The following is an 894770-nucleotide window of genomic DNA, read 5'->3' as shown; positions in this document are numbered from 1 at the left end:
AATAAGTTAATTAAGTGTACAACATTGTAAAAAAATGTAACTTTTAAAATAAAAACAATGATCATAATACGTGTTGAGTTTAATTATAAATGACGCCATTGTCCAACTTAATCAATATATTGATAGATATGTTAATACTGTTCTACTATTGTAGCATTAATATTACTAATATTCTTAGCCTTATTCGAAATAATCTATGTAAACGTCTAACATGCATAATTATGAGTATATTATTAGTCGAACGTGGTTAATCAGGTCAGCCAAGTTACCTGAATAAGAGGCATCCAACCGTTCAACAGTACACAAACAAGTGCACAGGTATACAAACTGTGAATTTTAAGGAGGGTAATTATTACCAATTTTAAGGAGGGTTTTCAAATTCCTTAGTACAATAGAAATGTTAGAGCCCAGCAAAGTAGTTTTCATTTCAGAACTTCCAACAGAGTTATCTCAAGTACTCATTAACACAAATATCATAAAACTGGCTGGAAATTTACAGGTGTAACAAAAGTCTTAGACAGATAGCAAGGGAAAATGTATTAGAATTTAGCATAGTAATTCATTTGAATAATAATTCAGATAGTACATTCATTAACATATGATAAAAGATCACGTAGTAATAGCAAGTAAAAATAATTTTTAGTTTAATCGATAATCGTTCTGATATCTTGACGCCAAGAGTTATTTTAAATTATATGATGATGAATAATTATATATAATTATTAAATGATGAATATAATTAGATGATGAATTGACATGATAAGTTATGACTTATGACCGTAAAAAATGAATCTTCGTAAATATCTATAGTCTACTAATCATTCAATGCTTTATTGTATCGAGTAATACCAAAGCTTTAAGCATCCGTTCTGACGGATCCTGGTCGATATAGACTTGACGGATCTATGGTTGCTGCTGTCGTGTCCTACAAGTTTGATATCGTTAACATCGAGTTCTACGATCTGGAGATTGACGTTGCCATGTACGTGTGTCTACAGAATAGACATTCTCGCACGGAGAATCTAATAAACTTGAAATTGATCACACCAGCTACATCCCCAAAATTGTGCGATCGTGCTACTGCAAGTTAATGTCATCTACAATATCTTGGCAACTTTAGAGTCGAGGATCCAGGTGTAGAAGGAGTTTAAGTGGAATAGGAGAATCACAGAGTCTGACGACTGAATATCATTAGCCGCCGATGTATTCTGTAGCGATAGTTTAATCCCCTGGATAATTTCGTTTGACTGCAAGTATTAGCCTGATTAGTGTCTGTTAAAATATTCTTAATTAATGAAAAATTATTCGATGGAATTTTTATAATAAATTAATAACTGAAGTGAAGATTCTTACGTATTAAATATGAAAAAATGTAAATCTACCAATAAAACAAAGTGAGTAGAGGATAGAAAAACACGACGCTCAAGATAATCGCATAATTTATTTTTGTATATACAGTCACTTTACAACGCGTACTTTTTGTTATACAGTGTAGCTCACAAATACTTTAGGTCAGCAAACGGCGAATGGTCGCAGTAAAGACGGTATCAAAGTAAAAAAACTAATTCAGACGATCGCCCTGCCGCGATAGATGTTAGTCTCCGTGAGAAATAAACGACACTGAACGATGTTGCACGCACATTCGGAAATCTCGACAAATCATTTTGTGTCTCTCTTACGTGTTTCATAGGGACAATCGATTTCTCTCGTTTTATAAAATTTTGTGACTCACGAGTCGATAATTTTCTTAGGGACGGGGAAGCTTTAGAGGCAAAAACATCGATCCTGTGATCTCTATCTAGGTTGGCAGTAATTCTCAGGCATGGATTGAAATTTTTCCTCGCTCCTTGTATACGCTCCCGTTCTTTGAATCATACCAGCATCGTGAAACTTCTTTTTCGTCGAACGATTTCGTAAAGTAAGTCAGATGACATCTTTGTTGTTTTATTTTGTACCGTTCCGTCGATTACGCATTATACACCGTAGTTTTTACGATAACACGCACGTAAATGTCGGACACATTGACGATCCAATGACAATGTACCGCAAAAAAAAGAAAGAGATATGGCGGTTTAACAATTGCGATCGACAATGAGAACACAGTTTACGCAATACTAACATAAAAATTTTAGAATATTTCCCTATCTCTTCCATTGTTGTTCTTCAATGTATGTTTTCACAAAGTAGCAACCCCTTCGATGTAGCAAAAAATTATTACAGTCGAAATTTAATAATTAACTTACATATATAACCGAAACCTACGAATTTCTTCCTTAACGATTACAAATTCAAATACATTCGATAGAAATATAATTATAATACGTTTCGAATCTAACTTCCTCTTTTTTTTTTATATAGATATATATGTATATATATAAAACGCAGTATATTCGCGAAAGCAACGTCGACGATCGAAGCAGATCTTCTTTCTATTTTCGTTACAATAAAACATTCTTCTTTTCTCTTGTTCTTCCAGGAGACGCATTACTGGCCACAAATTCGTTTCGATATGTTGAACAGCGATATTCATTGGAAGAATACAAAGGATCACATTTTAAGAGGGAGGATATGTGACAATATTGCTCGCGATCAATCCGAATTCTCTAACGAGGAACAATTTTTATATAGTCAAGGCTTAATTATTCGAGAACGAACGCTTTCCTTTCAGAATTTTCTTCGCACACCGACCGTTATAGATCGACAGATATGAAAAAGATATGATTGCTTTGAAACGTTACATTATAAAAATTGTATAAGTGTGCATCTTTCGAACGAAAGAACATAATAGAAAAGATACGTGTAAAAACCATTAGAAGATTCGTCATAACAGCGGTGACGAAAATATTCACGCGCTTCTTTTGGATAATTACGCAATAGTTTGGTCGATCGACGCTCGTTTCCTTCATAGAATCACATTACTTACAACATAGTTAACGTCGAACATTTCCAGACAATGTATGGTCATTATTTACATGTCGATAAGAATATCGACTCCACTTGGTGGATTTTACAAATATATGTGTATGAACTCATGCACGTCAAAGATATGTATTGTGTTTGGCGCTAAGATTCTATAAATTACGTATTTAATCGGTGCGCACAAAAAACAACCTTAAAAGTTACGATATTTTTTCATTAATGACGTCCAGTATCGCGAACTGGCAGCCGTACTAATTAGTTCGTTTCGTTTTCGTATTAAAAAATGAAACTTCTGTTCGTTCGATAAATCGAGCGACGCTGGAAATATTCGACGAGGCGAGTTGAAAAATCTTCGATAACGTCTCTTTCTGCGACCGAAGATCGGCAGTCGCTATTAACGATTAGAACTTAGGCTGTTTTCGACGTTTTGTCGCGATCGTTAACAGGATTGACGAGCAGGGGAAGAACACGTTGACGCAGACATTGTTTCGTTTCCACGAGCGACGGAAGAAAAGAAATTTAAACAAAAAGGAAGAAAAACTTCGTCGTAAAAGGCTTATTCGATGAATCATTACGATTATAATTAGGTCGTTCTGACGATTTTCTCTTAGGTCCGACTTATGCAGGTGCGCACGCTTACGCGAGCTTTAGTACACGATAGTAAAACGATAATCAACTCGTAGATCAGCACATGTTAATCATATTTACAAGTAGTATATCCCGGCACAGTATCTACTTTTCTTTCTTCAATCATACGTCAGCTTTCATTCAGACACTCCTTCTCGTTGATCATTCGATTACACACAAGCGATACATTACCATATAATTAATAATATTATTATTATTTTCGCATCGTTTTCAGACGCCGAATCGTTTTCCGTGTTTTATAGAATCAATCAGAATTGTAAATCTCGAGTATAAATTCACGATCTTCGTTTCCACATTCTAGACACCTTCTTTTCGAGTTTCTTTCGATTCGTCGAAGAAACTCAATTCGATGGAAACGATTCGACTTCGTTCTCGGTTATTTAATGCATACATGTCTTCGATTCTTCTATTTTCCTCGATTCTAGCCCATTTACAATATAATCGATCACGGTAGACCGTGCGTTTCCGTGAACCCTGTATATGAAGAAGAAACCTGTGGTCACGCTCGTAAGCATTTTAGGATCGATTGCGAAACTATCTCGTGCAAGTGTGTTGGAGATTGTCGAACGGAAATGGAGTGTCTTCGAGGCAAGCTCGATGCATTCTTTAGTACCGGGTCAAAATGTAACGATACATCGATGATCGTGACCGATCGACGATACACATTCATCATGGTACCTGTGTCCATTAAATGGAATGTAATCTGCATATAGTGTCATATGTATAATATGTATATTTATATATATAATATAATCATAGTAATATAATATATATATATATCTATTCCTTTGCGCATTTGTAAAAAGCTTTGCTTGCCTAGAAACAACGTTGTACGGCGTATCTGTTCGTATAATTCTTATTTATGTATGTTACCTGTGTTACGTGTACGCGCGTGTGTGTATGTGTGTGTATGTATCTTGTTCGTTCATCTTTTTCTTCTTTTCTTTTTTATCGTTTTTCTCTACTGGCGTAAATCAACAAGTCCTTTAAAATACATTCTTCTATATTCTGATAATGCACGATCATTTAAATCTCTCTACCGAAACACTCAAACATAACACCGATTTATCGCTTTGTTTTTTCTGTTTTTTTCTGTTTTAACTATTTTTTTTTGTCATTTATTTTAACTCTCTCGACTCTTCCTCTTTCGTTCTCTCTTTCCCCCATTAATCAGTCTTGGCATCGTAAAACATTTATAGGTGCTTCGATATATTTAACTTACAGAGTAACGTCTAAACGAATATCGATGAGTTTCATCCCTTTCACGCCCGTCTCTGTATTTTTGACCCCGGAAATCCCCCCATCCCATTGTTCTTACCACTCAACTTCAACTCGATGCTTTACAAGCATTTCTTTCCCATAGCTCCAAATTTATACGTATACGCGTTAAATTTTATACATACATATATTTATTCATATGTATATTTAATCTCGTCACCTTAAAAATATATTATTGTCCTTAGATGAGAACGTTCAGCATTTAACACGAGAGATGCTCCTTCTATTCATGCCTCTTCTTTACCGTCCGATCATTCGTTGTGGCAAACGAACGACAAACGGGACTCTGTTTCCCTATACTATCCCGAACGAAAAATAAATATACGAGTTAGCTTGCTATTGTTATTGGATCCGCCATTTATCATTGTTGTAGTACGATTGGCGGGTCCCTTTTCATGGTATTCTCTCGTACAGCTTTGGCAGGAATCACGTGTCTCCTTGTCGGTTACAAGCCCAGTTCCTTTCCGCCATCTCGCTTTCTTTTTCTTCGTTTTCATTGGAATCGTTCAGACCTCGTGTCTCGTCCCCTCCGTTTCCCCCAGAAACGAACACCACCAACGATTTCCTTCGCGTTCGTCTTTGTCCGTTTTTAGGCAGATGCTAACTCGTCGAAGACAAAAGCGTCGTCAAGTCGACAAGCGTGGCCAAAGGCGATATCACGTTGACAATCGTCGTTTCCGGGATTCGTTATCATACATCGTTGTCGTGACAGTACTCGATCTTCCGCCTGTTCAACTGAAGACGTCGTTTATCCACTACGAAGTCTGACACGCAGCCTTTGATGCCTCGATGGCCGGGTTTTCCACCGACGAACAGCTTGCCGTTTGTCGTTAACAGGGTGGTCTCTGTGGATACTTTCACTGGAGTGAAATCGTCGATCTGTATCATCGACGTTCTTCGTCTTCTCGATGCCCTGATATGATGGAAAACACCATCGTCCACCCGTTCCTGCATATAAGAACAATCGATAAAAGATTTCAATTAATTTAATAATTGATAATAAACTAGAAATATTATCGATTGGTTTAGACCCAGTAATTAATTATTTAATTTAGTTCTAATTGATCGATGACGCTGAGCATTATCGATAAATTTCATAATACGATGCATAATTAATAAAACATTAATACAAACCCTGCTCCTCAAAGATATCTGCTCGCTCTTGCTCTTGTACGTAAGAAGAACTTGGCCGCCGTGTAACGATAAAATAAGATGTTCGATTTTGCCTCTTCCAACCCAGGCAATCAAGCCATCCGGATGCGTTGTTCTCAGTCTCAGCTCAAATTTATTCGACTGCTGACCCTTGCGTCTACAATATCGTTTTCTTTAGTGCGTGCTTGGTGTGCTTAGTCTTAAATATCGAGCTACAGTGCCATAGGACAAAGACATAATACATACAAGCAAGCATTGCTATAAAATAAATAAAAATCATACAATATCAACCCTAGTAACCCTATGTTTCATGGTATGGTTCTGAAAGTTAAAGCTCTTTTAAAATATAAGATTATCTAAAGTATATCAACAATTATTAGCATTTTGCTTTTATTTTATGCAATTTTTAGCAAATTGTTTTTGAGCATGATTAATAATGAAAGTTTCTCTGATTAGGTTTGAAGGGCATGATATTAGCATTCTCTATTATCGAATAAACAGGTTAGCAGACACGGCGATACATAGGCACAGATAATAAAGGTCTCTCCCTCAAACGAGTACACCACAGCTATTCTTCCTAGAAACTTACTCCGTGTAATCGTAACTGTCGTAATCGTAGTCGACATCCTCCTCCAAGTCGTAGTCGGAGTAGGACTCCTCAAAGTACTCGCCGAGGGTAGTATTAGTTGAGTTAGTACTAGTCGGTGTTACACAATCAAAAGGTTAGTGATACTTTGATTGAAGAAGGATCTAATTAGTCTACCGTTACTAACGTTATTGAACAACCTAACTTGGTGCTCCTAATTCGGATTAGTACCTTAAGAGGTGTAGATGCAGTGACTTAGGAGTATGCGATAGAACTTTTAGAAAACGTTTACTGGCTCGATCGTTGATCGATTCGATTTACCTTCTTCCATTTCGGTGTTTAAATTGCAAGAAATTGTCGCCCTTGAAACGCACTGGCCTTTCGGATAATTCCGTGGATACATCGTAGCCCATGACTAGCAAATTAAGAAAGAAACAAACATTTCTTTGTGTTTACTAAATTTTACACTTCATTTTTAATAAGATGTGGCGAACATTACTTACAAAATTCGCAGTGGAGACCATTGTAACCGTTCGCACATTTGCACAGATAACTGTTTAACAGAGGCAAACATACTCCACCATTGTGACAAGGGTTCTCGTTGTTAGGACATGGTAGACCATCATAGATTTCCGTGTTATGTTGAGTAACGTTGACAGCTAAATTTTGGTACGTTTTTCCATTCACCATCAGCCTTTGTACCGCGCCTACCAATCCAGTCCAGGCTCCAGCGAGTCGATGAACTTCTCGCCAATGTCTACCATTTAAAGAAATATATATTTTCTATCTAAAGTTCTTCGTTCGAACGAAACATATTTAAAAACTCACTTAACGCCGCCAACGTAAAGAGGCATTTCGAGATTCAGTTCCGTTAACGGACTTCCGGACAGTCCTCTGGCAACAGTTCCGTCGTCTAATTGAAGAACTCCTTCTCTGCCTAATCTGCTGATTCGAACACAATGCCACGTGTCGAGCGTAACAGGGTCTGGAGAGGTAATATTGGCGATACCACTTCCAAGATTGAATCTAAACTCCAGTTTGCCCTGGACCAAGTTCAGGCTAATGAAATCACCACGTCCGTTGTTCAACTGGCCATTGTAAAGTAGCAAACCGTCGTTGGCATGCGTGAGAAACCATAGTTCGATGGAGAACGCTTTCGCTACACCTTCCAAGCATGGGAGTTCCAAGAAACCGTCCCCGGACATTTCGGGTATCAACAGCTCTGTTAACTCAGCATCGACTAGAATTAATTAAACGACGAAGTTATTCAATAAATTATTCGATGAGTTGTTAGGTAATGTAAACACAAACGTTATTAACTTTAACGAATCGATACAATGTACCTTGTCAATGAATACATATCAAACGAATTTTTACTCACGGATTTCACAGTGTTCTCCAGTCCTGCCAGGTGGACACTTGCAAACGTAACCACCTTGAGGAAGAATATCACACGTGGCTCCATGCTGACAGGGTTCGCCTATACAAGGATCTAAAGACTCTTCGCAATTTCTACCAGTAAACTGAGGTGGACAGATGCATCTATAATCAGGCGGATCGTATTTCTCCACTGCGTAATTGCCATGTTCGAAGCTCGTCTCGTAATCGATGTCGTAATCGTAATCGCACTTGGGCGCCGCGCAACGTTTCTTCGCGTTTTTCTTCGATCTGCGTTGATCGATCGAGATGCAGTGCGATCCCTTGCATCTCACGATGTTCATGCCATTCTTGTTTCTACCTTTTCCTCGTTTCTGAATTCTTCTGCACTCGCGACCGTTGCAGAGATCTTCCTCGAAGATCGGCTGACATGTTGCGCCGTTTTGGCAAGGCAGATTGGCACACGCGTTCTCTCCGCACTCTTTAACGCGATAAGTTTCCAAGATCTCTTTATCGCGACCCACATGAAGGTCGACGAAGTTTCGATTGATCTTCAATTTTCGTATGCAACCGAGGAACCCATGGTTGGTACCGATATTGTCGTAAACCCTGCGCAGATAACAAGCTTTCGCGTTATTAAATTTCTTGATGAAATGCGAGGAATGGACGAGTAATTGCGAGGGAAAAATTACTTAGAATAATTGGTAGGCATGTTCCCGACGAACGTATCTTGGTTGAGATCGAGCGACTTCAACATTCCTTGACTTTGACCAGCAACATCTTCCCCATCGTTGAAAATTAAAACGCCGTCCTTGTGATATCTTTTCGCGGCAACTCGATGAAACGTTTTCATAGTAATCCTTTCAGGCGAGGAAAGAACTACAGGGCCATTCCCTAAATTGTATCGAAACTGTACGTGTCTGTAAAAATAAATTAAATCCTAAATAATATACAAGAAAGTGCGAACATTTTAAGCTATAATTCATTAGCTTGATATATAATGTCGTATATTGAAACAATCGTGTCTAGAAGATAAGAATCTTTCCCAAATAAACCAACAAGGCATTATCAATACACCAACGTAACTATATTCACGTGAATGATACTAATTCAGGAGATAACAACTACAGACCCGTCGACGATGGCTAACGAGACGAAATCCCCGGTGCCGTCGCTCTTCTGTTGGTTGTAAAGTATAATCCCGTTGTCAGCGTACGTCTTGAACTCAACCTCGACGCTGAACTTGTGGTAAGCCTTCAATCTGTTCATCCTGACGTAGCTCTTGCCGTCGAACGACGGCACCTCGTAATCCCTTTTGTTGATCTCCTCGTCGCATAATAGACCGGTGTAATTTGGACGACAGATGCAAACGAACGTTGCGCTCGGCAGATCGATGCACGTTGATGTTGCGTGACACGGATACGACAAGCAGGCACGAAATTCTTCGGTCGGTGTAACAGGCACGTAATTAGCTGGAAAAGGGTCAGTTTCTCTTACATTCTTTTCTTGATCTTTACACGGCGCAAACAACGTTGGAAGATTCGATCAAAGAGAGCCCCTTTCTGTATCTATTTCCTTCTCTTTCACTTACACCTTGTTTGAACGACGATACTTTGCTCTTAGAAGCCGAAAGAACGTAATGCAAATGGTCTTTGTTCCTTTGTAATAAGAAAATTAATGTTATTCTATAATATAATTTCTTCCGTAACTCTGCCTGGAATGCGCGACACGTAGAATTTGTGGGATTGTATTTTGCTTTAAAGGATAAGTACTTTTTGCAAAAGAAAGACGTATATTTTGGGAGATCTACTTATGAAGTAATATGGCCATTATGAGAGTTTTTAAAATTCTTATCGATATTCTTCGTATTTTATCTCTACCATTTACTACTTCACACTGCTATTAACTTATTCACATTAAAAGAGAAAAATGCAAAACCATCGCTCGAATAAACAGGAGAAATCTGCAAGAACAACCAGAGTAGATAAGATCGAATCAATTACCAAAACATTCCTGTCTGTCGCTGGTTTCCGCGTATCCTTCCGAGCAAATGCAACCTCCATTGGAGCATTCGCTGTTAGGAATGGTGCAATCCTTGTCGTCGGTACAGAGGTCGCCGAGCAACGCGGTGACCACGCGAATCGTCGCTGGGGTTGGTCTATACGCCGCCGCCACTCCTGAAAAGCAGAATTAACGGATAAATCGACGTCTGTGCATTGAGTCTAGAGAAAAAAGACATTTCTCGTACGGTCTTCGTTCTGCACGACATCGATCCGATTACCAACGTCGAGCTGATTCAGAATTAACCGTCAAGCGGATTTAGGAATGCACGTTTCGAAGCGCACACATACAGACATATACACATAGGCAAACTAGCGCGTGCACAAGAGCACAAACATATTAATTCGTAGTATTTATTCAACGCTATTTCAAACTATTAATTACGTCACACTGTGAACGTTATCGCGACGACGATAATTACGTAGCACCGGTTACAGAAACTTAGGACGAAATGCATTTGGCTCTGGTACTACGTGTATCACTGAATACTGAAAGTGGCGGGCGGAAATTCGTTTGATTAAATTTGACTTTAATTTTCCCGGGATATTGATATTTCGTTATCGCGTCGAAATGTTTGTAGATAAGTAGATTACGGTGGTTTAATAGAATGGAATTTAAAGGACGGACACGTAGATGTCTTAAAACAAAATGAAAGATAGCGCGTAAGATTGCATTTCGTAGTCGTCGCGTGTAACTTTGGGATGAAATATCGACACGGACGGGCGTAGAATGGAATTGGGCTCGATTTTTACCGTGCTTTAAATTGTCCCTGTCGATCGTGATGGTTTCTTGATGCGCCCTGTGGGTGTAATAATAGCGAGGATCCGGTTCCGGCACCAACAGATGCCTGGTAGATTTCGATAACGGAGAAATGGCGGCTGCTGGTTGGGTATATTGCACTGCTGTATACCTTTTAACGGGGAAGTCCGTATTCACCATGGGATCGTCTGAAAATTTTACGAACGTTCCACAGTTCTACCACTGTTCGTTTTAGGTGATGCGACGGAAAGACAAGGTTACGATTTCAGAGTAAAACGGCGCTCAAAAATAAACGCGTTTTGGACGAGCAACGAATTGTTATATTTTGTAATTATTGTAATTGTTATATATAAATAATTTCTTTTAAAATAAATATTTGGAAGCACATTTGATCATTTAAAAGGTGTATTATATAACGCACGTAGCATATTGACAAACATTTCCTACAGCGAACCACTTAATACCGTCATTGTACGAATAAAGGGGAACTTTCAGTCTCGAACAAAGTAGCGGAAGCGCATCGTGAATTTTTGAAATGATAAAAATCGGATAGCATATTCTATCGAAAGTAGGAAGTCCGAGTTGGCATGAGAAACCGAAGATAGCTTAATGGGATTTTAATTACTTTCCAATTGCAGCGTTGCTTCCTATTATTTCACATTGACGACTTTCACTGTCCTCCACTCTTTCCATTATTTTTTCCTCTCTCGGTTTTTATATGTTTACCCCTTGCCTCCTGCCGCTGTGCCGATCGTCGCATATTCCTCTCGATATAATCAACGCTTTTATCGACTGCGGGACAAACCGACAACGAAATTTTTCTCGCATTCGGTCTCCGATGAAAATATTTTCTGCTTGGGAAATTGGTGTGTAGAAATGGATGGAGAAGGGGTTGAAAGGGACGCGAGGAATGGATTTAGCCAATTTAAGAGTTCGTTGATTGGCGGAGAAGAGAATCTGACGGCAAATACGAGTTGACATTTACGAACCGAGAGAATTTCTTTCTCGATCCACATCGACGATTGGCCTTTTCATCGGAGGGGCTGGCTTTATCGACGTTACCGTTTCCCTGTTCCATTATTTCATTCCCTCCCTGTTTATTTTACAAAGAGTACCGAAGAACTGGAGTAGGATTAGCTACGTATTTATCTGCTGAAAGCGTGGAATTTTGATGAAGTTGAGAGTTCAAATAGGTGAAGTGGAACGGACGGATGTGAATGATGTCACGCAGCTATTTCTTGGTTTTACATTTTATTCTCCTTTTTCATGAATCGTTAACGGTTTTCTGCTTTCGGTGGAAACAAGTTTCACTCATGCATGAATTCAATACTTATGTATGTGTTATATGTATGTATGCACATATTAAATACTTATGTATATATGAAGACAAACGTGCTCGCGATACGTAATTGAATTTCGAGACGACGATGTCAATATTGACTGGTACAAATATTTTCTACCCATCTTTCGACTCTCTCGCTATCGCCGCTAATCGAAATAATATTTTCTTTTTAATTCGGATTATTTTTGACACGAAGTACGACGATGAAGTGCGTAAGATAAAGTTCCCTTCGCATGCGAGGAACAATTCGGTGAATTCTCTTCTTAAAATTGGAGGAGATTGACAGAATGGTTAAACCGAGTACAAAATAAATGATAGGATAGTAGATCAACGGGCAGACAAACACTCGATTCGAACAAGATGCTTCTTCGACTCTCTCAATGATCTCCCAAAATAATGATACTCCAATTTAGCTTCGTTCATTCCAGTCGAACCAAACAATTAATAGTCTCGCCCCTTTCTTTTTCGTGCGTCACATCAATCAAACGCACCCTATCCCTTAATCAAACTTCACGTCACGTCAAAATGTCCACGTAAGCGGGATATCCATTCTTCTTTCAGTAGTCGCGTATCCTCAACACGGAAAAGAGATCACGCGAGGAACGTCGAAGAAATTGCGGCATACAATATTTACGGGGTTGAAAGTGGCGTCGACCGCGTGCGGTTCCATGCGATATTTCGCTCGCGGAAATTGTTGTACGTCACGTACAGGGGAAGAGGAGAAAACGTGATGAAAAAATAGTAGCCTTCTACTATGCAGAGAGGAAGCTGCGTCCTTTCGGTATAAAACACGACAACAGTGGCGGAGAGGCTGCAAGAGGAAAGAGGATGGTTCACCTGCTCAAAGTAATCTGATTTATGTTTGACTCCGTAGAGTGAGTCCCGAGAAAGAAGAACTTTTTAAGAGATTGACTTTCAGCGACAAGGGAGGACCAGGGTAACGTTGCTAAGGCGGGGCTTTGGGGGGGGCGGGGCTGAGCAATCGAAAATAAGGGGTGAGAGGTTACGGAACCAGGAGGAGACTTTAATAGATTTCGACGTTTCACTCCGCGAACTTTGTCAGTGAATGTGGAATACTCTGGAGCGACAGATGGAGAGGCTTCTCTCCGTCTTCTTTTTGGTTAAGACTCGTTGCTTGGTTCGACGAGTCTATCGACTATAGCTGAATTTCCAAGAGCTCTTATATTCTACTATATTTACAATTCGATGATTTTATGGTAAATATCCAGGAATTGTTAATGTGGATTTATCGATTATGCTTTTGTATTAATAATAATAATATTATATTGTAATAAACGATTATAACTTTTCATCCGAGGATATTATAACGAGGCAGTGCGTGATAATTTAAAATAATTTTTATATTATTTTTATAAACTCATATTTTTAAAGGTGTAGCGGCACATGAGTCAACGAAAGATTCGAATCGGGAGAGGCTCATATTGTTGTGCCTTGGAGTGTTAACGTTATTTTGGTTTGGTAGGTTCAAAAGTAAACGAACTCCGGACAAAATATTATCGCCGTTATTTGCAATCGTCAACCGGAGTTACATTCGAACTTTTTATAACAACACCGGTCGATACAGATAGACGAACGTGCTCTCTAGGACAGCCAGTATAGCGAATCTTTATAGCGAGTCATACAGTCGAATAGCGAGCGTAGAGTCGAACAGTAGCATTGAACGAGCGACCATAACGACCGGTATACACTATTTCTGTACTTGTATTTAAAGCGATTTTAATATACACTGACTATTACAATTTTATCACTCGTCTCTTTAATAAACCAACACGTATAATAAACCACCTCAAAGGTTTCTTTCTTTGAACGTGCTAAATTTCATTTTTCTTTTTTTTTTTCATTTTCAATTGCGAATGCATGAGTTACACGCTACACTTAAGTTACGCTAAGTAAGTTTTCCCATTTATAATAACAGATATAGCAATTGAAACGAATAGAAAATAAAGTAGATAGCGAGCTAGTTCGAGGAGTTCGAAAAGCCAGGTATTGAAACCCTTGTCCTGATTACCTGGTCCACGTGAACTCGCTGGAATTCATTGGAACGAGATGCAAAGAGAATTTTTTCTTCGATAGATTTATCGCGACCGTCTATTGAGCACGATATCGACCGAATCTCCGACGGCTAAATTTATGTGGGGACAGTGGTATCAAACAGCGGTCGATACTGCATTCGTTTGAACTTTCGAAAGACTCCAGATCTGTCACGGACTAATTCATTTTGATAGCGGAGTTGTGCTTAACGGCCTGGGCAAGGCGTTTCGTTACCGTTTCTTAAGGTTTCGATGTTAAGTTCCGGCCGGGCATAGCTCACAGGGACCACTTAAGACGGGACTTCGCTTCCAAGTCAACGGTGATTTAGTTAAATCCACCTTTGGCGCTTAGTTTCGCGAGTTAACGTCACCAACTTTCCCAGAATTTACCTACGAGTGAGATAGCGTACTCTTGGGATAAAGGAAATTCCGCGATACGTATCCTGTTCAATCTTTTCTACCTTTCAATTCCACGAACTCGGTTTAGAAAAAGAGAAAGGTGGATAAATCGATAGAAAAGAATAGAAATTCCAATTAATGAAACAAATACGGTAAATATGCTATTAAATTAATTGTAAATTGACTTACTTTGCTTTCTTTCTTGTTAAGTTAATCGTTTATCGACCGATTGTTTATTCTTTTAAAGAAAAAGATCATGGTGTAACGTTAATCATAGAACGTTAGCAAGAAGAAAGCAAGCAAAGTAGTGTGGGCAAGCGTTTCGGGTGTAAAGGGGTTATAAACATATATGTATACATGTTAGTAGAAACTTGATAAGTTTATTATCACGTAATGGATACAAAGGAACAGGTTAGATGTTAGTCCTAATTTTAATCAGGCTGTGCGAGATTGCATCTCCCATACGTTGATAAATATATCATTAAATTCCCTACTTCAAGCTCCAGCTTCTAGATAACACTTGTTCCTAATTAAGTTATTCTAAAATTCGTGAACCCTCGAAATCGTTACGACAATATCTCGTGCTTTAAGCAATCCCTCTCTTCTCGTCTATCGTTAACTTCTTAAATATTATATATTCGCTGCTCGTCACCTAATTTTTACAAACAGATATATGTATCGTATTCCTTATTCGTAAACTATAATCGAACACACGGAAGAAATATGATAAGTCTATTTCTGTTGATTTCTGGATGTTTCATAAAAGATACGACTTATCATGTTTTCCTCTATGGCCTTCGTATATAAACAAAACATTCTGAAAATTCACTACAAAATTAACAAACACGTTGATGATCTATTTTTTATTGTACTACGCCATTCACCAGCTATCAAGACCGATTAATCTCTAGAGAATAAATTTGCGTTTTATAGACAGGAGCGAGTCCTGTTCGACAGCTGATCCAACGTGTGAAAAGTGCTCCCAGTGGTTAATTAGTTTAGTAATGCAGAATATAAGGCGGCCTGTACGGCGTATGTTCAGTGAACCCACCTCTGCAGTGGCCGAAGGCCTGTGTGACCACGTCCGCTTGATGGCGACAAGCGTACAGCCTGAGCTCACACTCGTTGTCGTATGTCTGTCCGTCACTACCGCAAACCGGCACGGACGGTATGTCCGATGGACAGGACGACGGACAAACGCAGTGCGGTCCACCGATTTCCGAACACTGCCCGCCGGAATAGCATTCCAACTCGTTGCAAGACGTCGGGATCGGCGGTATCGTATCGGCTGCAACCAAACAAAACGAATCCGTTAAATCGATCAATGGATGTTATTCGGTTGGAATATTAGTTCAGTTTATACAGAGTTACACAGAGTCTATATAACACCTGACGCTATATCGTTGTAAATTTGATTTTATATCAAAGGAAATTTGTTTAGGATTTAAATCACTTGGTATTATACCAGGACGATCATTTTTCTACTGTATATTCAATTTTAGGCGTCGATGGAAGCAAATTGGTTGAGATTTGAATTATACTATATTCTATCGAAGTTTCCTTTCGCGTGATACCTGAGTAGCACCCTGTAGGTGTTAATATCTTGTTGTGGTCGGTGCAAATGGTACATTTCTGGCCCTGGATATCCGGTTTGCAAACGCAGCGACCTGTCATTTGTTCGCAGTCTTCTCTAACGGAACCAAAGAGCGAGCAGCCGCATGCTGGATCATTCAAAGGAAATTTGACGTGCCGATTAATATTAATTCAATAGATAAACTAAATTTCATATTGAAATATATCATCGCCCATTAAATTCCAGATATAAAGCAATAATCTCTTCGTCTAAATTGTTAAACAGAATGCCAGTCATCCTTACGTATACATCCTTGATGTCCCTCACTGATTTTAGGCAAACCCCAATAACCGGGCATACATCTATCGCATTTCAGACCGCCTACACCTGGTTTGCATTCGCATTGTCCGGTTTCTGGATTGCAGGTGTCAGAAACACTGCCTAACCTGTTGCAGTTGCATAAACTCGGACAACCTGCGCCATTGGGCCCGCGTGCAGCCGTTTTGCCATCCGGACAGCAGCCGTGCCAGGAGTCTGAGCACTTTACGACTTGGGTTCCTTGAGCTAGATAATCGATAATTTACGTTGACCTTCTCTTTAGTACGATGTTTTTTTTATTCATAGCAAATCGCAAGATATTAGTAATAACATGCGAAATATGTTTGAAAGAATTTCCTAAAACTAAAATTTCCATCGAAAGAACTGACCTTTTCTGCAGCATCGAGCTAGTCGCGTGGTCTGATGGCAATAACTGTTACTCGGGCAATCTCGTCGTTCTGGACCATTACCGCAATCGTACTCTTTCCCATCGGCATCCACCAATGGAGGATCACCGTTACAAGGTTTCACTTCCATACCTGGATTAAAAGTTTCGTCTGAATTATGTTCGTTTATGAAACTGTATAATAAAGAAATGATAAATTACAATTAAGACAGTTAGCGACGGAGAAAATTAAAAGTAATTAGAAAGTTATTCATACTTACAATTATACAAAGGAAGGGAGCAAAATTATATCGTAAATAACACACTAAGATGTTGTAATTTAAATGTAATTAAAATTGTAATTATATTTTCTTTTGAAGAAAGCGTCGCGGATATAGCAGACAAATAAAAGTCTGAAAATATTCTGAAAATAAACTAATTCAAAAGTTAATTTAAAAGTTAGGAGGCAAAGCGGAGGAACAAGCAATGGAATGGCTAATCGAATCGAAAATCGAGGCAATTATACAGCGGATCGAGTGAAGTTAGCGGAAGCTGCTGCGAACCTTGGCAAAGATCGAGAGGTCTAGGTCTTAGCTCTTGCTGCCTCTGGCAGGCCTCCATTTTCATGGCACAGAGGGACGAATAGGTCCTTAGATCGCTGCCGCAAACAGGGCGCATATTTTCTTGGGAAATCGAGGCGCAGTCGAATTTGCAGCTGCACCTGGGATAATCGTCCGGGCCCAGCTCGCAAGTAGCCTCGAAATCGCAGTTAATGTTCTTGCATGCTTCGCGTACCTGAGTGCTGGTCACGTCAACCGCGGTGGTGGCCAATCGAACCACCGCAGGCGTCGACATCGTGGCTATTAGAAGCGTAGCGGTTAAGGCATGGTTAGAGTAGTAAAAGCTGTTATACAAGATTGTCGTTGGATGGTTAGTTTTGTTAGAGCGGTGTCCTTAAGCTAGCGCAATTAATATCGTCAAGATGGCAACGAGTGATGTACGAGAAGTTGCGTCTATCGCGTTATTGAAACAAGACTTTGCACTATTACCGATCGATTAAGACATTTTGCATTCTCGAGAGATTCTACACTTTATATTCGTAGAGACTCCAATTATCCAAGTACCGATCGCCCAACGATTATTTATTATAGCAAATTAATTTTTATTTTAAAAGATTGAAAGTTTCTTTTCGAATTTGAAAGAAAAGCACGCTTAGATTATGGAAAGGATCAGATAGCTTACTGAGTGCTGCAACGAATCGTTCACCGCAATCGCCGTAGAATATCACGTGCAAGACCGGCAATTTAGGATCCCTTCCACAGGCAGCCTTTTGCAATTCACACTCCGACGGGTATGTCTTGGCATCGCTGCCGCACACTGGTTCTCCAGTACTCTCAGGACACTCTTCAGGGCACACACAGACGCCAGCCATGCAATGAGCTCCATGATCGCACTCTATTCTTGCGCAAAGCTCTGAAAACGTTTATCTTCTCCTTATACCTTCCCGATAATCCTGCTTGAATACTTTACTCAGCGAATAAATTGAATGTTCTTTTTATACCATCGATTGACTGCTATCCAATAAATTTTACGCGACGTTGACGATGATACAAAATATGAAAGTATCTAAAGAACTTACCACAGTCGCCTACGTAACTAATAGCGATGTCAGTTTGAGAAGTGCAAGAGGCCATCTTCAAAGAGCATTCGTTGGCGTAAGTTATACCATTGGAGCCGCAAATTTTCTCCTGTGCGGGTTCTTTCGTCTGAAATTGACATAGAAGATTTATTATTATTATGCAACAAAATGTTTAGTTACTACCTACGATACTACGTACATACTATATACTTTCTAGCATATCATATTTGTGAATTTTTTAGCGAGGAGCAAAGTGTTCTCAGCCCAATATAACCACACAACTATCGTCACTTTCTCTATGTGTTTTAGAACCAGGAGAGTGAGATTTTCAGTTTTCTGAAGATACATTTTTTGTGCTTTACCAAACCCAATGTATTATATATAACATCTTCTCGCGATATTTACGTAGATGGGTGGGTTCGTGAGAAAAAATAGCAGAAAAACGCGAGGCAGCACGCGTTTCGCACTTGTTGCACGCGGCTAAGGCGCAGTCGGGCCGGTGTTCTAACATACGTTGGCGTCACGATGTTGGGGGATGGGTGGCGTACAGGGATGAGAAATAATACGCGAAAGAGCGAAACTTAATTAGCCTGGTTGCGGTATCCAGCCACGTTGTTGTTTGCTTATTACACGCGTTGTCGGCCAACGTGACTTGCCCTCTACCGCTTCCTCATTTCTCTTGCGTTTTTTCAGCGTTCCTCCTGCGTTTTTACGTGCGAGTTATTCCCGAATGGAAGCGCGATCATGAATATGCTGTGCACGCAATAAAATATTTGTAGACTAAATGAAAATCACGGTGAAACATGATCAAGTATGGCCCAAGGAAATACAGATAATGGCAAAAGTATTCGGTTACACAGGCAATTTTTAACATGCCACGAGTATTTTTGCGACTAACTGTATGTTCGTGCTTGATACCTTAACCGATATAAAAGAATGACAGAATATAATTGAGAAATTATAATCGAGAAAACTAATATTTCAGCGGAGAGTATTTTTTGCGGCAACAACGACAGCTAATTAATGCTTTAAGCAACGTTTAACCAAAGTATAGAAGATTAAAGACAAATCTGTGTTCTATTGGAACAATTTACTTTGTATCATTATATTTTTGATATTGAATTTCAAAGAAGCATGTCCGTAGTAAACAGGATAATTGACTTAAAAAAGCAATTATGTGACGAACGAAAGCTTTGTCGTCCGATTCTTTTTCCGTTGAGTTCTTTTCTCCTTTAATCCACTCAGCGGATTAATAAATATCGCAGTTCTATTTCCACGATGAAGGGTAAAGATATAACGACGAGACTCCTCGGGGAGAATATCCGCAGTCGGTCGATACGTTTTAATTAGTTTCCGCGACAAGTTGATACGCACCTTGCCTCCTTCTTATTGTAATTTACGAGACAATTATGGGGGATTCGTGGGGCTCTAAGAACGTGACTGGGACGTGCCGATATTCCTCGTTTGCAGTTCAAACAATGCCTCTAACCCTCATCTCTTTCATCGTGCCACTGATTCAGTCCTTTTCATCCCATCTTTCCTCCAAAGTCCTTTCGTTTCTATTCCCGTGGAACGCTGACGCGTCAAATTCGTGGCAACATTGTGTATCCATGCGAGGAAGATGTGATTTCACGTTTAAAACGAAGGAACGCTCGCTGATCCTGTACTAAAAAGTATGCTGATGCACCTCAATCAATTCACAACCATTCGCGTTGTCTTTTATCTCTTCCTTTATTATGGAAATATAAGTAATTTCAATCGATAGGAAATTTAAGATGCTCGATAAATTGAATATTATAATTTCGCTCTCTGTCTCTTTCTCTCTCATTTTCAAATAATTAAGTATCTGCGTTTGAAAGGAATTAAATTACTCCCGTATAGAGTGCCAAAAGATTAAATCAAATGAATAGAAAAATGGACTAATTTTATTTCATGTAAATCAATGTCACGAATCATTAAATTAAATATTTCTTATTTTAAAAATGTAGTCAAATTTCGCTGTGTTTAATGTACTTTATATCGAGAAATATACAATACAACGTACAAAATCGAATAAAAACATTCTCAAGAATCTATCAGTAAGATCCTGCAGGTTCCATTGTCCATAACTACTCCATCAACTTTTCTAACCCACGCTTCAATATTATAGCAACCAATCGTACAAATCAACTTCAAATAGATCCAGTGGTATTCCTGAAATACTCGAAGAGAAAGATTGATGGCTAAACGTGTATCTCGTGACAACTTTACGAGACGATAGTATCTAGGTTCTGTGGTTTGAGGTCGTTCCAGGTGATGGCTGATCGGCCATAAGTGTGTTCTAACGCGGACGTCGTTGAATTTCGAATAGCTCCGGGGCCCAGCACGGATGGCTATCGCCTCTACGGGGTTCGACCACCTTTTCGATTCCTTTTTGGAAAAAGAAGCATGCGCCCGCGGCAGTTACTCGAACGACCAGGAACATCCGCGCCGTACATGCAAGAGAGAGCGAGCTCGGAATTGTTCGTGGTTTTGTCAGCAGGACGTTTCACGAATCCGTGAATTTCCGATCCACCGTGTGTCCCAGCTTGGATCGAAGGAGAGAAGCCTTTCCTTGCCAGCGAACACTATCTCAGGGATCCGTGACGTGCTCTCCATTCCCAACGAATATTTCTGCTCCGGGAAATGTTGCTCGGGGTGATCTTCCGGGGAAACCGCCGCGGATTACCCGCGATAAAGTCGCATTCCTTTTCCTTCTTTTTATTTTTTTTTACTTCTACCTCCTCGGTGCACGTATTCGTTTCCAGACTGCGCTCGGGATTTCGAGGGGAATCAACACGGTGCGCCTGGCCTCGATTCCCAGAAAGATTGATTGTTACGAGCCGGATATGGGAACGTTTCGTATGGAACGATCGAGGGAAGCGACGAATTTGCCGCAATGTGGTATTACGGCGAGGTGTCGATAAATTTGGGGGAATAAATGATAGAGGGATTAGGATAGTAGAATATGCGAATACATGAGGCAGAGCTTGTATTCACGAATATCGGGATTATACGAGAAATATAATAAGAGAAAACGAGGAAAAATTGAAAAAGGAGCGTGCGATATATGGTAATTTTTATGAACCTTCTGAGGAAACACTTTGGGTAACCAACCTGATAGAAAGTAGCCTGATAAAACAAGAGCGAGCATCGCTCTCTTAAAGTTAAAGGTAGAGAAGTTGAAAGTACAAAAAAGCTTCGATTCATTTCCGATATTATCGTTTGAACGATCAAAATCGTTCGATGCTAATGAATCATCCACGAATGTACACCTGAAAAGCTAGACTGACGAAATTAGAAACGGCAAGGCAATGAAATCACAGGGAATGGAGAGGAAAATTGATAGAAAGGCTTTAATGAAAATGGCGTGCGCGTTAGTCGATTTGGCAAGGTGGGTCGGTATCGGTGAAACGAACGGTTCATTACACGGTCGCGTAACATCGAGTAACATAGCGGAAATACGAAATATCGTGCACGACCAGCGTATTCTGGCTCTGCACTGTATATATACTCGACACCACATCCATCATGGTATGAATATTTTACTTAAGCCGCGCTAACTAGCGAGGCTTAACACTACGAATGGTGGTAAGCACGTAAAAGCCGGCAGATCGACACGTTCGATGGTTTATTATGTTTAACGACCATCACTCGATATCTCAGACCATCGTTGATAGGATTTTCTTTTCTACATAATTACTACATATACGTTGATTTCGTGGATCGATGCTTCGACGACGATAAGCGAAATTTCTTATCTTTCCGATTCGTAAATTTGATAAATTAGCACAATAATTGATAAATTATATATACCAGCACAATAATGCTATAGTACAATATACTATAATAAAAGTCGATAGATAGCGAATATCATAAATACGTAGCTCGCGGTTGCTGTATTCTTTTAAAGGTATTTTATACCATGAAATATAAGATGTTTAGAAAGGGAAAGAATAAAATGATGAATAAACACTGTTATGTGAAATAATCACTTTCTATGTCGCAGTATGAGCAGTCATTTAGATAACGGCATTCGCTGTTGTTCGACTTTGAAGCGAAGATTTTCTTTCACAATTTACTTATACTTCTTTTGATGGAGAATTACGTACCTAGTTTAGTAAATTTTTATAGGAAATGTAATTCACCATGAACTGTGCGGTGCTTCAGGCGAAATTATTTTGAGAACCATCCTTTAGCTTTCGATTAGAATTCTTAGAGATTTGATATTCTTTTCAAGCGGCATTGTAGCTTCATCCCTATTTCATTAAAGGGACGAAGATGGCAACCGGGAAACGGAATAAAAATTATGATTTCAGGAACGGATTTTCGCGTCGGAAAATTGAAATCGGCTGACCGAGCTTCTAACGTTGCGTTCCGATTCACTTTGATAAGGATTAACTCAATTACTTCAATACGATTTAGGGATTAATTTGCTCGCGTTTTAACGTAAATGTTAAGTAGACTCCGCGCGCGAGCAGCATTCTCTTCGAAGAATTATGTTTTAATTTGATTCCATCGTATTTCATCAATCACCTATGTATTTGTTCTGTTATAACTTCATCATCCAAAACAAATAGTTATACATTTTAATTTAAATAATTGATGGAAATAGCTTGTAAAAATTTGATCGAGTGGCAATTTTTTCTATCAAATCATATTTTTCGCTCCGATTTGTTCCGATCTATTATTTTTAAAACCACTATTAACAGAGATTTTCCTTTCTCGACTAACGACTTTAATAATACAATAATAATAATTAAACTACTATCAGCAAAAATAAGTGGATCATGAAATAATTTATATCAGATACTCACCGTGGCTTCGCACTTGCTAGGACAAACGCATTTGGCCTCACCAGCGCTGTCGCTTTCGCACTCCGCGTAAAAGTCGCATTTCTTATTCTCGCATCCATCTGCGAACAAACAACGAAACATTTCTAATTAACAAGTGAAACCCATGTAACGTCTCCGTTCGTTCGTTTCACGTAACACAAAAGCCATCCGAACGATCTATCTCCGGCGGTAATTGCCCACGAGCAAAAAGCCGTGGCAAGACAGACCATTCGTCACCGTGAAATCGTACGTGGTTCTAGCCGGGAATCTGAGATGCCATGCGATATCTCGCACGAGCCGCTAATTTACCAGCCGGGTCGGTTGGCTGAATTGTTTAAGGCGGCGCGAACCTCCGCTTCCGTTTCCGTGATATTCCAGGCATCGACGCGCTTACAAAGCAGCCGCTGCTACCCTGTTGCAGTTCTGGCTACCTTCTGGCCGACGTTCAAGCCGACATTAATAAAGATTCCCGGTATGCTGGTATTTGCATAACTGCATCCGTTTCGAGGGAAATTATCTGGCCTGTGCCGGTGTGACTGCGTGCAAGGATTCGGGGACTGCGAACAAAGCGAACGAACGGCAGGATGGGATGGCGCACGGCGGTAGAACCGCGGTAAGAGGGGCGAAACAAGAACCAGAGGAACGATGAGAGCGCGCGGGTAGAGCCAGTTGCTATTGAAGCTGGATTTGCAGTCGAGAAGTTATCTTTAGAATTCATTGAAATCTGAGAGGAAAGGGGCATCGGCTTACCGCTCTGCTTCTCTTCGACGACGTGTCGATGATGCTACTACGGTCGAGGGTAACAAGCCTTCGGAGAACCCTAACCCAGATTCAGAATCAGAGTATGGGGCGATGGAAGTACAGCTTCTGGCTTTCGACGCTCGCGATACGAAAATCCCGATGCTCGCTACTGGTATATACACCGTAGTTGAAGTCGAGGCCAAGGATAGAAACGGGAGAAAGCCAAGAGGAGGCAGAAGTAATGGTGGTAGTGGTGGTGGTGGTGGTGGTCGAGGCCCGGGAACTGCATGCATATGCAACGTGCATGCCGTGGGGTAACAACTCATACAATTTCAGCGAGGGGCGAAGTCACCTGCGCCGTGATATGCATGGAACCGAATCCCAGCAGTACGTTTCAGAAGTTTCACGCGATTTTAAACCATGCAAATTATCTTGCGGTTGGGGAGAAGAGGTGCCAGAGAGTTCGACTCCTACCGACGATTCCCCAGGATTTCTTTCGCCCCGATCCAACCGAAACGAACGGTTACTCGCGTCACGGGGTGGCTTATGAGAAAAGTTTAGCTGGATCTGTCTGTGGTGAGCTCTAGCGTAGCGAAGATCACGGTAAGGGTGCTTGCCACCTTGTCGGAAATCTGTTTCATCGTGACGCAGGATATTCCTTCGAGTTTTTCGTATTTTTTGATATTTCATTCCTCACTTTCTGTCTGTCTGTCTGTCTGTCTGTCTCCCTCTCCTGTTTTTCTCCTCGTTTATATCTTATTTTGTCAAATATCGTCGACCGTTTAAACGAGATTTAGTTTCGGTTGCAAGTTTATTTCCATAAATGGATTTTTCAGTAAACATGCAAATACCGTTAACGAAAAATTCTTAAAGTACAAAGTTTCGCTGTTGATCAACATGCAAACAAGATTATGGTATCGGGAGAGAGAGAAAGAGAGAGAACGGATCAAAAGGTTTCATGCATCGTATGCAAATCATTCTGTGGCGAATCGAATCTTCACAAAAGTCCTTAAACTTCCCAGTTGATTTCGTAAAAAAAAAATCGTTGTCGTGGACCGAATCTGATTATAGGAATTCCCGATATAACGAACGAGCTTGGTATAATGAACTCAGCTAGTCGGAATAGACCATCGTTCGATTTTTCCCTTGCTAACCGACGTGTCTCATAATAAAGTTTCCTTAATTATTTACCTGGTACCTCCGTTCTAATTATTCCGGTCTCCTGATCGATCAATACTCAATCAACTACTTTCGCGTAGGGAAATCTTAATCGGTTACAATTTCGGGAAGGAAACGAATTTATAAATGGACGAACGTTTCTCGACAGATAAAGACACGAGATAAATTACTTCGTGAATGTATTTCATCAACTCGTCGCTAAAACGGTGGCATGGATAATTAATTTTTAAACTTGGAACAATTTAATCGTATTACTCGATATATATCGTTTGTTTCTATGATTATATATTTAATGTTGATGATAATAACCCGATTACCTCGTTTGCATAATTTCAAATCTATTTTCAACGACCATTCCAAAATTATTCGCGATATCTACAGGCTAATTTCATCCAATTAAACTCGTTTTCTTGTCAGATAAATAACATTCTGTTTTAAGCTACATTAAGATTACTGAACATTATAACATTCAATAAACAGGGTTATTCCAGATCGTTCGGTTATGTACAATATTTTGTATGTACATCAGAATATTTCTTCCATTAAAAATAGAACAAATCTTATAACTTGATCTCGAAACATGCTCTAAGAAACTTTATAAATATTCGCAAAAATCTAAAACAGTATTATCGAAGTAGACGTTTTACGTTACGTAAAATAACAATCATCATACTATGGATCTAATCACTAATTGAAAACATTATAATCGCTCAATGTGAAGAAATAAAATCTCTTTTTTGTATAACACTTACTGGATAAGTAGAACAATTGGTCAAGCTTTTGTTAAATACTCGTGTATAGGTCAAAAGTTTGTATCCGTGGAAAAAGAGTGGGTTCGACGAATCAGGAATGAAGATTCTAGGGAATTAAAGAGGTTCCCGTTTTCCGGGGATTGGTACTCACTGCAGAGTCCCTGGTAAAGCACGCGGATCTCTCGTCGATGTTTACAGCCCTCCAGGCGAAGCTTACACTCGTTTCCGTAGCTGATGCCATCGTCGCCGCAAACTGGCTGAAATTCCGCCGGACAGGTTGGACATTCGCAAATCGCTGTGCCACCGGTTTCCGCGCAAATCGCGCCCCACTGACAGATCTGCAAAAGAAATTCCTATCAGCTTGACTTTTTCCCTTGGACGTTTTCGATCCCAAACGTGGCGATTCATTTCATTTCTTTTTTCCTCTCTCTCTCTCTCTCTCTCTCTCTCTCTCTCTCTCTCTCTCTTTTGGTTTCAACCGAGAGAAAAACGCGAGATTAATCGCGGTGGATCATCGTTTGCTTTTTTCACGACACACCTCTCGGCGACAGCAGCCTCTTTGTCGTAGGTTTTCTCGGATAGTCGCTGGTGCAAAGCCGATAATTTATTGCTCGTGATATTTTATCACAACGCAGAATTTACGTGCTACTTTAATTCGTAGGATTTAACGTAAATCGTCGCAGTGCTTTGCCACGACCAACGCTGATTTTTCCCCGCATTTCGTTTGTTCGGAACGAACTTGTATTTTTCTTTTTTTTTTCTTTTTTAGAATGAATGGAGAACGAGTGGCATGCAGAGGCATTACGATAAACACGAGATAGAATAACCAGACTACGGATGTTTATATAAACTTAAGCTTTATGAACATAGCTAAGGAAATTACATTTTTCACTTTTATTACTTCTTCATACATAAGTATTTTTATGTTCCATTAGGACGTTCCTCGTATTTACACGATAATCTTCAAAAGACTGTACGATAAATTTACTTGCAAATAGACTATTTCTACCAATTCAGTTTCTCTCATAAATTCAAGGAACAACCATTTCTTCCTATGCATAGTTCTTTTTAGTTAAGCAAGACTGAATCCTGATTCACATCTCTTACAGCCACGCCTCGATTTTCGTCACGTCGCGCGTGTTTGTTTGCACGTTCAAATATTTGCCACTGTTCCTTTCTGTTTCGCGTATCTGACACCCGAAGCGGAAACTCGACTGACCTTCTCGGAGCAGGGCCCCCTGGAGCCACAGGTTCCCGTGTAAGCGACCTCGATGTTAGTCTTCGTTAAACAGGCCTGTCTCTTCAGTTCGCACAACGATGTATATGTTTTGCCACCCCGCGCGCATACTGGTCTCATCACAGGTTCGCATTCTGGACCGCATTCGCAGCTCGCGATCCCTTGTCGGTTGATCACACACTGTTCGTAGGGGCCACATTTCGCCTCGTCGCACGGATTGATTCCTGCACAATCATGAAGATTAAAAATTCCCTTTCAACGCGTTTCACTCGCCCTTGTGATTAAAAGTTTTTCAGTTTGTGCTGAGGCAATAGTAGGTATTATGAGACGTTTATTCCGGCTGGATTCCGATTCTGAATTAGGACGAGGGTGCTGTTGATGGATGACTAAATGGAAACGGGAAAGTTAAAACGAATGACGAAGGATATTTCTGTCTGATTTTCAGATTTTCCTTCGGAACGTAGGATTTTCGCTACGAAGAAGGATAGAAGATGATATTGGAAACTGGTTCCAGTGTTGCGAAAGAAATTTATACGGAATTAGCTAGGTGAAATAGGATATTTAAATAACTCTGTTGTGGTTGGAGAAAATATTCGAGCTGTAATATTCAATTATTTCTACTGTATGTATTTGTTACAGTTTTAATAGAATTTATTTTACTAACTATTAATTCATTTTAGTTTAGTGCTGACTTATCGCAAGGTTTGAGTTGCTAGAACTGGAAAAAAGTTGGAAATAACTTGAATAGTAGGAAATTACGAAATACTCTATTTCCTTATTTGAGAAAGAAACTATCGAAACACATTCACCACGTTACGGTATAATAGTACAAATGCCTCTTAGGAACTTGGACGAGCTGGAGGCTGAATTTAAAATTACCTGAGCTGCATGCGCCATTGTAGACCTTCCTGAGCGATAATCTCGATCTGCAAGCTTCCTGCCTGAGGCTGCATTCATTCGAGTATGTTTTACCATCGCTTCCGCAAACTGGTGCGAACTCAAGGCCGCACTGCTCACCGCAACGACAGCCAGGTTGCCTCGAGTCGTCCAGCTGACAGATTTCCGGTTCTACGCACTCCACGTTGCCGCAAGGATCTGGAAAATTAAATTGCGGTACGTGCTGGTTGAAGTCACGTTCAACTCGTACAATGAAGACATGCTGTTGTAAATACCTTCGCGTCTGGATAACGCGAGCAACGCATCTTGTCTTCGTTCTCGTTTTAGAATAAATCGTTGTCTGTTTGTGAATGTAGCGGAGTTAGATAGTTAGCAGAATAAAAATTACAGAATTTGGTCGTTACGATAATCAAAGGACGAAGAAGATCGTAGAAAAAATAAAAATTGAAATGACAATCGCTGAAAACGTACGCATATATCTGTCTATTCAGAAGAACCGACAACTACTCCTTCCCATGAAAGATTATTTTCGTTTACTCTAAGACACCGCAGTCAACGTTTCGCCCTCGAAAAATTAAGTTTCATTGTCCACGGGCTAACAGTCACTTCCGTTTGCGAATTATGAACGAGCTGGAAAGAAATGCTCCAGGGAAATTTATGCGACTGCACGGTTAGGACGGTTTAGTTGCAGTCAGATTGATAAAGGCAGATAGAAAGAGCCCGATGAGAAGTGTACGCGGTCCTGTGAGCGGGGAAAAGAACAAGGGGTGGTAAAGGGGAGGGATGGTAGGTGGTGGAGTCCGAAGGGGGTTACCGTGGCACAGGTAGAAGCATGGCTGCACCGAGATTAATCTTCGCCCTCAAGGAAGGAAGTTGGATTCCGTTTCCTGTCCGCAGGCGGTAGGTTTCGACCTTACAGCGGGGCTGACGCGGCAAGTTCCCGAGGCGGTGGTGTTTCTCGGGGTTAGTTCGAGTTACAGCTCAGTGGAGCGGCTAACCTTCCGCAACCACCCTCGTTTCTTCCTCGTCCGCCGCCAGTTTAGTGGCTCGTCCAAGAGTTGTAATCGAAGTCCCCTCCACTCTCTTTCCTCTCACGCAAATATTCTCTTACAGCTCGTAACAGTTTCGTTTTCGCTCAATTCTCACGTACCCTACGCGAACGATAATTTATGACGCGCTAACTGCAACGTATGATTCCATCTTTTGCGTGCTATCGTTTGTCCATCGTATTACAGGAAATATGCTTCGTGTCTCGACCGGCAAGATATTTTGGTTCTTACACTTTTATTTTATATTCGAAACCTTTCAAAATAAGCATAAGCTTTCCACATATACGTTCGCGAGAGCAATCGAGGAAATGGTAGGAAATTGAATTTATTCGAACAACGCAATTCTAAAAGCTTTAACTTAAATAAGTATATGTTTAAACTTGAACAACGTTAAATTTGCACCAATCCCAAGTTTTGAGAGTTTGTCTTTCAGTTTGAGACTACTGTTCCAAACTCACGCGTGCTTGTGTTATCTCTTTTCTTCAGCGGGAAATTACAATGATCAACGTGTCCAACTTTGAAACCATCGATTCAAAGTACGATATATCTTCGTTGCTGCTCACACGTAGCTGTCCTCATAGCGACGGCAATTTCAGATTAGCCCGTCTAACTCGATCGTTATACCATCCGAATAACAATCGTTGCAGGCGTTTCCGAGCCTTTCTTATCTCTGCGTCTCCGTCCTTTTTCAAATTCTATCCACGAATTCTTCTCAAAGACAGCGAACCACAGGTCTCTAAGCTGGCGCTCTAACTTTCCGCGACATTACCCTGATTCGAACTTCTTTGTGTTATCGTCAGAGCATCTCTAAGGATCGTCTGTATCGGCGTCTGTTAGTCGTTATCCATAAAACTACGCCGCGAGTGCGCGTAATGATGTCGCTGCATGGAGCACATGCGGCGGTAGTTGGCCATTTTAAAAAGAGAAGGGATAAAAAAGCTCAAGTTCGCCGGCGAGTTTAACCCGTTGGGCGCATTTAAACAGATATTTTTCTCGGCTAACCTCGAAGAATAATTTCCGAGGGAACGGAAGCGTCGATTCGTCCTATTCAAATTTTCTCGGTGGTAATTTTTCCGCCCCGCCGGCCAGTGAATATAATTCAACGGAGGAAAAAAGACAACGGAACGGGTGGCATTAAAACAACATTGAATATAAAGCGGTCGCGTGAACGAAAGTGGGTGGATGGAGCTCGCGGATGAAAGGGATGAGAGAATGGAAGAAGATCAGGACAGGCTGGCGTCACTTGAAACCGTAAAACCCCTCGTAAATTGCCTTAAAGCCCTTCGATCGTGGACAGAGTGCGTCGAGTCCTCGATTCTCACCCTGTTCCACCCCCCTCGGGCGATTTCGACGAACAAAAGCCATCCGGACCGTCGATAGAAGTGTGTTTAAAATTCCCGCGTCGCCGCGAGGCAATTGTTTTTAAGTCCGTCGCTAAGAGCCACACCAACTCTCCCCCTCTCCTTTTCTTCACTCCACGGTAGTAGACGACCTTCTTTCTTCGCCCCTCGCATCCTCCCTCAACGGCTGTCTCCGACGGTAACATCAGCCTTGTCTAATCTTCCGAGTTACGCGAAACTTTCTACGTGGCCCAGCTACTTTTTTCCAAGCCCCACGCCCATCCCACTGAGGTTTCTCTATCCTTCCTCGACGATCCTTCTTCATACCTCCGACCAACCGTGACCTCCTCGCCTGGCTTTCTCACCACACCGCGCGTATTTTGCATTCCCGCGGAATAACTTTCAGAAAGGAATAATAAGCGGTGGGGCGGAATAAGAAAGAAGTTGTCCGGGAGGGTAAGTGGCGGATAAAGGGAATTGAATTGAGTTTGGTCAACGAATTGAAAGATCGCTAACTTCTCTCTCCGCTTGTCCCGTTTCGCCGTCTGCATTCTTATTTCGCGCTTCGTTATTGTTCCGGACGGTTTATCCTTTTTAGCCGCGGCGCTGCTGCATCTCTGTTTGCACCTTTTGCCAGTTCGACGAATAGTATACGAGGATCTTCGCAGCTTTCAAACGACATTTAAATATTTCCCTCTAGCGAGGTGAAAATGTCGAATAGAGAAGAGAAGGAAGAGAAGCGTAATTCGTAGACTAATAGCAAATAAATTGTTATATTATGCAATTTGTAGAAAATGTACAGAATGCTTTGGAAGCTTGGTCTAGCTTTGGAAGTTTCATTCAGCTTTGTTTCAATAGAATTGGCAGTTTTGCATAGCTTTAGTTTTAGGTTTACTAGTTGTGGTTGTTTTACATAGCTTTGCGCGCTTTCGAAAATTTCCTAACTTCATGTACGACTGAAGTTTGCTTGAAATTTCATCGAAGGTTAGGAAAAGCTATGTTCTAGTTCCGGTTAAACTGAGAGCTAAAACCTAGTTGCAGTGATCGTTGACGTATTCACGGAATGAAAACTTATTGTAATTACTTTTCCAAAAATTTTTGTAAATCTGACGTATCCTGTATGTTAATAAACCAGGCATGTTTATTGACTAGAAACTCACATAAATGAAACAGCAAGAGAATCGAGCGTTGGAAGACAGTCAATGAATTATGCAATCAAATTATCTGATTTAACTTGTGAATGTCATATCATCGATGTTTGCAGTAGTATTCGTTCAATTATAATGTAACATATTTTGTAATGAAACCGCTTTACGATTTGAATAACTTTTCTAGTACCAAGTTCATTAGCGTCTCAATTTTATTCTGCCATTTTAATAGAAAATATCTGTTTGGGGTACATTCCTTAAAAGGAAGAGGACAAGTAAGAATTAAGGTGGAATAATAAACGAAACGTTAATCAAACAATTAACATAATTGATACCACATCCATCTTCCACCAGATAACACGAAATAAATTCCTTACGCGACATAACGAGTTTACGGTGAATGTATTCATTCAGTAAATTTAGACAGCACATTTACTAGTCAACGTATGCGCATATCAATCACAAATGAATACATTTACTAGGAATAGATATTTTGATACTTGGTCGATACTTGTGCTAATATCTTACGTAAATTTATACTGTACGTAATGTAATCGTAAACGTATGCTTCGCCAGTATGCAATCGGCGTATACATTTTCTAATTGCGTATCACTGTGCAAACAAAATAGAATTTTATCGCACGTCAATCTACGCCAAGTAAATTCTCAACAAACACAACGATAAACACAGCTGAATTTTTTCGAGCTCTTCTTCTTCAAATCTTAAACGAACCATTCGACTGACGTCTCCCTTTTCTTCCCTGTCGACGGATATCCTGTTCGGTAGTTGGATAGATAATGCTGCAAGGAGGATGAGCCACGGAATTCGGAGAATATGAGGAACATCGTTGAAGGGAATTACGCCCGAGCACCAACGACTGTCTGTGTTAACAGCGTCTTGGCGGCCGCTTTCCGCAGCGTCTACTGTTGTGTACTACTCATGTGTACTGGCAGCAAGCCACTTTCGTTCGACCTGTGGCATCCCCGAAGTGTACGCGGAACTCGTACAGCTCCTTCCCTGTAGCAGGCGAACAGGCAAAACTAGACGTGGCAGTCACTTAGGCTCGAGGCGCGTAAACATAAGCGCGCAAGAGCATCCGCCCAGAAACAGCGATGGTAATTTACGAGGATATAGTACGGAGCATAGGAAACTTCCTAGGGGAAACCATCGTCGCGCACGCTGCATCATAAACGGGCTACTTGGCGAGACGAATTGGCTACGTTTGGGTGTTCGATGGTAGATCGCTCCAAAGAGACTCCGTCGTAGCACGTGTCGTTGGTGAATTATAAGTGATTACACGGATGAATGCAGATGGATTTGACGCCGCTCCACGCATACCTGCAATTTGCATGCACGGATTCGCGGTTTGATTTCATTACGATGCAATTACGGTGTAACCGTTTGAAGATAATTTATGGCCGGCTCTTTTGCTGCATTTCCATGCACTACCAAAATATACTTGAGACTATATCGTACGTGACGCCACTTTTAGCCGCTTGATATTATTCAGGCTTTGTTGATGAAAAAACATTAGCTTCTTCTGGAAGAGGAAGATGAAATTCTGACCGAAGAAAAATCGTAGAAGGAAAGTTGCATCGAGATTGGATTTTAGAAGCGTTTCGTCAGTGTTCTCTCGTCTTGTGACGAGATTCTGAAAGTAATTTGATTTCGTATGCGTGGGTTCGTTGGATATTTAGACGAAATATACTTTAATATTTAAAACGTTATTTACAGGCAATGGCCTTGCTATTTATTAATATTCATGTCTGCACAATTTCTAATCTCTGGTCTACGTACGTAAATATACTTCAGATAGTTGCATTCGTTACAATTTATCCACCAATTTAATCTCTTTTTCTTCATGCGACAATCTAGCGTTTCGCTCGTTTTTGAAAAAGGCATACGAACAATTTAACACACCGATCGCGGACCTTCAAGTTTAATCGAACCGACGCGTTAGGGTCGGTCTGCGCGCGGCTCGCATCTTGAGTTTGTTCGCTGTATAGTTGGCGTTGGAATCCTCGAACCGACTAGCGTGAGAATTTAGTCAAGCCCGTTTCGTAGGAGCTAGGATCCTCGAAGCTAACGTTTCGAAGATCTGCCCCTTTTCCCCTACAGAAGACCCTTATTTCGGCACACTCGAGCGTGAAGAGAACGGCACGCCCGCCTCCATTCTGATTTGGATCAGGATATTCACGGGAAACGAGCTAAAGCGAATTTCTACAGCCCAAGCTGTAGGAAGGGGCACGGTGGAAAAAAGGACTAGAAAGAAATAGCGCTTATCTTGGAGAGGAGTTCTCAAAGGCTCCTCCTGAAAAGGTTACTTAACGATCGCTGCGTGCACGGTGACTGGATAATTGTGAAATTAAACAGAACGAATCGTGAGATCGTCTCTTCTGACAAACGATCGCTACGTAATTGGGGCCAATTTTACCCAATAAAGATCAATTCATGCTTTATAAGATATATAGTACTTTAAAATACATGATATTCCAAACGTCTCATACTTTTCGTATTTTGATATATTATCATTAATTTTCTTCAAAAGTTTGATTACTTCTTGTTCTAAATGCGACGTCATTTGTCACTCGGAAGGAAACGTAGTAACTTCCCCCTTGTTTACGAGTTTCCGTCGCGAATCTCTCGCATACAGCCAGGAAAGATTGATCCTTTCCAACCGCATCGCGCTTTTGGGAAGTTTTCCTCGGGATTCTCACGCACTCGATAACCAATAACGATTCCCTTCGCTGTCCCCTACAGATCTGCTCTATAGTACAATAGCATTAACACCGAAAACGAAAGAAAGAGAAAGAGAGAGAATCCAGCATACTTTTAATCGCGAGGCCCAGCTTCCGCGTTTTATCGCGTTTCGCGACCTCTTTTCCCCTCTGCCACCCGCGCCGTTAGCAGCCGCTGTTGCTGCTGCTGCTGCTGCTACTTTCAATCATTGAAAAAGTTCGTCTGTCTCGAAAACTCATTTCCCCCCTCTTTTTTTTCAATTTACCCTCGGGCCAATCGTCTCTGACGGCGGAGAACGAAAGAGGCTCGATAGTAGATCGCGGGGCGGAAACGGAGTGGGTGACGATCGAAAAGTCTCGAAAGTTTCGAGCTAATTTGATTTATCGTCGCAGCCACTTGAGATTCGCGACCCAGCTCGTTCCACCCCTGACTCGGCGTCCTCGTTGCCGAAGAAATTAGGAGGGGTCAGGGATGGGCTGGGTTAGTTAGAAACGAGCCACGATCGGTCCCATGCCGATGGAATTTATTATTGATTTCGCCATCTCGCCAACGTGGAGCGACTGAATACGATTGATAAAAGACACCCTTGACTTTCTTCTTCCTTTTCCTCTATTATTTCTTCCTCTATCGTGACTTTCACTTCGATGAGTATCGAATCTGGAAGAATAGACGCTCGGTCGAACGACGCGACGGTTTCGTCCAATCTTTTCAGTGTCCTCGTCACTGATTACTAAGTCTCGTTGTTCCCTGTGCAACTCGATTATTAAACTCGACGAAATAACGGTACAATTCTCCAGCATACCTCGCGCTATTTACCAGTTCGCATAAGCCTTGTGATCGTGTAACATTTTTTAGCAATTTTCACCTTCAACCGGTTGCTCTTTATCCTTCGATTTTACAGGAACATCAAGAGCAACTGCGTTGCGAGGAAGACGCCTTGGAAGAGGAAACGCATCGATGTTTCCTGACGTTCGTAAATCGCCGTCCGCGATTATCATCGCGTCCGTTTGAAGAATAAGAAGCAACGGAATGGATGTGAGCAGACGAAGCGTCGGCGGGTGGACTTGCCTAATCCTAAGTAAACGTTGCCTCCTTTACTCGCAACTACCTGTCTGATCAAACATTTGTCTTTACTACTCGGTTGATTAAACGCCTGCCGAGTTTATACTGCGTTCTAGCCTTCGGTCGAGAGGGCACAAGGCGACTAGGGTTGGACAGGGGATAAACAGCCGAGTAAGAAATCTGAAGGGTGTAAGCTCGATCAGGCGAATTCTAACGGGAGGGTGAGAATGAGAAGAGCTGCGACGTGAGATACGCGCAGAAGATAAAAAAGGGCGGATGATTGGTAAAGGTAAAAAGGTAAAAACGATGGGATGAACAGAGGTAAAGGGGAGATTGGTCAATAAAATAAAGGGTAGAAAGAGAGAGAATCAAGGGACGGATGGAAGAAACGAAGGGTCGTATGGATGATGTAGAATGCTGAAAATTAAAATGAGAAGAGCAAAATGAGAACGGAGAGACGAGGTTGAGTGCAAAGCGAAAAAAAGGATCGAGGAAGGTGCGGATGAACTTGTTAATCTATAGGCCTTTTGCAATATGCAGGTAAAAATACAATTGTATTCTTTTGTAATAAGAAGCAAGTATCAACTAAGACATTTATTTTTCTAGAAATTCTAAATTTCTAATTCTAATTCTAATCTTCTGAATAGTAATTTCTAGGAATATGCAGTAGAATAGAACGCACGACGGAGAAGATAGAAGTTGTTTAATCGAGCAGAAAGCTGCATTCAAATAGGAACGTTCCAGAAGAACACTTTTCTTCTGGAACATTACTATCGTGCCCGAAGAGAAAATTATAAGCGAAAAAAACGCATGTAGTTGAAGGTAAAGCGTAAGATAAATATAAATGCAGGCGGAATAAGAAGGAGAAGTCTTACAAGCTATATCAAAGGAAGGGATCACCACGAGTAAAAGGTACACGAACAGAGGGAAAATTAGATGGAGAAAGAAACCGGAGTATAAAGAGACGTACACTGACAATTGAAAATGAGCTAGAAAAAACGAGAAAAAAACGGTATGAAGAAGCTCTTTTCTCTTCTCTTCTGGTTAGTTGCTCTTAATTTGAAGCGAACGAGATAGGGGGAGGGACGAAAGAGCAAGAACTTGATTCTCCTCGTCAATAGAAAAGGATCGGTTTAATCGGACGATAAATGGCGAATATACGTTCCATCTGACTGGCTATAGCTTTGGAATTTACTTGCACGATTTACGCTTTCTTTTCCGCAGAACGTATGTTTGTGCGAAACGATTTAGCTTTAGCAAATACGTGTCGGTTGTCTATGCTACTCGCACGTTGCTAATTTATCACTGTCTTCTCGTTGCTTTCGACCGATGTTGCGGATTTCCGACGATTTCACGTCACATCCTCGGTTTCTTCTGCAGCCGTTTAGGTTTCTCAGCCTTTCGTCGGCCTTTCGCTTAGTTCGTCGCTATTTTTCAATTGTCGAGCAGTGCACAACGGAATCGCTGATTAATTTTACTAGTCAACGAAGCGCGCACTCGCACGACAGAAAATTAAGAATTGTTTTAGGATCGAAGGCTTTTATCCCGCGGTTGAATGGCACAGATTTTAAACCGTTGTATTTAATCAACGATTGTCAAGAATTAGTATTCAACGAGCGAAAAAAGAGAAAGGCGTGTATTGTGCTTGGAACGATAGTTTATTGGTGGAAGGCACGAGGACAAATGAAAATAAAGTCAGCTTTTAATCTGTGAGTTGTGAAATTGAAATGGAACGTATCGATCGGTTCAGCAGGCGCGTTCTTTAAACTTTCTATCTCCCAACGATATATTCCGTTCATCAAGTATCTTTCATTAACACATTTACCGTTTATCCAATTATTAGAATCGTCTTGGGGCAATGTTCTTATATTTATACTAAATAAATAAAGTTTTCTTCTATATTCGGATAGCGATATAAACGAAAGAGATTGGTTCCTCTGGAATCACGATTTCACGGTTACGAATTTCGCGAATAAGGATGTCACCGAGAAATACGTAGAACGTCGCGAATGTAAACGACCGCATCTGCCCGGAAGTAATCTCGATCGCGTGCATAAAGTCGCAAGTAAATACGTACTGACAAACCTCGATATTTAAGCTCAGCTCGACTTCGATTCAGTAAATATTTGTTTCCGCTGCAGGCCCCGTTGCTGGATTATCTCGGAGTCCGAGTACGCTTTCGCTCTCGATAAATAACATCGCGAGGAAACGCGAGATTCTTAGGCATGCATCTTAAGTGTTTGCAACGTGCTATTCTTCATTGCTATCCTTTGTTCCTTTCAAGATCGATATTTCTTGCGTCATTTCGCGTCTCTTAGCCATCTACAATTATTCCGCGAAAGAAGAAACGAATTCCGTGCAAACTAGAAATTAAGCTGAAACGATAGAAAGCTCGTTTCTTTATGATCGTAAAGGTTTAGCTTTTAATTGAACAAAGGTTTGCCTATCTTTGAGGAAAATATTCATAATTTTTTTTGGAATCATACTTTTGCGATGTAATTGGAATTTAGAAACACGATTCGGTATACGACAAGATATAACTCGCAAGGAAGCAAAAGATAAATGTTTCGTATTGCAGTCAAAAGAAAAATACTTACCGCATTTGCCTTGAAATGCCACCGTGATATTAACACCCTTCGCGCACGCTGCCTTATTCAACTCGCAAAGAGACGGATAGTCGGTCCCATCTGTGCCGCAGACAGGGCTCGATCCCTCGTGATCCCCTAAATTCGGACAGGATTCCAAGCATTCACAGGAAGCTTTGCTTCCGTCTCTGCTTCGCACGCATTGCGCACCCTGAGTACAATTTAGTTTCGCACACGGATCCTTGATTTCTGTAACAAAAATTGGTGATGTTGTTGAATTAACAATTAACAATTTAACAATTCGAACAGTCGTAGTACCATTGGTATTCGATTGGAACAGTTCGACGCGTAAATATTCGAACATTAAGCGAATGTAAATTACTCAATTACCAAATTGCATATTGACAATCGCATACTTATTCTGAATAATTACGATCTTTCACCGGAAAGGGAGATCGTTAAAGCAGGGCAGGAAAATCATCTTCCGAGAAACAATTTGACGAATAGGAAGGATGACGACGGGCACGTTTAATCGATAATTTTTTTACTGGCATCACGGTCGTTCCGGCATCAAATGTAATTACAAACCGTAAACATGGGGCGCGTCGTAAAGCGGCGTGAAATTAAATCCGCGCGATTCACGATGAATAAAGTATCGTCTACCGGAGGATTTAGCCGGCGTGATAAAATACAGCGTACGAACCGTGACCGTGCTCGCCGGCCCTCGGTTCTCCTTTCTTCTCGGGATTTGAACAGATAAAAGCCGTCCACGAATATTCAGCCGCGGCTAAGCCGGTGAAAATTTTTAATGGAACCACTGGCGAAGGAACAGAGAATAGTAAGCCCAATTAAAACGTTCTTCTCGTTCGCCATAGCTATGATATCATGGCCTCTTTCTGGCAGAACGACACGAGACACGGGTAGGAAAATAGAGGGAAGAAGTAGCTTTTTCTTGTAACCTGAATAAAAGATGGTTAATGATAATAGGAGACTATATTTTGAAGGAGCGGTACATTTGGCGTTAGTGGGGTATTTTAGAAATAGGTTGCAAAAATAATTTATTCGTTTATCTAATGTTTTCGATGTTAGAATCGTTTAATTTGTTCGTGATGCAAATAGAATCGGTTAAAGTAGTAAAAAATTGAAATTCGATCAAAATGGATAACGCAAAAGAAAGGAAGATGAAAGTAACATACGCCGAAGAATAATTTAAACGAAAAGTTTTAAAGAAAAGATATTTCTCTGTCCATCTTCTTGCTTATACGACAAGAGAAAATGCTTTCTTAAATTTTACAAAACCACGTCTTCAATTATTTCTATACGTTTATTGTTTTCTTTCACGAATGAGAAATTAACCCGTGAAATTACTTTCGAATATTCTACACTACGGAATATTCTCAAGTTCGTGACAGTCCACGAGCCTTTCTTCCCGATCTTCGTTACGATTTTCGACATAGAGCGTCGTCGTTACGCTCGTTATTTGCGTTCAAGTACCTTTTGGAAAAACGTAGCAACACTGGGATATCGTCAACACTCCACACAGTACCAACACGGCTTTCCCTAGCATCGTTCGTCACCTCTTCCGTTGCCTCTTCTGCAAATCAAGCCGACCACCATTCATCTCTCATCGTTGTTACATCATGCGTTTCATCAGACAACCTTCTTTCCGTCTTTGAAAACGAAGGACAATGGACGAGTTCGTGCCAGATGCGAATGTGACATCTTCAACTTTCCGATGCTTGAGAATTCTTTACAGAATATGTACAATAAAAAAAGGTAACGAATCGTGTCGAGCACGATTCACAGGTCCAGTGTCCTCGCATCAGCAAAAATGAAAAATATTTTCAAAAATATGCCGTTAATATAAAGCTCAAACAGTTCAAAAAAGAAATCAAATTCCTCTTCAATCGATTTGAAAGAAGCATAAAACTGGACGAGTTCTAACATTTAACCAGGAATTCTTACATTACTCGCGTCGACATATTGAGCACACTGAGTACCTATCTTTTTTAACGCTCTATTTTCTTGCTATATTATGTTCTATTTTAAACAAAGGATCGTATGAACGTGATAATTTAAGGTTAATCAAACCCCATAAACGGTAATCAAGATCGTGTTATTACTATTTAGGATCCACACTTAAAGATCATAGAAAATAATCGACGTCGTTAAATTGATACTTAAGATGATTTGAACTATCTCAGGAAATTATTCTGATATAAATATACGTTTGAAGCTCATTGTTCTGTGCGAAATACAGACGTTGAACCGCCAGTCGTTGACACTAGGTCCAGTGACGATCACCAGTAGTGGCAGTAAACGTTCACGCCGCCGTCGAAAGCTAGTAGTTCAGCCGGATGATGGATCGCAGCCTCGTTTGCATTCAATAACTCCCGTCCTGGTGTATTTTCGATTTACCATTCACCGCAACCCGATTATCGTCGTTAACGCATTTAATTCGTCGGCCACTCATCGTCGCGCCGCCGTTCCGATCGATGCATTATTAATTATCGGTATGACAAAAGCAATTAGTGATCGGTTATCCAACCGGCGAGGACGGTGCCGTTCGATTTGTCCCTTTCCGTCCGTGCAATCTTCCTAATGGAACGAATTTTCCTAATGTAACGTTGGCCAGAACCTAATAAATCGGGATGACGAGAACCTGATCTTTCAGATATTCCAACGAGTCCGAAAATGCTATCGCTGGAATATCGTTCAACATTTTCGCGATAATCGAATGAATTTTACACACTTTTACAATTTCGGGAATTTTTGCTTGGAAATTATCGCAACCACTTTTTTTTGTCCAAGCCATTTACCGTATTTTTTTTTTTTTTTTTTTTGTTTCTTATCATGCGTATAAAATAGACGATTGAAATTTCAGTACATACGTGTAGATAGTTTCCTAGTAGTTAAATAGGAATTTTCTACTTTGCGATACGAATAGATTTAACATCGCTTAAGTAAATATTTCGATGAATTAATTAATTTAATTTGTTTATTTCTCTTGTCCCCGATACTGTTACCCCTTCGGTATAGTCTCTCGTTTACATTAACCGATTTGCCTAACGTTCAAACAACTGCCTTGATCTAACTGAAACGTTTCTGCGAACGTTTCACACGCACGAACGATAATGCAAACACTTTCCAAAGGTACTATTTGTACAGAAAACATCTTTAAATAAGCATGGAAGAAGTTCCCGCTCTGTTCACTTCTCGAAGGTTGGCAAGAAATTTTGATAGGATCAATTTGAAAGTTAAATTAAGCTGAAGTTAAAAATTTCTACAGCGTTTATTGCTTCTGCGTCTGGACTACGAACGAACTTTCCTTACATTTTGAAACTTAATTATTCAGTCGGTAGAATGAATTGTACAAAAGTGTCGACTGAATAATTTATCGTTCTCCATAAACACGTACATGTTGAACAAAAGTAAACGCAATTCCTTCCCGAGAAAATATTGTACAAATATTCGTCTACTATTCGTTTCTTCGAAACTGCGAAATACCTGAAAACAAATGGCGTATTCGAATGAAAAACAGTCTGGAACTTTTTTCGGCTGCCAACAAGCAGGAACAATCGATCAGTATTTAAATTTCCATCTTTTTTCGGCCATACGGATCCAGCGTTTAATCCGCAGCGTTTGTTCATTTAACGGTTGGAAGATTAACATTCCGTACAAAACTATCGCGCGACCATTCAGTCGAACGAAATAACATCGGATATCAGTTAGTTGCATACGGAATAGAATTGAAAAGCCAGCTTAATCGAGCTCGCGAACCAATCTTGTACGAATGATGGTTGCTATACGATCATGGAAAATTGAATGACCGACTGAGACGGCGGAAAGTATAACGGAGCGTGGTATTGAACGTGTGATTCGTGATCTCTTTGTTAACTTTACAGTTGTCATTTTCGTTGCAAATGTTCTGCAAATCCGGAAATTAAAAACTTCAGAAAGCTTCAGATTTTTACTCGTTTCTTGAACTGGTTTATTTAAACTTTCAATTTCAAAGCTGATTCTTCGAAAAATTTATTTTTCCCAATTGCGTCGTACCTTGCATACTAGCTATCCGGCATATGTACGATAATAATTCATCGAAATTTAATATCTTTGATTGGAGATTAAATAAATCCAATTAATAATTTGAAGAAAAGAAGAACCTTGATACAGCCATTCGAATTTGCAAACATCGCGTCGCACGATAAACGAATATTCCATCACTGACACTGTCTTCAATTTCTCCTTTATGATCTACATGGAAATATCCATCTTAAATATACCGGTTCTGCACTACGGCGATCGAATTTCGAGCGCAAAAAAACCTCGTCAAAGTTTCTCTCTCTCGTTTCGTTCGGCCTCTACCCACAGGGGGCGACGTGATATAGTAATTAATAATCCATTTTGTCGGTTTTTGCCGGAGCACCTGACCGTCGCAGCTTGCTGTTCACCGCTTACGGATAATTTATTATCAGCGAGCACCGCATTACTCCCGTATACAACCGACGCACAGGTCGTCGAAAAGTCTGTCAAACGTCGATGGCCATCGCCCAACCTTTCTGTTTTCCTTCCTTTTCTCCTGCCATTATGTTTACTCCGTGATCGAACTGCAATTATTTATTCTATTGCATTTTTGACAAGATTTGTGTATGTATGCGACTATTCAATTTTAGATAAGTCGTTAGCTGTTGTTGTTAGCTATGAAATACACAACGTGTTAAGCTTTGTGCATATTATGAGAACTGGAGTTATATGGTCCTTTGATTATTATGCGAGAACGACTTGTGAGATCCACACGCCTAATGTTTATTTTGGATTAAATAGTGATAGAATATGTTGAAATTTAGAAATTTTTCAGTAGAATATAAAAAAATTGTATGTAAAAATGTAATTAACTTTTTCTATTCTATACATTTTATACCCTTTAGGAAAATACTAAAATTGTGGAAAAACATTACATTTCCAAACCATTCCCGTTTTATATTAAATTTGTATAGTTATTTATTTCTGTATGTTCATTCGGGAAATAATAATGATAATTAAAAGGAAGAATCTTCAATCTTATTCGTGCATTATACCTTAATAACGACCAATATAAACATTATATCAATATAAACATGTTATGTGTGTGTATATTCAATAATTGCGTTTATATTACTTATCTCCGTTTTAATTCTGGTAAATTACAAATAATTTATCACGTTTCTATTTGAAAGAAGCCCGATGAAAGAAGCAATGGCGAAATTAGTCGTCAATAATTTTCTATTGCATTTTTATCGACCTCGTAGTTATTCACGATTCATTCAGTTGCTTAAAAAATTCATCGTATAAAAATCTGTAACAAAAATTTCATAAAGAAATAGCTTTACTGTATCTGAAAAATCAGATCGTATGAAGTCACGTACCTAATATATTATATCATCAGGATATCAGGATAATAAATGTCATCATTCTCTTACTTTCGTTAAAGAATTTTTAGCTAGAAACGTTCCTAGCATTGAAATGTATATTATAAAATTCAGATCTTCCTATAATTTTCCTACGTATTTCTACTACTCGCAGTAATTCAAAAGAATCGAGTATCAAAACGACGGAGAAACTATAAAATTTTTAAACACGATTTTTAATACAATTTGTTCTGAACAATAAAAATTCGAATTTCTCAGAGAACAATTTTTACAATTTCTCAGAACTCGATTTATTAGTGCAAAAATGTACGTACAAGTTCCTTTCATCGATTCAGAAAATTTAACGTCCAAAATACTCTCTCTATCTCTCTCTCTAAACATAGGAAACATCGCTTTCCAGAGTAAACGTCTAAAGACGATGACGAAATGATCGACGATCGAATTGCCAGTTTATGTCCCAATGATTGCCAATTAGTGGGTCATTATCGAAACGTATGTGGTCTGTATAGAGGCATGGCAGAGCGTTTCGGCAGATAACAGCCAGGAAGATGAAGGGGGAGGATCAAGAGGAGCGAATAATAGGTTCGAAGGGTCGTCTGTGTGTGGCCAGTAGAGTCGGACTGTGTCAAATGAGCCTCGTTAGGCAAACTTTAAGAACAGTTCGGATATTATTCGACCGGGAAATGTAGAAGTGGATTCGAATGACGGAGTGATGACGAAGGTCGTTCCAAGACAAGAATTCGCCTTTTCTTCGCCTGTCTTATTCAATAATCTCACTACCGTAATGTACAAGAGCCCATTACTCCACTTTAATGGCTGCTACTTATGGCAACCGACTGTTACCGCCTTTTTATTGGTTACTTGTGACTGGCGGATTTCAACCGAGGGAGTTTTATTTGTTCCATTTATTTACCACCTCGTTTAGCGATTGGGCGGTCGAGCGAGCTTAAGGAAACGCTGAATCAGAAGAGAAACGAGAAAGACAACGTTAGGGGAATTATACCATGCCGTGTTTTAATAGCAAATAAGAAACGCGACAAAATAAGATACTTGGGAAATTGATACATTTTCTTACCTTTTCATCTTTCTAATATTTATTCGAGTTGCGTATGCAATATTAATTTAACATCCTTCCATCGTCGACTGATACTTTTACGATCCTAAATCACGTTCCAATAGAAGATCGTTACTGTATCTCGTAGGAAAGTAAATTTCGCGATAACCGATGTCACGAGGTTTCAAGGGACAGGGAACGCGTCAGCTGGTGGTCGGTATCGGAAATTGGGTCGTCGCTTATAATTCGCGCGGCGGTCGAAACTTTCGCGCGTGAACTTCGACACGACTTGGTTACGAGTTTCTGGCCACGAAAAGAAAGAAAAGAAGAGAGGAGACGGATGTTTTTTCCATTTGGAATCTGTAGACGGGCTGTTAATCAATCTTGAGTCGATGTGTGTCGTTAATCTCGCGAGCTGTATCTCGCGAACGCCATAAATTCTACCGGGCCTTTAAACATGCTTCAAGATGCTCTGGAAAACAAATTATTCTTCCGTGTACGGTGAGGAGAACCGCACAGCGCCGATACAACACAGTGTAGTGGATCGAATCCGCATAAACGAGACCGAAGGAGGGAGAATCCGACTGTCGTGATTAACGAGCGAGTTTCGCCTGTCAGGCGGACGTTTCTATGGTCGTAAGCGGATATGGGCTGTTCGGTCAAAGCGCGTCGGTAGTAAAGGCATCAGATTGAATTTGGGATTGAGCTCCGTTGTGTGAAAGGATCGAGAGGATGATGTGCTACGCTGTTCCCGATAAGACCGGTCTGCGAAATTATGTGAACGCGTTCTCGACGATTCCATGTCTTCCATGTTACGTGTGTTCCACGAAAATGGCCCATTACGTTCGCACGCCGAAAATGTATAAGAGGCACGAGACGTATAATTTTCGTATAATTTTGAATCGCGTGTGTTTTGGATCTGTAACGTCCGACTCAAGGATATAAAGGGAAATAAAAATGAAATAGGATTTTATTAAGATTCAAATAGTAACTAAAACCTTAAAAAATGTTTGAGTAGACGAGCATGCTTTGAGAGAACGCATAAACGTACGATTACTACTAATTTATCTACGTAGATGCAGATGGAATTAAGAACACGTTTGAGCTTGTATCTTAATGTACTATGATTTTGTGAATGAATGTGCTAAAATTCTGTAAAAAGATGCGATTTAGTTTGATAGATTAAAAATTCATTCTACGTTATTCAATATCACCATTCTCCAATCTGCTTACATTTGACGCAACGTTCAATTTTCCAATAACACAATATATAGTATACATATTTATATTTAGCACGGAACCATTCCACTACAATTGCATTCATAACGTTTCAATTTTAGCCCCATTTAGAATTTTATCTTTTTAATCAGATTTCTGTTTATTTTACATATACTACATTATTTTTTGATCCAATTTTTATTATCTATCAATATTCCAAGCCACATCTATCCTAAAAACGCGTCACCCTATGTTATTTCAAGTTCCAATTACCATTTCATTGGTTACAAACACGACAGACGTGTCGAGCATTTTTACAGGTCGATCGAAAGTTCGTTCTTTTGTCACGGTGTCATTAACGGATCAAATCACTAATCAATTCTCGCCTCATTCAACGGAAACAATGGACTTTGTTCGCGTCGTGCTCCGTACAGTTCTATTCGGCTGATCCTAACATCGTAGCAAAAAAAGAAAGAGAAAGGCGGGTTAAAGCTAGAGGAAGAGGTATTAAAAGCGCAATTATCGCGAGGCTTAATTACGAGACTCTTGTAACATCAGCGGCTTCTTCTTGTTTTTCTCTTTTCCTCGTCGCTCTTCCACGAAAACCTTTTCTTTCTTTTTCCTCTGTTTCATTCCCCTCACCCATCGTCGTGACATCGCTCGGCTTTTCAAACGCGATAATCTTGACCTGTCGGTCTCGTTCGACTGTTAAGACAAACGAGAAAGGATTTATTTTACGACGTCAATAAAGCTCTCCGAGATTGCGCAATTACTTTCTGAACTTTCAAAAATTATTCGAGAAGACTGCTGGGAGAGACGAGAAGTTCTATTATTCTTACATTTCTTTCCATTCTTTTTTTTCTTTTTTTGTTTATACTATATTAGTAATTAAAAAATATATTTGATAAAAAGAAAATTGTATACCACATGTCTCCTAAAATCCTATTCTTCTCAATTCTTATCAAATTCGAAACTACTATCTACGTTGCGCTAGACTCTTAAACTGCCCGATTAAAGAACCAGGTCTTTCCTATGTCGTGGAACGTACATCTCATGTAACAAGTAACATCGTCTATTCGACATTAAAAGTCTGTTATCGCAGTTCGAATCCCAAAAGCATGGCAATTCTATCGTAATATAATAAGAGAAACGACGTTAAGACGTCCCCGGAGAATCTGATTCTAACATAACTTCGAGATGAGGTTCTAGCGCTCCTCGTATTGTATTCCATTTCATTTCCTAGCACGTTCGGTTCGAGCGCTCGAAAATACTAATACAATTCCCACGCATAAGAGGTTGACCGCATCTCTAGCGACCGAGGAACTGTTCCAGATCGTATCTTGCTGCGGAATTTAAGCTAACCGGTGTAATGACGTAACAACGCACCAGGATCGAAGCAGCCGGCCCGTGGGCAAACGCTGTCGGCTCTAGGTCGCTCGTTTTTCCACTTTTCACGACGACACGTTATACGACGTGACTTACATCATCGTCCGATATTTGCGAGAAAATTTTCACGTTGAAAACGCTCGAAAGTGAAGGACAAACGTGTAGATATGGATTAAAAATCGCTTGTTTCATAGTAGAGAAGTTATGATAGATCTACAATTATTTCGGGAATTAATTATCTTTCGTTGAGAATTTCGTTAATAAGCGTTTATACTGTGAAACGTTTCCAGCGGTAATTTATCGTTGCTTTCAATTTTACTTTATAGAGAATTCGAGATTAATGAAGACTTTCTCAGAGAAGTTAAATCTGCCTATAAATCAGCTTTCCAATATATTATAGTTTTAATACGCAGCGTATTTTCCAATTCTCGATACGATGATATCGCGTTTACATCTCGAACACGTACTTTCTTCCGTCATTGTAATTAATCGCCGGGATTAACTTACAATGTTGCAAAATGCAGAATGATTTGGCGTTGTTAGCGCATTAACGATGCGTTATTGTTTCCATTAAAACGTAACAAAGCAAATTATTGCGAAAAGTAATTATTCGCGATCCTGTATCCCACTGGTCACGACTATTAGCTGCCTGTTACTATGCAACAGCAATTCAGAGTTGTTTGAGCATCATTCGAATAGTCAGTTTCATTTGGTTGAAAAACTCCATTTGTTCCATTTACCTTTGCCAACCAGCCAGCCTCATTATTAATATTAAGCGTACATAGTCGTAATTTACTTCGAATAACGCGTGCACACGTATGTCCTTCCATTAGGAACAATAATTTAATTCCATAATACGGAATTCTATATTATATGGTCAGAGAGGCCGGTGAATTTAATTCTTTTGCCAAATTTCATTAAATATTAAACTCATTCCCTTCTTTCTTCCCCTCGTAATTATAAAATTACTTTCCGCGCAATCATTAATCAGATTTGCTCTCCTAAATTTCACTTTGCTTATCGTAACGGTAGACCAATAATTCATCCGATTTTCACGAACGTAATTATTCACCTCTTTCGACGTTCCTCGTGTTCCGTTGGAACAACAAAAGGGTCACGCTTGGTTAAGTTTAGATGTACAATCGATTCTGAACTGTCCTGGTCGCTTATCTGCTTGTCTGACCACCACTGTCCTCGTTCTATTTATCTGTGACCGGCTCAAAAGCAAAGGGAACGGTAACCTGAATTTCAACAACGACAACGTGTGCATTCCTAATATAGTCCATTGATAATTAAGATCGTGCAAAAATTTTTCTCGCTCATAAGCGACACGAATATATAATTGAGGTTTGGTGAATCGAAGAAGGTGATTGAAGTTTTCGAAATCTCGTTGCGTCACTCTCGCATGATGAATTAACTTGCTGTCATCGGATTGTCAATGATCCTATTAACGTAACTGAAACGCGATGTTTGTATTTATTAGAAACATTCGATTCTGATTTAAACCGTATAGCATTTCACGTGGTCGATTCTAGGAATTTGCTAATGACGAGGTTGGTTTAATACACCTTCGAGTAATTGCTATCCGCAAATTTATCGGTGTCTCGCGAGCTATTAGGTCGTAAAGAATATGCAAGCCAGAGGGGGCAATTTGTTTACTTTATATCACACGATAGCAACGTTGGATGAAGGTTAGCGAGATTCTCTATCGTAATCGTGGCGCGTTTTCACAGTCGATTACAATGTGCGGATTATGGCATTGATTATTGTGTTATGCGGTGTGTGAACGACACGCGAGAGCAACAAATAACACGGTGAATTTGTAATATCGTAAAATATTTCGAACTTGTGTGAAAATTAATTACTACTCGTTCTATAATTTGCAATATTGTAATTGCGTTCCAGCTGGCGCAACAAATATAATTAAATGTAACCATGCGAAACCAGTAATGGGTTTAATACCGTTCCATAATCACGCACACTGGATTGAATATTATCCAGTCTATGGTTCGTGTGTTGTAACGAGATTTGACGCGAATCGCTAGCTGGCTAAATAGACACGTGGGAAATCTCAGTTCTTACGATCGCTCGTGCCAACAATGATAATACGAAAAATTACACAATCGATCGGACAAATGTATTCTCTATATTTTTAGAATAGAAGAAATTTAACGTTTCGATTAAGGGCAGGTTATATAAGAACACTAACCTTTTGTTGTTGGAAAACGAAGATTTACGAAGCATAAACGTATGAGTTTTTCATGAAAATGCATTGAACTAATGTGAGTATGTCGTAACAATATGCATAAAGAATTTCATTAAGGTTAATGGCTCTAAAAAGGAAGGAAAAACACAGAATTTTTCTTCTAGCGACGAAATGAAAATTTAATAATGACCGAAATGAATAATTAAAAGAAGCTTCATGGAAGCTTTCTTTTCTACCGTGATGATATGATCTTCGCTGTCACCTAACTCATAAACTTTGACGTCCTGCTGGATAATTGGAACTAGAAATAATACCTGACTACGTATTGTAACTATGATTGAAGGTAGCAACAAGGGATTACCTATCAAAGAATTCTCTGTGTTACACTTAGTTTTACGTGTAATATACAATAAAACATAATGATCGTATAATATAATATAATAAAATCTAATGTAATATAATATGTCAATTATATTTAATATATATATCATAGATAATGTTCCCGTTGGTATTTCCTAGATCATTACGAATCCTCTATGAAAACATTTCATGTTATTGGCAAACAGTAAACGTACGCGAACGCTTCTCCTCGTTGTATCGAAATTCCTCCACCTATGGAACAATTGCAAACTAAAATAATACCTATTATAAGACAAAGAATAATTGCGAGATCGAAGGTCTTTCCTAATCGCTGTAACCTTGGAAAGACAGAGAATCCTATAATCTTTCTGAATGACCGCCCGCACGGTAGCATCCTCGATCCACTTATCTGGCTGGCTGACCGCACATAGACCCGTTCCACTTATCTGACCCTCCTACCGCTTTTATTCGAAAGCGTGCCACAAGGGCGGTACACGCGTGCACCACCGAGGCCACTCCATTATCTATGCTAATTAACGTAACGCCGACCCTTCGCCTTGTACACGGCGAACGCCACAACTGGGTTGCGTAAGAGAGCGAAGGGGTTAAAGAGGGTAAACTGGGAACGCAGCGCGCTTGGGCAGGGAATGCGACAGGACGAACAAGGGACTCACTGACGCGCAGCCAGCCTCGATAAAGCCCAATTACACCGTTATCTGATTCAGACACGACAGCCCGAGCTCGTGCACGAGCCATCCGTGCGATTTTTCGACCGGTGGAACAGCACCGAGATTCCGATCTCGACTGGCTTCGCCTATCCCTTATCTCTTCCGGGATCTGGCTCTCCGGTGGATTTTGCCGGGCGATTAATATTTTGCGGACACTCTGATCGATCTCATCGCGAAATCTGATCTTTACTCTGGGATATGGTCCGTGTTTCGAGTACTACGTTCGTCAACGGGCTGGATTTTGGAGGAGAGTGATTTAATCAAAAGCAATCGTGTGGGGTTGGTCAGAAAATGGCATGCAGACTGTGTGGCAGGAATTGTTTAGATTTTTAGAATTTAAGACTGGAGATTTTTAACGAAATTTGCTAATAGTATGGAGCAAGTTTATTCTGGTAACTGTCAGAAGCTACCAAGTGCGATTTTATGAGGTTTCGTAGATCAAGATATCGAACTTCGAGGCGACTATGCGTACTTCTTTGGAGATGAGTTTCGGGTTTCAGCAGTGGTACAAGTACTACAGTTTTGTGATAGATCTGATAGTAGATCGATACCTATACGTAGCATCTAGTTGTTATCTGGTTTATGTACTTAACTTCATAATAAGTACTATAATAATAAGTAAGAGATAATTTCTATAACATGTATATAATAGATATAATATAGCATAATTCTACAATATCGTAAAAAGCCACATCTGTAGACAGAGCAACAGATTTATACGAAACATGCCCTTTCTTCCGTTTTCAAGTCGAATAAAACAATTAATATTTATGACGTTAAAATTATAACCAATATAAATTATATAAATACACCAAAATTTACATATTTATCGCTATATACCTTACAAAGACCATTTAATAGTACTTATTACAATTATTACAATCTTGCACGATTATTGCTTCGAAGCTCCCCAATATTTTTAATTAATTCTAACCCCTGTAAAGTTGAAACCTTTCTCTTCAAAATGGTTCATGTTTCATATTTAAATAATTATTCAGTGTAGAGATACTGTTGTTTAAAGTGGAACATAATCCAGTACTTCTCTATGTCAGAACTCTCGCTTGCAGTCGGTACGAACCAACCCCAAACTAGTCGTCTATGCGGTAGCCAATGGCAGACGTTGAATCAGCAACTTTTTTCTACTGTTATTATTGCACATACGCAATTTCAGAGAAAGATACAGATCGCGCTAATTTCTAGAATTTGCACCATTCGTCACTATTGTGTTTTAACGCAGTAATTTAAAGCCATATATTTCAGAATCCAATCTCGAGAAATGTCGATTTGAGACAAAGTGTGTTATTACGAGCGTGCTTCCTTCTATTAACTGAGGATGTTACTTCGAAGAGGTGTTGAAATTTCTTTACGTATTGATTGAGTTCTACCGAACGAGTGAAGAATGTTCAAAAGAAACAGATGCGAATGAGAAATAGAGTGGGAAGGAAAGTTCTTCAGAAAATCGAAAATAAGAATTTTAAGTTCGATATATTTATCCTTGTAAGGATAATATTTGTCCATTTGAAATTTCACGAGTCAAAAATCTAACTGGAATATTTAATAAAGGTGCGCACAGAGTAGATAGTGTTCTAAAGCTTGTTTTAGCAAATGAGGCCTTATTGTATAATAAAAAGTATCAGAGAGTATCGACCGTAATTACTTGAGAGTTTGGGCTCTCAAATGATCGGCAAAATTGCGTGCCATCGTCGCAGCTACTTTACTTTTCCAATACACAGTAACAATATAAGCCGGAACATTTCCATATACCGTCTGAAAAGTTTTAATTCGTGACATTGTCCTGAAAGTCATGGGAGAATTTCAGAAATTCGCGACATCCCGCGCTATTGCCGCAGCTATTTCGTTTTCTAACACAGGGTCCCTGATTTCGATGAGAGCTACCGCTAGAACAGGAAAGGTTTTAATTTGCGGCATTCCTTAGCGCGTGAAATTCGAAGAATTCCTAAAATTTACAAAATTCGACGCCACCTCTGTCATGCGCAACATTGTTTCGACGAAACGGACAGATTTTGCGTACATTTTCCACACCACATCCATCTGCCCATCTCTCTGCAAAATTATGCCATTGCCAAATAATTTGCGAAGCACACGAGGAATTTTTGCTATTGCTCGAATTGAGAAAGAAACGTTTTAAACTGTAAACATTGCAAACAAGCACAGTATTTCCTCTGAAAAATAATCGATTACCTTTTTATCTCAACGCGGAAGATTTCCTCGTATTGTGCATTTAAGTTGATCTTTAATGACGCTTAATTTGAAACTTTAACCGGCAATGTCTCGGAATCCAGACACTTCATTCATCGCATCTTCATGACACCGACCGCAATATGAACAACCGTATTTTGCACAATTTACAAAGTTTGCTCTCCGACTTGCAATGCTCGAACTCTTTCAGGAAGGCGTATATTAAACGCGATTTACTGCACACCAGGCACTAACAATAGTTTGGGACGTCTTGCATGCGCTGCAGCGCTGCATGTTTCTCGCTGCTTGGTAAAATACAGGGCGATACGTTCGTGCGGCGTACGAATGCACGTAATTGCGAGATAAACATATGCGCATTAACCGGACGCCACGCCGTTCTGTCTTTGTTACTCTGTTAACTACTTCTGCGATTCGCAGGATTAGCTTAACGAGTCTGTATATTTCTGACAAAACTACATCGATATATAAAGTGTCTACTTTACGATGCTCATAAAATTGTAAAATATATGTCGGGTTCACATTATGATTACAGTTAGGGGCGTGTAATGAATATTCTCTGGAATTAGCCATCGTTGTTATGCAATCGAGGTAATGTTGATTAGCACAAGTGTGAGTATTACAGAATCGACAAGTATCCGCGGTGATTAGACACTAATGACAACGGTCGTAGGTTCGATAACGAATCCGCGGTCAACGGAATAACGAATATACTTTCCTCCAAAGTCTAAGTCTGACTCGTGGTTAAAAACGTGAAGTATCCACTGATCGTGAAGATGTTGTTTTACTCGCTGACGAGATCGCACGAGAGAATGTGTTTTCCGTCGCGGTGGTGCTGCAGAGGAAAACTATGATGGGGTGTGCCTAAGGGCACGAAATCATCGGATTCGTCGAGGAAAACCTTCTCTCGAAAAGTGAGGGAAATGGACGTTGCTGTTAATTGGTTAATTTCTATGTTGGTGGTTAGAGAAAAATGCTAGTCTGCCTTGAGAGAAAGTTGCTAGCGGGAAGCGTCGTTCGTGAGAAAAGCAGATTTCCCGTATCTTCCCGTAGTAGGTGATAGATTTAGGGACTGTTAGAATAAAGTCTGTTTGTCCGTTTGAAGGTCCTTAGTTCATTAAATCTTAAGATTTATAGCGGGTTCTCAGGCTAGCTGAACGTGTCCTGTGGAGATGCATCAACATCTAAGAATCATCGCGCCCGAAGAATAGGGTGTGTGTGTGGCGAGCCACGGGACAGAGGCCATTGGAATGTTTACTGTCAAGTATCGCTACAACTATTTCTTTTTTAAGGAGAGCTATACAATTATTCTATACCTCTATTAAGTAAAACGTTCATCCCGTGACCGCAGCTACATTCGGCGACTAGTTGTCGCCTCGAATCCCCAGCTCATTATCGCAAATCTCGTAGAATTATAATGGCGTTAACTTATAAAGAATAAAGTAATGGGGATTCTCCAAAGAATTCCAAAGGGAGGGCCCGGTGTCCTTTCATCTCCGACATATATATATATGAAAATTTTCAATTTCACGTTTAATGGTAAGAAGCGCAGAGGAAACTCCAAAATCGTGTTAAAACCATGAAAAGCTTGGACGAGAAAAGTCACGATGCGACCTGTAAAGTGAAAAAAACCGCAAGGGTGAAAGAAGAGGAAAAAAAAATGACGAGTATAATGGTCCCCTGGCATCTTTGGGAAAATACGTGGGCGTTCCGTAAAAATAATGCGCGTCTCGTTTGTTGCGTCAGACAGTGATTCGTCTGGTTCAGAAACGTGAGAAAATGGCGAAGGCCAGCGAGAACCGGTAAATTTTTCATCTGCATAGTTAGTGTCCGTTACCAGAGGTTGGAAGTAAAACTTTTTTCTCCGCAGAAATCTGCGGGCTGTATAAAAACAAAATAATAGAAGGGTAAAGAGAGAAGATTCTAGGAGAAATAAGAAGAGCTTTAACTGTATTCCGGGTTCCATTTCTGCCATGAATGGCCAAGTCTATGGAGAAAAGGACCTCAGCTTTTTCGTTTCGTTTCAACTTCGACCCCTTGCGCGGCTTTCTTTCTTGTTATGTCTTTTTTTCCTTTTTTGCCTGTGCTCCTTTCCATCTCTGCTGTATAAGGCAACGTTTAAAAATGAGTAAATTGGAGGAGAAAACGTGCTTAAAAGGAGACTTGACATTATCTTTATTCTTGGAATCTTAAACGCGACAAAGTTTTAATTGAAAGTTTGGCTCGAAAGGGGTAAAGTTATTTTTTAGTGGGACGAAGAAAAGTTAGATCTACGTCAATTACACAAAAGCAGAAGATGCGGTTTGTTTATTAAAGTTAGTTGCCACGAGTGGAATATTTAATGCGAAACAGAGTGCGATGAGTGAAATAGGTTCTTGAAACGCGAATTGAAAGAATACTCTCATTATACGATTACTGCTAATAAGAGAGCAACAAAAAGCATACCAGCAATTCCAACGATAGAGAAATAGAAAAATGAGTTATTTCGCGAACGAAGAATACGTTCTGACTGCATACGGTGAACGACTACTTCCTTTTAATTCCGTACAACTTTTCGAGTAACAAGGTCGAAAGATAGCTACGAAACGTAGCGAATACAAAGTGTCAGGAATGAAATAAAAAGGACACACGGTACTCTGTTCTTTACTCCGAAGCTGGCTCCTTTCATCGAGAAATCTATAGAATAATAAAGTAAAATTTAAAAACGGGAGGAATAGAGGTAAGAAGAAAGAAAGAAAGAGAAAAGAAGAAAAAGGAAAAAGGAAGCAGAAGTCGAAAACCGTGTTACACAAAAGTGCACGATAATTCGTTTGAAAGAAGAATCGGTTGCAACAGGATTGCAATTGTCAATGCAACGTGTGATTACGATCGTTGGCACGGTTCATCGCACCTGGTGCAACTTTCCAGCGATAATTTCACCGTTTCCTTTACCCCTCTACCTCGTTATAATTATCGTGTCTTTTACGAAAACAAACAGCGTTTATTGCAACGCATCTGTTGGCAATGAAACATCGGCCGCGGAAAAGGTACGCGCTGAAAAGCAATAAAGTTTATGCGCGCGAGCAATTTAACGATGGAAAATTATACGAACTGGTAAGGTAAACCGAATGTATAATTCATGAAAGCATGCTCGTGCTCGGCGTGTCGTTAAAAAGGTGCTCAATGTAGCTACAGGAATAAAAGGGAAAGGGAAGGGGAGGGAAGAGAAGAAAGAAACAGACGAAAGAAAAGAAGGGGTGCTCGGGGTTGCAGGGTGATGGTTTTAAAAATAACGCACACACGTACACACATATACATATTCTTGGCAGAGGGAAACGAGGATTCAACGAAAAGCACCGCCACTTTTCCAACCCTCGTTGCCGCTTCTGAAAACATTTATCGAGCGAAGTAATTACCAAACCGGTAGACCAGCGAAAGGACTGAGCTCGCATTTTAAAACTCTATTGTTCCGGTCGATTCGAGTGCCGTACAAAAGAATCGTTCGGCCTTCGATAATGAATGAATTCCGACCAGGTCACGGACCCGGTAATTATCTCGTTACTTTCAATGGAACATCTCAGGATCATCCATAAATGTTATTGGATAAGTGAAAATCTCGCTCGGGATATGAAACGTGATTTCGCTGTTCCATATGGGACGCATTGACGCAAGTTTGAATATCAACGTTGGTAATTTTAAGATTGCGAATTGTAACTTCATCATTTTAATTCTGTCGTGCGCAACTTCCTCGAATTTTATTTTTAACAAGTATGAACGAGTCGTTACGCTTGTCATCGACCGTGTTGCAATCAAGAATCACGGCGATCTCTACAAAATCTCTTATCTCAGTCGTCGTCGACAATTCGTAGCATTGTATTTGAATGGCGTCGTTTATACGCTGCATGACTTGTGACAGCAGAAGGAATAGAAACAGAAGGAGATAGATAGATAGATAGAGAGAGAGAGAAAGTAGAGTTGATAGTAGAAGCATCGGACATTCGCATTGTTCATGCAAATGGTGGATCGTTAACTTTCCGAATCGCGCACCGCTCGATGCCGATGTTTATTTAATACGATCGAACCAGCCAGGAGGACCGTGGTTCTCATCTATCATCGGACCCCGTTTCTTTTGCTGTTATTAGCAACGAACAAAGATACGGAAAGGGGATAAGAAGAGGGAGAGAAAGAGCCTGGTGCTCGAAAGTGCAGACCGGTTATTACATCATTACGCGTGATATATAGCGGCTGTGAGGGCAGCGGTATTAATCACGGCCGTTGGAGATAAATTTCGATGCAATCGGAACGTGTGCACGCGTATGCAGCTATACGCCGTGACGATAACGACTGAAAATACGTGGCTACGTTTCGTTAATTTATTTTCATCGCTGAGCGTCGTATTAAGGTGGTTGGGGGTGGCGTGGAGCCTCGTACACTCTTAAGGGCGCTGTGACACGCTTTAACCACGACAAATTTTAACGTTTCTTCCTGTTCCTTCTTGCGACACCGACCGTTTTCACGCTCTTCTTCACCGCTTACGTTTCTGTTTCTCTTTCTCTTCTGGAAATGCTACTGCAGATAGAGCTTTACCGAGCTACCGGTTGCCGGATTATGTTATATGACATGGCGTTGCTATTACGTGGCTTGCCCTGGCCATCGCATCACGAATTTTTGTCCGAGAAATAAGTCGAAATTTCGGGATAAAGTTGCCGCGCACGATGATTTGTTGCAGAATATAAATTAACTCGAGAAGAGGATCTGTAACGACGCGTAAAACTATCGTGGAAACGATAGGACTTATATAATTCAAGAATATTTTAAATAATAGGATAATAACTAGTATACGTTGAAACTCAAAATTTAGATAAAAGAATTAATGTTCAGAATTGAAAAGAAAGAATTGATAGCATTTATCTACCAGGATGGTAAATTTTACTTAGTAAATTTATCTAGATGTTATAAGATAGAGAAAAGTAAAACGAAGTGCTGGTAGTATTGATTCCCTGTTTCTCTATTTTTACGTTCGTTCTTTCCATATTTTTACGTTCAAACAGATTTTTTTACGAATCGTTCGTTCACGTTACGCGTCACAATGATGAATTTCTTTGATCGTATATTAAATTGTACGTCATTTTAATTGTGATTTCTATGGCAGGATATACTCATATCCTTTCGATATGAAATACCTTTACGTTGCTATTATTAATTATTCCCATATTTGACTGGTTCTTCGCATATAATGCAAAATACATAGCTTCTCTGCCAATTAACGTCAAACAAAAACGAACTAATCGAATCCCTTTTCCGTATGAAAGTCCAATTCTCGTGCTCTTTGTATAAAATTGCCACAGTTATTTCCTCCTATTGCATTTAATATCACGGCTGTCGCTGATGAACGCACGCCGTCTGCCACGATTCCGCTTTATCCGTTACACGCTTTAACACGTTCCTGTTAATTAACGATATGATACCGATATTGTTTTCGCCTGGGATTGAAACATTCCGTAAGTATTTAATTCATTAATACCTTATGCAATTAATTTCTTCGGTAATTTGCTGAATGATACGTCCACCTGCCAGACGTTTCTTTGCATTAACGAGCAATCAATTTAAACAATTAATTTCAGCCGGTTTACGTATTATGGTAATGCACAGAAGTAACAGAGAAATTTTGTTCTGTAAAATACTAAAGTTTATTTAGTACAATATATTTAAAGGTATAAACTGTTATTTTATCGTATTTATCGTACGTAAATATTAATCGTATATACTTTAATTATTCCAATATTCTAAATACTTACAATTTACCATTAATATATTATTATACTAATTTATTCTAACGATTTACAATATTTATTTTACTTTAGCTTCTAATATTTTTTGCTAAAGAGATACGTTAAGGCAGGCTATGTTAAAAGTTACAACAACGAAATTTCGAACACCGAATTTTCTCAATTTCAACTTCCAAATTCTCAATTTGGAGCTTTGAATCTCGTGATACAACGCTGCAGAAGGATTCAAAATCCTACTTGTACGTAATGCTCCCTGAACAACTTAGAGCAATGTATGTACGTACGATCATGTACAAAAAGTTCTTTCATAATTCAATGCTCTAGTCGATCTATATCCTCCTGGCCCCTCGCACGTAAACCACCGAACAAACGCAAACTAACAAATACCCACAAGAACATGGCCGACGAAAGTTGCACATGCAATTGCATCGACTGCACGTAACATATTCGGAATGAATTGCCGTTTCTCCATCAAGTGTTCCGCCTCAACGTGCCGTTTCGTTAATCCCTTCGTCAATATTGTATCGTATACACGTATACGCGTGCACACTGTTCCAACCAAGTCGATAATGGCTGCTGAATTTCTTACACGCGCGAATGCGCCAGGTACGAGTGCAAAGACAAGTATCGATCGATACGAGCACGTACACGTGGGCTACTTCAACGAGTCACGTAACGTCGGATTAATATCGCATTAATCGTTCGCCATTACACCTCCGTTGCCGATCGACACGATACAACCATGCAGTTTACACCCTTACGTGATTTCGACCGGTTGATCCTACGATTCGGACCGCTATTTGTACCAAAATCCTATCACAACCACGCAACTCTCGTTCCACGAACAAATTTACCTTGCAGTTATAGTTTTCGTTCAATTTTATTAATTACCTTCTTCGAGTATCGTTCGATCGATCACATTTACCAATCTTTACATAAAAAAGAGAAAGGAAATGACGAGAAAAACTCTGGTCTATGAGTTTCTGCGAGTAATTTTCCACGAAATGAGCAAAAATCTCTATCGATCACGGAGGCCAGCCTATAAATCAAAAGAAATCACAGCAAGGAGGAAGAGCAACAGACTCGAGTCAGATTGCAATTAACACCGGCTCTTATTCCCGTCACGCGATTTCCCGTAATTTTTTCTTGTCAGACGACGAGGCTTCGGTACGGTTGCCGCTTTAATTCGATAATACGGTTCCGAAGGCGCGTAATATCGTGACGAAGGCGAGGGGTCGCGTGAGTTTGCTTAATTTTAACCGATCCGTGCGCCTAGAAAACCCTCGATCGCGGCCCGAACAAAGAAACCAGGGTGATGATTATTTTTGCATTTCTCCTTAACCATCAACATGCTCGTTCGCCGTTCTGTGTTTCATTTTCCTTTTTACTGATCGTCGTCGCCCTTCCCTCCTCGTTCCTTCCTTTCCTTTCCTCTTTTCTCTCTTCTTCTTGGAGGATCGATAAAATCGTACCGGCACCGGGGTAGAAATCTTCGCCAGTTAGACGGAGTGCGTGCCGCTCGCTTAAATCCGATAATCCGTCGAGTTTTTACAACCCTGCCAGAAGAGAAAATCATCGTTCCTGCCACTCGTGCTTCTCGGGAGTAATTAAAATTTATCGTTTCGTGGATGTTGAAGCTTTCCAACCACGTCCGGTTGCAGCAGGGAAATGCCATCTGCGATCGCGCGCCCGATTACTTTTTATTTCCCCTTCGTGTACCAGTTCAGCCGAGCATAGTAATACCCAGAATGGTCGTGTATAATAAACCGATGCCATTGATCGCATTTGTGAATTGCATTCGAGCTCAACTGCATACCGACAGTGATAAATTGATGACTCCATCGTTAACTTCGGGTCACTCAACGAGCGCGTTATTACATTAAAATACAACCGACTTTTTCAATCACCATGCTTTGCAATTAAAGAACGCAGCATTCTAATTAAAAATATTTTTATGGCAAAGATATCGAACGTTGCTTTAAAGGTGCAGTAGCCCTAAGGATTGCCTCCGCGAAAGAAATCATTTCGAATCGTTTCGACCGTGACGATATCGGTTTCTTCATAAGACGAAGTAATCGTCCCACGAACAGAGAACAGAAGAATCGGCGCCCGAGTGGGACGCTTGATTTACCAATTAAGAAAGTTCGTTTGAAAATCACTGAGCATAGTTTACTTCTACGGTCAGGCTGTTTACTCTCGTGAAACAGTAGCAGAGGAAAAGAAACTGACTACAGGCGTGACCGATGTATTTTCAAGCGTTTCGAGGCGTCGCGTTGCGAGGCTTTTCTTCGGTTAGAAATCAAGCAGGAAAACTCCCAGCTTTCTTTCCGTCTCTTTCTTGCCTTCTTCTTCTCTGATTCTTTGCGCTTTTTTCCTTTTAATTCGCCATCGTTGTGGGCGATGGAAACAAGGTAAAGAGGCGAAAAGAGTAGAGGAACGAGTGGTTGTTGTTCTTTCCGTGATGGGAAACAGGCAAAAGAAGAAACTTTCACTGGACTGCAGGATTACGAGAAATTATACGATAACTTTTACGGTGTACGGTTCGTGTCGCGTGCGTCTCCTCAACGAACCGAGTTAAAAGGTGATAGGAAGTGGAGAAAAGTCGCGACAGAAATCGTAGAAAATTCATAAAAACCTCGGAGACCGCGTCAACGGATATCCATGGATTTCCGCGATAAAAGCCACGAGTGAATGTAAACGACCAAAGTTTTCGTTTAATCTCGCATTCAGACACATCCACGCGACCGTCTCGAATTATTTTTCACGACCCCCCTACCTGCGACTCTGTCCTCTTTCTTCTCTTTTTCTGCTCGCGATTAGACCAATATTACCGACGTGTCTTTTAACAAGTCTGATAATAGTAATGATGAAAATAACGCGAACCAGCGACCGTGTTAAAACACGAAACGCGTTCGTTGGTTAACAATGAAAGGTTCGCGAAACGTTTTTAAAAATTCAATTACAATTTGCGTCGCAAGATACCTTTTTTTTTTTTTTTTTTTACCAAGTATGAGTGGAAATGTTGTCGGGTAGTCGCGTGGGATAAAAGCGAAACCAGCGCCGTTCAATGTTCGTTCCGCAGAAATTTCATTCTGCCTTTATCCCCGTCCGTATCCGTGTTCAATAATAACGGAAACGATATTGCCACGGCGAGCTTCAAATCGCCGCTATAGAATATGAAGCGCGCGGAAGCGAAAAATTAGCTGCTTTGCTATCCTACCGTTCTCGATAGACGAGACGTGCGGGTTGTTTTTCAAGCGACGCTACCTGTGAAAATCTCTGATATCAGTGGTGAAAATCGAAACGGTAATTCTATGATAAAAATGGTAAATGGTTTTAATTACACGATTGATTTGGGTTTTAATTTCAAAATACGCTTGTCGATTCACTAGCGCAACGCGAATCTATATCACCGTTTATGCGCTGGCGCCTGTGGTAAACAATTTGGCATAAGTGAGAGACGTTAGAATTCCAACATGCGAACGAAACGTTGCGATTAATGCAATCCTCTTATCGTTTCGATTTATCTGATTTTATCCTTTTGCATGCCCGTTTTATTTTCTTTTTAGCTCGTTGGTTACATCGGTTAAATCGTTAATTCTAACCAGTTTTTTATCCTTTAAAAATTTGGATAGTAGAATAAAAAACACGGGAACGAAATGGAGAATGCGTCGCAACACCTTAGATCTCGGTTTGTGCAACTTTAAAGTAGTTTGTGTCTAGGCCGACTGGCGAGAGAGTTCTATACGCCCTGTACGAGGCCGCCATAAACGTTTCTCGCTTATACCGGGTGTGCTCGTTTATTTATGACTTATCCAAGCCAGCAGCCATGCTGCGACTCGGCTGGCTTCTTGCTTTTCCTCTCCTCGAAACGGCTCGCCGCCGCGAGCAAACCACACCGAGTGCATCCTGCCCGATTTATTGTATTGAGCACCGCGCAATCTTGCCGTCACTTCCGCCACCATGCACTGTCTCAATCACACACTTTGCTTCCGTTCTTTATACGGCCCGTATCGCTGTGATTTTACCTGCTCCAGTGAACGAGCCTGCCTTTTATTGGAAATAGCGCTGATTCAGTTCATTGAAAATATAAGGTTCAAAGAGAGAAAGAGAAAGAGAAAGAGAGAGAGAGAGAGAGAGAGAGAGAGAGAGAGAGCAAAGAAAAGTTGATCTTAAAGTAGAGCAACAATTTTTATGAGAAGCGACAAATAATGTCTTTTCGTTCATAATAATTTCATAATTTGTTCTCGTTTTATGAATACGTACATTTATAATTAGACTGCCCGTGTTAATCCTTTTGTAGAAAATAGAAAGATAATAATTTACAGTACAAGTAAAATATTTAATAAATATGTAACAGTAACAGTTTCTGTTATTAGAAACGAGCTTCAGTGTTTGTAAATTATTCGTGGCAATTTAAAGATAAATACATTATCAAACACCAGTACATAATATGAAAAAATATATGGGAAATATCCGAAGTAAAACATAAGTTATCGTCATGAGAAAAATATAAATTTACATGCACATCCGTAGTATATTTATAATATTTATAACAACGGTAAAAGTATCCTGGAAATTTTGCAACAAATGCGAAGCAAGAGTGATATAAAAATTACACCGCCCTACTCAAAAGAGTTAATACAGTTGCTGCCGAGTTTGTAACTGAAAACACGGTAATTCCGGTTGCCCTCGAGACGGCGTCTCGTAGCTTGAAACCGTCAATTCCGAGCGATCCGCCGCCGCGGAAGAGTTTTCGTCCGAGAGTTTCTCCTTGCTTTAAAGTCACCGAGTTTCAGGCGTGTATTTTGCGAAAGCTCTTGGGCAGTACACAACTTACGCAAGAAAACGCGCGAATTATTTGCAGCGGCCTCGCGAAAGGTCTGCCTCCGGGCAAACGTTCCGCGAGCTCCCGTTGAAAATTCACGTTCGGCCGACTCATTAGAAATCTCACGTATTTGACTAAGAGGTTCGCTGCTGCGAGCTCGCAGACGAGCTTCAAAGCTTTGACCGTTCGCACGTGCGAATGAACGAGCACCGAGCTGACTGTCTTTCTCGAAACGGCTCCTTGGAAATTGTTCTTAAAATGCGTTTTAGCAAGTTAAACTCTTCCCCGTTTCCCGCTTCTTCATACTCGACTCGCGTTGCTAAGACATTTCCTCTGTCTTATGAGACGTTTCATTTACTTTCTTCGCTCGCTAACAAATGTTCCCGGCGACAGTGACACGCCACGATTCGACGAGCGAGGCCTTCGACTCAGATTTGTAATGCAGAATACAGATTACTTCCTGCTGTGTCAAGAAGAAGATACTCTATTTTTACAGCAAACGACGGAGATGTTTAACCGGATGATTCGATTAATAAATTTTCGATCACCTCACACAATATTACAATTCGTTTCTTTAAACCCAGTCCTTCGAACTAACCGCTCTTTCTCCTGCCATTCGGACAATTCATTTTGACAAACGAAACCACCGTGCTCGTTTTGTTCCTAGCGAAACAAAAAAAGGAAAAAAAATCGATTAAGCGGAGTCAAACATTTCCTCAGTTAATTATTAACGTTTGAATGGGCGTTTGAACGTTTACCCAGCGTTCGGGTGCATCTCATTTATAATTCTCGCTCATTTCAAGCTCATTTATTTGGGCAGGCTTCCCGACCGCGCACGGGTGCCCCGGACATTTCCCGGGGCTCCCTAATTGGATTTCGCTGGCGCCGCTGGAAAATGACAATGCCGTCGTCATAAAACAATGTCGAGTGATTTCCATCGGGGATCCATTAATGAGATTTGTACGAATTCCCTTATTTGTATAAATCGTTTCCACCAACAAACCTTCCGGTGTCTCAACAAATGGCAAAACGTTTAGCGACGAGCCATTGCGCCACAATGAATACCGATCTGTGGTCGGATTTGAATTATAAACTGGTTCGAACGTCGAACAAGTTGCGGCCCAACATGAAAAATCGTCACTGGGAAAGCTACGGAATCGACGAAAGAGGAAGGAAAGAGGATCGTAGGCAACTCTTGCTGGATCCACGTTGGAATACAGATTTACGAGGGAATAAATTAGAGGTGTATCGAGTATCAAATGAAAATCCCAGAGTACACGTTCGATTAAAACAACGCGTCCCGATGCGTATCTCGAGTCGCACTCCAATTATCCCGTGTCGCGAAATGAAGTCTTCGTGGATTTTTATCTGTCTCCTATCTCAGGCATAATGACTGTCGAGAATTTGTGGCCGGGGCGTGTAGTCCTCGACGGACGTCGGGAAATTTCGTTCAGGACACGCGTTTATTTTGAAATTAACGCGCAGAATTAAGCTGCTTCGTGTCATGGCTCGGTCGCCGGGTTACGGTTACCGTCTCTTGTCGCGCGCGTGCGATAATTAAATTCTTGTTCTACGGGAGATTGAACCTTGTTAATTTCAGTGTCGGCTAGAAACGGAGGGTATTGTGTATCATTTAACGTGGTTGATGAAAGATTTTAGTCTGGTAAGATCAAGAACAGGCTATCGTCTTTGCGATGATAATGTTTTTTTTACATTAGAATATTGAAAAATAATTACGAATAAATTTTGCAAAATATTGTCAAATATAATCAACAGAACGAAATGGAATTAAAATATAAAGAAAATATCTGAGAAATTCGCAACGATTTCATTAATTCCTTCCGCGGTTTTGACTTTCTCTTTATTCCCTTGTTTCCCATTGAAAATTATTATTCGGTGAATTCCATGAATCCACGATCGAAATTCTACGACCATCGTATACAGATATAGCAAGGAAGAAGAATAAGTTTTGATTTCAGCGCGTTCCAGCGGTTCGAAAATTTTAAAGCCGTTTGGAATAAGGAGCAGTTTTTCCTTTGGCCAAAAAGTAACAGCGCAAGATGGAGAGTACCGACAGGGAGCTTGGTTGCGTGGTTCTCTGTGTTCCCGTAATCTAAATACAGATACAAAGACGGGGTCAGGCAAAGAAGATGGAAGAGGCTTTAGAACTTCAAAGAGACACGGCTGCGGTTGCATCAGAGGAGCACGGGAACTCAAGAAGCTGCTTGGGCACCGTAGCGCCGGAACGCAATTTATCGTCAATATTTTATTGCTTACAATCCACCGGCTATAGCCAATTAACAAAGTCAATATTGGGCTGGTGGCTTTGTACCATAATTAAAGGCAGGATGATCGATTAATTAAACAACGTATATGTACAAAGGAGAAAATTAGAGTTGTATCTCGGACGCGTTACTACTGATTGTAAACATGCCGTATATATGTACATATATAATATATGTAATTATGTATATATTAAATGTGGTGATTTAAACGCATCGTTGAACGTATAAGGTCATTGAAACTCATAGAGGATACGCATTGACGTTACCACGCGCGCGCGTGTTGCGGTTCGGTTTCGTGGATTACAGAAAACAGACACGTGTCCCGTGCACGCAGCGGAACGCTTGCGTTTGTACCGGTACCCTGATATTATATCCGTAATTTCTCGGCTGAAACAATGAAAACAACCGTGTAGTAATCCGGCAAATGTTTCCAAAAGAAAAAAAGACAACAGCGGAATACAACGGTATCGCAAAGTCGGATATTACAGCGGACCGTAGTCGCGAGTACTTTAAGCCAGTGCGCAGGGTTAACGCGATTAGCCGTGTTTTCCTACCGCATAAATCCCGCCGCGGTTTCGCTACTTCGTCGGAACTTTCATATTCCAGCTGCTTCTCGACTTCCGTCCCACCTGCAGCGCCTTCTTTGTCACCGTAATCTCTTTTCTTTTACCGTTAATTATCACGATCCATCCTTTAAAAACCAAGTGGAAACAACGGAACTTTGAAAAAATGTTGATCCCAACTGAAAATAGCGCGACGACCATCGTGGCGGTGCTGGCGTCGCTCAATATGGCGAACAAACTGTCTCGTTCTTGCACTCGTTCTTTCTCTCTCTCTCTCTCTCTCTCTTTCACTCTCTCTTCCGCAACGCACTCTCCTTCTCCAAACGCACAGACACACCGAACTCGCTTGCACGAGGTTACCACGAGAGGTTAGGTCCTTCCCTCGCAGACCAGACGTTGGAGTCTCTCTGCAACGTCGACCTTCGTCGCTGACCTACCGTGTAACGCGTCTCCTCGACCCTCTACGAAACCCAGAATATTCACCGCGATGCTATCCGTTTCATGAAAGCAGCCCGGACGAGAATGAACAATCGGTTGGTCCACTTATCGGCGGAATTTCGCGACGGGTCGGTTGGCGCCAGCCACGGATTTTCCGAACACTGAGATTTGTCTCCGGCGTGAGCCACCCCCGAGAGGCGCTGCCGACCTCCGATATTGATTTTCCGGGGGAAAACAGAATAGAGGTGTGCCTATGATATGCTACCGACCGGGTGGCTCGCCATCGAAGATACGAAGGATGGCTGGTTACAGAAAATATAAGAGAGAAGGAAGATATTATTAAGAATATTGTGAGAAGTTGAAATGTACACGTAATGTTTATATTGAGAAATTGAAATAGTAAACGATGTAAATGGTGGAAGAGCTTCGATAAAAAGAAAAAACACATTATCAATTTTCATACTTATGTAATTTTATCGTTCCAACTGTATGGGCTATCAATGTGTATCAATTTCATAAATTTATAGGAAGAATGAATATATTAGACTGGTTACAGTTCATACAATATATCATGTATAAAGTATGATATGACTTCTTGTCATAAAGTATGATATGAACATTTTTCAGGAATTGTGTACTTAAGTGAAATATGGCATCAATAGTCAGACTCGCGATGAGTTTCCCGCTTAATAAAGCAAATGTTTACTTTCTCCTTTCTCTAATCGTATTACCGTTGGCAGGAACATATAAGAAACTCTTATATATATTAGCAATTAAATCACTAGAAATAGAGAAAAAATTGTATTATCGAAGACGAGTGGCTCTCAAAACAATAAATCTGCACGTACGCGGCTTCGACTTTCTTCTCACGTTCAGTCGGCTTTGTAATTTTTGCGGCTTGATTTTCTGGCCGCATCTCGCGTAGAAAATGCACGAAACTGCAGGTGAAACGGGATGAAACCACGCAAAGCTCGGCGGCCGCTTTTTCTTCCGCGCCCTTGTTTTCTTTTCGCCTCTTTTTCCTCTGTTCCTTTTAGACTTTCCCGTCGAGCAGTCAGCGCAAGAGCCAACTTCTTTCTCGATGCATCAGGAAGACGTTCGCACGGCGCGACCTCGTTCTTTTCATTCGTCCCGGTTCAGGCGAGTACGAGATTCCGCGTGTACGTATTCAAAAACGCGACGGATAAAGGGGAAAGGTCAACGACGCGTGGAAAAGCAATGTTCCTTTCTTTCCCAGTTCAGGCGAATATCTGTTAAATTTTTATTGCGGTTTTATTGTTTCCGCATTTGCGGCACTCGGATCTAAGAATCCGAGCCTCAAAAGTATTTATATTAAACGGCGTTATGTCGTATGACTGTTCAACAGAATCCGTAGAGGAACGCGAAGTTTATACTTGCCACCATTGATTACTTTGTTTTATAAAATAACAAAAAGATATACTAAACTGTTAGAAAATGAAACTTCAAAATTCTATACACAGATTCTGTTATCGCAACGAATTATTGTAACAAATAATCCTATTCACTTTAAAATAACAAACAGTCGCAAGTATGGTATCTTATCTCAGCAACATTTTATTTTACAACAAATATCTTAATTACATAATATTTATGGCTCTGAGAATAGGCTGCTCTTTCCAATTTATACAATATTACTATTTATCAGAGATTCAGAAAAATCCATTCGATTTTCTATAGAATCTTTTGCGATTAATTGAACAAGACGTAGCACAGCTGACGCAGTTATGCACGGCAATCGTAATTTATCTCGGTTGTTTGATATTTAAATGAATAAAATCCGAGGACAAACGACACAGATGCATCTGCCGCTCCCTCTGATTTTATTTATCTCCGACCCGACAGATGTTCCGCAGACCATTCAACTTCTATCTCGTCTCTTATTATCGAGCACGGGATAAATGGGCAAAACGTTTCCTCCCGATGCGGTGGTGTGTTCGTTAGAGTAGTAAAAGATGCGAGCCGCCACGAAAAGCCACAGCCTCTTGACCTTTCGGTGCTCCGGGGCAAAAAGTAATTTTGCTCGTCCTCATCTTAACGAGCTGTATATATATATATTTTTTTTTTCATTTGCAAATACCCTGAATACGATTGTTCGTGACCCCGTGGTAGAGAATAAAACCGACACGAAGATCGACCTTCGATGAAGACGAGACTTCAATCTCGCTCGTTTCACGTTACAAACGATCGACTGTTTTATTTAAAATAAAAAGTTTCTAAAGACAGAGAGAGAGAACGTTTCTTCATTAAGAAAGATTAATAAGAGATAAGAAGAGAACAACTTTTCGATGGAAAATAGATTCAAGTTGAAGGATAAAGTTCGTCCATGCGAGAGAACCGGCTTTTATGCCAGTGCAGCTTTGACAAGTTCGCAGAAATGTAACTAATTGTAAGCGAAAGCTTGGTTTAACGAGTCTTGTTGCACATGGTCATCGCGTGTAATAGAAATGTTATTTCTTTGTTAGCTAGATCAAAGACATGCTTCCATCTATTGTTTGGATCTTCAAAAGATTCGTACATTCTTTTATGTAATTGGAATTATGTTTTTTAACGCTGCTAACTCTGGACATTTTTGTTTGCTATTCAATAAGTTCGTTTATCCAAACATATAATTTCACTTAAATAGAATTTATTCTTTTTACGGTTTCCGTGTTAACAGCTTTGACCTCACAAACGTAAGAATCATCTGAATTGTATAAAACGTTATAACCGCCGATAAAGTCGTGATTTTGAGACGAGGTTTTCGCTATATGCAGAAAGAATAAACGAAAACATGGTTATACTTTTACCATAATAGTCGAGTTTCCTGCGATACGTATGAAAATATTTTTCTAAACAAATTCCAACTTCGCGATTGCTACATAGAGCTGCTATCGTAAAGTCGAATAAACGCGACTCGTGTGTATATGACTGAGTGCATAACCATAGCAGAAATGTTAAAGAACGAATATTGAGAACGAAGACCGAGGATATAGAGTTCTATTTACACGAGGCAGAATTTGTTTTCTATCGTTACGCTTGGAATAAGTAACACGTGAAATAGCAAGAATTCCGTATAGACGTCAAAATCAGTGTATTAACAATAACAAATTCATCCTATTCCCACGCCCACGATCGATTCTAAAATAAACATTTACTGCAAATACGTATTTCGAAGTAAATACAAGAGAATTAACTATCGATCCAGATAACGTAACGTCACATCTCGTTTTCTCTTCATCCGCAGTCACCTTTCATTATTAATCGACGTCAGCGCGATCGTACATTCTGTTTGTCAAATTGACAAGGCAACAGTGCATCAGCCCGGAAATTCAAACTGGGTCTCTCAAGGTCGACGATATTCAAGTTTAAGTCAACCATGGACGAAAACTCTTCGTACTCTGTGCCTCCGCCTCGGTATACTCGTCCGGGAACCAATTTCTACTCTTTGATGCCACCGCACCCTTCTCTCGCGACCTATCTTCTCTTTTCCTTATCCTTCCTGCTCTTTATTCCTGTTTCAGAATTCCGAAAGGAATCACCGATAGATACAGGTGAGATTTAGTTAAATATTCAGAGTGCAGTAGAAGTGGGAAGCACGACATCGAGATTCGGGCAAAAGGGAACGCTGGGCGGACATGGAAGATTGATGCAGCTGGAAACATATACGGGAAAAGTTTATCCGCGACCGGGATTCGCGTAAAACTCTTTCTGATGACACCGGAACGCTTTTATTTTTCGCGGGGAACACCCACCGATTCCCCTGGAACGAATTCCCTTCGATGTATATACATATATATCTTTCTATATATAGATATAGACATATCTATATATTGAAAGAATATCGCGAAACGATCGGAATTTTCGATTTGGGAATTTTCATCCGTAGCTCTGCTTCACCACGGCGAGGTGGCAACTCCTAGCAGCCACGATTTCCACAATGCTCGCGGGATGCCTCCGCAAATGTTATTGAAAGTATATAGACCGCGGAATCGCGGCTCGGTCGAGTATCTATCGGTTGTTTGCTTCGTTTCTCTTTGTTGATCGATAAGCTATTTGTTCGTTTAGGTAGTTATTCTTACGGGGAATGGCTAGATGACGATTTTCGTTCCATATCTCAGCGTAATTTTGATCGTAACGACGGGGCACGTCAGATAATAAATAGCCTCGTAATATTCATATTTTATGGTTCAACCAAGAATACCGTCATTGTCGTTAGACCAAGATTGTCTTATTCAGAAAAAGGGGCGAATATAAGAAAGAGGTGCGAAACAACGCAAAGGTCCATCTCATCCATCATATCAATATTTCTCAAGGGAGCACGAGATATGATATCTTCATATCGCCCTACCACAAATTTTTCATCCTTTCTGCCTACCGTATATGCATATAAATTACGCGTTTTATCTCCATTCGCGCACCTTGTTTTCATAAAAAATCTTCATAAATGTGAATTCACATTCGATTCTCAAATATCCAATGCGAGAAACAGAAAAAATCGTATCGTTTTGTTCTTCGCGTTCTAAAAACGGCAAACAACTCTGCGTAAAAGACTGAACGAAAAAGGAAATCCATGACAACTTAAACTTTCATCCCCTTGGAGTTTAAATGTGGAAATTCAACGAAAAAGTTTTCCGTCGTCGTGTTCAAATCACGCAAAACGCACTACAAGTTCGACAGATTGTTACTGGCTGAATTTGACAAATAATAAATTTGATCTTTCTTCGTTTCTTTAGAACTGGCTACTAACCAGAAAGGGAAAAGTATAATATTAACCTACGATAAACAATATATATAGAAATAAACGATGTCAAATAGATTAAGTGTTATGGTTTTCTATGTAATTTCAAGCACTGTTCCGTGTTTTTTTATTATTTTATATGCCTGTTAGTACAGCGGATAAAACATATTTGTCGTGAACGTCAGTGTAAGAGATTTATGGATAAATACAGCGAAATTAGAATAGTATGACACCAAGAGTAAAATACTAGGGTTCAAGTTACGACATCTCAAGAGCTTGACAACGTACGACAACTTGCGTAGTTCTAATTGCTTTGGTTACCGAGTTCTAATGAGTTTGAAATTGTTCTAATCTTAATGCTAATCGTAATTTCTAGAGCGTATCAAAGTTTCTCTCGTAACTAAGCACGTTCAACGAGTTAGGCTGTAGACAAAGTGCACGCTGAAACGTTCTTAATTTAGATCACATTGTATCTACGGTGTAAACTATTACGATCGAGTAATTTCTCGAAGACTAAAGACATCTGTTACTTATTCTTTTGCCAGAGTTTCTTTTACAAAAAATAGTATTTTTACGATAGAAACTGAAAAAATAAAAACAAGCCACTCTTAACCGTTGCAGTAACCGTAGAATAGTAGCAAACAGCTGGTAGCACCCATCGAAACGTGTGGAATCGCTTTACACTCGCTATAGTACGACCACTTAATCGTCCAGTGCACGAATCATCGGGAGGTGCGTGAACCGGCACGATAAATACACGGAAAACGAATCGAACGGGCAATCCAAAAGTTGGAATCTCGTAACCCGATCCTAGCCTGACTGCTTCTAATTTCTAGCCGCTTTCGATCGTGTTTCTGGTACGCGCCACCGTTTTTCCATCAAATCAACGCTTTGCATCTGTCATCTTGCACAAACTGAAAATTTTTTTCACTTTTGATCCTCGATCCACTCAAATTATTTGTAATTTTGTATACTATAGCGGTGTCTAAATTTCCCATGCTAATTCGAAAGATCGTTGTTCAAGTGTGAACGTACTTGGATCGTGGAAATAAGGAATGCAAGCGATCGTTAATAACGATTTAAAATAAATTTGAATTTTCATTTCCACTGAACGAAAGATACAACCATCTGTTTCTTCTTTCTACGTTCAATCATCTCGAACCAAAATTTAGTTTGTTAAGATGAAGTGTGCGACGCGAGTATTTCGTAGGAATTCGATCGTTTTAAAATTAATCGAAGGAATCTCCGAGGCTTTTACAATGAAACGCTCGGGAACTAATTACCCACGCCGATATACCGGTCATTATTGTTAATTACATTTCGCGCGCGGTGGTTGCCCTCTAAATTAAGAGGCATGGCTGAACGCGATCGGTATTAACGACGGATTTAACCGGTAATGTCGATGTAGCGTGTCAATCTACATTAGACTAACATCGTATCTCTCGCATCGCATGCTCATCGAAGAAGTTAATATTGTTGCCTGGCTCGATTTCTAATTACTCGCGCCGAATGCTCCCAACCCAACCCTCCTGGGAACAGCGCGATTTCTCGAGGGTTTCACGCAAAGCGGCTCGATAATTTCTTCATCGTCTTTTCGCAATTCCACCATCTAGTCTACTCGAACGTTTCAATTAAGAGTTTTAAAAGCTTTCTTCCGCTGTTCACGTTATTACTTTTGTAATATAATACTCGAGAAAGGTAGAAATGATATTAACGTTAAATTGATAATAGATTATTTTATGATTTACCGTGAATTCACTAAAGTACAGTGTATTGTTAATTATAGCAAATTTTAATCATCTAAAATATCATTAAGATATATTTCGTTAAAACCTATTCTAAAAGTCATTGAAACGTTATTTACGTCACAGGACGACAATCTATGTCGTTGAAAGGGAAAAAGTTCCGGTTACACTAGTCGGCTGAGAATTAAAAATTCATTCATTTCGTGTTAATCTTCCAGCTTGATTACGTTGCTACGTATGTATTAACGTTCCATCTTAATTACGTTGGAAATGTTACCTTAATTATGCACGCGTTTGATGCGACAAACAGAAACGGAGCGAGAGTGGACGAGAAAATGTATTTCGCAATCCGTTCGAGAAACGCGACATTGGGAACGAATAATTTAGCGCCATAAAGAATAAATCGCGGACAATTTCCTGGTGCACGTGAGCGATATGCAAATAAAATTAATTATAAAAATATGAATAAATGTCTCGTTTTTATTCTTTCGTGCGCTTAAGGAATACAACGAGTCCAACATTTACTATACCTTACAAATCGATACGATGATCGATTCTCAGAAGATCTACCGTATCTTATAAATAAAGGAATATTAATTCTTATGCAGAGTCATAGAAATTGTATATGGAGTAAAATAAAAGAAAGTAAATTTGATGTACTGATATAGAGTACATTTTTCTATCTAAGGATATTTTCGTAAAATAGTATCAGGAGCTACCATAGAAGAGAACGTCTCTGGTATCAAGCAGTGAAACGTTAAAAGACCGATGTGTCAGCGTCGAACGTTAAATGGGATATCTTTATAGTTTAATAAAATTTGCGACACGTCTCGCAACGTCACGAAATTAAAACCGTTCACGAAACTGGAATTACAAGGCGACCATATTTTCCGCCGTCTTCTCGCCTGGTTTTATCTCACAGTTTTTGTCGTCATGGACTGGTCCCTTACCCCATGAACCGTTCATACATACAATACAATTAGCGTGGGACTGTAGGTGAATTAGTCGCAAGACGGTTTACGACTCAAAGACACGACAGTTGCCGTTTCGAATGGGCGTCTAGAAGGGCGTTTATGCTCTTACAGTTCTGTGTCATTCCCGCAAGAAAGGCTCGTGCGAAGGCGGTTTCAATTTGCACGAGCGTTTCTTCTGCGTTGCACCAAGGAATGAAAGAAGTTTCGCGTGATCCCTGAATATTATTCATATGCGCGAGGATTAACACGGGTGTCGTTCACGTTTACCCAATATATCTTCGTGGCGATGATAATAAGAGCCTCCATTAACGTCCAAAATGCTTTTTGATGTCTGAATCGTTTAATTTAAGGAGAGTAAGGTACAATATGAATGCGGCGAATGAAATTGCTCGAGCACCGAAATAAAGTAGCGAGAAACATTTGTAGCGGCACATGAATCAACGGGAGATTTGAATCGAGAGAGACTCATATTATTGTGCCTTGGAATACCAACGTTGTTTTGGTTTGCTAGGTTCAAAGGTAAACAAACTCCGGACAAAATATTATCGTCGTTATTTGTAATCGTCAACCGGAGTTATATATGAACTTTCTGTAATAACATCGGTCGATATAAATAGACGAACGTGCTCTCTAGGACAGTGATTGTAGCGAGTCATACAGTCGAATAGCGAGCGTATGGTTGAACAGCAGCATCGAGAGAGTGACGATTACGACCGGATATCTCTGTACTTGTACTTAAGGTAATTTTAATATAATTGACTATTACAATTTTATCACTCGTCTTTTTAATAAACCATCCAACACGTATAATAATCCACCTCACATTTTTACTTTGGGTTATGGTATAAATTATTCGAATTAACTATTCGAATAGAATTCATCCTACGACTTTCACAATTTTCATGGTTAAAACTATAATTGATCGCCATCGTATAGTCGTAAGTACGACCGTACAAACGGAAAACGCTTAAAACTGGTTAGTTGGAAGTAATTTCACCAGAAAGTTACCAATATCGTGCATCTTGTCACTAGAGGGTTTAGATTCTCGTAGACAGAGGACGCGTTACCGTGTACATTGCTCGAATTGCGAATCTAATGGAGATTACGGAGGATTTTAAACGCACGGTACTTGCAATTTCACTCGAATTACCTTTTCAACGGCTTGCTGCCGCGGCGCGATTGCTCGCGTTAACGCTGCGTTTGTGGCATTCGGTCGAGCAATGAATTAGCATTATTAGACACTTGCTGATATACATACCTAATCCTTTGTCATCTGCAACAGGTGGTTACATCGAAATACGCGCGGAACGCGTCTCACGTAAAAGAAAACGGCCCCCACGCCTGTCTACGTCCCTTGGATGACCCGAATTCGCGACACCGTTTTCAATTTTATTAATGCAATTCGAAAATGGCTTCGTGTATGCAGTTGTGTGTCGTACCAGATAACTTTGAAACTTTAAACTACCATGTGTTACATTGTTTTTGCGTAGTTATATGCATATAGCAAATTCATAATCCTATATATTGTAGAATTTTGCCTATACAAACTTGCTATGTATGTTACCCAACATGACCATTTTACCAGTAACTATATGTTATCTAGAACAAATAATTACCGACTGTAACGCTTTTACAACTGTTTCTAACTTGACAGCAGCATACGATATTCTGTATTTGTTCGTACTCATAATTTCTTGAATTATCGCTATTAAAAAATCTTAAATCTTTATATGATATTACATCACAATCTGATCTACGGAATTAATTTTTTATTCGATATAATATGACTTCGGAACGTATATAAATCAAACGAAAGTTGGCTAAATACAAACGTCAATATCAGTAGAAACGAGAACAGGCAGATTGTTACGCGTATTGAGGCAACCACGTTGAAACAGTCTGATCCAAACAGCAATTTAATTCCAGGTAATGAAGTATCGAGCTCTGAAATTCCAGTATTGTTCATACCATAACCTTTACAAAATTTCATTATAATGATGTATAATGGGCATGCAACATTAAAGATTCCTATTCAACAGGCCATTAAATAATCACACGTTAATAAAGCGGTCTCAACGAGAGGGTCTTTACGAATGTAATGGGATTTAGCGTGAGTCCGCAATCGAACTAATAGCCAACTAGAAGCCTGGATCACTGGCATATTTGCTGCAGCTTCAACGGCTTTCGGTAGCTTTGAGACCAGCTATCCGGTTCCCATAGTCGTATCACCGGCATATCAAGAGGACCGCGTTTGCGGTTTCGTCCGTTCGCTCGGTCAGCTAACGGTCGCGATCGATTTGCTGCATGAAGATTCGCTATCACCTACCGTTCCGATACTGGGAAAGGCTGCCTTTGCAGGATTAATCGTCGGAAACGTCGACAATCCAATAAAGTCGACACGTCTCTACGGTAAATGAACCGAGATTGACTTTTACTCAATAATATCGGCAACATTTAGAATTTCCTGAATAAACAGAAGAAACATTATGAATTTTGCTTTACGTATCGAATAAATAAAATGAACCTAGAAATATCTACCTAGAATTCTCCATTAGAATGTTTACAAACCTATCTAGAAATTTCTATAATCACAGAATTAAAATTTAACTTCACTTAGATTAGTCTTCTATCGTAATAATCAATCGCTTTCCTGTGAAAAAGTTACTACATTATGTATCGGTTGCTTAAACTATTTATTTTCAAAAGATACTTTTAGTATTGTTTCTTCAAATATAAGCATTTCCAATATTAAAAGAAGGCGATTTATTAGATTGTCAAATGAATTTCAAAGTTTAAGTTCAATGCCATGAAGATTAAAATACCTCATCGTTTATATTTAAATGTATCACGAGGGTCGCGAACAAAAAGTTTTGTAGCCGCGTGAGCTCGAATCGAATGTGGCCTGGAAATAGAGCCGATGCGGTCGAATGCGGTTCGAGGCTGAGTTCAGATTAAAGGCGGAATAGACGTAGGTTGCAGATGTGCTGGACGTTGATTAAGTTGGCTATGATATAAAGTTACATGTGGTTAGCCATCGGTTCGGGCGGGATGCAACGTAGCTTGATTGTGAATTGGTATCGTAGGTGCAGATTGCGGCTGACTCTGGTTTCAACTTCGGTCTATTGATTTCTTCTCGCGAACGAAATTTCATATTCAAAGCCTTGCGCTTTGAAATTGGACTACGGTCATACGACAGCTTCTGATGCAGCTGTTCGCAAAGAAACTGAAATGCTATTGGGAATGGGCGAACTACATACGTCACGAGGATATATTTTGGCAATGACAAAGTTGCTCTAGAAAAGAATAATTTGATCTCTTTCAAATAAATGAGAAAGGGGCGTACATATAGAACTTACAGAATAATTTTGGCGAATTTTCTAAAAATGAAGGGATTCAGAAAGTTAACGGTAACGAAAATATTCTCACTGTTTGATATAAAAATATTTGCATACATTTAATAAATAAATGGAAATATTCGAGGTACACCTACTCGATTCTAGTTTCGTGGCTGGTTCAAGATCCAGCGAAATTGACTTGTACGCTTCTGGCCAGTTCACCCTATCGAGGGAAGGTACGCTATCAGATATTCATTGGTCTCCAAATTGATCTGCAAATACAATGCACCGTTCATATGTTTACACCGACACCTGTTCCATAATATGCGTTTATGTTCCAAACCGTATATAGATATATGTATCTAAAGGAATCGGATATGTGGGTTTATGGATTTGCATGCATCCATCCGTACTAGCTATACGCCTAATGTCCAATAAATCCTATGGGATTTTCTGTCCAATTAATCTTTTAAGAAGCACTTGCCATTTCCGATAATCTCTGTATACCTAACGGCGAACAGTGTCACGGATCTAAATTAGAGAATCGTTTTGTCGATGAATAAGTAACGATGGCACCAATCGGACGCAATGAATATAGAATGCTTATTTTTCTACAACAAAGACATTAATTATCCATCAAAAATTAGTCCGACGCGTTAGATACGATATCGATGATGGCATTTGATCGATAAAGCTTACGTGGTTGACCGTTGAATTTATTAAAAAGTCAATTAATTTAATAACTTCGCGTCGTTATCGTCTCATTAAATTGTAAATTTTATTTACATACAGTAGAAATCCACTTACTCCAATACATCGACAAATACGGAAATCTATAATCGTATCACTATTATTTACGAGTAAAAGATTTATTATTAGAGAAATTAATCTAACAGTATCGAAGCATGGACATTTATCCGGAAAACTATTAACGTAGAAAAGATTCCATCAAAAAATGGTTATCCGATCGCTACAGATTGCACGCTTCGCTACGATCCAAAATCTATTCCGATTTCTATCAAAGCGAACGATCCTCGATTCAGCTGGAATTCATAGTAATCGTTTCCCCATTTCATTCCGCCAACCCAAACACCTATTTTACTATATCCCAAACTTAAACGATTCCCATTATACCAACATCCAGATTCAGGTTAGAATCCCGAAAACTCATCTCTGAGTCGCTTTAAGAATCTCAATTCCGTATTCTATGATACCGGAGGGAAAAAACGTACACGCGACGTTGGTCACGAAACACGTTGATTCCCATTTCGATGTCCTCGATTCGAGATGAAATCCATATCCAACGTTAGACGATCGATTGAGAAATCAGCATCACGACCGGATACGTTCGACGCGTTTACAAACGAAGTTTATGGGGCACGAATTGAACGGTGGCCGCACGCACGGCTCGCATAAGGACTCGGATATGCGGGTTCACGGGACGACACCACGTGACTCGATCGTCCGTACACACCGGCTGATCCACGCCGCTGTAAAGCGTTGTACGCGAAGCGATGTGTAGACTGCTACGGGTAGGACGCGGCACAACAGCGCACGAATCGTGTATACCCAAATTGGACGGGAAATTTAGTGGCCTGTCCTACGAATCTCGGGTACCCTGACCGCCCACCACCTCTATCCCTCTCCATTGCCACCCACTGTATTTCCAGGCTGCGCCACAGTTCCCTTTCCGCCCCTTTCCGGTCACCAAAACCATACACATTGCTCTCGTGTATTACCCTTCCAGGCTCTGCGCATACACTTTCGATATTTCGCGAAAACGCGAGCACGGGTGCAGTCAATCTATTGGCTTCAAAGCCCCAAAACCGTGCCCCGCTGTTACCGGTGAATCGTCGCGTGGCTGATTCCAGGAAATAGAAAAATCGTGGGGCGTATCGTCTGTGATCGCCGCGCCCCGCGAACCGTTCGTCCCGTGCTTTCGTCAGAAATTCGTTGATAAAACGGTGCCACGGTCGCAGCCTGCTCTCTGCCAACCAGCTTCACTGGCTGGCTGCGATTCGTCCAATTTGCCAATTCCGTTCTTTCGACAGGAAGCACCGATATCGATCGCCTACGGGGCTCTCGCCGTTGTGCAGCGGTAAGACCTGTAAATAAAACTGTCTACCAGCCCTGAAGATAGCTGCAGATGGACGAAATCAAGCTTCCATGCTGATGCTTTTTCAATGGGGAAAACTGGATGGATGAGAACGAGCGCAGGGGAGAGCATCGACCTCCAACTTGGAAACGTTTTTCGCTGAGAGGAAGGGGTGAACGTTTTTCGAGGGGACCAATAAGAAGACAGTTTATGTCTAGCTCAAAGCCGCAAATATAATCAAGGGGCGCGCGGCACGCAGAAGCCATAACAAGATAATAACAAGACCGAAATGATTTCGCTGCGAGAACCGGTTCTCGCGCTTCGTGAAATTGTCCCCAAAATGATGCTGGTATCTTTCCCATTCCAACTTTCGTGGACCCAGCGCCGTTCGTATTCCGAAAGCAAACGAACCGAAACGGAATATAAAGTCCCGTCGCGGTATCGTTAAATCGACGACGAGCATCGCCGCGTAACGAAGTTTCCACGGGCTAACGTCGTTCCGGTTGCCGATCGGATGTCAACGGGACGTCGATGTCTGGCCGCCCTGTTCCGCTCTTCAACGAGATTATCGACACCACAGCGAGCACCGTTCCACAAACCCGAAGAATGGGTGAAACCCGGAACAACGGTAGAGTAGCGGAGTGGAGATAAATGATACGAGGGATAGAGTACGTTCGGTCTAGTCGTGACGAGTAATAGTCGGCCTGGAAACGTTTCCGCGGTCAGGCTGATCCTCTTCACGCTTAACCTTTACATCGATGGAAAACCCTTCGAGCCACCATATACAACGATGATTAAATCGCGCCACTGTAAAACCGCGAATGCACGCGCGGGAAAACCATGCCGCCCTCGATAGCCTGATTTTACGGGCGTGACAGTGCGGTCTCGCTCGTTCCGTAAGCACGGACAAGCAAAATGAATTTTCAGTTTCGTGTGGATGAATTTCGGAGCTCGAGTGTGTGTAAACATCTCCTAACAACAATTCTGTCACACTTTTATCGGAAGTGCGACGCTGTTTTAATATTTTTTCTCATTTTTTCTTATTTCTCTGCAGTTTTAATTAATAATTTTCATATTGCTTCGATTCTAAATTGAAATTGAAGCTGTACAAGAGATGGGTATAACGCGAAAGATCTTTTTAGTCTTTCGATCATGTTTCCATTATGTAACTTATTTCTACGTGTACGGCAACGTATTGATTAAAGATTCTTATTTAATTAAATGGAATTGGAATTTTGCACGAAAAGTACCAGATATTTTAATAAATCTTGAAATTTTCAACGTTTAAATTAAAAATCAATGTACATGCAATTTTTTAATATTTATTAAAATTTAAACATTTTTTTATTTCGATAGCAATTATGAATTTTCACTTTGTTCATTTAAGTGTAACCAAAATTTTGTAAAGTCGTACACTTTTAAAAGAGTGGCTATTTTAATCGTGGCAACTGATATTAAATTGTTGAAAATAGTCCAAAAGTTATCGTATACATCCGCAGCGAGTAGTACGAAAACGTGTTCGTGGTCGACTAAAACTCCCCCCTCCGCCCATTGTCCGGACATATCCACATCAGACTGGAAAACCCTTTAATCCGTATTGTGACCACTTACAGCGACTATTAAACCCTGCCTTAATATCCCCGAGAGTCGTGCAGTAAAAGCTTGAATTAGAGATACTGCGTGTACATGACCTTTATTCACCGTACATTTTATTTGCATAAATTTTCCGGTTCTCTAATACCATTTAACTGCATTTGCTTAGATTCCCCGAATGAATTCACGTTTTTTCACCGATCTATTTTTCACCTACTCCGATATAAGCGTTCGAAATAAAATTCGATCGGTCGACCGATATAAAATTCAAAAGATTCGAATACTCGCGACTCTTAAATAACAAATAACCTTTCGATTTAGTTTAAATATACTTAACGTCGAATTGGAATTTCGCATTATTCTATTTCGGCATGGAAGGGCATAGCATTGTAACAATTTTACCGTATTTAACAGCAAAGATGTTCATCGTTCCCCAATGATTCATCACGCTCCTATTCAACGAATCAATTCTCAGTAAATATCCCAGCACCATTTTTTCGCCAGGGTATGAGAAAAATTCGGACGGATTAACGCGCGACGTAATTTAAAAATCGCAGTAAATTTTTATTGCGCCTCTCAGGAGGCGTTTAAGCATTTTTACCGACGCGGGAAGTGACTCTTCACGCGACTTTACGAAAGTACACTCGGACCACAGTTGAACACGCGAGAAGCGATTCTATTTCCTTTGTCTTATTTCTTTGGTGTTTCGCTGGAGAATTAGTTTTAGAAAATAGTTAAAACTGTAAGTTATTCAATTTTCTGTAAAACGTTAAAGTATGTAACACCGTAATCTATATACGTTTCAAGTTATACGCGACTTTCTGGCTTTCTAAATCCGATAATCGTTTTAATTGGATTTTGACTGATCAAACAGGAATGTTCTGATTTAATAACGAACGAATAAATCAAAGAAATTTCCTTGTAAATCCCATCGAGCTACGAGAATTAGAGATAAATTTAATCCTTAAAATATAAATTAAATATAAATTTAATTCCCTCTCAATTTTAGAATTGGAATTAGTTTGTATAATATTCGTTCGTGCATTCTCTTGAAATAGAAAGTTTGCATGAGTGCCAATAATATCTTAAATTAATTGGCACAAATTAGCAGCTCCGGGAAAAAGGTCTCATTTCAGTTTCATTTAATTTCACACCGGAGCAAGCTTAAATTAAGATAGTCTTAAGCGCTTGCCTAAACTGGAAAATTAAGGGCAAATATAATTTTCGGCAAAAATAAAAGCAACTGCTTTCTACTAACTGTATCAGGTGCGTAGAACCAACTATGCTTTCTAAGCTCTTCCTCAAAGTTTCCCTGAACCTACACGCTACAATACTCATCTAATGACTATGAAGCCACGGGACAAGCAGGAATGCATATCGTGAGGAATCTCATAAACACAGAACACCTAGCGCCATTATACAAGGCCATGTGATCCTGTCGTCCGCCATTATCGGGGCGTGAAAGTTTTAATCGTTGTTTCACGGCGATCGTTGAATCGTCCCCGGAACCGGAACACGCATAGAAACGTCGCGACACACGAGAACATCGCTTAACGAGCCACAAAGTTTCGCAAAACTATTTTCCGAGTTTCACTGGCCAGTTCGCAGCCTTCTCTCTCTTCCTCCTGGCCAGTCTAATTAACTAATCAGCATGACGAGAGATCCGGCAGACTGGCCGGAAACGAACGCCTCCAGCCAGGATTTCTGTCGTCGTAAATTTACACGAGTTGTGCTGCGTTGGCTTCTCCGCTCGATTTGACGACTCGACCCGATTATGCAGAAATTGAACAAAGCTGCGTTCGAGTTTCAAACACACACACGCCGAACACGGTCGAGACATGTTCCAGGCAAAGCCGAGGTCGAATCGAGGCGGAGGAGCCCATCGGATCATTTGGGCGGGACAGGAACCCTGCCAGGCTATTGTTTCGTTTATTTTTATCGTTCGATCGTTCGATACGTTCGCTCTCCTGAACGGTTCGCTAAGCAGGATCAAAGGTGAGCCGATGCACTTCGTCGATGCACTTTGTTGTTGGGATTTTTGAGCGGATCCGGAAGAATGCTCCGTAAGCGTCGGCGTTAGAATAAGAATTGCGGCATCAGCAGGGAAAATATTTTCGTTGAAAGAATCCTGTTCTTAATAAATTCTCGAAGAAGTGCTGATTACCATTTATAAAACGTTTTAATGGGGGCCACGTATATTTTACGTCTACTTTCAAAATTACACGGTAGATCCCAATGGTTCGAAATTCCCGAAGGCTATATATTCGAATCAGGGAATCTTAATCCAGCACAGTAACCGATTTTCATTTCAGTTCTACGGTAGAACTCCATTTATTGGAACGAAATTGTAGTTAGTGCCCAATTAAATGAACTCCTGCCGATTGAATCCACTTATCTGAACGTGAATCCCTATTATACGAACGAAAAATCGTTGATGGCGTGGAGAATCAGTGAACTCCTATTATACGAACTGTTTATCTGATGCAATCACGTAAATGGATAATATTATATTTAAATCTCTACTTTATATACCAGAAACGAACAGATTTATATCTCGTTATCTTTTCTCAATCAATAACGAATTTAAGCGTTTAACAAGAAAAAATTTTCCTCCGCGTTCCTATCGTATCTTCGCTTCCACGGACCAGCTCTTCCACTTTACCCAGATTCTTCAAAACGTTTTAATTGTCTCAGCCTATTTCAGCGCAAATCGACGCGCGGAACGTCCTCGACCGTTCAATATCCGGTCGACCGTGGATGTACATACCCGCCTCATATTCTCCTCTAGTGAATTCGGACGGGGGAAGAGAGACTGGAACGGGAAGATGAGCACGAAGCGGGGTAGAGGAAGACCTGACTCTGATATTTGGTCGCGGGTTCCGTTTCTCCGTGGCAAGGTAGGGTGGGTGATCGGGTGTGGGGTTGACTAGCGGAATCAGTGTCGGCGGAAGCGCATCCTGGATCACATCCTGCCGCGCTGCGTTCGCTTTTCCGTGAACGTTACGAGGTATCCTGGTTAGGTCCTTGCTCAGCAAGGAACGCGGAGGTTGGACGAACGCCGGATCGTGATGTGAAATCGTTTCGTCGAATCTAGTTGGATAAAAAAGACGATAATGAAGGCCATTCGATCGAATTCGCCGAACGAAAGGAATATTCCCGAATTAAAGAGCTTGATTGTCGCTGATGAAGGGCGTGCTCGTTCGTTCGGCTGCTGATTTTCACGAGCGTGAGAATCACCTGCCATGTTCTATTTCTCTTTAACATTATATATAATATATCAAAGTAATCGCTTTAATCAACTTTGGTATGTAGACTTTTATGCAAATCCGAGAAGCGATTGAATTTTCCAACGAACGTTCTTCTATTTTTTCCACCCATCTCACTACGGAGAGTACGATTTCCAAACAATACCTTCCTAATTATAATCATCTACCTTACGACGTTGAAAAGAAAGAAGGACAAGCGATCGCTGTCGTTTTTGAAATTCTAATCTTCCTCTTCGACTTATAAATCAAGCATTTCTCGAACTCCCATCGACCCCGGAAAATAGTCGGCGCGGAATCATCAACATCGATGAAACCGGTCGGTCGATGGCAGTAGGGACAACAGATAAAAGTAAATCTGAGCTAGTATTTCCCCGTAACAGTATCAAATGATCGACGCAACGAGTTCCGGCGAGATATCAACAGCATCAGTTATCGTGTACTCGAATGGTACCATTACCGGTATAATATGGCTTCTCATTGTCACCGCATTACGAACGTCATGCCACGACCATGCCACGGACGATGTGGACGCGGTTCGAGGATTGTGCGAATACGTACGTGGAAACAGACGGTATATCGAGGCAGATAGCCTTTCGGGACATTGAACGCGTCCCGTCCGATTGAACATCCTGCAGCCACCGCGTCCTCACCGCCCTAGGGTCGCCCACCAAATTCTATTTGCCGTCCGTGCAACGTGTATATGCTTCCCCGTATCTTGTGGCCTATCCCGTCGCCTGCCACGTAAGGCTCGACCGGATTTAATTAACCAACTATAGTGTACGGTCGGTCGGTCGGTCGCGCGCGCGCACACGTGAGGATGAGCGGCGATTTTGACACTCTATGTCGGGGGACATTCGCTCTCTCTCTCTCTCTCTCTCTCTCTCTCTCTCTCTCTCTCTCTCTCTTCCTCTCTGTTTACGATTCATGCGAGAATAAGCCTGTACCTGGTGGAACGAAACACGTAACGAACGTAATTCACATGTAAACTCCGGGTTACGACGGTACGGTTATCTCAATGATTTTTCACGCTACAAAAGCACACTGGCTTTCAGCTAAATGGTTAATTTCCTAATTACTATTCATCCGTAAATGGAAAATTATTCGTCCGTGCGTATCTCTGATTTAGCGATTCCCATCGCGTTGTTGAATCTATCTCCACGACGATTTACGATGGAATTTTTCGGTTGTGTCCGAGCGAAAGTAGATCCCGGCGGCCGCTTCTCTTTCAAATTGAATCGAAGGGATGGTAGAATGGTTTGAACGATGATTAACGTATTCGAGTTACGATTACAGTGGTTTTCAGGTTTTACAGAAATGCAGAGGTGTTTTGTTAAGACTTTAAAAAGTTGTACGTAATATAACCTCGTTAATCTCTCGACCAATTAATTAGATCAGTTATCACGCCGATTTTATACACTCCTACGTACCACGCGCACTCTATCAGGCTGTATCGATTCGCGTTTAAATGTAAATTCCAAAGCATTCCCCTTTCATTAAACATTTACGTGTGTAGTCTCACCCTCCCTTTTAATCTTACTTTTGCGCGCAATCTGAATTTTACCGCAAAAAATTGTAAGAAAATTGCTAATTAATATATATTAATATGTGTATATATATAGCGTTGCGTTGCATGTTGTGTAATTACGGAAGTACCAGTTCCAGAGCAGATAGAGTGGAAGGAGGAAGACACGAGAAAAAAGCAGTCGAGAGACTATGTCGAGTGTAAAGCTAGTAGTCGAGTTCCTTGGTCGGTGGCGCGATATTAATTTACGATTGCTGGGGAAACGCAAGTCAGCGGCGTAATCAGGAAGCACGTTTGATACATGTCTGGTAACCCGTTGACAATACGTCGTAACGGGGCGCACGCGAATCGATGGGAACGCTAATGGCCTGTGTCTGGCCCCGGCTGTCGGCTATTTTTCTTGCTTCTTCCTGATTCGAGAGTGGTCGCGATGCACGACCGGTTACACGGCGTCGACAACATCGCTCCGCGGTTTTAATATCGTATTTATTCAAATTGCCCATTAGATCGATGCTCGTGTGCGTGTACACGTACAAGCGTGACCAGCCTTGCACGTCCACGATAAATGGACTCCTCATGTAAATCGAACACGAGCTTCCCTTTTCTTCTTTCTCTTGCTCTTTTACATCGTATCTTTTTGTTCCGACGTCAGGTATCAATATTTACGACGTCGAATTACATCGATATTAATGGGTCCACGATACTTGATCATCGTCACCTGAGATTAATCTGTATATACGAGGCTCTGAAACGCTGTCACCGGTGCTTTCGTTTATTGCCGGATATTCGATGGATAGCGTTAGCAGGTGTTTTAAAACGTTTGGTTGTTTTTTCGTGTAATTTGCTAATGTTCTGTAATTCGAATGTTTGCAATGAACGCAAACCCGTTTGCAAGCAGTTTAATTTGATGGAGGACAAATATAATTTAGTTTCGGATGTTAAAAACGTGACGTTCGTTTATATTATTCGTTTATATTTAAACAAATATTTTTTTTCAAATAGTTACTGATAACAGGGAATAAAGTATGAATTTTAATAAGAAGAGACTTTCTCCTAAACGAAATAAAACGTATTATCGTTCCATATTCTACGTTCCCGTTGCAACTTTCTGTTAATTTTAAAGAAACCCAGCACAATGAAATGCCGTAAGGAATAACGGAAATTGGATATTTCGGACGTAGTTTGAAATTACTTTCTGGGGAATACTTTCGCAATTGCTGTTTCAATTTTTAAGGCAACCAAATATCGCGTGGATCCGAGAGGAAAAGTCGAGAAAGATACGATAAAGAGACTACCGTACTTATATACGTGGACGCCAAATATTTGACATAAGATTTAATAAATTCCTTTTCTCGTTCGAGCGTTTTATAATATCAGATTAAACTACGAATTTACGAATGGAAAGTTGAAACCGCTTCGAGATTAAGTGGTTAAATAAACGTCTCATGTATTCATACGTATTTTATTTAACAGTATATCGCAAGGACATGACCTCTTTATCGTATTATTACTGCATTATCCGCAGGGAGCGTAATTTTCATACGAGCGTTCGTAAAAGCTGTGTTTCAGCCGACGACCCTTTTTCGTTAACGAAATTTATCGTTTTATAAGTGGGAGTTAACCGGACTTCTATGACGGCGTGTCGCAATCGATCTTTTTATGTTGTTCATTTCTTCGAACGTTGATTAAAACTGACAAATATTCGCGTAATTTCCGCTGACGCGCAAGTCAAAATTCATACACCTGTTCTCGATTGTTATTATTCCCGCAAAAACACTATGATGTTTTATTTGCTACATTTCCCGTTAAATTGCAATTGATCGCTACGTTCGTCGCTCTTGCGTCGATAATATTGAAAATATTCGGAAAATTCGTAAAATTTAACGGTCTAACGACGAGATGATATATATTAATGTAAAAAGGATAAGTCTAAAGAAAACTTATTATTATTTTCTTAAACTACTTGCACGGTTCTTTCAGTTATATTAAGCACTGCACTTGTTACGACATTTGCATAATTTAATTTCGAATACAAAAGACGAAGAACTTATCCGTTATTCCGCCAAGATAATCGCGACAGTTTATCGTAAAGATGGAATTGAAGTTTGTTAATCTCTCTTCTTCAGTATGCAAGTATTTCGGATTCAATTTGTCCCGTTGAAAACAGTAATTTCATTTTTCTTTCAATTCCGATCGAACCGTGGAAATGCAGAACTTAGCCGTCTCGAATTCGTTGCATCCCCTGCCACTGATTTCCATAATCGTTCGAGGAAAGGAGATCATTTCTGCGCTTCGAACAACAGAGAAGAACTCCGCGAGAATAGCCGCAAGGAAAATTTAATAAAGTGCTAAGTAGAAGAATGGCGGCGAGACGTAGTCAAAATGTAGATATAGTTAAACACGCAGAAAACACAATAATAACGTGTACCATACTTTATACGTTGCGTTAACGCGCTGTATAATGTTAAATTCTATAGCAAATAGCAAATATTTCTGCGATCATTTGTCGCGAGACGGTTATAAAATTAACTCTATGGAATATGGAAATCAGGTTAGCGATCGTCCAATGGCTACACTTCGCTCGATGATTTTATTAAAATATTAACCCATTTGCATCCACGCGCCCGTTTCGCCGGCCTTCCCGCGTCGTAACGGTAGAATATAAAATAACGCGTACAAGGATAATTTGTTTGCCGCTTATGACAAACTATGTTGCATTACCGGTACGCGCTTGAATATCCCGGCTGAAATATCAAAATGACCAACCAACCGTTTCCTCCTATAATTAAACGATGAAACTATTATCTTTCGTAATCCATTCAACGAAGCCTCTGAGTTGGAGAAACGTCGCGAGATATTGCTAGCTATTTAATTAGAGGACAAACCGAGAGCAGTACAAAGGGGAGAAAAGAATTAAATCGACTGAAAAAAGGAAACTACATTCTTCTTCCACTAATGTTGAAATTGGTACATACAAACTGTTACAAACTCGACAGAAAATTTTAATTCTCGCCTACTATCGCATCTAGAAGCTTTCCAAATGAATCCTTCCATGTTACAGCAAACTTTCCTCGTGTTGTTCGTTAATTATAAGCCGCGTACTTCCCAGTTGCTGCTAGCTTTTAAAATTCCTTGCGAACACAACATATCCTCGCAGCAGGATGAACAATCGACACAGGGGTTCCGACAAGGCGTCGTTCCGCGGTTATAAATTCGTGAATACGTAACCGTTAGCAAGGACGTTGTTACACACGTCGGTTTCGTCATACATATTCATGGTGGTACGCGATGGTGTCTACGATATATAATGCCGCTGGCCACCTTTTAATTTCGGTAGCCGCAGCATCCTGCATCTAAGTCCGATCTCTACGATCAGCCTTCGTAAACCGAGCCTTCGCGTGAGAGTAATTACAGACCGAGCATTGTTAACGTTTAATGACGATAATGATGATGACACGGATAACGACATCCTTATCGGCTACGTGTCCATACGAAATACTCGTTAATTTGAGGTACACGCAGGTAAAATGTCGGTTAAATGTTAGTCATCCTTTTTACATGATTCGTTTCTTCGCGTTAAATTAAGAGGTGCCAGGAATTTATGTATGGAAATGGTATACCTCATTTTGTCGATGTTCTGATTTAAGTTATGGAATAATGCAACGTGTTTAACGGTCCAATGTGTAGGGTCATTGAATCGCTCACATACCATCTCGAAGGGGGCGATTCTTGATTAAAAAATAGTATAAAAATATCAAGTCGGAGTGATAGCCTTTCATCGTCGGTTTGCTAAAACAGTTACGTGTTTAAGAAATTATCAATTTTCAAATATCTGTAGAGATTAACTGCACGAGAATTCTAACGGAACGAGAACTGTTTCAACTCGTTTTTATCGGCAATATTAGACTTTTAACATTGATTTATCCGAAAAGACATTCGTAGAAAAAAGAAAAATCGTTGTTCTACACGTTACGTTCGACTATGTTCTTTTGTGTAAAATCGCTGCCTATCCTGCTCCGCTACCGGTTCAATAATATCCCGATCTAATCAGTTGAACTCGATTACAATATCCAAAGTGCAACAAAAAAAGAAAAAAGAAAGAAAGAAAGAAAAAGGAGAGAACTATGTAAATGCAGGAATTTTTATGGAAATATAATACATAGAGCACGTACGGGTTCATGCAATGATCTTCGATGTCCCAGAATCCGGAGCATCGAAAAAATTATTCGTGAGCTACGTTCCGCTACGGATTTAATCCGAATTCAATGCGCGACTCGATGAAACGTAAGCTTCGACCAGGTCTGAACGAAGATTAACTCAGGAGTACACTCGAATAATATCAAGAGCGACCCAGTTTCCAGTCGAATCCGCTTTTCTTTTTCACAACGTCCGCGCGATTTGTATCTGACCGGGACAAATTAGACTAACTGCGACTACGCCGTAGTACACCTTGTCGTGAATATTTCATCGGTCAACGGACGTAAAGATGAATCCTTGTGTGTGTACGTGTAATTACTCTGCAATGAGAGTGCCATATAAGAAGTGTGTAACAATAATGCCGCGTTCTCGCGCGATAATTTATCATTTAATATGATCGTCGCGTCGTAGGCGGAATGTACGCGATGATAGTAAAGATAACATTGAACGTGAAAAGCGCTATTGTAGAAGAATGTTAAGGGTATCTATAGTGAGCGACGACAAACTTAGGTGTGAGAAAGAGGCGGGAAAATGCGTTGAAAAGGAGAAAGATGAATACAAGGGACGCGAAAGAGGAACGAACAAAAATGGTGAAGGGGCAGTCGCTTGTTTTCCAGGCTGCAGCGTGAAAATTAATTTCCCGTCGCTCGTAAAACTGCCGTAAATCCGAAATCACGCATGTGATAGGCAAAAATGGTGGAACTATAGCGAGGGATGATTTCGATCGTGGTTGGTCACGGTACGGATAACGACCGAATTATCAATAGCTCGAAAATCGACAACGCCAGGAATCTTGTTTAATATCTGGCACGTCAGCTGCAGTTGGGTTTCAACTTCCGTTATTTGTCTTTTTTTACTTCCTCTCATCCCCTGTTCGTCTTTGTTACTCTGTCTCTTTCCCATTCTCGCGATATCTCTATAAAGCGAAGAATTCGAAATTTTTCCGTAGAAGTTCGTCCCCGCGATCTTCCATCGTCTCGAAGTCCTTTCCCCCCCTTCTGTCTTCATTCTCGTTCTTCTTCCTCGTCTTTTGGTTCTCCATCTGACAGATGGAGAAGTCTCATGTCGAAACGATTCTCTTTCGCTGATTCTCTACGGTGGTATTAAATTCCTGTGTGACGAACAGCAACATTCGAATGAATTACCCACATCTCAATTGGCCGCGTTTGTCCTTGTCATTCGTTCGACGTGATTAATTAAAACAAGCAAATGGAATGGAAAACGTACAGATAGATATCTAAATGTTATTCAAGAAAAATAGCAAAGAGCATTTAAATTTTGAAAAATCCACCCTTTTGAAAAGAAAAGTCACAAGTCGACTCGACCAAAAATATCACGGCGCGTTACAATAGCGCGAGAGTGGTTCCTCCGTCGTTACCAGAAGTGGTAAACAAGCATCTAGCGACTTTTACTCTCCGCTTCTAACTGTATCGCATACACGACTTACATACTTCGTAAATCGTAACTGCAAGGATCGTAACGCAAGCGTAAAGCAACGAAGAAGCGCAAGCGTATTTCACGGGCGTGCGAGCTGTTTTACAACGCATCGTGAAACGAACTAGCGAATGGATTTTGCGAGAAACGAGAACAAGCAGGATCGGGGCTTGGCGCGTCGTAAAAGCGGAAGTAAAGAGTCGTAGGTTGAAATATTGCGAATCTCATTGTTTGAAAAGCGTGGCCGGCACACCGCCGACAGGCCCGGAAACGGTGCTCGAACTTTCACCCGCGAAACTTTCGAATTGCCGACCGAACGGGATGTCGAAAATTTCACAATGTCGCGTCGACCGGCGGACTGCGTCGTCGAAATGTGTTGAAGTAAGGATCGGCGGAATAGTTGTAGCTGTACATTCTAACGCCGCGATTAATTTTGTTGTAGAACTTTTTACAACGCAGTAACGTCCCGCGATATGACCGGCGAATAAAGTTGCTTGCGTGTCATGAATAGCCGAGACTAGCCGCGCACGCCTGTCGTTTCGCGATACTTCGAGATCTTGCCGAAACGAAGGGGCTGCTTTTATTGTCGTCCTTCAATCGTCCAGTGATCTACGGGGTGTGAAGAAAATCGAGATTCGTCTGGCATGGATTAAGATGCGGTAGTAGGATGACGAGGAAAGCAGGAGATAGTAGGAGATAGAGAATTTTGTATGAAGCTGTGATCGTAGGAAACTGAGTATAATAATTAGCGATTGTAGAGGAATTCGTATTTGAAAAACATTTTACTTTGAACATCGAAGCTTCCATGCAGGCCGCAGAAATAAAATGTATTGTATGTACGTGGTTACGTTTGTAGAAGACTGAAGTTAGTGTGATAATTAACGAAGTTTGAACATAGTCAGAATTTAATATAGGAGCGTAGAAACTGGAAATGGAACTGGTTATTCATTAAACTAATTATTCGGTAAATGTAAAGTATAATAACATTTTTTCAATAAAATTTGTACTCTTATGATAATTATATTCTCTCTAAAAATGACCAAATCTGGATTATAAATCCGTACTGTATTTGCAGTTGAAATAGGGTACTAGAAATTCACGATTTCATCGAATCAAGAGAATTCCGTCTCACCCTGTAGAGAGGACAGTATACATGCATTTCATCATTCTGGAATTGAAGTTCCTACATCGGTCGAACCTAGAATCCTTCGAAATCCCTTCACCGGGGAACCCTGGAGATACCCGTACTTTTATCATAGTAAATTTTACAGTCAATTCAGTCAGATATGAAGAACATTTTTATGATCCTTTTTTTACGCCTGATGAAAGGCGATATCGTAACGCGAAATTTTGGAGAAAAGTCTTTCTTATCCAGACAATAAGAAATTACGCGATTCTTTAAACTAATCGAGTTCTTTCTCGATTCTTTGCTACGAAATGAAAACAGAAAGGCGGACAAAGAGACAGAGAAAGAGGATAATTGCACTGATTCGATATTCTCGTCGCGTGGAACATTATTTTTCTGTCGTACGGAATTTTCTCTTTGAAATTCGCCCGTCAGCCTTCGTAAATTACCCCCGCGTCGACGACTAATCATGTCGTCGAACGTTCGCGAGCGACCATGGTCGCGAAACTTTTCCAGAAATGTTACGAACGAGATCCGATGCGAAGTGGCGAAACGACGAGCGGTGGAATTCATCCCACGACGCGACAACTTTTTCGTGGACGATGTCCAGATGCTAAACGACCAACAGATTCTCTTCACGGCGCCGCAACTTTTTTTTACAAATAACCGACGTCCATAATTTCCAACTTTCGTAAATAATTTGTTCCCTGTGCGTGTTTCCTTGGATTGATAAACGATCGTTGTCGTTCATTATGGGTTGGTGGAATTTTTATGACAGGGATCAACGTGAATTGTATTTCTGATGATTCTGTTCTCTATTGGAATATTAAACCTATACAAATGAGAAGACTAAAAGGAATTAATTTAAATATACCAACAAAAATTCAAATGTTTTATTCGTTACTCCTCGACAATCCTTTTCTCTGATGCCACACAACGATACCCTTGGAAATTCTTTTGCAAATGGCCACGCGGTGTTTTGACATCCATAAATAATTCCTAAGGGAGAAGAGCAGGGACATTCTGCGATATCGGTCGGGAACTTGCCACCCTTGCTTGAGTGAGAGGTTTGGTGACGAGTTGCGGGTCCACTGCGAAACTTTTGCGCGTCCCTAGGAACGGATTTACGTTGGAAAAGTGTGAGTGAAACGCAACTTTGCCGAGAACTTTTCCCAGAGCCGAACGCGTAAGGCGCAAAAGGAAATACAGAGAGTTGAACAGTGTACCATTCCGCTATTCTCGAAACTTCTACAGACCCTATTGTTCTAGGCTGTTATTGGCTGCAGCCGCGTATAAACACGGCCGAAATAACTTATTCTTTTCGATATCGCATTGTGCCGGTAGAATTATGATTATTGAAATATCTCGGGAAAAAAAACGAGGAAACTGTATACAGTGGTAGCTTTCAATGACGTGTGAATTACTGTTCGTTTTTAATGAACTCATAATTAGAAATGCAATACGGTCGACATATGTTAATAAAATTTCACGTTAAATTTTCTAACGCCATAATTGGTGTCGGAGATACATATTTCGTTGGCAACAAGGTAATCGTGCTATCGTACGCTGTCCGAATCGTAAACTGTATTTTCACAATTGTGGATTGTAAACGATGGTTTGCACGCCGTTCCCTATTAATTAGGCGTTATTGCCAGGCATATTTTTCGAGTTCATCGGATATTCGATTCGCGCTGCGCCGATCCGACATTTTTAATCGCAATCATAAATTTCTCAACTTCGGTTATCGCGTAAACACGCTTTTTAATTACATCCATGTCGCTCGATTTCTCCGCTATACACCGCTACAGTGGTGCATTTTTTTCATATTTGTTTTAACCGTCGCTTAGTATCAACGAATTTCAGTAATTTATTATAACTCCCAGCAAATTCCGGTTAACTGCATTGGCCCCGAAATTACATTCCGCTCAAAATTTGTTCCGCGCTGAAGCGTCAACCTGTTTAACATCAAACAAAATTTGAAATGAATTTCGGCGTCCCATCCTCATTCACCCCGCTTGTTCCGTCTGCATATCCCAGTCGAACAATTGCTCTAAAACGACGTATTTACGTGTGAATAGAACTGCTTATTCAAACTCGCGTAGCTGCTAGGAATGAACTGAAACAAATGAACGTTGGTAGTATCGTGATGCTCTGGTGGACGTTGAACATTCAATATTTATTAAAGCAGTAATAAAACCTTGTACCGATATCCGTAAACAGCTTTAACCTGTAAAATTCGTGTCTTCGCCAATAAATGGTCGAACGATTCTTCGTCGGAGTCCAACATCGTATTAACCGAGTCATTAACGCTTCAATACGAATCAATACGAACGTTCGGGTTAGCCGCGACTCATCGGCCAATCGATGGAGCATCCGGATGGAAAAGACAACCTTGAAAATGCTTTGTGTCCAGGAAACGTTCAGCTCATGGCCAGACAGATCGATAAGTCGTAATTTAATTGCGAACACCGGGACGTCGGTGACGGTATTTATTGCCAGGGAGCAAGTACCGAAATAATTTGTAGCGGTACGTGCTTATGCGCCAGTAAATTATCAATTAAGCTCATAACAAATCGGCCGACCACGGCCGTTGCTAGTGAGTTCAGCCGCAGGACCACGATAATTTCCCCTGTTCGAACTGCGAACCACTGCGAGAGGTTCGATGCCGGCATATCAAGTGCGAGCGTAATTAACGAGTCGTAGCTGCTTATCAGAAATTATTTTAATCCTCCATTACGCGAAGCCTCTTTCTACAATCAAACCGGATATTGTGCGAACTGAATATACGATCGGATTACTTTCTACTGATTCGCTCGATATATTTACTCGTAGAGTATTCTCTGGATGAATGTCTCCTGCTATTGATCATTGATGTCGATGATTAAATGACTCTGATATTTTCTTTACAGCTTCCATAACGGCTGAACGTATCACCGTTTTAAATTTTCACTCAGATAATTTGAAATATCTCGATATTACGATACTCTACTAAAATACCACTAGAATACAAATAAATGTATAATTAATTATTAAAAATTTCTTGTTCGTCCGATGAGATTTTGTCTACGATTGATAATTAAGAGCAGTACTTCCAGTTAACTTAAAAACAGCGTCGAAACGGCATCGATGTAACTTTGGAATATCGCGGCATTATCTCGACATATTACAGAAACTCGAAGGAAGGGAGAAGTTAATAACAGTTTCTCTGTCATCTGTATCGTTCCTCTCTTATCGTTTCGTCATTATAGTTCTGTGGCTTAAAACTTTGCTCCGGGCAAAAGTTACAGAGGCTTCTTGGTCATTGCCGTGAAAGATGAAGTTCATGGTTCAGGAACGGGGAATGAATTTCCAGACGAGTGGTGGATGGATTTGAATGAGTTTGCGCTAACTTCCTGCAACTGCGATCTTGTTAGTTTCTATCCTCCTCAGCTCAAATTTCTCAGCAGGCAAAATGAAAAGCTTGCAAATTTCTCAAACTGTTTTTTTTTTTTTTTAGCTATATATTATTCATCGAATTTGCACTTTACCTTTCGGTTTCTATTTTTATTAATAAAAAGGTTCAAACGCAGCTTTCAAGACTCTGGAGAAATTCCGATGGTAAATATCGAGCACGGAGGTGAAATACGATCGATAAGTTCGGCGATTTTTGACGGCTGCGGTTTCAAGTCGATTAATAAGGACAGTTGTTCAACGTTCAAAGAACATTTGCGGATATCGTGATACGTCTATTAGGTCGATCCGTAATTTATTTCAATTTAAGTCCTCTCATCTGGCAAACGTATCTGAGATCCGTTGAACTCGTTACGATTCGCGATATCGTGAATTCCTGTCCTCACGATAGGTTCCATTCTAATTCTCCGACTACCGTTCGTACATTCTGTGGCCACGTCGTCAACCACCGAGGACTTCGCATCGTGCGCTCGAGCAGTTCGTGGCGTGCTACGTATTTTCAGACCATTATCTCCCCTTGACTGTTTTCGAACTCTCTCGGTCGGTCGGCTGGTTCGTTTTCGAGTACGCACGATCAGCTGTAGCATATCGCCGCGAAATCGAAATTCCTACTTGTTCCTGCTTCCACAGTGACACGTGTAAGTCGACGAACGAGCTGCAGCTCGGTTGAAACGCGGCCGTAAAACGTTCAACAGTGGAGGAATTTGCAGTGCTACGGTGGCACGCTGAATTCTGGACTGATTGAACCGGATAGCGACGACAAACTGCGTCGCGTGAACTCGTTTGTAGCACGTGTCGACGAACCGCCAACCGTTGCGACGCAATAGAATTTTTTAGAAATTTCCTATCTGATGAAATCCGTGAATGTGGTTGGAACTATAATGAAGCAATTGGTTTATGAGAAACGTTATTACATTTGATATTCATAAAATAGAAATAATTTAGCTGAATTTGTTTAGCAAATTAATGTTATTAGCAAAATTTTATAAGCAATTTTCTGAAATAGTACTTGCGATCTAATATTATTAGAGGATAAATTATTGTGCAAAAGAACATTATTGTAAACATCGTATTTGTAAAATCACATAGCCACTCGAGTCAACGAATACACGTTCGACCCGGAACCGTAACCTCCGCGCTGATTACACGGGGAGTAAAAGAGCATTTACAGTTTTACTGCATAATTGCAGGATGATATTACAGGAGCTGGGTAAATGTACTAATTTAATTATTCCGTAGCCGAATGGGAAAGTAGACGACGGTGTTATTCTAAGTAGAAGCATTATACAGGGCTACCTGCCGTTGTAGTCCCAGGAAATTACATTCATAATGCATCCCCGTGCTCGGATGTCGTGAATCGCATGCAAGTGGACGCAAAAGGCACGAAGCCACACGCATATCGCGACAATGCATTTGGACAGAAATGCGTATGATCATGCAACGAAGATGACATTCAGTCAGTGAAAAGGGAAACGTATAGTCAGACGTGCGGTCACGCATTGTTTTAATGCTAGAACTTGCCATACAACCATTTTTTCTCCTCTTTATTATTTCTTTTTCGTTATTCCGTTTCCTCGATATCCTCAGTCTTAGAACATTAATGTTGTATAATTCTACATTTACATAAATTACAGATATTATTTACTTTTCTCTCATCTACCTTTCTCTCTCGTTCTATTTTCTTTTTGCTTACCATTACAACGCCACAGAATAATATAATAGATGTAAATAATTATTACATTTATCTACTAATTTGTATTACACGTTATGACCATCGTCATCAAGGTGATTCTAATTTCTTGAATAAATGTCTTAAAAGATCTTAATCGTTGCTTGATCAAACGTGAGAATGGTGGAATTTAAATTAGTCGGGGATTCGGAAATTCTGGGAGGTGTGCCAATAATCGTGCAAGCTGGTTCCTGCCACTCGCGTGGAGGGTTGCGATAGGAAACCGGTATCCTACATTTGGGACACGCGTGAGCCACATACCTATTATTTCGGGCCGAGAAGTCATTGGTTGGCAACAGTTGCACGATTTACAGCGTCAGAACGCTTCGTGAGGTCTGTACTTTAGCTCTTACAATGCTGACAAGAGTGATGAAAGCTGAAGAGGAGAGAAACTTCCCCGGCTTTTTACAGTTTCGTATATACAAAGTTCATCAATTACGCGAGAACGGTTTTACGTTTCTTTGGTACCGTGCTTCGATACAAAGTTCTCTGCGAAACTGATATATTCCACGAAAAGTGTTTTTTACTCGAACAGTGTTTTAGGGAGATTCGATTACATCGATAAAGGAAAATTCTCTTGTACATGAAAGATATACCGAATTTGGTAACAAGAGAGAAACGATAGCGTTACATTTGTACAAAAAACGATTTGAAATTTATACAAAATAGGTTTCTTTGTTGAGATAGCGAAAAAAAAAAATTAATACCTGTGATACGATTGACACAGTTCAAATATCGCGATGGAAGGCATTCCATTTATTAAACGAAAAAAATATTCCGTGATCCTTGTCAATTTTTTATAAGATTCCCGATACCGACATAATTACTTCACGCTACAAATCAATATAATATTACTTATTCGAAATATTACGAACAATTTTTTGTGACACGTATCTCGTATACTTAGGTTTTTCTAATTTTTTGCTAAAGTAACAAATTCGGAGACGTCCATAGTCTGTTCATCTGTCTATTTTGCCACGATGCTTTAAACGACAAGCGACAGCGTGATCAGAAAAATACATCTCGCGTCTCAAGGATCTCGACAAGTGGTAAAGTCGTCTTAACAACGAGAGTTTCGTATGGCAAGAAACGTAAAACGCATTTGCAGGCTTCAAAAGTTCCGTTTGCATTCTCAACTCCCTCTGCCGTTAAGATCCCCCAGACTTGAAGCGCATAATCCTTTTTAATGGTAGGGCCTAGATATTCATACAGTGAACGTGGGGTGCTTTCGTAAAGAGGATCCCTCTTATTTTGCAAAGTAGTTAAATTCATGGGGAAGTTTTTCCCGCGAGGAAATGTGTGTAATTTTTACTTTGAAAAAAAAAAAAGAAAAAAAGAGACACGTTAATTCTTAAAATTTCGCGTAATTGTAAAACATCAAGAGACTGTCGGTGAAAGAGAGAAAAAGAGAGGAAAATACACATGGTTCGAGTACGTAGAGAGACGACACCGTTTTTCGACATCGCGTACAAATGTACCTAGGTCATCCTTTTTCCAGAAGGGTCATGAATAATTCGACCGAACGATCTCGCGAATAGGATGGTCCGTCAAAATAAATAATGCGGTGTAAATTGATACTCGCAGTGTCGAATTGATAAATAATCAATCGTGGAGTATCATATCGTCGGATCGACGCAAATCGTCGTGTCAAAAACACGAGGCGCCAGGACGCTTGCACCGGTGACTCGGCAATGGCGACAGCTGCCAACAGCACGGTCGATTTTACATTTCGGAGACGCATCGTGAAACGATGGATGTGTTTCTACGTTTTTCACTGTATCAAAAAAAAAAAAAAGAGAGAGAGAGAAAGACAAAAGAAATAAAAAAGGAAAGAAAGAAGAAAAATACCAGAGGTAGTAAAAATAGTAGCGTCGAAATATTTCCTGTGCGGCGGAAAGTTAGAAGATTGTAAATATTCCTGTCTATCGTAAATACAACGGATTTTCTTTTTTTCTTCTTGAAAATCGAACGAACAACACTGCATCACGTAGATAGGCAAAAATGGATACGAACATGGCAGATTTCTCTGTGTGAAATTTCGCATAAAATCCACGCATGGTCTCTGTGCTAAGGCAAACGCAATTTCTACCAAATGTATAACGAAACGGTGCCATTTTTTTTCACAGCCATACCGACTCGATCCAAGCTAAAAATGTTCTCGTTTTGGAAGAGCGACTCGTTGATGGGGCGTCTTTCTCCACCATGGAATTTATATTCTAAAGACTGTTCGAGGTGGAACGACGCCGAGGCGTCGGCGTCTGACTTCAGCTTGACCCAGCTTCCGGCCCTCTGCAGAGCCACTTACAAGACTGGCACGTCTGACTGCAGGGGAAGTCCTCTCCACTGCTTACCAACTTGTTCCAGGAATGTGCGTCGATTTCTTCGCCCGTTCTAATTTTAGAATTCTACACTCACGGCGAAAGCCCATTTCCTGGCCGTATTCCGCCAACCACCCCGGTCCGAGCATCTGTACTCGACCGTCTAAAGGGGTAACTATCCTCTGGCCATGCTGCCATTTTGAAACGGTCAGGTAGAACATAAGAGAAACCGGACAGTTAGGTGGTAAATACATGAATGCGGGATGAGTTGGGTTTCGTGGTGTCGCGTACGAACTCCTCTACGACGTCGTTGAATCTTTATGAAAATGGAACTTGTGTTTGCCAATATTACTGGCCTCTATGAGCGAACGCGAGTCCATGAGTGTGCGCGTCCAGAGGAAAGTGGGTCGGGTTTATTCCATAAAAGTCGATAGTCGGCCGTGTGCTAGACGGTCAATTTGAAATTGATATTTTCGCGTACGGTACTGTTGTTCGTTCCTTCGTTACGCTCCTCTATTTCTATTTATCTACTTTTGTTATAGATTTTTTTTCTGTTGTTACTCATCTTCTTTTTGTATCTGAAAATAAAGGAGCGAAGCTACACGCTGGTCAGCGGCGAACAGAATACCCGAATACAGGATGAAAATTTCATTTAGCGCAAGGATAATAGAAAGAATGTTTGAAGTTACTCGTATATGAACAAATAGATAGATGTAGCTACGCGAACGAACAGTAGGTAAAAATTAAAATTTTTTACACAACGTGTATCGAAACCTACTGATGTATTTTGTTCGATATCGATTCCTGTGTTTTCGATGCGTACTGTAAACAAGTTTTACTTGCTTCTCGGAAATATTTTCATATTATTTATTTTTCACGATGTCGAGTATAACGATATCCAAATAAGCACGCATATAAAGATTTTTGTTCAACAAAGGAACTAAATTAATAACGAGAATACACGCGTATTTTTTTAAAATTTGCAAGAAGAACATTAGCCCGGTGTTTCGATTATGCAATTAACCTACGAAACGAACTTTCTCTCTCATGACGTCTTTGTAAAATAAATTCTCCTTCATCGCCGTAGTACAAGAGACAAGGATATCCGAAATTTAATGGACGAGTCAAGTACAAAGTGACGTTGCTCGAAAAAAAGTTTGATTCGAAAAAACATCAGGTCCCTCGGCTTCTTCGTTAAGGTTTAAAAACTTTTCTAACCCCAGCGGCCCACCCCTCGGTGTAATTAGTTCTCCCTTCGGCTTAAAGTGGCGCTGTCGAATCGTTCGCTACCTCCAGCCAGCTATGATCCAAAATAAAAAAAAAAGGAATTTAGGTCACTAAAGATAAAACGCCCTATCCATTTTTACCCTCCCACCCACCTTCTTCTTCGTCCCCTTCTCTACCTGCCTTGTGGCTGTGTCGAAGTTCTTTTTGAGGGGATCTCGCGGAACGTTTGAGTACGACCGTCTCCACTTTGCCAGTAGTAGCGTCGATAGGGTCAGAAGTTTCGCGAGAAATTTCGACATAGAAGCAAGGAGAAGGGAGAAAGGCACATAAATTGGACCGGACCCAACGATGAAAGCCAGTCGAACGAGAAAGGGAATCCTCAATGTTCGCTCCGATTTTAAATAATTCATCTTTCCTTGACAAATGGATTGGAAAGTAAGTACGATACCTACGTATACAGTCAAACATATCGAATTCTAGCGAATTATTAATTCAACGTGAAAAAAGACACAACTTCGCACAATGTTTCTTTGTTTCTAATACTTGGAAAGATTCGAAACTTGACAAAGAATTATGAATTAGTTCGTACGTGTCAATTTGCGTAACGTCGTTATTTACGTTTTAGTAACTATAAATTTACAATTTCTCCGTGACAAATAACAGTTCTGAAATGGCAGTTCTTTTGTGTAATTTACCTCGGCGTATACGACAAGAATAGTCTGGCAAGTAGAATAAGACCTATATTGTGAAACAAATGAATGGCTGCTGCACGTCCAGATAAGTAGAATCAACCACAGGTCAGCCAGACAAATGGACAAAGTTCGTATGTCATCGTAGAAGTAGTACTATTGGTGCAATATGCGGTCAGACCAGTGGTATACACGTACGTATGTATAGCGTGACACCTGCTTTGACACGTAGAAGTACATTCTACACAGTGACAGAAGTAGTATAAGCACGGCATTGTGTCGGACACGGAGAACAGAAATTTGTTCAATATTGATAAAACATCTTCTTTCGAAATAATTGTTAGCCAACTAACATCGATAGAAATATCCCATTTGTATCGGGAATACGTGTTTATTTAATTTATTTCTCGGCTTCTGGTAAATATTGAAACACGGGACTTTTCAACGTCGCGTTGTCCTTTTGCGTTCATTCGTTTATGAGCGTCAAAACGACGGCGTATGGCGTTTCGCGCAATTGTCCGTAGAAATCCCGAGAAGTGTCCACCGAGTACGATCGATTTCAATCTCGGGTCGTTGTGTTTTCACCCCCGAAATCCGAAACGCGCGCGAAATTTCAATAAAACGACCGAGATCGTAGAAAACGCTCGGGGACAAAGGAAATTTGCGCGAGCCCTCCGTATCGAGTTTGTGTAAACGCAGGAAAAAAGTAAAACGCGGCAGGCTTTACAGGGTCACGGGGAAACACGTGGATATAGAGGCGCGGAGATATAGAGGAAAAGAAGGAGACATGGAGGAAAGCCATTCGCTATAGAGGTTGCAATTTCACGCGACCCGGAAATTGTGCTGGTTTGTACGAGTTTGTTTGGAATGCACGGAACCGTCCTGTTTTCGCGAATAGAGTTGCATGCCCATCGTGATTCGTCAACCACGTCAATTACTCAGTCGTGTTTTCAATTCGTCTCTTATTCCATATTCTTCACGTGCTCGTAAAACACGCTCAAATCTTGTCCATCATAACGAGAAAATCAGACGATAGCAAAGCCTGATTATGAATGTATAGCGAGATATCGGTAACTAGCGCCACGAGTTTTGTAGCTTTGTCAATTAAAACGATGCGATGCAGTTGTCACGGATCAAATTTCTGTTTAGCACGTGCTACGCCAGATGCGATGGTCCTTGCGAGATTCCTTATAGTCTGGGCGTTAAGAGCTATCCATTGTTAACGCTAACCCGCAACAGGCCTAAGGAGATACCGTAAACCGAATCTGTTCAGTTTCATTTCTCTTCACATAAACATTTTCGGTTTACAGATGCTCCTCATGTTTGTTGCACGCTCTTAACTATTACGGAGAAAGCGGGTGTCTGGCGAGATAACAGACTCTTCCCATGAACAAGGATGCCCATATCTGGTTTTCTTTGTCGTAATAACTTCATTTATTAACCAATGGGCATCGCGGATCATTACCCTCACTTTTCTACCGAAAAGTGCGGACGACAAATTCGCGTTCTGAGTTCAAAAGGGCACACCCACACCGAGCTTTCTTCCTTGATAGTACGAGCCAGGTCCGAACAGTTCTTCTTCCGATTTTTTTGTAACAAAAAACCTAACTGTGAAAAATAAACTTGATTTCATACTGAATCTTGTGCTTTCACTTTAAAAATTACGTGACACAGTGATGATCGAACGAAAATAGTTTAAATTTTAATTTACTTTATATATTTTTAAAAGATGATTCTGCGAATAATGCTATTTGCAGGAGCACGAGTTTGATAATAAAAAAGTTTCGAACATTTTCCCAATCAAATCTCAAAAAAAGAAAAACAAATGGAAACCGGTACAATTATGCTTCAGGATCGGAATGGTTTTCCTTCATATTTTCAATAAATCCAATAAAAATATGAAAATAGACTAGAACAATATAATTCCATAAAACGATATTTTTCTACGGATAGATTCAACGAGATTTTCTTTTCTTCTCTCCATTTTATCGTTTTTCTCCCGACAGTTTCCGTATCTCCCTATTCGTTTTCCTATGGTGGTGGAGAACAGCCGCGACGAATGCAAGCAGGACACTAAGTATGCATAGCCCGGTTTCTGGGCTGGAATACGCGTTCGGACTTCACCTCCGGTTCGTAACTAGTTGGCACCGAGCCATGCATAGAGGCGCACGCTAATAGGTGTAGCAGCTTCGGCGGTCGCTAATATTCAGCAAGCTGACAAATGCTTTAATACCTGCCATCGGCAATACTTGCGAACCTTCACCTCGTTACTACACCTTACCTTCTTCGACCGAGACTGTGCTCGAGTTCTTTCGCCGCTGTTACTTCCTGCCATCCTCTTCTACTCTCCCTCCTGACTTCCAGCTTATCGACAGGCCAACGGAGCTTGCTTTTCAACCGGCTCAGCGCGAAGGAAACGATAAGTTTCCCTGGCTGGACGTAACTTCATAATTGGGACTGTGAATCTCTCGAGGATGTTGGAACGATGGCGAGGATACTTTACAATGTCTACGCGTGTATATGTATGACTGTGATTAGATTAAACAGGGAGAAAGAACTATCGATGGCGAAATGTCTACGAAACAGTTTTGCGACAGCATGAGTCGCGAGATCAAAATAGACCGGGTTGATTTTGGAAGCTGGAGTGAATACATTGAAACGAGATAGATAAGAAATCAGCCAGAAAGGTTCGTCTGCTGCATTAGCACGAATTTCTCGTGTTTTCTGTTTGCTTTCATCCTGTGTAAATATTAACCTAGGGCTACTAACCTTCCGCGTGTGTTCCTAAATGTAATTATACGTAGATAATTATAATTAAAGTGTTATGATAAATATATATATATATATATATATATATATATAAGTAACTATAAATAACTTATCTTAGAAAAACTCAGTATTAATTATGGCAAAAGCACGTGCAAGCTTTTAGTAATTGCAAAAATGAAATATTTGGAACCCGTTATTTTGACGAATCTGATAGCTCTAGCGCTGAAGTTTTCCTCGGGTATATGATGAATACCGCGACGAATGATTTTCGAGATGCGTTTTTGTTTCTACCAGTTTAAAGGGGATTCGGAAGAAAGATTTTTAACAATCGTGATTAATGTACAATGCAAGTAGATATACCGTTAATTTGTTAGAGTACTCTGGTTGTGTATCGTGGATATATATGATGGACGTTGCGATTGTTCTAATTATTCTGTTCGAAAATCAAACTACAAGAGTTTCAAAAGTGTAAATGGAGTGCACGGAAAGGTAGTTTTTATTTCACAATTCCTAGCGAGCTTGTATTTGATTATTGTACACGATATTCGATCACAGCATACACTCGTGTATGATAAGTTATAAAAACCAATGAATAAAAATAGACGAAACCGATATCTTGTATTTGGTTATTTCTACAACGAAGCACTTACATGTAGAGATAATAACATGAATGAAAAGTAGTACCCTGTCTCCCTGTTACTTAAAGACAAATTTCTAATACGTTGCCTGTCTTCGTACACGTTATTCGACTTGGATTCTAAACATAAACTTCGAAACATTGGCGTTAAATTTACCAGGGAATGAAGGAGCCCGTATCCATGGCTTCCTCTGTTACAGATTGTTACTTCGAATCCTGTGAAAAATGCCGGGCGCTATTTTTCAGGATTAGCTTGCCTGGCAACGGATAGTAGGTGAAAGCAAAGGAGAAGGAAGAGAGGTTTCAAGGAACGCGGGCCGAACAAAAGATGAAATACGAGATAGATAAATAAAAAGACAGATACAGTATGTTATTGCTAAGACGCAAATCTATCTTGGCATTTATAATTTTATCGTACTTGTGTATAATTAAATAGAACTTTTTACATGTTAGACAATCTCGAAAGAAATTACACTGGCCGTTTTTTTCTGACTTACATTTTTAATCTCGTTGATCTTCCCTTAACTCGTATTAGCTTGATGTATAAGAAATATTCTTTCCTCAAATAAGAATTTAAACGCGCATAACTTCTTCGAAATATCGTATCTGACGTAAAAAACCTTTCGACGCCGTTAGTTTAGACTTATCTTATATCTTGCCTGTATTATTGCGACCACTAAGAAACTAGAGAGAAATTCTTAACAATAAGATAAATTCTTAAGATAAGATATAAATATGACTCTATAAAATGAAATAATGGTATAATTAGAAGCGAATGGAACGATCGTGAGGATATCTGTATGCTTGATCGGATATGGGGCAATGAAAAAAGCAGTACAGAATAGAGTAAAGGGGGACGACGTCAGGGTAACGGGAAAAGAGGGTGGAAGATTTACAGAAAGGTACGTTACGATGAAAATAGAGAAGTCTTTATGGCGAGACATAACTCATGCCTCTTATTGAAACTTCCGCTTGGGAATGGATTAAGACGGCTCTTACGAAATTTGTCGAAATTTCCGGCTCGTGTAATTTATTCTCAGCCCGATTCCACCTCTGGAAAACCTGCGTCCATTTCACCACTTTCCCCCTCTATCTTCCTCATTACTTTAGAATGTAATAAAACCACTGTGATACGTCACGTAGTTTTCCCATCGTAAATTTGCAAGGTATAATACTTTTCATTCAATGATCCTTCCATAATACACATTTCACCTTCATTACTATTAGATATCTTATATGCATATCGCGACAACATTGTCCTAACAGCTTCCATTCTACGTTTGACTTACGTAAGTTCTTCTAACTACGAAGGGAAGAGGGAACGGTGCTCGGCCCGCGAATATTCTCACGGTCGGGTCATAAAGCGCGTATAGTTTGTTTCGTAATCCATGCGCGACAGTGAAACTCTCAGTCTATGAGCGGCTGTATCGCCTGCATGCAATCATAGCGGATGTTGTTATTTACTTTACATCCAGTTTGTGCAATCTCTATCGCGTAAACACGCGTAGGTATACAGGGATACAAGTGGGAGAGGAAAATCTGAGGGAAGGGGTGAGGATGGGGACGTATGCTTCATGCATATTCCGCGACTCATTCGTTATCGTTAAATGGAACGCGGAAATCAGTCGCGAAGCTATCGAATAAACGTTTCCCATTTATCTTAATTAATCGCGAATCGCGTAGAAATGTTTATTTTTCTCGTTTGTGATCAAAGAAATGTAGCGCGTGCGTATTTAAAACGTGAAAACTACTTTTGAAGAATTATAACATCTGCACGAGTAATATTCGATGAAAGGAAATTCGTTTGGAGATGATACATTGAAAAATTCAATATGCTCCGATGCCAAATTCTTCCGAGGTCGGCCATACGTTTCTTGATTATGTATGTACGTCACACACGTACCGCTATTCGTCTGTCTACCATCTAATATCGTTGAGGATTTGCAGCCGTATCGTGTCACGTTTTTCATGCGCGCATATCTGCCCTCTCACCTTCAATTCGAACGATATTATAATATTTGCACACGCTGGTAGGGGAAACGTTTGTCATATTATTTTACATTGACACAGTTTGAGCAACTTAAATCTTATTTCAAAAGTTCAAGGGATTAGTAGTATACGAGTAAAATGACAATTATATCTATATAGGACTGGAGAAACAAGCGAATTGTAATATTCCTGGATACTGTATGAATTTGCATAAATATACATTTTAAGTTTACAACAGAGAATGGCGATACAGAGACACCAGAAACACAGTACGCTAAACAAATACTTTAAAAATAAACCCATACGCGATTAGCTAGTCATATTCCACTTGGACCAGCACGCAGTGAAATAAACCCGTATGTGGTGAGACAACTGTGTTAGAAACCACTACAAGTTTAACAAACATTAAAATTATTTGAAACAGAAACAAGTACCAAGCAGAGTATCGAACGAAAAGATTATTCTACATAAATAATACAGCTATTCTGGAAAAAAAATTTCAATAATGAAAGATGAATTTAAATAGAAATGTTTTCGGTGTTGCATCAGAGATTTCCTCATTCACGTCTGCTTTCCATCTCTTTCATCTCGGCAGACGCTTTCTCCGCGTGCACACGTGCTCGCGAGGAACAGAGGGAAGGAAAAAGAAAGGAAACGGAGGTGCATTTCGGTACGGATATGAAATTGTGTGACGCTGCCGCGTGAACGACATGCTTGTCGTGTTTCCGCCACGTGACACTCATACTACGTCCTCGGTGTGCAGAAAGCCTTGAAAACCAAGAACCGTGCACTATCGAATTCCCCTGCGTGCGATTCTGCTTGGTTACATGTCTCTTCGTTCCTATGTCTGGCCATGAGGTCGCGCATTTCCGTGTTGCTCGCGAGGTGCGCGCCTCTGTTTATAGCAAACGCGTCTACTTTCTCCGCTTTTCGCGTGTAAACGAGTGTAAAAATGAAACCAGCTAGGAATTTTATATTCCGTACACGCACGAAGCCGGATGGGAGAGCGGGAATTTTTTCTCAGTATTTGAGAGTTTTCACGTAATTCGAGCAAGTATCGAAAAAAATCACGCTGTGCTTCGATAAATCGAAGTTTGGATGGAAATTAATAGATATAAAATCTTTTAAGAATTAGTTGCGTGGGTAATGGTAGAATATACGATGCAACGAATCGTAAGACTATGGAAAAGTATGGCAATTGGACTATGGTAAAATACTATGGCATTTTTTATGCGTGGCTGGAAGGATAGCCAGCGACACTGTATTTACTCCTTCTCGTACTTCTGTATTAAGTTTAATGATTACAATCACTTATTCTACACCAGCGATAATATAGTATAACGTAAAATTTTTCCTAGATCTAACTAGGTTATTTTTTTGTTTTACGGTAGAGATGAGAACTGTTTGCGCATAACGGAAGCGGTACTGTGTCGAGTACAGTATTTCATGGTAATAGTACGCATTGTATCAGTAACAATACCAAACAGTACCTGGCGAATACGCTAATCTACTGATTCAATGTCGTTATCAATCCTGGTAAAGCCCAACCGTAGCTGCGTAGGGTGAAACGGGAATGTGAGAATTAAATTTTGCACGCGCAGCCTATTTCCATTGCACATGAATGGAACTATATAGATAAGGCCGAAGACAGAGGAAGAAAAATGGTGTTGAGTCGGCAAGAAACTGCCTAGGTAAACAATACTGTTGCCTTGATTATTCGCTTGTATTGCCCGTATACACATTATACGGACGAACAGTGTTATTTCTGAATGTGTATACGAAAGAACACGAAATTCTAACTTTCAGTTAAAATATTTATTATTACTTTTACTCTTATTACATAATTCGCCCAATTGGAATAAATTATAACAAAGCATACGAATATCTCTGAAATAATTTGTCTTCTTCTAGACTGTGCATTAAAGAAGGAACGACTTTAATAAAATTAGAAATATTATTTTATGAATTTCTTAACAAAGTAATGTCAAAAACGAACACTTCGATATAGTAGTGTTCATATTGAAAGAAGAATAGTTCGTTGCAACTGAAAGATATTTAAGTCTATAATTCTATAGACAATAATATGTGGCATAAATACAATTCAAATCTAACTTTACAAACTCGTCCAAACTACTCATCCTCTCACATTAACGTACAACTCATTAAACTCTTAGTAATTAATCTAAGCGATACGATATTTGCGACGAGGCGTGTGACTTCTGATCCCGCATACCGATTGCCGATTTCTCATGGCTAGTTATTACACTACGCTACCGTTGATCGTTCGACAGTCGCCAGTATCATGTACAGTACCTGTCGTAAGAAATATATCTTATTTCGCGTAACGTTTCTCCCTACACTAAAAATCAAGTACTTACCAGCACAGAATCTACGAAAACATAAGTAGCTTGAAACGAGGACCTACTAAATTCCCGAATTCATCATCCAAAGAGCAGGTCGACAATAGAGGAGCTTTAGTACGCGCGATTACAATACAACTGTCACACATATGGTAAACAAGCAGTGAAACAGCTCATCGAGCGAGGAGAGTATGGTAGCACAAGAACCAACGTGGCGTCGCATCAGGGACAATATTTCACCGTGATATCAGGGAGGAACTTATAACACGCGTAACCATGCATTCTATATGTTGTTGCACCGGTTCAATGTCATTATAAATCATGGCGTTGTGCGCGCGGGTAAGAATGCCGCTGGCGGAATTAAATTTCGTAGGGAGCAACGCGTTACCATTGTGAAGGAGTGACGGGGACGTGGTTAGAAAGCTACGAGACTGAAAGGCGGCGTGGCGCTGCGCGGCGGTGGAAAACAATGTTCAACGGCGTGCATACATACACGTAAATCCCCTGTATAAACGTCTACGACGATAGCTCGAACCTCGCAGTCCCATCAGTTATCGTCAAAACACCCTGAAAATACCGCAGGCTTCGCGGCCGTAATAATTGAAGAGCTCAGCATGGCAAGCGAGAGCGCGGATGGAAGACACCTCGAAATTGAGAGAGGTAAATGGAGAACCGGCCTTGAATTAGGGGCGGAGAGATATTAGTCCCGGCGTATGAGACCTTCCACCGAGGCCGAGGATCGTTAAATTGCAGCCTCTCTAAATCCGCGAGGCTTACGGCTCGCGCCGATACCTCCCGCGAATTAAAAATCTTTCCGCGGCTGATGATTGATGGTAGGATCGAGAAAATATACATCTCTGTACCTGCATCGTGGTGCAATTTAAATGCGACACTTTTGGTTTACGGATCTATAATTTTAATCTAGATTTATTACTTTTTATTATAAGGTGTTCTCGTTATATCTTAAATTGCAATATAACGATCTGTAGCGGAAAACGACGTATGCGGAGAATTTATTTAAACAATTTCTTCCATAGAAAACGTATTTTCATAAACAGAAGACAAGATGCAATGAGATTTGTCGGATGAGTGCGAAATAATTAGGAACGACGAGCGTGAGGTTTGAAGTAGAATAAACTCGTATACAGTCAGACGAGAAACGTGTTCTCTATGATCAGACAAGTAGTATAACGTTGTACGTGGTCACCATACAAACAGAACAAGACTGCACACGTCCAGACAAATAAAATAGAGATCGTGCATGGCCAGCCAATGTAATGAAACACCTGAAGAGTAGGAGGCAGTGGACATTTCATTTATCTTAGGCCGCTTGAAAGGCGATAAAGACATATTTACGACCGTGGTGCTTGAAAAACGATAAATAGCGACAAACCAGTATCGACGACTACTACTTCTATTAGTTGCATGATAAAACACGTTCTTTGTAGTATATCTTAGAAAACAAGCTAAGTATCGTCTAGCGTCATTCATCTTCGACTAACAATAAGAACGGAAACAGTTGGAACGTCTGGGTGAAACTTTCGCTCAGCGAGAGAATAAATGATCCTCTGGAGAACGATGGTGATAAACTCGCATTCGTTATGCGCCTTTTCAATTTCTGGGTGCGGAAAATATGCGCTTCAATTGTTCTAAACAAGCTTAGTCGATTAATTTTGAGCAAAAGCGTGAAATACGAACGTGCGAGCAATTATAATGGATATGTTTAAACATATGGAAAATTGTCGACACGTAGCGAATATAAAAGGACAATTTGTATCACGATACTTGCAAAATCTAATTGGTCATAGTAAAATGACCTTCGGTGCCAGTAATATGTTGTCGTTGTTAAAGTTGGGTGCTAACGCGAGTTAAGCACTGGTGCATATTTTCTGATAATTAATATTGATTGTTATTTAATAACACCAGTATCGGCATATCAATTTCTCATAAATGATATACGAGCCAGTCATTAATCGCGTGACCATTCAAGTATAATGCTGTCGAATTCCATACAAATAACGAGCTACATTCTTCTTAATGGTATTTTCCACGTTTCAGAAATAATATTTTTAAATAACATTTTCGACTTTCGTTTACTTTCAACTATGTAAATTCTACTTTTATTTATTCTTGTGTTTGGGGTATAAAGAATATTGAAGTATTGAGGTATAAAGTAACCCGTCTGAATAGGAGAATTCCGGTTTTAAAGATGCTCGAACATGGAGGAATTCGTGAAAAATACGTGACACGAGCGTCCTGTATCATAACGACGCTCCCGAAACGCATTAGGCGTTCAACCTTCATCGGATTCGCCTAAATCACGGTCGGGGGGGATTCCCGTAGGGACTTAGATCGAATTTATACCCTCCAGTGGATATTTTCACAGGGCTTGCCGAGGCCGCGAATACGCTGCCGCTGTCGTGCACGTCTCTCAAGAGACGTAGAATGGTACAAGCGTCGGTAGCAGTCAACCCTCGGCAAGAACTTGAGAACAGGGAGAAAGGAAGTCGCTGAGACGCCATTCCACGAAATGAAGATGTATATACAGAGGATAGAGAGTCTTTCATGAGATACATATAGAATATTGTTGCATTCGTACCATCGAAAGGGACATTAGGGTGTCTGATACCTGTAGCGAAGATCTCCGAAATCGACGCTACCGAATGTACTAAGATTGATACACGTTGCAATATATCTATGTTGCGCGGTAAATTCTGTAGCATCGGTGAATTTGGGCAAGTAAGACTGTATGATCTTAGGTAAATAAAAGATAGAGTAATTGCGATCCTGTGTGCGCGCGAAGCAACATTGCAGAATGAATATCGTAGAATAGTTAGTATTCCGGGGTATCGACGAACTAGAATGGCATGTAACCATGGAATCATTATAAACGTTTCACAACCTTCTGCTAAATAATTTAATTACACACCATTCACGTCGAGGAATATTCAATCAAGGTTTTAATTGAAACTTTGTATTGTATAACGTTTTATTGAAGCTCGCATTTGTGGTTCGCCACGGGCCATATTCAGGGGAAACGATCGGTTTCATCTCGTTCGAATTTATTTCGTGACAAATCAATTAACACGTCGAATCTTTTATTACGCGTAATTCGTAAAGTTCGTGTTCGAGGGCAATTTCTTTGTCTGATTCTGTCAACGTGCCGCTGAAAATAGCTAAGATAAGAAGGACAGGTGATATCGACGATTTATCGCCGCAGTAAGTTAGATAAAAGTTGACCGAGCACGACCGAGCCCCGGCTTGAAGATGTAATGAAGTGTACCGAAGAGATAGTCTCCGATTAACTTAATTACATCCCATTGGCTTTGACGTAGACTTCGATGCTCGACGACGTCTAACATCGGAAAAATCGTCGATCTCGTCCAACTTATTAATACCGCTCGAATTACTTCGGATAACGATACCGACGAGCATCGAAGCCACTCGAACACCTTTACGAATTCGATCGAGATCCAATTTCGATCGGTAATTAACTTAACGGTCGTCCGATTTATATCGCGCGAATTCCTCGTATATCCAATTTGTTCGCGATTTAAATCTGGTTCTATTAAACGAGCTATTCAAAATCGGGAGCCCGGTTAAAATATTCTGTTAAAAGGAATCCTTTTATGAAGTGTACTCTCCTTCTTCTGGAAACTTTTCATTTGAGGATATTTAGCGTAACAAATGTAGGGCTCGTTGACTTAATTTGTTACCGTCGTAGTGATAAGAGAGAGGTTCGTAGGTGAAAGCGTACGCTTAATTCATTGTGTGTATAAATGAATGTAGATCGTTCCTTTGTATAGTTATTGAACGAAATAAACCGAAAAAGGTAGAGTGGAACGAGTCAGAGAGAAACCGAAATGAATCGTTATGTTTATTATCGAACAGTTTTTATACGCAATATATTAATACGAATGATAATTTATTTGGAAATGTTCTGCTCGCGGGAACATGCATGATAAAATTTTAATTACGTATACGATTATTAGTACTCAGTATGTCGTAGTTGATCGATATTATCTAAATTTTATTATAATGGAATATCGTTCAACATTATTCAAATTTTATTATCTCTGGATATTATTTCAGTAATAATGATATCTCCAACTAAGATTGTAATTGCTTTGTAATTTCCATAAAGAAATTTTCTTTGTAATAAACTTTCTCTCCAATAGAATAATAAAACTTGGTTGTTTGTTTTAATCGTTCGTGGTAAGTGACCGCTCCGACACGAAAGAAACAGAGACGGCAGCATTTCCGGTGGTGTGACGTGAGTCGGAAACGAAGAGATCGAGGTTGGTATCAGGGTCGGAAGGGATCTCCCTTAAGCCGATAAGATTAATTTAATTTCTCGCCGCTTTCATCCGAATACATACACAATTACCCAGTAAAAATACGGAAAGATAATCCCCACTAATCGAGAAAGCTATATGAAATTTTCAGCAGTAACAATTTTATAATTCCCACCTTTCCTTCTAATTTCGCTCGATCCATGTAATCGAATTTTCTTATGCAACCCAATTTTCATTCAAGGCAGTCGATCTCCTAATGAGATTTTTATTCGTTTCGAGATAAACGCGCGAAGTTGAGAAATGTGAACGTTTCGTAGATCGCGAAGTGCAAACAATTCATTTACGTTTCACGAGGCAAAAAAGAGTGCCCCGCTATATCGGATCTCGAGATGTCAACTAAATCAGCGAACGAATTGAATTGCAGTGGACAGTTTCCCGATTCTTTCCTTCGTATTCCTCTCTGTCGAAATGAGTTGCATGAGTGTATTTCGAAAGCTCTCCATCATTCCACTATTCGCCATTGTTCTCCCCTTCTCGAAAATTTATGTCACGTTTAACGTTCGAAAGAGACGATAAAGATAACGCAAAAAAACCAGAAGCAAAAAGAGAAGAACAGTACGACACGCAGCGATCTGGACACGAAGTTTACGAGTAAATGGAAACTGGCAATTTATCCAACGATTCCATGTGATAATTCGACGATTTCCACCACCGATATACAAATCTCGCCGCGAATCAAACCATCGTGAAAATACGTTGAACAATCGAAAAATTTGTGGCACGCGGTCTGAAGAAGGCAGATAAAGTCTCGCAAACTCGGTGAAACAACGACCGGAGAGAATGCGCACGGAAGCTCCAGCTTAAGACCGTGCTTATCATTCGTACCCCTCTTTTTCATTCTCTTATCTATCCGACTGTTTCGTTTATCCGTTTTATTCCAGCGAACTCGTCTGGTATTCCGTGTGAAATCGTCACCGATCGTCCAAAGATAACGCGAACGTTACTAAGTGGCGTTTTAACGTCTTCTAAGTGTACAGTAATCGAACAAGAGACAGATAAGCGTAAGAGCAGTTGGGAAAAATGCGTCAGATATCTCAACTTCGTACTTCGTTAGAATTTATAATCGAATAAATAATTAATCGTGTCCGTTTTCAAACTTTAAAAACGAATTAATATGCGAATATCGATCGTAACAAAATCCTGTATAACGAGTCATAATAGCCTTACATAAGCAGGTATGAAGATTGAAATAGAAAGAGTATCTAGGAATAGAAATTGAAAGTACGCGATGAAAAATAAAAATGAAAAACTACGGTTTTGAACGCGACCGAGCTTGCGAATATGTATGTACGTGGAGTAGATGTTTTAAGTAATACGAGGAGTACGTGAACGATGGAAGAGCTGCTGAAAAGTGGGCAGAAGGAGAACATCAGAAGGAAAACTCGACCGAAGAAACCACCAGGGACACTCGGCTATTTTACACGATGCTGTTACGCGCGTACAGCATTGTTTGCTCGCATAATAATTTACGTGCACATGGGAAACCTGTTAGAAACATTGGTTCACGCGAACAAGTACTTCGTCTTCGTTTCGGGGAAAATACATTTCTAATTATATGATAGAATGTTATGCCAAGCTTTATCCATTTGTATCATCGTCTATGATATTTCTAATTAAACGTTGCATCAGTTAGTTTTGTTGATGACATTTTCAGTTCGTACAAGTAAGATCTAAAAATGATCAGTGCAAGTATCCACGACGAATCTCGCGGTTACGAGACGATAAAAATTTAAAAAGCTCCTGACTTGGACGATACAGGCCCATGTTAAGCACGCTGCATGGTCCTCGTTGCTCCAACAATTTTGTTTAATAACATGGAAGCTCGACCATCTTATAAGTCGCTCGCAGCATGAGCTTGCAATGAACCGGAACTACAGCTGATAAGATAAGAATGAAAAAAGCTGAGAGTATCCGGGTAAGAGGAAAGAATAAGGAAAACTGCTAACACGATAATGTCCGAGTTTGAATTCGATTCTAGAGAAGGAATTACGAAGGGAGAGCTACTTTTTTTTTTCTTGATTCGATAACCTTCGTTTTTTCGTTCAAACTCTTTCTGATACTATTTTCTATTTCTTTATCGATGGCTCGGTTGGAGAAAGTATCAACATTTGCAATTTAAATTTTGTATTATGAAACAATGATATATGTATAGCAGTGAATATAAGATAGATAGAGGATATTAGAGTTCACGATTTATACACTACATAGTTGTTTCGAAGTTCGTAACAGAAAATATTCTTTGTATCTAATGCCTGGTTATTCGAAATTATACTCTTAAATTTTCAGAGATTTTAAAGAATTAAGAAAAATGCAATTCGTTTGACCATTTGCGTTTTGCGTTGTTAAAAATTAACAGTACCTTGTATATTTCATATTTGTTTCAGTCATATCGCACTTCTCATACATACACTGAAACTTTTAATAGCAAATTTTTAATATCAGTTTGTTTTATAGAATCGTTGTTTGCGTGCTTGCCTGACACTCGATTTTAAAACAAATTTTAACGAAACGTATCGATCGTCGACAAAATTTAAAAGTTTTGAGAAAATAAATCTCGTTACGATAAAACGAAGAAATTGATAAAACGACCAGGTTCTTCGTAACGCAGTCTAGTAAAGTGCTTTCATAAACTTGGATTTTCGCAAGACCTCAAGGAGTCCTGACCTTGCGTGTCATTCCCAGACTTTCCAGGATCCCTGGCTTGTTTGAAGGTAATTGAAAGTGCAGGAAGAAAGATGAAGAACGAGCGGGCCATAAGTTTGTCGAAAGACTTCGATAGACTTTCAACGAGTGACGAGCGCCACCGTGAAAATTATTCGTTCGAGATTGTTGCGCATAATATTAAATTTAAATTAATTATTGTAATAGAAAAATTCAACGATCTATGGAGGAAGGAGAAGTAAAATTACGAAGGTGTGATCAATTTTATTTTATTCCGGAATTCTTTTATTTCCAATCAATATAGTTCCTCTCTGCTTATCAGAAATTATCCTATTGCAATGTACAGGCTATTTTGTAACCATACGCAATTGCAAAGTACTAGACGATAACAACTCCAACTTTGACAATGAGTATTCCTAACACATAAGGAATGAGTTGTATAACGAAGAACTTATACAGCTTAACTCGATTGAACTTTCAGCTGACTCATAAAACTAAATAAAGCTTCTGCTAATAACTTTATCTATATTCTCTACAGGAAGCAGAAATTGCCAAATTATTTCTTGTTCAAATGAAATTACTGCGACGTCAAGCGTTAAATCTGTCTAATAAACAAATTAGTTAATCTTAACTAACTCTCAAAACGATCAACTGAAATTCTAACATGGAACCATTATAGCAATAAAAGGGAAGTTCGGTCGATGAACCGAGGTTGTATTTAAAATATTAGAAATTTCTCAATCCTTGAATTTCATTCCTATCGAAATTACCTTTCGAAAAATACATACATATATGGATCTATACGAACTATTCAGAAGCAAAACCTATCAGTTTCAACGAGATCGGTGCGATAGGGTTTTTAAACAATGAACGCAGATAGTACCAGTAAGTTGGAAATTACCAAATCATTCGATTTCCTTCCACGAAGCTGATTCACGTCAATTCGAACGACTACAGAAGCTTGGAAGAAATCCAAGTAATTTTCATGAACACCGCTCATCAGCTGTTCTTCTCTCAGTTCACGTAATACATTCCATTCGTAAGAAGCCCTAAGATTTTCACGGTGCTCCTATTCCCAACCTTCGTGAAAGCACGGGAGAAAGAAGAAGACCGGGGGCAAAGTGAGGAAAAGAAAGAGGGTGGTACGTGTCGATACAAGCGCGTGTAGGCTCGTTTGAATAAAAGATCGTTTTGAGAATCAGCGCGCGACGACCTCCGGGGCGAGCTTTCTACCGTAGCAAAAATCGGGTATCGGCTGATGGTTAATTCATGGTGGCAAGATCCCGCCGGACGGGCCGAGGTAAAAAGAGATCCGATAGTGATAAAATACGTTTCGAGGCTTGTGCGCGCTCTGTTTTTCTCGCGCACCGCTCTACATCTCTCCGGTCGCCTTCAAATTTTCCCGATCATCTCTTCTGCCGTACACGCGTTTTATATTTACCGTTTGTACATCGTGAAAATTGATCCTGCTGCCTCGATTCACGGCGCGCTGTCGCCAACGGGTACCCCAACGACGGGACTTGTTCGGAATTTTAAAGTCTAAACAAATGGCTATTGGAGTATTTAATCCGCCTGGCGTTTGCCGAAGTTTAAGCTCTTCAAACGAGCTGGAACAATTAAATGTAAATAACATCGTTTGGCAAATGGTATTGTAATCGATTTTATGTTACTTAAACGTCGAAGCGGCTTAAATTTGTTACTGTTAGCATTCCGTTAATCAAATTTCTGGAACATTTCTACGAATTGTCAATTTGAATCGTTCAATGATTAAATAGAACCTGAAGTTTCATTTCGTAAGTGACTCGTCTAAAATTATCTTCCCTGAAGCGTGACTACATCGTTCTATGATTAGTTCCATCTGGTCAGAGAAAACAAGAACCAACGCGAAGCATGTCGCAAGAGTTCGCTTTTTTCGTTTCTCGTTCGTTAAGAAAATTCGCGACACGTGTCGATGGATTCTTGGAAAACTATTTTATACGTCAATTTCCAGAACTCTAAGAATACACGCTCGTTCTAAACATTCCACTGTACTGTTGTTAACGATATTAGTGCCAATCATGCGATCAGAAATAGGAAGTAAAATTCCACGCCGATCGCCTTAAACGATGGAAAAATATTGCGATATAAATCGAAACGGAGAAAGCATTAAAATATTATTTGACTATCGTAAAACGAACTTATCTATCTATCATTTCACAACGAGAATAACAGATATATGGAACGTATTCCTTCGGAATTACTACCGCGACAAATGGGTATACGTCAATCCTGATTTTAGGCAGCTAGGTATAACTCCTCGGTTATATTCTTCGAACATTTTAGTGGTGACACATGTCGAAGCAACCAGGATGCAACCATATCGAGAAGCTGCGTCCCTATTTTTACCGTTGACGATATCCAAACGCGACTAATATGACGTGACGCTCGAGAGAGCACCACGATATCGAGACATTATCATTATTGCAGGATATCGTGGAATAAGTTTCCGCTTTACATTGACAGATCTCCGCGGAAATCTCGCGGTGGAAATTTCGCACGAAAGTGCCGTGAACGCCATTAGGGAATCGAATGCAGCCACGCGCGCGCGCCAGGAAATATTTGCAAAGTCGTGAATCCCTGTTGTAGCCTCCATTTTGCGACCGAGAGAGAAACAAGTCAAAAAGGGGAGAGACGAAAGGGCTAGTTTTACCATATTTCTATCGCCTCCGGAAGAATCGCGCGCATTTCTCTCTTTCTTTCAGAACGAATAAGTTTACTCGCAGTGAGAATGTCGCAGGAAAAGATCGCTTTTAATTAGCATTATCTTGTTAACTTGGTCGATTCTCAATTAGAAATTGTTTTCAGATACGGAGCAAAAGAAACAGGAAAAATTGATTAATTCGTTTTAATCAAGAAAATCTATTCGATAATAGCAATTAGATGATATTTATAAATATATATATATAACACAGTCTTTGATCGTATCTCTAAAGGTATCATTACCGATACTTTGATCCTAAGTTCAGACGTTATTATATATAAACTGTCGTATGACGCCTTATTTCTTTACTTTCGATCGAACTTTTCCCAATATTCTATCCGTTTATTTGGAAACTTCAAAGATCGTCGAAACAAAAGGCTATATATGGGAATGGTACTCACCACAGGCGCCCTGATTCTTCACCCGTGTAGTTTTTCTCTCGAGGCAGCTGGTCTTTCGTAGATGGCAATAGTTGGTGTAGGTCATGTTGTCGGAGCCGCAGACAGGTTCAGAAGTCGAAGGACAATCTGTTGGACACTGGCACAAAGGTTTCCCGTTTTCCGACACAACGCACGTCGCACCCCAAGAACAGTACGTCTTTTCACAGGGTTCTGAAACGAGAATGCGATTGATTCATATCGTCGTATTTCATTTAATTCATAGCGAGACGAAGAAAGAAGTAAGAATCATATAGAGTAGAGTCGTGCAGTGCAGAGCAGCATACAGTACCGACTAAAATTAGTTCTTTCACAAAATAGTAGCATTTTTGTTTGAATAAATAAAAGAATATAATAATTCTGTGTAACATATTTCGGAGCCATGTTGTTTATTAGATTGTCTTTGTTGTTCTGACGTGCTAGAGGTATATTTTAATATTCCGAGTATTGAGAGTTACTTCTCAGAGCTGATATTCTGTTTCTTAAGTAGATAAATCATTTTGTTCTATTATATATGCTATATATATATATATATATATATAGATCTATATATATATATAGATCTATATATATATATAGATCTATTAAGTGGTGTAATGACCAGCCCCAGTTTTGCAATTTTCTTTGTATATTATATATTAATTATTATTGTTGAATTAATTAATTAAATGAATTAAGTTCCATTATTTTCTAAATTTTAATTTCTACCGACTCTAGCCTTAGATAATAACAAAATGTCGTAGAACGATCGCTACTGAACGACCCTCCGTTAATGTTATTTTATATTTTTTGATAAATTAAAAAAAGTGTTAATCTGAAAAATTGACGATTGACGTTAAATTTGTCACAGTATAATATTTTTTGAAGTTTAATACAAATCGTAATACAATGAACGTTACTCGAGATCCAGTGAAATAAATAGATACCGATGGAGAATCAAATTTCGTTGGGTTTAAATTTCTCGAACGTGTAGTCGTTCCGGACGCGTTATCGATGATAATGCACTGAAACGCAATAACATTGCAGTGGAGAAATTTGAGTAGTGAAATTTAAATTTCGATCCGAAATTTTGCGTTATGGACCGAAACCTAGCGTAACGTTACGAACAAAGGAAATACAAAAGTAGATTACCGATTACGAAAATCTCTCAAATATTCGTGGAAATTCTTCGAACGACCGCTATCGACATGGAAATTCAACGAAAGTTTTGCTCGATAGATATTTAATCAAATAATAAAGTTCTGTTCTACTTTTGCTTTACGTATTCACGTGATTACCCGCAACACGGGATTTCCATCACAATGTGTTCCACTCTCGTCATCCATGGCGTTCAATCACTCTGTCGTATCGATAGCTAATGTAGAGAGAAATATCACTTCGAGTTTTATCAATGTCATTTTACCTTTGCCAACCATTTCGTTACATTTATGACGTTAAAATGCAACCAACGTGAATATTTAAATTGTCACATATTCGTAATACTCGACATTTGATATAGTAAATTAGCATCAAAGTTGGCGGAAAATTGGAAACGTAACAAAATCCAAGAAAAATGTTAATACTGTAGAGCATGAATTCAAATTATACAAACGACAGTAAAGAACTCAAAATGTAGTATAATCGCTAGTGTGTTATTCGAATTTTCACGAGTCGAATCTGTTTGAAATCCGACGGACTTACAATAAGACTTCCTTAACAATTAAATCTGCGTTTCTTCAACCGTGAATGCTTCTCTTTAAGAATCCTTACATTCAATATCTGCAACTAAGAAACTGTTACAGGGAACAAGCTCAATTCCAATTCCTTTGTTTTCATTTCTTCCGAGAATTTGTCTGGATGTAAAGCCGTAACGACGACGAGTATTAATTCGACCGACGAGAATTCAATACTAAATATAGATCCTGGCAATAAGAGAATCATCCCCTCTGACCCGTTATTCAACGTTTGCGTTTTGAACGTGAACAGCTTTTCAAGTAATCGCTGCGTCGTTTCAGTAACAGTTTCAGTATCAGTATCAAAGTAGCTCTGCAGTATTTTTCCTCCACAGGTCCCCGATATCTGAGCGATTAACTGAAGATCCAGGCTCAGCAACCTTTGACTCGCAATGAACCGAAACTGGGAACCGAAACTGGGAACCTAACACTGTACGCGAACCGCCATAGTAAATGCTTAAAATACTGATCAAAGAATTTGTTATTCCTTAATTGATTTATAGTAGAAGAATTTGTAAAAATTTGATTTCGTTTTTATTAATAACATATACACACTAATATTACATAACAGATATATGTACATATATTGTTCTAATTAAACGAAATTGAATAACCGTTGAAATTTAATTAATGAGATACTAGTCTTTATTTCTTATTAACGAGTTCGTCAATATCGAATATAATATTCGACACTGCTACTTTGACACAATTTTTTAATCGTTCGTCATCGACTCGATTACGATAATCAGTTTTTAAAATTTTTATTTTCGAGAATAATTGCTCACATACATACTTACTGCCAAATTAGTCTGAAGTATCACACCCAATATTGACGAGCAACAGATTTCTCGATGAGAACAAAGATCTCATTAATTTAATTTCAATAGTTATCTAATTTCATTTAATTAAAACGATATATGTATATCTATCATACATATTATTCTATTTATTACTAATAAATATATTAATAAATTATTAATAAAAAGTAAATCAAATTAAGAAAAAGCGTTTTATCGTAAATCTATGTCTGGAATAACAAATTCAATATTTAAGTATCTAAATTTGGAGCCAGTGCTGTATATTAGGCTGAGTATTAGGCTTTGCCCACTGCGAGTCAGAAGTTACTTAATAATCACGTGTGGAGTGCGAGGTGTGTGCGTGGGATGCACAATACTGATCTGGACTACTAAGGCAACTCCGACCTTGTCTTAACGATCTCCTTTAACGAGATCCACGGAATATGGTTAAAGAGGGAAACAAAGAGACATTCGTAATAAAGTTCCATTCTGGATCGAGTAGGGGAAATTTCACGTTCCGAAAGAGAGTCGCGAAACTGAATTACTACAACGGAAATTCGTGTTTCGAAGACTTCGGGGACAGTCGATAAGAAAACACCAATTAAAGGGAGTTACTCGGTGAAAATAATTAGCCTCGATCGTGTCGGGGAAAAGGAATTCCCGTTCGGCATCTTCAACGATGACTGCGTCACCGTTCTCCCTAGACGTCGTCTCCCATTCTTTCTTTTTCCTTTCTTTCTCGAGCCGTGTTTTTTTTCTCCCTATAGAAAGGTGGATAGAAAAAGACAGCGAAAGAGGAGAGAAAGAGAGAGAGGGAGTAGAGAAGAGAGATTCGTGGAAGCGCAATCAATTTTCCAAGAAAGTTGGCTTCAGCTCGGAGGAAGACCGCTGGGTAACCTCGACGGATAATCCGAGCACCGTGGTCATTAATATGGCGGACAAGTTGATCCTCCGTGAAAAAATCACCCGACTCCGCTAACCTCTCGGGTCAATCGCTCTGCCTCTCCACGGTGAGGGACTTTCTTCTTATCCCCGTGGACTTCCGACGGGTCGAATTCTCAACGAAACGAGCGACATTCGAGGGGTGTGGCCGAGATGGACGACATTCTCCGTACGGACGAAAACGGAACAGTCTGACAAAGATCCGTTTTTACCATTACAATGACACCTTTTCCTCTTCAACGGGATGCGAATGAATTGACGCGGGACCAGTCCCGGATTTGCGGTTTTGCCGTCATCCAGTTACTCGGAAGACCCTCTGGTCATGCACGCTGCACTCAAAGCGTCCGCCAGTTGTAACATTTCAAGGCGATAGCTTTTTTTCCTCAGCTGAGGCAGACTTTTCTAATATTTCAACGTTCGAAAGGTGGAAATTTCTGCGATGCCAGCCATTATCGTGTATCTTGGACTATTTCGGATGAAAAACTCGAATCGAATGGATTAAACGAATCGGGTTGCAAACGTTAAAGTAGAGGGATTTTTCCATTTGTTGATATTTCGTGTGCCTGAATAATGCGCGACGTTTACAATCTCTGAAGCGCAAATTTTAGAAGCTGAAAAAAAAACGTATAGATTCAAAACGAAAAATCTCACCGCACACAGAGGTTCGGCAAAATGTGTTGTCAGTATATTGGTGGCAAGTTTAATTGGTAACTCGTAGTTTGTCCTATCGATTCAAATGGTCGAAAACAATCACCGTAATGAACGTGTTTCACTTTCGTCAGTTTTCCCGTTAAAAGAATTCGCTAGAGTGTGTATGATTTTAATCGAGTCAATCCCATGTTTCTAGCTAATCGTTTACACCAAATCGTACCATCACACCATTAGAACCTTCGAAAAACTAACTTCGAATTCCGATCTCTGTTATTTCCCTAAGAATATTTTGTGATTTGTCGAATTTCCATTTTCCGCTTTATCGATTATAATTACACTAGACAAACACTACGACCATAAAATTACCACTTAACATTTCTGGTTTCAGTAGATCAGCATACAAGATTCACGTAATTATCATCAACCGAGCAACCATTCATTCGTTAAGATAGTTTCTGACAAAGCAAAAGGAAAACTCACTTTTCTTGTTCAATGTGACGCCTTCACATAACTGCGTGGCTTTGAAAAGTGATCGTTGGCTTAACTTCCTCTTTATAGTTGCGAGAAAACCATGCAAGGTAATTAACGTAATCTGTCATGTATCGCGGGAATTCGTTTAAGCTTAACGATGCTTCGTATACGAAATACGTATCGCCAAAGGATCTTCGTACCCACTTCGGGCCATAGATATTCTCGGAATGGGGTTAGCTCCTTTCTTGCTATACACGCTGATGCAATCGCCGCGATACGATCCATATTTCACGTAGTTTATAACAACGGAGAAGGGGCACTTTACTACGTTACGGTAAACAGCTTCACGTTAAGTAGCAACGCGCCGCTTATAGTCAGCCAGTAGTAACAGTCAACGCTTTGAGTATTCGATCGCTTGCTACAGATATTCTTTCTATTTTCTATTTTGTCAGTGTTCGTTCCTCTTCGTTATTTTTAGGGGAATTTAAAAGTAGAATACGACTAAAATTTTGGTTGCAAACTTAAGGAGTCTTTTCATGAAACGTATTTCTATCGATCGTTTCTACTTGAAATATGAAAGTGGAATTAATTAGAGGAATTACGTTAGTGTTAATGCAAGATTTTGGTAAACTATTTGGAAACGATAGCCGATGATCATTTTCTCTGCCATAAATCCATTTATTCGTAATCCTATGCGCTGAATAGTTTCCATGTTAATTATTTTACCGATTTGACTGCCAAGAGAAATTAATGGTGAACTGATCTGTTTTCGTACAAGGTTAATACATAATAAAAGATGTCATTGATGGACATTGATTGGATTGGCATGTTTTTTTGAGGTCATTCGAAATGAGCACGTTCCAATAATGCTCGCAAAGTAATGCACGCGTAGCTTGCGAGGAATTCCAATGTACAGTGACGATCATCAAGCTGGACGCTCGATGAAGTTAATTAATATCAAATACCAACGTATCAACTTCATAAATTTTTCGTTGGAAATCGCTTTGATGTCATCCAAGCGACATTTCGTTTCGCAATATCAAGAGTGGCTCGGCAGGGAGAGAGACGAGGTTTGATTCGTGTGGACCATTCGACCGTACCGTTTACGAGCGTGGTGCATTGACCGATTCAAAGGCAGTTTTTCATGAAACATGTTGAAAATTCAATGTACTCAATGACTTTCCACTCGAAATATCGATCATCTGTATTAAAATGATGAATTAATGTATGAAGCGGCCGGAACCGTGCGTTCATTATCAGGGAAGTGCGAGAATGCAAACTCGTCCGAACGAAGTTTTAGATACGACACGTAGGGAAGCGGCTGTTCTATGATTTTTTCCGCATTAATTATCTACAGTTACTCAATGAGGAAATCGTTGCTTTTATTCGCAAATTAATTGCAGACAGATAAAGCCTCGAGTTTAATGAATTTTTATCGTCACTTTGACTAACTTTTACTAGCATTTTGTAACGTCAAGTTATTTCTAACTCGACGCGACGTCTTGGTTAGACAATAAAGCAAGTCTATAAGATTTTTGTTGAACGTGTTATGAGTACGAATTCCTTGGAATCGACTTGCTCGATTTTCGCGACAGTTTTCATGACAATACGTGTTTGAGGAACGAAGATTGTGTCGCGAAAAGATCGTTCGACAATCGACGTCCTTTAACAACAGCCATTACCCATACGACACGTCTTCTGTATCGTCGTTTACGATCATTTTAAACTACCGTTATGTTCGTATAGCGTCGACAGTGCATAACTGGGCACTCGTATCGTGATAAGGACGCGGTAGATAACGGTGTGTAAGGGTAGTTCCGTGGCACCCTTACAGCTGAGATTCTACTGACCGATAACGTGCTAATTTCCCCCAAGGTTGGATATATTTAGTGTACACGCCATTAACAGCAGCGTTTAATTAAATAACATTTTCGTCGAGAAATTAATAAGTCCGAACGTCACGCAGCGCTAATGACGTAAATAAACGTTGTTGTCAAAACGTCCGTTTATCGCAGCAACGATAATAATTCAGAAAGGCGATTTATTCGACACCGTAAACGGTATAATTCTCTGGGTTAATGTAACTTCCAATCTTCTAAATAGCATTAAGGAATATTTTAATATAAACCGCCGAGAAATATCACCATTTAGGAAAATAATCTAGAAATTTGTATAGGAATAGATAATAACGGCGATAAAATTACTCGAAGAAAACTGATTATCCAACGATCCCTTTGTATCGTCGAAAACGTAATAGCACTTTCCAAATTCGATTGCTTTCGTATTTACTAGTTTCAACTGATGCAAATTATATTCTGTTTCTCGAAACGGTATGTAGTCATATGTATCGAATGCAAATGAAATTTGGAAACTCATACGCGCAAAGCAGATCTCCTGATTCGGCATCATGTTAAACGCATCGTGGTATGTCGATTAATTTGTCACTGACACACGCGTAGCGCAGATCTAACGTTATTTGTATCGACGGTATAATGGAATATTGATTCGGTATGTGCGTCTTAATAAAACTATAGCAAACAAGATTAAATAGGATATGTTCAACAAAAGAAAATAAATAGAAACACGATCTCTTTCTACGAAATTAAAATTTGATTAAAATCTCGCAGGAAAAATTCAATCAAGAAATATTTCAAAAGAGAAAAAAGTGCATCGATTTTTCATTTTATTTTATCCATTAATATCAATCGCGTCAAATTTAATACCCTCTGAACGTGACTTCGATTTTTGCATAGCCGCTGTCAAGTTTCATGTCGTACGTCATAAAAAGCATCGCGTATTCGGTAGAAAAACGTAGGGAAAAGATGATCGCGTGAAAAGAAGCATCCTTTCGGTTGTTCGATTCGTGGCAGTGTCGGTTTCTTGCAGGTGGCTCGCATTTTCTTGGCAACCCGATCATCCGTCATGATCCATCTTGCTCGTCTATCGAATAGAGCACGGCTACGTTTCTTCGGAGAAACCGTCAGATCGCATACGTGCACGTATTCCGGAAGAGTAATGGCTATCGAGCCAGACGTGTCTGCTCCGGGCATTAGTAACCGCTAATCCGTGGCACATTATGAGATCGAAATTAACACACAGAAATTCAAGGGGATTATATGATGTACTGGAAAGTATACACCGCCGTCAGCGTTATATCGCGCAAATATCAATTTTAGCTACGAACGACATAAATGCTTGTGCTTCTGTTAAATTTAGTTTCAACGAAATTGCGTTATGAAATTAATTCGCGATAAGGAAATGTAGAAAAAAAATTTACACCAACGAGAATAATTTGAAATCCAGATTTAGATAAATACAAGTTTTGCGATTCTAATTTTAATTACCATTTTTATTAATTAAAATTTCGTGGTAATTGAAATTTACACGAATCACAAATCAAGAGACTTTACGATTACCTTAAGAAAAAAAGAAGAAACAGTATTAATATCGTAAAATGGAAATGTCGTCATAATAGTGAAATTATATTTAATAATTTGTTCTTAATTGTTCTTAATAATTTGCACACTAACACTGCAACAGCGAAACTTTTGCAACGGTGTTGTTAATCACAGTTGGCTACAAGTTCCAGTCGAAACATGAAATACACGATCGAATAGCAACGATAGTGATCATTTCTTATGCTAGAATTTTTCATGATGACTGCACAGATAATCTTTAATCGTCATCATTCTGGGATGAAACTTCGTTCGACGAGCGCAAGAAACGCCGCAACGGATCAGGAAATCCAATAACAGTGGAAAGCGGCATTCCTCCATGGTTCATTAACCAGGACAATTATTATCCGATTGTTGAAAGAGCAAACTCGATCTGAGCATGGATTTCCTAGTTGCGAGAGCGAGTATGATTATCCGACATGCCACTTGATTAGTCCCCACGAGCTTGTCTATCGCTCGATGCTCGACTCAGCCCCAACGTTCCGCGTAGAACGCGTCTCTTCGATGCACGTCGCCATTTCAACTTTCAACTTGGGCCCGCGACTCTCTCCATACGAATACAAATTATTCGAATAAACTTCGCTAATTATCCACGTTGTTCGTTCACCCTGGAGATCGCGTTTTTACTCTTGTCCTTTCTCCGTCTGCATCGGGATTACCATTGCCCAGGGGATCTTAACGCGAATGAGATAACAGCGAAAGCAGGTACTCAGAACCTGGAGAAGTCAAAAGAAATTGGTTGACAAACATATAGAAGATAGATTTAGTCGTAGAAAGAAATACATTGGATGTAAGAAATTGTAAATTGATAACCACTGAGGAATTTTAATAGTAGAAAGAGTATGCGAGAGGAATCTTAATAATTTACGACTAATAAGTGGACCTTTCTCACTAATTATTACTTTTAGGAAAATCAGATGCTTTAAATATGTATGTAACCGATGGGAATTGGGAACTTAAACTCTAATAGCAGATATTAAAGGAAAAGGAAGTAAATGTGTTGCGAGTAATGGCTTGTAATTGACAAGTAAGTGACAGTTTAGGAGTAATTGGAAAGTGGGTCGACGATAAAAATAGCAAAAACGGCTAAAAATTTATCGAAGATTACTATTACCGTTTGTGGAACTTTTCTGTCTTCCTTAAGTATCCCAGTATTTTAAAAAAATATATTTTGCAAATATATAATATTTATAATATATATAATATATAATATTTATAATATATATAATATAACCTACAAAAATAAAGATGAGAAAAACATTATTCAATAATATATCTATTTCTTCATATACAACGTCAAACGTTCTCTTAAAATCGGTGAATAAAATAGTAAAGTCCAATATTGAGTCAATTTCAGAACGATTTACTTGCGTCAATCGCAACCGATGGAGCTGTGTCGTCTGACTAAATACGGCCCACATACTACTGCAAATACTTCGAACTCCGCAAGCTGCAATTAATCGGGTCATCGAGTCGATCGAAGTCGTAATTGTTGTTATAAATGAAGAGAACGTAAAAAGACACCAAGGAGAAATCCAATCTACGACGTTTTCATCAAACTGACGTTTCATTTCACGTTCTTTTAATACTTAAACGTCGCGGGCCATAAAACCCAAGTTACGTATAATTTCCTGGCTACGACTAACTATGCTAAAACATACTTTTGCCGAACGAACGAGCGAAATCTTCGCCGTATAACTGCAATTACAAACCGATTAAATTTTATTCCGCGTGTAACATTACGAGACGTTTTTCTCGCAATCTCGTCGGGAAATTACAAGGCTATACGCAGTGAACGTGTTATTAAAAAGTCCAACGATCGTTCGAGCCCGGTTTTTAATACGGTCAAACGAATGCATCGGTACTTCAAGAAGTTGTCAATTACTAGAAGTTTATCGGACTATCGACATCAACGAATAGACGCCGAACTGTTGAAAACTCCAGCCCCGTGGTAATTACTACTAAATACGTCAAAACGTTCTCACATCCTCAAATGCGATCTCAATGCGCTTCTCTGTAACTCCGGTAACCATATAACTTGCCTACGAAGTGAATTCAAGTTTGACAGCCTTAAATTTTTATGGAAAACTTATATACGATAAGCTAATGAATACAAGAAGCGTCCATTTTCTAGTTCAATATTTATAGAAAAAATGTACGGTTACTAAATATTTATCAAAAATTACTCTAGTAAAGCAAGATCGAGAACAGGCCGAATCCTCGTGAAAGGATAACTCAAACGCACCGACTCGACTCTGTAATTTCCACTTATACCTTGATCGGTGCAACAGCCCATCAACCCTCAAACACAGTACACGTCTCAAGCTTACGATTTTACTCTCCCTATAGGGACTCTGTCAGGGGAAACTCGCCAGCTAATTATCTCTTCGATCTGACTTCTCATCTCCGGAATCCTGCGCGTTCTCATCCACCCTCTTCGGGATCTTCCGCTTCGATTTCTTTCAAATGTTCGCCCCCCATTTCTTCTACTTTACCTAAGGGAGTTCGATTCCTTTGATCAGGAAACTACGGCTGACGAGGCGGTCCGTATTCTTGGCCGGAACGAGGAGATGCAGAATCGTTCCCTTTCATCGATAGAACCATTCGAGGGATCATTTATTAGCATTAAATCGACCGCTCGTTTCCGTGCCGTAGCCAATTATCCGACACGAGTGGATCATCCAGGAGCTGTTATACCGTAAATGATTCGATTTAAATAGCAGGCAGAGACCTGCCGTGGCTAATTGCAGCTGAGAGAGGTAGAAACACGGGGCTACGTGTATTCAGCTACGATGTTACGCGATTCGATCGTTAAACGAATTGAAAGGGACCATCATCCATTTTTATTCCGCCCACCAGTCGAATATTTTTTACGTCAGCCTACATCCCGGGAAGAGCATCGATCACGACCATTTCGATGTCGACTTGTAACAGATCTCGAATTGGAACGGGTCAACTTGACGTCAACATCAGCCTTGCATCTCCATCGACCGTTTTAGAATCCACTCCAAATCTGTAATTCTTTAAAGCGTCGCATTATTTAAGTTGAAGATCGAATGATGTTATCCGCAGAATGTGCTTCTTTCATCTATCGGGGCTTCAAATTCTGCTATTTCGAGTGTCGATCAATAGCGTTAATTTTTAATGGATCGAGTTAATGAAAGTGAAAGATATAAAAAAACCAAGAAGCTAATTATACGTTAACGAGACGATAAAAGAAAGATCGATAGCTATACGTAAAGCGTTCTGAAAGTAGGGCGGCCGGAATGATACGCCAATTTACCACCTTTTTACTTGTTATCTAGAAGTGGAAATTCGTTCGCGCCTTCTTTCTCTTTAAACTACTAGCCCGAGTTCAGGTTACAAATCTTAAGGGAGGAATGGAACGGGGTATCGTATCTTTCCAAGAAGACTTTCGTTTAAGTAAAGCAGGGCTGAAGGATTCCCCGTAATTACAAGCCAGAAAGAAACTTCCGGCGTTCGAAGAAAGTACTCAGACAGCTTGCCGCCTAATGACACCGGTATCCGTGGCGAGGCTCGGCCACGATCCGGTTACGACATTCTAAAGCAGGAGAGGACGTTAAAGCGATGCGACGCGGCATGGCGATGCAAAACGGAGGGAAGCTTTGGGGTGGTTGAGAAGATTCGTGTATCGTAAAAACTGGCGAACAGCTCGTGGCAACTTCCTTCTTCGCATTTTAACCGACATTAATCCTTCATGATCGTATAAAAAAGTCTCCTTTCTCTCCTCTCGTTGGCGCGGCCGAGGCCAAGTCGGCCTAAACGAGAGGAAAAGGGGTTCCAGTGGGAAGAGGATGGAAAATCTTGAGCGTGGCCACCAATGCGGCTCCAAGTTTAATCGTTTTTAAAAACTCATTCAGACGAGGAAGCGCGGTACGCCGTTCATGAAATTATCCTTCGAGGAAATATTGCGAGAGGTATTCTTGTTCACGAGTCGCCGTTTTTCCCATCATCCCCCATGATAATCACTCCTTCTTCTTTGACTGCGAACTCGGCCCAATTACTCGTGATTTCTTTCACAATTTACATCATCGAGAATCGATCTTTAATAGAATGTCACGAAGAGGCAGAGAGGCTGTAACGATTTATATATCAAGCTGTAGCTCGATACCAGACTCTGTGTTTCAATTTACGTTCCTGCAATTTACGTTCGTTTGCTTCTGCAAAGCGAAGAAAAGTATCAAGAATTACATAAACCGACGATCGTCCACTATGTCGAGTCCTAAGAAAGTTTAATACTTTGAAGAACGTTAATTTACGTAATTATGGTAAACGCGATATTGAATTCCGGTTAAATTTAGATTGATAAGAATCACGGTTAATGGTTATTGGGAGATAGAGGATATCGAGATTCCGCGTGGATCGCATATATCGAAGGTATCAATGTTGGCTTACCACGCGATACTATAAATGAGGTTTACGAGCCTCTTATTGGGTATAAATACACGGATAATTGGTCGGATTCGAGATGATTATACGAAACGATAATTTTATTTGTTCCCGGGGATCTCAATCAATTTCAAGTAGAAAACTCAACAACTAAGGAAACACACGGTCTTCGTGCGCACCGCAGACATCAAATATTTACCTCGTAAACTACGTTGGTAATTTTTTATAAAATACATAGCATTCTAGGTAATGTAAAGTTGTTCAAAAATTCTCCATTTCCAAGTTACGTTACTTTCGTTTAAACTAAAATATTTAATACTCGTGGTATCGTAACGTGAAATTCTTTGCTGAAATTTTTCACGATTCGCTGCAACAAAATGTTTAGTTTCGTAATCGCGTAAAACTATGCAACCTGGCATTCGGTATTTACCTTCGTTACTCGAAATCTTTGCGCAAATACAATTGGAAAAGTTAAGAATTACGTTCGGCGGTGAGTTCAGCAAAGTCAGAGGTAACCATAGTCGAATAGCACGGCGATATATATATATATATAGTTAATTATCACGGACGGTTCTATTTACGCTAATTACTTTAGGAGCGGAGAGCTGCAGCAGTGATCGATGCACACTGACTCGTAATTAGTATACGTACGTTCACAAAGATAGCGTGTATACACTTTCGCGGTTCCGCTATTGTACAAACGAGGAAACCAAACTGGAATATACAAGGCGCATCAGAAATAACTCTGTAACATCCGAAATCCGCGAACATAACTCGATATAGGCCGGGGGTAAATTCTCCGATAAAAATTGCGTGGATGTAGCTTCATCACTGATGAAATATCAGTAGCGAACATTCTACTCACGTAAAATACTTGATCAAAGAATATGGAATTTAAAATATCCGAAAAACCTCAAAAATTGAAAGAACGAATATCGAAAACGAGTATAATAAAACTCTGTTGTTCGCTTTTTAACGCACTGTAAACTGTGTAAAGCAGATTTCGAAATGAAAGGTTTGATGAAAACTATTAAAATTTTCATCTCTTTTCAAAACAAGTGAAAGATAATTGGATAGTTAGTTTCAAAGAGGGATGAAATTTACAAAGACTTGCTTCGACGACATCTTTCTACTCTTTAAAAATATCTGAAACCTTTAATCTCTAAAACTGTATCCTGCATACGCGTGTAGTATTCGAGTATCTATACGACTTAGGTTAAACAATCCTTCGCTGGAAACCGAGCACGGTGCTTCGAACGGTATATCTGAAAGTTCCACGGATCGAAATTCGCCGAAGAAATAACCAAGCAAAAGGAGTAACCTACATATTTGCGGAAAGAAGAAAGCCGGATGGGGTACGGTTCACCGCGATGCTCGTGAGGCATCTTCCACTTTATGCAGGCGCGCCGGGAAGGGTAGACGGGAGGAAGAATTCCGATACCTTGGAGCGTTACTTTCAAAGCGGTTTATAAAGCTGTACAAACACGCCGAGTGAACAGGAAGTGCCCGAATCGTGTCGGCGCGATACTTTTGCTACGTCTGCTGTATGTAGAGCTATGTCCAACTATACGCGAATATGGAAACAGGTTAGATTTATAATGGCCATTGAACGGTCGAGACGCTGGTATAGTGAAAGAAAATCCAAAACGAAACGACCATCCTAAAAATCGTTAAGTCGAGGTCATCGTAGATCTGATCCCAAATAATTGGTATTTGACTACACACCTCTTTTTGCATGCGGCGGATCTTAGTAAAAGACCCGCGCCGTGCACGATATTCAGCCTGAAAATGGAAGAGCATGATATATGTAAGAGCTAAGAGGCGTAAATGTAGAACTCTTTGTGAGTGACACAAAGTGATAATGAACGAGTAACAAAATTTGTCACTCAGAATTGCATACGTTATTAAATAGGCGGAGCTTCACTTGCGCGAGTAAGTAAGGACAGATACTTTGACAAATTGGAAGATAGACGATAGTGAGACGTTAATTCTCATATACACACATACAGATATATTGCTCGACCCTGATGTTATACGGTCGTCCCGCATGACACACCAAGGCTACAACATCGGTGCTGTCGCTGTGGAAGCATCGTTATACTTGCCAACTGAGACTAATTACCAATTCGATCGGGTAAGACCTGATGCCACGCCACTAAGACGTATGTACGTACCTATGTTAAGGTGTTCTTGTTGTATACACATGGTGAGTTTCACGTTAATTCTCAGAACGAAGAAAACTCGGCAATTCTGATTCTACGAAGCAACGAGATTTCTTCATTTTTCCACGGAATTAAACGTTAAAACATTAATAACGTTATGAAGTTTCATTTGTTGAAGAACAAATAGGTTTAGCAGGTTTACGTTATACTTTCTCAAATCCTTTGATGTTTTAAGGGAGTAAATATCAAGAGGAGAATCTTAATTGAGAATGTTTACTTCGAGTGTATACGTACTTCAAACGTATGCTGTTATTTCACAACTTTATGATGCGAGGTCTGTGAACACGTCTAATCGCTAATGCATTTTAAACGAGTTTCCACGTCGGATCGATATTTATGGTCAGCAAGAATCAGCAGTCTTTCTGTAATTTTCTTAGAAACAAGGAAACTATAAAGTGTTTCCAACAATACGACTCCGTGTTTATCGACCATGTTCTTTCCTCGTCCATTTCTTTTCTTTTTTTTTTTTTCCTTCGAAAATTAACTTGATTAAAATCATCCAGAGGAGTTAAGAAACTTATGCAAATTCATATTTTTACAAATATAGCCAGATAAATGGAAAATTAGAGCGCCCAGTCGAAAAATTCCAGGCTACCGACCATTATCCTCTGACTTATGGTCATAAGATGCCACCGATACCGTGGCATCGTCGAAAAGGATCGATAATACCGGGTACTAAACGTCGCCTGCCACTTCTAAATGTCTGAATGTATCGATCGACGGCGGGAACGATGAAAATCGCGATACACCGGCTGGCAAACGAGCCGGACTCAAGCATCCACGGACCGCTCGGTCATCGAGCTTTCCCCTTTCGAACGGAAGGTTAGGTCGGGCCGCAAAGCGGGTTAGGATAGGTCAGCACAGGTCGATCGGGCCGCGTACGGCAGCCTGCGTTTTACGATGGCGGCGCGACAGCGGTTGCTGGCCATAGGGTGAGCAGAAGGGGTGGCTGGAGGGCGAGGCGAAGGTGGTTCACGGTACTGGTTGAACCGCAACCTCACTCTCCGCAATTACAATGCTAATTCCGCGTACACACGGACTCCTACGGTTAATCGTCGTACGATTTTCTTTGTCCTTAAGCCACCGGCATCGCACGGGTTCGCGCGATTATCGCGTGCTATAAAACGCGTACACGCAATGTGGATTCCGTAAAATTCCGCGACAAGTGCCCCTAACGAGCGTAAAACTCGGCCCCTCGCGGTGTGGCGATACGGTCTGATGTGGCGGTAACGATGGTGTAAGTGGTGGGTCTCGTTGTGTGGAAACACGTTGATATTAGGGTTGGTTCACGGGAAGTGGTTTGAGGTATGATAAATTCGATGATCGTAGATATTTGCCTATGTGAAATTCGTAGTATTTTCCGTGCTTACCATATCTTTACTATGGAAGTGCATGTAGACCCAAGTGAACTTTGATTTTGTCCCGTTATTTATCACGCTGTTGTTAAAGAAGTTGTTGAATATTTTCGACGTCGCTTTACATGTATGCGAATGCATAAGCGCATTTTATACGTTGGTAATTTTCGTCTAACTAGTCGCTTGGCTGAAATATTTATGTAAAATATTCTATTAATATTTATAGAATGTTTTATCTATATCAATATTCATATTACTAATATTCCACTAATATTTGGAAAATGTCAATAGAATATTTTACGTAAATAATAAATCCATGGGAAATATATTTAAAAAATATTTTGTTTTTCGACGCGTATGTGCAATTAATTACAATATACGTATGCAGGATAATTAATTTTTTCCCGTTGAAAAAAGGTCTTTTGTATAGTTCTATTATGTGTAATACCTTGAAACGAGCAGGTAATTGCAGGGATTATTACACGAAGTTTGTTCTTACTCGCTTTCCTTCTCCAGCATAATAGGTGCGGTGAATCCTATTAGAGTTTCAAAAAAATCCTCTTTAAAAACAATATGCACAGGAATAAGATGCACAGAAATACAATTGTATTACTTCGACTTCTTTTATCCTTTCGCCCATACAATTTACCAAAGAAATGAACTTTAAACTTCGCTAAAAATACGAAGCAAACATCCAAGAAGCAGTTTCGGGAATTCAGATGTATATCACGTCCTTGAATTCATTACACTCGCTTAAGTCAGCCGTTTACAGGCAAGTCTCTAACAACAAAACGCGTGAAATAAAATTAAACATCCAGACTCTTTATTTCACGCGGACATTAGCGTTACTGTCACTAAAAAGCTTGGCTCGTCCCTTCTTCCATCTACAAATGCTTGCTATTAATATCTCGTTATAACAATGCAGCGTGACATCTCGCGTTACGTAACATCGCATCCGAGGAGTCGCGCCGCACCGTCTATGCCCTCATATTATATTCCTTTTTAGAGATGCACAATGGGCCGCGTGTCACGTTGCATAACGCAACAACATGTACATTTGCACGTAGCATTCTCTCCCCTATCTTTTGTCCTCTTTCTACCTCTGCGTCTCAATCGATAGCTGTCGAAACGCAGAGAGAAAAAAGAGAGAGAGGGAGAGCCTGAATCTAAAAGTATCGAAGTACCGATGTACTATCGTCGATGCACTCTGTGCCCCTCCTTCTCCACCAGCGGAGACACTGAAACGGCTAATTAATTAGTCCAGGGGTAGGCGTAACCCATCCAGCGATTATGTAACGGCTGACAGCCAACGGGATACCGTAATTACATTGGCGCGGAATATTCAATTGGATACCTAACTCGCTAATAATCGACACGATGGTATTAACGGAGCATGGAATATTGATGACCGTACTAATTTCATTCGGTGAAGATCTTTGAGGCGCCCCGTGGAAAATTAATATCCCCGGAACGACTGCTTCGATTCACTCGCGACTTATTTATTCAAAAGTATCCCTTTTAACTGGATTTCCACGTATTCCTCTCTTCTAGGACGTACAAATATATAAAGTACAATTATACATATATATGAATATATATACAGAATGACCCCTTGTTCCATTCGTTGGATATTTCGAGAAAATCGCATCTCGAAATATCCAACGTGCCGCGATGATTCACGTAAATAAGAAATAACGTTTCATCTATCCAGGGAGAGCTTCTCCTCGCGGATGCATGAATTAATGATGGTTTGATTTACAGGTCAGTATGAGTGCGAAGAAAAGACGGATTCTTTAAGTATTTATCCGCTCGTGGAGTGTTCTGTTCGCGTAACCGGAATGAATTCATTAAGTTTTAACATTCGTACCGGTCGAACGTGGCAATCTCGTCCCTACGGATCTTGGAGTACTATAATATCACTTCTGACCTCCGAAGAAGGATACTCCTCGTTTATCGGTCACAGAAGACCGCTATTGTTAACCTCAGGGTGACAAGTTACGACATCGGAGACTTGGAGATTGACGACACCTGATATTGATGATCCCTTGGCGGTACGAGTCCGATGCCGGTAACTTCGGTGTCATGCGAGGTCATAACTATCAGATTCCGCGACCATAAGGTTCCTCTTATCGATTAGGACTGTAAGGTTGCCGTTACTGGGTCGTGCGATCATCGAGGTTCCTTCGACTCGGAAATTCAGGTTCTTGAGTTTGGAGGATTCGGAAACGTCATCATTGCCTTGTAGGATCATTGAGTATATTCCGCTAGTTAAAGTACTCTCAGAACCGTCGAATCAAGGCGTAGAGCTCTGTAACGGTTGTCGATTCCGGTCAAGTTTGGAACTGGCGTTTTCTCTAAATTCAGAGTTGATGGAGCGAGCTCAATGGTCCTTGCCGACTATCAGATATCGTTCTATCGTCGATGTTTATCCTACGAAATCCCGAACTGATGGCGGTAACCTCGAAAACCGCGAAATAGTCGATTGCCGCTGCTATGATCCTATTATCATAGGTGTCGTGTCTCGTGACACTTGGGGTGATGGTATCAGCTTTCAAGACCTCAGGGTCGGCTTGCATGAACTCATGGTCGTCGCTATCGGCTTCCGAGAGCCAGCAGGTGGTCAGTACCGGATCTCATCGCACGATGTTCATCAATATTTGCTAGCCATCTCCTGAAATTGCAATCGTTGATTTGCGTGTACGCAGGGTTCCACTTTTCATATTTTACGGTACGCTTATTTTAAGCGTTATGGCTTTTTAACAATATCAATATTCATAAAGATATGTAATTAAAATATCTCTGTACAAAACTTTACTGTAAAAATGTAGAACGAAGAATATTTAATTGCAATAGAAGTCTATTTCGTTTCCCTATGCAACCGATATTAGAATAGTAGAAACCATTTATTTTATTTGTCATAGTTTACGTGTATATATCATGGTTGATAGGCGAAATATATCAACAACATTCGCTTGAGATACCAAAGCTGAGCATGGTACACTACGATTCGTGAGGGCGGAGCGTATCAACCACTAAATTGAGCTTCTAGAGTTCCAACCACTCGACCATCTAATTCTCTCTTCCTCCCCTGGACCCCTTGTCCTCTTCACACGCCTATAAAGGATGTGCATACAACAGAAGGATCAGAGGTTGGAGGCTAGGTGCTCGGCCACTTGCGGAATACCGTCAGGAGCCAGACAGCTACCACTAATCAGACTGTTTCCACTTAATTTGCCGAGGTAATTAACCGTCTCATTCGCCTCCGTCGACCCTAAAGCCATTGCGCTGAACCTAAATCTAGGCACTCTATTATGCATGGGACCTATTGTGTCCGAAGGATGCCTTTGAGGAAGCGCGGATACGTACGATTTCCATCGCAACCACCTCCCTTGTTTCGAGCTGCTCAAAAGTCATCGTTGATTCACCCAGGAGGTGTGAAGTTCCCGTCCCCCATTCGACGCGGTTCTCGCCGATGCTGTATCGATCAATTTTACATGTCTGTTCGTACGCTCGATTCGCGAAGACCGTATTATAGAAGAGAGTAACTTCATATTATATTCTAAATTTGTAACATTGGAGAGATCGTATTATAGAAGAGAGTAACTTCATATTATATTCTAAATTTGTAACTTTGGAGAGATTTAATAGGTTGCAATTACTCGAGGAGAAGAACGAACCTAGTATTTATAGCGACGGTGACAAGTTACATACTATACCGTAAAGCAGAAGATTTTTACGAAAGTAAGTGGAAGAGATAATTTCTAAAGAAAGGTCAGCGATACGACATGAAATTATAGCAGTGCTTTAAAATCAAACGTATGAGGATACGAATGTGTTGGTGAGGTAATAAGCTGTTGTAGAACGATCTAAAAACAGAGGTAGAAAGTAGGACGGTTATAGAACCATAGTGTAGAAGTCTGTGAATCAAAGCTAGGCAATATAGACGAATTGCACTAGCATATCAAAGGAACAAATCGTACAAAGGGCATACGTATCAGAGCACCAATTACAAGTATAAACCTCAGAACTTACATCCGTTGTACATTTTACGTATTGAAGACCAATTTTCTCGTCCACTCTCCTGTCATGACTTTAAAATGCTGCGCTTCTCAGAAACGACAACCTAACATTCCTGAAAGAACTAAAGTGACTAAAATTTTTTACATATATAGACATCAAAGACGGCTTAATAAAAATAAATGAAAGAACAGAAAGAACAAGAGATCGCTATCGAGGAAGAATGCATATCCTTTGATCTTCGATCTCCTTCGTCATTTTCGAAAACAAGATTACATCCGATAGGATATTTGATAAACTTCTCAGGCACAGTTCGACAAAGTGAGCCAAACGGTTCGTCTGGAACCGGAGGGCAAAATGCGTTCCACGGAAAAATAAAAATTCCAGGGGTGACAGTAGAGGAATAGGCAGACCCCTTTTGAATTCTATCCATTTTTCAGAAATGTCTCATGTAGTTGGTCGCCCAGATCGCTCTTTCGTTTCGCCGTTAGACTCGGCTCTGTGCCTGTGACAGACGCACCGTGAAATTTTAACGAAATCTAACTTGTAACTCGTGCATTTCACGGACAAAATGCCAGCAAAATCAGGGAGAGTCCTCCTGGCTCGCTGTTTTCGTTCCATCATCGTGTCCAACATGAACGAGCCAACAATCGATCTTCGATGTTTCTAGCTTCAACATTTACGCGCAACTATTTTTAGAATCCACGCAGAAGGGAAATAGTTTCTGATACGTAACAACTTTAATTTTAGTTGTGTAATTGCACGACTCGATGTCTATATAATTAATGTTCACGTATGATAGAACTTTTCGATAGAGTTTTATCTTTGTCGTTGTGATCGTCGAAATAGATTCTTCGAGATTTAACTCGAAGATCCCTCGACTTTTATTAAATAAAGAACTAAAAAGTAAAAAATAGAAGAAGACAAGTTTCGTTTAATGGAAAAATTTAAACATGTCAGCGCAAACAGCTGTAAAATAAATGTTAAACTGAATCTCTCTTTGCGTTAATGTTAATGAGTTCCATTAGGATTTTTAAAATCACCGGTTATTACCTTCTTCGTGGTTTCATCTAGCGATACGAAAGCATCGTTAATGTTCAACCAGCGTCGAATATTTGCATGCGAAATTACGTCAATTATACGCTTACGAGCTTTAGTTTTAGATTTCGTGGAACCATGATTAAAAGCATCCTGGCAGAAGTCGAAAGTAACGAGCTCGTCTGAGAACACAACGTCACGTGCTGATGAAAAAGCGTTCACGTCCGTTCTGATGAAGAATATCCGTACGTGCTTTCAGGTCGCATAATGAAGTGGTTCGCGAAACTGGGAAATAATTATTGTTTAAAATATCGTTAGATTTATTTTAACTACAGTTGCACGAATCTCTCAATTCCGCGTTACGTTGCACATTGGGCTTTCTCAATTCGACGACAGTTTTAAGAGTCACTCGAAACTATCTTGCAAAAAGAAAACTATCGAACGCGCACTTTCAGTAGTGAGAGATTGTCATACTTACCGAAGATTTCTGATCTTAAAACTTTACTGATATTAAAAGTGCTGAATGGTAGTAACAACGACGGAACAAAGTCTCTCCCTAAATACTTCGCTAACCTCTGAAGTTAACGACAGAGAGAATTTTGACGAAATTGTTAATCTTCTCTTCGGCATCCTTTGTTTCTTTTACAAAGAAACATAAACAATCGGTTCGCGTAAAGTTATCTAATATCAAGATTAAAATTTTCCTTTGAGAAAAATATAAGGCGAGAAGAAAATGGACGAAAAATGGAGTTCTCTCGAATGTTGAATGTACGAATTGATACTACACCGCGGAATAAAATACTAAAATATGTGCATTTATATCGCGTAAAATACGTTCATTTAACAAAACTCGATAACTATTGCGAAGATAGAAATCTTGATTCAGGTAACATGATATTGCAGCACCGCAAGAATACTTCTCGTTCTGAAAGAAGGATGCACGATGTCTCTATTACTTGGAATATCACGAGAGTTGTTTGACAAGGGTGAGACCAATACGTAACAAGACGGTTAAGTATCCATTATCCGTTTTGTCGAGTTGCGACTGCGGACAAAAAGCGTGTGTCTCAACTAATGGTTGCTTTAACCTACGTCGTTCTGCGGCTGAGCAAAAACGTTTTGAATTCAAGGATTACGTCTTTGTTGTCTTTGCACCGCTTCACCATTTTCGAACCTTTATATTTCTACAATTCCGACATCAGCTCGATGCTCTTAAGTTTGTTATCGAAACACATTTTGATGCTTACGAGAGTTGCTGTTGTGATTTGGTATATTTGGACGGAATGTGATTCAGATATTTTAGAAATACAAATTTTTCATAAGAAGAAACATCATTAAGGTATTCACTCGATTCGAAGATTCTGAGTGCTTGCGATGAACGTTAAACGTACACCACGGTTAACAGGTAGACTATTTCCTGTACGAAAGGATCAATGAAGTTAATGGTCAAAATGTAAGAGGTTTGAATTCTTTGAATTCTTGAGAACTGTTTGATTTGACATCCTCAGTAATAACTTAGAAGATAACTTCGGACTAGCGGATTGTGATATAGACGAGCGTGAACTAACGAAATTCCTGAACTGGAGCCTGGTACAAACTCTCTAGATTCATGGTATCTGACACGGATATCTTTGGGTTATAGGAATTCTGGGACTGGACTCCGAAGGATCACGAATATTCCAAGTTACGCGTGTCCTGTAGTTTTCGTGGTTCGAAGAATTTCGAAGATTGGGATAGTCGCGAGAATATCGAAAGTGTCGGAAGACATTTGAAGTTTCGAGGCTTTCCAGATCTTCACACGATTCAGGATCCAGTAGAACTTGCTACACATCTACACATCCAATGCTTTTCATAGCTAAGGTAATCATACACATGTATGATACGTACATCGGACAAATCTATTCTTGAAAATCCATTAATTGATTCATCGAAAATTTAACCGATAACGTACCACGGTAGTTTATCGATTGGTATCGGAAAAGCACTCTCTGAATTTGCTAATCATGCAACCGTCCGTTTCGCGCGATTTACTATAAATCAATATACTCATCGAGCAAACCGGTCTTTGCAAACTATCTTGCACAATATCGTAAGTTTGTTTGTAGCAAAGACGCGTAAAAACTGGCATCTTCATCAAAGAACGCGTACGAACATCGAAACAAATTAACCGGAAGCTTTCGAAGCGAATTCGAAGAGAACTACTTCTCGATGCATCGAGACTCGATATTATTGCGATAGTTCTACGGACGATACATGGTATTAGCCGCGACGAGCAGCAATTGGAATGCAACGCAGAATCGGCGGACCTCCGGGAATACGAAAGCGATAGGAAACAATGATTCAGGCCGGTAGTACGGTAGAGAAGAGATGAAGAGAAAGAGAGAGAGAGAGAAAAGGAGGAAACAAAGAAACTCGGAGGATACAAGTACGCATCGATGCAGGGAAGTCACGTACTTTATAAAACGTAGTAGCAACCCAGACAACCTGATAGAGGTGCGGGGAAGGAAGGAAACTGCGAAGAAGGTGGATAAAAACGATCGTATTTGTCGAAGCAAAGAGGAGAGCAGAGCTACCGGAACATATGGTCTCCGATGCAATATGGTGGGTAGAGGTACTTTTACTCGATAAACGCCACGAAAATGAGCTTTTTTCAACTGTACCCTGCCGCGCCTCTTCAGCCTTCAATCTATTCTCGCTCTTTTGTCTCAGCTCGCGCAAACCACGCGATTTTTCGATTCCTCCTACCATCCCACAGATAACAAACGACCTGCTCAATGTGATCTCGCATTTTTGCGTTTTGCGCTATTCCACCTACCTTTTACCTCTTTATTTTCCCATTCATCCTTCCCTATTCCTCCGTGTAAACGAGTTCCAATACTTGTTTGCCGTTCGAACTGATTCCTCTTTGAATCTTCTCAGGAATACAACGGGGCGTACCATTAGAATATAGAATGGCAGAGATGTAAAACAGAGGGTGAAACAGGACTATAAGATATAGAATACAGGACACGGGAATGTAGGATGTGTGCAACCTGCAGAATGTAAAATGTGTAAAACACGCGAAATATGGAACGCTTAGAATATAAACTGCAAACTCGTAAAAATCCATGTGACAGCTATAGGACCGAACTGTATACTCCAACACGTTAAACGTCTTATTATTCTTAGAATAAGAGAAAGAAATGTTATTTCCAGCTCGTATTATTTCCAACGTTTGTTTCTTCGTAATTCCATCGTCGCCATTGGAAGATTGTGCGAATCGTTATTACGTTCTTTTAGATAAATCGTCACTCGAGATTATTTTGATCATTCTGAGAGAGAGAGAGACGCGTAACAATTATTTCACGGATAACGATCGAGTCTTTCCCAAGCTGCATTTTATGAATGTTATGTATTAAATTTGACTCGTTGGGACGTAACGTTGGCAACAGTCGTCTCTAGAAGAAATCTCGATACTCTACATACTACTCAAACTCGATATCATTTTAACAAGCAGCACAACCGATACTATCGACGGAACACTCGTTTTTATCGTTTTACTTTTTTTTCCGTATTCCTATTCAGCGTTTATTCTCTCCACTAAGTTCCCTTTCTTTCATAGTACATCGGATACATGTACAATACATTCCATTCTCGAGGGCGTCGTTACGCTTCCGGTTCGTGGAACGCCTACCGTGATTAACTATGCATAGCTGTTCTTCATTTACACATGAAAATTGCAATAACAGGATTCCACGTTGTGAAGGTGCCAAATTAGATAATATAGTTTCTAGCTATAGTCTTCAGCATTTACGTGAAACTTTTACAAAAGTATTAATCGTAAGTTTAAACGAAAATGAACCAAGGAGAATAAAATTGGGAAATTCGTCGATACGATTTGCTTATAAAAATTTGTTTTATTAATGAATTACGAAGTGTTATTAAATTTTACTCGATAGAATTCCTATTATACTCGGGATATTCATGGAACGGAAGCACAACGCACAGATATCTTCCGACGTTCCTCGAATTCAGCGATTCGTTCCATTTTTTTTTTTTTTTTTTTTTTTTTCTCTGTATATAATACTCTGAGGAATAGCGAGATAGGCGCATTTAGCGCGGAATATATTCCGCGCACGATTCCACATAAATTCCCCGTTTCCGGCCGCGCCTCTACATAAAACCTTCTGTCTTTATATACGATGTTATTTTTCTGTTATACGAGTGTATACGACGGCTGACATGTTACTCTGTTTACGAGCACGAGCTTCGAAATACAACGTAAATACGTCTCTCTATAGAATTTCGCGAAACCGTTGAAACCGGAAGAACAACGCGTCTTCCCTCGTCGTTTACCCGCCGACAATTCTAAATTATGCAATTTTCTTCTCTAATATAAACAAAATCTCAGGCTAGCCAAGGATTCGTATTGACAGAGGTTAGACTCGGTATAGCTCGATGAATATTTTATTAATCACAGTCGCTAAATATTTGTTGGTAAATCTCGGACTCTTCTTTCAACTTGAGCTCGATGAAAAGATTATGAGGAACACTAAGAGTCAATTTCGATATTAATATTTATTACGATTTGGAGGAAAAAGTTTTGCTCCATGGAATATTATAGCTTCTGAGATGAAAGAAATTTCACGTCGACTTTTCCTTTTATTATCTTCGCTTAAAATTGCAGAACTATATATAGAATATCGAGATATATACGCAAAGAATTTTTATCGTATGTTGTAATACTACTAAGATTCGATAACAACGTTGATAGCAAGCTAACAGCTTAATAAATAATAAATCAATAGGCGTTATTTGACATCCACACAGTATTACTACTGGAATGGTGGAGGTCGAGGTCCTTTCATCGTACAGAAAGTCAAAAGTATTTTTCAACAGTCATTCACGTCACTTGACACAAAAAGAGAAAGAAAAAATTAAGCTAGCCGCTGTGAGCAGAAGCACATAATCTCGGCAGGAATATTCTTCTCCCCAACTCGAGGGCCCATCAATCAAACAACCGTTGACAGTGTATACCGGTGAAAAAAAAAAAACGAAGAAATAGAATAGAAATCGACGAACAAAAGTAATTGTTCGATTAACGAGGACGATAGTCGCGGTTTAATCTGTCTGATCGTTTCGTTGCTAGATTGTGTGTTGCAAATGAACAATTCATGCGCTGCTATTCCATTTGCTCTCGTATCGAGCAAATCGAAATGGAAATAGAGACGAAGTATTTAATGGATGTCTATTATTGTCAAGGTCTATTTAGAACTAGAACCGAGTAAATGCGTAATTACAATCGTAGTGTTTATATATTACAACGATCGTCTCTTTCTTTTTGCAAAACAATATATTAAATGTATAATAATTCCTGTATTATATCGCTACAAACAAATTGCATACACGCTGTTTATTATAAATCAATGAATAGGTAAATTTCGTGTTAAGTGTCTAATTTTACACCGATCAGAAACGATCATCTTTTAATCTCTAAAAGCATCAGCGATAGAAAATACAAGAAAATCTTGCGAATAAAAATAATTGCGATTTCGGATACTCGTTGGTTCGTCTATTAATCTTGAAGTCACGTTGGAATACGGCAGAACGCGTTAAGAAACAGTCTATGCGAAACCAGTTGTTCCATTTTCCTTGGTTCTCGCGTGCTACCCCTCGGGCGTGTTACGTAAACCATGGCAGATGTATCAGTAGACGGTGAATTGTCTTCCCGTTGTGTTTGCACACAGTGACTCCATCGTTCTTCCGGCTTTCCCATGGCTAGGCGGTCGGATACTCGCTAGAGGAGATGGAGAAGACGTTTCCCGTTTGCCCGCAATCTGCGAGCTGACACGTCGATCGGGAGTGATGGAGTTCCCGGTCGCGATCGATGACTTTTGTATTACCGCGTGAACTCCGCCTTGAAATGGGGGCGGTATCGTTCCTGCGCGATCGATCAACAGCCGCTTCAACCGATCGTGTTCGAGCTTGTCGTTCGAGAAATCGCGTTGGAACCTCTGGCTTTTTAGCAGTTCGAACTCGAACGATTGATCGACATATAGGATGATTTATAGGAGATGAGGTGTACTTTTGTGGCCTCTATTTCCAAAGGTTTTACAATTTCTTGTCACTTCTCGTTAGTCATTGTAGATACTACGATTTTTTCTTCTTCGTATCTTTCTAAGTTTTATGTCTTCTTTTTTTACTACTTTATTTCCTTGCGATAAATAACTTTACGTAATTGAATAATTTCGTTCTCAGAAAAGATACCGTGAAACTCACGAAAGGTGGAATTGAGTACAACAGAGTATTGAATACTCAACGTTATGGCTATTCGAGGAACAGCTTTTTCTTCTTCGGCTTAACGCAGAAACGTGCCACAGGTCGTTTCGTGTTCTAGAATTTCCGAATGTGAGCTATGATCCGCATGGTAACAAATTGCAGCGGAAAAAATATACGACTATCGTGTCAAATTCGTCAGAGGATAGTGTAAAAAAAAAAAAAAAAAAAAAAATGATAGGGCAGCGGTTCGACACCGTGGTGCTAAGTAAATAGGTACTTTTTCACGCTTGCCACGTGTCATCCGACAGATTTATCAGACGCCAATAATTGCGAAACGCCGATAGATTTTGAGATAGTCACGCAGCACTGAAATGAAATCTATACCCCTCCAACTGAACCGATCGTAAATCGGGTCACTTCGATTCCAGGCGTTCCGCTGCAACTACCTGGTGTCGCAACAAATCCCCGATTCTGACCCAAAAATAAATTGGGAAGAAAATTGTTTTAAACGATATATTACGCGTTACATTAACTCCGCCTCTGACTTATTATCTTACACCGTGTTCGCCAGATACCGGATATTATATACGATACTTGCGAAACAATTTTTAGACAAAAATTATCGACTCGGCTAAAATTGATAATTAAATTTCCTATCGTGTCCGAACGCAAACATTTAATGCTTGTTGCAACGAACTACGTAAAAAGAAAGCGACTGAAACACACGCGGATGGAGTCAAAGAGATATTAATTATAATGAACCGTGAAAACGGCCGTTACGTTCAGTTTGTCACTGTCCGTGCTTCTCCATCCGCATGAGTTGGCTTCAAATATGTTCAATTCTATTCCACTAGCATTCGAGAACGTATTTACTTACACCCTGTAGTCGAAATCGATAGTGCCTTTTCGAGTTACATCGCCAACCCGGCATCCACGTAATCTGTTTTCCGCTCTGCTTACATACCACACAACGTCTTCTTCGTATCGAGAGTAAAAACTAGGGGGTCGAATTGACGAGAAACGAAGAAGCATAAAAAAATAGGAGAACAGAGGAACGCAGAACGACAAAGAGATAATGGATGGAAAATGTCGTCCCACGGCATTTTGGTCGAAAGCTACAGGAAAGAGAGCAAACTCACGGTGCATTTCGATCGAGAGACCAATTATTTTCGAGTGGAAAAATGCGGCGAAAACCACCGGCTGAAGAGATTCGACAACCGTATTCGGCAACCGGAGCATTGGCCAGGGACGAAGGTGGCAGTTGGGAGGCGGGAGGAAGTGCGTCTTTTATTGGTCGATTATTTCTGTATGAGTGAACGAACGATATTCGGAGAAATCGACGGCCTGCAAATGTCTATTGCCATACCGGTCGCGATGAAACTGCGCCGTCCGCGTCCGTGGAATTCTTTGAAGCGCAAACGGGACGAATATTGAAAAACAGAGCGTACAAAGAGGGGCACGGTATTCAAAGCGTGGCTCCGAGCATCAATTACTAGAGTAGATCCCTGACGATCGTATTTCGGAATTCGTCGAGCAGTTTTCGCTGTGGAGAAATTGTCTCCGTCTCCCGTGCTTAGGGAGCGTTCGCGAGCCTGAATTAATCGAGCCCGCGTCAACGATATTAATCTCGCCTTTGTTTATTCGCGCGCTCGTGCTCCAAGAGCTTCAGAGTCTGATACCTGTCTGATATTTATCAAGGGAGGTTGAATCAGGTAATATGAAATTCCGGGAAAGTGATTACCCATGGCTGATTTAATCGAAATTGACTTTACAGCATTGGCTTAAAAGACAACCTGATTGATTTGTCGGCTGTTAGAAATATTCGCGTTACATCAACGATCGCAGCCTTACAATAGCCTACATTTTACATAACATAATCTTGTATTATTAATAATGCAAAAATGCGTATTTCGAATAGAGTTGCGTTTGCTTGCTTTAATTTGCCATTTTAATTAATCTTTTTGGGTTAGGCAGCTCTTGAAATTACATGTTTTAATTATATAACTTTGATTGAGCATTTCGTTTCACATTTCAACATCAAGCTCTTCTATAAAATATTATGGAAATCAATGTATGAAGCATTTTATGTTCTAAAGGTAAATATGTTTTTATTAAAAAGGAATCAGCAGTAATTTTCAAGCTGTAAAAAGGGATCGAGTCCCGTGAAGCTCACATGTAAGATAAAATAAAAGTTGGAATCCGTAAAGAGATATAGAATTAAAACGAAGCATGAATATTTTGACTTTTTTGATTATTTACATGCAGATAATTAATTTGGGAAAGATGTCGAGATAGAATGTAAATGGCGAGGATATTCAAAGCGGATGAATTTCGTTAACGCCGTGGAACATGCTTAATGCAGGATAGCCCCTCCGGTAACCAGCGTCTGGATGGTCTAACTCAGCACTTTGATATTTCTTTGAATAGAGATCTGTGTCGTGCGATAGCCCCCGTATAAAAGCAGCGAACCAGCAGGAGAAAATCATTCTATCTTTTTACCTGGCGCACTATTTGACACGATCGCTGACAACACACGGTCTGCCACCCCATTTCTACTATGTCCTTTTTTTTTTTTTTTTCGTCTTTCGACATCAAAGAAATTGCGATTCAAATAATGAGACGCGTTCGAAAAACGAAGGCTTGTGATTTGAAATAGAAATGATGTAAAACAAGACTCTATAGGACTCTATAGGAAATAATTAAAATGTATAAATCTCAGGAATTATATTTACGTTTCACAAATTTTCTACTGTTAATATGATACGAAGAAAATGATTTATGTCTTGGATTACTCGTTACTTGTATTGCCTGTGGACAAGAGACGATACGATTCTCTCCCTCATGATTAATCTGCCTATTATCAAAGGTAAATCATAGATTACGAAGCCAGAGATATTTTCGTCGAATAATCGATCCCGAAAGCAGCGTGTTTCCCATCACTATACAGCATTCCGATCGTACGAGAAGATCACGAGCTAATTATCGTTAAGCAGATTGGCCGGATTCAGATTTAGCGGGACGAAGACGCTTGAATGGAAAATTAGAAACCGATGCGACTCATCGGAGGATTCTTGATCCCATTTGATAATCCATGCCGCCGCAATAACTCGCGCGCGTTGCTTGCACGATTCACACGCTCTGTGTATAGCCCCGTGCCACCCCCAACGTATCGCGCCCCTAAATCCCGTTTCCGTAGTCACATAAGTGAGAATTACCGCTTGCAGTTACGATATCGGTTTACACCGCGAGATAAATTAACGATTCACCGAGGATCGCCAACGTTTCGCGATGAATATCGCGATTTTCAGAGGCTGTAACTCACTTGCAATTGCGTCGTAAACGGTCGATTATGGGTTTTCGAAAGTAACGGGAAAGTTAAGATTCTGACGAAATGTGTTATCAGCACCGGTACTGATATATTTTTAATTTAATATGTCAGGAGTAATAGATTTAAACGTAGTAAACTGTAAAAATTCATATCTATTTGCTACAAATTGATCGTAGCAGTCAACGCAGCAAATTATCGTAAGAGCGCTCAACGTAAAAAGGAAAAGCTACGACTCGAATTACAAAGTCGTCCAGATACTTAAATCTTAAACGAATGGGAAGAGACAAAGAAGCGGGACGGCAGAAAAGTGATCGAAGTTGTAAAAGGGTTAGGCAACGACAGCCGACAATACAGGAGAGTTAAAAATCTGGGCTGAACTCAATTTTCCGCGCTAACTTGAACGACAAGCAAGTCGTAACAAGAGTCCAAGCCTGATCACTTAATATTCATAGAGGCGCGACAGGGAAGCCAGCGTTTCTCTACGACAAGTACGCAGCTTTATGGGTGTTTTTACTTCGAAACGGCCCGCCGTGGATCGCATGGAAAGTCGACCTCGAGCCTTCATACTCCATGACTATGGGAACCCCCGATGGTATACATAGTAACGAGCAGTGCATCACAAAGAATTTCATCAGTATCAGCATTTATTAGCATGATAATGGTATTTCTGGAACAACGACACATCATGCGCAGTATATACGTTAGAGGAAAAGGTAGCTATTAGGATGTCAGCGTGACTAAAGGAAAGGAAGATCGATGGTTAGCGAGTCAAATCGGTTACAACTACTCGTTGGGCAGACGAGAGATTTGCGTTTGAATTTAGAACAGTGAATCCTATTACTACGTTTGTGTTTCATGTGATTTATTAAAAACTTTTCGAAAGCTCGTCCAACATCTTCTATCGTAGCTTCAACGGACGTAATAATTGCGTTTAAGCACCGGATAAAAACGCGACAGAAGTCCTTTTCTATCGTAGCACATTTATAGTATTAGCATGCTAGTGTATAGCTTTGCCATCGACTGTAAAACGATTATGTCACCCGAGGTCCGCACTCGCATCTGTTCTCAACTTCGGCCGTTTTCAGGCAATTTTGCCGGGATTATAATAATCGACGAGTCCAAACAGTTGGTTTCTTTGATCAACCGTTCGCCAGTTAAGGAAGTGGAAATCTGTTGACTTTCGTATTCTTTGTCAAAGAACACCGAACCATTCTGTTTGTGGTTTTAATAGTCCATCAAAATGAGAATAAAAGGAATAACGTCTAGATGAGTTATCAAACGATGATCTTGAATTATTTCAGAAAGAAAATTCAGGTATCGAAGGTTGGTTAGCGTACCGATTAATATTCATTGGTGTTTAAAAATTCAAATCTAAAAGCTCGGAGAGTCAACAATTTGAAAGTATTAAAATTTAAGGATTTAACAGTCTAGAAGCTTGAAGTTTGAAGGTTTGAAAGTTTGGCAGTTTAGAAATTTGAGAATTTGGAAATTTACAAATTAGAAAATTTCATTGGATATAACATTGAAATGGTAATATCGAGTCTTTCTATATCCGTTTTCGACGTTAATCGTCTTTCTACTTTACGATCAATCCTTTTCGCTCCGATCTCTTTTATAGCGGTTCAATCTTCCGTGGACGCGTTTACTGTTCGATGGAACTTAAAATTCATCGATATGAATGAACGACGAAAGCATAAACGAGCTGAGATATCGGCGGGAATTGCTTTCGTGAGCAGGTCAGTTCGTTTAACTTCACTAAGCAATTTAACTGCTTATTGCGTGTCGAGAAGAATGACGGAAAGTAGACTTCTCTAAAACACCACCGTTTTCGTTTTTTCATAACTTTTCCTTCACCTTGAATAAATAGAGCAAATTAATATTATACGTCTGATAACATGGAAGAAATAGAAAAACCACATTTTTACAGTAGAATCTTCATCCCTCGAATAGATAAAACAACGAAATGTCATACATCTGTATTGATTCGCAGATTCGCCGGATAAATCTGCAAAATTCGTAGCTAATAGAAGAATAAAAAGTATTCCCTGCATTGTTATAACAACGGCGAAATAAAACTTAACCGTTGACAAAAGAACGACCGGTCGAACGATAATTAATATCGAACAGATGGCCAGCTGGCTTAATTACAACATCGATCGTTATTTTTTGTTGATATCTTCGTTTTTGAATATCTGTAATACTCGTGCATCGAAGACTCTAGCAAAGCATTGCACGACAATACGTTTACCATTCGTTTCTATCTTTCTTAAATCTTAAATACACTACATTTTTATGTTCACTTTTATATCATCATATTTCCAGTTTTACTCATCGCATTTGTTATTCTATCGCAAGTCATCGATGATCTGAAGCGCAATAAATTTATATCTCAGAAAAGACTAATAGATAATACAACGTATCTAGTACAGGAATAATTTTTACCTATCATCAGCGTATAAAACGGAGACTATATTTATTCTAGAAATAGAATACATTGGAGTTTCGGAGAGAACACATTTAGACATAGTCAAGCACGCTTTCGACGTCATTAAGAAAACATTTAAACAGAACATGTTGAACACTGCTGCGTGGCGCATCAGCTCGTAATTGATATTGTAAAGTTAACTTTGCCGAAACTTTCCTGTAAGTGCATGAAACTTATTGTTATTCCACTTTTACCAATTACATACTGTCACTGTAACAACATTCGAACAAGATACATCAAACGACCCTCTGCATTTCCAACTTGACTTTGTCAACTTTTTAACACATATATACATATGAAGGCAGGTTTTGAACTTTCATACACTCCAACTAATTTCAGGATATTAATTAATCTGATAGATATTAAGAAATATGTCCCTTTCGAATGCAAATCTGTACAGAATCGTGACAAAAGTTTACAAAGGATACTTCTTCTCTCTCTCTCTCTCTCTCTCTCTATCTATCTCTATCTCTATCTATCTCTTTGAGTTTTACAGAAAAACAAGTCCACAAGTTGGAATCGAATCGATTTGGTTCGCGATTTCAAAGCGTTCAATTAATGTTTACCGATGCAAGACCCGTAATAAGCTCCTCGGCGATCGTACCATTAAAATCTGGCATTCATGGCCGTGACTCCAGGTTTGTTTGGCGATGTTGATGCGAATCGTGGAAGAGCGGCTCGACGCGGGTTGAATGCGGATTTTATGCGGGAAAGTTTAAACGAGACGGATTTAATGGGACGGCCCTGGCGTAAGCCGGCAACCGGAAGAACATTCGAGCGGACATTATGAACCGGGCAAGGCTCGTCTACCGGACGAAAATTGCCGACGAATCGTTTTCCGTGCGGCAAGGTAAACGGCCTGAGCTTTTTTCATATATTCCAAATGGCGAGATACAACTGAAGTTCTATGATACCGTTGCACTGATGTGCAATGAAACTTATAATCTTTCAGTTTACGCTCAGCAACGATAGTTTTCTACGAACTTTCTATCGGTTGAATCATTTCATAGAGTACATATCGTTGTTGATGTTGATCACCGGAGAAGAGTTCTTCTAGACAATAGTAGCGAGAAAAAAAATTAATATTACTCGAAGTTAACAAATATTACTGCAACACTTCGATTAAATCGAAATTTTTTCTTGCAAATGGAAGAGATAAATAAGAGATAAATAACTATGTATTTACAAAGAATATACTCAGAATTATATAATTGTCGCATAATCAAGCGTCTATGGCTTGAGCCTGTCTACATAGTTCGACGTCGGTAATAAGATGCTGTCAACGGCAGTGAAACGAACGGCGCGAAATAATTAAGTCGACGCGTTAATTTTACGAGTGGAATAAATCACGTAAATTCCGAATTCAATCGAAACTTGGCTTGCTATGAAAGTAGTTTCGAACGCGGTTACCTACCGCGGTCGATAACATTTCTATCCGGGAAATGTGATGTTTCCGCATAAATTTACCGATTCCGGTTCGGACCAAAACAGACGTCAACTTGTCGAAATCCGAACGAGCAATCGTATCGTTTTTAAGGGCGAATTGCGTTCGACAATCGCATAAATATTTAGCCACGTGTGGACTAGCGGTACGTGCGTGCGCGTACTGCGATCGTCCTAATTAAGATCGTTCAGGAAAAACGATTTGCTCGTTGTTGTGACTGCTCTTCGCGGAAAATAACTACGTTTCACGTTTCACTGCCTCGATATTCGCTCGGTTCGTTCAGATAATTCTTCCAACGATATTCACTACCGCTGTGTTTTCAGAATATCCGTCGCTACGTTCGTTTCGTTTCATGAATTTTTTACTGTCCTTTATTTGTCAGATTTAACACTTATTCTTGTTTCACAATTTCATATTTCTTCTCGTTTACGCCTGTCGATAAAATACCGACACAAAACAAATAGACTTTTCAGAAGTTTCTTTATGAAAGAACGAAAAGGACAAATACACAGGTAGCATAATTTTTTGTGTAACAAACGATAGCAATTTTAGTATAAATTTTAATTGGACGTCTTACTACGTTTTGCTACCTATTTACTAATTTGTTACTAATTTCTGTATTAAACACATTTTTATCGCGTTTTACAGAACTATAGCGTTTTCCGTTTCAATTTTTATTCGTTTACGACTGTAAATGTCCTCTACGAAAATATTTTCTCACCGAAATTTATTTTGCTTACGGAATTCGTAGGCACGAAAACACATGACGATCGACAATCGAATCATAAGGCACACAACGTCAATGCCACGAATGGACACAGGCAACCGATCAACGATATGGTACAGTTTCGAGCGATTCGATGTCCCTCGTTCCCAGGACAGGGTCAACGAGGACCATAAATCAAGAAACGAACAATGGTATAGAAGCGTCCAATCAATTAGATGCGTTCGCGAGAAAAATGGCTTCGCCAATTCGAAACGGTCGTTACTTGCCCCCGTAACGAGCGAACTGACGTCCCGAAGTCCCGGGACGCGAAAATGCACGCAGTGGTTGTTGTCAAAAACGAATCGCCCGTAAAATCCTTCGCGCAGCCATAAATTTCCAATTAAGTTCGACGATGCGACACCCGTTCACTGTGTACGTTCCTACGAAATCTTCACGCCACGTGAACGCATTAACCTGTTATGTTATTAATACGACGTATAACAGTTTCTTCTGGATCGTTGACGCTATGCTTTTAAATAGAATACCGCATCTAATGTCTTATTCAGTTATTCGTCGTTGACGCTGTGAATTATTGGTCCCAAAAAGTAACGTTGCAATTAAATTATGTCAAAGTTCAGGCTTACTATTTCTGTTTTCAACAATTGTCTTAATCGGCTAGCCAATAATTACGAAAAATAGCAGATATTTCAGTCAGTACGAATAGGAAGATTAAATTCGATATGCATTGCTCCCTTTAATAAAATATTTGAGTATCTCGACATATGGTAGCAGAAAATTTAAGTAATATTTTACGACGTAGGGTAATTTGACGTTCTGATCGCTCCTTCTTTTAAATTTGCTATCGAATCATGAATATTATAATGTAAGCGATATTCTAGGCGTAGTAGACTATCTTCTAATCTACATGTAAATTTTACAAGAATAACACTGGAATTAATGCGATACTAAGTCATCGTTGGACTGGAACTTCAAAGCGGATTATCGTTTCTCATCAAACTAGCTTGTAACAAATGGAGATCTTAATATCCGAATAGAATGTCGTAATACGTATACGAGAAATCAATTTTCTTGATCTATCAATATTTTAGTCTATATTTTCACTGGCGCAGCTTTGTGAAACTTTGACGAACGGCTTATGATACCCTCGCATTGATTCATCGAAAATCTGAGCTCTGAAACTCGACGTGGCAAACGGTGATAAATAACTTGACGAAAATCAGGTCGTCATGGGTCCATCGGATCAATTGGCAATTAACCTTCTCGCCTGGGACAGACTTTATGAAATCTCGATTCGATTACACCGAAGTATGTGGCGGGAACGTCGGAGATTGGACGTCACCGTTCCTAACAGCGGAAAATTAGAAATTTACCTAAGCAATTTGCCAGGCGCTTGATTCTGTCGTCGGTGATGCTCGTGCCATGGCAATTCTTCATTATCTGTAAGTGGATCGTTACCTAAATTCTAAATGTCATCCGTGCTATCTGTCCTCGTTGTATCTAACTGCCTTCTAACATTGGCGGAACGCATTTAACGCTTTAAGGACCGGAGACGCGAATTCGCGTCTTACATATTTCATGCGATATACTATAAAATATACAATTTTCCATTTTTTATAAAATTTCGACACTTATAAAATCCCTCTAGAACATTTCAATTCACCCTTATAATACATCCCCATACACGTCTACGTGAAACTTTCTGACGATAGCATTTTCACCCTCTTCTCTATGAAGCAATCTCCAAGCTTTAATTATTTATCCTACATCCAAGCGTGAATTTTCTTTCAATTTTACTACCATTATTCCGTAGACTGAAACCTGAGCACAGACGAAAAGGCGGTTCGATATTAATAAAGCAGCAGGAAAGAAGTTGGTGAAAAATGTGGGGGTTTGATCTTGTAGGAAAACAGCAGGAAGGACCGAATAGAACGCAACGGCCAAAAGAAAGACCGGAGGACGTCACAGAATGGGAGAGGATGCGCGGGAGTCGAGAAGGGATGGAAAGGAAGAGGTGTAAAATGGCCAGGCATCAGTCAAGCATTGAGGACACGAGATAGAGACGTATTGAGGGAGCAGGACAAAAAGCCATTGTCGAGACTGCTCCGTGGGTTGGGCTCTGTCTGTTGTCACCTCCGACCTTCTTCCATGCTGCTGTCAGGGACCTACACGCGAATCGTCAACACGCGCAGATAGAATGGATTTCATCGTTGCACGGAATTGCACCCGACGCTTGAAACCGCCGTCAATTATTCCGCACAATCGGTCGATCCGTCAAGTACCACTCGGATCGCGAGTCAATAGTTTTGCTTCGATTGTTTTGTTATAGAGTTCTATTTTAAGTTCCAAGTGGTTCGTCTCGGATTAAGGTAAAACAAGATTCTGGTCAAATTAGATTATAACAAGATAATCGATGTATCCCGTTGTACGTCATTTAAAGTTTATCGAATAACCTATAATTATCTTGCGATTGGATACCTATATGGACAATCCTATTATACATTTTCGTATATAACGTTTCCAAGTTTAGAATAACATTTTTAATAAGCTTGGATATCAAATTACAGTTTCCCTCGTTGAATTTCATATACCTCCTGCTAACTATATAGAGAGATATTTAAAATTCATCAGAGATCTTAAATCAAATCATCTCGAATTCGATTTGAGCTATGATTGTGAGAAATAAGGAGACGGACGTGAATAGATAAAAACGAAAGAAAATACACGATCCTGTTTTATACATAACAGAAGTTGGAAGCCAACCAGCGTTTTCTGTTTTCAGTTTAACATCTAGGACAGCGTGATATTAGAAATCGGGTCAGTGCTGGTCCAGATACCGCAGTATTGTTGCAGCTTTTCCCGAAACGTTTAATAGAGTGAAAAAGAAAGAAAGTGTATCGCTCTCTGCGTATCTCGACGGCCTTTCTTTGTCTGCAAGTATCATCGAAACATCAGGCGAGTGGTAGCGCGCTCATTTCCTCTCGTTTATCGTACCGTCCATTTTATCCTGTTTACCGAACTTGCAGCATTTACCGAGCAACTTTCCAAGAGTTTGCGGTTTGTCCTGACACGACGTACGTGTTCCGAGTCGAACTATTAAGATCGGCATCCATCACTGTCGAACGAATCGATACGAAGGACCATGCAGCCTAGACGGTTAATCGACTAAGAAAAAGTACCGATCTCGCCAAGTCCGAGGAAAACTTTCCGAACTGTCATAAATTTCTGCAACGAGATAAACCTGGACAAGGACTGCTGCTTATACAAAATGATTCTACGCGGAAGGGCCTACGGTTTCCATTAATCTCTCATGTTACAGCATGTTCCAGAAGAAGAATCGAAAATGTTCGTTGCTCGGTCATATTCGCGAAGTAAAATGGTTACCGTCGGGTTTTGGTGTATAACCTGCGGTGTTTTTAATTTATCGGTATTATTTATTTTATTTCTTATTTGTAATCCTCTTGGCCTGCAGTTTAGAGATGGCTTTTGATTACTTAATTCATCGATATTTTCGATGTACGTTTCATCGTGCAGAATCCATCGTACAATATCTGGAATTTCAAGTATGTAACATTATGCGCTAGAGGATCTTTACATTAGCAATTTCAACGATACGTTTCAAATTCTACCCCCTTTGTTTCCAGCAGCTTCCGTTCTAATACTTCCGCGAAGTTGTATCGAGCTCCGACCTCTTGCGCTTGCAAAACATATTTTTCCATCACGTCCATACAATGAAGAGAGTCTATTAGCATTGAAACTATTAACTAAAGAGGAAGAGTATTTCACACTTCGTTTCAACGAAGAGATTTTCATTTAATTCCTGCTCTTGGATATATAAAGAAGGCGCGTCGCTTCGCGTAGCTGCTTCTCTTACGAATATGAGTTAGAGAAAAATTTATACGACAGAAGTGGTTGTGAACTCGCGAAAGCGTACTAATAAAGTTCTTCTTTTTTTTTTTCCTTTTCATTCCCTTACGCTTCGAAGAAAAATTTTCCACCGGTGGAACAATGTTATTTTAAAAATATACCGCCTCGTTCGTGCCGGTACATCTTGAAACTGTAATACTGTTTATGTTACGTGTTATTACAGCCAGGTTCGCTCGTTCGGTCGTGGCCTAGCATGAAAGTAATTACAAACGAAGGAAGTAACAAATTGTTCCGCTGGACAGCCGCAATAAACTGCGCCGCGTATTTTAAGTAGTCGAGTCATTTCATTGTCAGACACGGCAGCACCGCTCCAGAAAACGATTTCCTTCGGAAAGCGACGTCTACGTTTACGTCTACCAGCTTTCTATTTTATCACCGACGATTTCGTAACTAGTCTAGACGGCCTATCTTCAGCGTAACACGCTTTTATCGTTGTTGTTTCTTTTTCTTCTTTTCTTTTATACTCGTCCGAATAATCCGGTACGTATTTCTATACGCGTTCTTCCCTCAAAACGAACGCATCGCGACGCGTTCAGTCGGCGGAAAGAAAGTATAAAAAACAGTTGAAAGTTTCGCGCGAAACGGTCGCCCGTTCTTTACTGTTTTACATTTCAGCGGATCTTTACACGCTACTCGAAACAGTAAAACCTCTCCCAGTTACGCGTAATGCCTTTATTTTTGCGTATAAAATTCCAGACTACCCGAGAGATCGTACTTATTCCGCGTAAAAAATTTTCATTACTTTGTCTTTTACGATAAACAATAAAAGAAGGTGTGGATAAACTTTTTAATTTCAAAGAACGAAAGAGTAATAAATAATTTGCTTTATTTCTGTGCAAATATTATAGTATGATCTTATATCAGCATCAAAGTAATTTCATACCTCGAAAGCAAACAAAATCGGTCTGATGCATAGTTTTGTAAAAGCAAATAAGTCACGTAGCTCAAAACGAAGGTAATTTGGAGTTTCTTTTCCCAATAACCCATTTTCTTTGAACCAACTTTCTCTGATAGCTTTTTACACATTTGCAGCCCTAAGGGATGTAATCGAGAAAAATTTTGTCTTCCCGGAAGTCTGCGAAATTATCGACTTTAAATCGTAAATAATATGAGTTTGGTGAGATCGAAGAATTCGAAGAATATTCGATAAAGTGATCAGTGACCAATGCGAAGAGATCCGCGTCGTTTGCTAGAATAACGCGAAACGAACCGGTGTATAGCAATTCGGAAGGGATTTCCTTTTCCGTCGCGTGTCCTCGGGCTAATTTCTAAAATCCGATAAACATCGGGAACCATGGCGGAGAGCACGGTATTGACAGGGGATAAAAGTACGACAGGTTAACGAAATTACTTCTTGAAAATCCCGGCGTGGAAACGTGAACAGAACTAAGGGCCTCGAAGAACCGATTTTCAGGATTGCCCGGAAAATCAATAGCTATCCGTGCTTTAGTCGGCTAACAACGGTCTCCTGACGAAGGACTCTTCGTGCTTTCCAAGACTTCGAACCGAAAGTATACTACCGATAATTGAAAATATTGATTCACGACCACGCGTTTCTCCACTATGTCTCGTTCAGTGTATCGTTATAACGACTAGGAGATCAAACCAGCAGATCAAGCTTTTTCCACCGTATTGAATTGTTTCAATCAACGTCGTCAACTCTGTCGTCGAGAAAACAGAACACGCATTTAACTGTGGCCTGTATCAACGTTTCCATCACCATGTGTTCAGAGTACGATGTAGATCTATCGCACGCGTCGTTTACGTTCCCTTTTTTTTTTTTTTTCGTTGTAAAAGGCGACAAAACGACGATGCAATAGCCTAAACTGTGATCGACGCGTAAGATCATTTTTACGCGTTTGCATTTTTGTTCGTGCGCCAGATGCATCGTAACTTATTGCTTTGCAAGATATTTCCGAATAAATAATGACGTTGTTGCAAAACGAATATCAAAGACCTATATAATCTCAAGGATACACAGTGTCCTACTCTCAAATACACTTGGAACACGATAAATCGAATTTCTCGTAATCGACTAATGCCGTTAAACGCTAAATCCCTGATAATTACGCCAACATTTTACCGAAATAATCTCTCAGCTCGTATCGACATCACGAACGATATCCATGCGAGCGAGCATTAGCGAAGAGCTTTCGAAAGCTCGTCCCGACTCGAATCAATCGCACGCGAACGTGTCGACGACAGATCTGTCTGAACGTAGAAATCCTTCCCCGTTTAGAGGAGCTCGGTCGACCGTGTATACAGAGGGAGAGAGGAAGAGAGAGAGAAAAAAACAATTGTCGTATGCACGCATGCTACTTGACGTGTCAACGGCATCGCGAACGTGTCATATATTAACAGGATCCGCGCGTGAAAACTCTTGAATCGTTCGAACCAGAGACCCGAGAATGGGCCGCGTGCGGCTGAATTGTCAGACCGTTGACAATCTTCGAGCGAGTGACGTGAAGAGCTTTTCAATCGCGCGACGGACTAATTGTGGAATATCGTCCTAAACAGGCGTCACCCTGTCCCCATTGGCACCGCGTTCTGTTAATACTTTCAACGACCTCGATGTCAATGGTGATGGTGTCGATTCGCCTGCCGCCACTTTCTTTTAAAGCTCTATCGATTAAAATCGTTGAATACTACTCCTGGTAATCACGGTCGAGGGGAAATTGAATTTTCTGATTGGTATTGAATGATTTTCTGATCGACAACCGCTTGTATGTGTGGGACGATTGTCGCAGATTCTAACACGATGATCTATACTCGAAACCGAGAACGATCAACCTTCCTCCGCTAACAATTATTCAACACGAGTCACGAAGCAGCACGTACTATTGCAGAATGTTAACTTATTTAAAAACCAGAGACAAGACAAGCCGCACGAAACTCTCGCTTCTTGGAAAAGGAAAGAGTAGCCGCGCGCTCTGTTAGAACAGGGCAAACAACAGGCTTTCCTTCCTTCGCTAGGTCCAGGCACCGGAAACCCATTAATCGAGGATAACAGAGTGCATGATCGAATTTCGCGTGCGATCCGGTTGGAACGGATCGTGAACCAAGCGATCGGTTGAAAAACAAGCGAACCGCTTGATATCAGGCATCTATGGCGCGTTTAATATCGCGAACATATTCGTCCCTCTCGATGTCACGTGGACGATGACGCTCGCTGACAGGCAGAATCGCGGTAGAGCGATTTCTGTGCGTGACATCCGGTCACGCGACGCGTATACGAATTTCGGGCTGAATCGAAGCCAAGCCAGCCCATAGCGGCCGATCGTTCGAAATGGAATTCGGCAGACCACTTTGCCTCTTCCCTTCGTTGCGTTTCCTCGTTCGCAACCCCCGATAACCCCGCCCACTTCCATGCCAACCCCTCGCCTACCCCTTTTATCTATCTCTACCGGAGAGAACCGTCGCGGCGGCCATTAAACGTCAACGACAGGTCCCCGGATGACGAAGTATAGCCGATGCACAATGCCCCCGAGTGCAATCGCATCGAAACGAGTACGCCGACCGAGGCTTTGACGAAGTGCGTGCTACCTGAATTTATTTGTTTTTCGTAGATCCGCCGGAGCTGCCAGCGGTAAAGAGTTTTCGTTTGAAATCTATCCGTGATTTTTTACTTTCTTTGAAACCAAACGTGTATGTATATGGGTCGGGTCCCGGATCGAACGCTTATTCGTAACGTTCAATCTCAATGACGACGATATTCGTGTGACGTGGCATGGACACACTCAAGTCTCTAATCCAGCCTTAACGTTTAGTTTCTCTAACACGAGATATCTCCTACTATGCATCAATAATTATTGGAACTGAATTCAAATCAGAGAATATTAAGCGGGAGAACTAGAGAATAGGATTCGTAGTGGAGATGTCAGTCTTGATATTGGCGCAACGCAATTTATTATTTCCATGACATGGAATCGACGTATCTCAGCGCTTCGACGCCCATCGTAGTCAACCGTGAGCCCATCTAATTAGCGTCAAGCTACGAGTACCCCTACAGTCTGTCCCGACGTCAGCGTCGAGGGACTTGAATCAAAGCACACCCTCGTTTCTCCCGCCCACTACGCTCTGACTACTTAATTCCAACACTGGGCGCCGCCGTCCGTAAATTTAGATAGCGCCGCTTCTTGTCAACTTGGACGTATTGCGACGTTAATTTCGCGATACTGGCACATATCGGATCATCAGTCGAGAATTTTAATATACTATCGCATAATGTTCTAAATCTGAGGAAATACAATAGATATGTGCAGGAACAATACCTAACAGCTTAATTGGCGCATGGTCGGACGACCCGCGACGTGTCAATTATCTGGAAGATGGGAGCTCCAGCAATTACCAGTTTATCTCGGTTTCACTCGCTGTTTAAGTTTATCTGAGACATGGGGAAAGACGTTCCAGACAGTATCCGTAATATTTTCGGATGGAACGCGAAGATTTATAGCTGTTTCTACGTAACGTCGTTTACAAAAAGTGTAATCCAAAGAAACTTTCTCGTATAGAACAGCAGAAAAAAGAATATAAAGAGATATTGGAGTTTAAGGAGAAAGAAAAGAACTTATAAGACAGTATTACAGTTGTACCGAACTCTTTGTACGATACGAACAAAACATCTGCAGTAGTTATTCAACTCGAAACTACAGAATTTTTCAACATCCGTAGACTTCTACGTGGATCTTGCCGATTCCAGAGCCTATCAGCTCACAGACTCTACCCGTCAAGAAGGAAATGCAAAGCGAGTAAGGGATCGTTAAAACTTATTACATTCAGCTCGATGTAACTCGAATCCCTGAACAATCCCCGAGCGAAGAAAACCGGTTCTCTAATAATTGTGAAAAATTTCCATGGTCGTCCGTCCGCGTGTCGTTGATTTGCATTCTTTTTAGGTATGATCCGACAATGGAGTAGAAGGTTTCAAACACGCTCTGCCAGTCCAGACCATCCGGCATTTTCCACTGTAGACATAGGCCTGGCTTCGGCCAGGACCGAAGTCTAGAAATTAAATTTCAAACTGTCCGCTCCGAATACTAAGCAGCCTGTCCGTGCAAGAGCCAAACTAACCCTTCAGACCACCGTTCCTCGTTGCTCCTCTCTTTCTTCTCTCCTCTCTTCGCTCTCACCCTTCCTTCTTTCTTCTGATCGTTCGTCTTTCCTCTATCGCGAGAACGGCGTCCGAGAAAGAGAGAGAACAATCGACGATGACAAGAAGGAAAGGAGAAGAGGAAGCCGAACAGGGATGAAACGGTGTAAGGAGATGAAGACGGCGAATGAAGAGGGAGGCTCGGCAATATGGCCGACCGGACGTCCTGTCAGGACAAGATATAAAGGACTCCTTGTCCCGGAGGACTTGGCACCTTTTTCCCTCCGGGCTCTTCATCTCCCTTTCTCACTCTCTGCTCCTCCGATACTCGTTTCCTTCCCTTCCACTTGTCCCTCCCCACAGTGTGTTTTTCGACTAGACCTCCCTGAATCATACATGTTGGAAGATATCGCAGCTACGTGACGCGACGAAAGAAAAAACTTGATTTCCTAGCTGGAACGCGAAGCCTTTTACCCGTGATGTCATCTCGTCCGGATAATCCAGCTGATAGGAATCTGTCTTCGTCGGAATTATAATTATCCAACGTCGTTTCAACGAACTGAATCTTGTTGAAGGAAGAAAATACTACGTTGAAGTGATAATAACGACAGCAACGCGTAGAGAAACGTGTTCGTTTAAAAATTTCATCGAAATTACCAACGTGAATATAGCGGTACACTGAATAATTGGAATAAAATTTTCCCTCTGCAAATATTCCACTTTTCTGGGGCATTCGCGTGGGCGCAACGCCTGCTTTGATCTACCAGCCGTCCGTATCTACGCGCAGGCACCTCGCTTCTCACCTACAAAGTCGATTTAATTGAGCCCGATAGTTTACGTTGTCCTCTTTGAGCCTCGCCGATATAATGCACGCGTAAAAGGATCAATTCTCGAGAAGTTATGCGCGCGAAACGCGCCTAATTACGCGAGGTGCGCTAGGAAGCCCGATACTTAGGGAACACACTAGCTATCTATAGTGCTGGGATGAAGTTCCACTGAAAATTGTATCGTTGCAAATAGTTGCGCTCAAAGGCGCTCAAAAGAGCTCAGAGGAGCTCAAAAGATCCCAAAGGTGTTCAAAAGAGCTCAGAGGAGTTCGAAATCATTTTCTCTATTTATCTTACGAAAAATTTTCCTATTTTTTCTTCTCATAAGTGAATATATCATTATGTATTTTACGAGTATTTCTGATTTTACAAATCATCCATCCTTTTCTTTCGTTTCATAAATCAAAGACGATGTCTTTCTTAAAGCCTCTTCTTTACTGTAACCTAACTGGAAGTTTATAATAATAACACCGCGATATTTTCTGAATAATGGAATATTATGTTGTGGCATAACAAAATTCTACGTTATCGAATCAAATCAATATCGAATGGCTACGAATCAAAACACGTTTCGATATTTCGTAGCCATTCAAAGAATTCTCTGACGAAGAATCTTCAGTGTTTCTAGCAGATGCTGTTGACATTACATTTCGGTCATCTTATTTAGAATGCTGTCGTAAAATATCTGTCTTTACTCTATCTCGTGGAAATTCGCGAAACTCTAGAACTGTCTGCGATGCAATTTTCCGCGCGAAGATATCTTCGATGTTAGTGTCTCTTCGATGTACATATCTTTCTGCAGCATTTCAACGTGATCGGTTGTTATCGTTACGCTTGTTCCGTACGAGTTTCTTCCTGTTCGGATAATCGATTCTGTTTATTATATCGAATATTGCTACGTACGACAAACCTCATCAACGTTTTCCATTTATAGTATATACTCTGTAACTTTCTTCTATTAAAATTAAAGATAACAATAAAAAGAAATGAAGCTGTAATTAATCCTGGTCCCACAGATACCCTGGAAATCGCAAAGAAATCCTCTTTGTAATTAGTCTAATTGATTCAAGCAATCAATGAACCGGATTATCATTTACTGAGCGCTATGAAGATTCGATACCAACGACTCACGGTTACGAGTGCAGCGAATTATTAAATGGGTTTATTATTTGTTCTCATCGACTCCGCTATTCTTGTTATCTTCCAGCCCTTCCTTTGTGCGATCATGATTGTTAAATCAACCGTCCAGCATTCTGGTTACTTTCGCTAGTAATAATATCCGACAAATTCATCGAATACAGTGAGCTATATTATAAATTAATAAACTTCGAACAAAGATTCTAATATTAGCATACTTCGGGACACTTCGAGTATCTTTTTGAACCTGTGTCATTACTGCTCGATGCTATTTTTGCTGCTGTGTAACTTGCCAATATGGTAGGTATTACAAATCATAATAGAAATGTTTATAGAATATTTCAGAGAAATTTCATCGACATAGGATCTAGTAAGTCTTCCTTCATCATCTGCATTTGCTAATTAAGAAAGTACAAACGAAGCAGCGCGTCTCTACTCGCAAGAAAATATTCTGCTGGAAATTAATTAACGTAAGATGGCCGGGTCGCTTCGTTCCGTCTAATAACAGCCAACTGCACGAAGAAGCGTAGTTGAAACAGCCGGCTAAGTGGCACAATAACGAAGTTAATTCGAAGATGCATCGTACACCGAACGAGGACAAAGAGGCTCGCTCGGGGACCATTTCTCGCTTGGTTACAGATCGATCCTCGATACCGTAATTGCCGTCGAGAGAAAATGAGATTCATGATTTCCTTTGACGGTCGGAATAAGTACATTAACCTCTGATGAACGGTGTTCGGTCGAGATATCAAAGTAATGGCACAACGAACGCAGATCGACGTGTCCAAAAAATTTACCTACCATTAGATGCCGATAGGTTGTTGTTTACTTAGCAACTTCTTCATTCGTTGCTATTTACTTCCTCGATCGAAATGGGAGAAAAAGATTTCTGAACCCTTTTACACTCGCGAATGAGATATATCTTAGTAGGATGTCATTCATATCTCACGCAACACTTTTGAAGAAACTTTTTAATTCGTCCACTTTCAATATTTGCAGTTGTATATCGTTTTATGTAGAAAAATAAGATAAAATAAAAATAGAAAGTTAATGACCCACATTTCTCATAAGACACATGAAATATCTCGTCTAAACTTTCATTAGACATCGCATCGTGAGATACATATACAACAGAGTTCCGTTTATCTAAACTCCATTTATTGGAAATTTCAGTTAGTGCTCGATTAAATGAACTTCTGCCGATTGAATTCACTTGTTTGAACTTCTATTATATAAACTCCAATTGTATGAACTATTTGTTCCCCGATGGGTTCCGATAAATGTAATTCTATTGTACCATCTATAAACGCAAAAGGATTAACAATAATTTTCAAGGAACATCTAGGTCGAGCAAATTATCGACATAATTTCCATCATCTGCATTTAATCCTTTTAATTTCATCATTTTCCAATACCTATATCACCAGCTTCACACGTTCCATCGAAAGAGATTCCCTCTTGCAACGTGACAATTTTTTTATTAATCGATGCAATCAGAGCAACGAACGAACCCTGTACCATTAATGTTAAACTACGTTTCCTCGTCGCAGCATACATTATGTGTCACGAAACGCCCGTCTAATTAAGTCAGCCGGTTAATAAAGATGGCGGACAACGAAGCAGTCGCAAGCGTTGCCGATAGGAAAGATGGAGTCCGCGTGTACCGGAACAAGGGACAAAGAGCTCGCTCTCGAGAGGGTTTCCCGCTCGACTATGGATCGAGCCGTAATGGATGGCAATTACTGTTGAGTGCAGACTATAATGCAGCTCGATAATCATACCGGCACTTATGTTCGTAAATGAGGTGAAGCTGCCTGTACAATCGGTATCGGCCAGGCTGAATTTATGCGGAACGGGATTCAGATACTCTTTCTGAATGTCGAAACGCGGGATCGAGAAAGACAGAGATGGCTCAGCGTTTGTCGCTAAATGATACGTGTTTCGAGCGCAGTTATTAGCCTGATAATAACTCATTATTCGTGAAAGCGCGTCCTGTCTCGATAATCGGTGGCGAGAATAGAAAAATTCCCGGAACAGTGGCTGTTTCGCTGGATCCCTCGATACTCGGTAGATTAATACGCTTCAAGACGTCGGACGTGCAACGCGAGGAACGCGGTGAGATTGAAGTTGGAAACGGCCACATTACTCACTCTGGACATTATAAGATCATCGGACATCAGAATCTCTATACTGTACATTGTGAACGTAAATATCCTCGTAAAACTCGAACGTTAATTCGTTCGTATCTGTTATAAGAATGTGATCTCTATTAATTTCGAATGGCGAATATCATTTACTGAATTTGCGAATATCTATTTTTATCACCGTGACAAAAACGTGAGTGTAAATCGAGAGAACAGGATATGGCTAAGCGCAAGTTTATGACATCTAACGACTTCATAGCTGCAAACGTGAATGAAAGAGTAAACCGGAATGTCGGCCTCCACAACCGCTCTCTCTCTCTCTCTCTCTCTCTCTCTCTCTCTCTCGCTGTGTTAATTGGACGAGTAATTGCAACTGTGAGTTCATAACTTGGCTTAAACGTGACTCACGACGGCGCGTTTGATGTTTGAAAAAATCGCGGTCTGCTGATTGTACAAGGATAAACGGCTAATTTGCGAGAACATAACGTCGCGTCAGTGCCAGCGATGCAAATTAATTCCTACATATGCCTGGACCAGCTTTTGGGACGAATGTTTACTTTTGATAATTAATTCCGGCGAAATGCACGCCCCTCTACAGGTAAGTTCGCGAAATTAGCGAAAATCACGTACTATGATTGATGATGAATGGAAACCGTTGTATAATCGGAGAGGCCGATTTATATGTCATGTGCATGTTTATTTCTTGAGAGTGATTAAAATTGTAATAGAATGGTACTGTCCAAAGTCAGGATTATATTTATATAGAGCGTTCTACAAAATATTTTATTTTCTTCTATTCTTTTATTAAAATTTTTTTCTATATATATATAAAAAAAGAAAAATAAAAGAAATTCTTCATTTTTTATTCCTTTATCCTTTTAAGGAAAGGTTAGAAGATTATTTGAAAAAGAGGAGCTAAGGCTTTTCCAATTCGAGATGCTGACGAGTAAAACTTAGGCTACACAAACGAATCACTGAGTCAAAGGAACAGTCTGCTCTCTGTTTCAGCCTTGATGAGAATGTCTTTCACTCTGCGCTGAAGCTTCTCTTTTCCTGCATTTGACACTTTCCATTTGTTCTCCAAAATCCTTCCCATTTCTCTCTGATCCTTTGTCTCCTACATGTAGACTATACTGTTATGTACCTAAGAATATTTCACACACCTCTTTTTCGCTATTAGTTCTCTAATTTCTACGATTCTATATAACTTAAACCATTCGAACGTTTATATTTCAAATTAATTTTCAATTATCGCCAAAGTTTTCCACACAATGGCAAAATTTTCTTTTCGACATACGGAGACCTTATTCTTCAGAATTTTTCTCGCAGGGTCTCGTGAATAAACTTCGGAAAAGCTCGACGGTCCATAAACGACTTGACGAAGATCAAGCTCAGATCATTTGCTAACCCAGACGTTAAAGTTCTTCTATCTGCCCAAATATCGATCAGATAAGCATCCGCGTATAACTCTCGAGAGCAAAACTTCGTTCAAACTCTCTAAACTTCGTTGCACGTCAAACTATTTACGCTTCCTCCTCGAACATCATCACGCAACAAATTAGCGAAACGCTTGTTCCGCGCACGATCTTCCGCATCATCGGGTATCCTCGCATTTCTTCCATGGAAGAATCGAATTGCTTGGCGCGCAGCAGCAGCCGAAATTTCTTCGTGCGACCACAGGAACTCATCTCATTAATCTCCAAATATTCTCATCCGGCTGGAGAATATGCGGCGAACACGTACTCCGTGTACGTCTTCCACGTCGTACCGGTTCGTCTATCATCCAAATTGAGTAATAAACCCCGGCTTCCAGGGACTCGGCTACTAAAGCACTTTAAAAGTTAATCTTCATAGGTACATCAGGTTCGAGCGTGGCGAAGGGACAAGCAAACGAACGATCCAAGTCCTTCCTTTAGGTTTATCACCTCCGCCTTATCGTTTCTACATCCCGCCCTTTATCAAGCTTCATTTTCGCCTTGGAACGCAACGCATATCTTCGTTCCCGCGGAAATTCTACGAGCCGATGCGACAGGTGCCGTCTTCCTGCGAATATTTCGTTCCGTCTTGCGCTCTGAAGCGTGTCGCCTACGACGTTTCGACGTAATTACGGCCAGACGATGCTGTATTTCTCACGCTGCGAACGCAAACACTTCCGACAAAAAGCTATTCCATTCCCCGCCAACAAGCACTCGCAGAAGCCTCGCAGAAGCATTAGGAGACGACCTTGTGGCTGTCTCGAGTGATCCGACGCAAATGAACAGAAAGACGTGGAGGATTAAAAATGAAAAAGTAGCAACTGAACTGAAGGCTGAGCATTGCGAAGAACAAATATAAAAATAAGTGAAGAGACGAAGAGATGGTGGTTTAGTAGAGAGCTTCAACGTTTACGAATTTTTTATACTTCGCTCGTCAAAAATGTCTGGTTGAATAGACAATTAATTAATCGTTTGAATGATATTTAGTCGAGTTAGATAGGAGATGTGTCAGTTAGTAAAATTAACGATATCAAGGGAAAACGTAGGATAATGGAAAATCCAATAACAAAAGTTTCCGAAAGACTCTACTCTATACGTCCATACCCCGCGTCACGAGAATATGGACGTTTTCGATATTTCATCCGGTTTCACCGGTGCCTGTTAATACCTTCATTTTCAAGCAAGGAAAATAAAATAGCATACTGCTACAGTATAGCCTGCGGGTCCTATAGGGACTAGAAACTGACTGACGAAAAATTACGTAATGCGATATAACGTGATTGTCGTTCGTAAAAAATCCTGAACGGAAGATCCACTTGAAATCGAGGTCAAACGAAATCAGACGAGAGATACCGGAGAAGACAGAAAAAAAATGGAGAGGAAAAGACGTTAAAATATCTCGGTTGCTGAATTAGCAACGATGAAACAGTTTAAAATTTGTGTCGAATGTTCGTTCCTAAGGAAATGGAATGGATCGTTTAGAAGAACGATGAGCGACAGTCAACAATGATATGTGCAATCTCGTCCTGATATTCCAATGGGCGATCCTCCTTTGTCTCTGTTTCGCTTTTTTTCCAACTATTACTACGAAAACTTTTTGCTTTTCGCAAAGGCAAGGAATTTTTTCCAGATTTCGAGGATTCGTCTCGCGGCTGAACCAGCGATACATATCATTCATACGATAGCAGACAAGATCGTTACTATGTCAAAGACAAGTTCACAAGTTCTGACTGGCTACGACGTTTCACGATAATTCGGTATATAAATGATTCATTGGAAAAGTTACGTCGATACCACGTAGATGGGCCGTATCGATGGACGAATTTGAATTAACCAGGAAAACAGGGAGTAAGTATAGCTACAGGGTCACGTTTCGACTCTTTAACGCAGCCACAGCCGCTGTAGATGCTACATTATAACGACCTTTCGTACCTGACATGTAATTATCGAACCACTCGAGGCTGACTACACTCCTGGCTAATTCGTTAACGCCGACAACCGGTCGATATCACCAGGTGTTTCGAGTATCGGCTAGCTTTAGTGACGACGAGGTCGTTACCTCATCGACGATCCTTTCGTTTCGCGTGTAATTGACATCGGAACCGCCAGCTTTGACATGCAAGCACAGCTACTGCAAATTTTCTAGAAATTGCTTTATGCTTCGAATATCAAAATATGGTGAATAATAGTCGGTGTTTTCGTTTCATAGAATATTCTTCTTTGCATATTTGGGGTTCCTTGTATGTTCAAGGGTAACTCAAACCAAAGTCAAATTGAGCGTGAACAATCAGCGCGTTATGACGAAGTAAGTTGCAACATTCGTCGCGACAATCGTGAGACAGGCCAAGAGAAACAGAACAGGAGTGAGTCGCTTTGGAATCGAGACGAGACAAAGTTAGGCAAATGGATGTAATTCCTAATGGATGGAGGGTTGGACAATGTTCCCGGTCGGGATGAATGTTAATATCTGCTCGGGGACAGAATCGCAAAGTTTTCAATTAACGCGAGGAGAACGAGAATTAGACTAGCCGAGGGAAGGCTGCACACCCAATGAGTCGTCTCTTGCGGGATTACGTCCTTTCCCTCGGACGTTGGATAACCGTGGCTATCGTGGCCAATTATTCAGAGATGACATTTCTTTTTCAACGATAGCTTTACGCATGAAAAGACAAAGGAAAAACACTTTTCGTTGTCGACAGCCATAGATTAGTGGGCCATATCTTTAAATCTCGATGCAGCACGTATCGAGTAAACTTGAAAGACGTGACATCAGATGTTGTGCCATTAGGATTCCAAAGGACACTTCGGAACTCCGCCAAGAGTTTCCCAGATGCATGCAACAATCGGATTGGATTACCTGCTCGACTGCTCGAGATGTACAGTCGTGAGTGACGAGAGGATATTGTGATCGAGTTTGAAGGATTTGGAGGGGGCGTGCGATATTTAGCGGCGGAGTTGCCTATTAAATGCAGCTACCTCTAATCCCTAACACCTCTATGAATCCAATCTTCCGATGAAACTTCGACAAATCGTATAACACGAGAACGAGGTCAAATATCAACTGTCACAGATCGAATGGGAATATTTGGCAGAGTCCACGTTGGGAAACCAAGCGAAATTGGATAGAAATATTGTTTTCTTGCATTTATGATCGTTCTTTTTTTCGAAGTTTAACCGACTTTGCAATTCTGATTCTCATATCGAGATTTCAGTATGACTGCAGCTACGTCGATACGAGATATTTTCGATTCGATAGGATTTCGTATCAGGATCAATATCATTTCCATAGCAAATCGAACCAATAGCAAACCAACACCAATCATATCAATTCCATTCATAACGATTTTCATGTCAGAGATGTATCTCCAGGAAAGATAGGAGTTACCTATATCTCTCCTTTGCCTTGGTCCTTCCCTTTGAATGCAATTTCAGTCGCCTTAATGGTATTGCGGAAAGATACAGCGATATTTCAGGACGCGGATGCCACTGGTCTGGCATAGCATCCTTCCACGTTTATGACACGGTTTTACAGAATCCTCGCGATAAGATCCAGGCGAGAATTGTGAATCCACTGACAGCAGATAAACTCGGAAAGCAAAAGGTAGGATAGCGGAAGTGGATGAAGGCGCGGGAACCTTGAAGTTTATTAAGATTAAGAACTTCATTCGTAGTAATTCCGGCTGGAGAGTATACCGTGCCATCCTTGCCTAGCTTTTCCTATCTTCCTAAGAAGAGATGGAACTTGCCTGGGGAAAACGGAGCGGGCAAACACAGGAAAGGGCACGAAGAGGGCTGTACGTTTGCCTCGAAACGCCTGAAAGGTATTATAATTATTTCACGAGAACTGGGATTATTAAAACGGAAATAGACGCCTCCCTGAGGGAAAAACAGGCCCCGTGGAATGTATTACCCTCATGCTGAAAACTTTATTCCATGGCCGACTTGTTTGCTGATTTTTAGCTGAAATTTCGCGTTCCTTTTATCTTCGTTGCCGACTTTCACTCAAGGAAGGGGCCAACAAAGAGAATTCGAATAGAAACGGAAGATGAGAAACGGGAGTTGAAATTGAACGCCGCATACTTTATGAGTATTCTCATTGAAATTTGTGTAACTTTTGATTGTCTGATTTGCGGATTGATTCGTGTTTCAACGAACTCGAGAAACTGCTAGACCTAAATACTGAAAGATTTACGACGGAGGAAATAGCTAGGAAATTCTGTAGAATGATGAAACATAAATGCAATAACGTCTTTTGTCGATTGTTACGATATTCTCATGTCGATATCGATATCTATTTTTATTATAAAACAATTCAAAGAACCAAATATGTAGAACCCTCGATCGAACTCTGTACCATTTAAATCTACAAACTATCGAGTTTCATTTCTTCACCCCTTAAATTCTCCAGTTCATTCAGGCTCTCGAAGCTTAGTACACGTATTTACGAGTGCTTTTAATGACAACAGTTTTAAAATTAGATCTTTAGCACATCCACACGTCTCGATCAACTTGTGGCGTTGGTAACAATCGTAACTTCAGCGATCTCCTTCGCGTTCTTCCAAGGAAGCAGGTGTATAAACATTTTCGCGATTGAAAATAACGGCACGGAACGTTACCATGATATTCTCTCCGCGGAGCGTGGTTTAAAATCGAAGACGCTACCAGGGACCTGGCTCACGACACGATTAATAACACTTAGGTAGCTCACGAAGGGACGCAGGCTCGCTGTGTCTGCTGATATTTATTAGAATTTAGTGGGTGGCCATTACTTGGTGCTGGGACCGCTTTTAGAAGGTGGCAGCGCGGCGGTGCTACGCGATCGTAACTGCAAGAGTTCCAACGAGCTTGTTCCCGACCATTTTCAGGTAATTGTGATCTACGACGAGCCTGGTTCTCGTGCGAATTATTGTGTCGTAGAATTGTCGTTTCGGGATACGGCAAACGTTCATCCGTTTTAAACTTCAAACTCGAGCACGAGGTTACACATACGTGCAACTTGACCGCTTCACGAAACGCTTGCTACACGTTATTCGACTTTATTTAAAGCGATTCAAAACGCTCTCGGAATTCATTTTAGGAGCAGCTTATATCGATGGTAATTTAGTTTTAATTTCTGATAAATGTGGTTAAATCGTACCTGTAGAATACCTTGTGAAACTGATAAACGTCTAACGTCTAACAGTCTTTTATGTCAATAGACGGACATAAAAGATTTCTCGACATCACGACATGTGATTTTTTGTGATCTCCTCGTCAACAGCATCATCGTCTTTATTCTTTCTTATTTTCGAGCTTTCACGTTTCGAACAAGACCTGCAAGCCGGCAAAGAAACCTAACAATATTCCTCGAGAGAAGCGGGTGGAAGACTTGAAAAGTTCCAAACAATTCGCGCTACACGACCGTTTTCCACGAGACGGAGTATCGTTACAATGCCACAAAGGGCAACGGTATTCCGCAGAAACGCGCAAACAAAAATTTGCATTTCACCGAAACACTGAATACATGCGCATTGCGCATTCATTCTTTACCGATTTCTACGATATGGAGTCTGTTATGTAGTAGTTTTATTTCCTCTTTGTACCGCGTATTACGTTTCGTATTGTATTTGTTTGAGCACGCGTATAAAACGTGACATCGACCGAATCTTGTTCACGGAACGAGCGACAGAGAATGGGAAAGGAAAGAAATTGAGTTTCTTTCACTGTCAGTACTGGATGATAGTCGAAGCTATATGGTCGTTAAAAAGGATATTAGATCATTAATCGAAAAATCTTTGGAGATCAAGCTCGCTGTATATATAAAGTGCTTTACCGTCGAGATAATAACTGTTTCAGCGGCAGAATTTTTAATTGGTCCCTGTAGGCACTCGTTAGGCGAGCACGAATACAGACAACGTCGCTGGTTCGAATTAATTAGACAGTCTCCCGTCATGTGTTCATATTAGTAAAAAAGAGCATAATTTCGGCGTTGCATCGTCAATAATATTGTGTGAATTTTGATAAATTTATGGCTCAACGAGAGGCGTGAAAACAAAAGTTGCATAGCGAATTTTTCAATATAGCTGTAACGGCAATAAAAATTAAAATCGCATCTGCAGTCTTTTCATTAATAATTTCTGAATACTTTTCAATGTATTTTATGCAGACGTATTATCATCTATTTTATGCCACGCGCAATATTCTGATACGAACGTGAAAAAGCGAGAATCGTTACTATCGAAGTTGTTTCAGAACACGAAAGTTAGACGATTCCTTTCTCGCGTTCCGCCGACTACTTTGCAATTTCTTTAAGTGGAACACTTTTAATCGTGTGTACCAGCTTTTTCGATGAAATTACTTGGCCCGTCTAGGCGAACCCTTTAATTTTCTTCCATAAACTTCGACGCTTCCCACATTTTAGTTTGAGGCACAGGTTCGCCAGCCTGTTTGGAGAAGTTCCGGCAAGTTCGACCGTGATGTAACCACGATCCCTTTCACGAGCGGAGCAGAGAAAAAAAGCGACCGATTTTTCCCTTTATAAGTCTTGTAATACACGCTGGTTTATTAATAACGCTTGCCCTCTTCGTAGCCGCATTTCAAGAGAATTTCTCTTTCCTTGACGGTAACGCGGAAACAGCTTTACTGGCGCAGACACCTGATCAATGTTAAAATTGAATTCATCGAGGAACGATGGTGCACCGTTATAAATATTATATTTGCCTGTCAAAAGAAATAAGTTGTGCGAGACACGCTTTCAACAAAATATTTTTCGGTCGAGTTGCTTCGATCCTATTTGAACTCCTATTTAAAAAGGTATTTTTCAATTTTGTAATTTTATCGAGCTGATCGTGTAATTTTTCTACGCAGACCGGGCACTTACACGTAATTATAGTATATACACTGCAGAGCAGCTCTGTAATTTAAAATTTTCCTTTCGTGTGTTACTTGCAGATGAAATTGATTATAATTCATACAGTTATACGCAGGCGAGCAACTTTACAACGTTTTATCCCTATAAAAGAGCAATAAAAGTGCGTTTTATCAGGTTGGTAAAAGGCCATTAAATACCCGTGAAGTTCAACGTCAAGACGATAACGCTGTATACATTCCTGGAAGACCGAAGTTCGAACGGCTGTTAATTAACTCATACCACCTGCTAACCTGCCTGTAATTCACTTTGCAGTTACTAGTTACGCGTCCAGGACCCTCTAATGCGCTTTTTATTGCGCATCCGCATAGAATTTCATAGCAAAATTATAAATTACATTTTCAACCGTTCCACCAACAGAAACTTGGACACTCTCTGCCAATATTACGGGTGCTGGTGGTGCTCATTTTCAATTAAAGTTTAATGTATTATGCGTTTACGGAAAATATCGTTTACCCGCCCAACATTATGCTATTACTTCCTCGCTTTTACGTAACACGATAACCTTTCACGCCAAAGTGCTCAGTTTTCTAATTTCAATGTACGAATGAAAATCGTTCGATATTTTATTTGACTGTTATAGAGTCTTTCTTTTCCGTTGCATTCATATGAATATATATATATATGTATACTATATAATAACCTGATCCAACGTCCGATAATTCTTCCTGGTCACTCGATAAAATTCAAACGAGTATAATACTCGTATATCAATTCGTTGCTCCAACAGACCATGCAACGACCATTTCATTAACTAAAAATTAAGTATAGAAGTACCCACCCCATCATGTAAATTTACTTAGCAGCCAAGCAATTTATTTAACTGTTACGCGGAGGAAACATTGTCCGCCATTTACCGTTTTTCATAATTGATGACGGCGTTCGATAATGCCGTTGTTAATTTTGAAACCACGATAATCAGCTTAGCTGGGAAAAATTTCGCGTATTCATAGGAATCCATTGATAAACCGTTCCGATCGAGAGATCACGCGGACTGTTGAAATGTCTGTTCTCCTGTTCTATCCATGATGGACCGTTCACGGGAAATGGGCTCGCCGCCATTATGGAAAGCCGCGATTTTAGTTAATGGCGAACATGACAACGCTATAAAGTACAGGTAACTCGCTATATTTCAAGGGCTGTAGCAACGGTTGCAATAATAATGTAGCGAGAGGTTAGTTATTGCAAGGAACAATGCACTGAATTTAAGACATTTTCCCGAACAAAATTGAATACAGGCAGTCGGTTAATCTGTACAAAGCTTAAGAATTATTACGACGTTAAAATCGATCAGTTTAATCGAATAGTGGTGCTGCTTGAATAACATTGTATACTGTTAAAAGCTGTTTAATACATCAATATTTATATTTTAATCAAAACCACGTGTTACGCAGCTTAAAACCCTACTTTTCTAACATATTGGAGTCTGAAAAATAAAATTCCCGCAATAACGAACTTAGACGATAGACGAGTCGCGCAGCTGCGTATCGGATCAAAAATTTGGGAAGCCATCGTGGCCATCTGACACCGTAACGAAAGTTTCGATGGACCGATATCACGGGAGAAAGTCTTTTTTACGACAGTGGCGCGATAAATAAGCGAAATTGATTGTTCCACGCAGCTCAGGAGCCGATCGTATACCATGCATAAATTACCAACTTCGCTAATTCATTGCCGATAAAGTTTCCTCCTTTGATTACGTTCGATCAGGATCCAGCGCTGCGAGCCAGATATCACTGGCTTTATCGAAAATTTCATTCTAATTGACTTTGAGAGTCGGCCGAATGCCTACGGCAATTTATTCCGTGCTACCATATTCGTGGCGAAAGCTCCCTCCTCGTTGCCGTGGAAGAAGAAACCACGAAGCGCGAGGAAACGAACAATCGAATCATACATATAGTGGTATTTCGCTTTCATATTTCGTGTAACAAATGTGATTTATCGCAAGTTTGTTTGATTTTACGCAATCATTGAAGACGTAACGATCCATCACCTACTCTATATTTATGTGCAAAGAAAAGAAGAAAAGCTATTCGAAAAGCCCAATCACAGAGTCAAACTCGATCAGGTAAGAGCATAGCAAATGGTACGAGAGAGACACGTTGACTTTCGTTTCGAGAGAACGAACGCGGAAATACAAACAACAAGCGACGTATAAGTGGCCGCCATTCTCATACTTCTGGCGTCGCCCGAAACTTTCGTCCCGCTCGAGAGTCACGGCGCCCGCTTCAAGTTTCGGATTCAAAGACCGAGAAGGGTAGGTGCCGGTACAACGGGGAATTAGGTCAAGCCTGTGTGACGTAATGAAGGGAACCATGGGAGACAGAAGGTGGAGAAGAGAGGGGCGTAATGTCCTGTGGCGTTTCGCGGACGGGCGCAAAGTGGTCTGCGAAGTAGCGGCCCAAGTTTGACCCTTTTCGGATGCATTAAAGTTGGCCCGGCGACGGCACAGCCTCTTCGCACCGTGGACCTTACAATGTTGGAAAGATTAGAGCAAGGATGAGGATGGTGGACGCGTTAAAAGAAAAGTTAACCCGGAAGTTTGCCGCGCGAGCGCATCCATTAGACGCGAATAAAACCGAGTAACCAACGCCACCGAGAGGAGAACGCCTAGATTCGGGTAATTATAAATTATCGAAGCGGCTCCTTTGTTCGCCTACCCACTAAGCCTGAGTAATTTAAACGAGATTATAACGGAACGATGGTAATATATTATATTAATTAGAAGGAGCAGTATTAATCGCGAGCCAACCTAAGAACTGACACCTGGATACCACGAAGGTATTGTTTATGGAACAGCTTCAATGTTATTTGCAATTTTGTCTTAAATGATTTCTTGTATAACGAGTAGCGTCCTTCTTGATTTTCGACTCTCAAGTTTTCAATTATCACAGTACGCGTATCTTCGATGAATTGGCTAATGAAGTTGATTAATGATTCATAACACGTTGACTAACGAGATGGTTAAGCATAAAATTTGAAGAAAAATCGTACAAAAAAGATCGTACAAATTATACGTATCGATGACAAAGACAATCTTTAACAAACACGCATCTTTTCACAGTCGACATTTGCGTCGCAGAAAATCGTGAAACTTTTTCCCAACGACTGTCCTTTCCTCGCACATCGTAATGTTGCGAAAACTTATTTCTGTCTTTTGCGTGACACGGTAAGAAATGCCCGCATACATCGTCTCAACTATCCCAGAAAATGACGGCTCGACGAAGCATCTTTTTACGACAATCTACACGACTTCGTCTCTTCGCGTCGTCCTTCTCTTCTCTCTGCCGAGCTCGCTTCTCTGCTACGCTACGGATTTACCGGTAGATTGGATATATGTGGTTTATACGTTATTTTTCCAGCCCCTTCAGGGGTGACTGCAGCCAACCCGAAGAGGCCAGAGAGGAGATGAAGAAGTCGAGGGATCGCAGAGATAACAATGTGTGGTCCGACTGGGCGGGTACGTCGTACTCTACTCCGCTCCGTCGTGATTTTCTCCTCGTTACGCGCGTCTGCTCGCGCCATTCCTCCCTTTGTCGGCTTTTCCATTTATTCCGCGCCACACTCGTTACCTTTGGCACCCTATTCGAACTCGATGACTACCTGTCACGCGTCGAATAAGCAACCTTACCCTTTGTTAGTCCTACGTTCTGTCCCTTGGCGCTTTTAACCGAAATTCGATGAAAAAATCTCTGAGCAACGCGTCGAGTGAATTATCGAAATATAAAAATCACGTTTTAAAAAACTTGTAAGGAGGAATGTTAGCTTAAAAATGTTCATTTTGTTATCTGGCGGTACCAGTAAATCGAATCAAGGTTTCAGCTGTTCATATACCTCTCCGTTCTATTTCGTATGAAAAACAAGGGCGAATGTTTTACGTCTACCATTTCACGGGTCCATTATTTTTAGAAACACCCTTATGATTACGGGTTCTTGCTCGAACGCCAAGTAGTACGCGATATTACGTTACAATTAACATTTTAGCGGCAGCACGAGAGAGCTTATCCTGAATATAAATCTGTAAATTAACCTTCTACCTCCGTATCAATCTCCACCTGTTCGAGCATAGTTCTTACGACATATAAACACAAACTTACTCTTCCTTAAACTGGATCACAGGTTTTCCCAAAATCGCGCGCTCTGATCAAGATTGGTTGGGATAATAGACGCTCCCTGTCACGTCATTCGTCCATGAGATTTTCCGAACCCACACGATCGCCAACGTTCGACCGCATGCAATTACGGTTATGACTTTTCCTAGAGGGATCGTGACGTTTCGAGTGCATGAGCGAAAAAAGATAAAAAGGAATATACGAGAACAAGGGGGTGGAATCGGGGGGAGGGTGCGTTGGTACGGCAGCACGTAGTCAATATTTGCATGCCACGAGTTGGCCGGAAGTGCACTCCAGCGACGGAGACAAGAACCTCGTGCCTGGCCAACCACTCTTTCCGGCTTGGACTCGCCCTTCCCTCCGCACGAGCGCAGTCAAGGGTCGGCCTTTCGAGGACCCTTCTGTTGCCGAAGCCGCAGAGTTGCATCTCGCAAGATTCTCCCGTTCCTCGCCCCCTTTCTAACCACGTTTAAGCTCCTTACAGGCAACCGCAACCCCCTCTCGTTTTCTGATGACGCGCTGCGCGACAGATTATTATTTCTTAGTCGTGGCAATGAGAGTCCCGTGGAATCGCGATGACTGGATACTCGTTGACACCCAACGGTTTTTGTGCCGTTAGGGTAAAATAGGGTAAATAGGGAAGACGGGACGCGATGTCACCGGGTACTGTTCTTCGAAGAAGAAATTCGAGAAGCAAAATTTGATTACGTTTTAGTAATAAATGGATGCTGTTGAGGAACGACGTTGTTAAATTGAACGCGAGCAATTTGGATCTGTGCTAGATTAACTTGTCTACATTTAATAATATAACGTTTACCATTTTTCATTGAAAGTATTAATTGAAATTGTAAATGTGAATAAGAGATGCTTGTTTCACTTATGTGCAATTGACTTTGACGCCACGCGTTAACGATTCAAAGCGCAATTTTATTTAATAAAATACAAACAAAAGTGGAAACAAAAATTGTTAATAAAAACATCAATTCTTCTCGATACATGTGACTAAACAAAAGAATCTATAAAAAAAGCACTGATATTGGAAATATCAATTTAATCGAACGATTATTACAAAATTCAGTCAGAGGGACGAGACTCGAAATTTTGTTCGATCATTTTATCGTTGCCGTGTCATAACAAGCAGTCGGTATATATGTGTTTCGTTGCTCACACATGTTACTTTGTTCGTTCATTTTGTCGTAAATAAATGAAAAGTTTGCTTGCCCGATTCGATGAAATTGTAAAAATATCAGGATATCGTACAAAACAGTTGCAATTACTTCAAGCAAGATATATCCATCGATGTACCTGTTTAAAAATTTCCCGTCTACAGCACACGCAATCATCGTAATTAGCTCGTTGCGAATGGTTACAGAGTACCTCCGAGCCAAGACGCGGGTGTATTTCAATTAAAAGGAATCAAACGAGGCCGGTGCATTTAAACTCGACGGAACAGAACGAAATCGAGCTGCGTTAACATAAATCGATATTTCAGTTTAGTCGCTTCTTCGCGTCACCAGAGATTTCGCATTTAAATTCACTCCCTTTCGCAGCCACCTACCCACCTATGTATCCCTATGGAAGGCACACACGTTTACTCAAGAGATTTCGTAGGAACGCTTCGAACCGCGAAACCGAATATTATTCCGGAAGTTCGCAACGAAGAACGTGGCGCACCATCGACGCACAGTGCGGCTTGTATTTCTAACTCGACCCGATGCCACACGTGCCATTACGATATTCCAGATGCCAAAAGTCCACGAAAGTGGTGGTCGAGCCTTCAAAATTTTCAAACTTTCCTCAAGAATACGGAGGAGCAAGTTTTCGCGATACGAACGACCGAATATATATATATATATATAGTGGTACCTATAGACATAGATGACTGAAGAGAGAAGGTGGAAGAGTGAGAAATATACATACATTCACGAGGATAAAGAGAAACATAGAAAATTCTGGACACTTGTTCCATGCAAATTCGAGTGAGGCAGATTCGATTTCATCATGAGAAAGAGAGAGAGAGAGAGAAGACGGTGCGCGCCTTCGATTTTACGCGGGTAATATCCACGAGATACGGACTATCATCGAAGTGCTACCAACTGAGATACGAGAATTATAAAATAAACCAGCGGCTACGATGAAAGGAGGCGAAATATTCTAGCCACGTGGCTCGGAAATTGAAATATGGCCAGTCTGTAAGCGTCTCGTAAAATACGAACGAACCAAATGACTCGGGAATATTCGAATTTTCTATTGGAATCGAGTAACGCGATGATACTCGTATGTAGGTTATAATGCAAGTATATTGTCTTGTGCAGCACGGTTAATCGCAAAATGAAAACGAACTGGATTTTATTTTATGGAAAATTTAAGCGTACGTCGTCGAATGAATTTCATCTGAGAGATAATGAAATACGGTTCGGATAGCATTAGACGATATCGATTTAATCGGAGATATTACCGTGAAATGTATATAGTATATGCCGTGCGATTTTATTCAAATCTATACGAAGATCGAATCTATACGAATTAGTACTTCAAAATAGCAAATTCCTCTGGCTATTTATTCGCCTTTTCCGAATATAACGATCCAATTTGACGTTTAATCCAAGCTGTTTCCATTTCATTCGATGTGTGATAGTAGATTTTGAAAGATAGCGTTGATGCTATGTGCCATGCAAAAAGCACATCCTAGTTACCTGTAACGCAGCGACTATTTGGACGAATAGTACAACTGTAGCAAGTGGAAAGCAAGCATTGCAAAGGTACAAAACTTCCATGTTCCATGCAAATTCGATTGGCAAGTTCGATTCGAGGCGACGCGGCGTGATTGTGGCCAACACAGGGTCACACCTTCGAGTACGCTCGCAGCTAATATCCGCAAGGTACGTGGCAGTCGGTGTGGCGTGGCCGAGAAATTCGTGGGAAAGCTGCTTGAAATTCATCGAACGAGCCAGCCAACCATCTAGGGATCCGATACTCTACCAAGTCGCGATGCTGGACCTTCGCTGGGTGAAATTGAAAACTCGATTTAGACTTAGATTCCGCGAGACACTAGTTCGACTAAATCATTCCAGAGGAGAATTTCCCAGCATTTGTTTGAGGAATCAGTAGACGCAGAAGTTAAAGTAGGTACATCATCCAGCGAAACGATCACGTTCTTTGCCCAAATCTTCGTGGTAATCCTCCACGAAATTTCAAAGTTGCTCGGCAAATTTTGCCGAATACGATTTCCTGATAAAGCAGATTTCGTGACTGTCTGAGAAGGCGTCTCAAACGCTCTGCGTATTTCCTTCCATTCTATTCTTCTCGAAAGACCTCTGATTCGAATCGTATATATCTATTTCCCGATTTCAAAGAATACAGGATAGCATTTATGTATTTTTAATAATTGCGATCTTCCCCACTTTATTACCATGATAATTAAATTATAGACTATAGATTTCTTTGGTAATCTCGCTCGGAATCGTGTGATTTGTTTGCTCGATGAAGCGAGATTACTACTTTTTCATAACACGTTCCCTTTTTGTTCCTGTCATCGATCAATAACTTCAACGATTTCACGCAGAAAAATGCAAATAACAAATAGACATTTAACGCAGACGATTCATATTTTACGACAAAAGACTAGCTCGGAGAAATCAGAGCAACAAACAAGTTATGCCGTAACATGCGGTACGCTGTTTTCGGTCCATTCTCTTTTCTGTCCTCTCATCGTTTGATTCGATCTAAGGCACGGCGCACCTGTCTTTATTCACCGCGCAATACGGATATAAAAATGTTCGTTTCTTCGTGTGAAATCTCGGGCTTGCCTTTTTCTTCTTTCTGGAGCCCAGCTGGTTTTATACGCGCTCACGTACACCAGAGCTCTACATCCACGAACCGGAAGTTCACCGTAAATCCTGCCAGCTAAAGTCGACGCATCATTTCCATATAGATTCTACAGCGTGGGTCTTTCCATTTACCAGGGCGTTTGCTTTTCTCATCGTCGATCGGGGCGACGATCGGTTCAAGCATTTCGCGATCGTGTAGCGAAAACGACGGAATCAATTGTTGTCACGTTACATGTTGCGCAATTGAAGCGTTGATGGAAAGGACGTTAGAAACTTGCGCAAAGAAATTACGGTGTAAGATGATAGTAGAATGATAGATAGACTGGTAAGAGCTTGCATCGTAACGCGAGAGTTTATTAATAATTTATATGGCTGATTCAATTTATCAGTTGACAGTATCATAATTGAAGGATCCGATGCAACAAGGAGGTAGCTTCGTTTACCAGTAATTTGAGTAAACCAACAAAAGCTAACTCAATATCGAATCACTTTTTGAAACGTGTTATAAATTCATGATCAACGTTTGCCCTATTGAAGATGAAATCTTTCGTTGCCTTTCGATAAATATAGTTTCAATGTTATTGCTGTATGATCTTCGATGGGAATTAGTGGACAACTGCTAACGATACCGAGATCTGTCCACAAAGATTGCAACGAACTCAACAACGTCGGTTCGATCGAGCAACCCCTCTTCGTGTATTTTAGCATTTCTTCAGGCATTATTCGTCATCCCACGTTCAATCGGAATTCACCTGGCGATATTGCGAGCGACGGCGCGCATAATCGGCGTCTTTCGGCGATTTCTCCATTCTCGTATTGGCAGAGTTGTTTCCTCCCCGCGGTAGGACACAGCGTCTCGACGAAATGACACCAAATAACAGCCGCGTGCGGTGAATAATATTCGCGTCGTACCGTGCCGGTTTTCCAGCGCCGTAAATTCACGGGAATTTATCGCCACGCGGCAACGACATAATAAATAGGGTACGTCTCTCTGCGCGGCTTTTTGACAAGCCGAGGAGCGTCCTCGTGTCGGGGCCCCCGCTCTTTCTCGCTTTTTGTTCGACTTGCACAAAAGTAAAATGAATGACGGGACACGCGATAGCATTGTAACGCCGGCGCGTGAATCTCGTCGCGATTTACCCTCTGCGTGGTGGTCGCCACGTGTTCCACATCCAATCCATTCCATGTCGTTGGCGTGGAATTGCACGCGCGCGATTACTACCCGTTTCGTGATAAGCGCTGTAAGTGCTCTAATTTATATCTTTGCGCTCTAGCTAATTGTTAATCTAAGGTATTATTACATAGGGCGCGTCATGCAATCGAAACGAAGTATAGTATTTCAATGATGATAAAAATAGAGTGATGGATGCATCAAGTTTATTTTTTAGTAAATTTCTGTTAAATATTCAAAGGAAATTCATTCAGGAATTATATCGAAGAACCTTTGTTAATATGATTATACGACGATGATTGTACAATTGTGGGGTCTACATCGTTCCAACGAGATGACGTAAACGGAAATTATGCTATGTATCCTAGGGACGGAGATAGGCTTGCCGGACAAGAGTTACAGTAGCGTTTCCTGATTCCGCTTTAGTGTCTAACCAACACTGTTTGAACCTTAATCGTGCCATGTATCTATATTTCCATTTTAGACTCAATTGTATTTCCCTGCCATCAGAAATTTCTCAAATCAGAGGAAAATGTGAGATCATCGTCAATATACATGATTCAATCTTACTAATTAGAAAAAGTTGGAATGACTAAAATTCAGTATAACAGGGAGCAACATGTTTTGAAGGAATTCTTACAGCCAAATTTTTTCGTAACTCGAAGTTAACACTGGTTAGTTACCGAACTTTCTTGATAACCTACAGGATGAATATTTTAAGCAGTTGCATTCTATATTCAACAAGATTCACAATTTTCGTAAAAAAGTCTTTCAACTTTCCAAATAATCTCATTTTATCTATTTGCTGTCTGCACGGTAACAACTCCCTTGTCACAACTTTCTCGATAACACTTTAGTTCTTCTCAAGATTTCTTACCCTCCAACATCTTTTTATCAATTTAATCAATCCCATCTTATCTAAAGAAAAAGTTCACTAGTCAAATAATTATTAATAACCGAATAAATATTAACAACCATCAAACGTCAAGAGCTGAACTTTTAGTATGAACTTCATCACCACTTTATATCGTAGTTGTGCTAATTCGTCTTATGTGATCACCTTGCGATCGTCTCATAAGCGAATTCCAAAGGTACGAGTCATTCGGTTATCGACTTACTCGGTAAAGAAGAGATATCAATCATTCGTGTACGAACGGATTCCTCGCGGTACGAGGATAGTCGGCCCGGTAACCCTGGATACCAACGGCAATCAACGTCGTCTCTCAGTTGGGAGAGCGAATCCAGTTGTTGGAGTATCAACTCGGCAATGCACGTGCTGGCTCTCTGCGCACGCAGAGTGCACGGCTTTGTGCGCCTCTTGTTAATTAAGGTCCGCTCATAATTGGCCACGTACACAACCGCGCACGTAGATTCGCGCGTATACACGCGCATGCACAGATAGACAGCGCGACGAAGACCGTAACAGGCATTTGTAGTTCGTTACAGAGACGCCCTTGTTCGCTTCTGTTTGTCTGAATGGCTGTGCACTTGTCCAGTCAAGGGATCGGAAATAGGCCGATCCGAACGATTCCGAGTCTCATTAGTCGAGACTGCGTGTTATACGGATGCCTTTCGATTATTGTTGAGGAGCATCATTAATGTCAAGCGGAATCTTTAAAGACTAGAGAAGTGGTTCTAAATATTCTTATGAAATACACATATTACGATCATTTAGAGTTAGCCTTACAACAATTTATGAAAACAGTTTATTTAAATATTCGATAAAAATTCTTGATAAATAATCTTCCAATTCTATATCAATTACCATACAGGACGTACTGTAAACTTTCCAAACCACCTAATTCATCCAAAGCAATTTGTATAGATGTAAACACGATTATCTCTCGTGATTCTTGGACTGAAAGTTACGGCGAGGGCAAAGGTCAAGTTTCGAATGGGTTGGTCAAACTAAAACAGCGTATTGCCATACAAGCGGTTAGGTATCGAGAATCGTATCAAAATGTTATTCAGTTACGTGTTAGGACGCCGAATAACGTGTAACCCTAGCTAGCATCTTAGTCGCAAGTTTTTGCCTCCGTAATTTATCCGCTATTACAATCGAAACGACACCAGCCGCGCAATCAAACATTTCGTCGCCGCCAGTTATTATCTAAATATACGCGACGCTGCATGATTTTCTACTAATTTACATCCGAAATTGGAACGATGTACGATATACAGGCTCGTAGCACGCCGCTCGTGTCGATCGATCTCCGCACCGCTCGAGCATTTTGTTTCAACCAACTATGTCGCGTGCGAATTTCACCTTAATTAAAAGCGTCACGTACGATTGTTGAGCTGAAGGATTGCGAACAAGCCACGGTTCGCGCGCGTAAAAACCACCAGCTTATAAATCAGCCGGCCAACCGAATCCGCTCCCCTTCTCCGATCCTTTCCCTGTTCCCGTGAGATTAAAATTTCGCGTGGGCAAATTTCGCGACAATCACCGTGTTGCATAAGGAAAGTATAGTAACAGTAAGAAAGTATAGTAAGAAAATAAGGCGTTGATATTAGCGGAACAAATCGCGGTTTTGAGACTACGTGACCGCTACTACGGGACCAGACTACCACTAGGGGATCTAAAAAGAAAGAACGATATTTAGGAATTAGGAAACCCTCAAATGTTTGCTGAGGCTCTTGTATTGAATCATGAACCATAGGGATTGACTGTCTGACGATTGGGAACAAATTTCCAAATGTTAAACTTTAGTTTCATCGAGTGTTCAGTCTCATTATTGATTCCCACTTTTGCCTAGATAATTGTGATATTAACAGTAACTGCAGGAGCAACTGGTTTAGCGATGTATGTATGAAGAAAAAAGATCGCCAAGGGAAACATAATTATTTCGATGGAATCTGGCTGACCTTAATTAAGCCGCCTGCACAATCGGCTATCCAAAAGCGACTGGATATATCGACATCCGAGAGCGTTCCTGTGGCTGCGTCCGGACAATACATCCATAGCTGTACAGTCCATTCCTCCAGGGTCAGGAGGTGCAGCCACCAGGCCGAAAACCCTATTCAATTATCTCGCTTGAGTACACCGGCTGTCCCGGGCGTCGTGACGATACTGCACGTGAATGCTGCACGCTGCCACGAGCTTCCAGGGAACTTAATTATATACGCGATGCTTTATCGGAGTAAATAGTAACCTGGTCGCCGGGGTGCTGTCCGGCTATTGTGTAACTACGAATATTAGGTTACTTGAAAGCCGAGCCGATGTTTGATAGTCATCGGATGGAATTCTATCTGTGTTACGGTAATGAGTTAATGATTAACCCTTTTACCTAGTGGATAATTAGTAACCCAGTGATTATGATACATACATATATCTCTTGGAGAATTTAGGCGATAGAATGATAACACTTAATTGTGAACGTCGATGATCGGGTGATTGAATACGTATAGAAAAGGGAAAACCATTAACAGGAACGTAAAAGAATCTTATGGAAAACAAAAAAAGAAAGAAAGAAATTCTACTAATAATTGAAGAAATATAATATCTGCGTTCGTAGCAAGAGAAATTGTTACAAAATGAGAGCGCAGAAGACTACAAAGGGATACAGGAACTGCGACGGAAATAAGGGTAGTATCCTAGAATATAAACAGGGGAAATTGGAAGAGTGTGAAAGGGAAATGTGGTATCGGGTTTGTGCGAGTGACGATGATCTTTAATTCGTTTTAGACGATTACTTTTAAGGATCTTTTTATAGAGATTCAGTGGCCGGTCGTGATAATCATTGCATGCAGAGTTTCGTGAAATTTTTATCTCCATGAGATACTTAAATTATGTTGTCGATGAAAGGATTCTCGTATGTCTCTTATGTCTCTCGGGGAAAATCATTCTTAGAGGTAGAGGATCGCAGACTGTTGATCGTCTGATGAGCAAAGCGGTTCATAGGTGCACTTGTGGTTTTAGGGTCGACTAAGTTGTGGAGGCGACGTTTTAACCCGAGACGTCTGAGGTTTAGCAAACTAAAGCAAACTATCACTACCGCTTACCGTTCTTGGCATACCACCTAAACGCGTCACAGGTAAAGACAAAGCGGAAATGAGACGTGCCGGAAGATCAAGGCTGCCTAAGTTGTGCCGTAACTTCCAACGACTACTACACGTAGTAATACACGGCAAATATGCTACACTCGTGATATTTCCGAATGAATTACGTTTCGTTAAATCCTTGCAAGAATAATGGCTATAATTAACTTGTGTTTCTATCGTTAATGAACTAGTTTACTAAAAATCAGTCAGATTTACTTTTTATACCGAACACATAAATAGTATTTAAAATCGTACGAGTCGATAATGTTCGTGATAATTTATAATTTTAATCTTTGCAATATTCTTCATTATTAATCACTTTGATGCAATTCTATCTTCAATGGAAACGTAAGCGGAGAAGCGTCCAGGTTTCTATGCACTATACACGTAAGTACATTATGTCAATCTGATTTTTCCGCAGCAAGTAGTTTGGTACTATCTCTAATTGGGAATAATCTCCTAGGAAACTGATACGTTGCTTGTCGCGTGTAAACGAGCACGCAGGACTCACACGCGCGGTATCGTTTCAAAGGCTGAAACAACCAAATGGAATGGTGCTCTAATAAAAAATTATCCCTAGGCTATCTCTCTCGGTGTTTCCTTATTGTTTCTTTCAAAATACAACACGCAAGCATGCGTCTTTTCCCACGTTATATGAAATACAAAGCATAATAGAATGACCAAAGTTGATCTTTAATAGTCATAAAATTTCAATCAAATCCTTTTTGAAAGTTCCCCACGTTGATCGTGAAATTGCTCCAACCCAATTGCCCAAGTTTCCACGAGAAAACTTATAACCGGAAGATGATTGTGAGTCAACTTAATGAATGACATAGAAACCGTCTTGTTTCTAATCGCTTGTCCTTGTTCCATTATTTCTAAAGTTTTCAGTTTTGTAGCTCCTAAATTGCTCGTTCTTTGCAAGTTTTAGCGCCATTTTTAGCGATTTCGCGAAATTTTCATAGGAAGAAATTTGAAGAAAATTTGGAGAAACTCGTTTTGCTAATTCTTAAAGCATCGAATAATTTATGGTCGCTGGTCGTTATGAAATTTTACTAGGCAAGTTTTAACGACGGTTTTACGATTCCGTGGTCGATCTGTGTGATTTCGTGAGCCGTTGACATCCTCTCGACGATCCACTTCAACGAACCTACCTATATACTCTAAGGGCAGAGATTGAGATTCTTCTACAGTTCTAAACTCGCTCTACGTGATCTATGTGATTTGCAAATACGTGTCTGACGAATATTGGAGGATTTTAATATTTCATATAAAGAAGAGGCGTGTTAATAAATGATATGTCGAAGCTTAGTTAATTTAACGGATGCAAATTTTTCATTACGAACATTCGGTTCAAACTTCATGCTCGAACTTCCAATTTAAGCTAGCAATGACTAATTCGAACTACGAATTCAAATATCTAATTTCATTAAAAAAATTCAGATCTGGAATCTGAGCTTTAGGTTGGATGTGGAACTTGAAATTTCGAAAAAAACATAGGATTCACATCCCAGATTAGCCTCCTAAATACAAATCAGATTCTACTTTAGATTCAACTTGGAAGTTTAAATATTTATATGAAATAAGTTTCGATGTTAAAATTCAAACTGAAATTGCAGATTGAAGCTTCAGAATTGCTGCACAAGGAAATTGCTAGATATGCTACGAGGTCGGAAGTATAGTAACAGTAATAGGTGTTCCCAGTGAGATATACCTGTTATTTATCAATAAATTGTTCGAATACACCGTGTACAATGCGAGACCCGAGATTCGCGTTGGTTGAGCGCGCACTCACCGAGATTAGATCTTGCAGTGTCGCTTTTGAATAATAAATCGCCTACAACGTGGAAATAAGTGGGGGAATTTCCACGCGTGTCGAACAGCCACTACGGTTCGTATCGTAAATAATTTATCTTGCTTATCCTACTGAAAACAATCGGAATCGACGATCTCTGCGACATTTTGAAGATTTTCTATCCGAATGTACGTTAATTTTTATATCAACGTTACATTGCCCGTTGCGCCGTCTTAATTAACATACTTTGCACTAAAAATTACTTCATTGCCTAGTCTATTTATTTAGAGATCTCTTTATTTAGAGAATTTAGAGCAACGATTAATTTAACGTTATTTGACAACATCATTTGTAGCAGTCACAAGAGTATAAATTACCGAAGGATTAAACGGTAATGGATCGATACTAAAATTTAATATGAGTTTTAATGAAATCGTTGTTGAATTTCCATTTGCGTTCGTAAAACAACATTCGGCGATTCTATAGCAGAAAATCCGTAAAACAGCAGAATCATTGCATCAGCTACGCTAATTAATCGCCTGGTATAAATATTAAGGATAATAATTCCAAAAATGAAGTTTGGAAATGTTCTGACGATATTCCTCGGTTGATAGTTCTGTTTATTTTATCCGCCGTTTGAGATTTTTTTAATGGAACACACGAGAGTTGTAGATTACAAAGACATTGTTATCCATACGAGCTGTCTCTCGACCCAGCGCTCTTCATAAGAGCGTACAGTGTATGACACTCGTGCATATGACTCTTACAAGATTCCATTGAAAATTATACAACGATATGGTTCCATCGTCAGATGCGAGCAAAGTATCCAGGAACAAATATATCAGGAATTGGCTTTCGTTCAACACCCTCGTCATTATTTCCTCCCCTTGAAGCCTGTTAGACAAGAGTTAACGAGAAAATTTCACGATACCGTGTGTGAACCTGTACGGTGCAAATCCAGTGCGAGCGTGTGTACAGGCCACACGACACAATGAGAAGTTGGTCCCATTGTGGCGGACGCCTTGTTGGACATCGTTCGCCGGAAATAAAGGGTAACTCATACCCTGGGGGCGAGTGTTCGGCCTCCTGGTTCTCGAGGCCGCGGGTCGAACGGAGAAAAAGGGTTAACTCGGTCCAAATACTCTTAGCGCGAGCCAACTCGTCGTGCTAGTCGCCAACTTTCCTTTGTTTTCGAAACCGGATGGCCTCCCTCCTTTCCCTTTTGGTGCCGGGCAGCTCCGGCCGGCAGACGGTACATGAGACAATGTCTCCGCGGAGGAGCCTGAGAAAGCCTTTCGCCGGGAAATAATGACGCGACCGTTTGATTTATCTCGAGCCACTCGCTGCTCCCTGACCGGAAGACCTTTCCGCGCGGGAGATTTATATTCGAATTCGTTGAACGCCAACCGGGGATCACGGATGGGTGGGGGGATTCTATGAATTTCACCGCCGTTAAATATATTTATGCTCTCTTATTGTTATTCGTTCCGGGCTGGTGGAATTTTAACAGTGCCACTAGGGTTCTGTTAATTGCACGTGGAGCGCGTTAAAGCGACAGCGGCTATTTGCATTGTTTTCAATTCACAATTTTAATTCATCGATTATTAATGCAGGGAATCGATAATGCTTTATGTTATCAGATTTGTTATATCGAACAACGTGATGTTATCTAAAATAAGTAAATTGGTCTTAAGATCTTTTTACATTTTCGTGCCAATGCTGCATGTTTCTCTTTGCAATACAATAGTCAGCGAAAATTCGAACTCTACATAATAGTAACTGCGAGGTAACTTCTCCACTTCCCTTCGCTTTCCAGAGATAATATATATATATATATTTTTTTTTTTTAATTCCCGAGCGAAAATCATCCGACACAGGAAGGAAGTGGAGAAAAGGGAAGTGTAAATCTCAGAAACTGAATTCAGCTAGTAGGTGCACTTGAGTTTCTGGCCAAGGAACGGAGGCAAGGTGTACATATAAATCGAGCAACTTAAGCCAGAATAATAGACTATCGATTCCATTCTTGCGATACGATGCCGCTCTTCCCATTGGGATTCGTTGCTTTATTTCTCACCTTTATTTACTGGAAAATTAACCAGCAACGTTACTCGAGCTGGTCGCTTCGACTTTAGCAGTATTCCCTAATGGAGAAAAACTTGAATCCTTTAACGTCCGCCATTTAACATTCAACGTTCGACGCTTAATTTACGGCAAAGATTTACGGGTTACGATTAATTTCTGTAGTCTCATTGATACAATGTACAGGATGTTTTGCAACTGGTGGCACAACCGGCTAAACGGTGCTTCCACGTAGGAAAATAAATCGAAAATATAGAACAAAATTTTTTCATATATCGCTTCGTTTCCGACAAAATCGAGTTTGAAAATTTGTCGAGTATACTTAAACTTGGCTATATACTGACTATGAGCAAACAATCAACAGGAGGTTATTTTACATGCAAAAACAAGTCTAAAATGTGAAATAAAATTTTTCCATTTAATGCATCATTTTCAAGAAAATAAAATTTCGACACGTTTAATTAAGACCTAGTCCAATGCACACGCGTGATACGTTTCCAAATTTATTTTTCTCTCGAAAACGAAGTATCTTATGAAGAAATTTTATTCAACATTTTTTTTATTCAATTTAACCTTCTGTCGATTATCGATTTCTATTTAGTGCGGAATTAACGAAGTTCAAGTATACTTGTCAAATTTTCAATCTCGGTTTTCTCGAAAACAAAGCGTCATGAGAATTTATTCTACGATTTCAATTCATTTTTTCACGTAAAACCATCCGCCAATCGATTGTATCACCGATTACACAAACCTGTATATGTAATTCTTTCTTTCATTCTCATATACTATTTTTTTGGATGTACAGTATGAAAATATTTTCCGATAGGAAAATATTGGAAAGGAAAGAAATTTAAAAAACTGCAAAAGTTTTATGTATCAAAGTATGAGGCTAATTAGGCAGAATAAAGCAGTTAAAGGGTAAGTAATTAAACTAATCAAGTAGTGAACGAGTGAAATTCGATTAGCAGCGACACTACTTCCCACGTAGGCTAAGGCCGTTCATAACGAAAGGAAAATTGGAAGTCAGCTTTCTCCCTCCCTTTCTCTCTCTCTCTCTCTCTCTCTCTCTCTCTCTTTGCTTCTCTGGTTTCTCAATTGTGCCATGCCTGATACACCGGGTCTCAGTCGTTTACTGAACAAACGGAGGCAAAGCGTGGCATTAGTTACGAGTAAAGTTTGTAATATACGATCGAGTGTGTATCGCAACGCCGCGACGTAATAGAACCGCAAGACTTAAGTAGAAACTTGTTGAGAAAGCAAACTCACGCTGTTACGTTTAACGTGTAAAGCGTTGACGGTAACGTCGCGGTAATGGTTCGCAATCTCTGCGTCAAAGAAACGCCGTACATCGCCACTGTTCGTTATTTCTTTATTATATCTAATTACTTTCGTATAATTCCTTTCATGTCTGGAGAAACATTCGGCCTTTACGAAATGAAAACAGTACTTTTTAATTCTTCACATACGGAAATGTTCATCTCATAAAGGACTGTTTTTATTAAAGCAAACCATATCTTCGCGTAACGTCATATTTATTCATTGACGCATGAAGTAGCTTTTAATGAATCTACTTACCGTGAAATTTAACAGAACTTTGTTTTAATAAAGACAACCTTGCTAGGTATAGGATGTACGAACACTGTTACGACTGTCTGACGTATTAATATATCCACTCAAAAAGAAAAACAGGCACTTCGCTAAGCACGAGTTTTTACAACACATCTTGCTAGGCTATTCACGCTTCGTAAAGAGTATGTTCTTTTCGACGCATGTAGCCAAAGTTTCGATTTTCCTTTCGCGTTGGTTACGAAATCCCTTTGAACGTCTATAGCTCTTTGAAGATCGTTTCGTTGCACGGTAGTTCTAACCGGCAGGGAGGAGAGGTGTCGATCGCTCGTGAACGCCGGCGTTTTGCTGTTTTTTGAAAAAAAAAAGAGAGAGAATCGAAAGAGCATCGAAAGAGCAACGCACGTTATTTTTCTCCGTTGAAAAAAGTCTGAGAACCCCTACCAGTAACGTCTTTCTTTCTTTGTTCTCTTTCCTTTTTACCATTTATTTCTTCGTATCTCATTTTTTTCGTAATTCACCGTTGGTTCCGTGAAACGAAATGGGAAGCCACGCAGAAGAATAACTGAAAGGAAAACTTAAATTGACGAAATCGTTAAAATCGAAAGCTAAAACAGGTGACTTTTGGAAAATGGGTTAAGGGTGAGAGAAAAAGAGGGGTAGATTTCTACAGGAAGTACAGGTTTCCACGAATCATTACGTATATCCGATGCTCTTGGCCAGATAACGATTCTTACCGTGGCAAGTAACGACCCCGTTGCATTTTTAAGCTTAATCGATATCGGACGGAAATTTATCGAAAAAAATTCTTGTTAAGGAACTGGTACGTTGACCCACTTGTTTTCCTTATTCAATTGGATACTTCGATTTTCTTCGTCATGACGAATATATCGTTTCGCTGAATAAACGTGACTGGTCTGAAACTAACTTTTGATAGATTAGAACTATTACATAAAGTGAAACAATTCCATTATATTCATTTCGGTAGTTTTTTTTCATTTGTTTTTTCTTTCATATCTATTACGTAATTATAGAAAGCCAAAAAGGTAAATGTTAGATGTAGAAATGAAAATGCCACAAAGTTTTGAGTTTCTGTGTTACCAAAATGCTGATACGTTACAGTACTTGCTAGGTTTTAGCAGATGAATGTATATGTATGTGTATACACTTACAGAATACAAGTGAATATTTTTCTTATGATATGAGCATTCGTATTCTAAATTTCAACGATTTTAGAACACGTTATAAGCAGTTCAGAATTAAAAAATAGGGTCATGAAAATATTTTGCAATAGTCGTGCAAACTTACGGAACTATTTTTAAATTATCTATGTATTTGTTGATAAATAAATTACCTAAGGCACATCATATTTTTATCGAGCATCTAAATTCAATTATCGTAAAACTTCGGAGTTTCTAAAGTACCGCGCGCTTTACTAAACGATACACCACCTCGAGTGCATAATCCTCTAATTATTTTGAACGACGGATAGAATTAATGTTGCGCGGGTCGCATTAAATAAATTAGAAGCGATTTCTAGCTGCGTTTGCCACGAGATTACGAGCAAAAAGTTTCGACCATTCAATTCCATTCGCGCGCGAACAGTTCGCGTATTCGAATTCTTTTAACGGACCAAAATTTGTCCAGCCCATGTCAGTTGGAAAAACGTTCATTTTCAAGAAACGAATAACGACTTTTAATCTGAAGAGAATCTTTATGCGAAATATCAACGAAAACTACGGCTGGTTTCGGTGCTTCGTTACACACGATCGAAAACCGATAAGTTCCGGAAATCACGTCCGTAGCGACGTGTGTCACTGTTGCCGTTCGAGCCTCTGGAACGACGACACGACGCCGCGACGAACGTCGTCTCTCATGTGTGAGTCCTGTAATCCCTGGCAACGCGGGCGCTCGAGTTCAAAACAGCCATTTGCACGAGTATCGCGAGCTCATAGCAGAAAAATTAATCTCATCAGGAAGAGAAGTGGATAAAATTGCCACGGCATCGTTGCGCCCGCTTTCTCTCTCTTTCTCTCTCTAACCCCTTTGCCCCTGTTTCTCTCTTTCTCTCTCTCTTCACCGTTTTTCACTGGAGAAACATTAAAAATTTTTTTGTTAATATGCACGAGCGGATGAACGTTCTGAAAGTTCTGTTTGATAGCGTCCTCGTTGGAACGTTAACGAGTGTGTTTCGTCAAAAAGTGAAAAAAAAAGAGTAACGCGCTATCTGTCGATTTGTTCTCGTCGTGTCGCTTCTAGCGATTTCTTTAACCGTACCAATAATTTCGTTAATTCGAATTTTATTCAAGGCATAGATAGAACATGTTACTTTATACGCAAAGTTATGTACTTTATACAATTTCCGAAATTCCACAAACATCTAATAGACGGACGAATTTTAAGGCAATAGGTTAAATTCAAGCTTCAAATTTTGGATTTTGAATCTCAATTTTCAAATTTGCGTTACTTGAATATCTATATATATGACAAACGATGATATTAAAGGATAAGTGGTAATCCGTACAAATGCTGCCGCTTTAATTCAGACCAAGCGTTACAGGGAACGATACACATGTAGCTAACACATCAAACATAGTCGACTTGGCCTGAAGCAAGCTGATAAAAGGAGGTTGACACGTCATTGGTTCGCCTGTCCTCAAGCTCGTTAAAGTGAGGTCGATATTACCGAAAGAGGTAATGCAGCATCGACCTTAATGAATACATTAAACGAGCACACGTAAAATGCTCGATCGATAGGGATCGATCAAAACCAAACCGCTAATTAAACGCGACACGAAGACTCTTACCTTCGGTGACTTATTTCTTACATGCAGGAGACCGTATTTGAAGGAAAATACTTTCAAGTCACGTTTCAGACTTATGACTTACGAGCTCACGTTTAGTGTTTAGTGTCACCTTTGCATATCTCATCTCTTTTCCTTCCCTTTCTTTCTCTTCTTGCTTTTCCACTTGAATATTACCAATACTACTAATACCTTGAACTATACTTTATCCTTATATCCTTGCTCTCTTGGACTTTCGATAAATTTTATTGGCAACTTTTTTAAAGTCAATAGAAGAGGAATTATGATATTAAATAGTAAAACGTTAAGAATTAAATTGGTAAAAGTATATTTAAAAAAGATGGTTATATATTTGCATAAAATTAAACGTCTAATAAGTCGTTCATATAATTTCCATAACTCTTCTCAGATTTTAAACACACATTTAGAGTTTCATGATTTATACATTTATACATTTTTTTGTAACATCCTCGAGTTTCTAGAATATCAATCTCTATCCAATCGAGAGTTCGAAATTGGTAGTGTTGAACGAACATGAATGAAATTAAAAACTACAACGATATTCACTCTCCGTTTATGAATTTATACGTGATATTTATTTCGGCGAAAATCTGAAATGGTTCCCGTCCTGCGATACTCTCTCCAACTGCACGTAACAATAACGCGTAACCACGTTTTTCCACGCGACCTCCTGAAAATCAGGAAAAGATTTCCACGAAACGTGATCACCGCCACGGTTCGACTTGCTTTTAACAAAGCATCATTTTGACATTTTTCGCATTGTACTCGTGATGAACTTTTGTTTCCCTCGTCTTTTTTCGCTGTAAGTTTTATACATTTTTCATGGAAAAAAAAGGTCATAGATAGGACGTGTAACGAATGGAGCGAAGATTAAACGTCGGAGCTGTTCGCAGATAGCAAATATTTCGCATAGTTTACGGCGAAACCGTTTATAATATGAAAAAGAGCATCGGTATTCGTGCTTTACGCGATATCAGCGAAGGAACGTGATATACCATGTTTCGGCATACGCAGCTCAGCGATCCATTTTCAATATCCAATTGTTGCACGAGGAAAGTATTTCTTTTCGTCAGAGAATTTTCCAAAATGCGAATGTTCTCTTATTTAGTTTATCATTCCAGGAGAAACGTCGAGCGAGAAAGCGGGATCGTTTGAAAAATGCTTCACACGAGTCTCGTAGAACAAACTAGAAAGTGGATTTACGTTAGAAGATCGAGCAAGTAATCTTATTGGTCACCTTTACACTTTGTCCATTGCGTTGCTCGTTTCTCTGCGCTTTCAACGAACAGCCAATCAACGAGCTTTATATCTCTTCTTCTCTTTCTTCGTATCTCCTTCTCTTCTCTCTCTTTGTCTTTCAGCTTCTTATTCGCTTTACTCGTCGTTCTTCCTGCCCTGGAGGTACGTTAAATTCAAGAAAGTAGGATGGTAGATACGAATGGAGGATCGTCGACAAAAAGGATCGTTTCTTGGCATTGAAAACTCACTGTTTCCGTTGCCGCCGGCAAATCGCGTCTTTCTCCATCACAGAAACCTGCGATGAGCTTCCACTGCTTGCGTCGAGATATCGAGAGTCGAGCGTGCACATATCCTGGAATCGATCGCTTGCCTAGAACGGGTTACACAATTTTTGTACGGCAGAGTCTCTTCGCGGGAAAGGTCACAGATATACGAATCACATTCAACGACATCGTTGGAAAGAAAAATTGGATTTGATGAGTAAATTAAATTCGATCGAATCGTGTAGCATTAAGAACGGTGAATGAGGTAGTTACGAGAAACTTTATAACAGCAACTGTTTCTACTTTTATAGTTCTTAAAAAGGAAATTTAAAAGTTTCATAGTAAACTATAGGAACGAAAATTATAGTCTTTTCCATTTATTTCAATCGTTTCAGAATACATTTTCTTTAGACATTGATTCTATTTTACTTTATTTGGTATCTGGCTTATAAAAGATGATTTGAAAATTATATATCTATATGTCTACATTTTTCTAATTTATAGGAACAAGTACAAACGCGAAAATGTTAAATAGAAATACAACACAGAAATTGAAAAAAGCAATGAGACTCAATTACCTCGATACTCACGATAGGCGCGTTACTCGTTTAAAACGAACGATACACTGGCACGAAAATAAGTCTGACTAAACACTTCACGATCCACTTGATACAGCGGAAAATAATAGAAAGCCGGACGATCGTACGATACAGCTCGTATCATATTCTCGATCGACATCCTTACACCATGCCCGATCGAAATCTGCCGGACCCTAACATGCCCGGTTTCAATTAATTTCGGGGTCAGAATCGCATCGCGTGCCACCATTCCACCTCCCAGGTGTATTCAAATAAATTACGCAACGCGATCGAAATCGCGAAAATATCCGGTGTATGAAAATGGAAACGCGCTTCGACAAGGGGCTCATATTCGTGGGCATCATCGTTCGATTTTATCGCTAACAGGATCTCCGTATTACGTATCTGTTCGAAAGCGTCAGTGAAGATCGAGATTAGACTTCGTGACAGATATAAGGAAACGCGGGGATAGGTATCCCGTTTTCCAGAACACATACGGATTCGCAACTTATGGAGCCCTAAATCTAGCTCGATGTCCCGATAACTTGCTCGGTCTATCGACTGGAGGGGTTGGTTTTCTTCTTTGGTCGTTTGAAGAATTACGAGATCGACGACGAAAGATCCCGTTCACCCCTTCGTTTTGCCTTAAATAATAGTGGCAAAAACGTGGAGGCGTTCCACCTCTCCGCGTCCCTGGAAAGTCAGCGAAAATCGTGGAAATCGACGCGAACCACACCCACGTTCGCGGTATCTTTTTCCAGGCGACTAGGACGTCGGGGAAAATGTCGTACGGTTGAATTTCAATATATTGAACCGTGTGTCGAAACATGCGGATAGGTTTCGAGATTAGAAACGGAGTATCGAGAGGAATGAAAATTGTGTGCACTTTCGGATTTGGTTATAATCTCGGTTACGTAGTGTGCGTTTTCTACCAATACGATGGCATAACGTGGGACTGATTAATAATTCATAGGCAACGTTTAAAAACTCGTAAAGTGTAGTCTCGCTTCTCGAACAAGTTCCGGATTTATGATCTTTTTCATTTGAAACGGGCTAATGCCCGACTGCAACGGAAAAATGGCTACAAATGGAAAATAAAATTGGGCTCGTCGTATGTTTGCATAAATCCTTTTTATTGTTTTTATGCTCCGAATTTATTCGTGAACCGGCGTCCACATATTTGCGATACAAACCGCCGCGTACGGTTTCCGCTTTTCTCCTTTTTATTTGATCGAAACGTAGATACGTATGTGTATATATACTCGATACATATCTTGTTAGTTTTGTATTTGTTCTCTTTTATTGTTCCGCTTCCTTTGTCTTTTAAGTGGCATAGAATTGAAGGGCGAAAACAGAGTTTCTGAACAATTGCTGTAGAAACAAGTATCGGCATTTTTCGAGGCTGGAGTCGCGTAAATCCGCCAATAACCCGATAGCTAACGTTCAGTTTGTTATATCGCCGACTTGTTCACCGCAAACACATATTTCTAACTGTGTAATTTTTTAATGGCTATTGCTTGTCCTGAGAGCGGCATTAACTTCCTGTGAAATATTTTAACGTTCTGCCACATTTGCCTTTACAGTGATCATTAATTGTGTTGTCAACTGGTTTTGAAATTAATATTCTGCTACATCTTCTTACATCGAAAGAAAAATGTGTTAATTAACTCACGAAATTATATGAAACAGTACGTAACCTTAATGGTCTTAAAATCTACCGGTATATATACGTGTAATATCTCATAATTATGTGAAATTTTGCGGGCACGATCAGCGAAACGTAGAACTAACCAAGGAAGACGTACACGGTCGGAAATCACGGGGACGCGGCGGATTTAGCATCGCAGGAGTTGCGGTAATTCGCAGACGTGATGTAACCACCGGGCGTTGGTATTACGGGCAGACGTACCAACCGCCGGCGTACTCGGTGACCCGGTCGTCGTCGTCGTTTGCTACTGGAAACACGTAACTGGAAACTATACGATTAACGCGCACGAGGGGCGACAGCGTGGATACAGATTACGCAAAAGAGGGATGGAAAACAAGATATCAGTGAAGAGTTAGTACGGCCGGAGAACGAGGGAATGAGGGAACATCGGAAGACCAACGATGGAAGCAACAAGGACACGAAAGACGATGGTGAAACCGTCCTAAAGATGGTAACAGAGAACCAGAGAACGAGAACTCGCGGGATAGTGCGCTCTAGATCGATTGTCGGCAACGGATTGAATTAAACGTTCGTGGAAGGAGGGCGTCGCGTCGGCAATAATTGCCCTGGAAATTAATCCGAATTCCGACGATTAATAAATTAAGTTTTATGTAATGATCATAATATATGATTAATCGGAAAAACGAACATCATATTTTCACTATGTATTTGGACACTTTCATGTTATTGTATATAAAATACGAAGTATGCTTTGTATAAGAGTCTTCGTTATATGCAACTAATTAATAACGAAGAATGTTCCTCTATTGTATCTTCGAAACAACTTTCGCTCGAATTGTGTCGGATGTTCAAATACTTAGGTACAGCAATGTACAAACGTCGCCTTGATGCGTTTTCCACGCTGGGTTCTATTGCCTGCATGTTCCGTTTTTCTGTACGAGTGAAATCCCGGCAGATACGCGTAAGCATCGTGGAGACAAGATTTTTCAGGGATAACATCTCGTGACAGAAAGATAACATTTTCCTAAAACCCGTCTCTTCTACGTGTCACACGCGGCCGAACGTTCGACGTATTTATATGTATACAGGATAGTAGGTCTGAAGCGGAACAATGGAATATTTTTGTTGAATCGGCAAGGTTGAAATACCATCGCGATAGAGCTACGTGGGCTGAAAGGTAAAAATTTGGAAATATTGGAATTTTCCCGAGGTTTGTTGCGAATTTTACTCAATAACATTTCGGATTGACGTAATTTCAAACATGTATCGGTCGCATAGGAGGAATTAACAAAATTCCCTGTTCGGTTGATTTCCTATCGCGTCTGCTTTTGCCTTTAACTAATTTCTACCTTAAACTTTATAAATCGTACTTTCTAATTTCTTAGAAAATCCATTATCGGCTTGTTAGTAGTTAGGTATAGTCTTCTGATCTATATTTATGTGCAACTCGGAACATGTTCTCAATGTAGAAAATGATTAATCAAGAGCGAGTGTATAAAAAGTTTACACGAGTTTAAATTAAAGTAGTACACTTCATTAAAGTTTCAACCGTTCGTGCGGCAATTTCGAAATAATTTCTCTCGTTCTGAAACAATGAGAATTAAATTAACAAAAAGTGGTTGAACTTTAAATAACATTATCCACCTCACAACGTTTTCGTGTACACAAACGGAGCGGTAGAATTTCCAGTGTCTTTTTTGTACGCTCCACCCTATACGTGCATGAAATGTACACACGTCGCACGTACACGAAGAGAACTGTAATGTACGAAACTTTGACAAGAACGCATAGATTTGCCGTGATAGTGTGTGCGCTCGCATACGTTCCTATCTACTCATATACATATAATATAAATCCGATGGTGGGATGGCTGTACGAAACGTTGGCACGTGTAGTCACCGCGTTGCATCGCGTACAAATAGCCATAGCCCTCTGGTACACGAGCATGCTACCTGTACACGATGCAGCCACGTGTACACGTATATCCATAGCCGTGTATGCCGGCTGACTCACCCGGCATTAGAATCCCAAATACCTTCTGTGTATTTGACGATACGAAAATATAGAGTAGCAAAAATTATTTGTATCGCAGCTATAGATATTGGAGCAGGCAAACGTTCCCTTTTGAAATCCTTTTACATCATTTTAATGTAGGCAAGCAACGTGCTATTACTACTCGATAATTTACATTGAACAATAATATTCGTTTTGCAACGTTGAAAGAGTAAACGTTAATGGCAGCGTATGTACTATTGGTCTGACCAAATGCCTAGCTATACTACTCGCCTAACTTTCTCTGCAGCAAATACATTTTCAATTGAAACATCAAGTTTTTCGTCCCGACTAATAATAATGCCTATTCAAAAGGCGCATTACGAAGATCTATTTATACTACTTGTCCGCAAACATCCAGGCCCGTAAGCTGGCCCGACTGTACACGATGTACACACATCAGCGGAGGCGAGGCCGAACGTTTTGTCGTACCCTCCCGGGATACGATAATTCAGCAGAAAAACCGCGAAACATTTGTCCGGTTGGCATTAATTCCGGAATTGCCGGTCGTTCCGCCGGCGAATCTGCATAAAAGCGTAACGTACCACTCGATAATTCGACCGATACGCCTGCTACCGTACGAGCAACCATTCCTCCTGCTCCTCCCTCGCCACCCCATATTCTCTTCCTGCCTGTTTAAAGTGATACTTTCTCTTATTTCAACGACTTTTTGCTCGTGTTGCGCTTCGCGTAACGGCGAGCAAATTTGACCGCGTGGCAACGAACGAAGGGAGCAAAGGGAACGGCGAGGGAGGAAGGGGGTTGTTTCGGTAGACGAAACGACGTCCCCCGTTTCGAGCGACGCCGCTTATTGAAAGTCACATTTGTTCCGGCCCCTTTCGCGCGTTGTTACCACTCTCGTCGTACATTCTGCGCTTTTTTCTCTTTTATTCTCAGGTGCACATGCATTTTCGGTATGTCTCTGCTTGGGCTGGCTTTGCACAGGGGTGGAGAGAAAGAGATAGTGGCAGAGATAGAAAGTGGTCGACGCTCGTTCCTGTTGTGATACTGTAATAGTGGTCGAAATGGAAACGTTCAAATTGAAAGAGAGGATTGGTTGTTTGCTTCGGAATTATTCCTGCGTTGAAAGAATATATACGTTAATTTCGTTAATACGCTGGAAGCGTAAAGTCCTCATTAAAAGAGGAGGATTAAGATATAAACGCCTACGATATGCTCACTAATGTACGATCAATATTCAATGCCAGATTATAGTGTTAACGGTTCCTTTTATACGCAATTCTTGTTTCTATTATTTTTCAGATGTGTTACAGAAAAGAACGAAGAGTTTGCTGCAGAGCTCGAAGTTTTCTAGGCTACGGTAGATATAGATACTAATTTTTTGAAAGCAACAAGATGGGCGAAAACATGTTGCAAAAACCGCAGGATGGTGGGAAGGTTCTTCGCAAATTGCCGGCTTCCTAGGACGTTGCTTGCACGCGAGCACGAAAGGGGGGAGCAACAATGGCTACGACCGAGCATGGCATACAGCTCCTGTGCGTTCGTTTGTTTTAATTTCTCAGCTTCTAATTAAACCACAACCACCGAAAACGAAAAAAGAGAGGAGAGGAAATAAAACGAGGAGAAAATAGGAAAGAAGGGAGAAGGAGAGAGAGGACTGCACGTAGGTATTTTTCCATACGTTTCGCGGTACAAACGGCGACGGAAACGAGCAAGGTGGACGAGGCGAAAGCACGGAGTGAGATGGAGACTAAAAACAAAAGGGGGAAATTGAAAAGAATAAAAGGCCTGTTGAGGATACGAGGGGCCGAAGGGAGGGGGAGGGGGACTAATTCAGCCGAATCGGAATAATTACGGAACACACGATATCCGGGATGGTGAGCGATTTCTATCGGATCCTCGAAGAAATATACGTCATTAAAAGCCACTCGATATCTCACAGCTTCACGACAATTTCGCAAATAATTATTGTATGAGAGACACAAAGCGGCTTTCGAGTGCCTCTTGCGTTTCTCCCAGAATCCAATTCCGTGCCGCCTCTTTCAAATCCCTTTGTCACCCACGATAATCCCTCGGTAGACGTGGTCGAGTTGACGATGTTCCTCCCTCTCCCATCCTTCCTAACTCTCCGGTCTCTCCTCCCGGTCCTTAGTTGTCCATCGGTCTCTGTTTTTCTCTCCGTCCATTGCCCCTGGTTTTGCCCGTTTCGAAATTCTATTACTACTTCCGCTTATGGATCCCATGCTCGTCTCTTCTCTTTCTCTGTCTGTCTCTCTTTTTTGCCAAAAGGACAGGCAAAAGAGAGAGAAAAATGTGGTCGAGTTAATGGAAGATTACGACCAACTTTAATTCCAATTATATCTCCGGGGATATAAACAGACCGAGAGCGACGATCTTTTCTCGCAATTTATTACATTTCCCAGGCTTCCGGTTTGTTTTAAATATGAGCGTGGTACGTCGAACGCTTGCGAACAATGCGATTCAACGGACTGGGAAAAATGCGGAAGAGAAAAGTAATCTCCCAAATAAATAATCATGTTCCGTTCGTGATTTAATAACGAATAATACGATGTCCCGCGGAATATTATTTCCGAATAATATTTTTCGTATCGCAAACACGGGATGTTCGTCCGTTTAGCATAAACTGGCTACCCATCGGATGTGTTATTAAATTTCATTCCGTAATATTTGCGAGGCTCGACTCGCGAAATTCTACTCATATTTTATAATTTCTCGCTTACAATTAAAATTTGATTTCGTTTGGAAAGCGATGTTTGAAATGGAACACTGTGTAGAAGCGTTTAATGGAAACGTCCTATTCCTCCACTATTTCGCCGTAACATGAACGTCAAAGCAAATAATCGAAGAATTTTAACTCTACAAGTAAACGTTCGAGTGCGGCGATTTCAACAACGTCTGTTAATTTAAATTATTCACATTTCGATCATCTGCAGGAAAATATTTAATAATTTCAATGTATAGTCTCGACGTACAATGCGAAGGAAGCTCCTGGAAGCCACGCACTTGCGTTTCTACGAAATTCCGCGAGTCAACATCATTTCGACAACCGCGTATATTTTGCAAACATTATTTTATTTACTGCGACAATTTATCAGCGTTCAGTTTTCAAAGCGAATCGCCGGGAATATCACGCAAATTCGAAACACTGACAAATTTTGTCGCCGGTCGATTCCACGCACAAGCGTTCTTTTTTTCCTTTGCCTGCCTGTTTCCGCTCTCTTCGCTTCGTTATCGAGTGCCAGTTCCAGTCAATGATCTGTTCTCGACACTCGGGAAATGCTAATTTCACGATCGAGTCTTCGGCGCGCTCAAACTAAATTGAAACAAAAACATGAAAGAGACAAAAAAAAAAAAAAAAGAAAGAGTGAAAAGAAGACAAAAAAAAAAGAGTGGAAAAAATCTGGCTTAAAAATCGAAATTAAAAAGCTGCTGGACGATGGAGTTTGATTTCGGTGTTGATGTAAATTGCAGAGGCGCGCAAGCTAGTTCGCCGAGCTAAAGATAAGGCTGATGAAGGTGGAACGAAAACGAGACTCGAGATAAGTAACGTTTTATGCAGGCGTTACATGGAAATGAGGGGCGAAGAGATGGATTCGAGAGAGATCCAAAGAGGTTACTTTTGAGAGAGGATTTTAAGTGTACTTCAATCTTGCTGGAATCTTGCCTACTCTCCAAACTTTGACCACAAAAAGAAAGGAAGGTCTGATTTAATATCATATGTGCTGAATGCTTTTCATTTTTAGTCTGGGATAAATCTTAAAAGGAATTCGAGACCCTTAAACATTCCTTCCAAATGTCTGGAATTCTACGTTTCGAACGCGCTTATCCTTTCCACTGTTACATCGATAAAAATTCCTATTCAAGCCTAACCTTACAACGAAATGCCAAAATCAATTTAAGAATATTACCAAACAAAGAAACCAAAGTATTCAAGAACACAAAGAAAAGAAGAAGGATACGCTCTGTTCTTGAAACGCAGAAAGGTTCCTCTGAATTCGTCAAGCTGTCTATCCAAGAATCCCCTAATCTGTTGGAACCGTGCGGATGTAGCATCGCTAGCTATGTTAGCGGCCGTTTCTTCCACATCCTATCCTTTCTCGTTTCTTCGACTAATACACGTCGAAGGGGGTTGAAAGCTGTTATAGGTCGTACTTCGGCTCCCTCGTGAAACCTGTAGGATTACCAACGTACAGCCTAATCAACCAGATTGCCTGCAATTTGCCGATCTTATCTCGCTCGCGTCCCGCTCTATTCTTCCGCATCCGCGAACGAGCGAACTTACGCGTCTTTTCTATATTCTCTACCCTTTGCTCCGCGTTCTTTTCGTAAAGGAGACACGCGTTCGACCGAATTCAAGATTGCACACCGGATGCATGAAAATCGAAGGATCCCAGAATATAAATTCTACCGGGAAAATTTGATTTTGGTAATTTCGTTTTGTGAAATTGTTGAAAATTGAATCCTTGAGAGAATGTTGATATCAAACCGAGGAATAAAAAATATTAACGAAATTAGTTTAAATTTATCGTGGGATAAAATCAAGACTAATAACGAAATGTTTGATAATAATTAACGAGAATCGACGAGTACTAATAATTGCGTAGCAACGTATCATGCAGCAACATAAAAAGCTCACTTAAGGTAATAAATTACTAGTAAAACCTAGCGACATTCATCATCGTCTCGTTATTCGCTAGTCAAGAGCTAATCATCCAGACGGTTTCTGTAATTTGTCGTCCTTATCTCGCTACATTTTGCAATCTCGATCTATTTCTACTGGTGGCACGGAGAACCCAGCTTCACGCATTACTGAAAATGGGCTTTTCGAAAGAATATCTTCCCGGTTCCGTTCCTCCATTCCGTCAACCTCCACCATCCTGTTTCTTTGCCCCGTAATGTACGTAAATCTTCCCCTGCGCCCGTGTCTCTTTTGTCCTCGGGTGCACGGGAAATCTTCGAGGTGAAATTGCAGTCGCGAGACACGAGGAAAAAGGAGAAGTAGATTTGAATAGATTCACGTTATCGCCCTCGAACCTGTTTCTGTCTCGTACAGGGGGAAATAGCTCTTGCGTCGTGAATTATGTTGAAATTACGATCGTAATAAATAACAGATCAACCGGAAAAGTTTTCGGGTATACTATTCATCCTCGTTGACCATAAAATTGATCTCGCGATACCCTTCGGTGAGTGAATGTCATCGATGACGAAATAGACACTGTTAATAATGATAGTTACATGAAAAGGAAAATATCAATTGACACACAAATATATATGTACATCGATTAGCTATTGCTGTAAGAATATTATCTAATTAGTATTATCCAACGAAAAAGAAGCGATTAAGATATAACACAAAAGAGAGACACAAGCGATAGTAATGTTATATTGTTAGATGAACACTCACCGGCATTGTTACTGGCGAAATTTAGATCCTTACCTGAAACAGAGGAAGCAGACATTGTTAACATGATCGAGTATCGTCAAGGATCGTATACAACATACTACTGACATCGATTTTAAGCCACGGTACTAGACGCAACATATTACATTAGAAGGGAACGCTATTCACGCAACTAATTAATTCTCCGGGCTGCTCGGCGTATATAAATTAACCAAAGATGAAGTTATTCGGCACGAACGCGAAAACGCTTTCAGGCATATTAATTGCAGAGAAAACGATTCGCGTGATGTGTGAGAAGTCGGTGAAACGTAATGCATTTTTATCTTCATCGGCAGACACGATATTCGTTAATTGTTCTGCTAATTAAACGTTACTCGAGCATTTGTAAAATATTCTCAAGATATTCGAATATATCAACACGAATCTAAGATTTTTTCCGATTGAGATTTATAACACGAGTCCTCGTAACACTTCTCTTTTCCAGAAATAGGGAGTTTGAAAGGAGAGGACACGAATCCTCGGTTGATTCGACTGATCAGTCGAATCGAGAAATCAGTCCTTTTGAAATTCACTTACTACGAAAGAGCTTTCATATTTATGCCGATAGCATGATGAGCATCTTGTTTCATTCAAGCGTAATGGCGATTGACGTACTATAAATCTACGAGATAGAGAGCTGATGGGAGTAATGGATTTACGATATTCAGGTCAAGCTTCTCCTGTTCAACCGTGGAAAATATGCAGCTCGATATAAATTAAAGAATATAGCGGTGGTATCAACTCTTTAATACTTTATAACGCTATGTTACCTCAAAATTATAGTTGTATCGATATATTTAGCTTTTTAAATTCCACTTGATTTACTCCTCGTGTATTTCGTTACTGTATCATTGTATCAGTAACAAGCAATTTATTTACACGAATTAATCCCTTCTTTTCGAATAGCATTTACAAGCGAACAAAATATAAATTCAAACGTCACAATCTATCGTAGCTGCATTGTCGGTAGATAGGAACTTCATATCATTGTCCATTTAATTAAATTTGTTACGTCGGCCGACTCTCTACCTAAACGAGGCCACTCACCGCGGACAATATGACATCCAGATGTCTACACATCCTTATTGCGTACCCTCGATAGTCTTAAGGACCCACCATAAATCTTGGCATTTTCATAGTTAAAGTCCTTCAGGCCAAACAAGCATCTTTTATTTCGTCTCGAGTTCTTTACATTTATTGTTTACGACGGAAAGGCACGGGAAAGTTAGTTTTTCTCACGTATGATGCTTCCCACTAGCAACTTTCTATCGAGGGCGGCTAATACCCTTCCTGATCCACCAACCTTCTCATTATCCGATCAGAAGCAATGTCTACTGCCCTCACATTCCTAACCAAAATTGTCATGAACAAATCCGATGGTCCTGTGCGCTAGACATACCCATCACTAGCTTTCCTCCGACACAGCATCGTCACGAAACTTCACCTATTCTTCAACGTTAGAATAGTCAACATATGTTTGTCGGGTTTCTACCCTTACATCAATCACTTAATTAACTTGTACATACGAAACAGCGTAACTATCTTCTTTACAAAGTTGTTGGAATAAACATTAATTTATACGTGTTAATTCAGTGTATACTCAATTGAACCAGCCCTATTATTGTAACAGAAATGAGGGGATCGATCATTTCGTGGCGTCGATTATCGTAACGGGAATTTACGATTCCCGTTGATGTGATTTCTCGCGATCGCGTCTCTCCGCAAATGGTCGATTAAACAAAATTCTGTAGAAAAATTTCTACTATCGAGTTTGAAATCCCTGAATTATTCTTCTTCTTATGAACTACATCTGCGCATAAACGCGATCAAAAACTGCATGCTCCTCTGGGTGGAAAGCAAGGTCGACGAAGAAACGTCGTTTCCAGATCTCTGTCGGTAGTTTTAGTGATCTCCGTGGAACGCGTCTAACGAGTAACAACAAAATCACTTTACGTGCATAGGCGGGTACGCATGTAAATGCTGCATGGAAAGTTTTTCAGTTACGATACTGCAGCTTTGCCTGATGGAAGGGGCAGCTATAGGGGAATATGGTTGCAGAATAGAAGAATTCCACGGAGGATCTCACGAACGCGAATCTACGTAAATACACGGGATAACTGGGATGAGATGCATAATACGATTCAGTTCTACGTATAGCGCGTACATGTTTAGAACATACGCGATACCGACTGGCAAAAACTGCGCACGACTTCGAAGATACGGCTGCTACTTATCTTCTCGCAATTGACTCGAGGTCGGTTCTACGGTTTTTCTCTCTATTCGTATACACGCGGTATATAGTGTTTCACCTACATCTATGCGTCGAAAGAACCTTCAAACTTCTTCATTTCTTTTTTATTGTTCGTTTTTGCAAGTTTATATTTAAATACATTTTTTAATTTTAAATACAGATGAAGCGGTAGTTTTGGAAATATGAGATTTGACAATAACATATTGAATTTTAAAAACGTGTAACATCTCATCTGTTTCTGTTCTGTTCAATGTCCTTGTACGTCGATAATGCCAGTATATTTATTAACTAAAAAATTTATTGACCACGCTCCGTAACATGCAGCGAATAAACAATACGAGATGTATCGCGTATCCAGTAACTCGTGATTTATTCCTGGCACCATTTCGCAATGAAAATTTTTAAATTAGCACTCCAGAGGGTACTCAAATAAATTTGTACCATGCAAATAATTTGCGGAAATCGGGATGGAAATACAAATGCGGTGGAATGATCGGAAGATGGATCACGATGGACAGACACATAAATTCAATGTTATGTTTTCTTTCTTCTTTCATTCGACTTTAATTATTACGTTGACATGGATTATTGTATTGATTAAGCTTGATTTATTTACCGATAGAAATCTGACAGAAGAAATGAAAAATAAAAAGCAGCTAGTACTTTTTACAGGATTTTACATTTTTTCCATAAAGAATCGTGTATAAACATATTCTCGAATTTTGGTAATTACCAGCTATTTCTGGAATTATTGCGATATAAGCTATCGTAATTGCATAACTATAATTAAAGATCGTGACAGGATAAACGAACAGGTTCTGCCAATGTAGAGTAATGAACCAATGACAATAAATCAGTCATAATAATGTTCATAATTAACGAGCTACTACGCTCGAGATTGTACATCTCGAATAATCTTATTACGTTACGTATCAAAATATTGTATTATCGGTGAATATGTTATTCAAATGTTACGTGTCTAAATATTAAGGGCAGATATAAAATATAGTATTAATTTTAAAACATTATATATCAATGTACACACGAACCTAGATCTCGATATATTTAGTTGCATTTCTTTTAAAAGATGAAGAGAAAAAGTTAAGAGAAGGAACAAAGATTGACTTTAGCAATTTTTCAGAAATAAAATTAGAGAACCAAAATTACCGTTTCTCAAGCTATCCAATACAAAATATTTCCATCATCAATCCCTGGAAAAAGAACAGCTTGTGATCTAGTCTCGTCGATAGATCGTAGTCGTCCATCCAAGATTTATCGGTGTGTTACGTTGAAAATGGAGGATCATCGCGGGAACACCTTTATTCCGTTCGGCTGGTCCACTTATCGTTAGAAGGATCCTTTGTCACGCAGACTAAGGCGGGTACAGGATCCAAAAAGGCCAGGAGACACATAGACAGGGAGGAAAGAAAGGGAGGAAAATGCAAATTGAGGAGGCGGCGGATAGGGGTGGCTGTACTCCGGTCTCGTCGCGCGAAAGGAATGAAAAAGATCGTGTGGGGCAAGGTCGACATTTTTTACGGATAAATACCCTCCGTAAAAACTGGGATGAAAAAAGGAACGCGAAAACAGAGCCAGCGATACGTATCACGATTTGTATTACTTGAACCTCTCGAGACCGATGACACACATATTTATTAATATTATATAAATATATAATATTTAACGAAAGTAATTTAAAATAGCACGAAATATTTTTCAAGTATTTTGTTCTCTAGAAAATGTTAGTCATATATGTCCGCAATATGCGAACAAGAGCCGGGCCGTAGAGTTAGGCCGGGTTTACGATGACGGATCAAGACTTCGTAATTTTAATAGGATTTTTAAATTAACTAATTACCAATATGAATTACCCTAGTGCAATCGACACATCGTATACCTTGCCATTGAAGTCTGAGCTTTCGGCTGTTCGTATACTTTTCACGGTATTCACCTTCCCTCGTTCTATCGGTTCGGAAAGGCGTCGGTTTTCGGAAAAAGGTATTCGATTGGAAGGAAGAAAGCGACGCCTATGTTTCCGGCAACATACAAAAACGAGTGCAATGAGTCTCGCGAAGTATTGTCTTGCGAAGTATTGTCTCGCAGAGTATTGCCGTGAGAAGCGTGGTATGAGATTGATATGCGAAGAGTTGACGTTGAAGCGTATAATCAGTAAATCAGTGTGCCTCCGAATCCCCGCGATACACCCCTCATTCTGTCAACTGTATTTAGCTTTTATCGTTTCAAAGTAAAATACACTCGTTTTATCCTATTGTTTAATATACAAATTCGTAAATAAACGAAAACGACTGCGTTGTAATTTCAATACGATAAAGTAAAAGGTTTTACAGTAAACAATTCAAATATTACGAATATAAAATACACTTTTCCATCCTTTCTCTTTTTAGCCATCCTTGTTTTACCTTCATGACACTCGAGCAACTAGAAACTGTGTCACGTCCAGCAGAATTATTTGCACGCTGGAATATCAATTTCCAAAGTGCACCGCATTAAAATTAAATATAGCGGTGACGCCGATGTTTATGATTAGTAGGAAAATTATTTATTTGCAGGCTACAGTTCCAAGGTAATAACGTTGATTAAAAAAAGAGTTCGATCAATTATACGTGTGTGAAATGAATCTCTTCCGGTGTTGCTAAAAGCACCATTCGCACAATATCATAAATTATGTTACACGGGAACAATTTCAAAATAGAGAAACAATGACAGGTGTTGGAGTAATTGGCCATTGAAGTAAATTACCTAGGGTATTGAGCGAACGCGCTTGTGGAGGAGCGATATTCGAGGAAGGTCTGTTAAAAACTGGGAAAAGGGAAGAACGAGATTGAAAGAGGGCGTGGAAGATGAAGGTTACAAGAGAGATGACGGCGTAAACAGCACTCTGTATCGACGTCCGGCTCTTTTCTTTTCGCCTTTACCGTGTAACCCTCCTGAAGAGTTTAAGCTCACTTCGGTCTTCTTCTATGTTCCTAGAGACCTTTTTTTAAAAGGCTTTCAATCGTTCTGAATCTGCCATTTAACGCCACCCTTTTTTCCATCGAGTGTTAATTCTTCCAGGACGAATGGATTCGTGAAAGCATGCGATTGTTGCGACGCGAGAGGACCGATTTTATCAGGCACATGAAAGGGTTAATCGTTCGAAAATGGATATGAAAGTGAATTTACCAGTTTAACGAGTAAAGTTGAAGATCGCTTCTATATAACGTCCGACAATTTATAAATATCGTTTTAGAAATAAAGGCTACATTTTATTTCAAACGTGATATAGTTACTTATCATACTGACGAGGTGAAATTGAAAGATAAGGGATTAATTTATCCACAAAGGAACGTTTTACAAACATTGATTCTTAAAAGTTAATCAACTCTTTCGCTTCCTGTGCCGGAGCCAATACGGAACCGATGTAAAAGAACATTCAGCCTCGATCGAATAGTGTCTGTTTAACAACGGCAAGAGAATTGTATTATTCAGTGTTGCGCGAATGGCTGTCGTGTCTGGACCACAAAGAGGGTGGCGTTCCAGAAAGGTTTCCACAAAAGAGAAGAAATGTGTCCCCTGTCCGAAGGAATCCAGGCCGAAGGTCGAGAGAAAGAAGGACGACGCTCGTAAGGGTGGAAAACTGAAAAATAGTTGCCACCCGTTGCCATGGCCACTAAGTACTAGTCGCGACGACGCGGCCCACCGATACACCACCATCCATCCCTTCCTTTTTCGTATCTTTTTTCCATACCACTCGAATGGATGGGTTTTTATTATTTCTTCCCTAGCGATCATTGCTAGGAAGTACTTTGTCTACGCGCGAGTAGAATAAAAAAAAAAAAGAAGCGGAAGGAAAATGGAGAAAATATAGTCGATTCGAACGAGTTTGAATATTTTAACAGCGATAGGAGTTGACGTGCGTTTTGTATTTAACGATTTCGGTCGGATATTTTTGCGTCGCATTCGAAATTCAACGGATTTTACGCGGGTTTAATATTCTCAACCATTTTCCCCGTGTAATTCCGATGCTACGGATTACGATGTTAAATTTCCCCCTATTTTTGATTTCCTTCTTCTCCTGTATTTTTCTTTTTTTTTTTTATATTTTTTGCCATGGAAATGATTCAAAATACTGAACGCGTTTGAAAGCGTTACAATGAATATCGTTTTTCCATAAAAGAACTACCTCGGTAGCTTTTCTCTTTTGTAACACAATCGTTCGATTCGAAGTTATTTCTCTTTGTAATTTAAATTCCATTGTCCGAGTAAATAAATCTAAATTTACACGGTGCAGAACATATCTCGGAATAACAATTTCAAAAATGACAGCGAGGATACTCCATGCTCTCTTCATCAGATCTAATATTCATTTTTCGTTCGTCTTTTGTAATCGAGAAGAAAGTCTATAACGTATACATAAATGCGGTATGCATAAAATGTAACATGCGTTCAGCCAGCTGCGCACTGCTTTAATACGAATGGTGTCGCCATGAAAAATTGAACATCTTCGGCATCCATTGTTCCGTGACGTTGGGACGTAAGAAAGATTGGAAGTACGTTCAGTCGCACCTTTTCTCATGAAGTCAAATTTCAACGTTATTGCGAATAGCCGCAGCTGAACCTGAGTAGAGTGTAATTTGCAAAGTTGCATTTCTTAACAATGTACATTTATTACGCGCAGCAACGATGATTATCGAATAAATATTATTCTACGTATGATCCGACAATTATTCTAAAATCAGATTCGATGACGACCGAACGATTATTGATCGACACTCGCTCGACATTTCTATCTTTTTTCGCTTTTCCTAATTAAGACTCATAGTCGCGGTAGAGTCTCCATCGGTTTCCCTCCGGTCGATCGATATTTCATACGCGATGAGTGAATATCTCTCGTTCTTGAGGGGGTAAAACGGAGGAAGGCGAATACCACGAATTTCTCAACTTCGATTATTACATCGAGCACTCATTGCGCCTGGGAATTTTCCAGTGGGGTTCACCGCACTATTTTCTCTCGTTGCGTTGGAATGTTCGTTGCTCCAAAGGGAAAACGGAAGCTTGGAACGAATACGGCGGACCGAGGGGAGAGCTTCGAGCGGAGAAAGACAACCAGGCAAGTGGATAGACGGAAAAACGGACGAGAGATACGCGAACAAGGAGAGAGAAATAGGAGCGTAGTTAGGGTATGCGGTTGCTTGTTCATACTCTCCGATGTGCTTGTATTTCACGACCTCGTTAAGCTCGGCTGTTGAATTTTGCACTCGACGAGAAGATCGCAACAAATAACTTCATCGAGGCTGCGCGACCACCATTTTCCACGGCTACGATAATTTTCCAGAATGTCTGTTTCCCACTTGTTTACATATACGATCTCGTGGAAACGAGGCAGAGATTACAATCTGAACAGCGTTCTGTCAACAGCGACTAGACGACAAAAAGGATCGTCGTCGTATCGAGGGTAAACGGTAAAACGACGTCGAAGTCGTTGTTCGATTAATGCGCATAACAACGTGGGCGAGAGAGACACGTGAAATTGCGCGTGATGCACGGAACTGAAACGTTGTCGCGTTTCTTTATGGTCTCGTAAAAGGAAACGAAGTGGGACGGGACGATGTCGCAATGGGCGACAACAGTTGGAATTTAATTCTTATATAGTCGCGGCTGTGTAGCTGGAACGTTCGCTTTCACGAAGGTTGGCGTGTTACGTTCAAATTGGTATAAACTAAACGATTTTAAAGGCTCGGGGCGGTCTCGGAGGACGTTACAGACGAAGAAAATTCAAATGTAAAACAATATAATTATAATAACACGTTCTGAATGTCTTAAATTCTAGAAACATTTTATAATGTGATATGGCATTTTTGTATGCAAACAGAATCGATACACTGTCATATGTGTCATCGAATAAAAAGCTTTTCAATGAAGGTATTCGTAAATGTTTTAACGAAACCTAAACTACGATGTTTACGCGCATACACTGTTGAAGTGGTCATCACTTCTAAGAAAACTCTACATCTGGTCTTTAGTTTTCTCAAGCACTGAAGCCATCGACAGATAGACAAAAGACTGCGTCGAAGGCAAACCATAAACGGTAGATCGGCGACGTTGGCTTCAGGGTTTTCAGTCATAGGGTAACACTGTTAGCGTCTGGATCAGCTCAATTATATTCCGATTTGTATTTACACTTCAATATTTTTAAAATACATATTTTCTACCTTACAATTTATCCACGCGTTCCTTTGTATTCACATACACCTAATAACCTCAACAAATACAAATATGTCGAATGGAACAAATTCTTAGAAAAAGTTTTGAATATCAGTATCCTTGGAGCGACGTTCAATTTCAAAACTTAGCACGATTTGTAAAACGAGTGGGAACGCTGGAACGAATGGAAAAAACGAGATCGAGCAACGACCGTAAAAGTCGCCGGCTAATCTATTCCGGCGTGGAAGTTTACGGTATCGCAAATTTGCAGCGGATCGAGCCGACACACGAGCGGATCCATTTTGTCGGCAGGATCATATTCGCCGTTGAAATAAATCACGGGCCGCGAGGCCATTCTTAGATGCACGCAATTGGCTGTCTGCAGGCGTTGCCAAAGTGTAATAAATAGCAGCGCCGCGCCGTATGGAAATGAGACGGATATTAAGTTATGACCGATCGTTTGTCTTATCGTCCTGGTAAAATTAAACCTCGGAAACTTGAAGTTCGAAGGCGGCAGAGCGAACGCGAAACCGGATACAAATACACGTGGAGAAAAATATTGCGACTCCCTTCGTTTCTGTCGTCTTACGTGAAATGCAAAATTGGTTAATGCGTTACGTGACGATCGCGGTCAACATTTTTCCTCGCGAGTCGAACATACGAAACTTTTGGCAGATTTTTTAAACTTCATTCGTCTTCAGTTTACCTAATTTAGTTTGTTTTGATATTTACACAAAGCTCTAAGATGCATATGAAAGATTGAAGTAACTAAAAGATTGTATTAAATTTGATATTCAAACATTCGAGTCACGAAAAAAGAAAAACCGTTTCATTGACCACGAACTGTCTATAATTCGCAAAAGCATCCTGTTCGCCATTTTTCACCGTAGATCGATGTAACGTTACCGCGAGAAACGATACGAGTCATTGTCACTTTCAAACGAGTAACCCTCGCAGGCGAAAACATTTAGATAAAAAATTGCAGAGAGAGAGAGAGAGAGAGAATAGTGTTTTATCCTTTTTCCAAGGCTAGGCGCCATCATGCACGATATATGGTCTGGAGAACGGATGGGTATCTTGTCGCGAATAAGGGCAAGGAAGATGTATTTTCTCAAAAATTATTCCCAGCTTCGTCTCTTCTCGTTCTTTCGCGCGCCGTTTCTCCTCGTGCTTCTTTTCACCCCTTGCTGTACTTCTTCTGGCCGTTGGTTTTGGTGGTCGACACTCCAGCCAGTTCTTCGCCAAAAAGACGATCCGGTCGCGAGTCTTCCGCCGTTCCCTTTTATCCAGGCCGATAAATCCTCACAACGGCGAGCCGGTAGGCAAGAAGAAAATTTTCACAGCCAAGCCATCGGATCAACGGATCTACGTGCACGTTGGCTAAAATGATATTTCAATCCTGCCGGAGAACTTCAACCCTCGACCCACCCTCCTCTAAGCCCGTTAATACCGCGGATGATTGATACTAATAGAAACGCGCTTCGTCGGAGTCCTTAAACAAACGAAACGCAAACGCTGCTCCTGGTGGTAAGTCGCAACAAACGAGCGAGGGGGAGAAAGTAGATTCGAGGAAAGAGTGTAGGACATTCAACTTTGACCCGGTCTCCTAGCGGGATCTTGTTTGAAGAACATAAATTAGCGACGAAAGTATAAGGGAAATGAATGTATCATTTATTAATACCGACTGATAAGTAGAAGAGAGACAAATGGAAACGAAATATTATAAAGGTAACGAATGAATTTGAGATTAGCTACATTTCATTTTCGTATCTCGGCCCAAATTAAAAATTTATTTCATTTGCAAATAACAATGAATATTAATATTAATTGCAGCTCCAGATAAAATAATTTCCTTCCAAACAATTAGAATCGCCATATCTTTTCGATCAGCCTAACGTATAAAAAAAGAATCGCTCGTTGAATTCAACTTCCAGAACTACTTAATATCGGCGTAATAACGTCAGAATATCGGTCGTTCTATCACCCTCTATCTCTAATACACGCTTTTTCTAGGAGATAGCTCCCCGACTAGCTCCGATCGAGGAAACCTAGAGATGGTAAGCGAGATTTTGGAAAGACCACAGACTTCCTTAATCCCACGCGCCGTTGATCGGCTAGATTATTCGGCCTCGCCCCTTCTCCTACACTTCCACGGCTCTATCGCATGGACAGAAGCTCTCCGCTCCCCTGGAACGGTTAAGGCTCCTCTTCGACCGCACGGACCAACGTTTCCGCGGCTGATTTAGAGCGACTAATCTTGGGGTTAGGAGCATCCCCGGCGCTTCTCTACTTCGGACACAAGTAGAGACACGCGGTACGAGCCATTGAGGGGTGGAAGCCGAAGGGAATAAAACGAGCGTGGCTTATGCGGCGTGGCCATTGGAGCAACAACGAGAGACACGGGTGGAGTGGCGAGGGTGGCTCGAATAGCTGACCGTCGTCCGAGCGTTTCGAATCAATTCTTGCCTCCAGGCTTCTCGTATACGCTGCACGTAGGGATGCTGTGGCTCCATTTTCCAATAATATGTCCGCTTCGCTGGCTGAGACTGGACTTTAATCTTGTCAGTCTTGAACGATGATGTAAAACCACGTGATACCGCGTAAAACTACGCACGACCATGCTGGTCCGAAGGAGAAAGGGGCTGAGGGAAAGGGGGATGAAGATAAAACGCGGGAAAAATGGATGGGGTAAAGTGGGATAATCTGGACGAGGGAAACGTTACGGTAGAATGAGGGTGTTCCATTGAAACGACAACGATGGGACTCTTCTTTTGTGCCACAGGCTCTCCACGCAACCGAAAATGGCTGTTAAGTGGGAGGGAAGCTGGAAATTATCGACGTAATATTGGAAACCAATAAGGACACAGATGACAATTGCCCGAAATGACTGTTATTAGATATACGTTAGGCAGTACGTGGACGGCAATGGCTGGTTAAATGCGAATTTTCGTCGGCGCTAGCCACACGTGTTGGATTCGATAAAACGGCGTGATCCGCGAGTTATACTCCACCTCGATGGTACATTAAAATCTCTAACGACGCTCTGCGGGATGAGAGGATATGCGATATGTATGCGGGGATATGATTTCCTCGTTTGAATGAAAGATCGATTTCTGAGGATGTTGGTTTCGGTTACCAAACATATGTGGAATGATAATTTGATACCTTGTTATTGATTTGTTAGGAAATACATGGTTACAATAGCGTCATTTGTTTATCGGGTTTTCCAATATCAGTTCGTAGACTTTAAACTCTATTTCTTCTTCTTCAGGTAACCAATCTTTTATTCCATCTCTTATTTCTTCAATATGCCATATATCATCCCTTGCCAAAAGTTTATCGTGTGGTTTGTGCCGGCAAAACGTATCTACCTAATCTCGCATCACGTGATTCCACACTATCCATCATTGTATCGGAACTGTTATACGATGACTACAACCACTATTTTATTTCTTGTGAGTATAGTTCCACTCTTTCCACCCAAGAAGAAAGATTTCTCTCGAACAAAAGAATATTTAAATTCCCTCGAAAACATAAGGCCTCGAGACCACTGTCTTCCAGCTTCTAGCATCTTATGAAAGCTTACCACAACCATAGAGCGGAAGAGCACAACAAATAGCTGTTCTGAACTTCAAATATTCTCGTTATATGCCGTAGTCCGTAACGAAGTATTTGCGGCTGCAATACCAAGACGCGAGTATTATCGTTGGCTGGCCGTAAGATTACAACAACGGTTGGCATTTGCACTGGTTAAATATAATAACAGCAGGGATTCTTAGTTATAACAAAGAAAAAGGAAGGGTGAAAAAGAAGGAAGAAAGCGATGGAGAAAATGCAATTAAACGACATCCAGTTTTCGCGGACCTTTTTCTATGGATGACACTTTATTAAAATAGGGGAAAGGAAAAAACGATAGGAAAAGGAAGAGAGACAGGATAATAAAGAACTGGGATAGGGAGGTTGGTCAAAATGGAAAAAGAGAGAAACGACAATGGCGAGGAAAGGGCAGAGGAATTGTAAACATAGAGAACAGAAGGTGATAAAGATAGGATTGAGAGAGAGGCAATGACGAAGAAGAGAAGAGATATTAAATTGGTAAGATATTAAAGTATGTTCCGCAGGAACGAGGCGAGAATCCTGCTTGACCTCCCTCCATTCTTCGCACGCTGCATGCCATCAGTTTATTAAAATTTGCGAAATCAGAAACAATGAAGAGGCGAGGCATGTTGCGATCATCCTATTGATCGAGACGTTGAATTAAAATTCGGTAATAATATAAAGGTAATAATGTAAAGAACGTCTCGTGTGAATGCCTCTACGAAAGATGTAATTCGTTAGTGATTCGCTGATACGTTGAAGCGCGCCTGTTAATTTTTGCTTAGAAAGCTTTCGTGAACGAAAAACTGCCGTTTGTCAAAACGGAACAAGAATAGTTTGACAATTGCAAATTTTGTTCATTTTAATTCATTAATTTAGTAACACGCCGTATTCATTCGTTTATTAGCAAATTGGTCTGTTGAAACTGAACTGTAGCGTGCTTCGTTACACGTTCCTTTCTATAACTTTTGTCAGCAAAATTTTAAACTCCCTTTACAGAAATTATAATATACAATACCATGTCAACTATGTATAAAGTGACAACACCATTACCTTTCATTGCGGTCCCTATTCCAATTAATGTTTCACATAATGTGCCTCTCGTTCCCCACATTACCAAGCTTTTTCCCTTATCCCTCTTCCATACATAATTATTAGCAAACAAAACTTTGTATTACTACGAGACCATAGAACCTTACAACCAGGAATAATAAAAATTTCCCAGAGAGAACTTCAAAGCGAAAATTTACAAATCCCTACTTTCTTTCTTGTAGCAGGTTTCCTCAATTAGCAAATTCGTCCCCCTTTCGAAAAAACGCAAAAGAGCAGGTGCGTCGAATGTTTCACGAAGTACCGTGTGGTCGAAGAGTTGACGATGCGAAGAGGCGAAAAGGCGAAGAAAAAGTGTAGAGAGCGAGATACAGGAACGCGCAGGCCACAGGAAAGAACCAAGTTCTCAAGTAGTAACGGGCAAGCTGCGGTCAGACGCAGCTGCGGGACGAAACGAGACACTGGAAGACCGCATTGTTCCAACGGAAACAAAAGGATCAGGCTCATGGCCAGACGATTATTCGCCGTTTAGCGGGGCGAGCAGCGAAAAAAGGGTGGCAAGGGACACTCGACCAGCATGAAAAAGAAAACCACCAAGGAGAACAAAGCAAACGAGACCGGGCAACGGAACAAAGGGCGTTAAACGAAAAACCGAGTCGTTCGTGGGTGAAGAAAATAGCCGAAGGAAACGAGCAACGAAAACTATTAACGTGGTAAGAGTCGAGCGAATTAATTAATAATACATTGGACGGTGACGTTCTGTTTAATAATATAGAAAATCGATGCGGCACGACTGATATTTGTCCTACAAAATTTATTCCGCCTCCAATATCGAAGACGAGGTGGACTGAGGAATTTCGTAATTTAATGTTATTCTTCTATTAATTAATCGTCTCGAGGATATTAAAAACGGAATTCCGCGCAAGAGAAAAAGAAGTTTGTCGAAATTTCCGTTCCAGACACCGTGATCGCGTTGAAACGGCCGGAGTCAATAAATGCGGAAGAACGTCCTGGTTTTTTCTAACGTTTTGTAGTCGCACCTGCTACAAAAGGTATCTGGATACGTTGAACGACGGCACGGCAGCTTCTTTTGTGAAGATTCTGCGACAAAGTTCAGCCTTGGCGTAGTGCCATTGCGTCTCCTTTGCCCGCCTTTGTACAATCGAACGCTTGTCGGAATAATGTTCCTGTGACCCTTCGCTTCGTCTCACTGTCCCCATTCTCCAGCTACGTACGATTTACAACGCGTTGAAAAAGTTAACAGTAAATGAAGTTCTTTTTAGTCCCGAAGGGAACTTGGAAATTAGACCGAGAAGAAGCGACAGAGATCAGCAGATTACAGAAACTCGCTCGAGGAAATCGTAAAAATATCCTGACTTGTTGATTGCACAGCTGCAGGTTGTTCAAACATAGTTAAAATTCTTTTAGACAAATCTACAGTTAGTCAAGAAGTATTCCACTCGATCTAAATTAACTAAAAATTTACCTCCTACTTCCTTTACCTCTTTATCGTCATTTTACTTTCCATGAATATATGTACGAGTATACGCCAACTTTTCGAGCTTCTACGTTTCAAGTTTCCGCGTTAACCGCTACAAATCTGCTACGTTAGTTCGCCGAAACGCGAAACCGTATCACGGCGAATCCGTAACCGTCAACCCCGACCAATTGCGATTTACATGAATCCAACGGAGATGGAAGGTTGCTAAACACACTGACAAGTCGAAACGACCACGTCGTCCGTTCATTAGGTGAATTACGATCGCAAACGAGACGAGTTACGTTCCTCCGCGGTTCCGCGTCAAAATTCCGTTATCTGCTTGTGTTGGGCCCTGGTTATCGTTTCGAAGCTAACAACGGTGCCGGTAAATGGCGCGATAGGACGCGTAAAACTCAGCTGTTGAAATACCTACACACTCTCGAGCAGGCCACGCTACGATCCAAAAGCCAGTGGTCGTTTACACTCAACCCTCTTCCGGTTTCAACCCCGCAACTGGATGTGCACGGATCGCGGACCTGAGAACCCCTGGCTTTATTATATTTAGCGAGTGCAAACAGTCGTTGCTGCAATCTACGAAGCCAGCGTAGTAGAGCAAGCAGGTAATGCTACTTCCAAAGTGACTCTATTATTGCAGTCGAATATATTATACAAACATGGCTGCCGTCGGTTAAACCCCCTTACCACCTAGCCTCACCTTTCCTCTCGTCCCGTCTCCGGTGTTTCTCCCATGCCGCGACGCGGCTCCTCTCACCCTTCCGTGCACCACCCTCCTCCCACGGCTTTATGCATTAGTGATGAAGTGCTTCCTAACCTGAAATTGTCTTTCTCAGCGGGACAAGCGCCGGCACGCCCGCCGGTCTACGTGGAACGAGCGGCGTTCCTCGTCGGATCTCTTCTCTTTCTTGGCTATTTTCAGCCGCTCGCCGAGAATTATTCAACGAGATGTTTTAATATTCAGCCACGCTCGAAGCTGACTTTTACAACGGCAACCCCGTTCCCTCTTCGCACCGCGGGAACGCGCCGGAATTGTGCGCGATTAGTTTCCACGATAAGGGTGGGATACGGGGAGGGACATTACCGATGTTCTTGATAACGTAAGCAGTTGCTATTGCGAATTTTATTAGACACGAGGCTAGTGTGATTAAGTTTTAATCAAGCTTTCGAAATGATATAAATACTTGGCAATAGTAACTGTGTTGTTTAAGGATGTAACTGTGGTGTTCAAAGCCTTGTATTATTTTTCTAACTTCTTTGCAATCATCTTGTCACACCATACGTATCTATATCGTAATCTCGATTTATTCGTCCGTTTAGCAAATTAATCGATATATCAATTATTTAAAATTATTTCATCGAGTAGATAGCACATTCGCACCGTTACAAAATCACTCGAACCTTTCTACGCTTTCAGACTCTTAGCTACTCGATTCACAAGCTAGCACTTTCCACTAATGCCTAGAATATCCCCTTATTCCTAATGCTTTTTCCCTGTACCTTGTTATACCTCGTAACTTCAAACCGAAAGGCGTTTATGAACCGATTATACAGCCAACTAAATCTACCTTGCAAAAACAACAACTTAAAAGAAAGGAAATAACAGGTTGATCGCAACTGCTACTAGAAATAATCCGATGCTTTGTCCACTCTTGACTATAAATAAATATCTTTGAAAAATCGTTCCAAACACGGCAAGTATATTTCTCTGGATAAATCTGGAGTCTCGGAGTGCCTCGACGGCGCAATAATATTTCGCCGGAAAGAATGAACGAAATAATCGAGCAATCGCGAGCAGAAGCGAGTGGAAATCTATCAAGAAGCGGAAAGGAAGTTATTATTTTTAATATCGGAAGTCGAAACGACGAATGAGACAGGAGAACGGTGAGGATTCGTCGTAAAATGATATTACTGGAAAAGAAACGAGCCGGATCGTTTCGCATTAGGGCGAAATTAATTTCAGAAAAAGAAAACAGCTGGTATTGATTCATTTGAATATCCTAGCGGACGGCCGAGCACAGACCCAGTGTAGAGGTTGGGCTTCGATATCTGCCGGATATTGATAATACCCTTCCAAACGAATAATTTTATTTCTGTCTGGCAGAATATATTAGTTCTTTCGGGCTTGTGCGGTTCCGCAACTTATAAGCCCTCTTGTGTTTGAGCTACCTATTCTGGTTTCTCCTTTCAAACACGCCCGACCGCGCTCTTATCGTAAAGAAAGTTTTACGAGGCATGCACTGTAAAAATGTTTTGTATTAAATTTTATGCACACACGTGTCTTCTACGCAAACATATTGCTTCCCACTGCCACTGTTCCACCTCTTCCTCTACCATTTTTTCTTTGTTCATCCACTCCCTGTCTTAGGAAGATCGTCAATACCATGGTAAACTCACGATACGAAGTTAGTGTTCCGCTTGCCGTCGTCCCACACCGAAGCTACTGCTACAAAATTGAGCCAGGCGATCGATCTTATTGAATAATTCCGACTTCATCCTGCGGGAAACTTATCTGCCACTGATGGCAAGTAACCATACCTATAAATTATTTCTCCTGTGTTAATTATTAATGTAGATAATTTTCGTTGTTTGCATAGAACACGTCTGTTAATAATCGAGAAGTAGTTTGATGGTGATAATACGACGTCGGCACATAAACGGACGAAAAACATAAATTCGTATGAAAAGCGCGATTCAACGAACGTGAAATGCCAATTTAAATTCTAAATTAATTAAAATTAATGAGTAACGAAGTAAAAAGAAGAACAAATCAAATTTCAATGCGATTTCATAATTAATAATCACGAATAATAAACCTGTTAGTAAACTTCGTTAATAAATACTATTAGGAAAATATAAAAAATTCTATGTTATAAAATCACAAATATATAAAATTCATAGTTTATTTCTTGTTAAATCAAATAGTAACCGATTAGTCCGTTCTATATCTTCGCTGTAAAATGCAGCAAAATTTTTAGAATTTGCAAGCTTGGACGCTACGATCGGTTCATTCGATCGATGAAAACGAGAATTTATCATTCGAAGCAATAACGGCTTCGCACGATCCGCTTCGATTTCAACTAACCGGTCCCGGATTCGAGACGGCAATTTATGTCGATGTACTTTTATCAGCTGCTCGATCTAGCGGGCCCAAAAGGATTAATGTTCCAGATACGAGGAAGCTCGATTCCAATCGGTGAAAGCAGCGTAGCTGGGGGGTTTTCAGAGTCGGTAATGTCTCGACGATATCATATACTTGCGCAAAGTATGCTATCGCAAAGCGGCGTGTATAATGAATACAGAATGATCCTGTTGGCAGCGTTAATTACTCCTTACGCGCTAGTTAACAGTTAAAGGTGGGAAAGGAATCAAAGGGGCAGGGAAGAGGGTACAAAGGGTTTCCCAAGAGCGAAACGCAAACGTACGAGAGCTCAACCGTGCAATACGATTTTCGGTGGTACGTTCTCGTTGCTTTCCATATTCGTACGAAACTGTATAATAAGGTCATCTTGAAAATTTAAACAGACTCGCGTTGAACAGATTGGAATCATAATATAAATAGGAAAAATCTAAAATATTTGCTTTTTTCCTTTCTTCTTCTATCTTTACTTGCGTCGTTTTTTTTCCTTTTTTTTTTTTGCGCTGGCGTATAAAACGAACAGCAGCAGCGCCGTGATGAAAAATTCCGTTTTCGAGCTCGAAAATAGCGCTGTCGGTTAATCCGTGTCAAGACTCGCGGATTGTCAATTTTAATGGCATGCGAGAGATGCTCGCACAGGGTTAGCAATTTTCAGAATTCCATTTGAGTTTGTAAATTTTCGCTCACGCCTCGTCTAGAACGAGATTTTCAGCAAAAAATTATCTCTTTCAGCTGAATAAAACGGATTAATAAAGTACAGCGAATATAATGAAAATGAAAGATTGCCGAAGATCACGGGATATCAGCTAGACGGGTGACTGCCGACGAATTAAAAGGAGCGCGGACGAAACTCAATATCGACTTTGGCTCTATTCGGTTATTTTACATCGTGAACAATATCTGAAATCGAAGTCTAAAAGACAAAAAGGAAATATGATCTGACCCGAACTCACGGACGATATATTAATTGATTGGAATTGTGGTCGAAGTACAGCAATATAGATGGTAAAAGCAGGTCAAATAATTAATGAAAGAAAACCAACATTTACTAAATTGAAACACCCCGACCAAATTTATTGTAAACACACTGATTTGTAACCGGCCTGATTACTCCGCGGAACCAATAATTAATCATAACTGAATTTTCGAAATTACTTTCGATCAACCATCCGATCTAATAAAATAAAAATACTGACACAACGATATCGGTCAAAGTGCGACGACAAAATTACAAGAAATCAAATAAAACGTCACTCTCTTGATCGGTAAAACTGTAATTATTAACTGTTAAAGGTAAGGTGCCAGTGAAAATTGGATGAAACCTTACGACGCGATCCAACCAAGCAGATATCGAATAATTTTGAACACGATGTTCATCCGATGGTTTCATTCGTTGTCGCGACGTTTACGCGCCGAAATATAATCGAGATTTTTTCCTCACCACCGGCTGGGAAATTTTTCCTCGGGGAAAACGCGATTTCCCTTTCAAATGACCGCGCCAGTTCTACGCCGGCTGCCGACTCGCGTATTATTTGGCCACGTGAATGGATGAAAATTGCCAAAAATAGCCGGAAACGGATGTACAGGCGTGGCTCTGGCCGATGAACATCGTGGAGGAATAGAGAAAAAGGAAGAGAGGCAGAGAATGAACGGACAGGCGAGCGCAATAATTCCATTATGGCATTTTCGAAGGCATTGCCATCGCAAATTATAGCAGCCATTCAATTCTAGGATGTGTACGCTACCACACTGCGTTCTTTCCAACGTGCCGACGATATCGAGTAATTGTCATGCATCGCGTTCTACTAAATGCCTATATCAGCCAGCTACGTTAAAGATGAATCGTTCATATCAAGGTTCACTTCTAGATCTAATACTTTACGCTCGAATTCTCGTCCGGTTATAGCAGTTTTTATTTAAAAATTAATAGCGTATGAAACCTTGTTCAAGAAAATTTAATTTCGCTAATACCAACGATGTTATATTTATTTTTTAATCGACATCATCTCAAGTATATGTCTTATTCGGGCATTAGAAAGACACAAATAATTACTAGTATCTTGAAAATTCTCACGCAAATACACGCACAACAATTTTCAATACTTTCTGTTACGCGGTATATTTCTTTGCGTATATTCACGTAGCGGTATTCAGCGCTACGTCCTTTTAATTTTTATTTAGATTCATACCACGTCGACGCGCCATATTAATTATTCGCTGAAGATTCGACGGCGGCAATATTTCAACGGAATGTCTATTTGGTAGGAAACGCCGCTGCGTTCCAATAAGCGAATATTAATTTCGAAAAAGAAGAGGGTGGACGAGGAGGCTACCTCAAACGGAACGCAGTCGCAGGAAACGAGCAAGTTGAGGAATAAATCGTGTCCGTTTGGGAGGTCGTATGTTCACGTATAATGATACCTGATCTACGTTGGTACTCGACAGACCGACCGGGACGAGGTGAAAACTTTTTAAATAATTACAGGGAACCGCGTCTCAGGGTTGGACCGGAAAAGGTTGCGGGGCTAGGGGTTACAATTGAGTCGGCTAGTACGGTGGTGGCGTCGCCACCATCTCCACTCCTTTACCAACCTCCTCCGACTCCTCCTCCACGAGGCCATGAACTCTCCACACTCTAGGCTGCGGGCATTAATGGGAAAAGTTTGCTTTTATCTTTTAAACGCCCGGCAACACTACTAATTTCTAACTTCAAGCGTTACTTGTACCTACTCCGACGATTTCGAGTAGGTAGACCAATGGGGGCAAAGCGGCAGAATCTACTACCTCGTAATGTCGCGTTCACTATTTCCCTGGCAGATAGAGAATCGTCGTAATTTGTTTTCTCCTCGAGAGATATAAAGAAGGTGGGAAGAAGATATCCGTGTGGGCGCCATGTCCCTTCTAATTGTCGTTTTCTCTTTTGAACTCATTCTCTTCGGAACGGCTCTATCTAACTAGAATCGGACCTACTCGTTATTAAGCTTCGCGACAGGGATTGGATTCGTAGGTGTGACTTCCTGGGTGTTCCAGAGATTGTCCGCTTGCGCGAGCAAGTTGCTTTGTAATGGCTCGGTTTATTCAATTTTAAAGAAGGAAATGTTGAAGATTTTGATTAAAACGCCGCGGTTGATCGCTCGCGATTAACTAGACCGCTTGATGATTTTAATCAGAAAGATTGCGCGCTGTAGGAAAGCAGAATTTATTACACCCATTCCTTGTATTATGGCATGAAAGTTTTGAAATGTAATATTAGAGTTAAATATCAATTATTATAAAAGCGAAGGTTGTTAATTAACTTGTCTACATGGCAATAGGTTAAGGTTTATTCTTAGAATACCTGCAGGCTCGTTCTGTCACGACTGATATATTACAAAGATAAAAGAAAAAATTCTGATCATGCGATTTTTTCGCATGAATGCAAATTTCCTCTGTTCCTTTACTTAAGAGTCCTTTAATTAAATTTGCATAGTACTAGTTCCCAATAATACACAACGCATAATCGAGATAAATATGTATCGCGTTATTCATTATACAATACCGCAGAGTCAACGAAGATAAATATACCGTTTGTGCATTTATGCGAAATTTAAGGACTATATACAGTGTTTCCAATTTTTCGGAATGAACTGTACGAACATAAAATTTTGATACCAACAAGCAAACAACAAATTATCATCGGGCAGGATCGCGACGATTGCCGGCAATTACTCAGACCAATAGAGAAATCCGGGTCATCTGGAGACTCCTTCGTCCTCGATTCGCTTACTCGCGTAAGCGGCGCGTGAAAGTTAACGAGTGGCGGCCACACGGCTTGATTTATAATCGTCATCATCCAGGACGATCTTGACGATAACAAGGGAAGCCGAGGCTCGACGTTAAGTCCTTAAGTCTGAGCCTGGCCGGCTTAAAAGTGTCACGGTTCGTTGCACCGTTAGGATTCCTATCCTAGCGCCTGCAGGAAAGGAGGAAGAAATGAAACGATCGAAGAAGACGGCCACGATTTCCGTGAGACGCTATTAAGCTGATTTCACGTCGCATTTAAAATAAGCCGTGAGAACTGCCACGAAGGAGCAACGCCACTCGCGGCAATTACGCGAAGATCGTTGCCCGCTATACGGCCGGGCTGCGCGTTAATTAATCCTCCCTTATAAGACGGCTCGGAAAGGGGAAAAGACGGACAGATGGGCCGAAGAGAGAGAAGAAAAGGGGACAGGAGGAAAGAGATGGTTAGGACACGAGGGCGAGAGAAAAGAGGCGAGAGAAAAGAGGCGAGAAAATGTAAGGGATGATCCGTTGAAGACAAGCACGGATTTCCTCGCGATTATTGGTCTCTTTACGAATGATTAATTAACACGAATTGCCACAGGCAGAGCGACATCGTATCGTCCTTTCCGCGGAAGTCACCCTCCTTGTGGAGATGTATATTGGACGTAGCTTAAAGAAAGATCTCCAACGAGGAATTAAAAATGAAATGAAAATGGAATTATTGGTGAGAAGGGTTTGTCAAGCGGCGAATATTACTGAGAGATGAGTTCGAGTTGAAGAGGTGGATGAACGACTTCGTGAAGTGGTCGGCGAGGAAATTTGTCCTTAATTACGCTTTATCGATGGATCATCCGTGATTAGTGGATCAAATTTGCTTTAGCCGATGTACCGGACATTATTTAAATGCACAAGGAGTTTTTAAAAACGTTGCTATATTTGCCGCCTGTCATAGCGTGTATGCGTGTACTTATTTGTATATTTACTCAATAAGTAAGTGGATATTAAAACGTCTACTCATTTCGGAATGTATTCGATACAAACGTTCAAAGGACCTCCGCTGCTACGTTGGCATAGTTGTTAAAGCAAGTAGAACGTGATTACTCGCTCGAGCAAACCGTTTTGTGTCAAAACTCCTGTTTAATTGTCACGACCATTAAGTTCCGGAAGACACTTCCAGACTAATCTGTCTTACGACTCGTACGAACGGATGCCGGAATTTAATGAAAGACGCTTAACTCCATGCTAGGGAGTGGAGCAAAAGCAAGTCGTAAAAGTTGCAACGGGCCGAAGAAAGTAGGCGAATGTGGTCGTGTTGAAAAGAAGGTGTAGTCGTTCCCCGGTGCAACGCGAAAAACTCTCGAAATTCGTTCGAACTTTTCTGATCCGAGGTAACGAGGCATCCTTCGTTAGTGCAGCAATTACATAGCCCGAGTGGCATTGGCTCGCGAGAAATGAAGTTGACAAAGAAGATTGTGGAAAACTAGGATGGTATTGTCCCTTTGTTTCCTAATTTTTCAAAAACATTCTCTCCTAACGAGAGTTTACTTTAATTGCGTTCGCAAAAGTCGCGTCGTTCGCAAACGTCGAATGGGTCTTTCAGTTTATGACACAACTGTGACGACTCGCGTCACTTTTGACAAAATCCTTCTGAGGGAAGATCGAATGAGAAAAGAAAGGAAGAGATCGGTTAACCGTGTAGTTACGAAAGATACCGGCGCGACGATAAATCCGTGTCCGAGGAGAACCACGATGCAATTTCGCTGATACGTATCTTTGCCATAATACAGCGGTATAAAGTGTAATTAGGCTGCTCCCTGGTTCGTCCTACAACATTGTTAATCCGAGTGGAAGGCGCCACGATTGGTCGGCCGTTTCGTGTCGCGGTGAGTCGCCGGATAAAGCTGTCCAGAAGTAGTTTAAGCCGACCCCGGACGTAACAACATCTGGACCCATTAAGGCCGAGATAGAGGCCGTTACGGGGTAACAAGCTCTCGCACCCTGGCCTGGTTGCTTACCTCACCCTCAGCTTGTAACGATAATCGGTGATGCCGGTTGGCTGAATTAATATCCGATTTATATACGTGCTTTTTGCCTGCTGTTACAGTTTTTGGTATCGTTACATTATTGTTACTAAAGGCATTCTATCTATCGTTTGTGATTCATATAATTCAAGTTTTCAAGATAGTTTTATCGCGTGACCTTTCATACTCTCCATTCATTCTTACGTGTAACTCGCATTCTTCGACGTATTCTCGCGGCAGCACGTAAATCCAAGGAAGAAGAAGGGCGACTCGTGGGACTGGCGACTCGTAGGATCAGGCTTAACGTGTATTAACATACGTAAGACTAGGACGGTCCTTATTATAAAGTCTAATACGGAAAGCGAAGCGGCGCGTGCCGCGACTCGTGAAACCGACTTACGCCACGGGGCTCGTGCCGCTTCGAAATTATTCCTCGAACTCGACTCGAATGAAATATGCCGCCTCGAGACGTTCTCCCCGCTATGCTAAGGAGAAGACCGCCATTCAAGGTCTTGTTCTCTGGTAAACAGGCCCGGCGAACCTCTGTACGGCCTCCATTATTGCAAACGTTCCCGGAATTCCGTTCAAGGTAATTCTCGACTGTCGCGAAAGTAACCGTGATTCTGAATTCAATATCGTCGCGCGATGAATTTCATTACGGCATACCTGCACCGTCTCATCGTGTCCTTCTTTCTCTTCCTCTTTCTCTTTCTCGTTCACAACCAAAATAAAGCAACCTTCCTTCCTGCAGTTTCATTTCACCACCATAAAGTCGCGGAGGCGAAACCACGTCTTCGTATCCTCTTTAAAAGATCCAGCTGGTACACGCAATATACACGGGCACAGGAGCCGGCAAATACAGCGCGGTTGAGTACACAACGACCGAACGAAACAAGTGCCTTTGCCCTTCCGCGTCGCTACCAGAGAACAGTTCATCATTGAACGAGTATACAGACTTGATTTAAGCTGCACGCTTCGCTCACATGGAAAAATGATACTTTCCTAGAGCATCATAACGCTACGTGAAAATTCGATAGGATACGAAGGGATGTTCCTGTGTTCTTGCTATTCGACTCGCAATTCGAATGGTTTCAATTAATTTCCTCGTACCAGGGAACTCGTCAAGATTCAACGTGAAGAGATCTCCTCGACTCGACTGAAAATCTGCTAAGCCGTGGCAACTGCACCGAGAGAATTGTCCGCTACGGTGGCTAACACAGTCGCGCGGTAGCTGGCGTATAAATCTTGGCGCGTTCGTATTCGAATTGTAGTTTTCGGTCTGGCTTGGTAAGTAGGATCGAGGGGGATGAATTCGTGGCTAGAACGAGGAACAAGGAACAGAGGAATAGAACGGTCGTTTACCAGAGGATGGAGTTAAACTCTGCAAAAAACGAAGATTAACCTTTTGTCTACGGTCCGGCACGGTGTTCCTTTGTCCGAGTTGAGCACTCTGTCGCGACACCCTGTTTCTGTCTCTGCTATAGTCTACCGTTCTCCGTCCTATGGAAGCGTATTCGTGGCAGACTAGCCAGTGCTCTTCCCCCTTCGTCCTTTCGATTCTAGCTTCCTCCCCTTGACAACCCTTTCGCATACCTCGGCATCGCTACCGTTATCCGCTTTCGCGAGAGCAGGTTCGTGTCCAGCCACTGGTCGGAGCGCTTGCAACCCTCCGCGCTTTCGTTCTATCCGCCTTCTCGGTTAGAAAGTTAAATCCTACGGTTCTGTAAAAGCCGCCTTCTCTTTGCCTCGCTGACACTGGCCCTTTCCTCTAGCTTTTCCCTACACGCAGATTGCGCTCAGAGACACGTGCAAAGCCTTGAAATATTCTGAACGATCCACCGTGAAACACGCCCAGCATCTACTCACTCGGCCGCGGTCTACGCCAACCCTTTTCATACCCTTTAGCAATCTCCTTGCTCGTGCATCCCCTTCTTCTGTCGCTAGCATGCGCTTTTTTACCACGAACACGGTTTTTACCACGACCCGCAAATGAACTTTTCTACAGGTAATTTCGATCGCTCGACCGCTTTTTTCGCTCGTCGACTAACAAGTATCGCGCATTCGTCCAGGCTTTGCATACAATTAGTCGATCTTTGAAGATTGATTAATGAGTAGGATGAAAGCCATCAAGACCACGAATTTGTACGGTAAAGATTGTAACGCGGGATATATGGACGGTCTGGTCGTTAAGTTAATGTGTCGGTTCTGTCTTTTCACGCCTTTTTACGGTGCATTAGCGGTAAGCGTATTACAAATATTCCAATGTGTGTTAATTATAGAAGTTTTGCGTTTGTAAATTTTGTCAGTATAAATATAGAACATGGGACATCAGTTACTGTATAATAGATTAATTGTAATTATTATTATAATATAAATTAATAATAATACAACAATTAACAAATACATTAATAATAATTAACAAAGTACATGTCCCTTTTTATGGAGGATTAAGTATGACGACAATAGCTTTAAAATATAATTCAGGAAAATTATTTAAATAGTATAGTTCCGTTCGATGAATGGCAATTATTGAAATCGTATTATCTAATGAAGAAAGCTCATGTATCACCAACAAAATCACGGTGTAACAATGTATTACCAACAGCCACAAAAAAGAAGCGTCGGTATTTCTTTTCTAATGTCAATTCGATACTCGGGTCGCCACTAAAGGCCGAACACGACCACCATCGTATCGACGAGTCCGTGGAGAGTCGAGAAATATTGGAAAGCTTCCTTTGCAGGCGTTCAACGAGCTTGGCCAACGTCGGTTGCAATTCTCTATTAATCATGCCGCGGTAAATGCTAGAAGTCGTAACTAGTTTCGCCGCGGGCCGACTCTGAATTTCAACCCGCTATCGACTTTATAGAATTGCGTTCGCCTTTTAATGCTTTCCAAGAGGCAGCGTGATAACGTCCCGTTCACTCTGAACCGTAGCTTGCGCTGAATTATGCGATTATCGGTCGTTACGATCGATATGCTCTCCTACATGCTCTTCTTTCTTTCTTCCTCTCTCTCTCTCTCTCTCTCTCTCTCTTTCTCTATCTATTTATCTATTTATCCATCTATTTCTTTCTCGTTCAGACGGATACACTCTAATCGTATTGGGCATACGCGAGAAAAGAGGAGAGAAAAAGATATAGGAAAAAGAAAAAAATTGAAGATTTCGAGCATATCGAGGCAAACAAAAACAAGGAAATTTAAAAGGCTGGAAAAAGACAAAAAATAAACGGCCCGCATTTGTGAAATACTAGCCAGAAAACCGAACGGTCTTCATAAATCCTGCGCGTAAATCAGTCTTTATGGAGTTCTCCCCTGGGTGGAAGCTATTTGGAGCATGTATGTATGTATATGTAGCAGCGTGGCTGCACACGGACGCAGTCATCGCGACGGTGGGACTGGTGAACGCGCTTCACACCTGTGCGCGACCCTCGTCGCGGCGCGTCTTCTACGCCCGAAATGGCGTCATCCTCCTAGAAACACGACGTCGTTTAAAGCCCTGAGTTAATCGAGGGAACCGGTAATGTCGTTAGAAGTTAACGTAACGATCTCCACGATACTCCTATTCTCTTTTTCCTTTCTCTTTCTCTAGCTCTTTTTCTCGACTCTAACAGTTGTTCAGAATTCTAATGCGCAATGGTGCAAGTGTTTCTCGAAACAATCTCGGGTTTACTTTCCTTGGAATTTGTATACGAAACAGACAATCGGAGATTCAAGATTCCCTGGATTCTGAATTTTTTCGGTTTCGTAGCATCGCGAATATTTGTGCACGAAACGCGTTCAACGATTCTTATATTTATTAACATTATACACGGGTATTGTAATTAACTTTTATACGCAAGGTAATTCACGTGATGAACGATTTTGTTTTTTTAAAAAAAAGGGACGCTCTGACGCCATCCAACACGTTTAATCGCGATTGTATATCATTTTGGACGATAAATGTTTCTCTCAACGGTGAATCTCGAAAAGCGGAGATATCGGTCACGGATATCGCGGCGTGATTTATCATCGATTAAACCGACGTAATGCGCCATTGTTACTGAAACGCGCAGTCAGATAGGTACGTATATGAGGCTATAGCAGGATGAGTGAGAGATCCTGGTATTGAGTAGCAATCAGCCGTGCAACTAGAACTCGGTATAGGCGCGCCAAAATGAGCTATAATACGTGTATTATCATTCCAATCGAGAATTCGATTGTCGCTTCTCTACCGACAACCCAAGGCCCATGTGACGTTCCATAATTCTTGGCGATACCTAAAATGTCACTGAATAAGCTTAATATAACCTTGAGATAACTTCGAACGAGCTATGAAGTATCCTTCTATGACGTTAAGTGACACATAAATGTTCATAAGAATCTCTTTGATCGTGATTATGTAAATTTTGAAATTTTCTAATTTTCTACTTGTCACTCTCCTATGAAACTTCTAATTACTAATTAAAATTTCAAACCACTTTAACAAATTCCTCGCTTCATAGTACGTACATTTTATCCCAACTTTCATTTATTTTTCTAGCAAGAACCTACGTGCTTCTTAACTCCAACTACATCCTATCGGATCTAACGTTCCATAGTAATTCCTCTTGCTCCTTTTTTATTCATTACGAATCTGTCAAGCACCAAGATCACTCTACCTCGTTCTACCATCTTCTATAGATAGACGTTTTCTCAAAAGAGAAGCCTTTCCTCTGATCCGGTTTTAAAAGTCGTCGAGATTTATTCTTCCCGATGGTAAGAAACGGCCGGATCAACGTGATAGGAAGACGAAAAGAGTACCAAACCCTTTCGAAATTGCGAATACTTACTGGTCCGAGCATCAGTATAGCATCTGCTCACGAGCACGAGACCAAAAACGATTCACGGTCTTGCAAGCTCACGTCAGTCTGCGTGCGGTACGTGCAGGGGAACGATGTAGGGGAATCGAGTCCGTAAATCTCAGTTGGTTGTCCCTGGAGAACCATGTCTCAGTCACAGCCCGCGATTGTGCGAGTTAAAGGGTTTCGGTTAGGACACGTAGCTGTACACGTAAGCTTCTGTTCATGCGAAATTCTCACGCTGAGACGTCTGCAGTTCTGGTGTCCTTAACGTGACTTTGATTTGACTGGAGACCGTAAAGCGGCTATGAACAATGCAGATTATTCGTCACCTTTCTTGAGAATTCCCAACGGGATTAAAAAACATGCGTTCATTTGCGTTTGATGAAATTCATTGTTCTATTTAGAGAAAGGAAACGTTTACGTTCCGACCGTCACATAAATAAAAGCTCATTTGCAAGTACAAAACACTCATCTGGCGACAATGATAATTAAGAAAAGTAATGTAACGTTTGAAAGTTTGGATCCTTCTGCAAGTTTAGTTTAATTTATTCGACGGAGAGGCTGTTGAAGTTTGCAAAGTCCGTACACAAATTTTTAGACATCTACCCAAGTCTTGAACAATCTGTGAATAATCTTAGAAATCTTCAAATTCTAATCTGTCTTTCGTCAAGTTCTTTGACTTACGCGTTTCTTTCTGTACATTAAGAAACACTCCTTCGAGCATTTACATATCGCCATTTGACATCGCGCTCGATTTATCAATTCCGTCAGCGAAGTTTTGTGAACGACGAAAAGAACGATCGTTCGACTACGACCCACACGTGGAAATAGTTTCGAATTTTTATACAAGCACATATATATATGTACATGATCGTGTATCCTACCGCGAAATAAACTCGATGAGAGAAACGACGCTGCTTGATACGACGATACAGTCCGCGGATACAAACAAACGGAACCGATCCGACCATGGCAACGTTTCATTGTACTTTTGCACAACCGATGTCTGATCTTTCCGATAAACAAGACCGAAGTATTAAAAGACCGACAAATGGTAGTAGCATCGAGAACTAATAGAATGTACGCGTCGAGTATCATTGGTGCGTCGCGTCGTTTACGCGGGTCAATATTTAAACGCGTTGTAAAATATCGTCGCGTGCGCGCTCGTGAACATCCAGCCGTGTTTGATACATTTTAGTTATCATTTCGTATGCGTGTGCTTTATTCTTTTCATGGTACATGGTTTCCACGGTATTCTTTTCCAATCAATTGAAACAAAATTTATCTTTTCGTAGCTCGTAACAAAAGGAATGGGATAGAAATAGGAGGACGGGAAATGAATAGAAGGTAAAAATAATAAAAGTGTATTTCGGAGAAGCGAGACCGAGGGGTTGAATCTCGATAAACGACAGGCTACGAGAGCTGATGCAGTTGATTAATTCATACCGCCTATTTTCAGTGACTGCCTGTTTCGTGGATACAGACGCTTTTGTCTCTATTTTTTGCTCCTTACCGACCAACATGCTGCCATTTTTGCGCCGCTTGATATCGAATCCATTGGTCGTGGATACGGGGGCATCGATTATGGTGTCTCCACCCAACGAAAGCGATCGCTTCTTCCGCGGTCATCTGCGCCAATGTAACCCAGAAACCAGGTTAACGTTATCGAAATTAATTCCATCCTTTTCCTCCGCTTCTTCCCTATTTAGGAAACTACGACCGAAGACTTTACTGTCGCGCGCAATGTTCGAAATAATTTAAATAATTCGACGGCTGAAATTATTACGAAAAAGAACTGTAGGATTCTTATCGTTTCATGAGAGATTTTTGATATTGGAAAACGGACAATAAAAGTAATCCGTTTTATAGTGCGAATAATCGCACCATTCGTTGAATATGTTAAAAACAAAATTCTTTCGCTGAGTTCGCTTTAAATTCTATCTCAGTTTTGAATTCAATTTTCAGGATAATCAGGACTCGATTTGTAATTAATGTGAGCCGATATCTATTAAGTTAGTAACGGGCAGAAGGTTTTGAGGACGTGGACTAAATTATCAAACGACTGTCGAAAACTTTGAATCACGTTGAAATTAGCGTCACGATTAATTGAAAGCACGAAATAAAACCGATCACTGTTTTCCATTGTCTTTGTCTAATATCGAATTCTCGTTTACAGCTGAATTAATAATAATAATGCGTTGCATCGAATACAACCGATTAATGAATTGTTTGTACTTGCCTTAATAGACAGTAAAATGCTTCATTAATTAATCTCTCTTTGATAATTATTGTATGACCACAGTGTTATATATTTGAAAGCGAAATATTTTCATACGCACGTTGTGCATATAGTTTCGATAAAAAGGATTTTTATACACACCGATTACTAATCAAAGGTGCGACAAAGTCACGCGTTTAAAAATTGCAAAGCCATAGAAACGGAACATAACTATCTGAGTTTAATTCAGTTTCCAACGGATCATTGCGTAAATAAAATATTTTCGTTTATATAGCTTTTTCAAAGAAACGTCTGCTTTTTTGGCGCTATATAAATAATTCAGCCGAATATGTATCAAATATTAACCGTAGATCACAGAATATGTTATTAAATATTGTAATACATGGTATGAAACGTATTATAACGTAGTACGAACGATTTACGAAAATAATATCTCCCTCTCTTTTTCGTTTCGTGCAATCGCAATAAAGATATTTTCATTCATTTCTATTCAATATTTCGGCACCGTATCGCTATATTCCAAGTTCTCACGGAGAAAACTTTTTTCCCAGTCCGCAATTAACTTTTCCGGTCCCTGCGCGACCAATATTAACGAGACGAATAGAAAGAAAAAAGAAGAACCGTGGTTTTGGTCCAAAGAACATGATAAGTGAGCCGGCTAAACAAGCGCAGCGTTTGCTTTTCATTATAACTTGTATGAGATTAACGCTCAGTCCGTTTATTTACAGCAAACGGGTTTAAATAATACGTAAATTGCCCGCCGCTGCTGTTAATATGACAGACTAATTTTAATCCTATCCCCTGTCCCCCCCATATCCCGCCATGCTCACGTGTGTTCCCGCCCTCCCTCCTTTCGCCCTTGGTCGAACATCGACTTTTCCCTCATAATGCAACCGGTGCCGCTGACCGGTTTGTAAAATATAATAAAGTGTTATCGCTCGTTGTTATGCCGCGCATTACGCGGTTACCGTGCACGTTGGATACATTGAATGTATACAGGATTGTCGACTAACAGGCAGATATTTCAACGACTCAATTTATTGTCGCAAATTAATCCTTCCGCCGGGCACGATCGATATTACAAAGAAAAAAAGAAGAGCGATCCTGTGAAATTAATGCGACAGGCGAAGCAACTGTTTGTGTTATTGGCACAAACAGAGTAGGATTTTATCTCGTAATAGCCGTGAAAATCGACGGAGAAGATAATCAGTCGATCAGGCAGGTGAATTATCGAAATTATCGGATTCCGAAATTACTGTTTTCCAACTTGCATATCATATGATGTTATTATCCGTGAAATACAAATCGGACGTGCAAAGGTACATAATCCTGCGTAATAAGCTACAATATTCACCGTATCGTACCGAGGAACAGTTGCAGACTTGCTAACCGTAACTTTAACTCTCGTTATACCTTATGTATATCGTATACTAAATATCAGAAAGTATATTAGAATATATCGTAACACGATAAAGTGTTACTTCCTTTTATGAAAATTCCAATTCTATAGAACGCCTCTTTCCGTTAAAGCTTTCCGAGAAACACCAAAGATCATTCACATTGAATCCGACTCTCGTTTAGAAACAGGATTCCAAGTGTAATCACGTGTCGCGAAAGGGAAACCCAGCAGGGTGGCCGAAACATTGAAACGCAGAAATACAGTTGCTATCGTAACAAAATAATCGTCCTCCCCCTCGGTCACGCTGAGATGGCGTGCGAGAAACTGGACTGGCTTCGTGGAAACTCAAAGGAAGATGCATGGCTTCCTGCGTTCTCTCGGTGCGTCCCTTTGAGGCTCCGTCACCTTTTGTCGGCGCGCATCTCCACGGAAGGAAGTGGACAGAAACGAAAGCCGAAGCGGTATAAGTAAGAGTCGAGGAGAACGATGACGATGCGACTACGACGGTCGGTTAGGGGAAAGAAAAGGGAAACGCTAAACGCGAAGAGTAGAGGACGAGGTCGAAACTAGACACGGTGAAAAAGGAATATAGGGGAAAGGCAAAGGAAAAAAAAAGAGAAGGTTACCGCGTGCAAGAGAGTTTCTTCTTCGGGTTTGGCTTCGTCCCACAGAAAGCAATTTCTTAACGTAACCTTATCTGCGAGTATAGCTTGCACGCCACGTACAGCTCTGTGCAAAGACGCGTATGTGCCGAGCACACAAAGCGGCACCGACCGACTCGCAACTCACGTGACGAAACAAGAAATATCCTAACCACGGATCCCAGGAATAGTAAGAACACCGACTTTCACGAGCTTTCCCTTGATGCACTCTCTCCCTTTCTTTCTTTCCCTTTCTCTCGCGCGAATTCATGCTGCAGCCCTAGTTCTTTTTCTCGTGCCCGGCCGATTTTGCGGTGAATCTCACTCGTTGTCACACTGTTTACTTTTTCGTAGCACCCTTTTTCGTGTCGATGCTAACGGACGTTCCTCCTACACCGTGGGACACTATCAAAGTATGCGAACGATCGTTAAACAAAATTTCACGTTCCGCTCGAAATTTATGACGTCTTTGATATGATGCGAAATTTCGTCAGCACAAAAATCCTGATACTCGACTTTTCCCTTTGTCGCAGTGGCAATCGAAAGAGTTCGGTAAAATCTCGTGGCTGATATTAGCGAGCAGCTCGATAATGTTGGCCGGTGTAACGTGATTCCAAGAAGAGCCAGAAAAACCCGTAAAAAGCGAGCTCTGTGCACCCTCTCGCATTTATATCACGTGAACCGACAATTCTTCCCTTTCTAACCCTTTCTTTCTTTCCTTCTCCCTCCATCTGCCTTTGTGGTTCTCTCTGACTCCTCCTTTCTCTCTCTTTCTCTCACCCCATCCACCGTTGGTGCCACGGTTTTTTCTACATGTAATTTATCGGCTGGACTCTTTTTTTTTCGCCCAACCGCTGCGTTCCTTTACCCCTGTTCTCTGTCTCTTTCATTCCCGTGCCTTACTCGCATTCGCACCAGCGACGCCGCGACGGGGCGTATAAGCGGCTGGGGGGAAAACGGAGGACGCAGCGATTTATAGTAACTGCACCCGCTCTCGTAGAATATTTTTGGCGGAATTTCTACTCTACTTTTTTCATCCAGTGATCTCTATGGAGCCGCGGCTCTTTTCCCCTCGTATTCAGGAAAACCCTTTTTCGACCCAACGATAAAGCATAAATGGAAGTTTCCCCTTCTCCTCTTCATTTGGAATAACCACATACAGATATGCATATGCGTGTTACACGCGCGGGAAAAATTTACGTTTTGGAAGGTTACTAATTATCGAGCTGCGCGAATGAAAAGTTCGCAGCGAATCGAGCAAAATTCGAACATTATGCATTTCTGAGATAGTAACGTATATATTAATGTGACCGGACTCGATTTTACAAGAATTACTTCGAAGTATGTGCTTTTGCACAAACATGGTTTCGTCGTAATTAATTTGTTTGAGGTAAAATCAGGGAGTTGATTATTTTAAGCTGTTATCCAAGAAAATATTCGGAATTTAAAGTTGAACTACGGAAGTTAAACATCCCGTTCGCGTTACATAAACGGGAATAAGGCTCGCGGCTGCTTATAATTCACGAAACGCAAAGTTCCCTTCTTTTAAATTAATAATGATTAACGATACAAAATCGCTTGACACAGGCTTCGCCTTACCAAGCACACCGCCGTTAAACATTTAACAACCGATAGTCGTGCAACTTCAAATTGCCTACCCTTCGAGCCACGTACTTTACATGAAGCCTCTATTCGGCCTTTGACCCCCTCGTAAACTTTATCAAGCCCAAATACGCAGGCTATATACCGTCTCAAACTATCTTTAAAGATGCATCATCGTTAACAAACCTTTACGTGCTCGCTCGTATTTAAGGCCTATCAAGGTACCATAAATTCAGGCTGAAATAATTCAAAGCCACTATCGTTGAAAAAAGATCATTCTTCTGTGAGAAGAATTATAATTGCCACGTGTATTATCCCCTTTAAACATCTACCGGCGATTCTAATCTTCATCGACATGAAATATATCTTTATATGGCGTACACGAAACGCAACATTCTGATAAAAACGCGTTCAAAGGCAAACATACATGCTGTTAGCACGATTTAAAGTTTAATCGCGAAACAATAACCCATGCGAACATACGAACGTTCACGTTACACGAGAACGCACGCGAAAGATACGACGTAGATGCGACCAGTTCGACTGACAGTAATGTGGCTGATGCGTATCATATCGCGATATACTTGCTAGAGATAACAAAATAGCATATCAGTGATGATACAGGGCGCATCTCGTTTACGTGGATTGCTCTTCGAAAGCAACGATACGCAAAACAATTCGGAGAAACTATTTTTTAAAACGTTGTAGGTGTTCGAGCCTTGCAATATGTGAAATGCTTCGCAATTAATGTATGCAATATATTGGATGCCGTAAAATATACAGAGAACAGTTAAAATTGTGCAAATGAACAGAAATTATGTAACAGGCGCGGCGAAATATACGAAAGAGTGTAATGTTAATTTATATGACAGGAGAAATATACGAGGTGCCGATGTGTAAGTAATTTTACTAAAAAGTAGCTGGGGAGCAGCAAAGTTTAAAAGTCGTGCTCAAAATTTTATGTATCGTGTAAAACTCGTGCAAACGTCGTTTATAATGATGAAAAAGCTCTCTGAACGATAAGCTTCTTTAAAAGAAAAAAATAGAGGGAAAGTTTTTCAAGTTTCGAAAAAATGTCTGATAAAGCTGAGTATGCTTGAAATGCTTTAATTAAGTGAAGTGGTTCATGTTTCAAACATTTTTCAATATAACGCGCACGTCGAAAGGTACGGCAATCTCAAACGTTTGCGGATGTCTGGCTATGTACTGTCCGTTACTACTTCCTCGATTGCGCTATTTTCGTTACATTTTCGCGTTTGGAGACCTATTAGATTGAAAATTACTTACGTTAAACGACAGACACTAAGCTCTACTAAACTCGAGTAGAAGAAAATACGTACAGACATAAGCTACGCAAAAAGATTTAAGTCAACTTGCTTAAGGAATAAAAGTTAAAATCTCAGTTCAAAGAATTCGATCAACTCCGGTTCTTTACCTCGACATGAGAACAAAAATTGCTCAACTCCATAAAAACTTTGAAAGTACACACTACTTTGCCACCGATCCAATCGAAAGCTCTTAACCCCTACACCTTCTATTCAGCACGCTTTTCTCGTGGTTCTAAGAATTCCTTTGTTCAATTAAATTTCGAGTGCCGATACCGTGAATAAATTTGCGAATAGCTGCTCGTAACTGAGTTAGAGCGAAACGGTCTCTATATAATGCTACGTGTGCCGTGAATAAAGTCGGCAGAATATTGTTTCAAGAGAGGTAAAGGCAAAAGCGAAAAAGGGCGTCTCGTTAGCATGGTGTATTATTTATTGGAATTATGCGGAATTCCTTATCCTTTTACGGAACGGAAGCGAAACTACGAGCTAGATGAGACCCGATAAAAATTATTTGCTGGAAAGCCATTCGTAAATGGAATAAATTTCGCGGCGGCGCGCCGAGTACCTCTATCTAAGAGTACGAAATACAGAGATATTCGTGGCTTTTCTTGGCAACGCGAATGCGCTCGAAAACGCGAGCTTCTCAGAACGTTTGAACGATTCTGTGCAAACACTACAGACGATGCTTGGCAAACGTTAAGCCGATGCACGAAAACGTGTGAAGGAGTATTCACACGATGGTTACTAAAATTTTATATTTAAATAATACACTTGATAGGATTTCGAGAATTAAATCTTGAGAGACGAGCAGTGTACTTGTCAAGCTTTATTCTTTCGCGCATATCGTAACACTTGCAAGTTCAGACTTATTACCGAAAATAATTATCTACTAATCGTGAGATGTTTATGTTCCAATTAATAGCATAGAGAACTTAAATTGTCATGAGATATAATTTTCATTTACTTCAAATATTTAATGTTCAAAGCTTGGACAAAGAAAATGCAAGATAATTTTGTGTTTCGAAATTTCGTGGCCCGTAGAATTGGTAAAAGATAGTTCTGTTATTAAACGGATAGAAGATGCATTAAAATTCACGCGTGTAACGTAGAAACGATGCAAAATTTCTGTCGAACGATGATTTATAAAACATTAAAGATAAATCGAATAAAGTTGTACCATTGTTTTCACGTTCGAAGTATTAAATATCGTGTCCTTTGTCCGTATATCTATTCGCTTTCTCCTCGCATCTGTTCTGGCTACTAATCAGACTTTGCGAGCGCATGAATTTGACAGACCGTCGCTTCGAATCGCGAGGAATCGGGACCGTTTCCAATTATTCCGCCGCGTACACGACCTTTCAAGACTGATTTACGCGGAATTCAAAACTAATTGGCCAGGCGCATCGTTGTCATCGAAACATCTAATGTTGCCCGAAGTAACATGGACCAAAGTATCCCGAATATTCCCAATTTCCGCCTAACCATATTCAATATCCGAATGTTGAAACTTCGGATATCCGCAGTGCGCATTGCCGAAACGATCGTATCGATGAACTATTCAAATAATGGTATAACTGTACCTAACGTCCGCCTCGTCCTTTACACGACCAACTTCCCTAATAATTGATAATCGACATTCCCTGCGCTACAAATTTCACGCGATCCGCCCCGCTGCTCTCCAAACGCGTTAAAGTAATTTCTACCCTTGTTAAGGCGATCAGATGTAACGATGTTTCAACGCAGTCGGTTGCTCGTTCGTAGCTACGCCGAATTCCCAGAATTATGCACCGTCACGCAAAGAAAAGGCGAATTAAATGATTAATGAACCGAGATCGAGCTTTAAAGATTAATTATCGTTCGATGAATCGATTTAAACGTAATTGCCAATTATCGAAAGACGTACTTACTCGTTTCGAGAGAAATTTCGACAAATTCCTTTTATAATTATCGCGGTATGTTTTTCAAGATTGGTTATTATAAGAAAGCTTCCCTACTCACGATGATAAAGAACATTTTATACGACAGGATTTTAAGCTATTAGTAATTCTTAAATGTAACGGAAATAATAAAAGTAACGCGAAATTAACGCAAGCATATCGGTAATACACTCATCCTTTAATGATATATTTTTCATAGTTGTAATTTTCTTCAGAAATTTTGCCAACATTTTCTTTTTCAATTTCGCTAGACGTTCTATTGAAGCTAATGCAAGAGTTGCGATTCATTGAAACAATGACCCGGCCATATCCATGCATGATACTTTGTCGAAGTACCAACATCTGCCATGCACATGCATAGATGATCGTGTTACAATGACCACGAAATGCAAACATTACCAACGAAAATCCTGAACAAAATACGCCAATAGTATGGCGTGCAAATAGGTACCGTGCAACAATGGCGGAAATGCGTGAGATGGTTGAAAAAGAGCCCTCGCATAATGCGTTTGACAGTATGATTTGTATCGGTGTTTTATAGAAGTACGTAGCTTTTCAACGTTACAAAAGATAATGATCGGAACATGTTTCGAATAACAACAATAAATGCAGCCTGGTTGCGTAAAAAGCCCGCGATCGAACAATTATCAGCAATCTTGATTTAGGAAGAAATATTCATGCACCGTTCGGAATCTAGACGCAGCTAAATTCTATTCTACTGCAATGGGAAAAAATCACTCCACCCACAAATCAAGATAAATAAAAAGGGAAAAAGAGAGATAAACGCTTGAATGTAAACGCACTTTACAGCAATCCACGCAACGACGCAATAATTTCACAATCCTCTAACTCGTAATTCCAACTATTAATGTCTGACCATTGCATAGCTCTACTACTGAAAAATTGCCAGTTTCACGATAGCGGACGAGGGTGTGCAAAATAATCACGATCACGTCGAGAGAAATAACTTTCAAGAACGGCCGTTCATTGTACAAGGAAAGATTGTCAGCGTGGCTACGATAGCGTGATCGTTCGAATCGAAACGGTGTGATTTCGAAATTCGCTAGCTGGTTGCAATCCCGGTATAATTGAGTCATGAGTCGGCTAGAAAGACGCGAACCCTCGTGTCCAACAATCTACGAGATAACTCGCTTTTAAATATCGCGTGCTTGCTAGTTTACATCGGCTGGCAAACCATTATAACGCGATTGTGCTACGTCGTTCGCTATCTTTCTCTGTTTTTCTCTGGGTATCGAGTGTTTTTGATGTCTGACTATATTTGCCGTGTTTCACTGTTGCTAGTAATTTTCCAAAGTGTGAAATACGTCTGTTTTAAGCAGTTTATGCGAGCCTAGAAAGACTATCAAGCACAAAAGTAGTTTTATTCTATTTAACACTCACCCTCGATAATGGGACGCTGCGGCTTGTAAGACATATCTGTAAAGAGAAAGGGATTAATTATTAGTAAAATTAGTCACGATACGTATCGTGTTAGCTAGGCTAAGAATTTTTAATGGCGCAAGCATACTGAAGCGTGTCTCGATTGTACTCGTTCTCTCTAGTGTGATACTTATCTTATCTCGTCTGATATTTGCAAGAAAAAGATAATCGGTAAAATAATTAACGTAGGAGATTATCTAACGAAGGCACGCTGTTTTCGAGGAACTTCAAGAATCTTCGATAAGTTCGAAGTTAGAAACTAACAACGGTTTGAAGTTGCCTCCATTTCAACGAAATTCATACTTAGGGATTTGATGAAAATTACTGTACCGTAATTTCATCATTTCTCGTGCATATTTAAAGTTGTTAAGTACATACGGTATAAAATATGAACGTTATTACCAACACGTAAGCAAAAGATGTTTATAAGATATCGATTAACCAAGAAGCACACTTTTCACCACGTACCGTAAGATCAGACCAAAAATTACCTAATTCCATTTAGAAAGTTGAAATTAGCTCCGAAATCAAATAAAACCTTAACACTCTTGCGAACCCTTCAAGTTCAACATTCATCATCAAAGAAGATCGTATATGAACACAACTCTCTTAATTGCGTGCGTAACGAAATCACGTGTTGACAAAATCAAAGTGTCTTCCCCGGGCTGTGCCCAATCCGTAGCCTGCTGGCAAACTTTCGTCGACTTTGTCGCGGCCTCAGACAACCGTAATTAACGTTTCAGGGCGCGGATCAGCCTGATCCAAGGTTTCCCGAACAACGAAATTCAAGGAAGGAAGGAAGATGCACGGATCGAGGGCAAGGTAGATAGACGGGGCAATTTCGAGGAGCAAATAACAGGGAAATTCAGGATGGCCGAGTCGCGCAACATTTCCCCCTCAGCTCGCTCCGCAAGCTTCACCCTTCGCGAAACTTTTAATTATCCTTTCGTGGCTCGGTCCTTTAATGAAGATCCTTCGCGTCCGCCACACAACCACGTATGACGTTCCAAATAATTACAAGTTTCCTGCATGAACTCGAGACTTACAGCGTCCAAACGATAGGGATTTGCCGTATGTCGAGGAGTCAGGAGAGTATAAGGAACATGTGAGTTTAGAAAAGCACGAAAAAGATTCAAATTACTGGAGAATCTATTTCTTGAAAATTGTTAATTCGTTGAAATCTGTCGATAGCGATATTATAATTGAAAGTTTGCTTAATCGAATTAATTGTTTAATTAATATGAGAAACCCGGTATTATTCTATTCAATAGCGGCAGACGAACGTTTCGTAACTTAATATCGACAATTTCAGTCATCCGATGAACTGTTTTCAGAGAATTGAAAAAATAAAAAGCCAAGGTCAAATGTATGTTTCAAGTAAGCAAGCGGCGTGTTTATATGGATTGGACTGGATCGTTGATACGAATTACAACTAACGTTACTCAAGGCAACGCGATAATTCTTGCAATTAAACACACGTTACGGCCACAGGATTTTTTAAGCGAGGATGGTTTTTGTTATACCACGTGCACGCGCACGCTCACGTACACAGTTCCGTTATAATATATTAACGCAGAAATATCGCTCGTTCGTCATCCAGTAATTTATCACGCATATGCATTTACGGCGATCTACACTGGTACGCTTGAGCATCGGGAAAAAATGGTTTTCGAGAGTCGAACAAATGTATTTTAAATCTGTGGCGTTCCACGTATGACTAAACAACGAAGAAGAGAGGTGAAAATGCTTCACAACACTAGAAAGGCAGAGTAGTGTAAAAATCAATGAAAGGGAAATATCGTTTTAAATTCAATGGAATAGTTTCATCCTTCTTCTTTTTCCTGCGTTTTCCCTCTCTTTCTCTTTTCTTTTCTCGTTCCTACACGAATTTCGTTGGTTTGCGAACGAGCACCGCTTTTCCGAAATTACTTGTTGCAATGCCGACGTAATTACATCGTGTTGGCGATTCATAAGGACTCCACGAGCACAATTTTGCGTCGTTGCACCACACCGCGCCATCCCGCCACGCTCGTTGACCGTCGGATTTTTATCCGCCAACCAGAAAACGAGTTCTCGTTGCCACGCCTATAATTGTTTCTTAATTGAACTCGTTCGTCCATTTCCACGATATGTCTAATCGAACGGTTTCCTAATAGCCGGCCGCACGTAGAAGCGCGTCTGTTAGAAACACGAGAGAAAGCATCGTGGAAATTGTTGTTGTAAATTTTTAATAAATATTTTCGTTAGCGCGCTGTATCCCGATGCCTGGTTACGGGACCTGCAACGGAAGTATGTTTCGCGAAACAAGCAACTACATATTTTCCAGACTTTAACAAATGAGAACAATAACGCTTTGTGCGCCTGACGCCTCATAACAATATCTGCAAATATTCCTAGTTAAGCAACTTTTTAATGAAAGCGTTTTCGCGAAACATGGCTACTAGGGATAGATTAATTTTTCAACAAGAATTTTTTCCCCAAAGGTTTTAGCAAACGATCCAGAGAAATCGCAAATAAAACCACTTTCCCCTGTATTTACCACCTTTTTCAAGGAAGTATATTGCAAGATAAAACGCGAGAAGGAAAATGTTTTAAAATTCAGTAGAGAATACAAGGACCAAAATTAACCTTTAATTCAGATTTACATTAGTAAAATGTACCACTGTGAAACGTAATTACATTAATCTATGCAGTAGAGTACTCCTTTTGAATTGTACCTGAACATCTTATAAATAGAATCCTATCTGATACAATCATGTATGCATTTTCGTATTTAGAGTAGGTACACAAATTTTCAACACGACCTATTTTATTCCTCTTTTAAATCGACTCTATTGGAAAACGATGTCGTATTATTCAGAATTGTATTTATTTCATCGTTCAAAAGAAACTCCGATCAATAATTACTCTCTATTCGCTTTTCATATATTTCTTTACTCTCGTCGAAAGTAGTCAATATCGTTCACAATCACGTTACCGTTTCTCCTCTCAGTCAACGTTATGTGAAAGGGAAAGGAAAATGTCAGAGGAATACCTCGTACAGGCTAAGTTCCTGAGCAAAAGACATTCTCCCTCGCTTATGAAAAATTACCTCGAGATGCAAAGAAGTGTTCTACCATAGGAAGGCTAATAGAAGTAGACCGCGCATGCGAAACACATGGACGCGTTCGCTCAGCTTCGCAAGGGTTTCGTGCACTTCGTGCCACGCGGCACTACGAAACCGACGATATGTATGCAGCCCGACTCTATGAGAAGTCGTACAGGCCGATATCGCGCCGATATCCCCCTTTCTCGTCCTCTCTGCGACTAGACTGCGGGTTGACACACATGGGAAACACGTGTTGCCACTCCCACAAACCGACGGATAACACAGTAACAGCCACGATCAGCCACATACATAGACGTGCGTGCGCGTGATTACATTCGCGTAGACGCTACAATTTTTGCTTATCCCTAAGAAAGGGAAAAAGTATTGTAATTACTTCGTATCTCTATTTTCTATAATAGCTTCTATTATCTCTGAACTGAATTAAAGGTACGGGGTCTAGAGAAAGATTTTTTTCATCTACTATAAAGCTAGATGCTAAAGTTAGTGTAAAATGAATTATATTTTGATTACGATTGTCCTCGAATGGAAGAGTGAGATGTTGGAATTTGAAATAAGAAATATTTGTTACGTAAATAGGAAGAATATAGGTACGAAATCTGATTTATCGTTGGGATAGTCAGACCAGGCAGAGCAGAGTTTCTCGATATTTCGAAATTTTCCAATTTTTCCCGGCACCTCGGTCGTCCTACATACGACCAAACTTTCTTTCAACTTTCCGGTTCTAAAGAAACTTATCAAACCGAATCAGAGCGTACACAGATGGACAGTAAAGTTCAGGATGATCTGAGAACTAGATAACCATGCGAAGTCTGAAAAATTGGCAATGTCTGGTAAGCCAGTGGCTTGCCGGCACTATATTCGCTTCGTCTGTAACAAGCCGGAAAGTGTGTCAAAAGTCGCGACAGAGGAACAGAGGGGATAATGGTGTTTCCGTTCGCGCGACATTCACTGAGTTCAACCGGGGGTAGACTGTAATTTCAGAGATGATTTGTCCCCTCGAGCTGACGTTTGTATCACGTTGGAAAACTTTACGATTCGACGAGCAAAAATTGATGAGAACATCGGCGAAGGAAAATGCGATGAGGCAACTCTCTTCTACCAACTGGAGGGACGAATGTTCGTGGAAAAATTGTTATTTTCGCGGTGCCATCTAAATCGAAAGGATTTACAGCTGCGTGTAAACCGGGCATCTCGTATAACGAAGCTATTTTCGAAAGAATTTCACGCGTCGTGCTCGCAGACGCGATATTTCATTCTCCTTTTTTGCATTCGACAGCAACGCCCGAGGTACACCAGCCGTGAGAGAGCGGCCGCCGGAAATGGCGGTGAAGCACTTTCGATTTTCCGTTTCCTCCATTCTGTATACGAAGCTGAAGACGAAATGCGTATACCGTCGGTTCCCTTCTTTTTTTCTCTTTCGTCTTCTTCTTCTCCCCAATAAACCGATAGTTGTCAAATGCTATGCCAGAGAAAGAATTTGCCGCCGGAACAAACATCTTCTTTTCTTTCATAATAAATTTGCTCGAATATAAATAACGAGTAAATGCATTTGTACATAATAGAAATGTTAAATTCAGAAGGGTTTTTATTTTCGAAGATAGAGATTATTAGCGAAGTCGATGTTAATGGTTGTACTTAGTTGCGAGGAGAGCATAGAACGCACTAATCGAGATCGGTTTAATCGATACACTAATACCAACCGATAATATTGACAGAAAGTGAGATATGTACATACGAGAATTTGGCGAACAGTGATGCGGCCTGAGCTGGCTAAACCTAAGGTTCACGGAAATCATCTCTATCCCTATTGCGAGAGCTCTATAGCTATGCTCAACGCTTTCCGACCAAAATTGCCCGCGTGTACTGCTTATCTGCAGAGAATGGTATTTAAATTGTCTGATTCATTTTCGCGGGATCTGCGATCCATTCTATACGAGATAAATAGACATCGACTGTAATTACTGTATCTCACGCAAATAGTTGTATAATTTGCTAACAGTATCTAATTAAAATAGCTTAAATTAAATTACTTTCAAAATGTAACGATTCCATACAATGGGTCGTTGTTATTCATTTCGAATTATTGCAAGTTATAATTTTATTTATACACAGTTTTTAAAGAATAACCAAGTGAAAGAATTCACTGCAGTGAAATAAAGCAGAGAAAGTGTGTATATGTGTGTGTATTTCGAATAAATTCATCGATAAAGCTAACTAGCAGACATACCTATAAACATGAAATCGAATATATTTGTCTACAAATGGACAAAGATATTTGAAAATCCTGATCTGGCGTAAGTCTCTGCTGAATGCAAGAGGACAGCCATAAAAGCGTATAATTCACAAAGCAAGGTTTTCGTCGTTCTACCTTTACCAAACTTTTTCAAACGCGCAGGATGAAGTAAGACGAAGCGTCGGACCGGTCGGAAGTCGACTCGTTACTTCTCTAAACTCAAACGACAACGGGAAAGCGTAGAAAAGACCGTTCGATCGGGGCCATTCGCGTCGGGGATTGATTCTCGCGATATTTCAGGGAAAACTTTGAACCGATCAAGCAACGGCGAAAAATGAAGAAAGTTTCCTTTCCAGATTCGTACTCACGTCTTTCGTAACTGTGCCCACGTGCGCGGTATACTTGTCCCGATTCTTCGTCTACGTCCTTCTCTCGCAATCATGCTCGCGAATCAGTTTCAAAACATTTACACGTACAGCGTTCGTTCTAAAAATGTGGTTTTATCGAGAAATCCAGCGCAATCTAAAATAATTCAGTAGATTTCACCACAAGAAACTTTAATTTCCTTTTAGAAAATGTATTTTTTCGAAGAAATTACTGTAACTTGCCATGAAAATCATACTATTGTACATGCGAACGGCACCAAAGTGAATTACATAAACTAGGTAATTTCGGTAAATCCCGAAGTTCTATAACAGTCGTAAGTTTATATCGCACAACATTCGTCATTGTTGAGCTTACATGATTCCCGTCTACTCGGAAATTCCATTAAGCCGTCCGCAATTAGCCGTGACAACAATAGACACTGATGGTATTAGGCTCGTGTCGCTAATAATTGAAATTGTATCTGGTTGACACCGTGTTCCGCGATCGGCCAGACTACGTTATTTCGTTACAGCGGCTTTTGCTTACTCAACAGAATTGGAAAACATACTACATGATCAAATGAACGCGTAGAACGATGAAACAATACATATGGTGGAGTGGGTTAATGATATTTGTGTGCTGAGATATTCTACTACGGTATAACAAATTTTCGTTCCAAGTTATTTCAGTAGGAAAAACTTTCGATTGATAATTGCAGGCCTATGTTGTTTTAAACCTCCAGTACTATTTTATTATATAACAAAATTACAAATTCTTACTCATAGATCCATATAAAATATTTAATAAAATAAGCGAAACTGCGAAACGGAAATACTTTAAAGAACCTGCTCTCGTAATTCAGGATTGACGTACATTTTTTAGGCAAATAATCATTCGCAACTTAAATTCTATTCCTGCGAAAACAAGGAAAGAACGAAAGAAAAGACAAAAATTGGCACTGTGGTGTTAAGCTTAAACGAGAGCAAGTACGAAACAGAAATTTCAAAGTTACGAGAAACTTGGTGCCTACGAGTTCGACCCCTTTAATAAGCTGCACCTCGTCCAGGCTCGCGTAGTTTTTCCGAAGAAATTTTAAACGGCAACGGAATGGCAGTTACCAGCGCCAGGAGGAAATGGCGCGGAAACGCCCTTCCATGAGAGTCGCAAAGGAAAGAAGCGAAAAGAAAGAACACGACAGCGCGGCATTTATTAAATTAAACGTCAGCTTCCCTGACAGGGCTTTTCCAGAGAGTCCTCTTTAGCGACCAACTTCCGTTCTATTTCTTCCTGTAGAAACGTGAAAGCTGACCGTGTCGGATCGCTGTTCCTACACAATTTCTAGTTGCCCTCCTCGTTTTCGTCGCTAGTTTATCTCTTTCAAACGTATTTAAATATTTCAACTACGCGAAGCGCAGAATCCTCGGTGATCTGTCTGTTCAAAAAATGGTACAGTTTAAATTGAAAAGCAATTAAATAGAAACTATAGAAACATTTTGTTATTGACTAAACAATTCGTGTCCAGAGTATTTAGCATTCAAAGGATTAAAGTTACACATAACAACGTGGTATACGAGCACGTGATACAACAAACAATGACGAGGAAACGGTGTAGCTTTCGCGTAATATGAAAACTATTGGATACAAGTAATCGCGACAAAACATTGGGGGATTCACGGCGGAAATGATCCTAGAAGGGACTGTCGGGAGCTTCTTGCCGAGACGACGGGTGATACGGTCGGCTTTTTCTCGTCAGGAAAGTTTTCGAGTTTCTCAAAGCTCTGCGACGGATTGGGGACGGCGCGTAAGCGACCGGTCACGAGGACTGTAATGGAGCAGCAGGGGCTGTGCACAGGCACGAGAAGAATGAGGGAAAAGAAAAGAGGAAACGGGAAGGGAAGGGAAGTAAGAGAACAGGGACGAGGAGTTAGCGGGATTTATCGGTCTTGGACTTATTAACTCCTACGGCGAAGTTAACATTAATCTTGACTTGAACTCGGTAACTCGCGAACAATCCCGATCGCCGCCGATTGCTGCGACCTTTTTCCCTATTGGCTCTTCCCTTTCTGTTTCCCCTTCTGTGTCGAAGAAGTCAGTGATCTTGGCGAGACCGATAGAAAGCTACTTGTCGGCGGTCCTGCGACTTTACCTTGGATTTATAGCGACCCGATATTTTTAACGCGATTGCGTAATGTTCAGAACCGTAGAAACGATTTATGATATACGTGGTTCTTCGTTCTTACTCAGGCGACGATAAGCTTTTCTAAAATGTTCAAAGATAATTAGAAAATGATTTCAATTAAGAAGCATAAGCTACTGTATAATTCTCGATAATATCTTGGAATCGTAAAAAAGAAAGCATCGCATTTCGAGTATGATCCGCGTGACAAATTCAGTTGTAAAAATATCGTTGCAAGTTCTAGTCGGCAAGATGCAAAAAGGTTCGTCGTCCTTTCTGTGGCATACTCGTTACACCTTCTACATATTTTGTGCAGTAACTCTACTGTTTTATAAAACGCTTCTAGGAATATAATCCGGCATGAACCGTCACGGATATTTTATATATATATATTCGCCGGCAAGTTGCCGAATCGTTTGCCAGTTTAACGTCGTTTCTGCGCGAGAACTTTGTACGGCAATAAGAAACTTCTCAGCCGATGCGCTTCTGTATTCGGGGAAAACGAAAGAAGGACGATAGGGATCGTATTATCGAAGAAACGCGTAACTGCTCGCGAGAAACCGTATCGCGATCGTTTCTCGTCGGAGAATTCTCAAGTTCCTGACAGTCGTGTACAGTCCAAATATACTGGGGAACGATTCCCATAGAAGTGGAAAATCGTATTCCTACTTTCTTTAGATCGTGTATAGTACATATCCCGTTTCGTTGTTTTACAGCAGTGTGAATTAAAGAAATTTATTGCCATGGTGTTCCTTTTAAATTTACGAAGCTGAGAAATTGAATCTCTACTTTATTCTACAATAATTTGTCGTATTCTTGGTAAATTCATTTTTAACGTGGATCTTTCTTGATCCCAACTAGAGATCGATAACTCGACACATCCTTATCTTAACAACCAGTCGACTCAATTACCATACTTAGGAAATATCCGCAAATTCTACTGGATCCCCATGCCTTAACAATTTCCGCGAACGTCGATTCTTTTCAACATCAGGAACAGATCTTCCATAACAGAAAGTTCAACGAAACTTCCACTCTCGTCCTTGGCTACGCGTGGCTTGAATTTCACATTACTCTGAACAGCCTCGACTTTTCCAGGTTGCAAGTGAGAACACTTGATGGCCATGCAATTACGAGCGGTTACGGAACGTTTATCGCTCGGAGAGTGAAATTTCACGATGGCACGCGTGCAGGCTTTCGTTTCTTCCTCGGCTATTCCGTAAAACGCGGTCCCGACTCGGCAAGGCGCGAAACAGCGTCGCTCGCAATTTTCCTGGCAACCGAGGATCCAATTTCGTCCGTCGGCTGCTTCTCGCTCGACATTCCCGTCTCGTTGCTCTGGACGCGTCGCGTCGTCGAGGAGCCCGATGGCCTCCGAGCAAAACGCGTGCGTTACCAACGGTATCAATGGCAGGATACAATTTTCTCGCCAGCTGACAGCCAAGTAAGAGGATTGACGGCCGCCCGAGAGCGGGAAATTCCAACCGATAAACCGGTTTTCGCGGATTTTCAGTAACACGTGTCACTCCCTTTGATTAATGACTATCCACTCTGCCCTTTACACCTTATCCTCTTGACACCGATTTTTAGAGAATTCGCGAACAGTCGTGTTATTAAGTTTCCAAGCACGCGTTGAAACAAAGAACCAGAGCAAGTTATGGCGGATATTTGCTTGATTGAAAAATGTGGATAATAATGGAGTCTTCGACCGTTTGATGGATATCTAGCAACATATAAACTGGTTGGGGAACAAGGAAGGAGCGATAAATATTCTTCGAAATTTAGCGAAGTTGCTTGCGCTATACGTCGGGCATAGTTCACGCGCGTAGTGTCACATTTTCACATCAGAAACTTTGTAGTTCGACTACATCCTCTATCTGGAACTGCCATTCTCAGATATCTGGCATACCCTTAGAATTCTAGGACGTACGAAGAATTTGAAGAACGTTTTCGTTCGAGAAGATCTTTAAATTTATCCGTCATATTTACGCTTGTTCGAAAGTTCCAATCTTGTATTTATTCCGTCCCATAACGTAGCAGGCAACTGAAATCCTTGCGTTTCCACTTTCAATAACGCGAATACGTTTATGAAGATATTTCAGCATAGTATAAGAAGCAGTGGATTATGTTTATTTCAGTACTACAACGACGTGTATCGTACCTTGGAAAGTTATTAAAATCCAAGCACGGTGTTTGTAGCGGTCGAATCTCTCTGTGAACAGGGATAGCGAACGTGTTAATACACGTTCTAATTTCCTACTCTCGGTGTATAGTTTAGAAGGATTACCGGCATACCACGTGAAACCTTTCCCGCCATCGATATAACAAAGTTTAGCCTATGTCCTGCAACAACGCGTTCATCAAAAGCGGTGGTGAATTGATCGAAAAAACCGAGTCAAAGTTTCAGTTCAACGGCGATAATCCGAAAAGCAATTACAACGTCGTCGAACAAGCCTGATCCCGAGGGCCAATGTTAAAATCGGTTTACCCGGTCGTCTCGTAAACTGTTCGTCCCGGCACGACGATATAGCAAGTTTGACGAGACCTTCCGGCATTAAGGCCGCGTACACACTGAACGACATCGCGTGCTATGGGCAAAGTCCTTGTAATTTATGTGGAACAAACGCAGCGGAGTTTACTGGCGGGCTCGTAGCCCGCCGGATAAGGAGCAGATGAGATATCTCCGGCCTTAATATGATCGGCGACGCCCTTAATCCCAAAACCCTGAGCCCACCTCGAAGCCTTGCTGCAAGGTTGCCTGAGAATGAGGACGAAACGCTGGAATCGCGGGAAACGCTCATAAAGGCAGATGCGAACACGTGCCTTACATACTAAATCCTCATCCTGCGCCAAAGCTTCTCGACGCCGCATGCCGCACGACGTAGTGCTGCCGCATATATACCAGGTGTCTCTAATTTCATCGCGTCCGACGCTCTATCCTCGACTAAAGAGATTGACTCGGTCGAGATTGAACTTCCTTCGTCTTCCGCGACTTTGGAGAATTCGCGTGAGATGGAAAGATGAGAAAATTCGGGTGCGAAGTCCCGAATGATGATTTTCAAGGGTCCATTTCCGTGATCGATGCATACAAGTCACCCTTAATTTACGTGCAGACGTAAAATAGAGCTTACGATTTAACTCATTGCCTCGTACGTTGCACGAGGTACAAGGCTGATGATATTAACGAAGTCGGATTACGCGACTATTACGATTGCAAAATACAGCGATCTCTCGACATGTTGCGCGCCAAATTAACGAAGAGCAGCTAAACGTTTAAATAGCATACGGTTACTACAAAGCGGAGATAAACGTGAGTCGATGGAATTTGAAAGGCGGCCGCGATCGAGTTATATGACACACCATTTCATATGAAATTAAAGCGAGGATTTTATAGTCGTGCTTGATGGTCATGGCACAGTATTTTTCAAATTAAGCGCTTATCATTCGTGTTATTCATAACTTGATTCGTGACATTTTATCCTTCTGTATTTTTAAGAAAATCTACTTTTTCGCATGAGATAAACATTCGTACCCCGAGTGTCTACGCGTTATAATAAAATAGAGCGACTCTGTCAACTTCAAGTTGAAAGGTTTGTCGCAAAAGGGGTGATAAAATTTATGCCTTGTCATATAACAGTATCGCCTATCTGTGTCGCGTATCAACTCGTAACACAAATCTTCCTCGGTTCAACGACGTATGATACATTTCGCTGCGATTCGTCAGTGTCTGAAAATCCTTGTAAATTACAACTAACTCCGGCGAACAAATCGAATCTTTATCAAACATCATCCAACCAAATTGCCCTTCCATCGTACTCGCGCCTACTCAATAAACATATTGATTCTCCGTAATGAAATATAACCGATTCCATCAACGATTCCAACACTATGGAGCTTGGTTTAAACAAACGACAAACCAGAAGCGCATCGACGCCACGTAAAAGACACCTGCGTCGACTGTCGGTTTGGCAATTATCACGGAATTCTATGAGAACCAACTCGATATCCGAATAGTTTGGTGGCGCGAAACGACGCGCCGCGACGTCGCCGGTTAAATCGAATTTCCGAAAATCCCGACCGAAAATACGACGTTCGACGAGAGCGGTTGACGATCACGGAGGGGTGGGTGAAGGTGAACGAGTTGCCTGGCGTTCGACGAATTCCTACGCCGTTGCTCGCAGTAAATGTATTGTCCTCTGGACAATGCAATGGCTGATTGCGAAGCGGACGGACGAAAACTTGACCCGAAAATAAACCGAATCGCTCAAACGCCCTGTCGGCTGCTGCCAAATGCAGCCACTCGGAATAGTCGAGAACAGGAGGGGCGTCTGCTACCGACCCTCCTTTTCAACTTGCTATTTTTCTGGTCTTCTCGTCCAGGAACAGAGAGCCTTCTCTCTGTTGGTTGCATGCGGTCATCGTTCGTCGAAAGTACCGACGCGATACCGCTCGGAAATCGCAAGGGAAAACGTCCATGCCCGATGCCTCATAGCCACTGTGTGAAAACTCTTTCTCTCTCTCTCTCTCTTTAGTTTTCTCTCCTCTTCTCGACGGCAGTATTTCGTTTGCTCGCCCTCTCGCTTTCATTGTTCCCGATCGACGTTTGCCGAATCGAACCGAAAACACCGGAGAAGAGATTTTAACGAATGACGCACGGCCAAACAGACACCTAACGTAGATATGTAGAAATAATAAAACGCAGAAGAGATAGTACAATAAATTATAATATATCTATAATAATAATTTTTATGGAACTACCCTATGCGTATATAAGAACGGATACTCAAACGTGATTGGTCGAGTCAGAAATTTAGAACAGGTAGCTACCGTAATGAGAGTGTATGAACCTTGGAATGAGACATTTATTTATTTTTCCATTGTGAAACTCGGAACGTTCTGAATCCATTCTTGCATTCGACAATAAAATCCCATAAAGTATATTGTGTCAAAATATACGTAAGCAATGCCAAATATTTGTACGTTCTATGTATACATACGTTATAGGAAATGAAAAAATTACCTGTACCTTAAATTTTAATCTACGAGTAAATTATATTCTCACGCACAAATAAATATTCATGCCACTTGTAGCGTTCGTTGATTAATTTAATGAAAATGTAATTTAGATAATTGATAATCACAATCCTGTGTTATATGCTTTGAATTATTTTCACGAGTAACCAAGGAAGTTATTAATTATTGACTACACTAATTGAACGATATTAAATTATATATTGTTATCAGCATCGTTCTACATGCGCTTTTAAACCGTAATTGAATTCCGAATCAAAACATAGAACAAACATCATTGGTGAATGACGAACTGGTTCAAAATGAGTCAGTTTATATTCCTCTAGGGAGCACAGCATGATGCCGGTTCCCGAGCGTGTTGTTATCTCGTAAACGAGCAAGGAAAGATGTCCAATGATTCTCCTGGCATCTGTTTTCTCTCACCATCTTACACGCTTACTACGTACGTGTCTTACGATCAAATAAATTTTGATCGCAACTAAATAATATCTACTTCTTCTAAACGTATGACCATCAAAGAACGAGTTGTACCTTCTTTCGAATGGTAAATATTATCTCTTTTAAATGTAATATAAATTTATATTTTTTAAATATTTTTCAAACAATTTATATCGTATCTATCGTTCTGGTCTAAATAATTTCTATCATTGCCACGATATTCCCAATCTAACGCGAAATCATCAAATTTCAAATGCTTTCAGGTAAGTACTCAGAGCGAGTAACAAATAAAAGCGTAGTTACATAGGCAATAAGTAAGGAGGGAAATTTTCCAAAGAATCTGACAAAGTGCTCAAAAATCGTTTCCAAGTCCGACAACCGCGTCGAAAGGAAAATTTAATACATTTCACTTGGTGCGGTATCCCGTACATCGTGCGTCCGAACATTCACTGTGGAGCAGAATGGATTCCCAAGGTGTACGTCACTCTTGTCCACCTCTATTCTTTAAACCCTCTTCTTCCATTTACCGTTCACATTGTAATTCCGACCGAATAGTTTCGCTAGTGGCAAGTCCGTACGTGCCGGGCATGTCAAATTCGATATATAAAACTGGCTGGGAGACAGCAACCGTTCCAGCTTAACGTATCGTCAGCACGTGTCGTCGACGTCGCTGTTGCCGTCGTCGTCGTCGTCGTGGTCGTCGTCGCCGTCCATTATTATGGCAGTCACATGGACGACCGTAAATAATTGGTATCGGATGCTCATTAACTAAATGGCCCTTTGGTATCGGTTGGACGCGAAATGAAGAAACGAAATAACGGGAAACGAAAGAAAAAGAACATCCGCTATCGAAGCAGACCTACTATTAGCACGCGTTCCGACAACGAGAAGAGTCTTTGTAGCCATCGTCGAGAAAACTTTGCTAATTTCGTATCCTCCTTTAGCAAAGCTTCTCTGTTAGCTAGCGGCATTCGTTTTCCCTGGAACGTGACCTATAACTTTAAATGACTCTCATCGTTTCTAAAATAAATGTACAGGCACAAAGAAAGCAACTGGTTTGAGTAAACATCACGGTGAAGAAGGAATCTGAACGAGAATCCCGATTCCTTTAAGATACCGCTGTCTTTATCGTACTAACAATTTTCTCGTTACGTTCTTGGCCGTAAATGTACGAAATTCCTAACTACTAAGACTCTTGGCGTTTCGAAATCGTATCAAGCGATTCCGAATATGTTCATAATGCAAACTATGTATCCATTTGAAAATCCTTGTAAAATGTAAGCCCGATATAATAGAAACTAACGAAGAGATATAAGTAAAATGACTCACAGTTTAGATACAGTAGAATTCCAGCGACGAACACGAAGATAACAACGAGAAGGACCAAAAGGAGTAACAGTATGGTAGGCCTGCACCAAGGATTCCCGACGACTTCCGTTTGCCTGCCATCCTTGCCACGTTTCTGGTCAATGACGCTCGACTCTCCGCTAACATTCACTACTACGCCCTTGTACGGATACTGTGGCGTCTTTTTCTCGGCCAAGAATCCATGATCGTCCTCGGGATCCGAATAAACGCCGTACGCCTCGAAATTGTTCTTCCTGTATCCGTTCATCTTTTCCGCGTTTGTCTCCTCTTGGTCCTGAGTCTTTCTAGCGTATGCGGCAGACGAAGAGGAGCCCAATTCGCCAATCTTCAACGTTTGATCGTACGATTTATCTTGATATCTCGAGGACGAAGAACCGTCGTACTTGGCCCTCTCGTAACTCTTCGAGCTGGTCAACTCGTATTTCGAGTCGTACGGCTTGCCACCGGTTTCGTAAGCCTGTTCTTCGTACTCGTACGATCTAGGCTCGTACGATTTACCCGTTTCGTATCGCGGCAGTGTCCCGTACATCTTACTGACAGAATGATATTTACTTTCGTATTTTCTGCCGGAAAGGTCTTGCTGCGCGGCACAAGACAACTCGTAAGCAGAATCGTGCGTCTTCACCCCGGATTCATAGCCCTTCGACGGAGTCGGCTCGTACACTTTGCCCGAATGATGATGGTGATGGTGATCTTTCTTCGGCTCGAGCTTCAACGTTTCTTCCGCGTATCTAGACGCGTACTCGTAATCTGTTAAATCTCTCGAGTATCGCCTACCACCTGCCTCCTGAAGTTCCGTAGGATAAGTCCTGCTGAGCTTCTGGGCATCGCTCCTCTCGTACGGCGCGTCCAAGTCTGACTCCTGATACGTTCTCTGATCCCCCCGACGATCGTACCTCAGGTTATCCTCTGGATAAATTCTGTTATCGTATCGGTCAATATCCTCCCTGTCGTACGGCTTTCGCTCGTAGCTCCTGTAGCCCCTGCTCGACTGATCGTGGTAGCCCTGCTCATACGGGGGCAACCCCGATGCCGACTGGCCATCCTGATACGGCTTAGAGTCTTGGTACTCGAGGTACCGGGAGGATCTACGCTCGCTACCATAGTCCATCGAGCCTTCGACCACGTTTGGCAGTTTGCTACTTAAATTCTCGCCGGTTCCGGTGGACAACGCCTGGCAGGTCTCCGCATGCTCGACTAAATTAGGCAGCCTCGATAACGAGCTACCTGGCGTGTTCTCCGTCAGGTCGAGCTTCAAACCGTTGCTGCTCGTCCTGCGCATTTTCAGAAATTCGCATGTTCGATCTCGAGCGACGAACGACCGCGACGACCGCTCGTGTTGCTCGATCGATTACGATTCGCGCGCGACTCGTTCTAAATCCCTTTTCGTTACATCGACGTAGAAGTCATTTCGGACGCGATTAACGCGCTTTCGTTGTTGGGCGAAGCGTAGGTGTTAGTGGGGATGAGTTACAGAGAATCTGAAAAGAAGAGAAAAGAGAGGGGTTAGTGAATTAGTTGGAGTATTAGTAGGATCGATAGATTTGGCGCTTTTGGTATATTTGTTAGATCAATGCGAATGTCCTGTCGTTCGTGAGTGCGATGAACGAGAAACAAAATTTTGCCAAAGATTTTACCATAGATGGAATGAATCTTTGCAACCACGTGATAATATATTCAAGCGTTAAATTACAAATAAAAGTTAATCGTAGGTTTCGTTCGTGTTAAGTTCATAAATATATGATGGTATTAATTGCTTAAAGTATACTGGGAACACCGCTGCATTCTAACAACTAATTAACTTCTAAACTATAGATCACATCGCGGATATGCGAATATAAACAAAAGCTATAAATCTTTCCTACGTACGTCGGGATAATCGCCGTAAGAATCTTAGAATTCATAATCGTATCTACCACAGTCGCAACGCGAATAAATATTTTTAATTGCGGCAGTGCATTCTAGAACTGCGGGCGCAAGTCGGATCAGCGGTTCGCCAAGCTCTTAGAGCGTGCTTATCCGTAGTCCGTTATCGATATGTGTATCTCAATACAGGGTGTTCGGGGCCGCAATATTCTGTAAGCGCTGCTCCAGACCACGATTACAGCCGTATGCTTGCTACCCCACGAATACTCGATATAACAATGACAACGATAATACTCGATCGTGCGTGACCGAAATGCAACGTTCGTTGTGGCAGACGATAATACCAGACTGGTATTCACACGCACTGTCTAAATCCCAAGGAAATTCAGATCCTATGTGTCAAATCGAATCAACGTTTCGTCTCTTGTAACTTTTTCTCTCTGTCTAACGCGAGTGATTATTTTATGCGCTTCAATTTCAAATAGTGCTACGTACGAGTACTCATATTTCCATTGAACTTGATATTTATTTATGCCTCTCAGTTTTAGAAATTTTCTCGAATGAAATATCACAGAACTGGATCAAAGTGGCTTTGAAAAGTTTTGAAATCAAACTTTAAAATGAAATGTACGAACGTAACATTGGCTCTTAATGGATTAATCTTGTCATACAGTACTTTATCGGAAACTTTTTATTGCAGACGACGTTATATACTACTGGCGATTGAAAGCAAATAAAAAAGTAATAATACGACTGCAACTACGACAAATCTACTTTAGATGATTTATATCAACGAAACACCTTCACGTAACAATTTCTAAATCAAACACACGGTTTGCTGATCGAAATTTACGAAAGAAAAGGCAGTTATCAAGCGGAGGTGTGAGAGGGAGCAACGGGCGAGGCTCGATCGATAATTAATTAAACATGATTGCGGAGGAACGACAAAATGTCACGTCTCATCGAAAGTTTCCGCGGCAGCCCTGGCAAGAATATCGTTTCGACGTAGTTGCGGCAACTTCTCAAGTAACGTACAATGAGAGCTCTGCAAACAGTGTCTCGTGAGGATGGCGTTTATCTTTCATTCGTACGTATCTTACGCGCAAGCCTCGCTCTCATTAATGTGTAATGGCGTAATCCCCTCCTGTCATAGAGACGCGACTCGTGGACCACCGATAAAACGAAACTTTGTTCCTTGACGTAATTGAAAATCTTTGATCGAGCCACGATTCGCCAGGATTCCAATCTGAATTATTTGATCGTCTCACGTTCTAACGTGACCAACCGAGAGACGAATTCTTCGCGAAAACCATCACGTGCTCCGCCTCAAAATTAAAATCATTTCTGAACTTCCAAATTGAATTTTTTAACCTGAAAATTGGATGGTCATCTTCGTTAATCGGAAAATTTTAGCTTGATATTGAAGTTTCGAGGAGTAGGAATTTATAATGTGTAACGTATTTATGAATTCACGTTATAAATTCGAAGTAAATCGAACGTGACGATATTTAATTTTTCATTTTCATAATCAATAGCCAATTAATTAATAGCCAAAAATAAATAACCTTCTACCGATATTTTTAATATATTGCGATAAAAAGTTGTTATTCTGCTAAAAGCTCATTCATACGCGTCGAAATAAACGCAACGTTCGAATATTCGTAAGTAGTATCAGTCCGTGCGTGGTCAGGCAAAATTGAAACGCCAACGTACTAATTATTCCGAGTTCGTGAAGTCAAACAAAACCAGTCGCTGATCGATCCACGTTATAATGCCGGTCGCATCTTCGCCGTAAAATGATCTTCGTCAACTAAACTGCAGTAATAAGTGCGACAAGGGCTCAAAGGAGATCGCCGTTCCGCATGTAAATACGATTAGTTCCGCAGCGTAACTTCATTTACGTATATTAAAAGCGCAGATAGCCCACTTTATGCAAACGACGAAAGGATGGGCGTGGTGAGAGGAGAGCCAAGTCCCGAGGAGAGAACCTGAATAGGTGGAGAAGGGGGCTCAGAACGAAAACGACAATGAAAAGAAAAAAAGAAAATGTTTTGCCAGGAACAATAAAAAATCAGGGAACCAACGGACCAAGGAGGAACAGTCGTCAGTGCAATGCCGTTTTCTGAATCCTGAATGTCAATCGCTAAATACTCCATCCGACAGCCCCAGAGTCTTTAGCGACTTTTCGCGCGACTAACGACGTTTGTTCGAAAAAAAGATATCCATAATTACGAGCTGTCTCGTTATGAAAATATAACCGCGGCTAAAAATGGAATATTCCGCTTCTCAGACCACGTTGCTGGTTCGGTACGTAACCGTACGACGACAACGACGTCGATTTTTGCGTTCTCCCAATTTGTTTTTGGTTTTTGATAGTGGAATATTTAGATGGCAATTGTGTAATAAGCGGGAGTTGGTTGTTTGGAAGAATCGAGAGGGAAGCTGCTGATATATCACTTACGCCAGAGCTGTCCACGGGCAGAGCTCCTTACGCGGCTTTGTCCTCTTCTACCCGCGGCCACTAGAAGCAGACAGATCAACGCATTTTCAGGCCAAGTTATGTTCGTTGATACATATGTTCTGGTAATAGAATTTATATAGACAGCTTCTTATATCATAGAGCTTAGCTTGGACAGCACTGACATATGCCATATACGCCACTACGTATTAATAATTTCAAAACATTGGAGCGAAAAAGAAGGAAGAGAAAAGCAGATCATACGACGCAGGGTGTTCAGAACGTTAGACACGCCAAACTAATATAATTATAGAATTTTTCGTTCGCCACGTTTGGGTCCCTTATACAACTACGGTTGGTCGATGATTATTGTCACGAAGGAACGTCGACCAGCTGCAACTATTCCACGACCGTATGTTCGGATTAGCAATGTCTCGCGGTGGACGTTTCGCTGTTGAATACCGCCGCGCCAAAACTATTTTCACTAATGAAGCGCCGTTAAAACTTTCCCGATATGCCCTCCTACGAGGCTGGAAGTCTGGTGATTCCTTTCCCGGACCAATATATACCATTTGTCTGCTGTTCGATCGCCGGATATTCCAAAACTGCACGTCGAATATTCCGGCTAATAATTGCGCTCATGTTACGACCACTCGATGTCGTCGGGATTATGTACCACTTTACCGAATCTTCCCTCAGTCGTACGATAGCTTCTGAAACCGATATTACGTGCATTTCACTCCATCTTCCGTTTTCTCGTTTCCTCTTTCGAGAGCTGCTTATATGCTTAGGGTTGTAGACGAGAGGCCGCTCGATTCGATAAACTGGCTTAGAAGGTATTTATAGAAGTTTCTGCTTAAAACGATAACAAATTAGCGAGGTAGACGTGTTAATCCGTTGATAGCGTAATAAAATAGAGAACCATATCTTCAATTCATGGGCATTACCATAACAACATTTAACAATGTCTGTGTGACGAAAATATTGAATAACGCGAACAGTATGTAAAACTACAAACTTTTAACCATTTCATACAACGGGACAACTGTGGACTGTTACATATCGACTAATCCGGACATACATGCATATTCATCTTAAAAAATTAACAAGTAACAAATATTCAAAACCACGTTCCACTGCTTTTTCCAAAAGTGTTACCATCGCGAATTTGCATACAAAACACCATCGACCCGATCTTCTCCTCTCGTCGGTATTTTTATTCAATCCGAATACATTTACTTATCCCAGGGACCGCAGTTTTCCCACTAACATTACCAACATCGGTCGCCTTTCAATTTCGGATGTGCCGAACCGTTCGCTCAACGGCGAACGGGAACGACTTCAATAATTTCGGATAGTCGATTGCAAGAGCGTCATTTTCGATGGAAATTTCATAGTCAGCCAGCGGAACTTCCGGTTTGAAAGCGCCGGCTTCTTCCTGACGCTCGCTGCCGTTCGCGCAAGCATTTTTCATGCATTTATTTGACAATTTGGCACGGTCCGATCGACTCGACCTCCAGCTCGACCTCCAACTCGACCCAAATCGGCTCCCCTTTCGGCGCACTCACAAAAACCGTTGAATTATTTATATTTTTTTCCGGTAGGTCGCAGTTGCACCGCGAGATGCAAATGCATCTACTTTTTTGTCGGCTCTTTGAATGCTTAATGCTGGGCTTGGCCGTGGTTGACGAGTCGCGATAGGTCAATGAGCGAAAAAATTCAAATGTATGATCACGAACGAGTCGAAGAAATTCAAAGCACCGCTATCTCACGGTTTCTAGTCTAATTATTAGTGTCTGCTGATTAAAAAGATAATAAAGAACTGAATTTATCATCGCGAGGTATTCTATCAGTGGAAATTCTGATACAGCTATGTAGTAATTAGAATTCTTTATCGCTTTATTCTTTGTGAATATCGATGCAAATAGGAAATAATATCGCACATACAAATTCCTGGTCGCAGTTATTCGAGTTTCGTTAGTGTGAGTTAGTTCCTTTCAGAACGGCGTACCGACGCCCTAACAGCAGCGCAACTATAGCTTCGTCAGAGCTCTGATGACACACAGATACCAAACTACTGATACTGATACTAATGCATCACTCTGTCGTCAGAAGCTGATGAAGCTGCAACGTTGATGAAACATCGTCGGTATACTGTTCGAAAAGGGCTACAGAGTTTTCACGGGAAAGGCTCCGAAAGACAAGATCAACTTGCACGCCGGTGAAAGCCTCAAAAATCTAAATTTCGAGTAAAATACGCGAATGACGGGCTGGGAAAACGTTCCGATGTTCGATAAAACATTCGTTGAACTTTTATGAAAACGCATCGGCAGCATTTTTGGGACAATAACGAATAGAGTTTGCCAGTCAGATGTATTGATAAAAAAAGAAAGAAAAAAAATTGGGAAACACAGCACTCGTAAAAAAGTATACAGAATATAGAGAAATAAAAATGAAGGAAGGTACGAGTTATCGATACGTGCCTCGAAAAATAACTCGTCGACCGTAGTAAGCACGTTAATTGCCCGAATGATCAACGATAACCGGTTCAAGAAGAGTACGTTTCATTATCGAATCTGTCTGGTTGTCGGCAATGCGTCGATTGCAAACGATACCTCTTTATTCCTCGGTTGTCTATTCGTTTGAACACTAGCGTTTATGAAACTGCTATCCCCAGAACGGCTGGTTGTATAACACGTAATTAAACTGATGAACGGGACAACGATTAAACGTGGTTGAGGCTGATCGATCTGGATAGTCGTGCATGCGAGCTCGCACTGCCGGCAAAAGTTAATCGAAATTGGCAGACGTTGGCCGAAATTGATGAACACGGTGTATCATCGGAATAGTGGAAAAGCAAAGGAATAGAAATGTCAATAAAAATGTTTGAACGCGGTCAAGCAATTAGGAAGTCGTACGAATCCGTCAACAATAAATCGATTTACAATCTTCAGCGGACTATTAACGTTCGAGATATCAGATAATAAATAAACCGCGATTAGTTTTCTAATTAGTCACGTCTTTTTGTTACAATTCTGCAGGGCCTTAGCATTCTTTTCATCGTAGATAATAACATAAGGTAGCATTAGCGGATAATCAACGCGAAGAGTGATCAAATAACACCGTTCGTGAAGAAAAACAAAAGACAAAAAGGGTCGGAGTGCAGGTTCATCGCGTCTTTGTTCGTAATTGAGACAGCAAACGAGGAGAAACAGGTGGAGCCAGAGGAAAGGGTGCAGGACAGCGAACGGAAGGGAAGGTGAAGTGCAGGTGAAATCGATTTTAGCCGACTGGTGCACCGACCTATCGCACCAGTCTCGAAAGTTACGTATTAGGTGCTTCAACCGTAATAGGTGCAATCAAACGTTAGGATTACGAGTGGTGCACTGGATGGAGAAGAGAAGAGAAGGGAGGAAGGAGTGTAGTGGTTGAAGGGAGGAACGGGTTGGTCCAAAGTTTCAGTTTCAAGAGCATAAGCGAGTGTGCGACTGTACAAAAGATCGTGCACCTGTAACAAAACTAACATCGAATCGTATGTGCGAAATTCGAACAGCGGATCGAATGTAGAAAATTGAAAGTAACGCGTGTCATCGAAGCTAATTCGTATCTAATCCTTTTTACCATTTTTTTTTTCTTTTTTTTTGTAGTTGTTTGTCGACGTTTCGTTCGTATTATTTTCGTTCGCAATTTAAAAACTCGTAGACTGACCATAAATTGCATCGATTATTCGATTTCTATTCTGGCTATTCAATTTTATCAGCATTAACTCCTACCTTTATATTTAGCTACGTTTATTTAATATTATCTATATTTGTATCTATATTTTAAATTATCGATATTTCCCAATATCGCCCCTTGTCAAATGTCGCAAGGGAAAATAAAATATTTCACGTTTCTATTTCCTATTTTCTATTTCCGATCTTCACCATGATTATATGATAACCATAAAAATACCTCTGCTCCGATCCCGATTATTTCAACTTCGAACGTAATAACAACTGCATCGACATATTTTCGCTCCGCGTGAATTTTTGACCGTTTCGCCAGTGCACCAGGCTTTACTTTCAAGATTTGTGGATAAGAAAGTCTCCATTTGGACTGCAGTACGTGTGCCGGATGCGTGCAAGTACATGAGAAAAGGGACGAGAGGGTGAAACAGAAAATGAGAAGAGGAAAGGAGAAAAAAGATAGAGTGCAAAGGTGCGAGCACATTGCGACAGGTAAAAGTCGGTTGTGTACGTGTCTGTTGGTCGGTCCCCACTATGGTACTTCTGTGTCCGGCAAAAGTCCGCAGTACGCCCATGGGGCACTTTCGTACCCCTAGAACGTCTCGACCGGAAGAGTTTCGCGTGGTTCGCCCATTGCTTTTCCCTTGCATTCCTCGCTCTACCATCGTCGTACTGCCTTCTTCGCCGTTTCCATCTTCCTGTTCCAGGTTCTCCGGTTCACCGGTTAAATAAATACTTAAACGTGAACAAGGGCGACACTCTCTCGTTGCTCGTCTCGCTCGAGATCGTGTTATTACCCCTACGCCTTTTGTCTGCTCTGTTCTCCGTGTGCACGCGTTATAAGCCAACGATATGGAGAGAAGGAACTGCGCCAGAATAAATTTTCTTGGAATTCTATGAGACTTTGACGGTTCCGCCTACGTGCTGTATGCGCGAGATTCTTGATAGCGTAATTTATGCAACAGCGATCGTTAGAGCGTTCCCAGCGATCGTTCGGTACCGTTTTGGAACGGCTGGCTTGGTGTAGGGATGCATGCACGATAATGTCGATCCTAGCTAATTATTTTCTAGCGTGCTTGCGGTTTGTTTATATTAAAGTCGATTAGTGGGTTCTTAGGTCGGTTCTTTGATCGAACTCGTCGATAATTCCGAATAATATAGCGGCGTGAAAAAATCTCAGATTGTATTACGTCCTTTTTTGATGACTTTTGAGCGTGATTCTTGAATGTTTCAAACAAATACGTGTAGAGTGATTAGACCGCAGCTGGAATGTACGTATGAGAAACTCTAGAGAGAAAATGTGTAAAATCTGTAATAGTCAGGTATATCGATGCACAACCTAATACTTTACACTTTTAAAAATGTTAAACGTATTATATATAAGTGGAATATTGTACTTTTCCGAGTGCAATAACGATATATCGAAGAACAACTTGGCAGTTTCCCAATTTGATAATATCATTTGAAACACAGATCGTGTTTTTCTTGATCATCTTGATATTTTCGTTCATCCGCTAAAATATCAACGTTGTTGACATTAAAACGATAGTGGTTTCGACGACTCCTTCGCTGTCGTTCATCCCTCCACAGTCGTTTCGCCAGACCAGTTCCCAGGATCGGCTAATAAAAATCGAGCGTCAATAGCGCAGAACAAACGTAATTACGCTCGACTTTCGAAAGCGATTACGAGATTTTCTGGTTGCCCGGGTTCACGTGCTCCACGTCGAAAAAGATCGTACCGCCAGGCGTTTTCTAATCGACCACGATTTCGAGCGGCACTCGTTTTACGGATAACAACGTGGCCAGACTACTTGCCGGCAATAGTCAACTTAACTGGATTACCTACCCATGTGTGGAGCAATTTGTCGCATTCTACGTGACTAAAACTTTCCGGTCCGTTCTGTGACATTTTCCAACTTGTTTACAATTCATTTTTGTAAAACATCGATTCTCGAATAAAGAACATGTAAATTCTAAAATCGAACGACCTCTCTTCTGCGCGTGACATGCAACTACTCGAATATTTCTCCATTTTTATTGTTCTTTAAATGCGTTCTTTCCGCTCGATACCATACATGCTGTGGCTGCTATCATAAAGGTAAAAGTGCCCATCTATCGAGTCATGGCTTTAAAATGCGGATCCATCGATCGACGAGCTTTCCGAATAGCGGAAGTTGGTTAGGTATCAAAAAAAAAAAAAAAAGAACAAATAGAAAAAAAGGAAACAAAGAAATAGACGAAAGAAATGAATTGAGCCGACAGGCGAGTAGGAATATAAAAAGAGATTCTAAAAACGTTGGTTAGGTCTTGTGGAAACGATTCGAGAGAAAACCAAAAAGGAGCGAAAAAAGAAAGAAACACGGAGAGAGTAGGAGGAGGAAACAGGCACCGTGAATTACGGCCGTAAAAAAAAAAGGAGAAATGACCTTCTTCGATCCATCCCTGCATAATTAATTACTTTCTCTGGGATGCAATTACGCCGCGTTTCCACCTGAACCGCTGAAATGATTTTCGTAGCGTGGAAAAACGTCTCGACAATAACACACCCCCCCCCCGACCTGTCATGATCTCTGGTAAAAAACAGACTGAGGAAAAAGGACGAAGAAAGGAGAGCGTTTTCCAGTCTCGGTCAACAAACCTGTGTAAATAAAATCTGCATTACGCGCTCATCAAATTAGAGATTTACCACTAGCTGACTCTCTAACACGTACGACGCGGTCTCTGAGTTTGGATAAAACTCGAGTTCGCAAAAGTAGAATTTAGTAAGAGAAGTGTTCTTTAGTTCGGTGTGCGAATATTGTGGCGTTTACCACGAGAGGATCTTTCATAGCGTAGACTATTTCGAACCTTTCGCATGATACAACACGACGATAATAGACGAGTCGTTTCGTTCAAGACGTGATCAACACGAACAACCTTGTGCGAAAATAATTTTCGAAATAATACGCGAATCACGAAGTGTAATAAGATGACAGTAGAATATGGTAAATCTATACAACCATAATGCAAGGGACTAGTATAAAATATATGTTATATAAAATATGTACAAAACGAAGCAACGCAGAACGTAAGTAGAATTAGTCCGTCTATGGCCAGACACGTTTCACAATCTATATATCAAGCAGTTTCTCAGAAACCGTAAAAGTTTCCCAACAGTCGGAAGAACTTTCTTTTCCATGTAGGATAAAATGCCTTCTCGGGCAACGATGTTTCATATAAATTATGGCTGATCTAATTAATACATTAGACACGACTTTCTTCTAACAAAGTTATCGTAACCTGTACAAAATTATTCCAGCTCCTACCAAAGAAAGATTTGGAACAATTTCAATACTTTTAATTATTTATTACGGAGGAAATTATATTCTTCCGATAGAAGCTTACGAACTCGTCCAAATTCTTTTAGTTGATCAGAAACGAGCTTTATTAGCCTCCGTATTAATTGCCTGCTATTAGTGCTTACCTAAGTGAAACCATTTTATTAGTAATCACGCCGTTTAATAATCTTACTGGTCTGATAGAGCGGTATAACTTTATCGTTAATCTTCGTGAATTATTTATCGTAGCTGCCAGTTGATCGATATCGTCTTTTAGAGAATAAAATAGCGGCATTGTAAAGAAGAAGAGACAAGTACGAACAAGAATAATCGACATCGATCATTTTCACGTGACTTCATCAATCGAAATTTGTTCATCGATACTCAAACGCAGAGAAGTCTGGGTCAGCGAAAGGATTGATATCGAATGAACGTGCAACTCTGATAAGCTTCGTCTCGTCCTGCGGTCGAGCGATGCCCTCGATCACGTACACGCTGCACCATCGGTTACGAACTTTATTAATTTTCTTTCTGCCGAACGATTCATTATTCTGTTAGCTCTATTTATTCTTAGCCCACTTCGAGAAGCGTGACTGATTGCAACGCGACTCGATGATCTAAGATTCATCCGCGGTTGAAACTCTATCGGATATATTAAAGAGAAATTAACAATTGTTTGAAATATGATACGTAAGACTGTAAAAAGTTAAAGTCAAGACGCGAGATTCGTATACAGGAAATTCATAAATTCGAAGTTTCAAGAAAATCAGATCTATTAACGTATTAAGTGGCAAACGTATAGTGGCGAAAATTGAAGAAAAATCTTCAGCAGAATCCGAAAAACGTCGATTAACGGGTCATCGCACGTATTACGACGCGAGGATAAAAAAAGTAAGCTGCTTATCTCGAATGTAGAGGGCAGGAATATTGGCTGGGCGGCGAGAAACTTTGGGGAGAACCCTAATTCTCTATATATTAATCGAAGTTGAGCATTATTAGCTCCATGGACCACTGCTACCTCTGATAAGACCATAATCTCCGATCCTTCATCTAACCACGAACGAAGTTCGCCCTAGACAGCTCGTATTTCCTTTGAAATCCACGAAAAACCTCGTAATTCGACACTTAATTTTCTCTCAGCGTACTTTTTTAGTAGATCGTTAACAATATTATAATTTGAAGACTTATTTAATATTCTCTTATAAGAAATTTTAATCTTCCTCCGCGGCGAGTCACATGGCGGATTTTAATGGATTGAGAAAGCGACTACGGGTATCGTTGAAATCGGATTGGCGTTTCGTACCCTATATATCTAAGGGATTCGTTAAATCGTTCGTAAAATCCAGTTCGTTCCTTCGCGCGAAACGTTTCGTCCAGATTTCTTGCCCGTACAACTGTAATTCACAATTTTAACACTCGTTAGAGCGTAATTAAAAGAAGGAATGATAAACGTCCGCTGGAGCACGACCGCTGGCACAACTTTCGCGCTACAAGCACAATTTTTACTCATACCCGCGACCAGGTCTGAAAATTCACGGAATTTTCTCATAGGGTATTTCAATTCGCACATATTCGCACATAGCCTGCCTCTCTCCATTTTACTCTCATCTTTGTCCCTTTTCCATACGTTTCTTTCTACCTACGTGCGCATATGATACCATTGGTAGATTCAGCGAATAAAAAAAAATTTTATTGGTACGGGCACGGCTGGTCGACAGTCGTTCATCGCCGGTATAAAAATTTCCTTCAGGCATTAAAACTATAAAATCATGGACGGTCGGTACGCGATGAATTGCAACTACGACCTATACTATCATAAAGCGTCATGAACACATCTTGAATTACCATTACGATAATTTTGTTTTTCCGCTGATTCCTTAAATTTTTCAGTCCTTGCTTCTTTGCTCGGTAAAATGACAAAGCGAAGCATAATTAGAGATATCTGTACATAATTAGTTTTTATACAGACCGATTTAATGTCGATAATAAATTATAAACATATAAGTTATGCATAGAATATCTGTTCGCCTTATATCCGTCTGACAATACAAATTTCTCGTTGCCTGAATCGTCTACAATTGATGGTAGAATGTTTCTCGTTATTATACCCTTCGAGCTCGATCGAAGACGTATTGTTTGATAAATCAAATGTTTCAATGCGGTAAATTGAATACCTCGTTATACATTTCCCATCGCATCTAATTGGCGTTATATTTTCTGTCAGGCAAATCTCGTAGGTAGGAAACTACAGAAAAGAAAATGGAATCATTCATAGATTACTTAATATGGGGAAAAACTAACGAAATAGTAAAATTCAATTATTCATTTTAATTATCCAGGCAGTACAACGTTCGAATTTGTTAAACACAATTACTCATAATTGTACTACGCTAATAAAGCAAAATGTATAGCAATAATATCTGCAGATATCTTCGATTTCCACGTGGCTGCATAAGTAATAGATCGGCGCATTGGCTCGCACAAATGTAATATCAATCCTCTACCCTCAATAATCTTATGTACCAGGGGAGCAATACGATCCCGCTTAAGTTTTCTCGTAAACTCATGACTCTTCCAAGATATAACACATTTCCTGTTGTACCCGCATTGTACGACTTCCGCGCATGTATTCCACGCAAGCGATTAACCGTGTTTCAGCAGTGAACACATGCGAAATTACGGCTCATGGTGCCACATAGAGCCACCTCGTCGTTAAGTCCGTGGCTCGTTGCCGTACCGCACCGGTTGAACGCGGCCCGGATGATGCGACGCGAGCCAGTTGCGTAATTAGCAATAAAGATCGAATCATGTAGCGTGCGAACGTGTTACGTTATTGGAATGTATTAAAGAGCTTGGTCGTCGGTCAGGTTTAAGTACAACCACGCTCCTATTGACGAGAAAATCGACGCTATTCCGAGAATAGTTCCCCAGAGACGGAGTTGTTCGTCCCGAGACGATGAAATAAACCGTGCAAGATGGCCGCGGCCGCTATCATGGGAACGATTACTCTCGAGGTGTCTTTGTACCGCGGCTGAAATCGGAATCGCCGTGATCTCGATTATTCCACGCTTTCGCTATCCGGCTTCCGGCGTTTTGCGCGTTGTCCACCACCGCCGAGTATGCTGATTTCCACGTGAAACAAAGAGCTACGGTGAGAAAAGGGGAAAGAACCGACTGAAAGGAAGACACTGAAGAGACGCGGATGAAAAGGAGACGAAGAAACGTAACGGAGAGAACGAGGCAAAGCAACGATCCCCGAAGACGCTGAAAAAGAGAGGGTTGAAAAAAAGGCAAAGGGTAGCTTTGCATCGGGAGGTCGAAAGGGCGAAAGACGACACCAGACGCGCGTAAAAGGGTCGGTGAAGATTATTTCCTAGAATGGCACAGGCAAGTTCGTGCATCCTGAAATGGAACCCCCGGGCTGTGTTACTCTTCCTTCTGATTCTCAACCGAAACCTCTCTCCTCTTCTGCCTTTCCCTCTCTTTCTCTATGTCTCTTTGTTCCACTCACACGGTTTTCCTTTCCTTCCTTCGTGTCGTTGGTACCTCGTGCACACCGGTGTTCCGTGTTTTTCACGTAGCAAGTGAATGACCAGACGTGGGAAAAGTCAAGGGGTCGCTCTTTGACGATCACTTCGCAGCAGACAAAGGGTGGGCAACGAATGAAAGGATCCGTACGAACGAGGCAAGAGTAGCTGCGCTCGTATTTCCTTTCCAACGACGTGGAAAGTTTCGAGTCCCTCTTGAGGAAGCTCTCGACGTTCCTTCTTAATTATCAATACGCCAGATTCCTAGATATTTCCTGTATCTACGATTGATTCAATTTCTTACATATACCGTACATATAATTCTCGTGGGTTCCACGCGTTTAATCGTATTCGAATTTTTATTTTCCATGTCACATGGTAACAAATAATTTTCTTCAATTTGCTGTTTCTTCCATAAACAATCTTAGAAACATCGATGGGAAATGTTTCTGAAAGATATTTGTTTGCGCTCTTTATGTTTCACAGATGCAAAATATTATAACCTTCTAAGTCGGTCAAAGTCTAGCGCAGAGTAATCTATGATCAAGAATGTGATCGATTGCGTGGAACAATTTTGATGGAAAGGCGATTGTTATTAACAAAGTGCGGAAGAACTTCCCGCCCATCGTAGATAATCTTCCATCATGTTAAAGTGACATAAGAAAGAAGTCGGAGAACGTTAGCTTAAAATTACGTAACCGTCCAACATCAACTTCACTTCGATCGATGAAGAAAACGATCATCTTCTAATTAAATCTAATTGAAATTAAATTGCACGTTACTTCTTTCACGTTGCTTTGCTGCTCTCAGAAAAAATTCATTTCTACGACTTAATTTCCACCTTACGTTATGTTGTGAAATTACCAGGCGTCTAACGTAAAAGATTCGTGAATTATCGTTAAAAAACGACCAGGCATATAAAACAAGTGATTAAGATAAATTTCTTAACCCTGAAAATAAGTGAAAGGAAAGTTTAACGCGGCGTTTCGTTGCATGCGGAACAGAAAAGTTCGTGGCGTCTGAATTCTAATGGACTGTTTAAAATATCCCCGACGAAGATCCCCGATTATGGGCAGAAGGGAGTCGTTGAAAAATCTGGTCCCGTAGCTTTGAGCCCGCTAACGGGAAGCTGCGTCAGCGACCTTGAAAAACTCCGCAATCTCTTAACTTCTTAACTTTTACGAGCGTTTTGTCGGTTCTGTTTGTATTGCGGTAGAAGTTCGTTTGCGCCGCATTGTTACGCTCCCACTTCTAAACCGAGTCTGGAGTGGGTAAACCGTAAAAAGAGATATCCGTGATGGATTGAATACTAACATAAGGTTGAGTGAGAAAAATAAGACGAAAGATAATCGATATCGTTACTGTATCCAAGAATATGATTCTTTCGAAAATCTATATCTTCGATGTGTTTTTAATATTTTATCAAAATAATTAATAAGTTATATTAAAGTACGTTATAAACGACCATTGTTACGAGGAAAATATAAGAAGCAATTAGCGACCTCGCGTCCAGTGTATCCTTCAATTTGCGAAAGTTCAACTTTTGAAAAGCTGTTGAAACTAAGTTTTTTCATAACGCAAAGAGGAGAACTTTCGAGACGTGGTTGTGCGTCTCTTTCGTTAGGCACAGTACCTGAACGAACGAGAACTAGAACAAGGAAAATTCGATGAAAGATGTTTTACGAGCCTAAACTGGCCTTATGAAAGTCGAAAAATTCTACTCCGCGAGATAACTCGACTCGACCTCAAAGATTAAGCGATACGAAGAGTATATTGGAAGATTTCTTGGGAAAACATCCTAAAGAGCGAATTCGAAAATATCTGAAATAACGTGACCCGATTCTATTCTAAGAATTCCAAGTCTTGCGCGAATTAAGAATTAACGTTCTACCGTCTCTCGTATAATAAGCCAATTCGATTTAAGGGGCTGACGACTCTTATTTCGTTACGAAAATATAAAATGAACGAGATCGAAGGAAGCAGAAAATGTAAAAGCCAATGGAAGGAGGAAACACGACGTTACGTTCAATTACGTGGAGAATGCAATAGCAAACATAAAAGTTCATGTAACGAAGCGACATAAGAGAAGCACGGTACGAGTCAGAATGCAATGCGAGTGTTTTGCTAGCCGGTGCAGCGTATGAATACTTTGGAACTGTACGTAAGGTAAAAAACGACTCGGTATTCAGCATAAGAGTATCTCCTTGGACGAATGTTGACGACAGTCAAACAGAGACTTCTCTGTTCAAAAACTCGGTCTCGTGTGCGTACAAATCACTTTTTGCTGTCCTTTGTTTTTACAATGCCTCTCCTGGTCTGACGGTGTGATTCGAGCCCTTTTTTATCTTCTTCATTGTTCCTCCGTGGTTGGTGCCGCCGCCCCTTTGTCTCATCCCTTGCCTCTATCCTTCGCGCGTCGCTCCTTGCATACAAATGCGACCATCATCCGGTCCAAAATTACCCTTATCTGGTTCGTGCCAATGTTCAAGCGTACAACGGAACAAAGTGCGAACGTATCATACCGGTGGGATTCCAGCGATATAAATTTCAAGTTTTTCGTATAGTTAAATCGTGGGCCGGAAATATGCGAGCGCTCCCCTGTCGTAGGTAGAGTCTAACCTCTTTGAGGGTATCGGCGAGAGATACGGATTAAGAGAGAACGAGAGCACGTTTTCTTTAAGTTAAATAAAAGAAGAGCTCGTTGGAATCTCGGTTCAGGAAATTTGTAATAATTTTCACATCTATCTACGGTTTCTGATTGTATCTTGAAGAGGTTATTAAAGAAGAACGAGACAAGCGGAAAGCTGTATCAAGAGTTTAAAACTCTAGCGGAGGAAGCTAAAGCCTTTTATCAGTTGAAGGTAAAGTTTTGAATACCTGATACTAAACGAAATAGAAGAGCCGCTAATGGCTAAATTGACGCAACGTTGCGTGTTAGTTCGCGAAACAAGAATCGTTAAGCAGTCGCCACCTTATCTCTTCCGCTTGACGACGCTTTCTATCGAAGAAGATCGCTTCTGGAATCTACTTAGGTCCGATACGCGTGTTTAATTCGAAGTTATGATCTTTGTTTCCCTCGCAAACGATTTTAAATAATCAAAAAATGGGAATATAAACGAAGAGTGCAGAGAAACCCACGGTCGTAAAACAATATTCCATCTAGTTCCATAAAACTACGAAATAAATGTAATACGCGTTATAATGTACACCGCGTGACGAAAAATCAAACTCTATTAATTTATTAAGACTCGCATAAAGAAACGAATTTATGTAGATATCAAAATATATAGCCCATGTTATTTACAGATCTCGAGATTTATTGGCGCCGTCCCGAAACGTTATAGCGCGCATTCGTGATTGTATTCCAGCATAAAAAATGGATCTCCGCATGCACGAACAAACACAAACGAAACATTGATAACGGAACAGTAGCGACATCAGTTTCGGCCGGGATTTATGCCAAAGCGATAGATTTCGCGGTGAGTTAAAAAAAAAATCGCACCCTCGGGAGAAATACCACACTAGACGGCATGTAACTTTCGTGAAATTTAAATCCCGACTACGAGAACGAACCGAGAGGTACGAGATTTTAGTAAAGATATCGACCGGGTTACAGCTCGTGTTGGATGAACTCAAGCGGAAGAAGAGTGTTGTAAGGCCCTTTACAATCTATAAACTAGTTTATCGGAAGTCAACTTTTCACGTTCCACCAAGCGAAAACACGCCACTCGCGTACAGATCGTGACCACGAGCGAACCACTGTGACTTTTGGAATCTTTTTACCGTAGAACGAAAGAGATTTACTTTCACAGTGTTTTGAACAGAAACATTTTATGGATGTAGCTACAATATCTTGCTTAGAAAATTAGAAGATGCTATAGGAAAGATATATATCATTTATTAACAAGATAAGAGTAGAATAATTTATTACATCAAATCGAAAGACATGTTTAACAAACGTCTACTAGCGAAGAAAGTTATTTGCAGAAATGTAAGAGCATCGATATAATAAAGATTTCTTCAGTGTTTATAAATCTGAGTATTAAAATGTCGTACATTGCACGTGATATCTTCCGCGTAAGATTTTCTAGAGTAACTGTTTGAAAATATTTCACCGAGTATCGAACGATATCTTCAAAGCGTTCAACGACAAAACGTCGCTCTGGGCCACGTAACAGAAATTCAAACGCGGACAATATCTATACGCAACTAGGCTCCACGCGGACGCGTGTAACTCGTAACTCAATTCGAACGGACGTTTGATAATGCGCGTAGATGCAAATACGATGGACATTTGCAACAACCTATTTTGAAAGCTAATAGCTCTAAGAGAAATATTTTCCCGAGAAAATAATAGGAATGCAAACAACAACGTAACAACGCGATGTTTTTGCTGAGAATTAAAAAAGAAATTGAAGAGATTGCAGAAGATATGGTATAAATATCCTATTGTAATTCATAACAAAATCCTTTGATTAAACATATCGTTTCCTGTATTTATCTAACTTTTGGAAAAAATTTGCTCGTACCACTTTTTTACTGAGCTTCTTAATTAATAAAAAATATGAAAAGACAAGAAAACAGGAATATCTCCTGTATTCTATACATAAACACGAGAACCGACAACACATGTTTAAGAATAATACACGTAGCTAAATATTACTTCACAGTTTTATACAGTTCCGCTAAAAAATTTGCGAATGAAATACAGATATATCGTTTAGCTGTAGAGGAAAACTGCGCATAACTACGAGTTATATGTCCTAAATTTTTCAAACAGCCAGACTAAACGAAAAAGCCATGGGCAGGTAAACAAAATGGTTCGCAGTCAAACTTTTCAAGAAACTTATGCAACATACATGATTTGATTCAACAGCGCGTTTGTCTTCCGTGAAATATATATTTTTGAAATATCCATTCGGGAAATCCGATTATCTCTGTATCTTTCATTTTAGTTTGCATTATAATCCTGATTATAAAGTAAAACAAATATGATAATAAATTCTATGAAGAATCGTTCACACTACGTTTCTTTCGCTTGAACTTTCCGTTTTCTTTTTCTTCCTTTTCTTTTTTTTTTTTTTCTTTTCTTACTTCGTCTTTCGGTTTCAATCATTTCTAACAGCCAAACTTTGAACTTCTTGCTCTTTCTGACGGTAACTCTTGAACCGCTTTTGTCATCCCCAAACTTCAACAATCTTTCTTCCCTTTATCCATCAATTCCTTGTGCCCCCCGATCATAAAAATATACCGGTACTTCCAGCATTTAAAATTAAAGTGATGGTAACATTTTCTATACTGTGAAAACAAAAAAAAAAAACAACTTCCACAATACTACGTTTCGACCTTAACCTGCGAGCAAACGTTTTTCGCGAACCACACACGCGAACAGAGACACACGAAAACGAGATCGAACGAAAGATTCGGCAGCGGTATATAAAGTCCGGAACGAATCTATAGGACTTTAAACGCAGCAAGAGGATTAAAGGGATATCGAGGAGCATCGAAATACAAATCGAATGAGGCTGAATCGCCTGTTGCATGCAGATAGATGAGAACTCGGAAGCGAGCTGGCCGAAGGGAAAGATTTGGTCAATGAAAAAAAGAGACAAAAATGCTGGAATGAAAATCACCCTGTTTTTCCTGTAACCTCCGTAAGTGTTCCTCCCTTAAATATCCTCCGTAATCGGCAATCTCGATCATGCGAATATAGGGGTCGCGCAGCAGAAACTGCTCAGACTGGAATGAAAGTCCGCGCATTTTTCGAATTAGTCCGCCCGGTAATGGAGCAGAGAGCCGTGGAAATCCGACGATTCAATTTTCGCCTCGTCACGCTTCGCCATTTCAATTTTCATACTCGTAAACGGCGGTGCTGGTTTGCGGCTGTGTATTTACGATCAAATTCTAGTCAATAACGTTTCACGGTCGCCACGACGTTAAACACCGTGCGTAGAAATGCTCATCTATTTTTCGCGCGCCCGTTAAATTGACGAAACAATGGAGTTTCGCGATGTGCGACGACGAACGCAGGCGACGGTGATAAATTCGAAAAATTCCCGCGACCAGGTGAACGCTGCTTTTCTTCTTTTTTACGTCGCGTATCTATCGACGTCACAGTTGCAAAGTCGTAAAAATATTTATCGAAGCATAATAAAAAAAACAAATAGTACGCGAGTGGAAACCGTTTACGGCTGTCCTTTCAATTTTCACGACAATCTGCAATTTTCTCGTCTGATGAGCGATTTAAAAACACGAGACACAAAGGGGAAAGGTGGAACAGGGAAGAGAAAAAAGAAGCGAATTGACAACCTGTTTAAAGAGTGAAACCAAATTGTCACCCACACGCAGAATTTCATAGTTATCGCCACAGATTAAGATAAAAGACGACAAATTTTGCTACCCAGCGCCACACGCCGTTTATGATCGTGAAATGTAATCGAGTTACACCTATCGTTAATCATGAACACGCAGCTTCTCGTTTCTGCAACGTTATGTCATTTTCAACAAGCGGATATTTGTTCTATTTATCTAAAAGCTACGACGTTCTTTATCGTCTCGAGATAATTGAGAACGTACGAATACCTGTACAAGTACTTCACTGTACGCGTTCTAATCTTACCGTATACCAAATCAGTACCATCGACAGCGGCACGAAGATATATGAGATGCTAGGTATACCCTATACTTTATCTATATGAATTTCGTGAGTGGTATTGTAGTCTGAAAGCTGCATTTCGCTCGACAAAGCATACACATAATGGAAACGTATCGACAATGATGGAATTGGGAAATCACGAAAACCTTAGAATCGAGACGATTGAAAAGAAGGAAGATGTTACTTGGTGATATATATCGATCGATACTTCGTATTGTCGACATTAGTCAGTAAGATGCATTCAGTACTGTACTGGCTATTTCTTATCAACTCCTATATCGTAGTAGGTCATATTTAAAACAGATTTTTCTGATAAAATAAATAGTTGTATAGATTCGATAGATACCGATCTTTTGTTCTCTGTTAAACGACTAGATCGACAAAACGACTAATCTTCAGTTCCTCTTAAAATCATAAAGGCCAACCTTCCAACTATCGTGAACTTCTGCGCGTGTGTGAATGAGGATAATGTTCAATTTGATCCTGAACAACAAGAGAGCGACAGCAAAGTTCCGTGGAACTTCCAAGTTATAATTACCAGGTAGTTGGACATTTCAGTAATTAAAGCTGGAATCTTCGTAGTTATTCGAAGTTGATTCTTAAAATTATCTGGGTGTTTCTCCGGCGGTGACCCTTTTACGATGCCCGTCGAACTTACTGTCGTTACAGTTACTTACTCGACGACTTTCGCGACATTTATGAATTTAACGCACGGTGAAATATATTTCGGATATATGTAAATCCCGCTTTTTCTTTTTTTTTTTTTTTTTTGGTATCTGCTTTCATTAAAGAATTTTTTTCTACCGCCATCTATTTTCTAAGCCCTTTATCAACGCGACGAAAAAATATCGCGGTACAAATTTGCGACTGACGAACGGATCTCCCTCCAAATCAAAATTTGACACTTTACCGGAATACAGCTGCCAAAAGAATATCGCGTGTCAATTTCCACAAGGGTAAACGAGTTTCATAGAATTCCGAATAAATCGCCCCGCGTTCGTACGAACCTGGCTAGAAGAAAAGGATTAAATTACACAGCAGGATGCGAATCGTGGTAAATTTCGATATTGATTTTGCTGAAACTCGACCAGGAGAAACGTTCCCACCCTTTTGCTCCATAGGCCATCACTGGTTCCAATTGAAAAACGATGCGACACATAGGCACTAGGTATTTCCCAATAATATCGTGCACGAAAACTTCACGTAGTCATCGCTGGATCGTTTAAGTGCCCTACGGTTTGGTCGTTGTGGAATTTTTCGCGCGAACGATGATGTGAAAAATGGTTTGGCCATGCGGCGAACGTTCCGTACTTTTTACTTTCAGCCCCCTTTTTCTTTTGAGTTCTATGCATTTTATCCGGATTTCAAGCGTTTGATGTGCTCTACGATCCAGCTAATTGAGAAGGCGTTCGATCGTTGAATGGTTCGAGGCCTCCCAAAAACGAACAGATGATGTTTCAAATAAATCCTATATACGAAGATAGCTTTCCGTCCGATTTGTTGAATTTCTCTCACAAATATTACGGTCTCTTACAAGTATGCGGTTCGAAACATCGGACCTTTTTCTGACAAAAAATATCATCGATTTATAATTAATTACGTCCACGTCCATTTCTACATCGAAATATACTTACCACTTTGTACTCGTAAACGTAACAGACAAAACTGAACTTCGATATACTCACACTTTGACCCCATTAAAGAGCGCGCCAGGTAAAAGCAAAACTTCGGTGGAAGATTCTTATGAAATCGACTTGGTTACCAAAAAGAAGAGACCATAATTAGACGTTTGGCAATCGTTTAAACGTCGCCAAAAGAAGTACGATTACTGTTGGATCCGGAGGTGCTTAAGCCTCGGGCGATCGCAACTAACGAAAAACTTCTCGCGAGTACGGCAGATTCATGGTACGGTGCAGTATTTTCCAAGCGGCGAACTGCCATAATTCGCTGCCAAGTTCATAGACAAGAGGGTGAGGGAATGAGAAGGTGGAGGAGAGATGCGGCACGAGAGACGACAGCGAAAAAGAGAAAAACTCGAACGAGAGATCCGAAGTTTGGTGCACGGCCTCGACCTCGGGAAAAAACGCATCTCCGAGCGCAATATATCAAAGAGATACGCGTGACCGAACGAATCACGATCCGACGTTGGCCAACGTCGTCCGTCCGGTGCGCGAGCAACGCGCCACCAGTAATACGCCGCGCTACCCCTCCGAGAGATAACCTAATGTTCGCTCATATTAACAAAAGGGCCAGACCTCACCCTTCCGAAGAATCGCGCGCCAACCATTCGAACACGCAACCCTGGAAATTTGAACGCCCAAAGCGTTTTGCAAATTACGCATTGTTCTTCGAAATAGTTGGACCGCGTATTTTCGTATACAGGCGGAGGCAATATTCTCTAACATGACAAGGGTACGCGTTGACTTTCTTCCTCGATTATCTGGATCTGGATCTACCAAATTTTTCGAAACTTTCATTCTACGCCTTGTTCACTATGATCATTACTTCGCTGTTTTTATGTATCTTTCGTAATTAGACCACGATATTATTTTATTCGTTCGTACTTCTGCATGTCGAAGAAAATTTCTAAAGTATTGTAATTCTCATCTGTAATGCTACATTTCCTCGTAAATAAATAAACAAATAATCTGCGAAACTTAGAAACGTTAACAATCTTCTCGGAACTAATAATAAATATTATTACGCGGAATAAAACGCGTTGTTTTCGTTAAGAAGGCTCGATTCTCCAAAAAAGCTTGCTCAAAAGTCGCGTGTTTAAAGGTTAATTTCCTTGTTTTCTGTACCTTGGCCATTCCCTGACTCGGCCTGTTAATTAACCGGAATTAACCGAAGGCCAGGGAGAAACGGAAAGCGGTGGCGATTCAAAGGAATTTACGATTTTCCTCTACCGGTGCGGTAGAAAGAGAAGTGGAAAAAGGAAAGGATTGAAGTATCGAAACTCGGCTCGGGCTGGTGCAGAGGGTTAGCAAGGTTTCGACGTCGGGAGCCGCGTTTCGCGTAGATTTACACGAAACTTCTAAGCTTTGGATGTGCTCGTGGAAGAAGCCGAACCGTAGCCTGCTGATTCGCCTCGCGGTAAATTCCAATTCCCTAGTTCCGTTTTAATTGCCGGCTTAATGCACTTCTGTATTCTCACTCCCGTTCTCTTTTTCTAGCGCATTATCATTGCGTGCGCTACTTGGCTCGCTTTCTAGCACTTGGTGCACGCTCCACTCGTTACATTGGAAAATTCCTTCTATTCGAAAAGCTTTTACACTACGCGAAGTAACTCGAAGAAACCTGGATGCTCCGAGCCAAAGGACTCGAATATTTCACGATAATTCGATTTCCCACGATACGGTTCCGTTGAACCCAGCTAGCGCTTGGAATCATGTCCTGGAAATCCTTGCTCGTGACAAAGACACGAACGTATCGATCGCCGTTAAGAACGTCGATTTGGATTACGTTTATAATATGAAAGGCGAGTTTTATATTCCCCAACATTGATGCGTCGAATTCGATTTTCGAACTCGAGAAATAATTTTCTAAGAAATTTGCTTTTCCTTATAATCTTTACAATCGTGAAGTCTTCTCCTAGCCTTAGTCCTGGCTTCGCTATCTCCCGTGTTGAAAATTAATTAGCCAAATCGCAGGAACATCCGACGTACCTGGCTGCTAACCTTCGATATAACTGTACCGATAAAAAAAAAAAAAAAAAACGCGTATATCAAAGCTACCTTTGACTATACACAACCTTTGATTGATATCGGACAACCATCGCCGGTAGCTATAAATTGGAAGACGAATCGACGAACGGTGATTATGTATTAATCCATATGGATGGATTAATAGCCAGGGAAACTTTTGTACGTGGCAGAAAGAAAGATCCAGTAGCCGCTCCCAACGATGCTGCATTCGCATGACAGAAAGACGTACATCACGCTGGTAGATGATCGCTAGAAATGGATCCCCCTTTGTTATATTACGGACGCATTAGTAAAATTCAACGGTGATCCTTTCGTCGGTTTGTTCTACTTACACGTTCCGAGCGACTGATGAGATTAGCGATCGTCATAAATCACGGTTAAGTCTGAGTTATGACACATCACACAAATCTGCGAGAAACGCTCGGTATCTATTGTTTGGTCGCTGAAACACGACCAGGGGAAACAATTCGTATGCATACGAATTCGAATGAAACGCGCGCTAGGTAATTCCAAGAAACGTTCGAAACGGTAAAATCTAATTATCCTAGATGCCTGCAGGCTCCGTTGATAGACAAGACGTTTAAATCGGCCCCTGGTGATGCCTTCGCTAAAAATTTCGAACACTTTTTATCGTTTTTCCCGTTCTATTCCCGTGGGTCGAGCATTAACCCGATCGTCTAATATCCGTAATTTCCTAAGGGATTTCCACGAACGAGCCAACTAGCCCAAAGTAGTCCATACACCATAAACGTTTTAATTTCCATCTCGCTATCGGAGTATTGGGCGGCGATCGGGTAAAGAGGCTGCCGGTCGCTCGAACGCTAATCTACAATTTACATGGCCTTCTGATTGCGTGTCCAAGTTCACCGGACGAAACTACTGTTCCTCCCGGGATAACGGTTGACAACCACTGCTTCCTTCCTTCGTAACTCCGGATTAGCGTCACTATCGAGGCTACTAAATGTCCGATCGCTATCGTATAGCTGACTCTGATAACAGAGGAGAGCACGCACGCCTAACACGCCCGATTCTCGTGCTAATCACTGTTTTAATCCAATCCGTGATAGCGACGAGGGTTACTCGTGACGATAAATTGCCCGATAAACTCTCCGGCTTCTCTACTTTTTTTTCTTTTTACTTCTACTTTCTCTCTCTCTCTCTCTCTCTTCCTCGTCCTCCACTTTTCCCTTTCCTTCGTTTCCTTCTTTTTTTCCCGTCTTTTTGCTTTTGGTCAACCTGCGAGACACTTTCAGCGAGTAGCGGTGAAACTCTGGGATATTCTCTGCACTCTGCAGCTTTACACGAATCTCAGCCGCTTAACTGAGATCAGCGACGAAGGTTACTATTCCAAAATCTTCCTTGGTTAACGCTTTTAACAGAAACGATTTACTCAGGAACCGCCCATGAACTACGGATAACTACGTATCGCGATATTTTATCACTACGATCTACAAAGGTGAAATTTTCGTTACCCTTCGCGGAATTAATTCAAAAACTTTCTGTGAATGGTTCGTGTTACTTAGCATCTTTGATCTTGTTTCGTTCCCTCGTTTTACGGCGAAATTCCATGACATGGGGCAAGTTACGTTCATCTTATACGAAGACGAAAAGGAATTGTTTTGAATAAATGTATTGAAACTATCATTAAAAGAATAAAAATAAAGTTACGATATCAATAACGAATAAAGTTAGGATCCTGTCTATCGGTCTGACCATGGGACGACTTATACCACTTAAAAATCGCGGGTGGTACCAGCTGTGTATGTATCTTCTACGACGACAGTCGCAAATTATTTCAATTATAATAATTATAATAATGTAATCTATTTTACTTCGAGTACATTGTTGACAATTTCAGTAAATTTCAAATTAAATGACAAGTGACAGGTCGACCTGCTTTCCGTAACTAGATTAGCCAAGTTCTGAAATTTTGCACACCATATTGTAGTGCCTCACAGTAAAGTGGAATTTCTAATTTCATGACCTGAGACGTGTACTTCGGGACGCGAATTTTAAGTGCCCTACATTATTCAGTTCAAAGTGCCTGTAACCTACCGAGTGACTCGGATAGCTTTAACTTATACCAGCGAGTTCGTCGAATTACTCAAAGAAGTGCCTATATATTTCAATATTCAAAAAGAAAATCTCCCCATATGTCTACAAACGCGTATAAGAATATCTCCGAGATCTCTGATTCTCAGAAGTCTGATTAAAGCTAAAATTACGATCTTCCCGGTAAAAATCAAGGAATACGTTGATTGACCTAATTGATCCTATAGTACACCATGAAAAAGCTTAGCATCGCAGTCAAACAGAAGAATGTATTCCAAGATAATGTCCTGGCCGAGCGTTTAACGATTTAATATTCGTTACCGATATTCTCGAAATTCCTGACCGGTCGAGATCGATATTGTCTCTCGCGTTGCATCGAAGTCGACTTCGCCGGTTTATTATAATTTATCGATGACCCCGCATTTCCATATTACGAGCGTCGACGTTATTACCAGGCAACGGACTCGCTCGCATTTGCCTTGTACAAATCAGTCATCGTTATGCGCACTGGCAGCGACGTAATTATAATTAACAGTTTATCCGCTACCTGGCGCGTGATTTGCAACGCTATAAAAGAAAGTTACGAACGCCGCGTGATTCACGTTCGAAACGACGCCTCGCATCAAAATGCTTCATTCGCGACGGCCAACTCGTTCCTGCGTTTCTTCTTCTAGCGCCGAGGAAATTGTCGATTAAAATTTATGTCTCTTAATAAATCGTTAATAAACGGCGATAACTTTTTTCCCTTTATAAGGTGATAGTGGCAATCTTACGATAATCACAGGACGAGATAATAAAGTCATGTGTTTTGAAAACATGGAACAACTGTTATTAAGTGCGTTTAATATTGATATAATAGATTGACTGGTTCGCGTTTTCTTCTTAATGATCAGATAACTCTCTAACTTGTTCTCACCGACGTTATCCGATTTCTGTGGAATTTGATTAGCAGCGAGCAAATATTATTGTTACTTTGACAGCGGATTCGTGTTTCCTGTCTAGTCGCTGTGAAAGCCGATATATTATATTTGATCGAAGAATTTCTGTCATAGCGAGTGTACCGTACCGCGCTCAAGTACTTTCTTTACAGATAAAAAAGTTTCGAATAAAGTTCGCTACTGGAAGCAGAAATACTCAGTAGATAAAACCTTCGCTGATCAGACCTACGCAAACATAGTATACATTGATATAATACATGCGGTATTTTAATTATAAGTCCCTCTATCCCTACGATTTTCTATTATTATTAAACCTAAACATAATCCTGCGCTGTATCATACAAGTTGCACGAGCAGTGCAAAATCCGTGTTTTGTGTCATTTGCTACTAACTATTCTGGTAGTAAATGTATAAAGAAGAAAGTAATCCTAATAAATAATCATTTTCCAGAAAATGTACATTTATTGAAATTGCGTTACTCCAGTTGAAGGTCCATATTTACCTAAATGCATGAAATGACACACATTTGTTTCAGAATGTTCACATGAGCACGTGTTACGAACATAGAAATGCGTTTAACGAACAGTGACGAACGCGTAGGTGCAAAAGTATCGCTCCGTAATACTCACGTGCATCCTCGTTTCTACTCTGTTGCTTGTTCCCCGGACTCGTAGTACGATCCTAGTAGCCGAATTTCGCTTTTTCGATAGAACAAATATCAGGTAGGAAACCATTGTAACTCATCGCGAATAGAAGTCGATTTTGTTTGTTCGACTGACATTTCATGTTCTATAAAATCAATTCTGAATGTGTTATGGAACTGTGTACTTTTGGTATCGCGAAATCCTCGTCGAAGAAAACATAGTAACTCTGACTGTTTAACTTGTTTACTACGACCTCGTTTATGATCATAAAACAGAAATTAGATTAAGTAATTTTCTGAAATATTCTTAAACGAAGAGTTATTAGGTTGAAGTTAAACGGGGCGATTAAGCGGAAAAGCGAACAATAAATCGAAATGAAGAAGGTTCATACGCGTACGCGAGCAACATTTTTCCCCTCGTTACTCCAACTATTTTACGTAAAACGCGACAAAGGAAGCAAGGAATACGGTTGTTTCATCGTGGTGGCGAAGGATAAACGTTTTAGAACGGTTTTCGCAAACTGAAAACGCCGGCTGTCTCGGGCGTTAAAGGCTCAAAGGAAGATAACGTCGGGCAAAAAGCATCATTTTAAACGTCACGACCACGTTTAATTGCCGTAGGAAAATTCGTTCTTTCTTTTCCGAGTGTGTACGCGAGAATGGAATCGCCGCGTAAAAAGTGAGACGAATCAGAAGAGAGAAAGAAAGAGTGAGACTTTCAAAGCATCGCTGTTAGACGCGCTTTAAAGCTGTGTGCCGAGTATAAATTTCAATTAAAGTTCGCTTAATTTCGACCGTGTCAAAGCAGACTCTATTACCTTGCATTATCGTTAACAGTACACCGCTGCTGGACTTAACTGACACGACAATGGACCGTGTGCCAGTTTATAAAGCGGTTCCCTGGAAATATTAGCGCACTGACAAATCTGGACGGCTAATCGATATTTCGACATTAATCGTACTTTTACGATCTAACGAGTGTTTCTCCGGAGGAAGTATATCAAAATTGTTGCCATAATCGTTTCCGAGGTAATTTCCAAGCAGATTTGTTTTGCTATGGAACGAAGTTGCTTTTGGAACGGTGTTTTCTTAATTACGAAATGCTTCAAGAAGGAATTTATGGTCGCATGGATTTAGAAGGGCTCAGATAGCAATATTGCCGGTTTTATAACCGTGCTTAGTGGCTTGTCTCTCGGTAATGTACTAGATAACATCCCCAAAAACATAAACGTTCTTCCAATTAAGAGAAACCATACAAGCAAGTTACTTTGCTTACGTACGCAGTACATGTGTATAAGAATAAACTGTAAGGCAAACACTGGATAAATTTTTAACAAATAAATGTAAAAACTGTTCGTATAAATTTATTTATTGGATCGAAATCGAATTTAAGTACAGTAGCAACCCTCTTTACTACGAATGTACTTTAAATAAATTCTGGAAAAAATATTATAACAATTTACGTAAACGATATATTCTCACGGTATATTAATACATTAATGCAAACTCTAAGAAGCCTGAAGGTATATTCTTGTACTAATTACTCAATATCATAGTTATTACGATGAAATTCAAGAAAGAGGACCTTCTTGTTGGTGCATCCTCGTCTGATAAACAGTCGAAATTTTTCCCGTGTCCCGTCAGAAGCAGCGGAGGCCAGCTAGATGGCCTCGGCTTTCCATGGATACAGCCTTTACGAGCGAGTTTTGCATACAAATTGACCCCGGAAGCTGGGATGAGGTGGAACTTGTTTACGATGACGAGTGTTCGTCCAAGTTGCGAGCCCCGACTCAGTTCGTGTCAGCATATAAAGCACCGAGAACCGTGAAGAATTTTAATTGAAATTACTTAATTAACGCCAGCAGTTCCCGGTAAGCGTGACGTCATGTGCGTAATTATGGGATGCACATCCTCCGCATAACTGTCAAAGTAGCTACGATCACCAAGTAGCTTGTGCGACGCGAGCATTACTCGCGAACGATGCATCGCTCGTAGCAATTTGCAAGGTATTTTGACATTGTACGTTATAATTTCGAATTTCCAAGCATCCATCGTACGAGTTTACAATCGATACTGTCGATTACTCGCGATTTTTAATCTATATGAAGAATAACGTAGATATTTGATTTTATACTAGAACAACACACGATACTAAATACCAAGCATCGCAACATTGACGAAATCGACAATTATATTCACGGAGAAAGAAAGAACGATATGTAGGAAGTCGTTCGTACGGATAGACAGAGAATCCAATCGACTTGCCAGAATAACGTACAATCGTCTATCCGCTTCACAGAGTTCTTTCGTATCGATCAAAGTGCACATTCCGACAAAGAGCTTCATAAACGCTCGACTGCTGAATATTCATATACGTACATAACAATGCGAGTCTGACGCGACAAAACCAGAATTGATTACGTGTCAGTCGAATTTCATTGGTAGCACACGCGAGAGAATCGCAATGTTTTCACCTATCGAGGTACGTTCGCCGGCGCAGTACATAAAAATTTCCACTACGTATCTCGTGAACGATAGTGTGAGTGTCGTTCATCGAAATGACGACGACATTACATAGGTAACCGCGTGCGCGTGAAAACCACGCGGCGACGCGGAGCGGCGCGCGATGCAGGTGAGTGGGAAATGCATTTTTCTACGGACGAAAGCTTGACACCCGATAAAAAATACATACGACAGTGAAACGAGAGCATCGAATGATGTTTTATGTAGCTGTTGCGCGTTCTCCTCGTCGAAATTATGCAGCAGACGAGCAATTTTATTTTCCGTTTGCGAACCGGTGCCATGCGAAAGGATGATTGGAAATACGTACGTTGGGGGCGAGGGGAGAAGAGCAGGACTGTCGTTCGTGTCTTTGAGACGAAACTACCCTAGGAACGGGCAAATAAATTAAATTTGCCAACCGCATGAAAGGAGGCTGGTTTCTTATGCCGAATACGGAGTCTCTCTCTCTCTCTCTCTCTCTCTCTCTCTCTCTCTCTCTCTTTCTCTCTCTCTCTCTCTCTCTCTCTTTCTCTCTCTCTCTCTCTCTCTCTCTCTCTCTCTCTCTCTCTCTTCGACGAATTATCGGTCGACTTCCATGAAAATTCTTCTGTCGACAAATATTAAAAGTTCTGACGACCGAATTTTCCAGTAGATTCGAAAATTACGATATCGGAGCACGGTCTACAATCCATCGGAAGCTCGATCAACCGATAGTCCTTAAACCTGTACGCGAAGCTCTCAAACTTTCCGTAACAAGTTCGAATTGAATTTATCGGTTCGATCGTAGTGTTTCTGTCGCGGCCGCAAAAGTTCGGGCTAACTTCTAGCTATTCGCGAAAAATGCGTTTTAACTAGACCATTAGTCGAGGCACTCTGTCGTCTGAAAGGACCACACGATCGGGGTACGAGCTTCGTGCCGACGCTGCGACGCCTGCAACTGTAACACGACACGAAAGAAGAAACCTAAGCGTCGAACGAGCTTGTCCGTATTCAAATAGTTGCTCGCCTGCCTAAGGGGAAACCACGAAAGAGACGGAAACTAGCCTGCAATAAAAAAGAAAGGAAACGCGGGTGAAACAGTTCGTTGGTAAAGTTTGTTCGCCGATATTCCGGAAGCTCTCCTTGTAGCTAATCCAGCCACGAAACCAGCCACGTTCTATACAGGATTACGAAGCGGCCGATAAGTTTCCGGTCTTCTGGAACAATTGACACGTCGTGGTAATACGTGTCCCTCTCCTTGCGCCACCAGCCACCCCTTTTGTTCCAGATAGCCCTGAGCCGCAACACATCCCGTGCACGAGCTCCCAAACTGTCGTAGCAAGTCCTGACTTTGTCGTGCAGTATCTGCTTCGAGTCTGTACGGTGCAGCGTGCAAGAGGCTCTAGGCATCCAGCAGCGTGCTAGTTCAGTGCTGAGAATAGAGTGAAGTTGTTCAGCAGTTTCCCTGGTGACATCGGCCGTACACCTTCCACGTCACCAACGAGCAATTTCCAAGCGTCCGGTTGGAGAAAAGGTAGCTTGCTGGAGCCTTCATGTGAACGAAATTACGAGAAAAGAGGAAATTGGAAGTCCGTTCTTTTTCCTTACGACGCGATTACTTTGAATCGAGACTCCGGAACGTTGTTTCGTTCGTGATTCTTTAACAGCTATAGTCAAGCTTTCGTGTTTCGTGCATTTTCTCAGAACTTGCAGAATCGTGTAAACGATATTGTATTTGTTATTATTATGCGGTCACATCCAAGTGTCAGCGTTATCAATTTCTTCGTACAAAAGTTTCTCACAAATATCTTTTGCTTTTGCCAAGTTCCAATACACCTGAAGATCGTTCGAATAAGAGGAATATTCGGATACGAGGAGTACCGACAATTAAGACATTCGAATTAGAACTCTCGAACAACGTGGATGCGAATATAATGGCACCAACGGAAACCAATCACGAATAACGAACGTCTCGACGATAATGGTCGGGAAGATTCTTCATTATGTCTCGTTAAAACAAATGCCTCTTTCGATGAGTTACTTATGCGGACGTCCGCTGTTCACTTGGAGCACTCTTAGCGCCGAGTAACCCTTAGTCGCTGTAAATCCATTTGGTGTGAACGATTCATCAATGTGATGGATCGTGCCGAAAGTCCAACGTTTACGAGGATGAATGTGCCCTTAAGTTATATTCGCCCCACGGCCGAACGCCATTATTTAAGTTCGGAAGCTGCGAGTCGCCCGACCTGACATTATCGAAGAGAGACCGTCGATTGGAAAGTTAAATACGCCTTCGATCCGCCCGATCGATCCAACATTCCTATTTCGCGTTTCGCTTGATCTCGCCCATCGACGTACACGTTGCTGTTCCATAAATGGATACGTCGATTAAATATGTATCTACCGAAGTATAGATCTAAATTCACGACAGCCACAAATAGCTTTGAAATACCAGCTAGAAAGACGTAATTTAGATCAGGTTTGTTTAACTTCTTATAACCGGAATTTTCTTATGAATTCCAAGTTATTTTTCACTCGTGGACAGTGCTAACGTATCTAAATCCTCTCTGCTACTAACTTTTCCGTAATATCTTTAGAAAAGTAGGGGCGATTTTTCATCTCGAACCAACTTCCATCATAAATTTTTAAGCAATCTCGCCAACAACTATTTGAAAGTCGAACAGTTGCTAAGATTACCAGCGATTCGAAGCGAAAAACTCTGGCATGGAACGGGGGATTAACTCCGTTTCAAAATGGCTAGCCGTTCGGTTCTTGTTTACGATGAAAAATTGAACGGAATTGGAAAGGACGTTGCATTGCCCGTGGACAATTCGATATGTAGGCGTAAAAGTAACATTTTCGTGGCGTATAATTTAAATAAGTAATCGAATTAAAGCTCGGTGCCCCTTTTCGGAGTTGGTTGCGGGATACGCGGTCCTTCTACGGCGGAAAACTTGATAATTTAATTTCGCGCGGCAAAGGAAGTTAATCCCGCCGTGACGATGGGGTAGCACGAAGTAAAAGAGCTTCCGCTGGATGCAGCAAGGACGTGGGTGGGTCTATCCGGCAGTTCCGCCGCCGCGACCAACCCAGGAAGTAACTTCTGTTTGTTTTGTTCCGGCTACAGTTGACAGGAGTTATGTTTAACTCGCCTTACGCGAGTACCAAGCACCCGACCGAAGATGAAGAGGAAAACGTCGGGAAGATGGAACGCGAGCTAGAAGGCGTCTCTTCTCCGTCTCCGTTCCGCCGACCTGCTTCGTTCAAGTATCCTCCATGACTGTTCTCGATGGGAGAAACGTATCCAGAAATTAATAAGAAGCTTCTGGCGAAGCGCGCTGGTGTCTCGAATCTTTCACGTTACCGAATTGGTCGAAAATAGAGGCGAAGCTTTACGAGGTTCGCAGCTGCGAGTTTCTTTTCACGTTTACTCGATAAATTTAATCTGAATAGAGATTGAGTACTCGGAGTAAGAGAAGACTAGCGTAATAATTCGAGCAATCTAATCTGAAGGCAAGTGATTCCGTTTACGCTTTTTGTAATTCCATTTTCTCCTCTGATATAAAACTGGACAGATTTCGAGGAAATATAGATTAATTCTTCAAGCTAGTTTCTCCTTTCAAATAGAACGAATGAAGAAAATAAATATTTAATCGATTATTATATAATTAATCATCTAATAATAACGTTTCAATGATAGATACCTAATTATAAGTTTCGCTATTATCTGAAGATGTTAAATGATGGCATACGACTATTTTTACAAGAAATTGTCGATACGATTTTCGATGGTTTAATGAGAAACCCAGTAAGCATCTACTGAGTATCAGTGCCCACTGCAATATCTAGCACAATCGACATCAGTCCCAGTAAAGGCACAGAGTAATTAGGTCTCTGACTAACGTTCACCATGCGAGCACTATTTGGACCAACGAATGTATTCGATTGCTACACGTACATACGACACCGAACGTTTCATCGAAACGTAGTCGTTTTACGTTGCGCCGAAATACGAGATTAAATTATGGTAGCCTTTGATTTCCGGCTTAATAGAAGTGACGCCATCGCTCTAACTGCTTCGAGAGTATCGGAGTGCGATTGCGAATAGAGACTCGATGTGCGAAAGCTTAAAAAATTAAGTTGGTTTGAACAAATATTCTATAGTAAGTGATAAGTTACGTTTTTCTAAAGCGCGTTATGAAATAACTTTGAATAGAATTTGACTGAAACGTGAAAAAGATTGGAGCCATCGGTGAATCGATCGATATGTTAGATTTTATGTGGTCCGCTGTCTCTCTTCTAGTATAATTTATATATTGTAGAATTAACGAAGCGCAAAACTACTATTTTTGCAACTACTCTGATACGTGTGAATCCTTATCGTTAATAACTATTGTACCACTAATAGGAGATCAAAATAAAAAAGTGTTCCGCGAGAAATCATAAATGCATATTGCATAACGAAATTGAGAATACAGCGAGTCGGTCGGCGTTGCAGAAACGGACGGGAAACGAGATTTAATTAAAAGACAAAATATGATTACCGGCGTAAGGAATACGTTGGATCAGCGATAAAAATCGGTGAATCGCGTGTGGCGGACCAGGTGCTTCCAATGGTTGTATTCAAATAAAACAGGACTGGAAAAAGGTGCAACGGCCAAACAAGACGAAAAAAACAGGGAAAGCTTGAAAAGCAAGAAGAACAAAAAAAATATCGCTTCACGAACGTAGAAAAACAAACTGCTCGTTTATTGGAAAACCCGAAGCTGACATCAAGGGAGAGTAGAAAAAAAAAAGAAAACAGCTAAACGCCGCTTCGACGCACAAAGTCACAAAATTAAGAGAATCGAAAGATTTTCCTCGCCAACAAGCGATACGCAACCGAAGTATGTTATCTGCTTGCTATTTCCCACGTTATCGTCGATCCTTAAAATCGCTTACGAATTAAACGAATGAAAATTGAAAAATCAGAAAAGCATGAAGAAAGAATAACAGATTGTGACGTGCAACATCAACGATTGACTGATCGATTGATAATCGAACGAGACAGAACCGAGTTGAAACGTGCACGGTACCAGCGAGACTTTATTTTCCTATCTCTGATCAGCAGCAGATTGTCGCGCACAAGTCACGCGCCTAGCCGGAGTCAAACCGCGTTTCCATTCGCGCACACGTATGTGAAAATTGAATTCATCAGCGGGAGCTCGCTCCTTTCAACAAGCCTGGATTACGAGAGGAAACGTATCAAGCGTCAGACATCGGCATATTGTTGCTGGATACCAGGTCGTTGCTGGAAATTAAGCGGCTCTCGGTTTTGCACTTCGCTCTCGTGGCCGAGAATTGCTTCCGGAACACGGTTGCTGAGCAAAACCAGGCATTACAAATCTGCATGGCGGTCTCGATATTGGAATAGAGGGCCTACATAACCGTTGCTCCTTATTGATTCGCGAGATACCAACAATATTCGGTTTTAATGCTTCTCGATGATAGCGCCACGGTTCCACCGAAAATTGGAAATGATACGTTGTCGGAGATTCCCTATTTTCCATGGTTCGCGTACGTTTACCTTTCAATCTAGTTTTCAACTCGGCTTTCAGATTTTATGCAGCGATTAGTATTCGTTCGATAGATTTATTCGATAGATGCATGAATAATGCAGATATATTTTTAAAGGGCAGTTACTATAAAATGTACGACTATCAAGCAGTACAATATATAGGATTGAATTCGATATCGACAGCGTCACGGATGAAGGACGTGATATCAATGAGTAGATGGACCCAGAAACTTGATATCGATGACCCCGAGATTCTGTAACCTGACATCGATGACTACGAGGTCGAGGGACCAATGACCCAAGGGTCTTTAGCTTTCGACAATGACAAGCCTGGACTCGCTAGACTGTAATTCAGAGATCTCAAGGTTGAGAGACTCGATGACAACATACGTATTATGGCACTGACATCTACAACCTAGATATAATACAAACGACAATTTAAATCAATTGGATGTTTTGTTCTTTCTATATATCCCATAGCGCGTCGAAATAATTTAATTAGTCTTCGAAAGAAGTCAGCGAAGAATTAAAATGTACCAATATTAGGAAAACAAGTAGAGGCGTGCAGAATCTTAAACCGCATAAAAAAATGAACGTCGCACTTCATTATGTCCTTTTCTTCTCCCCTGTCATCCAACCTCCTCGATCGGCTTTCATTCGTCAAACCGTTCCCTTCACTTTCTCTTATCCAATTTCACCGCTCTCGAAAAGTCTACCCGGAGTATAACCCTGACTTCGAATATCCCTCCTCACCGGATAACGCCTTTTTCTTTCCAACTTCCCCTCGTCGTTCGTTCAACCCTCTACTCACTGTCTCAATTTTAACCGTGACCCCTTCGTCGAGGCAGAGTCGAGACGAACAGGTCGAATCGCCGAACCCTTGCGATTGGGCATACAGCCTGAAGAACCCTTCGAATCCCAACTACCTTGAGACACACGAAAGGGAGGAAGTGAGACCGGTAAATGCATGAAGTGGTCGGATACATATACAGCCACCTATGTGTAAGGGGAGTAATGAAGTCGGCGAATCAAGACAGAAATTGAATCCATTCGATTTTACGCCCCGATTGCTTGTACCGCTTCGAGCATCATACACTTACCTATGTGTTTGTGCATCTAGGTCTGTGCGCGTCCACCTATACATATTTCTGGCTAGTGTGTCTCCGCAACATCGTAACGACGTGCTCTAATAAGTACGGACAGGCTAATTCGAAGGAAGTAGATTGAAAGGGAGTGTACAAAGAGAATTTCCATCTTCCTAATTTGCAGTTAAACAACGAGAAAGAAGGAAGAAGAAATATGTACTCTGCGATTAAGGTGGCGAAAAACGAGAGGAAGTAAACCCATGATAGAGAAAGGGGAGAAGATTATTAAGGTATCGACTCGAGGAGGAGATACTACTCGTTGTACGAAGGCAAACACGCCTGAAATTCCTCGAAGGATTCGTTCGTTATTCAGGATCCGCGATAGCAAGTGCTACTTTCTCTTCATCGTTTACGGAGTCTCGTAATCTCACATTCCAGTAGACACGGCACCAAGAGACCCAGCAGGTCTCGCGTTCCAAAGACAAACAGAGAGGAACCACGGATTGTTCTTACCTCGAATTCGAATAAACAATACCACGGCATACGCCGAACTCCGGAACCGAGATCCGAAGCATCGTCGAATCTTGGCACGATTCCTGTTCGCAGTTTGGCTTGCTTAGTATTCTCGCTAACCCTCCTCCGCGGGAAAAACTACACGACACGAGGGGACATTGTGTTTCTTTCGATGAAACTCGTGACGCGTAAATCATTGTACCATAACGTACGACGTAGGATAATTGATTTTCTAGAATGGTCAAGTACGAAATTATTTCCTTGGTTAGGAAGAGACTATGGCAGCTACGTCGAACATGGTACGAAAACGGGTTTTGAAGAACGACTAGAACGAGGAATTCTCAAACAGATTGAGAACAAGGCAATTCCAGATTTCCCTTAAGCAAGAAACGTTAAATGAGAATAATAATGCGGGAAACATCTGGAAACGGTGAAGAAGCGAAAAAGAAGTTGACGACGAACTGACAAACGAAACTGTCTGGTAAACTCAAGCAAAGATTTCTCATTTGAGGCAAGATCATCTTAAAGCGAAATACGAGAAATATGCGAGGCACGTTGGAATACTTGTAATTTAAAAACAGTTTCTTACGTAACACGGAGGTCGGAGTCGTTTACAGAGCCACGAGAAACAGAAACTGAACAGAAGAATTCAGAGAAACTCGGAGAATTTTTGGAAAAAACGACCAGCCAAAAAATAGAAAAAGAAATAACAAAGAAAATTCGTTCGTAATGCAGATATTTAGACTGATACTACGCGGATAATGAATCGTTCTAATGGTAACAATGGAAACGACGGAAAACTAATTTTGTTTAGCGAACGTAGATGCGCGTAATTATATTACAGTAGCTGCATATGATATTACCATTCGCAATCATTTATCTCATAGATAATTGATCTGTGCAATCAGTCCACAAACCATATAGAAAAATTCCTCTTACAAAACCAATTCAACGTTTTTTTCTTTTTTTTTCCAAAAAGTAACGAACTGTTTGAATTATCAGTAACTCTTCTATCCGTGTAACAGTCGATATACGGAGAATTTAATTTCGTAATTAGAGCCGCGCGAAATGTTAACTGGAAACGGTTGAGTTCGATGCACAATAGGTTACCATGAGGGAACAATACCATAAATATTAATACATAACATTAAATGTTCGCATGTATTGCCAAAACAGACCGCACCATACCGAACCATTGTTTCGGGCACTAATATTAAATAACAGTCGTTCGGTGGTACGATGGGCCAGTAGTGGCAGCTGTAGGTATAGCAACGGAACGGTATAGCAACAACGGAACGGTAGAAATTGCGCGAAAACGCGTTGTACCGCGGAACGCAAAACGGACGCAACTCGGTCTGTATCGGAGATTTACAAAGAATTTAAAACGGCCCTAAATCTTTCCGTTTTGTAACCGATCCAACTGCAGCGCGCCGATTCTCTGCCACTATTTTCTCATACGAAACTGACCGAACAAAGCCAGTGTTGCCAGGCTACATCCAAGTACGAAAAAGGTACCGGCTCGGGGAGCGAATAGCGTCAAATCACCTGGGCAACAGTCCAGCACCGTAACCAACCCGATAAATCGATAGAAACAGCCACGGTGGATGGGTGATTCATCGATACCTAGCCGATTCCCAATTTCCATTCGGCACGAGCCAGCCCTTAATCCACGTCCTTCCGTCAGTCGAACCATCGGCCGTGACCTCGAGTCCGTTTCAATTCCCCACTGGCAACCAAATAAATTATTTTCATTCTATCTTTATGTAAACTCGGCGCTCGCTTATCTTTTTCCAGATGGAAAGAGAAAGGCAAAGGGACAGGTAAAAAGCGAAAATCGAGAACCTGCTACTACGTGTGGTGCAACGCTGATAGAATTGTCGTCCATCGATAGAAGGAAAGCTAAACGAAGCTAACACGATAGAAAAATTTGGTTAGAGAATTATTCCGCTCGTGAATACACGTTAAATGTAATTTATGCGGATAATTTGTACAAAATATCGGAGTAAAACGTGTAATCTTTCCTTCTTCGCGCGGAAGAAAGATCGACTTAATCCGGAAGCTCGATTTATCGCGCAACGTGCAGAACGAGTTTCAGGAATAGATGACAAGATACAGATCGCGTAGATTTAAGCCTCTTAGTATGTAAATTTTACATAGTAAGCCTTTTAAAGATCGTCAAGAACGGTCGACACTCGGCTGTTACTTCCTTTTCTTCTTTATAAACCTATTCTAGTTTCCGCAGATCTAGCTTCCCAAATATAACGCCAGCGCTATTGTTCCTTTCACTCAAAAATATATTCCACGATTGATCCAATGCAACTTTGACAAAAATCATCGCCATTTTCACCGGTTAAAGATCGACACATCTCCGGTTCCCTCGACAACAGAGAAACTAAGGAAGTAAAAAGAAGATACCATAAGGAGACGCTTGATTTCATCCCCAGCGCCAAAGTAAATTATTTCAAAGTGTGCAACTTGTATCTTGAAATAAGGAGCTTACGTTAAGTTCCGGCGCATCACTCCGCTGCGAGTGACAAATTTAATTAGGCACGCAGCGTTACTCGAAAAATTGCAATGCTGGCGAATCAGACGAAAAGAGATACAGAGCTAGAGATAGGGGTGAAAAGGGAAGAGAACGAGCGAGATAGAGAGCGAAGGGTGAAAGGTAGCATCTAGGAGATGCTGACGGCAAGCCCCGAACGAATTGCTGGTGGCGAAGACGCGTCTACCGCCAGGTATCTTCCTACTGGCCGGAACGCCCATAGCTGCAACCAGCTTTAATGAGGCAGGCGAGGACGTCGTGTGTAAGAACTGGGACCTAAGTACTCTAAGAAAAGAGGGATCTTGCAGAGTATCTGCAGGCCAGATCCAGAGATAAACAGGTCCGTCCGCTTTTACGAGACGGGACAAATACGTCATTGTTCTCAGCTGGATCTTACCTACTTCGGAAATTCACCGAGCTGCTCGAAGAAAACGATCGTACAGACTTGATGAAACGTACTCTTGTTTCGGGAAAGTTTGTCCATAATTAAGTTTGTTCGTAATTACGGGACGATGGCGAATCTACGTGTCGATAATATTAATATTAATATTAATTTATATATGTTCTACGGGAACGATCCTTTGATACAAAAATAGTACAAATAGCAGTCACACGGTATAACGATGCTAATTGCAAGAGATGAAAATAAAGGTAAATAGAACAATTACGGACAATTTAAAAAGTTAAAAAATACAGGAAAGAGGTAGGTCTTTTTCATTTTCGCGATATCCAATGGCTTTTACATTTCGCATACTTCTTTTTATTAATTCCGTAATTACGCGAGTGGTCAAAATAACCAATTTGTAATTTTTTATAGTAATTTTGTAGATTTACTGTGGTACACGTTTGACAACTTGAATTATTTTTAATAAAGTTCATGAATGAAGAATTATAAAGAATTACAAAAATTTAATTTCTAAAATTTGCTCTGCGATATCGGTACGTAAACAATCGAGTCTTTCATAAAGAAACGGTGATATAAAGCAAGTACGCCGTAAGAAGAAACTTACGACCCAGGAAATCGACTTCGTGCGCGCAAAGCTTCCGCTGTAAATCTTCGACGAGGGTGCTTATTAACGACATCCGCAACCTGCACGACTCCTTTCGACGTTCAAGTTAATGAGACACCCGGAAGATCGCGTGCTGTCAAGAAACGGACATAGAAATCCCGGCTTAACAATGAGTGTTTCTTTCCCCTCTGTTGCTTTCCATCGTTCCCTGTCTTTCTAGTAAAAGACCAGAGGGTGAGATACGGAGATAAACAACGTCGCTTGATCTACGCAAAAGAGAAAGGGAGGTGTTTAGTCGGATAAGGTTCCAAAGAAGGGATGAGGCGTACTTAAGAAGAGACGAGGTACTGAGCAAGCATATTTGCTTTCGAGTCCGCGTAAACCTCTCAAATGAGCTTCTATTAATATTATCTGAAAATTAGTTCTTCGAAAATCTAGAGTCACAAAAGTGTAGAAGTATTTTCGTAACAGGACTTTTTCTACAATTGAAAGTATTTTCCGCGGGTTGTGCGTGTGAGATTTTCTTAACGAATCATAGAGAAATTAAAAGTTACAGTTGGAATTCAAAATCAAGCTAAAATTATCGTACAATTAAAGCACCGTTATATTCGTTTTATTGTCAGATATAACTTCTCTCTTATATCCTTGAGTAAACACCCAATATTTCCACATTAACGGTTCTTATTCCTGCGATTTACAGGTCGCTAAGCTACCCCAAGTAGCTAAAGACAAATACAAGAGCGCGCAACGATGTTTCACGGTAATCGATCGATACGCTACTACGGTATTTCTTATCGTTTAATAATCGGTAGCTAGTTAGGTAACAGATTACCACAAAACGATGTTGATTCGTAAGGAAAGAAGGTATGAGAGTTAAAGGGCCGGTAGCCTCGAGCAAGCAAGATGCTTTACACATTTCAATAAAAACGCGATTGAATATTTTAAAAGGCGCTCACCACTGACATCGTCGATTATTTTTACCAGTTGGCTTCTTGCCGCGAGTACTGCGAAAGAAAAATCAATGTTCCGCGTGAATACACGTCAACTTTCCCCTGACCGAACTCACCCCTCTATCGACGACTGAATAAATATTAAAGTTGACGAACATAGCGTACATTTCTCGGCGATAAATCATTCCCTCGATGAATTTGGCCAGAGCCGTTCCGAAAGATCGAAAAAGAAACGGAGCGATTCGCGAACGGAACGATCGCGGGTCGATATGCTTTGATTTCGTAACCCCGTTTCACAGCTTTCCCTGGAGAGACGTCTATCGATCGAAATCAGAGAAGCGTTTCATTCGGAACGAATACGGGGCAATCAATCGTGGAAACAAGGCAATTTCTTAAGAAGACAAACAGTTGACCGTCGCGATTTCGTCGGTATTCCCAAAAGAACTCGCGATACTCTCCGTCGTTCTATCGATCCTCCGTGTCTGTTTGCCAAGTCGAATTTCGAGTTTCAACACTGCAATCCGAGAAAGATTCCTTCTTCCTACGTATTCGCGCCGCGAAGTTTCTGAGTCGCTGCGTCGTTCTCGAACAAAGAGATGCGCGAAACGATGTCACCCGGAAGTCTGTGTTCTTTTTGTGTCACCACGGTTATGCCGGTATACACGAAGATTCCTCCGGATAGGTATGCAAACTCGACAGGATATGGATTGTCGTGCGAATGGCAAATGCGAAAGTGTCACGCGAAGCCAAATCGAAGGTCGACAAGCAACGACAAGTGGGGGGTCTTAGCTTTTGCAGCTTCTCGAACGACAACTCCTGGCAACGGCTGCGAAGTTTCCCGGGGGAAGGTGTCTCTGATGCAATGCCATCGAACATCGGATCGCTGTTTCGCGTCATCGGAACATCTGGAGGATCGTCGCGTGAAAAAGTACGGAGATCGCCGAATGGAATCGAGGCTATACTCGACGATAGAGAGAAAAGAAAAGACGATCGGGTGAAGCGGCGCTACATCGGAAGTGGATGAAAGAAGCTGCAAGTCGCGAGAATCTCTCTTTTTTCATACGATAAGGTACCGGAAAAAAGCGGACCGAACTCTCCGATCGAGAAACGCTAGGAAAGATAAAAAGGAGAAAGAAACAGAGTATGACGGAAGACGACGGGGAAAGACTTCTGATAGATTTCCCTTTTAGCAACTTTTGTCTTTTAGTCCTTCACGAAGAAGACACGGCTTTCCAGTTGCTGCTATCGTTCTGACGGAGCGGCTCTGCATACAAGACATCTCCATTTAGATGCCACTACTTTCCCCCCTTCGCTCCCTCTTTTTCCCAGAGGTCCACGTTCGCGCGAGCCACCCTCCAGTCCGTTTCCTATTCCTTTTCCTTCTCTCACCTTTTTCTCGACCCCGCCAGCCCTTCCCCTTATACATCTGTGCTCTTTAACGGCCACGCTGTGGCAAACGTTTCTCGCCTTCCCTCCTATTTTTCTCCCTCTGTCGCCTCTGCTCGTCTATTTCCTTCACCTTCTTTTCAACGGATCCGCGCTGGCCACCGTAGTCGCTTTTACGTCGCCTTTACCATCGAACACCGTTTCCTCCTGCTTCCCTCCTTTCTTCCTCTCTATTTTCTGTAGGAATACAATACCGAGGTGACTTGTGAAACGAGCTCGATCGCTATTTCGTCTATTATCAAACGATCAGGTTCAGATAAGGCGAAGTGGACAAAAGAAAAGCGATGAATGCGATATCGCGTTACAACGTAACTGACGAGCAATCGCATAGATTCTCGAAGAATTTATAGGAAGCGATTTTATAAATGTTTCCACATAATGTTCGACGTCAAAAATGTTGAGAATTTTAAACAACACGTGGAATGAAACGTGCGTTTAACGTGTACTAATTGCGCGAACAAATGAGGAGTCGAACAATTACAAACCTGCGCGAATATTTTTACGTTAGGTATGTGCAAACGGTTGCGAAAACAATAATTATCGAGCACCCTTAATCGGTGGATAGAAGTTGGAAGGACACTGGAGAGTAATCACGATCGGAAGATGCGAGGGAAGATGCGAAGGAGTAAGCGAGGCAAAAATGTCGCGAATAGGAGAACGAGCAATATCGAATTTCTTTTACGAAGAAAACAGAGCGAACCGTAAGAGATATCTGAGCCGTAATATTTTCAATCCACCGTCGGCAGAGACAAAAGTCGACCGATTATTTCCTGCAAGACCCGCGTCCCGCGTAGTGGTTACATCGACTATATCCGAAACTCACGGTACGATGAACCGTTTCAACGTCGGCAAAGTCGACGATGTGACTATGGCTCGCAGAAGAGGATATTAGAGTTCGATATCCTCGGGCTGAGTATCGATTTCCGTGAGATAGGTCACAGTGTTCTAGTGCACGATGGAATCCCGACACACACACACACAGCGAGGCAGAGGGAGATGCCAGGCTAAAAGACAGAGAGAAAAACAAGAAGAGAGTCGATGTTCCGGGATCAAAGTTCGTACACAAGGGTAGCCTAGCAAAGGGGTGTAAAAACGAGGAAAATAAGGGAGGAAAGCATACGCACGCGTCTAGTATCACCTGATCGATCTCGAGCGGACGACGCACGACACACACGCCGAACATATCGTACATACTTAAGCAAAAATAACAGTAAAGGCTGTGTCGAAGCGGAGGATGCACGAGCTAGAGTTCGAGTTGTCGAACAATTGTTTACAACAAAAGTTTTAAGGATCTGCCCGGCGCTATAATGGATTCCGGAAAACAACTCGTCGCTTCTAACGAAACTGTAACTAGGACAAACAGAGCCGGATGAAATAAGCATTAAGTATCTATTATGACTTTACCCATTAATTAGTATTCGAGGGATGCGTCCAGATCTATTTAACAAATTTTACTGACTTATATTAAGTAAATTACGTTGCCCGTGATTTTAATCCATATATCAGTTAAAATAATCGTCCAACCAGGTAGCATTACGTAAATCCAGCAAGATCTTGTAACTCATTTATTATATGTATAACGTTTAAATATATTGGATAGGGCAAATTTAAAAAAAAAAAAAAAATTGTCGTAATAACACGGCAGTACGAAGACTAAGCGAGCTGTTAGCGCGCTGCTGATCGAGGTGCACAGAAGATTCTCGCGGGACCGTTCGCGATATGACGAGTTTACAAAGGTTGTGAAATTGTTGAACTCGACTCCACGAGCCACGCTTGTTAAGAAGCCATTTACTTATTGCAGTTTGTTCGACCCTGACGTATTGTTTACGAAAACGGCGCGCGATGAAAAACGAGGTCGACTTCGCGGAACTATTTTCGATGAATGCACGCGAGTCTGCCGAGAGTACGTTTTACGCGCGAACTCGCGTACGGCTACGGCCGTGTCCGTGCGCTTGTAAGTAAGTACACATCTCGCGTAAAAGTAGCGGATGATTGTTCGGCCAAGAAAAAGAAAGTAACGAAAAAGAAGAAGAAAAAAGAGACGATGACAAAACAAGGCTGGAAAAAAGAAACAAAAAAACGTAGACCGTTCACAAAGGCGTCACTTCTCCGAGGCCTCGTTTCCGCGCGACGGATCGTAAAACGGACCACCTCCTTACTCTTGTTTCGTTCGGCCAATGTGCACGTGAGGGCAGCTTTTTGCTCGCACGTAAGAAATTCCGGCTCGCGTGCGCGTTATCGACGCCGACTAGAGACCTGGCGACGTTAAATTATAAATAAAAAAAAAAAAAGGAATAAAGGAAAAAGAGAAGAAAGAAGAAATACGTAGGAGAGGGCGAAAAAAATTGCTCTACATAGGCAAGGCGGTCCTGAACTTTCCACGGATCGAAGGGGCCGCGTGCACGAGTTGCGAGAGCCTTTCCGCGAACTTTTTTACTTCTGCAAACATCCCGTCCGACGTTTCGCTGGAAATTGATTCGTGTCTATCGCGTAACCATCTCTGGAAATTCAAATAGCGGAACTGGAACCGTTTGATTTTTCATCGTATTTTTATTCCGTGTCACTTTTTTCGTATTTTGTCATTTTTCTATCTCTCTCTCTCTCTCGCTGCCTCCCTCTTTTTATCGTGGAAGAATCAAGCGAACCGACGCGACGCGTTTGCCGGTCGCAAGTCTGGTTTTGAATATCGCGGTCTCTCGTCGAGAAAACACGCAAAAACCAGGCGGTCGTTTAAGCCGAATATTTAATCCGGTCCTTTCGTCTACCCCGTTCTGAAGCCAACTTTCGCTTAATACGAATCAATTTTAATGAAACTACTTGGCGGCGTATCTGTACGTAAACAGAAAAAGTTGCGCGCTGAATATGAGAAAACCGAATATGAGAAAAGTCGGACGTGCTTCAAAGTTGCGTTGGTTGCGCGGCCCCGTGCGACCCGAATGCACATTTTAGGCCGAGATTTAAGCACTTTTGCCGCGGACTATTCTTTCATGAATGTTCAAAAGCGGCCGTCAACCGACGAAAAGCGGGATTGAAATAAATGGCGAAGCCTGGCCATTGCGATACTCGGGAAAAAGCTACGGGTTACCGCAAATGCGCCTTTCTCTCGCTCCCTTCCTTCCCCTCCTCTCTCTCTCTCTCTCTCTCTCTATCTTTCACCATTTCCAATTTTTTTCTTTTACTGTTTGTTGTTTTCCTACGAGGAAAAGGCAGCACACGATCGTTCACGGATTTCTACTGCTTCCCTGTTATCGATAGTTCGATTAAATCGACATTTCCTGAATAGTGAGAAAGTGAACGATCTCGGTCACGAAAGCAGCCACATTCACCTGCAAGGGTTCGACTGTGAAATCTTTCAGGAATCAAGAATAGCGGTACTCTCGTTACGTAATTCAGGGTTTCGAATGGAATCACGTGTATAATCGTGACGAAAGTCGTGCTTTAGAAACCCGCAGAAAGTAATGGACAGCGGTGAATGAATACCTGACGTGAAAAGTATCGACAAATTTCAGAGACTCTCAAAGAGATTTTTTTTTTCGCTTTCCAACCGTTTCTATTCGCGTGCCGGATCTTTCAAAGAGACATATTATCTACGTTTTTCTTTTTTCCTTTTCAATCGCGTCGTAATTGATTGCAAGCTGGTGTATAACTACTCTCTTCTAAGGTAGTTTATTCGATGCTGAAATGATTAAACAAAATATCAATTTGCGCGCTCCCAGCAATAATTGATAGCCGATAACATTTTTACATGCATATTGAAGGAATTGAATCGATGAAAATTAAATTACGATAACGAAGTAATAGAGCCTTTAGGCTTCATTTTGTAATATAGATACGGAAAGTATATATATGGAAATTCTTTTTGGTTCGGTTAGGAAAATTTATAATTCACTCTATAAAAGCAAGTCAATCGATGACGAAGAATTACGTCTGTGTAATGTTTGAATAATCGATACGTGGTATTTTATGGTATGATAAACCAAAGAATTCCAGTTAAATTATGCACTTTAGCAGGTAAAAAGAATTCAAACGTTATCAAAGATATAGGTCAGAAGTACAACAAACAATTAGCATAGGGGTAAAGATAAAGTAGAATTTATTTTCGTGGTGCAACTATACTTTGCTATTATCAATAATTTATCAATATCCTGTATAACTCACAGTTCTAGTATTACGTTTACCCATAGGACGAAAACGTGTTTTATCGAAAACCAAAAAAAGCGAAAAACCAAAATATTCCACCACGAATATCCTCGTTTCTGCGCGTAAGAGGATCACCAACTAAATAATAAAACTACCATATATAGGCAGTTCTCATATGAGTCTTCTGAATAAAATATCTCCTTGTGTCGTTTCCCAAGCTCGGTTTGCAGCAGCGTCAGAGAACCGGGCAGAGATGGGAAACTCTGATGAAACTTTCCCGCATCATTTTCTGCTTCTTATTCTTCCTTTTGCTCTTCTCCTTCGTCTTCTTCTTCCTTTTCTTTTTCTTCTTGTTCTTCTTCTCCCCATCCCCGCATCCACTCTTAGACAACTTTCTCCTTTCATGTCTTCTCCTCGCGCTCTCTCTCTCTCTCTCTCTCTTTCTGTCCCTCCCTCTCTCTCTCTCTCTATTTCTCTCTCTCTCTCTCTCTTTCTCTCGAGATTAGAAAAACGCCGTGGCTCCTCGAGACGTCTTTGCATCTCGAGGGCCAATAGACAACCGAGAAATGTATTCCGACGACTCTCGACTTCTCCGCTTTCTTTCCGTTTTCGTTCTTTCTTCCTCGGCCTCCTTCCATCGACTGGCTGGCTGACTGGCTTCGATTCGTCTCCTTCAGTTTCCAAAGGCGAATACGCGCGAAACTTTCGCCACGAGCTGAGAAAAACGAAGCCCATGACTCGCTGACTTTTGCTACTTCGCAAAGTAGACTTTGCACGGGAATTTGCTCGAGTCCCGAGCCAAAAATTTAAGGCCGGAAGACACGATTATTCTAATAACGTCTACGTTCTTATTCCTTTCTACGAGTATCTATTACTTTACGATTTCCCATTAGCTAGTCGCATTATTAGCTAATCGTATTATTTCCAGCCTAAATCGTTCGATATGGTAAGTAAAGATATCAGATATTTTTCGCGTTCGTTTAACTTGTTCGTGACTCGAGCAGAACGGATGAAAAGATCAGAAAAGTATTTCCGACGATTCTCCAGTGTGGCACGACGCTTTCCTGTTCTTTTCAACGACGCTTCGCTGAGCCGCGTCCGACAATGAGACAAATATACCGAGTACGAGAAACTTTCCCGCCCCCGAGGGAATCCGTCGAGCTTGCATTCCGTGTATCTCCGATAGCGTTGTGTACGTAATAAATCTGTCATTCAGATACCATATGCGTCCGTTGCAAAATGTTTCCATTTATACCTTCCATTCTGAAATTGGAATTATCGACGTTCAAGGAAACATTTGATCGCTGGCTATTTATATTACTGATAAAATTGGGATAACCTAGTTAAAGCAAAAGTCAAATGTCAGAATCTAGACTTCAATAGTCTATTTGTAGGTGGAAAAGGCGTACTTGAACTTGAACATATACCCCACATCGATAATAAGTTGCTATTCTCGGCATAGCTATATTTCATCCGTTTGCAACACGAAACGCGCGTGCTTCAAGCTTTTTTCGATTCGCTCGAAACAGACGCTCGGGGATACGTCGCCGGTATTTTGGGACATCGAAACGTTCGACAATTTGCTTGTGTGTATTTTACGCACACTTTTCGTTGGAAAAAGAAAAGCAGAACACACATAAAAAAATAAAATTCAAGCCTGCAGTGATGAAACTCGCCGAAAGCCGTCGACAGAAAATCAAATTCACACGCTCGCTTGGGACGCGAAACGAGAAAAATGATTTCCCGAATTGTCGGGGATGCCGGCTCGTCACGAGCATTCGACAATCACGGAAATACAACGCACGAAGGATCGAGGGGAAACGGACCATTTCGTCTACGTTCCACTCGTTCGATGGTTATTCTCGTGGCCCGAGGTTGAGAAACATCGATAAGACAATCCAAAGGTCGAGGAACGGGCTTGGTTTTACGTCAACCTGATTTCTAATTACATCGAGCCAGAAAATTGTCGATGTATTAACCCAGGCTAGACCGTACATAGGAACTCAATTCCGCTATGATGGACGGGCACGCGTCCCACAAAGTTGAAGACTTAATAAAGGCTTTCCTGTAATGCTTACTCGTCGTAGACGAGGGAATATCAGGATGGATAGCAGGCGAAGGTGGTGAACGAAAGGCGAACCACTAGCCATCCACAGTTCCCATTGGATATACATGTTGAGCGAACATCGCGCGCTGATGGCCCCGGGATACAATTCCGCAAAATGCTTTCTGCTGAATTTTAAGGAGATAAGCGGTATTAGTTCCGTTTTCCCTTCATAAAACGTCTCTAATTCCGCGCATCAGGCGCATTCCAACGCGACTCATTTCAGGTTCTCCATTGTCGATTTGCTGCCTCGATAGTTTCGTCCTTTCGTTCGCGAGTTAATGCCATAGAAGGTTACCTTCTTTATGTTCTTTACTTTTATTTAATTGAGCAGAAGAACCAGGAATGCGAAGAACTTCTCTTTCAATCTAGTTTTCAACGTGATGTTGGTCGAAAGTGAATTAACGTCGTCGATGAAACGTTTAATATTTTTGAAACTCACTACGAATAGATCCTCTGGTCTTAATAGCAGTACATAAGGCGATATGTTTGTCGTAAAAATTAATGTGATACTCTGTGTCTCATTTACGATCTCATTGAATACTCGTAAACGTTATCGCATTACTATATGAATCAATTTGATCTGCTATCTTGAATAATATACGTTGGAAATCTTTCCAACAGCTGTTCTTCCAAAGATAAATGGTTAGCCATAATCAACACGCTGAATTCATTTCTCCAGTTATGAACTCAATTTCCGGCGTATCTCGTACAATTTATCCCTAATATTTAATCTATCTTACTCCGGATGGATTAAACAAATGCTTTCTCTAATTGTTCCAAGCGACGTACCGCTATAATATTTCAGTTCCGTTCCACCTCTTATATACTGATACATCCTCTGTTCGTCTATCTAGCGCTTTTAACGCTCAGAATTTCGACTCAATAATATATCTCCTTTTTTAAATAAATTTCCTAATTTCAAGACCCATTACAAATAGCTTCCATTCGCGTATTTTTTGCAATAACTGGAAGACTAACGACGATCGATGTAAACGAGATCAACTGAGGTCGCCTGTTTCGTGGAGTTGAGGACTTAATAAAGTTTTCCTGTGGGTAATCATAGCCAGAGAATGAAGGAGAAACGAGTCGACGAAAGAAGCTTGAATGTTACGTATATATCACTGGCAAGCGTGAAAAGGCATCTTGAAAATGCACGATGGAACCACGCATTATAACGATAGAGAGGAAAATGATGAGAAGATAATATGTCAAACACCTAATAGAATTAGCCAAGACAAGTTTCTTAACAAGACTATTTCCAGCGAATACTTAGTTGATCGAATATCAAGAACGACAGAAATCGCGTTGAAAGTCAGAATCCAGAAACTTCGCGATCTTCTACTATGCCGAAGGACAAGGGAAGTTTCATAGTTATACTTTGAAGATCGATTTAATCATCGTTGCACTAAAGGGTGTAGTTTATTATTAAAAGTGTGTTATATATTGGAAAATTTCTCTACCACTCACAAAAGATGTAGGTAACGTAAATGTTTTAGTAATAAATCGTTCAGGATTATAAGGTAGGATTTTCCTGAATAATTGTCGCTATACGAAACGATACAAGGTTCGAGGAAAACGCGAAGGGAAACCGGTATGATAAGGCGTCCTAATTTGCCGCTACCAGGCTGCCAATACAGAATTCCATATAAGTTTCTCCATAAGCCATAATAATTCATCACCGACAAGATATGATGCTTTAATCCGCTGGTTTCGTAACGCGCGAACGAAACTTTCCCGAATCTCCATAAATTTTGAAAGTCGAATAGACGGGACGATTTTTCCCGAAAAATTGCTCTAAATTCCTCCGCGAGGATAACCATGTTTGAGCCGAGATCGAGGTTGCCTTTTTCTTAAGCAATCGACAACTTTAATTCTCGATCGTTGCTCGAGTATACAGAGAACTTTGCAAAAACTTAATTTAAATCTTCTATGCAGATTAACCGACGGCTGTCGAGAGGTTTTTCACCGGATGCTCGAATCATCGATCGACCCACATTCGTTTTTACGTCGGGCCTCTCGTTATTCCTAGAAAACAATTTGTCCCGAAGCTTTCTCGTGTACGGCGGATCGATTCTCCTCCTCTTGCACGTAGCAGATCCGCATTTACAGGAACTAAACGCGATCGATTCGCATAAATTCTACATAAATCCGTACACTGGCAACCACGATTGAATTATTCTTACATCTACCATCGATCTATTTACCCGAATCCCGTTTATCTGAGGGGAATACGTGTAATACCGTCCGTACAGATTGCACGGCAATTTTATTTGCAAATTCATCATCATTAGTGGCGTCGATCGCTTCATGTTCATCAGGGCCCTAGCACCGTCGAATCTATACGAGATATTGAAAAATGAAATGTTGAGGTTATTAGATATATGTGAATACAAAGGAACGCGTGGATAAATTGTAAGGTAGAAAATATATTTTAATACAGAAGTGTGAATACAAGTTGGAATATAATTGAGCTGATCCAGATCTGCACGCTAGCAGTGTTACCCTACGACTGAAAACCGTGAAGCCATCGTCACCTGTCTACAGTTTATGGTTCGCCTTCGAACCAGTCTTTTGTCTATACGCTGTCGATGGCTTCAGTGCTTGAGAAAACTAAAAGACCAGATGTAGAGTTTTCTTAGAAGTGGTGACCACTTCAACAAAATGCAATTTTTTGCCATAAAACCATACGCTTATATAAAATTCTTAAAAGTTGTTAAATATTCATGTCCCTTCGTTGTGATTTCTAGCAAACCATCAATTCGCCTTAATTTGTCCCTGAGAATACGTTCCATTAATCTCGACGCAAGGTGCTTGTACATATTTTTCACGGAATCATAGCATCGTAGTAGGAAAAGCGTTTCCACAGGGGAACGCTACAGGATCGAGATCAACTTTCCCGCTGTCGTTCACTCGAGAAACGGGAATACGCGCTTGAAACTTCGCTGTTTCTTTGTGTACATCCGTGGACGCTTAAACGTTTGCAGGGGTTTACGCGAAGACGTGCACGCGCAAAGAATTCGTAGTACTCGGTCGCAAAGGTGGAGAGAACCAGCGTGGCAAAGGATACGTTTTGCCCCGACTCTGTCTCTCGCCATTACACTTCACCCGCCATTCGTATCCAGTGACGTAGAAGCGCTTCGCGTTCGCCCAGTGCGGCGCAGCGCGGGACTACAAAATTGCTTTACCGCCCCCTCGCGGGGTCTTTAATTTGGTTTACTATCGGCTTGCGACCCCTTCGCTTCAGCCGCAAACTTTGTCTCCACACTTTTCCGCCGCGAAAATTGCTTGACGAATCCCTCTCCAGCCGAGAAATAAACGCCGTGCCGCGGTACCAGCGAAAAAATTTACTGTCCCTGCAGTGTTCTCTTCCACAGCTCGGAGCACCCCCGTGAAATCTTGCACGGAGAGGTTTTATGTTTCAGATCCTTGAGAGGGAGGATCGAAATAGGTTGGGTCAGCGGCGGAGACTGAAATATCACTTTAGCTGGCTTACGGTGCGGGATTATTGTTTTATTATGCTACGAGCCACTTGGTTTGTAGAGGACTTCTTCGTATACAGACATTAGTCGGAGAATCGAACTACACGGCGGAATTTTAACCTTCCTCGCAATACGACGATTGTTTCTGGAAATCAGTTTCTTATTGCAGTGGCATCGATAAAATACGACTTGGACAATGATTAAAATTGTGTCTGTAGCCAGAAAAGATATAGAATCTAGGGAATGCACGGCAGATGGGTGCAACGTTTTTGCCAGGACGACGAAACGATGAGCAAGAAACGTGATCGGCGTAAATTGTTTCCCCCGAGAAAGGCTTCGATGTATCCTCGTCCAACTTTCGACTATTGGACAAAAATCGCGTGCAGGGTGCGCGCCCTATTTGCGGCAGAACGTGTTAGTCGTTCACCAAGAAAAATCCGGTACTGGGGTCCTTTGTCTGTCAGGGCCAGTAGCTATACCGATGGCACACGGCGGACGGGAATTACCGACGATGAAAGGAGAGAAGGAACTGGTCGACACGGCGACTGCCTCGCGAACGTCGAAAAGTCGCCCTGTCCTGATTTTACGCGAGGTAATCTCTTTCCTTTCTCTCGGTTCGCTTTTCCATCCTACCTCCTTCTTCCTTTCCCCTCGGCCCTTCATCCCCCCCTTTTTCACCGTTGGCTGTCGGTGAGATGGGCGAAGATTGGTTCTACTATAACACGAGAGTTTGCAGTATGGCTCGATCGTTCTTTCTCTAGAGGTTCGTGTCTTTCGTCAGGATATAAAAGGGTCTCTCCAGTGACCAACGTGGTCGTTCCAACGACAATACCTTTTACTAGCGAGCTATTTTCAAGCTGTCGATGTGCCATGAACCGAAAGCTCGCTATGAGCCTAGTAAAATTGTCCATTTTATACGCTCTATCGTACAGGGTATGATATTTCTCGTTTAATATTTCTCTGATTTAAACATACGAAGGATCTACACAAATCCTTTCAAATTCGACCTACCGTTCGTAAAATCTCTTTGATTAAACGATATGTAAATGGCGAATGAACGTTCAAACAATGTTCAAACGACGTTCAACAATTTCTTTTTAATGTTTCATACTTGGATTTCTCAAATTCTTCTTTTGTTGGATCGACGAAAGCTAAACGCGAACAGCCTTTTTAGCATTTTACTTTTCATCGAACGATATTTAATAAAAGTTCCCGTTTTGTTATTTATTATTTGCAACTGTACGGCAATTGTAGCTGTCTACCAGGATCGGGAGAACTGACCAGTACATTTATTATATCCTTTACCAGTTGCTTAAGTACGTCACCGGCAGAAGCAGACGAGCGCGACTCTATTTCGCGGACGACGGAAGATAATTAATGCAAATGGACCGGTGCGCGTAATCGCGAGATAATAAAGCGATCATAGCTCAAGGAGAGTACTTCGCGGTGACACTGGTGAATTATGCACGATCTCCCGGTAATTTGAGACGATATTACCCTCGGCAGCATAAATTTCTCTTCTAGACCTGCGACATTTCTTCGATCCCATGGAAACCATTTTTGCTTCGTAAAAATTGCGACTAATGAGGCCAGAATATCGTACGTGATATTGTACGTGCTTCAAATACCGGAATATTTATCCTTGTAACGATAAATTGCAAAGAAAATTCTCCAGAGAGTATTCAGGATTTTCATATATCTGCGAGTATGATGAATGAAATCCTTTAATGAACAAAATAATAAAATAAGAATGCAAAAAGACCGACAACACGAACTAAAAATTAGCCATGAGTTCCAGTGGCTATTTATTCTAAATTATATGACCACGTAAATCGCGTATTATGGAAAACGACGGAATTTTCAACGAGTACGTATTTTGCTTGAGGTTAAAAATGGCGTCGTCGTGTGGTCAAGTGCATTCGCACTGGACGCCCGGAATAACCGCGGCGCATTTCGAGGTGCAGTAGGAGAATGTGATCCACGTACGCGGCTCTCGTTCCATGGCCGGTATGTATCCCACGAAATATCGGTAAGGGTTGGGTCAGAATGTCAGGTCACGGTACCCCAAAGTCTTGCCCTGGAAAGGTTAACATTACACTAACACGCGTGAACGTGTTCGTACACCATCTTAAATGTGTCGCGCGGTCAAATGTCCTATTCTCGTTCCGATGCAACGAAGACATTCCTGGTCACGCAGTGAAATCGGCCGAAACCGGACATAGTTGGACAATTGGACGCTTTGTTAATTCGCGGAAGCTATTTGCGGTAAATAAACAGAAAGCTTATATATCGTTTAATTAACAATTATCGTCGAAGAATTTAACATTTCATTCGCATATCGCGACTAGAGCGTCATTATTTTGTTGTTTCATTAGCGCATCTCGTTTCATTTAACTGGACAAAAGTGTACTATTGTGTTTGCCTATGTGCGTTTTTGTATACCGATGATGTTTCGTGAAATAACCGATGTTTGCCGTAGCGGAATGAAAGGCTTTGTTGTATACTTAGGGTGCTTAACATTTATCCGTGTGTAACTTTCGTTAAAAATGTACCTTATAGATTTTGAGCATTTCAATTTTTAATAACGTCGACAGCTTACGCGACACCGCAGAAAAAAGAGAGAGTCAGTTTGGCCATGGAAATTTGGAAACTCGGCAAATGCCTGTTTACTTTGAACACAAAAGAGTGGAAAATAGCCCAAGTGTATTCGTCGCGGGCGAATAAAATCGAACGGTACTACCGGCAGAATCCTCTGGCAGTGGAGCGTCCTTTGCATGATTCGGAATACAGGCAACTGGTGTATTTGCATGCGAGAAACCGAGGGCATAAACCGAGGACAGAGAAGAAGAGGCACGAGATAGCCAGCGCGAACGCGATACACCCGTACACTATTTGATCAGGCATAGTAAACACGATATTTTCTCACGTGTGGATACACAGGCCGCAAATCCAGACAGGTCTGTCTGTCGGTTTACTCCGGCGCGTCATTATTTGCGTCCCATGGAGCACCTGGGCATGGAACGTGGCTGAATTAAAGGGAGCGATACAGTAGCAGTAGCACCAGTGGCTGCGGGAAAAAAAAACATTGCCAAGTAACAGGATTATCCAGATCAATTGATCCACCAGCTATAATAGCTACGTTTAATCCGACCCCGCTTTGAATTCAGCCGGCGACCGCGACCGACGAATATGTCTCGAATAACTCATCTCCGCTGGCACGTTTCGTACGCTCCTGTATCCGAAAAGCCTCGTATGGAACTGGATTGGTGGAACCGGATACATATACATACGGATTTGTTGGTTTAACGACACGCGACGGCAACGAAAACGTAATTCCAAAAGTCGGAGATCGTGAGTACTCGCGCATCCGAGGAAGCATCGTCTAGGCGAGAAAAGGAGGAGAAGGGTGAATCATTAATCTAGAGGATCAGCACGCCGTTACCGGAGACGATTTGTATTTCTTGCGATCCGTAATCCGTGCACTTTCTCATAAAAGATCGGGTAGTCGCGTCTAAATTGATTCTCCTGCTCTTTCTTCCCTTAATCCCAGCGTTCTTTCACGATCTTCCTCCCCTGCCGCCTCTTTGTCGTCCCAGCGGCGCGCTTTCGCTGTGCGGATCGCGAGAAATCCCGCGGTATTCCCCGAGAAAGAAAGAAAGAAGAGGAAGAAGAAGAAAAAAAAAGGGAACCGGATGCGACCGTTGGATTTTTCATCTTTTTCTCGCGCGAGTCGCGGTACCGTTGGTCCTCCAGCTAGCGAGACGGTAATTGGATAAGTTAATTAGCTTTTTAAATGAAACTTTGTCGAGCTTTTAGATACTCGGACCGTTCTTTTTTCAGCCTTGCGGTCGCATACCTCATCCTCGTTGTTCCTGAACGCGAACGGTGGATGCTTGGTTCCTTTCGAGGAGCCTTAAAGTAAATGCCAGAGAACCTGCCAGACCAACCATCGTCACCCCAACCCTAGCTCCCTCTACTAGCCTGACCCATCCACCCCTCACCACCTTTCGTCCTTCACATCCTCTAACCGTTAATTGAAGCCATAACGCCGTAGAGCCTCGAGCGTCCTTAATGCAGCCGAGCTGCGTCACTTTAATTGAAAGTGCACGGATTCCTCTGATAGCTGCGGCTGCGGTTCCATCGTGAAAGAGTAAGAGAGGTTATAGTACAGAGGGTGTTAGTTCACGACCAACGGAAAACGAATGGATGGATACGGTGCACTCGGACGGTGGAAGTAAGCATTTACCTTAAATATACTTTGAATCGCGTTACACAGCCAGCCTCTGGTTATATCTGTATGTATACGACGTGTTCGTGTCCCGAAACGGTAACACAAAGCTCGAACAGAGACTACGAAACCTAATCCAAACCGAAATACAGCGAGCCAAGAATTTCGATGTTTTTACGTCGTGTCTGATGTTTCGTCGCGATGCTGAAGGGTGATTTATTACGGGAAACGATTTCGTGCTTCCTTCCTCAGCCCTCTCCACGCTCGTCGCTGTTTCACCAACGAACCGCATAGACTATTTCGTTGAAGTAGTTATAAGTAAATGCGCCGTGTTCCATAAACGGAAAAAAAAGAGGAAGATGAAGGGGAAACGTGAACACAGGAAATGAAATTCCTTTGGACGTCGACGTGCTCGTTTTATATGCTTATTAACTTCGGTTTAACGGAGTGAATATCAAACGGCGTGAGTTAGTCGAGTGAAATAAATAAGATCAAAGAAAAGTTTTAACGAGAACTTAATCAACGACCGCCAATGTTTCCGAACAAACAGAGTTACGGAAAAGTACCGCCAGAGTTCGATAAACCATTATTTATGATATTAATGCTGCAAATGTGTACTCTACTTACTTCCCCATCTCCCCTCTCTTTCTCTCGCTTCACTTTTCGTTATCTTTCTCATTTTTTGGAGACATAAAGTTTTAACGAGAAAATTTATTCAAATTCTCCCTGATTTCTTCTTAGTTCAAACGCTACTAAATGGATAAACAAGCGTTTGTATAACTTTGCAAATAGCGTTCTGCGTGTACGTGTAATGTGAAATTTTCCGATTAGACGAGATACCAGTCTCATGATGTAACAATTTTATTATTACTGATAATAATTTGTAACAATGCGTAATAATGTGTGACAAAATCATCGTTATCGCGTGTGCAGATTCGTACACGGTTATATCGACAGGTTCGAAATATCGATTAAACGTTTACATCGTCGCACTTTTGAGATACTAGTCATTCTTGAATATCCTCTATTCGTCGATTATCCATTCGAGCGAAATCGAGGCTGTCGGATAGCCCGTGATTAATGAAGATACATAATGATATCAATTCATCGCACATATGTTCACCATAAAACATCGACAATCCGAAATCTGGTTATATAGGACGATTTAAAATACAATATACACTTCTGTATTAAGTTATTCGCGAGCTTAATCAATTTATTCTGAGAATAATATCGTGAAAGGTACTGGTATACCGAAGGAAATATATAAAGGACGATATTCCACGGCCGTATTATTTATCCTTTCGAATAGTACTAGTAGAAATGTTCCTCCGTGAAACAAAAGATCATTATTTCGTTGGAAATCTCGACGTGAACCAAAAGTTTCCAAACAGCCGCATCTGTCTGTCGAGCGCTATACACGTAGCTTCTCGTTAAGTTTATTTGTTATTATTCCAAGTTCGCAAGCTTGGCGAACGTCTGATTGCTGATTTATAAAAATAAAAAGTAGATTTCGACTAAATTCAAAAACGAAACGTAGAAGAAAACGTAGCAAACAAAATTATTTTCTTGCCTGCAAGTCAAAGCTAAAAGTACGTGACCCAGGGATTTCGGGTGGTCCAATTACTCCGCTGAATAATTGTCCGAACTTACAAGTTGTTGTTAACGAGTACCGCGGATAACTACCGTGACTTCTGTTTCTTGGGCTGAATAATTCCGCGAGTACGGGTTGCCAAGAACTTCTCGCTCGTAAACAGAACGAGGCCGACGTTACGTTGTCGAATATCGAAAATAAAACAAAACGGCCAGAGCAACTTGGGAAAGTTAACGGTCTTTTAATTAACAGAGTGACGCAACGAACGTGACTGTGAAACGAATTAGATTGTTCAACGAAAACTCGGCGAAGCTCGAGACGCATCTTCTACGATAAAATGCAAGTTCCTTGCGCTACGATTTTCTATCGCTTTTGAATTTCGTTTCACTGTAAATGTATATCGAAACTTGACTGTTCATAATTCGACTAATGATTCGATTAATTTTTATTCGTAATTTGCTAACAAAAAAAAAGAGAAATAAACATTTAACACGTCAAATTTTCTGCGATAATAATACACGTGTTGTAATATAAAATGTAGAACAAACAATGTCGACGTAACATTGTACACTTCACGATACACTTTTCGGTAATTTCTGCAATTAGAATTTTCGTGAACAACGAACACCAAGAGAAGACAGAGACAATAAAGAAAATACCACAATGCCGTTGCTTTATAACATATACTTCGTTAAGAATTTAATTTCCCACTCGATATTCTTCCAATTTGTTCAAACGAGAAAAATGATACCGATGCAGAGTAAGTAACATGTATATAACATATATATAAATTCTAATTTCGCATACAATCTACTCTCAGTGTAACGTCGATGAAACAATATACAACATTTTAAAACTCAAAGAGCGAACAAAAGCAAATTTCTATCCATAATATTTCAGTAGGTGCTTCCTTGAAAATAAATTCATTTAAAACGAATATCTGTATTCATAAAGTAATTAATCGAACTTTAATATTCCAATATTCTCGTACGCGCGCATATCAAGGCCATCGTTCTTTATTTATAGCTTTCTTTATTTTCAAACTCTTCAACCGCGTAATTATAATTATAGTACTAATAAAATTCTGTTCAATATCGTATTAAATATATTATTTATTTGGAAATTACATAAATTTCGAGAAACAGCGAACATCGAATCTTCACAGAGAAAGGCGCGTACGCGTCTCTGATGTTAATGGGGAGCAAAACCTTCACGCTGCCACGGGATAATTAATCACCTGTCGGGTACGGAAACCCATGTCCGCCGAGTCGTTGATACTACTACTGGCCGCGCAGCAGATCCCATACGGATCCGTTTTCCTTCCTCCTTCTTCGTTAACTAGCACGTTATCGTAAACCAACCTCGATCATATATACCAATTAAAAAGAAAAAAGAGACACTTCATTTGTCTAACACGGAAAATCATCCGTATTAACGTAACAAACGATTAAAGCTAACCGATACAGTTACCAATAATACCGATACGATAATACGATAATACGATAATATTTTCCTATTTACAATGATACAAAACCACGGACTCTTTACCAATTTCCCAAATAATCATAACGCCAACTAATAATTTCCGGTGTATTTCAACTCATGTGAAAACGATACTGTATCGTCGTCTAATATTTATGTTACACGTAACAGCCATGATCATTTAATTACTAATATCTTCCATTGGATATTTCATCCAATTAGACGGTCGTTGTTATCGTTCCTGCCGATAGCAGACCAGAAGAAACATCGAGGAAGTCCTCGACAAGACTAGTTTAGCGCGAGTACCGTAAAACCGTCACGACGTGCGGAGACAGCCTCGTTACGGTTCCGCTCGGAGTTACTCGTCCAAACAGAATTTTATCTCAAGCGCCATCGTTACAACAGGCCTGGCTTGCCAATCGATTTCTCCGATAACGCGCCAACTTAAACAGATACACCGAACTTCCGGGTAAACTTTCGCGCGATTAAGACTGTTAATGTTCGTGGAATTACCACGAGATAGCTGGAACCCCGAACATTCCGTCGGCGACTCGATAGAAATCACCTGCACGATTATTATCGATCGGCCGTAGACTTCGCGTTCGCATTCGCGTTCAGTCAGACCGCAAACAAATTTTCCGTGAAACCCAATTAAGATTCCAATAACGAAGGCGTCTCGTATCTTTCATAAAAAAATTCTCCCACAGATCGTTGCGATTCCAGTCAGTTTCTGTTAAACCACCTACAAAGTGGAAATAGCGGTCGCGATACGAGCGGGACGTATCGGAATAATCCACCGCGATCTTGATCTTTACAGCGTACAACCAGGTTGCATTACCCGGAGGTTCACCGATATCAGAACTGACCGTAAAACTCCGATCACGTCTATCACGTTCGTGACCGGGCGGTCGAATGTTGTGCCGTCAGTCAATCGCACTGCTATAAAATATGTCAGCAGACCGTATTAGCGAAGCATTAAATTGTCGCGTATAAAACATCGATGAACGACGAGGATTCGACCGATCGTGTTTTAATCTGATCTTGTCGAAGCACAAAAAATTCCAGTGATTTTTATTACACGCTAGTGAAAGGTTGTGTCAACGATGATATTAATTTGTCGAAATGTAGTTTGGAGTTTGAAAATGCCGCGTGTAGAACGATCTACGGGAACGGTTCACGGTGCAGGAAAAGCCAGTACATACGTAGAAATCGTAGGGAACGTGAAGTAGGCAAGAATTATGGCAGCTGGCAGATCGATTACTCGTGTAGAACGCGTCCGGTCACGTGACTTCCCGTGATTCTAATTCAGTAGGACGTAAAATGTTCGAGTGTCGTGTGCGGCGTAACGCTACGTGTTTGCACGTAAACCCTATTCTCCCTTGTTGCACGGTATCAGCCGAAACTGAGAAAAAATCAAGTTTCGGCTCCCTTTTACCGTCGCCTTTGACTTCTCGCTTTCACCTTCTTACAGTCTGACATCGATGGAATTGAGAGAAATATCAAACGTATTCTTATCAGGGAACAGAACAATTCCACTTTAACTTATGTAAAGAAACTATGTCTGTGAAGAACGAGAGGCACGAATAAATTATTAAAAAATCCAATTTTACGTGAAAGAAAGATGATCACAAGAAATGTAGAATAAAAATTCAAAAATTCGTACGCGATGAAAGGAGCGATCAGGAAGGCATTGGTATCCCCACCCCCTCCCATAACTAAGAACGAACGAAATCTATTCACATAAAATTGTACACTCCTTTTGTTTACGAAACACCACAATGCGACTAGGACGCCAAGATGAATCCATATACGAGAATTCGATCGTCCTGTATCGTCTTTTGATCGTCCTTTTGGCTGTACTCGTTTTGGTACATACTCGCCCCCGTTGTTCTCGTTCAACGTTGCAATGAATAGAGGAAGAACAGAGAGAAAGAAAAACGCGCGCTCTGAAATTGCGATTTTACTGTGCCGCGGCGTCGGTAAATATTTACCTGTCAGGCTGGCTGTTCGTTTCTCTCTGGTCTCTGCCGCTCTTTAATTAACACGCGTTGTCCTTCTTCTTTTGTAATCCTCCCCTCTCGTTTCTACGACACTTCACTCTCCAAGGACGAAGTCGGCGAAAAATAAAAGACTCGCTACCGGTCCTTTCACTGACAGACACGTTTCACCGATCCTGCAGGACCCTTACTTTCCTTTCCTCGTTAACGTTGGATTACACGGTAGCTGAGACAGGCCATTCGATTCCCTCTTTCGATTTCCTTAGGCTCTCATAGTCGAAGGCGATATCTCTGCCGAACAATACCATCGGCTAAACGATAGCTATCACGAGTCTGCTATCGACCCATCCCGCTCATAAAGCTCACCGAATTCTGCGACGTAATATTTCCCACCGGTTTGTATACACATGCCAACGATGGATCCCTGCGTAAGGATACGACAAATACGTTCGGATATGAATGTGTCGATGTTTCTTGCGAAGAGAATTGCCAGCAAGTCTCCCCGGAGATTTTTCCAACTTCCGGTCGTGCCACGAGCAGACGCTTAATGGACTTTAATGGATCGCGAGCGTAGGATCGTACATCGCGGAAAAAGTTTCACGGAACTTCGGCCACCGGACACTCACTGGGTTATTAATGAAGGAAATTGAACGGATCTCACCGAGCACCGAATACAGAAGAAGTTAATGGATTTTCTTTCCAGACGTTGCAACGAGTTCGAGTGGTAACGATTTCGAGGGTTCTTCGTTTGCTAAGTTCTACGCACTACACATGCACTCCATCGAACGTCACTTTATCCACTGTACACTGATAAAGTTTTCGTATGATCCTGTATAGAATCCTTCGTACCTTCGTCGACGATAGTCATATTTAATCTGTCGTAGTCTTGGTCACCCTTCCGTTAGGCATCCTCATGATCGGAAATGCGATCTCTGTTCGAACGTCTACCGGTGATTGACAAAATCGAGCGTACGAACGATCGTTTCTACTTCGCAAGGAAACTTTTAAACGAAACTGTCTTTACGAACGAATGAATCGCGGACAGCGACGCGACGTTGACGCGAACTTTACGATACCCGAAAGGCGTGAAAAAATGTGCGTCCTCGTCGAGGGAACGTCGTTTGCATCGTGTCGGCTAACTGATCGAGATACAGGATGCAGTTGTCGCCGTCGACGACGAGGAACGTCACCGGGACGAAGGCTCGGCACGCGAGTTCGCCGGCCGACTGAAGCACGGTTCGACTGTCAGCCGACCCCAAACCCCGAAACTCGACTCGACTCCTCTCCGTTCAACGTGTCCGCCGTCTTCGTCGGTTCCCCATAGCGATAAGGGGTGGCTGGGGGTGCAGAGGGCATAAACAGTCCAAGGGAGAGGGATGGAGTACTCCGCGCTTGCGCCAGGTGTACGAGCCGACGAGAGTCTTCCTTCTACTTTATGCTTGACACTCGCTACTCCTGCGTTGCTTGTGCAGGTGAAACAGATAACGAGCCAAAATCGTAAGTCGTCTGATATCTTTTTAACCTTCTTTTAACTACGATCGAACATCGGATCTTGTATACGACGCTCGTGTATATGGTCCTTCATGCGTGGAGAATCGGTAAATTTACGGTGCCTAAGCTAACGCTGTAAAAACGACCTAATCGATCGGGGAATTAACCCCATGCCTTACATTCTCTTCTTCCTCCTTTATCTTTTCCTTCGAACTATACGTGTTACAATTCAGCACTTAGATACTGCGCTTTCTCACGGAGCGCTTCGGCGTAATTTCATTCTTCTTCTACGAAAATGAAATTCTCGCTATAGAACGTTAAATACTGGATATAGTTCGCATTAGTTTCCGATGCTATAAGTTACATTTAAATCCGATAATGTATAGGTGAATTCTACTTACAATGAAATTTTACGGTTAATACGCTTCGATATTATAGGGTAAAGCAGGTTAATCGACAGTTTGCGTGTAATTCTGTAGCATTTTGTTCTATAGGGTAAGATGAAACAAATAAGCGGATGAACGTCCTATGATGAAACAAAAGAGAACAAAGCCAACGGCCGATGATATTGTCGCAAAATCAGTCGATGTAACGTAAGCACGAGCAGTACCGGAGGACGATGTTGCGATTCACGAACGTTCGCATCGATTAATTAACGTAAACCACGATAAATCAATCGAATTGTGTTGTTCTCGATACAGTCAACGATTTTCCGTGGTTAACCCATGGAATTTCAGATTTGCTCTCTGTTCTTGCCCCATTGCCTTTACCTTCTCCGTTGCACCATCTGCGTCTGCTCCACTGTCTGTCCCCTTTTCGCGTTCCTCCGATTCCGCTTTCAAAGTCGGTATCGACGATTCGATGTGAGAAATCAATCAGTCCTAAAACCACTTCCGAGAAACTTAGCAAGCGCGTTTCGCCGCTTGACGTCGGTTCAAGAGTCCTCCGAGTAGCGATTCGTCCACGTTCCAGCCCTCTTTGACTCGCTCGGTTAAAGTGACACGGGTCTTTTCGGTTATATGTCGAATTCGAGTTACGTTTCCAACTTAAAGCTGGAGAACTTTCTCACTTTTACCGTCGATCATATTTCACGCTTTGTTACCGAAATCTGAGATTGATCGTAGCATGACATAGTTTATGACACTTAACATATCATCCGGATTAGAGTCTAATCATTAAATGGTAGCTTTTAAGTAGTACAAAATATATTTGAAATTTGGAATAGGAATCTTTCACAAGTGTTATGATTAAATTTATCATCCGTATGTCAAGAAAAATACAAGGCAAGATTAAAGTCGAAAGAGCAAAGAAACTGAATGGGATTTGAAACGAAAGTTTAGATCCTCGAGAGATTTGGTTACATCTGGAAGTTGTAAAGACGAGAATTGTGTTGAATTGCATTAATTAAGCTGGCGCGTATCTTCCATAAATACTACAGATTTATATTATGTCATTCCATAAATAATACCTTCCGAAAGCTGAATTTAAAACAATGGAATTCATCACGATAAGAGTTTTACCAAAAATAGAACGGAAAACTCAGTACGAAGATAACAAACGATTATAAAAGAGGAGGGGGAGGAAGGTCACTGATTAATTACCAACAGATAGTTGTTTATTTTCACCTAATCTACGTAAATGAAAAAGCCGCGTTATTTATAGAATAACCTAATACAATATATCTACACGAGGTGTTTCCTAAAATCTCACTATCTCGCATCACGTGTAGAATCAGTATGTTAATTGTTACACTTGTAGATATCTACGTACGATTTGAAGAAACAATGTTGCTGCAAATAAATAAATAACGATAAAGCAATAACGACAAATTCGATCGATCGTTATCGTTATCTTATCAAGAAAACGTAGAAGGAAAGACATATCGATACGCGACGCAGTGAATTCGTCAACTCGCGAGCTTCAACGGTCATCGAGTAGGAACAATAATAATAACCGAGATAACGCACGCAACGCAACGCCGCGAGATCCGTTTAGCTACAACCAAATTGCCAGTATTATCAGTTATCGGATTATTACGGCAAATTGTTCGGGTTTGCCTTTACCAACTAGCCTACATACTGCGCGACCCCTCTGGCGACCCGGTTCACCATGTCGGCGGCGTGGCGGTCTCTTTTCGTTCCGTCTCGCTTTCATCGACGCGTTCGCCGGTGACTCGTCCCATTTGTCTCCTTCGCTCACCATAGTGGAAACGTGTTCGACGCCGCGCGACCAGATGCGCCGTTGTTCGCGTAAGCATACGGTAAATTCCAACTTGGCCGAACTCTAAACGTAACCTCGCATGGAAAGCTGACGCTGCCAGTCCGCGAATGCGGAGAAAAGTGAATGGAACGGCTGGCGGAGAAAGGAAAAGCAACTGACTCGAAATATGTATTCAGGCATAGTGGCGTTCGGAGAAGTTTCGAAACGACTTCGCACCCAACATCCAAACGTTTGTGCTCGAGTTACGAGACTGTTACACCGCGGATACAGCTAGTAAATTCGAGAGGTAAATGCCGCTCAATCGTCGATAACGCGTCTACAACGATGTCCCAACTTGAACTGTTCAATCACCTTAAGAGTATTACGCGAGCAACGTTCCCATTGATGGGCCGTACTTGTTCAGATTTTTAGTACTTGTATACGACATATATATAATGTAATGAGTAACGTTGCTAAGAACAACGATATTCTCTCTGTATATGATTGTTAAAATTTGTTCAATAAAAATTAGTGTCGCAAAGAATGCTATATGTGAATTACGATCTTTCGTTGTGAGTTATTTGCAAATGGAAATTGGAATTAGGATAAAACCCTTCCTTACGTATTGCTGAACTTTCGAACTTCGCCTAGGGATAATGGGAATACGAACCTCATTTAGGGACACACATACCCGTAAATATCCATATGTAGGTACCTGTAGATAGCAGTAACATGCTTGTACACGTAATACCCCGATAATACGCTAAGTCTGAAATATGGGTATCGCCAATGGCGCCCATTGAGTCTGCAACATGATCTTACGAATACGAACCTCTATCAGAACTGCGTAGAGTTCGTGGTCTCGTTATTTACTATTCGCTCATACGATTTCTCAATCAACGTCGTGGCTGTATTCGATCGTACACGATAACGGGGATTTCACACATAGTCGATGCATAAATTTCCAATGACTTTCGATATCGTACGAAAACGTGTATCATTCGATATCTTTCTAGGTCACTGCAGATATCACTGCTGCATAAAAACGTCCGCATTGTTATATACGGAAAACGTTTGAATATTGACCAGTGCACGCGTGTACGAAAGGAATAGCACTTGCGGCGACGCGACACAACAGCGTGATAAAGAGATTTTTGAAATATCACCGAGATATAAGTCTCTCAAAAATACGACAATTATTCACGAATCAGTCTTGAAACCGTCACGGAGTGATTTATGCATGGAAGGGAGGTACACGTGGCTATTTATGTCGTAAAGATATATTTCGCGGTGGTATCGCTGCGCTTGATAACAGATTGTTTCGCGGCGTTTCCCACTTTTATCTAACTCCATGGAGAAGACGCGATAGAATGGACGCAGAAATGAATATACAATGATACGACATCCGGCGATCATTAATAAAACGTCTTAGAAATCATGTGCCCGATCTTCCGTCGACGGTACATGCCACGAATCCATTAGAGTAATTTATTTATCCTGGCGTCTAATTATTTACTATCTACATCTGGGAAACTTCAGCACTCTTAGAACGATAGGCTCCGGTTTAAAATCGTAGCAAGCAGTCGAGTGAGTTGTTACGCTGAAAAATCGTTTCGACGATTCTATCCTTAACGAGATCCTGTTCCGGTGGTTTGTTTGATCGATCTCGCTCGCTAACCGGAAGCAACTCTTTTTCTCTCGTCTAAGCGACGACTTATGAAACTTTCAAACGCGTTGCTTCGAGATCACAATGTCTCTTCTTTAATCTCGAAACCCGTATACTCGAACGCCTTTACCATTGCCGGTGACGTTATCGAACAACAGTCGATGCTTCTGTTCAGGGACAAAGGAGACCGAGGCGATCTAGACGTTCCAGACGCTGCTACGTGCTCGACTGCGTTTCGTTCGTAAATCACTAGACCATCGTTGCCTGAAAATCGTAGCCGTGACGAAGGCAACGATGACGATTTTGTTTTAATCATGCCAACTCGCTGGGGTCAGAAAAATAGAGATGGAACGAAACGGGCGAGATGAAGGCGGAGAAGACTGATTCAGGGTCCCCCGGTAGTTTCTGCCTGTTCGAGGATTGAGTTCACCCTTGTTACGGTGACACTGCGGCTGGGTAGAAGTCTCGTTCAAACGTCCTAGAAGGGGTTGGATGTAGAGACGGTGGTTTCAGTCGCCGAGCGTTTCCGAATCTCGGCGGGGTTAATAGTCGAACGTGCCTGGAGGGATTCTCCAGCGCTGGCTCCGCCATCCCTGCCATTTCCCTGCCACCCTTATCCCCACCACCACCATGCCATTATTGTTCGTTTCTGAAAGGCTGAATCTCAGCATTCAGTCTCCTACTTCCTCCTTTCCTTTGCTTTCTCGTACCATTCCTTCCACCTCTACTCCTCCCCCTTCATTCTCCACCTCCACCTTCACCTTCTACTCCCAGGCAACGCAATCTCACCGCTTCCGTGCTTACAACCAAGACGGCTTTGCTTCCGACACCAACGGCTGTCTTGCCGCGATAATATGTTAATCAGCCAGTCGCGATGTGTTAATTAATGGCCGTAGGCAGCAGCGAAATGTCGATCGCTCGATGTTACCCCCAGAATCGTTTCCTATCAGGCACGACGTGACTCCGACGACGCCGCACCGCACCGAACGTGACCGGTTTATTTCGAGTTGGACGAGCGCGTCGTGCGTTGCGACATTATTAATAAACGCGAAACAGATTAATTCGATCGATGTCGTTCTACGCGATTAGCGAACATTCCACGGGCCGCTGTTGAGCGCGCTGCAAAATGCATCGCATACATCGGGACGCATGGTCGATGTCAAATGTTGCGATCTCTCAGCGAGATTCGAAATTCCGTTTGTACATTCATGGACGCGTTAATTTTTCATGGTGTCATGTCGCACAGAGTCGAACATAAATCAATGTCCCTTCGTGAATTCCAACTATAGGCAGAGAGGTGTTTGAATTGGCGCAGCGGTCGATATTCTCCTACTTTTAATTCGCTCGCGAAATCATTAACGATAAGACAATTTCCACTTGCTAACAACGTCGTTAACGAACGACCGAAATAGACGAGGAAGACTCGGTAATTTTCTCGGAACTCGACTCGGGAATTTAATCGGTGGCATCAGAAAACCTGACGAAGAGAAATTGGTTACAGTGTTGATACGCCGATTATTTCGGGCTCCGTTTTAATTATACCGTCCACCGGAACTTAAGCTATAAAATATAGCCTTTATCTGTGAAACCCCCTATCGGTGAAAAGCAGCCTGTTACTTTTCAATTAAACCGATCGACGCGACTTCGACGGCGAGGGAAACTCTGAAACGGTAAACAATGCGAATATCCTTGAAAGTTCGCAAGTTGGCAAAGAATCGGCTTAGAATCGCGACGCATCGACTAATCGGTGGCAAACAATCGGAGTTGAAAAGTGATCGCGACGATGCTCGACCTCCCCCGCGCATAATATCAATTGAGAAGTTGGTGCGTCAATAGATTTCATTTGTAACCATGAAAGCAGTCGCTTTGACTTCTTGCGAGGAAAGTTAACCATCTGTTTAAATAAAACTGTTACTTCTCTCGAGCCTCGAATCTCATCGTTGTGTTATCCATTTCGGAAATTTTCCAGCCAACTAACGTGAAAAGTGAAGCCGCAAAGTGAAACGTCGCTTCCCAGCGAATATACGTGTAACCAGTTCGTAAAGCTCGTCCGCTGGCTAAAACAGAGCAGCGGTGTAAAATAGGAAAATGTACGAGCCAGCGTATGCGAAATATACGTAAAGCAAAGCCGATACGTTCAAAAAGATTGCCGCTGCTATGAGCATGGCGTGTCTTCTCGTAGCTCCGCTACTCTTTGCCTTTCTCGTTTGTTGGTCGACGTTTATTTTGCGGTTTTCGCGAAAGCGGATGAACGAGAAAGCATCGATTATATTTACAAGAGAGCCTCGAGGCTGGATTTAACGCGGCTTGGTGAACGCTCGCTTTCGCGAAAATTTTCGACTCGGTGCCATCGCGTGCTCCTCGCTACCTTGCGAATCACGGTCCGTGTTCCGTAGAGCCATTCCTCTCGTAAAACGTATCGACGCCATTAACGGAGAAATCTGTACAATTTTGACAAGAATTTAACTCGGTCGATGTCGAGGAAAATTTAATCACAGGGCGATAACACGGCTCTTTATCGGTGCGTTCTTTCGTCGAACGGGATCGTGAATAGCGGACACGTTTATAACCGTGCCACGCGAAACAACGTACCGGTTATGGTTGCCCCGACGAAAGGTTTATTATCTCGTGCGCGGCATAACAAGGGACGCCGTTACTCCTTGTTGGTTGGCGTGCAAACATAAGGGAACGTCGATCCGACTCCGGTAATTCTAGCACACTCGTCCGTAAACGTAAACCCGCTCGACGTCAGCCAGGGTACTTTTATTCCGTGCTCGGCAAATTTTTAAGCGGGCTACAGCGAAAGACAATCTCTTTATACGTTCCCCGCCGTGTTTTCACCGCGAAATTGCGTTGTCACCCTGCATCTTCGTCCAGTCTTTTCTCCATTCGCCTCCATAGTACAGGAAGAGGATATCCCGGGCGAAAAAATGTCGAAAACGAGGCACGATATATAGAAAGCGTGAAAAAACACACCGTGCAAAATGAGGCCGACAATTTTGACAACATCTGTCTGACGTCCTCGCACCTTGCCAAATATATTGCTCGCGTTATTATACGTGCAAATTATAGATATACCTACGGAGATACGGAACACGATTGTGTCACTGAGATTTTAATATTCTCTGAATTCTAACATTCAAAATTTGAAATTTGAGTTTCAGTTTGATACGTCTCTTTTTCCATACTATCTAGAGATAGTAGTAGCTGCACTTGGAGTCGTAAAAATGTTTTAAACGCAGCCTTGAGAACGACATTTTTATGGAAAACACAGCAGTGCGGACGAAATTACTGGGAAACATCGTTACGACGATTTTAATCCGTGCACGTGAATAGGAAAGGCGACGTGGCTCGCGCTAAATCAAGTTTCGTTAAACGACGAATAAATCGAGCTTTTTCACGGAGTCGCAGCACGGTGTTTAAAAATGTACGCTTAAAGCTTCGAGCGTGCAGCCTGTGTACGTGTACACGATTCTATCCGGGCTTATGCGCACGGGGTTACTTAATCCATACGGAATTCCTGCCCCGACTATCCTCGTCCTGCATGCCAAGTAACTCGCCCACCTTACGCTTTTCCAGCCTTCTCTGCCTCTTGCTAAAAATCCGCGTTTCTTCAAGTATAAGGCTCGCTAGATGACGATAATCGATTTTGAAATTGGATATTGATATCGAAACGCGAAGATTCTACGAATTGAAAATTTTAATAGTAATCGATTGAATAATTTAAAGAATACTATTTTATCGTCGAATATATACCGAATGTGATTTTCCAACAATTTTTTAGTATACGTATATACAAATAACGAACAACAAGTTTGTTAACAATGGTTAATGCGTCAATCTGTTCAACGTCACAAATTGTACATACAATGCATCGTTGGATATCCATAGCCGTGAAAGCCGTCATTCGCAACCCTCTGCTCACAATGCCGTGTCATGATGCTACGGGATATTGCGATTCTATGGAACATCATGGAATTTCAAGATGGCCGTCAGGGGCAAACCGGGGGACCAAGAGCAAAAGGAATTCAATTTCGCACTGATCGTCTTTTATGTCCATGTTTGTACGAGCATTTATATCTCGACATCGATTTGAGAACACGTCGATAAACGTATCCTGTATCAAAAATACAATGTTGCCATCGAAACGTTTGACATTTTCATAGTGTCGATATCCTATTTCTAAACTTAAATGTAACGCCGCGTTATCAGTCTCGTATTTCGCGAATCGATTGATATTTCAGCAACGGGATATTTGTTTCGTTCTTGCGATCGTCTTTCGCGCGAACGATCGAGCAAATTTCATTCGGGACACGGAATTTTACTCTTCGATCAATATTTAACCAATTAATTAGCGGTTGGTTTACCAATCCATAGAATGTTCTTGGCGCATTCAAAGAGAAGGTGAAAGAGCCCGGTCGACGGAGTTGCAGCGAAACGAGCTCGTGTTTGCCGTGTCCGTGCTCCATAACGTTCGTAGCTTTGATAAGGATCGCTTCAATTATCCATTCAATTACGAGCGGCGATCCATAATCGTCAAATGCCTTAGGAAGCTCGATCCGAAGATTTCTCTTGTCTTCTCCCTGGCCGGCGGATGTATAGGAGAAAGGAACGTCGTTCCATCCTAATTGCCTGCCGTACCAAGCGTTCGTATCAATTTCACGTGCCAGACACGATATTCCAACTAAATAACCTTCATTTAGTTCAATTCGATTAAGTTCCGTTTAAAGCTTCCATTGTGATCGAATTAGTCGCGTGCATCGACGCGGCGCGAAATTTCACGGGGTAGCAAAGTGCATGAAACGCGACGCGATGTGGCGCGACACCGAAAGGCACCGGTCGCTTATGATCGATCATTTTTGCCTGGCGTTAACGAATTTTCTAACGTCGTTAAACGTTGTTCCGGCCAATTTTCGTGCATTCTCGCGATATTGTCAATTAGCACCTTTGTACCGGTCCACAGGGAGAGAGAGAGAGAGAGGGAGCACACTACTGCCTGTCATCGTCGACCGAAAGAGCTTCTGTACACACAACGACGCGTGTACAAGCGTGAATACGGACACACGTGACCGAGCATAGAACGATACATAACACAGAGGGGCGAGGAAAGCGTCGATGATAAAGACGGAGAGAAAGAGAGACGGACAGAGGACACGGGAAGAGGAAGGTTGGATACGGTCGAAGGTTGAATTCACTGTGAAAGGGTCCGTCGGTAGGGGTAGAGGGAATTGTATGCGATGCGGTCTAGAGGTCGAGGTTTACCTGGTCGCACCACTCTGTAGAGATGCTTTGCGCGTGTATCATACCAAGCCCGAGTTAGCGAGCTGATGGACCATAGTTCAGCCATGGTCGACCATACTAGTAGATCGTTCCTCTACGGCATACGCATAGTTCGAGGTGTCACCTGACCTCGAGCTCGTCCTCGATGTCACCGTATCCGGTCAGTGCATGCAGGTAACGTGTTACATGAAAGAGCCGAGTCACGGGGCTGGCGAAGGTAGAAAGCAAGGATCGACAGAGGGGAAACGCGCGAGAAAGACGTCAAAAGCTACTACAAGAGAGAGATAAAGAGAAGGGACATGGGGTAACGATGGCTGGTTGTGTGTTCCGACGTAATATGGGCTTGTTCCCGTTTGCGACGCGGTTCTCCCGTGCTTTGCAATTAGCCTTTGTCGCGAATGCCCGACCAACCATCTCCTCCCCCTCGGCCTCTACAACCCTTGAAAACCTCCGCAACGTCCTTCTATCTTCGCCACCCTCTCGGGATACACTAATATCCAAGCGTCTAAGCAACCGCTTAGACTTTCAGTAAAATTTATATCAATTTTCGTGCTTTGGTCTCCCCCTCCTCTCAGCAAAATAACCAAAGTTTCATGATTTTTCGCGTCGCGAAATTTATGGCTCGAATTTACTTATCATCAACGTTCACGGTTGGACGAAATTACAGATTAAACGCGATTTCACTCGTATAAACGGAAGGTAATTTCGATGATGGAAATTCCGAATTTAGAAGCGAACGATCACTTTCGATATTAGGTTGCTCGTCAGGTTAGTTTTGAATGGACTTTCGCGTACCACATGTTCGTACAATAATGGCTCAAAGCGAGCAATGATGCGCATCAAATACAAGAATGTATCTACGATATAGCCTACATAGACGGGATAGGAGAAAGAGATTCGTATTCGAATCTACAACTATGCTCGGCAACTTTGGCGCGCTGACTGATCGATTTCGTGTAATAGAACAGCGAATTCATAGATACACCGATCTTCTCTATCGCCGTGTCTCCAATCATAGCTCGAATTTACCCGTTCGAACGTCCAACCTTGTACGGTTCTTCTCCTGCGCGGTAGAATTGAAGATTCTATCGAAACATCGGTCTATCTATCTTCCACGTGTTCGATTCACGAAACGCAAAAAATATACGTTTAACCCAATGAAATTCGCGTTGTCCTTGATTCTCGACGCGAAGAACGTCTCACGATGCAGAGCGGTATCACAAAGCGGTAAAAAAGATAATGGACCGCGCCAAAGCGTAGACTAAGCACGCAGAATGATTATTGCATGAATCTACAGTATCTGCACGCTCTAGAGTTTACCTCCTTCCTTCCTTCCTTCTTGCAAAACCTTCTTCCGGTGCTATGGGATTCCGACAGAGCTTGAACGAAAGTGGAATTCAAATTGTTATTTTAATATTTATCATCCGGCTCTTAAATCCCTCGAAAGCTCGCCCTCCTCCACACCGCGTCGCCAGGATCAACGATTCACCTTCAAGCATAATCTTCTATGAAAAATGCTAACCGTTCAACTTAACGCTTCAATATTTCAGATATTATCAAGCATGGCACGAATAACCACCGTTCACCGACTTCGTTAACAATCTTCCACCGTCGATCATTTCGAAAAATTCAAACGGATACCTATTATCGCGCCCTCTACCTTATCTATGACACTTGCTGGATAAGAAAGAAATCGGACAACATAGAAATTTCTTTCTATCGACGAAACGTAAAGGGAAACGAGATGGAAGTATACGTCTCTTGTGCAGCTCGTTTATTGGGAAACCTAAAGAGACCGTTAAACGAGCTAGGCGGGCTTTGATTTTAATCGAAGGTTATGCCGCCGGCAATAATCGGCAGTTAGCCGAACACCAGTCTCCGATGAGGCTGGGGTTTGCTGATAACAGACTTAGCAGGGGTGGCAAGTGGCGCAGCAGGGGGTGTGGAGGAGGGTTAAACCCCCTCCGGTAACAGCCAACCATGTTACGAATCTCTGGTCGGCGTCACGGCTACATTGCTAGAAGAGCGGATCAGGAGGGCCAGGTGGAAGGAGGAACGTGTATCGATGCCGGCTGGGATAATCGATTGATCGCCTTCTTAATTAGCGGCCAGGGTATTTAGAGTGCCCATTCAATTACACAGTTGCGTAATCTGCTTACGCAGCCTCCATCACCGAGCTTCCTCTAGCCAGCGCTATCCCCGTTTCACGTCACGTGGACTGTATCACGGTGCTCGTCGCCACTCAGAAATTGGATTCGATGCTGTTCCAGCTTTGACGAGAGACTCCGATTAACGGAGAATCACGAGCAACGGCGTAAAGTTTCGTTCGATTCTGCAACTAACCGCTTCTCGAGAAGCAAGACTCTTTGAGTTGGTGGAAACGATCGTTTTAGTCCTCGATAACAGCAACGAAATTCATTCGCTTTCCGATCGTGCGAATTTAAAGTTCGATGAAAGTACGTATCTTTTTTATGAACGAGTGGCATTAAACACGAATTGACGCTTCTAATATCTATCGTCACCAACGTTCCGACAATCGTACGAATTTAAAGTAGCATTCGTGAGAAGAGACTTCTGACTATTTAGAAATTTTTCCTTTGTATCTCGTATCGATTGAGACGTTCGTTGCACGGGATATAAATGATCTCACAAACACGTTCAAAATCCCCGATATCCAGATCCAATTCTCCAGGTAAGCGCAATATCTCAAATTAATTCTCACCGTCGTAGTTGTCTGGTATTCCCGACTTGTCCTTTCTCTCATCCTTCCTCATCCCCCTTGCTTCCTTTTGCCCGACGTTGGCACGAGCCTGTGTACATCTCGAAAGTGAGTAGGAGGTTTCCACTTACCCCCTCCATTGCTCCGGCCTGTTTCACGAGCTTTCCGCTCATCCTACTCCTTCCCTTGGCTGCAAGATGTGTCACCGGCTTATGAGAGCGGCGACCCTCGCCTCTCGTGTTTCTTTCGTGGAAGTAAATGTTTTTAATTTCGCCAGGCCCGACGTCCTCCACTTTCGCAAACGAATGGACAGAGGGATGGTACACGAAAACGGTGAACATGAACGACGCGACGAGACGCGTCGCGACGCTTGCCAACACCCGGACCAGAGGTTCGTCGCCAACCAGTCCGGGCTGTACCAGCCAGTTTCGTCGTTCAACGCTTTTTGCTGTCGCGAAAGTTAACGAGTCGTGAGACGAAAGAACGACGAAAGGAAACACGATGAGGGCACAGCGAAATCAACGACGTCTAAACCTTCTAAATATCGTAGGAGTTGGATAAAAATACCTCGAGATTCGTCTTCGAATTTGAAAAGATCGATCGATTATGATAAGAGATTAAGTAGATTTTTTAACAAATATTTAAGACTGTTTAGGATAAAACGAGTCTCGTAGTCATTCGTAGATATAACTGAGAGAAGTACACGTGATAGAATCTCGATGAAGAATGGATACCTTCGAAGAACAGTTTTTCCGTTGTAATCAATTCTTGTTCACTTTTCTGGACCGCAAACCTTGCGAAAAAGATTATTCGTGCAAAAGACAAAACTTGTCTCTTGGATGCAAGGTAAGGGTAAAAGAAACCAAAACGTTGGATCGTTCGAATTCTTTACACCCGGCTATACACCGAAAATGTAATAAATTTCTTGGTCGGCGCTATGAATCTTCATCCCCCGGTATTGCAGCAGTGCTTTTCCCGCGAATCGAGCAAGGGTGTATTGAGTGTCTGGCCGAGTTGTCCTCGTGTACCTTCATCCTACTTTCTCTTCTTTCCGCCAGAAGGACATAGAAGGTTGATACGTCTGACCAGATGGAATTTTTCCACTTTATTTTCCTGGTCCTGCGCACGATATCAAATTCCATTGCCTCCTTTCTCCCTCCCTTTCTTCGTCACTACTCTTTGCCTGGCGGTCTCGCACGCTGTATTTCACATAGACGTTCGTCCTTGATCTTCTCTGCCTCTCTATCCGACCATTTCTCCGTCTCTGCCTCGCACGCCTCGCTAGCAGCAAGGATATTCAGTTCTCTGTCGTCGGTTGCTCTCTTTTGTGAGCAGAACGGAAGACAAGACAAATACGGAAAACGAAGAGCCGGGAGGAGCACACGACGACATTGCTTCCGGAATAACGCGATTATATCGAAGTCGTGGCAGCAGCCATGCGCCCAGAAATCGATACCTATCGGCGGAGAAGTATGAAGTGCGTTTAAATTTGTCGGAAGTCATAAATCGCAACCGAAATATATTACCCTTTCGTACAACCAGTTCCTGTGAAACTTTTAACCGAATACCACGACACTTATCCGTTGCACTTTTAATGCGCCACGGAACGATCCACGTCGCGAAACTCGTACAAATTGTCCAGTCAATATATTGAACGATAAAAAAGGAAAATAGCTGAGAACCGTATATATCCTATTGAGCCGCACATGTATATAGCGTAGGAAACGAAATGGCTGATTCTTCGTAAAAAAAAATGAATAAAAAATTTAATATGAAATTTCCTTGCCGTGGCTAACATGGAATCAATTCCTTACCGAGTATATTACGATTTTCACCCCATGTTATAGACGTTATAGACGTAATCGTGCGCTTTTGAATGGTATATGGTTTTCGATCAAGGGAAGATGGAGAAATAGCAAGAGTACCACGATTTCCGCGCAACGAATCAAACACTTTAGAACCGAGACGCTGTAAATCAATAATCCATTGAACAGAAAGGTAGCGCAAATAAGTTTAACGAAAGTCTCACGCGCGGCTCTCGAGGATTCGCTTCCTCGCTATCCCCGCGTGACAGATAAAGCGGAACGACTGCTCGCAAACTCTCTAATCAAAGAGCGTTCTATCAAGTTTGTTCTATGCACTTGATTACGTAGAATGCGAGACGGTAACGTTGTTGCCGGTGTCTGAATCGCGAGATATCGAGGTACGACTTTAATTAAGTCAGATTTATGGAGTAAATATCACAGATAAGGTATGTATATATACACCACTGTCGACGAGGAAACTCAGCCACGATTGGATTCTCCATAATTTCGCGTTAAACTTCCTAACGACCGTGAAGTCGAGTGGACATTAATTACATCAGACGAAGACTATCGATGTCTCAGCAAAAGGATGTCATCCTCTGAACGCGAAACTGTTGCTGGTGTTTCGCAATAAAAGTCATAATAATAGTAATAACGACGATAAAGGAAAATTACTTGAATTAATCAAGAACACGGTAACGATTTTCTCGTAATCGATGTTTCCAGAAAATTGATACTCGTCATCGGTTATTGGAAAAGCCAAGTGTATTTGCAGGTCCAGCACTCTTCGCGTGCCAAGTTTCAGATTGGAAATCCACCGCGGTTATTAGTTATACAAGTAGTTTCCAACATCTCTGGGGAGCGGTTCTCGGGGTTAAAGCGAGGCTTGATTAGGCGCGGCAACTTGTGTTTCCATCCTGACTCCTTACACAAACTTATACCATATTAAATTGCGCTCAAGTCAAGCACGTGCTCGAAGGTCACAGTTCGTAGAACAACGAAGGAGGGTTATGAATCGAGAAGGTAAACGAGAAAGAAAGAGAGAGAGAGAGAGGAAGATGAAGGAAGATAGGAACGCGAATCGTAGGAAACGCAACTACAGGCCATAAAGATACGAGGTGCTAACGTGTCAAATGAGAAGAAACTTGGAGGAATTTAATATGCCGGTCCGGATGTAGTAGAAACGCCACATCACATCACGCGGGACCATGCGATTCTACAAGGGAGAAAGGGGTTTAAACCTAACCGGATGAACGAACGGGGGAGTATGCGGAAAGATAGAATGAGATATGGTAGCTTAATTCTGTTACAAAGTTACGCGACTTTCTGGAACTGTCCTCCCAGGACCTAATTATGCGGCTGTCTCCGAAGAGAATTCTGCAAATCTACTGGTTCAACGTAAATATCGTACGCTAACTAACCTGCGCGAGATTTACGCGTGTCAAGCCAAACCTGGCCTGTTTTCTTCGCTTTCATGGCCATGCGTGAAGCAGAATTAACGAGAAACTACGTCAAGTACACCGGAGCTCGAGAAGTTCGAACTTCCCCGTAGGAAGTTTTCAAGGAAACCGTAAAACCAACTATTCCAGTGCCGTACGTTATGTTAATTCGTAAATGACCCGTAGAAATTCCGATATAGGAGTAAAACGATACGAGAGCGATTTAACGATAGTCGCGGCTGCGTGCTACCGGCGATCAAGTTCCGAACTTGGAGGGAAACACAGGAATGTATTTGACCGTATTAGCTAGAGAGGTGTGTTTGTCAGAAGCAAACGAGCGAAACCTGTAATTATGTTTGGCGTCGATTCCTTAAGTACACACAGTCGGATTCGCTACAGATCCTGCGTCCGTCAAACGAACGTTATGTACTCCTCGAGCCTAAGGGTGGACCGCTGAGTCCATCAACAACAACACGAATATAGACGAGTGGAAATTAATTTCAGTACCGAGCAATCACGGATCCGAAATAATAAAAATTAAACGACCAACGATTTCGCTCGTGAATATACTTTCGAACGTACTTCCGAACATAGAGTTGAAATTACAATGAGCACTGAACAGAACGTTCGTGCGCAAATATCGTCATGCGTTACGATATACTCGAAAATCTATTTGAGGCTAAACTAGTTTATAAAACGGTAGTTCCGATCGACGTTCTCTTCCAGGATTATTATTTGATAAATGACAAAAAATCCTCGAAAACAGAGGCGGATACGGTGAAAGAAAGGAGGAAGAATCGAGGAGGAAGTAGGGACTGTGCGAGTAACACGAGGATAAATTCCTTGAAGGAAAGTTTTCATGTATCTTTGCTTCGCAATCCCAGCGAACGGCGTGTATAAAGTGCAGCTACCGGAAAGGTACGGTTATGTCGAGGACCGTGTCGGTAAAGACGGTGCGCAAGTGAACAAGTACATGGTCCGTTGGTCTAATCTAAGGCTAAGTTAGGTTGGGTTAAAGTAGACGAAACCTCACCAGTATTAGTCGAACCAGGTTAGTGTCCTACCATCCTACTGAAAGTTTCCCAGAGTCTCCTAGATATTCCCTACTCCACTGCCACGACGCCCTTTACTCCTTTTACAACCGGCGACCGCAACTTCAACAGTCAACGACCGCGTGGATGAAAACGGCCGGTTATTTCTTCGTATATCGCGACGCCAGTGTACACTGACAATTAAAGATAAACATTTGTACGGTTTCGACTGACCTAGCCTCTTGACAATACGCGGATAATTAGCGACACTGACTGTACGTTAAACGCACAATTAAATATGACTGACGTTAGTGGAAGGCTGCAACCACCACCTCCAGGGCCCAGGATGGTGCCACGAAAGGGGACCAAATTAATTTCGTCGTTAAATTTTCCACCGGGGAAAGATACGATTTAATTTGTCCGGTAAAACCAGAGCGGAAGATATTCAATTTGTGTTTAAGGTAGAGAAGCTAGTCTTGCAGGTGTAGCACTCGTTAGCGACCATCGTGCGTACACACTACTACTACAACTTCCCGTTTAATCTAATACGATTATAATAGAATTCGGCATATCAATGCGGGATTAATCGTAGTTATTTACAAGAGGAGAAAGGACGAATAAGAGGCCAGTAAAAACAAAAATAACGTCTGGAGAAAGACCGTCGGTGAGTACTTTCTGGATGGTCGTTTAACTCGGGATATGAATTTCTCGGAGAATCCGAAATTAAAGCGTCTATAACGCGTATGCCACTGAAACTAGGATATGCCGTTATTCGCGTATATCTACGTTTCAACGTTTATCGCGTTGATTAGCTTTGTTAAGTAATAAAGAATTAATAAGTTTCAATGCGACAGATTAAACGCGATAGAATCTTTATAACGAATGTATAGTGCATCATAACGAAATATAACGGTGCACAAATATAAAAATTTAGCTGCTATTTCTAAACGAGCAAACACGAGGATGAAATGGTTTGATTTGACGGTATTATGAAGAGGAGATCGAATTCGATCGTAGTCGACAAATTTGCTGAAAATCCGTCGAAGCCTTTTTTAAAATCTCTTAATGCGAATATAAATCACGTCTTTGGGCCGGCGGAATTCGCAACGCTGAAAACTTGGCCCCTTTGTCAATTTAATCCGAAGTTTCCGCGAAAACATATTTTTCAGCTAATAACTCACACCCGACACTTCTACCGAACCTCCCACCTGCACATTCATATCCCGAGCTCGTAAATCAAGGAGAGGTCTTACCGCAAGAGTTTCCATTAGTCCCGGAAAAATTCATGGATGACAAATATGATTGTTTTACCAACTCACCTGAAACAGAAAAGAACGAACATTTACATTTCGCTGAAATTAATCATCGCGACTCTGAGTTCTTTCGTTTCTAATTAGCCATTTTTTACTGTAATTTGCATCAAGTTTCGTCGGTAATAAATCGACGATATCGGATCGTAGGCGACATAAAGTAATAGAACGTTTTACTCGATTCCTCTCTTATCGGTTTGTCTTAGAACAACTTTCCTTTTGCTTCAATTTCCTAGGTAAAAGCTTTTATGTTTCGAACTTTCGAAATCAGAGTTATACGACCTTAAATTCTCAAAATTAAGTTTTCGAGAACGGAGCGTTCGAACCTTGAGCTTTTGCGACCAGCACTCGAGAATTTCCAGAAAAAATATCTCCCTCTACTAATGAAAGCCTTTTTTGCTTATTCCCGTGGGCCACTAAACGACGAAATTAAAGTTTCTCAAACCCCTCTGTTGAAGGTTTAATAAATAAACAAATAAATGAAATAAGTTAAAAACCATTCAACCAATATTTCAGACTTTTCTAAAAACCAGTCGTTCGAGAAACATCAAATTCTACGAATCGTAATACGTCAATCTTCGACTATACGATCTTCTACATTTTCATCAACTACGATACGAGGATGCGAGAAGAGGATTCAATAAGCAGGTTCCATTTTCTCGCGGGATGCTTTGAAAAATATCGTGTCGAGGTGATAGTATGGAAAGGGAGATAGAATCCAAGGGATACGTCTTACTATTTCGTAGCCAATATTCGCTTCTGCGACAGAACGGTACAATAGCATCAGGACCGATAATGGAACAAACGCGGGACAGGATAGAAGGAAGAGAAGCTAAAGAGGACACGGTATCGTCGAGGAAACGAGAGAATCGACGCGAATCAATCATATGCAAAACAGCGTGTCGATAAATCTTAGAAGGCCAATAAAATCGTATCAATCGGATAGAAATAAACGAGATGTATATCTTCTATTAATCTCTTGTTCAGTCAACGCGTCTTTGTAGCTCGGTTCTAGAAGTTAGAGAAAACTGGCTAGCCCATGTTGAAAGCAGATGTTCTCGCACGAGTGAACCTAGAAACGCGGTGGATGAAAACGGAATGAAACAAAGAAGGAAAGAGAAAGAGACGAGGCGTGAAAAAATTTTGAAGCAGACCCTCGTCTCTTGAGACGACTAGGAAAATGACGAACGAAAAACGGAAAGGAGGCAAAGAAACGAAAAAGATAAACCAGAGGGTAGAAAAGCTTGGTGGTTCGAGCGAACGTACTTCTTTCACGTAAGACATTTACCGACTATGTTGCTGTATAAGAGCTCCAACGGTAAAATATATCCGCAGGAAATCGGGAGCGACGAATCGAAAAGGCGACCGCTTCGATTTCCTTTATGGGAAAAAGATTTCACGAGCGCGTCGTTGTCTAACGCGAGGAAATGATGATTGACGTATAGAGAGAGAGAGAGAGAGAGAGAGAGAGAGAGAGAGAGAGAAACGGATGCTTTCTACATGTGTACGGATTGTTTATTTTTCTCGCGGCGTAAATATCCGGTTTTAAATATAAAACGAAAACAAGATTGGTAGGAGTTAAGATACACTTTGTCCAGTTACATCAGCAATCGGACCTTGATGACAGATATTTACTACGTAAAGGTCTATCCGGCTACGAACTTCGACCAGTCTAACAAGTTGGAATTACGATGACGCAGGTTGGAACTCGCAAACTTAGTTTTAGGTAAGAAACTTAGGAAAATCTCGTATCTACGGTAAAGTCCGGGATAATTAACATCGCGGTAAAATCAGAGCAAGACCGTTTGAAATCCAACAAAATACCGTGCACGATAGATTGGCTGTATAATGGTAAACAACATAAAACGCGCTTCTCCTTGTGGTTTGGATTTTTCTGCGAGGTGCGCGCCAAGGCAGGACAGTAACTTTTAATTCGCGTGCCCGGCGCCGACCAATCTGTGTCGTGCGCGCTCCTATTACTCCTGATAAGATCGAGACAATTTATTTACCGAGCGTAGAGGATGCCATCACGCGACTTTGTCTTTCTACCTTTCCTCTAGCCATTCGGAGAAAGCGTCGAAGAACGCGAACAAAGGATAGCGAAAGGGGAAAGAGATGAAAAGAGGGGTAGTGGTTTTAACGTACTCGTGGTAGTTGGAGATACGCAACGACCGCGGAAAACCCGACATATAGGAAATAAAAACTTAATGGCTATATAGCGGTACAGACAATGTTATTTCGCGACGGGAAGAAAACAAGAATACAGCGAACACCAACGTGGAATTGCGTTGGTACATCGTGATCAATCGAAACCGAGGAAAATAAGCACGTTATCCGGTTTAGAGACTTTATATCAATCGACCTTATAAATCTTATTTCCTGTCTGCTGTTTGCTTCATGAAATACACCGAGGAACGAGGCAGATATCGGTTGAGAAAGCAAGGGATAAGAATAGCGGAGAATACAACTCGATGAAATCGAATGTTTGGAGATTGCTCCACGATACGTAGTATAGAAATTCTCGATTGATTCTTGTATTTGAATTCGTACGATAATTGAAATTTATGAGACTATGAAAATATCACGAGAGCGACGTGTGTCTCTCTACCATCGTTGCACGAGTCTTCCGATACGATACACCGAGTTCAAAGGTTCGTCAAGCGTACGAATCTAACGTAACCAACTACGTTTAGTGATTAACTCCTTATATCTGTTTGCGTTTACAAACAACAGTAGAAACGCAGCTTCTTTTCCATGAATTCTATTATCTACCTTTACCCACGGGTTTTATCGAGTTAAAAGGATAATACTGTATAGTATCGCAAGATACACTGATTCGATGAATAATGGATGCGATAGATTTGTAGTATCAATGTTTCTATAGTTTCTGGATGTTCCATACACAAAGGAAACGAATAGAACGGGGAACAATTAAAGGAGAAAATATCTAAAACGCTAAAAACTGTAACATTTACATTTAAAGCGAAACATCCTCGATATATTACACGAAATTACGTACGTGACTGCAATACAGTAAAAAATTATTACATTTTCCGACGAACAAATCATGCGACCAATTTTGCATTGTGTCCTACTGTTTTATCGTTTGCGAGTAAAAGCGTAATGTGAAATAAATGTTACGCAAAAATAAATTAACAAAACATAGATACGCGCGCTCGATGAATTCTAAACGTCGATACTTTCCGAAAACGCCAAGTGGCGGAAAAATTATCTCGAATTTTCGTTCGCCATGATTGAACGCAGACTGTGAACGATACGATGCCTCTGCCGTGAAACGAAGAGATCCATAATAAGGTTCATCACGGTTAGGTTATCCGTTTCGCTCGAATGTCAACGTTGCTTAGAACCGGCCACGAGGAAAAGGTAGAAGAGAAGGGGAGAAAAATTGTCTGAAAATGAGCAAGTGGGTGGTGTATGAAATCAGAAAGGGTTCCCTTGCGAGAGACGTGATCGATGATCCAACGCAAGACATTGGACTTCTTCTCCCCGCAAGATACTTCGTTCCGGCAGAAATTTTATTCGTCGTCGCCGGTATAAGCCATGCTGCTCTACCTAAGAATATTGCCTTCTCTTTGAATAGGATACGCCATAAAAGCTTGATGGATTAAGGGTGACGCGTTCAGATTAAACATCTTCTTTCCCTCTGGAGACGCACGCACGATAATATGAAAATTGCAACATTGCGCTGTGATTACGCAGAAAATTGTGTCATAATTTATAATTGGAACTTCACTCGAAAGTGATAAATAAATTTGTGGCTGAGGGATTCGTAGATAATTTCTACGAAATTCTAGAAATAACTAGAAATTCTTGAAATCTCGCTATGCCATATTACGATTGCAATACCTCTGCTCGTCAAAATCTAATAAAATCGAGAACAGTGGCTGATACTCGTCGGGTATTCAGAAGAGATGGCGAATCGGATTTGTAAGAGAAAGGGACGCTTTCAAAACGATTTATCTTCGGGAGATGGTAACTCGGTATACCTCGATTCAACGCGTCTCTTTCGATTCTTTTTCGAATTCGACGATTCGTAATATTTAAATAAGAATTTTAGTTTCATTTCGTTTGTGTGATTTTCATAAAAAAAATTAAAATCATTTCAACATCAACATACGTATATTTATATCACGGAAAATAATGAAGATACGAACGTGAAAGAGATAATTGAAATATTCTATATGTATATGAATAATAGACATATAGAATACTTGGTTCGATAAAATATCTCAACAAAAATTTACCAAACCCGCTTAAAATATTTGTAATCAAGATACATGCAGCTTATTGAAAATGTAATGCAAACTTAGACGCCATTTGTCAATTCATGACGACACTTAAAATCTTAGAATAAGACGAGAATAATTATTTACAATTGTTGGTTAATTTATAATTGTATACCTAAGACATATCACACGGATATCGACATCTTTTAAAATTCGTTATAACATCAAACAACGCTACATTACTTTCACGCTAAATTTATTAAGAATATTAGTTAAAACGTACGATGAAATTCATATACATACATATTACACGACGAATACTCCTCTTCGATGCGAAACACATTGGCACACTGACGTATGTAAACATCTTACTTTAATATTCTAATATTATATCTTACGTAAATATCGAAATTACTTCCGAACAAACTAAACTGACACGCAATATCCAATTATTTTAAAGGATCTGAACGAAAAGCAAACGCACGCAACCGTCACGTATTCCAAACTGCGTTGAAATTTAGATTATCGAAATTCAATCGAACGCAACATCGACTAGTAACTATCGATAGTGTCGATACGCACGCATATTCAAACGCGTCACGTGGTTTGCGCTATGGCGTTTGATATGGATGAAAAATTGAATAAAACAAATTTAAGTAAACATTGTGAATATATAATCTTTAAATTTATTTTACGTTTTATTATATAAGAAAATTTGTTTCACATAGTAGTTCTCGCATAATTTATAATTTAATGCTGAATAATGCAACTGACACGACGTTACATGATGAAATAAAAGTACATTATTTTTGCAAGAGTAACAAGAATAAATGTCAGTAGAATTGTAACTGTAATGTTACAAAAATTCAGTGAAGTAAAAAGAATACTTTTTTCAGATCGGAGCACATATCAGATGCCGCTATCCCATTGGTGGCAAAGATGCCAACTACATTACCGCCTGAAGACCGCTACGTTACGGGCGGCGGATACTTATGAAAGTCGACGAGCATCGCGTCTCGCAAGAAACTTTGTTACCGAGTTCAACATCCGAGGATAACTAGTTTCCCCATTTTCATGATAATCTACATATCAAGAAATCAGCGAACCGCGTTCCCCGCCGATAACAACTCAACTATTTCAGGTGAACCCTCGCCAAAGCTCGTAAAGATTAAACGAGAAATAAATGAACACCGAACGGCAATGTAATTCATTTATTAAGTGGTTTTCAGAAACCAGTATGGCCAGATTTACTTGTTAAACATTTATTCAAGTGCGACCAGATCTGCAACTTCAAATTTACGATCGTCGTTGTGGGCGACATAATTAAAGGATAATAAAGTTAGAGCCAGTAATACTGTTATATCCCTTCGAATAACGGTTTGCAAATATTTGATAGAAGGTAGAGTCAAGATACAAGGCATTATTTGATTTATTGCGTGCATTAGAATTGATTACCAACGATACAGGAATAACGATTGTGTCCATAAAGAGCAGGAGTTTCATAGATTTGAAAAGCTAAAACTTCAGACTCATTTTATTGGAACCAATTTTCTGAATAATCGTATTCGACTTGCGCTTGATATCAATCTGTTCCACCCGCGATCATCGATCGTTAACATAAATTTAACGCTATAAAGACTATTAAATCGATATTAATTAGAGCGTCAGAAATCACCGCGTACATCATCAGACGAAACTACGAAATCTAGATCGAAAGTTATTGTTATTAATTAATTAATTGTATTAAAGCTATTGTTGCTCCGCTAGCTTTATATTTTACGATCGACCTACCTATAAACCCGTCGCGAAATCACGAAAGAACCTAGCGCACATTTTATTACCATTTTCATCGTTAACTGCTGTAACGAAGATGGTATCGTCGGGTCATCTTTTACGTTGTCTCGAACATTTTGTTTCTACGTAAGAAAGAGGAGGAAAGAGGAAAGGAAAAATGACGAAAACGTAACGAAAGAAGGCGACGACGAGGAAAATGGCACAAAAGAGACCGACATAATCGGATGGCGCCTCGTTCTAACTTTTATTCCAGGTTATTTTACAATAATCCTTTCGAGCGCCGCGAGCATCCACTCTGGGTTGCCTCCTATAAACGCGAACTGATGCGCTTATTTACGGCGGCTAAAATAGTAAATTATCGAATCGACTGCACGTTGACGATCCCAAAACTCTTTCAAGGGAACATTTATTAGGCGCGAAACGACGGTGCCTTGGAAATTAATGGTGGATCCGCTGCGCCAAGGTATCTCGGATATAAAATATTTCGGACGGTGGGGGCCCATCGTTAACGCGCCACTACCTAGAACTGGCCTATCTCGTTAGCGACTCGATCGTTAAGATCTCCGGGACATCGCGTGATCTTTCCACTCGCGTTTAACTTTTACCCAATTAGGTAATCGATGCTGTATGCGCCCCTTCGTATCGGATGTATTCTCGATACCGATCAGCTAGTGATTTTAAAAGTAGAAAAATATCCGGCCGTCTAATCCGAACGACCGTTTTTCACGTCGAATTCACGCGAGTGGCGCAATTTCTTAAACAGCCATTGTCGAGTCCAATGCGACGATTAAAATATAATTAAGCTGGAAGACAAACAGCGACGCGTGAGTTAAGGCAAGTTTCGTAGACCGGATTTATTAAAAATTATAATCTATGCGCGACTTCGAGTCGATAAATCTATAAACCTAACCCTAACCAGCATGCCTCTCGATAAATTCACTATCGACGTTTAGATTAGTCTTTAACATAGTAGAAAAGTAACTAAATCATTCGACTATTGCCACGGCTATGTAAGAACGTTTACGATTTCCTTATACCGTGGTAGCAAGGATAACCATAGCTATGAAATTCCCTCGATACTGTATAAGATAACGAGACATAACTATTATTATCGCGACGCTATTAAGGTTCTTGGATGTTTGCATCGAAGTCATTCATAAGACTCGCAGTGAAAATCGTCTGAAACTTACTATACCATGTAAGAAAATCTATGCGTATGGTTGTAGTCTTAAGCGGAACGTCATAATCCTCGTTTCATACGTGAATCCGTGGATTCGCGATTTAGCTGCCGCGCGTATGGATCGCACGTCGATCTCCGGCGCCGATCGTACAGTAACGACCGTACAATACCGGAGCCCTTATTTATAGGGTAGTAAAAATTTAAATAAATTTCTTCCCCCCGTGGCATGGCGCGCCATGGACTGGCGGTTCTATCGCCGACGAAGGGTTCGGCCGCGCGAACGGTTATTTATTCACTTAATACAAACGGAGCTGTTTCTCGCCGCGTCCGAGGAGCGTCATTATTCGATTTTCGGCGAAGTTTTACCGTCCGTGGCTCGGTTCGCGGGCCCGTAGACGAGCATCCACGACCAGTAGTAAATTTTCACCCTTCCCACCCGAGTTGTAAATTTACCTTCGCCTTTCAATAGGACCACGCCAACGGAAGGAGCGCTCGTCCCCAACCGCCGTAGAATTCTTCCCTCTCCACCTCTTTCGATCTCTTTCCTCCCTACGTATATTCTTTCCCTTTCTCTTTCCCTTTCTTTCGATTTTTCTCTTTCATATGGAGGACCTTTCTCTTTTCCCCCGTCCCTCGGCACTGTTCATCGACGTCAGTCCAGCGCGGCATCGTTTTCCTTTCGTTTTATTTAGTTTTCGCCGCAATGGCGATTGCTCTGGCCCGCGATGGTGGCGATGACGATCGGCACACCAGTAGTGGTGGTAGACACCGGTGGACATCGGTGATGGCGATACGACGACGAGGAAGGTGGCGGTGGTCGAACACGGTACTGGTAGTGGTGGACGACGGGTCTTCTCCCGTGGAAAGAAAGTCGCGATGGAAGGAGAGAATTCTCAGCAAGGCTGCGAATTCGCCAGTTGGGCGTGGACAGTATTTATGCCCGCTTCGTCTGACCGCTTGTTAGTCCTTTTTCTCATGTTCGCACCGCTACACGGGAATCCGTGCCATCTCGATTTTCTCCTCGTTTCTTCTTCTTGACCGCGAGAACTTTGCGACGTCGAATATTTTCCGATCTGGACGTACCATCAAATTTGCTATCGCGTTAAAGATGATCGCTTCACGTGTCAAGAACGCCGGCGAAATCGAGAACTTTCCGTAAAACGGATGGAAGATGATTCGGTCGCTTCCGTGCAAAGCTTCGACATCGCGCCACTCGAACGATATTTATGTCCCGTTGAATTTTGAACCGATGCGATGGTCTCGACCAACCATCCGATCAACCGTTCCAATCACACTGTACGTATCCTCCACTCACCTCGCGACACCGTGTCCTCTCGATACTCTCTTTTTTCACATCCGGCGAAATCGATGTGTCGCCGAATTTGGCTCGAGGCTCATCGTGCCCTCCTTTTCGCCCGCCAACAAGGATCTCGATGTCAGATCGACATCAATCTGACGCGGAACCAGTTACAGAATGACTTTATTAATCTCGAAACCGATCGACCGAGCAAATCTCCTATAAACGAGCCCCGCCTAACAAATCCGCGACGAACCATCTCGCATAACCGATGAAGACATCCTTCAAATATTTCATATCATCGTATCACGTGAAAAAGATATGCCAGGAAATTATACAAGCCGTATCAAGCGGCTGTTTTTTTCTTTTATTCTCAATTATTCTTGCTCGAATAAATTACGTTCATCCACGACACTGTCGCGCATTCAAACTAGTTTCCAAAGATCTACGTGTAGCTACAGATACAACGATATCAGTGATCGCATCGTAAATCCGGCTGTTTCCTATCTCGCGAACCAAACCTGATAGAAAATTACCCTTTCCTAGGAAATCCAATGGGTAGCAACAAGTAGGAAGGATCGGGTAGAGGGCCGGGTCAAGGTGATAAATTTGTAAAACCAATTTAAGATCGCGGTACACGAAGCGTGCAACGGTCACGGGAAGACGTTCCTCGGGGTTCTTTTTATCTGCGTCCCCTCGCACTGGAACGTACACATATCAACTTTTTATCTCCAGTCCAGAGACAATTCGACAACGACCACGCGTCCTTATAAACGGACTATGTCGCATAAGTATCCCCGCAACCCACATTTCGAGCGCCGCTCGAAGAAGGCGAGTCAACCAGCCTCGGAATCTTTATACCAGGAAAAACGTGCACCCCTTGTCCCTTCCGCGGTCCACCTTTATCTTTCCGGCTGTTGTCCCGTGAATCCTGGATAACCGACAGATAAAACGGGCATTCACGAAATATTTGATAAACCCGTGTGTCCTCTCGCGTGTACCAACAACGCTAGGGATGACAGGCTGAGGAGAGACGACGATGCGCCGATCAAATTTATAGCCCAGATTACAGAAATTTTTGCCGTCAATATAGCTAACTTCTGGCAAAATTATGTTATCGGCGACAACGAAACGATACAGGTATTTTTAGATAATGACGCGCGTGAATGGGACAACTGCCGAATCAGGAATAACCAAAGCCGCGTAGTCTCCGAGTAATTTGCCGATGAAACCGTAAACGTACGTATAAACACGTGTATTTCGCAGCTACGTTCCCGTACGAGTTTAAACAAATTTTTGTCGGGGATAAAGATAACCCCACGGCCAAATTACCTTATCACGAGGAAGGAACGACGCAACGTGTTCTCGTGCAGAGCGAAACGAACGAATTGCCAGAAGCTGGCAAAAATTTCAGATAGCAGCTCACGATATTATCGCGAGTATCGTCGAGCGTATCGCGAGCTCGAAAGAATTTACGTTCCAGTGATGAAAATACAGAGCTCTAGAGACGTGTTAAGTACGAACGAAAAATCATTTAAAAGCTTCATTCCTCGCGATTCACACGGCAGACTAACCACTGTGACTTTGAGTGCGGTATGAAATATTTCGCCGCAGGCCGCAAACGGAAAGCAATTACGAAACATTAAAAGCGGCAAGGCAGGAGGTGGACGAGCCGCAGAAGATGAGAGACTGCACAGGAGGCTATAAGTTGCTTCGAAAAATGTCTCGAAGCTTTCTTCTGCACGCTGCCTTTCAAAAAAATCACCGTCCATTATCATCCAAAGATCTTCGGATTATCAAAGCTATAGTACAGATAATAATTGAATGTTCTGTCTTTGAAAATTGATTTTCCTAATTGACTTGGCAACATCGCGGTATATATCTGATTGAAAGTTACGTATTTTATCATCGTGTCACTATCACGATCGCTATTGCGTTATTACGACGTAATTTATTGATAGCAATTACCGGTCTTTATTATTAGTATTTGATAAAATCGATGCATCATTTACAGAATGATGTCATAACGTTTAGTTTATTGTACAAATTGGACGTTCACCAATAAGATTAACATATTGCACATATCACGATCTTTTAGCCTTCAAAATTATTCGGTTGTCCTAAATCAAAAGGGAACGAGATTCCCTAATTGTCTGCAGCAACACTTTTCATATTTCTTTTTGTTTTTTTTTTTTTTTTTCTTTTAGATACTTTCGGATTATCGTAATAATTATCAAGGATTCCATTAAACTAAACATCCATAACTCCGATAACGGCGCAATTATACGAGCATTGCCGATGCATGCAATAACATTTCCAATGATCGTAAGGATGGAATAACATTAAAGGATATCGAAGTTATCACAAAATTGCAATATGCTTTACGATATGTATGTAAATATTTGTCGTATATTAAATGGAAACTACGATTAATTAAACGACAAGGTAACTGGTCCGAAAAAAAAATCGCCCCACGTTTCGAATTACTGCTGCAAACGCGTTGCCCTCGTAAATATGTGACGACACAGGATATAACACATGTTGCCGGCTGGGCCGCACATGCATTACATTGCCGAAGCGCGTCTTAACTAATCGGAGTTATGGTAGCTGGGCGGTCTGCACCATTTCGCATTTCAATGCATACACCGATGTGATTTGCGAGGGCGAACCGTATAGTCGGTAGATAGCCTCTCTCGTTCCACTCATCTTTTTCTCTCTCTGCCGTTTTACCTTCTCCTTCCGCTGGCCACATACCAACTTCGCTACCTGCTCCATTTTTTCTTTTGCCTGCCCTTTTTCTTCTTTCGTTCTACCAAGATATATCGTGGCTCTGATTTCACGCGAAAAGTTCTTTAACGCCGCCCTTTCCAATCCATTACGAATCCCAGTAACGTTCGGACAAGTAGAAAAGCAAAATCGCGAATCGGTAAGTCGAAATCGGCGTTTCATCGTCGAAACGATAAGAATAAAACGAACGAAGAACGGCAATTAGCGATCATAGGTTATTTCTGACTAAACCTTTTAGGGGCAACAAGGATTCGTACGCTGTTATGTCAATAAGCTCTCGAAGCCTTAAACGTTCGACCGACTTATTGCACGGCCGCTTTTACGAACCGCCATATATAGAAGGTTACAGCAGACCGGAGCAGCTCGCGTATACGTAGATGCAAAGTTGCTTCCGATGCGTTTACGCTATTGATCATAAATGCTGGACCACCGCTTGGCGAGTCGATAAACGAATCGCTTTATGAGAATTTAGTAGCTTAAAAGATTTCTTACGAAAGTGCGCGTGACCATTCCGCTGATACTTGGTAGATTGTATCTGTGCTTTCTCTGCACTCTCGGTGGAGTAGCATACAATAGCCCACGCTACTCCGCACGTAATCACCGCTTTAATAATTTAATTATACTCTTCTGTACGTTCACAGCGAATTAACAACGTTACGGGTATGAATTACGACACTGGCGACGGTCTGTCGTCCATTGTATTCCGAAATGCAACAAAAGCAAAAGATGAAGAAAGAGAAAACGTGGACCAATTTTTACACGTTTACCGTGTAGCACCACTGATATAGTGCGTCGCTGAGAGCGAAACGCGTGCTTCGAGGCAAGACCATTTGACGGCGGCACGATCTATCACGGCGATGTTTTACGGTCTCTCTTGGTCATCTATATAACAAAGGCGTGGAAATCATCGAACGAAAGAGACAAAGAAAACAAAGTAGCTCTACCACATCGTTGCGTCCACCGCGTTAATGGCGGTCGCGAGGAAGACATTTGTTCGAACGGTGGCACGTAGGAGGACAGTGGCGCGGTCACAAATATTCCGGTGTCCGTTTCCGCGCTTCGAGGTGAGCCGATCGCGCGTTCAGACCGCTCGTAATTTCTCTCGCACACCCTAAACTGGAGGGTCGTAATTTTTCCAGCGATACGTGGCCACCGTCTTCTTCTCCACTCGCTTCGTCGTGTACCGAGGTCTCGGACACCGCGTAGGAACCACGAAATCAAATTCTATTCAACCGAGCCGCCGTGGTATTTCATGTATTTGTATCGCACCGCGGGGGCACTCCCGAATTCCCGGCCTTTCCGTGTCCACCTCGACGAGACGTTTATAGGAAACTGCACCCGCGCAATACCGACGTTTCTCGTGTAAGCGCAAGAAGAACACGATATATCAAAGCCTACAAAACGATGAGCTTCGCCTGGAATTTCTTTCAGGTAGTTACAACATCGCCACGTATTTGGAAATACGAGATTAAAGCGTACGATAACGTATAAGTAGATCGCGTAATGCTCTAAATGCGTGTCTAATCTTGAAACAAAGCCACTTCAGTCGTATACAGATTTTTCTAGAAAATGATATTTCGGATCAACCGTGTGCTCGTTCCGGATCAGTTTATTCGACTTGCGTGATTGAAACGATCATTATAAAATTAATGACTATTTCAGTCGGATGCGCAACGATACACTCACGTTTGTAATTTTATTTTATTACTCTACTATCTGGCTGTATTCTACGCACGCCAGTAATTAAGTCGTAAACGCGTAACGTCTTGTTACATTCAGCACGTGCCATTGAAACTTCTCTTTCATAGATACGATAGAGTACATTCTTGTACGACACCGCGTTGCCTTTGTTCAATCTGGAAGTCGAAGGTTTCGCTATTCATTCGCCTAGCGTTCTCGCACCACCTGCAAAGCTCAGCCGCTTTTACCTCAAGATAAGAACAAATTATTACGACGGCACGTTGGCGCAAAGTGTCACAGCTTAATTAAAATGCTCGCGGCCGAGCTCGTGAAGCGGATAATCTCGTTTAAGAAAGCCGTACGCTTATAGAAGCCGCGATAATACTCGCGAATCGTTTTGCGGCTCATGGAAAAAGGATTTAAATCGAATCGCGACAACGACGAATCTAATGGAGGAAAACGAACCGCAGAAAGCAACGTGGCTCGTTAAATTATCGTGGCAATGGGAATTTCACAGATAAGCAACGAGCTCGGCGAGCACGAAATAATTAGAAAAGACGAGCCTTAACTCGATCAAAGCTGACGCGGTCGGTGATACGAACGCCGCGGTGCTTAACAGACAGATTCGTATCGCGTATGTGAGGGGAAGCGCGCGCTTTCTACGTTCCGGCTCGCACACAGCCGACCGACATAATAAGGATATTTTGCATATATTAACGACTAATGGAGGCAATAATAGCATATCGTCCTGGCGATACTACCGCTTTTGTCGGCGAACCGGGGATATCAACGCGCCGATGCTAACCATGAATACTTTCAGGCCGATTTCCTCGCGAATGGAGAACGCGCACCTGCTTCAACCGCCGTTTCTCGATTCGAGTTTATTCGTGGAAAAGAGCCTGAACCAGAAAGAATTTCTCCCTCTACGATAACGACGTTTTTCCGTTTACACTGGCCGTGTGATTACGATCGTGCATTAAAACGATTACTCGAGCATGTTTAGATCTCTGCCGGACACATTCAAACGCGCTGATATGCAATTTCGTTATTGGGAATGCGTTCTTATTAGCGCGGCTCTTGCACTTTTCTGGTAATGAATTTTGAAATACGAGCCGTGCAAACTCGACTGGAATGGCGAACGCAGCGAGATCAACGTCGCTAAGTGATCCACCGTTTAATATGTTAATGCGGAGGTGCAGCGTTTAAGACGCGCTTGAAATTAACAGATCGTAAAAGCTACATTAAAATCCGATCGTCGAGCGGCTACTTCACAGACATCCTGGAATCGACGCGACGTGTGTTTCTAAAACGGTTCTTTATCGCGCGTATTCTCCTTGCCTTCCTCCCTCGGCATACTGAACGAACAATCGCGCTTTCTACCGTACGACGTGTCGAAGAAAATATCAAAGCGTTTTTTTATGCCAACGTCTGCCGAGAAAACACTTCTATCGTCGAGATTATGAGAAGAGCACGCGAGGAGAATTCTTAACGAGCAGATGGGAAACGAAAGTGTTTCGTTCGTGTAGGATCCATGGGTTAGGTTAGCCTCGATGGATCTCCAGCTTTAAAACTCGAGACGGGTTTAGCGTGCTATCGCTTCTGAAATAGGTACATACGTACTTTGCTAATTAAGCCATTGGAGACGCGCGTTCCAACCTCGTGTTTACAGTATCGTTACACGGAACTGTTTAAGTTCCCAATTTGCGTTACTCCTATTTCCAAGGTGTACCACGCGTGCGTTTTAACGAGACTGAACTTTGAGTAATGTACGCTCGTAACGTTGAACGGGACAAATGGAAGAGAAAACGGGCGAGATAAGTGGTTAAGAAACGAATGAGAAATGTGAATGGAATTAGACGTTAAATATCATCGAGTCGTGAGAAATAAGCGAAATCTACAACAGAGACAAGATTCCATTTCCTACGACCGACTGAAATTTCGCGATTCGTTTCTTTGCTTCTCAAAGTAATCGTAGTTTCGCGTGTAAACTCGAAGAACACGACGAAAGGCAAATTTCACCGGACGGAGTTCGCCGATATCTCGAGTGGTTTGATAGAGCGAATGAATAATACGTCGCGTCGCCAGTGAGTCACATTGGGAACGCTCGTTTTCATAATGACATTCACAGAGAAAGGAGACATCGGATAGGTCCAGCATGTCGCAGCGAAATCGTTCGAACGTCGATCGACCTCGTCGGGGCTTTTACGCTAGTGTTAAGCGTAAATCTCGAAAGTGATAATGATTGATTCATAAATCACGACGGACGGTAGGCTTTGAGTGCACGGTGGCAGGAAGATTTATTCACGGAATCATTCTTGTCTCCCCTCCCTCCTCGCCCTCTGACGGCTGATTCAAACGCGCTTCCTATTGCGCGGTATGCCCCGAGACGCCAACCAAGCGAAGAAGAAGCGAATTGATTTACTGCTCGTCAAATTAATGGCAACTTATAATCAGGAAATTAAACGTGGCCATCGCAGCCTACCAGTTCGACCACGACGGACACTCGAGATATCGCTAACAGAGTTTAATCGTGAGTCATTACCAGACCGATCGTTATTTCGGTTTCCTTCATTTACATATTTGTCTTCTCGCGTTTTCCACCTTTTTTACTCGCTCCCGACGATTTCTCCACGGAACAATTACGAATGAAAAAAGAAGAAGTTCCTATACGCGTTAGCATGTCACGTTACGCTGCATAAAGATGTCGAATAAGAATCTTCCCTACCACGTTGGCCCTTTCAATTACGGGCTATTAGAGCACGTAAGGACCTTTAATCCCCGGCGGGTACACGATTTTTTACTTCGGCTTTTCGCCGTAAAAGGATAAAAGCAACCCCTGGATCCCGCCATTAGTCACGACTCGACCCAATGCAGCCTGCGCGTCGTGGATATATTTTTATGACACGCGTGTGGAAACCTGTTCCATTGCCAACTACTACGACCACGTTATATTTTTCGTCCCTCTTTCTCTCTACGTCAAACTCTTCCACTGCTTCTACAACCCGCGACCAATGTCTTCTTCTTATCGCGGTTCCTATCCTAACTCGTCCAGAAGTCTGCGCTTCTCTCCATCAGAAAAAGAATCTCTATGTTATTAACCTTTGAAGACTAAATCTTTGTTCGGCTCTGGTCGTTGGACCGTGATTGCTACGTTTCCGTAATGTCGTTTGTTTCTTAGTAACCTGTCAAAACAGGTGTTCTCGATTACTTGAAAGAGCGATTGATTGCGATCTTCTTCGGACAAATTAATTTTTCAACATTGTCGCTTGCTAACATTACAAGCTTCGATAATCCACTAGACAGACTCCAGACCAGAGTTTATTACGATAATAAATATATTTCAACGCTAAATCTTTCGACGATAACCAAGTTCCATAAAGCTATAAACCATCGAACGATCACCCTCGAACGCTTTAAATACTGCAGTCTGGGCACGGACAGCCCTATTGAGACATCAATCGTGTTCGTCATTGAGTCATCAACCACGCTTCGACACGTCCGAGCTATAGGTACTTGGCTGGGGTCGCATCAAAAAAATCGGCGATTGTTGGACGAGACCGTCGAAGGTAGTACGAGCATTGTTCACGGTGCGACATGGTCGATAACTATAGGAAGAAATTTATGGAAGTGAAATTCCTCTTCTCGGCCACGATTACGTCGTAAGCAAGCCGCGTCGCATCGCAAGGCGTTGAACACGGTTCGTTCTGTCGCTCGGACATCTGCCGGTATAACGTGCATTAATGCTGCGCCATTACTGAAGTGTTTAACCACGAACTCGCCTCCTGAGTAAACAGCCACTCGGTCACGAAACGATAGTCTACTTCAGTGTCACGAAGCGGAGAAACGTTTCTCCTCGAAACCATTCAGCAACGTCGCCGTTCTCGTATTTGCGTTCGAGGTATGCCCATCCTTCGCATTCCATCCAAATAATTTGTACCTTTTAAATCCTTCAACGAGAAGATCCATCGGCGCGACGGTTCGAGCGGCGCCACGTTTTCTCATTCGCTTCCTATTTTGTTAAATCGGTTTCGATTCTTGTAGAGAGACGAATGATCGAGCGATACGAGTAGTACGTCGGAATTCGAACATGGATGTTCGTGGAACGACACGTACCGGTGAGAATATTTCAAATGAGAAATCTTGTCAGAGAATCCTAGTGGCGAAGAAGACAAACTGGTCTTGCTATTCTTGGAAATGATTCATTAGTGGTCCCACTTCGATTTTAACGTTAAATCGTGTTCGACGGTTATCCAACAAGTAATCTAATACGAGTGTTCTCGTATTGCGAGTGAAATTGGATTTTGAGCAATTACGCTACTGTCCATAAGCGGTACATTACCAATTTGGTATACATATGTCAACTTGAAAGATCGATAAAGACCAATGAATCCTTAGAGAAATGGTCGGGGAGGTTTCGACAGGACTTAGGACATAGGCACGATTTATTGCGAGTACACGATGAAAGGAGCGAAACGAGATCGTCAGGTAGGCCGTGAGTTAAGTGTCTCACACGCGTGTAAGCAGTATTCGGTATCTGTAACAGATCAGATACAAATGGAAGCTGCGACCACGGTGTTAAGTGAGCCGAAGTAAGCGTGGTAGTTGCCACCGTGGTAGGTAGAGCGTGGTTGGCGTGGCCGACGGGCATTTCAGGTGGGGAAACCAAAGGATTGGTAGGAGGCACGAAGAAGGTTCGGACGAAATCGGTGCCGATCGGTAGTAGCAGGACCGACAACAGGTACGGTCGCACCCGCAGCAGGTTAAAGGTGGTTACAGACGGTTACAGTCCCGTGCCGCGTCACCCTTCCTCGACTATGCTGCAGAGTCATGGCATGACATCGCGATCGGCTTCGGCCGTGAACAACGGGAACCTGAGAACCTGACTGCTTGATCCGAATGCAAAGTATGTAAATATTGATATAGTTCAGATGATGCTTGAATAATGCTACTTGTAATCCTGACAGCAGAGAAGTCGTTTTGTATAAATACATTGTAAACATACGTAGAACGATAGAAAAGAAATACAATTTCGAAGAAATAATACTTGATAATAAAAATTCACTCATATTGTCAATTGTATAATACGCTGCGAAGAGTCAATCGAATCGACGATTATACGCGCGAGTAGCTACTCGGAAACTCGAGGAGTGAACTCCGGGAATTCAGACTCGGAAATTGATTAAGCAACGTCGAGCAATGCACGGTGGGTGCACCGTAATCGTGGAAGGAGCAAGTAAGCACGTGTGGAACGTGAAAGGATCGTGTGTTAGCGGCGCGTTTATGCACACGTAGAAGGGAACAAGAATCAAGCGAGGACCTCTGACAAGTCAGATCTTAATTACATGCGACCATCGGCAGGTTCTCTGTGACTTTTGCGAGCGTTCGCAATTACTGCCACGATAATAACACAGTCATTTAACAAGCTGTATATGCGTATACCTGCACGTGAGCGCAGATCGTGCGTGTAAAGACAATCGTGCCGTAATTGGACGCATCCACGTTGTATCGTTCCCGTAGCTATTCATAATTGATGCACGCGCGAAAGATATTCGCGCCGTCTTCGCATCTACCGTCCTTCTGCTCCACGCTGATATTTCAATTAAAACAAAATGTCCAGATTTAAACACGCTGCGTATCTAGGTTATCGAACACCGGACATTAACCCTGCAATTAGCATAGACGATTGTAGAGGATGTAAAAACCGATTTCCTGACGCGGAACCGAACAGCCATTTCAAAACGACTGAAAAACGGTAATAAATTATCGCTGATCATCGTGTACGTTTCGATGCCACCAATTATCATATATTTGCATATCGAGTCATTTCATTGCCGTTTTAATCGTTCCAGCCAGATCATTTTTCTAAGAACGCGAGAACGAGCGTGTGATTTCGCTTCTACGCTCGCACGAATCCTTTAGAAAACCTCCTGACTCTTGACACCCTTCAAATACACGTGCGTGTCTTTTTGTCCATTAACGAAAGCTAGAACATTTCGAACGACGTTCGTACCTCGGTTCCACCATAGGTAAGATCGAAAGAACGTCCGCTAAAAGTAAAGCACAAGACGATAGGATAAAAACAAACCGAAGAATTGGCAGACCGAATAAAAAACGAACAGAGCTCGCCGTGATAAATTCCGCGAACAGACTCGCTACTTTCTACCGATTCCTGGTGGCGTTCCTCTCACCTTGTCTCCCGGTTAATTGCAGCCCCTCATTTACATAGAGGCACCATCCGCGCGGATATCGGTGTTTCAGTTATCGTGGCGGGACAGTCGGTGATACATTTTATAGAATTCATAATAGCCGCGTCGTTAACGGTAACAAACAGAAACGTAGCGACTACTAACGAGTAGATAAATGGCCGGCAATGCGTATAGTTTAAAAACCGAACCGACGAACGGGAGAATTATACGAAAGTTCTGCCTGCTCGAAAGATTTATGTCCAGTTAAATATACACGTGGCGCGGAATTTCGAACGATTTTTCTCCCGCGGTGAATAAACAAGCGGCCGGGAGGATACGCCGGCCGGGATCGGCTCGACGTAGATATATCTGTTAATTGCAAAACGAGCAATTCCGTTGGGATATCTCGGTTATCGTGGCGATTATGTTGTCGCCGAGCCGCCGCGACGAACTCGGACGAGATCGCGCGCGATAAACGCACGATAATCGCCACTGAAAATTTTTAAGACCGATTTTCTGCCGGAGCTGGTCCGCATTAACGACTTCTTCGACGAATTAAAGAAACCCTCGGGTGTCGCGTTATCTTTATGCTTCTTTCTCGCGCAAGCAACTCCCCTTTTAAAAATCCCTGCTCCGAAGGATACCGTTCTCCTCGCGTTCATAATTAATTGAAAACAATAAGACCGCGACAACGACCTAAATTCCGATTCGAAGCGGCTACGCTGACTAGCCGGCGTTTCGTTTGATCGTCCACCCGCTGTACGCGTATGGTTCGACCGACAACCGCCGATGTTTTACTCGGAATAATCGCGTCTTGTTTGTTGTCTTTTCACGACCGGGCCTATTTACAATTGTACCTCGGGTAAGGCAGCCAATAAAAGTCGAATGGTCAACCCCGAGGAACGAAGATAAGTGGGTAATTAATTAGTCAAGCGGCCATATTACGGGATTTTTCCGACCGACTCAATCAACCGTGTACATCACGCTAATTGTGAGTCGACGTAAGGCAACCAAGTAACGAGCTGTCTAATATCGAAATGTACCAATCCTGAAAGCTAACGCACGATGCACCAAACAAGTTATTGGGAACTGAACACGGACCGTGTAACACGACGATCGTACGGGTTTTGCTATCGCTTATAAGCGGAAGCTGACAAGAGTTGAAGCATCTTCGATGGACGCGAACCCTTTGGGTGTAAGACCGGTCGATAATTAGCGAACGTTCGTATAGCTGGCTTCTTCCGAACGAGCCAATACGCACGATTACTCTAATTACTTTTATTAAAAACATACAATCGGTCCACTTGACAACGTCATCCACGACTGGACGAGTATACGAGTACCATGTATCAGTGCACTGTTCGAGCAGTAACGATCGTAGTAATATTCATGAACTGGTCGGCACTGTCCGTAACACCAAGGACGCCTCAATTTTCTCGTACGCAATGCAGAAATTTATACCTTGCGCGCGTAAAATTTGCGTGGGTATTGTAAATCGTCACATTTTACACGATTATTAGTTTGCGTGTTTGCATTCTAATTGCAGAATGTAAATTGCGTGCACCGTCAGAAAATTGTACAATAAAATAGTGGTGAGATTATGCTGTATATTCCAGAATCTTTAGAAATTTTTTGAAAATCTAAAACAGTGAGTTAATTATACAGCATCTAATAATTAAAAAGCAAAAAATATCGGTTGTGTCCATTCCAGCCTAACACACCGATGGTAATGGTTTTAAGTACTTTTCGGACGATCGATATTCGATTACTACATCCAGCCAAGTTTAATAGCGGACGGGAAATTCCGTATGGTGTATCGAACGACACCCTTGATGCATCCGGTAATGGGACGTGAAATTCCATTTCATCCATATCGAAGCTTTCACACTAAAGACAGAAATCCTCGGACATTGGATCGCACGCGACGGACGCGTCGCCCCTCGTAACTTTCCATGGGGGATTAGAAGCAACAAAACGAATTCCACGGTGGTTTAACGCGACAATATAATTGTATTTCCTCCGAGGCGCTGCTCGAACACGCCGCCAAAGCAATCGCTCGTTCTCCACGCTATCTTCATTCCGCTTCCACCCTTCCAGCTCTCCTAATCACTTTCGCTTAAAGCGACCGTATCGAATGGCATACCGCAAAAACTTCTCTCCTATCAATTATATGTAAACCGCGGGCGTAACCCGTTCGTGAAACGAACCGTATCAAACGCTCGAGCGCGATTCTACGGCACGGTGAAGATTACAAGAATCATTCCGTAAAAGAAGAGAAAGAACAGAAGGATGAAGTAGGAAGAAGTAGAAAAGCGTAATGTTCCACGTTTTGTGCAATTTGCCCGCGGCGGTGCTTTTACGTGGCTTCGATGCGTATTTAAAGTCTCGATTACGCACGCAATCACGCCTTTATAGTTATGTGGAAGCGTGTAATAACGCACGACGCGATACATAATCAAAGAGGCGCGCACTCTTCGGTAAAAGTGGTTAAAAGTTGCTGCCGATCCGCACAATGCTTGTATAACCTGTAATAGCCAGGCTGGCGCCGACATCGGTTCTTCGTCCGTAGTAGACCTCCATGGGGCATTTATGGCGTGCTGCACGATCGCATCGCGATACCCATTGCGATACCCATTGCGATGTTCATACGAATACCACGGAATTTATCATGACGCGTCGGACCGCTCGCGATTCGCCAGAGACTCTACAACCTACAGACGCGATAAGCTAACTAGACCCCCCTGGCTGACGTACGACGAAAGGGCAGCGTATTCCAACGCAGCTCCTTATTTATCACAATTTGAGCTGCGTCGGAGGAGCGGTTGGCGGTGACCTTTTCCATACGCGCCACCCATATCACCAGTGTATCAGTGATATTTTATTATAGCACCCACTGACGTTGTGAGTCAAACGTAGCTGAAGGAAATGCTCGTTGATCCGACAAGTTCGCGGTTTTCATTTTGTAATCAAACGTGTACATTGATGATCGAGGAAGCGAGATTCAAGAAGAGAAGTTAGAACGCAGAGTTGCTACGAGAAAAATATTATATCGCGTGCTTGATTACGATCCTTCATTTTAATTGGAAAATTAATAAGTAAGAATTACCGTTACTAGAATATAATATGATAGTACGGCGAAGAGCATATAAAATAAAATATAAAGAATACAGGCGTATGGCGAACATGAATATGTACCGAGTCGTATGACGTTGTAAGGAGTTAAAAGAAGAATGTAGGATAATATATTATTTTTGGAGTCGATTACTTTACGCTCAAACATGTAAATTAGCCACGCGTTTCTCTCGATATAATGTGGCCTGTTTTCTCATCGTACAAGCGAAAATCTGAATAAACATGAAGCGAAAGACTATAATGATATAATAATCGAACCAAATAGCAAACGACGAAGGTCGCAAAGTAATTACGAGCAAATAATGCGAATAATATTAGAAGCACCTGCGACAAGATTAAAAACGCGGTTGTGTTATTAGAGTATTAACTTTAACGTTGCCATATATCGCGTGGAACGCGCGAGCTTGCATTCTTATCGCGTTGCTTTCACTTTGCGCCTGCAATTAACAAGTTTTGTTTGTTTTCGCACCGAGGTGATCAACTCGACAAAGAACAGATTTATCGTATTCGCTTTTGATGAAAGATTTGCGTTAAAGTGTAAATATAATCGAGCGTTCACGGTGCGTACACGCGTGGAACGTGGCATTTCGAGCATTTCGCGGACAAATAAAGCCTTCAACTTTCAATGAATTTATAATGTCGTGAAGCGTGATCGCGCAGAGTGTGCGTGCACGCACGTTTTTGATCTGCGCGAGTGAAATTTGCGAACAAGGTGCTGGGGAAGAGGTTATGTAGATGAGATAAGTTAACTACAGGTCCGTAGCTGTAAGACAGGACATGAATAATACGGTCATCGACCCATAATTGTGTTGCATTTTCTGGTCAAGCAAGATCGTTGAAATCCTACCTCCTGCGTCCCAGATTCCGCCATAATCGAAGAGAAAACGAAGCAAAAATTTTCTACGACATCGATAAACGACACCGCACGCCATGGCGTTGCCGAGAACGTCCCAGAATACTTTATCATTCTTTTCGTTTCGCGCTATCGTTACGAAACGTTACACCTTCGTTTTCAGACGATGCATGCAATTTCGAGATTAAGCGATAAAACTGAACGGAATCTCTGCGCGAAAGCTTTAATAGAAAAGCGATTTCTAAAAATCTTTCCACCATAAACCTGCAGCCGTTGTTCGACCGATCGGAGTACATCGTTGGTAGAAATTCTATACGCTGCTGTTAATCTTGCTTAAGGATCGCGAGTAAAATGGGACATAAGTTAGCCGGTTGATTTACAGTTAATTATGGTTAACAAGCAGTTTAGTCTGTTATTAAGCTTGCGTTTAAAGGCCAAAATCCCAAGACGTATAAATTACTCTTCCAGGGAAGCGAACGGAATGGGATGGGTGCGTGCGTAGGGCGTTGAATAGCGCACAGCCACCCCCCTCTGAGAACTCTAATCGCTCGACATATTTCCAAATTAAGGGCCAGCGAACGGGTCGCAGGGTCGTTCATGCTGTGATTTTAAATGGCGAATCTACCGGCGACTGTTTGTTTCGAGATTTGTTACGGCCTCCCTCAAGAAGGCCCTCACACTCTACTCCAAGCTGGCAGCCTGAAGGGAGGTATTGGCATGCTGGAATTCTGGACGGGCATCGAAGTTGATCGATCCGGCCCCTTCGACGCCTCGTTGGGGTCGAAGGTCCGAGCTTAATGACAGTCGTAACAAATGGACGGTAATGTCATAATCGAATGCCGCTGAACACCGGCAATTTCGTCGCCCGATCTGACTGATGGAAGAGCCTCGATCCCGGCTGGATATACACACGCTGACTCGCTCCTTTGTCCAAGGCGAAAAGAATGGAGCAATTACACGGTGCGCCGTATAATCGATCATAAAATCACCATTTTCACAGGCGGATTATCCATTTGCATAATCCGTAATCGCATTACGCTGTTTGTCAGATAGCATTAGGAAAGCCGGTCACACGGAAGCTCGACTCGGGATCGATTCGGAAGATCGAAATTGACAGGAAGTTCCGATCATCGATCTAAATACGACAGAGCCTCGTAGTCGTACAAGAGGATCTAGCGAGCACGAAACGTCAGAACGGAAAGGATCTAACCGATGTACGCATAAGTAGAAACGATCTATCGATAAAGATCGACGGGTGCATAGAGCGTACGTTGCTCCAGCCAAGTGCCATTAGTATGATCTATATCTGTGCTTCTGCCGGCTACCGATCCCACAGATCTTATCTGGCAATGGCTGCCTCTCGCTCCTTTTCGTATCTTTCCACTGGACAAGAGAAAAGAGAGTGGCCCCGAGGATACTCTCCCCATTATAGTTTCTGGGCCTTACTTACATATAGATTGCCTCTCATTTCTTACACCCGAAATATTGCCAATCGTAAGAGACGTGCGCGCACCGTCGCGAGCCACAAAATTGCATTTGCATACGGGGCAGATTGTCCCGTTCCACGTGTAAAGGACCTCGCTCGTCCTTGGTGGCTGCTCGCGTCCTTTGTCCCCACTCTTCGCGTGTATCATCACGGAGAAATGAGTCGTCGAAAAGCACGTCATTATCGGCCGACCAGTGGAAAACGAAGAAAAAGAACTGCCGCGCGAATGAAACGAACCTCGAAAACGAACATTTGGCAAAGATGGTTTCATCGAATTTTAACGGCGATGCTCCTTTCCTCGCCATCGTTCCGTTGGCTAACCACGCGCTCGCGCGATAATTATTCAAAAATTCGTGGCGAACACGAATCCCTTATCCCCCCGTTCACTTATCTCGAAAGTTTCAGCCTTCGAGCGTTAAACGACCGCCTTACGTGTCCTATTAGAACGATAAGGCTAAAAGCGATCCTGTTTCTCGTTTAAAGTGTCCGCCGTTAACATATTCCCTCGCGGTTTTTGTGCTCGCTTCTCTCGTGATAAATTCTCCACTTCCTCCCTCCCTCTCTCCGTATCCGATCTTTCGTCTTTCGCCACCGTGTATTCACAGTGGTCGATGTTGAAATTCATCATTCGATTTGGATAACAAGATCACCGTCGCCGACTAGTTTTCCATTATTCCATCTACAAAGGGCACAAATAAAAGGAGGGATGTCACAGAGCTTAAGTATCCCCGCGCGTTATCGTCGTTAATCAATACGTTCGAACAGCTCTGAAAGGAGGCTACTTGAAAATAAATCGGACAGACATATTGGTAAACACGTATTCAAAGGAAGAGAGGAATGAGAAAAAGATGAAAAAACAACAACAAGGAGAAACGCATGGCTGCTCGTGATTCACTTCGCTTCGGTCAACTGGTTTCGTCTGATCTCTTCATGAAAGGGAGGTGGGTCCCCTTGTCGATGGTTTTCGGCGATACCGTTGGCCACCGTGAATGTCGGATTCATCGATAACTTCGTTGCGGACTATTTGTAATCTGTATATTCACCTGTCGATCCATCAATCCGCCGGAGAATCAAGATACCGCGCGTTCCATTTCTCGCCAACGCTGCTAACACTACGTAAACTCGTAGCCCACGTATGCACTCCATCCGTACTCGATTGGAAATCGAATGACAGTTAGATTGATAGCAATATTATCGGGGCGTCTTCTATCAGGCTCAATCGATGACACTACGAATTATTGTCTCGTATAATGCAGCACATTTAATAGGAGTAATAGGTTATATGGAGAACAATTTACGCGATAGGATTCGTTAAAATTTGTACAGAAAAAGCATCAATTGGACTTTTTGTACGTGAAATACAATTTTCTTTTTTTTTTTTTTAGCGATGTCAAGTTAATTGTCTTAATGACCTGTGACGTACTTAGAATTGTCCAAAGAATTTTAAGCTACGTGTTGCACGAACCGATCGATAGGTGATCAGAACCAGGAAATGGTACGAGATTCCTGGTATTAGATACCGTGATAGAGAGAATTGAATCTGATTATGGCTGTTTGTTGGACCGTATAATTATGTCTGTCAAAATATCAGCCTCCGAGTGCCTTTTGTCGGAACACGATCCTAGATATTTGCGTTGCAGCGTAGAAAAGGGTGTCAAGGAAAATAAAAACATCTTCCTTGATCCTTCGTAGCATCCCGTGAAACGTTCAATTAATTTCCAACGGTACGCCCATGAATTTCGTGATCGAACGTCGCCTCGATGTCACGGTCGTCCATCGCAGCCATGAAAGAATTTAGGAACAAACACAAAAAGGATCTAATACGAAATCTGTCCTCGCATATTTTTACGGCCGTCCATTACATCCACGTGCTTATTTTCGTTTCTATTCACCTTCGACCGCCCGTCCTTCTCCACCCACTCCTACTTTTGCTGCGCCTCCCTTCTTCTGTCCAGTATAATAATTAATGACCGCTCCTACGAAGAAGGCGCCGCCACCCAGGCTCGATTCTTCCCGACCGCAGAAAATAATTACGAATTTGAGAACGACTATTATTAATTCACAGTTCAAACACCTAATAGAAGAATAATCGCGAAACACACGAAATATCTAAGAAGCGTTAAAATGTATACGTTACTCAGCCACGAAGATCGAATAAATATTTAAAGACGAACTGTTCAACTATTCACTGGCATTGCAACTAGCTTCCTCAGCGATCGAATAAAACGCTGATATCGATCATTCGATTCCCAAAGGGGTATACGATTTATCCAATTCCTATTGGACGCAGCTTACGTCCGATAGCGTTAAATCGTACCAACTGTACGTATGTCGAAATCTGTACCGTCGTAGCCTAACGTTCAATGTTTATCCGATATGGAGATAAGTAAATAAAGTCATCCCCGATAACAAGTGTTATCCCGAATAAGTTAAAAATGGGCAGCTGAGGAATGCAAGACAGCAGGCAATTAGTGGACGAAGAAATGAAAAAAGGGTACGTTTCGATACAAGCGTTGCCCAGACCGAGGGGAAAGGCCTTGAGACTCGAAAATCGATTCACCAAACAAATGACTCAGTTACGCGCTACACATTCCAACAGCCGTTGATCTCTCGGTTTTCTTTTCAACGTTGCTGCTTGTCCGAGTCCGAGACTCCGCCATTTTAATGACCCTCCTGGCACACAAACTCGAGGACGCGAACGGAGTCGGGCAAACAGCCGGAGACGGGAAAATAAAGGGTCGAGGCGGAGACGAAAGGAGACCGTGAACGTGGCAAAAGAAAGGTCTGTTATTATACCGGCGTGGACACAGAAAATTGCCGGACGATCAAAAGGGAAAAAGAAGCGAAAGAGAGAAACGGGAAAAGAGCGAGCAGCAGACGAAGCCAAAACCACCACGTGAAAAGGCGTGGTGGGGTGTGGTTAAATTTGTCGGGGGTTGGTTTGGCTTAGATTTATATTTCATAAATCACTACAAGCCCCCTTCTTACGTGGCCAATGTTCGAAACAAGAATATCTTGACTATTAGGTTCTTAATGAGTGGTAAGCAAGTACTTACTGCTAAAGGTAGGTGCCCATTTGAGAGTAAAACTATCGCGAATTGCTCTCGAGGGAATACTACTTGCTAGTGGACAGTGCGTTGACAGTGATTATTTGATCAGATTATGACACGGATAGTCGCTTTCAAAGGAGTGTCCACTAGCGAGGTATTCTCTCAAGAGCAATTCGCGATAGTTTTACTCTTAAATGGACACCTACCTTAATCCATATTCTATAATCTTTATGTCGAGTGCGTTTACTTTATCGCACAAGATAGACGTAATCTATATGTCTACTCGGCAACACCAGCTTTGCATACATTATATTGCGTGTAAGAAAGATATCGCAGTGATAATAAGGAATGAAACTTTCTAATGAAACTGCAGCTTTCGGAGCAACATTAAACGTAGCAAAATATCGAAGTAATTACGCAAGACGCGTACACCACTCGTTTCTTACTCCAGTCTGTATAACTTGACGTTTCTAAATTTCTATTCGTAATCTTTCTGCATTACATAACGGGACATTCCAACTCCAAAATCGTAGGTCTCGCCAAATATTTTCTCACGTTCACAGGAACTTGTTGAAATCCTCCGCATACCTGGCACGCCACGTAACAACGTACCGCGTGATAATTCGAACAATGCTCGTTCGCGAACTATAGAAACAATGTACCCGTGCTATCGCAATAGTGTTTCGCCTGAAGAGGAAATTGAGCATGTCCCGGTGTCCGAGGAATCGGGCGCAAATGCAGGATTCACGGGGTTCGTTCGTATGTCAACACGCGGCTATAAGTCGCGACAACCGGTATCGGTAGAGGGGTCTTCGACAGAGGAAACGTTTAGCCGGAGTAAAAGGACCGCCGATTAGCTTATCTGGAGATATAGGCAAAGCTGATTGGTAAGGGCCGCTTATCAGCGAGCCACTTAATCGTCTCGCGCGGTCGGTTCGACTGATCCTGCCGAGTTGTGAATCCGATTAGGTATACGTTTTATATCTCATTCGGGATTCGAAAGGCACGCACCAGTCGTGGCGGTTCCGACTCCAAATCGAGCTCGGAGCTCGGGTTACCTTTAAGGAGCAAGCTTTTAATTTGAATCTGTAACGTGTACCGGCGCTTCCACCGACCTTATATGGAAATGATTTATCAGTGGCGTAAGTAGGATTCTTTTATTCGCCGCGAGATCTCCTCCCCCATCAGATAACTAAATATCGTCAAACGACTCGGGTTTCCCATTCCCATGATCGCCGCATTTCGCGTTGCATCAGATTTCATCGGACCACAGAGTTTCGTTGACCGTCGTTTGATCGAAAAATTTATAATAATACGTGGAAACACAGGCGTACTCGAGGATCGATAAATCCTTCATTATCTTCGATCTCCGATTGAGAAACGTAATATTTCCGTAAGAAAAGGGGAGGGTGGAGAATTTTGAATTTCATGTTGGTTAAATCAAGATTACGCCACTGCCTATTGTAGGTATATAGAGAATCTTGGCGAAGCAAATGGACCTTTGCGGCCTGGATTCGCCTTTCCGTTGTTCGCAGCTTTCAGACGACAAAGAGAAAGGCTATGGAAACGTCACATCTTGATTGTACGAGATGAAAACCGCCGCTTTTTTATATTCCAGCGAGAGGAATTTTAATTTTCTCGAGAAAACAAAAACTGGTTCTTCCAGCTATAGGAACCGCCGAAAGAGACAAGACCGAAAGAGAAAGAGAGAGAATCGGACGGCGAGGGAGAGAGTTGGGTGCATCCACGGCATTCCACCCACTCGAAGTTCGGCCGAGGAAGAGTCTCGAACGCGTCTATGACATTCCACCCACTGTTTGGTTTGTTCCCGGTAAAAAAAAAAAAAAAAGAAACGACACGTGTCAAAGGCAAACACGGAGAGGAAGGTCGAGGAAGTGGTTTGTTAAGAACAGTTTTCGTGAGTTGTCGATGATCGATCGATCCGTAGCACCGCGATGATTTCTAGTCACGTTCTATAATTTGTATAATAAATGTAAAATATGCTGGCTCGACTCCACCCTGATACCCGTTGAAAAACTTAACGAGTACCGGTAAACGAATAAATTTTCGACGCGAAGACTTGATTTATTATTATTCAACAAAATCCGTAGATGTCTGGCGCGGTTGTGCCGCGTGTGTAACTCTCTTTTCACGCATAATTCGACGGTCCATCCCCGGCTCTTTGCTCCGCATAATGAACGTGTAATTACGAAATAATTACGATGTTGCAAAAGGAACGGCGAGTCATGTTCCGAGGTAAACATCGACCAAAAACAACCTCTGACTGCCGCGGTTCTTTTTTCGCCGTTTTATCTTCATCAAACGTTTTCGTCGGCAATGTGCTCCAAGGGTTCTCCGGCCGGAGTCTCCAACCGTCCTCGTGTCTCCACGAGTGGCTAACACGGTGAGCAGGACTGTGCGGCTTGTCGCGGCGTGATGAATCGCCAATTACCATACGACCCGTCACTCACGCCTTTCTTTTTCCATCCCCCTTTCGAACGCTTCCCACCCAGCGCCTTTACGCGGCAACCTTGGTGACGCCAATCATGCTCGACTACGCTCTACACGGTATAATATCTTCGTCTATTCTTAGAAAAATATACGATAGCCGCCAGCGACGATTCATCATGCGGTAATCACGCGCGAACTTCCAACCATACGACCGGTGTATTTCCTTTAGCGTAGTTATTGCCTCGTGAAATTCGCTGCAATCTTTCGGACAACGAATTCTCCTGTTTACATTCATCGGAACAATCGATACCCAATTAGACGAACTCGTGCCGACAGAATCTACTTATCTAACCGGCAATTCCCAAGTACAATATATCTGGGCGAGAAATTATGAATAGAATCAGCGAGCTATTATTCTTAATAAGCGTAAGGAAAACTATACTATTCGAGAAATTGCACCTGATAGTTGCATGATACCGTGAGAAAGTATCACGACGGTTTACAATAATGTAACACTGTATGTAAAAGTATCGCGATTATTAACGAATTCAAGCCACGTATCTCTCGACGGTTTCGATCACGTGTCGTAATGGAGGGGTTCAGTGGTGTCCGAAGCGATAGTCGATTATCGTATTTGTCATTAATTGGTGCTAGTCACGTACGAAGGTCCAAATACTGGACGGAATACGGTAGACGGAGCAATTTGAAGGGGACCCGCGGAATTCTTCGGTTGGTATTCGTTTTTTCCCGTTTCGCCCTTGCCCGTTTTTTCCCTGGTCCCTCGACAGGCGAGACGAGCGGTGCCTCGGTATACGCGGCTCATACGCGCACGGGGACCTGTAATTGAAAGCTGTTACGCTTGGTATTTTATGGCTTTGTCCTCGAGGCATGCAAAACTCGATTCTTAAGGTCCTCCGACGCGGACGGGGCCGTCTTAAGTAACGGGGCACGAAAATACGCGCCTCCTAATTAAATCCGACTAAATTCATCAAAATCGTCGTTAAAGCCGCCGTTGGCCACCACCCTCGGGCGGTAGCCAAAGCATCGTTGCATCCTTAACGATCCTTGCCGCGAAAACGAGATTCCGATCTGTCTAATTGCCGCTCCGCGGTGTCCGAAACCTGCAGCGAGAATTCCGATCGAAATCGTGCCACGATAGGAAGGTCGTTCGGCCTCGAGCTCGTAAATAACGACGGATCGTTCTTGCCGATCGACCACGGCCAACGAAAAGACTCTGGATCCGTGAGCAACAACAACGGCAAACGTTCAATCGTAACTCACGACGTATTTTTCCGTGACCGCCTACTTCTGCTCGGCGCGAATCGCTTCCAACGGGAATTAAATTGCCTCCCGGACAAGGGCCACACGCTTCAACGGAATTATGGCAGGGAAACTGCTCGCGGTGAATCGCTTCGATAATTAGATCGCGTCCAATAATATCTCGTGACGGCGAAACGAGAAAGATAAAGAGGCTGGAATTCTAATAGAACTAGATAATGGGCTGACGATATCCACGAAGAAGAGGTTCGAGAACTATTCGACCAATCGGTGTCGAGCGAGAGGCACGAATTCTTCCTCTCGTTGAATCGTGCGGCACGAGCTTGTGCTCGAGGTGAGACAATAATATCGATAATAACGGCAATAATAATATTAATAATAATAACAATAATAATAATAATAATAATAATAATAATAATAATAATAATAGCAGTAATATCTTTATGTGCACCCGAAGAGGCAACGGGCGAGTGGATGAGGTTACGGCTCCTTGACCTTTGGAAACCTGGTTAAGAAATCACCAGGCTCCGATGCACGTAATCGCCGATCTTAGACCCAAGGGATCGGTAGCCTGCGCTGGTTGGAAGGTGACTGGAAAAACGAAAAAAGTCTTTCGTGTCACGATGAGCCAGCGACGCCGTACTCCGTGAAAGATAAAGGGTCGCTTGAAATAAAACACGAGCCGCTCTGGCAGCTCGAAGCTGAAGAAGAAAGCGGCGAACCAAGAAGGACGTCCGAGTCAAGAAAAAGAATAGGTAGTAGCGAGAGAGCGCCGGCAAGGTTGGTTACGTTGAGAGACTAATTGACGCGGGGCTCGGGAAAAGAAGAGGAATCCGTGTTGGTGCAACCCCGCTAAATACCGTGACACGCGCGCAAATTAATAGGTGGTCTCTGTATACCAAAGAGAAACGAGTAAATTGAAATTTCTACGGTGTTATGATACGTCGAGTTAAAGCAAACCAGTAATTCGACTAAATCTTGTTTGTATAATACATATGAATTATAATAATTGCAGAAATCAAGACATGCGCATACCGCTTTGCGTCGATTAATTTTCTCAACTCTCATAACTGAAAAATTTATTTTAAAATACTGTGTCAACGTGAAGGGAGTTCCCTCAACTTCGTTAACGTGCGCGAATCACAGGAAGTAACAAATTAAGCTACGATGATTCTACGAAGCTTTATAAGGAGCCTACACGAAGCTTATCGTAGAAACGCACACGTAACGCTCACAGGAGTGTCTCAAGAGCTTTTTTTTCACCGGGAGACTGGCGCCTGAACGTTTCAGAGAGAAACGTGTGAACAGCTGCCCGTGAGAAAGTCTAGGAATATCTACGGCGTCAAGTGAAATCTTTTAATTAGGACCAATTCGAGGGTGGAGGATCGCCATGCGTGCCTGAATAAATGAGTTACCCTTCGTCCTTCTGGAGTCCAGGCAAATTGGAAGAGATTGGGTCCATGGCCTAAGGCAATTCGTTGATCCTGACGCTGGGCTCGCCTCTTCACGGGCCATACAACAGGAAACGATGCGTATCTTTTCTATTTATGGCGTCGTATTGAACCCGGTGTCGAAATGAAACTCCTTCGAAAAAAGGAAACGCCAATGCGACTCATTTTTCACGGCCGTAAATAACATTAACTCCCGACAGCGCCGAATGTGGCTCACGGAAATTCAATTTCAGATTTATTGTCCCTGCGATTCGGAATCGACTACGATATCACGAAGCTCGAACGAGAAATTCTTTCTTCGGACCTGTTTGTTCTTCAACGGTGCCTCGGATGGTCGAGGTACCATCGTTAAAAGCTTTTATCGCTCGGTTAGGTGAAGGGAGGACGGTGACACCGGCGTATCCGGAAGCGCGTGGCCTCGCCGTTCTTTTTATTCTCGCGACGACAGAAAACGAGAATCGTCGCCCGCCTAAACTAGCGCACGCGGCTGAGAAAATAATCGTGAAAACGCGCGAGTTGGGGAAGGCGACGGAACAGCCAGTGTAACGGAGTTAAACGTAATAAGTAACGATTTCTTTGACTAAATGAGGAGCGCGGAACGTAAAGAGAACCACGAGAGAAAGAAAAGGGATATCTTCTACGTAGGATTCTTATGCAAATGAGTTGTATAAAGACGTCCGTTCGGACATCTTTAAATAGTGTTCCTCGAACGAAATTACCCTAATTTTGTCCCGATACGAGCGCCTGCTTCTCCTCTTTTTCAATTTCGTAGGAACGCGGCAACCGTCCCGTATTAAGTTACCCGAATGGACAAGCTGGCCAAACGGAGCGAGGCCGCGACTAATTTTTCAGCGGCTCGCCTTACAAAGCGTGCATAATACGCGCCCTCGGTGCACACTCGTGGCTCTGGCAATCAACCGCCTACCTCAGCCACGAGCAACACGAACGAATACTGGTAAATCGTACTGAGCAACGACCCAACGACTAATCCTTTGGAATCAGCCTCTGTACACACTCTCTTCTCTCTATATCTTCGCGGCGGACGCGCAGTGACAGATGCATTAAACCGCGCATTACACGTTGCAATCTGCTTAAGAAATTATTAGAGAAATTTGAAACGATCATTCGGATCTAATAACGTTGTTATAGTCGCGTTGCTTTCACACGTCAACACCGTAATACGTTAATCAACGATATATTTTTCTACTGTGAAAATCACACATATTATTCATAAACCTTCCAATTACCGTGCCCGTTTGATAACCACTTATTACGCCTGATTCTTCAGCTATTGTAAAACGAGCTGTGCATTTCACGAGAGATTTGATCATCGTTAAATTGATAAACTTACATTGTAGGTATATTTGAATCGAAATGTCGACTGTAACATTTTACAACTCTTGCTTGGAAAGAGTAACAAGTTATTAATACGATATTTTCTTTGCCCAAGTATATCAATATATCGAATATAATTGCTACCAAATACTTATTTAGATTTAGCAATTCTTTCAAAGTGAAGAATACAAAAAATCACTTAGTAACTGAGCAAGGCGGAATGCGTAAAAATATGTGCGATAAAGTGATAAAGAATATAGTGATTCACTGCATAGAAACGAACTTCAATATTACCCGAAATAGAAGAATGTTTTAAAAATTTCTATCGATAGAAAATAATAATATGCGTTATACACGAAAGAGAGCCTCTGCTTTGCACTGTCTCGATCAGAAATCCACTGAAGTAAATACAAATCACAATATTTATACCTGGAAAGATAGCCGGCTATTTCTTGCCGGTGAAAGTAATACATTTATTCCCCGTCACGGCTGATTGTTCGATTATCGGATTAGCAACGGATCCCGATTTTTATGTTCCAGCACGGCGGTCTTTGATCTCGAACGCGTACGAACGTGTACCACCGAACGACAAATGACACGCGCCATTAAAAGCCGCTGTTATAAATTGCAATTACCGATCTACGCGGATCGTGCAATGCCATCGCTCCAATACGCTTTCCCTCGTCGTTGCGCCTGTCAAAAGAAATTGAACCGCGTGCACGCATCTTTGTAGCCTCTAACCATCGGCCGGATTATCGAGAGATTCAAACGGTCGATCGGTATTAAAATTTATCGATCGCGTTAAAGGTAATTCAACGGAGAACCGTGTCACGAGGATGGACATTTAAGCCGCATGAAACTTAAGTCCCGCTTGAATTACAGGGGAAATGATACGCCTAGAATATCTCGCTATATGTATAGTGATATTTTCGATCGAACAACCATTAGCGCGATTGAAATTCTAACGTCGTGTCCAATCGACGCGACGCGAAATATATATATATATATTTGCAACAATACCAACGCTGTACGGGTTATCGCATAATTAGCTGTTTCACGTGTGAAACTCGGTTACCCATTTCGTATCAGCCAGAAACTATATATCATAATCTACAACGCAGCAATTTCATGGTGCGTTTGCGAGGTAACAGCTTGACGGAACGTGGCCACGGGAGCAGACACACTCGATCAACTCATCTCGCTTCTGTCCGTGTCCCTTCGTTCAGCCAGATATCGATCGAGGAAATCATCATCAGCGGCATGCCGGCCATTTTATACACATGGCGGCGCGTGGGCGCCAAGATAATTACCGTTTTGAAATCGTATACGTATGGAGATTGATAGAGTTGCGGCGTCTTAACAATAGTCACAAACCCGATCGACGATTCATTATCGACTTTCTTTTCAATCGGAGAAACGGTACATGAGAAGGACAGATACAAAACCATTGTTCCTTTATACTCCCCTATATAAGGTATAAGAATGACTATGCACGAAACTATGGTTGCATATAGGTGTGATCCGCCTAATATTCTTTATGCGGTAGCTGCAGGGATCCGAACGATTCTAAGATTTAAACGAATATTATCCAGATTATGAATTAACGCGTTTCTCCTCTTCTTTAAATCTAATTAAAATTACTTCGTGACTTTGTAAAGAACAGTAAATAGCATATTATCGAATTAATGGAAATCCGAAGTGTACTATTTGTTTGCCTGTATGCTAAAGTAAAATCGTACGTGTAACGACGGGCGTTTCTCCGAAGCAAAGTTCTACAGCTTTCACGACAAATTTCCCGCGTTCCAAAACACGCGAAGGTATTCCTCGCTTTCTAGTAAGCAATCACCTCGGACCTAATCAGTCTTATTTATCATACTCTTTCCACACGTCGCATTTACCAATCTATATACGCACAGCATTTTCACGCACCTTCCCAAACAAACCTCGCTGTTCTGTTGATAATGACTTCTCGCGGCAACAACACGCACACACACGTTTCCTTGCTCTAAATTTCAAGCGAACCGTGCAACACCTCGACTTTCTACAACCACCACACCGTTGTCGATACATCGTGCAACGTGAAAAACACTCGATCGCTGATAGAATAATAAATTATTTCACGGTTGGGTTTCCTAGGTGTATAGAAAACGCGCGTTCCGATTCGCGTTTCGATTCGCGTAACGAGGACGTTGCGTGTCCCTGGCGTATATTTCAGTCGAATCCCGGCACAGTGCCATTCCACGACGCAGCGTGGAAAATATCCGCGGCGTGGGAGAAGCAGCAACCCTGACGACCGATACGGGAAAGAGTCGAATGAAAAATCCTCGAAATCGGGCACACCTGGGCCGCGCGTTATATAGGTAGGGCGTGTCGATGTTGCTACAGCTTGGCAAAATGCGTAGGCCGTCCGCGTATTATGCTGATCCCCCGAGTGACTCGGTATACGCCGAGGTCTGAACTCGCGCGCGAGGCTTGAATTGACTTTCAGGGCTGGCGCGCGCGCGCGCGCGTCCGAGTCCACGCAGAAATACCGTGGCCTGTCGCATTGAAAACGCGCGTCAAGTGACGCGGCCATACGTGCTCGCGTACATAGGTACGTGGGCGACCGCTATAGAGCACCGGGAGGACCAGGTGTCGCAGGTAGCCAGCGGTTGCCATTTTCCGCGCGAGAGCCTGCCGTGAAAAATCGACGACAACGCGGGTTCCCACGGTTCGAATGTGGACGCGCGAATGTGCGAACACCGCGTCAAAACCCATGTCTGGATTTTTCTCATTCGAAGCGTGTGTTTGGTGAAATGTGGTTTTATCATTTTGTTTTATTGGATCATACTGGCTAAAAGATATAACACTCCTTCGCTCGCAGACACTAAAAGCCTGATATACTTGTAAGGCAGAACTTGTCAGTCGAAGAAATAAAGGTTGCTCTTTCCGACTATATCGTAAAAGTTTGAATGGTATCCACTGAATGTAAGAATGATGTAGAAAGGGAAATATATGTCGATGATATTTCTTCCAAGAGAAGATGAAGATAACGTAAAGAGAAACAGGAAACGATAGGAGCAATATTGTAACTGCAATGATAGATAAGGCGAACTTCGGAGAACTTTGCGAACGTAGAAATGGACAGAAATCGTCGTTCGGTTAAAACGAGACGATTCTAAGTACTGAAACGTATCGAGATCGCGAAACAAGTATCTTTTTCTTAATCTGCAAATATTAATAATCATCGATAACGACCTAATTTTCCTGTACTTTCTCAATTATCCGAGCGTACTTTCCGAGAACCACTAATTAAACGTTACTTAAATTTATCTTCCCAGAAGGTATTACTCCTTATATGTCACCAGAGAGTCACAGGCTTTATTACAAGTCACACCGTGTCAGAAATGCAACGACGCTATGATTAGCAAAGGCGCCAGATTGACGCGGCCAGCGAGAAAAACGATAGAGTTCGGAGGAGAAAAACGCGCGGAAAGGAGCAGCCGTATTAATCAATCCTGTCCGCTCCTCGGCATTCCGTACGAGAGTGGCGATTTTCCTAGCGGCTCGAACCCTTTCATTATTTCGACAGAACGCTTCCGTATCGGTTGATTGGCGTTTGGCGCGAACTAAGCCTCCAACCAATTTGAATTTTAGCCGGCGGCACGTTCTCGAGAAAAGCTCCTAATTATACACGACGCCTTTCGGAGAAATATCGGCGACATTTTACAACGACTACTATATGGACGTGCGATCGACTTGCAAATGACGTGGAAAGAGAGACGAACCGAGAGAGAACAGTGATATCGTTGTCGGTAGGCGGTATTGTAAGTTATCGGGACCGAACGATTATCTCTAACACTTAGGTCCCGACGGAACGACGACCACTTTTATTCGTCAAAATCCCTAGGATACCATCATCGTTGACATCGTCGAGTCTTTCGCTTGTAAGCCGATCTTCGAAAAAGAATAAAACCACGGGCGCTCCGTCGGCTCCGCATTTAACCCCTTCTTATTAAATAAATCATTCGTCCCTTTGCGCCTCCCAGTCAATATCTCAGAGTCTCATCTTATAACTCCTACATTAATTTCTCTAATAGTCTTGGACACCGCTTTGTCTTCCAAGGCGCGACACACGAAACCGGCATTACCTCTCCTATCGATAAACTTTAAACACAGTCACGATCGTCGTAAATTATCGATAAAAACGATCATGCCCGTAACGGTTTAATAATAGAACGGCGCATTATTTTTGTGTGATTCGACAACTAGTCTCGAGATACCGTCTGGTAGACCTTGGACGCAGCGATACCTACTTGTCGCTCGACGATGCACACATTGTGTTAGCGCGGTTACCCTACGCTTGCTGAACAATCTCAAACAAGACAGCGAACAAGAATAAACGTTGGCCGGATACAAATCCTCAGGAACGCGAAAACGTCGTACGAACGGTACCGTTGCTACCTTAAAGGCTAAAGTCACGAGCCGCGAACACATTTTTCGTAAGAATTAAAAGAGTCGTAAAATTACTTCTTTCGAATATGCCTTGCCGTTATTTAAATAGACGTGCACTTTTACGTATATACTTATGCGCATACCTTACGCGTCCCAGCCGCGTCGTCGCGACTTATTCAATTGTCAAGAAGTGGAACTGCGCGCAATGCGTCGTCTTTCGAAAGTGCGAAATAGATACAACACTCACCTTTGACAGCGGCGTTGAGTCTGTCCAAATTCGCGAGAGTAAGAGGCACCGGACCAAAGTGCATCACTATCTTGTCCACGTGTCGAAGATCGCCGATTTCAGGATCGCGACGAGCCATGAAGATACCCGTGTAACTGCGGCGTATGTATTGGTCACATGTATCATTCAGCATGAGATCGAGGGTGGCGTTTAGTACACCCTTGATCGCTCTCTTAACGCGCACGTGCAACTGCCCGTTCCTCAGATCCTTGATTTTCCCCGTGAAGATGTAGTCCGCCTGACGAACCTTCCTCATAAAGGTGGTGTCGTTTTTGATCGCCGCCGTTAAATTCGCTCGACAGTCGAGAAGTTCCCTGGTGGACGACACGACCAAAGGTACCATGATGCTGGCCCATATTATCAGAAAACCGATTTTCAAGTTGACATCCATTTTCTTACACCGTCTTTTCACACCTTTCTGGCTATCACTTCATCACTCTGCAACATACGTTCACGCGATCTTTCGTCAATGTAGTAGATTGTTCGTAATTATTCACACACCATCGCACTCTTTAAATTCATGCTTCGATTAGCAGTGGCTCGATCGATTATTTCGGTCGATCCGCGTTAAAATCCTGCCTTGTCCGCATAACGTAATCGGTATCGAATATCTACGAACGAAAATGATGGATGGCGTTCGGAAAGTCCCTGTAATACCTGGAAACTGATATTCCGAAACAGTCGCGCGACAAACGACCACCACGACTACGTCGATCGAATGAGGATTTCTCTGCTTCGATCCTGATCTCGGTTTGATTAGTTCCCGTTTGTCGATCGAAGCATCGTTCCTCGAGAGATACCTGGCCACTCGAGCTGAGTCCTCTAAATGGAAACGAGTCCGATCTTACGAAGCGTGTGATCTTGAGCAACAGGTTGGCGCCGTGTGTCGACCCACGCTCGCCGATTTCCAATCCGCGTGACTCGTTTCCCGTTCTACCAAGTGGCAAGTGCGAAACTCCGCGAGATTCGATCGCGTGATCGATAAACTGTCGATTCGGCAGCTCGCTCCCTCGTAGTCACCACGTTTTATCACCTGCTCGATGGGACTAGGAGCCGATTCCACGCGATATTGTTACGGAATGTACGATCTTCGACAATTTTACCCGTCCTACTGGAACATCCAGCGCGAACGAACGTGCAATAACCTGCACTTTATGTCCACCGATTCGCGATTCCTCTGTTCGTGCGGCTTGATCTCTATAAGATTCAATACGTTCGACTCGATAATAGACGACAACCAGATTATTCAGATAGGAAACTCGGAAAAAACGATTTCGCGCGAAAGTCCGCGAAAACGGTCGATCGACTTTCACTTAAATCATACTTCCTCGCCGTCGATTTTTATTTGTTCGATCATCCTTGAAAGAAGAAGGAAAGAATCGATAAACCCACTCCGTTACACTCGCGAGACACTAGAAACCGCACTGAGGTTTCCAAAACGTTCGGTAGTTCACTAGACGACGACTGTCACTGATCACTGACAAAATGAACATTATAATGCGCGAGTCGTACGGTTCGTTTGTTCGTAAATGATTGACGAACGTGATCGAATCGAGTATCGGGTATGTCGTCGAATCGTCGACGTGTGATCGAACGACGTCGAAAGTGCTGTCGAAACGTAGAACGAGAAAAAAAGAAAAGACAATCGACGCTACCGACTTGGTTCGAGTCGATTATTGGACGATCGTGGATGTTCAGCTGACAGATGCAACGAGCCGTAGACACGAGATTAAGCGCTACCAAAAGCACTGTCAACGCGAAGTTAGCGGCACGCTCGACATTCGTGCTACCTCGGCGACTATCCGCGATCCTGCGCGAGAGTGAGAGAGCAGTGGTTGAGGTGGTGGTTGGTCGCGTGGAGGCACGCGCTGGACTGAGGAGGGCTAAGTGTGGATGCTGCAACTACAACGTGTAGGCGTAAGTCGCCTTAGACCAAGGGACCAAGAGGGAGAGAGAGATGACCGGCTCGGTGTGTGCACACGTCGCTCGCATACACGTATATCAAACAGATACACGCTCCCGCCTCTTTCGGTGCACGCTCGTGTATTCGTGCGAGCTCGCGAGGAAAACGGAGGGGAGTGAACAAGAGAGAGACAGAGATGAGAGAAATCTTACCAAGACGAGTACGCTTCCTCCGTGTCTACCACGTGAGCATCTAAAGATGCGTACTATATGTGGTTGCTATTGACACACTTATACCTACACCGATGCAGGATTTTCTCGTACGTGCACCGCGCACGAAATGCACGAAGGAAGATCGATGCACGTGAAAATGGATCGGTGCTCTTTCGTGTGAAATCGGAGAATCGATGGAAAACTTGAGTATATAGATCAACGTCGAAAGTTCGACGGAAGAAATATTAGGATGCCAACTCTTAAATCGAGCGTCGTTGGCGTTGCGTGCAAGCCACGTTTTAACACCTCGACGCCTGGGATTTCGAAAACGTGGATGATGGCTGGCAAAAAAAAAAGAAAAAAAAGAAAGAAAAAAATAGACGGTCGAGATGAAACGATCTAATCTATATCGACTCTAACGAGCTACAATCTCGCGCGGTTTGTAATTGATGGCGACCGATAATACCGATAATGCCGAGTTCCATTGATGCGGTGACCGCACGTTCGGTGGTTAGTTCACCGCATCACCCACGAAACGCTGGGAACCCTCTTTAACGAGTCCGTCGAAGAAGTTAATGGGTCGACTTCGTCGGGACAACATACAAGGGAAGAGACAAGCTCTTGTTCGCTTATTTATGATAATAGTTTCCTTTGCGTGAAGCTGAACGGACCGAGACTGATCTACGGTGTCGTCAGTTATGGTACATCATAATTTCCGCGGATATTTATATGCTCGCGTACAATGTTATGCAGCACCAGAGCTTGGGCGTGGAAGGAATGAGATTCTTGTCTTGCACTGCCAACCAGATATGGTCTCGAGTTTCGAACTGTTCGCAGAAAACGATCCTCCAAGTAGATACTAGAACCGTCCGTTTTGACGAGAAAAACCCCAAGACACCTACGCGTTTTCTTACCATTCCGCGAAATGATTCTGAGACCGTTCCCGCTAATTGATCAATTTTCCCGACCCATCGACGCGACGACTCGCTTTCTTCTCTTTTCTTCATTAAATCGAACTAATACGCGACTGTACTGCCGCAAGACGTCAGGAAACGTGGGCATTTCGATAGGTCAGGAATCCTGAATAACGTCAAGACACACGGTCGGACCAGTTATCGTGATGCGATAATGAAACACAGATCCGTATCTGGTCGATGTTCGCCCACGTGGACGGGAAGGAATGCAGGCCCGGCTAGTGGCATTGTTGCAGGAATATGCATCGATAGTAATAGGCACACCGGTGACGTTAATGAATGCCTTATAGCGAGATCCGTACCGTATCGCCGCCGATTAAACGAGATTTCTCGCCCGGTTCAACGGTCCGGATCCACAGCAGGCACGCGATCGTTTTCGAAAGGAACAGCCCTAGAATCGCTTCTATGGGACATTAAGTCTCCAATACACGGCGTGGCACGATCACCGACGAGCAAAGCGAATTGCCCCGATGCCCACGCTCGCTCAACGTATCACCGTGGATCGTTCGCTCCAAGTGTCCTTGTCTGTATGTCCTTACCGCGAATATCTGCGAATCTTATCCTTGAGGGTGTGATGTCGACGTTACGTCTCGAATTGTCTCGTATCTTCCATCTGAATTGTCACCTTCCACGCGCATAATATCCTGCGAAGTGCTAATGGCGTAATTCCCAACTGGAATATATCACATTGTTCGTTACAGTTATGGATTTAGTTATAACGCCGTTCAGCTGTTTTCACGCCTAGTGCCGTTTGCGATTTTTCGATCTGTATCGTTCTATCCGTGTCAGTAAAATCTACGTGTCCCCTGTTGAAGTACGCCTTGCGAACAACGCTAACTGATAAAGATATCGCGGTGTATTTAATAATCGTAAAATGTGTAGAATAATTTTAGAAGGGCAATCAATTCTGAAATTTCGTTGCATGTATCGAGGAGAGCGTTAAAGAAGTCCGTGTTAACCGATCGTTAAACGATTCGCTTTTTCGAAGGCAACCCGTTTGTATATAGACAGGCTACACGGACCGCACAGTAGACAAATCGTTGGTCGATGGGAGTAAAATATGGCGATGGAAAGACGAGACAAGCTACCGCGCCGACTGATCCACCAGCTAACGAATGGATCGATTTGCGTGGCTCGTTAACAATACACGTAAGGAACGCTAATGCGCCACTTTGTTTCGGACGACCTCGCTGCGATGAGGCTGTCGCGGACGAATAAAAAGAGAGAACCAGATCTCTCGTAGCTCCGTCTGTCCCTTGGAACTCGCAAGTCCGACCTAAGTTCGTCCTTGTCGCCCCCGAACCCAACCCTCCGCTCGATTATCCTTGTTCCATCGAGACGCTAAGTACGTGTAGCCTTGATTAAACTAATCTTATAAGCTCTCCCAACTTACAAGCAGCGGTAGCATCGAAAGTTATCGTACGGCACGGATTTGTCACTTCTTGCTGCTCGAAGTGGAGAAACTCGACGAAGAAACCGCGTTCAGTTTATCGTTTATTCACGCTTTACACCGCGATCACGCGGTTCGGCAGAATTTATTTACCAAATCGGAGAATATACATATCTCGTCGTGGCGGGCCCTAGATCGGCCAAGAAACCGACTCGATGACGGTACGACGGAGATGAGTTATGACGACCGTCGCCTCTGGCTTCTCCGCGTTACAATCTCGAACCACCCTCGGTCGCCGCGTTGTTCCACCGGCAACTTATAAATGCTCGCGTGCGTCTTCGCCGTAATGCCGACGTCGTTAGCCTTTTGTATGTTTGTCAAGGGCTATGTTGAGTAATATCGTTGGACGGCGATACGAGCGTTTGCCATTTGAAAAGCTATACAGATCGGCCGTTCATGACGTCGAATTGATCACGATTTAGTGCAAGGATGAACTTTTCTTACTAATTCTTCTTACTAATTCTTCTTACTAATATCACGACTCAAATATGACGCTCGTTGGTATAACGATAATTGAACCCCTCGGCACCCGTATGTTCGCTGTCGCAACAAGATGATATAAACAGTAGTAAACTCTAAGACAAATTTTAAAAAACGATGCCTGTAATATCATTACTTTCCTGTATATTTCAATTTATGGCGTTGATCAATGTGAACAAAGTTCTGAACAACTCTGTCATTAGCTAGCACCACCTTAAACGAGCCTGACCGTAAACTAGTTGGATAATCTGCCACCTGGAAGAACTCCCACGACATTGAACCGAACGTCGAGCGTGCTCGAGGTGGATGATCCGTCGGCCGTGGCGGCGGTGGTATCCGTGGTCCAGCACGGCGAGCAGAATCCCATATAAAGGCCGGGCACAGGTAGAACGCGGGAGCCGTGGCGAGCGGAACGCAAACGCGCGAAACACGCGACCACGCACGCACACGATCGTACCCTACATTGTAGCCACGAGGATACCTGTGGCGGAACGAAGATGGAACGCGAGGACTGTGGCACGAGTACGAGCATTAAACACACACGCAACGTCCTGGTGTGCGCGTACTTAGCATAAGTCTCGCACCCGAGGCACTCTCTCATCGTATTTCATGCTGGCTATGCTTATACGCGCGCCGAGTCAAAGACCGCCTCTCGTTCTGCTTCCTTCGTCGATTCTGTCTCCTATTTCTTCCTGGTCATTTTCATTTTCACCGTTCCAGGTACACGACGAAACGCGTCGAATAGAAAAGACTCGGCGCTGGGATAATGAACAAATTACAGGAAAGACGTAGTTGGCGTTGCAAGGTTCGACGGGGCGCAAAGTTCGCGCGCGACCGTGCAACCAGTCGATTATGATCTCGGGTGTCCGCGAATTATCGCGCGCGACAGCTATACACGTCGCGCGAATTGCCGATCACTTCTACCTTATTATAGAATTAACGGTCTATTCGCGGTACGAACGACGTAGTTGAGACCTGAGATTCGCGTGCCATAGCCGCGCTGCTGATAGACATCGTTGGTAACACCTCTTCAAACTTATAGAGTGTGAACGGTATACGCGGTACGTTCGCAATGAATAGGGCTGTATCGTCTTACGTCTACTCGATACGCGAGTATATGTATAGAGTGGCCCGAGAAAAAGGCTAAATAATTTAGGGACAGGGTATAAGCTAGAAATTGTCTGTCGATATTACAGGCGGATCGACAAGTTAAAAAATTAATCTTTATCTAATAGATGGATATTCGGTTCCGACGAAAGTCATTTTTGGCTTTTATCTTCCATTAGTCGTATCGTCCGAGCCCTTTTTCAAATCATTCTTCATATATTAGGAAGTACTCAATATAAACTCGTAGACACACAGACGGCAACCAGTTACGACAATCGTGGCGGTCTCGCTCGTACCAAACCGTACGAAGATTTATGCGTGTCTTAGAACGTTTTTTAAGCTGGATTAATGTAGTTCATGAAGAACGTCTTCCTGTTTAATCGGCCATGGCCAAAGTATTTACATCCTACCAGGCAAAACGACTTATCACGACGAAACGCAACGCGTCGAGCCCGGACGTCGTAATAGCCTAAATTAAGTCCGCGATTCTACTCGTCGCGCCGCTTCCTACGTTGTACCGTTATCGAGTGGATAATAGTACTTGTATTCTGGCACGAGGCAGGACTTGTAAGTACTTACTTACGTTCGCGACTCCGTCGAACGGACACGGAGCCAGCGTTCCTCGAAATTAAACGGACGCTTGCATAAATCTGCACAGAATACCGCGCAAACGAAGCTTGATCGGATAGGATCGAAAAATGTCCTAAGCGCGTTAGTTCAACACAGATCGCCGATATCATAAATAACTCTAACTCGGATACGTTTCATGGTTGTCGTAAACGGTTACTTCTCACCTTAATGAGTCGTATATTGATCGTAAATCCCGATCGTTCGTTCTACGATTCAATGTTAATGCGATTCCGCGAGAAATATATCGCGGCTGCGACTGTTCTGTCGCGTTATCGAACCCGTGAAACGTTGACGGTTGTATTCAGAGTCCACGATCCCGACTGGATCCCCTCGTTTTACGAGGCGAGCGTTGTCGTATAAACAAAGGGGAACAAGGGTACCTCGTAGATGATTGACCAAAAAACATCACCGAAACCGGACAATTTGGCACTTTAGAATCGACGTCCAGGCCAATAACGGATTTCGACGTGCGCGTGAACGCGAGTATGTCCGTGGTTGGACATAGTCGTACGGTGGTCAAGGGGACCTCTTTAATGGCGACCGCTCGCCAAGGTAGCATGGCGGTAATCTTAAACCGAGAAAACGAGCGTGCACGCGCGTACCGATGGAAATGAAATACGGATGAGAGACGAAGGCGCAGACTTAATTTAGGTTGTTACGAGGGACCCGGTACACTGGCTCTCGCCAAAAGGGTACTGTTTAAGCGATAAGTCATTCCGACGATAAGCCGCGACTACAGCCACGGTGAACCGTAAACGGCGCGGGAAACGTGGACAAGATGGAATTAAACTTTCACGAAGAAAAATGTACAGGCGTAATTGTACGAACCTTTATTGCGGTCGATGAGGTACGTGCGACCAGAAATGTAAATACCAACCCGAAGGAACTTTTCTCAAGACGATCCCGTTGCTGACCGATCGAACACTCTCGCCACGGGATACCTCGAACCTTACCATCGCATCGCCTGGAGATCCGCTCCATCGCATATAATTACGCGGCATTTTTCTCGGCTTTCCAACCACCGTCCATTATTACGATCGCTCGACGACAACATTCTTTTCTCCAAAGCGCTGATTTTCGTTGAAAGCGATTGAATCCCTGGGGGATCCGACCGTGAAGAACAGACGAGACGGCGAGGAAAGAGAAGGTGTGGTCATTGACAGACAGTCTGGACGTATTAAATCCACCCAGCGCGAACCAAGCGTTCGTGTTTTTCGTTTTCCGCGACTTTGTCGAAAGATTAATACGATGCCGCAAGGAAATTCTTATCTCGCGTCTTTATCGCAGCGACTGTGCCCGATAACGGTAGCCGAATAACGGAAAAGAAACACCAAAGTGTACGCGAAAGCTGTAAAGCTTCCTGGACAAACGATCGCATCTATGTTGTTTCATCCGATCTGAATGAGTTACAGGTTACAAGAGCCTACGCGATCGATCGTCAGACGTCTTCTTATCGAACGTGGAGCGTTTCACACGATAAAAAGTACAAAATGCGTAATCGTTAAACGGCCGGATATAATATATATTCAAACAGAGTAAGCGTATAATTTTCAGAACACATTATGCAGCATCGTTCGCGTTAACGAAGAATATCTCACGGCAACAAAATTCAAGAATGGAGTGATCGATCAGCCAACACGGTGAGGCGAGGGTGTTTCGTGTTTCCTGGTCTAAACCAACAATTACGGAGTTCCGGGATAAGTCCGGCCGATACGTGGAAGGTAAGGAATTCGTCTTTCCTCGAAGGGAGATTCGAAGATGACGAAAAAAGCCCAAACCTCGGTCGCGAAAGAATCGGAGAAGAAGAAGCGTTGGTAGAGAGAACGAACGAACCACCAAACGAAAGGTGAGGAGAAAAGGGGAAGTTATACCCGGGGGCACGGCATAAATCGCTATGGACAGACAGCATGTTCGACTAATTACAGATCCCTGATTACCGGTGGGCGCGACTCGTCCGCCTAATAAAGAAAAAATAAATTAATAAACCTCTAATATCGCAGTCGAACGATCTCCGTGGCGCGAGCAAACGGGAAAAAAAGAACGCTTATTAATTTATTGTGATCGGAATGCGATAAAGCAGGGACCGCGTACCAGCATCAAAGGATTCGAATATGTTATTTCACACTACGTTGTCAGACCTAGAATCAAAATGTTTTGAACCAATGTTTAAAAGGCGTTATTAATTTAAATCGCTCAATTCTTTTTTCTGTCGAACCAGCGATACGTTATCAATATTCAAAATGCAATTTTCAAAATGTGGCGTTAGCGAAAGTACGCGTACGATGTTCTAACTCGTACGATAACTGTTATAGATACGTAAACTTGAGAGAAACAAACGAATGAATTTCGTTTTCTCAAATGTTGAAAAGTCGAATTGATCGGATTAAACCGGTCGTGTTCGATCCTACGCCATTGGATGAAAATTGAAGTATCAAAGAAACTGTTGACGAGAATCGATCTCTCGCATGGATCGAATGGGCGGTGATAATACAGCGAAAAGGAGATGAAGGTGAATGGTGGCAATGGAGCGGAGCAGGACGGCAATGGTAGCGGAACACTGTAAACTTCCGCGTGGGTCTCTCTTTGCTCTTCAAGATGGCGCCTTGTTGAACGAACGAACAGAGGCGTCCATCCGCGAGGATTTATTTTCGCGGCATCAGATTCAACCGGAGTTACCCGGCGTAAACCCTAATGAACTGTGGCGAAACCGAGTCTCGTGTATGCGCGGAGGCGTTTTCACGGGCAATTAATGCGGCCTTAAACAGACTGAAGAAACGCCCCCGCGAAACGAGCTCGCTATTTCGATTTAATCGGTCTCGACGCTTCGACACGATTAATTAATAGGATAGTGTTATCCTTAGAGGGTCGACTGCGTCAGCCCTGAGCGATGAACTAATCCTACACCCTTCGCGTTCCTTTTGCATCGTTGGATTAGATCTTCATTAGAACTAACAATATACGTCTAGAAGTCGAAGCTTCGGGGATCCATAAATCCTTCTAACAACTTGCAAGCAGGAATACACGGACAATCGAAACTTTCGAGGAACAGCAATTGACAGCTCTTGGATTTATAACGCTCGGCGTTCTTTGCTATTTCTGAGAATTTAAATTCTGCGCGAATAACGATTGCAAAAAGAGAATTGAATAATAAAATAGGATTTATATCCTTCGGTATAATTTTAGATTACGTCGATACGATATCAAAACTGTTTCCTATCTCATTAGACAAAATGCACTATCTGTTTAATAGTTAGTACCGAACCAATAGTGGATGTACCAAAAACCAGCGCTGAGTCTACAAATTGCCTTAAGTAGCTCGATATTATTGGAAAACTAATAAACGGCTGTATAAGGAGCGAGATTATAGTGAAACGAGCTGCGAGTAAGGGAGTAGTCGTAGAGCAGTGGCAGGGTCGTTCAAAGGCACCGATGTCGTGTCGTTAGTGGATTGGAAACGCGTTCGTTTAACGATTGACGTATCGAAATCGAAGCAGCGAATGCCTGCCTAACTATCGAGAGTACACCAAAAAATGGCCCTTTCGCTCGACGATATTCTATTAAAGTAATAGCTTACGTTATGACCGCCGTGGCAAGTAGCGGTGCAACAAATTTCTTATGGACGATGTAAACCGATCTATAAGTCGAGATAGTTACACTGTTTAGCCAATTAGCAGAATGCGACCGGTTTTCAGGTGCACACCGAGAGACAATTTTCTTGCATCGAAGTCGCTTATAACGCGACACGATATCCGCTCATTCGTACAATGATTATCCTTTCCTTAATAAATACGCTGGCAGAACGTAAACCTCGACGGAAATGATTCGTATATACGTGAAAATATAGATCAGTGCGACGACCATTGCTACGTTATAACAGCACGTGTGCACACCCTCGTCGCTGAAAAATATTTATCACGATCCGTTTCGCGACAATAAAAAAATATACACGTGTACGCGCATGAGAAACGCGTCATTTCGACGAAGGACAACTGCGTTATTACCGTAAAATATTGATATTACCCGATGTCGGGAATTCACAAGGAAAGGCAGGGTCGCGGAGGCAACGCGCGGAACCTCGTGTCTAGCCTCGCAGTTTTAGCGCAGCGATTGAATAAATGTGGAGTAAAGTCGTCGTAATGTAGGGAAAAGATCTTCGACGCTCCATCGAAGACAATTTATTTAAATCACGTCGCGGAGAACGACATCGCGTACCAACATATTGTAAGTGAGCCGGACCTCGCGAAGCTGTAAAATCCTCCGACTGCGTGATAAAATTTCGTACATCTGCGATGATCCCACAGTTGTTACGAATCATTTCGTTTGTTTCTACACAAGGTACGCTGATGGTACAAAGAGAAATTACGTGCGTATATCGACGTATTAAACTAGACATTTAGGATGAATACATCTTCGAGGGCAAAGATCGTTAGCACAGTGTCATATGTAAGTACTTTGGTTGCTTCGTTCTTTTGCAATTTATACGTTACTATCGTTTTCCTCGATCCTCATTGGAACGAAATAAGCATCGAAATGTAGCTTGTTGCAACAGCATGAATCAACCTTAGGACGACACTAAGAACCGGTATGCTCAGACGATGACGAATCGAGGCGTGTCCTCGAATCTGATCGAAACACGACGCGGAACGATTCAACGATAACGAGGTCGTTTTCAAATGCCCACTGATTATGCACTTGTTACAAACAGTAAGCGGCATTCATAAGAAGATCGTTCGTAGGTGAAGTGGAGCGAGCACGGGGACTCGGATTGCCCGCCACTTCTTCGAGGATCGAACGGCTTCGAGATTGTGGCGCGTAGCCAGACACGCCGGTTTTCAAGCTGCAAAACAAAATCAATCGGCCCTCGAATCATCGTAAACTAACGGGGACTGACGATCAGACGCGGTCAAACATCGTCGAACTCCATCGTTGTCAATTTATCCAACGAGCATAAAAGTATCTGTCAGACGTTGTCCGTGCAACGATGGAATTCAAAGAACAATTTTTAAGCAGATACGGAGAAAATACGAAACGTTTCAGAGGATTTATACCAGTATGTTTGTCGAATTAGACTTCTTTGGGCATTCAGAGAAATCGCATGCGTGAGCAGCGTAGCGTTTCCAAGATTAGAGACACGTTTCCGGTTTAGGCAAGCGCTACAGTCACAGAAAATTATGATGATCCTGCTTACGCGGATCCATTAAGGAAGATACATGGTAGCAAGATTTAACTGTGACATTGTTCTTGTTTCTTTTATCCAGTTTTTTAGTGACATTGGTAGCTGATTTATGTCAAAGTTTCAACTCTAGTTCTCTATCCTACTTCGTTACTGATCTCAACGTTGGGGCAACTATAGTTGTGTCGCTGAGGAAAAATTTGAAGATGTTGACGGGTGGAAATAATGATCAAGAACCGAATGCAACAGAAGGGACGCTCACGAGACACGATTGTCCAAGACCAACCGGCTGTAAACAAGAGATTTCTCGCTCTGTTCTGAGCGAAATGAACGTGAAGCCCACCCACGCACCCTAAAATCCTATTGTTACCAAGGCGTCGCGTGCTGCGTGGCAAATGTTCTAGCACCTTTATCCGTATTCCTTACTTCCTCGCGTTTCACGAAACGCTACAAAACATTACCCACCAACGACGAGGACAATCAGACTTGTTGAATTTCGGTAGAAACGGAGCGTCTTAATGTTGGCAAATTGGCCAAATGGCAGTCGAAATTACAAATTTAAATTTTTTACGAGAAGAATGGGGAATCGGTGAAAACTTGGACTTTGAGATATCAAAATTTATAATTTTTAATAAATTTATATACAATCTTAACATGATTATTCAACGAAAAAAAGGATTAAATTTTGTATTTTAAATTCACAATCCTTGAAATCGGAGTTATACCGATCCTATCTCTTACCCTCGACAGGCTATATTTTGTTACATAGATATACGATAGAGCTAAAAAATGGAGTTTTAATTTGACTGAAATATGTAGACATCGGAACGTATGGCAACCGAAATTCATAAAACTATCGGATGGCCAATAAGATTTGGACACGGATGGTTCAAAGCAAAGGAGCCGTTCCTCTTCTCTCTATCTCACCCTCTCTCTCTCTCTCTCTTTCTCTCTCGATTCGTACTCACGTAAATCACCTACCTTGACTTCGGCTTAACGTGAAATTTACTGCCACGTCGTGGCATACCGTCGGCCATGTTCGAATCGCAAACGTTTACGTACGGCAGGCACAGTTTGGAGCCCGAGCCAATATTTATAGTGACTCGCGTATGACACTCCTTCATCGCCACTTTAAATTCACATCGATCGTAAGAGGACTTAATAAAAGCCCGAGAATCTCATTGAAAAGGAAGAAAAAGGCTGAGGAACGCGCGTACACTCGTGCTCCAACAAGGATTTCACCAAGCTAATATACATGTCACGGCAGATGTTCTGCCGACCGTGTCTAAAATTACACGGTATTAATTTGACCGATACGATCGATCGTACACGACAGTGCATAGACGCTCGAGTAAGTTATACGGTGTCCAACCAGCCAGATTACGCTGAAGAAAAATCGAATAAAATCCAACGTCAAGGTGATGGGAGTGTGGTGAAATCGATTCGGATCTTACCCAGTTTACTCGTAGGCAGGCTTAACGCGACTTAATATGTTTATCGAATGCCAAGATCGCTGGTATCCATTCGTCACGTCTTACCAACGTGACGAGTGTGCGCGGTCTGTGTCAGCCTAGAGAATCCCAGAGGACTAATGCCACTGTGATTCCCGAAGGACATTCAGGAATGCACGACCTACGCATACGCGCTACGTCTCTCCGCTCCTGTATACACGTATACATAGGTGAACAGAAAATCCTTGGTTCGTGGCGAACACACGAAGACGAAGGAGACCGAGGTTGAAAAAGACGAATGGTAGACAAATATGGGCAGGACGGTTTCTATGTGCACTTCCCATTACCGGGCACCCACGCACGGTAGGGTAACGCGGGCCTCAAGAAGTGCGTCGTACTTAATGGATTCTGGAGATTGAATTTATCTGAGTATTCACGCTACATCGAAGAACATACCCCGCCGCTTGCAACCCGCCTCTAATCCGAACTTAACGAGTATGAATATTACGCGGTATCGCAGATATTAATAATGTCGATCGTAACAACGATCCGGGCAATAATGGAGCAACGGTCGGACGATAACAAGAGATAAGAAGGATAATCTCGCGCCTTAACGACCACGCGAATTTCTTCGTGATATCGGATATCGATTATTCGAAGGGCGACTATCCGAGGACTCGCTACCACCTGGAATATTTGATGGCTTCGTATTCGACACGACAGGCTTCGGAGTTGCAGCGATCGAATCAAACAAGTTCTTCGGTCGGTGTATCGAAGAGGAGATATCGGCAATGTTAAAACAATACAAAGTACACGAGGAATAAAGAAAAGAAATGAGGCACGAGAGCGGCCGGGTAAACGAGAAAAATAATATTGGACCCTCTCGCGAGTGCGCTCATCCTGTACCCACGTGTGAATTATGCAAACGCGGCTATATGATCTATCCTTTTTACGGCTTATATTCCAAACGTATAAGAGAAAGAAAGAACACAATGGCGCGGCTCAAAAGTCGTCCGTATTTTAACCCTACGTCCCACGTGTCGAACGTTATGCGCACGAGGCGAATACATAACTCGTATCTCGCGGGAACCGCGTTTCTTTCTACCAAGCGTATAACGCTCGTCCACCGTTCATACCGGTTTTCCAAATATGATCTAATCCGGTTGAACGGTTGCAATTCACGTTTCACCGTTTGTCCCATGGGGCAGAGACCAGCCACGCGTTCAGTGCATGTAAATACGAGCGTACAATTTGTCGCTTCCCGCGATCGCTGTCAGTTAATATCGGCAAGATCCTCAACGAGCGAAAAAATGGCCGTGTATCGCGATCAGCGACGCCCGAATGGAAAACGCGAGCCAAGACGTAGTCCATTCGTAAAACGTGACGTGAAACGACGTCGATCGACTTAAGATACACACTTCCATGGATCGCTACCTGAATTACAGGTCCGATTCCGCGTCGATATTATAATCTCTCTGCGTGATCGGCGTGCTCGTAAACGGCAGAGATTAACTGCGTTCGACGCGATATTCCCTTGAAAACAGGCGAGAACTTCGCCACTTACGTAATCGCGCGATCGCAGCCATAATGAGATGAGAAAACCGTCCGTATTTACGTGGTGCTAGAAAGCTAGATTAACTGGAACCGAGAGGCTCGGACGAAAATTAATCGGTACCAGATTCGCGGCGAGTGCGACAAGCGAAACACGTGTAGATACGGTATCTACCGATCGAACGAAACTTTTCAATCGTTCCTCGGCAGTTACATAACTTATTCTCCGTCGCAATTTCAATAATTTCGTCGAGCTGTTAACCGACGATAAACCTACTGGTTTGCGAGGTTTATTAACAGCGGACCATGTTTCAAACGTGATCGTCGGATTTTTCGATTCTATCGAGACTAACGAGCCCGATCTGCCTGGAAAGTCATGCACGAGAAGCGTAGCGTACGCTCGAATGGCGACGAGCAAACAGAAAACGAGACGTAACGAGAGAAACGAAAAGCTACGAACCGAGCCGGCGGCGGCATCGTAACGTAACTCAGTACCAGGACCGTTTCCTCCAGGACGTTGTAGCCACGTATCAAATATGCAAATGCGAGTACATAATTTGTCGTTTGCGCGGCCGTGCGCTGCGGCGCGCGAGCGCTCGAGTGCGCAGCCACATTGGCTAAAAGTGCACGTGGAAAAAGGAGTACAATGCCGACGCGTTCCGCGTGGTGCGGCGTCCCACTCGCGGACAACAACGTGTCGAGGCACTCGACTCGATTGGAAAGCAGAGTCGAGTCGAATCGCCGAGTCAAAGTCGGGCAAAGTCGAGCTCTGTAAACTCCGCTCGAATCAAGGGGAAGCCAGTCCAGGCGAATTCTGTCGGTTCATCCGCAAAGCGGCAATGTATGTCGAGTATTTATAGCGGGAGAGAAGAGAGGATTGCCATCAGATAATGTCTGCGACGAGTACACAACTCTATTACTCTGTGGCTATCTTCCAGCATTTTTTCATCGCTAATTTTTCTGCCACACCGATGAAGTTCTCAACTTCACCCTTTTATCCTTATCTGATTTCATTCGATTTTTCTCGTCCCCTCCTTGCACGATAACGTAATTACCGCGCGAAATTATCTGATTCGTGGACTCACGAACCGGATGCCCGGAAGACCTTGCTCATCCGAACGATTTCTTACGAGCATCGTTGAAACGCTCGTATTTGACTCCCGAAAGAGTCCAGTTAAATTTTCGAACGAACACGAATCGTCGAGAAATTTATGAAAATGCGAGCGTATCTATATCTGGTTTATTTTTTCCTTTCCTTTTTCGACTCCCCTGATTGGTTTTTTTCGCGCCGTTCGTGTTCAACCGAAACGGAAAGAAGCGGTGCCCTCGGATGTTGCCGCGGTGCTATTCGAAAAAGAAACTTAAATCGAGTATCGTATTCGAAACGAATGCTTCCTGCTCGCTTCAAACCAGTATCGAAGCAATATTCGACAACCACCTACGCGTACCCCCGCGGAGAAAGTTGCCCTTCGCGATTCAATTTATTACAATCGTTGTGGTCGCACAAGTACCTATCCGGTAGGAATCTCGCCACCCTTAATTTCATCCGGCATACGGACCACATAAAATTAAAACGATCGACCGAGTAAACAACATGCCAGGATTCTCCGCGATTCCACAAAATTTTACGCTCTCTGTTTGTTTAAAAAAACATGCACAAACGCCTATCACGCGGGATCGATCCGGCGGTGAACTTTTACGAAGTCCAATCGCATTCGCGTCGCAACATCCGCCAGTGAACGTTTTCGAAATTGCATCGGCAAACGACGCGTGTCTACCCGATATGGAGAACAGCTAGCAAACTAACAGTCGCATTTGGACCGAGCGTCTCGTTTATCAACGCGTCCTACGATACTACCGGTCGTTTATTCTCGGCAATACAAGAGAACGAGAAACCGTTGCATCGCGGAGATCGAGTATCGTCTCATGCCGCGCCGATTGCCTTCCCCGCACGATGAAGACATTCAAGCTCGGCCGTCCGAGCGATCGTCCCGTAAATTTCCCAGGAGCGGCAGATACGATCGCGACCGCGAATAATTTCTGGATCGACCCTGGATCCCCCGGTTTTGGTATCCTGTTTTACGAACCGCAGACCGAACAATAGAGAAGACTTGCGATCATCCGCCGCTACGATACGATTTTACGGCTTATTAAGCTACAAAAGTGGCAGACCGAAACGGAAACGTGTAAAACGATGCGACGTTTTTCTATGGGTCTGTGGGGGGGGGGGCAGATTTCGTGTAGGTTCGGTGGTTGATCGAATGTGGGAAGAAATCCTTCCGTGGAATTCTATTAAGCGTGTAAAGTAACGCGAAGTCCCTGGTTATTTTGGTATAAAACTGGCAACGGACAGACGAGTGTCTTTCACTTCGCTCATAAATCGTTCGTGGGTGGAAGCAACGAGCATAAAACAACGTGACGGGCAAAAGGAAAGTCGCGGAGCAAGAAGGACAAAGAGAGCCGAAAAAGAAGTTTTCCAATTGGCCAGTCGTTGGATACGAGCTCGCGTCGTAACTCCTGTATCTTTTACGACGCAACTCTTGGATAACGGACTCCGCGCGTTGCTTTTCGCTTTCTTTCTCCCACCTCTTTCTCATTCGTTTTCGTTACAGGGAACGCTATCCTCGTTCCGTACAATTCCACGGCCACCAACTCGAGTCCATTTGTTGCCAGAAATCATAATCTGTAGGCGAATGTGCTCGACAGAAGCGCATCTACATCCTACATCCGCCGTAAAGCTAACTCTTTTACCCTGAAGGGTTGCGTCAATTGTCTTTGGTTAAGCACAGAGCAATACTCGTAAAAACACCGTCGTATACCATCGACCGGCCGAACGATGTTTGTTATTCCACGCTGAACGATGAAGTTTGAGATTAAAACGAAATGACCAATAAGATGACATTTTAACCATTGTTAACCGATAAACCGTTTCTACGGAATTCCGTTTACGTAAAATGATTTACGCTTACGAAAAGAGAAAGTCGGACTCGAGACGCACGACCGTAAGACGAAGTTTGCTCGGAAAACGTGGAAAAATCATCGACGATCCTTTGAGTGACACATCGTCGATTATGCTCTGGTAGGTAAGCTTTGAAGGCGTCATTACGTGCGAACGACATCCCCGCTTAAGTGCCCCATTTATATCTCGAGGGGCATAGCAGTGTACACGTAGGAATTTATAAGCTATAATATTGCTACCACGGTAGTAAAGCGTACCAGTATATATCAGCACCGCGAAAATGATCGTCTTGGTACGACGTGCATATTGCCGGATTTTATTGCCACCGCGACGATGGCTGTTTGTCGTTTTCCTATATGGAGCAACGAGAGAGCCTAGTCCGTATAACTATCGACGAGCCCTTCTGTCGTTTACTGGCGCGAACGCACCTCGGGCGAATTCTCCGGTTCCCGATGTCGCGATCTCCTATTGAGGAACGATGAATTCCAGCAGTAAGTGTCACATAGCAACGACTTGTCGTCGCTATTTGTCGCAACTCGATTCACGCCAAGGTGATTGCTCATTATCCCCCATGCGCAATGATTATTTCCATATATTTTGTAAAGGTTCGAATAAACGATCGGCGAACACGTTGAACCCAAGTCCAAGCGAGTAACGCGACACCACATTTATATTATTTGGACGAAGAAAAGGTAATTGTGTGAAATGACAGACGTTCGTATAATTAACTTGACACTAGGCTAATCCTGTGATATGTTTTGTCGAATATACACGACGGTTCTCACATAGATCCCGTGACTCGGAACCGTATATTATAACAAGACCGATAAAACAGCATTCCTTACAACATGTCCAAGATATCGACAAATTTTCTCATCCAGGATTTCATCACTCGATCAACTACCTTCCACGATAATTAACCCTGTCAACACTAAAAAAAATCCACCTTATACCTCCTTAATTAACCACATGATGAATCTCTGGTCTGATCGCGTGTTCGTTCAACAGTGTCCGAGCAAGTAAGATGAGAGGCTTCGGGGAAAGGAATAGAGAAGCCGATTCAAATGAGCGCGTCAGGGCACGACCGTGAATACAACTCTATCGGTCGAATACCGCCTACCGTATTATCGCACCTTGGCCGTATAGACGGCCGCGAAACGCAAGTGGCAATCGGCCAGTGCATAGACAGCTCCTCGTAGCAGTCGGCCGATAATAAGGTCCATCGACGTTGCAGAGATAAGGGTACACCGTGGGGCGGACCATGACGACGAGAGACATCGACACGTTGCTGTCGGTGGTTCATCGTTAAGATCGAAGACCTTGCGAGTTATCCAGCGTATTGGCGTCAGAGGGAAGCGGCGTAAGGCGGCGTACACACACGCAACGCGTGGGCGAGCCACGCGACCGAACGGGTTTCTTCGTGTCTACTCCTTCGAGCTACGGCTGCTTCGTGGCTTCTACGGACCAAGAGATGAGCGAGTCGCGCTGTGTATACCACGGCAACGGGCATTTGAATATTCACGCTCTTCCGGACGTCCACGCGCAACACCGTCGTGCCAGCGCGCGTGCCTTGTCAAAATAATGTATCGCCATCCTCGCAGCATTTCGCGGCCACGTATAAAGCAAATTCACCTACCGTATGTGTCCTTTTCGTTCGGGGACGCTCCGCGCGTGGTAAAGAAAAATAGCGGTTAAAAAATGATAAAAGGAAATAAATTTCCCACTTACGACAATGGGATCGTTCGATTTTGAAGCCAAAGGTGGATCGATTTGCTGCAAAGATTTCCAAGGCCATCGACCGAGGTTCCGAGGAAGGATAAACTAGAAGTTTAGTTAGATAGAATAGAAGGTAGACGTAAATTCCATATAGGATAGTAATCGAAAGAGTATGAATCATTCTCTCGTACTTAGAACGGAGGCGGTGCAAGTCCGATGGTAGTACAGCGAACAGGTAGATGCTAGGTATCTATCGGAAAAGAAAGATTCAGGACATCGACAAGGCTGTAAATTTCGATGAAGGATACTGCGAATGATACATAAATAATATTATAACCTGTTTTACGTGCTATTCCTTTTACTTCCATTATCCATGTTTCTAATTCTGTCTATCGTTATCCGACAATGATCGTCTTGAGCAATTATCTTTTGATTTCGGCAAAGCGAGCATCGTTGATTGAAAGATTCGTATCGGTGAGTCGCGACGAGATTTAATTGGGATCACCGAGGAGAACCTCTCTCGCACCGTGAAACCATAAAATCTGGGCTTGAACATAAGTATCGAATAACGTCATTCGCGCTTCTACGCCACGCCGACTTTTAATCGCCAACATTTGTTACGCTCGGTGGGATAGCACCTTCTCTAGCACTGCTTCGGGAATGCCGGTAGGAAGGTAGTAAAGTAGTAAAGGCACAAAAGGCAAGGACGCTATGATTTTGCGAGTGTAGCGTGAACGTAACGCGATCCTGTTTCCCGTGATTTCGATAGCATATAGAGAGCTCGCTACAGAAACCACTTCGCTGGCCTAGAATTTCCCCACGTGTCGCAAAAATTTTGACGGCGCAACTCCGTTATTCGAATCGAGAAACGTTATTTAAACGAAGGTCCGTTCCAAGGAAACGATAACTTCCCGCGATTAGTAGTTTCGATGTACGATGTTGATGGAAGCAATTTATACGCATAAATCGGTCAAATACTCGAATTGGTCTTCCCGTCAGCCATCGGGGAGGAGTCATTAACGCGGAATATCCAGACAGGCTGTAGCATCAGATGTGTAAATCAGATATTTCATTTCGTCACGGCACGTTAGTCACCGGTGAACGAAACATGAGAAAAAGGGCGAGGAATTCCAACGTCACGGAGTGTGGGTGGCGAAACTGGTAGATGAGAAATACAAACATCAGGAATGGCGGTAAATGCCCCGACTGACCATTCGAAACCAGTGTTCGTGTCACTTCACGTCGCGATCCGTGAATCGCGTGTTCCCATTTAGCGGTGCGCGCTGTCGCTCTTTTCGTATTTTCATCTCGACAAATTTTTCATCGTCTCTTGCAGTCGCATCGAGGAGAACGACGAAGAGACGCGGCTCCTTGTTCTTTCTGGTCCGTTCGTTGGTTTCGCCATACCGCGTTCGGTATGTTCTTGCCAGGAGTATATCCTGCTTTCGTGGTCAAATATTTGCACGCTCGTCCTTAGATATACAAAACGAAAGGAAGAAGTCAGACCATTCTCCAAACGCAGATTTTCGGATCGTATTCGAGTGTTTCCTAAATATCTTAAAACTCCACCACGACTATCGAGTTATAAGACGCTGGAATGATTCGCAACCGAGCTGCTTTTATCTTTTACGATATTCCTCTGTCTACAAGTTCGGATAGCTCTCTGCTTTCGCCGATGAAACAGCAGTTGAAAGTTATATCGTATACTTATGCAAATGAACAATTCTGATAGAAACACGATAATCCAATTCGCACGATCCAGAGTTCACGAGGTTCGAACTCGATCGAACCCATCTTCGATCCGGTCTGCTGTTTCTTCGAACCGACCCGCCATCAAACCCAAGTCCAATTAATATTCAATCTGACCGGCGATAAGAAAATATTGAGAACAGGCATTTTATCGTTAATGTGTCTTTTGTGACAGATAAAGCTTACGAATTAATTAACCAACGATATTACTTTACGGAACAGGTTTCGATCGACGTCAAGGGCCAAAGGTATGCCCAATTTTTATGCCGCTCAAAATTCATTAGCGCCAGCGAAAGTACGGGTCGATTGATGCGAACCGAAGAATCGATCGAATCACGAACTCGAACGAAGCTTATTTATTATGCCAGACTGTTGAACATTTATATCGCTTAGTCGAACACGATGTACGCTAGCTGTTAAAATATTGATATTTGACCGTTGAACGTCTGTGACGAACGGTGAAATACCAACTATGGTAGAGAAATTACACGGGATAATTGCTTCTCTCGTGAAACTGACGTGGGTGGCACGAACTCGACGGTGAAATTCAACCGGCCGAATCATCGGTCCACGAAAAGGTAACGGAAATATCCGACATGCCGTATAAGAAGAAAACGTCGAAGAAAACCCATTACTCTTTGTCTTGGTAGAAAATGATATTTCGATGTTGCCGCCATTCAATTTCAATCGAGCGATGCCACGAGACGAGCAGAATGGCCCGGTTCGAACGACAACGAAATTATAACCTTCCGACACGAGACCGTGTATCGTTGCCTGGCATCTCTTCAATACGTTATTCTGAAACACTTGGCTCGCGTGACTCGAAAAAAGATCTCATTGTCAGTTCGTTCCGCTGCAAGAAGGTCAAGGGACATCCCTGGCACATTATTCAAGGCTGTTCCAAATGAAGAACTTAGGAGAGGTAAGTACAAGGGGAGCTTTCTCAGCGATTGATAAGAAAAGAGCCGGCGCTCGCTTTCTTCCTTTTTAGTCCACCCGTGCTGGTCGAAGGTGCGAATTCTTGTATCTGGGCGTGGCAAATTGCAGCACGCGAACCTCTAATGATGCGAACAAACGAGCCGGAGCTTGAGGACAGAGAGGATTAGAAGAAAGAGGAACGTGCTGATCCACCGTCCAAATAAAAGCCAGTTACGAGAAGTAAACGTGACGAACTGTGAGAAGGCCAACAAATACTTACAACTACCATAGTTGGGTATACGCTACTGAATAGCGGAATTTAATTAGCTAGGAAACTTCGAAACTATTGCGACAACGTTTCAAGTAATTTAGTAATTCCTTTAAAAAGATGGTTTTCTCTTGTCACTTTCTCTTGTCAAAAACAATGTACAAAGATGTAAAATTATGTTTCCTTCGAACTGAACTACATACATGGCTTTAAAAGCGGTGCGGTAAACTCGACGATATCGAATAACAGCTAAAAATTGATCGCATATTTGCACGTCCATCCGTATCGTTTCCATGCAACAAGAGCGCACGGTATACGTACACACCGGTTTGAAGAACCGAGAAACCGATTGGCGCCCAATCGATCGATTCCTCCGTTCCCTGTTCGACTGAAAGCCACCATGAAGAACCGAGCCGAAGGCGGCTTTCTGGACCGACTGGTTCTGTTTCTCTCTCGCCGTCGATCGGCCACATTAATCATATTGCGAACGACGCCGCGCCTCTCTTTATTTATTCACCTTCTTTCTCTCTCTCTCACCCTCTACTTTTTCTTACCACGGTATCGTCTTCGTGCCTCGAGCCGCTCGATATTCGTCGCAAATGTGCGGCGAGGCGACTTCGACTCGTCACGGCATTGCCTTCGTCGTTCGATCGTTCCACGCGAAAGAATCCAAACGTTTTATTTGCCATGTCGTCGAGAAACAGAATTAACGTTGTTAAATCGAAGTTATCTGAATCGTTTTCTTAGAAAAAATATCCTTCTTCTACTTTTCCATCGATTCTCTCGATTATTCCGAACGTAGATTCATCAAACTGAAATTTCGATTTCACAAATTCAGCTTTCATCTATACCGTGTCACTAGGTCAGAGATTTATGACATCAAGTTTCTGCGAATGACCGTCATGAAAAATTACGGTAGCATAATTTGGAACGACCATGCCTATAAATCACTTCAATCCCATTCATTGGACATTTACTCAGAAGTACACCCTATGAAAGTTAATTGAACTGATTAGAAAATTTCTTCCTTCTTCCTCCTTCTAAGTTTATATAATAATCCCTCGTGCGAAAGAGGAAGCCGAAAATGTTGGATCACGCTAATAAGAAGAGTGGGCGCGATATTTATTGGCCATCGTGCAAGAAACCTAACCCATCTTCGTACGTACAGATTACAGGTTATTCGCGCTAACAGGCTAAAAGGATTCTGGAAAGAGGACGATTTCGTGGCCGACGTGGAAAAGAAATTTGGCAGATAATAACGCCACTGCACTGGCCAGAAGGGACGGACGAAATTGATTTTCGGAAAATACGTCATGCCTGAGGACGTATTCGAACGAACAGCGGTATTATATTTTAAGATCGTTTCTTCGAGAGCCACTGGAGGATCAGCGATAAATTGAAGGACTTACAAAGGCAGTATACGTATTGCCTCGACAAAACAAATACCTATGAAACAATTTCAACGTAGAATAATTATTAAAAATTTGACGTTGCATCTTCGAAATGTATTTTTGTCGTTGAAATATTTTACTAAAATTATAATAGAAGGAATCTGTATTATAATTGGGATTGTAAATAGTTTCTTCGGACTTCGTCGATATTTTATCGAGAAACAAAAGGATAAGACTTTGAGAAACGAGGTAGCGGACATACGGTGTTCAGTCCGAAGTATTTCAAGATAAACGAGTATCGTTCGACTACCTTGTACTCTTATTTGGACCAACGCGGGGACACGTATTTCAGCAAATACGATTTCGTTCCTTAACATCGAACTTCTTGTTTCTTTGGACATTCCCCTTGCCAAATAAAATATCAGGAAATCGATTTTAAATATTTTTAAATCACAGAATGTCATTGTTAATAACTTTATGTAAAAGTAAAGCCCAATATAAAGGTAAATCTGTACATCTCTCGCATCGATTTCTGCTCCAAACAACCGGAGCCTGTGTAAAATTTGTATTCGTATCGCTTCGCAACTCAATATCGGTTTTTCCAATGTAATCGGCAGAATCAATTTCTGCACGATTGACGAGGATCTAGAGGAAATGGCGTTACACGTATAAATTGGTCCTAAACGACGAAAAAGCGGCGGTAACAGGATACCCGACAGGACGCACTTTGGGAAACACTGTTCTAGGGCCAAAGCGAAAGAACAAGGGATGCGCCCACGCCTGGAAGAACAACTTGATACAAGAGAGCCGTCTCGCTTACAATCTAGTCTTTATAGAATCCTCCGTTCGGAGCTGAAGAGAAGATGGAAGGACAAAGACAAAGGTGGAGGAGTAGGAAAGACGGAAGGATGGCAGAACAAGGGAAAAGGAGGGGCACGCAAAGGCGTGCACAATGGGGAACCGGAAACTCGAGCCGATGCACCAAGTGGCGCATCTTCGGCAACAACGAACCAAGATCTTGTCCAATGAGTAGCCTTAAAAAGAAGATGAAGACGGAATGGAAAGAAGAGGTGGAAACAGAAGCAGAATGAGAAAGGACGAAGGGGAACGGCAACAGCGAAAAGAGAGGAGAATAAAAAGATTCGGGATGAAAAGAAGAAGACACAATCGACGTCCACGCTGAGATTTATTCGAGCTTGCACGATAAAACGCACGCACCGAGATCCGCGGTGTGAACGAACCCTTAACCGTGGAACTCGGAGGGCCGCGCCCCTTGTATTAGGCAGATTTATTAACGTGGTATCGAGATGCTTCTTCGGGGTTTGAAACGGAACGTATGAATAATCTGACCGTAGGATCTACAGGCGTGAATCAGTCCCTCTCTTCTGGTTGGTCCGCGCTGGTGTTAGAATTTGTAAGAACGACCTTGAGAAACACCGGTTGCATCTTTGTTACGAGTTCCAAGCACCGGTGCCTACTGTTTACACGTCGCATGGCATTCCCTTTTTTACGAACAACCGTCTTTTTATCTCGACCAAATTCTTTCCATTCGTTCGTATCCTTCTTTTTAACGTCGCCTGGGAATTCAAAGGGTTTGTTTCGCGTGTTCCGCGCAATAGAAGAGTGCTATCTATCTAGACGTTGCACCGTTACGATCCATCGAGCAAACGATACATCGATATCTAATAATTTTCTAAGATCGGAGCGACACGAAAACACGATTGCGGAGGTGGAGCGAACAAGTCGCTCGCTTTTCGAAGTCACGGGGAGAGTTATAAATGTCCGAGTTCGGCGCATTTCCGTGGCGTTTAATTATGATATATGAACGGTCGTACCTGAACGTTTCGTGTACCCCTTTCCATAAATTGTTGGCTTTACATGGAAAAATACTGACTCGCCCGGATTTATTACTGATACGTTACATCCGTAAAAGCCTCGTTGGGGTGATACGTTTCAAGACCTTCGGCCCTGAACAAGAAGCGTAGTAAGTTTCTTCCGAAACTCGCGCGACTACGCCATCTCGTAAAGTCAAATTGTTCTCCGAGCACAAATTTAGTTGTCCAAACGATGGCGTGGCTGGACGGTCGGAAGATATTCCAAAGTAGATAAGGACAACAAAATACGAGGGATCAGGATTAAGATCAATCAGCCGTGTGCATTTAGGAGCTCAAAATAAATCTTCGACGGCCGGTTAGAATCGCTCGCGTGGAATACGATTCGTGATTAATGTAGCTTTTTTATCGACATGTCCATCAAACGGCATAATTATGCTTTCCAAAGGGAGCTTTGTCTACACGTTAACTCGTTACCGCTTGTAAAAATGAACTGAAACAATGACACGTCGATAACGAAACAAAGTACCATCGGACCTCGATGCGTACCGATGAGATTTAACACCTCCGTACCATTAATCACTACACCCCTTTATCCTCTAATTAACAGGCAATTTCCTTAACGCGATTATTCACCGTGCGGTTAACAGGCAAGATGTTATTTCGCGAAATCGTTCCTCTCTAATGTCCGCAACCACTGTCTGACACCTACTCGTTTCCTGTAAATTCACCGCCGATTCTCCGCGAAGCGATCTGTCTTGGCTATCAGGAAGCTCGTGTTGCTAACAGGTAACATGTGTAAGACCCAGAATATCGGTTTTCAGGCTTGAATAATAAGTGGTACAGTGCACGCGTCAAGTAGAACATTACCACAGGAATTTCAGAGAACTGAAAATCGATACATTCTGTCCTCGATCTTTCGCGTTCCGATCCGTTCGAGTTGAATTTCTCCTCGACGCGGTAACCGACGTTTCGCGTAACTTCTAACACGCGTCTAAAGATTAGTCGAAAAAAATCAATCGAATTCGATCCTTTAGATATAACATAAAGGAAGAAGGAGTAACGTAGCTAACCGAAATCACCTTTTGAACGTTCTCCTCCACTCGCCGCTGTCTCTCCTACTCCAAAATCTCTCGACGTCCTAACAATGACGGTTCCAAGTTTGTCATTTATCAAAACCTACATACGAACGCATATTTCTTTCTACGATCCAACATGGAGTACATGTCATCCATTATACGAGAAATTTAGAGGAGAAACCAACGATCGAAAACCTGGCTTCCTCTTCTCCTACCATCTGTGTGGTTGCTCGGTCGCCTCCCTCGTATTTCCCCTAGAAATCGAGCGACTCTCGCTGCGGCAATTCATCTTCCTCGGCGACTGGCCGATCCGTACTCGGATCGACTCTCTTATCGGCGAGATCACAAACGAAAGAGGAACATTCGTACGAACGTAGGAGATCGGCCCTCTATTCCGAGTGGTTGGCAGGCTTGGCGCGCGTGGCCAGGGCCCCTCTTATTACTACGACAGGCTGTCTCCCCGTCGTAAAACCCTGCTATATGTAAGTGCCGCGTGTGCGCGATGAGAGTCGGTACGTTGATGCAAGGATCGTGGGTGTCGGTCCCACGCGTCTAGGTGGGGCCCATACTCCCGGGCCTCACCGCTCGTGTTCTCCGTCATTCCGTCTTCTTCTTTCGGCCTCCGTCTTTTTCTTTCACCTTCTTTCTTCGCCCGTTTCTTTATCGTCTCCTCTCGATCGCTCTTCCACCGAGTCCAGGCCTCCTTTCTCTTTCTCTTGTTCTCTCGCTTCTTCGTCTCCGTCGGTGCCCGGTCATTACATATATGGAAGGCGGAGGTAAAGTCTTCCAAACGCGATCCAAACGAGTCTCCGCGATGCATCGTGAGCTCATGAGAAAAACATCCTACTTCACCGTGCTCGGACCTCTGATCCATCTCCGAGTCCCGAGGCTGCCGAGGGTGGGAAAAATAATAACGCGAGAACTCGTGGGAGCTCGTTTTCCGCGTAATAACCGTGGCCACGTTTCGGGGAAACGACAGAGTTGGATGGCCGTTCGAGATTCGTGGAGAATCGCCTCGCGATGCATTTCGATGTCGAAAATGTTGCTCGACAATTGACGACGAATACGGGGGTGTGGATGGAAGACAAGAGAGGCACGATCTCGAACATGACGTAAAGAGTGCGAAGGGTAATCGACACTTACCGGATACTCGTGAGAGAAACTTTTTCCACGGCGAAAGAGGACAGGGTATCGCGTGATCTGATGCCCGGTGCTCGATCGTGAATATCCCTTTTCGAGATATCGCAAGATCGAATCGCGGATCATCCAGGAAGGATAATAGGTATTTTATAACGCACTTCGCGAACGTGACGATAACACGCGATACCTGTAACCGGGTAAACGCGACGAAAGGATCGACGTATCGCAGACGCTAATTGCATGCTATCGTGCATAAAATTGGATCGCAACGTACGAAGTGGTCACTTGTCTTAGATCTAAGCAAACGATCGACATAAATATCGAAGTAATTTTGTTCGAAAGGCTCTAAGAACTACGACTTCTGAATGATATTCGAAGTCTTACAGGTTTTGTCACGACAGGCACGAGACAAGAATAGAATTCTATTAATCAATCCGAACGTTTCCACACCACGTAAAAAATAAAAGTTGATCCGTGCTCCGATATATATATATATATATAGGTGCCGTAGTGGGCGAATAGTTTCGCGCGTATCTTTTAAACGTTACAGATCTGTGCTCGAGTTCCGACTGGTAACTATGTTACAACCTACACCGCCTTCGCTGGTCGACCTAACCGTAGTTCGATGCAACCTAAACCTTTCTAATAACGTTCGAGCAAATTCCCGTAGTGACGAAGAGAACAGAAAGGATGGTTTTTCTACGAGAATGGAGAAAGGCCGACGACAGCTCGCGTTATCGACTAGGTTCCTTTGTTTGGTTTTTTTCGCTGTCGGAGTTTTCAGCTGTCCGGGTATAGCGGCATAAGCATATGCAGATTGCCGGGTGGCAGCGTGTCCCCGAACTTCGCGTGCAAGATTATACACTTTGGGACGAGATTCCAGGGCGTAAAAAAAGAAGAAGCGGGAACGGGGAGATCGTGGATTCTGACGGTGCCGGGGTGTAGCCAATATTAATAACGCGACATGTGTATCGGCTCTGTGGAAGTCGGATGCTTCCGCGCGAGCCGCCCAACCTTTTCTCCCACCGTCCCTTACACGACTCGGTTTTATGTGTCTCGTTGTCTCGCCTGTGTGGGAAGCAAGCCAACGGTATCCTTATCGAGGTTCTGGTATTTTTACCAGGTTCTCTCTAATCGCTAATCTTAATCACCGGCCGATGCCTCTTTTAGGTACCACTTACGAAGGTTTTAAACGTTCTCGGACATCGTTCCGTTCGTGTGTTCTGTACTCGATGAACTCTTGATTTTTACGATAGAAGGATGTAGAAGTTAGAAAAAAAGAAGATCGATCGTAATTAAATACGAGTGAAACTACAAAGGAGAGGCACAAAGAATAGAAGAAAGGAGGAAATAAGATTGAAACGAGAGAGCGAGACGAAAACGGGCAAGAGACGTCGAAGAAAGATCCTTAGAAGAGTATAAGCTCCAACGGTTTTATTATTGATAGTTACACGACCGCGAGGCCAGCGGGGCATGTACGAAATTAATTTCATACACGAAGTGAGTCCCAATATATTCGACGTGGATAGTGCATAAATCAACGATCGAATGCATTAGCTTCCAAAGGGCCACGCGATTATAGCGTTTAAAAGCGCGTGCTTTTGGCGCTCGCGCGGCAACCGCCGTGGGAAGAAAGAGACAAGATCACCGCGTTTGTAGACGTGAAGAAGGACCGAATGGTCCTTCGCGGTCCATTCGCGCCCACGCGTGCGAATTAAAGAACCTCGGATAAGGTAAGAAGCGACAAGGTAAAGGAACGATAGAAAGAGGAGGAAGAGAGACGGTGAAGAAATGTTGCGGAAAAAACGTGGCCAGGGACCACCGCCGGCAAAACTGAAAACCATGGAAACGTGTGGGACGTGGAATTCACGTTCGTGGATCGACTTCATGAGAATCGACCGCTTCGAGAACATCGTGGCGCCACTTCGACATTTTTACCAGCCAGTCGTCTTTTCTCTTCACTCTCTCTCTCCCTCTTTTTTCTTCTTTTTTCTCTCCTTTCCCTCCCTTCGATTTCTTTTTGCACGTGCCTCGTTAATTTCGCCTCTACACAAGGTACACGCATGTAATTGATACGACGGTATTTTCGTATCCGGTGAAATACGATGTAAACACGGATAGAAAACGTTGTAAAGGTAATCGACAAGTATACATACGTATATATCGAACGTGTATGCAAATACACGCGAACAGCCACGATAGCCAACGCTTGGATAATCCACCGGGCAGATTATTGCCCGCGGGTGCAATATTTCCGCGGAGATCCGAGTCAGATCTCTCCTCACGTGAAAACGCCCACCTTTTGACATTTTATAATTCTATGCTAATTAAATCCTCGAACATCGTCCTCCGCTACAATAATAAACCACGCTTTGACTCTCGCGAATAGCACACGCCAAGGCCTTGCCGTTCTCTGATTATCTCGTGCTTGCGATTATCTGAAACCATCGAATTCGAAATCGTTCTATTGTTCTGCGATGTGGTACCACCGGTACCATCTGCGTAGATACCTCTCCCTCGTCTTTCCTTCTTAGAATTCAGTCATTAAAAACATTGAGATTTACCGCGTCGTAGTCGCGATTACGACCCCTGCTCCGAAAAACTGTTCGGCTTTCGCAGCTGTTCGTCGAGAAACAACAGCTGGATCTTTATCAAATCGCATTTTACGACCCGTATGTAAAGAAAGAAAATAAGAAAAGTCGTCGTTGATCTCAGACAGATTTCACAGGATGTAAACCTATCCTTGGGAACGTTTCCCTCTGCGAGCTTCGAAGGAAACGTCCGGAAATTGTTATCTCTAACGCGATGAACGATCGGATAGCTTTTAAGAGATTTTAAGAGAGAGTAAGATTCGCGGATACACGCGGATAGATAAAAAAGAAGAAAGTTTTAATAATATCTGTCAGTTTAAGCGGTTCGTTGTAAGAAAGATACCGAGCAAGTCAAGCGATCACTCTTAGGTTGGGTCCTAACTGCACGTCGCATAACAAAAATTTTTCGAGAAGTTGCCGGTGTATAGAACCTTCCCTTCGCCAATTACACCGTGACTAATGCCTTGTGGCCGCAGGCTGCTTTTCGAAATTCATCAAAATAAAATCAGTAAACCGCCGAGAAGATAATTCATTGCTCGCGAATCTTTGGAGCCCGGTACTAGACTGGCATTTTTACGGCATCCTGATTGTACAGGGTGGAAAAAATTAACGCGCACCTGTACGCTAAACAAATTAGCATATCTTTTTATTAGAAAAAAAAAGGAAAGAAAAGAAAGCAGAAGGACGAACGAGTACCGATCCAGTCTCTAATAGTCAATTGCATTCGCAATATTCGACCATATTTGAGATCCTATGATTGCAGAAAACAACTACGGTCGACGATCGCAAGAAGAAATGCAAGAAAATATTTCGATCAAACGACACGTTTTATTCTTCTCCTTCTTCTTCTTTTTCTTCCTGTTCCTTTTCTTTTCTCCCCGATCTTTCTTTACTCTCCTCTGTTCTTTTCTGAATTTGCGCTCAGTTTTACCGGACCATGATTGACTCTCGTTGGAGTCGAATTTAACTCGAAGATTAATCAATGTTATTAAACTAATTGCCAATTAGGAGACCCGCGAACCGTCTGATACACCAACCAGCTATCCCCGTCAGGATTTGATGTCCGCGATAAAACAAAGATTCGATGCTCATATCGAAGGTGTTTATGACTTATAAAATAAATGAGAAAAAAGAAGGTATCGATAAACGAACGTGACAGGGAACGAGTTTAAGCAAATAATGAAACTTGCGGGTCGCGTTTGCGCATTATACCCGGGCGTTCTGTGGCGCATCGCAGTTTCCAGGATTATTAGGTGAAATATTTCAACGGCGAATGTTACGTTCCAAAGGAGCGTCGTTAAGTTAAAGATCGAAAAAGGAAGGACAAGAAAGAGCGGAAACGGGGACATGAGGTTTTTATCGGGCATCGAACAAATTGTTCTGTCGGCGTGCGGAATGGCTGTGAACGTTCTTGGCTAGCCGGAAACGAGAACAGGCGATAAATTATGCGAATATATAACAGTCACGATCGGACAATACGCGTCACTCGCAAAGATACTGGGATGACATTAATGAAATAATAACGAAGCGGTCTCGCTCGTTTTTCACGCACGGTCTCTCAGCGTGACCCGCGCCATGCCGCACGAACAATAACTTTCTTGCTAATTATGAAATAGTGATACGAGCGCGGTATGCGTATAAACATCGTAACACTCCGAAAAACACGAAGCCAATTATCTGCCGCCCGGTGAGAACGAACGTACGCCCTCTCATAAAGTAGTCGGAGTTGCGCGTTCGCGCACCACGAACAATGAGCAAAAATCAACAATGAACCTCTGACTGGATTTCTAGTTAAAACGCGTTACGCGATACACCATTAAAATGTTCTAAACTCGTAACAACGATTTGCGTTTCTCGTTAAACGATCGTTCCGTGGTCCTCCCTCTGGTCTTTTCCGCGATTCAATTACACAGTGAAAATGGACTGAAAATATTTAATAAACCGGTCAAATTTAATCGTACAGAGAAGTAACTTCGAAACATTCGCACCGTCCAATGATACTTTTTAAGAGAGTTTCATACTTGAGATAATAAAACGTCATAAAAAATGAACATAACAGTCTCCAAGTTCTTCGTGCAGGTATAAAAATTTGCCAATTTCAGAATTTCGTAATTACAAGAAAGATTATAAACTGATATCTCGTATTCCAAGGTAATTAAACAGTGATGATGATATCGTTGGACTGTATTAAAGAAAACTTGGAAAATTAAGTAAGACGATAGCGTACGAGAAACGTTGGTACTTATCCTCGCAGTAACGAGCCGACATTCCATAAAAGAAGGAACGTTTGTTCGTGGTAAACGTGGTGAATATTCGAGGTGCTCTCTACTTCCATGAAAACGTACAAGCATTTTGGCGGCTCGCAGCGACAGGACTCGCAATTTCAGCACCAAAGTCATTAACATTGTTACGCGGGTGGCGGTGTTGTCGGTCAGGAGAACCATAAGATCGCTTGACTTTAATTTTAATTTAAAATCGTTGCGTCCGACGAAGAGGACCACCTACGATCAGTAAGGAGGTCTGTCTCGCTTCTCGAGAAGAGAGCTCGCCGCTGAACCAACCGGACTGCTAGCAGTTCACTTGGATTTCGTTCGAGCACGTCCGACAGCTTAGAGTTCAATTCGAGTAGATCAATGAATTGAAAAGAAAAACAACCTCGCCAAGAGAAACGCGCGGAGGATAGACGGCTTGTTCAGCGATGAAAGCGAACCACGATCGAACGAACAATATCCACAAATCCATTGTTAACACGACTCTTATCGCAATCCCTAAAATCTTCTCAAACATTAACAACACGAAGGAGAAAATATTTACTGCAAGAATCAAACAAGTCACAGGAAATATTTAAATAAGGCTTGAAAGTCGAAACGAGAAATTTCGTAGAGGATGCTTGTTTGATACTCAAAGGCGATCAGAAGCCATCAACAGTTGAGCCACGAGCCGAGTTCTCCAGGTAGCGGCGTAGCCAAGTCGGAGGCGGATGGTCATTGTTAAGACCTCCCACTGGGACCGCGACTCCTTGTCATCGCTCACATCGTCCGTGGTGAAGAAACAGTCACAACACGACCGCGAGTGACGAGGAAATGCGTAATTACTTGGTCGTAAATGCGATTGCGCGTCCTACGATGGCCCATCGTCTTTGCCTCCTCCGTGAGAGCATAGACACCCATTTAAGCGATCACCGCGTCAAGTCAAGGTACCAATCGAATGGAAGCAGAATCGAGTAGGACAATTAACCAACGGACACGAGGCAGCGTGACCATGTTGGGCGCGGCGTTATGAAACGCGCTGTTCTTTTTTGTACGATGGTCTAATATATTATCACTTATTAATATACTAAAGGAATGGAGACAAATACGGAGTAGCGGCACTAATGCGGTATACAAAGATTTATAGTCTTACACGTGCCTCGATTTATCAAGAAGCACACAACGGCTACTTCTACACAGAACCGGCGCCGAGTCACGTGAACGAAGAAATATGATCAGCTTCGCGAAGCCGCATACGTTTCGTAAATCTTGTTGATTCGTTAAGTTAAGCCTGTTGTATTAACCAGGAGGTGAACGATAAACGTCGTGGTAAGCGTGCCGCCAAGTCCGACCGATCACCCCGCGGAAGGATTAGAAACTTATTCTTTCTCTATCTGTCTCCCCGCGCCGTATCTCGAAGCCGTGCATCCAGAAAAAATCCAATCAACGTAACTTCCAAGGAACAACGTTCAGATACACGCGATACCAGAATAATCACGGTAATAAGCACAATTTATAAAGCAGTAACGAGAGATTTTCATAAATCGTCGTATCAACGCCGGCATAGCTTTAATATCCCACCAATTCTATGCTGCTCCATTGTACGCTCGGAATAACAAGAACAAGATTCTGAGAAACACCTCTAGCCGTGTGGCGTGTATCGCCCTCCTCTTTGCCCGGGTTCGTAGGTACCGGGACCCACGATTCATCGTTGGATATAAATCGACATCCTCACGATGTGTCGTGCGACGTACACGCGTGGACACGTTGCATCGCCGCCTACTGCAGTTGCATATATCCGAAGTGAGAAGCACCGTGTGAGGCCCTGGTGCCGCCGCGTCAACGATTTGTGCGAATCTTGCCACCGCGCCGCGTCGTTTCGTACTCACCAACCTTCACGCGACCAGCTTTTAAATCGCAATTTTCCATGAATAATTTCATACAGAGTAACCGCAAATGAACTCCCTCGTTCGATAAGCTCGATCCATAGTACCATCGATCGTGATTCTTCGGACCAAGCTCAGATCTTCGTGCGTTCGCCATCCTTGCATATTCTCGTATATACGAGATATAGGTATAGGTATACAACTAAATAACAATCGATAAAATAAAAAGCAAAGGTTGGCTGGAATTTCAGAAAACACAGACACTTTCCACGGTCCGTTGAGTTCTCGAGCGTTTATCACAAATTACGCGCGGTTCCTTTCTCGACTATCTCACCGCTTACGCGTTAGGGTATGACGGTGGCTGCGTGAAATCTAAATGGTAGCTATCGTAATAACAGACGCACCTGCCAGGACTCCGCGAACATTTTACCTACCATCCTACACCGATTTCTTATTTTCCATGCGAGCGTGGGCCTTTTATCGCGAGGCAGCTCTATAAAATAGACCGCGTGCAGAGCGACGAAGAACCGTAGCCAGCATCCCCAGATTCCGTTCGAATGGATTTATTTTATCGACCGTGGGGACACGTGCGTTTCACCCTGACGAGTTTCATCGAAGGAACTTTTCCTGGCGATAGTTTCTGCCTTTACGAACGAACCCCACTCCATCGATGCCTCTCTCTCTCCACCCCCACGTTCGCGCGCCACTTTCGAAGCCGGGGGAAGCGGATTTTGCCCACGTGCAGCGTCGTCCACCCACGGGGGCCGATACAATGAGAACCAGGATTTATGCCGCAACTCATGCTAATATAAAGGCCAATTTATTTCGTACACGTACGCGGGAGAGAGAGGACACTCTATCCCCCTTACGATGTCATATTATTCTTTTTTCAGCATGCCGCGGCACCAGTTCGCAACACGGCAGCGAAATTTATACGCGATAACTTTGTACAATGGTTGAATTTATCGCGAAAACAATGTTGAACATCGAGGGGCTAATCCACGATCCCTTCTGCTTACTTTCCGTGAGTCAACGTTCACACAGATGTTGAACGAACGAGTTTCGCTTAATTCTTTTTCTCGTATGATTCTTTCGTACGATATTTGGAAAGTAACTTTTAGTGGTAAAGTGGCAAGTTACAGCTTTACTTTTAAATTCCGGATTTCGTCTCTTAAATTCGAATCTTCAAAGTTTAAGGGAATACACGGATCAATTACGAGCGTACATCGATAATCCTCTTTAAAAAAAAATATAAAGTATTGTATTTTCCTCGCTGTCCCTTACTCTTTCCCCCTACAAAATTAAGGATCGGACGAGGAGCGAGAGAATGGAATTCCCGAGTGAAGGTACGACAAAGGAAAGAATTGGATAGAAATCGTAAAGAATTCCGAAGCGCGGTGGGTCTTCGTGCAACGGATACGAAGGGCCGTTTCCTCTCTTACATACGTCCCATTCTCCGCATTCAGGTTCCAAGGGTGCCTCGGTAATTTATTTCCAGCGCATCGGGATCCTCGCATAACGACTGCAGTATTTGGTTAATATGATTTCCCGAAGTGGTAGTTAAATCTAAACGGAGGTCTTAACGTGGCGCTTACGAGTGTTATGTAAATATAGACGCCAATGGACAACGAACCGTTGGACACGACCAACGATATGACTAACTACGATCGAATATATCCTGCTTCGAGAAACTTGTCTGTTTGGGAAAGAAACTCGTTTCCCCGACAATCCCCAAGTACTAGGGAAATATCCTGAAACGGCATCGAAATCCCGGTACATAAGGTGCGGACGACCCGAATGCACACGGCAATGCTAACGAAGCGAGAGCGGTCACCCTCTGCCTAACTAACGACCCAACCACTTTAAACTGTAACTTGTTTCGAACGTGTTGGCTGGCCCTACGTGGGCATCGAAACAATGCGCCTGATGGACAATACTTATTAGTTTCGGAGGTGGGCGAGCATGGTCTTCCTCTTTCTCCACGTCGTTGTACCCCATTGTACAAGTTGAAGGTATGAAGCGAGGCAGGCGAAACGCCTACAAGTCTGACAAGGTGCCAGCGCATCACTCCTGAAGTACACGAAACCGTCTGAAAGGCGAACAGCTCCCTCGAATAAAAATCCCACAACGAATTTCCCGACTCACCGCGATTAATTCCGGACCCTCCCCGTTACACCGTGCATCACCACCAACCACCTTGTTTAGATGGTACGATGTTGCTCCTTCCCTCCCTCGTGGATGTTCCTCCTTCGCTCCCTCGTAAATGTTCCTCGCGGGTCGTTTCGTCATTCTTTTTTGAGACGTTCGTGACCGACTACCGCGCAACCGAAAATTACTTATTTAATAAACCCAAGGCCTAGTACAGACGTTCTCGCGTCCACGCGGTATATCATTAAGGAGATTGTTCTCTCTCGTGCAGCTGCTTATTGATAACCCTAATTTTATCATTAACGTGTTTAAGATTCATAGTGACGCTGTCGTGTCGGCGAGACAATAAGAGAGGCCTGCACAACCCTCCGCCGCAGACGCACGAAGGAACGTGAACTCGGGGGATTAGCCGGGGCATAACAAAGTCGATACCGCCGATCGATAAATCAAAGCTCGCGACCGGTTCGAGAGTGGTATTAAGCCCCTATCACATTACGCGGAAAATAGGCCGTCTCAACGAATATTTGGACCGCGACCAGTCCGACCAGTCCCCGGTGGGGTCTTACTAAGGATGCGTTCGCGGTACCGAATCATGAATAAATTTTAACGAGATTGCATGCCCGAGAAAGAGACCGAAAACGAAGGCCACTAGCTATATCTGCTCGACGAAGAAGATAAATCAAGTCGCCTAATCAGACCGCTTCATCGAGCTCGGTTTTTGAGAAGTTATAAAGGCAACCCCTTTTAGCCAGCTGGAATAGCGAAACGATAATGCATCTTAGTAAAAAATCACCGGTCTAAAATTAGATAACGATGGTTAAGAGGATTTTTCTTGGCCAACATCGAACAGGTTCGTAACACGATATATTAAGAAGACGGAATGATTTTTGATAAAATCGCAACCGCAGAAATTCATATAAAATGATCGTCGACCAGCTGACGAAAGGTTGCATCTACTTGTGTGGTCTAATGCGATTCTGGCTACCTAAACGGTGCTTTTCGGGGACGTTCGAGCCATTTTCGGTTACCGAGCCTAATGAATAGCGTTTAATTAAAGCCTATAAATCCGCACTCCTCCCGAGTCCTGCTTGGAACGGAACACGCGGTTTCACGGTAAGAAAAAACAAACGAGAACGATCGAAAAGCTGTCGCGAGATGGTCGACAAGATCTTCAACCATACGATAAAATTTCAAGAATGTGTAGAGCTCGTTAAGGACACGGAACTTGGCCATGCGGTAACTTAGACTTCTGTTAGTGTTCGAGGAATCTTGTAAACGTAGTTCTCGATTAATTCGGAAATCTCTAGAGGCACTTGCCATTTACGCAGCGGTGCGCTCCGAAACGCTGCGGAGATTCGAATGCGAAACAGAGACGAATGCGAATAGAAAGTTTTTTTTTTTTTTTTTTTTTATTTGTTTTATTAAATTTTTACAATTTGTCCAGAAGGACATTTGGTAAAATGTTATAGCTTAGAGAATAAAAGAATAAAAAATAAAAAATAAAAATAAATAGAAATAAATAAAATATAGCATGTGGATGGTTACCCCCAGCGGGGTTCCATCTTCTAGGTTTCCTATTGCATCTCTATTTCGAGGTCTGCGGGATGCTTCCTCTTCAGTCTTCTTTCTATTTTGGTTTTATTTGTTTCAGCAGCCAGCTGGTTTGGGTGTGCTGCAAGTCTTTCTTTGTACTTTTTTGCGTATCTAGCGATTTCCTCTTTGACTGTTGGAATTTTTAGATCTTTTCGTAGGTCTTCATTTCTGACGTACCATGGAGCGTTAACTATTGTCCTTAAGATTTTTGCTTGCTCTATTTCTATTTTGCTTATGTGACTCATTGCTGCCGTCCCCCATAATGGGACTCCGTATGTCCAGATTGGTTTGATTATTGTTTTGTATATATTTAGTTTATTCATTGTGCTTAATTTAGATTTTCTATTGATTAACCAGTACATCTGCTTCCTTTTTGCACTTATTCTGTTTATTATTGATTTTATATGGTGCTTCCATGTAAGGCGTGTGTCTAAATTTATTCCCAGATATTTGACTTGCTTTGATTGTGCTATGTGGGCGCCGTTCAGTTGAATATCTGGTGTTTTTCCTTTTCTAAGTGTAAATGTTATGTGGTTGCACTTGCTGGTGTTCACTTTTATTTGTTTGTTTTGCAGCCATTTTTCTATTTTTGTAGTGTGTTCTTGTAGTAGTGCGGCGGCCGTTTCTAGATTTGCATGCCTCACTAGTATGGCCGTATCGTCCGCAAACGTCAGTGTTTTACTGTTGACAGTTGTTGGTATATCTGCCGTGTATAGTGTGTATAATATTGGTCCTAAGACACTTCCTTGCGGTACTCCTGCCTTGATGTCCTTAATTTCAGAGTATGCATCATTTATTTTTACTACAAAGGTTCTGTTGTTTAAGTAGGATTTGAGTAGTTTGTAGATTTGTTCTGGAAATTGCTTTTTGATTGTTTGAAGAAGTTTTTCATGGTTAACTTTGTCGAATGCTTTTTCGATATCCATAAAGAGTGCTGTGCAGTATTGTTTTGTTTCAAGCGACTGTAAGATTTCATTGACGAGTCTATGCATTTGTTCTATTGTGGAGTGTTTATTCCTGAATCCAAATTGATGGTTCGGTATTAGTTTTTCTTTTTCTATTGTTGGTTTTAAGCGGTTATATATTATTTTCTCTAGTAATTTGGAAAACGCAGGTAGTAATGATATCGGCCTGTAGGATGCAGTTAAATGTGGGTTTTTGTTTGGTTTGGGTAACATCACTATCTGTGCTATTTTCCATAGTGTAGGAAAGTACTGTATTCTTAGAATTGCGTTAAATATTATCGTTGTTAGTCTTATTGCCTTTGGGGGAAGGTTTTTTAAGATTTTCCCATTGATCAAGTCAAATCCTGGTGCTTTACTTGTCTTTGTTGTCTCAATTAAGTTTGTAACTTCTTGCGCTGTTGTGCTGAGTATGGTGCAGCGTTTATCAGTTGTGTTGCTGGCATTTTCCACTTCTTCATTTGTTTGCCATCCAGGGATGCTGTTATCAATTTCATACGGCGAAAATATATTTTGTAGGTGCTTTGAGAATTCTTCTGCCTGTTCTTCGTTGGTTCTAGCCCATGTGTTGTCCATTTTTCTGATTGCTGGGATTGTTTTTACTGTTTTCTTAATTTTGTTAGTGACTTTCCATAGGGAGTAGTCGGTATTCTCATGCGCGGATAGTGATTCGATGAATTTTGAGAATTCGTTATTATGATGTTCCCTTATTTTATTCTTTAGTTCCTTTGCAAGTTTATTTAGGTTTTTCTTGTTTTCTCGTGTTCTCTGTTTTTGCCATTTTGCTTTCGCTTTTCTTTTTTCCCTGATTTTGTCTAGGATGTCCTGCGGAATAATTTTTGATTGCCTGCTATTTGTTTCATAGGTGGTGGTTGCCCACGCTGCTTCCTGTATTATTTCTGTCAAAGTTGCTACTGCCTGCTCAATGTGTTCAGGTGTTTTCAACGGGATATTGCAGTTGATTTTGTTTTCGATCAGTTCTTTGAAAGTTTGCCAGTTGGTGGTTTTATTGCAAAGCGACTCTGACTTGTTATAAAGTAGTGGTTTGCTTGTATATTCTATTATAATTGGTGTATGGTCGGAGTTAAGCTCGAGGCTGGTTGTTATTTTTAATTTGCTTACATTTAGCCCTTTTGTTACTGCAAAATCCAACAGGTCAGGTATTTTATTGGGGTCTGTCGGCCAGTACGTTGGTTTTCCTGTAGATAGTACGTTGAGGTTGCTGCTTCTAATGTATTTTTCCAATGTTCTACCTCTCGGTGTGCTAATTCTCGAACCCCATAATGTGTGCTTTGCATTAAAGTCTCCTGCCGCTATATATTTGTCGCCTAAGGATTGGAAGTACTCTTCCCATTTTTTAAGTGTCATTTTGTGTCTCGGAGGTGCATATACTGCTGACATCTGGAAGTAATTGTCATTGGTTTGTATTGTGACAGTGGTTGCTTGTAGGTGTTCTTGATTTGTTTGACTATGTAAGTGATGCTTGATGTCATTTTTTATTATTACTGCAGTTCCTCCATGTGCTTTACCTGAGGGATGTTTGGTATCGTATATGGTGTAGTACGGTATTTTCATGTAGTTTTTTAGGGTGAAATGTGTTTCTGAGACAAGTAGTATATCAATATTATTTTTATACAAAAATATTTTAGTTTCGTGGGCTCGCTGTTGCAAGCCATTGGAGTTCCAGACTGCTATTTTCAAAATGTCCATCTCTATTTTTTACTTAGCAAGTTAGTAAGTAGTTGTAACATGATTGTTGTTTGTTGTGCTTGTTGTCTTAGTATTGTGTTTAGATCACTTACCATTTTTCCTAACATTTCCGTACCTTTAATGGATTGTTTGAGCATTTCTTTGATGTCTGTAACGTCTTCGATGTTATTGTTTTCATTCTGATTGATTGCAAGCGTTGGTTTGCTAATGTTTTTAGTTACTTGTGCGTAGCTTCGTTTACCTTGGGGATCTATGTTTCTGCTTATAGCGTTTAGTTCCTGTTGTGCTTTCAATGTTGTTTCGTTATCCGTTATACTTTGTTGTGGTTGATGGTCATTGTGTGATCTGTTGCGAAGTGGAGGAAACAGTTTACGTTGTATTTGTTTCCTTATTTCACATCCTTTGTAGCTGGCTGGGTGGTTTCCGTTACAATTATAGCATTTAACTTGTTCTATTTTTCCTGTGTATGGGCAGTGTATTGTTAGGTGATTTTTTGCACATTTAACACATGCCGGGCTTCTGTTGCAATAATTTTTTGTGTGTCCGTATTGTTGACACCGCGAATAGAAAGTAACGCGATTTGACGCGTAGATATATGTGTTCGGAAATATGCCTGGAATCACGAGGAAACGACGGGCGGTTGCATTCACGGAAACGTTAAGAATTATATCAGCGTTACAATTTATAATGGGCATACCGTCATTAATTACCTGCATCATCTTATCGGCAATTTATTTGATAACCTTCTACAAGCGAATGCACTTAATGAGCTGGGATGTTTAATAGTTTTTTACATGGGATAAAACCGGATAGAGCAACTTTAGAACACCTCGCCCAGTCGTAAAATCCTACACAAAGTCTCGGGGCGCAAACGTGATGACGCAATATGGGATTCTTGCAGGGAAAAAACAAAAGTGCGTTGCACCGAATAAATTCTGCTAGAACGGACGCTACGTACGTCGGTAACGGGCATCGTAGTTCTCAAAGTCATATAAGATCGCGAACACCGACGAATATTTATGCAAATGAAAGCGTAAAACGTTCGCGATACAATTTACTTGGTCGTTATCGTACGCTTTACTATCGTACAGGGTGCCCCGGTAAACCAAGGGAACAGTTAATGCGTCTTTTCATGAAGCTGCATCTAGGAAGAGACTTTTAATTGCAAACCGCCGTGCGCAACAGATAACGCGATTGATTTTTTTTTCACACCGTTTCCTCCCCTGGAAAGGATTAAACATCGAGTTCGTAGCGCGTTACTCGCAATCGCGCCATGATGTTACGCTAACTACCGATGCATAGATACTATTCATTCGTAAGTTTGGAGCCGCGCGTCGTTTTGCTCCGATTAAACTTATCAGCTTGCAACACATGAAACGTTCGTTCACTGATAACGTTGTTCATAGATATGGACGAAAATACCATTTACACGGTACTCCTGTATACCTGTCCTGTATTTTACAGCGTTCCTCGTTTCATCGCAGTGGTAATTAATTTTTATATCTTTATCGATAAAGATGTAGATAAATACTAATAAATTGATATTAAGATGATTACATTCAAACTGGTCAACTCCAATTTACTAGATAATATTTAAACGGTGTAGCACGCGATTTCGAATTTCTGTTTTGCATATTGTATTTTCGGCCAGTCGCGGGGAGACGCGTTCGCGAGGAGGCGCGTCAACGGGAGTCGTAAATTCCCGTTACGATTGTATCAATCGACACCACGAGCAGGTCGATCCCCGTATTTCTTTTGGGATAATAGGGGTACTTCTGATGGAATAAAACTGTAGTCTACAGTTTTATTAATGTATATATTTATTCCAAGTTTATAATGATATACACTCTCACACACAAGCGAAGTCGGTGAATTTGATTATTAAGACGGAACGTAGAGTCAATATGATTGCCCGATTGTCGTACGAACAGTTGACTTGACTGTCGCGAGAGCTTGAAGAGCCAAAGTAACCCGGGAGATGTTTTGCACAGACTGGCCTAGACTCGACTCACTCTTCGTTCTTTCGCCATCGCAGGAATAGGAGACTTTCTACCGTCTTAGGTAGTTGACGATATTGTTTCTTACGGTATGAGGGCCGTTGACAGTCAGGTAACAAGGGCTGACTTGTTGGCCGCTTCATACGGCGTAACACATATAATTCACAATTTCCAGGGTTACGTGTTCGAGCTATTCCGCGAAAGACAAAAATCGGTCAAGGGGCCGATGTAATTTTTTTCAAACGGACAGCCTACCTTCGGAGAATGCCTCGTGCACCTACGCAGATAGCTGCACCCTATATAAGTCAACGAAAACAGGAATCTCACGTTCGATTTTAACCGAACACGTTTAACCGTAATACCTGCAACGCAGACCTGCCACGGTGCAAACAGACGATTTTCTTCTTGGTCAAACTATTTTCGGGACCGTTGTAACCGAAAAATAGTTTCATACCAACGAGAAACAGGATGCAAGTTGTTGCAACTCAATGGACTACAGTTGAATGAGCCTCGAGCAAGAAATAGCTACCTAGAAGATAAAAAGAGAAGAAACGAGACAATTCCCAATGGACCCTTCGAACGACAGCCAGCAGAACTATCATCGACATGACGATGAACATGAATATGTGTTAAGAGGAGAAAAATAGAACGATGTTGTTTTAACACAGATTCAAGCGTCGAAAGAGCTATGAACGACGTCGACCTTATCCCCTCGTCGTTTTCATCATCGTGTACCTTTTGTTTCATCTTAATAAAATGGACAAGTTCTTCGAAACGAGATTGGTCAAAAGTACACGAAATATTCTCCGTGGGAATAAAAAATGATAATGAACGGCAACCACGTATCCGGTATGTCACTCGGCGGACGGCTTGCAAACGAGTCGAGGAGAATCGATTCGACACGTTCTCCGGGAGGGTTGAATGAAGAAAGAGGAAGAAAACGGAACGGTAAGAGGACCCCACCCTTTTTGCGGCCTAGGGGCTCCACTGGTCCTTTTTCCTTTCTGAGAGCCACTGTGGATAATTGGAACCGCACCCACGAACTCGTGGTTCGAGTTCAGTCCTTGTAAATGTCTCGCTTTTTCTTTCTTGTCTCTCCTTCTCTATTCCATAGCCCTTCTCTGTATCGTAAAATACCTTAAAACAATGCATGCGCCAGCAACGGTCACCGAAATAGAAATTCTTTGTGCTCAAAGAGGCAAGAAAATTATTTCCGCCTTTCGCTCTAAGCTTTCTTATAAACATATGGGTGGTCCTCCAGATTTGTAAAAGAGCTTTCAAAATGTCTGCGAAATACCTACGCTTTGCCCAATACTCGATCGAATGGATATAATTTCGATGATAAACAAGAGAGTGCTATCATCGCCTCCACGTTTCTATATCTCTGCCAAAAATCAATGAACGTGTACGTTTCTTCATTGTATCGCTCTATCAGTCTATGTGAGATTCGATTAACAACAGAGCAACATTAATGTATCTTTTTCCATGGTTTATTAAAGTTTCTTAAAATTTCCCTTTGATTAATCATTGAAGCTAATGCTATTATCGGATCGAAAGAGCGCTGATGATAATGACATTGAAAAGGAAAATTGTTATATTTACGTAATATGTAAAATATACGTTCACTTATTTCATACTTAAAATAAAACATTTGCAAATCGTTATGCGTCATTGGACATTGAAATGTAATAATTTAACCTTTTTTATACGAAATTTCTTAGCTTCTCTTTTATTTTCAGAAAAATGTCTTTGACTACAGCAGTATGTCGAAGATACGTATTGCGTTGCAGCGAATTAGAAAAATCAGAGACCCATATAACGAATCATATTTGTGCAAACCATTCGATCTGTTGCGATCTACCAGACAAATCAAATATAGATTCTCAAAGCACAGAGAAGTCGTGTATAAAGTAATATTATCCTAATAATATAACAAAATACGTAATGCATCGTAATGGATAGAGTGTGTCACGAATTCTTATTTTAACAGGGATAATATTTCTGTTTGTCAAAACGATTTATCGTCGACTTGTTGCAATGCATCGGCCGAATCCAATTCACTTTCCAATGAACAAGAGGACAATTCGATGTAACGTGCATGACTAATATTCGAAAATTAACACTTGCTACAGATTCATAATTTTTAATTTTTCATCGTAAAAAAGCTGCGATACGAAAGAATCATCCGCATCGATCTGGAGACCGCTCTCAGCGTGTTACAGCATGCCAGAAGAATCAGATCCTCTGGTCAAAGAACTGCTTGGACAGCTTTCCAGGTAATATTTCCATCGCGATAAAGAAACGCAAAGAACGAGAAAAAATAGGGAGAAAAAATGAAAAATTAGACAATATGGTTCACAGAATGCGATATACGAACGAGTCTCGCAGACACTGGGAAATGATGGTGCACTGTGAGAGGGCCGCGTTTCCAAGGGCGGCGTTGAATTTGCCTCTGCCCTCGAGGGAGGTACGTATATCACCGGAGGAAACCCAGCGAATTCAAAAGCCGAGAACTCAATTAACCCGAACGGCTAGAACTCAATTACGAATGTCGGTCGGTGAGAACGTGCGGTGGCTGGTAATTAAAAAGTTATTATGCCCAGGGCCGTTTCTACTGGCATTTGTACTCAATCGCGATGAAAAACTCACATCTCTACCAGAAACAAGTGAATCACGCTCTGCTCGTTACATTGACCAAGTAAGAATCTTATAGTGACTTGATCAAACCGATTATATCGTTTATATAATCTTTGATCGACGAATTTAGACGCTTGTATAATCGATGCGATTTTATTTAAAGAGTAAATTACTTCTTTTTCTACTGTCCATATACAATAAATCTAAGCTTCATGAATTATAAGTAAAACATTGATAATAATAAATTATTATTGCAATTCTGTGTTACTAAAAACTCAGTTATCTCGCGCTTCAAGCAAAGTATAATAATAAAACAGAGAATATACTATATAGAATTATCGAATATCTCTGATTCAAAAATATGTTTTCGATGTTATAGACTTCTGTATAGCCAAAAAAGCAAAAGGGGTATGAGCGTTTGGGCAGAATTGATTCGGCTACAAACATTTGATCGAATTGGCCGGAAGAATTTGATAACTCGTCTAGAACGACTCCTCTAGTAAGTCGATATACTATATATATGTAGAAATAACATGAACTTTATAACAAACGGTAATCATATAAATTTTAAATTTAATTGCGTTTTTCAATTGCGTCGTGTTATTGCAAAACAACATGTACACAAAATTGTAAAATACGATAAAAATAAAACTTAGTCTATATGTATATCATACATTGTAGTAAACAGATTAGACTAGAATCTATTTGTCTGGAAGGTTTGTCGTTAACGCCAGACGAAGGTGTACGACTACTATTGGCATTATACAACTCCCGTAAAACAATGAGACACGTATACTGTTGGCACGCGTTCGAGAAAATGGTAGGTCTCACGGTGGATCCTGGTCATCACGAACAATCAAGATTTTATACGGATAAAGAAATCAAGATATGCGACTGGTTTCGCGCCATCGGCTGCTTAGAGTTTCTCACCACTTTATCTGTAAACTACGCGTACATAGCGACACCCACGGGAGATCTACTCGTCAGTTTGGCCAAGTAATTAAATTCACTACTTAATCCCTTCTATTATTTTAATCGTCACGATATCACTCTAACAGTTAAAAATAATTTATTCATCTTACCTACGTCATCTATTGTAATAGTTACGAATCGTTTGTTAAAACATCTAAATATAATATTACGTATAACTAATGGTGTCATTAAAAAAACATGTACTTACCTTAGGATTCGATCGTAGGAAACTTGGAACAAATTGGCACTGGTTACAACTATTGTGTTCAGAAGAAGAAATTATACAAAAAGCAGAAGATGAATATGATATTGAAAAAGTCGTAATACCGGACAGCGCTTGGAGAGCCGCACATTTTTGGGCACCAGTACTGAAAGTACAATATGCTATTAGTATGACACAATTTCATAATGATTAATAACGTACCAAAAATTAGACGTACATAATTACATATATTCTTTTGTATTTTTAGTAGGAATACCACGATACGATGTCCATAAGAAATTTTTTACAAAACATACTCGAATCCATACTTTTGCATTATCAACGAGTATCGATTTAAAATTTCGACAGCCATGGTATCTCGATTGCACGATTAAAACACTTTGCACATGGTATTCGGATACTCTAGGTAATCGAAATAATGAAATTATTTATACTTAAAATAATTAAGCATTTTGTACGTTTTTATCGTTTCAATCACTTTTTTCATCGCTATTTCAATTCATAAACCGCAATTAAAATTTGAAGCGCGAATCATTGTACGCCGTCTACGAATAGTTCGTGGTACTAACTCTCTTTATCGATAAATGATATTTCGATTATCGATATCAATTATACTATATGTATTTAAATTGCTTTTCATGTTTCTATAATTTTTTAATTATTATACGTCAGATAACCGTTATTACTATTATGTAGTATACTTATGCCTGCAATTATGGCACAATCGACAGAATTTGGATGATCAACTAAGACGACTATTCATTTACTTACCATCACTTCGTGTTTTTGAATATATCGGCGAAATTCGAACATTGAAAACACTTTGTGCTATGTGCTGTCAAATACGATCTGGTCATTGCAGTAATTATTTAATATACATAATATAAATTAATATATATCAGTGTCTATCAGTTTTTGTTTTTCAGATGTTTATCGTGTTAATATGCAACTTCAAGATGTTAATGGTTTAGATAAAGAGAAATGGATAAAGAGCATAAGGTGTATGACGGCTTGTTTCAAATGCGATTTTGATAGAATGGGTGTTGAATTTAATATCAATTTTTATTGTTGTTGATTAAAAATCATATATTCTTAATTAGAGTCACAAAAATCTAAATTTCAATTTCATTAGTGACTTATATAATTATTTGTGCAAAATAACATACACGTTAACGTCTATAATATGCACATTACGTAAATGCAAAATAGAAATTACTATTATAGTAATTACTATTATAACAAATAAGCTGGTCTTTTAATATGTATTATTTTGTTTCCGTTGTTTCTTGTTGTTCAAATTTGGGATATTTTTCTTCAACTTCAGACCATGTAAGTTTACCATTAGATAGATCTCTTACTACATCTGGAATCTCGTCCAACTGTAATTCGAACAATAACTTAATTTTTGTAGACTTTGTATTTCTATTTGTATTTGTATTGTATATACATTTCTATTTGTATTTTAAAAACTATAAAATGCCCTATACTATAAAATACTCACATTTATTCTAACTTGTCCCATGCTATCTCTTTCACGGAGTGTAGCAGAATGAGGTACTTTCAAAGTATCAAAATCTATGGTGATACCAAATGGTATTGCAATTTCATCTGTCCGTGCGTATCTACGTCCGATACTACCAGAAGAATCATCGATTTTATGCGAAACGTCTACTTTAGTGAGATTCCGAGCTGTGTGTGGAAAACAACGCTTAAGTAAGTATTTTTTCTAAAATTTATCATATTTTGAAAAGTTAGAATATTTACATAGTTGTTTCACAAATGGTACAAATTCATTGTTGCTACTGAGTGGTAACACTGAACACTTTAAAGGAGCTACGATTGGTGGCAAACTGAAATAAGTTCGTTTCTCATCTCCTTCTCTTACTTTAAAGTTATGTTCAAAAATTGCATACATAATACGACCAATACCAAAAGATGGTTCAATTACATATGGAACTACTTCTTCTACATAAAAAGTTTTCTTAAATCTTCTTATTTTGACCATATGTTCTGTTATGTGTACTGTCTTATCATGTAGAATTGATATTTTACTTTGTCCACATGTCTTAAAGTCATTTTCCATAGTATCCATCATATCATCATCTGCACACTCCAAAACCTCTAGCACTAATTTACTATCTTGTTTGAACGTCTTTCCAATAAGATTTTTATTTGGTATTAGCATACGTGTTTCAAGAGTTCTTGGTACTTGCAATTTTCTTTCTGCTACTAATCTTACTCCAGCGGCTTGTGAATGTTTCTTGAGATCATAACAAGAACGATCTGCACAACCAACACATTCTACCCAACCATAAGAAGTTAAACATTCTGCATCCCAACAATCACATGCATAATGAGCCATTTCATTTTCCAAGTGTTGACGGAAACGTAATCTTTTTGGATCAATTCCAACTTTAATTAGAAACAAATGAATTCTACCCATAAAATATGCTAAGGTTTTATTCTTTATAATTCTATGTAACACAGCTTCGCCTAAAGTTATATGCTGTATACCCTCTCCAGTCATTTGATTCAGAGCAGAATATAACTGTACACTTAAATCTTCAATATCTTCAAATTTAGGATGATCTTCATCACCAGGAAAATAAAAGTATTCTATTTCTGCCATAGTAAATTCTCTTACTCTTAATAAACCAGATCTAGGAGAAATTTCATTACGGAATGCATTTCCAATTTGGGCTGCAGCAAATGGCATCCTGTGTTGATTAAAACTAAGTAGTCGTTTAAAATTTACAAAAATACCTTGTGCAGTTTCTGGTCTTAAAAACCCTTTCATATGCCCAGAAGGTCCAATTTGAGTTCCAAACATCAAATTAAATTCCATTGGTTCTGTTAGATCATTCCCAGTAAGGGGGGACTTTATATTGAATTTGGATATAACTTCTGCCATTTCATCCTTAGTCATTCCATCTAATTTAATAATAATACCTTCACATTCTTTCTTTACATTTTTATCAGTTTTTTTATCGCTAATTACTTTTTCTAAATGTAATTTAATCAAATGATCCAATCTGAAACATTCTTTAGTTTTCACATCTTTCACCATTAAGTCGGCAAACCTTTCCACATGTCCAGATGCTCGGAGTACAGATTCTGGTGTTAAAATAGAACAATCTACTTCTAACATTTGTTCTTCTAATATAAAGAAGTTTCTCCATGTATTTAATAGATTTGTTTTAAATGCACAACCCATAGGGCCAAAATCAAATTGTCCACTAATTCCTCCATAAATAGCAAATGATTGGTCAAAGAAAAATCTACGTTTTAAAAGATCTTCCATCCTTGCCCTATCAAATAATATTGTTTGTGAAAGGGATAGTTCTTTCTCTTCCAACAACTTTTTTCTAAGTTTAAGCTCAGCGACTGCTAATCTGATGTTGAATTCTGGAGCACCATTAGACTTGAGTTCTCGCACACGGTCACCCTTTAAGTATAAAGAATAATGATATAATAATACTAACATATAACATGTAAAGACATTAACATTAAATAAAATGCCATAATCAACAACATATTTTTTTTCAATTGCAAGTTTTACGACAATAGAGGTTACATATCCATTATATAAATATATTAAAATCTATTATATGTGTAACCAAGTTTTCTGTTAATAACAATATATCAGCCATATGGAGCTTACCTGTTCCTTAACGTTATCCCGAAGAGGAGACAATATTTCTTCAATCTTTGGGTCTGACATATTTTGTGAAATCTGTATTTTTAGTTTACGATTCCTTTTTGTTGTACCCCACTTACTGAAATCGGCTAACCTAACGGTAACAGTAAATCTACGAAATATCTGTTTATAAACTGAATTAGACTTACGTAGATCACGTGTAGCTCTTCTACAAAGGTGCTGCAAGTTGCAGAAAATAAACTGCATTTACGTTTCTTTTCACTTTAGCAACTTCCAGACGCTCGTTTGCGATACAGATGCCCTCTACTTCAAATAACCACGGATCTTAGTTTTGCATAATACAGTACTGTTGGCGGTAAAATTGATGAAATTTAAAATTATATAACATGTTCAAAATGAAGAAAATATATAAAATTAAATTTTAAAAACTTATTATCAAGTAACGTATAATTTTTTAATATTTCTAATATTTTAAATTATTTATAACTCAAACAAGCTACATACATATATTTATAATTTATAAATAATTAATACGTATTTCTAAATACTGCATAATATCCCTTTTTATACTTTTATGAGATGTAATGCCAATATAAATAAAAAACATTTTTTATCTATAACGATATTTTTATATTTTTTCATAAAGAATATATTTCAAAACAAATAACATTGTATAGAATGAAAAAAATAAAAAATACACAATATGACGCGCGTACGCAAATATAAGTTTATTATTTTTTTTTTTTTTTTTATTAAATTAGTGTAGTGTTATCAAACTAACTTACTTGTTACAAAAAAATTATTTTTCTTAATTTCGAACGATTTTATTTTCTTTGTACACTGTAGCATGGTTTATAGAAAAATTACAATCAGAGAAAATGATTTATAAAAAAAAATATGAGATTTTCTCCTACAAAATGAATTATTAATTATAACTTTTCAATAAACCCAGCTTATGTGTGACACATTAAATCACATAATATGCATAGAGAAAAGTGTGTAATCAAGAAAGTTTTGTTCATGTTACCACAAGGATATTAAAACTTTTATGGGTAAATTAATTCCTTAATTACAACCTTAACCTTTTTGACATATAAGTATGTATTAAGATTTTTATCCTACGCATCTACATGCACATGTTAATTTCAAGTCAAACAGTTGGTCAGAGACGCAAAGGGAAACGTCGTACAAACAATTATATATATATAGTATATATAGTATATATATATAAATAATATATATATAATATATATATGCTTCAATTTCTTTGCATAACAATACTACAATCAAAAACAATCTTGATCAGTGTAAACAATTTATTTTACATAAGAGCAATACTCTGACATCAAAAAAGCGATAATAATGGATAATGTATAGTAATAAATAAAGTATGAAATGTAAATAATGGGTATTTACAAGTATGTAAATGGCAAAGAAGCTATAACAGAGACAAAATAATTGTTTCATCTTTCGTAAATATAATCTCGTATGTATTTGCAATAGATTCTGTCGCTTGTTTGCAAAAATACATCTCATATTAATATTCGCGTCATGTCAATCCTGTACACTTAAAACCTAGAAAACGTACAACCACAACACGTACGTACCAACATGTAAGATCCCAATGTCTTTCTCGCGTAGCAATCAGGTGACAGATTCAATGAGAAATACATACTAATAGTATTCAGCATGAATGTTTATTTTCTATAATAATTCACCTATAGTATTTGGAGGGAGCACCATGATAAACATGCATGCGGCTTTATATCCCCTTTGGAAAATTGATTAAAAATCTCGTGTTTATACTCCGAATTAACTTACGTTAACATAAATGCACAATTTTAATTCAGTATTCTGACATCCGCGATTATTATTCGTTTCTACCAATTTTATGCAAGAATCAAAGTTGAACTTTGATTTCAAATAAAAATATACAAGCAAAAATGTTACACGAGAATATGACAAAATATCACAGTTTCGAGCTTGAGAAGTCGCTTCTGAGAATCATGGCTCTCCCTATTCTTCTTTTATTTATATTCCAAAACAGTCATGAACTGTAAGACATTCTAGTTAACAACAATCCTACATTCTACTATGAGATTATCTATTTCAGAAATTGTAACGTTTAATAGTAATACATAGTCATATACAACTTGCTAAGGACGCTGTAAACTGTATACTGGCTGCTAAATGTTCCAAGTGAATACTGTACGTATAATGTATGTAAAAAGTCAGAGGTGATACATAGATTCAGAGCATGTGGTATAAATGAAGCCTAATTTTATCGTTTAGAGATTAATTATTGAAATGACGGAAACCGAAATAACGATGCGCAGCCTGTAATATATTTTTAGGGAGAAGTGATGAATAATGTAATAATATATAATAAAAAATATCATTATTATGTATGATGTATATAATAGTTTCGTCGAAATATTAAAAGTATTAAATTCTAGGATTATACATATAAATATATTACTATCAAAAAATATTAATAAGTTTTTAAATAGGTTTTTAAATAATATCATTTTATAAATAATATGTAAATATCCATCACTCTCCACAAATTAACTAAAACGAAAAACTAAAACATATAAAATGGAAGATGGAATGCTGGCATATAAGTTTTATGAATATGAGTTTACTCTTATAATTTATACTTTTCTGAGTATTGCATTTAATCAAAATGAATTCCTTGCATTTTTCAGTGCAGAATATAAAAGTGTGATTAATGTAGCATTTATGCACAAAGCTAAATGATAGTGTACAGCATTCCTTTCTTCTTTATATTACTCGTTTAGAATGTACAAAATTATTTCTCATTCAATATTCCTAGCATTTCATTCAAAATAAAAAATAGGAAATAAAAAATAGATAACAAGGATGCTCCCTATGTTAAAAATATTTCCTTATTTCTTAATAAATTCTCAATAAATTCATAAAATCATAATAATGATATATGTCAATATGATAGAAAAAACACAGACACTTCCTTGAAACTACGGAATATCAAATTGAGAAATTATTTGTACACATAACCAGATATTACTTAGTCGAATAGACGCATCGTAAAACGGCATGACAGTCAAGGCTAAATATTTTGAACATTTCAACAAATTGCACAGTTCAAAGTTAATTGAGATTATCTCATCTTCCTCGACATAAACACAGTACTTTTAAAAAAGTAGCTGCGTAAATTTATTATCTTAATACAATACTTGTGACTAAATATTTACATCAATGCGTTTTACAGCTTCAGTCTATTAAGCTTCTGAATCGCGACAGCCTTTGAACTTTCGCAATATGCGACATTTTATGAAATTATTAAACTAATCATTTATCATAATACCACTTAAGTGTCCTACTGAGCAGGTGGCTGTGGCTCGCTGGGCATATTGGGATTTGGATATGGTGACAAAAATGAATAATTCGGATAAGGCGGTGGTGGATGAGGAAATGGAGGATAGTAATTAGGTGGATGTGAAGAAGGGGGTGCATAACCTCTGTGTATATAAGGATCTGCTGGTGGAGGAGGACCATGAAACGCTGTATACATACGAGCATATTCCGTGTTGTAACTCGGGCCACCGTATGCTGGATATCCAGGAGCAGCTGTTTTAAAAATTTAGTTTCAACATATGTTTCCTTCATAAATAAATGTATGTGAAAATAGCAAAATTTCAACTTACCACCTGGTGGATAAGTTGCTGATGAACCGGGCGCTGGAGGATAATGCTGTGAATATGGATCATACGGTCCGGGTGGATAAGGTCCAGGATAACGACTACTCGTAGGATGACTAAACGCAGTGGGTATGTGCGTTTCATCTCTAGTAGAAGTAGTAGCCACCGTTGTAGTTACCATCGCTTCTGCACCTTTCGTTTCTATGGTGTTTGCTGATGTTTTGGCAGTAGTATTAGATACTTGCGAATATGCAGGAGGCACATTCATCATTGCCCTCTCTTCTATAGGTTTTCCTACATCTGGTTGACTCTTAGAGGTATCCATTGGTAATCTAGGATTTGCTGCATGAGGTGGAACACCAGGGAAGTATGTACCATAAGGAGTGGACAATGATCGTGATCGAGGATCATTATAATCATAATATCGTGGATACTGAGCATAAGGATAACCTTGTGGAACATTAAGGGGTTCACTTTGTATACAAGTTTCACGCATACTTGGTTCCGCTGTTTTTGGAGATGTTATAGTATTCGTTCCAGTACATATGGATGTAGCAGAAGAACCAATAGTTGAATCTGTTATACCTTTAGGAACTTCCGTAGCTCGTAATGTAGGTGTCGCTGATGGTACTTGCATAGTCGATGATGTTGATTGTTGCGTTAACAATGGTGGTAATGAGCCAGATGATGTTGGTTGTGTTGCAACTTGCGCCGCAACTTGCGATGATGCTTGAGGTATTTGTGATGGTCCTTGCGATGATAACTGAGAAGGTACTTGGGGTGGTATTTGTGTTGGTAACTGTGGTGGTATCTGAGGTAATACTTGTGACTGTACTTGCGGAGATACGTGTAATGGCATTTGAGATTGCATTTGTGATGATACTTGCGACTGTATTTGAGGTGGTATCGGCGATGGATCTTCAATTATAATTTCATCATTGGACGCATCTCTTTTCTCTTGTTGAGTTTGAAAAGCATGCCCGTAATTTGTTAATGTATCTGTTGTTTTTATGATCTCCTTTTCAATTGAAGGAGAACACTGTTTATCAATTTTTGATGTCAATTCTGTTTCCGTTTGATCGTGCTGTGTTTGAACACTTTGTGCAGTTACAGAATCCGAAGTATATACTTGACTATTTTCTTCAGATGACTTTTGTAAAGAAATATCAGTATCTGAACTGGTTACACGATTATGATTAGGATTATAATCTGTGTTCGAACTTACTTCCGCAACCACATCCTCTAATCTGACTTCTTCCACTCTTTGTTCAGTTCTAACTTGTCCATCTGAGGAGTTTGAATTTTCACCTAATGTGGAATGATCTACCGGTTCCTGCTTTATTTTTGGTAACCTTGATAGAGAAACTTGATTGGTTAAATTAACTTGACTCAAATAAGGTTTGGCAGTTGCAGTAACAACAGGTTTTGGTCTCTTTAAAGTTTCCTTGTCAGCAAATGGCCTATAATTAGGCCCGTTTCCTGGTTTATTACTCGAACGACCACTTGCTTGATTACTTGAAGAAGATTTCGGTATGATAGAAATAGCTGAATTATTTCTCAATGGAAATCCGACTTCTGGTTTCGAATTCCTTTGTGCCATTGATGGTACACCTATAAATATTTCAATATAAATATTATAAATTTAAAAAATTAGAAAGGACAGAACAACTATTTTAATGAAATCATTTAATTATTAATATACCTTTCTTAGGTTCTTCTTCTCGCTTTTGTTGATTTAGTTTAAGAGCCGTCCGAATAGCAATAATTTTACCAGATTCTAATTGCATATAAATGCCTTTGGGACTTTTCAGTACCATTACTCGCTGACCAGCTTTCAATACAATACTTCCTTTATCGGGTGAATTGGTGGGAATAACAACATCTAAAGGTAATGTCATTTCTTGTGCACTCATCCCCTGCCTTTGCCATACTTCCGCTGGTATCCATCGACTTCCTGTTACACTACGCGAACCTATACCTTCAGCACCACGTTGCTGCATTGGTCTAACTGAGGCAACTGGTTTAGAAGTAGTACTACTATCACCACCTCGAATTGCTCGAATTTGTAATCCACCTGCTGCAATAACTTAGTATAAGAAATATATAACCGATGTAAATATGCATATTTTACACATCTGAATTTTAGAATCAATCGTACCCCGTGTTGCAGTATTTCCAGGAACATAATTATAACTGGGCCTGGAACAGTTGGCTGCCATTTTTTCAAGTTCGTAACCACGACGAGCTAGTCGCTTTTCTGCTTGACTAAGTTTCTTATCTTTTCTATCAACTAAAAGACTTTCATGGTGGAAAGGCTGTTTCGTTAATAAAGAAGAATGGCGTTCTAATACACGATGCATCACTTCATCAGAATAACTATCTTTTGTTTGAGAAAAATCTTGTATTTGACTATCTTCTTCCCAATCCCAAGACAATGTAGTTGCTTCTTTTAATGAAAGATGAGCATCTGGATTGCATTGATCAACCACACGATCTGCCATTCCTTGCTTGCTAATTTGTCTGTCATATATTTTTCTTTCTAAACAATTGTCAGTGACCAAACGGTAAACAAAACAAGGTTTCTGTTGTCCATATCTATACACTCTACAAACAGCCTGCGTATCATGACAAGGATTCCAAGAAGCATCGAATACAATGGCACGGTTAGCGCCAACAAGATTAATACCAAGAGAACCAGCACGCGTTGAAACAAGAAAAAGATGAATTTTTGGATTATTATTAAATTCATTAATAAGTTTTTCTCTTTCTAAGGCGCTAGTACTGCCATCGAGACGATAATAATTTACATTTTTAATCCAAGCATCTGTTTGCCCATCGGGATACTTCAAACTATTTCTAGCTAAAAAATCTTCAATGAGATTCAATGTAAATAATGATTGAGAAAATGCTAAAACGCGGTCACCAAGTTTAATTGCTTCTTCCAAAATACAAAAGAAAATTGTCATTTTTGCAGATGCATCCATTAATCCTGGTACATAGCCCTTCATTAATTCTGTTGCCTGCAAATACAAAGTTTAATTAGTTATAATTTAATAAGCGCTATTTTCATGCTTTTTATATTTACCCAATCATATGGAATACCAGGGTCTTCTTTTCCTCCTGGAGAACTTTTACAATCTTTTTCTTCATCTTTTGTAAGAATTTCATCATCTGACTTCTCTTCTTTATCTTTATCTAATAAGTCTTCTTTTTCTTTTTCATCTTCTTTCACTAAATCATTTTGATTTAGACGGGGACTATGCAATGAATTAAGATTTTGTACAGATCTAGATACTGAAGTCTGACAATTTGATTCAGAACCATAACCTGAACTTGTAGAACTTGAACTATTTTGATGAATTGGTTGACTTTGCACACCAACACTTGATGTCATTTCCTTATTATTTTTGTTCTTCTCTGAAGATCCTGAGCTTTGAATGTGAGTAGTGGTTTGCTGGGACTTCGAATCCTCTGAGCGCGTATTAATATCCGAATTATGATTATTACTATAATCATAAGACTGATTTTGATAATTTTGTGATGGAAAGTAATTACTTTGATATCGATTCACGTTAGGATTTACATCCCGATAATACGGATCGTTACATTGATCAGATTGAAATGGTTGAGAATAATTTCTTTGCCAATAAGGATCCTCTGAACTCTTCATTTGACTTACTTGATTTGAATGTGCTCCATCTGCTGAATAATTTGGTACAACAGTATTCTGAGATGATGTTTGATTTAATGAATAATTATTTGTAGGATTGGTAGAGGAACTACCACTTTGACGATCTGTTGAAAATTCATGAGATGTGTTGGCTGTTGGTGTATAAGTTTGAGTTTGTTGTTGATTATCTGGTCTGGAATATAATTGATCATTTTGATTTATAGAACTCGGTGTTTGCTGATTTTGAGAATATGGAAGAGCTTGATTCTGAGATTGTGATATTTGTCCTTGTTGAGAAGAACTGTACCTATGAGTTGGAGTTGATGGTATTGATGTTGGACCTTGATGATTAGACCCATAGGCATGATTTGCATTTGATGGAGTTCCCGTTTGGTTTTGCATATTAGGTGGATAAGATTGATTTTGTGGTGTTGATGGAGATACAAGATGTGAATATCCATGCATAGTACCTTGTGCATTAGAAACTGACCCCTGCTGATCTTGAGCATATCCATGTGTTTGAGTAGGATTTGAAGCTGATTGGCCAGTGGGATATGAAGATGAATTTTGTGGTACATTCATCTGATTTTGAGCTGCTGCAGAATATCCACGCATTTGGTTTTGTGGAATTGATGTTTGATTTGATGAATTTGTCATATATGGATGAGGTTGATTCTGTGGCATAGTGTTTGGAGATTGTTGACTAAAATTGAGTGATGTTTGTGGTGAAGGGTTTGGATTTACTTGAGTAGGATAATTGTGGGATTGATTTGATATTGGAATATTTTGTGACTGTGAGCCGCCATAAGTATGAGAAGAACTTTGCAAAGGAAGATTTTGATTTTGTTGATTGGGTGAAAAGCCACGATTTTGACCAGATGTTGTATTCTGTCCTTGTTGATTTGCAAGATATGCAGCAGTTGGTGTTTGAGATGATGAATTTTGACTTTGTTGATTTGTACCATATCCTAATGTAGAATTTTGTAATGGTTGACCTTCATTTCGTGAATATATGGTATTTGTTTGCCCTGCTGCAGGATTATAATTTTGAGTCTGATTTGGTGTATATGAAGAATAATCAGGTAATGGCATATTTGCAGATTGGTTTGGCATTTGCGATTGAAAAGAAGACTGATTTGGAACTTGAGAATAATTATTAGATCCTTGATTTATATTTGATCCATAATTACGTCCATGATCTTGATAAGGATAAGATTGACGTGGAAACATCCCAGATACTTCATAATTATTCCCTTGACTTTGATCTGAACGAAATTCTGAATTGGAAGTAGCAGTTGAATACCTTTGAGAATGATTATTTGTAGACTGTTCACTGTTTGGTATATAATTTTGTGATTGATTAGGATAATTTTGTGGTGCATTATATCCTGGAGTTTGTGTATATGTTTGAAATGATTGATTTCCATATCTTTGTGATCCTTGATTGTTGTAAAATTCATTGTATTCTCCATGGCTATTTTCATTTCTATAATATGTGTTTTGATCATTTGATCTATAATTCTGATAACCATGAGGATAAGAATTTTGAGATATAGAATTTGAATACCCTGAATTATTCATTGGCATAGGAGGATAATTAGAATAATTGTTTTGTTTTGGAGTAGTATGTGAATTATCATTTTCTACGTTATCAGTATTAGATGATGAAGAGGAATTAGGTTGAACACTAGCTGCCGGTTTATTTTTTATAGTTGTATTTGTTTTCTTTCCTTTCTTGGATTCCCCTTTTGGTTGACGTGCTTTAGAACGTTTACCACCTGGAGTAGATTTTTCACCAATTGTTTCCTCTAAATCTAAATCATCTTCTTCATTAGCCTGTCGTTTACGTAGAAAGTGATATAGGATATCAGGATGATTCCAAATTTTACAGCATACTGCAAAAGCTTTCAATGGATTAGGTACAGCTCGTGTTTTAACTACTTGATTCATAAAGGTATCATATAGTTTACGTTGATGTGATGTCATCCGAACAAGAAGAATGTATTCTTCTTTACGTGGTAAGGAAACTTGCAATACAGAATGAGATCTTCTTTGTACAAAACCTTCTAACAGAGCATGTAAGACATGTGCACGGTATCTCATTAAACGTATGTCTTGTGGTGTTGAATCAATACATTGTCCATTCTGAATTGGTCTTTCAAACATATTACAAAATTCACTTTTAGTTCCCAAATAATTAGGTCTTACAAAATCAACCATACACCAATATTCCAAAAGATTATTTTGTAATGGATAACCAGTTAATACAATTCTACGTTTTGTGCGCATTTGTTTCAAAGCCATACTAATGCTAGCATGCGAATTTTTTATTCTATGACCCTCATCACATATGACTAAATCAGGCCCTGGATTAACTAAAGCTGTATGCATTTCATCTAATAATCCTTTGTTTTTGTCTTCTTCCTCAACATCAACGGTATCTTTGAAAGGTTGTCCACGTTTCCTTTTTGCTTTGTTTGGCTTTTTTAAAGACAATTGTCTGTATAGTTCATATCCGATCAACAAAACACCACCTCCTACTTGCCAATCTTGAATTACCTTGGCTCTTGCTGTCATAGTTTTATGAGAATCATTTAAAATATGTAAACGAAAATGCCGTGGTCTCATTTCCATACCAATAGGCGAATCTACACTAAATGGAGTTTTAACTTTCTCAATTTCCTTTTTCTCTTCATTTGATATTTCTTCTTTTGTTGTACAAGTACTTTCCTCCTTTTTAACTATTTCTTCTGGCTCTTTCTTTACATTAACTTCTGCATTCATAGAAGGTAAAGTATTTTTAAAACAATCTTTTCTCGATTCTTGATCTGATTCTTGAGTTGATCGGTTTGTATAATTAGAGAAAGTATTAGTAGAATTGTCAAAATTAGGATATATGGACCCAGAATGATGACTTTCTACACCATGATACAAAGTGCTAGGATTTCGAGTTTCGATACCTGGATATATGGGAGCTTGTGGCCGATTCTCTAAACCAGGATATATATTATTAGAATTCTGATTTTCCATGCCAAATTTTGTATCTGACATGCTTGACCTTTGTTGCATGCCATGACAATTTACTTCCGATTTTATTGATTCAAAGGTAGACATTGGATTAGGATTTGTATTATACAATGCATTTTGTGAAATATCTCCATGATAATTTTCATTTATGTGTACTTGCGAATTTGATATATTTTTATTCAACATATTATCTTGTACATAACCAGGTATCATATTGTGAGTTTCATATCCGGGATGAATATACGGATTTTCTGGCATAATATTCATAGATTGGGACGTATTTTCTTGTCCGAAACGATGAGCTGATTCTGTGCTAATAGGCCTTGAAATATTTGACATACTTGACATATTTGACATGTCACTCTGATTCCCACTTTCATCCTTAACTTCTTGTTTAAGCTCAATAACAGATTCTGATTTAATACCAGAACTTTTACCATGCTTTTCCAGAGCATTAGGATCCTCATATGGTAACCACATATTAAATTCCGCTAACCAATTCTGCAGTGTATTAATGGGCATAATACAGAGGACTGTTTTAGAAGTAGTACAACGAAAAAAAATATCGCAAAAACTAGCAACTTGAAGTGTTTTTCCTAAACCCATACTGTGAGCAAGGATACAACCAAAACCAGAACTAGTTTTGAATCTCTCAATACTTTCAACAATATTATCATAAAGAAAACGAATACCACCAATCTGATGAGGTTTAATAATACGAGCTACTTGTGGAGCTAAAAATACATCAGGTTCTGTTTCAGGATGACCGACATTTATTAACACTCTACCATGTTCATCTGGAATGTTATATCTATCATTAGTATGCATGCCAGAATTGGATGGATCATCTTCGTTGTCTGTTTCTTCTTCACCACTTGGGTCACTTAAAACTATACAATCATCATCTGAACTTTCGCTAGAGCTAGATATCGTAACCACATCTTTTCCTTTAGCTGTTTTTTGAGACTTTGGCCCAGTAGATATCTTTTTAGCAACATGTATTTGTTTCTCACGTAAAGTTTCTTCAGCTTCTATATCTGAGATTTCAGAATCTGAATAATATTCAGATCTATCCATAGGTTCCTTTTTAGGAACTACAGGAGATATGCTAACAGAAGGAGTCATCATTCGAATTCTTTGTTGTAACATATTGGGACCACTAGGTCGATTTGCAATTCGCGAAATTGATGTTTGTGCTCCTTGGTAAATACCTCTACCTTTTTGCCATCTAGAACCTTCTACCGATCTTCTTTGTATTTGATTTGTTTGTATACCAGAAGTAGTCTGAGATCCAGTGCCAGATCCAGAATTTACTTTAAGAAGCACCGTGTTTGGCAAACGAACTGGTCCAGATGGAGATGATTGTGAAATAGTAGTGGCTGCTTGAATTTGTTTTCCTTGTAAAATACTAATTACTCTTGTTTGTGTTTTATTATTTTGTCTATTTATTGCTATTTGTCGTTGAACTTCACGAATTATTCTTTGTTGCTCTTGTACCCTTCGAAGACGTTCCATCTCTTGCCGCTGAGCTGACAAAGTAGCTTCATCAAGTTGAGTTTCATCCATAACTTCTCGAATATTTCTTCTCATGTTTGCTAATTTCTTTTCTGCTTTTGTTTCACATTCTGATGCAGATCCTTCAGTTCCATCATCTTTTTTTTGCTTCTTCTTAGCTGTATCAGAATGTTCTGAATCAGCAAGCCTCTTATTACTCTCTGTTCCCTCCTCCTCCATGGCATGACCTTCGTGTTTGTCATTTTCATGTCCTATGCTTCCTTCATCATCTGTATCTTTTGAAATTGGTTTTCCAAGTAAATCTGCTTCAGACACTTCCTGACCCTCTATTGGGGCTCCTTTTAAAGAATTTAAGGATTGTTAATACTATAATATTAGAGTTAAAAAAAACTACAAGTTTAAAATCCATAATATTATACAAACCTTCTAATGGCAAAGTATCCAATATATTAACTGGTTCTTCATCATCCTCTTCAGTTTGAGAATGATGCTGCCTTTCTGATTCTGCTCGTACACCAATTTGTGAATCAATTGTCTCATCTAAATCCATGTCGTCCCCTGATCCTTCTGAACGTATTTCTTCTATTTCTTCTGACTGCAATGTATCATTTTTCTTGTCATGCTCTCCGTCAGATGTTTCACCGCTAGATTCCTCTGAACTTTCATCATTTCCTGTTTGAGGCTCTACATTATTCATGTTTGTGTTTGTTGCAGTTTCATTCGACATTATCGTTTCATTAGGCTTAGGGCCTGGACGAGGAGTCACGCGTTCTATAGTGACATCCCCAATACGTGTTAAAAAACTGTCCAAACTATTTGACATGATGTGTAAAGTCCATTAAGTTATAATATATTTTACTAAAATTTTATGTGAAATCATGGAATGTCTTGTCACTTTCTTTCCTGCATCACACTATCAAATAAGTTGTCATATCACTTACATTATTTATCCATAATTTTATTTTACTTTATGCCTGCAATAAGAAATGTATTCCTTCATAAGTTCATTTTCATAAAATGATAATGATCTGTTACATTTATAAATCACTTATAAAAAACACTATAACAATAAAAGCAGTTCTAACTAAATTTACACAAATTAACATGTAAGTAAGAAGAACTAAAGACTAACGTTAGAAACACAAAGTATACGACACAAAACAAAAATATTGCACTTCATATGCGTTTAATATAAATTAGATTTGACAATTTATTAAATTCTCAATGTTAAAACACAGTATATAATAATTAAAAGTAAATAATAGTTCATTGCATATTTATGGAATACATTGCTATATCACATACAATCGTGTTTCAAATAATACAGCTATGCAGTAACACAGTTGTATTTCATACAAAAGTGAAATATATAAAACAATATTCACTTTGTTGTATACAAAGTGACACAAATAAACACATTCAATTAATATTAAGATTAAAATATCTAAACATTAGGACAGAAATTGATAATTATAATTTTACATTTAGGGAAATGTTTACACGGAAGATTGCATGTGTTACATATTATTGAAATTCCCTTATAAAGTCTTAAAAACAAAATGTTTCAAAACAGTATATAAACCATACATTGTATTATAAACACTTAGAATTAAACACACTTGTTGAAAAAATCAGTTTAGTCACATTCTCGAGCTTACGTATAAACTCTAACAGCAACGATTTGGACGATACTCTTTAATGAGAAGATCATAGCGGAAGCACAATTTAGTCTGTGACAACGTAACCAAGGAAATCGAAATAAGATATTCATAATGTTCCATGTAATTTGGATTAGGAGCTGTCAAACAGGGAAAATGAAAGCAGCCCAGAATGTTTGTTTTTGGATGAACCGATCCGGTTCGGACGATTAATAATAGGAAGTCGCGTCGTTTAGCAACCGGCGTCAGCACGAATCTCACACGCATCGAATTCTACTTGTGATCCGCAGTTACGACTGTTTAATTAGCTGTTAATTGCGAATTAAAAATAATGACACACACATACACACGTCCGATGGACGCCATAGCGTCGTTGTTCGCCGCTCGACGATTACGGTTCTCCGCAATGTCCGAAGATCAGCGAACAAGCCTTGTCACTTGGGTTAATGTACGCATCGTTTCAACCCCGTCATTTGAGTTATTTTCATCTAGAATGCATAGTGAAGCCACGAGGATTCACTCTGCGACCGAAACTTCACTTAAGCTCGCACGCGTCGCTCTCAAGCTTTCCGCGGCATTTTTTTTTTCACACACTTTTTCTAACAAGTATATTCCACTCGGTGGAACGCCATCTTGACTGCGCTATGAGACACATCCGCTGTATATTTGCGAGGGAACGACATCGCAACTTTATTTTACGTTTAGTTTTTTCCTTATTCTCTTACATTTCACTAATCCTTTTAATAAACAATAATCTTTATACTTCGAATAATTGTCATCAAAAAAATATTCATCTAACTGCATAAAAACATTAATGTGATTAGCCTTGTATTTTTTTTATTATTCAGATTTTCATGCTTGTAAGAAATACTATTTAGTAACTTTAATGACAGTATACTTAAATTAAATACATTTAAGTATATTTCAGTATATTTAAATTTAATGAATGATTTAGTTTAAACTCATTAATACTCATAAAAAGTTATAGCAAAGACTATTTTATTCATATTGTCATTATCTTACAACTTCATAATTTTTATAATATAAACATACATTAAAAACATTGTGTCCTCTTTTCATATAAATATCCATAGGTTATAGCAGTCATATAATATTTTTGTTATTTTTAATGTAAACATTCATATCCTTATTTAGTAAGTACAAGAAGCTCGTATATATAAATATGATTATACAAATATCATGTATGATCAAAAATAATACGATATAATACTTAATACACTACGTATGGGATATATATATCAAGTTTTATTACTTTAAACTAATGAAATATTAAATTTATGAAACTAAATGTCTTTTCATTGATTCATAGAATATATGTATAGCATTAAGTTGTTGCTTATGCATTGCACATGATATGATAATCCATTTATACTAAAGTGCTGACAATTTACATTTAAAAGAAATAAATAATACTATTAGCGTTGACCTGATACAAAGATAGTAAAATTTAGTTTGCACTTTCACATGCATCAATCCAATCATTATACACATCTAAAGGTTCTGAAAGTAAATTGATCGTGGTTTGAAAGTCTTCTAAGCAGACTCTGCAAGTAATTCTAGCTGTGTTCCTCGACTTATCCCTGCAAATAAAAAGAGAAAGCAGTAAAATTGAAAATTAAGTAGTATAAGAATTGGCAATAAATGAATTATGCGTACATCTTAACCTCACATGATTTTTCGTGATTGCAAAACGGACAATTAAATTGTGTATCTAGCGGTTGAATAGCCTTCTTTTTACTTGGTGGCTTCCGCTTACTTTTTCTTCGGCCCATTACGTTTAAAGTGTATCAAATTATACTGATTCACCAATTTGTATTAAGCTTTGCTACTATTTGTGTTGTAAACTATCGCGTATAATGACCGAACACAGAGTATAACGCCATGCGATTCAAGAAAAATTACTATATATTACTAGGTTTGTATATACATACATATAAAATACGTTATATAACTTTGAATATGTATCGCATAACAAATTTGAGAATTATAATCTCATTTCGTAGAAAGTAATTAAATTATTAAATTATTATAGAACGAGTTATAAAATTAATGACTAAGTTTCATATGTAAAAGAATTAAATATAAAGGAATTTATACTATAGGAAACATACGTGAATTAAATAATAATTACCGCTATTGCTATAATGAATACTTTCAGTGTGTATCCTTTAAAATAAGTAATTTTACAACATCGCATGTAATTTGTAAAACATTGCACGTAATTACAAAAATAACCTTAATTTTGTACAGAAATTTATCAATACCTTTCCCATCAAAAAGGGAAGCAGAAATTGCTTATCAAGTACTAATAGTTGATAAAGAGCCCTCAAGAGGTAGTATTACAAAGAAATTGACACTAGATAATAATTTATTACAAATGTAAGTTTTCCGATATGTATTATAATAACATGAGCTTAAATATATCCATATTTCATTGTACTAATCTATAACACTTTTTGTAGATTAATTTGTGGAACTGAAGCACGAAAAGTTAGAGTGGCATTAACATCATTTTTTGATAGTTTAATTTTAGTAACAGAAACTATGCAACTTCTTGGTCCACCTGTACCAACTTACAATTATTATTAAGTAAATATTCATTGTTAAAATTATTTCCATAGCGTAACATATATAAAATGGAACATACCCCAGCTCCATATGGACCAAGATCTGTTTATGGATATGCTTTATACATAGGTTCAAATATGCTATTCCTTTTATTCCTAGTATGGGCCTTGATACCAGATCAAATTTTACATAATTTAGGATTAACATATTGGCCTTCTAAATACTGGGCTGTAGCAATACCAATTTGGGCTTTAACTGCTCTTGCTACATTTGCATTTATTATTTACCCAGCTATAAACTTATCTATGACTCCAGATATTAATGATATCACTACTATTACAGATAAACACTCACGTCCTAAAAAAGAAACTGTTCCAGGTGGTATACCCTCTGTGTATGATATTCCAATAACAGAAGTTTGTAGGAAGTTGTATTTAACAAAAAGAAGTAATAATAAATGACATTAAAAATTTATATATTTTGTTAAAGGTGTTAAATAAGATGTTATAATAATCTGTGAAATAAATTTGAAATAATATAATGTAAAAAATTTTAATATTTTACAATATATTCTGAGAATTAATATTTTGAGAAATTTACTTTAATAATTTTGCAACTATAATGTTAAATTTTTATTTAGTATTACTTTAGTAGTACTTTAGTAATACTTTAGTATTACTTACAGGAAATTGGTCCATTACATTAAACTGATTATGTATTTCATTCATTACGTAATGTGATATCAGTAATCTTATATGGACTGAGTGAGGCAAAAAATTATATAGTTGTTAGCTGTACTTTCCACATGCACATACCGAAAAAATGAAAAAATTTGTGTTGAAAGATAAAGTGCACGATCCATGGATTGATGACGAATGTGATAATATCGCAGATCATTTTCTGTCTATAGATACTAAACGCGAAATGATTGATTTAAGAAAAAAGCTACAAGATATAATCAATGCAGATGCTATATTTTGTAGTTTCGAGATGATGCCTGTAAGAAGTAAGGATCTTTTCCAAAGGTTTGTATGTTATGTATTTAATAATTCTTAATGTATCTATGTTTCCATAAATAAAAATTTTTGTTACTAGCTTTTTTACAGAAATGAATAAGTACCATCCACTTTTTTATGGATTAACATGGCATAAAAATGATATGAAAGATTATTTGTCTTTAGATATATTTAATATACTCCCAAATAACACACTCCTTCATCTTATAGCTAGAGATTTAACTTCCACTGATGTAAAAATTATATTAAAGGAAGCATTAGAACATGGCATACGTAATATTTTTGTGTTAAGGGGCGGTAATTAAGAATTATTATAAAATGTTTCATGTTTAAAAAACTCTTTTATGAGACGAAAGTTTTCATATTAATTGGATTTTGTAAAAAAAATTTTAGATTCAACAAAGTCAAATAGTGAATTTTCACATGCAATTGATTTAGTACGTTTTATAAGGAATCAATTTGGTAATGTATTTTGTATATGCGTTGCTGGTTATCCAGAAATGCATCCAGAATCATCGTCTAAAGAAATGGATTTGATTTATTTGAAAGAAAAAGTAATTAATTTCTTTCACTTTATTATTTATTTATATATATAAAACGAATATGTTAACATTAATTTTATTTAAAGGTTGATGCTGGTGCAAATTTTATTATAACACAAATTGTCTTTGAAGCAAGTATTTTTATTAAATTTGTGAATGATTGTAAAAACATTGGAATTAATATTCCAATTATCCCAGGTATCTTTCCAGTTTTGAATTATACATGTCTTCAAAAAATGGTTAGAATTTGTAATATCAAAATACCTAAAATTATTTTAAATACTTTGGAATGTATAAAAGATAATGATGAAGAAGTACACAATTATGCAGTAGAAATAGCTACAAATATTATAAAACAAATTATTGCAAGTAAAACTGCTTGTGGATTCCATTTCTTCACATTAAATAAGTAATTGTTCACTCCAATAGAAAATATATAACGTAAGATGTACTTATTTATATTTATTTATATATTTATGAATTGTAGACCATCATTATCATTGGAGATATGTGATAAACTTAATATCTTTCACTAATTTTGCTTGAAAATGGAAGAAGTTTGAACAACTAAATAATTCTATTACTAAGATAAATAATAGTAAATATGGGAGTATGCATATGATCTAAACAAATATATCGGTTTAAATGTATTCATATTACGCGCCAAATTTCTCATTAATTACCAATTCTCGAAACTCTCTATACTGGAACAACAGTGAAATATTAACATATTAAATTTATTACACGAATGACATAGGATCTCTATTAAAATTTATTGTACATTTTAATCTCTGTGAATGTACTCTTCTACATTTCGTTTTTTTAATTTCCTTAAAGTACTTATCAAGAATAGTTATAAAGTTAATTTTGATATTTTTCATGAACATAACATGGCAGATTTATATGTAGACATTAAATGATCCTTTGGGAACACTAACTGCTTTACGCATGCGCGATAAAAGTATTTGTGACGAACGAAGAGAGCAGTTAGTTGAGTTGGGCGCCAGAGCTCCGCGTGGTCAGTTGGATAGTTGGTGTGACAGTAACAAGAAAGAGGAAGGATCCATAAGCCAGGATATAAAGAACAATGGCACTCTTCCATTTCAGTCCAAAACGTTGTTTGGAAGTTCAGGTGCGTGGTAAATGAATTTACCAAAAATTGATTGGTCTTAGTACACAGTATGATATTTGAATGATTCCTAAACCACTTCACGTTGTTCCGGTGCGAAATTCGAAAGACAAGCAGGTGTTTAACGTGCATTATTATTTTTTGTAATAATAGTTGATAATTTTTAATAGATAGTCATATAAAAATAAATTGTTTTTTTATTATTTATCTCTCGAAATGCCAGAATCTTGCACCGTTTAGAGCTAAGACGCTATTCGGTTCGGCTATGTGGTTCTGGGTACCAAGTATGTAGTAGGCGTTCTATCGACCAATAGTCTAGTAACTAAACACGATCAAAACTGTCGGTATACAAATTTACAAATTTATAGCAAATCATCTATATTAATGATATCTAGACAAAATATTGGGTCATGTTTGTTGATTCGATAAATAAAATGTGCTATAAAATAAACTGTGAAAGGTTTGTCTCGAAGCTGTTCGACGTATTGAGCGTGTGCTCAGAACACCTTTACAAAACTCCAACAATGCACATTATTTTGGGGCAATATCTCTAACATGGATGCAGCTTATTATTAATCGAATCGTTGCATTTAGTAGCGATATGAAATATTATAGAAATCATAAAATGAATATATATTAATCAATTGTTTAAAACTGTACATTGAATTACATATCGAGTGATATAAGGTTTACCTGACCGACAGAACTTGGCATTAATTTAGACAAGCTTGATAGCCTGATATGTTACGTAATAAATTTTTAAACGATGCATAATTATTGATTACTATTTATCGTATGTTAGAGACCGGACATATTAATTGAGCCGTGATTATGATGATTTTTAATTAATACTCATAATGATAGAATTAACTAAATATTTTAACTATTGTTTTAATGAATTGAAATGTAAATGTGTATAGCAGCAGTGGACACTCACAATTCGCATGAATGGAGTTTTGATACAAGTTGACATATCCTCTTTGTCCCAATCGATGGAAACACGGAATCCTCCGTGATCGCGTATATGATAGGAAAAGACAATGGCAAGATACATTATATATTTGCTTTGTTCGTTGTTGTAAACATTAGAAGGTTAATCTAGTGAAAATTTGAAAGCTGTCAGTCTACTTTTGTTGTAGCGATTTATCGCAATAATACAGATACCGTAGCCAAACCTAAATCTGTTAACTAAATTAATTTCATATTGAATGATATATGACCACAAATACATGTTTATAGACAAAAACATGACATAACGTGTATCTAAAATATGAAAGAATCTCTTACGTCGATACACATGTCCATTGAGAAGTGCACGACATTATAATTTCGTAAGGTATCACAATTTTAGAACGAATTCGAGGTCAAAATCTGTTTTGTCCTTGTAATCTGCATTGTCCGGTCCTTCATGATGTCCCTGACAAATATTTGCTTACCGATGGAATTTCGATATATTACTATCTAAAATTGATTTTCCTCGTTTCCTCATACATAGTAAGTGACATATCCGATTTTAATTTCTATTAATTCTTCTTCCTCAGTTTTATGAAGGGAATTAGATACACTGAAACTGATTTTTAGGAAAATATATTAATATTTGATTAAATTATAAGTTTGATTATTGAAGTCATAGAAAGGCTGAATGAATAGTTTCATACAAAGTGTATGTATATCTACTGTAACTTTTGGCACATTTAGAAACTCTTCGCTCAACTTGTAGATGGCTCGCCGATTACCTAATATTATAGATATATAAACGTGACCTTCGGATCATGTAACATGCTACTACTTCAAAACCATTTCTTCCTTTTCTTTCTTCTACTATATAATATAAAACCGTTTATTATTATCACTTATCATTAAGTAACATAACCTGACAATATCCTAATAGAGCAAAAACTTTAGTTTATATATGGAAGAATCTATTGGCAATATGGTCGCAATGAAAACTTCGGCTACAGGAAAAAGTTGGATTTCATTGTGTTTTATTCGTTTTACTTGTCGTATCTTCTTATAATCTGTATCAAATTCATACAATTCAATTAAAAATAATTACAGATTCTTTATTGCCTTCACGGAAAGGTATCACAAAGTATATTAAGAAGTAAGAGTTGAAGCTAAACGTACAGTTGTCGACAAGACGATTGAATTTCAGGGTTAATAAAAATTGGATCATACGTGACACCCTCTTCTCGGTCATTTTAGCGCCATTTGATGATTATATGGCGCGAAATCAATTAGATAATTGTAGCTCACGGGTGTGTTCTATCTGGCAATGCCCTTCAAATGCTTTTTAGTTATGCAATCAATGATAATGAGTAGTATGAACTCTTCTACGTACAATAATGAGCAAAATTGAACACACACTATTTAAAACAATAATTTTTTTTAAATTCCATCAACCGACTTGATTTTTTTGAGAAGTTAAAAGGATTACTTTACTAGATGCGTAAAAATATTTTGAAGAAATTACAATCGTTGTTTGGCCGGAATCACGAAGAAAAAGTAAAGGTTGCTTTTTTAAAATTTTTTTTAGATTTAAACAACACATTGTGAAGATTTGTGATCATAGTCAGTTATATACAGGGTGTTCCATTTTTTTTCAGTCAAACATTGTCAGTATATTCAAGAGGCGAAGAGAAGGAAAAAATTGTCATATAAATATATGTTATTGGGAGTATCGTTAAAGAGTTAACAAAAAAGAAAGATATGCGAAATGAGCGGCAATGAACGTGCGTTACTACGATGCAAAGTATAAATAGATCGGGAATACTTATATCTAGCAATAGTCCAGAGATATCATAATACCTCTACAACTTCAACTACAATTCTATTTCAAAATGTTCACAAATATAAAACAACTGTCGATACAAGATTAGTAGCAACAAAAAATTGGATTTTTTATTCTTTGAAGTTTTCGTTTATTGCTTCGTTGAAGTTAAAAGTCGTAGAAGTATTATATCTTCTGACTACTGCTAGATGTAAGTATTCCTGACCTATTCATATTTTGTACCGTAATAACACTCATTCCGTATATACTTTTTTTTATTATAACTCTTTTCTAGTTGGAATGACGTATACTTATATCACACTTTTTTCTTATCTTGACTTGTAAAATATACTAACAATGTTTGACCGAAAAAAGCTGGGACACCCTCCATATGCTGAGAATTTTATCATTGCAAGATGATATAAGAATCTGCAGATTTTAGGACAGAAATAGTGAAAGCTGCGATTTTCACCATTTTTAATCGTTTGTAAGTCATAGCAACGTTAATCGATTCCGATTAAATTTTCTTAACAGGCTCAGATAATAGAGTTGTGAAAGATGATCCTTACTATTTCCTTCGGAATTTCGTTTTTTTTCTTTTTTCAAATTTCCTTTCAAATTGCTCAAAATCATATTTTTATATGTCATCTAATAAAGTAATCCTTCTGTTATAAAAAAAAATCGTCATTTGATCGAATTTTAATAAATTAATTTTGTTTCAAAGTGCGGTATTTAGTTTTGCTTATTACTGTGAATGTTGCGAACTTATTCGTCATATACCTATCATAAACTTGTTCATGCAGATTGTGATAAGATAAAAAACGAATCATTCCCAACGAAAAATTTCGCTTTCATGCTTATGGAATTGAACGAACAAGAAATTAATAAAATATATCGTATTCGGCGGATAATTTTAATTGCTTATAGGATTGTTTTATATCTTTTGAAAAATGGATCAAAATTTCACTTGATGTTAAAAGAAATTCGAAAAATAATTCACTTGGAAAAGTCACAAAAGAGAGAAAAAGAAGTTAAAAGGAAATCTATATAATATTCATACAATTAACATCGATGGTTTACTTTTGAAGTAATAGTTTTTGAAGTAATAGTAGAAGTTTTTTAATAATTTACCCAGCAGATGGCATGGTTCGATGTGCAATATTAAAATTTTCTCGTTTTCAAATTCTTTTCTTTTTCCTTTAAATAAATATAAATTTATTTAGATATCAGTAATTATGTATGTATATAAATATATATATAAGTATACAGCCTGAAATAAGTTAGCTTTGTCTTTAAGTTTAGTTTAGTCATTTAGTTTGTTTTCATTGAACTTTTTAGAAAATTAATCTTGCAATTGCCACTACTACTTGTGCAGTGATTCATTTTGATTATCGTCGATTCTGATAAGCGGTAGTTCAGATATTGTTGTAATACATATTTCTGTTTTTCTGACTCGCACAAAGATTTTACAACAATTTATTTATTTCATCCAATTTCGAAGGCTCCTTCGTAACCGTATTGCTCGAAAACAGTTTCAAGTGTGTCGCAAAATTTAGAATTCCTTAGCGAACACGCAGAAACTTGCTCATAATGAGGATCGGTGCAGTAAAGAAAGGAGAACTGGTTTTCGCCAAGAACACGGTGATGTCAGCCTACTTTCAATCGAGAGAGGAAATAAGGTCGGAGATCTTCATTTCGCTGAAATGTGCATTCGCATATTTTCTTCGTACTTCAATTTCCGTATTATGAAAAAGATCGACCATGAAACGAGTAGAAATGAAAATTCATTTTATATGACGTCACTGTGGTCACGGAAAACTCGGACTCTCGAGTAGATTAAAATAACCACGACTCGCACCAACGAAATTTATATTTCATATCGATAAATAAGACACGTGATTCGATCGTTTTGCTTGATTGAATTAATAAATATCGACGAAATAATTAATTTATTCGAGTTTATCAATAAAAGACTAAATTGTAATCGCGATAACGTATTAATGAGTAATGCGATTGACCTAATGCACGCGAATAATCCGGTACATATAACATTCGCGCCTGTACCCAAAGTTCAACGATAAAATCGTAGAATGGCTAGACTACAGGAATGTATCGTTGTTCGTTGGTTGCGACACCGTGTGAATACCATAGATTGTCCGTTCATTACCAAGACATTAGGGCCTCGTATTTCTTAAAATTCAAACTTCTTTAGCTATCTTTTTGTTATTTTTATAACTGAATCGTAATAAATAGATATGTATAATAGCCGATTAATCGCAAGTTAATGAATTTATACAACTATTATCTTCCTTCTAGTAGCTGACTATTTAAACAAAATGTCCCGAGTTGTATAATAGCGAGATGGCGAGATTGAGGCACGTAATCGTACTTGCGTATTAAGGAATGGACTTTTAGAAAGAAGTCATCGTAATGCCACATGCGTCAGCACGCATAAATCATTGAAAACTAGAGAGAATTTAAATGATTACTGGTGCAAGTAATGTCATTGTCGGTCACGTGGTGTGAAGCGAATCGCGCGCGATGCGTGACGTCAAATCTGTGAATACATATATTGTGAACACGTGGGATGATAATCTCTGTTCATCGTGACAGAACTAATTCACAGATCCAAAATTTAATTGATCACTCGATCTCGTTGTTCTTTTCACTCTTTCAGACGTACGTTAAAATTATATGTCGGCGAATCGCGGGCGAAAATCGATCGCAAACATATAACACTAAGAATATTTATATAATTCGAACACATTACCACATGTTGTTTTATAAATGTTACCTAGTTAAGTATCGTTGTAATCTGTTGACTGATAATCTGTTGTAGTAGATTTATATTACCAGGTTATTTAATTACAGCTGGCTCCCAGGATCTAATCTTTGTTGCACATTTAACTGGATGTCTAAACAGATAAATCAACCTCATGTTTAGTCGAGATTAGAACACTATTAAAAAACAACGTATTACAGTTTACCTTTATCGTTATCTGTATCTATGCAGGCAGTATCTTCATATAAGAAAAAAAAACGTTAGCGTTAGAGCATCTCATGAATTAATTTAAATTATATCTGTATTTATCATTAATAAACTTGATTTATCATGAGAAGAATATAATGCTTTCAACTATCTTGTTCAAGTCCAATATCTTTTAGCACTTACGATAGAGCAAATCGGATGAGTGGTAAATGAGTTTCAATGCATTATTAAAGTCCTCTCCTTGCCAATACCAGTAGCGAATAAAAATAAATCATTTCAAAAACGATTCTAATTGCATCGTATTGAAATTTCCATATTATCGCTCGATAATTTCAATTTTATTAACATTTAAGCATCGATCATAGGAAAGCTTCACGTGATACCAGTTTGCCACATATATCTTGTTAGTCGTATAAAATTAAGAATTCGATTACATGTAATTTTGGAAGATTTTGCTTAATTAAGAATTACGATAAATCGTTATATTTACTATTGTTGTATTTACATACTTATTCGTCATAAAACTTACATACATATGTATAACTGATAATTCAAGGTTAACGAATATGTTTACTATTGTTCTCTACATAACTTCAATTTTTTGTTTCCTATAGTATCAAGGATAAAACGAAGTGACTTGCACGCGATGGAAGAAAAATCACGATATGTTACGATCATATAGCACATAATGTATGTACACACGTAACAGGCCATCTGTACTATTATGATAATACAAGATAATACATGATTTACATACACAAGTTCAGAAATATTTATCTTTCGTACCGATACTAATCAAAACTTTCCAGGTTTTTACATGCAATTTATCCGATCTGGCCAAACATTCAAGCATGTGATATATTTTGTTGGAAAGCTTAAATGTTAATATGGTTGTTAGACTAACAGATATTCTACTGATTCAACAAAAGGAACGGAGTAGGCTATATTTATTTTTTGTCATTCAGATGAAGCAGAGAATATAAAAATAAAGTAGCATTGACAAAAGCAAGATTAGAATCCAGATGTATAAATATTGAGTATTACTTAAGTATTAACTATGTAAGAATTCGTACACCAACTCGTGTAAACTACCTAACGCTACGTAATACCATTTATTCATTACGAGATATCTCGAGTCATATTTCACACAAGCAAGGAATCACGTATTGAACTTTGTTCGTAGGCAGCTAATTATCGCTTATCATAAAAAGTTGGAACTTTGTAAAAGTCGACACTATATTACTATAAGTTGATATTTCTCTTTTTTTCTTTACTTTCCTCTTGTTTTATCACGTCAGTTACATCGCTTTATTTTTACTCGCGTGTAAAAAAAGAAAAGTATATGAAAAATGAAATGTATTTCGAGCTATTCTCGGATCGATTTATAAATTCTAAGAATTATATTGAAAATACGGTGAAAGTTTTGCGGTGAAAGTTTCTGATTTGGATTCTGAACTCACGTTAGTCTTCTCTTGACTTACAGCAATGACAATTTTAATTATAGCCATTTAACGCAATTCCTAAAGAGAAAAGGTACAATTAACTAACTAGAATTCATCGTGTAATCGTTACTGACAGACTACAAATATTTCCAAGATAGTAAAGTGACAATTATATTTTACATCGTATTCCGATATATTTCGATCGAAATAATGTTTCTTTACATGATTTCTTTTGCTTTTACTAATAATCAATTAATGCAAATAGATAAATAGTATTAGCATTTCTAGTGAAATTTTAATATTTCGACTCGATCGACTGATCATCATCAACTTGATTCACAACGATACGCATAACGGAAATAAAAGTCTCAGCCTCAATCTATTCAATTAGTATTTCGTTACATCATTGTGGTTACCACCTGATATCCATCTTATGTTACGTACCAAGTATATTGTTACTTGCAGCTGAAGCAATAAATTGGAATGTGAACGGGACAACGCATAACGCACAGATTGAATTGTAAACTCGCTTTATCCTTATGTTGTAGTCCGATAAGTAACATTATCTAGGTATTTGATTTTGTTCGACGGAGCTAAGTCATCGAAAGTAATTAAGAAAATTATATATTCAAACACTCTTATGGCCATGTACATAGAGTAATCAATATTTTTTATATTAAAATCCGTCGAGTATTTATTTTTAATTTTTAACGTTACTTTCACTCATAGCAACCAACACTATCTACAAACCGTATAATTAATTCACTCAACTATCATGGAAGCGATTATTCAAAAATCTAAACTTTCTAATCAGATAATTCTTCAAATTAGTCAAAGATCAATTCGTGTATAAAATCATGACATTTCGTACGATACCTTGAACTTCATACGTCCCGGTGAAACATGTGTAATCATTTCTTTAACATTGAATATCATTGTGTTGCAAAGGACACATTCTTTGCATCTAATTTTCTTATCACGTGTGCATTATGTAGTGTAGGTTAAATTATAGAACACGTGAAACTACTTATTTTTAGTCATAAACTACTTGGAACCCTGGCCTGTATCCAGATGTAACATTCTGTATACATGTACGTATTTAATAACGTTCTAGGTGAACCCTTGCACTCATAAATACAATACGCTAGCCAAAAAAAGAACAACGTAATCCTAAAATATAGCACCAGCACAAACCATTTGCTATAGAACGAATTCTTTTTCATAAGAATAGATAGATTAAAGAATAGATTTAGAATTATTATGTAACAGGATCAACTTTCGTGTTATAGTTAAACGATACTTTCGAGATACTATTTTCGTTTAATGATAAATCATTACTCGTATATAATTGCGAGATTTGTATACCTCGACGCGTATGTAGATAATCGCGTGCAATGATCTTATAAGATGAATGACAAATTTAATAGAAAGGCCAAGGTCACTGGCGACTCATATTCAACATTCATTGTATGTACGTCGAAGATGGTCTCGTCCGGTGTATGGTGCGATCATACAATATTACTACGCTCGTAGATGACGCCAGTGAAAAGAAAACACCTATCACTGTGATGGACTGAATTTTTGATTTAACAATTTTTCAATAATCTACATTTAGGTATTTCATAACGGGATCATTGTATAACTAGAGGCTCTAATTCGATAAAGTCGGTCCAATAATTACTCGCACAATTTCTAAAGAGTTCTTTTTAAAAAATTCAATATTATAAACATAGAGCATAAAAAATATGAGAAACCATTTTCATATATTCTGTTTTTGATATTGAAATCGATCGAAGTTAAACAACGAATATCGAAATCCATTAATTCGTACCGGATGTTCCGCTTTACTTTTCCATCGTGATTTCACCTCGACCTAATTCCTCATCGTAGAATGCGGTCACGAATCGATGTTCGCTGGCCGAGCTTTTAGCCTGTATTTACCGTTATCTAGAGATTTCTACTCTAGTCTGTAGACAATGACTTGCTATGGAAATACTTGACGATAAAATAGTATAAAAGATCTAATAATTTAAAAATACGTATAAGAAACAGAGAGACAAATCGTATGATATAATCATCAACGTAACCGACTTACGTGTGTTTCAGAAATAACTTTCTGCCTAACTGTTATGTCGGAACGTGAATAGTTCAGTTCAGTTTTACTATGACGCTTGTTATAATAGTATTAACTGTATTGCTGAAGAGAGAAATGCTTATAAAAAGTAATTAAACCTAAGATTATGAAACCTGATATGCAATTATGCTACGCAATGTCAACTGTAATAATTCTCTTAACTTGGCGTTCTCCGGTACTTTTTTCCAAGGTCTACGCATTGATAATGAACTTTAACAGGGGACCCCATGACCTCGAGCGAGGCTTGAACGATATACTGAAATTTTCATGAATGATATTGAATTTATATTTTGCAAAAAATTGTCTTTGTCAATAGCAGACATTAGCTTTAATATTTTATCACTTTTTTATTATTATAGACGTCAATTTAAAATGATCACGATATTCGCGCAGTTTAGTTCTTCACGTGTGTTCTTGATCGAGCAAATATATCATTACACGCAATTCTTTCTTTTTACGTAATCCGGCAATTGTCGCCGATTATTCGTTACAACTGGTAACGTCGATACATAAAGTTCTGTCCTTAACGAAAATTTAATTACATCCATCAGGTTGAACGAGGAAAATTGTTTTACGAAACCAATAAAATATTTACCTGTCTTTGGACTGTTATTACCACAAAGGCAGAGAATATCTTATCTGTTCTTATCATATAACAATTAATATTTATTAAGATAATAAGAATTAAAGCGAGATTAAAAAAATTCAGAATATAATCCAGAATTAATTTCTTCTTTTCCTTTTTGCAGAAGATAACTTCGACCATATTCTTAAGATCATTGAGCGATGCCTCCACCGATCTGAAAAAGGTTCTGGCTGATAAAATTCCAAAGGAGCAGGAGCGTGTCAAGGCTTTCCGTAAACAACATGGGTCCACCAAAGTTGGAGAGGTCACCGTAGACATGGTATGCGTTTGTTCGTGCAATTTCGAGTATATCATACGTTTTATAAACGTTTTACATACTAAATATCTGACGATGAATAAATTATCATGCATCGTAGCAATATTATCGCAAGAGCCGAACGTCACGCGATGAACGTTGCGTATTAAGATATTAAGCCACGTGGAAGACAACGAATCTCACTATGAAAGACACACTACGAGTTATTTTTTGTAACATTGATAAGTGTCTCGCGAGTGGGTGATAAAGACCATGGAATCAGCGCGTATGCCGCGTGCTTATCATGTGATCGCGATATACGTATATAGGCAGGCTTTTAGGTTGTCGGAAAAATTCTGGCTGCCTAATAATCGGAGAAAAAAACTTGCAATTTCTATATCAATATTTGATGAACTTTATTCCCTGTATATCACGTTCTTAGAGATTTTTTGGTGGCGATCGAATTCTTTGCGTTTAATGAGATCTAACCAAGCAAGAAATTATGCTACAATATGAGACATCTTCCCTTTTTTGCCTCTTTTGCCTTCATTTTATTTTCTATGATACGTTGTACGTTCCACTCTCTATTCTTATTTATAAAATTAAATCATGATCGATGTTAAAGTAACATTTAGGCCAGTCCAAAGTGCGGCTCCTGTGGTCGTTACATCAGAGATCAATGTCAATGAACACATCTCCTCTTTTTTCTCCTATCTTTTTTCGCCTGATGTTGATATCGAGTGATAACTTTTCGTTACTTTTTAGATGTATGGTGGTATGCGTGGAATTAAAGGACTTGTATGGGAACCGTCGGTTCTGGATCCTGAAGAAGGTATTAGATTCCGAGGAAAGTCGATTCCAGAATGTCAGAAGCTTCTACCAAAAGCTAAGGGTGGTGCGGAACCGCTTCCAGAAGGTTTATTCTGGCTTCTGATTACTGGCGACGTTCCCACGGATGCCCAAGTGAAAGCAATCTCTCAAGAATGGGCCTCACGAAGCGCGTTACCTGATCACGTAGTCAAAGCTTTGAACAACTTCCCCAAGTCGCTTCACCCCATGACTCAATTCTCCGCCGCTATTACTCTTTTAAATAGCGAGAGTGAATACGTGAAAGCGTATACGGGAGGTGTACACAAGTCCAAATATTGGGAAACCGTTTACGAAGACTCGATGAATTTGATTGCTAAATTACCTGTAGTGGCTGCCACGATCTACAGAAATATTTACAAGGGTGGTAAAGGCTTGGGATCCGTTGATGCGGGAAAAGATTGGTCTTGGAATTTCGCAAACATGCTCGGTTACGACAACCCACAATTCATCGAACTTATGCGCTTATACCTAACTATCCACTCTGATCACGAAGGTGGAAATGTGTCTGCACATACAACTCACTTAGTGGGTTCGGCATTGTCTGATCCGTATTTGTCATTCGCTGCTGGAATGAACGGCTTGGCTGGTCCTCTTCATGGTCTTGCAAATCAAGAAGTGCTGGTATGGCTAGAAAAGTTGCGTAGTAACGTTGGAGACAGTCCCAGTGACGATAAGCTGAAGGAATTTATTTGGAACACGTTGAAGAGCGGTCAAGTCGTTCCTGGATACGGTCATGCCGTACTGAGAAAGACTGATCCTAGATATACATGCCAGAGAGAATTTGCATTGAAACACTTGCCGGATGACAAACTATTCAAGGTAAAGTTTCAGAATGAATAATTTCTTTAGGATTTGTATTAAGTTTTTAGCTTGTTGTCTATTAATGATTATATTCTTATATTTTCAGCTTGTTTCTCAAGTATACAAGGTAGTTCCACCCATTCTTTTGGAAACTGGCAAGGTAAAGAACCCATGGCCAAATGTAGATGCTCATTCGGGAGTTCTACTGCAATACTATGGAATGAAAGAGATGAATTATTACACCGTCCTGTTCGGAGTATCGCGTGCTCTTGGTGTTCTGGCATCCCTTGTTTGGGATCGGGCTCTCGGTCTTCCCATAGAAAGGCCCAAATCTCTAAGCACTGATCTTCTCATGAAATCCGTCAAAGCCTAAACAACTTTATTTATGAAAAATCGGTGTCACCTTTTAAGTTCGTGACACACCATCATCCTGATTTCAAAAGTAAAGAACTGACTGCTTTCTATCATAGTGAAAATGTTATTAATGCACAGAAAGATGTAATTTTCTTGAGCTCATTTCGAATTCATTTTAAATGACTTCAAAGAAGTCGTTTTAATTGTTGAATCTTATTAAAAAGATATAAAATTAGGTATTAAGACAAGTAATTGTCTCACGTAACGATATGTGCTTCGAATGTAAACACATGAAAAACAGGTTTCGCAGTATATTGTATCGCAAAAATTTTTGCCTATATCTTTTAATGACATTTTCATTCACCTTTTTCTGTTGACAATGCAGATTTCGTGTAAATGAGGTAGGGTTTTTGCGATATAAAACAAACTACGAAAAAATTCATCCGTTAAATTTAGCTTAACTGCCAAGCCCTTTAAAAAAATGTAATATGCCCATTAGCAGTAAACACAATTCATTGTAAATATATTTGCCACTTTATTTAACTTATAGAGCGGCGATTTTAGAAATAAAAGTGACGTAATTCATTATACAGTTAGTAAATCATTAAAACGTTCACTACAAAGCTAGATGTGCGTAGTGAAGGTTTTTCAAATATTGTAAATTGAACAGACACTGCCAAAAAAATATCAGAAATTTTAGAATATACATTGAATCACAATAATTATCTTTACGGCTATTATTACGTGATCATTAAACACAGTTTTACCAGCAGAAGTCTGCAAAATATAATGGCTCTTAGTAAACTATGTAAAATAGGAAATAAATAGAGCTAATAAAACATGTAAAAAATTGTTGCAGTGTTTGCGCACCAGTTGTTGATTTTAGATTCTTTAAAAACATTATAAACTTGGCTCAATCACACTGATCTACTTCGGTGAACTTAAATTTTAAAAAATGATGACCAGTGGTAAATCCACTGTTACAAGAATGAGTGAGTGTGTGCGATACTTTATTTATAAAGAACGTGAAAATAAACAAATCTTTCAACATTATGTCTGGCTTTTTTTTGGCACTTTAAGATAAGCAATTGAAATGTAAAAATATAAGATAAGTAAATATTTTCAATTTATTTTTTGCGACTTGTATTTTTACTTCATTTTGAATTATGTATTTTTAATTGTTATTCGTATATCAAAAGAACAAATAGAATATAGTAGATTATATAGTTTACAATATATAGTTTAAAAGAATTTTAAAACAAAAATATAAAAAGCTTAGTGTTCTTACTCTTATTACAACAATTCTATTATGCGCGACACTCTCTAACGCCACAGTTAAACAGTGAATTTTCTGAATATGAGGTAGCGATTCGTTATTGTGAACCACGTAAAGAAATATTCCAAAACCAATACTCAATGAGTAACAAATGACCTTACATTTCACCGAATTGTGATAGCAAAATCGTCGGCATTTTTGCAAGATCATCGTGCAGGATTTAGTACAATTAGGTGATAACAGCGCGCGGTATTACTGTGGGCTTTTGCAAACCGCTTAACGATTTAATATGATTTTAGACACTGATAATGTATCGAATGAGAGTTATCCTTCAAATTCATCGTACTCGCCAAAATAAGATGCTTCAAGGTCCGCGCCTTAATCTGTTACGAGCTTTTCCATCTGCGCTTGAACTCTATCAAATTAATCACGCAAGTCTATGTATATTTTAATTCATCGTTTTAAAGCATATATATATATTACATATATTTCGCTACATGAAGTTTCTATCAAAAGTTTAAAGCGAATTAATATTGACCAACTCAGAGGAATCTATCTAAACAAATTGGACCACTTAATGAATATTAATGTACTTGACATATATAGATGACTATGAAAAATTATTGAAACGAATGAACTGTATATTATGTAAAAAATTCAATATACATAGAGAAGGTTTACTCAAGAAACAGTCGAGAAACGATTTCATTTATTCTGCTTCTGGAATCAAACGGTCCAAGTTATGCAACGATTGTCAAAATCTACAGATTGTTACCAGCTTTATCTTCTTCGTGGTTTCATCTTAACCTAATTTTTGACCTGCAGACAATTCCCCGTGCTCGATAGGAATGCTCAACCGTAGTAAAGTATGAAAAACCTAATTAGTTTAAAAACATCTGTAAAAAGAAATGTCTAATAATATAATCATTGACATAACCGTCGCGTGCAATTCCGAAATAATTTCTTTTTGTCGCGTCAAAATCTAAATGATTAATTTTATCACGTAAGAGGCTTATCAATACCAACTGTATTACTGAAAATAACAATATATTGATAAGAACTCAAAAAAGGATTACAATAATATGCATTAAACAGACAGAAAAGATATTACCGACTATCTTGGTGGATTATGAGATCTAATATGTATAACTAAGTTGTTTGATATCAACCGTTATAATTCTTTTAATTTTGAGTTTCCGGCGCGTTTTCGCAAGATCCACGCATTGATAATAAACTCTAACGCGAGACCCTATGACCTCAAGCGAGTCTTATATGATATATTGAAATTCTCATGAACGTTGACTCTTCCCAAGCACGAGCAATGTTCACACTTTATGTTTTGAAATTGTACATTATTCGTAATGATTAAGAATTTATATTATTTTAATTTAAGAGTTATATAATATCGGGTCGATATAAAAGAAAATGTATGCAGAAGAGTATTTTAATATTTTTCTAACATCGCAAAATATTATACTGTTTTAAACTATTCTATTTTATAAACTTATGGATTTAGGAAGGAAATATAAAAATGGTATTGAATTCGTGTTTTGAAAAACAATTTCAACGTACAATTGTACAGGATTGTTCAATAAAATTGGTAAAATCGATTCTTAAAGTTCTGTACATAACGAGGATTTGTCTTATATCCATCAAGTCGAGTGAAGAAAATCTAATAAAGCCAATAAATATTTATGGCTTCAGATTGTGTGTCCTCGTCACAAAGGCAAAAAATATGTTAATAATTCGACTCGCACGTGTTCTAGTTTCTTCCCTTATTACGTAACAATTAGTTTTTGTATAAATTGAAAATAATGTTAAACATTTGATTTTCTCACAATGTATGTATCCGAAATTAATAGATTTAAAAAATTTCAGAATACAGCGGTGAATTAATATTCATTTTTCTCGTTTTTACAGAACATAGTCTTGTCCTTATTCATAAGATCAATGAGCAATGCCTCCACCGATCTTAAAAAGATTTTGGCCGAGAAAATTCCTAAAGAACAAGAGCGTATCGCGGCTTTCCGTAAAAAGTACGGAACCACCAAAGTTGGAGACATTACAGTGAACATGGTAATTCTTGTTTGTTGTGCAATTCTGACTATATCGTTCGTTTTTCTTGCTAAACATCTGATGATGAATAGATTATAGAACGTAACAGCAATGTTATTGCCAGAACGGAACGTTACGTGACAAAAATTATATATTAATAGATTAAGGCACATAGAAAACACAATACGTATTAACTTTTGTAATGTTCATAGGTGGACGATAAGGACTGTACATATAAACAAATTTGTAGGTTCTCGGAATAATTCTACCCACCTAACAATCGTAATCTTTGTATCACTTTCTCAATGATTTTCTGGAGGCAATAGAATTCTTTGTGTTTAATTTAACGAGATCTGACTAAGGAAAAAACTTATGCAATAATATGTAAATAAAATATTTTCTCCTTCTTTTCTTTCTTTTTTTCGTATGATACGTTGTATGCTTATGTTCCTATTCTTATATGTAAAATTAGATTACGAACGATATGAAAGTATAATTCAAATCAGTTTAAAGTACGGCTCCTGTAGTCAATAGTCAGAGATCAATGTCACCGAACATATCTCCCCCTTTTTCTTCTATCTTTTTGTGCCTGATGTTGATATCACGTGATAACTTTTCGTTACTTTTTAGATGTATGGTGGTATGCGCGGGATGTTAGGACTTGTATGGGAACCGTCGGTTCTAGATCCTGAAGAAGGTATTACATTTCGAGGAAAGTCGATTCCAGAGTGCCAGAAGATTCTACCGAAAATCAAAGAAGAACCACTTCCGGAAGGTTTGTTCTGGCTGCTGATTACCAATGATGTTCCTACGGAAGCCCAAGCGAAAGAAATCTCTAAAGAATGGGCCTCCAGAAGCGAACTACCTGATTACATAGTCAAAATTCTGAAAAACTTCCCCAAGTCGGTTCATCCCATGCATCAATTCTCCGCGGCGCTCACTATTTTAAGTACAGACAGTATATTCAAAAAAGCATACGAGGCAGGTATACACAAATCCAAATATTGGGACCCCACTTACGAAGATACAATGAACCTGATTGCCAGATTACCCGTACTCTGTGCCATGATATACAGAAACATTTACAAGGATGGCAAACTCGGGGCATCTGTGGACCCGGACGGAGACTGGTCTGGCAATTTCGCAAAAATGCTCGGTTACGATGACCCACAATTTGCTGAACTTTTACGATTATACATGACGATTCACGCTGATCACGAAGGTGGAAATGTATCTGCGCACGCGACCCATTTGGTGGCTTCGGCATTGTCCGATCCGTATTTGGCATTCGGCTCTGGAATGAACGGTTTGGCAGGTCCTCTTCATGGCCTTGCAAATCAAGAAGCATTGCTATGGCTAAAGAAGATGTGCGCTGAAATCGGAGATAGTCCCACTGATGACGAGCTGAAAGACTTTATTTGGAAGGCGCTGAAGAGCGGTCAGGTCATTCCTGGATACGGTCATTCCGTACTCAGAAAGACTGATCCTAGATATATATGCCAAAGAGACTATGCAATAAAGCACATGCTGGATGACAAACTAATCAAGGTAAAGTCCTCGAATAACTCATTCAATATTTGTATAAAGTTTCTATGTAGTTTATTCCTTACTAATGATTATATTCGTATATATTTAGCTCGTTGCTCAAATGTATAAAGTAGTTCCCCCCATTCTTATGGAACTTGGTAAAGTAGCAAACCCATGGCCAAATGTAGATGCTCATTCGGGAGTTCTCTTACAATGCTATGGAATGACAGAGATGCAATATTACACTGTCCTGTTCGGAATATCACGTGCTCTTGGTATTATGGCATCTCTGGTTTGGTCTCGTGCTCTCGGCCTTCCAATAGAAAGGCCCAAATCTCTAAGCACTGACAAGCTTATGGAATTGGTTAAAGCTAAATAAAAGAAAACTATTCTTATTCGTGAAAAATTATGGTCATTTCTAAGAGCTTTCTAAATAGCGTTTTTGCAACATAGAACGAACTTATTTACAATTTAATTGTCAAGCTCTTTAAGAAAATGCGCGTTGCTTTTTGTTAACTTATTCAATAACAATTTTAGAAGTAAAAATGACATAATTCATTGTACAGTTAGTAAATCACTAAGTATTTACTGTTGTCTGATCCCGCGGTGGAATTTACACGTGTGTACCGACTAACAAAAACCACTCGAAGGATCAGTCTCGTGATGTGACGCAAGAAATAAATTGATCAGCCGAGAATTTAGAATCTCTTTGACTTTCGATTTCTCCATTCGCGACAAGTTCGTTTTCGGCTCGTCCGTCGATTTATTAATTGTTAATATTACCAATATATATAATATTAATAATAATATTGCCAATCATTGTATCTTGTACCGATTACCTCCTTTCCATGGACCTTTATCTATGGGAGGGGAGAGTTTTCCGTAAGTCTAAGAGTAGTGGAGAGCGATAAGTAATCTTTTCGCAACGGTGAAAAAATCTTCAAAGCTTTTACCGTTCGATTACTAGACCATTAAAAATTGTTTCTTCGAAATTCCGTATTTCCTATCACCTGCAAATACTTTCTAAACAATCTACACTGTTTATTTATTATACATTTTAATTATTATTCATATATGAAAGGAAGGAATAAAATATAGTAAAATATATAATTTAAAAGAATTTTAAAACAAAAATGTAGAAAAGTTACTGCTCATTTATTCGAACTAATATAGCATGTACATAATTTGTTTTATAATCTCATTGTATTATACCGTAATTTTAATTAATAAAATCGGATAAACAGGATAGGAAATTGTATATTACAGTACATAGTTCTTTTTTGACATCTCATAAAAGAAAGTTTGATAAATTTATTTTACATTACTCTCAGTCCTTATGTTAATTAACAATCTTATACATGAACATTTCATGCTTGCTATGTTAATCAATTAAAAATAACCAATTTAAAACAAACATTTTTAAACTTATTAATTTTTGAAATTGTTTGATTAATATCTAATCATATAAGAAGCTTAAATGCAGACACATGTATTAGATTCACATGACTTATATAGTAATGAAATTAAACAACCTGTAGCTTGTACTGTATTTCAAAATTTCTATATAATGAAAGCTTTGTTAACGACAGTATATATTATAATATTGTGTATTTGTAGTAATATGTCATAATTAAGACAATTAATTGCTTCTTTTCTCAATATGAGAAAACTGCTATTTATTCTTATGAAATGTTAAATGTATGATCTCACTCTTGTTTTAGACGGCATTTGTCTTTCATACGATGATGTTAACAATTTCTACAATCGCTTTTCTCATATGTTACTAACGTGTGTGTTCTAAATTTTAGTAATTGTCAAATACTAGAGTATTTTTAGCTATACAAAAATTAATTACTATAATCATGAAGTAAATAAAATAAATGAGACAGCTGTTAATCGGATAGTTAGAGATTAGTAATACTTAAAATAATTCATAATATATATATTGAAGAATACAATAGATATATTTTTACAATCGAATGAGTTTTATATGACATATTGACAATATGACATATTACAAATGGAATTAAATATTCCCAATAAACAACCATCTCACTGTTGAATACTCGTATCACAGAGCAGTTTTCTGCTTCTAAATGTTTGGTTAGATTGATTGAATAACTTGCCTTGAAATTCTTAAAGATGTTTGCAGTATCAAGTATTAAGAAATATTTAAATTCTTGTACAGAACGTTGAAAAATATGTGGTTTAATTGGTGCTAAATTGAAGTTGACTTTTTACAAGTGTTTACTATTAATGTGAAGTATAAAAAACTATGTACATAGATATATTTTTGAAAACTGCACAGGCTAAATAGTTTTTATCTGCGCATTAACTCAATAGAACAAATAAAAATACCTCGTCTATCTTTATTGTTATATAAACAAAGGTGGACGGGATCAAGATTAAATTCTTTATCCTTCAAATACGCATGCAATATTTTCACTACATTTGTTATTGAATCAAAAATAAAATTTTATAGCTTTCAGACTGCAATTTTAATATAGCATTTATAGCTATAAATAATCGAATGTGCTCATAGACCATACATTAAATTTGGCAGTCCTGTTGTAAAGTATTCATAATATATATATTTTCTTATACACAGATAAAAAAATTTTTGCTATAGATACTTCTCTTAATGCAACAATATTTTCTATAAAAGACTCTGAATATTCTAAATTTTTCCATTTTCTTATAACATAATGTTTTAAATATATTTTACACAGAGAATAGTTAAAACATTATTTTAGTTTTATATCGTAATCATTTACCATTATATCTTATATCACATTAATAGATGAGACAAAATTTACCCGTCCACCACTTGATATATTAAGTGTCTGCAGCAATAATGTTAATTAATATATGCAGTTACACTTTAAGTTATGCATGAAGCTAATGTACCATTGAAAAAAGATCATTCATTCTTATATCATTTGTACAATTGTAGAGTGGCACAGTAACTTACATTGAACATATACTTTACAGTTTAGATATCTTATTATATTTAAAATCAATCCTCATAATGTACGTCATGTCTTTTTTAAACGTCCAACAATCCACTCAAGACCTTGATAAAGCCTAAAACATTACAAGTCATTAATAACCTTGTTTCATAAATAGGATTGTAACTCTAATAATGAATCTCTTTTTACCCCTCTCCAGTAAGTGCACAACAACTTTGTATGTGCCACTGATGTTTTTTAATGGAAGTTAAATCTAGTTGTCTAGAAATTTCAGCAGCTGTCATGCTACCTTTTAAGTCTTGTTTATTAGCATAAACTAAGACATTGGCTTTGCTTAATTCTTCATGATTTAGCATTGAGTACAATTCTTCTCTTATTACACCAAGTCTTTCCCTATCTGTACTATCTATAACCATAATAATAAACTCAGTATTAGTATAATATGTGGACCATGCAGCTCTCAGGCTTTGTTGTCCACCCAAATCCCACATTATGAAATGAATATTTTTCCAAACAACTTCTTCAACATTGGATCCAATAGTTGGTGATGTGTGAACAACTTCATTCATTAGGAACTGGTATAATATAGTAGTTTTACCAGCATTATCTAACCCTACCATAACTATTTTATGTTCTGAAAAATAAAAAGATTTAGTTACATTTAAATAAAAAATTTGATGAATTACAATTAGAAAATTTAATAGTTTAAATTATAGTTATTTGAATTATGTACTCAAAAATTTTAAGTATTCATCTTATAATGTGAAAGAAAGATATATGGAAAACATATGTTAACATATGTTTAAAGTAGGACAATGAAAATTTAAAGCAGTTTTAACAAAAATATATTAATGACAAGAGTAATTAGCAAACTCACAAAGAATAGTTTTACTTGTAACTATAATTTGTATTCACATCAGCATATGTCAAGGTTTATAATTCATTTATTTCAAACTTTCTATTTTTTATCATTGTATTTAATATTAAATTTTTTGTGATTAGAAAAAGCTATTATACCCATATCTTTTTTAAGCATATAGATATGGAGAATATAGTCATGAAGTTAATATAGATTTTACATTATCTGAGTAAATTTATTATTGCTAAATTTTGTGGATCATTTTTGTATATTATCAAAGTAAAAAAAAGAAGGAACACGACTTTTGCTCATATGATTTTAATAAATGATCATCATTTTTTACTTGTTATTAAGCATAAATTTATTGCAATTTTAAATTATTTATATGATGACACGCATAAAACAATACAATAATTGTGACACAATATTGTTACTACATATGATAAATTTACCTTCATTGCCAAAGAGACTCCACAACTTTGCAAATAATAATCCCATATTGATCAAAACAGTAAACCACTCAGTTAATATTTATTTAATAGTGTTTCTGTAGTGTCTTTTTCTCGATAAAAAAGATGTATCTAGTTCCAAAAGTGGGACATTTCATTGTCAGAGGGTTATGTACACTTTTCTGTCAAGTTCCTTTGCAATATGTTTGTAGTAAATTTGCTTCATTATTGATACATTATGATGTGAAATATATACTTAAGAACTGTTGTAAATTGTTGAAAATACAGTAAGGATAACCCAAAAGTGAAAGAAATATGTATACGAAAACCTTCCCTAATCTAATCAAGCAAATCGCGACATGTTGCTTTCCCAATTAAAACATCCATACGTTCGATGTGTCCAATCATCGTTTAGCAATAACTGAAAGCGATGTCAGTTTTGTATATATGTAAACTGATTGGAGCTAAAGGATTCTTAATTAAACGCGCGTAAAACGAAAACACTTAAAACTCTTAGAACGAAACACTCTTGACTAAGATTACCTAACCGATGTTGCTGAATCACTATCTGTCTTTTCCTTAAAAAAAAACAAGGGAACTAGTTATAGTGAATGTAACTGAACGAAGTTCACATAATTATAAAGACTTGATATTATCTGATATTATCTTATATTGTATTAAGATAAACTGTAATGTTAAAGATTATAATTAATATAATACAAACATTAATTTAAACCTTTTAATAGCAACAATTTTATTATATAGAATAAAATATAAATTAAACTTTAAATTTTAATGCCTTACAGCAAAAAAGATTACACATTTTATATGTTGTAAAAAGTTATAAATATTTTATATTTTATAAACATTAAAAAATTTTAAAGTACACAATTTTTAACAAATTAATCAGATTTATCCAGTTATTATTTCTTCTACACTATAATGTAAAATTTTTTAAATGTAATAAATATTTGAAAATTCAGTAGAATACTATCCTTATAAAGGCTAAGTTTTTTAGGATATGAAATAATAAAATGGAAAGTTCGAATTTTCCATCGTTTTAATTATCATTTAATATTACATTTATAATATATCTAAATAGTGATAACATTATGAAACGTTTTAATAGTCTCCGTAGTGTGTTAACATTATGCTGACGTTGCGCACCGCGATTGGCTTATGAAATGTCGGTTGATGTTGAATCTACTCCAGCATGAACATTCATTCTTGATCTTTGTGGGAAAGCATTCGGCCACTTGTTGCTTTGATATAAAACCAAAGAAAACAAAGTACATCTTATTTTGAAAAATAATACTTACTAAAATGAGTAAACCGTGAGTCATCTATACATTATTTCTGATATGTTAAAAATTTAAATTTGTAAAAAGGACTTAGATAATTGTTTTTATGATAATGTGGTTTATATAATCATTTCTATTCGAGTTAATTATAATAAATAATTAATTAATTTAAAAAAGTAAAAAGGAGAATAAATATAATCTAAATATTATAAATTAATTTAGAAAATCAATTTTTTCATTTGTATATATTGTAATATGTAATATATAATGTATGAGATAAGTATAATGTAAAAGATATATTTTCAAGTGACTCCAAATTTAGTAAAAAACATAATTTACTTTATAGAGTTGCTGATATTGCCCTTATTGGGTTGGCTGTTATGGGTCAGAATTTAATCCTAAACATGAATGATCATGGATTTGTGGTGTGTGCCTACAACCGTACAACAGAGAAAGTCAAATCTTTTTTGGAAAATGAAGCAAAGGGCACAAAAATAATTGGTGCATATTCATTGAAAGAAATGGTAGACAAATTAAAATCACCAAAAAGAGTAATGCTTTTAGTAAAAGGTAAATTCCTGTTGTAAATTATAAATTTGAAAACAAGAATTTGACCTCCCAAACTATTGTTAAGTCTATAACTACTCCTAAACTTGTATTTAGATGTGTATTTGTAGTGATACTGTGTGCTTCAGGTAGTATACTTAGTGTAGTTTGTATATCTTTCAGTTTTTAGTTAACTAGTATATAGTGATATACTTCTTGTCTTTTCTGCATTTCTGTTTTCTTTCTAATGTTCTAAGCAGAGGGATCATAACTCTTTAAAATCTGTGTTAGTTTACCATTTTCTATTCATTTTGGTCTTATTTCTTTGTCATTTAGTTTTGACTTGGCTTCTAATTTCCATCTTTTTCCTATTGCATGTTCTGTATTCTGTACATTTGTTTATTTTGTATTTATAACTCTTTTCAATTATCATTACTCATCCTAGTTTTCCTATTAGTCTTATTTGTGCATTAATTTTCTTATTAGAAGCAGTATTTTCATATCCAAGTATTTAGATCTTTTTAGTTCTATGGCTTTGTTAGTATCCTTATAACTCTCACTGTAGGTCAAGTCTAGCATTCTCCTTTTATTTTCTTCATATAGTTTGCCTGAGAATTTTATATAATTGAAATAATCATGTACAATACTATATCATCTTTAAAGCTGGCGCTGCTGTGGATGCATTTATTGAACAATTAGTACCTTTATTGTCTCCTGGAGATATTATTATTGATGGTGGTAACTCTGAGTACCAGGATACTGATAGACGAACTAAGGAGCTAGAAAAGAAAGGAATTTTATTTGTTGGTAGTGGTGTTAGTGGAGGTGAAGATGGTGCTCGATATGGACCATCTTTAATGCCAGGTGGAAATCCCAAAGCTTGGCCACATATTAAACAAATCTTTCAGGTGATTTTTTTTAGCATTGAAATATAATTATTTATTTAGTATATAATATAAATTACTTAAGCATACATATTTTTTTAGTCAATCTGTGCAAAAGTTAATAAAGAACCTTGTTGTGATTGGGTTGGCGAAAGAGGTGCAGGACACTTTGTAAAAATGGTACATAATGGTATTGAGTATGGTGATATGCAACTTATTTGTGAAGCATATCACATTATGCGAAATGGTTTAAAACTTAATCCAGAAGAAATGAGTCAGGTCTTTGAGGATTGGAATAAAGGAGAACTTGACTCATTTTTAATTGAAATTACGAAAGATATCCTTAAATATAAGGATGAAAAAGGATATTTATTAGAGCGAATTAGGGATACAGCTGGACAAAAAGGAACTGGAAAGTGGACAGCTATTGCAGCACTAGATTATGGAGTACCTGTAACTCTAATAGGAGAATCAGTCTTTGCTAGGTGCCTTTCTGCCTTACAAAGTGAAAGAATAGAAGCAAGCTCAGTATTGCAAGGTCCTGATGCTATATATCAAGGCGACAAGAAACAGTTCCTAGAGCATTTAAAGAAAGCTCTCTATGCGTCCAAAATTATTTCCTATGCACAAGGATTTATGTTATTAAGAGAGGCTGCTAAAATTCACAATTGGAATTTGAATTATGGTGGTATAGCTCTTATGTGGAGAGGAGGATGTATTATAAGAAGGTACACAGATTTTTATGGAAATTTTATAATAATTTTGGTAACAATAATTTATCATTCAATTTTTGCTTTTAGTGCATTTTTGGGAAATATAAAAACAGCATTTGAGAAGAATCCAAAACTGTCCAATTTATTATTGGATGATTTCTTTGCTAATGCAATGAAAGAATGTCAAGCTAGTGCTCGGATAGTAGTATCTACAGCTGTAACATTAGGCATAGCAACTCCTGCATTATCAACTGCTTTAGCTTTCTATGATGGCTATAGAACAGCTCGACTTCCAGCAAATTTACTTCAAGCTCAACGAGATTACTTTGGAGCTCACACCTATGAATTACTTGGGCAAGAAGGAAAATTTGTACATACTAATTGGACTGGACATGGTGGAAATGTATCTGCATCTACATATGATGTATAATGATTATTAATATAATTTTATGCTAATAAAATGTACATATAGTTGATAAATCTATCAATATGTATTAGATCTAATAATAATAACTGGTCTTTTTAAACAAAATATTTTCAGCAGTTTTACATAAAGATACAAGTTTATTAAAAAAATATGTTACATACATTTGTATATGTGTGTAAATTATTTGTTCTTTCTTAAATTATAAACTGATATTTTTAAGAAATAAAGATTATTATCCTTCTATAATACATTACTTTACTAAAATACAATATATAGACATGCATACAATCTTATACAATAAAATGATGGGCCAATATACACTTGTATACATATATATGTGAATGCATGCGCACGCGCGTGTGTATCAGGAAACTTTATATTTATCCAGGAAATGAAAGCAGTAATAATTTCTAACATACACCTACCTATGTACATATGCTTTCGTATAAGAAAGTCTGTATTATGAAAAAATAGTAGAGCATGACTTGTGAGTCGCTCACCATTCTTGTGAAATCAAAGCGGAAGTAATTTATCTAACCTATTTGTTGTTACAATTATAACTATGTCACATTTCCAAATAACAATACATATATGTGATTTTAAATAACTTTTCTAATATATTAACAAAATTTATTAAACACCTAATTTTAAATTAAAAAGCTTAATAAGAATATAACATTTAGATTGACAATATATTCATATCGACTAAAATGGAAATCCAAGTAAAAATAATTTCGCGCCATGATTCACCAAAGTTAAATAAAACTTCATATAGCTTAAACTAGCATATATTATATGTAATTAGTATAATTATATACGTCTTCCTTATTTTCATTTGTACTCAAATAATATCAATTTCAATTTATACGATTGTATGATAACGTTAGTAATTTAATAAACATAATATTTGGTTTATTTTAAGTAATATGTATGTATCTTTCTTTTAGATAGGAGTGTAAAGGAAGTTTTTATTGTAATTTTATTATTTATTCCATAATAATGAATTTTAGAGAACATTAACAGTATAACTAATACTTTGTAGTATGTTTCATCTATGAAATTCTGAAAAATATTCTAATACTACTACATACCTATGTACATACGTTACTTTATACATGTGAGAAACTGATCTCGTAGAACCCTATTTGAGCCGTTCCTGAAGCACATCGGCTTAACTGACCATAGACGGGCGACGTAGTCTGCATCATTCATTTGCAAAATGGCTGACCACAGGGAAAGGGATTCATACTATTCACAAACGGATTTAAGATCAAAAAATGATGATCCACCGAATTCACGTTTATTTGTTATATGCCACAAAAGTCTTGAAGAAGATGATCTTAGAAAAGCCTTCGAAAAGTTTGGGAAGATCGAAGATATTTGGGTAGTGAAAGATCGAACTACGGGGGAAAATAAAGGTAATTTCTCTTGTCTACACAAGAAATCAATAAGAGTTTATTTTCTTTTTAATCATCTTTTACATATTTGTAAATTTATCTATATACACATTTTTTATTTATGAAAATTGTTTATTTATATGCTTTTTACGAGTTATTCAAACATTTGAAAAGTAATGTATCTTGTTTACCTAGGAGTCACATACATTAAATTTTCAAAAACATCAGAGGCAGCTTTTGCTCTTGAAGAGATGAATGGAAAAATGTTGGGTTCTGTTGGAAGACCTATTAAAGTAATGATTGCTTCAAAGTAAGAATTATAATAGTTATTCCAAAATATCTTTGAAAGACTATTCTTTGTTGATATATTTATTTGTTGATAAATGTGAAAATCTAGATATTTGTTACAGTCGTGATCAAGGATCTGTCAGAGAAACAAATGAAGAAGAAAGATGGGTACGTCTCTTTTGTGTATTACCTAAGTCTATGACAGATGGAGAACTTCATCGAGAATTTTCAAAGTTTGGGTCTATAGAATATGCAACAGTAGTTAAAGACAGAAATACGAATGAATCAAAAGGCTTTGGTTATGTAAAATTTCAAAAAGTATCTAGTGCAGCGAAAGCATTTGAAGAATGCGATAGGAAATACAAGGCTGTATTTGCAGAACCAAAAAAACCAAAACCTGAACATATTGATGTGAAATATAATAATGGACTATCTTCTCATTATGATAGCACTGGTGGAGGTTATAGTTCATCAAATTTTGGGAAGAGCAGTATTAGTTTAGAAATTGCCACAAATTATCCTAATTCTGAAGGTTATACACATTTGCAAGTAATTGCACATCCAGCATTGAACCAAGATCAATTATGGAAATTATTTGACATTGTACCTGGATTGGATTATTGTCATTTGAAAAATGACGTACGATATAGAATGCCAAGAGGTCAGGCTGTTGTAGTATATTCTAATCCTAGTGCAGCAGCATATGCAAGAGAAAAATTTCATGGTTTTGAATATCCTCCTGGTCATAGGATGATAGTTAAGCCGGATTTATCAAGTGCTCCACCAAAAAATGCAATAAAACCTGGTAGTTCTGCTGCTGGAATTGCTAGTGCTAGGACAGATTTGGCACATTTAGCTGAAACTATTGCTCAAGCTACATCTTTAATTCAAGCTGCAGGATTAACTGCACCAAGTGAGAGATTATTTTATCTACATAATGTGATAATGTATGATTTTTTTGTTTAATTATATTTTTACTTAATTAGGTTTAGAGCATTCAATGTGTGTGAAGTTACCACCTGTGCAACCAATGGCTAGTATAGATGCAGAGGTTGCTAAAAGGTGCTTCATTGTATGTGGACCTCCAGTACCTCCAATATTTGCCATGAAAGATGCTTTCTGTAGATTTGGGAACCTTATAGATGTTTACATGCTTCCAGGGAAAAATTGTGGTTATGCAAAGTATGCCAGTGTGCAAAGTGCAAATGAAGCAATCGAGGTATATTTTATCATGCTTTATTTCATCATAATGACTTTTTCTAAACAAATAAGACAGTTAAACAGTAATAATCAATCTATAAAATAATAACCGTAGGTTTTACACGGACAAGAAATTTGTGGATCTCGATTAAAAGTATTAGAAGCAGAAGAGCGTAATGTCGGTGAAGATCGTAGGAAACGACTACGAACGGACGAAGACGAAAATTAAATTTTTTTTGTATACCTCGTAAGTAAATCGCTGAGTACATGGCAAAAAGAAAGGAGGGAAAGAGAGAGGCAATTAAATATTAACACCCTGACGTTGTAACTGACGATTACTTTACTCGAAAAACAGGAGAAAATGTAATTTTTCTATTTGTCTTCACAGACTGACTGGTATACACAAGCTGGACGCACGCAATAAAAGAGACGAATTTTAAGACTCACTTGACCACGTCGGGCCCGCATCCAAGGAAACTCCAACTACCTACTTTTAACTACCGCTTACGTTCGCGATTTCAACGTTACTGAAACTTTAACGATACTTTACTTTATCCTTACATGTCGTTACACGTACACCTGACTTCCTAATTTTATTATTTTAAAAGGCCTGTGCGAAAAGTGATCTTAAATATTCTAGTTAAGAATATACAGAATACAAGAAATTAGTTAAATTTGGAACTTGTATCTTTACCACAAGGAAGGTACATGATATCGAGTATACTCGAGGTGTTTATTGTTGTATGGTAATATACTATAGACATTAATCAGAGGTAAGAGTATTTCTCATTGCATATATACTTTTGTATTAAAGTTATACTGAAATGAAGATATATTCAAACAAATCTATAAAAAGAAAAGAATGAATTTATACATTAATGATTAAGGGAATTGAATAATTTTAAAATAGAGAATATAAAATGAAATTACCTTTTAATATTTTATATTCTTAATTGCAAAACAAGAAATATGTAATTATTAATTATAATATTAATTTTATTTATTCGCACAGGCTTTATAATATAACCTGCTGTAGGATTAGTAAAACAAGTTTTCTTTATAATTTATATCCAATAGTTCTGTATTATTCTTTTATTAGATGTAGTATGTATGGAAGAAAACGTAAAGCAATTTATTTCTTGTGTCTGTTTCAAGAAATATTTTCGTAATTGCGAATAATAATATATTTCGTAGAATTTAAATTCCAAAACAAGATATATTCTGCAGAATAATACTTTTATTTTTAAATACTTTTCAAATGTGATTTTATGGATTAAAACTCTACGTGATATAAATCAAAATTATATTTTTGTGAATATAAATATAACGAAGCGTATTTGAAAAATATTTTTGTGTAGATTAAAACTATATTTGACTAAAAGTGTATTATGTTTTATTATAGCTTACAATAATAATCTTAATTTTAATTACACCAGATGTACATAATTCATTTTAAAAGATTGTATTATTAATCAGATTTAATTATGTTACGTATTTCTGTAAAAACAAAATTAATTTATGTAATTACACAATTGGAAACAGAGAAGTAATGTGAGTAATTACAAAATTTTCCATTCAAGTATTATGAGTAAATCTTGTTTTGGAATCGTTTCAGTATCACATATGTTTATGTGTATAAAATATACTGACATATTGTTTTCTATAATTAGACCAAATTTCCTGGAAAAAGATACGTTTTCTTAGGAAATTAATATTATGTCCATAATCACATTTGTCAAATACCAATAATTGACGCACAACATGAACGTTTTATGATGGACACTTTTGTACATGTGTTAGACTGTTCTACTCAATGACCATACACAATGATGTTTTAGGAGACTGTAACTGACTTGTTTATTTGGTGATATTAAAATACACATTAAGTATTCAAAACCTCACACTGACTTCCACTTATTTTTTTTTTTTTTCACACTGAACAGAATATCCTATTTTACACTATGTTTATAATTTATTAACCTGACGTGTTTTTTCTGTTAACTTTCAGGATATCTCAAGGATTCAAAGATGTGTACCTGATGACTGTGATATAGCAGAGTAAGATACTACTATTATTGTATATACAAAACGTAAAATATAAAGAATAAATTATAATTTTATATAGTTCCTCCTTTTTATTACTGGACGGAGATTATTATGCCGATCAGAAGATTATTGTATTTGTACTTGTTTACGCATTTCGCTTTTATACTGCACTTTTAAGGTATACCATGTTTATAATTTATTTTTAGCATATTTATTTGATATGCTCATAAAATGTGCAATAAAATAACATTTATAAAAAAGGAGTATGTTATGTTATTTTTAATCGATTCTCGAATATGATCTATTGCCTCAAATTTAAACCGAAAGATATTATGGAATAAAGTTGTCAGCAGGTGTCGCAATAGTACATAAGGAATGATTTTCGCGCCATTAAACTGCGCTGGAATCAAGCGTAAAAGTCGTGGGGTAACAGATTACATATTTTAATCGCGTTCGTCGTTCGAGAGGTTTAAGTGGGGCACGTTTTGCATCGATATAGGTTAACAGTAGGCTGGGAGGGATAACAACTCACGTGTTACCGAACGTGCAGCATGATGCGGAACAGTCGCTCCGCGCGGTAGATATGTAATGTGTGGTTCAGTTCAGTCTTCATAGACATCGTCGTCTAGAACGCATCGTGGTGTTTATTATATTATTGTGAAACCAACTGAAAATTAGTGAAAGCCTATTTCTCTATTTACTGATTTTTTATCACCGATCAAATGGTGCGTTATTCTTAATTTAATTATTAATGGTGAATGCGATACATTAAACAAAAAAACTTATTCCCTTTTGTTCGTACAAATACGAACAATTTGCCTTCGCTTATTTCTTTATCAGTTCTTAACACTTTTACTGCCACGAAATATAGAAATGACGCGTGAACATCGAGTTCAATTAATTTAGCAGCAGTGTTGTGACTTAACGGATATCGTCTAAAAGAAACGCTACCCTTAGAAGACAACGATGGAAGAAGTATCCACTGAAAATGCTAAGGTGTCGGATTCCGGATATTCCAATACTTGTAGCAACAGTCAGTCGCAACGTAGGTATGTATCGAATTTTTTGATTGTTTGTCTATACCTTTCAAAGTGCTCTGAATTTATTTCATTTCGCAAGCATTGATTTGAATATAGCGCCATGAATTTCAAATATGAACTATGCGTTATATTAGTCGATCAACTCATTATACATTATTGCAATGATACGTCTATAAGAAAAAGACGAGTCGGTGGATATTTCAGGTAAAATTGCAATTCTACAATTCATATTCTTATAAAACCAAATTTTAATAATCATAGGTATTAACGTAAATTGTGAAGTGTAAGATCTCCCACATTTTTGACATGATACCAATACCAGAAATGTATATTAATATGTATATTAAATGTATCAATGTGCTCTTATACTATTTGGCTAATTTTCATTTGAAATAATAAACGGTACAGTAGTTGGTAACTAAGAGGACTAATCATAAGATAGAATAGTCTTGAAAATTATTAGTTTATTTGGTATTAAAAAACATATTATAAAACTTCCATTTTATCGTATCGCTTAAAATACATTCTGATATCGATACATTCAATAATTGTAAATGATTTTGCTAATATTTATGTAATAAATTGTATACAAAGCGTATTTATTCTTTAGGAAAAAGAACAGCCGGCAATTAATGTAAATAACTAATATGCATAAATAACATCAACGTTAATAGAACGCAAGCGATGAAGGCAAAAAGCTATATAATTTTTTGTCGAGCATAATTAATACATCGTTATTCTATTATGGTCATCGTGTGCAATCTACATGCAGATGTTTAATAAACGTTTATCAGATTTTAATTAATGAATGCTGTTTAATTGCAGCCAATCTAATTGATTTGCTATTTTTATACAGAATTAACTAATGCAGATATATCTCACGTATTCTCTTGATGAGACATAATCTCTTTTTTTGCTTTTTCTCCTCTTCTTTTATTTTTCATTTCCCGATTCCTCTTACATTCCTGTAATCGATCAGTCGAATTCTTGTGTAATCTCAATTTATGCAATATATGTATATATGATCCCGTGTTATTCTATAAATGAATGTACAAAGATAGTAAAAGTAAATGTTTGATTAAACGTTTGGAAAATCCAAGCCGGAGATGAACTATAAATCATTGGATCGATTGGAAAATGCAGGTTTTGATATGTCAGAAGTTTTACGATTTTTTATCGCGTTCGGAGACCTTACAAAAGATGTAAGAGAGTTTCATAACGATTTGCATCTATGAACGCGAAGAAACCCCTACAACTTAATTTTCTTATGTCCCATGTGATGGATGTTTAATATCGAACCATAAGACTTAGATTGTGTACTTATGAAATATATTGTATATATACTAAAGAAAACGAATTAATCGATTGACTGATCAATTGGTTTCTTCAATTCGTCTTGATAAATTGTATATTTCAGAGTTTTATACCTACTACTAAGAATTACCACTGCCTACGCATCTTGATCATCTGAGTAGAGACGATCATTCTTCTGAAACTTGTATCGAAATAAAAATTACAAGAGCGCATTTTGTTCATTACAAACAATGATGAAGCCTTTCTTCGGTGAGGGCAGCGAAATGTGTAAAAGTACACAAGTACATTTTTAAATTTTCTTTGCCAAAATTAAAAATTTACTTATAACTTACATTTCAATATCTCTATCCGATACTGTATATGGCCTAAATAATTAAATTAATAAATTAATATTAATTATATATCTAACAGGTTTTTCAGAATGTGGTATAATATTTTTATATTCTTTTATTCTTGAGGGGGGGATGGCGATCGCCGCTTTGGATCCATCAGTGATGACAAGGAATAGAATTGATTGATCAGATTATTGGACCCGTAAAGTTTGACCCCTGATCTCTTAATCGCTGGATGACTGTTCCATCAGACTCAATTGAACTTCTCAGCTCGTTGATAGATTTTGTTTCCTTAATATCCTTAGTATTCGAGAAAGGACTTTTACTTGCGGATGAATTTCACGTGGGTATCTTGCAGACATATATAAGTGGTCGATCTCTGACAAAATCATTGTGATAATTCACAAATTAAACAAATTGAAAATTTATGAAATATCTTAGGCTAAGTCTACATTGACAGACACGAATTTGCGAACAATTGTTTGTCGTTGTAAACTTAGCTGTAGGATATTCACTATTAGGATCGCTAGGATATCGAGTCTCTATGTAGTGTACGTTAGCACAGGATTCTTGGCATTGACACGCTTTGTCGATGATGTAGGTGAGAGGCAGACGAAAAGCATGAAGAACAAGAAGGATAGAAACTCGAACACGACGGTTAAGGCTAACTAGTTTCTCGGCGAAACATGCTGCTTGCATTTCCACGTTCGCATTTAAACATCTAAGCTCGGGTTGAGAAACCCGATGAAAACAGGTCGAACGAATGCAAAGCGTACGTAAGATCGCTGATTGCTACGTTAACGAAAGTTAACGTCTGACTGAAATACTTTCCACGATGGTACCAATCTCGAGAACCTTACGAAATAAGATGCAATATTGAAGAAATTATAAACCAAGAGGCTCTTTATTGATGTTTGATGATCGAATTTTTTTATGTTTAATCAAAGCAATTGTTATGATTTTATTGCGTCATAAAAATTTTATCGATCTAAAATGGCAAGAGCAATCAGATTACAATTTGATAAGAAACCTCAAAATAAATTACAAACCTTTATACCTTACAACGCGATTAATGAATGAGTATATGTTGGTGATGAAGTCTTTAATATAGACGATAATTGCATACAAAAGTTGTATATTTGATGTTTTAGGAAAAATTTGTTTTAAGGGAATCTTGCTTGGTTCAATATGCACGTTGTATTTCAAGCTTTGTTTTTTTAATTAACCATCGTCGATGTAACAGTTAATGGCGATCCCCTATAATAACAAAGAACGACATCGTGGGCGACTCGGCTATTGATGCTACTCAACTGATTGATATTAGCGCATAATTATAGGTTCTGAATTCTCACGTGTTGCTTATCAAGTAAAATTGTACACGCTGCAGGTACCCGATGAAGAGTGAAACGTGATGTTCCTTTGGTGAAGCGAATGTTGCACCATATGCTGATCCAACATATTTACCAGTTTGTTGTTTTAATTGCATAATAGTACCATTTCTTACGTCAATATGGAAGGATTATATCACCAGAAAAATTAATAGGGCTTTTTATTAGATTTATAAATATTCTAAAAATACGTCACTAGAATAGCGCGACGAATCCCTTAGAAGAGTCTAAGGGATTACCGTAATCCCTTATCTATCCTATCTATTACCGTAATCTTGCGTTGAAGTCTAAAAATTCCAGTATTTAAAATAGTCATTAATTTTTACAACACAAAAACTTAACAGAAATAGAATTTGTCAAATAATCTTAGAAATGATACGTAACGGATAAAATATAGACGTCTGTAGTTAGAGATTAATTATAATCGCGAATTCTATGTTTTGTCGGATTTTATATCTCGTTAATACAACGTTTCCTTGGGATTATTCGTGTCGGAACTTGGAATAAAATCGATAGACGGATCACGGTCCCGTTCGACAGTTCTAGTCACGGGGCCACGAGCGTGAAACAGACCTTATGCAATAATTTTTCCTACCGAACGAGGTGCAACAAATGTAGGAGCCCCGTGCTCGTTCCCTGGGAAATAATGAGGACAGTGAAAGGCCAGAAAGACTCCGACGTAAGGGCCGATTGTGGTAGTCACGTTTGCCGAACATGTGATCGGTCCTTTTTTTTCCATTCCATAACTGGTTTCAGAGATTTTGTGCCAGCGAATCGCGTGACTTTCTTGACACCGGTTTAATTGGCCAATGGGCCGAGGCCGTTTCTATCGTTCGAGAAATGAACCTCTGCTGCAATCAGCTTCTATCCACCTTTGTACCCATTTGCCAGTGAAACAGAGAGAATCGGAGGATAGTAATTCTTTTTTCGCGATACGAACTAGATCAAGCTTGCGCACGATTTTTCGTTTGTTCAGCAAGTTTTTCAGCCTGTTCTCATGATAGATAAGTTAATTTGTCGAGGATACTGTTTCTAAGGACGGTGCAACTCTTATCGGAAGGCGCGTATTCTAGTTCCAGCGTTACACGTGGATTTAGTTACGAAGGAGCAAATTATAACAAATGAATCTTACAAGAGTTCGATAAAAAGCGTAAGTTTCGTAATGGAGCAACATAAATTCATAAAGCTTCGGTACTTACGATCATTTTCTTTTTCAATTTTCAATGCCATTAAACATTGAAATAGTAATCTGTTGAATATGTTATTCGTTACAATATTCCAAAACATTAAGACGCTAATATATTTTCCAAGTTTGATAATCGCACGGAAAGCTTGGTAAGCTATCGATTTAAAGATTATTTCAATACGCGAGCGCGTTCAGTAGTAACGGATAGTCAAGGTCAGACCTAGTGCGGTGAATAAGCATATACAGTAGTTTGGTCGATTAATCGTCAGACGTTAACGTGACTACATTACGTATGTAGGCCATATTACGATAAACCCATCTAAAAATATCATTTTTGTTTTATACTAATAACGCAGGGATTCGTTAAATAATGTTTAATAACGTTTACTCATTTCTGTTGCAGTAGTGGCAGCTCAATCTCGAGAAATAGTAACCGCTCCGAAAGTAGCGGTTATTGCGGTAGGCGCCCCTCGACATTTGGATCCAGGTAATATATTGTTTAAGGTTCTTTAGTATTATCGGTAGTTCGAAAATAGAAGCAATCGCGATGACGGTTGACTTACAAAAACTTTTTCCCCAAAACACAATCCTCAAAAAACACAGAGATACTTATTGACCGCTGATGGCAAGTGAAAGTATTTATGATCGTAAGGATGTTGCGACTATGCGTGAAATATCAATATGTCGTATTTATGAGCAATTGATAAATCATTACAACTTTAGGTAATAAAGAATAAGAATAAAGTATCCAGTGGAAAGTAATTCTTGTTCCTCAGTGCTGTGTGAACTTTCGGTAAAGAACAATTTGAAGCAAGTGTCTACCATTATTTTTTCTTTTTTTTTTTTTTGGTACATAAAAATGAAATATACGCAAGACACTGCTAATTGTAGTTTTGCAATATTACGGTACTACTTTGTGTAGTTATCTCCAATAATCGTACGTCGAATGAAAAATACATGAACTTATACACGCGGAAGCACTTCACTGTAGTTAAAGAAGATACTTAGTATAACGTGTCCCAGGCGTTTATGGAACGTCGCAAAAGGTATTTGACATTGGAAAAACGAAAAGGACATACACATATTATTCAACTACCGAAAAAAGTCTATTTGTATTTAAAGAAGGAAAATAAATGTCTAAGTTAAAATTAGTGGTTGTAGCGTGTATATAACCGCTGTAATCAGCAAGATTGAATAGACGTTGCATGCTAACGTGAGTTTGCCAATTAGATTATTCGCTCGAGTATATGAACACCTTAGAACGAACGTCATTAATATTTGCGAATTATTCATCCTGCAAATCAAAAGCAATAGTGAAATTAGAGAAGCCAACACAACCTTTCCCATCATTTTCTTCTGTATAATTACAATCGAGGAAACGTTTAAATTTCGATGTCTGTATCTATGTCACTTGGCGCTATTGTAACGAGTCATCTAGTTAATTTTTGTTTTAAATTTTATTCTTCCCCTTTCCCTATAATTAAAGTCATATAATGGAACGCCAGAAAAAATTATTGACAGATTTGTACTCCTGGTATGTTCATACAGTTGAACACGGTTGTTCTATAATTATCGCGATTGTGAAGGTGACACAGCGCGCATACGCGCCCAGCAATGTGGATTTTTACTATCGTATTCATGTACGTGCAAGAGAATGATTACATTCAGTTACGAGAAAGCGCACACAAACCTTGTTACTTGCAGCTGTAAACACTGGTGCATGTGCCCTGCCACGTGCCTACGATGTCGCCATTGGCGTCGCCTACGTGGTATGAAGTATCCCCACGTATTATTGCATAATCTGGATAGGCCGCGCCATTGCAATAATAAATCATCACCGGGTCTATAAATTACAGTTAAAACAAGTCTATTTCTGATTATTCGTCAGATATAATAAGAGGTAGAGAAAATAAAAAGACAATGATGCTTTGAATTTATATATCAAAATGTAACGTCGTTCACATTTCCTGTTTCATTTAAACCTCACCGATCGACGACAACGTTCGTCTCGTATAGAATTCTTTTCTTTTTTTTTCTTTTTCTATTTTTTTACGCGAAAACTTTGTAAGGAAAACAGCGATTGCTTGTAAGGAAAGCAGCGGATCACATCCGACGTGAAAAATATTACTGTTTGCTTGATTCGAAATATTTGAAGAGCAGAGTGACATGCCTCGCATTGTTTTATGTTTATTGGTCTCTGACGGTGAAACAAGCACTCTTCGAACCAATAGTATGAGAATGCGTCGTCGCTTGCCGCGCACAATTCGCAGAATGTACCTCATATAATTCTCTACATAAGGGTCAAGGTTAATTACCGCGAATGCCTTTCTGTTGCTTCGAATAGAATGGACATATATTTGATAATTTGAATCAACCCTTGCGAATAACTATATTTAATCACAAAGGAACAGATGTTACTGGAAATTAATTTATATTTGTAACGATGTTTTTGTAATTGCTCTTTCATGCTGGAAATACGTATATATTATGAGAGGCGTTGGACAATAGCTTTCCTCTCTCTTGAGAGAGAGAGTACAATTAAAGGCTATCCTATTGCATAATGTATTTCAAATTATATTAATAAATTTCCTGCTTTGTACATATCGATTTGTGACTAATCCTGATTAAAGGAAATATCACTTTCGGTCTTTAAAGAAGAATATTAAGATGAATAATAATGTTTTTATATTTTTTAATTCAGAAGGTATTAGCATGCAATTATTTTAATTTTATTTCTATGACCATTGTAATATAAATTCAAAGTACATATACTTTCTATTGTTTTAATCAAAGCTATTTGAATATATTGGCCTTCTCAAGCTTTAATATCGAACTAGGAAATATGAACACTAAATGGCCAACCTAATCTTGGAGAAAGCTTGAAAGGTTTATCGTTAGAGAAATGCACTTTCTCTTTGTTACGTAACAAATGCAATCACTATTTGATGACCTAAAGCATTTGTTACGTATTGTATTTTTGTTGCAAATGGTTTTCCTGGAGAAAGTTTCTCGGCAATCTAGTCTATTTTTGTATCATTCCACTCCCACAACACGTAACAATACTATAAATCTAGTTATGCTTATCACGGTCGTTTAGAATAACAACATTCTTTTTGATGAAGCAACTGTTAAAGCAATAAATGAACCTGGAGCTCGTGTTCGCATGCATGCCCAATGGAGTCTTTATTTCTTGACTCAGCGGGAAATAAACTTATTTTTAGAACGTATATCTATAATTAGCATTGTATTGAAAGCATATGACGTATATCAACGTTACCAGTATCGCGTTATCATCACAAAACACATAAGAATGTTCTATTTCAGATTGCTTAGGGATATTTCGATAAGATTGAGCAATAAAAATAGTTGAATAAATATCACGATAAGATCAATGGATTATACTAAGTCACGTTATGAAAACTCTGCTAGAAATATGAAACTTACTATAACTACGAGTCGCGAATCGTTTATTGTATTACAGGTCGATCTACTCGCTTCATTTTATCAATCGCGATTGCTTTATTTGTAAGTTAACGAAAGTAAGTCACTCTTTCCCTTGTTATCACTCCCTTAAACATGGTTAGGTAATGTCGTAGAAAATACATTATATTCTTCGATGACACGAAGTTTCTATAAAATGCCACGTTTGACCATCTCTCAAAATTACGTTCCGTCTTTACTAATTTTTGGATCTGTCCGCTAGATTAAGATTAGAAAATTTTTTCCATTTATACATGTAACGTCCATATGAATATAGCAATGAAGCACTGCCGCAGCCAATCAGCAAAAGAAAGGATAAAGAATACAAGAAGAAGAAGTCGAAGACGATTTTGGCTGTTAACGCTGAGACAGATATTATCCTGAAAAGTGCCGGCACACCGCCAGAGGCTGTGTCTTATAATGTCACCGTCCCAACGAAGCCAATACTTGAAAAAAAATCAGGTTGGTTGTAATACAAAATTTGCGGGAACAAGTGCACGTTAACTGTACGATTCCTAGAATCTCTTCGTTTATAAGGTAGCTTAATCGTTGGAGACGTGTAATCATTGATTTTGTGATTGTGATCGGTATCACAAGAGGAGGAGCAAATATCAAATTCTTATCGTCCGTCTAACTATTTTTTCGTACTACTGCAGACTTTACCGAATACAATATCCTCCTTCTAGTTTCACGGTTAAGATTGAACATTGATTGAAATCGATTTAACGCAGAACTGTAAGATCGTTGATAATTATAATTAAAAACTATACGTGAAACACGAATTAATTTTTCTCGGGGAAGTAGAAAGAAGATCGACAGTTTTGCGCAACGTTATTTGGTTTCGTGCACTTTTCCCTTCAATTAGGTTTCGCTTACTTCATAGCCAAAAGCTTCGAATGACCATTCTTCCTTCTTTACGTCCATCTCCATGGTTCCCTTAGTCCGTCAGACATTGAATCTGAAACGGTCAATTGCATCTTCTTTTGTTCAAAGTTGAAACGGTCTTGAGCGTTCTGTTTTTACTTAGTCAGCTCCTACAAGTTCGCGTTTCAGTTTGGACAAAAGGGAGATTCAATGGATCTGAATGGTTCGTCTGCTTCGAATTCGGGAACACTCGGTTAGCATCGATTGTCTTGAATCTTTTTAAACGTGAGTTTTACGTAGCTTGTGTCTAAATAAAATAGTCACACAATAGAGTAATGGCTGTTGTTGTTACCCTGGCAATTAATCTCAGCTCTGCTCAGCGTGAACAAAACCTTGAAAAGAGCACCCCGTTTCTAACTCACTTACGTGGTAAAATATTGATCCTTTTTCGTCATAGCAACCTTCCCGCGCCAGTATCGCTACTTGTACAACGAATCCTTTAGCAAATGTAGGAGACAAATAGTAACAACGTTGGAAGATACTATCTTTCGCGTTATGAATTGAAATGATAAACGATAGCAACGTATAAACGATATATAACGTAATTCTAATTACAAGGCTGCAAATAGTTCCTTGAATAGCCTGACTACAGTGATATAAGCATCACTTGGTATACATGCGTGCCCCTTCGGCGGAGGACAGCTGTTGGATAGAATAGTGGTCCTAAAATATTTTAAGCATTGAGATTATATATGTATTTATATATAATTTCTCCTTATACTGGTTTTATATAATCACTCGATACTATGAACAAAAGGCAGGTGCTGTCGAGCTCTCCGTTTGGTCCAGCCACAGTAGCACTCACAACTGAACCGAGCTTTATATAACATCGAGAAGCGTCTATGATTTACGTAATTATTTACATAATTTTTAATAATCCACTTCTCGAATAACCAATTCTTACGTAGGCTTTTTTCATCGGTCGTTACGAACTTGGACCTGATTTACTGGTTACGAGCCTGCGACGTGTCCTGTAATACGACATGTTTCAACGTGAGAATAGATCCGTTTCGTAATCACGATGCTTGTTTGTTAGTTCGTTGCACGAGGGATAACTAAGTACAATGTATTGTACAATCTTTGATAAATGTGTCGTTTTAAAATTGAACAACGTGGGGCACGTTGACGTCCAAACACGAAGCGATTGATTTGCAATAACGTCGTGAATGAATTTAACGACACTATGGATGATTTAAAAAATTAGATTCCAATAACAGTTGCTCGATAAACGAGGTAAAAAACGAGAGTCGAGAAGTAAAAATTGCCTTGGTATCAGCTTGGTGTGTTATAGAGCTCGAAGTTGAATTCCTTTTTATTTATTTCTTTCAAGAACGATGTCGAGCTGTTGATTCGTTACTTCTTCTCGTATTACAAAACGTTGTCGCGGAATTTTTGTCCTGTTGGACTAAGGAAACATTGCTATCTCCTATCCTTCATTAATTCATTACCCATGCAATAGGTCACGTCTTACACGTTTCTTGGACGCCTCCAAATATTTTCGATTTAATTTCAATTAGTTTCTTCCATCATCAAAGACATTCTCTTTCTCTATATCACATTTTCAGGGGTATCCAAGGAGATCCGTACAACAGCTACGTTTCTTGGTTACTGCCTTCCTTCGCCTACACGTTTAAAGGATCTCCTAGAATCCTAAATTTAAAATCACCCTCCAAAATTAAAACCATCACTCGACGAAAAACATCTCCGTGTTTATCCATTGTTAAAACGATAAAAGGGACGTCCATGAAACGTTGTTGAAAACTTGACAAATGTTAAATGGGTATAAAGAATCCATGTTCTATTAGAAAACATGGGCAGGTATGTCCAAGAAGAACAGAATGTAACGACGAGAATTTTTGTTGGGTGTATACAAGAAGAAGTAGCCATAGAATTGGTGGATGCAACGGATCCCGGCGAGCACAACGGCGATAACGTCACAGATGTGGAAGTAGGACTTGCTTCTCGTACGAATCCTCTGGATGATTCCGCCTCTCAAGCCAATGTTAGTATTCATTAAAAAGCAACGAGGAAACAGATTTCTCCTAATTAGTTAACTGTGGTAGAAGGACACGTAGAGAGAAACAGTAATTATGTCAATCGAGACTCGCTCGGTCGTGGTCGATCGAGGGGCTTCTTCTTAGGGAGGTGCAGGATCGGGTATACTCGGAAAAGCATCCTGCCACCTAATATTATATACATATTTATATATTAATCTTAACCCGATTGTGACCTATATCGATACATTAGAACATTTTTTTTCCTTAATTATTGCAATTTGGTATGGCTTTTTGTATACGATGATGTAACATAGTGATACTATTGTCGCGAGGTTTCCGTGATATTATGCATGGAGAAAGGAGATTTACAACTGCGGCTAGCAAAACGACTTTCTAATGGCTTTATAGTGAAACTATTAAATCTCTTTAGAAATAGTACATTTCCTTCTTTTCTTCTTAATACTTACGTTAACAAGTAGCTTTTTTCAACGCCAATAATGGGATTGGTTTGTTGGGTGAAGGTTCACTAATCAAGTTCTAAATATACTTACTATATTACATATTCTATCAAGAGAACTATATATTTCTTTATGTCATGGAATTTCTTTTGTTTTTATTTAATTTATATCTTCGATCATTTGGAATTTTTTTAAATGAATAAAAATTATATTCTTTGATGAAATACAGCTCTTTTCTCTGTGCATATAGCGTTTGAAAGTGACCAATTGAAAGTACTATTAAGGTATTGCATGTAAAATATCCTATGGTAATTCCATCGCATAATTTGCATGTAAATGGTGGTAAAAATCAGAGGAAAGAATGTGAACAAGAATCGAGGAAAAAGTAGCGACGAGTTCACTCTACAAGCTACGTAATTTAGATTAAAAAAAGAGAAATAGGGATATCGAAAAAGGTGTTTTATGTGAAGACTATCTTGATGACATAGATTCAGGTGTCATCTACGTGTTAATCAATTATTTTATGGATAAATCTACTAGCACCAATCTGACGTAAATAGAAGTCAACAGTTTCATATTGTATATCCTATATAGGAGGGATTTTGCGCGGTGATTTCGATGCATGATGGCCTCGTGTTGTATACGACTCCCTCGATATGCACAGCTCTAGGATACCCCAAGGACGCATGGATTGGCCGATCTTTCATTGACTATGTACACCCCAAGGATAAGGCTACACTGGCCGATCAGATTTCAAGCAGTATAGTGTCGCCTCAAGAAGATAGACCGAAAGGTATTACATCAAAGTTCCTTAATGAAACTTTTCCATAAAAGAAATTATAATTTTGAATAAAAAATAAAACTAGACTACGAGGAACGTGATTTAATAATCTTCATCGAACTTTTATGTAATTTTCCTCGCATTAAAATACGTTATAAAATTCTTTTATAGACACCTGTAAATATTTATTATATATCTTGGTTTATTATTTTATTTATTTGTTTTATTATTGTATTCATAGGTATTAACGGTAGAAGGGCAAGTTTATTCTGCGGGTTGCGAAAGTTTACGAGATCGATTATTCACCAGTCCAATGATCAGCATAAGGCGGCGAGGTCGAATTTCTACCTTCCGTTCCACTTGACCTTATCGTTCAGGGATTTTCGAGACCGTGCAACTGAACAGCAACACAAAGCAATGTTCCTGGTGGTTACTGCCCAACCTGTTCATTCTGCATATAAAGGTAGTACGATTGAAGATCTTCGAGGAGAGTCGACTGACAAAAAAGATTCGATAAATTGTTTGTTCTAAATAAAAATAATAAGAATAAGGAATTTTCAATGATCTCTAAATCTACGTATAATAATTTATCGATTCGTGATTAATATGTATGAGAAATAATAGTCGAGTCGTTTCTTCAGTCTAATCTTCTCGATGATAAAATATGACTCGGTGGTTTCCACGGCGACGTGCCTTAAGCAGAAGGTAATTTTTCTTAAATTAGAAATATTTATTCGAGAATCCTGACGATTTTGATAGTCTCTCATCCTTGTCGTCTTTTTATTTATTCGTTCTTTTATCATCTGGCCAGTTTTTCGTTTTCGTTCAGTTTGGAGACCACTGTTTCGAGTATTCATTTAAAAAGCAGAAACAGAGAGTTACAAGAATAACAACGCATCGATCATTTTCCATAGAATAGATAAAAATTCATTTTTTGTTTGATGAACAAGTAGTGATTTTTCTTTATTCACTGTATTTTAATCTAAACAAAAAAGAGAGAAAGGGCAATAAGAAAGAAAGAGATGAAGAATATTTTGATTGCGATCTAATTTGGTATAATATCGTATTCCTCTTTCTGTTTCTAAGGGAAAGGGAAATCAAAGATGTTTGCCCTTATCAGTCTATTCTGGAAATTGTTTGTATTAACTTCTTATCGACGATAGATGGAAGTTATTTTGAAAATTAATCCATTTATTTGCCTCTTTATCATTTTCTTGTATCAATATTAACGCTTTTGTTAGATCCAGATCTTGCTTTAAGTACAATTTACTCGTGGCTTAGAATGTCATTTCGAAAGTCTTTTAAATCCTTCTGACAAGTCTGTTCGAAATTCATAAACACAATATCGAAATGTACATCGCTTCGCACAATGTTATAATATTATTTCACGCTTACATAGGTAGAGTACACAAGTGTTCGTACAGATTTGTCAACGAGCCAAAGTTGGTTCGATTGCGTAACATAAAGATTAAAGCTTTTATCATGAAGGAAGCACTTGACAAAAGAGAGAATGACTCCGATCTTCTTGTTATCATTATCCGCAGCGCCAGAAGAAACGATAATATCTTCGGTATTCACGACCCGCCATACTGCGACCTGCTACCTATCTCATGTCGATCCCGACGTAGTCCAATACTTTGGCTATCTACCTCAGGATATGGTTGGCCGTTCGCTATTCGACTTCTACCATCCCGAGGATCTGCCCTTCATCAAAGACATCTATGAGACTGTGAGCATGTGCCCCAGAAAAAAAACAAATTTTTAGGTTTCGATCGAGTATACGCTTGAGACAAAAACAGAATAATAGTGTAAAAGAAAAAAAAAAAAATGTAATCCGCAGAAAAAGTGCAAGCGTAAGCGAGTCCCGACAACCGAACATCGAATGACGTATAAAAATAGCTATTCCTTCGATTATTCATATTTATACACATGTCGTTGAACAGGTGATCAAGCTCGAAGGTGCCTCCTTCAGATCGAAACCCTACAGGTTCGGAGTGCAGAACGGAGGCTACGTCGTCCTCGAAACAGAGTGGTCGTCCTTTATCAATCCCTGGACGAAAAAACTAGAGTTTGTCGTAGGTCAACACAGGGTATTGAAAGGTCCAGCAAATCCTGATATCTTTCGCTTACCATGCGCAACCGAGTACGGTCAATTGGCTAACATTAGCGAGGAGGTGCTAAAAGAGGCCAAGATCATACAAGGAGAGATACGTACACTTCTTGACGAGGTATGTTTTCTCTCGATGATTCATGCTGCACCAGTGATATAGTTAGCGCAATTTGTCTAGATCGTGATATTGTTCGATAAGGTAAACGTAGCAATCACCCTTATGGTCGATCGAGTTTTTATTTATACGCCAACAAAACAACTCACATATAAATTATACACGTTCTTTCATAGCGATATAAAGATTATTATAAATAAAAATTCGCGTTGCCTATATTTTACATAACGATATTATTTATCCTTTGCTTTTGATTAGAAGCTTAAGTACTTGTCCAAATTGTTAAGTAAAGTTGTAATACCAGAAAGCAAAGAACAGGAGATTATTAGAGAATTAATTCCTCTTTTTTCTCTGTTCTTCTCTTTCTTTCTGAAGGACAATGCGACATCGAATAAATAAATGCATTTTAAGAAGAATAACGAAACACACAGATAAACAGTAAAACGTTCACAGCCGCATAATTTTTCCCATGAAACTTTAATCCCAACTAATAAGTTCGCTCATTCCCCAATTTTTTCTCTTTTGTTCTATCGTACGTCTGCGCAGAACATCCAAAGAAAGTCAGATATAACCGAGCTTGATGTGTCAAAGAGATGCAAGGACCTTGCGTCCTTCATGGAAAATCTGCTGCAAGAGACGAGGACGCCTGGTCTTGGGAAAGATGTGCTCGCTACCGACGACAGGAGTTTTTCGGTGACTATTAGCTACGTTTTAGTATCGCCGACACTTACCTATTTTGCTAGTAATACGCTGTAACGCGCTATGGTGGTATACTACAAGTATATTTACAGTAATTGTAATATTACCCGCGTTCCTCTTATAACGGTTCAACGTTGAGGGTATTTTCCTTAAATCATGTTTAATACGCATCGTTCGTGTTGCCCAGTGGTTTCACGAATCGTACGATAGTATTTTGGTACAACATAGCCTTCGTTATTATTTTCTTATTTTCCTAAAATATTATGTCTCTCTCTTTCCCTTTTTGCTTCAGTTTAGTCCAAGTCTCGTGTTTTATGAATAACTTTTACTATACTATACTACTATGTATAGATTACCTTTCCATAGTTTGCTTTGACTATTTTCATTTGCTTCAAATCTTATGCGATATTATAATTATTGTATAAAACAAAGAAGAAAATACAAAACGAATGCTTTGTACCGAATATTTATCACCAGTATCGACAGAACCAAGAAAAGAAGAAATTTCTCACATATATCCAGCGATAAATTGCTTTAATTTTAGTAAATCGCGTTTTATGAGGCTGGTGTTCCTTTTAATCAAGTTTGGATGCCTTTTGCTAAATTTCTTCTTTTCTTCGGCTGATTCGATCGGGAATGTATGGTGTAAGTAGAATACAGAGAGTTAGGTGAAGGGCTATTAATAGAAGAAGTTCTATGTTGATATATCTTTCCACGAAGCAACGTGAAATTTATATTAGTAATAATACAAGAAATTCAAAAGAAAAGAACAAAAGATCAAAACTTCAAAACATTCCAAGATCCGTTATTCGATAACATTTTTTCTAAATTTTCTGGCCCTTATGAATCTGGAAAAGAAAACACGTTTTTTTAAAATAATGAGATTCTCGCTGCTTCTGAACGATATATCCTAGAATTTTTTATTGGAAACTAAGGTGCAAGGTGAGTAAGAAACAACTCATTAAAAATTTTACAGCCTGGTGACAAGTTTAACCGGATGTTTAACTTAAAGTAATGCTAAAAAAACCAACTTTTACGAGTTAGGGTTCATCCACATCTGCATTCATGCATTCTGCTATTATAATGCATAATGTGGCTAGTCGTAAGTAAAAACAGAAAGAATGTACCAGCAAACGATCAACAAAACGATCGACAAAGAAAAATCTATCAAATTGTTTTGTACATTGACACAGACGGAGGGCAAAATGAAACTTGCGTAGGTCCGGTGAAGGATAGCGTCAATTTCAAAACCTTGTAGGCACGTTGTTGGTAAGTCTATTTACTTTCTTTTCATTCAATATTACTATTCGTATGTATTTGGTAAAAACGCCAAGCCTTTTATAAACCAACCTCGATTGCAACAGTTTAGTATCATATAGTAGTTAATTGCTTCCGTTTTTTGAGGGCATAGCATTCCCTTATTGATCAATGGAAAATGGACAAAGGCAACAAAATAAAAAAAAAAAAAAAAAAAAAGGAATAAAGAGAAAGAAGGCAATTTGTTACTTATATACGTTGATCTGGAATTTTTAGCGAAATTTTTAACGAAACGTGTCATCTTCTATCTATCACATACATATTTTTCTATTTTCTATTTTTCTTTTGGAACGATTAGTAATTTCTATTGCTGCTTGATATCATTATTTCTTCTTGATCTTTCCATTACGTACTTATTTTGCTGGCCAAGAAATTGTTTGTCTTCGATTAATCTTGTTTTCTGTTCTTATCGTTGAAGCATCGTTCAGTTCCTTTGCAATTTCTAGACGATACCCTTCTTCTTCTGCGTGTTCATCTCGAGAATCTTTTTATCCAATAATGAAACGTTTCTTTCTTTTTCTATGTATCAGGGGATTCTCTTCTGCACTAAAGCATTCCTTAACATTTTATAAATTGTATCAATCGAACAACTGGGTTATATCTCTTCTCTTGCCTCTTTATCGTATCCTAGCGTTAAGTGTAACTGTTGTTATGCATCGATTTACCGATTCGCAATTTCATAGACCATACGTAAAGAGTATCACGTACGGGATTTGAAAAGTTCAGTCTCATGTATTCGAGAAACAATTGAGATACGTTAACGTTAAAGGCTATAAGTGCATCTATAAATTTATTGCAGTACCATACTCGTGAATAAAGTTCCAGTGTATCTCTTCACTTACAAGGTTTTGAAACTAACGAGGCAATATGAGAAAGCGAGAATGGAAGAGAGTATACATTAAAGGTGTGCAAGAGTGATGTTAATATTTTGAAATTTCCGATAACAGTACTGGATAACTCTCGTTATTAATTATTATCTATTATTTTACTTATTTTATTCATTGTACATATACTCGTCTAGTGGCTGAGGATGGTCCTCCAGCCTTACATCTATCTCTTATCTTCTCTGCTTACCTTTCGTATTCTCACCCTCTTTGTTCATCCTTCTCCATCTACGCTTTCACTCATACCCTATATGTATACTTCGTCTATATGTAAACTATGACTGTGTGTAAAGCATATTTCTACATTTACATATTACATAACACCTGTTGCTCTGTTCAATTCCTTCCTTTTCTCTCTCTCTCTCTCTCTCTCTCTCTCTCTTCCTTATACTGTTCTTCCTTTTATTCGCTTCCTCTTCGGTATTCCATATTGCTTTCTGCTTTTCGTTAGTTTCTGTTTCTTACTGTTTTCCTCAATTTTTCCTTTTCCCTTCTTTCACTCTCGACCTCTATATCCTTCTCAGTATGTGTTTCTATTTCCTTTTCTCCTAATATTATTTCTACGTCTTCTTCCATTTTCATTTTCTCATAGCCTTACAGCACGTGCCTCATCATCACCTCCCGCTTCCCACAGATTTTGCATTTCTTATTCTCGCTGCTCCTTCCAATATTTCTTCGATTGAATTTCGTTTCCATCGTTAGTAACTATTATTTCACAGGGTGTTATCGATAGAACGAAAGATATAAAAGTAGATTATTTCATTTTACATAGATTCACTTTATATAATTTCATTCTATTTTATCAGCGACACACGAATTTTTCGAAATTTCTCGCCTTAATCTTGATTTTAAATCTTTCGTACGTCCAACGGGAATTTAAAACAATAACGGAATGTTGAATGAGTATGTATGAAAGTATGTACGTATGTATGAACGACGACTGGTTTAGGAGAAGTAGAAGATTTGAGAAGAAGTAGAACGGAAGAAAATTTGTCGATTGTAATGCAACTAACGGTGTTACAGACCTGGAGGAATATTAGTTGGTCGATTAGTCGCTCGCTCGTGCGCTGTAAATATTGCATTTTTGCGGTAGCAAGATTGCTGAGCGACTTACATAATACAAACAAATTACTTGCACAAATTATAGCAACTCGTATAACTGGGCAAAACATCTAACAAAAATGAAAGCTTACTCGCTGCGACGCGGGTTTAATGCAACGCAAATTTGCAAAACAATTGACAGTGCCGAAATCAAATGACAACTCTTTTTAAGTCGCTACAATATACTTGTGAAGGGATCACGCAATCCCTTGTTACAGGAGCACGACAGCGTGATGCTTGGTGAGATTTCGCCCCATCGCGAGTACTACGACAGTAAATCGTCCACTGAGACACCACCAAGTTACAATCAGCTCAACTACAACGAAAATATTGAAAGATTTTTTAAGAGTAAGCCACCGGTTGCCACCATGTATGGCAGTGACGAAGAGAATATTAATTCCAGCAACGATGAAGGTGAAAAGACAAGCCCGAATTCAGCAGGTGAGTTGAGTTTTCACCGTAAGGCTTCCCTATTGAATTTTTTGAACGTAAAGGCGTTATTAATTTTTAAAAAATTTATAAATTATGAAATATACGATATTGAGCATTATTAACGATATTTATCGTCAAATAAGTTTTCAAGCAGTTTTTATGATTTTCATAAATGATCTTTCCTTCAGAATTAGAATAAATTTAACATACTAATATATATATATTATCGCATAATTAGTGAGAAAATGCATGTCACCGATAAACGGAAGTGGTGGGAGCGGCAGTGGTAGCGCAGAAAATCTAAGCAGTGGTTCGAACAATCAAACAAGCTCAGCGAGTAGAGGCAATACATCGAACACAACTAGCACGGAAAGTTTCAAACCTCCAACGTTGACAGAGTCGTTGCTCAACCGTCACAATGAGGATATGGAGAAGTTGATGATGCAGAAGCATCGGGAACTTCGATCTAGCATTAAGGCCAGCGACAAATTGAAGGATTCCCGAATAAAAACCACCGAGAAAATGTCGACGGACCCGAACACGCATTTTATTAATCAAGGTCATGGAGTTAAGAGAAGCGGAAGCCATAGCTGGGAAGGAGACAGTTTTAAAGTTAGTAACTCAACAATAAATACACGCAATCTCGTGTTCATGACTTATGGCAAGAAAGAAACGTTCAAACCTTTTCGATTATATTTTATTAGGTTTCAAAGCATGACGAGGTGTCAAGAACAAGTACCGCGGGTCAGTTCCCTACGAATGTCACGACGACAGTTACAAGCATGAGCGTCGATCAATCTACCGTAATTCAAAAAGGTGCCAACATCAATTTGTGGCAGCCTTTATCGGTTACTGTGCCCCCTGCCTCACCTGCTCAACCACACAATGTGCCACAAAAGTGAGTGTTCTTTTTCATAAAAAAAAAAAACTATATATTAAAGAAGGGTAATATAAAAGAAGGGTAATCGATTGTTTCGATTAATACTTTGAAAATGCTCTGACAAACATATAGCCTGAAATCCCACGTATTTTTGGAGTGATTGAAAAGGTTCAAAAGGTCGCTCAGGAAGTTCGTTTCGATTTACATTTCGATTCGATATACATTTATTGAATTATATAAGTGCTATTTTGTTCCACAATTTTTCTCCATCTTTTATGCAACTTGAATATTCCATCCTTCCAGAACCTTCCTCATTTTCAACATGATTTTTTATGTCAATTAAATTTCTTTAAAATCGGAATCAACTTTCCGAGTGATCAATATTACATCTAATTTATTGATAACGATCTTGTATTATTCAAGTATATAATGTAAGAACATATTCATAACATTTTGTTCATAGCATCCATTGCTTTTTCTTATTTATTTAACAGTAGTTAATATTTTTATGAAATATGTAAGACACGAATTCGCGTCTCCAGTCCGCAAAGTGTTAATTGTGATTTCTCTAATTTCAGCACGAATTCACAAGCAATACCCAAAGTACCAATACTGCCGCCAATGATACCAGTGTATTATATTCCCGTACCACAAACTAATGATCCTGCAGTTTTATCATCTCTACAAGAGAAACTTAGTCCGCCTCATTCAATGCAACCCCCACAACCAAATCCTTATAGTATGTATTTATTTGAATAAATTAATTTTCAAGGGAAAGTTTTTAAATAATAATTAAAATTTGAAATATCAAAACTAATTTTTAGTGTTTGTGCCAGTTTCATATGTGACGACGGCGATGACCGGTGTCATTTATCCTCCAGTAATAGGTGCCCCGTCAGCGGGCATGATGTACAGACCATTCTTGATTCCCGAACAAACATCAGTCACGCGTGAAAATAATCAGTCTACAATGAACAAATGCTCCGATCGAAAACGTCCAGCGAGCCAAGCAACAAGCGTAAAAGCTGAACCGGGTAGCAGTATGGCTATGTCAGAATCTTCTAAAAAAGTAAATCAACATTTTTATACTTGATTTTTTAATTGGTTTACGAATATATCAAACATTTAATGATAATTAGGTACTATCACCCGGTGAATTATTCTCTTCTTGCGTGAGCAATGACGGAGGTTGCTCGAGTTTAGTGGATGCACCAACGCCAGTGAATCAAAAGATCCACAAACAAAACGACTACTCCGTAGACGAATCGAGCTCGTCGAGTTTTTACAGTAGTTTCCTATATAAGAGCAGCGATAGCAGCTGCAATCCAGATCAAAAGCCAACGGAATATCTGCCAGAGGTAACTAATAGTCTTGATTATTATTTAACAAAATTCAGTCACAAAAAAATTTGTCAAGTTAATTTTAATAAATAATAAATTTATTTGTAGGAGAGTATGATGAAACAACATTATGGTAAGCGAAGAAAAGAGCCACCGTGGCTCGAAGGTGTTCAATTAACTCCAGAATTAATATACGAGTATCAAATACATCCCAAAACTCTGAACGAAGTACTTCAAGCAGACATGGATGCCTTAAAAAATTTCAATCAACCCCTTTTGGTTAACGATCAGTTGGGTCAGCTTTATCTGGACTTAGAGGTTGAGGGATTCGAAACGAAGCTTGTTCTCGAAGATGGGATTACTTCTAGTGGTAGTGACAGTGGAAGTAGCAGCGGAAGTTGGACGGCTGGTACAGTGTCACAGGTAAAATGTAATTTTAAGTCCTTACGTTAAATATTAAAATTTGATATCGTACTAGTATCGATTTTATAGTAGCTGTAAAGCATCTTGTAAAAAAAAAAAAGAAAACATAAACTAGCACAAGATCTTTTCTTAAATCTGGTAATAAAAAACAAGATTTTGTTTACAGCAAAAACATAGAAGGCGAATGGTGAAATACGGTAAACTCGTGATGATTCACGAAGAGAATGCACCATTGCCACCGGCGCTACCACCTCAGTCCGTACCTTGCCAGCAATTATAGTAAAAACCTTGTACGACCAATTTGTAACTAACTTCTGTTTTCAAGTTCAAATTGTTTGCTTGCAATGCCATACTTCGAAGTTGGTTCTAATACCCACGTTACAATTGATCGCTGAGTACAATGCCAATGTCATTTAGGCTATTTTATTTTATTTTATTAAATTTATATTTTGAGGCAGATGACATTCTTTACATTATTCAAATTTACAGATTTACGATTAACTTTTTATATATCTTTAGTCGTTTAGAAAAATACTTGTTTAACTTTTTTCTTATGACAGACATATATTAATAGTTATTACCAATACATATATGTATTTAGTCCTTGAAGCACTTAAACTTGAGATATTAATATTATTGATTGATTTAAGAATAGTAGTTTTATTTTTGTAAATTGTTCATTATTATTTTAACTGCCTCAAATAAGTTTCCTTGTATTCGAGCATGATATCAATTCATACATTTAAATATACATATACATAATATTATAAAATGGGAAATCAAAATCATATTGCTTAAAAAGTTAGTGATTTGGTAAGGCTTAAGTCCCTTTTCTCGTTCAAACGAAATTTACTGGTATTTTATTATCTCCGATGATAGTATTTTTACACATCTACCATGGCGATGATAATTTTTAGATATATTTAGATACTCATGTCTCAAGTATGGGAAACGTTTCAGTTAAACTACAAGGTTCCTGTAACCGGGCAGACATTGACGTCCACGTGATTGTCTCTAATCAAATTGAATTCTATTCGATCATCTTTTTTGTTCATATATCAGTTAGTTATTAAATTTTCATTATTACGAAAATAGAAAATCCGTTGGAAAGTCTGTCGCCTGCACAACACTTGATATAGATTTAATATAATTAAAAATGGATGATGAAGAGAGAAGATAGAGTGAATTGATGTGTGTTATTAATAAAATTGTACACATATAGGGTGAGATGGAAATCGTAGTACAACGGAGCAGGTGGTGATCTAGGTGAAAAAATAAGTCGAAAATATATATATAAAATTTTTCCATAAGATGCTTCATTTACGAGAAAAATAAATTTGAACATGTGTTTTATATATGTACGTACACACCACACAGTCTTCAATGTGTTCAAACTTTATTTTTTTGAAAATAAGGCTTTTAAAGGAAAAAAGTTTTTAATTTTTTAATTTTTGTATAATAACATCCTGCTGATTGTTTACTCCTATCTAGTCATTTTTAATTTATTTTCAAATGTAATTTTGAACCCCTGTTGATTATATACTCTTCTTTAGTCCGGGATTAACTAATTAATTATACTGATCAAATTTTGAAGCTCAATTTTCTCAAAAACAAAGCCTCGAATGAAAAAATATTATACCAAATTTTCTTCTTATCTTTTCATGTAGAATCACCGTCTACTCTGTTGTACTACGATTGCCGTTCCGTCCTATATACAATATAAATATAATTTTATCAATAGCAGAGCTAAAAATGAAGTTAGATCAATACGTTGATTCCTCAACATATAATATGTACATATAGCCTTTCGTTGAGCAACGATTTTCATTCTCATTTATAATCAATTTTTCATAACGATACTTTATCATTATGTTAGGTATTTTAAGTAGGTTTAAATAGTTGTACTTTTTAAGGAAGATTATTTTTCTAATATTTTACATTACATATTGATTATTTTTTTTCACTTTATTCTTAACGACATCGGATTATATTTCATTGATATTTAACATATACTATATTTACTTCGAAATTATTATAAATAGTGAAAATTCTGATTTCGAAATGGGACCAAGTATTGAGATCATTCGTCTTTGAACACACAATATTGGATACGCTACCTCAACATGAACGTATTTCCATTCACATAAAAGAGATAAAAATATATGTAATTCGAAAATATAATTCATTATATAGTCAGTAGTATAAATTAAAGATTTCGATTGAATATATATTTAACATTTTTAAATATATACTATCTTATAACCGATGTAATAAGCTTTTTTATCTCGTAATAATTCTAATCTTTTCAAATTTGTTCAGTGAAATTATACTAATAAATTTTGTATTCGTTTATATTTGTAATCCTAATAGTAATTTTTATATTTATACCATGATGATGAAAATTCTCATTTAATATTAAATATACGTATTTGTATGTTTTCAATATTATTGTAAAAAATAATTTTACTATTCATATATGTATGTTTCATAATACAGAACTGAAAAGATTATATTTACATGTTCATTCAATATGGGAAGAGTATCATTCTAAAATCTTCATTCTAACATTTGTATGATCGAAGAATATTTTATATACCACCAATTTGTATACAGCATATAATGATTGATATACCTATTGTATTGTGTAATTAAGAGGTAGAAAAGATATTTTGTATACCAATGATCTGCAAACTTTTTAATTAAACGGTGTGGCCAGTTCGCTAAGAGATCATGATGCTGATTTTATAAATGTGAAAGGCGAAAAGAAAATGAAGCGTTAAGCGTCCCTTATCCTGTAGATCGTAAATCTAGTCCACATTGTATACAATAATACCACAATTATATTACAAAGATTTCTTAAAGAAACCGAACGATGTTAATTCGACTAAGATTATTCAAGCAACATTGTCCGTTTTTATATGAATATTTAATATCGACTATATCTGAAACAAAGAAACAAAGGCGCCGATACTAAATATTTTTACGAAATATTAATCTTTTTTTTAAATATAATTCGATCAAACTATAAAAATTGATTATCATCATCAGACTGGAAAATGTCATGGCAAATTCTAAATGAACGAGCTAGAGCGATAGTGTCGATGCTTTTGGTTTTAAGAAATTCAACCTACGAGTCTCATTCTTCGTTTTCTAAGACCACATACGTTGGCACAAAAATTTATGATTTCTTCTGACAATTGACTGTTTAAGAGATATATGTGTGAATGAATAAATACGTGTATGTACATTCGCATAATATACATGTACATGTACACATGCATTTATTTGTTTCACTTAGAGTACGTTTCCTTTTAGCATTTGTATTTAAGCGCCACGAATGTGCGATAATAATAGTTCATATTACAATAGACATGTTCGTCTAACGAACGGTATTTATATCTCGCTTGTATGCTCTTCCCGCTTTTCAGATACAGCTGTTTTTACCGCACGTCAAGTGTGAAAATCTCTAAGAAATAACATAGATAATATACGAATAATGAGAAGTGATAAGAAAATTTACTTCTTGGTTGTATCGTTTATCTTTTTCTTGCAGTATTATAATAATAATAACAATAACAGGTTTAAGAAAATTGTAATTATGAAAAACTAATACAAAACTAACGTCTCGTGTAAGGAATATCTCGTTTAATCACGGTTGAATCTGTTTGATTTAGAATGCAATAGATAGTCTTCTACTGGTTTTATTACATTATTTAAAACAATTTGTATATTACTTATTTTATGTCTTATGATTGTACGTTGATTCACGTAACAAATGTTTGTTATAACGCCGATGCGACGATGAATAATTGACTTGGTATATTATTGATAAATATTATTACACGAAATACGTTTATATCACATTACGTCTTGGGATCTATAGAAACGACTGACTCTCGTGCAGTTTGTCATAATACTTCATAAGTACGAAAGATTAGAATATCGTGTACTAGTATTCGAATACTTTTCCTCTACAATTTTTTATATGCATTTACAATTTTATAAATGCAAACGATATGATCGATTTGTCTAAATAGTCTAGACATACATTTTTCAGCTTATATGCTAGTATCTAAATCTCTGTATAATCTAATGCTCAATTTTAAATAACTATAAACTGCATGAGTCAAATGTTTGTAGAATTCAATACAATTAATCTTAATTTGTTACATTACATCTGGATTGTAATAACATAATAATAATAACTGCAATATACATACCAGGCATTATAATGTGGAGTGATCTAAGAAAAGGAAACATCGATGCGTTCCTCTCAGATAAAATCAAACATTCTGAAAGAGTGTTTCTCCTGTTGGATTTATTCATTGTACATGAACTAATGTTTTCTGATTTTTATTTTGTGTGAGTATGTGTTCGAGAGAATTAATGATAATTGTAAAGGAAAAACGATGGTTTTAATATATCATTTTTATTTAACAAATAAAATATAGATATTTAATAATTTATTCTTTCGGAATGACTCTTTAAACAGAATTTTTAAAGATTTTTTAATATTTCCAGGTATGATTCTCTTTTATTATTTAAATATTCTATTTTCATCCCATTCTTTATGTACAATGTGAAAGTGAAAGGAAAAGGCGTATTTCAAAAAGTTTGATTGTTTTATACATCCTGAACGTTATATATTTTATAACGAAGGTAAAAACTTCATTGAAAGTATTGCTAGTATAATATTAGAATAATAACGTATATATTATCTTTGTGCATTTCCGTTAATGTTGAAATATACGTACGAAATACACTATATCTGTGAGTAAGTGTAAAAAATGTATGGAAGTTTTATTCGTGTGTCATACTCCGCTGTCAGACGACTTTTAACACTTTCGTGTGACTAAGAATTATATGAATAAGTCCGTCTCTCTCTTGCCTCGGTATTTCAACTCATCCAGACTCTAACTCGAGTCATTTTGTACTTTATTTTCTCCATTGACCTAACTTATTTTAGACTCAATCCTCTTAATTTGATATTTCAGCCTGTCAACCAAACACTTCATCTCGTACAGTTTGCCGACCCCTGATTCGATCAGCATGGATCATAATCATCAAGTCAAGGTCATACTAATGTGATACGCTTTCAACCGCGATCTCCTCCCCGGTTCTACGTATTTCCAAACTGTGTACTTCTAAATTCTCCACCTATAAGAAACAAAATACATATGATATCAATGATCGAAAGAAGATTCTGTACGAATTTTTTGAAAAAGACACATTTGTTAAAAGAAACTGATCGCTAATCATTGCTTGCCTCCTGATGAGGTTCTTTGCCCGATATTTTCAATAATTTTCTTATAAACGGGGCCAGTAACATTGGATCCAATTTTTCAACTTTTTCGGACGAGATCAGACTCACAACTAGTCCGATGGTCATCGTCACTAAGGCACCGGTAACGGTGTACCAGAGATAACTAAGACGATACAACGCTAGAGGTTCCCTAAAAAATATTCGTAAAATTATAGAGAGAAAAGCATATAATTAATGTTTTCTGTTAAAAATTTGATTATTACGGAAGAAATTCGTCACCATCCAAAATCGTGTCTGGAGGCTCGAGTAACATTAAGTTTTCTACTTGAGGAAACGAATAATAACATCCTTCCGTGCTGACTGGTTTCTCGTCGAATCTATCGAAACATTTTACGTTGACCAATATTAGAAATAGTTGAGAAGTAGCAAATATTTATTTTAAAATCATACGATTCGTTATTCTTACTTTATTCTTCCACTAGCAATCGCTGCTTCTGCCGAAAGACTAATCCAACCCATAAAACCCAAACCAGAAAGACCACCTATCAGAGCACCCTATATTTTGTACAGAATTATAATATTCCTATTTCCATTGTTCTTTTATCATTTTCATATTAAATGTTAGCATACCTTGGCATTTACCCAGGGCAATAAAATACCCATGCTAAAAATTCCAAGAGACGGTCCACTGGTAATGGAGGACAAGTTCATAGATAGCTGAAACAGACTTTATTTTGTCTAATTCTTTAAATTAAATTCTTGCATGTTATACCTGCAATACGTGAGATCCTGTTTTTTCGACGACAAATACTAGCGCTACACAGGTTGCCCCAAGGACAACTACCGTGAGTTTTAATAAAATATCCGCAGCTCTTGGCGAGAGGGGCGTTTTCCTAAAGGGTTTAACAAAATCTTCTAACACCACTGCAGCCATCGAATTCAAACCGGTAGATAAAGAACTAAAATAAGGAAATGATTAAATATTGATTTTTTTTACAATTAATCGTAAATATAAATGATAGAGAAGTTACCTCAATGCTGCGCTAAATACTCCAGCGACGAAGAGACCCGGAAGACCCGGAAATTCATTTAATATGTTCATAACAAGCAATGGTAATAATTGATCCTTCGCACCTGCTAACTACACGAGAAATATATTTTTCTTTTAATATTGGATTATAAATATTATTAATATGGATTATAAATATTGGAATATAAATATTGGATTAAAAATATAAAATACAGAAAATAAGAATAATGTAAAAAATTGTAAAATATTCACAGTATATAAAGTATGAAATGTCAGATTCATGAGTGATATGTTGCAGAGGAAATCTTTCTATTACTTCCAGTTCATGATATATTGTGGAATTAGGGTATCAGGGAAGTCGGATCATTACCTTTGTTGTAAGTGGATCGCATTCATGGTACCAGGCATATATTAACATTCCCGCGTATCCGCATATTCCTATTAAAATCAAGACTCCAACTATAAAAGTCCAAAGCGCTCTGAAACATATCCCATTTTGTGCCTTAGATCGCTTAATAGTTTATTCCAGAACTTATACTTTACGAATAAAAAAAAAAAAAGATTTAAAACAATGAATATACCTTCTAGCTGATTTTAACGTGGGCAATGCAAGATATCTTTGTATCATGTTCTGATTGATAACGGATACTTGCAACCAATGAAAGAAACCACCAACGACGAGAGACCAAATCGTATGCCTCGTAAGAGGACTCCAATCTGCCCTATTCCGAAAATTCGTATAACTTTATTATTATCCTGCTCGCGATCATTATTTTTCCTTTTTAACGGTGATATTATAATGCTCACGTGGGTAATTCAAGTCTTCCAGATTCTAGATTTCTTCCTATTACTACCGAAAATCCACCTACATCGGATGTTCCCTTAACGACGATTAATATCATAGAGCCAAACATTATGAAGGTCTGAATAAAATCGGTCCATACTACTGCTCGTAAACCACCCTAGTAAAACGCGAATTATTTTGTACATTTTTAAGAGAATAATTTTCGTATCTACGTATTATGTATGTCTTACCACACAAGTGTAAAAAATGCACACGATACATACGAACGGAGTGACTACATGTACATTCACTCCAGTAACTGTAAATACGTTATTTCATATGTTAATTCTATGTGACTAATTTTATTCAAAATTATTCGGTGTGCATTCAGTACCTTGATTAAAAGCCAACGCTGGTACGTAAATAACAATAGGAAGCCATGTCATCTAGAAAAGAATAAGATATTTTTCTCATCGAAAATTTCAATGAATAAATGAATGAAATTGAACTAGAATAACTCACGATGCCGATCAAGAAAAGTATCGATCCTAATGTTCTGATTTTCCTATCGAAACGTTTTTCGAGATATTCGTAGGTGCTTGTAAGTCTGAGTTCATGGAAAATTGGTAAATAAATTCCTGACGTGACAAAACCAACGATAATTACTCCGAAACCAATACAAAGGTAACTAACACCGTGTACGTAAACTTCCGTTGGTGTTCCCAATAATGAAATACCTATTATTATTATTATTATTATTATTATTATTATTATTATTATTATTATTATTATTATTATTATTATTATTATTATTATTATTATTATTATTATTATTATTATTATTTAATAATAGTTACTGACTGAAGAAATAAAAATAAATTTTCCATAAACATTGGTATTCGTTATTATTATAATCTAAATATTTTAATGAGAAAGCTATCGTTACAAACAGGTAGATAATTGTTTAGAATTTCAAGCGAATTCCTACCGGATATAAAGCTGGCTATAAGACTCAAACTAACAGGGAATGTCTTCATGTTTCTACCACCCACGAGGTATTCGTCTTCTCCTGATGATTTCTTAATAAAACCGAAATAAATACCAACGAAGCCGCAAGCAACCAACATGAACGCGAAAACTGCATAATCCCATATACCAAAACTTCGCATCATTTCACTGACTTCCTGTACAGTTAGCATGTCTTGCGACCAATTTGGTTGACGATCCTCCATGCTACCTTCCGCGGTTATTTTGTTACAGAATGGAATTTTGTGACTGTTTCAACGCCTTCAGGCGTTTCGAATTAGCTAAATCCTTTTAAGAATGAATAATTGGTATCTTTTTAAGAAAATAAAAATTACGCTTTTATATTTTTAAGTAGCATAGTTAAAAATGATACTTACCTTAATTTTTATGCTTGATAATTTTTCAGTCCATTAAAACTAATTTATTGAAAAGAACTGCGTACCTGCGAACTTTTATTTTGAGTTTGATACATCTGCGAAGAGTAATTTACAATTTATACAAGAATAAAAATTGCTAAATATAGTTAATATTTTGGACACGCGATATAACATTCAAGGTCAAAATATAATTCTATTCACATTGAATTAAATGATAAATTATTTCAAATTTATGACACGTTCGTTAATATATGGTGTGGAAGGTTGTAATGGATATCACGGAAGACCGGCTACAACTAGCGTGACAGTTCATCTGAAAAGAGGCAGAAGCTCGAAGCGGCCCGATACGATTGCACACATCACGATTGTGCCATTGTGACAATTTTCTCATTAAATCGACAATGAACATTAAGTACGAAGTTAAAACGACCGGGTATATACCAGAGTGAATCGTAAGTGGATAATACGACCTAAATATGGTAGTAGTTGTATAGATGTGTTTGATCACATTGACGGTCGCGTTTCAACCAAGTTCCTGGATGATTTTCGGGTGTCAAAGAATTATTTATTAATAGCTATTCAGCGCTACTGTAAGCGTTAACATGGTACTTGTTGGCAATCTATTTAAGACATACATGTATAGAAAGTATACATACGATATGTATATACACTCGGAACGAATAACAATTGTAAAAAAAGTAGAAGGTAGATAATTTTTACATTAATTTAATTAAGAAATAACACGTGATTGATACAGAATTTTAAAAAATATAGGATAAAGTTGAAGTAAATAACCCATTTGGATTTAGTGTTCACAATTTTTATCCCTCGTAGAAACGCGGTAATTCGTTGCCTAATATAACTTTTCTTTCAGCACCTTTTTCCGTAATAACGCCAATTCGGATGACACCACCGCTGCTACCATCACGAGACATTGCCAATGCCAATGCTGTAAAAATAAGGAAGTCATTGATATTACACCATTACATAATCAACATAATCAACATAATCAACAATTATATAATCATATTGTACTGATGAAAGGTTGTTAAATATTTACTGTTTTCAACAAGTTTAACACATTCATCCCTTGACATGTTTGGCTTGTATTGTGCATCCATGTAACCATACACATAGGTTGAACCAGATCCTCCAATGGAAATTGGTTGTCGTACACACATACCACCTAGGGGAATACTATAAACTTGACCTCCTTTACGACTATCCCATCCTGCCACCAAGATTCCTGCCATTAAGGAATCTCTGTAATTGTAACATAATTCACGAAACACATTTGCTGCTGTTTCTACTAAAGGTTCCATGCCCAGCTCCATTCTATAAAAATAAAACATATAAAATAAAAGTGTTCCATAATCCAATATATATAAGTACATAAGTTCACACACAAATCTACTTACTTGTGTAGACTCAAATGATATGCAACTATGTCTGAAATAGCTTGGGTATCTGCCGCAGAACCAGAACGGCAACAATAAATGTGATCAGTGATTTTAGTCAGCTTATCAGCAAAACGATTGGAGATATAAGCCCTAAAATGGGTTAGTTATGAAATTCATTGTATAATTATTACCACATCCATGAAAAATAATTTTAGACATATCATATCATACCCAGTAGTGGCTCTAGAATCTGCTCCAATTACAACTCCTCCATCAAACTCACAAGCCATGATTGATGTCTAATTAATGAAATAACTTTTAAAAAATTGATACATTTCTTTCTAAAATTATAACGTAATAAAAATTGTTTTGCTTTGAATAAATGTTTTCATGGAATACAAAATTTACATTATATATGAAACAATTATTAAAATATATAACATGATTATTTAAATTATGTATATATTATTAACATAGTATTACAGAAAGTATACTGATTTGATATGAATATCATAGAATAAGTTAATTTTGTTTTGAATTTTCATCATGTATGTGCTTTTAAGTTTGCACTGTCATTCTAACCTCAAACCGTGTTAATGTCAGAATTTATTGAAACTTACTCCTGTACTTTGCTCAGAAGAAAGCCAATCTGGGCCCAAATTACTGGCAACTGAACTTATATTAGGTTGAACTAAATTATCCATCATATATGCCATTTTTCAAAAATTCTAATAAGTGTTCTTTCCGCTTGACTGTTCAATGTTGGAAGCTAATTTGCGACTACAGTGTGTCCATCTACAAAAATTAAAAAATGATGCCTGCATCTAAACATAATTATTAAATATGAATAATTTGCAATTTTAGCGGAACAGTTTTAACAGCTTTTATTCAGAACAATAAATTTTGTTATTACATTTATGCTACAATAAACTTTTTACATTTTTTTCTATTTTTGTACCATGTACTAGACTTTTTCTAATAATAATTAAACAAATATTTTATATTTAAGTAAAATTATATCTATTTATTTATTTTTACTATCAGTGTTTGTATGGATATTATACAATTAACAAAATATAATGAGCTTTAATTTTATCAAAGTAACTATTATAAAGCGATCTAAGATACAAAACATTATTGTTTCGGAATTGAATCTTTTGAACAGGCTAGTCTAGACCAGTCACCAGTCAAGCATGTCATACAGTGCATTTTACTTGTATCTTGGTATATAATGGGAAATATATTAGGATTTCAAAAATAAAGTATATAATATACAGAGCTTGTATTCGTCGTAAAATATTGTTTGGAAAACAAAATAATACGAAACTATATGCGTTTTCAAAGACCTAAAGAAAGATTAAAGAAAGAAAGCACATTCTTCAGTTGATTGCATGTCTGTCGTGAATCGTGACTCTTGCAACTTTTTTCAGGTATCTACAATTTTCCCGAGGAGTGCGGTATATTGAGTGCAACGTGCAACGTTCTCATGTAACACTTGATTTGTGTTATACTTGGTTTATCAGTAGTGGATTTATAGTGCTTCAGGCTTCGGTTTAACAATAAGAATGACATATATCATGCAAAAGACTTGTGGTAACAATCGGATAAAAAGTGTTGATCGTGATCGTGGGTAGCAGCCGGTAAAGAAATGGCAATTTCTAGCTGGATGATCTGGGGTAGGAGTCTTCGTACGAGCAGATCTCATCGAAGTACGTTGAACATTGACTGTCAATTTCTTTATTTTAAAACTACGTTGTTTCCTATTTATGTATTCTTTTTATAGGCCGTCAAGAGAGTGAAGACAGCTGCGTGCAACTCGATCTGTCAAGAGGTTAGTAACCTAACCTGCAACTTACAACTTTGTATCCACAGTACTTTATAACGATAACATAACTATCTCATATCAGTCTACGAATATATGTATATACGTGATTATCCTTGAGTCGTATTTTATAAAGTGACAGGTGTCTCTTTTGTGAAATACTAAAAGCAAATTTAGAAAAAAGAAAGTAAAAAAATTTAGTTAATGAAAGATATAAATAATGTAAGCTTCTCAATATAACAGTAACATTCTACATATATATATATGTATTTGTTATAAAGATATTGATCCATCTATGTAATTAAACATTTAATTTATTTTATAGGATTGAAAGAAAATGTGAAAGAAGTTTTGACCAATCTTTATCAACGGGAAAATGTTCCAAGTATAAAAAAATTAGCCTATCTTAATGCCATTGTTAAATTAATTAGCGAAAATGATTCACCAGATTATGGGTATTCCATTAGTGATGTATTTTGCTGGTAAGAATTTAAGAATGATTTATTACAAGCAATATAGAGATGTATTATCTTATAAAATATAGTATGTATTAATTATAATTTATATTGATTTTATGTATTTTATAGCTTGCGGGTGGGTCTTGTGCATGAAGCAACACAAGTTCGTGCAGCTGCACTACGAGCTGTACGATACATGCTCAAAAAAGAACAAGATGTTGTTGCAATTAATAAATTACAATATCCATATTTTGTGGCTAGAAGTATGGATGTTAATTTACGAAATGAAATGGAGAGGATGCAGGCTCTTAGACTTGTTAGAAGAATTTTAGTATTAGCTCCAAAACATTTTAGTCCTATTTTAGCAAGATCTTTAATAAGTCTAACAAATGGAGGAGTTGAAGAAAAAGATGGAGCATTTCGAGCATTTTTAGCAACTCTTTGTGAATTAGGTGTTTTAAATTCAAATTTGTTAATCAGTTGTGGAGGAATTAGTGCCCTAGCGAGAGCTGCCATGACTGGACAAAGTCCTACTATAATTGAATCTGTTGTAGGAGTTTTATTGAAATTATTGAATACTCCTGATACTAGGAGTAGTGTTTCTCTTATGTGTTTTGCAGCTCCCTATTGTGAGCTCCATTCTGCAAGTATAAATAGAACAAAAGAAGAACGAGAAAGATTTGCAGCAAGCAAGTTAGCATTACTAAGTATATTAAGATCCTATTCTGGAGTTTTACACTTTTGCCGACCTGATGACAATTCGGGATTGAAAGCTATAGCAGATGTGTTATATGTTGAGCAACTCGAAGTAAGAGGTGCTGTTTTAGAATTACTTTATGAGTTGTTGGATTTACCTTTGCCTACTTGGACAGATGAACCTGACGTTGCTCTAGCAGCAGTAGATCCCAGCAGAGCTCGTGATTCTTGGAAATTGTCAGAAGGCTTTGTTGCAGCTGAAGGAAAATATATTCTACCATCCTTATCATCACGTTGTCCAAATATTACAGAAATACATTTAGCATTATTGGTATATGCTTTACTAGAATGTGGTCTACATCGTGCTCTAGCAGAGACTATTGTTTCCACTGATACTTTTATTTCTGTACGTGCAGCTGTTTTGCTAGGTGCACTACTGCATCTTGCACATTCTCTTTTGCCTTCTGAAGTATGTGATCTTACTCCTCCTTTACCGAATTTATTAGAGCATGCAAGTGCTGGAAAGCATCAAGCTTTAGCAGCTGTTGCAATTTTGGAACGAATGCACACTATGATGCGACGAAGACCGGCACCAGCAAGTCTATTTCTCGATAAAATTTTGCAAGCTGGTACGTGGTTAAGACCGACATTACCAAGGCGTCAACGAACATCCAGTAGACATTGGTTACGTCGAGAATCACCGACTACACCTCTTTTGAAAGATGCGCAAGTACTCAGCTCTAAGGATGCTCTTGCTTGGAATTGGCCGGTAGTACGATCTATATTACGTTCACGAGATGATATTGCGCGAATACTTCATGATTCTGATCACAGGTTATTTATGAAAAGACTTGTACGTTACTTTAAACCATGTTCCAATGGCTACAGTAGAGTGGAGTTAGCAACAAATGCTAATTTAGCACGAGAAGCAACACTAGCTGGTTGTGATTTATTGAATTGTTTATTGGAAATTCCTGAACCTGAGAGTACAAAATTATTATTTGAATTAATCGAGGATGTTGATGAGCAAATCTCCAGTATTCGAACAGCTCAATCTGCTCATGAATGTTTATTTTCACCTCGTCATATGTCTACTACTTGTTGTCAAAAATATTTTCTATTTCTTGGACAACTGAGCCATTCAGCAAAGGGAACTAGGATTTTAAAAGAATTTCAATTATTAGGAAAACTGCAAGATTTGGCTTTAGCTACTAATCACGACTGTTATGTTAAACTTATAATATCAAGCTTAGATTATTCTAGAGATGGACCTAATAGAAAAGTATTGACTAAGATTATTACAGAAGCTACATTAGACAGTACACGTCTATATGCGACACAGTTCCTCCGATTGATACTCAGAGCCAGAATGGCTGATGCCTATCGTTGGGCAATAACATTATTGTCAGAACGGTTGTCAGATTTCAATAAAACTATAGCACTAACTGCATTAGAGGCATTACACGAAGCCTGCGACGAACCAGAATATTTAGAAGCTTTATTGCAACAAGGCGGACAATTTCGGGATTGGGATAAATGGCTGGAAGAATTAGGCGATAAAGGTTACTTGCTGAAAATTCGACTATACTCTCTACATCAGGGTTTCACAACACTTTCGTCTCCTGCTGAGGAATTAGAAAAATGGATAAGTCCAGGAGGTTTTGCAGAGAGATATGTTGGTTTAATAGAGGGAGAAATACATGATTCTTTAACTCGTCGTCAAAGAAACGAAACAGGAAGTTATCATAGAAGGACAAGTAACGTTCCCATGACACCACAGAATATTTTTATCCTACCACATTTAATAGGTCAATTGGTGCAACACGATTTAGGTATGCAGCTGTTATTACGTCGAAATGTAATACAACGTTTTACCCGTGTTGTTCAAAGATTTAGACTAGAATTTGGTAACAGAGATTCGGAATCAAACTCAAGATGTACTAAAACTAATCGTTCTGTGATTGATGATGCTTGCGCTATGTCTGAAGAATCTGGTACAGATGAAACAGTAGAATCAAATAGATTAGAGACAATAATGGATTCAGAAACTGTGGAAAGCGTGGATATAAGTTACCCGCAAAAAGTTGACTCTCTAGAAGTAGATATTCGACGAAAAACAAGTCTAGATGATTCCAGACGAACTACCTTAGAAAGAAATTGGAGGTTGGAGCCTGAATCTCGAGATGATCAAACGAGCTTAAGTAAAAGAATTTTAAAAGTAAAGTCCGCACTATGGGCGCTTGGTCACATGGGAACCTCAGCAGCAGGAGTAGAACAATTAAATCATGCAGGCATTATAGAATTATTAACTTCCATAGCGGAAACGTGTTCATATTATATAGTACGAGCAACAGCTATGTATGCTCTTAGTTTGATTGCTACAACTCGTGCAGGTGCAGATGCACTGTCGACATTTGACTGGCCATGTGTTAGACACAGACGTGGAGACCATTGGCCAGTTGTTCCTCCTACGAACAGATATCCAGCTCCGAGCCCGATTCCTATACAACGACATCATCGGAGTCTCAGTGATGGTAAGCCAGAATTACCCGAACCAGTTGCTCGAAGAACCAGAAATCGATCTGAAAGTGCAGCTACGGATCTCGAAGCCAGACGCTATGCATTACCGTAAGAACCATATTTTAAGTAATAATTTTATATTCGTTAAGAACATTCTCTATCATTGTTTATTTTTGCAGAGAAAGAGGAGAAACACCAAGTCCTGTTTCAAGTATTCAAAGATTAAGCCAACAAGATGCTGAGGGGTATGCAAGACTTCGTAGTTTACAACGTCATCGGAGACCTAGTTATTCTCAAAGTAGCTTAGAGGCAAGAATGTTTAAAGATCGATCTTCTGTTTCACCGGACATTTGATTAAATTATTTTATTTTATTTTAGATGTACAGTTTAGACGGTCGGCTTTCGTTACAAAGTTTATCCGAATTTGATTCATCTCGCAACTGGATTGCGGAACAAGTACTCACTCCAACACCTCCACCTCCCGATGATAATCATGATAATTTATCTTACATGGGTATTGCGCTTCCAAAGAGACTTATAACTATATTTCCGGAACCACCACAGTTGTCGGTTCCAGCTATAACACTGGATGATGCACCTAAGTCAGATGTAGAAACGACCGAAGTAGATGAGGAATCTTGTTCAGAATGTGATGTAGATGCAGAACATTATCGTATATGTTTAGTATGTTCTCATGGTAAAAGTAGCAGCAAAGATATGATTCCAGAAAAAGACTTAAAGTTACAGAGGTAACATTAATTAATTATACAGTTACATAAAATGGTACATTATAAGTATAGAATGCTGACTTTTTTTTTAGTACACCTAAGTTACGTTAATTTTAATAATACCTGTATTATTTGAATAGGAAAATACTTAGGCATGCACAGCGATTGGCAAACCCTGTATGGTATCGTAATAGTCGACAAACCTTGCTTAGATTAAGACAGTTACACTCAGAAAGGTTTCAGGTATACATATAAATATAGCTCCAAGAATAAAAAACCATATGTTTAATTTGTTATTTATACATAATTGTGCTTTATGTTATAGGATATTTGTTTATTTTCGGATGTAGCTGCTCGTTTAGGTAGTAATACATATAGGATGCAAGCTCGGCGATTTTTACAAGAATTATTTCTAGATTCTACATTCGAAGCAGTAAGTTGTCATAAAAAGATTAGAGTCACGACGTGCAAGAGAAGTTTCTAATTTTGACGTTGTAACACAGCTTTATGTAGAAGCAGCTAATGTTTTAAAACTAAACGATGGCAATGGTGATAAATCCTTGCAATCTCCCATTTCCACGGCGCTTGAACCCGACTCCCGTGTGCCTTCCGAAAGTAAGGTCAATGGAAGACTTACTTTTTCTGAGATTCAAGTAGCACAGCTAGATGCTGTTGCTGAAGAGGCGGGAGGTGATTCCTGTGTGACTCAACAATGCAATAAACCACAAGAGCTTCTGCGCAAACCAGAACGGAGAAGCGACGAAAAGATAATAGCCGAAATTTTAAAACCAGAAGAAAGAATACGTTTATCAAAAAGTTCTGATAGATTATTAAAAGTATCAGGTACAAACACTGCCATCAGTCTTGATTAGTAGTCACCAACTTTCAAACAGTTGTAAATATTTTGTATTAAAGTAATTACAAAATATGAAATAAATTACACTGCCAAAATAGGATGTAACAATATCCCTATGCGACTAAAATATAGTAATAGAAAATATATATATATATATATATATATATAATGAATATATTATATATATAATCCTTTTTCTCGATTAATTCATATAGAAGAAAGTATGGAATCAACGTAGAAAAAGATTATACCATTCGTAGTGGGTAGTATTGGAATTACAGGTTGTAATCTTATTCCATGCTGAATCGATAACACCGCATGTGATATGAAGTGAAAATAGTATGTCAGGTCTATATTATATTTCGCCTATGGTATAAGATAGTAGTTTTCCATATTCGTTGCCAGATGGCAATATGAACGTTTTTATCTTATAGCAATTATAGTACAATTCGAACTTGGTCTTTATCATTTTTTTTATGTAATTATTGTAAGTGATTTATTCTACCAGAGAGATTATACTTGTTTGATACTAACAAAGTATTTGTTTTTATGCGTGAGTTACAAAATTAATAATTGTCAAAATGTACTAATATGTAATATATTTAATGACTCCAAGAAGAGAATAATAATTTCAAATTTTTTACTTGATTAACAACCATATTGTTACTTTTATTTTCTAACTCTGTCTTTTATTATTTAAGTGATTTAAAATGTATTTACAAATGTATTTATAATTTTTTCATACTTTTTATATCAAAGAATTAAACTCATATTGTGACATGGTCAATATCATGTTTTATTTTTACAAATTTTTCAATTTCATCAAATCTGTAAAAAATAAAGAAAAAGTTCAAGTTTAAAAATTTAAATGCTTCCATAGATTTCATGAAACATGTCTGAAGGTAAAAAGATTATACTTGTAACTGGTGGAACAGGACTAGTTGGTAGAGCTATTGAACATGTCATCGAAACAAATAAAAATGAAAATGAAAAATGGATATTTGTAGGTTCTAAAGATGCAGACTTATGGTAAATTATTTATCAATTGTCATATATCAGTACACTACTCAGTTAAGCTATAGGTGAAATGTATTGTATTTCCAGTGATAAAAAGGATACAGAGAAATTATTTGAGAAACATAAACCTACACACGTTATTCATTTAGCTGCTATGGTTGGTGGCTTATTCCATAATATGACTCACAATTTGGACTTTCTGGTAAAGGAATAAAATCTTGACTAATGTCCGTTTTATTATTTTTAAATTGATGGAAATATATGTTATAAATTTTTAGCGTAGGAATATTCACATGAATGATAATGTATTACAAACTGCTCATGAAAATGACATTGTCAAGGTCATATCATGTTTGTCAACTTGCATATTTCCTGATAAAACAACATATCCTATTGATGAAACCATGGTAACATTATCTTTTATATTAACAATTTTTAAGGCTTTGCTTTTTATATATTCTTATCTTACCTTAATGCATAGTATCCTCTATTATCTTAATATTTATTATATCTATATTAATATCTGTTATCTTAATGTTTATTTCCTTAGATTCACAATGGCCCACCTCATCCATCAAATTATGGTTACAGTTATGCCAAGCGTCTTATAGATATCCAAAATAGAGGTTATTATGACCAGTATCATAGAATTTATACTAGTATCGTTCCATGCAATGTGTTTGGACCAAATGATAATTTTCATCCTAGTGCCAGTCATGTCATACCAGGTTTAATACGCAGACTTTATGATTTAATAAAAGATGGTACAATATTTTACCAATAAGATTTTTATAAATTATCAATTGTTTTAAAGAATATTGTTGGTATATGTTGGTATATATTTTAGGAAATACTGAAGATAAGATATTTACCATATTAGGTTCTGGGAAGCCACTGAGACAATTTATTTATAGTTTAGACTTAGCTAACTTAATAATATGGGTATTGAGAGAGTATAACTCTGTGGAACCAATTATATTATCAGGTAAATCAAAAAGATCAATTAAACATATGGTACATATCGGTATATGTTATTTGAAATTTATCTATCTTTGACACAGTTGACGAATCCCAAGAAGTTACAATTTCTCAAGTAGCTGAGGCAATTGCACAAGCTTTTAATTTTAAAGGAAAACTGGTATATGATACGTCTGCTGCCGATGGACAGTATAAGAAAACAGCAAGCAATGCAAAATTACGAAAATATTTACCAAATTTTCAATTCACGCCATTTAATCAAGCCATTAAAGATACCGTTGATTGGTATATAAAAAATTATGATCGAGCGAGAAATTAGTAAACGTTGAGAACTAATTAATGTTTCATTTACACTAATTTTGGTTCTGTACAAAATTAGGAAAATAAGAAGACCACTGCTTTAAGCTTATATTGTACAATGTAATGTAATATAATATCTATGGCAGGAAGTGACGAAATTATATATATTGCTGAGTTTATTTCAACAATATTTTAACCTCGTATAGTTAGAAGAAGACAATTGTATTAAAAATTGTATTTTTAATTAATTACATAATTATAAGTAAGTTATTAAAAAATTACGAGTATGTGTCTTCTAATTTTTCGTTAATTTTACGGATATATCCATCAAGATATGTTAAGAATTAGAAGCGGATATTAAGCTGTTGTTACTATAAATACCGTATATTTTTAGAATAAATATTTCCTACATATGAAACAGCTTTTATGTATTCTCAAAACTTACAATATTTTAAGATTGTCGAATAAAAAATATTTCCTTTTCAACTGAATCAATGTTTCACTTTGGTTCTCTCAAGGGATGATTAGTGATGTTTTTCCTTTATAGATGTTAATTCTTAGTTGTTACCTGAACATCTAAGAAACATCAACTGCATGTAAATTTGTCAATTTCTAATAGTTATTCAGTTATTTTATTCATCATAAACATTATCAACAGGATTGCTTAAATATTGTCTAGAAGCTTAATTATTAAAGACTATCTATAAGCCAGCTTATATTTCCAATGAAAAAGAAAAAGGGAATAGAAGAAAAAATATCACGTAAGGAAAATTACGAATATCCTTTTGATCTAATAGACATAAAAACTGAAACAAATGAAACGATGACGTACTGATCGTCAGTGTTCGACGACTGTCACGGAAATGAGGCGGAGCGAGTGATGGACGCGATACAGCGCTTGTCGCACAAAAGGCGTCGCGACGCACGCGCATCTGTTAACATAAATTGAGCGCCCTCAGAACCGTGGAAGGTGTACGATGGCTTAAATTTGGTGCTCAGTCGCGCTCGAGGTGGCTCACCTCGACGATCGCGGAACTATGTGCTTTTTTTCGTTTCATTCTTGTATTCACGATATGATGCTTTTTCGGCACGTGGTGTAGCTCAGGCTCAAAGTTTCGCGAATAAAATGCATCCATCGATCAATGCATTACCGCGTTACTTGAACGACTTTTCATGGAAAGAAATGATGATAGCGGTGCAGGGACACGCGTTGCGGTATCGTAGACGGTAACGCCGGCCGATCGGCTTTGCCGGGGAAAAGTCAGCTTCTTCGTGTCCTTTATTCCTGCAAACGATATCGCACAAGCGATCCATACGATTCATCAAAGGATCTTGACGCTTCCAGTGAAACAAGACGAATGTTGGTAGAAACGTGTATCCAAAAAAAAAAAAAAAAAAAATGAACAGTTTCAAGGAATCTAAATTGGATAGGAGTCTAGATTGTGATAAAAAGAACTCACGTTCGGGGTAAAATATCGTGATACGTGTGAGTCGGTTCGTGAGCATTTATTACAGCTCGACGATACAAAAGTGTCTCGATGAACAACGTGATAAACACGAATGGTAAGAGCAATGTTGCAAGAACGAAACGATTTTCATTGGAGTACAGTAAGAAATAGATTACTGTCTTTAACACGATGAAAGTACTCTAAATCGCGAGTATTACGGGTTTTCTACAGTCTAAGGAGTGAGTAGTACGCATAGCTACTTTGGCAGACATTGATAGCTTGATTAGTATCGATCTTGTGTACAAACGAAGATATCAGTTAGAGATTAAGTATAATTTTAGCAGGCGAAATTACGCAAATTAGATACGTTAATCTGTTAAATTTCAATTATGCAATAATGCTAAATAAGAGAATCTTTCATCACAATAGTGACAAAGCATGGTTTCATTTAATTTCTTCTATAAGAATTTATCTTTGAAGCAGTTACAATTGGTATAAACAGAGCGTTGCATCGCTCTTTTTAGAATTCCATTCTGAACGAACAATTTGCTCGGTCTTTAAGATCTTGTAGCCCTCTTAGTAGATTTCGTTCATTTCGCTAAACGAGTTGCTGCGAATGCGGTAAAAAGATCTCGTCCCTTAGTTTGATCAAATTCTTGCGCTTCTCGGCTGCGGATGGAAAGGATGATTTCAGAAGCGTACCAACACTGCTTAAAAGTTTTACCGATCTCCGGAGAATTCTCGAGGATTTCAGCTATCTTTCAAAGTGTGAACCACTTTCGTTTCTGACGTACATACACGATGGAAATATTTTAAATGTTATCCTTCGTATAATCGCAACATTCGACCCTAAAAACGATACATAAATTCCTATGGAGAAATATTGTCTATGGAAAAGTTGTGATATCGGAGATGATTTAATATGTAGGAGTCTATGTACATGTCTTCATTATCTCGTTTCCTTCCATCCGCATCCCACGGAACTGTATTCTCTTTTTGTCCTCCATTGTTCTACGACGCGTATTCTTCTCCTAAGGGAGGTAAAATCAGTCTGTGACTCACAATGGTTTTGCGAAACAATATCTTTTAAAACGAATAGAATATTCGTTAACTTTGTCCTCACCAATAATATCGCTGGAATACAAGATTTAAACAAAATTGAATTAATCGGATCGTTTAACAGCTCAACGAAATTCAAAGCCGTACGCTATCTTGCGTAATTCGCGTTACATCGTCGGTATCTGAGTGGCTCTAAGGAGATCTAAAGAAACGTTCTTCCGAAGAAGATGCATCGTGCGCGATCTTTTGATTGACATTTATCGCATTTACAATAAGGATATCACGGTAGCGGTGTCTGCGCGCGATCTAAGTGAATATCTCGCGCGTCGTCGCATTAATCATTGCATTCGTTTTCCTTTTGAAATCCAGCAAGGACGATTGCTATGTACAAGAGGTTTTTCTCCGTAAGATAACTCAATTGAAACAGTGTCTTCAACGTGATTCAGTTTCCACATCGTCGATAGAACACGATGCGTTGTCGTCGTGTCGCGAATGAAGGCTCGTTCATTCGAGGGGAACAGCGCTCGAGAGGTTTCCGATAAAGTTTGTTGGCGAGGAGGATGGAGAGAATTCGTGGTCCGCCGGAACACAGTTACGGAAATGCGCGTCGACGACGACCTCGACGAGGCGACCGGCGTTCGTGTCGATTTCCAAAGAGATCTCGGAGCAGAGTTCAAGTTCGTATCGCTCGGTGATTCGAGGACGAAAGCCGGTGATTGCGCCCCTCGCTGATCGGTGGATCGTTGAGCGTCTTGGCTGATTGAATGGAAAATAGGAACGACCAAAGGATCCTGAAGAAGATATGCCTGGTATCGTGGTATTCCGACGCCGATGGAGCGTCGGCAGTGACGACCTCGTCGTGCCCGGTGCTTTCCTGTTCATCCTGCATCTGATATGGTGAGTGAACATTCCGATATTAATAACGGACCCCGATCAATCACTTTGTCCCGTTCTAACCGTCGTTATTTTCAGCATTTTCAAGAATTTTCAATGCTAATAGGACATGCTATCAGCGCGAAAGATACCTGTCTTTGTATTTATAGAAGCTCTTCGAAATAGAATATGTTCGCGGATAATTCCAGGTGACCTACATTGTGTTTAATGCGCATAGCATTTACCTATACGTATTTCGATTAGTCTCGATAGAGAAATTCTCAGAACGCATGATTTCCGCCATTTAATTACCATCGTAATTTAATAATCGATTTGCCTCCCTCGTCGTGTAACCGTTCGGATTCCCTGCACCTTCGTATGATCTTCGAAAATACGTAGATACAAATCGACCGATTAATTTATTTACCGTGTAATTAAACGCGATTAGCGTTAAGGCGCGAAGAAGACAGGAATTTTAATTATGTCTTAAAGTTTCTCGCCCGTTGCAGGCCAACTTGTAGTTTTTAATACGATTTACAATTTCTCGTGTATGAAACGTGAAAATTATGCGACAGTAGAAAACCGAGTGAATTCGTTTGCCGTTGAGCTATTTACCCTTTACAGTTAAACGATGGTATTCTTTTGGTTTAATTTAATTAGAGACTAAAGGCCCCGAGGCAATTAAAGCTGCAGTGCGTGACTATATAACTATGTTAGAACTGTATATATAAAGATAATGATTCGCTTTGTGTTTGAGCAGTTGTATTATTTTTCTTTTTATTTTCTAACAGTTTCAGAACATTGTTCGTACGATAGCCAGGGACGAAATATCTCGCGATACAATATCGTTTATACGACACCATGGATAAGTTATTGTCTAACCTACCGATATTTATCGTAAAATTTTGTTTAATATGTCTTGTGGTGTCGTCCTGGTTTCGTCTTGGCTTAGCTCTGGTTTCGTCTTGGCCTAGCTCTGGTTTCGTCCTAGTTTCGACCTGGTTTCATCCTGGTTTCATCCTGGTTTCATCTTGTCCTGTCCGGATTGGTTTTGTTTGATACATTTGTTAAAATTCTAATATACGTATGTATATTTTATAAATCGCGATTAAGTTTTGAATGAAGCGTGTGCGAATTTTTACCAACATTTTCATGACTTCGTTTAACGAAATACGTAAAAGCTTCCTGATCGCAATTAAATTTTGTTTAAGCGAGTAACAATATTTGGAAAATATCATAAATTCACGAGAGTCTATTTAACCGTTTTGCTGTCACGGACAAGGTATCTTGCGACATAATATTGTTCGTACAATGACCACGGTCGAGATATCCCGTGTGTTTGTTTATTAGGACGAGAGTTGTAATTACAGAAAAATAGACTGACGGGATACTTCATCCGTGGTGTTGTACAAACGGTATTTAGCCGCGGGGTAACACGTCCGTATCCGTCGTACGAACGATATTGCGTCGCCAGATATCTCGTTCATGATTGCGAAACGATTAAACGTATTCGTACTTCTTTTTCTCCTTCTTTCGATACTCTGGCGGCAATAAAATTCGCTTTTCTCAGACAAAAATCTTACAAAAGAAATAAATCGATGTATACGCTTATTTCAATAATTCCACCATTCTTCTTGATCGTCACCACTTAATTACGGATTTAAATCAAAAACTGCACGGTTATATACATTTTTAGAAAATTGCTCGTGTCGAGATCTGGTGCGTTTTTATCAGAGCGTTGTAATTTATCGCGTGTTTAGAGGAAATTATTAGGCATCAATATCCCCGGGCTTATTATTAGCGATGATCAAAGGATAGTTTTCGCGTGATGGCACGCCAATGCCGTATGTTTTAACTTTGAAAAATCGTTAATAAACGCGGTAAATGACCCGATACAGAGAAACAAAGAAAGAGAGAGAGAAAGAGACAAACGATAGGCGAATACATACGAAATTGGCGATCGTCCACTTCGTTCTAGTCATCTTTATAAATTTGCGGCTCTCGATACGTCTCTAATATGTCCATGTCTGGAACGCAGACTCTGTGTCTTGTTCTATCGGATGATACAGAATAGCCGATAAAGTTTCAATTAAAACAACGTCTAGCCGTTGTTGACGTTTGCACGGCCCTTTGAACGAATGTACAATCAATTTTCTCTGTTATCTCGTGTATTGTCCCACCGACTGGCTGTGCACGACATCGAAACTTTATCTCGGTTAGTTGATGTGCATTTCATCTTTCGTCTCTAGACACAGACTCTTCGTAAAAATGTTTATTTGTTTTGTTATTTATTATTTTGATATCGACCGTTTAAACTATGTAGACGAATATCGACGTATTCAAATAGAATTCCGCGATGACCCGCATCTTGTCTTTTATGGATATTAAACACAGATTGACATGAAAGTCACGCAATTCCGAGCTTTTCGACACATGGAAAAAGACTTACTAGAAATGATGTATTTTATTTTTAAATTTATCTCTTTTTTTTTATGAAGACCCCTGAGAAAGTGAATTTAAGAAGTTTGTATCGTTGTTTGAAAAATAGAATTGATAAAATATCTAATCGTGTAGGAAACTAATTAATAATTGCGGACAGATGTCTTATCGCAACGGGTATGATATCAAAGTTATTAAAAAATTTAAGCATTTGCTTGTTTGCTGCTAACTCGAGTGAATCGAAGTTGTCAATTACCTTGATTCTATTTTCTAACAAGATAAGATCAAAGATTTCCATTCAAATATTTTTCGAGATTCTTCCTGATTGAACTTATTTCCCTTTCATTTCTTCAGTTCCACTAAGAAGAAATATGATTCATTGAGCTTATTGAATTTGCTCTCGCGTTAATGAAGAAGATTGAGAAGATTAAAAAGTTACATCGTGTCTTCGAATAAATATACGACATGATGATAATTAAATAAAAGGTACGTATAAAAAGATATACTGAAATAATGTTGCGCCACAAATTGTTAAAAGAAATAATTTGTTTTTCGTAAATATCACTGATTTATATTTCAGTACAGAAAATGACATTATTATCACTAGATTGCGGATGCAGAGTTTTCTCACCTATTAAATATCATAATTTGTTATAATAAATATATTTTGGATATTTTATACATTTTTGTGCATTGTGCGAATTTTGTGTATTCTATACTTCTGAATTTTCCATAAATACATGAACATGCGCAGTTTTAACCATAATATAAATATACATATTTTATACATAGACCCACTTTCAGACAATAATAACCCTATTATCCTACCATTCGAACACCTTGAATTCAAAAGTTTACCGCAAAGCGATCCAGGATTCCCTCCATTTCTTTTTTGCCTCGCTATGAACCGACCGAGCGGAGTTTCGTTCCGCGTTTCACTGATTCAGTACATTCGTGACAGCCGAATGGTCACGAGGTTCGACGGTCCGGTTGTTCGTTTCGCGAGGTATACCAAGTAATACATAGACGGTCGGTCGATGAGTTAATCGCGTTATTTGTGCCGGTATAGGTTATGTCATCGTACGTGAATGTTTTTGCTCGCGTACGAGGACAATTGCTCGGGCGAGCCACAAAGTTGCTGAACGAAACATGCCGGCTCTCATCACGTTTGGCAGACGTTGGCGTGTCGGCAGCGATGACCTGCTCATACCGGGCGCCACCTTGGCTTTCATTCACGCGGTCGAGTAAGTATGGATACATGCCTATGCAAATAGAATACGCCAAAGCAGCTGCAAATTTCTTCGAAACATACATCAGCTGTGAACATATCGTCGTATTACATTTTCCAACACTGTTGGATCGTGCGTGCATTTCGCAATTAAAAGGTAAATTTATTCATCTCATCTTCAATTTTCTCCTATTGACTATGATCGATGAACAAAGGTCGATAGTACCTGGCGGAACCAGCTTTGAGTTCAATGATCGATATTTTGCGATATTTGAGAATTCGAGATGTATCAGAGAGATCTGAGAGAGCCATGACGTTTCGGCTCAATTTCAATCGGGAGTAACATACGAAATATATATTTGATACGTGTGCATACTGCACATACATATTTAATGGTGTAATATGTGGTAGTTGTACGAGTATTTTATCGATTTTCGTAATCACATCGAGGGTACTGGGAACTGCTACATTCGAGTGTAATGTTGCAACAGTGCAAATGTCAATGTCGATTACTTTGCCGATCACGTCGACGTTCGGTATGTTATCCAAGGTATTATATTTCTGTTTCATAAGGTATGTTGGAAATTCCATGCAAAGTGGGGTAGAAGAGTAGTTGTAAATTGTATTATGGCGGGAATATAATGTCAATACCGCGCTGCGCTGTAATATTTGGGATACGTTACGCTTCGTTAATCCCCCCTCTCCTCTCATCTAAACCACGATGACGTTGGAAAAGAGCATTAAATAACAATTTTATTACTTCATTTTTATCATGATAAAATTATTTCTGAGACACTAAATACTATAATTATTCTATAATTATTATGCTATAATTATTTATATACTATAGATATTATAATTATTCGAATAACAGATTTTCCATTTACTTTTAGCGATGACATCAGATTCTAAACCGCCATATATTATTTTCTCAACTAGTACACTATACTCTTTCATTTATAATCTTTCCATTACTAATATTTTGTATTAAAATTGTCTTAATGGCTTATCTATAACTGATTGCCCATCGAAGATTATCAATTCTTTATTTATCACATGATAAGTAAGATTGTTATTTTACAATTACAGATATCTTCAATAATAATAATATTAATAATAATAATAATAATAACCATAATAATAGTAAAAATTATATGGAATGTGTGTAGGCTCAAATATTTAGTGTATTGCAGTCAACCTCATCCTTCTTGTAATGATATGATAATGATATAACCCCAATGAAATGAGATAAAGTGAATGAATGACAGGAAGGTGTAGGCGTTGCGATGCATATATTGTTAGGCTATTACTGACCTTTTGACGATTAATGTAAATTTTAGATTTACTATAAGCTTTCTTACTTGTTTTTTGGAAGCGCGTAACCGATATGGCGAAGACACGCACGATATCCCATGGGGGAATGTGAAATTTGCACACCGATCCTCAGACGACGACGATTTTTCTACAAACAAGCCGAGATAGGTTTTCCATTGTCGTTTACAACGTTTCCCACTCTCTCAGCGAGAATCTAAGATACGTCGTTCCACGGGGTTCGTTTGAGACGGTAAATAGATTTAACGTGAACTCGACCGCGACTTCGTGCAAGCTCATCGGGCTTCCTTAGAAAGCAGCAAAATAACGTGAGAAACAGGCATTCGGATCCTCTGTTCAGAATGCGATTTATTGCTTTTTTTCCTCGGAAGAAAGACTCTCCCTTAACTTTATTCTCCTTTCTTCTTTTCTCCTTCTTTCGTTTAATGAAAAATTCCTTAAAATCGGGCAAAGCGAGCACGCACTTTTTTAAGGTGCATTAAATTTCAAATTCGCTACGCGGCGGAGCACCGCTAGCGTTGGTAACGTTCAGTGATGTAAATTCTACGTGAAAACGTTCATGACGTTAAAGGGAGGAATGGTGAATTTACTGCCGAAGAAACCGATAAAACTTTCTTTTGCATCCATCGATTACGACTTTTCGTCCAAGTGTTCTTAATAATTTCTAGATAACGTTATTTATGTGTAGCTGTGGTGTGTGAAATATCGCGAATAAAATTAAACTTACGATGGTTCTTGAAAACTTTTTCATTTTTGTTGCGAAAATTGTTACTTATCTTCTTCGCTTATAAAAAATAGAAAAGGGAGAAGGCTGCTATAAATAAATCTGCGTGCATTTATAACCTTCTTTGTTTCGAAATAGAACCATTGGCCTCAAAAAGCTTTGCTGTGACAGTGTGATAAATTACAGATCGTTCGTGTCATAAAAATTTGTATCCTATAGTATTGTAAATATTAGCAAAAGCACGAACTAGTAATATTTTAAATCAATATAGCGTAACGGTTTAGTGTTCTCTGTTTTTGTACAACTAGGTAGAATCGTAGGAACCGCTGCTAAGGTTTCACCGATTTCCTGTCTTACTCCATCCCAAAAGGTCTCGGTTAGGGTTCTTGAACAAATGTATAATTACTTATATTATATTTATATTTTCTGAACTTTATCGTTCTCTGAAAATTGATGCAGAAAAATTGTGATTTAGTTTTATACATCAGTTCGAAAGGACAATGTTTGCGAACATACGCTCACATAATAATTTTTCCGCTCTTATAATTTAGTGGAACACAAACTCCGTTATTTTTTGTCGAAGGTTCCAGAAATATTTCGCGCGATGGTGCACATTTTCATCTCTTCGTCGCTATTTTTCAATTTTTTATTTTATACACGTATGCACACGTATTTGCGTTTTGCTTTCGCTTCGTGTACCTAAATTCTCAAATAAACATAGTGTGAAAATTCGAATAAATAAAACAAATCGTAGCAGCAATACAATATTTATTAGTACGTTGTAAAAATGGCAAAATTTGATACTCGTCAAACTTTTAACATAGACAAATACATTTACCAAATTTTAGTAAAAAAATGAATAAAGCATCACTCGTACAGTCAATGGTATAGCAATCGATATTTTCTAAATATTCAAGGGGATGACTAAAATCAATATTTAATCACAAAATCATGTAAGATGACGTTTTTGGTAATACAATATTTTGGAGAATTGAATAACAGCATATTGAATATTATTCGTGCAAAAAAGACGAAAATATGATTTTTCTTTCTATAGTCTCTAATTAATTAATTAAGTGGTAAAAATAATAATATTTTAAGAAAAATTGCACTTGGTATTCTAATTGGAACGGATCAGAATCATTTAGTGATTATCGTATTTCGATCTTCCTAATTGCATCGCCGCTCGGTCGCAATCATTCGCAAATTGAATAGCAGAACGATTCCGCTTTAACACTTTTCCTGCGGCCCCTAGCTTCAAGGTGACTAGACGCAGTCGTAATTTATTTAGTCGTTTATAAAGAGGTCCCCTTTAAGCCCCGGGATATTCGCGATGCGGAGGAACACGATACTCGAATCGAAGTGCGAGGCTCTTTTCAAATGGGTTCGTCTCTGCCCATAGTTTGCATCTACGAAAGACTGGCTTTTCGTACCAGAATCCCTTTAACGAACGAAACTTACGTTGAACAGATCGTGCATGCTTTTACACGCGACCCGCTGGGTACAACGTGGAAAATTATAGAACCTAAGCTCTCGTATACTTGCAGATTTCATTTATTTAGAACGTCGCGTGGCTCTTACGAAAATAACGTTAAATATTCACGGTCTCAGAAAACGAACGATGGCAGACGCAAAATAAATTTGTTCCTCGATTATCAGTCCAATTAATAATTTAGCCCTCCGAAATGCGCGTCACGAAACACACGATGTGAATTTGTTTCTTTTTATAGAATAACAGAGAAGTTGTATTTCCAGAATATCGCTTCTCTTCCTCTCTGTTCTTCCATATTTTGGCCAATTTGAAACGAACGATAGACTCGATTTGATTTTTTTATTTTATCGAGAATCGGCAAAAAACAGCATCGAAAGTGCTTCTTGGTGATCAATATGTCAGGACTGAACGCGTGCAATGCTCTAGCATGTGAATGGCCCGTTACACCCTCTCTCGTTGCCTATGAATCATTTAAGGTTCACCCTATATATCCATCCCCATTCAACGCTATTGTGTTTACGCGCGTTACGTGCTCGAAACCGTGCGCAACGGGCTTGTCTTTTTGGCCCCCGAGGTCGATGGAAATCTTCCGTTGTTCCATCCGTTTTCTACTGATTTTTTAGCCCTGATATCCGTTCTTTGATGTTTCTCGTCGACGGATCTTTGACGCTTCACGAAGATGTAAAACAGCACGTTGGGAAAACTTGTTTGTTGGCATGTCTCATACTTCGCAAGAAAATAAGTCCTGACGAGTTCGAGGGATCAACTTAAATCAACTCACGGCGGAATATAATACAACAGATTCTTTAAAAGGAAGAATAAGAAAGAGGAGAAGAGAAGCTCTTTCGTAAGATCGTGTCTAATTTATTACGTGAATTTGCTATATTTTTCGTCCATTTCTTTTTCTGTTTTCGCTACAAAAATTCGAAACGAAAACTGACGAAAATTGCGAAGTATCTACGAAAAATATAAAATATAATATTTCATGCGGTATAAGGATATCTAATTTTCGTAACGTTTCGTGCAGTGTACACGTTACACACGTTACACGCGACACCTTCGTGCGATGGACGCCAGGCTGTTTCATATTTATTAACCTTATTTTCATCTAAGTGACATATTTACATACATTTTTCGCTTATCCTATATCGTTTAACTCGCGGTACACTATGCGAATTAATATGCATAGTCATACTTCGTCACCAGCGCAAGACAAAGCTTATGAAATTTTATGTAAAATTCCTCTTTCGCTGAAACAAATGAGAACGTTACGAGCAGAGCGTATTGCAGATACTTTATCCCACGTTGTAATTATCTATTTATAGTGGAGCGAAAGAAAGAAAAAACGAGTACAAATTAATATTGGTCGTTAGATACTTAGCAAATAAATAAGAATAAAATTAATGCTGATACCTTTTCTATTCTGTACTGCTCTTTTCTTCGATTTATCGTACGTAATTTCACTCTCTCTCGAAACAAGGATTTTCCTGCAGTTTGCAATTCAGCATTGTATCATAGATTTTATTAGCATTTCTTCTGGAAATTCCCAAACATTTACAGTTTAAAGAATACCTCGAATAGAAAAAAAAAAAAAAAAGAAATGTAATATTTGGTTAGTTTCTTGAGCACGGTCGGATCGCCATAAACTTTACACAGGCACTAGTTTCGACGCCCATCCTTTTCATTTTTTTTGACCAAGATTCCATCTTTCGCCAGGAATGTTCTATTTGCGTTTCAACGTGGTCGTACGTTTTCATAAATTATGGAATGCGCCAACGGCGAGATATTCTTGACGAAAGTTGCACGTTCACACGTGCTTACACAGCGAGTATTGCGTATGGTATCCGTTACATATTATACCAACTGCACTTTTCTCCGATATCACATAATATAAGAACGCACTGCATTATATATACAGCAAATATATATAATAAATAAATAAATATATATATATTTATATACTTGGAAACAACACTGTTCATTTCTTCATTTCTTATGCAGATTTTCGAATAATCCGATTGGAACTTTCGGACTACGCAATTTTACAGCTATTTTGTGTACATGCTTAAAAATTCGCAAATAATATTCGCATTATTAACATCATTGTTACATCCCTAAACCTGCATATTTATTATTAATTAATTCATATTGACTTCTACTGTTAACATGTTTAACGTGTATTATTTTCCGCTATTGATATTTGCTAAATAGTATCATTTGAAATGTTTAATATTATAGTCGAACTTTACTATTAATCATTCGTAATACTCGTGTAATATTTGTCGTACAAACTTTGAATTTACTGTTCAAGTTATCTGATAATTAATAGATAGCTATCCTGAGACTCATAAGAAAGTTAATTAAAGCATTCGAGATATATCGAAAATTCTAAAAGTTGGAAAGATAAGCATCGGCAGCATCAACGCTGATATCTATGAAAAACGCGGGATTCGCACAAAACATTTTTCTCGCGAGAAACGTGTGTACGTGTATCGAATACTATCTTTTCTCCGATGTGCAGGCATCTAAATATAAGTCTGGCCGACAGGCTATCGCGATTTAGAATGCATTAAGTCTGAGTTAGCATCGAATTACGTAGAGAAACTTTATGATTGGAAGCACGATTTTCACGGTCCGATCAACGCGTAATCTTCGATCGAATCATGTACATGTACATTCACCACTTTAAGATTTTTACTTCTTACCTTTTGCCTCTTGTTATAGTTAATTATATTTATAATCTTTTTATCAATTGTATTTCCAAAATTGGAAATTGTTATTTTATGGTAAAAGAATATTTCGTGGCTCTTTTACACGAGTTGCTCCGTATACATGAATAAACACGACTGGATTCAGTGAAACTCGAACAAAGACAAATTATCGATAACCATGGGTGACAATAGTTTGTTAAAATCATTGTCTCTCACACCGAATCCTCGACTGCGTGTTATTAAAAGCGCAAGTATTCCATGAGCATACAGGAAGAATAAGTAAATCGATAAAAAGTATTTTGGGTGGGTGGAGCGTTATCGAACCCTTTTTGATACGAGTTTCCTTTTTATTTTCTCATAGCCTGTCAACTGAAAAGTAGCTGTCTCGAATTTGACGATTTATTTTTTATACGATTCATCGATAAATGAAACTTTCCGTGTTTCTCTTCTAATAAGAGATTTCCGCGCTTTATCTTTCGCGTAATGGATGAGTCATTATACAGAAAAAAAATTATGAGAACGATAGCTACTCTGAAAATCATAGTAGACGTCAGGACATATTCGTTGGAATTCTTCTCACGTTTCTAGACTGTTGTTTCCGATGATGCGTTCTTGACTGACATCCGTACAGTAGTACGCAAAAGTTTCGTAACGTAGACTCTGTCATTTTTAGACGACAGATGCGAGACTCGTGGCGGTACTGGAAATAGATCGTTTTAAATGTTTTTTTCTCAAAACGATCGAGGTACGATATTTTCGATGCGCAGATGCGTAAAAAATCGCCCTTGATATTTTCCACTGGTATTTGATAAATCCTTTAAACGCGTCGGTAAAATTATTCGATACGAAATTCACTTGATAAATATTCTAAGAAAAGTGTGACCATCTCTCTATCGACAGTTTGTTGCGTTCTTATTGCATCGTATTATATTATTCAACAGCTGGAAATTACATAGAAGCATTAAGATTTCTACTTTGTAAGGTCAATTTGATCAATTAACTTGGATTCATTTGAATTGTAAATCATCGAGAATCTGCTGATACTTACGATACTATTCCGTATGTATATATACTCTGCTATCGTAACGTAGATGTACAAATACCATTCTTTCTTCTTCGATAATTGGCAAACATACGATAGTTAATCTTTCAATTTATGTACATTCCGAAGCTTCGTTTATCGGAGTTCATATCCAATATTTCCAAGATATAACGGAATGCTTTTGTAAACGCACATAGTATATTTCTATCCCCTATTGTTGCCATCATACACTTAAAATTCTTTATGAAAGCTACTCCATAAAAACCAGCCATTCAGCTGCTTGCTTCGTTACTTCGTACGATCAGCGTTTTCTCTTATTATCAGCAAACAGCTCTTTAGAATTAACGACGAATATTTCTCCCCTATCTTCGTTGAAGATGCTGGCTCGCCTTTAAGGTCATTCGCATTTCAGATATACCTATTATTATACTAACTGCGAGTAATTAAAAGTGCAGCTTATGCTGTCGTTAAAGAGGGCGTTGGGAGAGCGATCTCGATTTAACGACTTAACTTGTCTTAAGGACGGTTCTCATCGACGATGAACAAAGGTGCAACCCACGCGAAAGATCGATACGCATGATTATCGACTTGAACAAATTGAAGGGGGTGTAAACCCCTTAATCAAGCGGATGCGTATTCCTACGGGCCCTATCTTGCAAATAGGAGTTGATGCAAAATAAAGACGCAGGCACGGGGTTCGTTCGCGTTGATTATAGAATCATCCTCGAAAGAACGTCTTGAAATGAAAGCGTACTTTTACGTTCATTGATCCGTGCTAGCGATATTATACGTCGCGTGCCGCGTCGCGACGTTTCACGTGCATCTTCAAACGTCTTTCACGCTGATGACGATGAGCTTCGTTGTCTTCTTGGGACTCTAATTTCAGCACAGAATGAGTAAAAGATATTTTATGTAGGACGTGTCAGTTTAATGATAATGAATATTAAGATCGATGGGAGTAGCTAGGATAAGCTTTTCGCAAGCTCCACTCCTTGTTTTATGAATTCTTTTTACGGTTATTGCAGATTAGAGTTAGCTACTTACCTCTAAGATAGCATGGCGATTAAACGCATCACTGCGTGGTAGGAATTCATTTTATAAATACTAATTCAAGTTGCGTTTGTTGCCATTAGAATGTACTCTGTATGACAATTAAGTTCGAGTATTATAATACGAAGAAGCAAGAAATTTATTAATTGCTTTACTATCAGAAAAATAATCTACTTCGGTTGTTAAGGCTTCTCAGATAGCTTATATATGTCCAACACGAAATAATGTAGTTTAAAGTTTAGTTCAACTTCAGAACCTAAGATAACTGAAAAGTCAAAATTGGTGGAAATTACAGAAATAAAACTGCGTAAGATCTCGTAACTTTCGAACTTCTCTTCGTCGGATAAATTAAACGAAACCATCGTCATTTTTATACTAGCTTCAGCGTCCCATTCATTGCCGTTCATGAATACGTAAGGACGTAAGGTGCCCGAGCAGAGCAATACAGGTCGGTTGCCAGAAGCTCCTTTATTGCCACTTATCAATATCCCGAAGCAAGCAAACTACGTACACCAACAATGAAACGCTAACGCAGTAAACTTGAGCCAGAGGTTTCTATGCTTCAACGAATCATCGAGCAGACGGTGTATATAACGTTTCGCACTTTACAACGATAAAGCTTTTCTGCAAACGATCCTTGTATCGTTTCCGTGTAACGTGTTCGTACACGAAGAACATGATTCGAGCATGAAAACTCGAGACAAAAGAAAGAACATTATCGTTAGTGTGAAAGAGCTTTTCAGAGAACATTTTCAAAAACGCTGTAGTAAGTAGAATAGCGATCGAGCTTCTCCTCCTTGCGAAAAGTGAACGTTTGAGCAACTTTATAAATCCACACGAAACTAGAAAAAATACAAAAGTTGGCAAGTCGAACGTTTTCGGGTCAGAACAGGCCGTGTTCCCTTGCCTCGGATACTCTAGTTGCGGAATACTTTTCCCATTTCGGAGACAAAGGAGCATTTATCGCAGCAGGATGCCAATGGCAGCTCCCAAAACGCACATATCGACCCCGTGCATGCACGATTCACAAAACCAAGGGGAAGGCCGCCAAGCGGCGAGTATCGGGGAAAAGGAGCCATGAAAGCTTGGTGTGTGGGTGGATTTGCATCGATGTCGAGAAGGGATCTGCACCCTCCTAGCAGCAGAGAAACGTAAAACAATTCGGTATTTGACGCAGAGGACGCGCGTGGTGAGCGTAAGGTCGGTCGAAAAAATCGACCAGCGGCAAGAGGCGTACGCGCGCCAACCCCAAATCTACGCCGATGCGTGGGATGTTGTGCGATATCTTCTCGCGAGGGTCCTAGCTCGTTTGTGCGAGGGAGCCGATGAATATTTCGGGAATTCCTTCGCGAACGAGTGACTTTAATTAAAATCGTAAACGCATTGTTTCTCCGTATACTTTAATCATGCTAGAAATTTTATTTCGTCACAGTGATGGAAAGTTCGTGTCGAATAGAGGGAACGATGCGAAGAAAGTCGACTTTTCGCGACGAGCAGTCGTGTTTAATTAAGAAAATAGGTCGCCGTGAGCTTTAAGGTTATTACTTTCGAAGATGTACAAACAACGATGCTCGGTTGCTAGAAGTTTTAACTAATCTCGAAATTACCGTAATTAATACGAAAACTCGCCAAGTTCCAGCTGAGTTTTTAATTCTATCGCGACTAGGCAAGAATTCCATCGTCCTTGATGTTTTTACTTTACAATGATACCGTGTTAGGTATACATGTGGCACTTACGTCAAACACAATTTGTTTCTCATTCACGTAATTAGCAAACATTCGGTACCTAAATAGCGATGTTAAACTTTTAATGAACGTCTTTCTTATACGTAAGCATGATACGTGGAGCGCAAACGTAGAGCTTGGTAATGCCAACACGTTTAATTGCGCTCTTTCAGGCAACGATTAGCCACGATTCACGATCGATCGCCGAGTTATTTTCCTTCCGTAGGCGTGGAACTGTTATCATCTCGGTGAACGTAATTCCAGGCCTAGTTCGGTCGGTGGTAATTTTACTTCACCTCGTTTTTCCGCCGTACATACCTAGAAAGACCGCGAAACGGTTATCGAGGTGTGCATCGACCGCGTCGCGAAACAACCGGTCTACACGTATCAGGAAAATTTATTGGCAACGTACGAACTAGTAGCTACGTTGAGCCTTCGCTGGCACATGAAACTTGCTATCGTCAGTTTGCAATCAATTTTCATAAATTATGCCTGTTATCTGTTACGGGAAGTTAGCAAAATATTAGAGCAATAATGTAGTTAAGTCTAGTCTCTTGATTTCTCAATATCTTCAATGAAGTCGAAACTTACATTGAGCTACTTCTATCTAGAAATTTATAGAAATTGCTTGCTTTCGATATTAATTTCAAATCCGAATGTCGAAATTTTAATTTCTACTCCTTTCGCGAGTAACGTAGAATTCGTTTGCCTTGGAATATTTTGTTCGCCAGCAAACTATCGAAATAAAGAAAAGTATCGTTAATATCAGTAGCATTAATTTCGATTTGATTGTACATTTGTCGACAGATTCGGTATAGTCGTAATTTAAAATGTTTGACCGATGGCAAACAGCTTTACGTGATATCGTTTCTGAGCGAGCCGTTTACATCAATGATACCATCAAATTTCCATAAAGTACAAAATTTTGTCGGCGGTGTTGTACCTTGTCGGTTTATTTGCATGCATGACGATAGTCGACGAGCATAATCGGTTTTCCAGTTGATCGGAGATAGGTAGTCGATTCACCAGTAGGATTTGCCATAGATAAACATCAGTGGGACGTAGGATGAACTAGTATGAATGGTCGTGGCCCACTTAAGCTGGTTAATTTCCGAAAGAACCAGCTCCCGCCACGCTAACCACGTCGATAATTAATAGACTTCAGTCTGTGGCTAGCTGATATATGATTTCTCGTAACATCGAACAGTCACCTTGTCTCGCGTGCTGAACTGGTGACAGGCTGCACACGATCTCGCTTCGATATCGTGTCAGTTAATCGATAAAATGTCTACCACGAAGACAATATAATAAGTGTATAATACAGGTAGGAGTTGCTTAACGAACATTGCGTATAAAAAGACGTATCTTAAAATAGCCTTTGACTCGCGAAAAATCAAAGATACGAATTATTGCGTATTTCTGCATACTTGGCAGAAACATTTTTATGGGATGCTTTGCGATTAAAGAACACCTAACGGGTTATTGAAAGAAGAAGCTTGGAATTCCGAAGGCTCGGTATAAAGTTACAAGCGAACCGTTAATCGATAAGCTTCACTGTCATGAATAATCATGAGCTCCGAAGACATCCGATCTTACGAAGCCTAAATTAGTTTCCGTGCAAGCACTGTTAGCTTTCGTCAATACCTTTTTGATATCGTGATTCCTGAGGAAGATAAACCTTTGAGCAGTGGACGATTGATTTAATGGAATTTCGATCAATATTGAAGGAGTGTCTTCGATGATTCCTGTGATTAATTCAGAATCAATTCTGGATGAATTGCGTCGACCATGGTGGAGTTTATTTTCATTCGAAAAATAATTCGATCATTATATTTCAGTTTGATGGCAAATTTCTACGGCCTCGTGAAATTTTCTTGGACTAGAAAAAAAGAGCAAACAGGAACAATATGTAATAATATAATAATAAAATATAATAATATATAAAAGTAATGGGTAGAAGATCTATGATGCGAAAAAGAAAAATAGAATTTATAATTATGTTGTATAATACATATGATTTGTAATTAAATTAAACACACATGTAAACGCGTTTTGTTAACAATAACGATTTGATCGTGTATACGCGTTTACATTGTAAAGTGCAGCTGCGGTTCCATATGAAATTCCATTCGAGGATTCGTCATTCGAACGAATTAATTATTGCTACGCAATCAATATGACGGTTTTGGATCGGTGAATCCAAATGTATCTGTTCTCAAAGACTGTTGAATAATCAAGATCGTTAAACATTGGTCGAACTTACCTCTGCATCGTGTCAGCGTTCAGTGAAATTATTAGTGCATAAGCCATTCCTATCTGATATATAAGCTATTCCCGGAGTGAATGAAAAATGTACAAGCTATATAGAAGTCGTCACAAAGTTCGTATATAAGTCGTAGAGGGAAGGCATCGCTTGGTCTACCTTTTCAAAGTTCACTTCGAATTTAGCTCATCGTTCACGATGTGTCGGAAATGTCGAAAGATATACAAAATCAATTTTCGATAAAACTTTTATTAGTAAAAAAAAATAGAAAACTATATGTATAAGGATATCGATACGAACGGGAAACTCAAGTAGAGTACGCGAATTCAATGGGGTATTTTGTTCGTTTATATCCTCTTGTACACGTTTCTCCTCAGTTTCTTCCACTGAAATTACGTTGATCTTAAACTTCCACGAGACCCAATCGAAAGTTCCATCGTAATTAAAAATTTTCACGTATTCGACGAAGAATTAATAACCGTTCTCCACTGGACAGCGAAATGTAATTAGTCGTCTACATGATTGTAATTTTACACCTTGTCGATGTGCTCGAATTCGCTCGAATGGTTTTTATCAATCCGTTGCCTGAAGCGAGTAACATACGGTTACTCGAGTACGATTCAAACTTTACATTCGAACAATTTATATTACGTCGAGTAATAGTAGTGTATTCTCGCGAGAGAATACACAATCCTTGCGGCGACAAGCGCAAAATATTTCCATGACGGTATATATAGCTACAATAGATATTACCGTGTGTCATAACCACATAGACAATCGATCAATTTGCCCGGATTACGTGGAAATAGTGTTTCACTGCAATCGTTTCCTAGGCAGGAGATTGGACTGGGGCTCGTTCGTTGTCGTTTTACTCTACTTTGCCACTCGATATTCGCTGATATACTTCGTGTTGTCGCGCGACGCCGCGTAATTTTTACGATTTGGCCCTGACCCGTGCCAGGTGATCGACTATTTCCGGGGAAAATATCGCGCTGCGTGTGTTTGGCGAATGCACACCGACGACCGAAAATATAACTAGGGAAGATTTAGTAGAAGCATAAAGTTACACGATAGATCTTAAGTTGGGACAACGGTAATTCTACTTCTTATAATTTTAAAGGGTACTTTAATGCAATGGACCGCGCGTACATATATCAGTGAAGGGATTTGGTAAAGTATTATGGGAATGGAAAAGTACATTGTAAATGTCGCAACGGGTCGTTAGAGTAAATTGACTTTGGCGCTTCAATCCTTTCGCTACTGTACTCCGGGAACTAAAAGTGTTTTTTTGTACAAAGATAGTACACAGTAGGTACCTTTTATCAAAGTGAGTGTATGTTTAAATGCTTTGTATAATTAGCTACAGCTCAACGCATATAAACGCGAACATACGTCACGTCGTGTTTTATCGTGATTTTGTTCGATTCTTATTGTCTAATTTACATCGTCGCGACGATTCCAAACGTTAAGGTATTTTACCGTTTCGATAGGTAGCTTCCGAATGGTATAGATTACCGTAGGAGTTAATTGAATAAGGATCATGTTAATAGAATTTCGAAACCAAGCGTGTACGATAACGTTGTACGGCTGCATAGGGAGAAGAAGCATCAGACTAGGGTCAACGACAGTCTGAAATAAAGCTCGTTCTCGAATTAACTCGCTGCGATTCTTTCTCCCCTCCTCTTTGACCGTCGATTATTCTCGAACTTGGTTCTACCGTTTCGAAGACACTTTGTGCTTTGTGAAATTGTTGTTAAATACCGATCGTTGTTTCGTAGATGGCTGTGATTAAATTAACGCCTAGCCAATCGATAGCCGTTTGCCGAAGGACTCGATTATAAATTCCTCTCATTTGTCTCTTTGATGTACTTCATCGTGTGCGCGTTAATGCATTCTGCATCGCCGTTAGATTTTTCTGAATAATAGCTGAACGTTATTGACTCTACTGAAGTCGTTATTAATCCGGTAAAATGTATTACGAGCTTAAATAGTATAAAAATTTTCGAATTCATCGCCCTATTCTTGTAATATCCTTGTGATAATTACCTTTGTAACATTTTGCTTTCCTTTTACAGCCGTATTCGCTTTTCGTTCTATAAAAATGGTCTTTTCCATCGTAAAAATATGTGAGAATTGCCGAATAAGGTTGTTCAATAAAAAGAAGCTTTTATGGATTATAAGATTTAGGAATTAGATTTCTTTTAATGTTTTACGGATGAACGATTTTCGAAGAAGATAGCCGTGCACCAGCAGGAAAATCAATAAGACGTGAATTTCGTATCCATTCCGGATAACTGGCTCGATGTAATATCACGGGCAAGAATTAAAATAGTTCGAATATTTAATATATTTCTATTACTGATATTCCTAATTTAATATTTTTAAAAATATTCAGTATCTCTTGGCAACTAGTACTGTAACAAATACATTAAAATATTAGGTTGGTCCTAAAAGTTTCTTTCGTTTTATAAGGAAATAATAGATGCACTACATCGTTTGTTTTATATTATTTTATTGAATTATGTATGATCCATTTTGTTCCAATAGAATATTATTAAAAATTCTCTATTTTACTTTATCACACCTATTTTATCTTAAATTGTAGAATTAATAATAAATTGTGGATAATAGAATGTGGTTAATTGCTTAGCTGACAATTAACTTATTATAACGTTACTTCGGTTAAGTCTTCGATTTGTCTGATACGAAGTTTCAGAAGCAAATAAGCCTAAACTGATTTCGTAACCCTTATGTACATACATACATGCACAGGTATATAAGTATATGCGATTCATACGGTATACGGTCGCTGTCACTATCAGTATCAATTTTCAACTACGAACAACCTAATACTTGTTTTGTTGCGTTTAAGTAAACTGCGTTAAAGTATTCTTATTACCGTCTTAAATTTTCCGTAGTTGTCGAGAAATAACTTCGTCATGGAATAACAGCGCTGCACATAAAACCTGTGATTCACTCGAAATTCAAACTGCAGAAGCATTCATTCAGCTGGGAATATACATATTACTTCAACTTGTAGGTATTGCAGTTTTTACTATAAGCTTCGTTCAATTTAATAACATTTTTATCAATAACATTTTTGAACTCTACATAGTGGCGTTTTTTGCTTTGCGTTTAATGTAACCTTCATAATTTTCTACAAGATCTTTCCTATTATCGCTTCGTGTCACGAGTTTGACAAATCGCTCAACTTTTAACAAGCTCGCATTTTAAGTGTCCTGCCTCTATCAAAGTTCGTTTAACATGTTCGTAACATCTTAAACGAGGAAAAAATCAACTAAAATCTGGCAACTGAGAAATTTATAACTTCTTCAGGCATCAAGATATTACTGTCGCTAAGCTATTACGGATCCTTTCTACGCGCTCGTCTTCAATTTCCTGTTGGTTTCGCGACGTTTCGCAAAATGTTTGGCTTTGAAAAGCTTCGCGACAAAGCGTACTAGTCGATCGCATCAAAAAATTGTCAGACTACGAGTTGAATTCCAACAAATTGCGGGACTGTTGGTTTTCGTAGCGATGATTTCTGCTAAAATATCTCTGCTAACTTGGAATTGTTGGTTGCATGCTTCAAAAGCATGTCGCCGCATTTCTGTTTAATTGTACGTCGCTATCCGGCTTTGCGAATAATGGCATTTGATGTGGCCGCGCACCGTCTCCTCTTAGTCCTTGCACGCGTGTCCTGACAGCCAGGAAAAGAGGCAGAAAAAGAAAAAATATATCTGCATACGTATCCATCGAGCATACAAAGGGAAATAATTCAACGACAGGCAGAATGTTCCTCGTTGAGTTTTAAAATCGTTCCCGTTACGCGAGCCAAGAGATTTGCGGCAATGCGATGTTGTATGCACCGCATTGCAAATGTTTGTATGCACCGAAGCTTTGGTCGCGTTTTGTCGTCCTGCTGCTCGTAAATGGACGCGTCGTTCCTCAAAGGAACGCTTTTCCGGCTATAAAAGGTGCGCCTATCTTTCCTATCTCTCCTTTCGTTCTTTGGCAACTTATCAAAGAACGCATGTTTTTGCGTGTACCGCGAATCGCATCGTAGTAGGTTTGGATACGAACGTTTGGATACGTGGCTCTAGTCGCGATTGTCGAAAGAACAACAAAGATTTGAAGTGGATACGAGGATATTGTTGCTCGCAGATGATAAAGACAGCTCTCCGTTTTATTGAAACGCTACGTTCTATTCACTTTGAAGTGGTAAGAGTAAAAGAAGAGGTACGGAAAAATTGTTGTAGTCTTTTTAAGCAAACTCTTTTCTTCACCTCGTTCGAGATCCGTGGTTGAAAATTTACAATTTTTACGAGTTTCCTGAACGATCGTTTATCTAAACTGTAAGCCTGTTTAACGTACCTCAACTTTAGTGATTAGTTGAGAGCCATTGACCTTCCGCGAAGCGTTTTGAAGTTTCGCCAGCGTTTCAACTAGCTTCATCAAAGTTCGAGCAAAGATAGTTCTCGGCCATTCGATGGACTCTAAAATCATGAGCGAAATAAGCCGCGACGTTGGCAGAATGTCAAGAACCTTTTTTTACGTTTACACATTGCGGAAACTTCAATTGCCACCCTATCATTAATTTATGCGATATTCCCATGGAACCAACGTAATTCCATATTTACGTTATCGAGTGTATCGAAAGAAAATAAATTTCGTGGCTGATAGATTCGTTTTATAATCCACCATATTCTGTGTGTATATGCAAGATAATCTACTGAAATGAAATGTTCATAAATCTTTGAAAACTCGTACGCTGGGAGTAATATCAACACCATAAATTTTCTACGAGCATAATCGTACGCTCGCGATGAATGGACGTTATAGCTGGCAGCGTCTTTTTCCCAGCAATTATCATCTCTCTAATATCATTGCACGGTTTAACGTGGTTCCACGAACGGAACGTGATTTTCACGGTTGAATTGAAATTTTATTCGAAAATGCAAACGAGAGTCGCGGTGTGTGCTTTCATCCTTTTTCGTAAAAAACAAACTGCTCGCCGTAATATTGCGAGAAGAAAGAAAACGACGACGTCGAGGCGGAAGGAAACTAGGTTCTCTAGACACGAAAGACGCGGATATTCCACCGAGTCGGCGCAAGCGTCGACCCTTTTCACTCTCGTTATCTGGTTTTCCTCGTAACCGAGTGTGTGCGCTCGGCCTCGAGTGCTTCTTCGTTATGACACGCTGGTCCAGAATTTGTCTAGGCGAACGACACCATCTTCCTCTACGTCTGTGCGCACACGTGTCTCGACAATTGACCGTCGAGACTAAAACTGGAACCTTCGAGACTTTTTCCCTTCTCACCGGAGAATTTATTCATGTTAAAATGGTCACTGTGGGGCTAATTCAAAGCGAATTTCAACGTCGAGATAAATTTTGGCCAAGTTTGTACCTGCTTCAGGGAGTTGTTGAAGGACTCTTGTTAGATAGTTCCGTGAGGAGGAAAATGCTTTTGCAATAAGTAGGTTTGTGTTTGCTAATAAATTCATGAAGGGGATGGACTTTTATCTAAAACATATACTCGTGAATCGAGTGAGTACCTTTTTTAGACAGTTATATGGAAACGATAGTTGTTTACCTGTAAACTTTTGTCAGAGAAATTAAATTACGTGTAGTTTATGATATTTATAGAACTTATATTTAGTAGTATTTTGATGTATCTTGAATATGAAATAAATTATACTTTTGGAATTTGTATAGAAGAGATAATTGAACAAGAATAGCGATAGACAATACGTTTATATTATATTGCTTATATTATACAGCCAATTCGTTTGCGTATTTATAGTTGACATTCTTAGAATATTTACACTGTTACACTCAATTATTGATTTGGCAACCAAGAAACCTTTATTCTATCGGCAACTACTTTTGCATATAAGCACATACTGCATTCTTATCTGTTCCTTACAACGTTTATTTAACCTACTTTCACGATACTTAATTTTTCTTTTCTTTTTTGTAGCGTTTATCGACAAAAAACCTTTTTAATGCGATAACATAAACCTGATTGAAACGCCACAGTACAGCATATTAATTATAACAAATAAAATGGTTCTAAAATTAGAACACTGGGGATCGTAACTTCCTTTCTGTTTTCGTTTTTAGTGATGCGCATAATATTTTCTTTCCTTATATTTAATTAGAATATTTCTATTAATTATCCTATGCCTTGTTAGTGCATATGAAAATTATATCGACGAAATAAAATAAATAAAGTAACATAATTATAAGATAAGAAAACTAGAGTAAAATAAATAATTGTGAAACAAAACAAAATAATTAACAAGCTAAATTACACACAGAAAATTCTTACATAATTTAAGTTTATCACTAACAACCACGATACTTCGTAATATTATCCGAGTTACATCGTAAATCATTGGGTTTCGTTAGATTTGTACAACTCTTAAATAAATTACGCAACGTAATTTCTCGGAATCTATCAGCAACATCGTCACGTTCTTGTACTTTTCCCAACCGTGTGATGTGGAATTCGACGAACGCGGTGAATAATTTAAAAAACAAACATCTGATACTCTTAAGTCTCGTGGACGATCTTTCCGTTCCGATCTCCATCATTTGTGCTGTCGCGGTTTACACGGTAGTCGTTTGAATCTAATTTAAGGTATCGATAACAACGCGAACTTAGTACTTACATGTCGATGGGAGGCGTTGCTATGAGGTGGATATCAGAATATAAATTAGCGTGTGTAGTCGAGTAATGATATGTTCTCATCTCGTTAATTTACCTATGAGACTCTCGTTTATAGAACCGGAATTCTGATTATCGAGAAGGGAATAAATATTGCTTCGGATACTTGTTTCCCTATTTGTTATGCTACAGGCAATCGAGATTTCAGTTTATTACTTCGAGCATCGTTAACATGTCGTAACGGTAAACATTATATTATAGAAATGCAATCAAAATGATAATTTTGGAGTGTACCAGGTTTATCGCTACTGCGGATGTAAAACGTGAATAAATAACGCAGTTATTTCTGCTCACGAGTCAGTTCAGGTAATATGAAGAGATAACGTAAAATGTCAGGACACACTTAAAATAGAATTATCGTGCAAGATGTCAGGCGTGATTTAAAATCGGGTTAAAGTAGAATATTATATTCTCTGCGGCGAATAAAGGCTCGCTGATTGTCTAATATTTTTGATTGTGCTTTTTCGTAGAACTGTGAGACGTACGAAAGTAGCATCTGAGATGTAGTTGATGTTAAACTTATCTATTTCTATACGTTTCTTTTTATAAGTTCTTGCAAAATCTACGAGATGTAAAAACAAAAATGGGAATTGAAATGATAATAATCTTTTTCCAATAAGAAATTTTCTATTGAATACGCCGACTTCTACGCGTTTCTTCGCGAAATCTATATCAAACAATAATCACATCATCTATGTCGTTCAGGCAGTTCGTTTATAGAATATGTCCATGAGTTTAGTTTACAAGGATTCTGTCAAACCTTACGACAACGAGCATCGTTGCTGCATTGCGTATAAACTTGCGCATATACAATTCTACAAGACAGTACCGGTATATCTATCAGAGACGATGTAACGAGTTGTCCGATACTAGCTCCTTAAACCAAAGAACGTGCGACAAAGAGCTGTTTATCGGTTCAAGCGAATCGGCTTCTTCCTCCCCGGAAACAGCGATTCCTTCGAAAACAAGTAGCACGATGGTACAAACAGGAAGGGAGAAAAATAAAATCAGCCGTTCTGGCTTTTAACTCATCGACCGATGAGAAAGGAACGGAGGAGAGGGACATGGAGAGAGAGAGAGAGCGAGAGAAAAGGAGAGAGAGTAACGTGGAAACGACCGGAGAAGCCGGCACAAGGTAAATCGATACGGGCCATGCAGCAGCCAAGGCTGACGGCCCTACGCTTCGTTCCGTCGTCTCTACTTTCTCTCCCGCTCGTTTCCTTGCGCCCCTATCATCCATTCTCCCTTTCCTACGCTCTTATCCGCACCCCCTTGCGCACAGATTATGGTGCTCCCTGTTAGCGATGGGAATGGAGCACCACTCGTTGTACAAAGTTTGCCATCGTGGCAGTGCCCCTTTTCTCCATCGGCTCGTGGGCCTTGAAACTCCGTACGTTGAATGTTCTAGCCTCTCTTAAACGCGACCAATGCGGTGTCACGACAGCTTCGTGAATCACGAACAAAGATTTCCAACGCCGTTCGTTTTCTACCAACTTTCCGTTTGCTGGACTTTCTTGGCGTTTAGTTTCACGTACAAAGCTTCGGAACGCGAAAGAGGATTACAGGATTGGCGGTCGAAGACCACCGGATTGTGGAATCCAAAATGGAAAAGCGTGGAACGGTGGTAGTTATGGCCGAAGACCGCTGAAACGTACAATTCAAAACCAAAAACCGCTACGTTTGGACGCTTGGTATCGGAAATGGCTATGTTCAACTACTCGACAGTATCGAGTTATGAACTTCGACGCCACGAGTATCTATGATAATGCGTTCCAACGTTCGAGGACATCGACGAATCAATCGATGCTGCTATCCAATGTATAATTCGATTTAGAATCTCGTTGTATCGCTCGGCAGCTCGCTGTACTATTGGCTTCGAGTTTCAATCATTGCGTGCTAACGTTTGCTATCGTTTGTTCTACTTTTCGACCTAGTTTCCTGCAGAAATCGAATACTAATAGCGAAAACGATCAGCCGTGGGTGGGATGGATAGTTCGACACTGAGAACCATTAGGTTGTGTAACTCAACGCCGCGAACCTTCGAAGTATCTGCAATAATGAGCGTGTTTATAATTTTCATTTAAAGTTCCTCGCAATTCGTCCTAGTAGATCGTTCGGAGCTCGGTAAGACAAATACCATATATCTCCAAGCGATGTAGATGCGTATATCCACAACGATTTGCGAACTAGAAAATTCGTTTTCATCAGTGAAAATAGAAGTCGTAAATTCCTATACTTTAAAACTTTGCCGAAATCGAATCGTTTGGAATGACCAACGTATGTCTCGTTTGTTACTAGTAGTATAAGTAATAAAATAAAGTTCTACTTACAGAAAGTTTGTTGTAATACAAAAAGTTTGTGTAAGATTGTGAAGCGACAAGTATCAGATAGCTAGTTCCGGAACCGCAACGTATAGTCATAGTTGTGTTCGTTTTAAAACGGCGTAAAAACTTGTCAGATTAATGGTTCTGAGACCAGATGTTTTCCGGGTGATTCTGTTGTTTTTCCCTAGTTCCATTGTTTTGACGCAATTCTGTACACGGCTTCGTAAATAAAACAACGCCCTAAACGAACTTCCATCCGAGTGAGAGTCGAGCTTTAATGTTCAACCGTGCTCGCTAAGGCAGGTCGAAAATCGTTAAGCCGATGTGCAAGTGGCATTTCCGGTTGATCTAACCGTTTGAAAGAACCGGACTGCGCCCATTGTGACAGGCGACGACAGACAGTTCAATCTACTTTACGTCATTCACCGTTGATGCTTTCTCCTCGGTCAAAGTTCAAGCGTCGGATTTTCATCGAGCGGCAAGGTAGGTCCTTAAAATTCGAACGCGTCGGAGACATGTGGGCGATGTATTTTTCAAAAATTTCACCAGTCGAACGTGAGTCGAGGACAAAATTCGTTCAAAGATATTGCACTATATTTTCCCTGAAATTCGACCTATTTCATCGAGGATAATGATATGTATGATGGATTATAATTGCGAGAAAATTAAGAGAAAATGATAGAAGCTGGCAAAGGGTTTAAACCGCTTTACGGCAGAAATACGCGTAAAAATTGATAACACGCTTATGTATAATGTGAGTTGTAACTTGAGCGCCGTACAAACATTTCGCTATCTTAATGCATGCACGGTAAAATGCGCGGATCTTAGAATGTCCCTCGTGCGTCGATATACAGGGTATATATAGTTGGTATCATAACTCGGAAAGATATGATTCCATGGAAAAATAAGATTAAAAGAGTACGTTTGAATTTTGTCGTTTAAACCTTCGGTTTTCGAGGGAAATGAATCAAAGGATTTATTAAAATAATACCACCGTGTTTCATTGTGCCTCTGCTAACAAAATTCCATCCTACATTGTGTATTTATTAAATTTGGTAATTGATGGTATAACTGCAAAACAAATGTTCAGTTTTTAAGTAATTTAACTAATTAATTTACATATCGTTGTCTCCATACATGCTTATTCACTACATTTGTTAATTGATTGCACAGGGAAACAAGAATATTCGCTTTTTATTCACTTTTTATATAATCTAATTAATTAATATACAGACATTGTTAGGACGTGTAACGTATGGTAAAATTTGCCAAACGAAGACTACCCACTCGCTAAAATTAGCTTCAAGATAATTGGAAATACAAGAATTAACCTGTTAAATTTAAACTCTGCAATTACAGCAAATGTAACAAAACTTTCGAGCTTTCAACAAATTTTCTGCCATATTTTTAATTTCCCTCTGTTGCGTAGTACTAATTGTGCCATCAGTTGCAGACCACCCTTAGACTCGTGTACACGAAAAAAAGACACGTAAACACGTACATGCTGCACGGATATGTAGAAAAGTTGTGCGAGTCTCTTGGTGCCAACGCTACTTATCCACGCAGAAGTACGGGCGTAACCCCTCTAAATTTCCCCTAACCGCAGCTAGAATCGTATACGTTCATCTTTCTTCCTCTTCCTCTTCCGCTTTCTAACTGTCTTTCTCGCGTATTCCTTCGACCTGCTTGTTACCGCGATCCCTTATCTTTCGCACAATGGCCCTTGCTCTTTTTGACAGCGCGTGGCCTTGAGCAATGAACTCGAAAACCCGCAGATCGATTCGAGGGAACGAAAAAATACCAACTGGGATCTTGAGTTAAGGGAAGAAACTTTGCTTCACCACCAGTGCTAATTGACCAAGATCTACGAGATTCTTCTTATTTAACAGAAACTCGAGTGACGATTTAATCGAGTGACAACTTACTGCCGCTAATTGGGAGACTCTGAATACGAGAAGTTCGTGTTCGAAGGAAAGTTTTATGTTCGTACGTTCTAAGAGAAGACTGGTTATATATAAAAGGAATGTTCCCTCGTTGATTTTTAAACACCACGATATTTTGCAACAAGACTCTTTTAATGATTCGACGGTATCGATTAAAAAAGATTTAGAGATCTTCTCTTTTAATTATTTGTTTTAACGAGTATAATTAAAGTAATATTTAATATCATTTAGTATCTCGAAGCTTTAGGATAAGATGAAAATTTAAGCATCTCATTTGAGAGAATCTCGATTTATTCCCATTCAAAACGTGTAATTCGAACGTATTTAATGAAGCTTTGCTCGCGCCAAAACTAATTGTTACAGATTGTACGCGTCATCTACAAGCTATTAGCAGTTTAATAATAGGTCGATCTCGAGTAACAATCCGCGCCGTGACACGTTCATTTTCCACTTTGGTTGCGGAGAGATCGCATTCTCAAGTGGCTAGCAAACGGTGAAGTACTACGATCGGTCATATCCCTTGAGACCTGTATAGAACACGATGCACACGTTTCATTATTAAAGCACGGTTGTGTAACTCCATTCAGTCGCCCAGCACGTTTTACCTTGTTTCTTGCTGCCGCGCTGCTTTGAAGAGATTTCGTGAAATGAACGGTTCCTTTCGCCAGAGGCTTCATTTTTTATGCAAAGTGCTTCAAAGAAAGAGGCAGCGATTCTTCCAGCGTATTAAAACAGTTCCAATCTATAGTTATGCTTAACAAGCAATTTTCATCGAGTCAAGTCATTTTTATTTCGTATACTTCCTTTCTTTTCTTCGTAGACCTGTGATTTCTTTTCTTCAATTTTCTAAAGACGTAATATGAAAATGGAAATTAATACATACTACTTATAAGTTTTTGACGTATAAGAATGGGGAAATTTTTACACGTAGCTCACTTTAGTATCGTAAAATCGTAACTTTTCTAATTCCATCGGTCGTTAAACTCGAAACAGGCCCAAATCTGAAGAAGTGGAATTACGATCTTGGCAACATAAGATCCGAATTTAATCTCTAAGATCTAGCAACTTAAGTCTGCAACAAGGGGAGATTCCGGGTTGATTCCACTCAGGTCCTATGACCCCATGGACATGGAAGCCGACATTTCTCTACTTTACGGATATGTGAGTCGAGGCCTTACAATCTTGGGGTGGTTCGAAGCGCATTCCACGGCGGCAAGGAATTCCGATAGCGGAACTCAGATCCCACGACTCCGATGGTGGGATTCGATCCTCAAAATTTTACTTACTCACATATGTATGGGTTTCTGCCAACAGAATTTTCACTACGATTGATTAGGTTGAAATAGAATTGGATCTTGTTTTACGTAGATACAATTATTCTACGAATACCGTAACCGTTTTATTGACTTATTATTCAAAGTTTTCAGTGCAAATTAACGATGTCTCTTTGCAAATATGCAAATGCAGAAGTTCTCCGATATGTCATCACTTCTTTCGCCATCTTTTCGCAAATATACGGCCGTCTAATACGGTCGGAATTTTCGATTCACGATTTTGTATTCTGCGTCCTATTGTTCGTTGGTAATAATTCAGCAGGTTTTGTCTACGCGTCGCAGTATCGGTTATCGAGATTGCACAATGCCGTCCATACGCGGGAAATATTTATGAAGGCATCTTGGATCGATGATCGAAGCCGATGAAAAATAAAATCGGCTCGTCGAACAGTTCGCCCTCCGTTCGCTAATCATTCGTGAAGGGGAAAGAAACAGGAAGAGGGTGAACAGCTCGAAGAAACGATGAAAAGTTCGCCCATTTCGAACAGTAATCCTGGCGTGTCGTTATCGAGGACAATTGCCATTTCGAGGATCGATGAGGGACAACGGAAATATATTCCGAGCAACGAAAGAAATATAATTCCGATTAATTGGCTTGGGATCGATACGAGGAACTGTTTCAGACGATGTTATTGATCCGACAACGGTATCTTAAGATATTCGCGAAAGAAATTCATGAATTTCAGTGAGCTAGAATTATAATTTTTAATTTTACAGATCTGATTGAAATTTTTTAATATGGGATCGTTAGATAGATACATTCTGGATAAGACTTTGAATAGGATTTCGCGTGTTGTAAGATTATTTAAAAGAATCATTCGTATACCTACGATAGATGATTATCAACGCAAGTTATTTTTACAGAGCGTGATATTTTTCGTGCTACTCGGTACCAGTTATGATCGAATCAACTTTCTTCGTGTTAAAGACGTCTTATGTAATGCTCGCGGACTTTGAAAAGAATTTAATGGAATAATTTATAAATCACGATTTTTTTTTATTTTTTTATTCTCCCAAGTATCGAGAACTATACTACCAATAGGTTGAAGCAATATCGACGAATCAACTGTACGCGCGTTTTATTCTTTGTCGAAATAATTACGCAATTACGTTATTACGCGAAAAAGCGTGAAGAAATAATTCCCGATAATTGTTCGTATTGGGATTGAATAGAAGTTATTGGCGGAACGATGGTGATTTAACGGCGCGACGTTGTGCGAACTTTGAGATCGACACCGACATTAATGTGGCTTCCGTGAGCGCGTTTTACTGTGGAACTGCGGATCTGCAGGTCTGAGGAAACTTACCCCTTTTGTAAGGGCGAGTTTACGCGAGAAAAGCTTCCCGAAGTTCCGTCAAGTACCAGACACAAGACACAATTACTCCGTGAAGTACGCCTCCGTCTCCCGTCGGAAGAAAAACTTGAAATATTCCAGCTGATATCGATTTAAGCCGGGATTAGGGAACTTTCACAGCAGCGGGATAACATCGATGTTACTGGAAAAATTATTAAAGCCACCAGAGCATGCTCGGTTGATATTTGTTCCCATATTTCCTACTTTAAAAATATTTATTTCGTCGAAGAAAAATGTTACGTAACGATTCAAATAAATACATATTTGTGTCGTGATTTATAATTTATTTTTATCGTATATTATTTGTAACTTCAGAAAATAATAATACGATGTTAAGCTTCTGAAATGTGAACACATAATAAAAGTAGAAACTGTACTGATATTACTACGAGTGAAATAAACGTTTTGTGTTTACGATTTTGAAATAAAAGGCACGAGATGGATAATATTCAATCTATTTTTCTTCTTATTGCAAATTTTACTGAAGTGTGCAGGCTGTTCGTGTAAGCACGCCATAAATATTGCGCCGCGAGCCGGCAATGAAATATGGTACAGGCGAAATGAGTTTAGAGAGGGTTAGTAAATGTCAGATGAATTTTAGGACGTCTAAAACCTCGAAAACCATTTACGGATAGGTTTATATCTTTCGATATATACTATCTATGTTGCTCGTTAAACGTAGTAAAACTTGCCCTTCCGCGTAACTATGTCAAACATGGGAAGCTTAATAAATAATGTACGAAAGGAAACTAATAATCTCTTGGTACCTTTATTAAAATTCTTATCGTTTCTGTTACAGGATGACAGTACTGAGCATCCTACTCGGAGTCCTCGATTGGAATCGCAATATTTTCTGTGTCTTTCTACTGTGGGAATACTTCGTGGGATACTTAGTCATTTTCGTGTTATCGATGATAGTAGAATTTTCCATCTGCTTTCTGGCTACAAGGGGAAGCATCCTGGACACTGCAGCCAGAGCGCCAATGCAATATATTCTCTATGTTCGACTTCGTAAGTAATTCAAAATTAACTCGCAAGAGTTACATGAAGTGTAGAAATGAAATGCAATAGAAGTGGAACGAAATACTATTTTAAATCGTACTTTAACGTATTTTAAGCCGATATGGGTCATAATTGATGGAAAAAGGGAAGATTGTATACATAAGCAGTAAAAATACATTGCAGAAGTTTCCTTGGCTTCTACGCGCTACAGCTTTTATTAGAATTCTTTATAAACAAAGAATCGTGTCTTGTCGATTTCAGTGCTACCGGTTGTCTTCACCACGATTAGACGGGATATTTATGGTATCGAAACCCTAACGCAAACCAGTGCAAAAGAGAAATTGAAGTTGAAAATAGGTACACGTATGGTCGCGTGTGATTAATTTACTCGTAAACGAACGTATCCATCGCTTAATGAAAGAACGAAAGCCTTTTAAGAAATGAAAATTTAATGCAAGTGTTGGTAACTTCTACGTTGGTATTCTGTGTACCATGTACCTGAAATCATTCGCGTTTTTGTATTAGGAAATGATCACACTTGAAATTGAAAAATACGAGAACAAATACTTGCTGGTAGTAGCCGTAAAACGATACGTACTATATTACAGGCGTCAAGCGTCGGTATTGATAAAAGATTTTTTTGCCAAAAAGATATTATCAATTTCGAAAAGCGCGAAAAGATATGAAATAACATCCATTTTACTCGTATTTTATTTACGCATATATTCATCCATGGTTAAATTACTCACCTACTTACTAAACAGTATACTAGATATATTGTGCGATCTTCAAAAATGGCAAAATGCCGTCAAATGTTTCTAATATAGCAATGTTTGAGCGCCATACTAAAAAACTTCACCTCGTTTATATTTATATCATTCTAATTTCAACAAATTTATGTTTGATTGCATTAACACAAGGTCACCAAGAACATGTTTTAATAGTGGGCAAATTGAAAAACGCAGCTCAAATTACGCTCAATGTATTAATAGCATATGGGTTAATGGAACTATATATATACAGCAAGCTTGTCTCTAACTTAAGGTACAATCGTTACAATTATTGATCGTATACAATTAGAAACGCAAATAAACTGTATATTAGTAGTATTTTTAATTTTCGATATATTTAGTACGCTGTTCAATAAGAAAATAGGTAATCCGACAGTTGTTGTTTATTTGTCTAAATAAAATGCAAATAAGAAATTATTTCACACTTTTTAGCGCTTTTCGAAGTCGGTAATATCATAAAATCTTTTATTTCATATTTTTCAGTAAAGCGATCAATGTGAAATGACTCTCATTGTCGTTAATAAGGCGCTAATTTATTTATTTCAATTCTGAATTCTTATTAATGAATAAAAAGTTTCATAGGCAATAAATAGTTGCATAGAAATAAACCAGCTGTATTCCGCTAGCGACATTATACTTTGAACAATAATAGGAAAGGATATTTTTATAACTTAATAGTGTGTCACGTACCATTTCGCTATGAAAGTAGACTTATGCGCGAAAACAAATCAGCAGAGCGATGTTTCGTGCAACGGAAACACGAGTTGAAGTTTATATTGCGAAATGCATTTGAAAGCGCTCGACCAGGCTTCTGTTTCGGAATCATCTCGATATCGCAAAATTTGCAGAACAACGGGAGCACTGAACATACGTAAATGAAATCGATGAACAACGAATTGTTTGCAACAACGATAGTTAACAACCAACAAATCGGAGAAATTTTGTAAATTGTACCGATCGGTGGCCTATCTCTGGAAAACGCGAAGGATTTCTTCCCGATAGCACAATTCAATGCCGAATAACCGATGAACGTACATAAAAATTGGATCTTTGCAAAAAAAGGTAGCTTACAAAAAGCAAAATGCAAAAAGAATCATGCTGATTGGTCAAGTCGTTTCGGACAAATCTGCGAACATTCATAAAAAAAAAAAAAAACGTCGAATTGAGATACCTTCTTTTTGTTCCAAAGAATTTTCCATAAAAATTGAAAACCATCGAATTCAAATACCAAAATTGTCATACCGTTTTTTATATATTATTTAAATACCGTTAAGTTATATATAATATTTGATGCGGAAAATCATCAAATGACGGTATGCGAATCTGAATAAAACCATTGAATTTAAAAACGAAAACCGCTGCAACGTTCAATTTGAAAGGGAGCATGTATATCATTGAAAATGTACAAATCGATAGTATCGAAAATTCCTGATTAATTTAATGCGATTGGGAAATTACTCCTTACGGAGGTTGAAAATATTTCGAAGTCATCCTACGTATCACGTTAATCAGGCTGTTGTTGATCAGAGATTAGAATGGTTAACTTGGTAAGCTTTTGCCTGACGTCGGTAATCATAGGAATTAGATGGTAACCAATCTGAAGATACGTACCATGGGTTTCGTTAAAGGAAGATTCATCGGTGGCAATGCGAAGCCACTTCTCTCTTGTCGACCCTCCTAATTTTCGCAAAGCAAGGGCAGAATATTAATAAGAATCAAATTTTAACCGTAGATTGCTGATCGTAATAAATGATCGTTCGTGAGAGCAGTGGTGTTTAGATCGTCAACTCTGGGATTTCTTTCGAAATTAGAGCAATTAAGTTGCTCCTACGATTTACTTCGCTTTCGTCATTTAATATTAGCGATTTATATAGATTTAATAATGAATAATGATACCAAATTCCTAATTAAATTTAACGAAAAGTGCATAGTTTTGTTAAAATAAAAAGTACCCTACAGAATATCCATCCTTTCTGTACAAACGAAAGATCGATTTATTCTTTCCAGTCATTGTACTGTCTTTTCTTCGAGAGTCTGTTTTAACAAGTATTTCTTCCACTCTCACCTTTCCGTCTGTAGACTTTTGCTGCACAAAGATGAGCATGAAATGTTCTGTCTTCTTGACCATTAAAAGGAATAGGAAGTCGAGACGTTCTTTTCTTGTACTTTTTCCTTTTGGAGCATTGCTGTTCAAGTGGCATTCTAATCGTCCATCATGCTAATGTACGATTCTATTTTTTTGATAGAAATTCCAGTATTATTCCAGTTTATTTCGTCTTGCAATTCACCGCGTACCTTACCAGCATTCGTGTAATTCGCTGAATTTTTTCACAATATGCAAAATTTCCATCGGTTTGGAATATATTTGCAAGCTTGGGAAGTTCGATGAGTTTGGAAATTTACGTACTTAGAAGTTTCAGGGTTCGATTAGTTTATCTGCAGAGGCGAATCCGATGGAAGATTCACAATATACCGATTTCTTCTTCAGAAACTCATTAAATTTCGCACACGTTTACGGAGCAAACTTTCCAGGACTTTGCATACGTTCTTAATTCAGGAAAATCATGTTCCATGTTTTTCTTCCGAAGTCTGCTGTATATCATTGTTAAACAAACTAAACTCCGATAAACGTAGGAAATCTGGGCAGATTCTTTACCGGGAAACAGAAAATTGCTGCGCACCTTTTTAGTCTCAAAATTTATATTTCTGCTTTCTGAGCGAGAAAGAATTTTGGAAATGTCAAGGCGAAAAAATACATAAACGTTTTATCTGAAAAACACGACTGAAAGTCACATCCATATACTCGATTCGTCTCGTTATCCTCGGTACATTAAATATAATACAAAATTCATCGAATAAAATTAATCGAAATATATTCGCGCATTTCTGTATTATGTTTCCAAGGGAATATATAGCGTTTGAATATCTGTTAAATGGTTTCAAAGTCTAAAGCTAAGGAAAATAAAAACTGAAATGTTCGATGCTGTTGGTTATTCTTTGCGCTTCATTAAATGAACGCGTATATCGAATTACTTAGGTATTAAATCGCCAGCAGATCGATTACATGGAAAGAACTGCACGTAGTTTTGGAACGTACGAAGGAACATGGGACGCATGGATGTATGTACCAGTGTCCATGTATTAAAGGTTTTGGAAACGATCCAACTCGAGTCTGCTGTTTCTCCAGCAGATCTGGTGCATCTTTAGGAAGAATTCGATGGAAATTCCGATCACATACAGCTGATTGGTCGGATGCGTATAGAGTGCCAGACCACCGCCATTGCAGCTTGTACTTTTCTTCGTCTGTTTTGTTCCATTTACTTGATCTGATTTCGATAGAAGGCCGTGAAAATTAAGATAAAAATTCCGTTTCGTATCAATCGCAAACGTATATGTAAAATGTAATAAATAATGTAAATGTAAAATATGAATGTAGAAATTTCAATGTAAAAATGGAAATATAAAAAATGTAAAACTCATATACAAGATGAATATGTATAATGCATTTGTATTATGGTAAGACAAACTTCGAGTAAAGATTGAATTTTACATATAAGCTGAGATAAAAAAAAAAAAAAAAAACAGAAAAATAGAAATCTGTAAAAAATGGACGTACAAAGTTTATCGTATATCTTTTAGCTTACTACTAAAAAGACTCGATTATTTCGTATCATGATTCAGAAATCGAAGTCCAACGAATGAAAAAACAATTTAAACGTTCCGAGCAATCTTTTCTTGTGCAATGACGTTTTTATTTGATTCGGCAAACTGTTTAGTCACTCTCCGAGAACTCGAGTAAATAATTGTCAGAAATATAAATAATTCTTTGTTTCCTTCTCTTTAATTTTATCCGCCGTGTCAAATCGTACCAGTGCAATCGTATCTGGTTAGTATAACGAATACAATTAAAATGAAACTGATTCTGACTCATCTAGGAAAATCGTGTTGGCAGCTAATTAGGACGGACGCGTTTGCTATTGTACGGAAACTATCGGAAGTAAACACATTCTGCAGGAACGTGCCATATCCTTTTAGGGAAGCTATCCGTGGCTCGATGTTCGAAGAGAAAGCATTGTCGATACCTTCAAACCTTATCCGGCATGAAGCTACGGCATTTACGTCGACATATTTTTCTTTCAGCGAAGAAATGGCAACCATCCGTGGTCAAGGAACAGACATTCACGAGACACTCGACTTCACCCGATTCAGATATCTTTTCTTTTTTTTTCATCTTGCTGACAAATAAAATAAAACAAGATGAGCATGAATATCTGTATGCTCTTGCTGGTTAAATCTAAAAAAAAGTGTATAAGAAAATAATTTAAAAGTGTACAAAGAAATACAGGAAGAAGCGGTGGAATAATATGTAAATGAATACATGAAAAATATTAGATTGTTCGAAAAGTTCCTTTCGTTTTATAAGAACATAATAGACGCACGATGTTTTTTGTTTTATATTAGTTTATTGAATTATGCACGAATATAATAATATAAATAGAACGAAATGGATCATACCTAATTCAATAAAATAATATAGAACAGAAATTGTTGTTCATCTATTATCACCATATGAAACGAAAGAAACTTCTCGGACAAGCTAATATAATGATAGTAAATTAGCAAACTGAAGTGCTTGAAGAACTCTACGATATAGTAAAGATACTTTCGTTTTGTTATAAAATTTTCTATTTTTGCTCCGGTAAGAAGAAAGAACTTAAAACTTTATAAAACTTTGTTTCAGTACTTTTATTGGTAGAGACTGGCTGGTTGTGCGCAGGTATAACGTGGTTAACGCATTTCTACCAAAGCTGTACCATCGGCCAAGTGAAAGATGTAATGTTAGGTAAGCTTTTCGCAAAAGGTGTCCGACACTTTTAATTCCAATAGAAAACAGAAACGATATTTCGAATGAACGGTGATACGGCTGCTAGAAATATAATTGTTCAGAAAATACAGAAGAGAAACTAATCTTATTCGTTACTAATTTCAAATGTTGTACTTGTATCGTTGTTCTTTCGAAATAGCGACTCGTCGTTCGAAAGGAGCTACGCTAAGAGAATTCTAGCTATCGTAAAAGTAATTCTTATATCAATTAAATCCTGAGGACGGAAATGATGCCTGTACTAACAATAACGCTCGCTTTAGTTGAATCGCGTGCGAATGAAATTCCACGACGCCGAAACGCTCTGTGAAATGTTGCGGTAGTTCACGCGGTATCTTTGTAATTGCATAAACCAAGGAACGCGTAAACATACTTGCGTCTGAAATCAGAGCAAATACGATTTTAGCTTTCATTTTCGCCGCAGGTTTAGTGGTATCAAATTGGTGCGTATTGGCGTCGGTGATGGTAACGGTGTGGTGCACATACGACGCTGCGGGTAGATCGTGGGTAAAAATGAAGAAATATCAACGCAGCATGAGGGAAGCGGAATCGAGATGCGGTAAATTGCATTACAACCGAAGCGGTAGCAGAAACAGAAACTGGCGGCAGAGGTAACGATTTACGACTTACGATTCTTATTTCACTTCTCACGTCTGACTTATTATCGTCTGCTTCCACTGATATCTTTCTTCCCCGTGTTACTTGATACGGGATAGTTAGTGGAGGGTTGTCGAGTCTTTGTTCGCCTTTTAAAGTGTTTCTATCTATTATATATTAAGCAATATAAATAGCGTAAATAAATAAAAGTTGAGAGAAGATTAAGTAACAAATAAAACAAATAAGATGATATAAATAATATAGAAAATGATTGGCGAATGAATTTACGATGGCTTTCACAATTCTCGACACGATAATACCTTTTCGAAATTTTAACGACTAAAATGACGAACATTCGGTGCTTGTAGAAAAGTTATACGAGCGTACCAGGATAGCTGGGACAACAGATGCAGACTTTTATTCTGCTGCATGGGCAATTCTGATAGGAATCGAGTAAGTGTTGTCCGTAATGATACGCGTCGTTCGAAGATTTGCTTCAGGTCGGTGCAAAATGCTTGATCTCTTTTCTACCGAATTGTTTCAAGCAACATTATCGATTTGCATTTAACCGGGAAACGTGATGGACATTTCGACGTCAACTTGCATATATACATGTCATTATTTTCATTGCTACGTATAATGATATTCATCTGATGATAACTATTCATTGAACAGGAAGGTCAAAATATAAATTATTTTCATCGAATAAATTTGTTCTCTTGCATTTCGTCTGTTTGAGCGGAAACGATCGAAGAAATAAAATTAGAGTTAATATTTTCGATAATATTGGTTCATCGTTTTATATTGATTTTATATTTTCAATATTGATATTTAATTGCCGAAAATTTACTCTTTGCACGTTGAAATATTTAAAAATACCACAAAGCGTTTGCATCGATCTGATAGAAGCAGCCTAAGTTTTCAATGAGATTGATTCCTCCCCAGAATTCGTTCGCAGACATCGCCAGATTATTGAGCGACTTCTTCCGAGACCTTGACGTGGTTCCATCGGACGTGGTCGCCGGTCTGGTGTTATTGAGAAAGTTCCAAAAAATCGAACGGGAACTGATAGTGAAGCAACGAAAGAACGATACGTACGAGTTTCTATCCGGTGTGCCAGTTACACCTCGCACTAAATTCCTGTCCTTGACCGAGGATGGTGATCTGGGCCACTTTCAATCGGCCATTCATTACATGCACTTTGCCCTCGCTGCTTACGGCTGGCCCATGTTCCTCATTAGCCATTCCACCGGTCTTTGTCAGCTTTGCACGAGGTAATTTAACCGTGAACGCATGTCGTGATTCCAGGTGTTAACGTCGATTGATTTTTCAACGATGTTTCGCACGATTACTCGACAGAATCGATCGAGTTTCGGATTTTAATTATATCCACTATCTATAAAGGAATTTCGTTCTGTTCTCTTTCTGTTCTCTCAGAAACAACGCGAGTTTCCACGAAATTCTCTTTTCCTTCCTTCGAGATCCTATTACACTCTCCGATTACATTTTTATTTGTTACAACATAAATTTGGAATTCGCTGCGTCGTAAACGTTTACCTAATCGTGACCTTTTATTTAAAGAATCAGGATACGAGTTTCTCCATCAAAATTGTTCGTCCAATCAATTAGCCACGAGTAATCGGCACGCGAAGCATCTGGAACCGTTTGCATGCCCGGACTAATTTCTAGAGTGAAAGCATCGAGGAAAATAAGTTGTTTGGAACTTTGTGGCAGATTAAGATGCGGCTGTTTCCCGTGCGGCAGGCACGAAGACGAGGCGACCGTTGTGGAAGACAATTGTTGCCAGTGCAATTACGCAGCATTAAGAAAGATGGTTGACGTCGCTGAGGTGGAGGTCATTTATGCGACTTTTCACGTCGACGTCGGTGAGACGCCGTTCTTCGTCGCGCTCGATTACACGAAGAAAAAGGTTTCGCGCGTTTCCTCATTGATTCGCATGCATCGAACCGCGTTTGCTCGAGAAACAGCGAACACGAGAAGAATTAGAGATAGAATAGAGATAGGTCCTCTAGGTATCTTGCGATGCTCGTTCGCGACGATATTCGTCGACAACCCGATCGAATTTTTCGTATAAAAGTTGCAATCTGCGCCGTATCAAAGCAAACTGCGATACGTCGGTATTTTGGCTGCTTAATTGTAGAATAAATGGATCTCCTTTAGCGACTTCATGAATTTTTCAATGGCTATTAAGCATGCCATCACAGCGAACTTCGTCGCAACGACATCCGTGAGAAGTTACCTGTTATAAATATATGTATACCCGTATGTATAGAGTCATCGTGTGAGAATTGTAGTTTAATCCATGATGAATAAGTTACACCATTTTGCTTAACTCTGTTAAACTTCTCACGAGTTTAATATATATTTAAAAGTATCCATCCTTGAATAATTCGATAATTATTTAATAAAATACGATACCTGATTAGCAACGGAGCGAAACTAAGCGAAATTTAATTTCTTATCTCACTTTATCCATTGAAAAATGGAGATTCGATATTAGTGTATGAAAGAAGACTCGAGAATTTTAACATAGTAAAGGAAGTGGATCGAAATAATGAAAAACCGATAGTTTGCCTCTTGTTAAAATTCCATAGAAAATTTTAATCCTCGATTTCTAAGATAGGGTTTAAAGGTCGCTTTATCCCGAACTCGAGCGAACTTGAGGACGGATAATTACCAATTTTCTGCTGCCTCTTTTCAAGGTTGTCGTTAGTATACGAGGAACCCTCAGCATGAAGGATGTATTAACGGACTTGAACGCGGAGGGTGAAGTGTTACCATTGTCACCACCGAGGGAGGACTGGTTAGGCCATAAGGGTATGGTCCAAGCAGCCGAATACATTCGAAAGAAACTACTCGAAGAGGAAATTATATCCCGCGCGCTTGCCAAGGTATTATATTTTGCCTTGCCGTCGCGATAAATGCAAATGCGTTACGTGTAAAAACTAACTTGAACAAAGCAATTATATTTTATCACCTTTGCACGTTATGTCACGAACAGCGTCACACTAAAAGAATAATGCACCGAACACAAAAAATATTGCGTTTATTTTATTTAACAATTAAATTTTTATATTCGATAGCGTTGTCTTAGTATTAAGCAATTATTTCATGAAATAAAATTTTCCTGACGGGGAACTGTTCAAATTTTTCCTCCAGGATACGTCGAGGGGGACCCATCAATTTGGTCTGACACTCGTCGGTCATTCTCTGGGAGCTGGTACAGCAGCTATCTTAGCGATTTTGCTTAAACAAGACTATCCTGACCTGGTGTGCTTCTCGTTCGCTCCACCGGGTGGTCTCTTGAGCATGCCTGCTCAGCAATACTCACAGGAATTTATTACATCCGTAGTAGTTGGGAAAGATGTCGTACCTAGGATAGGTCTTAGACAGATGGAGAGCTTAAGAGCTGATCTTATCAATGCCATAAAAAGAAGCGTCGATCCGAAGGTACGTACTTTATCGTGGAAGAAATAGAAAATACAGAACTCCTATAACCTTCCAAATAAATGGAATGTCAGTCACACTAAAAAGAACATGTAGTATCCCTTCTATCTTCGTCATCAGTTACTTTGTTCTTTTTCGATATGAAATTAAAAGAAAAATATAACGCTTCTTCCGTGATACGCGTTACAATGATTTTTGTAAAATTTAAGAAATATAAATATATAAGAAACGTAAAGATATACGAAGGAAATACAAACGTTATGGTATATAGAATATTAAAAGTGAAATGCGTATTACAACATTTAGAAAAATAATTTAGAGAACAAATACCTGCTTGCAAGTTTCATCTCTATCATTGTCCCTGAAAATATAAATTTGTGCAAACATCGACAAGCTAATCGTCATTTTTAAATTCTACGCATCAGCGTTGATCTACCCTAACATTTATACATTCTGATACTAAATATCTACTTTTAACAGTATCAATAACCAACAACATTAAATTCCAAAATTCGAATAGTTTTACTATGACTCTCTTAAATATTCGACGCACGTATTATATAGTATCGGAGAAAATTAGAGTTCTCCAGCGAATTTCAAACTTTAAAAAAAAAAAAAAAAAAAGAGAAAAACGATATTTTACGCGCACTGCCCCAATATCTACCAAGCATCTACCAAGGAGAACGATAAGTGTTCCCGTATAATCGGGTAGAGGCTGCGCCATCAATCGTAACGATCGTTTCAGTGGAAAACGATAGCGTGCTCGGTGATGTGTTGCGGTTGTGGTTCCACCCCTACCTCGGCTGCGAATTTAGAAGCTGGTGGATGTATCAGCGAGTATCAGAGAGACAAGGACCTAGCTCGTTCGCAGACCGTTGTTCCGAGCGACTCCAGCATCGCGTTGACATTGCACAGGCCTCTCTATCCACCTGGTCGAATCATACACGTTGTTCGACATCATCCCAACAAGGGAGAGTAAGTTTGTTTGTTCGTGTATCGTCGCCGATTTTATTTTAAGCATCGTTTAAAACGCAGACACGAAACGTTATGATGCAATGACTCTCGAGGAAGGTGATTAAGAGCAAATTTTAATGAAAGATGTTTTTCGTTTCTAGGAAAAAGTATGAGAGCCGTTGGAGGTACGTTTATCGAAAAGTTTGCATTTTCAGGGTTGCTCTGGGTAATTGCATCTTGGAGATGTGCCCGCATTGCCCCGCATGTGTTCCTCGGATTCGTATTCTACACTTGTTTCTTTGAAATCTATCGCCGCACATTCATGACTGTTTCCTGTCGAAGAAATTGTCGTACAATCATCTTCTGTATCCATGTATTTGCATGATTGAAATTTATAGAGAACGAGTACACGATGTTATACCGCGCGATACGTAGTATTATACCTAATCGTGCACGGGTTCGTGCACGAAGTAATTTTTTTAGTAAGATTAATGGTACGATCGTTTTCAAACTTTGAGAGCTGACTGAAAAGTGTTACGTTGAGAACCACACGTTATCCGGTTTAAGTAGAAAATTTAAAGAGCTATCCATGGATTTAAATTCCCCTATACCTTCAAATTACTCCAATACTTTAGATCTCTAGAATTCGAGCACCGATACGCGGAGAAACTATTTTCAAACTTTGAAAACCATCGGACTACATCGCTTTATAAACGATACTTTAAAAATAACGTACATAGTTGAGGAAGTCATCCATCGAATATTCAAATCTGCGTATGCATCCAACTGCATGAATCTCACGTAGCGACTAGTGTCTCATAGAAGATTAAAGAATTAATTTCGTTGAAAAGAAACGAGATCGTCGAAATTGACCCGCACGAACATAAGATTTCCTTCTTTTATTTCAGACAAATGTTACACAAACACGAACCGGTGTACCAAGCGCTTTGGGCAGGACCGTGCGACTTCGACGAGGTGTTGATAAGCCCGGTGATGATACAGGACCATATGCCGGACAATATGCTGAAAGCATTGAACAAGGTAAGCCAGACCGATTTGATAATTCGTCAGATAAAGAGGTCGCAACCGCCGGTTCGCCGAATGTCCTCGGTAAGGCTGGGTAATTACGAAATCTTGGAGGAAACAACGGACGAACTGAATCCGAAGGAAGAGGACAAACCTCAGAACGTAGTAATCAATATAGAGAGTAATGGACACGTGAAAAATGGAGATGTTGGTAGTGTGCAAACTGAAAGTACTCGAAACGTCGCGGAAACGGATAACGAGACTATTGTGGTCAATGTCGAGGTACACGAACAAAAGGAAACGAAGTCTGGATCTTGATAACGAGGTGGAGCTGTTCTGTTGTGAATATCGATCCTTTCGCTGCTAATATTCACATTGGCGATCATATCTTTAAATAGAAGACGTAAATTGACACAGATAGTAGAAATTTTATATATATATATTATATATATAATATATATATAATTTCTACTATATGCATTTTTTTTTAGTCCTATCAATTTTGTATAGTAGTTTTTACTGTGAGAGCAATATCATGACTCCAATATTTTCATTCTATGGAAGATTCTTCGTAGAAGTTATATGTTATCGTTAGATGAATGATGTGGATATTAAGAGTGATAAAGGTATCACAGATTCTTTCTTCGCGACGAAACTGTTAATCCACTGACGATTTACTAGCAATAGAGCTTTTATGATAAAACCTGTTTGTTACAAAGTGATACTTTTTATCGAATTTTAATGTCCGACTGACGAAGAAGCTATAAGATTCTTTTACGTTTAAGTTGAAGTAAATTTTAATCAATTTGTTGCGTAATGTTTTTGTATATAGTTATGTAGTTAAGTATACGTAAAACCACAAGTGAGGTGGTTGTAGTGGTAGTTTTTCTTAAATAGGGTAGTATTTTTTATTTAATTTTACGTTCCTTTATTTATATTTAAAAACTATTTGGTTTGTAGCTCCTTTTTTAAATTAATTTCTAGCGCGAAGCACAATACCGAAGCAATAATATTTATACGATGTAATAAGAATCGATTGAAAATTACTATATAGAATATCTCAGTTTTTTACTTTTTTTATTTTCGTTTAAATCGATCAAGTAGCTGACACGCATGTTCTTCGACACTGCATGGGTTACCGTAACATTTGCAAACGATTATATTTATAGCTTCTCGCATAATTCTGTACATCTCTTTCTTTTTAAATGGTTTTTGTTTTTCTTCGTGTTTTATTTTGTACTTTTACTTGAATCGCGATTGCATCCAAAACGACTAAACATACGTACGTAATAATCGTATGGACATTCTTATCAGAAAAGAAGCGTAATCGATGCAACAATTAAATTAATCCAATAACAGAACTTTTTTATTCGAAAAATCATATTATACCAGCCTTAAAATGAACCTTGATTACCTAAGTGAAACAAATACGTTATATTAATATATAATATATCTTCTATCCGATAGTGGTCGTTTTGATTGCATATCGGAACAACTCGATTCTGTATAATTTTTGATGTACGCTACTTTTGATCAATATACTTTATACCACGAAAATGTTGTTATTTATTTATTTGTTAAATTTCGCTTCCTATTTCTATGCCTGAAACATTTAAAAGTAATACGAATAGAATTCTATACGTCATGTATTATTTATATTATTCGGAATTATCACGAAAATATACTTTCTATTATTTAATGGAAAATTAATTGGAATAGATTTTATATAAATAATACATGTGCAAAAATGAAATGATTATACATTTGTTTTGTGGCTATTAATATTCGCTTTGCGTCTCGAGTCGTTAGTTTCTTTTCCTAATTTCACACTTTTCCAGATCATGCTAATGTATCAGCCTCGACTGTTATGGCAAAAAAGGAAAGATGGTGATTAATCTGCTCTCGCTTTGCATGGTAGTGACGAAGCAAGCAACTTTCGCACCTTAGAACGTAGTCGATTACCTGAAATACATCGAAAATTAATCGACGGTTCAAAGCCTACAGAAAACAGGATAACGGATGAACGCAATCCCTTAAGCGTACAAGTAATCTGTTAAACGTCCAAAGAACCAACGTACTGGCTAAATTACTTGCATATTAGCGTGGAGAAACGAGGAGTAGCCGTTTTGTTGCTTTCCTGCTTGAATAAATTCTGAAGCTGTATCTCTATCCTCGGCTATTCTTTCTCCATTGGAATCTTAGTTTTCTCGAATCTCTGACATCCCTGTAGCGTAGAAGATTAACCGATTTCCCAATTACATAGAGCTAGATCACATAGGTTTTGCATTGCGAAATTGATGAAATGCGAAAAAAGTTGTATCGTGGCGACCGATAATAACCGGAGATCTCACGAAAGGATGTGTGGCTGAGGGTGTGTGGTGTGTGGATTAGGTGTCAGCGTGCAGAGATCGCGGCACTGCAGACGGAGATAGAGCACAGCGTGCAACGGTTGCGACGGACGCAGCAACACAACGGACGCCTGAACAACGACACGTCGCGGTCGTACTCCATCATCAAAGTACACCGACGAGCTCTCACGGCCGCGACGCCGACGTCTATGTCACCACACACTCTTCTTGCCACGGCACAAGGTACATTGATGTCTTTCGGCTTCATCGGGTCCGTGTTTCACCAACAACCACGAATCGGTGATACCATTACCCGATCATTTCTAATTAACGGTTTCGCATTATGTAGAATGTAGATAGAGAGTGTTCTCGTAGATATTTACGTTGGTAGAATTGTAATGGACTGCGTGTCGATTGTATGGTTGAAAATTACGAGGAAAAGATAGAACGAGATGGTATCGCTGGTTCAGAGTGATGCAGGTCGCTGAAGAAGTGGCTGTCTTTAGCTAACTGCTTGCAGACGTTCGTTGTTGCTACACGAACGTTTGTCGTATACGATCTCTCTGTGTTATAATTCCTTGTTCTTCTAAATTTTCAAGCAATTATCTGTTCGAGTGGATTGTTACGATACAGTGTTAAAAAAGTATTTATGTTAGAATTCGAGCGAAAAATAATTGAATCTATTTTATTTTAGTATTTATTTTAGAACAGTAAGATGGTAGATCTTTTCAGTAAATTGTACAAATTAAACCTTGAAATATGTAATGTGTATTTGATTGGTATATTTAGTCTATCTATTTCCTTATACACACTTTAAGACAATAAAATCGACGGTCTCGTCTGCAGCGACCAAATTGCAGTCTAATCTGTCTTTGATTAGTTTATCGCATGTAATTACTCACGATCATGATCTTTAAGTATCACAATCACGACCGTTCATTTACACGTTTGCTCGAAATATACATTTGCTTCCGAAACGAAACAGGAGTACGTGTCGTAAATGAACACAGAGATTAGTTTCGTACGCGAGATCGTGTTAAACGATATGTGTACGATAGAAGCATAACAACGATTGTAACGATAGAGCCGTAGATAAACGATGTAGAGCAGAAAATTGATCGTCGATCAGTCGAATGCTATTTGCCACCCAGTCGTTCATGCATGTGTACTCACGCATTTAGTCTATCATGTGGCCATTGTATTTGATTTTTTCGTTCAGTTCATAATTAAGTTTATCATCATCTATCGTACGTCAATAGCATGAAGGCAGAATATTGTGATAAAACATCAAGTATTTAAACGCGTTCTTTTCTTATACGAGTAATAATTCTTTTCCATGGCAAAAATATTGCTGCATCGGGTAGGAATTCATCTCTATATTTTATCTATCTTTTTTTTTTATTCTTTACCTTAAATGAATTAAAGAAATTCGCTTCCAACGTAGTACAGGAATAATAAATGTACGCGAGCGAATTTCGTAGCATATACCTGAACTTTTAGTCAATTTATTCGGAAACTTCTTTATATCTTTTATGAATATATACATACTTGTTAAAAATTCCTATGCTGGATAATGAAAATTAGAAACTCACGTTCATCTTTCTTGTACAGCATAAAACGAGAAATAAATTGCACGGTATATTTTTGCAAAGTTTCGAAATTGCTTTGAACATGTACAAAGAAGCGCGGGTTAGACGCTTCGTGTCCCGAAGAGCGAATTATCGGACGGAGAAATATTTCTGTAAGAGCGAGTAAAGTGAAGTAGAAAAATATTTCAGTAAGTTATTCTCCGGGAGACGACCTTCAAATCGTCCACACTCTTCACTTTAGTCAACGATACAGCTGTTTCTTTGCCGTTTTATCTATCAATGTTAACACGAATCCAAACCTTATCTCATGTATCATGAATCAGTAAAATAACGTTTATGATATCGATCACCAATTTGCAATAATTCTTTAAACGTTCACGCAAATCCAATAAAACTTAAACTTTAAAATAAACGTGCAAAGAATAGAGAAGCAAAGAAACCGGATTTAAATGTTAATTTCCATTCAATCGTTGATCGATGTAAAAGTAGATTTTGTAAGGATACATAAATATGAATGAAAGGTTTCTAAATGCAATAAAGGGCAAGGTGACCACGAATTTCGAAGCCATCTGATTGACAAATATTTTAAACTTTATACCTTTTTCTTTGTGTAACTTCAAAAATTCTATCGATTCATAACATTACCACCTGTCATTATCACCTATCATAATGTCACGAAAGGTGTTATAATAAAGAAAAAGGCTGTAAGACTTTGTGAGCTTATAGTACTCACCAAGATACCTTATCAACTTGCAAAGTCTTACATCCTGTATATCGATATATGACATTCGCTAATCATCGGTTCGAATCAAATTGCTTCTTGAATCACAATAGAAAATAAGACGGAATTGTCGTAAAATAATGTCTGGCGGTTTCGTGAGACGATTATATTGGAACCACGCGTGTGGATATGTCAGGTTGTAACGACCCTGGGACCGGCGAAGCCACAGAGACTGGCTTCCGGTCACGCATCATCGACGGAGCCGTCGGAGGCACGCGAGGCCGTCGAGATCCAGGAGATGGAGGTGGAACAGGAGATGAGAGCGTTACTCTCTTCATCCAGCCCCGTAAAATCGCATCCTAGCAACCTGGCTGGGACGCCACCGCACAAACTCTGCCTGGAGACAAGCTTCACGTCGTTGCAAAGCCCCTCGGAGTTTCCTCAAGCTGGTCGCGAGCTGAGCGTCGACTCCAGGGGAATTCCATGGGAATACGTCAGTCTGGCCAGCGAATTGCTCAACACGCCCAGGGCCGACGAGACTAAATCGTAAGAATAGCAATTATACGTCTGGACAACGAACTATGGTCCGTGACGGAGGACCGACGTTAAATGGACGCCGATATATTAGGTTTACGATGAGGATTTTAAGTCAACGAAAAGAACGTCACGCTAGATATAACGATGTAATAAATTGGTTGTCTTAGGGATAACAAACGTACGGGTAGAAGAATATTCCACGTATTTCTATTTGCACTGTATTTTGTCAAATTTTAGAAAATATTTATGTAAATATTTATGTCCGAGGCAGGAAATTTATACGTTAAATTTCGATTTGTATATTTGCATTCGATGCGTTTCTAATCTCATTCCAACTACATACATACGCGCGAGGAACAATAAAAATAGTATTCCATCGAGTTTAAGGAACCTCATATATCACGCTCTCGTTCACGTTCGCTTATGTTTCACGATTCACAAGGTTCACCGCTTCGGCAATCGCGCACCTAAATACTCATTGCACTCCATCAGACCATCTAACGGAGAACGGTTCTTCCGAAGAATTGCAGCTTAAGAGGAACACTTTACGCTCTAATAATCAGACATCATAGTTTCTTTGTTGTCTTCGATCATAAAATGTTTCTCTTTAGCTGCAGTTTATTTTTTATCGATCTCAAGAGTTATGTCAAGCAGTTTCTTCTTGTTCGTCTTTTTTCTTATTTTTTAACACGAAGATCGAATCGTCGAAGAGACTGGGACGAGAGCTCTCGAACGGCGCCACTAGCCACACCGGAAACTCTCTCGGAGGCGTCGAGCAGTCCACCATCGCCGGTACCACCACCGAGACCGATGAGGCGTACACCCAAGATTTCGGGAAACTTGTCAACGGCGGCGGACGACTTGAAGAACAATCTTCACTTCGCTATGCTCTCGGCGAAGAATTACTTCCTGAGGGAAGGGAACAACGGCAGTAACACAAGCAGCGGCAACAGCGAGGCGAGCTACGAAAGCGCCAAGAGCTTAACCGCTGGTCTTCCGCCGCCAGTACCGAGAAGACGGGACTCCGTTATCGTCAGGAGGTAGCCCAAATATTTTTGTTTTTTTTTTCTTTTTTTGGAATTGGAAATTATTTTTTTATCCTTAACGTAATATTTATGGAAAATTGCAGAGAGCAAAGAGTGTGCACAGCTGCCTGCTGCAGAGACGATTTGTCGGAAAACTCCTCGTCGCAAGCCTCTTCCCATTCATCTAGGGCGTCTCAAACGTTGAATCGAGTTCAATCAGGTTTCCCCGTGGAGGAACACGAAACGAATGGATCCAGCTTGGACTTTTTCGAAGCAAAAGTATTCGATTATTCTATAAGACATCATACTTTATAAACTGGATAAATTTGCACTTTCACAACGTTAACATATTTCTGTCGTTTTCAAGGGTTCTTCTGGACAACGTGATAGCAGTAACGACGTGTTCCTCAGTGTCAGAAGTTCCCCAGAGTGTAAAGGTTTGATGGCACCAGCTACGGATTTAGGGGCAGAGTGGAAAAAGAAATTTGACGCAACAGGGCTGCCTGGTGATGCTTCGTTACCTCTTCTACGTGGACTATCGCCAACACCTACGCACGGGCAACATAGTTCGCCATTTTTCAACGCGAAACGCAAGAAATACGTTTATCCGATTACGCTGGTTGGTCGAGGCGAAAGTAGCGTTTAATTGCAAAATGTTAGACCGACCGGGGACCATAGAAATGAGGTGGAATAGATTTAAAATGTCTGTGCCAATGTCACATTCTTCAGTGTGATCGTTTAGAATCATTCCCTTAAACCCTTGGATGAATGAACATATGAAATATTCTAAAATGAAGGGGCCATATATTTATGTTGCCTCTTTTTATACGATCTTTCACTGAAGTATGAAGACAGTCAACGGAAACTCGATATGTAGAGAAGTTCTGAAATTTCTCAAATAATAGATAGATAGTCAAATTCGAATAATATGATTTTTATCGTAGTATAAAAATACTACTTTTTGTTTTCCTTTTTGTACAGCCATTTCTCGAATGAGACGAAGTATTTTCTGATTCAGAACGTTTTCTGCCAACTAAATGATAAACCAAAGGACAAATAAGATACAGAGTTAATTACATATACATTAAAGATCTAATAAATAAATATACATATATAAAGACAAATAAGAAAATTAGCAAAAAGGAAGCGAATTATATGAATGACGATTTACACGAATGAAGATGCCTTGTCACTCAAAAGAAATATCAACTTTTAAGGATAACTTCTAAGAATATAGATTCTTGTTCTTTTTAATCTGTTGATTGTTATAACATGGTAAAAACGTGTAAACGTCTATAAAAAAGTTGCACTGGCCTACTCGTCAATCGCATTTAGTACCAGCTTTCTGTACAGTTTTTAATAGAGTTGTATGCATGCATTTTTGTACAGTTTTTAATAGAGTTAACAAAGTGTGATATTGTCTATATGATTTTGTCACTTAACATTATCTCTTTTACTTAATGTTCGAGATCTTTCATTATACGATTGAACAATACTTTCTATTACATTTTTTACTAATCTTTCAATGGATGCAAAAATGGGACTGAAAAGGTATATAGATTACGCGTAAGATGTAAAATATGTAGCTGGTAAGAAGATATAATTATGTAACAGAAAACTATGAGCTACGAAACATAATTTTTATCAACAATCTTTTAATAGTTAAATCTTTAAAATTACTGTATTTATGTAAAAAAATAGAAAAAATATATTTGATCTATTTAATTTTTAGCTTACGCGATAGATATTTAGAAAATACTATACATATAATATATAAATATTAGAGAAATATTGTAAGTGACATTTGTAGAATATCATTAGCAAAAAGTGATACATTGCAAAGTAATTCATTTAATGTATTAAAATATACTTTTCAAAAAATAAAAATGCCAATTCAATACTTTATTTTACCTCTCCTACTTTACTTTTTTAATTTAAGAACTGTTTTATTGTATCAACATTAACACATTAATTTTACAAGAATTTTTCAAAAATGATTAAATAATTAATATTCTAAGATAGTGGTGTGAATTTAAAAAACCCTTTATTGTATCGCAGATGCCCATGGTGGAGTCATGGGTTGTGGATTTTGTAAGTACGACATTACAACTGCCGATATGGATAACATAAAACTGCTGAGTATTTGTTTAGTATCATCACTCACTTTAGAATTAGCAAAACTAATACATGAGCAATATAGTGAAGCCCATGCACACCATTTTAATTTCATCATTAAACCACACATGCTAAAGGTCATTCCTAATATATTCATATAATCTGGAGTTGCATTGTCGTCTGGTTGTGCCTGACTGCCTGCCACAGTCGGTTTGTACCGAACTTCTCGTTCCGGACGTCTAGGATCCGATGAACTGTTCATTTTATAAACTGAAATTTACATATGAATCCAAATTTAATAACTATTTATTACAGAATCATAAATCACCAAAAGTTTTCAGGTTATCAAATTATGATAGATCATGATAAAATTATTCCAACACAAATTAATATTAAACGATAATAGTCCAAAATTATATAAGTTCACTTACCAGTATAGTAAATATAATATATAAAAAGTAACTTGTATGAACAATTCTGATTTAACAATGACAATTAAACAAATGATTACCGACGTACATGTTTCCTCTCAACCAGTGCTTTTGACCAAATACGCTAGTAATCCTTAGTAATTTTATCTCTGTCTTCAGGGATAACGATGGATAACGATACACCTTTTATATCTAACATTCTGATGAGTTTAAGAATACACAAACAGTTTGAAAAACTAATTTATTTTACTTTTAAATATAAATTTTAAACGTTAAAGTTTACATATATTTAGTACTATCAGTACGTAAACGTATTTATTTTTCACATTTAATTAATAATTATTGAATTCTCAATAATCACTTTCTTAACATATTGAACATTGAACATACATAAAATTTCCTAAAGTCGGTACCTCAAATTGAAATCATAGATTTGCAACGTATAGTTTGTGCAACGTGCAATACATATGATACCTAATATCAGATATTATTCTTGCTATTCAACGTTTCCGTAAATAATTGTAAATATTTTTATTATAGACGTTAATTTAAAAAGATATATAGTTTAAAAATGAGTATAATACCGTGCACAACGTGGGTGAAAAAAGGTGTTGCTTCTACAAACCCTGCAAAGGTTAATCGATTTTAGTATTTTTGGTATGAAATTTATTTTGTTTAATCTAATGGGCATAGTTTACCAATTTTTCAGATTCAACTAACTCCAAAAGAATTAAACCGAATCATAAAACACAAACAACCTGAATTAATAGTGTAAGTATTATAGTAATATCTGATAGCTTTAAAAAAGTATTTTACAACAGTAAAAATATTTCAATTTTCTTAGACCTGTTGGAAATGATTCGGATAAAAAACACAATAAAGTTAAAGGACAAAAAAGTGAAGTAGAATCCTCTGAAATAGATGAATATAATTTTGACAACTATGATGACGAACGTAAGATAAATATTATCACATTATAACATAAATGATTTAACTTTTTAAAGTATTGGTATTAATATACAGCAGGTAATATACACTGTAATATTGGTAATATTGCAAGTTTTGAGGAAAATGGAATAGATCCTCTTATAACAATGGAAGATGATGATTCAGAAAAAGATGATGATATTATTAAAAGTAACGACAATCTTGTACTAATAGGCCGTGTAGAAGGAGGTGGCAGTATCCTAGAAGTATTTGGTTTGTATATCAAATAAAAATCATAATTTTTTAATGAAGAAACTTTAATCCTTATAAATAATTTCTAAAGCACAAGTTTACCTATTTTTTAGTATATAATGGAGATGAAGATTCATTTTATTGTCATCATGATATATTGTTACCATCATTCCCATTATGTTTAGAATGGCTTAATTTTGATCCTTCAGATTCAAAACCAGGTAAATATGAAGTATTTTTATGCAGCTACACATTTTATATAAACCTTTTTATTTATTATAGGCAATTTATGTGCAATTGGTGATATGACTTCTATCATACAAGTATGGGATTTAGATTTAATGGATTCTTTAGAACCAGCTTATAAACTTGGTCGCAAACCAAGTAAAAAGAGAAGTCAAAGCTATATTGGGCATAGAGATGCTGTATTAGATTTAGCATGGAATAAAAATTATACGTTAGTATTATCTACCAATTAAAATGGTTGTTTGAAACTTCATACACTCACTAATAAAGCAGCTTTTTTAATACTCTTGTAGACATGTACTTGCTAGTGCATCTGCTGATCAGACAGTTCAGTTGTGGGATTTAGAAAGTGGGGTACCTGCTAACAAATTTACATGTTTTGAAAAAGAAATTCAGACGTTAAAATGGCATCCAAACGAAGGTCATTACTTATTGACAGGTTGCGCAGATACGTATGTCTATCAGTTTTCAATCATTTATAGAAATTTTTTAATTATAACTGGAATACTTACATGCTTAATTTCTTATTCAGGGTGGTGAGATTATTAGACTGTAGATATGAAACAGTTGTAAAATCATGGGATGCATTAGGAGAAGTGGAAAAAGTGTTATGGAATTGGTTTGATTCAAATTATTGCTTAGTAAATATATGAAATATACTATTTTTGTTTGAAATATAATTTACATTATACTAGTTGAAATTATTTTAATTGTTATTTTTGGTTTAGGTCAGTACCTCTAATGGATATATACAATATATAGATATCAGGAAAGGCAAATCAATTTGGGATGTGCAAGCTCACACAAAAGAAATCATAGGTAAATTATATAAAATTGATACATGAATATACATAAATATGAATTATAACTAAATTTATTATGATTTTAGGTTTATCACTTAGCTCATCATGTCCTGGACTTTTAGTTACTTCAGCAAATGACGGTGTCATAAAGGTGTGGGATATTATTAACAACAAAGAGCCATGGTCTGTTTGGGAAAAAAAGACTAATCTTGGTGCTTTGTTATGTCTTGCACCCAACCCAGATAATCCTTTTGTATTTGCTGTTGGTGGTGACAATAAATCACATAATTATAAAGTATTTGATCTTTTAGAAATACCAGAAGGTATGTTAATATACATATAATACCAAACTTCTATATAATAATTTTGTTATTGTTAGCATCTTAATATATATTTTTAACAGTACGCGAGAGGTTTCGGGAACGGAAGCTAGAAAGCAATATCAGTGATATCAAAACTCAAGAAAAAAAAGAAGAAATGATGGATGTAACTGAAGATAAGAATTCAATGAATTTTAATCTAGATACAACTAATACAGCATCTAAAAGAACGGAAAGGAAAAAGTAAACAAGTACAATAAAGATTATAAATTATATTGACAGGAAGATATCCAAAGATTGTAAATCCATAGGTACTTGTGCTACTTTTTACTTGTATATTGCTTTGACATAAATAAAAGGAATACACATATTTGAAAGACTAAACTAGAAGTTATACTTTTTCTTCTTAAAACGTGTAATTTATTTTTTCTTCGTAATAATATATTGTTAATTTCAACAGTATTTTTCGAAAGTTTTACAATCTGTACAACATAGTATGTAATTCTGTTCTAATAATTTACAACACACACAAATCCAATTTTATTTTAACATATTTTTACACATTGAAGACAATTGGTACAAATTTTTGATTTGAATTGATCCAATATAGAAATATAATATTTACTAAATTATTAAAAAATATCGTTTTTTAAATCAATGAACGATTCCAGTAGTTGGAAATATGGACTTTGAAATTGTACATTATAAAGTATGAAGCATGTGCTGTAATTGTAAAAGGATTAAAAATACATTATCTTCACGATGATAATGTAATTAAAAATATTTTTAATTTTTTATCTGAAGTAAATTAAAATGATTTACAAATATATTTAATTTATAAAAATTAAACGCAAATTTTACATTCATCTTGTAAAGTTTATAAAATTGATGACATTTATGGAAAACAATTGAGAAGTAGCCACTACAATTTCATTTTTCTATGTTATAAACTCTTTAAAACATTGCATGATTATATAATTTTTTGGTACCTGAATATGTATAAATGTTTGTAAAAGTATTTCATGTTTACTCATACTTTCATGTTTATGATAAAGAATATTAACTTTAATGACAAATTACATTTTATAGTTCAGTCTAACTAGCATACAAATATTTTACATGGATTTAAAAAGAATTTGTTGTATAGCATGTTAATATCTTTCCATTACTTATGAAATAATCATATTGTTTATGGTCCTTATAGTCACAATAAATTTTGTATGAGTCAATTCGATAATGCTATTTCTTATCTGGTAACGTAAAATATGTAAAAATAAATATAAAAAGAACTATAAATCACAGTTACAAGTGATTGGGCAGTTACTAATATGAGCTAGCTTTGCAGCTTTTATGCTCTGCTGTAGTACCAGTAATAGAAAAACGATAGTCTTTTGTAACATTGTTCCAATATTTGTGATTTTACTACATAAAGAAATTAATATTTAGTAAATTGGTCAAATATTTTCGAGTAATATTATATTGAATCTATATATCCTAATACTATTAAAGTATGGAGGCAATATAAGAAGTACATAAAAGTTACATTTGTCGTGTTTCATAACGAGAATAGTGAGCAACCAAAATTAATAAAATTCTTTGTTACAAATTCAGATATTATCTAAAATATATATTAAACCATGTGGTACCTATTTCAATTTATAATTATATTTGTAGTATGTTATGTAATTTAATTGCATATTTTTTTATGTATATAAATTAAAAATTTCTGTTAGTGAAATTAACTGCTATTAAAGTGTAAAGCTTGGAACAGATCGAATTTGGAATGGGATAAAGGTATATACGTACCAATGCCAGTTTCTTAGTTCTTCGTCACAGCAATTATTAAATAAACAAGATAAATACTTCATATTATACATAAATGATTCAAAATATTCTAATTAACAATAATCTTACAACATGCTTTCTGGCAGTGGCGTCATAGATTCAATGAAAGTCATGTGGACATTGTTATGTCAACAATAGGTGTATCAAATTCCATTTGCCATATTAAGGCATATAATGCATTTGTTACAATTAATATTATATAAATAGAGTAATACGTAATATCCGAAGTTGCACAAATAAAATTATCTAAAATATGTAATTAAATATTAAAGATCAATTTAGATTATCAATCTATGAAATAAATAAATTTAACTAACTTTTGTTGTTGCTTTTAGATGTCAAGATTACTGTTATGAAACAATTTTTTTTTTATGTCAGTATGTAGCAACAATATACAACATATTTCTTACGATATACTGAAGACATAATTTAATGATTCCACTGATAGCATAAAACATCTGACCTCATTGAATGTTACGTAACCTGTAACATATAGACAAAATGGTTGTTTTTGTCTATAGAATGGACCATAGTCCATAGAGATTGACAGATATAATATATTAATTAGATTAATTCATACACATATGTGTTACAGCACTGAGCTAAGCATCTGTTCCTATATCCAGACTTCTGGAGTCTTGATTAGAATCATGCTGACTTCCATTTTCAGAAGAAGCACTGCTAGACAAACCAGATTGATCTGAACTTTTTTTCACTTTGGGCTTATATTCAGTAATAACGACAGTAACATTGTTCACTGTCACTTCATTGGTCTGAGCCGTACTACGATCTATATTTTTTAGACGAGGTGGATGCCTATTTTTACGCCTTGGTTTGTCCAATTTACGATCTTTTTCTTTACCGCTACTAGTTGTACTACCCCCACTTCCACCTTCCTTCTTTCCAGGTTTCAAAAGTGGTACATATTGTTGCTGCGCAACCTACATATAAATTAATGTTAATAAGACTATATATTATTGACTCGTATTGTAACTTTATTATACATTATTGCATTTATAACATATAGGGAACAGATCATAGTGAAATACTATAATATTGTAACCTGTTGTGCCACAAGTTGGGGATTAATACGGGGTTTCCGCGTAGAAGTTCCTTTACGGACGTCACACATGAGGCACTTAAATGCTTCTGCTGTATTTCTATATGTGCAAACACTGCAGTCCCAATAGTTTTCTTCCAAAACCTTCGCCTGACGTTTTCCACTTCCCGAATGGTTCATTGTTCATGAAAGTCAGTTGTAAAACACTGTACCTTCTCAAAAGAGAGTTAGCCTTCCTGTACGTGCTTTCAGCCTCATTAAAAGTGATTTTGTGAACACTGTATACTTTATGACAATGAGAATGCTCTAAAAGAGCAGGAATAAAGATATGCAATAAAGAAAATGGACAATTGCCTAAGATAATATTCTGTGCATCAACTAAACAAGATACACAATTGTCGGATATATTCATCTTTGCTATATAAGCCATACATATCTGTTTGTTGTGACATTCTGATGTACATGTTTTAAAGTATATCTAGAACAAATAAAATATACATTTCTTATCATAATGTGATAAATAAATTGTTTTTAATGTCTAACAAAAATTTTACAATGTATTCGTGGTTGTATTTATCCTATATCTTATGATAAATAAATTTGTTATATTTATTGTTACTTAACACATAGGCACGCGTACGTTTATGCTATAAAATATGTCGTTTAAAAAATTAAATCAACTTGTTACAAAAATTTATAATAAAATAGATCTTTCTATAGATTATGATAAAATATTTATTTAATACATACATACCGATTAAAAGTACCAATTTATGGAACTTTTTGTACAGTAACGGTTATCCGTCGTTTTTTGTTATTGTATTACAAATGCTTGCTTTTCCACTTCAAAAACTTACATTAAATATCCATGGGGTAATGTATAAATAATAAAACCTTATTTGTGGAAAGTTCAAATACCATTTATGGTATAAAGGTTCCAAACATTCATTTCTCTAATGAAACAGATGGAATTCTTCACTTGCATATAAAAGTAGCATTATTCCACATATATGATGTTCTCCTTGTCAGTATTATCAATATGTCTTATACACATACACTAGACACTCTGACACATTTACAGTCAGGACATCTTTTTTATGTTTTGTGTTATTGTAAAACGGTTGCTTTACACATAAAACTTAGTAAAAATCAACTAACTCGAAGATATTGACAAACAATCTACAGCGCTGTTCCTCTATAGGTCGAACAGCGGAATGTTGAATACGAACTATGGACTAAAATACTGTTCGGTTTGGCAACATTGTATGGACCAGCGTTGTATGCTGTGACAGAAAGGCCCTTTTCTACTTGTTTAATTATGAGAAATATGATACATATTAATATATTTTACTGTACTGGTTGTAAATTTTTAAATAACACGATAACGCAGCGAATCATAAATTATTAAGAATATAACTTCACAATAATATAAATAAAAAGATATATTATAATTTTCAAACAGATAATTTATATCAAAAAGATGTTTTGTATACAAAATTTTTAATTGTTTTAATCCTTTATCTTATTAAGTATTTCTGTAGCGTTTTACGTACTCTCTATTTTATGACGTATAAGCAAAAAACAGCTTGCAAAATATAGGCCTCAGATTAACTTTCACACATTCCTGAAAGTTTTCCCATATAGTAATTGTGACAGTGCCGGACACTTGATAATTCCAACTGTTAAGTGGGTGTTTTTTTTCTTTTACTAAGTTTGATAAAAAATAATGCAACGTATGTAAATGTAATTACGAAGATAAGTAACAGTCTGTTATATTAAATTGGGCTAAGTGGTATGGTATGTTGTATAACCATTTACCAGTTTTGACATTTAAAACTTTCAAGGTTAACGAATATAAACAATAATAAAGATTAATATATTACTTTTTTCATATGGAACAGAATTAGTAGAATGAAAATAATATGAAAATTTGTTTCTTTTTGCCAAATTTGTTAAGTATTTAGAAAAAATATATTAAATAGTTTTAAGTACATATAATAGAAATTTGATATACTAGGACATATCAAATGGGATGGATAAGTCATGGGATCATGCATGGACTACAGATGAAATGCGAAAAAAGAGAAAGGAATGGAGTTTAGCAGGTGATGCAGGACTCCTTAAACATCTGCAGCAATTTTCTAATGTATGATTGAAGTTGGTATATCCTATTAAAATTATACTTGTACAAGATTTATATTTATCGACAATATTTGTTATAGAATGTGGTATCAAAGGCAAATAAAACTCAAGAAGCCTTAGATTCACTGACAACACAACTAAATGAAACAGCAATATTTATAGATAATGTTACCAATACATCTTTGGCTTTAGCCAATACTCAATTTATTGAAAGCCGTGTGCAAGAGGATAATATAGAGATTGGACAACAAGCAGAAACATCAGTGGAGGTAGTTGGAGATTTTTACGATGTAAGATACTGTAACTTTTTAAATTATTACTATATCAAAATTTGTCTATAGCAAGGTAAGGATGAAGATTCTGCAACTGCAGATTTCATAGCTAGTGTGAGTGAAAGTGTTAAGCAAGGCCTAAATATAATGTATGAAAAATACAAGGAAATGGAGTTTGTTGATAGTGATAGTGAAGAAGAGGACAATAAAGTAGTACTAAGGTAAACATTATTGCTAGATTATTTTTATTTATTATTGTTTTTATTTTACATATATAAATAAAATATCAATAATTTAATTACAGTGTTGTATTGGGGCCAAATAATCCATACCAAGATCGGCCTTTGCCTTATGTCATTGGCTCAGAAAAATGGAAAAATTCAAATAAAATTGGTCTAGAAAGCAGTAGCAGCAGTGAATCCGAACAAGTAGACGAAGAAGAAGAAGAATCAGAAAGCGAAGATGATACCACAGAAGCATTTAAAAATTACAGTATGAATGCTGCACCAAAAACAAACATTGTTGGATTATTACCTTCTTTGAATGAATCGGATTACAGTAAAAGAAATGATATGGCATATATTATAGGAAATGACAAAATGGATACACTTAGTCAAAATGAAATAGATTCAGTACCTGATTCAGTTACTCCTACTGATAATGCATCAAAGGTCCCTATTTCCTTTTTCTTTAATATATATACTCTTGTATGATGTTCTTTACTCTACACATATATGTTATAAGATCTTTATACTTTGATTTAGATACCATTGCCGAACAATATAACACCAAATTTTGCAGAAGAGTTAGCCAAGCGATTAGGTACAGTTCGACAGACTGAAAAACCTGTTGTAGATGAAAAAAATGAGGCATCGATAAATCGACTTAAAGGTATTTACATGAATTAAATTTAATTTGATTTTTATCCATATTTAATTTTTATTATATTTTTCAGATGATTTATTTACATCAGAGGAAGATGAAAACATTTTAAACGACAAATCTAAAACTTTAATCAGTAGAAGTAAAGGATTTTTAAATGATCAATTTGCAGAAAATGCATCCAAGGAAAAGCAAATCAAATCGTATAAGAATAATATTATACCTGCTAGTATTGATGTGCCACCTCCAATTAGTACTGTTTGTAAGTTTCTCGTAGCTTGTAAGCTTTCGTAATTTATATATTTGCGTCTTTTCAAAATGTTTAATAAGAGGACTTGTATTTACAGCGACGAAACCAAAATCTGCAATCGATGATCTTTTCGGTGATGCTGATTCCGACATTTTTTCCCCGAAAAATACAGTCACGAAAAATAAATATTCTAGCAATAATAATCAATCGGCAAAGACAGGAGGAACGCGAAGGAATCATTTAGAGATAGCATCATCAGTAACTAGTAATATGACCACGAGTACCCCAGAAACTAACGTAAATACTAATTTATTTAGCGATGATGAAGATGTTGGTGACCTCTTCGGATCGTCTAAACATCAACAACTAAATAAAAAGGTAAGATCGCATAAAATAACTATTGTTAACAAAATACTTCACTTACTAATATTATAATAAAACTGCAAAATTAATATTTCATGTGATATTTTAGAAACCAGGGGGGGAAGTATCAATATTTGGAAATATCTTAACTTCAGAGATTGAAAGTAAGCTATCTCGTAGGATATCGCGAACTCAATCATCTGGATCTTCTGGAAGTAATACACCAGCAAATTATGAAATTAGTGCTAGTAATGAATCGGTACTTGATCGTTCGCGAAATGTAATTCTGAACAATAATATTAACGAACAAGACTCTATTGTGACAGCAAGGAATAATGTAGAAAATTCAAACATTGCTAATGAAAGTAGTTATAGCAGTGGAATATCAATTCATCCATCAAGTATTAATAATACAGGTGGTTCGAGCATAGGGTAAGTGTCAATTTTATTACTATTGCTGTGATCAGGTAAATTAGATTAAATAACAAATCAGATGATTTAGATTATGGACAATAATATATTTTGCTAAAAATAAAGGTATTATCGTCCCTACGATTGTCGGACCATGTTTGTTAATATATTGATAAAAATTTATATCATTTTTTTTTATACGCGCGAAAAACAAATACACGTGCCATGTACATCAAATGTCATTGAATTGATGATCCAAACATTAGTCATCATTCATTGCGTTGCGGTGATTGTATCGGCTACATGCGCGAGCTCAAGGCGAGCTCCTTTAGTTTACCCGTATCTCGTCCAGAACTAGTATCTTGTAGGCATATATTCGATCAACACGTTTTTAATTACATTTATTTCTAATTATAGGAAATCTAGTAAGTACTACATTATCTCACGGCTATTATTCATCTGGCATTATTCATCCCTAATAGTAATTTTTTAATTTGCACAAATAAATTCCGTATCATATTGTTAATGGGATATGTTTAATTAAATTACATTGTTTTAAGTGACCTGTTAAATATATAACATTTCTATTTTTTATGTATAAGAACATGATATGTAGAACAATGAATAATATTATTGTCCATGTGATACTTAACAGTACTTAAGTATATATGTATTGATTTAAAATCAAATCACTTACAAAAGTCCTGTTATATGCCTGTCTGAATGGTGCATATGTTTCTAATCTCTATAGTACGTCTCCACGGATAGATCCTCGTACTTTTTAAAAGCTATTATATTTTGTTGAATGGTGATTCAATTTTTTAGAATTCAATCTCGCATGCTTCTCAACTTCTCATAGACAAGATTCCTCTCGCTGTAATCTCGTTTCTGTCAATAGCAATTGATTCGTTTAGCACGTTATAAATTATCGCGTTATGTCTCTTGAGAATTTATTACATGCAATTATGGATTTGTTTTGCCACGAGTTATTGATAACACTATATCGGAAATTGTATTGTACTATATTATCGTTATACCTATTTTTGCATTTTAATGCATCGCAGTTATAAATGTATTCAATGATTTTATTACGTTTTGCGTACACATGATATTGAATAATTGAATCATGAGAAATTGTTTCGTACTAGCGTCATGAAATTTTACCATTTCTTATATAAATTTATTTTAGACATTGCATTCCACATTTTTTAATTTTTCTTTGATCTGCAAGCGTTGCCGTATTGATTTTGTTACGATATATTTAACTCTATACATTTTATTAACACGCATCGTGTTTTAACTTTCATGTTTCTATTTACTTTTGTTTTGTAATCTTGTAACATATTCTTCAGAAGGAAGCTTCTACCATAAATAAGGCATATCTTTTAATACAGAGAATGAAATACTATTCTTTCAATTCAATTCAAGATAAGAAATAGAAAAAGAAAAAAAAAAAAAAAGGAAATAGAACAAGTTTGAATTTACTTTAATAGAATATTATATTATTATTCTTCATCTCTATTTTTATGACCGTTTTGTTTCAGCGTTGACTTCCAGCCACAAATGACATCAACGCGTTTAAAATCGGAAGAGATCTATCGGGAACAAATCACCAGTGACAGTCTCTTCGCTGCACGTACACAGAATCCAGCGAATGCTACTTCAATTTTAAATTCAACAAATAATCAACCGCAGGAAGAATCGATCGAAGATGTACTGTCTATAGCGCAAGACGATGTATTCGAGAACGAAGATCTGTTTGGTCCACCCCCGTTACCAAAAGCGGATTCAAAACCGGCAAAATCAAAGATGCCTTCGTTATTTGATGATTCCGACTCTGGTGACGAGTTGTTTTCAACGACCAGCTCAGGTTCTAGATCGCAAAGGAGTAGCGATTTATTAACTTCTCAGTATTCTGATAAAATAAAATCCACGCAACGCAGAGGTCTCTTTGACGAGGAAATCGATATATTCGATAATAAGGATTCCCTAGACGTTGATATTTTTGGCATAATACCGAAACCGGTTGCGAAACAGGAAAGCAGTACCTCTAGTAGAAAATTTTTGGACATACCTGATGATGATTTGTTTGCAAGCAATATCCGAGACACGATACCAAAAAATAATAGTTTGGAGAAAAGCAAAAATGTTGCCACATCGAAGGAAATTAGGTTGTTTGACGACGACGATATCGAAGATGGCGATTTATTCGCTACGAAGCCTGTCAAAAGCGAAACTAAAAATGAGCCTGATATTTTCAACGACGACGATGAGAATGATTTGTTTTCCGGCCAGAAACCAATTGATAAAAAGCAGAAAGATAACAAACAGCCACCAGAAACGGCTACATTCGGAATAGATATCACGGATCAGAAGGTATCCACTGAAAAGAACAAAAGTAAGAGTAGCGATATCCTTTCGGGTAACGGATTGTTTTCTACTACCATTGGATCGCATGGATTAATCTTTGAGGATGATGACTATGATGATTTGTTCAGTACCAAAAATGTATCAACGGAAAAAACAAAAGAGGATGCACATTTAAATTTGGAGACGACAGAGGATGCTAAGGAACGTTCTATTAAGAATATTGAAATATCAAATAGTTCTGACATCTTTGCGAAATCTGAAGAATCAAACGTTTCTGTTACTGCGTCCACGGACATAGAACAAGATAATGACAAAGATATGCATCGTGTTAGTAGCTCTGACGAACGCGAACCTATGCAAAATAATGAAAATGAATTAAAGAAGAGTCCTCCAAAATCTTTAGACATACATACACCTGCCACGTTATCTTCGCCTGAAAAGAACAATCAGGCAGCGAAACGCGTGGTTTCTGGGAAGATAAAAAATTTGATGGGAAGAATGGGCGATTTGAAGTTGATTTCACCTATGGATACACCACCAGTATGGCGAAAAAGCAAAGAAAAGGCAGATGAAGAAGATAGTGCAGCGGATAGAGATAGCGACGACGGTGGATGTTTTAGCACACAAGGTCCTAATTCGCCGTTAAGTGTATCAGGTAATGAAGATACAACTTTAACATTCTACACTTATGGTTTGCATCTTCGTCTATAATTTTTTAACATAATATGTTTGACATAAAATGTTGTTTTGTAGAAGATAGCATTACGCAGAAGCAATCACAGCAATCAACGATTTCGGATGAAAATAATGCAGAAAATGCCATTAGTTTCGATGAACCAGCCCAGCTAGAGACGTTGTCTACTACTGCTTCGAAGGTAATTACTAAAAAATATTGAAAAAGGAAAATAAGGAAAATAATTCCGTTGATCATATTGTTTATTTATTTCTGCTCTTTTTATCATTTTTTAGACTCGGGTTAGGATACAAGCGAGACGCCGACCACAAAGTAGGCAAGCACGAAAATCCGCTATCAGACAAAGCGGAATCGATTTTGATACCGTAGACTTCGTTGAGAATAATTCACAAGATGAGAATCAGGTTAATCAATCGTCAAGTATTTTCAATAAAGAGACCTTTACAACTGCGAACACCAGTGCTGTCCATACTACCGCCGCGATTTCTGACCACTTGGTTTCGTCTACCAACGATAATCTTTATAGAACCCCCGATACTAATATATTCTTGACTGCGGATGATAAATCTGAATTAGGGAGCATAAGCAAGGAAAGTTCAATGAGTGCTAACAAAAATACCTTACTGTCACCGTCTACGGACGAAGAAGATTTATTTGATGTACCACCTGATTTACCAGAGGATCCGCAGAAAGAAGATACACTGTTTGGTAGGGCGCCTATTCTCTCGCCAGTCAAGAAAGTCGTTTCTGAAAAGCCACCCGTTACCTTTAAAGTATTGAAAGACACGCATATTAAACAAATCGACGATATAAAGACAGAAACGGGAAAAACCGAGCAACAGGAAGAAAAGAGTAGCACATTACCCGAATCTAGTACCACTTCCAATGTAAACGCTACAATTTCATGCGCTATTAAAAAGGAATCCAAATCAGAGGACACGAAATTCGAAGACGAATCGAAAAAAATGATCGATCCGTTACGAGATGATAGTCACGATCCGTTGAAAGATCCCAGTCAGTTATTTGCCTTTGTTACGAAAACACCGTCTCCAGAAAAAGGAAAGAATTTGTTATTTTCCGAAGACGATAGTTTGTTTTCTAGCGGTAATAAGAAATTCATCGAAGAAAAAACTACGAAGAAACCAATTTTGGACTTGTTTACCGATGATGCGGAAAGTGATTTGTTTTCGACGACTTTAACTAAAGCCGTAAAAAAGCCTTTAAAGGATACCAAGATTAGTTTATTCGGTGAAGAAGACGAAGATGATAGTTTATTTGGTCCCGTTGTAAAAAAGTCAACGATAGAAAACGTACCCGAAAAGAGACATTCTATGGAGCAAACTGCGAAGAAAATAAGCTTATTCGGTAATGATGATAACGACACAAAGTTATTCTCCGAGCCATTCGACCAAACACAGAAATCAGATTCTGGAAGTATTCAAGAGCAATCGAGTAAGAATGATATGTTAACCAACATTACCGAGACTGTAAGGACCTCGCATATTACGGATATTTTTGCCGATCAATCGAGCGGAGAAGATGATATTTTCGCCAAGACATCAGCTTCAAAGAAAACCACTGTCACGTCGAAGTCGCTGTTTCCTTCTGACGATGACGACGACGACGATAATATTTTTGGTAAGAAATTCACAAGCGAATCGCAGGTAAACTCAGCAGAAACGCGTTCGATCGTTAAAAAAGCGGTGACCAGGGATCTAAAAAAGACAGCTGAAAAGATTGGCGAAGATCCATTGAGTGCTCTACTAGATGACTAAATATATTTTTTTCTAAAATTATATATATATATTATTTATATTAGTTGTTTAATATATACATCTTATAAATTCGTTTGAAATCAGAACACAAAATATCGAAATTGAACATATATAATACTTTCCAAATTGTATATTTATTAAAATAATAATCGAGAACTAAGTAAATGAATGATTAAATATGTATAAATTGTGAATAATGCTGTACGTTCAAAGGTATAGTCACTGCAAAAATAATAGGAGAAAATTTAATTATATACAAGATTTACTTGTTTTTATTTATTCTTTATATAGGAATGCAAAATATATCATGATTTATAACATATATTGCCACAAATATTTTAAAGTATTTTTTGATTGTCACTGTTTTAGATAGAAATCATGAAAATATTAAAATCATAAGAGAAAACTTTTATTAAGTATCGAGGACAACGAACAACAGAATATTAGACGAATAAGATAATAATTAACGCTGCTTGATTGGTTGCCATCTTGTTACACAATCATTTTGTATAATTAATTTGCAAGCAGTGCTTTCACGTATACTGCATATCATATATTCTCTGTAATTTATATACAAGGAGTCTGCGAAATCATGGTACAGGCGGCCAGGTGGTGATTTTACATGTAAAAATAAATTGAATAAAAAGATTTCGTTTCCGAGGAAAATAAGTTTGAAAACTTATCTAAGTACATTACGTGCATTAAGTGAAAATTTCGAATTATGAAACTTCCTGCTCGTGACTATTATTGAATATATACGCTGCCATGATTAATTTCCTGTTATTGTCATTGTGTTTTCTCCGCGATAATAATTATTACTTTTCATTTTTCTGTATTCAATTTACAGGTTTTTATAAGTAAGGATATGATTAGTACTTTTTAAGAATCATTTAACTGATCAAAAAACAAATCGTGATATTGTCCATGTTTAACAACGCAGACACGAGTAGAAACAGAAGCTTCATAATTCGAAATTTGCAATTAATACATGGGTACATGATGCGTTTTCAAACTCATGTTTTCGAGTAAAAATGAAGCCTTAAATGAGAAGTCGTTACTCTTCTTTTACTACCGATTTTTGCATGTAGAATCATTACCCAAACGCTTGTACTATAATTTCAGAGACATCCTGTATAGTTCGTCTTATATATTTATTTGTTGACAATATGTGGCACTCGATAATGTATTTTATTGTATATATTGCATCCTCTTTATGAAACATGTATTAGTACAAATACAAATAAATAAACGAAATAAATATCATTTATATTATATTTAAAGATTTAATTCCTAATATTATCAAGTAAAATGAAAAGGAAACTTGTTGTTATTTGTTTTCTGTTCGTTAATGAAAAATCTATTCTTCGAATTTTCGTTATTCTCGGATTATATCGTGAATAGTTCATTAAAAGTCGAAGTGAAAAGCGTAAAACTTTTGATGCATTAGAAATGACGTTATTCGGCTATAAATTTATGTTAAGTTAGATCATTGAACAGTTCAAAGGTGCATCCGGTATTTCTAAAACAATGCTCATGTACTTACAATTGAAATGAATTTATATTTATATAATTGTGACGATTATGTAATTTTGTTAAATCACAATAATTTTCTATTAAAATTATGAAAAGATAAACGAAATTTACCTGACTAAAAGAATTAAATTAAAAATAAGATAGAACTCATTGTTTCAAGCAAATTCAAGCGCACTTATTCTGTTATACTTCATCAGGTACATATTTTGTACATTGTTCTACATAATAGATTATTCTTCATGATGATAAGGATTAATCTTCTTTTAAAGATTATTTACACTCGAAAAGTCAATGGGAATCGTTTTTAGAATAAATAAAAGATTACACATATAAAAATTATTATTCAACTCTTATTGTGTAATATAGCGTAATGTTAAATTTCACGTAAAATTACATAAATTCTATAAACATTTACATTATTGTAAAATAAAATGGCTTATTACAAAGTAAAAGAAGTTATGCAAAATCTCCAATGGCTATGTAATACTATGTATAAATATAATGCTCAATCTACAGTTACTTGAAATTCGTAGCGAATATATATTAAATTATCGAACATATATTAAATTACTGGAAAGATTTTTTTAGTCGATTATATCGCAGTATGTACATTCGTTTCCAATTCAATGTAGGTATGTTTTAGAAAATGTTTCAAAACACATGAAATTGTTTTCCCAACATCGATATGATGTACTGCTTTCTCAGTACTTCTTTCTAACTATCGTAATTCAGTAGAATACTAAAGCTAAATGGCCTGTTTTTAATTTGCATACACAAGTTTCGACTTTCATATGTGCTGAATAGGTGCACATCTGAAGAAATATATATCCGTTTAAAGCTATTGGGGCACAGGCGGAATACTTTACAGTCGAAACTGAAACGTCGTCGAATTCACATCAGAGGTATTACTTAAGCGCTACTTCATTCGGTAAGGAATACTGTTACTTTCTTTTCTTTCCTTTAACAATTTTTTTTTTTAAATCAATGAGTTTCTTGTAGTTACATTTTGTTCTAAATTTGCTTCCATATTTCATACTATGAAGATTATACTATGAATTATTCATATAAAAACTGAAGAAATGAACTATGTAGATTTCAGGAAGAAGGCATGATAAAGTGCAAATAATGTTTAACTGAGCTGTTCAAAAATCACGTTTATTTTCTAGATACATTTCATCTTACTGCCTTGCTTTATCATTTTTTATCCTATAAAATTTTGCTGAACAACTGTTATACTAAATTACGTATATTGTCCGAAATTTAACAGGTAGACTATAAAAATGTCTTCAAGCGGAAGTAATTTATATATAGACGACTTAGTGAACTTTGATGAACCAACGGTGTCAAATGAAAAAAGCGAAATAGCTGAATTTTTTTCTCATACTAATGTTTTGGTAACAGGAGGTACGGGTTTTCTAGGAAAACTACTCATCGAGAAGTTGCTCAGGTACTTTACTGACACGATACTATATTTAAATAATTTTTTACAATAAATTAACAGCTATTATTTAATCTTACGACGGACTTTTGTGCCTAAAACATACCAATAATCTCTTATTTCTGCAATTAAAATTTCATCAGCACGTATTATAATATGATTCATGATACGATTATATAAAAAATAATATTGCTTTGCCTTGGAAATTTCGTTAATTTACGTTTTGATATTTTTCGTAATTGTAATTTCTGAACATGGCATGTCATTATTGATTGCTAATATATCTTAATTCGTTTGTTAAATAATCGGTTCAAAGGTATTTCCGGTGCTTATGAAATAATTCTTTTCTACGTACAGCTGAGATAAATTTGTGTGTAATTACAGTAACTACATTACTTCGTGAAAAATTACACAGACTCTCCAATTAAATTTCAATTTTATTATATATGGATACTTAATATTCATGATATTCTATATATCCTAATAATAGGTATAATTGACGTTTTTGGTATTTTTATTATGATTAATACCTTATGTATTATACATTGTTTGATAATACATTGACCTAATGTAATTATGTCATATCATTTTGCATAATAAGTCATTGTATTCCATTCGGAGTAATATTTGTAGAAGCTGTCCAGATATTTTAAGATTATATATGATAGTGAGACCGAAAAAGGGGAAAACTGCTTTGGAACGATATAAAGAATGTTTCGAAGAAGTTGTAAGTAGAATAAGCGCTTCAATAAAGTATCTTATTAAATAAATTGTAATAATAAATTGTATAATATTTTTATTAGATATACGACAAATTAAGATGCCAGCAACCGAATTTTCTGCAAAAAATAGTAATATTAGAAGGCGATGCAGCGAAAGAAGATTATGGACTGTCGCCAGAAGATAAGAAGACTTTAATGAATGTGAATATTATTTTTCATGCAGCTGCAGTTGTGCGATTTGACGAAAAAATTCGGGTTGCAGTGAACATCAATGTCAGAAGCACAAAATTCTTATTGTCATTTGCAAAAAAATTACCAAATTTTAAGGTATATCTAACATTTCTTATTGTAATTTCTATACGAAATATCTTAGACTAACTCTATTAAGGACATAAATAATTATTAATAATTACAAATAATTCTATCTGTAGGCTTTTGTGCATGTATCAACTGCATTTTCCAATTGTGTACGTAAGAATATTGATGAAGTACACTATACAGATATTATAGATGCAGATAAAGTTTTAACATTGTTGGATACGTTGGATGATGGGAGACTTGAACAAATGACCCCTATGTAAATATTGCTTCAAAACTTTAAATTCTAATTTTCTGAATAAGAATGATTATAATGAACTGCAAATATTCTGTATAATAGGTTACTTGATAAATGGCCAAATACATATGTATTTACTAAGGCACTAGGAGAAAATATGGTATTAAAGTATGGTGATGATCTTCCAGTTTGTATTGTACGCCCCAGTATCGTTATAGCAACTGACAAGGAACCAATTTCTGCATGGATAAATAATATGTATGGACCCACAGGTGTAGTTATGGGTAGCGGTATAGGTTTGTTACATACATTGCATTGTAAAGAAGAAAATATAGCAGATATCATACCAGCCGATTATGTTATTTCCAACATTATTTCTTCTGCTTGGGATGTTGCCAATAGGTAATATTTTGTCATTTTTTATTAATTTTACTATTAAATAGTATGAAAATTGAGCAATACCATTTCATTCATAAACAAAAAGAAAAAAGAATTGATAGAATGAAATAATAAAGAATTATATTTAGATAAAAAGAGATATAAATTTCAATACTGGTAATAATTATTTTGTTTCATAGAAAAGTTGCAATAAAGTCAGACCAATCTTCTAATTTACCCGATGAGGAAAAAATACCTGTTTATAATTCGGTATCTTCTTGTCAAAAACCAATTTCTTGGGGTGAATTTATGAAGCTTAATGAAATTTATGGATTAAGAGTACCTAGTACAAAAATTATTTGGATTTATACACTGACACTTAATAGATATTTATTTCTTCACAATGTCTATGCTTTCTTATTTCACATAATACCAGCAATTATCGTTGATACACTGGCTTATCTCACTGGTCGGACACCTATGTATGTATCCTATATACCAATTATAAATTATCTATAGATAACATACATTGATAATTACATAAATTAATAGTAATATTTCATTAATATATTTTTAGATTATTAGATGCATACAAAAAGATACATAAATTTAGCACTGTGATACATTACTTCGCAGTAAATGAATGGAAGTTTAAAAATGACAATGTTATAAAACTTTGGAACAAGATGAATTCTACTGATCGACAAATTTTCTGCCTTAATACAGAATACTTGGACTGGAGGGAATATTTCTATTATCATATAAGAGGTGTTCGTATGTATTTATTAAAAGATCCTATGGACACACTAGAAGCAGCAATAGTCAAATATAGAAAGTACGTTTCTTTTCAATGTTTATTGAAATTAAAGTTACTGTTATTATACATTATAACATGAAATATTTTTATATTGTAGGTTACGTGTAGCGCATTATACAATCATGTTAACAATATCACTATTACTTTTATGGGTTGCGATATCATTCATAAGTTTTCTTTGGTCTTTCTGTCCTTTATCACATTAATAATTATTGATAGTAATACTGTAGTTCTTTTATCTACATTAGATTTAAAACAATTTTTTCCTATTAAAGTGTATATTCATGTTACAAACAGTTGTTCACTATCGAACTTATTTCATTATAATGATAATAGATGTCGCCACAAAGCTATATTATCTTTATTAAAATAAACTGTATATATTCTCTTAACTTTATAACAATATCCAATTTATTAAGTAAGGAAATATTTGCCTTCATATTCTGTAAGAAATATTAAGATTGTTTTATTTATAATTGACTAATTCTGTCGGTTCTGACATTTCTATATTTGGTTGAAATAGAAAGCTAGAGAAGTTTCAAGTTATTTACAAATTTTATTTATATTATTTTTATACTATTTATATATAAGCAAAACATAAAAAATTTTCTATAATAATTATAATTTATATAATATTTAAGCATTTTGTAATATGTGAAGTCTTTATTTCAAATTATTAACTTGTTATATAGGGATACTTTTAATGTATTAATGTCACAAGTAAAAAAAAATAGAAGGTATCAGAAGTGTTATTGAAATTCTTATATTGTGAAATAATATGAAAAAAAAGTGAAATAGTTATATTAAAAAATAAAAATTTGAAATATCATATAGAAATATATTTTCATAAATAAATTAAAAATTAAAATTTTGTTCACTAAGAATTTTTAACCGAGTGTATTAAACTAAAAAGTTTCTAATCATGAAAATGAAATGTATGCGTAGGAGTCCCTTCTCAATTTATAGCCGCGTTGTTAATAGGTGCGACTACAGTCTTGTCTACATGCTGGGCACATTGTATACAAATTGATTGATTTATTGTAGTACGAAGTACTACTGAAATTGTTCTTTTTCCTATTTAAATACTGGATGTACTAGTAGTTATTATATTTTTCTTATTTCAATACGATTTTTTATTTTAAAATATTAGCTTAGGTTTTACAATTCTTATAGACTTGTTCTAACTATAAATTAAAATGAATCAATAGGAATAAAATATAGAGAGCTGGGAGGAAGATTTTGCACATATTTTTCGTGTATCTTTTATGGCTATGTATCAAAATTTATATAATAATTAATATGATAATTAATATAATTAATATGAATAATAAATTTGTTATTATGCTGTAATATGCTTGTATTCGATATTAATCATGATATTAAAAGTATTATAAAAACTTGGTATAACCAAGACTGAAGAAATACTATATAAATACATAATACGTAACAGGAATGGATCGAAGGGCAGATGAGGAAAAGAAGCGGGTAAGTTGTGCGCCACCATCGTACATCGAGCGTCAGAGTGTAGTGCGATACGGGGATGGAGGCCGCACGAGCAGGCAAGCGGTTCAAGCGAACAGAGTCGAGGATCGAGAACCAACCGGCGACTCAGGAAGGCAGTGCACGCCCGACTGCCGACACGAGCGGATGGCGTACGTTGCCGCTCGCGCCACGATTACCTCGTGATTTTCCTTTCTGTCAGAGATACCGTCGGTCACCGTTGTCGATCTCTTGTGACGAGTCACACAGTACTCTAAACTAAACCATCTATTGCGATTGCACACAGTCGGAGTCTTCAAGTTCGTTTGTGACTTTGTGTGCCGCGCTTCGATCGCGGAATAAGAAAAAAAAAAAAAAAAAACAAACGAACGAGCGAGAGACAACATAAAAGGAAATAAAGAAACGGAGAAGGCGAAAGGTAGATTTTCCCCTTTGATCTTTGTCTCTGGTCGTCGATTTTCATCGTGGTCGTTTCGTGTTTTGTCATCGACGGACATCGCGTACGTACACGTTTTAACACCACGTGTGTGCGCACGCACGCACGCACCAACTTCAACGACGCACGTATTTACTATATTATCAGGCCCGCGCGACTGGCGTACGGGGCGCCCTCCAAAAGTCGTGTGTGCGCGTGCAACCCTACCGGAGCCCGCTGACGTTGGTTACCATAGTAGCGCGCGTGCCGATCAGCTGATCGTTGGGATCCGAGCGTGTTCGACCGTCGGCAGTCGGCCAGCAGCGGCTCCGTCCACTCGTTTCATGCGTTCGTGCAACTCGCTTGCCTTTCGCGCCGTGATTTAGTGATCAACCAACTATTTCGTCAACATCCCATCTCCCATTGTGACAACGCATAGTTCCAGGAAAATTCTCGATACAACTAGACAAACTTGAATAGATCGTACATAACGGTCGGATCATCCTCTTATTCGCTGTTTTTGCGGTTAGAAGGATACACTGTTACATTTTATCCGTATTGTCAATGTAATTAGCCAAGTAAACGACCAGACGTTGGCTCAAGTATGATTTGAAGTAGCGAAAGCCGAACTAAGTACGTTGTTCGAGTAATTCATTTGTGTGCTTGTGACAAGGAAAACCAAAGCATTTCGAGATACACCATTGCATACGACTATCGAGACCTTGCCATGATTCACGTCACGCATTTTAAATTCAACCGTCCAGAAGCGAAATTCAACGGAGATATGTCCAGCGACAGTGGATTCGAGTATTAGATATCATGGTTTGTTTAATTAAGCGTTGTAAAGTATCCCGATTGAAACATCGAATCATTTGTGTTGTCCAACGTTTTCAAATTACATTCGAACAAAAGTTTATAGAACGTAAGAAACAAGCTTGGTGATGGTCGCTGCGTATTTCTAATCGCGCCCGATAATCTAAACTATGTTCGATAAATAATAACAATAAACACACGCCGTCTCTCGAAGCAGTAATTTACCGTGCGTTATGTTTTCAATAGCGTTGTCAGGTGACCTTACGTATGTGACTAACCGTGCGACCATCAATGACACGCTACAAAATCAACAAAACAAACTTAAACTGAAAAACGATCACTCATTCAAGTAGATATTTCGGGGAACTACGAAGAACGCCCTTGCCACTTCTCGTAATCGATTAATTTGCAAATGAAACAAAATTCAATCACTCGAATTAAATCGATGTATCGAAAAAATGAAACATAATCATTTTGAATCGATCAATCAAAAGATGGTGTTGTAGTGCAGTTTGGAAAAAATATCGATATATCGATATTGTTTGGTATCAGGTGTCGCTAGACTGCAGTGAACGATGGCCACACAGTCTTCGTACGTACGAAATGAAGAACAAAACGCGTCGGAATTGGAAGTAACGGTTGTGGTGAATGATAATTTTCATTAAAACAACATTCAGGCTCGCTTGGTAATGGGATATCGCAGAATGTGAAAGCTTTTTTGTACGGACACAAATTTTTGACAATCGTTTGTACCTGTGACGAATCACTTGACTGCATGAACCAGACTCCGTGTGAATATGTGAAGTGACTGAATTCTTTTTTTTATCGAACTTTCGTCAAAAGTGATTTTTTGTTTTATTTCGTGCTGTGCCTGCAACTGTATCTTTATGCGCCAATTGCAACAATGACAATTCAAAGTAATTTCTCGTTCACGCGGAAACTCTGTGATAGCCAATGCCAGCAACGCCATTACTCGGATTAAGTCAAGTGTAAGAAGATCGGTTCCTGATATCATCTTGATAGAAAGCTTGGTGAGTAAAATACATATATATTTATCGTAAAGTAAAAAAGCAGAAAAAACATTGTTTTTGTTATACCGATAAACATGTTGAGTTCTAAAAATCAAAGTAAATATTAAATTGGTGCATACGAAATGTTGTACATTGAAATAAATCTTTATCCATACACTGTATCTCCTTTAAGACATTTGTTCAAAGTAATTTTCATACGATTGAGCGAACGTTTTGTTTTTCAATTTTATTGATAATCAAGGGTAGGACAAAATTTAATCGACGGTTATTGGCTCGTTAAATTAAAATTTCGGATGAACAATATTTCATGGCTACCAACCTAACATATTTCCTTCAAATCAGTTCTTTCCCGCCATTTTTTGTCTTCTTTCGTTCGAGGCAACATTATTTTTTATATATTTCGTTTAAGTGGAAATAAATAGGATATGCAATTTTATAATTGAACAGATAATTACAGTTGAACAAACAATTATTGTAGCGTGTAACGTAATTATAATTTTTATGACTGTAAGCATAAGTAACGTCGAGCAGTATATAGACTCTAGTCAGTTGTCGAGTCGACGAACCTCTATCGATCTTTACCTCCTGTCTGCGTCTGTCCTCCACCGCTCTGTCACACAGGAATGCAGGCTGTGTTGTATTTCTGGCGTAGTTATTTCTTAAGTTTTTCGAGTTGTGATCACCATCACAAATTTTAGAATACACTGCTTAATTAAAACCGTTCGCTGATTATATATCATAAATATTAATATACACACCGTGTATATATGTGCGATTTCATGTTGGAAGTCCCGGTAGATCTATGAATCTTAGAGGATATTTTCGTAATACGTCGTACATCTTAATTATAATTGTTTGTTATTTCCTAGAACGTTGGTAATAAGTAATGATATAATAATTTGATTCCTTATCCATTTTTTAAATATATTTGTCTGACTATTTTTATTTGAAATGAGCACAGAATAGGAATCGAAAGAAGAATATATATTAGCGTAGTAAATGTTTACAAATAATATTGTACGAGATACGTTGCTGGCCACAATGCAATAGGCACCACATAATAGTGGTACACACTCATTGATAAGCTCTTGGCAATAATCGACGATATACACACGATACGTACCGTTGTTCTTTTTTTTTTAGTAATATACCATTGTACGTTTTATCTGCTTTTTCAAGGAAAAGGAAAAAGAACACGCTCTTTGAAGCCAATCGTTATTTAAACTTTTAATTAGCAATATGAGATAAAATTGATAAAGTCGATTAATGGTCCAGCTTATCATCTTCTACAGAACTTCTAATAAGAAAAGTTGAATCGTTTTGAAATGCATTAAAATCTTGCTGGGTCTAATAATCGTATTCGTAAATTGAAAAAGCGAACGTGAATGTTAAGATGTGACTAGGGAAAGAAACAAACGGAAAGAATATCGATCTTGCACCTGATCCTACAAAGCCAGGTGTAAGCAGGTACTCGTTCTTGTAAAACCGTCGTAGATGCGTTTACCTTCGTGGCTACTAGCCAACTAAATTCTCACAAACTAGTTCTGAAATTTATGCGATTCTTAAGAGTACACAACCTAAAGAGGATTCTCTGTTTTGTCACATACTCCTCTTGGGACCTACCGCCTCGAAGTGCAATAAACTGGAACGGTGACTGGGGCTTTTAGCACCCCAGTGTGACCACAACAAACGGAATTTTAATTCGATTATTTACCTGACAATCATGATTGGCAAATTATGTCCATCGTTTCCATATTCCATAGCCATTAACTCAAACGAATACATTTTGTTCAATGACTGAGATCGAATCAGTATTACTTCACTTTGATCGCATAAAATTATTATTCATTCCAGAATTAAGTTCTTAATTGGATACATTCCCCTTGCTGTATCAGATAAGATTTAATTAAAATATACCGGTTAAAAGTGAAAATATTCATAAAGTGTAAATTTCCGAGACAAGAGCGTCGTTGCAACTGGAAATTGATGGTATCGCGAAGGTGGTCCGAGATATGACTTTGTATAGATAGACGGTACAATATTCCAAATATAGACAGGAGAAACGGCCAGGCGCATCTTAATTTGCGGTTGTACGTTCCTAATTTGGTTCACTGACGTTGTACATCCAACGAATAACGTTTTGTCACAGTCGCACAAGCATTAGACGGAACACGATGGTACGAAGTAAGAGACAAAGAGACAGAGAGGACGGTTATTAGTCCGCTCGCGGTTATTTCATTTGCGACTCATGGTCCACGGTACGAGTTGGTATAATTGTCAGGTTTACGAGAGTCTCGCCATGGAGGCTTGCGACAAAACTTCATCGAACCGTATCTAGGAAGTTATAGCCCCTGGAAAAAGTACTGTTAATCGTGTTCGATTTGCGAGCTGAACGAACCAAAGAATTTCATTTCTTGAATTATATCGTGATTGTATCATTTAATAATTTAAAGATTTGGATTTATAAGTTAGCTTGCGAAATCTCTAATGCTATTTCTATAGATCTACGTATGAAACTTTTTTATCGAATAAAAATATGCGATAAAAAATTATAAAGTCGTTCAGCATGTTCTTCTTATTTTATGGTTTCGGAAATGAAACTCGCTTTTCCTCTTTAAGTTTACAGACATCTCGACAACACTTGAAACCGCTTACGTTTTGTATACTTATATTTAGCTACACGTTGAGAGAGGTGAAGTAGCTTGCGGAATCTAAATGAATAAACACCTGCGCGTCTATAGGATAACTGTTAACTGTAATTGTATGTTTTTTAGCCTCCGTTAGTGTTGATGCGGCATTTTCAATGCATAGTACACCGTTCCAACACCATTTATGTCAATGTCCATTTAATTATTTAGGGTTAAAACATGTGAACTCTAGCATTTGATACGAAACATTTTTGAGTAACCTGGATAATCTGATCGATCGGGCAACGTATTCCAGTTCTAAATAAAAAAAAATTGGATCCAACACAGTTCAATGAATCCAATTTTTAGAGCCGAACGATAGAATAAGAGTAGACTATAGGAAATATTTTCCGAACGATTTATATACATATATGTATATACTCTGTTCAATAGCGTGGCATTTAGTTAGTCTTCCACTTGACGCTATGGTAGACAAATATCTATCTAACCGGTGTGTTGCGTAATGTTTGAGCGCGATGCGCTTTAAACGCATCTTTGTGGTACGGGCACAGCGATGCCCCTGACTTTCCGACATTGATTTTGACCGCAGAATCAACGTGCATAGGAGAGAACGCACCTAACTGTTCCTTCGACCAGGCTCCTATCTTATACTTGTAGGCTGTCAGATTGTTGACACAGCCAGTGACACGTTTAATAGGATTATTTATGCTTCTAAAGGCGCTTAGATGGTCCCATGTTCGTATCAGCTTCATCTACCTGACAGCGCGTAGCATAATTATACTGACACGGTTTGTAATATTGGGCTCGGCAAGCCAAGTGACAACGCCTAGTCGTCCCTGATTTTGACTTTGTCCGACTTCTGACGTACAACGAGACGTTTTAATCGTCTACGAATGCGCGCGATCATGGCAACACGTGCTGCTACGTAACTTGTCCGATGATTATTGACATGATTATCTCGCACCAGTGCGCATGGATTAACGAATAGGAATTAATTGAAAAGAAACGTTAGATCCAACGTTGCTCGTGTTCGAATAACGGTGTTCTCGCGTACACGATGTTTCATTAGGTACATGTTGTTTGTGTGCTCGTTCGTTATTGCCACTAGTTTACTCTGGTTAATTGTGCGTTTGATCGGGCGTCAAAAACCGTATTTATAGCGAAACTTGTAAATCGTTCGTTTTGTCCATTGTCTGTTGCTCATGCTGCGAATTTTAATGAGTTTGTTATTTATTCCTCTTTATTCCACCGTTAAAATGTTCTTTATGTGGCACGTATACTTATGTCTTAATACGTTGCATGAATTAGAAGAGAGAGGCAGCCGTACACGAACCATTTCTCTGCAATAATTAATTTGTTCATGAATATTTCTTCGTACGCGCGTATCTAAATAATACACGGTTATAGATTCGTGTTCTTAATTGTTAATATCTAATTCATCTTGTATTGCGATACTATGTACGAACAAGCTTGTAAGCTTAGGCGCGTGTTTTCATGCGCACGTGATGCGTGTGTGAGTGGCGCAGGTAATTTGCGGTTTTGAGACGAGACTGGATTCAGTCGGATAATGACCTGCTAGCACTCGTAACGTTAATTGCACTCGTTTCAGTCTTTTGCACAGAACATCATTGTGTTCGGGCTTCGACTCGAGTGCCTTTGGACGCCAACGCAAGCGCGAAACAACTGCGTGCGTACGATCCTTTTCACGATCATTTTAATGGCACATAAAAAATTTACGCACCCATTAATTCGTGGTTACCTTGGCATTAAGAACTAGTTGCATTTTAGGGCTACTTAAAATAGAAAACATTGTACACGCTTGTATACCGTCGCGAATGACAATAATTCTTTCAAAAATTGTATTCCGATTTAAATGATAGGTCGATAGTAATGTCTTCTGTTTAAAACTAATCCAAATTTCCTAATATTTCCTAGATCCTTAGGGCTGCCAGCAAAGTTCATTAAAATTCTTTCACCTGTAATTGCAATAAGTATCGAGATGATAAACCGTACATAATTTAACGGCGTATTTAACAGCAGTTCTCACTCGTTCCTTAATCGTATTGGAAAAGCGTTGAGTTCCCGAATATGCGAAGAACGCGGTGGTGTGCGTTAATTAACCATCTAATTGGCTTGAATGCATCTCTGGCGTCTTACGAAATAAGCTTTGCTGGAATCGTCGAAGAAGTTACGTATATCGTATTTTATCTTGGTCAAGGAAATAGCCGACAAAAATATGAAAATGCTCTTGAAATTCTAAACGATTCAACAGCATCGAAGTGTCTGAAACACTACAACGATACAATGATTAAACGTATCGATGCGTTCTTTTTACTTTCATCATTAGACAAAAAAGAGTTGTGTCAAAGGTTGAAAAATAGAGAACCGCTGCTGGCGATATAACACGATATAAGCATGGATCACAGGCGACAACCGCTCATTAGCATACAATACAGGCTAATGGGATCGCACGCTGACGACTACCGTTCAATATCACGTCCACACATAGCTTTAGTCACCCTTTCGGGAAGAAAGAGCGGCATCGATGATATTAAAATTGTTCCACAGGTCCGGATTAGTTTTACTCTCCGTAGTTTGTTAGAGCTTTGTCTTCGTACTTAATTCGTTTACCACGATAGCCGCCAGGCTCGCAATTTATGCAATATCGAGGATAATTATGAAATATTCTACAGTGCATTTCATTAATTTTGCATTAAGTCTTCTTTTAAACTTCATCGTCTGAAATAATATTAATGAATAATATTAATTCTTCCGTTGAATTTTCTTTAATTCATTCTTCGGTAAATTGCTTTAAAAGCAAATGTAAATTTAGCAGCAATATTCTCGAGCGAAACTCGTTGAAAAATTATCGCTGTATCGTTAACATATTCGGAATTACGACTTCTTATAATGGAATTAATAAGCAGCCGATGGCGTTTGTAAAAGGTTATTTATAGAGTAATAGGTTTTTATTCGTTGTTTTTCAGTTGCTTCATACTTATTTCACGTTACTTAGCATATCGTCTATCGCACGTGGTACACTCAACAGGTACAATGTCATTTATTCAATCAAGGCTTCGATGATTAATTGTAATGACTAATTCCTGTATCAGATGCATCTGTTGTTCCTCGCAATGTAGACCTAGTTCTTTTGTTCGCTAATGAAATTGCTTATCTATAGGTATCTTGTATCTACTACAAATAGGAGATATTACGTATTAAAATTACTCGGAGTAACTCCTGATAATATATCGAATTACGTTTTGCGGCTCGCAGTTTAGGCCGAGCACGTATTTCTGCTGGAACAGATAAAACTAGTTCGAATCGTTGTAGCGGGCATTGTAACACTGACTGCTATTTACACGTCATCGTATTATAGTTCCAACTACGTCCCTCATTACTGCTGGCAAATGCGTGCGAATGTCAGTTTTAGTACGAGGCAGTAAAAGACGCGAGGCGTCGTTGTTATTGCTTCTCTCGTGGTAGTTTCTGCTAGTTTTACCGGTTCGTTGTTTCATTATCGTTTCGTTGGGCTCTCTGCCGAGGAGGATTACGAGATAATACGATAAGTCGGGGGTTTCGGAGCGAACAACGACGATACGAAGCACGAGTACACTGATATATAGAAACGTGCATGGAAGATACGATGATTACCGTTGATGTGGAAAGCGAGCGAAAGAAACTGTTTGTACACAGTGGCACAATTAACGTTTCAATGCCTTTAAGGATGTCTGGTATGCGTCACGTTGATATTTATTTTAATCATTTAATACGCGTCTCTCGTAGAAAAACTACGAATAATTATTTGCTCAGGCTGACGCGATGTCTCGTTAGTCTAATTCGTAATCTCGCGTGCAATTATCGGTAGAAGACTTCTAAATTACTCGAAACTTCAGCTCAAGTTTGCCGGAACGTTTTATGCTACACAACCAGCAGATCGCGCACCAGTCTTGGTAGCAGTAAAAACGCCAATAGGTCGGCGATAAAATTAAATGAACACTTACAAACTCTAGCCGTCGGTTCCAGCTGAAGAGAGTATGGAAGCGAGTAGCTGTCGATAATGAGAAACTCGATAAAAACGACTGGAACGCTTCGTCTCAATTGATGTACGTCCCGTCATAATTGATACTCTAACGTCGTACCGCGAGCTCGGGGCTTGTATTTAAAGAGTCTTGGATTACGTCTAATGAGACGTTGCTTTTGACCTAACAATAGGCGATTACGAATTCGTTCATCTTAAGAAAACTGACCATTTGCCGCACGTTCCTTTCACCCTATCAGGAGAAATTAGTTCTCCGATTCTCCGCCGAGAGGATTTTTAAAAGGAAAACGTGCTTTCTAATACCATACCAAGTTAATTATGCGCATAAGTCGATATTCCTTCTTTATTTTCCTCACCTATCAATTTCAATGGTAGTTTCGCTCGTTGAATCCGAATTGCTCCGTTCAATCTGTTTTTAAGATACGATGGTTTTACTCACAGTATCGCGTATATTTTACATAAGGTAGAATTTACGGAAGGAAACCGACTCGATACATATTTTGTAATTCAGGATGAGGGTTCAGGGCTGGCTCGTTAATTTTCATTGTCTCGTGCGAGCTGATAAAATCTGATACTAGGGAAAGGTATGAAGTACATGTACGTGATGTACATTAATGTATGATAAAATAGGAATTTCTTTTGTGCTACGTTCCGGCAAACCGATGCGGGTATATGCATATATATGTATTGCAGATATGGGTAGATCTATATGCACGACATGGCATTCAGAGCTTGTTGCATTCCGATTAACGCGTTATTATACGATGCGTATTAGAAACCGTACTTGCGAGCAGTTAATGCGTTCGTGGTTCACACGCGTGTATTGGGCATTCGATAAGCATTGTAACGTAATGGAACGAACGTGTTCTGTGAAAGTGTATGTTCGGTTACACGTGACATGCTTTTTCAATGTATAGATACCTATTAAAAACTACTTCCTTTTTTTAAAACGGAAAACAAAATTGCGGTATGTATGTTTGACTTACAACGATATATAAAGCAAATGTAAAATAACTAGGCCTACACGCGCATCATGTCGTGAATAGTGGAACGGTGCGATGTACCATGAAAAGCATCGGCTCACTGGATTCGTATTAAATCCATGCGAATCTATACAAATGGAAACATAAATGCATCGCGGTACACACGTGTCACGTACATACGGCAAAGTGTCGCCAAGTATGCACCGTATGCTAAAACACGATTCGCTTTCGAAATAAATCGATAAGATCTCGGTTGAACAGATTTCAAATTAACGTCAATGTACAGCACCGTGCGAGCCACGAACGGAGGTTATTAATGCCCGGTGTGCACCGTCAACGTTAGACCGTTCTAACATTATTATGGCGGTATCATGTAAAGTAGACGTTTCGCGGATGTAATATTAATGTAACCCGAGAAGAAATTGAGAGAGAAGCACAGCAGATGACAAGCTGTTCGCTTTACGTGGAAACGATGTATGTAATTATTTCAAGACTTAAATAGGTCGGAACACGATGGTTGTAATTTCAGCACAGTCAAATGGTTCTCGGCAGAGCTTTCTTTTTTGTACACCTTAATTGCACGTATCATGCCAAACATAATGTGTTAATATAATTGGCTTCCTTTATATAGAGTCACTGTTATACTTTCTAAGTATATTCTTTTTATCATCTCTCCATGATGAGCCACTAAAGCTTATTCGTGGCTCGCAATTAATTTAATTAAACAGCATCGATTCACGATAAACGAAAGGAACTGGTACCATCTACTGATAAGGTTAATCGCTGAAAGAACCAAGAAAAGATGTTGTTATCGGATTGGCGTAAATTAACGACGTTGACGGATTCATTAGGTGGAACGGGACTCGAACCGTGCCGTGGCCGCCAAAGATCAATCGATTGAATTTAAAAGATCACCGAGCGAGTGCATCAACTTTGTATTCGAAGAAACAACAAATACCAAAGGTATCAGTGGCGGAAGTGATTATGATTAATGGTCGAGGACGTGATCTGTAAACACGTTCGATAGGTTTTAGTTTCGTTAGTCATAGAATTTCCACTTCTGATTTTAGACGATTCTGATTTAGCAATCGGAGTCGTTTGAATGAAGTATTTTTTCACTTTGTTATCTCGCATTCATACGATAACGCAGTCTGTCATGAATTTTATATTACGAAGAGAGACACGTTAGGGATTGCCTGTCGTTTCATACGATTCGGTGTTTTTATGTAAATTACAGACATCATGTACAATTACTATCGCTGCTACTTCCTTCGTATCTTTCTCTTTTTCGATCTAGCGTTTGTCTCGAATGCTTGTACGGGCTATGGTAGTCTTCAAGGCGAAAAGAGAGAAGGCCAGATAAGGTAATGTCTTGGTAATGGTACATGTGCTTTGGTTCACACGCGGATACGACTGATCTGTACCGATCATTATCTTACATGTCCTGGTATAACACAATTATTTGCACCGGTAGTACAACTGGCCGAGTTTCATGTAGATATCTATTTCGACATAACAGTATACGAGAGGCTGAGCAAGGAAAAAAGAAACGCAACCGTGTATCTTTATAGCTGTGCGTCAAACCAGCTGCTAAACTTTACAATGTGCCATAACAGAGCCTCTGTGTGCGTCGTTGAAATAATTGTCCCGAATCAGCGAGTCGAACGTTGCCACCGATTGTGAAAATCCGCGTTGCTTCTGATCGGTGAAATCTAAGGAATGCGAGTCTTTTTTCGACTCGAGGACAAGTTTCCCTTGAGCTATTGTAACACGGTTCTCCCGTCTCGTAGGAGACCTCGCTACGAATTTCTGTATTACGGACAACGATGCATTTTATTTAATTTTAACCAACGTTATCGAAGCTCGATCTTGGCACCGCCCACGAGAAAGTCATATCTCTTCGTTCTCGTGTTTATCCCCTTGATTCGTTATTAATACTAAAACTCGTAACTTTCTACTTATTATCGGGAACGACGTCAATGATTATTATCGCGCCTAAATAGTCGCGATCGCTTAAAATTTTATAGATGCCGTAACGACTTACTTAGCCAGTTTTTTCATGGCATTCTACGGAATCGACGGATTCCATGACATTTATTAAGTAGAAATTGCACGATATATACCAACGACAACGATCGTTGGATCGTAAGCTTGTCGATACTGAATCCGATTGAATCAAACTGAAACAATCAAACTGTATTCGTTCTATAGACAAAAATGTTCATATATAATATTTTGCAATTTAGTCGTTTAACTGGCAGAAATTGTGCGACTAGCATTCGTGGCACCCCGCGGCCCGCGACCCGCAGTGCGTTTCACACTTGCGGCAGCGGTACACTCTCGCGTCCACCGAGTGGTTAGCTGCTCGCTGTAATTATCCGAGGCAGTTCTTACGCCTCTAGCGTGTGCATGTACACGCTAGTGTATACACGTCGTGCGTTGGAGCAGGTACAAGTTAGAGCAGGTCACTTTCGCTGCCGGCTTGAACTGTTCCAGTCGTCGCGCACGCGTGCTGTTCCATTCATAAACTTATAGAGGCGCGTATATAGCCAGACTGAAGCACATAGGTGTAGGTTCGCAGGTACGCCGATACACGGAAATAAGCTATTCACCGGTTCGCGTGTGTAGTTTCTAGTCGATCTATCTCGATGTTCCGCGAAACTTAAATCGCTGTGGCATACGTAAGAGTAAAGGCGAGTACGCGATGCTCGATGTCGAAGGCGTTAAACTTAATTCTCGCGTATGATTCAACGTCTGGAACAAAGATGCCACGTTATATAACGCAAAATTATGTAAATGACTTTTATGCGTCGTTTGATGTATCTAAGTTTTCATGCTCAGCCACGATTATGCATAGTCGTATCTAGAGAAAGAGATATAATAGATGATCTGGTATATTCCGTACTGAAGGTTCTGCCTGAGTCGGGCAGCGCGCGTTTATTCGCTAAACGCGAAGTTTCGTAACCTTTCAATTAAGAGCGGAGTGCCACGGCGGTGCAACTATGTTCTTAAAGTGGAAACTGTGAACGCGCGGACCACGTAACCGGCTTGCAAAGTTCCGTATTTTAACGAAAACAGACGGAGGCTACGTTGATTTAGGATCGAGATCGATAAACTGATTACGCGTCATAGTAGTTTTATCGGTAACACATCGTCAGGGTGTTTGTCTCGCGATAAGACGAACTGACGGCGATCGATCGTTGAATCGATAGATGGATGGATAATCATCTTTGCGTGATCTCGGTGTACGTTTGTTTCATCTTATACAGTTACGCTATACGATGCAACGATATCGAGGAAAGGATAAATAATATTCCATGAAAAATAAATTCTGTCGCGTTAGAAACTTGACACGTGTGGAACAATAAGTAATATTAAACAGACGGTATGATGCAGTACGTGGACGTAAGGATCGTAAGATCGTGTAAAGAACACGATTTCATGGAAAAACGCAATTTGTAACGGATCGTATGCAACAGCTTTCAGTTACTTAAGCAGATGTTATTGCATAACTATAATGTTCATAATTTCTTCTAGACTCGTAGTTCATTGACGTTAGGCTAACGCGTAGCTTGGGGTCAAGCACAGCCATAGAACTTTCTTACGGAACGATCACGTTGGAGCTTTTATTACCTACGCTTCATTAGAACTTTAATGACACGTGTAGAATTCAACGAGACTCGAACAGAAATTTACGCAGCAGGAAGTATTCGTATATATATTACAGATTTCCGTTAGTTTTGTAGTTTTTCTCCTTTATTCTACGTTTGATTTCTACATTTTTAATACGTATATCGCTAGCCATCGATGCTTTTGTGTTTGACAATTACTTCGAGTTGCCGACACGACGTGTTTTGCATATTACTCGATTGCAGAGAAGCGTACAATACCCGTAGGAGTGCAAGGGCTACCGTTACGAAGCCGCTGTGAAAGTGCACTAACGAAAGTGCGAATTCCAATGCGATTTTTACACACGCTGTATACAAAATGTTTGTACTACATTATGCGTGCCGGATGTGGAATTCACCGTTAACGTAGATCGTTTCTTTGTGGCCACAGCCGCGAGCCAAACCTATGAAATTTCATTTTCCTATCTTACTTAACGACTCGTTGTCCGAAACAATTAGGAAAACGTACAAAGTACCAAGGATGAAAGCAACAGTGTGTATTGAATATAGCATAACGCTAATAGCGTATTACAAATTACATATCAGATACCTTGTGAATCTTCTGTACTTGCTGCAATTACGTTTTTTTTATTTTAAAGTACCATCGTGTTAGGAGAATATTTCCTGAAATTACAAGGTGCTCTAACGATAGCGAAGAAGAGAGGAAAGACTGGATAAAATGGAGATTCTCTTGCAATATCTCGATATAACGATCTAAAATAATGTGTACACAGGGAACTCGATTAATGCATAAAAATGTTGAGCTGTTGATTAAATTGCAGGATGCTCGATCGAGGTATGGGAGGTTCGCAAGGGGTGCGGTAGCTAGAAATTGTGCATCTCGGTGCACCGGTCAAGTCTATTTCCCCGACTATTAGCTTTAATCGATTATAGCGTGACGGATCGAATGATTTAAATAAAGACCGGGTGCGTCATGGGCCTGGCTTGGTACTTGTCGACCGTGCCCGTCGACATGATGCCGTTGCATTCGCTCGTTATTACGCTCAATCTGTTGCGTTTTTCGTAACGATACTGTAAAACATGATAATTTCTTTCGACGATTCATTCCGATTAGTTTCATAGGCAAATATATTCTCATACACCGTAGACGAATCAGACGTTGGTTTAGGTTGTTTTTACATCTGTAAAGGTTCCAATTACGTAAAAGAGAGAGAATTAACGTTAACTACGATCTAAATAGAACGAAACGTTGTCTTCGCGTTAGATGAATATGGAATAGCACGAACAAGAACATTTAGAATGTAGAACAATTGCTTGCTTTTACACAGTTCCAGGATTTTAATTTAGTAGGAACGAGAAACGAGTAGAATTATGATAAAACCTTGCCGTTACTGGTTAAGTTTCCCGCAATCGTGTAGACTAATTTCTAATGCAGATACGTACGTTTGTATGTTGCAGGTGACGTACGCCGAACGGGCCAGTATTCATGCCAGTATGCCAATCAGATGCCAGTAGAGAGCCAGTATCTGTATCTGTCGCCACCGATAGCCAATTAATAAGTTACTTAGATAGTTAAATTAATAGACGATACATCACACGCTGTTTTATATAATCGTTGTTAGAAGACGTCGCTTAATAGGCGTAACAAATATACACGTATATATATTATATATACATACACACACGTACATATACGCATATATAAATATAATATAATCGAAGAAGCAATAAGTGTCGAATCGCGGGCTATTATTTTCACATCGTACTCTTTTTTTCTGCGACCACAATTTTCTCCGCTTGTTCATTGGTTTGCTTTTTTAAATTATCGGTGACCGCGTGTTCTCTTTACGAGAGTATATTCGTAAGATTGGACAGAGTGCAATCGAGTTGTGATTATCGAAGTGGACTGACCGATCGATTTCTCGGCTGTGAAGTGAATTAATACCCCAGGAAAACGATTGAAACGGAGAAAGGAAGCGAACAGCGTACACAGGCGAGCACGGTGGCTGGAAACGGTGACTTACATCGAGAGCGCCAACCTGCAATCAAGGTTCATGGTTTTCATGGTGAGTCATTGTATCTATTTCTACTAATTTTAATAAGGTTACGGTGTTTTATCGCCGTTTCTTGCTTTTCCTCGATATAACGCGCCTGTACAATCACGACACACCGAACGCTCCGAAAAAATTTCGTACCCTTTTTTTAACGAGCTGCCGCAACACGAGGAAATTTGTTGCATGAAATTTCACGCAGAAATTTCGTGACATATTTACACATGATTTCTCCTCGTTTTTATCCTTTCCCCCTTTTTTTTCCCTCGTACTTCTGTCGGTCGCTCAATTACGAATTGGCAAGCGGACCCGTTATAAGCAACGCGATTTTATGCAAAATTTCCGCCGTGACGAGATGCCGCAACTTCCATGAAATATATAGCACGTGTCACATGCAATTTGCATAATGCAACATCGACACTTCTTCGATGTACCGAAACGTTATCTTTATACACGTCGTATCGTTTCATATCACGGATCATTGGATTATCGAGCGAGCGGCTTAAACGGAACACCCGATAATGGTAAATTCGAGGAACTGAAACTGTCTCGTAAATATCGATAAATAAGGACTACCGAAAGTATTACAAACTTCCGTCTCCTGCAATTTATTGCCATTCCCCTTTATCGCGAGTTCGGGGTAATATTCAATGGGCATCGCTGTAATCATTTCGATAAAAGCTGGTTTATATCGAAATCTACAGGCTCGATATCCTGTTGGTACGTACAAGGAAAGTTTCTACCCTCCGTTACCTCTTGGCAATCGACAAATTTTTTTCCTCATCCGGAATAGCTACCTATCTTCCTTTTTTCTCGCTCTTCCGTTTCGTTAACATTCGCGTTTCCTACCTGTGTATTTTTTCCCAAGCTTGTTTTATTCAACTCGGATACTTTACTCGAGTTACCGATTTAACTGGTTTATCTGAAACTTTATTATTCGTCTCTAAATTCTTCCGGCTGATCGGCTGGGAATATCTTAATGCAGACGGTCACAGTGTGTTACGCAAATTAGTTAGCGTAGCAGAGCGTAACTTTCAAATTATATACCATAACGTGGCTCGCTAATTAAGAAAAGCGTCGAATAAGCGGCTGCATCGGGCATTCGATACGTTCGATTTCTCCCGGTTATGCCACTCGGCTTTGTTACTCTTGCTGGGATATTTCGAGGGCGAAAGAGGAGACGTAGAGGCAAAACCAAAGAGAAGAAAGAAGGATACAAAGAGAGATGCACCGCCAGGTTACGGGTCAGCCGCGGTGGGGCATTAATAATCGTTTACAATCTTTAAAGCAGGGTGTGGCGAGTGCGTTAACCCTCCTTTTCTTCCTCTTCTTCCTTCTGTTCCTCCTACTCCGGCTTCCTCTCTGCTTTTTCTTACTCTCCTTGCTTCTTCGTGATCGTCCGTGGCGCACCGGATGGACAAAACACGAGGAAAAAGTCCAGGCTTGCCTTCGTAAACCAGTTGGACGTATATATCGTGAAAAAAGGATAATCAATGGCGAAAGGGTACACACTCGATCTGTAGTCGTTTTATCGTCATGACGATTTCGCTGGCAGCGCAAGGGGCAGAATTTATTTGTGGATCATTAAAAATCGTTTGCGTGGCTGCTGCACTACAAATCGATTCCAGCGACTTCTTCGACCGTGACTTCATCGTTTTTTTTTTAACGTATCTTAGAGAATACGTAGTTTCATAGATTATCGAACATTTTAAGATATAGCTATAGGTTTCGATATGTTGAACTTTGCGACAGGCTAAAACGTAGTTTTTTATTGTTGAGGTTATTAGATGTATGCGAATACAAAGGAACGCGTGGATAAATTGTAAGGTAGAAAATATATATTTAAAAACTAAAGTGTAAATACAAATAGGAATATAATATGAGCTGATTCAGATCCGCACGCTAACAGTGTTACCCTGTGACTGAAAACCCTGAAGCCAATGTCGTCTGTCTACTGTTTATGGTTTGCCTTCGACCCAGTCTTTTGTCTATAGGCTGTCGATGGCTTCAGTGCTTGAGAAAACTAAAAGACCAGATGTAGAGTTTCCTTAGAAGTGGTGACCACTTCAACATTTATCCGAAGTGCAAACGTTTAGATAGCTCGATGGTTCATTTCGGAAGTAGGGGACGACTATTAAAACTGAGAAATTAACATCACAAATGGGAATTTCGACAAACCAGTATGCCGGACAGTCGTTTGGTAAATTTCGCCGATTGCACCTCGACCCCCTTCGAATAAACAATTTTTAGTACAAAGTAAGTAAGTCTCTTACGAATATTTATTTCATCGTGGATGGCCGCTCGGCCTGGTCAATTTACGCGGAAGAATTTCGTCGCGCACCTGCGACGTTATTCTTCGCTGGAGCTTCCGTTCGCACGCGTTTGATCCTTCTCGTCGATGCGTTTCGGCAATTTTACGAACGCGAACCTCGTCGTTTCATCGTCGACGATTATCGTTGGCGCGTTAGAAAGCGTGCGGTCGCGTCCTGTATAATATAAGACTTTAATGAGGCTCGGTGTTTAAGATCTCGAGGAAAAAATGAATTGCGCGACAGAAGATACGAATCGAAAAACGAATCGATGTCGCCGCGGTGGTTGAAAGAAATTCTTGCCGTCATTTCCCCTTGCGGTGCGTTATTAACGACGACGATAAATATGCACGTTCTTTTCGCAAGTGCGACGAATCGGCGATCGCGTCCACCGAGTCCTGGCGAGAAAAAAATTCCCCTCGAAGGAACGGGTTCCTCGAGCACGTGTGTCCCTATCGGTTGTCCCGTGAAAATCGGTCGTCGGCCCCTTGGTCACCTTCTCCTCTACGAACGGCATCGCCATTAACCACTACCACAGCCACCTGCAGCGACGAATCAGCATATTTAGCGTCGAGCCGAATTTAATAGAGGCCATCGCTCGGGCGTGCATCACGCGGTTGCATTCGCGAGACGCATCAATAATATTCGCCCCGTGATGCATAGCATTATGTATGCATACTAACCTCTCGCGAATCCTTTTGGAATTCAATTCGTGTTTCTACCGTTTGTTCGTTTACGTTGCCGAGATACGTTTACGGTTTAAACGTTGAAACGCATTTGCATCGTGACGCGCATTACTCGACACTTAGTACGGTTATCGTTCGTCGTGACCTTCCTTGATACTCCGATGCGATTCAACACAATTTCGTTGTCGTACAAATAACATCGCATAGTATCATCGAAGGTTAAATACAATTTTCATAGCTCTATTGTCCTACGCGTTTACTTTTCAAAGTTATCGGAATCGTGCGGAGACATCGCCGAATTTAATTATTCACGCGGTCGAGTATCGACGACGTTTCGAATGCTAAAATTACACGACCGTCAACGAAGTTTGAGTAATACAACGTTAAATATTATTTGTATCCGTTGTACGCGGTGCGTGCTTAAAAAACGTGCTATAAATATTGACGTTACTCGGGCTGTACATCGGCGAGGCAATTAATACAAATATTTTTCGTCACAAATGAACGTTCGTCGGCTATATATCACGACCAACCAGTGGGATACTCAACAACCGTGAATACCTACGGAATAATAAATTCCGCTAAAGGGTGGAGACGGCTTAACGTTCGTAACACACATTGCTCGCGGATATATTTTTCTCTGGGAGACATTAAAAGCCAAACGAAACCCGTACGGCACCGCCGACCTGGGTACAGTACTCTATGGACGTGAAAAATGAACGAACATCGTGCCACGATTCATCACCCGCGTACCGCTCGCAGTCCTTGTGAAAGTGATGCATGCTTCTTGTCAAAGACGATACGTTGAATACCATTCGTTCAGCGGCTCAAATATACCCGGTAATGCACCTAATTTCCATTCGTCTTATCGTTCGATACCGCGTTACAAAATCTCTTATCCGTCTAAGATCGGCGAATCCCAAGTTTTCGTTGAAAGAGAATATGGGTGTGTACCTGGAATTCTTCGAGATATTTAATAGCCCGAATAAAGATCGAAAACGCGGTCTTAATGGAGAATCTTAATCGTTCGTTTAGAACATTTTTATATTCGCGTTTAATCCTCACCGTCTACCCGTCGTAAGTTGGCTTTTCGCTGCTGTTTATTGACGACCCTATTAAACGTAGGAAATTGGAAGTATTAAAAAAGTAACGTGAGCTTCACGATCACAATCTCGCATCGAGATTCCAATTTTAGGCGCGACTGGGTCGTACACATTCTTTTGACACGTTTTTACCAGGTCAGCTTAATAAAAACCTTTAGCTCTTCGTATCTAATTTCATACATTGACCAAGAAACGCTGCAAGAATAAAAGAGAAAAGCAGCGTTCCTATCTCCTTTTCCTCACCATTAAAAAAAATCGATAACTTCGATTTTTTAATATCACGCTTTAAGCTGTCCGGAACACGTTCGAAATGTAAACCTTAGGCCTTTATACGGCGGTCGTTATTTCAACGCACAATGTGCTTACACTGTCCTCGTATACAGCTTCGCCTTATTTTTATTGTCGCGACGCAGCAATTTTTGTCTTTTCTCTTATCTGCCGCGCGCCAAGCACACGATACAGGAAGATCGTTCGTGGTGTTTTGAACGTGACGCCCACGCGATATGCGTGCAGGCGTGCACCGGTACCGTGCCGGTTAATTGTTCCGATGGATTTAAAGTCGGCGTCCGAAATAAATGAATGTCGCTTGCCAAGGTGCGCGGTGCGGTACGATGCAACGAGGTATATATGGTCGTCACGGATTATATTTCTTCGGGACGTACTTATACGTGAGTGAAACTTCGGTACAGTTTTCACATTTTAATCATTCTCATCTACGGAGCAGCCGTTCCAAATCTGAATTTAACTCGAACGCGAGATTATTATGGGACTATCTTTACTTGATAGTTTCTGTTGCGATCTAAAATGCGCGCGATTACGAAATTCTAATTGGCTCCTCCATCGGTTGTTTGTTGCTCAAACTATCGAGAAGCGAATATATTTAAATACTCGAGAATTTGAAATTCAAGTCGAGCAACGCAAAGCCGTTTCATCGAGTTGATCTCGACGCGGTTTCAACTTTGTTTAGATATGGCTTGTACATAAGCTATCTTATTATCATGCGACCTTGACTCGTTCTTTTTCTTTTGCTTAAGTATATCAGAAGCGTTAGAAACATGGAGCGATCAGGCGCTTGGAAACTTCTTTGTTTATCTTTGCCATTTAATCGAATTTCTTCGACGAATTCACGAAATTTTATTATATCTTCACGTGCAACGAATATTAAAGGCTTCCGTCGCAATGATTACTCGACTGTCTCGATGAATCGATGCTCGCAGCTCGAGGCAAACGTTCCGTCTGAAAAGGCGTGACACGAACAGCATGTACGTACGTACTCCGTAGATTGTATTTTTCATGATTTCACGGTCTTGTTCGGTGTGTCAGTTGCGAATTTCTCGGGATGCAAGCGCAGGCAGGCACGGATTTCTACGAGTGTATTATCGTAATCGTAACGAACGATCCGACGAACATAATAAAAAGTATCGTTTACGTAATGTCGAGAGGTAAAGTCAGATTGAACGATGTTATCGAACGCATAAATTCGAACAACGTAGAATTTTAGCGAAATCGACGAGGCATGCTCTTACGCGATATATAAGCGAGGAAGGTAGGCGCAAGTCCTTTTTGGAGATAAGACGTTAAATAACGCGACCTTTAATTAGCAAGCATTCACGGAAGTCGAGTGACAATGCATTTCTTATCGTACTTTAAGATTTGTATGTTGTTCTCTTTGATCCGAACCACGCATTTAGCGAAGACTCGAGACAGAGAGAAGGACCGAGAGAGAGGAACACAGTTTGTTCTATATTTAAGACACGGCACGTGTTGGTTATTGCACAACGAGTGCAACATTCGTTCTAACGTAGCTATAGGCCTCCGTCGCGGGTTCTGAAATACACACGGTGAACTGTTTACGGATCAATTTAATTAAACATTCGGAGACAGGTTTTCACTGAATTCCAGACATAGCCGATGAAATTCATGATACTGAGGTATGTACGCGCGTACTATCGAAGTAACAGATCGAGTTGATAACTGTTACACAGTGACGAGGATCGTTTGCATATTCATGGAATCTGTAATTAGAATTATTCGTTTAAACTTTCCAGCGAGGCGATGATTAAACAAAAAAAAAAAAAAGAAAAAAAGAAAGAAGAAAAGGAGAAAGGAAGGAAAGAATGACGAGAAAATACGCGCGTACATGCTTTCTTGATCGAGCAAACATTCTTTTCTCTTCAGATACCCGTACGCGTTACCTATACTCATCGTTTAAAACAAATGTAAATATGTTAGCAATAAATTATTCGTAGTGTAAAGATTTTATCGTTAGGTAACTTATAGCTTGATCTTGGTTTTCTTTATGCTGATGTGCGCGTCTAGACGGTGCGGCCAACAGAATATAACGCGAGTTCAACGTAGGTAGATGTGCACCACCCTCTTTTGTTATCGATCGATAGTTACGAGTGGATACGATCATTATAAGAATGTCTTACTCAAACTATTTATACGGTGTCACTTACCTGTTACGGTCTCGCGATACTCGTGATATCGTGGTTAGTCATAAAGAATATTTCCTGTTTCGCACGATATAAATTATCCATGATAATCAACAAACATAATTTAAATTCATCGATAGCGAATACGAGCTACCTGTTAAAGATACGCCAATTATAGTCTTACAATTAGTTACAAGACAGAAAGAGGGATTTTTTAAATAGCTGTGTCTCGTTGAACGGCACTATCGGCAAATTTCTATTATTTCGTTTAACGTTGCATTCCACTGTGGCGAACGACATTACGTGTCTTGGAAGGTTTCCATATGCAACGAAGGAAACCATTTCAGACGCACATCGTGAGTATTGATCGCGCGGAGATACCTCACGAGTTTGTAAAATGAACCGTAAGTTGCGTTTCCAGCGTATGATAGACATTTCCCCTGCGCCCATGCGATCATAAAACATTCACGTAAAAAGGATAATAGCGGCGCCGTGCTCTATCGCGTCGAACTTTCGTTGAACGCGTGTACTCCGGTAAAAACTGACAAACAATCGGTCGTACAGACATCGTATCGATTGTCTTCAACGCGAACGACTTTTTCACTCGAACGAATCTTTTCGATCGAAGAAATCTTGAGAAGAACTGATAAATATGAACGCGATGCTGTTGTTGGTATCGTTTTATGGTTGAAGCGTCAGGGAATGCAGATGTTTCGGAGCATGTCGCGAACGTGTTGCCTCTGATTTATACTGCATTAATTTTCAAGTAACATTGCGGTTGCACGCAGCCATAACCCGCAGGGTTGTGTGCACGCGTATATACGCGCGCATGCATCTTGTTCCATGACTGTAGGATACCAACAACTCACGTGCTGGCTCACGGATGCTCGATTATCACTATCGGACGACTTCGATCGACTTCTCGATCGTGTTCCGTGTAAAGGGTGTGAACACGCATGGCTTGCCGATTCACGAGGATCCAATCTTGTTTCCGATGGTTTCATGCGTCCAAACGAACGCGTTTTATTCCAATTTGTTTACCATCTTCGATCGATGACAAAGGATTTATCGGTCCGTAGAAATAATTTGCTTTCGACTGGCGATAATCGATATCGCTTTCGTGAAAGCGCGCACGGAGAAATGTCGTAAATAATTGCGCGCGCGTTTTAACGGTCACGTGGCAAGCAAGAATTTTGTAACAAGCAATGCCCGCGATCGAGAGAAAAATAATTACTATCGTTGAAATTTACGGTCGTGTATCATTTTCAGTTTTGCAAAGGGGACAGGGTAAATACAATCTCGTATATCCTTTCAGCGAAAGGCGAATTCCGATGATATAAAAACAGGAACAATGAGTCGCGTGAATTTTATACGACAGAACGACCGAGGAACGTCTTCTTTCTTTGGCGGCCTCGTACCAACGAGATGACCACCTTTTAATTTACGAACCGTTAACGTCACGTGGCTCGGTACTAAAGTCGATGGAGTTGCACTCCCGTTTAGGCGGAAGATTTAAAGTCGGATGTAAATTTGGCCAACGTTAAAAAGGTGCCAAATTTTTTGAAACATCTCGTCGACCGATTCGCTTTCACAAGGATACAAGTGCATTTACCGTGAACGCACGTTCCAACGGTTTTGTATTCGGCATCGATTTGCCTTTGTTAACGATAAGCACTCGTGGTAGTTTTTTTTTTAGATCGTTTGTCACACTTTTATCAACGTTATGCAACGCCGATCGTTTTCTTCCGATTTGAATTCGACGTTTCTACTTTGTGGCATTTATTCTTTTTTCGTATTGTTCCTTTGTTCAGCCTGCGATTCCCGTGCAAGCATATTTCTAATCGTAACTCACTTCGCCTTTTATAAAAAGGATTTCCTATCGTAACTCCCTCTCGAGCGCTTTCCACGCTAAATTGAGTTAGGATTCGTGACGTCTTTACGATTCTGTCACTGATACATCTGTAAGTCGCTTTGTAAAGTATATTACTGCTACTGTCGGTGATAAATAATACATCCACGATGTACTTCGTCGTAAAATTTTGTGAATGACGCGGTTCAGGCCTCTACACCCGTCATCGTGTTAAAACAGATATTCAAGTATCCTGACAAAATTAGATATATCTGTTCTAAATATCGTAAAAATCTCGTCTACGATTCGCTGTAATATATTATTTTACGGCAAATAATTTATAGTCGTGAAAGTAATATATTTAAATCGAATAATTTTCATTGACGATTTATAAGGTCTGCGATGTTGTCATTGCCAAGTTAATAGGGCCACTTCTCCTATAATATGGTCGTAAGGTCGGCGAACGTTGACCATAAATAAGGCGCCCACGAATATTTCCTCGTAAAACCGAACAAACACAAATTGCATCTATGATGTAACACGTGCTACCGCTATGGTATACGATATTATTCGGATCTCTGTGTTCTTCGAGCTGGAGCGTATAACTCCGCAAAGCATATAGAATCACCAGATATGAAATGACTTGTGTTCCTGCCTGTCGCAATTTTCTTCCGCTTATCTGCATTATTTAGATTGTCGTGAGATAACAATGAGCACGTGCTTCATACTCCGTAGCGTTACCGCGCCACTGTAATTTACATTCGAGGCGTATGTACATCAAAGTTTCCCCTATCCGTGTGATTGTCTCTGCTCTCTATCGTTTTTCTCCCGTTTGTCCCTTCCTGTTTCCCTCGTCGGTTTTCTTGCAGCCGTCACAACGATTTGCTGTAGCTTCATCATTTTCCACATGATATATCCAGATCGGGAGAGCAAATGGCAGGGCCACTTTGTCGTGTCTCGAACGATCGTGACAGCTAGGCTCGCGTTCGGCGAATATCTCGTCTTTTTGTCGGATAGCCTTTGTACGGGAACAGCTATCGATCCTCTAAACGGCGTGTTCGCGATTGGATATGGTCGTTTGGACATTTATCGACATGGTCGGTCGACGGAAAGCGTCGTTTCATGAAAATGCGAGTCTAGTCATAAAGCGCGCCATGTAAGCGCGCCAGGTTCGTTCAGACAGAGGAGACCGATCGTCGATTCTCCTAGAATTCGATAAGTAGCTGTATCGACGTCAATTTACGCGGTTGACACCGATCGCACGGTCCAACCGTTCGTAAGAAACGATTTTATCGACTCTGTCGACATCCGTCACTGCCGACCGCGCGGACAAGGTTCATCGGTGGAATTCATGTCTTTCTCCCGGGACGTATATGTCCAGAAACATTAAACGTTAACAGAAACATTGATTACACGGCTTCTGTCTCATCGTACAGCACAAGGGGATCTCGCATCGCCCTGCGGAGGCTCGTGCCTTCCAGCGCGTGTTTAAATTTTATCCATGGAACCATCGGAATCGTCAATTCGGCTAATTATCGCGTTAACTTATGACCGCAATTATAACGCGCTATTCTTAGATCTTGGAATCTACGTGGATCTTGGAAGTAACGTTTTCGCGTTTCAATTCAATAACGAGCAGTCCACCGAGCGAGATGGTGCACACGCGTACGCGTAATCGTATAGACATGGCGTTTACAGTGTTGTTATTCTCTAATTATCAACGTTCATACGGTGTTAAAGGGATTTTCATGGTAGAAGGAAACATATTTCATTTCTTGATAAATTTCCCGGCTAGTTGGTAGGAAAGAAATGGAAAAGGCGAATCGAATGGTAACGCGGTTGAGGGAATTTGCTTCGTGCGCTTAAGTATGTATCTAATGGAGAAACAATAACCAGCGGGATGGTCGTAACAGGAAACATTAAAGTAGTCTGCTACGAAACGGCCACTACGATTATGCGCTCTTCCGAGCCGCGTATCGTCTCTTACGTTCTTAATTCCTGCGGCTCTCTTTGTTCGGCGTGCGCTAATGACGGGTTTCGTGCATAGCCGCCGATCTATTTAGAGGGCAAATTAACTCGACTGAACTCTCGGCAGTGCTAATGAAAAGTGTTTCTGCTCGTTGGCTATGCTTGCGGTAAAACCACGTTGCCTCTTGCGCGACGTTTATTTCATTTTACGCGATCTCTTTGTTTTTCACGCGACAACACCAGCTGATCCTTATCGATATCTTCCGACTCAAAGACGTTGTCTGGTAAGTAAATTTGATTCTTTCGAACTGATAATCGAGAACGTTGCTCGAGTAAGTTCGAGTAATTCGATCGTTCTACTCGTCAGTTTGTATTCTATCGAAGTTTCATATTTTTAGCGTCGTTGCTTTAGGTTATCGTCTGTTGGCACAAGCCAAACGTGTCTATGGGATCGACTATGTGGGAGCTTGAGAAGTTGTTACAATCTAGGAAGATAAGCGTATCTCTGAACAGCGTTTTTGAAACATAGAATGTGCTGTCCACTTTGAAACCTTTCGAGTCTATCTAAAATTTATCAAACGATCCATTCGCTACACGATTTCTAAGTAACTTACATATGCAAATTACGCGTGTTATTCGCGAATAACACTTTATATTGTCACGCGCATAAAAATGGAGCTGGAACGCGAGGGAACGGCAAAGAACATTTCGTGCTGGAAGATCATTGAATTCCGCGATCTCTAGGGCCGTATGCATACGTATATGGATACATCGATAAATAAAAGCTAAAAAGTTCGCGAGGGTCTCGTGTCGCAGTGCATCAACGTGGTGGGTGAAACGAAAAAAGAAGGTAAAACCGGTTATACCGCCAAAACCGGAAAGATTTCTTCCGCACGTTGCCGCCCAAAACGGACAAATGGGGCGAGGTAGTTGAGCCACTGGTACACGAATAAAAGAAATACCGACGAAAATCAATGCTTTTGTCAAACGATATTAAGGAACAATCGGATCCCGAGAAAAGATCTTGTTTGATGCCGCAGGGCTAAAGAAGTTCCTCGCGACGTAGAAAGCGCATTGCTTTTAACCAACGAACATTTGAAAATATAAAAATTGGGACGAGAAGATTAAAAAACTTGAGACACGGTTTGTTTTATGGAAAGTAGTAAACGATTAACGTAGGTATAAAATCAGACGATACAATATCCGATTAGATTTATGAGTTTCTCGAATCAGTTAACATTTCATAACAACTATTTAACAACCATGAAAAATAAATATGACATTCTTAAAAAATAACTCGACGATCGTAATACTTTATTGCTTCTAAGTTGTGCCGCGTGCGGCTAAAAGCTAAAGGTCACTAACGCCGTGTGTGACTTTTAACGATATTGCGTATCCGAATAAATCGATAACCATGCAATTAAAACGCTAATAACGTAATTTACTGCTTACAAGGTGACGTATGAATTATCGTTCGACTCGCGACATGAGTTATTACGTGAATAATTATCGAGTGCCGATGAAGAATTCTTCGTGATTGCTTTGGAGAAAGCTCTGGTATAAATTCTGTATCGATCGAACGAGCCTCCAATTTAAAGTTGGGCATTAATGTTTATTAATGATCAATCAAACCTCTTGCTACCGACAACCACCCGTTGCAGCTTATTTCACGAAAGATCAGCTTAATTGTTGAAACTTAAATTACCCGGTTGCCCTGGGAACGTAAAAAATGTAATAAATTTTTACCGGAACCTGTTCTCGAAAATTTTCATACCACTTTGTGATCTTTTGAGCGTAATAAAATTATATGTACCGCGCATCAGATATTTCATATTTCATCAGGAGGAAAAAAAAAACACAGAGTAACAGTATGTGTATTCTCAGTTTTCTGAAAGTACCACAGAGAGGCAATTTCAATTACCTCTTCCATGTTTAAAGTGTTGCCACGGAATCAGATGGTTGCATATAACGCTGCCTATATCCGACACGAGTGATAAATGTCCCAAAGACACGAACAAAGTGATAATATACTCGTACGCTTAACTCGTAAACAGGTGTATATCGAAACGATCGTTAATCGATGAAGGAAATTTACTATTGCGTAATCATATTCGTAAAGAAGAATTCAAATTCGGATTAAAAGAAGTGACGCTAACGATCGGGAATTATCGACGGGAAGTTCGATACGAGGGAAAATAATTCGCCGAGGAAACGAGGAGACACGAAAAGCGAAAGTACGAAATTATCGATAATACTTACAAGAAAGTGGTATCATTGGAGGGTCATTAGCGAGCTTCCTACGCGTACGTTAGCCGTCATTAAGGTTTATTAGCACGGAATTAATGCCGGTTGCGATCGCGAATATATCCTCGACAGAACGGTAACTGCATTAAATGTGCTGTCTATATCGGAAGAATTAATCCGCGAGATCCATTGCTACGATTTATCGCTCCTTTGATGTTGCACTCGTTTCAAGAACGATTTATGCCACCAGTTCGCCATTGGAAAAATAAGAAGGCAATGTTGGCGCGTTCACGTCGATTAATATTTGAACGCGTTCCTTCCCATACGTCGTAGATCTGTTTTCATCGGTAACTGTTACGATCGTATATCGCGATATAGTTCTCACGTCACGTCACTTTCAATTTTCCACTTTTCAGGAATTTTCAAGCTATCGTCGAGTTCGCGAAGAACGCACGGCGCTCGGTATCGCGTTTCAATAAAATGCTCGTTACGTAAAAGGAATCCTGCGTAAGAAGCATGCTTGTGCGATACGTCCGTCCATAATTATCAAAAAGCGAATTGCAAATGCAAGATATATCGCATTCCTTGCGTATCGTAGGGTAGCGGTTACACCTCTTGTTAAGAGTTCTCGCCTTATATCTCAGTTGGAAAATGATTTATTAAATTCTTGAGCGTAGAGATGTGTAGTCTTACTATCTCTCGGCCAGTTACGTGTCTGTTTATAATTAAAATCGCCACTCATCGTTTGCTCTTATAGCTGCTCAATCGAATAAACTATAAGCGTACGTTTCTATAGATCGTGCTCTTGCATTATTTTACCTATCGATATGAGTATTGTTATTCGAGAGATATTGTTATTACGAAAGAAGTTGAATTGTACGCTTCTGCAGATATACCGCATAGGGTCGCGATAAGGCAACATTAACGGCGCGATATGAAAGAAAAATTGAAATAATTTCAGGAAGAGTCGAAATAATTGATAATCCAATTCTTCGGAGAAATTTCGATCCCGTTCAGCGAGTTTACGTCCGTTGTAGTTACGGGATTTCACGATATCGTACGGTGAACCGGTCCACGGAACGTGATCGTCTCAGCATGAGGCCCTGGTGGGTGACTTCCTTGCGGCAACACTGAATAATTGTTGTTCCTTTTATGTCTCGCGCACTGCATCGTTGCGCGTCGCTACGGATCGCGAATTTTATTCTTGACTTTCGGTGGGTGTGAATACTCTTGTTACGGAATCGCCTCGTTTCTTCGACACTTACGTGTCGCGTCTGCAATTGATGCAACGTCTCGAATACTAAATTCGAATCTGTCGCCCGATAAAGAGATTACTTTGACTTTGCCATGTACACACGGTCGTTTCCTTATTTGGCACAAATTTCTTACATCGAGAGAAGTTCATCGACGTAATAGTAAAGATCAAAGATGCATCCCTGTTGAACCCTTTAAGAATAGAGAAGCCACGATTTTACGTATCATCGTTGTTTAAACTCAATTCCTGTAAAATGAGAACGTAATCCAAAGTACCATATGGGTGAATCGTATCTCGCGCTGGCATTTTACGAGCAACTGAACGATGCTCGCCACCAAAGTTACATGTGTTTTGTAATTCGAATGTCAGACATTATTTTACGTCCGTTTTATAGCTGACTACGCGGTGTCCGTTGAGATCATATATTGCCGTTTCTATCTCTAGGGTTCCATCAAGCCGTTACGATTCGTTCGGACAACAGAATGGGTTCAGTGGATTTGCGTTGTGTTCGGTGGTAAAGCGTTCTGTTAACTTCCTCTGCGAATACGCACGGCACACAACGTTCAAACATAAACTTCGAGCAAATTAATATCCTTACGTTCTTTTCTTTCTTCCTTTAATTTCTTCGTACGACATCGGAGGCAACGCATTCAAAAAATATTCGCAGCTCTCGACTTAAGCTCCGTTTGAAAATCAGGTGTTATCGAATTTCAAGTAGGAGTCGAATCGTTGGGACTTTTTTTCGACCGCAGAACGTTCGAAGAAGGAAACTTCGCAGCGTTGATTTCCTCGAGTTTATCGTACGGAATGTTACACCTTCCTTTTATCATACCGGTAAAAAGTGTTTCTGCAAACCGTTGTTGCGTTGAACCGTGGAAGACGGTTTTTGTTTCTAGCGTTTCGCCGTGTCACTTCCTAGCACGTTCAAACGCATCTGTGTAATTTCATCGGTACATTCCTCGCGTGGTGCACGAGAGCCGCACGCGGTAAACTTGCCAACTTTCACGAATTCTCCACTCGGATAGAATCTAAAAAGAGTTACGGAAGACGACGGAAGGATCGTCGATAGAATCGGCTATCGATTTGTTTAGAGATCCCTACGAGTTAAGCTTCGCGGTGTCAGATTGTTTAGGTAACAGGTAGGTTGACACTTGGATAGAAGGTATGCGAGCATCCTCACGCGCCGCAGGTGTTCTCTCCTGAGTTTATGAAGTCACTTCGATAGCCAAGCACGCAGTAACCAAGCATGACAAATGGTTAGTGTACATTGACTTCGAGTTAGCTTTGCCCTAACGCACCGTTGACTTAGACGTCTTGGAAATGTCTGGCTCTATCCCCCGATTGCAAGCTCGACAACACACGCTTGTAATTTTCATCGGTTAATAACTCGTATACACGTTTCGTATCTGACGCGATGTTTGTGGAGACGAGGTCGCTGATTTTTGCGTCGGCTACACGTCACCGACAGGTGGAAAGGTATCGGTATTTTAACGATAACAGAGGCTCGGCAACGAGTCAATGACTAATTGAGGTAGGAGTTACGAGACGAAGGAAGATTCAAGTTCGACGATTTTTACGAACGTTCGCAATTACGGGTTCAGCCGATGTCTGTTGTTCTTGGTTTATTGTCTCCGCTGATATAGCATATCGTTCGAGTAACCGGTTCCTTGTTACGTGTAATTGGAAACTCGAGAACTACTTGCACATGCAGACCGAAATGATTAACAGATAGCAGAACGCTGACCCTGTGCAAGCGTAGAAATACGATAAGGACAGTTATCGGTTGTTGCTACTTGCATCGTGTCTGGGAATTCTTGCGAGCGCACGAATAGTTCATGCTCGAAGCCTCGAGTGATTTTCTGCGAAGTTTTTGTCCGTTCCATTGGTAACGCGGCGTGTCCATCGTCGACGTTAATCTAAGCTCGCCGGTCGAAACGTGTCGAAATACGACGCGATAACTTATTCCATCCGACATTGCTTCGGTTTGAACGATTTACCGAAGCAATTTATCCAACGGCCTGCAATTATATTCGTTCCTTTATCATTTTCATTTCTGCCAACATTCCTGTCTTCGCATACTTGAAAATGAACAAATTACCGGTGAAACATACCGTTTAAATCGAGTCATACGTAGCTTACGCAGCTTATGCAGTACATTTCAGATACCTCTAGCGATTAATCGATTAAATCGCGATTCTAAGCAGCGTATCGAGATAATAAACTAAATAAGCGTTTAGAAAACAATGTCATTCGACCGATAAATCTTACTGAATATACCAGCTGGAGTTCCACAGCAAAGGTTGGTCACTTTTGTCGTATCGCTCATGGTTAATGGCACGATCGGAACAGGGTTGAAAGGTTCTTTATCGTTTATCGGCTTTATCAGTTACTGGTTACTTTCCTGGTTGCGTCATGTGGTTGGAGACCTTCGCGCTGGTCCATACGCGGACACCCACGTGGATTGGATAAAATTGCCCGAGTCGAGTCGCGTATCGCGCGTATTCGCCACGAGTCGGATTATTCTGGAGCCAAGTTAATTACGATAACGTGATGTGACTGCGATAAATATTGGCGCACAAAATCGAACAGATTTCAGTGGAAAGATCACGACCTCTTACGTAAGTCTTCTAGCGCCTATCTAGCAAAGAATACGCGAGGCCGCCAGGCTTATTAACCAACGGGAAAATTGGCAATTCCGCTTCGATACAGGTGGATAGTAATCTTCCAAGACGTTCGACTAACGTTATGTAAGTTTTTATTAGAGGCGATTGATTTTATTTGACGCTGTACGCCGCACCGGGTCCTCTTTAGCGGCCTCGTGTTTATATCGAGTTTGATTTTTATATTAGATTCCATGCTGGATGAACGTACGGTTAGACTGACGCGATCGAATCGGCAGATGACGGCCGAGAACAGACGTTACAAGTTTTTGCCGGCATTATATGCATCGGGGCATGTGCCGCGGCACGCACAACCTTTTTGCAGTTTCATAATATCGTTTTTGCCCATTCCCCTTTCTTTTTACATCGTCTTCGTGAAGTTGTTTACGTCTCGATCGAATTTCTATCGATGAGCGTTCCGGCGAGCCGACCACTTACAAGTTTCTAAATCACCCTTTCTTCCACCGTGCCAGATTCGCATTACGTATTACGATGTCTATTTGCTTGTTCAAGATCTTATTTAAAGCAGTTCTTCGTAGAAAACCTTGGATACTACGAGCGTGTACGAAACTTTGCGCGTCCGGTAAAGTCTTGGACGGATTTGCGAGCGAGAATAAATTATTCCACCCACGTTTCCCGAGGATGCGTTCTACTTTATCGAGACTCGCTCGAAATCCACTTCCGAGGACACGAATTTCATTTTTCATTCCTCTTCTTCTTATACACGCTCATTCTTAGAAATGTTTGTCTCTATCAAAGAATGGCAATAAAATATGTACCTATTATGCAAGCCAGGTCTCCATTTCCGTTCGGCGTGTCTCCTCCGCGTATCTTGGCCGAATTCTCTCAAAGATGAAACTTGACAAATGGGAACGTCAATGGGTTCCGCCGACGAGGAATCAATTTTTATTATCGCCGCGTACAACTGTCGAACAATTTCGTCTGGCTAGAATATCTATTACAATTGGACGACGATAGAGTAGATTGTGGCAGTAGGGAGTGTGCACGGTCTGGCGGACCGAGATATAGGTGGGCGTTCTGCCGGATATGGTTCGCCGGAAGTAGGGGGACCCTTGCCACCGACACGCTCCATGCTTCTCGACTACGGCAGGAACGTCATCTACGGTGTGATTCGTTGCTATATCAAATCATTTTACGCTTATTCCGATACCTTTTGCTTTTACGAGTGAAAATTCGTCGACCGAGTAAAAAGTTGGTCAACTCTTGGCTCTCGTTCGGACAGTTGCGAATTTGCGAACTAGAATTACACGTACGCGTCGATTATTATCGGACAACGACGCTGAACGCTTCGACACGGTTTTCTTAATGGTTTCCCGGGCACTCCCGCGTTAACTCGCGAAACGAGAACGATAGGTTAGACGCGACCTGTTTAGAGGCGACTGTCGCCGCGTAAAAAGATAATTGTGATCGGCAAGAAAATTACAGATTAGTTACAACCGAGTTAACATGATAAATTTGTCACGCATGATTAATCATAAGCTACAAGCGGCGAACAATTGCCGGAGCACCGTATCTCGAGCCGAAGATAAGAAAGATGCAACGGATGAAAATTGTGAAACAGATTCGTTAACGGGTGACCTTGCGGAAGTTAATTAGAAAGTGTTCCTATTGAAAGCATTTAATCCGTCGTATTCACTTTCATATTGAAAAACATGTTCTTCCTAGTTTCACGATATTATTATTATTCGTTAGACAGTCTACTATCGAAGGTTATTATCAAGTGTCTATCTTCTCGCGCGTTGTTCGTTGAAATAGTCCAACGTTCCATAGCGTCGACAACTTGGCATTTTGCCCCGAGTGCAAAAAAAGATGCTCTTGTCATCTTATCAGTAATCGTTTCTAAATCTACGCAAGTCGCGAAAAATCCGAGTGAAGAACGATACGAGCGTTTGGTCTCAAAGCTATTTATCTAGAAGACAGTTGCTCATCTGTTAGGCGTTTGTTCTAATTAAAGGTGAAACGACAAATTTTGCTCATAGAGTCAACCTTATCGAAGCAAAATCGGAACGTTGAAGGCGAACGCTGAAATATTTGAAACGCTGGAAAACGCGTAAGATTTAAAAATTCTCAGCATTCGAGAAAAATTCGTAGCATCGTGGTAACTCTGTCCCATTGATTGACTCTAAAAATAAACTCGTAGGAAGCATCCGTCGCGCGTCACACGTTACGTACTCGTATTCTCCCGTATGCGTAATACGGTCTACGTGGCTGGCCATCGCGTCTCATTTTGACCAGGTTTTCGACGGCTCGTGAAGAAACGTCCTCGTTAGATACGTTTGGTCGCGTAAAAGTTTGACTCGTCGATGTGCGCCGCTCGCTCAGCTGTTTGCGTACGCATGTGCGTTCACGTACATGGCTCGTGTAACTCTCACATCTCGGTACATACGGACGATTGCAGCGCGTACAACAAACTGCGCAGTGTGCAGCGACTGCAGGCACGCCCTACTCCTGTGTCGCACGCTACGTCGCGTGGTTCGCCTACATACCGGGTGTCGTTCGTTCCTTGGAAAGTCTTTTGTATCTTTTTTTTTTTTTTTGTTATCTGTCGTTCATCGTCCTCATGGATTGCTCGATAATGGTTCGTTCACCTGTTGCGGGAAACGCGCCTCCTCTGGATTCGTAGAAGCAATTAGTCGGACCAGATTACGATGGTGGTAAGGAGTAAAAATCGATTAAAACGTAAACTTCGTCTTGCCGCCGTATTACCGCGATTTCTCGTCAAACGTATTTCTTTTTGCTCTTACATCTGCAGCTTGTTCCTCCGAGTTCCTCATCGTTTCGCAATTTGTTCCACTTTATCGGTATTGAATCGCGTATACGATTAAAAAATTTTTATTCGCGAAATAAATCGCGCGTCATAGCGGGAAACGGTCGAATGTTCGAACTAGTACGTACGATATCGCGCGGCGGCAGCGGTTCGTATGTGGAACGAGCGTATCAGGTATATGTACCTACATATATGTGTAGAAGGTGGTATCGCCTTAAGGTTAACGCAATCGCTGATAGGTAGCCGACGTGGTGTTGCCGTGCCGGGAGACCTTAACGTCTTACACGAACTCTCGGCACCCGGTGTACATCGCGGCGGCGGCGACGGCCGCGGTGTTATGCAACTCGCTTGTTAGTTACTTACTTATGCACTGTTAAGCATCGCCGTAGCTTCTTTAAGCGGCCTAACGCCGACACTGACGTTAGCGTGCACGTCTGTGTACCTTAATACGCGCCTATCCGCGTGTATCTGCATCTGGTAGCCTTCACCTCGTTTCAGCGGACATTTCCGCAGCTGCACCCGACCAAAGGTTTCAACTCGTTTAAACATCGGCTAAGCCTTTATCAACATCGTTGGCCCAGACAATGTATTTTTCGCACCTTTCTTTTCTTCCAATACGCAAAGTAATACGCCTAGGTTCGCGTAATCCGATTACCTTTACACGAGAAGATAAAAGAATTCGTTTAAAAACTACGTACGCTTCTCCTAATCTTCGGTTTGATCATCGAAAGATCGTTGGATACTTTCAGGTGTTGCCCGATATAGTATTCGCGGAGAGTATACAACACGGTACGAGTTTCGTCTGGTAAGGCGTTCGAGGCAATTTTCCTTTCAATTCGAAAAAGATTTATGCACCAGTTGGCCAGAAGCGAAATTTCTTGGGACACGATCATTGTGGCTTTTGCGGTTTCCAATTGAGGAGTCAAGTAGTAAAGTGTTTTATATAGGGAGTTATTTCAACGTAAGCAGATACAACAGATTGCTCGGAATTATGGCTCGAGGGAGGTGCGGAGAAATTATTAATTATAACACAATAGCCCTCAACATTTTATATATTATAGATCTCTGTGCTTCTTAATCGATAGCGATTACGGGCTATACCGTAACCACTGTAATCAACCCGCGTATAATGTTGCAACCTCGTGTTTTCCCAGAAAATTACACGCGAAATTCCCTATAAGTATCGAACTTGCAGCAACGAAAAATGTACGTTTGCTCGTACACACTGAAAACACGCTGGAATGCGTGGAATATATTTCTTGATCGCGTGTCCTCGTGGCTTCTTGTCCACGATTATTAGCGGCCCTCTGATGACAGTAATCTCGGATTCCACTCTTGCCATTTCCTCGTATGCGAAATTAATCGAGATTACCAAATTTTACGAGAAGAAAACATGTAAGTGAAAAAAAAATGTAACGTCCACTTCGGAACATCGAAAAGGACGCGACATGGAAAGTCTCGTGCACCGACGTCTCCTCCCAATTCCTTTTCGATCGACCACAATTACCCGCGGTCGCATAATTATGGCAATTACGGGTCGCGGAGTTATGGACTGTCGGAATAAATGCAAGCCAGTGCTATTAAAGCGTTACGGTTCTCTGTATATTCGATCTCCGTTGCAGACTCGATCGTCTACTTTAGAGATACGGTAGCTGCGTGTCGGCTTAGATGAGCTCTTTGTTTCTCGCAAATCACAATAACGATCGTATCGAATCATTCTCCACGCTCTACGATACGAATCTCCATTTACCCATTCGTTTGAAAATTGTTCGACCATTAGCTACGTATCGTTGCCCTGCTTCTTAACTGTCCTAATTTCGTTAAAAAAAAAAAATGTAATTAACCGATGCACATACGTCTGATCGGTACAAAGGATTACGAATTCACGATAATACGATGGAAGCTTTACTTACAATTGGAAAACAACGATTATCTAGTTCTTTTAAGTCCCAAGTTCGCGCGATAATGTTGAATTGAACTTCATTTAACTTTAAACTCAGTCCTCTTCGTTTAGAAACCAACGAAGATAGAACAGTTAAGAACCAGAGCGACGATATATTATAGACTTTCGAATATATTTCGAACCGGTATGTTCGCCGAATGAATCGCGATTACGGAAAGGCTACTAAAATTCGTCGTAATTGCGAGACTGCGAAATTGCGAAAAAAGAGACACGAATAAGGAAAAATACTTTACTATAAGCTTTCTGTTACAACAGGGACGAGTGGTCGGGCGAATTGTTTACGATTGGATGTTAACGGGGGCGATAAACGTTAGCGTCGAATCGTTTACCGAACCACGAGATTCCGGAACAAATTACTTCGTAACGCGCTCGACGAGTCCATAAATACGTCGCCGGTGCGTTTTTCTGCCGGTACGATTTTCTGTCGTTCGTGGAAAGCAATAGGCTCGCGTTAATCCGGGACAATTTGTCGGAGACTGGTTTCGATTCTGGTATTTATCAGCCGCCGTTGGCGTTCGTCTCCTCTCCGCGGTTTGCTATTTTCTGCGCTGCTTTTCAGCCGCTTTGGCTCGCTGTGTGCATCGTCTGTGTGCCTCGGTTACAACACACGCGTTTGTTCCGCGACAGAGAGACCAAGTTGAAGGTGAATGGCGGGCGTGGCGGACAGTCCAGGTAGGATGAGTGCATCCTGCTTGAACGACGCCTTGATCGTCGTCTTCCTCTCCTCCGTTCGAGAGACCATTTCGTACGTCGAAGGACGGAAGGCGTTCGTCCGAGAAATCTGATGCTGTCTGCCAGCTTGAAACACGGCGAAATAATTATTTTCTTCGGATGAACTATCGAACAAACTTCTTTCGTTATAGACGTACAAGTTGTTAAAATTGGTACGAAAGCTCATTTTTTCGATAAATATTTTTAAGCACTTTTTAAATTTCTAAATTTTATTTTTATGTGGTAAATATGTATGTATTTCTCTTTCTAGTATATATTTGAATCGTTTTATTAATCTTTCTTCCCGCGCATAAATTGTAGTTATATGCGTTTAGATGATTTTCATTGTAATCAGTGTCTCTTCGTTCCACCTAGCTTCTTCGCTAGCTGACTCATCTGCTTTTAACTCAGCTCCGTCTCTCTTGATTCAATTATGCCGAATCATTTCTATTTCTGAAATCAAGAAATCAAGGGTCAACGTACCCGCTATGCTGCCCTCCACGTGTCGTTAAACGGGGCTGCCCTTTGACCCGAGTCTGAAACTCTTGAAATCTCGGGTCTGTGTGATTCTCAGGGTCCGTTGCAGTCCATGGGATAGTCGGTTCGTTCTCTGCTGTCCAGGCTGTACTCTCGATCGTGTACCTCGCATTTATCTCGGTCTGGTTGCTCTCTTTTTTCCACCATCACCGGCATCACCGAGGTTCGAGCTCCATTTTTCAGTCCTGGCTCTTTGTAATGCTGCTCTAAGTGGGAGAGAGCAGCGTGTACGGACGTTAACGAACCAGTTGGCTCTCCTGAAAGGCTGACGGTGTATCGATGGGAGCGGCAAAGCCACTGGTACGTTTGTCCGGTGGAAAAACTGCCCGTGAGAGGTACTAATTTAATAATCTTCATTAACCTGCATCGGACTGGCAGAGGTGGAGGTGAAGGTTGGGGCAAAAGGAAGAAGAGGAAGGAGGTGGAGGAGGATACGACCGTGGAAGGTTGTTGGTAGAGCAGAGTCAAGTACACGCGTTTCTGATGGGCCGTCTACCGAGCAGAATCGAGAGAAACGGGCAACAAGGGAACTCGAGAGAAAGAGAGGGGTAGAACAGACTGTTTGCTCATTAGACCGGATAATTGCAGGTGGGTCCGAGCTCACCTTGCCTCGCCTCGCCTCGCCTCGCCGCGAATCACCTCGACCTCACCTTCCCCCCTACCTCTTCCCATTCTCTCCACCTTTCGTTCAGTTACCGCTCTTGGTGTTCCGTTCTTTTCGAGCAACTCTGACGTTTCTCTCGATCTCTTTCTCCCCTGTTAATCTTCTTCCTTGATCGTTGAAAGGGATTAGCATCGCTCGAACGAGACGATGAGCGAAGTTAAGCAGCGTTTTGAAAAAGTTCGCATCGATTTGTCCTCGATTCAACGAGATCGCGCGAGCATCCGAACGAGATTGATCTTACGTTGTTTATTAAAGTTGCGTGTTACACCGCGACGTAAACCAACGTAATTTCAAATAAATTCGAGGAACGTCGATAATGGAAACGTCGCTGCGACGACGTCAACGACCAACCAGGTCGTCGAGGCTAATAAGCGATATGGTGTACGGGTGAAAAGTTAATTAATTCTAATAAGTTCTCAATAATATATGGGCGAACTTCACGGAACTTCCTCGTACGGACATTCATTGCCCCTCGTAAAAGTCTCTCGTACTCTCTGGTTCTTATACACCGCGGTTGCGATAGAGAGAATGTAACAGGAATGTAATACTACGGTGTATAACGTACGAGTTACCGGTGAGCGTTCGAGTTTCCTTTAATACAGCCTTTTTCATTTGCGACCTTCATGAAATTATTATTAACCGCGATGAGCTGCATGCGTACGAATATTAATTTCAAGGTTTCGCTTATAGATTTGCAAATTTCAAATATCATCATACTTTTTAATGTTCTTGTCAAACGTTTCCGTAGTTTTAAACGATCGTCTGTTATTCGACGCTTTCGCGAAGCGAACGTTCGTTACACCCGGTTAATACGATATTTTTCAATTTTTGCGTATCATACGAAAAGATATAATTTATTCGACTTTCACCTCAAGCTTTGTTAATCCAACCTACATTTTTTAATACGGAGTATCGCGTAAAGTATTTTTTATTAAGATTTCACCGTGGTATATAGGCCAGGAAAAAGGGAGATCGATTCTTCGCGTGCCAAACGGTTGTAACTCAGCTTAAGAATAGCAGATTATTATGGACGCGATGTAAAACAGTGCTTCTATCTATATTTATGTACTGTATCTTCATATATGCAATCGTAACTTCTCGAAAGCGAAGCATCTGTTTGTATAAGCATATTTTACTACGTTTCCACGTGAAATGCTCGTAGCTACGTAATAATTACGCTTATCATCGGACTGCGACTGTTCTTGATTAGGTAACAGTGACACTTGTCAACGTAACATTAACATTTAACCTTCCTTATCAGCCTTGAACAGAGAAATCAGCATTGTTTCCAATTTATCGGTTACTCGGTCGTCTTTAAAGTAAGACGAGTACTCGAGTAAGTGACGAAAATGATTTACAACCAATGGATACGCAGCGACGAATTTCCAAAAGCTACAAAAATGAAAATTTAATCGGCAAAAATCTTAATTCAAACGATGTGTTATTTTTTGTCTATCGAGTAGCTCTGTTTCCTTGTTTATTCGATCGTCTAAAATTCTTTTTCGAAGATAAAATTTTGGTTACGTCACGCTCGAAATACATCGCGTAATAGAGAACCGAGATGAAAGCAAATCCGTCATATTCTGCGCCAATGCGACAGCGTAACATGTAGAGACGCGCGAGGGCGCGGCAATGGCTACGACTGTTGGATCTGCCCAACCCAGTAGATGCCGGGACATTTAAATCGAGAGACAAGACGTTTACGGCTCTCCCGTGGAGGTGGAGCATGGGAAAGTCCATCAGTCCGTTTATCGTCCAACTTTTCCTTTTCCGTGTTCCGTGTTCTCTTCGCCGCGCCACCGCGCATGGAAAGCCGTTTACGACGTTTCTGTCTGGATAGGCATAACCTTGACATTAGACCTAAAGTATCGCCGCGTCAGCGATTGGATCGTCGACAAGGATCGTTGTATGCAGAACGCATCGTACGAGATGCATTGCATCTATAAACTACGATCATTTGTTTCTTCCTACGTAATCTCGTTAAATCTATTCCTCTAAATTTTAACGTTAAAAGCTACCGGCTTTTACTTCGTATCGAAAGTTTTTATACCGCGTTATTCTCGTCCGAGGAACTCTGGCTGGAATGGAAATTAACCCGATTAACAGCTGGAACGTTTCTAACGAAGACACAAGTAAAGAAGTATGATGTTACAACGGAGTCGTTTAGCGATACGTAATATAGAAATAATAAATTTCCGATGCTTCCTTCCCTCTTTCTGTTTCTCTCGTCGATATTTTAGATGAAACCGAGCGTACGTTCTCCGTTTTAAAGCGTCTTTAACCCCGAGGCTCGTAAAAGATAGTCATATCCTATATTATATTCGGAGATTAACAACGAAATACGTTGAGCATCTTGGGCCGAATCACGAGCGTACAATCGCGCCGCGGCCGAGGGGAACAACCGTTTCGCATAATGCGCCGGCTCGATGTAAATGGACGCGTGTCCGCGTATATAACCTGGTTCCTTTTTTTCCCCTCTACGTAATCTATGAACGTACACATTTTCCAGCCACTGACTCTCCCCCCGTCCCTCCCGGCAAATGAAATCCGGAAGCGATCGAGAATTAATGCGGGGATCACGGGGATACGAAATCGCGGGGCTTTCGAGACACGGACTGTGTCAGCCGGCTGGACGTATTAGCATGAGAGATTAATTTATCAGTGGTTGCCGAGAATGTGGGCATAAACAAACGTTCGTACGAAGTTTCGAAATAAGCCTCGTGCTCCGATTGCGCCGGGCGTGCAAGTAACACGCGTATGCATACTGTACCGATTGAATTGTATAACGCGCTGCCATGTGCGTGAACGCTTTTATATTAACTAGATGTCGATAGAGTCACGCTTGAATTCCAGTCGCTCTGTAGACTGGAATACGTTGAAAACGGAAGGAAAAAAATCTGCCGTTACCGTTGCCTACTCACCGGATGCTTTTTTCATACAAAATCTTTTAAAAATCTCTAGATCGCGGAATTTTCGTGTCCATCTTAATAATTATCGCTATGATACGCTTCCGTGTCTGCGTTTTCCTTCGGGTTTCAAGTAATAGGACTTTTAAGGGAAGAATTTTAATAATAAACATTAGGATGTATTCTTTATTGAAAAGATTAATTCGCGGAGATCGAAACTTGGACGTTCCGCAAATTATTGATCGTGTATTATTGGTAATTCGTCAGGGTCATTGAACTAAGCAGATTCGTAAGTCATTGCGAGAAAGGAATGACCGAACTAGAGAAGCGGTATAATCGACAAAGTAGCAATGCGACAATTAGTCGCGTGATAATTGCAGTCTCTCGCCTATGTGCGAACCGCGATAAAGTAGTTTTTACGGTGTAGAGCATTGTGGAACGGGCTTTGTTCCTTCGATGGCGTTGTTGTAAATGCTGCTAATTTTATTGCGCTACGAATACACGGTCGATACGAGCACGTCGTCCATCGTTGACCGCTACTCGATCGAGGATTGATCGATTGGAAGGTCTCGCAGCAGGTTTTATCTCTTTTTCCTTTAATCCGTCGCAACGTACGTTGGCGAACGGTAAAAAAAAAGCGCATTGTTCGATTTGAATAACGACTGCTGTCAAGTTCGAGTCCGTTGGACGACCGATTGGTATCGTATCGTGTTTCTTGTCGTATCCAGGGAAATCGTTCTACTATTAGCTGCCATTTTCCTCTCGATTCCCTTGAGAACGACTTTGTCCGCGAGTGGTTCACGCTACGCTATCGATCGTGGCGCACCGATAAATGGAGCAGTTTGTTGACTCGTTATTAATCGTTACAATACATATTTAACCATCGAATCAACAAATTCGATCGATTGTGATTCTTCTCTTTATAGCTCTTGCTATATCAATCGTTAGCGATCATCGAACGATTCCTCCGAGGCGATCGATTTTAAAGTTAAAACACGGAACTGACTGTTTCCAATCTATCGATGATTCGGATCGTAGCCGAGATAAATCCAGTCGCGATTTGACTGGTGTTCGAATAGTTGTCCGATACGTAAGCGTGCAGTGCCGCACGGCAACCGCACCCATGCGACAGCCTTAACGCGACTAGCGTACGCGCATAATACAAATATCGTCCGACATAATGGCGCATAATATGCATAAGATCGGCTCTCACTGTACGGTGCAACGGTGATACAGTTAAGTTCGACGTCATATTCATAATTAATCGGACACGTGGAGCTGCAGTTCGCGCAGCGTTTACCGCGTGTGTGGTTAACGAACGATCGTTGGTGAAACGTAGCAAAAGTCAATGTAATTTTCGAACGGCCGAGCAACGCGATGGTGCACCGCGAGCGTAATGACCAATAACGATCAATTTGCATGGATATATGTAAGAGGTAGCAGGACCAGCGGTAGCTCGCCGTGACAAACGAGAGGAGAAGCGCGAAGGAGGGACGAGGAATATCGATGGACACGCGGGTGATTCACGCCGCGTTATTGGCACCGACATTTCTTTTCGCCGTTTCTGACGAGCTTCTCGTTTTAATTTTTCGTACGGTTGACCCACATACGTTGGCTGACGTACGCGTCGAATGGATGTTCCGGCACCTTGAAACGGCACTCGAGAAACCATCTTGGCCCGACCTTGAAACGTTTGCAGGCTTAAAACGCCTTTAAAACCGGTATCTAAACTTACGGATACATCGTCCGTGTCGTTCATGCACGGTTGTATTTGTACATCCAAATTGGTACGTTAGTATCATCAGATGTTTCCTAAATATGTGTGTAGTACAGCTTCGTGCGTTTACGTTCGATATAATTTGCTCTGTAACTTTGAAACATCTGTCGTTAATTTTCGTAGCGTTTTCTAAATCATATCGCTCGAGATTGAGATACTTTTATTCGCAATCTTTCGTTGCAATCGGCTGACACTTTCAGCGGCCGCGCCTTAAAATTTAATAATAAGAATCAGTTTGAAGTTGGTTCTCGGAAACGCTATCGCTTAGTGTGTGCTTACGTTTAACACCTACGCGGATACTTTTCTCGTGGCGAGCCGTCTTCGTTAATGCCTTGCCAGTGCCGGCCGGTTGGGTCCACGCTTTACGGTACTCTCGCGCGTATTAATTGTACAAATATGTGACCGGTGCGTCTGGCTCGTATAAGCCCATGAAGTCGTGACAGCTCGTTGGACAGTTCGCCGGCTGTGCGGAGCTTTTTATCTTCCACCTCCCACAGCATTAAAATTATAAGCGTGAGATAATTAGTACCAGACTCGTTGACGTTCATTCCTCCGCTACGTGCTGCAAAGCTGAACATTCTCGCGTTCGATTATCCACCGCGATTATCGTCGATGAGCACGGCGAAAGTAATACCACCGCAGGAATTCCAATAATTCGATGCATTTGCAATTTCGTGGAATTTCGACCCGTGGACTCGCGCGCGGTCGTGGACGGGGCGCGCAAGGCGAAATCTGAAAGAATTAACCGACCACGGAGATCCTATTCGTCGTGTAAGCGACAAAAGGTCCGCGTGTGCAACGCATGCCTCGCATTTATTTCCCCTTTTATCGTTTAATCGGAAGGAGGCGTTTCAGTCCGCTCCTTAAATCTTTAACGGCATTGCGTTCCCCGTACACATACGTGACACGCTCGAGCCACTTCGAAAGAATATATATGCACCGCCTTCGTCGTATCGCGTTAATATCACCGGGACAACGTGTCGTGTATCGCCGGTACGTGTGTATACGTGGCTCTGTCCCAGAGTAGCCGAGGAGGACAGAACTCGGAGACGCCCGCTACCGTAACGCTCCTACAGATTTATCGAGTCGCACTTTTATGCTCTCGTTGTGTGCTACTGCCGCGGTATGCTTGTCCCCACTGACGTCTGTATGAAACGCGCTGTATCTATTCGCCGGTTTTACAGCAGCGAATAAAAATGTCCTACGCGTACCACGGCGACGCTTTAATGACTTTGATTTCGATCGGGGACGCCCGGGTTTAAAAGTACATCCAGACGGAGACAAGAGCGATAAAGTTTGCAATTTGAACGCGTTTCCTTGCGTTTTAAGGTCGGAATGATTGGTGGGAACGAGGATAAAGCGTGGGAGGAAACTTCTGGTTGGCACTAATATCTTGCAACTTATTGCCGTATAACGTAACGGTACAGCAATGTTCAGTTGTTGGTACTGTTTCGTAATACCAGCATTTAACATCGAACGCTCGTTGTCTCGTTCGTTAACTTATTAATTCGTATCAGTTGCAGCCGTTGTACGATTTGTAAATATACGTTCGAATTGTAGGGATCATCGGCGATGATTTAATTAACCGCGTCGAAAGGTAGCTGACGGTGGTGCAAATTTGCACGAGATCGATCAACGCGCGATGCTTACCGACTAATTTTAAAGAAGAAAAAAGCTGTCGAGTATTTTGCGCGTCGTGTAAATCTCAAGCTTCGGTGGTTGCTTTTTCTTCTTTAACTGAACGCAGTTTGGTCCAGTTTTTAATCTCGTTCGTCGTAACTGTACAGCACGCGATATTCGTTACATCGGAGGGTACTTGTTAAATTAAAAATACGACGTCGTGAAATGATTTTAGTATAATTCCTTACGTAATCACGCTGCAAAGATAGCCTATCCCGTTTGTGTGTCATAAAATGTATTATTTACAAAACTAACCTTCCCTCGCTGAACTTTATACTCGCTAAGTGTTAGCCTCCTTTTACCACCTTTTCAAACAACGTTCTTGAAAATAACGTATTACCGGCCACAGTACGTTTACAAGAAAGGAGCATGAATCATCGAATTATTATCTTTCCGTTTCGTTCGCGTACGAGATCTCGTACGTTAAATCAAAGTCTGTAAGTCGGAGTTGGGTCCCTGTGTGGAATGGCGCAGGCAGTGGCGGCGGGTCTCGTTACATGTGTCTCACATTCGTGAACGTTCCCTGTCGGAATGACGGGCCAAGGCTACGCTACGCCGTGATTACTCCTAAATGCGAAGGATTATTGGTAATTATTATGATCGAGTGGCGTAACATAATACGTCAGGGACGTAGTCTCGCGTTAGATCGTTAGTTTGCGTCGATTGCTGTGACGAGAAGGATGGGTGGTGCGGTCGAACGTCAGTCCAATAAGATCGTTAATGTTTTCCAGGAATTTTATCGGGGGATAAATAAGTATCGAAGGAAAGTGACGAAACGACGATCGTTACTCGATCACCTCGGTGGATAAGGTTCGATCCACCGACCGACCATGTTTCGTCTCTTTCTGTTGATCGAACAGATTATCGGAGTGCTCGCGATTACAATCTGCGCCCTGTTCTTATTCGGAGGTTTAAAGGAGCGTGCGGTGCAATTAACGACGTCCCGGGCTTGTTGATCGAAATTTTATGGTCACGATCGGTGTAATTGATATAAACCCCACGAGTTCTGTCGTACACACGGTCGTTACGTGTCCATGGACGAGTCTGGAGAAGACCTTCGGGAGGAGGAGGCAAACGAAGAGAGAGAACGAAGAGAGGGCGAGAGAGAAGAGAGAAATGAAAAAAAGAGGACCACAGAACGCTTTTTATCGCACTGAACGTCAGGTCGATTAATTTTTGTAATCTTACGCTTTGAAATCTGGGTGCAGCCTTGATTTATTTCCGTCGAGATGATACTTTTGCAAACGAGCTCGTGTGCATCTTCTCGCATCTGCTCCCTTCTCCCCCACGTTGCCTCCCCTTGTGTCTCTATCTCTTTCGATCCTCCCCCTTCTGTTTCTCGTATGTACGCATACCGTATACTCTTGTTACCTCCGAACTTCTCGTCCCTTCTCACCAGTGGACCCGTGTCCACTTCCCTTGCTCTTCGACCCGCGCATAAATATAAATCGTACATAATTGATTCAAAGGCCAATGTGGGCGAATCTTTCTGCGATCAGTGGAAAGTCGTTATTCATGCTGAGCCACGGGCTGAAGCCGCTAGCCGCCGATTGCTCGATCGGCCAATGAAAGCATAAATACGCGTCCATTTGCGGCCCGTTGTCGATACGTCCCGGTAAACGGTTTATAAATGTATCGCCTATCGGTTTTAGAAATCGTTTGTGAATCTGTCGACGAGTAATTTGTATATCGATCGTGGCTTACGCGTACGATCTATCGCACGTCTTCGATCTTTAGAGCCGGTTTTCGATAAAATCGATATCCCGTGCCGACAAACTTTCCCTTCTCGGAAACGATGATTCGCATCGTACTATGAATCTGTCGGCGTTCACCGGATCCGTGAAATCGTTCCATCATATATTCCGTTTCATATCTTTTTATCTTTCGGTGACACGTATCAATTTGCGAATTTATATGGAAACAATTAACGTTTATTTAAGACGGTCGTTACGCGTTAAGAAATACGCGTTAAAGGGGCGGTCGGTTTGACAGATACACGGTATAAATATAATTGCACGTGTTGGACGCGTTACTTCTGCCTTTTATTTCTTTGGGGACTCGTCGTACGAAGGGTACTGCGTCGCGGTCGTTCGAGTTTATACTCTCGTTCTTGGCGTTGTTCTCGCTCGATGAGAATCGAACGAAAGACAACTTGGCAACTTGAAACTATCGTTCATTCTGGCCATGTCGCGGTAGCTGGCAGTTCTGGCAGTAAGTAATTAAGTGCGGGTACTTAGGCGCGTTTCCTTGATATATATATGTGTATTAATAATACGGTGAAACTGTTTCTTGTAGGCGTTCGCGGGAACCAAGGAGCGTGCGGGAAGATCGTTTCACCTGTACGCTCCTTCACGACGAGTGCTTGCTTTTAAGCGTCCAAACCAACGAGCACGGACATTCGCGTGCGTCGATACGCGTCAATTTGAATAACAGTACTGTCTAACACGTCGACATAACTCGTAAGTGAATAGCTCGTTTTAGACGCATAAAAGTTTGAGAAAAAGATGTCGATACTATTCTTATTTCTGCATCTTCAAAAAATTGCGTGTCTGTGATCTGTCGACAGCTGAGTGTATTAAATTCTTTAAAAAGATGTATCGTGTTTCTCGCGAAATTGTATTATCAACGGCAGGAAAGGATTAACTGACAGCTCAAATATTTATCTAGCCGATCAGAAACCGAGTACGGAGAAAATTCATTTGAGAGCACGCGTTACATTTATTGTCGGCAAATTAACGTCGCTGGCTGTAACCCTTCTGCATGGTCTAGGGTAAACAGGCTCTAGCGACGCGCTACATCTTCGGGAAGTCATGCCAGGAACTCGAGAACGCAATTAGAGTGTCGGTGTATACGGTGTAAGAGCTCGACGCGACGGTGCGAACTGTCGAAGCAGGTGTGCTTTTATCCGCACTTTTGCGGTGCAACGTTTGATGTGGAGCCGCCGTAATAAACTCGATTAATAATAACGGAACACGATCGAGAAGAAGCTTCGATTTTTTCCCTCCATCACGGTGAAATCTTAATCCCCTTTGTGCGATGGTAATGTTGCTGCTTTCGAGGACGACACGATTGAAAATTGTAAAGGAAGTTGTTATTATGTTCGATTCTCGTAGCCCGTGTAGTAATCATCGATGAAGAAACGCATTTCATTATGATAAAATAGTTCCGAACATTTATTATCTATGGAAACATATGAGATTCCCGTTAATAGTCCCAACTATATTTTCAATTAAATTTGTGATTAACAGTCACATTCATATCCAACGAAAGAGGAAGATTCTTTCGTTCATCTCTGTCTCCGCTCATCGTTTACATAAGCGTCATCTAAAATACACGTTGCAATTACAATTTAGTAACTTGTAGCGTTACAGTGGTACGCCAAAGTTGTTAATCAATCATTAGGGATACATTGTCGTAATGAATGGCACGTTTCTCAACAATATGATGTATTATTCGTCTAACAGCTTGTCCACCCAGCGGGCCTCTACCTAATATCTGTTTGACTAATGCGTGTACACGAACGTGTATCCTCGAGAGATATCCACTTTGCTGCTTTGCCCTCTTTGCGGTTCGCGAAGTAATAAGCTCGGCTTGCGAGAGTAATGAGACTATGCGAGCTTCATCTCGGCCCTTCTCTCCCGCTCTGACCCCCTTCCCCCCTTTCTCGCTTTCTCTCTTTCTCTCTGTCTGTCGCGATCCGTCGTCCTTCGTGGCAGAATCGCGACCCGATTGCACGAGAATTCCATTCGACGAACCGCCTTGGGACCAAGCTCAGCATCGGTAATCCAGAATCGTTAAATTCAATCGGGCAAAAAGGCCGAGAACGAGCGTGTGAACGATGGTTCCGAGAAGTTCGTCGCCCTTATGGCGTTTTCAGAATCGCTAATTCCTTTCTTCTTCGATCGAATTAACATAGAAATAGAAGAAGAGGTGAAATTCGTGGGATACGCGAATTACGTGCCGCGTGTTGCCTATTGAAACAGGGCATGGGGGAATATACGATCTTTGACCAAGGAACGTTCGAACGTCTCGGTAAATTCTCATAGGCGGTGAAGCGGACCGCGGTAAGAAACGGTCGGTGGAATTTCATGGTGCATCCACGATTTATAATTAATTTAATTTTGCCGTCGACCGTGCACGGCATGGACGCCGTTTAACCTTTTTACCAAGATTTCGTTAAAAATGGATCGGATTCATCAACTCGTTTCCTCGAGGCTTAGGCGAGTCCTGGCGTCTACCGATTCACGCGGTTTCCTTAACGCTGGCTGTTCTTTGTAGACGGCACAGCAGCCGAGCGGATCTTTATAAAATTGTGCGGCAGCACGGCTGCCACGCCCGCTCATCAAGATTTCTTCTCGTCCAGTCTCTCTTTGTTTCCCGGTATCCGCTAGTTACTCAAATTAGCCAGAAAAACTTGGTTCTCGCTCGTTCTTCCCGACCAGACGAGTCTCGGCCTAGACGCTACGTGTATCCAGGCAGGTTCGTCTCGACGATTACGCTTCGTTGAAGGAAGCGCTGCGAAAACGCCGACCGCAGAAGAAACCGGATGAAAACGAACTACCCGTCGCGACGAGTACATTTTTTTCGATCAACGACCAAGATTGTCAACGTCGCGTCGTTTGAAACGGAAAACGTCTTAATGGTCGATCGAGGGTATCTTCATCAGTTCGCGCGATGGTGCGCGATTCTCTACGCTTAATCGTTAAACCAATCGTTAAAGTGCATTAAACGCTATTATAGTTACGTGGCGGTAATCTCGCACGATATCTAAAAATGCGTGACGTTGGTGTCGAGTAAATATTATTTACGAGCACCAAGACAAACACCACGTTGGCTAGAAGATTTCTTCAATTTTTTATCCGTGATTGAAACTTGTAAGCCGGAAGTGGTTATCGGTTTTATTCGCACCTGACAGTTGTACAGCGGTCGCCAGCCAACCGACACAACGTAATTCCTCGACAGGGTTGCGCCCGACTTACCGGATATTCGTCAATGGCCGACGTACGCACAATTCGATAATATGTCCCTTAATGATCGATGAATGAAACGGTAATTATTCCTCGACGCGAAGTTCCTTCGCGTGGCTTTTCACACGGACGACAGCCTCTCTCGTGCACACATTCACACAGCGCATCTAGCACGTCGAGCCTCTTTTTCCTACAATTAAGTTTACGCCTCATTGTCCCCGATGATTACCAATCAAAGTGAATGGGTCTGTGTTGTCCAATTGGCCGCGCGCAACGCCGCTATTGGGATTATAATCGTAAATGTCGCAGAAAAAGCTTGTAACTATTAATCAGCAGTTAATTGTGCAAGGCGGACTCTTCGTTGCAATCCTTTTCCAGGAAAACAGCAGGAATCGAGCTATCGATAGCCTCGCAGGAATTTTTCATCGTACGTCAAACATGAATTCTCGAATGAAGAAAACACAAGACGTTTGTATATTTACTGCATAACCATAGAAAGTTATTGAAATTACGTATATTCATCCCGATGTAATCATTCGTTCTTTTTTTCTTTACTGGAAGTCTCGATATACACGCAGTAGCTAGTTATACGCAGTTAGGTTTCTTTGCAACTGGACAAAGGTTCAAAGTCGTGGAAGACGGGAAAAGATCTCATCGAGGCAAAATGAAACGGTTTTCAAACGACAGTGGAGGCATTTCAAAGTTCCCCAGCGCCCCTTTTAAGCGAAACTATACATCTTTTAATTACTATGTTATTTTATTATTAATTATCTATCACGCGATATTCAAATTTTTAACATTCCTTTTCGCGTATCAAAGATCAGAGAGTGGCAGCTATGAACGACTCGGTGCCGAACTACGAAGCTTCCACGTACGAAAGGGTGATACCACCGATTAGCCTCGAACTAATATATAATTTGGAAGGGACGTTGTACAGCGTTGCGTACGGCATATGCGTCGGGCAGAGGTCGTAAGGTGCATCGAGAATCGATCGAGAATGCCGCACCTTGGCGCCCCGTGTGTTCGTGCTCGATCGTAGACGTTTCACCTGCCTTGCGAACATCTCGGGTATTCCTTCGTTTCATTGCCGCGTTTAATCTTGCGATCAAATATGGTCGTCGATGTAAATTACGGTTGTCAGACGCTGTCTTCGACTTCTCTTGCGCTGCAACTTTGCGTTCCAATTTTGGAAATACTTCATCGAACACCACCGTTGATCCTTATCAGGAGATAGCGATCCTCTTATTTCATAGTCCGAGTATGTCAATGAAAAATCCTTCAAAGAGATCTTCTTAAAAGATCATGCTTGACACAAAATTTTCTGATAATTAATCCAACTAATCTATGTTACAGTTATTAACGACTGAAAAAGCGAATTCGCTTTATATAGAGTCGGCAAACTTAGACAAACCGTAGGCGTTGTGACGGTACCGAGACACTTGTCGATAAGATCGCTTAAACAGAACGGCGTGGTGTAATTTTTTCTGGCGACTGGCTGCAGGTAGAATTCTTGGCAGCTACTAAAATTCAGTGTCGCGCGTTAACACCCTCTGTGTTTACGTCTACCTTAGAACCGAATCCTCGTCGTACATCTTCTGGTACTCGCTCCTGGTACATCCTCGAGTATCGTGGCACTAGCGGGAGCCTGTTTCTCAAGTAACGTCGTACGTTTCGCGAAGGTGTTTCACGGAAAGCCCGGAGACTTCTTGGCGCTTGCGCTGCCTACCTCGACGTTGTACACCGGCATCGATAGCACGGTAACCTACAGCCGACTAGGTTCTACCATTCAAATGGTCAACAGCGTAACAGGGCGGTGCTCTATCTACATCAGGCTACGCTAACAAAGTCGTCAGTTCCGTACGAAACCCCACTGTGGCGAGGACGTGTCGTAGGAATGTTTGTCGAGGGTACAAGGCGCGATGCCAATCAGTGATGCATATTATGCCTCTTGAATGGTTGCGTAAAATACGCGCGAACCTTAAACTGGCAACTACGGTGAGAATCTTCTTTCGCTCGATTTTATCTTCCTTGGTAAATATTTTTTAACGGGAATATCATGGCCGCACAATCTTTGCTGTACGACGTAAGAGGCGTGACGGAAGCAAAAGAAACCAGCAGGATAATTAACTTACATCATATTCCCTGTGCGAACGAACTAATTACACATACGGTGGGCGTGACTTGGATTTGAAGCGTGATCGTTGCTTACGTATTGGAACTGAGCGAGTGAATCGTTTCGCGCGAAGCATGTGGTAGAAGTTCAGGGGAATGTGTCGCCGATTAAATCACTACTTCGCTAATTTCTAATGAAACTAAAGTCCGAGCTCGGGTAGGAAAACTAGAAGAAAAGTAGATTTAACTTAAGATAGCAATTATGTAAATGGGTCAGTGACTAACCGTTTAGGTTCGTAGGTGGCTTTTGAACGCAGCTGTAATGCCATCGCTATCAACGCAGGAAGCGCACGATATTTCCTGGCTGACTGAATCAAGGTTGTGTCACGAGTTTAGCTCGTTAGCGAGAGCACAAGTCAGCGTCGTGCTACTGTTCGCGCGATGATCCATCGTGCGCTCGATATCATAAGTGCAGGCGCCTAAACAGATTCTTATTACGTTTATCACTCTTCCATTTCCGATAGTTTCGCGTTTAATTAACGAAAGAAGATTTTCCGCGAAATTTCACACACGATAGCTTTTCATCGTCGACAATTAGCAGCAAAGATAAACCAGATAAATATTCTAGCTTCCTTTGATACGCTAGTAGAACGTTCACGTGTTTCGGTTCGAAAGCCAACACCTCCCCTTCGACATTCGCCTTCTCCTCTTGCTTGGCAATCGGCCGCGTGTCACTTGCATCTGGGACTAACCGTACACTATCCGCTCACTTTGGTCCGATTTGGTAGACATTACCGCGGTATTTTCAATCGGGGACTCGATGGAGCAAGGACACCATTAGCTTGTCACACTCGACCAAACAAGACTCAGAACCGCAATGTTTACTATCTCTTTGATGCCAGGTATCTGGCTACTCGCTATCACGTACCAGATATGACCGAATCGGTAGTCTATCGTTCGCGTGTCTCCCTTCTGATATTCTAATCGACTTTCCAACGTTTGAGGCGACAATCGATCGATTCCTTAAGAATCGATATACATTTGTTTTCGCGTGTCTAACCGGCTCGTCGCTGGCAGTTTCATTTTATCAGCACGAATTTAAGTGGTCGTGGATAGAGGGAAGACGTATTTCTGGGCCACACACGAGACACGCGTTTCTCTGGTGTCGACCTCGAAGCTTCGAGCGATTATATTTTCTCCTGTGCATTAAAGCCCGTACTTAGGCGTACCGTTATTTAGTAATGCCTCACGCTCGCACTAGGATTTCCAAGATTTTTTTTTTACGGAACATCGACGCGAAGATTACTGCAATCAGCCGTAACCTATCAGTGACTTGCACAAGAATGACGCGACCGCAGGATTAACCCACGGACAATGTCTTCTTCCTATGCGAAACGTTTGACGAACGATCCATCCACTGTGGCATTGGCTCGTCCATTCGCAGGTGTTTGATTATTTGCGAATGATGGTTTTCGATGTGGTTTTAGGCTGTACTTAATCCTTGATGACCTAACGTTGTATAAGAGTCATCGGTTGATCCAAGAAAAAATTATTTTATGTATTGAACTCGTGTACTTCCATAACTTGTTATATAAACGTTTATGCTATTACGTTAAATATAATTCATAATTTCTGCTAAGGTAGATATACAAGGTGTTTAGAAAAAGAACGGATTTTTATCCCGATTTTGCGATCTCATCAAACAAGGATTAACGTTAAACATGGATACAAAGTACCTAAAGAGGTGCCTAAAAAAGACGAGTCGGGCGATCGATGGATATGGACTACGTCTACACAGTCCTCTTTTGGTAAAACCGTTGAAAGACGTGTTCATCAAGCTTCCAGGGTCAGTGGAACGTGACTTACTCGAGGAGTAACTTATGGCACTTTCACGCGATACCGAAGACCATCGATTCTTCCAAGCCAGCGTTAATTTAACCGAAGATGGTCAATCTATGACGTGCAAATTCCTGAATGGATTGTGCAAGTTGAGGAATAACTTGCAGCCTCGAGCCACGGTACAAGAGTCACGAACGTGATGGAATTTCTCGCGACTCTGTCACCGAATCCCACGATGTTCGATTTCTAATCAAAGGATCTATCGACTCGCATCGATTTTGTTACAAATTTATTACGAAATGACATCGTCGCCGGATCGTTGCGCTGCGTTCACAACGTGCTGGTAGAAGATCGTTCGGTCGTTGGAGAGCGATTAGCTAGAGATAAATCAGAGTAGAAAAATGAACGAAATAATTATTAACGCATTTGCCAGGTATCTTAACGCGTGATTTTTATCTTTCACCGCGAATGATATAGAGGCGAGTCAGCGCAAGATCACTCGTAGTTGTTAACTCCGGCACAGTGGAAAGGTCGTAGCCATGGCATGAAAATTTATGCGTAATTGCTTTGAAACGAGAGTACCACCGTATCGGTACGAGATCTGACCGATCCTGTCACCGTGCAGACCCCAAGCCACGGTGCAGCAGCAACTACGGCAGCAGTCAGACATTCGATACAGCAACCTACACCTTCGAAGAAGTCAGAATGGTTCCGTCGTGGTTTATGCGACCGGTGAACGTGGCGTTGTCGGGCACGGCTCTACCGCTGATTTAAGTAAATTGCATGCAAATGCACGAACTACCGGCTACGAACGGGAATAAGGTCGGCCATTAACGGCCATTCCTACTCGGATAAATAACAATAATTGAGTGGATCGTGGATTTAGTCAAATGGACACGTATCGAGGCTGGAATTCCAGAAACGCGAGTTCATTCGTAACGCGGAAGTATATTTGCGAGTGTGTAGAATCGACGTACTGTAGGTGCGTACGTGTGGTAGATGTACGGACGAAGGTCAGTCTCTTTGTCGCGTTAGATCATTCCCGATCGAATCGAGAAATTGTATCGCGACAGGTTTTCCGTGACCTTCCGTCGAAGAAAACAAATAATACAACTTCTTTTCGAAGAGGGCCGCCGTTCTTTAGACTCGCCTGGAGCGGTGAGACCGAGTTTAGATTGCAAAATATCCGTCGTTATAATAAAAATTCAAGGAACGCGACGTTCGTGCGAACTCGGGTACGGATCTGGCTTTGGTTTGGCGTCGGTTTCACGGTAACCTTTGGAAACGGTCGCTCGCGTTCGTGTAATTCCCACTTGAAAAATTCCTTTGATGTCCAAACGCGGACGATTCGAGCGGCAAATTTAAATTCCTAATTGATCCGGTGTACACGAGACCCTTTCCAACTCGGTGTGTAACCCGCATACGGGTATACGGTAGGCAACCGATACGGTGGGGGATGATCGTGTAACTCGCGACGTAAAGTTGCACCACATTAGTCCCCTGGTATATTTACGGCTGTGTAAACCGTACGTGGGGGTCCCGGGTTGGCATTAGCCGGGCCAACATAACCGCGACAGGCGTACGTATATGGCGAGCAATTCGCACCGTTAACTACCGTCCATACTCGGTACGTAACCTGTTGTGCATCCTCAACCTCTTTTCCTTTCACCGGTTTCTCATCCTCCCGCTGTTCTCCCTTGATTCTTCGCCATTGTCCCAAAATTAGCTCGATAAATCGTGCTATAGCCGCACTTGCCGGCGCGTGTATACGTCGAGTTAGTTACTCGCGGCGTGGGAGTGCGAGGAGAGAACGATACTTTACGAGCCGACGAATACAACGAGGAAAAAGAAGAAACCGAGACTTTCGCGTGATTCGAGGATTCACGATGTCGCGCGTTAATTTCTTCCATTTTGTTCGTAAATCTTTTGCCGATTAAACTTAATTTCGTTCGGTCACTTCGACGTACACGTGTATTCGCGCTGTTCCGACGTTCGCTTTCATCGTCCCTTTCCTGACGCTCCAAGATCCGATAGTACGAAGATAGCGAAGGTGACAGGTACGTCCTTGAACATCCGCCGGTGAACCGTGCACCACCACTTGTGTCCTAGTTGCCACGAGATTCTCAGGAGAGGAAAAGAAAAAAATGTGGAAAGAAGGGAAATTATGATTATGCCCGTGCCAATCCCGTTTCGACGCCGCCAACTGTGAGACCGCATCTCGAACGAGCAATCGTTATTTTTAATTAAGGGAAAAGATCGGAGTGGTTCTGGCACGAGGAGAAACCGCTCCAAGATACTTCGAGGCCGTCGAACGTTGCAACGAGATACTCGCTCGGTGTGCATTAATTGCGAGCGGTGTTAATGGCATTGTAGCGATCTCCGCGAGAACGATCTTTTACGTCTTTATGATTCATTAACTTCTGACACGTCCATCCGAGACAGAGACTTCCAACGTCGTATTTTCTTTCTTTTTCCTCCACGTGTAATGAGCAGGATCGTAAATCTTTTCTTGTCGATCGGTCGTACGTAAAAACTGTTCGCCATGCTTGTTACAAAATTTAACGATCGCTATTCTTTAGCGTCGTTTTCCTACAGCAGTTCTTTGACACTTTGTCGCGCGAAAATTCAGAACTTTGCTCGCTGGTATATTATTTTACTCCTTCTTTTGTAACCCGTTGCATTCTATACGACTGTTATTTTAGAAGCGAATCTACGTAGAACGCTCGGATGGAGTTTAAAAAGTTCTCACGACCATTTAGGCTCTGTTAACGATCGTAGCACCGCCGGTATATTTCGTCAAGAATGGCCATTATTTATGGCCGCTCTGTATCGAATCGGAGATCGATACTTCCACGTTTCTCAATCGAGACACTACAGACAGCCCGTACTTGAAAATACAAGAAAATGTCGATTCGTTGGAACACAATCGTACAAGAACCACGTGAACGAATGTATCCATATTATCGTCGAAACAAATGTCTCGAAAGCTGGTTTTTGCCTTTTACCTCGAAACTTGGCACGTGTCGAATCGCCAAATATAGCCATTTACTCACGAGAGAAGGCGAAAGAACGATGGTTTGGATGGAACACGGACGGAAGAAAGTAAGACGAAAAGGAACACCACTCCTTTTCTCGATTATAGGTAGTATTATATTCCTACGAAGACTAGCCTCCGCCTTTCTGCTCACCTGCCGTCATTTCTATCCTATAATCCGATTATAGTTAAACGATATCGTGACGCTCGATTCCCAGAAGCCGATTAAGAAATTGGGCAACCGAGAAAGGGCCAGATTTTGGATGACTCGAGCCTTTTCTCCCATTTCTCTCTCTCTCTCTCCCTCTCTTCTGTTCTTTTCTTCGCATTCACGGCACGAGGCGTATTTTTTCAACTAATGTCATTCATCTGCGCGGCATTATGACGCGTCTCGGTCGCGCACAACGCGTCCCGTTCAACGAGCAAGAGGAGAAAGAAGAAAGAAAAAAAGGAACAACTGACGCGTGACTATTGACGCTCATTAGCCGGCGTGAGTGTGAATTCTGGTCGTGTATTTTCTTCGTTTTTCGCGCGCGACCGTCGCGTCTTCCGGCCATGCATCCGTGTTTCCTCGACGATTAGCAGATTTCCAGTGTCCTCAGCGTATAATTATGATCCTGCTCGAAGCTACGGGACACCGTGGCGTTAGCTCGTTCTAGCCGCGCCATAATTATCACGACCTGCTCTCTGGTGCTCCGCTGTTTTAACGGTGTCCGTGATTTCTTGAAATATATAGACTAGACTAGCCACAATTAGGAACCGGTATGAAGATTTTATTTTAGGACAAAGTTGATAGAACGTTCCTATTGTACGTCTTTGCACGAGCATAGAAGCGCGTAATTCGTGACAGTGACGTAACCAATCGTCGTAATCCTGTACAAGCAGAGTACCACATGGAACCACCGTTTGCCCTGCTCCGTCATTTAAGATCATCCGCGTGATTTACGGTGGGAATAGATGGGTCTCTTCGCTTAAACAAGAGTACGTTTTTAAAACACGGGAGACAATGGGTGTCTAGCGGTGGTGGGCGTACCACGATGCGGGTGAATCACGGCCTCGATATCGTAGCCCCAGTTTTTTGCCAGTCTACCGTTCCCATGCTGCAATGTCCAATGTTGTAAAAATCCCGTTACAACATCCTATAAATTACTTAAGGTTCCCACAGCACGCCCCACTACCGTTTCGCGGTATACCTTGGACCGAGCGGGCTCGCTCGTGAAATTACCGGCTAGCAGTAGTTGCCGCTTCTATCCATAAAATCGACACCCTCCAATTAATCCCCGATCCTTTGGAAGGTATCCCCGTCCTTTCTTTTTCTCTGCCTCTCTTTGGCAGTGTTTCGCGGTCGGTCAAGGGTAATGATATATTTGCCGATTGTTACAGAATTCTCATGGTTTCGTATGGAAATAAGGGGATCCGGTTGAACATAGCCTCGTTGATCCCTCGCCTCGGAAATAATAACAGTTTCGGCGTGGTGCTCGATTTACGACACGCGTGCACGGAGCAATTCGATCGACGGACGCGCTCGTTGCACGTGTACTTTTTCTCTTGGATCCTCTGTACGCTCTTTTCTTTTTTCTTTCTTTCTTTCGTTTTTTTCGTGTACGTCGAACGAGCTTCGGTATCGCGCGCGTATCAGCATTCCTTTGGGACCGTATTGGACATAACAGCGTGTACTTACGTGTCGATAAGCGTCTCGAAGTAAACGAATGTCCCGTACAAACCTTTTAAGAGGCGCACCCGTCGCCGAGGCGCGAGAGTAATTTAAGGCCCGAGTGGGAATCGCGATCGAAGCGTGCGTAGCATCCGCGATCGAGCCGTTTAATCCAGCCGGCCACTCACGTTCATTCTCGACAGTCGTCGATTACAATGCGACCAGCTTTAATTGTTCCTTCTAATTTGTAGCAATTTAGTCGGTAACCTTATTGGATAGTTTCGCGTGCAGGAATCGATTAACCGGCGATTTGTTCGTTTGTTCGAAAAATGTCAGCATCGTAGAAACAGGATAACGATAGAAAATGGATATTTGGTTGGTTCCGTAAGTGCTTGCAGAATTCCGATGAGATTCTACGTGAATTTCATAATCTTGTAACTCGAAGTTCGAGATTCCACGATTCTGTGGCTTGTCTCCATTTTCCAACGTGATCCTTGGTAGGCCTCGTGATCCTTGTTCGATTCTTGGTAGGTCTCACGATTCCAAGGTTATCCGACGTGGTTTTCATGACCCTGCGGGTTCGGAGTTCGTGGTCGTCCGGCCCCGAGGAGATCTGCGGCAAGTTCCACGGCCTCAGGATTATACTGTGTGGATTCCATGAATACGAGATGGTTTGACATTGGTTCCATCACCCTGCGATTATTCCATCGTGTGTCGTATATCCTCGGGAGCCACAGCGTCCGAGATTCTTCGTTAGTGAGACGATCCGAAATAGTTAGCACGATGGTATTACGTATCGGGTGATAACCGATACTAATCGTAGATGACATAACATTTGTAACACAATTCTTTTTAAAAATTATTTGCAGTAATTGTCTCTGTAATTATATATGTATCATTACGTACATACTTCCGAACCTGTTTCTATCACGTTATATACCAAATCCTTTTGTTTAATTCTACCATTTAGATTCTTATCACCTGGTGCTACCATTGCTTCCTCCGTCGTATCTATTTCAGTACACGAGTACTAACTAAAAGGAAATAATTGCACATTTCCGGATGAGTCACATTAACTCTCTCTCGCACGAGCTTCGTGATAGTAGATGCGCTAATTAACCGAATCGAACGCTTTATCATCGTCATATTACGATCAAGCGTTGGCGGACGTAAATTCAACGATATAAGTTTAAATACATCCGTTCTTCGAGAATCGTTTCTTTCACCGAAATTGTTACCATCGAGAATTGCGATCGTGATCGTTGAAGTAATTACTTTAAGAAAAAATCGACACCTTTTCTTTTGTATATGCGTGACCTGGAGACCGCTGTTACCAAGAGAAGAGCATTTAGTGAAAAAGATTCAAAATAGGGAGAGGTCCATATTATTGTGCCCTTGAATATAAATTTTGGTTTGTGTTACAAGGTCTAGAAACCAAAGAGCTACAAGTAGATTTCCATTGCTGTTTCCTGCAGCCTTCAGCTAGAGCTACACACCAAAGTTGACTTTTTGGTAATGTCCTTTGCTATAAATATATGAACGTGCTTCCTATCATAGCTTTTTCTTTTGTATTGTAACACTGTAAAAGTGAGGATGTGAATCAGCATACGCTATACCTATACTTATTTCAATATATTTTTCTATCACAAATTCATCCACTCATACTCCATCAGTCAACTTCAACGATGACACACGCGAAGCTCGTAATCGGACAAATCGATCATCGATCGTTTACACTAGTGATCTAGTTTACGCTAGAAAGAGTAAATTGCAGAAACATCGCGATTTCTGTTTTTCTGAAAAAAAAGTAACTGAAAGAAAGAAACAAGAGAAGAGGAGGTGAAATCAGCCAGAGCGACGAGTATCTGATCGACTGGAACATTTGTATGGAATGTCGAGCAAGTGAGCGTCGCGCACGACGCGTTCCACGAGTGCTGGAGTCCTCGCTTAAGAGCGAGCCGATCCGCTTCATTAACGTTCGAACGATCCACAGATAAAGCGGACTACATGTTGGGGTGGAGTCACTGGGGCGAGAGCTCTCTTGAATCCGTGGTTTCAGATTTTGAGGTTGACCACTCTCGAATCTCTCCTTTTTGCTCCATTTTCGATCGATTTCACTTTGACAATGTGTCCTTCTTGTAATTAGAGCTACTTGGGCGTTTATCGTGAAAGTATCTTTGGCGGTCAGAAGGCACTCCGAGATGAAAGCGTTTAGACGATAACTTTGTTGTTGGTGTTTTTTTTATGCACAGAAATTATGACGCATCAGGATCATTGTTATTCGTCATTGATAATCAAATGTTCATCGAGTATTTGGCTTTCATTAAATGTGAGACAAGGTCTGATAGAAAAATATAGATAGAATGCGCTGTCGTAAAATGATTTCTTAATGCTTCAACTAAATCAGCTACGCAGTTCCATTACACGTTTGCTTCTATCGATCAGATAAGAACTTTGTAGTACGTGGACGGATTTTAGAATAAAACTGTGACGATATCGTATCTATTATGTCACGTTAGCTTTATCAATTTTATTTTGAAAATCTAATAATCTGGATAGGTATTTGCGAGCGTTTATCAGAGCATGGATTCGCGAATGGACATTGCTCCCACGATAACTTCATGCGACATGGGATAATTGCGCGTCATGTACAGATTATAACGCACACTATACACGAGATTTATCTCACGAATCGCGACTAGATATATTTACAAAACAACGATGAATAGGAGCATTGTCGTATAATTGTGTTGTAACTGCACTTTTATTCCCAGGAGCGCTTTTCACGAAGATTGTCATGCGTGATGTCTCGAATGTACATGTTCCGTTTGATACGTGTGAATATATTATGAATGTTAATATCAGCTTACCTCTGCTATTATTCTTACGTGCGTACAACTAGATCCGCGGATTCTTTATTTCGTGTCATAAGCGTCCCAGAAATTCCATGAAATTGAACTGAAGCATAACCGTTATTAAGTTCGCGATTTATACATTTATCTTCAACAACCATTAACGTTAAATCGACGATTGTTAAAATTTCCTGCTATTAACATGGTACCGATGATTGAAAAAGGCGCAAGTGCCATTATTTATCGCTCGTACATCACAGAAACTTTGTACTTCGATAGAGAAATTCTTCTTATTGCTTCAATAAGTTCAGATCAGCTGAACGTTATTAATGGATTCAGTTGTTACCACTTGGTCGCTATATTTTTGTTCGTGCGAGGATCGTTTCGGTGAGTCACTCTCGCTGGCCGACGACTAGCCAATGGGTTATTGATGGACAGAACGTTTTGTAAGGCGGCAACGTGACCGTTTTAAATGCGCGAAAGCCCGTGTAGCGCCTCTCGCCAAGGACGAAAGGAAGGTAGAACAGGCAACCTGCACTTTGCTTAAGCAGGAGAGCCCAACTCGTCGTCGTAATTTAGTAGTGGCGGGATTCTCGTGTTGCGGGTACCGCGGAAGGCCGGCACGCCTACGTGTAACGCAGGATTTATCGTGTTTTTCGTATCCGGCTGGCGGAGCGAGCCGTTTTTGTCGACTAACGACGACGCTTGATTCACTCCGCTACTCGCCGATATCGTCGATGTCGTATCTTCTACTTCTGTCTTTTTCTTACCAACGATCCTACACAGGTTTATCTATTAATTTTCGACATAACTTACGTCGCTAACCGAGACTTTGTTACAAATACTTCCAAATTTTGTTTCGTTGAGAAGTATAAAACGACGTATAAACGTTGCTGTATATAAATAAATGTTCTATATAAAATTCACGTGTCCAATAGAAGAGAAACACGCGGGACGAGCGCATGGTATTTCAGAGACGAATGAGAAGAGACAGAAAACCGTTCGGGCCAGGTTGATCCCGGGCCTGGCGCAAGAAACGGGTAATGGTAGTTTAAATACACAAATTCAAGAGGGGAATCGGCGCGGCTGTCCCTATCCTTAAATGGGTCGACGAACGCGGCACGAAACCCATGCATCACTCCCTTACGCGACATCGGAATTTTTCAGTTTTATCGAATTATCTAGGCATTACAGCTAATGAAAGCAATCCTGGCGATCCCCGGGGCCCCGTCGGTCTTTTGCCAGGCTCGGATACCGCCATAGCCGCCATCGACGACATATATTTCTATACACGTATATAAAGATATATACGTCCCTATACATGTCCATATATATGAACGCAGATGGCCATGTGTCGAGCTTACATCGCGGCGGCGGCACCTCGGCGTCGTCACAAATTGCTCGGTATGCTTTTTCCTTGGTGACCAAGGGATCCGGAGGATCGCGTTCCAACAGCTCCTAAACACGCCGGTGCGAAGAAGAAGGAGCAGCCTGTGAAGCGAACAATCGGGAACCGCGGACGATTTCTTGTCGTGGACTACCTTCGGCAGACCTTCTGGTTGCTCTGTTCGTGACGTCGGTTTCGTCGGTTTTCTTTGAATCCGGTCGCGCGACCACGGGAACGAGATGTCGCGCGTATTTAAACGAGCCGCGTCGAATAACGACCGTGCACCGAACGCAACCAGATTTTCAAGGATTTTTGCACGCGGATCCGCGCGTACGCTCGCGCTCCGGTGAATTCGTCCGGGATATGTTCTTGCGCTTCGTAGAAGTAGACAATTTGCTTTTAATTTATACCTGTATCATGGTTGGTTTTCTCGTACGTCTTTCGGTCTGGCGTCGTAAAACACTCGATTTCAGGTCCGTCTTCCAGCTGTCCGTATCGTAACGCGCGGCTGCCAACGTTTACGCGTGTCATCGTTGCACCGCGCCGCGTCGCGGCTTCGCCTGCTTTCGCGATGATTGATTTACGCCGGCCAGGCCAATCATTTATTTTCTCCGGTGCCGGGCTTCTGCTTACATTGTTACGCACGGATGGGATCCAAGATGGCGTTACAAATTGTCCCGGAGTACGCTAATACGACACGGTGACTGCTCTCCGTCTGGCTAGGTTTATCAGCTACTACTTGCCGAAGCGTCGTCGGCTCAGAGCCAATTTCCAATTGTCCTTGGAAGGCGTTTCTTCATATTCCTTTGTCGTTTGAACCAAGCCGCCACGTCTATCTCTTGATTTCCGTTTGTTAAGTAGTAGCACAGAATGCACGTTCCTTTTTGCGTCGTTTTTGTAAGATAAATTAGGCATGCGAACAAATTTATAACGTGCCAGGCAATAATTTGGACGTAGTATAGGCATTCTCGTTCAACCTTTGTAATTAGTCTCTGAAAGTTAACCACGCCGCTATGGTAAACAACTTTATGATTAAAATTCAAAGAAGATTGTTTATCGTGCAACCTATTTGTATCTTAGTTTCTAAATTAAGTCTATAGGTTATCGTGTCGTATCTCTTTTAAAGATGCAACGTTTTCCTAAAGAGGTACAATGTTCGTTCGATTTTGGTCGACACCGAGACAACTAATTAATAAACATTTCCAATTAATTACGATTGTTTAATGACGATTGTTTTAAAGTTGATTTACATAATACCTGCCTATTGGTAATGACTAATCGTTTCTTATCTACATACATACATCGACGCAGTACGTTCCGAGAAGCGATTGTCGAATTTTAGAAACTAATACATGTTTAAACAGCTGCTTTTTGTTAATTATCGATGCAGCGTCAATCGTCAGAGGCCCGTAATGGCCGACTACGACGATAAAATTCAGTTTTCTATTTTACCAATGTCGATCGTTACGGAACGGAAGATAGGAAACAAATAGAACAAAAGAAAAGGAAACATTGGTTCGTAGAAGTGAAACGAAGCATTTGGCGCAGCCTATCGGGTAAATCGCGGCGATCGACAGCGACGTGTAACAAAGTAACAGGAAGCGCGTTCGCGCAGTCTCGTTTTTCCTTCGACTTCCATTTTTCACTCGGCCGTGGCTTTTGCCGTGCTACTCGCCAGTTCTCTTTTTGTCGCATTCGTTGGAGTTCCGGGGACGTATCGTAAGTCTGTTCTACGAGGCTGCCGACCGATAGCGAGAGGTGGGGAACCCGCGGCCGATCGTAACTTCGTAGTTTCCGCGGTGGCCACGTCTTCGTGTTCAACGAGCCTTTATGGCTTCCACGCGGACCTCGTGGCGGCGGTCATTGTCAACCTTAGAGAGGAGCGGTTTACGCCCGTGGACAATCGTTTTTGCCACCTCCGCTGTGGAACCACATCCCCGCTAGTGGGGATTTATGCTAACGCGTTAATAATGATAGGCTTTTTGTTGTTTTCCGCGGCTTGTTGCCGCTTCGCGTACATGGACGCTGACGGTGCTGTATCTTGGGCCACTTTATTGCCACGATCCTGTTGCTCGCTTTATCGTCGATTAATGGTACGCAACGGTGTGGTGTGTATCTACCACTAAGTAAAGAGTGTGCGTGTGTATTGCTCCGATAAAACGTACTAAATACACCTTCGTGGGACTCGTTAAGACGCGATGCACGCGTTAGTTAATGACGTCGTCGCGCGTTATTCCGCCATTTTTCGTTATTTAGCCAGCGTTATCTCGCTGCCGAGGAAAGCACTATCCTCGTCGTTGCCTCGTGTCTAACGAACAGCCGGCTCTTTTTCCTCTTTGATTACGATAATGATCGATCGCTGAAGCACGGGATATTTTAGAATAAAATGCGTCGATGGATAGAGCTGTGGTACTTTCTTGATGAAGATCGAAAGTTAAAATGTAAGCTAGTCGCACACACGGTGACATGTAGGTAACTTGTTTTGGTTGACGAGTGGAATGTGACTGGACTCGTTGAGCGTTAACGCGGAACTTGTTTGTTTCATACGTGAAGTGGTTGTTTGTGGAATATTTAGAGACGTACGGTTGTTCGATTTGGAAAGGGGAATGCTGTAACGTTCTTTATGAATCCATCGACTTGTCTTCTAATTCCTCGAATCGGACAAAAATTTGAAACAAAGAACCCTTTCTATTCTGGAACCACGATCTTTTCAAAGCAGATCTTTACAGAGCTCATCCATTTCAGAATCCGAATACAGAGAATCGATTTAAATCCATGCCGATGAATTACGGGCAGAAGTCGAGTCTAACGAACGACGGCGCCTCACGAATGTGAAGCACGTCCGCGCGACGCCTATGCCGCAGCCCAATGAGATTCAGCAGCACGTGCGCTCTCGAATAATAGCCAACGTCTTCTCGCGTTGTCTCGATATGGCCGTGACCACGTCGATATCACGGATATCCACGGATAAACTCCTGCAAAGGCTGTACCGTGTGTGTTCCCGACGCGTAAGTAAGTAAGTAAGTAAGTGGAAACGCGAGTAAGTAAGCCGAATCCAAGATGGAGGCACGTGGTGTTACGGTTAACGAGTATCGACGTGGCCAGCGAAACTGCCATGTCGCCGGTGTCTAACCCGTTGCTCGGATCCATGCATCAGTTTGTTCGCCGTGTGTATCTCTTCCGCGACGTTCGAGCGTTCTTATTGATCCGTGTACGCGTTTTCCCCACTTTCGTTCCATGCACGTTCGTTTCTGCCGCTTGTGTGGCGTTACAGGCGCAGACGCCCCATTGAATTGCCACCTAAAGCTCGACTCTGTCCTCATCGCGGAGTAAGTGCATTTATATTTGTTGGAGGTTGGCGCTCGCACGTCGTGCAACTCGTCGTTGTACAGTGGCGCATGGTCGTCCCACACAAGCGTAACAACGACGTGCCGCGTTTGTTATCGCCGTGAGAGAAGACGTCGCACGCTAAAGTGCAAGTTCGCGGTTCTGGCCTTATATATCGTGGATCCCACGGTGCATCGGCGCACCGTGTCTGGGTGGACCTATTGACTACGGCTAACAAGGCCGCCGCTTGTACGAGGAAATGCAAAGGAGAAACGTACACGCTTCAGGCTGCTGCTCTCCACGAGACGCTGATACTTGGATCGGTTGCTGCGCTAGAACGGCCAGCTTATCGTGTAATTTTGAATTACACGTCGGGGAATTTTATTCGATTAATCATGCTTGAGAGTAATTTGTAGATGGTAATTGACTGGATAAAATAGTGGTAAAAAAGCCTGTATAATTTGACGTAATTTGACGTAATTTAACGAAGTTTAAAAAGCCTGTTTCAGCATCCTTACATAGCCTGTACTGCTAACAAACAAATAGTTAGAATTCCAATTAATTCCCACGTCCGTGTTAGACATCGTAAAGCTGAAATTTCTCGTTACATAATCCTTGTCAATACGGAATATAGACGGAACGAAGTAAAAAGAAATTCACGAAGAGTAAAAAGCAACTGTCAAAGACCATCGAATGGATACAACTTTCTGGCACATAGTCGTCGTTCGTTCCGCCTTGAAAAAGGCTCTTTTGTCGGCGAGAGGCAAGAGAATCGCGTGAAAGTGCCGTGTCAAATCCTTTTTTCTTGCTTTCTTGCTCACCACTTACAGAGTCTGTCGAACCATGCTCCCAATATGTTTTAACCGAGATGGTCGAGAAAGTCTTCCGGTTTATGCGTTTCAAAAAGTTGAGGCAGCCAAAAAATTTAGTTAAAGCGATCGTGTCTCCTTTGATTTATCCGTATTTCCAGATCGTAGAAACGTTCTCTAGCTCGAATGACCATAAAAAAGTACGTGGAGTAGGAAAAATTATCGCTCGTTGAAACACGTACAGACTTGGACACAAACAGACGGTCCGACCTGGCGCTGTCATCGTTCTACTTGGAGCGTCTGTTCTACCAGCGTCTTATCTCAACACCTATCCCACAGTCTCGTCCCGCGGATAGTATAATTTCACGACACGACCGCAACCGGCGGTCTCGTATTAAAAGCCAAACGGTAGTCAGCGGTAGACTTATTGCGATCGCCTGGTACAACGAGCTCGTACGGTTCGTACGTATGTCTCGAACGAGTTGAAAGGGTTCGTGCGAAAAAATGAAAGGGCTAGAAGGAGAGAGATAGCCGCGGATATCACGGCTCGAGAGAAGGAAGCCTCGTGGCGGGAGTTCGAACAATGGAGTGAGCGCGACGCTGAATATATCATCGGGCTTGGCGCATGCCCCGGTGCAATGCATCGCGCCGTAACTCGTAGCAACGCATGAATATAATATGGGCATTAATAAATCCAAGCAGGTATTAATGCGGGCTAATGTATGCGCGCCGGGCATTTGTTATGCGTCCACTTTGTAAAAGTCAGTCGGTTGGACTCTTCCACAATGGGCAGCGCGGTTGTTAGCCGTCCGTAGCCGTGGAAAGCGTCCCTCGAACTCGCGAAGCGGTTGCTCGTTGCCGGTTGTTGTCTGTTGTACACCGCGTACAACGCGCCGGTGCGCTGCGTTTCACCGCTCTTCCGGTCCGTTCGCGATTGTTGCCACAGCGGACTTATGTCCTTAACGTCGTCTCGCGGAACCTCGCGTCGGACGTTCTGACAAATCGATTTAGAATCACCCGGTCAGCATGGTAGAACACGAACCGCGATCCATGGCCAGCGGGCACGGACCATCTTCCGCCATCGTGGTTGCACGCACTGCGTCGCTGCGTTGCTGCGTGCACGATTGTAATTGCCGGTAACGCTACGTGCTTGTTAGCAATGTGCTAACCGTTTCTCGGTTGAAATATGATTGCGTCGCGGCAACGAGTGATTTATGCCCCGTTTGTATTTCTGTACAACGCTTCGGTGTTACGCCGACACCGCTCAGACGGAAAATCGTTTCGAGCCGTGCGTCGCACCGGGCAACTTTAACAAAACGTCCCACGTCGCCCGTTTTATGCACCGTGATTTCTCTTTTTGTCTTCGGGATCGATCGGCTAGCACGAAGGATGAAAAGGCTGTCGCTCTTGTCGCAACACGCGACGATTTCGCTGCACCAGGGACACTTTTGCGGTGCAAAACGGTCGTGGCTATGCCGTTGATGTGTATCGGTGGTTGCGCGCGCCGCATATTACCATTACAATGGTTTTACAACGCTGTATCGACCAAGATCTCACGTGGACGATCCGGCTACTAGGTACACACTGTTTTGTGTCTCGTGAAAAAGCTTATCGGCAACGGGGTTACTGCTCCTACTAGTTGTCCGCGGACCTGTTGGCAGCCACTGGTTACGTGTACCCTCTATCTAAAGAAGTTTCACCGTACATTCAACCACTTTGTCTAATTTATTCGAATCTGATCGGGAAGTTTATTCAAATCTCTCGGCGTCGTTCACATTTCCATATCGTCTTAACATCTTCCTCATTCTGTTCTCATTCTTTCGTCGTTTCTAATTCTCCTCTTTCTATTTCGTTCTACTTTCCTACCGTCGCCTCTCTAACTACTCTTTATCCCGTACTTTAACTACAAATTGCCCGAATTTTAGTAAAAATTTCCTATGGTTCTACCTGTATTCTTCGCGTATAGCGTGCGCCTAAAACACACCAGAGAGTCAGACACTTGCGCGCAATCGTATTTTGAAACAACAGCGACGTATATTGGTGGATCCGAAGAGGAGCGACGCTGGAGAAATGTCGATGTTGTTGGCACGATGCAACCCGAGGGACGTCGATAGTCGTAGAGTTTTGTCGCTGCGACACCTAGCTCGGCCACCTATCCATGCATTATGCATCTAATGTTAGTTACATGAGGCATACGAAGGCGCTAGGCCCATCTTCCCAGGGCTTTCAGTTTATAAGATCGGACACCGACGTGTCTACCTGTCGTCAAGCTTTAGATTCGTTCTTTCGCCTCCTCACCTGCCGTTTTATCGTCTACCCGTGGTATAATAGACCGGGATATTCAGCGTTGACGAATACGCGACAGCCCATCGTTTCTCTCCACAACCGATCGTTTTCGTGTATTTCGCTTTACATCGAATTTCGTTGTATCTCGCGCGATATGGATGTTTCTTTAGAAAGTTTTGCTAGGCGGTAGCTGCCAAGTTCGTAGAACTTTGCTACTTGAGACAGGGATATTCGTTTATGTAACGCTTGTAATTAATTAGATCTTCTTTTAAAATAAAATATCGAAAGCAGTAGTGATCACTGGAGGGACGAAAACTTTACGTTAACAGGTAAAATAGAAACGAGATAAAAGTGAGAACGTTGTACTTGAGATTAGGGCGCAAAGGAAGACTGCGCGATCACCCATGATTGTCACACGATATATTCGCAATATTATCATTTTATATAAGTAGCGATAAATGCTTGATTATCATATTACGAGTGGATAAATGTGGAAACCAACAGATTCGCTACGGTGTTTATCTTTTATCGATGCTCCGAGCTTTCTCGAATGATAATTGCGCGCATATAAGGAGGAGACCATAGACACGTGAAATCTGGTTTTCCGCGATTTTCTGCTGTTCGATTAATGCAGCGGCACGTTTTTGCACGACGCTCGAACTAGGAGAACTCTTGCAACAGTTAATGGACCCGTTTTGCCACGTATTGAGGAGTTCTAATTGCTTTTCATTAGCGATAATTAATGGACCTGACGCGATCACGTTTGACCAATTTACGGTAAACAGCACTCCGATTTGTCAATTTCCCATTCTAATTCGTGTGCTCGATAATGCGCATGAACTACGACATTCGGTCACACGGTCTAAATTAGGTGACCGGTCTAAAACTCGCACATTTTCCTATAATTCTTCCGAACTAGCTAAGAACCTAGTAGCACTAGGAATTTTCTTGTTCCTTTATAGTCCGAAGTCCATAAGAAAAATCGATGCGAGATTTGTACGCGATCGATAATCTTCTCGTAGTAATTTGCCTAATTTGAAAAGAAAAGGTACGTACGGAAGTTGGAGTTTCATTCGCAAATGCAGTAGCTACGGAAATTATAGGAACAGCCTTTATTTCTAGAAAAACGTTTATAGAGGCTATAGATTCAAGGAAAGAAGATAGAAAACGTTTAATTGCAGTTTAATATCTCGTTGAAGAAAATGAAAAGAGGAGAAAGTGTCTCAGCAGAGATGACAAAAATAATCCAATGGAATAGTACTACGATACTGTAAATTTCGGCGAAACATTCTCTACCTGGAAAACCAGGGTTCAGTGGGATCATTCTTTGTTCGAGACGTGGTCGAGGGAGTAGCCGAGATTAATTACCGGTATCTCTTATTCGAGAGCGTGGCTCCATTAGATTCTAGGTAAGAATCGCGTGGTAGCATAACAGAGGGAAACCGAGTAGGCGATGGAAGCCGAAGCAGAGTCTGCAGCGTAATGTAATCAGGATAGCTGGGCTTCGTTGCGCCTTGTGTCTACCTTCACCTAGCCCGCCGGCAGCAGGAAAGAGAGAGGGAATTCATTTGCATATTAATCTATATAATTAACTGCCGCTAACTAATCGCTCGCGTTTAATTAACGCGCTGCTGTATGCCTCTGCCGTTCGCTCTCCTACTTCGTTTCGTCGTCGTGGTTGTTGTCGTGGTTGTTGTCGTCGTTGCTGCCGTTGCTTTTGCTCGTCTTGCACGATCCGTCGAGTTGCATTTGTTCGTGCGCGGCGAACAGCACGTTCCGAAGTGTCGTAAACTCGTGCGGTCCTGATTAAAGGCCGTTCATCCCCTAGTCGGTGCTCGACAAACCCTTTTTCTTCGCGCATCTCGCCAACAAAATATAACCTTAGCGTATAATAACGCGTTTAACGTCGGTATACTGGGCGTACGCCGCGATGGTGATTTTCTTACCTGGTGTTCGCTCGTTAAAGGGTCCCATACCGGCTTGTTTTTACTTTGACCCGCAGCGCCGCTAGCATGCGATTCGACGTTAAAAGGACGTGTCTCGCTAATGCTAGGTCACAGGAGTTCGAACGCGCGATCGAAGATTCTATTGGTCGTACGAACTTCGTGGGCTAATTGTAATCGTCGCGCAAAATTGATCGTTTGCTTTTTTTGTATATCTGATAATCAAGTGTTTTGTACAAACAATAGGAGTAATTTTATGTTTGAATGTACGGAGTACATCGAATTCTTTATTTTCAATAATCGATACGCAACAGGATAACGCATCGGCCACCTAATAACTAAGCGTCGCGCAGCGCTAGAAAATCGGAGAATCGCACAGGTATCGGCAGAAATCTTAAACCGGTACGCGCGGAACCGGTAACGTGATCACGGAGCGCGCAGGTGTTGGCTAAGCGTGTAAACACGCCACGTTCGTAGACCGCAAGAAAATTTTAAAGGTCGCGCGCGACGCGACTACGCCTTCAACTCGAGAGTTCTTCTTCTTCTCCTTCTCTCGCTTCTTCCTCAGTGCCGTATGCCATCCGTCTTTCGTTGTTGGCCGTCGCGTCGTGGCGTAGCCACCAGGCCTCCTCGAGGATCATAACTAACCAACCTGCCGGTACACGGAGTCGTTGTTTATGAAACTCGGCTGCGTTACAACGTCGCATCTCAGTGGTCGGTATTCTGCGACAATCCACGGCGGAAGCCTTCTGAATATTTATTACGTGGTCTCGCTCGAACGTGAAATAGGACGATATCGGTTCATCAAAGCCCGCCTCGGGAACGATCGGTGAACGTAGCTCTTCGGAGCTGCATTATTACCGATTCACCGGTTCGCCGAAATTACGAAGGGATGCTGGCTGCGCAGTATCTTCTGCATCACCGAAATGTGATCGACATTGTTGCGCAAGTGATGAACGACGTAAGTGTAAAGAGCGTTGATAACGTTAAAAACAGAATTCGATTACGAGATTAGCAATTATCGAACAGAGAGATTCTCCGCCGAATCGATGAACTTTTCCTCGTTGCAAGTATGCAGAGACCATATCATCGGTTACTTTCAACGATAAGTTAAGATAAACGACAATTAAATTACCTTGCGTTTAGCGTCGTGACCAGGACCGTGATTATTGGGATTTGCGCGACGTCTGTTAAAACCGGTTAGCATGCAAAAGAGGAAACATCGAGTGCGGTTTGACGTATGGAAAATCGCGGCGGGCATCGCAGACACCTTCTTGGTCATGTGCGTTGTCGAAAACAATTAAATTCCTTTTTTTTTTAAGCGTCCTACCGGTCATTTTAAAAGCTGCTGCATTCCAACGAGTATGCTCAAATTTATACAGGCGTAGCCGGGTCGGACTCACTTTCGTGATAATCCTTCAACGTGCTTAAAACGTAGTTTACGGCCGCTCCACCTCACCGCGGCGCTCATTAAATCACGATGCAATTACATTCTTCGCCGTACATTATTGTGCTTCGTGATTCCCCAGTGTTCGCGCATTAAACGGAACGCGTGTTTAAAGGCGAATGAAATGGCAGACGTCGGTGTGCTTAATTATACACGGAGACATCAGGGAACGACCCATGGATTCCGATGATTCCGGTATCTGGTTTCGCATACCGTCTGACGCGCTAACCATTTTTTAAAGGCGTGGCCGGACATATCATCCTCTTCCATACGATCGAAAATCAATAACCGACGCTCGGCTGCTGATTTCCCCTTGCAATTACAGCAGCGTCGATGGCGTGAAACAGCGAAAAGGAAAAAAAATTGTGAATCTTACGTAAGAGGTGGGAGCGTGTACGTTGAGGACGCGGACGCAGCGTACGCGTTATGCAAATGCACGTCGTTAGAAGCGCGCGAACAATGCTACAATTGACTGTTGTAATAAGCTCGTTTAGCGTATCTGTGGATCGGTATCGTGACGTAGGTTCGCTAGCGTGTGTCCACCTCTAATTCCCCGATGGTCGGTTGCTCGTTTACGCAGTCGTTTCGCGCGTCAAGCGAAATGTGTTCGCTCATGATCTCGTGGAAACGCTAATCCGTCTTTAATTCCTTTATAATTGTAGATACGATGCCGGTCGTACGTACTATCAGAAATCTTAAGGGGAAATGGGTCTGATCGCGTAAAGCTTTATTTTGTATTTCTTCTCCCATTTTTATCTTTTTTCTTTTTTTTTTTTTTTTACAATAAATAACGATTTATAAATTCGTGACGTTTAGATTGGATTAAAGGTTCTGCGAATATTTTGATTTACGATTGGCTCGTTAAGTATTGCGAGTTGCAAGACCTGGACACTTTAAAGACTTTATTTTTTGAAGCATTTTTTTTCCTTTTTATTAAACTTCTGCTGATTTCCTAACGTCTATTTACACACTATCGTCTTTCTGTATGTTACGTCTACCTATCTTCAAACGCTTTACCCACATCTGAAATTTTCACTTTCCAATCGTGTTCTCGTCATATTTAGAAACCCTCGCGTTCGCTTACATAATTAGTCCGATGGCGATTAAGAGGATTACGCGCATAGCACGAGGAAATTTGCATACATGTAATCTTTGCCTGTTTTTTACGGGCACGAAGCCGATGGTACTTGGCGTTTTAAGTAAGTGAGCAGAGACTTGTGGGAATGCGACTGATGAGGTGATTACAGGCTAATTCGCGCTAGACATCGCGAATTTTCTTCACGTATCATTGTGCAACGGTCATAAAATTATAAGCAATGAAATTATAAGTATTCCCGTTTGCTTTCAGCCAGTCGTAAAACAACATCGTTTCTGTACTGCTACTACGCCCATACCCTTGAGTCTTCTTTCGCAATTAATGCATCCTGGCAATTTCCACAGGTCTTGGAGTTCCTTGGAAAATCTCGCTCGTTTCGATTCGTCATGCATCGGTAACAGTAATTAAAACGTTTTATTATCGAACGTTAGGGACGCTGTAAAACGTGAAAACTGACCTTTCGTTTTGTTACATTTGGTAAAACAGCTTTACTTTTAAGACTCTTAACGACCGTTTAATGATTTTTATCGTTAATTGCGGTTTTCAACTCTTTTACGAGGCTTGTGTAAAACTGTTCTTTCCTGCTACTTTTATCCGTTCGTTCGTTAGTTACGCATATTTATTTCCATCACTATTACGACCTCTTTCACGGCTACAGGTGTCTGATTTAGAATATTAAATACTTGATAAAATGACCGCTATTTCTCAATGTTCTAAATTAAAGTAGAAATCAGAATCGAAAGTGAATTTCCTCGCAGATATCTACTTACTATTCGACGTCGGCTATAACGATTTGATAATCGATAAAAGAAAATTTGATTTGTCGTCGATTTTACAAATTGAAGTTCACAGTGGAATTAAAACACGCGACGATTAGGAAATCAACGTTACTCGCATAGAATTGCGAGTTAGGTACGTCGAAAGGATGAAAACGATGGAAGGATCTGTTTGAGATCGGGCGTCATCAGTGGTTACAAATGATCACTGCCAACGTGCTTCATCTTCTGTCGTCAAACGATCACGATTCTTCGTTTCGTGTTTCGCGCAAGGAACGCGACTCAGACCGGTCGTTGGCTCTTTTTTACGCGTAATTTTCAACCTATCCACTTGAAGCGGAGTTAGTGCTATTAGGGTAGACAAGTTACTCGAGAAATGGCTCTTTCGATGCTCGTCGAACGGCATTCTGATTCTGATAAACGTTCCACTCTGGTATCCGGCACGTTCGAACGAGTAATTAAATTGATTGACCGTTCGCTGCTGTTCACTCCGACTTGGGAATCGTCGCGCGTCCAGTTAGAAGTCCGATCGAGGCTGCCAGTGAGTACAAAAGAGCCGATGGGCTTAATGTCGCCATTACCGATGCTGATGAGTCCCCTTCGTTACGAACCAACCCGTAAATCTCAAGCAAATGTTCCTTTCTGCGCCCTTTCCATGGCTTTTTGCGTTTCTTCCTAGCCGTCCTTCCCCTCCCCCCTTTGTCCAGTTCGGCGAGCGGAGCTAGATCACAATAGAGAGTACAGTCTTATTGTTCGATCTTGAAGAGGATCGTAAAATTGCTGACAGATTGGACAGCATTGGCTGGCAAGTTGGCGGTGGTATTAGTCGCGAAGCAAGAGAACTACCATTAGGGGGTAGATAACTTAAATTATTAACCTATTGCGAATCGTTTTTCAGTCAAAGTATCTTTGGAGTGAGTCGAATGTGGTTTAATTTGTTTTAGTCTTGAAGATTGTAAATACGATAACGTAGAACATACTATGGCTGTGTAGAATGACGATAGTCGCGTAGATTAATGGATTATTAAGTTCGTTGCTTGAATACCAGACGGAGAATCTGTAACGATTAGTGGATATCGCCTGTCTTGATCAGACTTGGAAATAAATAAGAGTCACGCCGCTATTACATGCTTATGTACTTTATTAAAGTATAATCAAGTTGAGTGGCAGCTACTGGGGGCACTTGCCGGTAGCCAGGTGTTGTTCCAGGTAAAGCGTTACTCGCTAGGGTTCATGGAAGGATCGGTTACTTCCGGTATTTTTCTCGAGAACTAATTGATATGAATATCACGGTGTTCCGCTACTAAGTAGTATCCGGTAGCTACAATAAATATCAATAAACAATGGCATAAAGGGGAAAGACACTAAACCCAGGACACCAAGGAAAAAAAATTAAAAAATTACACCTAAATTACACCTTAACGTGAAATACATACTCTTAGCAAAAGGGAACGATTGAAGCCGAGGCGCAAGACAGCAATTTTCCTGCTTCTTCTGCGGAGAATAATCGAAGTGAAAAATGATCGTTATACACTATAACGACCAGTGTAAAGCAATTAAGTAACTGTTGCATGATAACGGGGCTGGTCGAAGAAAAGAAATCGTCGTCGACTTTAAAACAGTTATTCGTCGAGTAGTTTATCTGAACAGTGAATCTGGTGTATCTTATCGATCCAGATCGAGGGATCTTAATCGGGTAGCCCTTTGTACGAACGTAGTATCATCGTTATTACACGAATTTCGTTCGGATGATTTTTATAATCTTCAGATGGACCAGGGTCGGACTAAGGTCGGTAATTGTTCAACAAGGACTGTTGATCGGGCTAATTAGATTCGCGATAATCGCCGGTACGGCGTTACGAAAAATTGAATGTATCCAATGATTACGAGGGGCCGACCCGCCACTTTGGGGCTATAAACGACATGGATTCGTGACTCGGAGATGCCCGTTTACGATCGTGGATTCGGCATTAAAGGCAATAACGCCCACGCTCTCATATCCGCCTCGGCCTCGCGGTGCGGGTATAAAGATTGCGCCTTAAAAGCCACCAGACGTATCTTTATCCGCGGTATTGTTCAAAAAGAGAAATTACGCGCGTGTGTGCTTCTGCGAAAAGTGATCCACCGTTCATCCTTTAAATTTCCCTGCCTCTGATTTTACACGTCAGCATTCCAAAAAAAAAAAAGAAAAAAAAATTACTTGCATGAATGTCTCGACCGAATTTTGAACAATTAACTCGAAAGTATATAGTATATATAGTATTTTCGAAAATATATAGTATATTCCGCTAGCGTTCCTTCAAAGTGTTTTTATGCGAGGTCGCAAGAAATAGTCGATACGCGCAAACGGCAAGATAAGAGAAAGGATGGGGGTTGACCTACGGCCCTTTAACGAGATGCGATCTCATGGTTCGTTAGGGGTTCCCTAGAGAATAGAAGAAAAATCAGGATTCGTTACGTGTCGACGAGACGGGAGAAAACACGCCGATACAGGAAATTATGCAGGATTTTCGATTCTTTATTTTCAATCGGTATGGTAAGTTGGTTTTTGTTGGCGGTAATTGAATCTTTTTGGAACAAATTGCACGATGGAAATATAATAAATCGTAGGTAAGAAATATCTCGTAGGAAATATCTTGTGAAAGTCGGTTGAAAGTTAGCGGTGAAAATATTTGTTGCTTTGGCAGTTGCGAAAGAATTATGTAGACGATCGTATGTCACGCGTTATGGCGTTATACGTCGTCAGATTATTGCATTACGGCGATACGTTTGAACTTTAAATTAATTGACCTCTTCGAAAGAAAAGTCTGGATATTAAACATCGTTGATCGTAACGATATCGTGCGAACAAGCAATATATCGGTACACATGTATTCGAGAGATTCAAGGGACAAAAACCATAATCGTGCATCGACTGTCGCGAATGCTACTCGCTTACGCGGACCAGCTCGCGATATACACGTATGTATTTATCCAGCGGAGGAATCGAATGCTATCGGTCGGTCGAAGCGGTTAAGGCCAAGGTAATTGCATTGTACGCGGTTGTTCTTTCAAACGCCAATCACCAGCGACAAAACGTTTGTCGCGGCGAGGCGAATCGCATTTGCGGCTGGACGGCGCCGCTCTTAAAGCCGTTCCGCGGTTCTCCATCTCGCCTGCGTCTCTCCTTCTGCTCCTCTGGCATTCGTCTCTTCGTACGTCTACGATCCTTCGACAGTTGCGAAACGGTCTCGCGACTTCGCCGGCTTTACATTCGAAATCGTGCGTTCTGTTCGCCGCGAAGCGAAGCGAGAAACGTTCCAGCGATCTCACCGAATGTAAATTTCGCTGCAGAATTTCCGAGCGTTCGCACCAAGCGTGTAGGAACTCTGATCGGCGAACAGAGTGAAAAAATGAACGATTTACGCGTCAATAAACTATCGCGGAGTTTCATTTGCGCGCGTCGTAATCGTTCGTAAAAACAGTTACGCTTCCGGTCGGTGATTTTATGTTTTGTCCGGGCAACGCTGAGAAAATTTCTCGTCAAGAGTAGAGCGTAGTTCGCGCTCGTCTCTTGGGTCTTTCTCTGCGAGATCTTTCTCTCGCTACGGAAAGAAAGAAAGAGAGGGAGACGACGACGAGCGGAATCAGGTACAGAGTCGTGTGCTCCATGCTAGTTGCTTGGCTGCGTTTCAGTCGTTCTGAAAGGGGAGGAGAGGCGGTATGACAATCACGTAAATGCTCGGATACGGACGTTGACTGGTCCCGCGCGTACATCAGAAGGCAGCGGCCGCGTTTGTGTCTGCTGAACCGATTCGCATAAACGAATAATCCGTTAAGTCTTCTTAAACATCCAGCCTTCGTCATGAATCGGTGATTCAATTAGGAGGCCGCAGCGATAATACCACGATATTAGTGGGCAGTTTTCTGCGCGGATTAGCTCGCCTTTTATATCGAAGCGGACTGCAACCGGGTCGCGAGCTTTAAAGGAGGATAACTTGTTTCCATAAAACGAAGCAGGATACCGGTGTCCCTGTTTCCACGTTGAACGCTCGTAAAGCATTCGAAAATAACCGTGCGCTACGGCCATAATCTCTTCTCTGTTTCAAACAATATTCTTCATACTTTAAATTCGATACATGTATACGCAATGAAAACGATACATACGACGGTTGGAAGTATTGGACGAAACTGCTTGCACGACGAGGCACAGTCGTACGATATTAGGAGGAATATAATTTCAGAAGAAAGTGACAGAATTTGTCGATCGACTTGACAATTCTAAGGATATTTGTTGACTTTGTTTTTCTTGGCTATCCACGTAACCAACGTGTTTTCTTCGATATTCGTCCTATGCACGAGCTTCGACAGGCTTTGCGCCGTCGCGATCGATACCGGTTGAGAATGCGAGCGACCGCATCGTCGATGGGGGCATATATGTACCTGTAAGAAGCTGGCGTAGGCGGTTGGTAAACCGCATTGACGTTACTTAACCACTTAGGTTACTTACGGCCGGTGCTGTTATTGTCGAACGTGCTAATAGATCGGCGGCTTCCATTTCTTCGGTAATAATAAATTATCAAGCCTACCGGCCGCGTGTCGTAATGCGAGTAGGCTCGTGCCAATGCCTCGAGTTTGACTCGAAGGGTAAACCACCCGAGCGTGTGACAACTCGATCGATGTTTGATCAATTGTACAATGTACGAGCCGATTAAGATATTACCACGATAGTAACGTTATTTTTTACTGCATAGGTGAAATAGAAAATTGTAATTGCTCTGAGCTCAACAAGCTGAAAAAAAGTCGACGTTGCTCCTATTCTTACGTAATGAAATTGGGCTATAGATGTTTTCATACCGACGTTTTCGATACTTTTATGCGGTACTATCGCGGGTAAAATAAGAAAGTTTCCAGTTTCAGTATCAAGTTTAGGTAACGTGAAATCAGAAAATCTTATGCTTGTATTCGTTCGACAAACGAACGAGGAGAATAAGGAAACGAACGAGATTCGGTATAAATCAAAGCTTATATGAAGCCATTAAACCGTTTTCATTGCGGTCGGTAGAACGTTGTAATATTCTTAATAAATGGTGCACACGAGAGGAAGCGAGACATCGCGAAGAACTCACGTTGGTTTTATGGCTGGCTCTCTTACTGGATTGGTAATTTCATCGATCGAAAGCCATCCCCTACGAAAAAGGAACGTTCGAGAGACGATCTCGTCCTTTCACTATCCACGCTGTTTAGCCTGCGCGAAATAAATAATTGACTTTTTTTTTTCATTGGCCTGGCCGATGGAACAGAAGCGTCACGAGCAAGGCGAATAGTTGTAACGGCGTCGGGTTTGACTTCCTCCTTTCGACTCGCGGGAGAAAGTCATTGTTGTTCGCGGTTTCAATGAAGTTTAAGTAACCGACCTCGACTCACAGATATATCATTGTACCTTTGTGGCGCCAAGACATTGTTACACCAACGCGCGCCGCGGTGGGTGTGCATTGTTTTATAGGAACCCGTGGCACGAACGCGAAAAGTTCCGCCCTGCTGGTAAAACTCGCCAACACCTTTTTGTCCTACTCTGTAATTACAATGTAGAGGAAAAAGAGAGAGAGAGAGAGAGAGAGAGAAACGTAAAAAGAGCAAAAGCAGAAAAAGGCGGAGAAAAACTCACGCGATGAACTCGTAAAATTCGAGCCGCCAACCGGTTAAGGAAACTTTTCGTCGGCCTGTCCGCGATGTTAATAGCCGATATTAGTAATAAATTACGAAAAGTACATTGTAATTATACGCGAGACCCACTAAATATTCGAAATGATTCACGATCCCACGGTACGGCGCCAGCGATCTTTATGTACGATCGTCGTGATCGTATCGTTGCTTTTAATTTTTTCCGAACGAAAGTTAAGACGTCGTTAAGACGAATCATAACGAGCTTCAAACTTTGATAGTCCACTTTCGTAGTCGTGTAGAAAGACAGGTTTGTTGCACGGTTCGCGATATTTAAACGACGAAGAAGTCTGCGATACGTCAAAACGTATGTACATAAACTGGTAAATGAGATCGCATCGGTCGTGTGTCCGGAGGTCGTAAAGAGGAAAATATTTTTCGTTGCACGGCTGCGACGATGGACCAGGCCAAAATGACATCGTTCGTCTGGTCGATTCAATTATTACCATTGTAATTATTTTCGTTCTCGCATCGTGCAACACCTGCGATCGTAAAGCGATCTTATTTGCGACTAATAAATTTTCACTGATCGCCTTCGTTCCGTTCCATTTAGGGATAATGTCGATACTTGGGCAAGAAAATGTTGGTACTTTGTAAGCGATTAATTCTGGACTTGTTCGAACAGTTCATGAACGTTTATGCTCTTTGTACACGTGTACGTGCCATTTATAAACAGATTTTTGGACATATTTTAGGTAATCATCGTCACGGGTGGTCCACGATAATACGTGGTTATACTACTGAAACAAGTTGGACCGTGCACAATTTCGTCATTCCACTAAGGAAAAGTTCTTAAATATTTAACTTCGTTGAATATCGAACGCGGTGATTTATGTAACCGAAAATTAAGAAGATTTGATCGAAGTGTATAAACGATTAACTGTTTCTTAGATTCAGAATGTATCTGGATAGGTTTCGCGATTAAATTTCCAATCAAGAATGTTTCACCTGGAAAATAAGAAATACTATTTTTTTTTAGTCCACCAGAGATTAATGGGTTTTTGTAGACGAAGCAAACGATGTCTGACTCCGATCCAGGATGAGCAATCTCGGGGAGACGGTGTCGATGGATCGAGTTACGAACCGCTCGCATTTAACACGAACCCGATCGTGATTTTAACTTTTATTTCGAGCACGTTCCGCTGGTGTAATCCAAGGAAACTCGTGCAGCTTAATACACGTACGAACACGTACACACCGAGTCTGACAACACGTGCCGTGTTCTACTTGCATGATCCGGCGCGATCGCTCTTGCTCGGGCGAGATCTGCATTTAATCGGTGTTCGCTTTTACGATGTATCTTCTTTAATCGTTGCACTGTCTGTAAAAAGACGAAGATGAGCAACGATCGAAAAATTACATCGTTCCAGAAAACAAGCGATCTCTATAGAGATATCAAAGACACGTTGTAATAATTCTCTCCTGGTAGTCACGAATTTAATCAGCGGTATCGGAGAGACAGAGATAGATAGAGAGAGAGAGAGAGAGAGATTTTTTAATTTGTCGGTTGCTTCATTTACGAATATGCGGTGCTAATCAGCCGTCAAAACGGAGGTAATAACTGGAGCGGCAAAGAGAGCAGGCAATTATTATTAATTACAGCGTGTAGCCAGGGGGAAGATTGACAGCTTCCATATTTAAACTGAAATCCCCTCGTTATGTAATCGCGAGAGGCGGCTAGCTTCCATTACACGTATATATACCTACCTACAATATGTTGCCGCGCTGACAACACGTGCCACACTTCTGCCGCATGATTTGCGTTACGTGCAGGCGCAAAGATTTGCCGAGTATTATACGTAGGAGAGGCTCGCTCGACCTGCCGGCTTCGTGGTTGCTCTCCCTCGCTTTCGTGCCTGCAAATAGGAGCCTGGCTGAAACTTTCACTCGGGGGCCGTGGCGGAAAAAATCTTTCCACCGTTCTACTGGGAAAACGAAAACCCGCAAAAATCCTATTCCAGCAACTGTTGTTTGTCGTAGTATACCATTGGAAGGGTGAAAAAGCATGGATATAAAGCAAAACGAAAGTGCAATTAGGTTTGTGAGAAAATTGGCATGCTTGCAAATGTAAAACACATTGGTACACGCACTCGTGAAATTGTGAAAATCTGTTTTGAAAAAAGTAGATTTGTATCGCCGAGTCTCTGGAATCTGTACATTTTTCTACTCTATAGTCTTTGGTACGTTGACGCGTTAAACGCAGCGTGCCGACCGATCAGCTGCTTTTTTCCTCAAATTAATTATCTTTTTCTTCTTCACGGCTGGTGAACTTCGCATTTCGAAATTTGTAATTAAGTCACCCTGGCACGCGCCTGTTCCTTGCTCGAGCGTCGCTAATTACCCGTTCGTCCTCTTCCATGGTACTCGTGCTCGAGACGAGCGTAAAACGAACGAGCGTGGATGTACGCAACCGCGCTCAGATGCTTCATAGATAATTAGCGGGGCTCTGGTTCGCGTATGCAAATCCTCTCGAAACTGAATCCGTCGGCCTTATTCTCCTTACCGATAAAAATGTAATTTCTCACACCTTATTCGAGGTATTCGATCGTATCTTTTCTTTAAACGCAGACACTGTCAGCCTTGGCGAACTTAAAATATTTTCTACCACACACGACGCGTGTCTCCTTCGCACCAAAATACGTAAACGCGTTGCCCGCGAAGTAATTAAAGTTTCGCAATATACATAAAGTTAAATTTATTAACGCCGATTAAATTTATTACGAAAACTTTGTCCATCAAAATCGAGTAATTCTCGTCAAACAATCTTCATCGAGGACGTTTAACGTTGGTGCACGGTGGTCGATTATGGAACGCGGTGAAAAATTCAAGTTCCGCGATGCCTAACGGACGTAGTTACACCGGGACAAGCCGAGTTATTTTAACGAATGTAATTATCCGGGCGAATCGTCCGATTATAAGCGTACGAAACGGTCGGGCGCATGCACACGGTTGGGGGGCAGTTCTGGCCATTTCTTAGCGACCATCGCCCAGCGTGATCGTATCGCGGTCCTACTATTAGTACGATGATATATGTCATCATTATATCCTCCTTATTGCGTTAACCGCATCCTGTGATTTACGTCCCAAGGACCTGCTTCACTTCCGTTCTTTTTCTTTCGTTTTACGACCCGTCCCGTTTCGCCAATGACTCAACGTTTGATACAACGTGCCGATGCACTGCCACAATGTTTATGGCTTTCCCTTCGCGCATGCCGTTCGTCTTTTTTCCTTTTGATACCGTGTGATTTATTATCTTGTCCTAGTGGGCGGAGTAAGCGAAAGGGGAAAAAGTCACCGTGTTCTTCCTTTCGAAGAACGTACCAAATGTAACGCGGAGTGTCTCGCGATGTGACCGAGAAAAGCGACAGTCTTGCAGGATGGAAGGTTTGATCCGATGGAACTTTAAGTCGGTGCAAAATTTGGAACGACCCTGCACCATCTAGGAACAAGAATTCCACATTTTGCAATTATTTTCTCTGTGTTTAAAATAATAGCAGATTGTCTTCTCTGTGAATAACAAACAGAAAGTCTGAAGAAACGCTTCCTATGCGAAAGATTTGTTAAGAAAGGATTCACAGAATCGTCAGAGTTCTGTCGGGCAGTAACGGAAGACGTCGCAACCTCTGAATATTCGTGCGGGACATCGTACCGGTCGACTGTTATGGAAGATGCGCCGAGCCTCATGCGAATCACATCGTGTACGCGGATAGCGGTAGTGCTCGGCCAGTAAACATCGAGAATATTGGTATAATATGTAGATCTAAGCATGTACGTGGGTTGTCGGTAATGCCCCCGTAAATCAAGTCCTCCATTGTTTTCCTTCATTGAATGACCCGAGCGTTGCCGCACGGTAGTCTCGCGCATTCCATATTTCTGTTCGGGATATTACCGGTATTCGGTATAAATCTTCGAGTTTCGAGCATCATCGACTTTCGTATTGATAGTTTCCAGTCGATCCGAATCGATCGCGTTTCAACGTAGCCAGCTAACAGGTGTAGAATTCCATGGACGAAAGATTTAACTCAATCACGCAGTCTGATCTCTTTACGTTCTACCTTTTCTTCTTGCAGTTGAACGGCATTGATGGCTGATCATTAGTCAGTGTTTACGGTTTCAGACAGATTCGTAGTAGTCAATGCCAATAACGTTTGGAGTTCCTAGAGAAGTTGCGTATTCGAGCCAAGTATGGAGCTATTAAGCGCTGTGGGAGAGCTATTGAATTCATTGTGCACTTTGTCTGCGCTACTATTAACAATGAGATCGAGTACACGTAACAAATACGATATCGAGTTCGTCAACGGTTTTGTTCTTTCCTTTGAACGTTCGAAAACCGGTCGAGATTTACGACAAGGTATCAGGGATAAGTTACACCGGAGATCAACCTAAATTTCACGAAGGATATATTCTTGCATCGTGATCAGGATAACGAAACACGTACTTACAGCGATCTACCGGTCCAAAAACGTTGGAGATGTTCGATGTTGTTCCTTGAAAGAACGAGACACGAAGATTGGGGGCGAAATCGGATTAACGGGGATCGGCCGGTGAAGCGGGTGTCCATGGCGCGATGTGAGCGCGTAATCAGCACGGTTCGACGATTAATGTTATAAATATTCCGCTAATGCCCGTCCGTTAGGTAAGCGTTTCACCTCCTTATTGCTAACAGCTGCATATGGAGAGCGGCCGTTTGCACGGCGTATTCGTCGATGATTTCATACATTATTTCAAAGCCGCCCCACCTGGCCTTCCCACTACAGGGGAGGAGACGACGGAGACGGAACGCCGTATCTGGCGTCTCACCGCAAATCACTTTCATAGTCTCGTTTTTATGACCGAAAGTTGTAATTTATGGTCCACACGGTCGATCGGTGCGGGGTTTGCCACGCGAGAAAACGGATTACGCAGATCGACTTTTACCAGGAGCCACCGGCGGAGCTTTCAAAAGCTCTCTCCCGATTGCCATTAGCGCGAGCTAAAGACGTGTGGCGTGGGAAAGTAGAGGAAGGCCGGAGCAGAGTCAGTGTGCGTACACGCCTCCGTGTTGCGCTGTGTGCCGATCGGCCAGCGTTTATGCTTGCATTCATAAAGGTAGATCGTCCGTGTCTGGCCTGATAATTAAGAGGCAGCTCGTCTACGCGAGCCAGTTCGTTCTTCTCCGGCTCGTTAATTACGAATTTTCCTTTTCGAGGGCCGATTTTTACCAGAGGTCGTCTCATTTACGTTTAATCGCGCCCTCTCGCGCTGCCTCGTGATTTCACCGCGACTTCGTAGCTCGCACGACTTTGTTACTCTCTCGTTACGAAATCGTCGACGCTGACCGCGATGCTCGCGTTGGCGATTGCCTTCGACGAGAAGAAAAATCGTGACGTCTTACTGAATATGGTGGTCGAAGGAGGATTTCAAGGAATCGGCATGGAGTATCGGCACGCGTGATTCCTTCGACGTTCCTCCAGATCATAACAACGCAATCGTCGTGAGTTCACGCCAGGTGAAATTGTTTTATGGATTCGCCGGTGGCTGGATAGGTTTTTTCTCTTCGAGCCGCGCTGGCATAATCGATGCGTCTGGACGGAGAACACACCTATGTCTGGGTCGTTACTGCCGCGTCCGAAGGTGCCGATTCAATTTCAGCGGTAATCTCACTGCATTACGGAAAATAGGAGAAATCTAGCGAAAGTAAACGTAACATCGTCGACCTGTTGCAACTGCTGCGTAATAATGCAATATGTAATAATAATAAGAGGATAATAACGCATCTAGCTGCCAGAATACAGTCGAATATAATGAATCCAAGTAATGTATGTATTTTTACCGTGTTAGGTATAACCGTCGAGTGGATTGCCTTTCCATCAACCAGAAATGTTCGTAGACACCTGAGGATGTAGATAACGTCTATTAATTGGGTGACAACGTGCATTCGTTACGTAAAGAAAGCCGAATCTGCTTTATCTAATTTTGCAGAAGGCTTACGTAATAACGCAACGGTATTTTATAATTCGTTCTACCGCGATAAGTGAGGTGTGCAATGTTTGCTCATTCGAGAGGATAACACTCGATTCTGCTTTTAAACGACTTTATTAGTCTAGTTATCCAAGGCGGATACACGTTCATCGACGTTCTACGAGCTTTTAGATTTCGCTTACGTAAGATTTCTAGAGTTCTGCTTGTCGTTAATGCGAAAGAAGCGCTTAGTTGCAACTTCTTAATCGGGAAATCGATAAGTGGAGAAACTAGTATGTACGGTTTAGAAAATTCAAATGACGAGAAGAGTCGATTAACGTTACGTTATAAATAAGCGTGAAATATCTCTGTCGTAAAGGCCAAAGTCTATATAATATACGAAACAGAATCTTCCTATATCTTTCCTATATTCTGAAAAATTCGAAAGGTAGCTGCGTCAGGTATCTCTGGTATTTCTTCGTTCGGGATTTGTTCGCATCGCTATCCGAGTCTCGCGCACAAGCGATTTACGTTGTCACCGCGGCGAGATGCGATCTTAATTATTCGAGCGAACCGACGAGACTGCCACCGTTCCACTGCGATCCTTTCTTTCGTTTCGTTCCAAATGACCGGTGTAATTGGCCCATTAGAGCGTCCCTGCTGTTTCCTGGCCGAGCGTACGAGCTTAATCGCGTCGCAGAATGCAATTCTGCTAGGCGTTCGCATCGATTCGCGCCGGCGCCGCCGGAAAATTGCGCCCGGCATGGCACCGCGTTTACCCGTCTTTTCCTCGCGTTGCGTCGCGCATTCGAGAGAGTGACCGCACGACGCAACCCGTACGTTCTTCAACGACAACGATGTACTCTCCGCAGAGTAGGAAAAAGCTGTGGCATACGTCGTGTCGTAAAACGAAACGGAATACACATTGCAGTTTTTATGCTTATCGGCAGTCGTACGATGAAACTGGGAAATTTACGTATGAATAAACGCGATGGAATATCGATCTGTCTAACGGATATTCTCTTATTGCTATTCGCCACGTATGAAGCACAGTGCTTTAATGGAAAACCGCAACAATCTTCAATTGCGTTTAAATCATCATGAATTTTATACATAGTCGTACGATGGATAAAAGGCACAAGATTTGCGTTCTTCGAATATTTTACACGTAAAATCACATCGTGTGCAATGCGTCGACTGATACGAAGATACCTACTTCTATCAGTATTTACAGAATTTGTAGATTACTGGAGCAAAAATGTTGGCTTTTCGCGTAGGATACGATGAAATCGCAAGTTCTCCGTTCCTCTTTGTTCCATTGTTCTCTATCTAATTTTCTGCGAAGAGCAATTTGGTTTCCAAGGGGCCCATTACGATTGCTATAATAGCGCTCATCAAGTCTGACCGCCTATCACCTTTACCTTCGTCTTGTCTAATTACAGGTCACGTTTATTGTTTCAGGATGAGAGCGAGCTCTCGAGCAAGCGGTGGGCCAGTGCGCCCCGCCGCCCGGACAGCCCCTGCGTCCTGGGGGCACCAACGTCTAGGGAGGTATGTTAGCTTTTCTTACGTTTTACGCGTTCTTCCTTCTTTTATTTGTACAATAGTCGCGTGCAAACAAACCGGAGACTTTGTTCCGGCTTTAAGTAACGATAACATCTAGCGATTGAATATATTACGAAGATATTCATCTACTCTGTATTATTTCACGGTGTAGAAGGTTGGTAAACTTGTAGGGTTCGTGTATGCGAATATCAACATTACGCAAGCAGTTTGTCTATACACGTAGTGTCTAATGGTAGATTCGTATCAATCTGAATAACTTAACCGGAATAGTTTGACGAGTTCGGGTTGCACATTCAAAGTCCGACCTAACAAGTTGAAGTTGCAATTTGTAAATTACATATCACGACGACAGACATTGACGACAGTAAGTAAGACGGTCTGTATTTTCATTTATTTTATTTGTATCTTTATTTTACGTCGATAATACCGCTCGCTTTAATCTCGCGTAAAATTAATTGCATTTAAAGCAAGTGGAAACTAAACGACTTATTTCATTTTTAACGAGACTGCTTTACTAAGAACACAATGTTCCTTCGCCGATTTTCTCGCGCGCGATAAGAACCCGGGAGCATTTTAGAATTTTCTCAACCTGTATATACCTGTATCAAATCTGATACGTAAACTCATCGCGCTAATTACGGCCGTGTCTTCGGGTATCGCGAAATAATTCGTATTCTCTCTCACGAGAATCAGTAACCTTCCGCGTGGCATTACGGCAAGTTCAAGAAGCCACGTCGTACTTCAACCTTCCCACGAACGTGTCCGATCAATTTTTCCAGTTAGGCGTACGATCGTAGTCTGTTCGCGAGCGATCTCCATTTGTTTACGCGGCGAGGTAGCGATCACGATCAGAGATCGGTATCGAACCGCGGGAAGCGCGTGTCGATTGGCCGCGAATGGAAACCCGCTCGATTCCGTGCGGTACGTGATGGCACCCAAATCGCGATGCCGGCCTCGTGCGTCGAGAAGCCAGATCACCGTATACTTATATATATATGGGCTACTAATAGGGACCGTCAGGGTTGTTAGCAAGAACCGCGGTATGTCAGCACGTCACTCCCGGAAGGACGATTAGCGGCGAGATCGCGAGGCGAGGTGTCGATTTAGGAACGTGATCGTACAAGGACTTGGAGCGCGCCAATGAACCTCGCTACCAGACGCCTTGACACTTTCTTGCGGTGATTTCATTCGTAGCTTAACTTTTTTTCGTTTTATCACGTTCCGTACGGGTGAACGGTGATTTACGATAATCGTGGCAGTTGGAATTTGCGCGAGACGAATGTATAATTAAAGACTAAAGTTTCTAAAATTCTATATCAACGGTTAAACGTTAAACGTCACGGTGGTTATCGATGGTAGGCGCGCATCTTCTCGAAAATTCTGCTAGCTACCAGTGTTTCTTAATTTCTTTGAAACGGATGTCATCGACCAAAACACTTTAGGCAATCAGATTCTATCGTAAAATAGAAAGCGCACCGTACTATGTTCCACCGTTACAGAGATTCTACTACTAGTATCTGTCTCGTTCTTTGAAAATTCTACGAGAGGTCAACTGGCTGGCGGCGGGTAGCGTAGTATTAACCATAACTTCCTCGGGCTAGTACTGGGGTAAAATTTAACGAGTCCTCGAATCAAAGTGAATTATTCCGCTGATCTAACGCGTCGTTATGCGTCGGAAAATCGCCGCGGAGGTTAGATTACGAGGCACAAAAGGAAACATAGCACAAAGAGCGCATTATATCTAGCTGTAGGAGAGAATATTCATAGTCGGTTGCGACGGAGACGCAACGCGGATGATGGCCTTACGACTTATTCGTAGGACTTATTTGCGAGTACGTGGCGCCACCCACAGGGTCGGGCTCTATGATGGGTGTGACTCCGTGTTGGTATTCGCGATGCATATTACTACGTGGCGCGGTAACGCAGAGAATACGAGAACCGCCTCTCGCAAAAGGTAGTCTTTCTCCGGAGGCTACACGTCCGTCTAACCGGTGGCTCGTAAATGCACACGCGGTCGTGATTAGACTCGGAGACAATGGTCCGTAGCACGCGTCGTCGTCGCGTATCGCAAGCGTATTGTACGTTTTTTAAACGCGTCCGCTCGATGCCATTTATTTGCATACCGGTATAGTTGGGCCTGCCTAACAGAGAGTCGAGAGAGAAGCTCTCGCGTAACAGTAATCGTTTGAAATGGCCTGTCGCGTACCATCTGCCGCGACACACAACGTTTCTACTCGTCCTCGTCGTTGTGCTCGTACCTGAGGCCCGTGAATGCCTCGCGTTAAATCGTTGTTGCCTGAGAAATCGCGATTTGATGGTGAATGCCTGGCTGTCGTCAAGGTAGCCGTAAAACTGTAGCTTCTTGCGAAAAGCAGCATCCAGGCCAGTCGTGCCTGGAATATGATCGCGACACCTGCGAAATGGCTATGTGATGGAACATTTTGATGCTGCTCGAGTATTTAACGTTTCCTAAGTTTCATTATTTATATATATATATGTATGGACTAGCTGGAGAATAAATAATTATAGACGCGCATGCGTTTATGTGCAACAATACAGGAAATGCATGTAATATGGAAAAATAAGCGTCGTTCTATTACGATTCTCATAGTAAACAGAAGGCCACGTTGATCGTGAACCGAGAGGTAATTGCGATTCTAAATCTTCTAGCTCTCTTTTTTCCCGCAAACGTAAACGTTTGCCTGGTGATCGATTAATCAGCTGACGATTTGCTGCTCATTAAGAATTTTTTTGTTAGATTATTTGCCATCCAGTGTCCACGTGTACATAAGGTCAATCGGCGGCGTGCTGGTATATTTACGTTGTTGAAAGCGCTGTTGCATCGGGTACAGTTCAATTCCGTTACGTGGACGTAGCCATGGGCTTCCCACGCCAATTAAACATGACTCATTAACGGGCAGAAGCCGGTAGCCGGGATCGATGCCTGGCCGAAGCCGGGCAACCCTTCTATAACTCTGTGCGGCACAGGCAATCGGAACTAATCTCGACCTATCCTCTCTTCTCTGCCGTCTGTTCGCGATGCGATATTACCGCTGGTACCGGTAAACTGCATGCATCGTGCATGCACCGGCCACGACGTGCGCCACGCCGCGGCGCAATATTTCTCTTACCGGTTCACCCGGTACACGCGTAATTGTGTGTAAAGAGTTCGCGGCCCAGCAGAGATACATCGTCCCCTCGCCCTTCTGCCCTATCTTCGTTCTGACGTTTACGTTTTAATTCCTTTCCACTTGCACCGGCTCGGTAATTAAACGCGGCTCTCGAGCTTTCAATCACCGCAGAGTCTCCACAGTCGAATTTCTTGTCGTCGGTTGCAATTTATTAATAAATCCTCCTCCTTTTCCGCGAAACGTTTTTATCGTAAAAACTCATACGTCGAGTACATGCGCGCAAGAGGTCAACGATCCGAGCTGGCATAAAAGCGTTAGATTTTTGCGCAAAAGTCCGCAGATTCGTCGATAGCGCAGTCACCTTTGCGCTTTAAGGAATTTCTGTCAACTGCAAGAAAATAACGGGACGTAAACTAGTAACAATACCCGTCCCCCCTTGTGGCCGCCACGGCGTGCACGTATTATGCGAGCATTAACTGTTGGACGATGCGGCGGCAGCGTGGTCTTCTCCCGAAGTCTACGAGAACGTCGCTGTCGAACGGGCCAGCGTTGCCACGGGGAACGGAGAGACGATGGAACGATAGAAAGAAAGAGACGAAGGGGACGAGGGGGTGAATTATTGCCCGAAGATTTCGCGATCGCTTCCGATAGTCGTGGATTCCATCGTGGCTATCGTGGCTGGTCGGTTGCCTCGTCGCCTGCCTTTGGTAGCCGTGGAATCTTTCGTCGTTTGATTGCTTGTCGGATTTTCCTGGCCGATGCCAAGAGGACGATAGGGATAGGCTCGTTAGAGATACGTTGATGCTCGAATATATTGCAGGATTCGAGTGATTTAACGGCTACACCGGTTGGATAAACCGACACGTTTCGTCGTGCAAGACATTCCTCCCTTCTACATGGGATATCGTATCAGATAGCGTGGGATTTTGGTAGACAACCACCTGCTGGGTGTCGCGTTGGATGCTAATTAAAGGAGATTTTGCGAATGCATAAATTTGTTAAGAAATGATTAATTCGTTAACTCCATAAACGATAGCTCGAGTCGAATTGTTTCTCGTTAATGGTAGTAGCCAGTGCAATAGTGCGCCGATGGAAATAGTTTAGAATATTTTAACTTCAACTTCAACCGAATCAAATTTCGTCGGTATATTCGATGCAGGAGCAAACGTGATTTCGTACGCGCAATTTGGACGCGTTCTCGATGATTCGTCGAGTCGAACGGATCACGCAATCACGATAATAGCGATGCAGCTGGATCTCGAATTCAGCAGAAATGTGAAAACTGGGACAGGTGCAAAAGTAGGATCGACGAAGGAGTCATCCTCCGTTCTTGCGCATCGAACGGAATTTATGACACTCGAACGGTTCCACGATCGCACGGGGTATGATTTCACGTGGCTGGAAATCACCAGTCAGCACCTACATCTTTCTGATTTCTAATTTCGATTTCCCATCGGATCTGGGTAAATAGGCAAATAGCCGCCCACGCGATACCCATGGATGTACTCGTCGATTCCGTGTTTCGTCGTTCTTCGTCCGCTCTTATCAAATCTATCGTAAAATTTGTACTCGATCGTCGAGAAAACCGATAATCATATTCACCTATTGCTCGTAAACAATCGGCGTACATAGAAAAATCAGGCAATAAACCTCACTCTTCGATATCCCTTTCCATTTGTGATGTTCGATAGTCGTCGTCCTCTATCCATAAATTACATCGCGTCATTACGTATACCGATGAACAGACCGGATTTTCCCGTAACGTATCGATTTTCCACTGTCCATAAAAGCTATCTAAAGGAGCCCGCACACAATCAAGAAAGCATCGCTGACAGAAAGATCGACCGTGTGGCGGCAACTAGTAGCTACGGTATCGATCGAGCAGTATCTCGGATCCAGGACGAACGTCGGTCGATCGTTTGGAACGTGGGCTGGGCTGGGCTACCTTCGTGAAGTGGACACTCCCGGATCTTTGAGATCTCTCCGAAGAAGGTGTCGTCACCGGTCGCTCCTCCGTCCGCGTGCTCTTCTCCGAATTACGTAACCTCCAGCGTACGTACGTGCACGAGTTGGTTGTATATAAGCGCGATTGACGCAGGCTTTAGGGAAGGGAAGGGAACGGGGACGCGACGAGGCTGAAAGAGGGGAAACGCGCGTACACGCTTCGCACGGGCGCGCGCGTTCGTGCTGTTACGTACCGCACCTTCGTCACGAAGAACGAATAAACGAACGTACGGACGGACGTATGGCGCATCGTTGCGTTCTAAATCGACGGACGTCGGTGCATTACGTCGGCGCAAGCCGTGCATCTGCCGACCATTCAGGCCTTTGTCTCCCGCTAACGTGGGCGTTGCGGAATATCTATTGTCGGTCCCGTCTCTATGTGGTTGCACTCGCGAGCGAGCTAAGCGACCGCGGCGCGCCGCTTCGAAAGCGTTTGCATGATGCTCACGATGCATCATCCCGCTGGAAGATCCAGCGAACACGCCGGTCGCGATAACGGGAAGGGTAATATGTTCGACGGACGTGTGAAACGTGGAACGTCCTGTAAACTCCCATTTGAAATTCTAATTGGGGAGGCTTCTAATCTGCGCGGATCGCTTCTCTTTGTTCCACGCTTTCGTAATATTTCGGTGGTTCTTGCGCTTTCCGGTAGAAAACCAGTCGAGATATCGTAGGCAGATATTGTCGTTGGAAATCAAGTACCAGATAAGAATTTTGCATTGATATCTACAACGTCGCCGTCCTTTAACTCTTTAAACTGTGAACACGCTTATAACGATGTTGTATCCAACTTCGTTGTTTTATTTTCGCGTTTGGAGAGGACGATCTATAAAGATCTAATTAAAAAAAAAAAAAAAAAAAAATACATCTACGTAATACCGAAAGATTCAATTTCTAGTTCTATCTCGAATAGCTTCAAAACGCGCGGAGGAGCAACGGAAATGGGATTCGTCGGTAAAATCGGGACGACGATCTTGATCTGGTCGAAAGCGATACGTTACCGAGCGTGGACTGCGCGGCTCGCACAAAACGGCCAACATTTTGGAATCCCACGGCGTAGTCGTTGGCAAAGCATGGATCGCTTTTAGAGGCCAACCCAGTCCACGTTTTCGCCAATGGCATTTTAATCGAGCGTCGGACAGCTGGAGATCCCGGGTCTTCCTCCGACCCCTCATCCGTGTCGCCACCCTGCCAGAACCAACGCATTCTTCTTCATCGTTTCGCGTGACTCGCGGCTGCGAGTTTTACGTCTACGAATTTACATGTCGACCAGCCTGCCGCAACGGGCATCGCACGAGGTGTGGCCACACCGACACACTCTCTCCAACGCGCGCGCGTGCACGCACGATCAGCATGTCCGGTTTGAAAATACATGCGTAGTCATTTTTTTCGAATATTAAAAGAGTTGTTTTACTTTAGAAGAAGAAATACGGCGTTGAGTTTTATTTACGAGACGTTTGGCGATAAAGATTTAAATTAAACTTCGATCGGAAATCGAGGTTTTTTAGTGGGAGTAGATGTTTTTTATTATAGTGATTTTATTATTAAATTTAGATGGGCTCGATCGATTAAATAATTATTCCAACGAATCGTACGGACGACGATTAAACAAATCAAATTCTGTTTTGTCGTTACAACTAGATATGGTACCTGACGAACTGTACACGCCTATGTTGCCTATACGTTGTTAAGTTTCGCACGTGTACGAGTCGTTTGCTTGCTAAGTCGTCGCATATATTTTCAAACGTTAACGCACACAGAAACGCGGCTATCTCAGCTCCCTTCGTTTCTTTCTCACGGACGTGTACGCGCTCGAGCAAGCGCGAGACGAACGCGCGTTGCCCGCTTTACAAGAGGAGCCAGGAGGAGGGTTCCGGCGCAAAACACGTCCGAACGAGGCGCGTCTCGTTCGATTGTGCCTCCACAGACGGAATTGCTTTGTCGAGGCACTCCGGTGGCTTTTGTCGAAGGCATAACTCCGACGATTCACACGCGGCCCACGGATTCTCGATCGATGATGATCTTTCCTGTTCGGCCGCCCGCTCGCGCGCATACCTGCACGTGGATGTTTGCAAGACTGTGTGTTTGCACGATCGCGTTTACTTTCCTCGTCGATCATAGTCCATTCGATGGACCAACAGGTGGGCCTTGTTCGATCCTTTTCCTTGTTCCTCTTTTCTACATTTACGCGTTCCCAGGTTTTCCTCGTTGCTTCGTACGTTTTACGTGGATGTAAAGATTTTCCGTTTGACAAATACGTTTGTGAAACAACTTATCATTGATAATAATAACTAAATTGAGAATTAGTTTGTTAAATTTTTGTCGCGACCGCTGCGTACGAAACTCTTTCTCTCGATCTTCCTTCTCCTGCTCCGAACTTCGTTTAATTCCGAAGAGACAGTCCTAGGAAACTCATGGTCACGTCCACTCGAAATCTTGCGCAGTCACACTCTCCATTCACACGATGATCTCAAGAACTCTTCAGTCACACCCAACTTTCTATCAGCGTATTTCGTTATCAAGCATTTTTCACCGCTCGAGAATTATTTGACAAATCCTAACGACTCGAAAGCATCCTAATTTTCTTCCGTGTTTCACGTTCCTTCGATACCTATCGCATTTTACTAAAATTTTCTTAATCCGAGTAATTTTCCACTCAAGCCGGAGACACCCACGACCACTTTCTACTCTACTCAGACTCTAATCTCGCATCTTTTGTCGCTAAATCCCCAACCGTCACAAACCTCGCGTTATTTCTTCGATCGGAGTCAACGAAGCCTCGTCGGTCCTTTCTAGCAAACAAGTACCTCGTTCCACTGCGAAGAGGATCGACAATCATCCCTTACGGTGTTGCACGGTAAATCACAGCTCGGCTGCGAAACATCGCGAAGATGTATGACGCGAGATTGTAGATGTGTTTCCATTGTACGGTCCCCCGAGATACGCGAGATGCGCGCGGTGTGTTCTGAAATCGTTGACGCGCTTCGCCGCATCCTTCATCCGTGTTTTTCTCGGGCGGCCACCACCGGTAAATTCGATTGGCGAACCGGAGGCGAGCCGCATCTGGTCGACGGGGCGCAGCCTGTTTCCTCGCGATCTTAGGCGTGCGCGATTCGTCCCGGTTAGCGGCGTAAGTACTCGTTACCACGAGGAAGAGGAAGGTGCCGCATAAAACGGCAGGATTTTTTCTCGCCCTACGAAATATGTCGAGTCAGTCGCTTGCAGCCTAGCTCAGAGTCGTAACATCTGCCGCCGCTGATTGTTGAGTACCGTACGCGCTAAGCCGCGAACGAATAGAGGCGCCGCGAGTGTTGACCGCGTGTCGTCTTCTTTCACTGCCGCGGGTTTTATTACGTTTCCTCGCTAAATCACACAGTCCGAGCTGGAAGTCGCAGTATCTTTCGAGGTCTATTCTATACGTATACGCCGTGCCAAGCGAATTACACGTTGAAGGGAGAAAGGATCGCAGTACGCAAAAAGTCGAGGCTTGATTTCGCTTGTTCGATTTTGATAGGCGATGCCTCGTTCCAGTCGATTCACGACGTCGCGTCGTCGTGTCATGGATCGTCATCGCGGCGAAAAAGGAAAAAAAAAAAAAGAAACAGCTACGTGATTGCCGATTCACCGCTATCCGCGTATAGACACGTTCTGTTTGCCGGGGCTCGTCGATTGCTGGTAACGATCGGTCGTGACAAAATATTCTTTCCGACTCGACGTGTGGTTAGCTTTACTTGGTATTCGCGATGCGATCGATGATGGCGTGAACCACGCACTTTCGTACGTTTGAACGAGTAAATCGAATGCAAGATCGACGATCGATTATTGGCATTAGGTTCGTTGATAAGATGGCAATTGGGACGATACGCTTTCGCTTTGCTCTCTTTTGCTCGCTTTTCCAAGTTTCAGATGGAATCTTCGTGGAATTGTTGATTAAGGGTAATTACGGTAATTTATCATAAGAATGTGGATCGTGTGAAAGAAGTTATTAAGCAGATAAACTAACCTTTAAAGTAGAAGAACCTCGAGATAAAACCAGTTTAATATCAAAGATCATTTCTCGTGTCGTTATCAAAAGAGCGATCGACGATAAACTTAATTTTCGACGATAAACAAAGTCAACTTTATTTTATCGAGATTTTATTTTATCGCCTTCATCGAGGATATCTCCCCTCCGTTTTTAAAACCGTAGCTCTGCTCGGACATCCATTACCGATTAGAACGAGACGAATCGAGGGGAATATGATTTATTATCGATGGTTCAAGAGCAGTATCGATCGAAGTGGTACCCCCTGCGTGGTGTACACACGTCATAGCGCTCGTCTCATTCGGCTCAACAACTGCCCTGTCCAGGAACGTCGCTCTCGCGGCTCTAGACTTCGTTCGGATTTACATGGAGCGCCTGCCACTTAGAAATCGTACAGTTACGCACAGGTGGTTCTATTTATACGATCCTGGCGTCTGCACTTTCAGTCTCGTTCGAAGCGACCCAACCTCTCCAGTTACATTGTGCCTGTTGCACGAACCAGCGCAACCTCTTCCAACCGATGACGATAGATCGAGTTTAGTTGTTATACTACGATCACGAAATTTGCGTAACAACCGGCTATTTTGCGACCTAGGTCGTTACAAAATTTGATAGATGACGAAGTGCTTAACGCATTGCGTACGAAAGACGAGATACTTCGTGCTTCGTGACTTTGAAAAGGAAAAATTGGCAGGGGATGACGAACGACCGGATATCTTTACAAACGATCGCAATGATTTTACATGGTCCGTATTTATTCTACGTATTCTTCCCGCGAGGATATATAGGGCGATATTTATTCGGTTATGACTTTATCTAGGAGCGAGAATTAGAAAAATACATAGATTCTGTTTTAAACTCTGCTCTAAAATCTGTTGAACAAGTATCTACATATACGAGGAAGCCATAGATAAGATTTCTTCTGCCGCTAAATAGGAAGATTACAAGCGTAATGCTTTAATCCCGTGTAGGTAGAATTTTATTTGCTCGCGATTAACACGTTTTCGCATAGAGAATATACTTTGCGCCGAAGTCGTACGAGTCGATTTTTAAATTATTCAAAATTTTCTGAGCCTTCATTAACACACTGTTGCGCTAGCGTATTTCGTAATTTTCTTCATCGATCATACTTATGTCATCAAATTTACAGCATGAATTTACACTAAATCAATAGAACGAGTAAAAACAAAGTTTCCGTCTCTGTCGGTGACTTCGCAGCGGACTTTCTACGAGGCTCGATCGCAAGGGATCACAGAGTTCGGTCGAAAACTGGTTTCGTTCTGATTTTAAACGGGAGCGAGACACAATCGTACAGCGATTATGATGTCGTACAATATTGTACAGGCTGGCCATCTTTCGAATTATAGTATAACGATTGATCGCATTAATTGCATCTTCGCGGCAGCGTTGATCCGAAATTCCGACCATGGCACCTTTCCGTTCGTCGATTAATCATCGGCGAGGATACGACGGACTGTAATTAAATATCATCATTCGATTAAACGTAGCTGTGGACGCGGATGTCTGATTCCCGTGTGTTTATCCGACCTCGGCGCGGCCAGGGAAGCCAACAAGCCTGCAATTACTCGAAACCGCACCGGTGCCTCGACGATCGATCCCCAAATTAGGTGATTGACAGTTCTGGACGCCTGTGAAATCCCGGCAACGTGGAGATCTGCCACGCAACCTTCGATTCCTTCATAGGCTGCCACGATGTTTTCGTTCGTTTCGAGGAGCGTTTGATCGAACAGCCGGTTCGTTAAATATTTGTTCGGTGACTGTTCCGCCTAACAGCTGCGTTGATTCTTCGGTCGACTTGGTCCGTGCTCATTGAATAAACGTCAACGCGCGTTGCTCGTTTCTCGGAACGTTTTACTTGATAAACTGATTCGCATAGTTAGCGAGAAGGAGGCCAGTCGAAAAGGCCGTTTCTATTTGGAGAAAACACGAGGCTTTCTATTTTTCATAATCCTCTCAATGAAGCCACCGATGTGCTTTTTTGCTTACGTGTTTCATTGGCTACGAAAACTATCGTTCGTAATGTTGCGTTCGACGCACGGACCAAGGAAACCATAAAGAAGAACGAAACGATATGTTCGGCGCGAACAAGCGGATTTCGTGATGGATCCGCCGCGTGATCGACGAGATCCTTTAAGATTCATGGCCGGACTCTGGGACCGTGCGGAACGTACGGGAACTTGGACGTGGGTCGAGACGGTAGTCGAACGAGCTAGCTAATTTTCTCTTTCTTTCTCCGGTGCATCGTGGCTGCCATTCTACAGCCGCTACGCTTTTAATTGAGCCCCGATCGGTACGCTATCATTGAGATCTAAGCGATCTTGGCAATGACCCGGTGACCGTAATGATCACATAACGATCGACCACCGCGAAGTTAGATGAGATAACGAACCGTGATATCTGGAATCCGACTTCGTGCAACTCTAAGTACCGATTCCACCGAGAATCGAATGGAAGTGCAGGATAGTCTGGTCGCGGCTGTCAGCGTTTCCGTAGATGCTATCTCAAGGCTCGAGATAGTTCCGAGCTTCGAGCCGATCTCTTTCTCGCTCCTTGCCCCGTACAACGTAGAACGGAATCGATCGAACTCAGGGATCGATCTCTCGCGTCGAGTCGCTCGTAGACGTTGTCGTCGAAATTGATTCCTCGGAGCGACGACATCCGAACGCGGTGAACGTTCTCCGCGATTCTCGAAATCGTTAATTAATCGACGACCGCTCGATCGGATGCACGCGAACGAATCAATACGGCTATTTGTCAGTGTCGTATCGGATCTACGCTGCTTATTGGCAATATCGGATAACCATCTCGAGGCGTTTAATTATGTCGGTTCGCCGATGTTTCATCCGGACGTCAGCTGTGCACATACGACGCTTACATCGATGAATTCCAGGGTGCTGGTCGTACGTAGTCGCGAGCGTGCGCGCGCGTTGGGCTGTGGCGACGGGCGTCGCTAATGGAACCTGCAATAAGCAGAATAGAAAGCAGACGACACGCGAATTGCGGTCGGAATGAATTCATCGGCTAGGTCGACGAGGAAGAAGAAAGAACGTGGTTATTGGTTCCCCTCCGGTTGGCGATTGGCCGATGTCAGCGGCCGCGGTAGCACCGGCGCACAATTTCTAAATCTCTAAATTACAGGCGGACGTTTACTATCGGAAGAAAGGCACTTAATTTGTACGACCGACTGCTGTTATAAAAGAGAACCGTTCGTTCGTTAAAACGTTCCTGAAGCGGCGTTGCGTGCCTCGTAAATAAAAGGGGAACGGAGGTCGACCATAGCGGAGCACACATTCCGCCCTTGTTCTATGATTATCCTCTCCACTTGTTTCTCGCACGGATTTCTACGGATATCGTTGGCCAGTGATGGTACTTTGGCAATCTCGTAACGTAACGAAGATACTCGTTGATTGGCGACTTTTTAGATACCTCGTTGCCGACAAGCCGATGATTATACCTAATTTATTCCCATTGGATCATCGAGGTATCAAGGTTCTTAATATTTTGCTTCGATGCGTTTTTTTAGGACGCGATCTTACAGAAGTTGTTTTTTAAAGTGATTTTGGAGGATAGCGTTATTTATCTTGATCTCGCTTTATTTATTCAGAAGGAAGTCCACAGTTTCACCGCGTATAGAAACTTTTTGTTGCATGGCGCGTATCGATTTACGGTTCGCTATTGCGCCCGTATCGCGATACGTCGAATTATATAACGCTCCCTGGCCGGTAATCTCCATCGAGAGATCAAAGTTTAAAGTTTAGAAGATCGAGATATTTAAAATCTGAAAGTTGTGACTCGACTCGCTAGAATCAAGCCAGTATCAGTACCTACCGCTACTAAGTCGTTTTGTCTCGATTTTCGAGTTCAAAAATGACAGCGCAATTTACAGCTACGTCGTAACTTTATAAGAAACCAGTAGGTGTAATTTCCAACTAAATTACGATATATAATATCAGTAAGGTAATCTTCGACGAATTTCTGATAGAAGCTTCGTTATACCGGGCCAACTGCTCGCTACTCTCGTTGATTAAATTAAACGGAATTCCAGACTTTAAGCTCTTCCATCTCGTAATCTAAGATTCTAACGTAACGAGAATAACACAGTGTTTCCAACACGCGAAAACGTATTTTCACGCAGCGTTCTTACGATATTAGACCTTGTAACCGAAAGAAGTGGCGCTGTTATGTCGTTAACGGGATACCTCGATGAGAACGGTATTTTTATAGCCGAGGTTATTGGTAATGGTACAGCGTCTCTTCGTTGTACCACTGCGTTGGTCAAGAATAATGTTTGAAAACTCGGCTTCTTACCATTTTCTTTGTCGCGGTTGTTCTGTCGAACAAGTTTTTCTTTCGAGTTAACACGATCGACGTCTGTTTGCGTTCGATCGAGTACTTCGTACGGAAGCTACTACATATTAGCTACCGTGGTACACGACACGCGTGTACTTTTACCACGTCACTGCCTCGTCTAATGCCTCTATACGCTTTTAGAACAACATTGGGAATAGATCGGATCTTGACGTTGTATTACAGCCGTACGGCTATTAGTCTAGCGACAATCGGACCTAGATAAAATAAATATTGAACCGAGTCCACCGATGGAATGCGTTTGAATAAATAGTGGCTCGTTATCGCTCGACCAACTTGCCTCGCGTTACACTGGACTTTTAGCCGAAGCGATTTACGTCGCAGACGTAACGACGTAAACGGAATAGGGTGGGTAGCGCGCTGCTGTTTTCGACCGCGTGTTATCGAATTAATCTTCGTTATTCCTCGGTAATCTCGCGATATCCTATTGACCGTGACGGAATATCAGCGAGTAAAGGAACGTAGCCGCGGCTACGTATTCCAGTTCTAATAATAATGGTTGATTATTTCTATCTTTTCTCTTTTTTTCTTTTTTTTAATCCCTCTTTCAATTGGCCCGTCTAATGACTCTCATTCGAGTTGGACGACGGAACCACGAGCGCACAGAGTCGGACACGCGGTTTCGTTTGATAGGTCGAAGCCTTCTCTATTCGAACCAATCAGTAGTATTCTCGTTAGGTTGATTTATTGTAAAAAAGCGGCGCGACTCGTGTATCCAACGGGCTCGCGTGCTACAACTATCTGTTTTCAACTGATCGTGGACGTGACTTCATTAACATTTGATTGATCAACACACTGGGGAACTACTGGATTATAATTGAATTCCTGGATAGGATAACCGTTAGCGCGACTATTATTCCTCGTCGACGAGTGCGTGTTCTCGATACGCGTCGCGTTTGAAGTTATTACGCGCAAGAAAGGAGTATGTGCGCGCTCGCTAAAAGCGAACAAGAGGTTCATCGACAGAGACAAATAGGAGGCATCGGCGTGCACGCGAGAAAATATTAATAGTACCGTTGTCTAGTAATAGTAGTCTTTATCTCGGCGTCGAAACTAACAACGGCTGATAACCGAGCGTACAGTGATCGGTGGTGGTCGTCTGCAGACTGGCGATCGATTCTCGAATATATAAGGGCTGGAAGCGAAACACAGGCTTGGGTCGATGTGCATCGCGGAAATTCGCAGGTTGCAGGATTCGTAAAGCTGTCGGCGGCCGACACAAGTCACGATCTTTAAACATTCTCGTCCGCCAGGTAGCAATAACGAGCCGATAGTTCTTATTGGCGTTTCTGCCTCTATCGTTCCCTCTCGGGTTGGCGACGACCGCGGCGAAGCCAACTGTTAACCGTCCTCGGCCCGTTCGCTTCGATTCTCCTCGCAGGCGCTCAAATGTCATTTCCAGTGCGGCACACGCTCATTGTCCGTTCAGCGTCGAGGTTCGTGCTTCCTTATAGAGGATCCCAACTCTTTCTGTGCGGCACCGACACCGACGGTGAAAAACGGCGTTGCAAGGCCGTTTTAATCGGCTTTTCTTAGGATATCGCCGGCGGCCTGCCAGTGCGGCGCGGTGCGGAGCGGTGCGCAACCAAGTGGATACCACCGGCGCCATATCTATATTCCATCATTAGTTTCGATGCCGCGTAACCGTTTGGAAAAACCGACGTTACCACGTTCGCCGTGAAACGCGCCGATGTTCACCTTTCGATCCAACGATTCTCGTTTCGCGTCTCGTTCTTCCTTCTTCTTTTATTTCCTCTCGTCACCTTTTATTCTTTTATCTCGTTCTTTTATCCGTTGTACGTAAAATGGTCGGGTCTCTCTCCTTTTCTACGTCCAGCTATTCGCATTTATGCACACGGCTACGACTGTTTGTCCCGCTTGAGCGCGCGCTCTCGTCCTTCCTCCTACATACGAACGATTACTGTTTCCTACTCTTTTCATCGCAAGCGACATTTTTGTTTAATCAAACAGGTTCCCGGTGGACTGTGCGCCCGCGAGACGCAGGCTCACGACTTCCTGCAGCCGGACGCTGCCCACCGGATCGTACGGTACATTTGAATGTCAACGTTGAACGGACCGACGACTCTCTCGGCTCTTTTAACTTCTCTAGTTTTATCCGTGCCTGTTTCTTTTCTCTTTTTCTTCTTCTTTCTTCTTCTTCTTCCCCTTTTTTATTTTCGATCTCCTCCCACTGGTTCACCGGCGAAGAAGCTTGCCTCGAGGTGTCCGGATGCGTAGATTCCACCTTTTAACGTTACGTCCAGTTTCCACTGGACGATTCCTCTTCTCGGGGATAGTCGACTCGAACGGCTCGAGCGCGTTTGCTTTTTGCCACGCTTTTTTCCTTTCTCTTTCCATCTCCGTCTCGCCTATTCCCCACCGGCTTCGAACGATACCGCGACGTGTAATTACATTACTTTTAGGAGCGTAATCTTCTTGTTCGGCTTTTGATTAGCGTTCTCCGGCCCCTGCCCAATTAGCGATTACACGGCGCCTTAGCGCGTTTCGTGATGCTGTAGGCCAGCTGACGATAATTGGATGGTAATTCAGAAACGCCTAATCCCGGCACATCGAGTCGACGTTTTCGTCGCGTGTAATTAATCAACTGGTTGCGTGACCACTTATCGGTCTTATTGTCGATACTCGGTTACGGTATCCGCGCGTATAACAAGATTATTGTCCCCGCGATCGCCGCGTCTTGATTAACTCCGGCGAACGGCGGCCAATTTGCATGAGAAAAAAAGCTACGTTGTTCGATTTCGATCGTTTGTCGGAGAACCGGACAACCATTTATCACGTTCGGTTCTTTATTTAACGACAGCTCGAGTAAAAACAGAAATTTTTATTCCTGTTTCACGTCGGCATGCAAATATTTATGACGTTAAGATTTCATTTTAGAATCTTAACGTTCTCTCTTTCTCTCTCTCTCTTGTTCCCTTTCAATTCGAAGATTTCATTTTCTCGCTTTGCAAGTATGTACTCGCATAGATATCTCTTTCTTTTTATTAACGAAAGATCGAATTATATTATACATTAGCGAGGACCTTATTTTTCATTTCTGGTCTCATTATAGCTTTTCTAAGGTTAAGTGTCGTGAGACTCGTATTTTTCTTTTTATATATTATTCCCGTTGATCTTGATGATATTTTAATTGTACGTCTTTCGTATGTGACTGAGGATACGAATAATTCAAATACTTGAAGATGATAAGGTTTCCCGAGCGTGTAACCGAGTCAATTCCCGATATTAATGCACGTTCCCACCATGTTATCCGGCTCTTTAATGACAATCGTAGCTCAATCGTAGCGCGTTTAAGGCTAGCCCATTAAACAACGACCAGGTTATTGATCGTTCCTTTAATGTCGCATCGCTCATCGACTGCTTCACCACGCATCGTCGCATTTTTACGTTCCCCGCTCTGCTCTTTTTCCCTACCGGTCGACCGTGGTCGACGAACGGAAATCTATTTCCATGATATCCTCTGATGGCCGTTTAATCATCGCGGGGAAGGAAATTGGCCTGATGGATCGTCGATGCCGCGTCGATTTATCAACGCGAGACGCTCTTGTCGCTGGCACGGCGTCGCGATCAAATGGATCGACGTAATTTCTTTTACAAATCCGCATTACGTATTCGACGAACGTAGACCTCGAGATTCAATATTCTTGCACGATCGGTCAACGTTCATTCACATAATACTATTAGCGAGAAACCTTTAGAAACTCAACACTATTAACATTTGTATAATATTTGTTATCTATTAACACGTGATCCTTGCGTGATTCATGATAGTCGTTAGAGGTAAAAGCTTGGATAAGAGCGTTTAGAATTTAGCATTAGAGTTCAGTATTCGGCGCTTGATATTTTTCAACTAATTTTATTTTAAATCTTCAAATCGTCTATGTTAATAACACATTAACATAATTTATCATTGTGCACGTACACGGATCTACGACTATAAATCAAGATAGATAACCGTTTTATAAAAGTAGCCAACGGTTCGCCTAATTTCACGCAGAATTTACCATTTGCATTGGACGTAGCTGTTGCTCGCCATTATCGATTATCCGGTTGATCGTCGATATCAGCTACCACGAGAGGACCGCCTTGGAACGGTAGATCGAATGACTTGCAATCAAATTTGTCGTTCTGTCGGATCGATCGGTGGAAAGATCGAAGTAGGGTGGATTCCTTCGAGCAGGAACGGCAAGATATCGTACAGACGCTATAGCTCTCTCACGGCTAGGGAAAACTTTCGTTTTCGCACGTCTGTTAAAATCAATAAACCGTACGTTGTACCGTTAACGAACCAATAATTAGTCGCGGGGTAATGAAGTTCACGGCGGGTATCTCGACGGGGATTAAACTCTCGTTGAATTAGTGCCACCGCAGGGAAGAGTTTCATAAACACCGGTAGCAGATCGTTCGAAAGCATATCGATGGCTCTGCGTCCTCTCTCTTTCTCTTTCTTTCCCCCTTTTCGCTGTCTCTCTCTCTCTCTCTCTCTCTCTCTCGTTCCACGGCGCTACATGCATTATGCTTATGAAGTGCCTTCGTGCGTGACTTATTTTCCTAAAGAGGCTTCTGCTCAGCCAACATGAGACAGTGAATTCATGTATTTACGTTAATACCATCGAATGAAATTACGTCTGACGTTCAGCCTGTCGCTGATCGTATCATTTCGATTCGGCTTCCTGCCGTAACGTTTTTAAATTACGCGATTAGATCGTTTGCTTTGCGAATGTTCGATCGATATCATACGATACGATACAAGCTTTCTTTCTTTTCTGTTTTATATAACGCTATCGGTAAACTTCTCCTTTTTTTAGATTTACTGCTCCAAAATAAAAATATCATTCTCATTCGGATGCTACACTATAATTTTACAATAAAATACGATGTCTCTGGTTTTCAACGCGACTTTTAATTCACGCCACCTTTCGAATCGTATCACAAGAACTATGATCGAATTAAAAGGTAGATTTCACGGTGAATAAAGTGGCCGGCTCGCAAACGAGCGGCTCGAGCGTGACTGATTTCGAGGCCGAGGCTCGGTATTCTTCTTTCCACGGATGAATCTGGTATGCCACGAGGTATCGTGCCGCATAAAAGGACCTGGGTACACGCCCAGCCGCATCTCACGGGACCAGGGGCCATGGCTATTCATACGTCGGCCGCACCATAATGCGTTGCCCACACGAAGGCCGTCGCGCGAGAACCGACCACGTGTGGGTGAGAAACGCGCGCGCAGGTATTTCGTTCGGCGCTTCCTGCTCGTTTAATCAATGACATCTTTAAGCTGCTAGACGAATGGCAAAACCGAGATGGCGAAACCACGCGTTCGTGTAGCGGGTTGCATCGTCGATCCTTGCTGTGCCCTCCTGCCTCGAAAGTGGATCCCCCTTCCTCGCTAGTCAAACTGCAAATCTTCGACGATGATGAGCCTGCTTAGCTGGCCTGAGAGCGATAGTAATTAACACCGAGAAACATAGAAAGAGCGATAGAAAGAGAGAAAGAAAGAAAGAGAGAGAGAGAGAGAGAGAGCGAGAGAGAGGGAGACAGGGAATCTTTAGCGCATGAGATAATTAGGAAATAAAACGTTATTGCGTTCGTTATATAAGATAGGAAAAGGAATAATCTCAAAAGAAATAAGTTCATTCGCGATTCAGCAATTGCGGAGTGACGGCGGAGTCCATCTCAATTTTAGTCACTGTACAAATTTCTGATACATTAAAACGATATAGTTTTCTCTTCTCATCTGGCGCCGGAACAAACGCTGGACAAAGATCCGATCCCATTGATCCTTTTTGGTCTGCGGAGACAGCGTAGGGCCTGGTGCAATTAGCCGGATGCATCGGTCTAAACAACCGCGACGCGATTCCCTTCGGTGCAACCCCGTCGCGACTTTCACCAACACGTCGCTTCAGTCGCGGCACGTAGCCGCTCACAGATGCACTGGATCTTGCACCATCGCGTATAAACGCGCGTGTACTCGCGCACACGCTCGCATGCGCCCGACACAGGCATCTTTATTGCACGGTATATTCACACTAGGCGTAATATCTCAGCGCGCGGACGGCGCGTATAATCAATGACATCTTTACGAGGAGAGCGATAAGCCGGCAAATTCCACGAGAGCAAACGCATCGTGGAAAACGACGAAACAAAGAACGGTGAAATTTTATAGAAAACTAGTGGAGTCGATCGGAAGGAAAAGAAGGAAGAGAAATAGATATAGCAACGATGGTTGTAGCGGTGCAAAGGGATTACAAATGGAAGAAGCGTCTCCGATACCGCGTGACAAGACCGTCGTTGTTTAATTCTTTTATCGTGCGATTTTTACACTCGCGGAAGTTTCAACCGTATCGATGTTGCGATCAAAGGATTAATTCGCATGTACGTACGAACTTGTTCGACATCTCCTTCTTTCGTTTCGCCTTATCATACACGACAACGTTCTTGTATATGTCTTGGAATGGTTTCGCCGTCTGTTCCCTTATTTCTACTCTCGTGGGACCGGAGATCAAGCGGCGATGATGTCACGAGGCGTGTCTCGTATCGCGAAACGTGCGCAGGATTTTTGATCTCGGTATTTTTCTCCTTTTCTGTTGTTTCCCTCGTGCCAGTGTTTCGTTTTCATGGCCCTGTTTAACATCGACCACGAACGGTCGATGTCTTGCTTCACCCGCGAGCGAACGTGAACTGCGTTTCACCTGCGACCAGGCTGTTTTCGACGGGAACACCGGGCCTCGATCGTTGAATATATTTTTAGGAATGCGGGATTAGGGCAGAAAACGATCGACCACGGCGAAACCAATCCACGAATAAATTATTTATTAGGAACTGGCGCGGTGAAAGGTAGAAAGCGCGGTCCATCTCAGTACCTAGCAGGGAAAAAACCATACGATTTGTTGCGCAACGCCGTAGCGTGGAAGGATGAAAGTTACCACGCTGGTGGAGTCGATTTTCGCAAAAATAACGCTACGGTCGTTCCTCCGTTCGATTGGCGGCGTGTAACGACCACCGTAGAAGTTCTACGACCTCCTAATTGAATTCAATCCCGGTCGAAAAAGGCTGGAGCCACTGCTGGTTGGCCGCAGATGTCGCGGTAAAAAGCAAATTAACGTCGGAAAGAGTGATACGAAGGTGAGAAAAAGGGTTCGTTCTCGATGGAAATCGAGGACGAATGGAAACTGCGTTCGCAACGTTATGGGGACGCTCGTCCTTTCCTCGAATTAGCGCTTCCTTCACCGTGTAGTTCTCCGCTTTTATTTCGTCCGTTTCGCTTAACGAGCACCTCTCATCCCAAATAAGGGGACGAACGACCGGTGTCATAAACATTCCCGGTGCTCGAATTGAGCCGTCCGAAGTGGTTCCGTGTTCGATCGCGATTGACAGTTTCGTAAAAAGGCCCGTCCTTGCTGTAACGATACGCTGCAAGATGTATGATTCCGTTTCGAAGAACCGTGCCTCTAATTTGCTCTGCTGTCGTCGAAATGCGGGACGTGGTCGAACCATTTCGTCGGGAATTCGCGAGTAGAATTTCGGAGGAGTCCGGGTTTCTTTCTCCATGTTTCAAGACGAACAAGATAAGTTTCGGTGTATCGATTGGGTATCAAGCTTTTTGCTTCCATATGATCGTATAACACCACTTTTAAGAAACGCATTGCACTGATTTCTTACCTACAGTTTCGGATACAAATGGTCCGTAATATTCATACGAAATACCTCGTAAATTATTTACCATTTACGTCTGCAACCATATATCAAAACTTTCATAGCAGTAAAGTAGTTTTACACAGCATCGTATAATCGCTTTTAATTACTTGCATCTATAGCTCGCGCAATTAATTACCATTGCATTTACACCTTGTTAACATTCACCGATGAATAACACTACGAAGGTAACCGAAAGTATCGGCGATCGAAGGTCAACTTGCAAGAAACTTTGCACGAATCTTATATTATCTCGTTTAATACGCTTGGGCAATTTCTTCGACAATTATATCGAATAATTCACGCGATACGAACGACGATGAGAATTCGATTGTCGATGGAGGATATAAATCGTGCTGGAGATATAGTACGTTCGGCAGGTTGCGTGAAAGGGCCAATGCAAAAGAAGCGAAACAGGGAAGGTGGCCACGGGGCACGGCTGCTCGGTAAATAAGGATAATACCGCGTTCCAAAGGTCCGTGCACCGTGCGCCGCCGGTTAATTTGGTCAGCCTCGATTAGCCCCGTACGACTTACAGCGGCCAGCAAACTGATTTATCCGCTACTACTCGCGCGCAACGTTAATGAAGACAGTTGTGCCGTTCAGACACGTACCTGCCTGGATCACCTTTGCTCGTCTGGCTAAAAAGAAGTCGGGTTACCCTGCGTTTTGCATAATCTGCTCGACGTCAGTTTCGAGCAATCAATAATTGCGGTGCTCTTAATGCGTATGTATTAGACGTGTATGCGTTCGATCAAGTGAATAGTTGCCGAGATTGGTCACGTGCAGCGAACTACTAAGTTGGACGTTTTAAATTGAGACTTGTCGTGCTTCGTTTCTTTAAATATGAAGTTCTTCGGTTATTTGCTTGCAGGTTGATTTCTTTCGTTTTATAACAGTTACTTAACGATACATCATCGCGTGGAAAAGTAAGAGAGTCACATTATTTGTAATATTTGTACGAATCCTATTTCAGAAGATCTCATTCCAAGATATTATCAAATCTTTCTTATTTCAAAATAAGACTGGAATTCCTTGCAAATCTGTTTTCGATGTCTTTTAAGTAATGTACACGATGATACACAAAGCAATCGTATCGTTGGAAATTATAAAGAAAATACAGAAAGTACAGTGATATCACAATATTTTTACGAGTCCAAGAGCTACATTCGTATCCTACATCGATACCCCTTTCCTATACGCAATTATCTCGAAACCGATCTTATCACGCAACAAGTTCGGCTATATTGAACGAATGACGTTATATCGAGCAAGAAATCGAGAGAAAACGTGTTGCGACGTTCAAGGTTATAGATCGATCGCACGTTACCGTGGACAGACTAATTCGTCGTCTCAAAAATTGCTCTATAAACACCCTATCTCCGGTAATGTCTACATCGGCTGTTAACCTAATCTCGCGCGCGTCGAGCTTGCATGGCCGCGGCGCGTACGCCGAGCCGATCGTAATAAAAAGAAACCGTGTATAATATATAATGGGCCTATCTTCGTAATAACTCGTAGTTACTTCGGCCACGGTAGATCTTGCCGATAATTCCAAAGACAGCCATAAGCCGGCCGTTGTGCACATGCTCGCCTCCGATCCTCTAGGAAGGCCAGGACCCGACGACTAATTTATTCCTCGTGCTCGACCCGAAACTCTTTGTATTTTATAGTGGCAACGTTATCCATCGATGCATCGATTTTTCCCGCGCGAACCATTTGCGGATCTCGCGTCGACGATTTTAATCTCGACTCGATCAAATTGTAGAAGGTGCACGGGAAATTCAAATGTCAAGGCTCAACAACGGTATTTTTCACGGAGAAGATGGATACGCGAATGGAAATTGGTTGAATTTATAAAGTAAAACGAGATAAACGAGAAACAGATGATCGCAAATCGATCGTCTCTATCTTACGGAAATTTCGTTATTTCAGTGTCAGAGTATGTCTCTTTCGTGAACGGAACGCTAAAGAACTTAGAACGACTTCTAACTTTCTATAAGATTTAATTACTGTCTAATTGGCGACCAGCCGCTGGTTCAAGAAGAATATTCGTTTCTTCTGTCTTTCTCGTCTCTTCGACGTACACATCCACGCACATCTGACAAATGAAAGAACCCGGTATCAATTTCCCTAGACGACGGCTCATTAAAAGTTATCGATCACTGCTTGCTAACGTATTATTATATTTATTAGAGGTCATTATCCATATTAAATTTTCTTAATTACGTTTAACCGATCTAATAACGTCTTACGATAATGCGCTAGCCTATGTTCGATCTCCGCTGCTCTTTTGCATAAATTATCGCGGGGACAGCGACCGATGTAACTCCGAGCTGGCAATGAATTGATCGCCGGCCATTTTTATCACGAAACATTTGTAGTAATTAAATTAATTCCGCCGGGATTCGTTCGGTCGTGGATTGCCTAACGAATGATTGATGAACGTTATATTCTCATTACCAGTCGCTACTGTGGGAACATATGTACGTATAATATGCAGTATATAAGCTGCTACATATGTTCCTTATATATCTCGAGCGTACCAGCATCATTAAGAACAGTTTACCCGGTCTTTCATTAGTCATCGCAGATTTAATACGTCGTTTGATTTCATCCGTAGAACAGCAGGTTCGCCGTCGTTTCGTTCCTTTTTTAAAAGAGGCTCAGGTATCGTAGATTTTGTACCGAGACAAATCGCGTGAAACGGTACATGGAAAGAGAGACGGATCTCTTTGCTGAATTCTCGTTAAAACGTATTGATTTACAATTCGTTATTGCGTATGCGTCGCTGTACATCGAATGAAGATTGCTCGGGAAACGAATGTCGTAAGCTAACCGAAGCATATTGCGAAATTTAAGGATTTGCCTTCAATTTTGTCAATAAGTTCTCCATTGGCATATTAATCTTAGGTGCGTGGAATTATCAAATTGTGCAACATGTAAATTTTCAAATTTCTAAATCTTTAAGAATTAGAAAAACAAATCTGTACCATTTGCAATTAGACCGATAATCTTGTTAAACTTTTCCACCTCAGCATTACGTAGAAATGAACATTATTTGCATATCATCATTTCAGCAGATTTATTATATCCGTTTGTTGGAAAATTCTAAATCGATCGTAGCCAAGTTCCTTAATTAGAACAGCGAGATTGCAAAGACAGCGCCATTTTTTTTACGTCGTGATACGCATGCCATAACGATTTCATTCTCGTGGCCGAAACTACAAGCGAACCTGCTAGACCCTTGTCCCCAGTCATGAATAACAAATGCACGTAACGACGAGTTTCCTGAAAACGAGAACACTGCCATGGGCGTGTCTCGCGTGACGAGTATCTCTTTTTTGGATCGATTTGCCGGTTCATTTCGCAAGTTCTTCCTATTCCAGACACGATCCGCGATTACAAACATCGAATTATTATCGTGAGCAAACTGCTGCTTATGTCAAATGTCGCGTGCGGTAGATTATTGCCGAATGTTATCGCGTTACCGAGAATGTACGAATCGATAGTTTGACTAGATGAACAAATTGAAATAATCTGGTAAGAAAAAAATGTTGATTCGTTGATTCGACCAATTTACTCGCTCTCTTCCTCAAACCCTTTTCCGTTTTAGCCTTAATCTTCAAGTAGTCGATCAATTTCCAATTTTAATGAATCTGTTTCCAAAGTAGAAATTTAAGCTTTTCAGCGTCGTCGGTTATTTCGTCGATCCTCGCCGAGAAGCAACGTCGCCTGGTTCTTCAATAATTTTTTACATTTCGCGAGATACGTTGGATTCTTTGTTTATTCAAACATCTTCATCTCGGTCGAGAGTACTTCTGCTTTTACTTCGTTGCATGGAATTGTAACGCGAAATAAACGGACGTGAAACCAATCGAAATCTCTAACGTTCAAGATTTCCTTTCTTACGTAAAAGTACTTCGTTCCAAATCTATTTCGAAATGCCAGAAACCAATGAATATAGACCAATGGCAACCTTAGCAGCCTACATCGGAAACGTTTTATTTTCTCTTGGCATTGTCCACGATTTGTTAACCGTGCAACATTACCACTTCATCCAGTTGTCAACCGGATTACGTTATTAGCCGTGTATCGTGTCGCACGACGCGATACCGTTCGTTCGAGGCTGTACGGAAAGGCGGGGGCGGCGGACGCTCGATTTTCATTGCCGATATATGTTCGAGCATTCCCACGTCTCGTCAAGACATTACCTGGAAACAATTGTGCTTTCTCGGTGGTCGAAACGTCTCGTCGCTGTAAATTTGATCTTCCGCCCGACTGTTTTGTGAATCCGATACCGGCACGGATCCTTCGCGCGAGTACTCGTAGAATACAAAATGCCTCTTTTTCGTTGTCGCCCGTGACGACGACTTCTTCTCTTCCATCGAAACAGGTTGTATCGAAGGGTTGAAGGAAATCGACGCCAGATCGACAGCGTTCTGTTCGACGGTTCGATAATTGGACGATTTCGGTTTTTTTCTAAGGATGGAATTGAGATTGGAGAAAAGACTTTCGTTAGCGTGGATCAGACGAGTTTGTTATTAATGTGTCAAGCGAATTAGACGAGTTATTTTCTTGAACATTGAAATATCGGCGGAATTTAGATAATCATGAAAGAGGAAACCTATAACGTTGATACGTGCGTTTCAAGTGCGATTGTTGACAGTGGATTTATAGCCGCGTTTTTGTACGAATTCTGTAGAATAGGATGTCTCTCATTACTGTCGAAACTTGTTTTAAATCTTCTTTTAATCCTGATCCGAGATATTAATCCGCGGCAATAAGAATCGCAATCAGCGATCAGGACGAAAAATTCAAATGCAAGTTTGTGTCCGATGTCGTTCTCGCGTGTGGCACGGCCATAAATCTTGGCAAACGGAGGGAAATACGCAAGTTATTAAGCGCGACAGGCGAATGCCGATGATGATCTTATAATTACTCGGATTACAAAAACATAACGAAGACAAATCGACGAGTCGATTCCTTTGAAGTTATGCTTTCCCTCGAATCATCACGCTTGTAATCCAACAACTTGTTTCCACAATCTTATCTTCAATATGTTTTAAAAGCAGAGTAATCCTCGTTAACACGAGCTTACGTATAAATAATATATTCTCGCCTTTCGATGAGATTTAACGTAATTCAGGAAATCATTTGGACGCGCGAAAGTGATTTTGCCTCTCGTTCATCGCGTCCACTGATCGTTGGACGATCGAAGACGATCGAGAAAGTCAAATAACATCGGTGCTATAGACAGTGGGCAAGCTCTCGGGTCATTCGAATCTCGTGGGAACTGGTCGTGATTAGTCCACGTCAATAGCAATGCTAGTTATGCTAATTGCGCGAAAGCACTTGGGCCTGCTACCAGCATCGTGCTCTGCAGCAGATAAGCTAGGTACGAAGGTAGTACCTTTGGCTATCGATTTATCGGGCTCACTCCCTCGGAGAGGTTTCAGATCGGCCGCTCTCGATCATTGAAGCGCGATAACTTCGACCGTGGAGCGCGTGAATTTCGTTTCGGATTATAAGGCGATTCAGAAACGGGTATTTTCAACGGTATCCTGTATTTTCTTTCAAACGTTGGAATATTAGATTTGAATATTTGTATTTTAATTAGTAAGGAATTTTTAATCTCCTCTGATCTAAAAAGAAAAAAGAAAATAAAAAGAATATTCTTTCATTTTCACACACTCGGCGGAACAGTAAGATCGAACAAGATCTAACGCGGAACTCGTCTCGCGATACGCGTTCAGCGTAGCAGAAGTTCTAATTACACAGTCGGGTAATTCTAAATTCTGGGAATTAACATCTAGGCAGCCGTTGTTTCATTACATCGAGCCAAAGGGAAGCTCATTTTGCAAAATTGATTGTAGCGTGCATTAACGAGCATGATTGTTTCTGTTTCAGGCGGCGGGACCGCCGGTGCAACTGGAACCAGTGGATCTGTCCGTGAAAACTCCTGTGGTGTTGCAGGTGCCTCGGTATAGTCCAGCGGCTATAATTACCGCCGCGGCTAGAAGAATCCCTTCACCTTCGACGACGCCTACACCGCCGCCGCTCTCCATATCTACGGGTGAGTCGACGAATTTTCACAATGCATTCATACACCTATCCAACGCTGAAGAGAATTTTCGTTAATCCCAATTCAGAGTGAAAAATGCAAATATCGCAAGGGACAAATTTCTTTATGCGCATACCATTAATTCTTTCGCCGCGATAAGCCAACAAACGTCAATTCGATATTTGTCGGATCGTTTAAAATTCCTGATACATTGTTAACATAGTTTTCTAAATCAGGGGGTCGATAAGCATAGTTAACGCTTAGCATAGTCCGCATTGGGCCGGGGCATTCGAGTGGCGCGTTTAAAATTCCAACGCTCGCAACACCGTAGAATTACACATTATGAACCAAAGGCGAAGGAAAGCAACACTATCGGCTATCGCCTGTCTCTATGCGCGCGCGTGCACAGGTGCACGATCCTGCATACACCTATAATAGTATCATGGAACAGTCGTGGCTGGAAAGTGGCTGCGCTCTCGCTTATGGATAAAACCGCGGAGATCTCCGACGATTGCGCTTGCTTTATGGGTTAATTATGGGCGATTTTTTCTACATACCGCTTGCGGACGAGCCCACCAACCCTAGCCATTCCATGGGAGATCGATTTGCTTAGCAAACCTCGTTTTACGAACGAGTCAAGGCCATACAAGCGATAGCTCGCGTCCTTGCGAACGCAACCGATTAACCGAGCTGTATTGCTACTAGGATAAGTGTCTTTGAATCGTTAGTGATACAACTCGACTAGGTATAGAAAATTTCATATATTTGGACTTCATTGAATATTGTAATAAATACAAGAGTATGTGTTGAGGTTATTAGATGCGTGAACAAAGGAACGCGTGGATAAATTGTAAGGTAGAAAATATATTTTAATACAGAAATGTAAATACAAATAGGAATATAATTCGAGCTGGTCCAGATCCGTACGCTAGCAGTGTTACCCTATGACTGAAAGCCCTCAAGCCATCGTTGCCTACTGTTTATAGTCTGCCTTCGTCCCAGTCTTTTGTCTATACGCTGACGATGGCTTCAATGCTTGAGAAAACTAAAAAGACCAGATGTAGAGTTTTCTTAGAAGTGTGGTGACCACTTCAACAGTATGCAAATACTTTTTGTAAGAAAGATTATTTGTAGCTAATTATTGAAAGTGACAGGATTTAGATCTTTTGCTTATTAAAAGCGTGCAGGTGTTTTCTTTTTCTTTTCACAAATTTCATTACGTTTCATGTAAATGTCAAATAGAGAGCAGATGTGAAATGTAACACTGTGAAAAAGAAGAGCATTTCGAGAATGTGTGGAGCAGATTGTAATACTCCTTGCGCTTAACGCGGTCGTAGAACGCGCGGAATTACCTTGTTCCGATAGCCCGTGCCCCAAAACGGTACGTCGCAAAAAAAGACTGGTTGCCGAAACGATCCTATGAGACCTTAATGGCCACCGGAGAACTAGCAGTTACTTAGGCAGCGGTAAAAAGTTGTTACGTTTGCTCGCGTAAAATAGCCACGCGATGTAGCGCGTTTAAACCGTTTGGGACCGCGAAATAGCTCGGTCGGGGGCACGGGCCACGCCTCTTCTTTATTAAGTATATCACCAGCTACGAGAGAAAAAAGCATCGCAAGAAGGGTATAAAGGGAAAGAAGAGACAAGCGTGCAACGACGCAGCGCTCCAGTCTGCTTCTGGCTAGCATTTGGACCCGCATTCACTTCCATTTCTGGATTAATGACCACGCACACCTGCACAAAGCGGAGTCCGAATGCGATTGGGGTCGCAACCCGTAGTCCTTGCCCCGGGGCATCGTTGTCCTATAGTCACCGTGTTCGTCGCTCGAAACGCCGCGAGAATACTTCTCTGCTCGAGGAGCACCCGTTCGCTGACTGCCGATTGGCAATTTGTCCGAGCCGTGCCGCGGGTCTCGTGGGCATACATGTTTGTAACGTTCAATGGGGCACCATATGTGACTATTCTCCGAGATAAATCTGTTGGAAATTATGATGGAACAGTGGGGTTAGTATTGGCAGATCGATGTTTAGAAGAAAGAAAGCGTTTTGAGAAAATTCAGTAACGATTCGTGAATCCTATTTACGATTGGCACATCTTATCGTACTTATATGTAGTTATTTTGCTGTACGATTTATTTTCTATGGTAGTTTTCTCTGGTAGCTTCAGGCTGATTCATCGAACAAATTCATACTGGTTTCGAGGATGAAAACGTGGATGGTTAATACATTTGCTGATACGTTGCGTTCAGCATTCGGTTTCGATGATATCGAACGAAAAATTATAATAATCGAAAATCTCAGCGATCTTGAAACCTGAAGCAAGGATTTGTAAGCAAGTAGAAGCATTCGAGTCCTTAGGAAGGCACCCTCGGTTTCCTTACAGTTGATCGGTTTGCGGCCGCAACTGCCAGCGATATAATACAAGCAGATATTGAGCATAGGCTTCGAATGTCGAGCCTCCCCTTTCCAGGTTCGACTCGAGGCCGTGTATAACGGCTCGCGTCCGTTTCCTCGCGCGTCCATAAATCGCCGCTTGGTGGCTATCGGAAAATTCCGATCGTGCGTGGATACCATATACGCGAGCAGAGCTGGCCGACCTGTTGTGGCACTCGCTGCACATTCAACAGCGGTTCGATTTCTGCGTTCAGGATGTCCGAAGGTCTGTTTACGCAACGAAAAATAAAACGCCTTGAGAATCGGCCGAGCTCATCCTCGTCGATCGAACGACGTTTTGACATCTTAGCCGGCCAAGGCTTTCGTAATTTAACGATCGAAATGCAAGGATGAGTCATCGGTGTGAGAATAGTTTCTTTTCTCGCGTGGTTCAAAATCTTTGCAAGATACCGCATACTTTCGAGTAGTCGGTTAAATGCCACTGTCGTCATTTTATTCTTAGAATGGTGTATGACTTATAAAGAATTGGTTGACACGTGAGAACAGAGCAGAGTAGAATTTCGTTTCTGAAAAATTGATAATTTCGTACGACACAATGTCCGCCGCATCTTCTTAAGTTATATAGTTAACGTCGTTTATTATTCCACGTACATTGATGAGTAATATAACTCGAGGCACTGTAATCCGTCTTAAACACCAGTCTAAACGTACCTTTCGTCACGCGAAGTGGAAACCACGGGAATTTTTGAAGCATAATGAACGACCAATGATCATCGCAAATTTCGAAACACCGGAACGAATCCCATCAAGAAAGCACTTCACCCGGTAGAATGATATTACGGCATACTTCGTGAACATAGTGCGAGACCGATTAAAAATGGCAATTAATGTCCCCTATGTTCAACTATATGCACCATGATAAATCACGCGGCCGAACGTTTCGTAAAACGACGACGGTCGAAATTGTCGAAATTCGTAGACTTGAGAAGGCGTTTCACACACTCGGTTGAAACGTTGGATTTCTACGAACGTTACCTTCGATCCTACGGCTAAATCGTAGTGCAAAAACGAGCAATTAAGGACGTACGAATACTCAAAGCAGCCATTTACCGTGTTCCTTTTCTGTGTTTCGTTGGTCGGACCCATTAACCGTCGAGAGACTTTCTAGCGTATTAGCCGGCACGATCTCGTAAAAGTTGACGAGCACATTAGCGTGGTACTGTGGCGTTGTTGCGGCCTCGTGGTCGTGGTCGCGGCTTTCATCGAGCTCCCCTTTCGACTCCCTTTTCGAAACGTTGCCCGTTATAAAGGAAACTTGTCACGCGTCACGAGGGATACGAGCACGAGCGTCCCACGGATCTAGAAGTGACGTCAGTCAGGCTGTTTGCGTACGCGAACGTCCACGGGGCGTGCAGCGATTCGGTAAAAGGGCCCCGCTGTGCGAAAGTGATTCGCCGCCGCGGTAATACTCCTCGCATATAGATACCATCCGAGTGAAATTAGAAATTTGCCGAAGGTCGTTCTTTCGTTTGTATTCCGCGACGATCGAAATTAATATGGGCCTCGGTTCGCGGGGACGCGACTACACGGGCGGTCGACCGAAGTGAGCGCGTCGATGTTTCTTGACTTTATTTGAAACTTGCAATAGCAGAAGTAATATGTTTTTATGTTCTCCGATAAAACATAGAAAACGGAAATATTTTTGTGAAAGAAGTTGCGTTTCGAAGTTAATAAATTTTAAAATGCGGATTAAATTTTGTTACAACGAAGCATCGTGAGTACATACAAAGATTACAGTTGTATTATAAATCTAAGTTCTATCTAAATACGAATAAGAATCTTACGAACAGTATTTCCCTAATATTATAAACACTTGGACGAACCTCGCGCCACAGCGTTAAATTATCTTCACGTACAGTGGTGGCGCGGAGGAGATCGGAATTCCGCGGCAATTAATATTATTAGCGTAATTGCGAGGCGTAGCCGCGCGAGATAGACACCTTTATTGTCTATTCCAGCGCATAATTAAAGAAAGTTCCTGGAAGAGACGCGTCGACTTTTCATTGAAAATTATCACGTGGATTTTGCGCGCCTCGAAAGCACAGATACATATCTGATGAAACTTTCCCGGTGAAAGTCACGGATGATTCGCTATTCCAGTTTTTCGTACTCTCGTCTACGTTTCCTTCGATCTACCGTAGTTCTGTATTTTTCTCCGGTTTTAACGGAGAGAAGATGACGGATAGCGTCCCGTTTTGTTGGGAGTCGGTTCGAGCCGACGCTCCCAGAGTTTGATTGTCTTTGATTAATTACTCATGCTGTTTCTCGGCCGGCGGAAGCCGACGGGTAGCAATCTAGATAATGCGTAACCGTATTAACGGTTCAGCGTAATCTTCTTATATTTAAAGAGAAAACGCCTGGAACCAACGACGCTATGTAGTTCTTTGGTTAGAATATCGCGTCGTGACGGCTCGACTTTTTCCAATATATTTCTTCTCGCGCATTTTTCCATCGTCGTACGTAAAATCTAATTTTTGTGCTTTTATTATTTTTCCTTCCGTGAACGAAGAGTGGACGAATCTAATGTCCAACCATCGTACGTGAAGATGTCTCACAGAATAAGGAAAATCGTTGTGAAAAGTTCTTGGGAAAAGCAGAATAATCTAATAATTTTCCTTGAATTTCACTCGATACTAGCAGCTGCAAAATCTCAAGCTTATTATTCCGTATGTGAAATAATTATCAATGGAATAACATAGTCGCCAATCTTCTTATGCGTGTTCGCAACAGCAGGTTAACGCGATAACGGAATCGCGACGACATTTGCAACGGATCAGAAGTTAAATAAAAAGAGAGACAAGCACGTGCAGTATGCACAGTAGCAGCGTGACACCGACACTGTATGTTGCTCCAGCAAATAGCGGCTTGTTATCATAGCTCTTCCTTATCGCGAACAGTGCGGCCGCCGCGCCGGTGGCATGTTCCGACTATCGAGATAAATCCTTGGCGAATGGTAAAACGATAATCGGTGACTGAGTATAACCGATTGGATGATAAAAGCATGTTGCGGCATGCCGGTCGGATTTGTAGACGTCACGGATAATCAGTTTGTCTGAACGCGGCCTTTAAAGCGGCGCAATTTGTCATCATCAACCAGGCTGGATGGTGGTAACCGAATTAGAAGCTCGGAGAAATAAATTTTAAACGAGAGTTTCCTTTACACACCTCGAAGGTGTAGCTTAATGCTTAGGCATTTCTCATCGTATGCAAATGGTCGTGAAGATCCTTCGGTTGGATAGAAGTTTTACGGAGAAAGGCAGGCAAAGGAAATTTGCAAACGTCTATAAATTGTTAGTTACATAATGTTAAACGCGATCCTAATGAAATTATAAACGAGGGATAATGAATTTAGAGATTATCTTTAGCGAAAATATCTTTGAGCTTTCGTTCAACGTAATAAATTGTTCTTTAGTGAAACACAAAGTATCGTTATCTTTACGTAATTCAATATTTTGATATAACTTTTCAAGTTCATTTCAACGTTTCACTGAAACTATTAATTTCCCCGCGACATAAAACCTATTGGTCTTCATCCGGGATAATCTCCTGCTATCCTGCGCTACTTTGATGCAACTGCTATAAACTTCGTCCTCTACTTTTCACCGTTTCTTCATTTTTATCCTTATCGCTTCTTATTACTTCGAAAAAGTGCTAACAAAGATATAAAGAAGATATTTAAATTTTCGTATACATAGATAGATTAGATCTAAGACCAGTCTCCGTCAATTCTCTCTTTCGCCGTCGGTCTCATCATCGCGTTCGTTTTTAAAGCTAAGAATTTTCAAAAAAGTGCAAATGTGAAAGTGCGCCAATTCGGTAGCGTCGCGGTTTTATTAGCCGCAATTAAGGTGACGTTTATGGGTTCTTATCAGAGACATAGAGCACAGTGCGGACATGTTCCGTCGATCGAGATAAGTCCTCGCGTTGAATGGCAAAGCGATCATCGAAAGAGAGAGAAAGAGAGAGAGAGAGAGAGAGAGAGAGAGAGAGAGAGAGAAGGGAGAGCCGCCGGTAAGACGAGTAGCAATAGGCGGTGGTCATATCGCGCTCGGAGCATTTCACGATACGATCTTAGATTCTTCATGGGAGTAGACGCGTAGATGCGAGTGCACACAGCCGGTCGACTCAGTGTTCTACGAACATACAACGATTATCGCCATTCTTTCTTTCTCTCTCTCTCACTCTTTCCTCGTCTTCCTCTCTTTCTTCGTCTTTCGCTCACCGATACTTAGAATCAGACCCAAGTGATTATGCAATGTACAGAATCGACCGGATCCCTCGCACTTCGACACTGTCGGCAGATAAGGCTGATAAAAGCTACCTTCTCTTCCTCTTTCAGAGTTGCCTGCCTCTTGTTCACCGGAATGGTTCTTGCGTCGTGGCTCTTCGATCACCTTCTATTCGATTCGCTGTTAATTAGCGTAACGTAGGGTGGTTAGGATTTTTTGTAATTACCGTTGGCGTAGCGTTCTCGCGTGATGCAAAATGCATGCATAGGAATTTACTACGGAGATTGATCGATGGATTTTATATGCTAGAATTTATGGTTGATCCGAGTGCAACGAATTACGCCTGGCTTAATGACTATCGTTTCATTGAAATAACGAAACGTTTAATTTGATCACGATTTACAATAATACCAGCTATTGAAAATCATTTAGTGGCAATAACTGGTGTCGTTACCGAACCAGACACCTGTTGTCTTTTTTCTTTTTTTTCCTCGATAACATCACGTTTGCCTTGACTTACCTTTAAACGAAGCCTGCATTCTTCTTCCGATCAAACGCAAGATACACGTACATCGTCGTACAATTAATTGCTTTTATATTCCTTCCCATTCAATAACGAACATATCGTGATAAATATTTTATGAGTCCTTACAAGCCTGCGAACTCTTTGTCGATTTATTAACACGCTGGAAAAATACTTAATTGATCGAAATAATTTCCACGACGATAGAAATTTTATTCCAAGGTATCCATAAACATGGGTCGAAAGGAAATTAAAAAGAAACTATGGAGGAGACGCGAGAAGCGGAAGAGAGTTAGAAGGCGTGGAGCTTCGACGAAGATCGTAAGAGCGGGGAAGGTGGGATTTTGGTCGAAAGAAGAGAAGCTTCTTAGCGAGGGCAAAGCGTGAGGCGAATCTTTAAGTCGTTTTACGCTTTTACATAACGCCAACGTTCCGTTGCGCCACGTTTTCGTCCTCGTCACGGTGTAAACGGTCGGTACCGTTCCTCCTTCGTGTCCGACCTCCTCTTCCTCCACCTCCTCCTTTTCCTCTGCCTCCGCTTACCTTGCCTTTGCTAACTCTTTTCGAGAGCCTAAACCCGCTTGCTTGTGTAAGCTACGCTGATGGAAACGCGTCTCCTCCTAAGAGGAATCTTCACGACTTTCTACATCGTGAAGTCCATTTCTTCCTTCGTACTTGTTCCTTCGTTCCTCCTTTTTCTTCTTCGCGAAGTTATTATCCTGGATGACGGAAAGGTAGAGAAGTGCAATGTACACAATGTACCTGTACGCTTCTTAGATTCTCATTTTCTGGTGACGGATAGTCGCGGTTTATCCGAACCTTGAGGGATGAAAGGTACGAAGGGCAGGGAATGTCAGAGTTCTTCGTAATTTCAAAGCTTTCATATCGGAGCGCGTACAACGGAACGTCGTTTCACGTAAAAGAAAACGAACTGATTTTTATCCAAATTAATAAGCGGGTAATATCGCCTGTCTTGTCACGAAGACATCGTACGAATGACGCGACAGAGGATAAAACTTGAAGAACTTCATTAGCAACTACCCGAAGAAAGAACCAGAGATCCGTTGGTCTCATTCCCATGGTTCATCGGCAATTACAGAGACCGCTTTCAAAAATCCACGTCCATTCGATAAAGACACGCTTTAGACCCGCGAAGAATAGAATACGATTAATGTTTCTTTGACGGTGAACCGTTCACCTTCCATCAAGCGCCGCTTATCCGTCGAAAGCGTGGACGGTAAGAGCAAACGGTAGCGGCACACTTTCAAATGAATTAAATATAATCGACCGGTCGGAAGTTGGGTTAAATTGGCCAGTCGAATAGAGAGGTTAACGGGCGGTCGAGGATGTAAAATGGACGAAGTAGGATCGTCGAAATCCTTGACGTGCCTTCGGGTCTAGAAAGGCAGCTCTTCTCCCGATTGATTAGCAGAGAGGAATCGAAAGGCGCCTCGGTGGACTAGCTTGCAGATTCGCGCATTGCCTACGCGTCCGCGATGACGAAAAGAAGAGGAGGATGAGTCGAAAATCGTCTCGAGAGAAGGAGAGTTGTCCATCCTCGGGCAACCCGGAACCATTCGTCATATTCTTTTTTTCCGGGCCGCTACGCTGGTACAATAGCGCGGTGGTTCCCTTGACATTATGTCCTCTTGTATCGTGTACTCGTCCCGAGTCGCCTCTGCTCGCCTCTATTAGAGGAGCGATAGTCGGCTGACATTTCAAAGATCGAACACCAGTCACCAAGATCGTTGATCTTTCGAGACTAGATCAGGTGTACATCGCCTTTATTCGCGCGTCGTGATGCCGCGATGGCGGCTTAATGGTCGCAAAGAGATGGCCTTGCATCTTCGTCGCTATCGATTCCTAGCTTTTTATCGGAATTGGTAAAATAATCATAGCCTTTGTTATCGCAACTATCTTTCTTTTCTCTGCAACGTGTGTACCTTCGGGTCTGCGTAAATCATTCTCTTTGCATTCGTTACGATCCTGCAATGATCTTTAAATGCAAACGAAGGAGCATCTTACAATCTGCAAAGTCGTTTAATCATCTTGGAAAATTTTTTAACGAAATAAAAATTTACACGATTTAATTACACGTTCTTCCTCTCGCGAAAGTCCGTCAGCTTGATCGTATAAACGAAAAAGCTCGGCAAGTATCGTTGTTGAAACGCGATGCAGGAATTATCGTCGATGTCTAATCTCTTTTCTCGAATCCGTCAAGCTTGCACGATATGATCGATATCCGACGTCATGCACGCACGTTACCGGTAATTAAGCACGTATACTAATCGGCTGCTTTAAGGTATGTACAATCCGTCTAAGTGGGGTGTTCCTCACCGACATGGCGGGGGCGTGAGAAGTGCCTTAGCCCTGTGACCTTCGTGGCCTCCAGGGTACCCCGGTACTACTCTTCCGTAGGTACTCGACGTAGCCACGTCGTGCACCGAGAGAGGGGACGGGAGAGCCGTTCAAAGAGCGAGAGGAAGAGAGAAAGAGAGAGAGAGAGACGACAGGTCGAACTCTACGCGCGATCTTCCCCGTTCGAACCGTACAGTCCGATGAAATTTTGACACGTTCGACGTTTCGCTCGATCTTCGACCTCCTGGTTCGAGAGTCAATCGGTAATGGTTCGCCCGTGGGAACGGCTTATTGATTTACTTTGTTTCTGGCGGGCTAGCAAGGTCTGGACTGCTGGGCAAAAATTGATAGACGGCCTACCGAAATGGGGGCAACAGAGAAATTTTTTCCAATTCGATCGGAGCACCTTGAGACGTCGAAGAGAGGATATGGCTGATCCGATTTGAGATCAAGAGTCGACCTGTCTGGAATATTTTAATATATCGTTGGGCTTTGTGTCTGAGAACGTAGAAATCAGAAAGGTTGTTGCAATAAGCTTGTGAACTATACATACTCGTGTCGTGACTGTCTCGATTTAGATATTGCCGTAAACGTAACGACGTTATTAAGTCTATCTAATCTGAATACTTAATCTTGTATAAATTAGTATAATTAAGAGTATTGTAACTGGTACTTGAGTTGAAAAATTACAGTTTCGAATGATTTTAACGTGCAAGCTTTATCCTCCAACGTGAAATCGTTATGACTAGTTACCAAAAAAAAGAAGTACCATTCAACTTAACGTGACGAGGGTCGCACGTGAAACGCACAATTTTCCTCCAAAGCTTAGGATGCCATTCGTTTTACTCTTTCGACCGTCGTTACCTTGTTAATCATGCCCGGCTGCGACCTGAATACGATCTTCCCTTGGTCGTTGGTCTCGCGAGGGATCATCGGATCTAGCAGGGTAGTCGAAACGGACACGGACAATCAGAGAGACCTTTCCCTGCTCCCTACTCTCTGGCTGTCCTTTCTCTCCGATTCTCATCCAGTCCGTGGATCCTCTCTTGCATCTTCCATCCGTCTCTCCTGTTGGTCCGGCCGTGGACTTTCCGGACTTTCAGGCTCGACCTCAGGGCCCCGCGAGATGCGGTAGGAGAGTTAACCTTTCAGGAATGACTATTTCATGGCCACTTCCTGGGTTCAACGCTCCTGCGATTTCTATGCAGGTAGGGTAAAGGTATACACACGAATGCAAACACACAGGGAGCGAAAGAGACAGACGGAGAAAGAGAGAAACGGAGAGGGATCTCAACACGATCTCATGATTCCGTATATACGTGTACGCGCAAACCCTGAAACCTGACGTTCTGGAGAACCGTTCCCTTGTACCCGGGGCCTTATGTTCTGCGTGTACGCTGTGTAGAGTATCGCGGTGTAACCAGACGTAGAGGGGGCCAGAACCCAAGGGATCTAACGCATTCAGGCCTGTGTGCGCTTGCATAATATTAGACCTTATGCAACCTGCCCTTCCCACACTTATCACTGCCTTCCTCCTTCTTCAATCGCTTCTTCTTCCTTCTTCTCCCCCTTTTCCTCTTCTTCTTCTTCTCCTTTGTCCTTCCTTCTCGCTCGAAGGTGCTCTAGCCACATGGCTGGAAGGGAGAGGTGGAAAGTAGTGGTGTTCGCGATGAATCCCCACCCTGGGACGAGAGGGCCCGTGAGGCCTGAACACAGTGCCCTTGGCGTTGCGCTAAGCCTCAGGGTGGGGTGGCTCTCCAGCGAAGAAGAAGCGGGACTCGAGACGCGAAGAGCGCCTCTTGCCAGCCACGGGAGGAAGACGAGCTTCGAGTTAGAACGAGATGATGCACTGAATCTACTCTTGCAGAGGAAGGAAGAGGAGAAGAACGGATAGAAGGAAGAAGCGCCCAGAGTCGTCTCGTGGTGCTCGTGGGACCGCGGATTCAGGGTGGTGGACGGGACGGGGGGTTGGTGGAGGGCCCCCTCGACTAAGTCAGCGGGGGTCAGAACGGAGATGCTCCGCGGTCGTGTCGGGCGGGGCTGCCCGCTCACGACTTGAACTATCGCACGCCCCCACTAGCACCAGCATCCACCTTCCAGCCTCGGCCTCGGACCGTTTTCTCGTCTGGACGCTACGTCCTGGCCGTCTACCTACTCCGTTGCCGGCGCTTAATTCGATAAATAATGCTGCCGGCTCAAGGTTAGGCGCGCTAGATCCTTGTCAATTTGTATCGCGCGCGGCCGCGCGGCCTCTCTTCCTTTCTTCTTCCTCTCTTCTAACGTTAGTTTCAGTTGGCCTATCGCTCTGCCTTTCTTCTCTCCATCGGGACAACCCGGGTCAGGAATTTCCGTGAGTTTATGTTTCAGTTACGTTTGATTGGTAGCCTTGTTGTGGGTCGTGGGTCGGGCCACGGTATCACTGCGACGACGGGAGTCAATCGGACAACATTTTTTCAGAAGATATTCGATGCTTCTTTTTGTTCATTGTTCTTGAACGTCTCTCAAGCTCCAATCTGCAATCTCGGATGATCCGCAATTTTTTGGATGCCAAGACGAATCAAGGGTTGCTTTGTTCGTCTTTGTCGTTCGTTGCACAAGCAACGTATCCGCGTGTAAAAGTATCAATTGCCTCGAAATCGTTCTAATATATTTACTAGAAACCACATGCGAACGAATTACACCGTGTTCGAAAGCAGTTCTTTTTTCCGCCATAACGGGAAAAGGATCAACCGCGATTCTCCACACGTTTGATCCGAGCTCTCTGGCGAATCTCTAACGCGCACCTCCGGTTAACCGGCGTGAAGCGTCGCAGATGAAACGGCGTATTCTAATTCAATCTCGCGCGAGAGGGCTCGCGAGGTGGTTTTCGCGACCGTTAGTCGATGATTCGGGCGGCTAGGATGTTGGACAAGCGTGTGAGATCATAATCAAGGCGCAGCGTGTCCGACGCCGAGGCGTTAAACCGGCGTGTAATGACGTTGCGTATGTGATCGCGTCGATTCACCGGGGCGAAATGCGTCGACACGTTGCATTATAGTGTCGACGAACGAAAAAGGACCTCGCGCGTGGATGATCGACGTGTATATTCGCAGGATCCGTCGAAAGGAAGAAAAGAGGCGAGCCCACGGATGGTTGGCCTCGCGCCGCGCGCTGCATCGTAAATTGCCTATCGTAATAAACGTATTATCGCGCCGCATTGCCGCGTAGGACGTGGCAGACAGGCTAAACGGGTCCGTTTTGTATTCGCTGGCACCTGCTCGTGCGGCGTGCGCGCATTAAGCCGGATAAAGCCGCGGAAAATTGGCGACCGCGCTCTTCCACCTTGCCTCAGCTGCCTCGCTTCTTCGCCTCTTCGTCTTTCCTCGACGACGACGCGTGCTCGGTCGCCAGTCTGTCACGGCCTTGAAAAATGAGCGCGTGAGGTGAGGAAGATCGGCGGCTGTTTCCCAAAGTGTAATTTACCAAAGGATGGTAATGATGTCACGATCGGAACGTTTCTCTGTAGTCGTTGCGTTATTATTTAACGCGTTTACGGTTCGCTATAAGATATATTCGATGAGATCAAGACAGGATAAGATCGACGAGAGACGAGATGCGTTATGACCGTGTAACAACGTCGAGTAGCAGCGGACCTCGCTACCTTTCGCGTTTTTATCGTAATTGCGAGGGTGCTGTGCCGAAACAGCGACGACTACGGGAGTAATTTTGGTATCCACGTTTAATCTTTCAATGCGGTGAATTATGCCTCGATCGAACGAGTTTTAATTTCGTTATTAATTTACGGGACAATATTAATGGGCTGTGTACATTCCTTATTATCTTGAGACTACAAGGGCTCGTTAGTGAAAGGTATATATATTCTTCCCGCATCTGCATATTTCGCAATTTCAAATTTTATGGTGCGTTGTTGGAGCGAGGAAAAAAACCAGTTAAATGACATACATTGTGAAAAATAATTAAGGAATAAATCTTACATTCCTGTAACTTAATACAGACTCGGAGCTAACTAGCTCTACTTTGTATCAATTTAATCGCAAAAAAGTTCAAAAAGCAAGGGACATGTACCTGCAGTTGCGACAGAGTGGCAGTTCTCGCATACTTCTCGGCCGATCGACGATCCACGTTAAACTCAACCATATTTCACCACAACCAAAAACCATATCCATCGAATCGAGCATTAATCATTTTTTATCGGTGCTCGTGAGGTACGCGTGTCTGAAACGTGTGCAGGCTACGTAGCAGATCGAGTACCAAGCCTGTAATTATTTTCCTCGTACGAAACTGGTGCATCTTGATGCGCCGGAGATTCCCGTGGCCCCGGAGGCAGCGACGCTTGACCCAGTAGCTGGCCGATGGCAAGCGAGAGCTCGCAAGTGGATAACTGCCATGGAGATCGCTCAAACCCTACAAGTCGACGTCCTGCGCCTGGCTAGAGAGTGCAACCGTGCTCGACCTCCGTTCGGGACCGATCCTTCTTCGTTTCGACCTCTTCTTACATCGGTATCATTACGGCTCGGGTTCGTGGACTCGTGTAGGAATGCTTTCTCAGCATCCCTCTCAGCCGTTCGTTCGCGTATCGACGTTGCACCTGAATCTCGCACACCTGTGTGTTGGACGAGATTAGTCGTCGATTTCAGTTCGATCGAGTACGATTTCTAGGGGTCGCGCACTTCATCTGCGATCCCATTCGACAGAATGTTTGGAATGCATCTTGCGATCGGTGATCGAGATATAAACGTGGCAAGATACGTACCGTGAGAAGGACTGACCGTGTGTTTCTGCGCTTGATCGATAGTAGGCTTTTCGTAACGATATTACGAATCTAGATATCTTCGGGATAATGCTTAATTGATAATTACTTCTCCCTCACAAGAATTTCCAGCCTTTCGTATTACTGAACATCGATAAGTAACGCTCCTAGAGCTCTTCTTTAAGCTACCTTCTGTCGCTAGATATCCTACCTCGGATAGAATTTATTTACGAACGTAAAGTCCGTCATTAACTCATTTCGACATCTGCACGAAACTCCTGACATGGCCGATGATTTGCAATTCACCGACTGCACGGAGTTTCTCATGAGCGGGCCACGATAAAGGAGCTTCGTCCCGAGCGTGGCGAAGAGGTCCAGCATCGCGTATGCTGATCGCGTCGCGTAATGTTAATCATCGGTCGATCGTTAACTTATATTGTGCTTGCAGCCTCAGAGAGGCCAGGGAGAAAAAGAAAGTACCTTGTGGTTGTACCGTGAAGATCTTATCCGTCGTGTGTCCCTGCAGGCGTACGTCCATAATTCTACCGGTGGCAGTCGCGTATTATGCGGGAATAAATGTCGACGCGCGTACGTAGAAATCTGGCAAGCGACCGGACTACCGTTGCCTTTGCAACGAAACGAGAAGAAGCAAAAAAAGAAATGGAAAGAAAAAGAAGGAAGACGCGTAAAAGAAAAAAAGAGACAATAAGGGAAAAAGAAAGGAAAGGCGAGCGTGAAAGGGTACCGGATAAAAAATATCGATCGTAAATCAACCGGTGAAGAATTTAACGAAAGACGCGTGAAAAAAAGTCGATTAACCGGCGAACGGCTGAAAGATCGCATGAAATATGGACACCGACGACCGCAAGCTCTCGGACCACCTTCTCCGCGTCGCTGTATTTTCGAGCACACTCGACCATAATTATTAGTAACTTGTGTCCACCGTTCTGAGCAATTGCCCGTTTATTTGCATATAGAGTGACGTTTTTATAAACGTTTTGCAATATCGTAACATTTTTCATCCGTGACCGGTCTGGATTAAGAAACAGGCTAATGGCACCGGGCAAACCCATAAATTTCATTCACCGACCGGTAGAAAACAAATATTCCGTACGAAAATCTTATGTCACATTCTCCGTTCGGATAATAATAAGGCAAGAGAAAAGAATGATAAATCAAGAATTTGAAATTTGTTTGCTATTACCAGTGGCAAAGGTGGACAATTTTTACGACGTACCTGTTGATCATCGTTAAAGGTCTAACTGTTGCCCGGACAGAAAGAGGATTAAAAGGAAATTTAAATCGCTGGCCAAAGGATAACCTTGGTAAATTAATCTATGCGATGTAACGATATCAGACACGTTCCTGCAAGCTGACCAACGTTATCAACATAAATCTCAATCAGCCGTGGTCGATTCGCGGGTCTCGATCGATTCTCCGCCATCGGAATCACGGCGTACCTTTAACGACATGTCAGAATCTATATTTATCATACTTAGAACGTATGATCGGTGCCAATGCCGCGTTAACAAAACCATCCGTTCGCTATAGTCATTAGCGTAAATCAGTGGCAGCCCGACGGGAAGCGTAAAAATCCGGCATAAATAATAAATTACTTGATTAAAATGACCGTCGTTCTCGCCCCTCGACAATACAGTATTCGTCTCACGTTTGATGTATGTATACTCGAATAAGTATTAAATTAGCGACAGTTAGCGACGAGAGTCGGTTGATTAACCGGCCACAAAAATAAATTAATTTGCGCGACGAACCACCAGTGTTTATGGTACCGTCGCGTAAATCGTGGCAAAAAGAGCGAACATCGTGCGCGCCGTGTTTCCAAGGTAATCAAATCTGTCAGGATCTTCATTCGTTTTCCCTTACACACGTTGCGGTTCCTTCTTTGCTTTCTTGCTGATCCTCGAAGTCTTCCTCGTAGGAGGAAGAATTATTCGAAACGGTATGGTCTTAAATTTAATAAAAATTAAGCAATACTTACATTCGCAAAGATGTTAGTCGAAGGCGTACACTCGAATCTTAATCGTACACGCGTGAAAAATGTTAATCGAAAGGATAACGGAAATTCTTTTTTCAGGATTCTTAATAGGGGATACGTGTGCATGGAAAAAGAAACGGGAAGAACGTCGTTGCAAATCAGTTAGAAATTCATAAATCGAGAAATTTGTACATCCATAAAACGCGAACGACCTTCTCAAACGACATACGGTCTTTTGACGTGAAAGCTGAAAGACTTTGTCGAAAATTTTAAAGAGGAGTTGCATCATGGTCGTCGTAGATTTTACGATCTCTGTTGAGCCTCGACGTTAATGCAAATACTTGCTGCTCGAAAGGGAATTCATATAGTACCGTTGTAAAGTATACGCGTATGACATTACGCTATGCCTAAATAATATATTTCACTTAACAAATGCAATGTTTCAGACGATTATTGAAATGGTGGAGAGTAAAAGGAACATTAAGTAGCTTCTTCGAGTTTATCGTGTTTCCAGTAAAAAATATCGTTGGGAACATCAGATAGATTTCACAAAGAACTTAGCCGCTTGAAAAGACGTAGGGAAGGTCAGTTCCTGTCGCCTGTACTAGCGATATAAATTATTAACCGTTGTTATATTTGTTCGTGTAAATAAGTATGTCTTTCTCGGACTCGAGGTAAAACAATCATAGTGACAATGATATCGTAATAACTTTGTTATTGAACGGTTCGTCCCAATCTACATCGTGGACACGCAGTCTCGTCTAACTTCTTGCGAATACCGGACATCGCGTAATTTACAAAGTAGCCTTATTTCGCGCAATCATCATTCCGCAGCCGATTTCCTCGACCCTTTCCATCGAGCGTGCTATGCTTTCTAGCGCGTTTGCAGACAGAGAAAAACGTCGCTTTTCTCCCCGATGGCTATTATCCCCAATCGATGTCGGTGGCCTAATCATTTGCCCATGCATCATTTAACAGCGGCGTACGTTCGCAACGGTAGGTCGATCTCGTCTAACGGAGCCTCGCTTGTGATTACGAATTCTCTTTAAAAGATCGATATCGCTCCGCTCCGATTGTCGCGATTGCAGCCGTGCTTTAATTGCGCGCCCGGGAAGCTTATCCTGTCTGCCGCAGAACCGACGAACCATATCATTTTCCCGAGAATCGCGGAAATCGCTCGGACAAACGGAAGGATTCTCTTAAAATTAAAACCTGTGGAGGTTCAACGAACCGTGGAACAGCATTGCGGAGTAAAGCGACATAAATTCAATTACATCGACTTATCGCCACGTTCCCCGTAATTACGATATCGCGATGAACTAGCCACTTTCATTGGCAACCGTACGAAACATACGACGAGTCAGCATCATACGTATATTACATAATACATTAGACTGTGGTTGCGTGTCCTCACCAATGAAACGTCCAAAGACAAAAATGCATACCTTCGCAATATTCTACGTTAGCGCATATTTGATTACCTTGATCGATTGAATTCGTATAACTGTACAGCCTAATCTATAACTATGATTCTATCGACACCTACGTTATGCCTAAAGCTGATCGGCAAACGAAACAGCAACCCCTAATACGCTTTTTCCCGAGCTCAGGAGGTTTAACGAGGCACGTAGCGACGGAAAATGGTCTTCAGCGGAGCGGAGAGCGAAATATAATATATGATTTATGAGCGCCTTCCGCGTATTGACTGGATCGTTCTTCGGTGGGCCCTGGAACACGAGCGGCTGGAAGATAGGGGCAGGTAGGGAAGAAGAGGGCCAGCACAGGGTCAAGTCTGCCCCGCGCCACCGGTTTTGCATATTCGCCACTGCACCTAACCCGGTGGCGGATATACATCATGCATCCACGGCGGTGCTGGCGGGTCGTGGTGCAAGTGCAACGGTGCCTGCACATAAACGGCAGCCCCGTATCCCCGCACGGACCCACACGGACGCTCGAAACGCCATCCTCTGCGCCAACTTGCTGGCAGCCGACCAGTGGCCGGTCGTACGGGTGGGTGGATGCACGTATACATGGCTCTTCGCGATCCTACGGATGCTCGTTTCTTATATTCGTTCCTCGTTGTCTTTTCCCCCGCCGATCCGTACCGAAGACGCTCACGATCCGGCGATACCTCAAGCGAATTTGCATCCGTGGAATTCGTGGCGTGGGCCGTGCGCCTGCTGTCCTCCCCCAAGCTCCCCACCCAGCCCCCTGTCGTGCCGCTTCCAGGCCAACCCTCCACTTCGCTATACGACGGGGAGGCCTGTTTTCCACTGGTGGAATCGACACGAATTCTACGTGGCTTCGCCAACACCGAACGGTATCCAAGTAGCAGCATATATGCCAACTATCTAACTTCACGAGCCACGATCCTCTTCTGCATTCGCGGATACTGTGGAATTGTGGCTAGGAAGTAGCAGGCTTGTGCAGCTGATATTTTGTGATGGGGAAAAAGTAAGTTGTGCATACGTAGAGGCAGAGATATTTTAGCGATGCCATTGTAGCAGAATTTCGAAGTAGGCAATTATCTGGTTAAATACAGAGATTTATATCTACGCATCGACTGCTAGGTTTCGCGAAACTGCATCAAGATCGGATTCTACTTACCAGCCGCAGCTGTATATTAATTTCTATGTGGACGCAAACACACGTTATAACCTGTGAATAACCATGAAACTTAGCAGTCGGTGGATACACCTCTTAGTTAGAATTGAAACAAGCCATTTGCCCTCTCGACGAATCTTCTTACTCTGAGTTTTACACTCTGCACTGATGTCATTCGTAGACGTATTTTCTCCTAAAAGGAAGTATCCAATTTTTCTCAAGATATCCTGTAAAGCGACTCTGACGATTTACGGACCAGCAAATCAGAAATTCAGATGTGATACAGATCGAGTAATTCGAAGAATAGGAACGGTGAAAATGTAAAAACGCCAGAATCGATATACCTGCTGATAACAGAGGATGTGACGTGGAAAACACGCGAGAACGTCGGTAAAATGGCAACGCAACAGCATTCTGCTGTCTCTTATCTCCAGTTTTCTCAAACTTGTCTCGCGGATGGCCGAGCTAGACGGACATCTTCCTCGACGACATTAGCATTATTCAGACACGAGGATTCCAGCGTCGCAGAGGATATATATCCTTCGATCTCTGGCGGCATGAAGCGAGCCGGACGGCACGGCCGAACCGGAACTGGCCTAGCGAATCGCCGCTGCATTCAATTGCATCAAAGTTAATGCCACATCACCGGACGCGATGCAAACGCTTCTACGACGCGTTTACAAATGGAACACCTTATAAAGCGACGCGTTATCGTACGTGCGATCTTATCGTCGACGATGATCCGAGGCCGTTTAGGAAGTCGCGCGCAGAGAAATGGGAAACACGCGTTTCTTCGATGCAACGATGCGTCGATGTCAAACTTCAGATGGATATCTGTTCGTTGAAGTTGTGAAACTCTTCGACAGGAAATCGTGCCATTGTATAGATTTACATTCTGTGTAAATAAAAAGATGATTTTTCTGCCTCTTCTCGAGAAAGTCTGTTTCGGAGGTTCGCCGAATACTTAATCAGCAATTAAATCTATCTCGAGTAGAATTTTCTGTGAAGTTTGAAATTGAGCGTCGCATATTTTAGAGGAAATATGTATAATTCACGAGCGAAGTAAAAACTGTTCAACGTCGAATTTCTTCTTCGATAATCATTATTCGTGATTCATCTATATTAAATGTTTGTAATGTTCGCTTTAAAGTCTAAGAAAAGAAGAAAGCGTGAGCTTGAACCTTCTTTCCACGCTATAAAACGTACATAGAAGTACCAATATAAAATTCAAGGATCTTTTCTGTGAAACTCTGGAGGACTTTTTTTCGACAACGTAATGTCGGCTCGTTGTTCGACACGGGCAGCGGCGCACGCCCAGTAAGGTACTACTAAAACGAAACGCTTGTATTCGGGTGAGAATAGCACGGACTTCCTGTTACGTCTCGTATCTTATCGGTCGGTGATCGCAGATATGGTGTGCCTTCTCGACTGCTCGAGAAGGTTACAGAACTAATAGACCACCTTCTTCGTGCGCGACCCTCGTGGCGTGGCCACGTACCACGGCCTCTTAACGCCTCCTGTGGCCATCTACATACGGCCACGATCCTGAGTTTCCCATAGATGTTCCCTCCTACCACTCTGCCGCCAGGATCACGGACCCCTCGTTACTAGCCGGTTGTGTATCCTTCCTATTCCACCTTATCGCCTCTCAGCCGAACGATTAACACTACATCGTGGTCTGCAATGGGATTCTGGCGAGGCCGATGCACACTTTTCGTTGATGTTGATCAAAGAATTATCCACCTAGTATCATCGACGCTTCTTCGATTTGTGACTGGGAAACGGAGTAACATGCAAGCGGCGTTTCTATCAATAATTATCAAGAAATATGAATGAAGTGTATGTATAAGGCGTGCAACGAAATACACTCAGACGCCTGAGGGGTGGGAAATCGATAATCGCGTCGAGTCAGCGAATCGGGTCGTGTGTTTGAACTAAGGACGATTTAAGTTTCATCGAGGTAGGCTCGAAACGGCCGGCTAATTCTTGCAAATTAATCGTTTCCTCTTCCGTCGGGCGCAGCTGTGGCGCTGTTCGCGACACAAAGCGTTAGGAACGCGTCGATACTTAGGCGCACGGCTAATGGCAAATCAGAATAATGACTCGCGAATAACCTTTATCGGCACCGTGACGAATTTGCAATTACGTCGCGATAGTTATTATTACGTGGACCTCGTGATTACTGCCGCGATGTACTCTGTTTATGGGGTGCGTGCACTTCCCACGACACCGAGAACTACGAAGAAACGTGTCTATGCGCGCCGAGTGTATTTATGTACGTGCGAGTTCGTTTTACGATCAAGAGATTTTCGGAATTTCAACCGGTCGATTTATAGATCTGGGTCACGGAGCTTCTAGTTTGATTAACTTTTGTTAAAAACTTGTAAGTAAATGAAACCTGTTAAAAGCATCGAGGGCATAAATTAATTAAAAGTAATTTTGATAATTGAAAACTCCGAAATGTGAAGTTTAATTTTACCGATGAGTGTGGAAAAGTATGAATTTTCGATATTATTCGTTTCATTGGGATTAATTGATATCGCAGGATTGAGAATAATGTGATTGAAGAAATTCCAGAAAAGTTTTTCTCATCGTACACTCGGTAATATTATTATCTCGAAGAAAATTAGTCGTATCCCTAAACTTGTACACACACAAACTTAATTCACCGTATTCTTCTTTCGAGCTTTGATTACCCCGTGCACATAATGTGTTCATAAAACTGATGAATCCAAGAAGCGCTATGAAACGAAGCTAATCTCACCTAGATATAAACCAGGAATTAATAAACATCGTAAACTAACGAACGAAATTCGTTAATTTTACATCTCGCCCGCCGTGTGCTTTGCATTAAATCAACCGGTATAATATTCACGGAATATTCGATATTAATCGCGAAGGAACTCACGAGTCATCCCCGTTGCGAAGCCACGGTACACGCATTATAGAGGCGATTGCTCCGACCCGCGAGGCAAGTCCCTCGAATTAGCGCGAACGTTCTCTCTGCCTCTCTTTCCCTCTCCCTTATGGGGATCATTACGCTTTATCACGTCGTGGATCATGTGATTTATAAGTTCACCGGCGGTGTAACAATTCCGCTCCCGTTGTTATTGAGCAATCGTGACTAATGAACTAGTCAGGATGCGACGATCAAGTAGCAGGATGCGGCGTCATTAAGCCTAAAGTCGTCTTCGAACGTGGAAGAAAAAGATATCGCGTTGCTCGACGCGACTTATTATCACTTAATTGACATTAATACATTCCACCTCGCGCCCTGAAACGAGCCTCGTAACAATAGGGATCGTGGATGCAACGTGATTTCGTCGATCGAGCGTTCGAGATAGGCTTCCGCTTAAAAAGTTTGCAGAACGAAGAAGCTCCGGCAAGAAATCTACCAACCGAGCAGAAGCGTTTTCCTCGCTGTGTGTACGCGTTGCAAGATGCCGGTAAGAACAGACAGATTTACCGACCAACACATTTCGAGGCGGACACTAATTTTCAACGGGGAAAAATCGCAGAAGGACGGCAAAAAACCGCGAATACGTCGTTCTGGACTTTGGCGAGCGAGTAATTTATTACGAAGCGTAAAAGTGGAAACATAGAAAGTGGGAATCACGTATGCCAAGGAGGGAGAAGAAGGTGGCACCTTTGCCGGTTAGATTGGTATGTGACGTGGCTCATTGGGAAGTACTTTCGTTAAAGTTGCTGGTAAATTAATGTATACGGAGAAGCGTAGAAGATAAGGTAATGATAGTTCAGTTTCTCTATAGATTAGTTGATATTTAAATCATCCATAAAGTGCTTTAACTCGTTGTAACCAGAATTTCGTTCGATTCGGAGAAAAAGATTACCAGTTAATTACCGTCTGATTATATAATAGTTAATTGCGCTACGTAGATATTTAATTTCCAATTTACGTGACATTTTGCAGCATTAAGAAATCATTATTAATTTAATTTCTTCTTCTATCGGTAATTTAATGTGATGGAGATGTTGGTATAAAGAACCTGTATCGTAGGAATATTTATTAGAAGAAGAGATGTTTTTTTTGTAAATTATAATTTTAGTTATAATTCGTACTTTCCCTTTCAACATATCTCCAAGAGCATATTCTGGAACGTTGTTATATTAATTTACACTTGTGCAGAACGTGATGTCGTTCCCTTTATCCTATGTCGATTATTAAAAATGCTTGGAAACTCTTTGTGCGATAAGATCTAATGAATTTCATCGAAAAATTTATTCCTACGTGTCCTAAGACTCGATAAGATTGTTTAAAAGAAAATTTAGTTAACTTGAATAAAAGTTGGAACGAAATTACTAGAAAAATGCAGCGTTACGTGTTCGAATCCACTTATCTAAAATTAATATCTTCTTCGGAGGATTTATCGCGAAAGTTTGAGTTCGGGTAGAGTCGAGAAAACAAATTTTATGACACGTGAACGCGCTCGTACCCGTGCATCGAATGCTACGGGATCGCGTGCAGCAGAGACGAATCATCGGTCATTGGTCGCGTGATAATTCGCATCGACCACCTGTGAAGAAGTTTCCACGATCGATCGTCGAAAAATTTGCAGCTCTAACGGTGGCCTTTCCAGGTGACTGTAGGGCCGTTGCCCTCCACGGTGAAAAGGAAGAAAGGTCACGCGGAAGATACGAGAAGCGAACGTTCCAAGGGAAAACTCATATATTATTTCGTGCCACTGGAAAATTTTTATTACGCATATCGGCAGATCTTTCCAATCGATTTTATCGAACTATACAAGCCACCGCTAATGGAATTAACGACGCAACTTAGCGTTTTTGTACTCGCGTAATTTTCTTTAAAAGAAGAAAAAGAAGATGACGAGTAAGAGCACCGATTTTAATAATAAATTTTCATTTCCATCGAAATCATTTTCCAATCGTTGTTAATCTTGAAACGATCGGAAAATCGTAGAACGATTGGGGATATCAGGGAGCGAAAAGAAGCGGGACTCGGGCGGACAGTACGGCTTCGACCGAGGCCATTGCCCCTGGCGGGAGAAAACGCAAAAAGATGTATGTATCGGGCGGCGATAGAGAAGAAGGGGGACAAAGAGACACGGCGGGAAAAGGGGGATAGAATCCCGAAGCTAGAAAGGCTGGCTACACGCACCTGAGGAAGAGGTGGTGGCGGACAGAAAAAGACGGAGACCGTAGAAGACCCCTTTCGACCCCTGCCGAAGACCCCACGGTGAACCCCGCCCGAGGCGAAGGGTCACTCACCTATTCCTCTCTCTCTTGGTGCGGCCTTTTACCACGGCACAACAGGCTAATTACGCCTGATTACGTACCCGTTTTCAGCTACGTACTATACGCCTCTCGACCGCGTGGCTTTGTGCGCGCGAGTACGCTCGGATATCACGTGGGCCGCGAGCCGTTCGTCTCTCCTTTCGAGCCGTTCGAAAGGAAGAAGAAGAAGATGAAGAAGAGGCAACCCAACGCGATGATAGCCAGCCAACCGGGTGAGCAGAAGATTCTTAAGAGCCTTCGTCAGCTCTGTCCGTGGAATTGACACTTTTACCCGGGCGATACGCGGTGCTATGTCATTACGAGGAGACGGCGCGTGCGTGGTGTGTTGGTGGCACGAACCGGTGCGGTGTGTAGCAGCGTACTCGTAGCGTGGCCATGATGCGGAGCGGTCGGAGCTGTCGGTGGGACGCGTACGAGATCGATAACTCGAGGAGGATCGGGGAGGAAAGCCGCGCGCGATGGGAGGAGGCGCACTGTAAATCGTTTCGTCGATGCATGGACGGTTGAGGAAGGTAACGTTTCCCCAGGTGTGCTGGGAAAGGTTCCGAAGCGGTTCCTCCAGGGGTCAAGACTGGTATGACTGGTCGCTCGTGTAACGAAGTACCGGTGTCACTGGCCATTTTTCACTAAGCTTATCGAATTATTGGTAGGATGCTCTCTGCGCCATGGACGACGCTCTATCGATTCGGTCCTTCTTACCTTTTCCTAGTGGAATTTATAATTTAAAAAGTGCCTCGTTTGGCGGTACTTTATTAGCAGAGATTTTTTTATCGGTCTGACTTTAGATAGCGTCGAGGCTATTCAACGGGCAAGATGGATACCGGTGATAAAGCGTAACGCGATGTTTGATGAAATTAAAGGGATTTTGATAAAGAACTGCTTGTATTATAGTAGGATATCGGAGATGGTATATTATCGACGTACTGTTAAAAGAAAAATTAACTGATAATCGAATTTTTACATTACCAACATGTTGTATGCGTAGCTTTTAGTTCAACGTCCAAGCATTTACTCAAACTCGAGTACATTCGTTAGTTCGGAGTACATAACGAGCAACGTTCTACAAAATGGCTAGACGAGGCACATAAATCCGGATATACCACCACTGCTAGCCTAACGAGCACCGACGAATTAAGTTATCCCGTCTTCGAACCCATCGATCCAATATTCAAAGACGACCTAATAATATCTAGCACAGGTAGCAGTATATGAAAACGAGACACTTAGCTTCACCATACGATTTTCTACCGTACGATAGGATCTAAGCCGGCGGTTTCTCTCTGTTTTTGTGACCGAGGTCCGCAATTCTGATCGGACATCGTGAGCTTACCGCCGCGAGATTACACCGTTGTAGATCACCTTTATTTGCATTTGCACGACGTACCGTTGCATCTGCACGGCTACTCGACTTCGTTGCCTAATAATTATCGTCTACACGATGGTGTGCGCGCACGTACACACGATGAAGACGTTTTTGCGCGGATTTCTCGCGTCGCGATCCGTTTCGCTGTAACGTAAATTTCCAGGATAATCTGGCCAATCAAAATACTTGTCGGCGCGCGATGTATACGCAACCACCGACGTCCGGAGCGTGTTAAGTAGCTTCCATTTAGAGGTTGCGAACTTTTCCTTTCACGAGCATCGAGCAATATGATTTGCATGAACGTTCGGTTCGCTGCCGTTTCGAATGGCAGCCTGATCCCGCTGTCAGTCCGTGACGGTGTCTTCTACGGATTTTGTTAAGTCTTTATTATGGGCGTGACGTTTCTCTTGCGTAATTCAGACAATGATACCAGCACTCGTTGTTCGAGCTGCACTTTAATATCTACGTTTTATTCTTGCGATGCCAATCGAAGGTGTATATTTTTGAGAATGGCGCGTTGTAAAAAAGATAGAGGAAAGGTTGTTTCGTAACTTGTTGAATTATCTATCTCGGAAAAGGATATAATTTATCGAACGTAGAAATTGGAAATTTCCAATGTTCTTCGATCACTATATTCCTTCTTACAATTAACGTCTAACGTGCGAACGAAGCGCAGGTAATTTTAAAACTGAAACCGTAGAATCAGGCAGCCGCTTCTAGAGGAAATCGAAGTGGTATTATTCTTATTTCGTCAGAAGCGTAAAACCGCATCTTGACACGTACGGTAATCGCTACAAACTCACGTGGAATCGAAGCAAGGGGGAGGAACATGAAATGACGTTATTAATGTATTCATGGGAGATAGGCGAACCCTCATTCCACCGATGATTACCCGTAATTTGTTCGTAATCACTATGGAAAGGGTCCGTTCGTATTTGATAACGTATGTTTATTTCCAGCTGATGTTTAATGGTTCGCGCGAAGCGTCAAAACTCCGATTCATTACCGCGTTAATTACGTTAATTTATCCAATTACCATCGAACAGTGTGTCATTCGCGTTTAATACACGAAGACCACCTAAACTAATCCTCCTAAGACCAGTCTCATCGATTTTCTGATTTTCTTCGTTGCTCGGCTGGCTAGAAGGAATTATTTTAAAGAGCATGCTCCTAGGACGTTTTATTACAAATTCTTGACATACCTAAAGCGCACCAATTTCGTAGGAATTTAATTATCAGTTTTTACGAGGCATCTCATAAACACTTCAACTTTTATCACTGATCCTCGATGAGATCGTAAATCGGAAACTTTGTACCTTTAGCGTGCTTCGATACAATTGTAAGATCGGACTCGACTCGTTTCCACTTGCTTCCATAAATTCGCAGACGTTTGTGCCAGGTGTTTTGACGCACCTTGAGACAGGCTATACTCTTGCTATCGATGTAGTTGCGCAGCGGGCGTTTCATTGATCGGAATCTTATTCTGAGATTACATACTGAATTAGAGGATTTGATCTGGGTTATGATTAATTTCGTCTGAGGTTTGTTGGGTGTGCGCGGTATCTTTACGAAATACAGTATTCCGACGTTTCATCAACGTTTAATGGTATACTGATTTTGACGTGCTCGGTACTTATCTCTCATTTAAATTACAAATGCTCGTGTAACGGATCGTTGCCTACCGGTAATCGACTTTTCGCTAGTCGAGATAGGATGACTGCGGAAGAAAGCTTCGAAAAATGTTCGAGAAAAAAATGGTAAAAGATTTATTTCCTTAATTGTAAACTTCGAAGGCTATAATCTATAATCGGAGAAAGATATCAGAGAATAAAATCTTTAAGAATCCATTTTGAGATCTGTTTCACGAGCATTCGATTTTAAGATGATACTAAAAATACTAGTTTCGGATCTTCGGCGTCAAAGTTCACTCCTAAGGTACGTAACTCTTGAAAAAGTAATAGAAAACAGGAAGCGTGGTGCCTTATAAAGGGACGTCATGTGCACTCGCGTTTCCCTGTTGCGCTCGTTCACCCCAAAGCAGGGTAGACTGGTTCACCATACCGGAAAGAATCTTGACACGCTCGGCCGATTAGCATATACGTCGAGGTTCCCCCTCGCAGCTCGTATCTTCTTGCGCTTGCCTTCCCTCGGGAATCAGGGTATCCCTATAAGGCGCTACAATTCAATTTCTCCTCGGTGGAGCGCTGATGAGAGAGAGAAAGAGATTGTCATCGTTCAGTAAATTCTTATACTTTAGTAAAATAGCAGCTATATTTCATATTTCTCGAAGTAATCAGAAAGATCATAGTATCGATGTGGACATTCTGTAACTTTCTTTTAACGTGAAATTGAGAAGAATTGCTGTAATAAGTCGTAATGCGAGTGATTTACGTTTGATATAAATTTTGAGATGGCGAGAGCGATATTTCTCGGTCGACTAAATTCAATTCTATGTAAACTGTAATCCGCCGGTGTTAACTACGCGTGAACTTTCTAGAAAGCTATATCTCCGTGTAATGGTAGCTAAACACAGCTCTGTCTCTCGTAATCAGACGAGAAGCAACGTTTTCCACGTGATCGAAGTATCAACCGCGTCGTTTCTCTCAGATCTAAGACAGCCCTGACGCTTCTGTTTGGACACACCCTATATCCAACTCGTTAGCTGAAACGTGTCAGAAGCAGATTGTGCGTTCCACATATGCGGCGAGGTTTCACAACCTTTGAATCGATCTTTCGTCTCAATACATAGGTCGTGATCCCACCGCTTCTCGAGTCCGACGAGCATCATATTCCGGTGTGTAAACGTGGTTGGCGCCAAGCCCCGAGTGGACCGGTTATCCAGCTCGAGCTTACACGATGCCTCGACCTTAATATATCTTTGATTAATCGACGATGTGCGAGTTTCCCTGAAACCTCGTTTTCGAGCGATCGACGCGTGTGAAAGAGGTCCACGGACTCGAATCCAGCTTCTAGTCTATTCACGGAGAATCGTCTGAATCGAGACTTTTAGACGTAGCGTTGCTCGTGCACACTGAATTCATCGTTGACGATTGCCCAACCGACCACTCGATACTATTACTTTCTCAGACTTGGCCGTACGACTGTCTGAGTCGCTGTCAATCAGCGATTCTTTGTGAATCGAGTTTGATTCGCGCGTTCGTTCGGAACGCGTAATGATGAACGGCAATTTGAAAGGCTGCTGGTAACGTATATTTAAACTAAAGGTTTGGTTACAAAGCCTATCATATTAATTAGACGACGTTTACGGTATTTCTTACAGTTGATTTCTTCTCACATTTCGATATCGAATATTTCGAAGCTAAAGTGTTTACAATGGGGAGTTTTTAATTATAGCGCTTAATTGAATTCAGTGATCTACTAGGTTGAGGTCGACGATATCAAGCCTGCGCAACTTATTTAACAATAGCTCGTACGATACAAGTCATTGAATTACACAAAATTTCGACAAGGGAACAATTACGCTAATGATTTCCGAGAATAAAAATTAGGAATTAGCGGAGAATAGGAGGTGGGTATTGTTGGCAAAGCAATGCAACGCGATTGCACGCGGGTTACCTCGCGTGGCCTCGGTGCGTGTCACGCAGGCGGTCGGCGCGTAACGTGCGCGTTTCGCGGCGGTTTTATCTAACATCTGAATGCTGTGGCCACGTCGAGCGGGACGCGGAGACGCGCAACAGAGGCACGGCTGCGAGCAGCGACCAGCAACGATAAATATTGCGGCGTGAATGCATGTTAATGAGCGGTTCGCTGGGTACCGGCTCGTGTATGAACGAGTATCTCCGCGTATTTGAGCTGCGAATACGCGACTCGCCCGCGCGTCTCTGATTAGACGCGAGACTCGAGGTACTCGGTTTAACAAACTGCGTTTACCAGCGCACTGCCCGGCGAAGGCTAGGTGGTCGCCCTCCCTTTCGGGAAACGCGTTGACGCGTTGTAACCGTGATTTAGATGCGCGTTTCACCACCAACGCGACAGATGCAACGTGTGTAGATGGTAATCGTTTTAGCAGATCGCGCATAGCGCAACAGAGCATGATACAAGCTACGCGAAATTTGTTGCGTACGTTGTGTTTGGTGTAACGTGCAATGTAAGTTAGAGAATGTTCTATCTAGGGTGTATATTGGACGTATAGCGCAATGTGAAGAATACTCAGGCTGTACAGGGTGCATAGGGCATAGTGTACAGTGCGTGATGCATATTGCACGGTGTATAGTGTAGGATACAGGATGCATAATCTATAATCTACAATGCATAACGCAATATGTGCTGCATGCGCAGGGTGCAGAATGCGCAATTCGATATACATGTACACTACATGTGCAGCATTTTACTGTTCATAGCATACGTATAATTTGATATCGCGATGCATATACAGTTCACATCGTTCGATTCGTTCTATCCAAATTACAAAAGAATTTTCGTAGGATTTCTAAACGTGGCAATTAAGTATAATTTCGTCTAACACGTCATTAAAAAGATATAAAACAGAGGCGTTCCTTTCCCGTTATAATATATTATTGCAGTAGCGAGTTACACATTCTAATCGTAAACGTATTTCGTCAATCGCGGCTACCGAGAAATTGCGCGCAAGGCTGTTCTCAGCCGACGCTCTCCGACAGTAATCGATGTTAGCCGTAATCAACTTTCGATCGTACTCTAAGCGTCTTGCTACGCGCTCGTGTGAGAAGAAAAACGCCTTCACAAAGACAAACACGATCACCGGCCGAGGCAAGGGAATAGTGCCGGGGATGGGAAGAAAAAAGGAGCAGAACGAAACGAAACGAAAAAAGAAGGAATTTCGTGCGCAATCGCGGACGCATAATAGAATAGAAACGTAATTATAAGGTTACCGGCGGCGTCGGTAGCCGCGTCATTACCAGCCAAGATGTGTGTCTGCCTACCATTTCGCCGGTCGCCTGGCTCGGCCAGTAAATATTATTAGCGACGCCGAGGAAGAAGGCGCGAGGTGTACATCCACTCGCATCCACGGCATCGGCCGTGCTACTGGATGACGCTCCTAATGCTCGCTGCCGCAATGTCTTTGAAATTAACGCTGCATCAGGCAAGCCACCGCGAGCAGCTACCAACGCTCTGGGTGTGCTCTTTATAAATCAACTCCCGCCGAGTTGTCGGGGAATCGTCGCTCTGCGTGGCTTCCAATTCTTCCGCGGCGTCTTCTCCACTCGTTCCCTGTGCCGCGCCGTCGTATTTCTTTACTCGCTGCGATGGAATGCGGGTTTCGCCTTTGCAGCGGATTCATGGCGTGGAAGATCGAAGAAACGATGGAGAAATTATGATAAATCGGAAATTCTAATAGGACTGGGATCGCGTGATTATTTTCGGCCGATGTTTCAAATAAACGAACGCCATAACATTGGAAATATGTTAAAAGTATCGACCTCTTGATCGAACTGCGCCAGATATCTAAGAACTTACGAGAGCTAGTGTATCTTGAGCGTTTGGACGCTCCCTAAAACGCGGTACAGACGCAGACTGTGGCGCGGTTACGCAAAACCACGGCCACGGTTTTTCTAGTTTCACCGGCGCCGTTCGCCTATTGCCAAATTCGACTTCTCGTTAACCGGTCGATCTGCATATTACCGTGAAGGAAAAAAGAAAAAGGAGAAAGAGAGACAGAAACGGGACGGCGGCGGTCGCGATCAACGAGATTGCACAATCGAACTCGAGGCTGCAATAGACACAGGTGTTTCCGGAATAAAAGCGTGCCCGTAGCCAGAAGTAAAAGTCAATTACCGGAGCTGGCTGAGCTGGCGTTTCCGCGGAGATAGTAGCGAGCCGACGGAGAGTTCGTAATTCCGCGAATGATCGGTTGGCCGTTTGCGCGCTGATATGGAGCGATCGTTTCATCGGGACTGAACGGTCGAAATTGATGGATAATCGGGCGAACGGCCAACCAAACTGGCCTCACTCGCCAACGTTTTCGTTGCAAGTATGATCTGTGCTCGGCATATCGAATTTAAGTTCGTTCCAATTTAAGTTCGCGTAGCTCGAGGTTAATAGACGTGTCTTTATGTAACGTTGCTGTTGTAGGGCACTAAAGGGGCTTTCGTAACATGTGTTTCTGATAATCGTAGCCGGTACGTTGGAAATATCGCGAAAATGCTAAACGATTGTAAAGTCCACTGTATGTCGGTAGGCTGTGGAACTGTTAAAATCCACTTATTGTTAGTTGGACGAAGTGAATAGCCGTATTCTCAAAGCTACTGTTATATTCGCTCAAATCGTCACGCCCAATTACTCGATGAAAGAACAGACCTCGTCCGAAGGTAACACCGAGACACTTTTATTATCTATTAATAACATCCATCAAGTTTCATATCGTGTCAGATTAAATCAATTTAACGTACAATATAGCAGACCACGCCCAATCTTCTCTCTAGCCACTCCATTTTCTAACCTCGCTCTGTCGTCGTTGCTTCGCAGGAACAAACGAAAGAACGTTAAAAGCTGTCTTTTTGAAAAAAGAAAAAAAAAAAAAAAGAAAAACTGATGCTTGTCGTCGTTAACGCTCTAAAATTTCCACGCGAAACTGGCCTGCTTTCGCAATCGCGTTGTAAATCTTCCAAAGGAAGACTTCACGCGTCCGGAACGGAACATACAATGTCTCTGATTATTTATTCCTCTAACGGGAATCGATGAAAAACGCGAACATAGCGGAACGATATATCTCCGGTTCGTGTTTGTTCTATGTATATCGTCGGTATTCCAACGAGACGCGACAATCCACGGTGAACACATGTCTGCCTCGGTTTCGATAAATTTCATGCAAATATAAATCGGATCTATGATCGTGCGCATCGCGTCTAGGTGTAGCTATGCTCGTGCTGCACCTGACGCGTTCGCGATTCTATCTCGTGGTCGCTTTTGCGAGACTCGAAGAGGGTCTGGAAAGCTTGCGAAATCGCGGCTTTATGGGACGGATGGAACGAGAGGACGAGTCTCATGGGGGACTCGTGCCGTTGGGCAACACCGTTTGCTAACGCTCGCTCCGTATTGTTTACACAGTCACGACCGACAGGGAACCATTACGAGCTTGTGCCTCGGTAAATTTTCCAGCCCCCTTTAGTCGTTCTCGGCGAAAAGCTGAGAACTCGAGAGGCTGAACCGTCGAACCTGTTACTTCGCTTTGGGGAGCTTGTCAGCGGCTATCGAGTTTCTGTGTTGCGGTTTATAGTCGCGTATATGCGGAAATATGACGAGCAAATTGGAATTCCTCTGCATAAGATTTGATTTTGGAGCAATTTCTAGCGAATCGAAGGAATGTGGTTTCATCTGATAAATTTTCCTAAGACATAGAAGTTGCCCGATGGAACGTCCGCTATCAACTTATTCTATAAATAACATAGTTTTCGAAAATGTTAGGTGAAAAATCTTATTACACACACAGACACGCACACACTACTTAAAGCAGCGTTTAATCTAGTACAACTCGTCATCGATACTCTAAGTAATTTATCAACCAATTCGACAACTTGTTTATAAGTCGAACTGGCTCTACTGCAGAGTGTCGATTAGTTGAAAAATCCTACGACCTATATCCTACGAGTACACAGATCAATGAGAAACCCTGCGACAGGAGTACACACATGGCGAGTTCCAAGGCACGGTCATAGTTGATTTGTTGCGTTTTACAGATCGATCGGTGGATTCGATAAAGGAACAGTAGGAAACGTTTCGCTATCGCGGTTGCTTTGTCCGTTTACAAAGAGCGCCAGACACGGTTTGATTAAGCGTGGCACGATATCCAATTAAGCGATTCTATCTTAATTACTTAATCGGTATTTAATTGTACGTATGAATGCCATTCTCGCGTAGACACGTGATGTGCGAGATACATTGGCACGGTGGATATTTCAATATTCAGCCGTGACGGCAATAAAGATTACTGGGATCGATACCGCGACATGAGAACAGCCGCATTAGCATTTCAAGGCGAAGGAACAGTAACGTTAACATTTCGCGCGTAGTGGAACCGCGATAAGTGCAAGCAATTACTAAATAAATCAACGCTGGAACTGGGTATATGTTACACTGGTAATTATTAATCCGGACGGTGATTAATGCGGGGCCGTGCCAGCCTCTGCGATTCCCCTACTTTCGTGAAAAAATTCTAAATTATCCGCTATCGTTCGTAAATCGATGATCTGCTGTTCGAGAAATTTACGACGATCGATCGTTTATTTTTCTTATTCCTTCTGTACGTAAGTGAGTTACAGTTCGTACAAAATATATTTTCTGCTCGAAATTTGTTTCAATTTGCTACGTCATTTATAACCATATTCGAACCACAAGTAATATCGTTTATGTGGCTTATAAATAGAAACGATGAAAAGGTTACGATTACGTCACTTAAATTTCATTTTCACAGCACTTGGTGTAATTTAAGTAATATATATATATTATCCACACTTAAATTATGTATATTAAAGTACTATAGGAAATCCTGCTTGCTTAAAGATATTAAATTGTATACCCAAGTATCGGTAGTTTAAAAATTACATTAGATTCTTCTACGAACGTTCTTTTTCTTGTAACAATAACGCGTGGAAGGGGAATAAAACATGCGAGGGGTTTCACCCATAGCTAGCACCACTCCAAGTCTCTCGATTCCCTTTCGAAACGTGGATCCCTCTCGCGCGGATTCAGATCCAGATTCCGAAGCGTCAGCTCCGGCCCCGCGGTTCTCTAAAATACGGAACTGAACCGCGATCCATTATCTCGCTGTTAAGATCGATCACCGTGCCGTTACATAATGGGTTGTCGGCACCGTTGATGGAGAATCGTAATAACTCGCCAGCGAGTACTTTCGACCGCATGAAACCCGGCCGACTGCTGCGGTGGACTACGTTTAATTGTGTGCCGCGTTGCAGCCAGGCGAAACTCGCCTTCCGGTCCCTTGGCTGCAATCATATCGAACATATTTCGCGGCAAGTTCGATCTCGGAGAACACAGCTCTGTATCTGCACCGGCGGAGAAATTCAATCGATCGATACGACGGTAGCTAGGGCTTGGACCGATTGTTTTGCTTGTATAGCCAGAGCTTCCAACGATATACAGGGTGATATTGTAATCGCGTGATACGATTCGAATGGGATGTCTGTTTGAGTTACTAAGAGTTGGCGGAGTGAAAGTTCTACAAGAGACTATCGTTGATGTATCGAAAAATAACTTTGTATACTCAATGAAAATTTGATATCCGTGGTAGATTTGCGAGTAGTTCGATCAACGAGACTTGTACATAATTCTTAACATATAACATATAATTTCAGAATAGTTCAAAATATTTCGTATACTCTGTTATATCAGAAAGGATAAATTGTTCCTTTCCAACTGCTTTGAAAACAACGACACGCCCTTTACGTGCCTATGCGTTCGGTTTTCGCGTTACATCCAGCGACTCGTTTACGTAAGCTACGAAGTGTACAAATGTCCACGCGTAAAGCGCGTCCATTCTCTCGGCGTAATTGAATCAAAAGAAAAGCGTTCCGTCGGGCCAGCTCCGCTACCCTTTCGCAACTTCAATCACGGCTAAAAGCCAAGCGGAAGAGATACCCAGCCGGGTCATTAGCTAAGCGGAGAGCAACGAGCCTTCTCTCGTGCTACGTGACCTCGAAAAATAACATTCATGATGTTGTACCCGATAATGCGAGCGAATAACCATAGTCTCTCGTTTCTTTCTCCTTTTCATCATACGTAGAATAAATCAAGTACTTATGCTTTTCCCTCGATCGTTCGATAATTTATTCCGTAATTTTGATTTCTCTCTCTCTCTCTCTTCGTAACACGGACTACTTGCATTACGCTATATTCCACAGAAATGAAACTGTAATTATACGTTGTGACATACAAAGTGTTGCAATATAAACCTTCGGAAAGTTCTGCCTGGATCTGAGAATGGCCAGAGCAAGTACAGTGATCTTCAAATACACTCGTGGAATCATCACGTAACGTTACTGTTGCAAAAACTCAACGATGCAATGTCGCATAACCGGCGCGAAGTGAGGACGTGTTAAAATTCGTCTTAAAATCGTTCCTAAAACGGCGAACGTATCGCAAGCGGAGGACAGAAAGGGTTAACGAACTTAGAGCTCGCGGACACCGGTTGGATTCCTGTTGTCGAGTCTCCGTGCCCGTGAACCGAGCTGTTTTTTCGTGGTCCGCGCGCGGATCGGTAATTGTTTCTGGTCTCGCTGCCGGGCTACAATAGCGTTCGCTTGCACTTAATTAGGACAGTGGCGGGGAGGGGTCAATAAATCACGACGCGTAACCTTTTCTGCATGCGGAGTCAGCGCGCAATTAGTTCTGCTAATTAAGGACTACCTGCCGATACTTTGTCGAGTTAATTCGAATCCCGAGACTCTGGCCTCTCGAACTTCCACGGGAACTCGCATGGTGGAACAAAGAGAGGAAGAGGGAGAGGGAGCGAGGAGTTTCTCGTCGCTTATTGTTTGCCTGGAGACGGTATGAATTATTTAATCGCCGCTCGTTCGACGGCGTCCTGCAGCGGCCACTGATTCAATTCAGCCGCTCCGGGGATTGAAATTGGATAATCTTTATCGGTTTTGCACTGCTTTCATTGAATGAGACGTTCATATTGCTAGAATCGGCAATGACGTGATTTTAAAAAGTTTGAGTAGTCGTCAGATTCGAATGATTGAATTTTTAGGATATATAATATTTCTAACGTATTTTAAACAATTGATACTGCGCAAGTTGCAATTATTTCAATTCGACAAAATATTGTAGCGCTATTCCAAGTCGTAGGTTTCTCGGAAAGTATGTCTTTAAGCATTTCTACTCTCTAATGACATAAAAACCTCAACTATGAAAGGAATCGATCGTGGTATAAGTCTTCGACGCACGGTGATGTACGCGGATCGAAGTTCATCGAAGTGCGCGAAGAATTCGAACCATTTCCTCTATAAAACGTCTCCGGTTTCTCGCGAAAAGCTGCTCCCTAGAATCCGACCGGCCACCAGAGGTACACGTCCAGCGATTCTTAATTCCCATTAATTCGTTGCACTATAACCGTAAATCGAGCCCAAGCAGGGAATGTAGAGGCAGTCGGTGTAAATTCAACGTCCTACGCGTCGATCGTTTGCCGGCAAACGACGAATCGACTACGACGAAGGGTGCCTATGGCAAATTTTATTTCCCTTTCGGCCAGTCGGTTTAACTGCGTAGATTTACGCGTCCCGCAACACCCGTCGATCGTATAATCTCACCACAAGTGGAAAATTCTGTCAGAGTCGGACAATTGAGTATCTAGGCGAGAAGCTATCGTCTTTGTCGTTTCTCTAATTGGTAGATCAAAGAGACTAATTTTTTCCGCCTCTTTGTTCCGTTGAAAATATTTGATACAGCGTGGAGGAGATGAGTTTGTTGGATTTGGGGAATTTTTCAAATGAATTTCTATTTTTTCGGCAAATTGTACCCTATGAATACAAGTAGCCATCAACTTTTCATAACTCTGTTTAATTTACCTTCCTAATCATCGTCAATCTCATAAGATACGATATAAAAATTACTTACAAGACCAAGACCAAATTAAGCCACGTTCGATCGAATTAGCGATCGGACTAACCGATCACCGTTCCACGGAGAGTAAATAACACAGAGTTTCGACGACCTTACCTTAAGGAAATTCTGCTTACCATTCGGCGTATGAAACTACTGACACGATCTCCTTTGATTTCTGACATTACGTCGCCTATTTAGTTCGATTTAATTAAAGAAACGACAGCGGTTTGCTCGATCGCATCGATCCTTTTATTTACCGGCTATCTCAACCCTGGGGAATATCTTAATTAACGCCTCCACTTGGTCAACCGTGAAAGATCGGGGAACAGATCTGGGTATCGTTCGTGAGAGAAATCGGTGCTACCTTGACGCGGCTGCAATTTGTACCCGTGTAAGAAACGGCGCGAGCGCCACGAGCACACGCGAGTGTACTCTCCTCTACGTCTTGCACGCTTTCGGCTCGTGTGAAATATCGCCCTGTTTCGGCAGCAATTGAAATCGTTCGTTGTCTGCAAAAGCGAAATTACTGTTTCTTTCTTTTTCTTCTCCTTCCTGAAACGACCAGTTCGATCTCAGTGGTGCTGAAATAATACCTACATCACGAGTAATGGAAGGGAGAAATTTTGTTGCAAAGAGGAGAGGATAAAATATATTCTTATTCTAAGAACGAAAAATTAACACGTTCGAAGTCTTTTCATTGTTGATTTTTCATTATATCAAATGCTTACATATGATACGCGAAATTTCTACCTGCATGTGAAAAAATTCTGTATCTGAAAAAGGTAAGGAAGACAGGGTGAGAATGGAAGAAAGGAGAGAAGTGCATCGCATTAACAACACTTTCCCACAAACTGGCAACCTTCACACTCCTCGTTGAACCTCCACAAGTCTGAATGCACATCATTTCCCTGAAGAAACTTGAATTCCTCGTTGAAATCCAACCTCTCTCTATTGTTCCACTCGATTCTTTTTAATCACCATCCCGACCATTTCCTCGTTCGTTCTATCGAACGCAATCACTGTTTAAACCGAAAACACTCGGAACACAATGATCCCACGCGACCACGCAAAGGTTGAATCGGTACGCGGAAACGACAGCGCGCTGTTATTTAATAAAGAGTCGTCTGTGGCCGGGTCTAGTTAGCATCTCGGTCCGCGATCGATCACGCCCCTCGTAAGTCCAGCACCGTTCACAACATAATTCAACGGTACCGCGAACGTTTAATCATCGGGAATCATGAACGACCCAGTCCACCCTCTATGCTCCCCTCCCCCCTCCATTCGTCCCTTTCTATACCGTTTCTTTGCTCTTCTATCGTTGTTCCTCTTTCTGACGTGTTCCTCGAGCAAACGATAGCGGGATAGGGGTCTAAGGAAGGACTCTCTAATGTATTCTAATGGTATGCCGCCCCGACAATGAGGCACAACTCATCCACCTACACCTATGGCATCTACCATCGAGGCCGTGGCACAATACTATCTCGTCCCATCCTGCGAGATGCGTTTCCATTCCACTTCGTAGCTCTTCCCTACTCTTCGCTCGTTGCGCGTCATCGAGCGTGGCTGCGAGAGTTGGATAATATAAGAGGTCAACGTGTTTGCACGCGTTGACACGGAATTTCTGCGGCTTCGCGCGAAGGTCGGACAGAAGATATTCCCGTGACTCACCATCGGATGATCGATCGGATGATCTGGTGATTCTGGTTATTGAAATCGTACATAGGCCACGAGGAATAATAAGATTTATAAATGGAATACAGATTGATTTTTTCGAGGGGTTCATAGATTTTTAATTCGCTTCTTACGATCTTCTCCTCCTTCGTAAGTCGCGTGTTGTTCTTTGATGAAATTCGCAAGTGTCCTGATATCGAAAGAGCGTTCGACCGAACAATGTAATCGTCGTAAATCGATTTTGAACAGGTGAAAATTACTTAATCCTATTTCGCTCGGTCGCTCGAAGCTTCGACCGAGCTAAGCAGAAGCACCGTCATCGAGACGTACGTATATACGCGTCGTCAAAACACGGCGTTGCGCCACGTTGCGCGCGTACTTTCGATCGTGGAATTACTTAACTTGATCGCGATTTACGAGCCGTCCTCGGCGCGTGTAGAAAACGAGCGAAGGCACGAAAGAGGAAAAAAAAGAAGGGAAAAAGGAGAAGAAAGAAGATACGGCAAGGGGAGAAGCCGGTATGCTCCTGCGTTTCGCAAACCGTTCGAACGCCCAACCTTTGAAAGTGACTGGGTTATGCACGTGCTCTTCTTCCTAGTCCCTACCTACGTGAATTAAATGCAGCTCGAGATAAAGCGATACGTGCATCCTTGCGAAACGACAGGCCGTCTCGTGGAAGAGGGAGAGGCTAGGGAGAGAAGGAGAGGAGAGGAGAGGACAGAGAGAGAGAAACGTGTGGGACAGGGACAGAATCGGCAGAAGACAGAGATGGAAAAGCTAAAGGGGGTAAAAGTATGCGGTGGAGGAGGAGGAAAGGCAACATATGGCAGAGAAAGAGAGGCTCACAGGGCGGGGGAGTGAAGGGGGGAAGAGGAGTTGGAACGATGACTGTAGCGCATAATGCAGGACGATGCATGGGTGTAAAGGCAAGTAAAACCAGAAATGCGAGGCTCCGCTTGAACGTTGCAGGTTGTCGGCATGTAGAAAACGCCGCGGTGACGACGTGGATCTGCATTCTAGCCGATTCCGCAATCTCCGCCTTGTCGTCCTCGCGAGCACGCACAACGATTTTTTTCTCATTTTATTCGAGAGAGGCAAAGATAATTGTTTACGAGTCAGCGTTCCTCGCTGCTATTCCATCGCGAATATATACTGCGTGGTTAATTTATCGCGTGATATGTAACGTCCAAGTAGACTTTGATGGGATAAATGGCAACGGCAAAATGTCGGTCGAATTCCGAACAAATATTGTTCTTCTCCAATTAAATGATCTAATATGTATAACTTTCTCGCTGGAATTCAGACGTCTGTCAAAGACGTTCTGCTTTTCGGCTCCTTTGTTCTATTACCAAACTCTTGCGACACTTCCCGTCAGAAATAAAGCAACGATAATTATGCCGAATCACGATTCCACGAGGAAACCACGATCACCGAAACGGAACGAAAACACGCTAATACCGTTCGGGTTAGAAATAATTCAGCGCAATGCCACGGGGGGCATTCTACGGTGATGCTTCGTCATCGGTCCACAATGCAGCGGCGGTCTGATTGTAAATGTTATGAATAGCGGCGCGTAACACGGTTTCGATCGGATGTGACGCGCAGCGGGTGGGAATCGCGTTCCATTAACGTCTCAAACATGCTCAGCCTGCCATGCGCCACTCGCCGCTCTTGCACCGAGAGAGAAAATCTCCTCTATTTTTCTTTTCTCTTCTTTTCGTTTCTCTTTTCTCGGTTTCTTTCGCGCGGAGAATCTCAGTCCCACGAGGTTACAACAGTTCCATTGACGCGCCGTTATTTCAAAGCGTTCGAGGAGGGAACGCGAGCCGCCTCGGGGCATCGATGAACGGTTCATTGTGCCGCGGGTGAACTCTGAACTTCTAGCCCCGCAGTTGCTGGATTCTGAACTGTAATTGCTGTCTAGGTCCGGCACGCACGATCGCTCGGACTATCGCGCCGCGTACGTTGAGCAAACGATGCATGTTCAACCAGCAATTCTGTCGTAATTCATCGAGATTTTTTGTATCGTGTCATTGTTTAAACGTAGAACGCGTTGGATGAATCGCGAAGAATCGAGGATCAAAGGTGATGGATGATATGTAATTGATATTTCAAAGATTCAAACCTTATTTGGATTCTATGTAAGGTTTTAATTGGATGTTTAATTAATTCGGTGAATTATTTGCGAAATGATTGGTTGAATTTAAAGCTGGATTTCTGTACGTAACTGCAATGCGGTGCGGTTATATTTGACGAGGCAAAGCGACTTAAGGGTGGCTGTGCCTTTGGTGAGCAGGGAAACTTGTGCCTTCTGCCCGCATTGCGGTAGCTCGAACCGTGAAGCTATTAAACCAAAGAGGGGAAGCATTGCGTCGTATTAATGACGACAGCTGGGTATTGTCTTCGCGTGAGTGATGCTTAAGGCTTGAAACGGATTGTTGAAAGTAATAGTGGTATTCACACCACTTAGTATAAATTAAATACAATGACGTAATCATATGTAGAACAAACATATTCATCCTTGAAAAATGTTAACATATTGTTTGATTTATCAACTTGCTTTCTTCCCTACATCCGTATTACGTTTTTTCTAAAAACAATTAGATTTCTTAATCCTTCACAATTTGTATCATACATCTGCTTTCTCTTATAATTCCTTTCGTTAAACGTGAATTTCTTTTAATCATTAATAACAATCGTAGTAAACGTTCGACGACTTCGGTAATCTCGAAAATTCACCAAAATTTACCATTTCTATTGAAAAATCGTTAACCATTTTTCATATTTCTTCTCATTTGGCGTGTACTCCCACCTACTCGACAGAGTAAAGGGAGGAGAATACCGAAAAATCTGCAGCCAGTTGCAAAGGCTATCAATGAAGCAATAGCGACAAATCACGCACCTCTCCATCACGCGCACACCCACGTCAACGTGTCTGGCTCGCGTGTTCCCGTTCGTCGTCCGTAGGTCCTGGCGGACGTGCATCTTCCATGACCTATACTATGGTAATTCGGCCCGAACGACCTCCCGGCTGACCTTTGATAATAACGCCGCCGCGAGTGAAAAGGCGGCATGTCGCGGAGGTGGTGCCGCAGTCGCGGGAGTGGCAACACGGCCAGGTGAGTCTCAGGTGAGCTTTGGATGAGGCATACAGGTGAACCAGGAACTCCGAGCACCTCCTCCGCGTTGCTTGCCGCCTCCGACGAGAAGATAGGACGCGCGTCGATACCTCGGATGCCCGTGTCGACGTGCCCTCCGGCTGCCTTTCGTAGGAGGTTCCCACTCTGTCACGAAGAAAATCCGCAAGATGATACGTTGTTGTCTGTTAAGAAAAGTTTCGACGAGTGAAAAAAGTCTGGGAGAAGCAAAGGAGGAATTTTGATAAGGTGGGGGTGGGAAATATCGAGAGACGACGACGACGACGACGAAGGAAGTATGACGAAGGTTTTCAACGCTGGAGCTACCGATGACTTATTATTTGAGTCATGCTAAGTAATTTGCCTTGTGATTCTTCAAATTGTTGTAAGTAGATTTAAATAGAGGGGATCATTAGTGGTTGGTTATATAAATGAGATTTCCACATTCCGTGATTTATTCGTGTCAAAGGTTGATAGAAGTTTGACTAGGAAAATAATTCTTATTTACAGCGGTACAAAGAATCGGCGAAGAAAGACACGTATCCATTCATCACGTTTAGAATCAGGAAGGAAGTGGGAATGGAAAATTAATAACGAGCTGTTAGTACAAATTGCAGAGGCGTGCTTTTCATGATTTATCACGTAAAGCATTTACGGTATTAGAACAGTAGACAGTCGACGAAAGTATTCGCTAATTGAAAAAAGCAATAAAATATTTTAGAACTTCAGCTAGATAAAAATGAAAAACAAGTGGTAATTACCAAAAGAAAAAAAAAAGGTACTTAAGGTATATCCCAGACGTAGTTTGCCGTGACAAATGTGATTGGTTACCGCGTGTACCGTTTCTGTGGTCCGATCGAAGCGTTTATGGAGGCAAATAGCGGCGGTGTTCGTAGGCAGTCGATTATTTTCTCGTGTGTAGCGCGCATTGAAATCTCAGTATGCAGATGTTCCGCGGGTTCTGTCTTCGGACGGCACGCGTTCGATTCGCTCCATTGTGAAACGGCCGACAAGCCCCGCTTCCAATCCACCTCGACGACCCTTCGCCGACACGGTCGTTCGACGAATCGATTTCTGCGAACATCCGGTACACCAGACGAACTGGAATGTACAGGTTGCGCAGAAATACCTGTTAGGGCGCGATCATTTCCTTTCTGGGCGGATATTTTTGGAACTTTATTGTTGGCGTCGCCCGAGGATGGGTCTGACCGAAAAAAATTGTCCAAGTCTCGTCCGAGAAGATATAACTCTCGCCGCTGAAATAATATCGAGCCTTTGCCATATACTTCTCACATAAATTATAAATTATATACTTTCAGACATTCTCTTGTCTAACAGTGGCAATTTCTATGAGTGAATTGAATAAATTAGAAGCAACTTGGTTGTGCTCTTCGGTGCAAAGTTGTTAATATTTGAAAAACTGTTGACGTAAAACGTTGTATAACGTACTTGACAATTCGCTGATTATATTAGCAATTACACTGCAAGAGATATTGCCTTTTCATCGGAATTTTTAGTAACTGCTGCCGCAGATGGATATTGCAATATTTGGATGTATCAATAATTGAGGTTCGAGGTATGAGCTCGGATTTAAACTTTACAAATTCGACTAGTTCGAGCGATAGCTTGTGAATAATTTCCAGAATTGCCTGATTAATAATAATCGCAACTGAAGAACATCGATCAGAAGTATACTATATTTTCAAGTAGCTATTTAATTGATTTAGTCCAGAAATAAGCAACTCGTGTTTATATTATATAATCCATCTTTAACAAATCGTTTAATTATTCTCTATAAAAGGCAAATCAACTATTGTATATCCAGTATCATCTATAACGTTTTTATCAAGAAATAGGCAAAAATGTTTAAAATGGGAAACAACGATCCAAGAGGTACATGTTCCTCGTAATGTTCGGATAATCAAATCGACTCACGAACATACCGAAAAACCATGTGTGCGGTAAAGAACATAGCGAAAGTCAGGCAAACTCGGCAGGCTCTCGAAAATTGGAAAGAAGAATCTAGGAAGGCTGTCTTCGGGTCGATCGTGACGAGATCTCTCCCCGTGGCGTGACAATCTCGATGTCGGAGCTCCCGTTAGCAGCAGAAACCGTTCACCCACACATGTCGACGCAAGGAGACGCTCGCGCGCCCTTAGACGCGTCTCGCCTTTAGGAAGGATTAAATGTCGAACGCGGGACAAGCGTGGCCAAGCTTCGTTACTCTCTCCAAAGAGTGGAGTAGAGAGCGTCGTAGCATCGTATACTCTCTTGACGTTGTATACGCGCGAGAGCGCGAGCTTGCTGGTACGCGCGGGCAAAGAGAAGAGGATCGGCTCGATAGAGCGGGCCGATTCTTCTCTCGTATATGCGATCTGGCACACTTCGTGCCACACTCGGGGCACACGTACGCCGTAGCATCGCGCACGAGCTCGAAATTTACGGCACGCGAGCACGCTGTTGGCACGGATGCACGGTTGAGGCCGTGCCGAGAGAGCCGCTCCTCAGTTCGCTCCGCGCATCTTCGCCGGCTTGCGCAACGATCCGCGCGCCAGGAGAGAGCAACCGCGATACCGAATAGAGGGGAGCGACGAATCGAGACGGATAGATAGACCGATAGAGAGCTTGAGAGCGAGACAGAGGGGAAACCATGCGCACCAGCTGCACCCAGGCCCATTCCATTTGCCGGCACAATACGCGTTTCTTCGAGGACGAGTGCCTTTTCGGCCCTCGGTTTTGTTACTGTTCGTTACAGTCGAGCTTTTAGCTCGAGTGGTGGGATGGCTTTCGTCCTGAACGGAATGGAAATTTGCCAGAAAAATGGAGTTGAATAGAGGGTGAGAGAAGTAGGGAGGTTTGTTCTCTATGGGATTTAGTTGCTTCGACGAAGGTAGTTGCAGGATACATTTGTGCCGGCTATATATTTACCTGGTATTATGGATAGACAGAAAGAATTCATGGATTTTAACGTAAAGACAGACGAATGATACATGGCTTGATCGAAATTTTGATACTTTCTTATCCATAGTCAGTCTCGTTCGTGTTCCTTCACCCCTTGTGTTTAAGATAATGTCTATAAAACGTCTTCAGGTACGTCTACTTAGGATTCGTTGATTCTGAAAACAGGAGCGAACACAATCCCCTACTGGCGAGACAGATCGTCTTAGTCAATGCAACGCGCCGCATGGAACGATTAGCGCTAATTTCCGTGATCCACGGAGAAGAGTCGGGGCACGCGATCGATCGATCATTCGCGCAGATACATGCACCCCACATCGGTGCCGGCATTTCTCGATGCCGTTTTCACTCTGCACGCGTGGGTGTACCGCTAACGGGCAAAGATCAGCGAAGCTCGTGCGGCAGACGTTATACCCATAATTGGCCCTCATCTCTGGAAACACAATCCGATCGTTACCTATTCGTTATCCGCAATCTCGCGGGGTCCCGTAGTTGGCGAACGCGGCCCTCGTAGGGACACGCGTTCTGTGACATCGCTCGCATAACGAAGTAAATCAAGCACAGTCTCGACGAACGAGACCGAACGGAGAGCTCTGCGTTGGCCGATTCGCTGGCTCGCCATTCCAAGCGAAATGCTAAAACGTACAACGGAGACGGAGCGAGAAAGAGAAAGGAGAAAACGCGAGGGGTCGCAAAGAAGGGAGGCCTATGAACCGGAGGAATGATCCGACGTAAATCGAAAGACGAACAGAGAAGGAAACGGAGAGGAGCACTCGCAAACCATAGTACTCGCATGTAGAACCTTAGTATTCCTGCTACGTCAAATGTTAACTCGTGCTACTAACTATGCGACTCTCTTATTTGCCTCGTGCCTGCGTTGCTCTCCGCTCTTGCTCCTCCTTCGGGTTTTCCGCTCGATCTCCGACGATACCATGGAAATCGTCGGATATCTTATATGTGTCGTTTGTTCGACGAAGGCGAATCGTTATGCCGCTGCGTCGTGCTCGATGTTTCCAGATATGCGTACACTTCGATTTGCCCGCCTGGGCCTACGACGAGTATTTGTAAGCAGACACACGACTTGGAGCGGTTGTACGCATGCATTCGATGCAGCTCGCCCGGTGCGGGATTTACATGAACGTACACGAGCGAGAGAAGGCTCGAGGAGGAACGGAGACACTCGCGGCGGCTGCTCTGAAATTCAAAGGGGGGGAGCGGCCGCTTTGTATTAACGTCGTGTAACAAGTGTCACCTGTCGCTCGCGCGTCCACGCTGACGAGCAGTCGCTCCCGGCTTTTTAGACACGCGTCCTGATCCGACGTTTCTCTCTGCGTTCACCGTTCTGACGAATTTTACGCTTCTCTTTAGCGGGCGACGATAATCATTGCACCGCCGTGTTTTTATTGTCTTCCTCTTCGTCGTTTTACTACCTTGATCTTTATATTAATATTTATCTTTTCCACGTTCTCTTTTATACGAGCGTCGATCGAAGATTTGGAACATCGTTAGATCGTTCGATTTTTGGCTTTTCAGTTGTATCTGTTTAAAATATATCTGTAAATATCAAAGACGAGATAGAGGACACGGGAAAAATATCGTTAAATGCTTGGGGATAAAATTTTAGAAAAATAAGAGTTGCGAGTGGGTGTCTGATTCGTATGGTCCTATACTACTTACCGCGGCCCTTGCTCGCTGCACAGAGAAAGTAGTAGTGGACAGCCAGTGTCAGAATCTAGTAGTCAGACGCAGTAGAAACGGAATCGATAATCGTTTCCAATAACTTTAGACAACTTCGAATTATATTTCTACAATATTTAAACAATTACACCGTGCTTTTGTTACAGACTAACGCGCTAGATTCACGACGCCTAGCTTCTCTACGTCTACGTTATGCGGTTGTTATCTTGTCAATATTCTCGGGTTATTGTCAGATTCGATAACGAGGGAGAGTCGCGTTGCCGCTTTTAATTATCGTTTCGCGTAACCGGCGTGAAACCACCCAACGCGAACCCGTGGTGGATCCACGAGAAGGGGGTCGCGGTCGGAGTTCTGCGACGTTTATCATCGAGACAGGACAGTGGAGAATCGCTATCTAGATAGGAGGAAAAAAGCGCGGCAGCAACTCGGGTTGCACGAAGCAGCACGCGCTATTTGTCACCCGGCGTTGCCTATCTGCGACTCGTATCTGTTATCGTGGTGCCGCGGACAGGGCTACTTTGGCCCGATGCCGGCTAGATCTTATCGCTCGGCTCCTTCCGTTCTAAGTTCGAGTTATCCTTCCTGGAATAAATTCAATGGCCAATGGTTATCGCGCCGACAAAGTAACGTTCTCGGTGCGCCTCCCGGTGCGTTGCGCTGCGTCGCTTTCGCAACACCATCGACGCTAGGACTCACCTTCCGGTTTTTTCGGTTCCTTCGATTTTAACGAATTATAGTACGCGTGTCTTTGGTATTTCGCGGGATAAAAATTATTCGACCTATCGACGTGCAACCTTGTAGATTCGCGCTCGTATAGATATTGGTATGCTCGGAAAATTCGTAGCGGAAGTTAAGCTGGGTTCGACCAGAGTTAGATTTACGTTCTGTAGAAAATAGAAGGAACGTTGGCTGAGCAAAAAGATCCTCCACGTTCGCAGTCCACAAAGTGCAGTTTACAGTTGCGAATATTGTATCAATTTGAAGTTACACTCACGCAGCCATCGACGATTCGCTTGATTTCTTGGTGCGTTAGCGGAACGCTCGTTTGCATTCGAGAATCGGTGATCGTTAGAGGAAACACGTGCTTGAAACGCGTCCGATAGATTATCGACGAGCTGGATCGCGTTTGAACGAGGCCTGGCGCGAACCTGACGTGGAAAACGCGCGCTGCCCATAGACGGGAATAGGTGAACGAGCACCGGGTATAAAATTTCGTTTCGTTGCTCCACGGGGGGCCAATTATGCATGTAAGTCGGTGCATTTTGCAATGGCGGCAATGAAACTCTAACGACAACCGCTGTCAACTAACGCTCCGTATGTTCGACATTAGGATCGTAAACTTTGATTGCAACTGTTTTCAGATCCTGCAACAGTTTACGCTACTAACGAGCGTAACGTATATAGAGCGCGAGCCTCTTTATAATCAATCTTTGTTTTATATTTTTTAAACAATTCCTGTTCTACATAAGCGTGAAAGTATTGCTTTATGTCTTTCCTGATATCTCAACCTATAAGTTCTGCAAAATTAAAGTGAAAATACGAAAGTAATCTTGCTTGTGAAACTCGTAAGAATGAAAAAATTTCGTCTATGAATTAAGGTTCGATAATGTATTTCTCAAATCTTATAAACTTTTCAAGCTATTACGAAACCTTTCGCCTTTCAGAGCCTTTCGCATTAGACCACTGTACCCTCGTTCCTCGATAACGCGACGCGAGGATGAACCAGAGATCAAGATTTCAGAGTTGCCGATTTTTATCGAATCCTCTCCGTAATGAGATCCGAGCTGCGATCGAGGTGTCGAGAAACAAGCGACGAAAGATCGATATCCATCGTCGCCCGAACGCCCGAGTATTCGACGTCGTCTTTCGCCTGAGATGATCGAGACGATCGGGTGCGAAGGTACGCGGTTTCAGGAAAAGCAACTCGAATGCAGGAACCACGGAAGACGATAACGGTAGATATGCTACACCACGGTGAGAGGTCGTCTAGAATGCCATGGCTTTACGTCAATTACATTGATATAGTGTCGCTGGCGCGTACTGTCCCTCTTTATTCTGTATCTACCCCCTTCGTGTGTTCCTTGTCGCGTCTTCCGCGTCATATCAAATGTTTTTTCCCTCCTCGTGTCTGTATCGGTATCCTTAAGTAGTAAATCTCGTCACTCTGAAACCGTGTTTCCTGGCCTGTTCCATGGGGGTAATTAATTACACGATGCCACGTTACTTTCTTATATCTTATCAGCCAGTTTTCTTCTCCTTCACCCAGTGAATGTTAACGCGAAACGTTTGTTAAACGGCTTCTACATATATCGAGGAACACGAACGACCAGAAGTTCACGTTTGAAGGAATGGATTTCGAGATATCGTTGGTGATTATTTCTTTTCGCTTCTTTTAGTAATTCGCGTTGGGTGGTGTTTTTTAAATCCTCGAGTTCGACTTGGAAAAAGCGGATGCGACATGATTTAACGTTTTAAGTAAATTCCCGTAATCTTGCTCTTAATGTTATAGATAATTGCGCGTAAGTATCCTGAATGGTGCAAGAAAGAGTCAGTGTGTCGTGAGAGGCAGCTTAAAATAAAGATCAGAACGAAAGAAGAAAGCTCTTAAGTTACACGTATTAACATAGTGCGTTTCCGCGTTTCTTCTATCGGCCAAGTAGGCGCGTTCCCGACAAATCTTTTAATTTGATTTTTATTACAACATACCAAAGTATCATTCCGAAACATTCTATATTAACCCATTGGTAAGCAGTGAAATTAGTATCTCTGCTAATTAAAGTCATTCGTACACGTAACGTGGAAACGTATGTAGTTATTCTTTTCGTAGAAATTGACGTTGCGCTCGCGAAAAACTTAATCGACGTAGCAACCATTCCGTCATTTTGTCGATCGGAGCAGTATTCCCACGACTGATATACTCACGCGAAATATACACAGCGCAAAAATCTCTGAGAAACAGAATCACTGGCGTTGCCACTGACCACACGGAATCCGTGTTCACGGTGCACACACCGCGTGTAATAGGTTTCCAGACATTAGCCACGATGTTAGCAAGAAACGGTTGACGCCGCATGGCGCCCCATGCATCATATTCTTGCGTCGATAACTCGCCGCGGTGTTTGCACTGGGGCCACGCAAGAAGAACATTTCGCTACCGGCGTCTCGCGGTAAGAAAACTTGATTAATAACGGAATAATAATACGCCTCTTCGTGCCTTCGAATTCATGGTATTACGAGCGAACCGTGCGGGAGGCCGCCCTTCTTTTTCCTCTTTATAGTCTCGGTCTAATTGTTCGTACGATCGAATCGATCGCGATCTATCGGACTTTCCACTGTCTCTTATCGTGTCTGGATCTCGACGAAGAATTCTTTGATCTCCGAGACGAGGAAGAAAAGAGTCGTTGCGTAGAAAAGAACGTATTACAAGCGGTCGGGGTCGTTGGTTGTCTGGAAAACAGATCAGAGATGGAAATACATGTTTTTCACCCAGTTGCACGATCAGATAAGAAATTACTCATTTCGCTGTGATTTCTTCTTGCCTCTTAGAAGTGCGATCGTTTCTTCTCCTTCATTGAAATTAAACTTCGAGAAGCTTGAATCGCTTGAAATTGGATTTTCAGGTATATGTATATCGTCTTAACGTTATTTTATTATGATATTTAATTCCACGCTAACGAAACAAGGGAGACTGACCATGCTATATCAGGAAGATACTTTTTTACGTTTGAAACTCTAAAACGGTATTAATCAAACAATATTAATGTAATAAATTTACAAGAAGTTTATTGCAGAATATAAACTTCATTCCAATAACGTACATCAAATATTCCTATTACACTGCTAAGTTCTTCCATTAGTTCGTTATTAACACAAAAAGTTCCTAGACCTGGCCATTTACTAGCATCACGGGGAAGATAAAAAAGCAATTACCACCGAAGACGTAAATACTCAGACCGGACGTGAAATTAAATGGCGAGGAACAATGGTTGGGCAACAACAGTTTTCTGTTACAGTGTTCTGGCCACTACTCCCTTGGCTGCCGGTGATTTATCGATGTTTTTCCTTCTACGAACGATTCCCTAGCAGCGTTTGTATCAAGCATGCTCGTTAAAGATGGCAAATCCGTGACGCATCAAACCGAGCTGCAACGCAAACGCAATGCAATTTCACCAGCTCGCTGGCTCATTAATGCATTTAATTCGAGAACCGCTCGCAAAATCCACGAAATACCTCGAGTTCCAGCATATCGCGTTTGATTCTCGTGACGTGTTCTCAATACAGGTGTTGGCGAGTTTTTATTCGTCGAACTCGTCGATTTCAATAGACGCTGTACGCGATTATTTCCGCGAAGGTCGGCCGAGGTTAAGTGGATATTATTTTATTACGTAGATCTTGTTACTTTGAGAAGGCACTCCAGTCGATGGTAATCGAATATCGGAAGACACTGGCTTGGCTGTTCCCCTTAAATATTGGCATGTTTCCTAGATTTATGATCGTTAATAAATTATTCTCATGCTTATTAATGAAAATAATTACTTTGACGGTTCGTGGGTCAAAAGGATTGATCTTTCTAGCATTAACTTTGAGTACGAGCACATCTTCGTAAATCATTTTCTCCAAACGCAAAAACACAGCAATGCTAAATACGATATTCTCATCGATACGTACCTCTGCTCGTGTAAAGATAGTCGTGCTGCATAAAATTTTCGTTTCGTCGTCTACTAATCGACAGCCGTATTTAAAGAAATTTAGAAATTCGAAGACAAGTTAAGCCGATAAAATTCCAAGCTCATACAACTCTGACACCCAACGATCCTCCCTATTCCGTTGCGCCTGCTGCGTTCGAGCTTCTCGATGTTTCCAGAACAGACTTTGCCATACATATGTAAATTCACGAGCGATGGTATCGCGACGACATCAACAGATATTATACCAGAAGGTGGCCACTGGTTTATCGAACAGTGGTATCCTCGCGCCACAGGCATCGAAATCCATGCGAAGGTCGTAAGGATAAGCGAGCATCGGTTAACGGGACGCGGCGGTCTCGCGGGGCAGTTTGTGCGCACGAGCGCACGCGCGCTGCAACTTTTATCAGGAAACAACTGCGGCCACGATCAGGAAGTTCCGTGGAATGTCAGCGTTCTGTCCCTACGATTATGTCGCAGTCGAGGTGAATCCTTATCCAGCGAGGATCGTCGGCCGTGAGGTTAAGTCTATAGCTGGAAATAGTGGTCGTGGACGGTCGTGAAGAGGACACAAGGGTTTGGTAGAGAGGACACGAGTGAAAAGAGGAATAAGCACGAGGAGAGGGAAAGGGAGGACGGAGGCAGGTAAAGATTACGCGTAGAGATACGCCTAGACGGCGAAATTCAAATGAGCCGCGGGACTAAATCGAAGAGGCTCGGCCGCTGGATCGGTTACACCGCATTTGGTATCTGATCCTGGAAACTGGAACCGTACGGGACGTCACACAACGGTGCTGTAACTCGGCGCGTAACGCGCGTGTCCCCTGTTCGTAGTCGCGGGACTCGAGGGGTTACAATAGTCCTCGTCAACCCCCGATCGTTATCGCAATTAAAACCGGTTCGCCGGCTCCACGAATGCGTGTAATTCGCCAGACTCCATACACCTACGATTTTTCCCATTTTTCCTACGATATTTTTCCTCTCGTCTTTTACGCCGGATATCGACGGTATTGCGCGCCTACAAGCTTGTCGCGCTCGTGTCGTTCGCCGATTCTGGACGTGTTTCGTTTCTGGTGGGGCGACAGGGGTAATCGATCGTGGATTTTTTTTTAGACCTCTACGTCGGTTTATTTGGAAAACGACAAGGGTGAAATCGTTCGATAAGTGCGAGGGAATTTCGCTCGGAAGGTATAATATTGGTAATTAGGAGACAATCGAGTAATGGAGAATTTTTGCCTTAGCCTTCCGACTTTTTATCGGTGAAACGAAGTTAAGTTTATAGATGTAGGAAATTATATAAACTATAAAGTATGTAATTTACGAAACTGTAACTACGCTAAGATGGCATTCGTTTCCTAGTTTTTAGTAACAGAAATGTAGCTAAAAGTAATTATATCTCAGGGATACAGAATGCTACTTCAGATGTAAGATCAACTGTACTTTCTCGTTTAAGGTAATTGCGTTTGATCGTATTATCGTAAGTGTTGCAGGTCGCATTTAATATAATTTAACAGCCGTATTTAACCACCATACTTGATCAAAACTTTTTGCCAGGATTAATATCCATTAAATCAATGCTTTTATTATCTAATTAAACGAAACCCTAAAATTTCCAATTACTCCGAGTCTTTCGACAATTATAGAAACCATATCTCCTCGGATCCATGTCGCCTCTTCGAGTGTTGCGTGAATTTCTCTGCAACACGACGCGGGTGAATCGAGAGATCAGGGATAACGAATAAGGGAGCGCATCACGTTGACGTGAACGTGGCTTCGCAAAAGGAGACGACGTAACTCCGTGGCTGCATTGTACAATTATTTGCGCAATGCGCGCGCTCACCCGGGAACCGTCTGATTGAAACGTTAACCCTTCATTAGCGGTGGACTTTCCGGCGAGCTCTTCTACATAACGGTTCGCCGACGCGCAAATAAGCACGTTTAATTGCTTCTTAATTATAATCATCAATTGCGCGCACGTCCTCGCTGCGCAGCGTGCGCGCTGGTCGTGGTGCAGCGGCTTTATAATCGTCTCGTTGGATTAGCCAACGTCGAGTATCCTAGGTGGGCGGGTGTCTTGTCACTATGAAAGTTATTAAGCGCTCGTGGAACTTTTTCTTTTTCTTTCTTTTCTTTTTTTTTTCTTTCTTTCTTTCGTTTCTTTCCATTCTTTCGGGGAACATTCGCGCGGGGTAGACTGGCGGACGAAGAGAGATTACGTGGCTGGCTGGCTGGCTAGCTCGGTTGGCGTTCATTAATTAACGAGTCGGTGAGGATCGCAGGATGGAAAATTTACATCGACGTTGGGAAATGGAAGTGCTCGGTGGTCTGTCGACGTTCGATGCGATATGCCGTGTAATTGACTGCCGTGACGCGAGCCAAGGGTTGAAGAGTCTGAGGAGTCTTTTATGTCGTTATTGGAGAATACGAATCGCGAGGCGGGATTTTTTCATTCAACATCTACGCTTTCTCAATGCTCGTGCATTTCTAGCCGATGTTAATTACGTGAAAATAGTTAAATATATTAATGAATACAAATTTACGTAAATTATTAGACCGCGGAACGTGCGTAATATACAAATATATGAGGTGAATAGGCCGTGATAGTTGTAGTCTGTTGTGCATATGGTCGTATGTTGTTGTGTGTAGAGTGTGACAGGTTCTGTTGCGGGTCGCCGGTGTCGCTGCTGGGGTACTGATGCATTTTTCTTCTCATGTTTTATGCCGCGGAAGAAAAATCGGAACTCCGGTCGCCGGGATTTGAACCCGGGGTTCCGAACGTTCGTAAACTAAGGCAGTAACCACTGTGCTGCCGTCGTCCGACACTAGTTAGCGTCGAGTGGTGGTATTTTGCTGTCGAGTGCCGCCACATATACAAAATATATGTAATATAGAAGAATTTGCAGGGTAAATGTTATGATGTTTAGTTAGATTACATAAACCCTTTCACACAACTCAAACCATCGGGGATTAAGGCAATATTTTCACCCCTGCAGAAAATCGATTCGTAAACGAGCGTCTGTCACAGCATTTCCTGACCCGTCAATTAATCCTCGGTTGGCATCGCCGAAACGTGGTACAGGCCGTAAATCAGCGGATATAGGCACGCTCTAGCGCGGCGTTATCGTTACACGAGAGGTCGAGGGATCATCGATGAGTATCACGAAGTCCGTGTCCTCCCTTCAGAGAGGATATTTAGATACCGCGCTCAGCTATGATAGCACGCGAGCACGCGATCTATATACGCGATTTCACACAGCGTCAAGCCGCACGATAATGCTTCTTCTCATTAAGACATTGAGAAATATTGGAACTCGTGATTAACGGGACACCGGCTTCTTTAAGCGTTAACGATAACCGACTGACTTTCAGCGCGCTTGCTGACCCCGATAAAATATATTTCTCCCGGGGAAGGGCTATTATTTAGAGCTAGAGCCGGGATGAATCTGTGGCTGGGTGGCTGTGAAAGCTCGCGAATCTGACTGATCGCCGTGTGCGATTTAGTTTCAGCGCGTTTGCTGATTATTAATTTCACCTCGTGATCAGCCGTAATAGGTTTTTGGATATCAAGGTGTGCGACTAGGTGGCAACCCTTGGGGCGTTTCTTTGATGTACACGGTTGCTTCAGTTTCGAATATCGTTACAGTTCCAGATGTCTTAGCTATTTGTATAACGATCGCTTTGCAAATTTTCTTACAAATTTTGCCAACAGTTTTCACGGATAGAAATATAAAATCTATCTATAAACGTAAGTCAAGGAAATCTCAATTTCTACGATGGTAAGTCACGGTACATTGCAGAACAATTTCTACGGAATCTTTGTGATAAGCCGCTATCACCATTGCTATTAACGTTGATATTGTCAGGTAGCACGTATTTCGATTATCATTTCCTTGAACAAAGTTGTTCAATTCATTAGCATTTTACATGTTTCTTAAGTCACTGAAACCCACGGCTCGTTACCGTACAGAAGAGTTCTTCTAGTAAAGCATCTTCCAAATCAGACAGACCGTAACCACATCCGACAGAACTAAATTAAAAATCAAGTCTCGCGAGCGGTTGTTATCCGCCCTCGAAAAAAACTGGTATCGTGAGCAGACTGGAGAGTCGTTATCCCGCGTCAAACCACCTAAAACCGCGACGACTCCCGGTGGTCTGTCGCGGTGGCAAAACCGCGTGATCCTCGTATAGAAAAGCGGTGCAAGAAGTGGAAACGTTAACGAGTATCGGTGAGGCAGGATTTCCATGTAGCCGCCGTATATCGCCACCGCTTGATTACTTGGCACGCCGGTATCGGGCAAAACGGGATTGGCGGGGATCCAATCGGCGAATCGTGGCACGTGGAGAGGTCTTTCCGATCCGGGATTTATCTGCCAGGTGGTGGAGTGTACGACCCCTCCATGTCGATCGCTAACGATCTCCCTCCGTCTTGCTTTTCTCTTCGCGTTCCTCCGTTGTTTCTTCGAGCGAACGATTTTTCTCACTAATCCGCTTTCTTTCCCTCCTTTTTCGTTCCTTTCGTGCATTCCTGGTTGCCGAAAACCACAAGGAAGAAGCTTCCAGATGGAAAGAAACGAGGAGGGGCATGAAAGAAACAGAGAGATAGAGGCAAAAGCAGAACGACTCGTCGCAGTCATCGAGGAGGAGACCCCTCCACGCCACCCCCACTCAAACGGAGAGAGAGGCTATTTTACCGCTAGTCCAAGGCAAGATAGGATGACCTACTTCGGCAGGCTCCTCCTAAGTAGAGGGGCATCCAGTGCAGTGTTGATTTCTAATCGGAAAAGTCGCGGTGAACCGCGCCAGACAGCCGGCCAATCCGCGGCGACCGTGCTCCTTTTGCATCGACCGCGTCCGCGAAAAAAAGGATCGCCGACCAATCCTGGGACGATGTTCGGCCTGCTGCTGCTTCCGCGGCATTTGCATACGCCGTGCCAAACGATCCGCCTGTTATCCGCCGCGCCGCACCGCGCCACACCGTGACACCGCGTCCCGTCATTGCAAAACGAGTGCCGAACGATGCTTTGCCAATTCGAGGATTTATCAGCCGGGTGATGGATGTTCCTTTCTTTAGCCGGAGAACTTGATCCTGTTGCAGGGACCGTTCGTTTGCAACGCGGTATAGGTTGCATGGTAATTCAGTTGAAAGAATTCTTTCGAACGAGGATTCGAAGAATCCCTTCTGTAACAAATGATGAATGCCGCTTTTGTTTCGTACCGATGGATCTTAGATCCGTTTGAGAGAACGATTATTCCTTCGGCGTTCGAATGCAGCTTGGCTAGTGTAATTGAAATCTAATTACCCTCGATGCGATTTGATAATTTATCAAAGAAACGATGATCGCCCTTCTCTCCACGGAGAGAGCGAAGAAACCTTGATCCGGTTGCGGATAGTCGTTGAATCGGTGCTCTTTTTCTTGCGTATTCGTAATTGCACTTGATGCCGGCGGATTATGACTCAATGTAGCTTACAGCGAGACAATCTAATTTCAGGAATATCATCTTGAATAAACGGAACGCGTTGAACATATTTCATTGAGACATGAATCATGGTTAAATTGCTATTCTGTTATCAAGCCTTCATTTAGCTTCTTGCAAACGCATCAAACGTTCCTCGGATTTCTATCGTTTTAACCCAATGGTTATTTATGCTTGTTAGAATCGATCATTCTGGCGCGACTTTCCGTGAAAAATACATTTTTAATTTGATTTAACAGCTAGGTTCAGTCCCAATAAACGTTTCTCCCTGGACACGCTAACAACTTAGCTTAAATACTCCTGTCACATTTGTCAAAAAATAATGCCAAGGTATCTAATTTTATTTCGCGACCTCTCAGCGCTATTTACGCTGTTCAACATCCTTCTAGAAGCGCAGCTGTGTTTCGGTGAACCAACGTAGAGAGAGATACTCAGAAAAAGTTAAACCCAAGAAAAGGAAAACGAACTTCGGTCTACTTGAAGTAGGTTTGCTGCCGCCACTGTCTGGTGGTCCAGAAGGCCGTGTATGATGTAGACAGAGCAGAGTAACAATTAAGCGATCGTGCCTTGGTCCAGCGAGATCCCCTAGATAGACTCGTGGGAAACCGTGCAAGCGGTGCCAAGAGCATAGAGCAGCTCGACTCGAACCGTTGTACGTCGTTAAAGACGCGTCATTAAGGTTAAACGCTCTCGAGAGCAGCCGACCGATGTCCGCCGTTTACACTGTTGCGCCCGGAGCGGCAGAGGATCCGTATATTTCAAGCAAATAACGAATTAATGCGGGCCCGTGCCACGTGACCGTGCCAGGTCTCCACGGAAACGGTGTACGACTGCCTCGTACCGTTTTAGGTTAACTCCTCCCGGCTATGTTCTACGTGGATCATCGTTCTCTCGTCCCTACATCGTCCTTTCAACGTCCAACCTAGTTAAGTCTCTTCTAAATAACGTCTCCTGTCATTTCTCCACGCGAACTACGCCTCTTCGTTTTTCATCTCTCTTCGTCCGTTGTGTTTGAAGCTACTGGAACTTTTTATTTAACCTTTGCATTTTCTTTCTTTTTTATCATTTCCCTTTTGTCTCGTGCTCTTTCGAACGACAATGCAGTGGCTGTAAAAGATATCGGCGCATACTGCTATCTTTCGACATGGCGTTTTTCTTCTCGAGCAGGTTCTACGTTTTACCTTGGTTTCATATTTATTTTTCGCCTCGATTTTATGTCGTAATTTGGAAACGCGAGATGGACAGAGGAGAAAGTAGCTCTTGAAAGAAGCCGCTCTCGGAAGAATATGTAGACAAGGTTGTCACGAAGATATTCGGACTTAGGAGACCGGATGATTAAGTTTGACGAATCTCGAACGTTGAACATTCCACAGAGTGGTCTTGGATTGAGCATGTCATCGACGTTTGTCCATTGATTCCTGTCAAACGAGAAAGACAAGTCAACTTTTCTTCAGCTGGCGAGCAAGTCAGTCGCATAAATTCTTGCGAAGTACTCGTATTCGATCCTCGATGCCTGAGTGAACAATAGTGATCAAACTTGCATTCATACATTTTTTAATGAGATTCGCCGAAAAGCTGCCGCATGTGCTTCGAATATTTCTCTAACTGCGATGTCAGTCTTCTGATTCCTAGAATATTTTACCGTTGATCGAATGACAAAATATTCCTTTCTTTAATCTCTTGATTATCAGATACGTAAGTAGAAAACAAGATTATATCTACCATCTAGTCTTAGGTATTAAAAACTGTGAAACTTGTGAAACTATTTAGTATCCTCGTCATCGATTAATATTACAATAAGTATACGTAGATATTTCTGGACCAGGTTTCGTCTCACGCTATACGTTATTTTGATACATTATTTGATGCATTATGTCTCGTTTTCAACCTCCACTCCTAAGTCGCTTAACAATAACCGGCATTCACCGCGACCCAGATGAAACGTAGAAGGAGCAAAACGTAACAACATCGGGTACACAAATACGATCGAGCTCCTTATCAAGCCGGAGGAACACCCACGCGCGCGTCAACGTCGTGTCCGAGCGGACAGAGGCCGAACGAGCTGTCAGCGTCGCGCAGAAATCCGTCGGTTGCGCAAAAGGGTTTTAATCCTCGCTGAACGATCAAAGGAAGGTATCCACCACACCGGTGCCAAGGTGTAGATCGTTCGATCACGATCGGCACATAATTACGTGTGGCGACGATACCTTCGCCTCAATCGTATTACAAAGTCTCCGTTGATTGCGTAGTCGCGCGCAACGAGTAAACGCAATAATAATTTAACTGACAGGCTCGCGCAATCGTCCGTCGGAGTATCATTTGTCGAAGCGAGCCGAGAGAAAAGGAAACAGAATGGACGAAGATCGACGAGGGAAGGTAGGCAGAGACGTGAATAAGGAGGAACAGAGAGCAGCGATAGCCTCGCGAGGCATTAATCTTTCCTCTCTTTCTGTAGTATCGCGATCGAAACGTTTCGGACGAATAGACAGGGGTACACCATGACGGGAAATGTCGAGGTCCTCGACGGCTGGGAATGAGTTTGCCGGTTTCCTCCCACAACCAGTCGGCCAGTCTGTGCTCCCCTTCCTTTGGCTTCGTCCTCCTGCCTCTTTCCGTCCCTTTGGCCGGTCTGACAGGAGCTTACGACTATTGTTTTATCCGCGACGGACGATCCATTGCTGCAATTCCACTTTCTCTCTCTCTTTCTCTATCTCTCTCAACCGTCGCGTCACGATTCCGGAGAATCGAAGGGGCGAGAAAGCTCGCGAGGAAGTTCTTGTTTGTTCCCCAACTGTTACCGCTCTTAGGTTACGCTTCCTTCGATGGATTTTTGTTTGGAGACTTCTTCTACTGACTTCACTTTAGGTAGTCGATATTTGTTTTGGAGATATATGGGCCCAGCCAACTAACAATGGGATAAAGTTTCAGGCTTGAAAAATCGGGGATGCTATATGTTCTACTTAGCGCAGAACGGTAGTATCATCGTTCACGGGATCCGCAATATTTTTGAGACAGTTTTTCCCAAGCCACTTCGATCATTTTCTTCGCATCTCTTACGTAACAGAAATATTCAAGTCACTATCCTTTGGTAATTCGATTAACCTCATACCTTGACGCGTTTTTCATTTCACCACACGAGGAATTAAACGACAAACTTCTTCCGCGATTCTGTTGACTGTCGCACCGGGAAACTCGGAGTCGCGTCGCGATGAAGGTAAGCGGTAAAGTGGAATAAACCTTTTACAGTCACCGAGTAGTTACGTCGCTGCCGCGCCACGTGTACGTGCCATTCCCAGTTCACACGCGGCGATAATACATCGAGGAAAACCGCGGAGTCGATCGCACACAGAAAATCTGCTTGTTGGCCGCGAACGTACGCCTCAATTACTCGGTGTCGCTTGGAAAATTACCAAACTGCCTTCCAGCCACCATAATCTTTGCTGAGTCGCCGCCAGTCCCATAGTGGCGGTATCTTGTGATGTTTGTCGGGTGTCTAATAAGATTCTAATGGAACTGGAAATGTTTGACGAGGCGAGGCAAACAGACACAGATAAGACGAACGCGCACGATCAGGTATCATCGTGAGTAGGGAGCAATCAGATATCATTAACGTTTTTGCCGACCGTCACTCGCGGAGGTCCTTCAAGGCCATTGAAACGTTCCCACGCCTGCAGGTGAACCGATTCCTTTCATGCAATTAATAATTTATCGCCCTTAATACGTTGCCGTAAACGAACGAAAGAAAATCTATTGTTGTGAGTCTCCTTCGTTCTGGCCTCGAGCCTCCACTCCTATTCTTAAGTTGCATTGGACAGATTGAGAAATTCGGTTGTTATCGTTTTGGGTGTCGCGGGAACTAAGCTACAGAGATTTAAAGATTTAGCGCAGGAAACTTTGCCGACTTCGGATGCTGATTTTATTACGTTCTCGTATGTCCGACGTTCCAAGACATTCAATAGAACAATAAAGAAAATTTATCCTCGCCCCAACCGTGATTTACGGACGCTTTTATCCAGTTTTATGGATATCAATCTTGCTGCATTGAAAATCACAATGAAAAGAGGAATCTTTGCACACGGCGCGGTATATTATCAACGATTCTGTAAACACAGTTTTTTACGCCGAGAATAATCGTCGGCGTTTAAAAATCTTGCGCAATATGCATTAAGAATCCTCGACATACTTCGCGGTATTTCACCGATGACAATCGTCCAGTCTTGGTAACTCTAGTTTATTCACGGTGTTTGCCAAGTAAGTACGTCGCTGCGAAACTGGATGCGGCAGAGGAAACTCGAAGAAACGATCATAGTCGGCGCTGTACGCCGCTAATCCCTGTTTACTACCTGCGAAGCGCGTAAAGATGGCTACTGGTTTAACGCGTCGTCGCCTCGAGCCGCCGTTTTTGTTAAATATCGCTAAATAACGCTGCCTGTCAGCCGGTGTCAATTTCCACGATGGCACGTGCAGCTGTATACATTGCTTTCGACGTGACTATCTTCTTCCAAGCAACCTTTGCTTCGAACGACAAGCTAGACGTGCCATCCGCTCCTCCAGAATGGCGTTAACACTATGACGGAACTAATTTCCCGAGGGCAAAGGTGTTACGCTGTCCAAGTAATAAATTTACACGGCGATGAATTTTCTGATACAAGTTTTGGAAAATTGTGTTATATATTAAAGAATCTAAAAACGTATTTCTATCGCATCTTAGAATCGACAGAGATTCTTCTTAGTTCGGTTAACGTAGATTTAGGAGAAACATTAGGAGTTGATTTATGAGAATTGAAAAAGCGAACACCGGAGCTATCTATATTAAAAATTAGGTAACAAATTGAATGTGTTTTCTGAATAGAAGACAGATTCTATGGCGTCATTCTTAGGGTGAATTGACACCGGGAAACGTATATATCATTCAAGAGCAGAGCTAAAAGTGTCTCTCAAACTTGCTGACGTTAACATACAGCGTCACCTGGGAAACGTGACAGGAGAATATTAGCAGCGTCGCTTGGAAAACTGTAATTTTTCCTATTTCTGTCTGGGGATAAGCAGAAGGAATTCCGGGAAAAATTGCTCGATAGTTAAATAAATTTCAACGAAAAACGATTTAACTGTAATTCGGATTTCCATTTGAGGCTTTTTTCATTCATCGACATACAACATTGATCGTCAATTAATAACAACACGGAAATGACAAACGTTATTTCTCTTTGCAGAAATAGACTTAATCTCGTCGACGTAAATTATCATTTAGCACTAACTCCTATGAATCCGTCATTACGATTAAATTCGCTTTACGCGCAATGAAATTTGCCTCATCGGAGGATCAACCGAAGTAGCTGACTTTAAAAAAAAAAAAGGAGCTCTCGAACATTTATTCGACAAAAAGACTCGGCAAACGTTTCAGCGCAAATATTCGCTAACATTTGCAGTTCAAAGAATACACAGAGGTTTACAGATCTAGCGAACACGGATTACATTCCCTTGACCGTTTGCGTACTCTTCAGTTTTCCTCGAAAGAAAAATCTCGTTAGACCATCGGATCGATTTGAAACGTGCCTCGACACCCTCTCGTCTTATCTCGCCGCGCGACTCGCAACGAGTTATCAAATGAGATTCCGATGCCTAGCACCGGTCATAGGGTATCGCGTTTAACGGCAATAACGAGGAAATCGCAGCGGTGGAACGAGTCACGACAGACGCGGAGGGACGACCTCGGTGTAGCCGTCGCGCGCGCTTGAGAGGGGAAGAAAAAATCATTGGCAGGGGGATAAAGACGGCGAATTGGAGAGAACGACGACGGGACATCGGGTAGAAGGAGGCGAAAGTACCAACTTGTATGGCACGGAACTCGAGACGGAGAAAGAATGAAAGAGATAGAGAGAGGCTTGGCGCAACGTGCTGGCGCAGACCGGCCGTTTTCTCTAATTCTCCATGATTGATGGCGATTGGCGAATTTTTCCAGCTGGCCGGGTAGGAAGAACGGAGTGGCAGGTGATTACCGTTGGTAGGCAAGTTGCAAAGCAGCCACGAAGCAGCGCACGTGCGTCCAGCATCGTCTTATCGTCTACGGTTTGTACATACGTACACACGTCGTCGTGGTACGGACGTAACGACTGACGATCGTTAGGGAAAGAAAAGGGGTGGAGGTGAATAAATAGACAGGTCGCAGGTGGGAGGAAAGGACGATGCTACGGATGAAAAAGAAGATATTCGATAATGGCGAGAACGGTTGCGTAAAGTATCCCGGTGATGGCTGGCGCGATTGAGTCGTCGATGTGGAAACGGACAACCATCCGTACAGGGGAAAAAGGAAGTTGCCGTTCGTTGGGGATAGATCGAGAGGGAACGAGGAAGAGGGTAGCCACGTGTAATCGTCGTTTAATTTCACGCACGAACCACGGCTGTCATTAGAACGTAATTCATGGTCCGCCTCTAAACGCGCGTATTCATCGGCCGTTGTACGTGGTTAATTTTAGTAAACGCTGCCGGGTCGAACGTTCGGTTTCTCGTTGCATTCGCGCGGCGATGAATTACTTATCGCTATGCTTCGCCTCGTATGAAAATGCAAATTTTGAAGGATTTACTATTAAATATTCTAATTCTTGCAGATTTATAGGCTCGATATTAATTCGTTATTTTTATTCCTCATATCGCTTGGTAGATTCTTTTAATACAACGAATACAAATAAATAAAGTTACTTCCTCAATTTCCGCGTTGCTGTCATAATTTAAACGGCATATTCGCTGAACTATGTGGCATTTATCCGGAGTATAAAAGTGCTGACCTAAACCACAAATTTACCGGACCCTCTCCTTTATTTCGCTCGTTCGTGCACGAGAAATCGCTCTTAATTGCGTTGATATACGATTCACTACAGTCTAGGAGCGGTATTACACCGCAACCGTAAACGTTACGCAGCGATGCAATACAGAACGATAAATTACCTTTAATCCGTCGTGGGAGGATCACGTTTCCAACGAAAGAAAGTTGCTGTTTCACGCCATACTCTTTCACTCGAATTCGACTTCTCCGATGACGATCCATCTTTACCGATCATTTCGAATCGGTGCTTATCCTTACAGATCGAACATTAAATTTCCTATCGGATGCCTTCTTTTCTCTCGCTTTCTTTAAAACGATTCATCAAAGATCCAAAAGACGCAACTGATCATTAACAATTCCATTTACGCGAGGAATTTCAATTTGGAATGCACGTTCGTCGACTGTGCTTAGGTAGTCTAAATTTCACTCAACATCCTGACTACATTGGAAATTGGTCTGTACAGAGGCGTGACCGGCATCGTAGACGATCGAAGGATCGCGTGCCGGCGTATCGCGAGACTGAACACCAGTAGCTCGCTTAATCGTCCGGCACTGAATAGCTGTTGCCCCGTTAATTGAGACTATCCATTAAAATGGTAATCCACGCAGCGTTCACGCCATGCTTAATTAATGTCAACAGCGTTAAACGTCTATCAGGCGTCGACAAACTCGTGCAGTTTCTATCGATCTCTCAATGATATCTAAATGATATTAAGAGACTTATATCAAGAGACTGATATCGATGAACGATCGTAAGAATATCGTTGGTCGATATCGTATCGCACAACGTCAATATAGCGGCATTATTCTCCTTCCGCTTATTTATGCTCATGGTTAACCGTACGTTAAGCGTAAGGAATCGAAGAGTGTCGCCCGCGGGACCAAAGCGCTACTCGATCCTGGTAGCAGCAGTAAGTGGCTGGTAATTCGCGAGTAGATTTACGACAAGCTCTCTCGAGTAGCGAGTAATTATTTATAACAGTTATTATTGTAACGCGAGTCGTTATTATTGAGTAGGGGGACCCGCTTCCGAGCGTACCGGATAATTGTTGGAGCGCAACGCGGTCGATAATTAAAGCCGGTCCGGAGGTTTGCTTATGACACTAGGTATTTTCTATCTTAATTGACGTGATATACGAGCCGCATGTTTTATGTATAGATGCGTGTGTACACCCAGCGTATTGAGATATATCAGCCGGATTATTAATATCGTTAAAGCGGTGAGTGACGTAGCTCCGTTACGATCTCTGTTCGGTCGTTTTGTATTCTCCTGCCTTTCAATACGCGTCCTTCTTTGCTCTCCCTTTTTATTTTTTTCGCTCGGTTACCCTACTGCTTCCTGACGGCCCAGACAAAGAGAAAGACGGAGAACGGTCGCATAGGGTGCGCAATTACGTAATAACCAGCGCGGTTCTAATTATATTGTTCTAACCTTTTCTTCGGAGTATTGCTGCAACGCTTCTCTGAATTTTATCCCAGAGTATTCATCGTCAACATGCTGAAACATTTCAATTGCTAGTAGTCATAAATTTTCCGATTACCATCTCGTCTCTGACGAACGCGTCGTCCTCTTTTTCCCCTCTTGTGCCATTGATTTATTTCAAAAAAAAAAAAACTCTGCCGCCGCTAATTAGAATTTTCTTTTGCGTGCTCGTCACGTCACGTCGCGTCGCGTCGAAGGGAGAAGGAGAGAAGCAGAAACGGCGCGCGGAGATTGCAATCGGTGCCGATAACTTCATTGTCCGTGAACACGAGCGATTACACGTCAAGCGAGGAAGGCGAGGGATGACGAATATTGATGTGGCTTCATCGAGAGCTACGCCGACTTTTGCGCAACGATTCCGGGATTGAGGAGGCGCGACCGGTTACGACATCGTTTTCGTTCTCTTCAGGCGTAGCTTTAAGGAAATAGGCTCGCAGTTTGTCGGTGTCTCAACGTGTTTCACATAGATGAATCTTCTTTGTTCCTCTGGCAGATCGCAACCTGAATTCACCTACGAAGGATTTAACGTCGGAGTTGCAGGCAAATTTTGTAGGTTTTGGTTTAAATTACCTCTTGTTCAACGTGTTATTACCGCGGATAGACGATTTTTCACGTTCAAGTACCTAAGTACAAATGAGCCTGCATCGGTTTTCTCCGCTACAAGAACCTTCGAATTTATCTACGTAGAAACAAGCGCCATTTTTCGAGCTGGTAATAATAGTGCGGAAAACGCAGCAGGTTCCTCCAGGCCCCTGCAATTACGCGGTAATTAAAGCCACCGATTACAGAAGCAGGAGTTGCAAGTTTGCGGGGCGTGAACCGGTAATTGCGATACCGCTTACTCGACCGCGTAAAAATCCCGTAGACAATGGCTACGAGTTAACCCGGAGATCTTAACTTGTGTGTACAATCGTGCAAATGGAGCCGCGAGTGAATAGGATTATCGTTAAGCCGATGTAAGTACACGGATTACCGTTCGAAAAATACATTAATACGAACTGACATATAAACAGATAATTTCTAGTAAACGCGTTTGGTGACTTTAATGCGTGGATTGCCGTTACTTCATTGGCGCTCTTCTAACAGGAACTTGGGTCCTGTGTATCTTGTATCAACGCGGTGTGGGATAAATTTTTATTTCAATATTCTGCTTTTTCTGATTCGTTGTATTACTCTAAGAAATAGAAATTTTATTAATTCGAAAGAGATGAGAAATATTCGATTCTTGCGTAAGTTCGATCAATTTCTTTCTCTTCTCTACTTTGCTAAGTTTTAACATTAAACTAAGTTTAACGAGAAATTGTAAAAAAACGATTGAAAATTTATTCGACTGAAGGTAATATAAATGAATGAACGAAGAGCATTGAAAGAGAAAGATTGTACCGATGTTATGTAAATCGATGCAATAAATTCTCAGATGATGCGCTTTATTGAAATTACTTTGCCTATAAGGAAATACTTTCATATTTTCACATCGACGAATCACGTTAGAGCTTCCAATCCGTCACTCGAAAATGGAAAGTAGCTTCTCAGACATCTCGCGAGTCCTCGAAACTTCTATAATAACGCAATCGAAAATTAACGAGGATAAATCTCAATGGCAGCTACGATAAACGATATACTTTATCAAAAGTCTTTCGTTGCTATATTCCAACCCTTCATTTTCATCGTAAGCTCTTGCCCTCGTTCTAGACGTAGGTTCATCCAATCGTGGATGGTTCACGGCGTGTATCCAGGAGCGCGCAGTTTGCAAACGCGGACGACTGGAAGGCGAGTTCGTCGCGTCGTGCAGCAGCCGTGCACCGACCGATCGCTGATATCTCAAATAGACACGTTAACGTAGGCTCTGCTATGAGCCTAAGGGCTTCCACGGGGATTGCTATATGCGGCTGACGTTCCCGGTACCTTGTAGTGCCCTGTAAAGCCACGCTCGCGTCGTCCCCCACCGTCCCTCCCACCTGGCCCCGCGAACAGACGGCCGCAGTCTCTCGGTGGTTGTGCGCTTGCAACGTGCTGCTAGCTGACCTACCGTTATCCGGTTAACGAGCTACCACCGCTACATACACCGGCCACACGGTATACCCATTGCGCATGCACGAAATGTAAACGTGGGAACCGGAATTGGTAAGCCAGGGACCGTCGAGTGCGGCGCATCCTCGGGTGAGAAAGGACGAGAGGCGACGAGGTGGTTGCTTGTTCTAACGATCAGATCGGATGGTTGCGAGTCTGATCGTTGTACTTCAACCCTTAAGCGACTTATTCTGGTTCTTCTCGTTCTTCTCTATTTTTGAACAGGGCAAAGAAAATGCTACATAACGTTGTTCTTTTCTTTTGTGGAAATTTCTTTTGTCGGGGGTGAATGACGTAGAGAGTAGAAGTGGTCGCGATTCCTTAATTATTTGCTTGAAGAAGGTACAAATATAACGAAGTAAAGTCTCGCGAGATAAATTGGGAAACTCGTGGAAAATATAGAAATTTGTTGCGATAGAGACGGATGTTTTATTAAATTATCGCGATGCTACCAAGCGAGAGTTTTTGAGAAAGGTTCGAAGACTTTATTGAAATACGAAATATATTGTATGGCTTTTGTTTATTTAAATTCGTATGCTCGTATTCAAATGCATGACTTTTATCTCTAGCAGGCGGTTTCCCATGATCCCTGATAAATTCGTTACCATATCTGTCCGTACACTTGTACGCGACTATTTGCATGAATCTTGAAGTGCAGTTATCATGCATGCATGAAGCGTAAACGTGGGAACTATAGGTTCCAGCTAGTAATTTAAACATAAAATTCTCGAATACAGAAGATTTATACTTTCCAATACGCCAAATACCAATTGTCCATAAGTTACAGGTTGAGGAAACTTCAAATGAAATATTTATAAAACATTTGCTCGTATGATTCAATGAACTAGGATTTTATCAAACTCTTCGTTTTAATTAATCCGTATTAATATTTATCGTAACGAAAGTTTCTTTTTCTGTTTCAGGTAAGTCTTTAGAAAAGGGTCATAATTCTCAAAGTTACTCTCACAGAAAGTGGTAAGTGCTGAACGTTCTTCTATCAGAAAAAAAAAAAAAAAACAATGTTGGTCACGTACACGTAAACGAGCGGTGATACCGAAAAATTTAAGGCTACGTCCCTTTCCTAGATCGTGATAAAGCTTCTCACGAGCCAACAGGTATATAAATGCTGTTCGTGCAAAGATTTGCAGGTGCGTTGCGTACATTTTCTACCCACTGAACCGGCGAGAACAGGCGTCTTAATTTGTCTCATCTTTCTGACCTGGTAAAAGGCACGGTTACATTTTAGAGAAGAAAGCCTTTTGGAAGAAGAGAAATAATAACTTTTTCTTCGCGGTAATTTAATCTTTTCTCAAAAGATCGTACATAAAATGAAATTTTAAAGCACGAAACTTGGTAAGAACGTTGAACCTCGAGCATTCTTTTCTATTTACAATCTTCTAGAGAGAACAACGAACAAAAAGCTAACGCAGGTCAGAAAGGTGAAAATTATAGTTTACCTGTCGGAGAGGATAAAACGCGAAATTGCCTGAGAACGCGCAATACGATCTCTGTCGGTTTCGTTGTTGGATCGAAATACCGTAAAAAATCGGGGCCGGTCGTTAGAGCAGTTTTCCAGGGTCAGACCCAGAAGTGACATTTGAGTCCTTGTTAAGGATTCCCGCGCGACCTCGTCGTCTATCGGCTCTCGATCTCGTTCTTTCCGCCGGTTGCATCGGCTTCACCTGCAGGCGTCCCGCGAATCGCCTCGCTATGCGCCAATCTGTGCATCTCTGCTCGCCCCCGCGGATTAGCGAGCCACGATCCTCTACGTTCCGCCTCTGTTCCCTTCGCTCTCTGTACCTCGTATATATGCACCGCGGTCTTTTCTGCCGATCCAAGCTTCAATCTGATACCAGTTCTACTTATTCTCGCGCTTTTCGATGCACCGGAAACGATTGAATCGTCGACTACCGTCATCGTAAATATCGACACTTTTGTTCGATCCACTTTGTTAATGGTAACTGATCGTGAATTTTCAAGATACAGTTAGTTGGCTTCAGTGGCGTGCCATTGTTTTCCAACGAAGCGTTTGTATTGTATTTCATTTTCGTTTCAGTATCAAATTGTTATAATTATACGAAAGTACCGCTAAGTGATAGAAAACGTAATATACTTGGACCTAATTGTATTTTAATGTATCCACCGCTTTATGTGTTTATTTCAGTAGTTTGACTCGAGTAGTCTTCAAAAAACGTTGGACTTTCTTGTTTTATTAAAATCTAAACTATTTTTTCGTAATTATATTTGGAATTTCTTGGTCGCAAATTATCACAAGAAGTCTTACCTAGGGTCCTCAGAAGCAGGAAATCCTCTCCTGTAAAATGCTTTTTCTTTAGTCTACATACAATTCTTCATTCAGGAGATACGGCTGTAAAAAGAGGAACGTAATTTTAAGCGATTTACTCCTCCGTCCTTGTCGTACGGTCAGATCTCTCATTCGCACGTATTCACTGGCCTACCCCAAGCTCGCGGTCTTTGCGCTGGTCAGTAGCAAACGCTGAGTCAGCGTTTTTTCCACTATTACCATCGCGCGTACGCGGTTCCAGGAGAAGAAGTGGGTCATTACGTCTACGATTTCGATCGGCCATTCAGCAGCCCGGACATCTCGAACATTGCGCCTCGAGGCTTCGTATATCGACAACTAAATGAGATATCGGGTCGAAACGAAAACAATATCAAGAGCGCGTCTTTCACGATATTTTGAGTCTGTTCGCTTTACAATTCTCGATATTCTGATATTTTTATATTTTGTTCTATATTGGAAACGGATAAACGACTTGAAAGAACTATTGTTAGTTTTTCCTCTTTGGAAACTTTCGACATTGTTCTGCTATTTTTATATTGTATTCGATATTGGAAACGAATGAATATATTGAAATAAGTGTAGTTAGTCTTTATTATTAATAAAATATTACATTGTTAATTCGCAATTAATTGTATGCAGTGTTTTAGATTAAAGATTCATTGAATCATGAAGATATCAAAGTTTTTCACTAGAATACTTATATAGGAAGGTGAAAGAAAAGAGTAAATGATTTTATTATACACGTATCTATCATTCTATCTCCGTTCTGCTATCTACTATTGAATTAATTAATCCGCCAAACTAAGCTTATCCACCGCTTGCAATTTAATGCGACAACGAGCACCTCTGTCACGTAACATACGCGAAGATCGCAATTACAAATGATAATCACCCCTCGCGTAATTTCCATTACCGTGGTTGAACAACGTTACACAGTCCAGTTCCTGTCTCGATCCTTTTTAACAAACAGCGAATTCCATCGACGGTACGCGCGAGGCATATCCATCGAAATGAAATCGAGAAACGTGTCTCCCGCTATATTCCACGGTCTGTTCCAATCGACCGCTTTTTATCTTCGATCTCGGCCCGTAAAACGCGTTTTCCGTGGCTGAATATCGTCCACAGGAAGGCAACGTTATTTTCACGAAAGCAAAGAACACGATGTAGATGATATCGCTGCGATGGTATGTCCACCAGGATGGATGCTCCCCGAAAGTTACCAGGCTACTTTCGTCACCGGACGAGAGAGCCGTTTAATATCGCGCTCACAGTCGAACAATCGTGCCGATGATTATCAAACGTAAGAGGAAAACGCGTAGAATCGAAAACGACCGAAAGAGAGAAGAAACTGCCTGCGCTTCCCCTTTAACGTCATAATAATTCATCGGCGACAGAAGACGATCGTCCGAGTCGGTTGATTTTTGCCCGACAAAGTAAAGAAACCAAAGGAATTCCATCGAAGATCGACAGAGTACGCGAGATTTCTACGGTCGTCGCTTACGTCCACCAGGCTATCTTTCATCGATGAAGGATCGTCGTCGTTTGATCGTCACACCGCTTCCCCGCGTTCTGACAACCTGTTCGCGATCCGTCCCGATATAATTTCGCTATTTATAGTGAACAGCGTGCTGCCACGATTAATATCTCCGTGGTTTCTTCGACGTTTCTACCACGCTGCGAACGGTTGATGAATGTCAGATTCCGGCATCGAAGTAGAGACGTTTCCGAGCCGCGAGGGAAAATGTGTTCTTCATGGGAAACACGTATTACCTTCTTGAAGTTTATGTTTATGCTCCTATGGAGAAGCCGTAATACATTTTAAAACGCTATGAAGATTAAATTATCGGCGACTTCGATGAAGGACGAGATTATTCCACGTGGAGGAATTCCTTTTTCCTCTTTACTCCAGAGTTTCAATAATGCGTGGTACAATTAATCGTTTCGTTCAATTATAAGTAACTGGGATTGAAAGATTCTTGATCGTAATTGTGATAAAAGATCACGAATAAAAGATCACGCAACGTTGCACCACTGCTATTAATTAATCAATTAACTTTAGCGTACCACAATTTATCAATATCGATAGACACATATTTCCATCTACGTGCAATTTTCTATCAAGTTTTTATCTTCGAGCGAATAATCACCGCGATGAAGCGGCGGTAACGCGATAAAACAACTTGGTTAACAACCGTTTCTAAAGAAACCGACAATTACTGGATGAGACTCGCGACACCGGTATAGAGGCCACGCGTAACGAAAGCCACGAGTCGCGATCGTGCGTCTGATTTCGCAGTCGATAGTCCTTTACTACTTAATTCTCCGCCGCCATTTATCCCCTCCAAGGGAGACAAGGGGCCGAGCAGTAAATTTACTCGAACGCGCGGAAAGGTTCGTGACCCTCGACCCTTCGCGTCGCTGCACCTTACGAATCGCGCAATCCTGCTGCGCGATTATCGAAAATGCCATGCCACGGGGATCAACGACCACTTACATTTTAAATAAAATCTATGGCAACGTCAGGAAAGAAGTTCATACCGCTACAGGAATTTATTATTCGACACATCTCGATCCTTATTGATATTGCTTTATTATACCGTACAGCAAGACAAATTGGTATTCGTTCAAAGATTGAATTCCAGAACCTTTGCACCTCTAATTTCTTCCGCAGAAGAACGACGTTAAATTTGTTGAAGTGGGCGCCACTTCTAAGAAAACTTACATCTGATCTTTTTAGTTTTCTCAAGCAGTGAAACCATCGACAGCGTATAGACAAAAGACTGGGACGAAGGCAGACCATAAACAGTAGACAGACGACGATGGCTTCAGGGCTTTCAGTCATAGTCAAATTATATTCCTTCTTGTATTTACACTTCTGAATTAAAATATATTTTCTACCTTACAATTTATCCACGCGTTCCTTTGTTCACACATCCAATAACGTCAACAAAATTAATTATATCATATAATAATAAATTAAACCGGAGGATTCGAGTTCCTTAACCCACGTTAAAATTCAGATCCTCGTTTTATCTGTCGAATAGTTTCCTTCGAACGAATATCGTCAAGAGATAAGATATCAGCTTGTAGTCTGCGTCCAAAAGTCGGAGCGTCTTTAGCTTGCCAGGAACTAGAGTACAGCCACGAAAATTTATCTGGATCCAACGACTGAATAACGATCAACGATCGCTCGTAGGTCCGTTCGATGCATCGATAGCGAAGTGCAGGCCTCGGATCGTTAGCCTTAACTCGGTGTAGCTGGTGCGCCGATTGGCGGAAGATGTACGGGCAACAAATGAATAACAAGCTTAAGACGGGAGGAAGAAGAAGTAGAAGGTTCCTCGTGTAAGACTTATCGATTGCGAGAGAAGAGCGATCGAAAGCCGTGCGGATCGCGTTTGGCAAGATATCGCAAGGTGGTATCGGCAGCCTGAGTCCATATGCACCCGAGAAATAACGGTCAAGATCAACCTACTAGGCTCTCTCGTCGAGGTTCGAGGGTTCGCGTTCGATTCCGTGATACTGACAAACATATTGCCTTATAGCGGCCGGAACAAATGGCAATATATTGCACGGTTCGCGCGAGCAGGGATCCCTTCGGTAGGTTCGTTCCCATAGGACATAGGAGGAGGAAGAAGTGAAGGTAGAAGGAGGAGGAGGAAGAGAAGAAGAAGTAGAAGAAGAAGACGAAGAAGAAGAAGAAGCGACATGGGCAAACGATGAAACGGACTCTACTCTCCCACGCGGAGACTCGTATACCTCGTTTCGCTATAGAGTTCTGCAGATCAACGCGTTCGATGATCGGCGTGTTTGAGTCCCGCGCTGCAATTATTAATGCGAGATGCTGCCAAGGATGGACATTTAAACGAACAGGAGGAACGGGAGTTGGAACGCTTGCTCGATGGTATCGAGGATTGAGGCGGTTTGACAAGTTTTCGGTAGTACTTGTTACGATGTGCAAACACTCGCAATTACAAATTACCATTTGTAATAATCAGCAAACACATAATCAGTTTATATTTAATGTACCACTGCTTTATATCTGTTTGCCATCGCTGCAAATCCACGCAAGGTTCTCTACGGATTGTATCAAACTTAATCCATCCAAGCACGTCATTAAAATAGAGGGAAGAAGGAAAAAGATAAAAGGGAGAAACGAAGAATCGACCAGCAAGGATATTGGTGGAGCATAGACGGTCGTGAGGATTTATAGAGGGCAGATGGTGCAGCTACTGAAGTAGCCGATCGTAGGGAAGCCTCCGGCCGATCAACGAAGACGGTAGGCGAGCAAAAGGGTTGTGGAAGGGAGGAAGAGGTCGCGGAGAGAGACGGAGAGTGTGCACGAAGATGTTATCTCTCCGCTGGGGCGGAACATCGAGGGTGGTGGCTCAGCGCGGTAGTTTATACTTACTCGCACTTACTTTACTAGCTGCTAGCCCGTACGAGATACGACGATACCATCTGACGTACGAGCACCGGCCGCGTTATAAAGACGTGACGATGCGCGATAACGAGGCATAAGAAACGACGGATTATTAATTTCGCGTTGCTGCCGCACACGTGACGATAACCGACCGTCTCTGTTCCTCGAGTCTCCAGACTCGATGAGTTCTTCGCCCGTGTATCTGCTAAGGAGAATTTGTTTCGTAGGATTTACGTAGTGGAATTGAAAGTATTCATTTTTTCCTATAAATAAAGAATGTCGTATAAATTGGAAGAAAAAATTGAACGAAATACAATACAATTGTCGAAAGTGACATTCGATGGAGATGGAATTGGAAATACTTTCGCGATAGATTGAAAAGTATGTGTACTCGCAGTTGCTACTTTCTCCTCCTTTTTCTTTCGTTCTGTTTTCACATGAGTTTTCATTGCATTTCACTTTACGCGGCTACTTTTAGTCACGTTTCAGCTTCGATGAAGGAAAGGCCGAAGGTGCAACTTCTTTTTTTTAAATGCGTGACCTCAAACAACGGAATTAGCACGCGATTAACACAGACCAGACGCGCGTTTACATAAAAGCTGCATTTGCTGTTTGCGAGATCTCGAACGTGCGTCGAATGCACATTCGTTCTATTCGAATGCGTGTCTGTGCATAAAAGAATCCTACTACTTCGCGGATCTAGGAACATGTAGTAGAATGTTGTGTATACGGAAAAACTGTCCCACTTTAGATTAAAAGGAACAGGCTTTAGCCGTTTAATTCTTTAAATAGACTACGTAAGAGAATCGTAAATCATTGTTTATCCTTTTTCGTTCGTTTTTTTTTCTTTTATCAACGTTAACACGTTCCCATAGGGAATTCTCATAATTAAAAAACGTGTTATTCCTCAACGTAATGGTCTCAGGATTTTGAATAACCGTTACCTTCGATGACTAAGCAAAATCAATATCTTAAGGCGATCGAGCTAATCATCTAAACTTTCACATTCTACTTAAATCCTTTCAACAAATTCCGCCCCAATAACGTTATTAAAAATATTCACAATGACAATTGAAGGCTCTAAAAGTAATTCCGTCTTAGATAAACAAACACGCGTCGCTGAATAATCAATTATAGGAGCGTGTAAAGATTTGCTACCTTCCAATAACGAAGATCAGAATGACTTCAATTACCATTCCAAATATGAGCCTACGTTATGTAAACAAATACCAGTAGAAATTCCTTCGGTTCTCCTTTCAACAAGGAAATTAAACAATATGTTGGAATTCAATTTCCATTAAAAAAAACAAATATACTCGCCTTTTAATCGTCAGTTACAGGCAACTAAACGAATGCACGGACTCTTGAGAAACCGCGAAAGAGCCACGGAATCAATTGTGCAACATGTTCAGAATTCACCGACAAAGTTATCCGAACGTGATCTCGCGGCGAGCACATTGTTGCTCGTAATTAGTCACTGAAAAATCAACGAACAGAAAAACAATCACGGCCGTTCCTCGAGCTTGTTTCCTACCTTTGACGAATATTTATCAATTCACTATCGTAGCGTAGGTATAGCAATTTCGAGGGATTTCGAACTCGCTCGACGCTCGATAATGAACGTAGGTGTTCATCGGACGCAATTGAGAACGAAGTGTCGTCGTTGTCCACGAAATCGCGAATAAATCTTGTCTGGCTCTTGTCAAACGTTTACACAATGGGTTACGAATGGAATCGCCAGGACTTTCCCATAAGTCGGCTCACCCACGTGCATTATTTAAGCCATAAATATGTTGGAGAATTTCTGTGACGCGTGATTGATGTTACGTGATGTGAGGTGGAGTGGAGGACGAAATTAAACGTGGACAATTTGTGTGACTTTTTTTAGCATCGTAATACTTTTAAGGCGAGACGTTCGAATAACGTTAATTTTTATCAGTCGTTGGTCTCAAAGGATCTATTGTTAGAGACGATAACGAGTTCTTCTTTTAACGTGCAATCGCCCGAGATTGCAAAGCAAATCCGATTACAAAGCAAAGCGTTTCTGTTGAGAAACTTTGCTTCTTTAACTTCGCGTTCACACGAATTCCCTCTAATGAAGTAATCTTTTGTTTCTACTTCTTGATAATTAGTTCGAACAAACAAGAAGCATCCTACTCGAGAAAGTTGGCTGAAAGATCGCCAACTATTGCGACAGTATACAATCTTCAGGATCGCAAAATATTCGGATATTGGAATTGACTGAGTTCAAGAATATTCCATTCGATTAACGAGCCAGCCGTTTTCATGCAGGAAGCAAAATGTAAAGAAAAGGAAGGAATTACGTTCGAGTTATGCTAAATATTCCAGCAACGTAGCACACGTGCGCCATCTCAATTTTCCGCGGGTCAAGTCTAAAGATCTGATTGCGTTAAACAGCGAATTAACCACAGTGATATCGATAAGACGCGCGTTTCTCGAACGTTACCGCCGTCGAAGAGAATACGAGCGCGCGTGTTTCAGCGATACTCGAGCGGACCAGGTGCGCGGCTGTCCGAAACGCGAGTAATAACACATTTAATGCTAATTATGCCCATTGCAGGCGCGATTGCTTCATCTTTGGGCCTCCGATACGATTAACCATATCGGATCGCGTATGACTCTTAACCGGTTGCGAACGTTTGACGAAATCGCGTCCCGTCTTACAATCAGCCTCGGTTGTATAACAAACACGCTTACTATACTTACTATACCGGTCGTTCGCGAATCGAACAAGCTGGCCCGCTCTCAGGCAATGGAAAGTCTAACGGCGAGGGTACCAACGTATCGCTTTAGATTCATCGGTAAAGCATGTTTAGACAGTGAGAAAGTAAAAGAAAAAGAAAAAGAGGAGAAGAAGAAGAATAATAAGAAGAAGTAAGCTAAAGAAATCGATCGACCGTCCTTTCGATTTCTAGAGTGGCAACGGATCCATTATTGTTCGCGTCCCGCCAGGACAAGAGAATACGAGAACTGTGACAGCGGAAAAATAATGAATTATGCGGCGAAGCGTACGCGTACGATAGCTTGCACGCGCTGCACTTCGAGATTAATCTGTCACGGGGCCCGTTCTCTTCCTAGCTCGTGCCGCGACCGCTTGATAGATCTACGTCGAACCACGCCTGATTTATATGCTGATGCGACAACGGAACGGAATGTAAGGAAAAGACTGGGCAGTATGAAAGTGGGGAGTATATCGAGATCACTGTCTGCTTTCTGCAGATTTAGTCGGTCTTCTATCGATCTTCCTGTGTAACTTGGCTCGGTGTTAAACGTGTACAAGTTTCACTCGCTGTTTCCTCTTCCTTACTATTCTTGCTATATGTGAATACGTTGTCCATTTAAAATTTAAATCATTTGCAAGTCGTGTGTTTAGAAGGAAACTAATACGTGTTAGTTTCAGAAGCCGGGGTATGTCATATTTCACCAGTCGCCGGGTTAAATCTTTCCGTCAAAATGCTGCGATAATCTCTGATTATACCCAAGATAGAAGGTCGTGAGCGTTTACACGCTTTGTTCGTGGCGCACGAGAAGATTTCGTTTAGCCAACGTGGTTGTTTCTGCATAATTTCGCGGTTGTTTCTCGCGGGTTCGCAGGAATTGGTGTAGGTCATTGCTCGCGCACGAAGGCATCCGCGTCAGCGTAAAAGAGATGACAGACGCTGCAAACGAGGCGTGGGACGTCACGTGTGGGTGACGTACGTGCGAACCAGGACACGGGTCTGTGTCACCGGGTATTCAGATTGTCCTGTTACCAATAACGAGGACTCGCGTTGAAAGGCAGCGCGATGTCATGCACGCGTGACAAATTACCGTCACCGACTCCACTAATCCCGTTTCTCTACATCACTATTAGATCGCGGCCTCAGTCGCTCTAGATGTTACACAATCGGCCGACTATCAAGCTATATCGGTCATTACGTTGTTCAGCCCGATTTAATTGCTCTTAGAAACTGGACTGACTACGAGGTAAAAAGAAAAAAAGAAAACAGCGAATTCGTTTGTCTGCTAAGTGGCACACGTGTCGATTATCAGTTTCGCGATTGTTTCTAATGGAACCGTAGGAATTTAATCCCGCCACTGTCCTTCTATTTTTATGTTTCAATCTCGGTCCTATTTGTAAGAACAAAAAAAAAAGAAAAGAACATTTGAAGAAAAAATGTTTCCTCTTTTGTGGGCATCGAGCCTTCAATTATTCGCGCACTTAGTATTTAAATAAATAATCCAAACACTTCGTGTCTGAACGTCTACCAGAGGCAAGTCATCGCCGGAGTTAAAGATGTTGCTCGCCACGCCTCTTAACTCTTTCCGTTTCTTTCATGCGTTTCTTACAACGCTAGAATCTGCAATTTCTATTATACAACAACTAATTTCTATTCCACTCGTGTACACCGTATTATCATCGTTGAGATACGTATTCATGCATACGTGGTACATTTAAAACGTTTCGCTCGATTATCCACACGCGATGCGTTCATCCTTTGAAGCTGTCGAACGGACGCGCGAAACGTTCGATCGGCTCTCGCCTTGTCATCTCCAGCGGGAATCGGCACGCCTGTTTACGAGAAAACCATTTTGGCGTGTCACGCTCTCTCTTTCTCTCTCTCTCTCTCTCCTTCTACCTTTCTCTCTGTACGTTGTTCGCCAATGTGTACACGCAATGCAGGACGAATTAGAAAGAAGAGGGGAAAAAAGTGGAGCAAATTGCGCGGCGCGAAACGCACAATGACACACCTTTGCCAGTAGATAAAACTCGTCCACGATGATAATACGCGCCGACAAGGGGACCGTGGACGTCGGTGCCGAGCCCTTGCCAGGCATTCATAAATAAATTTTTAATGAACTGCCCTCGAAACGCGCGTACGCTCACTTTTGTATCGGGATGACGCGAATTCGTTGCAACTAGCGAACGTTTGTCAATGTAAAAATTTAATTTTACGATTAGCTTGTTTGAAACTGAGTATGTCGAAAGAAATGTTTTATACGAAAGATCACCGAGATGTAGAAGCCTTCTATTGGCAAGGCTTTAATATATACAGCGGAGTTGGTTTTATTGTCGAAAAGGTATTATATGAAATCATCGGCGACATTTTACTAATTGTCTAGATTACAAACGTATTCGAATGGAAATAATAATGAATAATGTTTTCATAGAGTTGATGTGTCAGTTTTTAATAATGGATAATTGATATCCAACTGGATACCTGTTTCATTTAGCATTTCATTAACGAGTTAGGGAAGTATGTATGTATATGTTCGCATTAAGTAGACATTTAAATCTGGTTTTTCGCGATCGTAAACGAGATATGTTGAGCAAGAGGATTTGGATTATTGATAGCCGAACGCAGGTGAAAACATTCGTGTTTACAGATCTATTTTGTCTCGGAGGAACTATTAAAAAGATATTATTCGTGATTTCAACGCTTAGAAAAAGACAGAGAGAATCCTGTTTCATGAATAAATTAAAAACTTTTAGTTCGTACGACTGTGAACAAAAACGATTTCGTAGAATTTATAGTTTATTAGCGAAAATAAAAGAACGTCGATATGATAAAATTTATAAAGCAATTAGACGTGAGTGGCAACCCGCGAGAAAAAAATCTTTATTCGAAATCCTTTCTCAGGATTATTCGCTTCCTCTTTTTCGACGCAGCATTTTTCTGCTTCGCAGGGATATTACGACTCTTATCCCAATTAATTGCCCATAAACGTATAATCATAAATGGCACATGCAATCACGGTTGTCGAAGTTTGAGGATTACTTTTCAAGATGAACGGGAATCAACGCCTGCCAGCTGTTGGAGGAGAGTATTTCCCAAAGGTCTTACAGCACAGGTACAGATTATTTTCTACGTCTGATGAATCGTGGCGTTTAATACCAGCACGTGTGTGAGCTGTAAACGAGCCTGACGCATTCGCCTTGACCTCGACGTAAGATATTATGCCTATCTATGGTCGTGCAACGGCTAACCACCAAACGAACCTTTGATTTATACGAGAACCTCGTATCGGCGTAGAGAAGCTGGATTCCACGTATATACTGAATGCTATAAAAAGCCATAGATTTTTAAGGCGTTCACGAATAGCAGGAAAAATGCCAACGCTCTTGGATAGCTTTTCACATATCCGTGCTGAGAATTTTTTTTCGTGTCTGTGATACGATAAATAATCATGACTCATCAATGATAGTTTGTAGTTATTTTTAAACGTCCCTAAGATTGTTTCAGGACCATTATATATTATATTATTAGTCACTTGTCTTCGCTGACTTTTAATAATGTCCATAGTATCATTTTATTTATCGTATATTCAACATAGATTCTCATAATCTCTCACTATTTCCTATCGACATTGCTCCTGTATCAGCTTTAAACGTTAACATCCTCGCGAGAAGAAGAAGAGGAGAAACCGGAAACATCGAATCCTTTGGCGAAAAGGAGATCAGAAAGGCCGCATCGCGGCAGTTGGCTGCGCTGAACGACACACAGGGGGTCGGCGATGAGCGTTCGAGATTCCCTCCGCGCGATTCGACCTCGGGCTTCGAGGCGTTCGCACGAGTGAGTCGTAAAACTTTCTCACCGAGCGGGCGCGCGGTGCGCGTAAAGTGAAGCGGCGTGCTCTCAAGGATCCGCGCCGCAAGAGGGAAAGGGAGAAGGAAGGGTTCGCGAACCACGCGAGGAACGAACTGAAAAGAAGAAGAGAAGAGAGAGGGTCTGTGTCAGCAGGATGCAAGCAAGATCCGCGAAGCGCGAACGATCCACGCTGGAGCGGCGTGAGCGTCGTCCGAGACGCTCGAGATATTTAGCGGCGATCGGAAACAACAAGCTGCCGTCTAATCACCGATCGACTACCGTGGCGGTCCTTGGAACCCGTGCATCAGCCTTCATCGAGAACATGTGAGCGTGCACCGCGTTTGAATCACGCTAACTAGGGGTCAGACCACACAGTGGTCACCTCGCTCTTTCAACTAAAAGATTTAACTCACGCCGTGGATGCTGCTGCCTCTTCTGATTCGATTTGCGCGGTCCAAATGTGTTCAGAGAACTCGCGCAATGGATTTTGGGTATTTCCCTAATTGGCGATAATTCACAGACAGTACCGCATTTAGAATTACCAGAAAAAGCTTCGATCATGACGATTTAACTTTTCATAGATATTTTATGAATGCACCTTTAGAGATTTGAACGTTTGTCAGTGAAATATAATATTCTTGTCTCGTTTCATGCAACTTTCATTTTGATTTCTTTGACGCAAACTTGATGCTTTACTCGTCAATAGAATATGTGTACGTGCAGATATTATACAGATTGAGCTCATTTGCATGTTTCACTCGGTCGTGGAATAGCACGTTATCGGTCGTACTCAGCTTCATTCAACGTCGCTTTAACGTAACGATCCGGTCGGCGTGTTAACGCGGTGATTCACGAGTACGCTCGGCTTCTCCTTCCGTCTGGCTACGATTTACGGACTTAATGTGTCCCGAGTGTCCATCCAGGTTCTTAAACGCTCGGTCGTAGTCGTTGTTTCGCCCGAAGCCTCGTGATTTGCCAACGGAACAAGGTGGCGCGTTTAAGCGGCAGATGCTTCCCTTGGCACGTTCGCGATTGGTATAATTAATGAATAGGAGATTTCTTATGAATAATTAATTGCAAGCTGTTGCGAGCACTATTACACAGGTGTAAATTAGCAAGCCGAGTAATTGGCAGCTGCTTAAATCACGCGAGAATCACTCGCAGAACTTAATAACACCGCGACTTTATTTACAAAACGACGGTGATTCGTACGAAGTGATCAAAGCGATTTAACTGTTTATGGGGAATAATGATCCGGAGATGGCAACTTGAATCGAGGATCGTGATTCAATTGGTGGTACAATTTCAAACTGGAATTAAAATTTAAGCTAAATTTAAAGTCTATGACAAGATGTTCACTAGAATTTAGATTACGAAGCAACGAATCAAATACTATCTTTCAACTAGTAATCGTACAATTCGAAATATAATGACTCCAAATACCAAACTTCTTTCTGACATAAAAAGCACTCTAAAAAAAAGTCTTTGTGAAAAGATTCGCTAAAAACAAAGACTTAAGAGAAAAAAGAAACCTAAACACTTGCTGACATAGAAAACTTTTGTTAAAAGAGCTTCGACACGCGTAAAACGATCGAGAAAAATTCGATCACTGCTCGACCGCTTGAAAATATCTTGTTCCATCCAAGCTTCGCAACAAGCTTGGCCGTCCACACACCGCCTCGGGACAGGTATAAAGATATTATGCAAAGCACAGGGCACCGGACAGCCAATTTACATGGGAATTAGCTGGATCGGTGCGAGCATCGATCCAATAAAACTTATCGAACGATATTCGAGGTCGATCGTGCCGGAAGAAGCGCGACAACAATACGCCTTATCAGAACGCATCGCGTATCACGGTGAGCAGGTAACAGATATCGAATCGATGGTATATACCGCGTTCACCGACCCTCCGCCATCCTACGGACGTCTCTGCTTGTTATCGAAAGATTGTCACGCCGGTAGATCCGTATCGGCGTCGTAGTTCACAGGCGACGCTGGTTCTCGTTGCACCTGCGACTCCACGATGGAAACTCGCGTTAAACCGAGCCACGGTAAATCGACCGTGCCGATGGTTACCGCTTTTCTGTCAGCCGTGACTTAATAGGGAAATAAAGCTGCCCCGAGAAATCGGACGATTCTGCAGTGGCGCGGTGTCAAGTAGAATATGACGTTGTTAAGTCAGACGTATTTCGGCGAATATAACGTCAAGAATATATTACTTGACGATTAAGGGTAAATATTCATCGCTTCTGACGCTTTATGTGAATGCAAATTTAAAATATGATTGATTAAGATTCAAGCTACGATATAGCTCAATCCATTAAGTATCGTTCTTTCTTTGATAGACTAGTATATTATTTTAAACATTGATTCATCTCATATTCTTCTCTTAACACGTATAGCGTATACAGATATCTTATAAATATTTCCTATTGGAAAGTAAAGCAGGAAAGATGCTAGTTCGCAATTTCTCTGTACCTATCATGGTTACCATCGAAGGACACCACCGAAAAGAAAAGGAGATAAAAGCAAAGAAAATGAAATTCAGCAACTGGCATCGCCAGGGAACGTGGTTGCGTAACTCATTGTAATTGCTCATTGTACAGCAATTTACACGAGTGTACGAACCGGGGCCCAATATCGTGGGCTGTATCATAGCGCGGCAACAGCACACGGCCCGCAGAGCTTACCTTGGCGCGGTACATTCCCTTATCGGCAAATCGCCGGCTAATCATCATCAATCACTATCTAGTGTATCGACTGCGTGTGCATTCGCATGCGTCTCTCTCGTTGCTCTGTCGTTGCTCTCTCGAGCTACGCAAGTCGACGGAGGCCGGTTGTTTGCGCGCACCTTACCTACAGGGAGGGGGAGGCGAGCGTACTTTTACATTCTCGAGGCCTCCAGGTCCAAGGCATTATCGCTTTTACTCGCATTGGGGTTAGCCTTCCGCTATGGTCATTTCGACGGAAAGATCGATCGTACCCACTTTTTTCTTTTTTTTTTTTTTTTCGTGACGATCCATCCATCGATCCCAGTTCATGGCCTCCCATGATCCTCGATGCTTCACGATCACGACGACTGATCGTTCGTTCGCTTTTCGTTCGTAGCTTTTTCCCCCTTCTTTTTCTTCAGGTCGGTTCGATCCTCTGCCGTGTTACACGCACACGGACAGAACGTTTACGGCGCTTTCCTTAATTAACGGTGGTCACCGACCGTATAAATATTCTAGAAACGTACCACGATACCTCTCCGTCTCCCGCGATCGTACGTCGCATTATGCGCAACCAGGCCTAATAATATATTACCGCGCCGATACCATGTAATGACACGCAATTATTGTACCGTGTCGCGCATTGATATATATATATAATGCGGCGTAATTACGCGGTATTTATTATTGACTCGGTTTTGATCGTTCTATTTAGATTGGGCCAGTTGACAGGATGGAGAAAACGCGGCTAGATGCAGCTGGATTTACTCGCGACGCGAATAACCAACCACTGATCGACTCGCATGGATCGGATGGTATGCACCTGGAAAACTGGTACTAGATAAGTTGTGGAATTTCCGTCAACTTGTATAACGCAGCGGATTCTCTGCCATAGGTCGCTGTCTTATCAGTAAAATAACGAAAAGACTGAAAATATATGAGCCAGATATCCGGGATTAAGCAAAGAATCAGCGATATTCATTTTTATCCCGCAGACAATGTTTTAGGTTCTAAACTAAAAGATTTAAGAAATTAAGAAACGTTTGCCATCCGAATTCGATTTTCGAAATATTGTAGGCTTCTTTAGTCTTCAAAAGCTATTGAAATTTTGTTCAGTTTGTCGTAACTGACCGTATGAATATTCCTTTCTGCGACAACAAGCTTCTTTTTGCCAGTCCACGATCGTCTGTACCGTTCGTCTTCGTCACCGAGCTCGAAGGCAAAGCGCCACGGTATATCCCGATGACCGACATGCTCCGTCATTAAGCGAACGCGTTACCAGTGTACCGGTTTTTCCCTGCGACCTTCTGTCGTCCTAGCCTCTCCTTCATTCTTTTTCGTGTTTGTTTGTTGCAAGGCATCTTTCTTCTGTCACGTATTCTCTTAAGCAATAACAATCTTCAAAAGTACTATATTTGTCGAATAAACTTTTCGTGAAAATTGAAAATGTTGAAGTGGTCAGCACTTCTAAGAAAACTGTACATCTGGTCTTTTTAGTTTTCTCCAGCACTGAAGCCATCGACAGCGTATAGACAAAAGACTGGGACGAAGGCAGACCATAAACAGTAGACAGGCGACGATGGCTTCGGGGCTTTCAGTCATAGGATAACACTGCTAGCGTGCGAATCTGGACCAACTCAAATTATATCCCTATTTGTATTTACACTTCTGTGTTAAAATATATTTTTTACCTTACGATTTATCCATGCGTTCCTTTGTTCACGCATCAAAGAACCGAAAGAACTGCGCACACGTGGTGAAGATTTAAAATTCACCACGGAGCAAAGGTTTAACAATTTTTTGATTAATCTACATCGTTGTGAACGAAACGAAATTGCCATGTTTCGGATCTCTTCATCTCCTTAGAACGTTTGGTTTCGCAGCTCGGATACGGTTACCTTGCATTCAGGTAGATATCCAGAGTAATCGATAGAACGCTGTGAAACGATGGCGATCAGGGTTAGACGGCCGGCGACAAGAGCAATAGGGGGATTCTCAAAGGACCCGCTTCCATCGAACCCTCTAATTGCTCGGACTCGTGAATTAGCATCGGCAATAAACTTAGCCAGTTACGCTACGCCGGCAGTAGGACGTAAAGGTGACTGTAAAGGTTCATTAGTCACCGTACACTGTGTAACCTAGGTATATCTCTGCTGGTACGGCTGCTAGGCGACCATTCGTTCCGTGTCTCGCGAAGGATATACACGTTACTCCACTACCGATTCGTTTGCTCGCCGATCCTCGGAACGTTTCAGACAGAATGAAAGGCAAACTTCGAGGAAACGTTTCCAGCTGCCGCGTTCCTCGGGCGTATCTTGGTGTACGACTCTCTGCAGGGCTTCCAAAGGTCTCTCAATACGAATGTTTTTATTGAATATTCTGTTGAACTGATCTGAAGAAATTGCCAAGTATCTACTTCTTCTTGTGGAAACACTTTTTCTTTCGAAATCTTGTTTATCGACAGAATGCAAAGTTAATTTTTCAATTAATATCGTTAGATCGTCAATTCTAAAGTTTTCAGGGACAAAGACTCGTCCGATATCGAATTCTACAATTAGATTAAATTCGATGCTTTCGAAAGCTATCTACCGAAAGATAAAATCCGATGAAAATCCAAACTTTTCTCGTTGCTCCCATCGTATTCCGTGACACGTATCCATTATTCCAAATTATCCTCTCACTCGTTTCCTCCTCCACCCTGACATTAAAAAAATTCCAACACCCCATTACGACCGTATGAAGAAGACATCTTCAACGACCACGTCTAACACGCGCTTCCGTAATTGCTAGAAAGTCGTTCGCGTTTCGTGGGGGAATAAATGATGGCAAGTCTCTTTCTCTCTTTCTCTTCCCATCCTTCTTTCTCTTTCTCTCTCTCTCTCTCTCTTTCTCTCTATCTCTCCCTCGGGTCTCTGAAAGTTCGGTCGTTAGATGACAGGTGTTTCGAGGGTAATCTCGTGGATCGCGGCCGTTTCGATGGGTCGAAAGGTGAACCTTTCGAGCGAACGATGCCTCGTAGTTACGTTGCTCGGTTTTCTCGTCCGGCTCGTAGCTACGTTGCCATCGTTCGTCCTCTTCGTTATGGTTACTACCGTGAGATCCATCGGCCTCATCACGCTATGAACATTAGTGTGTCCTCGTAATTCCAAGAGCGGTCAGCCAGTCGCCAAGAGAAACTTCGTTTCGAGTCAGTTATCACTGTCGACGCGATTCGTTAAAAACGATACTCGTTAGAACATCTTCTTCCTATCTCTTCCTACTTGATCTTGTTTTTCTCCTTGCGTGAGTTTCATCTAACTGGAAGTATCGTTAGATGGGCAGGGAGATTCGAAAGTCTCGTTGTTTGTTTCCAGGAATAGACAGTTGAATTTATGCATCACGAAGAATGATTACACAGAGAAAGAGAAAGAGAGAGAGTCATTGGCGTAGATAATCGTGTCGTTGACAAAGTTGTTGGATTTTATTTTACTTGGAATTCGACAATAGGGATCTAAGACTGTCTAATGTTACGTGTTGGCTACTTATTTGTCTACGATAACTTTATTGAAAAATTACTGTTTATCTTTGTTTGACTTTTGCAATTATATTCCTTTGTACTCGCTGTTCATTTGCTTCGAATATTGTGGAATTAAAAGCGTTAGGTAATCAACAGCTTTCTTCCCACTGCAACACCGTTTCTAATTTGCTCTTCACGCATGCTTCTTGCTATAAATCACGTTAAAAGTATATAGGAAAGTAATATAAATTTGACAAACAAAATAATGTACTATCATGTTCAAAGATAATTTCTTGCGTTTCTCGAAGAAATAACGATTTGAAATCCGGTCACGTTTAAGACAGGGGATATATCTGTACCTCGTTTGCGACCTCCTAATCCAAATCGTTCTGCAACAAAGCAGCGCGCGAGAAACACTTCATCTTCCTACGTTCATACGAGGCAACGTATCTATAAAACCGATGTTTCCTTACGTTCGTAACAAGATCGTATCTCTCGACTAATCCAATCCGCATAATCGTCCAATCGACACAATGGAACTATTAACAGAGAATGTCAGTGGCGCTAATTCCTATCGGGTTCAACATCGCTAAAATATCGTAGCCGGCAGGGACGTAGGCGAATATAGGTTAACGGTGGTCGCGGAAGGTGTTCTAAACGGAACGTAGTTTCGCCACGTTGTTCGCTGGTAAACGAGGCTGTGGAACATACAACCGGACGGTCGACCGACACAACAGGCGCAATCGCAATTTGTCACGTTAAAACGTAAAGGGCCTTATTACGGTCATCCGTCATATGTCACCATGGCCGTGCTAATAAGACGTTATTAGCGGTAAAAGAGACCTTTTCACGTCGGTGCCGATCGTGGGACGGTTATTATCGATGGACACCGATTCCTCTTGCATTCCCGCGCCCAATGTCCGACCACGACGACGTTGATGGATGCCGAACCACAACCGAGCGCTTGCGGCCAATCGGGAACTCGTCACCTTGCGGGTAATTGCGTCGACAGTCTGCCCCGCGAAAATTTCGTCTTGTTTTTACTTGCGTTTCGATATCCACTGCCTTTAATAACTATTAGGACACCCGAGCCTCCTTGCATAATCGAAGTATCGTTATTAGCGAAATTTTACGTGTCACATGTCACAAGTTTTAATCACCAAGACCAATCAATTCTTTTGCATAACGTTTGAACGTTGAACGTTTCAAGTGAAATAATTCTACCTATAAAACTGCCTATAATGCTTCGTGTTTATGTTACAGATTTTTAGATAATGGTAGTCATAAATAATGTGCGTCAGCAAACGAGGATCGAGTCAGCTATCTAATTAAATTAGATGCGAGGAACGTTTATGAAATTTCACATCCCGCGAATCGGGCAATTACTCAAAAATCTACTTGCGATACCGTTTATGTAACGGGGGGGTATGTAATTATCTTAAAGCATTCGTGAGAAAGCGCCAGTTACGCAACGCGTTTACAATATTTTTCGCCAATTCTCGAACCCGCGCCAACGTTGGAACCACTCAAGGTTTAGTTCAAATACGTTCTATAATGATTTATGATCAAAGATGAAAAAAGGTAACGAGAGAGCTTATGACAGGTACTCTACGTTCTACTAAAGCAACAAGAAAGCCTTTCCTTTTCCACGAAATAAATTCTAAATTATCGACGGCCATTTACGCAACCACATTCCTGACGTTTTCCTCTTAACTTTAAATTGCTGTCGTAGAGATAAGCGACGAAAATCATTGCCTGAACAGGAACTACCTCTCACCTTGAGACAAGAAATCTCTGTTTTTCTCCTCGACGGCGATTTTTCTTCTCGTCGAACACCTGCATTTCGAACGATCAATTTTTCTCGGATAATCATCGAGTTAGATCAGCGATCAGCTTTTTCAGATACGTTCTATTTTGCGATGCTCCTCCGCGCGGTGCTCTAACGAACTAGTCACGTATGCAACAACCACGTGTCGCGACCAGTCCATTTTCGAGATTGATGGTTGAGTTCCAGAGAAACACGTGGAAAATAATTATGGTTAATGAGACAAATGGCCAGCTGCCTCGCCTCTCCGCGATCACCGTTAACGTAACTTCATACCGTGCCGTTCTACGACAGATTTCACGCTCGTAAAGTTTCCAAGCCGTGGGAGATTTTAATTGCTCAACCAGCAGATTGGCCATTCAATAACCGTGGCTTAGAGAGAATCAACTGGTGCGACTTGCTCGTTTTATATTTTTCTTGGTCAAGGAAAAAGCAAAAGATAACGAAATTGAGATGCGTAAATGAAAGCATATTTTTACTATAAATTTCTTTAACGTCAAGTATACGTGCCATACAAATTTTTTTTTCTTTAATACGACAGATAATTGACTGTAGAATAATTAAATTTAATTTATTGGCCGAAATTAAGCTTCGGAGAAATGACATTTCGTATACATGAATTTAATTTACGCACAAACTTATATACTAATGAGCTACATTAAAAGAACGAGGAATCACGCACACATATAGCAAGCGTACGGTAACGAGACCTGTTTCATTCAAAAATAAGAGTATCGCGATAAATTGTGTCCTCCCTTAAATTCCGCGCAAACGCTAAACGAAGCGAAGTGTGTTATTACAGGTGAAACGATCCATTGCCGGTTTGCGACACACGAATTTATGCGACCGCAGGAGGTGAAACGAAGTTACCGCAACGAGTAGTATCGGTTTCAGGGTCGCGATCGCTCGTTGCAGGTGGGACCACCGGTCTCTGTGTTCGTGGAATCTTTTACTGGAAACCGTAGCTCGAGGGAATTTTTCATCGCGCTTCCTTACATTCCCGTTACCATCTGCCGACTCGCTCGCGAATAAATCACGAATATTTTCACTTAAATCGAGTCGATTAATAATGGAATAATCGGTGTAACTTGTTCGGCCGTGTTCGAAGCCCTAGTTTCACCGCGCGACTGTTATTTTCTTGCTCGTGGCCGCGATAAAACGCGAAACGGCGTTTACAAGACGATCACCGGTCTTTATCGTTGCCGTTGAATAAATTCGATAGCCGCTTCCGCGTCGTTTACGACGTTGTTTCACACTTAACATCGCATTTTTTCACCTTCTGACTGCGAGCCGCTCGAAAATAAAATGCTCATACTGCATATGCTCTACACGTATGGTCGCGGTAGAATTACATACTATATAAGTACGGTGCATGAAGAGCAACCGCAGAGTCGATAATGGTCGTCTTGTTACGAAAAAGATGAATTCTTTGGGATTTTGTTAACACTTAGTGACCGATTAGCGCCGGACAGCATGTTCGAGCAATGTTAATGCACTGTGACAACTTTTGCCAAACGCTTTTAATCGTTGTTCATGATCAATATTTAATAACTAAACATAAATAAAAGCTTAAAATTTTATCTCGTGCACCATCCCTGGAAAAATACTGTACGAAACCCTATCTGTAAAAGCGCTATCTGACCCGAAAAATTGTATATAAAATAAAATAAAGTAACATAGTACCAGTGCGATTCAATGTCTAGATTCCCTCGTCGAAGATGTAAAAGAATGTTGCGAAAGCGATTTCTTTCCACGCGACTTAAATATTCGTTCTTTTGGCTCGTTTGATGGGACCGTCGCATCAGAACACCGTCCGATCGCGATATTTAGGCGAAATATACGATGGCAAAAGGAGCATCATGACGATGTTCGTCTCGGTGGCCACAAGCGTGATCACCATCATTATCGGCTATCACACAGCGTCGAACGCACCATTGCGCGGAAATTAATATCGCATCGGCGAGTAATTCGTATTCCACGCGCTGGAAAGCGCCGGTTGCCGCGACCAATTGGCACCGGCGCGATCTCCAGTAATTACGTATTATTTATTGCACCCGGCGAGACTTTACAGTCAAAGTTTCTTACCGCTTTAACGCATGATTTTCAGTAACGGTATAACGGACCGCGCGCATAAGGGTCTTCTTAGCGTGTGGGACTTGTGCCTTCGTAATTAAACGACGGAGAAAATATGACCGCCATTGCGTAACTGTAAAGCGAATTGCGACCGATCGTGAATAAAGCCTGTGTGATTGTTTCATGAGACGAGAATCTCTTGGGCGGAGAGTTCTTACGGCTAACGTTCCGCCAAGTTTGCTCGTTTGGCGACTGTTGAAAGAAGTTCGGTTAAGTGGAGGAAGGAAAGTGGCAGGAGGTAAGATGAGGTAAGACAACGGTGTGGGTCGTTGCTTGTTCGTAAATTTAATGGGCTTAAACGTGAAACAATGAATTTTAGAACGAGAGATTGCGGATGAAGAGGCGGATGTTTGTAGGGATTTGAAGAACCGAAAGTTATGATACGAGTCAGATTAAACGAATTTACGGAGGAAAATATTTTTAGATCATTTGTCACTTATTTATAGCATGTAGCAACAACGGAGAACGATTTCTTTCATCGTTTATCTCTTATTCTCGGGAAATTATCATGAACTCTTCGATTGATATTCTCTGTAACGTCTCTCACAACGCACCGTTTCCTTCTCCGTCTTTCACATTGTCTCGTTACTTCGATTGCTCGATAACACCCAGGGCGATTTGAGATCTGTCTAAACCCGAGACGCGTCCAACTGCGAATATTAACTGTGCTCGTAAACGATCCCTAACATCCGGCAGCGTGCAGAAGAATGTTGGTGAAACATATTCTCCCACATTATATTTCTGCCACTGGAGGATGCCTCCTACATAAATTTAGCCGGCTTGCCAGACATGGGTGCGCGAGGTTTTAGTAACGAGCCGTGAAACGGCTGTTTGACGAAACCCGACGCAGTGCGTCTAGTACGGTCAGTAAATTAATGGTCACGGCATGTCGATCGCTACTAAACGCCGTGGAAAGTCGGTATGGCGGCCCCGTGGGGCCGAGGCTATCGTCAAACGAAACAAATGACCGAGCACGAGACCGCATCGTGTGGCAAACGGTACCCATCGAAGGCTCCAGCAGCGCGAGCAGCGCGAACACCGTGAGATACGGACTTCCAGGAGTCGTTTTCCTTACATCGTTATCATTTTTCCCATTAGGATTGACGTATCAGAGCTGCTTTCAGCTTGTCTTAATATTCGTAAGATATGTAACTCGTTAGAACGACTGGACATGGTAAATGCTCGCAATTACCGATTTCATGCTACCGTTAATACATCATAAAATCTGTAATGTCCTGGTAAACCGCAATTACGGTACATACAACGTTACACGCTTACGTTGCTTTGCTAGCGACAATGTTACGGAGGGAAGTTCCGTGCAAATAGCGAACGATGTGTTCATAAGAGTTACGAGACAGTCGGTGTGTTATCGTGAAAAACTCGAAGAAATCGATTGGAGACGGTGGAAATGATGATCGATCGTTGGCGTTCGCGTTGCGTGAACCGCGTCTATTTCGTCTTTGCTGCGAGAAAGTAATACCGGATAATGTTGGATGTTGGATTTATCGCGAGCAATTTTCCACTGTGGGCAAAGAGTAATGCGGGGCAGCGAGTTAAATACTTTCGCGAATCGATTTTAAACGAAATAAGTTAGTAACACGAATACCATTAACTCGATCATCCGAATCACTTCCAAATGGAGGAGGATAATTTTCGAGATATAAAGCGACCCGTGTTGCTTGCCGTTTGTACAAACCCATTAATCGGAGCATCCCATAGCTTCTACATAACCCGAAAAGCTGCGGACCAAAACTACCTGAAAGAGGTCGTAAAGAATCATTCAGACTTTCTCCCTTTCGACGGGGAGAAGCAAATTAAAAGCGATCGCTGCGCATTAAAACGAATCGTCCCGATAAAAAACATCGAAGTACAGGGATTAAACGTCACTTATCGAAGTTATTCTTGGCCAGGTCGGTTGTCACGCTGGCTAACGACATTAAAGCATCATAAGGCGATCGCGTCGCGGCTAATTACTAATCTACACCGAGGCCAGACAGTTCGAATTATCCATATTCGAGTTCGAGCATCGTTAATGGCTAATTATTCTTCCATCATGCATCACCATGGTGTTCGCCTCTTATAAACGGGACACATCGAGAAATTTACGTCGTGGTAGCGACTTCTTTCCTTCGATAATTGCAGACTGGCCGTGTCCAGCATCTGCTTTTCATTGTGCATATATCGGTGTCTACGAGCGCTCGTAAACGCTAAAAACATGCTTTTCGCAGTACCAGTTGGCGCTATAATACGGCCCCTCGTTCTTTCGTCGACGAAGACTTGTATTCCTTGGAGGTCTCACGGCGTTTCATTTATCTTCAATATCGTTTTTCGTAGGTTCTGTGAATTGATAGGACTTTTTGTAGCTGACAGGGTTAAAGGAAAAGATGAATTCAAACATTATCTACATCGCGATATACGCTCGATTCGATCGTTTTTCTACAATTCCGTTTACTTTTCTTCTATTATTAATTCTTCAACTTCGTCGCTTCCTTTAATTTCGCTCGTCGAAACAACGACCACCACTTCGTAATATCAGGAATCGGGCGAAATCAACTGCGTCTCTCTCGAATTGCGCCACGAACATCCGAAAGAACGTTTCTTTTTTTCTTTCCCTTTCTCCAACGTGACACGTGGTGATCCACGCGACGACAATATCGATCCGGAGACAGAGACGTATGTTAATTTACAAGCAGCCAGGACGAACGTCGTTCTGATCGATACGTGATCGAGTTGCAAAGCTGGCTTAATCGACTTTACGCTGGACTTCCGCGGCAGCTTCGAAACCGTTCGCGTTCCGAGCACGAGCGAGCGAAGAACGCGCGCGGCTTTCGTGCTACGTGGGCACGAAAATAAAGGAATAAAAGAGAAATGTCATCGAACGAGCGGATAAGAGGCCGTATAAGGCGGTGGCGGGTGTTGTAAATGTAAATGGCGGTGGCCACCGCCCTGTAAGGCCACGCGCCTGTCATCGAGACTGCTCATTTTGTCCCTTCTCCGTCGGTGCGTTCGCTTTCTCGCTCGTTTCCTCTCTCTCTCTCCCTCCCTTTCTGTTCGCCTTCCTCTTTTCTTTACCCTTTCCCTTTCATCTCCGTGGTTCGTCCCTTTTCTTACTATCGTTTCTTTCTGCCTGGGCCGAGAATCTTTCGCGGGAAACCTTCTAAAGGATTACTTGCCCTCGCACGATCATCGATCTCTCGTGACCACGGGGAAGAGTTAAATTGACTTTCCGTAAGACTCGGAACGACCGCGGCTGTGCAGACCGCGCTCGAATAGATCCGTGCTCCCTTTTACAGCGAACGAGCCGAGTAACTTTATTAATCAAGGAAATCGGGCCACATGCGTTGAATCTCAATGCGGCTGGCCGGCTTCTAATTCGAGCCTTTGTTACCGGTGATTTCGAAAGGTAACGATCGGGGAAGCGGTGTGTCGTGTCGAGCCGCCGCTGCACGGTGAAGGGAACGAGAAATGAGTTTCTGCGAATGATACCGTTTCGATTTCGATCTGATATAGCAATAATTCTCATACGTATCTACGTATAGCTAATTGCGTCTCTATCCCGATAAAAGTCAGTATTAACGTTGCTGAAAGCACCTGCACATTTTCGATAATTGTAAAAGCAAAAAATCTCAGATCCATGATCTGACGGCTTTGATATTTATTCCAGCCTTAAAAAATCTTCTAATCAACGCAATACTCGGTTTAACTCGTTCAATGAATCATTGATAACGTTTCAAACGTCATGTGGCTCCGCATAGCGTATCGCGAAGGGACCGCACGACGTAAAAGTTACGAGAGAAAACCCAGCGAGAAACGAACCCGCCGCGCCGATACACCGTCGTAGGATCCTCGAGCGAAACGCGCAGCATCGGTAAGAGGTTCTGAAAATGTCTGATCACGATGCACGATAGCCCAACGCGTACGGAACATTAAAAGCCGGTTTTACGGTTATTGCCCACCGGTGCGGACGTTTTTTCCCCTCCCTCCCACCATTCCGCCGCGTTTTCTTTTCTTTTTCTGAAACGTCGACTGCGCGCCTCGGAGGTCAGAGTTCCAGCACACAGTAGCGGGGCCCGACCGCGAAACTATTAGCTCATTGATTTAAGTCTCAGTTAATGCACTATGACCTTCCTAACTTCTTATCTTCATATTGTACTTAGGCTATCTCGGGCTTAGCGCGTGTCCTCGCTTAGGTTCGCGTGTATACGTTTCACGCATATGACGTTGCATCGCTTATTTCCCGCACACCATTCCTGTCTTATAATTCACGGCTTGGAAATCGTCGAGAATTCGATTAATATCCTTTACCAACGACCGCCTTCCTAATTGACCGGCTCCTCAGTTATTATCTTCAGGTATTAATAGGCTAAGTTTGTCACGTCGTAAATCCGTTGTTTCATCCCCGATAAAGATTATATCGTATAAGATAATTATCTTTCTAGAGGATCCGCAAGAAAGAATTTGCGAATGAATCGACGCGAGAAAGTAATTGCCGAAGGAAACAAAGTTCAGTGGAGAGATATTTTATCGATTGTTTGAAGTGCGAATGAGCGATGGAAAGATTGATTAAGATCGAATATTTCAGTTACAGAATGATATGTAGCAGACAATGAAAGATAAAACTGTACGCAAGTAGTGGCCGTAAGTAGCATTACTCTTTGTGAGTCAGCCAACATCAACACCAACTCTTGAAACGTACAGATCTTGTTTACCTCGTTCACAGAATATTCTATTACAGTCAGGATGAAAGAAGAATACGAAAGTATAAAAAGTTCTAGTAAACGTTATTCTTGTCAAACGATTAATTCAATACGAAAAAATTATTTTTCAATTTCTGCCATTGATTTTGCCCCAATAAATAGTTAAAACATTTCCAAAGCTATACATATTCGACTGGAATCAGTTACGATACCATAGACATTCGTACATTTCGCTGAATAATCCCCTATATGATGTCTGACTATGCACGACAAAATCTACTTTTTCCATCGATAGGAGAGTAAACGCGGCAGAGACCCAGATATTTTTGATCAATTTTCATGCAGGCGTAAAAGGGGATCGTGTGTTCACGGTGGCACACGGTGCCGATTGCAATTGGCACAAGGCTGCGTGTGCGTTTTGCTCGCTCTCGACCATGGTAAAAGTATCGAAGGCATCGGCGTGCGGCCGAACGTACGCTTTTCATTATCATTCCGATCACGCGGCGCGATCAGACGCCACGATCGGCGATCATCGTGCGGAACGGAAGCTGTTCGGATGGGCGGCGGGCAGACGAGACCACTCGTCCATGCTTCGTCACATTTTTATATGCAAAAAGCTCGAAAGTCCTCGTTTGGGTCATGTAAATTTACGAGCCAGATGCGAACAATTTGTACTCTGGTTGTGGGAATTGGAAATTCTTGCGATTATTTCAACGGCCGGTGACAAAAAGTCGTCGAAAGCAGGGAACAAAAAACTAGTGCAATTTATTTTCCGGGCGAAATTGCGGAACAATTTATAGCATATTGCGTTTTGCGAAGGTACTGGAATTTAAACACGAGCGATCGATGAAGAATATTGAACGCGTTTTTAGATCGCATTGCAGGTATTTATGGTGGATGTTGAAACAAAATCTTAAATCGTACAATCCGTTCGCGAGATACATAACCAGGAGGGATTCCTGCGATTTGTCATGCACCCTCGGAATCCGTCGCTTTCTCTCACGATGAATTACGATAGATCCTGGGATGAGGTTTTGATTGAAGACCTTGGTAGCGCGAGTGAAAGACAGGGCCGAAAATAGACGACGTTCCAACCGAATGACCAATGATTATACAACCGTTTTATGACAATCTAAAGAATAATTCATGAATATGAATCACACTTTTTTCGCCATCTTCGTTTTCTTCTTAAACAAACGATTTCATCACAAGTTACAACCATATGATCAAATGGCAGCCATATAAACAAATGCAAAAGAAAAATGTTGGATAAGCTTCTTCTAGCTAGTAAGTAAAATTGGAGTAAAATTCAAAAGGATAAATACATAACAGTAAAATTAAAGAAAATATGACTTTGTAATTTTTCCATTCCTATGCAACTTTTTCTCTTCTTTAGTGTTCCCGAAACGAATGAAAATAGCTTCAATTCATAGTTCAAAATACGAAATAGTTTGTGAATCGATAATCGCGGATCAATGACTGCTGGCGCCACTAATCCCATGCAAGTTCTCCGTATCGGTGAAAATGCAAATGCCGTATCAAGGCTATCGTTCTCGTCGACACCTGTCGTAAATTTCGTATCGTCTCCCGTCGTCTACCGTCCGCGTGGCTGCTTTCTAAATCACGCTAATTGACATGGAATAATTTCGCGCCGCCGATATTCTGTATAATTACGCGACGTTCTGAATAATTAACGTTCCGGAAATCTGCGACCGGTGTTTATTTCGTCCCGTGATTGACAACCCTCTGCCGCTGTTGCTATTCGCGTGCGCTCTTATCATCGTGTCGAACTCGCTATCGTGAAAACGGCTGTAGACATTGCAATGTTCATTGCTACGGTGTTGCTGAATTCAATTATCGCGCTTGCTTTCCTCGATCGAAACTTTCTCTTTTTTCTATAAAATTTCCTTCAAGAAACAAGGATATTATCTAAATGCACTGCAACTTTAATATTATGAAATCTACGATTCTACAAATCTACGATTACATTATTTAATCATTTTTAAACTTGTGCATCATTTCTCGTTCAAACATTTCCTCGATCACGCACACGCCATCGGTCTTGCTCACTTTTCAGCTTACAAATTACACCATAGCCACGCATGTTGACAACGTCGTAAACACCCAGCCATTTACAATTATCCCAGACATCCCAAGACTTTACAAACCTACCAATCGGAAGTGCATCGATTACTCGATGAATTTACAGAGGAATCCTTCGGTGTGTCATCTAAATACCAGGGTAATGACTGTGTTTACGGTGGCGAGGCCAGATCAGAATTATTATCGTCGCGACCAGACCCGAATGGGCGGGGTGATCCTGTGCTTCGCCAGCAGATCGGATCGAAACATTCCAGGGACGAGCGTTTAAATTGCTTGAATTCTACCGCGTCATTTTGTTCCTCCTCTGGCAATTCAGCTCGCCTCGTCTCGCCTTTTCCCTTCTTTTTCCCCTCATGTATTTCCTCCTTGTTCCTGGACGTTCCTCCGGGCGGTGCAACCGTATTACACGCGACACCTATGCGACCGGTGTAGCCTATAATTCTGCGCGTTACGTTGCATTAGGCGTATTAGCTTGACTATCATTAGGTATCGCTGCGGCTTGTAATCAGCCGCTTGGCTTGTCGCTTCGCTGGACTTGTTTAACGATTGCGTACGTCGCGGTCTTTAATTGATATCGCGCGATCCGAGGAGAAAGCGCTCTGCGACGCAGCCTGCGGCCAACACGGTGCTTACGAACGTGAATCATGGTGGTTACGTAGAAATCCTGTTATTTTGTCGATCGCGGTACAAGAAATTTCCAGAAATTTTCGGTGGATGTTTTCGTTTTATCCTGCGCGATGATACTTGAAAGAGAACTTTCGTATATAAGCTTGATCCAAGCTCGTTCGAGCAAACGGAATTTAACCGGGATATTAAAACTCCAATTAACCGAAAACGTTGAAAATTTGGAACGTCGATGTCAATGTACTTTATATTTATCGTAAATTATAATTTCATAATTATTTTTGCAATCGTCGCTCGTTACTTCCTAACGATATTTAAGACAAAGATATATAAAACCTACTTATGAAGAATCTTTTTCTCTCTTTGTCTCGGTGACGAATGGCATTTGATGAGATAGGAACTTCGAACGGGAGATAAGAGTCGCTAGTTTACCGTTAATCTAATTAATCTTTACGAGTGTAATTAGCCCGTAACTGCCCTCCCTTCCACCGTCGATTCACGGAAACCGTGTATTACATTACTCGGTCAACCGATGCTTCTTTTATCTTCACGAGTAGCGAGTACACGGCTATCCCATTTCGAAGCTGTTTGGCCATCGCCAGCGATACTTTTCGGTATATCTGCTACTTTTCAGCCTTTCTTCCGATATACGCGTGCTCTTCTCCATCCATATGCTGGACAGTGTAGATTAACGTAAGAAGATATTTATGCTAAAACATCGGGAACATTATGACATGTTATGACACAAGCTTTGTCACGAGTATCTACATATTATATCTTTACAAGTAAATAATATCCATTAAGCAAGCTCCAATAACGAAATTTCTCTGTGAATCTTTTTTCTCTTGAAAGCTCGCTCATTAGTCGACGACCGTCTGTTCGCCTCCCATCGGAAACAAAATCATCTTCCTATCGGCTTTCTGGCGTCGCACCATTTGCACCAACTTGAATTTTTAATTAACGCGACACGATAATCGTGACCAGGGCACAACGTACCAGTGTATAACGAGCGACGTCCGGTGACGGGTTGAATCACGTCGATCCATTAACGTTCAGACAGGTGGAATTGCCAAGAATTGATAGCGAAGGTGGTGACGAACAAAAACTGCCTCTCTGCTGCTGGAGAATCTCTCGTTTTATGGGGTCCCAGAGCGCAGATAAACGCTCGCCGCCGTTCGCGTTAATGCTATTCGATTTTTTCGTCGCAACAAGCGCCGGGCTTCGCTTCTTGCGTATCGAGCGTAAACGAAGATCCACCGTGGCATCGCTTCGTTTGAATTACGTTTATTGGCGTAAATGACGCGGCAACCACTGAAATACTCGACCGCGTTTCTTGGAGCTGCCCGCGCAAGTAGAAACGTATGTTATGATACAGACGGTCAGCACCGCGCTGACGATGGCGCTGCGGACACTTTTACGAGTGAATAATTTTAAAAGGAAGCTCATTTCACGCGATTACCGAGGCTGTAAAGTGTAAACGTGTCGAGGTGTGTGAGTGTAATTCGACGAAATGTGAGAGTAACTGGGTTCGATGAAATGTGAGAGTAACTGAGTTCGATGAAATTATTTCGAGGATTACTGTACGATGTTCGATTCTGATACGCCGATATTGATAATGGAACGTTCATTTGTTCTAATGGTATCGATACTTATCGACTAGGATAAAATTCTTTACAAAAACGTCGACTTGTGTGTATAGAAGGAAACGATCTAGTCATATTTTATTCTTTATTACTTCATTAACCTGTTAGCTGTTTTTGACGACTATACTCGTCATGAATAAATGGCAATATATTGTGTTATAATCGAGTATACTCGTAATGCGTAAGAAGTAGTTACAATTTGCTGCTTAAATTGCAATTTAGTAATTGCAGTAAATTGCAGTAATAAAATTAAAAAACAAAACGGTCGCTTCATTACAACGTAATTCTATGTTATAACAGTCACAAGTACACTGTGTTTCACGAGTATATTCGTCATCGCCTGCTTTTTGCGACGTTTTTAGATACGTACTTTCCAAAGAGATCGCAACGGCTAACTGGTTAAACTTCATAAAGTTATATTAAATGAATTTTTTCAATTCCTTTTCACAGGTACAACGTCAGACAATAAAATTCGCTAATGTAAATTGATTAATGAAAAAAGATGTCGTACGAAATGTCGATGCAACGTTGGTTCTTAACGAATCCGTAAAGTCCTGCTACCATTCCGACGATCTTTATTAATCCGATACCAGCGCGAAATTCATTTGAGCAACGCTTAACGCAGACACGGGTATCCTTGGTCGGCGAACGCACGCACGCGCTATCTGTCTCGAGTAAAAGAGCTCTATCGGTCGTGGAAATCGAAGCTATTCGAGCGTTCCGTCGGCGAGGCGCGAGTCAAAAATAGTGACTGACGCAAGATCATTGTCCGAGCGCGGCGATCGGAGATCAGCGTTCCTAACGAAAAAACCCTGGCCAGGTATTTATGCATAGTGCCTCGATACCGAGCGGCGATCGGTTTTCTCACGGTGTCCGCGCCGCTTGGTGCACGAGGACGCGCGCACGATCGAGAAGGGTCTCTGCTTGGAGAGGGTGATTTCACCGAGATGGATTGGACGCCTCGGCGGAACCTTCGCCACGAGGGTTGACTGATTTGTGTGTGCGCAAGGTCCCCCCTCGTCACCTTGACTCTACTTAAATGGGAATAAACGACACCGCTGCCACACGGGATCCCCTTCTCTGCCTTTTACCATCTCTCTCCATCTTATCAATTGCATCCTTCTTCTGTCTGTTTTCACGTGCGGAGAGACGCGAACATGGAGCAAGAGAGAAATAGAGAGCAGCCGAAGAGATAAGCTCACACGGTGGCGCAGGTGTAGAAAGGCGTCGTCGTCGTCGTCGTCGTCCCAAGCCGATTGCGGAATAATCGGCTCGTGTGGGAGCCGATACATAGGACGATACCTACCGGTAATAGGAAGTCCCATGCACCGCAGAAATGCAATTTTAAACACTGTCTAGATTCTGCTGAGAGATCAACGTCCTAGATATTCCTTGTTTGAACTATATAGAATAGATTTTCTTGATTGGGACGTTAAAGAAAATGTAAGATGGTTTGTTCTCCCTCGAGATTGATACCATGTCGCTCTCGTGCAATAGCGTTGCACTTTAACAAATATTATATCGTAGAAATGATAAAATTGGATGAAAGAACGAGCGATGGATACGTAATCTACGACGTTAGAGATATGGGAGAATGTTTAGAGCAATCGTTGGAGAAAATTCCAGAATTTCAAGTCGAGTAATTGGAAGCAATTAATCTCGTCACACGTTGGCTGATCTTTAAGCAAGAGAATCGTCTTAGCATCGAACCGCATCCCTCCTATCGACTTAGCATCGGTTTCCGAGACTTCGTCATTAACAACGAAGCATCGACGAGGCCGCGTCCTGTGGAATTAATGAGTCGACCTACACAATACGGCAAATAATCGCTATAAAATGCATAAGGCAAAGCGATCTTGCGCAGGTGTATCGCAGGTATCGATATGTGACTCAGAAAGTCGGGGCACCGCTTCTAAATCACTCCTTCGCAGCTCATTGTTCCCTGACAATACATTATCGGTTTAAAAAAGGACAGATAATCGTACTTCGGTTGACGGCGGAATGTGTCGACTCACGTCGTCAGTTTCCCACCGTACACGCTAATTATTGCCGACACTCGAGGGGCCGTTCTTCTCGTTGAAGTAGAATCGATCGACCCGATGATCTTTAATTAAAACGACGCCAATACCGAATCGTCAGGGAAATTAAATGAATCCCTCGCCGATCGTAATCGCGAATAAAAGGTTATAAGCTGGTATTGTTGAGTTCATGATTTACAGGATGTTGCTCGGGGTAGGTTTTCAATTAGCGTCGAAAGGTCAATGGCTTCGGTGCATCCTCGCTCGTGCTCGTGGAAAACTCAATGCCTCGATACGCCCAGCGTTCGTTCTTTTCTTTTATTTTTCTTCTTTCTTTTCTTTCTATTAAACAGCATTGATTACTGCGATCATTAGCTGATGAGACGCAGTCTCAGGTGGTCATTTAACCAAGTATTAGTTATGTATGCGTGGTGGATAAATTTGGTTTGCTAATGTTTGAGAGCGCAACGAGGTCTGTCTTAATTTGCACCGCTAACTACTTTCCTTACACTTGGGACAATGAGCCTAAGTAGCAAGGGACTCTTACGCGTTCTAATTCTATACTAAAGTCCGGCATCGTTCGTAGATTCTTAAGTGGTAAATTCGCGTGGAACTCTTCTCACGGGTCGAAACACCCACGGGGTGACCGCGCCACGTTCGTACGCGACTTCGGCGAAGAAAACTGGGCGCATCGCTGGTCAATATAAATTATACGTAATACCACGTTACCGAAGCGACGTACGCGACTCGGTGTGGCCGACCATAGAATATTTTTTCGGAACTGGTGGAATGCAAAACGCCGGCCAACAATACCGGACAATAAGCAGACATTGCCGGAAGGCTCAAAAGTTATGCCGAAGTGGGTGTCTCGTGGGTGGGACAAACCCATGGAAGTATTCAGGCTCGATCCAGAGAAAAGAAGACGATGAAGGGGAACGGGGTAAGAGGTAGAAAACGATGGCGTGGCGAAGGTGAAGAAGGAAGCCAAAGGCCAAAGAGGGAGCGCGCGACCGTATCTCCGTGAAAGAGATCTAACGGATCGGCTTGAGTACGCAACAACGATAAGAGCCACGGCGGAAGCTCTCGTTCCTTTGTCGTTTGCACACGCGTATATACGTAAGACTAACCACCGTTTGCGGCCCGCTTCCACGGAGCGTAACACCGTTCTTCCATTTAGCTACCCGGAAAAAACCGGAACGGGTGAACCCGGTTAAACAGGGCGACCACGCGTTCTTGTTACCTTCCACTTGATCTAGGAGACAGGGAAACGGGGACAGGGAGATGGTTTGAAGAACGGACCGATCGATGATTATCTTTTTGATCTTTCAAAGAGGATGTTGCGGAGTCGAGTATGAATGGAGAGGTTTCCTTTTTTGTTCTTCGAGTAGTTTCGTGGTTTAATGGTTTTCATTTTGTTGAGGTTTATAAACCGAAACGAAGATACAAAACAGAGGTAAAAGACTAAGAGGGAAGTCCTTAGTATTTAGTACAATTATTTGAAAGAATAAGCTACATGTTGTAATGAAAACTATTTTTATATGATACACCTATAAAATACTCGCGATTTAACAAAAAAGAAAGCAACCCCTATAAAAGTCCATCGCGTTCAATTTACGAAGGAAACGGTGGTATCGAGAACTGCGAGAACGTGTCTTAGCCGTCAGCAAAAAAGTTGGCGAGACTCTAATCGCGCAAGACCCGCGATGGCTAATAGGTTTTTCACTGTGCATTAGCTCACATAAAAGGGGCAGGGTCGCGCGAACCCAATGGGCTTACAGGACAATGGGCAATAAGTAACAGCAGATATCGCATCTCGGTTCTCGTCCTTCGAACTAACGAGACCATTCGACGCCGTCATTTTCCACTGTTCTTCACCGACAGAAGCACAGGCTAGGCGTCGTGTCTTTTCCGGCGTACATGCAGGGCTATGAAATTCAACGCGTCCGATAGATACTTTCTACGTCATCGAGAGCTCGCCACGCCGTTGATGCGATTCGGCCCGTGTTATGCAGTTGGGTCCCCATGGCCGTTCGTTAACGCGGCCTCCGGCGTAACTCACGCGATCGTTATCGTCTCTGGGAAAGCGATACGCCACCGCATGGATAACCGCAACGATTCTTCATGGAAAAACAGTCGGCGAGTGCAGGAACTCGCTGTGATAAGATGCCCCGTAAAACCGATGGGAATTTCCAGTTTCTCCCTTCATTCTTTTATTTCAGAGCGATTAGATACGAAAATTTTGCATAGCACACTACTCGAGCAAATACTAAAAACGAATGAAAAATTCCTCTCTCGGTTTGAATCATTAAAAATTACACATTTAGTAACTGTATTAGTATCATTATCATTCAGATCACAATAAAAATGTCTCGTCTAATATATGTATTTAATGTTTAATTTTCTAGCGTAGTACCTCGTTATCTTAATAAGTACCTTATCGCCTCTCGTTTAAGATTTCAATTTCCCCTTAATTTACGCCGGACGTTTACATCTACACATTAACCACAATGCAATTCCTGCTTTCATTGCTGAAACCCTTTGCACTACGTAGTCAGAATGGAAAATTGTATCTCCGTGTTACCCGTTAATTGCAATGTCGCGTCGTCGACCAGGCGGAGGAACGTACGAAGGCTATCGTTTTCCTGGTCGATCCCTCGTCGCAGTGGCGTGCTTCACCGCGATAATACGACTCACTGCGGGTTCCGATACGGATCTTAAGGAGATCGTAATTATGGAAACAGGTGCTCGACGTACGCGTCACAATCCGATTGTGAACGTTGTCTCTTTCCTTTCCTTCTTTTGTCTCTCCTGCCTTTTCTTCGACTCCGTTTCCTTTTATCCTACGCGTCTTTTTCATCTTTCTACGTTCCAACTTGTTTAACTCGACGTACTATTATCCCGGCGGGCTCGTCTTGCTCGCTTCTCCCCGCTTTATGATTAACGGCCATGGCGCAGCTGCGTCGCGGTGCGTGTTGTGCCTGCCGATTTCAATTCCTGCCGCCGATTATTAGTTACTGTTACGCAAAGGTCCGTTACGCGACTCTGACTCTATGGTTTATTTATTGGTTTGCCATGTACGTTTGATGTCTGGTACATTACTTAGTCACAGAAGAAATATTTGAAATCTTTCTTTAGCGATGCCAAGCTTGAAAGCGGAGGCAGGATGTCCAACAAAGATTTTATAAAATCTAAGAAATCATTTTTGATAATACTATTAGAGTATCTTAATGGCAAAATTGTGTCGATTCTAACGAGGCAATATTTCTATGACAAACTCACTTTCATAAAATGGTAGGGAGTCGAAGAGAGTAAATATTTCATAAGTTACCACCTAATACGTGTATCATTTATTTCATATATTTATTCCTACGATCGTCTAACATCGTTCCCACCAGGAACAAATAAATGAACATCATTTGTTGCAACGTTACGATGCACTCTCCAGAATTACGATGGTCGTTAGAAAATATTTTTCTGTTTCTAATGAACCCGTTTCTAATGAAGACATTTAACAGCATCCACGAAACCGACAACCGAACGGCTATTAAACGAAGCAAAAACGAAATCGCGAAGATTTTCATGTTACCCGAACGAGTAGATATTATCGCGCCGATTTGCCGCATAGTTCGAGAGGGAAGCATGCAGCGAATGCAGCCATAGACGGAAGAACGAGCATCCTCGGAAAATCTCATCGTCCCGTCGCGAGGCACGGACATTCTATCGCCTGGAATACTGCCTGGAACGACAATTACGCAGTTCGTTAACTTAAACGCCATTAATATCAGCGATTCAATACGATCCAATGTGGCAAACGTCTTCATTATCGACTTATTTACGCCCACGATCGTTGCTCCACGATCTTTCGCCGGCTGATTTTCAGAACTTTACTCGATGTACCGTTATCCTTCTCCAGACTCCAACACGATCTTTCATCGAATCTTTAATCAACGAACCATCATTCGTTCGTCAACATTTAGTTACATTGTATGCAGCGCACGGACAAAGAAATGAAAATTGATTTTCCTTGTAACGATCGCGACTTTAAAGACTGCAAATTCACTTCATACGTAAGAATACACAGTGGCAATATCGTTTCCTTGACTGTTTTATCCTTTTTCATATTGTTAATAGTTTTCAAGTACGCACCACTGCTCCTGTTATCCACCGTGTAGCAACGTACGTAAATATTAGGTCGTCCGAAAAGTTTGTTTCGTTTTATTAGGAAATAATAGACGCACAATGTTTTTTGTTTTATATTAGTTTATCGAATTATACATAATAATGTATAAATGGATCATACCTAATTCAATGAAATAATATAAAACAGAATGTTCATTTATTATCACCTTATGAAACGAAAAAACTTTTCGGACAACCTAATATAAGACCACGTGGAAAGTAGTGATACGAGTGATAAAATTTTTAATTTGAAAAAGCCAAGAAAATGTGAAAATTCCAAAGGAGCCTAATATTTCGATCAAATGGCACACACAGCGCGTAACGCATAGTAATTCAATCCGTATGGAAGGCTATACGGTATTCAAAACGTTGAAACGATCCGATTCGTTCGCGGGAGTAAAGTCCTCGGGGTGAAGTTACGATCTCGATCGTACGTAATCCATGTAGGTATCGTTTTCGATCGAGGTAAAGCAATCTCCTTTGCTGCTCGATCTTCGATCGCGAGCTTCACGCCCGTTTGCCACGATTCTCGATCTCTAATATACATATACGCAACGAGCGTGGCCGTTTTCCTCGAGCGAGCTTCAAGTGGAACGAGTCAAGAATACATTCGCCGTCTTTGTTCGGCGCGTACCGATTATTACCGGACGACCGAGCGTCCACGCGCACGTTAACGCGTCGCTAATGTAAATGTGCCCCGTCGTTCATTTAATTATGACATATTACGCTCGATAACGTTTATGCAAACGTTTGACCGGCGGCTTCGCGTCCAGTACCAGTTTAACGCGTGATTCCGCTCCCATCTTTGCCGTAATATTAATTTAAACGTCACCTCTAGCGTGAAATATCCATGACAAATTTCTTTTAATGAATCCCGGAGAAATAGCAGGAAGATCGTTCATTTTTGATTCGTATCTTTTACTCCTGTATGTAGTGGAACGTTTTATCGAGAAATTTTTGGAGAAATATTTTCTTTTAGTTGAAAAGGTTTATAGTAGCAAAACCTCGCGTAGCATTTCTTCTTTATTTCCGCTTGTAGATTGTTTCCGCAGTCTGTACGAAACACTCGAGAACGTTAGACGCGATAAACGAAATTCTTTGAAAGAAAACAGAGGAGAAAATCTATATAAAACGAGACCACATGGAATGTTATCGCGAAATCTGGTTCGTTTTATTTCTATAAAGCGATCAAATTATACGCAACCGCGCGTTTACGGAACCGGTGAACGTTCACGGCTAAGCGTTCGTGGCAGTGAACAGAAAGTACGCGGCGATGCAATCAGTAGGATCATTTGAACAAGACCGAGAGAAGCGCGACGACGGAAGAACGGGTCGAGGGGAAGGAAGGACGACGGGAAAGAGACAGTTTGAGCAAGCAAGGTGAACCCGAGATCCCATGAAATCCCACACGGTGTTTTACATGCGGCTTACCTCCATCAACGGCGCATTGCGTTTCGTGCCAGTGCTGGCACGCGCGACGTATAGTGCCCCGGGTGTATAAATACGATCTTGCATGCAACCTCCTTCATTATGCCGGCACGCTGCAAATCGCCCTGGTTTACGTTTCAAAACTCGCGTGGAAACGACCAATCCAGCGTCTAACAAGCGCTAAGCCCTCCCACGGTGGCCATTATCGGGGACCGTTAAAAGCGATCCAGCTTTTCCGAATTGCAAAGTCAATCGCTGTTTGTTAGAACTCTCGTAAAATGCCTTTAACGCGTAATCGGTAGCAAGATAACGTTATTTTTGTCAAACGATAGTTGAAAGAAGCGATCGAATATTATTTCTCGCGAAGAATTATTTAACATTTGAAATTTATAAGATTCGTAATATATATAATTCATTAAAAAACGAAAGATAAAAAACTTCGCCTACCTTCAACACTTATATTCTTACTTGTGTTTTAAGATCTGGACTGAACAATGAAAAGAGAAGCTTTTTAATAGCTGAAAAAAACGTTGATTTTCCTTCGTTTGCGCGCATTTCATTTAATACCAATGGCATAATCGCACAATCAGAAGGCACTTTTCATGCTTCGCTGAATAAAAACCGAAATCACGAAATAAAAGATCGTTTAGGCTTAAGTCATCGTTTGTATAAAAAACTTTACATTCCCTCGTTAGGCATTAAACGACCGACAAGATTTTCTACGTTAGTTCGACCTCGGATAACCGAAGACCGTTTTATATCGTTCTGCAAAAAGATTCAGCAATCAGAGCCTCGGTATCCTGGATCTCTCCTAAAAGCGACGATTTCCGGCATAAAAGACAGATGCCTGTATCGCGAGATTACCCCTACGAACAGACGATTTGAGCCGTTCGTAGACTGATGATGATTGGACAGTTTCGCGTACGGTGGCCACGAGCCTGGTTGCTTGGCCAGCCAGTAATCGCACTATTTATCATTTGCCTGGTTTCTCGCCTCGCTTTAATGGACCGCTGTAGCCCACTTGTATGAAATGAATCCTCGCGAAATATTGCCCTATCGTTGGATCGTTAAAGATTTCCAGCCTTTCGCTATCTCTGGCTAAATAATTCTCCCCGTCGATCGATCGCCGAATGTTTGATTTCATTGATGAATGCGAGAAGATTGATTTGTGACTTCGTAAGAACGGAAGCAGGAATTGATGGAAATTATGGAAAATTTTTAGAGATACAAGTTGGATTTGTGAGATGTCATTATAAAAAAAAATCCCTTTACGAGGGAGGCTATACGTCCCTTTGAAAAGAAAGAAAAAGGTAAAATTCTGAATGTGAAAATATGACATAACACACGCAGCTTACACGTGTCTGCACGATTGTATCGCACCTGTCTGAATTACACTTCCACTTTCCTTTCAACGCGTTATTCATTTTAAACGTTTTCACATTTCCATAAACCGACCATCTATTCGCATGGCCAGTTTCTACAATTGCTTACACTGGGAACTTCTTAGGTATAAAGGGTCGCCATCCGACAAGAAACGCAGTAAAAAACGATCCTAACGGAAGCAAGGGAGCCACGAATCGACGTTTATCCAGTTGGTACCGCGGCGTCGGTTTTGTAAAACCAACAATTTCACCCTCGGCGGAGGAAACCGTAGCACGAAGTCGACTTTCTAAAGGGAAGACAACGATCACTGCGAGAACGCCCATTATATCCTATTAATTAATCTAACAATGCGCGCGAGAAGTTGGAAGAAGTCGACTAACGAGAGTTGGCTGCATGAAACGAGCGTACAACCAGGGGCATGGTTAAAGAAACGAAGAGTGCAAGTGAGAAAGAAAGAGAGGAGGGGGGAAGGACACTCATGGAATCCCTCTTGCTCGTAAAACACCCTCGCCTTCTCCTTTTCGCGAGCAATGCCGACGGTTTCACCGACCGATTCGACGTTACGACTGTCTTACATGCCCATTCAAATGTCCCTGCGGTAAGAGCATATTCTGATAAACCCTTTCCAGTAACCCTCGCCCTGTGATTCGAATTAATTATTCGCATAATTCCGTTGCGTTCGCGTCCCACAATTAAGCGTTACACTCGCGGTGATTCATTTCGTTCACACGCTGCTTGCTGGGGTATGAAAAATATTTAATTTAGGGAATTTCGATAGAAAGAAAGTCTTGTATTTTTATGTACAAAAGGTATACATCTATTTTTTAGTGTTAAATTCGTACGTGGTAAAATCTTGAAACGTAAATCAAACTGACGCGCGACTCCTAAAAGCTAAAAATAAAGGAACGTGACAGATTAAAACTCGTCGACCTTACATTCCAACCACGGAAATCTTGTCGTAATGTCACCATCTGCCTACTATTAAAACGCTCTTAGCATAATCGCACACAAACAAAGAAGAAATTACAGGAACGTAAGTCGAGAAAAAAGAAAAAAAAATGAAAAGAATGCCTGACTCGTGTGAAAGTCGAGTCCACTAGGGGCTTAATTCAACAAACGATGTTTCCTTGCCTCGCTAATTGCGTTGTCAAGGATCTCTCCGGCCAGGTATTCGCCATTCGAAGATTCCTCCTGGAGTGCCAACCAGCTACGCCCTTTAATAATCATAAAGTACGTAGAGTGCGTAAGCACACGGGTTTCTCGCGAAAAAATTGCCGCGAGTATGCTTGGCCATTCATAACCAGTTGCGCGGCATTCATTATCAGCCGGGTCGGATAGAAAGTTCCTGCGATTCCTATATAATGCGTGTTTCTTGCTGCTCGCCCGGATCTACGTGCGCATACCCTTTCAGTTTCGAGGCAACCCCGCGACCTCAGACGCATTCGAAGGCTCGCAGACTTTAACCAATCGATATTCCACAGACGATTCCACTATTTGCCATTGGAACTTCTTATTGGTGTACAGATATATATTCATTCCTGCGATTTTTCGGATAGACAGAGTTTCCTAGTTTGGAAATAACCTCTCAACCCTGGCTGCTTTCAGACCGACGCAAGGTACGAAGTTTAGCCAATTGATATTCTAGAGATGATCTTGGAACTCGATGCTGGATCTTCTATTAGTTTACGCACGTGTTCATCCGCGTGCTTTCCTTGGTACGTAGTCTTTTCAACTCCAAGCTAACCCCTCAACCCTGGTTCCGTTCGAAAGGATGGGAGACTCGGGGTTAGCTAATCGATATTCCGAGGAGAAGAGCTTGGCACTGTAGTTTTCATTGGCTTGTAATTTACTCGTAGCCACAGTCTTCGAGCAATTTCCAGTAATTGAAATATGGAGTTTCATGAACCGGTGTCTTAAGGGTAATGAAAGACGAGAGGATTATAAAATTACACGAGTTTGCGTTTTCGAATGGTTACCTGTGTCTAATGTCTCGGATCGTGGTACTGAATAGTATCTCTTAAATTTGTTAACGTTGGAATACACGTGTATTTTTAAACTACAGTTATTTGCCGTTCAGTTATGCGTACCATTGAGGAATCGTCGCGCATATTATTCATTGCAATATCGCGGGGAACAATCAAACTTCCTTTCGCGACTCATACGAAAAAGTGCTCCCGTTTTCGAACAAAAAGTTTACAATTCATCTGCAAGAATAATAAATCAGGCAGCCGCTACTTTTGGTTGCGGTGCACTGAAAGTCGTGACGCGTCGACGACACACGTTTATAAACGGTCGCAATTTGTTCCGGATCACAGTAACCGCAGCAGCGAGAGGCGAAAGAAGAGCGTGGCGTTATCAAAGTACGTGATGTATGACAGCGTGGCCGCTTTCCACGGGGGCAAAAAAACTCGTCGATCGAACGATGCCAGCGATAATTTCTCAGCGTCGTCGCATCTTATTTGCGGTGTGCCGGTAATGGAAGAAACGTGCGGCGACTCGCGAATATCATCGATCGAATCGAGGGAAGAAAGTCCGTGGTCTGACTGTTACGGAAGAGCCCACGTTTCCACTCGAGCGATCCGACGCTCTGGCAGCCGTAACTTTTCGCTCCTTCCATCGCTCTGTTTCTTTTCATCCACGTCACTTCTTCGTTCCGGCTTCTTCGCCTCATCGCACCGGCCTGAATTGCCGAAGACCGCCCTGTTCATTTCGTCGCTGTTCTCTTTCGAGCTTCAAAAACTTGCCCGCGAGGATCATTGCTCTACTTGGATCGTCTCGGTTTCATCCGCGATGGTCACCGAATGAGATATGAAGTTTCAGGAAGAAGTATCGTGACAAGTGGAAAGTTGAAGTTCTGGTCTGGAAATGTATACGATGGGACAAAATCGAAGTGTGGAAAGTTTTTTTTATTTGAAAGGCCGGCATGCATTTTGAAAATAATTCTCGGCCATCGAGTTCAACTCGGCGTATAAAAATTTCACTTTTCTAATTACGGTACGACGCCGTACGCGCCATAATTGTGTCATATATCGTGTCACGGAGTCAAATTCATCGTCCGGAATTTCTTTTATCGAAGAACATTCCAGCATTTTCAAAGCCGGACGGTTCACTCGGTTCGAAAGCCATCAAACAGATACCCGGTGTTCTTCCAAAACATGTTTTCATATATAAAACGTTAATAATTTGACACTCGTCGGCAATTAAGGTTACAATATAAAAAAAGTGTAAAGTCAGTGTCAGAAAGAAACCATAAAATATCCCCGCCGTGGATCAAGCGCGCAATGTCCGCCCGAATTTGCATCCAATATCTCTGGCATTCGCGCGGACCGCTTTCTCTCGATTTCATTTAACCGGCGGAATCATTACTGGCGCGGTCGCCTTAAATCAGTCATCACATCGGTGCCGATGCCGTCCACCATCCGATGCCGCGACGCATTATGCAAATAGTGGCGGCGAAACGGCGGCCCTTTGTTCCTTTATCAGGGAGGCGAGCACAAATTTACAAGCTCGACCCTGTTCAACGAAGAAACATTCGCGACGAAGCACAACACGGCGTAGCGCGGGAAGAAGAAAAAGCGAACGAGAAGGGAGAGAGAGACGCGAGAAGGTGAATAGCAGTCGCGAAGGAAACGGCGAGAAGAGGAAGGAAATACGAGAGCAAAAGACGCGGTAGCAACGTAGAAAAGAGTGGAAGAACTCCGTATAGAAGGTCTGTAAGGACGTGGCGGTTCCTCTCCCGGCTTGCCGCGCTATCAGATCGACTCTTCCCTTCGTTCGACTCCTCCCCAACCTCTGCACGGCTATCCCTGTTCCGTTTCGCCTTTCCTCGTGCGTTTCGTGGCGGCCTGGGGAGGCGAGTCGAGGGGACGCGCTTGTTATCAGCGACGCTACATCTTATTTTACGCGCGCTTCACCGTCGCTGACATTTCTATGCGCCAGCTATGACGTCGGCTCGGAACGCACGAAGGCACCCTGTGACTTCTGCTAGACGCAAATTGACCGTGCTGTGCAACCCCATAAGGAGCTTCGGTGTACGCTACTATACGCCGTTGCGAAGAAGAGAAGAGAAGAGAGGAGGCGCGTTTCGTGTGACGCTATGTGTGCGCCACATTCGTTGTGGGAAACGGAGGAGGCGGTTGGTTGGGAGGTGAGCGCGCGCCGTACCGCTCACGACGAGCCCCTAACGATCGATCGGTAGAGAACAGAGATTCCTGGCTGCCCCGATCAGGACACACGTACCCGTACGCTTTTTCCTTCTCTTTTCTTCCAACACGTTTCAGCCGTAGATATCGCGCTGGATTCCTCGAGTTCTCTGGTTCCAGATTTTTTCACCTTCGTCATGCTGTTCTCTGGCTACGAGACTGTTCACGGTGTTCGTTCTTTGCACTTCGTTCGGTCAGTGGCTACGGTGGTGTCCGATCGTTGATTGCTTCCGCCGATCTTCCTTTTCAGTTCGAAGTTATTTTGAGGAGGAACGAGGTTTCGTATAAGGGATTTTCCAGATTTCATTGGAATCGCTGAATAGAAATGGTAGAAATATTTCTGCGAAGCGATTTTTTGTAGCGTAGTCGGAAAATGTTTCTTCGTGATAACAAAGACGATAACGTTTTCGTATCACGTAAAATCCTGTAATAGACAAAATAATATTTTAGACGATACGCGAAGTGTTATGAGAAACGCCATGATAAAAGAACTAATAGAAGAAGACTCGTAAGATGATTAACGGGAAGAAATCATGTTTATCAATTAAGATCGTTCTAATTAGCAGCCCGTTAAAACCGGCTAGGACATTAATAACGAATGAAGATGTGCAGCAGTATCTAACCCGTTTGCCCCGTTGACAGCCATTACACGCATCATTTACCATGGATTGTAGCGTGCTGTCTGGATCCACCTAGAACGGATTACCGACATTATCGATTATCTGCGAGCGATCAATTAACCGGATTACCACTCTCTGTCGACTTGTTATTTCGTTTTATCGAGAAACGGGATCTTACATACACGCGTCCCCACAGACGCGCGCCTCGTTTCGCCTACCATGTCGGTTGACCCGACGACGTTTCGAAACTTTCCAGCGGAAAAATACCAGTTGAAATATAACAGGTACAGAGACACGACCGTCCCGTGTACAAGTGCAGCATTCTAGTACCGGTTTCGGACGATCCGCGTTAATGTTGGCCCCGATACGGTGCGCATCTTCTATTTCGTCGCTCGTTTCTTTTTTAATCTTCCTCCAAGACTGGTACCGTTCTCTCGTGAAAAATGTACGTAGCACAGGTTTATCGATGCTCCAGCCAGACCAGGCGAAGGTAGTTATCCTCACCGTAAGACGAAGGAAATGGTCCTGTGGAACCTCGTTCCTACTGTTTATTCTTCGTCGGGTATTTTACTGGGTCGAAATTACGAGCGATCGACGTAGGTAATTGATCTTAGCCGATCTATTTGGTGCTAATTGCCACGGTGAAATACGAATTTTTTCTTCGTGCGATTATTCCAAGTCAACAGCTGGACCGAGTTGTCAACGCCTTTTCTCTTCTCCGGTTTAATCGGTGGACGTTGTCGTTTGCAGTTTATCACGATACGCTTCAAAATCGAAACGCTTTCTAAAGCTGTCAAGCCATTAATAACGGGCCGACGCGACGTCAGACGAACATCATCTTTCATCCGACCGTAAGAATTTCATTTTTCGACACGATTTCTGTTTTCATCGCTGTGGCACGCGATTTGCCAAGAGCAACGACCATACGAAGTAGTTCGAACGCATCGCGCTCGTATATCCGTCAGCTCGTTTCCAGTTTGGTTCTGAACCAACGCTTTCATGAAATATCGTGCTCCCGTGGTTCGTGAATCGAGCGTTGCCGCGGTAGCTATTGATCGATTAGGATCGGTTATTCATTTCTGTAGTTTTACTATCAATTAACGCCTCCGCAATGAATCAGCGATTCGAATCAACGAGGCGCGCTCGCGACCGCCGTTCGTTGCTGCTTCTCGACGTTAATTGATTTCTTGAATTATATAATCGAGCATCGTACACGGCGATTCATGCGTGATCGCGAATCGAGAGGAAACTACGTGCGCGTTGTTAAAAAGTCTCGTGGCGCGATTTCCTTATCTTTGAATATCTTTGGACTATATTTTGTTTATAATCGTGGATAAATAAAGATTCGTCTCTGCTGGCTGTCGTATAAAGTATGAGACATAATACGACTAAAATCGTTATGCTTCAACCGTGGACCATTCCAACATCATACTTTTAAAAAACGCTCTAATATTTTCACGATTTTTGCCGTTACGCCTTCAACTTTCATCCCGTTTCTCTACGTCCTTTCAGTCCCATCCTGTTCACGGTTCGATTTGCGACGCTCATTAATGCGGAGCTAATTTCACGACATTATGTCGCGTATTAACCGCCTATCCGATGCGCAGACAGCGATTATTAAGAGCGATGCCCGCGAGATGCTGCTTAAAATAACGCACAAATCGACGATTATTATGCCGAGAGAAAGAGAGAGCGTAATTTAGGTAACGAAATAACCGCGTCGCATCTTTGCATTACACGAGGGTTAATTTCACGCACCGTCCCATCGGCATCGCGTTGCGCACGGTCTCACGGAATAACGATCGATCAACGTTCGGCCAAGAGAGAAAAAAGGCCGCTCTGTGACTCGCTTTCCGCGTTACATTCATGTGACGTCGGGAAAAAAAGAAGTAAATCGCGAGCAGGGTCGATAAGTCAATTAACATTGTCCTTCTTCCGACGTAAGTAATAATTACTCGTCTATCTGTTTTCGATCTACGATCGATCGTATCATCCTCTTTTAATTCGTTTTTAATATCCGATGCGTAACTGTTGGTTTATGAAGAAATTTGCGAGATTGCATCGAAATTGTTGTTTGCGTTATTTCATCGTAAATCGTATCAAAATTCTTTTTTTCCTTTCTTGAACTACTTTCTATATGCATATAACATCTTTGGAAGCTGTAGTTAAATTCTCTATATAAGGCCACGTAAATTAAAAGTTAATTATTCATGCGTCTTATCAATCCTTATCTTGATTGCTCATCGCTCATTTACACCGTCATATTACGCACATCACGTACACTTGCGTTCCATCAAAAGTATATTTATGTTACCATCGTAATAAGGGTATAATAAGGGTATTACTTTTAAGCAGTCTATTCGTGGAGATTGTTCGTTCCAATTTCTTCTATCCAAGATAAAAGCGGAGAATAATTCAGTTAAATCAAAAGGCTAAATCGAAAAGAAGACATTGCAATCGCTTTAAAAATCTATACCTCCGAAAGTACAGGCGATTTGTACGTTTACAACGTAATCTCGTCTAGCAAAGATCAAAGCACGATCTCGTTTACCAGAAGAAAATCTTTCCGCGTAGATCAGCTTCGGGGTAGATCAAAGCAGTGAAAATATTATCAGCGGTTAGCAGTACAATTAACCGACAATGTCAGATAAATAAGACGTTTGCCAGCGCGCATATACATGTTACATGTGCAGTTAGGCGAACCGGTTCGTATGATTCGAGTGTTACGAAAAGATCGCGGCATATTCGATCGATTGCCGCGAGGCCTTTCGAAAAAACGAATCTGCCTTTATTATGTACGGCGGCGGTGCGACGTCTAACACGGCCGCAAAGCTCACTCGCACACGCGTCTGCGATTGCGCGACGCGAACGAATTTACATCGCTTTACAGCTACCAGAGAAATTTGTTTTTACTGCCGCCTTGTTCGTTTAACGATCGAACCAGCTACACGAGGAAACGCTACAAGCCGAGAGACCAATGAAAGGAGAGAGCCGTATAATTCCATGGAGCGACAGGCGACGTTGCGCCCAGTTTTCTTTCCTTTTCTTTTATTTCTTCCTTTTTCTTCCCCCTGTGGTGTATTCGTACGTGTGTACGCCACAGCCGCAAATTACGACGATTTCGGCAGCTACGCCCATCGCCTACTGCTCCTCATGCATCCTGAACACTGCAGCACTCGGTCGCCGCGAGATCTTATCGCGAATTATTGAGTTTCGGAACACGATCGTTGAACCTTGTAAACGACAATCCCGCTCGACCGGGGCCCGGCATTAATTTATTGGCTTGTCCACCGTTGCCTGGCCGGCGAATTATAATTATACGGCCGTAATTGCGGATGATATAATGTGGCAGGACGACGTTTCGCTACTCGAGGGACAACGGAAATGCAATTTTTTACCATCGTGAATATCGACCATCGTGATAATTTGCAGAATTTCGTGACTTCTATTGTTCGTGGTTACAGCTTGCGTATCAGTTTGTGGTTACAATCGATGCTTGTGCTGATTATCTTTCTATCGAATGAAACTCATAAAAATTTATGCTTATATGTATTTGATTGCTTCGATTCGTATTCGTATTCGTTGATACATATTCAGAGTACTGCAGCCTTCCTCGGAAGCTTGACAAAAATACGGCCTGCTAAAATAATGAAACCAATGCAACTATGATGTATCATTTAACAAAATTTACTTGCTCGTTTCTCTAGAACCGGGATTAATAATCCGCGACAGATAAAACGATTGGTGTATTCCCGATAGCAGGCCGCAGGATTTAAGAGGATTTTTTTAAGAGAGCTTTCCACGTACGCGACACACACGCGCGGCAAATTTACAGTGGGCCAAGTTTATCGAGAGTCGAGTCCGGAATTTCTGGCGGGCGTAACGCGGTAGAAAGCTCCACGGAACTCGACCGGGTCTGACCGCCGTAAAAAATTGCATCCGCCGAATTTCGAGCCCGACCACGCCACTTGAAAGCAAGATCCAAAATTTAAGATCTCTTTGCTGCTCGATAATCTCTATCGCAGCTATGGGCCGCGAGACACTACCAAAGTGGTCGAATAAAGTGCCAATTTTATATTTGCTTAAAGCGAGCAGGATTCAATTTTCGAAAAGCTTAAGGATATACTCTGAGTGTCTTTCCTTATCTCTTTTAGCATCAATGTATTTTCGGCTATGAGATAAATATTTTTTTAATTAATTATTTTTATAATGAGAACGCAGCTTTTCTGATATATTCGCGAACAAGGTATATCGCATTAAAATTAAGAGTAGGTTTGCTGATAACGAATACACGTCTGGTTTAGTTAGGATAGAGAAATATTTCGCTACAATCATCGAAGCTTTCCAAAAAAGCCTAGACCATCTAACTTCTGAAAAGAAAAAAAATAAAAAGAACAGGAAAGAAACGCGATTCACGAGCAGTCGAGGGCTCGAGCGTTGAAACGTAATCCGAGGGGTCATCGAAATAATTATTCAGCCGTGTTCTCGAGTTTCACCGAGGAGAGGATACGCGAGAAAGTGGTGCATGCGGTTCGGTATTTATCGACTGTGACGTTGGTACGTCAACGCGCTTCCGGTTCAGGCGATACGAAGCGTCTGCGCCTCGCGTGTCACCAGGTTGTTCCCGCTTTTATCATAATGATGTACGATAATTAAGCGACGTCACGAAGCCGCCTCTCCAGCACGAGCGAGTACGATTGTTTGGAATTTTTATGCGAATCGTCCGCTGCGCTCTGAAGAGAGAGGAGTTGGGGGAAAGAGGGGTAGAGATCGCAAATCAAAGCTCAGCTAGGCTCGAACGAGTTAAATGGCTTATTTGTCCGTTATCGCGGTGCAACGCACGACTTCCGGTTAGGCTGAGGGTTCGCGTGTCGCGGGGCTATTCGATCTCACGTAGGCACGTTCGTTAAAAGACAGCTGGATGTAATTCGCCGTAGACGTCGTTTTCCCTCGCGTTGTTGTTGACACTAAGGAATTTCGCGCGACCTGTCCCGTGGACGTGTACCCATTTATATGGAACGACCAGTTCGATAAAGTAGAAACGGCGACTCTATGCAGGTGGGAATAATCTATTTCCTGCGATTCGGTGAGCTGTAACGTTTTCTTACATCTTATTGGTTCTCTTCAATTGCTAGCTTGGAGGTTAAGCTACAGTATATGTTAATAGGCTGGTGTAATTTAGTCTGTACCTCGCGTAGGAGAGATGTAAATGATTTTTACAAAGAAGAATTAATTTGAACAGTCCGCTTCTGATTCGTAGTTTCTACGAGTCTTACATTCTATATTTTACATTGCAAGGATTTGCGTCTTTATAATCCTGTAGCAAAATGACCGAATTATAGAAATATAGAAGAGAAGGTGCAGAACTATAAACCTCCTACGAATAACATTCCAGGTTGGTCTAATCTCGATATAATATCGCGACGATACGGTTTGATAGGATGAAATCACGAAGACACGTGAAATCGTGGAGCATCACGAGCGAATCGTTAAGCAGGGAAAAGCTGAAGATGGAAAGGATCGCTCGAATGGAGAGATTACGTGCCGCGTACGTACAGACGAGACTTCTAATATCCACTTTTAGCACGATACACCTCCTCTCTTTCTGTTCGCCGGCTGTTTTCCAGCAGGCGCTTAACAATAATACGTGCTGGAGCCGCTTTATTGCCGGTGCGGTGTGCTAACGAGCGGCGGCCTCTACGCGCCGCCGCGTCCTTTCTTTTGCCATCGAGTCAGCGAGCTTGATCGGCACAGGAATCTTTTTAGCCTCGCGGAAACGAGAAAGGGAGGCGAGAAGGAATCGCCGTGGAAATTCAAGGAATAGCCGCGCCAGCCTCGTGAAACACTATGCGCCTCCTTTTCAGGAACGCGTTCCATTAAGTCCCAAGACTCTGTTCAACACTTTGAACGGATCAAAAATTTTATACCGCGTTTTACGATCTACGATCAAACAGTTGAAGGTAAAACAACTAAACGTTAGAATGTCCTAGTAATCTCTTGCTATAGTATTTTGGCCCGTGAGCAAAGAAGTTTTGTAGAATTTTAATATAGACAAATTTTAACATGAAGGTATTTAATAGATCGTCGATGATTTACGATTGCCAAAATATCTATTCGCGAACATTTTGTATTTCGCGAAACGAGAAAATATTACGCACTTTACGTTATGCTCGTCATACTATGCGTCACGCTTCACGCATGTCAGAAAGCATCGAATACTATCGCAAGAACGTTAAATGGTTTAAGAACCATCGCCTTTGAAAATTCTATTGGTTAGCGGCATGGAGCGAGATGAAGATGTAAAATCATGAGTGGTCCATGATTGCGATGTCAAATCGCGCGTAAAGAGCGAATAGTCGGCACTAAAACGCGATAAGTGGTTTTTGTCTAACTGTCCGATAGTTCTTGCTATTTCCTCCACTATTTTAAAGCCTCTTAAAACCATTCCTGCTCGCTTTTCAATTTAAACTGCTGATCTTAAGTTCAGCTTAATTTTACGATCACTTTGAAACTTTACGATGTTTCAAATAAATTCATCGATCTTCGGTCCTAAAAATGGCCTGCATTGATTTATCAGATAACGACGATAGAAACGCTTCTTCAGCCGTGGGAAATCAATAACTATCATATAAAAATATCGAAATCTCTACTCGTAGATGCGCTTCGATTTACCACCACCTGTATGTATCTCTTATTACATAATGTTCGAAAGTTCGAAGCCAATTTTAACTGTTCAAGCTATTAAAGACTCTATGAACGAACGAATGATAAAGCTACTTGAAAATTGGTGGCGCTCGTCCATAGAAGCGGTGTCGGAGATTTTATGTGTTCGCGCTGAAGCGACTGTAAAAGGCAAACGCGATGATAACCGTCCAGTCTAACCTCATCCAACTTGCTCGGATGCGTGCATGCAGACTAGGTTAACCCCTTGACCCCGGCTTACGATCTGCGCGTCCAACGACGTTGCAAGGAAGTTTTGCATCGACTACGTCCTCCGCTCCTTCTTCTTCTCCTCCTCTATTCGCCATTTTTTTTCCTATCTTACATCTAGTCGCATCTGTGCCACAGTCTGCCCACTTTTGCCTCCACGTCTGTTCTTTCCATTGAAATATCCATTATTCCGTCGGAATAGCCGTCTAAACGCGGAATAGGATCTGTTGGAACCAGCGTACGCGCCTATAAAGGCGAGACTATGGGCGGACGTAAATTGTTCTGATACTGAGTAGAAAGGAAGGAAATATTGGATTTTTATTCCAAAGAGCAAAGGGCGTGGAGTTGGACCGTGAATTTCGTGAAAGTGATGTTTATTGGAAGCGTTAGCTGTGTATAAGGAAAATAAGGTTTATCCGTTTTTGACGGCGTCGATAAAGATTTTCTTCGATTTGAAGCTTCATCCAATAATGGATATAAAGTAATTGCATTGTTCAAGGAATGAAACTGTCCAATATGTATTTAAAAGTATTATTTTATACCTTAAATGCCCGATCTTTGAATAATATTTTTGTCGAATACTAAATTAAAAGATTAAATTTAGTTTGTCCAATTTGAAGATGTAGAAGAGAGGATATACCGAAGCATTTTGTATCTTCACGGTAGGAAAAGACGCAGAATAATTTAGATTTATTTATTCTATACAGCGAATTGTATTTAACTTCTTGAAGTTTCTTAAAATATCGTGCTGGTTACTTAAAAAGGATGAACGCAGGTTATTTACTATTCACCTGTCGTTTCCCTTTTCTATTAATAATTCCGGTTCTAACGCCTTTCTTCTACCTTAATCCCTTAATCAACCGAGTGACGTTTGTATTTGGATGTCTCTATTTCTGCTGGTATTTCTTGGTACCCCGACTAATTAAGAAATAATCGCTTCTCGCGCGAAAATATACAGCCACGGAATACGTTCTGCGTGGCGCTTATATTTTGCAATTATATGTCGTGAATTTTTAGCGGTATGTAAATTCCCATTGCACGTTCATCAACGTCTCTCGCTCGTTCCTCTCTACTCCGATGCTTTCCAGTCTGTATACGTTACGACGTACCCACCTGAATCGTTGACCAGTTATTTTCCGTATTATTTCCTGCGATTGCTCAACGAACGTCGCGTTTCACCAAAAAACCAGCGATCAAAAAGTGTGATAGAAAGTATCCAAGATATCGGAGTTTTTGGATCACTGAATAAAATCTCGGAGATTATATCGAAGGAGTATATCCAGCTTTCTTTAAAATACCAAGATCATGTTTTTCAGAGTCTATAGATTACCTTGAATTACATAAATTAGCCAATGATTTTTCCTAATACTAGGTTATGCCAGGTATATTGTTACATCCTATAATTTCAGACTCGCTATATATCGAAGCCTAAAGGTTTAGAATCACTCACACCAGATTACGAAATTTTCCACCTATCATTAAGTTATCATTAAGTCCTAAGGGACCAAAATAACTAAACTCCTACCTAGCTACCACATATCTGAAAGCCCTAAAAAAGAAAAAATAAATAAATAACCAGATCGCAAGTAATCTGTCTCTATTTCACGCGTATCAGATAATTTTTAATTCCGTGGCTATGAAAGTTTCTCATTAAGGGACGAACCGGTTAGCTCGTTTTTAAGGATTTTCACGCAATGTTGCACAAAATGTTGCAGCGAAATGTTGCACGAGCATACCACGTATCCTTACGTAACTCTGCCACGGCGTTAACTCGGTGCATTGGCGCTTCGCTTGCCTACGAGTTACGTATTGCATCGCGAAGCGGGAGAGCGTGCAACGGCGATGAACAACTCGCACGTACCCCGACGATTAATATGCGCCACGATACGTGATATCGCCGCTCTTGTGCGCGCGCCAACACGTGTTCCGGCCAGTGAAAAGCCAACCAGTCGAGGCATCGTCTCCTTCTATTCTATATTCTCGCAGATTTATCGTTTGCTAGGTTAACGTACGACCGATTCTCACGAGCTTTTCGTATTACGCGTTGCATCGCGTCGTTGGCGCAACTTTCGTCGACGTGACACGAAAAGGTGGTTCGAACGCTTGGTACGACAGGAAATTGATATTAACACGCGGAAATGATCGAGGTACGTGTCGTTTCGCGGCTCGGCACGCGATTCTCGCTCAACCGAAGACAGAAACGTGATCATCGCCGTGAAAATCGCGATCCTGTTGATGAACCAAACAGTCCACTCGTTTCGCCCCGGGAGTCTCTTCGTTTCATTTCCCCTGATACCGTCATTTACCCGATGCTCCTTTAGTTTCCTGATCCCTCGAGCAAACTTCTTCACCCTCGTCTTGCTGCTTCTTCTCCGCAAGAACAAGTTATCTCAAATGACACGTGTGGTACATTTATGAAACTTTAACACTGAAATTCGTAACGAGTTTCGACGAAGATGATCTCACGTTTTAGAAGTTGACGAAGATTTAGAATTCTTAGTTTACATCGACTCGGTTGCCCAGTTATGATTATTACGTTTCGTTGCTACGACTTCGAAGTGACAAACGTCGTTTCCACGGATCGCGGCTCGACCGAGGTGCGCATAAATCATTCGGCGCGCGCCACGTTCGAATAAATATATCGCGCATTAATCCGGTATTAAAGGCTAAATTACCGAGCCGGCGTGACGCCCACGGAAAGATTCAGGCAGGCTGAAATCTCTTAGAAAGCAGCGGTATAAAGCATCCGTGAAATTCGGGGTTCCTCCTTGTTCAATGTGTAGGGAAAGATTTATGTCCCTGAAGCATTACTTTCGATTTCCAGATGGAATTTAATAGCCGGATTTTTGCGAAAACGAAGGATACATATTTCATGTTTTGACAACATAAGTATGTTTTTCATTATACTACTCGACTTATTAATTGCGTCCCTTAGTCAGAAACTTGTATAATTACGAAAGTGGAAAAATAATGACAAAAGGGAACTGTTATATAAACTTCAGTTATATGGCCTGCTTGTTCTACAATAGGTTAATAGAATTCTGCATTAGGTGAGAAAAAAAATTTCGCAAGATTGGAAATGAAATAGTCGTAAATAACGTTATACATAATCCTTAGTGGAAAGTTTGCAAAACAAAGCGAGTAATGAAAAATAATTTTAGAAGTATCGTCGACGTAATATTGTAATTGTATTTTCGATCAGCGTAACAATCCCATAGCGAAAGCTTTCTATTGGTTTCTCCAGAAGTCGCGTAATACGTTCCGCTTTGAATCGAACTAATTAAAGATAAATCTTTCTAAATCAGTTACTCGCAGTCCCGAACACAATCGTAATTGGTGCACATTTCTGTGCGACTCACGGAAAGGATGTACTCATTAAACGAAACAATCGTGGCCTCGCAATTAACGTCGCATTAGTGATATACGTCGGTGCAAAAGTAACACCCATTCCGTCACTGTTCACGCGACGAGTCTTCTCTAATCAGAGTACACGTCAATTGTTTCATTCTTATTGCCTGCATTAATTACCGCGAAAACTTGTTCTTATCTTTGTCCTGCTTGACGTTCGATTTTTCATTCTTGTAGACATTGCAATTAATTTAATAAGAAACCATCTAAATGAATTATTTGCGCTATTTAAAAAGTATACAAGATTATTGGCTGAATTCATTAGCAAAGAACACGATAAATATATTAACGACTTGGCAGATTCGTTCAGTAGTCTGACCATTAACATCCTTTCCCCTTGTAGAGAAAGGCAAACGGAACAATATGATAAGGAAGCATATTTCATGAAACGCAAATTATAATACACCCTATATAAAGAAGACTGATTCAGCGTAAACAAGAAAAATCAAGTTTGCATACGTGCAAGTATACTTTAATCGACTAAGTCCCTGCACCCTTCAGATAAACGCAGACAAAAAAGAAGATATCTGATTGGGCGTAGAAATCGATGATCCTTGTTGCATGCCTCATTGTCCATCCAGTGTGGGTGTCAACGCCTCCGTCAAGCTTTTTACACGATTGAAAGTCCCTCGGTGTAAACGAAGCTTCATCCATCGAACGCTATAATTAACCGTGAATGGGGACTCGTAAATATGATGCTGCGTATGAGTTGGATCGTCGTTTTATTTACGAACTTTTAGACTACAACTACAAAACCATAGATTTCCATCGATGATACGCGAGTCGACAAGTGAAACGATCGTGTGGAAATAACCAATCTTACTTTTAGTTCTAAGTTCATTTTAAAATTGCTAGTTTAAAGAAGGCTGGAATAATCTATCGGAAGATCCAAACGAAAAATGCAAAAGTTACGACTAGATTTTTCCTAGATTACGAATTTCTCTAGTCGAAAATTCTAGTTTCCAGTAAAGATACGCCAATGCTACTGCTACGATCTCTACGAATAAATTATTTCGATCACGCAACATCAAAATTACACTTACCTAATATGTAAATCCGTGTCTCGCAAAATTCTTAAAGTCTAAAGTTTCATCTCAAGTTGCACGCAAGAAATATTAAAGATAACACCGTTCTATCTTAGAATCGACACCCGAGGGATTTTAGCTATCGTTATGGTATCATCCTGACGGATGGAACAAACGCAACCGTGAAATTTCCAAAGAGAAGCTATTTACATATCTGGCGCGCGTGACTCCCACGCCACGCCTCATGGCGGAGCCAGGCAACTTTCACGCTGATGAATAATAATCGCTAATAACTGAACGCACGGTCGATCAACTATCTACCGTCTGTTCATGCATGCACCTGCATCGATCTCTGATGACGCGCGTCAGTCGATCGTTCGATCGGTTCCTTTTGGAATTCCATGCTAAAGGACGAGCCCCGTGATGCGTATGTTTAACATAATCGAGTTACTGGTGAAAGAAACGACTGAAAATTATTGCCCCTTCTGTTTCTCGTCCATTACGCCATTATTGTACTTTGCTGGCTAAATTTGCTGACAATTTAATTCCACTTTTTATTCCGGTATTTTCGAATTATCGGGCATTACGAATATTTTGTTTAATATATGGTGTCGTTTCGAGGTAAAACTTGACCTTTTTGTCGGAACTGAGCTCTTCCGACCGAGACTGTAAACGATTCCGTTTTGAAAAGAAAGAATTTTACATCGTCTAAGATATAAATAACGGGCGCATCGCTATTAATTTTATCCCTTCTTGTTAATTTCCACTAGGCTGGTTTATTAACTGGCAATTTATGTACACTTCTAGCTCGTTGAAAGTCTCTTCAGCCATAACAATCAACCGCTTACAGATAGATTAATGCAACAACTTACCGAAGCGATATTTATCTTCTCCCTCTTGTTCGTCGCTCGCAAGATATTTACGACAGTTTCACTGAAAATAATTGACTCCCCTTGTAACACCAGCAGCAGCTCTAATCTTCGCCATCGTGGCCGCGCGATTCCAGAATTTGATGACTACGTGTAAATCGCGTATAGTCGTCTTTACCACGGGACAATTACGCTACGGAGGTGTTTAAAAGCCGCGAAACAGCTTGCAAAATCCATTTGCATAGCTGATGCCGGCATAAACCTTGTGGTTCTTCCGTAATCACGGCTCGTTGCCGTATCGAGCGGTAATTAAGCTAATTGCCTTCGCGGTGACTTAGTACTTCGCGAATGCATAAAGCGTGCGCCGCGTAAAAGCTCTCCACGGGTTCTTGTATTTTTTCTACGAGCATAGAGTCGAAATGACAGCCGATGATGGATGTAGACGGACGTCCTTAATCGCGGCTTTCTTGCCTCGTCTTTCGTGGTTAACCCTTGTGCCTCGCTATTTAACTTCAAAAGAATCACTAGAACGTCGTCAACGTTGATGTCACGTTGACGTTTTCACCCTTCTTTTCCTATCTGTCTTTCCTTCTTACGTCGAATCTTTTTGTGGCTGTCTATTTAACTCGACAGTGAATATGACGCGCTCTTTATTGGTTGTCTTTACGAGACTCATCGAATAATCATCGGCAATTATAAATTTACGATGATAAGAGGTAGGAAGAACTTCGAACTCTACTGGATCTTAAATGGTGCAATAAACGGGCTATAACGAGACGTCGTAAAAGTATGGTGAATTTTTCTAAGCTTTATTGATTTTCAAATTCGGCATGATTATTTTATGAGGAACATACATAAACGTAAACGCCCATAATTAACCTGATATTCGCTGTAACTTCAAATACTACAACAAAATTCATAGTAGTAAACTTACCAAGTTAATCTTCGACCATTTAAACGCCATTGCAATTTGAATAGCGTCAATTTGTTCAACGTTCTCAAATACGAAAGCGTAATGGCGTCGACATTCAACGGATAGGATTGAAGTCATCAGGCAGCAGTAAATCTAAGGAATAAAGAAAAAATAAAAAGGTCGGCGACGTAGTCACAGTGTTCCGGTACGATTGTCGATTTGATCGTACAACGACACGCACCAAGTTCCTCGAGGTCGTCTCGAAGAATCCGTCGTACCGAGTGATCCGGCCTAGGCCGACTTTCCCTTTTCCGGAAGATCGAGGCTATCGAGCTATTCGCTCGCTGTCCATCCTCATAATAAGAAGGATCATTTATTAAAGCGTTGATTCACCTCGTGGATCGAGTAATCGACCGTGAGCCGCGCATTCTGGTGTTTTTCTTCTCGTGGACACACATTGATTAGCGACCGTTCTCCAATCCACCTATTCTATTCTTCCGCGTGTTTCTTGGAATTTCCGTGTATTTCTCTTCGAACACGATTGATTTCCGTGACAGTAGAATTTTACACAAGTTCACATACTTCGTATGTCTCGCAGAATTTTGAGAATGTCATGAAATATTTTCCGACAGGATTGCTCCGCGAGGTGCAAGTTCGAACGAGTATGCGGCTTCATCCGCGACAACGCGCGATTCAAATTCATGCAAGACGAAGAATCTGGAGGTTATTGGTCTCCTACGACACGCCACGGGCCGATGTTTTTGACCGGCACGATTTGCCGAATGCGAATGCGCGCGAATTAATTATCATAATTAATGGCTCGCCTCGCGAACTCACGCGTTTACACGCACGTATCGACGCTGGTAAGCTCAACATCCTTCACCGTTGAATAACAAATCCCTATTCATCATGGTGCACGATGACTATTGGCCGCGCTTAATTAATCGATCGGCTATTAATCGGGACGATTATGTTGGCTGGTTCCGTGGCGCAATTACGCCGCCACGGAGTCGAATGTGTAATGAAGCTTCCTCTTCAAGAGGAGTCAATCACTCCCGCTGAGAAAAACTCCTCTTAGGAGATTTCGTGGCCGTGGTCGGTTTATGGCAGACATTTATTATCGTCCAGAGGAGGAGAAAAGGGTATCGCCTGGCGATTACCGTTGATTGATAAACAATGCAGAGGGGGTGGAGATAATCGATTCGTTGATCACCTTCGCATTGGAAGATGATTGCTGCTCGGACAAGCTGGGCTTCGTGCGGGGTTTAAAGAAATCTAAACTTTTTTGTTTTCGCTACGTAAGATAAAATTGTAATAAAATTTTTATAGAACTTGCGAAATTAAAGGTTACCGTTATCCAGGTATCGTAAACGTTTTTGTAGAGCGAAATATAAAACGATTGGACATAAAGAAGAATTAAGAGACGTAAAAGAGAAAGTAAGAAGGAAATTAACAAGATAATTTCAGTGTTAGAAGATACAACGTAATATAGATAATTGTTTAAATTTAATAATCTGTTACGATATAAGTATGTTTATAATCTGTCCCTCGGTTTATGACTGTTTTAACACGTTGCAATTAAAGAGATTATCATACGTGTTTTTCATTCTACGTCTTCCCTAACCGCGCAATAAAGTCTTCATTTTGTTCGTTAACACGCATTTTCATCTAATCTTCGCGATCTCTCGCTTTAACTTGCTTACACAATCAAAGCTAAATTACCCCTGGTTCTATTCTTCCTATAATGAAAGAAAGCATTTAAAACTCGTTAACGCTTTTACTCGCTTGATCCTAGTAATTTCTTCTTTTAATGATCTCGTCTAAGTTCACATAATCTACGAGGTACGTTGCTCTCTTGGATAAAGTTACCTGGTTTCTTGCTGAAATATTTCCTTCAATCAAACTTACTCGACTGGTGTGACGATCTGTGACAATCGTTTTAATCAAAAACTGAACGCTTGATTAGGATTTTAGCATTCTAGTTTATTATATTCTGTTTCAATCCACATAAACCTAACACATCGTACGTTCAAAACATGCGCAAAGTACCTGGACAAATTAACATAAATTTCATGACTTGACAAGCAGAAATTTTAATCATACTAAACTACATGCATACTTTTTCTCATAAGGAAATCCATAGAGTGTTACGTTCTAAGTTACTACCTTCGAATCGATATTAAGTCGCTCGTTGTTTTAAGTCATCACCACGGGATATTCCTCGAAACAGGTATGCATCAGAGTACGAATACGAGGCAGCGTAATCGTCGCTGTCTTGCAACTTGTACGTAACGAGAGGGGAGAAAAAAGGGGCGGTCGCGCACACGTAGCGACGATAAATTTACATAGCGATGTAATCGGCGAGGAACAAGTGACTGAACAAGAAGATTCTCTATCTGGATGGTAGGCAGTAAGGAAACACCTCGTTGGTTAAGACGATATGCTCGATGCTAACGAGGCGAGGAGACCGCGATGCAGGTCCGATTATAATCGTCGATATAGATATAACTGGCGAACGATATCGTCGGTGAATCCGATAACGCGCTGCCTCTAACTCGAAACTGTCAACTTTCTTCTTAACCACAATGCACAAGTTCCTTCTTTCACTTCTTATCTAATCGCGAAATACGTGATTTCCAATGTGTTTTTTAAAGTGATTTAACAGTGGAACGGTTAGTCGTTTACAAAGGTCGTAAAATCGATTTTATGGTATCTTAAGGCGATAAGGTTAATAAGAGGAATTTTACACGTTTCACGTATTTCTGGTTTAATTTTATCGATATGGAATTGTTAGATAACAAGTTTGTTTCTTGTCTGTTGCAGGTAAGTTTCTACTAAGTTCGATGAAAATGATGGGACAAAACTGAACGGTGAGTCTATATTCGTATTGAACAGGAAAAATTAAAAAAATAATTGGTTATGTTATAGTTATGTTATTGTATTATATAATTCTCTGAGAATCTAATATTTTCAATCTTTGATATCTTAACAAGCTTTTATACATTCGATTCGAAATTGAAGTTATCGTCTCCCATAAATCACCGTTCCTACGGAGCGAATCTTAAAGTTAACAATACAGAAGATCTTTCTACGATCCGGTAAAAATGCCAGATGAAAGTTTCCGTTACTCGGCCCGTCCATTTATGCCCGCCACCAAGGAAGTAACAGGGGAGAAACTTGAGCGCCGGGGAGCCTAATAACCTCGTATTGATTCGATCGACAACGATTTCTCACAATAACGTGAACAATGCGGGAACACTAACGGGCAGAACTGGCAATTTTCCACTTTTATCTCGGGGCTCGATGAAAAATCTGGCTAAACCACCGAACGACCCACGTACGAGCTGGACCGGCTGCCTTATTTAGCGATCCACCACGTGGAGGCGTTATTGGCTGGCGACCAGAGTTCCTGTTTTCACGTAACCGCAACCGTCGATGCGATTCGCCCCGTTACACACCTTCAACGCGTACGATTGTTCGTCCGCTTACCCGCGAGAATCGCGAGAAGCGCACAAATTCTTCGCCGCGAACCGCTAACGCGAGAACAATGCCTTAGAACCAGCTAATAATAGTCGATGGATTTATTAGAAACGGCGACTGTAATGTTTCGTGCAAGATACAATTTCCATGAATTTGAGAAACTTGTGATAATTTCTTTTTTATTATGTGACGTATTATTTTATTAGATTATTATTATACATATATATATATAGTATTTGGAAGCTTTTATATCGTATAAAAAATATGCGATAATTTGTTTCCAGATGGATTGATTGTTAACTGGTTTATGAATAATGAATCTTACACAACGTTATAGGGAAACATTCTTGTCGCGCGTGTCTAAGGCGCGTCTGACACGGACGGTCCGTTTTCACTTACGCTCGGTTGCCTCGCGTTCTACCAATCGAATCTTTGCCAAATTAACGTAACGCTCTCAGAGTTTGTCTATTCTCGTTTCAAATCGTTTGATCAAACGCACCGACACGTGCCTTCTGTACAGATCACACTGACTACAGAAAATGATTTTCACAGCGCAAGATCAAATAATCAAAACGAAAAGCACGCGACAGGAACGCCGATACAGATATTCGAACGACCGAAAGCAATGTGACACTCTTATCCTGAGAGAATTATAGTACTCCCAGTGCCGTGAAAACGTCGCGAGAAAAATAACGAAGTAACAAGTGACCAAAAGCCGGTGTTCTAAATTTCCCTTGGAATCGCTTATTAGCGTCTGGGCGCACGACGAATGACGGTTCCACCTGTCGACAACACGCGCAATTAGTCTTCCACTTAGACACGCGGTGAGTATTTCATTGAACGGTCGAGCATCGGGAACGATGGAAAGGCTCTTGATCAATAGGCACTCAATTTGGTGCTCCGGTACGCTCTGCTACCTTTCCAGCCGTTCCCCGTAATTGACCATTACCAGCCGCGAACTATGATTGCGTATATTCAAGGAAAATGCACGCCATTATGCCCAATTTATCATTCCACGAAATGGAGGAAATTGGGAATCAATTAGAGTAATGCAGCACGCTCGACCCAGCTCTGTCTGCTTGTGGGCACAAGCATTAAACGGACCCCTTATGCCTGCATTAATACACCGCGTTCCGCTGATTATTCGTCGCTCGACTTCGTTTATACAACATCATCGTCCCGTTCGATCTTCCCCTGTGTCGTCTTAGCTGGTTAAATTCGGTCTCTCGTGGATTGGTTGTTAGAACTGCAAATAGATTTGGCTTGTACCTTTGGTATATACGAGCAGACATTCTCTCTCGTTTGTCGTTCGATGCAATTCGAAAATCGTCGTACTGCAAAATTATATTGAATGAAGTCGATGCAGGTGGTAGGACGAGCAAACGAGAGTGCCAAGTGCTTACGCATGGTACTAAATGAACAAGTTATCGACAGGCATTTGCATTATCGTCCACGTCGATTTGCCTGTAAAGCAGTTTCTGCTTACCAACGTGATTTACGTAAGTTACGTAAGCTTCGCAACATTTTTCACGAACAATCATAATGCTCTACGCGAAATGATTTCAGAACTTAAGTCGTTGGTAGAAGAATCGTACTCTTCGATTTATTAGTAGCACATTTACAACCGTTAAATCGTACCATAAGTTTTTTAAATATTATATCTTCACTTTGCGAAGATTAATCGCTAAAACATTTCACAAACGCGTGTATTCGCGGATAAGGAAAATGATTCGTAAAATTACACGCTCGAAAATTACGAGAATGTTTGTAACTGTTTCCAGAGTAGTTTTCTTGGTATAAGTGTCTGCTCAAAGGAGAGATCTATTTGTTCATCGGGAATAGAAGTATCCCTGGAGTCCCTAACGGCGCGTTAGCGCTATTGGGTGCGTGTGTAAACGAGTGGCGGTCGTGGCGGTGGCACATCTGCGGTTGTGGGGCGCGGCAAGCCATGCACAGACTTTATGAAGCCGTTGCAAGTTCGCCGCGGGGGTTCGGCCAGCCAGGCGTGTTGCTTGCCAGCATAAATTACGCGCGATTTTGCATTTACACTGAAAACCAAGCTACGGACCAGACTGTTGGGAACTGATATTTATTGTCGGCAAACGAGCAACAATATTAAACGCTAGAATCATGGTGTTATTAGCTGCGCGATTAGGTGAAGCGGATTAGAATTAGCAACACCTCTTTCACGCGTTCTATTGACACGGCTGAAATAGCTCTACTTGATTTAGGAAGTTCCAAATAATTTTGAAACTCTGGCTACCTGGTTAACTTGCAAGATAAGATAATTATTTAATATATCGTAATTCTTTAAGGTTCTTTAACGAGTTGTCAATGAAATACCGAGACTGTTCTAGTAATTTTCCTCTGGGATTCGTTACAGGAAATAAATTCAGCTCAAAGTATACAGAGCGTTGCAATTTTTCAAATCGATAAACAGAAAACATAAAGTTTCGTTCACTTTTCCGTGGCAAGAGAGAAAATTGACAACTGGAAGGCAACAAGTCTGAAGCCGTTCAATTTCCATCATTCACGGTACTTGGACGCGAACGATGATCCATCGACGTCTTTTCTGGTGCGCACACCCGCGGAGTTACTTGATGAATCGGCACGAATCCCTAAGGGCCTAAGGATCCACCGGTGTCGACCTCCGCTCCGATCCACGATCGAGGCTACGAGGAATGCAAGAGAACCCGATCGCGTAATTAATGCCCGTGCATCAATTCGCGCTAAGCGGCCATGAATCTGGCCGATCCTCATCAGGGAGCGATCGATTCGCCAGGGAGTTCAAGACGAAGAGTTTCCGTGTGTGGAACGAAAAGAGAGAAAGAGAGAGAGAGAGAAGGGGGGTAAACGAAGAAGGAAAAAGGAAAGAAAAGGAAAAAGGAAAAAAATGAAACGTTGTCTAAATCACGTAGAGGGAACCGGTACCAATGCGTGCTTTTTCCACTCGCGAACCTTCTGGCTGCTTCTTCGGCGCAGTATGTGCACGAATCGGCCGCGAGCAGGGAGAAATTAATAGCCCGGTATTAATTCTCACTGATTCCACCACGAAATGACTGGTTGCTTGATTCCATCAATCTGCGGGAGTAATAACAGGCGTGCCTCGTTCGCTCGCTCCAGCGAGTGCGAGTCCGAGCGTCTCGTGCACGCTCGTCTTAGTTGCGCGTAAACGTGAGCCGAGATCTATGGCTACAGCTTGCAAAATCACGTGGGGAACTTGATTTTGTAATGTTACGTTTACGGAAGACGCTTGTTTATGAAATCAATTTGTTGGTTGTTAACGTCGAAAATCTAACTGTTATATACTTTTCTCATAACTAAAGCTTTCTAATGAAAGAAACTTCGAATGTTTTCTAATATGAGAATAGTACTTCGCGTTGAAAAGAAATTCATGTTAGCCGGTATTATAAAGACCGGCGGGAAAATTAATATCGGTATTGATTTAAATCTAAAATGCGGGCTCTTGAGAATCCTCGTACTTGTATGCCGCTTATTTAACAGCCACTCTCCAATTAAGAGTAATAACTTCTACGCTGAGAGCTACCTGCCGTCATTTGCAAGCAAATTCAACGCATATTTAACCCGTCGTCGTCGAGAAGCTTTCCAGGAAACTGGCACGGATCGTTTTCGTGTAAAACTCTCCCGGAATTAGGAAACGTTGTTCTCGATGCTTGTGACGCGCGCAGAAAATTCATTCAAGGAAGCGGAATCGAGAAAGATGTACGTCAAGATTCGCGTAGGGGTTTCAGGGAAATCCTTAGGCTCGATTGTCGTTAATCGTAGGCCAAGCTCTGTCGGCAGCCGATGCACGTAGCGCAGGTAGGTGCGCCGTGTGCACAAAGCAACGCTCGCGACCGGCTATGTTACAGAGGGGCATGCTCCTTTATAATGGAATAGTTCGTGGCGAGCGATTTATCGCGACTATTTCCATGTCGCCGTTCCACGGATACCGCTTCGTCCGCGGTCAACGCTGCGCTTCTCCGTTCCACGCTGCATCTTTTACGGGACGAGCAGCTATGGTGCACATGTATCAATGAGGTCGCCGTTTGGGCGACCGAGAGCCATACCTCTCTCTTCTACCATCGCGATTCCGACGTTTTCCGACGCTTCTTCACCAACAAAGAGTATACGTTTCTATGAAAGTATCGTGGAATATAATCGAGAAAGTATTCGTTACTTTTTGATTAATCATTTTATTATCATTATCGATGTAAGGAGTTTGAAATTTACCTATGGATTTATAAACATCGGCTACCGTGACTACCAACCCCGTCCAAAGGATGCTTTTGATAAAATTAACGGCGACTTTTATCGAGATAAAAATGTAACTGTACATAACTTTGCTTTGTATCACAGTATTTTAATTACAAGCATCCCTCTCTGTTAAGAAACCTACGAACAGGCGAACATTTCGAAATGATCGTGCACCTGTTACCATGATCGCGGTGAAAACACAAAAATTGGAACGATCAATCAATTTTAAATACCAGTCTAGTAAACTCGATAAACTTCTCTCTTCTTACCCATCTATCATGCAATTACAGTATTCTGACTGCGTTAGAAAAGTGCAGCAACACCTAAACGTCCAGTGATTTCTCAACACGCGATGAAACAGATACGAAAATACAGAGATTCCACTCAAACGGAAAGAAGGAATCCGCGTTAATCGCATCGGCCGGTATCTATGGGGTCTTTTGTCTCCGCGAGTGTGCGAGAGACTCCTACGCGAGTGGAACGGCGGATTACGATGCATCCTCTTCCCCTGAAGAAGTCGAGCGCGCGGCACGGCCGCCGCGGCGTTGCACGTGTATCGGTGAAGGTGCACTTGAAGAGAGTGGGTCGAGCCACGGATGAGAAGTTGTCGAGGAAAGGTGAACCTAGGCGGGCTCACCGAGGTCGTGGCCGTGCATATTCCAATCCTAACGACGTCTCTCCGCTCTTCCAGCAGATCTGCGGGCTCGCTTATTGCTCGTAAATTGCGCGTGGCTCCCGACCCGCTTTCTCGTTACTTCTAATGCGACCCAGCGATGTATGTAGATTGCGACGCCGATTTTTTCCCATTGTCTCCGTCTCTTTCTACATCGTGTCCCTCTTCTTTGCCTGTGGAAGCCCGGCACGACACAGTACGGATCACCTGCGCGGTTTTGCATTCATCTCTATTTGATGATCAGACCCGCATGATCGATGACGAGGCAGAATTTCATTAAACGAACCAACTTGCACGTTCTCGTACTCTATCGTTACCACCATACATTTCGAGAAGAAAAAAGTAAGGGGAAATTATCTACGGTTGGAACAAACGCCGCAACCTGTGCGAGTCGTTGCGTGTGTTTATTAAATGGCAATTAAGAGTGTATACAGCGACTAACGCGTAGGAAAACGAGAAAAAGGTTGAACTTAACGAACAGGGAGTATCGAAGACAGATGCTCGCGAGGTTCGACGGCTTTCTACTAATGTTCCGTGTAGATGGACTTTACGAGCGGCCGTAGCAGCAGACAGAAATTATAATGGCCGTTGCAACTTGTAATCTTCTAGAAATTTCTAGAAATTATCGTGCTTCCTCTCTTTCTCTCGCGCCCCGATCTCCGGTATCGTACAAAGATCATCGCCGCAACGAGCAACATCAACACGCCATACTGACTCGGTTTTCGCGGAACTCGCTCCGCCGATTTCTCGACGATCGAGCCGCGTGCGCCGACGATCGAGCAACGACGGCGATAAAAGCCGCGTCGTTTTTCATCTGCCGCGACGCTTTTATTCCTCGTAAAATGCATTTCGTAGGCCACGAAACGCTCTCGATAGAGATAAACGATCCGACCACCTTTCTCGCTTAAATTGTCACGCGTCCTCTCATGCAGTTTCGATAAGAGAAACCGAGACGATCACCGATCGCAATAACAAGCCGGTTACCGACGATCGACGCTGGCCCGATTTTCGTTTGTAACCACGACGCTCAAACAAATTAAGACGATCGTCGAAACGTTTACTTTCGATGACGTTTCATTATGTTCTGGCTCGGGGCTGTGCCAGTACACAGACGTGTTTCGAGGCTCCGGCGAACGCGGAGGATCTCTGTTTGATTTTAATTAACATTCATTTGCATAATAGCCGAGGTTAGCCACGCAGCTCGAAGCCAGACCGAGCCTCTTCGCCACACCGTTGCGTCACAACCCGTCGACCGCCTGTTTTCTGACTCGGGAACGCTCCACGCTTTTAACAAGTTCTTGCTGATAAATGTGTATCGATTAAACGTTCGTTTACGCGACATCGATTTGGCTTCGAATTGGACAATTATGCGAACGTACGTTTGCCTGGAGGAAACAGATGTTTATTCATCGATCGATTAAAGATTATGGTAACATATGTAGGTAATGTAAAAAATTTAATTATCCGTATAAAAGCTTGGAAAAAATAATGAACCTATAAAATTAACGTGTACGAGATAATAAATTTAGATATCGTAACAAGTTGCTTGAAATCGTAAGCTATGTATAATATGTATATATACACATTGCAGCAGTGTAATCAAAACGCAATATAGAATTTTAATTGAAATAACAGCCCGTATAAAAAGAACATCGAAACGATGTTCACAAGATAAAGATGCACGTCGAAAGTTACAACAATTAGCCTAAGGTAAAAGTATTTTACGAGCAGCACGGATGATTTTCGAGGGTTGGAAGAGACAGTAAGTCCGGACGTGTTCCATGCACCTTGCATTTGCATTTGCAATGCGCCCATGTTTGCGAGCGGTCGGTCGAAACGATTTCGCAAGTCCAGAAGAACACTTTTGCTCCATTGATTTCATTCGCGGCTCGTACCACCGGTCCGTGGCTACAGATTGGTACTTTCAAATCGAGTCTCCGTGAGAATTCATAGAATGCCCCTACCGGACACTTTGCCGCGACGCGACGCTTTTGCGCCACTCGAATAGCTCGATTTCGAATCCGGGCGTCGTTGGTGAATATGCATTAGCCCGTTTGCGTGCACTTCGGCCCCGAGGACAGCCGTATTACGTAATCTCCGCGTTTTCGACTCGAAATCAAATATTCAAATATTCGCGATAGAGTGGTCTTAATGAAGTAGATAATATTCGACGTTCTACGAGGCTACCATACACCATCAACTTCATAATACTTATTTATTTACTTAAACTGCAAATGAAATCCTAAAATAGAACTAATTAGTCGTCGGTGTACAATACAGCGCTAAGAGTATTAGTAGCACCAAAAACTTTGAAAATTCTATGAATAAGACTAAGAGATTCGCAACTATTGGCGATAATATTGTTATAATGTGCTATAAGTGTCAAATTAAATGCAAGATTTATTCATAGGTCCTTAACGCCGCTCAGAGTGGATAAAGGAACATCAACATGGTTTCTAAAACGAGATAATTAGAAAGTAATTTTTGGCACGCAAGATACATTATATTTTTCAATCATTTTCGATATTCAAAACGTAAATTCTCGATACCTGGACTCTGTATTCGATGAGAAGTAACTCATGCAACTACACCATTGCCGCTTCGAATTGCTATCACGGATTCAAGAATCGACTCGCGAGCCTTATACACTGGTTGAATCGAACATTATCTATCGCGATACTTCTCGTTACCATTACGGAAATTTTCCAAGTTTTTCTCTGGCAACATCCGCATTACAGATGTTACTGGTAGTTGGTTGCGTGAACAATAGGAATGAGTTATTATATTCATCGCCGCTACCGTATACGAACCGCGAAGGATCCGATGGACAGGCTCGATAACATTTAAACGTATGCTTAGGCGCCCGCCGCGAGAACGGTCTTCCTAGGAGCGTCAGTCGAGGATTTAAAATCCTTCTGTTCGTCTTCAAGGACTCACCGCGAGCGTGTCGAGCGTTCCTTTTCTCTTTCTCCCTCTGGCCGCTCACTCGGCTCCGCCACCACCGAGAAAATCGAGCGGATACATCTCCCCATTTTCATCCCAGAAGCCATTCCCATATATCATTGCCTGACGGCGGTGTCGATGTACACGTTGCGTTCCCTGTTTTGAAACGTTCCTCTCCCGCGAGCCTTTAAGTCTCGCGGTTGAAACGATGGGCCTTTCTGCATATCAACGAGCTATTGGCAAATCGACCGGGAACACGAAAGAGTGGGAGAAAGGCTGCCAGGTCCGATTCAGACCGTGCCGATCCCGTCGACTCGCGTTTCGGGCGAAAAATCCACCGCGACGAAACCTCTCCCGCTCTCCTACCACGCGATTACCTTTCACGAGGTGTCCGATGGATCCATAGGAACGACCACGAGGATGCCAGGGTGATTTCTAACCGGAACAGACTCCAATAAAGTCGACTCGATACGCGATGACTCACGCGGCTCGCGTTAATCGAAGAGGACTCGCGTTGGTCCAACAGAATTCGTTCAATTTGCCACGATTTCATTGTAACGGGTGGAAGATTCGTACGATGGAATTGATGGATCTGGAATTCGAGACGTTTGGATCGCGTCGTTTACTCCTTGGATGATGGATTGGATTAATTGAGCTGTTCCTCGAGTTGTTGAGAGATTCCTTCACTTTGGACGTCATGCTCACAAGTATCTGTCCGCATTTATAACTTTGTACGAAGGTCGATGATTTATGTGCACGTAGTTTAAGAAAATTTAGTCTTGATAGTTTCTTTTTAAGTAATTGGTAGTTGGCTGAAACCACTACTGTATACGTATTATGAGTAAACACATATCAAATTGCAGAAGCTTAATCGTCTATAAAATAGGAAGAAAGGAAATTTATGGAGTAGATCGAATAAATTCCAACGATCGCAAATTGGAGTAATTAAAATAACGAAAAGAACCCCGTGATCTCGTTTCCTATTATTATAACGATATTGCGATCGATATTGATTCTTTGTAACTCGAGAATGAACTGGGAATGAACGAACGAGTTGAGGATCACTGAGAATGCTCCACTTTCCGTCTCCGTTTAACCGCCTTCGCGTGGACCAGCTTCTCGAGCCAGTAGATTACGTATGGTCAATGACCACGCATGTACCAAGAGGGATGGTAACAGGCCCACCTCGAGGTGAAGAAGGCGAAGAATCGATTTCTTTTTTTATTTTTTTTTTTTTTTTTGCGTGGAACTGTTTGAGAATGTCGGTTCGAGCGAAGATTCGTGATTCCTTTATCATTTATCGCGAAAGGCGCAGTAGAACGGTTCAAATAAAAAGCGAGGCGTACAAAATCAGAGGTAATAAGGTTTCTAAGGTAAGTAATATAGAAGGAAGAAGAATCTATGAATCTAAATTTACGAATCTATGAATCTATTCTTTCGACATCGATCGTATTTCATCAAAGTGATTATATCGTAGAGAAAATATTCACGGATCAAAAAATTCAGTTGAACTTGAGAAAAAGGATAAGAATAATGACAATAGTGGATCGTGGGAAAGCGCCCATCGCTCGAGTTACAAGAAAACAAGCATTTAGATAATGGAGCCATTGTCTAAATCCCACGACTGTGACCAAATTGAAATCCACTTCAACACCACGGTACAACAGTTGTAAAATAGTTGAATTTTAACAACTGGGTGTAAAAATCATTATATTTATCGAATTTCACAAGAGATCAAGAACGGTAAGCTTCGAGTGTATTTCTATAAAGAATGTTGCAATATTGTCACAAGCACGCGTCTTCTGGCAATTCGCTCGGAGACCCCCTTTCTCGAAGAGGCTGCGCAAGCTCTTCGCAATCCTCTCGTACTTTTCTTCCAGCCGGTCGCATTCGTCACGATCGCAAACTGTCTCCCCTGGCTGATGTAATGGACGTAGATTGACAAATCGTGTCTAGGGAATCGCACCGTTCCGTACGCGTCCGATATCCCTCGTACACAAACTCGTAGCACATCGAACGAATTAATATTTTAACAGTCTCCGTCCTTTCATCCTCCATAAATCGATCTCAATTAAGGACAAGTTAACGCGTTTCTACCTTCTCTTTGTTCGACTGCCTCTCGATTTCTTTAAATATCGTTAACATTAAATCATCACGAAATTCATTGCAACGTGGCTGGTAAAAGATGATGGAGTAAAACGAATCGAGAAAAACGGTCGCGATTTCAAGGTACAAAAAAGGCACGACACGTATACGATGGATATTCTACTTTCATTTTTCTCCGTGGTATGAAAGACGACTCGTCTGTGTGTTTCGTAAGAGGCACGATTGAAATTAATTTGCCATTTCGCACCTCGATCGGCCGAGTAAAAATCGCGATAATGACGCAGTAAACGGGAGCATTATTCGCGAGTGGATCGGGCACTTGGCTTGTCGTTAAAGCGTAAATCGTGGAATTTAATGAACCACCCGTACCATTAACGCTAACGGAAATGTGCTCGATGATTTATAGTGTTTTACGCGGCGCGCGTTTCACGCGGTCGCCGCACCGTCTCGATCGCCGTTTGGTACCGCCGGTGAATTGTTCGCGAGCCAACGAGTCCTCCCTTTTTTCTCTCTTCTTTAATGAGTCGTCGAGCGTGGGAAGATCGAAAACATTCGAAAAACGCGGTATTCTATTTCCTGGAAAACGATGTCTTCCTGGTGCATCGCTTGGCAAGTAATGGTATCTCATAAAGGTGAAACGTTTCTTACACAAGGAGAAAATCGATGGAAACGATGTCCGAGAGAAAAAGCGTGTTGTGTTGATAGTAGTATTCGTTACTACCTCATTGTAGTCGAGTACTTGTATAAATAAACTTTAAAAGAAACAAGGAAATTATAAGTTGGTACAAAGTGAAATATTAATTGTTGTCCTTAAACTTAACATAGAGAAAGTATATTCTAAATGATGACGTAAATCTGTTTATTCCAACTCGAAATTTTATCTCCAATCGAAAACGAACTATCCTGACTCATCCGACACCGATTCGAAAACCACAATTATCACGAAGGTGAATTATAAATATCACAGAGATACGACGACTGCATATAAACGATCGTAAAGTTTTCATAACATCAGCAGGATGGTATTCGATGAATCTGGAAACGTGGGAAGCTCGAGGTATAGTCAAGATTGTACGAGACTCGATTATTTCCATTTACGGGAAATAAGCTTGGAAATCAAGTAACGCCTCGGCCTTCAGCCAGTTACACCGCTCTTGTGCAATATGATTATCGTATCGCCTTACATTGTATCGGCTGCACGTGAAAAATCCTTCGAAGGACATCGTCACTCCTCTCTGTTCTGTAACGCAGAAGCCCGGTTCTTTCTTTGTATAAGCCAGAGAAGGACATTAGTCACAGTTCGAGGAATCATCGTACGATCCCCTGGAAAAATTCCTTCTTCACGCCTGATTACACACCTATTCCTCTACCATTCCATAATTACAGCTCCTATGTCGGTTTAACCCAACAGATATTATAATCGAGATTACTCGATGGATACTCTCGTTGAGAAGTCTGAGTTGCGTTCAAGAATAGATTCGATAAACGGCTACAGAAGATCAAGAAGCGTGTTGGCGCTCTAGCGGTTAATGAATTTCGTAGAATTAGTTGTACTAGGAGCTGTAATATTTGACCATCTATGGATAATCGTATACACGGCGCGCGTCTCGTGGGAGTTGCGAATCGTTGATCCGAACGTTTCGTTCTCAGACCACTGGACGGAATTGCAAAATTCGAATGTGTGGTACGTTTGCGTTAAAAATCGCGAGAAAAAGGCTGTACGCTGCTCAAACGTCAAACCGTTACATTTACCCTTCTACGAGCTTCTTACGAAAACGTCGCTAACAATTACGCTTTATTGCCGTCTTTATCATTAAAACTGTCTTAATTCTGAAATAACAAGTTTATTCCAAAACTGATAAAAGTTTGCTTCGTCGTCGTCATCGTATCTTTCTTACAAACCTGTATTTCCAAACCCACCTAAGATCTTTTATTCCCATATTTTCATCTTCTTTCCATTCGCCATTGTCTTGGTCAAAAGAAAAGCAACGTAATTGAATCGGTTACGGTCGAGACAAACGTCGTCCATTAAACGAAATCATCCCGTCTATCATCTCGTGCACAGAATCCGGCTGAACGAACGCGTTCACCGTCGATCTTCCCTCAAAGATACTGCCTTCGCAAAAATACGATACGAGCTGAACGAGTGTCCCTTATCCCTGGGACGAGCGATAGTTTTCGTCGTTTCCGGGACAGGACTATAATAACTGTCGGCGTCAGACAATTTTAGGCCCGTTGTTTATACTCGGTGAGGCTGACGCGTATACGAGAAGCGGGCGCGAGAAGGAGCCTGGGGCGGCGAGCTCGCGGGTATTCGCCGTATAATGCTCGGATTGCGCAACCCCCGTGTAGCCGCATGTATATGTGCGTATGTACGTACCAACTAACGTATGTACATATCCGCGTACGTTCACGATTCACGCAGATCCTACTCGAGGGAGAAAAGAAAACGAGGCTGATTTGTAGATCGGTCGCGCGCGGTGCGTTGTAAGCGGCCAGATTGAAATCAGAGATGCGACCGAGATTACGTGCTATAAGCAGCGTATAATGGAGAGGATGCAATGAAAGGGATACCGTTGTAGCAATGCCGTGAGCATCGGAGGAAATCCTACGGAGCACACACCGGCGCAACCTGCAACCCTTTTGCTTGTTGGCTTTCATTGCCGGATTTATACCCGGCGAGTCCTCCAGCTAATTTAGAGTCGACTTAATTTTCTCGTGGCAACGGAAGATAAGTTCATTTAACGCGTCTACCACGAGTCGTTCGGTGTCGTATCGAATGACCACTCGACTAGTCCAACTTCTTTCGCTTTTTCTTTTACTTCCACTATGGAGATCGCTCGTTCTGTCCATTATATTCCCGTTATTGTTTCTCCTTGTTCCACCATCGATCGGATCGTCGATATAAAATTGCAATCGCGATTACTAAACGAACGGCTTAACCGCGACCATAGGGTAGAAGGAATAATTGAAAAGGTCCCAGGCGTTTACCAGTTATCGATTGTGCAATTGTGATCGATCGCGGCACAGAGATGTTTGCCTGTCCCCGGTTTCAAGGTCCCAGGTATAAAAGTCGTGGCCTAACTTATGACTTCGTTGTCCGTGGAAATCGACCGAGCTCCGACGAATCGATGATTTCTACATCTCGCGATTTTATGTCTTAATAGAATAATAGTAAATCGATGCTGTTCGCAATAACGTTGCTTTTCTGTTACGTTTATTATTACGCTATTATTATGTTAATATCTACGCGTTTAGATAAAAATTGTTTATACGTTACTGCTTCCGTTAGGTTCGCCCGCGTGCTATCGATCTTTCCTCGCTATTGACATTTATTTAATCACGAATCGACCGCAGCTACGCGACTTCGGATTAGATGACTCGACCTCGAAACTCTATTCCCAATAACTCAAGTGTTCGTGTCTGTGAATCCATCCACGTTTTGATCGATGTTCGTGGAACGAAGATAGTGATACTGTAAGTAGAATGGAATTATTAAATATTATCGTTACCTTGGACACGTGTAGCTTCGATTTGCTTGTGTTCTAACAGAATTTTACAGAAAAATCAAGCTTTTATTAAAATTGTGTTTATTTGTAAATAAAAAAATTGAATTAATAACACGTGAATTATAGAAATTTCGTAATATCGGAAGTATGTACTTCTAGTATCCCTATATGGCAAACAATCATTTTGTTGACAATGTTTTTGACGCTGACAAGTGTTTCGTTCGCCATTGGATGAGGATCATCGACGTCAACGATTCACACGGCACTATTGTTGGCGTATGGCTATGAGTTTACTATACGTATAGTTCCCCGTGACGGCTCGTAACGTTACACGCTGCTCACAATAACAACGCTTTACGATATGTATGGATAGTTGTTTAACTTGCGCTTCAGCACCCTTTACAGCTGGTTTTACGATATTCGGGACGAACGAACCGGCGGACGCGGCTACCTTTCGTTTTAAACGCTGCGAAAGGTTTAATGCTCGATTGGAAAAGAGCAATTCCCGAGTACGATCGTGGGCGCAATTTTATACTTTCACGAATGAAATTCGTAATGCGCCGCGAAATATAAGAGAAACTACCGTCGAATTTTCACCGAGGATCGCTTGCGCGAATAGTATCGTGTTACCGATAAATCGATTCCAGAGGTTATTACCTCGAAATCCCAATTTTCTTCCGAACGTTTCTTGCCGGAATTTCCTTAAATTAAAATGCAATATCACATTTACGCGATGTAAGTTAACCACCTCGGCCCTTTTTAGGCGTACGACGCAATCTTTTTTTAAAGTAATATTTCGTGGTAATTGCTTGTAATCCTACGCAAGTCCCGTGTAACCAAAATAAACTATCGAAAGTTCTCGGAATTGAAAGCAACAAGTAAAATACTTCAAAGTATGTTATAAAATAAATCTTTCGTTTTTATCGTAAACGCAATAAATCCTAAGGTAAGCGTTAACATCAAAAATCGTGAAATTGTTAAAGATTCTTCTAAGTTCGTAAACGCTCTGCCGTCACGTTCAATCGTAAATTGAACAGCGGTAGATGCGCTCGCGCGCTCGTGCAATCGCGAGGATGTGTTCGCGGCGCGTTCACTTGGACCCCCATTGGTGTTGTGGATGCCTTTTCTTGTATCGTTCGCACACTAATCTTCGGGATAATGTATTCCGCGGCTCGAAGATACGGCTTCAGCGCACGGCCGCTCGCGCCGGCCTGCAACAACAATCTTGCAGGTTGCGGACGAAGGTCGAAACGGATTATCGGTTGCCGTGATTTGTTAATGCACCACGTGTAATGGGATCTCTTATTCGTGCCGCGATTTAACCAGGAAACGCGCGCATCTAACCAGCGAGTACCAACACGCTTCATCTTTGTTTCACCGTAGTTTCTCTCCTTTCGTAAAATTGAATTTCGCGATATTCGCATCGTTTCGGTGTCGTACGAGGAAAGTGGCGTAATTTACATTAAATTTGTTCGGTAATAAAATTTATCTCTCAAAACGAAAACTTGCGTGTTTTTAAATATTTCTTCTCGAAATAATCCATTTTTTAAGAAAGGTCTGTCCGCTCTATAATTCGCATGTGGAAATTCAAGAAAATTATTCGTTAAGGGATTCCTCGCCTCTGCATTGCATGTTTGCCTAGAGAGGTTGCCCGCAGCACGACTTGCCCATTACGTAACCCCAACATTCAGAATTTCTATTTAGACGATGTTGTACGAACGTTGCAAGGCCCCGAAGCATCGCGAAAGCGACCACGCAGATTACAAAGTAACGAGTAAACGTAAACACATGAATTCCCGTGTCCGCATAAATTACGGAACAGGCCCGTGACCGTGCAATTATTCCAAGTACGAGTACTGGTCCTTCGGTACGCAGGAACACGCGTAAAATTAGATCATGTTCACGGGAAGGCGAGAAGGAAGTCGATTAGGGCTTTCAGCCCGAAGGTGTAACGCGTTGGAACGAATGTTTAACGCGTGACAAACCAGAGCGGCGCGACAGATCTTATTAAGAAAAGTGTCCGGTGTAACCGCCTTTAATTAATTATCCTTCGTCCGTATTGCACACCTCGTTAACGTTAACGTTCGTGTATAAATTCGAATAGATGCGAGCCAAGAAACCGACAGGTCGTTTACAAAAATTATGCAATTCCTCGTTTCCGGCATCACCTTAAATGGCAATGAGAAAAGTTAAGCTCAGCTCGACACCCTGTTCGAGACCTCGCGCACAATTATTGCGAACTCAAGCGTGTCGTATTCTTAACGCGCTTTAAAAACCGCGAAACATCGATCCGGTGGACAGTCGAGGGTCAGTCGCGTAATCGGTTTGTCGATTAGCCTGTGGAAACAACTGTCTAATTGATTCTAACGAAGCTATTACGAGGTGAAACGTTCGGTTATTTCAGAGTAAACAGCTCGGTTTGCCCGGCGCGCGGCTAATAAGAAATTCGTCCAGGACATATCCGAGGTTCAACATAGGCAAAAAGAAGGGAAATCGATCGATGTTGATCGATATTTTTGCGAACGTTTAATGAACCTCGGATATAGCGAATGTAGCCACGATTGCGCGTACAGGGTTACTTCTATTTTTGGAGATAATGGCAGCTGCTGTCCATTGGTGGACCGGGGCCCTCGTTATTTCCCTCTCGAATCGTTAACTTCGAGGTTTCGTACTGCTTTGGCGTTATTGCCTGGCGTCTGATCAAGATGAACCGTATCTACTTCGAACCGCCGCGTTGGCCACCCGTTATAGTTCGCATAATACTATCCCAAGTCCCATGTTCGTGGACACGCTATCAAGATGTTGCTCGACTGTCAATGCTACTCCCAATAGCCCGATTTTCCGAATTTTTTCAATTACCTCGCGGAAATGTATGTACATCAAAACAATAGGTGCTCTAAGAACATAGTACAGTTATTAGCAGTTAACTTTCGTTTCTTCCTTGAATCGAGTGTACAATCAGCCGTTTACGAGCCATGTGATAACTTTTCATTACAATAAAAGTAACATTTTATTGTAGTAGAAATTCGTTTCGAAATTCACGAGTATTTCACTAACGTTTTCTCGAGGGGAAATAATTCACCGCTTGAAAATGGACGATCTATTTCGCGACTGAAGAAGGATTGACCTCTTCGTACAAACCGCGAACATACCCTCCGATCTATCCACGTCATGTTCCACGAAATTCGGAATCTCCGTTAAGGCAGTTTGAAGTGCGACGAGGCTCGATTTCGCTCCCTCTAATAATCCGAGAAAAATTCCAGGATTCAGACTAGGTTCATCGTTAACGAGGGCCGACGATAACGCTCGGTTAACGAGCGCACTTTTTCGTCGCCGCGGTTCTCTCCGTATGCACCGAACTTTCACATCGCGCGGACCTACGATCGTTGCACAGGTGTAGAGGTCGAACCTCCGTCAGAGTTTTACGAGGTTAATGTGCAAAAGCAGGATCACACGGGTCTGCCTCGGCGTACACGTACTCTAGCCTACGCGAGCAGGCACGTAAGCTTGTGATGAATTATACGGCTCGATAAGGTCGTGTGCGTTAATTTATTATCCTTGTAATCGCAGTCCTTCTCTCCATGCCGTGGCTGTACTTCGCGCTACGAATTAAGCGTCATGCCGCAAAACGGAAAAAAAGAAATGAATGAAAAAGAAGACGAAGGGGAAGCGGCGGAGCGAAGGCAAAAAAGGTGGAAGAGGAAAAAGAGCAAGGTTCGTCCTGCAAGATGATGATTCTAGGCATCGAGGTTCTAGTTGGAAGAAAGAACAGGAAACGGAAAAATGCGGAATTTATCGACTGGCTGGCGAAGATCGCGTACGTACGAGCGCGTGCTTGGTTACTTGCTCGCTTGGGCGCAGGTGAAACACACCTGAGCCCGTTCTCGCGAAGGTTAAACACCTGTGACAATGCTCGACAGCGACGCTCAACGTCGCCGTGGCTGACCTTTTCCAAAGCAGCGTTACCTATGCATCGACCGGTTGTCGCGTGTCACCTTCAGCACCATTGTGTCGCTCTGAATGCTCGATCAATGTTAATTTGCACGATGGAAAGCTGGGTTGAAGAGCTTTTTATTAACAGTTTCTCGACGGGACATTTTTCACTAAATACAAGGCGATTCATAGATAACGATTACAACGTACGATGATATATATTTCTTTCACTTTTTTCGCCATGTGTTTATTTTTTTATAGAACTTCAACTGACGCGCGCCATAAATTTTAGTTGGGATACTCTGTCGTTAAAGTATTAATACAAGCAAACGTGGTTTCTTATGCTTTACTGACTGGTATTTTTAAGAAGAAGCGACAGGAGATTTTAATCTTTGATTAGAGGACGATTAGAACGATATAGAATCTCGTTGCACGCTATGAATGGTTGGATTCACGAGCGAGATAAATGTGCATGAGATACTTTAAGTCCCAGCACTGAGGCGCCCAATCGATGCAACCTATGAAACCAAGCTTCGAAACGTCATAGAAATATTACCGCTATCTTTCCACCTCAATTTAATCCTGCCGTCATCTGCTTGCTATCTGTCGATGCATCTTCGTGTGCAACGTTGCGAACCAGTGTAATCGCGACGTAACGGTTTCCAGCTAAACAACGGGCTTCAAAATCACTTACATAAAGAAATTCTTCGTTGCTACTTACGACAACGACGTCTGACGGATCGTTTGAATTTCTCTATCTAAATTACGCTTATCGAACATAGACTCATCACAAGAACAGCAAACGATTATATACGCAGATCGAAACCCGCTCGTCGTGTGAGAACGCGAAATTACGAAAGAGAAACGGGGCAATTAAAGAAACGGAACGATCGGACGCGAAGGTTGCAGTTGAGGCGAAGAGGAAAGTAGGGGGACAGGGGGAGGCACGACGTGCTGTCGTTCACCAGGCTCATCCGCGAGAGATCACAGGTGAAGGTGCATCGGGAGACGCATCGTGCATGTGCATCTAGCCTCCAGAGGAGAGGTGCATCGTTGCGGCTACACACGGCTTGGCGCGGTCAGGCCAACCTGCACCTCGGCTCGTCTATCACGGACCGGATAGATTTATCGAGTATCGGCACCTTCGCGTCCCGCGCTAGCCTTCGACAATTTATACACCTTCGCCGGGCTGAAGTGGAGCCGAAGCGGACAGATCCGCGACGAACGTCTAGGCCGGATGACGAGGAAGATTCATCGTCGTAGCCAGCGTGAATGCTACGCCGCTAACGATCATTTTCACCTAACGATCGCGGACCCGACGGTTCTCCCGATAATGCAATAAAGATCGCGAGTCCCACTGTCGAGCCTGTCTTCGGTACTCTTCAACGTGCCCGTTTCCGAGTAGACTAGACGAGTTCGCATAAGTTTCCACTCCATCGATAATATTTCAGTCGTCCACGAATTCTCGTCGTGGTTCCTGATCATTTAATAGAAGCTTCGATTAAGGAAACCGTCAAGCAAATCCGTGACAATGTAAATTGACAAGAGAGTAAAATAGGGTCGAGCACCGTTTTAATCGTTCACACTTCGTAATGTAAAATACTTTGAAGGATTTTGTCACAGTGACAAGTCGAAAAACGTGTCGCGTCGTTTTTATAGCAAGGGTGCGGTATAATTCCTGTTATCAAGAGTCGACACGTACTAGAGAAGACGGTGATCAAGAGGAATAAGTGTTCCTTCAGAACCTTGTCCACGATGGACCGTACCTCTTCGCTATAAATTGAACCTTCTTGACGAACATTAAAATGCAAATGTTGGGAGCAGTAAACAACATAAACCCGGCATTACTTAAATCACTTCTGATACGTAGAAATAATAAGGCAAAAGCGTGGTAATGATGAAATTTGACGTTGCAACTGCCTCTTTGATCATGTGCAACTAAATCCCCGACGATACCTTTTGCGAGCTGACCATGGCTCCATAAAATGTACCGATTCACGAGCATCCGATTACGGAACCGCGATATACGAAGCTCGAAAGTCTCACTCCTGGTTCTACCGGGTCTGGTAATCACAGGGGAGACCTACGGCTCGGCGATTCGAGTAAGACGTTACTTTAACTTTCGAACGTTCGATCGCAAACGCATCATTCATTTGGAGCCTGGAAGGTACCAGGACAGAAGGCCTGTAATGCCAGTAAAGCTTCGCAATGCAACATTGTGAAAGACGTCGATTTGTTATCCGAAACTTTTTCGGTCCTCTGTAATTACAAAGAGCCATATCTTGTTTCCCGCTTTTTCGTATAGGCCTTTGATCTCTCTTGGTTCGATCGTCGCGACGCGTCCGCGTCTTCTCCACTCTGTTCCTGCTCGCTCATCGGCGAGAAGACTTCGTAAAAGATCACGTGGCGTGGGTGGAACAATTCGAGGCTAGCCGCGAGCGATTTCACCCGCAAAACGCTTCACTCTGGCGCTCTCTCCCTTCCGAGACCTGGTCGTTTAACAGACATTTACGATCTGACGAGGGGCAATATCGTCGTTTAAGGTGCCTCCGAATTCGACACTTTCGTCCCCACTTGCAAATTGAACACCGCGCGTCGAATATTATATCCTGCCTTTGAGTGAGTAATTTTAACGTATATCTTCCCTTAATTGCGTTTTGGAAGGAAACGTTAGAATACGTAGGGACTGGCGATATTTGTGCCGCAGCTGTTCGTTAATATCACATATCTTACATGATTTTTTTTTTTTTTTTTTCGAGCGATATAAATTTTGAAAAGACAGTATTTAAGCCGCGTAAAAGTTAAACATTTACAATGATAAATCAACGGCGACGATTACTGTACCTCTGAATCGTAGATGGCAAATTTAAAGGAGGGGCATAAATGGAATAATTCAATGGGTTTTACTTTATAACGGGTATTGCTTAAATGACCGGGATTGTCCTGTAATAAAGTTTCATATATCGTGAACCTTCGAAATTCAAGCGCCGCGTGTGCTCGTTTCGACGTCGACCGTATACGAATCGGCATGCACGGGCTCCGTTTCCGCGTTACTTTCACCGTAGTGGTATAATCACGCCTTTGTCAATTAGCGTGCGCCAGGCGGCGGTTAATTATAATAAAGACACGTTAATGCAACGCTCGGCGAAGAGATAATCGCCCCTTTCTGGGCGTGTATGATTTTATTATGCATTCCTTTACGTTTCTGCTTCGCCCGCTGTTACGCGGTTCAATTAAAGGCCATCGTATAGCTTCTACCTCCGAATTTACGAACCTCCGGCATCGATATAACCCATCCCTGCATAAAGAACTAATTATACCCCGAGTGCTTTAATTTCTAACAAATTGTCATTTTCTTAGGAAGAATCTTAAACCACCGTAGCATCTCTTTTCTCCGCTGCAAACAGTAGATTCGATAAAACGCCCTAATTAATGTTCAACACTTTCTCGTCTAACGTTATTTTACTTCAAAACGACACTCTCATTACAGATAATTTCTAAATGACTCTCTTTTAAATTAAGAAAATTTTATTTGTATCATGCACATTTCCTTATTTGTTACACAGTCGTTATAAGCGATCTCCTTCCACTCGAGTTAAACATATAATGGAACCTATTGTTACTACCTGAATCGTCACAAACTGTTGAAGTGGTCACCACTTCTAAGAAAACTCTACATCTGGTCTTTTAGTTTTCTCAAGCACTGAAGCCATCGACAGCGTATAGACAAAAGACTGGGTCGAAAGCAAACCATAAACAGTAGATAGGCGACATTGGCTTCAGGGTTTCCAGTCACAGGGTAACACTGCTAGCGTGCGGATCAGGATCAGCTCATATTATATTCCGAACTTTATATTTACACTTTAATATTTTAAAATATATATTTTCTACCTTACAATCTATCCACGCGTTCCTTTGTATTCACATACATCTAATAACCTCAACACAAACGCTACGAACTTTTCGAACAATCTGATGTTCGTCCAGACATATTTCTCCAGATACACGCCAAGTTAATCGCGCTATTACCGTTGACAAGGTGTCTGCTACGCAGATGGGTTAAATTTAATTTTATCGTAAACTTCACTGCGCGTCCGCGAGTGAGAGAACGTCGATAAATTCGAAAGCAGCCCGGTGAAAAAATCTTAATCTACGATTAATTGGTACAAGAGGGGTCATCGGCTAATCTCCGTTTCGCCGCGCGAAACCGGAAACTTAATTGAAAACTCGCGTCTAACGAGTTCCGCGATGCGGGTGGCATGTCCACCCACCTAGCTCGTATTCGTGCACGCGTATTCAAGAGAACGGTTCGCGCATATTTCTCCGTGCGCCACGGCTTACGTCCGGCTGATCGTACAATATATGATAATCGATGATGCTGCACGACAGGTTACGGCGAACGAAACACGATTCATCATTGGACGGAACCGGGCTGAACTCGAACACCGGGTTATCATTTCAATACGAGCACCACTTTTTTCCGTAATTAATATTGATTAATTGATCGAAGCGCGTTTAATGATTGTCAATCAGCTGGCCATTGTGCCGCTGTCTTTGCCGCTTTGAATTCGCGTAAATGATGGCGGAACGCTTCCTGCTGATAGCATTTCCGATAGCCTCGACCTGACCACCTCCGGGGATTGATGAATTTTCTAGTTGATTATTTTAGAAAGGCGCGATAAAGATCTCGTAACGCAAGGTCTCGTATGTGGAAGGTTTTGGCGCCGTTCGTCGCTCAAAAGATGACAGTCGAGACAGCACAGGGATAAAAAAGAGAATATTTCGAGCGAGTGATTTTTAAGAAAAAAGAAATGGAAAATAATTACCGAACCGACGCCACTTGCTACATTTGAACGTATACAAGTTTCCGATAAGTGATTTTCACGAAGTTGTGAAAATTGAACGGTAGTAGTACAGTGGCAATTCCTGTTCCAACGATTGCATTAATTTTCCAGACTGCGACTATGATGTTCCGAAGCGACTTTGCCAGTGAATTAATCGAATACGGTTTGTTCGCCACCGGCGATTTCCACTTATCTCTCTTTACCGCCTCGCTCTGTTCGATAGCTGGCAGCAGCGCATTAATGTCCGCCTATTATCCCTCAATTTGGCAGATTCGAAAAATCCACGGTACAAACTCTGCCCATAAATCGACGGATTAACCCCGCGTTTAACATTATCAATTACCCCCTTGACTGTAGACTCGCCGGGTCATGAAAGTCTTTGAAACGTGTGCGCTCGAGAGAAAGGTGCTCGTAAACGCAAGGGAAGGAAGCAAGAGGAAAACGTGGAGTAACGAAGACGCGGAGAAGGGTGGGAAGATGCAACGAATAGGAAGGCGAGACGTGATAAAACCGCGTTATTACCGGTAATGCTCGGGGTTAACTCGGCATAGGCGAGGCGTTGATGGAAGAAGAGCAAAGTTTGTATCAAGGGAGACGTTCTGTATAGGAAAGAGGAAGATTGTCCAACGATTCATAAATTTTCTCCAGGACAAGAGAACGACACGCGAAGTAATGTTGTGTGATGCGACATTTTATCACGACTTTGACTAAGGAACGACGGCACGTAACGATTGGAAGAAGGACAACGAAGCAAGAAGAATCGGACACGGGTTAAAGAGCTAGACAAGCGCTGTCAGAAAGTTCTGACGACTTCGTGCTCCATTAGATACCAAAGATCATAGACCTCGAGCAGAGCCACGGCTAGAGTTAATAACCCTAACGAGACGTCCAGAACACAGAGATTCATAGAGGGAGAAATAGCTCGCGTATCGGTGGGGGAAGAAGTGTCCGAAGCAGAAGCTAATTAAGCGAAGCCGCCCGTACTGGCAACGTACAGAAATTACGGTTAATAATACCGTGGTGGCGCTCGCTAGCGCGAGTACACGTTCCGAGCTCGACCGACTGTATTCATAATGATTCCTCGATACGATTGGACGATCGGCCTGGTCGTAGTCTTCTGCCGAGATTTCCCTAGCGATAAGGGCTGGAGAACACGAGGGCAGGAGATGGTATCTGTAACGCTGACTTTTATACTGAAATTTTCCGTGCTGAATTCCAGGACCATGGAAAAAGCGATCCTGGAAACACGCGTCCGCCATGCATTACGATCATCGTTATTACTCGTATCGAACAGACGACTGCAACTTTCGAAAGGAACGTATTACGCTGGGAGCGTAACGCGATTATAATGATTAATTCGCTTATCGCGAGAACATCTTGGACATTTTCGACTCGGTAACTCGCGACTTCTCGAATACTAAAAGGGAAACGGCTTTGGAGCGCGGCACGGCGAGGCGTGCGTGCTGTGTCAATCCCAATATTTACGACGTCTCGAATTCAAAGGTCGGTCAGCTGAAATACGAGGCTGAGATTCAATTAAAAATCAATCTCCGCCACGATCCATCAAACCAACGAAACATAGGCGGGGGCACACGGGTTCGCGTTCGTTTTCCACTCATGCATCTTCGGTCGAACGCGTTTCTGGCCAGCTGGCGTGCACCAGAGCAACCACAACGGCCGTTTGCATAAATCTCCAGGTCGTTGATTCACGGCGAACAACGATAGGGACTCGCGTGCGTGCGTGCGTTACGCAATATTCCGCGTTGTACCGCGCGCTCTGCCGCGAACACATCGTGTCTCTCCCACCGAACGAAATCGATTACCTCTTAATCCCGTTATCTCGCACGGGTTTCTTCATCTCTACGAGAACCAGGAAACCAAAGTGGCCTACCTTATGAAAAGATCGAAATCCAGGACCGAACTGTATAAAGAGATTGTCGTCGAGTAAAAAATATAAAATTTGAAACTTTACGATAGTCGGTAGTATCGTTTAAAGTATTCTGTGTTTTTTCTCCAGTCAGCCACCGGATAAGCGACAAATGAAACCGGTTTCCCGATACATCCGTGCTCCGTCGAATTGCGTACGCGCGTCCCGTGACTCGCGCGACTTTATCGAATTCTCTAGCGAGATTTTTACGCCAGGAACAAGATTTCGAGAACATAAAACGTCCGTCGGTGAACATGGATCTGCTCCTTCCGTGTAAGATGTATACATTCGTGCTACGCGGATTCTAAATACGACAGAATACTACTTGTCGCGGCATTAATTTCAGCGGGACGCTCGATTGGCTATCACTGGTGATTATTTTGGAATCAAGAAAAGTGTCTAAGAAATATTTACGGCGCATCGCATAAGGTAAAAGGTCAACGATATGAGTACGATCCTTCTTGGTAGCTTTTAGCCGAAGGGGGTGAACGTCGATCCCTGAACTTTGGTATTAAATGCGTTTGAAATAATTTGTTCGAAGAAAATTCATCGTGATTAATATTTCTCAATTCTTTTTTGCTCCTTTCTTTCTCAAATTAATGAAATAAAACTGACCACGGTGAAAATAAATAGGAGGTATGAGTACGCGGTTGGACCGAGAGAGGGGCAACAATGTGAATAGCGACGAAAGAAAAAAAAATCGAAATGGAGGGAAAAGGGAGAAGCTTGATTAAATTGTAAAACGCCTCATATAGAAACAGATAGCAGCAGCCATTTAGCCGCGTTAATCCACCTTGATGTTGCTCGTGTTCGATGGTGTCCGATCGTGGAGGCGAACTTTTTCTCTCCGCCGGAACAAATTGCGAGTAACGAGTAACGATACCGCGGCGATTTCGTGTACTCGAAATTACGCGGCACTAATTACCAGCATTTACCAGCAAACGAGCCATTACCACGTAACGAGGTAAGCCTTGGAAATTACAATTTTACATCGATTACGCGGCGATCGAAACGGCGACTCCGATAATCGAATGAAAGACGCGCAGATGGCAACGAACCACGGTCAAAAGTTAAACCATCGTGTCAATATTCCACACTCGTTCCAAGCCAGATTGCAGCGTCGATCGATCGCGAATCTATTGGCCTCGCCGTGTATTAATTAGTAACAGTAATGTCACGGACGAGTTTGCATGTGGCCACGTGGGTGAGCGGTCGAGAGAGAATCGATGGGGAGTGAAAGTTAGTTCTGAAGCAAAGCAAGAGAAGAAAAGTGAGCAGAAATAGATCGAAGAGGAGAGGGGAAAAAAGGGATGAGGAAAGATAAAAGACGCTCGTGGAGCTAGGTCAAGAAGGAAGGCGAGAAGAAAAGTATAGATGGTAGATAAAACACGGGTTGGGACAAAAAGTAGTAGCAATCGTAATTAGCGCAGTTCTTGCGGCAGGTAGTTTGCGGTAGGCCTGTGAAACGATTGAACTTTCAGCTAAATTTCCTTTCAACCCCGGGAAACATTGCCCGCAACCCGTGGCTTGTAGATTAGCAGAGTTTATAACGGAAGATTTACGACAATGTTGCACGGGTGCCGAGGCACGTCGGCATAAATCGCACGTTTAAATAATATATACAAGTGGAAAAAACTGGCGTTAATAACGGCCGACTGGTTGTTTTCCTCGATCGTTCGATGCATCTGACCGCTCCGAGCGGTATCTTATACCAAACGCGTGCTTTTATTCTCTGACTGAAAGTGGTATCGTTTCCTTAGAACCATATATGTCACTCGCTGGATAATCTACGATTCCACGAAATATAGTAATTAACGGGCAACACTAACGAACTCGAGCTATTTTCCACATTTATGCGTCGGCCAATGAATTAACGATCCATTGGACGTTTCGTGTACATAAAGCTCGATGAAATGACGAAATATTCTTAAATAAATGAGATATAAGGTTGCCAGTGTTTCAGGTTGTTCGATGTTACGCCAGTGGTCGGTTAATTAATATTCCATCGTTCTTTTTTTCTTACAGTGTCGCCGCCTTTGCCGCCTCTGGGAGAAACAGCGTGGGAGAGAAACCGGGAACGAGAGCGCGAGAGGGTGCGAGAGAGGAGCACGGAGAACGAGCACAGGGAACGGCAGCAAGAAAGAGAATCAGGGATCAGAGAGAGGGAGCCGCGGGATCGAGAAAAGGAACGGGATCGCGATAGGGAGAGGCAAAGGGACAGGGAAAGGGACAGAGAGCGGGACGTGTCGGTCCGCATGATGGAACCGCTCGATCCTGTCTTCGTTTCCCCCTCGGCGGCCCTACTCGCGTTACAGAGGATAAAGGAAACGTCCCTGTAAGTACTTTTACCGATCGTATCGCGGTAACTGCGGCGAACGAGCCGATTTTTACCACGCTCTTGACAGATGTGTAGCAGGGGGCGCATACACCTTCGTATGTACGCTTTTTTCTTCTTATAAACGCGCAACAGGATGTGCTCTATTATCGAAGAAAGTAGAACTCGGAGTATACAACTGCTGGCTTATTCCTAGAAGCAACATTATCGACCGTATCGTGCTTGAAGCAAATTAAGCGTTCCGATTCAAATTTTATATTCCAGTGAAAAGATTACATTGCAATATTTACTATCTTTTCTCGCATCGTAAGAACTTCTGCGCACACTATACATTCACGAAGCTTCATAGAAATTGGTAATAGTCCTTAAATACGTGACAGCTCGGAGTAGGATAGATTGAGAATCTAACGTAAGCGTCAATTACGCCATTGAATGGAGTCGACAAAGGATTTACATAGGCTGCCATCCGGCTAGCCAGGGCTGACTTTATTATCAGTTTACAATCGGTCGAAAACAGCAGGATATCGCGGCCGGTCGGTCGCCGCGCCGATGCGATGGTTACGTGCCGTCATATTTCATCGAATGTACAAGCACGTCCAGGGTTAATAGGACGAGATCGTGCACCCGCTGTAAATCTCGTTTAATTTGCTCTCGTGCGCTCGCGAGTGTCTTTTCCATTGTCAAGCGAGCGTTCTGTGCTCGATCTCGGCGAAAAGACCCGACGTTAGAAAACATAGTAATCTCGTGACACCCGGGTGCACGCTAACAAACCTCATTTCATACGGAGCGTCACGATTTCTTTCCAACGTATGTACGTCTGTACCGACTGGATGACGAGTCTCGCGGATCGCTGTGAATAATAATTTTACCTAGTCTTTCAGTGCCACGATGACGGACGATGACATAACGGTCTGTCTATCCTCCTATCTCGGAATTCGCCTTTTGATCCTTGCTTCGGTGTCAATGACTTTATTAGAGCTTCTGAACGGCCCTCGAAGTCCTTAGGCTAACTTCGCTGTCGTTCCTTCTCGTTTCGTTTATGGAAACATTTCGTGCTCGCAAATGTGGACTTATATGGTTATATAGTACATTTATTCCGACTTTAACTCTTGTCACTGTAACCAACAGTTGATATAACTGTGAATTTACGTTGTTTCGCCCCTCTGGACAGATCGATGCCAATAATGGTACCCGCGGATCGTGTCCGTAGATCACGCGTACCGTGAAATCGTCACCGGTATCACGGATCGAGGCCTGTCTTCTCGTGTCCCAATGCCGTTAACCGATAGTTATACTTTACGTTTCTCATAAATCTCCACCGGTTGGTTCGTTGTCTGTTTCCGTCTCGATGTACGTGCACGCTGGCGACTTCCATACGCGAGCCAGGTACGCACGTGTACACGCACCGTTGTACATCGGTACCCGCATGTCAGGGCCCTCCTGCGGAGGAACTGCCGCAAGCTTACAGCAATACTTCACGACAAATGTACTTTCCAGTTCCTCCTTCGCCTTTCCAGCGAACCACGCGGTTACGGCTTCGTCTTCGAAACAATGATCCATTTGGTAGTCCTCCTGTACACGCGGTGCAAGAGATTTCGACGCCAAGGAAGCTGATGGAATTATCGCGGAATAAATTGCCGCCTGGATTCTGTATTGTCGTCGGGAACTATGGGCATATTAATTATCACGAAGAAAGAGCTACGCTACGAGTTTACGACGTGGCGTTTCTAAACGTGTTAACGCGAAAGTGATTTATTGCTGATAATTCTTTAATTATTTCGACTATTGTAGTATCATAAATAGTATCTTACACTATCGATGCAATCCGAACTGAACCAGATTAAATTATTTGGAGAAGATTCAAGACAGCTTCACCAATAGTGATTTCGACTAGTATTTGATATACCAACATTGATATAGCATATAATATACATATATAGCTGAATGCGCCAGTTATAGTCCACTCAGTGTCAAAGGTGGAGGTGATTTTGAGTGATTATTCTGACAAGGGGACGCTCCGTAGTCAGTTGTCCAATAAATCACATCAAATCTACCTTAAATTTATCGGAAGTTAATTAGAAATTATTTTTATTCCCACCCAAGATCCCAGTTCTTGGCTTTTAGTCCCGAAGTAATCATAAGAACTATTTTAATCCCCTTCCCTGGTTTTATTTCAATTTCACTTATAGACGAAGACCGCTTATTTTCATCTCGTGATTAATCTTTTTTAGCATCTCTCCTCTCTATACAACTTTCTTTAGAGCGTTTATTTCTACGTTGATGTAATAAATAATTCCCAATTTTCTTTCAATCTAAAAATCCAATTTCAAATCTCAGAAAAGTCCCGAGCCATATTTGCGGTTCGTATAGTTTCTACGTTGTATGAATAAATACCGCAAGTATAAAATATCCGATGCGGCTTAAAAATAATATCCCGCTATGTATCGTCTATGAAATTACGCGAAACTTCCTAGGTGCGAAACCATCAGAAACACCTCATAGCTGTGTTTGAAAGAATAAAGCCATAAACGCAGGTCGAGGTCGTGAAAATCGGAAAATCGTGCGAGAGGGTTTTGTTCTCCGGCAGCGGGAGGATTGTCGGGATAGAAGCGAGTCGGATTATCGCGAGTAGAAGCAGATTTATGCCAGTTTAAACAGCGAGCTGCGGGTCTGGTTTACGGCACGAAGCGTGCGAGGCCAGGCTTCGTCCGGATGAAATATGGTCTGGCCAGGGATGCGTCAGTGGTACCACTGGTGCCGTTTTATCCAGTTAACTTGAAACGCGAATTCCACATGGTTTCGAGGATAGAAACGCGTCAACGTAAATTCTTCACACGTGGACTGATACCGATTCTGAAATACGATCGCTTGATACTAGAAACATCAGACTAGCTTTCAAAAAGATCAATTCATAATTTTTCATAGAAATTTTACAGATACATTTTTGCATGTTAAAGTTCCGAGAACGGTATCGTTTTACTGTCTTGAGCAAGTTGCTTCATCGAATCAAATAGAGTTGTGAGCACTTTAAATTATCTTTTTAACAGTTAGCCACTACGATCGATTAGGCGAGACAATTGACCGTAAGTACGAATTTGGCTGCGAAACAAGTTTCGCCGGGTGTCGACTCGCAAGATTGATCGATTCGACACGCCTTGCTTCTTTTTAGTAGCTGGGGACGAGGTTGAACAGCCGGTGCACGTCGTTAGAAGAATCTTTTAGTCGATGATCGTTGGTGATCTCGAATCGATAAGAAGAGGTGATTCCAGAGTCGTGAAACGATTATCATTGCTTAACGAGAAAATCTACAGCAATTAGTCTGTTTCTACAGTTCTAATTTATCTCGTATTTATCTAGTTTTCATTTGTTCCTTTTTACAATGAGAATATACATATGTATCATATGAAAACAATGAAGGTTTACAAGCAAACAGAAAGAAAATAATTACAAAAGTTATACGTTCCCGAATAGACTTGACAGGAGCATTACGTATCATTTTGCTACTTTTAAAATGAACGCACGGAAGTTTCAATGTGCTTTTATGATTAGTTACTCGATGATCTAAGTGCTTTAAAATTATAATAAACTGGCGCGTAAATTGCGAGCCGATTGCAAACGATAATGGAGTATCAACGTTTACCCTCATTGGCCACGGTATAATGGACAAATAATTCATGAATATGCATGGGAATGGAGTGCAAAATGGACCACGTTTCGACGAAGGGGCTTGTGATTTATGAATGCATTTAAAGTGTACGCGCCACTACAGGCTTACGTACGATATCAAGGCTTTGAAAAGAAATTTAATAAAGAGACTTGATACAATTACGTAACTATCGCTGCGATTAACGATTACTACTTCTTGAACTACATTCGCAACGAAACCTTCTTAAAAGTTTTCGTTTAAAGAAATCGAATCAAAGTTCCTTCTATTAATTCATATTTCAACTTCACGTTTCTGTACCTATACAGCGAAGGGTAAGGATTTAATCATTTTCGCCTACGTTGTCTTCAAATTCCCACGAAAGCTACTATCTGGTCATCAATCGATAACAACTGATTATTAAATACTTCGAAATCTATGAATCCGTTATGGAAAATCACAGGTCGTCACTCGAGCACTTGAGAAAATATATGCGGCTGATTGACAGCTCTTTTAATACGACCATGTAACTCGTACATCCCGTTAAAAGATCTGCGACCAACCGTTCCGTTGCTCTGTGTGCGCTTCCATGTAATCGCGCAGATTAACGTAATGACCGCCGCTTCTTTCCCTCCTCCACACCAGCAGCCAGAGCTCGTAGTGTTATTCATAAGGCAAATTCTTTTTCTCTAATGTGTGTACACCGACGTATTTGTTCCGTGATCGTTTCACGTCGTAAGCAATTTCACTCGTTCTTCGTTCGAACCGGTCATAACGCATCGGAACACATCGATCAATGAATAATGCATACCAAAAACTTTCTGTATAAATCCATGGTGAATGCGGCCGGATCTGTCGGAATCTCCCCGTCGACGAACGAGAAATAAAGTACGATGGTTGGTCGATAGTCGTACGCAGGTAAGATAAAATAACGATGAAGACGTCTTATCCATATCTGAATTGAAATCACTGCGGGCGACCGTTCCTCGAATTTCTTGCCGCCCTTTCGCTCGTTGTAATCAGCGTCGCTGCGGGAATCGGACATAGTTCGGTGAATCGAACAACGATACGCCGCTAAAAGGTGGTCATTCGCTGTCAAACTGGGTTTCGATTGTTTCGCGTGTTGCGTAATTGGCCAGGATTACTTTTACGAAAGAATCTTTTCGTTTCTTCTTCTCCTTCTTTCGAAAGGCACTTCTTTTAGCGAATCAAATCAAAGTTGATCGTAAATGTATCTGAAGATGTCTGTTTGAAATTTCAGGGTGTTTCACAAGCGTCCCGCGCTGGCGAGTGGGTTAGGAATCGGCGGCAGAGTAAACGCCGGTGTTGGAGGAAACGGCGGTAGTTTAGCAGTGGACAACGAATGCGGCGACGCGTTGAAGAGACGCAAAGTTCACCGATGCGACGTGGCGGGCTGCGACAAAGTGTACACGAAGAGTTCTCACCTGAAAGCTCACAAGAGAACTCACACCGGTAAGTGTAAATATTAAATTAATACTTTCACTTAACTTGATGCAACTATTTTACTTAATTTAGCTTAAATCCAAATAGATTCGAAGCTAGTTTTATTTTTACCCATTTTTATTGTTTGGTACTTCGATCAAGCCCTATGCGCTTGATTGTCTAGCGATGATTCACGCATGCTGGTCATAACGATCACGGACGTAGAATGCGAGTTTCGTCATCCTCAGCTCCGGTCCTTCTTTTCTCTCACCGCGAGGGATCACGCCGGTTCATAGGTGACGTTACCGTTTCAAGGTGACGGCGCAAGGTGTGCTCACAATTACGAGAAGAAACCGAGCGAGCGGCGCGTAACACTTTGAACAGGCGACCGACGAACAGAGGCTAATTGCTGGGACAATATTCCCGTGAATGGCTCGTTGTGATTCCACGCGGTCGCGTTTCTTTGCGCTTTCGTTGCGTTGCACAAAACTCTGTGGTCTGATATTCCCTGCGATCCGACGCAAATGGTAAAAGGAAATTCTCCTTTTTGTTCGCCGCAATTCTGACCTCGCTTTAACGTGCTGCCTTAGTCATTAGCCGATCTTCCCACGTTAACCCCACCGGGGGCAGTGTTATTAACAAATAAAATAGCGAGATTCGTCCCGATATAATACTTAACTCTAACATATAGCCGATGGTTAAACGGTCTGTCGCATTGGATGGGTCAACGAGCCGCGACCGCGAGCCATTACTCATGGACCGCCTTTGATTCTCAGTCGAGATACTCGAACGGAAAAGCGCGGCGAACAGAAGTCGCTTTGGTCACGAGGATACACGTGACCGGCCGCGCGATTTCAGGAATTTTTATCGATACTCTATGCGGGAGAAGGATTCGGTAGCTTGGCTGTTCGCTCACGCTGCTGTTTGCGACGCTCGCCGAATGCCAAGCATATTCGTCCCATAGAGTGGGTTTTTCAAGCGACCAATTGGAAGTCTACGAAGAAGAGGGTCAGGGGTCTTCGACATTCGCACGGCGAATCGTATGGCCTGGTGCCGCTTAGAAATTCGATAGTACGGCCAAAGTGACTACACGCTGAATACTATCCATCGAGTATGCATTTTTAGACGCGGCCCCCGCGTTTCGTTGGTACAGTCATAGCCGGCCATTTATTATCGCCTCGCGAGAACCTGGAAGAGGTCACACACCGTTCGTTTCTCGGTCTATACACATCGCGGCGGCCACAACCACACATGTGTGTACACAACGTCGAAGGAGCCGCGGCTTGAAGAATTTCCGGTGGATAGGTACCTTCGTGAAGGCATTGCCGCCGTCTACAGAGTGCAGAGGCGGCGGGGAGAGGGCGTGGTCGTGAGAACCAGGATCTTTTGTCTGGTCCATGGTTCAACCAAGACGGTGTAACCGCGGTGCTCAACCTGGCCCGAACGGTCGCGGCCGTGGGATTCTCATGCGAAAAATTATAATTCCGCCGCGTTTCTCTACCATGGATGTTAGTTTTAGAGACATAATGGGACGTGAGATTTCCCTTCCTTCTTCCGTTTGCTTTTAACTTTCCAACAATATGCTTCTGCCCCGTTCTACATATAGTTAACGACAAGAAAAAGAAAGTGACAAAATACAGTACGAATTGGTGTGCTGTTATGGGGCTTAGACAGTGACAACGAAGACGATGTTAAATGTTAAATTTCATTTAAATGTCAGAGCCGGGTACGTTTGCAGTACGTCGTATAGCCACGCTTGCTGTAATAATTGTTTCAGCGATTGTGCAGCACGGTCGTAGAAACGTGGACCGGCATGTCTATCCATCATTCTAACACCGCGATATTATGCAGCCATCGAGATATCTTTACGATGGCGGATATACTGGCACTCTGGATGTGGGAAATGCCAATTCATTGATTACTGTAATTTCTACCATTCCACGGCATAAATCGTTCTACCGCGGATCGTGCTCGCGGCGAAACGGTCGCTCCGTCTGCTCCTCCAAGTGTTGGAATTTGTCTCGTATGAATAACCTATTGTTCCGAAAGGTCGGCGGAAAACGGGGTTATCAGAGGCGCCGTGGCAGTTTTGTTAAACAATTTTACACGCGGTTTATCGTCTGGTGAACTCGCGATAACTATGGTCGTCGTATGGTATGAAGGTTAAAGTAGATGAACGACGGAAAAAGTTCAAGAATTCAAGGGTACTCGAAAATTAGAGGCTTTTTGATCATAGAACGAGTACCGAGTAATCGATAACATTTGGTTTTAAAATGCACAGTTTGCAGCGCATAAATCTCTCGTTTATTAACGCGATTTCTCTTAAGTTAGGATGAAATTCCGAAACTATCAAAAACAAAAAAGGCTTTCCATTTTTTGCCACTGACAACTCAGATCGTCGGTTGTCGAGCGCCATCGTTCCGAAATCGATCGGCTCCCACAACCAACAAGCCGAAAAACAGCGAATCGAAGCCAGCTAACCATGATTGATGATTCTCACGGCTCGAACAGTAGAATTTGCATCGAATTTATATCGTGCCGCTCGCAAACTGTATAATGGAGTAATAGCGGGCCGCTGCTACCGCTTTCGATATCGTGTATCTTCCCGAACACACGCCACGAACATCGGAAGTTACATTGTGCGGCCAGGGGAGGCGAAATATTACGAGGATGCGGTAAATACCGGCTACGGTTCTCCATAATAGCGCTGCCGCTTTCACGATGCGCTGATCGACGTGAAACACACCCGCAGCCGGCGCTAATAAATACTTAATCCCTAGATTATCCAAAATCGCTCGATTCGTACGATACGATCCTACTTAGTCCATGAATGGCGTACGTAAAAGAACGAGACGACATGAGAATCGCTAGATGAAACAGCCTGACTCTTGATAAATGACGGGAGTTTCGGCAAAATCTCGTGTATTAATTAAGGCGTATTAGCCTCGGTATAAACTAAACAACGAGCTCTCAGTGTATCGAAGGAAAACACTGATTTCTCGTCCCTTCGTGGACTCGAGATATATCAGACCTACCATTAACAATGTACTTATGCATCACTGTTCGGGACTACGATTACCTTTGCGGAGCACAATTTCCTTGCGAGCATGATCTCCGTATTCTTGTTATCTCGAAGCCGCCGCTTTGAACGTGGTTTTAAACTAAATTCCTTTTTTTTTTTTCTTTATTTCGATCGGCCATGGTCGGTGGATTTCGGGCCGTTCCGCCACGGGTAATTTGCCACGATTATCGGTATCGCGGTGATTATCGTTGCGATCATAACTTGAATCTCTCTTTTATTCTGCTGCTTTCAGAAAAGGGAGAAATACGTTGGCGTTATAGCTGGTGGTTATTCAAGAATCAACGATGATATGCTTCACCGTGAGAAAGAATGAAATTACTAAATAAATTGGTTGTGTAAACAAAGTGGGTAACAGTAAATGCTAAACCATACGACTCGGAATGAACATGTTTTCAATGCAGCTACCCATACGAAGAAGGTAGCAGAACGGTTTCTCAGTGGGTAACGCGTTAAAATTCATTAGTTTTCTCGGTGTGTGTCTTTCCTATCGGGTGCAACATTAATTGAAGTAACCGGTGATCAAAGGTATATACGGTTCGAGGTTTATTCTCAGGAAGGCCTATTTCTCGAATCGAGCGAGGCAAACACAATTAAAGCTGTTCCCAGCGGAGACACGCTCACAAATATTGCTGTTAGGCAGTCGGCGATTATTTAATTCCCTTCAAAACCGGCTAAGTCTCGGGAATCCAGAACTCACCGCAACGTTAATGGTGGCCCGTTGATGAATCGGCTTTGGCGCGGTTAATTGAAGCTTCTCGAATAACGCACGAGCATCCCACTGTTATATTTTATTAAAGCACGATAACGGCGTAAATAATGAATGGCGCGTAATGACCGCGATTAAATTGAATCGCGCGTCCGCGAGTTATTACATCGCTGCAGTATTTCTTGCCGCTAACGAGTGTTGTTATTTACAAGAAGCCTGTACACCGCGGGAGTAGCTGGAGGGCGCATTAGGCGGACACCACGCAGAGTTGACAGCGCAGCGTCTACCTTTCTGTATCTACAACACCACCACTACCAACTTTCGTTCTTTCTTTCTTTCTCTCGCTTCTCTTCCTCTCATTTCTCCCTTTCTTTCCCCTTACATTACTTGTCAGCTCGATGCTCGTTACCGACACGCATCGCGACGCTTCGTCCCGCTGCTTTCTCACCGGACACTCGATGTAATAATTATAGGGGCAAAAAAATAGAATACTTTGAGATATAGGATTGTGAGAAGACAGGATGATGGGAGTTAATTAGGAGACCTTGGAAATTCAATTCTAAGACTACCGGAGCGGTCACGATTACGTCGTGGCCGTCGTAGGTAATGACGAGGACGTCGAGGAATGGCAATTTATGCTTTCCAGGGAAATTGCGGACTTAATCAAAATTGATACGTCTCGAACAATCACGCGATCTCTTTTACGCCTTCGAAAACATTCATCATTCGTAGTCGATGCACAGGAAGTTTGCTCGTTCGAAGAACAGGGTAACATTCATTCATCTTTACAGCACTTGTCGCCCATATAATTACATATTACGGAACTGTCCCGAACAGGCGAGGAACGCGTTACCGCGCGAATCTTGGAGAGATGCTGATAATTGCCAGAGATACATACATCCGAGCTGGTTTCTTAATCATCCCTCCGGGAGATTCTCAAACGATAATGGGAAGCGCTCTCTCTCCACGTTCGAGGATCGAACGGACGAAATATCGTTGTCCCCCGTGTCATCGACACGACAGATTCGACTCACGGTGTTTTACGAGTTACGAGCCTCGATCTTCGTAAAATATCGCCATCGATTGTACTCGTTGTCCTTTTCTTCTCCTCGACCTATCCGTACGAGACGACGAGCTTCTTCCTTGTCTTATAAATAACATAAGATGATTCGCGCGTTGAAGCGAAACTGAATATGCGGTCAAGTTGTATTTTACCTTGCCAGCTTCGAATAAATTTCCGACGATGAATAATTATCGTCTTTCTTTTTGCTTTACAAGATAGGAAACTCGCGATTAATGTCAAACATATAGTACTTGTTCGTCCGATATTCTTCTTTACCGTTTAGTCCGTAACTCCACTCCGCTTTGACAGAATGAGGAGAAAAAAGTAGCCAGCGGCAAGTTGTCGTTTAACGATTCCGTTAAGTAGAAGCCTCGCAAGACGTTGAATAAGAAGTTCTGTTAAAAACTCACTGTCGTCATAAAAATCCTGTTATATCTTCGAATAAAGAACGCGAACAATGAAGAAGCGTTTCGTTGATGGACGAATTTATCTGGAATTAAGACGTCTATTTGTTCCATTGGTACCGCGGGGCATAACAACGGGGAAGAACCGTAAATGCCAAGATGATTTTTGGACTGTCGGATTTAAAAGACCATCCGAAGATATATGCTCGTAAACTCATTAAGAATAATTCCTCGTTAAAAGGGGAGCTACTATACTCTCTCTTTTTACGTTGAATTATTAAGCTATAATACGAATCGTGTTGCAGGAAGAAGTCGCGATATGGTTAAGAGTACCGCGAAGGGTACCACGTTTAATTACGCCGTGTCGTTTTTAATTAGCGTTTATCGTTGACCCACTTGCCGAGGTTGTTCAATAAGCCGGATCGAAGTGATTCTCCTTTCTCGTAATCGATAATTTTCACTTTAATAAATAACGTTAATTTAATCGACGATTTCTCACGAGATCACGACCTTCTTTTCTCTCTCCTTCTTTTCCACTAGCCGGATTAGACCGCGTTTCGCAATTCAATTTCGATTCACAGACGTTAATACTTGCGATATTTTACGTAAACGGACATGATACCGCTCCAATTAACGTTAAAGCGGCTATTAAATTGGAAAAAGGTACGGTTCGTTTTCCTCGAGCTCGTTATACCGCGCGTTGTTCCACTACGAAGAAAGAGAATAAGAGAGGAGATCTTCTTCTGGTGAGCGGACGAAACGAAAAGAAGAAAAAAGGAAAAAGTTCGACACGCATCGCGTTGGCTTAATATAACATGGGATTTATACGTGCCGCGACATCAGAGTGACGTTACAAATGAGTGGCTAAGTTCGCTGTTGCGGTTAATTAATGGAGCCGGACGGTATAACGCGGCGTTAATCTATGATGCAATAAACGTAACGCTGCCTACGTAAAAATCCAATCAAAATGCATTAATAACAGGAAAATTAATGCCTTCTTGGCGGCGTGTTTGCGCCGGTGCTTGCACATTGGCCGATATTGCGTGCATATGCACGTCTCATGGCGTACGTGTTCGTGCCGCTCGTAAATGGACTAATTACTCGCAATTACGTAACGGTCGAGAGCACGGCTTTTTTCCTCGTCATTAGTTCCTCGTATTCCCAGCGAATTACATAATAATATTCAGTCAATGGGCGTTGAAACGTTAAAACGACCGATTTAGATATCTACCATCGTTTCGTTTCAAACGATCGGTTCGCTCGCGCTTGTCGCGCCACGAATCGCTTCTCCGTTGCTTTTTGATCGTACATGGAGCAATAACTCTCAGAAAGCACAGCCTGTTTGAACGTCCATGTGTTACATCCGTGTTGCCTGGCTCTTTCGTATCATCCTATCGATCGTTTAAAAACCCATCTAATAAATTACCAACAGCCTACACATATAATATAAAATATCGGAAGATCATCTCCCGTGCATAATCTATGATAATATTCGACACAGAATGCCAGTTATCAGAGAAATCACGACACATTTGATGTAGTAATTAACCGAGTAACGAGCGAGCTTCGTACAAACCTGGAGTAGTCGAGCTCGGACCGAGCCACCGATGTCCGATAATCGTGTCCCTGACTTATTCAAGTATCGATCTACAGCAATTCCAGCACGACGAAAAACGCGTAATCGTCTATCTGGAACGAGAAAATCGCGTGGCGTAGGTGGCTGGTCCGAGTCAGTAAAAGAGATCGGAGATCCGACAATGACACGCGCGAATATATCGATCAAACGATGGTGCCGTGTGCTTTTCACGAGATAGAAGCTCGCGATGGAACGTCGTCGTTCCGTCGTCCCCCATTATCCACGTCCACTCTCGCGGTTTAATGGGATCGGGAACTGGGTGCCTGATCGCACCGTTCGATTTTCTCCGGCTCGTCTTCGTCTCCGGTCTCTCGAACGACGGAACTTGATAGCGATTGCGTCATCGAGTTGTGACCAGGCTGTTTCTACATCTAGACGGCTCGACGACGGCTACGTTTTTAGACCCTAAACCCTCTTACTCTCGTTTTCTGCCCATTTCGTCTCTTTCTCTTTCTCCTTCTCCCCGTTCCCACCTCTGGCGAACACGCCGTCTACATCTCCTTCTCGCTCCCTTTCTTCGGCAAATCGTGCAGAACACCGGACTGAGAAATACGCTCGGTGACTTGCATACAATAGAAGAGAGTGATGGGCAGTTTTCTGAGGGATCCGGAGTCGTTGCAACGCGCGACAGCTGTCACGACGTCCTTACCGAAGAGAAAGAGAGAGAGAGAGAGAGGCTCGGCTCGATAAGAGTCAAGAATAAACCCGCGGGCACACCGTGACGCGAGTCACCTCGGGTAAACGCTCGGAAATGTACCTGTATCGACGTATACTCGCAAATACCGAGACGATATTGCGGTGTGCATCGATCCTTATCAAGCGCGTCAAGTTTCGATCGAGTATTTTACACCAACGAAAAACGGAACGACGTTGGCTTTCGGAAATAATCGAAGGGAAATCGAACGACAGGAAATCGAAGTTAATCTTAGTCGTAAATTTATCACGGCATATGCTGCTTCCTGTGGGATATTTGAACGATTTGTCAGGACATTTTCAAGTTTAACGCGACGTAAATTTATCGTATCGCTTTTGTAACTTGCTGCTACCTCGTTCGATATTTAGAATCGACGATACTTTGTTCCGAAACGAAACCCCTGAAGAATCATTAGAAGCCAGTCAGGTGCATAAAGGCTAGCAAATGACCGGCACCACTTTTCAATTATATCTTTTGATCGTAAATTTGAAAACGCATAAAACGTATCCCTATAAATTGCCCAAGGACGTGGACTTTCGTTCGCATAAGAAAATAAGTGGCTGTACTAAGAAGATTATGAAAGGAATCGGGCATACGTGTGCATACGCATCGGGCCGTAAATCTAAAGCGAATTCAGCACGAGGTTTTATGTTTCACCACGTTTACGCTTCTCATTACGTTTCAACGCAAATTACACAACAATGCGGAACGATCCTACCATCTCCTCGGTTTTTCTTTTCACGCGATTACACCGATACAACTTGGTGATCAATTCTCTATTGACTTCTATCGTTTCGAATGCAACGATCCTCTTGTAATTTTGGACTTGATAAATCGCAGCAGGCAAACGACGTTGATCGACGAAAGCTTTTATAGCAAACTTAAATCTTAACTCTATTAAGTATTAACTAAACATCAAGCTTTTACTTCACACTATGTTCACTCTATGTTTGGAGCAAAGGTTTGTAAAGATTCACTGATTTGTTGCAGGCGAAAAACCGTACCAGTGCACATGGGAGGGTTGCACGTGGAAATTCGCTCGTTCTGACGAATTAACACGGCACTACCGCAAGCATACGGGCCAGAAGCCGTTCAAGTGCCATCTTTGTCAGCGATCGTTTTCGCGGAGCGATCATTTATCGCTTCACATGAAAAGGCACTGATAAAGAGGACCATCTAGCCGTTGGAGGAAAGATGGAGCAGAGCGAAGAAGGGGTAGAGACCGTTTTGTCCCGGGAAACCGGGACACGAATCGTGATCGTGGACGACGACGATGATTCTTTTTTTTTTTTTTTACATTCGGGACCTGAAGAGCCTCGCATCGTTGCTCGAATCGTTTTCAACGAGAACGTGAAGAGTCGGAGGCGGAAACTAGGAGAAAAAAATGAAGAAGCAAACGAATCGTTCATTAGGTTTAGAGGTTTAATCTAATGGAAGTATAATTGCAATTATTGGTGAATAATCGTGCGACGAGCCTGCTAGCAATCGTGACAACGCGAATCGTTGAAATTTTTTTACTTTGTTTCTTGTTGTACTGCCTCTGTAAGAGACAAATTTCTATTTTCGATTTGCGTTGTTTTTATGGCGAACGTACGTAGCGTAAGAATCGTTGATATTTAAAATATTCGATGGAAATTTATTTATTCTTTGTGCAGGTGTATTTAAAAGAAAAACGGATATCGAACGAAGCTTAGCTTCGACGATAGAAGAAAAAAAAAAAGCGAGCGTAGATAGTAGAGAGGAGCGATTGCTGCGGGTTTTCCGCAAGTAGCACGCGGTCACTTCTGTTTTTAATTCTAGCCAATTTTTACTTGTTCGTATGTCCAGTTTGTTTTCATTTTTTTTTTTTTTTTTTTTTGTACGGTTAAATAAGGCCAGCTCAACTAGTCTAGAGCACCATATGTATCGTCTATTGCGAAGAATAGAGCCAGTAAAGGGAGAAGAAGGAAGTAATATCGTTAAGGTAATTAAACGGTTAATAATTAAAGAGAATATCGAACTCCGGTGACGGAGCTTGGGACTTAGCATGCTCAGTTAAATAAACTACAAATCGTGATCGTTAAACATTTTTTAATGCATTAAATAGCGATTTATCAGATTATGCACAAAGAATTTCGCGTTTAGGGACGGACAATCATCGATGTTTTCATTGTCAAAGAAAACAAGGGAATTTGACGCTCTGAAAGCCAGTATTACGTGTGCATTAAGCAATAGAATTGTGTATACTATCGACGGCATTGCGATGCTTTTACGAGTCTTTCTTTCGTTCGATCATGCAAAAATTTCTTCGGTCGTATCGGTAAAGAAGCCGGTATGCCTTTTCAGCCATGCGTATACACAAACAAGGTGCCAAAGTAGAAGGTGCAAACGTATTGTGCGAACGAAGATGTCCATTGATACATTACGCTCAATTGTTAAAAAAGAGAGAGAGAGAGAAGAAAGCAGATCGAAGAATTATTTTTTAAATGCTTTTGCATCCCGTTCGTCGAACACGTCACCGCGATACACGTCTTGTTGAATCGTGCCACGCGTCGAGCATCGTCACGAAAAGAAAAATCGAGCGTTTCCTGCTCGATTTCTGCACATTTTATTTTGGCATCTACTACGAAACGAGATAGCTCAAGGAAAATACATTCGAGGCCAATAAAAAGAACTTAATCTTCGCTCGTGAAGCGAACGAAGAATTAAAAGAAGGAGAAGAAAAAAAGAAAAAGAAAAGAAACGCAGAACGTATGTCTACGTTCCTCGTGGTTTTGAGAAAAAGAGTACGTGTATCAGAGTTCGTGTAATTGATGATGCACCGAGTCGGCTGTTCAATTGTCGTCAATCTAAATGCGTCAAGTGCATAAACGAATTACGAGCCTGAAAGTAACGTTATCAAAGAAATTCTATATATATATCAAAACATATCGTACGAAGGCATCGACTCTGTGCGTCGCAAGTGTAAAACCACGGTAACGTCACGCGATACGTTCTTAAACGAAGCTACTCGAAGGAGAAGGTGCAATAGGAAACACGGTGTTATAAAGGGTCTGTTGGCTACGCTGAAAGTATCGCGCGATACCGCATTATTGCATTTTTTCCTGCGAGTGGCTACGTCGAGGGGAAGTTAAGTTTCCCGTGGCGTTAGCCAGATGTATCGCACGAGAATCGGATAGCTCGCGAATTGCAAGCTTGTAAATAGTTTAGAAACCTTGAGTAACGCGACGTCTGCGTACGTATAGCACATGTGTAGCATTCCCCCGTTTTCTTCGAACCTGTATCTTCTTTTCATTTTAATGTTTTTTTTTTTTTTTTGTTCCCTTTGCCACCGCGTCAGTAACGTGGCTAAAGGTAGGCGTAACACAAGAAAACAAAACAAAAACTATTTCGAAGCTAGTTGAAAAAAGAAAAAAAAAAATACGATGGAACAAGATGCCAGTATATGCTAGAGCCAGTTTATATCGTTAAAAAAGAAGAAAGGAACCTCTACGTGTAAGATTAGTGCGAAGATTGATAAATTAATACTTGTTATGTGTTGTATTTTGATAGGGAATAGTGCCTTTTAACGTTAAGGAAGAGAACGCTGCGTTAGGCCTTAAGTATACTGTTAGTGCCTTAAGTCACGCGAATCTTCGTGCTTGTACACATTTCATAACGCGACCATTCGAATCCTCGTCCAGAGGACCAGTGAGATATATCAAGCGTTGCTTTATTCGGTCGAGATTCATGGAAATCAAGTTACAAGATTCTCGATACTCTCGTTTAAATGTCGTTCGAAACAAACGAGGAAAATTTCGCTAATCGTATTAACCGAATCTTCATATCTTACGTAAATTTAATTCAAGATCCTTGCTTTCGTTGTTAATCCTTCGATTCACTGTTGCCAATCGCTTCGTCTTCATCCTACTTCGACATCTATTATTTCTATCATTCTATCTGTGATTTTCATCCGAACGATCGATCGCGAAACAACGAATCACGTTCGATGGAAAATTCGTTGGAAACGCTCGTCAGATATTTCTCACCTGTTCAAGAAGCATCCTTTCGTTTCATAAAGCCCACAGCAATTTGCGTCGAACGACAAAATACATAAGTACCACATACTCCGTTATAGACCCGCAGGGACGACCACGCCCCTGGTTGATGGTATGAATAATTTTCGTGTGATCGTCACTGCGAAATTCAATCCGAAAATGAACGAGGTGCCACCCAGGATGCCATTCTACGATCTTGATGACTGATACCGTTGTACCTTTCCTGTAAGGGATTTCTTCGGCGGAACAGCCGTCAGTAATCTGAGCAGAGCGAGGGCGATGAGAAATGCATACTGACGTCATGCCGACACCCTCTTTGATCATTATCATTTTTTTCACTGTGAGCTCGTGCCGAGTCGTACGCTTCTTAACGATACATCCCAACGTTGTGCCGTTATATCTCCACCTCGGGACGATTCATTTCGGCTAATTGTCGACGGGGTGATAAAACGATATTGTTTCCGGTTAACTTTTGCTCGTGAAGCCTCTCATTCGCGAAACGTATTAACATACATCGTCTTCGTAACATTCGTACGGGATCACCTCGTCGTTCTTCATCGTAAAATTTCGTTTCGGCCAAACTCACGTAGGTTTCTTTCTTTTCAAAACTCGATCAGACGAAATATACGATAAAGACGAACCGCTTTCCTCGATCCGAAAAATTTGATCGCTAAACCACATTCCAATCTTTGTAAAGCGTAGCAACAAACGCAATAGCTGTTAAATTATCGTGGAAGAATCGTTTAACGATAAGCCGAGAGACAGGAAGTCAGGGATTTCTATAAGAAGCATAACGATCTATCGAGGTCCCTCAAGGTTAGCGACGAACATTCCACGAGCACACACATTCCTAGGTCGTGCACGCGTACGATAGATTCGCGAAAACCTGGACAAAGAGTATCGGCAATTTGTATTTCATGTTAATGCGAAGCTATTCAATTTTCCGTAGAAGGTGAACCGTCGGTGAAACAGGAAACCGGGTAAAGGATTTGAAGGCGACCGATTTTCTACAAAGGCCCCACCTAGAGAAATTAGCATTTCAAGTGCCTTAACAGACGTCAACTGACACCTAACTAATCGAGGCTACGCGTTCGAATTGAAATCACCTTCTGCGATCGAATGGACGCTTTCGGCCACTCGGTTGACACACTTCGGTTAAAAAAAGGCGACGTAAAGTGGGAACGAGGGGCAGAGAAAAATGGATCGGCATAAAATTTCCATTGGCGATGATTGATAATTCGAAACGCGGTACGTTTGTGTATTCGTCCGAAGGATTTACAAATAGCGTATAAATCAGTTTGGAAGATTTCGGTATTCGATCTTTAAAAAAAAAAACATCTGTTCGCGTTCTTTAATTTTAATTAAGTTTTAAGATTGGGAAAAGGAAAAGTTTTTAAATCAAAGAATTTTCTCGAAAAGAATTCGTCTTTCGACAAGGTCTTTCAAAAGTTCAACCCTCCGACGTCGATCGTTTGGATCGTCGTTGCTCGATCGTTCGATGGGTGTCGACGTACCTGAATTCGTTGTTAGATTGTTGATTTCATCATATTCTCGTGCGCTTACACGGCTGTCGGAAAGAATTCCAGCGTGGCGTATTAATAATTTAAGAGGTGCTCTTAACGAGCGCGTTCGAGTGATGTTTAATGGCCGCGCGAGAGATCGAGCGAGCGATCCTTCGAAAACGTGTCCGATAAAAAAGAAAAGAGTAGGAAAAAGTCACGATGTATCGAGCTTTTCGAAGACGTAGCTGACAGGTCAGTCCGTCAAACTAGCGATGATTTTCCATTCTTCGCTTCAAGGGCCAGTAAAATGATACACACAACGCGTACACACACACACACACACACATACATCGGTCACTAACATGCATACCTTATGAAGCAACCACACGTATAAATTGCATCCTTAATCTGCGATCATGCGCGGTGCTCAATCTCTCTTGGTGCTTTCGTACGTTGAATTTGACGTGCGTACATCGTGGACAATACGAGGTCGATTCTTAAAGATCCATTACGCAGGAGCGCAAAACGTATCGTTGCAAGAGGTGTGCACGTGTTTGCGTCTAGGAGATGTCGAGCCACATAGGAAACGAAAAGCAATAGCAAGTAATATATTTACACACGTAGTTAAGTATATTCCACGAGTTATACAACGTTAGTTAATTGCCTGAAGCGCAACTTTAAAACGCCATCACTTTCGAACTCAGGAAACGAAAATGGCTATCGAGAACGAATCCAATTGATCGATTTTGATTTCTCTTTTACGAAAGAATTGTCGCGTTTTATGTGGTCCAAGAATCTCCAACGATGAAAAAAAAAAAAACTACGCGAACAGAAACACAGGCCGGTGATTAATAATTTACTCAGATACGGAAATTCTCGTTAAGAAAAAGAAAAAAAAGGAATAAAACGGAACTACTAGATCGTAAGTATAGATACTAGCAGATAGTAATACTTGTACATAGTATGTAAAATTATCCGTTGATCATCACCGATAGTAAAGCAACGGATCAGCGTAGCATAATTTTTCTCGCAATAATGTAATCAATGGGGGCCAGTAATTCTCTCTCGGATCTCGCACGGTGTTATACACTGCGAGGCGCGTGGCGTACCCTTTTTCTCAGCGAATTTTTGGCGCAGTCGAACATACACAATACACACACAATATACAAATACACAGTTTCGTCGCGCGTGCTTCTCGTCGATTGTTCGAACGCGAGCAGCGAATGAGAACGGTCGAACCTCGCGCGGAAACGCTTTCAGGTTCCTAGAACAGGTGTAAACGATCGCATCGAATGGTAACACGAATATGTTGGATCTACCGCGATGAAAATCCGTGGGTCGTCGATGAACGTGTTTCTATTGGACGCCGGAACACACGCGAACGCTCGACTGTCGTCGAAGTTGGGAAGGTTTAAAGGGACAGTTTTAACAGTCGCGCGCCACCAACTATTACTTTATAAGAATATATGTAACTGTATATGTCGCGTAGAGTTGCGTAGGATCGATAATATAATATATTACACTACGACTCACTCTGTATAAACGAAGGCATTATTATAACTTTGTACTTTCTAATTATACATTAACCGCGTCGCTTGAGGACGGTCGCTATTCGTACCGCGCACGTCGGCAGGGGAGGTTCGTTAGTGCATTAAAAGAAAAAAATATATATATTATATATATATAAATAAAAATCTATATATATATATAGATAAATATAGATATATATTGTAAATGTGGTTGTAATCTTATTACTGTTATATCGATATATCGATGTCCTTGATTTGGATAATTTATTTATTGCGATGTGAACCGAAACGAAGATTGTGTAATTATCGTATACCGCGGAAAAGAAGAAAAAAAAAAAAAGAAAGAAAGAGCAAACTGATTATTGAAGTAATAGCGAAATATTATTAATACGCACGAAATTATATATTTATACAACGTTATCGACGCGAGGACACGTCTCAGAGGCGCGTCTCGTCGCGTGAAAGTCCTAAATTGTGAATCACGTTTGTGACAGTACGGTCGAGCGGATATTTAAATATCGTACTTCGCGATTCCTACTGAGGAAGTAAAAATTATTGTATCGTAAGAGGGCGGTCCGTGGCCCCGTACGTGTCCATTAAATAAATTATATCGTCGACATAATCGCTAGCACACAAGGTGTCACGTGCGTCCTGTGCGGTACAATATCGCGCCAGTCGATAATCTTATTATCGAAATGATGGTTACATATTTTAGATAATCCTATTATCATTATCATTATTACGATTCTTATTATAATTGCTACTATTACTATTATTATTGTATTTGGCAGGGTTACGACATTAAAATCGTAAAAAAAGAAAGACTAATGACTTTTCCTAACTACCTGTGAGCGATCCTTGTACCATTTCCTGATTGAAATTTTGTCTTAAATCAATTCGAACAAATCGGAATTAATAAATTAATAGAAACATTTTTCATATCGTTTTACCAATCTTAACACGTTACTCACATTATTTGAAATATTATGTCAAAGTTTCTACGCTCGTCCTCGTTAATCAAGTCCGCTGACATCGGGTCGTTTGAATTCAAATAATTCGAAACAGTTTACCAACGTGAACCTGTTATGAATGTCTAACTGAAAAATTATCGAGCGAGCCGAGAACGTGGAACCCTTTCTGAAAACGTTACCAGTCTTGCTCCCATATAAATGCATCTGCATCCTCGTTAACGTTTTACCCCGTTACACGCTAGTTAGACGGTCGTGGTACGATAAATAAAGCCGCAAAACCGGGCAAGCCTCGTAGATGTTTTGTGACAACCGGCCAGTCACAATACGATCATTAGGCTATTTTCCAGAGTGTACCGCCCTAAGACGCAATATCTCTGCCGAGGCCACGTATTTGTCCCGTCTGGCAACAAGATTTCTGCACACTGGTATTCCACTAAGTTGTAGGTAGTCTCCGTACTAGGTAAGTACAAATCCTACCGTATACCTCCGGGAGAATTTGTAGTCCGAACGGCGGCTATAACCGAGGCCATAACTTAAGCGGAATACCGTCGTTGATTCCAGTCCTCGCCGGAATTCCCTCTCGAGTCGGTGCAATTGTGGATATCAACGACGACACGACGTCCTTTCGTGCTGATACCTGGC

General features: G+C 40.9%; 25 protein-coding genes and 1 long non-coding RNA gene across 73 annotated transcripts; 16 read left to right on the top strand and 10 right to left on the bottom strand.

The window, feature by feature from the left end:
- Positions 1-1422: 1422 nt before the first annotated feature.
- Positions 1423-386742, bottom strand: LOC139995443 (agrin). 9 transcript variants are annotated; one of them, XM_072018912.1, is made up of 29 exons: positions 326519-327757; positions 267350-267409; positions 262984-264503; positions 248263-248298; positions 209337-209369; positions 119880-120089; positions 38083-38319; positions 28129-28344; positions 27232-27473; positions 26164-26350; positions 23323-23420; positions 18488-18614; positions 18091-18321; positions 17412-17708; positions 16853-17002; positions 16449-16709; positions 16147-16293; positions 15624-15860; positions 10774-10968; positions 9964-10137; positions 9093-9432; positions 8653-8880; positions 7965-8569; positions 7412-7823; positions 7087-7340; positions 6905-6998; positions 6587-6694; positions 5980-6154; positions 1423-5793 (listed from the first exon to the last, which is right to left on the bottom strand). In XM_072018912.1, exons 3-29 carry the CDS (start codon positions 264302-264304, stop codon positions 5536-5538), a joined length of 6873 nt encoding a protein of 2290 aa, XP_071875013.1. In that variant the 5' UTR covers positions 264305-264503; positions 267350-267409; positions 326519-327757; the 3' UTR covers positions 1423-5535. The 9 variants fall into 9 exon arrangements, with proteins under 9 accessions (XP_071875013.1, XP_071875014.1, XP_071875012.1 ...); XM_072018913.1 differs by lacking the exons at positions 267350-267409; positions 326519-327757 and adding an exon at positions 384352-384475; XM_072018911.1 differs by lacking the exon at positions 267350-267409.
- A 20350-nt stretch (positions 386743-407092) lies between these two features.
- LOC139995955 (probable citrate synthase, mitochondrial) lies at positions 407093-472004 on the top strand. Of its 2 annotated transcripts, XM_072019933.1 has the most exons (6): positions 407093-407109; positions 466319-467780; positions 467813-469186; positions 469266-469421; positions 470031-470948; positions 471037-472004. In XM_072019933.1, the coding sequence occupies exons 4-6, from the start codon at positions 469296-469298 to the stop codon at positions 471304-471306; spliced, it is 1314 nt and encodes a 437-aa protein (XP_071876034.1). In that variant the 5' UTR covers positions 407093-407109; positions 466319-467780; positions 467813-469186; positions 469266-469295; the 3' UTR covers positions 471307-472004. The 2 variants fall into 2 exon arrangements, with proteins under 2 accessions (XP_071876034.1, XP_071876035.1); XM_072019934.1 differs by lacking the exons at positions 407093-407109; positions 466319-467780; positions 467813-469186 and adding an exon at positions 469613-469784 and having other exon boundaries at positions 469283-469421; positions 471037-471996.
- LOC139995488 (uncharacterized) lies at positions 430530-432484 on the top strand. The gene is made up of 6 exons (XM_072019034.1): positions 430530-430645; positions 430828-431142; positions 431345-431508; positions 431589-431747; positions 432038-432202; positions 432268-432484. The coding sequence occupies exons 1-6, from the start codon at positions 430557-430559 to the stop codon at positions 432414-432416; spliced, it is 1041 nt and encodes a 346-aa protein (XP_071875135.1). The 5' UTR covers positions 430530-430556; the 3' UTR covers positions 432417-432484.
- Positions 432385-435288, bottom strand: Glyrs (glycine--tRNA ligase). The gene is made up of 4 exons (XM_072019033.1): positions 435003-435288; positions 433106-434786; positions 432843-433030; positions 432385-432720 (listed from the first exon to the last, which is right to left on the bottom strand). Exons 1-4 carry the CDS (start codon positions 435243-435245, stop codon positions 432607-432609), a joined length of 2226 nt encoding a protein of 741 aa, XP_071875134.1. The 5' UTR covers positions 435246-435288; the 3' UTR covers positions 432385-432606.
- On the bottom strand, positions 436298-449364 carry LOC139995942 (uncharacterized). Of its 9 annotated transcripts, none has more exons than XM_072019902.1 (7): positions 448482-449364; positions 447318-447868; positions 441768-447232; positions 440841-441702; positions 440385-440756; positions 438689-440293; positions 436298-438611 (listed from the first exon to the last, which is right to left on the bottom strand). In XM_072019902.1, exons 2-7 carry the CDS (start codon positions 447715-447717, stop codon positions 438361-438363), a joined length of 8955 nt encoding a protein of 2984 aa, XP_071876003.1. In that variant the 5' UTR covers positions 447718-447868; positions 448482-449364; the 3' UTR covers positions 436298-438360. The 9 variants fall into 9 exon arrangements, with proteins under 9 accessions (XP_071876003.1, XP_071875994.1, XP_071875997.1 ...); XM_072019893.1 differs by having other exon boundaries at positions 440385-440759; positions 448482-449363; XM_072019896.1 differs by having other exon boundaries at positions 440385-440759; positions 447318-447807; positions 448482-449363.
- On the bottom strand, positions 449535-450348 carry LOC139995966 (transcription elongation factor 1 homolog). Its single transcript, XM_072019951.1, has 2 exons — positions 450230-450348; positions 449535-450153 (listed from the first exon to the last, which is right to left on the bottom strand). The coding sequence occupies exons 1-2, from the start codon at positions 450343-450345 to the stop codon at positions 450021-450023; spliced, it is 249 nt and encodes an 82-aa protein (XP_071876052.1). The 5' UTR covers positions 450346-450348; the 3' UTR covers positions 449535-450020.
- Positions 450351-451962, top strand: LOC139995965 (EKC/KEOPS complex subunit Lage3-like). Of its 2 annotated transcripts, none has more exons than XM_072019949.1 (4): positions 450351-450488; positions 450606-450734; positions 450824-450952; positions 451036-451162. In XM_072019949.1, exons 2-4 carry the CDS (start codon positions 450718-450720, stop codon positions 451160-451162), a joined length of 273 nt encoding a protein of 90 aa, XP_071876050.1. In that variant the 5' UTR covers positions 450351-450488; positions 450606-450717. The 2 variants fall into 2 exon arrangements, with proteins under 2 accessions (XP_071876050.1, XP_071876051.1); XM_072019950.1 differs by lacking the exon at positions 450351-450488 and adding an exon at positions 451827-451962 and having other exon boundaries at positions 450503-450734.
- Positions 451210-451615, top strand: Pig-p (phosphatidylinositol glycan anchor biosynthesis class P). Its single transcript, XM_072019946.1, has one exon. It carries the CDS (start codon positions 451210-451212, stop codon positions 451600-451602), a length of 393 nt encoding a protein of 130 aa, XP_071876047.1. The 3' UTR covers positions 451603-451615.
- LOC139995959 (methylenetetrahydrofolate reductase (NADPH)) lies at positions 451964-453349 on the top strand. Its single transcript, XM_072019941.1, has 5 exons — positions 451964-452166; positions 452237-452454; positions 452551-452711; positions 452786-453108; positions 453187-453349. Exons 1-5 carry the CDS (start codon positions 451964-451966, stop codon positions 453233-453235), a joined length of 954 nt encoding a protein of 317 aa, XP_071876042.1. The 3' UTR covers positions 453236-453349.
- Positions 453495-467122, top strand: Kdn (citrate synthase). Its single transcript, XM_072019932.1, has 4 exons — positions 453495-453831; positions 463913-464068; positions 464810-465733; positions 465822-467122. Exons 1-4 carry the CDS (start codon positions 453787-453789, stop codon positions 466086-466088), a joined length of 1392 nt encoding a protein of 463 aa, XP_071876033.1. The 5' UTR covers positions 453495-453786; the 3' UTR covers positions 466089-467122.
- A 57-nt stretch (positions 472005-472061) lies between the features above and the next one.
- Arl5 (ADP-ribosylation factor-like 5) lies at positions 472062-475782 on the bottom strand. The gene is made up of 3 exons (XM_072019944.1): positions 475208-475782; positions 474086-474530; positions 472062-474011 (listed from the first exon to the last, which is right to left on the bottom strand). Exons 1-3 carry the CDS (start codon positions 475251-475253, stop codon positions 473963-473965), a joined length of 540 nt encoding a protein of 179 aa, XP_071876045.1. The 5' UTR covers positions 475254-475782; the 3' UTR covers positions 472062-473962.
- Positions 475783-476372: 590 nt separating this feature from the next.
- Positions 476373-479323, top strand: Pgd (phosphogluconate dehydrogenase). The gene is made up of 5 exons (XM_072019931.1): positions 476373-476538; positions 476852-477075; positions 477715-477959; positions 478038-478663; positions 478736-479323. The coding sequence occupies exons 1-5, from the start codon at positions 476528-476530 to the stop codon at positions 479076-479078; spliced, it is 1449 nt and encodes a 482-aa protein (XP_071876032.1). The 5' UTR covers positions 476373-476527; the 3' UTR covers positions 479079-479323.
- Positions 479324-480210: 887 nt separating this feature from the next.
- On the top strand, positions 480211-484269 carry LOC139995952 (RNA-binding protein 45). Of its 2 annotated transcripts, none has more exons than XM_072019930.1 (6): positions 480211-480493; positions 480668-480782; positions 480883-481673; positions 481747-481979; positions 482076-482207; positions 483969-484269. In XM_072019930.1, the coding sequence occupies exons 1-5, from the start codon at positions 480295-480297 to the stop codon at positions 482187-482189; spliced, it is 1452 nt and encodes a 483-aa protein (XP_071876031.1). In that variant the 5' UTR covers positions 480211-480294; the 3' UTR covers positions 482190-482207; positions 483969-484269. The 2 variants fall into 2 exon arrangements, with proteins under 2 accessions (XP_071876031.1, XP_071876030.1); XM_072019929.1 differs by lacking the exon at positions 483969-484269 and adding an exon at positions 482349-483861.
- Positions 484270-484554: 285 nt separating this feature from the next.
- On the top strand, positions 484555-510433 carry Per (period circadian regulator). 7 transcript variants are annotated; one of them, XM_072019909.1, is made up of 17 exons: positions 484555-485055; positions 489670-489753; positions 493024-493208; positions 495476-495672; positions 496720-496918; positions 497148-497369; positions 498451-498635; positions 498850-499134; positions 499678-499824; positions 503327-503573; positions 503803-504176; positions 504269-504462; positions 505023-505183; positions 505281-505513; positions 505584-505802; positions 505893-506207; positions 506374-510433. In XM_072019909.1, exons 1-17 carry the CDS (start codon positions 484973-484975, stop codon positions 506485-506487), a joined length of 3444 nt encoding a protein of 1147 aa, XP_071876010.1. In that variant the 5' UTR covers positions 484555-484972; the 3' UTR covers positions 506488-510433. The 7 variants fall into 7 exon arrangements, with proteins under 7 accessions (XP_071876010.1, XP_071876013.1, XP_071876014.1 ...); XM_072019912.1 differs by having other exon boundaries at positions 484556-485055; positions 495548-495672; positions 505269-505513; XM_072019913.1 differs by having other exon boundaries at positions 484556-485055; positions 495545-495672; positions 503351-503573; positions 505269-505513.
- Positions 510434-510896: 463 nt separating this feature from the next.
- On the bottom strand, positions 510897-515021 carry LOC139995949 (sodium-coupled monocarboxylate transporter 1). 3 transcript variants are annotated; one of them, XM_074112125.1, is made up of 15 exons: positions 514688-515021; positions 514273-514622; positions 513807-514021; positions 513679-513730; positions 513536-513603; positions 513308-513462; positions 513082-513222; positions 512871-512979; positions 512502-512611; positions 512243-512429; positions 512101-512187; positions 511937-512025; positions 511734-511847; positions 511474-511660; positions 510897-511364 (listed from the first exon to the last, which is right to left on the bottom strand). In XM_074112125.1, exons 2-15 carry the CDS (start codon positions 514514-514516, stop codon positions 511287-511289), a joined length of 1836 nt encoding a protein of 611 aa, XP_073968226.1. In that variant the 5' UTR covers positions 514517-514622; positions 514688-515021; the 3' UTR covers positions 510897-511286. The 3 variants fall into 3 exon arrangements, with proteins under 3 accessions (XP_073968226.1, XP_071876027.1, XP_071876026.1); XM_072019926.2 differs by having other exon boundaries at positions 511437-511660; positions 514273-514598; positions 514688-515020; XM_072019925.2 differs by having other exon boundaries at positions 514273-514598; positions 514688-515020.
- A 376-nt stretch (positions 515022-515397) lies between these two features.
- Positions 515398-516881, bottom strand: Prosbeta1 (proteasome beta1 subunit). 2 transcript variants are annotated; one of them, XM_072019942.1, is made up of 5 exons: positions 516708-516881; positions 516319-516386; positions 516106-516237; positions 515748-516022; positions 515398-515636 (listed from the first exon to the last, which is right to left on the bottom strand). In XM_072019942.1, exons 1-5 carry the CDS (start codon positions 516801-516803, stop codon positions 515509-515511), a joined length of 699 nt encoding a protein of 232 aa, XP_071876043.1. In that variant the 5' UTR covers positions 516804-516881; the 3' UTR covers positions 515398-515508. The 2 variants fall into 2 exon arrangements, with proteins under 2 accessions (XP_071876043.1, XP_071876044.1); XM_072019943.1 differs by having other exon boundaries at positions 516319-516402; positions 516708-516857.
- Positions 516882-517271: 390 nt separating this feature from the next.
- Rictor (rapamycin-insensitive companion of Tor) lies at positions 517272-523262 on the top strand. The gene is made up of 9 exons (XM_072019906.1): positions 517272-517796; positions 517871-517918; positions 518235-518391; positions 518497-521691; positions 521763-521892; positions 521962-522332; positions 522452-522554; positions 522637-522744; positions 522815-523262. The coding sequence occupies exons 1-9, from the start codon at positions 517736-517738 to the stop codon at positions 523181-523183; spliced, it is 4542 nt and encodes a 1513-aa protein (XP_071876007.1). The 5' UTR covers positions 517272-517735; the 3' UTR covers positions 523184-523262.
- Positions 523263-523502: 240 nt separating this feature from the next.
- On the top strand, positions 523503-525880 carry Gmer (GDP-L-fucose synthase-like protein). 2 transcript variants are annotated; one of them, XM_072019940.1, is made up of 7 exons: positions 523503-523654; positions 524048-524196; positions 524272-524386; positions 524463-524591; positions 524735-524948; positions 525032-525169; positions 525246-525880. In XM_072019940.1, the coding sequence occupies exons 2-7, from the start codon at positions 524060-524062 to the stop codon at positions 525479-525481; spliced, it is 969 nt and encodes a 322-aa protein (XP_071876041.1). In that variant the 5' UTR covers positions 523503-523654; positions 524048-524059; the 3' UTR covers positions 525482-525880. The 2 variants fall into 2 exon arrangements, with proteins under 2 accessions (XP_071876041.1, XP_071876039.1); XM_072019938.1 differs by having other exon boundaries at positions 523570-523720.
- A 400-nt stretch (positions 525881-526280) lies between these two features.
- Positions 526281-578891, top strand: Inae (inactivation no afterpotential E). 11 transcript variants are annotated; one of them, XM_072019919.1, is made up of 17 exons: positions 526281-527025; positions 528339-528866; positions 559336-559547; positions 565071-565172; positions 565636-565822; positions 566177-566261; positions 566754-567082; positions 567543-567738; positions 568532-568720; positions 568989-569279; positions 570022-570251; positions 570392-570415; positions 571139-571271; positions 576111-576460; positions 577147-577491; positions 577581-577755; positions 577844-578891. In XM_072019919.1, exons 2-17 carry the CDS (start codon positions 528772-528774, stop codon positions 578120-578122), a joined length of 3222 nt encoding a protein of 1073 aa, XP_071876020.1. In that variant the 5' UTR covers positions 526281-527025; positions 528339-528771; the 3' UTR covers positions 578123-578891. The 11 variants fall into 11 exon arrangements, 10 of the variants coding, with proteins under 10 accessions (XP_071876020.1, XP_071876019.1, XP_071876017.1 ...); XM_072019918.1 differs by having other exon boundaries at positions 528094-528866; XM_072019916.1 differs by having other exon boundaries at positions 526281-527149; positions 528094-528866.
- A 486-nt stretch (positions 578892-579377) lies between these two features.
- LOC139995964 (PAT complex subunit Asterix) lies at positions 579378-580184 on the bottom strand. The gene is made up of 2 exons (XM_072019948.1): positions 580023-580184; positions 579378-579861 (listed from the first exon to the last, which is right to left on the bottom strand). Exon 2 carries the CDS (start codon positions 579851-579853, stop codon positions 579521-579523), a length of 333 nt encoding a protein of 110 aa, XP_071876049.1. The 5' UTR covers positions 579854-579861; positions 580023-580184; the 3' UTR covers positions 579378-579520.
- A 186-nt stretch (positions 580185-580370) lies between these two features.
- On the top strand, positions 580371-582954 carry LOC139995950 (periodic tryptophan protein 1 homolog). 2 transcript variants are annotated; one of them, XM_072019927.1, is made up of 12 exons: positions 580371-580507; positions 580564-580656; positions 580732-580793; positions 580867-580976; positions 581046-581222; positions 581315-581422; positions 581484-581658; positions 581741-581899; positions 581980-582088; positions 582176-582266; positions 582337-582573; positions 582654-582954. In XM_072019927.1, the coding sequence occupies exons 2-12, from the start codon at positions 580594-580596 to the stop codon at positions 582815-582817; spliced, it is 1455 nt and encodes a 484-aa protein (XP_071876028.1). In that variant the 5' UTR covers positions 580371-580507; positions 580564-580593; the 3' UTR covers positions 582818-582954. The 2 variants fall into 2 exon arrangements, with proteins under 2 accessions (XP_071876028.1, XP_071876029.1); XM_072019928.1 differs by having other exon boundaries at positions 580388-580656; positions 581049-581222.
- Positions 582955-584266: 1312 nt separating this feature from the next.
- Rybp (ring and YY1 binding protein) lies at positions 584267-586674 on the bottom strand. Of its 3 annotated transcripts, none has more exons than XR_012453416.1 (5): positions 586226-586674; positions 585479-585953; positions 584996-585356; positions 584733-584898; positions 584267-584661 (listed from the first exon to the last, which is right to left on the bottom strand). XR_012453416.1 is itself a non-coding variant. In XM_072019945.1 (4 exons), exons 2-3 carry the CDS (start codon positions 585653-585655, stop codon positions 585018-585020), a joined length of 516 nt encoding a protein of 171 aa, XP_071876046.1. In that variant the 5' UTR covers positions 585656-585953; positions 586230-586674; the 3' UTR covers positions 584267-584898; positions 584996-585017. The 3 variants fall into 3 exon arrangements, 1 of the variants encoding a protein (XP_071876046.1); XR_011802096.1 differs by having other exon boundaries at positions 586230-586674; XM_072019945.1 differs by having other exon boundaries at positions 584267-584898; positions 586230-586674.
- Positions 586675-587129: 455 nt separating this feature from the next.
- On the top strand, positions 587130-595901 carry Nclb (PWP1 homolog no child left behind). 3 transcript variants are annotated; one of them, XM_072019904.1, is made up of 12 exons: positions 587130-587272; positions 587493-587621; positions 587698-587886; positions 587959-588110; positions 588194-588560; positions 588654-588780; positions 588845-589033; positions 589119-589399; positions 589494-589816; positions 591340-592820; positions 592919-593040; positions 593135-595901. In XM_072019904.1, the coding sequence occupies exons 1-12, from the start codon at positions 587270-587272 to the stop codon at positions 594632-594634; spliced, it is 4863 nt and encodes a 1620-aa protein (XP_071876005.1). In that variant the 5' UTR covers positions 587130-587269; the 3' UTR covers positions 594635-595901. The 3 variants fall into 3 exon arrangements, with proteins under 3 accessions (XP_071876005.1, XP_071876004.1, XP_071876006.1); XM_072019903.1 differs by having other exon boundaries at positions 587260-587319; XM_072019905.1 differs by lacking the exon at positions 587130-587272 and having other exon boundaries at positions 587493-587580.
- LOC139995967 (uncharacterized) lies at positions 588118-592005 on the bottom strand. 2 transcript variants are annotated; one of them, XR_011802098.1, is made up of 6 exons: positions 591870-592005; positions 590493-590683; positions 589446-589841; positions 588995-589133; positions 588526-588735; positions 588118-588390 (listed from the first exon to the last, which is right to left on the bottom strand). It is a non-coding gene; the product is annotated as an uncharacterized lncRNA (long non-coding RNA). The 2 variants fall into 2 exon arrangements; XR_011802097.2 differs by lacking the exon at positions 591870-592005 and adding an exon at positions 590960-591345.
- A 1090-nt stretch (positions 595902-596991) lies between the features above and the next one.
- On the top strand, positions 596992-601322 carry LOC139995498 (fatty acyl-CoA reductase wat). The gene is made up of 9 exons (XM_072019045.1): positions 596992-597095; positions 597435-597614; positions 598239-598332; positions 598409-598654; positions 598759-598904; positions 598986-599285; positions 599462-599743; positions 599839-600096; positions 600176-601322. The coding sequence occupies exons 2-9, from the start codon at positions 597448-597450 to the stop codon at positions 600282-600284; spliced, it is 1602 nt and encodes a 533-aa protein (XP_071875146.1). The 5' UTR covers positions 596992-597095; positions 597435-597447; the 3' UTR covers positions 600285-601322.
- A 233-nt stretch (positions 601323-601555) lies between these two features.
- LOC139995957 (uncharacterized) lies at positions 601556-893979 on the top strand. 3 transcript variants are annotated; one of them, XM_072019936.1, is made up of 7 exons: positions 601556-603837; positions 616598-617205; positions 689359-689448; positions 716638-716803; positions 873130-873439; positions 878344-878555; positions 887101-893979. In XM_072019936.1, exons 2-7 carry the CDS (start codon positions 617194-617196, stop codon positions 887271-887273), a joined length of 963 nt encoding a protein of 320 aa, XP_071876037.1. In that variant the 5' UTR covers positions 601556-603837; positions 616598-617193; the 3' UTR covers positions 887274-893979. The 3 variants fall into 3 exon arrangements, with proteins under 3 accessions (XP_071876037.1, XP_071876038.1, XP_071876036.1); XM_072019937.1 differs by lacking the exons at positions 601556-603837; positions 616598-617205 and adding an exon at positions 636225-636374; XM_072019935.1 differs by lacking the exons at positions 601556-603837; positions 616598-617205 and adding an exon at positions 673539-673896.
- Positions 893980-894770: the final 791 nt, after the last annotated feature.

This window comes from Bombus fervidus, chromosome 16 (genome assembly GCF_041682495.2).
Source record: "Bombus fervidus isolate BK054 chromosome 16, iyBomFerv1, whole genome shotgun sequence".
Lineage (NCBI taxonomy): Eukaryota > Metazoa > Arthropoda > Insecta > Hymenoptera > Apidae > Bombus > Bombus fervidus.
The sequence above is the reverse complement of the archived record's forward strand: the minus strand, read 5'-3'. Positions and strand labels throughout refer to the sequence as shown.

Excerpts from the sequence above, each read along its gene's own strand:
- LOC139995443 (XM_072018913.1), bottom strand. The coding sequence starts at position 264,304 with ATGCGCAGGACGAGCAGCAACGGTTTGAAGCTCGACCTGACGGAGAAC. Across the intron at positions 26,351-27,231 it reads GGGGGCCCTGCTCCGAGAAG|ATCTGTCAGTGGGGCGCGAT; the intron begins GTCAGTCGAGTT and ends TTTCTTTTGCAG. Across the intron at positions 6,999-7,086 it reads TGGTCTCCACTGCGAATTTT|TCATGGGCTACGATGTATCC; the intron begins GTAAGTAATGTT and ends TTAATTTGCTAG.
- LOC139995488 (XM_072019034.1), top strand. The coding sequence starts at position 430,557 with ATGAGCGTTTGGGCAGAATTGATTCGGCTACAAACATTTGATCGAATT. Across the intron at positions 430,646-430,827 it reads CGTCTAGAACGACTCCTCTA|TAAACAGATTAGACTAGAAT; the intron begins GTAAGTCGATAT and ends CATACATTGTAG. Across the intron at positions 431,748-432,037 it reads ATGGTATTCGGATACTCTAG|TATACTTATGCCTGCAATTA; the intron begins GTAATCGAAATA and ends ACTATTATGTAG.
- Glyrs (XM_072019033.1), bottom strand. The coding sequence starts at position 435,245 with ATGCAGTTTATTTTCTGCAACTTGCAGCACCTTTGTAGAAGAGCTACA. Across the intron at positions 434,787-435,002 it reads GGGATAACGTTAAGGAACAG|GGTGACCGTGTGCGAGAACT; the intron begins GTAAGCTCCATA and ends TTATACTTAAAG. Across the intron at positions 433,031-433,105 it reads ACCATTTGTGAAACAACTAT|CTCGGAATCTCACTAAAGTA; the intron begins GTAAATATTCTA and ends TTCCACACACAG.
- LOC139995942 (XM_072019893.1), bottom strand. The coding sequence starts at position 447,717 with ATGTCAAATAGTTTGGACAGTTTTTTAACACGTATTGGGGATGTCACT. Across the intron at positions 440,760-440,840 it reads TGGAAATACTGCAACACGGG|CAGGTGGATTACAAATTCGA; the intron begins GTACGATTGATT and ends AAGTTATTGCAG. Across the intron at positions 438,612-438,688 it reads AGCAACTTATCCACCAGGTG|CTGCTCCTGGATATCCAGCA; the intron begins GTAAGTTGAAAT and ends TTTTTAAAACAG.
- LOC139995966 (XM_072019951.1), bottom strand. The coding sequence starts at position 450,345 with ATGGGCCGAAGAAAAAGTAAGCGGAAGCCACCAAGTAAAAAGAAGGCT. Across the intron at positions 450,154-450,229 it reads AAATCATGTGAGGTTAAGAT|GGATAAGTCGAGGAACACAG; the intron begins GTACGCATAATT and ends TTTTATTTGCAG.
- LOC139995965 (XM_072019950.1), top strand. Across the intron at positions 450,953-451,035 it reads GATAATAATTTATTACAAAT|ATTAATTTGTGGAACTGAAG; the intron begins GTAAGTTTTCCG and ends CACTTTTTGTAG.
- Pig-p (XM_072019946.1), top strand. The coding sequence starts at position 451,210 with ATGGAACATACCCCAGCTCCATATGGACCAAGATCTGTTTATGGATAT.
- LOC139995959 (XM_072019941.1), top strand. The coding sequence starts at position 451,964 with ATGAAAAAATTTGTGTTGAAAGATAAAGTGCACGATCCATGGATTGAT. Across the intron at positions 452,167-452,236 it reads AGTAAGGATCTTTTCCAAAG|CTTTTTTACAGAAATGAATA; the intron begins GTTTGTATGTTA and ends TTTTGTTACTAG. Across the intron at positions 453,109-453,186 it reads CATTTCTTCACATTAAATAA|ACCATCATTATCATTGGAGA; the intron begins GTAATTGTTCAC and ends TATGAATTGTAG.
- Kdn (XM_072019932.1), top strand. The coding sequence starts at position 453,787 with ATGGCACTCTTCCATTTCAGTCCAAAACGTTGTTTGGAAGTTCAG. Across the intron at positions 453,832-463,912 it reads AACGTTGTTTGGAAGTTCAG|AAGATAACTTCGACCATATT; the intron begins GTGCGTGGTAAA and ends TCCTTTTTGCAG. Across the intron at positions 464,069-464,809 it reads GAGAGGTCACCGTAGACATG|ATGTATGGTGGTATGCGTGG; the intron begins GTATGCGTTTGT and ends GTTACTTTTTAG.
- LOC139995955 (XM_072019933.1), top strand. The coding sequence starts at position 469,296 with ATGAGCAATGCCTCCACCGATCTTAAAAAGATTTTGGCCGAGAAAATT. Across the intron at positions 469,422-470,030 it reads GAGACATTACAGTGAACATG|ATGTATGGTGGTATGCGCGG; the intron begins GTAATTCTTGTT and ends GTTACTTTTTAG. Across the intron at positions 470,949-471,036 it reads TGGATGACAAACTAATCAAG|CTCGTTGCTCAAATGTATAA; the intron begins GTAAAGTCCTCG and ends GTATATATTTAG.
- Arl5 (XM_072019944.1), bottom strand. The coding sequence starts at position 475,253 with ATGGGATTATTATTTGCAAAGTTGTGGAGTCTCTTTGGCAATGAAG. Across the intron at positions 474,531-475,207 it reads GAGTCTCTTTGGCAATGAAG|AACATAAAATAGTTATGGTA; the intron begins GTAAATTTATCA and ends TTTATTTTTCAG. Across the intron at positions 474,012-474,085 it reads TGTGCACTTACTGGAGAGGG|GCTTTATCAAGGTCTTGAGT; the intron begins GTAAAAAGAGAT and ends GTAATGTTTTAG.
- Pgd (XM_072019931.1), top strand. Across the intron at positions 477,076-477,714 it reads AGTAATGCTTTTAGTAAAAG|CTGGCGCTGCTGTGGATGCA; the intron begins GTAAATTCCTGT and ends TCATCTTTAAAG. Across the intron at positions 477,960-478,037 it reads ATATTAAACAAATCTTTCAG|TCAATCTGTGCAAAAGTTAA; the intron begins GTGATTTTTTTT and ends ATATTTTTTTAG.
- LOC139995952 (XM_072019930.1), top strand. The coding sequence starts at position 480,295 with ATGGCTGACCACAGGGAAAGGGATTCATACTATTCACAAACGGATTTA. Across the intron at positions 480,494-480,667 it reads AACTACGGGGGAAAATAAAG|GAGTCACATACATTAAATTT; the intron begins GTAATTTCTCTT and ends TTGTTTACCTAG. Across the intron at positions 480,783-480,882 it reads AAAGTAATGATTGCTTCAAA|TCGTGATCAAGGATCTGTCA; the intron begins GTAAGAATTATA and ends TATTTGTTACAG.
- Per (XM_072019907.1), top strand. The coding sequence starts at position 484,973 with ATGGAAGAAGTATCCACTGAAAATGCTAAGGTGTCGGATTCCGGATAT. Across the intron at positions 489,754-493,023 it reads CCCTCGACATTTGGATCCAG|CAATGAAGCACTGCCGCAGC; the intron begins GTAATATATTGT and ends ATATGAATATAG. Across the intron at positions 505,803-505,892 it reads CAACGGAATATCTGCCAGAG|GAGAGTATGATGAAACAACA; the intron begins GTAACTAATAGT and ends ATTTATTTGTAG.
- LOC139995949 (XM_074112125.1), bottom strand. The coding sequence starts at position 514,516 with ATGGAGGATCGTCAACCAAATTGGTCGCAAGACATGCTAACTGTACAG. Across the intron at positions 513,463-513,535 it reads GCATTTTTTACACTTGTGTG|GGTGGTTTACGAGCAGTAGT; the intron begins GTAAGACATACA and ends GCGTTTTACTAG. Across the intron at positions 512,980-513,081 it reads ACGTTAAAATCAGCTAGAAG|AGCGCTTTGGACTTTTATAG; the intron begins GTATATTCATTG and ends GATATGTTTCAG.
- Prosbeta1 (XM_072019942.1), bottom strand. The coding sequence starts at position 516,803 with ATGGCATATATGATGGATAATTTAGTTCAACCTAATATAAGTTCAGTT. Across the intron at positions 516,023-516,105 it reads TATCATTTGAGTCTACACAA|AATGGAGCTGGGCATGGAAC; the intron begins GTAAGTAGATTT and ends TTATTTTTATAG. Across the intron at positions 515,637-515,747 it reads TGTTAAACTTGTTGAAAACA|CATTGGCATTGGCAATGTCT; the intron begins GTAAATATTTAA and ends TTATTTTTACAG.
- Rictor (XM_072019906.1), top strand. The coding sequence starts at position 517,736 with ATGGCAATTTCTAGCTGGATGATCTGGGGTAGGAGTCTTCGTACGAGC. Across the intron at positions 517,797-517,870 it reads TACGAGCAGATCTCATCGAA|GCCGTCAAGAGAGTGAAGAC; the intron begins GTACGTTGAACA and ends TTCTTTTTATAG. Across the intron at positions 522,333-522,451 it reads AAAGACTTAAAGTTACAGAG|GAAAATACTTAGGCATGCAC; the intron begins GTAACATTAATT and ends TTATTTGAATAG.
- Gmer (XM_072019940.1), top strand. The coding sequence starts at position 524,060 with ATGTCTGAAGGTAAAAAGATTATACTTGTAACTGGTGGAACAGGACTA. Across the intron at positions 524,197-524,271 it reads TCTAAAGATGCAGACTTATG|TGATAAAAAGGATACAGAGA; the intron begins GTAAATTATTTA and ends TTGTATTTCCAG. Across the intron at positions 524,387-524,462 it reads CTCACAATTTGGACTTTCTG|CGTAGGAATATTCACATGAA; the intron begins GTAAAGGAATAA and ends ATAAATTTTTAG.
- Inae (XM_072019919.1), top strand. The coding sequence starts at position 528,772 with ATGCCTGGTATCGTGGTATTCCGACGCCGATGGAGCGTCGGCAGTGAC. Across the intron at positions 567,083-567,542 it reads CTTTGTCAGCTTTGCACGAG|ATTAAGATGCGGCTGTTTCC; the intron begins GTAATTTAACCG and ends ACTTTGTGGCAG. Across the intron at positions 577,756-577,843 it reads TGGACTTTTTCGAAGCAAAA|GGTTCTTCTGGACAACGTGA; the intron begins GTATTCGATTAT and ends GTCGTTTTCAAG.
- LOC139995964 (XM_072019948.1), bottom strand. The coding sequence starts at position 579,853 with ATGAACAGTTCATCGGATCCTAGACGTCCGGAACGAGAAGTTCGGTAC.
- LOC139995950 (XM_072019927.1), top strand. The coding sequence starts at position 580,594 with ATGAGTATAATACCGTGCACAACGTGGGTGAAAAAAGGTGTTGCTTCT. Across the intron at positions 580,977-581,045 it reads TGACAACTATGATGACGAAC|CAGGTAATATACACTGTAAT; the intron begins GTAAGATAAATA and ends ATTAATATACAG. Across the intron at positions 582,267-582,336 it reads TCACACAAAAGAAATCATAG|GTTTATCACTTAGCTCATCA; the intron begins GTAAATTATATA and ends TTATGATTTTAG.
- Rybp (XM_072019945.1), bottom strand. The coding sequence starts at position 585,655 with ATGAACCATTCGGGAAGTGGAAAACGTCAGGCGAAGGTTTTGGAAGAA. Across the intron at positions 585,357-585,478 it reads CCCAACTTGTGGCACAACAG|GTTGCGCAGCAACAATATGT; the intron begins GTTACAATATTA and ends ATTTATATGTAG.
- Nclb (XM_072019903.1), top strand. The coding sequence starts at position 587,275 with ATGTTGTATAACCATTTACCAGTTTTGACATTTAAAACTTTCAAG. Across the intron at positions 587,320-587,492 it reads TGACATTTAAAACTTTCAAG|GACATATCAAATGGGATGGA; the intron begins GTTAACGAATAT and ends TTGATATACTAG. Across the intron at positions 589,400-589,493 it reads ATCAACAACTAAATAAAAAG|AAACCAGGGGGGGAAGTATC; the intron begins GTAAGATCGCAT and ends GTGATATTTTAG.
- LOC139995498 (XM_072019045.1), top strand. The coding sequence starts at position 597,448 with ATGTCTTCAAGCGGAAGTAATTTATATATAGACGACTTAGTGAACTTT. Across the intron at positions 598,333-598,408 it reads AAGAATGTTTCGAAGAAGTT|ATATACGACAAATTAAGATG; the intron begins GTAAGTAGAATA and ends TATTTTTATTAG. Across the intron at positions 599,744-599,838 it reads CTCACTGGTCGGACACCTAT|ATTATTAGATGCATACAAAA; the intron begins GTATGTATCCTA and ends ATATATTTTTAG.
- LOC139995957 (XM_072019935.1), top strand. The coding sequence starts at position 673,828 with ATGCTGGCTGCGCAGTATCTTCTGCATCACCGAAATGTGATCGACATT. Across the intron at positions 673,897-689,358 it reads TTGCGCAAGTGATGAACGAC|GATGAGAGCGAGCTCTCGAG; the intron begins GTAAGTGTAAAG and ends TTATTGTTTCAG. Across the intron at positions 873,440-878,343 it reads AGGATAAAGGAAACGTCCCT|GGTGTTTCACAAGCGTCCCG; the intron begins GTAAGTACTTTT and ends TTGAAATTTCAG.